The 1,153,433-nt window shown below is 40.5% G+C and overlaps 1 protein-coding gene and 1 pseudogene across 4 annotated transcripts; one reads left to right on the top strand and one right to left on the bottom strand.

Moving 5' to 3' along the window:
• Positions 1-249,812: 249,812 nt before the first annotated feature.
• On the top strand, positions 249,813-1,083,550 carry AGBL1 (AGBL carboxypeptidase 1; the record flags this gene model as incomplete). Of its 3 annotated transcripts, XM_079914834.1 has the most annotated exons (23): positions 249,813-249,863; positions 317,228-317,291; positions 318,926-319,072; positions 322,284-322,415; positions 326,284-326,377; positions 392,093-392,130; positions 413,376-413,584; positions 427,955-428,120; positions 429,113-429,180; positions 434,759-434,875; positions 435,924-436,504; positions 438,242-438,325; positions 438,561-438,647; positions 440,819-440,967; positions 442,232-442,319; positions 451,594-451,738; positions 463,834-463,987; positions 587,115-587,295; positions 702,793-702,922; positions 718,484-718,615; positions 723,014-723,190; positions 822,975-823,138; positions 1,024,126-1,024,956. In XM_079914834.1, the coding sequence occupies 23 exons, from the start codon at positions 249,813-249,815 to the stop codon at positions 1,024,328-1,024,330; spliced, it is 3,363 nt and encodes a 1,120-aa protein (XP_079770960.1). In that variant the 3' UTR covers positions 1,024,331-1,024,956. The 3 variants fall into 3 exon arrangements, with proteins under 3 accessions (XP_079770960.1, XP_079770959.1, XP_079770958.1); XM_079914833.1 differs by lacking the exons at positions 249,813-249,863; positions 317,228-317,291; positions 318,926-319,072; positions 322,284-322,415; positions 1,024,126-1,024,956 and adding an exon at positions 1,082,679-1,083,550 and having other exon boundaries at positions 326,035-326,377; XM_079914832.1 differs by lacking the exons at positions 249,813-249,863; positions 317,228-317,291; positions 318,926-319,072; positions 322,284-322,415 and having other exon boundaries at positions 326,035-326,377; positions 429,116-429,180.
• LOC307183000 (calpain small subunit 1-like) lies at positions 447,810-449,331 on the bottom strand (annotated as a pseudogene). The gene has a single exon. The product of its transcript is annotated as a calpain small subunit 1-like (transcript).
• Positions 1,083,551-1,153,433: the final 69,883 nt, after the last annotated feature.

Here is a 1,153,433-nt window from a genome sequence, read left to right as displayed (position 1 = left end):
CCCTGGTCCGGGAGGATCCCACATGCCGCGGAGCAGCTAAGCCCGTGTGCCACAACTACTGAGCCTGCGCTCTAGAGCCTGTGAGCCACAACTACTGAGCCCGTGCACCCTAGAGCCCATGCTCTGCAACAAGAGAAGCCACTGCAGTGAGAAGCCCTTGCACCACAACAAAGAGTATCCCCCTCTTGCCGCAACTAGAGAAAGCCCGTGCGCAGCAACGAAGACCCAACGCAGCCAAAAATAAATAAATAAATAATTTTTAAAAAAGGCAGTGAATGGGATTTTCTGCTGAGGGGTCTACATGGAGGGCATCTGAGAGGATCTGGCCAAGGAAAGCAGCTGTTGAGTCCTTCAGGAGGTTGGGGGGTGCATTGTCTGGGTCCTGGTTCATGGACTTACAGCAGGAAAGTGTGCCTCTTCTTTCATAGGTCTCCTAAAACCATCTTTCACAAAGCCGCTTCCAAAGTTATGCAACCATCAGGAAAGCTAACTGAGCTGTTTTCATCCTTTATGCTACTGACATCAGAAGCACAGATCCGAACACTGGTGGGATGCTACATTATGGTACTTCCTGCCAAACTTTGCCTATGACACACGGATGGATGTTTAGGTGTGATCTAAAAAATCTGGTGGAAAGAGCCCTGCGGCCATACGGTATTTGGGGACGATAAGCTTGCCAGGTGTAGCTGATACTGCTGGCTGCCCACTCGACATGCATTTCTCGCCCAGCCCCCTCCCCTTTGGATTCAGAACACGCATCTGTTCTCCTTCACTCAGCTTTGGGTTTCAAGGGGTGTTCATCTGAGCCCCAGCCCAAGGGCAAAATCCTGATAGGTCCAAGTCAGTCATGGGTTTCCAAACCCTTTGTTGGTGATGTGTGTAGATACGGGCATATGGCATATTTTGGGCCAAAAAGACGTGAGAGAACGTCTGCTGGGGATTCCTGGGACAGTTATAAAGATGTAAAGGAGAGATGACCCCTTCCTGCCTCACACTCCATCCTAGAGATTTCCTGCCACTCAGGAAAAGAGAAAGAGACTTTTCTATTGATCTCATGGAATCATCCTAACTGCCAATGATATGGCCGTACTGCCCTCAACCCCGCCCCACCAGTTTATATTTAAGGAGCCTGAGGTTCAGACAGGATGAGAGGTATACCCAGTTCACACGGCCACTGAATGAATTCAGAGTCCACGCGAGTCCTGAGGGAAGGGGACATGAGAGACAATCACGTGATGGAAGAGGAAGGTCAAGGGAGACCTGGATTGCTACTCGGGAGGGCAGGCTGAGTGGTCGCCGAAGGAGAGGATAGCCTGGGGGCACAAGAGTTAGCAGGAGGCATTGCACTGGGAGGACAGAGGGGCGAGGAGGTAAACGGCGCCCGCCTATGTTCGTTTCTGGGAAAACATGGCACCATCAAGGCTGAGTTCTCTCACCAGAGCAGCAGAGCTAGCTGGCTGGCTGGGATGGCAGACAGGCGGGGAACGGTTCTCGGGAAGCAGGAAAGCTCTAGGGGATGCTGGGAAGTGGGCGGAGTCTGGGTTGCAGTTACCTGCGGATGGGGGATGCAGTACTGGGTCGGGGAGGGGAGTCATGGCCGGGAGGAAGCCAGGCGTGGTCAGGAAGATAAAAGCATGCATCAGATTTAAGGAGTGAGGCAAGGACGGACTGGGAAAAGGAACAGTGAATTGGAGGCCCAGTTGAGGAAGAGTTGGGCCAGCCAAGAGGTGAAGGCTGGTCACGGGGGGCGTGGAGGCTGCTTGAAATCCCCTCAGTACCCTGAACAGCTGGGCCTGAGGTTGCTGCATGAATCAGTGAGGATCTGGGCAGCTCACAGAGGAGGGTCCCCTTTGCATGTTTAATTTGAAGAGGTTTCATGATCTAGGTTTCAAATTCTCCATTTTATAGCCAACTCGGGGGGGGGGGGTGAGGGGTGGGCAATGGGGCAGGATCCCAGGGGCTCCCCCACGTGGAGATTCCACATATGTACAGAGGTGAGCCTGTGCTGACCCCATCCCTTTACCCACGTGGGAACTCTAGGGAGAGCTGGTGGGGTCTTTGGGCCTAAGAAGGCTGGCTTCCCTTATGTCTGAAGTGAAACAAAGAACCTCTGGGCCAGATGGAAACTCAGTTCCTTTTCTGGCATGGCCAAGGGACACCTTTAATTGCAAATTTCAAGACCAGTCCTTGATGGAAATTGCAACGAGGCCAAGGCCGTATGGGAACATTTCTTGATGGAAATGAGCATCTGTTCTCTATAAGAAATGCAAATGATGCTTAATTGTGCCTTCAGAGGGACGTGTTCCGCCCCCAGCACGCTGCCCACAGGCACGGTAATCTGACTACCCTTCAAAGTCCTCAGCTCCTACCCACTAGACTGAGGCAGCACAAACCACATTAGACCAGGCAGCGCCCTCTGTTGATGGTCCATCCAAATACTCAGGGTACAGAAGGGGACCAATGCCTGCTGGGTTCCTACCACGTTCCAGGTTCTGGGCAAGGTATTATTGTTTCGTTTAATGTGGGCAACCCCCGCGCCCCCCCCCCCACCGTGGGATCTGCTGCTTTACAGACAAGGAATCCAAAGCTCATAAAATTTATGTAGTTTGCCTGATGTCATATACTATGTGGTGGGACAGAAGCACAGGCAGGACTGATAGCGTGAAAAGCCCCACAGCGTGCTCTAATATTTATTGAGTGCCTAGGTCATGTCTTTAGCAAACATTCTCTTATTCTGTCTGTCTCTCTCCCTTCTCACTTTCCTGTAAATGGCTGAATAAAGGGGGTCTGCAGAGGCAAGCGGTATTCCTTCATAATGAACACCTCATTTCCTTCCCAAAACATTAGAGATGTCTTACACAAAGAGCACGTACAGTAGGACAGGCAAAATGAAATAGAAAAGGGTTAAGAGAAAGCAGCCATTCCCTGCAGGAAGCTGAGGGATAAGAATTTCTGCATTATCATCACCATCATTAGATTTGACGGCGCTGGAGTCAAGAATACTAAACCTTGTACTTCACAGGCTCCAAGGAGCTCACGGGACAGCTCAGCACAAGTCCTGGCTCCGGAGTCAGCTCATCTGTAAAATGGGATGATAGTTCCTATCTCAGGGGGTTGCTGCCAGAGTTAATGTGCTCATGTTTTTAGAAGAGCATCTGGCCCATGGTAAGTGGTTAATAAACACTAGCTGTTATTACTTTTCAAGATCTTACAGTTAGCCCTGCTCAGGGTTTGAAAACTCCCTGGAGGTCCTGGGGTGCTGTGTGGTTACTGCTCTTGCTTCTGCAACCAGAGACACCAGAGCTTTTATCTTTTCTACACAGCAAGATAGGCTGCCTACAAGATATTTGAAAACTACCTTGGATTATGGGGTCATATAACCTCTTTGAGCTCCCAGAAACAGTAGGGAATTTTTCTTACTTAGGCAGTGTTATGGGCTGAATTGTATCCCCCGCAAATTCATATGTTGAAGCTTTAACCCCCAGCATCTCAGAATGTGACCGTATTTGAAGATGAGGTTTTTAAAGAGGTGATTAAGTTAAAATGAAGCTATTAGGGTGGACCCCAATCCAATAGGACTGGTGTCCTGGAAGAGACACCAGGGACGATTGTGCACGGGAGTGACTATGTGAAGAAGCAACAAGAAGGAGGCCGTCTGCAAGCCAAGGAGGGAGAACTCAGAGGAAACCAAACTGCCAATGCCTCGATCTTGGACTTGTAGCCTCCAGAACTGTGAGAAATGAATGTCAGTTGCTTCAGCCACCCAGTCTGTGGTATTTTTTCTGTGACAGCCTTAGCACATTAAGACATAGTACATCTTCAATGCCTAGAAGATGTCTGGCATGAAGTAGATGCTCAATTAATCCACGCCGAATTGGATGCAACCTCATTTTCCTTTTCTATGAAATGCAAAAGGACTCCTGGGTTCCAGGACTCGTGACCCCTATAAGAGAGACACCCTCCAGGAAAGTGTCTCATGCACATTCAGAGTCTCTGTGCAGATGCTCTGGAAAGTGGGCGCGAGACCCTCGATTGCTCCACTGTCCTGGGTTCTTCTCTAACCCCTACCCTCCCACCTTGGGCATGTTGCCTAGCTGAGGAGAGGAAACCAAGTCTTTCAGGAAAAGTAGACCCTGGTTGTGGCAAGGAAGCCAGAGGGAGTGGCAGGTGGGGCAGGAGGAGAGAGGAAGGGGCCAGTGTGCTCAGAGCTGGTAAATGGGAGCAGAACCTCCAGCTGGCTCTCAGGAGGACAGGCAGATGTCCCTGGCTGGTGCAAAACGCGATCATGCTAAAAGAAGAGACTTTGTAGCAGCGGCTCCCCACCTCCCCAGCTTCATCCCACTGGACACAGTTTGCGGGAGAAGAAATCATGGCATTGAGGTTACTGCTCGTGATGCTACTCAGGGGTTTTCCTGGAGCTTTGAAGACTCTGTACTCAGAATGTCATTCCCCAGGGACTTCCCTGGTGGCGCAGTGGTTGGGAATCCACCTGCCAATGCAGGGGACACAGGTTTGAGCCCTGGTCTTGGAAGATCCCACATGCCACGGAGCAACTAAGCCCGCGTGCCACAACTACTGAACCTGCGCTCTAGAGCCCGCGAGCCACAACTACTGAAGCCCGTGCCTACAGCCCGTGCTCCACAACAGGAGAAGCCACCACAATGAGAAGCCTGTGCACCGCAACGAAGAGTAACCCCAGCTCACCGCAGCTAGAGAAAGCCCATGCGCAGCAACGAAGACCCAATGCAGCCAAAAATAAAGAAATTAATTAATTAAAAAAAAAAAAGAATGTCATTCCCCAGAGGAAGGTTGTGGGGATGTTGGAGGTCAGGGTGGATTGGATACATAGACCTCTCCTCCCCTTGTTTGCCCTGAGGAAGAGAATACTTCTGTCTTACAGATGAAACAAACCAGGCTCAGAGACGTTAAGTGACTTATCTATGTCACACAGCTAGGAATTTCAACCAAGTCTGGATGAAACCAAAGTCTGGGCATTTTTTTTCTGGACACAACACAGCATTGCCCGCTCTCAGACCCACAGGTTTGTATTCTGTTTATCAGGCTCTCCCTTCCTGGATAAAAACCACTTATAGAGTGAAGGCAAACCCACTTCCTCCATCCTCATGGTCTGCTCTGGGGCTCCCTGGACTGCCTCATCATGCGGATTCCAGGCATTGAGCTCCCCGGCCCCAGACAGCAGAGATTTGGAGAAATACAGAACTCATGGGCCACGGGGACTCATCTGTCCACCTGTCCGTGATTGTGAAATGGGGCCACATTCACGCCGATGCCCAAATGACAGAGGCCTCAGGCCGCTTATCTCCCCAAACAAGAAAGTTATCTGCTCTCTTCGTCCCGCCCCATCCAAGTGCCTCCGGTCATTTTGGGGAGACTCAAAGGGAGCTTCACTGGTGCCCAGGCTGTCGGGGGCACCGCCAGTGTCCACCCCTTTTTCCTTTCCTATTCTGGTTTCCACTTGCCCACTCCTTGCAGCTTTTCTGCTGTGAATTATTAATCATGTTCTGGTTATAACCACGTTACTATTAATCATGAAAGCGGACCACCTGAAGAGTGATGTTTGTGCCAATGTCTGTGCCATTGGGGCTCATCCACTGCCTGGAAGGTCCTCGTTCATTGGCAGAATCTCACAATGACTCTCATGGGGATACTTGGAGCTCCCGCCTCAAAGGTCTTGTCCAGAGGGCTAGGTGGGCACAGGGGCTCTGCCATTCTCCCATTAACCTCCAACCTCCCGATGGCATCTGGCTATAATCACACTCCCTCCCATGGCTGATCAGTGGATACAAAGAACTCTTAGGGGACACATTGTTATGGTCTACACAGGTCTCCAGAGTTTTTTTTAATTGCACATTCCTATCAGTACATCTGAGAATCGTGTACCTCTCCAAGATGCAAATCTGTTTATTCATGTGTCACATACACATAGCACTGCATTTATATATAACGTGCATTAAAACCATGCACGAAGTAGAAATGTACAAGGATGATGTTTCTTCATAAATTAGAAACATTTATGTATTTCTGTGCTATGTCCATGAAAACCATATGTAAAAATAGAAATGTAAAGGGAAGAGGTAGAGTAAATAGAAAAAGAAGTTCTTATCTTTTCTTCCCCCTCACCCCCCATGCATCTGTTCCCCTCTGCACCCCAGGTGCATGCACCTCATTTTAGAGATTACACTCTGTCCACATCTGCACGCTTACTAGACGCCCATGTCACATGCACGAGTCACTCGAGCTGCTGCTGCTCTCTGTTTTATGCATCAGAAGTCAGGCTCCAAGACGCTGAGTCCTTTGGGACCCAGTGAGGAAGTCTGGAGCCTGAGGTTGACTTCTGCTCAGGCTGCTCTAACAAAATACCTTAGACTAGGTGGCTTAAAGAACAGACATTTAGGCTTCCCTGGTGGCGCAGTGGTTGCGAGTCCGCCTGCCGATGCAGGGGACATGAGTTCGTGCCCCGGTCCAGGAGGATCCCACATGCCGCCGAGCGGCTGGGCCCGTGAGCCATGGCCGCTGAGGCTGCGCCTCCGGAGCCTGTGCTCCCTTCCCTCTGTTCTCAACAGCCCCCTTCCACCCCACCTCCCCCATCTCCACCTACCAGTGTCCTATGTGTCCTTCCAGCAGACTCAAGGGCTTCTCCTCCATGAAGCCACCCATAGGGAAGCAGGCTGAGTCCTGCACCGGGATGCCCAGCTGAGAGGATGAGAAGGATGGTGTTAAAAGCCAGCTTGCTCCTTGTTTGCCAGACCCCGGGGCTGTTACGCAGTCCATCCTCCTGTGTGGCTTGCTGCACGGCAGGCCGATAAATTGAGAGATGAGTTTCTGGGGCAAGGAATGGCGACTTTATTTGGAAAGCCGACTGACTGAGAAGATGTCACACTAGTGTCCCAAAGAGCCATCTTCCCTAAGTTAGAATTCAGCCTTCTTTTATACTAAAAGGGGAGGAGGGGAAAAGTCCTGGTTCCAATGAGACTCCGGATGAGAAGGAGAGTTTGTGTTAATTTCTTCCCACCTACAGCCAATCACAGGTGGGCCTGGTCAGGAGGTTTCCTGGGAGTCAAACAAAGGTATTTTAGCTTAACACGCATTACCTGGGAGGCAGTGGTTCCCAGAGATGGGCTATTATGTATAATTCAAGCTTGTAGGCAACATCCCTGTAATAGAGTACAAAGGTTCTTCCCTATCACAGACCCAGGGTGCTGGGCCTGTCAAGGTGGACTTCTTCCGATGTGCACCAAGACTCCTATGGGCTGGGAGGGCCCTGACACCTTGCACCAAATGATTTTTCTCTCTCCTTTTTCATTCCCATAGAATTTTATGGCATCTCTAATACACAGCTGTATCACAGGTGTTTTGCACTTGAATCATCTTCCTGTCTAGGTGAGTTCGGAGCAGGCAGGGATTCTATTTGTCTTATCCGTGTCAGTACAGTAAGTCTTTTCCCTGTGTCTAGTCCAGGAAGTCCCCCTACCTATGAACCTTCAAGCTGCGAACTTTCAAAGCTGCGAACGTGCGTTCCATCAACGTCAGGCACGAGTGACATTGCAGCTCGCCCTCTGTCCCTTATTGTTGACGACCCTTCAGCTCTACCATCTCCCACCTCCTCTCCCTCCTCCAGTCAGTAACTCTGCTTGCCTGTTCACTCGATGCCAGCCCCTCGATGACAGCTGTTGTACCGTACTACTGTACTTTTCAAGGTTCTGCACTGTAAGATTAAAAGTGTTTATTTTTTGTGTGTTTATTTTTTATGTGTTATTTGTGTGAAAAGTATTATAAACCTATTACAGTACAGTACTATAGAGCCAATCTTGTTAGTTGGGTACCTAGGCTAACTGTGTTGGATTTACGAACAAATTGGACTTACAAACACGCTCTTGGAACGGAACTCGTTCGTATGTAGGGGACTTACTATACTTTGTCGTTCATTCGCTCGCCCATTCCATACATATTCTTGAAACTCAATTGTGTCAATTCAATTCAAGTTTGTTGAATGAACGGGTGACTGAAATGTTCCCTCTGGAGCATGTGCTCTTCCCATGTCCCGCCTCCCCAATCCTATCTGCTCTTCCAGCCAGTCTCCAGGATTAGACCCCTCCCATAGAGCTGGCCTCAGGTGTGGGCGGGCAGGCAGAGTCTGAGGTGAATGAACATGGCCATGCCCAGGGGCTCCTCTGGCCTCTTTGTGACCCTCAGGTGCACGCTTTCCCCAAGCTTACCCACCCTCCTCGAGGAGCACTCCGTACCAATGCTCCACCCACCCTTCCCACCTCCTAGGGTAGGCAGTTTACAGCAGGTGAGCTAGATAGAGCCTATACAGTCCCTTGTTCTTTCAGAGGGTGGGCAGAAACTTGTGGGAGTGGGAGCCACCCCTAAAAGAAAGGAAATAGGCAGAGACGTCTTGGGGTGGGATCCTGGCTAGGAAGAGATGCACCTCAGCTATGACTGGGAGTTACTAGGAACTACTCCCAGCTGCTAGCCTTGGGGCGGGGGGTGGGGGGTTGGGGGGGAGAAAGGGGTGGAGAGAGAGAGAGGGGAGGGGGGAGAGAGGGAGAGAGGAGAATTGCACTCTGAGTTAAGAGAAGTGTGTTAAAGGTCCCCCATCACTCCCACCCTCCTGCCCAAAACCAAACAAAAAACAAACCAATAAGGAAATTGATTTTGTTCAAGCCGTTGCAATAGGTAGAGTACCCCAGATCCAAAGAGAGTAGAAAAGTCCCTTAAACTTGTCTAGGAAGGAGCAGACAATTTATCCATGGGGTAATTGTACAGTCGGTGTTGTTTTGTGATCAGGGGGAGTGTCAGTCAACCAGACAGAAAATGTTCACCTCTGTGTCTAGCTAGTTTCAGGGGGACCAATAGTTTGGGCAATCACTTCTGAGACAAAGAACAGGAGGTTGGAGGGACTGTGTCTGGCCTCATCACAGGTAATTAGGGGGGTGTCTGTGAGTCTTATGAGGAGTCATGGGAGAGAGTGGACCGCAAGTCTTATCTGAGTCACATGGGGAAGGTGGTCCTTTGTGGTAAGCTGTTTCCCAGAATGCAAAAAGATAGGCGGACTTTGGAACACATGGGTTTGGGGGGTTTCTTCACCATCTTTGTTTGTTGGAAGAAAAGGGCTTGGGTAAATTTCAGATTGTCAAATTCTCCCAGTGACCTTGCCTGATGGGTGTTATCAGACTAATTTTATAACAGGCTTGGTAGGATTGAATAAGACCCCCTAGATCTCTTCTCAGAAGTGCTGGGAAATCACTCTAACTGGGAAGAAGTAGGGGTGGGAAAACTTAGGTCTCAAGACACCAGTGGTCTGAGGGACTCTTTTCTCTCTGCTTCTGAGGAGAGGGTGCTGTGGGGGGGGGGGAAGATCTGTGTGGTTTTGGAGATGGGGAGGGGAGGGTGTTATTAGGAGCAGACTATGAAAGAGGGAATTTGCAGAAATAATGGCTTAGGTTGACTTATCTGCACATTTGTTTGAATTCTCCATTGACTTCACACCCTGTAGTCTTTTCCTTCATTAGCAAATAATTTTACCAAGAAGTGGAATGAAATTTCTGTGCAAGAAATCATTTCTTGCCAAAGGAGCTGTTAAAAATTAATAAACAGAAACCTCAATTAAAATAGAGTCAGGAGAGCAGAGCGGGGAGCTCTCAGGCTCTGCGAAGAAGAAAGAACTCACTCTTCTTGCCTGCAGGAGCACAACCGATGAGAGACAGTCACAACTTAGTAAATGAAAAGCCACAGACTCTGTTTACAGCCCTCCCACTTCCTTTTCCCTCTATAAAAGGGTTCTCCTCTCTGTTTTTGCTAGAGACTTGCATGTGGCTCACCACGGTTGCAGACCCTGAACTGCAATTCTTTGATGATCCTAAATAAACCCATTTTTGCTGGAGAAATAACTGGCAGTCTATTTGTTTTACGTCAATAGCGCATAAAATCTCTGAATCTTAAATCAGACTTGAGAGAGTTTGGACTTGAGGGAGGATTCAAAGTGGGTTAGAAAGATGCTTATAAAGGCCATTTGTCAACAGGCATCAGACACCTTGGAAATCTGCACATCCTTCCACAGTTTCATTTCTAGGAATTTATCTGAAGGGATGAATCAGATAATGTTCAAAGATGTTTGTAGTGAGGGAACTACCCCAGCATTGATTATACTAATGAAGAATTAGAAGTCCAATAACAGTTTGCTAAATAAATTATAGAAACATCAACATAATAAAAATGTGACCATTAAAAAGAGAGCATGGACGTATATTTGTTTATGCAGTGTAGTGTTTATGTGTACCTCAGTTGAAAACTAGGCCTTGTGTGGAGCACAGCCACCTGGGTTAGGTGATTCTGATTCTATGGGGTTCTTCACCTTTCATGGCCTTTGGGCTATTTTGTATCTCCACAACTGATAGCAATGCAAATAATTCTTTATAGACATGCAACTAAATTCTGTCTGGTGGAGGTTCATGTGTCTAGCTCCTCTCCAGTGGAAGAAGCCACTTTTGTGTTCATTTGTAAATCCATTTCAGTATTCCTCATCTATAAATGTCTCTGCTATCTTGACTCCTCTGTTATAACCTCTTAATTGTCCCCTCGTTAATAATGAATTAAATAAAAATTTTAACATGTGTTCATTTTATATATGTAGGAGAGTCATAATTTCATCTTTAAATAATTATCCTTTAACCATTGAATGGTACTTGTGATCATTATTAAATAATAAAAACAAGTTACAAATAGTGTATCAAATAGTGTATCTTATATCATTCAAAGAAAAATGGCATGTTTTAATTGATGCACAGAAATAAAAAGTTCAGTGCAGTACACACCAAAATGTAGGAGTGGTTAGCTCAGGATGGGTTCATGGATGAATTTAATTGTCTTCATGCTTATCTTATTTCTTAGGCCTAACACGTATTATTGTGAATAAAAGTATTTAAACACCAAAGAAGCATTAATCAAAATCTGGGACATACCAGCCTTTCTAACCAAATTCCCGTGGGATTCAGATCTCCCCTTCTTCCAATCTGGCAAGTCTAAAGTCAGGAGGTAACTTTTCTGGAATAGTCCTGCTTCCCTTCTAGGGGAGGATAAGTTGGCTGACATTTAAGAAGCCCCAAGGAACATTTAGGGCTGGGGCTCCCTGCTGGGCTACACGCCCAGAGGCTCTGGGTTGGTCTGTTGGGTGGGGACATGGGGTAGAGGCTTCTGAAGATAATATTTGAGACGTTTAGGCTGTGACTATGCAAAAAAGAAAATCTGAGGAAACTACTGGTTTGTATAGAGTGGCTTTGAATGATTATGATTGAAAAATACCGAGGGATTGATAATTTATGCCTACATCTCCGGTAGCTAGGGTACCAGATAGTCTCAGAAAGTGCTTCCATTAGAGGGAGCTGTGGATGGTTTGAGCTAAGGGTTCAAGGTTAACACTCCCCACCCCCTTCCCCAGTCCCACAGGAAGAAGCTGGTGGGCAGATCTGCGTGGGGTGGCCAATCTCCTTGAAGATGCTGGGTGAGGTCGCCGGAAGCCACCATGAGGTGCTATGTCAGCCCAGGGGACACAGCTACTCTGAGTCCCTTTGCTGGAGAGGGGTGCGGTAGGGAGGAAAGTTGTCCCCCGAAAAGCTGCTCTCCCCTCGGAGAACCAGGAATTCCCTGGGCAGTCTCTACCAGGAGTGAAATGTAGATCCTTTGCACTTCAACTCCTGTTCTATTTTCAGACTGATTCATACATAACTAAAACATGAAATAAATGATGGAAGGCACGGAGCACTGTCTGACACTTGCTCAACGCACGTTACTTTCTTCCCTCCCTCCTTCTCTTCTTCATCAGAATCTGCGGGGCCAGACTGTAGGCGCTGACTCAGACTGTCCTGTCTGAAGGGCTGTTTTCTGCAGGTAATTACAGAGGCGGCGGGTCCCTGGGCTGATTCTGCTCGAGGGGAGGAACCCGGCTTCCTGCCGCGCTGTCCCACGCCGCCTTTCGAGCTCAGGACGCCACGAGACCGCCCTCTGGCGGCGACAGCCCCTCATGTTCTCAAGCGGCCAAGGCTCCGCCCCGCCGGGGCTTCACTGCAAAACTTCGTTCCTGACGCCCGTCACTGTCCCCGCACAATGGACACATGTCCCGCTTTGGACCGAATTACTAGGCAGGACTGCAAGGTAACTTGCTAACGCCATCAGACAAGAAAGGAGAGCATGTGAAGCTGGAGAGGGAGGGGAGAAACATTTGCAAATTCCTTAAATTTTACAGTGAACAGACATATATCTATCACCCAGATTCGTCCATTAACATTTTATTCTACTTGTTTCATTACATACCTACCCATCACCCACCCTCTCTCTCCACCCATCAAAACAGCTTACTTTTCTGATGCATTTCAAAGTAGGTTGCAGACACTTCCCTCTAAACATCTCAGCCCTCAGTTTTTAAAGAAACACATGGAAGAGGTTGCTAATATTTATTTTCCTGCGCAGTAGATTTCTATTTTCATGTTTTGTTCTTATAACCCTGTGAATGAGTTATTTATTCATTAAGCTGAGATATAATTGACATATAACATTATTTTAGTTTCAGGTGCACAACATAATGCTTGGGCATTTGTGTATTTGTATATATTGTGGAATAATCACCACCCTAAGTCTAGTTAACATCCATTACCACACGTAGTGACAACTTTTTTTTTTCTTGTGATGAGAACTTTTGAGATGTATTCTGGCAGCAACTTTCAAATATACAATGAGGTAGGAATTTTTAATCCCATTTTACAGGCGTGGAAACTGAGGGTCAAGATGGGTGAGTAATTTGATGGAGCTGTGATTCAATCTGTGTCTTTCACAGCAGATGTCCTCCCCTCCCTAACTTTGATGGCTTCACATTTTACTTGGAATAAAAGCAGAACTTCTCATGCACATGGCCATCCAGGACCCTGCACTGTCTGTCTCCTCCCTCCCTCACCAAAGCAGTCCAGTCTGCTTGGAGATGCATTCCCAGATCACCCTGTCTGAAGTTACCTCCCCCAGGGATGCTTTATTATCACCATATTTTATTTCTTTCTTAACACGTTTCACAATTAGGAATTACCTTGTTTTTACATTTGTTTGCTCATTATCTGATTCTCCGAGGAATGTAAGGATCTCCAGTACCTAGAAGTGGGCCCAGAATGAGTCAGCGCTGAAGGAATATATTCATTAAGTGGATGAGTGTAGAATTCTGCTCAGCTCACTAATTGCTAAGTCTCTAAGATACGAGATCTTGGGACATTAGGATGTCAGGCCTACAAGCACTGCTGCCATCTTGCTTCTGGTCTGAAGAAAGAGCTAGCCCAGGGAGGGGTAGACCCGAGCAGGAGGCCTGACTGGACCTCCTGGCCCCCACTGTCCTTCAGGACTTGCAGTTTTGTGAGAGTATTTTCAGTTATTTGCAGCTGAAGTCATCCTTTGCCGTTAGCTGACCACTTACCATGTACCCTCACTTTGCTTAGCATTTTAGAAATAATATTTCTAGGCTTTGTAACATTGGAGGCTGGCATTAGCTCCAAGGGTGCCCTTGTGACAATTAGTAGGAGAGACCCCCCTCTGAGCAGATGTAGCCGTGGCTCCCACTCACCTCCGCCCAGGATGTCCCTGGTGAAGACGCAGCCTGAACCCCATTACAAGGTAGCATAGGTGCCATTGCTCCCATTTTGCAGTGAGGAGACCCAGACCCAGAGCGGAATTGACTTGCCCAACATCACATGGTTTAGCCACAGGCAGAGCTGGGAATCAAACCATGTCTTTCAAAAGCTCATACCAACTTTTAAAAACAATGTTTAGTTTTGACTTTAAATGACACATTTGAATAGAATGAAATAAAACCGAAAAATAAACATTTAAAATTGAGCTGTGTTGGTGGATTCTTTCCTCAGGCAAAGCCTACCGAAACGTTTTCAATATTTTATTTTTTTTTTGGCTTCGACAATAGACAAAATATGGAATGTGTCATAGATGTGCGTGTCATCTTGCACAGGGGCCGTGATGATGTTCCTTGTATAGTTCCAATGTTAGTATATGTGTGGCTGAAGCGAACACAGTATGGGTTTTTTTAAAAGGCTTATTGAGATATAAGTCACACACCATACAGCTTACTCATTCCAAGGGTACAATTCAATGGCTTTTGGTATATACACAGAGTTGTGTAACCACCACCATAATGAATTTTAGAATTTCGTCACTCCAAAAATAAACTTTGTACCCCTTAGCCCAGTCCTCCCTCCCCCTGGTCCCTGGCAACCACTAACCTGCTTTCTGTCTCTACAGAGTTGCCTGCTCTGGACATTTCACGTAAATGGGGTCACACACCACGTGGTCCTTTGTGACTGGCATCCTTCACATAGCATAAGGATTTCAAGTTCATGTGTAGCTTGTATCCGTACTTCATTCCTTTTCATGGCTGAATAATATTCTACTGTATGGGTATATCCCATCTTATCTATTCATTCATTCGTTAGTGGGCATTTTGTGTGTTTCCACTTTTCTGGCTGTTATGAATAATGTTGCTATGAACATTCATGCCCAAGTTTTTGTATGGACATATGTTTTCATTTCTCTTGGGTACATACCTAGGAGTGAAATTGTTGGATCATACGATAAATCTATGTTTAATCATCTGAGGAACGTCCAGATGGTTTGCCAAAGTGGCTTCACCGTTGTATGTTCTCACCAGCAGTGTCTCAGGGTTCCAATTTCTCCACATCTTCACAAACATTTACTATCTGACTTTTTGGGGGGTTTATTTGTTTGTTTGTTTGTTTGGGTTTTTTTGACTGTGCCGTGCTGCTGGCAGGATCTCAGTTCCTCAACGAGGGACTGAATCCAGGCCACGGCAGTGAAAGTGCAGAATCCTAACCACTAGGCCACCAGGGAATTCCCTGTTATCTGACTCTTAATGACAGCCCTCCCAGTGGCTGTGAAGTGGTATCTTGTGTGGCTTTGATTTGCATTTCCCTGATGGCTAATGATGTTGAGCATCTTTTCATGTGCTTAATGACCATTTGCATATCTTCATTGGAGAAATGTCTTTTCCGATGCTTTGCCCAGTTTTTAACTGGGCTATTCATCTTTTTATTATTGTCTGGGTGTGGGTTTTAGTAAGGGAATACGGGGCTGGCTGAATTAGCTCACTGTCTGAACCACCTGGATATAGTGTATTGGAGAGCACTGTCTCTCATCTTAGAAAATCAGATTTTTCACATACAGTCTCAAGTAGATCCCAGGTCAAATAAAGAAAATCGGAGTAGGATACGCCAAGCCTTGGTAACACTGAGGAAGAACGCTTTCTGGCTGTGTGATCCTGGGTAAATTACTTAACTTTTTTGAGCCTCGGGTTTGGGTCCATTTCATAGGCTGAGACTCTTCCTCTCAATCTGTGCGTGTCAGATGCTTAGGGAAGCAGCACCTCTCACTCAGCACTAGCCCTGCGGCAGGCAATGCGGTCAGTGCCGCTCCAGGATGGATGAATGCCGTTGCCCTTCTCTTCCTGCTTCTCAAAGCTCAGCTCCACTTCTCAGGGCTCAGAGGCTGAGATCACTTGAAGGAAAGTCACAGTTATTTCATCAGATTAACCACAATAGCTAGAGCTCACAATGGTTGGAGGAGAGGATGACATATCCAGATCTGATTTGGCCATGAGAGGCACTGGAGCCCTAAGGATGTTTCAGCAGCATCTTCTGAGAGAGGAGACCTGGTGGGCAGAGCTTCCTGTACCAGGGTCTTTTCTTTCCACTAGGGATAGCCTGCAGGGGATGCTGGCCACCCTGGGGAAATGCTGGCCCCCACCCCCTCCACCTATAGCCTGTTGGAAGGAAGGGCAGAAGAGGAGGCCACAGGGATGTGCACAGCGTGTGGACACACGTCACCCTGTGCGCTAGCACACGCGACTCAGTCAACGCCTTGGAATCGGACTCAATAAGATTTTACCCCTTTGTGAGGAGCATTCAGGGAAGCAAGAGATGTGCAGGCATTTCCTCTGTTCCCTATAGACTGTTTCTCTCATCACCCCAGCCTGGATTTAACTCAGCATTCCTTCCTTCCTTCCTTCCTTCCTTCCTTCCTTCCTTCCTTCCATCCTTCCTTCCTTCCTTCCTTCCTCCCTCCCTCCTCCTCTTTCTCTCTCTCTCTCTTTCTCTTCCTTCCTTCCTTCGTTCCTTCCTTCGTTCCTTCTTTCCTTCCTTCCTTTCTTTCTTCCTTTCTTCTTTCTTTCTTTCTTTCTTTCTTCTTTCTTTCCTTCTTTCACGTTTGTGGAGCATTTCCTCTGCGCCAAGCATTGTTCTAGCCACTGGGGATTCAAATATCAATCCACCTCCAATGTGCTCATCACCAAGGAAGGGAGAAGTAGATGTTTGTGTATTGAGGTACCAGGTGAGCTTGGATTTAGAAGCTGTGCCAGCATCTTCAATGTCTAGGCAGATAGAAAAAGTCACCTCAAGATGGGTTCTTCTGATCAGGGAAGAGCCACGGGCATAATTCCTATAGATATGCAAGGGGATGGACAGTGGTACTCACATCCTGGGGGAAGAAAGGACAGGAGGCTCGTCTGACCCCCACCCCCGGGCTGCCTCCCCCTCCAAGCACAGGTCTGTGGGGGATGCAACTGGGGCAGGGACAGATGTTGGGAAATGCACCAACTTGCCTTAGAAGCCTGGAAGCCTTGCAGAAAAAGAAGGACTGACATTACAACCCTCTCTGGAGTTCAAGGACAGGGAAATTGAGGAGGAGGGTCTAACAGGGGGTCCCGACCAAGGCCTGTGAAAGGAAGGACACCAAGGGTGTCAGAGTGGGAGCTCACAATGAGGGGAGGAGACACAGTGCCTAGTCCTGCCCCAGGCCCTTGGAATTTGTGAGCAGGTTCAGGCTGTCCCTGAATTGATGGTGACTGTGATCCAACCTCCCCAGTGTGTCCTTGTGCTTTGGGGAAACAGTGCTAGAGCTTGTGAGTGTGAACTAGCACAGTATGACCTTGAAGTTCAAGTGTGGAACCCCACTCTTTTTTATTCTATTTTATTTATTTTTTATTCAGCATGTTCTTATAAGCTATACATTTTATACATATTAGTGTATATATGTCAACTCCAATCTCCCAATTCATCCCACCACCACCCCCCCTGCCACTTTCCCCCCTTGGTGTCCATATGTTTGTCTTCTACATCTGCGTCTCTATTTCTGCCCTGCAAACTGGGTCATCTGTACCATTTTCCTAGGTTCCACATATATGTGTTAATATACGATATTTGTTTTTCTCTTTCTGACTTACTTCACTCTGTATGACAGTCTCTAGATCCATCCTTGTCTCTACAAATGACCCAATTTTGTTCCTTTTTATGGCTGAGTAACATTCCATTGTATATATGTACCACATCTTCTTTATCCATTCGTCTGTCAATGGGCATTTAGGTTGCTTCCATGTCCTGGCTATTGTAAATAGTGTTGCAATGAACATTAAGGTGCATGTGTCTTTTTGAATTACGGTTTTCTCTGGGTATATGCCTAGTAGTGGGATTGCTGGGTCATATGGTAGTTCTATGTGGGATTGCTGGGTCATATGGTAGTTCTATTTTTAGTTTTTTAAGGAACCTCCATACTGTTGTCCATAGTGGCTGAATCAATTTATATTCCCACCATGGAACCCCACTCTTGCTTGGACAGATCTGGGCTAGCAAGACTCTTAGCTGGAAACAGGCAAGTGTGCCTTGCAAGCGTGCACTGGGTCAGTGTCCTACAGGGACAGCAAGTGTCAGTCCAGAAGCCATTGTGCCAGTGGGCCAGTCGGACTCCGCATTCTCTCCTCTCCTTTCCTCTTCTCCTTGTCCTCTTTTTTTTTTTTTTTTTTTGCGATACATGGGCCTCTCACCGCCATGGCCTCTCCCGTTGCGGAGCACAGGCTCCGGACGCGCAGGCCCAGCAGCCATGGCTCATGGGCCCAGCCGCTCCGCGGCATGCGGGATCCTCCCGGACCGGGGCACGAACCCGTGTCCCCTGCATCGGCAGGCGGACTCCCAACCACTGCAACACCAGGGAAGCCCCTCCTTGTCCTCTTATTCCTCCTCCACAATCACCTCTTTCTCCTCCCCTCTCTCTCTCTCCCTGGTATTAGAAGTAGAATATCCCTTTGGATCAAGTAAACCCTTAAGTCCTTGGGCAGTTTAAGCCGAGGGAAGGGGAGAATGGGGGTGAGCCTCAAAAACAGATGTTGGAATTCCAGTAGGATCAGGTGGATGCTTAAATGGGTCATTAGAAAGGCAAAAACTAAATATAACTGTTGTTCTTGTCATCTGTGAAATGATTTTGCCAGAAATCCAGGCCTATGATTGAGTAACTTGGCCACTCTATTAGTCAGGAAATGTTAATTTCTTTAACAAAAAATACTCCAGTCAGTGGGGTTTAAAATATATATATACCTGTAATATATGACAATAGTGGTACAAAGAACTGGAGGTGGCTAATGGAACCATAATGTTGCAGGTTTCCCACATTTTATGTGAAACCACTAAAAATGTGGTTTTTAAAAGCCAATAGGGGAATTAAAATGGAATACTAAAAAATAATTGATTAACCCAAAAGACAGTAGGAAAGGAGGAATAGAAGATCAAAAAAGAGATGGGACAAGTAGAAAACAAATAATAAACTGGTAGACCTAAACCCAACGTATCAATATTTGTATTAAATGTAAGTGGACAAAGCTGACCAATTAAAAGGCAGAGATTGTCAGATTGATGGAAAAGCAATATAGGTATTCCCACTTTTGGAAAGTTCACTTTACCCCACTTTGCTTTTATGAAAGCCCTGTATTAGTACATGTTTCTGCTAACTGAAAGAAAGCTGAAGAGGATTTTCGCTTTTATGAAAAAAGGCAAAAAGTGATAATAGTGTTCAGCATTTGTTCCGCAGTGAGAAGTTATAGAGGCAGCATGCACCCTGAGCAGTGAGAGGGGCACTGCCAAGCTCCTTCCCTGGAAGCTACACTCAGCACCTCAGCGTCAAGCTGCCACAGCTTTGAACTGTATCTGTGAGCACTCTGTGTTTTATCTCAATTTATCTTGTGCATCCGTTAGCAAGATGTGTCCTGAGGTAATTGCTTCTTTGCTTTATGCCATTTCAGCTTACAAAGGATTTCATAGAAATGCCCTACTTTTGGATAGCAGAGAAAACCTGAATTCCTCTTTATGCTGTTTATGAGAGACACTTTTTAAATGGTTTATTACAGGATATTAAATATAGTTCCCTATGCCATACAGTCGGGCCTTGTTGTTTATCCATTCTATATATAATAGTTTGCATCTGCTAATCCCAAACTCCCAGTCTATCCCTCCCTGACCCCTCTCCCCCTTGGCTACCACAAGCCTGTTCTCTATATCTGTGAGTCTGTTTCTGTTTCATAGATAAGTTCAATTGTGTCATATTTTAGATTCCACATATAAGCGATATCATATGATATTTGTCTTTCTCTTTTTGACTTACTTCACTTAGTATGATAGTCTCTAGGTCCATCCATGTTGCTGCAAATGGCGTTATTTCTTCTTCTTTATGGTTGAGTAGTATTCCATTGTATATATATACCACATTTTCATTATCTGGTCATCTGTTGATGAACATTTAGGTTGTTTCCATGTCTTGGGTATTGTAAAGAGTGCTGCTATGAACATAAGGGTGCATGTATCTTTTCTCACACTTTTAATTTAAAGAAACAGGCTGAAAGTAGAAGAATGGAAAACAATACCTTATGAAAACAGTAGTAAGTATAAGAAAGCTGGAGTGCCTATAATAATATTAGCCAAAATAGATGTCAAGGCAAGGAGTATTACAAGGGCTTCCCTGGTGGCACAGTGGTTGAGAGTCCGCCTGCCAATGCAGGGGACACGGGTTCGTGCCCCGGTCCGGGAGGATCCCACATGCCGCAGAGCGGCTGGGCCCATGAGCCATGGCCGCTGAGCCTGCGCGTCCGGAGCCTGTGCTCTGCAACGGCAGAGGCCACAGCAGTGAGATGCCCGCGTACCACAAAAAAAAAAAAAAAAAAAAGATAACAAGGATCATTTCATAATGATTAAAGGACCAATTCATCAGGAAAATGTACCCATTCTGTATGTGTATGTGCCTAACGACAGAGCATCCAAATGTATGGAACACAAACCAGTAAAATTGAAGGGAGAACTAGGCAAGTCCACAGTTGAAGATTTTTAACACTCTTTTCTCAGTAACTGATAGAACAACTAGACAAAAATATCAGTTATGATACAGAAGATTTGAACGCTATTAATTGCCTTGACCTAACTGATATGTAAAGACACCACATTCAACAAGAGCAGAATACACATTCTTTTCAAATGTATCTGGAAAATTTCAATAAAAGTCAAAAGACTAGAACAAAATAAAAACTCAGCAGTGCAGGTTGCTGGGCTGATATTCAAACAACTCACTGGGTCATGACCTCAAAGCAAATGTGGGAGAGATGTGTAATTGGAAAGGGACGTTTGCAAGTCATGAGTTGATTCAGGCAGCATTTTGCCTAAGAGATGAGTGGACATAGAAACTGGATTTGAAATAAATCCCTCATATTGTCCAGTCTGCCTGTTTCAGTCCCTGAGAATATTTGATAATTTACTTATCACTGATTCAGGAACAAAGGGAGCTTAAACTGGCCTGAACCTCAAATTTCCAGCTCTAGACTTTTCGGGTTTTTTTTTTTTTCCCCAGCGTCTGTGAAGAGTACTAATTATTCATAAGGAATCAGTCATGTTGACACACAATAGTAAATAATATATGTTCTACTGAAGGGGCACATTGGGTTATAAAATGTGACATTCCAGATCTCTCTATATGCAGACCTGATGTCTTATAACTTCTAGTCATGGTAAGCCTGCGAAAGTTAGGGATGGTTGATAACTGCCTCTTTCTTCCAGAGTGGGACTTTTCTGCCCCAAATCCCACCCATTTCCTTATCTTTCTGTGCTTTAATATCATCATCAGTGTGACTGTGAAAAGTGCTTTGGTTGTTTTAGTAATAAAACAGCTCAGTGTGATTGAGGCCATGGAAACTAATTGTTAAGGTTACTGGAAATTCATAGGACCAGCTCCTTGGAGTAACTGTAAAGAACAATTTTATTCTGACACTTGAGTATCACATTCTGTCTTCTTTTTCTCCAAGTTTCTCTTTCTCCATCTATGCCCTTCCTACCCCCCCCCAGATGCAGACTCCTCAGTCACTGTGATAATGTGGGAAAGTGATAGCAGGGAAAAGTAGAAGTTCAAAGATAATCTCCCACCTGGGGGTCAATCTGTCTAGTACTGGGGAGCTTAAAAAGGTAGGAAACAAAAGGAGAGTCTGAGTGTCTAATATTTTTTTTTTTTGCAAAAAGCTTTGGAATTTGCCTGTGGTGGGTGCAGGATAACCTCAGAATGTCAGCTCAGCTGTTCAGCCTTGGATCTCTTCTCTTAAAGATGCTTTCCCTGTAAAGTGACTCCACAGATGCCTTGTGCTTGATTCTTTATCATCCATGGCACTGGTGTCTGAGAGGTACTTGTCTCTTCCATGACCTGTCTGAGTCTTATTCAAAGTCATTTGCAGTAGCTATAATATGATCTATGGACTATTTCCAAATGTGCATAATTGATATCATGGTGGCCAAAGAATGACCAGGTTACCTCAATTATTCCTTTTCCACACACACTCTTCAGGATCGTGTAGACTCTACCATTATTGCCATGTTAACCCAGACTTCAAGTATAGCTCCCTTTTGGAGGCTCCAGTAGTAGGTAGGAAACTCACATGTTATCACAATAATCGCCCAAACCTATTGTCTACCTAGGCAAATTTCTTATTTATTAGAATATATCAAATGAACACAGGGCAAATTTTCATTATGTAAATGAAGTATGTGGCAAATGGTACAAATTAGACTATTAAATGAAATAAACTTCTCTCATTATGTTTAAAAAAATAGTTCTCTTTTTTTGAGTTCAGGGCCAGCTTCTTAAGCTCAGAGTGTTAAAGTGGCATTATCCTCATTTTACAGATGAGAAAATGGAAAGGCAGGGAGTTTAAGTGATTTGCCAAAATTCACCTAGTAAGTTATCAAGTTATCCAGACTCTTTGCTTTTTCCACCACACCATGCTGTCTCAAAGGGTTAAAGTGGGAGTTTGTAAGTTTTTTGTTTTTTTTGTTTTTTTGTTTTTTGCGGTACACGGGCCTCTCACTGTTGTGGCCTCTCCCGTTGCCGAGCACAGGCTCCAGACGCGCAGGCTCAGCGGTCATGGCTCACGGGCCCAGCCGCTCCGCGGCATGTGGGATCCTCCCGGACCGGGGCACGAACCCGTGTCCCCTGCATCGGCAGGCGGACTCTCAACCACTGCGCCACCAGGGAAGCCCTGTAAGTTTTTTGATTACACAAGTCAGTGGACATGGCCCTTGATGAATTACGAGTCATGAACTCTCATCTGGCAATTCAAGCCATGAAATGTTCCAAGATAAGATATGAGTTGGTAGGGTCCTTACTGTGCAGTATTTGTGCATTTGATCTTCACTGATGTGCCCAGCACTGTTAACCCCTTTGTGACAAATACAATGAACCCTATTCAGTCTATGAACTCATGCTGTCCTGAACATCATTTTGATTGTTATTTGTAGTTGGGGTTTCTTAAGCGGAACAGTGCACATCCCTGAAGATGCGTGTGATCTGACTCAGCTGCTCAGTCGACCAAGAGAATCATCCAAAGGTGCAGAGTTGTGCCTCTAAAAATGAACGGTGGTCCTTCCACTTCTTTTGCCACCTGCTTCAAAGCTTCACTGCCTTGATTCCATTTTAGCATTTAATCTTCCATCTTTCTGCATAAAGAAAACACAAGCCAACAGTGTGATTTCCCCCAACTTCCTGCCCACTTCATCTCTACCCAAGACACATCTGCATCTCCACTCATTCTTGCTTCTTTCTCTCTAGTCAAAGTGAAAGAGATATCCCTCCTCCTGGATGCATCAGTAGGGTCCAGACAGGAAGTGGAGTTCATTCAGATGGTTTAAACGAGGAGACTTTTAAGGAAGGGTCTAATTATAGAGGGCATTTGTGGACAGGGTTTAAAGGAATAAACAAAAGATGTTGAAACACCCAGAGCTAGCAAAAATGAAAGTAATCACATTCAGCCCTAGGGTTGAAGACACCATGGGAGGAAATTTTGTTACTAGAGTCTCTGAGACCTGGAGTTCTTTGAGGGGTCATGGTCATGGGGGGATGGGGTGCTGCCAGAGGGAAGGGGCAGAGGCAGGTCTTGGCTGACATTGGCAGAACCCAACTGAAAGGTAGCTGTATTAGTCAGAGGAACAGAACAGTTATTTATCTACTATAGGAATTGGTTCGCACGGCCATGGAGGCTGAGAAGTCCTGAGATCTGTAGGAGGCAACCTGGAGACCCAGGAAAGCTGATGGTGAAAGTTTTAGTCTGAATGTAGGAGAGGACGGCTGTCCCAGCTCAAGCAGTCAGGCTGGAGAAGTTCCCTCTTATTCAGCCTTCTGGTTCTATTCAGGCCTTCAACTTGGATGAGGCCCACCATATTGGGGAGGGCAATCTGCTTTACTCAGTTGATTCATTCAAATGTTAATTTCATCCAAAACTGCCTTCACATACACACCCAGAATAATGTTTGACCAAAGATCTGGGCACCTCCTGGTCCAATCAAGTTGGTAAAATTAAATCATCACAGTGGCCATCTTGGGAGACAATATGCTGCTCTCTGTAGGAATTAGTCTCTGGGAGCCCTGAGCAGAGCAGGGAAAGACACAGGCTGGATCCCAGTGGAGAAGACCCAGCATAACTGTTTTACTAAATGGATTGAACTCTGTAGACTGGTTTCCGTTCTCCTCCTCACTATTTTCAGTTATGCTCCAACTGATCTTGGGCAAAGCCTATTCTTTTTTAGTCACTTTGGGGTCCAATTAGCCTCATTTTCAGGTATTAAAAATCCAGTCCGATCTTAAACAAGACAGTGATTTCTCAGGCTATTCAAATACTCTTCCTTCCCCTCCTGACTCAGCTTCATTAGCCATCAGGGGGAAGTGGGCTCATGCCTGCCCTTTCTCTCTGCTGTTCCGTGTCACACCCTCTGCCTCATGGCTGGCTTTCCCAGGGTGGATCCCAGAGGGAAGACGCGTGGGACGCTGGTCAAAGTTCTTTTGACTTAGCTGAGCTTTTGTTCCTACTTCTCCCTTGTCTGTTGAATGCCCTCTGTGAGTCACATAGCTTGTATGAGGCATGTATTAGCTTCCTCTGAGACACCCCGTGGTGGCCCTGGATCTACCATTTCCTCTGAACTTCTTCCTCTGAACAAGTTCCTCTGAACTTCTTCTGACTCTCCCCAGCTCCTGCCCCGCAGTGGTACACTCCACAGCCTCCTCTGTTGGGGTTTCCTCTCTGCAGCCGGAAGTTGATCAGAGCAGGGTCCCTTCAGCACTTCTCTGACCCAGCTCCTCCCTCCAGCCTACACCTGGCCTGGGGGAACCCGTGTACCCCTGTTTCCCAAATGGTGGTGGAGAATGGGCCCCTCAGCTGCCCCCTTTCAACTGTTCCTTGGTGGGCTGCTGTAGCCAGGCCTGCAGGAGACTTCAGTCTCTTTACCCCCAAATACCGGGGCATACAAGTCAAACTCTCCCTTCTATTTTCTCAAATTAAAAAAAAAAAAAATTCTCTCTCACCATAAGGAAATCCTCTTTGAATCTCAGCCCAGTCTCACACAGGCTGTTGAGGGTGATATCAGCTGACTGGCATGTACTCTCTAGATCAGCAGTCCCCAGCCTTTTTGGCACCAAGTACCGGTTTCACGGAAGACAGTTTTTCCCTGGATCAGGGTAGGGGGGATTGGTTCAGGCGGTAATGCGGGCGATGGCGAGCGGCAGACGAAGCTTCACTCACTGGCCCGCCGTCACCTCCTGCTGTGCAGCATGGCTCCTAACAGGCCGTGGATGGTACCGGTCCATGGCCTGGGGGGTGGGGAACCCCTGCTTTAGAAGGTAGAGGCAGGGCTGGGGCTAGGGTGAGGTGAGTGAGGCACTGTGTGGGTGTAAAATTTAAGAGAGCACCAAAAACTCGGTGATCCAGGTAAGTGATATATATTTATTTATTTATATATTTAAATGGAAGTATAGTTGATTTACACCGTTGTGTTAATTCCTGCTGTATAGCAAAGTGATTCAGTTATACAAACATATATATATATACTTTTTTTTTTAATTTTCTTTTCCATTATGCTTTATCATAAGGTATTGAATGTAGTTCCCTATGCTATACAGGAGGACCTGTTGTTTATCCATTCTGTATATAATAGCTTCAGGTAGGTAATACTTTAATGCAGTTACAAAAAAATCAAAATTAATGGAAAAAATTCCATGATGAACAAAATAACAAAAATTTAAAAACAGGATCCGAATGGCTGATTTTCCCGTTTGCCTCAGGCTTCGAGGTGTCTCATCAGGGCACCATAACTGATCCTGCCTTTACTTAGAACTTTGATATTTTGGGTCTTACTTTTGAATTTTTAAACACTATCCTATTTTGATTACTTACTTACCTTGATTACTGAGTTTCTGGCACCCCCTTCAGTTTACTGAGTTTCGGGCACCCCCTTCAGTTTTGCCCAGAGCCAATGTCTTGCTTGCTTCATCCTAGCCTCTGTTCTCTGTCCAGGGCACCTAGCACGCTGCCCCGGGCTTTGAGGTTTGGTCAAATTCCTGAGAAAATGCTTACATTTCCCTTGCATGGCCTGGTCCATGTAGCCATCCCTGCTTTAGAGCTGGGCTGCCATTCGTCTTTCCAGACTCCTCTTCCAGCCTCCCCTGCCCCCGGGCCTGGTCATGCCACAGTCCTCCTAGTGCATGGGCACGCCCTGCGCTCCCCTGCCTCTGTGTCTGTGCTCGTCCTTACCTGCTGCCTGGAATGCTGTTTGGAACTCCCCTGGCTTCGAGACTTCTCCTTGGCCTTTGGGAACAGTTCAGTCACCTCCTCTGTGAGGCCTTCTGTGGCCTCCCCAGAAAGAGAGACCCTCGCCCTGTTCGTACTCCCTGAGTCACCCACATACCTCTGTTCCAGCAATGCTGACAATGGGCGAGGGAGTGTTGATAGTTTACCACAAACTGAGGGCCTTACAACAACCCGAATTTATTCTCTCTTACGGTCTGGAGGTCAGAAATCTAAGATCCAGGTGCCAGCAAGGCTACGTTCCTTCTGGAGGCTTCAGAGGAGAATCCATTTCATTGCCTTTTTCAGCTTCTAGAAGCCACCTGCATCACTAGGCTCACAGACCCCTCCCTGCATCCCTCTAACCTCTGCTGCTGTCATCCCATTTCCTGCTCCTGACTCAGACCCTCCTGCCTCCTCTTGTCACCTTTGGAATGACACTGGGCTCATCCTGATAATCCAGGGTGCTAGGCTTAGTCCCCTCTGCAAAGTTGCCTTTGTCATGTAAGATCACGTGGTCACAGGTTCAGGGGATTAGCAGGTGAGTGTCTTCGGGGGGCCCTGTTTTGCCTCCCTGAACTATCCATCCTGCCATGCTGGCCACGCCAGAATTGCAGTCATGGTTTCACCCTCCCTGCTTAGCACAAGGCTGAACGTGAAGTTGGTCCTTCACGTGGTCCTGCTGCATTGAAGGGAATTCACAAAGCTGGAGCCTTCCTTCCTGGAAGCTTTGCTATTAGCGCCCGGGGGCAGCCCTGGGAGTTCTCTGCAGGCCACAGCCCAGTCCCTCTGAACTTGAGCAGACACCATCATAGAATCCTTCCCAGTTGGGGTGGCGGGGAGGGAAGCATCCCAGATTGACCATCTTCCTCCATTTTACCTCGGTTTCTTTTCCTGGGTCTAATCACTTTCATTAAAATCCACCGCACGTTTCCAGCGTGTTAAATATATATTTGGTTTGATGCTGGGCGTGTCTTCAAAACCTGGGAAAAAAACCCACGTTGAACCAGTAATATGGTTTTACTTTCCCACGGTTTGTAGGAAATAGAGTTCCCAGCAGTTCAGGGTGATTTATCCAGCCTCAGAGAACAGACCTGTTCCAGAAATATCCCCATTCTGCTTAGTCCTCCCCCGGCTCTCCGCATTGCCTCAGCATCTATTTACAATGCAGGGGGTGGTTTTGTCTGCCAATTTCTGAGCAGGCTGGGAGGCAGGAGCCTGAGCAGAGCGTGGCCTGCCCCTTAGTCCAGGCAAGTCGTTTTGGGTCTTATATTATGGATTTTGGATCCAGTCTTTCTGGGTGAGTGTGGAAGAAATGCCGAAATGGAAGCCACATTTAGCGATGGAGGGGCGATGAATGTTCGTGGAAGTGTTTGCACGCAGTGCCAAATGAATGTGTTTTAGAAGATTTATGGATCAGCTAAATATTTTGACAGAGAAGCAAAAATAACTGTGGAGACCCTTCCATCTGGCTCCCCCTGTTTACTGCATGAATATTTACACTGCTGCTTTGGGAGTTTCAGCAATTCGAGAATGAACGTACAGAAACAGATTCTGTCTCCTGGCCAGAGTAGGAGACAACTTTTTATCCTGTGAGTTGAGGATAAGGAGAGAAAAATACAAGCACAGGCCACCCTGAGGGGTTTTGTCTCCTCTCCCTTTCTTTTCATGTGCAGGACTAATGTCACACCCTCAACCCTCCCCCCAAAATTCTTGATGCATGTGTTGCTGTTATTTTCACTAGTTGCAGATGTGGTTGTACTTGTAGGGGTGTGAGTGGCTGTAATTGAAAAGCCTTGAATAGGTGTTAGAAAATAGTACCAGGGAGAGAAGATGTTGCTTGTGCTTAAGGAACTTCAGGTCTATGGATCAGAGAGGAAACATATGGAACTTTTTTTGGAATGTCAATGCAACTCACGTAGGGGAGGGTGGGCGGTCAGGGAAGGCTTCCTTCCAAGGTGGAATTTTGAGGCAGGGCTGGGGTGTCCAAGATTTGAGGATCTGGCTTGGAGGTCCTGGCACACTGACTGCCCTGACATGCTGGGCTGCCCTCACCTGGGTGCCTGTACCTGGCCTCCCTCCACCTGCAAGGCTGCCACCTGGCTACCCGGCCAGCTCTCACTTCCTGATCTCACCTCAAAAGTTTTTCCTTTTTGATACTAAACCTCATTTGGTGGTAAATCCTTCCTGAGCTGCCATGAGGACTTTAAAGCTGTTGATCGCCTTTATTTCATTTTTACTCCTCCTGAGTTTTGCTGCAAAAATCGGTGTGGTTGACTGCAGGTGACATCCCAGACCCCTGATGGAGAGAGTAGGAAATATGCAACCTATAGACTGTTTATTTTCCTAACATCCAACAAATTCAGAATTGCAAACCTATCTGGCTCAAGCATGTTGATTAAGGGTTTGTGGACCTGGGTCTTCCTTACAGTAACTGCTCCGAGCATTCCTGTACTTTGTTGGAAAATCTGTCTCCCCAGGAGCCCATGGGCTTAAGAAAGGAGCCTAGTTTCTTCTTTATATACCAGGACCCCCAGATGGGTCATGCCCATAAGCATGATAAATATTGGTTGACAGATTATTAACTGGAGATATTCACTGAGGGTGTCCTTCTTTTACAGTACCACCAGGGAGGATGACAGGGCAGAGCTGTACGGGGTGACTTTGGCCATGAGATGTTGCACGGCTGGACCAGGCAGATGTAGCACGCTCTGCCTGGGGGGGGGGGTCACAGCCTCAGATGGGCAGGAAGATTGGGGTTTGGACCCTGCAGACCCACCCCTACCCTGACCTTAGACTCAGGATAAAGTGGGGGCAGGAGATCCTGAATTTACTGATACCAACTCTCTGCTCCACGATGGAATGAGTAAGTTCATTTATAGAAAAACAGAGAAAACCTCCTTCTTGCACATCTACGTTTGTGGAGTAGAAGCCACACTGGCTGAACAAATGAATAAAATGATAAAGGAGGACTTCATCATTTCTTTTAAATCCCCAATGAGTTTTGTTCTCCTACATGTCAGGCATTGGTTTACATTTGTCATTGTATGTGACATCCAAGGGACCTCCACAGCTGGTCCTGACTTATTTAGAGCTAGGTATGCGATAGTGGGGCAGAGCGTCCAGGAAATGAGATGGAACACTAGTGCCAGCTCTGACGTTGGAGTCTATTTCTGCATGTGGGAGGCAAACAGCTTCAAAAAACTTGGTTGAACAAACAAACTCACAGAAAAAGAGATCAGCTCTGTGGTTACCAGAGATGGGGGGTAGAGGGAGGGGGAATTAGATGAAGGTGATCAAAAGGTACAAACTTCCATTTATAGAATAAATAAGTACAAGGGATGTAATGTACAGCATGGTAAATATAATTAACACTCATGTATGTTACATAAAAGTTGTTAAGAGAGTAAATCCTAAGAGTTCTCATCACAAGGGAAAATACTTTTTTCTTTAATTTTGTTCCTATATGAGATGATGGATGATCACTACACTTATTGTAGTAATCATTTCATGATATATGTAAGTCAACACCTTGAATTTATACAGTGCTGTATATATGTCAATTATATCTCAAATGAAACTGGAAGGAAAAACCCTTGGTTTAAAAAGATATTGATTTACGATATCTCTAGAAATCTTGAAGGGGAACCCCAGATAGCTAAAAAAGAACAAATGCAAAAAGAAAAAGGAAAAAGGAAAAAAAAATCATCTCTCATCCGACATTGTGGTTGGGAGACTGCAGGATAACCAGTAACCCACTAGGCGGCACTGCTGATCCACACTTGAAGCACCCCAGCGCCTGTCTCTATGGTAACAAGTTTACAAATTTATGGGGAGAATTGGCCTTGCCCTCTGGGTGTGTGCGTGTGTGTAAGAACCAGTTTTGAGTGTTCAGAAAAGTCAGCTCTGTGCAGCAGCGACTGTTGATATGTAGCTGTCAAAGAGATACAGAATCACTCTGTGCAAGGCAATAAGGAACGTGCAGAAAAATCGCTCCTTCTAATACACTTACAGCCTACTTACTACCTTCCCTGACTCTGATGCTCTTTAATGCACGCAGCTAGGGAGCAGGGATCGAGGCATGCTGGGAGCCTGGGGGTGGGCTGCAGGCTGGATTTGCTTTTGTGCAAGACAGCACTGCAGGAGCTCAGCCTGGGGAGAGCTGGGGTTGCTTGAACTGTGGGTGTTCCAGGGTGTTCTATCACATAAAATATCACATAAGCCCAGACATCCAGTTCTACGTGTTATTTTATGTCTAGGCTTTTATGATTGCTCTCTGTCGAATGTGGGTATCCCACACTCTGTATAAAATGTGTTTCCAGAAAGCGGCTCTGCTAGCTCTGAGACCCCTCCTGCATGATCAAAAGCCCAGCTCCCTGATCTTTCTCTCCCTGGTACTGTACTTTATCACCGCAGAGTGCCAGGCACTCCCTATTCACTATGTGCTGTCAGGACTTCTTGGATTGTGGACCAAGATGGGGGGCGGCTCTTACACCTGCAGGGATGCAGAGATGCTTTACATGCTGACAATGAATAAACGCTGCTCTGGAGGAAAACCACCCACCCCAAATACAGTTTCTTAGCAGCGAGGAAGGTTTTTGGAGGTGCCTCCTGTGTGGGCCCTAACTGGTGCCTCACAGGTGACCTGCAGAGGGCTCGCTTGCCTCAGTGTAGAATTTGTGTTGGTTTTCGGCCATAACAGCCTATTCAGTGGAGCCAAATTATTCTTTAATTTTAGTTTTCATGGAGAGAAGGGAAAGAGAAAAGAATGACAATACAGGACCTGAGCAATATTTTTGCAGACCTTTGCAAGAATATGCTCATCATTGGAGTTTTGTCTGGACAGCTGTTCTAGATAGTTCCTAGAATATATTTAAAATTGCAAATATTTTGAAGTAATTTCAGAGTTAGAGAAAAGTTATAACAGTACAAAGAATTGCCATGTATCCTTCATCCATAGCTCCCCAAATTTGCCTACCATCATGAAAGTTATCTTATGCATTTTTTAATACTTTTAAGGGTACGTTACAAACATGATGTCTTTTTACCTCACAGTTTCCTTAAAAACAAGGACATCCTCTCACATCACCACAGTACAATTATCAAAAGCCAGAAATTAGCATCAATATAATACTGTTATTTAATCAATGGGCTTTATTCAAATTTCATCAATTGTTCCACTAGTGTTTCTCATGTCATATGGGAACATTTTTCACAGTTCAGGAGCCAATCCAGGATCGCACATACATTTAGTTGTCATGTATATATGTATCTTTAAAAATGATTAAGGTTAGGGCTTCCCTGGTGGCGCAGTGGTTAAGAGTCCACCTGCTGATGCATGGGACATGGGTTCGTGCCCCGGCCTGGGAGGATCCCACATGCTGCGGAGTGGCTGGGCCCGTGAGCCATGGCCGCTGAGCCTGAGCGTCTGGAGCCTGTGCTCCACAATGGGAGAGGCCACAACAGTGGCCGCGTACCGCAAAAAAAAAAAAAAAAAGATTAAAGTTAAAAAAATGATTAAAGTTGCTTTTTACTTGAGAGTGGCGTTTGTTTTCCTTCTCTTGTTATTGTGAGTCAGTGGCTTGCAGTTGAAAGTTGTCTACTTGGGGGAATCATGACCATTTCTTAAGTGGCTGGCAGATGGAAAATACATAAATCCACACAAACCTGGATTCAAATCTCAAACTAGCCAGTTCCTAGCTGGGCTACCTGGGGAAAATTTCTTCCCTTGTCTGAGCAGCAATTTCCTTTATAAAATGTAGATAATAATCTGAGTCTTGGAAAGTCAGGATAAGGATAAGTGAGACAGATAATGTCCAATAAAGACTTATCCACCACAGGTCCTGGTGGAGGAAACTCTATATGCAATTTCCCCTGTTTCCAGAGGAAATTCTTTTATATTAAAAATATTCAAGAATATTCAAAATACTTGAAGATGTGTTTTCATTTTCTTAGAGTTAAACCACAAAGTAGTTTAAGTAAACTTTTAAAGACTGTTCGTTACCTCAACTTTTTCAACCATTGTAAACATCCAAAAGGTCTCTAACTTTTTTTTTTTTTTTGGTATATGTTAATCCCTCCCTCCTTTCCCCTTTGGTAACCATAAGTTTGTTTTCTAAGTCTGTGAGTCTTTTCTGTTTTGTAAATAAGTTCATTTGTATCATTTTTTAGATTCCACATATCTATGTCATATGCTATTTGTCTTTGTCTGACTTACTTCACTTAGTATGATAATCTCTAGGTCTATCCATGTTGCTGCACATGGCATTATTTGATTCCTTTTTATGGCTGAGTAATATTCCACTGTGTGTGTGTGTGTGTGTGTGTGTGTGTGTGTGTGTGTGTGTGTGTGTGTGTATAAATACCATTTCTTTTTTATTCATTCATCTGTTGATGGACATTTAGGTTGCTTCCATGTCTTGGCTGTTGTAAACTGTGCTGCAATAAACAAACATTGGGGTGCATATATCTTCAAATTACAGTTTTCTCCAGATATATGCCCAGGAGTGGGATTGCTGGATTATATGGTAACTCTATTTTTAGTTTTTTAAGGAACCTCCATAGTGACACATTTTTTAAATTAAAGTTTTTATTTTGAGATAATTGTAGATTCATGTACAGTTATAAGACATAATACAGAGAGAGCTCATGTATGCTTTACCCATGTTCCCCCATTGGGAACATCATGCAAAACGCTAGTACAACATTGTAGCCAGGATACTGGCATGGATGCAGTTGAGATGCAGAACATACCCATCACCACAAGCATCCTTCCTGTCGTGCTTCTATAGCTACACCTGCTTCCTTCCCTCCTCCATCCCCTCCTTCACCCTGGTCAGCCATGAATCTATTCTCCATTTCTATAACATTATTTCAAAAATCTTATATACATGGAATCACACAGTATGTGATTTTTGGGATTGGCTTTTTGCACTCAGCAGAATTCTCTGGAGCTTCGTATTGCACAGAGAAACAGTTGTTGCTTGTTTATTGCTGGGTAGTATAGCATGGTGTACCACGCTCTATAGCTTCCTTTGTAGAGCTTAATTGACTTGAGTTTCATTAAGTTGGTCACACATTAAGGCACACAGACTTCTTCAGGCCAGAAAGTAGTCAGACTGTTGTGTATTTCCACCAAAAGTACAATACTTGAGAAAAAAAAATTTTGGAAAAACTTCTCAAAATTTGAAATCAGAAATTCTAAGATGTTTATTATTTCCCAATAGTGAGAGAATTAAAAATAAAAACAATTCTCCAGAAACAAGATTGTTGAAATATGAAAATTTCCCAACAATTGATGAGAGATCGTTCTGGAGTGTCACCTCTAACAATATGTAACATTGGGACATCATGATTTTTCTCAAAATTGCTGATTCTGTAAAATTAAGAAAAACAAACCCAGGGAGAATTGTTTGGCAAGTTCCATGAATCTATCTTAGGTTTTGCATTTTTGGTGCTTATACCTTGCACTTCCTTCAGCTACCGGACCTAAGAAAGACACCATCAACCCCAAGTATAAGTAGCTCTAAAGGAAGCTGTGATTGGCAGACGGATGAGTGGCCATGAAGGAGTTATGGTTCTGATTGCAGGCTTACATGATAATATATGATGTAAAAACTCCAGTTATGCCATTGCAGGACATTTAGCACCTAAGTGAATAAGTGAACTACTTGTAAATATGCACATTTGACTCTTCCTTCCACATCCCTAGGAAGTCTGCATATTCAAGTTGACCCAAAACTTTTTTTTAATTAACATATCCTCATTAGGAAAGTGGGAGATCACTTTGCATTTGGCTGTCAGGGAAAGGCTTCTGACCTTCTCTGCTCTGGGATAAGAATTTAACTACTTCTCCTACGGCCATTCAACTTCCAACACAGCCAAGGCAGCGCTAACAGAAATAAATGTGGAAGCAGGGCAGCGGGTTGGGAGCTGATTTACATTAGAACTTCCCCGAGCACCCTGAGTTTGCAATTTTTAGGATGCCCTGAGTTGATCTGCAGGAAGGTAATTTGACTCTAGCTTGCTACCCATTCAAACCTCAGGCATGTTTAAGCTATACTTTCTTTTTTCTCATCAGGATTCTAACAGTGTAATTTATTTTCTCCCTTAGTGTTCACTCCTGAATGCTGGTTCGGATGCTTCTTTTTCCACCCTGGGAAGATGGAGCCACTTGACAGTGTGGGTTTTGGCTTTGCCGCTCATTAAATTAGTGGCCCTGGGAACCAGACGGTCTTTCTGATCATCAAGTTTTCCCATTTGTAAGTAGGAAGGTGACTGTACCCTTCAATATCACTTCAGGTGAGTGAGTTGATGCATGTGTGGCAGGTGTGTCCTGGGATTGAGCAGAGTCCCCAAGGGCCCATCACCTGTCCTTTGCCCGCAGAGCTCTGGTCCCCACCCCGGGCTCTGTCTGGCCTTCCCTCCTGCTGAAGACTCACTGGCAGAAGGAGAAAGAGCTTATGTTTCTTAGGCCAGCCCTTTCCCAGAGTTCCCAGCAGGATGTGTGCATGCAAGGGATGTGTGTGTGTGTGTGTGTGTGTGTGTGTGTGTGTGTGTGTGTCTAGTGGCTGAGTCCTTTCCTCAGAACCCAGTCCTCTTCTCCCCAGACTTGCAGACACTTGCAGGTGCAGGTGAAGACAGTGACCATCTGGCCAGCCTCGCTGCACCTGGCCTGCCCACTCTTAGCATCCTGGCCCTGCTCTCAGCCAGACATCTGGTGCACCTGGGCTCACTTTTGCCTTGGGTCCCGAGGTCAGCCTCACCTAGGGGCATCCCCAGCCCCTACAGAAGAAGATCTGTAGGGGTGTGAACCCCAAATGTGAGACAGGCTCAAATCTTTTCCTGCAGAATGCCCAGAACTCCAAGCACATCAGGGTAGTGGCGGCCCCTGGGTTTCGTCTCCAGGATTCAGTGACAGTCCTCAGTTGACCTCTAGGGGGCAGTGTGGCCCGACTCCTCCTGCTGCCTTGTCCCCCTTGGCCCAGGCCCTCATGGCTGAACGCACTGGGTATTGCAGCTCAGAGCCACAGGACGACAGTCGTGATCACAGCGGCCACAACTGCTACAGTTACTATGTCCTTCTTCTCCCTGATCCATTGCAATCACAGGTCAGAAACGCTTTCCTGCCTCTGAGCCCGGGAACCTCTCCTTCATTGGGACTCCATAGCGCTGAGCATCTGGAAATCTTGCTTGACATTTGGCATATTCTGGTATTTATTGCGGTTTTTGTTTTTAGTATAACTTATCTCTACATTTAGTTTTATGTCTCCGGAGGGAAGGAATGCATTTTCAGTTTTCTTTGATTCATCCCCGTCTCTGCCAGCCAACAGTCCCCCACTGGCCGAGCAGCAGTTAGCTTGGCACTAGGTCCAAACAGGGTCTCGATGCATACGTGTAGTCATGGGGTGATGGTGGCAGCGGCGGGATACAGAAACCGTGAGGGCCAGGGCCTGCGCTCTGCCTGGTATTTCTGGGTACACCCAGGTATTCCTAAATCCATGACCCTTCTGTCCTGACTCACACCTCACCTTTATTCCTCCACCCTTCTGTTTCCTCATCTATTGAATGGAGACAGTGCTAAGTCATATTTGCCTCATTGCCCACAATTTGAAAAGGACAAAAGACTTTCACCATAACCTCTTCAGGGGCTGTAGGATTAAAAGAACAGTCAAACACAGCAGTTAGCAGTTGAGGGCCCAGGAGGCGACCAGGCATCCCTTTCGAAAGCTTCTTGCCTCCGGTATGACCACGTCGATGGGGTCATGAGCTGCGCACACAGCATGGCTCCTCGGCAAGTGTTGGGGGCTTCTCTGGATCCCTGATGGTGACTGATGCCCAAGGGGCCTGTGCAGCTGCTCGTGAGAGCAGGGCCCAGCAAGGATGCTGCGGGCAGCATGTTGCCCTAAACCTCCGAGCTGGGTCGTGGTTCTTTGGGCTTGCAGTGTGCCTCTGTTTTGTAATTTTTTGACACCCCCTCAGATCTCTTTTTCTGTTAGCTGGTATCCAGCCTGTCGTGGCAGCTGGGACGTTTGTCAGTAAGACCCACCCGGAGTCACTGAGCTGACAGTGGAGGAATCAGGAGGGGAATGGGAGCCTCTTGACACCTTCCATGCTCTTTCTTCTCCGTTTCACTCCCGCTCAGAAATGGACGCTGTCCTCAGGGCAGGAGGGCACAGTGAGGCAGTGCCTTGGGCACCGTAACAGTGCCGTGCCTGTGTCCCTGTCACCCACGTGACTGGCCGGTCGCTTCATCAATTGGTGGCTGCTGAACTGGCTTCAGTAACTCAAAGTGTGGTCCATGGACCAGCAGCAGAGATGTCAGCTGGAGTGTGTTAGAGCTGCAGGGTCCTGGCCGCATCCCAGGTCTGCGCCAGTTCCTAGCCCTCCTGTGCTCACTATGCCTGCTTTTCCCAGGGACTGCCCTGCCGGCACGAGACCTGTGTCGTCAGAGCTGCCTGGTGAGCGAATGGTCATCAGTCAAGGTATGTGTGTCAGTGGTCCAAGGGGCCCCCTTCCCAGGCACTCAGTGATTGAAGGGCGGACCCCCAGGTGGGCAGCCTTGTGCTCTGAGTGCAGGGGTCAGAGTCACTGCATGATAACCCCCCCCCACACACACCCAAGGGCCTCCTTAAGACCCACGGACTGACTTTAGGCCCGCATGGCAGGCACTGAAACCCAGTGGGGCCCACTGCCCTGAGGACACCGTGTCTGTGGCCTCTCCCCATTCACAAGACCACCTTTGACCCTTTGTTCTGTCCTCCAGGTGGGCAGTCTTCCACAGAGCTGATCCAAGCCAGACACTCAGCTGAAAGCCTAGTCATTTCCCCTAATGCAAAGAGAAAGGAACCTGCTTTATTAATAGCATAAATTCCAGAGGGCGTTCATCTTCAGGCTTAACGCCTAAACACGGAGGGCCCAAGTGTTCTTAAAAATGCTCTCAAGAGGTGCCAGGAGCCCCTCTACCATTGGGGACATTCTCCTGTAAACACACACACGCCTAGGAGTGGAAAGCATTGTCTTAGAGAAAATGGCGTCAGCTGGAACCTAAACTGAATTCAGCCTAATGCAAAATTCATGCCAAAGGATGGCAAATGAAAGATCGTTTATTAATCCAGCTTATTCAAGGCTCCTAAGAAACGCTCAGGCGGCAGGAGCAGCCCATGAATATTCTCCCTGCTAATTGGAACTGTGCTTCAGGCCTCTGCTGGGCAGAGGCAGGAGGGGGCAGAGGGTTCAAAATCCCCTTTGGAAGCAGAAGAGTGGCAGGCTTCTGTGCAGTCCACCTCCTGTTGTGTCCTCGCCCCGTCTGGAACAATTGGATCTCGGACCTCTGGGACACGCACTAGTCAGTCTGTCCCGTGCTCCCTCCTACAGCTGCTCACACGTGGGCAGGATCTGTATGGAGATGCTGTCTTGACGAGGATCAGGGACAGGCGTCCATGGCAGTGGGCTGGGCGCTGGCATCCCGGCTCTGTACCTACCAGCCATGTGGCTTCAAGGACACGTTTCCCTTGTTTGTTTTAGTTTCCTCATCCATCACAATGTTCTAAGGACTACATGAGTTAGGAGTGCAGAGTTCCTAGAAGGGGTCTGGTGAGTGCTCAGGATGTGGTAGCTGTGTCACGTCGACTCCCATGATGGTCCCCACTGATCCCCTTTCTTGATGGTGGCCTAGGCTAGCCACTTGCTTTAAAACGTTTTCTTAGACTTTTTTTAAGATTAGTTTTAAGGTCTCAGCAAAACTGAGAGGAAGGTGCAGAAATTTCCAGAGACACTCGCACCCCCCCACCGCATTCATAGCCTCCCTGACTGTCAATATCCTGCACTAGAGTGGTGTATTTGTTACAACTGATGATGCTACACTGACATGTCATTATCACCCAAAGTCCAGAGTTTACAACAGAGTTCACTCTTGGTGTCGTACATTCTGTGGGTTTGGACAAAGGTGTCATGACATGTATCCATCATTATAGTAGCGCACATGGTATTTTCCCTGCCCTAAAAATCCTCTGTGCTCAACCTATTCATCTCTCCCTCCCTCCTAACTCCTCACAACCACTGAAAGGATCTTTTTACTGTCTCCATAGTTTTGCCTTTTTCCAGAATGACATACAGTTGGAATAATACTGTATGTAGGCTTTTCAGATTGGCTTCTTTCACTTTGTACTATGAATTTAAGGTGCCTCCATGTCTTTTCATATCTTGCTGGCTTATTTCTTTTAGGCACTGAATAATATTTCATTGTCTAGATATATCACAGTTTTTTGTTTTTGTTTTTGCGGTACGTGGGCCTCTCACTGTTGTGGCCTCTCCCGTTGTGGAGCACAGGCTCCGGACGCGCAGGCTCAGCGGCCATGGCTCACGGGCCCAGCCGCTCCGCGGCATGTGGGATCTTCCCGGACCGGGGCACGAACCCGTGTCTCCTGCATCGGCAGGCGGACTCTCAACCACTGCGCCACCAGGGAAGCCCCAGTTTTTTGTTTTTATCCATTCATCTACTGAGGGACGTCTTAGTTGGTTCCAAGTTTTTTTTTTTTTGCGGTACGCGGGCCTCTCACTGCTGTGGCCTCTCCCATTGTGGAGCACAGGCTCCGGACGCGCAAGCTCAGCGGCCATGGCTCGTGGGCCCAGCCGCTCCGCAGCCTGTGGATCTTCCCGGACCGGGGCATGAACCTGTGTCCCCTGCATCAGCAGGTGGACTCTCAACCACTGCGCCGCCAGGGAAGCCCTGCTTCCAAGTTTTGACAATTATGAACAAAGCTGCTGTAAATCTGTGTGCAGGTTTTTGTGGGAACATGTTTTCACCTCCTTTGGATGAATGCCAACGAGTGTGATTGCTCGATCATATGGTAAGAGTACGTTTAGTTTTGTAAGAAATCACCAAACTGTCTTCCAAAGTGGCTGCACCATTTTCCACTCTTACCAGCAATAAGGGAGAGTTCCTGTTGCTCCACATCCTCCCCAGCATTTGGTGGTGTCAGTGTTCTGGATTCTGGGCTTTCTAATAGGTGTGTAGTGGTCCTTTGTGTTGTTTCAGTGGCTCGATTTAATACATAGAACACCACAAAGGTGACAGGGTGCCCCTTCTGTGATTAGGTTACGAGAGACCGTGACTCCCATCTTGTTAGCTCTCTCTCTCTCTGGCTCTCTGTTCACCAGCTGCCCTCCAGGGAGGTCCATGTGGCAAGGACCAGGGGAAGGTCTGCAGGCAACAGCCAGTGAGGGACTGAGGCCCTCAGTCCAACAGCTTGAGAGGAACAGAATCCTGACACCAATCACTTGAGTGAGCTTGGAATCAGGTCCACCCCTTGGCCCAGCTATAGATGAGTGCAGCCCCAGCCATACCTTCAAGGCCGCCTGGGAGGGACCCAGACCCAGAGGGTCCAGCTAAGCCACACTTGGATTCCTGACCCACAGAAACTGTGAGACAACAAATGTTGTTTTTGAGACAGTAAGTTTGGGATAATTTGCTATGCAGCAGTAGCTAACTGACACAGTAGCCATTACAGTATGTTTATTATTATAATTGTCCTAACTCCAGTTAACGATATCAAAGGGGTGCATAAATAAATCACAGGGAAGGGGAATTTCTAGAATACTGATTCTCAGCCCCCATACTTATTTAGTACACTTGGCTTGAGCCCCAGAGGAGGTTAACATGCATCCCCAGCAGAAAAAATGTTATTATAGGTCACTGGCTGACTACTGAAATGAAGCAAGGAACTTTGAAAAAATGCTGAGTTCTGGGCTTCATTGGAGAAGATTCTGATTCAGTAGACTAAGAGTCAGACCAGTGACCTGAAGTTGAAAAAAATGGCCTCAGGTGTTCTTTTTTTAAATTTTTATTTATTTATTTATATTTTTGGCTGCATTAGGTCTTCATTGTTGCGCGCAGGCTTTCTCTAGTTGTGGCTAGTGGGGGCTACTCTTCATTGTAGTGCATGGGCTTCTCATTGCTGTGGCTTCTCTTGTTGAGGAGCACGGGCTCTAGGCACAGGGTCTTTAGTAGTTGCAGCACATGGGCTCAGTAGTTGTGGCGCACGGGCTTAGTTGCTCCGCTGCATGTGTGATCTTCCCTGACCAGGGCTCGAACCCATGTCCCCTGCATTGGCCTGCACATTCTTAACCATTGAGCTACCAGGGAAGCCCCGGCCTCAGGTGTTTTTACGATCATTCTGGGTTGGGAACTCCTGGGTTAGGTGATATTTGCACTATTTAGCTAATGTGCACATTTCCTGAAGTGTCTGCCTCATATTAAAACAGTGGATTTTATTCCTGACTGCACATTACAATCACCGGGGGAGCTTTTAAAAAAATACTTTACCTGGGCCCCACCCCAGACCAATTAAATCAGAGTCCCTGGGGTAGGGGGGCTCCGGCACTAATATTTTTAAAAGCTCCCCTGCTGAATCTAATGTGCAGCTAGGGTTAAGAACTTCTGTGTTAAACCTTTAAAGAACACATAGAATTTACTTATCACCTGCGTTTGGAGTCTGCTTTTGATTACTGTCTGTTTTTAGTCTCTCATAGAGCTAATCTGTTATTCAGGATGTGAGTTTTTCAATCTAGCCTGATCCGTGTAAACCACTTTGGGTCTGTATCTCCCTTTGATCTGAAGGCTAGATTTCCATAAAGGTGGTTGAAGATGGCTCTTGCTTTAAAAAGTTGTTTTTGGGCAGCTTCACCCATCATTGGTTGATTCATTGGGCTTATGTTAGAACTGAGCCCTCAGGTCTTTTCTGCACACACTGCTCTTGAAATGATCTCCTCTACCAGGTGTTTTTGCTGGTGATCTCCTTGATGGCTGTGACCAGGGATGCAGTGGGCCTGGGTCCTGGAGAGCTGATGGGGTGGCCCTTTAGAGCAGGTCAATAAAACAACTGTGCCTGTTCCACTAGGCTTAAGCCACCCATGCTTGGTCAGCAGAGCCCAGCTGGATTTCAGCCCCACTCACTCCCTGGACCACACACCTCTGCGTGGGGCATGAACCGTTCAACCTCCCGTGGCAGGAGTGAGGCCCACATGAACCACAGGGACTGGGGTGGTGGGGAAAGAGGGGTTCCCTAAAGAGAAAGTGAGATGCTGCTCCCCAGAGATGGGGACGTGGGTGTTGGGTAGGCAAAACAGTGCTATCTTAGACCTGAGCAAGAGGGGCCCACAGCCTGGTCCCTGTGCGTTAGAGGGCCCTTCTTAGGTCCTGCTTCAGGGTGGGGTCCCACAGGTTGGGGGCCAAGGGACCTGTGCCATACCACACTGTGCCTGATGTCACCTGCCTGGTGGCCCAAGCCCACTTTCAGGGCCCATGTATGTCTCTTCCCTGGGGCCAGCTCCTGAGGGCAGACCGCACCTCTAGTGTGTATACCCTAGGCCTGTGGGGCTGATCTAGGGGTGACGGGGGGTAGAGGGTGCAGATGGAGCTTGGACCTGTGGGCTGGGGTGTCTGCTTGCATGCATGCATGTCAGGCCCTTTGAGGAGCAGGGTGGGGCTGGGCTGAGCAGGGGTGAGCTGGGTGCTGTTGTGCAGGAGCTAGGGGCTGGATTTTCCCAGGTTGCCATATTCCAGACACTAATCCTGATGAGTCCTGAGATTTGGAGGTCAAATCCGGCTTTCCGGTCAATACGAATGTGTGTTTGTTAAGGCAGGAGGCTAGAACATGTCATTTGGTGGTTTCTTGGCTTGATTTCTTTTTTTAAAAATATGGATCCTTTAGTATACTTTTTTTTTTAGTTTATTAATTAATTAATTTAATTCGGCTGAGTTGGGTCTTTGTTGCTGTGCGCGGGCTTTCTCTAGTTGTGGTGAGTAGGGGCGACTCTTCGTTGCGGTGTGCGGGCCTCTCACTGCGATGGCTTCTCTTGTTTCGGAGCATGGGCTCTAGGCACGCAGGCTTCAGTAGTTGTGGCTCATGGGATCTAGAGTGCAGGCTCAGTAGTTGCGGTGCACGGGCTTAGTTGCTCTGCGGCACGTGGGATCTTCCTGGACCAGGGCTCGAACCCATGTCCCCTGCACTGGCAGGCGGATTCTTAACCACTGCACCACCAGGGAAGTCCATTGGCTTTTAGATATTTGTTTACATGAGGGGTGGCCTCCATTTGGACTCTGGATCCAGGTACTATACATGTGAGGGAAGGGCTTTGGCACAACCAACACATGGATCCAAAAGATGTCCATCCAGGAGGAACCCAAGGAAAGGCTATCTTGAACAGGAGGTCAAGGTAGAAATGAGGAATCATGCAGATGGTGGGTAAGTTCTTGGCTAATTCCAGGCAGGCTGCCATCTTCCTATTTATAAGACTTCCTGGAAGGAGCCTTGGTAACTGATCCTGCCAGAAACCTACAGTTTCCCTGGATTCTTGCTGATTTATTGGACCCCAAAGGACCATAGAGTTGGCCAAAAGTTTCCTTCCTTTCTCAACCCTCCAGCCTCACTCCCTAGTGAAATCAGCATTTACAAGAATTTAAGCCCTTGATATTCATCCCTCTTGGCTGGCAGCTCTGGATTTCCTGTTGGGGGAAGATACAGCTGGATGCTGCGTCATAAGGATGGACAGAAGGGTCTCTCATCGTGAACCATGTTTTCCTACATTCGTTTTCAGCTAAGACTGAAGTCAGAACCACTTTTCTCCTTTGGGTCTCAGGTGTAGGAAACTGGAAAAAGTTCAAAACACAGGGATCCAGAAGGGCTGTCTTGCTTTGTCTTGAAGCTATACTTCCACCAAGGAGATGGACCTGCCAAAGTTACCTTCAGTAAGACAAGCATCGGAAGAAAACTGTAGGGGGAGGTTTGACATGAACCTGGCTTTGACAGGAAGCCTCTCCCACCTCAACCAATTAAAATGGATCTGACTATGGGCCCACGGATGGAACCTGGAGGCTGATGGTCAGTAAGGATTTCAGGGATAAATGACAGAGAGGAAAATGTACAGAACACTGAGGCAATGGGGCGGTTATCATTTACGGGTGGAACCCTCCTAGCATGTTGGAAGTGAGGGTGGATTTACGGAAGTTTTAAGAGTAGATCAGTTACCTGATGCAAGATAACTGATGTTATCACCATGGTTGTTACTTAGAGGGGCCAAATCATGTCCCCTCTGACATAGTTCTGCACATAAAACCTAACATGTTTTTTGATGCTCCACCCCATCCCACCCTGGCCACCACCATCATTATGGAGGAGGTCTGCACCCAAGTTGTCTCGGTAGCCGTCCTTTCTCCATACCCGATAAACTGACTCTGGTTTCTCCAGATTTGCCAGCTCCTGGAAGGTGGGAACCTGCCACCTGTCTCTTGCTGCGCAAGCACAGAGTGACCTGCCGAGAGGGGTGGTCCACTTGGGATGGAGGTGAAAATACTAGCGAAGGTTAAAGGGATGGAGACAAGTCATCTGGATGAGTCGGTCTGGGTTGCACTCCTGTTTCAGGCTCCTTGGGGAAGGTGCCAGAGCTGAAACAGTCCATACTAAGTCTTTCTTCTAAGAGGCTGTGTATGAGTTTCCTTCAGCTCCTGTAACAAATGACCACAAACATAGTGGCTTAAAACAGTAGAAATTGAATGTCTCACAGTCTTGGAGGCCATAAGTCAGAGATCAAGGTATTGGCAGGGACATGCTCCCTCTGAAGGCTCTGGAAGAGAGTTCTTCCTTGTCTCTTCCCACTTCTGGTGGTTCTTCAGGTTCCTTGTTTTGTGGAAGCATCACTCCAATCTTTGCCTTTGTCTCCACATGGCTGTCTTCCCTCTGTGTATCTCTTTGTGTGTCCTTTTCTCTCCTAAGGACACTCTCATTGGATTTAGGAGCTGCTCAACCCAGTATTATCTCATCTTGGTCCTTACCTGAATTACATCGGCAAAGACCCTACTTCCAAATAAGGTCACGTTCCGAGATTCCATGTGGACATGCATTTTGGGGGGGGCAGTAATCCACCCACTACATGCTGTGAAGTACCTTTAGGAAGAACTTTGCTGCACGCTCTTAGAGATGGCCTTGGTCTCAGAAATGCTTGTATCAACTCCAAGGTTGGAACAAGGGTGTGTAGGGTGGAGTGGGGTGAGATGTCAGGCAGACATTTTATTGCCTGTCAGTTTACCTGCTAGGTGCTCACCTGATATTTGTGGCGATTAATCCTTAAAACAATGGTTCCCAAAACATGGCACCAAGATCAGCAGCATCAGCCTCACCTGGGAACGAGATAGAAATGCACATTCTACTACTCAGCCATAGAAAAGAATGAAATAATGCCATCTGCAGCAACACGGATGGGCCTAGAGATTATCACACTAAGGGACATAAGACAGAGAAAGACAAATACCATATGATATCATTTATATGTGGAATCTAAAATATGACACAAATGAACTTATCTATGAAACAGACTACAGACATAAAGGACAGACCTGTGGTTGCCAAGGGGAGGGGGGTGGGAGAGGGATGGATTGGGAGTTTGGGGTTAGCAGATGCAAACTATTATATATAGGATGGATAAACAACAAGGTCCTACTGGATAGCACAGGGAACTATATTCAATATCTTGTGATAAACCAAAATGGAAAAGAATATGAAAAAGAATGTATAACTGAATCACTTTGCTGTACAGTAGCAATGAACATAACATTGTAAATCAACTACAGTTGAATAAAATACATTAAAAAGAAGAAGAAACCACTCCTTCTTACACCTTGATCTTGGACTTCTAGCCTCCAGGACTGTGAAAAAATAAATTTCTGTTGTTTAAGCCAAAAAAGAAAGAAATGCACATTCTTAGGCCACCTGGGATCTGGTGAATCAGAAACTATGGGGGTGGGCCCCAAAGTCCATGTTTTAACCCTCCAGGTCTTCAAGTTTGAGAAGCACTGCCTAAAACATCCTTGATCCTTTCAACAATCCAATGTGTTATCATCACCATGTGGATAACAAACCCTTAGGAAGGTAACATGTTCAAACCGACCCAAATAGGAAGTGGCCTTGCAAAGCTGAAATACACACCCAAGTCATCCCAGCCCCGAAGTCCTCAGAGCTTGCACCACATTCATCCTGCCTGTAAAGAAAATCCAGAATCTACTTTTTTTTTTTTTTTTTTTTTTGCGGTACGCGGGCCTCTCACTGCTGTGGCCTCTCCCGTTGCAGAGCACAGGCTCCGGATGCGCAGGCTCAGCGGCCATGGCTCACGGACCCAGCCGCTCCGCGGCATGTGGGATCTTCCCGGACCGGGGCACGAACCCGTGTCCCCTGCATCGGCAGGCAGACTCTCAACCACTGCGCCACAAGGGAAGCCCCAGAATCTACTTTTATTTCCAGCTCCACCTAACACTCTTTTTTTCCAAGGCAGTCCACCCCTTCTCCCTCTCGTGGTCATCTCTCGATCAAGGGGAAACTTCCCATTCCTGTTTTCTGAGTTTTGTCTGTGAACTAGTTAAAGTTTGAAGAGGCAGTATCAAAAGTGCCCAGTATCATTTTGAGTAGCCTTCGCAAGTAAGAAAACAATGCCAACAAGTCAATATAGTGTGCAAAGGGCAGTAAAATCCCACTAACTGCCTCCCTGGCTCAAGTTTTACACAATAGAATCAATGACTGAGGGGCTTCAAGATGGCGGAAGAGTAAGACGTGGAGATCACCTTCCTCTCCACAATTACATCAGAAATACATCTACACGTGGAATAGCTCCTATAGAACACCTGCTGAACGCTGGCAGAAGACCTCAGACCCCCCAAAAGGTAAGAAACTCCCCACATACCTGGGTAGGGCAAAAGAATAAACACAGACAAAAGAATAGGGCCGGGACCTGCACCAGTGGGAGGGAGCTGTGAAGGAGGAAACGTTTCCACACACTAGAAGCCCCTTCGCGGGCGGAGACTGCGGGTGGCGGTGGGGGGAAGCTTCGGGGCTGCGGAGGAGAGCACAGCAACAGGGGTGCGGAGGGCAAAGCGGAGAGATTCCCGCACAGAGGATCGGTGCCGACCAGCACTCACCAGCCTGAGAGGCTTGTCTGCTCACCCGCCGGGCCGGGCGGGGCTGGGAGTTGAGGCTCCGGCTTCAGTCAGAGCGCAGGGAGAGGCCTGGGGTTGGCGGCGTGAACACAGCCTGAAGGGGTTAGTGCGCCTTGGGTAGCCGGGAGGGAGTCCGGGAAAAGTCTGCAGCTGCCGAAGAGGCAAGACACTTTTTCTTCCCTCTTTGTTTCCTGGTGCGCGAAGAGAAGGGATTAAGAGGGCCGCTTAAAGGAGCTCCAGAGACGGGAGCGAGCCGCGGCTAAAAGCGCGGACCCCAGAGACAGGCAATGAGACGCTAAGGCTGCTGCTGCCGCCACCAAGAAGCCTGTGTGCGAGCACAGTTCACTATCCACACCTCCCCTCCCGGGAGCCTGTGCAGCCCGCCACTGCCAGGGTCCTGTGTTCCAGGGACAACTTCCCCAGGAGAACGCAAGGCACGCCTCAGGCTGGTGCAACGTCATGCCGGCCTCTGCCGCCGCAGGCCCGCCCCGCACTCCCTGCCCCTCCCTCCCCCCCGGGCCTGAGTGAGCCAGAGCCCCCGAATCAGCTGCTCCTTTAACCCCGTCCTGTCTGAGCGAAGAACAGACGCCCTTCAGCGACCTACATACAGAGGCGGGGCCAAATCCAAAGCTGAGCCCCGGGAGCTGTGCGAACAAAGAACAGAAAGGAAATTTCTCCCAGCAGCCTCAGGAGCAGCAGATTAACTCTCCACAATTAACTTGATTGTGGAATACCTGAAGAGACAACGAATCATCCCAAATTGAGGAAGTGGACTTTGGGAGCAAGATAGATTATTTTTTCCCTCTTTCTCTTTTTGTGAGTGTGTATGTGTATGCTTCTGTGTGTGATTTTGTCTGTATAGCTTTGCTTTTACCACTTTTCCTAGGGTTCTGTCTGTCCGGTTTTTTTTTTATTACTTAAAATTTTTTTTCTTAATAATTATTTTTTATTTTAATAAGTTTATTTTATCTTCTTTCTTTCTTTCTTTCTTTTCTCCGTTTTATTCTGAGCTGTGTGGAGAACAGGCTCTTGGTGCTGCAGCCAGGAGTCAGTGCTGTGTCACTGATGTGGGAGAGCCAACTTCAGGACACTGGTCCACAAGAGACCTCCCAGCTGCATGTAATATCAAATGGCAAAAATCTCCCAGAGATCTCCATCTCAATGCTAAGACCCAGCTCCACTCAACGACCAGCCAGCTACAGTGCTGGACACCCTATGCCAAACAACTAGCAAGACAGGAACACAACCCCATCCATTAGCAGAGAGGCTGCCTAAAATCATAATGAGGCCACAGACACCCCAAACACACCACCAGACGTGGACCTGCCCACCAGAAAAACAAGATCCAGCCTCATCCACCAGAACACAGGCACAAGTCCCCTACACCAGGAAGCCTACACAACCCACTGAAACAACCTTACACACTGGAGGCAGACACCAAAAACAACAGGAACTACGAACCTGCAGCCTGCGAAAAGGAGACCCCAAACACAGTAAGTTAAGCAAAATGAGAAGACAGAGAAACACACAGCTGATGAAGGAGAAAGGCAAAAACCCACCAGACCTAACAAATGAAGAGGAAATAGGCAATCTACCTGAAAAATAATTCAGAATAATCATAGTAAAGATGATCCAAAATCTAGGAAATAGAACGGAGAAAATATAAGAAACGTTTAACAAGGACCTAGAAGAACTAAAGAGCAAACAAACAGCGATGAACGACACAATAAATGAAATTAAAAACTCTCTAGAGGGATCAATAGCAGAGTAACTGAGGCAGAAGAACGGATTAGTAACCTGGAAGATAAAATAGTGGAAATAACTACTGCAGAGAAGAATAAAGAAAAAAGAATGAAAAGAATTGAGGACAGTCTCAGAGACCTCTGGGACAACATTAAATGCACCAACATTCAAATTATAGGGGTCCAGAAGAAGAAGAGAAAAAGGAAGGGACTGAGAAAATATTTGAAGAGATTATAGTTGAAAACTTCCCTAATATGGGAAAGGAAAGAGTTAATCAAGTCCAGGAAACACAGAGAGTCCCATACAGGATAAATCCAAGGAGAAACACTCCAAGACACATATTAATCAAACTATCAAAAATTAAATACAAAGAACAAATATTAAAAGCAGCAAGGGAAAAACAACAAATAACACATAAGGGAAAACCCATAAGGTTAACAACTGACCTTTCAGCAGAAACTCTGCAGGCCAGAAGGGAGTGGCAGGACATATTTAAAGTGATGAAGGAGAAAAACCTGCAAGCAAGATTACTCTACCCAGCAAGGATCTCATTCAGATTTGACGGAGAAATCAAAACCTTTACCGACAAACAAAAGCTAAGAGAATTCAGCACCACCAAACCAGCTCTACAACAAATGCTAAAGGAACTTCTCTAGGAGGAAACACAAGAGAAGGAAAAGACCTACAATAATAAACCCAAAACAATTAAGAAAATGGTAATAGGAACATACATATCAATAATTACCTTAAATGTAAATGGATTAAATACTCCAACCAAAAGACTTAGAATGGCTGAATGGATAAAAAAACAAGGCCCATATATATGCTATCTACAATAGACCTACGTCAGACCTACAAATACAGACTGAAAGTGAGGGGATGGAAAAAGATATTCCATGCAAATGGAAACCAAAAGAAAGCTAGAGTAGCAATTCTAATATCAGATAAAATAGACTTTAAAACAAAGACTATTACGAGAGACAAAGAAGGACACTACATAATGATCAAGGGCTCAATCCAAGAAGAAGACATAACAATTGTAAATATGTGTGCACTCAACACAGGAGCGCCTCAATATACAAGGCAAATACTAACAGCCGTAAAAGGGGAAATCGACAGTAACACAATCATAGTAGGGGACTTTAACACCCCACTTTCACCAATGGACAGATCATCCAAAATGAAAATAAATAAGGAAACACAAGCTTTAAATGATACATTAAATATGGACTTAATTGATATTTATAGGATATTCCATCAAAAAACAACAGAATACACATTCTTCTCAAGTGCTTGTGGAACATTCTCCAGGATTGCCAACAGACACATGAAAGAATGCTCAATATCATTAATCATTAGAGAAATGCAAATCAAAACTACAATGAGATATCATCTCACACCGGTCAGAATGGCCATCATCAAAAAATCTAGAAACAATAAATGCTGGAGAGGGTGTGGAGAAAAGGGAACAGTCTTGCACTGCTGGTGGGAATGTGAATTGGTACAGCCATTATGGAGAACAGTATGGAGGTTCCTTAAAAAACTACAAATAGAACTACCATATGACCCAGCAATCCTACTACTGGGCATATACCCTGAGAAAACCATAATTCAAAAAGAGTCATGTACCAAAATGTTCATTGCAGCTCTATTTACAATAGCCAGGAGATGGAAGCAACCTAAGTGTCCGTCATGGGATGAATGGATAAAGAAGATGTGACATATATATACAATGGAATATTACTCAGCCATAAAAAGAAACAAAATTGAGTTTTTTGTAGTGAGGTGGATGGACCTAGAGACTGTCATACAGAGTGATGTAAGTCAGAAAGAGAAAAACAAATACCGTATGCTAATACATATTTATGGAAATTAAAAAAAAGAAAAGAAAAAAAATGGTCAGAAGAACCTAGGGGCAAGATGGGAATAAAGATGCAGACCTACTAGAGAATGGACTTGAGGATATGGGGAGGGGGAAGGGCAAGCCGGGACAAAGTGAGAGAGTGGCATGGACATAAATACACTGCCAAACGTAAAACAGATAGCTAGTGGGAAGCAGCCGTGTAGTAGAGGGAGATCAGCTAGGTGCCTTGTGACCACCTAGTGGGGTGGGATAGGAAGGGTAGGAGTGAGGGAGATGCAAGAGGGAAGAGATATGGGGACATATGTATATGTATAACTGATTCACTTTGTTGTAAAGCAGAAACTAACACACCATTGTAAAGCAATTATACTCTAATAAAGATGTTAAAAAAAATAAAATAAAATGATGGCTTCTCTCACACACACACAAAAAAATCAATGACAGTTCTGTTAGGCCTGGTAATTTTAAAGGCAAAAGACGCTGGGCATACGGAGTTGAAGGATGGAGGTTGCATTTCACTGGTCCTCATTCTGGAAGGAAGTTAACAGACGTGCTTAAACCTTTAACCTCCAGCGAGTTGGCCACCAGGAGGAGGAGGGCATCTCATTAGCATAAGGTCACCCTGAAGGTTTGGCTTCCATCCTCTCCATGACTCTGAGATCCACAAGATGGCAGCAGCCACTAAAACATTACACACCTTGCCCCTGCTGCTCTGGGAATTTCCAAATTAAAAAAGTATCCGCAATCTGAAGACCAAGAAAGATCCTTCATTCTGGTCCTGCCCCCATCCTTCCAGAACTGTCCACATTAGAATCAATGTGAACACCCTGGTCATAGAGCTGTTAAGGAAAGAAACTCCTCAGATCTCTCTTGTTTAATCAACTGATTCATTTGTTTACTTATTTCCCATCCTCCCAATTTTTTATTCTAAAAAAATTCAAACCTATAGACAAGAAGGACGATTAACACCTGCTTGCTGTTCACTTGGATTGGTTGATTGTTAACATTTAACTACATTTATCTTATCTCTGTCTCTGTCTGTGCCTCTGTCTCTCTCTGCCCCTCATTCTCTGTCTCTCTCTCACTCCCTTTTTTCGGCTGAAACATTTTAAAGTCAGTTGCAGACATCCTGCTGTTTCACCTCCCAGCAATTCAACATGCGTCTCCTAAAAATGAAGACATTTTTCCACATGAGCACGACATCATTGTCACCCTCAACAAGTTTATCATGGATACATTAATATTATGTAATATACAGTCCATATTTAAATAGCCCCTGTAATCCCAGGTATGTTCTTCGCAGGGATCTTCAAACCACCTCCAGACTCCATTCAAGAACTATGCACTGCATTTAGTGGTCATGTCTCTTTAGTCACACTATTTTCTAGAGCTGTCCTCCAGGATTTTGAGGGTTTTTTTTTTTAAACAGTCCAGTTCGTCTGTTTTGTAGAATGCCCATCACCCTGGATCAGTTTTGTTGTTTCCGTATGATTAGATTCAAGTTCAACATTTTGGCAAGAATGCAACCTGGGTGATTTGGTGTCCTTCCTGTTGCGTCACGCAGCTGGCACGTGTTGTCATGTGGTCCTGTTCCTGGAGATGCTGAGCTGGAACTCCTGGCTGAGGTACCACGCCTTGGGCAGGGAACCCTTCCTGTGGCTCCTGCAGCTATGAGCTGTACGCTTCTTACAGTCTCTTCTCTCCCCACGGTGGTCAGGGGGATATTCTGACGGTGTCAATCACGTCAGGACCTTCCTTTGCTTACCCACTGTCCCATGGCTTCTCATCACTCCCAGGAAATTCCAGACTTCTCGCCCTGACCTTCATAGTCCAGCACGATCTGCCCCTGCCTACCTTCTGACCTTGTTTTGCATCACTCTCCTCCTTGCTTACTGTGCTCCAGCTGCCTGGTCACCTTTCTGCATTTTTTAAGACACCACCCCCTCTGCACCCTTGGTTCCTTCTGCCCGAGAAGCTCTAGCAGGGCTGGATCCTTCTTATCACTCAGGTTTCAGTTCAGATATCACATTTCTATCCCTCTCTTATTTTTTCTCCTTCTTTTTGCCTATGAAGCACTGATCACCACTTGAAATTATCTATTTACCTATTCATTCACTGACTAGTTTATTGTTTGCCCCATCCCACAGGCCCACAAGCCCCCACGAAGTCCAATACCTGGGTTGTTTTGTTCACCATAGCCTCACCAGCCCTGAATAAAGCTCAGCACGTAGTAAGTGCTCAGTTAACATTTGTGACTGGATGGATGGGTGAATGAATGAATGAATGAAGTCAACATGACACCATATGGGGGCATTGTTTTAGATTCGGAGATGGAAAAATAGAGAAGATATGGTTCCTGCCCACAGGTGGCTCCTGGTTTAGTGAAGACAACTTACACATAGAGACACAGCTGGAGTCCTATCTGCTAAGTGCCATGTGCCCTGGGTGTACAGAGGAGAGGGTGGCTGATTATCCTCTGAGCAAGGGAAGCTTTCCAAGTATGATGACTGCAGAGCTCATTGGCATGTTTGTGGCACAGATTTTCCTCAAGAGTGCTGTGGTGGCCCCACTGGAGCAGTGTGCTGGGAGGCACAAGACCCAAAGTACGGGTCCAGCTGTGTGACTGCAGACCAGACGCTTAACCTCCTGAACGTGAGTTCTCTCCTTTGTAACGTAAAGGGCTTGGACTTGAGAATGTGTAGATTCATTTGACTCCAATGTTATCTGAGACCAAGCTCTACTGTTTGTGAGCAGCTGACCCTAAACAGACCTCTTCCCTTTGTGTCTCACTCACTTTGGCTGTAAAACGGGTCTAATAACACATACCCCATACAATTGCTGTGAGGAGTGATGTGATGGTGAATCAAAAATAAGGGGTTGTCATGGAGAACAGTATGGAGGTTCCTCAAAAAACTAAAAATAGAGCTACCATATGATCCAGCAATCCCACTCTTGGGCATACATCCAGAGAAAACCATAATTCAAAAAGACACATGCACCCCACTGTTCACTGCAGCACTATTTACCATAGCTATGTCGTGGAAGCAACCTAAATGTCCATTGACGGAGGAGTGGATAAAGAAGATGTTGTGTACATACATACAATGGAATATTACTCAGCTATAAAAAAGAAAGAAAGAATGCCATTTGCAATGACACAGATGGACCTAGAGATTGTCATACTAAGTGAAGTCAGACAGAGAAAGACAAATGATATCGCTTATATGTGAAATCTAAAAAAGTGGTACAAAGGAACTTATTTACAAAACAGAAATAGAGTCACAGATGTAGAAAACAAACTTCTGGTTACCAAGGGGAAAAGGTGGGGAGGGATAAATTGGGAGATTGGGACTGACATATACAAACTGCTATATATGAAATAGATAACTAATAAGAACCTACTGTATAGCACAGGGAACCCTACTCAGTACTCTGTAATGACCTATATGGGAAAAGAATCTAAAAAAGAGTGGATATATGTATATGTATAACTGATTCACTTTGCTGTACAGCAGAAACTAACACAACATTGTAAATCAACTATACTCCAAAAAAAATTAATTTAAAAAATTAAAAAAAAAAGTAAATATGCAAAGCACACACACAAAAAGAAGGGGTTGTTCTTATTCAGGGGCAGTTCTACTGAAACGAAAGAATCTCAGATTGCCTTTGTCTACAGAACTTTCTTTCTGCAGCTGCCCCAGGAAGAAAAACTAGCATTTTAGTCCAGAATGCTTCTCTGGAAGCCTTGGCATTTTGAGCTGAAGGGTCATTAAAAGACCAGATGGCAGAGAAACCTTTTAGGCTGCTGTTTCCAGAAGCTCCATGGTTCAGTTAGAAACCCCAGTGCCCTGGCAGTGACCTGCAGAAATGAAGATCAATGATGCCATGTGCCATCAATGCATCTGTGCCTGTCCTGGACACAGCTGCCCACCTTCTTTGGAGACAAAGAGCAGAAATGAGGCTTGGACCTGTCACATGTCACCATGGCAACTGCTGTGTATGTGTTCTTTTGCTATCCACCAACCAGCTGTGGGGCAAGGGCAATGCCAGGGGCCTATGGAGGGGACCAATGGCAGGGAGCTCTAGGGCAGGTGTGGGAGGGTCTGGGTGGGGAGCAGAATGGCAACTTTTCCTTCTCTTTCTCTCTATTTTTTATTGAGACATAATTCACATAGTATAAAATCCATCCAATGAAATTCAATGGTTTTTAGTATATTCAAAAGTGATGAAACCATCACCACTACCTACTTCCAGAACATTTTTGTCACCCCAAATAGAAACCCTGTACCTATTAGCAGTCATTCTCCATTCCCACGTACCCCTCCATGGATTTCCCTACCCAGGGCATTTCATATATGTGGAATCATGTAATATTTGCCCTTTTGTGCCTGGCCTCTCTCACTTAGCAAAATGTTTCTAGATTTCATCCCTATTGCATCATGTATCAGTACCTCATTTCTTTTTTAATGGTTGAATAATATTCCATTGTATGAATATACCACACTTTGTTTATCCATTTGTCCATTGATGACCATTTGGGTTGTTTCTACTTTTTGGCTCTTGTGAATAATACTGCTTTGAACACCTGTGTTCAAGTTTGTGTGTGAACATGTTTTCATTTCTCTTAGCTATACATCCAGGAGTGGAGTTGTTGGGTTCTCTTCCTTTTTTTCCTGCCACCCCACAATATTCTCATGTTTTAGCCCAGGTACATAAAGGATAAGGAGGATAAGGGGGGGCATTTGGACCCTCTGACCACTGAGGGTCCTACTTAAAAAATTTTTTTTATTGGGGTATAACTGATTTACAGTGTTGTGTTAGTTTCAGGAAAGTGAATCTGTTATACAAATACATATATCCATTCTTTTCCCACATAGGCCATTACAGAATATTGAATAGAGTTCCCTGTGCTATACAGTAGGTCCTTATTAGTTATCTATTTTATATATAATAGTGTGTATGTGTCAATCCCAATACTCCAATTTATCCCTCCCCACCCTTACCCCCTGGTAACTATAAGTTTATTTTCTACATCTGTAACAATATTTCAGCTTTGTATATAAGTTCATTTGTAACCTTTTTTAAGATTCCACATATAAGTGATATCATATATTTGTCCTTCTCTGTCTGACTTACTTCACTCAGTATGAGAATCTCTAGGTTGCAGCAAATGGGATTATTTTGTTCCTTTTCATGGCTGAGTAATATTCCATTGTATATATGTACCATATCTTCTTTATCCATTCCTCTGTTGATGGACATTTAGGTTGCTTCCATGTCCTGGCTACTGTAAACAGTGCTGCAATGAACATTGGGGTGCACGCATGCTTTCAAACCATGTTTTTCTCTGGATATATGCCCAGGAGTGGGATTGCTGGATCATATGGTAGCTCTATTTTCATTTTTTAAAGGAACCTCAAGACTGTTCTCCATGAGGGTCCTACTTTTATGACTAATGAGTTCTGTAGGCAGAGGAGAGCTGCACAGCCAGCCAATGACCCATTTCCCATTCTGCTTTGGCTCACAGCTATATCAGCTGTATTTTCCTGCCTCCCCAAGGTTAGATTTTGCCATGTGACTTTGATCCAGCCGGGCTTCATCACGAAGCCCACTGCCAGGCCTGGCACAGTTCTCTTCTCCTCTCCCCTTCTGTGTCTGTGACTGAGCACAGAGGACCCGGGGGGATTCTGCCCTAAAAGGTGCCAAGCCTCTCCTCAGAGGGGGGCCCATATCCCTGAATGTGGACCAGGGCCCCCCCTGCCAGCCCCTGCTGCTTTGTGATGTGAATAAGGAATAAGCCTTTATCACCTTAAGCCACTGAGACTTGGGGACTGTTCGTTACCCCAGGGAGTCTATCCTGCCTAGTACAAGTTCTTCATGTAAGAAGTGACTGTTCAGTTTCTAGAACTGTCTTCAGAGTTTCTGGTCCTGCTTCCTACCTTAGCCCCTAGCTCACTCCATGGTGGTGGTTTTTGCACAGGCCTCGTTGGATGTGATGTCGTCTGCTAAGATGACCAACTGTCCTGGTGGTCACCTGGGACTGAGGGGTCTCCTGGGATTCAGGACTTTCAGCTTTGAAACTGACGCTCTCACCCTGTCGCTGATCTGGGACTCAGGCTGAACTCCACTAACTTTGGCCCAGCAGGAAAGAATGCCATGTCTGTCGCAGGTAAAGTTTGGGAGAGTTGAGGCATATCTAGGAGATATTTGCCAGCCCTGGACCAGGGTTTGGAATCCCACCTGCACCCTCCCAGTGGTGGAATTAGCCTTTCTCAGGCTGTCCTGGGGGTAAAGATGCGGGGCATGTGAGGTCAGCGTGTCCTCAGCTAAGGCTAACATGTAGTGGCCCCTTAGATGTGGCAAGTGAGACTTGCTGTAAGCGGGGAGGAGGCTGATCAACATTTGGGAAATGAATCAGGAACTCTAAGAAGGGGGTGAATAGGGTAGACAGCATGCCAGCGGGAGGCATGGAGGAGGAGAGCAGGCAGGCGTGAATGGAGGACCAGAAGCAGGTGTACGAAGAGGAAAGAGTCCAGACCTATGTCTGCAAATGTGTTCCACCTGCCACTGGGTGTGCCTGTGGGACTGGGGCTGTGCTCTCCTTCAGGCTGTGTATGCAGGGGTTTTTTGTTTGTTTGTTTGTTTGTTTGTTTTTGCGGTACGCGGGCCTCTCACTGTTGTGGCCTCTCCCGTTGCGGAGCACAGGCTCGGGACGCACAGGCTCAGCGGCCATGGCTCACGGGCCCAGCTGCTCCGCGGCACGTGGGATCTTCCCGGACCGGGGCACGAACCCATGTCCCCTGCATCGGCAGGTGGACTCTCAACCACTGCACCACCAGGGAAGCCCTGTGTATGCAGTTTTGAGACTTTAGCTTTGTCCCTGCTGTGACTTCTGGGTTCAGTTTTGTTTCTAGTTCCTGAGGTCTTCCAGTGACCCCTCCCCTGCAGAACGGCCCACTCTGGTTGCTTCAGCAAGCAGGACGCACACTTGTTGTCACGTGGTCAGAGCTCAGTGGGAACACACCGAGATGGCAGGCATGATCCCTGTGTGTGTGGTGTGGCCTCAGCTTCCATCTGTGGCCCAAGCCACCTCCTCATCAGTGCCTATCTCTGGTCAAGGGGAGCCCAGAGGGCGGGTGGACTGGCACTGGCCACCACCACCATCAGAAAACAGTCTCAAGCTTTTCTGTTCACATGCCAATGGTACCGTTGTTGGCAATGAAGGTGAGCTTCTTGTCTGGCTCTGCTGTAAGTCAGAAAATGAGAACTAAACACTCATTAAGGTCCTCCAGGGATGGAGACAAGCTCTCTCACTGGCCACTCATAAAAGTGAATAAGCTATCCATAGAGTCAGATACTAGCCTTGAGTCCCTTTCTCTGAGTGCCAAAGGGTTTTTTTTTTTCTGGATCATAAAAAATAAATACCCATTTTTCTTCAATCAAGTCAGCATGAGGGATCTATGGGGGAGAGACGTGCTGTTCTTGTGATGGAGGATTTGCTGAATTTTCTGCAGCTGAATATTTCCAGGTTTGTTTCCACATGGCTGGCTGGAGAAGACATTGCAGCTGGTGATGCAATGTGGGGTTCTGTAGGAGGGCCGCCTTCTTAGTAGAAAGGGCTGGTGGGGAAAGAGGGCAGGCCTGGATGGTGGTCTGGGGTAGAGGGGCCACCACAGTGCTGATTGCCACCAGGTATGTGCCTGCAATTGTGTCAGACACTTCAAATGCCTTCTTTCGTTTGAGTTCTCCTGGCAGCCCTGTGGGGCGTCTTACAAAGGAGGAAACAGAGACTCAGAAAATTACGTATCTTGCCCCAGAATACAGACCTGAGATGCAAACACAGTTTTACCTGGTTCCAAATCCCAGCTCTGAAATGAACTGCTATCGTAGTCTGCCTCCTGGCTGTGAGGTAGTGGGTTGCTCAAAGGGATATTTTTTAGAAGCTGTCCAGTGGGGAAGAATAAAGCTGGGCTTGATTTGCAAAGTGGGTAGAGGTAAGAGGAACAGCCCTGTGGGTGCGGCCAGCCATAGGGATAGACCCAGGCACAGGGAGCAGCGCTCTGTCCTGAGCACTCATTGCTTCAGAGCCCCAGCCAATGACAGGGTGGCAGAGATGGTGGAGAGGACTGGAGCAGGTGGGAAGGGTGTCTGAGCACCAGCTAAGAGAGTGCAGAGCTAGGATTCCTTACCAGTGGAGACTGAGAATGCTAACCAGAAAAGCATGACAGAAACTTGCTTGAGTAGACTTGTCAACAGCACAGGGCTTATTAAAGCTGGGAATCCTGGCTCCACGAGATGCCAGGGCTTCACCTTGGCTCCCCAGACAATGGGTCTATGACTGTCTGATTTGTTCCAGACAATATCCAATTATCCTCCCTGCTCTGATAAGGCCAGTCAGGGGCTAAGAGACTGAAGGCAAGGGTTAGTTTTCTTCCGAATGTACTGAGAGCCAGAATTCTTGACCTTTGGTGAGCTCTGCAGGACCTTGCCATAATGATGCTCTCCCTGTCTTCTGTGTGGGGCCCACTGTCAAATCATGAACTTGGATCCATAACAATGATTTGAGACTGAGCTGACTCTAATGTATATGAATGGTGTGACCTTGGGTAAGTCACTCTCTCATCAGGCTTATTCATAGAAATCGACAAGCTGATTCTAAAATGCATATGGAAAAGCAAAGGAACTGGAATACCAAAACAACTCTGAAAAAAAAAACACTCAGAAAACAAATTTGGAGGACTCCCACCACCTGATTTTGAGACATACTATAAAACCACAGTAATCAACACCATGTGGTATTGGAAAAAGGATAGACACATAGATCAATGGAATAGAATAGAGTCCAGAAATAGACCACACATATATGGTCTATTGGTTTTGACAAAGATATCAAGGAAGTGAGATGGAGAAAGGCTGACCTCTTCAACAAATGATGCTGGAAACACTGGATATCTATATGCCAAAAAATGAACTTTGAACCGTACATTGCACCCTATGCAAAAATTAACTAAGATGAATCATAGTAATTATAAAACCTAAAACTATAAAACTTCTAGATGAAAACATAGGAAAAAACCTTTGTGATCCAGGGTTAGGCAAAGATTTCTTATATTGGACACAAAAAGCATGAACCATAGAAGAAGAATGATAAATTGGACTTCATCAGAATTAAAAACTTATGCTTTTCGAAAGACACTCTTTTTTGTTTGTTTGTTTGTTTTTGTTTTTGGCCATGCCATGTGGCTTGTGGGGCTTCTGGGATCTTAGTTCCCCAATCAGGGATCGAACCTGGGCCCTCAGCAGTGAAAGTGTGGAGTTCTAGCCACTGGACCGCCAGGGAATTCCCAAAAGACACTGTTTCTAAGGAAATGAAAAGACAAGACAATCTTGGAGAAAATATTTGCAAACCTACTATCTGGTAAGGGACTAGTATTCTGGTATTAACTTTGTGAATAAAGACCTTGAATAAAGGACTGTAACAATTCAAAATAAGAAAGCAAATAACCCAGTTTTTTTTTAAAAAATGGGCAAAAGACCTGAGCAGATACTTCACCAAAGAAAACATATGGGTAGAAAATGAGCACATGAAAAGTTGTTCAGCATTAGTAGTTATTAGGGAAATGTAAATTAAAGTCACAGTCAGCTGCCACTCCAATACCCATTAGAACGGCTGACCGTCCCCAGTCCCTGCCAGCCTGACCAAGGTTGGCGACGATGTGGGACTGGCACCCTCAGAAGCTTCTGCTGGGAATGCAAAGTGGAACAATCACTTTGGAAAATAGTTCAGCAATTTCTCATAAAGTTACATACACTTATTTTACCACCCAGTGGCCCCTGCTAGGTATCTACCCAAGAGGAATGAAAATATTGAGCCACGCAAAAACCTGTTGGCAAATGTTTATAGTGACTTTATTAATAACCATCCCAAACTAGAAACAACCCAATTGTCTGTCCACTGGCGAAGGAATAAAAAATGTGGTGAATCCATACATTGGAATTCTGCTCATCAATAAATAGGAACAAACTGCTGATATCCACAATGACATGGATGCATCTCAAGTGTATGACGCTAAGTCAAAGAAGGCTACCTACAGTATGACTCCATCCCTATGGCATTCTAAAGAAGGCAAATCTATAGTAATGGCAAACTGATCAGTGATTGCAAGGGTCTGGGTGTGGGGGGAGGGGACTGATTACAAAGGGGCATCGGAATTTTTTTGGGTTCCGGCAATGTCTTATATCTTGATTGTGGGTGTAGGTATTGACTGTGCATTTGCCAAAACTTATAGAACTGTGTATAAAGAAGTTTGAATTTTACTGTGTATAAAAAACCAGACAAGGGCTTCCCTGGTGGCACAGTGGTTGAGAATCCGCCTGCCAACGCAGGGGACACAGGTTCGAGCCCTGGTCTGGGAAGATCCCACATGCCGCAGAGCAACTAAGCCCGTGAGCCACAACTACTGAGCCCATGTGCTGCAATTACTGAAGCCCGTGCACCTAGAGCCTGTGCTCCACCACAAGAGAATCCACCGCAATGAGAAGCCTGCGCACCACAACGAAGAGTAGCCCCCGCTTGCCACAACTAGAGAAAGCCTGCACGGAGCAACGAAAACCCAACACAACTCAAAAAAAAAAAACAAAACCTAACAAGAAATTAACACTTTCCTTGAAATTGAAGTTTTGGTTGATCAAACTAATCAAATAGCTGCAGTTTCATGTGGTCTAATATGTAACATGATAAATCACATGGGGGTGATATAAATAGCAAAGCTTCAGGTAACTGACATAGGGGAGAGTGTTATGTAGTCCATAGCATAAGGATGACACGGGCAGAGCCACATGGCTGGAAGGGAATTCTCTGTTCATCAGAGTGACAGGGAAATGCTGTCCACGGCTCTGACTTTTCCTGAACTGAGTCTGGTCATGCAAATACATCTTCGAGTCCTTTCTCCGAAGCCAAGTCCCTCTACTGGTGGTGGCCAGCCCTCACTGGAGCAGAGGCAGGAGTGTATTCTGGACAACACCGTTCCCTGTGGACTCTAAGCTTCACATCTCAGTGCCCTTTTGTCTGCCAGCTGCCTCGGCTGCCAGTTATCACATAGCCATTTCCTCGGAGCTGACAAGTAAAAAGCCAATAATTCTCTGTCAGGCCGAGGCTATTCTCACAGCAAACCACTGAATGGTCATTTCAAAGGGGTAAAGCATAGGAACGATCCTTAAAGCTTCCCTGACAGGAGAGATTTAAGGACACGGAAGGGTATTCTTGGGCTGTCCCATTACTGGATGAACGTTCGATGACAGGTATTACATGGTTAGAGATAAAATCCCTAGTATCTTCGTGCTTTACCTGCTAGTGGATTTGATTCTACCATGGCAGACAAAGTCCCTATCAAGAACTGTTTCCTTTCATGAGGGTAGGCAGCTGCAGAGAGTATGCTTTTGTCTTCAGAAAAATAGATCCAGTTTTGAACTACTTTCTTCAACATTGATAAAGAAAAAAGCCGTTTTATCTCCCTTGAAGGCCTTTTCTGCTTCGAGCTCGCGTTAGCTGGCTCTGCAACATTCTCTGACCCCACCAAAACCAGGCTGCTTCCCGAGGAGTCTCCATCAGAGACTTAATATAAGGCAAAGAACAGACACAACCCAAAAAGCTCTCCCCGTCTTGAAGGAGTCTTTCTTTCTAAAGTCATAAAAATATCTGATAGACGTGGTCTCAGGAAATAGAAATCTGTTTTGGGGGAACATCAATTTTATCACATTTCAGGGAAAAATTGAGGAAGAGAAGGCATTTGCTCATTGCTTTTCTTTTCCATGGCTCCTGTTAATGTTTTACAAGGGGCCTAGGACTTGAACTGATGTCTTATAGTTCTTTTTCCACCAACCTGGAAGTTCCTCTGAGGTTTATTTTTCTCCATATTCCCACTGTACAGCACAGTGTTTGAAACGTAGTAGGGTAAGGGAAGGAAATTACTATTTATTGAGCGTCCACTATACAGTTGGTTCTATGGGAGATGCTTTATGAGTGTGTGTTTATAGATACAAGCCTATCGGTTAGCTATTGCAATAGTAATGCTGTATAACAAACCATCCCAAAGCTCAATAGCTTACGAAAGCCTCAATCATTTATTCTTTTTTTTTTTTTCTGTTTCAGGGATGTTATTTATTTATTTACTTTAACTTTTATTTTATATTGGAGTATACTTGATTTACTGTGTTGTGTTAGTTTCAGGTGTACAGCAAAGTGATTCATTTATACATATACATATATCCATTCTTTTTCAGATTCTTTTCCCATGTAGTTTATTACAGAATATTGAGTAGAGTTCCCTGTGATATGCAGTAGTCCTTATTGATTATCTATTTTATATATAGCAGCATGTAATATTACTCCCAAACTCCTAATTTATCCCTCCCCCTCACCTTGTCCCTTTGGTAACCATAAGTTTGTTTTTGAAGTCTGTGAGTCTGTTTTTGCTTTGTAAACAAGTTTGTTTGTATCATTTTTAAGATTAGATTATAAGTGATATTATATGATATTTGTCTTTGACTTACTTCCCTTAGTATGATAATCTCTAAGTCCATACGTGTTGCTGCAAATGGCATTATTTCATTCTTTTTTATGGCTGAGTAATATTCCATTGTATATATGTACCACATCCTCTTTATCCATTCCTCTATCAATGGACATGTAGGTTGCTTCTGAGGAAGTTTACAGCAATACAATCTTACCTCAGGAAACAAGAAAAATCTCAAATAAACAACCTAACCTTACACCTAAAACAACTAGAGAAAGAAGAACAAACAAAACCTAAAGTCAATCATTTATTCTTGTTCATATTTTCTAGGTTTTTGCTGATCTCAGTTGACTGGGGCTGGGCTTGGTTGAGTGGTTTTTCTTGTTGAAGGTCTGTGAGTTAACCAGGATGGCTCTTTTCCAGGCTCTGGTCATGGGGGTGGCTCTGCTCCATGTGTCTCTCATCGTCCTGGGACCAGGAGTCCAGCCAAGGCATGCTCTTCTCTTGGCTATGACAGGGGGACAAGTGGCCAAGTGGAAACACGCAGGGCCTCCATGACCTATGCTAGGAATTGGTACTCTGTCATGTTCACCTCATTCAATCTGTCAAAGCAAGTGACATGGCCAAACCCAAAGTCAAGGGGTGGGGCGTCAAGGGGAGGGTGTGGTGGGTGGGTAGGGGGTGTTTCAAACTCACATGGCAAAGCATGAGGGAGAAATGAAGAATGAGGCCAGTAATGTAGTCCACAGTAATGTTTAATCCTGGCATCAAGCCTACATGCCAGATATGGTATTATCCCCATTTTACTGATAAGAAGACTGAAGGAGAGGGAGGCCAGACTGAGGTTTCAAAGCTTGTTCTCTTTCTGCTGTACCGTGTTCTCTCTGCCTGGTGTTTCCCGGCACTCCATAAACACACGTTGCATACGAGTTAATAAATCAAAAGCCACAAGTCCATCTGAAAGTTAAAATAGTTTAACCAAGAGCCTCTTTTCCTGAACTAAGTTCCAGTTTGTCTGCGGTTTCCCTCATGCACTTATTCTGGGTCTCTGTCATTCCCACGTGGTGGTACTGTTCAGCGTTTAACCGGCTGGGCTGTCCTAGATGTTTGGTCATCTGGAGCAGTATCTGGAGCAGTCAGACCAGAAGGCATACAGACCAGGGGCTCCCACTGCAGGAGGGGTCCTCTGTCCACTTTTTTTTTTTTTGCCAAAATGACCCTGTTTGCTAGAGGACAATTTCAAGCCTGCTCTTGATGGATGTCTTAATCAAAATGGATTATGCCAACAAAAAGGAATGTATCCCAATCATTTCACTGAACTAGGATAGTCAGAAGTACTCCTCTGCGTCTGTCAACACCAGCTCAGCATCTCCTGGTGGCCTCTGGTGGTGGTCTCACTGAAGGGCTTGTCAGGGTCTGAGGAGGAGATTTTGGAGAGAGGCAGAGCCAGCTGGCTGGGACAGCACTGGTGACTCAGGAGGTGACATTCTCCTCTCTGAGTCACAGAGGAACTCCTTGAAGTACCCGCTGGGAGTCTGTGTTTTGCCAGATGCAGACATTGTGTTTTTCCTGCCAGCGAAGTTGTTTCTCTGCCTACACGGGGTCATCAGCAGGCTGCTCTCAACCTAGATGCCCACAGAAAAGTGAACTGAAGCAAATGGTCCACAAGACAGCTCTTAAGGCTCACATCTCAGCTCAGCTCTGTGAGGGAGAAGCATATGGAAGTCAGGGGATGGAGGTACCTCACAGGGTGCCCTGTCTGTTTGGGGACATCTTGCATGTAACACTACAGCCATTGCCAAAGTTTGGAACGGTTACTTCTGACATCCTGGCTAGATCCCAGGCAAGTCATCGTGTCCTACCTCTTCTGACCCTCTCCAAATCCCTGTGAATGTCGTTCCCTGTGGTGTCTCTGAGGCAGCCCAGTGGATGCCATGTTTCTTACAAGCGGAATGGTGGAGATATCATTTCACAGATTAGCAAAATGCTTGTTTCTTGGGAGAGGGATGAAATGTGATTTTGGAAAAATTTCTGAGCTCCTTTGAAAATGTTGGTGGATGAATGGGGCTATTGTAATGCCAGTCATCTTTATATACTTATTCCTCACCACTGCTTATAATCCCTTGGAAGCCGAGGATGAAATTGGTTTCTCAGCGATTTCTCTTTTCACCCTGGATAGCTCCTATAGGATTATTTAGAAGTCCTCAAATCTTTGTCAGTTTGTTGGTGACATGCTTCTGGGGAGGACAAATGTGGTCTTATTTCATTGCCAGTGCACTGCTTTCTAGGAGCTGGTTTAATGGAATGGGGGCAGGGAAGGAGGAAAGAAGGAGGGAGGGAAGAAAGGAAACAGCACTTTTTGATGTGGACCAGATACTTGTTACTTTCATGCCTGTTATCCCATTTTAATCTTCCCACAAATCTTTGGCACAGGTGCTTGGATTCCCATTTCACAGATGAGGAAACTGAGATTACATAAATGGAGCTAGACAAAACTCGGGAAAATAACAAGAGTTGGGATTCAAATCTAAGTCTCTCTGAATCCAAACCTGGTCCATGCTTGCTCCCACCTGCAGAACACCTGTCCTCCTTACCAGTCTCCCCGGGCAATGTTTTCCTTCCTTCCATCATTGAAATAACCACAGCTTCGCCCCATCACCTCCCGGACAAATAGCTGCGACTTTCTCTCCATCTCATCCGTGCTTTTCGATATTCCACTCACCAGATTTTCCCTGGACTTAGATTTGGCCTTAAACACACGAAAAATAATGATTTCTCACTATAGGGGGCCAAAGGCTCTTCTTATCTAGCATCTTCCCAGCCCCTCAGATGGTTCCTTTGGCTGCTCCCAGCCCTTCATTAGTAAAATCTAAATGATGCCGTACAGTTCGTGGGCTGAAACAGGGCCACACACAGCAATTTAACCCATAAGGTGGAATACCTGACCTTGGAGAGCTTTCTGTCTGGGGCAGCATGGGTCCCGAAGCACAGGCCACAGGTAGACAACCAAAAGAAAGAGGCAGAAATATCGTTGCTAAATAAAACCTTTACACTATGTTCAGGTGAAGGAGTGAACCAAGTGGAGTTTATTCTGGAAATAAGGTCCCAAAGCTGGCCATTCATATAGCTCTTTGACTCAAAGGAGTATAACAAGACAAAATGGAGTCATTGCATTAGAGAGTGCAGGTTAAATTCCCTTGGCAAACTGGCCTTTGACCTGGCTCATTTTTCTACATACCCCATGTCCAACATCTATCTCCACTTGTTCTCTTATTCCGGATTTTTTATAATAAGAGTACCCAGAGGTCTGATTCCTGAGCTGACTCTCAGTGACTGCCAAGGTGGCCCCAGGTATCTCAAACCCTTCTCCTGCGGGTCACCGTTATGGCTGGCACCCTGAGTTCTACTGTCCTCTGTGGGTACCAGCTCTGCCTCTTCCTCCCTCCATGCTGAGACATCAGTGCTGTCTCTTCCTCTGTCCAGCTTTCTGTTTTTCCCATCTTCCTTCTGACACTCCATTCTTATTTCAGTAGGAGACTTGAGCTGGGGGAAGGTTAGTGTTGCTCTATAAGCCACTGGGAGCCACTGAAGATTTGTGAGCATGAGACTGACTGTCAATGGGGACCTGGAGGTAGTGGGTGGAGTAGGGACCAAATCGGGGACATCATTAACGATGCTGTTGTAATAGTCGAGGAAAGGATAGTGAGGGTCCTAAGCTAGGAGGCTGGTGTTGGGAATGAAAAGGAGAGCGGGAGTTGCGGACAGAGTTCCCTTCCACTTGGGATTCCTAAGCCCCCCGATGTTAGAAGGGAACCCCAGCCTTTACACTAAGAATATCCAGATTTTGGCTTTTGTGTAAAGCTGCCAGCTGCCATGGAAAGGATTCACAGATGAAAGTTGTATAATTCTGGACTGTGATGTGCGTAATGGAATAGAAGAGCTAAGAAAGAGGTCTCAGACAAAGGAAGGAGAGAAAATAACCAGAATTATTATCAATGAAAGAAGTGATCTCAGAGTTAGATTAAGAAAATGGGACAAAAAGAGATGATGAAGACTCTTCAAAGGAGAGAACGGGAAGGCGGAGGGACTGTGTGCTTTAGTGGAGCAAAAACTCGTGCTGTTCATCTGTCTGTCTGTCTGGTTTAGTTGACACTGGAATTACTCTTAGGAAAGAAAATATTTTATTTAGGAAAATATCCTGCTCGATATAGAAGATGAGGGCACACTTTAGTGAGAGTCAAGAGACAAATTTCTCTGCATTATAAATAAGTAGCAATTTGGTGATGGGGTGGGGGCAGTGAGGGGGAAGAGAGGAGCAGAGAGAAGATAGGATGGGGGTGAAAAGAGATAGGAGACAGTGTCAGGGCATCATGGTATGTTCTGAGGCTTTTAAGAATGGGGATGATGTTACTCAGTTAGAAATGATTTGCATTTCTGAGACATACACCCCCTTTCCCAGGACCTTTGGAAAGTCTGCTACTTCCAATGGGAGTTTTTTTTTCAAATCCACAGACACCACCAGTGCACTGGATCCCTTGTCCAGATTCATGCTGTGGGGTTCAGGGAGCTGCATGCAAGGGGGAGTGAGGTTATCCATCTGCTGACCTGATTCAGCTACAGGAACTTGAACCTGGAAGGGATGCTGTGATTATAAACTTTTCAGGAACACTCAGAAATCTTGGGAGAAGAACCTGGATTTCTACAGGTCAAGGACTGAAGTTCTAACTGGTCATATCTGGTTCTGAAGGACAGGGAGACCCCAGCTGGATTACCTATCTTGGCTTATCTGTTTTCTTTTGGGGTCCAGCTTGCCTGAATATGTTACACTAGTTTGGATTGACCAATTACTTGATTCAGTGACCTCTAACCGGCTCAGGTGTGAAATTTGGGAATCTCGGAGTCAGCTAGGGAAGCGCAAATTTTGGATCTGATCTTTGTGGGTAAGTGTGTGTCAGGAGGCTGGGAGAGCAGGAGATACAACTGTCTAGAGCCAGTGTCCTGGGACTTTCTTCCAGCGGCAATCAGGACAGCTTTCTGGAGATCCATCCAAACTGCCTTGTTCCAGAATGCATAAGCTATACCCTGAATCAGTGCTGCTCAAACTTTAATGTGCCTCTCAGAGCTACCTGGATGGCTCATTCAGATGGTTTGCTGAGTCCCATCCTCGGGGTCTGGGAATGGGGCCTGACAATGTGCCTCTCACAAACTCTCAGCTGCTGCCGCTGCTGGTTTGGGAAGCACACTTGGAGAACTGCTGTTCTCAACCAGCATTTCTCAGACTTTAATGTGCATGGGGATCCTCTGGAGATCTTGTTAAAAAGCAGGTCTGTGGTGGGTCCTGATAATTTGCATATTGACAGATATGGTAGGTCTGTGGTGGGTCCTGATAATTTGCATATTGACAGATATGGTAGGTCTGTGGTGGGTCCTGATAATTTGCATATTGACAGACTCCCAGGAGATGCTGATGCTCTTCAAGTAAGGACCACTCTTTGAGTACCATTGCCCCTCGTCATGCTGCCTTTAGCCTCTGACTGGCTGCAGGTCAAGTGTTCCTATCCATCTAGGAATAAATACCTCCACTCCCTGCCCAGTTGACTCCGCCCCATGTCCCTGTTAGGAACCTAGCTGCCCAATCAGCTGTCGGGACACCTGTTCATCCCATCCACAGCGCTAGGGGGACAGTTAAGCCTTGTCAGGCTCCAGTCTTGCTGGCTGCTGCACAGTTGCAGCCAGACGTCTGCGCCCTCTCGCTCCCCAGGGCCTGCTCTGCCCTCGCCAGTCTGGCAGTGGCCACCTCCAGTACCAGGAACCAGCCGTTCCTTTGTCCTTGAAACCAGCCCTGCTCGGCTTTTCTCTGGCTTTCCCACTGTCCTGGTCACTCCCGAATGACTCCAGGCTCCAAAACGGGCCTGCCACAGCTGCTCTGGTGAAAGGGCAGGAGGAACAGGGAGGTGATTCAAATGAGAAGCTGCAAAGATAGAAACATAGGGGAGAAGGAAAGAGGAACGGGGGTTCATGCATGCCTCATATGAGTTTTGTTATTTGTAGGATTGGAATAACAAGGACTAATAAGCTAATAAGCACCATGATGGATTTAGGGAGGGTTTCTTGTAGGGTGAGGTCGTGGGAAGGGAAATGGTTTGGGGTTCAGGACACCCAAATTCTAGTCCTTATTCTGATGCTAGTCAAGAGCCCCCTGGCCTCACTGTTCTCATTTATAAAAAGAGAGGGTTGTATGAAACCAAATTGGAGGTACCACAAATCACAAAAAGTCACTTATTATGAGGATTATCTAGGGAGGCTGGGAAAGCCCTAGGCTTTGGCATCAGAAAGACCTGAATTTGTTAATTATTTATTTATTTGATTTATTTTCGATTTTTAAATTGAAGTATAGTTGATTACAATGTTGTGTTAATTTCTGCGATCCAGCAAAGCGATTCGGTTATACATACGTATACATTCTTTTCTTTTTAGACTCTTTTCCATTATGGTTTATCATAGGATATTGACTATAGTTCTCTGTGCTATACAGTAGGACTATGTTGTTTACCCATTCTCTATATGAAAACTCACATCTGCTAACCCCCAGCCTCCCATCCCATCCCTCCCCTAACCCACTCCTCCTTGGCAACCACCAGTCTGTTCTCTTATGGAGAAAGACCTGAATTTAAATCCCTGCTTCCCTGCTTGTCCTGCTCAACGTCTCAGAGCCACTAGCGAGGATTAAATGAAATAACAAATAAAAAGAACCTAAAATAGCTTCAGGTATATAGTGAGTGAGCACTCAAGAAAAAGACGCTAATATTATGATGGTCACTAAAAGCGTGAAAAACCTGTACCTTTCCACCGTGCTCCACTTTGTTAGACTGAAATGCTCAAACGTGTATTACTTTTTTCCCCTCTAGAAACACTTCAATTCTGTGCTTCCCATACTAACCCCTTAGGTAGTCTGTGTTTGCTCAACTCAGCCTCCAAGAAAATACATTCCAAAATCTTGCAACAAGAGGGTTACAACAATCAAAGCAGCATGTTGCCCTACTTAGCATGTTTTAGGGAATTATTTAATACTAAATTGCAGGAAAACTGACTGAAACATAATCTGTGCCAACAGCTCCTGTGGGCCCTGTAACCCGAAGGAAATGTTCAAGAACAGGGCAGGTAGTACAGGACAAAATGGTTTTTTATTGTCTGTTTCTCTGAAAATGGTTGTCATGGGATGCTGAACATAGTGGGTGCTCATTCGATGGTTTTTGATTGAAAGAAGGGCGTTCTAGAGACTTAAATGTTCCACCTGTTCAAGATTACAGTATATGCTGAGGGTGACTGTTGCCTCCATTGGTAGCCTGATGGTTTGTTTCTTTAGTTCTAATTTGGGGCCCCCAGGAAGCAGGTGTTTGGTTGCAAGCAACAGAAACTGAGTCTGGCTAATGTATGTGGCTATCTGGAGTTTACAGGTGCACAGGGAAGGCTGGAGAGTCTGGATTAGTAAACAATAGGAATCCAGGACTTACCTGACAGGCACTTCCATAGGGATGAAGGAACCAAAGGTTTTGAATATTTCTTTTCTTTTTCTTTTAATTTATTTTTTGGCGGCATTGGATCTTCATTGCTGCGCGGGTTTTCTCTAGTTGCGGCGAGCAGGGGCTACTCTTCGTTGCTGTGTGTGGGCTTCTAGTAGTTGTGGCGCGTGGGCTTAGTTGCTCTGCGGCATGTGAGATCTTCCTGGATCAGGGGTCGAACCTGTGTCCCCTGCATTAGCAGGTGGATTCTTAACCACTGTGCCACCAGGGAAGTCTCTGAATATTTCTTATCACTTAAGGAAATAGGCCTGGCATTTCTGAAGGTGCCACTCCCTCAGGCCCAGCCTTCAAATATGATCCCCCTGCCAGGACTCTGATATGAGCAGCTGACAAGGGGACAGTGGCACATCAGAGGGCCAGCCCATATATTACCCCCATACCCAGCAGTTACTCTATCCTCCTATTCCTTATGAGATATAACAGACATGAGGACATTCATTCTTGTGAATCATAAGTTCAGTATGCAGCCCAGTGTGTGGTGTTGCCTTCAATATTAATCTCTGAGTACTGGTTAGTTAATTTCCTACTAACTACCCAATAGTTAATAAAACCTGGTGTGTTTGTTTTGTTGTTTTGTGCCTAATATGTTAGGGTTTTATGGATAAATGCTTACTTAGCACATTGTATCTACAAAGAACCCCTATGGGCTATAAGATAACCCCAATGGCCAAACAACTTCATCTACCGACAGAATTATTTCTGTGGTGTGCTACACTCATGTCAGAATTTGGCTAGGGAATTGTGGTCTTCCTGTGCCTTATTTCCCCAATTATATTCTGAAATGTGCATAATAGACCCTACATGGTGGGTTTGTTGTATTAAATTGTATAATACGTATATTCATCACGCCTGATGTGGTAGGAATGAATACAAAAGACAAGGATTATAACTTGTCTAGATATAGACAAGTCCTTCTATGACTTTCTCTATCCCCATGTAATCAGTGACTAAGACTTTGTTGGCTTATATCACAAAGTTTTAGACAGGAGGAAGGTGAAAGAAAGGGAGGGTGGCCATATTCCCGGCCCCTCGATCTCTCCACAGTACAGAGCTGAGTCACAGCACTTGCGTCACTGGCACCCTCATTCCCTGTCTGTGATTTTGGCAATCACAGTCCTCCTAACAATTCCCCTGCAGACTCAGGAGTGATGTGGCATCACTGTTCCTTTTTTTTCTTTTTAAATATTATGAATTATTTTGTGTGAGAAGTATAGTTGATATTCTTTTTAATAAAAGTCTAATAATTTATTTCTTTCCTTGTATCACTCTGCCTGACACCAAGTCCCCAAAGAGAGAGAGTTAGTTTGTCTGGCCTTGATGATGGCCCCAACCCTTCAGCCAGGGCAGAGGATGTCATTCTGGTTGATGGTTCCAACAAGCAAATTAGGGCAAATTGATGTTCATAAAAGGAAACTGGGTCAGAGTTGCCAGGAGTACAAACAGTCGATGATGCAGTGGGTGTGCAAAAATTCCAAACTCCACTACAGGGTTTGCAGCATTTACTCCCATAAAAATTATAAAGCCTAATAAAGAAACTACTCCAAAACAGCAATTAAGATTTGGACAAAAAAATAGACTAAGAAATAGCATAATTTAATCACTTTGTCATATATATATATATATATATATATATATATATATATACACACACACACACACACAAATATGTATGTATATATATGATGTATGTATGTAATCATATATATACATACACATGTAACTAGGATTACAGTAGAATATTTTGTATTGACATGATTCGTTAAAGTTACCCATTACTAACAGACACTAATTTGTTGGCATAATTTGTTCTCAGCTCTCACCTTCCTGCCCAGCTCCCTCTCTCTCGCCATCTGAGTCAGCCAGTCTGTCTGGCTTCTACCAGACGGGTGCTGTGTGAGGTCTAACACCAAGATGGAGACCAGGTACCAGTCTTGGAGGTCCCTGTTGCCAGGGAGTCTCAAATTGAGGAAGAGAGACTGACAGGTAAGTGGGTCAGTTTCACTTGGCTGGTGACCTCAAGGATGCCAGACTTTGGATTTGGGGTGCAACCTGTGCTAGGACACCAGACACTGAGGCACTTACTGCATTCCATTCTGCAGGATTCCCAGGGCTTTTCTCATCCCAGATACTTCATTCCCTTCCTTTGTAATCCTGCATCTCACTTGCACAAACCCAGTGCCAACTGGCTGGGTCCAATTCAGTGCCATGAGACCCCTGTCCGCTGGCCAGCTCCTTCACTGGATGGAGCCAGGACTGCCAGAAGCGAGGCGATGTCTTCCTCCACCCCACCGCCTCTCTCCACCTGCAAGTCTTTGTCAGAGGACTCCAGAAGGCCACCTCCTCATGCCGCCTTCTCCGAAAAGCTCTCCCTTTCCTCGGAGGGTGGACATTGTCTCTCTGGTCACTAGGTACTCCTTTATGTCCATCAGTTTATCCGAGACACACCTAGGAAGCTCCGTGGGGCAGCTTGATCACTGTGCAGTGTAAAAGGGCAAACATTATCCTTGCTCCCTCTTTCTATCTGCTCTTTTTGGAGACACGCCAACCCGAGGAATGTGGAAAGGATTTTATTTAATTTCATTTCTATTCATTTTGAAGCCTCCAAAGCAGTAGAATTGACTCCTCTGCTTTTGGATTAGGCTCAGAAAGATGATGTAAATCTCACTAACTCTGAAAAAATTGGGGAAGTATCTTCCAAAGCTCTGCTTTGATCTTGTCACCTTCCTGCTCGCCCCCCTGCCCAGGGGACAATCCAAACCCTTCCTATTGGCTTTTGAAACCCCACACGGGATGTGGGCGCCATAGCCAGGTATGCCTCCTGTGGTGCATCCCTCCCATCCTCTGTTTGGGCCACACTGGGCTCCACTTCATCCCCCAAACACTCTTCCTCTTGCTCATTCGGGCTGTTACCCAGAATGCCTTGCCCTCCCATTCTCACCTCTTCAAATCCCACTCCGTTTTCAGGACTCTGTTCAGAGGTCACTTTTTTTTTTTTTTTTTTTTTGGCGGTACGCGGGCCTCTCAGTGTTGCGGCCTCTCCCGTTGCGGAGCATAGGCTCCGGACGCGCAGGCTCAGCGGCCATGGCTCACGGGCCCAGCCGCTCCGCGGCATGTGGGATCCTCCCGGACCGGGACACGAACCCGTGTCCCCTGCATCGGCAGGCGGACTCCCAACCACTGCGCCACCAGGGAAGCCCCAGAGGTCACTTCTGTCATGAAGCCTTCCCAGTTGGAGCGAATCTCTCCTTCCTGTCCCCTTTCACGGTATTTGTGTGTGGCTCTCTCTTACTTTTCCCATTTTAACTTTCATTCTGGATAACCTGCCAATTTTCCTCACTACATCCCAATTCTTATTTAGGTGACCAGACACTCAAGACAAGGAAATTCCGGGTTGGGGGGTTGCATTCAAAAGCCCCCTTGGCATTACCTCCCTCATCCCGTCAATCAGCAAGTCTGCTATGTTACCTGCGAAATGTTTCTTGAGCTCCTCCCTTCCTCTCTGTTGTGATGATCAGGGCTTAGGCCCTCATCACTGCTCCCAGAGGTCACTGCAATGGCTTTCCATCTGCATTCCCTGCTGTGACCTGCTGGGCTCAAATCCACTGTCCTCACAGGGCCGGCAGTTGTGTGTTTCTCTCCCCTGTTAGTCCAGCAGCTTCCTCAGTAGCAACCACATCGTGGTTATGAAGGCCTGGTGCCTATTAGATGCTTAATAAACACTGAGTGAATGAAGGATGAATAAGTGATGTAGTTATTGGGATTGGGGAGGGGCAGGGGATGTTTTGTGATCACGGGTCCTTGACTCGCACAAACATCCTGCCTTTCCTCCATGACCCTGTTTTACTCATCTGTGAAACGACAGTGGTGATATTATTTCTAAGGTCCAGTCGTGGATCCAATTTCCCCCCGATTCATTTACATGTGTCTCACAGTTACACAAACACCTTAAGTGAGAGTGATCTGAGGGGTACTTTGCGAGAGATCACCCTTCCCTAGGAAAGAATGTTTTCCTTCTTATTTCAGCGTGTTCCTTAGGTCTCTTGTGAAGTGGGCATGGGCTATTGCTGATGGGACAGAATACAAGGGAAAAGCTTTCTAATCTGGTGTGTGACTCTCTCTCCCTTTCATCACCTGGCTGGGTCTCTCAGGCTCCATGATTCAGATTCAAGTTGAAGAGTGTCCGAAAAAATCTGCTTAGACATAAAAATCAATCAAAGAAAAGGAAGAAAGGCTGATTTCAAGCTACAAATTACATAACTCAGGTGGTGAGGACATATGGCTTCCTCCTTTAAAGACTGTGGAAGGTGGAAATCTGAAGTGTCAATTCAACAGTTGAAGGAAACGACAATAATGATTATGCCAGGAAATTTCTCCCTGTGTAATGGTTGGGAAAATGTGCTCAGATCACAGATATAAAAGTTATATACTTTAACTTTTTTATGCCTAAGACCCTTCCTGAATTCAAATATTCTGTCCTCTTCCTCCCAGAAGTATATTTAATGGTCAGTTCAGTTGGGATAATATGGTCATTGCGTGAACAGGTCTTGGAAAGTTTTGATAAATTCATACCAGGGTTCTCTTGCTTACAAGAATAAAATAAGTATAATATTAATAATAATGTCTGGGACTTCTTAAGTTCCTCCTATAAGCATATTTCCAGTTTCCTAATGGAAAAATCTCTGCTTGAAGGCCATCAATTATTCCAAGCTTCAAAGCCATAATTTTCCTGGAAAACAGAATCCTCTTATTTGGGATCCCATTTCTCTCTGTGTTGCATCTAAATGAGACTGGGCCATCTGAGCAGTGAGTAGCGCTGGGGGAGTATTGGCTGTTGGTTAGGGTGAAACCATATAAAAATTGTTAAAGTGTGTTTGGACAAAGGGAATTGAGCTATGCATTGTTCACCTAATTATTTCTGCCGGGGAAGTAAAGTGAGAGCACAGCTGTTTGGAGCAGAGTAACACGGCAGACCAGGGGCCACATGAGAAACTGTTATGGAAAGAGCATGAGTGTCATATGTGGGGATGACCCTTGAGAAGGTAGGTGGGAGTGGGAGCCTGCAGTCTATGTGTTTACTGTTTTGCAAGCTCTCTTATCTTCATTCCCTTTAGCCATTTTGTAGCTCTAGCTTCTCTGTTGCCTGTTACTGTATCTTTCTTTCATTAACCAATATCTCCCCTTACCATCTTACTAATGACTATGTCATGGAGAATATTGAATAATCCATATGACACCATACTATCCCTGCCCAAGGTGGAATGGGTGGAGAGGTTGAGGATCAGGGCAAATGAGTTGATGGAAGAAAGTCAATGATTCTGATCGGGAGGGTGGATCCATGGAGCCAGAATGTTGGGGGTCGGTGGGATGGACAGTGTCAGGCATCTATCAGGAGATGGGAAGTCAGAAAATGACTGAGGTCGGGGTAGTGTCCAGGTTAGGAAAATGCCTAAGCAACTGCCCCCTAGTGGTCAGGAGGTCAGGGGATAGCTAGGAGGTTAAGGATCCCCAGATGGGCCATCCAGAGACACAGTCTTGATGAGGTAGACTGGGGCTTACAAGTCATTCATTGTAACAATAGTGAAAGAATCAATGCTTATCAATTTTTCAATAAATTGAGCTAGATTCAAGATTATGTCTCTGAAAACTTACTGACTTATGTTCTGATGTACATTCTTGAACTGGAGAAAAATGGTCAGGGGTACAGATAAACACACCAGGAACCACAGGGTCTATCTTACAACAGCCACTTCCCACAATGAAATTTCTTCTAACAGCTGCAACAATAAAATATTGGGTAGCATTTTACTTCCACAAATTTTTTTTTATGATTTCATCAAAATCTGAGGGGCATGTATATGGAAATAACAAATGTCGGGCGTGTAGCTGAAGGGAAATGTTGAGAACTGCCAATTTAGTGTCCTGAACTGTGGCAGTGGAGGCAGACTGGGAGGCAGCAGGTGCTTCTGCTCTTGGCTTTCAGGATTTTGGAGTTCAACATTGGTTGATATCTGGGTCATAGACCAGTCAGGAAGGTCAACTACTGCACCACTTCCTTCTATTCCAGAACATACATCTCTCACCCTTGTCACTCTTTCATGCTGTAGACACACCCAGTTTCTGGGTTCTGTCATGCCTTCCTTCACTGTGTTCTGACATTTTCTCTTCGCTGCCCCTTGTCCTTAAGCCTCCCGCTTGAGGCAAAGTCTGGAACCTGACCATCCCTTTCTTACAGTAGTTTCTCTCCTGGCAGCCGCTCCCAATTCCGTTCTACCCTCCACTCTGCCACCCTGCTAATCTTTCTGAACTGTCCCTGGCTTCCTGATGCTCCCCTGTTGGAAAAATTCAGCAAAACACGGTGAGATGGAAAAAGCCCCCACCAGGTACATCGCTGGTTTCTCACCCCTTTGCCCTCATCTTACTGTGTCGCTGAGCAAGGCATCTCCTGTTTTGGGACCTCAGTGTTCTCCTCCATGATATGAAGTGATGCCATTAGCAGAATGTTACGAACCTTGATTCCTCTGCTTAAAAGCTCTCCGAATCTGCCCCACTGACAATTTTAATACAATATTGCCTGCAATTTTTTATGCGCCTTTATGTGTTCATCAGAGAAATTTTGGAAACGTAGATGAGCACAGGGAAAAAAATGAAGGTCATTGTAGTTAGAAAGGAAATGCTTGCTTTCAAACTAGGACAGGACACCATCTCTGTGCAAATCTCTTCCCCTCTTCTACCTTCAGCTCCATTTTAGCCCTTTCGCTCTCCCCTTTGGCCTCTTGGAGGATGGTAACAGTATGGGAGACTGGGTAATAATAATATGGTGGTTAGAGAAACAGGCTTTCGAATCAGAGAGGTCTGGGTGATGCCTAATTTCATCGTGGCCTAGCTGACCCTTGGTGACAATGTTTCTAAGTGTCTTTTACTCCTTTGTAAAATGGAGATAATAATAGTATCTTTCTCAAAGGCTGGTGAGGAATTTACCATATGGCATGGCACATAGTAATAGCTAAATAAGTGTTAGCTCTGAATGAGCTCAAGCTTTCTCTTTATGCATCTTTTTCTAGTCTGGTTCACAGACCTCCCAATGACCTTACAGGGATTACTATGCTGTTTGACCTTTGGTTTTTACCTAATCCTGGGTCTTTTTTCCTGGCCAGCCAAATGCAAACTTCTTCAGTGGTGAACCCTGCTTCTATTTCTTTTGTCTTCTTAAGGAAACCAGACAAAATGCTCGCCCAGTAATATATTGGGAGCAATGAAATGTTAACACCAATTAGACGATGCTATGGCATTCTCCCAGCCATAACTAAAATCGTGGTGAAATTGTTCTTCCCAGGCTTTACCTCTTTGCCCGCTACTCTGCAGATTCTTTGTCTTGATAGACATCCTCTGACACCCGAGGAGCCCTGAGATTTGGGATTTGGTGACTCTTGAAATGGCTGCCTGAAATGTCAGAGTTACCCCAGCCTCTCTCCCTTGGGGCCAGGAGATGTTTTCATCCTTCCAGCTCATGGTGAGTCTGGGAATGGCCATCCAGAGGCTCAGGAATGGAGAAGCTGCCCTCAGAGAAGCTGGGGAGAGGTGATTTTGCAGTGTTGTCTGTGAGTTTATTTGCTGTCCATCGTTTGTCATGGCCACATGAGGGTATGATGGGCATTTTCACTGCCCTCAGCACACTGTGGGGAGATCTGTCCCCAGGGGTTTTAATTTTGGAGAAAAACCCCAACATCACACGTAAGGTGGAAAAGTTTTATTTATCATACCTGCTATGATAAAAAAAATTCTAACTGATGTTTGTATAGAGTATCTATTTGGGGACTGATACTGGAAGAAAGCATCCTCTACCCCCTCCCAGTGTGTAGAACGGACAGAGAAGAGGCTGCAACAGGAGGGGCTCGGTCTGTAATTAACTCTGCCAGCTGAGGTTCTTACCCTAAAGGGAGGGGGTGGGCAAGGTGAGGGTTCAGGTGTCAGGAATGGAAGGGGAGGTTCTGGACCTGCATTCTGCAGCAGCAGCCTGTGCTCCACATTTTCTTTGCATCAGAGAAGCCTCCTCATTGGCTGTCTGCCTGAGGATCAAAATCTCCCCATGGAGATTTTCTCTTCCATGTGCCCTTCATTTGGGTGTCCAGGTGGAAGTTGACCCCACGCTCATCAGAACTGGAGCTGCCTCCGACTGCGATCTGGTTCTCTGACTGCACAGTTCCGCTCCACTCAGGAGGTTGGAGGGTGCCGTGCATTCATTCCAGCTCATCAGATGCACTCTAGTCTGGGGGCCCATCCATCGCCCCACCTTGCTATGTGGAACCCAGAGCTCTCCAAATGCCCGGATCGCAGCTGTGACTGGGTATTTTCAACACTGCTCTGTGCGTACCGAAAATCCAGGGAGGGAAGCTACACAGAAGGCTTTGGAGAGCAACCAGAATGCACATGGAATTATTCATGTTTGAGGAGGGGATGGCGAGACTTTTGCTCAGGGTCTGAGCAGAACAGAGTCAAGGGATACAAGGGATCTGGTCTCTTAGAGACCCCTCCAACTTTGTAAGGTTCTAAGTCTAATTCAGAGTGAGAATGGGAAGGGGCAGCCTGACCCGGCAGAGATCTGCTCCTATTTATTAGAAAGAACCGAAATCCAGTATCATGTATGTGGAAGGAATTGTTCTCAGATCACAGTGGTCTCACCCCATCAGGCAGGGGAAGGGGGCGCTGGGAGGCTGTGTAAGGCCTGGGGGTGCTGGGACAGGAGGGTGGCCTGGGGGTGGGCAAACCAGGGCTGACTCAAGACTGGTGTTGCGAACAGAGACACTGACACTTATTCTAGACTCATTCACTTGAAGGTCCGAGGCCACCTGCCTACCCATGTCCTTTAGGGCTCAGCTCATGAGGCTGAGTTTCCAGGGAAGTTATCTGAGGTGGCTCTTGGCCACTGGTTTAACTCAACGCTGCAGGGACGGCCACTATTCATCTTTGTACAATGTTCTATTCATCCTTAACACCCCTCCAGTCCTCCTGGGTGCCACTTTCAAGGTTTTCATGATCCTGTTAGATAAGACATTCACTCCCTTTCCTGACCCCCTCTTATTTGGATCATTGGATTTCCTTGCCCATAGAGAATGGTCTTGGGGTGAATGCTTGTGTCTGTTGCTTGAATGCACTACGGTCATAGACTTGGTGCGGGATGTGAAGGGCAGATTTGTTTCCTTTGATATTTTGCATCAGCGGTACTGGCGTTATACAACAAAGGAAGTCTTAGAGAAGTGCTTTCAAGGGGCGCTTATACAAAGACCCCCCCCCGGAATTCTGATATGTCCTCACTGAGTTGCAGTGCTGCAGTGAGGCACCATCACTGGTCGCCGAGGTGAAGAACATGGTGGGGGAATGTTGTCTAACCATCTCTGGGGTTAACTGGGTGTAAGACTAGCCATGCATCACCCCAGATGCCTCTAGGACATGCTGCCGCTGTATCTATCCCTCACAGTGTTCTCAAAGGCACAAGAACTCCAGTATCCAAATGAACTTGAAGGTGGCCCAGGGCATGGATATTTTTGCTGTGAGAGTAGGAAGGCTTGAACCGAGGTCTCAGGTGTCTTGAGGTGTCAGTTCCTGCCTCTCAAGTGATTAAACATTACTTTTCACGTCTTGTATATTTTTGCGTAATCCTCACAATATAGGGGTCAGTATAATGTTCTATAATCCTTATAAAATGTGTGACAGGTACAATTAGCCTTACTTCCTACATTCAGAGACCAAGACTCAGAGCAGAAAAGTGACTTTCTCAAGTCACAAACTTCATGCTGGCAGAGTCTTGGGCATGAGTTTCTATTTCCTGATTCTCAGGTACATGCTGTTTTTGCTAGACTCAAAGTATTAAGGAACTGAGACTCTTTATTTGGAAGTAATGAGGGATTCCAAAAATAGCCTTAGCGGTGCTTAACAGATTGGAAAGACCAAAGGAACTGAAGCCAAAGAAGATTGAGAGAGGTGAGCTGTTTCATTGTATAAATTTTCATTAACTTAGTTAATAACAATTGATGCTGCCTTTATATGTGTCTATATATTAATTAAAAATACTTGCGATTTGATACAAGGTCAAAAATGACACATTGAAGTGTTTCTCAAATCGTGCTAATCTCAAATAAGAATCTCATGGTGATCATGATTTTGCAAAATTGATTAGATAAAAAGAAATGCATCCAAGTGTCAAAGGCTACATTAGGAATGGTTGCTAATGAGCTTGATGTCTCAGAGCTGCCTGGCTGGGGGCACAATAGGTGCTAAATGAGTGATGATGGAAGGCTCGGTTGGCCTTCCATCCCAGGGAGCATGGTACTTTAATGTGTGAGCTAAGATGAAATTCTAAAAATGTATCAGCCTATAAATTTAAAGGCTCATTTGGAAAAATTTCAAACTTACAAAAGGTTAAGAGAAGAGTATAATAAATCCCTACATATCCTTCCTCAGCTTCGAGACTTATCAATATCCTGTTATTTTCATTTTCTATCCCTTTAACACAAACACACACACACATACACATTATTTTTTGGCTGGAGAGCTATACAGGAAATTCTAAGCATCGTAACACTCACCTGTGAATTTATCTGTATGTATCTTCAATAGAAAAAGACTTAATATATATGTGTGTATATATATATATATATATATATATATATATATAAATAACTACAATATCATCTTCACCAAAAATAACAATTATCATATCATTTACCTGTGAATATATATGTATGTATCTTCAATAGACAAAGATTTTAAAAAAATAACCACAATATCATCATCACAACAAAAATAACAATCATTCCTTAATATCATAGAATACCTCTTTCGTGTTTAATGCTCCATGATTGTATCAAAATGCTCTGATTCTTTTTTTTAAATAAATTTATTTATTTTATTTGTTTATTTTTGGCTACGTTGGGTCTTCATTGCTGTGCGTGGGCTCCTCTTTGCAGTGGCTTCTCTTGTTGCAGAGCGCAGGCTCTAAGCACGTGGGCTTCAGTAGTTGTGGCACGCGGGATCAGTAGTTGTGGCGCACAGGCTTAGTTGCTCCGCGGCATGTGGGATCTTCCTGGACTAGGGCTCGAACCCATGTCCCCTGCATTGGCAGGCAGACTCCCAACCACTGAGCCACCAGGGAAGTCCCAAAATGCTTTGATTCTTTTGGTTCGATTCTTCCAATTAGATTTCAAAGAATGTCTTCACACTGCATTTCGTTGGTCCAGCTCTTATATCTCTTTCAATTTATAATAGTTTCTCCTCCCTTCTAAGAAAAAGAGTTTGACTAGATTCAGGTACTTTAACAAAAAAATACTGTGGACTTCCCTGGTGGTACAGTGGTTAAGAATCCACCTGCCAATGCAGGGGACACGCGTCCAATCCCTGGTCTGGAAAGATACCACATGCTGCGGAGCAACTAAGCCTGTGTGCTCTAGAGCCCATGAGTCACAACTACTGAGCCCGCATGCCACAACTACTGAAGCCCATGCGCCTAGAGCCTGTGCTCCACAACAAGAGAAGCCACCACAATGAGAAGCCCATGCACCGCAACGAAGGGTAGCCCTTGCTCTCCACAACTATAGAAAGCCTGCACGTAGCAACGAAGACCCAGCAGCCAAAAATAAATAAATAAAATAAATAAATTTATATAAAAAATACTGCATAGGTAAAATTTTGGACTTCCTTTAACCTACAACATTTTGAAAAAATTCTATGTTTCATTAGTATGCATTGATTCCAGGTCCTAATTCTTGGGCAAGATTGATCATGTGAGGAATGTTTTGGGAAGATGACATGGAGACATGGTCTTTTATCATACCTGATGGGTCAGACTTGTGGAAATCACAGCCATCCAGGACACGGCTGCTGGGAAAGGGAAGTAGACTACTATCCAGTATCCACCAGACATAACTATCATAAAGTCTCTCAGGAAGGACTTTAGGACAGAGGAGAGGCCCTAATTCAGGGCCTATTTTCTCTTGCTTTACACACAGTTCTAAGAAGTTGCATTTTATTTTGGCAACCCACAGTAAATATGAAATGGAAAATTAAAAGGAGCAGGTAGTCCAGAAACATGAATAGAGCTGGATGACAGCTACATGATCAGGGAGAAAACAGAAGAACTAGAGATAATCTAGGATAAATTGATATAGAGGCCAAGAAAGTTCGTCTTCCTTTTAGTGGGTACATCATGCTTGTCTGTTTACTTGCATTGTCTATTTTAATGTCACACTAACGTTCTGAGGTAGGTACTATTATGTTCTGTATTTCACAGATAAAAACATATTCAAAAATATTCCTAAAGTTACCCAGCTGGGAAGAAAATCCCAAGGAACACTGTCTCATTGCTCTGTGATCAAGTACAAGGTGTGCATAGGTATGCCCGTGACCCTGAGAGAAGAAAAATTGAGGCCCTGCATCTCTTGGTTAAGCAGGCAAGAAACCACATGATGTGTTTTGAAATGTACTGACCTTCCCCCAAAATGGGAAAAATAAAATGTTTGTAAGCACTTTAAACAGCTTCAGGTTTCTGGAAAATTTATACACACTGAAGTCCAGATATAAATGTTTAGAACTTGGCACTCTAAAAAGTTTTGCAAATCAGAAACACAGAGATGTTATACCAGTAGTTAAATTCATGGATCAGTTTATCTTGAAGTGTTACCTGGTAACATTTCAGTGGTATTGATGTTGTCAGTTTTCTCTGTCAGCCTGGACTTTTCCTGTGGTTTTCTAGAATTTTCAGTGAGGCATTTGACTGCCAGAGCCAGTAAGCTCTACTTGAGAATCTAATTTTGTCTTTTCTCCTCTGTAACTCAAGATTAGATTAGTTAGGACTGGGATTCCCCATCACACCCTGTAGATGATGGTGACTATTAAAGAAGCGATCTCTGCAGGGGTTTCTTCTTGCAAAAAAGAACATGATGGGAGCCTTTAGTTTGCATACATTCTACATGATGTACATCTTAACCAGTTCTTACTGAAGGTCAGGAATTTGGGGAAGGTAAATACTTCCTCATCAGAAATGACACCTTGGACGTCACCCCAGCATCATGTCAACTGTCTGAGACTCAGTCTTCTAGAGCCCAAGCTGAGAGTCAGGACACAGAGAATTCAGGTTTGAGATCATCCTCGGGCACATCCAGCACCATTTGGGGCAACTTAATGAAGGGACAAAAACCTCCCAATTCATAGTCCCTAGGTCTTCAGTAAATAATTTTTGGTGTTCATAGTGATGACTCTAAATGAGCAAGCCATGTTAATAGGGAAATGGTTAAAATAAACAAAAAACTTTGGTTACTTAAAGAACTTACCTTCAGGGACTTCCCTGGTGGTCCAGTGGTTAAGACTCTGCCCTTCCAATGCAGAGGGTGCGGGTTCGATCCCTGGTGGGGGAACTAAGATCCCACATGCCGCGTGGTGTGGACAAAAAACAAAACAAAACAAAAATCCTTGCCTTTAGCTCTCTGGACAACTTAACAATCCAGCAATGATTCATTTCCTGACCATCCCAGCTAACCAAAGTTTTATGCTATGGTGCTTTTAAAAAAAAAGTATCTTTTGTTTCACCAGCAGAGAAATTCTGAACTAGTCTCACCTGCCAGGACATTTCTTCTGTGCTTTTGACAGTTTTCACAGCATATGGATTCTTCATTTCATTCTCAGACACATCAGTTAATTAGCTAATTTGGGCTTTGATTCACATGTATTAAACACCATCATTTTTGAGCACACAAAACCCCCTTTATGTGAAATAAATGGCATTATGTCCAAAAGAATGGAGTTAATTGTCTTTTGCTTTGGAGGAAAAGACAGTAATTAGTTTGATATATATTTTTTCATTTGTGGACTTTAATGCCATTTTCACCGCTGAAGGAGAGGTGAATGACTGTGGCCAGTCACTGCTCCTGGCTCTTTGTGACTCTGACATTATATGAAAGGAGTTTGGGGAAATGAAATGGAATAAAAGGGCCTCAGTTGAGTATATGGGTAAGTAGTGTTCTTAAGACTTCAACAAAATCTAAAAGAGTTTGCAATTCACATAGCTTTTCTGCCAAGAGGGATATTTTGAATAGTTGGCGGAATGAGGAATTCAATGTAGATTATTCTGGAAAAGACTGGTATTTAATATAACATTTGAACAGGTTAGATTTGTAACAATAAAATACCAGGGGGAGAATGAGACCATTTAATTTCCAGCGCACAGAAGACACATAACGTTTCTAGAAAGGATGAACGCACCATAGGCTGCTGTTTCAGGCTTCTGTGCTCATTTTCAAAAGGAGCCTGGGAAATTTCTGCCATTCTTTGGAATTCGAGGCAGTGGCAAAGCTACGGTCAGATGTGATGGATTACACAGCCAATTTGCTTGAAGTTTGTGGTTCATTAATCCAGCTCTTTGAATTTCAAAGAACCGAGGTGATGGCATTTGGAATGTACATCACAGAAAATTAATGGGGCTCCTTGGTCAGAAGTGAGAACTAAGACAATGTGACGGGGAAAACGGGGACTGGTGTTACTAATGGCTGAGGGGTGGGACTCCTGGTTTCCAATGGGAAAGCCTGCCTAGCCATTCAGGGCCTCTCCCCGCCCCCATCCCCCTTGTAGGCTCTGAGGGAGCCCTATTTGGGGGTCAGCCTTGCCAAGAATGAGAAAACACAAAGCACTACTTATTCAAGTGGTTCCCAAGAATTCAGCAGCATCAGAAGCAGTGAAAAGTTTTAGTCTAATTCACTACAGTGGAACTGACTGGTTCCTCCTGGCTCCAGTTCCACAGCCTACCACCCGGTCTGGGTCACGTTGGCAGTGCTGGTGGGAGCCCGGCCCATCAGGGTGCTGTTCTGGCACTGGATGCTTCCAACGGTGGACTGGACTTCAAAGCCTGAGGCAGAGTGGCAGAAAGGAGACTGACTAACTGCCAAAGAGGCAGGCTGGGAACGTGGGCCAGGAGGGGGTCTCGGGAAAGAATTCAATGAAATTAGTGAATGGGTAGTGAATGGCTTGCGCTCAGTCAAGCTGGGTGCTAGGTACTATCACAGTTCATAGGATCATTACAGCAACTGTCTGTGATAGCAATAGAAATATAGCCCCAGGCGCAAAGTGGTCGCTCAACAATTTTATTTTTTGAATAAAAGCAAAAAAAGAAAAAAAAAAAGCCCAACAAAAGCCTGAAAACTCCCCAAAACTGTTCAGCTGGGTGATAATATTGTCCTTCCTTTTCAGATGAGAAAACTGCAATTCAGAGACTCGCTCAGAGAGTAAGAGAGTTCTATTCTTTGTACTTTGTAAGCTGCAAAAATACGCTTCAAATGTTAGCTTTCATTACTGTGTCACGGAATATGCCCATTTCCTTAAAGCCTCTGCCTCTGGAAGTGCCTGAAACATCATAGCAATTCAATACCTATTTGCTGATTGAATGACTCATTGACCATTGGGCAAGAGGGGCTGATGGTATCGTAACTGGATTGTCATCTCACAGGAAGAGAGATGAGGATTTCCACGCACATATACCATCCACTGTGCAGGGTGAGTTTCCAACACTGTGTAAGAAAGTTGAAGCTAGACATCTATTAAGAAAGATGAGGTGAAATTTTTCAGGATGATTTTGGAAATCCTAACTCTGGCTTAGGACCCCTGGAAAACTCCATTAGGAATCAAAATGAACTGGTATTTTTACTGGGTAACAATATAATCTGAAAGAGTGAAAAATTTTCTGTTTGACAGTGCAGGTTGGGGTTCTATCTCATATTAATGGTCAAATCTAATATGGATAGTAGTTTTTGTTGCCTATATGTTTATTAACATTTGAGGGCAATTTGAACTTGATAGCATGTTTCAGTGCTTCCTCAAACAGTAATGACTCTTTCACTGTAAATACATTTATGATATTACACGTATATTTCAAGACATACTAAAAGGAAATTTGTTAAAAAAAATCTGAACTGCTTTGTGCATTCTTATTTCTAGCCTTTACTTCCACTTAGAGTCTGATAGTCTTGGATGTAGCCACTAAAAGTTGGTCAATAAATTGCAGCTTTTAGAACCCAGGGAGAGTAAGCTGAAAAGAGAACTCCAGGATTCTGTGTTCATTCACTCCTGGTGCCATTTTCCTGGGAGAAAACCCAGGTTTTCTCTGTCCATTTTGGATTCTTATTTCCTGCCTGGAGTTGGGGGTCCTCACGAGCACTGATAGGGTAGAAACTCAGCTGTAGGTAGAGAGTCTCTGTATATTTTCAACAACAACAACAACAAATTTAACATGGAAAATTTCGATCACTACAAAATATAGAGAGAATAGTTAAAAAATTTTTTTAAGTTGAAGTATAGTTGATTTACAATGTTGTGTTAATTTCTGCTATAGAGGGAATAGTTTTTTGAACCCCACACACCCTTACCCAGATCTAACAATTATCACCATTTTGCCCATCTTGTTTTAATCTCTTTCCCCCATTTATTTTTTTCTGCATTATTTTAAAACAAATCCCATATCATTTCACCTGTAAGTAGTTCAACATAAATCTCTAACTGTTAGCTGCAATTATCACACCCAAAACAATTAACAATCGTTCCCTTCATACCATCTAATACCCATATTAACATTTCCCTGATTGTTTTAAATATGTCCTTTGTGGTTGGTTGGTTTGAATCAGAATCAATCACTGAATGTTTTTCCTGAAGCACAGACACCTCCCTGGGGGGCCACCTCCGGTGTCTTTCTAGGTTGGGAGACTAAAACTAAGGTAACTAACGTAAACTTGGGATCTAAGGCATTATGGTTCCATCTGCTAGGTTGCGGCCGAGTGGAGGGAGAGTTAACTCGAGAGGACTAACCTGGCCTCTTGGGCTGCATTGGGAGAGGGCACCTGAATGAACCGGTCACAATCCCCAAAGGGCAGAGTGGTCTCATTCCTAATTCTAGAAGTGGACTGTGCCAGGTCACTCCATCCTGTGGCTGCAAAGACAGCAGTGGAATCCTCTAGAGCCTAGTGGGAAATAGCAGTCATTCCAGGAGAGTCACCGTAAGAAGACAACAAAATGTCAGGTCTTGTGGGTTGGGGAGGATGGCCCCAGGACCCCAGCCCAAATAGGAGTATTTGTTGGAAGTAGAATAGCAGGCAAAGAATGAAACAGAAGGGACTGGGTTGGAGATGGTGGGTTTATCCCGTGTTGGAGAGAAGAAAGAGTGTGTCTGGTTCCACAGCTCTCCCAGGACACTAGCTATCAAGTGTGTTTGGAAACAAGACTATTTGGTTCGTGGAGTAGGAGCCCAACAGTGGGATCTGGCCATTGGATGCCAGTTCGGGAAACAGGGCTTCATTTCACGTCCCACTGGGGGAAGGAGAAGTAGACAGGAGGCAGCCGTGCATACCCTGCCCATGCTGAGATTCGTCGGAACATGTGTGAGCCTTCAGCACAAGCAGAACAGAGCACACAGGTGGAGTTCACAGAAGGTGGCATTTGGTACAGAAATACGTTTTCTAAATGACATGTTACTAATCTGAAAGAATTAGAACTTGTCTCCTCAGATACATCAAGAGATTTTGTCCATATTACTGTCCATATTACATAATATAAGTAACATCACTAAGTGTAGAAATAATGAAAACCGGATACAGAGTGAAGTAAGTCAGAAAGAGAAAAACAAATACCATATGCTAACACATATATCTGGAATCTAAAAAGAAAAAAAAAAAGGTTCTGAAGAACCTAGGGGCAGGACAGGAATAAAGACACAGACGTGGAGAATGGACTTGAGGACACGGGGAGGGGGAAGGGCAAGATGGGATGAAGTGAGAGAGTGGCATGGACATATATACACTATCAAATGTAAAATAGATAACTAGTGGGAAGCAGCCGCATAGCACAGGGAGATCATCTTGGTGCTTTGTGACCACTTAGAGAGGTGAGATAGAGAGGGTGGGAGGGAGACACAAGAGGGAGGGGATATGGGGATATATGTATATGTATAGCTGATTCACTTCATTATAAAGCAGAAACTAACACACCATTGTAAAGCAATTACACTGCAATAAAGATGTTAAAAAAACAAAACTAGAAAATAGTTCTAAAGTAGCAAAGAAAAAAAAACTGGCATTTGAATAGTATTTCATAGTTCTCAAAACATTTTCACAAACATTAATTCTTTCATCTTCACAAAAGCCCTGTCCATTTAAAATTGGCTGAAATTTACTGAGTTTTGACTATATGCCATAATCTGTGCTGGCTGATTTTTATATCTTGCGTGAGCCTCTCCACCTATCCCATTTTTAAAAGGGATTTTGCCTCTAAAGTCCCTTACTTGTTGTGTTGGATGGGGTTCATCTCAAGAATCAGAATAAATAGATAATTCATGTTCTACAGGGACTTGGCTTATGTGATTAAAGACACTGGATAGGCCATCTCTGCAAGGCTGTCTCAGTCCACTGCTAGAACTTGAAGCCCCCAGGCAAGTGGTCAGGAAGGGGAGATCACAAGCAGGCTGGAACCCCATGTGCATAAGCTAGAGTCCCATAAGGATGAACTGAACTCCACATCTGTACTTATTGCCTCTGACCTTGGTGATAAGGATATCCTGCAGGAGCCAGAGCCCTTCCTCATGGAGCTGGACACACATATCCCCGGCCCAGGAGTCAGAGACAGGGAAGGAAAATTCAGGGGGAGAAGAGAGCAATGACAAGACCAGCTGCTGCTTCATATCAAAGAGGTGAGTCAGCTGATCAGCAACAACCTCTGTGCTACAAAATAGCTGCCACTTCCCTTCTGTCTTGCAACTCTCCTGAGAGACTCTTTCTTGGAGCCCATGCTAACAGGAAACACACAAGAAAAGGGAATTCTGGGAAATGTAGTTCTGAGTGGGCACAGAGCCGGCACACCTGTTCTAAGATGTGCACAAGGTGGGGTGGTTCAGTGTTCGGGGCAGGGAGTGGGGGTTGACCTGCAGTAGGAGGGATTGCTCTGTAGCACTCAGAGGGAAGTTAAGGTCAACTAAACCTTAGTGACCACGTTAAACCTTCCACTACTGCAACAGGAGCTTCGTGTCGTAGGACCCGCTTTCCTGATGTATTCTGCTAAATTTTGCGTGAAATGGAGCAGCGTGTCCGACACTTGAATAGTTAGCAGGGAAGCATGGAGTCCTGGCCTACTCACACTAAAGGGTCTTTCATTCATCCAGCAACTATTTGTTGGCTCTGGTGGTGTTGCCCTGTTCCTTCTGCTTCTCGGGGACCATCCAAGTTTACATGGAGGAACAGCAGAATCTTTTGGTGTCCCAGCTGTAAGCAGCTAATTGTCACCAACGCCTTACCCCAGCAGGCCCGTGCCTGGAAGGCTGTTTGCCTCTACCAGATGGGCACCTACCCTGTCATGGTAGACACTTGGCTGTGGGAAATGTCTTCCTGAGCAAATGTGGTCTCAGGTAAAGAACATACGAGGGCCAGCCCAGCTCTCATCCAACTTGGTGCTCAGGCGATGTGCTCTTTGGGAATCTGTCACCATGCACCCTGCAGGGTGAGGGGAAGGAACTCTGTCTCAGCTGGTGTGAAAGTATGTGAGTGGGCAGTTGCTGACATTCCCTGTCCATCTTTGCTGGGATAGGCGGCCTGGAGTCACCTTTGAAATCAAGAACAGAGACTAAACGGCCTGGTGGGCGTCCAGAGGGCCACTGAAGATGCGTGCACGGACGCTTGAATCGCGGAGCCTATTACACGGCCCAGGAAGCGCGTCGGTGAGCTGGGCCTTGGGGGCCCAGGTGGCTCTGAGCACCTTGAGCAGGATTACAGGCCCTGCCAACACGCCTGGAGCTCGAGTGCTGACATGGGTATGTTCCCTGGGAATTCCTTGCCATTTGTAATCTTTGTTCTTTGATCTTTGCTTAATGGAAAAGAAAGCTTTGCGTGCTCACTGGAGGGTCTGGCATTCCAGGCTGGGAAGTGGAGCTCAGGCAGGCAAACCTGAAAGCAGCACTGAACTGGTCCAGGGCTGCAAATTATATTTATATAATTTATAATTTATATATTTATATAATTTTATATAATTTATATAATTTATATAATTAAAATATATTTTATATATTCTACTTTGCTGGCAGGCTTTATTGATTGGCCCAGGGTGGGTGATGATTTTCCAGGCATTTTACATAAATAAATCTAGATAATGGTATCTAATGTCTCACTCTCTGTCCCTGTCACAGAGAAAGGTAGGGGGGCATTCTTAGAAGTTCAGACATATGCTTCAACTGCTGACAAATAGGCTGAATCTTGGTGCCCGGGAATAGGGAGCTCCAGACGCAGATGGGGCTCTTGGGAGGCAAAGGTGTCATCTTTTAAAAAAAAAGGCAATTTCCTCTTCTGAGAGGATTTAATTATTCTATGCCTTACCTCTGAATTAATCAGTTGCGGCCCTGAGCACCGAGAGTTTGCATTGATCACCAGTGGGGACATTGTAGAGAATGAGTTCTTTTTGGGGACCTTGGATAGAGATGCTCTTCTAGTTCATTCCAGACAGCTCTTGTGAAGTCAAAGATGACCTGGCTTAAGGGTTTTACAGATCCTGGCCTTGTAGACCCTTTGCTGCTTCTGAGCAAGCCCACCTCTCCACCAACCAAAGACATTCCAATCCATTCCAAAAAAAAAAAAGGTCTATTAATTAAAAAAACAAAAGCTGCTAAATAGTTCAGACATCACACAATCTAGAAAGGGAACATGATATATATATATATATATATATATATATATATTTTTTTTTTTTTTTTTTTTTTTTTTTTTTGCGGTATGTGGGCCTCTCACTGTTGTGGCCTCTCCTGTTGCGGAGCACAGGCTCAGCGGCCATGGCTCACAGGCCCAGCCGCTCCGCGGCATGTGGGATCTTCCCGGACCGGGGCATGAACCCATGTCCCCTGCATCGGCAGGCAGACTCTCAACCACTGCGCCACCAGGGAAGCCCGATATAGTTTTTAAATCAGTTATCTGCCCACTCTTTATCATACTTTTTTTCCCTACAAGTTTTGGGCTGTGGATTCTTTGATTTCCTTTTCACATGACAAAGATTTTGTAATATATTTATAGAGAGGCTTTAAAAATCAAATGTAAAGATGATGCAGTCTTCCTTCTAGCATGGTTGATCAAGTTGGCTTTTTATAACTGAAAGCTTAGAAACGTTCCTCTTGGCTTTGCAACTGTTTATTGGTAACATGGTAAATTTTTAGGAGGGTTGACAAATTTGAGATATCTTTGCCAAGTTTCTTCCAAATCTGTGCCTTTTTTTAGCCAGGAGGACAGTGTCGTGTGCCCACTGCAAGTGAGGGTTCCAAGCAGCCTGGGGTGTTAAGGGACGAGGGGTCAGCTGCACTTTGTCTGGTTCTCACAGTGATGGTGATGCCATGTGCCTCCCCACTGTAGGGTCAGCCCTGCTCTGGCCTCTAGAACGATCCTTAAGTAGGAGGATTTTTAGCAGCCCCATCTTCCTGAAGCACTGGCTCTCATTTGGGTTCTAGACCCACTCCTGTTCTGCCAGCTGGGCCTCTGTTTGAATTGGGTACATAACATTGCCTAACATTCCAGCCTTCTAAGAAGGCAGTCCAGTCTGGCTACTAAGCCCTCCCTCTCTATAGCCTCCACCTGGACACCCTCTTTGTGAAGGATGCTGTGAGCTGCCTGCCTGAATTTCTGAGTATGTTTCTCTCCCTCATATATGAACTCCTTGATGGCAGAGGTAGGTTTTTTGTGATTGCATGTTTGTGACCCCATCAACCAGAATAGTATCTGGCATAAAATTCGTACTTGGAAAATGTAAAGGAATGAATGAATGAATGAATTAGACATGGAGGGTCAGGCCAGCTTTATTGCCAAAGAGCATTTAGGAGCTCTTAAAGCAATAGGCATAGATGCTTCTGAGCTTGACGGGGAGGATTTGAGGGCTGAGCATGGGGTATGTGGGTATCCCTGTATTTTGCTAGGGCTGCTGTAACAAAGTACCACAAATTGGGTGGCTTATGGAAAAGAAATAGATTGTTTCAGAGTTCTGGAGGGTAGAGGTCTGAAATCAAGGTGTCTCAGGGTCATGGTCATTCTGACACCTGTGGGGGAATACCTCCTTGTCTCTTCCTAATTTCTGGTGGTTTTCTGGCAATTTTTGTCATCCTCTGGCTTGTAAATGCATCATTCCAATCCTCCGTATTCACAGGACATTCTCCTTGTGTCTCTTTAGCTCATCTTCCCTCTGTGTGTGTCTGTGTCCAAATTTCCCCCTTTAAAAATTTTTTTTTTATTTTTTTAAACTTTTTAATTGGAGTATAGTTGATTTACAATGTTGTGTTCATTTCTGCTGTACAGCAAAGTGACTGAGTTATACATATATATATATATATACATTCTTTTTTTTTTTTTTTTTGTGGTATGCGGGTCTCTCACTGTTGTGGCCTCTCCCATTGCGGAGCACAGGCTCCGGACGCGCAGGCCCAGCGGCCATGGCTCACGGGCCCAGCCGCTTCACGGCATGTGGGATCTTCCCGGACCAGGGCACGAACCCGTGTCCCCTGCATCGGCAGGCAGACTCTCAACCACTGCGCCACCAGGGAAGCCCTATATGTTCTTTTTTAAAAATATTCTTTTCCATTATGGCTTATCATAGGTCATGTTGGATTAGGATCCACCCTAATGACCTCATCTTAACTTGGTTAATTCTGCAAAGACCATATTTCCAAATAAGGTCATATTCTGAGTTACTGGGGGTTATAATTTTGACACATCCTTTTTTAAGGGGAAACAATTTAACCCATAACAAGCCCCACAAGCTTTCACCTGGGTGTTTTGGACATTTCCATGACTTTCAGGGGATGAAGTGGGGATGGGATGTTCTCAAGGACAGGAGAGCAAAGATCCTGGATGGAGTTTCTCAGTATTAGCTGGAACATGGGTTAGTGCCTATTCAATAATGGAAGAAAGAAAAAGAGAGTGAAAGAATGAATGAACACATTCTGCGGTGTACCATCCTATGGAGATATCCTTGTGATTTCATCCTGGACACTCAGTATCATGAACTTGCCGGGACAGATGGTTTCTGGCTGCTTTGGATATGCTGCTGCCAGGTTGAATTCTGGATGCCTACAACTGGGAACCAGATAGACCTGTGTTCAAATCCTGGCTCCGCTATTTTCCCGTTGTAGGTTGTAGGTCAAGTTACCTCATCTCCAAGAATCTCCGATTTCCCATGTTGAGATGAGAATGGCGATAGTAATCTTATAGAATTGTTTAGCATTAAATATGATCATATACATGATACACGTAACTTAGAGTGGGCAGAAAGGAAATGCCTGGTAATGATGAGAAGTCTACTGTTATTGTCATATCTGGCTCTGTCTTTTCCATGGCTGCCCTCCTCTAGCTTGTTAATCTGGTTCTGATTCCTTCCACACTGCCCCTTCCTTCTAACGGGAGTTGATCAGGCTACGCCTGGCTATTCCCAGAAATAAGGTGATCAGATGCCCAGTACCAAGTTAGGCAGGAAGCCTGACTTCTGAGCCAGATCTTCAATTAAGTGCCTCTATGGAGACTTCCCCGGTGGTTCAGTGGTTAAGACTTTGCCTTCCAATGCAGAGGGTGCAGTTTCGATCCCTGGTCGGGGAGTTAAGATCCCACATGCCTCGTGGCCAAAAAAACAAAACATAAAACAGAAGCACTATTGTAACAAATTCAATAAAGACTTTAAAAATGGTTCACATCAAAAAAAAAAAAATCTTAAAAAACAAGTGCCTCTGTGGACTAAACTGTGCATTCTCTCTGTCCCCTGAGTGTCTTCATTTGTGAAATGAAAATGTTGTTGGTCTAGTCCTTGCGGCGGGCCGTTTCCGACCAGCAGAATAACGAGCCGCCACACGCAAGATTCTTCTCGTATCACACTTTATTGGAGCACAGCTTGGTTGAAGAAAGATGGAAGGAAGACCCCGCAATCCTATAGCAGTCTGCTTATATAGGGATTAAGAACATGTGTCGCTCTGTGATTGGCTTTCGCCGATGGTGCGATTTGTGAGCCAGCATCGGATAGGTCACTACTTTAAAACCTCATTAGTATACTTAGCGCAAGCGCAGTGGCCACAGGAAGGATGACTCAGCTTATTTCAGCTTCCTGCCGCGTAGCAGTTAGCTGACCGCGCCCTACAAGTCCTCTCTATGACCCTGTCAGTACCTAATTCATGTCCTTACAAATGCCGATGAGAAGGGTTATTGGTGAGTATTATTCTGCTGTAGGACAATATTTTTACTTGTTGTTGTTACTGGCATAAGCATGGTGTTAAGACCTGTGGCATGAACAGCGATATAAGAACTCTTGGATTACAGCATACCCCAGAGGAAAGGGAACACGGTGTCTCAGACCCGACTGTGTTTCATGCACTCTGCTCTATGCTTTGTGTACAATATCATATCACATACACACCAGAGCCTCTAAGGAAGGAGCGGGGCAGGAAACTGAGGTCTATGGAAGTTACATAACTTGCTGGAGGTCTCAGTGCTGGCAGGTAGGAAGGCCAGAATTTGAACCTAGGATGCCTGACAGTCAGGGACCTTTCCAGGTCCCTCTGGGAAGGCAGCTGGACCCAGAAGAACTGAGAACAGAGAACAGCCACGTGTCCACGCCCCCCACCCTTCCCCCGTCCCCGTCCCCGCACAGGCGCACAGGGGTGGGAGCTGCCTTGGGCTTGAGCAGTGGTGTGTTCAAGTAAGTTCTTATGAAAGCAACAGGCTCTGACTAAAGAACCAGACTCTCTCGTTGGCCAAGCTCCTCTGCATGAGAAAACAGGCTTTTAAGAGGGTAATGAACTCAGCCTCTAAGAGAAGTGAGCAGGCAGCTGGTGGAAAACATTCCTGTGCAGATTTAGCCTTAGCTTCAATGCCCCTTGCAGGCTGCTTCTGCGGGCAAGGAAATGGCCTCACACTAAGGAGGAAATATCTGCCTTCCTTCGACCCTAAACCCTGCGAGTCATTCTGGCCACCCAGAGAGGTTCCCAGGCCATTTTCCTTTAAGTGTTTACACGAAGCAAGTACTTTTTGCTCATGAACACTCTTTCTCTCAAAAGGATCTTAAAATGGGACTCGACTCCTTTTCAGCTGAAGTTCAGTTAAGAAAATAAAGGCCAACTATTTCCATATTGCAAAGTGACATGGTAGTGGACTGACAAAGGATGTGATCGGAAACTGGTTTTGGAGCCTTAAACCCATACCCACTGGAGAGCATCAAAAGGGGCATAAAGTCAGGACGTGAGAAGTTGGAAAGGTGGAGAGGGGGGTGATTGGAAATTGGAGCATTTCTTCGGAAAGAGCTGCGCAGCGACTTTTACCCTTGATGGCAGAGGAGCAGCGGATACTTTCTGATCCCAAATCTATTGAGAGGGATGCTAGTGGGAATTCTCAAAGATTTCAGCATGCATCCCCTGGTTCTTGAAAACCACAGTGGACTGACATCTATCTCAAATTTGGGAATCTACAGAGCGAAAGGCTGTGGCTGGAGCTGTCAGCAGGTGGCTCAGTGAACAGAAGGCTGCCTTTGGGAAGTGATTCTACCCCCACTGACTGAGGGCAAATAGGAGTTATTTCCTGTGTGGATCGGGGAGAGAGAGAAAAAATTGATAAGGGGCAGTCACCCAGAGGAGTGAGAAGAAAAAGGCTGAAGTTGTACCACGGTATGCCCAGGAGTCAAGGGAGAAATTGTAAGTGATCAGCCAGAAGAGATACATTTGTCTACATCAAGGGCACTGTAGCAACTCTAAACAGGACCCTTATAATAATAATTCATACTTGTATAGATCTTACTAAGGGCCAAGTGTTCTTATCACTAGTTTAGTCCTCAATAACTCTATGAAGCCTATACTATTTTCCTCTTTATTTTACAGATGAAGAAACTGAAGCACAGAGAGGTCAAGTGACTTGCCCAAGGCCACGCAGGTAAAAGTGGCAGAGCTGGGATTCAAATCCAGGCAGTCTAGCTCAAGAGTTTACACTTTTAATCAATACGCTGATGCTGAATCTTCTAGTAGCAATGAAGCCATTACATAGTTCTGTTGGAGGAAAATGTTCAGTTTCTCTGCCAGAACTCCATGAAGGAAGCTGGGATCCTGGGTGAGCTCATCCTGGCTGCCCTATACTCCCCGAGTCCCCGATTCGCCCTTCACTTGGCAACACCTCCCACCTTCTCTCAGCATGTTTCCCTAAAGGGCTGCGCTGGGGACGCTGTCATCTCTCCTCTTGGCCCCCAGCCGACTCTAACCTCTGGGGCCTGCGGAACTCAGCACAATCTCCAGACGCTTCCTTGTGGCCCCTGCACCTACCCAAGTCCAGTCTCAGCAAGAGCCCCTGGGAATTCTAGCTCCCTAGAAGCTACAGGTTCAAGTGTAATGCTTTTTGGTGCTAAAGTCAGGGGAGACTCGTAGCACTTTTCTATCAACTTTATCTCCTCTTCCACTGGCTCTGAGCCCTCAGTAGCCTGAGGCAGGAGACAGCTCTGATGTAGGGGGAAGATGCTGTACCTGGAGTGGGATGATCTGGGAGGGTCCTAAGCTCTGTACCTGGTACTCAGGTGCAGGCACATATGTCTCCCTGCACCCGCCCCCACCCCGCATGCCATGTGATGTCTGCTGGAGGTCCTTGAATAAGAGAAGTCCTTAATGAAAGTGTTTTTGAGAAGACATAAAAATCTAAAAAATGCATATATATAGTATATACACAAAAATGTGTAAACATCTGCCTTCATATAAAGATTTATATTTATTTGTATACACGTCTATGTGTATATATATATTTATGTGTGTGTATACATTCATATAACTATCTCTATATCTATCTGTATAGCTACTTTTTTCTCTCTCCCTCCACTGCCCCTCCATTTGCAAGATGAAACAGAGAATTTAAAGTCACGGGTGGTCCTTGAAGTTGTAATCCAACCTCTTATGAATGAGTGAGAAAACTGAGACTCAGAGATGCTAAGTGATTTACCCAACATCACACAGCCAGGCACTAGCAGGGCTGGGACTGGTCCAGGCGTCCTGTCTCCTCCCAGTGCACTGCTCCTCCCCCCTCGCCAGCTGCTTCTGTTTCCCAAGCACTGAGTATGTTCTTGGCAAGGTACTAGGCACTTCTCCAGTGTTGCCTCAGCCAGCCTCTGTTATTTTTCATTATTCCTCTTTTTATTTTTATAAATTTTAAAAATTTTATGTTGGAGTATAGTTGATCTACAATGTTGTGTTTGTTTCAGGTGTACAACAAAGAGATTCAGTTATACATATATATGTATCTGTTCTTTTTCAAATTCTTTTCCCATTTCAGTTATTACAGAATACTGAGCAGAGTTCCCTGTGCTATACAGTAGGTCCTTGTTGTTTATCTATTTTAAATATAGCAGTGTGTGCATGTCAATCTTACACTCCCAATCTCTCCCTTCCCCCCACTCTTCCACCATGGTAACCATAAGTTGGTGCTCTAAGTCTGTGAGTCTGTTTCTGTTTTGTAAATAAGTTCATTTGTATCATTTTTTTTTAGATTCCGCATATAAACGATATCATATGCTATTTGTCTTTCTCTGTCTGACTTACTTCACTTAGTATGATAATCTCCAGGTCCATGCATGTTGCTACACATGGCATTATTTCATTCTTTTTAATGAGTCAGCCTCTGTGTTAAGAGGAGGATACTGAAGGGCAGAATGGTTAAGGAACCTAGAAATACAATGGTCTGTGATAGAGCTTCCAGGTCTTTCTAATTCCAAAGACTGAGTGCTTCACAGGACACACAGGCCTCCACCTCGTGTGCCAGCTCCAGTTGGCTGGTAGTGGCTGCATGGAGTGCTTGGGGGCTGGGATCTTTTGAATGTGGCCTTTAGTCTCTGGGACCCTGGTCTGTATCCTGTTCACCTCACTCCTTGCAGGGAGCCATTTGGAATTCTCAGCTGAAAGGCTGCTTTTCCGAGCCCTTGCTGCTTGGTAGGCTCTGAACTCCAACTTTACTCCTTTGAAGCCCTTAAGATGCCTACATTTTGTTCAGCCTTTCCCCTACCAGTCACTGCACTGGAATTGGCAAACGCTGCAGTGGGAGAAGGGCTCTCAAATGATGGCTCACCCTGCACTTCTCTCCACTGTGGGCTCTTGGTCCCTCAAGTCCCTGCTTCCTTGGCAGCTCTCTGATGCCTTCAAACAGGTATTTTAAATATCTTTTATTCCTCCAGTTGTTTTAGTAGGAAGGTCATTCTGCCACATGCTAATCCACCTTTACCAGAACTCCCCTACATTAAGATGTGGAGAAATCAAACCTGGAATTTCGATGCTAATTGAGTCATTTGAGAAATTGGCCTCCTCCCAGTGACTCTTCCCTGAACTAGGCTGTACCTCTGAAACCTCTCTTATCTTTCAGCTAGGTTACACTGGCACTTCCATGGTGGAGCTCGGGACAGCCAGCATTCTCTTTACATGAAAGACAATGGACACAATTTCTCTGGTGTTAGGGCCTCTAGCCAGCAAAGCTGGGTGAGTGTTACAATGCAGTCTCCAGGCAGAGCTGGCCATCTCAGAGAGTAATTGCTTCCCCTTGTATCACGAAGCTTTACATCCCTGGTTCATAGCCAGGTGCCCAATGGCCACAGCGATGCTCACATGAAGCCTGTTAAGTCCACTTGGGTACAAGTTGACCAGGCAGGAGTGTGAGCAGATCTCAGGATGGTAAATATCTGCCCCCATCATTCCACTGTCACCCTGTGAAATCTTCTGAGAAACATACCATGCAAGAGGGGCTGCTGCTAGCTGTGGGCTGTGCTTCTATTTCTCAAACAGTTGGCTCTAAAAGGTCAGAATAAGTAATGATATATAAAAGGAATGAAATGGTGACAAAAATGGACCCGTTTGCAAAGTGCTTGTCCGGTATTTATGGCCCAGATACACCATTTAATGCTGTATTTGGAGAATGATTGATGCTTTAGTGACACCCAATGCTTTGCTTTGCAGGAGCTGGTGACACATAGAGAGGGCACACCCTTGTATTTGGGAGGGGCAGGACAGCCTTCTTCTCTGGGTGGCCAAGGGCAAAAGCCTCCAGGACTGTAGCCCTCACTTGTTTTTCTTGTGAATTTGCATCTTTGTATTTTTGCAGCTTCCTTTCCTTTCCTTCCAGCCCATGAGACATCCTTAGTGCAGCCACTAAAGCAGAAAATCGGGGGAAGTCAGACGTTGTCCGTGTGTGGTGAGGCTTTACGGGTGTGGTGAGGCTTGACGGGGTGCAGATCACAGCTACGTCAATGACAAACAGGAGAAAAACCATGGTCATTGTAAAGTCAGACCTCTCTGGGTCGAAGCCCAGCTCTGTGACTTTCCTGTCCTTGGCCTGTCACTTAACCTTCTCAATTTATATTTGTTAATCTTGATATTAGAACATTTAAAGATTTCAAACTACATAAAAATATGACAAACAATATAAAATAGAAAGAAATTTGTTGACAACTTATTTCCAAAACATCACTATTTCTTATATTGCAGTTAAGCAAGAAGACAGCTTCCACAGCTCTCCAGAAAACATATAGTGTTCTTAGTGGAGTGTTATCAACAAAAATCAACACAGTCCCACACAATAATGTCTTCAATTTATTATCTTTTCCACAGTGCAAGTTTTTCACAAACCATAAATCCTTTGCAGTTATTGAGTCTATAAACAAGTGCCTGAATTCCCACATCCCCCCAGTTTAGTATATGCTTGTGAATGTTTTAAGTCTCTCCTTCATTATCTGTTAAAGAGGGCAATCGTGCCGACGCAGCAGCTTTGATCCGAGAAGGAAATAAGACACTGTCCGTGAAGAGTGACACATCCACATTCTGGCTTCTCAATTTCTCCAGCTTCCAATCATCACCAGCCTTTTATCACATGGCATCTTAGCCACCCCCGCCTTGCTTACGCCCTGCATCTTGTCACCACCAGAAAAAGCACCTCATCAGAAATCTTAGTTCTGAACGTCCCAGTTTCCAGCCCTTCCACTTGCTCAGGACCCTGTTCTTCCACTGAATCCGGACCTCCTGTCCACGTGGTCTCTGTCCTGGAAGAGGGCAACAAAGTGGACTTCCTGCTCCATGCCTGTCCCCCTACCCTCTTCTCCCCAAAGCAGATAGAGTGATGTCCTCCGAATTTTAAATCCCCTCTTATGTTCTTCCTCTGCTTAAAGCCTTTCAGTGACTTCCTAAGTGGTACCCAATCAATGAAACAACTAACCCGTGAATGCTGATGAGCACCTACTTTGTGCCAGCTGCCATGTTGCGTGACCTCAGTGCAAAGGATACGTGCAGAGCCTGCTGTCAACTCCTTGTACCATGATGGAAAATTGCCCACTATGTCTCTGGAACTATCTTGTTTAATCTTTACCATGAAGCAGATCGTTGTCTTCATTTCTCAGGGGATGGAACTGATCCTCAGAGAGGTTAAAGAACTTGCCCAAGATCACATAGCTGGTGTGTAATCACACCAGGAGCTCCCCAGCCTGCCTGTTTCTGCCATGCTGTCCTGCTTGGGTAGCTCTAGGGCCATGGCTTTAGCCCCATCACTTACTCATGAAGTCACCACCATTAACCATAATAAACCCTGTGGTGTAACACAGGACATTAAGACCTTGAAGTCACCCCACCCCCAACACAACCTCTTTGTAGAAAATCTTAGGCTATTTCCCAGTCAAAAAATCTATATTCTGTGTCCTCTCATTTTCTTGTCTCTTGCCAGTACCCTTACTCCCGACTTTTGGTCTTATGGTCTCTCGCTTCTCACTGTCACCAACAGTTCTGCATCCAACCATCCTGTGACATAGATGAGATCTGATTTTCATCACCATTTTGGATGAAGGAGACAATCAGGCTCAGAGAGTTTAATTTACTTGCTGGTGCCCAGCTAGTGAACAAGGCTTTGATCTCAGAACTTCTGCTCAAAGGATTCCAACCCATTATTCCTTGTGGCCATGTAACTGTCATTTCTGCCAGTGGAATTCTGCAGCAGGAAGGGCCAATAGGCTTCATCTAGTGTGTGCTGATGCTGGTTGATTTCAGCAGTTTCTTGCACCTCTGTGTTGGGAAAGACTCTGAGGCTGTATTTAGACTCACCCAGAATGAGTGGCCTGATTAATTAGGCATGTCTTCTAAGTGTGGGGTCATGTATTGGCTGTTCCCAAAATTCTATATCATCTCTCATGTAACATAATGTGGCGGCATCTAGCACAGCACCTGGGATGAAGTTGAAGCTCAGAAAATGTAGAATATTAGTTGATATACGGGGCTGTTTCTAGGGGAAAAAAATAGTGGAAAATACTAATTCCTTTAAAATACCAGCCTCTGCTCTTGTGTTAGATGGTGTTCAGGAAATAGAAACACTGGACTAGGGGGTCAAGCACAGTAGGTGAGGTGGTGTGATGCAAAGAATTGGGACTTTGGGGCTGGCATCCCTGGGTTTGAAATCCCTCTCTGTCATGTGGTAGCTGTGTGACCTTCAGCAAGTCACTCAAATGTTATAAACTTCAATTGTGGAGGTGGTAATGGTACTTATCAAATAAGGTTGCTGAGTGGATTAAATGAGATGAGGTATATAAAAGTGACACATACAAAGTGTCCCATAGACATATGGGTATACAGAAAGTGTTCCTGACATATAGGAAGTGTTCCACAGTTGTGAACTATTAATAGTATGGGGCATGAAATTCATAGCACAGTTCCTGGCACACAAAAGGCACTTGGAAAAGTTTTTCTTTCCTCCTGCTGCAAGGAACCAGGCAGAATGTTCTCCCTCTTCTGCCCCAGATCCTCCATCTGCAAAACAGAATCGCTTGCTTCAAGTTCAGGTCTTGGGGTGCCATGGAGATGTCTGTAAAGCTTACAGTCACCCAGATGACAAAAGCAAAGAAAAGATCTGGTCTCTTCTCAAATCATGACCTGCTTCTTCCATTGGAAATATGCTTACAGATGGCCCCTGTCGGGAGGGGCAGTGAGGGGCTGCATCCTGGGGTCTGGGATTATTTGCAACAGTTGCAGAAGGACCACCAGCATCCACTTTCAGGGTACTCTGCCGATGCTAAGTACCTCTTGGTCCTGCCCTGCATTCTCGCCTTTTGCTGATCAATTTGCAGTCAACTCAGGAATGTGCTCTGAGCAGAAGAGAAAGTCTAGGTGAGGTGGATGGGGCATTAAGAAAGACGGTTAATTTGCTGGATGCAGAGTCTTTCAGGAAGTGTCTGGAGAGTTTGGAAAATTTTAGACCGATGGACTAAAATAGATACCTAAAAGACTGCTTAGCACTGTCTTGTTAGCTTTCCCCATTTGAAGGTGCTCATAATTATTTCCCTGGATTGTTCTAGATTTTTGTGTTTTGGGCTCTTATTTGGAACTAAATTTGTTTTGAGAAGTGTGGGACTTAGTGATGAAAAGCACAGGTTTACCCACCCATTCAGACGTGGGTTCAAATCATGATGCTCTTACTGTCTTGCCTCAGAACAATTAATTTACTCTTCTCTCTTCTAACCTGTAAAGTGGGATCATGACACTTCCTTAGAGCTTATTTGTGAGAAGAAAATAAATGAATGAATGGGAAGCATGTATCACAGAGCACAACCCGGAGTAGGTGATGGAGCCTGTCATTGACATTACTGGCTGATCAGATTTTCGGGGTAGAGGGGGAAGAACTCTTGTTTAGGACTCAGAACATTCAGTTCTTCTGCAGGCTGAACAAGCTCAGAAGTCCCCAACCTCCCCAAACCCTGTGGAGATAATAATATCGCTTTACCTACCTTACCAAGATGTGAAAATCAACAAAGTAATGGAGGAGAAAGGTACGGTTAACTGTAAAGCATTATCCAAGTGGAAGGTGACTTTTTGGGGGGTTTATTGAGGTATAATTCACATTCAATAAAGTCCATGCTTTTAAACTGTACAGTTAGATAAGTTATGATAAATGCCTTCAGTGGGGTAGCCATGACGATTGTCAAGGCATAGAACCGTTCCATCACTCCAGAAAAAATTCCCTCCTGCTCCTTTGCAGTAAATCCCCTTCCCCAATACCCAACCCTTGGCAATTACTGGGCGGCTTTCTGTCCCTGCAGTTTTGTCTTTTGTAGAATGTTATATAAATGGAATCACATGGTGTATAGTCTTCTGTCTGGCTCCTTTTATTTAGCATAATGATTTTGAGATTCATCCACATGCTAGTGTGTACAGGTAGTCTGTTCTTTTTATTACTGAATGATATGGCATTGTATGGTGCTAGAAACTGAACTGTGTCCTCCCTAAATTCATATGTTGAAGGTCTAAGCCCCACAGTATGATAGTAGGTGGAGATGGAGTCACTGGCAGATAATTAGGTTTACATGAGGCCATGGGGGTTGAGCTCTCATGATGGATTAGTGCCCTTATAAGAAGAGACACCAGAGAGCTCTCTCTCTCCATGTCTCAGCTACATGTGGACATGGTGAGAAGGTGGCCATCTGCTAGGCAGGAAGAAAGCTCTCACCAGGACCCAGCCATGCTGACACCCTGCTCTCAAACTCCTAGCCTCCTGAACTGTGAGAAAATAAATTTCCATCTTTTAAGCCACGCAGTCTATGAATTTAGTTATGGGAGCCCGAGCTGACGAAGACATATGGATAGAATTTTTAAAAAAAGAAACTATGGAATATTTCAAATATTTACATTTCTCATATTAATTCCTTTAACACATACCAAAACATTTGATTATAAATATACTGTTCACAAGATCATCACAAGATTAAACATTATGAATTCAGAGCTCTGAATCTGTAAGACATAAAATTTCAAATGCTGCCATTGCCTTGACATCTCAGAGCCTCACAGGGCCCCAAATACCTCACGAGATGTGCCCTCACACAGCAGGAAAAGGTTCCTCACACAGCTAATTCCCCTACCAGTGGCATCAGCTTTGCCGCACAGGGTCCTTACTTCCCTACCAACCCCAGGAGTTATTCAGCAAACCAACACATCCTCCCACTGGAACAAACAGTCACATCACTATCTTGTCACTACAAAGCCTGCCTCTCACAGCTCCTGATTGTTCACTCTGTTCCTGAGTGCAGTTCTCGTGTGGCCCTGCAAGGTGCAGTGTCCTCCGCCCCCTGGGCTGTGAGTATATGTAATTGATAAACTTCTGCCAATCTCATTGGTCCAGTGTAGGGTGTTGTACTGGGTTGGCCAAAAAGTTCGTTCAGTAACAACTTATGGAAAACCCGAACAAACTTTTTGACCAAATCAATATATTTATTTGGGGCTGGGGATCCCTCCTTCACCAATGAGGTGAATGGGAGGTGATCAAAACAAGCACATAGTAGATTTTGTGGTTTGGCAACAGGATTTGAAGGTTAACATCCTCACTGGGCATCTTTCTTCAATCCTTTTTTGTGGTTCAGTGAGGCTGTGCTGGGCCCCACTTGCAGATAAGGTTAAAAGGCTTAATGTGTGGCCTTATGAATAGGGACTCATGCACATGATTCTGAGATGGGGTTGTCTTTATTTTGTATCCCTGCCCTTTCCAGAGGTCCAAGAAACCTCTAGACCAGGATTAGTCAGAAGCTGGGAAGATTTCTCCTGAGGAGAAATAAGAAAAGCCTTCATGGTGAAAGGAACATCATTCATGGAGAGAAAATGGTCCATTCTCTACTCATTAACAGGATATGATTCTAAACTGGCTTTACTTTTTCTAGTCCAGGGATCTCCTTACAGCAAGTCTGAATCTAGAGAGTATACCCCATGAACAAAGGGGTGTCTGCTCTAACCATCTGCTTGAAACTCCCCTCAACTCCCTTTCCTTCACTCCCAACTCTGGATTGGCCTCCACAAGCCTCCTGGTGCCTGAATTATTCAGTGTTCTCCAGAGAAATAGAATCCACAGGAGGCACTTACATATATAAATATAAGTAGGGAGAGACACAGATGGACAGACTGGTTTTAAGGAATTCGTTGACATGATTAGGGAAGCTGTCAAGTCCAAAGTTTGCAGAGCATCAGGCTGGAAACCCATGGAAGAGCTGATGTTGCAGTTCAAGTCCAAAGACTATCTGCAGCAGAGCAACTGTAGACTTGGGGTTGGCTGTCTGAGACTGACTTGTTTCTGATTTTTATGTTTATCTTAGTATACTTTTTAGCTCTTGTTATCATTGGTGGATTTGTTTATTAGTTTGGTTGCTCTCTTCTTTTTTTAAATTACTTTAAAAAATTTTTTTAAATAATTATTTTATTTTTTTCATTCTTTTTTTTCCTCCTTTTTCTTCTGAGCTGTGTGGTTGACAGGGTCTTGGTGCTCCGGCCTGGTGTCCAGCCTAAACCTCTGAGGTAGGAGAGCCGAGTTCAGGATATCGGACCACCAGAGACCACCTGGCCCCACGTAATATCAATTGACGTGAGCTCTCCGAGAGAACTCCGTCTCAATGCTAAGACCCAGCTCCACCCAATGGCCAGCAAGCTCCAGTGCTGGACACCCTATGCCAAACAACTAGCAAGACAGGACTACAACCCCACCCATTAGCAGAGAGGCTTCCTAAAATAATAATAAGTCCACAGACACCCCAAAACACACCATCAGATGCAGCCCTGCCCACCAGAAAGACAAGATACAGACCCACCCAAGAACACAGGCACCAGTCCCACTCACCAGGAAGCCTACACAAGCCACTGAGCCAAGCTTACACACTGGGGGCAGACACCAAAAACAATGGGAACTATGAACCTGCAGTCTGTGAAAAGGAGACCCCAAACACAGTAAGTTAAGTAAAATGGGAAGACAGAGAAATATGCTGCAGATGAAGGAGCAAGGTAAAAACCCACCAGACCAAACAAATGAAGAGGAAATAGGCAGTCTACCTGAAAAAGAATTCAGAATAATGATAGTAAAGATGATCCAAAATCTTGGAAATAGAATGGAGAAGATACAAGAAATATTTAACAAGGACCTAGAAGAATTAAAAAGCAAACAAACAATGATGAACAACACAATAACTGAAATTAAAAATTCTCTAGAAGGAATCAATAGCAGAATAACTGAGGCAGAAGAACAGGAAACTGACCTGGAGAATAAAATAGTGGAAACAACTATGGCAGAGCAGAATAGAGAAAAAACAATGAAAAGAATTGAGGACAGTCTCAGGGACAACATTATATGCAAAAACATTCGAATTATAGAGGTCCCAGAAGAAGAAGAGAAAAAGAAAGGGTCTGAGAAAATATTTGAAGAGATTATAGTTGAAAACTTCCCTAACATGGGAAAGGAAACAGTCAATCAAGTCCAGGAAGTGCAGAGTCCCATACAGGATAAATCCAAGGAGAAATACACCAAGACACATATTAATAAAACTATCAAAAATTAAATACAAAGAACAAATATTAAAAGCAGCAAGGAAAAAGCAACAAATAACATACAAGGGAACCACTATAACGTTAACAGCTGATCTTTCAGCAGAAACTCTGCAAGCTAGAAGGGAGTGACAGGACATATTTAAAGTGATGAAAGGGAAAAACCTACAAGCTAGATTACTCTACCCAGCAAGGATGTCACTCAGATTCAACAGATAAATTAAAACCTTTACAGACAAGCAAAAGCTAAGAGAATTCAGCACCACCAGACCAGCTTTACAGCAAATGCTAAAGGAACTTCTCTAGGTAGGAAACACAAGAGAAGGAAAGACCTACAATACAAACCCAAAACAATTAAGAAAATGGTAATAGGAACATACATATCGAAAATCACCTTAAATGTAAATGGAATAAATGCTCCCACCAAAAGACACAGATTGGCTGAATGGATACAAAAACAAGACCCATATATTTGCTGTCTACAAGAGACCCATTTCAGACCTAGAGACACATACAGACTGAAAGTAAGGGGATGGAAAAAGATATTTTATGCAAATGGAAACCAAAAGAAAGCTGGAGTAGCAATTCTCATATCAGACAAAATAGACTTTAAAATAAAGACTATTAGAAGAGACAAAGAAGGACACTACATAATGATCAAGGGATTAATCCAAGAAGAAGATATAACAATTGTAAATATTTATGCACCCAACATAGGAGCACCTCAAAGCATAAGACAAATGCTAACAGCCATAAAAGGGGAAATCGACAGTTACACCTTCATAGTAGGGGACTTTAACACCCCACTTTCACCAATGGACAGATCATCCAAAATGAAAATAAATATGGAAACACAAGCTTTATATAATACATTAAAGAAGATGGACTTAATTGATATTTATAGGACATTCCATCCAAAAAAAACAGATTACACTTTCTTCTCAAGTGCTCATGGAACATTGTCCAGGATAGATCATATCTTGGGTCACAAATCAAGCCTTGGTAAATTTAAGAAAATTGAATTTGTCTCAAGTATCTTTTCTGACCACAATGCTATGAGACTAGATATCAACTACAGGAAAAAAAACTGTAAAATATACAAACACATGGAGGCTAAACAATACACTACTAAATAAGCAAGAGATCACTGAAGAAATCAAAGAGGAAATCAAAAAATATCTAGAAGCAAACGACAATGAAAACACAACCCAAAAACCTATGGGATGCAGCAAAAGCAGTTCTAAGAGGAAAGTTTATAGTAATACAATCCTAACTCAAGAAACAAGAAATATCTCAAATAAACAACCTAACCTTACACATAAAGCAATTAGAGAAAGAAGAACAAAAAACCCCAAAGTTAGCAGAAGGAAAGAAATCATAAAGATCAGATCAAAAATAAATGAAAAAAATGAAGGAAACAATAGCAAAGATCACTAAAAGTAAAAGCTTGTTCTCTAAGAAGATAAACAAGATTGACAAATCACTACCCAGACTCATCAAGAAAAAAAGGGAGAAGACTCAAATCAACAGAATTAGAAATGAAAAAGGAGAAGTAACAACTGACTCTGCAGAAATACAAAGAATCATGAGGGATTACTACAAGCAACTATATGCCAATAAAATGGACAATCTGGAAGAAATACACATTCTTAGAAAAGCACAATCTTCTGAGACTGAACCAGGAAGAAATAGAAAATATGAACAGAAAAATGACAAGCACTGAAATTGAAACTGTGATTAAAGATCTTCCAACAAACAAAAGCCCATGACCAGATGGCTTCACACACAAATTCTATCAAACATTTAGAGAAAAGCTAACACCTATCCTTCTCAAACTCTTCCAGAATATAGCAGAGGAGGAACACTCCCAAACTCCTTCTATGTGGGCACCATCACAATGATACAAAAACCAGGCAAAGATCTCACAGAAAAAGAATACAGACCAATATCACTGATGAACATAGATGCAAAAATCCTCAACAAAATACTAGCAAATAGAATCCAACAGCACTTTAAAAGGATCATACACCATGATCAAGTGGGGTTTATCCCAGGAATGCAAGGATTCTTCAATATATGCAAATCAATCAATGTGATAAACCATATTAACAAACTGAAAGATAAAAACCACATGATAATCTCCATAGATGCAGAAAAAGCTTTTGACAAAATTCAACACACATTTATGATAAAAACTCTCCAGAAAGTAGGCATAGAGGGAACTTACCTCAACATAATAAAGGCCATGTATGACAAACTCACAGCCAACATCATTCTCAGTAGTGAAAAACTGAAACCATTTCCTCTAAAATCAGGAAAAAGACAAGGATGCCCACTCTCACCACTCTTATTCAACATAGTTTTGGAAGTTTTAGCCACAGCAGTCAGAGAAGAAAATGAAATAAAAGGAATCCAAATTGGAAAAGATGAAGTAAAACTGTCACTGTTTGCAGATGACAAGACACTATACATAGAGAATCCTAAAGATGCCACCAGAAAACTGCTGAAGCTAATCAATGAATTTGGTAAAGTACCAGGATACAAAATTAATGCACAGAAATCTCTTGCATTCCTATACACTGATGATGAAAAATCTGAAAGAGAAATTAAGGAAACACTCCCATTTACCATTGCAACAAAAAGAATAAAATACCTAGGAATAAACCTACCTAAGTGGAAAAAAGACCTCTATGCAGAAAACTATAAGACACTGATGAAAGAAATTAAATATGATACAAACAGATGGAGAGATATACCATGTTCTTGGATTGGAAGAATCAACATTGTGAAAATGACTATACTACACAAAGCAATCTACAGATTCAATGCAATCCCTCTCAAACTACCACTGACATTTTTCACAGAACTAGAACAAAAAATTTCACAATTTGTATCGAAACACAAAAACCCCGAATAGACCAAGCAATCATTAGAAAGAAAAATGGAGCCGGAGGCATCAGGCTCTCTTACTTCGGACTATACTACAAAGCTACAGTAAGCAAGACAGTATGGTATTGGCACAAAAACAGAAATATAGATAAATGGAACAGGATAGAAATCCCAGAGATAAGCCCAGGCACATATGGTCACCTTATCTTTGACAAGGGAGGCAAGACTGTACAATGGAGAAAAGCCAGCCCCTTCAATAAGTGGTGCTGGGAAAATTGGACAGCTACGTGTAAAAGAATGAAAATAGAACACATCCTAACACCATACACAAAAATAAACTCCAATGGATTAAAGACCTAAATGTAAGGCCAAACTGTAAAACTCTTAGAGGAAAACACAGGAAGAACACTCTTTGAGATAAATCACAAGATCCTTTTTGATCCAATTCCTAGAGAAGTGGAAATAAAAACAAAATTTAAAAAATGGGACCTAATGGGGCTTCCCTGGTGGCACAGGGGTTGAGAATCCACCTGCTGATGCAGGGGATATGGGTTCGTGCCCCGGTCTGGGAAGACCCCACATGCCGTGGAACGGCTAGGCCCATGAGCCATGGACGCTGAGCCTGGGCGTCCAGAGCCTGTTGCTCCACAACGGGAGATGCCACAACAGTGAGAGGCCCATGTACCGCAAAAAAAAAAAAGGGACATAATGAAATTTAAAAGCTTTTGCACAGCAAAGGAAACCATAAACAAGATGAGAAGACAACCCTCAGAATGGAGAAAATATTTGCAAATGAAGCAACCAACAAAGGGTTAATCTCCAAAATATATAAGCAGCTCATGCAGCTCAATATCAAATAAACAACCCAATCCAAAAATGGGCAGAAGATCTAAATAGACATTTCTCCAAAGAAGATATACAGATTGCCAACAAACACATGAAAGGATGCTCAACATCACTAATCATTAGAGAAATGCAAATCAAAACTACAATGAGGTATCACCTCACACCGGTCAGAATGGCCATCATCAAAAAATCTAGAAACAATAAATGCTGGAGAGGGTGTGGAGAAAATAGAACCCTCTTGCACTGTTGGTGGGAATGTAAATTGATATAGCCACTATGGAGAACAGTATGGAGGTTCGTTAAAAAGCTAAAAATAGAACTATCATATTACCCAGCAATCCCACTACTGAGCATATGCCCTGACAAAACCATAATTCCAAAAGAGTCATGTACCACAATGTTCATTTACAATAGCAGCAGTATTTACAATAGCCAGGACATGGAAGCAACCTAAGTGTCCATCGACAGACGAATGCATAAAGATGTGGCACATATATACAATGGAATATTACTCAGCCATAAAAAGAAATGAAATTGAGTTATTTGTAGTGAGGTGGATGGACCTAGAGTGTGTCATACAGAGTGAAGTAAGTCAGAAAGGAAAAAACAAATAGCATATGCTAACACATATATATGGAATATATATTTTAAAAAAAAGTTTCTGATGAACGTAGGGTCAGGGCAGGAATAAAGATGCAGAAGTAGAGAGTGGACATGAGGACACGGGGAGGGGGAAGGGTAAGCTGGGACGAAGTAAGACAGTAGCACTGACATATATACACTACCAAATGTAAAGTAGATAGCTAGTGGGAAGCAGCTACATAGGACGGGGAGATCAGCTTGGTGCTTTGTGACCACCCAGATGGTTGGGATAGGGAGGGTGGGAGGGAGATGCAAGAGGGAGGGGGTATGGGGATATATTTATACGTATAGCTGATTCACTTTGTTATACAGCAGAAACTAACACAACATTGTAAAGCAATTATACTCCAATTGATATGTTAAAAAATATGTTAATCTCATCCCCCAAAACACCCTCCCAGAAACATCCAGAATAATGTTTGACCAAATATCTGGATACCGGGCCCCTGCCAGCTTGATATATAAAAGTAACCTTTAGAGTCGCCATGCTGAGCTTCTGAGCACAGGCAGAGGAAGTCACACGACAGCATTGCCTGTATTTACTTAAATCAGAATCTTAAAATGACCTCTCTACAGCCTGTCCTACATCCCAAGAAGAATGTAAACTCTCTTCTTGGACTGTCCACTCCCTTCTTCACTGTCATTCACCCCCGATGTGCCTACCTTGTACGTCCCTGAGGACACAGGGACTCAGAGGTGAACTGGCCTCTCTGTCCACTGCCCACCTAAGTACCCACCTGTATTTGTACCAACGCTTTTGCTCTTGCAGGTGGTTACAATAAGGAAGCATCTCTCCTTTTACCAAAATATGGTCCCCCCACTAGGGCTCTGGGTCTCCTCCCCTCTCTTCTTCACAAGGACCTGACTTCTGTTGGCCCCTTCCTCTCCTCCATCATCATCAACCTCTCTCTGCACAATCTTTCTCACCAATGTGCACATGGGCTTGAGGATTCCCCAATGTAAAATAGCCTTGCTGGACACCATCTCCTCCAGTTGTGCTCCATTTCTCTGCTCCCAGCATAACCAGACTTCCTGAAAATCTCTACTCACCTGTCTTCGCTCCTCAACAGCTCCACTCTGGTTTCTGCCTTCACCCCTCACCCCGCCAAAAGAACTTCTGTCCGAGTCTCCAGTCATCCCCACGTCCCCATGGTGGGTGGCCTCCCTCAGCATACTGCACAGCTCACCACCCACTCTCTTGGAAACATTTTATTCTGGCTTTGGACAATTTTGGTTTCTTCCTACCTCACTGGCTGCTTCCCCTCCATCTCCCTTACTCTTTGCTACCTGACCTCTAGAGTTTGGGAATTTGAGATTAGGCCTGGGTATCCTGTTCTCTCTCCCTTCAATCTTTTCTTAGGAGGCATCATCTTTTCTTTTAGACTTAAATATCATCTTTCAGATGAAGATTCCCAAAAGTATATCTCCAGCCAGATCTTTCCTCTGAGGTCCAGACTCACATCCCAAACTATCCGAATTTTATTCATATGTCTCATATTTCAAACTTTATATGTCTGTATCTTTGTTTCTTTAAAGCCTGCCCCCATGCCCTAATTCTGAAAATGGCACTACCAACCACCCAGTAATTGGAGTCACAAACATGTGGGGGTGCTGTGATTCCTCTTTTCCCTTATTACAGTCCATCCTCCAAGTTTGTCACATGGCTCAATTCCACTCGCTTTGCCCCATTCCAACTCCCACTACCTTAGTCCAGGAAAAGCTTCTTTGGAGGAGCCTGCAAGGCCACCACTCAGCTTGTTTCCACTCCTACCCTCTTACAGTCCATATTTAACACAGCAATGACATAGTTTTAATTATGTATATATGGTCACGTCACTCTTCTGCTAAAAATTTCCAATGGCCTCCCACTGTAATGATGATAAAATTCAAATCCCTGAGCACAGCCTGAACGGGCTGATGCTAATCTGCCTCTCCCTGTTATCCGTGCCACTGCTTCTTATGCTCTGGCCACATTGGCTGTGTTCCCAGCTTGGGACCACAATACTTGAATCCTTTCCCAGCTCAGATTTTCTCATGCTCTCCCCCTTCTGGAAGGCTCTTTCATCAATACTTCAAATGGGTTTTTCCTTAGAGTGCAAGTCTCAGCTTAATTTTCACCTCTGTTCCTCTCTTTCCAAAGAAGACCCTACCCCTCATGGTCCTTCTTCTAAGCACCTAGATTATTTCCATCATAACACCATGCTTTGTAATTCTGTATACATTTTTGGGAGTCCAAATCCTCCATTATAAAGTCATCTCTGTGAGAGCAGGGCTCTCTGTCTGTGCCGCTCCTTCCCGTGTTCCTGGAATCCCCGAGTGTCTGGCCCAGGGCAGGTGCTCACACATCCTTAAGAAGTTTGCAATTCAGGGCAGTGTTGGGGGTGCAGGAGGATTTGGCAGAAGGTGTGTTTTCCTCCAGGCTGTGTGCTGGAGGGCTGTGTCACCTTGGACAAACTACTTCCTTTTTCTAGGCTCAAACGTCTAAGTGTATGGCAGACACAAAACAACACATATCCTAAAGAACTGAGCAAATTGCAAGGAATGGTTGAGTTGTCCATGTGGAGAGGGGGCCTGTACTTTTTAGCCTCCTTGACTTTCCTGAAATAATAGCATCTGAGAAGTTGACACATTTACTGCACTGATGCTACAGATATTCTCATATATGATATGGAAGAGATCTGTGTATCCTTGTAATACAGTCGTCTGTTCTCCCATTGTGTGTACTGGGTGTTCTCCCTTTCTTATTATTGTAGTAGATTATAAAGATGGTATTTGTGATGTTTTGGGACTGGCAGAAGCCACAAATATTTGTTCTTGTCTACATTATCCCTGATGGTAATCAGTAGAAAACCCTTCCCAGGATTCTGGGCCCCGAATCCAAATGCACCAGGCTGTTCATATTTGTTAAAACTCTCCTCTTTAAACTTCACTAACCACAAGCCACAGAAAACTGATGGAAAGTTTTAGGGACAAGAGATCGGAAAAGCCAGAAGGACACCAAATAATACCATTGCTTAGAGAAAAGGAAGGATAATCTTCAGAAGTCTCTGAGAGAGAGAATTAAGAATCAGGGAGAAAAAGACTTCGAGTGCTAAAGCAAATGATTTTAATTGAACCCTTTACTTCAGATATTCTTATTTCTGCTGGAGCTTATCAAGCTAAAGCAAGATGTTAAGCACATTCTTTAAAGTTTATATAAGAGCTAAGCTTCCTTTTGGATTTTTTTTGGGTGTCATTCAGGATGAATGGGGTCAAAGAGAGGAGGGGTTTTGTTAAGGAGATGGGAGAGAGAGGTGTACTTGCTGAAAAAAATGGGATCAAATATCATCCCAGATTTTTTTTTGTCAGCCCAACAAAGATTTTCCCAGAGAACCTCAGCCTAGAGTTAAAAATGGGGTCACACTTTTGTTATAAAACAGTATTTCCCGGGATCTGCCTTCCTCTGCTAAATGGGAAATCCAGCCCCTCTCAGATTCCTGCAAAAGGGTATGTGGGGTGCCCACATGTGCCCTGGGAGTCGTTTGCTTGATTCCCTGATGCCTCTAGCATTTTCCTCCTCTCCCACTGAGGCATTCTTATGGTTGCTGTACATAAAGAAGGCTTAGACCTAAAAGCTATCCATCCTGGGGAAGCCATTAGCTTTCCCAAGTCTTTTAAAGCATCCAGGGTGGTTTGAGGCTGTATGTGGCCAAGATGTGGTGTTGTAGGAAGAGCACAGCTTTTGGAGTCAGATAGACCTGAGTTCAGTCTTGCATCTGCCACTGACTAGTTGTATAAGGTCCTTGAGCAAGTGACTCAACCTCTCTGAGACTCCATCGAACCTTGAAGGGTCTTGTCACCTCTTCCACCAAAGAGGTTTCTCTGTAGCTGATTCACAGGGGTAGAAAGGAAACCCCCTCTACCTGCCTTACACACTCCTTTATGGCAGCCCTTGTGTTCTAGGCCTATGGCCCCCATGCGGGGGCTGGGTTACCACACCTTCTGGTGACCAAGTCCAAGGAATATTTCACGGGCCCAGCCGCTCCGCAGCATGTGGGATCCTCCCGGACCGGGGCACGAACCCGCGTCCCCTGCATCGGTAGGCGGACTCTCAACCACTGCGTCACCAGGGAAACCCCAAGGAATATTTCAAATCATTTCCCTTTCTTTGCCTCTTTCAAGCCTGTGTGCCTGCTCACTCTCTTGTCTGAGCGTGAGGTCTTCCTAGCAGGCTGCCGGATCCTTATAAACTCTGGAGATCCTTCCTCCATTGATCCTCAAAACTCTCAAGTTCTATCTGCAACCCAAGTAAACATCGCTTCAGTTCAAGCTGATGTCCTGCTCACACTAACACTTATTTTTCTATTTCATCTTTCTAAGTGTGCTCAAAAGCTTTATTGAGCAAAGAGCAACAATGCAGGTATTGAATTAGCAGAGAGCAGCTGTGGTTACCTGAGCTGGAGCTTATGTGCTCACAGGCCAATGTTGGAGATGATCTGAAGGGCAGACTAGGCCAGGTTCCCTCACAGTGCTGTTTGCTTCCTCTTCAGCGATGCTCCAATGCTGGGTTGGAAAGATCCCAAAGAGGAGGAAGGAAATTGGAGAAATGAAAGAAGAGTTTTTACATAAAATTTAAAAGATGTGCAGGTACTTCAAGGCCACACTTTGCTTTCTGGATGCTCAGTGTTGAGTAGCACAAAGTCTTAAATTCTGTCGGTCCTACAGGCCAGGCAGACATGAACCTGGGAAAGGGGAAAGAGGGCCTTTCTTGTCTCAGGGCTGTCACCGAGCTACTGAGCTGGGTGATTGCACCACAGGAAAAGAGCAAGATAGGCCCCCCTTTGTACAGACAACCCTCGAACCCTCCACACATTCCGTGTCCCTCCACTGCCTGTGTGGTACTGTAACCACTTCCCAACCTGGCCTCCTATTCTAGAGTATTTGGCTCACCTGCTTTCTGCACACTCTCTCACTGCACACACAGTATCTGCAAAGGTGTCCTGCACCCTCACCTCTGTTCCCTTTATAATTACCCTGTTGTTCTTCCCTCATGGAATGAATGCCTTCCTCCTACCCTGTCTGTCAAAATCCGGCTCATTCAGCAGGTGGCCCAGCTTAAGTGTGCCACAAAAGTGTGCCTCTGCCTAGCCAAAAGTGGCCTGTCCTGTGTCTGTGTCCCCCCATAGCACCTTGTCCTCTTGCCAGAGAACCTGCTTCCATATGTCAGAGTTATTAGTACCATGTTTTGTCTTATCCTCTAGTTGTAAAGTCCTTGAAAGTGGCTATTTATCTTATTCATTTTTTAAAAATTGAAGTTTGGTTGATTTACAATGTAGTGTTAATTTCAGGTATACAGCAAAGGGATTCAGTTCTTCCTATCTATCTATCTCTCTATCCATCTATCATCTATATCTATCTATCTATCTATTTTCTATCTATCTATCATCTATATCTATCTATCACCTATCTATATCTATCATCTATCTATCTATATCTATCTTTCTATATCTATCTTTCTATATCTATCTTTCATCTATCTATCATCATCTATATCTATTTATCTATCATCTATATCTATCTATCATCTATTATCTATCATCATCTATATGTATCTATCTATCTATCATCTCTCTCTCTCATCTATCTATCTATATCTATCTATCATCTATCTATCTACATCTATCTATCATCTATCTGTTCTTTTTCAGATTATTTTCCATTATAGGTTATTACAAGATACTGAGTATAGTTCCCTGTGCTATACAATGGGTCTTTGTTGTTTATTTTATATATAGTATTCGTATCTGTTAATCCCAAACTCCTAACCTCTCCCTCCCTCCCTCTCCCTTCCCCTTTGGTAATCATAAGTTTGTTTTCTATGTCTGTGAGTCTATTTCTGTTTTGTAAATAAGTTCATTTGAATAATTTTTTTAGATTCCACATATAAGTTATATCATACGATATTTGTCTTTCTCTGTCAGACTTACTTCACTTAGCATGATATTCTCTAGGTCCATCCATGTTGCTGCAAATGGCATTATTTCATTCTTTTTATGGCTGAGTAATATTCCCTTGTATATATGTACCACATCTTCTTTATCCATTTATCTGTTGTAGACATTTAGGTTGTTTCCATGTCTTGGCTATTGTTGATAGTGCTGCTATGAACATTGGGGTGCATGTATCTTTTAGAATCAGACTTTTCATCTTTTCCGGGTATATGCCGTATTCATTTTTTACAGGTTAACTTGTACATTGTTCCGCTCATAGTAGGTGCTTAAAACATACCTATTTAATTGAATAATTTGCCCCAGGCTATGAAAACACACTATTTAATGACTCCAGAAGGCTGGACCATGCAGTGCATCTGAATTTACATTGTCCTAAGGGGTGGCCAAATTAGGGTGGGGACTCAGATTCTAGGGGCAATTTAGACAGTAACACAAAATGAGTCTGGTTTGTCATAGTCACATAGAGTTAAGCTTGGATTCAATCCTTAGGAAAAAAAAAACAGAGAGAAGAAGTAGAAGAAATTTTAAGATGTGTTTCAATCATTGATAAGAGTATTTGGGTTATGAATAATGATGTCCCAAATCGAATTGAAGGCTCATCTTTCATTCAGTCAATCAATAAGCATGAACTGGACAAATATTTAGTGGGTGCCTCCTATGTGCTGTGCCTGCTGCACATGGGTTGCAGGGATGACGGATGTGGGCACAGCCCCTGACCTCACAGGGCACACATAGGAGAATCTATGATGTGCTGGGTACTTGTTGACTCTGGGCACATGACGATGATCAAAGCAAGTTCCAGCGACCTTGCTCCCTCACTTCCTGGGAGTGCCAGGGGAGAGACAGACAGATGACTTAACCTTTGATTTCACTGCAGTGTGACAAGGGCTGGGAAAACAGTGAGCAAAGTTTGAGAAAGGGTGCTAACTGAGCCTAGGCTCCTCAGCCTTGAGGGGTCACAGGGCATTCCTGGGGGTTGATGTCCAGTGAGCTTGCAGACTGGGTAATAGGAGAGAAAACACAGATGCAGATAAGCTTGGGTCCAAACCCCAGCTCTGTGAATGCTGGTAGCTATGACTAGTACAGTAAGTCCCCTACATACGAACCTTCAAGTTGTGAACTTCTACAAGTGCTTGTGCTTTTGTGTACTCTACTGTACAGTACTGTATAGAATACAGTAGTACAGTATCTTTATTTCAAGCCCAGAATGTCTGGAAGCAAGCATCAAAGCATCAGTGATGTAGCTGGTACTGCTAAGAAGACATTCATGATGCAGGTAATGGCAAGGGGATTTTCTTTATTTGAGGAGGCACTGTTAGTTTTTTGTTGTTGTTGTTGTTTTTGCAGTACGCGGGCCTCTCACTGCTGTGGCCTCTCCCGTTGCGGAGCACAGGCTCCGGACGCACAGGCTCAGCGGCCATGGCTCACGGGCCCAGCCGCTCCGCGGCATGTGGGATCTTCCCAGACCGGGGCAAGAACCCATGTCCCCTGCATCGGCAGGTGAACTCTCAACCACTGCGGCACTAGGGAAGCCCGGCACTGTTAGTTTTTGAGGCACAGGACCCGAACGTAAAATGGTACGCGAAGGTTGTGGCAGCCGTTCAGAATGCAATCCAGTGTTACTGTGTCATCTATGATGAGAAAAAGAGTTACTACCCAGACATCACTGGATCATTTTTTCAAGACGGTAGATAAAATTGAATCCAGCAAGGAACCAGAACCTGTGCCATCAACGTCAGGCGTGGGTGAAATTGCAGCTCGCCCTCCGTCTCCTATTGCTGATAATCCTTCAGCTCTACCATCTCCCACCTCCTCTCCCCGCTCCAGTAACTCTTCTTGCCTGTTCACTCGATGCCAGCCCCTGGATGCCAGCTGTTGCACTGTAATACTGTACTTCTCAAGGTACTGTACTGTAAGATTAAAAATATTTTCTGTATTTTTTGTGTTTGTTTTTTATGTATCTATTATTTGTGTGAAAAGTATTATAAACCTATTACAGTATAGTACTATATAGCCAATTGTGTTAGTTGGGTACCTAGGCTAACTTTGTTGGACTTACGAACAAATTGGACTTAGGAACGTGCTCTGGGAACAGAACTTGTTTGTATGTAAGGGACTTACTGTATTTTTATAACAACGTGTTCAGGCGTATGAGTGAGCAGGCTGCGTTTGGGGAGCTCAGTTCAGTGTGATGGGGCGAAGAGTCTGAGGGGTTGCGATTGGATATGTTGCTGGAGAAATGTAGAGCTGCTAGTGTAATATTCTGCTTTCCTAACGTTTTATGGCAGTGACATCACAGTTTTGGGCCACATTGTTTTCTGTAGCATTAGCAGCACGCTGGGGAAGGCAGGTGCATCCTTTAAGAGTCGAGAACCGAGATCCCCTTGAGCCCCTGAGCTCCCATGGCTGTCACCTTGAGGAACACTGGCTTCCCAGACTGGAGGAGGCCTCGCTGAAAACACACAGCACGTGCTTCTGCTTTGTCCCTGGTCACGTGGGGCAGAAGTGATCTGCGCTTGGTGCGCCACCATCGCCTTTCAGAGCCTGGCTGTGATGGCCACCCTCAGGTGATCTTGAAGATACTGTGTTTCTCTTTAGCTGTTTTGTCTTGGCTGTTTTCTGGCTTTTGTTCCAAACTAATCTTGAGAGGGCCGGGGCTAGTATCACTGCAGGTTTCCTCCCTTCGCATTACTGTCTACCATAGCTCATGGGCTCTCCTCTTTTCCGCACATCAGAAATCTCTTGGGGTCATTTGTTCTCTGGGGAGAGGCAGGGTGACATTGGGGTACCAATGCCAGCCCAGGAGTACTGAAACCACAAACGAATCTCGTAGACTGAGAAGAGACCCCTGAGAGTTCAGGGAGGGAGTGGGGGATGGAGAAGACAGATGCTATTTGGCCCTGGTCACTGTGACAAAGAATTTTACATTTAGACTTTTGATGTGCTCTCCAAAGGAGGTTGTACTCATGATGATTTCTTCGGGATTAAAGTATAATCAATGTGTTGCTTAGTTTTTATTATTTCATAGGTTTGCTCTGACCCCTCTTGGCTCCACATGGAAGTGGCCCGAGTCTCTCCCAACCTATGCGTGGTTCCTTCCGGCTCACAGGTGGCTCTGCTGAACCTAAATCCCTATCCAGGTGAGCGGTCACATGAGTACCCAGGTGAAACACCAGGAGGAACCTGATGTCAGGGTTGAAATGCTCGGTGAAGAAGAAAGGAAGAACAACCAGGATGAATGAGACATGAGGAAAAAATCTCCCATGCGATTTTTTTCCTGCGTGTTTTTGCCTGAAGGTGCCCAGGCCATCTATCTTGGATGTCTGCCTCTGGTGTTCTCGAAGGATAGTTCTTGGGGCATCTGGTCTTTGCAGAGACCTGCTCAAGCCTAACAGAGCATTTGGTTCTTCACTAGACACTGGGTTTGGAAATCAGTGCATCTCTTGACCCTGCATGTTGCCGAGGTCCAGCCTTGACTATGTATAGATTAAAGCTAAATATTTGAAATGGGTACAAAGCAACTATTCCACCAGCATCAGCAAGAAAATGTAGTCTTGTCCCACATGGATGAACCCCGAATGCAAGTCATTCATTTTAAAAGAGTCCATCTTGGTACCAAGAAAGCTAAGGGGAAGTTTGGCCTCCTCAGTCTTTTGTTTGCAGAGGCTGCAGCTGGGAAAGAGGATAGAGCAGCCCAGCCCTAGGATGAGAGGCCTCTCCTAGTTGGCCAGAACCTAGGCTGAGGAAGGAACCGGGCTGACCAACTGTCCTGGTTTGTCTGGGAGCGAGGGAGTTCTCAGTGGGCAGGACTTTCATGGTTAAATCCAGGGAAGTCCCAGGCAAACCAGGACAAGTTGGTCACCCTCAGGGACTCATAGAGCCTAGTCAACTCTAGGGTGATGGGACATGACACTTGGCCACACTGGGTCTCCATTTGTAGGTGTGGGAAGTGTTTGGTTGCAAAGCATGGTGGACTCAACCCAATTTTCCAGAGAAAGTTATTTATGTCTCATACTTGAAATAGTTCTGATTGGTTTATGGAATACATCAGGTTGCCTCCTTTGTGATTTCTTCCTCTGGTAGGATTGTTTCTGCTGACGAAATGCCTCTCTGGGCATTTCTAAACAAGAATCCTTTTTGTTTTTCCCTGTCTGGACAGACGGTTGCCTGTCATGCTCCTGCTTTCTGTAAGCCAGAATATTTCCGACTCTGTCTCCACTGACCTCCACCTTTACTGGGAAGAACATCTATTTAAGCCTTGGAAAAAAAAATTTCCTTGCCTTCCAGAGGAAAAGGGGGTGTTGAGAGAAAAATAGCTAGGAAGGGGAGTGAGAGAGAAAAGTGAGGTCAAGTTCTTCCAATGAGTGTGCACTGAGAGCCTGGCAGGACAAACACCCGTGGAAGGACGAGGCCTTTGGGAGACAGAGCCCAAATCCACCTCAGAGGGTTGTTCTGGCATCGTTTCTTTGCCCTAATTCCTTCCTTCTTTCTTTCATTTTCTTTCTTTCTTTCTTTCTTTTTCTTTCTTTCTTTCTTTCTTTCTTTCTTTCTTTCTTTCTTTCTTTCTTTCTCTCTCTCCCTCCCTCCCTTCTTCCTTCCTTGCTTTCTTTCTTTCTTTCTTTCTTTCTTTCTTTCTTTCTTTCTCTCTCTCTCCCTCCCTCCCTTCTTCCTTCCTTCCTTCCTTCCTTTCTTTCTTTCTTTCTTTCTTTCTTTCTCTCGCTCTCCCTTCCTCCCTTCCTTCCTTCCTCCCTCCCTCCCTTTCCTTGCTTCCTTCTTTCTTTCTTTCTCTCTCTCTTTCTTTCCTTCTTAGCCTTTAACTTTGACACACTTCCTCTCCCTTCCCTTTTCCTTCATTTGTCAGTTGTGAGTATTTTGGTTTGACTCAAGAGAAACAGACAGCTGGTGGAGCCCTCATTGATTCAATAACACCAGGCTGTTTATGTTCACACTTTCCATCCTGCAAGGGGAGCGGGTGTGCAGGAAAGCAACTCCATGTTCTGAGTCTTTGCGCTTTGGTGGCTGGGCTGTGGTGCGAATGGCCTTCTCCAAGTTCAAGGTCAAATTGGTGAGCCCTAGGGAGGTGTGTGCCAGGGGTGAACAGAGTGTGTTGCAGATAAATGTATTTATGTGCCTAGTGGGGGATCCAATATTATGAATATTAAAAATGGTGGCAATAAAAAGGGTATGTAAAATGTGTATGAAGAAAAGGTGTATAAAATATTGCCCTTATGCATGCAACTCTCTTTCTAAATGTCAAGCACAGAAAGCTACTAAATAAAATCTTTGCAGTTGTTTCCTGCGTGTTCGTTCATGGGGGAAAAGTAAGGAGCAGCTGATGTCTTTGCATTGTGCTTTACAATGAGCACAGCACTCTCATCTATATAAAAAAAAAAGTTGGGGGGGAGGACATGGGGGTGGCAGACAAGCGAAATCATTTGATATCTGGGATCATGCCAGATGGCTACCTTCAAAGGAGGCCAGGCCACCATGATTCCTTAGTGTGGGTGATTAGGGAGGGTAATGATTTGGGGGAAACTTCCAACAAGGATAACGTCATTACGAAATTCACCCATCTCAGCAGCAAATCGAAACCTGGCTTTCCCCTCCTCACTATTCTCAGGACCTCTCTTGACCCTCAGAGCATTGTTCTCAGCCTTGGCAACACGCTGGAATCATCTGAGAGCTTGAACAACTAGCATTGTCTGGACTCCACCCCTGGAGGTTCTGATTTATTTGGTGTGGGGTGAGAACAGGGTATCAGGACCCTTGAAAGCTCCCCAGTTGACTGTAATGTACAGCAGAATTTGAGAACTGTGGTCTTAGAGTCTCAAAGTGGGGCCAGTCAGCCAGCACCCAGCATCACCTGGGAACCTGTTAGAAATGCAGGCTCTCAGGCGCCACCCCAGACTGAATCAGAATCTGCATTTTAATACAATTGCCAGGTGGTTCATGTGCACAGTAAATGTTGAGAAAAGTGTCAGACCCTGTGTCTCTAGGCAGGTAGACTGGGCCAACAGCTTTGCTGAGCTGTTATATTAGTTAAAAGCTATAGAATGGTTAAAACCGTGGGTTTTGAGGTGAGCTATACCTGGATTCAAACCCTTGCTCTTCTTCTTTTTTTTTTTTTCTTTCATCTTTATTGGAATATAATTGCTTTACAATGGTGTGTTAGTTTCTGCTTTATAACAAAGTGAATCAGTTATACATACACGTATGTTATACATACACATATGTTCCCTCTTGCTTCTCCCTCCCTCCCACCCTCCCTATCCCACCCCTCCAGGCAGTCACAAAGAACCAAGCTGATCTCCCTGTGCTATGCAGCTGCTTCCCACTAGCTATCTACCTTACGTTTGGTAGTGTACATATGTCCATGTCTCTCTCTTGCTTTGTCACAGCTTACCCTTCCCCCTCTCCGTATCCTCAAGTCCCTTCTCTAGTAGGTCTGTGTCTTTATTCCTGTCTTACCCCTAGGTTCTTCATGACATTTTTTCCCCCTTAAATTCCATATATATGTGTTAGCATACGGTATTTGTCTTTCTCTTTCTGACTTACTTCACTCTGTATGACAGACTCTAGGTCTATCTACCTCATTACAAAGAGCTCAATTTTGTTTCTTTTTATGGCTGAGTAATATACCATTGTATATATGTGCCACATCTTCTTTATCCATTCATCCGATGATGGACACTTAGGTTGTTTCCATCTCTGGGCTATTGTAAATAGAGCTGCAATGAACAATTTGGTACATGACTCTTTTTGAATTATGGTTTTCTCAGGGTATATGCCCAGTAGTGGGATTGCTGGGTCATATGGTAGTTCTATTTGTAGTTTTTTAAGGAACCTCCATACAGTTCTCCATAGTGGCTATATCAATTTACATTCCCACCAACAGTGCAAGAGGGTTCCCCTTTCTCCACACCCTCTCCAGCATTTATTGTTTCCAGATTTTTGATGATGGCCATTCTGACCGGTGTGAGATGATATCTCATTGTACTTTTGATTTGCATTTCTCTAATGATTAATGATGTTGAGCATTCTCTCATGTGTTTGTTGGCAGTCTGTATATCTTTTTTGGAGAAATGTCTATTTAGGTGTTCTGCCCATTTTTGGATTGTTTGTTTTTTTGTTATTGAGCTGCATGAGCTGCTTGTAAATTTTGGAGATTAATCCTTTGTCAGTTGCTTCATTTGCAAATATTTTCTCCCATTCTGCAGGTTGTCTTTTGGTCTTGTTTATGGTTTCCTTAGCTGTGCAAAAGCTTTTAAGCTTCATTAGGTCCCATTTGTTTATTTTTGTTTTCATTTCCATTTCTCTAGGAGGTGGGTCAAAAAGGATCTTGCTGTGATTTATGTCATAGAGTGTTCTGCCTATGTTTTCCTCTAAGAGTTTGATAGTTTCTGGCCTTACATTTAGGTGTTTAATCCATTTTGAGCTTATTTTTGTGTATGGTGTTAGGGAGTGATCTAATCTCATACTTTTATATGTACCTGTCCAGTTTTCCCAGCACCACTTATTGAAGAGTCTGTCCTTTCTCCACTGCACATTCCTGCCTCCTTTATCAAAGATAAGGTGACCATATGTGCGTGGGTTTATCTCTGGGCTTTCTATCCTGTTCCATTGATCTATCTTTCTGTTTCTGTGCCAGTACCATACTGTCTTGATTACTGTAGCTTTGTAGTATAGTCTGAAGTCAGGGAGCCCGATTCCTCCAGCTTCATTTTTCGTTCTCAATATTGCTTTGGCTATTCGGGGTTTTTTGTGTTTCCATAAAAACTGTGAAATTTTTTGTTCTAGTTCTGTGAAAAATACCACTGGTAGTTTGACGGGGATTGCATTGAATCTGTAGATTGTAGTGGGGTGTTGAAGTCCCCTACTATGAAGGTGTAACTGTCGATTTCCCCTTTTGTGGCTGTTAGTATTTGCCTTATGCATTGAGGTGCTCCTACGTTGGGTGCATAAATATTTACAATTGTTAAATCTTCTTCTTGGATCAATCACTTGATCATTATGTAGTGTCCTTCTTTGTCTCTTCTAATAGTCTTTATTTTAAAGTCTATTTTGTCTGATATGAGAATTGCTACTCCAGCTTTCTTTTGGTTCCATTTGCATAAAATATCTTTTTCCATCCCCTTACTTTCAGTCTGTATGTGTCTCTAGGTCTGAAGTGGGTCTCTTGTAGACAGCAAATATATGGGTCTTGTTTTTGTATTCATTCAGCCAATCTGTGTCTTTTGGTGGGAACATTTAGTCCATTTACATTTAAGGTAATTATCGATACGTATGTTCCTATTCCCATTTTCTTAATTGTTTTGGGTTCGTTATTGTAGGTCTTTTCCTTCTCTTCTGTTTCTTGCCTAGAGAAGTTCCTTTAGCAGTTGTTGTAAAGCTGGTTTGGTGTTGCTGAACTCTCTCAGTTTTTGCCTGTCTGTAAAGGTTTTAATTTCTCCATCAAATCTGAATGAGATCCTTGCTGGGTAGAGTAATCTTGGATGCACGTTTTTCTCCTTCATCACTTTAAATATGTCCTGTCAGTCCCTTCTGGCTTGCAGAGTGTCTGCTGAAAGATCAGCTGTTAACCTTATGGGGATTCCCTTGTGTGTTATTTGTTGTTTTTCCCTTGCTGCTTTTAATATGTTTTCTTAGTATTTAATTTTTGACAGTTTGATTAATATGTGTCTTGGTGTATTTCTCCTTGGATTTATCCTGTATGGGACTCTCTGTGCTTCCTGGACTTGATTAACTATTTCCTTTCCCATATTAGGGAAGTGTTCAACTATAATCTCTTCAAATATTTTCTCAGTCCCTTTCTTTTTCTCTTCTTCTTCTGGAACCCCTATAATTCGAATGTTGGTGCATTTAATGTTGTCCCAGAGGTCTCTGAGACTGTCCTCAGTTCTTTTTATTCTTTTTTCTTTATTCTGCTCTGCAGTAGTTAATTCCAGTATTTTATCTTCCAGGTCACTTATCTGTTCTTCTGCCTCAGTTATTCTGCTGTTCATCCCATCTAGAGTACTTTTAATTTCATTTATTGTGTTGTTCATCATTGTTTGTTTCATCTTTAGTTCTTCTAGGTCCTTGTTAAATGTTTCTTGCATTTTGTGTATTCTATTTCCAAGCTTTTGGATCATCTTTACTATCATTATTCTGAGTTCTTTTTCAGGTATGCTGCCTATTTCCTCTTCATTTGTTAGGTTTAGTGGGTTTTTGCCTTGCTTCTTCATCTGCTGTGTGTTTTTCTGTCTTCTCATTTTGCTTATCTTACTGTGTTTGGGGTCTCCTTTTTGCAGGCTGCAGGTTCGTAGCTCCCGTTGTTTTTGGTGTCTGTCCCCAGTGGCTAAGGTTGGTACAGTGGGTTGTGTAGGCTTCCTGGTGGAGGGGACTTGTGCCTGTGTTCTGGTGGATGAGGCTGGCTCTTGTCTTTCTGGTGGGCAGGTCCACGTGTGGTGGTGTGTTTTGGGGTGTCTGTGGACTTATTATGATTTTGGGCAGCCTCTCTGCTAACGGGTGGGGTTGTGTTCCTGTCTGGCTAGTTGTTTGTTATAGGATGTTCAGCACTGTAGCTTGCTGGTCGTTGAGTGAAGCTGGGTGCTTGTGTTGAGATGGAGATCTCTGGGAGATTTTCGCCGTTTGATATTATGTGGAGCTGGGAGGTCTCTAGTGGACCAGTGTCCTGAAGTTTGCTGTCCCACCTCAGAGGCACAGCACTGACTCCTGACTGCAGCACCAAGAGCCTTTCATCCACACAGCTCAGAATAAAATGGAGAAAAAGTAGAAAGAAAGAATTAGTAGAAGTAGAAAAAAAGAAAGAAAGAAAGAAAGAAAGAAAGGAGGGAGGGAGGGAGAGAGGGAGGCAAGAAGGAAGGAAGGAGGGAAGGAAGTATAAAAAGAAAGAAAGAAAGAAGATAAAGTAAAATAAAATAAAGATAAAATATAATAAAGTTTTTAAAATAAAAAATAATTATTAAGAAAAAAATTTAAAAAAAACCAAAAAACAACAACAAAAAAACGGACGGATAGAACCCTAGGACACGTGGTGGAAGCAAAGCTATACAGACAAAATCTCACACAGAAGCATACACATACACACTCACAAAAAGAGGAAAAGGGGAAAAAATCATAAATCTTGCTCTCAAAGTCCACCTCCTCAATTTGGGATGATTCGTTTTCTATTCATGTATACCACAGATGCAGGGTACATCAAGTTGACTGTGGAGCTTTAATCCGCTGCTTCTGAGGCTGCTGGGAGGGATTTCCCTTTCTCTTCTTTGTTCTCACAGTTCCCAGGGCTCAGCTTTGGATTTGGCCCCACCTCTGCGTGTAGGTCGCTGAAGGGCGTCTGTTCTTCGCTCAGACAGGACGGGGTTAAAGGAGCAGCTGCTTCAGGGGCTCTGGCTCACTCAGGCCGGTGGGGCGAGGGGGACGGAGGGAGGGGCACGGAGTGCGGGGCGGGCCTGCGGCGGCAGAGGCCGGCGTAACGGCGTGACGTTGCAGCAGCCTGAGGTGCGCTGTGCGTTCTCCCGGGGAAGTTGTCCCTGGATCCCGGGACCCTGGCAGTGGCGGCCTGCACAGGCTCCCCGGAAGCGGGGTGTAGCTAGTGACCTGTGCTCGCACGCAGGCTTCTTGGTGGCGGCAACAGCAGCCTTAGCGTCTCATGCCCGTCTCTGGGGTCCGCGCTTTTAGCCGCGGCTCGCGCCCGTCTCTGGAGCTCCTTTAAGCAGCGCTCTTAATCCCCTCTCCTCGCGCACCAGGAAACAAAGAGGGAAGAAAACGTCTCTTGGCTCTTCGGCAGCTCCAGACTTTTCCCCAGACTCCCTCCCGGCCAGCCGTGGCGCAGTAACCCCCTGCAGGGTGTGTTCACGCCGCTAACCCCAGTCGTCTTCCGGCGCTCCGACCGAAGGCCGAGCCTCAACTCCCAGCCCTGCCGCCCCGGCGGGTGAACCGACTAGCCTCTCGGGCTGGTGAGTGCCGGTCGGCCCTGATCCTCTGTGCGGGAATCTCCCTGCTTTGCCCTCCACACGCCTGTTGCTGTGCTCTCCTCCGCGGCTTTCCCCCTCCGCCACCCGCAGTCTCCGCCCGCGAAGGGGCTTCCTAGTGCGTGGAAATCTTTCCTCCTTCACAGCTCCCTCCCACTGGTGCGGGTCCCGTCCCTATCCTTTTGTCTCTGTTTATTCTTTTTTCTTTTGCCCTACCCAGGTACGTGGGGAGTCTCTTGCCTTTTGGGAGGTCTGAGGTCTTCTGCCAGTGTTCAGTAGGTGTTCTGTAGGAGTTGTTCCACGTGTAGATGTATTCCTGGTGTATCTGTGGGGAGGAAGGTGATCTCCGCGTTTTACTCTTCCGCCATCTTCCCGGAAGCCTCCCTTGCTCTTCTGCTTAATAGGTCTGAGGTATTGGGCAAGTCAGTGACCACTTGGTACCTCAGTTTCCTCACCTGTAAAATGGGGGTAATTTGCATATCTGTCTCCCAGGATGGCTATGAAGAGAAGCTACCTGTGAAGTGCTTTCCATAGTGCCTGGCATGCAGCAAGGGCTGTGTGTTAGCTGTCATTGCTACTATGAAGATGTGCTGGTTTGTTATAACTGAGGATTTTTATCAAACTTAAGTTCCTTGGTAAATCATACAGTGAGTGGATCGGAGAGAGGGTCCACTTTAGTTAAGCTATAATAATATTTTGTTTTGATTTTCTGATCATTTCTGAATTTCAGGCAAGTATTATCTGGGACTGGCCGTTACTAAAAATGTAAACATTTTTTCCCTGATAGTTTCAGAGATGTATTCTGGGAACTGGGTATTGGGACTTCAGAGACAAATCACCTCCTTTGAGCTCTCCAGGTTATGGCCCCCTGGTGAGCCCATTCCCCCATCCCCAGGGCCAGCCAGCCTGCTTCTGGGAAGCTGCAGCCCTGCTTCTACTATATGGGAGCAGGCCCGGAACCAGCCTTGCGGTTCTTGGCCCAATAAAAAGAACGCAATCCTCAGCAGAGCCTGGCCTCAATGACTCCCTGCTCTAAAAAATATAATTCATATCTCTAGATGAGAGGCTCATATATTTGCTGGACACAGTTGCAATGAGTGGAGTGTTACTGACAGCCAATCAGAATCATTAGTCAAAAGTATGACCTCGATTCCAGCCAATCAGGCTGTTCCCAGAAGACCTGGACCTTCCACAGGTTTCCTGTTATTTGTAACTCACTTGGAGGACATGGGTCAGGGACACAGGGAGAACAACCTGCTGGGGACTCTAGTTTCTTTTGCTTTGTAAACCTAGGGACGTAACTGGAAAAGGGTTTTGCAAAGTGGAGCCAGGAGATACTACTTGGAAAAAGTGTTTTGTGTTTGCGGAGGTTGAGGACTGTTGCCTATTACATTCTTTTCATGGAGACCTAGCATGCCGTTAGCATATTAAAGACTTGGAGTGGTCATGCTATACACAAAACTCTGCAGGGTTGTTTTACTCAAGTGTTTATCAAGATATGTGCTATGGATTCATATTTTAAAATAATGTCGATTGAACTTCTGGCTAATGTTTCACAGAACAAATTTTGGGAGCTGCTTAGAGAATTCTAAATTCTGCAGCAAACAATGCCTGCTATTTATATCGCCTTCAGTCAATCAACCAGTCAGTCACTTAAGTTAACTCTGGGTTCTGGGGTTACTTTACAGGTCATCATTAAAGAAGGCATTTCTGAGGAGGCTACATTTAAGCTGAACCTTGAAGGATGAGAAGGAACAAGCCTTATAATGAGCTGGGAATGAGCACAGCAGCTGCAGGAACGGAGTGAGCAGGACAACGGCAGGTATGTAGACAGGAACTAGAAAATGCAGGGCCTTCTGGGCTCTAGTGAAATGCCTGGGTTTCCCCCGCCTAGTGTGTTGAGAAACCATTGAAGGATTTCCAGCAAGAATGTGACATGACTTGGTTAATTTTAGAAATATAATTTTGCCTACTCAACAGAAGATGGTTTATAGAGAAACAAAATTAAAAGGGGGTAGGACAGATTATGCTTTTCACGTATGGCTGCAAACGATAACTTCCATCTCACATGCTCTTCTGGAACCTTCACAGGTTCCATCAGGAGATGAAGTCTAACTGTCCCCCCTGGAACCTAGGCAGGGTTTGACTTGTTTGTAATCAATAGAATGCAGCAGAAGTCCAGCTCCCGTTACCTCCCAGGCAGCCATGCAGTGAGGAAGCCAAAACACATGAGAAGCTCCGTGTAGGTTCTCCAGTTGGCAGCCCCAGTCTTTGAGTTCTCCCAGCCCAAGTGCCAGACATATGCGTGAACAAGATTTAAGATGATTTTAGCTTCTGGTTGTCAAGGTATCATTGGCCTTTGCATCTTCCCAGCTGAGCCCCAGACCTCAGGGAGCAGAGACAAGTGTTCTTGCTGTGCCGTTTCCAAATTCCTGATCAATAGAATCGTGAGCAAATTAAAATGGTTGCTTTAAGCTGCTGAGTGTTGGGATAATTTGTTATGCAGCAATAGTAAGTAGAACAGGGGGCATAGGTAGGAGCCTGTTGCCATGGCTTGGGCAGGAGAAGATGCTGTCTTGAATTGAGGGTTGTCAATTCTCATCAACTATAGCTCACCCCAGGAACACAGCTGTATTTTTAAAAAGTTAGATTTATTACTTGCTGCAGCAAGGGAGTCTGCACACCATGGGGAAGCATGGAGTGTCCCAAAAGAAAGCAGGTAAGGAAGGGATACTTAGAAGGTTTTGGGGGGCTAGAGTTAGTCATAGATGGTTGCAGCAGGAATTGACCATAATTTTTTATCTTGGAAGCTGCTGCAATGGTGAGTGAATTCTATCTTTAGAATTCATGAATCTGTACACAGATAGTATTCGTTTGTCTCTAAGATCAGTATCTGGTCTTGGAACATATGGGTCTGAATGGACTGGTGTTAGAAGGGTTTGTGGTTTACACAGTCTGGGATGTACATCATGTCTTGGTCTAGCACAGATTCTCTGTTTGTTAAGTCAGGGTACATTTTGCAAGCTGTGGTTTCTATTTCAGTTCCAAATTCTCCTCAACATCTTTGCTGCCAGCTGTTCATTTTAAGAGTGAAATTGCAATTATGTTTAATAAAAGAAAGACTCCTGATCTTTAAGAGATACAAAGAGAAATATTGACAGTGCAAATTAGCAGTTCTCAAATGTTTTGGTCTCAGGATATCTATCTACTTAAAAGTTACTGAAGTGGTGGGATGAATTGGGAGATTGGGATTGATATATATACACTAATATGTATAAAATAAATAACTAATAAGAACCTGCTGTATAAAAAAAAAAGATAATAGTTACTGAAGAACCCAAAGGGCATTGTTTTAATGTGGGTTATAGCTATTGATATTCCCTGTATTGGAAATTAAAACTTTAAAAAATTAAATATTTAATTAATAACATTTAATTACAGTTATTAATATATTTATAACACAAGTGACATTTTATGAAATATAATTATATTTAAAAAATTAGTGAGAAGAGTGCCATTATTTTACATCTTTTGCAAATCTTTTGATGTTCTGGTTCACAGAAGGTGGCTGCATTCTCATATCTGCTTCTGAATTTAATCTGTTGCAATATGTTGTTTTGGTTGGAATTTATGAAAAAATTTGACGTCATACAAATACAAAGTTGGTAAAGGCAGGAATATTTTGATAACCTTTTTCAGATTATTGTGTATATTCTTCTTTGATACCACATCAAATGTGGTAGTTTCTATTTGTAATCGTCTCACTGAACTTTTTGTACTCTATTAACATTATAGTCCACAGGTCTATCTTATACTGGATCTTTTATCCATGTGAGATTTTGTATTATCATTCATTGGTCATTTGCAAATATTGCTTTACTGAATATTCAGATCTTCCAAATGTTGGTACATTTCATCATAAAATATTAAAAAAATCACATTTGTTAATATCTCCAGTGATCTGGAAGCCATCAAACACATTGCTGGCAGATACATTTTTTTTCTAAAATTCTGATTTTCACTTTAAGGTTTGAATTTTACTTTGGCAACAAATGCTGTCTGTTGTTTGCCTTGAAATGACAGGCTCACTTTAATTTTGAGAGAAGTGTGTTAAGTACCTGAATCTGAATAACCAGAGTTTGTCTGTTAGTCAAACTTTCAAGTAAAAATGGTGTTCCTTGAAAAAAGTGGCTAGTTTAGCTGGTTGCTCAAATATTTGCACAAGTGCTTTTCCTGAGACCACTATTATACTTTGGTGTGCAACATAAGTAGTTTATGGGTACATCCATTTTGCCACACACAGTATAAAAAGATGTGAACTCAAAAGTTGAAGCTTAATAAAGTAATAATTATTACTACTTCATCAAGGACATCTTAAGTGCAACTGGTGTTTGTTTTAATGTGGGTGAGTACAGTAAAGAATACAATGTTGCCATGATGATTTGATTCCTGCTAAGGCACCAGCAGTTTACTCACCATTGCTTTTGCACAATTAACATGAGTGTCAATACAGTGAAAATGACAAATAATGTTTCAATATTATAATAAAAATTTTGTCGTCTCAGATTTCCTGAAAGCATCTTAGGAACCCCCAAGAGTCCATGGACCAAACTCTGAGGTCTGGGCTATGCTTCAAAATGATATGGGAGGAAGAAAAGGGATGATGAGATAAGAGTGACCTTGAACTGATAAGTGTGGAAGTTGGGTCATGGGTATGTAGGGGTTCATAATACTAATCTGTCTGCTTTCGTATGCATGTGAACTTTTCCGTGATAAGAAGTTGAGATGAAAAAGATTGAATCCTAGGACTCTACTTTTAGTATCTGAGTGGACAATAGGGCTATTTATTAATGAGGAAGACTTGGAGAGCAGGCACAAGTTTGGATGGGGCAATTTAAGAATTCTGTTTAAGACACATTACATTTGAGATGCCGGTGAGGTATCCACTTTAGATGTGTGGTTCTGGAGCATGAAGTCGCCAGCGTATAGCTCGTGTTTTAAGGCATGGCACTGGCCAAGAGTGTGGGGAGAGGCGAAAGCCCATTTAAGCAGCCTCCCTCAATGCTCTGATTGAGCCTGGGCTAAATCCCTCCAACTCTGAGAGCCTGCGTAGGCTTTCCTCTGCTGTGGTTGCTTGGCACTGCCACCTTGGAATTCAACAACCTTCTCTGGTGCTCTGATTATCTCCTGTGATTAGGGGGCATTAGGAAGGCAGAGGAGAGGAAGGCAGCTTCTAGATTTCCTTGAAAAGCTCTGAGAAGTTCTCACTCCCTCTCCATCTGTTATGTGGGGGGTTATCAGGAGGGACAGGGATCACAAGAAAATATAAATTCACAGAGACTCTTTTTTTTTTTTTTTTTTTGTGGTACGCGGGCTTCTCACTGTTGCGGCCTCTCCCGTTGCGGAGCACAGGCTCCGGACGCGCAGGCTCAGCGGCCACGGCTCACGGGCCCAGCTGCTCCGCGGCATGTGAGATCTTCCCGGACCGGGGCGTGAACCTGCGTCCCCTGCATCGGCAGGCGGGCTCCCAACCACTGTGCCACCAGGGAAGCCCCACAGAGACTCTTTAAGCCTAATTTTGATTAATGTTTGTAAACTCCACCCACCAAAATATTTACTGGAATGGTCCAGAGTTTAGAAGTTGTCATGTTTGAGGCTAGGCTGGTGGTGAAGAACTTAAACTCTAGAAGTTCAGTCAACCTGGATTCAAATCCCTGCTTCTTCCCCTTCCTGGCCCTGTGACCCGGGGCAAACTGTTAACCTCCTCCAAGTCCTAATTTCCTCAAGTCTAAAATGGAGAATAATAAAGAATACCAGGGGTTTCCCTGGTGGCGCAGTGGTTGAGAGTCCGCCTGCCGATGCAGGGGACACGTCACCAGGGCAGCCCTAACCTTTTAATTTTTGATTGTACCAACTCCTAGCATACATCTTTCTGTATCTATATTTCTATTTGCTAAGAATATACTTTGTGACAGATTCTGACATAATCACTGAGAATACAAGAATGCATGTCACATTCCTGCTCTTCCAGTGTTCTCATTCTAGTGGTCTGGGCAGATAAAAGAGGGTTGTAGTAGGTGTTCCTGTTCAGATGTCTACAGGGGCCCATTAGTAACATAAGAGTGAGGTGGGGCCAGTGTGAGCAATACTGTTCTCTTAACTGAAAAGGAAACAACAGTATGAGTATGGTGATGAATGCCAACTGTTTGCCCTCCTCCGCGTTAGGAGAAAATGGGGATGCTGGCACACACCTTCTGAAACGGCAGGGAATTCACTCTGTTCTTCTTCACTCTAACAGCAGGACCCGGGGAAGGCTGGTCTATTAGAGGCACTCAATAACTTTGATAAATAAATGACCGAGTGTTTGATGGTGGTGAGCTGGAGAGCATATGCCCTGTTTAAAGGGACCTGCTGCAACTCAGCTTCAGTCCATTTTGCAGTGTAGAAATGTGGACCCAGTGTTAGCAGATCTTCTGATTTTTTTTCCCCGAGCAAAGCCAGAAGTTTTGATTTTTTTATTTTTTTAGGTGAAATTGTCAGGTTAAAAAATACTGACAAAATTAAAATGTGGAAGCCATCCAAGGGGTGGGCCAAATAAATTTGTCTGAAGGCCAAATGCAGCTTGCAGGCTGTTCTCAGGCTCTGCAGAGATACTGCTGTAACTAAAGTGCCAGCAAAAGAGGTGAGATTAAGAGCCAGACTGACAGAGGCAGGTTTGCCCCTGGCCCTGAGCTGGGGTGGGGAGCCCGGACCAGGGTTGAGAGAAGCCAAGATCAGATCTGGAGGACTAGGTTAGGTACAGAGACCACCCACAAGAAAATGGATCCTTTTGTATCATATGCCTTTTTTGTCTGTTTCTACATTAAGTCCCATTTTTCATGACAAAAAGACACCAGAGGTGCATTAAAAAAGTGTATTTTCTTATGATTTCAGCTTCGGGCTTATGTGTCTCAGGTGTCGCGGGAGCCGAGGCAGCCTCAGTGAGGCCCAAAGCATACACTGCTAGGCTCAGGTCAGATCCAGATGCATTTCTGTAGCATTTTGTAACACTCCTCACAAAGGAGGAGATCCTTAGAGATGGTGCCTGCAGGGCCGAGGTGGCAGGAAGAAAACCAGAAAAATGCAAGCTGGCCCTGCTTCCAGAGCCCTTGAGTAATGAGCCCAGAGTGTGGAGCAGCTCCAAGTGGTGAAACTAAGTAGCATGTGAAGAGCAAGCTGGTAACGGGATGCTGGCTGGCCAGGCTCCTCCTGGCTGCCCCAAGGGAACTATATTTACATCAGCCCTCACAAGGCAAGCTGTGCAGCACCATGGGATGAGCTGACTGAAGGGCTGTGGTGGGTGTCTGGGGTCGCTGGTCCTTAGCTGGGTTCCCAGGAAGGAGCATTTGTGCACTGCCCTCTGCTTAGCTGTCAACCATCTGCAGGAAAGGGGGACTTGGAGAGTGTGCTCAGCCTGCAGTTATGAGAACAGAAATCAGCGCAGTGCCAGTATTCTGGGTCTAGGAAGGCTGATGACACTGCTGGGATTTTCCTGAATGCCATGCTGTGTTAATTTCAGACAGGCTGTGGCTTAGAATGGCACAGCTCAGGGATGATGGAGATGTTCAAACTTGTCTCCTCTTGTGGCCTAGAAAAGGGCAGCAAAGAAGGGGCAGAAGCTCTCTGTGTTCTCAACAAGTCTGCAGGTGCTGCAGAGATCTCTGCATCCAGGGAGGCTGGAGGAAGGGCCCCCAGGGATGGCTCCTCTGACTGGGTTGGGTAAGGATGACAAGTTTGCAGCTGAAATGTTGGTCCAACACCAGCAGGGAGGCAAGACCCTGACATTGATTCCCATCTCCATCACACCTTCTTGGGGGCTAATATTAGGTGCTCAACTACTTCCAGACTTTTCTGCCTCAGTGCCTCAGAATCTGCCACATAGTTTTCACTCCTAAGGTGCTGAGCACAGGGTTTGCAAAAATCACAGAGTGATTCCTCAACGTTAAGAAAAATGAACACTATTGGGTGTTCACCATGCAGCAGGACCTGTGGTTGGCACATGGCATCCCTTGTCTCCATACTGCCCAACAGTCCTGGGAAGTAACTTATTATCCCCATTTTACAGAATAGGAAACAGAGGCTCACAGAGCTTAAACATGCTTTCATTGTGGTGAATTTTACTGATCTCTGAAAATAGCAAAGATTCAAAAGCCTCACTGCCTTGTCTCTGATTTACTGTCAGGTCAGGACACCTCCACCCATTCATCCTTGTTCATCCTACTTCCCCACACCTGGTTCTCCCCAGCCTTGTTCACTCCTCCTTATAAAAGCAAAGCTCCTGTCTCCTTAATCCTCGAGACATTTGAAGATCTCCTGGTTGGAATGTTCCCTCTATTGCAGTAATACTCCTCCTATGTCAAGAGTACTCCACCCTCCACCCCCAAGTCCAGAGTTGTTTTATTTTGACTGTAGGTAACATTTATCGAGCACTTATTTAGGGCCAGGCCCTGAACTAAACACTTAATAAGCCATATCTTATTTCATTCTTAAAACTATGTGCTAGTTCCCCTACTGTCATTACATTTTAGAGATGAAGACTAGAGCCCAAGGTGGCTCATCAGGGATTTTAGAACCAAAGTTTGTCTGGCTTTTCTATTTTACTCCATCATGCCTGATGATAACCCACAGTGCATTCTTGGGTCCCCAGAGGGGAGGCTGATAACGAAGAGGATGTGGCAAATAGGGGCAGGGGGGTGACGGGTATTGTCCAAAGGTAAATTATCACTGAAATACAGGAAGTCCCCTACATACGAACGAGTTCCATTCTGATGGCACGTTCTTAAGTCCAACAAAGTTAGCCTAGGTACCCAACTAACACAATCGGCTATATAGCACTGTACTGTAATAGATTTATAATACTTTTCACACAAATAATAGGTACATAGAAAACAAACACAAAAAATACAGAAAACATTTCTATTCTTACAGTACCTTGAAAAGTACAGTACCACAGGGCTTCCTTGGTGGCACAGTGGTTGAGAGTCCACCTGCCGATGCGGGGGACATGGGTTCGTGCCTTGGACTGGGAAGATCCCACATGCCGCGGAGCGGCTGGGCCCGTGAGCCATGGCTGCTGAGCCTGCGCGTCTGGAGCCTGTGCTCTGCAACGGGAGAGGCCGCAACAGTGAGAGGCCCGCGTACCGCAAAAAAAAAAAAAAAAAAAGAATCCTGAAATTGGAAGTGGTTTGGAGATTTGCTACTCAAATACCTTCATTTTACAGGTGAGGAAACTGAGACACGGAGAGGGGCAGTGATGGGGTCAAAGTCTTATAGTTAATTGACAGCCGTAGTTTTCATTTTACTGACACTCTATTTTTCACTTTCTCTTTTGAGCACCTGCATGTGAGGGAAAAAATATCTTTGACTGCTTACTTGTTTAGTTGTCTTCTGGCCTCACTCATTGTCTTCTCCCAAGCCCTGCCAGTTTCCAAACCTGACCTTATTTTGTAGAATCCCACAGTCTAGATCAGAGACGGTAAAGACCAGGCCCATGTGCAGTTGCTTCCTCATCAGGATCCATAGCAGACATCACTGATCGATCATGATACCTTATCCTGCTGAGCCCTAATACAACCTCAGAAGGCTTTGCAATATGGTGCTCCAGGCTGCTGCTATCGATTGATCAGAGTTGACTTTGAAGATGAGACCTATTTGTTATTCATTACCTGAATCTTTTCCTCTATACAACTTCAAACTTAATCCATTCCTCTCTGGTCTCATGTTTCCCCCTGAGTTTGTCTTTGGAGGCTAGGTAATTTGATCTAGGGTGTTAGAAAGTTCTAGCGAGATGTTACATTTTAGCAGTAACATCTGGAAACAATGCTGACCCAAAGATATAACAATTTAATGATAAAAATATAAGGGCCTGAGGTAGGCATTCTGTCTCTCTCCAGTAACACCGGGCAGATGTATGGCCTCTGAGTCCAAGTTCAACCTAACTTACTAGCAGTGTGACTTTGGAGCTGAGCTAATCTCTCTGAGCTCTACTTTCTTCATTTCCTAAATGTGAATAACAGGTTATAGAAACTATTATGGTTGCTGTACATAAAGAAGGCTTAGACCCAAAAGTGATCCATCTGGGGAAGCCATTAGCTTTTCTGAGTCTTTCTAAGCATCCAGGGTGGTTTGAGGTTGTATGTGGCCAAGACATGGTGTTGTAGGAAGAGCATAGCATTTAGAGTCAGATAGACCTGAGTTCAGTCTTGCATCTGCCACTGACTAGTTGTATAATGACCTTGGGCAAGTGGCTCAGCCTCTCTGAGACTCCATCAAAACTCACTGTCCTTAAAAGGTTTCAGTGCATAGTGGGTGGCATGTAGTAGATCCATACCAATAAATGAACAGATAAAGAATGAATGAATAAATACATCCAAATAATATTTATTGAGCATCTACAATGGGCCTGGAATGGTGTTGGTGATAAGGCAATAAATAAGGTAGATAGAAAAAGATCCTGTCCTCATGGAACTTACGAGGCAGCTTATGTTTATCTTGATGATTTAGTGACTGTCTCTCCCAGGCTGAAATAGAACTCTTGCTTTACTTAGGGCCTCAGTCTCTCCCAGCATGCTCTGCCCCTGGGTAGGTACCACATCTGGGAGAGAAAGAACATGATATCTACTGTTCCTCTGCAGCATGTTCTCATAGAAGGATTGAGGAATTCACCCAGATGTCCTAGTGCTGGCCTGGGGCTGGGCTGCAGAGGTGCTGCCCCAGCCTGGCGAGAGGCCCAGGTCCAGCAGGTCACGTTACATCTGTGCCCCCCTTTGGCTGTTTCTCGGCTTCCTTAGAGGCACATGGCCCTGGGAATTTCTGCCAACTCGAAAGCCATCAAAGCAGAGGGCAGAACTTCCCAGGAACAACTGTAATTTCTTGGTGGGGAGCTGAATTGTGTGGCGACAGTGCAAGGTTCTGCAGAATGAATATCATGTCAATGCTATTTAATAATATGGTAACCACTGACCATTTAATTACATGGTAATTGTCACTTAGTGGCTAGGTAATTGCATAGTAAGTACCATCTAATTTCAGGGTAAAGGGTAAATACATGATTATTTCAGGCTCCTTAGGCACAGTGTAGGTCACTCAGGAATTAGGTTTGGATTGACTAAGTATAAATTACCTAGAAATCTGTTCTTGTGTGATTGATTACTCCTGTCATCCTTGCCGACAAAGCCCCTAACGGTTACCATAAAATTAAAGAAAGATTTTGGGTCTCAGGAACTTAAAAAGACACTGTTTCGTTCAAAATCCATCATTACCTGTTGTACAAGAGATGTTGCTAGGTTAGGGAGGAGAGGGAGAGAGGGATGCTTAAAATTGGCAGCAGAATTTACTTCATTTGATGTGGGCGGTGCAACACTTGGTGCTGAAACTTGGGACAAATGACATTACAAAATGTGAATCCAGTGTGTGCCTCCATGGCCTTTTGTAGAGAACCTTGGGCTAGAAAGAGGGATGGTCTCAATTGTGGGCTAAATGGTAACTTCCCCCCAAAGCATACATCCTCATTTTCATCCCCGGAACCTGTGAATGTGAACTTTCTTGGAACAAGTGTCTTTGTAGATGTAATTAAGTTAAGGATTTTAATTAAAGATAAGATCATCCTGGATTATCCAGGTGGGCCCTAAATCCAATGACAAGTGTCCTTATAAAAGATAGAAGAGGAGGCATAGACCAGAGAGGAGAAGGCCCTGTGAACACGGAGGCAGAATTGGAGTGATGCATCCACAACCCAAGAAATGCCTGGAGCCCCCCGAGGCTGGAAGAGGCAAAGAATGGAAGATCCCCTGGAGCCTCAGGAGGGAGTGTGGGCCTGGTGACACCTGGATTTCAAACTTCTGGCTTCCAGAACTGTGAGAGAACAAATTTCGGCTTTTTAAAGCCGCCCAGTTTGTTAAATTGTTCCAGCAGCTACAGGAAACAAATCCAGTCTCTAAGGGGCTTTGGGGAAGCAGGAGCTCCTGGCCTCACAAGCATCAGGTCCTTCTTCCAGTGCTGGTTTGGTTGGTGATGGAGAACATCCAGAGAGGGAAGAGGAGAAGTCTGAACAACTCAAGTCCTGTCTCGAGAGCACCCACGAGAATGGGGCCACCAAAGACCCCAGGTGGGAATCAGGGCCCAACCTTAGATCTGCCTGAGGTCTCCTATGTTTGCTGAGGTGTCACGTAGGAAGGGAATTTACAAAAATAGGTTTAATGTTCATCATTATGAAAGAAATTTACGATCCTTCTGAACAAATGCAAAACATTTTTTAAAAATGCCCAGAATTCAGATATAATCACACTGATGTATTTCCTTCTTTTTAAAAAACATATACATGTATCTATTCTTTTTCAAATTCTTTTCCCATTTAGGTTATTACAGAATATTGAGCAAATTTCCCTGTGCTGTACAGTAGGTCCTTGTTGGTTATCTATTTTTAAATATAGCAGTGTGTTCATGCCAATCCCAAACGCCCAACCTATCCCTCACCCCAACCCATCCCTCACCCCAACCCTTCCCCCCTGGTAACCATAAATTTGTTCTCTAAGTCTGTGAGTATGATTCTGTTTTGTAAATTATTTCATTTGTATCATTAAAAAAAAAAATTCAGCATATAAGCGATATCATATGATGTTTGTATTTCTGATCTATTTCCTTCTAATCGTTTGTGTTGGCCATAGCTGGTTGTGCTACACAGTGGGGAGAATGAAAGTGCAAGCTTTGGGGTCAGATAGGCAGAGGTTTAAATCCTGGTGTTGCCACTCAATCACTGGGCACATGACTTAACTTTTCTCTCTCACTTTCCCTATCTTTCAGGTTGGGATAACACTGCTTGCACTGTAGGGTGTTGGTTTGCTGAGATGATATATATAAAATAAGGAGTGGGAGTTTGTACTCAGTTAAGTGGAGCTGTTGTTTCTATACGGAATATGCAGGGCAGTGTGGAATAAGCAATTCCCTTGTTACTATGATCGCTATAGACGTGTGTAAATGGCTGCATCATAGTCAAATAGATGTGGCAGAGATCAAACTGATGTTGTCAGCTGCATAGCCTCCCCAGAGTTGCTTAATGAGTTTGCTGCTAATTGCACAGTTCTCTGCCTCTGCTACCTTCTTTCCCCACCCCTGCCACGAGCTCATGATTTTGGAAGGCATAGAAATCAGCTACCTTGCCTCCACACCTTGGGTACCTTGGGCACTCAAGTTTACACAAACAAGTGCTTGGAGGCAGAGAATAAGGCCTCCAAATAGCCCATCCGAGATTGCACCTAGCTTTATGATCCTACAAGAAGGAGCGATCCAGCCAATAGGAGGATTAACCAATAAAGGATTTAAAAGGCCCTCACTAAATAAAAATAACACGAACCATTCTCCAGGAGGCCTCCTGAGTCCTCACTGCATTTAAGTGCTGCAAGTGAAGTCAGGTTTATTTTTATAGGTTTTGAGTCATTTGCTCCCATAACCCTTCTCATTCTTGGAACAACAGTCTCCGCTCGGTTACATGTGGTGTTCTCCATACTTGCCCTTCTGTCTTCTAACCGGACTATGGGAAGATGCCATTACCAAGGGCTAGTGGTCACCAGGGGACACCCACCTGTGGCACCTTGGTGGTCAATTCTAATTTGTGGTCTAGCATGTCAGTGGTTCATCTTGCTATCAGGGATGGTGATGCCCTGGGATATAGTCACAGAAAAAGAGTATTTCCTAAAATAAAAGTAAGCAATGAAAAGCTTCCTTTATTGGATTTTCCTACCACACAGGCATCTTGCTAAGAGTGTCACATAGACTTTCTTGTTTCATCATCACAACAAATTTGTGAGGCTGGCCTTGTCATTCCCATTTCTCTAGGCCACCTGAAACCTAGAGAGGTCCCCTGACTCAACTAAGAGCCACGTGGCTCATAAAGGGAAAAGTAGGGATTCAGACCAAATCCTGAGTTCCATACTATTCTAGTTCCCTGGGCACATGGAAGGGTGGGTAATGAGTCACTTTAGCTCCAGAACACAATCTTTTGGGGGTGATTGGTTAAGTGGTTCTCTACATTTGCACACGGAAGGAACCAATAATTGGCTGGGAGACTCACCTTGAGTTCTCTTTCATCCAAGAGTTATCAAAATCTGTACTGAGGGAAATAATGCTAATATATCAGGAGGCTTGCCTGAGGATATGCATGCTATCATCCTCTGGAAGAGTGGTTTTTAAACTTGGCTCAGCACCAGAATTGTCCAATGAATCAGATTCCCAGGGGTGGCATCGAGGCTTCTGTATCTTTTTAAAGGTGATCCCCGGATGATCCTGATGCATCTCGTCTGTGGACTAGCATTTGGGTACTACTGCCTAAAATATTGTAGATTTTATCTCCGGCTTAAGTTTCATCATTAGAGAGCTATAAACCAATTGACATCCGTTTAGCTTTGAAAATCACAGCTTTTACCATCCTGCGTAGTCATTGGTTAAAAATCAAAGATGTTATAAAATACAGCCCTATATAATTCAGAACTAGACAGTGTGTTTATGGGATGAAGGATATGGCTAAGGATATAAATTCAGTAGTCAGACAAGTCTTTTAATTAACTATCTCTTAGGCTTTCCTATCAGAAGTAACATTGTTTCTCCTGATAACTATTCTTCCCTCTGTCCACGTGGAACGTGTGCTATGTAACTGATTGGGTTTCTTTCTTTAAATCGGTCACTAGGAAACCCAGAACAAAACTTACAACACTTTAGCAAACCATAAAAAATCTTATGTGTTTTGTTTCTAACTTTACTTCTGGATTCTATTTCCGTCTGTGCTTTTCTTTTTTTCTTAACATCCCCCCAGTTGCCTCACCAAACATACATTTTTTTGATCTATATTCTGTGTTTGTTCACTCATGAAATGGAGCTACCTTTCACACTTTAGTTTTTCATACATTGGGATAGGACCTGCAATTAATGCATATATTTAATATGATAATGTGTTTGTTTCCTAGGGCTGCCGTAAGAAAGTATCCAAAACTAGGTGACTTAAAAGACGGGAATTTATTGTCTCACAGTTCTGGAGGTTAGAAGTCCAAAATCAAGGTGTTGGCAGGGCCATTCACTCTGATGGCTCTGGGAAGAATCTTTCCTTGTGGCTTCTAGCTTCTGGAACTTTCTGGAAATCCTTGGCATTTTTCTGGCTGGTAGATCTATCACTCCGGTCACATGGCTGTCTTCTCCCTATGTCTTCACATGGTCTCCCTCTGTGTGAGTCCAATTTTCCCCTTTTTATAAGCACACCAGTCATTTTGGATTAGGACCCACCATCATGACCTCATTTTGACTACTGCAGTAAAGACCCAATTTCCAAATTAGGTCAGGTTCTGAGGTACTGAGGATTAGAACTTATATGTATCATTTTTTGAGGGGGCACAATTTAACTCATAGCACAGTACTTCCTTTCCTTTCTATTTTTTCCTTGATCTCTTATTGACTGTTTTCCTAGTGGTCACTTGATAGGGAGAGAATGTTAAATGTCAATATCATTTTAAAACATTAAAAGGAGTTTAATTGCCCTGACTTTTCCTGGTCACCTATAACCTGAATCATTAATTAATAATTAACTGTACACATATCAGAGGTTGGAAAGAAATCGAGTGGGTCAAGTACTTGGATATCATCCAGAAAGGAAGTTGTGACAAAATCACCAATTATTCTTGTGGCTCTTCCAGTTTTTAATCTGTCTTAGACAGCTTGGGCTGATATAACAGAATACTATAGACTGGGTGGCTTAAACAAAAGAGATATATTTTCTCACAGTCCTCGAGGCTGGGAAGTCCAAGATGAGACCTGGCTTTCAGACAGCTGCCTTCACACTGTGTATTCACACAGCCTTTCCTTTGTGTGTGAATGTATAGAGAGATCTCTCTCTCTCTTCCTCTTCTTATATGGACACTAAGCCCATCATGAAGGGCTCACCCTCATGACCTCATCTAATCTTGATCACCTCCCAAAGGCACCACCTCCAAACACTACCACATTGGGGGTTAAGGCTTCAACATAGGAATTTGGGGGGTGGGGCACAAACATTCATCCCATAACATTACCTTTCCAATGTTGCTTGCTTTATGACTCCATTAGATTATCACTGTAAAGCACTAATTATCCCTTGTACCATTTTTACAACGAATATGTAGTTTGATTTTTTTTACAGGCTGAAGAGCTAGGCAAGAAATTGAGTTGCTTGAAAATGTTAAGCTCTCCACCCTGCATGCTTTATGATGCTAAATAAAAGTTGCCTTCATTGCTCGCTGCAGAATATAAACAAGTGTCAACCATCTTAGCAAAGAGGGATCATTTGATTTAATTGCAAATTAAAAAACATAAACCACCTTAAACGTGGAGCAAATGCTGAATCAAATCAATACAATAATTGCACCAGGGCAATTGAGAGGCGCACGGAGTTTCCGTACCTTGAATGCTAAAAGAAGCCAGTCGCTAGGAGGGTTGGTAAGGGTTGCTGAATGATGGGCGATCATGGTAAATTGCGCTAAACTGGCTGAGTTCTTCATTGTCTGTGGCACCACAAAGGAAGGGTCTTTGTCCTTGAAAAGCAGTTAATAGTTCTTTTTGTGTCTTGGGTTGCAGAAGTTCTTACAATTTCATAGTAGCGGGGTGAGGGGGGTGGGGGGGGGGAAGGAATGCTCTGGGACCCTTGCAACGCCTTGTGTTGAATGTTGATTCTCTTGGGACCCAGCAACTATTTCTTTACAGACCTGACATATTGTGGCAGCTAAATGATGCCAGTGGAATATGTCTGATTGACAGACCCCAAGTCAATGGTGCTTTGTTGAGCCATTCAGGTGACATTGGCCCTTTGTTTAGCCCTGGAGTACAGAGCAGGCACTGGCAGACTCCATTCCAAGTTACTTTTGTTTCCTGAAAGTGCTCTTAGTCTTATTACAGGGACGACCTGGGATGAAAGATGGCTGAAATGGGTAATCCCCTTTGTCATGGGATTTGAAGGGTACGGAGAAGGTCTTCTGTCCCAAATAGCTCTCCTCTCTCATCCTGTCACAGTCCTGAAATAACTTCCCATAGACACACATTCCTTTGAGTGTCTGAAGTGCCAGTTAAAAGGCAAACACCCCTGGGAAGGATGAACAAATTAAACAATTAACAGCTATTAATACTGCACTGTCAAGCTGATTCAAGAGGAAACATCCTATGTGCCCCCATGAGGTGTTCATGAAATAATGCCTGATTGTGTGTCTCAATTTAACAAATTAGCCAGTCACCTAGCAAGAACCTGAGGGAATGGGACATTCCACGTGCATGGACTGCAGGGTGCTTCGGTTGTCAGCTCCTTGGCCTTCTTTGCTTCCTGGCCTTTTGTGGGGGGATATGCTGTGTCTCTGGCCTTGCCCTCTCCAGCAGGCACAGAGGAGTATGTGCTTGTGGCGGCTGACTGTGCCTCCATGCCCAGGAACCGTAGCCACTTTCCCTAGGCTCCCCTAGCCCTCTGTGCCCCCAGTGTGAGCTGGGTCTGAGGTCCATTTCCCTACCTGTCCCCCATCCCTCTTTCTGCTCTCAGCTCACATGCTGCACCAACAACTACCTGAGTAGCTTTCACCATTCTCTCCTGCGAGGGCCAGCCCCTGCTCTTTGCATTCCCAGCTATGGTTAGTGTCTGAAGAGACCCCTACCTGACCCCGGCTGGACACGCTTCCCTCCCCCCACCAGATCGGAACCCTCCCTTCAATTCCTCAGGAGTCTAGGTGGAGTCAAATTGGTCACAAGCCTTTGAAACCTATTATTTCTAAAGATTTGATTTATTTATTGAATAGGTAATTTGTTTATATAGTACATACATCAAAAGGCACAGAGAATAGGCAGTGAAATGATGTCTTCTGGCGAGTTGCCCAATTTCTTTTTTTTGAGGCAACCACTATTATTACTTTTTAATTTATCTTCTGGACATATTATATGCATATGTGTGTGTATGTGTATGCGTACAAATATACATATGTGTGTAACTTTCTTTCTTCCCTGACATAAAAGAACACTACTCTGATCTTGCCCCTTTCTTTCTTCCTTTCTTTATTTTTTTCTTTCTTTCCTTCCTCCCTTCCTTCCTTTCTTTCCTTCCTCCCTTCCTTCCTTCCTTCCTTCCTTCCTTCCTTCCTTCCTTCTCTTCCTTCCTTCCTTCTTCGTTTCTTTCTTTGATTCTTTGTTTCTTTCTTTCTTTCTTCATTTATTTAAAAATAGACTTTACTCCTTAGAGTAGCTTTAGGTTCACAGCAAAATTGGGAGGAAGGTACAGGCATTTCCCATATGCCCCCTGTACCCACACATGCAAAGCCTCCCCATGATCAACAGCCCTCACCAGAGGGCACATTTGTTACGACTGATGAACCTACACTGACATGCCATTATCATCCAAAGTCCATAGTTCACATCAGGGGTCACTCGGGGTATTATGCATTCAGTGGGTCTGGACAAATGTATAACGACACGTATCCATCATTACAGTATCATACAGAGTATTTTCAGTGCCTTAAAAATCCTCTGTGTTCTGCTTATTCATCCCTCCTTCCCTAAGCTATGCTTTTTCACTTAAAATTTTATCTTGGGCCTCATTCCATATCAGCATGCAGTGAGTTGCCTCATTGTTTTTAATGACTACATAGTGTTTCCTTACATGGAAGTACCATAAAGTATAGGCTGTTTTCAATCTGTTGCTTTGATAAACAATGCTGCCATGAATACCCTTTTCACATAGACCAAATGTTTAGGGTGAATATCTAGAAATAGAATTACTGTCCAAAGAGCATAGGTAGTTTAACTTTTAATTGAAATATTGCCAGGTTGTCTCCTGAACCTTATGATTTTTCAACGCTGTGCACACCAAGCCCATCCATTCCCAGACCAGATTGACATGCAGATCATTTCCCTGCCTCTTTTCTTTTTTGGCTGTGATTGCCTCATGCCTATGGCTGAATCCATGGCTCAGCAGGCAGACAAGTGATATCTGAATAGGAGGCAAACATTTCCCCAGAGTGGGAAAGAGATGGGTCAGGAGAGGGAGGTGGGAAGGCATGAAGGGAGAGGAGAGAGGGAACTAATCTTCACTGAGCATCCACAAGAAGCTTCCCCGTGAATCCCATCAGAGCATTACAGCAGCCATGGGAAGTAGGTCACAGGACCGTTGCCTTCCGCTGAGGAAACTGAGGCTCAGAGAGGTTAATCAAGTTAACTAAAGTCGCTCAGCTAGTGTTATGGGTTGAACTGTATCCCCTCAAAAACATGTGCTGAAGCCCTAGGTCTGCTCCCTCTCATCCCCCGGTACCTCAGAATGTTATTCTGTTTGGAAATAGGATTGTTGCAGATATAATTAGTTAAGAAGAGTCTATCCTGAAGTAGAGGGGGCCCTAAATCCAATATGATTGTTGTCCTTATTAGAAGAGAGAGATTTGGACACAGACACAGAGGGAAGAAGGCCATGTGAAGACTGAGTCAGAGGCTCGGACTTATGCCACCACAGGTCAAAGAACCCCTGGGCTATCAGGGGCTTGAAGAGGCATAGAAGGATCCACCCCCTAGAGTTTTAAAGGGAGCCAACACCTTACTAGACCTCCAGCCTCCAGAACTGTGAGAGAATCCATTTCTATTGTTTGTGGGACTTTGTTGTGACAGCCCTAGGAAATTAACAGAACTAGTAAGTGGCCAAGCCAGAAATCCAACCTAAACCAATCCGCATTTAAAGCCCAAGCTCACTCAAGTCTGTCACTTGGTGATTCCTGCTCACAAAACTTCAGTGGACTTGGAGGTCCAGGCCTTCCTTACAGCTGTGCCCTTCCATCCTCCATGACTCAGAAGTGGGTGAAGTGACCGGAAGCCGAGGTTCCATGCTGGCCATTTGGTGGCCCCTTCAATTCATGGTGGGTGTATTTCACGCAGGCTCCAGAAGAGTGGGAAGCTACTCTGTTTCAAATTCCTTCTTGGTCAGGACAGGACTCTCAATAAACAAATCCACCTGCTATGCGATGACATCAGGATTTTCAAACCTAATCCAGGCATTGCTAACATGATATGAGAACAATGAATGGGCCCTGGTTCCCACCGCCTGTCCGTCAAGGGGAGGCTGTGTCCTTTACAGACGGGCCTCGGGACTGACAAGGCTGTTCTGTTACTCGGGACTGACAAGGCTGTTCTGTTACTCTTTACAAGATTGCCAGTGGAAGAAAACAACTGCTGATTTTCTCGTTTCTGCGGCAACGGGAGGACGTGGTCTGACTTCAGAGGATGTTGCTGCCTGCAATCATTCCTCCAGGGCTGCGGGAACAGTGAGGGGCCCTTGCTTGGGCTGCTTGTTGAGAGGCAGGACTCAGCCCAGGAGGGGTCCTTGGAGGAGGGAAGGACAGGACCAGGCAGAGGAGGCAAAAGAAACCAGCTTCCAAAGTCCTGGCACCTGATTTCAGCTGGCGTGGAGTTTATTGGCATATCAGAGATGACCCCAGCTTTTAAAGGGAGGGAAAATGGAGTCTTGGAGGAGAGGATCTGGGTTGGATGCACCTAGAACAGTGTTTGTAAAACAGTCCTTTAGAGTGAAAGAAGGAAATAATAGAACTTTGTTTTTTTAAAATTTATCTTGTTGACGTAAGTTGATTTACAATGTTGTGTTAATTTCTTCTGTATAGCAAAGTGATTCAGTTATACATATAACGTACATTCTTTTTCATATTGTTTTCCATTATGGTTTATCACAGGATATTGAATATAGTTCCCTGTGCTATACAGCAGGACCTTGTTGTTTATCCATTCTATATACGATAGTTTGCATCTGCTAATCCCAAACTCCCAATCCATCCTTCTCCCTCCCCCTTGGAAGTTTGAATTAGATATCTATCCTATCTCTTACTTTAAAATTTTTACTTTTTATATATTCTTTATAAAATTCATAATATATTAATAAACTCAGACATGTAGAAAATAAACAAGTGGTATATTGGAGAACATACTCAATTTTTGAAAGCTGATAAAGGTGTATGATAAAAGGAATTTGGAGACATTATTTTAGAAGATCAATCCATAGCCTGACATTCAGGGACCTTCCTCAACTTTCCCACACCCCTTCCTCTCCAGTTCAAGCTCTGAGTCCACTGAGCCTCAAACTTAGCCTATGGATTTTGATTCATGCTGTGGTCCATTTGACCTGAATGTTGTACATACATGTGCATAGTACAAAGCCTGGCTTTGGAGCAGAGATTTGAAGGAATGACTCTTGCCTCTACCATTTACTAACTGTGGGACTTATGGAAAGTTTCCTATTCATATCTCTGAGCCTCAGTTTTCTCATCTGAAAAGTGGGCATAATGACCTTTACCTTGTAATGTTGTTAGCAGAAGGAGGTGTGATTGCAGCCAACACAAGGCAGGGCTGAGTGCCAAAAGGAGATCTTCTGACATTCAGTGTTTTTCTCACTCCAGCATGAGTGCTATGTTTCCATTTGCACTGATCATTTTATTATGGTGCACATTCTGAATGACACAGAAATGCATGCTTCAAAATGTTTGATTCTCATCATGGTGACTATAGCCATGTGTATTTGCTTTCAAATAGTAGTGATGACAACAAAACTAAAACCACGACCAACTCACCCTTCTATACAACCTTTCTTTTTAAATGAGCAAGGCCCTGTACCAAGCATTTTTCTATGTTAGCTCTTTTATTGCTTGTGACAATTTTACAGGGTATGTCCAATTATTAGACCCATTTTATAGATGGGGAAACTGAAGAACAGAGAATTTCAGACTTCTCCAAGATCACAGATCACACAGTTTATAAATGATGGGTTCAGGAAAAATCCAGTCATTTGTCCAGGTGCTGAGGTGACAAGTATCTGGATATTTGAAACTGTTTGAAATTTCAGGTTCATGTACACATGTCTAGGAAATGAGAGTTATCCAGAATTGTGAAGGCCAGGACTAATTCCCCTGTAGCAAAGTCAGAGCCAACCAACATGTGGCAGATACAGCTTGATAATAATGCTTCCGGGAGGCTGCAGATTCCACAGTGCTGTTTCACTTAGCATTCTGCCTCATCCTGTATATTTTGGACTGAGAAAGCAATGCAAGTTTCAGGATCAAAAGTTATCTTGCTATCTATTTGAAATGGAAATACGTGAGATGTCAGATGTAGTGATCATACCTGATCCTGTTCCAACTTTTCTCCCTCATGTTAGTTTAAAATGCCCTTTCCCTTTGGAGTTGTGCCCATCTTTGCAGCAATGACTGAGTTCCATGGATGATAAACGTAGGAGTTCAACCCTCTCTAAACACACTGTCTCAGGTTGACCTTTTTGATGATGGTGAGATAAAAGGGAAGTTTTGAAGCTAAATAGGTGGGCCAGGGATACAGTCTGACCTTCAGACTTACTTTGTTTAGCCTGAATAGTGTTTTATGCTTTAGGAATTTTACGTTAAAATCTGGATTTCTGGCTTCTTTTGAAAAATCACATGAGCCAGAACTTGGGTCTGCATCCCTGAATGAATCTACCCCACTGTCTGAAGATGAATGGAAATAACCCTCTTAGGTGGGATCTGTGGCCTCTGGTTTCTCAGAGTCCCCACCATCCCCCCGCCCCGCCCCCCATTCTCTTCCTCTGTGACAACTGCCTAACCCCTAGGGGCATTTGTATTTCCAACCTGTTTTTTTTGTTTTTTTGTTTAACATCTTTATTGGAGTATAATTGCTTTACAATGGTGTGTTAGTTTCTGCTGTATAACAAAGTGAATCAGTTATACATATACATATGTTCCCATATCTCTTCCCGCTTGCATCTCCTTCCCTCCCACCCTCTCTATCCCACCCCTCCAGGTGGTCACAAAGCACCGAGCTGATCTCCCTGTGCTATGCGGCTGCTTCCCACTAGCTGTCTGCCTTACGTTTGGTAGTGTATGTATGTCCATGCCTCTCTCTCGCTTTGTCACACCTTACCCTTCCCCCTCCCTATATCCTCAAGTCCATTCTCTAGTAGGTCTGTGTCTTTATTGCTGTCTTACCCCTAGGTTTTTCATGACATTTTTTTTTCTTAAATTCCATATATAACCTGTTTTAAGGAATATCTTGCAGATAGGAACTTGTTAGAAAGTTAATGAGCCCCTCATTACCCAAATAAGGCTGGATAGGGACAATGGGGCTCTCTTAGCTCGGGCTGCTACAACAAAAATACCATAGACTGGGTGGCTTTATGAACAACAGGAATTTAGTTCTCACAGTTGCTGAGGCTGGAAGTCTGAAATCAGGAGGCGGCATGGTTGGGTTCTGGTGAGAGCCCTCTTCTGAGTGGCAAATGGCGAACTTCTTTTAACCTCACATGGTGGAGAGCAGAGCAGGGGACAAATTTCTCTCATGACTCTTAGGAGGATATTAATCCCTTTCATCTAAGCCTGATTACCTGGCAAAAGTCCCAACTCCTAATCTCATCACACTGGGGGTGGGGTAGGGTTTCAGTGTATGAATTTGGGGGAGACACAAACATTTAATCCATACCAGGGAGCATGGGAGTGTTGGTGAGAATGTGGGGTGGTGGAGGCAGGAAAGGGGGAGAAGTGAGGAAGAAGTGGAGAGTTCTTCTTAGTGAAGCTCCTTGAAATATATTCTGCTTCAGACCATAGAGGAGGATTTTGCACTGGGCTGTCTCCTGATGGGAACAGTAGATGAGAAGACTGATTCCAATGACAGATTTGAAATTGAGACATTCAGGGCTAGAGATGGTTAGGTTAGGTTAGGCTGGTGAGGAGAAGATGACATGATTTCCTTGTTTCAAGGGAAATGCAACTGTGTTCTTGAATGTTGTGAAGAAAAGGTGATAGAGCACCCACCACAAAAGTGGGGCCCCTCTCCCACGTCCCACCCCAGAGCTTTCTGCCGATGTCTCTTTAGCAAGTTGAAAAGAGGGCAACTGCCTCTTCCGATTGGTGTAGAGGCTGGGCGACCTCCTTGGAGTCTGTGAGCAGGGGATCTGGAAGTTTACTCTCCCCCTCCCTGGAATGAGCAAAATTCCCCGGTACTCATACAGGTTCTGTTCTAAGTTTTATTTTGCTCCCTCAGATCCCCAAAGGCGATTACATCCTGAGAGGCCAGAGACATAAGTCTTTGGAGATGCCACAGATGTAGATAAACATTGGATTTATTTCCGTGAAGGACTATCCCATGACCAGTCAGCCAAAGAGCAGCCCACACACAACGAGGACCCTTTTTATTATTACCGTCAGTGAGTCCTTCATGATACTTATAGGGCCCCATCTTAGGAGTTAGTGACCAAAGTAATTATACTATTAGAATAGGTAATGGGCATTTTTATCTTACAGATTAGACCAAGTTTTATCAGATAGCATTTTGCCAGCAGAAAACTACATCTTGGCTCAGATCATCGGTCCCTTTGGAACCTGCGTATATTAGGTTAAAATCCAACCTTGCATCCCATCCGTTTATTAGCACATTTTTCACGACTCTTTGCCACGGAACCTTTGCGTTTTGAAGGCACTCTGTAGTTTGAGGGCGAAGTCGTGGTTTCTGGCATCACATTACAGCTGCAAGTTCTTTTGCTTAAATCTGCGGGAGTGGGACATTCATTTCCCTGAAATGTGTAAGGGAAGACTTTTTCTATGTAGCTTCTGGGTCTCTAAGCACGTCCTTCACTCCCTCTACAATTCTCTCCCCCATTCTGCACCAGGCTGACTCCTATTTGTCCCTCCAAAGTCCGCCCAGGTGCCCCTGCTCTATAAACCTCCCTGACCCTCCAGTGTTGCCCCCTTTCCACCCCGTGTTCCTCTAGAACCAAGTGCTTATCTCTATTTTACCATTTATTTATCTCTGATTGTCTGAGCATCTCCCCAACCCACCTGTCAGCCCCTGAGGGCAAGGCTGTGTCTTGTTCTTTCAAGAAGGATTTTTCTGATCAGATCCTTCCCTTCCCCACCCACTCTCTGCCTGGGTCAGATGCCTCTTCTCTGGGTTTTCCCTCAACTCTACTCACCTTGGATCAGAATCATCTGTTCAGGTTTCTCCATCCAGACCGCACTTCCTTGTATCTCTTTGTATCTGACCACCTTGTGTCCTAATGGTCAACACGTTGGTAGGTGACCAACTCATCCTGGTTTGCCTGAGACTTTTCCTGGTTTAAAATGGAAAGTCCCATAATTCCACTCCTGGGTATACACCTGAAAACATTGAAACGGGTACTCAAACACATACATGTACACCCACGTTCACAGCAGCACTACTCACAAGAGTCAAAAGGTGGAAACAGCCCAAATGCCATCAATGGATGAATGGCTAAACCACATGTGGTCTATCTATATTGTGGAATATTACTCAGCCATAAAAAGGAGTGAAATACTAATACGTGCTACAGTGTGGATGAACCTCGAAAACATTACGCTGAGTCAAAGAAGCCAGATATAAAAGATCACATTCTGTATGATTCCATTTCTGTGACATGTCCAGAACAGGCAAATCCACAGAGATAGAACACAGTCTGGTGGTTACTCGGGGCTGGGGGGAGGAGGGAGAATGGGGAGCGACTGCTTACTGAGGACAGAATTGCCTTTTGGGGTGGTGAAAATATTCTGGAACTAGATGGAGGTGCTGGTTGCTCAACATTGTGAATATAGCGAAGGCCACTGAATCGTTCACTTGAAAATGGTGAATTTTACGTTATGTGAACATCATCTCCGAAAATAAAAGCCAACCAACCTATCAACCAACCAACTCTTGGAAACCCTAATTGTAGGGGTCTCTCTCTTAAAAAAGAGATGGGAAGGAAGGGAATTCTGCTTCCTTAGTGAAGTCAAACTCAAGACTTTTCAAAGCTTTTTTTAAAAAAAAGTATTTATTTTATTTATTTTTGGCCACAATTGGTCTTTGTTGCTGCACATGGCCTTTTCTCTAGTTGCGGAGATTGGGGTCTGCTCTTCATTGCGGTGCACGGGCTTCTCACTGTGGTAGATTCTCTTGTTGCGGAGCATGGGCTCTAGGCACATGGGCTTCAGTAGTTGCAGGACGTGGGCTCAGTAGTTGTGGCTCGCGGGCTCTAGAGCACAGGCTCGGTAGCTGTGGCGCACGGGCTTAGTTGTTCCGTGGCATGTGGGATTTTCCCGGGATCAAACCCATGTCCCCTGCATTGGCAGGCGGATTCTCAACCACTGCGCCACCAGGGAAGCCCTCAAAGCTTTTCAAGTAGCATCTGCTAGTGGCAGAGGAAGGCCATGGCACCCTGACCCTCCCCGTTGGGGGACCCTCCTGACAGGTGCTGTGGCCTCCATCCTGGGTCCAAGAGGCCTCAAGCCTCCTTTCACACTCAGGCCCACAGCCCAGCCAAGCAGCTTGGATCTTTAAAGACAGACGTTAGAGGATAATCAAAAGGAAACAAACCCCACGAGTACAAGAGAGATTTGTACAGCACAGGCTTCTGCTCTTATAGTTACCTCCTGGGGCAGAGTTGCAGGCTCATGCCTGCCCCATGTTATCCCAGGAAAGTAAGGACATGCCCCGGAAATGTCCAACACTGCATCCTGTAATCTTAGAATAAGCAAATTAGAAAAGCTTCCTTTCTCTGGCTGGATTCCCCCCACCTTCAGGAAGCAGGACCCCGAGGAAGACCTCCAAGGCAGTTAGCATGTGTGCGGGGAGGTGCGTTGGGGGCACTGATGGCTCTTCGGACGTTTTGGAGACCCCCAGGAAGTTCCGGGGGAGGACCCTCAGGCTCTCTTGAAAGAGATTTTACTTTACATATTCTTACTTTCCAGGTTGTTCATTGTCTGGGAATAAGAGATAAGGACCCTGGAGTAAGTACTAGCATGAGCCTGGTGAGTTGTAGAAGGAACCTAGTCTGTAGAGAACTGGGGAGCTCTTGGGATTGAGAGTTCTGCAGAGTTCTGCAGAGTCTTGGGATTGGGGTGGCTCCTGCCTGCGTGAAGGACTGGCTGGTCTTTCTGTTGCTGGTAAGGTCACAGGCATGGAGTCCTCTCTGTCCTTGATGTTGAACGAGTGCTGGTCTGGCCTGCCTTGTCAGACACCAGCTGGCAGGTGCAGCTCTCTCTCAGGGCCGCCTCTGTTCAGGGCTCCGCAGCAGCTCTGACTTATGCGAGAAGATGAGGGGAAATAAAAGCGTATGCAAAGGAACCCAAGAGCTGGAATGGAGGCATCTGCAAAACAAACAGAAGAGGCACCTGAAATAGAAGAGACTGGGAAGGATGATTTCAGCAAAAATTACCACCGAGTGTATTAGTTTTCGATGGATTACGTAACAAATCACCACAGATGTGGTGGCTTGAAATAATAGAAATTTATTCTCTCAGAGCTCTGGAGGCCAGAAGTTTAAAATCCAGGTGTCAGCAGGGCTGTGCTCCCTCTGAAGGATCTAGAGGAGAATCCGTCTTTGCTCCTTCAGCTTCTGGGGGCTCCTGGCAATCCTTGGTGACTTTTGGAGGCATAACTCTAATCTCTCCCTTCATTGTCACATGGCCTTCTTCTATGTGCCCTCTCTCTCTCTGTCTCTCTCTCTCTTTTTTTTTTAATGAGGACACTAGTTCTTGGATTAGGGCCCATCCTAATCCAGTATGACTCATCCAAACTAATTATATCTGCACAGACCCTATTTCCAAATCAGGTAACATTCCGAGGTTCTGGGTGGACAGAAATTTGGGGGACACTGTTCAACCCACTATACTATGAAGGAAGATTTTGGTATAGCAGAAAAAGACTTCTTGGCACTAAAAAAGTATAGTTTGCCAGCTAAGAAATTCAAGAGATGAACTGAATGAGAAGATGAGGCCTGAATTAGTGGCCTGCGAGACCGAGAGGAAGAAATAACCTGAACAGAGAAGAAATGCAAAGAGAAGGCATTCGCATAGGACAAGATAGGAGCCATGGAGGATGGATCCAGGAACCCGATGTTAGTTCCACAAAGCAAAAGAGAAACAGAGGAGAGTTAAAAAGAAAACAAATAATGCAAAAATAAAACATTGCTTAAGCGAAAGCAAATTCTTTGACTCTTCAAAAGAGGTTTTGCCGTGCTCCAGAAAAGATTGTGGAACTGAAACAGACTTATGCATAATCTGGGAAAATTCCTGGTAAACTTCAAGGATAAAGAAAAATATCCCACAAGCTAAGGGACACAGGCATTCAGCTCAAGGACCATTTCCTCAGATATTTACCATTCCTCTCTTTACTGGTTTGTTAAGCCATTGGTTGTTATATAACTTTCCATGTTTCTCTAACAAGTTTGCAAGTTCTTGATAGTAAAGATGGTGTTTTGTTCATATTTCTATCTGTCTTCATATCTGACCATGCAAAAAATTGATGCACAAGACGAGAACTAGGATACCCTAAAGTTCAATAGACAATAGTCTAAGAGGTACATAGGCAACATTCAGAACTACAGATGGGGCTAGCGGCCTTGTGCTTTTGCAGTGGCCTAAAGTGTGTCACAGTTTGAGACCGAGGAGTCCTAAGGTTTGGTTAGAATCTTAGTGTGGAGATGGTGATGGAAGGGAAGAAACCCCTGTCTTTATTTATTTATTTATTTTTTGGTGTGCCATGTGGCATGCTGGATCTTAGTTCCCCAACCAGGGATTGAACACGTGCCCCCTGCGTTGGGAGTGGGGAGTCTTAACCACTGGACCACCAGGGAAGTCCCGAGAAAGTCCTACATGGCAGAGCTGGGCCAGGGAAACCCACCTGCCATCCCCCAGTCTACTCAAGACTGGCTTGGAGGCGAACATTACCATGAGATACCATATTACTGTCAGGCTTCACTCTCAAAGTCCAAGTTCAAGAGACAGGGTCCAGCCTCCTAAGAAGAGGGATTTTCAAGAGCTAGGCAGGGATGTTCAGCTTTCTGGCCTCCAAGGTATGGTCCAAGGCACTGGTCTGATATGAGCTAATCAGGAAACAGGCACAAGCCCAGGCACATGGATGTGATAAAAAGTGTAAAACGCAGGGTTTGGAAAAGACTGCAGTTCAACTGGCAAAGTAGGTGTCCAAGCTCACCCCAGTTTGAGGTCAGGGCCTGGGGATCAGGCAGGTCCGTGTTTGACCCCCTAGCTGCTCTGCCCACCAGCTGTGCAATACTGGGCAAGTGCCTACACACTCCAAGAATTGTCACAAGGATAAAAACTCTTAAATAAATGAAATATAAAAATAAATCAAAGTTCTGGTGCAGTTATAGGTACATAACAAGGACTCAATGAATGATATTGGTTTGTTATTAGTATTTGTTTCTCCTCCTCCCCCTCCCCCTCCTCCTCCTCCTTCGTCTTCTTTCTTCTTCTTCCTATTCTCCTCTTTTTCTTCTTCTCAGTGACAAGGCTGTTTCTAGTTCTCAGCTGGTGGGCTGGGATGACTCCCGTACCCTCCATTCGGGTTGGGGCTGACTCAGGACTGCATCTGAGGTTCAGGTTATGTGGGAGGGATTTGGGGGAGGGTCAGCAAGGTCTGACAATGGCCCATTCCTCTGAAGGTGCCCTCATTTAGCTCCATCACAGAGCAGAGAGAGGAGTTGGAATTACCACTCTTCATTTTTGGCTCTTTATTTTGAAATCATGATACTGGTCATCATCTTCTCCAAAGTTTTTATTCCCTGAAGGCCTTGGCAAACAATTCTGTCATCATGTCTCCTTTTCAAGAAAATAAATTTCAAGCTCACAAGTGATGTGAAAGTGCATGTTTTTCCCCATGCAAAATGTTAAAGATGCCAGGTACCAATTTTAGTTTTCTTTCTTTCTTTTTTTTAAAAAAAATCCTTATATTCATTTAATAAATGGTGAATTTTTGCCCTGTGAAATACACTGAAGTTAGTGTAAAATGAGTAAGGCATGATCTTTACTCTCAGGGTATTCACTCACTGATTAATAGGGGGAGATAAGAAATAGAAAAAGTGCTGATAGATAGATCGATTGATTGATAGACAGACAGATAGTTAGATAGATAGGAGGCTATGAAATCTACAAATATGTTGCTAAGGGACTCCAGAGGCAAAAGCCATCCCTTCCAGCTAAATAGAATCAGAGAGCTGTGTCTGATAATAATACTTGCCATATGCTTTTTGGGCTAGAGATTGGGCTATTGCTGTTGTATTTATTATCCCTTTATTTATTATAGTAGCCCAAGGAGGTATGTCCTAAAACTAAGGTTTAACGAGCTTAAGTAGCTTGCCCAAGGACACATCACTTGTAAGGTACTGATGGATTCACAGCCATGGTCATGTTCCTTCTCTCCTAAAAATCCTCCAGTTGTGTCCCTTCACACTCAAAATAGAATTAAAATCCCTCCCGGCCCCCAGTCTACAAGGTCTTACATGGCCCGGCCCCTCTCAAGCCTCACCTGCTCTGTCTCCTTCTAGCTTGATATGCTTCAGCTACCCTCACATCCTTCTAGTTCTTCAGAATCTCCAAACTCATCCATTCCCTAAGCCTTTGCTGCCCAAGTTTTCTTTCCTTGAAAAGCTTTTTCTTCAGAAGAGGAGGAGGTTGTCTCCTCGTAGGTCTCAGATGAAATCCCCCTCTCCAAGAGGCCTTTCTGGCCTGAGCTGCCCAGTTATGCTCTGTTGTCTAAACCATGGTTTATTTTCTTCCTGGCACATAACGTCCATGGATATTTTCTTTCACTACCTCCTGTTAGGATGACTGCCCCGTGAGCGCAGCACCTGGTCTGTCTTGTACACCATATTTAGGACAGTCCCAGCTCATGGTCAGCTCTCAATAAACAGATGCCAATTGAGTGAAAAAAGAAGTATCAAGTCCTAGAATTGGATGCGGAGGGAATTTAAGAGCAGAAAGAAGGGGTGGGGGGGGAGGGTGAGTAGAGACAGAGACAGAGAGAGAGAGACAGAGACAGAGAGAATTTACTGGAAAGATCAAATCTGCCTGGAGTACAGCAGCAGAGCTTGAAAGGTACTTTTGGAACAGGGGGTCAACTCTGCTTCTCTCTGAGCTGTAGTTTCCAATGTCAGGTTCAAGAGTTTGAACTTGATTTGCTAAAGTGCCATTTGGGCAAGGGAATTAAGCCTGTGAGGATAAGGTTTACACCATTTTGGCATGGGGGTGACCACTACCAGTGTTTAAAAAATATGTTATGAATCTTGAGAGGAAGGACTGTTTTGCTTTTTTAGACATTTTCATGGATCCTGCACAATGGCTTTCTCTTGATGGAAGAAGCAGGGCAAAGGGAAGGCCAGGCCTCCTCTAGTCCCCATGAGACAGACAGTGTGTGATGGAACCTTCTGCTGCTTACCCATGGTGCCCAGGACAGAATTCAACTATGGAAAGCCATGCTCCAGAGAGGGCACCCAAATTTGACCTGGTTGTCCAAACCAGGGAAGGGGAATCTAGAGTTTAATTAATAGGAATTAAAGTAAAGACCTGCCATGAAGAGGAGACCAGGATTATTTCTGGGGGTCATGGGACATTAGGGAAACTATTGACTTTGGAACACATACTGGTTAAGGTAAAGAAAGGCAGGGCAATTCCGTGGGAGAGGAGAGGGCTTTCTTTCTTCCTTCCTTCCTCTCTTTCTTTCTTTCTAAATTAGAGTATAGTTGATTTACAATATTATGTTAGTTTTAGGTATACAGAATAGTGATTCAGTATTTTTGCAGCTTATACTCCATTATAAGTTATTACAAGATAATGCATATAATTTCTTATGTTATGCAGTAAATCCCTGTTGCTTATCTATTTTATTTTTTACATATTTATTTATTTATTATCATATTTATTGGAGTATAATTACTTTACAATGGTGTGTTAGTTTCTGCTTTATAACAAAGTGAATCAGTTATACATATGTTCCCATATCTCTTCCCTCTTGCGTCTCCTTCCCTCCCACCCTCCCTATCCCACCCCTCCAGGCGGTCACAAAGGACTGAGCTGATCTCCCTGTGCTATGCGGCTGCTTCCCACTAGCTATCTACCTTACGTTTGGTAGTGTATATATGTCCATGCCTCTCTCTCGCTTTGTCACAGCTTACCCTTCCCCCTCCCTATATCCTCAAGTCCATTCTCTAGTAGGTCTGTGCCTTTATTCCTGTCTTACCCCTAGGTTCTTCATGACATTTTTTTTTCTTAAATTCCATATATATGTGTTAGCATATGGTATTTGTCTTTCTCTTTCTGACACACTTCACTCTGTATGACAGACTATAGGTCTATCCACCTCATCACAAACAGCTCAATTTCGTTTCTTTTTATGGCTGAGTAATATTGCATTGTATATATGTGCCACAACTTCTTTATCCATTCATCTGATGATGGACACGTAGGTTGTTTCCATCTCTGGGCTATTGTAAATAGAGCTGCAATGAACATTTTGGTACATGATTCTTTTTGAATTATGGTTTTCTCAGGGTATATATGCCCAGTGGTGGGATTGCTGGGTCATATGGTAGTTCTATTTGTAGTTTTTTAAGGAACCTCCATACTGTTCTCCATAGTGGCTGTAACAATTCACATTCCCACCAGCAGTGCAAGAGTGTTCCCTTTTCTCCACACCCTCTCCAGCATTTATTGTTTCCAGATTTTTTGATGATGGCCATTCTGACCGGCGTGAGATGATATCTCATTGTACTTTTGATTTGCATTTCTCTAATGATTAATGATGTTGAGCATTCCTTCATGTGTTTGTTGGCAGTCTGTATATCTTCTTTGGAGAAATGTCTATTTAGGTGTTCTGCCCATTTTTGGATTGGGTTGTTTGTTTTTTTGTTATTGAGCTGCATGAGCTGCTTATAAATTTTGGAGATTAATCCTTTGTCAGTTGCTTCATTTGCAAATATTTTCTCCCATTCTGAGGGTTGTCTTTTGGTCTTGTTTATGGCTTCCTTTGCTGTGCAAAAGCTTTGAAGTTTCATTAGGTCCCATTTGTTTATTTTTGTTTTCATTTCCATTTCTCTAGGAGGTGGGTCAAAAAGAATCTTGCTGTGATTTATGTCATAGAGTGTTCTGCCTATGTTTTCCTCTAAGAGTTTGATAGTTTCTGGACTTACATTTAGGTCTTTAATCTATTTTGAGCTTATTTCTGTGTATGGTGTTAGGGAGTGATCTAATCTCATACTTTTACATGTACCTGTCCAGTTTTCCCAGCACCACTTATTGAAGAGTCTGTCCTTTCTCCAATGTACATTCCTGCCTCCTTTATCAAAGATAAGGTGACCATATGTGCGTGGGTTTATCTCTGGGCTTTCTATCCTGTTCCATTGATCTATATTTCTGTTTTTGTGCCAGTACCATACTGTTTGATTACTGTAGCTTTGTAGTATAGTCTGAAATCAGGGAGTCTGATTCCTTCAGCTCAGCTTTTCGTTCTCAAGATTGCTTTGGCTATTCGGGATCTTTTGTGTTTCCATACAAATTGTGAAATTTTTTGTTCTACTTCTGTGAAAAATGCCAGTGGTAGTTTGATAGGGATTGCATTGAATCTGTAGATTGCTTTGCGGAGTAGAGTCATTTTCACAATGTTGATTTCTCCAATCCAAGAACATGGTATATCTCTCCATCTATTTGTATCATCTTTAATTTCTTTCATCAGTGTCTTATAGCTTTCTGCATACAGGTCTTTTGTCTCCTTAGGTAGGTTTATTCCTTGATATTTTATTCTTTTTGTTGCAATGGTAAATGGGAGTGTTTTCTTAATTTCACTTTCAGATTTTTCATCATTAGTGTATAGGAATGCCAGAGATTTCTGTGCATTTTTTTGTATCCTGCTACTTTACCAAATTCATTGATTAGCTCTAGTAGTTTTCTGGTAGCATCTTTAGGATTCTCTGTGTATAGTATCATGTCATCTGCAAACAGTGACAGCTTTACTTCTTCTTTTCCAATTTGGATTCCTTTTATTTCCTTTTCTTCTCTGATTGCTGTGGCTAAAACATCCAAAACTATGTTGAATAAGAGTGTTGAGAGTGAGCATCTTGTCTTGTTCCTGATCTTAGTGCAAATGCTTTCAGGTTTTCACCATTGAGGACGATGTTGGCTGTGGGTTTGTCATATATATGGCCTTTATTATGTTGAGAACAGTTCCCTCTATGCCTGCTTTCTGCAGGGTTTTTATCATAAATGGGTGTTGAATTTTGTTGAAAGCTTCCTCTGCATCTATTGAGATGATCATATGGTTTTTCTCCTTCAATTTGTTAATATGGTGTATCACTTTGATTGATTTGCGTATATTGAAGAATCCTTGCATTCCTGGAATAAACCCCACTTGATCATGGTGTATGATCCGTTTAATGTGCTGTTGGATTCTGTTTGCTAGTATTTTCTTGAGGATTTCTGCATCTATGTTCATCAGTGATATTGGCCTGTAGTTTTTTCTTTGTGACATCCTTGTCTGATTTTGGTATCAAGGTGATGGTGGCCTCGTAGAATGAGTTTGGGAGTGTTTCTCCGTCTGCTATATTTTGGAAGAGTTTGAGAAGGATAGGTGTTAGCTCTTCTCTAAATGTTGGATGGAATTCACCTGTGAAGCCATCTGGTTCAGGGCTTTTGTTTGTTGGAAGATTTTTAATCACAGTTTCAATTTCAGTGCTTGTGATTGGTCTGTTCATATTTTCTCTTTCTTCCTGATTCAGTCTTGGAAGGTTGTGCATTTCTAAGAATTTGTCCATTTCTTCCAGGTTGTCCATTTTATTGGCATAGAGTTGCTTGTAGTAATCTCTCATGATCTTTTGTATTTCTGCAGTGTTAGTTGTTATTTCTCCGTTTTCATTTCTAATTCTATTGATTTGAGTCTTCTCCCTGTTTTTCTTCAGGAGTCTGGCTAATGGTTCATCAATTTTGTTTATCTTCTCAAAGAACCAGCTTTTAGTTTTATTGATCTTTGCTATCATTTCCTTCATTTCTTTTTCATTTATTTCTGATCTGATTTTTATGATTTCTTTCCCTCTGCTAACTTTGGGGTTTTTTGTTCTTCTTTCTCTAATTGCTTTAGGTGCAAGGTTAGGTTGTTTATTCGAGATGTTTCCTGTTTCTTAAGGTAGGATTGTATTGCTATAAACGTCCCTCTTAGAACTGCTTTTGCTGCATCCCATAGGTTTTGGGTCATCATGTCTCCATTGTCATTTGTTTCTAGGTATTTTTTGATTTCCTCTTTGATTTCTTCAGTGATCACTTCGTTATTAAGTAGTGTATTGTTTGGCCTCCATGTATTTGTAGTTTTTACAGATCTTTTCCTGTAATTGATACCTAGTCTCATAGCATTGTGGTCGGAAAAGATACTTGATACAATTTCAATTTTCTTAAATTTACCAAAACTTGATTTGTGACCCAAGATATGATCTATCCTGGACAGTGTTCCATGAACACTTGAGAAAAATGTGTATTCTGTTGTTTTTGGATGGAATGTCCTGTAAATATCAATGAAGTCCATCTTGTTTAATGTATCATTTAAAGCTTGTGTTTCCTTACTTATTTTCATTTTGGATGATCTGTCCATTGGTGCAAGTGGGGTTTTAAAGTCCCCTACTATGAATGTGTTACTGTCGATTTCCCCTTTTATGGCTGTTAGTATTTGCCTATGTATTGAGGTGCTCCAATGTTGGGTGTATAAATATTTATAATTGTTATGTCTTCTTCTTGGATCGATCCCTTGATCATTATGTAGTGTCCATCTTTGTCTCTTCTAATAGTCTTTATTTTAAAGTCTATTTTGTCTGATATGAGAATTGCTACTCCAGCTTTCTTTTGGTTTCCATTTGCATAAAATATCTTTTTCTATCCCCTTACTTTCAGTCTGTGTCTCTAGGTCTGAAATGGGTCTCTTGTAAACAGCAAATATATGGGTCTTGTTTTTGTATCCATTCAGCCAATCTGTGTCTTTTGGTGGGAGCATTTAGTCCATTTACCTTTAAGGTAATTATCGATATGTTATGTTCCTATTCCCATTTTCTTAATTGTTTTGGGTTCGTTATTGTAGGTCTTTTCCTTCTCTTGTGTTTCTTGCCTAGAGAAGTTCCTTTAGCAGTTGTTGTAAAGCTGGTTTGGTGGTGGTGAACTCTCTCAGCTTTTGCTTGTCTGTAAAGGTTTTAATTTCTCCATCAACTCTTAATGAGATCCTTGCTGGGTAGAGTAATCTTGGTTGCAGGTTTTTCTCCTTCATCACTTTAAATATGTCCTGCCAGTCCCTTCTGGCTTGCAGAGTGTCTGCTGAAAGATCAGCTGTTAACCTTATGGGGATTCCTTTGTGTGTCATTTGTTGTTTTTCCCTTGCTGCTTTTAATATGTTTTCTTTGTATTTAATTTTTGACAGTTTGATTAATATGTGTCTTGGCATATTTCTCCTTGGATTTATCCTGTATGGGACTCTCTGTGCTTGATTAACTATTTCCTTTCCCATATTAGGGAAATTTTCATCTATAATCTCTTCAACTATTTTCTCAGTCCCTTTCTTTTTCTTTTCTTCTTCTGGAACCCCTATAATTCGAATGTTGGTGCATTTAATGTTGTCCCAGAGGTCTCTGAGACTGTCTTCAGTTCTTTTCATTCTTTTTTCTTTATTTTGCTCTGCAGTAGTTATTTCCACTATTTTATCTTCCAGGTCACTTATCTGTTCTTCTGCCTCAGTTATTCTTCTATTGATCCCATCTAGAGTATTTTTAATTTCATTTATTGTGTTGTTCATCATTGTTTGTTTCATCTTTAGTTCTTCTAGGTCCTTGTCAAATGTTTCTTGCATTTTGTGTATTCTATTTCCAAGCTTTTGGATCATCTTTACTATCATTATTCTGAATTCTTTTTTGGGTAGACTGCCTATTTCCTCTTCATTTTTTAGGTTTAGTGGGTTCTTGTCTTGCTTCTTCATCTGCTGTGTGTTTTTCTGTCTTCTCATTTTGCTTATCTTACTGTGTTTGGGGTCTCCTTTTTGCAGGCTGCAGGTTCGTAGCTCCCGTTGTTTTTGGTGTCTGTCCCCAGTGGCTAAGGTTGGTACAGTGGGTTGTGTAGGCTTCCTGGTGGAGGGGACTTGTGCCTGTGTTCTGGTGGATGAGGCTGGCTCTTGTCTTTCTGGTGGGCAGGTCCACGTGTGGTGGTGTGTTTTGGGGTGTCTGTGGACTTATTATGATTTTAGGCAGCCTCTCTGCTAATGGGTGGGGTTGTGTTCCTGTCTGGTTAGTTGTTTGTCATAGGATGTTCAGCACTGTAGCTTGCTGGTCGTTGAGTGAAGCTGGGTGCTGGTGTTGAGATGGAGATCTCTGGGAGATTTTCACCATTTGATATTTATGTGGAGCTGGGAGGTCTCTAGTGGACCAGTGTCCTGAAGTTTGCTGTCCCACCTCAGAGGCACAGCACTGACTCCTGACTGCAGCACCAAGAGCCTTTCATCCACACGGCTCAGAATAAAATGGAGAAAAAGTAGAAAGAAAGAATTAGCAGAAGTAGAAAGAAAGAAAGAAAGAAAGAAAGGAGGGAAGGAGGGAGGGAGGGAGAGAGGGAGGGGGGAAGGAAGGAAAAAAGAAAGAAGATAAAGTAAAATAAAATAAAGTTATTAAAATAATAAAATAATTATTAAGAGAAAAAAGAAGAAAAAAAACGGATGGATAGAACCGTAGGACAAATGGTGGAAGCAAAGGTATACAGACAAAATCTCGCACAGAAGCATACACATACACACTCAAAAAAAAAGGAAAAGGGGAAAAACATCATAATTCTTGCTCTCAAAGTCCACCTCCTTAATTTGGGTTGATTCTTTGTCTATTCAGGTATTCCACAGATGCAGGGTACATCAAGGTGATTGTGGAGCTTTAATCCGCTGTTTCTGAGGCTGCTGGGAGAGATATCCCTTTCTCTTCTTTGTTGTCACAGCTCCCAGGGGCTCAGCTTTGGATTTGGCCCGCCTCTGCGTGTAGCTCGCTGGAGGGCGTCTGTTCTTTGCTCACATAGGGTGGGATTAAAGGAGCCGCTGATTCGGGGGCTCTGGCTCACTCAGGCCAGGGGGAGGGAGGGGCACGGAGGGCGGGGCAACCCTGCGGCGGCAGAGGACGGCGTGACGCCGTGACGTTGCAGCAGCCTGAGGCGCGCCGTGCGTTCTCCTGGGGGAGTTGTCCCTGGATCCCGGGACCCTGGCAGTGGCGGCCTGCACAGGCTCCCCGGAAGCGAGGTGTGGATAGTGACCTGTGCTCGCACACAGGCTTCTTGGTGGCGGCAACAGCAGCCTTAGTGTCTCATGCCCGTCTCTGGGGTCCGCGCTTTTAGCCTCGGCTCGCGCCCGTCTCTGGAGCTCCTTTAAGCAGCGCTCTTAATCCCCCCTCCTCGCGCACCAGGAAACAAAGAGGGAAGAAAAAGTCTCTTGCCTCTTCAGCAGGTCCACACTTTTCCCCGGACTCCCTCCCGGCTAGCCGTGGCGCACTAACCCCCTGCAGCCTGTGTTCATGCCGCCAACCTCAGTCCTCTCCCGGCGCTCCGACTGAAGCCCGAGCCTCAGCTCCCAGCCCCGCCCGCGCCGGCGGGTGAGCAGACAAGCCTCTCCAGCTGGTGAGTGCCGTTCGGCCCTGATCCTGTGTGCGGGAATCTCTCCGCTTTGCCCTCCGCACCCCTGTTTCTGTGCTGTCCTCCGCGGCTCCGAAGCTTTCCCCCTCTGCCACCCGCAGTCTCCGCCCGCGAAGGGGCTTCCTAGTGTGTGGAAATCTTTCCTCCTTCATGGCTCCCTCCCACTGGTGCAGGCCCCGTCCCTATCCTTTTGTCTTTGTTTATTCTGTTTTCTTTTGCCCTACCCAGTTACGTGGGGGGGGGGGGGGGGTTCTTGCCTTTTGGGAGGTCTGAGGTCTTCTGCCAGCATTCAGTAGGTGTTCTGTAGGAGTTGTTCCACGTGTAGATGTATTTCTGGTGTTATCTGTGGGGAGGAAGGTGATCTCCGCGTCTTACTCTTCCGCCATCTTGGAAATTGAATTCTCTTATCTATTTTATATACAGTAGTTTTTAATCCCATACCCCTAATTTGTCCCTCCCCACCTCCCTCTCCTCTTTGGTAACCACAAGTTTATTTTTTATATTTGTGAGTCTATTGAATTAAGATGATATGATATGTACAGACAATGGAATGTTAGCCATAAAAAAGAATGAAATACTGCCATTTGCAGCAACATGGATGAAACTAGAGATGGCTTTCTTATGAGTGCAGTGGGCATTTGCTCTAGAAATAGTCTTTCTTCCTACCTTGATTTGTATACAATTCTTCCAGGCTGTGGCAGAAAGATGGCAGCCCTGGCCTTGGCATAATTTCCCCTAAATCAGTATTTCTCAGACATCTGCATCAAAGCTACCATCCATCTACTGGGAAGAACACAATGTAGTTTGCTCGAAGCATAAAATTTCTTAGAATATTTTTGTTTTATTTCAATTTACATTTTACAGTCATGTCGCTTTTCATATCAAATAATGTTTTAAATTATCATCGGGTAAAGCATATGACTAGCTGTGTTTTTTTCCTCACCAAATCATTGAATAAATATGCTCTGTGTGCCCAGAGGCTTTGTGACTCCATATTTCATATGAAGAGTTGGCGTGGGGTAGCGAGAAGAATGACTCCCAGCAGCTGTTGGCTCCGGAGGTCCACAGAGCTGGGGGATTTAGGTTGCTAGGACTTGTCCATTGTGTTGATGAACAGACCCAAACTCTTCCCAGATGGAGAGGGCTCATTTCCTGGGAGTTGACAGCCGTGAAACGGCAATGGGAGAAACACTGGACTAAGTTGACTCTCATCGGTGTCTTTGTTTATGAGTCTAGATGGGGTTGGCAGATGCCTTGCATTAGCACTATTTAGACATTAAGAGATTCTAATTGGAGACTCACATGCGTCCTCATCACAGTTGACCTTATTTATGGAGTGGCTGACATATGAATGTCAAATTTGCATCAGTGAATTCTCTCCTCTAATAACCACTTTAATATGTAAATAACTGATTTGCAGCAGGGAAAAATTACGTAATATTCTGATGATTGCTTGGAATATGTGGCTTCCTTCCGTACACGGAGACTGAAGAGCTGGTAGGTTCCTCCCTTTAATTATGAGACATTGGTGAAAAGATTGAGCCAGAAAGAAGATACACTTTACCTTAAATCAGCAGATATATAGAGAGTTCCAACTTTGTTGATCTCCTTGGCTAAGTATTGAGGGAGACCAAGGTGAGGGAGATAGGGTCTGTCCCCAGAAAACTTGAAGCTAGTATGAAGTGGAATAAGAAAGGTGTACAAATCAGTACATTTCACAGTGTCATATGATAAGTTCATAAGGGAGAAGCATAAGCAACACTACTTTACCATTCTCTCATTTGCAGGGGGCCAGTAAGAGGACCTGGAAAGTTGTATTAAATAGGGATGATTAGCTCCAAAACCCAGCAAGCCCTATGACTGTGATTTAAGTGGATAGGCTGGAGTCATCTCATGCCACAAGAGGTCTTGCATAGGTAGTCCAGGGCAGGCAACGGCTCTTTCTACCTTTTCTACTTCATCACTCTTTGTGTGAAGGTCTTAGTGCTACGTTTGTTGCCTCATGGTTGCAAAATGGCTGCTGCATGTCCAGACCTCAGGTCCACATTCTAGGCAATTAGAAGAAAGTGGGAGGGGCAAAGGGGAGAAAAAGGCCATTTCTTCAAAAGCCTTTCTTTTTTTTTTTTTTAATTCCGGAAGAGAAGCCCTTCTTAGCAGACTTGTGACTATGTCTTACTGACCAGAACTGTCACAGGCCAGTCCCAGTTGGAAGGTACCCAAGGAGAAGAGGATTGGATGAGGGTTCGGATGAACAGTGGTGTCTGCACAAGTACGTTGGAGGAAACTATGATGCTATGGTACAGGTGGAGATTTTGACAGATGTGTATGTGTGTGTGGGGAGGGGTCAGGGGATGAGCAGGAGGGAAGATAGAAAAATGTGATGAATAATTAAGAAAGAAATTGGCAGACTTAGGGATGAAGTAGATGGCAGAGTAGGAGCTAGCTGACTTTGTGGTGCTCTCTTGGGGCGGAAAAGGAAGTGGGACTGCTCTCCGCTGTGTGTTGGGTGCGGGGAGAGGAGATGTGTGCAGATGGACTGTGGAGCTGGGTCAGAGGGCCCTGGCATGGTCTGAATTGACCTCACTACAGGCAGTGTGGGCTTCTAGAACCTGTCTGCTTGGAGAGATTGACTGAGATTGCCTAGCCTGTGTGCATGGTAGCTGGGTTCCCAGTGAATTGTCACACTGTGTAGAGAGACAAAGCTCTCACCAATTTCCATCTTAAGCATCTACATTAGTAAAGAAATGGGGCAGAGCTAAACAAATAGTATTAAGAGAATAACTCACATGGATCAAGGCAAGTTGACTGCTAAAATATTCAGTTATTTGTTGAGCAATATTTCTGGAGTGCCTACTGTATGGACAGCCCTGGGCTTGGTGCTAAATAAGTGACATGAGAGGCAGGTCTCTGCCTGCCAAGGGCTGTCATTCTGATAGGGAAGACAAGACGGAATTAGGAAGCATACCGGGCAGCATGGGATAACTTCCTCAAATGGGTGGTTCAGACAGAATGTGTACACATGGGAGTTTAGAAGATTGGGTCACCGTGTCAGTCAGCACAGGGAGAAAGGCCTCGTGGAGGAGGAAGTGACATTTAATTTGTGGATCTTGAAAAGCTGGTAGACTTTGGGTGAAAAGCGGGCAGAAGGGGAGCATTCCGGGGCAAGGAACAGGCTTAGGAAGGAGGTGATGGAGGACCAGGCCATCACCCACGTGGGGGAGTGTGAGGGACTGGTCCGGCTGAGCGTTGGGAAAGGATGGGGTTGAGATAACGTGGGTGTGGAGCTCTAAGCCAGGTCTTGAAGGAAAGAGGAACATGGTGACGGGGTGGTCCTGGGATTGAATCCTGGCTCCACTTGTTACCGACCAGGGTTCTTGCCGTCCTTAATCAACAGAAATTGATCAGAGGCCAAACAAGAAATTCAGGCAAGTCTTACTGGGGCCCCTGCTGCAGCAGAGGGGAGTGAGAACAAACAACAGGTTCCATTGTTTGCTCACTCCCTGAAGGGGGGCGAGCTTGTTTCTTATATGGGGTGAGGGTGGGGGTGTGTCCAGGGGTTGGGCCGGAGGGCTGGCTTAGGTGGATTGCCCACCCCTTATGTGGTGTTGTGTGCAGGGGGCATGCGCAGTACCCTGCTTTTGCTCCTGACCCATTGTTTTTTTAAAAAAATATTTATTATTTTATTTATTTTTGGCTGCATCAGGTCTTAGTTGCGGCATGCGGGATCTTCGTGGAGGCACGTGGGATCTTTCATTGCAGTGCCAGACTTCTCTCTAGTTGTAGTGTGTAGGCTCCAGGATGTGTGGGCTCTCTCGTTGAGGTGTGTGAGCTCAGTAGTTGTGGCGCGCTGGCCTATTTGCCCTGCGGCATGTGGGATCCCTGACACCCTGCTTTTGCTCCAGGCTCTTCAAAAGTGGCAGTTGGGTTTTTTGGTCTCATTGTAGCTTTGGTCCAGAATTTGCCCCAACTGCACATGCACGCAGTTATTTTTAGTCCCATACATTTCTTTGTATTTTGTTGCTCGAGGAGAGGTGTGTCCACGTGCAAGCATTGCAGCACTGCAGCAAAGGGTCCCAGGTCCCAGCCTGTCTCACACTAACCACCCACCACTTGTGTGCTCTTGGCAATATGGTTGACTTTCTCAGAAGCTCGGGAGTATCTGTAAATGGAAGCAATACTATTGACCTAGAGGGTAGTGGCATAGAAAACTGCAAGAGTGTTAAAGTAAGAGCTGGTATTCTGGGGTGAAAGGGACCTAGATGTAATCCTGACCATTATATGACCTTGGGCAAACAACCTAATTTCTCTGAGACTTTGTGTCCTTGTTAACAAAATGAGGATATTAACAGTATATTACATGGTATAATAATTTCATCTGCATAACTGTTAGGGTTCTTAAAGTTCTTAAGAATCACAGAAATGTATTCTGGAAGTTCAGCCTAAGAGGAGTTTGTAAAAAGATACTCAGCAGCACCTGGCTTTCTCAGGAGGGCTAGAGAGTCAGGTTTGGAAGACAGGTAGAACACTGAAATAAAGAGAGATTTGAAAAAAAAGAAAAAGAAAAAGAAAGGTCAACAAAGTAAACCACAACTTAAAATTTTAACTTTTTCATTTATAGCATTTTTTCTCCTTTGACTTGCATCATATGAAATTGATGCCATTCAACTGCTTTGACCTATAAAAAAGGAAATTTTATATATGATTCAACATAATACATTACACATTATATATAAAGTTTTATGGCCTATTCTGCATATACTGTTATATTTTAAACATTTCCCCATGTCATTAAATTTTCTTTGAAGGCATAGTTTTTACTGGCTGTCTTCTAGTAAATTGTATGTGTGGCCATAATTTCTTTTACCATTTATTTCGTTGTAGGATGTTTGAATTTTTTCTCTTCCCTTCCTTCCCTCCCTCCCTCCCTCCTCCCTTCTCTCTCTCTTTTGTTGCTATTATAAATAATACTGACATAACATATTAATCTTTGTACTTATCTCTGATTATTTCCTTAGGATGCAAACTTAGAAGAGGAATTATTAGAAGAGGGTGAAAGGGTTTGAGCAATTAAAAAGAATCTCAATACTTTAAAGCCAAAAGGCTTTCCCCAAACTGTGCTAATTTATCCTCTAAGTAGCAATATATGAAAGTGCAGGTTTCACTGCAAGATTGTCACCAATGAATGTTGCCTTTTATTTGTCTTTATTTTCTCCAGGTGCACTGGAGGAAAATGGTAGTGTCAGAGTGAGTTCATTTCACAACGTAAAGATTTGCATCAATGAATAGAGAGAAAAAAAATGAAATGAGATTTCTGTCTGAACCTCTATTCTGACCATCTCCCTTTGACTTCCATGCTTACTTCAAAAAGATGGGATAGAGCCCAAGTCACAGACCCATCGTCTAAAGCCATTTTGTGCCATCCCTCCACCCACGACTCACCCACCTTCCATGACCTTTCTGCCAACAATATATCAATGGGTGGCCCAAATAGGTGAGTAAGCCTGTGGCCAGATGGCTGCTTATTTTTTATTTTTGCCATGATTGAGCTGAATTACTATCATTTGATGTAGGTGACTCAGAGATGCAATCATAACTCATTGTCAGGAGCAGAAAGAACTGGTGTGGTGGCTTGCAGGCCTTGGGCACAGGGCCCTGTCATGGTTCTCCAGCTTTACTTGTTTGCATTTATTTCCAACTTCAATATATGACTTCTAGCATTGCCAAATCTGACTTTTTATTTCCACCTGTGCATTGGGCATGTGTGGGGAGGGGCAGGAGGAAAGGCAGGCAGAACAGGAAGAATGGGACAGCAATGTTAATCTGGGTTGGCAGAAGCAGAGTGAGAATATGGTAGGGGGTGGAGGGAGGAAAGAAAAATGAGATGCTAATTCCTCCCATTCGGTTCCGATCATCAAAGCTGAAAACTCAAACTAAACACGTGGGAGCCTGGTATTGCCTTGGTTCCACCACCAGTGAAGGGTATCGGCAGCTGATTGTGCAGCTAAGCCAAGACAGGGTAGGACTGTGAGCTTTCAGTGAAGAAAGGGGTCATCCAAACCAGACTTCCCAACCCCTGATGGCCCATGGATTCATGAAGGGAATTTCCCTTTTTTGGCAATGGCCACTGTAGCTTGTGTTTTCTGTTGTCTCCAGCAGAGAGTGGCAAGTGCTTGCTGTTCTATGACCTAATCTGGGTGGGGACAGTCTGGCTAGACCTTGCTGTGGTGACATGAGCACCTGCTGGCAGAGTCAGTCATACTGGGGGACACTAGAGACACTGGCTGGGTGAGTTAACTAATGTCTCCATAAACAAAGGGTGGTGTGATCACCTTATATGGCTTCTGTGAGGATTAAGATACCATGCTTCTTCACAGCCTTTTGGAAATAAGGTCTAAATACATATAGTTTTTAGTGTTTGTTTATTTTTTATTGTGGTAAAATATACATTATATGAAACTTACCGTCTTAATCATTCCTAAGTGTTCAGTTCTATGGCATTAAGTGCATTCACATTGTTGTGCAACCATGTTTTTTAATCATCCCAAACTGGACCTCTGTACTCATTAAACACTAATGCCTTATTCCCTCCCCTTTACTGCACACCCCCCCCCGCAACTCTGGTAAAACTATTTTACATTCTATAAATTTGACTACTCAGTGTACTTCACATAAATGGAATCATATAAAGTTTGTCCTTTTGTGCCTGGCTTATTTCATTTACTTCAATGTTTTCAAGGTTCATCCATGCTGTAGTGTGTATCAGAATTTCTTTCCTTTTTAAAGGCTGAATAATATTCCACTGTATGTATATACTCCCATTCTGTTATCCATTCATCCATCAGTGAATATATGGATGTTTCCACCTTTGAGCTATTGTGAATAATGCTGCTATGAACATGGGTGTACAAATATTTATTTTGAGTTCCTGCTCTCAGTTCTTTTGGGTATATATCTAGAAGTGGAATGGTTGAATCATATGGTTATTACATGTTTATAAATACATATGTTTAAAAAATGAGATGGTAGGGCAGTGTCTTAGTCTGTTTGGGCTGCTATAACAAAAATAGCATAGACTGGGTGTCTTATAAACAGAAGTTTATTTTTCAAGGTTTTGGAGGCTGGGAAGCCCAAGATCAAGATGCCAGCAGGTTCAGAGCCTGCTTCCTCTTCCATAGATGGCTATCTTTTCACTGTGTCCTCACATGGTGGAAAGGGGAAGGGGGTTTTCTGGGGTCTCTTTTAAAAGGACAGTAATCCCATTTATGAGGAATCCTGCCGTATGACCTAATCACCTCTCAAAGCCCTCATCTCCAAATACCATCACATTGGGGATTAGGTTTCAACATATGAATTTTGATAGGGGCCACAAACATTCAGTCTACTGCAGGCAGTGAAATTATTCTGTATGATACCATAATGATAGATATATGGAATTATATATATATATAAAATTGTTTATTTATTTAGTTTTTTGTGGTACACAGGCCCCCCACTGCTGTGGCCTCTCCCGCCGCGGCGCACAGGCTCCGGACGCTCAGGCCCAACGACCCTGGCTCACGGGCCCAGCCGCTCTGCGGCACGTGGGATCCTCCCGGACTGGGGCACGAACCCGCGCCCCCCGCATCGGCAGGCGGGCTTTCAACCACTGCGCCACCAGGGAAGCCCTGGAATTATATTTTTGTCCAAACCCAGAGAACTGTACAACACAAGGGTTGTAAAGAGTGAACCCTAATGTAAACTATGGACTTTAGTTAATACTGATGTCCCAATATTAACTCATTGATTGTAGCAAATGTAGCACATCAAAGTGAGATGTTAATAATGGAAGAAACTGTTGAGAGGGGTGGGTGAGAGAGGTGGTGTGTGGGAATTCTCTGTACTTTGGGGTCAACTTTTCTGTAAACTTAAAACTGCTCTAAAAATAAAGTCCAGGGCTTCCGTGGTGGCGCAGTGGTTGAGAGTCCGCCTGCCGATGCAGGGGACACGGGTTCGTGCCCCAGTCCGGGAAGATCCCACATGCCGCAGAGCGGCTGGGCCCGTGAGCCATGGCCGCTGAGCCTGCGCGTCCGGAGCCTGTGCCCTGCAACGGGAGAGGGCACAACAGTGAGAGGCCCGCGTACCGCAAAAAAAAAAAAAACCTGCTCTAAAAATAAAGTCCATCACTTCATGGAGTCCTTCCTTGAGTAGTTCCCATGTAAATGCTTGCTCCTTTTTTCTCACTCTTTCCTTTGCAGTCCCCCTGCCTTGTCAGACCATTAGGTGTCCTGAGCATGGCCCTCTTCCTAGAGGCTATGACAGGGGCTCTTATGACAGAAGGGTGCACCTTCTCACCCCCTCATCCTCTTGGGGTCCACTCTCTGGCACCCGATGTCCAGTCCCTGTACATCACTCCTACTGTGGGACCTTTCCCCGTATTTCCAGAGACTTCTCCCAAATCCTTCCCTGTTGCTCATGTCACAGAGGGGAGGGGTTGTACTCATTAGGGAGGAGGACATAGAGCTCTAGAGAATTCCAGAGAGCTCCTCAGGGTCCCAACGTGTGTTAGAGCAGACCCAGGTCTAGCCCCGTCTCCAGGGCGCCAAGTGGGTGCTGGTTTCAAAGCAGACATTTTCCACTGAGCATCATTGTGGGTGAAGACGGTCACCATGGAAGATTCTAGGCCCCCTGCTTTTCTTATGAAAAAAATCAAAATGGTTTATTATGGTTTCTAAGTCTCTGTTTAGAGTTTCCATCAACTTGGTGCCAGGTTGTTTGCTATAAGACACATATTCTGTACAAAATAAAACAATAAAAAGTAACTGAGCTTGAAAGAAAGGAAAGGGAAACCCCCAGGTGCCATAACACAAAAAGTAGCTGAAGGCAGAAAGGCAGAAAGATTTTACTGCTGGTGGCTGGCTGGGATGTTGGGCTGGACAGAGGCTCTGTGTCCTAGAGTCCCAGATGTTATTTCCTATTCAGTGATGAAAGATCTGGCTGGGGGCCTGTGAAAGCAGGAAGGGAATAGCCAGGAGCAACGTCACCCCACCCCACCCTTCATAAAGCCCAGAGCCTCAAAGAGCTCCCTAGTCCACAGGACTAGGAAAGCTCTGCCCACCAGCATAAAGGTTACTGAAGGAAAATGAAAACTTCAGATCTGCATCCAAACTGGGTGCAGGGTCCAAATTTGCTGAAAGGCAAGGGATTAATATAAAAGTGGTCCAGACCACTGAAGCTCCAGTAGCCTAAAGAAGCAAACCCAGAGCTACACTGTCATAATGTTTTATAGTCCAGAGTACATCCTAGAGGGCATACAGCACTTGTTGAAAATGAGCTAACAATAACAATAATAAAACAAGACAAGCCACACCAGAAAACTAACCACTAAGGGGAAGAGTGCTGAAACAACAAACAAAAATTAGTATCCCAAGAGATAAAAATGATAGAATAAGATGAAAGAAACCCCCAATCCTGTAAAATAATAAGTTTTAAATAATAAGCAAGGGAAAAAAAATAAGGGGTAACAGGAAGAAGAGAATCATAATAAATGAACACGACTTGCCATCCATTTTTTTCCTATCAGATGTGAGCACTTTGAGACAGGGTCTCATCTTATTTCATTTACTCTGGGCTCCCAGAGCCCAGGACCCAGTAAGACTCAGTGGACATTTGCAGAATGAATGGATGTCTCCTCCTCACTGTCTTTGGAAGAGGGTGGCTGAGCACACCTGTTATGTATCTAGATCCTGCCCCATTCTATTCTGTGTGAGTCAAGGTAGGACTGGCAAGTGGTGTGTAGGAAACAGTTCTAGGGTCTCCTATTGGCACACCCTTGTCTTTCTCTGCCTTCAGTGGTGTAAGGGTGTCAACCACAGAATCAAGCACATGCCCATTTTGTAAGTTGGCACAAGGGTGAAAGAAACAGAGTAAAAGTAACTTCTCTAACCAGAATTATCATTGGTACCAGGAAGCCCAATTTTCTTCTCAAAAGACAAAGAACCTTGTAGAACTCCGTGTCCACATACACACAGAGCTCCCAGCTGTCTACATCTCCTTCCAGCTCATCCTGTGGGCAGCCTGTTGGTGGAAGGCCTTGGACTTGTACCAAATGACTTGGGTTAGAGTTATACCCCAGGCCTCATTAACCTGGTCCTTATGTGAATTTCTCAACTTCTCTGAGCTTCAGTTTTTATCACTTGTTGAATGGGGTGGATGAGACATGACCCACCTGTCTCTCGGGGCTGCTAGGAAGTTGGAATAATTGAGTGGAGACACTTTATAAAAGTTAATAGTCATGGACTTCCCTGGCGGTCCAGAGGTAAAGAATCCGCCTTCCAATGCAGGGGACGCGGGTTTGATCCCTGGTCGGGGAACTAAGATCCCACATGCCATGGAGCAACTAAGCCCGTGTGCCACAACTACTGAGCTCACACGCCTCAGCGAGAGAGCCCGCGTGCCACAGACTACAGAACCCACATGCCTTGTAGCCCGTGTGCCACGACTAGAGAGAGAAAACCCGTGTGCTGCAACTACAGAGAAGCCCGCGTGCCGCAATGAAAGATCCCACGTGCCTCATTGAAGATCCCTCTTGCCGCAACTAAGACCTGATGCAGCCAAAAAGATAAAGAAAATAAATTAATTAATTTTAAAAAAGTTAAAAGTCAATATACTTCAAGGGAGGTTGATCCCTGACACAGAGTAAATGTTTCACTCTGTAGCATCTAGTATGTGACAGTGTAAGATTGCAGCAAGGGGGTGCAATGATGTGTAGGAATGGCTCCCTGGAGGAGGTCACATCTAAGGCAAGATTAGAAGGAAGACTAGAACTAGACAAGAAAATGGAGAAGGGGGAGAAAAACATTGCTGGTAGAGAGAAGAGCATGCAGAAAGGTCTAGAGGAGAAAGCACATGGAATTTTGGAAAGAAGACGAGTGTGGCTGGATCATGTTCTGTTCTCCCTGGCTGCCTCCCTAAAGTCTGTGCATGGAACTTTCTAGGTCCTGTCCATGTACACTGTTGATCAGCGAGTGCCCCTCCCAATCCCATTGTTTGCTTCAGGTATCCTGTACCCCTCCCAACTCAACCTTTGTGGCACTAAGCATTCTTTAACTTCACTTCAATCCTTTGTCACCTTCTTTCATTAAATTCAGATATACCCAGGCCCAGAGCTATGTCTCTCCCCTTCCAATACTGCCTGCTCTCCCCAGATGCCCCCAAACTTTCTCTTCCTGGCTCCTTTTATGATCCTCTTCCCCATTCATTGATCTTCTTTCCACCCAGCTGCCATTTTATTTTAAATGATTGGTGAACTAATATTAAACAATGTTATTTCACAGCCACTCACCACAACACATGTGGCAAATATCTGTGAAGCCAGCATCTTAGGAAAGTTAAATAATGCTCAGAAAAGGACTTCCTAGGGGACATACAGTTTTTCAGGGCAGGAGCCCACTGTGTCCCCCTTTGCCTGGCAGAGCAATAAAGCTATTCTCTTCTAACAAAAGAAAAAAAGAAAAGGACTTCCTAATATCAGGCTTGGAAGCATTGAATCTGGAAGGGGACAGAAATAACGAATCAAACCAGGACAAGAAAAACATCCTGAATTAGTCAGTCAACATGTTTTATTATGCATAAGGCATAGCGTTGGAGGTTGAGGAAGACACTAAAATGCCTCAGATATGGTCCCTGCCAGAAGGACGTTATAATTTATTTTGGAGCGATAAGAGGAAATTAGAAAGAAGGTAGAAAGCTCAAACTGCCAACCTTTTCGACAGTTTATTAAGGTCCCTTTCATGCACTTGACTCCAAGCTAAAGAGATTATTTTCCTCAACCCTGCTGCTGAGCTCTGTGCAGGAAATAGTTGACCAGTATGTCATGGGCTGTGTTGACAGTGTAGACTCACAGATGAAATTGTGTATGGTGCTCAGAATGCCAGGACAAGAGGGGGCTGGGTTTGCTGTGACTGGACGATCCTGTTTCTTTGGGGTTTGGTGGGTAGACCTTTTTACAATCATCTGTGGGGAGATATTTACAGTGATAGAAAGTTGGAGATTTAAGAGTCACTTGGTATAGCCTCCCACCTAAGGATGAAATCCCTTCCATGGTAACAACCCTCTCAAGGAAACTCTGGGTTTCCAAAGATAAAACTTTGGGTTTCAGAGTTACATGGATCTTGTCCAAGTCCCAGTTCTATCACTTATTAACTATGTGATCATGGGTGAGTTACTAAAATTTTCTGAGTCTGGAACTCTTGAACAATCAGGATTCTTGGTTGCAAGTAACAGAAAATCCCATTGGAATGGGTTTGCATGGTGTTTTCTTCTGACACCAAACATGAGGCTTTTTTCCAGATGGACAACCGATTCTCCAATTCTCTGACACCAACTAGGTGTCCAATAATTCAGTTCAATTCGATTCTGATACTAACTTCAGAATTAGTGTAGACCCCACAGACTAAGGGCTCAGTCTCAAAAGACTGACATCCCACTTCAGATGCCTGTCACAAGTCCCAGGGGCTACCTGTACTTCTGATCAACTGGCTATAAATTCAAGGGTTCCCACAACCCTCTCCAACTCAGGTTCAATAATTTGCTAGAATGATTCAGAGAACTTAGGAAAGCACTTTACTTACCACTACTGGTTTAATACAAAGGGATACAACTCAGGAACAGCCAAATGGAACAGATGCAGTGTGTGTGTGTATAGATTCCATACCCTCTCCAGGTGTGTCATCCTCCCAGCACCCTGATGTGTTCAGTAACCCAGAAGCTCCCCCAGACCTTGTTGTTCGAGACTTGTCTTTCTCTCTTTTGAAAGAGCATAATCTCCAGCCATTTCTCCCTGAAGGTCAGTGGTGGGGCTGCAAGTTCCAGCCCTCTAATCACTTGGTCTTCCTGGTCTTCAGTCCTATCCTGAGCCCATCTAAATGTCCTACTCCAGGTTATCCCACTAGCATAAACTCAGCTATGACTAAAAGGGGTTCAGCATGGGGCATATACCCTGAGAAAACCATAATTCAAAAAGAGTCATGTACCACAATGTTCATTGCAGCTCTATTTACAATAGCCAGGACATGGAAGCACCCTAAGTGTCCATCATCAGTGCTCATATGTATAATGGAATATTACTCAGCCATAAAAAGAAACAAAATTGAGTTATTTGTAGTGAGGTGGATGGACCTAGAGTCTGTCATACAGAGTGAAGTAAGTCAGAAAGAGAAAAACAAATACCGTATGCTAATACATAAATACGGAATCTAAAAAAAAAAAAGGTTCTGAAGAAGCTAGGTGCAGAACAAGAATAAAGACACAGATGTAGAGAATGGACTTGAGGACATGGGGAGGGGGAAGGGTAAGCTGGGACGAAGTGAGAGAGTGGCACGGACGTATATATACTACCAAATGTAAAATAGATAGCTAGTGGGAAGCAGCTGCGTAGCACAGGGAGATCAGCTTGGTGCTTTGTGACCACCTAGAGGGGTGGGATAGGGAGAGTGGGAGGGAGGGAGATGCAAGAGGGAAGGGATATGGGAACATATGTATAACTGATTCACTTTGTTATAAAGCAGAAACAAACCATTGCAAAGCAATTATACTCCAATAAAGATGTTAAAAAAAAAGGGGGGGGGGCTCAGTATGGATAACAAAAGTCACTCCTATCTCTCAAGAAATTCCAAGGATTTTAGGAGCTGTATGCTGGGAGCCAGGGACAAAGAATAAATCTATATTTTTATTATAGCACAGGGTTTAATGATGACAAAGGGTTTTGGGAATTTTTGGCTTACGTTGAATGGATATTGACATATACATTGCTGGTGCTAGCTAGAGACTTGCCTACTTTTGGAGTTCATTTCCTCCATTTCTCAGCTTCAGCCTACCTTGGCATCAGCTACTTTCTTAGGCAGGCTCTCTACAAGAGAAAGAAAATGGATTGGTGATAGCCTGAGACTTGTCTTCTTAGAGCTTAGCAACTTCTACAGACAGAAAACTTTTCTTCCCCAATTATTTAAAAGAAAAAAAAAATCTCAGAATTTCTCTCGTTGGTCTGGCATGAGCTACCTGTTTACCCCTGAGCTAATCATGTGGTCAGAGAGTAATGCACTCTGATTCAAGCGTGAATCCCTGGAATTAGGCGTGGGCTCCACTCAAACTATAAGAACCAAGAGTGGAGAATGAGTGGTTTCTTGAGGAAAAGTAGAGGAATATGGTGGCTGGGCAGGAATAGCTACTTAGTCTCTTTTCATCTGTAAAGCAAGGATACTCATCTCTTCCCTCGGCTCTGTAGTTTTCTGCAACTACCCTTCTGCAATAATCTACACCCCAGGACACTCTGCAACATGCACGGGGTGTGTTCTTTGAGCCTTTGTCCAGCTATATGTGATAGAGCCTCCAGCAATTCCTTCAGGGAGATGAAACCAGAATTTAATGAACTTTCTCATTGGACAAAGTTTGTCTACATTTTTCTAGACTTAAATGTATCCCTTCCCCTCCTGGCTATACCATGAGAATTCACAGAGTGCAGTATTCTTCCCAAGCCCAGATCATCTCCCTACTTGATGTGTTTTTCATTTGAGCCCATATTTCATTGGAAAATGTCAAAATACTGCCCACACATGGCCAGAGCCCAGCTGAGACGAGAGAGTCATTTTATAAGACCTGCCAAATGGGGTTCGGTGCTTATCTGATCATGAATCATGAAAGCTTTTAGGACAGATGGTGTAATCATATCCAAGAAGAATGCCCTTTCGAGAGTGATGCTAATTGGATCACGTGGCCTAAGGATTTCACATCTGTCACATGAGCGACCACACATGGCAGAGACGAAGCTTTCTTAAACTTTGGTTTGTTTCCATTCTGGGAGTGGTTAGAGCTTACTTCAGTGAGTTCAGGAAACACCTGCAGGGTGCTAACTGCATTGATTGATCGATTGATTGATTCACCCAGTGTATGTATTCTCAGTTCTTTCTACATGCCAGACAGTGTTTTACATGTTTTCACCCTGTGAAGCTTTCCTTCTAGCTGGGGAAGGTGAGTAATCAATAAGTAGACCAATAAATAAATAATGTGAATGCAGCTAATGGTAAACACTATGACGATAACCAACAGGGTGATCTTGAGTGTGTTTGCATGTGTGGGAGATGGATGTGGGGCAGCTAATGGGGACTAGATAGTGACATTTTTGCTATGTCTGAATGATGAGAGGGAGCCAGCCTGGAAGAGAGAACAGCAAAGGCAAAAGCCCTGAGCTCAAAGTGAACTTGGCTTATTTAAAGATAAAGAAGGTCATGGGACTTCCCTGGTTGTCCAGTGGTTATAACTCTGCACTTCCACTTCAGGGGGCGTGGGTTTGATCCCTGGTCGGGGAACTAAGATCATGAATGCCATGTGGGTGCAACCAAAACAAACAAACAAACAAACAAATTAATTAATTAGTTAAAATAAAGATCAAGAAAGTCAGTGTGGTAATTACCTCATGAGTGAGGGGCACACTGGATCAAAATGAGGACAGAGATATAGTCTGGGGCCACAGTAATGAGACTGGATTTTATTTTAATAAAACCTAATATCAGTGAATGTTTACCCTGTGCCACCTGACATATAGTAACTCATTTAATCCCCACTAAAATGGTATGAGATAGGTACAATTCCTGCTCATTTCACAGAGCAGGAAACAGAAGCACAGGAGAGTTAAGATTTGCACTCAGATCAGAACACAGGACGTGGCTGCAGAGCTGTGGTCTCAGCCACTATTAGTAAAAGGAAGCCTCTAGGTGGTTTAAAATAAGGATGACATATCTGCCTCCCATTTTTTCAAAAGTCTCTCTGGCTGGGATAGATTATAGAGAATCAAGAGTGGAAGCAAGAACAGTCTGGAGGCTGCTGCAGCAACCCAGGTGAGGGCTGGATTTGGGGATGGCAGTGGCCCTAGAGAAGACGTTTGGGGTGTGTTTTGGTGTCACCATTTCAGATGGACTGGATGTGTCTGGAGAGAAACAGAGAGAATCAAAAGTGACTTAGATTTAAGTGAAGTCGGTTTAGCCCCTGCTCTCACAAAGCTTACAGTCTCATGGTCCAGACAAATGCCTATTTATTTAGAGGGACTAATTCAGTGCTGTTCTTGGCTTATCCATTCATACACAATCCTGGCAATGACTTATCCCACAGGGAGAGGGATACACATCTTCACTAAGGAGGACTTGGGGGTAGAAACACACATGTTTATTTTACCTGATCCTTCCCTTCCAGGACGCTGGATCTCCAAATATACAGGGAAGCCATATTTATATATTCTTCCTCTAGCCCCAGTGACCCAGAGGTAAAGTCCGGGACTGCATTACAGTCTTCAGCCATGGCCCAAGTTCACAGAAGCCAGATGGAAGTCTGGCTCCCCTGTCTCCTGCATATGTCAGGCTCCTGGCCCCTCCAGCCCTCTTATCTGTGCTCTCCCCTTTCACCAAAGCCCTCTCTCCTCTGTTCTCTGCCCTCCTCCTCACTCCTTAGATCTCAACTCAGCACGTGACTCTTCTGGGGATCCCTCCTGACCTCCCTCAGAAAACTAGCCCTTAGCCCTGCTCCTCTCCTGTGTTACCACTTTACTTTGGAGATAATTCCAGGTTAGCAATCATTTTGAATTCTAACAGTCCTCTTAGATTGCAAACTTCTCAAGGGTTGGATGTGTGTGTATGTGTGATTGTGTGTACATGTGTGTTTGTGTAGGAATGCAAGCCCATGTGTGTGCGTGTTTGTGTGTGATCACATGTTTGTGGCTTTATGCATGTGTTTGTGTGCACTGGTGTATTTCATGTTGATATCCCTGCGTCTAGCAGAACACCTGTCATACCGGAGCAAGGACTTCAAAGGAGGTTTTAGCTTTTGAACAAGGACGTCAAGGGAGATCAGGAAAGGAATAGAGAGAGGAGAGCCGTAAAGATAAAAGTTATACTTCAGTACCTCTGAAAGGAGCTAAGACGCGTTCATTGTGCCCTTGGCTACCCAAGGAGCTAGATGTGAGGGAAACCAGGGGAAAGACATTAACCCTGATGAATCTGGCTCTTTCTCAGGGTAAAATCTCTGCATTCTGGCAGGTCAGGTCTTTGCTTCCCTAGTAGCTCACGGTGAACAGGCTTTTATAGTTGAAATGTTCAATCATTTTGCCTCCGTTATTTTTCTTTCCCCAGGCAATTTACCCTCACACCGTAATTACCTTTATTCAGATTCCTCCAAAATGTTATGGGGTTTGATAGCTGCAGAGTTGAATTTGCACTTCCTCATGTCAGCATCATTGAATTCCTTCACCTGGGCAGACAGCAGGACTGTGCCAGTATTTGCTTTCCATTATACGCAGTGGGCAGATTAGAGAAAAATGGGGAGAAAGTAGGTAGGCCTGGAGAAAAGAAAACTATGGTGGTTACTTGGCAAAAAGCAACACTTTTGAAGAAAAGAAAAAAGTAAGAGATTGCGTATGTTATTATTGAATAATTAGATGATTAAATCTTGTGTATTCAAATGCATTCTTCTTTTTAGCTATCTTTGTCCATTCATTCATTTATTCGTCCATCACATTTCTCACTAGAATTTCATGGTACTTAGCCCACATGTTGTAGGAAAAAAGACCACAGAACTTAGAATTCAGAAACAAGACTTTGTCATTTGTGAGAACTGCATTTTTAGAAAAGAGGGGGGAGTGTGCTCACCAGCCAGCTCCCTCAAGCATGAAAAGGTCAGGCTTTCTTTTATACCTGAGTAAAACTCAAGACTCCTTCCAAGTTTTGCCTTATAATCCCTGAGAAATTGGAATCCCGTGACCATCAGGCAGGGAAGAGGGAACATGAAGACACGACCCAGAGGAGAAAGAGGAAGACCTCGGGGGTCAGGGGTCAAACTTGAGAAAGAATATTTGGAAGGGGTACTGATAACCTGGATTTGGAAGGCCACCGTATTTGTCCCATCAAATACTTATTAATAGAGTCAGGACAGTTTATAGTATTTGTGTAAAGAAAGCTATAGAAGAGAGATGGTGTTCGTCCAGGGGAATAAAGCATGACATATGACGTTCAGGATCTAGTTGCTGGTGAGATTTTTTTAAACTTTCCAAATAGGCGACTCAAAGGTCTAAAGTTACAGAGGGGCTCATTTTCTGGCCACATGCTCCAGCACTGTGGGAGCGTCCGAGATGATTTCAGTGGTCTCTGTCTCCCAGATATTCCTAACCTGGTAGGGGAGACAGATGAACAAATGGACAGGGGGAGGGAAGTTATACGGTGGGAAGGAAGGAGAGAGAGGAATGATAGAAATCACCCTGTGATGGGAGGGTCTGGGGGAATAATTTGCTGTGGCTGAGGGTATTGGGGTGTTTGCATAGAAGAGACCATACCTGAGCTATGTTTTTACAGATGAGTAGGTATATTTCAGGCACATATGGATTGGTAATGGGATGGATTACCAAACAGGAAAGGATGTTCCAGGGCAAGTAATGCACATGGAGGGCAAAGCATCAGCTCTGGAGCTGCCATGTTGGGGACCTATGAGAAATTCAAGGGTGCTGGCGTGGGGACCCAAAACAGGGTCCCCCTGTTTTGGAGGACCATGCTGGAGGAGGTGAGGAGAACTTTGGAAGCCAAGCTAGGGCATCTGGGTTTGTTCCTACAGTCATACTAGTTAAACTGAAGATCTCCTTGGCTGTCTACCCCTCTTCCCTGTTTCCTACCTAAGTAACTGTGGGGTTTACTATCCCAAGCTGTAGCCTTCTATAGCAGTTTGCTAGGGCTGTCATAACAAAGTAGTGCAAACTCGGTGGCTTTCTTACTATCTCACAGTTCTGGAAATGAGAAGTCTGAGATCAACGTATTGGCTGGGTGGCTTCCTTCTGAGGAATCTCTTCTAGCTTTCTCTCGTAGCTTCTGGTGGATTTCTGGCAATCTTTGACATTCCTTGGCTTGTAGAATCATCACCTCCATCTCTGCTTTCCTCTTCAAGTAGTGTTCTTTCTGTGTGTGTCTGTTTTTAAATGTCCTCTTTTATAAGGACATCAGTGACATTGGATTGGGACCCATCATAATGAACTGGTATTTCACTGGACTTATCACTCAGGAGCAGTAGTGGATGCTGTCTGCATACCAGGCAGACCCGCACTTATATCTGGATACTCAGCTTCTAGTCTGTTTATCTTCCTGTAAGATAACCAACATCCCTTAATAATTCCTTTTCCTGTTTAAATTAGCCAAAGTGGACTCTGTTGTTTGCAGCTAAAAAGCATGACTGCCACCCTGTGAGTGTAAACTACTTGATGCTAAATAAAAAGAAAATGGAGGAAGGAAGGAAGGGAGGAAAAGAAAGGCTGACCAATGGTCTGGGAATCTGGAGGCTCTGGTTTTAGAATTGGGCAGTGACTTTGGGCACGTTGTTTCCCATTCCTGATCTCTAGAGAATTCATAGTATTATGAGTGAGTTTTAAAGGTCCCTTCTGGTTTAAATATCCTTTAAAACAATGTGATAGTTCAATGTTTATGTACTTACTTTTTTTTTTTTTTTTTTTTGGTATGCGGGCCTCTCACTGCTGTGGCCTCTTCCGTTGCGGAGCACAGGCTCCAGACGCGCAGGCTCAGCGGCCATGGCTCACGGGCCCAGCCGCTCCGCGGCACGTGGGATCCTCCCGGACCGGGGCACGAACCCGTGTCCCCTGCACTGGCAGGCGGACTCTCAACCACTGCGCCACCAGGGAAGCCCTATGTACTTACTTCTTCGAGTTTTTATTTTTTTGCCCTCAGATGGGTAGGATAAAACAAGATTTAGACGGAACCACAGTTACTGATTTAGATCAATCTAATTAAAAAAACCCACACGCTTTCTTCTTGCTCCGGGGAACTGGCAGCAGCGGCCTCCCACTTTCCCCTGTGGCAGAGCTGAGGTTCAGGGGGCAGGCCAGGAGAGAAAGCGGGGCTGCCGCAGGCAGCGTTGCCCAAGCTCCCCGTACATGCGGGAAGACTTCTCCTTGGTGGGCAAGTTTTGCACCATGAAGCAACACAGTCCTGTTTTTCACTGTGTGATGTGAAACTCCATGAAATGAAAATATAAAGGAGCCATTTATCAAAATCCTCAGCATGGTTAGATCTGTGAACTGTGCACCAGGCCACTTGTTCTTATTAATCATTGAAATGGCAGAAACCAGTGACTGCCATTGTAACAGCCCAGCCCCATTAAAGTGGAAAAACAACAAAGTTTCCTTAAAGAAGACCGCATGGGCTGGCCCACTCGGTGGTGCAGGGTGTATATCAAGATTTCGGGCCCTTGGTTTAGTTCCTTTTTCTCTGGATTAAGGTGCTGTCTCTCAGGCTGTGGATTCAACACCCTTGTTTCAGGGAGGGAGGTGGCCAGAGGAGCTGGCAGCCTTGATTGTCAGGAGAAGCATTTCCTCCTGTCCAGATCCTTCCCCCAACCAGGAAGGAGAGCAGTGGTAGGCTAGAGCTGGGATGGTTAATTTTATGTGTTGACTGGGCTAATGGTTCCCAGTTCTTTGGTCAAATACTAGATGTTGCTGTGAGGGTCCTTTAAAGATGTGATTGACATTTACATCAGTAGACTTTAGTAAAGCAGATTACCCTCTGTAATATGGATGGGTCTTATCCAGTCCCTTGAAGGCCTTAAGAGTAAAAACCAAAGTTTCCTGAAAAGGAAGGAATGCTCGAAACTGCAATATAGAAACCTAGCCAAAGTTTCCAGCCTGCTGCAACATCAACTCTTACCTGAATTTCCAGCCTGCTCTAGAGATTTCAGACTTGCCATCCCCTACAGTCTCATTAGCCAATTCCTAACATCTCTCTTTGTCTCTTTATAGATCTAATCTATAGCTATATATTTCCCATTGGTTCTGTTTCTCTGGAGAACCCTTCTGACTAATACACCAGCCCTGTTTTTTTTTCTTCCCCAGTGAGATCATTTTCTCCCCCACTGTATTGTCAGTTTCCTCATCTGTGAAGTGGATATACAATAACATCCCTATTATGTCCATTAAGAGTTTTTGAAAATATGCTCCATATCTCCTGTGTTAGAATCTCTTCCCAGGCTGCATTTCAGAATCATCTTTGTAGCCTCTCAATAATATGAATGCCTGAGCCCCTTCTCCTGAGATTCTGCGTCAGTAGAAGACTCACAGTGTTTAAAATGTGCCCCAGGTAAGGCTGATGCAGCTGAAGTTGAGCACCATTGGCTTGGTAATAACATCCACTTTCCTTAGCATCTTAACACTGTCACAATCTGATATCTTTCACCATTTCACACCGTGGTCTAGACACAAGGACCCTTCACACCTTTGTCTTCTGGTGTTTTGCATGCACTCTTACATCTGCCTGAAATCTATCCCACCGTAAACGTACATCCCCTATTAAGGTTTAACTCCTAACTCCTATAAAGGCTCAGCAGAAAGGCAACACTTTTCCAGGCCTCCGGATCCCCTGCCCACACGTCTAATATCTCTGTTGTGATGTTGATCACATTAAATTACCATCCAACCACACTTCTCTATTTGACTGCAAACTTCAAAGCTGGACATCACAACTTTGTGTCCTCCTTTACCCAGCACGATCCTGACTTATAGAGCTCAATAAGTTTTTGCTGAATTTAAATTACAAAGCAAGCTCCTCCTGTATGGATTCCATGCTCACCAAGCAACGTTTAGATACTTTGACTTCGCCAGTAGCTGCCACCGATGGAGCAAATGCATGTTCCGTCAGATGGATGTGAGCATCTGGGCCACATGACAGTGCATTCATTTTGAGCAGTAAGTTAATAAATTGGAGTCCTGGTTTACACATACAGAGTCTGTTGAATAAATGGCTTGCTTATGGTCATAGCTCAATTATCTAAATACAGATGATCCTCCTAGCCTATCATCTGCAGACTGGTTTTTATTTATTGTCTTGAATTTGCTCTTTTTCTGGCCCTAACTAGTCCCTTTCTCCTTCCTTGTGTGGATAGTTGAAAGCTGGCACTGAATGTGACCCCAATCAAAGAGACGATTTTATAAAGCACTGGTGGTGTTGTCATTATTAATGTCCCTGATGGCTTGGGCTACACATTTAGGACAGAATCAACCAGATGTTGGCCTGGTGGGTCCCCACCCCCTTCCTGATCTACTGAGGCCGCTGAAGCAAATCTAGCTCAGGACAGCAGCTGTGTGAGTCTGTCAGGAAGACAGGGGTTCTCATTAAGCTGAGAGGTGGGTAACGGAGAGTGAGTCAGGCTGGCTTGTAAGTAGACACCGATGTGTCTTACGTTTAGGTTAGACAGACACACCACCTCATGTTTTTCGCTCTCTAGGGTAGTTCTGGCCGCTGACCTTTGCATTTTAGCCCAGGAGTACAGAGCAGGCTCTTTCTGTCAGCTGGTGAAGGCCACAGGTCCCTGGGCAGAGGACTTTTCCACGGAAGAATCCTGGAGTCAGTGTGGTACAGTAGGAGCTCTCCAACCAGAGGTCAGTGCGTGCGGGTCCCAGCCCTGCCTCTGCCACCACATGCCCAGGGCAAAGCAACAGGCAATCTCTGCTTCTTGTTGATTTCACTGTGGGCTGGGATTGGCTTCCCGGCCTCTGTGTGCTGGTATTTAAGGATGGGGATTAAGGATGCGGCAGCTGTCCAAAGAAAACGAGACAGGATGGGCTCAAATGGGCCTGTGGTTGGGCCCTAAAGCTACTTTCCTCAAAACTACCTCCTCCTTCAATAATTTCTTTCCTCTTTCCTGGTTCCATTCTCCACTTATCCCACAACAATCCTGGGATTCTGTAGAAAATTGGCATTCCCTGCCCCTCCTGTTCCAAGTCCTCTTTGGACTGCTAGAGCGCTTTCTCCTGGGCCCAGGCGATGCCCCCCACCACCTGGCTGAGGGTTCTGTACCATCAGAGTGGGTCCCTGGCCCCTGCCCCCCTTCTGGCTTCTGTACTTTCTCGCATGCTGGTCCTATGGCCCCCTCCCCTTGCACACGCCACGGGCCTGCAGCCATGCTAAGCCCACCTCACAGCCTATAACTCTATACCACCTCTGGTTTTCATGTGGCTGCCACTCCGAGGAGTTATTGATCTTATGCTGGGGTCGGGGGCCAGAGCCACCAGCTTCAGGAGCTTGCTTAAGGCCACAGGATGAATTGATAGCACGGCTGCACTGGAAACCAAGAAACTCCCTTCTAATTCTCTGCTTTCTCTTTCTGAAAGTTTGATTTTGGAGGTGGGGCTGGGGTGCTGATGAGTGGAACGGGCTCGAGCAGGGTCCTTCAGAAGCTGACCTTGGAGGGCTCTGCCTCCTCTGGGATGCTGAGAAGGTGAACTCGAGAAGCCAGAAGGGCTGAGAGGACTCGGGGGGAGCAGATGCAAAGCGAAGCCCAAACTCTAGATCAGGGGCATGATTGTGGGCAAAGATCAGACTGCAGAGTGAACACGCCCTGAACTGGATGACAGCGGGACCAGTTCCAGGACCTGTGAGGGCGGGCTGGCCATGGGGGACCACGCTGGGAAGCCATCTGCACACAGTATTGGCAGTGAACGTGACAATCTACCATGAAGACTAGAGATGGCTCGTTTGGTCCCTCAACCCTCAGGCCTCAGCCAGGGGCCGCCCCATCCAAGAAGCTTTCTTTAACTCTTCCCATAGCTCAAAGTCACAATGGAAGAGAAATAACCAGGAGAAACATCGGCTCAGTGATTCTCAAACGAAGAGCTTTATAAAATACAGATACCTGTGGCCCTGTCCACATCTAATGAATTATAATCTCCAGCAGAGGGGCCCAGGCATAGGTATTTTTTAAAAAAAGCTTTCTAAGTAATGCTCATACATCTCTCCAAGGGGGGCTTAAAAATACCATACTTTATAGCACTTTACAGCTTACCAAGAAGTCCACAGACACAGACTCACTTTTTTCTGGCATCACTTTGGATATAGTACATCCCCAAGCACCACATACTTTAAATAACTACCTGAGTCTTCTGTTATTTCACTCTCACCTGGGCCAGAGAAGCAGGCTTTGCTTTTTATTTACTTTTTATTGCTTTTCACAAACAGTGCTGGTGAAAGACCAAGAACTCTGTAAATACTTAATGATTGCTGCAAGGCTGGGGGATTAAAAGTCACAGTAAATGCACACACGGATGCACACACGCTCACACATCCTTCGTTACACAAGAGAGAAGTGTACATTGCAGGAAAATGAGAAAGTGCAAAGAAGAGTAAAAACAAAATGAAAACCACCTCTATTCACTCCCTACCATCAAACACTGTCAATTCTGGGTGTGTGTATGTGTGCATGTATATCAAAACGGAATCATGCCCATGTGGCTCTTTTATAACTACGTTTTGAAATTTAACAGGAAATCATCAACAGATTTTATTCTTTGAAAAATATTAACATAGCATTAGGTCCTAAGCAGAGATTTCACTAGGAAATCATTATCAAAAGTATCTCAAAGATGAGATCTTGGAATCCAAACTTAGGAATTTGGGGTTTTCCCCTCCCAATATATATTTGACATTTATGCACATCAGTACACATCCTCAAAATGCATCATTAGGGCTTCCCTGGTGGCACAGTGGTTAAGAATCTGCCTGCCAATGCAGGGGACACGGGTTCGAGCCCTGGTCTGGGAAGATCCCACATGCCGCGGAGCAACTAAGCCTGCGAGCCAGAACTGCTGAGCCTGCTCTCTAGAGCCCACGAGCCACAACTACTGAGCATGCGTGCCACAGCTACTGAAGCCTGTGCGCCTAGAGCCCGTACTCCGCAACAAGAGAAGCCACCGTAATGAGAAGCCTGCGCACTGCAAGGAAGAGCAGCCCCCGCTCGACGCAACTAGAGAAAGCCCGTGCACAGAAACGAAAACCCAACACAGCCAAAAAAAAAAAAATCATTAAAAATTAAGTATTTAATTTGAACACAGAGATCATATGTACTTTACATATATACATATGTATACATACATGTACTTGGTGTCATTTCTCTGCTCAGGGTCATGACTCTTTCTTCTCTTTATGCCCTCTTTCTTCTCTGCCTATATGACTACCCCCTAATCCTATAGTAAATATTTTCCATGCCAGTACATAGGGCAGTGTTTCTGTTATGTCACTGTGCAACAAACCTCTGCAAAACTTGGTAGCTTAAAATAACAATGTATCATTTCTCATGTTTCTTTAGATCAGCAATTCAGGCTGGGTTCTTCTGCTAAACTCACCTGTAGGGCTGTCAGATTTAGCAAATAAAAATACAAGACACCCAAGTTAAATTTGAATTTCAGATCCACAATGAATAATTTTGTAGTATAAACACGTCTATGTGATATTTGAGACACAATTATGTTAAAATACTACTCATTGTTTATCTGGAAAGAATATTTAACTGGGTATTCTGTGTTTTAGCTTTGCAGCCTTACTCCCCTGGGGTCACTCGTTCTGCAGTTAGGGGCCTTGTTTCTCCTCCATGTGGCCTCTTGTCCCCCAGTAAGCTGGATGCAGCTTCTTCACATGGTGGGCTCAGAGCAGCATCTCAAAAGGGCAAAGGCGGAAGCTGCAAGGCCTTTGGGGACCTAGCGCTGGGCATCTTATGACATCACTTCCCCCTCATTCTATTGGTCTACAAGTCACAGGGTGAGCCCACATTCAACAGACAGGAAATAGACTCTGACTTCTGACGGCAGGACCAGCAACGTGGCATTGCAAAGGGGCGTGCATCCAGGGATGACTGGAATTGCTGCAGGCCTTTTGGCAAACAGAGTCAACATTCTTCTCTATCAGTTGAGAACGTTGCCTTTTATTCTGTTGTACCACAATTTTTACCCATTGTCCATATTCGATGTTTAGATTATTTTCTTTTATGCTGTTATGAACCTAGTTGCATAAAAACCAGGGATTTTTCTGCATTTGTCCAATTTTGCATACCTTTTTCATAGGAGTGTTAGAAAGTACTGCCTTGATTCAGAACCCAGCTTTATCACTTACCAGCTGTGTGGCTGGGGGAAAGTCACTTTGCATCTTTGTGCCTCGGTTTCCTCATCTGCAAAATGGAGACAAAAATATGACTCATCTCATCTCCTACTGGGAAGATTAAGTAGATTCTGAATATAAAATGATCCATAACTGTTGGTCATTGTTAAGATAAATTCCTACAAGTGAAATTATTAGGTCAAGAGGTGTAGAGATAACACATTTGCTATACATATTAATAAATTGAAGGAACCATGTTTTGAATTAAGAAAAACAAGTCCAAGTTCTACAGCCTAGTGATTAAGAACCAAGACTGTAGACCAGGATTCAGAAACCTTGTTTCTATAAGTAAGGTTTTATTGGAACATGACTGTGTCCTTTTGTTTATGTATCATCTATCACTGCTTTTGAACTGCGACAGCAGAGTTGAGGAGTGTGGCAGAGATCAAATGGCCCACAGAACTACAGAGATGTACTATCTGACTCTTTATAGAAAGTTTTCCAACCTCTAATTTGGAGTAAGCGGGGCTTGGGCAGGAATCTGCCCTCTGTCCTGCGCCCTCTGTGTTGGTGGCACAGGGTTTAGTGAAAGATGGCACTTTAATTTTGATCTTCTACTACCTTGGTGGCTACTGGGCAAGGAGGCAGTCAGCACTTTACCAGCACCGAACGAAAGGGCTCCGTAGATTTGCAGCTACTTAAGTACAAGGTTTTATGTGTGTATGTGCAAGAGTATGTGTGTGCCTGTGTGTGGATGTCTATCCGTATGTATGTGTATCCGTGTGTATATGTATACATGTATATGTGTGGGTATATGTATGTGTGTGTGTGTGTGTAGCCAGAGGACCAGGGGAGTGGTCACTGTCCGTGAGCAGTTTAGAAAGTTTTCTGCATCTTTAATAGTACTATTGACAGGACTGCTGCTGAGCAGTGTTGAAAGCTGCCAGGGGAAGCAGTGCAAAAGCCTGACATGGGAAAGATGTAAAGAAGGTCGTCATAGGCAGGGGTCTTTCCAATGTGCCTACTCACCCAACAACCAGCGGCACTAGCCCTCCCAGCTGGTCCTGACCCCTCCCAGCAGACAGCCCCACTATCTCCTCCCCACTCCTGATGCTGGAATGTACCTCCCTTCTGCACTCCTCACAATGCTCAAGTGAAATCACCATGTGCTCTCAAGTCCATGGACCGTAGCAGGGGTACTTGGTAGGTTCTGAGCACTACCCTCTAAGCTGAGCATGGGTAACCTTAAGAGACTCAAGGTGTGCTGGCTCCTTTCATCCCTACACCAATGCTATCAAGTAGGTCTTATTATCTTCACTTTTTAGATTCAGACACTGAGGCTCAGAAAGGTCAAACAATTTTCATAAAGCCACACAGCCATGAAAGGACAGGAGCTGGGATTTGATCATTGTGACTCCAAAAGCTTGTTCTTTCTACTGCACTAGGGAATCAACAGTCTAGCAGAAAAGATGTTATGGTACAAATATTATAATTAAAGTCAGGATGAGATACATTCCATGTAAGAGGGAGATAAATGCTAGAAGCGTTCAGAAGAAAAAAGGGAAACCTTCTTTAGATGGAAGCATTGGAACTTGATTGTAATTCCATATGACTAAGAAAAAAATGTTTTTCCTTCAAATTCGAGGTCTCAGGTAAAATTAGGGGAAAAAAAGGTGTTATACTGGGTCAAAATTTGGGAGGTAATTGATAATCTATACTTACCTGAAGAAAAGATGTTGACTTAGGGGTCCGTGAGGGGTTGGCCAAGTACAGCCTTTGCTGCAGGCCACCTCTCTGGAGGGACCCACATGTTACTGTCTTAAGTGGTGACTTTAGGAACAGATCCATCCTGGGCCCAAGAAAATGTTTCAGGCAGATCCAGCATTACTTCCATCGGGTTCTTTTTCCTTGGTTCCCTAGTCACCTGGTTTCTGCTGCATTTGCTGATGGTGGAACCAGTTGAAGTACCAGGGTTGGGTTTTGGGAGCTCCTCTGCCCGGTTCAGTCTTGTGAGGGAAGAATCGTTCCTCAGCACCACTCTTCTGAGAGGGCTTGAGAACCAGGGTCAACAGCACACCGATAGGTGTTTATAATTTGTCTGTGGACAGTGGTTCCCAACCTTTACACCTGTTAGCCGAGGTCTCCCGGATCTACTTCTGCGGTTTAAATGAGAGCTAATGGGACATTTCCCCTTGAGCATCGTGACAGGTGGTGAGACGCAGGTCCATGGGCCCAGCCAAGGCTCTTACTGTGGAGCAGAGCCGAGGAAGGGTCTGTTGGAGGAAGGAGAGAGTGAATATGTGAACACAGCTGAACATCTCTGTGGTTAATTGCTGAGGTCGCTGCTGTGCAGATTCGAAGCATGTTATTTTCGAATTAAGATTCCCTGCTTGCTTGGGTGTTCAAACTGAAACTAGGTGAGATTCAAGACCCTTCAGCTTGGCCTCAGATAGTCTGATTTCACTGGTCTGGAAAGGAGCCTGGCAATGGTGTTTTTAAAACATTCCTCAGTGATTCTGAAACGCTGTCAGGACTGAGAATCACTTGGATGTAATCCAGTCTGAATTCTCCCAATTTGCATATGAGGAAACTGAGGCCCACAGACAGGCTTGCTATAGAAAGCCTTCTGCCAAAACAGAAATTGGCAGAGGGCTTCCCTGGTGGCGCAGTGGTTGAGAGTCCGCCTGCCGATGCAGGGGACACGGGTTCGTGCCCCGGTCCGGGGGGATCTCACATGCCGCGGAGCGGCTGGGCCCGTGAGCCATGGCCGCTGAACCTGTGCGTCTGGAGCCTGTGCTCCGCAACGGGAGAGGCCACAACAGTGAGAGGCCCGTGTACTGCAAAAAAAGAAATTGGCAGAAAATCTCCTTGGCTAGCTGCATGCTTCTTTCATCCTGTGTTCCTCCTTCCTCTGAATGTATGAGACACAATTGAATGTGAACCTGTGGTCAGGACTAGATACCTGAGACCCCTACAGACCAGCTCCTTCCCTGGATCTTCTGTGACCCTGGGGCTACCTCCTGCCCACTTCCTGTTTCCCAAGTGACTTGGGTTCCATTTTGTTTTAATTGATACAATGTCCCTCCTGGAATGTCGTGTCTGTTTCTTCTGTTCTTTCTCCTGGAAGCAAATGGGAAAGATTTATGGCTCCTTGTAAAACCCCAGTGTTGTTTAGAAATTGCTTGTGATTGATTAAGTAATAAAAATGCTTTTAAGACAGGGAGGTAAATCTCCCTGCTAATTGCTCTGTGCTTTATATTAGAAACTTGTTACACTGCCTCAGGCTCTCCAGGGCTGGACCACTTGGTAATTTCCATCACCCTGAAAAGTCACATTGGCATCATCTTGTGCAGCTTTTTTTCCAGGACTGATACTGTTAAAAGACGTAGACAGATAATTAATGGGCCAATAAACACAACCAGCAAAGCATTTGAAGCAAGAGAGCAAATCCCTCCTTCCCCCAGAGGGTGAGTTCCAGCGCTCATCTGGGTGTGTGGATGGGATCCAAGCCCTGGTGGAAGGGTGGTCCAGATGGGAGATGGAAGGACTTTCTCAGCCTCCACCTGCCCCTTCCCTCTTTCTAGCAATATAGTTTTGTGTACCTTGAAAAATGGATAGATTATTCACTGGCTTTGAGCCAGAAGGGGATGGAACTCGATCCCAGCGGGGAGGGCACATTGCTGGATGGGGAGAGAGGGCACAGACAGTGTGCAGTGTTTGGTGTAGCGAGCCTGGATTAGATGGGTGACCATCTGGTCTCTGAAGGACTACAGTGATGAAGCCATTGCCAAGTTCATTCTCAGTCTCCATCAGGAGAGTTGTCATACTTTTACACAGTCCTCTGCAGCTCTCCAAACTTTTCAAACCCACAGGTAAGTGGGTATGAGATAGTTCAACAGTTCTTGCACCTCTTCTGACACGAGCAGGTTTCAATCAATCTAGGAGGCCCGGGGAATGTTCCACGTGGAAGGCAGGAAACAGGGGTGGTATTATATTAAGTACGATATTTGGTCTTTGTCCCCAGTTCCTGGTACAGAGCTTCTAAAATCCTTGGAGTTTCTTGAGTGAAGGGTGATAGGAATGCTTTTTGTTCTAACGGTGGTATCAGACCCTTAGAAAGCTTCAGGATGGGTAGTCAGGAATACCAAGCCTTGATTAGAAGCTTGGAACTTCTGGCCCCGCCTCCTAACTTTCTAGAAGGGGAGAGGGGTTGGAGGTTAAGTAAATCACCAACGGCGAGTAATGAAATCTGCATAAAAACCCTTGAACAGTAGGTTTGGAGAGCTTCAGAGTTGGAGAACACATCAACGGACTGGGAGGAGCACACCCCAACTCCAGGAAGACAGGGAATCTCCGGACCTTGTCCCGGGTACCTCTACATCTGGCTGTTCATGTGCATCCTTTACAGTGAACAGGTAATAGCAAGAAAAGTGTTTTCCAGAGTTTTCTGAACCATTCTAGGAAATTATCAAACCTGGAAAAAGGGGTTGTAAGAACACCCTGACTTTGTAGCCACAGAAGGGTGGGTCACCTGGGGACCCAAGACTTAAATGACTGACATCTGAAATGAGGGCCATCTTGGAGGATGGAGCCCCTAGACCTCTGGGGTCTCTGCTAACTCTGGGTCGTTAGGGTCAGAACTGAACTGAGCTGTAGGACACCCAGTCTGTGTCCAGACTGCTGGAGGATTGGTTGGTGTGAGACAAAAACTCCACACATTTGGTGTCAGAAGTGTTGTGAGTAAAACATAGCTCGGAAGGGTTTCTGAGTATGAGGGAACAACCATCCAAGGGGCATGTGGGCCAGGAGACACTTCTTGTCTCACCCAGAGCCAAAGTGGGCTCACTCTCTCCCCCGCCCACGCCCCGCCCCCGCTTCTGCAGCAGCTACATTTTCAAAGAAGATTTGCCGTGGGAGAGAGCTGATCACGCAGCATATTCTGCCTGACATAGATGTTACTGACAGCAAGTGATTGAAAGAAATAACCAAAGGAGGGATTCGTAATGGGTCCACAGATGAACTCAGGAGGTCCCCGAGTGCTCGAAAATTTGGCAAATTATGTGTGGTTGTGAGTATGTACTTTTCTGTGGAGGGTCCACTCCTTCATCAGAGTTTTAAGGATTCACCATGCAAAGATGATTTTTTTTAAAAAACCAAACAAACAACCCTAAGTTGCATTAAAACTATTAGAAAGGTGGATAGGAGAATTTATTCTGACTCAGAGGGTCCCCAGTTTTTTCTGGACCAGCTTCCATGGAAAGTCACTCTGTTCTAACAAGTTACTGAGGAATGATTGATGTCCCAGGGAAAATTTTCAGGTTTTGACTGTCACCCACTGGGAACTTTTAACTTGTCTCAAGGGCATTATGTGGGGCAAATGACAGGGACAGATCATGGGTATGAATATTTCACTATGCTTTTGTCACAGCGTTTTTTAGCCATTCCATTTGGTGATGCCTAAGAGATACCCAAAGTTTAAACTACAGAGAAGAGTGATTCGTTTCAGAGAGGTGACTTCATTCAACCGCAGGCTTCCTGAGCATCCCCGAGAAGTGGTGACCAAAGGGCCATAGCTCCTAGATCCCTCAGTGTGATAATAGGCTAATGATGAGAATACTCATTCAAGGAAAAGTCTTGGTTTTAGAAGTGCTGTGCCTTGGGTTATGCCTCAGGGTTTGTCATGAAGAAACTCTGCTCAGGATAAGTCTTGGGATGAGCGAGAGCCTTCAAGCTTAAGACATAATTTCAAGTAGACATGGAGCACACTTCTACCTCTGTCTACTCCTTCTGACTCATTCTGCTGGACTGGGTACCCTGAGATCTTAGGCAGTGCTTTGAGTTCTTTCCAGGTAGTGGGTGAAGTTGTCACCACTATATCTTCCCATGGAAGGCAGAAACTGGGAAGACTTAAAGAAACAGAAGGTCCCTGCCTTACATGGTCCAGCTGTCAATATTTCCATGTCCAACAGAGTGAGGAATTCTAGTCTAAAAAAAGAAGTAGTTGACAATTACTGACTACATACAAGGGGTCACTGTGCTGAGTGTCCAATTGTTAGCTGGGTTATCTCATTGAATCCTCCCTACCACCTTAGGGACAAGGAACTACAACTGTCCCCACCTTAGGGACAAGGCACTACAACTGTCCCCACTTTACCGAGAAGAGAATTGAAGATTGGAGAGGAGGAGGATTACCTTGCCCAAAGTTCTACAGTTAGTGGATGAATAGTGGACCCAAGCCACCAGCCATCAGAGGACACACTCTTAGCCACTATGCAGTTTACTGCTCCCATGGTCCATTGCTGGCTGGACCAGTCTTTACTGGTACAGTCTCCTGTACATGGGGCAGGGTGGAGCAAAAAGGCTTCAGGGTGGCTGTAATGTTAGATAAAAAGTGGATATAGGGCTTCCCTGGTGGCGCAGTGGTTGAGAGTCTGCCTGCTGATGCAGGGGATGCGGGTTTGTGCCCCGGTCCGGGAGGATCCCATGTGCCGCAGAGCGGCTGCGCCCGTGAGCCATGGCCGCTGAGCCTGCGCGTCTGGAGCCTGTGCTCTGCAGTGGGAGAGGCCACAGTGGTGAGAGGCCCACGTACCGCAAAAAAAAAAAGTGGATATAGAATAGGTACATCTGAGAGGTCAGAGTTGATGCAAGGGATAGTGGAAACATCACAACCAATGGAGAGATGGTCTGGGCAGCAACCGGTGAGGTGCCAGGCCCCTGTCCAGGTGGCTTACATCCATCCCTGCTGCAGCCAATGAAGCTAGTCCCACGAGCTCTGCATTTCTCAGTGGATGTGTTAAAGCATAATAACGTTCCACAGCTCAAGGCCACAGCTGTTCCTTCAACTGACTTACTGCTTCTTAGCTTAAAAAATAATTGTAGATGGAAATCAGTTGTTGTGTTTGGCAGAAGAATAAATACATTTATTCGATTCTGACAGTTAAAAAACAAACAGGCCAAAAACCCAAAAACCTTGGCCAGGGCCTGGCACTCCACCCCCTCGTCCTGCTTGTGCTCAGCAGTTTATTTTCAGATCTTGTTTCCTGGTAGAGAGAAAGCATCCAATTGGAGATCTAGGTCCTGTGGGCTGGGAAAGACAGGCAGTGGTTGACCACTTGGAGTGGACGATACTGTTAGATTGCTGAGTGGGGCTGGAGGTGACAGATCCCGCTTTGTTAAGGTCGTCTTCATCTGGAGGGCAGCTACTTCATCTCTTTGCCCACCTTTCTAGAATGTCAAGGAGATGCAAGGGCCCACATAGACATGTAACTGTAACAACCACCATCAGCATATCGAGTAACTCATGGAAGTTTCCTTTGTTGGCCTGTATGGGCTCAGGTGAGCTCCCCCTTCCTCTCTGCCCAGATGTAGCCTGGCAGCCGAGCTGTGGTACTGGGTGAGGTTGGCACGATGGGGTGCAAATGAGTAGTAGAGCCTTCACAGCCCAACACACCCTCTGGGGCTCAACTTATTCAAGCCACCTTTGGAAGCGGCCCAACCATTGGCCTTTCCTGGAGTCCCTGAGGCCTTTCTGGGAAGAACCTCATGCCTCTTCCTTCCAGGTTCTGTCTTTGGCATCCAGTTTTGTATCAGAAAGTAAACACATCTCTCAAAAGTGTCAAATTAAAATGCATTCCAATGCAGACAAATACTGTTGGATTCCGCTTATATGAGGTACCTAGAAGAGTCAAATTCATAGAGTCAGAGTAATTGGTAGATGCCAGGGGCTGGGGGTGGGGGTGGGGTGGGGGGGGAATGGGGAGTTAGTGTTTAAAGGGGACAGAGTTTCAGTTTAGGAAGGTGAAAAATTAGGGAGATGGATGATGGTGAGAATTGCACAACAATGTGAATATACTTAGTGCTGCTGAGCTGTACCATTAAATATGGTTAAAATAGTATATTTTATATTATGTGACTTTTACCACAATAAAAAAAATTTAAAAAAAAGTGTCAACTTAGAAAAGTTTAAAAGAAACAATATCACCCCTAGTGGAAAGGAAAATATGTCAGATATTTTTCTACTCTTCGCATGTGAGGGTGCAAAAGGTTGCACACCTGAAAGTGTGTATACGGATTGAATAATTTACAGCAAATATTTGTAACATTTGCTTTGGTAGATGGAGATCTACTGAAGGTGTGTAAGCAGGGAAGTGATATGATTTGATTTGTGAGTTTTTGTTCAACAACTGAGGGTTATAATTAGTGCTTTCTGCTTGATTGTGATGTCCTTGAGGATAAGGAATGAAGCCTTCTTTGCTTTTGCATCCCTAGCACTGAACATACAAGTGCCACATTCTTCCACATACTGCCACAGTAAATCTCGAATGAATGAATGAATGTGAAGGAAAGTGTCTGCAAGTGCAGGCAGGGGTGGGGTTGGCATAGGAGGTTATAATTTGGAATCTGGAAGGGCTAGAGTCAGGGGAAGAGGCCAGAGGACCTCAAACACAAGGCTGGGGGTGTGCGTTAAAGAAAAGGACTGTGGGAAGGGAGAAAAATGGGTGGATGCAGGATGTATTGTGCAAGCAAAATGGGCAATTATTTCTATGGTCTTGAGGGGACCTATGATGCAGAGCAGTGCTGTCCAGTAGAACTTTCTTTTTTAAAAAATTTATTTTATTGAAGTACAGTTGACTTACAATGTTGTGTTAGTTTCAGGTGCACAGCAAAGTGATTCAGTTATACATACATAGATACTTATTTTTTTCAGATTCTTTTCCCTTATAGGTTATTACAAAATATTTAGTAGAGTTCTTTGTGCTATACAGTAAGTCCTTGTTGGTTATATATTTTACATATAATAGTGCATATATGTTAATCCCGAAATAAGGATGGAAATGTCCCATATTTACATTGTCTAATATGGTAGCCATTAGCCATATGTGGCTACTGGGCACTTGAAATGTGTCTAAAGTGAATGAGGAACTGAATTTTTAGTTGAAAAAATTTATGATTACATTTAAATAGCCACATGTGGCTAGTAGCTATCATACTGGACAGTATACTCTATTATCTCCATATCACAAGGAAAGGTTTTCTGGGTCCAGGAAAAAGATGGGGGAGAAATTGGAGGGAAGAATTTTTGCTATGCCAACTGGTAGTTTTGAAGACAACTGTAATAGCAGAAACTTCTACTGTGAAATCCCAGGTTTGGGCTGTTTGTTGTAGGTGCAAACTTGGTGGAGAAGAAATAAAATGAGAGTATCCCAAAGATTCTCTCTCATATCCTGGACATATTAACTGACTCGTAGCTGGAGGCCTTTATTCATTAGTTTTATGGTCAAAACCTAAATAAAGTACCACAAATGCTCTCTGTTTGTTTGGCAGCCATCCTGGTCCAGGTGAGGAAGCTATCCATTTCCCCTTGCAATCCTTCACGCAGAGGTGTATGCATGAAGTATCACAGGGGAGGGATAAGCCAAACCAGCCAAGTTTAGCTGGGCTTTTCACAAGCACTTACAGCAAATTAACCCAAATTTGTTTTGGCAGGGGGAGGGTTTTATTTTGCTAGCATCATGTAGTTGTAATAAAAGTGCCCTTTTGAATAAAAATCAATGACAATTCTAAATGCCCAGTAAATGCTGTAACATTAATAAACCATACTATGCATTAAATCCAGCTTTAATGTGCAACGTGCACTAGTTACAGCTTGCAATTCAGGTCTGATCATGCTTCCAGCAGAGAATGAAATGGCCTAAAACAGCTGCCAGATGGTGTGAAATGAACATAGATACAAGGTAAAGAAACTCAACTGAACCCTGAATGTTCTTTCTCATCAGTGAGACCAGCCCTGGTTAATTAAGGTTGAGTGGATGTCATTCACCCTTCCTCCCTCCATCTCTCTTTCCCTCTTTTACTCCCTTGCTCTCTCTCTTCTCCTTTCTTACCACATGTGCAGAACTTGAGGAATAAAAGAAATTAAAGGTATCTCTTGCTTTCTAGGGCTTAACGTACCATTAGGAGATAATTAACTGTACACATGATACAGTTCTTCACTGGCTCCCTGATGGTTCTAATTCATCATGGATATGGATTTCTAATTCATTCTATGTGGTATTTCCTCTACGGGAATTGCCCTGCCTTTCCTTCTTCACAAAGAAAACTCCTACTCATCTTTCAAGACCCAGACCAAAGGGATTCTCCTCTGTCAAGACTTCCTTGAGCCCCCAGGCAGAGTCCATGGCTACATCTTCTGTGCTCCCACACTGTTTTTCCATTTTCCAATTATAGTGATTATCACGCACACTCTTCAGTGAAATTCCTTGTCTTTATTTCTGTGACTCCCATTGTGAGAACTTTAAGGGCAGGAACTTGGATATGAAGAGTTTTGCAGCTTCAGTGTCTCATGTTGCCTTGCACATGGAAAGTGCAAATATTTCTTTCATATGAATTTGGTAACAGATGTAAGGCAATGTCAATGTAGCTGAACTAGGTATGGGAGAATTTGGAGAAATGTGCTGATTATTCTGTCTGAAGTACTGTTCAGCCAGGAACCTTATAATGACCTCATTACTCAAAGTCATGGGCCTCTGTTGGCCAAGCTCCTTCTGTCTTGTGGCTCCATCTTAACACCTGGCTTCCAAGGTCACTGGACTTGACATTGCCTAGCTGACAGATGGGAACGAACCTGGAAGTTTGTTAGGGGATTGGGGGCGGGGAGAGTGGAACGAGGGACAAGTCCACACCACTTTGGCTCACATCCCACTGCCTATAATGCAGTCCCTGGCCACACTTGATTACAAGAGAGGCTGAGATCCACAGTTTAGCTGTGTGCCCAGAGGGAATGAGTTTGGTGCTCACGTAGCCAGTTTGGAGAGACACACAAGGCCTCAAATTCATGTCCAGACACTCTCCCCCTCATTCATGATGCCCAGACACACTGGCTTTCTGGATTTTCTTTGTGCCAAGCAAATTCCCTCTTTTGCTGTTCCCTCTGCCTGGAATCTTTTTTCCCTTTGTTGTCTTTGCGGCACCTAGTACTTACTGTAGTTATATATAGTCGTTTACTTCCTATAGGTTGTGAGCTCCAGGCAGGCACTGCCCTTCTTGCAATAGACCAGTGGCTGCTCCGGGTGCCTCTTGAGGTTCAACCCCTGAAGCCAGAAGCTCTGTTTCCTCTGGTGGGCAACCTGACAATCCATACTCCTTCACATTGTTGAATCTCAAAGAAGGGTCTTCCATCTTCCACTGGGTTTAGAGAACAATTGATGTGGGGCGAGGATAAGGCAGTGGAGATGTCAAAGGATCGGCTCCACCCTAGATGCAAACTAAATGTGCTACATGTTCTATAAAAATGAACTTTAATAAACTCTGTCCTGAATGGTCAAATTGAAAATTGAGGAGATTTTGGAGTCCTGCTACTTCTTAGCTTATGTGACCTCAGGAAGTTACTTAACTTCCTTGGATTCAGTTTTTGGTACAATGGGAATAAAGATGCCAGTGAGATCACCTTTATGAAGCAGCAGGGCAACATCTGACTTATACTAGGAACTCAGTATATATTCCTCTTCTGCGTCCCCTTCCTCTTCCTTTCTCCTTCTACCTTATCTTTTTCTTCCTCCTCCATGTTTTTTTCACAGCGAGGGGCTCGCATGAGTATCTAATCGGTTGCCTTCATTTGCTTCTCTCCATCTATCAGAACTCACAGACCCCTCACCACTCACAGGACTCTTGCCATGGCCTTGATGGGCTTCACTTCCAGTCCAGACAAATCTTCCTAGGAGGCCACGTGAAAGCAAATTTCCAACACACGTAGTTAATAGGTTAATAAGTTTCAGGGGACTCAACTTGGCCCATATTTAGAATGAAATAATGACTTGTGCTTTCATTGGTTTTCCCTCCTCCGGGGGCCATGGGAACATAATTTCCTCTAATTCTCAGTAGGACCTACAGTTAGAGTAACCATTGAATTCTGCTCCAGCCAGACTGAATGTGAAAGGTCCTTCTAGGACAAAACCCAGATCTCTGTTCTTGCCCACAAGCGGGGACACAGGCAAAACTCCCCACATGCTGGCTAAACATCGAATCTGATTCTGAGGCATACTCTTTCAACTGAGCCACTGACAATTATTAGTTAGGTGTCCATGACAGAGTGTCTCTTTGGAAAATGCAAATACTATACAGACATGAGGATCAGAAATTTTTAATCTGGTTACTGTAGCTTCACGTCAATGAATAGTAAAAAGATGCTCATATACAGCACTCCGGGGAGTGACATGAAGGCTTTTCTGCTTTCCAAATGGCTGAAAGGGACACAGACATAATTATTGGTTCTCATGTGAGCATCTTCAGGGCTGGGCTGATGTCTTTTTTACCTTTGCCCCACAGAGCCACCTAACATGTAATAGATGCCCAATAGATACTTGTTGAAATAAAATGAAAAAACTCCCAGGGCATTCTTTAGGACGAGAAAACACTGTTTGATATAAGAATACAGCATGGATAACATTAAATACATTTTCTTTACTCCATGTCTTGGTTTTTGTTGAAATCTCTCCTCTCCTTTTCTGTGCTGATCGTACCTAGATTGCATTATTTCCTTTTTTTTTTTGCTGTGGCCTCTCCCGTTGCGGAGCACAGGCTCCGGAGGCGCAGGCTCAGCGGCCATGGCTCACGGGCCCAACTGCTCCGCCGCATGTGGGGTCTTCCCGGACCGGGGCACGAACCCGTGTCCCCTGCATTGGCAGGCGGACAACCACTGCGCCACCAGGGAAGCCCTAGATTGCATTATTTGAGTGAGATGGAGAAGGGGAGCGGGGGAAGGAGATTCGTGTTTTCTTTTCTTTTCTTTTTGTTTTGTTTTGGAGTGCCTACAGGAAGCTAGTCCACTTTACCAGACGCTTTTTACAAATGTTGCTCTGGTTATTCTCATTTATAGATGTGGAAAACGAGGCCCAGAGAGGTTAAGAAATATGTCAATTCACACAGCTGAGCCAGCATTGAAACCATGGTTACCTCCTTCAAAAATTGATGCTCTTTTCACTAAATTCACAAAGGTTGAGGTGGGGATGGCAGGAGATGAGGGATAAATGGGGTACCAACTACTCAGATCCAGCATGTCACCTGGTCTGAGGTGTCTGGATATCCTTCCAGGCTGTCTTTAATGAATGCTTATCTCTCTCCTCCCTGCCCTCTTCTGGCAGCCTCTGTGATTCACATTCCAGGTGATGTCATGGAAGGTGCAGGCAGACTTTAGCTTTTTAAAGCCCCAAGAGAGCTGATAGCATAGGAAATGGATGGACCCGGTGGTTGCTCCCCTCCCACTTAGAGACCCAGGTCCTAGGAGGTCAGTGTAATTCTACTGGGATGAAGGAGGTGAGAGGTTTAGGTTCCTTTCCCCCTTAGGCAGTTGCTAAGGCACCAGAGGTGGTGATGGTGATATATGGAAGACCCATTCTAATTGTGTGTGCAACCTCTGGCTTTAGCTCCCCAGGCAGCTTGAGAATACAGTGCCACCTTCTGTTCTCCTGAGTTCTTCCAATCCTCTTGACCAGAGGTTCTGACAGTCCCTGAACAGGAACTCATGTAACCTGCAAACCTAACGCATAGCAACCTTTCCTGCTATTCCATCAACCTTCTCTGGGCCATTAAGGGAACATCAGACCTGGACCATACGTAGCTTTCTGGGTCTGAAATCTGGTCCCTTTAGATTTATCACTGTCTTTTAGAAGAGGCAGCGTGGTTCATGGAGAAGCATATGGACTTTGGGCTCAGGCAACCTGGGTTTGAATCCAGTCTAGATCATGTTTTACGGAGACCTGAGATGTCTGAGTGTCAGCTTCCTCATATGGGGAGCAGGGAGCTTGAATCCTACTCAGCAGAGTAGCAATGTCATATGTGTTAAACTTAGAGCAACACAGAAGGCCCTTGGTCAATATGATAATTTCTGGAAGACTAAAAGCCCAGGCTCTGAGGTTGGATGGACCTGTTTCGAATACTGAATCTGTTATTGACCAGTTGTGCAAGCTTGAATAAGGGTCTTAACCTCTCTGACTCTCAAATTTCTTACCTGTAGTTTAGTGATAACTACTAATCTTATCCAGGAATAACTATCTTCTAGAGTCTATGTGAAGATTAAATGAAATGACGTATGAGAGGGGTTAGCATAGAACTTGATATATGGAGGGCAGTCAATAATTGTTCATTCATCAGATTATTAAATATCATTGTTATTACTATTGCAAGTATTGTTAAGGTCTTATAACCTTTAGTAACGATGCTGTGCTATGCTGCCTGGACTCCTCATTCAGGAAAGAGGATCTAAGCCCTCAGCTGCCAGGGCTACGGGCTACTGACAGCTCACGGCCGAGTCCTGCTGTCCTCCTTGGAAGGGAGCTGAGTTGTCCAAAGTGACACCTCCTCCCAGAAGCAGTTTGCAATCAGTGACTGATCCACGTGGAGGTACAAATCCCAGCCACCTCATCTCAGTTTGAGACAACTCTGCAGGGCCCTCTTGATACCGAGCAGGGCCCTATGGGGCTCCCGGGCACAAAGCCTTTCTGTGTCTCCCATTTCTTTGATTACAGGAAATAGCCTTTATTCTGCCTCCACGACCTTCCCTGGGTTCCAATGAGCAGATTCAAGCAGTTGTTAATTCGGGAATGCCAGACAAGAGAGAAACAGTCAAGAGAAACAATAGTGCAGCCTTGGGGCAAGGTCCAGGTTCCCCATCAATACACACAACAATATCTTTGAGCTGTTTTGCAAACACTGAAACCTCCTCCAAGTGGGAGAAGTTAACGATTAACGGTGGTATGCTTCCCCCAAGCACTAGACCCCAGACCATTTGGAACCTGAAAGTTGATGATGCTGACTCCTACTTACCTCATCTTTCAGAAGTACGTCCTCGAGCTGATCACGCCCTCTTTGAACCATTACTATAAAACTCCTCACCAGCCCCTCCAAGTGGGGACATGCAGTTTTGAGGGCATAAGTCTGCTGTGGCCCCCTTTGCCTGGCAAAGCAATAAAGCTATTCTTTTCTACTTCACCTAAAACTCTGTCACCGAGATTTAATTTCGTGTCCGGGTACAGAGGCCAGATTCGGCTTCACTCTCGGCTCCAGAGCCCCTGTGGCTGAAGCCTATCCTGTAACTGCAGCACAGCTCCCCTCCCTACTCTGCCCATCCTGCTTTCCTCACCTTCACAAACACTGACAAAAATTCTTTCCTTGACTAAACTCTAGTCAGGCTCTTCTGAATCCTCTCCCCAAGTAGGCCAGGACGTTTGGACTTCTGTGCTCATCTCTGCATTGTCCAGTTTGGGCAAGAATCCTGCTAAGTCAGTTTAGCCAGAATCCCCCATCCCTGATAGCTGATCACCTTTGATATCTGATCGGGTTCCTCACCCTCTACCATCCCCCAAGTGATGTCTGAACACCCTGGCCTGCCTTCAGCAAGAATCCTATGAGGTTGGTTCAGCCAGAAAACCTCCTTACCCCTCAGGTTTCCTCTGAGTAATTTTCTACCCACCGGCCCCCACCCTGCTCCTTGACTGTTCCCACTTTTCCTGATTGCATTAGGAGTTGAGCCTCATCTCTCTCCCCTTTTACAAAACCCCATTGTAATAGCCCCCCTTACACAAAGTCTGTCTTACTGTTCTTTAGCAAGTGTCATGAATAATTTTTTCCTTAACAGTACTGTTCTCTAGGGCACTTCCAATAAGGCTTTTGCATGAAAATCTGAGAATCTTTTTTCCCCCAAGACTTCTCGCATTTAATATTTGAACCTTCTTTTCAATAGAGTAAACCAATACCCAAGCCCTCATGAGACAAGGAACTCTCTCTACCATCTATAAGACCCAAACTCCTTTGCAGACAGTTCTAATAATTAGAAAGCTTTAAAAAATAATATCCAACATTTATGTAGCTCTTTATTCTTCACAAAGTATTTCTATAGATCTTATTTCTCCTGAGCCCCACAAAATCTTGCTAAGGCAAATCTTATTAATATCCCCATTTTACAGAAGAACGACTCCGGGAAAATCAAAGGAATTAAGCAACTTGCCCAAGATTACTTAAGAGATTGAAATTAGACACATACATCACTGAACTGGCCCACTGATAATTTTTTTGGGCTGATGCGTGTTTAAGAAAACTGAGTTTGGGTAACTTTAATCTTCTTCATCATGCCGCTGCATCTTTTTACTGGATTACTTCACACATTCCTATCTAGCCTTAGGAGACAATTTGAATTCAGGACAACTCACTTATAAATGGTAGAAACAGGATTCAGCCTCTGGCATCCTCACTCTGGAGCCCATGGATATTTTAGTACACCGTGCCATCTGTTTTTTGATTCCTACATTTGTCCTATTTCTGGGTTAAACCATGCCCTATGTATGACCACCTTTTAGTTATTCCAGAGCACCTCCCCCCTGCACCTTCTTTCCCCAGGTTAAGCTTCCCAATCCTTCTTCTATTGTCCTTATGGGCTGTGTAATACTGTGATTTATAATAAGCAATATGTATTTGGTCTTCGTGCCCTTTCTGGCACAGAGTTCCTCAAACCCTTGGAATTTCCTAAGTTATGAGAACAATAAAGGTGTCTTTTGTTATGTTAATGAGGTGACTTTTGGACCTCACCTAAGGTGAGGGGCTGGTTGTCAACCCGGTGATTAGAGGATTGGAATTTCCCCAGGGGAAATGGTGGGCGGGAGGTTGAGTCAACTGCCAATGGCTAATGATGTCATGCCTATGTAATGAAGCTTCCAAAAAAACCCCCAAAGGACAGGGTTCAGAGAACTTCTCACTTGATGCACCCAAGGAGATTCGAGAAAAGCGGAACACTCAGAGAGCACGGAAGCACCCTACCTTTCCCCCACACCTTGCCCTCTGCATCTCTTTCACTTGTCTGCTTCTGAGTTATAGCCTTTTATAACAAACTGGTAATCTAGTGAGTACATTAAAACGTTTCTCTGAATTCCGTGAGCTGCTCTAGCAAACAAATTAAACCCGAGGAAGGGGGCGTCGGAACCTCTGTTTTATAACCAGGTGGTCAGAAGCACAGGTAGGTAACAACCTGGACTGGTGATTGGCATCTGGACTGGGGACAAGTGAGGAGAGGCTTGTGGGACAGAGCCCTGTAGGATCTGATACTATCTCCAGGTAGATAGTGTCAGAATTGAGTTGAATTGTCAAGACGCCCAGCTGGCGTTGGAGAACTGTTTGGTAGTGTGGGAAAAATCCCCTTGCTTTGGAATTGGAGTCAGCATCATACTGTGGTTATGTGTTTGCATATTACATTGGGTCCACTTACCTGGATGAACTCCAGTTTGGTAATAATGCTCTTGAAAATGGTTCTAGAACTTGTTAAGATAGTCTGGATGTGATCTGATCAGTGCAGAGTAGTTTAACTGAAGCTCACTGAATTCCAAATTACCACAATCCAGGTTTTATGTCTGGTCACATAGCTTCACAGATCTCTTAAGTGTTTAAGAATTCTACTCAACCAGGAGAAATGAGGCTCATGCAGGAGTACGTCTCTACTTTATTATCTCTCTTAAAGTTTATGTGTTCAAATATGGTCTGGTTATGAGTTAACACTACAAGAACAAGCAATACCAGACTCTGAAAAGGAGAACTCACAACATGTCTATAAAATGAAATTAGCATCATAAAACAATTATGGATTCAGTTTTATTTTATTTATTTTGCCTTGGCAAGGGGTGTGGTTAACTTGGTGCTCCTAAATTAAAATTGCAGTGCTTTCCAAACCCATGTTACTTTTGCGGTACGCGGGCCTCTGACTGTTGTGGCCTCTCCCGTTGCGGAGCACAGGCTCTGGACGCGCAAGCTCAGCGGCCATGGCTCACGGGCCCAGCCGCTCCGCGGCATGTGGGATCTTCCCGGACCGGGGCACGAACCTGTGTCCCCTGCATCGGCAGGCGAACTCCCAACCGCTGCGCCACCAGGGAAGCCCCAAACCCATGTTACTTTGAAGGGAGGTGGGGTGTGCAGAGTTCTACCATTATTTGGGACCAGCTGCACTGGCCCTGTCTGCCGGAAGATCATAACAAGAGCTAACAAGTGTTCGGGATTTCCTGTGTGCCAGCAACTGTGCAAATACGTGTTATGGATATTTTCTCATTTCATCCTCATGACAACCCAGAGGAGGGAGGTACAGTTACTGAGTAACTGGCCCAAGGTCGCACAGCTCTTAGGAGGGACTGCCAGCAAGTGAGCCCTGGCAGTGGCCTTTCTCAATAAGGTGAATGTTCGCTCCTCCTCTGTCTGGTGTCTGAGCTTATCACCCAGTTGGTTCTGAACTTGAGCAGGGAACAGAGAGAAACTTTTTAGTTCCCCAGAAACTCACACTCTCAGCAGAAGAGCCTGGAGGGGAGCACGGGTTTAGGGATCTAATTCTGATTCCCCCCACTCCATACCTTTCTGCTTCCTGTCTGAGATACATTCTAAATTCCAGATGATTACGAACCCGCCACCTGCTCTACTAAAGTCCCAGAATAAACATTATTAGCTGTTTTAAAAATTATAGGGAAAGGGGCTTCCCTGGTGGCGCAGTGGCTGAGAGTCCGCCTGCCGATGCAGGGGACACGGGTTCGTGCCCCGGTCCGGGAAGATCCCACATGCCGCCGCGGAGCGGCTGGGCCCGTGAGCCATGGCCAATGAGCCTGCATGTCCAGAGCCTGTGCTCCGCAACGGGAGAGGCCACAGCAGTGAGAGGCCTGCGTACTGCAAAAAAAATAATAATAATGGGGAAAGAAGAGGAAGAGGGGGGCAGACTACGGAAAATGTTAACAATCTAACTTTATAAGAATTAGTTTGTCACTTCATTAAAAATTTTTCTTTCGAGGCACTAGTTCCAGAAATCTAGGCAGAGGCTCAATCTTATAAAGGGAAATGGCAGGGCCTTTGATTTTTAGTATCCCGTATATTACCTAAATAAGGTAATGACCAGTTTGTCAGCTGCCTGAGAGGATGTGGCCAGGCAGACTGTTCGTGAAACTTGAAGTGATTCTTTCTGAAGTACATTTCCAAACACCTTTTATAAATACCTGTCGAGGCTTCAGTGGGCTTGTCAATTGTAAATGCTTCCAGTGCCATCCCTGTGGGAGGTGCCTTTTTTACTGTCTTGTGGCCCTAATGGAGAACCATTCTGAGGGATTCTTTCCCACACTTTGACAACTTGGCTTAAGGAGGAAAGGCCAGAAACCATTTAAAGCTGTTGACGTACCTCTTTTTATGGAAGCAATAATACTTTTTCTTGAAATGTCATTGCACGTGGTTTCCTACAGACAATAATTATACATTCAGTATGTGTACAGTTGATGTGAACTGGGGTGAAAGTCTTCACGGCGCCTCCTTCCCTTGGCCGTGGCACACTTCCTTTGGCCCTAGTTATGTTTCCAGAATGTTTGGTTAGCTGTCTTCCACCTCCTGGGTCACTCTTCCTTGTGAAGTGTGACTGGGTGGGTGAGCGTTGCCTTTTATGGAGCAGAAAAGCATGTTATTCCTTTGGGTTCTTGTGTCCCTGTTCCCTGTGATCATTGGTGACACGTTGTAGGAAAGCAGAATATGTCCTTCTTTCCCCAGGAGATTTGGGATGAAGGCAGAGGGCCCAGAATAAAGTTCAGGGGATGGAGAGAAATGAAATCTGATCGGGTCTTACTATGACTCTGCAGGAAAAAGCAGGACACAGTTCTTCTAGTGATAGCCTGATTTCTCTTGCTCCATCCACTCTTATTTCCATCGTGAAAACGATTGGGAACCCATGGCCTTCTTGTCCCCGTCCAGCAATGTGGATGGGATATAAGTACCTGATCTCCTGCTCTCACCTTAGCATGCTGGGTATGTGGGTGGACCCTGGACCCGGATGGTTCGGGTTCAAATCCCATCTTCTGCTTCCCTGTTGTGGCACTTCAGCCCCTTCACCTTACCCTCTCAGGTCCTTAATTTCCTTATTCGCAAAATAACAATTATAGTAGGTCAGGTGTTAGAAAGTTCTAAGCCAGCAGCAGTGTAGTGAAATCAAACAGACCAGAATTTGAATTTTATCTTTGCCAGTGACTAAATTTCTGACCTCAGACGTATTTGATCTGTAAAATGGGTGTATTCATAATAACGTCCACAGGACGTTGAGGATTAATGAAAGTGAGGATTAATGAAGAATATATGCTCTGTACTTAGGACAGTGCCCAGCATATGTGCACTCAACAAATAGTAATTTTATTTAATGATCAATATAATAGTCGTGTTTATGAATAGATAATGAGATTCATGTTGGAAGCAGAGTCGGCAGGACCTGCTAATAGATTTGGCTAATAGATTACAAATAGTAATTTTATTTAATGATCAATATAATTGTTGTGTTTATGAATAGATAATAGGATTCATGTTGGAAGCAGAGTTGGCAGGATCTGCTAATAGATAGTTATCCAATGTGAAGTCTAAAGCTTGCCTGAATTGGAATAAACTTCAAGTAAAACTGAGTAGACTGGTAAACGGAAGACTTCGGCTCTATATCCGGTTGGCCATCTGTGTGGCTTTGAGCTATTATTCTACATTCTGGTCGTCAGTTTTCTCATCCATAAAATGAAAGAGTTGGTCAGGATGAATTCTGTAGTCTAGCCCAGACCTGACACCTCCTGAATCTGTGTGAAGGTTATAACTGCAAGCACATTGAACAAGACCTTTTCAGTATCTCAACATGTGGAGAACAGGTTCACTTATTCTGATTCTTTCTTTTCAGAATATTTCTCTCACAGGCAGATCAGACTAAATTCGATAAAATGAAAAAATTCTGTACACCATCAAGAAAAAATATATCTATCATTGTTGTTCTAGTTTTAAGTTTTGCTTAAATCTAAGAGCATGGTGGTGGCATCCACTTTGACACCAGGGGGCTTAGTGGAGGAGGCACCACTAACCTCAGTCAAATAGAGGGGCTGCTGCCGGCCACTGTGGAAAACGGGGGTACGCAGGGAGAGGAAGGAGGCGGGGCAGTGGTCGCGGGGCTGAGCACTTTCTGGGCAAGGTGCCGCCAGACTGTCTGCAGATAAGCGCCTTGTGTGCGCCACCTCTAACCCAGTGGCTTCTTAAAACCATAGATGATCACAGGGCTCCAGGTTGAAATGTGAGCCCGTAGGTGCCAAGGGCATGTTCACAAGTCCCATTAGCCCCTGGCGCAGGCTTGAGGCCAGAGGCAGCACAGATTTTGAGACCAGCTCGAAGGCTGTAACAAAGGCAGCTTTTTTTTTTTTCCTTTTTCAAATGCAATACCTTTTAATACACAGTAATTAAGTACATGATACAAAGTGATTATTCTGACAGTAGTTTCAGATGAAGACAATTCCCCATTTTTTTTTTCACATCTTTATTGGAGTATAATTGCTTTACAATGGTGTGTTAGTTTCTGCTTCATAACAAAGTGAATCAGTTATACATACACATATGTCCCCATATCTCCTCCCTCTTGCATCTCCCTCCCACCCTCCCTATCCCACCCCTCTAGGTGGTCACAAAGCACTGAGCTGATCTCCCTGTGCTATGCGGCTGCTTCCCACTAGCTAGCTATTTTACGTTTGGTAGTGTATATATGTCCATGCCACTCTCACTTTGTCACAGCTTACCCTTCCAAGGCAGCTTTAACTCCCATGGCTGCCTTTGATGCTGCAGAGCCTTCCCAGGGTCTGGGGAAAGGCAGTGTGTGTGCGCATTCGGATATACACCGGCTCGTCTCACGTTGATAATGTGCCGTCTATCTTTCCAGGAGGAATGGATTAATAATATACATAAGGCATTTAATTAAAAACGTGTCATCACCTCATAAATATCTTCTCCGAGGACGTATCATGATTCTCTTCCGCTAATAGAAGTGATGCGCCCGCCCACGCAGCCGCACTCCCAGCCTGTGGCTGCAGGTGCAGAAGGAGGGGTCTCCGGGGAGGGGGGCTGGGCTGCCCTCGTCTGACCCTTGTAGGTTCCGATCCACCGTGCCAAGGAGGACAACCTTCTCCTCCACTCTCCCAGTTCGGTTTCTTTCCAGTGCTCAGCCCTGTAGGGGTCTGACCTTGCGCGGCGGTGGGGGAGCCAGGGTCCAGCCGCCTCTGAAGGCCGCTTGTCCTCCTGGGCAGCATCTTTCCGACTAGATCAAGAGAGGATGTGGAAGCCCCACAGCGGGACAGTCCCCAGCCTCACGTTTCCTTTCAAATATAAGTACAAGGAAGCAGAAAGGGGCACAGAGGGACCCCAGAAGAAGGGCCATGAATTATGCATCTCCTAGTCTGGGCTCACAGAGCCTCGTCTTTCGGTCCAGAAAGGCAGCCAATGAGAAAGGCACCTTATTCAGTGATTGAATTACTGCATATGAATGACTAGGGGATCCATTTCAAAGCCGCACTTAGAATGTGCCTGTTAAAAAAAAGCAGCCCCATTTGTTTCAGAAGCTACACTGGAAATGAATGAGGGCTCTTCCATCTCTGCTGGCTATTAAAAAAGCTTCACTTCTCACAGAGCAACTGTTTTAATTAAATTGATAATTATGTTTTATTGAATTCAATGCTCTTCAGCAAAAATCAGCACAGAGCCTCTCTGCCTTTAGAAAACTTAATTTAGGCCAATAGTGGGTTGCCCGAGGCAGGGTGGCTGGGAGGAGTGAGGCTGGGGAGAGAATAGGAGAGGGAAATGGCTATTTCATCCTACCTGTTAGAATGTACCCTTCCACCCCCTCAGTCCCTCACCCCCTACTACTCCCTCTCCCCCGGGGGACCCCCCAACCAGCGTTGAGAAAGGCACCACTGGATAACCACCAAGTACAGGGAACTCTGTTCAGTATTATGTAACAACCTAAATGCCAAAAGAATTTGAAAAAGAATAGGTACATGTATATGTATAACTGAATCACTATGCTGTACACCTGAAACTAAGAAAATGTTGTTAGTCAACTATACTCCAATATAAAATAAAAAGTTAAAAAAAAAAAAGAAAAAGAAAGGCACCCCTGGGAGTCCCCCTTTAGTTCCACGTGGAGCAGGTGGATTTCAATGCCTCAAGGCAACTAGGGAAGTGTTCCTCTCTTTGCTCTTGCTGGCTGCTTCTAGCTGAATGCTGCCTCTAGCTTGTTGCTCCACATTTAATCGTGGGTGCAGCCTCTGGTGTCTGTTTTTTGTTTTGGTTTTTTTTTTAAACTACATGCTTAGGCTAGCTTAGGGATTATTGCAGTAACTTCCTAACTAGTGTTCCTCGCTCTTTTCTGGGGTCTCCTTCAACTTCAGACTCTCAAGTTAAACTGTCTGAAAAGTAGATCTGATCCCATCACCTTCCTCCTTGTCAACTGAAAAAAAAATGCACAACCTAAAAGTTAAGAGTTATGTCTTATTCGGCAGACATTCTGCAGATTTCAAGCCTGGGAGACAGGACTGTCAGATCACTCTGAGAGCCTGCTCCGAAGAGGCAAGCGGGGAGCCAGGATATACAGGAGTTTTTGCAACAAAGACCAGGTAGTGGGGAACATCAAAAGACTACTGTTAATGAAAGAAAACTAGACATCTCAAGTTAATGATATTGGTGCTTTTCTATGTATGGGAAGATGCAAGAGTCTGGGCTCATTGAAATTATTCCTTTGTTATGCACCTCAGCTATTTGGGGTCACTATCCTGTGTTTTCGCATCCTGAGTTTCCTCAGGGTACACTGTCGGGGTGACTAGAGCAGCTGACTACTAGATGGGGAGGGGATCCTGCCTCCATCCCGAGTTTCATCAGGGCTCACCATTGGGGCGGCTGTAATGGGAGGGCTTGATGGCTGCAACATCCTTTGTTTACTGGAGTGGCAGGCAACATTTTTCATTCACATCCTTCATCTCTTCAGCAACTGCCTCAGTTACAGAAACTGCAGCTCAGTTTCTACCCTCTTTGAATCCACTTTCTTGCCCTTACTTCTCTCCACTCGTTGCTAGGTTTATGTCCCCTTGCACATACCTTCAGAACACACTGTTCAGATTTTTCTCTTCCATATCTCTTATGACCCAAGATTGTAATCACTGGGATTTTTCCCTTTTTTGGGTCTATCTTTCCTGACTAGAATTGTAAACTCCTTGATGGCAGGATCTGTGCTGCTGTTTACTCCTAACACTCAACAGATGTTAAGTGAACGTGTGAAAGTTTCCCAAGAAGCAGAAAATGGACTAGTGTGTCTATCAGGGCTCTCACCGTAATTGCATATATTCCTGAATATAATAGGTAGTACCAAATCCTCAAAAGAAATCTGAGATGTTCTTAGGCATTGCAAGAATAGAACTTTAGGTCAAACCAGATGCACTTTAGGAGAGTGGATAGGATTTTAATTCATACGGGGTACAGAGGTGTACTGAAAGTTTGAAATACATAGGTCAAGATAACATGGCTTTTATGCTCCTTCAGAAGTTCACACAAAGGACCATGATGAATAGATCTTATAGGTGGGAGAAATATCTTATGTCCATAAAGAATGCATTACTTTTCCAGATAAAAATAAGGGTTGCTAGCGACCAGTGAGGCAGAATGAAAAATAATTTATTAAGAAGCAGATACCCCATAGGAATGGGTTAAGCCCCTTCTCAAATTTGATGGCTCTCCTGGCTTCCATCCTGGATTCTTGATTATCGCTGTTAGGCCAGAAGATGGGACCATTCATAGTCTGTTAAAGGCTACCCCTTCCAATACCTTCAGTAATCAAAGCTGGTCCTGGAGAGGGATGGACAGATGTATGTAGGGAACCACAGTAGTCCTCTAGGGAGAAAAAGGAAAAAGATGTGTGAATCTTCTCCTGGGAGGTTCTACAATTCTAGAACATCTCTATTGGCTTGAGAAAGTTTCTACAGAGATTATTGGAAGGAAAACACTCGGGGTCCCTATAGTGCAACTTATCATGAAGGCAGGGGCCAATAACCAGGGCTTAGATGTTTATTCCAGAAGGATGGGTCTTTGAAGCCTGAAGCTCTTCTGGACTTAGCCACCCTGATGGAGTGATATTATTTGGAGCTCAATGGCTGAGCATGTTCTTTAAAAACCTGTAATCTTGGATATGTAAGTCTGGGACTATTACAGAGTCTCTGGAAGGACCCAAGGACATCATTGCAACAGTGGATAAGAACACATCTTCCTGGAGAGAACCAGTTTTCACTAGTGACATTGTTCAGCAGCCATAGAAAAAATGACCACCCAAGCAAGATTGACACCTTCTAGAGAATTGACCACTGATAACCTACTTCCCTCCCTCTGGCATTTGGAACAGGACTGATTAAACTCTCTGGACTGAATGTGCTCCTAGTTTCTGAGCTGTTTCACAGGCAGTGGCCTGGGTGAGTGTTAAGAGATTGATTTTCTTGTTAATATTTGCCAGACATGATTCCAGATACTTTACGTGTAATTCTTATCACAATTCTTTAAGGGAGGTACCATCATAATTCCTATTTAACAGATGAGGAATTGGAGGTACAGAGAGGTTAAGTAACTCGCCCAAGGTCACACAGCTGATAAGTTTTTTGCACAAGCCTTCAAATCTAGGCATTAACTGGGAAAATAGAAGTAGCAGTGTCTGTCCCTAAAGCTAATGAAAAGGGTCATGTAGGTTATATTAGATGTGAAATGCAATTCAATAATTCATCTCAATTCAATTCAATCCAATTCAGTGAACAAATTTGTACTGAGAAACAACTCTTTTTCAATTATTACAACGACTTAGGGATTCAAAGAACAAACTACACAATTTTGCTTTTGGCCAAAAGCAATTCTGGGCTTTGTCTCTGTTCAGACAGCAACCTGAAACTGCACTTTTTTTAAGGAAAACTGCACTGAGAAAAAGAGCAGCCCTTATGATGCCTCCTGCATAAGAAAACAAATAACAACCTCGCTGCTGACAGGTACCTGCATAAAAGGAAGCATCTGACAGCGTGGGGCCAGGCACCCCTGCAAGGAAGCACTCCACTGGGGCATGTTTAAAAGCTCCTTTCATTAAGGTGTTTTCAAACTGTGACCACTGCTGAGAGCTCTCCTGCAGCTCAGAAGCTTCCCTTGATGCTAAGTGGGTGCTCAGGAAGATCAGACTGATCCGCTATCTTTATGGAGTACCATGTATATGTGTGTCTTTAGTCTGCTTGGGCTGCTTTAACAGAATATCAGAGACTGGGTGGCTTATAAACTACAGACATTTACTTCTCACAGTTCTGGAGGCTGGGAAGCCCAAGATCAAGGCGTGAGTAGATTTGGTGTCTGGTGAGAGCCCACTCCCTGGGATGTAGAAAGCTGGCTTTTCACTTTGTTCTCTCATGGCTGAAAGGGTGAGGGAGCTCTCTGGGGTTTCTTTTATAAGGACACTAGTCCCCATTCATGAGAGCTCCAACCTCATGGCCTAATCGGCTCCCAAAAGCACCACCTCCTAAAACCATCATATTGGGCTTAGGTTTCAACATATGAATTTTGGTGAGGGGTGACACAAACATTCATTCTAAGCAATGTGTGTGTGTATACTAGAGATAGAGGTCTTCCTAGGGCAGCACTCTCTTACCCACAGCCAGAGGAAATCATTTAGCTTAGTTTTCCTAGAGTAGTACCTGGTTGGGGAGGGAGGGCCCAACTTATTAGGGCAGAGGCGCACAAATGTTTTCTTTAAAGGACCAGATATTTTAAGGACTAAATATTTTAGGCTTTGCAGGTCTTACAGTCTCTGTTGCAACTACTCAACTCTGCCATCGTACTGTGAAAGCAGCCATAGACAATATGTCAGTGAACTGAGCATGGCTGTGTTCCAATAAAATTTTATTTATAAACACAGGCTGTGGGCCAGATTTTGCCTGTAGGCCATAATTTACAGGTCCCTACTTTAGATCCTTCAGCTCCAGGCCCTTCAGGAGTAGGGGAAAAGAAGAAGCGTCCAAAACTTCATGCAGTGGTGACTCAAGAAGAGTGACAGTGGGAAGATGAGTGTGTTATAGAGGGTCACGTTTTATTTCTTGAATACCTGGAATTAGCCACATACCGGGAAGTGAAGGTATCACTTGTTTTGATATATGGGCTTTGGACAGAGTTAAGGGCAGATATGGATATATAAACAACTTTTTTATTTTGGGATAATTTTAGATTTACCGACACATTACAGAGATGGTACAGAGAGTTCCCATATACCTGCACCCACTTTCTTTTTTTTTTTTGCCGTACTCGGGCCTCTCACTGTTGTGGCCTCTCCGGTTGCGGAGCGCAGGCTCAGCGGCCATGGCTCATGGGCCAAGCCGCTCCGCGGCATGTGGGATCTTCCCGGACTGGGGCACGAACCCATGTCCCCTGCATCGGCAGGCGGGCTCTCAACCACTGCGCCACCAGGGAAGCCCCTGCACCCACTTTCTTTAATACCTTTTTTAAAAAACATTTTATCTTCATTTTTTTGTTCGATAAATTTGACGTGTCACATTTTGTAAATTTAAAGTATACAGCATGATACTTTGATACATTTATATATTGTAATATGATTGCCATGGAAGCAATATTTATCCCATTACGTCATTATAGTACAATACTGTTGTCTGTATTCATTAAAGAGTGCATTAGATCTCTGTAGCTTATTTACTGCTCATTATAAGTTTGTACCCTAAAACACCATCAGTCTTATTTGCCCATTCCCCACCCCCTGGTAGGCACTATTTTATTCTCTGTTTTTTTTTTACGGGTTGGACTTTTTTAGATTCCACATATAAGTGATATCATATACAGAACTGGTCTTTCTCTGTCTGACTCATCTCGCTTAGCATAATGTGCTCAGGGTCCATCCATGTTGTTGCAGATGGCAGGATAGCCTCCTTTCTGATGGCTGAATAGTATTCTATTGTGTATATATACCACATCTTTTTTATCCATCTGTTGATGGGCATTTGGGTGGTTTCCATATCTTGGCTATTGTGAATAATGCTACAATAAACATGGGTGTGCATCAATTCTGTTTTCATTTCCTTGGGGTACATACCCAGAGTGGAATTGCTGGATGACATGGTAGTTCTATTTTTAATTTTTTGAGGAACCTCCATGTTGTTTTCCATAGTGGTTGGACCAGTTTGCATTCTCACCCACAGTGTATAAAATTCCCTTTCACCACATCCTTGCCAGCACTTGCTGTCTCTTATCTTCTTGATGATGGTCGTTATAACAGGTGTGAGGTGATTGGCCATTGTGGTTTTGATTTGCATTTCTGTGATGGTTAGTGACGTTAAATATCTTTTCATGTGTCTGTTGGACATTTTGAGGTCCTCTTTGGAAAAATGTTTATTTAGTTCTCCTGCCCATTTTTAAAATGGGTTTTTTTTTTTGTCATTAGGTTGTATTCTTTATGCCTTTTGGATATTAACCCCTTATCTGATATATGGTTTGCAAAAATTTACTCCTCTTCTCTAGGTTGTCATTTCATTTTGTTAATTGTTTCTTTTGCTGTGCAGAAGCTTTTGGGTTTGATATAGTTCCATTTGCTGATTTTTGCTTTTGTTGCTTGTGCTTTTGGTGTCAGGTCCAAAAAATTATTGTCAAGACCAATATCGATGAGCTTCTTCCCTATGTTTTCCTCTAGATGTTTTATGGTATCAGGTCTTATGTTTAAATGTTTATCCATTTTGAGTTAATTTTTGTGAATGGTACAAGATAGGGGTCCAATTTCATTGTTTTGCATATGTTTCTCCAGTTTTCCACAATGTTCATATCTTACATTATCATGGCATATTTGTCAAATCTAAGAAAATTATATTGGTCCATTATTGTGATATAAAAAAAATGTATGGTTTTTGTCTTCAGTTCCTGGTACAGAGTCCCTGAAACCTTTAGAATTTCTTGAGTGATAGGAGTGTCTTTTGTAATTCATAATGAGTCCCTTTATGACCTTACCTTAAGTTTATGCAAATAAGGTAGTTAACTGGTGGTGGTGGCCAGTAGCTTTAAGATGAGGCCTGTTGCCAGAGGAACTAAGCACGTGATTAAGGGGTTGGGGCTTCACCCCCCAACTCCTCCCCAACCCAGGAGAGAGGGGGCTGGAGATCGAGTTCAGTCACCAATGGCCAGTGATTTAATCAATCATGCTTACATTATAAAACTTGGATAAAAACTCTTGAGCAACAAGATTAGGGGAGTTTCTGGATTGGTGAAAAACAATGATGTGCTGGGAGAGTGACTTGCCTGGAGAGGGCATGGAAGCTAAGTTCCGTGCTCCCCTTGTCCCCCAAGAGTTTGCCCTGTGCAGCTCTTCCATTTGGCTGTTCCTGAGTTCTGTCCTTTATCATAAAGTAGCTTTTGTAAGTAAAGTGCCTTCCTGAGTTCTGTGAGTTATTCTAGTGAATTATCAAACCTGAAGGGGGGTGTTGTGGAACCCTTGCATTTGTAGTTGGTTGGATGAGGGATATGAAGCCTGGTTACCCCATTTGCGGCTGGCATTTGAATTGGGGACTGTCTTGTAGGACTGAGTCTTAAACCCGCGGGGTCTGTGCTAACTCTGGGTGAATTGAAGTGAACTGAATTATAGGACACCTAGTTGGTGTCGGAGAATTGGTCACTGTTTGGAAAAAGCACACACGATTGTTATTAAGCAAATTTCAGATTTTATTTAGATTTCACCAACTTGTCCACTAATGTCCTCTTTCTGTTCCTGGATCAAATTGAAGGTACCGTATTGCATTAGTTATCATATCTACCTAATCGTCTCTGATTTGTGACAGTTTTTCAGTCTTTCGTTGTTTTTCGTGAGAGTTTTGAGGAATCAAATATTTTGTAATATGTCCCTCTACTTGGTTTTTTCTTATGTTTTCCTCATGATTAGACTGGGGTTATGAATTTTTAAAAAGAGTACTACAGAGGTGGAGTGCCCTTCTTGCACATTGTATCAGGGGGTATTTGATATCCATGTGACATCACTGGTGATGTCGTTAACTGTGACTACTTGATTAAGATAGTATTTGCCAGATTTCTCCACTGAAAAGTTATTATTTTTTCAGGTAGGCGTATTTTTAGAGGACTCCTTTAAATAAAGTAAGTTGTAAAATCAAAAAATAACCACCATACAGTAAGTGCTTACTGCAGTTAAAAATTTGTAGTGTGAGCGAGAAATAGACCTTTGTGATTTAACAAACCGCCTGTTGTCCATTACTGTCGTGCACCTGGGCTATCCTGCCTGAAAGAGGATAAGACTCAGAGAGGTTAAGCAACTTGTCTAAGACCCCGCAACTAGTAAGGGGTGAAGCAAGGCTTTGGGCCTGGTCTGGTCAAAACCTGGCTTATTAGTCAGGCTAGCCTAGGTTATGCTGTAGTGACAACTTATTCCAAAATCCGAGAGGCTTAGCACAATAAAGTTTTACTTCTTACTCATATTAAATCCTCTGTGATCTGGGTGACTCTTCAGGACAGTGTCATTCACGTGGTGTCTCAATGAAGCCAGGCCACTTTGATCCGTAGCTGTGCCATCTCATCGTGAGGCCTTCGTGTTCACTGTGGCAGGGAAACAGGGAATTACACAGAGGCTTTTCACTGCCCAAGCCTGGAGGATGACATGTCACTTCTACTCACATCTCCTTGTCCACTCTAGTCATATGGCCTCACCTAACCGCAAGGTGCAGGGAAGTGTCATTTTCTATACGTGCATTAAGGGAGAACAGATGCTGGGGATATTTTTCCGCCAGACTGTGTTGTCTCTGCTAAAAGACTCAGAACAGCCCTGAGCATGGGGGAAGGTTAAGAAGTGTGGAGTATCAGGCTTTAGAAAGGGAATTTTCATTAAGATCAAGGCATTCTCTCTCTTGGTCTTCCAAGACCCCATGTGTTTGTGGGAACCACTGTGTAGCAGAAACCTTCAATTCCAGATCCCATTTCAGGACACCCAGTGGCCCTCTCCTGTTTCTTTACCAGCCTCTACCTTTCTTATTAGGCAAGTTTATCAGCAGAAATGTTCCCCTTGACTTTTTCTAGCTTTAATGTTTACAAAGTAGGAATCCAGGTGTCTTGGGGCTTAAGTCATTTCACATTCAATGATGCAGAGCCAAAGAGTGATCCTAATTTTCACTTGTGCCCTATAGGCACGAAGGGCTTCTAAGTACATAATCCGCAGTAACTCATCTTGAAGTATCCCAACCATTCCTCTTCTCTGGGATGCGGGAGGTCCTGGGAGCGTCTCCCTGTTCTGCACTGTTCTCCCGTCTACATGACGTTTGAGTTCTTGAAAGCGCCCCTCCCCTCCCTGAGCACCACTGCACACACACGATCCCATGTCACGTTCTCCCACCGCGTCCAGCCCTCGGGGGTTCTGATGGCTTTACTTCCGAGAATTTGTCCAAAGTCGTTGATGAAATATTTTCCTCTTTAGTGGAAGGGAAGGGAATGCCACGTGCTCTTTGGGTACCAGGTTCCATGGGATGGTGTCTATCCCATACCAGGGACTGGAGTGATCTCCCTGCCATACCTACTACCTCCCCATCCTACTCCCCCAACCCAGGACACCCAGGGTCTCCCAGATGTGATTTAGAATGTAGACCCTGGCCTGGGCTTCCCACTCAAAAGATCACTGGCATGAGCCTAGGACTGCTTTTCTCAAACTGTGCTCTGTGGGAAAAGTAGCCCAGAGAAATGTGCCATGAAAAAAAGTATTACATGGTCAAATGGATTTGGTAACATTTGGGTTAAACAAGTTAGGTTTCCTTACTGTAGAACTTCCTAGAGCTGTTTAATAAGCAAACCTGATTGGGAAACTCCAAAAATTGGTGTGGAAAACACAGTCCCTCAACCTTGCCTGAACATATTTTTCTGAGGTGGCATATGAAGGAGTGAATGTTCCATGGATCCCACTTTGGGAAACGCTAACCCAGAAAATATTAAGCAACAAAGCAATATTTAAGGTAATTCTGCTCCTATTTTAGTAACTTAAAAAAAGGTTTTGGACTTCCCTGGTGGCACAGTGGTTAAGAATCCGCCTGCCGATGCAGGGGACACGGGTTCGAGCCCTGGTCCGGGAAGATCCCACATGCCGTGGAGCAGCTTAGCCCATGAGCCACAACTACTGAAGCCCGCACATCTAGAGTCCGTGCTCCGCAATAAGAGAAGCCACCGCAGTGAGAAGCCCACGCACCGCAAAGACGAGTAGCCCCCTCTCACTGCAACTAGAGAAAGCCCATGTGCAGCAATGAAGACCCAACACAACCAAAAATAATAAGTTAATTAATTAATTTAAAAAAAAAGGTTTTCTCTCTACAATAAATAACCTTTGCATGCTTTTGAGTCCACTATGACCTTCCACATTCGTTAGCTCATGAGAATGATTAATTCATTTTTAATTTAATTTTTTGAAAGGTAATACATTCTCTGGGTTTAAAAACAGAGAGAATAAAACCATATTCCATTAAAAAATTCTCCCATCTCATTCTTGTCCTCCACATAGTGGGGTTCAACTCTCTTCCTCCCACCCCAGGAGCCTGCTGTTAATAGGCTATATGGTTTCCATAAAGATTTTGTATATATACAAGAAAATACAGTTTTTCAGCCTCCAGTTTTTTAACAGAAAAGTTTACAATACTTTAAAAAGGAGGTTTATCAAGGTAGAACTTACACAGAGTAAAATTCACCTTTTTGTAGTATACAATTCAATGAGTTTTAACAATATGTACTGGCGTGTAACCCCTCCCACCATCATGACATAGAACGAACAGTTCCAGCCCTCCCAAATGTTCTCTCATACCCACCCCCTGTGCAGTCAAAATCCCCAGCACTTGGTACCCACCATTTTGTTCATTCTTCTAGTTTTGCCTTCTCTGTAATGTCTTGTAAATCCAGTCATATAACGTGTAGTCTTTTTTGCCTGTCTTCTGTTACTTACCATAATGCTTTTGAGAGGTGTGTATAAGATGTTCATCGTTTTTGTTGCCTAGTCATATTCCATCATATGAATGAATGTGCCACCATTTGCTTATCCAGTCACCAATGGATGGACGCCTGTGTACTCCCAGTTACTGGTGATTGTAAATAAAGTGGCTATGAACATTCAAGTACAGGTCTTTGTGTAGGTATATATTTTTCTATATTCTGTGAGTTGTATTTTGCCTTTTTCCATTGAAGCAATATGTCTAGGAGATGTTTCCATATTAGTAAATGAAAAGCTTACTCACAGTTTCTGGAGCTACATAGGATTCCTTGGTGTGAATTTGATCCTGACAAACAACCCCATAAGGAAGGTAACCTAATCACCTCCAGGTTAAACTAGACAATGAGACTCACACAGGTTAAGTCATTTTTCCAAACTAGTAAGCAGAAGAAAGAAACATTGGCCCTAGGTCTGTCCAACTCCAAGTCTTATGTTGTCTGGAAAATTAAGTCTATTGTCCTTCTCTAGGGAGGCTGATGCCTTTGTCACAATTTGTCCTCAACATTTTTAACCAACTCTTCCTTTTACCAGCCCCTCAAGAACAAATCCTCTGCTCTAGTCACATGACTTCACATCTCTGAAGTGATCTTTTCATAGGGATTTCCATAGCTTGCAAATCTTGCTGCCCTAAGGCTTTCCATCTTGGAAGCAACAAGTTTCAGTGCCTCAGAGGAGGGCAGATAACTCCGAGAGCAGAGAAACTTTTGCTCAGCTTCAACTGTCAAATTAGATTTCAGTTTTAATTAGAATCAAGAAAATAAGCACTGTCCCAGTCTCAGACTCCTGGCAGTTTTAACAAGCACGAGCCAGTCATGGCTGCAGTGAATAAGAAGTAAGAAGGCTCTTGATGAGTTGGGAGAAGAAGGGACATGCATCTTCCTAGCCTAAGGGATTTTGGAAAGAAAGAGAGAGCAGGAGGAAAAGCAGGGGTTGTGACCCTGGGTTTGGATCGCCCTAGTGGGCATGAGTTTGGATTGGAAGGGGAGCTCGGAGCGCAGCTTTGCTGTACTTCACGTTTGAGAGTCTGAAAGGACATTGCTTCCCAGGTTGCCCTGCCAGGCTCTGTGAAGGAAACTCGCTTACCTAGTGCACCTAGATTTTTCTTGAACTGTCATAGGTTCCCATGTGCCATAGATGGATCCCAGAATTGCCATAAGTGCTGTGGAGAGTGGAGGTTGCAGAAAGTAATTGTGTTGGCAGCAGCTGGGCCTCTATCCCATCATGGCAAGGAATGAGCAGGGACTTCCAGAGTTAGCCGAGGCCAGGGCAGGTGGGGGATGTGGCACAGACTCAGAGAGATGGGGGGAGGCCTCAAGAGCTGGGGAGAGGCGGAGAGAGGCAGGGGGCCCCGTGCATGCTAGTATATAGTCCCTGCCCGGTGCGTGGGGGCTGATGGGAATAAGTCCGATCAACTGTGTGTGAAATAAACTGCCTTTTCTTTCCTCATGTAGTTTTTGTGTGTACCATGCCAACATGTGGAAACAGACTCAATGCATGCAAAACTGTTTGCCACCATTCAAGGGGACAATGCCTCCTGCCTGGGCTGGGGAGCCAGTGCTTTTGTCTTCACCGATGTATGGTACGGTTTTTCCAGTGACACCCGCCTACATGTTCTTCAAGGGTTGTCCCATGGGACACCTGTCTGTGCTAAAACTTTGCCAGGTCCCATTTGGACTGTTCTGAGGGGGACACTCCCCATTTTCAATGGTCAAACATTCTTTTTTTTTTTCGGTACGTGGGCCTCTCACTTGTTGTGGCCTTTCCCGTTGCGGAGCACAGGCTCCGGATGCGCAGGCTCAGCCGCATGTGGGATCTTCCCGGACCGGGGCACGAACCCGTGTCCCCTGCATCGGCAGGCGGACTTCAACCACTGCGCCACCAGGGAAGCCCAGTGGTCAAACATTCTTGAAAGTAGCCCTCTAAGGCGGAGATAGCTAGCGGGAGTTGCTGGCAGGTGGCAGGCAGCAGCCCAGCCCGAGACTACATTTCCCAGAGCCACTTGCCTCCAGGTCTAGCCACGTTAGAACCAATGGTGAAGGGCTGGTGTGATGTGTTTGCAAGCTCTCTGCTCTCTTTTCTCATCTGCAGACTGGCTGCAGAGGACTGATGCCCTAGGGGTTGGTAGAACTTGGGTGGCTGAATCACCCATCAAGGAATGACACCTGTTCATTGGGGATTATTGTATTGGATTACTACATGGAACAAGAAATAAACTTCTAGTTGACTAAATACTTTGATGATGTGAATTTTAAAAAAATATTTCTGAGCATGATTACTTTATATTTTTGGCCCATAATTTCTAACTCAATTTTTTTTCGTATATTAGATTTTTAGAATATGTGTTTCCTATTGGTATCCTAAAATTCTGTGAAATATGAATCATGGTCTAGTCATTGGAAATGAAAGGAATTGCTGTACCATCTACTTATTTTTAATATTTAATTCAGTATCAGTAGCATTGAATGGCAGTAGGATTTCACTGTCAAGTTGCTTTATTTAGTATTTATATGTTGTGCTAGCCCATAAACTATTCTAATCATCAATAGTGTAGTCATAGAAAAAAGTAGAAATTTTAGATTAACTTCTGATCAGTGACTATTTTAAAAATATTTAATATGTAATATATTTTTTAAAGGTATAGTAAAAACAATTCGCTACTATCATCTGTCTTTGAATAAAGGAATGTGGTAACTTATTATGAGAAAAAAAGTAAACTTCTACTGTGCTATATGTCTCTCATCTGTAATCATTCTTTTTTCATTAAGGGATGTGCTAGCAATCCTTTGAGTAATTCTTCCCACAGAGGACTGGGGGAATCTTTACATCCAGAAGGGTGGATATAGTGTGGAAGGGTGAAACTGGTGAAAGTGGAAACTTGGTGGAAACCGGTGGTGCTGAAACACATCCTATTACAATTCATTGATCATCTACTATGTCCAGAGCATTGTACTAAATAGTAAAAAACAAAAGAAGATAACAAGCAGCCCCTTTTATACTGATATAGCCTTCTCTTGTTTACAAAATGCTTCCTTACTCATCATTCTCATCTGCCCTCGAGAAAAATCTTATGAGGCTGCCAGGGTCTTTAAAGATGCAGTGATTAGAAGACCATTGAATGAGTTGCTAGTAAAATAGCACATACCTTGGCCCTTTTATTTTAACTCAAAACATGTAAGTATACATTCTTTTACCAAGATTTTGATGTCCCTTTTATGTGAATGTGGACCCACTGATTGGAGATGTACATTGTTTTCCATAAACAAATCTCATGCATAATTCATCTGCTATAATTTCTAGGTTTAGTTTCTTTAAAGCGAAACCAAAACCTAAAACCAAGGCATTAGGAGCTTAGACTCCTTCTAGATATTGTAATTTCCCCCATTCAATTATGATTGTTTCACTCATACCTAATTGGACAGCAATTTAAAAAAAACCCACTTTATTGAAGTATGATTGACATGTAAAGTTTGGGGACAACTATACACCCTTGAAACCATGACCATCATCAGCTCCATAAACATATCCATCACCCCCGAAAGTTTTCTCCCACCCTCTTTTTTTTTTAAGAAGATTTTTTTTGATGTGGACCATTTTTAAAGTCTTTACTGAATTTGTTACAATACTGCTTCTGTTTTATGTTTTTGTTTTTTGGCCCTGAGGCATGTGGGATCTTAGCTCCCCAACCAGGGGTTGAACCTGCACCCCCTGCATTGGAAGGTGAAGTCTTAATCACTGGACCACCAAGGAAGTCCCCACCCCCTTTAATATTATTATTATTTTTTGTGTGTGGTTAGAACACTTAGGATATGGTCTGCCTTGTTTGCAAATTTTGAGTATACAATACAGTATCGTCAGCTGTGGGCACTATGCTTTAGAGTTGATCTACAGAACTTAATTATCTTGTATAATTGAAATTTTCCACCCTTTAACCATCACCTCCCCATTTTCCCCTCTCCCCAGTCCCTGGCAACCACCATTCAACTCTCTGCTTCCATGAGTTTGACTATTTTAGATTCCACATATGAGATCACACAGTAAGTTTCTTTCTGTGTCTGGCTTATTTCACTTAGCATAGTGCCCTTGGTTTTATCCATGTTGTCACAAATGGTAGGATTTCCTTCTTTTTTAAGACTGAGTAATGTTCCACCATATATTTTCACCTATCTACCTATCTGTCCATCATCTCGCACATTTCTTTATCCATTCATCTCTGGATGTACATTTAGGTTGTTTCCATATCTTAGCGGCTGTAAATAATGCTGCAGTGAACATAAGAGTGCAGGTATCTCTTTGAGACCCTGAGTTATAATTCCTTTGGATCAATACCTAGAAGTAGGATTGCTGGATAATATGATATTTCTACTTTTAATTTTTCTGAGAAACCTTCATACTGTTTTCTATAATGACTATACCAATTCACTTTCTGGACACCAACTTTTAAGGTTATTGCTTTTGTTGTGATTTTTAAGGTATTCAACTTAGTTTCCATAGAAATAAAACCCTTTTGCACTCATATTTCATTGGTTTAGATTTTATTTAATAAAATTACTCAGTTACTATCATTGGCAAACCAGGCTTGCGAACGAATGTGTCTGACATTTGGTGACAACAGCAGTGAGTAGGCATGCCATCTGTGCGATTCAGTGGGCCTGTGGGCTCAGGATGGGTGTTTAGCAGAGGAAACGGAGAACATCACTTAATCTGAAAAGTGATTTTCAGACCTTCCACCCTCAGTGGCAGCTAGCCCACAGACATCTTTTTTGGGCAGTGAGTGTGGCATCCTGCCACGTGCGGGGCTTGATAAATGGGTCTCCGGCAGAATTTCAGCCCCCTCTCCCTCTCTCAGTCAAAAATCCTTATGTAGAACATGACCTGAACATCCTTAGGTGGTGGCCCAGTCTATTTTATCTGTAAAATTTAGATACTGCACCGAGATGCAAACAAGTTAAGTGAGTATCTGAAATTACCAACTGGGACTTGGACCAAAGCCGCCAACACCTAATCCAGAGTGGACTGCACCACCTGGTCCAGATGTTTGGACACCTCATCTTATCTTGTCTTGGTCCTAAGATAAGAGCTCCTTCAGTCTTGTCCCAGCATTTAATATACTTGGTTAAGCCATGTGCGTGGCTGCTTCTGGGCCTCTGCCCACATGGTTTTCCCACCCAATAGGATCTCAACCCCTGTACTTGTCCTTTAAAGACCTGCTCAATCCATCCTGTCCACAAAAACCCTTTCCTTCTCAGGTCCCCTATTTCTACAGTAGTTCTCAATTCTGGATACATGTTTGGGTTGACATGTTTAAAATTCCCATGCCAGCATCCCATGCCCAACCAACTCAATCAGAATTTCCATGGATGGGACCCAGACATCACGCAGGTGATTGTAATGTGCAACCAAGTTTGAGGACCACAGAATTAGAAGGGTCTGAATTGCAAAATCCACTTACTGATTATGTGAATAAGTGATTAATAATTCCATCTGTGTATACCTTACCATGTCAACAAGACAACCTAGAGATTGGAGTCAGGAGCTTACTTTTCCTGCACATGAGGGATTCTTAATTTCTATTTGTTGCATGGTGTTTAATTGGATTTGGGGAGAAGCCCTGTTCCCAGGAGGAGCTCCATTGTATACTCTCAATGGATAGAGGCGTTGACACAGCCAAGAGATGGCACGGGTGAATCGGAGAAGTGAAGCACAGCTCTCGGGCTCCAAAGTATATGAATGTACAGTTTTGTAATATGGTTGTAGAAGTCTGTGAATAGACAGCTCATTTAGACATGAGTGACCAGACACTTTTCATCATCCACCCTTTTGACCACAATGGCAACTTGAGGTCTACGGAATGAGGTTCAGGTTTCTTAATCTGGCTATTATGATCTGGCCCCAACCTACCTACTTGTTGCAGCCTTCCTTCTGCAAAGTATCACCCTACACCCTAGGTTATTACGATTATACAATTACATAATGCTTCTCTTTCTCCAAATCCTTCTCTCTGCACTTCCTTGAACCCTCTCATTTGTTTCAGGATTCTCTATTAATCTCTTCTACTGAATTCTTTGCCAACTTCTTTATGCCTTCCTCCCTATGCCAGGGAGCCTTCCCATTTCCTCCCTGCCCATCCTGTACCCAAAGAATCTGCACCAGTATGAATTCATTCCCATCATTTGACTGAGATGGCTTCTCTTGGGAGGATCACAGGGAAGAGAGAGAGCGAGAGAGAGCTTGGGAGGGCCTTGTGCCTAGAAGGAGCTCTGTAAGCCAGGAGAGGGTTGCAGGAGAGAGTACACAGTAGGGGAAGGAGTGACCAAGACAAAGATGAAGAGGAAAAAAGGAAAATTCATTCAGGAGAAAGACATGAGACAAGCAACCCACTCTTGGTCAAGCCCAGTGGCTTGGAGGCTGGGATGGTGGACCCTCCTTGGCTGTTAAAGTACTGTCATTAACTCAGCAAGTATCTTACCTTCTCAGAGCGTCCATTTGCCCATCCTGAAGATGCTGACAGCCAAACAGCACACCTCACAGGACGATGGATTGATGCTTACGGGCAGTAAAGCCACTGAGGTGTGGAGACACGCACATCAGAGTCAGTGGATGGATAATTTCACAGGGAAGGCAATGAGAGTCCTGTTTACTCCCATCTGGAGGGCAGGTTTTTTTTTTTTTTTTTTTTTTTTTCCGGTATGCAGGCCTCTCACTGTTATGGCCTCTCCCGTTGCGGAGCACAGGCTCCGGACGCGCAGGCTCAGCAGCCATGGCTCACGGGCCCAGCCGCTCCGCGGCATGTGGAATCCTCCCGGACCGGGGCATGAACCCGTGTCCCCTGCATTGGCAGGCGGACTCTCAACCACTGTGCCACCAGGGAAGCCCTGGAAGGCAGGTTTTGACAGCCTTCATAGAAGCTCTCCCAGTTGTTCCTGCTCCTTCAGGAACAGGCCTCCTCCAAGGGACGTTAGGAGCAGCTGCGAGTCCATGGAGCTGGCTGCTTCCTTCGTGTGGTTTCTGAGTGTATCTATGCAGCCTCGGCTGCCCTGGGAAGACAAAGTGCGCTAACCTTGTTCCCCAAATATTTTGTTCTGTTTCTTAATGACTTGGTTTGATAGGATAATATCACACATAGTTATGGCTCTTCTGAGAGTCTGGGGGTGATGCCAAAAGCCCTGGAATGGGAGTTAGGAGAAACAGGTTCTTGGCTCTACAGCGGACCAGCGGGGTCACCTGTGGCAAATGACTTACCCTCTCTGGGCCTTAGACAGTTCAGACTAAGTTATCTCTAAGGTCCATTTTGATCCTAATATTTTAGGAGCCTAAGAAGACAATACCATAAGAGCAAAAGAGTGCACATTTCACAGTCAGATGGGCTGGATGCAGAATTACAGCTCTGAGCCTTATTAGCTGTATGCCCTTGGGAAAGTTACTTAACTCTTCTGAGCCTCAGTTTTTTTCATATATAAAATATAATGAGGGAGATAAAAGAAAGTGCTTAGAATAATGCCAGGTACACACGTGTGTTTAATAAATGTTGGTTGCTCTCTTTACTTCCTCCTTTATCTATCTCTAGCAACTGAAGGAAGCCAGCTAATCTTCATGTAAGTTTTCCTGCCTTGGTCTCCCCCACTCCATCCTTTCTTCCTTTCTTCTACATACATTTCCTGAGTATCTCTGTTGTTCCAGGTCCTGAGTTAGGCACTGGAGATACACAGATGAGTGTGGTCTGGTCTGGGATTCTCAGCAGGGTATGGTGTGGTGTTGGAGATTGTGGTAAATTATATAATGGAGACAAGGCACATTTCTGAAGCTGCAGAGGGGAAGCAAAGATCTCTTTCCCCAGAGGAGGCCTCTGGGAATGCCTTGCACGGACGTTGGATCTTTGGATGGTTTCTGATGGAACTTTGCAAAAGTAGAGGAGCTGGAGAGTGTGTCCCTGGGCATGTGTGTATGTGCAAGTCAAGGTGGGGGCATTTGTGATGGGGCTTTGGGCAAAAGATTGGGGGAATGAACACAGGCACGTCTGCTGAGGCCAGAGGCTTTGCAGGAAGAGCTGGCAAGGCCAGGCTGGGGTTAAGACATTACCTTCCTAAGGCCCAGTTCAATTGTTCATGTTTCCCAGGGAGGGCAATGGGGCTGCAATGGTCATAGATTAATTTCTCAGTGTAGCTAGCCAAGTGGGGTAAACGGGTCCCCCGAATCTCAAGCCAGACCATGGGGTCCGTGGCGCCATATCTAGTTTGGAAAATTGCCTGTCATTCCCAGCAGGACAATTTAGGGGCCTGCAGAACTAGTGTCTCAAAGTCTCTGCTTTGCCTCTGCCTGGCCCTGGCCACCCTGCATAGCCTTGAGCTCTTGGAGAGGTGAACTGATGGTGTGTGTCCCCACCAAAGGTCAATGGGCATCGCAGCAAACTTGTAACCCTACCCAGGCTGGAGTGACAGAACCTGAGCCCCCGGCTGAGCCAGCGCTTTCCCTTTTATATGACATCTGAGCCACTGGCTCACTGCTAAGTAGTAGTAGCCTAAGGAACCGGGAGGATTCACCTGGTCCGAGTGTTTACTTTCCTCTGCTGATAGCCTCCCCTGCCTTGGGGTTGGGCACTGAGAGCTGTTCTTTTTCCCCTGTTTAATTAACTGTTTTCCTCAATGATTTACACTGAGGCAGTCCCTGCTTTGGGGGGGAGCATTAAGGGGGAGGGTTAATGGACTTTGTTTTTTCTGCTATGAATATGCTTTGTTACCTACTTGAATATAAGAGTTGATGAAAGCAAGCTAGAGTCATTGCCTTGAAGCAAACCCCCATTCTGCTCATTAAGTGTTTGCCATTTAAAACCTGGAAAATAATTTTACTTCATATGTAGGAAGCATTTCTCCTTCTCTTTCTCCTCTTTCTTCTTCTTTGTGATAAGAGGAGGAGATTTTTCTCTAGGATGGAAAGTATTTGCTTCATCTGCACTTAGAGGTGGTGGCTTTTCTGTTCTGGAGCAGAAGGCCACTGGGACGGGAGGGGAGGGCAAGACCCAGGAACCCATCACCTGGAGCTGGAAGCAACCCAGACTCAAAGGACTCCATCTCTCAGTGGGGATTTGTGCTCTGATAGGGACAGCTGATCTCTCCCAGGACAGCGGTTCTTATTTTCCTCTGAAAATTCATGCTGCAGAAATTGATAGTTTCTCACAGCTTTCCTGACAGGTACAATTGTCACCAGAAATGGAATAAAGAGACAATGCAAAATAGCTCCTCTTAGCTGCATTTAATTGGCTCATAAAGTCATTTTCCTGAGATGGATTAATCACATCATGACACTGTGTGCTAGTGCAGCTCTTCAACCCTGTTTTTCCCGATCATTTTCCAGGGTTAGGGGGTATTCTGTGCCACTCTTGGTCCTTGTATAAAATCCTGTTATTAGATTTTATAGGGGCCAGTTGACGGAGCACACCCATCCAGGTTCTGGCACTCAAAGTCCAGTGGACAGGTGTGGCCTAATCCCAGAAGCAGGCTTTCTTTCCGTTTTGAAGAGCACATCAAATTCTTTCTGCTTGTGGAAAATGACAGACTCCAAAACCACCATTCTGCCAGTCCTGGCAGGGGGTTATAGGTATTACGCAAACTCTTGCCAGGGATCTGCAGAGCTTACCATTAAAATTCTATTTCTTGGGCTTCCCTGGTGGCGTGGTGGTTAAGAATCTGCCTGCCAATGCAGGGGACACGGGTTTGAGCCCTGGTCCGGGAAGATTCCCACATGCCGTGGAACAGCTAAGCCCGTGCGCCACAACTACTGAGCCTGTGCTCTAGAGCCCATGAGCCACAACTAATGAAGCCTGCGTGCCTAGAGCCCGTGCACCGCAACAAACAGTAGCCCCAGCTCTCCACAGCTAGAGAAAGCCTGCACGTAGCAACGAAGGCCCAACGCAGCCAAAAATAAATTAAATAAATAAAATTTAAAAATTCTATTTCTTATTCAAATAGGCATCTACGTGAGTATTGATGCTGCCATTTTCGTGTCAAGAGAGCATCCCAAGTGTAACTGGGCAGCCCCATTCCTCAAAGTTAGTGAATTTAAAGAAATCCATGGGATGTGGCAGGTCTTTGAATTTGTTTTAAAGCTCTGTTACTTGGGGGAGAAAACAGTGGAGGCTCAGCTTCCATGAAGAGTTTAAGGCTGAAATCAAATACAGACTTGCACAAGTTAATCTTAAACACTTAATGGTATGCAAATTTGAGCTCCTATTTATGTAAATTACTGTAATGAGAATTGGTTTCAACCAGCCAGATCAGATGTTGAGGTTTTTCTCTTCTTGCTTCCTTGTGTTTCTCAGTGTGAGTGAAGTGCGGGCGTGCGATTTCCCTGGGATTCCTGTGCGGAAGGAGTAGATTGCTGGAGGGGCGGGGCTGAAGGACAGATGGGAGCCCGGCTGGGCTGGATGGTCTGTTCGTGGCCATGGCTTCCTCTACAAGACTTCGGATTAATCCCCAGGCTGCCAGCATAACAGTGAAGAGTGCGGGGGCTGGAGTCAGGCTTGTGGCTATGTGTCAGGGCTTTGGCTTCTTGCTGGCTGTCTGCTGGAGGCCACCCACAATTCCTTGTCACACAGGCTTCTCCACCTTGGCCATTTATGTCATCAAGCCAGCAGCAGGGAGAGTCTCTACAGCTAGTCAGCCAGCAAGGTGGAGTCATAATGTAACATGATTGTGGGAGTGCCATCTTACTACTTTTGTCATGTTCTATTGATTAGAAGCAAGTTCTAGGTCCTGCCTACACTCAAGGAAAGGAGTTTGTTACACAAAGGTGTCACCATCAGCCGGTGGGGATCATGGATTGGGATGGGGCACCTTAGCGTCTGTCCATTCATTTCCTTATAAATTCTACTCCCAAGTATTCTAAAAGGGTTAAGCAATGTCAACTGTCATGTCAGCTTGGAAGGACGTCTGAAGTCATATCAGGAGTACTGAGGGTTGGTCCTCCTTACCTTTTGAACATTTCCACCTGTTTAAGATGCTTAATAATTCTCTAAAATGAGCTGATGTCTTCTGTTGCTATAAGCTGATAGAAATAGAAGACTTACATTTCAGATGCTCCTCTGAGGTTACTCATGACTGAATTTAGTTATCTCAGCTGGTCACCATGGTCCTCAGGGCTAACATCAGATCATTATTTATTAGTATGGAAAGGAAATGGGGTAGAGAAAAGTTTCCACTGGATGAGGGATGGGGTGAAAACTAAGAATGGGGACAAGGGACTTTGTCATTCCCATGGCTTTTGTTCCCTTCTTACAGATAGCTAAGCTGTGAGTAATGGTGTTTCAGTTCTGAACTTTTGCAATTACAGATGGCTCAGTGAAAGCCTTGGATAATGACACAAAAGGGAAATCCAGAGTCTCTGATATGTTCACAAAGTAATGGGTATCACAAGATAATTCTATCAGAAATTATTAATCAATTGTTTAACTGATAAAGAGAGCCTTTCATTGTAATGAACTTATTAGACACCAGTCTGTAAAGGTGAGAGAGGGGATTTGGAAAGGTCCCCTGAATCTCAAAAGACTTCCTTCATCTGTTAGATAGTGCCCTAGATTTTAATTGTCCCTTAGTAAACTGTAAGTTTTCTTGGTGAAGAATTGCATCACGCCTTACCAGTCATTCACAGCCTAGTGTGAATGAGAGAAGAGGAAATGAGTTTGCCATATCCTTCACTGCGTGTGGAGCAGGAGAAAGCTCACATTTCCACAGAGGGAGAAGAAATTTAAACATGAAAATGAACTTTACCCGTGTCCCTTCCCTGTTTACAAACTTTCATTGGGATCTCACCCCACATTATGGAAAACAGAGCTATCTTATCTGGCCTGGGTTACCTCTACAGCTTCATTGTGAGGGCTCTATCACTTGTACACCAACCCCTTATGATATTGAGTATCCTAAACTCTCTTATACAGGTATGTCTTTCACATACTCTTCTACCTAGAGTGCCCCTCTGCTCTCTTCATCCTGGAAGCCCTCTGAGGTCCAGTGCTAGGACCATACTCTTTGGGAAAATTTCCCCAACTTCTTCCAGAAGGAGAAGTTACTTTCTTTCTGGGGCTCCCATTCGGCAGCTGCATGGTCAGATCATGCTGGAAAAGGTTATATGCAGGTCAGTTTCTCCCACTATCCTAAGAGCTCTTTGAGGGCAGGGACTTAAGAATCTTTAAGATAGTTTGTCACCTTAATCTCTTTGATGCCATCCCAGGCCTGATGATAAGAACTACTAACATCTATTAAGCATTTATTATATGTCAGACACTGACCTGCAAATTTTAAATGAATGACTCATTTCATCTTCACAACCGTTAGTGTTACTATCACTGTTTTAATCATGGGAGGTACGGAAAATGTATGTAATTTGTTAGAAGTCACGTAGCTCGATTTGGCAGAACCTGCATGTGAATCTAAGTTGTCTGATTCCAGAGATTTTTGCTCTTAGCTATTATGTGATGGTATACTCCTTACTGTGGAACTCTGATGAGTACATGTTTGTGGAGTAAATGACTAAATGAATGTGTCACAAGCTGGAGCATCGCCTTGTCCTCATAGCCCCTTCCCAATGAAGCCATGCCCCTGTGCAGTTTGGCATTTGGTTCCTGTAGTCCTGGCTTCCAGTCTCCCCAGCCTTCAGTGAAGCAGAAAGAAACATCTGGACTTGTGGCTTTGATGGCTGATATCTCCATTTCTCCCCAGCCTCACTCTGGGCAGCCTGACCTTAGGAGCCCTTAGTTCCAGCTTGTTTTGTGACCTGATACTTCAGCTTTGGGGCCCAGAAGCCATGAGCCTCTGGGCTGGCCCAGATGCAAGTGCCTGATGAACATTCCACACCTGTCAGCACTCCAGGTCTGGCCACTGATAGAACAAGACTGGGCAGAAGGGTGGGGATTATCTTGGCCCTCCCTGAAGAATTTTGTTAGGTGTCCATGGCAACAAAGCCTCAAGTGGATGCTGAGTAGAGAATTGGCCTTCCACCTCATAGGACCAAGGATATGGTGACCTTTGAGCTGCCACTTGCTGACAAGGCTGGAATACTGGCATGCAACTAGTCCAAAGGTGGGCTTTCCCCTTCACTGGAGGCCACTGGAACCCAATATTTTCTGCCAACTACTATGTGCCTGGCACTGTGTTGGGTGTTATGAATATAGAGGGCTTCCCTGGCCACTGAAAGACTGCAAGCCTAACGGCACAGCTGTCCACATAAACTAATTAATCTAACATTTTCATCAGTACTATATTATATATGCATGTGCTTTGGAGACATAGAAACAGCAGTATTTAATTTTGCCAGCAGAAGGAGTGGTGTTAGGGTAAGCTGCCAAAAGAAGAGATGGTATAATGTGAAATAAAGTAAGTAAAACTCCTGCACATTAGCTGGCACATAGTAGTATAAGCACAGTACTTGACAAACAGTAGGTACTCAAGGATATCAGATATCATTATCAGCAGCAACAGCAGTAGCATCCCTAGATCTAGAATAGGTGAGTGATCTTCAGGCACAGAAGTCAGGAAAGGGCTAGCAAACCTTTAAGAGCAGAAAATGTTATTCCCAAGTATACATTTTTGAAAAGTATTGAAAAAGCAGTATGTTTTCAAGTTAAAAAACTGGGAAGACACTGAGCCTCAGCTCAGGGGATTTGGTTGTAGTTTCAGTTGGCCATGACTATCTGTGGGCATTGGGCAAATCCTTTTTTCCCATGGATTCCTTTTTATAATTTGTAAATGCAGAAAAATAGACTACTTGTTATCCAAGAGTCCTTCTAATAGCAGAATCTACAATCTCCACAATATCTCAATGACGATGTCTTGCAGTCAGTAAAACATTACTAGACATGTATAGAAACTGAAAAATGTATTCCACAGCCAAGAGAAAGAGCAATCAATAGAAACTAATTCTGAGATACTAGCATGAGTGGACTAGGACTTTAAAGCATGTATTTCAAATATGCTTAAGAAATGAAAGAAAAACATGGTCACAATGAGCAAACAGATGGATAATAACAGAGAAATGAAAAGTATAGAAAAAGAGCTGATGAATTCTTTACACCATAAAATTAGACTAGTTGAAATTTTAAAATGATGACAGGTAAGTGAACTTGGAAAATTAATAGAAGCCATTTAATCTGAAGGGCAGAGACAAAATGGCTTGACAAAAATGAGCAGAGCCTCAGGTGTACCATATCAGGTGATCTAACATGTTTAATTGGAGTCCAAGAAGGAGAATAGAAAGGAGGAAAGAAACGATATTTGAAAAAATAATGCTAAACATGTCCAAAATTTGGTGGAAAACACAAACTTACAAATTCAAGGAACTCAAGAAATCAAGCAGGATATACATAAAGGAAGCCACATTTAGGTATTACATATTAAATCTGCCAAAAGTCAAAGAGAAAGAAGAATTCTTGAAAGCAGTCAAAGAAAAGTGACACATCACATACACGGGACATTGATACACATGATGACAAACTTCTTTAACAAGAGTGGAGGCAAGAAGACAGCAGAATGATGTGTTCAACGTGCTGAAAGAAAAAAAGAAAAACTGTCAGTCCAGTATCCCAGAATTCTATATTCTTTAAAAATGATAGCAAATAAATGCATTTTCCAATAAACAAAAATGGAGAGTATTTGTTGCCAGTAGCTTACAACTTCAAAAATGCTGAAGAAATTTTTCCAAGCTGAAGGAAAATGATTCCTGAAAGAAAGTCATATCTACAAGAAGGAATAACAAGCACTGGAAATAGTAAGTGTGTGAATAAATATAAAAGACTATATATTTTTTCTTCTCGTAGTTTCTTTAATAGACACATGACTGTCTTAAGCAAAATAAATATTGTGTGGGATCTATAACAAACATAGAGTTACTATTTATGACAACGATATCAAAAGGATAGGCAGTGGAAGGCAAATGGAGCTATTCTGTTACATGGTTATCATATTTTACATGAAGAGGTACTATATAAACTCCAACCAGACTGTGAAAGGTCAAGGATGCATAAAGTAGTCCTTTGAACAAGCACTGAAATATAACGCATAGAGGTAGAGCTGAAAAGCCAATCACAGAACTAAATGGAATACTAAAAAATGTTTGATTAACCCAAAAGAAGGCAGAAAAGGAGGAGGAGTGGATGAAACAAAAAGAGATGAGACAAAGAGAAAAACAATGGCATAATGATAAAACCAACTATATCAAGAATTACATTAAATGTAAATACGGTAAGTTTCTACATACGAATGAGTTCCATTCTAAGAGTGCGTTTGTAAGTCCAATTTGTTCATAAGTCCAACAAAGTTAGCCTAGGTACCCAACTAACACAATTGGCTATATAGTACTGTACTGTAATAGGTTTATCATACTTTTCACACAAATAATACATAAAAAACAAACACAAAAAATTAGTACTGTACAGTGAAGTACACAAAAGCACAACCACTTACAGAAGATGCACGCATGTGGCAATGTACACCAGACAAGTGAACTAACTTATGTGATTAGACATGTGAACGCACGTTTCCATCTTTGAAAGTTCACAACTTGAAGTTTCGTATGTAGAGGACTTACTGTAAATGGACCACTCCAATTAAAAGGCAGAGATTGTCAGGCTGAATAAAAAAGCAAGACACCAATATATTTTTTGAATAAGACATGATGTTAAGTGTAAACAGATAGATTGAAAATAAAGGATGAAAAAACCTATACCAAGTAAACCAGAGCATAAAAAAGCTGGAGTAACTGTATTAATATCAGACAAAGTAGACTTTAAGACAGAGTATTTCCAAAGATAGAGACATTTCATTAAGATAAAAGGGTCCATTTATCAGAAGGACATAGCAATTATAAATGTGTAGTTGCCTATTAACAGAACTTAAAAATCCATGAAGCCAAAATTTACAGAACTAAAGGTAGAGATAGATAAATCTTTAATCATAGGATATAGAAGATCTGAACAATACTGTATCTTGACAATTGACATTTATAGTATGCTATATCCAACAACTGCAGAATATACATTCTTTTTATAAACACAAAATTTTCTTCAAGATAGACCAAATGCTGGGTCAAAAATTAAGTGTTAAAAATTTTGAAAAGACTGAAAATTTACAATCTTTTAGAATACATTTTCTGTCTATACTGGAATTAACCAGAAATTAAATTTATAATAATAGAAACTCTGGTGAAGTCCCAATATTTGTATATTAAACAACACATGTCTAAATAACACATATGCCAAATATTAGAAATATTTTGAATGGAATGATAATGAACAAACACATGGAAATTTGTGGGATGTAACTAAAGCAGTACATAGAGGGAGATTTATAGATTTATATGCTTATATAAGCAAAGAAGAAAAATTTAAAGTCATCGATCTAAGTTTCTACCTTAAGAAGCTAGAAAAATACAATCAATGTAAGTAAGTAGAATGTAGGACATTATAAAGAGCAGAAATTAATGAAGTAAAAAAAAACAATAGGGACTATTACAGAGCCAATTATCCCTCTAACATTTTCTAATAGAAATAACTCAATTGAACTAGCATGTATTTGCTACTGGGACCAGTGATCCTTTCCATGGCCATAACATCACTTTGGGGTTCTGGAATAACTTAAGAAAAGTCTGTCTGAGAAAACTTTGGAAGATTTTAAAAATGCTTATTATTCTTTTCTAAAAGAAAACACAATCAACATAAAACCAGGCAAAGTTATCCTTGAGCCTGTCTAAAAAGATCACATTGTAAAGCAAGGCTTTACCTGGTTCACAAGAAACTCCCTGTGGAAGCAGACCATTACATAGTCACCTTCCTGGGTTTGCTTACACTAATTGTAATTATAATCCTTATCACTCCACACCAAATGGCAAAGGGATGCGGACTTGGGTGGTGGGGATGCATGGCTGGGGTAGGGGCAGGAAAAGCAGTATTAAGAGAAGGAGGATGAATCAGCTCTCACTGAAACCCCCTTCACTCTTCTAGAAAGGCAGATCCTCTAGTAGGGCTTTGGTATCCCACCCCTCCCCATAGTTCCTGAAGGATCTGGATTTTGCTGCACATCAACCAGAAGGAAGGGAAGAACATTCTAAGACAATGCAGGAGAATTCAGTTATCACCTGGATGCCCTGTTTAGTAGATCAGGATTTACAGATAAGAAAACTTAGTGATGAGTGTCTTTCAGTCTTGGACAGACAGGACTAAGGATTCTGATGATTAAGTTGAGGGAGAGGTGGTCAGTGTTCTCCTAGTGCTAAGGGAAGCCATCTTATTGTTATTTCTGAGCTTCAAATTTATGCCAGAAATATTCAGCAAGGTTGGTCGTTCACCTGTTTTGTCCACTCTGGGCCTCAGAACCCAATAGCTAGATAAGAAATGGTCCAGACTGACAATAGTTGAATAGTTCTCTGATTGTTTATGGGTTGGTGAAAAATGGCCAAATTCACGGTCAATTGGGAACAATATACAATTTTTGACAGAGCTGTATAGAACACACTATACAGAGAATAGAGTAGATTCAGTTCTTCCCCATTTCAGAGGGTAGTATCTCCTTACTTGTACACCTGGGAGAACAGTCTTGATTTTGGTGCTGCCTGGAGATGTTCTCTCTGCCTCACTCTATCATGTCCTGTGCTGCTCTTGTCACCAGGTCTGGTGGTGGCTGAGATTCACCTTTAATGTCTGAATTAGTCCTTGCTCAAAGGGCAAAATACCCAGTGTTGTTGAAGCCATGTCTCCTGCAGGTTTGGCTTGCCTTGGGCCCCAGTCCATGGTAGGTGGTGCTGTGCCTCTCTATCCCTCCAGCCAGAAGGATGCTGACATCTTGTCTGCATCTCCTTTGCTTTGTCTGGTATCTGAGCTCGGGCAGCTGCAGGCTTTTTTGGTGCCTGCTGTTGTGCAGGTGTCTTGTAGTGATGGGAGTTCATTTCAGAGATGCTTAGGGTTGATGAGAACTCAAAACAGTTTTCTTCATTGGGTGGAAATATGGGTGTCAAGTCACTTCCTCTACTCAGTGCCCTCCTAAATTAGGAGTCCAGTGCATCAGTGCTTAATAATTTCCATCATTCATCACCTTACATTAGTCATTTCCACATATTTTTGCTCATTTAATCCTCCCACCAATTATTTGAGGTGGGTATTATTGAATCTGTAACAAAGATAATCATAATCATAATAATATCAATCATATCTGCATGTACAGAGGGCTTACTAGATGACAAACACTGTGCTAAGAACATTGTGCTATTCCAGTAGGTATTATCATTCCCCTATGAGGTAGGCATTCTCATTCCCCCATTTAGCAGATGAGAAACCCAAGGCACGGAGAGTTTAGGTCACTTTCCCATAGTCACATAGCTAATAGGCAAGGGAGCAAAAGTTTGATCCCAGGTGTTCCATGTGTAGCGTGGAGAGAGGCTTGTCAGAGGGCTGGTCCCAGTTTGAGTGATGGGAGGAAGTCTGTTTTCAGGCCTCCGCTTCTGCCAGAGGTACCTGTATTCATGTGCATCTAGGTCACTATGTCTTTCTAGATCAGCTAAGACTCCTGGGGGCTGCACTCACACGCTCACTGCAGGGTATGTCCTCCTCCTACCTACACTCTCCTCTATGCTCAGGAAAGAATCCACATTTGTCATTTATGAATGTAAATTCATTGAGAACTTCCCTTTTGGGACTTCTGCACCTCCAGCTTCTCTTCTCATTGGAGGGCAGGGCCATGGGGGCTGATGGACCCAGGATCAAATCCCTGTACAACACCATCATGTAATTTAACCTTAGTTTTCTCATCTGGAAACTAAATCTGGAATAATGTCTGACTCAAAGGGCTTGGACAAGGATTCCATTATGTACACAGAACACCAGCTCTTGGACCTAGATTTCTTCTCCTTTGCCCCCACCCATCCCCTTTAGGAATTTCATGCATTAGAAGGGGAAGGAAATCTTTTGAGAGGCAGTAGGGACAGACAGTCAACTCTCTGATGTATTGTCAAGGCAGCATTGTTCTGATTGGCAGAAGGTTGCAGACAATGTGTGTGTCTATGTGTGCAGGCACCAGTGTGTACACACACGTGTGTACTGGAGATAGGGCAGGAAAAATCAGGAAAGTGAAAATGAAGAAAACCAGAGCATGAAATGGAAAGCTTAAAGATAGTAACATTACATGTAAATCATCATGATAGGTAGACTGGTCACATGTGTGGGCTTGGGTAAATCTTTATACTAATCAGCTTAAAATGTGTCTGAGGAAGGAGGGTGTTAGCTATTATTTGAGGGAGATTTGGTCTCACTATAAGATTAAGGAAAAGATCATCTAAGCTGAATATTAGACAGGAAGCGTGGAGCAATGTGATCCTTCTATAATTTTAGCTATTAACTTTCCTCCCTCTAGATTTTTGCTGTGTCTGAGAGCCATGTGTACTATTCCCTAAATGTTTTCCTTAACATTGACTCAGTTTTTTAAAAAAAAATTATTTTATTGAAGTACAGTTGATTTACAATGTTGTGTTAATTTCTGCTGTACAGCAAAGTGACTCAGTTATACATATATACATTCTTTTTCTTATTCTTTTCCATTATGGTTTTATCAGAGGATATTGAATATGGTTCCCTGTGCTATACAGTAGGACCTTGTTGTTTATCCATTCTCTATATACTAGTTTGCATCTGCTAATCCCAAACTCCCAATCCTTCCCTCTCCCACCCTCTTCCCCCTTGGCAACCACAAGTCTATTCTCTATGAGTCTGTTTCTGTTTTGTAGATAAGTTCATTTGTGTCATGTTTTAGATTCCACATATAAGTGATATCATAGGATATTTGTCTTTGTCTGGCTTTCTTCACTTTGTATGAGAACCTCTAGGCCCATCCATGTTGCTGCACATGGTGTTATTTCATTCTTTTTTATGACTGAGTAGTGTTCCACTGTGTATATATATACACCGCATCTTCTTTATCTGTTTACCTGTTGATGGACATTTAGGTTGTTTCCATGTCTTGGCTATTGTAAATAGTGCTGCTATGAACATAAGGGTGCATGTATGTTTTTGAATTATAGTTTTGAACACTGACTCACTTTTAAACTTTAATCTTTATCATGAGAATGAATACCTGAGAAAACATGGTTTTATAGTGCTAATTAGATATTTCTTCCAATACAGGCTGAGATACAACCTATCTATTGAAATGTAAACTGTTTATCCGAGTTCCACCCAAATCATTGCATGTGCCACCTGGGACAGTGGGCCACATTCTAAAGGGCAGCTTCGAAGGGAGAATTAGTTCCAGCTTTGCCATCTCCTGGCTGTATGACCTGGAGCCAGGGAGCGCCTGTCTTTCTCCTCACCCTATCAAGTCATTGAACAGACGGCCTATTAAAGTCACCCAGTCCTGGAATTCCCTCTGGAACCTTCTGACCAAACGGTCTCTCAGTCCCTGTTGGGCACGGAAATAGCCCCTCGCGTTGGCCTGAACCAACTCAGCACAGTTCTGCACCTGCCCCAGATCAGGCTCCTCATAGCTCCACCCTTTGCTTCTGTTTCTTGCCTTCAGAACCCAGCCCTCCTCCACATCTTTTCTGGCCTTGGCGACAGCTGTCATGCATCTGGAGACCAAGCAGTGTTGAACAGGACTCGGGTCTCCTCTGTTGTGGTTATGACCCTTTTGTTGGTGATGTCCATAATAATAACACATAGCTCTCATTGATGGGCACTTCCTCTGTGCCAGGGACTGTGCTGAGGTCCTGCACAGGTGGGACCTCAATGCAGCCTCACTTCCGTCCTGGTTACAGATACAACGTTCATCCCCCTCTAAAGATGATGGCATTAGATTGAAAAGACACTTTGGGATATGGGGCCATGCTGACACTTATATGGTTCTCCCCTCTGGCTAAACTCCCAAGCCTTTCCATGTTCAACACTGCTTTGCCAAGTATCTTACCTTATTTTTGCACAGTTGGTGTTGAGGATCCAGGGGAAGGAGCGTCCACCTGGCTCTATTATATTTCATCCTGTAGGATCTGGTCCATCACTCAAGGCTGCTGAAATCTTTTTGGATCCCACTATGTAATCTGACATATTTGTATCTTTCTCAATTGGGTGTCATCAAAATCTGATAAGCTTGCAGTTTGTATTTTCATCCAAGTCATTGAGAAAAAATGTTGAATAGGAAGAGCCAGGGGAACTCTCTGAATGCTATTAGGAAACTCCCTCTGAATCAGCATCAATTTATTAATCACCACCCTTTGAGTACTGACATTCTACCAGCTATTTGGTCCTCCTAATTATACAGGCTGGTGCTTATTTCTCCAGCTTATTCATGAGATATTATGAGATTCTTGGGCCTGAGATTATGGGAGAAGAGGGCAGGTGTGCAGTAAAGGATTAACCTTGTGCAAATAAAGTTCTGGCTCTTGCCCATCTCCTGAGAGGTGATCTTTAAGTCTTTGGAATGTGATGCCTGAGAAGAGTGTCTGTTTGCCTGGGGGACTTGGGCCACGCTAGATAGACTGTGTAAACAATATAATTTAGGTGGGGACCTTGGGCCACATGGTGTCAGCTTGACCTCTGGAGGGGCTGGAGACTAAGGTCAGTCATGTCTACACGACCAACCTCCAATGAAATCCCTAGACAGCCAAACTCAGGTGAGCTTCCCTGGTTGGCAACACTCTGTGCGTGTTGGAACCCACTGTTGCTGGGAGAAGTAAGCATTGTCCACACAATGTCCTGGGTGAGCATAACTGGCCACTCATGCCTGGTCTCTCTGGGACCCTGCCCTGTGTGCCTCTTCCCTTTGCTGGTTTTGATCTGTATCCTTCTGCTATAATAAATCATAATTGTAGTAAAACAGCTTTGCTGAGTTCTGTGAGTCCTTCTAGTGAATTATTGGACCAGGAGGTGGTATTGGAGACCTCCTGAAACTGCAGCAGGAATCTCTGGACCACATTAAATGTATCTTTCTTTGAAGCCAGAGGGCTGAGTTCTATCTGAGTTTCCCTAAATGCCTTCTTCAAAAGGTATGAAGTGAAGAAAGTAAGAAGGTCTTTCTATTCCACACAAAGTAACATCCTCCCTAAGCTTCCCTAGGGTCAGACCTTCCCCTGTTGGCTACCCCATGTGGGTAATGAGCACTCATTTCAATCTACTCTGGATACCTGTATTGCCCAGGAGGATTCCAAGCTTGGGTATCAGCTCCTACCTTTTAGGAAAAAGTCCCTGCTGAAATTCAAATACTAATGGGGATGTGCACGCTAAGCTACTATCACCCATTTATACTCCAGCCAGAATAAATCAGCCCACTCATGGAACTAGAGTCTCATTAAGATAGAATCCAGGAGAGGGAGGTTTGCATGGGGGCACTGCTGGGGTTTTCTCAAAGCTTGAGAGTAAAGGAGGTTGTGCTGGAGAGGGGAGCAGGGTTGCTAAGGTCTCTATGGGGCAATGATGAGGTGTAAGTGTTGGGGGAGCAAGAGAGGAATGTGCTAAAGGTATGATGGAGAGCTGAAACAAGCTAGAGGCGAGACCTAATTTTGTTAGAAAATCAGAGGGCAAAACCAACACTTTATTCCTTGTTTGGAATCCATGTGTATCCACATGGGCAAGTGGGTGATGACTCCCCAGAAGATGGAGCTTTGTCAGGAGTGATGGGGAAGTGCATCGAAGCTGGGCATGTGAGACAGAGGGAGCCCACTCCTTATTTCTTACTGAAAATAGGGTTAATGGTGCTGCAGGGGAAAGGGGTCACTGAGTAGAAGAGAGTGATTGCTTTATGTATAAGATTTTCACCTTGCCTCTGCCCTATACAATTCCAGCTAGCTGAACCAAGAGACCCTGTTCAAATGGGGCCGATTTTATGTCAATGCTAATATAAGGGCCTGTGACCACAAAAGTGCCTTTAGTTATGTCCTCAAAGGTTGTTTTTGTGAATTCTCACTACAAAATGGCTTTTTTCTTTTCTTTCTTTTTTAAAATCTTTATTGGAGTATAGTTGATTTCCAATGTTGTATTAGTTTCAGGTGTACAGCAAAGTGAATCAGTTATACATGTACATATATCCACTCTTTTTTTTTTTAAAGATTCTTTTCCCATATAGACCATTACAGAGTATTGAGTAGAGTTGCCTGTGCTATACAGCAGGTTCTTATTAGTTATCTATTTTATATATAGTAGTGTGTATGTGTCAATCCCAATCATCCAGTGTATCCCTCCCCCCAAGTGGCTTTTTTCTTTAAACTATTTTTGAGATATATGTTGGAAGGGAGTTTTTATTTTTCCTTCCTCCCTCTCTTTTTTCTTTATCCTGCAGCCGAGGGGCATGGATATCTGCCCTTAAGGTAATGACATGGGACAGTTCAGTCCTCCCTGCATCCCTGGACCTTAAAGGATCACAGAATGTGTGCCTTGAAAAGCTCCACACCTCACAGAAGGAAGAACTCCTTAGGGGGCCTTTGTTTCTTCCCTCCTGTCATCAGAGGTGGTGGGAAGTGTAGGGATCAACTGCCCCCACCTCCCAAGCTCTATAAACATGACATATTATAGTCCATTCCCTGCATGAAAGGTCTTCATATTTAAAGTCATTAAGAGTGGAAGTTTCTGGATGGCAGGAACCACATGAATTTCAGGGCTTGCGAGGCTTAGCATTGAGAGGGAATAACTGAGATGCTATCTGTCTCCTGACTTGGGAACATTTCAGCCAAGTAGGATCAGGAAATGTAAACTCCCTTTCCTCGATCACCACCACGGGCTTGGGCAGCTGCCATCTGGATGCTTTGATGCTCACAAAAGCTCCCTGAACTCTGCACGGGGGTGTTGGCTGTGAGTCCAGGCCCTCTTGCCTAGCTTGCTCTCTGTCGGTCATGAACTTCAGTGAGCTCACTCTCCCATTTCACACGCGAAAACTGTGCTTGGAGCTTGCTGGGTGCTAGTGATAGGGGCAAAAATTGTCAGGCATCTAACACATGGACTGTTTGTGGCCATGTCATCCATGTGGTCAAAATCGGGGCTTCCTGAACTTTAATCCTCTAGTAATTTTGTTAACCAGCTATGGATCCCCTGGGGATCTTGTGAAAATGCAGATTCTGATTCAGGAGCTCTGGGGTGGAGCCTAACAAGCTGCCAGGTGATGCTCCAACCACACTCTGAGAAGCCAGTACCTAAAGGACTACGAGACACCTAGGTGTTGACATGGGGAAGGGGGCTAGGTGGCCAAATAGCCACTAAAACTCTTCTGACACATTCTGAGCAGAAGACAGAGAAAGAGATGATGGATCCTGCATTGGTCTGGAGGAAATCAGCCAGGGCATCCACTCTCCCTGAAGCAGGGGACGGAGCTCCCAGCCCTCATTACTTTGATCAGTGCGTCTGCAGCAGCAAGAGGCAGGATGGTGTAATGGTCAGTGTTTGTGCTTTGGTACCAGTTCACCTATGGGAGGCCGGGCATACATTCCTAAGCTCTGCTCTTGTGGCTTAACAGCTCTGTGCCTGAGTTTTCTCATTTGTAAAAAGGGGTCAGGGATGGTAAGAATAGTAAGTACCACCTTGATAGGGTTATTGTATTAGGGACCCAGTTAGTAGAAAACGTCCAGAGCACTTCCCTTCCTTCTCAGCCAGAGCTCCAGTCCCTAAGCCTGGGACCTCAGGGAGCCCTGGGCTTCTGTGCCCTGCAAGGCCACGGTTGTGCAAGTGCTCTCCAGGCTCTTGTTACCCGGGAGCCAGCAACACACCAAAATAAAGGAGCGGGGGACCAGTGGGGAGGGCCGAACGAGCCTCTGCAGGGAGTCTGACCAGGTCAGCTGGGAATGCCTGTCAGCCGTTCAGGGTGGCTCCTGCGTGGGCCTGGAGGTGGGTCAGTGACTCACACCGGGGCCCTCTCCACCCCCGCGCCCAAATGCTCGGCCCTCCCTGGGCCGGGGCTCACCTAATCCCCGCAGTGGGAGTCGGCGTTGGGGGGGGCACCCGCGCCCGGGCCGAGGGCTAGGGTTACAGTGCGGTCACTTCACACTCGGCAGCATGTGCAGCTGAGGCCTCTCCCCGTGCAGCAGTCTCCCGCCAGGCAGGCAGCGAGGTCAGCTTGGCAAGCCGCTGCCTCTCTAGCCCCGATCTGGCCGCGGGCAGCTGATTTCCCCGGACCCGAGGAGGTGATGGCAGAACAAGAAGCCAGTGGGCTGCAGGTCCTGCTGCGCACGCTCCAGGTAGGAAGAGGCGGAGAGCTGCAGAACCCGGCCGGCTGGGTCTTTGTGGGCCGGGCCTGCCTCGGAGCCGGGCTCTCCCCGCAGTCCCCTCTGGCACCAGTGGCCTGGTTTGCTAAACAGCAGTAACGCCAGAGTCGGCAGCAGCTCTCACCTTGAGGCTGACCTAAGTGATGCTATGGTGTTTAAATATTAAACCTGAAGGTGTTGATGAGTGCTCTGCTTAAATTATTGAACCTGGTGGGGTTAGATACTCAGGCTAAAAGATCCAGGTTTGCTCGAGATGAGAAAGATGGAGAAAAAGGCCGTTTGGCAAAAGCAAACCTGTTCAAGTTCTCCCTGAGCAGGGCAGGAGACTTCGGGGTGGGTACGTAGAACTGCCTAGGAGGAAAGAGGCAGCAGGGCAGAGGACTCCTCTGGGCTTCTGCTGAATGGCTGTTACCAAGTTCCCAAAGAGTGGTCTGAGTCGGAATTACCTAGGATGCCTGCTAACAGTGCATCTTCTCAGGCGGGATCTGCCGGAAGGAACTGCAGTCACCAGGGGCAGGAGCCCTGGAATCTGCCTTGCCCTCTCCATGATTCTATTCACTCCTAATTTTGAGAATTCCTATTCCAGAGCACTACTTTGTGAACCTGTCTGCAGATTAGAAACTCCCGGAGGGTGTTAAAAAATGCTGACCCCCACTTACCCAAATTCGGATTTAATTGATCTGGGGAGCAACCTGGGCACTGGAGTTTTGAAAACTCCCCAGGTGGTCTCAAAGTGCAACTAAAGTCAATGAATCACTGCTCTATAGACTTGGGTAGATGCTTGCACTGAACCGGATGCAGGGAATGCCAGGGCTCAAAGGGAGATCTTCTACTCTACGATTTTAAACCTGAAGTCCATGGACGGGTATCATAGAGGATGGGCTTCAAGGGTCTCCATCACCCTCACCCCCTGATTTAGAATGTAAATGTTTTGCACTTACGTGCATACTTCCCAGCTTTGAAAAGCTTAGTTTTGCTCAGATTCTTAAGGAAATGTATATCCATAAAAAGTTGAAGAACCAATAAATCCAACCTTCCAGTGCACAGATAAGGCAATTGAGTCTCAGAAGTGAAATAGCTTCCTAAGGTCACTTAACCACTTAATAGGGGAACTGGAACTAGCACCAAAGAACTTCAATATCCTTTGGACCTAGTGTCTTTGACTCATTCTATCCGATGCATTAGAGGCAAGAATGCCTCTGGGCTAGGAGTGTTGGGGGTGGGAGTGGACCTCAAAATAAATTTACATTTGTCCTGGAAGTCACTGCAGGATGAACTCAATCTCCTGTCTTCCTACCCGTGGGGATTTCTAATTGATATTTAGAATGATTGTTCCAGGGCATTGCAAGATTCTCAATCATCAAAGAAAGATTTAATTATGTTCAATATACCCTGCTTAGTTCCCAATTAACCAGAACAGTAAAATAACCAGAACATGCTTCCCCTGTGCGCTCTAGTTGATCTCAGAATCTGGTGATGGAATTGACTTGGGTTCCTGGCTGAGCCCTGAGCCAGCCCTCTCCAAGTGCCTGCCTGAACCTGTTTTCTGTCTTGAGAGTAGAAATCAGAACCCTGACATAATTTTAAAAAAGACAACCCGGAGCATATATGCCGTGGAATGATGTTTCATGATGGGTTTCATGCCTCACTCCCATCCCCAATCCCCATGGACTAAACCCGGCAGAGTTTCTGAGAAGGGCTTAGCTGAAGTGCTTTTGATCGGGGATCCCAAAGGTCTTAGGGATTCAAGCCAGTCCTCCTTTCCTTGTGCACAAAGGTGAGAGACCGAAGGCTTTGTACTGCTACTCAAACCTGTGGAAGACAGTGGTTATGTCTGAGCAGAATGTGAGCTCAGGATATGAGTTTCCCATATCTTTCAGGAGCACCCCAGAACATTGCCAAGGGAAGAGAGAAAGAGAGATCAGATGACCAGAAAGAGCAAGCACAGGGGTGACAATGTCCCTATGATATGATAGTAGAAATCCCCCTACTCCAGGGCATCACCACTTTTGCCTCTTTGGGCCACAATGACAAAATAAACTAGAGCATTAAGAAATAATCGTTTTCTGCCTATTTTCTTTTCCTGTACAGACGGGAAAGGAGTAATTGAATTTTTTTTTTCCTACCCTGACTTAAACACAGCCATATCTCTATCCTGAAAGTATGAGAATCAGATTTCTACCCAGACATTTTCCAAGTCCCTGACTTTTATCATTTTAGTTGAGGCAGAAAATCAGACTGACTCATGAGGGCCTGGGTGTAGAGGGGGAGACAGCCCAGAGCACAGATGAGAGACAGGAAGAACCGGATCCCGCCCCATTTCTGGCACTTACCGGCTGTAAATCCTCAGGCAAGTCCCTCAACCTCTCTGAGCCTTCATTTCTAGATTTGTAAAAGGGGGGCAATAAAAATACTTTGCTCAGCCCTTTGTGCCAGGATTAAGAGAACCCATTTGAAAAGTGCTTGTAAACTATAAATGGCAGTTCAAATGACTCTGGTTTTTATGATTTCCCCAGTTGAGTACACAGTGGAGAGGCTGGGAACACTTGCCTAGGCTTTTCATCAACCTGCCCTGCTTTTTTCCTGGGTGGACTCCAATACACTTGGAAAAAAAGGAAGGTGTCTCATTCGTCCTGCTCTCATTTCTCCATGTGGTTTGAGCTAATGGGGAAGATGGGAAGCTGCCAGGGTAGCAGGATGTGGGCTCCACGCCAGCCCTGATGCTGGGAGCCCTCACCCAGTGGCGTCCCACAAAATGCCAATTAAGTACCTTATCAAAACATGAAAAATGTATAATTATCTGGTCAGCTTTGGCACACTCTGAGCTGTGATATGGGCACATTTTTGCTGTTTGCATTTGCACTTTATTATTTTATGTTATAGTTGCTCAAATTGAATCCCAGGTCTGCCTCTTGGCCAAAATGTGCATAGCAAAGCTTCATTTCTCAACTTGGGCTCCAGGAACATTATCTATTATGGATTGCCAACGAGGCTGCAGGATGTGGGACTTCCTGTCTTGAGTTAGCATTGAGCTTAGATAATAGAAAACCTGGAGGGGGTGACAACTCCACTTTGCCCCTTGGACTTATTCCTCCAAGGATATTTCCAAGACAACAGATGATTTCAGCCCCTGGGCTGCAAGGAGGGGATGGGCGGAAGAATGATGACTGATATGTTTCATTCATAGCACTTGGGAGTTTTGTTTCCAAAACGTGTTTAAAATATCCATCTATTGTACGTACACGGGGCTAGGTGTAGCGGAAACTGAGCTTTCCCTTTGGACATCAACAGAAGGGTTTGGAAAAATCAAGAGAAGAATTTTCCTTTTAGATAGTAAACATTGTGCAGACCTTCTAAACATCACAGGATTCCTCTGCTGGTGAAATTTGAGGCTTTCTGAGGTTTTTATTTTTGGAGACTTCTGCCTCAATTGCAAGACAAACGTAGAAATAAACCAGGAGGGGGAGGACTTATTAAATTAAGACTGAAATCTGTCTTAATTTCAAGCACCAGTAGAAACAAAGAAAAAGAAAAACGCCCAAAGGACAAGTGCCCAATGGAAAAGGGACAAAATTGGCAAGAAATAGCCTCTGTCAGCGTCTAAAGAATGACTTGGTGCCAGTCAAACTGGAGGATGAAGGGGGCAATGGAGGCATGGAGCCCTGTGCTGAGCTGGGAGTGGGGAGATGACCGTATATAGTGTTTTGTTTTTTAAGACCTTGTTGCTTTCACAGTTTCTTAAACTCCTTGGACTTAGAGATTGGAAAAAATAAACATTGATTAAGGGTCCACTCTACGCCAAATTTTCACATTCATTACCTAACATCACTCTCTGTGCCACCTGTGAGGGGGGTGTGGCTGGTCTGTCTTATATATGAGAACACTGACCCTCATAAGCAGCTCAAGGCTCAATGGCAGAAACTTAATAAATCCCTAGAGGAGAGATGTGAAGAGGATCTTGTCGCTCCAAGGTCTTTTCACTGGTCTCCGGTGCTTACATGACCTAGGGAATACCCACTCACTTTTTTCTTTCTTTTTTTTGCGGTACACGGGCCTCTGACTGTTGTGGCCTCTCCCGTTGTGGAGCACAGGCTCCGGACATGCAGGCTCAGCGGCCATGGCTCACGGGCCCAGCCGCTCCGCGACATGTGGGATCTTCCCGGACCGGGGCTGCATTGGCAGGCGGACTCTCAACCACTGCGCCACCAGGGAAGACCCCCCACTTACTCTTTATTATGAGGGTATTACCTTACGTGACTGAACCTGAAGACTGAGGGGTTATGGATTATTCATAATAGAACTAAAATAATCTTCCACATCCTGTATTGATATTTGGGTAAATAACTCCTGATAAAGGAAGGTAACAGTTTTGATTTTTGATTTGGGTCAGTTGGATATTTTTAATATCTATCCATCCATCCATCCATCTGTCCATCCAACCCTCCATAGCTATCCTATGTGCTAGAAGAGATTCAGAGTATTGGGTAGGATGATACATCAAGAAGAGCAAGGTCTTTGGATCTTAGTTCAGCCATTCAAAACTTGTGTGACTCAGGACACACTACTGAACTTCTCTTTGCTGAACTTTTTTCATTTGTAAAATGAGAATTATACTATCTACTCATGAGCTTACTATATGTTTGGAGAAAATGCATGTAAAAAGGTGTTATGTGCCTGACAAATAGCAATTATTATAATTAAACACAGTCCCTGCCCTCATGAAAATACAGTGCTCAAGGGGTAAGGTAGGAGGATAAAAATATTTGTAGAGCAAGTTTGCATGTGATGAACGCCATGGTAAACGTAAACATCAAAAGAAAATTCAGTGGAATTTGGGACAAGAGTCTCCTCCTCACTGGATATTCAGGGAAGACCTTGGAAAATGGGTCAGATTTCAGCAGAGGAAGGTGCAGTTAAGAGTCCCCAGTGATCTTTCCTATGTCAGGAAAGTGTGGAGAGTACAGGGTATTTGCCATGGCACTGAGTTTGATTAAAACAGAAAATTCGTGAAGGGGAAGAAAGGAGATTGAAATGGGAGTTTACGTAAATGTTAGAGAGCCTTGAGTGGCAAGCTTCAGATCCGATCATGCCCTTGGTGATGTCTGCCTATCCCTAAAGGTAGGTGATGGGCACTACAGGACATTCAACCAAGGTGACCATTGCAAAGCTATTTGGATGGGGGACGTTAGACATGACTGCATCTCTGCTTTTTGTTGCCAAGGGATGTGATGTGTTCCCTGCAACCTCCCCATCCCTGACCTACCTTTTATCCTGGTTCTCTTCCTATCCATTCCCAACCTTTAGCCCTTTCCTGTCACTTAACTCTGCATCTCACTCCCCTCCCCACACCGCCTCAGCCACTGTCCATCCCTAGTGCGCCTCCAGGGGAAAAGGCTGAGATGGAATAAAGCTCAGGGATTGGAGAAGCAGAACTATTTAAACTTTTTTTTTTTTAATTTGGAAGAAACACAAATTATTTTAGAGGCAGCATTCAAATGTCCCTGTGTCAAAGCAGCTCTCATAACATGTCTGCATTAAGATGACCAGAGTTGAGTCCAAAAGTCCCATCCTCACTTTTGGGAATTGAGAGCACTCGGCGGTTCCATCCCCTGAGCCCAGATTCTGGATCTGACTGCCTCGCTGAGCACCCACCTCCTCAGGGCAGCAGGTGAGGGACAGAGGCCTGCATGGCTTTGAGGTGTAATAGGAAATTTGCCATTGCTGGGGACATGTTGAGGCAAATGGCCAACAGAGAGAATTTCTGTCTGTAGAAATTCATAACCTGGCAACATGTACTCCACAACTCAGTTGCTAAAACTGGAACTATTCTGATGAAAGCCAAACATAGTCTGAGTTTCAGCCCTGGGAGCTGGGAAAGTACGCAACCAGAAGCTGGTCTAGGTTACAATCGCTGTACCATATCTGTAAGCATGGGACAGGCAGCTATGAATCAAACAGACAAGGTACTTCTTCATATTTCAGAAATAGGCACACGGAAATGCATCCACTTGGATGTGACCTCCATATCCTTGTGCCAGACCTGAAATGTAGGAAGTCAAAGGTTTGGGATCTGTACTTTTTCACAGAGTGAATACTGCATGGCTCCTTCAAAGTGATGGATTCGCAAATCAAACTCTCATTAGAGAAAAGAATGTGGTGTAGGGGGAGGAAGAGATCAACAGCAGAGATGCCAAGAATAAAAGAATGAGTAGAACAAAGAGTGTGGAAGAAACAGAATGGCAGAGTATGCACTCAATACATATTTTTCCCTCCCTACCCCCTCCCTCCCTCCATCCCTCCATCCCTCCCTCCCTCCCTCCCTCCCTGCCTTCCCCTCCCCCTTTCCCTCCCTCCCTCCTTCCTTCCTTCCTTATAAAATTTTGCAAAATGAATACACCCATGTAACCAGCACCCAGACGAAGTGAACTCCCAGCATCTCAGAGGACCTCTCACACCCCCACTTCCAGCCCTGCTCCCCCATTGTAACCACTGCCCTGATCTCTAACCCCGCAGATCAGTCTTGCATGCATTGTAATTAGAAGACTTCATGTAATTAGAACCCCACAGTCAATCTTCTTTTGTGTCTGGCTCCTTTCACTCAGCATTGTGAGAGTCCCCCTTTCGATACAGTTGTAGATTGTTCTCACTGTCATTGCTGAAGAGCATTCCGTTGCGTGAACGTTCCACGATTTATTTATCCATTCTAGAGCTCATGATATTTGGGGTAGTTTTCTTTTTTTGGCTGTAACAAATATGGCTGCTATGAACATTCCAGGGCATGTTTTTGTGAAGGTAGGTACACGTGTCTGTTGGGTAAATACCTAGAGTGGAGTCGAGGGCTCATGGGGTACATGTATGGTCAGCTGTAGTAGATAATGGTATTTTTCAAAAATGAGTGCTCCAAAATAAACACCTATTAACCCTGTAAATACCATGAATTTATGAGCATTTTGGGTACTCCACACCTTTGCCCTAACTTTCTTAATTCATATTTGTTAGTTGAAAGTGGCTTGAGCTGCTTTGCATGGAGGACTTTGTCATGTTTTATGTGTCTAAGTCCCTGTACTTGGTCCCTTTCATAATAATGGTTATAATGATAACTAACATTTATTAAACAGTTTCTACACGTAAGGAGCTGTGCAAAGTCCTTCACATGCATCATCTCATTTAATCCTTACAACAACCCAAGGAGGTGGGTGGTATTATTATCCTCATTTTAAAACTCTCAAAAAGAAGGTTGGAGAGGTTAACACACTTCTCAAGGTCACAAAGCGAGTGAGTGGCAAAGCTGGAATTTCAGAGGAGGGAATCTGACACCAGTGGATGCTTTCTCGCCAGGTGTATAAACTCTCTGAGGAAAAGGAGGGGCATTGAGAAGATTCAGAACAGATTTTCCCAGGTGGTAGGTGTCTGCTGAGGAGAATGGAGACCCCCCCCCCAACTTGGCACATGCAGGGAAGACAGCAGCTGTTCCCACAAGGCTGGCAGGACTGGCCAAGAGGGCAGAGAACAGGTGCCTACAGCGGGGGTCAGCAAACTCTAAGGGCCCGATAGCAAACTTTTTAGGCTTTTTCCGGCCACAGGATCTTTGTCATACTCGTTCAACCCTGCCACTGTAGTTGTAGACAGTGTGCAAATTAATGGGTTTATGTTCCAGTAAAATTGTGTACAAAAAACAGGGAGTAGGGGCTTCCTTGGTGGCGCAGTGGTTGAGGGTCCGCCTGCCGATGCAGGGGACATGGGTTCGTGACCCGGTCCGGGAAGATCCACGTGCCGCGGAGCGGCTCGGCCCGTGAGCCATGGCCGCTGAGCCTGCGTGTCTGGAGCCTGTGCTCCACGGCGGGAGAGGCCACAACAGTGAGAGGTCTGCATACCACAAAAAAACCCAAAAAACAAAAAAAACAGGGAGTGGGCTGGACTTGGCTGTTGGTGGTAGATTGCAGACCCCTGGCTGGAGGTCCTTTGGGCATAGGCAGGGTGTAGGGGTGGGAGATGGGACAGAAAGAGAGTGATAGAGCAGCAGGGACATGTTGGGGCTGCCAACTGCCAAGTGGGAGCTTCCCTCATGTGCCATGGGTGTCCTCCTCAACTCCCAGGCTGCCTTTCTTGCAAAGGCAGCAAGCACATCAGATGATGCTCTGAGTTCCTCTGGGGGCAAGTCTTACAGAACCTGAAATGCACACTTCAGAATGTCATTTCCTGCCACTGCTACTGCCTCCAATTTTCTGAGTATCAGTGGAGGCAGTGATTGTGTCTGTCAGCCCTCCAAGGTGGGGTTTCAGGTCATTTTAGCAGCACTTACCAGTGTAACAGGTGATTGTCTTGCAGATATTGTCTGCATTCAACAGTGCTCCCAGCACATGTTCAGTCCAGCACTTCTCAAACTGGCTTCCACAGAACACCAGTGTTCCCTGGGATGCCAATGAGTATTCTACTCACAAAGGGTCTTGTTGACAAATGGATCTGAGATGTCAGGATAAATAAATTTACTAATTTCTTTACTGAAAAATAATCAATCTTTTAAAGGCTTTTCAAACATTTCTGTCCTACAGCTCTCAGTTTAAGTGTCTTTTACTCAGAGAGGAATACTCTGACAGCCCAATGAACTACCCAGTCACTCTAAGTCCCATCTCTCTAGTTTGACTCTCTGCATAGAACTTGCCATTTCCTGATGCTTGTTTGTATCTTCTCTGCCTTCTTCCACCAGGGTAGGGATCTCATCTGTCTTGTTCACCTTTACCCCTACTACCTAAAGCACTATCTAGGACATAGTATGTGCTCAATAAATATTTACTGATTGAATAATAAGATGAATGTGCATGTATATTATCAAGTTGGGGATATACTATATGGCATTTCTAAACCATCTTAGAGATGGGATAATTTTTTATAGCAAAACCCCACTAGTATCCCACAGGACTTTAGGAATCCATGGAGCACATTTGGGAAATCCATGGAGCACATTTGGGAAACAATGGTTGTAGACCAATGTTACGTTAAATCACTGCTGGTCTGTGAGGGTTGAATTTCTCCTGATCGGGAAACTAACCTCTGGCTTGTTGAAACATTTCTGATCTGAGTTGATACAAAGTTAGATCTATTGGAGACCTAGGGTCATTCCTCTGCTTGGTGAATTCCACAAACTGATGCTTCTGCGATCTATCTGTAGGCTTTGAGTTACATGAATTCTAATCCTTACTTGATTGGGAGAAAGAATATAAGTGACAGATGTGGAGATTTAGAAAAATGTTCTTCCTAGAGGCTCAAGAGAGCCGTTCTGCTTCTGATCAGGAGGCCAGATGGTGATAAGAACAGCATTAACCTCAGGTTTCAGATGAAAGGCAGGGTCAGATTTCAGAGTTGGAATATCTGATGAAACTTCCCCTAGGGAACTTGGAGAGAAGGCAGCTTCTTCAATAAATGGTCAGTAATGAATTCTCCCTCTACTCTTAAAAAAACCCAAACAAACCCAAGCTCAGTGTGTGTTAACATCTCAAATCTTCCGATCCCACTAGTGAGTACAGCCCAATGCCCTAAATTTCTGACCCATAGGCATCCTTATCCCATTCCTCTTAACACTCAAATTAATCTAGGAAACCCCCATGACAATGCAGATATTTTTTACTTTTCACAATAGGTAGATTAAGAAGTCACTATAAGAAAATTCCATTTTCTCCTTGACTTTCATTATTAAAACATAAAATATATATCATATACCCTAAAGGAAAAAAATTCCCCAAACCACAGCTAAAATTTGAGACTAAGGAAGAGGCTAGAATGGTAATATTTGAATAGGTATTACTTGAAAGTGGATATTAAAATTCAAGAAGTGTTTTTGCCATGAGCTGCCTCACATTTGCTGAGCGCTGACTATGTGCCAGGAAGAAGTCTAAGCATGTGACATGTGTTATCTAATGCAGTCCTCACAACAATCCTATGAGGTGGGTACGACTGTTATCTGCATTTTACAGATGAGGAACACAAGGCCCTTGTCAAGGTCACATAGCCTTTAAGTAGCAGGGTCAGGATGTGAACTCAGGCACAGAGTGACTCTAGCTTGCTTATTACTCATTGCTATTACTCATCAGGCTACAGAGTCTCTTTTCCTTTTACCTGTCCTTTTCACCACTACACATTTCTTTCCTGATTAAAGAAGTAATACAAGCTCGTGATTGCAAAAATTTAATTAAACTATAGATATAAATTTTAGGGAGTAAAAATCACCCCATCAAATCCTGATCCCTAAGACAACCACACAAGTGTCTGCTGTATATTCTTTTATATGTTTACATACATATAGCAATATGTGTATTTCTGTAACTATGTCTCTGTGTGTATATCATTTTAACACACTAGTATTCAATTTGCTTTTCCTGCATGTCAGTATAATTGCACATATTTCAAGCCAGCACATATAGACCCAGCTCAATCTTTCGTGATATAACTTAAATAAATAGAAGTATAGTTTCTTCTAGCGTTTCACTTAAATTTGACTTGGCTTGTGTTTTATTTTCATTTTTTGATATTTTATGTGTTGCATTTTAATAGTCAACTTTATCAAACTTTTCTTACATGAATTAATTTTGGCCATGAAACATTTTCCCCAGGATCTAACTCTTATACTTAATGATGTTTGAATTTAACTCCATTCTCTTTTTCTTGAGTGTTGTTGCTTTCATAGAACTTCTCTGCCATACCACACTTCACCAGTACATGGCAACAGTAAACAAATTTATATGCTTAAAATTTCTTTTACTGGAACATCCCAGTTCTGTAACATCTAATAGAGCTCTGCTTGATAGTGTTTGGAAATTTTACATTTGACATAAATGTTTATTTAAAATAAACATATATAGGTTTCTTGGCTGGACTTCAGGAGGCCAGAGTTGATTTTGGATGCTGCCACTGTCTTTCTGTTTGACTCGAATCCCCTGGGCCAGCATCCTCTGTTTTGATGGTTTTCAGACTTAAGTGCTAGGAATGTGCCCAGCAATATCATCTGTTTCCTTGGTATATTATGACTCTCTTGTTAATCGTTCATTCATTTATTGAATGCTTCCCTCGTGCCAGAGACTGTGCTAGGTAGTGGGTGGCAAGGTTCAAGAATCTTATTACTCAGATACTTTCCTACTGAAATTCTTCCAAATGTTAATGACTAATGTCAGGAAGAGAGAGATCCAGAATGCTGCAGTCACACCTGCCCTCCTTTGCTCCGTGGACCGTTTTATTCTGTGGTGACTGGCTGAGAACACAGTATTATCATTACTCAAGTCCCTGGGGAAGATCTGAAGACTCAGCTGCTGTAACATGTTCAGCTATGCCTATGTACTTACGTTAATTCATATGTGGTCTTTTTTTAAAAAACAATTCTTAATCTTTTCATTCTTTTTTCTTCCAGGGAGTGGGGTGTCACAGATTCCTTTTTTCTTGGCTGCACCCCATGGCATGTGGGATCTTAGTTCCCCGATCAGGGATTGAACCCTCACCCCCAGCAGTGGAAGCGAGGCGTCTTAACCACTGGACCGCCAGGGAAGTCCCATAGATTCCTTTCTGATGCCATTGAAAGCTAAAGACACTTTCCCCAGATAAATGCTCACACAAATTTTTGTGCACAATTTCAGGGTAATAAGCCACACCATAAGATTTCACTCTCTCAAGGTATTTACTTGGGTTTTGTTTCATGGAATGGAGCTCTTTAAGGTTGGAATAGTAGAGGTGAGTTCTAGTCACATAAAAGAAACCCTACAATTCTGTCCAATTGTGATATATCTTTCATGCCTCCAAACTGGTCACAATACTCTTTTTATATCCACATCCCAACTTTGCCTTGAACATCTTTCATATCTGATCTAAACTTTTGAAAATTTTAAGTACCTTTGATGGATCAACTGTAATGTTACTTTTCAAAAAAAGCCTCTTTTGATAATTTGTGTAGGTGATATTTTTCTCTGTCTTCTGAAGTAGCATCTAAACATTTGTACCTTTCTCTTAAACCATCTATGCTTTGCTTTATTATAGTTGTTCTTTATTTTTCAACAAACCTTTACTGGGCAGGGAGAATCCCAAAATAAATATGACATGGTCTTTGTCCTCCCAGAGCTCACTGTATGTATCTAGAGAAACCAGATATACATTTGAGAATCTCCTGAAAGTTACAGACACTTTCTCTAGATAATCATACATCTGCACTTTAACTAAGCACTTAAATCTTAGATTTGCCTACAGTTTGAATAAGAATCTATGCCATGGGATTGCTCGGGTTGACATATGAACAAATAATTATAAAGTATTATTATAAGTGAAGGTATAACAACATGCTCAGTGTATTCTTGGAAGAAGGGGCATCTCAAACAATCTCTAGTATTCCATGACCTTCTCTTCCTGAGTAATAGATTGATTAGATAATTCAGATCAACACTTGTGTTGGAGACAGTTTAAAATATAGATATAATATAAATAATTTTTTCTAAAAAGCATCCATATTCTAGTGAGATGATGAACATTTAATGACCTGAGGACAGAAGAGGTGGGAAACCCAGAGAGATGAGCAAAATTCTGGCACTTCTGCTTTGGAGGCATTTACTATTTTGGAAGGTGTGGCTGGAAAGATTAAATTGTATGTTCTGTAACTTTGCATGTCTAGAAGAAAAGGAGTTGGAATATAGGGCTTGCCAATAATGGGGACCCTGGTAAACTACTGTCTGCTTTTGGGCTGAGACCTGGAGGGATGCCCCCTAGAAATAAAGGTGAGCCATACATAAACTAATCTTTACACTGACCCATTCTTCAACTCATCTGGGTGGCCCAGAAAATCCTAAGACTTGAATGGGCAGTCTCAGGTTCCTAGAGCCTCCAGGTGCTTGGTAGTAGCAAATTAAAATCAGTGGAAGAAAATATCGTACTAGGCCTTACATTAATTCTACAAATAATTTGGAAACCAGGGACAAGGGGAGATAAATCAATACAAGTAAATACCAGCAGAAACAGGGAATCAATAACCTGTGATAAACTATAATGGAAAATAATATAAAAAAAGAATGTGTATAACTGAGTCATTTTGCTGTACTTCAGAGATTGGCACAACATTGTAAATCAACTATACTTCAATTTAAAAAAAAAAAGAAGAAAAAAAGAAATAACAGATTTCTGTTGTACTACAGAAACGAGAATTACCAGTCACAGAATGTAAGAAAGCTTTGGTTACTGTGTTCAAAGAGATTAAAATCAAGTTTGAAAAATTTGGCATTGAACTATAATATATACGATGTGATATAGTAGATTTGAAAAGGAACCAAGTAGAAATTCTTCAACTGAAAAATAAATAACCAAAATTAAGAACTCAATGGCTAGATTTAACTGCAGATTATACTTGGCTGAAGAAAAAAATTGAAAATTGGGTCATAAGAAACTATCTAGAATGAAGCACAGAAGGCCAAAAAGCTTAAATATGCAGAAGGGCAGGTAAGAAATACAGGAGATAGAGAAGGTCTAACATACATTTAATTGGAGTTCTGGAAGGACAGAAGAGAATGAAGCAGAAACAGTATTTCAAGAAATAATGATAGAGTCCTAACCCTTTAATATACTGCTCATTACTTGATAACACAGGCAGTATCTTTCTCAAGTCTGTATTCTCTGAAATACTTAGCAGGACTTTATTAAGAGTTTGTTGAATTTGTTAGTTGAGGAAACTGCTGTATTATGTTCTATTCCATTCTATATTTTTAGAATCATGTCAGAAGTTCTCTTAAAATAGTATACTTTTAAAAACAATATCATAAAATTACTGTCTGTTGTGGATATATATTCAAATATCTAAACCCCTGTATTTGCAGCTGTCACTTCAAAATTTAGAGCTAAATCTACAATTGACACTACAGTTGAAGATTAAGCTCTAATTTGCAATCTGATGATTCATTTTTGACCGCAAAATATCCCCTTAAACTCATATATGCTATCTATGATTATACTCCATTTCTTTTCTTGTTTTGTAAGTTTTATAGCAGCCTTTGGCAATGAGTTATAAAATTCTAATCTGGTCACAACTAATTAGAATATTACATTTACTTACTTTCCCCCCGTTCTCTTTAATGATACGTATTCTGATAAATAACTTCATTTTTTCCCTTTAAAGTAGAGAGAAAACATGATATTTTATAGGTTCCCTGGGAAACAGATTTTGAGACAAAGATGTGCATTCAGGAAGTGTACTGGGGCGTGTCTCAGGTCCACACACGGGGGAATGAAGGAAGCAGGACTTGGCGGTGGGAGGAGATGAAATGCAATGTAGTCACAGCAAAGGCTCAAGCTGATGGTCCTTTAGCAACTGTCTCATCCTGTGGTCAGAGGGTTGAAACTTTATACCTCCTCCCCCACACCACTGACCAGTCATTGGTTAAAGGCTGCTTCCAGAGAGAGGACATGCCCTTAGAGATCTCTTCATCTCGACAGCAGTTCCCAAAGAGGGACTCAGGTGAGAGCTGTCAGTCACTAATATTCCCTTTGGTTTGGGGGATGAGTGCCTCAGTCCTAAAGGGGAGACCCAAGAGGCACAGCTGTAGCATCCACTACAGGTGACAACTGATAAGACTGTGCATCAAGCCACCTAGGTTCAAATCCTAGTTTTGCTGCTAATTGACTCTGTGATCTTGGGCAAGCCACATAACCCCCTGAGTCACAGTTTCCTCATCTTTAAAAAGACAGGAGTAGGAATGAGATAATATTTTCCTCAAATTTAGTCATTTGTATGCTACTTTCATACTTTTTTTTTCATATTTTGGATCAACGATACTATTGTTTACTTGACATGATTTATTTCAGCAAATTTATTCATTTTAACTTAATGTGACTTAAGGTGGCACTTTATATACAACCATAAATATAGCAGTAGTACTTAGCAAAAATAGAAAGTAGTGACAGAAATAAATTTAATATAAACAATGCAATGCTGTTAAACTCCAGCTAGACACTTGCCTGTAGAGTCTCTGAGCCTGCTCTCTGCTTTCTAAAAAGATTAGCAACTATTGGAAAATAATTGGAAATATACTAATAACTAAGATGTTAACAGACATTCCCTAAAAGAAGAATAAACACTTTACTGGGAATAAACGTTTTTCTCTATGTGATTCAGTGAAATTCAATGCTATGTCTCCTGTGAAATCTAAATCCAGGTCATATACTCTCAGTAGGAGATTTCTGACCTTCCAAGAAAATCTGCATTAGGTAGCTTTTAGGGTGAAATTATGCTATTCCATGATTCTCTCCTTGTGGGAAAGGAATATTAGAGAGAAAGTATTTATGAGTTATAGTTTTTTTAAAGGTCATACATCTATTAGATTGAGTACCAACCAGAAGCTTGAGGAATTAAATTTATTGGATAGGGTCTCTAATATTATGAGCACACCATATCTGAAATGTAGCTATGATGACTAGCAATGAGAATGCAATGCTTCAGTTCTCCCAATACCCCTGGAAGAAAGAGCCTCTCATAGGTGGTAGACACTCCTTCCTTTGGTAGCCTAGCACAGCTCTACCCTACATCTAGCTTCCTCTCCTCTGGAATGACTAATCTGAAGTAGTACAATGTATGATCCTATCATCCTGAGACCACCAGTTTCTTGTTCAGATGCTGTTTCCATGCTGACCTGGAGTTAGCCAATTTATCCCAGGTCATTTAGGCGTTAATAGGAGGGGCCTTGAAAATTCTTCCCGTGATATCCTCCAGATATTGGACCCTGTACAGGGTTGCCCAAACCTGTTGGCCTGCTTTCAGAGTTCTATCACCTCTGCCTGTGTTGGTCACAATCAGGAATAGAACTCTGAGTCTTCTCTAGCATTTCAGCTGTATTCTAAGCTTAACTAGGGTTACTGTTTCAGATTCTTTAGTCAGCTATGGTAATAAACAGTTCATCCTAGTCTTGGCATCCTTTCATCCCCCGATGTTAGGATTTGGCATCTCCTATTGAATTGACCTGCAGTAGCCAACCAAAGGATGGCTGGAATTCTATGTCCATACCCATTTCCTCCATAAGCAAATCAGGAAAGTTATCTTTCTTGAGACTAGTAAAGGTGTTCACCTTAGTGGGGTCACCACCCTTCATTCAGTTAGTTCTACATTCTGAATATTCACCAGTAATTGAGACCATGAAGCCTCCTTGCTTCTATCATAAAACCAATTTATATCAATACATAAATAATGATGATGATGACGTTATTACGATGAGGAGGAAGAAGGTGAGGAGGAGGTGCAAGAAGAGAAGGGGGAAGAGGAGAGAAGCAGAGGGGAGAGACCCTTATTGAGCATGTACTACTTCCAGGCCTGATGCTCAGCCTTTCACAGAGGCAGGGCCTATAGTAATCTTTGAATATAAATGCTTCCATGTGATGAATTCATCCCTTAAGTTTCAGAGCTCAGGTGCTATTGAACAAACTAATATGTCTTATTCTCTTCTGGACCAACCCAGTCTTGGCTCCTTTTATGGATCTTTCTAACTCTTCTTGGTAGTGAGTCAGTTCTTGGACCCAATTCAGTGAGGTCTGTGAAAGTGAGTTCGTTTTATATGTACAGTTTTATTGGGTATAACTTACGAGTCACATGGAGTATCCAAAGTTATGCTAGTATTTATAGAGTGACCTGCCAACTCAGCTCTCCATCTCTTCAGTTCTCATCTGAGTATCCCTTTTCTCTTTACTTCCAAATGTCTTTCTTGCTCCCCATTCTGTTACTTAATTCTGAAACTGGCAGAGGCACAAAACTTATATAAATAATAATGTACAAATAAATGTGTGTTCAGCCTGATGTATGGATAACTTCTCTGCGGTATTGTAACCCAGTGTTTTTTTGTTTTTATTTATCTATTTACCTATTTATTTAACATATTTATTGGAGTGTAATTGCTTTACAATGGTGTGTTAGTTTCAGCTTTATAACAAAGTGAATCAGCTATACATATACATATATCCTCATATCTCCTCTCTCTTGCGTTTCCCTCCCACCCTCCCTATCTCACCCCTCTAGGTGGTCACAAAGCACCAAGCTGATCTCCCTGTGCTATGTGGCTGCTTCCCACTAGCTTTCTATTTTACATTTGGTAGTGTATATATTTCCATGCCACTCTCTCACTTCGTCCCAGCTTACCCTTCCCCCTCCTTGTGTCCTCAAGTCCATTTTCTACGTCTGCATCTTTATTCCTGTCCTGTGCCTAGGTTCTTCAGAACCTTTTTTTTTTTTTTTAGATTCCATATATAAGTATTAGCATACGGTATTTGTTTTTCTCTTTCTGACTTACTTCACTCTGTATGAGAGACTCTAGGTCCATCCACCTCACTACAAATAACTCAATTTTTTTTCTTTCTATGGCTGAGTAATATTTCATTGTATATATGTACCACATCTTCTTTATCCATTCATCTGTTGATGGACACTTAGGTTGCTTCCATATCCTGGCTATTGTAAATAGTGCTGCAGTGAACATTGGGGTGCATGACTCTTTTTGAATTATGGTTTTCTCAGGGTATATGCCCAGTAGTGGGATTGCTGGGTCATATGGTAGTTCTATTTGTAGTTTTTTAAGGAACCTCCATACTGTTCTCCATAGTGACTGTATCAACTTACATTCCCAACAAAAGTGCAAGAGGTTTCCCATTTCTCTACACCCTCTCCAGCATTTATTGTTTATAGGCTTTTTGATGATGGCCATTCTGACTGGTGTGAGGTGATACATCACTGTAGTTTTGATTTGCATTTCTCTAACGATTAGTGATGTTGAGCATCCTTTTGTGTGTTTGTTGGCAATCTGTATATCTTCTCTGGAGAAATGTCTGTTTAGGTCTTCTGCCCATTTTTGGATTGGGTTGTTTGTTTTTTGCTGTTGAGCTGCATGAACTGCTTGTAAATTTTGGAGGTTAATCCTTTGTCAGTTGCATCATTTGCAAATATATTTTCCCATTCTGAGGGTTATCTTTTCATTTTGTTTATGTTTTCCTTTGCTGTGCAAAAGCTTTTAAGTTTCATTAGGTCCCATTTGCTTATTTTTGTTTTTATTTCCATTTTCCTAGGAGGTGGGTCAAAAAGGATGTTGCTGTGATTTATGTCATAGAGTGTTCTGCCTATGTTTTCTTTTATAGTGTCTGGTCTTACATTTAGGTCTTTAATCCATTTTGAATTTATTTTTCTGTATGGTGTTAGGGAGTGTTCTAATTTCATTCTTTTACATGTAGCTGTCTAGTTTTCCCAGCACCACTTATTGAAGAGGCTGTCTTTCCTCCATTGTATATTCTTGCCTCCTTTATCAAAAATACGGTGACCATATGTGTGTGGGTTTATCTCTGGGCTTTCTATCCTGTTCCATTGATCTATATGTCTGTTTTTGTAGTTTCTGTAGTTTTCTGGTAGCATCTTTAGGATTCTCTATGTATAGTATCATATCGTCTGCAAACAGTGACATATATCGTCTGCATATATATATATATAGTATCATATCGTCTGCAAACAGTGACAGCTTTACTTCTTCTTTCCGATTTGGATTCATTTCTTTTTCTTCTCTGATTGCTGTGGCTAAAACTACCATAACAGTGTTGAATAATAGTGGTGAGAGTGGACAACCTTGTCTTGTTCCTGATCCAAGAGGAAATGGTTTCAGTTTTTCACTATTGAGAATGATGTTGGCTGTGGCTTTGTCATATATATGGCCTTTATTCTGTAAGGTAATTTCCCTCTATGCCTACTTTCTGGAGGGTTTTTATCATAAATGGGTGTTGAATTTTGTCAAAAGATTTTTCTGCATTTATTGAGATGATCATATGTTTTTTCTCCTTCAGTTTGTTAATATGGTTTATCACATTGATTGATTTGCGTATATTGAAGAATCCTTGCATTTCTCAGATAAACCCCACTAGATCATGGTGTATGATCCTTTTAATGTGCTGTTGGATTCTGTTTGCTAGTATTTTGTTGAGGACTTTTCCATCTCTCTTCATCAGTGATATTGGCCTTTAGTTTTCTTTCTTTGTGAAATCTTTGTCTGGTTTTGATATCAGGGTGATGGTGGCCTTGTAAAATGAGTTTGAGAGTGTTCCTCTCTCTGCTATATATTGGAAGAGTTTGAGAAGGATAGGTGTTAGCTCCTCTCTATATGTTTGATAGAATTCGCCTGTGAAGCCATCTGGTCCTGGGCTTTTGTTTGTTGGAAGATTTTTAATCACAGTTTCAATTTCAGTGCTTGTCATTGGTCTGTTTATATTTTCTATTTTCCTGGTTCAGTCTCAGAAGGTTGTGCTTTTCTAAGAATCTGTCCATTTCTACCATGTTATCCATTTTATTGGCATATAGTTGCTTGTAGTAATCTCTCATGATCCTTTGTATTTCTTCAGTGTCAGTTGTTACTTACCCTTTTTCATTTCTAATTCTATTGATTTGAGTCTTCTCCCTTTTTTTTTGATGAGTCTGGCTAATGGTTTATGAATTTTGTTTATCTTCTCAGAGAACCAGCTTTTAGTTTTATTGATATTTGCTATAGTTTCCTTCATTTCTTTTTCATTTATTTCTGATCTGATCTTTATGATTTCTTTCCTTCTGCTAACTTTGGTGCTTTTTGTTCTTCTTTCTCTAGTTGCTTTAGGTGTACGGTTAGGTTGTTTATTTGAGATGTTTCTTTTTTCTTGAGGTAGGATTGTATTGCTATAAACTTCCCTCTTAGAACTGCTTTTGCTGCATCCTCTAGGTTTTGGGTCATCGTGTTTTCATTGTCATTTGTTTCTAGGTATTTTTTGATTCCCTTTTTGATTTCTTCAGTGATCTCTTAGTTACTTAGTAGTGTATTTAGCCTCCATGTGTTTGGTTTTTTTTTTACAGATTTTTTTCCTGTAATTGAAATCTATTCTCATAACCTTGTGGTTGGAAAAGATACTTGGTATGATTTCAGTTTTCTTAAATTTACCAAGGCTTGACTTGTTACCCAAGATATGATCTATCCTGCAGAATGTTCCATGAACACTTGAGAAGAAAGTGTATTCTGTTGTTTTTGGATGGAATATCATATAAATATCAATTAAGTCCATCTTGTTTAATGTATCATTTAAAGCTTGTGTTTCCTTATTTGTTTTCATTTTGGATGATCTGTCCATTGGTGAAAGTGGGGTGTTAAAGTCCTCTAGTATGACTGTGTTACTGTCAATTTCCCCTTTTATGGCTGTTAGCATTTGCTGTATGTATTGAGGTGCTCCTATGTTGGGTGCATAAATATTTACAATTGTTGTATCTTCTTCTTGGATTGAACCCTTGATCATTATGTAGTGTCTTTCTTTGTCCTTTGTAATAGTCTTTGTTTTAAAGTCGATTTTGTCTGATAGGAGAAATGCTACTCCAGCTTTCTTTTGATTTCCATTTGCATGAAATATCTTTTTCCATCCCCTCACTTTCAGTCTGTATGTTTCCCTAGGTCTGAAGTAGGTCTCTTATAGACAGCATATATATGGGTCTTGTTTTTGTATGCATTCAGCCAGTCTATATCTTTTGGTTGGAGCATTTAATCCATTTACATTTAAGGTAGTTATCGATATGTATGTTCCAAATTACCATTTTCTTAATTTTGGGGGGTTTGCTATTGTAGGCTTTCCTTCTCTTGTGTTTCCTGCCTAGAGAATTTCCTTTAGGATTTGTGTAAAGCTGTTTCGGTGGTGCTGAATTTTCTTAGCTTTTGCTTGTCTGGAAAGGTTTTAATTTCTCTGTTGAATCTGAATGAGATCCTTGCTGGGTAATCTTGGTTGTAGGTTTTTCCCTTTCATCAGTTTAAATAGAAGGGAGTGGTGTCCTGCCACTCCCTTCTGGCTTGCAGAGTTTCTAATGAAAGGTTAGTTGTTAACCTTATGGGCATTGCATTGTACGTTATTTGTTGTTTTTCCCTTGCTGCTTTTAATATTTTTTCTTTGTATTTAATTTTTGATAGTTTGATTAACATGTGTCTTGGTGTGTTTCTCCTTGGATTTATCCTGTATGGGACTCTCTGCATTTCCTGGAGTTGATTGACTATTTCCTTTCCCATATTAGGAAAGTTTTCAACTATAATCTCTTCAAATATTTTCTCAGTCCCTTTCTTTTTCTCTTCTTCTTCTGAGACACCAATAATTAGAATGTTGGTATGTTTAATGTTGTCCCAGAAGTTTCTGAGACTGTCCTCAATTCTTTTCATTGTTTTTTCTTTACTCTTCTCTGTGGTAGTTATTTCCACTATTTTATCTTCCACGTCCCTTATCTGTTCTTCTGCCCCAGTTATTCTGCTTTTGATTCCTTGTAGAGAATTTTTAATTTCCTTTATTGTGTTGTTCATCATTGTTTGTTTGCTCTGTAGTTCTTCTAGGTTCTTGCTAAACGTTTCTTGTATTTTCTCTATTCTATTTTGAAGATTTTGGATCATCTTTACTCTCATTACTGTGAATTCTTTTTCAGGTAGACTGCCTATTTACTCTTCATTTGTTTGGTCTGGTGGGTTTTTGCCTTTCTCCTTCATCAGCTGTGTGTTTCTCTGTCTTTCCATTTCGCTTAACTTACTGTGTTTGGGATCTTCTTTTTGCAGGCTGCAGGTTTATAGTTCCCATTGTTTTTTTGGTGTCTGCCCCCAGGGGCTAAGGTTGGTTCATTGGGTTGTGTAGGCTTCCTGGTGGAGGGGCCTGATGCCTGTTTTCTGGAGAATGAGGCTGGATCTTGTCTTTCTGGTGCACGGGACTGCATCCGGTGTTGTGATTTGGGGTGTCTGTGACCTTATTATGATTTTAGGCAGCCTCTCTGCTAATGGGTGGGTTGTGTTCCTGTCTTGCTAGTTGTTTGGCATAGGGTGTCTGGCACTGTAGCTTGCTGGTTGTTGAGTGGAGCTGGGTTTTAGCTTTGAGGTGGAGATCTCTTGAAGAGTTTTCACTGTTTGATATTGCATTGAGCCAGGAGGTCTCTGGTGGACCAATGTCCTGAACTCGGCTCTCCCACCTCAGAGGCACAGGCTTGACACCAGACTGGAACACCAAGAACCTGTCAGGCACACAGCTCAGAAGAAAAGGGAGAAAAAAAAGAAATAAAATAAAATAAAGTTATTAAAATAAAAATTAAAAAATTAAAAAGTAATATAAAAGAAAGAAAGAAGAGAGCAACCAAACCAAAAAACAAATCCACCAATGATAACAAGTGCTAAAAACTATACTAAAAAACAAAACCAAACAAAAAGAAATGGACTGAAAGAACCCTAGGAAAAATGGTAAAAGTAAAGCTCTACAGACAAAATCACACAAAGAAGCATACACATACACACTCACAAAAAGAGAAAAAGGAAAAAAAGTATATCTATATATATAAAAAAATAGAAAAATTAGAGAAAAGGAAAAGGAAAAGAGCAACCAAATCAATAAAGAAATCTACCAATGATAATAAAGTCTAAATACTAAACTAAGGTAAACATAAAGCAGAAACAATTAGATGCAGAAAGCAAACCCCAAGTCTATAGTTGCTCCCAAAGTCCACCACCTCAATTTTGGGATAATTTTTTTTCTATTCAGGTATTCCAGAGATACAGGGTACATCGCGTTGATTGTGGGGATTTAATCCGTTGCTTCTGAGGCTGCTGGGGGAAATTTCCCTTTCTCTTCTTTGTTCACACAGCCACTGGGGTTCAGCTTTGGATTTGGCCCCGCCTCTGAGTGTAGGTCGTCTGAGGGCATCTCTTCCCTTTTGGGAAGTCTGAGGTCTTCTGCCAGCGTTCAGTAGGTGTTCTGTAAGAGTTGTTTCACATGTAGATGCATTTCTGATTATTTGTGGGGAGGAAGGTGATCTCCATGTCTTACTCCTCTGTCATCTTGAAGGTCTCTAACCCAGTGTTTTGTTGTGTTTGTCAAGTGCTTGGATATACAGAGAGAACGGGATGGTTCACTATTCAGTGAATTTGGTGCTTATGTTACATGTACTTGGTGTTTGTGAGATTTGGTTCATAGAATTGTTTTCAGGAAAGCTAATTCCCCATTACTCAGGACAGAAATGCATTTGGATGCACTCCAGGGTAACCATGGTTAAAGCAATTTTCATACATGATATGTTAGGCTTGCATGAAGATGGAACACTGATATGATGCAGAAGACTTCTGAGCCTATCTTGAGCCCTAATTAGAGTTAGGAAACCTGCATTTGATTTCGGGGTAATAGCTGTCTTTTCAGTTGACTCCAGTGATTGTCAGCTAGGGATAATTTTGCCCCTCAGGGGACATTTGGCAATGTCTGAAGACAATTTTGGTTGTCACAGTTGTGGGGGATGCTACTGGTTAAACTTCCTATAATGCTTAGCATCCTAAATGCTGCTAAATGCAAAATGTCCTACAGTGCACAGAATCTGGCCCCCTCCTAAAGAATTGCCCAGTCTAAAATGTCAACAGTGCCAAAATTAGAGCCCTGCTCTGTTCAATCAGCCCTTAATTCACTTTACTAATTGAGGGAGAAATTTAAGATGGCACAGTACCAGATAGCACAGTGTAATTTGGTCCAAATAATACTTTGCCTGAGAAGGATAGTGATGCTGTCTTCGTTAATTCTTGGATTTGCTCATAGAAGAATCAGGCTAGTGAATCTCAGGACAGATGTTTTCTCTCCAGAGCCACCTCCTCCTATTCCCGCTGGCAGTGTGCTTTTGCACCCTGAACCAGTTGGCAGTGATCAATGCAATTTGCTTTTTTTTTTTTTACTTTATTTATTTACATCTTTATTGAAGCATAATTGCTTTACAATGGTGTGTTAGTTTCTGCTTTATAACAAAGTGAATCAGTTATACATATACATATGTTCCCATATCTCTTCCCTCTTGCGTCTCCCTCCCTCCCACCCTCCCTATCCCACCCCTCCAGGCGGTCACAAAGCACTGAGCTGATCTCCCTGTGCTATGCGGCGGCTTCCCACTAGCTATCTACCTTACGTTTGGTAGTGTATATATGTCCATGCCTCTCTCTCGCTTTGTCACAGCTTACCCTTCCCCCTCCCCATATCCTCAAGTCCATTCTCTAGTAGGTCTGTGTCTTTATTCCTATTTTACCCCTAGGTTCTTGCAGTTTGCTTTGATGTATTCCTGAGGCTGGAGGAATTGTTGAACAATGAGAGTGACACATGCCTGGAGGCAAAGTGTATTATAATTCGTAAATGGGAGAAGGAGACCAATTAGAGTTGATTAAAACCAGAACACACTGTGGGAAACATTTGGGGTCCAAAATCATTCAGCAAGCAAACGTATGCACGCCAAGATCCAGGCCTGTCAAAAATGAAGATGGCCAGCGTGCCCTATGGTTTACACATGCATAGGGGACCACAGGAGAAGATAAAATAAAAGAGTTTTGCAAACAGCTTGGGTCCTCCATGACTTTTATCCTGTTCTTATTTCTTCTGCAGCATGGTTAGAGAGTGGAGAACTTAATTTTGATCTTTAGTGGCTAGACACTGGGTTTAGCTCCAGAGGGAGCTGAATTTCAATCCTGGTTCTAGTACATATAAACTGTGTGCTCCTAGGCAAGTTATCTAGCTTCCTTAAACCTCAGTTTTCTCTTCAGTATAATGGGGAAAATGATATCTACCTGTTGTGAAGTTGATAGGCTATTGATATCGTTTGTGAACATGCTAACACAATTTGGGCACACTTTACAAATGGTCCCTGATTTACAATGATTTGATTTATGATTTTTCGACTTTATGATGGTTTGAAAGCAATATGCATTTAGAAGAATCCCAACTTTGAATTTTGAATTTAGATCTTTTCCTGGCTAGCGATGTATGATATGATACTCTGTCTTGATGCTGGGCAGCAGCAATAAACCTCGGCTCCCAGTCAGCCATATGATCATGAAGGTAAACAACCGATACTTAAACCATTCTGTACCCAGACAGCCATGCTGTTTTCACTTTCAGTACAATATTCAATAAATTACATGAGATAGTCAACACTCTATTATAAAATCGGCTTTAGATGATTTTGCCCAACGGTAGGCTAATGTAAGTGTTCTGAGCATGTTGAAGGTAGGCTAGGCTAAGCTATGGTGTTCAGTATGTTTGGTGTGTTTAATGCATTTTGTACTTACGATATTTTCAACTTAGAATCCCAAGATGTAACGCCATTGTAAGTTGATGACTGTCTGTATATGCTTGATGGCCATGCTTGATGGGTGAATATTCACCCATCTTCCCCCCACCCACACCTGAAGCAATGCCATGTCTCCCTTCCCACTAAAATGTTGAGCTTCTCAGAAGTTCGTTCTTGGAAGAATTTTGGATGTGCTTCAGCGTGAAAGGCACACTCTAGAATTCCTCAGTGGATACAGGAGGATGGCTTACTACCATTGCTTTACTGTTCACATTTAACCAGCACTCTCTCTTCTTCTGTCATTGGTAGGGGGCAGGGATGGGAGAAAAGAGGATGACAAACACTTGGTTCAAGTCTACTCCATGGATTAGAAAATGAGAATCTCTAGGAACTGACTGGCTGTCGCTTTGCCCTCTCAGTGTTTCTCAGAGCCTCATGCAACCATATGGATTCCAATTCTGGTGGCTGTACAGTAACAGCTCACTTTTTGTAACTCAGTTCTCCAGGAAAATCAGATCTTTTGAAAAATAATTGAGAACCAAGACAATAACCAGTTAATGAATGGGAAGAGCCCAAACTGATGCCATGCTATAAAATCCATATACGGTGTTAGGAGAGCCCTATGCTACCATAACTAGAGTTGCCTTACTCTTAAATACTTTACATGCATTTAAACACACCACTTGATCTAATTTCAAGGCAATTGTCTCGCTGGGACCAGGTCAGAATGGCCATCATCAAATAATCTACGAACAATAAGTGCTGGAGAGGGTGTGGAGAAAAGGGAACCCTCTTGCACTGTTGGTGGGAATGTAAATTGCTACAGCCACTATGGAGAACAGTATGGAGGTTCCTTAAAGAACTAAAAATAGAACTACCATATGACCCAGCAATCCCACTACTGGGCATATACCCTGAGAAAGCCATAATTCAAGAAGAGTCATATACCACAATGTTCATTGCAGCACTATTTACAATAGCTGGGACATGGAAACAACCTACATGTCCAACAATAGATGAATGGATAAAGAAGATGTGGTACATGTATAGAATAGAATATTAGTCAGCCGTAAAAAGGAACAAAATTGGGTCATTGCAGAAATGTGGATGGACCTAGAGTCTGTCATACAGAGTGAAGTAAGCCACAAAGAGAAAAACAAATATTATATATTAACACATATATGTGGAATCTAGAAAAATGGTACAGAGGAACCTATTTGCAGGGCAGGAATAGAGACATAGATGTAGAGAACAGACATGTGGACACAGCGGGGGAAGGGGAGGGTCGGACAAATTGGGAGATCAGGATTGACATATATACACTACCATGCGTAAAATAGCTAGCTAGTGGGAACATGCTGTATAGCACAGGAAGCTCAGCTTGGTGCTCTGTGGTGATCTAGATGGGTGGGATGGGGGAAGGGGGGGAGGGAGATCCAAGAGGGAGGGGATATAGGTATACATATAGCTGATTCACTTCATTGTACAGCAGAAACTAACACAACATTGTAAAGCAATTATACTCCAATAATAAAAAAAAGATTAAATTGGAAGACACTAAATATAGCTCCTTTGACACAAACAAGAAGTTGTAACTCTATGCCCAAGCAGGCTTAAGTTTACACATTGACCACAGTAATTAATTTTCATGATAATGAGCATACATCCTCACCAAGATCTTCACCAAACAATTTTGTGTGTCTTCTTTTAAAGGAGATGGGGAATTTCAAACTTTGTATATATGATGAAATAAAATGAAATAAAATGTGGATTGAAATAAAGTGAAAAGGGATAATATACAAAATACAGCTCCTTGCTGTGCTTAGTTGGTACTTGTTAAATGTTGCTATTAATATAAAATATTGTAATATGGTAATCAGGAGAGGACCCAGGTTTTGTGGGGCCTGAAGCTTTTATAACTTTGGGATTCCTTGTTAAGAAAAAGAGTACAAAATTACAAATACAAAATTAAATATGAATGGGAATGTTTATTTAGAATAAGAAACCTTTACAAAGTAATGATTTTTAAAAAGCTGACAGATACCACAAGCATCACAAAATCCAGAAAAATAATGTATTTTTTAATTGACTTCCTGGCATTCCTTTATAATCGTTTTTATCATAACTTTTTTTGCTGACTATTCTTTGATTGCCCTATTCACATGGCATTTTACAGTACCCTCTTCCATAGAGAATGAGGACAATTCAACCTCTTCCTAGCATGGCTGATCAAAATTTATTTTTTACTATTGATAATTAAGGAAAAATTTCAGTGTCACAACTTGTTTTGGGGTCATATCAGGTAAACTTTTAGGATTATTGTCAAATTTGGAAAAACCTTTATTGAGTTTCTTTTAAAAGAGCTGTAAGTTTTGAAAGAACATGTCATAGACCAAATTCTGGCTCTGTCCACTGATCCCTTGTTCCTCCTCCATTACCTACATCCAGGGCTGGATGCTGTAGGTGATGTTCCCATAATGACGAGACCTTCGTGTCATGATGCTGGTGAGTCTGCATAGGTAGGAACATTACTGGAAGCCATTGCTTTGCTAGGATGGCTAACAGTAACTTAACTATACACAAGAGTTACTATAAATCATAGGAATAAATCCAACTAAATCCGGGTTAACTAGGTTCTCAACTCAACTCCAATGTCATTCAATATGTGGGCAAAGTACTCGTAGGAAGTTGAAGAGGGAAGAAATAGGGGTCTTAATTGTGGTTGAAATATCTTCCTGCTGCAAATTATACAGAAACATATCGCCATGTAAACATGTAGCTAGGACACCTCTCAGGTCTTGAAAGAATCCCATGCAAATGAGGGACTCTGAAGCTTAAGCTCCATAAGATTCATGGTCAATCTCCCTCTGATAATAAAAAGCTCTGAGAAGGTAATGAGTAGACCTGGGCCACCATTTTGCTTGGGAACTAGCTATGTGAGCTTGGGTAAATCATTTCATTTTTTATGGACCTTCTTTCCCTCTTTAAAGTGAACATGGTGATGTGTAAGGTCCCGGATACCCAGAGTAGCAGTGGACTACTCTGAGAACTGCTTCTGAGGAAGCCTCGTGGGGTCAGGGAAGATGGGAAAGAGCAAGAAGAAATAGTTATTTCATTAAGACCGTCCCTCCCTCCCTCTCTCCTCCAGCAAAATTTGTCTAGCAAACCAATCCTGAATTTTCCCAGCATAGCAGAGCTATGAAAACTGTACCACTGAGTATTGCTACAATTACTGGCTGTGACAGACCTATCTTTTATTTTCCCAGGAGTAAGACATAAGGAATGAATTGAGCTGTCTGAATGACTTACCCAGACATTCCTCTTTTGAAAGTCATCAGGGCAGGAGGAGAATTGTCTTGGAGGCAGCAGGCCTCAGGCCAATTCCCTGGGTGGTCCTGAGCAATTCTTGTTTTTGACATTGCCTTGGAGTCAGATCAGACTAAGTTTGGGAGGGTTCCAGCGCCTTCTGTCTTCACTTCTTGACCTTTAATCCCTCTCCTTTGATGGATGGACTGGGAGTGAGAGAAAAGTGGGTGGTGACCAGTCTTGCCTGGACAATATATACTTTGAATGTACTTTTGGTATTAAAACTCATTTTTAAAAAAACTTAAATTCATTGCAGTATTAGCCAGCTTGAACATACGTAAAACTCTTTTTCCAAGACTCCTTTTCCACACACCTACAACTTTTTTGACATCTGTTTAGTTTTTGTCCTATGTTTTTTCTCTTTCTGGAACAACCTGTTACATTACCTACATTTTGTACACACTTGTTTCTTTTCACCCTTATTTTTCTAAGTGGTTTTAATTACAGACACAGATTGAACTTCTTAACTCTTAGAATCCTTTATTCCTAGTGAAAACTAAGAAGTAAGCAATTGCGGGCTGTCTGTTACACTAGCATTCTGTGGACTGGCAAATGTATAAATACATTTCACAATTTCTAGAAATATATTCTTCCTCATAGTAAATTTTTCAATGTGGCACAAAACATGTTTACTAAAAGACCCAAATACCTTTTGTTCCTCTGTAAAAGGAAGCCAAAAGTGGATAAACCTGTGGTCAATAATGTTTCAGAATTTTATCTTTATTTGTAAATGAATTAGATATTCAATGAACATCCATTATTTAACTTATCTCCATATAACTTTAAAGTTATTTTTTAAGTAGACGTACCATAAAATATAATTATTGTTGAAAATTAACTTACAAACGTTATCAAACTACATGTTTAATTTACTTGTTCTTAACAATTATGTTTAGATTTTTTATAAAAATTTCATGAGACATGAAAGAGCTAACCATCACCTTAAGTTATCTTTCTTGCTGACGAATTCTGTAACACAGAAAACATGAGATTGTTTGACTTTTAGTAAACCTAGGTAGAATAAACGTTTTATATTTAATGCTGATAATTCTAAAGACATGCCTGTTTGAATTAAACCAAAAAACTTAAACTCCGTTTTATTTACCAAAGATTACCCTAGACCAAGTGAACTTGAAAAACATTTAGGTTTCTATATTTCTGAGAGTATACTTGATATAATGCTTGTTTGTTTTTAAGCCAATTAAATAGAGCTCTTTACAAATTAATTTTGGCAATACAGTCTAGAGGTAGAAACAAAATCACACATCTGTGACATGCATACGTAGACATCCAGGCAGATGCAAATGGAGATCTTATGGCTTTCCTTTAAAGATTTTAGTCATGGGACAGGTATGAGAATGCAAAACTGACTGGTTTATAAAAGAACAGTTGGATCCACACTATGTTTCTGGCAGATGGAATAAGTTAAGGTCACCTACTCAGATGGCTAAAGCTTTTTACTAGTATTTGTGAAAGAGACTTTAAATGTTTTTCACAGGCTTCGTTTTCAAAATAGGCTTTCCTTTTTTTTCTCCTTCTGATAACAATTACCTTAGTTCCTAGAGAAGACCAGGTAGATACTTGCATTTCAGAAGGCACAAAGAAAGGAGACAAGTTCTACCAAGAAGGATTTTTATTCCCTAAGTCCAGATCTTTTACAATATGTGCAAGCCTTTTGAAAGAAATAGGGGAGGTCTGGGGATTGGTAGAGGGATAGGTGGACTTTGAATTTTTCTAGAGCTGCATTTCTTTTCTCGTAAAAACTCGATCTGTAAGACAAGTACAGCTGTTTTGAATTCCTCCAGGAATTGGGCTGCCAATTCTTGAATGATATCAAGAAGCTGGTCCACCGTTCCAACTGTATTTTTTTCAGTTTGCTTTTTAATATCAGGGAGAAGATCTTCAACTAAGATGAAATTAAAAAGTTTTAAGTTCTAGATTTAGAATTGTTTGTCTTTGGAATGTTTCTTTGTGAATCCTTCCACAAAGCCTTCAGAATATTTTTCTTTCTCTTTGGGTACATAGTTTCATTTTGGCTTAGGGAAGAAGGCCTAAAAAAAGTTCCTATCTGGCTCTGATTATCAACTTCCAATCTGGCAAACACACCTCACCATAGAGCTACTTAAAAAAAAAAAAATTCAAATATCTTATCAGGTTTTGGCCAGGAGAAACAGTAAATATTTTTGGAAGTATTGAACAACCCTGTGGATGCAAGAGGCATCCCCAAAGGGGGTGCAAAAGATACTATCACCCCAAGATCCAGAGGCACTCTCAAGGATAACCAAAAGAAAGAAAAGACAACTCCCCTGAGAGTTGGCAACAGTTGGAAGGACCCTAGGTAACTGCAAATGGGATGCAACCCACATTTCTGTCTGGCCATATTTTGGGGGCCCCAACCTGATAGTTGCCAAGTCAAGTTCTCAAGACACAAAATGAGACAAACAAGAAGGCAGTTAGTTTTCCCTAGGAGAGAAAGAATCAACAACCACTGGGTACCCAAAAGCAAATTCACAAGCCACAACTGAAAGACCTAATGCTTTTTTTTTTTTAACATCTTTATTGGAGTATAATTGCTTTACAATGGTGTGTTAGTTTCTGCTTCACAACAAAATGAATCAGTTATATATATACATATGTTCCCATATCTCTTCCCGCTGTGTCTCCCTCCCTCCCACCCTCCCTATCCCACCCCTCCAGGCGGTCACAAAGCACCGAGCTGATCTCCCTGTGCTATGCGGCTGCTTCCCATTAGCTATCTACCTTATGTTTGTTAGTGTGTATATGTCCTGCCTCTCTCTCGTTTTGTCACATCTCACCCTTTCCCCTCCCCATATCCTCAAGTCCGTTCTCCAGTAGGTCTGTGTCTTTATTCCTGTCTTACCCCTATGAAAGACCTAATTCTTACACGTTTCTTAGCCTGCCAATCTGAATTTGGAAAGGAAGGGATAATGTAAAATTTTACCTTCCTCTTTTGACCAGGCACCACAGATAGAGATCTGACTTTGGGAAGGGTTCTCACCCTTTGCCAGCTTTTGCCAGTTTTCCCACGATGCCATCTATAGGGTTTGGAGCTAGTGGGGTCTCCCAGCAGGTCTCATCCTGGTCACCAGACACTGTAGAGGAAGAAAAACAATTTTCCCCCTATGCTTTATGGTGAATGCTTGGCTGAGAACCCTTCTCTCTAGGGCACCTCCTAAGTGGATAAGCTTGTCTAAGTTAATACATTAAAAAAAAACTCCAGGAGGTTAATTAGGCTGCCAGTTGTATGAAGTAAATGTTGGTCAAGGTATAGCCAAGGTAGTAATGCAGTAATAAGTTATAAATGTGCTCACTGTGGTCTAGAGTGTCATGATTGGAATACAAGAAATATGTGTAAGAAAAAAGACAAATATTCAATATTGATGGTTGGATGAGCTGAATAAATTAGATGACTCTACTTTTAATTAAAATAAATAAAATGTAAAGAATAATACCCCTCCCCCCCAAAAAAAGATCTCCACTGTAACTCAAGATTATTTTTGGAAGGTTAACCCGCTCAGCCTCAAAACAAAATTTTATACACCTGAGGCCTCACACTCAGCCCAGTGCAGCTTAAGTCAAATCAGGTTCAACCCAGACCCAGTCCGCCCGCCCCCACACCTATCCAGTCGGTTTCTGAGTCAGACCCCAGTCCAACACTGGCTGGTTTCCAGACCTAGTGTGGAAAAAGAAGTGTTCAAATAAAGTCTGAAGACTCGTAACGCAACAGCTGCGAAGCTAGGATCCGAGAGGGGACCCACCCATCACCCCCAGAGGCAGCAGTGAGACTAAGGGACTCAGCAGGTACGGTCACTTGCTTCCTTGTTGCTCCGGAAGGCTGTCAGGCGTCTCCTGTGATTCTCTCTTCTGACCCCGAAACTGTTAAAAGATAAACTGAGGTGGATTAAAAATGAGTTTATTTGAACAAAAATTGATTTGAATTGGGCAGCATCCAATTGAGCAGATAGAAAGGAGCTCCGAGGACCTGTACAAAATGAAAGACTTTTATCGGCTCAAGGGAGAAGGAACAAGGAAGGTAGTCTAGGCAAAAAGCAGTCTGGTTGTTGTAAAAAGTTACTTTCCTTTAGGGGGTGGCAGGGGTCTATCAGGCAGATGACCTCGCTGGTGCTGATCAGGTGATTCCTGACCGACTGGTTTAAGATGCCATTTCTGGGAGAGCTGAAACTATAATTAAGTCTTGGTTTGGTGACATGAGGCTTAGCATAAGCAACTCCATTTGGGGCCTGTTGTCTTGTTTTTCACAAGTTACGTTTTGAAGACTCAGTAGAAGTTTCCTAGGAGATCAAGGCACTATAGAAGGGCAAAAGGCATGCATTGAATTGTCACAGGCAAATAAAGACTGCCCATGGCTGGAAAGGCTGAGAATGATGTATAGCTGTTTGTCATACCAGATTTTGCTCTGTGCATTTATCCATATATATATGCGTGTTTAAACAAAACCCAGACATGCTACAACCGTATTTTGTACATTTATTAATATAACATGAATGTCTTTTTGCATTAATAAAAATGTCCTACAACAGCATCATTATCAATGATTGAATATTATTCCATTGTGTTACGGCAATTTATTTAATGTTAGACATTCAGAGTGTTTTCATTTTTTCACGATTAGCAACAGTGATGAAGTGATGAAGATCCTGCCAATAGATGTTTGTCTTCAATCCTTAGGAATAATTGCAGTAGAATTTTGGTGTCAAAGGGTCTGTACATTTTAAAGGCTTTTGATTAAGTATTTCTAAATTGCCCACCCAGAAAAATTGGAGCAATTTAAGTCTCTTCAGCACTGTAGAAGAATGCCCATTTCCTCTCACCCTCCCTAGGGCTAGATTTTATCATGCTTCTAAATCTTTGCCCATTTGAGAGGAGAAAGATGGTAATTTATTTTAATTTGCATTTCTTTGATTATGAATGTGATTGAGCAGGCTTTTTTATAATAAGCTTATTAGCCATTTGCATTTCTGCTTTTGTAAATTGCCCAGTTTATTTCTTTCAGGCAAGAGAATCTTTTCCTTCAGGAAACTCTCCCTAAGATACTAGGATCAATTTTATAAAACACTGTCTTTCGTTCTCACACTTCAAAAACATGCCTCCCATTGGAAAAAGGAAGAGACGGTCTAAAGGAGGAAATGATGTCCCTGTTAGCAAGTGGTGAGTCCAGCCATGGGGTCAGGGCAGAATTTAGCCTTCTTGCCTCAACTTTTAGCTCTTGCCTCTGACTTACTTCTTAGGTTAGTTGATTTCTTTCTTTTTTTTTTTAAATTTAATTTTATTTATTCTTTTATACAGCAGGTTCTTTTATACAGCAGGTTCTTTTTAGTTACCTATTTTATACATATTAGTGTATATATGTCAATCCCAATCTCCCAATTCATCCCACCACCATCACTAACCCCCCTTGGTGTCCATACGTTTGTTGTCTACATCTGTGTCTCTATTTCTGCCTTGTAAACAGGTTCATCTGTACATTTTTCTAGATTCCACATAAATGCGTTAATATACGATATTTGTTTTTCTCTTCTGACTTACTTCACTCTGTATGACAGTCTCTCGGTCCATCCACGTCTCTACAAATGACCCAATTTCGTTCCTTTTTATGGCCGAGTAATATTCCATTGTATATATGTACCACATCTTCTTTATCCACTCGTCTTGTCTGTGGGCATTCAGGTTGCTTCTATGACCTGACTATTGTAAATAGTGCTGCAGTGAACACTGGGGTGCATGTGTCTTTTTGAATTATGGTTTCTCTGGGTATATGTCCAGAGGTTAGTTGATTTCTATTCATGGCTGTATATTACATCTCTTTTAGGAGGTAACTAAAGGCTGCCTTATAGTCTAGATATTTGAGTATCTATACCAAATAGATAAACTGATATACTGTATTATATAGTATAGCTTATATTCGGTAGTTTGTCTTATGTTGTTATGTTATATTAATTACCAAACTGATAATAGTTGGGGCATTACCCTGCCCTATCCTAGGTTATAAGCTCCTAAAAGACAAGGACAGTTTCTTCTTCAGCTTTTAAGGTCCTGCCGCACCCAACACAGTGGCTTGTGCATAAAAGGTGCTCTCTAATGTGGGATGAATATGGATAATGCCACCTTCCAATAATGCCATTTTAATTCCAGCAGATTTTGAATTTTCTGGTCCTTCTGGAAACTTGCTAGGTTGTCTTAGAAAAATGACCCAACCTTATAGTGCTTCTCATTCTCCATGCCCCAAAGGAAAGACTGGTAATATTTGTTTATAAGGTTCTGTGGTTATATTGGCTCTTTGAAAATGCTGAGAATTATTAGAGTGGTAAAAAACAAGAGAATTCTACACATAAGTCATTAACTACACTTGAAATAAAATGTGGGAGTTACCACTGACATTTCAACGACTATATTTGCAAATAACTGAGCCTTGACAAATTGAAATTATTTACAAGCTTGGCTGAAATGGGAATCCAATACTGCTTCTAGTCTTGTTGAACAGTCCAATTAAGGAACTCTTTATATAGAACGTGAGTGCCATTTTTACATTTGAAATATTATGATAATGTTATATTTGAAATCTGAAACTTTTTTTTTTTTTGCCAGTGGTTTGATCTCTTTGGACTTGGACTTGGTGGGGTCAGGGGAGGTGAAGGATGGGGGAAGCAAGTTCACACTCTGTCTAGGCTATGTGCATTTCTTCCAGTTCAGAAGAAAGAGCTCAGAGGCACCATTTCCAATTGAACCTGGGCGGGGGAGTAGCCTCCATCCTCTACCTCAGTCAGCTTGTGTGTTCTTGGTCTGCAGAAACACTCCCTGTCAATGATCCAGTGGGATTCCTGGAGCCCTGCTTTTGTGAAAAGTCATAAGAACATAGCTCCTTATGGCTCAAAAGTTTTTTTTTTTTTTTTAATTGAAGTATAGTTGATTTACAATGTTGTGTTAGTTTCAAGTATACAGCAAAGTGATTCAGTTATACACACATATTTATATATTTTCATATTCTTTTCCCTTATAGGTTATTACAAAATATTGAGTACAGTTCCCTGTGTTAGACAGTAGGTCCTTGTTGTTCATCTATTTTATACATAGTAGTGTGTATATATTAATCCCAAACTCCTAATTTATCCCCCCCTTTTCCCATTTGGTAACCATAAGTTTTTTTCTATATCAGTCTGTTTCTGTTTTATACATAATTTCATTTGCATCATTTTTTAAGATTCCACGGCCCAAATGTTGACTTAACCCCAATGTGGCATAGATATCTTTCTTCCATGCTGAGATTTCCTTTACATGAGCTTGACTTCTGAAACAAAGAGTAAGTTGGAAGATTCCAGGAAGGGACTGTTCTTTTCACTGATGTCATGGTCAGCTTCACGCATCTTGTGGACTTTGCTGGCTTAAGGATTCCACATACTGAAATATGGCCAGTAAGATACTGTGAGCTGAGTTTGGTGCAAATGGCAACTTGTGGCTTGCTTGCCCACTTCAGGATCAAGTGTCTGCCAATGTATTCTGTCACCCATCCATACCAATGCTGGGGTCCTTCAAGAAGTCCTCTTCTCAGTGAATTCACTTGGAATCTAGGAAGAGTGGCCGGAGCTTTCCAAGAATTTGTCTCTTCTGTTGAGTTCCATGATGATCTCTAGTGTTGTTACTGAGCCCAAGCTCGCTCTGCTCGCAGCACGAGGCCAATGAATCAGGAGATGATTTGTTGGGGTAAAGGACTTTAATCAGAAAGCTAGCAGACCGAGAAGATGGCAGAGGAGAGTCTCAAAAAACCATCTTCCCTCAGTCCGAAGTTGGGCTCCTTTTATACAGAGGAAGGGAAGGGGAGGGGGCCACTGTGATGCTGACCAATGGCTGAGCAGGACCACTAACGATTGCCCGCTAACAGTCGCTGACTAATGGTCGCTTGCTTAGGGGAAGGGCCCACTGCAACGCCGACCAGTGGCTGAGAGGGGCCCCTACTAGTCACTCACTAACAGCTGCATACCTGCCCCATCCCTATTACAATGTGAAAAAGGGTAGGAAAAATTGCTGACACTTTTTGGCTCACTGTTCACCATTGGGTGATGGGTAAACACCTGCCAGACATATGAAATGAGGGGAATGAAGAAGATAGAGGTAATGTCTTGACTTCTAAAAAATAGCTACTCCTATCCAGAAATGACACAATGAAGCTACTTTTGCTTTCCTGAAACTACCTTTCTTATTTTTTTTTTTTTTTTTTTGCGGTATGCAGGCCTCTCACTGTTGTGGCCTCTCCCATTGCGGAACACAGGCTCCGGATGAGCAGGCTCAGCGGCCATGGCTCACGGGCCCAGCCACTCCGTGGCATGTGGGATCTTCCCGGACCGGGGCACGAACCCGTGTCCCCTGCATGGGCAGGCGGACTCTCAACCACTGTGCCACCAGGGAAGCCCATCATTACAGTCTTATTGGAGATTTTCCCTGGGTTACTGTATTGATTAAGATTAAATTTGACTATGCACAATAAAAACTAAAAATCACTGTTTTATTCTATCTCACATAAAGAAGCCTGGAGGTAAGTAGCCCTGAGCTGCTATGGGACTCCATTCTCATCATGGCCCTGGCTTTCTTTCTGCCCTAATATTGCAATGCATGGTTGCCTTCCTTAAGATCACCCTATGTTCCAGGATGGTGGCTGGGAAATCCTACTAAAATTTGCTCTGTTACTAAGGAAGAAGGGGACAAACCAGCAGTTTCTGCTGTGGTGACTGGCTTTGCTTTCCTTTATTTCTCATTATTTGGGTTTTTTTTTTCAGTAGGAGTCTGAGTGTATGAAAAATAAAGTGTGGAATAAGGTTGACCTGGCTATAATTTCCAGGTTTCCCTGGGACTAGCTTGCTAATTGGGCAAGTTGTGTAGCTTCTTTAAGTGAGGTACTTTACACAATCATCTCATTTAAATCTTGCTAAAGCCCCCACTATCTCTGTTTTACAAATAAGAAAACCAAGGCTCAGAATGTGTTAGTGCTTATCAAATAGCGATCAATGTGTGATGATTAGCACTTCACGTGGCACACAAATTATTCAAAACTCTTATTTACCATGTTTTAACCCAAAGTTTTTCTCTTGACTATCAAATAGGACTATTCATCCTTCATTTTTTCAATTTATCAAGGTTTTCACAGAAAAAAAACAAAAAAACAAACTTAATGTGATCAGAGATATAGGAGAATGTCATAAGGTTCTATAAAAATTGATATGTCCGAAATCCAACTCTAGGGACTTCTAATTTAGTAGATCTGGATGGGCTTGAGGTATCTGTCATTTAAAAAGTTGGTGTGTATCTCAATGGGTGAACTTCTGGCACAAGAATAGCTTTCTGGGAATGTTTTGCTGGTCTTAATTTGGTGTCTTCTTGGATAGAAAAGTCTTTGCCTATTCCAGTGTTTGTGCTGTCATATTAAACAGCCATCTCTAAATTTCTTGTCACACTGACATTGTTATCACCCACCTGGCAGTGTCTATATAATCTTTCTTCTCAGATTTACTCTCAGGAATTCTCTTTTAGAAGACAGCTCTCACTTTTTTCTGGGTGAGCTCAGTTCTGTATTTACAGTTGCTCCCTAGGCTGTGTAAGAGTTGCTCTCATTTGAGATGCTGGGGACCCCCAGTTCATCTTGCCCCCCCGCATCCTTTGCTTCTGTCTGGGGTTAAGGCTGGCAGGGGAGAATGAGAAAAAGTATAAACACTCCAAATTGGCAGGTTGGATTTCAAAGAACAAAAATAATATTCAAAGCATATCTCCCCTCTGTTTATGCTGACAAAAGGTTGTCTTTGCAAGAACTCTGTGGCATCATGTACACTGTTGGCCCTCTGCAAATCAACACCAATGATAACATTATAATTACGCTTCAAAAACAAAGGCAGCGAGAAATGCATTTTAAATATCCTTTATTTGATTGCTCTGGGGGTGCCTGTGTAAGTTCAGTGCTGGAGAGCAGGTGCAGAGATTAAAAATATACTCAGAAAAGTCTAGAACCTAGTGCCTTGCTTTCTGTCATATCCATTGTGAATGTGAATGCTTTCCTGGAGACCTGGACATTAAGGGGGGTGATGGGGCAGGACACGGGAATTCCTCTTCTCTTGGGTTCTGTTCACAATGCAGTAAAGATAAGGAAGACTAGAGCTTTTGGGGGAGCTGTGGAGCTAGAAACCAAATTTGTACTCGTAACTAAAAATCAGTTTCTCGGGTACTCAGAGAGTTAAGATTGTGTTGGAAAGGGTCTCCCGTGGTAGGCATAATCGTAGCAACTCCCATTTTAGCATCCACTATTTGCAGGCAGGCTACCAGGTACTTTACTGCCATGATTTCTTGTTCCCACAATAAGATTGTGGGAGAATATTGTGTAATACTCTGGGAGTATCTGAGAGGGCACACAAAGGGGTGCCCAGCCAGTAAGCAGAAGAACCAAGGTCCAAACCTGTAGGGTCTGAAGTCTTTGCTATTTGCTCTAGGTGGCACCTCACCTCTGGCTCGATTAGGGCTCATTTGATTGCAAGTCACTGAAGTCCAGGTCTGGATTCCATCAAACCCCAATTAAACTACACTTTGGGTTTAATAAAGTTAATTTAAACCCAACCCCAGTTTCCATATAAAAGGGAATTTATTGTAGAGATCCAGAGGTTTCTAACCAGATGCTAAAGTGGTTCTGAGTCTCTGGAATGAACCAGAGCCAGTACTTAAATCCAGAAAATACTCATGCTGTTCCCTGTTTTTGCTTTTCTGTACCCCTCAGTTCACAGTTCATTCTTCCTTCTTGCTGTCGATGGATTTCTTTTGGCTCTTTCTGCCGACTCTCCCCACATACCGCCAATAGTTCCGGAGTTTAACCTGGCACAGTCATGTTACCATACAGTAACAGACACAGTCATGGCACCAGAGAGAGATACCAGCTTCAATAGCCCAAAAAAATGGATTGACTGGTCCAGCTGGGCCAGTGGGAAGGTTGAGTTGTATAAATATGGCTGAACCCACAGTGGCCAGTGGTTAGGAATCCCATAGAAAATTGGATTAGGGTGGAGAAGATCTCAGGACTGTGGTGTGTGTGTGTATATATTTGTGTGGACAATGCATATATGTCTGTATGTAGAAACCGGGCAGATAGAAGTTGTCCAGTACGTCTGTACAGATTGCAGGTGTCTTCTGGTTGTGGAGGTCTTGGGGGGGGCGCGGTTTGCCATACTACCACTTTCAATTCTGTCCCCAAGGCTGGCTCCCCACAAGGGATAAGAGTGGAAGAGTTTGGGTGATGGTCGAAGGAAAGTCAGGGAAGAGAAGAATTTGTTCATAATCTGTTCTCAGCATCAATTCTGAACATCCATTAACTATGAATAAACCAAGGCCTACTTTTGCAGATCATCTTTTACTTTCCCCCATGTGTACTTGGAGCTCTAGTACATACAAGTTGCAATGCTCTTTTGCCTTGTTTATATGATAAATGAACATCGTTGGTTTCAAGGCAAAGTTCCAGCATTATCCCTCTAACTTCTTCTCTGTAACACCCTCTCTTACCCTTAAAGCAAAGCTAAGTGATGTTCCCATAATACTGAGCGGGCCTTTCTTCAGAACTTCCCCTAACTTGTGGGCCTGTGTGCCCACAAGTGTCCCTAGCTTGTGGCACCTGTGTGCCCGTGAGGAAAAACATGTCCCCTCCTGGAGACACTTTATTGCCAAATGTTAGAAAATTGCAAATATGAGCTGATTGTGATGCAGATGTGTCCTTCACACCTGAAGCCACTGAGCAGAACACAAACCGCAGGGCTGAATGCAGTGGCCACAAACCACCTTCCAGTATGGAAGGAACAGCCGGAATCCATCTGCTTGCATGTCTGTCTCCACTCTTGTGCCATGAGCACAAATTATATTGCACTAATTGTGTATCCTTAGTGTCTAGCAGAACTCTCAATAAATGTATGTTGAATCAATGCAAAAGAAGTAAAGTATAAGGCATGAATGACTGTAAGGCAAGAATAAGTGCTGTAGAGATATCGCTTCAGTATAGGTGTGATCCCTGCCCTAAGGATATTAGAAGCTTTGGGGCCCACATATTTCTCACTACCCACATCCCTCTCCTCTTATGTCCTCGTTTACTTTTGGCATTTTTTAATATGGAAGAAATCTATGGTCATTTTAAGAAAAGTTAGAAAATTGGATGAGCGTGAAAATAATTTCCAATCCCATTGCTCAGGAATAACAATTGTTAACATCAGCTTCCCCGATGTTTTTCTGTGCAAAAAAACCCCCCAAAACATTGGTGTGGGATATTTTTAAAACAAATTTAATCATTCCTTTTAAATAGAGGTTAGAGGGATATGTAAATGTGTCAGTTACAAAGAAATACCCGGAGCCTAAGGATGACCTTTAAAATTAGAGTTTCAAACAGTGGTGTAAGCTGCTTTGGGAGATGCTGAGTTTCTTATCTCTGGATGTATTTGAAAAAAAAAAGTTGAGAAAATTTCTCATTTGTGTGTTGTATGAGTGATTTCATGCATTTGACAATAGTCAGATTAGAGAACTTCTAAAGTCTGGGATTCTGATCCATTGGGAGAATTCTCATGGATTCCAAGGGGAACCCACGTTTCTAAAGGTGTGCTGTGTTGAGAGCCAGAATGCATAGTTTTCTGCAGCCATGTCTCAACCAGCTTAAACCTCAAAGGCAGCCTCTCAGAGGTTAATCTTTGAATGCATTCTTAGGCTCATTTACACTTTTCAGGTTGACAGATGAGTTTTTGTTCCACCATGTATCCTGTGATGCCTAATGTAGTCATTGCACAATTAGCATTAAATTAGTTATAGGATAAAATGAAACAAATTTCGCTTTTTGAAAAAGGGACTTTCATACAAGGTCCAACTTGAGAGAAAGAAAGCCAGAGAACATTTCAACTCAAAAAGCAATTTACTTTGCAAAAGGAAGTAGGAAAATTACAGCCCATCATACCTAATTACTGCACACATTTGCGTTTGAATGGGAGCTCTCCCTCCAAGGAACTGTCTCCAAGTTCCTTACACTTCACCTCTCAGCAGCCAGAATCCACTGCTGATGGCAAAACAGTCATTGGAGCAACATGATATTGTCCATTTCCTGACACGGTTGCAGGAGGTACTGACATTGAGTGTTGTACAAAGTCCTGTTCCAAGCATAGTAATGGGCATGTGATTATGAAAAAGGGATGGAAGAGAATGCAGACATTCCCATGAAAGCTGAATGCACTGAATTAATTTCTCCCTCAAGGTCAAGGATTCAAAGAATTTTTGTAGATACTCCCCCTTCCAAGAGATAGAGCTTAATTTCACTCCTTCTTCTCCAGTGTAGGCTAGACTTAGTGACTTGCTTCCCAAAAATGGAGTATAGAAAGGGAACCATAGTAACTTCCCATTGGAGAAACCTGACAAATGTCACTTTATCCAAGTGTTGAATCAAGTGGTATCATGTAGGTATCATGCACCCCTGATATATTATGGGAAGACTCTGATGCACCCCCTCTGTAGACTCATAAACCTGGTCAATAATGAGAAAAAACTAAATAAAACCAGATTGAGGGGCCATTCTACAGGATACGTTTTCAGTACTTCTCAAGACTGTCAAGGTCATGGGAAAAAAAGGAAAGGCTGAGAAACTGTCACAGACCAGAGGAGACTGGGGAGACGCGACAACTAACGCAAAGTGGTACCCTAGTTGGGAACTTAGAACAGAATGAAGACATTAGTGGAAAAACTGGCAAAATGTAAGAAAATCTAGAGTTTAGTTAATAATGTGCCAATGTCAGTGTCTTAGTTTTGACAAATATGCTATGCTATTATAAGGTGTAGCAATGGGGCAAGAGGGTGATGGGTATCTTTACAACTTTTCTGTCAATCTAAAATTATTCTAAATTAAAGAGGTTTATGAAAAATTTCCAGGGATTTTTGTCTCTATGCAAATTTCACTTCCATTTCACTAGTGGACTTGGTCCATGCCTTTGATACTGACCCATCAGATGGTTTTAAGAAAATCAATATATTCCTCACAAAGGGTGTCTGCATTTCCAATCCTATGGCACAAACACCAGACTTCTGAATTGAATTTCTTAAGACTAAAAGATTAGAGTGATCATTCAGCATCTAATGCTTGAGAATTGACCATGGAGACTCTGAAAAGCAAGCAGAAGTAAGTCATTAGTGCTTAATCTAATTATGTATAAACTTACAACAGTCTGTAGAATGAGATGACACAATTATAATTACCCTTGGTAAATGGGCATAAAACTGGTTGATGTTAAAATGGTTGACTTTATTTTGTGGAGAAATGAATAAAAGAGACTTTAGAACTAATTTGATCAAACATCCCTCCAAAGTGCAATAATGCCTTTATAGAAACTCTGATTGAAAGCTCCCTGATTTTGCTTATCCAGCTAATTCTCATCGTCCTGATGAGAGAGAAAAACTTTGATTTTCAGTCATGGCAAATCTGGTGCTTTACTTACACGATTGGTTGACTTCCCTCAAGATGATGATAAACCAAAACTTAAGACAGAGTCAGAAATAATTCATAAGGTTTTTAGAAGAGGTTTCCGCCCTGAAATTGGAATAGTCATGGCTAACCAAAATAACTGTTGCCTCTATTTAGGAAGAACTTCCTACTTCTTCATTGTACATCTGTATTCATTTTCTTTTGTTTTTTAAAACTTTTAATTTTATATTGGAATATAGGTGATGAACAATGTCGTGATAGTTTCAGGTGCACAGAAAAGTGACTCGGCCATACATGTATCCATTCTCCCTCAAACTCCCCTCCCATCCAGGCTGCCACATAACATTGAGCAGAGTCCCCTGTGCTGTACAGTAGGTCCTTGTTGGTTATGCATTTTAAATATAGCAGTGTGTACACGTGAAGCTTTTCACAATTAGATTTTCCTCTCTTCTCGCATACCTTTCCCTGAACTCCTGTTAATCATTCTCATATATTAAATTCAGTATGGACTTGGATAACATGTTGGTATTGTTGTGTCATTTTTGGCTTGTTTTGCAGTTGGGTTGAGAACTCCCTCACTGGTGGCATCCTTTGGATCCTCCTCATCCATGGCTTATTGTATTAATGTATATCAAATAATTTTAGTAAATAATTGAATGGATGGATGGAAGGACAGATAAGTGGACATTTTGTCTAGTTATTGTTTATGAAAGAAGTCATGACTCTCTGTGACTGTACTTCTTGGTGATTTTCAACCAGTAATTTTCATTTCATCCTTCTTCAACCTAGGCAGGGAGATGCCACTGCATCACTGAATATTGGGGTACCAGCCATGACTCTCAGATTCACTGAAAGGATGCAGTCAAAATCAACTTCCGCTATCATGATATTTATTTGATAATTCAACATAAAGCTGAATTCCAGAAAAGCAAATTGAAACCAGTGTGTTCTCCTTAAGTGGGAACATTTAACTACGAGCTTGTTGAGTATCTCCTTAGTTCTCAGAACAGCCCTGGCAATTAGAAGAGAATTGCCTGATGTCCTCTTTATGGGTTATGTGATCCTACACAGCTGCAGACACTTTTCTGGACTACTAAAATTGTGACTTAACTGGCTACTTGCCAAACATTCAGGGCTTGGTTGCTGAATCTCTTGATAGACCATTTGTCTCCCACTGTCCCATTACAATCTCTGACCCTTGAAGCCTTGATCCATAGTGGAACCATCACCTCTACCCTTCGTAGCTCTTTTTCTATTATCTTTCCCATTTATTTACCCTCTCAACTCTTATCAATTTTATAACCCAGCCTTCTAACATCATTTTTCTGGAATTTTCTGGAATCTTCTGATTTCTTGGACATGAGCTGCGAAAAAATAAAATATCAGTTTGTATTCAACATTATCTTCATCTAACCTTCTCTCTCATCTGCTCCCTCTACTTCATGAAATACAGTCCGAGTGCTTGAAGAATCTCTTGTGAAATTATCAATGACCAAGACGAAAGTACAATACTTCAAGTAGGCACCATGTCCCTGGTAGAGTTCTAGGGTGACATTGGTGGGTCTTTATGACTCCAGTGTGGGATTTCACATTTCCAAAGAGGCCTCCAGGATATTCCATAAATAGATGGTAGAGTCTATGTGAATTTAACAATGCGTTAAACAGAAGTTCCTATTGGTGAGGAATGAACCTTCTCTGGGAGAATGGTTTGCAAAATACTCTTACCCGTACATGTTACCTAATGATGATTCCATTTTGAACACCTTCATTCACCAGAGAAGAGATCAACAGGATCTGTAATAGGGATGCAGATGTAAAATAGGCTATTAACTAAGTGTTTGGTCTTTGGGGGTCCTGGAAATGAAGCTATAGAGTATTTGGAAAGATAAATAGGATGACTAATTTATTTCCAAACTACTTTTTGTTTAGCAGTTGCATTGTGGTTATAATTAATATAACAGATCTTGTAACAAATTCCCATTGCAGTTGCCCATATAGCACTGAGATTCCTGGATATATTTGGTTGGAAGCATTTTGCTTTGAAGATGAGAATTACTAGGATGGAAATCACAGTTGAGGTTCCTCAGAGGTGTTCAGTATGGGCCAGCTGGTCCAACAGGCTCATGACGTGGCTTGAAATACTTCTGAGAAGTGCCTCATGAGATCAAGAGGGTATGATATTCAGACAGGATGAGTAATTGCTTTTCATAGAAACTTAAAGCTGAGTATTGACAGGCATATTCTTAGGTGCTCACCAGCAATCCAGCCTTCAAATAAGGAAAGACCTATAGGAATTCTTAATGTTTAACCCTTGGTATTTTTGCCCTTAGCTATTGATGACTATTTTATATGAGGTAACTCACCCAGAAATATAAGGGCTTTGTGTTTTCAGCCTTGACCGTAGGTTGTGGGACATACTGACTCCTTCTTGTTCCTTTTTGTGTTTTTTCTTATATAATAATGTACTTATTATTGAGCTTGAAATTTTGGTTCTTCCTGAAAGATGCCAGAGTAAATCTTTCATGAATGGGGTGGGTCCTCATACAGGAAATAAGAATTGGAAAATTGCCTTAGATGGCAGAATGATAAATCCAGTGCCTCCTGGTCTTGCTTACTTTGGCCTATAGTTTAGCAAGTCTAGACATAGTGGAGGCAACATGGCATCCCCCAGCATGAGGCCAGCCAAGGGCATGGTGAGAGATCATACCTCTTGGGAAATCCTAAATGGAGGATGAGGAGACTACACTATGTCAGAGCCACACTAGCCATCTACCGAACCTTCTTCTTCTCCTTTTAACACAACAGCTGGAGTCATGTGCAAAGTTTATGTCCTGATTCTGGAATATGCTGTCCTAGCAGCTTGGGAGGAAGGTGCATACCCATGAGCAGAGAATTAATCTCTGAAATGCAGTTGCCTCTCTCCATGTAGTGGTTCCCCAAACCCTCCTTATAACCCAAACTTACAGGTTTGTGCCTTATCTTATTGACAGAGGCAGGAAGTTTCTATATAGTTTATGCTAACTCATCCATATGCCTTTTTCTTATCTTTCTTTTTAAGCCGAAAGAGCTCATTTACTAGAGCTGGGGAAGTAATTTATACTTATGCAGCAGAATGAAAGGAACTGGGGCATATAACCATTATGTCTACTAATCTTACTATTACCAAACTTTAGTTAAGCAAACACTTCGTAGTCTGAGAGATCTGTGAGAATTGAGACCTTATTGGCTTGTTTACAGCTGCATCCCTGACATGGAGTGGCCACCCAATACATATCTTCCAATTATGTTAACTCACTGCTTTCAATAACTGAGCCAACCATGGGCAAATCAGGGAGAATATTGGAAATAAAACAAAGAAGGAATCTTATTCATTACCTTCTAGAATGTGCTGGATGTTCTCTTTCAATATAACAGAACCAGTGACTCTAGAGGGATAGTAATTAATAATCATTCAAAAACAGATGTAATGTCCCATGCTAGACCAAAGCCACACCTTTATTTTAATTCTTGGTTGGTTGATTTATTTTCAAGCAGTTGAATAGTTGGTGGAAATCACTGTAGGATGAAGTCTGCTAAATTCAACTAGTTGGCTATTTAATCATGTGTGTCCGCACACGTATGTGTGAACCTGATTGATCATATGTCTGATCCAGAAATCTAGTGCTGGCTTTAAATGAAAGAAGAAAGTAAACAGTTGTCTGGGAGAAGTAATTTGTGGGATGACTGAAAGTATCCAGGCCCCCAAAACTCTCTCTGACTTGGCTTTTCACTGATCCCTGAAACAAGGAAATATTTATTCCTTTGGTTTATGTCATTATTCTCATTAGATACGCTGGGAGGGATACCGTGTTACATAGGAATTAGTCATTAATTCATTAGTATAGTGGTTCTTGACCAGTGCCAATTTTGAATTTGGCAGTGTTGTTCAGTTTTCACAACTGGGGAGCAGGGTGGGCTACACACTGGCATCCACTGGATAGAAACCAGGGATACTGTTAAATATCCTACAGTGCACAAGACAGCACTCCCACCCCACCTCAACAAATAATTATCTGGCCCCAAGTATCAATAGTACTGAGTCTGAGAAACCCTGCCTTAGTGTAAACTAATTCACTGAAAGATCCTTTTGAGAAGATAGTTGGCAGAGTGGAAGGTTTTGAGAGAGAGTGGGCAGGATGGACAGAAAGGCATTAAAAGAAAACTGTGAAATTAGAAGTTAAATGTTGGGATATCTTCATGTCCCAGAGGTCGACATCTGTGAACTGAAAGGTAAAGAATTACTCCTTCCTGGGAAAAATGCCAAACGTAGAGCTGTTCTTTTAAAATGGCATAGCACTGTCTTAAGTTCACAGAGGGGAGGAGAGGTCACGTGGTGAGGGCAAGAGCAGGGATCGTTGACCTGAAGTTAACACCGGCCTCTTTTACATGCCTCTCTGGATTATTCTGAATCCTGGGGGATGTCTTTGGAAGAGCATCATGCCCTATCTTAGGTCTTCAAGGGCACATCTGTCCTATGAGACTCTTGGGTGTGTTTCCAGCAAATGAACAGATACCATCTCTCTGTCTCTCATCCCTCATTTTCAGAGTCTGACCCACCTTTAAGCAGCCACTCTTGGCCCACAAGGCCAAAATTAGAAAGTTAACCTCTTAGCATGAGGATCTTCTATTCGCTCCAGTCTGACATCATTGAATGCCACAGGATCATAAAGTTGGAAGGGACCTGAGAAATCACCTCTTCTTGTTCTCTTAGTTGAAGCATGAGGAAAGCAAGTAAAGGCCAGAGAAGGTGAATAATTTATTTAAAGTCATAATGGAAAAATTAGGTTAGAAGTAGGTTTACTACTCCTCCAAGTCTGATGTTTTCTCTGCTATCATGTAGTGTCTTGCAAAAATCAGTGAAAGAAGCTTGTAAAATCTTTGTGATGTTTTGCAATTTAGAAGGTCTAGATCCTTTTTTAAAACTGTTATACATCTCAAATTCAGTTTTTAGAAATCAAATTTTCATTGCTTTTTATTGATCTACTTTTGAAATTGGTTTGCATTTCAGTTACTATTGCTGTGTAACAAATGATTCCAGTCCTAGTGGCTTAAAACAAACATTTAATTTTTCTCACAATTTGGAAAGGACTGTTAAGGGTAGCTCTTGCTTGGTGTCTGTTGTGTGTTGCATTGGAATTTGACTGGGGCTGCAATTATCTGAAGATTCAACCAGTCTGGACATCCAAGATTTCTTGCTGTTATGGTTCACAGCTGATGCTGAGTGATCCCAATGTAGCTGACTGCTGAATGGAAGCTGTCTGCCAGAGCATCATGTAGGTCCTTCCACACGGTCTGGGCTTCCTTACATCATGGCTGCCTTAGAGTAGTCAGTACTTTCACATGGTGGGTCAGGGGTCCAGAGCCAAGATCCCAGTGGCCTAGGTACTGCATCACTTTTTAAGGCCTGTCCTTGGAAGTTAAGCAGTGTCACTTCTGCTACAGTCCATTTGGTAATGAGAGTCACTTGGCCAAAATTCAAAGATATGGGCCATAGATTCCACCTCTTAGTATGTGTGATAAAGCATTTGCAGACATATTTTAAAATTGTCTGTCTGTTTTCTAGAATCAGAGAGTTTTCACTAAAGAAGCATTAATTTAGTGACTTCAGAATGTTCTAAACTTTTTTTTAAACTTACTAGCTTTCAAAACTCAATTCAGAAAATATGAAGAAAGGTTATTTTACTCTCAAGCAAATCATTCAACTTGTTTTGGCCTCAATCTCCTCACCAGGACAGTAGAAATAATGATATCAAAATTGCAAGATGGTTTCAAGGAATTCCCTGGCGGTCCAGTGGTTAGGACTGTGAGCTGCCACTGCAGGACTGCAGGGGGCACGGGTTCAATCCCTGGTCGGGGGAACTAAAATCTCACATGCCATGAGGCAAGGCCAGAAAAAAAAAACCCAAATAAATATAAATAAACGTCACAAGACAGATGATGGTATCAAAAAAAATTGCAAGGTAGTTATGAGGATTAAGCAAGTGATATCTGAAACAAAGTGGGTACTCAATGGTAATATTCATAGTATTATGACCTACGTGGGATGTCAATTCATAATCCGATGCCTAGTTCTTAATTTTCAAACTGCACAGAAGATCTCTGAAAAGCAGCTTTTCAGAGTGGGTCGGGGAAGGTCCTTACTTACTAGATTAGAGAGAACCCAAGTGGTGGAGCAAGGCCATGAGATGATGGGGTCCCTGAAATGGGAGACACGAGGACACCAGATTCAAACTTTTCTTGCTTCATGATTGTGCTTTAGACCAGCTGGCTAAGAATTAGCTGGGTGGTTGACCTCGAAAAGGGCATCTTCTTAGCGTTTTTGGAAACTGCTTGGTTCAGTGGCCTTGCAGAGGCAGGATGGAGCCTCCCTGACCCAGTGCTTTTAATCTTCCCCGTGTGTTTTGGAGGTTGATGCATTCAGAGAGGATCAAGACAGTGAGTGGCAGCTGCTGATTGAACAGGAAGGCAGCAACTCACGTCCTCAGCGTTGGTACTGAACCTTGGGTGGCAGACACCTGGAAGTGTTATTTACTAGCTGTGTTTAGAATTCATTCAGAAAAGTTGAAAACTGTTTGGCACTTCTTTTCAGTAATCCTTAATTCTAACCTGCAAGTTTTGTGCTGTCATTTGTCAACTGTGATTTGGAGAGACTCACAGCCTTCCCAGAAATAGAGACAGTCTTCTTTCCAATGAACGCCATTTAAAAGAAATCAGAGAACATCTCAAGTATGTGATGCTGTTGATTGCTGTCATTATTATTATGACTCAGAGTCTTTGCTATTTACCAAGTGGCAACAAGTGTGCTGGGCATTGAAAAAGGACTCCAAACTGTCTCTGCCCAGAAGACACAACCTCACCATTTTCATAAGTTTTGGTTATTTTTCCCTCTTCTTTTTTTTGTGGTACGCGGGCCTCTCACTGTTGTGGCCTCTCCTGTTGCGGAGCACAGGCTCCGGACGCGCAGGCTCAGCGGCCATGGCTGACGGGCCCAGCCGCTCCACGGCATGTGGGATCTTCCCGGACCGGGGCACGAACCCGTGTCCCCTGCATCGGCAGGCGGACTCTCAACCACTGCGCCACCAGGGAAGCCCTTCCCTCTTCTTTAAGAGCATCCTGCTAAATTAGGAACATCGTGATCTGGGTGGAAAATTTATCCAGGAAGATGCATTTCTAAAGACCTTCAGATCTATTCTTATTCACCATTCGTTAAGCATGGTCATGGCAATATTTATTTACCAACAGCCTATTGAACATTTATTGTGACCTGGGCAGAGAGCTAAGCGTTTTACATCCATTATGGTGTTTCCAACCCAATTGTACCCATGAGCTGGGTACAGTGATTAGTCCAATAATGTGGGGAAGAAATTAAGTTGTACAGAGGTTATGGTAACCAAGGTCTATCTGAATTAAAAGTACATCCTTTAAGAGTACATCCCCCTCCCTTTCTCTACCCCAGCTTCACTGGCCTTCTTTATCTCCCTCACCTTTGCCATGTTTCTACCAGCCATATGACTGTATACTACTCTCCTTTGCCCTGTTTTGTCCTGAGCATTCTTCCCTCCAATCTGCTTCTAGTTAATGCTTGCTTATTCTTCCGCTCTTGGCTTAAGTGTTACTTCTTAAGGGAATCCTTTTCTGATTCATGTCAAATAACCTTATTTTATGGTCATGTGGTGCAATAAACCTGGGCACTTATCCCCACTTGCAAGTTTACATTCCCTTGGGTGACTATTTCGATATCTGCATTTCTAACTAGCCTGAAAGTTTCATGAGGACAGGGACTGTGTATATTTATGCTACCCATGATATTCCTGGCACCTAACACAGTGCCTGGTACACAGAAACTACTCAACAGTATTTGCCAAATGAATAAAAAATGGACCACATTCTAACTTTACCTCATGCTGGACCATGAATACCCTTTTACCCTGAATCCTGGGTAAAAGGAAGAGTATTGGTATTCTTAACAATTAATTATGTAAGACCCAATCTATGACTGGGGCATTTGTCAAATTCTGGGGCCCAAGAACCATGAGGAAAGATCCTAGTGGGATTGCTTATTCTTAAGGTTCCATCTAAGATAGAAAACATTACAGTACATACCATTTTATTTTATTTTGTAATGTTCTGTAATGTTTATTTTATCTTGTAATATTATAAAACCACATCACCCAGCTTCTGTAATTATGGCAAACCTTATTTATATGCCCCATTATTTCCAGCCCAACCTCCATCATATTGAAACAAATCTTATTTCACTTCATTCATAGGTATTTCGGTCCATACTCTTTTAAAACACCTCTCTCTTTTGAACCCCTCTCAACACTGACAGGAAGTTTTTCCTTCTACCTAAACTAAATTTCTAATGATTCAGCCTCTGCCTATTTCCTCTTGTGTGAAGACAGAGAGCTGTTGGTCACCGTTTTTGGTAGAATAACCATTTTTAGTCATTGAAGTTTGTGATTAGAACCCTGTTTTGTCATTCATTACCAACTCCAAATTTAATAATGTCTTTTCTTTAGCCAATGGGCCATTTCTAGAGAGTGTTCAAACCGCACAACTGAAGAACAAATTTATTTTTGGCAATATGGTTTTCTTGGGCTATGAGCTGTGTCCTGGGCTCCTGGCTCATGCATTTGGAAGAGATTCTGTCTTTATTCTTTAGAGACCAAGAATTAAAATTTCATGCGCTTGTTCTTTCCTCTGTGGGAACAGATTAGCAGAGTGTAAGCACTCTATTTCTGTGATATCAGGGTGTTACACAAAATGGGGTAGGGATGGAATTTTTTTTTCTGCCTGTTCAGTAAAATTGGGCCTAGACTTGAGAAAACTGGACGAGGGACACAGGATGCTTTTTCTTCCTCCACTTTAAGTCTGGGATGCTATTGATGTTCCTTATTCATTAACACAGTGCTTGGCACATAATAGGCACACTATACATGCTTGCTCCGTTGCTGGATTGGTAGAAAATTCGAGCTGCATACCTTGTAAACTTCTGTAACAATGTTCTCACTGGAATATACTTGGAGGGTAAATCCTGTCATCGAAGAGAATTAGATAGCGAGACTCTGGCAGATTACATATTAAGTTTCCATTCCATTCCATCTCATCCCATTTTATACCATTCAGAATGTTTACTGAATGCCTCCTTTGTGCAAGATGCCATGCTAGGATCTGGGGATACCAAGGGGAACAAGACAAAATACTTGCTGTAGAGGAGCTCACAGTCTAAAGGGAGTACGGAAGATTAAAAATGGCTGCAAATTCTTTTCTACTCCTCCAATTGAGAGATAGAGATTAATTCCCTCCACTTGAATCTGGGCTATCATCGGTGACCTGATTAACCAATAGAATGCAGCAGAGGTGATGACTGGACTTCTGAGGTAAAGTCAAAAGAGGCCTTGCAACTTCCACCCAGTTCTCTTGGAATGCTTGGTCTGACATGTAAGAAGTCCAAGTACCTTATGACTGTCATACTGGAAAGGCCACATGAAGGCATTCTGATCAACAGTCCATGGTGAGCTCAGTCCTTCAGCCTGCCAGGGAGACACCATCTTTGCCAAGATATCAGACATGCAAGTGAAACCATCATAGATCCTCCGAACCAGTTGTTCCATTTGCCAGCTGGGCGCCACCCAGTGGCCTTAGTTGACACCATGGAAAGTAGAAGAATCTCCCAGCTAAGCCCTGCCCAAATTCCCTATCCACAAAATCAAGAGATATAATAAAAAGGCTGTTGTTTTAAGCCATTAGGTGTTGGGGTGGTTTGTTACCCTGCCATAGACAACCAAAACAGAGAGGCAAGAGAATAACCAGGATCTAGTAAGAATTCTAATAAAAGTATGTGCAAAGTGGATTGTGGGAAATCAAATGTTTAGAGCAAATAATTCTGTTCTTGGAGAAACTGGGCCACTGCATCGCATCACTTTAGAGGGCACTGATTGTGTGATAGTCCCTGAGAATGGCACCCCCTGGAGTTATGCAGTGCCCAGTGTATGCAGACATGTGGAAGTTTTGGGTAATGGGTGCTAGGAAGGCAGGTTATTTGGGAAAACTATAAAGAAAGAGAACTTGAGCTTGGAATTGAAATATAAGTAGGTTTCATGGGCTAAGGAAGAGGCAGGAGAAATAATACTCCAGCAGTGGAAGCAACGTGAGCAAAACTTTGAAGGCATAGGAACCCATGATGGACTTGGGGCATGGTGACTGGTCCTGTGTGGTCAGCATGCTTGGTACTGGGGTCGGGAGGGTGGATGGAGATGAGCCTCCAAAGGTTGAGTGATGTGAAGGGTCTTACACCTTCACGGGGAGTCAGGAGGAGGAAGGCAACAGGGAGACAAAGATTTCAAAGCAAGGGAGCAACAAATTCAAAACAGTATTTGAGAAAATTGCAGTTCAAAACCCCACAGACTGTGAAAGACACTGTTTGTTCTTCCAGCGACCTGCCTCTCCCTGAAAGCTTAGGCAGACACATTTTTTTACAGGAAAGTCTTAAACAACAGGGGATTACTCAGTGATTCATTTAAAAGAATCTTTAAAAGAAAATTGAGGCACGTCACATCCTGCCTTCTTTAATTGCTCATTTATTATTACTGCGGGTGAGATAATGGCTTTGTGTTATTCTTCTAAATAGTGTAAAATATTTGTTGGTAAATATAGCAGTGCATATATTAATGCCAGTTGAGATTTTGTGGAACATTTTTTTTTCCTCCACTGATAGCCATGATTTTTACTTAAAGAAATAAAATGTTGTGCTGATCCATTCTGGCTCAGAGCTGAGTGAGAACATTATGAACTCGACATCTGTATGACGGTACCGTCTCTTAGTGCTGACAGAATGGCAGGATTCTCTAGGTGGGCTGGCCCTAAAGTTTGTGAAATCAATTTCTTTCCTGTTTATTAAGATTCTAATGCTTGGGAAGAGGGCAAGTAGAGGTGTAAATTTTTCTTTTCTCCCTCTTTGTGACAAACTACCCAACTGAAAATAGCTTTTATAAGTAAGGATATTTACTATTTCATGTATCTGAAAGTCTACAGGGAGGTGGTTTTATAGAGTTGGTTCGATGGCTTAACAATGTCACCAGTGACCCAGGGTCACGTCCTCATTCAACAATGTCCCAAATGAGGAAATAGAGGTTTTGGTTTGTTGCTTTGTTTTTGTTTTTAATGTTTTCCTTTTTAAAATTCTGGAGGAAAATCTTCCCTGGAATCTCTCAGCCAACTTGTACTTGAGTTTCTGTATCCAGATCTGGGCTCATCCTCACCTCTAAACCAGTTGTAGGAAAAGGAGAAAGACATAGAGGAGGTTAACTGAGACCCATTTCCTGGGCTGGGGAGAGTAGAAGGTTCATCTTCCATCAGCACACTGCTGCCCTGTGCTTGAAACAAATGGGGTTTTCTGGGAAGCAATTACAGAGGAACAGCTCGTGTGTGTGCAGCCAACTGTGTTGGCCACAGGTCAAACCAATTTAGGGGCAGTGATTTAGTACATTCTGTATGCCCAGATCTATATCCCTGCTGGCAGGTACAACAGAAGCCTAGAAGACAGTGCTTGTTCTCAGGGAGCATTAGTGGGCATTGTACTAAAAGCAGGCAATTCCTTAGCTGGATAAATTAATCCAATAAAATATACTGATTATCTATTACACCTTAGGAGATGGGAATGCAGAGATGAGTAAGACCTAGTCCTTGCCCACAGACGTTCACAATTCCCTTCACCATCTGCTTCATGCTGGAAGTAATTTCATCCCCTAAGGCCGCCATGCTCCATCATGCTTCTCTCTGAGTATACAGGGCTGTAACACAGCTGGAACACTCCTCCCACCCCCCTTCTGCCTGGTTTCCCAGATTTATCACTCATGGACCTGGCTGGGTTAAATGCTCCTTCCCTTGATTCTTCTAGCATCGATGCTTACCTTTATCACAGTCCTTAACCATCCTGGGTCCTAACTGTCTGCCAGCTGTTCACCTCAGCCAGGCCTGGAGCCCCATGAAGACAGATTGTTTCCATCAGTTTGTTTCCCAGCCTGGTGACTGGAACATAGATGATTTCCAATGAACGTTTGCAGGATGAATGCATGAATAATTGAATGAAAGGAAATTAAATGTGTATCTTTCACCCCTCTGCAATCAGTTTCTACTTTATTGGTTTTTCTCTCTCCCTTTTTTCTTTCCTTCTTTCTCATCTCTCTGTTTCCTCTCTGATTTTCCCTTTCCTTGCTCATTATTCACAATTAACTAAGGAATCCTGCATTTAACAAGTTACACAATATTGCGCAGCCTTGCTTTTATCGCTTATCCCCCTCTCTCTTCTCAGAAAGAAGAGCAGTTATGGGGGATCCTGCAGATGGATCCAGAAACATCAGTGCTGACCAGGGACACCATTCCAGGGACTTTGTTTTCTTCTGTGAGCCATCCTTGGGTCCATTTTCAAAGGGCTGGAGTCCTGCTGTGATATTGTGATTTATAGTAAGAAATATATATTTGGTCTTCCTCCTGTTTCTGGCACAGAGCTCCTCAAACCCTTGGAATGTCCTAAGTGATGAGAGCAATAAAGTTGTCTTTTGTTAAGTTAATGAGTTGACTTTTGGACCACACCTAAGGGTGGGAGCTAGTTGCCAGGAGAACCAACCATGTGATTAGATGGTTGGGACTTTCAGTCTGATCCCCTGGCTCCCCAGCACACCCCAAGTCCCCCTCACCTCCAGGGTAGGTAGAAGACCCAGAAGTTGAATCTATAGACTATGTAAAGAAACCTCCATGAAAACTCCAAGGATGGGGTTTAGAGGGCTTCCAGGTTGGTGAACAAGTGGAGGTGCTGGGAGAGTGGTGCTCCTGGAGAGGGCATGGAAACTCTGTGCCCAGTTCCCATACCTTGCCCTGTGCACCTCTTACATCTGGCTGTTCCTGAGTTATATTATTTTATAATAAACTGGAAATCCAGAAAGTGAAATGTTTCTCTGAGTACAGTGAGTGGCTTTAACAAACTAATCAAACCTAAGGAGGAGGTCGGTTGTGGGAATCTTTAATTTATAGCCAGTCGATCGGAGTACAGGTAAGAACCTGAGTTAGAGGGGATCATTGGAACCTCTACTATATAATGAGTTAGTTGGTCAGAAGGACAGGTAACAATCCAGATTTGCCACTGGAGTCTGAAATGGGGGAGGGCAATCTTGCAGGACTGAACCCTTCACCAGTGGACTCTGATGTTATCTCTGGGTAGGTAGTGTCAGAATGGAGTTGAATTGTAGGACACCCAGATGGTGTCCAGAGCATTGTTTGTGGATGCTCTGGAAATTGGAATTGGTACCAGAACCTAAGGCTAGCAAACTCCCCAGGATGATAGATCCGTTGCTGCCCTGCTCCTTGGTTCCTGTTCCCAGATTTTGCGAGACGAAGGAGGGGCGGGGAGCACTGACATGGTGCACAGCTAGGGATGACATTTGCTGGAGGGTGGCTCAGACTTGGGGACTCAAAGAATGTGCCTTCTCTTAGTGTCCAGTGCAGCTGTGATGGGAGGCACCAGAAAAGTATATGCTGAGCCTGCCCTCGTTAGGCCACGGCTCCCAGTGGAGAAGCTCTCAGAGCAAACCCAAGTCTTTTCCTGGATAAGTGTAGACATCAAGTGCCTAGGGATCCCCAGATGTCTCATCACACCTGGAAGATGAGTTAAAGTGTTTAGATTTTGGTATTTTGTTCATCATGGATTTTTTTTGCCTTATTTGATGTGTAAAAATATAGCATTACACTATTATCTTAATTACTGCATTTGAAATTTAAAAATTTGTGCCCAAGCTAGTGTCTCACTTGCCTCACCCTAGCCCTGGCCTTTGCTAGGGTTTTAAAGTGTGACTTCTTGGAGGGTCTTAAGCCTGAAACTGAAGAAAGTATAAGCACCACTCTGCCTAGGGATGTGGTGTTGGACTTCATGGCTCCTTGGAGTCCTTTATGGTTCAGTTTGGTTCGATTCTGAAAAATATTTATTGCACACTTTTCTCTGGAACAGCCCCAGTTCCAGGTGCTGGGAATACAATATACACAATAATTGGGCCTTTCTTTAAGGATTAATATCTAATGAGGGTGGGGTGGGAAGCAAGATTGTACCCTGCTGCCAATGCCATGTGGTATGGATGCTGTCAGAATGGCACAGAATGATGTGGAGACAAAGCAGACTCCAAACCCAGCCTTGTGGGTGGGATTGGAATCTTACGGGAGTCATGGTGCACTTGAAGGATGAGTTGGCATCGACTAGGCTTCAGGAAAAGGGACTAGAATGATCAAAGGTACAGAGGCAAGAAATTACATGGTTTGAGCAGGAAATTATAAGTAATTCCATGTTGCTGAAGCATGTATTTGTGCACAGTTGTTGTAATGAATAATGAAGCTGGAGCGATAACCAAGAAAAGATCATGGGAAGCTTTGGAAACCCCATCCAAACTATCAACTCTATCATGATAGAGTCATGACTTTATCCTATATGTCATGGGGAGTTATTGAGGTCTTTGAAGGTGATGAGGAACGTGACACCTACTTATAGGAAGATTTAAAAGAAAGCTTTGCCTTAAATAACATATCTAAAAAAATAGCATATTAGCGTTCCTTTTTCTCCACATCTTTGCCAACATTTGTTACCTCTTGTCTTTTTGATAAAAGCCATGTAGCAGGTGTGAGGTTGTATCTCACTGTGGTTGTGATTTGCATTTCCCTGATGATTAGTGTTGTTGAGCACCTTTTCATATAACTATTGGCCATTTGTATGTCTTCTTTAGAAAATGTCTATTCAGGTCTGTTGCCCATTTTTAATTGAATTATTTGCCTTTTTTGTTATTGAGTTGTATGAATTATTAATATATTTTGGATATTAGTCCCTTATCAGCCATATGGTTTGTGAATATTTCCTCCCATTCTGTTGCCTTTTCAATCTGTTGATTCTTTCTCTTGCTGTGCAAAACCTCTTCAGTTTAATGTAGTCTCACTTGTTTATTTTAGTTTTTGTTGACAGTGCGTTTGATGTCTTACCAAAGAAATCGTTGCCAAGACTAATGTCGGGGATATTTTCCCTATAATTTCTTATAGGAATTATTATTTTTTTAACATCTTTATTGGAGTATAATTGCTTTACAATGGTGTGTTACTTTCTGTTGTATAACAAAGTGAATCAGCTATACATACACATACATCCCCATATCTCCTCTCTCTTGTGTCTCAATCTCACCCTCCCTATCCCACCCATCTAGGTGGTCACAAAGCACTGAACTGATCTCCCTGTGCTATGTGCCTGTTTCCCACTAGCTTTCTGTTTTACATTTGGTCGTGTATATATATGTCCATGCCACTCTCTCACTTCATCCCAGCTTACCCTTCTCCCTCCCCATGTCCTCACGTCCATTTTCTATGTCTGCATCTTTATTCCTGTCCTGCCCCTAGGTTTTTGAGAACGTTTTTTTTTCTTTTTTAGATTCCATATATATGTGTCAGCATACGGTATTTGTTTTTCTCTTTCTCACTTACTTCACTCTGTATGACAGACTCTAGGTCCATCCACCTCACTACAAATAACTCAATTTCAGTTGTTTTTTATAGCTGAGTAATATTCCATTGTATATATATACCACATCTTCTTTATCCATTCATCTGTCAGTGGACACTTAGGTTGCTTTCATGTCCTGGCTATTGTAAATAGAGCTTCAATGAACATAGTGGTAGCTGACTCTTTTTCAATTATGGTTTTCTCAGGGTATATGCCCAGTAGTGGGATTGCTGGGTCGTATGGTAGTTCTGTTTTTAGTTTTTTAAGAAACCTCCATACTGTTCTCCATAGTGGCTGTATCAATTTACATTTCCACCAACAGGGCAAGAGATTTCCCTTTTCTCCACACACTCTACAAGATTTATTGTTTGTAGATTTTCTGATGATGGCCATTCTGACTGGTGTGAGGTGATACCTCATTGCAGTTTTGATTTACATTTCTCTAACGATTAGTGATGTTGAGCATCTTTTCAAGTGTTTGTTGGCAATCTGTATATCATTTTAGAGAAATGTCTATTTAGGTCTTCTGCCTATTTTTGGATTGGGCTGTTTGTTTTTCTGATATTGAGCTGCATGAGCTGCCTGTAAATTTTGGAGATTAATCCTTTGTCAGTTGCTTCATTTGCAAATATTTTCTCCCATTCTGAGGGCTGTCTTTTCGTCTTGTTTATGGTTTCCTTTGCTGTGCAAAAGCTTTTAGGTTTCATTAGGTCCCATTTGTTTATTTTTGTTTTTATTTCCCTTTCGCTAACAGGTGGGTCAAAAGGATCTTGCTGTGATTTATGTCATAGAGTGTTCTGCCTATCTTTCCCTCTAAGAGTTTTATAGTGCCTGGCCTTACATTTAGGTCTTTAATCCATTTTGAGCTTATTTTTGTGTATGGTGTTAGGGAGTGATCTAATTTCATTCTTTTACATATAGCTGTCCAGTTTTCCCAGCACCATTTATTGAAGAGGCTGTCCTTTCTCCACTGTACATTCCTGCCTCCTTTATCAGGGTAAGGTGACCATATGTGCGTGGGTTTATCTCTGGGCTTTCTATCCTGTTCCATTGATCTATATGTCTGTTTTTGTGCCAGTACCATACTGTTTTGATTACTGTAGCTTTGTAGTATAGTGTGAAGTCAAGGAGCCTGATTCCTCTAGCTCCGTTTTTCTTTCTCAAGATTGCTTTGGCTATTCGGCATCTTTTGTTTTTCCATACAAATTGTGAAATTCTTTGTTCTAGTTCTGTGAAAAATGTCATTGGTAGGTTGATAGGGATTGCATTGAATCTGTAGATTGCTTTGAGTACTATAGTCATTTTCCCAATGTTGATTCTTCCAATCCAAGAACATGGTATATCTCTCCATCTGTTTGTATCATCTTTAATTTCTTTCATCAGTGTCTTACAGTTTTCTGCATACAGGTCTTCTGTCTCCTTAGTTAGGTTTATTCCTAAGTATTTTATTCTTTTTGTTGCAATGGTTATGGGAGTGTTTCCTTAATTTCTCTTTCAGAATTTTCATCATTAGTGTATAGGAATGCAAGAGATTTCTGTGCATTAGTTTTGTATCCTGCTACTTTACCAAATTCATTGATTAGCTCTAGTAGTTTTCTGGTAGCATCTTTAGGATTCTCTATGTATAGTACCATGTCATCTGCAAACAGTGACAACTCTACTTCTTTTCTGATTTCGATTCCTTTTATTTCTTTTTCTTCTATGATTGCTGTGGTTAAAACTTCCAAACCTATGTTGAGTAATAGTGGTGAGAGTGGGGAACCTTGTCTTGTTCCTGATCTTAGAGGAAATGGTTTCAGTTTTTCACCATTAAGAGTGATGTTGGCTGTGGGTTTGTCATATATGGCCTTTATTATGATGAGGTAAGTTCCCTTTATGCTTACTTTCTGGAGGGTCTTTACCATAAATGGGTATCGAATTTTGTCGATATATTTTTCTGCATCTATTGAGATTATCATATGGTTTTTCTCCTTCAGTTTGTTAATATGGTTTATCACATTGATTGATTTTCATATATTGAAGAATTCTTGCACTCCTGGGATAAACCCTGCTTGATCATGGTGTATGATTATGATCCTTTTAATGTGCTGTTGGATTCTGTTTGCTAGTATTTTGTTGATGATTTTTGCATCTATGTTCATCAGTGATATTGGCCTATAGTTTTCTTTCTTTGTGACAACTTTGTCTGGTTTTGGTATCGGGGATGGTGGCCTCGTAGAATGAGTTTGAGAGAGTTCCTCCCTCTGCTATATTTTGTAAGAGTTTGAGAAGGATAGGTGTGAGCTCTTCTCTAATTGTTTGATAGAATTTGCCTGTGAAGCAGTCTAGTCCTGCACTTTTGTTTGTTGGAAGATTTTTAATCACAGTCTCAATTTCAGTACTTGTGATTGCTCTGTTCACATTTTCTGTTTCTTCCTGGTTCAGTTTCAGAAGTTTGTGCTTTTCTAAGAATTTGTCCATTTCTTCCAGGTTGTCCATTTTACTGGCATATAGTTATTTGTAGTAATCTCTCATGATCCTTTGTATTTCTGCAGTGTCAATTGTTATTTCTTTTTCATTTCTTACTGTATTGATTTGAGTCTTCTCCCTTTTTTTCTTGATGAGTCTGGCTAATGGTTTATCAATTTTGTTTATGTTCTTAAAGAACCAGCTTTTAGTTTTTTTGATCTTTGCTGTTGTTTCCTTCATTTCTTTTTCATTTATTTCTGATCTGAACTTTATGATTTCTTTCCTTTTGCTAAATTTGAGGTTGTTTTGTTCTTTCTCTAATTGCTTTAGGTGTAAGGTTAGGTTGTTTATTTGAGATGTTTCTTGTTTCTTAAGGTAGGATTGTATTGCTATAAACTTCCAGCTTAGAACTGCACTTGCTGCATCCCATAGGTTTAGCGTCATCGGGTTTTCATTGTCATTTTTTTCTAGAGATTTTTTGATTTCCTCTTTGATTTCTTCAGTGATCTCTTAGTTATTTAGTAGTGTATTGTTTAGCCTCCATGGGTTTGTATTTTTTAGGTTTTTTCATGTAACTGATATCTAGTCTCATAGCATTGTGGTCAGAAAAGATGCTTGATATAATTTCAATTTTCTTAAATTTACTGAGACTTGACTTGTGACCCAAGATATGATCTATCATGGAGAATGTTCTGTGCACACTTGAGAAGAAAGTGTAATCTTCTGTTTTTGGATTGAATGTGCTATAAATATCAATTAAGTCCATCTTGTTTAACGTATTATCTTGTGTTTCCTTATTTATTTTCATTTTGGATGATCTGTCCATTGGTGAAAGTGGGGTGTTAAAATCCCCTAGTATGATTGTGTTACTGTTGATTTCCCCTTTAGTGGCTGTTAGCATTTGCCTTATGTTTTGAGGTGCTCCTATACTGGGTTCATAAATATTTACAATTGTTATATCTTCTTCTTGGATTGACCCCTTGATCATTATGTAGTGTCCTTCTTTGTCTCATGTAATAGTCTTTATTTTAAAGTCTATTTAGTCTGATATGAGTGTTGCTACTCCAGCTTTCTTTTGATTTCTATTTGTATGGTATATCTTTTTCCATCCCCTCACTTTTAGTCTGTATGTGTCCCTAGATCTGATGTGGGTCTCTTGTAGACAGCATGTATATGGGTCTTGTTTTTGTATCCATTCAGCCAGTCTGTGTCTTTTGTTTGGAGCATTTAATCCATTTACATTTAAGGTAGTTATCGATATGTATGTTCCTATTACCATGTTCTTAATTGTTTTGGGTTGTTATTGTAGGTCTTTTCCTTCTCTTGTGTTTCCTGCTTAGAGAAGTTCCTTTATCATTTGTTGTAAAGCTGGTTTGGTGGTGATTAATTCTCTTAGCTCTTGCTTGTCTGTAAAGGTTTTAACTTCTCCATTGAATCTGAATGAGATCCTCGCTGGTAGAGTAATCTAGGTTGTAGATTTTTCCCTTTCATCACTTTAAATATGTCCTGCGACTCCCTTCTGGCTTTCAGAGTTTCTGCTGAAAGATCAGCTGTTAACCTTATGTGGATTCCCTTGTATATTACTTGTTCTTTTTCCCTTGCTCCTTTTAATATTTTTTCTTTGATTTGATTTTTGATAGTTTGATTAATACGTGTCTTGGTGTGTTTCTCTTTGGATTTATCCTGTATGGGACTCTCTGTTGCTTCCTGGAGTTGATAGACTATTTCCTTTCCCATATTAGGGAAGTTTTCAACTATAATCTCTTCAAATATTTTCTCAGTTCCTTTCTTTTTCTCTTCTTCCTCTGGGACCCCTATAATTTGAATTTTGGTGATTTTAATGTTGTCCCAGATGTCTCTGAGACATTTTATCTTTCAGGTCACTTATCCATTCTTCTGCTTCACTTATTCTGCTATTGATTCCTTGTAGAGAATGTTTAATATAATTTATTATGTTGTTCATCATTGTTTGTTTGCTCTTTAGTTCTTCCAGGTCCTTGTTAAATGTTTCTTGTATTTTCTCCATTCTATTTCCGAGATTTTGGATCATCTTTACTGTCATTACTCTGAATTCTTTTTCAGGTAGACTGCCTATTTCCTCTTCATTTGTTAGGTCTGCTGAGTTTTTACCTTGCTCCTCCATCCGCTGTGTATTTCTCTTTCCTCTCATTTTGCTAACTTACTGTGTTTGGGGTCTCCTTTTCGCAGGCTGCAGGTTCATAGTTCCCATTGTTTTTTGATGTCTGCCCCCAGTGGCTAAGGTTAGTTCAGTGGGTTGGGCAGGCTTACTGGTAGAGGGGACTGGTGCCTGTTTTCTGTTGAATGACACTGGATCTTGTCTTTCTGGTGGTAGGACCATATCCAGTGGTGTGTTTTGGGGTGTCTGTGACCTTATTATGATTTTAGGCAGCCTCTCTGCTAATGGGTGGGGTTGTGTTCCTGTCTTGCTAGTTGTTTGGCATAGGGTGTCCAGCACTGTAGGTTGCTGGTCATTGGGTGGAGCTGGGTTTTAGCATTGAGATGGAGATCTCTGGGGGAGCTTTTGCCGTTTGAGGTTACGTGTAGCCAGGAGGTCTCTGGTGGACCAATGTCCTGAACTTGGCTCTCCCACTCAGAGGCACAGGCCTGACACCTGTCCAGAGCACCAAGACCCTGTCAGCCACACTGCTGAGAAAAGAAGGGATTAAAAAAAAGAAGATAAGAAAGAAAAAAATAAGATATAATAAAATAAAGTTATTGGAATTAAAAATTATTAAAAATTAAAAACTTAAAAATTAATGAAAAAGTAAAGAAAGAAAAGAGCAACCGAAGCAAAAAACAAATCCACCAATGAGAATAAGTGCTAAAAACTGTACTAAAAAAAAAAATGGACAGACAAAACCCTAGGACAAATGGTAAAAGCAAAGCTATACAGGCAATATCACAGAAAGAAGGATACACATACACACTCACAAAAATAGAAAAAGGAAAAACCAATATATATCTATATAAAAAATAAGAGAGCAAAGAAATCAATAAACAAATCTACCAATGATAATAAACTCTAAATACTAAACTAAGATAAACATAAAACCAAAATCAAATTAGATGCAGAAAGCAAACCCCAAGCCTACAGTTGCTCCCAAAGTCCACCACCTCAATTTTGGGATGATACATTGTCTCTTCAGGTATTCCAGAGATGAAGGGTACATCAAGTTGATTGTGGGGATTTAACCCTCGGCTCCTAAGGCTGCTGGGAGAGATTTCCCTTTCTCTTTGTTCGCACAGCTCCTGGGGTTAAGCTTTGGATTTGGCCTGGCCCCTACTTGTAGGTCGCGTGAGGGCATCTGTTCTTCACTCAGACAGGATGGGGTTAAAGTAGCAGCCAATTAGGGGGCTCTGGCTCACTCAGGCCGGGGGGAGGAAGGGGTACGAATGTGGGGTGAGCCTGTGATGGAAGAGGCCGGCATAACATTGCAATAGCCTGAGGCGTGCTGTGTATTCTCCCGGGGAAGTTGTCCTTGGCTTATGGGACCCTGGCAGTGGTGGGCTGCACAGGCTCCCGGGAGGAGAGGTGTGGATAGTGACCTGTGCTCACACACAGGCTTCTTGGTGGCTGCAGTAGCAGCCTTAGCATTTCATGCCCGTCTCTGGGGTCCGTGCTGAAAGCCTCAGCTCACGTCCATCTCTGGAGTTTGTTTAGGCAGTGCTCTGAATCCCCTCTCCTTTCACACCATGAAACAATGGTCTCTTGCCTCTTAGGCAGTTCCAGACTTTTTCCCGGACTCCCTCCCAGTTTTCTGTGGTGCACTAGTCCCCTTCAGGCTGTGTTCATGCAGCCAACCCCAGTCCTCTCCCTGGGGTCTGACCTCTGAAGCCCGAGCCTCAGCTCCCAGACCCCGTCCGCCCCGGCGGGTGAGCAGACAAGCCTCTCGGGCTGGTGAGTGCCGGCCCTGATCCTCTGTGTGGGAATCTCTCCGCTTTGCCCTCTGCACCCCTATTGCTGCGCTCTCCTCCGCGGCTCCGAAGCTTTCCCCCTCCGCCACCCGCAGTCTCCGCCCGTGAAGGGGCTTCCTAGTGTGCGGAAACCTTTCCTCCTTCACAGCTCCCTCCCACTGGTGCAGGTCCCGTCCCTATCCTTTTGTCTCTGTTTATTCTTTTTTCTTTTTCCCTACCCAGGTACGTGGGGAGTCTCTTGCCTTTTGTGAAGTGAGGTCTTCTGCCAGCATTCAGTAGGTGTTCTGTAGGAGTTGTTCCACATGTAGACGTATCTCTGATGTATTTGTGGGGAGGAAGGTGATCTCCACGTCTTACTCCTCCACCATCTTGAAGGTCTCCTCCCTTCTAGGAGTTTTATGGTTTCAAGTCTTAGATTTAAATCTTTGATCTGGGACTTCCCTTGAGGTCCAGTGGTTAAGATTTTACACTTCCAATGCAGGGGCTGTGGGTTCGATCCCTGGTTGGGGAACTAGGATCCCACATGCAGTGGGACCCAAAACTAAAAAAAAAAATCCTTTGATCTATTTCAAGTTAATTTTTGTGAGTGGTGTAAGATAGGACTCCTGGCTATATATACAAAGGAATTGAAAGCAGTGTCTGGAAGAGAATTCTGCACACCCATGTTCACCACAGCATTTTTCATAATAGCCAAGATATGGAAGCAACCTAAGTGCACTCAACAGATGAAGGGGTAAAGAAGATGCATATACATACAATGGAATATTATTCAGCCATGATAAAAAGCATATCCTGCCATTTGCAACAACACAGATGGGTCCTGAAGGCATTAGGTGCAGTGAGATAAGTCAGATAAAGATGAATACTATATGATATTACTGATACATGAAATCTAAAAAAGCTGAACTTGCAAAAACAGAGAGTAGGGGCTGGAGTAGGGGATTTGGAGAGGTGTTATTTATGGGTACAAACTTGCAACTAGTAGATAAATAAGTTCTTGTGATCTAGAAAATTAGCATATTACAGCACAACAAACACTGGCCTGATTTTTGGGAACCTGGCCTGGGCTGTAACTTTGGGGTTTTCTCTGTGGGTCACCACAGAAGATTTGAATAATCCTCCCTCCCTCTGAATCTCAGCGTCCTCTTGTGTATAACAAAGGGTAGAGGGTATCAAGCGTTGCAAGCATCCCATAGAGCATCTATATCATGTGATTTGGTGCTACCCTATGTGTCTCTTGAGAAAATAAAAATTCATCCTTGTCAGTCAGGGAATTCTTTCCGTCGGAACATTTTAGTGGGTTTTGGTTTCTGCTGTTTGCGCTGCATCTAATAGTCCAAGCCTCCTGAAATAAGTGAGAACTATGCTAACTTGGCCCACAAAGCCCCTTTCATTTGCTGTTTCTGCATAAATTATCAATGTTTATTCTCTTGCTCATCTTGCTGATGTTACTAAAAAAATGCGTCCCCAAAGAAGGATCCTGAAGTCTAAATATGGTGGCAGAACCCCTGAGACCTTAACTCAGTGAGTCCCCTCATAGTCATTATTTAAGGAACAACCCTTCAACCATCTCCTATGGCAGGAAGTCTTTCTCAGTAAAAGGAAACACAGCCCTGCCATTCCCATGTGTACCCTGACCATGCCACCTCCTTTCTTTTGCCTTCCTTCTTTTTTTTAATTTTTATTTTATATTGGAGTATAGTTGATTTACAATGTTGTGTTAGTTTCAGGTGTACAGCAAAGTGATTCAGTTATACATATACATGTATCTATTCTTTTTCAAATTCTTTTCCCATTTAGGTTATTACAGAATATTAAGTACAGTTCCCTGTGTTATACAGTTGGTCCTTGTTGATTACCTAGTTTATATATAGTAGTGTGTGCATGTCAATCCCAAACTCCCAATTTATCCCCCCCCCCCCACCTTTCCCCTTTGGTAACCATAAGTTTGTTTTCTATGTCTGTGAGTCTATTTCTGTTTTGTAAATAAGTTCACTTGAATAATTTTTTTTAGATTTTATGATATAACTTAGATATGTTATATCATATGATATATTTCTTTCTCTGTCAGACTCACTTCACTTAGCATGATAATCTCTAGGCCCATCCATGTTGCTGCAAATGGCATTATTTCCTTCTTTTTTATGGCTGAGTAATATTCCATTGTATATATGTACCACATCTTCCTTATCCATTCATCTGGACATTTAGGTTGCTTCCATGTCCTGGCTATTGTAAATAGTGCTGTAATGAACATTCAGGTGCATGTATCTTTTCAAATTAGAGTTTTCATCTTTTCTGGATATGTGCCCAGGAGTGGGATCGCTGGATCATATGGTAACCTTAAGGAACCTCCATACTGTTCTCCATAGTGGCTGCACCCTCACCTTCCTTCTTAAAAATGGCTGCCTGTGCTTTCATTGCAGAGCTCCTCTGACAGGGAGTCCACCCTGACCATCCTCCAGGTTCTCGGAGATCTGCTTTCCGTTGGTGAGTAAGCCATGCCCTCATCCCTTGTATGGTGGACATGGAGGCCTGCAGCTGTGGTGTCTCCCAGGGACCTGTGTAGCATGGGGGTTTGCTCCAGCTCAAGTTTTCTGTGAGAGACAGAATCACCATGGGATGGTTGTACTTTGGGCTCTTCAGTCTTGTCACTCACCCTAAGGTGATCCAAACTTAGGAGGGAATTAGACTCTTGGTGGTGATTCTGTGATACTTCATTTCTGGGGACAAGAACCTCCAGCCCTCAGCAATTCGACCTGTTGCCTCCCCTGCTTCCCTCATCGTGGCCCATTTGGAGAGCCAGGTATTGGCAGCTCCCTTCATGTGTCCAGTGGAGACAGGAAGATGAGGCAGGAGCTGGACTTAGCAGAGTGGTCAGCCACTACATGTTCAGAGATAAGATGACAGAGGTGACTATATTGGCATCAACTGAGTTAACTGGGGCACGCCTCTATTAGCTCATTTCCATGTGAGGGTCTTGGAAAACACAGCTTCTTGGACATTCCAACATTTACTCAGTTTTCACTTCTATGTAGCCAGTCACATTGCATTAGAAAGACGTATTATCACCAAACAGACAATACCGAAGTGAATGTCGCTCCAAAGCCACAAACCCTCAGATTACAGATTCAGGAGGAAGGGTCCATTCATACTGAGGTTTTTCTATAGGCTGTGCTGCCCTCCAGTGGCAGGGTGGCTTCCCTTCTTCTGCGCGAGGTACCCTCTGTAGGTGAAGACCACTTGTCCTCTGTGGTAGTTCTGCCTTCAATTTGTCCAGTGGTGTCTGGAACTCTTAGAATGAAACCTTGGAGTTCTCCTTCTGAAATAGGTACTGATTATTGCCCCTTTAGTAGAGGATGAAAAATCAGAGGGTCTTCTTTGCTAATAATCTCCCACCCTGTTGGCCACCTTTGTCCAAGTGCATAGAGAGTCACGTGGGTCCCCTTCCAAGTTGAAATGTAATCACTGCTTCTGAGCTTGTCCTGGGGCAAGATGTTTAAAACTATTCTTAGGTAGAAAGACCAATATACCTTACCCTAGCCCCAGACACTCTTCAAACTCCCTAGACGTATGATTAGATGTTTGTTTCTCAAGGGATTATTCTGGTTGTTTCCATATTTACCGCACATCTGTTACTAAAGGTCAGCACCAAATAATCATTAACACCATCCATGAAATTATTCCAGATAAGCTATCAAACCAAACCCTCTTGTAGATGATTGAAACGTATAGCTGAGGGGATACTGATCCCTCTTTAATTAAGTATATGATTATACATAAGCCTATATACATATTTCTATACATGCAACACAAGTGCACAGATACACTGAGACTTAATAGATTCTCAGGAAAGTAGATTTTAGGCTCCGCTTATTACAGCTGCTGCAAGTTCTGAAATATTCCATTATTTCTCCATTTCACACCCCACCCCCACCCCACAACCCTGGCCCCTTACCTAATAGCACAACTTTACACAAGTTGCTTCAAGAACTCCACAGTTTTCGTTTCTGGGGTGAAATGAACCAATCCTTGTTCTGTCTCTAGCTGTGGGGTCTGCTTTCTGTTCCAAGGAAATGAGGGTAGTTATTTGAGGCTCAGCGCTCCTCTGCTTTCCCTCTCAGGCACAGACCGGAGGATTTGCTACGTGATCAGCAAGGGTGGTAGCGAAGCCCTTCTGCAGACCCTGGTGGACACAGCCAGGACGACTTCTCCAGACTATGATATCCTCTTGCCCCTCTTCCGGCTGCTGGCCAAAGTTGGCCTACGAGGTACCCATACCCCTGGGACCCAAAGATGACTGAAAGGGCATCTGGGGATGTTATCATGAGAGCAATTTGGGAAGCTTTTGTGGGGGAGTACAGGGAGGAGCAACAGGGAGGTATAGACACCTTGGTGGTGATGGCAGGACCAGCCCCAGCCTCACCTGGAAGGTGAGAGTCCAGGAGAGGTTCGTAGATGTCAGCAAATCCAAGGTACTTAGGTGCTTAGGACAGGACCCAGAGCAGGCATGGACTACATGGGGCATGAGGCATATGGGGGACAGAGGGGAGATACTCCAAGGAGGTTTTCAATCACTTTAAAAATAAATGGAACATTTCTTCAAATAACATCTTATATGGAGGTTCGTTATGTAAATGCATTAATTTCCTAGGGCTGCCGTAACGAATTACCACAAACTGGGTGCCTTAAAACAACAGAAATTTATTTTCTCACAGTTCTGGAGGCCAAAAGTCTGAAATTAAGAGGTTAGCAAGATTGGTTCCTTCTGGAGGCTCTGAGGGAGAATCTCTTACATGCCTCTCTCCTAGATTCTGGTAATTTCCAGCAATCCTTGGTGTTTCTTGGCTTATAGACACATCACTCCAATTTCTGCATCCATCTTCACATGGCCTTTTACTCTTGTGTCTTTCTTTGCGTCCTCTCCTCTTATAAGGATATTGGCCATTGGATTGAGGGCCCATCCAAATCTGTATGATCTTATCTTAAGTAATTACGTCTGCAAAGACTGTATTTCCAAATATGATAACATTCTGAGGTTCCAGGCAGATATGAATTTTGGGGCACGGTTTTCAACTCACTACAATATGTCACATAGAAGTGGAGCTTCCTTGGTTGAAGAGAAGATGGGGGTCTAGAATTCTTTCCACTTATGCCGTACATCCATTTCTCTTTCCTCGTAGAAGACTGAAACACCTCCCTACAACCGTAGAAATTTTTGGAGCACATTTGAAAAAGCCTGGGCACTCAGGATGCATGTAAACGTTGCAAATTAGTCCTAACAGTTAAGCTCCGATTGTGTGCAGTCTTACATAAATCACAGTCGAGAAGCTCAGGTCCTCCAAAAGTTGGATCTTTGATGCTCAGTGCAGGCAGCAGCAGCTGAGGGCACAGGGCTCTGGGATACTCTTTCCTTTCAATGTTTGGAGCTGTGATTTGAGTCCATTCTACATTTCACAGATAATGATTGAGACCCAGGTATCAGCCAGCACCTGCATGAGCATGTTCCAGACAAAACCAATAGAACCAATATTCACTGAATATCTTTTGAATATTCAACAGATTTTTACTCCATGTCTCCCAGGGCTGTGCACTGTTCTAGACACTGGGAACATCACTGTCACACAGACAGATAAGGGGCCTCTTCGCATGGGACTTACATTCAAGTGGGGAAGGGCAGAATAATTAACTAGATTAACTAGATAATAGCAGACAATGATAATTAACTAGATAATAACTGGAAGGAAAAGAAAAGGTGATGTTCCTCTAAGATGATGTGGACAGAGAGAGGTGACATTGGAGCCCAAACTTGAAAGATAAGAAGAAGTCAGCAAAACAAAGAGTGGGCCAAGTGAACTCCAAAAACAGACAGAAAAGACATGATATACACCCTGGTAGTAAATGGCAGAGGCTGGGAAGTCAGATCTGGGTTTTAGGCCTGGCTTTGACATTTATTAGCAGTGTGACCTTGGGCAAGTTACCATTGGGCTCTCATCTACAAAATGGGTCTCAGTACATAATTCTTGGGTTGCTGTAAGGATTAAGCAAGGTTGTATGTTGCCTGCTTAGCATGTGGCGCCAGAAGCTTGATGGACAAGAGTCATGTAGGTTTCATAGGAGAAAGAGAGATGAGTGATGCACCGGGGCAGTGATTTTCAAGTTACGGACCTTGATATTATTATTGTCATAATGACACCTTCTGCCATTAAAGATGGTAGTCCTTGATATTGACATTCAAGCTGTCAGGGGCTGACCTGAACAGAACAGAAATGAGATTGGCTGCTCATGAATGGAGCCAGATAGGTATCTTTCTTTTCTGATAAAGGAAACGGGTCATATGAGTTCAGTCACAATCTCTTTGCCTTTTGGTGTCTTTTGGTCCAGAGATAAATATTGGTAAACGAGGTTTAGGATGTTGTCTCTGTTTTACTTATTTCCACCTGCTATGAATCTGGTAGGGACTGTATTCTTGCAAAAACAAACATGGTGATTTGGGCATTGCACTTTGGAAAGGACACAAACAAATGTGACCGGTGGCACAGTCACATATTATCCCTAGTGGGAGCCAGGAGCATAGAATTAAAAAATATTTTTCCCTTTATTTTTTATGCTTATTACTAATTATTAAATAATATTAATAATTATTAGTAATTATTAAAATAATAATGACTAACCCACAACACTGAATATCAGGTTATTTGGATCAATAATTTAGAGAAATTTGGGGAGAAAATTTTATTTTCTCAAATTATGTTTTCATGTTTTATTATAAAGTTCTCTACCATATAGAAAGATGACCTCTTCTATACCTATCACTTAGCTCTAACCATTGTTAACATTTTGCCATATTTCCTTAACCTATTTATTTTTATTTGAAATATTGTAAGGAAAATTAGAGATAACATTACTCCTAAATACTTTTGTGTGCATTTCTTTGAAAAGAGACGTTTTCCTATATAATCATAATACCATGGTCATAAATCTAACAAAATTAACAATGCATACATATTTATATTCATTCCAGTTTCTTCAAATGTTCCTAGCATGCCTTTTACAGACATGTTCAGAGAAGGATCCAATCAAGGTTCACACAATGCATTTGAATGTTATGTAACTTAAGTATCCTTACTTCTGGAACTGTCTTAAAGGAAGAAATTTATACCGAGCTAAACTGTAGCTCATGTTTGAGGACAACCAGAAACATTTTTACATATAGGGGGTGCAAGTCATACAACCCACAAGACTTCATGTAAATATTACTTGAAGAATAATGGACCATATGTACACCCTCCGTTAGCTATTTTGAGTCATCTGGCTCCAATGGGGACATACTTAGTAGCATTTTCTACTAGACCCGAAAAGTCTCATTGGCCATGATAATCTTCTTCACTCCACCATCTTTGCCTTCCTCTCCCCCACACATTATACAACCTTCAGAATTAATGTGAAACACAACTAAGATGGATTGATCTGTGTTCATAGATAAAAAGTTTGGACAGAAGGCACTGCAATTTGAAGCACTTGATGTGACATTGATTCTGGCGAGGAAAAACCTGTCTCACAGCCAGAACCTTCTCCACTGTCTCTGGGCTCTGCGTGTCTTTGCTTTTAGTGGTAAGCAACTCAATTGTGGCTCTCTGGGGGTGGCTTCCAGATCTGGGCTGGGACACCTGGAAACCATTTGGGGGTGTGGTTGGAAGGAGGGCATGGGTGGAGGACAAATGTAGTCCCAACAAGATAAATGAACCAGGAGGAGCCTTATGTTCTAGAGACCGTAGAGGTGAGAAGTTATTTCTTCATCTCCTTCTCAGCCATGGAGAACTCTTGAGCCGGTGCTTGAAGTGAGAGATCCATATCGCTTTCCCTTGGGAGCTAAAACATTTTAGCACTCTACGTCTCTCTGTCAGTACTACGAGGTGAAAAAGACCTGTGGCAGGGGAAGGCAGACTTTATTCAGTCCTTATTTCCAAGGCACAGAGCAATGTGTTACAGCTGTCAAGAGCGACCCTCACACCACAAGTCCCTGAAGTCACTCATTGCTCATGACATCCTTTACCAAAGTTTATCTCCCACTGCTTCTCAACATAGTCTTTCAGGTAACTTGATATATCATGGCACATGGGTTGATGTTATTTGCCATCTCCTGATTTGAAATATTTCTGATAATCATAACCATCCTGTATGTAGTCTCAGCATTTCATAGCTAACAAAAAAGAAAATGAAGCTTAGAAGAATGAAGAAATTGCTTGAGTTCATACAGATAACTCATAAGGGCTAAGTTTCTAACTGCAAAATTCATGTTTATTCTACTCTTCATACAGATACAGTTATTAATAGATGATATTCTGTACCACCTATTTCAGTGTAAAGAACACGGACTTTTATTTCTCCTTTCGAAGCCCCTTTCCTGCAGAAAAAAAGTGACAACAATTTAGCTGTAATACTCTCTAGAGGAAAGAACATGAGCTTAGAGCCAAGAAGACCTGGGCTTGACTCTGACTTCATTTCTTAAGAGTCATATGATGTGTGCACTTAACCTGTTTAACCTCAGCTTCTTCCTTTGTAAAATTACAGTTGTAATAAGAGCTCATAGACTTAGTGGTTAGGATAAGTAAGATCATGTTCACGGGTAAGTTCGTCACATAATAGTTGCTAAGTAAGTGTTAGTTTTTCTTCTCTGCTCTGATCTTTTCCCTCAGTCCTTTGAAATAATAGGAATCACACACATAAGGGGAGTAAACAGGTGGTGACCTTTTTCCGTAACTGTCCTCAGAACTAACAAAATATTAGGGACATATTTCATTGGTTAACTCCATGAGTAAGCATGGAAGACCCATCAAAAGAAAGTATTTCTAGGGAATAACGAGACAGATGCTTGACTCCGTGTTCACAGACAGAATCTCCACTCACACTCATGTATGTTGAGCAGAAAATCAGAGAATATTTGAGAGAGACTGAAAGAATCTGTCCAAACCCATCTCTAATAAAGGAAAATCTAAGTGAGAAGTTGTGGCTTTGTATAAAGGACAACTCTTATTAATGAGGAGGCAGAAGGTGTGTCACCCCCATTTGGAACTCGGCAGCAGCACGAGATTTGAAGTATCTTATTTTGGTTTCGTAAAGAATAGTTAAGATGAATAACTTACTCTCATTATATATATTGATTATAGAGATCTTGAAGAATTCCTTCAGCAGGGAGCTCTGAAAAATGCTGAGATTTGCCTGTGGGTATGAGGAGGTGGCCATGTGTCTCCTATTCTAAGACAACATTTATTGTATGAACTGTTTCATAAAATATTAAAAAAAGGGCTTCCCTGGTGGCGCAGTGGTTGAGAGTCCGCCTGCCCATGCAGGGGACATGGGTTCGTGCCCTGGTCCGGGAGGATCCCACATGCCGCGGAGCGGCTGGGCCTGTGAGCCGTGGCCGCTGAGCCTGCGCGTCCGGAGCCTGTGCTCCGCAACGGGAGAGGCCACAACAGTGAGAGGCCCGTGTACCACAAAAAAAAAAAAAAAAAAAAAAAAAATTAAAAAAAATACGATCACTCTCTACACATTGACTTTACTGATGAGAGGCAAGAGGAGTTCATGAAGCCCATGGGTTGCTGTCGCTTTGGTGAATTGGTAGCCACTGTTGAATGTTCCAGCAAGTTTTCTAAACAGCTCCTATCTGCAGAAGGAATTGGCTGGAACCATAATGGGTCTGTGACAGCCAGCGAACCATTCGGCAGCTCTCAGATGGCCGGTGAGGTTGCTTATAGAGCTGCCAGAGGTCTAACCTTGGGCAGGCATCCAGCATGGAAGAACTTAGTGAGGACTTTTTATTGTTATCCTCTTTCAGTTCCAAGTCTAAAGTCTCCCATGCTAGAATTCATGCTCTTAAAACTATTTCCTCTCTAACTCTACTTAATACTAGAATTTTGCTGAATCATTTGCCAGGAGTTTACTCCAGCATGTTTTGCCAATTTAGAAGTAAGGACTGAGTTAGTAGCCATGGGAAGAGAAGATTGATGGGCAGAACTAGGATGCCAAATTCTTGAATTTTGATCCATTCAATGACTGCCTGTACTAGCCTCAGGAGGGACGAACGCATAGAGGATATTCCAGGAACACGCACTCCTGGTGATAACTAAGACATCAGCCTCAGTCTCTCTCTGGTGGACTTTACTGAGCTGAACTATATTAGAGACTCCAGTTTTCCATTTTTCCTCCTTTCCTGAGGCTTGGAGCAAGCCAGTATAAGCCTCCCTTGTTTTTATCTCTTTGCTTCTCCCTGACCCCCTTGTTTCCACTCATATTTCCTGGAACAAAGCTGGTACAAAGCACAAGGCATTCATAGGTCTCTGTTTTACTACAACAGTACAGTGAAGGAAAGGAAAAAGAGTCACACCTTGGAAGATAAACTTCTTTCCTTCTCCCACTGAAAGTTTTGCCTCGGGCCAAGATTCCATTTTGTATCCTGTGGGTTCCTCTTATTTTTGACGTGATCAGAGCTCTTCCTAAAGTGAGCTGAGTGGAGTGAGGTGCTGGGAATATTGCAGAGTGGCTGGGGCATCATCAGAGATGAGAGGTTTTGTATCCAAAGTACTTATCTGAAGCCACCAGGATGACCACCTACCCCTTTCGGTCTCTTTCTATTATTCAGATCTATCACTCTGTTTTTATAGCCATCCAATTGGGCAAAAAGGCAACAATTTCTGGTAGTTACCTCTGAGCAGGACCAACTGATTCTTCCTTTGCCATTCTAATGGATAGAGGTATAGTCAAGCCTTAGCCTTTTAGTGATGGGCGATCTGAGTGCAAAAGTTGTAGGGGAACTTGGGACCGGGGTGCAACAAAAAGGGCACTATCTTCTTTATTAGGTTGCTTCTTGAAGTTTTAAAGAAGTCAATCCAAGTTGGATTGAAACTTATCCCATCCACTTACGACTTTTCTTCATTGTGAAGTCTCCAAACAGCAAAATACGTCTAAGAAAGTGTTTTTTAAGATACTGGCTGTGTGTGTGTGTGTGTGTGTGTGTGTGTGCGCGCGCGCGTGCGTGTGCGTGTGTGCGTGCGTGTGTGCGCGTGCGCACGCACACGTATGTATCATATAGGAAGTCGGTGGTGGGTGAAACAGCTTGAACTTAAGTAGTTGCCAGAAACCCAAAGATCTGCTTACAGAAAAAATCTGCTCGGCAATTGCCTTGGCTATTCTGATTGACTATACAAAGGAGTAGGGCAATGGGCCACCAGAAAATGAAAAACATAATTTCATGGCTTGGGACCCTTTTGAGAAAGAGATAGTGTGGGAAGATAATGTGTGCTTTTCAGATAATCTTTAACTTCCAAGCCAGGGATAAAAGACCATAGAATTTCTCTGCTTTTAAGTTGCCTTTGGTAAGAAAGGTGATGGACCTCCCCTATCTTTTAGGCTCATTCTGTAATGCTGAAAATAATGCTTGGTTCAGATGGGTCAATAACTAGTGTGCTTTTGTCTTTCTCAGTCACCACAGGAGCCATGCTGGGAATTAATGGAGCGATGGAACTGCTTCTCAAGGTCATCACCCCTTATACCCAGAAGCGCACCCGAGTAATCAGGTACAGAGCAATTTTTAGTACTTTTGTCTTCTTTGTAGTAGATAGAGATATGGGAAGGGTCTCATAGATATTCTCTTGGTGCTTCCAGTTCACTGAGCGATGACTTCCCCCTTGTAGATATGGTACTATGATTTTATCCTGTCTCAACTCGCATCCCTCCCCACCCATGCATCATTGCCTCGGATTGTCACAACAACCTGAATGGATATAATATCATCTTCATTTTCAGATGAGGGAACTCAGATGTGGAGAGAGTCTTATCCAAGGTCACAATGCTAGAAAAAGGCAGAGTTGAGATTTGAATCCAGCCAGATCTGTCTGACTCAAAAGCCCTTGTTTTTTGCCTGAAGCCTTCAGGTATCTCTTTTAATCACAGACTCTACCATAGTGAGTACAGCCCTTAAAAGACAGTTCAGACATGATAGGGAAAGGTGATGCTCTCAGGGTTCCTAAATTTCTGATATGAAATTCTGATTGTGTGCTAGTTTTGAGATGTGTTTTTATGATTGGAAAGTGAAACTCAGCTATTCTCCCTGGCCCTGCCTCCTGGAGTGGAGAGAATTGAATCACAAACTTAAAAAAAGGGAGACGGTCAGAGACGCAGGCTTTAGAGATATTTGGAACCAATAAGATCCATCATTTATGGGAGTGACTCAGCGAGGACCTTGAAAGAATATTAGAAAAAATTCAGACAATTTCCAAGATATATGGGGTCATTTGGCAAAGTAGCATTTCCATGACCAGCCATGAGATTTTCTGCATCCCAGCATCGGTCGTCAGCTCATCTTCCACCTGATTATTTTTCTCTTGGGTCACCACAATAATGCCATTATCATCCATTCTCACCTGCAGCTCTCTACACCAGCATTTCCTAGAGTGAAAAACATTATATCTTGGTTAAAAAAAAAAAAAAAATTCTCATCAAATATATTGAGCAGTACTGGGTTAAACAAAGTTAGGTATGTTTCTTTACTGTAAGACTTCTCAAAGCCTTCATAAAGCCAACACACATTCAGAATGTTCAAGATGGGTATGTAGTATATACCCTTTTCCAAAACTAATTTGGTTAGGGAACTATTTTTGTTTGCAGACCACCTTTTTTGGGGGGAGTTGGTGTTGCATGTGCCTCATTTGAGAAATCTCTTCTCTGAAGTGCAAATGTATTGCAAAATGGGATTCAGCTACATTCTGTCAAGGGATCCTCATTTAGTTAAGTATAAAACTTCAGAGTCACAAGCTCAGTGACCAAAGAAATGAACTTTCTTGGTTTTTCTGAAATTATATTTTATTTCCCTCTTAAACTTCCATTATTCATTTTGAATATGTTTGATTTGGATATTTCAGTTTTGATCGTGGTGTGTAGGCCTTTGCTGCTGACATATGCAGTCTTAACGTGTCCTTTGGTCAGCAATCCATGAGCCATATCTTTTTGCCTTACTCACCAGGACTCTTCTAATCTGCTGTTGTCTCCATGTATCTCTTTGGCAGCTCAGGAATGTTTGGTTGCCTACCCTACATCATGTGAAAATCCAGTGATGTCTCCTGGGCCCATCCACATACCAGTATCACACAGTACTCACGCGGGTACCATGTTGTTTGGAGAGCTCCTCTAGGCAAGCCCTTCCCAGCTTACCTTGGCACTAGGCCCTTCCCTTCTGGGATCCTGATAGCTTTTATTGTCTTCCCTATTCAGATTGAGCTAGGGGGAGTAAGCAACAAAGCACAGAAGCCCCCTTCTCAGAGACTCTTGCTAGTTGCCAGCTCTATTGCTTTTTTTCTCCTGGAAAGTAACCCCAGGGATAAACAGGGGTAGATGTTTCTGATGACGAAATGACTCTTCAGGGACCTCGGGCATATTTCTGCATTTCTGGTCTATTCTGTAAAAGTTAGACAAGATGATTCACCTTCTTGATCCAAATGCCAAATTAAAACCAAACCTCCATCGGGGAGAGGCTTTTCCACCAACCATTTCGATAGAGCTGTCATTGCCATGGCATTTATTATGTGCTCTGCCCCATGCTGAGCTCTTAGCATGCATTATCTCATTTGATCCTCTCCTCTCTTCTGCGAGGCAGGTGCTATTACTCTCCCCAATTTTACAGGGAAAAAAAAAATTGAAGCTGAAAGAAGTTAAGTAACATGCCGGGATTTAAGTGCAAGAGCTGGAATTTAAACCCTGTCTGATACATGAGCCTTAGCTCTTAAACCACCACCGGAGTACCTTACACAGTCTATGTCCAGCAGTTGATTTCTAAACCACCATATATAAGACAATCACAAGCGGTTAAACTTTGTTTAAATTTCTGTTACCTAAATGTATGTTTCATCTAAACGCACATACTCATGGACCAATTTGCTTAATGATAGGGGGAGTCTTTCTCCTCCATCGTATGGCTCTTTCCTCCCAAAGGCGAAATAAATGTCTGTTCCCTCTGCTTTTGAATTCTTTCTGAAAGCTGCCTTGTTTTCTGCCTTACCCCCAGCCTCCAGCAGCAAGACAAGAGCAAAGGTGCTAAAATCAGAAGACCCGCCTTGTCCCCCTCTTTCTAGCTGATTCCTTGGCGAGTCATTTATCCTTTCTTAACTAAACTGTTACATTTCTCAAAGTGTGAATATCAAGTCCTACCTCTTAGGTTTGTTGGGGGCATTAAGAAATACTGTGCCAAAAATCTTGGAAGCTTTAAGGTGCTTTAATATTGTTCCTCGTTATGAATATAAATGCTGTTGGGTACTTGGCTGCCTGCTTCAGATCTGGCAGCAAAGCTAGAGGCGAACACGCAGATGGGAAGTTTCTGCCACTACTCACCTTCTCACATGAACTCCGTTTCCCAAATAGTAACTAAGTTGTACCCCAATGAGTTCTACTCAACTCGACTTGGATGCCAGAACTTGTGGGTTTGAAGGGGTCTTTCAGGGATGAAGTAACATGTCAGGGGACGTGAATAGCTTTACTGAGTGTCAGCCTCCAAATGCTAGCAAGCCCCGGGAGAGTTATTCTTGGATGCCTCTGTAGGAACAGATGCCCAGCGTTGTGTCACTATGACTCCTCCCTGCCCTGGAGATTAAACCTGCCCTATTTCTCTAGCACAAACCTAAAATTAGTGATGCAGCTGTCCTCCAATAAAACCCTGTCTCCAGATAGTATTCAGGGCAAGATTTATGACAGAGAAACAAACCGCACACCTTCTAGAGACAAGGGGCATGCAGAGCAATGTCACTCACCCTCTGTGGCCTTGTGCCAGCCCTCACTCTCAGGGGAGGTGGCTATTCCAAGCCTTCCTCACTTCCCAAATACCCATGGTGCTGGCAGAGTCTTACTGTCATAGATTTGTGTCGGCTTGCACCTGTTCCTTCATGACCATTGCTTTAGTCTGAGCAGTTTTCTTCAGACCTAGACAGCTCCTGTAGCCCTCCCACTGGTATTTCCTGACTTCAAAGCAATCAAGATTGTGTCCCTATCTCCATCTCCATGCTTCCCTTTTAGTCCTCCTCTCATCTTTCTTTCTATCCAGCTACCCCTGCACCTGGGATGCCCTGTCCTGTTCCAGATCTTTCCTCATGTGCTTCCCTCCCTCTGGAAGGGCAGCCCTGCCTTATTGAATGGCAGAAGCTGCCCCCATTCTTCAGACCCCACCTTATGGTACCTGCTTCACCTCACCAGACAAAAGGAATTTCCCCTCCTCCAGCACTTTGTTCATATTTTCCTTTACTATATATCAGATTTGACTCTGTACCATGTTGGCGTGTGTGTCTTCTCTCCCATATAAATTCTAAACCTCCTAAAGGTAAAAGTCAAATTATATTTATCTTGCTGTTATCCATTGGTCCTACCCAAGTGCCAGGACCATGGTAGGCTCTTTCAATTCAAAAGAAATTCTTCAATTAAAAAAATTTTATATTTTTTGAATAACCTATCTAATGATGAATAAAAGCCAACATTTACTGAGTGGGTGCTATAGTAGGCACTTCATATTTATTATCTTATTATTTCTTGGTACCAAGCCAACTTCACATTTGAGGTTCTATCATGTCTACACATGTCTGGGAAATGAAGTAGCTGAACTTTCTTGCATGAGGGACTGAGGTGCCTTTCGGGAGGGGACTCATTCTAGAGAATGAGAAGCAGCAACCGTCAGCTTGAAAGAGAACAAAGTCTCACTGGAGGGGGGTCTTTTGTCTCTTACTTAGAGTTGTCTGGGGAAACTGACTGAGATTGGCAGAAGAGAAAGATCTGCGTTTGAGGGGATGTGATGGGCAGCATTGACATTCAAATTTTGCTTCCTATTTGAGACAGAGCTAGGCTTCCAGTATTTGGTGTGATAATCCATTCGGCTGGAATTTATGGAGCTTTAGAATTTATGGGGGAACTTTTTATAGAATCAGGGAGGGAAAAATGACACAGGGCCAGGGTGAGCTAGCTCTTGCTAGCTTGCTCTACTGTGAACAAGTTTGTTTATCTGCACCAAAGCTGTCTTTGAGCTTTCCAAATTCACTAAGTAGAAAAATTTTTTGGGGCAAAGATGAATTGCTTGTCTGTGACTGACTCATCTTGTGACCTTAGAAGAGTCTGTGTTTGTTCCATGTCTCAACACCTTCTGTACCTTTGTGCCCTCATTTCCAGGGTGGACCTAAGGGTCTTGGTAAAAATAATGACAATTTCCACTGTCTGTCCACGTAACTATTTCCAAAGCGTGGCCAACATTTTCACATGGTAATAGTTAACCCAACATTTGAAGCTGAATTATCAGCTGTTATCATTGGTTTATTTCCCAGGACTTTAAACTCTGTTGGCCTCTCTTGCCTCAAAAACATCAGAGTCAATCAGAAACGGGTTGAGTCTTCCTAGCAGAGGTTGGACCTTGAGCTCCATTGTATTCCCTGACCATTGCACCATCCTTTGAGAAAGGGAACTCAGGACATCCATGAGCTGAGATGGTTCCTTCATCCTTCATTTACAGTTTCTCTGGAGCTTTCCCAAGAAGGCAGGAGGTCAGGAAATGTGCTGTTCAGGACCTTGCTGGTCTAACCCTCACAGAAGACAGCATTTCCAGTATTCACACCCCCTCAATGTCCTCTCAGGCTTTCAGCAGGGCTCTCATGCTGTGAGTTATACTCATCAGGCTCAGGAGTTCCTGGGTGCCTGGGTTTCTATGAGGTCATGGTGTTCAGAGGCTGTGTGCTTTACCTGGGCTCAAACACTTCGACAAGAGGAGAAGAGGGATGTGTTGGGTCTTTAGCAAGCCTCATAAGCAAATTCTTCAGCTTAGTCTCTTGTTGTCTGTGCGTAGAATAGTTTTAAGTGATCTTCTCCCTTCAAAGTCCTGATCTCAGGGCATCTCTGGCATTTGAGCTTTGGCTGAGTTCAGGATTACTAGGCATTGCTTCGTTGACAGCTCTTTATGGTGATTTCATCTTCAGTTTGTAAGCTCTAAAATATGTCCTGCACCTCTTTTCCCTTCCCCCAAAATCCCTACTTTTTTTTTCAGAGCCAGACCTTCTGGGCTTTCTCCGACCATCATACCATTCCACTTTTTGGATGAGTGCAGACTCAACCAAAGCTAATGCGTTCCCTGAGATCATGAGCGATTGGGTGACTCAGCTACTTTGTCACTGAGACAAAGAAGCAAAATCTCCTGTTTTTCAAAATAGCTACTGAATTTCTCCCTGGGTGTTCATTTTCCCCTTACCCTCCCATTAATGGCTTTGTGACTTTTGCTGTTCTCTGTTCAATATAATTAGACTCTGTGGTCTCCAGAGCAAGGGCTCACATTGGGGTTTCAGAAACCGTGTGCTCCCGATCACTTGGACTCAGATACCTTGGAACAGGAACAAAAAAATTCCACCCCAGCCCTACAAGTACTTCTATTGGGAATGAGCAACACAGGCTCAACTTACTGACAGAGTGATTAGTGCGTTTACCACCTGACTCCAAGCCTGTAGTTGATGGTGGAATGAATAGTTTCCTACATATATTAAACCTTGGTGACTAGGTTTGTTGGTTTAAATCCCTCTCATCTTTTTTGGGAAGCCAGTAATCCCTCCCTGATTAGGGCCGGTCATAGATATTCAAGTCATAGGATCTAAAGTTAGAAGGTCCTTAAGGATCTGCTGGTCTAGCTCCTTCATTTTAAGACGAGGTGACTGAAACTCAGAGACTGAACTAAGCCCTCTAACCTAATTTCAAGACACTATTCATTTCTCTAAGATGCTCTACTGTATAATGAAAATCAAACTTGCCTTGAAGTAGGATTTTTAACATTTATTTGACAACATTGTAAGTGTCTGTCTTGGTGCTAGGCACGGGGGTTTGAAAACAGCAGAAGGTGGACCCTGTCTTTCAAGTTGGTGACAGTCTATGGCAACAGTAACAGTGCAGTGTGGGAGGAACTTTCTGACTCAGTGTTGGGCTTATTAAATGGACTGACTTCCTGTTCTGTGGAAAGGTCCTCATCATGCCTTTATCTGGAAATGCCCTTAGAGCTGAGCTAGAAGGACTTCTGTTGTGGGCCCTGTTCCTTAGGAGGCCCAGGACTTTGGAGAGCCTGCCTGGAAATGTGTAAAGTACTCCTTTGGGCCTGAGATGGGCTTGGGTGGGCAGTGTATCAACAGGGCTCCAGTCTGTTCCTCCCCCTTCAGGGTGCTCTCTGATGCCCTAAAACCTCAGTGAGGTGGACTGGATACCTTGAGGAGGAGAAGCTCTGGAACACATGCATATGGGGCTGTCCTGAGACTCCATGGCCAGTCCTTGATTCAAGGGGGATGATCTGGCAAGGAGATCACTCTTGCGGTCTGGTGTGGTATTTTGTCCTCAGCATGACATGAGATGGGGCAGACGGAATGTTGCTGACATGCTGATTTTGAGTGCATCCAGTTGTTTGTATAGACAGAATCCCAAAACAAAACAAAACTAAACTAAACTTCCTGGGCCTGCATACCCTAGGACGGTCATACGTGCCCTGCTTTGCCCTGGTGAGGGTTCTCTACAGAAACTCCATTCTCATCTTTATCTGCTGAAGCCAGCTGTGCCCATATCTCTTCATGGATTTGCCTCCATTTCCCCTCTGTAGACTGGAGGCAGGCTCTTAAGAATTTTCACTTTCCATAGAAATTAATCTTATAGCCCAACCTGACTCAGCAAGGAGCATTTGCAAAGAAGTTTGTATCTTCCTGTAAATCAGGTGGGAGAGCCCAGTTCAGGACACTGGTCCACAAGAGACCTCCCAGCTCCACGTAATATCAGACGGTGAAAATCTCCCAGAGATCTCCATCTCAACGCCAAGACCCAGCTCTACTCAATGACCAGCAAGCTACAGCTCTGGACACCCTATGCCAAACAACAAGCAAGACAGGAACACAACCCTATCTATTAGCAGAGAAGCTGCCTAAAATCATAATAAGGCCACAGACACCCCAAAGCACACCACCAGATGTGGACCTGCCCAGTAGAAAGACAAGATCCAGCCTTATCCACCAAAATACAGGCATTAGTCCCCTTCACCAGGAAGCCTACACAACCCACTGAACCAACCTTAGACACTGGGGACAGACACCAAAAACAACAGAAACTATGAACCTGCAGCCTGCAAAAAGGAGACCCCCAAAACAGTAATTTAAGCAAATGAGAAGACAGAGAAACACACAGAAGATGAAGGAGCAAGGCAAAAACCCACCAGACCTAACAAATGAAGAGGAAATAGGCAGTCTACCTGAAAAAGAATTCAGAATAATGATAGTAAAGATGATCCAAAATCTTGGAAACAGAATGGAGAAAATACAAGAAACGTATAACAAGGACCTAGAACAGCTAAAGAGCAAACAAACAGTGATGAACAACACAATAAAAGAAATTAAAAACTCTCGGGCTTCCCTGGTAGTTCAGTGGTTAAGAATCCGTCTGCCAGTGCAGGGGACACAGGTTCAAGCCCTTGTCTGGGAAAATCCCACGTGCCGCAGAGCAACTAAGCTGGTACACTACAACTACTGAGCCTGCATTCTGGAGCCTGTGAGCCACAACTACTGAAGCTCACATGCCACAACTACTGAAGCCCGCGTGCCTAGAGCCCGTGGCACGCAACGAGAGATGCCACTGCAATGAGAAGGCCACGCACCGCAACAAAGAGTCACCCCCGCTCGCCACAACTAGAGAAAGCCCACACACAGCAAAGAAGACTGAGCACAGTGAAAAATAAATAAATTTTAAAAAATTCTCTAAAAGGGATCAATAGCAGAATAACTGAGGCAGAAGAACGGATAAGGGAACTGGAAGGTAAAATAGTGGAAATAACAACTGCAGAGCGGAATAAAGAAAAAAGAATGAAAAGGATTGAGGACAGTCTCAGAGACCTCTGGGACAACATTAAACGCACCAACATTCGAATTATAGGGGTCCCAGAAGAAGAAGAGAAAAACAAAGTGACTGAGAAATAATTTGAAGAGGTTATAGTTGAAAATTTCCCTAACATGGGAAAGGAAATAGTTAATCACATCCAGGAAGCACAGAGTCCCATACAGGATAAATCCAAGGAGAAACACACAAAGACACAATTAATCAAACTATCAAAAATTAAATACAAAAAAAAAATTAAAAGCAGCGAAGGAAAAACAACAAATAACACACAAGGGAATCCCCATAAGGTTAACAGCTGATCTTTCAGCAGAAACTCTGAAAGCCAGAAGGGAGTGGCAGGACATATGTAAAGTGATGAAGGAGAAAAACCTTCAACCAAGATTACTCTACCCAGCAAGGATCTCATTCAGATTTAACGGAGAAACTAAAACCTTTACAGATAAGCAAAAGCTAAGAGAATTCAGCACCACGAAACCAGCTTTACAACAAATGACAGAGGAACTTCTCTAGGCAAGAAACACAAGGGAAGGAAAAGACCTACAATAACGGACCCAAAACAATTAAGAAAATGGTAATAGGAACATACATATCGATAATTACCTTAAATGTAACTGGATAAAATGCCCAAACCAAAAGACGTAGACTGGCTGAATGCATACAAAAACAAGACTGGTATATATGCTGTCTACAAGACACTCACCTCAGACCTAGGGACACATACAGACTGAAAGTGAGGGGATGGAAAAAGACATCCCATGCAAATGGAAACCAGAAGAAAGCTGGAGTAGCAATTCTCATATCAGGCAAAGTAGACTTTAAAACAAAGACTATTAAAAGAGTCAAAGAATGACACAACATAATGGTCAGGGGATCAATCCAAGAAGATATAACAGTTGTAAATATTTATGGACCCAGCATAGGAGCATCCCAATACATAAGGCAAATACAGCCATAAAAGTGGAAATCAATAGTAACACAATCATACTAGAGGACTTTAACACCCCATTTTCACCAATGGACAGATAATCCAAAATGAAAATAAATAAGGAAACACAAGCTTTAAATGGTACATTAAACAAGATGGACTTAATTAATATTTATAGGACATTCCATACAAAAACAACAGAATACACATTCTTCTCAAGTGCTCATAGAACATTCTACAGGATAGATCATATCGTGGGTCGGAAATCAGACCTTGGTAAATTTAAGAAAAGTGAAATCGTATCAAGTATCTTTTCTGACCACAACACTATGAGACTAGATATCAATTACAGGAAAAAATGTGTAAAAAATACAAACACATTGGAGGCTAAAGAATACTACTTAATAACCAAGAGATCACTGAAGAAATCAAAGAGGAAATCAAAAAATACCTAGAAACAAATGACAATGGAGACACGACGACCCAAAACCTATGGGATGCAGCAAAAGCAGTTCTAAGAGGGAAGTTTATAGCAATAAAATCCTACTTTAAGAAACAAGAAACATCTCAAATAAACAACCTAACCTTACACCTAAAGCAATTAGAGAAAGAAGAACGAAAACCCCGAAGTTAGCAGAAGGAAGGAAATCATAAAGATCAGATCAGAAATAAATGTAAAAGAAATGAAGAAAACAACAGCAAAGATCAATAAAACTGAAAGGTGGTTCTTTGAGAAGATGTACAAAGTTGATAAACCATTAACCAGACTCATCAAGAAAAAAAGGGAGAAGACTCAAATCAATAGAATTAGAAATGAAAAAGGAGAAGTAACAACAGACACTGCAGAAATACAAAGGATCATGAGAGATTACTACAAGCAACTCTATGCCAATAAAATGGACAACCTGGAAGAAATGGACAAATTCTTAGAAATGCACAACCTTCCAAGACTGAACCAGGAAGAAACAGAAAATATTAACAGACCGATCACAAGCACTGAAATTGAGACTGTAATTAAAAATCTTCCAACAAACAAAAGCCCAGGGCCAGATGGCTTCACAGGTGAATTCTATCAAACATTTAGAGAAGTGTTAACACCTATCCTTCTCAAACTCTTGCAAAATATAGCCGAGGGAGGAACACTCCCAAACTCATTCTACAAGGCTACCATCACCCTGATACCAAAACCAGACAAAGATGTCACAAAGAAAGAAAACTACAGGCCAATATCACTGATGAACATAGATGCAAAAATCCTCAACAAATTACTAGCAAACAGAATCCAACAGCACATTAAAAGGATCATACACCATGATCAAGTGGGGTTTATCCCAGCAATGCAAGGATTCTTCAATATATGCAAATCAATCAATGTGGTACACCATGTTAACAAATTGAAGGAGGAAATCTATATGATCATCTTAATAAATGCAGAGAAAGCTTTTGACAAAATTCAACACCCATTTATGATAAAAACCCTCCATAAACTAGGCATAGAGGGAACTTTCCTTAACATAATAAAGGCCATGTATGACAAATCTACAGCCAACATTGTCCTCAGTGGTGAAAAGCTGAAACCATTTTCATAAAATCAGGAACAGTACACTCTCACCACTCTTATTCAACATAGTTTTGGAAGTTTTAGCCAGAGCAATCAGAAAAGAAAAGAAATAAAAGGAATCCATATCAGAAAAGAAGAAGTAAAGCTGTCACTGTGTGTAGATGACATGATACTATACATAGAGAATCCTAAAGATGCTACCAGAAAACTACTAGAGCTAATTAATGAATATGGTAAAGTAGCAGGACAAAAAATTAGTGCACAGAAATCTCTTGCATTCCTATACACTAATGATGAAAAATTTGAAAGTGAATTTAAGAAAACACTCTCATGTACCATTGCAACAAAAAGAATAAAATATCTAGGAATAAACCTATGTAATGAGACAAAAGACCTGTATGCAAAAAATTATAATAAACTGATAAAAGAAATTAAAAATGATACAAATAGATGGAGAGATATACCATGTTCTTGGATTGGAAGAATCAACATTAGGAAAATGACTCTACTACCCACAGCAATCTACAGATTCAATCCAATCCCTATCAAACTACCACTGGCATTTTTCACAGAACTAGAACAAAATATTTCACAATTTGTATGGAAACACAAAAGACCCTGTGTAGCCAAAGCAGTCTTGAGAAAGAAAAGCGGAGCTGGAGGAATCAGGCTCCCTGACTTCAGACTATACTACAAAGCTACAGTAATCGAGACAGTATGGTACTGGCACAAAAACAGAAAGATAAATCAGTGGAACAGGATAGAAAGCCCAGAGATAAACCCACGCATATATGGTCACCTTATTTTTGTTAAAGGAGGCAAGAATATACAATGGAGAAAAGACAGCCTCTTCAATAAGTGGTGCTGGGAAAACTGGACAGCTACATGTAAAAGAATGAAATTAGATCACTCCCTAACACCATACACAAAAATAAACTCAAAATGGATTAAAGACCTTAATGTAAGGCCAGACAGCATAAAACTCTTAGAGGAAAACATAGACAGAACTCTCTATGACATAAATCACAGCAGGATCCTTTTTAACCCACCTCCTAGAGAAATGGAAATAAAAACAAAAATAAACAAATGGGACCTAATGAAACTTAAGAGCTTTGCAGAGCAAAGGAAACCATAAACAAGATGAAAATACAATCCTCAGAATGGGAGAAAATATTTGCAAATGAAGCAACTGACAAAGGATTAATCTCCAAAATTTACAAGCAGCTCATGCTGCTCAATATCAAAAAAACAAACAAGCCAATCCAAAAATGGTCAGAAGACCTAAATAGACATTTCTCCAAAGAATATATGCAGATTGCCAACAAACACATGAAAGAATGCTCAACATCATTAATCATTAGAGAAAAGGCAGTCAAAACTACAATGAGGTATCACCTCACACTGGTCAGAATGGCCATCATCAGAAAATCTACAAACAATAAATGCTGGAGAGGGTGTGAAGAAAAGGGAACCCTCTTGCACTGTTTGTGGGAATGTAAATTGATACAGCCACTATGGAGAACAGTATGGAGGTTCCTTAAAAAAGTAAAAATAGAACTACCATATGACCACACAGTCCCACTACTGGGCATATATCCTGAGAAAAGCATAAATCAGAAAGTGTCATTTGGGCTTCCCTGGTGGCGCAGTGGTTGAGAGTCCACCAGCCGATGCCGCGGACATGTGTTCGTGCCCTGGTCCGGGAAGATCCTATATGCCGCAGAGCGGCTGGGCCCGTGAGCCATGGCCGCTGAACCTGCACGTCCAGAGCCTGTGCTCCGCAACGGGAGAGGCCACAACAGTGAGAGGCCCGCATACCGCAAAAGAAAAAGTGTCATGTACCAAAATGTTCATTGCAGCTCTATTTTACAATAGCCAGGACATGGAAGCAACCTAAGTGTCCATCATCAGATGAATGGATAAAGAAGATGAACCACATATATACAATGGAATATTACTCAGCCATAAAAAGAAACAAAATTGAGTTATTTGTAGTGAGGTGGATGGACCTAGAGTCTGTCATACAGAGTGAAATAAGTCAGAAAGAGAAAAAACAAATACTGTATGCTAACACATATATATGGAATCTAAAAAAAAAAAAAGGCCACGAAGAACCTAGGGGCAAGATAGGAATAAAGACACAGACCTACTAGAGAATGGACTTGAGGATATGGGGAGGGGGAAGGGTAAGCTGTGACAAAGTGAGAGGGTGGCATGGACATATATACAGAACCAAAAGTAAAATAGATAGCTAGTGGGAGACAGCTGCATAGCACAGGGAGATCAGCTTGGTGGCTGGTGACCACCTAGAGGGGTGGGATAGGGAGGGTGGGAAGCAGGGAGATGCAGGAGAGAAGAGATATGGGAACATATGTATATGTATAACTGATTCACTTTGTTATAAAGCAGAAACTAACACACCATTGTAAAGCAATTATAATCCAATAAAGATGTTTAAAAAGTAAATAAAAGAAAATAAAGAAAATGAAAGAGTCAATGGCTAGAAAACATTAGTCTGCCATTTAAAAAATTGAATTATTATATATCAGGTTTGAATTTTTTCAAGTGTTACATAGTGGGTGTTCAATAAATGCCAGCGGAATAAATGAGCACTGTTGTTTTAATTTGTCTGAAATGCACTCTTTTAACCATTTATTCATTCAATAAATGTCTTAGGTATTTATTATCAGCAGAGATGTGTGGGCTTTAAGACGAAAATACATAGTCCTTGCCCCTTAAGGCACTTACAGATACATGCACAATAAAATAAATAATATAATGGCAAGATGTTCAAAGAAGGAGGATCTTAGTCTAGCCAGGAACTGTCAAGGAGGAACTCACTAAAAAGGCAGCTTTTGGTTTGAAATAGGAAAGGATTTTCGAAGATGTAAGATTATAAAAGAAGAACCCTCCAGGCAGAGGCAGAAGCAAGTGCAAAGACAAAAAAAGCAAGAAAAGATGGTGGGTTCATATGTGGCTGGAATATACTGCAAGAGTGTAGGGCAGGGAGCTCACCCAAATTGATTTGGAACACTCCAATATCTTTTTGGTTTTTTAAAATAATCCTCTATTTAAAATTTTTTTTACAAATTTTATTTATTTATCTATCTATCTATCTATCTATCTATCTATCTATCTATCTATCTATCTACCTTTGGCTGCGTTGGGTCCTCGTTGCTGTGTGCAGGTTTCTGTAGTTGCGGTGAGTGGGGATTGCTCCTCGTTGTGACGTGCAGGCCTCTCATTGCGGCAGCCTCTCTTGCTGTGGAGCACGGGCTCTAGGCACATGGGCCTTAGTAGTTGCGGCTTGCAGGCTCAGTAGTTGTGGTGCACGGGCTTATTTGCTCTGCGGCATGTGGGATATTCCGAGACAAGGGCTCGAACCTATGTCCCCTGCATTGACAGGCAGACTCCCAACAACTGTGCCACCAGGGAAGCCCCCGATATCTTGATAGCAGTAAAAGAATGGAAATACATAATTCACGAAGAGGAAATAGAAAAACCAATAATCTCATGAAAATATTCAATTTGCCCAATAATCAGAGACAATTTAGATCAAGATACCAGTTTCACAAATCAGAGTAGCAAAGATTTTTAAAAATAATATTGTTGGTGAGGATTCAATAAGATGAGCACTCATATATGCTGCTAAGAATGTAGATTGATAAAACCTTCCTGAAAACAATGGGATGATGTATATCGTTTTTTTTTATTAAGTTTCCATTTCTTAAGCATTTCTTGAAATCTGTCCAGAATATCATTGAGAAAGGTGGATGAAGATTTGTGCACAAAAATGTCAATCGCGGTATTATTTATAATTGAAAATACTATAACCAGAAAGTCTGATAACATGGGATGCACAGTAAAAGTGATATATTTATACATCATAATGTTATGTAGCAACATACAAAAAATAGATTACAGATGATGTTTACCAGTGGTACTAGCTTATGACAAGAAAAAAAATAAGGTTCAAAATACAGAATGGTCTCAACTATGTAAAAAAACATGCATACAACTTCTGTTTCAGGCCAAGATGGAAGAACTAGGATCACATTTATCTTCCCATCTGAAAAAAATTGCAGATAAAATATATTTTAAAAAATGTTTCAAAAGATACTAGACATCAGGTAATGAATAACAGTGATCCCTGGGAGATGCACCTTAAATTATACCAGTTAATGTCTTAAGAGAGTTTCTGGTTTGCAGTGCAGGAAGGGGAACCTCAGTAAGCCTGGTGGATGGCCTGAGTTGAGGAGACAGAGTTGAGGAGCTAGGGCTAGAAGTATGCAGACGCCAAGGTGTTTAGAATCATAGGCCAGAGTACTGGAAGAAAGAGAGCTGTGCAAAAAGAAAGAACCCTGGAGAGCTTCAGAGGTTCTCATTCAAGTATTCAGCTAGATGTTGGTCAGTATATATTATACTTGTTGGGAAACTGCTCAAAGCCAGGGAAAGACCACCTGAAAGGAATGGAGAAAACAATGCCTGGTGCTCAAACAGGGCTGAAAATAATGCTTGGTTTTACAAAGCAGACTGGAGAACCTCGTGATTTGTGGGGCATTGGGTAGAGTGCACAGAAGAGTATTACCTCAGTAGTAGGGAGGAGTGAGCTCTAAACTCAACACTGCTGTGGCCCTACTTATCAAATATTAAAAGAAGACCTGGAAGGATAAAACTCTCCAAGAAACTTAACTGCATCTCAGGACCAAGATTCAGAATATTTATAGGAATACAAAAATATTCAGCATTCAACAAGGTAAAGGTTATAATGTCCAGAATCCAGTAAAAAATTATCACAGGAAAATACTACTCGTGATGAAGAGATAAATCATTAAATCAAGAAACAACCCAGAACTGAGATAGATGTTAGAATTCTCAGGCAAGAACATTAAAAAGTTATTCTAACATATGTTCAAATGTTAAGTAAAGATGCAGAAGATATTTAAAAAGACTCAAATTGAACTTCTAGCGATGAAAGGTACATTTTGCAAGAGGTTAATATGCTGGACTGAATTAAGGCAAATTGGACATGGCAGATGAAAAGATAAGTGAACTTGAAGATATAGCAAAAAAAGTTTCCAAAATGAAGTGCAGAAAAAAAAAAAATAAGAAGAGAGCACCAGTGAATCAGGGGACAATTTCAAGCAGCCTAATATACATATGATTGGAGTCCTTGGAGAGAGGAGAGACAGGTAAGAACAGAAAAAATATTTGAAGAAATGATGGTTTAAATCTTTTAAGTATCATGAAACTATAAAGTCAGAGATTCAAGAAACTCAATAAATCACAGGCACGAGGAACATGAAGAAAACCACTCTAACACAAATTATTATCAAATTGCTCAAAACCAGTGATAAAGAAAAATATCTTAAAAGAAGCCAGAAAAAAAGAGACACATTATGCACATAAGAACAAAGCTAATAATGCAACTGATTTCTCTTTGGAAGCAATGCAAGTGGGGGAAAAAAATAAAGAACAGTGGAGCAGCATCTTTAAAATATAAAATTCTGTATGCCATTAAAGTATATTTCAAAAATGCAGATGAAATAGACTTTTCAAACATACAAAAACTGAAGAATTAGTCTCATGAAAAGAAATGTTAAAAAAACCCTCATGCAGAAAGAAAATAGTACCAAGTAGAAAGATGTATTTACTCAAAAAACAGAATAGCATTGGAAATAGTAACTACTATTTCCAGTAGTAAGTATAAATAATAAATATAAGTATAAATATAAAATAATAAGTATAAAAAATAGTAAGTATAAAAAATATAAGTATTTTTAAAATAGTTAAAATTTAAGTAATTTAAAAATAAGTATTTTTAAAATACTTTAAGTATTTTTAAAATACTTAAATTTTAAGTAATTTAAAAATAAGTATAAAAATAATAAGTATAAATAATAAATGAATAAGTATATTTGATTTTTGACTTGTTACTTTAATTTCTTTAACAGATAGTTAAGTGCTTCAGTAAAAATAGTAACAGTGTAGTCTGGAGTTGATATACCACGTAAAGTTAAAATGTGTAACTACAGAGGCACAAAGGTCAGGATGGGAGAAATGGAAATATCCTGTGGTAATGGTCTTATACATGAAATAGGGTAGCAACACTTGAAAGTACACTGTGATATATTAAAAATATATACTAAAGCAACCACTAAAATAATAAAGCAAAGAGTTATAGCTACTAAGAGAACCAAAATGAAAAAATGGAATAAAAATATTCAGTTTAATCCAAAAAAAGGTAGAAGAAGAGGAAAGGATGATTAAGCAACAAATGTTAAATATAAAAAGAAAATAGGAAGATGATATATTTATACTTAACCACATCAATAAGATATAAATGGTCTTAATACTCCAATTATCATACTGATAAGAAAGCAAGACTCAACAATATGCTGCATACAAGAAACACACTTTAAATAAAAAGGCACAAGTAGGTTAAAAGCAAAAGGATGAAAAAGATACACCAAGCTAATACTAATCAAAATAAAGCTAGTAGAGTGCCTATACTAATATGAGATAAAGTGGATTTCAAAGGAAAGAAACAGCCAATATCTCTTATAAAATAGAGATGCAAATATCCTTAACTCAGTTTTAGAAAACTGATATCAACAGTGTATAAAAGTATCAAGACCAATTGGGATTTATCCCAGGAAGGCAAGGTTGGTTTAACATGCATAAACCATTCTCTATAATTTATCATATAAAAAAACATAAAAAACTAATAACATGATTATTTTACTAGACACAGAGAAAAACATTTGATAAAATTCAGCATTACTTTCTGATAAAAATTCAACAAATTATGAATAGAAAGGAACTTAATAAATAACACTTATGAAAACCTTTAGGTAGCATCATACTAAATGGTGAAAGAGTGCTGATCTGATGGTGATCTGAGTGTTTTCCCACTAAGATCAGAAGCAAGACTAGAATGTCCACTCTCACCACTTCTACTCAACATTGATTTGGAGATGCTAGCCAAGGCAATGAGGCAAGAAAACAAATAAAATCGAGACATCCAGATGGGTAAGACAGATGTAAAACTCTTTATTTGCAGATGATATGATCGTCTATGTAGAAATTCTGATGGAATCTACACACACACAAAAGGTACAAGGAGTACTAATTGAGTGTACCAAAGTTCCAGGATGCAAAATCAGTATACAAAATAATTCTATTTCTATAGAATGCAACAAACCATTGGAAACAAAAATTTTTCAAAATACAATTTATGATAGTGTCAAAAATATGAAATACTCAGGGATAAACCCAACAGAAGATGCAAAAGATCTGTACACTGCAAGCTACAAAACATTGCTGAAACAAATTTATGAAGACCTAAATAAATGGATAGAGTTCATGGCTCAGTAGACTCAATATTGTTAAGATGTCAGTTTTCCTTAAATTGATTTATAGATTGAATGCATTCCCAGTCAAAACTGTGAGGATTTTTGGGGGGTAGAAATTGACAAATTGTTTCTAAAATTCATATGGGAATGCAAAGAACTTGGAGCAGCCAACACAGTTTTGTAAAAGAAGAAAAAAATTGGAGGACTAACAGTACTACATTTCAAGACTTATTATAAAGCCACAGTAATCAAGACAGTGTGATATTGATGTCAAGGTTGACAAAGACATTAGTGAAACAGAATAGACTATTTAGAAATAAAGCCACGCATATAGAGACAGTTGATTTGGGGCATAGGCAGATTCCATGGCCAGTTAATCAGCTATTCAATACATGGTCCTTGAAAAACTTGATATCCATATGCAAAAGATGAGTTTCAGCTTATACTTCACACAATAAACAAAAATTAACATAAATGGATAATATATCTAAACATGCAAACTTCAGCTGTAAAATTTGTGGGAGACAGTTGGGAAAACCTTTGTGACATTTGGATAGGCAAAAATTCTTTTAGATGCAATATTAAAAGCACAATCCATAAAGTAACAAAAGGATAAATTGGATTTCATCAATATTAACAGCTTTGGTGCTCTAAAGGCACAATTAAGAGAATGAAGATACAGACTGGGAGACAATATTTGTCCATCACATATCTCAAAAAGGAGTTTTATCATGTATATAAAGAGCACTTAAAGTTCAATAAAAAGAAATGAACAATCCAACTAAAAAATAGACAAAAGATTTGAACAGACATGTCACCAAAAAAGATATACAAGAAAATACACATATAAGACATGATCAATGTTAAAATTCATCAGGGAATTGCATATTAAAACCATAATGTGATAGCACTGAATACCTGTTACAATTGTTAAAATTAAAAAGACTTAACCATCACAGGGGCTGGCAAAGATCTGGGAGAACTGGAACTCACACACTTTACTGGTGAACAACTGAAAATGGTATAATCATTTTGGAAAACAGTCTGGCAGTTTCTTAAAAACTGTACATACACCTAAAATACAACTATTCCTTTTCTAGGTATTTACTCAATAGAACTGATGGTATACATCTTTATAAAGACTTGTACAAATGTTCATAGCAGCCTTATTTGTAATAGCCCCAAACTGGAAACAATCCTAATGTCTATCAACTAATAAATAGATAACAAACTGTAATATTTCCATACAATGGGATATTACTCAGCAATAAAAAATGAACTATTGATACCTGCTACAGATGAATAAATTTCAAAATGATTATACTGAGTGAAAGAAGCCACACAAAAAAAGTGCACGATGTATGATATCAATTATATAAAATGCTAGAAAATGTAAAATAAACTATAGTGACAGAAAGCAGATGAGTGGCTATCTGGAGATAAGAGTTGGGGTTAAAGAGGGATAAGAGAGAGATTCAAAAAACATGAGGAAACTTTGCAGGGCTACAGATTTGTTCATTATCTTGATTGTGGTGATGTTTCAAAGGGTATACAGATGTCAAATCTTATCAATTTGTGCACTTCAAAAGTGTATAATTTATTGTATGCCAATATATCTCAATATATCAGTTAAAAACAGAAAAATGTTCTCTTTGCACAAAAATTTGCACAATAGAATCTTTAAAGAAGAATACCAATAACTGTAGCTATTTCTGAGTGGTGGGACTATACATTAACTTTAAAGTGTTTTCTGTAATTATTAGGCATTGCTAATGTAATTATGAAAACTAAAGCTAAATAAAAATAGTTGCAGTAATGTCTAGTCTGCAAAATATTTTATTGGATTCTCTGACTACAGATATGTGCATTGAAACTAACAACACCATTATTGATCATTAGATTGTTCATTTATTCATTCGTTCAAAAAGGAATTGAAGGGTTTCCCTGGTGGCTCAGTGGTTGAGAGTCCACCTGCCGAAGCAGGGGACACCGGCTCGTGCCCCAGTCCGGGAAGATCCCACATGCCGCGGAGCGGCTGGGCCCGTAAGCCATGGCCGCTGAGCCTGCGCGTCCGGAGCCTGTGCTCCGCAACGGGAGAGGCCCCAACAGTGAGAGGCACGCGTACCGCAAAAAAAAAAAAAAAAAAAAGAATTGAAGAGGAGTTTTGACTGATGAGGAGGATTTAGTCCATTAGTATTAGGGATGGGGAATGGAGGGAACAAAGCAGAGTGTGTTTTTCTAGGTAGAGAGAAAAGCGCTAGAAAATGCATAGAAGCAAGAAACAGACTAGTTTTGGTGGGGTGAACAATTAGTTGGATATTAATATAGGTAAAGTCTGAGATGGTTGATCATGGGAAAGAAGGATATAAACCAAGGCAGGATCTTTTTTGTATATCTTGTCTTCTCTCTCACCCTCCTCTCCTCTCCCCTACCCTCCCCTTTCTCACTTTAGTTTTTTCGTTTTGCCCTTAAGGGAAATTCTTTGTGTTTGTATTCAACTTGAATAATTACGTTTTCTGCTATATCCTGCCTGCTGTTCACTGCCTCCGACAAAGTTTCACATTTATAACCATCTATTTAATATACATATCCAATTCTTTGTATTCTTAGATTTATGGCCTTGTTCAGTTTTCTCTAGGGTTATAGACAAAAATGCCCTCTGGAATATTCTGAAGAACAGAAATCAGGTATTTTAGAATTCATTTTCCTTTTCTATCTTACATTTACTCTGCATCATAGGGAGGTAACCTATTTTTTTATCACTCTATTTTTTTAAAATTTTATTGAAGTATAGTTGATACACAATGTTATGTTAATTTCTTCTGTATAGCAAAGTGACTCAGTTATACACGTATATACATTCTTTTTTATATTCTTTACCATTATGGTTTATTCCAGGATATTGAACATAGTTCCCTGTGCTATACAGTAAGACCTTGTTGTTTATCCATTCTGTATGTAATAGTTTGCATCTACTAACTCCAAACTCCTAATCCTTTCCTCCCCCACCCCCCTCCCCACTGGCAAACACGAATCTGTTCTCTATGTCTGTGAGTCTGTTTCATAGATATGCTATCATTTCATAGATAAGCTCATTTGTATCATAGTTTAGAGTCCACATTTAAGTGATATCATATGGTATTTTTCTTTCTCTTTCTGACTTACATTGCTTAGTATGATAATCTCTAGGTCCATCTATGTTGTTGCAAATGTTATTAATTCGTTCTTTTTTAAGGCTGAGTAATATTCCATAGTATATGTGTACCATATCTTCTTTATCCATTCATCTGTCGATGGACATTTAGGTTGTTTCCATGTCTTGGCTATTGTAAATAGTGCTGTTATGAACATAGGGGTACATGTATCTTTTCTTTTTTTAATACATCTTTATTGGAGTATAAATGCTTTGCATTGTTGTGTTAGTTTCTGCTGTACAACAAAGTGAATCAGCTATATGCATACATATAGCCCATATACCCTCCTTCTTTTTTTTTTTTTGATCTTTATTGGAGTATAATTGCTTCACAATACTGTGTTAGTTTCTGTTGTATAACAAAGTGAATCAGCCATATGCATACGTATATCCCCATATCCCCTCCCTCTTGAGCCTCCCTCCCACCCTCCCTATCCCATGTCTCTAGGTCACTACAAAGCACTGAGTTATCTCTCTGTGCTATGCTGCTGCTTCCCACTAGCTCTTTTACATTTGGTAGTGTATATATGTCGATACTCCTCTCACCCTCCTTCTTGAGCCTCCCTTCAAAGGTAACCTATTAAGCAAAAGTCACCTTCTTCTTTTGAATTGAAGGATAGGTTTTTCTTTTCTTTCTTCCTTTCTTTTTTTTTTCTTTTCAATTTCAGCCTTACAGAGACACTTATATTCTCTCTCAGTATTAGTTTGCAATCAATACCCCTGAGTGAGGACTATGCTGGAACTTGGTATAGGTCTCTACTCAAATATTTCATAGCAGGATCTTCAGGGTCAGATTAAAGAAAAAGAAAGGAAGAAAGGAGGAAGGAAGGAAAGAAGGAAGAAAGGGAAGAAGGGAGGGAGGGAGGGAGGGAGGAAGGGAGGAAGGAAGAAAGAGAGAAAGAAAGAAAGAAAGAAAGAAATCTGGGTAGTTACTATTTTGCCTTAAAGATCTGGCAACCTAGAGAAGGAATGTAGTGGAACAGTGCCATAGCAGTAGCCACAGGTATTGCTATTTTATTTCAGTGTCACTGAGATGATGCTCCACACCATGGCTAACTCTCCAGTGTGTCTGATCAAAAGCAGACCCTGGGGGCTTCTCACATGTGGGTGTGCTAGGAGGAAGGTGACCATACTTGTGCTTATCCCAAAGATTGCCATGCTGCTTTCACCTTAAGCTCTTGCTTCTCTGGGATGGGAGCTTTCTCCAAGAGTTTACTAGGGTCTCTGTCCATTTTCTTCTGGTGCAGCTATGAGATATTTTTTTTTTTTTGCGGTATGCGGGCCTCTCACTGTTGTGGCCTCTCCCTTTGCGGAGCACAGGCTCCGGACGCGCAGGCTCAGCGGCCATGGCTCACGGGCCCAGCTGCTCCGCGGCATGTGGGATCTTCCCGGACCGGGGCATGAACCCGCGTCCCCTGCATCGGCAGGTGGACTCGCAACCACTGCGCCACCAGGGAAGCCCAGCTATGAGATTTTTAAAAAGTATTTTACTTTGGGAGATTCTCATTCCTGTTTCTCAGAACTGCTACAATTTTTGCAATCTACATATTTCTACAAGACTTTTTTAAAAGGGTAAAACAATTTTAGACTCTGTGACAGCAATGTTTTTAATTTCCATAGACGCTTTAAATGTTTTATGCGGAAGGGAAAGTAGAGGGTACTCATTCCAATACCCTCGCCTGATAAACAGAGACTGTGTTCAAAATAGGTGATTTCCTGTAATTTACACAGGTAGTGGGTAGACGAGGTAAGATAAAAATTCCAGTTTTCTTGATATGAATATCCAAGTCTATTTTCACCCTATCATGCTGTAGAGTGATGGTTTTTTCCTCAATATTTAAAAGCAGAAATGTTTAAAAGACTAGAAAAAATAAATAAAATGTGCAGTGGACCATTTCACTAGAGCCTGAGGGCTCTAAAAAGGAAAGAGGCAACATCAAGTCTCTGTTTCCTTGTGGCTCAAATAATTTGTCTCTGAAAATGGCCTGCCCTAACCATAGTAATCATCATCCACATAATAGGGTCAAATGAATCGCCCCAAAATGCTTTTCAGAATTAATATCAAGGTCCCCCAGTTATATGATGCTCTTATGGAATTAAAGAATTCACTGGCAGAGTTATGGTAATAAGGGGTAACAGGGAAAGTGGGAAATGATCAGGCAATAGCAATGGAAGAAAGCAGTGTTTCTGAAACAAGATCAAGATTCAATGAGGCAGAGAAACAGGAAAGGCAGTTCCAGACATGAGCAACCCACTAATCCTGAGCACATGTATAGCCCACCGCCATCTCTTGGTAGCCATGGGTATTACAGTTCCAAATTACCTCACCTACAAACTGCCATGTATTTCTTAAGATATTAGGAGTATAAAGTGTTGTAATGAAATGACTTCATATTTATATTTATAGAGATGTTATTTCCAAGCCACTCAAAGAAAATAGCTTTTTGAGAAATTCAATTAATTATCTTATTTTTTCTGCTGTTTGGAAAACCTGAATGTTGCCTTCCTGAATTTTGTTTGTGCTGACAATTAATGCTCAACCCAAGTAGTATCCTGTTAGTATTTTCTTCTGATCAGAGTTGCTAGTGAAGGCTGAAATGAGTTCATCAAACAGTTAGTCACTGGATCAATATGAGACTGTTTTTCGAAGCAGAAGTGTGAGTGTATTTTGGAAGCCAGTTGTTGAATGGCTTTTGATTTTCATGGAATTTTGTACATATTCTATTTTTGTACTTTTTGCTTCAGAAGGGCAAACAGCTTAAAAAGGAGTCCTAAAATAATTTTTGGTGTCTTAAAAGGAGTTTCTAAAATATTCTAAATATATTTTAGAATATTTAAAATATTCTAAAAATATTTTCTCTTGCTCAGGGTCAGCTTCTGTCCCTGAAAATTACCCTTTAAGGAGTCCTGTAGGGTGGGACTTCATGGCTAGAACTGGTTTATGGCTGTCCATGCCTTGGACAATCCAATTTACTCAGATCTCAGACAATTTATTTACTGAGAGGTTGGTACATTTGACACATCTCAAGATGGGTCTGAAAATATGCATAAAAACACAAATCTCAACTTTGCATCATGGACACTAAAAGGGAAAAATGGAGAAATTAATTACAGTGTAAAGATTGCTCTTTTTGTTATGGGCGTTCCAAGCCTTTCCAATTCACCTCTTCAAGTGTAGGGCTAAATATGAAGGCAAACCTGCTGTGTGGATGTGTCAAAATGTTTGCTGTGGAGTAGAATTTTAATCTCAGGAGCAAATCTGATATGGAACACTGTGGCCTCCACAAAGACCTCTCCAAAGTAAATCTCACAGAGTATCATTCCTCTAGGCTTTCAAGCATTTGAATCATTAGTATTAATAAAATGGAGAATTTATTGGGAATAATTGGGAACCTAAGACGTGTCAGAAGTTTTCATGTACATTATCTTATTTAACTTTCACAAAATCACTGTGAAGTTGGCATTTTTGCCTCCATTTTACAAATGAGGAACCAGAGTCTGAGACATGTTTAGCAACATGTCCAAGGTCGTACCAGAATGAAGATTCAGGTCAGAGTAACTGACTTTAAATCCAAAACTGTTTTCATTATACAATGCATACTGGCTTTTCAACTCTTTGAGCCCTAGTCTATGCTTATTTCCATCTATAATATGAGGATCCCTAGGCTATTATTGATACTAATGCTGTATCTTTTTTTTTTTTTTTTTTGCGGTACGCGGGCCTCTCACTGCTGTGGCGTCTCCCGTTGCGGAGCACAGGCTCCGGACGCGCAGGCCCAGCGACCATGGCCCACGGGCCCAGCCGCTCCGCGGCACGCAGGATCCTCCCGGACAGGGGCATGAACCCGCGTCCCCTGCATCGGCAGGTGGACCCCCAACCACTGCGTCACCAGGGAAGCCCAATGCTGTATCTTATTGATATTAACGCTGTATCAAATAAAGCTAAAACACTTACACCTTCATCTACCTTTTTGCTTCTAAGCAAAAATATCTAACCTGTGCTGCAAACTAATATGTCCATATGAAAACCAATACATACCCACATCCACAAATTAGTTATCAAGGACTTACTTAAGATCAATTGTAAGAAAGGATATGGGGAAAGGAAAGACAATGTTTTACATATTTTAAAGTCTGATTTCTTATGAGATTTTTCTTTTCATAAGTGAAAGATTTCTGCCCCCTTTTCCAAATGGGTTCTTACATGGAACTTCAAAATATAATACAGCTAAGAGCTACCCTCTTGGCAGTGGTTGAAAATCTGGAGTTCTGCCTTCTCTTTTCATCTTAAACTTCTCTTCCTCATCACATTTCTGGGATTCCAGGACTTGAAAGAACATATATTAAAAACCCTCTAATCTATTGAAAATAACAATAGGTCAGCAGTCATGGATTAGGATTCAAGAGTTGACTCCTCTTTTTTGAGTGACCTTAAGCAAGTTTCTCAACTTGGTTGAGTCTCAATTTGCAGACTTTAAGAATGGGTATGATAGGGCTTTATCTCATGAAGCTGCTGAGAGATTTAAATGGGATAATAAACGTAAGGGCCCAGAACAATGGCTAGAACATAACAAACTTCAGTAAAGAATAGTACCCTTCATTGCTCATTGCCAGTCCCTCAGAAGTCCTTCTCTATAACCATCAATATTATATGCAGGACATGTGTGACTAAAACTTTCACCGCTCAACAAATGCACTACCCCAAGGTGTATCCAATCCTGTCTTTGGTTTACAATGCAGCTATCTGTATTGTCATTTGGATTTACCGTCTCCCCTAAGCATTTACTCAAAAGTGACTTCATTTTAGACTGCTCCATTTCCCTGTGAGCATTCTTTTAGTGAGCAATTATTAGTGGTGTTGGGATTGGGGGCAAGATGACAGTTTGAACCAGGGTGTTTACTGTGCTGCTCCAGGATCATTACTGACATGACAAAGAAATAGATAATTAAGGGAAAATGTTGCATCAGAGTTGGAAATTAGATAAAGATGTCATCCACATACTTCAAGGCATTTTTAATAAATATAGTAGAGAAGGTTCAAGATTGAGGAAAGGATACAAAAGTCACCTCACCACTCCCATCCTCAACAAAACTACTCTTATCCACTAATGTGGGAGGGTAGCTGCTAAAATGAAGGAGGATATGGGACAAGTGGAAATTAAACATGAAAAAAATTATTCATGGTGAAATTTTAAAATCACACACTAAAGAAATAGAGAACTAGGAGTATATAAATTGATGTTAATTTACTCATTTTATATGTGGGAGGCATCAGTAATTACTTTTTAAAAGCCTGTTACAAGTTTTCTATTTTCTTTTAAAGAAAGTAATATATATATATATATATATATATAAAATGAATATATATAATGAATATCTCCTGTAATTCTCCAGAGATAGCTTCTTTGAACATGTAAGTGCTTTCAAATTATTTTATGCATACATTAGCATGCATGTGTTTGTAACACATATTATTACTAGTATTATTTTACAAAAACAGGATTGTCCTAAAGCAATCGTGCTGCTATTGCATTTTTTCTTTAATGAAACATAGTGAATGCTTTCTGAGTTACAACATAAACATCTCTTGGCATCCTTTTTTATTTTCTAATTGAGGTAAAGTTCACATTACATAAAGTTAACCATTTTAAAGTTTAAAATTCATTGGAATTTAGTACATTCACAGTGTATAATTATCACTTCTATTTAGTTCTAAAACATTTTCATCACTCCAAAAGGAAACCCCATGCCCATTAAGCAGTTACGGTCCATTTTGTCCTACCTCCCAGCCCTTGGCCTCCACTAATCTGCTATCTCTATGGATTTACCTATTCAGGATATTTCAGATAACTGGTATCATATAGTAAGTGGCCTTTTGTGTTTGTTTGTTTTTTTTCACTTACCATAATGTTACCAAGGTTCATCTATATTGTAGCATATATCAATACTTCCTTTTCTATGGCCAAATAATATTCCATTGTATTGATAGGCCACTTTAGTGTATTCATTCATCAGATGATGGACATTTGGATTGTTTTTCCCTTTTGGCTCTTGTGAATAATGTGGCTATGAACACAGGTGTTTATGTATTTGTTTGAGTATCTGTCTTTAGTTCTTTTGGGTATGCACCTAGGAGTAGAATTGCTGGATTATAAAGTAATTCCATGTTTGACTTTTTAAGGAACCACTAAACTCTTTTCCATAGCAGCTGCACCCTTTTATATTCCCACCAGCCATGTATAAAAGTTCCAATAATTTCTCTTTATCCTCATCAATGCTTGTTATTTTCCACTTTAAAAAATTATTATTATAGCCATCTTAATCTGTGTGAAGTGGTATGTTTTTGTGATTTTAATTTGCATTTCTCTAACGGTTAATGATGTTGAGCATCTTTTTGTGTGCTTATTGGCCACTTACATATCTTCTTTGGAGAAAGGTCTATTCAAGTTTTTTTTTAATCTATTCTGTAATTGGGTTATCTTTATGTTGTTGATCTTGCCAAAGTTTTAAAATGTGTGCACAGTATCCAATGATGGAATACACCCTATCTTTATTCCAATGTAAAATCAAAAGGAGGAGTAGATACTGTGTTGAAAAAACAACAAATGTCCACCATATTAGGAAAATACATAAGGCAAGATTCTCTGAGGAGCCCTAGAAGACATTTCCCATAACCTTGCAGAATAATAACTCTATAACCCAAACTCATCAGTTTTACTTAATATTTTTCATTCTCTGGATGTGAAGTCATTATAAATGGCAGCTGGGGAGAAGTAAGTGAAGTGGAAAAAATGAACTCCTGGAGTTGATAATTTCTATTGGTTTCCATTTTCTATCAGAGGGATAATTAAAAGCTCAAATATTCTTCCTATGTGATTAATGTATGCTCTTAGTCAAGTGTAATTAACTCTGTCACCAGATTTTTAATAAATTTCATAAGAAAGTTGACCAACCATCCTAGTTTGTGACAGTCTCAATTTTTGCATTGAAAATCTTGTGTCCTGGGGAACCCCTCAGTGAAATATGAGAGGTCTTGGTTTCAGGTGATGTGTGTGGAAAGTTGAGGGAAAAGTACAAAATTCATATGGTAACCCCCAAAATAGGGCCTGAAAGTACTATTGTTTTTAATGGCAATTAGCTATGGTGTAGTTGGATAAATGGGTACCCTTTGTAGTCACCATTGTTTCCTCTCACCACTGATGTTGGCAATCATGATTTGTGGTTCACAATAAAGGACTATTGGACTATTCATTATTGCACCATTCTGGATGGTGAGACTTAAGTGTGAATGTAAGGGCATTGTGACTGTGAACATTAACAGTCTGTATTTTTTAGTTTAATTTTTTTTGTGTTTTTTTTTTTTTTTTTGCTGTACGCGGGCCTCTCACTGTTGTGGCCTCTCCCACTGCGGAGCACAGGCTCCAGACACACAGGCTCAGCGGCCATGGCTCACGAGCCTAGCCGCTCCGCGGCATGTGGGATCTTTCTGGACCGGGGCATGACCCCGTGTCCCCTGCATCGGCAGGCGGACTCTCAAACCACTGCACCACCAGGGAAACCCTGTTAGTTTAATTTTAAGCATTGTGAACAGATTTTCTGAGAGTTCGGATAACAAAATGAGAATGATCACAATACCATTGTCAGCATGACCCAGATACCACTGAGGAAGAAAGTCAAATGACCATGTAATTTTTTTTGAAGTATAGCTGATTTACAATGTTGTGTTAATTTCTGCTGTATAGCAAAGTGATTCAGCTATACATATATACATTCTTTTTTTAATATTTTTTTCCATTATGGTTTATCATAGGATATTGAATATAGTTCCCTGTTCTATACAGCAGCACCTTGTTGTTTATCCATTCTGTATATAAAAGCTTACATCTGCTAACCTCCAACCTCCCACTCCATCCCTCCCCCAGTGGCAACCACAAGTCTGTTCTCTCTGTCTGTGAGTCTGTTTCTGTTTTGTAGATAGCTTCATTTGTGTTATATTTTAGATTCCACATATAAGTAATATCATATGGTATTTTTCTTTCTCTTTCTGACCTACTTCACTTAGTATAATAAACTCTAGTTGCATCCATGTTTTTGCAAATGGCATTATTTCATTCTATTTTATGGCAGTGTTATTCCATTGTGTGTGTGTGTGTGTGTGTGTGTGCGTGTGTGTATACACACAGTCACTTGGCAGACAGTGCTAATGTAAATTTTGACAAATCCTATTTACTCTATTAACTTTTTACCAAAGAAAATGAAAAGATCTTACCTGTTAAATGCCCTGCACACCTTGTACACAGCATTGCTAAAAAGGGGGTGATTTTCTTACCAGTGTTATTCACAATAAGAGTTTTCTTTTGTCACTTTCAAGTTTCCTCAAAACATACAGAAGCAATTAATAAAATTTTGACTTTATAGAAATGAAAGGAGATAGCATCCTACAGCATGGTACGTCTTGATACATTTTTGTTGACTGTAAAAAAGTTTTTAAAATGTTGGCCTGCTATAAAATATTTTCAAGTGTGAGATAAGAAGAATCTCCTTCTCTAATTTGGAAATACCTTGAGGATAAAAATGGGGAAAAGGATTACTTTAAAAGAGAGATTTATATAATGTTTCTTCAAAGCTTTTTGGTGATCTTTGAAGAGATATTAAGGAGCCCTAGAAAAGGATGAACTGACAGCACTTGAATTGTGTTAGGCTGTAGCAAACACTTATAGGGGAAAAAAAAAGAAGGAAGACTCATTTTTAGGGGAGAAATAAGACTGCTTCAGAATTCATAAAAATGTGCAGCCAAATTAAACAGGACTTTCTCAATTTATTTCCTAAAACTGTAATGTATTTGGAATCCAGCTTTGATTTCAAAAATTCAAACTACTTTTTTGCTTTAAAACCATTTTCCATGAAAGAGGTTTGACTTTGGATTTTTTCAAAATTATACACATTGTAGACATGGAAAATCTATTTGATAAATTTAAGGATGCGAACGACCTGATGGGCAGACAACTGGTCTGCTGTAACAAGCTAGTAGATATGATATGGATGGACCTTTCTAAAGAATCGGAAACTAATTCCTACAAGTCTAAAAACCTAGTGTTGCTAGTAAATAAATCTTAAGTATTCTATGTGCAAATGCTTTTGTGGAGAGGTTATTTAGCTTGACATCATCAAAACTAGAAACCAGTGTGATATGGTTCTCTTTTTGCAATGCATTATATTTGGGTATCTTTAGAATAGATATTAATATAGCATAATGTATGTATAGCATAACTGTTACATACAATAGTTTTAAAAGGTTTAAATAATTTCTCTATCAGAGGGCAGAAAGAAATTTTATAAAAATATTACACATTTCTCACACATAATATTTGTTTAGACCTACTAGTAAGTACTACTAAGTGCTACTTTGTCTTATTTTTTTTGTTTAAATATTAACACTTGTATAGAATAATTATTATTTCAAACATCCACTTGTCATATTTTATATTAAAATGATAACAGATATATGAATGATTATTGTATTTTATTATGATTTTTTGTTTGTTCGTTTGTTTTGATGTGGCTGTGTCCTGGTTTGGCTTTCTAAACAGTTGATAATTCTGCCCAGATAAATGCAGTACAACTAGCTCTAGTCCCACCTGGGCTCCCTTTTCTTCTTCCTGTAGGATGCATGAAAGCAGATGTTACTGAGGCTGTGTAAAAACATATCTAACTTACAACATTCAGACCTCCAAGTGAAACTCTGAAGGGAAGCTAATCAGGTATCACATAATGTGGGATGGACTGATGGATAATTCAACCTCATCTTTATAGAGCAAATAAAATATATAAAAAAGGACTCTCCTAGTTAATATGAAAAGTAACAGTGTGGAGAAAAAAACCATCTAAACGATGCAAGAAGGCAGGCATTAAAAAAAAAAAAGAAGAAGAATCTAAGCTTAAGAAAACATGACCCAAGAAACAAATAAAAATTTCCTACAAGTGCTTTGCAGTGTAGAATTTAAAGTGAACATGAATCCAATGACTTAAGAGCTCAAAGATAAGTTGCTAAAACAACAGAGTGAGTGGAAAAGGAAGATTACTGAGGAAGAAAGAAAAAATTAAGGGTACAAGTTCTCTTTTAAGTGAAAGAAACAATAGGAATAGAAAAGACATAGCAGAAAAGTGAATTCATGACAGAGCAAAGCCTTGTGATGATAACCCTGAATGAGGAAAAAAAATCAAAGGGATTAATGGAGTTAGAATGACAGTAATAGATAAAAAGGTAAGAGATGGTGTTTTTAACCAAGAATAATTGTTCTTCTTTTCTTTAGTTTTAAAAAAATTTATTCATTTTATTTATTTATTTTTGGCTGCATTGGGTCTTCTTTGCTGTGCGCGGGCTTCCTCTAGTTGTGGCGAGCGGGGGCTATTCTTTGTTGCAGTGCGTGACGTCTCATTGAGGAGGCTTCTCTCGTTGCAGAGCACAGGCTCTAGGCATGCGGGCTTCAGTAGTTGTGGCTCATGGGCTCAGTAGTTGTGGCTCGCGAGCTCTAGAGCACAGGCTCAGTAGTTGCGGCACATGGGCTTAGTTGCTCCAAGGCATGTGGGATCTTCCCGGACCAGGGCTCCATGTCCCCTAAATTGGAAGGCAGATTCTTAACCACTGCACCACCAGGGAAGCCCAGAAACTAAAACAAATAGAATTGTTGTGAATGACAGAAAACCCTACAAGAGTGGCCTCAGAAGTCCTGGTAGAATGACAACCCATGTTATCAAGAATCAGGCTCTTTCTATCTTTCTCCTCTACCATCTTTAGTGTGTGGCTACTATGCCTTCATGTACTGACTCCACATTCCAGGCAGGAACATGGATGAAGGACATGGGGCCAATTGTTTCTACTAGTGAGAGTTAGTGCTTTTATTTAAGAAGGAATAAGCTCTCCCAGGGACATCTGACTATATCTCATTGGTGAAACTGTACACCCAGCTTCAAGGGAGTCTGGGAAGGTATTCTAGTTTTCCATAGTTGAGAAATGCAAGACAGAGGTTAACTATGGCTTCTGGGAAACCAATCCAGAGCCATCTACCAAAACAGCAAGTCCACAGGCATTGTCTAAATTCGATAACTCAGTAAGCAACAGTGTCAGCATATTCTTTACAAGCTTGGTGGTAAATACTAGAATAAATGGCAAAAATATTTGAAGAGTTTGCTTCAGGCAGCAAGTTGTAAATATACGGAGAAGTATGGTGCTGTATAGCTATTTTCATATAAGTCCTTTAATTTTATCTGAATTTATACCCATGTACTTTTAAGTTTTAAAAATGCAGGTATCTTTGGGGAAGATATAGGGAAAAAAAGGAAAATAGAGAAAAATCATTAGGTGATTTCCCGTTCAACTCCCCATCCCTCCCCCCAAGAAAGTCAAAAGTACACATACAAAAAAAATTAAAAAGAAAATGTGTCTCTGTAAGTAAAATTCTTACTAAATACATTGTTAGGATATAATTATGCTCACTTAAAGTTCAAGAAAACTACTAGAAAAGTAGGAAAAAATGGCAAACTTTTAAACCATAGAGGGAAAAAAATGAAGCAAAGAAATTTTAATTAAATACAAGGCAGGAAAGAAAATTAAAAGGAATCAAGGAGAAAGAATGCAAGTGGGAAGCACAAAATAAGACGGCAGAAGTCCAACCATATCACAACAGGTGCAACAGAGATTAAAATCCAGCTATGTGATATTTACAGGAGATGTTCTGAACACAAAATGATATCTGAAACCTGAAAATAAACACATGAAAACAAGTAGATCAAGGAAATTCTAATGATGATGACTACAGGCACAGTAATAGCATCAACAGCAACCACAGAAAACAAACAAAATAATCCTCCCCCACCAAAAAAAACCCCAAACCCTAGATGATGACCTGTTGGCCATTTGTATGTCTTCTTTGAGAAACATCTAGTCAGGTCATTTGTCCACTTTTTAACCAGTTTTTTTAATTTTAATTTTTTTTTTGCTCTTGAGTTATAGGAGTTCCTTATATATTCTGGATATTAATCCCTTATCAGACAAATGATTTGCCAATATTTTCTCCCATTCTGTAAATTGCCTTTTCACGCTGTTGATTGTTTCCTTTGCTGTGCAGAAGCTTTTTCGTTTGATGCACTCCCATTTGTCAGTTTTTAAAAAATATTTATTTATTTATTTAGGCTGCGTCAGGTCTTAGTTGCAGCATGCATGCACAACCTAGTTCCCAGACCAGGGATTGAACCCTGGCCCTTTGAATCGGGAGCGCTGAGTCTTACCCACTGGACCACCAGGGGATTCCCACATTTGTCTATTTTTGCTTTTGTTGCTTGTGCCTTTGGCCTCATGACCAAAAAATCATTGTCAAGATCAATGTCAAGAAGTTATTTTCTTTGTTTTCTTCTAGTCTTTTAATGGCTTTAGGTCTCACATTTAAGTCTTTAATCCATTGTGAGTTGATTTTTTTCATTTCCCTGGAGTTCAGAATGATGCAACAGAGCCATTGAACCATGTTTCCACATTTGAAGGTGGCAAACTGAGGCGTCACTCTGGTCTCTCATGGCTTTTTCTGATTTTGACCCACAGCTCACTTGAGGTGGGTCTACCACTCCATCCTGAGCAGCTTTTGTTTTATGGCAAAGTTGAGGTGCTCAAGACCCGTGTGCAGGCACAGAGAGGGTGCCTGTCTCCATGAGCCTCTCCTGAGGGTGCTGGAAATGCTTGACAACACAGAGAAGTAGTTAAACATCAGAATAAATCAGGGACTGTGTTTCTGAACACAGTGGGAAGACATTTGTGTAAAGAATGGTGCCTGAACTACTCTGTTAGGGTAAGCCAGCCTTTTAGCAACCTTTTGAAGGTTGATCAAGACCTATTAATATTGGAATATTTTCTCTGTTTATTCTAAGGACACCCCTATCATAAACATAAAAGCTGTTTGCATTAAACAATCACACTGATTGGAACGGACAGGGCCCTTCTGGCCAGCCTGTCAGGCCCAGGGTGGGGCATAGTAGGGAGGAGCTGGGGTCTGCTTCCAATTCCTCTATCTGGAGATGAGACTTCTGGGCGTGGCAAGAGATCTTTACAGAGTAACATATTTTCCTGTGAGGGATTTTTGTCCTGACACTGGGTCTTGATTTCCCCATTTTTTATTTCTTCTTTCACTCCTATGCACATCCTGCTGGAAAAATTCATTTTCTTCCTAACCCGCTCTGCTTCTAAGTGCAAACCAGAAGTACATCTGCACTTTCTCAGCAAACTAATCGTTTGGCTGGGTTGCTTCATAGTTAGATTTTTCAAAAGCTTCTCTCCTCATATATCAGTGATTCCACTCCCTTAATCATCCTCCTCAGTGTTCTCCATGATCCTACTTATTTGTCAAACTGTCTGGGTCTACACTTTGGCATTTGCCGAAAAAGGAATGATAACATGCGAACAGGGTGCAACGTCTACTTGACTGCAGTCTTGGGATCTTTCTCCCACGTTTTTCCCCTTCTCCTCCCCATTTGCCTTGCCAGATGATAACATTGTTTTCCGTATCTGAAAAAGATCGCTCAATTAATGGGCTTTTGGATTTCTGTGAAGATGCTTTTAGAAGTGAGCATTCTGGAAATCGATGCTCCCTCTTTATGTTCCTTTGTATGGGAAGACCTAACTTCCCGAAGCACTAACCAGTTTTACAACTAATTAACCTATGGTAGCCTTGGTGATAACCCAAGAGACAAGATGAATTATAGAACGAATTCCTGATGCCATATTGGGTAGTTGGTATGAGGGGAAGATGTGCCAGTGTGCGGGTAAAGAACAAGCCGTCCTCTGTTCCATCGGGCATAAAAGAGCCCAAAAATTCACTCCATGGCAATTTAATACTGGTCCCAATTCTGTCAAAATAGACATGAAAGGAACAAGTAGCAAGGTCTTAGGCAAGAGGCATAAATCAGGAAAGATATATATTTCTATTATTTGTCATTAAGGTTTTTCTGCAGAACCTGATACGAATATACTGTCTATGATAGACATTATTTTACAATGGGAATGAATTTATTCTTTATGATAGTCATTAAGCATGAGGGATTCGCTTCTTCAGATTATCTACTAGGGTTTTTAAGTATCTCATTCACTGATGGATTCATCGGTTTATCACACATTTATTGAGAGCTTACTACAGGCTGAGTACTGTTTAGGTACCTGGGATGGGATGGTGAGTTGAAATAGGTATGGTCTCTGTCCTGATGGGTTTTATAAAGAAATAGAAAAAGACAGATGTTAATCATAACATCCCACAAATACTTGTAAAACAACATTAATGATAACTGGTAGTCGGAGGGTACCTCTGTGAAGGGCATGGGGGCGTTGGATGTTCTGGAGTTCTGATTGGTTCAATTTGCTTGTGGGTCATCCTGAACCAATGAGACACACATCTTCAGATACAGCCTTCCCTGTGAGTGCTCTGAAGGTGAGGTCATGTTGCATTGTCCGTTTTTTTTCAGAGGATTTGATAGTTTTTAATTGCACTTCATACATATTGAGCATTGCTTAGTTCATCAGATTCATCAGATAAAAAGTAACTCCCTCACCAAAAGGATGCATAGAAAAAATTTTAAATATTGACCTACATGGGCAGCTTCTTGAAGGTCTGAAAATCATCTGGCTTGCCAGGATCACGTGTTCTTCAGATAAAAGTGAAATTGCACTCCAAATTTGGTGGGACTTCCAGCAACCCTTTACCCCCAGCGTTCACCCATAAATGTTCACCTGGCAAGATTTACTGGAGACTTGGGGCATAAGGTGGTTGTGACGGTAATTAAACCACCAGGCAGCGCAGCAGGAAAAAAACTGAATGTTGGACATTCTAGATTTTAAAAGTCCTTCAAGCCTTTCCTCCCCTAGAGAGTTTCTGCCCCTTTATTCTTGAGCTCAGCTCTGTCATTTTTTCATATTGCTGCATCTATCCCAGCTATGCCCTGGGGGTGTCTTTCAACAACTGTCTTCTTTCGGTGAGGACAATAGGACTTAATGAAGAGAAAAATAAAAGGATCCCATTATCAAATAAATTTGGGGAGCTCCAGTTGAAATGCAATAGGAATTTTTTTAACCCTAGGATTTTTCTGAGTCTTTAAGGCACTAATATATGTTATAAATTGCTAAGAGAGTGATTTTTGAAAGTCTTTAACAAGATCTATTTTCATTATTTCTCAGAAATCGCATCGTTTATGATGACTTTGGCTCCAAATAGCACAAACTCTGACTTACAATGACTTGAGCAACAAGAAATATGATTGTGCCGCGTGGCTGGAAGTTGAGATGTAGGATGGTTGATTTCGTGGATCAGTGATGGCACCAAGGGCTTAGATGTTTTCCCTCTTGGCCTCTGCCATCCTCAGTGTTGACTCACAGTAGTAGCACGATGGCTGCAGCAGGTACAGGCTTTAAATCTGTAGTGGCAGTATCCTTAAGAAGGGGAGTGGCCATTTCTTCCTAGGGCTTTTTCTTAGAGAGAAAAGACTTGTTCCAAAATCCCCACATAGACTCCCTCACATGTCTTTGGCTGGAACTAGGTCTTAGCCTTATCGCTAAACTAACTCACAGCAGGAGGATGGCTGAGCCTCCCTTAAGCACCTGGGTACACATGGGATGGGTAGATACCTGCACACAATTGAGGTGCTTTTTGGAAGGCGTTAGGTGGAAATAAGCGCTGGTCAGGCCACTAATAATGTCCATTAAAGAAGCACATTGCTATGGACTGAATTTTGTCCCTCCTAAAATCCATACGCTGAAGGTCTAACCCTCCATGTGACTGATTAGATTTGGGGATTGGGCCTTCAGGAGTAATTAAGGTTAAATGAGGTCATAAGGGTAGAGCTCTAATCTGGTAAGACTGGTGGCCTTATAAGAAAAGGAAGAGAGAGAGAGAGAGAGTACATGCACCAAGGAAAAGCCACGGGAGGACAGTGCAAGAAGGTGCTGTCTGCAAGCCAGGAGGCGAGCTCTCACCAGAAGCCAACCCTGTCAGACCTGCATCTGGGACTCCCAGTCTCCAGAACAGGGAGAAAATAAATTTCTGTTGTTTAAGCCACCCAGTCTATGGTATTTTGTTACAGCAGCCTGCACTGACTAATGTACACTCCAGTGTGATAAGGAATTAAAATAATACAGAAGTTTCTGGAAAAATGATGAAATACTCCTCCTCTATGCCTACTCCATTCCCTCCCTGGGGATTGCTGCTAAAAACAATTTGTGGTATACTTTTTTTAACGCTTACCAAATGTATGTATATGTTCATGTGCCATAAACATACATAAATCATTGTACCCACACATGTCTTTGTTGTTGACTTTTTATTTTTTAACACTGACATTTCACTCACCATTATGCAAGCTTATTTTCATTCAACAAAATATATAGCTTTAAATCATTCCTTATAAAGGTTGCATAGATATACCATCCAGATGTATCATAATTTCTTCAACCACCTCAGTATGGAAGGATGTTGTGTGAAGTGGGTCCCACATGTATCTGAACATGGAGTATCTCCTGGGATTTGTATTCAGCCCATTTGTGGATCTGCTGCTCTAGAATTACAGGTGCTCTCTGTTTCTCATCCTAAAAGAAGACAATGTCTTGAAGCTTTTCCGATGTTTCACCATGGCAGAATGTAGCTGGCTGATGGTACCCAAAGGACATGACGACACAGGACGCTAATGAATGATTATGTGCTGGATAGTCCTCTTCTGGCCCCTGTGCATCAGAAATGCTAACTTCTCATTCTTTAGGTGACCAGACACTTTGTTCTTTCATGCATGACACCGTACTGTTATGGAAATTGTGACATGACTCATCCACTGACTTATTCCATCTTGGATGAACTCTCCTTCAAGCTATGTAGCTCGAATAGAGTAAATCTGACTAATAAATTTACAGGCAGGATTTTGGCAACATAAAAGATTCTGGCCTCCCTGGAAAAATATGTCTAATGTTTATGAGGAAATTATTTTTCGTTATGTATGCTATTTGAATCTAATTTTAATAATCCACGAACACTCTGTAAATGTAGGAAACCTGCCCTAGTAAAGTCATTTAGTCTTTGCACCCATTTAATCCTACCAGTGGGGTTGTTGAAATAAACATGGGTGATTTCTAACATGACTGAGAGTTTACACAACTGCCCTGTTTGCAAGAGCCAAGATAGTATTGTGTTTATCGTAGACAAAAGATGACCTTCACTTGGGGATTGGATTGAGTTCCAACAGAAGTGCCATAAAACGGTTGATGGCTTGCCTAGACTGCAAGGTGAAAAAATTCTTCTTCTGTTTGCACAGTTTTGTTTCTTTTCCCTTTGGAATTTCTGAATCATTTGTATCTTTAGTATCCTAAGCAAGTCTTTGCAGATAGGATGGATGGATACTTATCATATATAAGTATTCATACATGCTATATATAATTGAAATATACTTTAACATACTTTTGATTATTTGTTGTAGTCTAATCATACTTCTTATACCATCATTGGATGCTATGTACTTTTAAGATATAAAAGTGTTTACATGGGCGTTTGAATAAGAATATGATTTTTTTTCCAATTTAATGTATCCATGATTCTTTGAAGAAACACTGTGATAGAAACTAATGAAAAAATTGGTGGCTACTACTCTAAAAAAATAATGGAATGGAACTAACGAGTGCTATCAAATAAATGCCTTTAAATAATGAAGCATGGGAACTATCTCAGCTTCCACAGTCTGAAATCTGGGTGATTTGAAAGTCACCCTTGTCTAGAAAGACACCACAGATGACAAAAATTAGGTGCTAAAGATTAAGCAGATTTGGGAAAGATATTTTTTCTTATAATTTTTTTGAAATCAAGAGAGAAAATTCATTAAAAAATTTGTCTCTGATCCATCAATTTAATGACTCTAGTTCTTTTTCTTTTCCTCTACCTAAAATAAATTCAAGCCAAAACGAGGCTTTAAAACTGAAGAAATGAAAAATTAATTTGTTAGACAAACGTTCCAAACTACTGCATGTGGACCTTCCAACAACTGAGTCAACAAACTGAGATATGTGTATCACAATTACCCACAATCGTATGGGAATTAGGTTTACAGAATAATCTTTCTGTTGGAACTCAATCCAATCCCCAAGTGAAGGTCATCTTTTGTCTACGATAAACACAATACTATCTTGGCTCTTGCAAACAGGGCAGTTGTGTAAACTCTCAGTCATGTTAGAAATCACCCATGTTTATTTCAACAACCCCACTGGTAGGATTAAATGGGTGCAAAGACTAAATGACTTTACTAGGGCAGGTTTCCTACATTTACAGAGTGTTCGTGGATTATTAAAATTAGATTCAAATAGCATACATAACGAAAAATAATTTCCTCATAAACATTAGACATATTTTTCCAGGGAGGCCAGAATCTTTTATGTTGCCAAAATCCTGCCTGTAAATTTATTAGTCAGATTTACTCTATTCGAGCTACATAGCTTGAAGGAGAGTTCATCCAAGATGGAATAAGTCAGTGGATGAGTCATGTCACAATTTCCATAACAGTACGGTGTCATGCATGAAAGAACAAAGTGTCTGGTCACCTAAAGAATGAGAAGTTAGCATTTCTGATGCACAGGGGCCAGAAGAGGACTATCCAGCACATAATCATTCATTAGCGTCCTGTGTCATCATGTCCTTTGGGTACCATCAGCCAGCTACATTCTGCCATGGTCAGACATCGGAAAAGCTTCAAGACATTGTCTTCTTTTAGGATGAGAAACAGAGAGCAGCAGATCCACAAATGGGCTGAATACAAATCCCAGGAGATACTCCATGTTCAGATACATGTGGGACCCACTTCACACAACATCCTTCCATACTGAGGTGGTTGAAGAAATTATGATACATCTGGATGGTATATCTATGCAACCTTTATAAGGAATGATTTAAAGCTATATATTTTGTTGAATGAAAATAAGCTTGCATAATGGTGAGTGAAATGTCAGTGTTAAAAAAGTCAACAACAAAGACATGTGTGGGTACAATGATTTATGTATGTTTATGGCACATGAACATATACATACATTTGGTAAGCGTTAAAAAAAGTATACCACAAATTGTTTTTAGCAGCAATCCCCAGGGAGGGAATGGAGTTGGCATAGAGGAGGAGTATTTCATCATTTTTCCAGAAACTTCTGTATTATTTTAATTCCTTATCACACTGGAGTGTACATTAGTCAGTGCAGGCTGCTGTAACAAAATACCATAGACTGGGTGGCTTAAACAACAGAAATTTATTTTCTCCCTGTTCTGGAGACTGGGAGTCCCAGATGCAGGTCTGACAGGGTTGGCTTCTGGTGAGAGCTCGCCTCCTGGCTTGCAGACAGCACCTTCTTGCACTGTCCTCCCGTGGCTTTTCCTTGGTGCATGTACTCTCTCTCTCTCTCTCTTCCTTTTCTTATAAGGCCACCAGTCTTACCAGATTAGAGCTCTACCCTTATGACCTCATTTAACCTTAATTACTCCTGAAGGCCCAATCCCCAAATCTAATCAGTCACATGGAGGGTTAGACCTTCAGCGTATGGATTTTAGGAGGGACAAAATTCAGTCCATAGCAATGTGCTTCTTTAATGGACATTATTAGCGGCCTGACCAGCGCTTATTCCCACCTAACGCCTTCCAAAAAGCACCTCAATTGTGTGCAGGTATCTACCCATCCCATGTGTACCCAGGTGCTTAAGGGAGGCTCAGCCATCCTCCTGCTGTGAGTTAGTTTAGCGATAAGGCTAAGACCTAGTTCCAGCCAAAGACATGTGAGGGAGTCTATGGGGGGATTTTGGAACAAGTCTTTTCTCTCTAAGAAAAAGCCCTAGGAAGAAATGGCCACTCCCCTTCTTAAGGATACTGCCACTACAGATTTAAAGCCTGTACCTGCTGCAGCCATCGTGCTACTACTGTGAGTCAACACTGAGGATGGCAGAGGCGAAGAGGGAAAACATCTAAGCCCTTGGTGCCATCACTGATCCACGAAATCAACCATCCTACATCTCAACTTCCAGCCACGCGGCACAATCATATTTCTTGTTGCTCAAGTCATTGTAAGTCAGAGTTTGTGCTATTTGGAGCCAAAGTCATCATAAACGATGCGATTTCTGAGAAATAATGAAAATAGATCTTGTTAAAGACTTTCAAAAATCACTCTCTTAGCAATTTATAACATATATTAGTGCCTTAAAGACTCAGAAAAATCCTAGGGTTAAAAAAATTCCTATTGCATTTCAACTGGAGCTCCCCAAATTTATTTGATAATGGGATCCTTTTATTTTTCTCTTCATTAAGTCCTATTGTCCTCACCGAAAGAAGACAGTTGTTGAAAGACACCCCCAGGGCATAGCTGGGATAGATGCAGCAATATGAAAAAATGACAGAGCTGAGCTCAAGAATAAAGGGGCAGAAACTCTCTAGGGGAGGAAAGGCTTGAAGGACTTTTAAAATCTAGAATGTCCAACATTCAGTTTTTTCCCTGCTGTGCTGCCTGGTGGTTTAATTACCGTCACAACCACCTTATGCCCCAAGTCTCCAGTAAATCTTGCCAGGTGAACATTTATGGGTGAACGCTGAGGGTAAAGAGTTGCTGGAAGTCCCACCAAATTTGGAGTGCAATTTCACTTTTATCTGAAGAACACGTGATCCTGGCAAGCCAGATGATTTTCAGACCTTCAAGAAGCTGCCCATGTAGGTCAATATTTAAAATTTTTTTCTATGCATCCTTTTGGTGAGGGAATTACTTTTCATCTGATGAATCTGATGAACTAAGCAATGCTCAATATGTATGAAGTGCAATTAAAAACTATCAAATCCTCTGAAAGAAACAGACAATGAAACATGACCTCACCTTCAGAGCACTCACAGGGAAGGCTGTATCTGAACATGTGCGTCTCATTTGGTTTAGGATGACCCACACAGAGGAATCCTTGTACTAGGCCCCATTCTCGGTGAAGCTGAACAGTGTGTCCAGCATTATATTCCTTTCCCTCTCAGGGGCATCCTTGCTCCTTTGCCCTTCCTCCCACCATTCCAACTCACTCCTCGTAATCTATTTTGGATGACACTTACTTTGTGGTTTCTAGAGCTAGCGTGGGGTTCAGGTGGAGGTATATTTCAGTTTAGCAGAAGACTGTTGCGGCCTATTCACTTATTATTTCCCCACGAAACACGTATTTAAAAATTACTATGGAGCAGGTCCTGTGATAAGTGCTCAGACTTCCAAGATCACAATATTGTTTCTGTCCTCAAAGAGCTTCTAGCCTATTGTGGAGTTAGATAGATAAATAGATAATGTCTGTGTTACTGTGAAAATGGTATAAAAAGGGAACATAGAAAGTGTGTTGAGAACTTAGAGAACTCAGGTTGCTGGAGAGTTGGAATTTGCGCTGGTTGCTGTAAGGTGGGTAGGAGTTTGATAGAGGGTAAAAGACAAAGGGAGAGAAGGATTTCTAGAGCATGCGAAAACTGCTTGTTTAGACCTGTAAGGAAACTCAAGACCATGATGTGTGGAGGGGAATTTCTAGTAGCATCATGGGCCTGGAGTTCTCTGGCAGATTATGGCCTGTGTTGGATTTTATTGGTAATAAATCCAATCTTTTAAAGAAGTGGGATTGGCATTTTTTTCTCATCTTCCCTCTCACCCGAGCTTTCGTGAAGATCCTGATTTCTTTTTTTTTTTTTTTTTTTTTTGCGGTACGCGGGCCTCTCACTGTTGTGACCTCTCCCGTCGCGGAGCACAGGCTCCGGACGCGCAGGCTCAGCGGCCATGGCTCACGGGCCCAGCTGCTCCGCGGCACGTGGGGTCCTCCTGGACCGGGGCAAGAACCCGCATCCCCTGCATCGGCAGGCGGACTCCCAACCACTGCGCCACCAGGGAAGCCCCTGATTTCTAAAAGAGATAAACACTCCACGGATGCTGGGGATCATAGGCATACGTTCTGGCAATCAAGGAATGAGTACCGAGTCACAGTGAGGCTTTGAGACAGACAAAAAGAATAACTCCTCTGCTGTCTGGAACCTCAGACTCTGATTTGGAAAGAGTCCTCAGAATCTCATGGGTCTTTTTAAAGTTAATGTTAGTTAAGGCACAGGGAAGTTTAGGAAATCTTTGCTTGGAGGTCCATCAGTGATGATACTATGAGGAGGCATCACTGAGGGTCTGGAGAATTTGACCTGAAAGAAAAATGGCTTAGGAGTACTCCCCACACCTCTTACTGAAAAAGCCCCTCATCCAAATCTCCTGAGCACCTCCTACCTAGCACTGTGTTTTGCAAGTGTGATTCGTAGACCAGGAGCATCAGCAGCACCTGAGAAGTGGTTAAAAGTGAAATTTCCAGGGTCCCAAACTCAGGAGTTCTGTGTGTGGGCCCAGCACTCTGTGCTTTAATGAGACCCTCAGGGAGATTCTGATGCACCCGCCAGTTAAAATCACTGGTCTGGGTGGTGAGTGATGAACTTTTCTCTTGCTATTCCCATGTCCTTCCAAGTGGGCAGTCTAAAGACTTTTTCACACTCTTTACCCCTCTTTCCTAAAAGACCTAAGCATTTTTTTTGGAAAAGAGATCACTCATCTTCAGATCTAATGACAATTTATTTCTTGGTAGTAAAATACAAATAACATAAAATTTTTCATTTTAGGATAAAGATATGGTATATATACAATGGAATATTACTCAGCCTTAAAAAAAGAATGAAATGATACCATTTGCAGCAACATGGATGAACCTAGAGATTATCATACTAAGTGAAGTAAGTCAGACAGAGAAAGACAAATACCATATGATATCACTTATATGTGGAATCTAAAAATATGATACAAATGAATTTACTTACAAAACAGAAATAGACTCACAGACATAGAAAACAAACTAATGATTACCAAAGGGGAAAATGGGGGAGGGATAAATTAGGAGTTTGGGATTAACAGATACACACTACTATATATAAAACAGACAAACAACAAGGACCCACTGTATAGTGTAAGGAACTATATTCAATATCTTGTAATAACCTATAATGGAAAAGAATCTGAAAAATAATATATGTGTATATATATATATACATACATAAAAAACAGAAGCACTTTGCTGTATGCCTGAAACATTGTAAATCAACTATATTTCAATTGAAAAAATTTACCATTTCAACCATTTTAAGTGTGCAATTCAGTGGCACTGATTACATTCCCATTGTTATGCAACCGTCACCTCTATTTATTTCCCAAACTTTTTCATTACTTGAAACAAAATCCTGTAACAATTAAGCAATAACTCCCCATTCCCCTTCCTCTCAGACCCTGGTTACTTCTAATCTACTTATGTCTCTATGCATTTGCCTATTCTAGGTACCTCATATAAGTGGGAAGAATCCTACAATATTTGTCTTTTTGTGAATGACAACCTTTGGAAGTGCTGGTTGCATTAATGCTGGGGACTCTAAGTCTCGGTACCAAGCGTGATGCTCTGTTACATCTCAACCAAACAGGTCCAGTAATGGTCAGGCCTGTCTTTGCTCTGCCCTTCAGCAAGAGCAAAATCAGATACATTTCTGTTCATTCACTGAGTCAGCAAATATCCTCCGGGTGCCTGTTCTCTGCTATGCAATGAGATAGGATATCACAGCTTTCCTTTTGTGCTTCCAGATATTCAAGAGTGGATGGTATAATACATGCATTAAACTTAGAAGATTTCAAGTAAATACAGCAATTATTCTACTATAGTAATACAGGAGAAACTCTGTAACATTTTATTTTTCATGGATAATTATATACTGTGCTCATTATAGGGTACATTTATATGTACATATTACAGTATAGGATTACAGTCACTCATCCATATATATTGTACTTTATAAATAACTTAAGGAAACTCAATGGTTACTGTCACATAGAGTTCTAACCCAAGAGTCACAGCCTTATACAGAAAGAGACCCCCTTTTGTGAAAGCTTATTAGAATCCTCACTCTGCTCTTCCCTCCCCTGCATTAACCTTTCCCATCCTGGTCTTGGGGATTCTCAGAAGCTTTTTTTTAAAAATCTTTATTGCAGTATAATTGCTTCACAATGTTGTGTTAGTTTCTGCTGTACAACAAAGTGTATCAGCTATATGTATACATACATCACCATATCCCCTCCCTCTTGTGTCTCCCTCCCACCCTCCCTATCTCACCCCCTAGGTGGTCACAAAGCACCGAGCTGATCTCCCTGTGCTATGCAGCTCCTTCCCACTAGCTATCTATTTTACATTTGGTACTGTATATATGTCAATGCTACTCTCTCATTTCATCCCAGCTTACCCTTCCCACTCCCCGTGTCCTCAAGTCCATTCTATACATTTGCATCTTTATTCCTGCCCTGCCACTAGGTTCATCAGTACCATTATTTTGAGATTCCAAATATGGGTGTTAGCATATGGTATTTGTTTTTCTCTTTCTGACTTACTTTACTCTGTATGACATACTCTAGGTTCTCCTATCTCATTACAAATACTCAATTTCGTTCCTTTTTATGGCTGAGTAATATTCTATTGTATATATGTACCACATCTTCTATATCAATTCACCTGTTGATGGATATTTATGTTGCTTCCAAGTCCCAGCTATTGTAAATAGTGCTGCAGTGAACATTGAGGTGCATGTGTTTTTTTTTAAATTATGGTTTTCTCAGGGTATATGCCCAGTATTGGGACTGCTGAGTCAGATGGTAGTTCTATTTTTAGTTTTTTAAGGAACCTCCGTACTGTTCTCCATAGTAGCTGTATCAATTTCTGTTCCTACAAACAGTGCAAGAGGGTTCCCTTTTCTCCACACCTTCTCCAGCATTTATTGTTTGTAGATTTTTTGGTGATGGCCATTCTGACAGGTGTGAGGTGATACCTCATTGTACTTTTGATTTGCATTTCTCTAATGATTAATGAAGTTGAGCATCCTTTCATGTATTTGTTGGGAATCTGTATATCTTCTTTAGAGAAATGTCTATTTAGGTCTTCTGCCCATTTTTGGATTGGGTTGTTTGTTTTTTTGATATTAAGCTGCATGAGCTTCTTGTGCATTTTGGAGATTAACCCTTTGTCAGTTGCTTCATTTGCAAATATTTTCTCCCATTCTGAGGTTTGTCTTTTCGTCTTGTTTATGGTTTCCTTTGCTGTGCAAAAGCTTTTAACTTTCATTAGGTCCCATTTGTTTATTTTTGTTTTTATTTCCATTTCTCTAGGAGCTGGGTCAAAAAGGATCTTGCTGTGATTTATGTCATAGAGTGTTCTGCCTATGTTTTCCTCTAAGAGTTTTATACTGTCTGGCCTTACATTTAGGTCATTAATCCACTTTGAGTTTATTTTTTTTTATGGTGTTAGGGAGTGTTCTAATATCATTCTTTTACATGTAGCTGTCCAGTTTTCCCAGCATCACTTAATGAAGAGGCTGCCTTTTCTCCATTGTATATTCTTACCTCCTTTATCAAAAGTAAGGTGATCATATGTGTGTGGGTTTATCTCTGGGCTTTCTATCCTGTTCCATTGATCTATATTTCTGTTTTTGTGCCAGTACCATACTGTCTTGCTTACTGTAGCTTTGTAGTATAGTCTGAAGTCAGGGAGCCTGATTCCTCCAGCTCCGTTTTTCTTTCTCAAGATTGCTTTGGCTATTCGGGGTCTTTTGTGTTTCCATACAAATTGTGAGATTTTTTGTTCTAGTTCTGTGAAAAATATCATTGGTAGTTTGATAGGGATTGCATTGATCTGTATATTGCTTTGGGTAGTATAGTCATTTTCACAATGTTGATTCTTCCAATCCAAGAATATGGTATATCTCTCCATCTGTTTGTATCAACTTTAATTTCTTTCATCAGTGTCTTATAGCTTTCTGCATACAGGTGTTTGGTCTCCTTAGGTAGGTTTATTCCTAGGTATTTTATTCTTTTTGTTGCAGTGGTAAATGGGAGTGTTTTCTTAATTTCTCTTCCAGATTTTTCAACATTAGTGTATTGGAATGCAAAAGATTTCTGTGCATTAATTTTGTATCCTGCTACTTTACCAGATTTATTGATTAGCCTTAGTAGTTTTCTGGTAGCATCTTTAGGATTCTCTATGTATACTATCATGTCATCTGCAAACAGTGACAGCTTTACTTTTTCTTTTTTGATTTGGATTCCTTTTATCTCTTTTTCTTCTCTGATTGCTCTGGCTAAAACTTCCAAAAGTATGTTGAATAACAGTGGTGAGAATGGACAACCTTGTCTTGTTCCTGATCTTAGAGGAAATGGTTTCAGTTTTTCACCATTGAGAATGACATTGGCTGTGAGTTTGTCATATATGGCTTTTATTATGCCTACTTTGCCTACTTTCTGGAGGGTTTTTATCATAAATTGGTGTTGAATTTTGTTGAAAGCTTTTTCTGGATCTACTGAGATGATCATATGTTTTTTCTCCTTCAGTTTGTTAAATGGTTTATCACATTGATTGATTTGTGTATACTAAAGAAACCTTGCATTGCTGGGATAAACCCCACTTGATCATGGTGTATGATCCTTTTAATGGGCTGCTGGATTCTGTTTGCTAGTATTTTGTTGAGGATTTTTGCATCTATGTTCATCAGTGATATTGGCCTGTAGTTGTCTTTCTTTGTGACATCTTTGTCTGGTTTTGGTATCAGGGTGATGGTGACGTTATAGAATGAGTTTCTGAGTGTTCCTCCCTTGGTTATGTTTTGGAAGAGTTTTAGAAGGATAGGCATTAGCTCTTCTCTAAATGTTTGATAGAATTCGCCTGTGAAGCCATCTGGTCCTGGGCGTCAGTTTGTTGGAAGATTTTTAATCACAGTCTCAATTTCAGTGCTTGTGATTGGTCTGTTAATATTTTCTATTTCCTCCTGGTTCAGTATTGGAAGGTTGTGCTTTTCTAAGAATTTGTCCATTTCTTCCAGGGTGTCTATTATATTGGCATCTAGATGCTTGTAGTAATCTCTCATAATCCTTTGTATTACTGCAGTGTCTGTTGTTCCTTCTCCTTTTTCATTTCTAATTCTGTTGATTTGAGTTTTCTCCCTTTTTTTCTTGAGGAATCTGGCTAATGGTTTATCAATTTTGTTTATCTTCTTAAAGAACCGGCTTTTAGTTTTACTGATCTTTGCTATTGTTTCCTTCATGTCTTTTTCATTCATTTCTGGTCTGTTGTTTATGATTTCTTTCCTCTGCTAACTTTGCCGGGGGGGGCGGGCGGTTTGTTCTTCTTTCTCTAATTGCTTTAAGTGTGAGGTTAGGTTGTTTATTTGAGATGTTTCTTATTTCTTGAGGTAGGATTGTATTGCTATAAACTTCTCTCTTAGAACTGCTTTTGCTGCATCCCATAGGTTTTGGGTCATCGTGTTTTCATTGTTATTTGTTTCTAGGTATTTTTTGATTCCCTTTTTGATTTCTTCAGTGATCTCTTGGTTATTTAGTAGTGTATGTGTAGCCTCCATATGTTTGTAGTTTTTACAGTTATTTTCCTGTAATTGATATCTAGTCTCATGGCGTTGTGGTCAGAAAAGATAGTTGATACGATTTCAGTTTTCTTAAATTTACCAAGGCTTGATTTGTGACACAAGGTATGATCTATCCTGCAGAATGTTCCATGAGCACTTGAAAAGATAGTGTATTCTGTTGTTTTTGGATGCAATGTCCTATAAATATCAATCAAGTCCATCTTGTTTGATGTATTATTTAAAGCTTGTGTTCCCTTATTTATTTTCATTTTGGATGATCTGTCCATTGGTGAAAGTGGGGTGTTAAAGTCCCCTACTGTGATTGTGTCACTGTCCATTTCCCCTCTATGGCTGTTAGCATTTGCCTTATGTATTGAGGTGCTCCTATGTGGGGTACATAAATATTTCCAATTGTTATATCTTCTTCTTAGACTGATCCCTTGATCATTATGTAGTGTCCTTCTTTGTCTCTTTTAATAGTCTTTATTTTAAAGTGTATTTTGTTTGATATGAGAATTGTTACTTCAGCTTTCTTTTGATTTCCATTTGCATGGAATATCTTTTTCCATCCCCTCACTTTCAGTCTGTATGTGTCCCTAGGTCTGAAGTGGGTCTCTTTTAGACAGCATATACATGGTTCTTGTTTTTGTATCCATTCAGCCAGTCTATGTCTTTTGGTTGGAGCATTTAATCCATTTACATTTAAGGTAGTTATTGATATGTATGTTCCTGTTACCATTTTCTTAATTGTCTTGGGTTTGTTATTGTAGGTCTTTCCCTTCAGTTGTGTTTCCTGCCTAGAGAAGTTCCTTTAGCATTTGTTCTAAAGCTGGTTTGGTGGCGCTGAATTCTCTTAGCTTTTGCTTGTCTGTAAAAGTTTTAATTTCTCCATTGAATCTGAATGAGATCCTTGCTGGGTCGAGTAATCTTAGTTATAGATTTTTCTCTTTCTTCACTTTAAATATGTCCTAGCACTCCTTTCTGGCTTGCAGAGTTTTCTGCTGAAAGATCAGCTGTTAACCCTATGGGGATTCCCTTGTATGTTATTTGTTGTTTTTCCCTTGCTGCTTTTAATATTTTTTCTTTGTATTTAATTTTTGCTAGTTTGATTAATATTTGTCTGGGCGTGTTTCTCTTTGGATTTATCCTGTATAGGACTCTCTGTGGTTACTGGACTTTACTGAGTATTTCCTTTCCCATGTTAGGGAAGGTTTCAACTATAATCTCTTCCAATATTTTCTCAGTCCAGTCCCTTTCTTTTTCTCTTCTTCTTCTGGGACCCCTATAATTCCATTGTTGGTGCATCTATTGTTGTCCCAGAGGTCTCTGAGACTGTCCTCAATTCTTTTCATTCTTTTTTCTTTATTCTGCTCTACAATTGTTATTTCCACTATTTTATCTTCCAGGTCACTTATCCATTCTTCTACCATAGTTATTCTGCTATTGATTCCTTCTGGATACTTTTTTATTTCATTTCCTGTGTTGTTCATGATTGTTTGTTTGCTCTTTAGTTCTTCTAGGTCCTTGTTAAACATTTCTTGTATTTTCTTCATTTCTCCATTATTTCCAAAATTTTGGAACATCTTTACTATCATTACTCTGATTTTTTTTCAGGTAGACATCCTATTTCCTCTTCATTTGTTAGGTCTGGTGGGTTTTTGCCTTGCTTCTTCATCTTCTGTGTTTTTCTCTGTCTCCTCATTTGCTTAAATTACTGTTTTGCGGGTCTCCTTTTTGCAGGCTGCAGGTTCGTAGTTCCCGTTGTTTCTGGTGTCTGCCTCCAGGGGCTAAGGTTGGTTCAGTGGGTTTGGTAGGCTCCTGGTGGAGGGGGCTGGTGCCTGTGTCTGAGGCTGGATCTTGTCTTTCTGGTGGGCAGGACTGCATCCGGTGGTGTGTTTTGGGGTGTCTGTGACCTTATTATGATTTTAGGCCGCCTCTCTGCTAATGTGTGGGGTTGTGTTCCCGTCTTGCTATTGTTTGGCATAGGGTGTCCCACACTGTACCTTGCTGGTCATTGAGTGGAGCTGGGTCTTAGCGTTGAGATGGAGATCTCTGGGAGAGCTTTTGCCATTTGATATTATGTGGAGCCTGGAGGTCTCTGGTGGACCAATGTCCGCAACTGAGCTCTCCCACCTCAGAGGCACAGGCCTGACACCTGGCTGGAGCACCAAGACCCTGTCAACCACATGGCTCAGAAGTAAAGGGAGAAAAAAAGAAAGAAAGAAAGAAAAAATAAATAAAATAATTATTAAAAATAAAAAAAATTTAAAAGTAATTTAAAAAGAAAGAAAGAAGAGAGCAACCGAAGCAAAAAACAAATCCACCAATGATAACAAGCGCTAAAAACTATACTAAAAAAAAAAAGGGACAGACAGAACCCTAGGACAAATGGTAAAAGCAAAGCTGTACAGCAAAATCACACAAAGTCCACCGCCTCAATTTTGGGATGATTCATTTTCTATTCAGGTATTCCAGAGATGCATGGTACATCAAGTTGATTGTGGAGATTTAATCCGCTGCTCCTTAAGATGCTGGGTGAAATTTCCCTTTCTCTTCTTTGTACGCACAGCTCCTGGGGTTCAGCTTTGAATTTGGCCCAGCCTCTGCGTATAGGTCACCTGAGGGCCTCTTTTTTTGCTCAGACAGGACGGGGTTAAAGTAGCAGCTGATTAGGGCGTCTGCCTCCCTCAGGTCGGTGGGAGGGAGGGGTACAGAATGCAGGGCAAGCCTGCGGCTGCAGAGGCCAGCATGACTTTGCACCAGCCTGAGGCGCCGTGTGTTCTCCCAGGGAAGTTGTCCCTGGATCACGGGACCCTGGCAGTGGCGGGCTGCACCGGTTCCCGGCAGGGGAGGTATGGATAGTGACCTGTGCTTGCACAGAGGCTTTACGGTGGCTGCAGCAGCAGCCTTAGCACCTCATGCCCATCTCTGGTGTCTGAGCTGATAGCCACGGCTTGTGCCCATCTCTGGAGCTGGTTTAGGCGGTGCTCTGAATCCCCTCTCCTCGCACACCCTGAAACAATGGTCTCTTGCCAATTAGGCAGTTCCAGACTTTTTCCTTGACTCCCTCCAGGCTAGCTGTGGTGCTTAGCCCCCTGTGTTAGGCTGTGTTCATGCAGCCAACCCCAGTCCTCTCCCTGGGGTCTGACCTCCGAACCCTGAGCCTCAGCTCCCAGGCCCCACCCACCCCAACAGTTGAGGAGAGAAGCCTCTCATGCTGGGGAGTGCTGGTCGGCAGGTCTCCTCTGTGCAGGAATCTCTCTGCTTTGCCCTCTGCACTCCTATTGCTGTGGTCTCCTCTGTGGCTCCGAAACTCCGCCCCCACCATCTCCGCCAGTGAAGGGGCTTCTAGTGTGGGGAAACTTTTCCTCCTTCACAGCTCCCTCACAGAATTGCTGGTCCCATCCCTATTCTTTTGTCTCTGGTTTTTCTTTTTTCTTTTGCCCTACCCAGGTACGTGGGGAGTTTCTTGCCTTTTGGGAAGTCTGAGGCCTTCTGCCAGCATTCAGTAGGTGCTCTGGAGGAGTTGTTCCACATATAGATATATTTCTGATGCATTTGTGGGGAGGAAGGTGATCTCCACGTCTTACTCCTCCGCCATCTTACCAACATCTCTCTCGCCGTTGGTAATTTGATAGGGATTGCATTGAATCTGTAGATTGCTTTGGGTAGTATAGTCATTTTCACAATGTTGATTCTTCCAATTCAAGACAGGAATTCCATATGGTTTTATCATCTTTGATTTCTTTCATCAGTGTCTCATACTTTTCTGCATATAGGTTTTTTTCCTCCTTAGGTAGGTTTATTCCTAGGTATTTTATCCTTTTTGTTTCAATGGTAAATGGGAGTGTTTCCTTAATTTCTCTTTCTGAGTTTTCATTGTTATTATAGGAATGCAAGAGATTTATGTGCATTAATTTTGTATCCTGCTACTTTACCAAATTCATTGGTTAGCTCTAGTAGTTTTCTGGTGGCATCTTTAGGATTTTCTATGTATAGTATCATGTCATCTGCAAACAGTGACAGTGTTACTTCTTCTTTTCCAGTTTGGATTCCTTTTATTTCTTTTTCTTCTCTGATTGCCATGGCTTAAACTTCCAAAACTATGTTGAATAATAGTAGTGAATTGGGCACCCTTGTCTTGTTCCTGGTCTTAGAGGAAATGCTTTCAGTTTTTCACCAATGAGAAATCATTCTCAGTTGGCTGTGGGTTTGTCATATATAGCTTTTTTTATGTTGAGGTAGATTCACTCTATGCCCACTTTCTGGAGAGTTTTTATCAGAAATCAGTGTTGAATTTTGTCAAAAGCTTTCTCTGCATCTATTGATATTATCACATGGTTTTTATCCTTCAATTTGTTAATATAGTGTATCACATTGATTGATTTGTGTATACTGAAGAATCCTTGCATTCCTGGGATAAACCCTCTTTCTCATGGTGTATGATCCTTTTAATGTGCTGTTGGATTCTGTTTGCTAGTATTTTGTTGAGGATTTTTGCATGTGTATTCATCAGTGATATTGGCCCGTAGTTTTCTTTTTTTGTGACATCTTTGTCTGGTGTTGTATCAGGGTGATGGTAGCCTTGTAGAATGATTTCGGGAGTGTTCCTCCCTCTGCTATATTTTGGAAGAGTTTGCGAAGGACAGACACTAGCTTTTCTCTAAATGTTTGATACAATTCTCCTGTGAAACCATCTGGCCCTGGGCTTTTGTTTGTTGGAAGATTTTTAATCACAGTTTCAATTTCAGTGTTTCTGATTGGTCTGTTCATATTTTCTGTTTCTTCCTCGTTTAGTCTTGGAAGGTTGTACTTTTCTAAGAATTTGTCCATTTGTTCCAGGTTGTCCATTTTATTGGCACATAGTTGCTTGTAGTAGTCTCAAATGATCCTTTGTATTTCTGCAGTGTCTTCTCCTTTTTCACTTCTAATTCTGTTGATATGAGTCTTCTCCCTTTTTTTCTTGATGAGTCTGGCTAATGGTTTATCAATTTTACTTATCTTCTCAAAGAACCAGCTTTTAGTTTTATTGATTTTTGCTACTGTTTCCTTCATTTCTTTTTCATTTATTTCTGATCTGATTTTTATGATTTCTTTCTTTCTGTGAACATTGGGGTTTTTTTCTTATTCTTTCTCTAATTGCTTTAGGTGTAAGGTTAGGTTGTTTATTTGAGATATTTCTTGTTTCTTAAGGCAGGATGGTATTGCTATAAACTTCCCTCTTAGAACTGCTTTTGCTGCATCCCATAGGTTTTGGGTCATCATGTTTTCATTGTCATTTGTTTCTAGGTATTTTTTGCTTTCCTCTTTGATTTCTTCAGTGATCTATTGGTTGTTTAGTAGCATATTTGTTTAGACTCCATGTGTTTGTATTTTTTGCCTTTTTGTTTTTCCCTGTAATTGATATCTAGTCTCATAGCATTGTGGTCAGAAAAGATGCTTGATATCATTTCAATTTTCTTAAATTTACTGAGGCTTGATTTGACTCAAGATGTGATCTATCCTGGAGAATGTTCCATGTGCACTTGAGAAGAAATTGTATTTTATTGTTTTTCAATGGAATGTCCTATAAATATCAATTAAGTTCATCTGGTCTATTGTGTCATTTAAAGTTTGTGTTTCCTTATTTATTTTCTGTTTGGATGATCTGTCCATTGGTATAAGTGAGGTGTTAAATTCCTCTACTATTATTGAAAAGCTTTTGTCTGAGTCCTTGGTCCTCATGATATTGCCCATGGATTTGGAAGTACTTGAAAACCAGCTCCACTCTGCTTACAAAAATTCAGGTGGGTCGGGTCCTCCCAGGCTTGACTGCAGTGCTGTGCTCCTGGTTCGCTGACTCAGGCAGTAGCCACCCCTCTGTCACACTCTCTACTGAGTTTTACTAACCAAAGCAGTCTGAGGTCTGGGTTTCCATTTCTTTAGTAAAAACTTCCCATGATTGATGATGATTCCCACAAGATATCTTTGACAGCATCTGGATAGTGTTGGGGGGAGGGGTACTTTTTCTTTTCTTTTTTTCCCAGGATAAAATGGACAGGTTCCATGCTGGGCACAGAATCTGGTTCAAACTTTGCACCATATGTCCATGGTTTTTCTTTTCTTTCACTGTGTAGGAGCCATCTCAGTTTCCATTTCTGTTTTCTCCTCTGTCTCTGAAAAATAGTGATTAGTTAGATCCATTTGTCATCTATTTTCCTTGGTAATTGGCTGTGTGTGTGTGTGTGTGTGTCTGCTTTTACCCATCCTCCTATTCCCTCTCCAGCCAGGCAGGAGGCTGGGATGGTACCAGATGGCTTTCTGGGCGCCTCTGATCTGCAGGCAATGTGTTCTATCCCTTTTAAAGGTCCTCCTGCTTTATCCGCCTGTTATTTAAATAACTCCTTTTCCCTCCACTTTCTGTTTCTGCTGCTACAACTCCACATCCCATGGCCAATTCTAGAGAGTATCTAGGGTTAAATTCTAGGGCTACCTACTTCTTTTTTTCTGGAAACTGTCTTATTTATAGATGGTTTCATCTTGTATATAGAAAGTCTCAATGAATCCACTAAAAAACTATCAGAACTAATAAACATGTTCTGCAGTGTGACCATGGTAAAAGATCAATATTCAAAAATCAATGCTCAGTGCTCCAGGTTCTGCTGGGTGGCTGGTGTAATTGCCAGATGTTGGGGTCAGACAGAGTTGAGGGGAAGTTCCAGCTCTGCTGCTTTCTAATGTTACTTCAGGTGGGTTAATTTACCTTGAATAGTCCCTTCATCTATAAAATGGGAATTGTTATGGGAAATAAGTTAGCTAATGTTACTTCTCATAGCAAGTCGTCAAGAAATCCTGTTATCTCCTAATTCAAAACATATCCATGTTCTTCTTGAGAAGATCCCTCTAGTTGTACCCTGAAGAACAGTTTGAAGGGACCTAGAGTGAATATGGATACATCAGTTTTGGGGCTATAGCAGTAGTTAGGTGACTGCTGACATTTAGGTGATTTCTATTCATTTAGATTTTCTTTAATTTTTTTAAAACAGAGTTTTCTAGCTGTCAGTGTAAAAGGCTTGAGTTTCTTTTATTAAATTTATTACCAGGAATTTTATTCTTTTGCTGCCGTTATAAGTGAGATTGCCATTTTAAATCTCATTTTTGAACTATTCATTGCTAGTTTACAGGAATACAATTGATTTTTGAATATTGATTGCAGAACTTATTAGTTCTGATAGTTCTTTAGTGGATTCATTTACTTTCTATATATAAGACCCAACCGTCTATAAATAAGATAGTTTTACTCCCTCTTTTCCAATCTGCATGCCTTTCCTTCCTCCCTTCCTTCCTTCCTTCCTTCCTTCCTTCCTTCCTTCCTTCCTTCCTTCCTTCCTTCCTTCTTTCCTTCATTCCTTCCTTTGTTCCCTCCTTCCTAAATGCCCTGGTTAGAACCTCCAGTACAATGTTGAACAGAGGTGATGAAAATGGATATCCATATTTTGTTTCTGTTCATAGAAGGAAAGCATTCAATCATCTTTCTCCATTAAGTATCATGTTAACTATTGGTTTTAAGTAGATCCCTTTATCAGGTGGAGGAAGTTATCTTCTATCCCTAGTGTGTTGAGTATTTTTATCATGAAAGCGTAATGGATTTTATCAAACGCTTTTTCTGTGTCTATTAAAATGATAATATGGTTTTTATTCTTTATTTCATTATTACGGTGGGTTATTACATTGGTTGATTTTCAGATGTTCAACCAACCCTGCATTCCTGGGAGAAATCCCACTTGACCAGTGTCTATAACATTTTTTACTCATTGCTGTATTTGGTTTGCTCCACAAAGCTCTCTACTGCTTTCTACTCTGGTCTCTCTCTGGTTTCTACTCTTGCTTCCTTAGAGTCCTTTTCTCTTTTGAAAAATAGAGCAGTCAGAGAAATCTTCTTAAAACATGTTAGATCATTGCTCAAAACCCTGTAGTGAATCCCTCACTTGGAGTGAAGGGAAAGCGGTTAGAGTGCTTACCAGGCCCTACGTGAATAGTTTCCTGTTACTCCTCACCCCAGCTCCTGCTCCTCTCCTCTCATCTGTTTTGGCTCCAGCAGCCCTGGCCAACTTGCTCTTCTTTGAACAGGTCAGGCCTATTGTCATTTTAGAGGGTCTGAACATGCTTCCTTCTGATATTCATATAGCAACTTTCTTCCCTCCTTCATGCCTTTGCTCAGAGTTTCCCTCCTCCGTGAAGCCTACTGTAGCCAAACTTGCAACCCAGCCCTGTGCATCTTATCTCTTTACCTTGTTCTTACTTTTTTTTTTCCCTCATAGCACTGACCACATTTTAGAATGCTAATTTAATGTATTCCTCAAAAAATACTGATTACCTATTAACTATTTCTTTCACCCTAACCCTTTTGAGTGCAAGAATCTTTGGTTTATTAGTTTATCCCAGCACATAGTAAGTGCTCAGTAAATATTTGTTGAAAGAATGGACAGTGTATATAAAGCTCCTAGACCAGGGCCTGATATTTGGAAAAGGTTCAACAAATATTCGATGGTGTTCTGTATTCAAATACTATTAAATGGTGGGGGTAGAATAAGGCAAAGCAAAATGTTTTTTGTTTTCTGGAGTTTGCAGACTGGAAGAGGAGACAGACATTAATAAAATAATCATGAAATGAGTGAAGAATTACAAACTGAATTGAGCAATTAAAAAGGGTGGGTTGTGAAGGATGAACACACCAATTAGAGGGCCTGGACCTAGGCTAGGGATCACAGAAGTCTTTCCTAAGGAAGTGACACCTGAGTTAGGATGTGAAGGAGGAGGGGAAGGTCTAGAGCATTTTAGGCTGTGTCATTAGCAAGGACAAAGGACAAGTTATGGGAACATGTTCCAAAGCTTGGAAAAAGGCCAGAGGGGCAGAACCACGGAGAGTAAGAGGGTGGTATGAAGCTAGGCTGGAGCAGGTGACAGGAGCCAAACTTTTTAGGTCTCCTAGACCATGTTTTTGGATTTGGATTTTTATCCAAGAGTGAAAGTGGGCATGGGAGTGGCAATTTGAGGGTACCTTAATCAGATGTTCTTGGGAAGATCACTCTAGTTGCAGCTGAAAGAACAGTTTGAAGGGGTCCCAGAGTTGATATGAATAGATTCATTCTGGAGTTTCACAGTAGTTAGGTGAGAGATATTTGGGTGATTTTAATTTATTCCATTAACTTATGCTCAACTATATTTTCTTTTTCCTTTTAACGTTTGAATTTTATTTAATTTATTTTTTTATACAGCAGGTTCTTATTAGTCATCAATTTTATACACATCAGTGTATACATGTCAATCCCAATCTCCCAGTTCATCCCACCACCACCCCTACCACCCTGCCGCTTTCCCCGCTTAGTGTCCATACATTTGTTCTCTACATCTGTGTCTCAATTTCTGCCCTGCAAACCGGTTCATCTGTACCATTTTTCTAGGTTCCACACATACGCGTTAATATACGATATTTGTTTTTCTCTTTCTGATTTACTTCACTGTGTATGACAGCCTCTAGATCCATCTATGTCTCAATAATGACCGAATTTCGTTCATTTTTATGGCTGAGCATTATTCCATTTTATATATGTACCACATCTTCTTTATCCATTCGTCTGTTGATGAGCATTTAGGTTGCTTCCATGACCTGGCTATTGTAAATAGTGCTGCAATGAACATTGGCGTGCATGTGTATTTTGGAATTATGGTTTTCTCTGGGTATATGTCCAGTAATGGGATTGCTGGGTCATATGGTAGTTCTATTTTTAGTTTTTTAAGGAACCTCCATACTGTTCTCCATAGTGGCTGTATCAATTTACATTCCCACCAACAGTGCAAGAGAGTTCCCTTTTCTCCACACTCTCTCCAGCATTTGTTGTTTGTAGATTTTCTGATGATGCCCATTCTAACTGGTGTGAGGTGATATCTCATTGTAGTTTTGATTTGCATTTCTCTAATAATTAGTGATGCTGAACAGCTTTTCATGTGCTTCTTGACCATCTGTATGTCTTCTTTGGAGAAATGTCTATTTAGGTCTTCTGTCCATTTTTGGATTGGGTTGTTTGTTTTTTTAATATTGAGCTGCATGAGCTGTTTACATATTTTGGAGATTAATCCTTTGTCCATTGATTCATTTGCAAATATTTTCTCCCATTCTGAGGGTTGTCTTTTCATCTTGTTTATGGTTTCCTTTGCTGTGCAAAACCTTTGAAGTTTCATTAGGTCCCATTTGTTTATTTTTGTTTTTATTTCTATTTCTCTAGGAGGTGGATCAAAAAAGATCTTGCTGTGATTTATGTCAAAGAGGGTTCTTCCTGTGTTTTCCTCTAAGAGTTTTATAGTGTCTGGTCTTACATTTAGGTCCCTAATCCATTTTGAATTTATTTTTGTGTATGGTGTTAGGGAGTGTTCTAATTTCATTCTTTTACATGTAGCTGTCCAGTTTTCCCAGCACCACTTATTGAAGAGGCTGTCTTTTCTCCATTGTATATCCTTTCCTCCTTTGTCGTAGATTAGTTGAAGTTATCTTGTTCCATTGATCTATATTTCTGTTTTTGTGCCAGTACCATATTGTCTTGATTACTGTAGCTTTGTAGTATAGTCTGAAGTCAGGGAGTCTGATTCCTCTGGCTGCGTTTTTTTCCCTCAAGACTGCTTTGGCTATTTGGCGTCTTTTGTGTCTCCATACAAATTAAAAATTTTTTTGTTCTAGTTCTCTAAAAAATGCCATTGGTAATTTGATAGGGATTGCATTTAATCTGTAGATTGCTTTCGGTAGTATAGTCATTTTCACAATATTGATTATTCCAATCCAAGAACATTGTATATCTTTTCATCTGTTGGTATCATCTTTAATTTCTTTCATCAGTGTCTAATAGTTTTCTGCATACAGGTCTTTTGTCTCCTAGTAGGTTTATTCCTAGGTCTTTTATTCTTTTTGTTGAAATGGTAAATGGGAGTGTTCCCTTAATTTCTCTTTCAGATTTTTCATCATTAGTGTATAGGAATGCAAGAGATTTCTGTGCATTAACTTTGTATCATGCAACTTTACCAAATTCATTGATTAGCAATAGTAGTTTTCTGGCGGCATCTTTAGGATTCTCTATGTATAGTATCATGTCATCTGCAAACAGTGACGATTTTATTTCTTATTTTCCAATTTGTATTCTTTTTATTTGTTTTTCTTCTATGATTGCCGTGGCTAGGACTTCCAAAAGTGTGTTGAAAATAGTGTTGAGAGTGGACATCCTTGTCTTGTTCCTGATCTTACAAGAAATGCTTTCAGTTTTTCACCATTGAGAATGATGTTTGCTGTGGGTTTGTCGTATATGGCCTTTATTATGTTCAGGTAGGTTCCCTCCATGCCTACTTTCTGGAGAGTTTTTATCAGAAATGGGTGGCGAATTTTGTCAAAAGCTTTTTCTGCATCTATTGAGATGATCATATGGTTTTTATTCTTCAATTTGTTAATAAGGTGTATCACATTGATTGATTTGCATATATTGAAGAATCCTTGCATTTCTGGGATAAATCCCACTTGATGATGGTGTGTGACACTTTTAATGTGTTGTTGGATTCTGTTTGATAGTATTGGGTTGAGGATTTTTGCATGTATATTCATCAGTGATATTGGTCTGTAATTTTCTTTTTTTGTAGTATCTTTGTCTGGTTTTGATATCAGGGTGATGGTGGCCTCATAGAATGAGTTTGGGAGGGCTCCTTCCTCTGCAGTTTTGTGGCAGAGTTTGGGAAGGATGGGTGTTAGCTCTTCTCTAAATGTTTGATAGAATTCACCTGTGAAGCCATCTGGTCCTGGACTTTTATTTGTTGGAAGATTTTTAATCACAGTTTCAATTTCATTACTTGTGATTGGTCTGTTCATATTTTCTGTTTCTTCCTGGTTCAGTCTTGAAAGGTTTTACCTCTCTAAGAATTTGTCCATTTCTTCCAGGTTGTCCATTTTATTGGCATAGAGTTGCTTGTAGTAGTCTCTTAGGATGCTTTGTATTTCTGCAGTGTCTGTTGACTTCTCCTTTTTCATTTCTAATTTTATTGATTTGAGTCCTCTCCCTCTTTTTCTTGATGAGTCTGGCTAATTGTTTATCAATTTTTTTTATCTTCTCAATGAGCCAGCTTTTAGTTTTATTGATCTTTGCTATTGTTTTCTTTGTTTCTATTTCATTTATTTCTGCTCTAATCTTTATGATGTCTTTCCTTCTGCTATCTTTGGGTTTTCTTTGTTCTTCTTTCTCTAGTTCCTTTTGGTGTAAGGTTAGATTGCTTATTTGAGATTTTTCTTGTTTCTTGAGGTAGGCTTGTATAGCTATAAACTTCCCTCTTAGAACTGCTTTTGCTGCATCCCATAGGTTTTGGATCATCATGTTTTCATTGTCATTTGTCTCTACGTATTGTTTGATTTCCTCTGATTTCTTCAGTGGTCTCTTGGTTATTTAGTAACGTATTGCTTAGCCTCCATGTGTTTGTGTTTTTTACGTTTTTTCCCCTGTAATTCGTTTCTAATCTCATAGTGTTTCAGTCAGAAAAGATGCTTGATATGATTTCAGTTTTCTTAAATTTACTGAGCCTTGATTCGTGACCCAAGATGTGGTCTATCCTGGAGAATGTTCCATGTACACTTGAGAAGAAAGTGTAGTCTGCTGTTTTTGGATGGAATGTCCTATAAATATCAATTAAATCTATCTGTCTATTGTGTCATTTAAAGCTTGTGCTTCCTTATTAATTTTCTGTTTGGATGATCTGTCCATTGGTGTAAGTGAGGTCTTAAAGTCCCCCACTATTATTGTGTTACTGTAAATTTCCTGTTTTATAGCTGTTAGCAGTTGCCTTTTGTATTGAGGTGTTCCTATGTTGGGTGCATATATATTTATAATTGTTATATCTTCTTCTTGGATTGGTCCCTTGATCATTATGTAGTGTCCTTCCTTGTCTCTTGTAACATTCTTTATTTTAAAGTCTCTTTTACCTGATATGAGTATTGCTACTCCAGCTTTCTTTTGATTTCCATTTTCATGGAATATCTTTTCCATCCCCTCACTTTCTTTCTGTATGTGTCCCTAGGTCTGAAGTGGGTCTCTTCTAGACACCACATATATGGGTCTTGTTTTTGTATTCATTCAGCAAGCCTGTGTCTTTTTATTTATTTATTTATTTTGCGGTATGCAGGCCTCTCACTGCTGTGGCCTCTCCCGTTGTGGAGCACAGGCTCCAGTCGTGCAGGCTCAGCGGCCATGGCTCACGGGCCTAGCCGCTCTGCGGCATGTGGGATCTTCCCGGACCGGGGCACAAACCCGTGTCCCCTGCATTGGCAGGCGGACTCTCAACCACTGCGCCACCAGGGAAGCCCAAGCCTGTGTCTTTTAGTGGAGCATTTAATCCATTCATGTTTCAGGTAATTATCGATATGTATTTTCCTATGACCATTTTCTTAATTGTTTTGGGTTTGTTTTTGTAGATCCATTTCTTCTCTTGTGTTTCCCACTTAGAAAAGTTCCTTTAGCATTTGTTGTAGAGCTGGTTTGGTGGTGCTGAATTCTCTTAGCTTTTGCTTGTCTGTAAAGCTTTTGATTTCTCCATCGAATCTGAAGGAGATCCTTGCCGGGTAGAGTAATCTTGGTTGTAGGTTCTTCCCTTTCATCACTTTAAGTATATCATGCCACTCCCTTCTGGCTTGTAGAGTTTCTGCTGAGAAATCAGCTGTTAATCTTATGGGAGTTCTCTTGTATGTTATTTGCTGTTTTTCCCTTGCTGCTTTCAATAATTTGTCTTTGTCTTTAATTTTGCTAATTTGATTACTATGTGTCTCAGCATGTTTCTCATTGGGTTTATCCTGTATGGGACTCTCTGTGCTTCCTGGACTTGGGTGGCTATTTCCTTTCCAATGTTAGGGAAGTTTTCAACTCTAATCTCTTCAAATATTTTCTTGGGTCCTTTCTCTCTCTCTTCTCCTTCTGGGACCCGTATAATGTGAATGTTGTTGCGTTAACAGCCAGAGGTCTCTTAGGCTGTCTTCATTTCTTTTCATTCTTTTTTCTTTATTCTGTTCCATGGCAGTGAATTCCACCATTCTGTCTTCCAGGTCACTTATCCGTTCTTTTGCTTCAGTTATTCTGCTTTTGAGTCCTTCTATTGTAGCTTTCATTTCAGTTATTGTATTGTTCATCTCTGTTTGTTTGTTCTTTAATTCTTCCAGATCTTTGTTAAACATTTCTTGCATCTTCTCAGTCTTTGCCTCCATTCTTTTTCCAAGGTCCTGGATCATCTTCACTATCATGATTCTGAATTGTTTTTCTGGAAGGTTGCCTATCTCCACTTCATTTAGTTGTTTTTCTGGGGTTTTATCTTGTTCCTTCATCTGATACATAGCCCTCTGCCTTTTCATCTTGTCTGTCTTTCAGTGAATGTGGGTTTTGTTCCACAGACTGTAGGATTGTAGTTCTTCTTGCTTCTCTCCCATCTTTGGCTAATGTGACACTTACCATGTATTTTCTGCTATATCATGTCACTGTTTGGATTCATGTTTATTTATTGTGTTATCATACTATTAGCTACCTTCTAGAGGGTTGAGATCTGGGAGTCACCTTGAATCTTCCTCGCAACATCAAAGAGTAACTGAGCCAGATTGACACTGTCCTCTAAACCAGTTATTCTCAAAGGTTAATATGCGTATGAATTATCTGCTAGAATAAATGTACTGATTCAGCAGGCCAGAGATGGGGCTTAAGAGTCTGAATTTCTATTTGGCTCTCAGGAAATATGAAGCTGCAGGTGGGAGACCCATGCTTTGAGTAGCAAGACTCTAAACTTCCCTTTAACCCCTCTCTCTTCCTTCTTCCTCTACATCACTCTTTTGGCTGGGGACCCTGTTACCTCAGATCCTCCTAACTGACCTGCCTGCAGCCTGTCCTTCCCCACCACCAGTGTATCCCTTATAAAACTATATTCTAACAGAGCCCTACCTCCATGGTGAACTCGCCCAAACAAATGTGCCACGCAAATCGGAAATGCAGAGTTGCCCTAAGACCTGACCTGTGATCTAAGGACCTGGCTAGGTATTTTTCTTGGGACATCCCCATTCTTTATTTTCCTGCTTCTGTGGTTTCCTTCTTCTCTGCTAACCTCCTCTGATGAACTCAATATGGCTACTCTGCTTTTCCCCAAAGTACTGATTTTCATTTTCTCCCAACCCAAGCCAGGCCCTCTGCACTGTGGCTCACAGATTTTCCACACTGGCTTGGGCTGCCTGCAGCACCTTCAAAGTGCCCTTTCTTAAATCCACTGTTGCCCCACTGTTAGGGAACTGTTGGCCAAAACTGCCCGCCTTAGCCAGGCATGATGGTAACCACTTGCATGAGTTGTCTCGCAGCAAGAGACAACTTTGTCTCCTTGGACATTCATTTCCAAGTGTTAGACAAGAACGGGTCCCCTTCTCGGGGCCTTGGAAGAGGTCCTCCTTCCTGCAACAGCACTATATCGTGTTACAAAAGAGCGTAGCTGAGGAAGCTGAAAGTTGATTAGAGGAAATCATGGTTGGGAAGGAGAAATGATGTAGTCTATCGGTGAAAACTAGCCTTGCCTTCTTTACGACTGCAGGTTGTTTGGATCTCACAGAGCTAGGGGTCATCCCAGACACGGGTTTGCATCAGTGAGTTTCAGCCCGCTGCTTTGCAGGATTCCCTCATGGGTTATGGGAAGCAGTAAGGTTTCAAGTGCCTACTTTCTGTTTTAGTTTATTTTTATTCATTCCTTTGTTATTATTGTTATTTTTTTACTGTCAGCTCTGTTGCTCAATAGTAAATAATATATTGCAAAGAGAATTGTCCCTTATCAACTGGGCAGAGACCAGGGCAAAGAAAGTACCGAGAGAGATTCTGGAGAACAATGGATGTGGAGGAAGCAAAGATGGGAAGTGAGATTCCTGGGTTTGGGGCCCCAGTTCTGCTCACATGTCTGTATAATCTTGGAAGGGTGATCTAGCCTCTTTGGCCTGTTCCCCCAGTTCTCAGAAGGGTGCTGGGGACATATCACTGTTTAACAGGCCTTAAGGATAAGTTAGTAGGGCTGTGCAGAATACTTCTATTCTTTAATTTAAAAAGTACACATTCTCCCTCCCACAGTGTCCTCAGTGCCATGAAGTTTTCCTCTGCCCTGTAAGGGGGTCTTTGTGTGACCTTCCCAGGCTCAGGGAGTAGACTGAAGGGTCACTAAGACCTGAGCCAAATGCATTTTCATTCTATATGCCTCCCCTCACTGCAAAGGCTGTCAAATTCCTTCATGGAAGAAAACAATGAATTTGGAAGGAAAATGCAATGTAACCATTTTTTACCCTAAGGAACCAGCTTCGCTTTCCAATGTGTGAATGTTTTCTAGTGTGTTCCCAGGGCCGTGAGTGTTTCAAGAAGTTTGCAGTGCACTGCTGTACTCACTCAACCTCCAAGTCTCACCCCCTCCCAACCCATTCTCCAGAGTCCCCAGGGTTTCCAGGTATAAATCAAGGGACTGCCAGAGCTCTGGCTGGAAGGAGCACAGCGTGAGGAAGTTGGTGGAAGGTGGGAGGCAAGAGGAAGGGACTCCCTTTCAGCAGAGGAAGGGACTCTTGAGACCCATTTGTAAGACAGACAATTCACTCAGCGTGATTTCTACATTTGTGCCCCTTTAATGGTCAGCAGTAGAATCAATGGAATGCCTGCTACCTGGTTAATAATGGGGCAGTTAGGTGGCAGCAATGAGACGGCCAGCTATGGGATCCATGGGCTGACAAAAAGACCATTGAACATTGACTTTTCCACTTTTCTTTCTCTTTCCCCAGGGCAGCCACTGAAGTTCTGGCAGCATTGCTGAAATCCAGTAAGTGCCTCTTTTGAAACGTGGTTATTTCTTTCCCCTCTGAGTTCAGTGAAAGATGCTCTTCTGTCTCCATGGCTCATTTTCAACCTGGAAGGCAATAGAGCCATTCCTGGATCTTTGGGGTGAGATGGAGGATATTACGGCTGCTCTAACTCGGGGCTGCGAAGAGAGAGTTAACCTCTCTCTCTGTGGAGGTGCCATTCATAATGCTGCCAAGACAATTGACTCTAACTGGAGTATGTTGTCTACTGCAGACCCGAGGAACTCTCCAGCTCCTTCTAATTGGACCAGCAGCTTTTAAGGACCGTTGGAATAAACTGCAGTTTCCAGTGGGATTGTCCTATGGAAGAAAAGTTTATGACAGTGGGTGGGAAGCATGATTCTTGCCTTTGATTCACAACTCAGCTAGTGACTATATTCTTGGGCAGATGGGGTGTTGGAATCGCTTGGACAGTGTAGATGCTGATAACAAATTTATATTAAAAATTTGCCTCTTTTCTCAGTTACTTGAGTGATTGCAAAAGAATAGCTCTGGGAGTCTGAATAATTTGAGAATTTTTTTGTGTGTTTGCCTTGTAGCTCTGGTCTAATTACATTGGGAGTCAATTTCATGTGTGCAATATAGTAGAAGGCACCATGCACTTGGGAGTGAAGAAGTTTCAGCTTAATGTTTTTATTTTTTTCCCCTCCTTACTGCTTCATCTATTTTAATTTGGCATCTTGGAAACCAGCTGCTTCAATTGTGATATTTGTTTCTCTATAGGGAGCCCGAGGCATGTGGGTAATAGGTGAACTTTAATAAAACTTACAAATAAATAAATAAAAATCAAAACACCTTCTCCCCCAACCATGTATCTCTGTCAACTCTAAGTGCAGAGAGTCACATCACATAGTGCTTCCCTTTGTAGACTGAAAAAATAATTGAAGCTTGAATTCATTTGGTTTGTTGGAACTTGATACAGTACACAAGTCTATCCACAGCTGCCTGACCTGCAGGGAGAGTGAAGGTAGTTAGAGCAGGTTGGGGGAGTGAAGAGTGAGGGGTTAGGAAGCCCTCGAGATAGGAGGGGGGGAGAAAGTGTTACCTGCGGGTTATGGAGAGAGAACGGTTCATTCTCCATACTGAACTTGACTCAGGTTTGGCATCTGGGTTTTCATTATTTACCTGCTCACTCTGTCTGCTCACCTGATTATATAACACCAGGTGTTTGAGGAAACAAGGTGAGGAAGTTCTTGGATTGCAGGAAGTAAAGATGCTGAGAACGGCTGGGTAAGCCAGCCAGCGAGTGCTGTGCCTTGGGAAAGTAGCTTTCTCCTGTATCCTCCCTGCCCAGCTTTGGCAGTAGAGGCCTGACGTTTCATGGGGACAGAGCCCTGCTAGTGTTATCAAATGCAGGGGGTGGGGGTCCCGCTGCTTGCTGCTTACAAAATCAATTACACACTCGCAAATGTTGGTAGAAAGGAAAGATGCCTTTAATCAGGATGCTGGCAATCTGGGGAGATGGTAGACTCAGCCTCCCCCCAAAACCACCTCTGAAGATTCGTCCATGATACTTTTAAAGGGAAGGAGGGAAGTAATCTCAGTTAGTCACTGAGATAGGGGGTCAGAATCATCACCATCCCTCACTGTGTGCAGGCTTGTAGACTTCTGGTGATCTTTCTCTAAGATGTTACCTTGTTCATGCAGTTTGGTCACACAGTCTGTTTGGGAGATTACTGACGGGGAAGCTAGGGAAGAGATCTGGTCATCTGTTAATTACTTATTCTTCATTTCTACTTCTTTGATCTATGGAAAGAACTGATGAGTTAGGCAAGGTATTGTGTGATTAAAAAATTTGAAAGGTGTACTTGGGCCGGAGATGGTAGAGAATTGGGGTGCCTGATTTAAAAATTAGTTAAATGGTGCAAACGAACTTATTTACAAAAGTGATATAGAGTCACAGATGTAGAAGACAAACTTATGGTTACCAGCAGCGAGAGGGTTGGGGAGGGATAAATTGTGAGATTGGGATTGACATATACACACTACTATACATAAAATAGATAACTAATAAGGACCTGCTGTATAGCACAGGGAACTCAATAATCTGTAATGACCTATATGGGAAAAGAATCTAAAAACTAGATTGGATATATGTATGTGTATAACTGATTCACTTTGCTGTACACCTGAAACTAACACAACATTGTAAATCAACTCTATTCCAATAAAAATACAAAAAAAAATTAGTTACAATCTAGCTTTGCTAAAGTGATGAGAAAGTGGCTTCCTGCTGAGAGCAGTTTCCTGCAAAGAGCTGTTTACACTAGCTGAGAAAGGCTGACTTATTTTTCTACCCATACACACACACCCCTGAAGCTCAGAGTTGAGTGTCCTGATACACCAGGTGTAAAAATCTGAATGTACTCACATGACAGTTATTAACTATTTCTGTGTAAAACATGATGTATGGGCCCAGGAGAAACCAATAGCCAGTGCAAATACTGTCTGATTTAGGCTTAGAGCACTAACTGGGTTTCCAACATGCTAGTTGTGCTTAGCAAATGGAGTACACTGCACTGGGGGCTCAGTTTTAGAGTTTCTAACTTCTACTCTCCCTCCAGAGCTCAGCTCAGACCTCATTCCCTCTGAAAACACTTTCCCTGGCTACCAAGACCAGGCTGGATGCCCCTCCTCTATGCTCCCATAGGCTCTCCCAACACAACATTGATTACGCTGCATTGAATTTGCTGTTGCCCATCTCTCCCAGCAGATTGCAAACTTTTGAGGGCAAGGGTCATCTTTGCTGATTGTTGTATTACTTGCATCAGCACAATAAAAAGCCTAAAATAAATATTTGTGTACTAAATGTTTAAGTGAATGAATGATTTATAATATCTACATGTATAAAAAAGGCAATACCGCCCTCTACTACCCTCTACTACTGAATCCAACGACCCATGCATAGAACCAATGATACTAGTTCTAATCTCTGTTTAACTATACAAATAGACTGTCAGGGAAGTGATAGCCTGCCATCCTCCACATATAAAACAAGTTTTATTGTCGCATTAGAAGGATGTATACGGTTATTTGCTAATTCTGCTGAGCTGTCCACATAGACTTTTGTCTGAGTCTCAGGTTCATCCTAACACAAGAGAGCTGGATGAGAACTTCTCTTCTTTCTACCAATAAATACTCAGCCTTCATGTCTATCAGGGTTTCTCAACCTTAACACCCTTGCATTGTGAACTGGTTAATTCTTAGTTGTTGAGGCCTGTCCTGTGCATTTTGGAATGTTTAGCAGCATCCCTGGCCTTTTCTCACCAGGTGACATTGCCAGTTATAATGACTAAGGTTTGTCTCTAGACACTGCTGATTGTCCCCTGGGATGTCAAAATGGCCTTCTTCTGAGAATCACTGTTGCATATTTGACCACACATTAGCTGACGCTCATTCAGGGTTTCAGATGATCCCTCCCAAATACCTTTATTGGTATTTCATAGAAATGCTCTTCTTGCATAATTGATCTTAAATTCCCCAGCACTGGTGTCATTCCTGTGGGTTCACATGAAGTAAGAATACGATGGCAGAAAGTCTTTATGAACATGCAGAAGTTACTTGGGAGGGAGCAGGTTCTCGAGATCTAGAGGATCTTAGAACAAGTTAGAAAGTTCCATTGCAAGTGCCAACTCCCATGTGTGGGTAGAAGGATTCTGAGATCATATTTGAGCTCAGCAGGCAAGAGGGCTGTTTTTTCTTTTTTAAATTTATTTTTTATTGAAGTATAGTTGATGTACAGTATTATGCAAGTCACAGGTATACAATATAGTGAGTCACAATTTTTAAAGGTTATACTCCATTTATAGTTATTATGAAATATTGGCTATATTCCCTGTGTTGTACAATATATCTTTGTAGATTATTTTATACCTAAAAGTTTGTACCTCTTAATCTCATACCCCTATACTGCCCCTCCCCATTTCCCTCTCCCTACTGGTAACCACTAATATGTTCTCTATATCTGTGAGTCTGCTTCTTTGTTTTTGTATTCACTAGTTTGTTGTATTTTTTTTTAGATTCCACATATAAGTGATAGCATACAGTATTTGTCTTTCTCTGTCTGACTTATTCATTTAGCATAATGCCCTCCAAGTCCATACAAGTTGCTGCAAATGGCAAATTTTCATTCTTTTTTATGGCTGCATAGTATTCCATTGTATATGTATATACCACATCTTCTTTATCCATTCATCTGTTGATGGACACTTAGGTTGCTTCCATATCTTGGCAATCATAAATAATGCTGCTATGAACATTAGGATGCATGTATCTTTTTGAATTAGTGTTTTGTTTTCTTTTTGGATATACACCAGGAGTGGAATAGCTGGGTCATATGGTAGTTCTATTTTTAGCTTTTTGAGAAACCTCCATACTGTTTTCCACAGTGGCTGCACCAGTTCCCACAAACAATGTAGGAAAGTTCAAGAGTGCTGTGTTTAAATAGCAAAGTCTTTCATGGATTTGGGGAGGAGCAGTTGCCATCTTTGTTCTACCAGCCTAACCAAAGTACTGTGTGGCATGTAAGGTCTGGGTATGGATGGTACCACTGCACTTAGGCTGGGGTTGCTGTGGGGGAGATGAGTGTCATGGAATTCTCTAGTTGCCTTCAAATGCCTTCATGTATAAGTAAGACTTGACATCGAATGTCTGTCAATTTACATCCCAGATGAGTTTGTGTCCACTGAACCTAAATGCAGGAAGTCAGTTTCTGTCTAAAATTCAAGGCCTCACCATCTGGCAGTGATATCTGGGAATATTTATGTGAACCTTTATCTCCTGAAAGCAAACTCTTTTTAGCTGGTGATTATTCTGGCCTTGATATCAGTATAAAAGTTGGCCATTTTAGTATCTCTCTATAATTGCATTACAAAAGGACAACATTCCCCAGTTAAAATAGAGCCAGAAGGACATATCTACTACCTTGGGGGCAGTAAACATGGGTGGGCTTGTGAATCTTAGGTCAACAAGGCCCTATGACGATGTAGTGGGTGGTGGGAAGAAATCCTCACCAGTAACGGAGAGCAGGGCTGAGGGATCTGAGAGCCTTGGAGCTGCCCACCATAACAACAGAAAGAAAGGGAAAGAGCACCAGGTTGCATTAGAACAATTTTGTTATTTTGTCTCAGCCCTTTCTTCCATCAAGTAGCTATTGCATGAGAAGCCAATGTAGGAAAGGTAGATGGCGGACAGAGAGAAACGAACCAAAAGACAGCTCTCATCTCTTTCCTTTTCCGAGGAACAGCATGCAAAATAAAGCCTTGGAAGTCCTAGGCCTCTTTTCCAATTATTTCCGAAATTTAGAATCCTAAAAATTAAAGTCATTGCTCATTCAAGGGTCCTTTTTGTATGGATGTGGGCTAGAATGGTCTAATCCACATTCCATACTTTTACTGTATCAGTTCCCCTCTCTCTACCTACGCATGTGCAAACACTAAATTTTCCTGTATTGAAATCTTTGCCCTTTTATGCTCTATCCTGCACAAAAACACTTAGCTTTTTATTACCAAAACTTAATAAGGCTTTCATTAATAAATAATGCTTCTATTGCAGGCAATTTTTTCTCTAATTAATAAAAATAAGACATGGTCCTTTGCCCCTGTCCCTTTTTTTAAAAAAAAATTTATTTCTTTATTGAAGTATAGTTGATTTACAATGTGTTAATTTCTGGTGTACAGCAAAGTGACTCAGTTATACACATATATACATTCTTTTATTTATTCCTTTGCATTATCGTTTATCCCAGGATATTGAATAGAGTTCCCTGTGTAATACAGTAGGACCTTATTGTTTATCCATCCTATATGTAATAATCTGCATCTACTAACCCCAAACTCCCAGTCCATCCCTCCCCCAATGCCCCTCCTCCTTGGTAACCACAAGTCTGTTCTCTATATCCGTGAGTCTGTTTTTATTTCATATTTTATTTTATTTTATTCTTAAGCCAAGTTATGTCTAGTTTATTTATTTTTAAAATTTTTATTGGACTATCATTGATTTACAGTATTGTGTTAGTTTCTGCTGTACAGCAAAGTGAATCAGTTATACATATATCCACTTTTTTTTAGATTCTTTTCCCATATAGGTCATTACAGAGTATCGAGTCGAGTTCCCTGTGCTATACAGCATTTGTGTCATATTTTAGATTCCACATATAAGTGATCTCATATGGTATCTGTCTTTCTCTTTCTGACTCATTTCACTTAGTATGATAATCTCTAGGTCCATCCATGTGCCCTTGTCCCTTTTTCTGTCTGCATCCACTTGCCTTTCTCTCTTTTATCTGTGTCTCTACCTGGACTTCTGTGTCTCTTCTCCCTTTTTTTTTTTTCCCTCATCTTCTTCTCCTTTCTCATTGGTCTCTCCACCTCTCCCTCTTTCTTTCTGCTCCCTAACACCCTTTTGTGAGCATTAGGTATAAATGCAGTTTGGAGAAGTGGTGGCCTGGCAGTGGTGCTTGGAATGAGTGTGCACCATGGGATTCTGCCTGATCTGTACTGGCTCCAGGGATGAATCTTCATGTAACGCCTTGGTAGTAACCTTGCTGCCCAGCTTTAAAGGTCACACTCTCGGGCTTCCCTGGTGGCGCAGTGGTTGAGAGTCCGCCTGCCGAGGCAGGGGACACGGGTTCGTGCCCTGGTCCGGGAAGATCCCACATGCCGCGGAGTGACTGGGCCCGTGAGCCATGGCTGCTGGGCCTGCGCGTTGGAGCCTGTGCTCCGCAACGGGAGAGGCCACAAGAGTGAGAGGCCCGCATACTGCAAAAAAAAAAAAAAAAAGGTCACATTCTCGCAACAAGGAAAGACCTGAAGCACTTTCTGGTTCAGGCCCCACATCTTAATAAGGGTATGATGGGTCTACTTCAGACCACTCTCCAACTTCAGCATTAGCATTCAGAGAAGTCTGGGAGCTTGCATAAGTTGGGGCAATGGGGAGGGTGCTGGGAATGGGAAAGTAAGTTAGCAAAGGGACGGAGACAGAGAAGAAAGAAGGGAGGGAGAGGGAAGTTTGGCAGGAAGAGGAGGTTCTCTGGTCTCTTCCTCGGTAAGCTCTGCCTGGCTGGCTCATGGGGACAGCGCAGCCTGTTGCTAGCGGGGGTATAGGAAGGAGGGGACTTCTGGCGCCTGGAGTTCTGATTATGGACAGACACCTCAAGCTCTCAACGGTCCTCTACTATGGCCTGGCAATCAGCAGTGTAGGGACTGGAGGACTTGGTGGCCAGATAGTTGCTCTACAGCAAAATGTCAGAGAAGGGGCCATGTTTGAAAAACCCCAACTGAGGCTTTTGTAGGAATTCTAGGAGCTCTGAGGAGTTCTCAGAATGGTATCAATGTTTTCGGATGGTTGGCAGTGTGATTCCTTTGAACTTCTGACATACACCAGTAGCCGCAGGGTGGCACAGACTTCACAGGGCTCACATGTACGATCTGTGTTCCCATGGGGCCTGAAATCTGTCCTCCTGGCTTCCCAGGCTGCCTGGACACGCCTGGTGCCCCAGGATTCTGCCCACGGAGTGTTTCCCCTTCAGTTTCCAGATGAGGGCCATGGAGTCAGACCATTAGAGCTGGAAAAGACCTTCGAGGTTGCTTAGTGCAGTGGTGTTCAAACATTTTTTTTTTTTGAGTAGAGAACTCAGAGCCCTGTCTGTCCATTTCCCAATGATTCTCCCCTAAGGTGGCCCTGAGACACGTTCACAAAAATATAGCGCTCCCTGAGAACTCAGAAAACTACTAACCTTTCTAAAAATTGAAATATATTTGACACTTAACATTGTGTAAATGTAACACATTTATGTTATAGATTTACATTATAGATTACATTATAGATTTGCTACATCTATATTGCTGTATTGCTATTATAGCAATAATTTGCACCTCTGTCACGTCACATAATTATCATTTCTTTTTAGTGGTTGAAATAATTAAGATCTAGTCTCTTAGTGAGTTTGATGACTAAAATACAAATTGTTGTCTAGATCCCAGAAAACTGATGGTCTTATCCACCCCTCTTCGCATTTTCATACAGGGAAACTGAGGACCAGAGAGAGGGAGTGACCCACCTAGATCTCTGAGACTTGGAAGGAAGGTTTCCTGTCCAGCTAACACTGGTTCTTTCTTTTGTCTCAGCACAAATGTCTCTGTCAAGGGTATTGACAACCCCCCATCTCTGCCCAGGGTTAGGTTTCCAATTAAACCTTTTCACTATATTTATACTAACTATAAATATACTAACTATAACTAAGAACTAACTATACTGTAATCAGTGAGTCCTATATTTTTGCATATGTGTTTGTGTGTATGCATTTTTGTGTACGTATGCACGTATTTTCCCTGCAGGGTCTACCTCTATGGGCACTGGGGTCCCTATCATAGACCGCACACCTCACATTGAGCTGTACCCAGAGAACCTCTAACACACTAATGTTAACTAAAGAAGGATTCCAGTTTCGTGACTTAAGCCTCATACATTTGCTTTCGATATGCCTTAATGAAGAGGCCAGCCCAATTCCTGTCCCCAGAAAGAATCAAACTGTGGTGTGATTATAGACCCGACGTCCTTTCTGCCATCATAACTTCTGGAGAAGCAAGCCCTATATTTCTGTGATGATCCAGAAATCTGCTTCAAGTAATATTGCTAGATTTTTGCATTTGTCACACTGGGATGGACTACTGTGATCGACCTTGTATGAATGCAGACTAGCAAACTACATTCGTCACACGGTGGGATTGAAATGACAACACAGACGTGTACCATTTATCGACTGCTTAGCGTGTCAGCCACTGTATATACCACTGCATGTACGTGCCTAGTAAGGGGGGATCATCATCACCATTTCACAGGTGTAGGAACTGAGGCCTGGAGACGTTGGGCTACAGAGCTTACCTGCTGTAGACCCTGGGACCTGAGCTCTGTGCATACCAAGGAGAGATGAACAAGGGTAGGTGTATTTAGCCCAAAGAAGATAAGATCAAAATCTGAAAGGAAGCTAAATAAATACTTTCTAAGTATTAGAAGGATTTGTGTGTGTGTGTGTGTGTGTGTGTGTGTGTGTGTGTGTGGTGGGAGCATCTGTCATTTAGTTTAGAAAAGAGCGTCACACTGTCCATTCCATACAAGCATCTGAAGGGGACCCAGTGAGAGGTGCCCAACACACCAACGTGGCTGTGCGAAGGGCCAGAGTCTCTGCTGTGAGGCCGAGCATCAGGCGAGGCTGATGAATGACGGGGTGAGTGACAGGAGAAGGGAACAGGGCCGGGAAGGATTACAGCTGCTCGTTCCCTTTCCCAGCTGGCTTTGTCAGGCCCCCGAGTTGGGGGGACTGATCGTCCCTGGCCACAGACCGCAGCTCATGTACTTCCTCTTCCTGCCATGTGGTGGTGCTGTTCTTCTAGTTATCTTGGCCGCGCTAGTCCAGTATTTATTTTCGGTGAGTAATTTGTTTATCAGGAGGTTATTTTAATCTAATTTTGGCCATATTTGCCATTCCACACTATCTGTGCTTCCCAGCGTTAGCAGCTTGCATGTCTTGAAGGAAATTAGCTGAAGATGGTCCCGGAGGCATTCGCTCAGCCATTATTTAAGGGAGCTGGGAGGAGGCAGGGTGAGCGGAGCCCAAGCCCGGTGTTGGAAAAGTTGCTGGAATTTGTTGCACTCCCAGTGAGGTTAGCGGGATTGAGAGGGACTTACCGAGGGTGGGGAGTATCTCGCATCTCGCGCAGCTTTTTTGAGGGCTGCCTCTGGTAGAGAGCAGAGAATCCTGCAGTTACTTTTCCCCATCTCCCCTGAACCCTTGTGATAACCTGTATCTTCCTCACCTTTGCTTCCAAGGCCAAAGGCACGACTTAAGGAAGATGCCCATCTGCCTTCCCATGGTTCACAGGCATCCCACATCCCATTTGATAATATGTTTCATGAACTGTTCTCTGCGATCCCTCAAGGAAGAGGGCAGGAAGGTGGGGAGTGATAAGAGAATTATTGTTTATTAGAGTACCTTCAGGGAATAATGATCATAACTATTAATTACAGAGCACTGGCACTTGCCAGGCACGTTATATTCCCATTTTACATACAAGGAAGTTGTAGTTAGGAGAGGTTAATGTTTTTTTCCCAAGATCCCATGAATGGTAAGTGGAGAGCTGAAATTCAAACTCAGTTGTGACTGTCTTCAGAGCAGAAAATCTTCCTATTTCAAGGATGAGTCTCACCTTCCACATGGAGTCAGGAAACCTGGACTTGGCTGATGGGCATGGGACCTGAAATTAGTTCTTTGTCATTGTACTTGACTTCAGTGTGGTTTTCCAAGACTGGGAGGGCTGTGCAAGTTGAGTGGTTTGAGGGTGCTTTAGTAGAAGAAACTTTTTTTTTTTTTAAAAAAATCTTCTGAGGAGATGACACATCTAAAGCAGATGAAACGGGAGCAGAAGTGGGAGACCCCAGTGAATCACAGCCTGGCCTTTCCCTTTTCACCTCTTCTTTCCCTGGCTCGTGATTGATGCTGAGAAACTTCCATGGAAGTTCCTCAGGGCTCGAAAGAATCAAGTTTGAAAACCTCTGTAATAAATATTCTCATGGGACACTTTCAGAACTCAGTAAATTTTCAGAGATTATAACTTAAAGACGGGCTGATGCATCCTTTAGGAGGTTTGGAACACGTGCTCGTTTTTACTGTGTGGTGGTCCTAAGGAAGAGCTAGTCAAGTTTGACTCAGAGAGAGATGCAAAATTGTCATCTTCATCCTTGAGCCTTAGTCAAGTAACTTTTGAGTCTCTTGGGATTAAGAGGCCTGATTAAACAATTAAATTGGACCTAATTAAATGAGAAGGGTCAGCTTCCGGTGGAAATTACAATGGTTGTTAGTATAGGCAAGATGGTGCACTACCTTCCCGAGATGGCCAGGATGTTCCCAGGCACCCACACGGGGTCTAAAAGAACTGTGGATGGTGGTGGTGTGTTTTCCTTGCTTGACATAAACTGTTGTCTGCAAAAAAACATTGTTGTAATAAGGTTGCAGCCAATCCTGCTTCTCACAACTAAGCAGGCTGCTGTGTTTTAACCAGGCTATCCTGTTTTCTGGCCCTAAAGACCTGGTTCTATCTCTAGGGCTTTCCCTCTGGCCTGATTATCTATCTGCCTATAGGTCTGGGCCATGATGTTGCTTTGACAACAGTGTGAATGTGTTCAAGGAAGCTCAGGCTCATGTGTGCAGTTCGTGTGTGTTTGCTAAAAGCTCAAACCTCTTACTCTCTAGAAGGTTGATCCACACACACTTACATATTTTGTTTTCATTCTGGGGAATCAGGGGTTAACATCCAGGATTGCTGAGCTCTAAATGTTCTGGATTTTAGAATTTGTGTCACCCTGGCATAATGAATGACTGGCTATGGATTGACAAAGATAAGGTATCACAAAGATTTAAAGAGATAGACAAAAAGATAAACATCTCAGAGCTCTGAAAGTGCACAGTAGCTTCCTCATCCCATTCAGGATTGACTGTACAATTATTTGTTTATGTCAGGATGTAAGTCAGATGCTTCCTACAGACTTCTAATAATAGCAGTCTGCAGAGCACTTTTTCATATATTATCTCATTTAATGCTTACCGCAGTCCTGCAAGACAGGTAAATATTTAACTCTTCTAGAGCAGCAGTTCTCAACATGAGTGATTTTGTCCCAAGGGAACATTTAACAAGGTCTGGAGACATTTTTGGTTGCTACATCTGCAGGGGGTGTGGGTGCTCCTGGCATCATGTGGGTAGAGGGCAGGATGCTGCTAAATATCCTACAATGCACAGGTCAGCTGCCCCCGACCCTACGACATAATATTCGGCCTCAGATGTCCATAGTTCCAGGCTGGGAAACTGTTCTACAAAACATTGAAGTTCAGAGAGGTTGGCTGACTTGCCCAAGATTGCATGATGTGTCCTTGGCACAATGGGACTGAAATCCATACCTTCATTTCACTACCAGAGAGTTTCAAATCTTGTATTTTTACTTTAAAGAAATAAATTTTAGGTATTAAATTTTAAATGAAAACCTTGGCAGAGCCATTGCATGTAAACAGCTGATGGTGGAGCTGCTCTGGTGGCAGCAGGGGTCAGAGACCCCGCTCAGCCTCTTCCTTAGCCCCTCCCCGTAATCCCAGGGACACACAGACTGCCTGGCAACTGCTACGCCCATACAAGGAGACCCAGAGAACATTAGGCCCCTGTTGGCATCCACAGATATTCTGGATTTCCCTGAGCTGTTACATTTTTGAGTAGAGGATGACAGCATCTGAGTGTGCATTTTAATAAGATGTGTTGGGCAGTGGAGGGGAGGCATGGGGGCCAAGTAGGAGGCTGCTGCCGGCACATTCCAGGCGGTAGGGAAGGGGCACTGGAAGGACCACGGGGGATAGGAGTGGAGTTAAACGAGGACGCGCAAGGCTCACGCTTGCTTCGGGACTTTTCAGTGCTGTGCTACTGGATGACATCAGGCCAAAGGGCAGCAGGCCAGGAGCACAGGGGCTGAGCCCTTTACCTTGCTCTGCGCATGCTCAAGGCCTGGAAGCATAATACAGTGTGAACCGATTTGCACGTGATGTTTGCACGTGCAGATTTGTTTTCCTGTAGTCCACGCTGCTTGTCTGTACTCTGGCCAGAAGCAGGCAACGCCACTGACAGACAGGTGTCTCCCTCATCCATTGACGGAGAAAGGCAGGTGGGGAAGTGCTCTGTCTTTCTTCTTCCAGGTATAAATCCTGGCTTTCTTCTTTAAGTGTTGCCTTCTGATGAGTAGACAGCGGAAATGGCAAAATGAAACTAGGACGAAGGTTACCTACAATGACCCAGAAGGGACTGGGGCTCCTCTTAGGGCTTAGCAGGTGCTTCTTTTTCGACCAAGAATCTAGACTCAAAAGAAAACTCTGGATGGATAGGAAAACTCCTGGGAAATTTTAGGTCCAGGCAAAGATGATCATTCCTAAGGGCTTTCTTGCAGAGATGTCAAAAACAAATAACAAAAAGGAGAGTGAGAAAATCTGACCAACATATCCGCCCGCCCCCTGCCCACCTGATTTTGCACAAACCACTGTGATGAATGTCAAAGCGGTGGGGGTCCCGCATTCTGATCTCTGCCCCTACTGCTCTCCCCTCACTTTCTTCACCTGGCTTTAGCTTCCAGGCTTTTTATTATTTGTACTCACCAAATTTGGGCTTTTCTACTTGCTCTGCTCTCCAGATTTCTAGAATTTTCTGTCCCCGGATCTCTGCAGCCTGATTCTTTCCTACATTCCGGTTTCAGTGCTGATGTCCCCTCCTCAAAAAGTTGCCCCAGCCACCCAATCTAAAGTAGCAGCCCCACCAGTCCCTCTAGAATCATTATTTGATTTTCACTGTAGCACTCGTCGTTGTCTGAAGTTACCTAATTTGTGTGTGTGTGTGTGTGTGTGTGTGTGTGTGTGTGTGTGTGTGCGTGTACCTATTTGGATCTGAGGGTCTCCCCAGCTCCCCTATGGGAATGCAAGCCCCTAAGAGTAGAGACTTTATGCATCTCATTTCCTGCTCTAATATCCCCAGTGCTTACAATACTGCCTGGCACATACTAGCACGTAGTAGTTGTTAAGTGTGTTTGTTGAATGAGTGAATGGTGGTTCCTGGAGTTTAGAGGGTATGAGTATGGTTTTAGCTGATAATTCACTGCATACCTAGCCACAGCAAGATCTGGCTTTCAGGACAAACTGTCTCTGCTTATTCCCATACGCGGAGCAAACCTCTCAAGTGATCATTTCTTGCTGGGAACAAACTCCTTTTAGAGAATTCTCAAACTAAATATTGAAAAATTAATCCTACTTCCTCAAATCTAGGATGTCATTGACTATAAGATGCTCCAATTTTTATGTGCCACGAAGAGCGAAAAAATGCTGCCAGTTGTCATTGAAACATCATCATCGGTAAGAAGCATCTTAATTCTGGAAATGCTAAAATGTGAAAAAATATATGCCTTAGAATTGATAAAGTACAAGGTGAGATTGATTCATCATATGGGATGCAGGGAAGTGGCAGGGGGTTCTGGTCTGGAGTATGTCCCCATTTGTTAGTGGTCCCTTCCCCTGTAGCATTGCAGCTTAACACCTTGGACATGGTACTCTCCAAGGACCAGAGGAAGAGCTGGGTGTGTGGAGGGAGAGGCAGATATGGCTTCTGAGGCTTTCTCAAGAGTGGAGAAACTTCTATGGCTTGGGAATGTATCTGTGGAAAGGTATTAGAAGCAGTTGGTGATTAAAAAAAACCCAACCAACAGTAGGTGAGTCTAGATTTAAAACAATGCTGTGAAGGATGGTTTCGCACCCTTCTTAGCCACTCTTTCTGAAGCTTAGGAAAAGCTTCTTTCATTTTCAAAAGGCAGTCAATGGGAAAACAAGATTGGCTTGAAACCAAATTTACTTTAGAGCCAAGTTTACTGAAAAGTATCTGTTTTACAAAGAGAAAAAAATACCTGCAAGCTAATTCCATATCATTATTCTTATTTGAGCTAATGATAATGGAGTGTAATTTCCATTACTGATGACATTAAGATTAGTTATGTTTAGGTACATACAGCGGGGCTTCTCCTTTGTGAGGAGCATCGAAGCAGCTGCCGGGGAGAGGCTGAGAGCGGACTCCGCCTTGGCAGCCCTGTGCCCACGTACTGGGCCTGACTTCCGGGCTGGCCTCAGGGGTCCCTGCCGGGCGTCAGGAGGGGTCCTGAACATCTCCTCTAGGGAGCCGAAGCACCATCGGCTGTTAATTTGGCTCTTTATTTATTTTTTTAAGTTAATTAATTAATTAATTTTTGGCTGCGTTGGGTCTTCGTTTCTGTGCGAGGGCTTTCTCTAGTTGCAGCGAGCGGGGGCCACTCTTCATCGCAGTACGCGGGCCTCTCACTATCGCGGCCTCCCTTGTTGGGGAGCACAGGCTCCAGACGCGCAGGCTCAGTAGTTGTGGCTCACAGGCTCTGGACGCGCAGGCTCAGTAGCTGTGGCTCACGGGCCCAGTTGCTCCGCGGCATGTGGGATCTTCCCAGACCAGGGCTCGAACCCGTGTCCCCTGCATTGGCAGGCGGATTCTCAACCACTTGCGCCACCAGGGAAGCCCTTGGCTCTTTAAACCTTGAGTCTCCTGTTAAAAATCAACTTTCGCCACAATTTAGGGGCCTGGGAGGGAGCAGAAAAGACAGAGGAGGGCGACTGGCCGGAGGGACCGTGCCAGGTTCGATTTGGCTGAAAGCCGCGCCCCTCAAGCACCTCAGCTGTTCCGCGGACTCCATCTCCTTCAGCCTTTTGGAAACCCTCCTCAAGAAGCTGGTTCTCCTGGTAACTGTTAAAGGTCTTTATCTGAATGCAAAACAGTGTAATCTCTACAGACCAGCCCTGGGGATAATGATGTGGGATGTCAGCTTTGGAGGCAGATGGGGGATTCCATTTGAATTCTCCACGTGCCATTTATAAGCTCTCAGGACTTGAATAAGTTATTTAACTTCTCTCAGCCTCTGTGTCTTCATTTGTAAGAGGAGGCAAATAATGCTTATCTTCAAGCATTTCCATGAGATAAATGAGATGATCATGTAAAATGATTAGCCCAATGCTGAGCACATAGGAAACATTCAGTAAATAAATACTCAGTAATTGTAACTGGTGTTACAGTGGCAAAACAGGCAGCTTATTGTTCATGTAATATGATTTAGAAGTCTTGGTAAAAGCCTGCTTTGTCTAGAAACGTCTTCTAAATTGACTCCCTGAAAAGAGCACTGTTGCAGAGGCCAGTGGATTGTTTGCTGTAGTTAAGGTCACCGTTATCTTGGTTGTAGTAATGTCTCCAAAGGGGGATTTCTAGGGTGGGATATTATAGGTGCGAGTGCTGTGGCTCCAGGTGGGTATTTGCATGTGGAGTCCTGATGAAGATCAGGCAGTGTTTGTGATATAATTACTCAGTTGGGGGATCCAGTGAGGAGAGGGTTTGGAGGCAAACCTCGGGGAGGGATGTTTGATAAGCCCAGCTGAGAGGTCTTCTCTTATGAGAAGGGGGCCACAGTCCTGAGAAGGGTTAGCTGAATTGTCAATAGTTCATATGAATGAATTTTCACGAAGTTCCTGATACAGAAGGAAATAAATCTGTTTAATAAAACTATTTAATCTTCCTGGGCAAGAATTTCTTTGGATAGTAATGTCCTACTATGCTATGTGGCTGAAGATGATTTCTGTTCTTAAGAATGATGAGAGCCTCGAATCCTTGTATTTATTCTTACTCGTGTATGTGCTTATCAAAAGCAAGGGTGAGTTATTAAACACTTAACCATTGTCAATCAAGAGGATCTTACAGCACTACCCAGTCTTCTAAAAAAGCTTTAGTGTAATGGGACCCAACTCGGGTAAAGTTGGTCAGAGAGGGGAACTAAAAAGTTCTACATTATGGACATTGTCTGTAAGGGCTCCTGGGATAACGTGGGGGAATGGTCCTCGGTATGTATGTTTGGGGTGTCTAAGGACAGATAGGCAGCTATGTAAGATGTGTGGGCATTTGGGATGAGAAATCGATTACATTACATGGGGATTGAAGGACTGTGGTTATAAATTTTACTTATTTTGAAACTTTTCCTTGTGCTGTTCTCAATAGTGAAGTGAATTTGAAGTTTGAATGTCATCCTTATGGGGAAGGGATTATCATTTATTGAGCACATACTTGATGCCAGCTGCTACGCTATGCATTCATTCCTTATAATGGACTTGTAAGGGTGATGCTTTAGTTATCTCTCTTTTATCTTGCTTTAATATTTGCAGATGATGGACATGTAGTCCAGAAAGACTTAGTAACTTAAACAAGGTTACACAGCTGATAAATGATAGAGCCAAAATGCAGATCAACAACTATGTGATCCAAGCGCTCCTATTCTTGCGTGAGGCTGTCCAAAGGAATCTGTTCATGTCCTGAACATTTGGCGGTTTGTTGTCCAAAATTACAGAGGCGGAGTTGGAATAGTAAATAGATGATGCTTATCATGTTGATGATGGCAATTATAATAGGGAACAGGTATTGAGTGCTTATTACGTTCCAGGCATGAGCTATCTACTTTATATATATTATCTCATTTAATTTTCTCAACAGTTCCACAAGGAAGGGACTGTTATCTGTTTTGTTTGTTTGTTTTTTAGATAAAGACTTAGTGACAAGAGCTGTGAAGTAACATGCTCAAGGTCACACAGATAGAAAGCAGTGGAGGTCACAGCCTTGTGCAAGGACTCCAGAAAGAAAGCTGACAGCTGAAGGGTCTGCCCAGCAAGGCAGTGAAGGGTACACAAGGATAGTAAAGATGAGTTTGGAGGTCTGCACAAATTTGTATGTCTCATTCCTAGAGCTGTGGTTGTGAAAGCATCCAGCTCATTCCTCTGCTGCAGGTTCCCACTTTTCCTCCACTTTAAGCTATCTCTTTACTCTAAAAGGGGTGATGAAATTCTCAGATATGGGAAACAAAGAGCAGTAATGGAAATTTCCTCTGGTTTTGCCCAATAAAAGTGGCAAAGCGTTGGGTTGCTTGCAGGTATTATAATCTGGGTCACCAAGCACTTCTCCACCAACCTGTCATGGGGCTGGAAATTCCCCATGAGAAATCCAGTCTTTGAGTCTTGAAGGTGTCTGGGCTTTCCTGTTAAAAGACAAACATCTTTATAGAGATGATCATGCTCTCAAATACCTTCAGGGGCAAGGTAGGTAATTCACTTTCAAAAGGGATGGGGTAAAGTGAATTGGTTCCTATGGCAACCTGGGGACTGCTTGTCCTGCCCACAAGCATTTACAACATGGCATGGCCTATAGACTACGGACTTCCTGTCAAAGGATAACCTGTCTTTTTTCTTCTTGATTGTCAAAGTTCATTGCAGAGGATGTGGAGATTAAAAACTACCAAAAAGTCTAAGTCTAGTCTAAAAAAATCCAAAGCAAATAGAATCATCAATATTTTCCTCCCTCATAAGTACTATTGATATCTTGGCATATTCCCTTCATTTTTTTATTCTTTCTTCATGAATGTAAAAATCTGCTGCATCAGTGGGGTCTGCACTAAAGAAAACATTCGAACCTCTGTGAAGAAATACCTGGGGTAAAAATAAGGAGAGCGCAAGATCACATTTTAGATTGAGAATTAGCTACAAATATGACTTCAGGAGGATAAAATCTGGAAAGGCAGGTAGAAAGAGTAGAACTTAAGAGGATAAATTGGAGAGGACAAGGATGCAGATTTGCCACAGGAAAACTGGCCAGATAAGAACTTCAGCAGGAGGCTGCCAGGGAGGGGCTGATGGAGACAAGGGGGCATGGAGAGCGCCTTTGGATGGAGAAGCGGGTGGAGGTGAGCTGTTAAATTAAAGGTCCTCAGAAGTCCTCTCTGGCCATTCCACCCCATCCTCCAACCAGTTTAACATAAACCAATCTGTTTCGGAAATTTTTTTTAAGAATTAAGGAACAGGAACTCTTTTTCCAAGGAAATCTTAGGAAGAAGCCATTGACACGAACAGACTAAAGTAGTACGGCTGGTCTGGGGATCTTCTCTGGCCTCCAAACCCTGAGCTCACCCAAAGGAATGTATGAAACCCCACATCTTCTCCTTCCTATGTGGCCTCCCAGAGAGAAGCACTGTCCTCCCCTCAGATCTTCTCAAACTCCTGCAAGTTGCAGATCCCGGTGACCCTCATTTCATTCTTCGGCTCCCCTCTACATTTGTTCAGCTTGATGGATCTCTTGTCGGGTTTCAGGCGCATATTGACTTCTGCAAAACTCCCAAGCCGTTCACGGAGAAAGATTGACTGATTTAGGGTAGGGGTTGGGGGAGGAGGTGTAGCTATTTTCGATGTTAGTAAACATGACAGCTTGTTGAAGATTAACAGAAAATGGTGAATAAAATCATTGGGATCTGATAAGGGATTTTTCTCTCAGACAATTAAAGACTTTTTTCTCGTTATCTCCCTCCCCCTCCCCCAGAAGTGGGAGATGAAAGTCATGAGGATAACACATTATTAGTCTCATACCCTTAACATAGATAAAAGACAGAAGTTAACCTCCCACTGCCCATGCGACCTCCATGCACTGTTTTTGCCATTCTGTCTTCTTTTCAGCAGGCAATAGTTTCCTTTAATACCTCCTACCTAATCCTCAACTTTCTTTTAAACATCAGATATTGGATAGGCTGGAACCTCATGTAGGTAGTAAAGAAGTCCAGTGCTTTGTGGCCGGGACCAGCCGAGGAGAGAAATATTTTTGATACGAAAGAATAATTCATTAAAGGAGGTAATGAAGGTGATTTCAACCTTCCACAATCACATCATGGAGTAAATAAAGCTCATGGCTCTCAATTTAGGGTCATCGCTGAATGAGATGTTGTAAAAAGTGAAAAAAAAAAATAAAACCAACTGCATAAATGGGTCAAAAATTTCAGTGGGGCTCAGTCAAGCCTGACAATTTAGAATTTGACAAACAAGTGGAAGAAAAGGAGAATTCCATTAATATTATGATAAAACCCTTCTGGAATAAAGCACTGAATTTCCATGTTATCGTTTCACTCACGTGTACTTTTATGGTCTTAGGAAAAAGTCTGACTTGGAGCTGAAATTTTGCTTATCCAGTTACAGCTCAGGGGATCTCTCTCTCACATGCTTGGCCAGAAACATAGATTGTCTCATAAACCAGCGTGAACAGTATGGATAATGGAGAAATGCAGTCGTGAGAGGGCAGAGCTGCAAGATGTGGGCGTTTGTTCCGGAGAGTCAGCCTGTTAGAGTTCTTCGGGGTACCTAGTCCACAGGGGTAGAGAGGACCAGGATCCAGAGAGTATCTATCTCCCCATCTACTGGGTAGACCTGAACTGGTCTGTCCGCCAACCCTGTAGGCAGAGGAGTTTAACATGAAAAGTGGTATATGTGGACTCTTGAGAGAGGTATCTTGGACCATTCTTCCCCCTTTCTTTCTTCATAATGGAAAAATGAAGAAATCATTCACCCAACAGAGGGGTCTCATGGGAGGTCTCATGCAGGGTCATTCAACTAACAAGGGGTAGTCATGGTGTGAAAGAGGGGAAGGGAACTGTAAGAGCATGCTACTACAGCTCCCTGTCAGATGTAAGGAAGCCCTGTCCTCACATCCCTGCTGGATGGACTTCCAACCTCTTTCTGGATATTTTTGGTGCCACGTTGCTCATTACCACATAGAGACCAGCTCCTTCTTGGGTAGCCTTGAGCCTGAGGAGTTCCCTTCCTGGACGGAGCCAACCCCTTGATGATCTGGCTTCCGTTCTCTTTAGGTAAAACACCCAACGCATCTGTTACACATGGCAGCCTTCCTGACATTATGTCTGTTACTCAGGGTCCTCTCCTTTCCAACCTAAGCCTTATAGTTTGCTCAACCCAAATGATAATATCCCAAGTCTACTGAAGCTTAGGAAAGAGGAATGGAAATCCCGTGGATTCCCCCCACCTCCTTTCTTCTCTCTCCCCACACACTATTATCCTTTTTCTGAACTATTTGAGAATGTTATAGACATTCACAATGGCGAATTTCGTAAAAACAAGAATATTCACTTACATAAACGTATAATAGTTTATCAAAATCTGACAATAAACATTTATACAATACTATGGGTTAATCTAAACACTTTATTCATATTTTACCAATTGCGTCACTAACGCCTTATGTAGCAAAAGAAAAAAAAATTGTTTTCTGGTCCAGGATCTAAATTATAATTATATATCATACTGACATGCCATGTCTTTTTAGTCTCTGTTAGCTCAATTCCTGTTTTTTTTTTTTTTGCTTTTCATGACCTTGACATTTTTGAAAAGTATAGATTGGATATTTTGCAGCATGTCCCTCATATTGGGTTTGCTGATTTTCCTCGTAGTTAACATTTAGGCTATGCATTTTGGGGCAGGAAAATCATAGAAACGATGCTGAAGCGATGCTAAAGGGATGCTAAAGTGGTGCTTAAGTGATGCTAAAGTGATGGTGGGTCTTTCTCGGGGCATCTTATCTGCTGATGTTGACTTTGGTCACTTGATTAAGGTGATATCTGCCAGTTTTCTCCACTGGAAAGTTATTATCATTCCCTTTATGATGGATTAGTATCTTGTGGGAGGTACACTGGGACATCCTCAGGCCGGTATGGCCAGCCTGTGATTGACATTGTCTTTTCCCATTGGTTTCAGAGTCTAACAGCCGCAGGGCAGTGAACAGAGGCTATGTCGCCATCTTGCTCCGGCTGCATCAGGACTGGCACAGCCATGACACGACCAATTCCTACGTGCTGATCCGCAGGGCGCTTCTGCTTTGCCTCAGGCATATTGCCAACCTCCGGTCTGGCAGGGAGGCCTTCCGGGCAGCTCAGGGCATGGAGATCCTTTTCAGCACCACACAGGTAATCAGCATGGGGATTATCTCTGCAGCTGGATGACACCTGGGTGATTCCTGAAGGCCGTCATTTAGGACTCGCCTTCACTAAAGTTGGGAAACCTCAGTATGTTTCTTGCTTCCTGCTCTGGGCAGATGTTCTGGACTCAAATCCTCATTCCTTCACTCACTCATGTACTGATTGACTCATGTATTCAATACATATTAGTTGGGTACACACTGGCTAGTTCAGTGATTAAGAGTGTTGATTTTAAAGCTAGAGAACCTGGCTTCAGATCCCAGCCCTAGCACCTATAGCTGTGCAACTTTAGAAAAGTCACCCACCTTCTCTGGGACTCAAGTTTCTTCTTCTTAAAAAAAATAGAAATGATAAAATCTAGGTTTTTGCGTGGCCTGAATAAGTTAACATAGACATGTCTATGTTAGCAGCGTTCTTGCCATGACTTAACTGCTTTATGAGTGTGAGTGGTTATTGGAATAATAATTAGTTTTGGGGACCTAGTGGTGAATATGATAGACGAGACCCCTGATCTTTTGGGGCAAGCATTCCACCAGAGAGTTGGACACTAAGGAAGCAAAGAATTCAATCTGGAAGATAATTTCATATTGCTCTGTGAAATCAACAGAGGAAGGGCACAGGTCTACAGTGACTTTTACATATGCAGGGAGAAGGTCTTCTCTTAGAGGGGTCAAGTCTTCTCTGAGCAGGTGACACCTAAGCTGAGACCTGAATTATTGAAGGAGTCTGTCATGCCAAGTTTAAGAGGAAGAGCATCCCAGGCAAAGGGAGTGGCACCTATAAGGGCTGTCACTTACCTGCACCCCAGTGGAATAAGTGTCTAGGGTTTCCTGGATTTCAACCAAATAATAAATTCCTTAATTTCACTTGATTAGGGCTAATTTAAACACCATCATGCGAGGCTACCTATACGTTCTCCATGGATGATGTGAGTATCTCCCAAATACCCATCATCTGCTCACCAAACCTCTCCTGGGGCCAAGGCAGCCGTGTTTCACACACATCATGTTCCTTGCTGTCTTCATATTAGTCAGTCTCTGCACTGCTTTCATTGGTCTTGTTGCTTCTCTCTGGACACCCTCCAATTTCTCTGTACCTGAGTACATCTGAGGTAATGAAGCGGTCAACGAGAGTGCCGTTTTCCAACCACGGCATCTGTAGACTCTAACCATTTTTTTAGAAAAGCTTTTTTCCCCTCCTCTAAACAATAACATAATACTGCACTGCAAACCAGTATCTAATTTTCTGTCTGCTATCGCCTCTGGGTTTCTCTCCATCATTACAGCTTTCAGAGCTTCTCGGTCATGAAATAGCTACATTTTCCATTCTATTCCTCTGGATGAGGAAGTGCTTTGAATTTTTCCAAGCTTCACCATACTTTGTGAGCCTGTGTCCCCCAGATCTTGAATCTCTCCCAGCCTTCGTGAAACTCCCCGCGTATTGCTGATGCCTAGAATCCCCCAGCTCTGGCTCGTGTGCTTTAGCCAGCTCCTCTGCCCCCGCCCTCGGCAGTATTGACTGTTTTTCCGATCTGTGTTAAAAAAACAAACAAACAAACCAAAAAAAAAAACAATTAAAAGAGCAATACAGGGAAAAGATGGTGATCCCAGAGGTACAGGTCAATGAAAAGAAGAGAGTGGAGAAAATACCAAGTGAAGCACAGGCATGAAAGGGGCTGTGAGCCCAGAAGCAGGCTTTTATAAGCAGTTCCTCAGCAGGACAATAAAGACCTCAACTGCTCAATTAAGCAAATTTACAATGAGCTCCTGGCCTCCAATTACTGTTGGGAATGGAAGCAGGATGTGAGCAGAGGCAGAATCTGCACTTGGTGGCCAGGTTTCTCCTGCCTGAAAAGCTTCCCAGCACGCGGGCTGAGTGCTCTGAGCACAGATGCCCTTGCAGCTGTGCTGGAGTTAGAGCTGCCCATCCATTCTCTCCCCTCTCCTGCCAGAGAAGATGCGTGAGTCACAGGATGGCCAACTGGGGAACCTTGGATCTAGGGATGTCATTTCAGTAGCTATTGCAAATTATGCTGCTTCTACTGCTGCTGCTGCAGCTGATGGAGATGACAACGAAAATGAAGGAGAAGAGGAGGAAGAAGAAGGAGGAAGGAGGAAGAGGACGAGAGAATGAGATTTGTCCTGAATGCTTACTATAGCTTAGGGCTGGCATAGCAGTTTATGCAGACTTTCTGATTTCAGCATTTCAAAGGATTTGAAACTGATGGTCTTACTCAACAGTCCGTATTTCTGTCCACTGGACCAGAGGTTCTCTAAGTTAAGTGTGATCAAAGCCACCTACATGGCTGCAAGGGCCCCATCCTCAGAGTTTCTGATTCAGTAGGTCTGGGATGGTCCTGAGAAGTTGTGTTTCTAACAAATTCCTAAGTGATGTTGATACTGCTGGTCTGGGTCACACTTTGAAAACCACAGTCCTTTACTATTTTTATTGGTGCTTGTGGTGTAATTGCAAGCCTACCGGGCATGAGAGTGACTGAGAAAGAACTCTCTTTGAGTCCTTCCCACAGACTTTGCCCATCATATTGTTCTTTGCCTTCCTGCTGAGGCCACTGCTTGCCATGATTCTCTCTCAATAACCCCACCTCTTTGTTTCCTGGGTCCCACAGCCTTTCCTCTGAGCATCCTTTAAACGTTCAGAGGATCAGATTGTCCATAATGCAGTGAGGCTGCTGTGTAACGTAACGGGATCTTGTTGGAGCTTTGTATGAGGAAGGACAAAGAAGGCTGACAGTTTGGATGTAACGTTAAAAACAAACCCCTGCAAGGATGCCCTGAAACAGTTTGAGATCGTTATCAATTCGGAGAAAGGGGTAATTGCAGGTGGAACAAACTTGTATGAAATAATCAGGTAAAGGGGCCACTCTCTGGAGCTAGAACAGCTTCAGAGACCAAAAACATTGCCAAGATTGGTGGTTTTCAAACTTGACGGTGTGTCACAATCTCTTAGAGGGCTTGTTAATACACAGGTAGCTGGACCCCGCTCCTAGGGTTTCTAATCATTAGATCTGAGTAGATCTGATTCTACATTTCTACCAAGTACTCAGCTGATGTTAATGCTGCTGGTCTGGGACCCTCACTTTGAGAACCACTAGAATGAACTCTGATAGTCTTTGAAAAAGTTGCAGCTACTGTCATATGCTCAGAAAGCATGGCAGGCCAGGTCTTGATTCATCAGGACCCTTTTTGTCCACAGGACTGATTACCCCAGCATTGTGGATCTACAGAAGGAAGGGCTGAGTCCTAAAGGGAATGTCACCCACTTGGGAATCAGGAGCTCGATACTCTGGAGGTCAGGGTAATTGGAGATCATTTACTGTTTATTCAGTCAATGTTTCCTGAGCTTCCGCTTTGTGAAAGGTATTGGGGTTAGGTAGGGAGTTCAAAGAGGAAGGTGATTAGAGTTCCCATCCTCCTCAGCACACCTGCTGTCCTACAGGGGAAATCAGGATCACTGCAGTATAGGCAGCAAGTGGGATGCCAGAGTGGAACTGGCAAAGCCATGCAGAGGAAGGAGAGCTCTGGGTGGTCTTGGCTGACCAGAGAAGGCTTCGAGAAGGACGTCATTGACATTTGAGTCAAAGCAGAGCGCTTGAAAAACTTGGTTTGTGCACAGAAGTGCGAGGAGTTAGTCAGGAGGTACAGACTGGAGAGGAAAGCAGTGTGCAACTAGTGGAACCACTAAGACATTCTGGAGAGTCAGGCAAGAGGGAAATACCTGGACAAGAGTGAACCAGAAGGTCCCAAACCAAAGGTGTTTCCATCTAAGACAGTCCTAAATTGAAGCTACACCACATCTGTTCTGGACCTTAGAATATGCCCGTCTATGTTCAGAGAGTTTCTGGAGAGAGAGGAAGGAGAGGGGCCACTCTAAGGCTGGCATGGAAGAGTGATCTTCAGAGCTGAAACCTGAATGACAAGAAAGAACCAGTGTTGTGAAGGTCTGATATGAGGGCTGCAGGGAGAGGGTGAAAAAGGCAAATGTGAAGGCCCTCAGGTGGTGGGGTCGGGGGTGGGGCAGAAGCATGGGCAGGAAAAGTGGGGAGAAATGATGTGAAGCTGGAGGCATAGGTGGGACCAGAGTGTCTAGAGCATACTGAACCATGATAAGGAATTTGAGTTTTATTCCATCAGATTTTAAGCAGGTACAAAGAAGGGGGAAGACAGATTTGGAGAGTTTGGGAAGGCCAGATCATGTAGAGTTTTCTAGAGCATGAAAAGGAATTCAGATTTTATTTTTTTTTTAGGTTTGAAACAGGGTAGACAATATGATTTATGCTTTTTATTTTTCATTAAAAATTTAATAGTGGCAAAATCCATATAACATAAAATTGACCATCTTAGCCATTTTTCAGTGTACATTTCAGTAGTAAATAGCTTCAAGCTCTTGTATAACTAATCTCCAAAACTCTTCATCCTGAAAAACTGAAACTCTATACCCATTCAAACTGATTTATGCTTTTCAAGGATCGTTCTGGCTGCCCTTTGGAGAGGAGAGTCTCCAAGGGCACAAGAGAAGGAGGGAGAGGCAGGAGGGCAAGGGGAGGAGTCAGACTGTGGGAGCCGAGGCAGGAGATACTGATGGCTTTGGCTCGTGAGAAGCAGAGCTTAAACCCAGGACTCCTGTTTCTTCCTCAGGCTCCTCTTCCACTAGAATGTGTCATTTTTTTACTGTGGGGATTAGTGCTAGGACTCTGCCCAGAATTAGCAGTGGTCTGCTAAAGTCCTCTTTTCAGATTCTTATACGGTTTTATGACCCTGATGATGCCTCCTGGCATCCTACTAGCTAAAGCTTACAGAATGCTTACTATTAGGCACTCACCTTACCTGTAACTCATTTAATTCAGACACAACCTTATGAGAGAGGTTCTGGTATGATTTCCTCTTTACAGATAAGGAAGCGGCAGCACAGAGAGGTGTAGTAACTTGCCAGGGTTGTACAGTAATTAGCAATCGTCAGCCCAGGATTTGAATTCAGGTAGTCTTGCTCTGGGATCTGAGCTGCGTGCTCTACTCTGTCGTGCGTATGTATCATGAAAGTAGGGTATTTGTCATCCCAAACCTAATGCAAAGATGTTAAATGTGAATTGAATATTTTAAGCACTCTTGTATTTTATCATCTTTTCCAAGTAGCAGGTGGGTTATTGGGAATCATGGGAAGAGTGAGCCTACAAGTCTCACCTTTGCCCCCAATTCTGAGACATTGGTCCACAGGAATCCTATTTCTTGGAGTCTTGTCATTTTATGATACTCAGCACAGGTGCTGACCCTGCACTCGTAGGAGCCTGAGAGTGAGTGCCTCCTTAAATTTTGTGTCCGGGACACCTCCTTGCCTCACATTAGCCCTGGTCCTGATCCATTAACACCAGGAAAATGTTGGCAAAGGATCTAGGCATTCCTATTAACTTGGACCCAACGATCATCTTTAAATTCATAAATGTTTTCCCCTGAGTAGAGCAGACACCAGATATAACATTATCCCTAATGCCTAGGTTTCTGTAGATACTAATACTCCCTCCATCCCCCAAATTCAGTTCATGGTGCGGCCCAATCGAAACAGGACGCTTGGACTTGACTCCATCCTTTCACCTGCTTTCCACCTGCACCATCCCACACCAAGTAAAACATTACACTGTTACCATCATCAGCAATAGTACCAATGGCAATCATAGACAGACCTGGCTTCCAAAGTGCTGGCAGTTTTGACTGAGTTCCCTGGCTTGGACTTGGCTCACTATCTCCTAAGGCTGAGGCTTAGAGCATTATCGCTGATCAGTCATCTACCTTACCATTCTTCATCCTCCATGCTCAGTTCTCTCTTTTTCCGATACTCATAATTTTCAGTAAGCACTTAAAACTATTTGACCAGTCCCAGCGATAAAATAGCCTCAACGAATTTATTTTCCTTGGAGAGTGTTTCCTGCTGTTGGTACAGGATACCTGATTGGTATTATTTGAGTACATGGAAGGGGAAATAGCATTCTTTTTTTGGGGGGGGGGCTGCTAAGTAACATTTATTTTCCTCTTTTAATAATAGCATTTATTTATTTATTTTTAACATCTTTATTGGAGTATAATTGCTTTACGATGGTGTGTTAGTTTCTGCTTTATAACAAAGTGAATACATATACATATGTTCCCATATCTCTTCCCTCTTGTGTCTCCCTCCCTCCCACCCTCCCTATCCCACCCCTCTAGGAGGTCACAAAGCACCGAGCTGATCTCCCTGTGCTATTTGGCTGCTTCCTACTAGCTATCGGTTTTGCATTTGGTAGTGTATATATGTCCATGCCACTCTCTCACTTTGTCCCAGCTTACCCTTCCCCCTCCCCATGTCCTCAAGTCTATTCTCTAGTAGGTCTGCGTCTTTATTCCCATCCTGCCCCTAGGTTCTTTGTGACCATTTTTTTTTTTAGATTCCATATATATGTGTTATCATACGGTATTTGTTTTTCTCTTTCTAACTTACTTCTCTCTGTATGACAGACTCTAGGTGCATCCACCTCACTACAAATAATTTCGTTTCCTTTTATGCCTGAGTAATATTCCATTGTATATATGAGCCACATCTTCTTTATCCATTCATCGGTTGATGGACACTTAGCTTGCTTCCATGTCCTGGCTATTGTAAGTAGAGCTGCAATGAACATTGTGGTACATGATTCTCTTTGAATTACGGTTTTCTCAGGGTATATGCCCAGGAGTGGGATTGCTGGGTCATATGGTAGTTCTATTTTTAGTTTTTTAAGGAACCTCCATACTGTTCTCAATAGTGGCTGTATTAATTTACATTCCCACCAACAGTGCAAGAGGGTTGCCTTTTCTCCACACACTCTCCAGCATTTATTGTTTCTAGATTTTTTGATGATGGCCGTGCTGACAGGAGTGAGGTGATATCTCATTGTAGTTTTGATTTGCATTTCTCTAATGATTAATGATTTTGAGCATTCTTTCATGTGTTTGTTGGCAATCTGTATATCTTCTTTGGAGAAATGTCTACTTAGGTCTCCTGCCCATTTTTGGTTGGGTTGTTTGTTTTTTTGATATTGAGCTGCAAGAGCTGCTTGTAAATTTTGGAGATTGATCCTTTGTCAGTTGCTTCATTTGCAAATATTTTCTCCCATTCTGAGGGCTGTCTTTTAGTCTTGTTTATGGTTTCCTTTGGTGTGCAAAAGCTTTTAAGTTTCGTTAGGTACCATTTGTTTATTTTTGCTTTTATTTCCATTTCTGTAGGAGGTGGATCAAAAAGGATCTTGCTGTGATTTATGCCATAGAGTGTTCTGCCTATGTTTTCCTCTAAGAGTTTTACAGTGTCTGGCCTTACATTTAGGTCTTTAATCCATTTTGAGTTTATTTTTGTGTATGGTGTTAGGGAGTGTTCTAATTTCATTCTTTCACACATAGATGTCCTGTTTTCCTAGCATTACTTATTGCAGAGGCTGTCTTTTCTCCATTGTATATTCTGGCCTCCTTTATCAAAAATAAGGTGACCGTATGTGCATGGGTTTATCTCTGGGCTTTCATCCTGTTCCATTGATTTATATTTCTGTTTTTATGCCAGTACCATACTATCTTGATACCTGTAGCTTTGTAGTATAGTGTGAAGTCAGGGAGCCTGATTCTTCCAGATCCATATTTCTTTCTCAAGATTGCTGTGGCTATTCGGGGTCTTTTGTGTTTCCATACAAATTGTGAAATTCTTTGTTCTACTTCTATGAAAAATGTCAGTGGTAGTTTGATAGGGATTGCACTAAATCTGTAGATTGCTTTGGGTAGTAGAGTCATTTTCACAATGTTGATTCTTCCAGTCCAAGAACATGGTATATCTCTCCATCTGTTTGTGTCATCTTTAATTTCTTTCATCAGTGTCTTATAGTTTTCTGCATACAGGTCTTTTGTCTCAGGTAGGTTTATTCCTAGGTGTTTTATTCTTTTTCTTGCAATGGTAAATGGGAGTGTTTCCTTAATTTCTCTTTCAGATTTTTCATTATTGTATAGGAATGCAAGAGATTTCTGTGCATTAATTTTGTATCCTACTTTACCAAATTCATTGATTAGCTCTAGTAGTTTTCTGGTAGCATCTTTAGGATTCTCTATGTATAGTATCATGTCATCTGCAAACAGTGACAGTTTTACTTCTGCTTTTCCAACTTGGATTCCTTTTATTTCTTTTTCTTCTCTGAGTGCTGTGGCTAAAACTTCCAAAACTATGCTGAATAATAGTGGTGAGAGTGGGCAACCTTGTCTTGTTCCTGATCTTAGTGGAAATGGTTTCAGTTTTTCACCATTGAGGACAATGTTGGCTGTGGGTTTGTCATATATGGCCTTTATTATGTTCAGGTAAGTTCCCTCTATGCCTACTTTCTGCAGGGTTTTTATCATAAATGGGTGTTGAATTTTGTCAAAAGCTTTTTCTGCATGTATAGAGATGATCATGTGGTTTTTATTCTTCAATTTATTAATATGGTGTATCACACTGATTTATTTGTGTATATTGAAGAATCCTTGCATTAGTGGGATAAACCCCACTTGATCATGGTGTATGATCCTTTTAATGTGCTGTTGGATTCTGTTTGCTAGTATTTTGTTGAGGATTTTTGCATCTATGTTCATCAGTGATATGGGCCTGTAGTTTTCTTTCTTTGTGACATCTTTGTCTGATTTTGGTATCAGGGTGATGGTAGCCTCGTAGAATGAGTTTGGGAGTGTTCCTACCTCGGCTATATTTTGGAAGAGCTTGAGAAGCATAGGTGTTAACTCTTCTCTAAATGTTTGATGGAATTCGCCTGTGAAGCCATCTGGTTCTGGGCTTTTGTTTGTTGGAAGATTTTTAATCACAGTTTCAATTTCAGTGCTTGTGATTGGTCTGTTCATATTTTCTGCTTCTTCCTGATTCAGTCTTGGAAGGTTGTGCATTTCTAAGAATTTGTCCATTTCTTCCCGGTTGTCCATTTTATTGGCATAGAGTTGCTTGTAGTAATCTCTCATGATCATTTGTATTTCTACAGTGTCAGTTGTTACTTCTCCTTTTTCATTTCTAATTCTATTGATTTGAGTCTTCTCCCTTTTTTTCTTGATTAGTCTGGCTAATGGTTTATCAATTTTGTTTATCTTCTCAAAGAACCAGCTTTTAGTTTTATTGACTTTTGCTATTGTTTCCTTCATTTCTTTTTCTGATCTGATCTTTTTGATTTCTTTCCTTCTGCTAACTCTGGGGTTGTTTTGTTCTTCTTTCTCTAATTGCTTTAGGTGTTAGGTTAGGTGGTTTATTTGAGATGTTTCTTGTTTCTTAAGGTAGGATTGTATTGCTCTAAACTTCCGTCTTAGAACTGCTTTTGCTGCATCCCATAGGTTTTGGGTTGTCGTGTTTTCATTGTCATTTGTTTTTAGGTTCTTTTCTATTTCCTGTTTGATTTTTTCAGTGATCCCATGTTTATTAAATAGTGTATTGTTTAGCCTCCATGTGTTTGTACTTTGTACAGATTTTTTCCTGTAATTGATATCTACTCTTATACCGTTGTAGTCGGAAAAGATACTTGGTACGATTTAAATTTCCTTAAATTTACCAAGGCTTGATTTGTGACCCAAGATGTGATCTATCCTGGAGAATGTTCCATGAGCATTTGAGAAGAAAGTGTATTCTGTTGTTTTTGGATGGAATGTCCTACAAATATCAATTAAGTCCATCTTGTTTTATGTATCATTTAAAGCTTGTGTTTCCTTATTTATTTTCATTTTGGATGATCTGTCCATTGGTGATAGTGGGGTGTTAAAATCCCCTACTATGATTGTGTTACTGTCCGTTTCCCCTTTTATGGCTGTTAAGAATTGCCTTATGTATTGAGGTGCTCCTATGTTGGGTGCATAAATATTTACAATTTTTATATCTTCTTGTTGGATTAATCCCTTGATCATTACGTAGTGTCCTTCTTTGTCTCTTGTAATAGTCTTTGTTTTAAAGTCTATTTTGTCTGATATGAGAATTGCTACTCCAGCTTTCCTTTGATTTTCTTTTACATGGAATATCTTTTTCCATCCCTTCACTTTCCATCTGTATGTGACCCTAGGTCTGAAGTGGGTCTCTTGTAGACAGCATATATATGGGTCTTGTTTTTGTATCCATTCAGCCATTCTGTCTTTTGGTTGAGCATTTAATCCATTTATATTTTAGGTAGTTATCTATATGTATGTTCCTATTACCATTTTCTTGGGATTGTTTTTGTAGGTCTTTTCCTTCTCTTGTGTTTCCTGCCTCGAGAAGTTCCTTTAGCATTTGCTGTAATGCTGGTTTGGTGCTGCTGAATTCTCTTAGCTATTGCTTGTCTGTAAATGTTTTAATTTCTCCTTTGAATCTGAATGACATCCTTGCCAGGTAACGTAATCATGGTTGTAGGTTTTTCCCTTTCATCACTTAATAATTATGTCCTGCCACTCCCTTCTGGCTTGCAGAGTTTCTGCTGAAAGATCAGCTGTTAACCTTATGGGGATTCCCTTGTATGTTATTTTTCCCTTGCTGCTTTTAATATTTTTTCCTTGTATTTAATTTTTGATAGTTTGATTAATATGTGTCTTGGCATGTTTCTCCTTGGATTTAACCTGTATGGAACTCTCTGTGCTTCCTGGACTTGATTAATTATTTCCTTTCCCATATTATGGAAGTTTTCAACTATAATCTCTTCAAATATTTTCTCAGTCTAGTCACTTTATTTTCTCTTCTTTTTCTGGGACCCGTATAATTCGAATGTCGGTGCCGTTAATGTTGTCCCAGAGGTCTGTGAGACTGTCCTCAGTTCTTTTTATTCTTTTTTGTTTATTCTGCTCTGCAGTAGTTATTTCCACTATTTTATCTTCCAAGTCACTTATCCGTTCTTCTGCCTCAGTTATTCTGCTATTGATCCCTTCTAGAGAATTTTTAGTTTCATTTATTGTATTGTTCATGATTGTTTGTTTGCTCTTTAGTTCTTCTAGGTCCCTTCTAAACGTTTTTTGTATTTTCTCCATTCTATTGCCGCGATTTTGGATCATCTTTACTATCCTTATTCTGAATTCTTTTTCAGGTAGGCTGCCTATTTCTTCTTCATTTTTAGGTTTGGTGGGTTTTTATCTTGCTCATTCATCTGCTGTGTGTTTCTTTGTTTTCTTGTTTTGCTTAATGTACTGTGTTTGGGGTTTCCTTTTCATAGGCTGCAGGTTCATAGTTCCCATTGTTTTTGGTGTCTGCCCCCAGTGGCTAAGGTTGGTTCAGTTGGTTGTGTAGGCTTCCTGCTGGAGGGGAGTAGTGCCTGTGTTCTGGTGGATGAGGCTGTATCTTGGTTTTCTGGTCGGCAGGTCTGCGTCCAGTGGTGTGTTTTGGTGTGTCTGTGACCTTATTATGATTTTAGGCCGCCTCTCTGCTAATGTGTGGGGTTGTGTTCCTGTCTTGCTTGTTGTTTGGCATAGGGTGTACAGCACTGTTGCTTGCTGGTCATTGAGTGGAGCTGGGTCTTGGCGTTGAGATGGAGATCTCTGGGAGATTTTTGCTGTTTGATATTATGTGGAGCTTGGAGGTCTTTGGTGGACCAGTGCCCTGAACTCCGCTCTCCCACCTCAGAGGCCACAGGCCTGATGCCTGGCCGGAGCACCAAGACCCTGTCATCCACATGGTTCAGAATAAAAGGGAGAAAAAGAGAAAGAAAGAAAGAAAAAATAAAATAAAAGAAAGTAAAAGAAAGTTATTAAAATAAAAAATAACAAATAAATATTAAAAATAAGAAAAATTTTTTTGAAGTAATAAAAAAATAAAGAAAGAAGAGAGCAATCAAACAAAAAAACAAATCCACCAATGATAACAAGTGCTAAAAAGTATACCAAAAAACAAAAACACACACACACACGAAAAAACGGACAGACAGAACCCTAGGACAAATGGTAAAAGCAAAGCTATACAAAGTCACACACAGAAGCATACACATACACCCTCAGAAAAATAGAAAAAGTAAAAAAAAAAAATATATATATATATATATACATATATATATGTATATATATAATATATATATATATGTGTATATATATATATATATATATATATATCATTGCTCCCAAAGTCCACCACCTCAATTTAGATGATTTGTTGTCTATTCAGGTCTTCCACAGATGCAGGATACATCAAGTTGATTGTGGAGCTTTAATCCGCTGATGCTAAGGCTGCTGGGAGAGATTTCCCTTTCTCTTCTTTGTTTGCACAGCTCCCAGGGTTCAGCTTTGGATTTGTCCCCGCCTCTGTGTGTAGGTCGCCTGAGGGTGTCTTTTCTTCACTCCGACAGGACAGGGTTAAAGGAGCAGCTGATTAGGGGGTTCTGTCTCACTCAGGCCGTTGAGAGGGAGGAGTACGGAATGTGGGGCAAGTCTGCGGCGGCAGAGGCTGACGTGACATTGCACCAGCCTGAGGTGCTCCGTGCGTTCTCCCGGGGAAGTTGTCCCTGGATCCCGGGACCCTGGCAGTGGCGGGTTGCACAGGCTCCCCGGAAGGGCGGTGTGGCTAGTGACCTGTGCTCGCACACAGGCTTCTTGGTGGCGGCAGCAGCAGCCTTAGCGTCTCAAGTCCGTCTCTGGTGTCTGTGCTGTTAGCTGCGGCTTGCGCCGTCTCTGGAGCTCCTTTAAGCAGCGCTCTTAATCCCCTCTCCTTGTGCACCAGGAAACAGAGGCAAGAAAAAGTCTCTTGCCTCTTCGGCAGCTCCAGACCTTTTCTTGGATTCCCTCCCTGCTAGCCATGGTGTACTAACTCCCTGCAGGCTGTGTTCACGCCGCCAACCCCAGTCCTCTCCTTGGGATCTGACCTTCAAAGACGAAGCTTCCACTCCCAGCCCCTGCCCGCCCCGGTGGGTGAGTGCCAATCGGCACTGATCCTCTGTGCGGGAATCTCTCCGCTTTGCCCTCCGCACCCCTGTTGCTGTGCTCTCCTCCATGGCTCCGAAGCTTCCCCCCTCCGCCACCCGCAGTCTCTGCCCGCGAAGGGGCTTCCTAGTGTGTGGAAACCTTTCCTCCTTCACGGCTCCCTTCCACTGGTGCAGGTCCCGTACCTACTCTTTTGTTTTCTTTTTTCTTTTGCCCTACCCAGGTACGTGGGGACTTTCTTGCCTTTTGGGAGGTCTGAGTTCTTCTGCCAGCGTTCAGTAGGTGTTCTGTAGGAGTTGTTCCATGTGTAGATGTGTTTCGATGTATTTGTGGGGAGGAAGGTGATCTCCACTTCTTACTCTTCCACCATCTTGAAGCTCCTCCTCGGAAATAGCATTGTTGATTTTATTAAGAAATTTCTGTTTTGAAAGTTGGCTTACTTTTTTTTTACTTTGGAGTCATTTGAGTAGCTTGAATCCATGGCTTAAATTTTATTAAATGTTTTTCCTCCATATTCTTTCCTGTGGAGCAGCCCATAATGTGGGCCTGGAGGTGCCGTGCCTGGCATAATTGTCACTGCCCTGTGGCATATTGTAAGCATCCTCCATATCTCCTACTGTGACTTATTGGCCTTAGAGCTTAGTGGAAACCCCTTAGTAATACCAAAGTGGAGGCTTACATTAGTCAACTTTCTGTATCAAGTCAGTAGACAAAACATTTACTAAGAGACTGCAGAAAATGGCCATATTTTTGCCAAAGACATACTGACTACTCCCAACTCTCTGTCTCTCAATTTAGTAAACTTGTTCTTACATTTTTCACAGTGGCTGAAAAGAAGGGTCTTGTCATGTTCCATCAGTATCAGAATGTTACATCTGCAAACCCAATTTTTCTTTGCTTTGTGTAGGTACCAAGAGAGATCACCACTGTGGGCTTTGAGAAGAAGCATGTTACTTAAGTTAGGTACTTGGGATTCTCTTAGTCTTTCTTCTGATTTCATATTTTATCTTTTTCCTTGATATTTTTCTCTTCAGATCATAGCTGAAAGAGAAAAGTAAGACTTCTATCAATTCAGCTACTCACTCTCTAATTTAGGCAATAATTCACAACGACACATGGATGGTTGAAGGAAGATGCCATTACCTCCTCTTCCCTCAGCTATTCTGGACAATGTTTTACGTTAGGTGCAGCATCCCTTGAAAGTCTCTGAAGTCTATTTTCAGACTAAATTCATTCCAATAATATATTAGCTGTAAAAGAGAAATAAAAATGCAGATTACACACTGGACCAAAGCAGATCCTGTGTTAGACAAAATTCTCCATTAGAATGTTCAGATTAGATGTTCTACATTAAGGATATTTACTGTCCATTTAGGCTGCGTGTAATCCATTACTTGAAATAACATTATAGCAGAGGGACTCCACACAAGATGTCAGTGTCTGATACGATCTTCTCTTTGTTCAGAACTGCCTGGATGACAAAACTCTGGAGCCTGTCATCTCCCTTGTGCTTCAGATCCTGAGGCAATGCTACCCTAAGAGTCCACTTCCCTTGGTCACAGCCAGCAGTGCTTATTCCTTCCCAGCGCCTGGGAGCACCGCCTCTGAACCTCCACATGTTCTAACTGAAGGTAGAGTATGTGGGTAGCTCTTCTGTACTTAGTTTGCTCATAGTTATGAGCTTTATGATGAACTTTTGCATTTGGATAATATTTCAGAGGAATGTGGATGAAAGTAGAATCAATTTTTTAAAGAGATCAACTGTGATTATCTAATAAGTAATTAGAGACATGTATGAGAAAGCTAGTTTTTCATAATACCAAGCTTGTTAATTTTGTCCTGAATTTATTAACTGCTGGCACTTTGCCTGGTAGCTATGGAATGCCTGTAGAGGCATCTCAGCTGATTTAAAAAAATCTATTTGCAATCCCATGATGGAGTCCCTCCACCATACAGACTGGTTCTGGAATTAATTTGCCCTAAGGATGAAATTGAAATCAAACTTTTGCTGTTTTGCCACCCCATGCAAGTCATTTTAGAATACTTAAAAGTATGGTTATCCAATCTCCGAGAAGATTTTGTTGTTCAGACGATACTAGTGCTTTTCAACCTTGTCCTCCTTCCAGGGAACAGATTTTCCATAGGCATCATCTTGTCACAATGACACTGGGTGCTTTCTGTGGACTTTTGTTTAAAATCAGTTCCTTCGTATTAAAATTAGGGAATCAGTCAAGGTGCTGTCTACATTACAACAGCTTTGGCATATATGTGATCACTGAACTCTGGCAATGTTAGTTGCATAAATACTTCTACATAGAAATTGCATAAATACTTCTACATTGGGTGAAGGAAGCCAGAATGGTATTCATGTGTCATTTTATCCTGCACTCATTTTGCATTCAGTGTGGGACAGCAGTTTAGACGTTATGATATAGTGCTGTCACGCGCCTATGTGTGCATGATTTACACATCCAATAAGTGTAAGCGTGTGTTGGGATCCTGTACACTTAATAATGGCCCCTTACTTGTGGGAAGTACTAACCGTTGGGTGGCGAGAATCTCAATCCAAGGCAAAGGGGAAGCCTCATCCATTTCACCTCTGTTTTTTTTTTTTCCCACTCAGAAGATTTTGAAGATGATGGCGAGGAAGAAGAGGACAAAGACTCAGATTCTGAAGATGTGAAAAAGGAAGTAGGTACACTAGCCCTTGCTTCTAATGATCTCTACATTCATAATTCTACAAAGGAAAATGTCCCTTTCTATGTTCAGCTAAGCCCAGGGTAAAATTTTTCTTTTAGAAATTTTATTTATTTATTTTTGGTTGCTTTGGGTTTTTGTTGCTGCCCGCAGGCTTTCTCTAGTTGCAGTGAGTGGGGGCTACTCTTCATTGTGGTGCACGGACTTCTCATTGTGGTGGCTTCTCTTGTTGCAGAGCACGGGCTCTAGGCACACGAGCTTCAGTAATTGTGGCATGCGGGCTCAGTAGTTGTGGCTCGCGGGTTCTAGAGTGCAGGCTCAGTAGTTGTGATGCACGGGCTTAGTTGCTCCGCGGCATGTGAGATCTTCCCAGACCATGTCCCCTGGATTGGCAGGCAGGTTCTTAACCACTATGCCACCAGGGAAGTCCCGCCCAGGGTAAATTTTAAGGACGGACTTTTGCGTTTCCACTTTAAGGCGGGGCAGATACTGATGCTCACTAAATGATGGCTACTGTTACTGATTTCCAAGTTGTCATTTTTGTCTTGGTAGGCCCGGTACAATCCCATCGTCAAGTCAGAGGCTATCTATTATCAAGACACTAATATTCCATCAGGATAAGCCTGAGGTAGACACTTAGGGTTGGTGTATTTAATGAATGTGAAGGATATTCAGGCAAAGGGACCATGGAAAGATTTCCTAGGAAACTTTTTCTAGTAGATCTCCACTATCTTTGTAATAAGTCACTCTTCTTATCTACCCAGTCTATGCACAGGACCACTGAGTTGTACAATTCCACTTACCTTGGAGTTTTTGTGAACTGTGCTCCTTTGGGTTGTATGGTGCATATATCCTGGCCAGCGAGGAAGTGGTGTCTTTTGGTCTCTATCAATAATAACCTATGCTATAGAATGGAGGTCAGCCAACTCTCTAGGAAAGGTCAGATAATCATTATTCTACGCTTTGTGGACCATACAGTTTCTGTCACAACAACTTAACTTTGCTGGTGTAGCACAAAAGCAACCATAGACAATGTGTAAACAATAGGGCATGACCGTGTTCCACAAAAGCAGACAGTGGAGCATAGTTTACTGACAGCATTTCTAGAAAAAGGTTTCTAAACCTTGGCATTTTGGCTGGATAATTCTTTGTCATGGGGGGTTGTCCTGTGCATTACATGATGTTTAGCAGCACTCCTGACCTCAATCCACAAGATGCTGGTGACATCTACCCCTTTGTACCCCAGTCATGAATCAAAACTGTCTCTAGGACTTGCCAATATCCCTGTGGGGCAAAAATCACCCTGTGGTTAAGAACCACTGCTCTAGAATAATGATAATTTATCTATGAGTTATAATTCTGTCTCCATCTCTGTTGGTGGACATCGACTTGGACAAGTCCCTTCAAGTTATAGTTCCTTAGTTTTGACATCTGCAAAATAAGACTGAGAAGTAAATGCTACCTTTTATGACATTCCTGGAGATGAAATCTGGATTAAAAAAATCTATCTATCTATCTATCTACCTACCTATCTGCTTGTCTATTTATCTATCTACTATCCAGCCATCCATCCTCCTCTCCCCCTCCCTCTCTTTCTTTCTTTTTACATACCATTCCATCTACACATCTGCGTAGGGAGAAAGAGAGTTTTTGCGTTCTCTGTCATAATAATCACTCACCTTGCTAATGGTAGTAGCAGACATAGAGGGACTGCCTCTTAGCCAAGTCTCTAGGTTCAGGCTGCTGTTGCTATTCTGGTGTGCTCAGGGTTTTGTTGATAAATAGAATCATTTCTGAAGTCATCAGTAGCAAATTGGCTCTTTGCTGTGACTTGCCAATGCAGGCCTATGGAGAACGTGCTGAATTATTTGAATAATACTGTGCTGCTACAGTCATTCATCAGTGCCACTTTCCCACCCCTCTTGCTGGCTCTTCGATAACTGAATGTTTGATGTGCAGCATCAGTCACCTCTTGTATCTGATGTCGAGGGACAAGCTGCAGGCTGGTGCTCGACTTCACACAGCACAGGGTTGGGGCAGAGCTTTCAGACCGTCTCCTTACCCCCACTCTGCAATGATGGTGGGTTGGGGTGGAGTGGAATCTAAACAAATAAATCAATCCAGCTGGGAAGGGAGCATAAGACAGATAAGTGAGGGCCTGGAAATAATTCATCAAGAGCCTTCGACCTGAGGAGAAGGTGAGAAGTAAGTGTGTGAGCATGCATTATAGAGAAACAGGGACGTCAGAGTAAGGGCTTGATCCTGGGGTATAGCAGGATTCAGGGAACCGGGGCCCTAGAAAACTGGTTTTCCCCTGGAGAACCCAGCAGCATTTGCTGCAAGTTATGTGGGCAAGAAGCCAAGAGTATTTATTTCTGGTCAGAGAATGGACGCAGGCCTTTAACTTGTGGCCTTTTCCTTTGAAAATCTTAGTTAACAATTGGGAGAAGCCTCTTAGAAAGAATGGAACTTATATCTGTAAAGAGTCTTGAGAGTGTATAGTTGGGTGCTGTTCTTTGATTGAAAACTGTGAATGTCATCATAAGGAAAGAGAAACTTATAACGAATATAGACTAGAAGTTGGCCATGTTTGTTTTTTTTTCTTAATGAACACAAACATTAGATTTGGACAGACTCTGAAGAAGAGGAGGACAGAAAGGGTGAATTCAAGCTCTTCCTTCCTTTCTTCCCTCCTTTCCTCCTCTTAAGCTTTTTATTTCCTTCAGGTATTTTCTTGGATATGATCCATATGTGAGGCAGCATGCTAAGTTCTTAGCGATGTTAATATGATACAAAAGCAAATAAGACATCGTTTTTATCTGCAAAGAATTCAGTCTAGTAAACTTGGGGATTGTCTCTGCCAGAGTTTGAATCGGCACCTTCAAAAGGGTGTTCAATTCAAATCTAAGGCTGGGGAAAGTCAATATTGGAAGGGTCGAACCTGAGGAGGGAGGGAGTTATCTGGGTTAGATGGGTACCAAAATCCTAAATGATGAAGCTTCTCTGGGTTGCCGTGAGGACAGAGAAGCTGGACCACTCCTAAATAAATGTAAAGGGTATTTATAAAATACAGAAGTAGTTGACAACCTGCTTGAGTGCCTGGAGATTCAGAGGCCAAGATTCAAGCTTTGAGGACCAGAGATGGTCTCTGTTACAAGTACTCCACTTTGCTGTTATACTGAGAAAGCCATCACAGGCAGTATATAAATGAATGGGCATGACTGTGATCCGATAAAACTTTATTTACAAAAACAAGCAGTGGGCCATAGTTTGCTAACACCCGCTCTAAGGCTGAGTAGGTCACCTAGATAGGCTGAAGCTCATGGGTTACCTGATGCTCCTCAGTCCAGACGTACCAACCTTACTTGCTGGTGGCGAGATGCTTCTCAATGCCTGCCAGGTTGCATTTCTATTGGTGCCACCTTGGGGCATGGCTGAGGCTGTAGCAGAGATGATGAAAGGAAGGAAGATCTGACAGATGAAGCTGGAAAGGATAAGTGTTGGGATCTCCAATATTAGACTAAGGAGTTTGGGCCTGGTATGTGCTGTATCTGAAAATATCATTATATCAGCCTCATGGGATCTATATTTCTTTTAATTTAAAGCTTGGAGGAAAATTGCAGAAGATGGATGGAATATTGCACTTTATCCTCTGAATCAGGAATATAACATTTTTTTAAAATGATTTTTAAAAAAATTTATGTTAACCCTCTTATTTATTTTTTGGCTGCGTTGGGTCTTCGTTGCTGTGTGCGGGCTTTCTCTAGTTGCGGTGAGCGGGGGCTACTCTTCGTTGCGGTGCACGGGCTTCTCATTGTGGTGGCTTCTCTTGTTGAGGAGCACAGGTTCTAGGTGCGCAGGCTTCAGTAGTTGTGGCTCACAGGCTCTAGAGCACAGGCTCAGTAGTTGTGGCACACAGACTTAGTTGCTCCACAGCATGTGGGATATTCCCAGACCAGGGCTCGAACCCATGTCCCCTGCACTGGCAGGTGGATTCTTAACCACTGCGACACCAGGGAAGCCCAGGAATATAACATTTATTTTCCACATTTATTTGATTTCAGGAAGAATAAGCCAGGCTTTCAGGACTATCAGGTTTTTCCTTAACTAACAAAATAGATTCCTAAAATATAGGGTGGATTCCCCCCCTATTTTATTAGGGAAACTTGATCTAGGAGAGGCACAGAAAGATGAAGAGATTGAACTATGTCCTTTCTCTGTAACATTCTATAACCTTTGAAAAATACAGAGGTGTTTGGAGGAGAGTCACCATCACTGTTAAACTATTATGAAATGATGATCTAGAAGAAGAAATAAAAGGTCTGGTATTATTTAGCCCAATGAAGAAAAGGCTGGTGGTGACTCGGTAAACTTTTCAATGTACAAAGGTATAAAGGTATAGTAGGAGGTTACGACCTCCTCCCCAGAGCCTGGAAGGCTCAGCATCATACCTGCTTCTGGAATCTTGACTCCTACAGTCTTCCTCTTATTCTTTATGCTTCAGCCACTTTCTATTTAAAAAAAAATTTTTTAAATTTATTTTGTTGAAGTATAATTGATTTATAATGTGTTAATTTCTGCTATACAACAGTGATTCAGTTATATATATAAATTCTTGTATATGTGTGTATACATTCACCCACCTTCTTTCTGTAAGCAAATTTAAGTTGCTTTTTTTTTTTCTTTTTCTGTTAGTAATTTCTTCCCCCAAGTCTTTGCCTTGTTGGCCGTTATTGTTAAAATGTGTCCTCCAGGCTTCCCTGGTGGTGCAGTGGTTGAGAGTCCGCCTGCCGATGCAGGGGACACGGGTTCGTGCCCCGGTCTGGGAACATCCCACATGCCGCGGAGCGGCTGTGCCCGTGAGCCATGGCTGCTGAGCCTGCGCGTCCGGAGCCTGTGCTCCGCAACGGGAGAGGCCACGACAGTGAGAGGCCTGCGTACTGCAAAAAAAAAAAAATGACCTCCTTAACTTCTTTGTACCCCAGCCTCACTCACAATCACTTCACCACCTCTCATTCTTCCCATGACATTTATCACTGTTTGAAGTTACCTTGCTCATTTGTTTGCTTTCTGTCTTCCTTTTCTCACTAGAAGGCAAGTTCTATGGAATCATGGACCTTGGTCTGTTCAATTATCAATGAGTCTTTAGTACCTAGGAGAGTGCCCACTCATAGTAGGTGCTCATTAAACGTTTGTGAAAAGAGTGACCTAAATAGGTAGATAGATGAATAGGTACGACAATTACAGTTATGTCAAAGACAGTGGTGATGAGATAAAAACAATTCTTTGGTATTGTGCTTCATCGTTTACATAGTTCATCTCATTTTACATATATTATTTATGATGAAGGCTGATAAATACTAACATGAACACTCAGAAAAATTATAATCTTTCTTAGTATTTAAAAAATACAGCCTTACCTATTAAATTATCCTTGACTAGGCTAGCACTATAACTTGGAGGCCAGGAAACCGTGTCCCAGGATTCTGAAAAGTCACATCTGTAGCTTGTCTTGATATTTCTCAGGATGGCTCTCCTGATTGTAACATATTTTTTGAATGTGCCATTGTAGGATGATGACTTGGAAACAGATGTGAACAAGCTGAGCTCCAAACCTGGTCTTGATCGACCTGAAGAGGAACTGATGCAATATGAGGCGATGTGTCTTGAGCTCTCCTGCAGTTTTGAGGTAGAACGTATGCCGTGGTTCTACTCCTCGGTGATGCTAATGGGTTCTTTGCAGACCCTGGGAATCCAAACTGGTCTCCAGATGGAAAGCATTGCTCATCTTTAGCAATCTGCTTCTGGGATCTTTCTGAGAGGGAAGTAAAAGGCTAAACAAAAATGTGACAAGGTGGCAGAGATAGGATGCATGCAAGGGTCCTATCAGTACAATCTGACACCCATCACCTCAGAAGGAAGTAGGATGAAGGTTCACATTGCTGCCTGTTGTCTGGTGGGCAAGGTGCCTTACTCTCACGTCCTGGGAACGCAAGTGAAAATTCATGGTGATTTAATCATTCTCTTGTGAGAGTGGGATGGTTGTATGAGATGGCTTTCTGAAGGTGACCAGCCTGACTCTAGGGTTTCTTTGTTAGCAGAAACAAATCAAGCACCTTATACCTGGTCATGTTAATCCAGTGGTTGGTTGCTGCTGCTTCTTCTGCTGCTGCTCCCACCAAAATTTAGACCTGCTTTTGGACCTCCATTATTTTCTTATGATTCTTAATAAACCATGAATTTGGCCATATCTAAGGGTACACGCTAAGTCACTTGTAGAAGGGAGCTGACATATTGTATTTCACTCTAGAAAGCAAAAGGGCATTGGTGGGTAAAAGTTTCAGGGAAGGAAATTTTAATTCAGAATAAAAAATAATTTTTCTTAAACAATCAGAATGATCCTCAAATAAAAGGAACCACCTTGGGATACAGGGAAGTTTCTGTAAATGAGTCGTTCAACCAGACCGTAAATGATTGGGGGTGTTGTAGGAGGCGTTCATGTACTGCATAGACTCATACTAGACCCACCAAATGCCCCTTCCAAGTGTGCGTTTCTAGGATTCTGCCATTTCTTTGACTCTTGAAGCTTAGTCTTTCCTTGACTGACCTTGGAAAAAGTTTTCCAGTGCTCAGGATTTATGCTTAGCTCTGTGCCCAAAGAGTGAGGACAGGGTTCAGATTGTATTCTCTACTTGGAAAGAAACACTGACGTATTCTTTTCCACTTTTAACCTGAAGGAACTGGAGTCCAAACCTGGAGATGGTTTGAACTTTGACAAGACTCAGTATGCCAGTCACCACCACATTCTGACTGCTGCCTCCCCAAAAGGGCTTTGCTTGAATAAGGACCAAATCTCCTGGGGACAAGAAAGAGAAGTCCCTGTCCAGACCTCCCTTCTGAGCAGAGTGAAGATGGGGAGGTCCAACATACATCTAACCTCCAAAAAAGGACCTGGAATGAACCCATACCGAAATGCACAATCCAATGGTCTTGGGATAGGTTCTTCTGGAAGTGAAATCTCAGGCATTCAGGCGTCCTTCAAAGAGGATGCTTGGGACATCGATGCGATTTCCTGCCCAAGGATAAGTGCCTCCTTTTCCAATTCCACTAGACCCAGAGAAACTGCTGAATTAATAGATAAGCTCCTGCAGACACATCCGACGCATATCGCCTTCCATGACCCCTATCTTTATATGGCCAAAGCTAGAAGAACCAGATCTGTGTCTGACTTTACAATGACAGCATTTCCTGATTTCTGGGGGCATTGTCCACCTCCCTCTGCCCAGTCCATGTTGGAACGTAAATGTGGAGTCCAAAGGTGATGGTGCTACTACCTTGGGAGCTATATATATTTTTTCTTCTCTAGTATTTTTGTAGGTGGAATGGTTTGTACAGATAATTCTGTTATCTTCAGGAAAGTGAGCATTAGTCAGGAGCATGTTAAAAGCCTTAAGGAGGGCTTCCCTGGTGGCGCAGTGGTTGAGAGTCCGCCTGCCGATGCAGGGGACACGGGTTCGTGCCCCAGTCCGGGAAGATCCCACATGCCGCGGAGCGGCTGGGCCTGTGAGCCATGGCCGCTGGGCCTGCACGTCCAGAGCCTGTGCTCCACAATGGGAGAGGTCACAACAGTGAGAGGCCCGCGTACCACAAAACAAAAAGCCTTAAGGAAATTTTCGCCAAATTTACAAGCTTGCCTCCCTACTAGGACATTTCAGAGCCCAGGGTAGGGTGGTGGTAGACATGTGTTTCCACAAAAAGAATTTCTTAGATGATTCTAACGCAACCCCTTACCCCATATCCATTGCAAATCCTACAAAATGGAAAGATTGTCCAGTTTCTCCAAATACTGGGATCATTCCTTAAGGGAAGGTTCTCAGGAAAAAACAAGTATGGATTATTTGGGATCACTTTTCTCATTTACTGCAAATTGGAATCTGATCTCTTGTTAATGAGAGGAGGTGGTGGACCTCCATCCCACAGTCCCAACCTTATAGAACCTGACTTGGCTCGGGGAATAGTTTTGCTGCATCACTGAGGATTGTAAGGAAAAGAAATGCATCCTGCAGGGAAGAAACGTTGTGTGATGGATTATTCCCAGGATGCGTGAAATGGAGCTTTGCCTTTGGATAGGCATAGCGAGATTAAAAAGAAAATTACTAAACTCAAGGAGAAAACTATTTTCCCAGAAAATATACTAAGTATGCCTACACTAAGTCTATGGAGCAAAGTGTGCACAGCAGTAAGTTTTCTTAACTTATTAGCAAGTTCATCAGCAAATTCATGGTGGATCCCAAGAACTGCTCCCACTTGGTCTCCTGGCTGACATCTCTGACCTCACCCCTCTGACCTTATCTCCATGCTCAAGTTCCTGAGAGACACACCACAGGGGCTGGCCCAGCAATAGCTCCCCACTGGACAGGACACCTTTCCCCTGAGTCTAGGCCTCATTTTGACCTTCCCTCCCCCTTCTCCTATCCCTCCCGGCCCCAGAGACCTGGATCAGAAATTCAAGGAGGGAATCTGAAATATCCCTTAGGTATCCTTCCTCCCTCTTACTTAAATCTCCCAGATATTGGTGTTTCTCAGAGAGAAGACTGACCATAGTCTTCTGGAGCAAACAGAACGAAGGACTATAAATGACACAAGAATTCAAAGGCTTATTGGAGCCTCCCAGACCATCAGCAATCCTAGTGTCTCCTTCAAAACTGTCTTAGTGCAGAGGGCCCTCTTATTCACACAACCAGAGGCTTCAAAGCCCCTCAGCCCAAATGCTCTTGACAAAACTCTGCTTTGAGTAGAGAATCCTCCTAAAACTAAACTCTGGCATCACTGCTTCCTACATTCCTACTGCTCAGTGTAGTTTTATTTTTTGATAAAGAAGAAAAGGAAGGAGGGGTGGTGCTTTTTGTACTCATTCAGCTCCAGGTTGGAGCATTATTACATTTTTCTTTCATAATTCTCTGATGAGTCCCAAGGCCCTTCCCACATGACCATAGGATGAATGGGGTAAGGAGTGAGGGCCAACCCTTAAAATGTTTCTGATTTTCTTTTCCAGGATCAAAATATTTGAGGATGTCCGGAGGCTCATCCAGCCAAGCGATATTATAAATAAAGTTGTCTTCAGTCTAGATGAGCCTTGGTAGGTGGTCTTGAACATCAGTGGAATGAGGGGGGTGGGAGTATAGAATATCCTTTTAATGGCATGAGCATAAGGATGTTTTAAGTTAGTAATCCATTCCTTCTCCTAAAATCAACACAGTGAAAATTTGGGTTAAAGATCTGTAAGAGAAAGCTTATCTCTAAGAAATGTTAAATAAACTGTGCCCAAGAATAGCAATAAGTCCTATGTTCAGAGGTTCTCTATTTCATTACAGGCCTTTGCAAGACACCACTTCTGACTGCTTACGGTTCTTCTCCAAGTTTGAGTCTGGAAATCTTCGCAAAGCCATCCAAGTGCGTGAGTAAGTAAGGAAAGCTGCAGGGGCCATACTCAGTATGGCCCTGTTTTGTATCCCCCTCCAAGGAGACATTTTCGAAGTTTTCCCTTTTGGGGACGTGGTGAGTGGTAAGTAATTTTTTCTGATACATGAAATATTTCAAGGAAGCCCAACGTATAACAAATACAAGTGGAGCTGTTTGGGATGGAGAAGGGAAAGGCAGGCATGTTAAGATTCCTCCTCAGCCTCCTTCTCTTTCTTTCTTTTTTTTTTTTTTCTTTTTTTGCGGTACGCAGGCCTCTCACTGTTGCCGCCCCTCCCGTGGCACGTGGGATCTTCCCAGAGCGGGGCACGAACCCGTGTCCCCTGCATCGGCAGGCGGACTCTCAACAACTGCGCCACCAGGGAAGCCCCTCCTTCTCTTTCTTGTTTGCTATCTCAGCCTCTTCTTCCTACAGCTCCTGCTTTTATTATTTATTCTCTTCATTTATCATGTTCCAAGGATCCAGGAGGGAAGACCTGATTAGGAATCTCCTAGTGAGAAAATGAGCAGTCCAGGATGTGCCTAAGCTCCTGGCCTTACTCAGGTCTTTCTCTTTATATCTGCCTTTGGCCAGAGTGTAGAATCCTAAACTCATCAGTTGTGGTCTGGGTGACAGGGTCAAATGACAGAAAACAAACCTACTTACAGGCAAGGATTTTTTATGATCACTTTTTGGAGAGAGCGTTGTGGGCATAGCAGACAATTTGAGGGTCATAGACTTCCTGGAATTGTTCTCATGAGTGTCTCTATAGTGCCAACTATAGCTTCATTCATTGTATGGTGAGTTCAGTGGTTAGAGTGTGTTGCTTATAGTGATGATGGGAGGGGTGGGGGGCACCATCTGCTCTGCTACGGCTTCAACAAAGCTCTCCCCTTCCACAAGTCTCACTACACACTGCCATTTAATCAGAGGGCCAGAGTAGGTGAGTATGAATGAATCAGGGCAAAACCATTGCCCTTTCTAGAAGAGCAACTCAAAGAGCGTGCCAAGGGGATGGGATAAGAATATTTCTGAAAATGAAATATCGTGATGATAATGTTTAAGTCAAAGCTTTATTGCTAATTCTGTTGCTCAAGCTTGAAAAAGTAATTTTTTGGAGACATAGTGATTGGGTGGGGACACATAAGGACTTTCTGGGGTGCTGGAACTGTTCTACATATTGATCCAGGGAGTTGTCACACAGGTGTATCCAGATGAATTTGCTTAAACTCGTTGAGCTGTACATTTAAGATCTGTGTACTTTACTTCATGTAAACTAAATCAGTTAAAAAGGGAGAAAACAAACAGACAGATCTTTCATTGCCAGTCTAATTCATGTTTGTTGCCTTGCTGAAGATTTACATATATTATACTACTTAATCTTTACAAACAGTACTGCAAGTTTAGGCACTACTTCTTTTTTTAAAATTTACTTATTTATTTATTTACGGCTGTGTTGGGTCTTTGTTGCCGCGTGCGGGCTTTCTCTAGTTGCGGACAGTGGGGGCTACACTTCATTTCAGTGTGCGGGCTTCTCATTGCGGTGGCTTCTCTTTGTTGTGGAGCATGGGCTCTAGGCGCACGGGCTTGAGTAGTTGTGGCACGCAGGCTCAGTAGTTGTGGCTCGCAGGCTCTAGAGCACAGGCTCAGTAGTTGTGGCGCATGGTCTTAGTTGTTCTGTGGCATGTGGGATCTTCCCCGACCAGGGCTCGAACCCATGTCCCCTGCATTGGCAGGCAGATTCTTAACCACTGTACCACCAGGGAAGTCCCTAGACACTATTTCTAGTTTTCATTTGAGGAGACTGATGCTCAAAAGTCATGTCTAACATCAGCTAGTAATGGCATATCCAACCAGATGTGACCACATTTTCTCCAGGATAGAGCACACTTGCATTTTTCCAGCTGGACAGAAACTTCATTACCATTTAATAAAAAGATAGGCTATAATTGTATAACTGACTCTTCTAATACCAGGACACTGCTCCCCCCTCCTTAAATTTCCAAAGCCTCTGTCCAATATTGTGAGATAAGGATGATAACTATAACTTACCAGCCAACCAAGATCCTGGATTTTACATCTATCATCCAGAACCTGAGATGTGTAGATTTCTCAGTGTTGGAAGTTCTCTTAAAGGCTTTTAACCCTCTGATCTTGCTTCTGACTTTGCAGGTTGGAGTACGACTTACTGATCAATGCTGATGTGAATAGCACACAGCACCAGCAGTGGTTCTACTTCAAGGTGAGCGGTATGAGGGAGGCGGTCCCTTATCGCTTCAACATTATCAACTGTGAGAAGGCCAACAGCCAGTTCAATTACGGTATGAGCTCTTGGGAAATAGAGACTTTCTCAATAACACCAAAAATGATGTCACTTTTGAGTGCTAGAATTATTAGCAGAAGCCCTGCTTGGGTTGCAAAGGGTTTGAAGTTGGACTGACACGTTTTGGTTGCCAGGTATCGCAAGATGGCCGCCAACCTATGGTAAATTGCTGCTATGGGAGGGGAAGCTTGAAACTCTCCCTCTGCTATGAACTGTTAATACGTCACATAACTTTCCACCGCTTCCTGCCTCCCTTGACCCACCTTCAACTTTTTGAGGCCAGTGAGCCCTCTCATTTATTCCTTCTCTCCACCTCCTAAATCCCATAGGAGCAAATGTACTGATCTGTTGATATTTGTCACAGACAGGCAAATGGCACAATTCCATTGGACAACACCGATTTACACTCTCAGAAAACTCTGGAGAAAGTTTAAATTCTCCTGAATACCTGTGGCAATTTTAGAGGGGGCGTTCAAGGGACAATGACTGACTAGTAGCCCATATTTATTTTGAATGTTTCTAGAAATGGGAAATTCTGCGTGTTATTGCTGGCTCACGTACTAATGTATTAGTGGCTCTGAGTAAGGAAAAAATATTCCCCGTAGCTCCAGGTCCGAGCATAGGACATTACATCTATTTTGTACTGATTAAATAGACTCTTGCTGGTATAGAAAGAGAAAAGGTGAGCCTTGACTCTTGTATTCACTTGACGCAGCAGCTGTAACAAATTGTCACACATTTTGTGGCTTCAAAGAAGATGAATATATTCTCTTACAGTTCTGGAGTCCACAAGTCCCAAATCAGTTTCACTGGTCTTAAGTCAAGGTGTTGGAAAGGCCATGCTTCCTCTGGACATTCTAGGGGATTATTTGTTTCCTTTCCTTTTCCAGCTTTTAGAGGTATGTTCCTCACATTCCGTGGCTCATGGCCCTTTCCTCCATCTTCAAAGTCAGCTGCATAACATCTTCAAATCTCTCTGCTTTGGCCACATTGCTTTTCCTCTGTAGTCAAACCTCTCTCTACCTCCCTCTTGGAAAGACATGTGTGATTGAATTTAGGGCCCACCAGGATAATCTCCCCATCTCAAGGTACTTAATTTAATCATATCTACAAAGTCCCTTTTGTCATATAAGGTTAATATACAGCTTCCATGGATTAAGACCTGGGTATCTTTGAGGGCCATTATTCAACCTACCACAGCTCTCCTTTTCTATTCCCCGCCCCCTGACCTAATGGATTAATCCTGCCTTTATTTTGTGTAGGGATGCAGCCAACTCTGTATTCTGTGAAGGAGGCTCTTCTTGGCAGACCTGCCTGGGTACGGACAGGCTATGAAATCTGTTATTACAAGTAAGTTAGAGTGTTGTTAGCTTCCTTTGCTCTTCTGTTCTCTCTCAATTTCCTGCTTCTCCATGTTAATCTTATAAACCTGAGCAATCTGTGCTTGTCTGCTGTACTTGTCACTCTTCCAGTGGCAAACGCTCTGTCCTTCAGAAGCCTAAGCGTGTTAAATGGCACCCACAGTAGACCTCAAGAAATATCTTTTGATTTTCTGAAAAGTCACCTATTCTTATTTAAACACCTTAAAACCTTTAGACCTTACTGTTGGATATTATTATATAGACTCAACCTATGATTAGTGCATCAAGCTTCAGTTCTTTTCCTGTTTCCATTGGTCTCAGTGAACAAAAAGTGTGAGATATTCTAACTTATTCTTATCCATCCCATGCTTCAGTTTTCCAAAGCAGATAAACATGAATATGTGAGAAATATACTTAAGTAACTGTTCTTCCACAGAAAGATAAATTTTGGAAAAAAATAGAAGAGAAACGTATTTTCAGAATTCATCTTCAACTCTTGATCAGTAGCCACTTTCATCAATGTATCCTGTAAAGTTGTAATGAAATTTGAATTATCCATATATTTTGATAAAATACATGCATGCACTGCAGACCCATGATTTGCTTATTTGTGCATTTTCCTTTGCTAGAAAATAAAATACAAATTCATAAGACAAAAAAAGGATAGGGAGTGTGGACAGGTAGAAACTATGTAGCTAATTATTAGCTTGTTGCTGGTTGCTTATAAAAAACTGATAGGCTAGTACTTATTTTCTTGGATAAAGTAATTTATATCTCTTGCTGAGATTACAGGAGGCCCCTAAAAATATTATCAGGCATTCTTGAGTTCAGGATAGTTGCAAATATCAAAAAGAAAGCGTAAAAATGCTTATGCCTCTTGGCTTTTGAGACTGTAAGGACAGGAGCATTGACAGATAAGAAGGTCAAGAATCTTGTTGCTCTATCAGACACAAGGGCAATCATCACCATAGAAGTAAGGATAGTCTATAAAGCACAGAGATGAGCTAACAGTTTGTAATGAAAGAGTCAGCAGTCTTTAGTCTTGGATGTATTAGAATATGGACCTGGGTAGTATTTTCATTATATTCTTCAGAACAATAGCAAAGCCATACAATATTGTTGGTTTTCCATAGCAATGACTTTCTGACCCACCTATCTACAGACTCTCAGGATCCTCTTATGGTCCAAAGAGATTGAGACTAAAATCATCTCAAGGTGACAGGGGCCACAGCTGTAGGGGAAAATAAAGGAAGCATAAATTTGGACTTTGGTGTGTCAAGAATAACTTTTAGTGTCCTTGAGAAATAGTAATTCTAAATAAACATGAAAGACCCAGCTTGCAGTGGGCTTGGATCTGGAGGTTAGTAAGAGATTGGATAAACATAACATTCAGCATCCTCTGGGGGAAGAGGGGGGGAATAGCTCTCCCTGGAGGCTGCTTCCTTGGAGATGGGGGATCAGGCATGGGCTTAAGGGGATTTAGAATCTGCCAAGAGGAAAAGGAAGAAATCAAACATCCCAAAGCGGAGGCTTGGCCTGAAGAATGACAATGTTAGTGTTAATAGCTTTTAGATTCATTAACAAGACAATTGTTATGTGATTAAAGAGTAACAGAGGGGTAACATGAAAACCATGAATGTGTAATGTAATTCATTTTTCATCTTCCAGCCGTGAATACAACAGAGATGAATGGATAAGACTGCTACATTATAACATAGTTTGTTTTACACCAATTCACCTCATTGTGTTAACATATTTCCAATAATGTGATCTAACAACAAGATAGATACGTTATGTGTGTCTCTATTCAACTGCAAATCAGAGTGCCTTTCCCTACCATAGAATGCCTTAGATTATACAATGTATTTATTTCTCTCTTTTGCCCATCACATTCTTTGAGTTGATCTGCTTTTGAAGGTTTTGTGGCTTCATCCCTGACTTTATGCTCTCTAATGTATTAATTTGGGAGAACTTTAATGGGATATCCATTTCCTTCAAAAAGTGATAGCAACAGTGATCAGTTAAGGAGGTGGGCTGACTGCTTTGTGGGTCCGAGCATCATCACTTAGAAAGTGAGCTCCAGACTATTTTGATAAGATATACTAATGCATGTAATTTAAATATAGAATTGTTCATAATTTTAAAAAATCAATTATGCACGCCCTACTATACTAATATATTATGCATACCAGAAAACATGCAGAAAGTTTAGAATTTTAAGACATGGGGAAAAGATGAGAAAAATAATTTTAAGTTTAAATCTTTAAATTTTAAATGTAAAATTGTTATATATATTTTTTACTATTGGTAACTCGGGGCATCCTATACCCTTAAGGTTTACCATGAAAAATATAGTTGTAAATTGCCTTTTGGCTAATTTTGAAAAATTGTGGTTAACTTCTCCAATCTAATTAGATAATTTTTACACAAATAAGAATTCTTGAGAAAGAGCTAATATTAAGGTAGGAGGTAGGTCACGTCAGTTCTTTCATTTTCTCGGTCATTTGTGTTTAAAATGTAATATTATTATCCATCTCTGAATTCCAAGCAGAATTTAGAAAAAACTAATTATCTATATTGCAGGGTTTAGTTTAATTTAGATAATATAATCTGTAGATCCACTAGAGAAGGCTTCTGCAAGTTTAAATACCTTGCCAGAAGCTAAAATCTAAAGAATGAGAGAGATGGTGAGCTATTCTCATCCCTCCCTCAGGAAGCCTACTGTACAGCAGTCGATACTAAACTACCTGACATATGAAAACCATAGATATAAAATGTAATGCATTTTTCATATTCCAGCCCTGGAAAACAACAGAGAAGAATGGATAAGACTGCTGTAGTGTAATCTAGCTTGTTTTATAATTATTCATCATAGTAGCTTGACTTGGACAGCATAAGGGCAGCGTTGTCCATCCCCATATTAAACCTTAGACAACTTTCTTTCTTCCTTATTAGATCATAATAAATTTAAAGAGAAATCCTAATATCTTCTCCCTGTGTTCAGCAGATCTGATCTTCTTGCCCCTCCCCTGGGGTACCTCCTCCCCCACCATCCCACCCCCTTGCCCACCCACCTGGCAGATCCCTAAGCCAGAAAATCAAAAGGGATCCTCCAGAGGGAAGAACAGAATTGGGCAGCCTTATTTTTCCATGCCTCTTGTAAAAGCAAGCAGGGACTGTTTTAGTTCCTGCTTTATTTACTTCCCTGCGGTCTGCTTCTCCCTCTAATGTACACAGCCTCACACCTTTTTGAATTTTCTCCCAGCTCTGGTCTAAAGTAATTTTGGTGCTGAAGGGCAGAGGGAGGGAAGCTGCATGCTCAGAGTGGCCATGTAATACACAACAGCTGATCTCTTCTGACATTTATCTCTGCTCGTGAGAGGAGATGGAACAGCTCACTCATGAAGATGAATGTCATACAAGAGCTCTGCCATCATGCATCCTTCCCAGGGATCTCAGGAGAGAGATTTGGTGCTATACAGAATATTAGAAACTCTGCAGACACAGGGCAGCCTGGTGACTTGACTGCCCTGCCTTATTAGATCCTGTTAAGTGAAATGATGCTCCCATGTTAAACAGAGCCATCGTCATTATAAGGTTATCTAATTCACTCTCTATCTTGGCATTTGCTTCTTTCATGCACACACAGAAAAAAAAAATACTTCCCAAAGATAAAATAAAAAAAAATGACTTCCCAGCATATTTTAACGTACAAATGGAAGGAGACTGAGTTCATAACCATGCATTTGTGTACTTTGCTCCTTGCTTCATTGAAAGCTTTATGATTTTAAAAGTGCAGACCCTTCCGAGGATAAAGTGTTCAGGGAATGGAAAAGCAAAGGGGAGCCTTTTAACTGTGGAATGGCTGAACTATCCATATCATCTTTGACCCAGCATGCATCTAGGATCTGGCATATTTGAGAGCACACTTGGTTTTCACCAGGCTTCTTCTCCACCAAGAAGAGCAGACCAAGGAGAGAAAGTTTCTGGAGTGAAACTTCTACCACTCATTAATGATGTGACCTTGGGACAAATTATTCCAGCCTCTCTCAACTTCAGATTCCTCATCAGTAAAAGGGGATAATAATGGTATCTACTTGATAAATCTGTGCTGAGGATGAAGTGAAATGAGATAAAGCACATGGAAATCTTACAACAGTGTCTGGTGCATAGTGGATGTTCAGTGAGTGTTAGCAATTATTAGTAATTAGTAGAAGCTTCTTAGTGGCATCAAATACCAGTGACATAAAGAATCATAGTGGTATGAATAATTTTCTCACTAGCTATCATCTGGATTATTTTACATTCCTTCTGTTATTTTAGACTTCAGATTTATAGGTATCTCTGATTTATGAAAACTGAAACTTCAAATTCTTACTTGCTGAATTGAACCAAAAGACCTCTTGTCCTTTTATCCATTCTTATGAGACAGGTGATAAAATGAAAAATAATCTTGCTTTTGGGGTAAGCCCACACCTAGGGTTGAATCCTGTTTATTGTGCTTGTTGTGTGGAGTTCCTCAAGACACTTAACATCTCAATTTTCCCAGTCTGTAGAGTGTGCATAATAATACCTTGAAAGGATATAATTAGGATTAGAGATAAGATACGCCAAGTATTCTAATTATTACTTCTAGAGTCTTAGGTCCATTTATTCTACAGGCCTTAGCTGAACAGCTGCTAAGTCCAGGTACTGTGCCCAAGCGTGAAGATATACAGACAAATAAGCATAATCCCTGACATAAAGCATGGGCAGTGAGGGAGAGGCACCATGTGATAAGAATTATGTAAAAGGGTGGATATTGGGGAAGACTTCCTGAAAGAGGAAACACTTGCGTTGAGTCTTGAAGGAGGAAAAAGAGTTGGCTAAATGAGGAAGAAGGAAAGCATTTCTATACAAAGGAAGAACATGGGAACCATTTGAAATATAAACGATGAATGTTACTGCCTTGCAAACATCCCTCAGTATGTTCATAATTGGGAAAACAAAAAGAACTTGATAGGATCTCACTTTATCATGGACAGATCTAATTGTAGCAAGCCAAGTGTTTCACTTTGGAGATTTATGGAACACTTTACTTTGGAGAAGGTGAACTTGGGAAAGTTTAAAGGTTTCTGAAGAGGAAACCTTTGCTAGAGGTGGAGTCATCTCCGGGACTCTCCCACTACAATGCAGCCACCAGGAGACTCCAGTGGGGAAGCCTGACGTTTGCTTTAGTTTCACCTACAGTTTAGACCCTGGATTAGGGTTGCAAGTGAATCTCCTTTAGCTGAAACTCATCCTAAATGAGGTGATTTTCATTTTCTTAAATTCCAGCCATCAGCAACCATCCTGAAGAGGGCTGGATTATTAGTGGGGAGCTTTTAGTCTTGCCCACGACAATCTTGCCCATGAAGCTACAGCAAGGGTGTGTGTACAACAGGGGTGTGTGTGTGTGTGTGTGTGTGTGTGTGTGTGTGTGTGTGTGTGTGTGTGTGTGTGTGTGTGTGTGTGTGTGTGTTTTGGGAGGGTGAGGAGGTAGATTTTATAGCCCAAAGTACCATTCTAAACTTTCCTTAAATCACTAGAACCTTGGTCCACAGAAGCTCAAAAGTTAAAAATTATTCTATTTTATTTCTCTCTCCATTTCACTGTAGCTGTTCCCTGCCTGGCATCCAGTTTTGGTTTGAATGGTGGAAAGAGCCTAGGGATGGGAATTTCATAGTCTTTTTTTTTTTTTCAGAGAGAGCAGCAACTAGGGTGAATTTATTTCCTCCTGGGCCTGGCAGGCTGGGAGCAGAATACAGACAAAGACACTGGGGCATGTGGCCTGTTATGGCCTGGAGTTCAGCTGCCTGGGTGGTAACTGAATGGGTGTGCCAGGGTGTGTAGCGACTGGAGTCATCCAGAACTGAGAGAAGGGCCCTTGGGGTGTGCAAGTAACACAAACGTTGGGCTTGGCACAGATGCAAGAGAGGGGTTATGGAGTAGATGTGAGATGGGTGTGCTGGGGCAGGGTGTGTTGAAGCATGTTGGGCCCTGGCTGTTGACTGAGAATCCGGGTGCCAAGGGCTAGGAGAACAGAAAGGCCTGTGGGTCAGCAGGAGCCATGAAGATGTGACTGCAAACAGGATCAACCCTGGGGGAGACCGAAGAGTCCAAGGTGACTCCTACAGCGAGGTGATGAGGGGGCAGGTCTGGGACTCCCGTTCAGGAATACATGGTCAGCTGTAGCCACTCCTGGGTGTTCACCTGGGTTTGTCCAGTGCCATCTTTGTCAAGAGATTTGAAGACACGGAACATGGCATCCAGTCTTACCAGGCAGCTGATGAAGTTGTCAAAGTCCATGTTCCCTCCCTCATCTGAGTAGCGTCGGATGATCATGTTGTAGAGATGCTCATCATTCAGGCGGAATTCTGCTGCCTCAAAGGCCCCTGGGAGTTCACTGCTGCCAATGGTCCCTGAACGGTCAATGTCAAACTGTTTGTATATGGCCTGCCACTTTTTGATGTTGTTCCACAAGTACGTGAATTCCTCGAAGCCCAGCTTGCCGGTCGTGTCACTATGCATAACAGCCACCATGCTGCGACATGTGTCAGTGCCAAAACCATCGGTCTTCAGATCAGGATGTCGGGTCACGACTTTGTTGAGAATGTTCACGAGTTCTGTGGCACTGACCTCCATGTCCTCTCCAGCCAGCTGGGCAAAGAGCCTCCGGAACTGCCGGGCCTTCTCACTCTCATTGGCCTCCATGTTGGAGTAATGGGTGCGAGGGGGCGGAGGCTCTGGGTTGTACTGCGCCGCCGCATCACTAATGGCGCTAATGACCCCGCCCACGATGCGTAGGGAAGTTCCGCCGCGGCTGCCGCCGCCGCCGCCGCCGCCATTGCTTCCTTCTCTTCTGCCGCCGCCGCCGCCGCCGCCGCCTCTGGCCGGCTGAGCAGGCCTCCGAGCACATTCCGTAGGCCCCCGCCTCCCCCGCAGCCTCTTACACCGTTCAAGAACGAGTTAACCAGGAACATGGCTGTGACTCAAGATTCCGCCTCGCTCGCGCGTCGGCCGGTCAGCTAGTTTCCATATTCTTATTTTTACTCTCTCTCGTTCTCTCTGGTGGCTGGTGGTGTAGCATAGAATTTGCTTAGGATGAATGTGCCTGTGATGTGACTTCAGTGTACTTAGTACAGTGGGAAGCCTAAAAACAAGCAAGGCTCATATCAGATGAGACCACCCCCACAGGCCTCGGGGGCATCTTATTAATCTTGAGGAAAGATGCAGGCTCTGTCTCCACTGCATGTAGGTGAAAAACTTGGGGATGGCAAGGCACTAGATGTATGTTTCCACCTGCTTTTACCTTCATGAATATATATGTGTGGTGTGTGTGTTTTCACACTTGTGCATGTGAAGCTCTAGTCCACATTCTGATTGGTTGTCAAAATGTTGACCATTTGACCAAAATGTTGACTGGCTCATTTCACTTAGAAGAGAGATGTAATTGACTAGGTTCAGCTAGGTGTAAACTAAATGTGTGATTGCAGTGGAGCCTTGAAATCAGAATGAATAAAGGTAGAGCATATGTGGTTTGCATGCTTTCTGAGTTACCATCTGCTTCTTTACATACTTGCTAATAATCAGAGCCTTAGCTCCGGAGAAACTATAGAACTTTGGGGAAATCTGGAGAAAATAGACTCAATTAGGTAGCAAGATCCGGATGGCACCATGGGTAAAGATGCCGTTTTGGGGACTTGCCTGGTGATCCAGTGGTTAAGACTCTGCTTCCACTGAAGCGGGTGCAGGTTCAGTCCCTGGTGAGGGAACTAATATCCTGCATGCAGAGCAGTGCGGTCAAGGAAAAACAAAAAAAAAAGTTGCCTTTTTGAAGTTTCTAGTCCTGTAGTCACAAAGGATATGGGTCCTATTAATAGGTTGCTGAAAAGCTGGTACATCGTTGGGGATTTCCTTCTTTCCCTAGGATGACTAAGGATCCAGGGTGCCATATTGGCAGAAGCTGATACAAGAGAAATGTATAGCCTGATAGGTCATAGCCCATGGAACTACCAATTTCTCTTACTCCCATTCTTAGTTTTATGACTATTGAAAAAAACCACAAAACCAGACAGTAGGTTTTCTGTTTCTTCCTTTCTTGCTCACTTGATCTTTTTGCTTTGGTGGGAGGTGTCATGAAGGTAGCAAAAAAGGCAGAAAAGAATAGTCCACGTTTTTTAGATTTGCAAGAACGCACAGAATAATTATCTGCTATTTCTTCCCTCTCCCCACCCTTTCCCCCAATGAAACCCCAAAGCACAATGGACAAGAAAGCCAACATTGTAAATGTTCAAAGGTGAAATTACATCTTTTGGTGTCCTGGTGTATTTTGCATTATAATGCAGCCTTGATGATAACCTTTCTCAGGAAAGCCTTCACAGCTGTATCTGCATCAGGAGGCAAGGCGGGAGTGTAACTGGCAGTGAATGGGGAAAATATTGCTTGGAGTGTACTTCTGGGTGCAGATTACTTTGATACTGTCCTCTGAAGTATCAACATTGGTTCTTCATCTTTGACAAAGGAAAATGTGCATTCTCAAGCTGTAAGAAGCTGAACCACATTTGGGGTGACAAATGTATTCCTTTGGGAAGAAAGTATTGTGTAGTGGAAAGAACAAAGGCCTTGCGGGCAGATCTGGGTTTGAGTCCTATATTGGCCACTTATTAGCCTTTTGACCTTTGACAAATGGATTTTTCTAAGCTTTTGTTCTTTCATCCACACAATGGGTTGTTACAGTGATAACAAGATGACATACATTGTGTTGAGTTGGAACTCTGTATAGAGTAGTGATTGCTAATAAACCAGCTGGCAGGCAGAAAGGAAAGGAGGAGCTGGACTCTGTTATCTAGAGAGAGGGAGGGGTTGAGGAACCCAGATTTGGGTAATAAAATATATGTCTATAATAAAATCCCAGGAAGAACAGAATTATTCACATTTTCCTCTGTTTTCTAGTTCAGTGACTCTGTAGCCTTCATTTTCAGACACAGCAAGGAAAGGCCTGTGGCATAGATGCCACAATTAGGAGACAGGTGGATTAGCCCAGGTGTTGGGTGATTTGGGCTCATGACCTGGCAGTAAGCTCACTTCTCTATTTCTCCGTTTTCTAAATTTTGCTCACCAGGTGTTTCAAGTGAAGGACGTTTTGCTAGTATATAACACCAAAGGTTTATGGCATCTCGAACCCTAAATGACTGTTTTCCCCAGCTTTCCCTCATTCTCGTCTCGTCTCCTTTCTCTTGTAGAAATCATTATCGCCAGAGCGCAGCCATCACAGGGGCAGAGTCTGGGAAGTGCTATTACACCCTCACCTTTGCCGTCACCTTCCCGCATGCCGAGGATGTCTGCTACCTGGCCTACCACTATCCCTACACATACACCGCTCTCATGGTAACTTCCTCTCTACAGCCTTATGGCGGCCCAACTGAAGGGGCTCTGTGAGGTTTTCCTGGAAACATTCAGGAGACCCTGTCATCCTGGTGGGGACTTCAGCCTTCCAAGGGAGCCAGGGTTTGTTGTCACTAACTTGGTGGCTTTCTGTTTGTCCCTTTTCCTTCCTTGGACAAGAGTTCGAGGCTGAGGTCATGACCAGTGACATTCTGGAGGCCCCAGTGGCGTATAGTGCTCTTCGTCTGCAGGTTGAGTGTGGGAGGTGGAGGGCAGGGGGACATTTCTTAGGGGCTCTATCTTTAAAAAGCCTTCAAATTAAGCAAGGAGAAATGAGATTGGAGTGAGATCATTCCGTTGAAATGGGGTAAAACCATGCAGGTCAGCTGAGATGCAGATTTAAAGGACATAGACGCATTGAGAGGAGTGAAGCAGAGGCTGAGGAGGTGAAGCTTGGAAAAACTCCCTGAGTTCACCTGACAGCTGCTTCCCCATTTCCAGTGGTTCCCACGGCCATGGGCTGGAGGCTGTTAGAAGGATCCAGGGCAGACAAGAAGGGTGGAACAATAAAGCATTGACTCACTGCAAATGAGGGTCACAATCTTTTTATGAGAGGAGGGTAGTGTCAACCTGTCCAAACTCGAAGTCTGCATTCCGATGTCCTATCAGGCCCTGCACAGGGCTCATTTGACCAATCTGAGCGAACTGCTTAAACCATGCAGTTTCCTGTCATTTGAAAAAGTTGGCAAACCATCCCTTTCCCCTAGCTATTTCACGGATATCCTGAGGATTAATGAGCTAAAGTATCTCTTTTTATTTATTTATTTATTTATTTATTTATTTATTTATTTATTTGTTTGTTTATTGCTATACGCGGGCCTCTCACCGTTGTGGCCTCTCCCGTCGCCGAGCACAGGCTCCAGACGCGCAGGCCCAGCGGCCATGGCTCACGGGCCCAGCCGCTCCACGGCATGTGGGATCTTCCCGGACCGGGGCACGAACCCGTGTCCCCTGCATCGGCAGGTGGACTCTGAAACCACTGCGCCACCAGGGAAAACCCTAAAGTATCTCTTATAAAATACTTTCACCCTCTGCATTAATGCAAAATGTTATTAGCATATTTATAATAATATGTTTGTAAGCAAATGGATATATCACTTAGCCTGAAGGATGAGCATTTTCATTGCGAGTCTGTGATAAGGGGTTGGAAAAGATGATAACCAAGAACATCTTTCCCCTGAGAAGGAATGTTCAAGTATAAATACAATTTTTTCTCCATTGAGAAGGCATACCTTAAACCACTTGGCTAACTGCCTCATAAAAGTACATCTGCCCTTCTCTCCATATGTTGGTTTGCCTAAAGAGAGATTCTTTTTTTTTTTTTTACTATTTCCCAGATTGCAAAAGATATACAACTAGTATTATTTGCGTACTGCACTTAGAGATCTCAAGAACTTAATCCAAGAAATGTGCATCACAAGCTTTGCTGTAACAAGGCATGTTTGTTTTAAAACGTGCTCATTGCCTTTAGGGACTTACAACAGGCAAGATTCATGATCCCCTTCAACAGCTGTTCTTATTGTCTGGCCTGTGAAACCCTGCACATGAAAAGTCTACTGGGGAAGGGGATTCCTTTTTGAATGAGGGTTTGCCTTTTCCGTCGGGGGCGGGGGGATGATCCATGGTTCCAGGACAGTATTCTTTACCCTTGTTAGAATATCTTTGACCTCCTGGAGACTCTCAGTGGCAATTAGTATAAAAGTTTAGAATACAAAGGGGCTTGGGGAATTGTCCAATTCACCTTTATCATTTATAGATGCAAAAACTGAAGCCTAGAAATCTCACATTTAGCTAGTGGCCAAGCAGGGAACAGAGTACTGGCCTTTGACATCTATTCCTGTCTGAATAGAAAGTCTGAAACTCCTTCAGCTGGCCTTGACTACATCTGGCTTCTTACTTTGAATTTCAGACTTTGAATCAGCTTGTAGGCACTTAGCAAGGACCCATCAAAGCATCTTGGAATAACAATGGGATCATGTTTGGGGAACAACACTCTTCTCACCTGAACCACATCCATAGCACCCAGAGTTATAGACAAAAATCTTGGGTTGATGACTTGAACTCAACCATTCGAGGTTATATAATCACACAATCTGATGATTATATGCACATATAAAAGTGGGCTGCCATTGCAGTAACTGCTGTATGTCATAGCTTTTGTCTTTGGGACCACTCAGTACTCTTGTCAGACTAAAGCACAAGGTCTAAAGTTTACAATCAACAAATAGTTTAGGAGCCACTGAGGTCAAGTTGGGGATAATTTCATATTGAGGGGGGACAAAAATTCAAGAAAAGAAGACCCCACCATCACTTGATCTCAATGAGAGGAAGAGAGAGGTCTTGTTCATTGATGCTTATTGGCTTGTTACTTTGCCTATTGACTGAACCTCTTCCCACTAGGAAGAGGAGAGTTAATGAGAAAGAGAGACAGGAAAAGGGTAGCTTTTCATTTCTTTTAAATGAGTAGAACAGAATAAGAAAGACGATTTGTTACTTGAAGTAAAAAATATATATACTCAATTTTAGGTTTTACATTTCCAGTAATGGGCTTTGTCTTCTCCAGGTTTAAGACAATAATTGACTCTGTGACTTCTCTTAAAAAACTCTTCCTCCCATCATGAACAAAATAAGTACATTCTGTAATGCACACTAGTCATTTTTATTTTTGGACATGTCCTAAGGAGAAACAGTTTTCTTCCAACAGATCAGTGACAAATGTGAATGATACCCCAAGGGCAGAATTAACTGGATGTTACTTGGGGGTTGTGCTGAGGGGTGGAAAATATATTTCTATGTGGAATTCACAGTTTTGTAAATCACTTATAATATGGATTACACTCACTAATTATAGACATTTTTATAGCAGAGGACATGTATTTTGGAGGTTTTTCAACATGAATATAATTTTGCAACCTTAAAAGTTTTATTCTTCTCTTGTAATAAGGGAATTAGTATTTGGATCTTTCAAATTGATGTCTTCCAGATGCTTGCCAGGAACTCTGTTGGATAATTGTCCAAATTATAGTATTAAAATAAAGCTGAAAGAAAGAAATACAATATTATTGTAATTATTGCAAAAGGAGTTCTATTTAATCATCCATCTCAAGGTGTCAATAACTGCAATGATTGTTAAAGTGTTGTTAGCAATACTTGTTAAAGTACTTGGATTATGTTCTGGATTGCCCCTAGGTAGCCAGGAGTATTGGTTGAAAATGGCGCCCCAAGAGAGTTTCTGATGGACATTTTAGAGAGTGAGAAAATGGGACCTCACTGAGAACTTACAACTGCATGAGTTGGCAAGAGATAAGAAAAGTGATCAGAAGTAGGGTACATGTGTTGGGAGAGCTTAAGGCTTTTTGAAGGGTAGAGTAGGGTTTTCACCAGACGCATATACCCACTGTGGTAGATGCTACCACCATCATCTTTAGAGATAAAATGGAGTGTACTGTGGGGAGAGTAAGGGAGGGGAGGGGGAGAGAGGGAGAGAAAAAGAAAGAATTGACAATTAGAATGCCATATTCACAACCTCTTATAAAGGGCTCACGTTTAAAATGTGTCAAGTAGGAAATATCGACTTACATGTGGTGGATCAAAGATGCAATGAGCAAGTCATAAATCAGTGTTGTCACTTAATCAATAGACAGACACCTATCTTTGTATGGGCCAAAAGAAAGAACAGGCACCAGTAAAGGGTCCTGATGTTGAGGAGTTGAACACAAAGAGCCATTCTGGAGGAGCTGAGGTGTGTGTGGATGGTGAAGTCACTGACCACAGGAACCCCTGAATTCCAGGGTTTTGAGCACAAGGTAAGAACAAGTTTTGGAGCAGACAGGCCTGGATTTGGGTCTAAGCTCTGTGTTGTCTTGCAGTGTAGTCATGGGCAAGCTATTTAACTTCTTTTAGCCTCAGTTTTCACATCTGTAAAATTGGAACCATTGAAGTGGTTATTCTACGGGTTATCAAGATTACACGACTTGATACATAACAAGTGTTAGCCAAGTGCCTACAACTAGTAAACAATATTAGGTGGTGACCATTAGAACGCTTATTTTCTCTTTTTTTAAATTAATTTATTTTTATTAATTTATATTTTTGGCTGCATTGGGTCTTTGTTGCTGTGCACAGGCTTTCTCTAGTTGCAGCGAGCGGGGGTTACTCTTCATTGTGGTGCACGGGCTTCTCACTGCGGTAGCTTCTCTTGTTGCAGAGCACAGGCTCTAGGCGTGCAGGCTTCAGTAGTTGTGGCTCGTGGGCTCTAGAGAGCATGCTCAGTAGTTGTAGTGCACATGCTTAGTTGCTCTGCGACATGTGGGATCTTCCCGGACCAGGGATCAAACCCATGTCCCCTGCACTGGCAGGCGGATTATTAACCGCTGCACAACCAGCGAAGTCCCTATTCTCTTTTTTATGATGATGTGTGATTATTTTCTCTGTTGGACGGATTGGAAGATACCCATTCCACAATACATAATAAAATTAAAATTATGTAAAAAAAAATCCCAATAAAGGACCAAAAAGAAATAAATACAAAATCTACTGATGGTTTTCTTAGGGTGGTTGATTATAATTATTTTTTCTTTGCTCTCTTTTCCAAATCATCAGCAATATAACTTGGTTTATTTTTAGTGGAAAAAGGGTATTAAAGTCATTAATCAGCAAATCTGTGAATACACATCTAGAGACTAATCACTTCTCTCAGTCTCAAAGTCAATCTATATAACTTAGGGAGAATGGTATTGGCAGACTGGGGCAGTTTGAGAAAGCTCATTAGAACCTGCTTACAGCATGTTCTCTTTTTATTTAGCTTAAAGGTGTCATTTCTTCTTCTCTTGTGATGAGAAGCCTTCGATTCTCTGATGAGTGTATTTAAGTGACAACTGAGAACTAGGCAGTACGCAAATAAAATAGGCCATCTCCTTAGGGGTGAGCTTTCTTCTGAATTAGGGGGGACAGGGAGTGTAGCAGTTTAGGGGATAACAATGAGAAATGAACGATTTTTGAGTGTATAGTGCTTCTTACTTTTTCAGTAGCCACCAGCAGGGTAACCTGCTGAGGTCAAGTGAAGCCTTTTATGGAAGTTTTAAGGGAGTAGCTGATAAACCAGAAGGGGCAGAAGACTCCTGCCGAGAGACACCAATGAGGCTGCAGGCTAAGTTATCAGCTGGATGTCTTTCATGGGCAGGTAGGATTTTCTTTTAAGACAGCCTCTCTGGGGGTTTCCATAATTGCCTTGAACCCATTCCCATTTTTATAAAGAAACCCACCCCTGTGGCTTCCGCAGGGCTGTTATTACAGTTCGTTGTTGGCACACACATTCAGAACCCCTGCTTCTCTCATCAGTGATCCCAACAATATCCAATTAGACATGGCCTTGCTGGACCTGAGATGGGGGTGTTCACCTAAAAATCATCTTCAGGAGAACAATACAAAGGCATTTTCGCAAAAGGCAAACCAACAGAAGTTTATAATTGGTTTACTTCCGGAAGTTGTCTGTGTGACTGGAGCTAGAATAATGCACTAAGCACAGAGGTGTTATGTATTCGTTGGCAGGTGGAATAGTCAAAGGGACAGAGATTTCATTGAGGGGCACAGGGAGATGGCTGCATGAACAATTACAGAAAATGGGCTTAAGCTAAAAGATATTAGGCATTTGTTGAATTGTAATATTAGTAATCATGAAAAATGTCATAATAAAAAGTTAACAAAGAGCTCATAGGAGAAGAAAACTTTCAAACTTTGCTTCCTCCAGCATTGCCCGTTAACGTGACAGTGTTTTAAAGCAGTGGTCCCCAACCTTTTTGGCGCCAGGGACCAGTTTCGTGGAAAACAATTTTTCAATGGGCTGGGGGCGTGGGGATGGTTTTGGGATGATTCAAGCACGTTACATTTATTGTGCACTTTATTTCTATTATTATTAGATTGTAATATATAATGAAATAATTATACAGCTCACCACAATGCTGACAGGAGGTGGAGCTCAGGCTGTAATGCAAGCGATGGGGAGCTGTTTTAATACAGATGAAGCTTCCCTGGCTCGCCCTGCCACTCACCTCCTGCTGTGTGGCCCGGTTCCTAACAGGCCACAGACCGGTAGCGGTCCATGGCCCTGGGGTTGGGGACTCCTGTTTTAAAGGACAATGTACGTGGGCAAAAGATGGTTTTTCTTTCTTTTTTTTACATTTTTCTTTTGTATCTAATTGTGTTTGATGGCTTCTACAGACAAAACTGCTTCCAAGCCTCCTTCCCTTATCTGATTTATAGAATCTAGATTTTATTTTTTTTCAAGATTTGGCAAGAAGAGCTACGGCCTGTTTGTAACTTTTGTGATATCACAGAATGATGGCCAGTACTTTTCTGGAGAAGGGTCTCTATCTCTCCCCCATCTCCCCCACATCTTGTAGCCATAATAAAATGTGAAACAAATAGCTTTGATGGCAAGAACAAAACAAACAAACAAAACAAAACCCCTCAATTCAGCAGAGAGTGTTTCCCAAAGCATATTCTACAACACTCATGATCCTGAGATCTTTAGAGAAAAAGGGTTGAAGAGTCACATAAATTCTTGAAACACTGTTTGCTACTTTTTCTTCTAAGAGTTCAAAATGTGTATTGGCATGTTAAAGAATCTGAACAGTTCTGCAGCCATGAAAATGTTTTCATTTTCTTTAATTCACCATATTCCAGGTGCCTTGTCTATGAATCTCCACCCCTCTATACCCCAGCACTTAATAACATCCTGAAGATTACATTTTGGGAAATGCTTCAGGAAAGGGTATTGATTTCGTAGTTTGGGGGCCTGGTATCTTGATAGTAATTGTGAGGCAGAGTCTACTCAGTTCAGATTTCAATAATTAATATTGGGAGCAACTTTCACCCAGAAATGTGTGAAAGTGATTAAAATAATTTGATTACGATCACAGAGTATCATCTAAATCCAGGGTGATCTTGCCTCTTTATAAGGGTGCTGGAATTTCCTTTTACCAGCGTGGCTGAGACAGGCCGATATTCTGATGGGATCATTTTCATTCTTGTCCTGTGCCTTCTCTCCTGGGTTGCCAGATGGACACTTCTTCCATCAGCGCTTTAATTACACTGATTTAATATTTATTTTCTTTCTAATATATGAATTTCTTTCATGAGCTTCTTTTAGGAGGATGTTTTTCTATTCCTTAATGGTTTTATTTTTCCTGTTTTTAAAACCATTTTTACTTAAGTCTAATTTCATTCAATTATTGTCAGAAAATGTGGCTTGTATAATATCTGCTTTTTAAAAAACTTTCAGTGAATATTCTTTATAGTCCTGCATATGATTAATTTTTGTTACAGTTCCCTGAATGTTTGAGAAAAAAATAAAGGATGCTCTCTGTAAAGACAGCTTGACATATATCTATAAAAAACAATATTGTTCAGATACCCTATATCATTTTTTTTGCAATTGATTTATTCAAGACTGAGGTACTGTTTTAAAGCCTCCCACTCTTAGTACAATTATTTCCCTTTGCCATTTTTGGGCTGTACATTTCAATTCTGTGTTATTTGATTCTTAAGAGTTATGAGTTTTTTATGTTCATTGTGCCCTTTATCGAAATAAGATTTTTAAATCCCATTTAATGCACGTGGTCTTGAATATGACTTTGTCATATATCACTATTGCCAGGCCTGCTTTAATTTATGTTTACTTAACCATTTAGTTTCAATATTTCTCTTTTAAAATATTTTAGTGGAGGCAAACAGAACAAGAAGATAATTTAGGAGTGTTTTTCATACACATCATGGGTCTTTTTTTAATTCTCTTTGAAAGTTCCTTTTATATACAATAGGCAGTGGGATTTTGAAAAAACTAATCTGAAAGTTTTTGTCATTTAATAAGGCTGTTTAACCTATTTATACTCAAGACAATTTTTGGTGTTACTTCTGTCATTTTGGTTTTGTGCTATTTTCCATGCTTCACTGCTTTTCTTTCTTTTTTTCTCTCCCCCTTCCCCCATCCCTCCCTTCTTTCCTTCTTACCTTCCTTCCTTCCTTCTTTCCTTCCTTCCCTTTCTCTCTTTCTTTCTTTCTTTCTCTTTTATGCAACATGGAGTGACCATATTTTCTTTGATTTTTTTTCTACAATGTTTATAATTCTACTAGTGTTTGCCTTTTAGTTCTTAAAAAAAATTTGAACCTACATTTCCTCATCAAAAATAACAGCTAAAATTGAGTGTTTCCTGTATGACAGGCACTTCTCATACACAATAAACTGCTAAATTATAGCAATCATAGAATGACATAGGTAATGCCATTTTATATACATTTTAAAGATGAGAAAACTGAGTTACAAAGAGGTTAAGTACAGAATTCACACGACTCTTCTAGAATCCGCAACCAAACTTGGAACCCAGGCAGCCTGACTCAAGAGCCTGCCGTCCTAGTCATCTTGTTATTCTGCCTTTCCATTTTCCAGAATTAAATAATATTATGTTCATGTAAGTTGAAAAGTTAGTATTTTGTTTTACTTTATTCCTTACTTACACATTTCTTTTTACTTTCGTTTTAGAACCAGATGATGAGATTAACATTTGATAATATGTGTTTTCTCCCTAAAAAATTATTTTTTATGTTTGTATTATGTAGTGACTGTGTTTTCCAATGGTCATTTGGACAAAACTTGTTTAACTGAACTGTCCTTTGATATCATTCTTTAGTTTGATTTGGGGCAGCTGAAATTTGTCTTCAAGTTATTATTGTCAATTAAGACAAGGATGATATGTTTTCTGAGCTCTTGCCTAACTGAGCATGTATGAGCAGAAACTCATGAGCAAAACCTTGGCTGGTTATAGGTTTACTCGATTATAGTCCTCTGTACTTTCAAACTCTAAGCAGGGCCTTTGTGTTTGTGTGTATACCATTAGTTAGCCTCCTTGTCTCCTCAGGGGTGTGAGACTACCACCTAATCTCTAGTGCTGGTGCATCACAACAATGCAAGGCATTCATTAGCACTTGACAATCAGAAGACTGAAGTACAAAGGTTTGGTCAGATAAATGGGCCTTAGCTGAATCTCATCTTGAACCTGGGGTAGCCATGATCCTTCTAATTCCTTTTCTTAGTATTGTGTCAAATGCGGGCTCCAAGAAATACCACCAGAACAACCTGTTTCTAACACAGACCTAAGTGTATTGCGTACCTTGGTGTGTTACATAGAATAATGCCCACCGCCCACCCCAAGATGTTCATATTCTAATCCCTGGAACCTGTGAGGATGTTACTTTATGTGACACAAAGGACTTTGCAGATGTGATTAAGTTAAGCCTCTTGAGATGGGGAGATTATGTTGAACTATTAGACTGGGTCCAATGTAATCACAAGGGTCCTTAGCCATGAACGAGTGAGACAAAAGAGTCAGAGTCAGAGAAGGAGATTTGACCACGGAAGCCAGGGTAGGAGTGATGCGATTGCTGGCTTTGAATGTGGAGGAAGACACCATGGGATAAGGAAAGCAGCTGACCTCCAGAAGCTGGAAAAGGCAAGGAAATGAATTACCTTAGAGAGCCTCCAGAAGGAGCGCAGTCCTGCCAAGACCTTGAGTTTTGCACAGTAAAACCCATTTTGGACTTTTGACCTCTGGAACTGTAATACAATAAACTCGTGTTGTCTTCCTCCACCAAATTTGTGGTAATTTGTTAGAGAAGTGATAGGAAACTAATATATTTGATAAAGGAGAATGTGACAGAATCTTGATAGTGTCTCAAAGGGGGAAGGGCAAAGCTGGAGTATTTATTAAGACTTTAAAGTTTTGTTAAGTTCAGGTATTTTAATGAAGGGGCTTGATTAGCACTGGGTAAAGATCATGATATAATGGTTAAAGATTGGTGGACAGTAAGGCAAGAAACTTGAGGAGAGGGGTTCAAAGGGTCTTGGATCAAGTCATTGATACCTTCTATTGAAGAGTTGATGAGATGTTCCTGAAGAATAATAACTTTATGAAAAATAAATTTATTTGTAATTTCTATTTTCCTGGGCAAGAGTTTACTAGGACATGAAACTTGTGTTGATGCAGACAGGGAATAATAAATTCATATTAATCTAGGAAACAGGCTGTGTGGAGGCAGATGAATTGGGGTCTCAGTTGCAAGGAGGATATGATTCAGGGTCAAATTTTCAGGTATCCCTGAAGCTATAGGAAAGGCCACAGAATCATCTGGTAATCTTTTCTTTCCTTGGAACTTTTTCGTTTTCCTTGTAAGTCAAATGTTTCCATAGAGTACAAGTAGATTTTAGTCTATTCCTACCCAGATGCTAAGATTTTTACTTAACTTAGGAAATTCTTTCTCTTATTTCCCAGTGTATTGGTTTTCTATTGCTGCGGTAACAAATTATCACAAATTTGTTAGCTTAACCAATTAAAAAAATTAACTTACAGCTCTTTTGGTGAGAAGTTCAACATGGATAAAAATTGCTGGGCAAAAATCAAGGTATTGGGGCTGTGTTCCTTCTGGAGGATGGTGGAGGAGAATCTATTTCCTTGCCTTTTCCAGCTTTTAGAGGACACCGCATTCCTCAACTTTTTACCCCTTTACCCCCCAGCATGGCAGGCTGAGTCCTTTGCATGTGGTTCTGGTCCTTTGTGGCTGGGGAATGTTCTTTGCTTTTAAGTACTTTTGATTAGATTGGCCCCAACTGGTTAATGCAGGATAATCCCGCCACCTCAAATAGACCTCAGTCTTAAACATATCTGTGAAGTCCCTTTTGCCATGTAAGGTAACATATTGACAGGGTCTGAAGATTAGGGCATGGACATCTTTGGGGGAGCCATTATTCTGCCTAGCACCTCTGTAGTAAATCTTTTTCACACATAAACACTTCCTCTACCTTTTGAAGGCATTACTCCATGTTTCATAAGATATATTATGAATCTTATAAATATTTTCATAGGAGTCATGTTTGTTTCATTTGTCTAGCAGACATGTTATTTGTTAAATAACAAGGTGGGCAGTTTCTCCTCGGCCCTCTTAATACCTATTTGAATGTGTTAACACCTATTTGATCTTGAGCTGGAAGGACGATTGTGTGCACTGACGTTCTTGTGTTGGAGAAGGACAGCTTCCCTTTCACTGGTTACTGAAGTCACCGTGTCCCTGTTGTTAGGGTATGCAGTGTGGTTGGGAGGCAGTCTCTTAACATCTTTATGACTAATTCCACTGTTTGGGTTATTGAAAGTGTCTTCAGAGGTCTTAAAGATTGTTGACCAAGAACCCTATTTTCAATGGTTACCCCATTTAGGTATCTTTCTGCGTTTTAAATGAGTGTTTAAATGGGAAGGTAGGGTAGGGCCAATCAATTGCTACCAGTTAGTGGTTCTCTTCGCTTAGCATTCTCCCTGGATCAGTTGCTTTCTATTTTCCTTCAGTATGCTCCTAACTCTCCTTATATTGCTTGATTCTAAAGTAATCTGCACTGCTGAAGCTCTGTCTCATGTTCCCGAGTGTCCTGCATGTACTCTGTCTTCATGGTAACAGCATTCTTTACATGCAACTGTCATGGGAAGGATGTTGTCTGCCCCTGCTCTTTTGCTTTCAGTGCAACTTGAAAACAGATATTCTAGTGTGCAGACACAGGCAGGCATGATGCTTCCTGTTCAGCCTCGCTGAACTTCTTCCGGGGAGTAGGAAGAGCACCCCTTTTAAATCACTTAATGCCCACGGTCAGGCAGATTAGGTTAACAAAAATACTTCTAGGGGCTTCCCTGGTGGCGCAGTGGTTGAGAGTCCACCTGCCGATGCAGGGGACATGGGTTTGTGCCCCGGTCCGGGAAGATCCCACATGCCGCGGAGTGGCTAGGCCCGTGAGCCATGGCCGCTGAGCCTGCGCGTCCGGAGCCTGTGCTCCGCAACAGGAGGGGCTGCAACATTGAGAGGCCCACGTGCCGCAAAAAAAAAAACCCAAAAACTACTTCTAAACTATAAGGAGTTAGATGAATATAAGCTTTGTTGCTGCTTTCACCTATTGTTATTATCAAAAAATTTTAATATACACTTCTGTTTCATCTCTGCTCCAGACTCACCTTGACATTCTGGAAAAAAGCGTGAACCCCAAGCAGGTCTACTTCCGTCAGGAGGTTCTCTGCCAGACGCTAGGAGGGAATTCATGTCCATTGGTGACCATCACTGCCATGCCCGAGTCTAACAGCGCTGGCCACCTGGAGCAGCTCCGTGAGTAAACAGCAGACCCTCTTCTTTGAAGATTTGGTGGTGAGGGTGGGGGTCTTCAGAGTCTTGGAAGCACTCTGTCCTTGGAGATCAGAAGCTCCATAAAGTGTTGGGGACTGGTCTACCTTTATAGAAACCCAACTCTTCTTGATATGACAAAAGGGTAAATATTCATGTTGCACTGTTATCAAAGGGAGAAAACAATAAATTGCAAATTGTCAGAAAGATGAAATGACTTGTTGGAATTGAGAGCAGTTTACAAGTGACGGTCACTTGTGCTAAAACAGAACCAGGACTGGAAAATTAATCACATTTTGCGACTTCTAATCCAGGGACTTTTCTCACCATGCTCACTCCCGTTATACTACACTCACGGTCAATCAAGGTTAGGAAAGGAAGGCAGTTGAGGGTTGGAGCACTGGCTGAAGAATTCCCTTGATGACTTGGGTTACAGTTTGGATCAGAAGAGCTGACAGTGTGGAGGAGGCTCTAGCCAAGAACTGTAAAACCAAACCAAAACACACAGGCATACACACACACACACAGACACACTCTCACAGACACATGAATGCCCATTTAATATTAGAGTCCTGAGCACAAATGTGATTTGCTTGTAACCAACCAGTCTTTTTCTTTTTTTTAAATATCTTTATTGGGGTAAAATTGCTTTACAATGTTGTGTTAGTTTCTGCTGTATAACAAAGTGAATCAGCTATATGTATACATATATCATCATATACCTTCCCACTTGCATCTCACCCCACCCTCCCTATCCCACCCCTCTAGGTGGTCCCAAAGCACAGAGCTGATCATCCTGTGCTATGCAGCTGGTTCCCACTAGCTATCTATTTTACATTTCGTAGTGTATATATGACAATGCTACTCTCTCACTTTGTTCCAGCTTACCCTTCCCCCTCCTCGTGTCCTCAAGTCCATTCTCTACGTCTGTGTCTTTATTCCTGTCCTGCCCCTAGGTTCATCAGAACCATGGTTTTTTTTTTTGTTTTGTTTTTTTTTTTGATTCCAGATATATGTATTAGCATACGATACTTGTTTTTCTCTTTCTGGCTTACTTCACTCTGTATGACAGACTCTCAGTCCATCCACCTCACTACAAATAGTTCAATTTTGTTTCCTTTTATGGATGAGTAATATTCCATTGTATATATGTACCACATCTTCTTTATCCGTTCGTATGTTGATGGACACTTAGGTTGCTTCCATGTCCTGGCTGTTGTAAATAGTGCTGCAATGAACATTGTGGTACATGTCTCTTTTTGAATTATGGTATTCTCAGGGTATATACCCAGTAGTGGGATTGCAGGATCATATGGTAGTTCTATTTTTAGTTTTTTACGGAACCTCCATACTGTTCTCCACAGTGGCTGTATCAATTTATATTCCTACCAACAGTGCAAGAGGGTTCCCTTTTCTCCACACCCTATCCAGCATTTATTGTTTGTAGATCTTTTGATGATGACCATTCTGACCTGTGTGAGGTGATACCTCATTGTAGTTTTGATTGGCATTTCTCTAATGGTTAGTGATGTTGAGCATCCTTTCATGTGTTTGTTGACAATCTATATATCTTCTTTGGAGAAATGTCTATTTAGGTCTTCTGCCCACTTTTGGATTGGCTTGTTTGTTTTTTGATATTGAGCTGCATGAGCTCCTTATATATTTTGGAGATTAATCCTTTGTCAGTTGCTTCATTTGCAAATATTTTCTCCCATTCTGAGGGTTGTCTTTTGGTCTTGTTTATGGTTTCCTTTGCTGTGCAAAAACTTTTAAGTTTCATTAGGTCCCATTTGTTTATTTTTGTCTTTATTTAAATTTCTCTAGAAGGCAGGTCAAAAAGAATCTTGCTGTGATTTATGTCACACAGTGTTCTACCTATGGAATCATCTAAGAGTTTTACAGTGTCTGGACTTACATTTAGGTCTTTAATCCATTTTGACTTTATTTTTGTATCCGTGTTAGGGAGTGTTCTAATTTCATTCTTTTACAGTTTTCCCAACACCAGTTATTGAAGAGGCTGTCTTTTGTCCATTATATATTCTTGCCTCCTTTATCAAAGATAAGGTGACCATACATGTGTAGGTTTATCTCTGGGATTTCTATCCTGTTCCATTGATCTATCTTTCTGTTTTTGTGCCAGTACCATACTGTCTTGATACCTGTAGCTTTGTAGTATAGTCTGAAGTCAGGAAGCCTGATTCCACCAGCTCCGTTTTTCTTTCTCAAGATTGCTTTGGCTATTTGGAGTCTTTTATGTTTCCATACAAATTGTGAAATTTTTTGTTCTTGTTCTCTGAAAAATGCCATTGCTAATTTGATAGGGATTGCATTGAATCTGTAGATTGCTTTGTGTAGTATAGTCTTTTTCACAATGTTGATTCTTCCAATCCAAGAACATGGTATATCTCTCCATCTGTTGGTATCATCTTTAATTTCTTTCATCAGTGTCCTATAGTTTTCTGCATACAGGTCTTTTGTCTCCTTAGGTAGGTTTATTCCTAGGTATTTTATTCTTTTTGTTGCAGTGGTAAATGGGAGTGTTTCCTTAATTTCTCTGTCAGATTTTTCATCATTAGTGTATAGGGATGAGAGAGATTTCTGTGCAGTTATTTTGTATCCTGCTACTTTACCAAATTCATTGATTAGCTCTAGTAGTTTTCTGGTAACATCTTTAGGATTCTCTATGTATAGTATCATGTCATCTGCAAACAGTGACAATTTTACTTCTTCTTTTATGATTTGGATTCCTTTTTTTTTTTCTTCTCTGATTGCCATGGCGAAAACTTCCAAAACTAGTTGAATAATAGAGGTGAGAATGGGCAACCTTGTCTTCTTCCTGATTTTAGAGGAAATGGTTTCAGTTTTTCACAATTGAGGACAATGTTGGCTGTGGGATTGTCATATATGGCCTGTATTATGTTGAGGTAGGTTCCCTCTATGCCTACTTTCTGGAGAGCTTTTATCATAAATAGGTGTTGATTTTTGTCAAAAGCTTTTTCTGCATCTATTGAGATGATCACATGGTTGTTATCCTTTAGTGTATTAATATGGTGTATCACATTGATTGATTTGCATATTGAAGAATCCTTGCATTCCTGGGATAAACCCCACTTGATCATGGTGTATGATCCTTTCAATGTGATGTTGGATTCTATTTGCTAGTATTTTGTTGAGGATATTTACATCTATATTCATCAGTGATATTGGCCTATAGTTTTCTTTTTAGTGACATCTTTGTCCCGTTTTGGTGTCAGGGTGATGGTGGCCTCATAGATGAGTTTGGGGTGTTCCTCCCTCTGCTATATTTTGGAAGAGTTTGAGAAGGATAGGTGTTAATTCTTTTCTCAATGTTTGATAGAATTTGCCTGTGAAGCCTCTGGACCTGTTCTTTTTTTTGTTGGAAAATTTTTAATCCCAGTTTCCATTTCACTGCTTGTGATTGATCTATTTATATTTTCTGTTTCTTCCTGGTTCAGTTGGAAGGTTGTACTTTTCTAAGAATTTGTCCATTTCTTCCAGGTTGTCCATTTTATTGGCATATAGTTGCTTGTAGTAATCTCTCATGATCCTTTGTATTTCTGCAGTGTCAGTTGTTCTCCTTTTTCATTTCTAATTCTATTGATTTGAGTCTTCTCCCTTTTTTTCTTGATGAGTCTGGCTAATGGTTTATCAATTTTGTTTATATTCTCAAAGAACCAGCTTTGGGATTTATGGAACTTTGCTGTTGTTTCCTTCATTTCTTTCTCATTTATTTCTGATCTGATCTTTATGATTTCTTTCCTTTTGCTAACTTTGGGGTTGTTTTGTTCTTTCTCTAATTGCTTTAGGTGTAAGGTTAGATTATTCAGATTTTTCTTGTTTCCTGAGGTAGGATTGTATTGCTATAAACTTCCATCTTAGAACTGCTTTTGCTGCATCCCATAGGTTTTGGGTTGTCATGTTTTCATTGTCGTTTGTTTCTTGGTATTTTTTGATTTCCTCTTTGATTTCTTCAGTAATCTCTTGGTTAATAAGTAGCATACTGTTTAGCCTCCATGTGTCTGTATTTTTTACAGATGTTTTCCTGGAATTGATATCCAGTCTCATAGTGTTGTGTTTGGAAAAGATATTTGCTATGATTTCAGTTTTCTTAAATTTAGCAGCACTTGATTTGTGACCCAAGATATGATCTGTCGTGGAGAATGTTCCATGAGCACTTGAGAAGAATGTGTATTCTGTTGTTTTTGGATGGAATGTCCTGTAAATGTCAATTAAGTCCATCGTTTTTAATGTATCATTTAAAGCTTGTTTTTTCTTATTTATTTTCATTTTGGATGATCTGTCCATTGGTGAAAGTGGGGTGTTAAAGTCCCTTACTATGATTGTGTTACTGTCAGTGTCCCCTTTTATGGCTGTTAGCGTTTGCCTTATGTGTTGAGGTGCTCCTATGTTGGGTGCATAAATTTTTACAATTGTTAAATCTTCGTCTTGGATTGATCCCTTGATCATTTTGTAGTGTCCTTCTTTGTCTCTTTTAATAGTTTTTATTTTAAACTCTCTTTTGTCTGATATGAGAATTGCTACTCCAGGTTTCTTTTGATTTCCATTTTCATGGAGTATCTTTTTCCATCCCCTCACCTTCAGTCTGTATGTGTCCCTAGCTCTGAAGTGTGTCTCTTGTAGGCAGCATATATATGGGTCTTGTTTTTGTATCAGCCAGTCTGTGTCTTTTAATTGGAGCATTTAATCCTTTTACATTTAAGGTAATTATCGATATGTATGTTAGTATTATGATTTTATTAATTGTTTTGGGTTTGTTTTTGTAGGTCTCTTCCTTCTCTTGTGTTTCCTGCCTAGAGAAGTTCCTTTAGTATTTGTTGTAAACCTGGTTTGGTGGTGCTGAATTCTCCTAACTTTTGCTTGTCTGTAAAGGTTTTAATTTGTCTGTTGAATCTGAATGACATCCTTGCTGGGTAGGATAATCTTGGTTGTAGGTTTTTCCCTTTCATCACTTTAAATATGTCCTGTCACTCCCTTCTGGCTTGCAGAGTTTCTGCTGAAGGATCAGCTGTTAACCTTATAGGGATTCTCTTGTATGTTATTTGTTGCTGTTCCCTTGCTGCTTTTAATATTTTTTCTTTGTATTTAATTTTTGATAGCTTGATTAGTATGTGTCTTGGCGTGTTTCTCCTTGGATTTATCTTGTATAGGACTCTCTGCGCTTCTTGGACTTGGTTGACTATTTCCTTTCCCGTGTTAGGGAAGTTTTCAACTATAATCTCTTCAAATATTTTCTCAGACTCTTTCTTTTTTTGTTGTTTTTCTGGGACCCCTATAATTTGAATGTTGGTGTGTTTAATGTTGTCCCAGAGGTCTCTGAGACTGTCGTCAATTCTTTTCATTCTTTTTTCTTTATTCTGCTCTGCAGTGGCTATTTCCACTATTTTATCTTCCACGTCACTTATCCCTTCTTCTTCTTCCTCAGTTATTCTGCTATTAATTCCTTCTAGAGAATTTTTTATTTCATTTATTGTGTTGTTCAGCATTTTTTATTTGCTCTTTAGTTCTTCTAGGTCCTTGTTAAACATTTCTTGTATTTTCCGCATTCTGTTTCCAAGATTTTGTATGCTTTTTACTATCATTACTCTGAATTCTTTTTCAGGTAGGCAGCCTATTTCCTCTTCATTTGTTTGTTCTGGTGGGTTTTTCCCTTGGTCCTTCATCTGCTGCATATTTCCTTGTCTTGTCATTTTGTTTAATTTACTGTGTTTGGGGTCTCCTTTTTGCAGGCTGCAGGGTTTTAGTTTCCGTTGTTTTCTGTGTCTGACCCCAGTGGGTGAGGTTGGTTCAGTGGCTTGTGTAGGCTTCCTGGTGGAGGGGACTGATGCCTGTGTTCTGGTTGGTGGGGCTGGATCTTGTTTTTCTGGTGGGCAGGGCCACATCTTGTGATGTGTTTTGGGGTGTCTGTGAGCTTAGTATGCTTTGCTAATGGCTGGGCTTGTGTTCCTGTCTTGCTAGTTGAGTGTCATGGGGTGTCCAGCACTGTAATTTGCTGGTGTTTGGGTGGAGCTGGGTCTTAGCATTGAGATGGAGATCTCTGGGAGAGCTTTCGTGGATTGATATTTCATGGGGCTGGGATGTGTCTGGTAGTCCAATGTACTGTACTCTGCTCTCCCACCTTAGAGGCTCAGGCCTGACATGAAACCGGAGCACCAAGACCCTGTCAGCCACACGGCTCGGAAGGAAAGGGAGAAAAAAAGAAAAAAAAATTATTAAAATAAAAAAATAATAAAAATTTAAAAAAGGAGAGAGCAGCCAAACCAATAAACAGATCCACCAATGATAACAAGCGCTGAAAACTATAGTATGATAAACATAAAAACCAGGAACAAATCAGTCATAGACAGCAGACCCCAAGTCTGCCGTTGTTCCCAAAGTCTGCTGCCTCAATTTTGGGATGATTTGTTGTCCATTCAGGTCTTCCACTGATTCAGGGTATATCAAGTTGATGGTGGGGATTTAATCCGCTGCTTCTAAGGCTGCACAGAGAAATTTCCCTTTCTCTTCTTTGTTCACACAGCTCCTGGAGTTCAGCTTTGGTTTTGGCCCAACCTCTGCATGTAGGTCACCCTCAGGCATCTATTTGCACCCGTACAGGATGGGATTAAAACAGCGGCTGACTAGGGGGCTCTGGCTCACTCATGCCTGGGTGAAGGAGGGGTATGATATTTATAATGGTTATGTGGGGCGAGTCTGCGGCAATAGAGGCCAACGTGATGTGGCAACAGAGGCCAGCATGGCGTTGGAGCAGCCTGAGGCACAGTGTGTGTGCTCCTGGGGAAGTTGTCCCTTGATCATGGGACCTTGGCAGTGGCGGGCTGCACAGGCTCCTGGCATGGAGGTGGGGGTGTGTGGATAGTGACCTGTGCTTGCACACAGGATTCTTGGTGGCTGCAGCAGCAGTGTTAGAATTTCATGCCCGTCTCTGGGGTCTGAGCTGATAGCCACGGCTTGTGCCCACCTCTGGATCTCATTTAGGTGGTGCTCTGCCTTCTGTGGGCAGACAGGGTAGGAATCCCCTGTCCTTGTGCACCCCGAAACAATGGTCTCTTGCCTCTTAGGCAGTTCCAGGCTTTTTCCTGGACTCCCTCCTGGCTAGCTGTGGCGCACTAGCCCCCTTCAGGCTGTGTTCACCCAGCCAACCCCAGTCCTCTCCCTGGGATCTGACCTCCGAAGACTGAGCCTCAGCTCCCAGCCCCCACCCACCCCAGCGGGTGAGCAGACAAGCCTCTCAGACTGGTGAGTGCTGGTCGGCACCAATCTGTGTGGGAATCTCTCCACTTTACTCTCTGAACCCCTGTTGCTGTGCTCTCTTCCATGGCTCCGAAGCTTCCTCCCACTGCCACCCTCTGTCTCCGCCTGTGAAGGGGCTTCCTAGTGTGTGGAAACTTTTCCTCCTTCTAGCTCTCTCCCAGAGGTGCAGGTCCCGTCCCTATTCTTTTGTTTCTGTTTTTTCTTTTTTTCTTTTGCCCTACCGAGGTACATGAGGATTTTCTTGCCTTTTGTGAAGTCTGAGGTCTTCTGCCAGCGTTCAGTAGGTATTCTGTAGGAGCTGTTCCACATGTAGATGTATTTCTGATGTATTTGTGGGGAGGATGGTGATCTCCGCATCTTACTCCTCCATGTTGAAGGTCCCCCTGCTAGCCACCTTTTAAAGTTGGCTCCTGATATAGTGTTCGACCAAGCAGAATAAGGAATAGATTTCATTAAGGAAAAGTTTGGGAGATGAAAGAAAAGACTGGGGAATAAAGATCTAGCCAATTTATCCAGATGCAGCCTTACCTGATGAAGTGCTAACTGCATTAGGTGAATCTTTGGTGGATAGGAAATGTACTTTCTCACAGTTCATCAGCATATGACAATGAATGCTTAACTATCTGGCTAATCAACAACCGATTATCCCATCTGAATTCATAAGACCTTAAAATGCTTTAATGAATGATATTGGATTTTCTAAAAATTCTCTTATGTGTTTTATGCTTTTGAGAGCAACTTCTGTAACAGTCGCCAAGTCCTTCCCTTGCAAATGAGAAGTTCTTGGAAGTTAGAGACAGTAATCCTTCCAGGATAACCTTCATAGAACAATAATTTATTTAAGAAAGTAGATCTATGTATGTCTTCATTGTTCAGGCTCAGTTTCTGAATAGGAGCTGAGTGGTACCCAATGTGTAATTATGACATGGAGCTGCCTCTCTTTTTGCATTTTTATTTATGCTGACAATGGTGCTTTTGTTGATACTATAACCACAGAGATCATTCTTACTCTAAGGAGAGGACTTGAAACATAGTAAAAGCCCCTGAATAATTTGGCACTCCAAAATAGTTCAGTTAAAAAAAAGAAAAGATATCTCTTAGCACACCTTCATATGAATCAGAGGAGGCTGGTTTCTGTTTATGCTCTAAGATTGGTAATAATAAATGTATACTCTTGATTCTGGTGTGGTGATTCTGGGTGGTGGTGGTGAGATGGCTGGAAGCAGGACCTCGGTTCTTGTCATGTTTAAAGAAATAATTCAGTAAAGAGACCAAGATTGTGAAACAGATAAAGCATTTATTAGAAGCAAACCACTCGCGGAGTGAGTTGCTCCCAATAAAGGTGACTTAGATTGCTTATATGGGAGCAGTCTTCTGGGTTTGTCTCTGGCCAACCATCTTGCTTGTGCCCATATTTGCCCTGACTCAGGGTCCTTCCTGGTGGCATACACATCTCTCAGCCAAGATGGATTCCAGCATGAAGGTTTCTGGGGGGTTTGACAGGAGATGTTGTGGACTGGTGTTTCTTTCTCCCTTTGACCCCTTCGCTAGACTGAGGACCTTCTCTGTGCATGTGCAGGCTGGGATATCCCCTTGACCACAAGAATGAAAAAAATGTGGTCGATTTGTCTTTCACCCAATCAAGACCTGATGCTCCTGCTAGTATCTTATCTCGAAGTTTCAACCGACTGGTTGCAGCTGCTCAGCCTGGGGCCCACCTATCTTCTACCTCCCTCTAATGCATCATTACAGTGTTCTGTCTTAAATGTGTACCAACATGTCAGCAGTTGTTCATCTCAAGATGGGCAGGCATGGAGAGGACCCAGATAGTGGTGAAATGAATGCTGTTCATTTTCTTTTTGGCATAATTGACTTGCAAGTGACAATCGTTGAGCTGAATCCTGAGGAGAAAAGACTAATGAGGGATGTCATTATAGGTGTGTCAGCTGTACAGTTGCACAGGTCCCATGCTTAGAAGGGCCTTGAACTTCGTTTAATGTTCTTCTGTCACCAACTTGAAAATCTTAAAAGTTTTGAAGGAGGGGCTTTGCATTTTCATTTTGCAATGGGCCCTCACATTGAGTAGCCGGTCCTGGGACTAATCTAAGGTCTTGTAGCTAAAAAGTGAAAAGGCTAGTGCCCTTCCCATGCTGCTATCCTTTACTTCTAAGTATATACGAAGAGTTCCAACCTATTTCGCACGTACTCTGAAAGTCTTATGTGTTATCGGTTATGTAGCTGATTGGTATCTTTCATAATGGGGCTGAATTCAGGACTCTCCATTTTTACAAATGAGGTAAGTGGGGCTCAGGGAGGTTAAATACCACAGTCAGTGGTGGTGCCTGATTTCTGATTTTCTTTTTCTGATTCCTGGGTCCATACACACAAGAAATGTGCTCATGCAGTCATCAGAACAGGTATTCAGCATCACTATTCAGGCTCCTCTGTGATCCAGAACTTCCTCTCCTCCCTGTTCTATGTCCTCACACTATTGCAAGCTAGCTTAGGTGTTAAAGCAACTCACACTAAATTGACCACAAATGAATGTATTACCCACTTCTTGCTCACAGTGAATTTTATTTTCCTCTCCTAACCCAAAGGAGGCATTTTCATGGTGGATGTTTCAGACACTGTGGCAGGAAGGAAAGTGGGAGGGAAGATTCAGAACCTCCAGACCCCTCAGATCCCAGCACAGAGCTGCGATTGCATGTCTTGGCCCTCAGTGCTGGGAACATAGTCCCAGACGGGCTGCAGAATCAAAAATTTGTTTAGCAGGTTTCAGTACATACCTGAACCCAGGCCATTGCTGTGTTTCTTAAAAATAAATAAATAAATGAATAAAAATTTAAAAAACCACACAATATGAACATCACCTACCCTCCAAAATGCAATTAAACATGCCTATAAATCAGAAATAAACCACTTAACTTTCTTCGAACCGCAAAATATGACGCATTGTTTTAGGACAAGAAAATAGCAAATGAGCCAGCAGCTCAAGACTCTCCTGCCTCCAAGCTTCCCTGCAGGTGAACTTCAATTGTCTTACCCACTTCCTCCCTCCCAGGGACCAGGCCAGCTTCAGTTTGCAGTTGTATTTAGCTGTGATTTGGCTAGTTTCCGACTCAGTGGCTGCCACTCACCTCTCATAAGGAGGTTTTGTTCACTGAAAGACTTTCTTTCCACTGTGCAGGATTATCGCTTCAGTTTTATTTTAGAACCCCAGGAGATAAGAGCATGGCTACGGGGCCCTGGGAGAAAGCCCCTGCTGGAGACTGATTTCCCAGTGGTCTGGCCTAAAGTCTGACCAGGGGATTGTTCAGAACAGTTTATTGATTACTTTTAGTCCTTCCTAGGGTCTGGGCTCCAGAGAGTCTCCTGGAAGGATTCATTTGGTTTGATTTATTCTTCAAAAGCATTTGTAAAAAAAGATATTTTCCTGTAAACATTTAGCCTTACCTTCTTGATAAATATATTTCCGGTTCAGTAGTACCCAGATTTGCCTGGCGTAGGCTTTATTGGTCTCCCGGGAATTGAGGGCAGGTGCCTTCTCACAATGGTCCTAAGAGAGAAGGCGCACTTTACACTTGGAGATCTGAGCCCTCAGAGCCAAAATGCTGGCAGGTCACCAAGAGCAGAGTCACTTTCTGCCCTTTTCAGTGGGACAGTGAAAAGGGAATTTCTCTGAGAGATTGTCATTGATGCCATAATGGAAGAAACATGATAAAAGGGAGCTGTTACCAAAGGATAAATGGCTCATCCTAGCATCAGAGACTCTCAGTGGATGAGGCATTGAGGAATTAGAAAGTCCAGGCCCTTCTTAACCGGTAGGATTCCAGAGGTCAAAGGAACCCTGTTGAAGTTTGCAGAGCAGAGAGTAAGTGAGGAGTGAATAGAATCAAGGAAGATGGGATACAGGCTCCAACAGGTTGGAATAGAAGGCAACGGATGAGCAGGTCTGGGGGTAGGTTTGGTAGGCAAGATCCATCCAGGATGTGGATTCTAGTGCTTTGTGAGACTGCTCTCCATTGGTTAATGGTGTTCTGGCATCATTGCACTTAGCCTAGCTAAATCCTTTCACACATCGTATGTTAAGAGGTACTTTGATTAGCAGAGCCTTTGAATATGCAACTTCCAAGTAAAGAATTGAGAAGTCATATTTTCTTTAGTTTGTGTACTCTTCAGGAACGGTGTATGTTTGTGTGTGTGTGTGTGTGTGTGTGTGTGTGTGTGTGTGTGTGTGTGTGTGTATGCACGTGTGTGCTTTTTGGATTTGAACTGAGAAAAGATACTGAATTTACACAGAACTAGAGAACAATTCAGAAGGAAAAAAAAGCCTTGGGGTGGGGAGCATTGTTTCCTTAAACCCTAGTGGAGGTGGATGAAAAACCTAGAAGGGAGAGTAGTTCTACCTTTACCAAGGCTCAGCCATTCTCCAACTCAGGCCTGCTTCCTGCTTTTGGCACAAGTGCTGCCTTTGCTGTCATGGGTCTCCATGTACTTGTCATTATCTCCATTTTGCAGATGGCCAAGGTAAGCTTCACTAAGGGTAAATAACCAGCCTGAGGCCCCATGGTAAGTGGTTACCCAAGGAGGAGATCCCAGGTCTTCACCCCACAGTTCCAGAATGCCCCCCCTCCTTAGGGTCTGCTATCACTGGGAAATTCCCCAGAAATGCACACAATCAAACACACAGCTTATTAAAGACCGTCATCATTTTGTTACATTTTCTATTTCCTCCACATTTCCCCCATCACCTCACATTTTTTTTTTTTAATCTTTTTTAAATTTTTGTTTGTTTTTTTGGCCATGCTCTGCGGCATGCAGGATCCTAGTTCCCCGAACAGGGATCGAACCTGTGCCCCCTGCAGTGGAAGCATGGAGTCTTAAACCCTGGACCACCAGGGAGGTCCTTCACATTTTCAGTAACCATTTCAGTCCAGGGAAGGTTGAGTTCCTTTTTAGTTTGGGGAACTACAGCTCTGTGATGGATGCTTCATTTTTTTCTCAGGAGCATTTTTTGCTCATTCTTTTCCCCTTTGGATATCTATCCATCCAGACCCTATAGCAGTATTGTCTTGACCATCCTCAAGAACGACCTGAGAGGGGAACTAATTTGTGGGAATTTTCCGACGGCAAATGTCATTCTCTTATTAGAAACTCTCATTCTCCAGGTGAAGAGTGGCTGACTGACTCACGGGCTGGTGAGAAGCCAAGAAACAACAAAGGTGGATGGAAGGGGGCTGGGTCTGCTATTTTTGCCCTCAGAGACACCTCCACCCTGCATTTATTGTAACCTGAAAGAGCAGAGTGTAACCTTCCTGTGTCTCAGGAGGTGAGGTAATCTCATGGCACTGCCTCAGCCTCCTATGGCTCACATACTGTTCTTTCTAGGGGGCCTGAGGTGGAGGAAGCAGGAGGCTGCGTTTGCAGTTGTGAAAGAATACCTTTCTCTTGTTCTTTTTCTTAAAAATATTCTTACGAAAGCAGTGTTCTATTCAGCTTGACATTATGCTAAAAGCTTTTCCTTGGAAGACAATAGCTGTTCTCAGAAAAAAAGATTTACACGGAGTCCCAAGGGTGTAATGAGCTACCCCACGGCATCTGCCTCGGGTTGGGAGTTGTCACTTGTAAGTGGTTTTAAATTAAAATGGAATGGAAAAATACACAGTTACAGAATTCCCCTTTTGGCTTCTTTGCAAGTCATTTTCCATTCTCTCTGGCCTTTGTCTCTTTCTGAGACACCTGATCAGGTATGAAGAACAGAGCTTTCCCGTGGCAAGAGGGTGAAGGGACAGTAGTGATCCAAGGAAGACAGAAACCCAAAGTGGAAACCTCTCACTCCTGGGAATTCCTGTTTCTTTTATGCCTCCTACCCCCAGAGGCACGTGGAGCCAAGTATTATTAAGGGGTCATTGAATTCTAGAGCTTAAACATCCGTAAAGACTATGGAGTCCAGATACCTCAATTGCTAGTAAGGGATTGAAGGTCAGGAGCATGAACTGACCTGTCTCGGTCACCTTGCTGATTGATGGCAGATGGGGTTCTAGACCTCAGACCTCTTGTCTCCTGGTTAAATCATGTGCTTTTCTTTTTTTGTAAAGCACTGCTTCTGAGAAATGTTAGAACTTAAAAAAAAAAAAAAAAAACCTACAAGAGTATGAAAAGACCTCTCTATGGAAATTTTTAATAAAATGATTTAGAATTAGAAAAACTGAATTGTACCCTTTTCTTGTTTTGAGATTTCCATCTCTTCAGGGAACCAGGGCTAGGAACCATGGTAGATATTAGGAATACAGAGATGACTAGTATGTGATCCTAATCATTGAGACACCCATGATTGGCATTGTGTGTGTGTGTGTATTTGTGCATGACAGTCATGTTAACACGTCATTATGGTACAGCAAGTTATACCAGAACAAAGTTCAGTGGAAGCACAGAAAAGAGAGCATTTGTCTTCATGGTAGAATCAAAGGGGTAACCACGAGGGGAAGCTGTGTAAATCCCATGTGCACAATGATCCTATATTGACACATCTTTGCTTTCAAAGAAACCTCAGTGGAGAATCCCAAAACCATTTTAAGAACTATTTGAATCTTTCTTCAGAAAACATGAAAGGGGGAGTATGTAAAACCCATTCAAACCATGGTAAATTCATCTTTCCTCCTCCATCTTACTATTATCAATCTGCACACACAAATAGTGGTTCACAGTAATCCCACCTTTTTTCAGTACAAACCCTCAAAGCTATGACATTTAGACCAGTTGAGTACCTCCTTTTTACTTCCCATTTTGGCCCAGTCACTCCAAGAAAAGGAAGGTTAAGAATTCTTTCTCCTTCCAAGGCTGGTTGGAGGCGGGGGATGGGAAAAACTGTAAAACCTTACAGTTGAATAGTTTTGCTTATACCCAATCACGTAGTCTACTCTTACAAAGTTTTTACGTAATACATCATTTTGTCCTTATAGTTCCCTTGTGAGCTGAGGAAGAGTGTAATTACGACGCCCATTTTATAATGATGCAACTGAGGTTCAGTGCCAATGCCATATGATCTTCTTCTTGAAGTCAGACTGCTACTTGCAGAGAAGTGGAGGAGTGTCTTTTCAAGTAGGAAAATAGCTTTTGCAGAGACAGGGAGACCTGGAAATGATGCTGTGGACATCTCAGGGTGCCAGGACTACAGGATGGTAGATTGATTATAGGGTCAGACCGTAAGGTGGGAAAGGTAATTTGGGCTGAGTGGTAAAGAACCTTATTTTTCATGTTACTTTCTCCCGAAGGCAGTGATGAGCGAACAGGATGTTATTAAAAGCAGAGAAACAACAAGATCAGATTTGTTTTGGAGGAAGATTTTATGGCAGCAATGTGGGGGAAGTCTGGAGTGAGAACATGGTGACATGTTGCCCAGCACAGAGGAGTTCTTAAGTGCTTAGACCCTAGATTCAGACTCACAGGGGTTCTAATCTTGACTCTGCCGTTTAGCAGCTTCATGACCTTGGAAAAGATGCTTCAATACTCCACGCCTAGGTTTCCCCATTTATAAATTGCAGATAACAATAGTACCTTCTTCATGTGGCAATCGGAAGCTTGTAGAGGACTTAGAACAGTGCCTGGCACATAGCTGATTCACTTTGTTATACAGCAGAAACTAACACAACACTGTAAAGCAATTATACTCCAATAAAGCTGTTAAAAAAAAAAAGAAATAACAACTGTTAGTCCTCTATCTGGACGATGAGGTTCCCAAGGAAGGTAAGTCTGTGGAAATGGGAGGGAAGGGTCTAAATATAGGTGACATGTCTAAGTTACAAGTGAGAGGTCTTGGCGATTGATTGGGAGTACGGATAAAGGGGAAGGAGTTGAAGTATTTCTCCTTTGGGTGATGGGTGCACCGTTTAATGCCAACAGAAGAATATATGAGAGAGTAAGACTGTGGTGGACGGATACTGAGTTCAGTTTCGGGAATGTTCATTTCCAGAGGCCTGCAAATTATATAAGAACTCAGGCTAAACATAATTATAAAGCCAATATTCTATAAAATATAATCTATTTCAGAGGGAAATAAAACAAAGTTTGCATTACCTGAATAATTCTCTCAATTAACAAGGATACTAAAAATTGACTATATGTGGTTACTGTAGCAGAAACATATATTTCATCAGAATCAGTGCCAAACATTCTGTCCTATAAATATGTTCATGAGATATAACAATTTATATCTTTTTAAGGGAATTAACTGTTTACAGAGTGTTTACATGTGATTAACTGTTCCACACAACAACTCTGAGGTAAAGAAAAAAAAAAGAATTACAATTTATGGTGTCCAATTTTCGATGATAAAATTGAGGCCCTAAAAATTCCTATGGTTAGTAAGAGTAAAGCTCAGATTTATCCCCAAACTCTCTGAATCTTAAGCCTCTTAATCCTAAGCCCCAAATTCTATGACCTCTTTCCGCTGTGTAGTAATGAGAGAAAATCCTCTATCTTCGAGATGCAATTCCCTATATGTAAAAATATTTTTTTATGCTACAAGTAATATGTTCTAGGCTTCTCCAATGTGTGAGTACACATGTGGTCATGTTAATATTAATAACCCTTGTAATTTTAGTAAAATCTAAATCTTATGCCTCTGCAAGACCCTGCATGCCCCTCTTGTTTTGTATCTTACCCCTTTACCACTTTGTACCCTCAGCCACACTAATCTTTCTATTCCTTGAACATAGCAACTTAATTATATCCCTTGGGCCTCTGCATCTGCTGTTCCCTCGAGTGGAATACTTTTCTTCCATAACTTGGCATGGTTGATTTCTTCTTGTCGTATGTTATCCTGGCTCAGCTTGAGGAAGCCTTCCCGGGTCACCATATGTAATGTTCCCTCACTCAGAACCTCATTATCACATACCTTGTTCTATTTTCTTCATAGCCCCTATTACTGGGCTCCATGAGGGCACAGATTATATGCTGTATTTTTCCACTCTTGTATCTCTGGGAACTAACAGTTCCTGCACAAAACTGGTGCACACTCAATATTTATTGAGCAAATAAATGAAAATTTTGCATCTCTTCTTCTACTCACAATTCAGGGCCTTTAAACCTCTCCTGAAAAGTTACTTCTTTCCTAGGTATTTCTTGGGGTACCCACGGGTAGCCTCAGTTGTACTCATAAAGTAGCCATTGGTTACAGTCACCCTTATGGGCGCGTCCATTCTTCCCTGATGCTTAGGCTTCTTTTGGTGGTTGTCTGCTGTCCTTGCAGCTACTAAAAGGACTCTTGCTACTGCCATTGCTGGGTTTTCAGAGAGTTGCTGGATTTCATGTAAAGATGGGGGGGGTGGGGGCTTCCCTGGTGGCACAGTGGTTGAGAGTCCGCCTGCCGATGCAGGGGACACGGGTTCGTGTCCCGGTCTGGGAGGATCCCACATGCCGCGGAGCGGCTGGGCCCGTGAGCCATGGCCGCTGAGCTTGCACGTCCAGAGCCTGTGCTCCACAACAGGAGAGGCCACAACAGTGAGAGGCCCGTGTACCACAAAAAAAAAAAAAAAAAAAAAAGATGGGGTGGTGGGTGGATTAGCATTCTCCAAAACTCTGTACCACACCTCAGTGTTGCTTGGCACCAAAGCTCCCTAAGTTTCCTATGAAAGAAACTCCTTCTTCACAGCCTGGGCAGGGACCAGATGACAACCCATGTCTCCATTATTCAGATGTTTTTCTCTCTCAGAGTCCCTGCAACTAAGACATGAAAACCTAACCCAAACTCCTCGCTTGTCTTCTAGCCTCAGATGCAAAGGCTTCTCTACCTACCAACACATGTTCTCAAGTGTGGGTCACCACCACTGCCAGTTCCAAAAATAGTCAAACTCAGATTACCAGGCTGCGCTAACCAGATTGTACTCTGATTCATATATTTCATGGAAGCCTCACAATATGACCATGAATTTTTTATTAAAATTACCTATCGTTTTAATATAACAGGACAATACATTTTCTTGTTTATGGATACTTAACGTGTATAGAAAAAGTATAAAACCGTGCTGAAAAAAGATAACACCAGATGCAAAATAGTGATTCCATCTGAAGATGGAGGAGCAGAAAGGGAAATGGGTTTTAAATCTTTTGGGGAGTTTGTATTTCTTAAAGAAAAAGAGTTCTAGGGAAAATATAACCAAAAGTTAACAGCTTTTAAATCTGGATGGGTAGGTACCTGAGTCTGTCCTATTATTTTTTGAGTGTCTCCAACTATATTCGTAATTCATGTTTAAAATTTAAACTAAAATTTAATTAAAAATTAAAATTAATTAAAAAATTTAAATGTTAACATATCATCCTTATTTAAAAATTGATATGTTAGAGTAAAACATGAAATTAACCATATATTTCTCATATTACTATTCCTTAAGCAATTGCTGTTAACAGTTTCATGTTTTTCTCCAGTGCACAAACACACACACATACACACATGCACATACACACTCACATAAACACATGAACTCATGCATGCTGAGTCTTGAAATTTAGACGAAATGAACTTAAATTAGCCTTCCTGACAATTCTGTCCCATGGAAGTCCAAATCTCTTCCCCATGAATTCTGAGAATTGACAACCTTGCATTACCAAGTTACACTCCCACAAAAAGTATAGGAGATTATTTTCCTCCAGGGACCAACCAACAATAGGTTTACTAGTCTTCTACATCTTCCTACCTGTTAGTTAAAAAAATTAATCTCCCTCTCTCAAAACACCATTTCAGTGTTATTTCAATTTGAGTTTCTTTGAGCATAACTCAAATGGTCCATATTTTTAAATGTCATTTATGTATCTTCCTTTTAAATTGCTTAATTTTAAAAATCATTTGTCTATTATTTTATTAGATGCTTTGTCTTCTTCTAAATGATTTATTAAGGGCTCTTTATATATTAGAAATATTCTTTGTTAATCATTAATTGATTTATTTAGCGTTTATTAAGTATTGATCATTGTTCTAAGCCTAGGACATTGAGTGGCTGATGTTTTTTCCTAGCCTGTCGCTTCTTTTTAAATTTGTTAGCTTTTTTTGCTTAACTTTCATAGAGTCTAGTATAATAATCTTTTCCTTTATACTTGTGAAATTAATGTGTTAGGGAAAAATTCCCATTTTAAAGATGATGGAAGTAAGGCCCAGTGAGTTAAAGTGACTTGTGCCTGGTTGCATAGCTATTAAATATGGAGCCAGAAATTGGAATCCAGGTCTTTTATAATAAGACAAAGTGCTTTATTTTAAATGCAATACTTATAAAAGAATTCATATAACATAAAGAAAAGAAAGATTAAAGAAAATAAAATGGACACCAGGTATATAATACCCAATTTAAGAAATACAGCATTATCCATATTTTAGACCCTGTAACCCTTATTCCTGTGACTCCCCACTATTTCTGCCTTAAAGTAACTACCATCCTGGATTGTGTGCTAAATTGTCTCTTGCTTTTCTTTATATTTAAAAATCACATTTATATATCCCTAAACAACCTACTGCTGAGTTTGCCTATTTGGAGCTTTAGGTAAATGGAAGCATACTGTATATGTATGTATACAGCATATATATGTGTGTGTGTGTGTGTGTGTGTGTGTATATATATATATATATAGTATTGTGATTGGTTTATTTTGTTAAAAACTTTGAGACTGAACCACATGACATGTAGGAGTTGAGATCTAAGTCATTCATTTTCGTGACTGTATAATACTCCCATGTATCAACTTAGGTCAATCTATCCATTTTACTGTTGATGGCTAATTAGAATATTTCTATTCTGTTATTCTGTTTGTCGCTATTACAAACGAAATAGGGTATACTTACGTTAAGTTGGTAATGCCAGTGTTTTCTAGGATGGTCGTTCCAATTTACACTCCCACCAGCAGTCTTTGAAGGTGCCTATAATATCACTTGGTATTGTCCGACTTTAATTTTTGCCAGTCTATCATGTGAAATAGTATCACACTATGATTTAATAAGCATTTCCCTCATGGCTAGTGATGTTAAGTGTCTTTTTATATAGCTAGGGGTCATTTGGATTTTCTTATCTATTTTATCTGAATTTTTTTTGAAATGACACTTTTCCTACTGGGTAGTTTCATTTATAAAATCAGTATAGAATATATGTGTATATGTCTAATCTACTGCTTGATCTTTCCCTGTGGTCTTTTGTAGAGATTATTGATACTTGTATGGTCATTTTTTTAGGATTAGGTTTATTGAGGTATACTTCAAGACAGAAAACAGACTCTTTTTTAGTGTAGAGTTTGATGAATTTTGAAAAAATGTGTATAGTCATGTAACCACCGTTACCATAAAGATACACAATATTTTCTTCACCTCAAAATTTTCTTTTTTACTCATTTGTAATCAGTCATTCTACTCTCCTATCCCAAGCCCCTGACAACTACTGATCTGATGCCTGTCCCTATAATTTTGCCTTTTCCTGAAAGTCATATAAATGGAATCATACAGTATGTGGTCTTTCATTCTTATCCTCTTTCACTTAGTGTAATGCTTATGAGACTCATTCACATTATTGGCATGAATCAGTAGTTCATTCCTTTTTAGTACTGAGGATTATTTTGTTGAATGGATGTACCAAAGTTTGTTTATCCATTCACCATTGGCAGGCATGGAGATTGTTTCCAGTTTGGTAATTGTGAATAAAGCTAACTATTAATGCTCACATAGTTGTCTTTTGTGGACATATATTTTCTTTTATATTGGGTAAATAAAGTAAGTGTATGTCTAATTTTCTAAGAAACTGACCGATTATTTTACAAGGTGGTGGTTCTATTTTGCATTCTTACCAGCAGTGTCTCACAGTCCCAGTGGCTCAACATCCTTTCTGGTACTTCGTATTTTAATTATTTAAGTTTGCCATTCTAGTAGGTATGAAGTAGTATTTCATTTTAGTTTACTTTGTATTTCCCTATTGATTAATGATATCGAAGTGTTTTTTTCAAATTTTTGCCCATTTTCTCATATGATTTTTTTATATTATTACTGAGTTATGAGACTTTATTTGTTGTGGATACAGATTCTTCGTCAGATATGTGTTTTGCAAATATTTTCTCTTAGTCTCTTGACTTGCTTTTCATTTTCTTAATGGTGTCTTCTAAAGAGTGGAAATTTAAAAATTTGATGGCATTCAAAAATTTTTTTTAAATTAATGTAGCGTTACTGCTCTGTGTATCCTAGATAAACATTTACTCAACCCAGTGGTTCTTGGCTGGGGACATTTCTGCCTCTCAGGAGACAATTGGCCATCTCTGGAGATATTTTGGGTTGTCACAACTCAGGGGATGCTTACTGTCATCTAGAGGGTAGAAGCCAGGGATGCTGCTAAACATCACACAATGCACAAAACAGCCCTTCTCAACCCACCCCAAAATGTTAATAGTGCTGAGCTTAAAAAAACTTTGCCTAAACTGAGGTCAAAACTTGTTTCTTTGAAGATTTATAGTTTTAGGTTTTACATTTAGGTGTATATCAAGTTGATTTTAGTGTATACTATGAGGCATGGATCAAGAACAAAGGTTCATTCTTTGTTTCCTCAACAAAAAAGCTGTTGAGATTCTGACATTTGCAAAGAATTGCAATCTTAACATTATTGAGTCTTCCTACCCATGAACATGATATACCTCTCCATTTATTTAGGCCTTATTTAATTTTTCCCTTTAGTGTTATGCAGTGTTTAGTGTAAACTTCTTATATGTAATCTTTAGATGTATCCCATATATTTCACTTTTTATTTATTTATTTGGTTGCATGGGTTCATAGTTGCAACACGTGGCCTCCTTAGTTGCAGCAGGCAGGCTCCTTAGTTGCAGCTCATGGGCTCCTTAATTGTAGCTCACTGGCTCCTTAGTTATGGCACACAAACTCTTAGTTGCAGCATGCATGTGGGATCTAGTTCCCGGACCAGGGATTGAACCTGGGCCCCCTGCATTGGGAGCAAGGGGTCTTCTTTTTTTTTGAATTTTATTTTATTTATTTTTTATACAGCAGGTTCTTATTAGTTATCCATTTTATACATATTAGTGTATACATGTCAGTCCCAATCTCCCAATTCATCACACCACCACCACCCCTGCCACTTTCCCCCCTGGTGTCCATACGTTTGTTCTCTACATGTGTATCTCTATCTCTGCCCTGCAAACTGGTTCATCTGTACCATTTTTCTAGGTTCCACATATATGCATTAATATACGATGTTTGTTTTTCTCTTTCTGACTTACTTCACTCTGTATGACAGTCTCTAGATTCATCTGCCTCTCTACAAATGACCCAGTTTTGTTCCTTTTTATGGCTGAGTAATATTCCATTGTATATATGTACCATATCTTCTTTATCCATTCATCTGTTGATGGGCATTTAGATTGCATCCATGACCTGGCTATTGTAAATAGTGCTGCAGTGAGCATTGAGGGGAGCACGGGGTCTTAACCATTGTGCCACCAGGGAAGTTCCCCATGTATTTCACTTTTTGATGCTGTGGTAAATGATAGTTTTTAAATTTCATTTTTTTATTGCTAGTATATGAAAATACAATTGATTTTTGTGTTATCAACTTTGAGTCCCATGACTTTGCTGTAATTTTTACTTCTAGTAGCTTTTCTCATGTTTCTTTCTTTTTCTTTCTTAATTTTAGCAAATAACTTATGCAAATTGTCTGTGAATAAAGACAGGGATTTTTGCTTGCTTGTTTGTTTTACATTTTATATCTTTTTCTTTTTTTGCCTTATAATACTACCCGGGAACTCTAATATAATATTGAATAGAAGTGGTAAGAGGAGATATTATTTACCCTGTTCTTGATTGTCTGGGAAATTATTCAGTTTTTACTATTAACTATGGTGTTATTTGTAGGTTTTTATAGATGTCCTTGAGAAAGTTGTGTTTGATTTTTAGTTTGCTGAGAATTTTTTATCATAAATGAATGATCCCATGATTTTTCTTTTTCAACCTGTTTGTATGATGAATTGTATTTGATTTTCAGTTGTTGACCCCATCTTAGCATTTCTAGCTCCAGAGGCCAAGCTCTTAACCACTACCCCCCATTGCCTTGCCTCCAATCTTGGCATTTCTGAGAGAAACTCCCTTTGGTCAGGATACATTTTGCCCTATGTTTATGAGGGATATTGGTCAGTGGTTTTCTTTTCTTGCAATATCTTTGTATGATTTCAATTCAGGATAAAGCTGGCCTCAAAAAATGAGTTGAGAAGTGGTTTTATGCTGTGGTAGACTGAATAATCGCTGCGCAAGATGTTCATACCCTAATCCCTGAAATCTCTGAATGGATACCTTATATGGCAAAGACTTTGCAGATGTGATTAAGTTAAGGGTCTCTAGATGAGGAGATTATCCTAGATTACCTGGGTGGGGCCTAAATGCCATCACAACATCTTTATAAGGGAGAGGCAGACAGAGATTGCAAGTAGAAGACATCATGGGGCAGAAGCAAAGGCACAAAGAGAGGAAGTTCCGCTATCGTCTTTGGAGAAGGAGGAAAGGTTCATGATCCAAGGAATGCAAGGAATGCATCTCTAGATGCTAGAAAAGGCAAGGAAGAGGACTCTTTCCTAGAGCCTCCTCTAGGGCATCATCTTGGCAACACCTTGGTTTTGCCCCAGTGAAACTGATTTCATACTTCTGGACTCCAGTGCTGTGTAAGAGAGTAAATTTGTATTGCTTTAAACCACCGAGTTTGTGGTAATATGTTACAGTAGCCATAAGAAACTAATGCATATTATCACTTATTTTTACCTTTTCTGGTCTATTTTATTTATTTATTTTAGATCCAATTTTTCACTTGGAATTTTTTTGGGGGAGGTTTGAAGAACTTTAATATTTCTTGTATCAATAGCATATATGCAGGTAATAAACTCTCTAAGCTTTTATTTTTATGAAAAAGTCTTTATAGTTTCATTTATTTGGAAGACATTTTTTCCTGAGTATAGAATTCTAGGTTGACAGATTTTTTTCCTTTCAGTGTATTAAAAGATGTTTCTACAATGTCTTCTGGCTTGCACAGTTGCCAAGAAGAAGAATGCTATAATTCTTATGTTTGCTTTTACCTGCATAGTGTTTCATTTGTTTCTGGTTGCTCTCAAGATTTTCTCATTATCTTCGGTTTTCAGCAGTTTGACTATAATCTACATAGGTGTGATGCATGTATGCATGTAAGTATGTATGTATGTGTCATTTATTCTGCTTAGAATTTTGTGAGCTACTTGCATCTGTGATTTGTTCTTTTTCATTGATTTTTGAAAAGTTCCAGCCTTTATCTCTTTAAACATTTCTTCTGCCTTGTTCTCTCTTCTCATTCAGGGACCCCAGTTACATGCATGGGGTCCTTTTTGTTTTGTCCCACAGCTCTTGAATGCTTTGTTCTGTTTTTCTTTCATTCTGTTTTTCCTGCTTGTTTAATTTTGTATAATTTTATTGATCTTTCTTCAAATTCACTGTTTGTTCTGTTACCTGTCCAGTCTTCCAGTATACCCACCAAGAGAATTCATATCTAATATTATTTTTAAACATTTATAGCATTACCATTTGGCTCTTTTGTGTAGTTTCCTCCTTCCTGCTGAAATCCCCCAGCTGTTCATTTATGTTTCCTTTCTTTTGCATGAGATCCTTTAACATATCATATTTATTTAAAAGTCCCTACTTGATCATTTCCAACATTTGAATCTTCTCTGAGCCTGGTTCAGCCTAGTGGGTTTTTTTTTTTTTTGATTGAATGGTGGATATTCCATATGTATAGAAGAATATCAGAGAATGAGATCAAGACCATTTATACTTCTTCTGTCAGTGTAGGGTGTAGTGAGTCTGCTCAAGAGTGGGTTTTGTTCTTCTCATACTCTTATTGAGCCACAGGCTTCAATTCCTTCCAGTGCTGCCTGCTGTTAATCACGTAATTAGTGTAGGGTCTAGGGTGCAGGGGGCAGGGGTTCTCAGTGTTCCTCCTCCACCGTAAGCTTTCAACAGCATGTTTGCATTACAGAGGGCCTATGTCTCCATGTTCGTTTCTGCCCGCAGGGGCAGACAACTTTTGCATCTACTCCTACCCGAGAAACAGGAGATATTAGTCTGGGTCCTGAGGGTGAGAGGGTTTGGTGTTCCTCTCACGGCAGTTTAAGGTTTTTTTTTGTGTGAGGGGAGCTAAAGAAAGAAGTGCTGTTTTTGCCTGTCCATCAGCAGCAGCTGAGCACCTTCTGCTAGCCTCTGCCTCTGTGTGTGTGGGCTTTCCTATGGCCAAGTTCTGCAACTGATCCAAGGAGAAGAGTTTCCAGAGTGAGAAGTCTCCTTTTATATGATGGATTCTAGTTGATACACTGTTGTTACCGAACACAAGTTCGTGTGTCTGACGCACAGTGAGGCCAAGCACAGTGAGTCCAAACAAACTGAAACGTCAGAGTTTGGAGCAGAGAAAGGTTTATTACAGTGCCAGGCAAAGAGAACAGGTGGCTCATGCTTTAAACAACTCCGGACTCCCCTGTGGTTTTGGGAGAGAAGGTTTTACAGGCAAAGTTTGGAGTGAGGGCTGGAGGGTATGTAACTTTCTTCTGATTGGTTGGTGGTAAGGTAACGGGGTGGTGCTCCAGGAATCTTGTGTTCAGCCTGAAGTTACCATCCTCCACCTGGGTGGAGGCCTTAGTTCCTGCAGAAGAACTCAGATATTGTTATGTATATCCCTTGAGGAGGAACCATGATCCTGCATTAACTGCTGCACTATAGTTTCCTGATCGTTCCTCCTTTGTTTCTGCATTCCCTGATTAGCAACTGTTTGAATCTGCTCTTTGGAACTCTGGGAAGGTCTAGGAGGCTGAAGCCTTATCCTCCAAATAGGAAACGGAAAAGGCTTTTGTGTCCAGGAGGGACCCAGAGGGTCCTGCTCAGTTTCACTATCCCACACAGGGCTTTCAGGGATTTCTTAAAATTTTAACTGCTTCTACAGCATCCCTTTCTCTCATACTCCACCAAAGTAGAAAAGTTTGTGTGTCTCTCCTTTTGGGACATATCACTCTTTGGAATTCGGTTCACTCAGCTGCTTTGTGATACTAACCTCTGATAGGTTCAAGGAAAGTTATGATGGATATGAAACTGCGCAACTCAGATTGGGACTTGAACCCACGTTCTTTTAATTGAAAGCACACACCTGGTCTCAGGACTAATAAAGCTCAGTTTCTTTTTTTTATTATTTATTTATTTATTTATTTTGGCTGTGTTGGGTCTTCGTTTCTGTGCGTGGGTTATCTCTAGTTGCAGCGAGCGGGGGCCACTCTTCATCGTGGTGCGCGGGCCTGTGGCCTCTCTTATTGCGGAGCACAGGCTCCAGATGCGCAGGCTCAGTAGTTGTGGCTCACGGGCCTAGTTGCTCCACGGCATGTGGGATCTTTCCAAACCAGGGCTCGAACCCGTGTCCCCTGCATTGGCAGGCAGATTCTCAACCACTGCGCCACCAGGGAAGCGCAAGCTCAGTTTCTTGATGTCTCATCACAGAAAGAATTCAGTGAGAGACAAAAAGAGACAGGTAAGAAGTGGATTTATTTAGAGAGAAACACACTCCGCAGACAGAGTGTGGGCCATCTCAGAAGGGGAGAGGCCTCAAAATATGGGGTGGTTAGCGTTTATGGGCTGGGTAATTTCATAGGCTAATGAGTGGGAGGAGTATTCCAACTATTTTGGGGAAGGGGTGGGGATTTCCAGGAATTGGGCCCCACCCACTTTTTGATCTTTGATGGTCGGCCTCAGAACTGTCATCATGCTGGTGCCTGTGTCATTTAGCTTATGCTAATGTATTACAATGAGCGTATAATGAGGCTCAAGATCCACTCGAAGTCAAATCTTCCGCCATCTTGGACCTAGTTGGTTCTAACCAGTTTTTGTCATGTCCTATGGCTATGCCATTCTTTTAAAGGCTGTGCCCTGCCTCCTTCTATCTCAGGTAGATTATTATTCAGCTTTTTTTTTCTTCTCAGTTAAGATAAGAGCAACATTCTCCAGTGGGTTTCTACATGTTTTCTTCAAGAAAGCTGTTAAAAGTATTTAGTCTCTTATTCTTCTATTAATGGAAATTCTCACCCCTTGAGCTCTCCATTAACATCCCTTTCTCTATTGACTTTTTAGTTTCAATTGTTAGATTTTTCACTTCCAGAAATTTATTCCATCCTCTCCACATCAGCGTTTTGCTTTTAGAGGCTCATTCCTTGCTCATATCTCAAATTTCTCTTTTATTTCTTTAAACATTATTGGTTTTTTTCATATTGTTATTTTATATTGTTTCCCATAAATCTAATATCTCATGTCTCTGCTACTCTGGTGCTCCTTCCTGTCTCTGCTGCCTTTCACTCATGGGACCTTGTTTCCTGGTTTGTTCTATAACTGTTGACACTAAGTCGCTCATTTTACTTGGAATTTTATCTCTGGAAAATCTTTGAGGTCAGAATTGAGGCTGCTTTACTTAAGAAAGCATTTGAATTTGCTTTTGCTAGTTATCTGAGGATGCTGGCAAATTGATATGACTGTATTACCTCCCTTAAACTCTGGGGACTACAGATGGATCATGAATTCAAATGTATGTGAAAATTTGCTTATAGTTATATACTTATAGGGAAATTTTGAAATAAAAAGTTATTCTCGCTTTTCCTTTCTGTGAATCAAGAGTGAAGACTTTTGGGGGGGTGGTCTCAGCTTTACGTAAGAATCTCCTATTTGATGTCCCACCGTGGGTGAGCCCCATGCTTCACTTCCCTGCATCTCCTGCAGCCTTCAAAGCAGAAGCTCAGGGACTCCAAGGCTTAGTAGAAACCCTTGGGCGAAAAGTGTGCTTTGATGCTTGCTTACCTTCCAAGGTTTCTTTGGTCTCACTTTGGTTTTGGCATCTACAGATTTATTCTTTTTAGACCAGCTCAGCAATGCATTGAAAATGATTTTTGAAAAAGTTTATTTTAGCATTCTGGTTGTTTCATTTGGGGGATTTTTCAGAATATTTAGTCTATTATTCTGTTGAAAATGGAAGTTTTTCACTCCTTGATCTTTCTACTTTACATGCTACTTCTTTCCATTAGAAAGAAAAATGAAAGTCTATTTTTTGTTTACTGGAATGGATAATATGAATTTGAAAGCCTGTTTGTGAATGTGAAATAGTATATCCGCTATTCTATATTTAGAATTTGACATTAGTCCTTCTGAAAGACTACTCTTTCTTTTCTCATTCTTGGAATACTTTTTTCTCCCCCTAGCAGAAAGTAGGGATTTTAGTGAAGAAGTATTTTGAAATTTTTAAATTAAGAATCCAACCAAAGACTAGGTTTGTTCCAGTGCCTCCTGCTTATTTTGTTTGACATCCTAAATATCAGCAGAAGAGTGGTTTTTGTTTGGTTTTGTTTTGCTCTTTGCCTTTAAGATGACTGGTGCACCTAGAGGAACCTTCTCTTTCTCATTTCACTCCCCCGTTACTAACATCAACACCAGAAACCTCCAAAAGACAGGTTATTTAATCCCTCCCAGCTGTTCTGCTCTATGAAACTAACTTGAGGTACCTCCAGCTGTGGGAGGGATTCCTCATTCCCTTGCAGCTGGTGGACAGTCTCTTGGTCCCCATAATGGAGTTTCTAAATTGCAATTTGCAGGGCAGGTATATTTAATGTAATTGGGGGAGGGAATGATTCTCAGCACAGCTGATCAGTGTTCCGCATGCTCTCAAGAAGCCAGGGTAGAGTGATGCAGTAGAAGCTGGGGATGGATCCTAGCTGTTCTTTCAGTAACTAATGTTCATAGACCTACCGGGATCCTTCATTCCACTCCATTAGAGGTGAGTGATGAGTGATTGTGACAGCAGGGACTCCCTTCCACCCCAAAACAAAACATACACAGTCATATTGCAAGTCTGACTTACAGAATGCTAAGATTGTGTTATAATACGCTTTCTTCTTCTTGAAAGTAGGGATTGAATTTAGTGGAGGAACACTGATGCGAATGATATGGCATTATCCAATTTGTTTGTGGTGGTTTGCTACTCCCATTCTCCAAAGTTAGAAAAAAAAGTAGTTTGGCCAGACAGGCTTTTGTAAACATGAGCCTCTTGAGGCCATAGCTGGGATATCACTTCACTGATTCCAGTTGCAGGAGAGATTCAGGAGCACAGACTTAACGGGCTGAGTCACTGGGCATATTAACTGCCTGAAATGTGATAATTGAAATGTATGTCCATAGCCACCCCGATAATGATCTCTTGATGGAGTTCTGCCCTCAAGCTGGTATGTGCGGTGCTGCTTTTACCAGGCAACAGATGAATGCGTTAAGAGCTTGCATGCCATAACTCAGAGGCAACTGGTGGTGCCCCAGTGTTGTCTGTGCACCTTCCCTGTAGCTGATTTTCTGTGGCTCATTGAGTATTGAGTCCAGGTGGCAGCTGTGGGTTTTGACATTCCAGAATTTTATAGGGCAAGGGCATCCTCAAAATGTAATGGTGCACATTGGGTTGGAAGTGGCTATTCATGAAACTGACAGGGTAAAACCCTAATTAGAAAAACCAGCAGGCTCCCTGTATCCCGGGAGGATTCGACAGAGCTGTCACTGTCTCCCCTCAGGCAGGATCATCGGGCTGGAACACTGAGCAAAAAACATTTTGTTCAATGTTCAACATAAATAACTCCCATCATTAGCAACGTGACAAGTGAAAGGAGGACCTGCATGTCAAGAGACGAGGATTTATGCATTGTGGTTGTGATGGGTGATTATGAAAACTTTTAGCTGCTGGGGAAGTAGCTTTCACCTTCTGAAAGATGCTACTGGAAACTCATAGAGTCAAATGGGTATGCCCCTCTGGTCTTCAGCAGACTGAAGCTTAATTCGAGGTTTTGGAAACACTTTAGCCTGGGAAAGGGATGGGGTGGGACTTGAATTTGAATCATGATTCATCCCAGTATTTTGTAGGGATTTTTCATTTCTTTAAAGCTCTGTTTCTTGGTCTTTAAAATGGAGGGTTGTAAGCAAGTCTCCCCTTTGTTTAGGCATATAATGTAGCCCTGTTTATTAAGATTCTGAATTCTTTGGGGAAAAAAAATCCTACACACCATATTGCACTTTGAATACACTTGTGCAAACAGCCTTTACTCTTACAATTGAAAAGATATATTGCCAGATCGTATGGTAGTTTCTTAAGCTGTTATGAAAAGCAAGAATCCTTATCTTAAGTTCTTTTCAGTCAATAACAATTTGTAATTCAGCAGGAAGGAGGAGTAGAAACTGTACTCCTTTGAAGGAAGCTGTGATGTGATTTGGTGGGCAACTTACATAGTTTAATTAAGCACCCTGATTAAATCAATATGTATCCAACAGTTCAGCCTGGCAATCAGCTTAATCTCATTAAATGTTGTTCAGGCCCCAATAATTGGTTAATAATACATTATCGTTTATGAATTATTGGCTTCAAATTATTATGATTGTGCCTGCTTTTTTCACTGCACCTGCTGCCACATGTTAATTATGAAATGCTCAAGCACTTTTCTTGGAATAACTTTAGAGATAAAGCTGATGGGGTTTTTAATGAAGTAAAATTATCTTTAGTTCAGAGCTAGCCTTTCTCAACCCTGTATTGTTTAATAAAAGGGAGCAGACATTTGCCTTTTAAGAGCCAGTGCTTTAAGAATTGAAAGACAGAGTTGGAAGGCATCATGTCCGAGTTGGATGGTGAGCCCTACTAAATGAGGCGGGTGATGTCAACCTCATAAGCCAGTGGATTCTACTTATTGAGCAAGACCTTTCCTCACCCAGTAGGGGGTGGATTTCACCTGGAAGAGATGGGTGCCCCCATTGTCAGTCATCTGGGGGAAAAAATAGGACCTCAGAGAGGAAAACAGAATTGTCGGTGTGAAAGATGATCCTTAGAGCCTGGGTGAGGAACAACTCTTTGGAACTTTTAACACCACGGAAATGTGTTAGTCAATCATCAATTGACATTGGGGACAACCTTCTTTTTCAGCTGAGATCATACCGAAAAAGTTATTCCCCAAAAAGACACCTGTTATATGCCACTGGCTGGAACAGGCACTGGATATATAGACATCATTCCTGTTCTCCTGGAGTTTACTGATTCTGTCTTTGAAGTATGGATATGCCCAAGGGTGTTGGAGGATTCTAGAGGAAGGAGCAGACATTTCCTGGCTAGAGATAGGAAGCATGAGAGCTCTTCAGGAAAATGACCTTTAGAGGGACCTTGGACTGAAAAAGAGGAGTTATCCCACTTAAACCAGGTTAGTTCCTTGCATACTATTTCTCTCTCCTTCTAGCTCCATTTTTTTTCTTTCTTTTTTTGGCTGGTTAGCAAAATATTGCTTCAGAGCCCCAGCCTGCTCTCAGCTATGCCAGAGGAATCAAGACAGGAGTTGAGAATGAGTTCACACTTGAAATCAAGCATAAAAGGAGAGGACATGGTCAACTTGGTCATGTTTGATGCTCAAGGGGAAAGTAAAATTTTGGTGGGCGAGACCCAATTTGGCAAAGTCCCATGGCCCCTTCCTACATTGGGAGTCTCTTTCCATAGCCTTCCTTGGAGGACTCGGGCTTGATTTTATTGAAGACATCCTGGAAGGCATCACTATTGCCACCTCTGGTTCTTAGCTCTGTAGGACCCTTTCACTCCAGGATGAACACATCTGGCCCTCCTGAGATGTTCCTTCCCCAGTGAGATGCCTCTTTGATCTCCAAAACCTGGCTCAGAGTCCAGCAGAGTAAGAAATAAGATCTGATTTCAGGCTCCATTTTTTCCTTTTTATGAATGCCATTAAAAGCTTCACATTTTCAAGTGCTGCATGTTTGCAAGTGCACATTTTCCAGGAAAGAAGATTTTGATAGAGTGGGAAAGCATAGATTCATCGTCAGACCTGGGCTAGCATCCTGGATTTTCTGCATGAATTTTGGAAAGTGGCTTAAATTCTCTGAGCTTTAGTTTCCTTATCTGTAGAATAGGGATGATATTATCGCCCTCATAAGGGTGGTGAGGATTAGGGCAGTAAGGTATATTTTCCTAACAATGTCTAAGAGAGGGTGCTTGTTAAGTGGTCACATACATATTCTCTCACTCTGCCAGCCTTGATATTCTAAACTGAAGTGCCATCACCCATCTTACTTGGTGCCATTTTAACACTCAGGTTAACACACAGACTTTTTTTTTTTTTGTGGTACGCGGGCCTCTCGCTGTTGTGGCCTATCCCGTTGCGGAGCACAGCAGGCTCCGGACGCGCAGGCTCAGCGGCCATGGCTCACGGGCCCAGCCGCTCCGCGGCATGTGGGATCCTCCGGGACCGGGGCACGAACCTGCATCCCCTGCATCGGCAGGCGGACTCTCAACCACTGTGCCACCAGGGAAGCCCAACACACAGCCTTTTGAATTGAGGGGAAGGGGGTGAGACTCAGGTGATCAGACAAGCCACCCAAATGTAATATCAAGAGCTGCAGCCCAAGCACAGGTTTTGGAGCCATTCTGATCTGCACTCAACTTTGAACTTTCCCTCACGGTAGTTAGGTAGACTGTTGTATAACCAGTGACTGTTGGGCAACCTCTGAATTGAACCAGCCTCAGTTTCTTCATCTGTACAATGACACCAGTAATATTTTTTCATATAACTGTGATAAAGTTGAAAAGAGTTAGTGCGCACAATGCCCAGCATTACGTAGGTGCTCAGTAAAAAGCAGTGCTCCATCCCCCCTTACTCATTTTGTATGGGCATTACTATAGCTAGTGTTTACTTCAAAGTGGCATTGGTCAAAGAGGAGAATATAACCTTTCCCATCTGCAATCTCAGCGAATACCACTAGGCAGGATGTAGCAAGCATTACAAAACATCCTGTCTCAAACAGCCTAAAGCTCTTGGGGTGGAGGTTGGGGAAACTTGTCTATTTTTGATACACCAAATTAAGGAAAACTTTTGGCAGGGACTGAAGCACTATCTATGTTACTCATGTTTTCTGAATGAACCCAAATGTGTCCAATTTTAATCACAGACCATGGATGTCCTTCTATCCCTTACTCCTTTCTTTATACCCAGCTGTCTACCATGGGTAGACCCATGGAGAGTGCCTGAAATCGTACTGTTATGTTAGCATAAGAGTTTAGACAAAATTACGGGGAAAAAGTGTCCTGAGAATACTGAATTGTGTGGAAGAAATCTCTTACTAGATTCAGCTGCTGTTCCTGCATTGAAATAAATCCCAGTTCATGTTGAAGTGAAGTGCTCCTCCAGAGACCCCAGATAATTCCCTAGAACTTTATTTTTTGAGTCTTGCTTGATTCATTTTGGTTAGATTCTCCTTTCTCTCTCACTCAGTTTTTACTAAATAACTACACCTCTCTGTTCTGCAGGTGCATAGGCACAAGGATTAAAACGACTGCCCTGGTTCTCACACAGGTCTGACACTTTGGAATTTGAGCATCTGTCAGAGGTGACCCCAATTCAGAGGATTTGAAAATTGGGAATCAGTGGGTCCCTTACTTTCTGCGGGCCAATATGCTCTTCCTATCTGACTAGATAGGGATTTTATTTGTGAAGTTGGGAGCCTGATCCTGGAAAATAGGTAGCAGATCAGAGGATGTAGAGATGACAATGTTACATTGTCCGTCTTGTTCTGCTTCTTGTCTTCCTTTACCTACTGATAGCGCAGCTCTACCTTGTGAAGCTTGATTTGTCTCAGTCACTGTGCCCTCACTGATCTCAGTTGGGTACTAGGTCCTGATCTCTGGCTTTATCTTCTTCCCTTGGAGGGAGTGACTGATCCTTGCTAGGATGATGCAGTCCCAAGAGAAGCAGTTCTCTCTTGTAGGATGATGGCAGAAGCTTATACTGGGACTTTCAGGGCTATGAGCTGTCCTATGGACAAACAGAAAATGTCAGCCTCCATGCCTGCCAGTCTGGCATCCTTCGCTGTTGCCACGTTCATTCACGATATTCATAAACATGCAATTTGGTACTTCCTGCATTTTATCTGTTTTCTGCTTCTCCTTCCCCTTAATTATTTCTTTCCAAGGAGATATGCATCAATTCAGGCTCTCAGTAGTTAAAGAAGTGTCCCTAAAACATGTTAAATCAACCTAGTTTCTAGTTCATTTGTTTCCATAGCAACCAATCATGATGTCACAAACAAGGTGATGACCTGAGGGAGGAATTAGGTGGCAAGATTGCAGATAGGCTTTTTTTTTTATCTTCTGGTTTTTATTGTTTGTAAGAGACCCATTTTTTTTTAACATCTTTATTGGAGTATAATTGCTTTACAATGTTGTGTTAGTTTCTGCTGTATAACAAAGTGAATCAGCTATACGTATACATATATCCCCATATCTCCTCCCTCTTGCGTCTCCCTCCCACCCTCCCTATCCCACCCCTCTAGGTGTTCACAAAGCACGGAGCTGATCTCCCTGTGCTATGCTGCTGCTTCCCACTAGCTATCTATATTACAGTTGGTAATGTATATGTATCAGTGCCACTCTCTCACTTTGTCCCAGCTTACCCTTCCCCCTCCTCGTATCCTCAAGTCCGTTCTCTACGTCTGTGTCTTTATTCCTGTCCGTCCCCTAGGTTCTTCAGAACCTTTTTTTTTTTAGATTCCATATATATGTGTTAGCATATGGTATTTGTTTTTCTCTTTCTGACTTACTTCACTCTGTATGACAGACTCTAGGTCCATCCACCTCACTACAAATAACTCAACTTCATTTCTTTTTATGGCTGAGTAATATTCCATTGTATATATGTGCCACATCTTTATCCATTCATGCAGATAGGCTTTTGGAAAAAAAGAAAAGGAAAACAAGATCCTCTTCACAGTTTTCCTTGGTAATAAAGAACAAGGGAGAGATAAATCAAAAAGCAGTAAGAGAGAAGAACCATTTCCAAACAGTGTCAGAGAAAGGGGTGGAAATTAGCAACACTTGCGAGCAGTGTTTGTTTCCTTTCAGGCATTATGAATGATGAATCTGCACAACTCCCTTGGGATGATGAACTACATGCAAAATAAGGAAATTAAAACTTTGAGAGATTAGGGAACTTGCCAGAGGTTGTGAAACACAGGGACAGGCTTTGAGAGGAGGGTTGAGTTTGTATTCATAATGAAATAGAGCAGGGATAGGCACACTTTTTCTGTGAAGAGTCAAACGGTAAATATTTTAGGCTTTGTGAGCCATGTGGTCTTTGTTTTAACTTCTCAATTCTGACTTTGTGATGCAGAAGTAGGCTTAGCCAATACATAAACAAATGGGCGTGGTTGTGTTCCAATAAAGCTTTATTTATAAAAATAGGTTGTGGGCTGGATTTGGCCCAAGAAATTCTTGAAATAGAGGATTATAGAATATAAGTGCCACATTTAAATGGAAAGGGCCTTGATGGTAGTACTGACACCAGACTTCCTCCTGAGACTTATTAGTTCATGCATTATGGTATCATGAGTGGAAAGAATAGATGGGTATTGAATAGATAGGTCCCAGCTCCTCCATTTATTCCACAAACTTTTGTTGTGGATCTACCTAATGAAATACACTGTGCTGGTATTGGGAATACAGCAGCGCACAAATCTCTGTCATTGAAAGATTTTATGTTCTAATTAGTTGTGCTAGCTTGGGCAAGCCACTTCAACAGCATCAGCCCTGGTTTTTCTCGTTTGGAAATCTAATATTTTAAAATCATGAGCCATATTTACAATATAATCTATAATATGTATATGTAGAATATAAAAATTAAAACAAACATCTATTTGCCCACCACCCATGTTAAAAAAAAATAGAATGCTATCAGTACCTAAGAAGTTTTCTGTGTGTCTTTCCCAAGTCTCATGCTTCTCTTTCGCAAAGAATTTTGTGCTGATTATTTCCTTGATTTTCTTTATAGTTTTGCTGCATATGTATGTTTCATTTAAAATTATATAGCCTAACTTTTTGCCTCTTTGATTTTTAAAAATTATTAGAACCATACTGTTGTACTCTCCTTTGACATGCATTTTTAAATAAGGAGTGTTTTTTTTTTGGGGGGGGGAGTGAGTGGATTTGTCCACACAGATGTGTGTAACTATTGATAAAATCTGGAGCCCACAGAGCAGTAGAGCCAGACTTGTAGTCAAATAATGTTAGATTTATGAATTGCTATATAGCCCGGGAGAATGGAGAATCATTGGGCATTTCAAAAGGGGATTTGCGGGAGGCTATTTATAGGTTTTGGTGGCTAGAGTTGGTCATAGATTATCTTGGTAGGGATTGGTCAGAATTTGTAAACCTTGTTGCTAGAAGAGTCAGTGATTGTATCTTTAGAACAGAACACTTGAGTTCATGTAGTGACACTGTTAGATCAGTTTGTGGTTTTATCTTTTAATGTATGGATCTGGATAAATGGGTATTAAAAGAGTTTGAGCTTATGTGAGCTGGGTGCATGCTGCCAGTCATGGTTTCCAAATTATCAGTTTTCCCCTTATAACCGTGATGCCAGAAAAGGCATTAAAAGATCTTTATCACTGTAGTTTATTTTTATTGCAATATAACATTCCATTGTATGAATACAGCCACATTTACTTATCTATTCTACTCTTGATACACTTGGATTGTTCCTGGGCATTTTCTGTTACAAGCAATGCTGCTATGAACATTCTTGATGTGTATAAAAGTTTCCCCAGGCTGGGTATATACCTGGAAGAGAAGTCATTGTATGCATCCCTACATAGATACTTAACTTTAGTAGGAAATGGAAAACTGGTTTCTGAAATGGTTACATAGTTCTCTTCCTTACCAATTACCAGTTACCAGTTGTCGGTAAGAGTTACTGTTGCTACACATCCTGGCTAATACTTGGAGTTGTCAAACTTTCTGATTTTTGCCAATCTGATGAGTATGTGATGATATCTCATTGTAGTTTTAATTGGTATTTCTTTGATTATAAACAAGATGAAACATGTTTTCAAATGTTCCTTACGCCCTTTGGATTTCCTCTTTTGTGAAGTGTCTTCATTTTTTTCCTCCATTTTGCTATTGGTTTGTCTTTCTCCCACATTCTATATGGAATAGTACTTTAAATAAATCTTGATATCTAATAGGGAAGTCCTGCACTTAGCTTTTCTTCTTCAAGAATATTTTAACTATCCTGGGCCTTTTTCATGTCTAAATAAATTTTAGTATCAGATTGTCTAATTGCAAAACAAAAATATAAAAGCACTTACTGGGATTTTTGTTGGAATTTTATCAAATTACATACATATCAGGGAAAAATGATATAAAAAATGATAGGAAATGCTCCTATCCAAGAAGACTCCAAGAGCATGTGTATTTCTCCATTTAGGTAAGGTTCTTCAGTAATTTTCATAAAATTTTATGTTTTTTGTATAAAGAGCTTGTTTATACATCATAATTTTATTATTGATTATTTATATACTTGTGGGCTATTGTAAATGGTATATTCTTTAAAAATTCCTTTTAAAAATGATGGCTACTGGTAAAGAGAGATGAGATTGACTTTTATATATCATTTTTGTATTTAGAAAATGGAATACTTTTAAAATTTTAATAATTTTTCTGCAAATTATCTAGGGTTTTCTTTATGGATAATCATATCATTTGTAAATGATAGGATTTTTTCCCTTCAGTTATAAGTGTTGTACCTTTTATTTATTTTCTCTTGCTTTTAATACATTGGCTTGAACTTTCAGAACAATGATAGTATAAATGGTGATAGTGAATATCTTTGTATTGTTCTTGATCTTAAAAGAAATGCTTTCAGCATTTTACCATTAAGTATGACATTAACTGAAGGGTGTGTGTATGTGTGTGCGCGTGTGCTCATGTTTGAATGTATTTCATTTATGAGGTTAAGGAAGTGCCTTTTTATTCCCCATTTGCTAAAAGATTTTTAATATGAATGGATGTTGTATTAGATGATTCTTTCCACCTCTATTATGATTATCAGATAATTTTTCCCTTTTAATCTGGTATTGAGATAAATTACATTAATTGATTTTCTAATATTAAACTAAACTTGCAGTCCTAAGGTAAACCTATTTGTCATAATATATTACCTTTTTATACACTACTTGTTTAACTTTGCTCTTATTTTATTTAGGATTTGCATGTATGTCCATGGTGCTACAGACTTGTAATTTTCCTCTCTTTTGCTGTCTTTGTTTTTGGTATGAAGGCTGTGCTTATTCCTTAAAATGAGATGAGGACATATTCCGTTTTGTTTGTTTCATTTTTTATTTGTTGTTCTTTCCCCTAGTCTCTGGAAGAGTTTGTATAACATTAGAATGAACTCTTTCTTAAATGTTTGGGAGAATTTTCCTCTACATTTCTCTGGATCTGGTGCTTTCTTGCAAGAAGTTTTTAACCTATTGATTCAATTCCTTTCTTGATTCAGTAGTGTTTTTGGTTTTCCCATTACTTTTTGAGATGACTTTGGTAACCTTTTTTTTAAATTCTTGTAATGTGTCTATTTAATCTAAGTTTTAAAAATTGCTGGCATAACTGTGATTTTATATCCAATTATTAATCTGTAAAATTTTCAGCTTGTGTAGTTGTCTTTATTCTCATTGTTAAAATTTTTTATTCCTCATTCTTTTCTGATACAAGCATTTAAAGCAACCCATTTCTCTTTAAATACCACTTTAGCTCTATACCACTGGCATTTCCATGTCATATTTTCATTTTCCCTTAGTACTAAAATTTTTCTAAAGTCTATTATGATTCATTTTTGACTCATCAATTGCTTAGTAGTTTAAAATTTTTTTCAAACATATGGAGTTTTTCTAGTTATCTATTTGATATTGATATTAAATTAACATTATTATGAACAGATAATGCCGTCTGCTTGTTATTCATCATTTGTTAATTGTTGGGGCTATATTTTATGGCCTGGTGTGTAGTTAAGTTTTGTAAATATCTATACAAAAGGAATGTGTTTTCTTCAACTAGTAGGTGTGTAATTCTTTATATAGGCTTTAGATTGAACATGGTTTTTTTGTTTTGTTCGAATCGCCTATATCTTTAATAACTCCTGTTTTTACTGCTTGACCTGTCAATATTTGAGAGAATTGTGTTAAGATTTCCAGTTATAGTGATACAGTTGTTAATTTTTCCTTGTTTAGTTAAAAAAAATTTTGCTTTACCTATTTTGAGGCTATGTTGTTAGTTGCATATAAATTTAGAATTATATTGCATTTTCCTAATTAATTGAAACATTGCACATTATGTAGTGATCTTTTTTTATCTCAAGTTCCTTAAAGAGAACTTTGTTTGATATTAATATATATACTTTAAGTTTTCACGTTCATATTTGTCTGATATCTATTTTGATTAGTGTATGTATTGGGAATCTATTTTTTTTTAAGTCAGTTGCTTCTGTTGGTTTTCATCTATAGTATCTCATTTCTAGTATGCTTTATAAATATTGACTGTAAGATGGCCTTTTACTTAGAACTGCATCTGGGGGAGCACTTTGTAATTTGAGTTGAATTTCCTCCTGAGAGAATTTCTTCTGCTAGTCACCCAGCAGCACTCTCAACATGGATCCACTTTAAGTTAAATCCTGGGCTTAATGGCTTTCAAACTAGATAGGTAGTATAAATTTGAACACCAGCTGTACATGGACACTTTCCCAGAGTAGCATCAGAATCAAATCAGATATTTTTCTTGCTGTCTCCTTTGCAAAAGGACTTTGTTTCTGGTTCAGTTTTTTTAAAATTAATTAATTAATTAAGCTGCATCAGGTCTTTAGTTGTGGCATGCAGGATTTTTCGTTGCAGCGTGCAGGCTTCTCTCTAGTTGTGGTGTGCAGGCTTAGTTGCCCCGTGGCATGTGGAATCTTAGTTCCCCGACCAGGGCTAGAACTCACATCCCCTGCATTAGAAGGCGGAGTCTCAACCACTGGACCATGAGAGAAGTCCTGTTTCTGGTTCAATTTTATACTATGTGTATAGCCCTTTAGAGTACCACATTTTTACAGTGGTCTCCTGTTAAATTCCTTGTGTTGGCCAGACCTTAGGCTTCTTCTGTCTCCTGGGTTCTATGCAGTTTTCAAAGCAGAAACTCAAATTCTTTAGGGATTGGCAGGAAACGCTGAAAGATGGCTTTACTTATTCTCAGGGTTTTCTGATTTTACTTTGCTTTGGAGCATAGCACATATCTTTTCTTCGGCCAGCATGGTGATGCTTTGTATTTTTAGCCACCATTTTTTTTTTCTTTCGAATCCACCATTTCAGTTGCTTCTGTGGGGAAGTTGAATGAAAATATGTATCCCGTTTATCATGTTGCCAGAAATAGAGGTATATTTAACAAATATTTGTTGTGTATTATTCTCAGGTGGCTGTGGGGCTCAAGAAAGTAATATGTACCAAATAGCTTTAGAAACAACAAAGTATTTGGGTTTTCCATAGTTAGGTAACACTGAATAACATTAGTAACTGATGTAAAACATACAAAGTAGACTTCATGCTTGGAAAAAGAAATCAGATCAACTCACTTCATTGTAAGGCAGTTGTATGAACCTTGGTATTGACTACAGTTACGTTAAAGAACCATATGATAAAGCTCCACCCACTGTCAAGAAAGAGAATCATTTGATTGGCAGATGATGCTAAAGGTAATCTGACTAGAGGCAAGGGCATCAGAAGTTAAAGAACTGTGAGTGCGAAATCCTGCTTGGATCTTTGTGCTAAATCTGTTTGATCTCTGGGTTTAATAGTGATATTCCTTATCCAGGCATGGACTTAATCTCTAAAAGGCTAATGCCTCTGACTCCACCTTGCTGAGCAGTCTCTATGTTCAGCACTGTCAGTGTGACCTCTGAAATTATTTCTTTTACTTGACTAGGGTCATGGACCATAGGTGCTCAGTTTTGCACAGTATTTTGCAAACTTAATGAACTTACTACTGACCTCTCTTCATGGTGTTTCTCCTTTTCTCTGCCCAATCTGACATGTCTTGCTTTTTGGAAAGGATGTAATTTACTAGGCGTTGGCCTGTATGTTGCACTATTGTACATCTTAGCGCTCCAGGTAATGGATGGTGATATGCACAGAGAAGAGCCTCTGATAATTTCTATGGTGGGATGTTTCATATGTTTAAAAAAACAGAATCATAGCATGTCTCATTCTGTTTAGTGTCAGGCACTCTGCTAGGTATCAAGTTTACAATGATGATTAAAACATAGTCCCTATCCTTAAGAAATTAATGAGTTTTCTTAAGAGGAACACACAAATAGTACATTTAAGTGTTACAGGTACTATGATAGAAGCTGATACAGATTTGAGGTGAGGTATAAAGGAGGGAGTTGAAAATTATATCTGGGAGGGAAGGGAGGAAGTCAGATGATATTTGAAGGAGCTAATGATGCTAGTGCTAAGGCATGGATGCAGTGTGGGTGTTCCTCAGGATGCTAAAGTGGACAAAGGGCTGTCTCTAAGATGAGAGATCATTGTAGTAAAGGTCCACTTGTGTGAGGCTGCTGTGAACATCTCATAGCTTGCGTTTATTCATTAATTCATTCATCATTTATTCAACCAATTTGTATTGGGCACCTGCTAGGTGCCAGGGACTATATCAGGTGTTAAGTATATAGATGTGGTCTCTGACCTTTTGGAGCTTTCAGACTAAGGGGAGACAGTCAATAAACCAGGAAACAAATAAGAGAACAGTCACATAATGTGATAATAGCCATAAGGAAAATAAGTAGGTTGCAGGGATAAAAAATAAGGTGGGGTGGTTGTGGTAGTATATAATTTAGATAAGGATGGCCTCTTTGAAGAGACAACATTTAAGCCAATGCCCTAACAAGAATTTTCCATTTGAGAACACGGGATGAGGTGGGATGGAGTTTGGGGAAAGGGTTAGAGAGTTACAGGCAGAGAAAACAGCCTGTGAGAAGCCATGTAGCAGGAATGAGCTTAGTGTGTTCCAGGAATGGACAGGAAGCCAGGGTGACTGCAATAAAGGGGGGAAGAGGGAGAGTAGCAGTAAATGACATTGGACAAGTAGGCAGGTGACAGATCTTGGGGACACAGTGGACCAGGATAAGAAGTATTAGTGTGGAGCCTTTGAAGGGTTTTGAATAAAAAAAGTTATTGACAGCTAGGATTTTAGAAATGCCATATTGCCACTTGTGGACAGGATAGGTTGGAGGGTTAGTTCACCAGAGAGAGAGGTAGGGAGATCACTCGGTGATTTTTATGAGAGTGTGAATAGAAGCTAATGAGTATAAATGGGAACAGAGAAGAAGAAATGTTTGGGTAGGGAAAGAGGAGAGATTGCAAATGACATTCATGGGTAGATTATGGGGGTGCTATTTTTTAAACCTCTAAATTCAGCAAGAGTAGCATGTATTTGGGGGAAGGCAAATGAATTACTATTAGGTATTAAACCTATTAGGTATAACCTTTGAAGTCCTGAGAGTGTGTGGGAAGAGGATAGTATTTAGTGGACTTGCAGATCTGTTTGGAGCTTGTGGCAGCAGCCAGGGCTTCTATGAGAGATGGACACAGGTTGTTGCCAGCCTGGCATTGCTTTGTTGCTGAGTTGGCCAGTCCCACAGTCCAATCTTTGCCGAACAGCCATCTCCCAACCTCCTAGCAAGATGAGCACAGATGAGTTAACGTCCTTTTTCTTAGTACCTCCTGGTTCATTTCACCAGGCAAAACACTGGATTATAGTGGAAATGTAGGATGATATTTTTCTAATAGATTATATAGATCTCACAGAGTTACAAGGTGTGTGTTGGGGGAAGGGAGGAGATGTTACTGTTTCATCTGGTTTAGTTACTCTCCTGCATCCAATCCAGATGGGAAGCACCCAATGTAGATGTATGTCTTTGAAAAGATGGTGCCTCACATGAATACTTTCTTTCTTCAATTATCACTTATTAATTTCTTCCATTTTTCTCCTGAATGTTTTACACTCAAGCCCCTGAAGGTAGTATCCCACTTTCTCCTTGAGAAAAGGCCTTCCTACCTGAGCAAGAAGTTTTGCTCCCTGAACTCCTGTATCTTCCAGGCTTAATCACATACGGTTCGGGTAGGTGCTAGAGAGTTTTTCTGAAATCCAAATGAGAAAAGTGTGGTCTCACGGTTGAAAGCAGCTTGATGCTCCAATTTTCATTCATTCTCTCCACCAGCAAGTGCTATAGTTGATTTCCTCACTATTACATAGGAAGCTAGCACACTTTGTCAAGGTGAGCAGTTTTTCTTTTTTTTTTTTCTGATACGCGGGCCTCTCACTGCTGTGGCCTCTCCCGTTGCGGAGCACAGGCTCTGGACGCGCAGGCTCAGCGGCCATGGCTCACGGGCCCAGCTGCTCCATGGCATGTGGGATCCTCCCGGACTGGGACACGAACCCGTGTCCCCTGCATCGGCAGGCGGACTCTCAACCACTGCGCCACCAGGGAAGCCCAGCAGTTTTTCTTTTTTTTTTTTTTTTCTGGTCAGGGCAACACAGTTCAGTCTTATATGAACAATGGAAACCCCTTCTATTGAGAAGATAGTTTCCTGTCTCCTTGTGAAGCAAGAAACACAGAATTATTGGGTTATACCATCTATGAGTGTCTCTAGCTTAGACATCTAGGGCTAGTGAAAAAAAGTTCTGTGAAATTTATTTTTAGTTATGTATTTTCTTCCAAATAGAAGGGAGAGGGATATAGAGAATGGTTTTTGGTTTACTCTGCAACATAAATAAAGTTATCAAATATTGCAGTGAAGCCAAGTTAAAGTTGAAGATGCAAGAGAAGTAAAGATTTGTTTCCTTGGCTAGGGAAGTTTGGCCAGTGGGAAAGAAAAAAATGGGTGTCGTCTTTTAAGAAACTTGATTGTTAAAGGAAAGAGACCATTAAGGCAATAATGGTATACACGAGTGGTATACACTGACTTTTTGTGTTTGATTTTTCTTCTTTTTTGCTTGTTTCATTTAAAGGAGGAAGTGTTTGAGAAACTTCTAAAACACTTTTGGGTGGAGAAGAACCCAGTTTTGAGATAAACAAGATTTAAAGCACAGCCTAAACTCGGAATGAAATATTCCAGAGAAGCTAGAAATGGATTAGGATAGATTAATCATGAACTATTGGAAAGGAACCTCTGCCTTTAGACTGAAGGGAAGAAGGTGGGTTTTAGGAGCAAATGAAGATAAGTTTATGGATATGGGAAGTAAGAAGTTGAAGGAGGTCACTCCTCATAGCCCTGATAGTCTGTGTGGAGTAATATGAGGTCATCCACTGATGGCTTGTAAGATGGGAGAATAATTTGAGGAGATTGGTCAAAGTAGAAATGGTCATTCAAGGGAATGGGAGAAAAAACTGACTAATGATAGACAGATGGATGACAGAGAGGGGCTTAAAGACCAGTGATAAGGGAGATCGTGGGTTTCTGGGGCTTCAGTCTATGTGGATGGGTACTTCTCCCCAGCAGTACTCAGCAGGTCTCCTGGAGTTGAGAAAGTCAGTGGATGGACTGACCTAACATTGAGGGTGGTAGGACCAGGAAGTGGAAAGACTGGGGGATAAATGGAGACTTAGGTCATAAACTTTTTGTTTCATGGAGCTAGAACCCACTGAGTTCTTATCTAACAAATTTGTGACATTCCAAACACTAAATTTGTCCTTAATATGTGATAGCTAGATGTGTTGTACTTTACTCAGGAAGCTGAAGTTTACAACACCTCTGACTCATTCTCTGATGATAAATTTTACTCTTCGGATGCAGAAATTCTGGTCTGAATGCAAATGTCACTGGAAATTAGTTTGGCTTTGCTTATTTATTCTGAGAAGTGATGGACTCCCCATAAGAGAAGATAATCTTAGGCATATGCACTCAGTAGAAATGTTTGTATACTTAGTGTTTGCTTATGTTTTCCTAGACTCGTCAACTGCTTTTGCTATACCAGTACCTTTATTGAACATATGGCATTTTGAGGTTAGTCATAGAAAATTCAGCTGAGCCTGTTAATTGCCAAAGAGACAGGTATAAAATTCAGAAAGGAGCCAGAATAATGTATCTACAAACGAACCTCAGGCAGGTGTGACTTGCCTAATTACTTGCTGATGGAAAAAGCCCACCTATTCTCATTTATGTACACTCTGGTCATATGATAGGAGTCTTGGCAACTGTCAGATGCGGTGTGCTTCAGATGGGGTGTGTTGTGATTTGGCTCCCTGAGAATTCAGGCAATCCCAAAGAAAGAGGGATCTGGTTAGCATCCTGGCTTCATCCTTACATGTACTTTATAGCTATGTGAACTTGAACAAGTGTTTACTTTTAACCTCATGATTTTCTCTTTCTTAAAATTGAGGCTCATAATACACGATGTTTTATTATTCTGTAGACCAAGTATTTGAAGCACTGAGCTGAGCTCCTGGCTTGTGGATATTTGTACTCCTCATTTCCTCCCTCCAACCCTTACCCGTAGAACTTCTAGCCCTAAATATGGGAGACCAAGTTAATGCTTATTGTGGTTCTTCTCCAGAACAAGAACTAAAACAATGGTATCAGAATATCACAATTTAATAATCATATGTGTATAGAGAGTAATAAAACAAATGTGGTAAGATATTAAGAATTAGGGGAATCTAAGTGAAGAGTACCCAGGAATCTTTTGAACTATTTTTGCAACTTTTCTATAAGTCTGAAACTGTTTCGAAATATAACTTTTAAAAAATCATAATTTAAAAGGAAAACACATCCAAGCACGTGACAGAAATAAAGAAGAAATAGTTGGCCTGTTTGACTATCTGGGAATCAGCTTGTGAGAGATGTATGGATGTTGTAAGAACAGAACTGGATTTACAAGTGGAGATCTATAGAGATGGGCGATGCACCCTGTGTTTGTGTGCAGTAAAGGCAAGTGTAGAGGCTGGTATATAAATAGGATGTGAGGCTGGTAGGGGTGTTTCCCTCTCTGACAGCACAAGTAAAAGGACCTGCATTCTAGCTTAGAGAAGCAAAAAGGAAGATTCTCTCTCTTAGAGCTTAGTGAGGAAGAAAACAGTCTCCTGAGACACACTGAAGCCCCAGACTTCTGCTGCAAGTGTACAATACCAGCTAGATATGAAGGAAGTACATAAATTAATTTAAAGACAGGTCCTGGTGAAACTCATTTTCTACCCAGAAGAAAGCAATGCAGAAGCACTCTTTTTTTTTTTTTGAATTCTTTTTTTTGGCTGTGTTGGGTCTTCATTGCCGTGGGAGGGCTTTCTCTAGTTGTGAAAAGTGGGGGTACTCTTTGTTGTGGTGTGCGGGTTTCTCATTGCGGTGGCTTCTCTTGTTGCAGAGCACGGGCTCTAGGGCATGCGTGCTTCAGTAATTGTGGTGCGCAGGCTCAGTAGTTGTGGCGCATGGGCTTTGTTGCTCCATGGCATGTGGGATCCTCCTGGACCAAGGATCAAACCCATGTCCCCTCTATTGGCAGGCGGATTCTTAACCATTGCAGCACCAGGGAAGTCCCAGAAGCACTCTTTAGCAATACTTTCACAACTCAGGAACACTGGACTTCTGCTGCTGCTGCTGCTAACATGTATACCCTACACAAGGAAATGATGCACCATGAAGGAAACCAAAATTCCAATAATCAGAACTGTTAGCCCATAAAAAATTTGAGATGTTAGAACAATCTGAAAGATGCTTCAAATTATGGAGCTTTAAAATGACCAAAAATGAAAGAAAGAATCAAAACCATGAAAATAGAATGGGAAACTATGAAAATCAACAGGTATATTTAAGAAAAAAAAGCAAATACATCTTTTAGAAATTCAAAAGAAAACATATCTATTGAAATGAAAACCACAATAGGCAAGCTAAGCAGCAGTTTTAGACACAGTTGATGAATTTAAGAAAATTGGAAACATACTTGAGGACATAACCTAGGATACATGACTTAGAGAAAAGTGGACACCACAAAAGAAAGGCTGAGAGACATGGAAGATAAAAATGAGAAGGTCTAAGAAATTTCAGAAAGCAAACAGAGTTGGACAAGCCAATGTTCTAAACATACTGGCTGGTAATCTTCCAGAATTATGGAAGAAAGGAATCTTTAAATTGCGGATAATAATAACTTTGTGTCCACTAAACTTTGGATCCACTAAAGTGAAATTGCAGAACACTAAATAGCAAGGGAAATACTTAAAAGCAACTGAAGAAAAAAATACATAAAATAATATAGTGCTTGATAATTGTTTTTTAAAATTCAAAAGCAAAATAAAATAATATTATGAGAAAGTTAGAGAAAACTATAGAGGAAAGGGGTGAAAGAGAGAGAGAGAGAGGGAGAGAGGGAGAGAGAGGGAGAGAAAAGAAAAATGTAAAATAAAAGAGAGGGACAGCTACAAGGGTATTAAAAAGAGGATCTCCACAGGACTTAGATTCAGGAGACCCTATTCCAGGTCTGTTGCTGTGAAAATTTAGCTAAGTTACCTATCTTCTCTGATTAAGAACATACATGGGATATTTTCTGGTTTTGTTTTAACAAGCCTCAACCGTCAGCCATCAACTCATTTCGCACAGTATTGTTATTTTTCAGCACAGAGCCCAGTGTGCCTGTGTTGTGAAAGTGTTGACATAGAGAAGTGGAAAAGTATGAGGTCAGCTCGCTATACAGGGAGGAGAAAGGGTGGAGAAACCGAGGAGCCAAGGAAGAGGTAAAAAACCAGTCTCTGCGTGCTGCTTCCAAGGGCCCCACATGTTAGGGCCAACTGAAGCTTTGGGGTCAGTGGAGTTAGTTTGTACAGAGTAGCAGTGCCTTGGTGATCTCTCACTCCTTTTGCTCTGCCTCTTTCTCCATCTGCTCCAGGCTCTTTCCTCAGAGCTGCATTTTGCCTTGTGGAGTTGGGTTCTGTTTCTGGATGTCTCAAACATGCTTCTATTTTTGAGTTGCTCATCGTCACTCTCTGTAACTTGTAAGAGACACCCCTGAGGTTTCGTGGACTCAAGTAGAACAGAATCTAAACTTATTGTGGAGAATAAAATGTGAGAGGATCAAACTGAAACAAGTTCAGAAAATAAATTGCATTTAGAGCTAAATGAATAATGTTTCCCACTTCTTGGGCTGACTGGAACAAGGTACTTGCCTGGAATAACAACTCTTGCGTGTGAGTTGGCATTTGACTGTGCTTTTATTACCCAGCAGTCTGGCTTCAGCATGAAGAGAAGTTAAGGGTGTTTAGTTAGTACAGGACTGCTGGATTGGCTGGACATACTCCAGCTCTGATCCATGATTTATACCAAGATGGGAGCAGCAGGCAAGACTGTCCTTGCAGATGGGTGAAAACCTATCCCCTTACACCCCATGGGGCAGAGACTTAATGGGAACTTTTCATAGTTCTGAAAGCAGGGGTTTGAAAGCAAACATCAGACTGGCCTCTGCCTTCAGAGAGAGTCAGATGAAAGAGGGGCCCGAGAAAGGCTCCTATTGTGACACATGATTTGTGAAAACTCATGACCTAAGTAAGAATTACTCTGCCACCTACCTCTCCATAGTCTTCTTGCTCAGAGAAATTGTCTGAGGGTGGAGAGTCATGTATCCTCTATTTCTAGGATGTTAGGAGGCATTCCTGAGGACTCTAGCTGTCAGGGAAAGGAGACAAGAATTATCATCACTCTCAAGAATAAAGCATTACGTGGACATGCAAAATAATCAATTTAGAAATCTTGGGAGCTTTTGTGTTCCTGATGCCTCTCTGTTCCTTTCCTCTGCTCATTTTTATAGAAACTTGCACAGATTTACACTAGAGAAACTTTTGTAAACTGAGTTGCCATCTGCTTCTCATGTGATATTTTGTTTACATGCCTGGATATTTGCAGAAAACTGACCTATTCACCCATATTTTGCCAGAATCCAGTGTTCTGCCTTGCATGACCAGTAGGCATTTGCACATTTATTTAAGAAGGGAAAGAAAAAAAGTACAGAAGAAAAGAAGGAAGGAAGGAAGAAAGGGAGAAAGGAAGGAAGGAAAGAACGAAGGTCAGAAGGAAGGAAGGAAGGAAGGAGAAAGACATATAAGATATTATTTTAACTTATTTGTTTATTTAGCTAATGTTTACAAGTGTTTGGTATGTGCCAGACACTCTTCTAGGCAGTAGAGACAGAGCTGGGATTAGGAAACAAAATAGATAAGGTCCTGCCCTCTGAGAACTTACATTTTAAAAAGGGGACACAGATGATCAATATGTAGCCTGGGATAGATGATGTGTCAGATGGTTCTAAGGGACATGGAGGAAAGGAAAGCAGAGTGGGGCATGGGATGTGCCAGGCGGACATGGGCTGTATATTGTAAGAGGCGGTCCATGAAGTCTCCTTAAGAAGGTGCCAGCTGGAGGCTTGCAGACCCATTCCCAGCAGAGGAAATAGCAAATGAAAAGAGACTTAGAAAAAAACATGTTTTAAAGCCCCGAGACAGGAGTGTGCTTGGTGGGTACTAATCAGGATGGCCAGTGTGGCTGAGTGAAGTGAACAAGGTGATGAGTCAGGCAAGGTCTAAGAGGTGATGGGGGCCAGTTCCTGCAGGTCCCTGTAGTAGTTGTAAGAATTCTGGCTTTTCCTTTCAGTGATGTGGCACCATAGGAGAGTTGAATGATGTGGTCTGATTTATACATTAAAAGAATCACTTTGGCTTCTCAGGGATAAAAGTGAAGGAGGGCCCCACTGGGGAATCTGTTGCCTTGGTCTGGAAGGAAATAGTGGTGACTTTGAACAGAACAGTGGAGGTAGGGAGGTGGTTGTGTTTTGGATCCGTTTTGAAGGCAGAGCAACAGACTTTGCTATTGGATTGGATAAAGATGTACAAAAAAGAAAATCATCAAGGATGCTTCTCCAGGTAAACAATTTGGATAGGCTGCCAAGACTGGAGCTAAGGAGAGCAGGATAGAGGCTACTCTCAGTCACTGAGGTAAAGCTGGAGTTTCCAGCACTATGTTGAATAAGAGTGGTGAGAGTTGATATCCTTGCTTTGTTCCCAGTCTTAGGAGGAAAGCATTTGGTCTTTCACCATCATAGATAGTGTTAGCTGTGACTGTATTGTAGATTATTGTTAACTTGAGGATGTAACCTTCTGTTATTATTTTTCTGAGAGTTTTTATCCTGCTTAGATGTTGAATTTTATCAAATGTTTTCTTTCTACCTTACTTTATAGAATCATGTGATTTTTCTTCTTTACCCTATTAATATGGTGAATTATATCATTTGATCAATCTTTCTGAAAGATATCTTCACTAGGTGTAGGATTCTACTTGACAGTGTTTGCTTTTAGCACTTGGAAAATATTGTGCTTCTCCCTTTTGGCCTCTGTAGTTTTTAAATAAGAGATCCACTATCATTCAAAATGCTTTTCCCCTATAGGTAAGTTATTGTTTCTCTCTCATTGCTGTCAAGATTTTCTTTTTCCTTCAGTTTTCAGAAGTTTGACTATGAAATGTGTTGCTATGGATTTCTTTGGGTTTATACTGTTTGGAGTTTGCTCAGTCTCTTAAATCTGTAGGTTGCTGTCCATTGCCAAATTTAGGGCATTTTCAGCTATTATTTCTTCTAATATTTTTTCAGCCCTGCATTTTTTTCTCTTCTAATTCTGGGACTCCAATTATATGATCATTGGGTTATTGGAAATCTTGTATTATTGTCTTACAGATCTTTAAGGATCTGTTCATCTTTTTATTTTTCAGTCTATTTTCTTTCTGTTGTTCAAATTGAGTAATTTGTATTGTTCTATTATCAAGTTCATTGATTCTTTCCCCGTACCCTCCATTCTGCTATTTAGCTCATCCACTAGTTTTTTTTGTTTTGATAATTGTATTTTTCAGTTCTAAAGTTTCTATTTGGTTCTTCTTTATATCTTGTTTGTTGAGGTTTTAAATTTTTCATTGCTTTGAGTATGTTCATAATTGCTTACTGAAGGATTTTTATAATGATTTAAAAAAATCTTTGTCATAAAATTCTAATACCTCTGTTTTCTTGGTGGTATCTATTGATTGCCCTTTTTCAGGACAATCTTCCTGGTTTTCTGTATGATGATTAATTTTTGACTGAAGCCTGGACATTTTGAGGTATTATGTTATAAGACAGTGAATCTTATTTAAACTTTCTGTTTTAGTTGATATAATAGGTCGAATAATGTCCCCCCAAAATTCATGTCTGTCTGGAACCTCAGAATATGACCTTATTTGGAAATGGAGTTTTTGCAGATGTAATTAATTAAGAATATTGAGATTAAATCATTCTGGACTTAGGGTGGGTCCTGAATCCAATGATGCTGTCCTTATCAATAGAGGAGAGGATACAAAGAGACACACAGAAGAAAGCTGTGTGAAGACAGACCCAGAGATTGGAGTTACATTGTCATAAGTCAAAGAACATATGGAGCCACCAGAAGCCACAAAAGGCAAGGAAGTATTACCCTCTAGAGCCTTCATAGTGAGTGTAGCTCTGCTGGCAACTTGGTTTCAGATTTCTGGCCTCCAGAAGTGTGAAAGAATAAGTTCCTGTCATTTTAAGCCACTAAATTTGTGGTCGTTTTTTATGGTAGTCCTAGGAAACAAATGAAATGGTTTCCTTTGGTATTGCTCTGGCAGGGGAAGGGGTGTGGGTCACTTTGTAACTACTACATTAGTGAAGAAGTCCTAGTTCCCCACTTGGCTTTTGTTGACCACTGAGGGCAGAAACCCTCCGCATTCCTGCTGATTGCGATGGGAGTTCTGACTACACTAGGCGTCCACTGATACTGTTTTGGCTGGGAGGGGTCAAAGTGCCTCATCACTGCTCCTGACATGGCTTCTTCTGCTACCTTGGGCAAGGGTGACCGCATTACTCCTGGGCAGCGGTGGAAGTCCTGACTCTTATTAGGCCTCCACTAGTGCCACCCGCATGGGGCAGGATTAGGACATCTCATTACTGCTGGGGTAGGAGTGCAAGTCCAGTCTCCCTGCGTGGTCTCCCCAACTCTGCAGGTTCCCTATCTGGCCCTCTCTGACACATCACTGTGGGGGTGAAAGACAGGGGATTGGGGTGCCTTGTTAGGACCTGTCCAAGGTGGAAATCTAGGCTCCCCACTCAGCATTTGCTGGTGTGGGTGGGGCCTCAGTTTTTTCTGTGGTGTTTGACTGAAGCAGAGTGGTGATTATCTAAAAGTTTTCTGATCTGCTGAGCTCCACTTTTTCTGATCCTTTGACTAGACAAAGCAGGTTTTTGTTGGGGCTTTTTTTTTGTCTGTGCTTCTTGGCTTTCTGTGTTGCTGAGTTTTTTGGCTCTAGGATTGGGAAGCATGAGGCAAACCCCCCACAAAAACCCCAAAACCCAAGACCAAAAACCAAACCAAAACAAAAAAACAGAGAACTTACTCCTATGTCACTCCTTGGGTCCTGAGGTTGCTAGCTGGTCCACCTTCCCCTCTTCCTTTCTCAGAGTCATCTTATGTTTGTTTTAAACATCATGACCAGATGGGAGGAAAAAAGAAAGATACATCTGCTATATACTGTACTTCCAGAAGTGGAAATCCTTATGTGCCTTTTAAAGATTTTTCATACCTTTACTCTTGTCAGATTGTAGAATTTATATTCTATGTCCTTTCTGGGTAAGTATCATCCTCAGACCTTATGGAGATCTAGGGAATCCTGTTAGAACTTTAATTATGAGCCCATAGACCAATCAAGTCCCCCAGACTTAGGAGGGCCATGGACCTTAATATGATTTTGGTCAGAAATTTCCTTTGTCCTTTGCCTTTACTTGTGAGTTAGCCACTTGAGTCATTGCTTTAAGGAGGAAGGGAAATTGATAGTAACTCTTTTTTGTGTGTGTGGTACGCGGGCCTCTCACTGTTGCGGCCTCTCCCATTGCGGAGCGTAGGCTCCGGACACGCAGGCTCAGCGGCCATGGCTCACGGGCCCAGCCGCTCCGCGGCATGTGGGATCCTCCCGGACTGGGGCACGAACCCGCATCCCCTGCATCGGCAGGCGGACTCTCAACCACTGCGCCACCAGGGAAGCCCCATAACTCATTTTTTTTAAAGAGAGTGTCTTCATTTTAGAATTTTCTTAACCATAGAATTTCTCAGGAAAGCTATTCTTTCAAGAGTAAATGAAGTATTATTTAGTTTACATGAATGTTTTCATGAACACAAATGTTAAAATCAGTAATTGCTTATTGAAATCTTGGTTTGTGAAAGGCAGTGAGCCAGTGCCCTCCTCCTGTGTGCATTTCTCATAGTAATAAAGGCTACCACCTTAAAACAGTCCCTTTCCCAATTTTATTCTCACCTTGTTATCTAATATCCTTTCTTAATGCCAGTTCTCTGACTGCCCAGCACTTACTATGATTTTGAGCATTGCTTAAGTTTTTCTCAGCATGAGCATTTGGGAAATAGCTGAATTTTGCTCATTCTCTATATGTTATACATAGTTGTTTGATTATGAACTCAGTTCATAACAACTCTTAGCCTGTATGTGTTGCTTTTCTCAGAAATATAATATACTGTGTGAGATCCAGGGCTACATTTCTTGTTTCTTTTTTACCTTTTGGGGGTGATTAAGAAAGCACAGGCCCAATAATTGATTGTGAAAAGAATTAATGAAGGAGATCAAGAGAATCTGGCTTAGGGGATAGTGATGGAGACTGAGAATTATGCTTTAATTCCATCAGACTATGTTCATCCATTCATCCAACAAACATACAGAGGCCTGCTGTGTATGAGGCACCTTACTAAGGATTGTAGGGATTTCAAAAATGAAAGAGACAGTCTGACAAGGTAGCTAAAAACTTGAACTTCAGAGTCAGAAAGAATTGAGTTTAGATCTCTGATCTGCCCCATATTAGCTGTGTCACGTTGTGAAACTTAGCTTCTCTGAGCTTTGATTTCCTCATCTATGTGTTTGTTATGATGATTAAATGAAATAACAAATATATAGGATACCCACCCACTGTAAGTATACTCGAAGAAATATATATACTCGAAGAAATCAGAACATTTTTAGAATTTGCCACAAGAGCAGCATTTTATGAATTCAAAGGAGAAAGCTCACTTTAAATTGGCAATGTGTGAAGAACTTAAATTTAATGTACTCTGCACACCACCCAGACTGATGCACCAGATAAATGGTCTTCAGTAAATTAGGGGGAGAACTGGGGGTCAAGGACACAGGAGGGTTTTCAGAATTTTCCTGGTGTACTAGACATTTTAAAGTTATCCTTCCCAGCACCCCATATCTACTCTCTAACCTTAGAGAGTGACTTGAGAATTGGGAGGCTGATCTTTACGGTCTATACTAATGGGGTCCTTTGATGGAATGGCTTTGGTTAGGGTTGACCAATGGGGCACAGTACAAAAGATTGGAAAATGGAGAAGAGCAAGATCTAACTGTTTATTCTCCCAGCTTCCTCCTTGGTTGTGGGTTGGCTGCATCCCTCCTCTGAGGGTCACAACTCCTGAGAGGCTCCCCTCTCCATACCACTGCCCTTTCTGGGTACCAATAATGGCTCCCTTCCCTTTTGCCTTCAGGCCTAGGAGTGGTCACAGCTGGCCCCAGGATCCTGCACCTTGCCTTGCTAATTCCCCCAGATTCTTGTGCTGTTTCAATGCCCTGATACCCTGGTCTTCTCAGAAATTATTCTTGCCTCTGCATCTTCTCAAAGTAATATCTGAGCACAGAAAAGCATGGAGTAAATGGGCTTTCATGGATTATCATGGAAGAACAGAAGATTAGAAAAAGAAGGGAGAGATTAGGAAATAAGATGGCAGAGTAGAAGGATGTGCTGTCACTCCCTCTTGCAAGAACACCAGAATCACAACTAGCTGCTGGAAAATCATCGACAGGAAGGAACTGGAACTCACCAAAAAAAGATACCCCACATCCAAAGACAAAGGAGAAGCCACAATGAGACTGTAGGAGGGGCACAATCACAGTAAAATCAAATCCCATAACTGCTGGATGGGTGACTCACAGACTGGAGAACACATACCACAGAAGTCCACCCACTGGTGTGAAGGTTCTGAGCCCCACGTCAGGCTTCCCAACCTGGGGGTCTGGCAATGGGGGGAGGAATTCCTAGAGAATCAGACTTTGAAGGCTAGTGAGATTTGATTGCAGGACTTGGACAGACTGGGAGAAACACAGACTCCACTCTTAGACGGCACACACAAAGTAGTGTGCTCATAGGGACGCAGGGGAAAGAGCAGTGACCTCAACGGAGACTGAACCAGAACTACCTGCTAGTGTTGGAGGGTCTCCTGCAGAGGAGGGAGGTGGCTGTGGCTCACCGTGGGGACAAGAACACTGGCAGCAGAAGTTCTGGGAAGTACTCCTTGGCATGAGCCCTCCCAGAGTCTGCCATTAGCTCCACCAAAGAGCCCAGGTAGGCTCCAGTGTTGGGTTACCTCAGGCCAAACAAGCAAGAGGAAGGGACCCCAACCCCACACATCAGCAGTCAGGCGGATTAAAGTTTTACTGAGCTCTGCCCACCAGAGCAACAGTCAGCTCTACCCACCACCAGTCCCTCCCATCAGGGAACTTGCACAAGCCTCATAGATAGCCTCATCCACCACAGGGAAGACAGCAGAAACAAGAAGAACTACAGTCCTGCAGCCTTTGGAACAAAAACCACATTCGCAGAAAGATAGACAAGATGAAAAGGCAGAGGCCTATGTACCAGATGAAGGAACAAGATAAAACCCCAGAAAAACAACTAAATGAACTGGACATAGGCAACCTTCTAGAAAAAGAATTCACAATAATGATAGTGAAGATGATCCAGGACCTCGGAAAAAGAATGGAGGCAAAGACTGAGAAGATGCAAGAAATGTTTAACAAAGGCTTAGAAGAATTAAAGAACAAACAGAGATGAACAATCCAATAACTGAAATGAAAATTACACTAGAAGGAATCAATAGCAGAATAACTGAGGCAGAAGAACGGATAAGTGACCTGGAAGACAGAATGGTGGAATTCACAGCTGCAGAACAGAATAAAGAAAAAAGAATGAAAAGAAACGAAGACAGCCTGAGACCTCTGGGACAGCATTAAATGCCACAATATTCACATTATAGGCGTCCCAAAAGGAGAAGAGAGAGAGAAAGGACCCGAGAAAATATTTGAAGAGATTATAGTGGAAAACTTCGCTAAGATGGGAAAGGAAATAGCCACCCAAGTCCAGGAAGCACAGAGAGTCCCATACAGGATAAACCCAAGGAGAAACATGCTGAGACACATAGTAATCAAATTGGCAAAAAATTAAAGACAAAGAAAAATTATTGAAAGCAGCAAGGGAAAAATGACAAAAAACATACAAGAGAACTCCCATAAGGTTAACAGCTGATTTCTCAGCAGAAACTCTACAAGCCAGAAGAGAGTGGCATGATATATTTAAAGTGATGAAAGGGAAAAACCTGCAACAAAGATTACTCTTCCCGGCAAGGATCTCATTAAGATTCGATGGGGAAATCAAAAGCTTTACAGACAAGCAAAAGCAAAGAGAATTCAGCACCACCAAACCAGCTCTACAACAAATGCTGAAGGATCTTCTCTAAGTGAGAAACACAAGACAAGAAAAGAACATACAAAAACAAACTCAAAACAATTAAGAAAATGGTCATAGGAACATACATATCGATAATTACCTGAAACGTGAATGGATTCAATGCTGCAACCAAAAGACACAGGCTTGCAGAATGGATACAAAAACAAGACCCATCTATATGCTGTCTACAAGAGACCCACTTCAGACCTAGGGACACATACAGACTGAAAGTGAGGGGATGGAAAAAGATATTCCGTGCAAATGGAAATCAAAAGAAAGCTGGAGTAGCAATTCTCATATCAGATAAAATAGACTTTAAAATAAAGAATGTTACAAGAGACAAGGAAGGACACTACATAATGATCAAGGGATCAATTCAAGAAGAAGATATAACAATTATAAAAATACCTGCACCCAACATAGGAGCACCTCAATACATAAGGCAACTGCTAACATATAAAAGAGGAAATCGACAGTAACACAATAATAGTGGGGGACTTTAAGACCTCACTTACACCAATGGACAGATCATCCAAAATGAAAATAAATAAGGAAACAGAAGCTTTAAATGACACAATAGACCAGAGAGATTTCATTGGTATTTATAGGACATTCCATCCAGAAGCAGCAGATTACACTTTCTTCTCAAGTGCGCATGGAACATTCTCCAGGATAGATCACATCTTGGGTCAGATATCAAGCCACGGTAAACATAAGAAAATTGAAATCATATCAAGCATCTTTTCTGACCACAGTGCTGTGAGACTAGATATGAATTACAGGGGAAAAAATGTAAAAAACACAAACACATGGAGGCTAAACAATACATTACTAAATAACCAAGAGATCACTGAAGAAATCAAAGAGGAAATCAAAAAATACCTAGAGACAAATGACAATGAAAACACGATGCTCCAAAACCTATGGAATGCAGCAAAAACAGATCTAAGAGGGAAGTTTATAGCTATACAAGCCTACCTCAAGAAATAAGAAAAATCTCAAATAAACAATCTAACCTTACACCTAAAGGGACCAGAGAAAGAAGAACAAACAAAACCCAAAGAGAAGAAGGAAAGAAATCATAAAGGTCAGAGCAGAAATAAATGAAATAGAAACAAAGAAAACAATAGCAAAGATCAATAAGACTAAAAGCTGGTTCTTTGAGAAGATAAACCAAATTGATAAACCATTAGCCAGACTCATCAAGAAAAAAAGGGAGAGGACTCAAATCAGTAAAATTAGAAATGAAGAAGGATAAGTTACAACAGACACTGCAGAAATACAAAGCATCCTAAGAAGCTAGGACAAACAACTGTATGCCAATAAAATGGACACAGGGGAAGAAATGGACAAATTCTTAGAAAGGTATAACGTTCCACGACTGAACCAGGAAGAAATAGAAAATAGAAACAAACCAATCACAAGTAATGAAATTGAAACTGTGATTAAAAATCTTCCAACATACAAAAGTCCAGGACCAGATGCCTTCACAGGTGAATTCTACCAAGCAGTTAGAGAAGAGCTAACACCCATCCCTCTCAAATTCTTCCAAAAAATTGCAGAGGAAGGAACAGTCCCAAACTCATTCTATGAGGCCACCATCACCCTGATACCAAAACCAGATAAAGATACCACAAAAAAACAAAATTACAGACTGATATCACTGACGAATATAGATGCAAAAATCCTCAACAAAATACTAGCAAATAGAATCCAACAGCACATTAAAAGGATCATACACCATGATCAAGTGGGATTTATCCAAGGGATGCAAGGATTCTTCAATATACGTAAATCAACCAGTGTGAGACACCATATTAACAAATTGAAGAATATAAACCATATGGTCATCTCAATAGATGCAGAAAAAGCTTTTGACACAATTCAGCACCGATTTATGATAAAAACTCTCCTGAAAGTGGGCATAGAGGGAACCTACTTCAACATAATAAAGGCCATAGAGGACAAACCCACAGCAAACATCATTCTCAGTGGTGAAAAACTGGAGGCATCTCCTCTAAGATCAGGAACAAGACAAGGATGTCTACTCCCGCCACTATTAGTCAACATAGTTTTGGAAGTCCTGACCACGGCAATCAGAGAAGAAAAAGAAATAAAAGGAATACAAATCGAAAAGGAAGTAAAACTGTCACTGTTTGCCGATGATATGATACTATATGGAGAGAATCTTAAAGATGCCACCAGAAAACTACTAGAGCTAATCAATGAATTTGGTAAAGTTGCAGGATACAAAATTAATGCACAGAAATCTCTGGCATTCTTATACACTAATGATGAAAAATCTGAAAGTGAAATCAAGAAAACACTCCCATTTACCATTGCAACAAAAAGAATAAAATACCTGGGAATAAACGTTCTTAGGGAGACAAAAGACCTGTATGCAGAAAACTATAAGACACTGATGAAAGAAATTAAAGATGATACCAACAGATGGAGAGATATACCATGTTCTTGGGATGGAAGAATCAATATTTTGAAAATGACTATACTGCCAAAAGCAATCTACAGTTCAATGCAATCTCTATCAAATTACCAATGGCATTTTTTATGGAACTAGAGCAAAAAATCTTAAAATTTTTATGGAGACACAAAAGACCCTGAATAGCCAAAGCAGTCTTGAGGGAAAAAAACGCAGCTGGAGGAATCAGATTCCCTGACTTCAGGCTATATTAGAAAGCTACAGTAATCAAGACAATATGGTACTGGCACAAAAACAGAAATATAGATCAGTGGAACAAGATAACTTCAACTAATCTATGACAAAGGAGGCAAGGATATACAATGGAGAAAAGACAGTATCTTCAGTAAGTGGTGTTGGGAAGACTGGACAGCTACATATAAAAGAATGAAATTAGAACACCCCCTAACACCATACACAAAAATAAACTCAAAATGGATTAGAGACCTACATGTAAGACCGGACACTATAAAACTCTTCGAGGAAAATATAGGAAGAACACTCTGACATAAATCACAGCAAGATCATTTTTGATCCACCTCATAGAGTAATGGAAATAAAAATGAAAATAAAGAAATGGGACCTAATGAAACTTCAAAGCTTTTGCACAGCAAAGGAAACCATAAACAAGACGAAAAGACAACCCTCAGAATGGGAGAAAATATTTGCAAATGAATCAACAGACAAAGGATTAATCTCCAAAATATATAAACAGCTCATGCAGCTTAATATGAAAAAAACAAACAACCCAATCCAAAAATGGGCAGAACACCTAAATAGACATTTCTCCAAAGAAGACATACAGATGGCCAAGAAGCACATGAAAAGCTGCTCAATATTTCTAATTATTAGAGAAATGCAAATCAAAACTACAATGAGGTATCACCTCACACCAGTTAGAATGGGGATCATCAGACAATCTACAAACAACAAATGCTGGAGAGGGTGTGGAGAAAAGGGAACCCTCTTGCACTGTTGGTGGGAATGTAAATTGATACAGCCACTATGGAGAACAGTATGGAGGTTCCTTAGAAAACTAAAAATAGAATTACAATACGACGCATCAATCCCACTACTGGGCATATACCCAGAGAAAACCATAATTCAAAAAGACCCATGCACCCCAATGTTCATTGCAGCACTATTTACAATTGCCAGGTCATGGAAGCAACCTAAATGCCCATCGACAGATGAATGGATAAAGAAGATGTGGCACATATATACAATGCAATATTACTCAGTCATAAAAAGGAACGAAACTGGGTCATTTGTAGAGATGTGGATGGATGTAGAGACTGTCATACAGAGTGAAGTAAGCCAGAAAGAGAAAAACGCATATATGTGGAACCTAGAAAAATGGTACAGATGAATCGGTTTGCAGAGCAGAAATTGAGACACAGATGTAGAGAACAAACGTGTGGACACCAAGGGGGAAAGCGGTGGTGGTGGTGGTGGTGGTGTTGGGATGAATCGGGAGATTGGGGTTGACATGTATACACTAATATGTATAAAATGGATGACTAATAAGAACCTGCTGTATAAAAAATAAATAAGATAAAATTCAAAAATTAAGAAAAAGAAGGGAAAGTTGGGGAAATTTTTCTTCTCAACTGCCTTCACTAGCTAAATTTGTACCAACTTTTCCAGTGCCTGTGGGTTCGTAAGTTTCTTCCTTTTCAAAGAAATCCATCTCTTTCTCTAGAAATGTGACCAGAAGGCCCTGCAGTGGCTGCTGCTTGCAGGGCTTTTAATCACCTGTGTGAATGTTTGATAGGGCTATGAAATATGGCCCCTGAAGGCCCCTGCACTGCCTTTTCCCTTCCTCAGATGGTGAATAATCATTGAACTGCTTCATAGTTTCCGATATAACATTCAAATCAAGCCATGAAAAAAACCCATATTTCACAAGGTAGCATATTTTTGGTTCCTGGCAGTAAATTTTCCTCACTCTCACTGTACCGTGAGACATATTTGGAAAGGTCATTTTGGCACTGTAAATTAACCAGAGGACCATTGGAGTTGAATGAAATCTGTTGTAAATGTGTATTGATGGGCATAGCATGGGGTGGGGGACATGGCTCCGGTGCCAGGGTGATTTGGTCAGAAAAGCAAAATTGTAACATGGGCCTTAGAAACATTGTTACTGTCATGCTGAGTAACCACTGGAATGGCGTGATGACACAATCTCAGGGACACTCTTTCTAGAGCTTCCTTTGGGAAGCGAGGGTTGAGCTTCTGCCAAGGAGTGAGCTGATCACTTGGTGTCCTGCGGGTGTATCACTTCAAGTGTGAGCCCTGCTGCCATATTGCACTAATCCAGTGGGTACTGGTCACGTTGTCATCCGTTTGAATGGAGCACCCTGGTGTTGTGCAGTGTACAGCCTGTGCATCCAGGCAGGGCGGCACCGGGTTTATAACACCCTGGGTCTAGGAGGCAGCATAGTCCGGTGGCTTAGACCTGGATGGAAGCACAGATCTTTTACTTGCTAGCTGTATGTTCTGGAGTGTGTCTTTTACATTTTCTGAGCCTCAGGATCTTCGCTTTAAATACAGTGATAATAACAACACCTTCCTGTGTGGTTTTGATTGTGCAATCAGATAATGTTAGTAAGGCACTTTGCTCAGCATGATAAGCAATTCCTAAGTGGTAGCTATTATTGCTCTTATTATTTAAAATATAGGCCCTGACTGGGAGCCTAGATCCCAATATGGCAAGAAATGATAATGGTTAACGGGAGAACATGGAAGGGAACCTGATCTGCCATGCCCTTTTCAGAGTCCTTAATTCCTGCTTGACTCCTTTTCTTCCCTCAGTCACATAACGTCATCGGTGAACAGAGAGGAGCATGACTTCCACAGTCAGTTAATTATTTAATCATTCTATTCATTCATTTATTCAAAATTAATTGAGTGCCTGCTCTTTCTCAGCACTGTTTTAGGCTCTGGGGAGCAGCAGTGAACACAGAAACAGAGAAGACAATACATATGTCATGTCCAAAGCTCTTGACACAGCTTCTACTTGTCTGCCTGAGCGTCTTATTAACTGTCTCCAATGGCTCTGCTCACATTTTTACCTATGGGGAGACAGCTGATCAGGAGAGAGAGGGAGAGAGAGAGAGGAAAATAAGAAAGAGGATGTGGAGGAGGGGGAAGACGACATTTAGAGAAGACATTTTATGGATAGTAAAGCCAGAACTATTAGTCAAAGGCCTTGCCTCCTCCCTTTCAAAAGACTGCTGCTGACAAGCCATCCCGTTAGTGGTTGCCTCCTACAACCAACAGTGGCACCAACAGTCAATCAATCAGCCACAATTAATTGCATACCTACTATGTACCAGGCACTGTGCTAGGAATGGGGAATACCGTGGTGAACACATCAGAAATGCACAGTTTAGTAATGAATACAGATACTAAAGAGGTTTGAAAGTAAGTACTTAAAAGATAGCAAATGTGCAAAGAAATAGAGAAGGCTATGGCACAGCTTGGAGGAAACAGTCAAGGGAGGCTTTTCTGAGGAAGTGATATTTAATCTGAGACTTGAAGGATGACTTTGAGTAGCCAACAAAAAGCTGGTACAGGGAGAGAAGTTTCTGAAATCTTTAACCATTCCTAAAAGAATCCTAAAAGAATAAAGATGTAGGGCTCTTTTTCAAAGTTTTCTTTCCCCAGCCCCTTCTTTTAAAAAGCACTCAGTTGATGCAGGATGTGATCTCATTTTTTACGATTCAGTGAATAGCAACATCTCTGACCTAACAACCTTGCATGCTGAGAAGGAGTAAGCAGGAACTTCTGAAAAATGGACCTTGTTCAGTTAGTCGTGGTTCACCAGCCAGCAAGAACCTTGTGTAAATGACACTACTAGTGGAAGCTTTGAGAATCAATGCTAATGATGGACCATACAGCGAAACTCTGCCTTTGGGTCTGAGCACGCGCTGTTTTGCCTTGCTCTGTTGTAGGCCAAGTTAGAAGGCAATGAAAAATTACCCTATTTGGTACCTCGTTTACACAATATGGATCCTGGTGGACCTTTGAGAGCTTTATTAAGAATAGCATCTGATGGTTTATTGGACATGTAGTGCCCAATTATGGGATTTGACAGTACAAGGTATGTATTAATGACTTATTAGGGTGGACCTGACTGGTAATTGATCACTAATGAGGCAGACTTGCTTGCATCTAGGCAAAATAAGATTTTGAAACTCTTTTAGCAAACCCTGCATGAATGCCTTAGGAGAAGTGATCTACTAAATGGGTGATAAATATTTCATGGCAAGTATTTTACATCACCCATTTTACTAATTTTTTTAAGGATAACTAGACGGTTACCAGAAAGTCCCAGTTGGTGGTTGCCTTTGGTGTTCAAGATTCTCGATGTGCAGGATTGGCACAGAGTAATTGCAGTCATTACTGACTTTATCTTGCTACCTATGATGACAGGGCCATGTCCAAGTGACTGAGAGTGTTTTTCTGGATTAAGTTCCTGGCAAGCTTTGTTTTGGGTTCACAAAGACAAAGCATAGTTTATGCATGTTTCTCAAATGTCATAAGAAATGAACCATTTCAAGCTACAACTATGACTGCTCACTGATATGAAAGTGAAATATTTTCTTTCCTTTCAGACCCTGAATTAAATAAATACTTGCTTTCCTAAAGATGGTGCATGTATGTTTTCCGTAAAAATGCTCTGGAACTGTTTTACAAATTCCCATTTTCCATCTGACCCTTTTCCTCTTTATATTAATGAATTTCACCTAATTGAATCAGATGCCACAACTGACAAGTGCTCATTCTGAATTTGAGCTTCATCTCCCCAAGCAGGCATTTCCTCAGTAACACTTAGCAAAATTATATCTATCAAATCACTGGTGCAGTTAGAATTTAATTTGCTCTATCAGCTGCCGTTGTCATGCTACTTAACCTTAAAAAAAGTAATTTTCCTCAAGACTTCATAATTCCTTTTACATTTCTCCTTTTTCTCACTGAATGAATTTAATAAACTCTTGAAAGAGAAAAGACTGGATAAGAGCCCTTCTTCACAAGGTGACAGGGGAAGTGAGCCTGTTGTGTCCCCTTTATTTCCAAGTCACCCCTACCAGCTGGCATTGGATACTTTTAATGGCATCTTTCATCCTGATGCTAGCCTACAGAGTCCTCTTAGGGAAGGGGAGAAGAAGGTCCTGGCAGGGAATGGGAGAAGGTGGGGGGGATGGAGAAAAGGAGAGGCAATGAAGGTAAGAAAATAAAAGGAGGAAAGAAAGAGGAGGGAAGGAAGTAGCAATGTTGTTGGAAGAGAAATCAAGAGGGAGGAACAGTGCTGCAAAGCCAGAGATAGCAGGATCCCTTGACCCCTCCCTGTTCCCTTGAAACCTTTACTGAGTACTCAGCTCACATTAATGTTTTCCTTTTCTGATCTCTGTGGAGCAGTGGTTCTCAACTATAGGTGATAATTTCCCCCCCAAGAGGACATTTGGCAATACCTGGAGATATTTTCAGTTGTCCTAACTTGTGTGGGGGAGAGGGCAGTGTAGTGGATAGAGCACAGCTGTGCTGGCCTGAATCCCGTTCCTCAAAATTCATGTCTACCTGGAAACAATAAATGTGACCTTTCTGGAAACAAGACCTTTGCGGATGTAATTGAGTTAACGTGAGGTCACACTGGATTAAACTGGGTCCTGTTCCAATGACTGGTGCCCTTAAAAGAAGAGGGAAATTGGAACGCAGAGATATGGACACAGAGGAAAGACAGCCATGGGATGATGGAGGCAGAGATTGGAGTTACGCTGCCACAAGCCAAGCAAAGCCAAGATTGCTGGGAACCACCAGAAGCTGGAAGAGGCAAGGAAGAATTCTTCCCTAGAAACTTTGGAGGAAGCATGGCCTACCAACACCTTGGTTTCAGACTTCTAGCCTCCAGAAATGTGAGATAATAAGTTTCTGTTGCTTTAAGCTACCCAGTTTGCAGCACTTTGTGACAGAAGCCCTAGGGTTGCCACTAAACTTCCTACAGCACATAGGACAGCCCACCACAACAATGAGGAGTCCAATTATTGGTAGCATCAAGATTGAGAAAATCTGCTGAAGAGCTTAAGTCTGTAACTCTCATTAAACACTTTATTATATATGCTTTGAGGCAGCTTCTATGCTTGCAATTTTTTTTTTTTTTACCTGATCCTTATTCTTTATTTAACTTTTTGTGCATTTGTGTGTCAATACATCCACTAAGTACACTCTTGGATGGCAGGGGACATGTGTTTGCTTCTTTGATGTCCTTCTTTGCTTAATTGATATGCATATAATAGGAGCTCAACAAATGCTTTTTGAATAAATGAACAAAGGTTATCAGCCCATGATCTAGTTGCAGTGGCACCTGTCCCCAGTCATGTCAGTAGAACATATTCTAAGGTCTTGAGGTTGTGCTTTCCCAAGTTTTGACTAATGTCCCTTAAGTCAGAGGAGTCTGGGTGGAACCAGTCAACCCAGTAAGGAAGGCCTGATGTGGATGAAATGTAGAGGAAGTATGGTCTTTCGGAAAGAGCTCCAGAATGGTGGGTAGGAGAAGGGTTCAATTTCTAACTCCTGGGGCATCCCACATGTTTTCTCTGAACTATGTTTTCCCCACCTATAAAATGAGAATAGCAATACCTAGCATATAGAGTTGTTGTGAGAATCAAGCAGGTTACAATAGAAAGAACCTGACAAAGGTATTAAATAAATAATTGATTTTCTATCCATGTAAAAACCAGGACAAGCACCTTTTCCGTTTCAGGAAAATGGTGCAACCAGGAGATATCAATACATGCACGATGGGCCTGTGAGTTTTGCCTGAGAAGCAGAAAACAGGGAAGAGAGTAATGCTTAACGTTGGTGACCTTCTATGTGCCAGGCATTTTCATGCTTTCTCATTTAATCCTTAGGACAACCCTCTGAGGTAGCAATTGCTATTCTCAGTTTTAAGTGAGGGAAGTAAGACTCACAAAGAGCTGAAGGCAGTAGGGATAGACTCAGATTTGATCTTAAAGCCCACAATATTTCAGCTGTACTTGCTGCCTGCCAGACTTATATGAAAGGTCCTATTTGGTTGTTTGGTAAATCAAAGAAAGGTGAGGACCCAGCATAGCACTGGAACAGAAGACATCCTATAGAAGTCGTATGAAGTGAGCATGTGTTTATAGGGTATCATCTCTGTGCAGAGACCGTGTTCCTGGATCACTCTTGCCTGGCTGTGTATCTGGGCTGTTTTTCTCTAGTTAGTTAGTTAGTGCTGACTACAGCTTGGTCTCCAGCATGTTCCTGCAATATGTCAGGTGAAGGTTAATAGTATTGTCCATGGCCACAGAATAAAGAGAAGGTGATGGGCCATGGCTTCAGGAGCTCCACAGGACACTCTGCTGATTTGGTTGGTCTCAGAAGTATCACTGTCAGAGCTAGAGCATGACAAGGTGAAAGGTCTGGGAAGAGATACTGAATAAGAATTGGCAATCCAAAAGAAGATTCCAAACTTTTGAGTTTAGGCTTATATTAGGAATTTATACCTGGCAACTCCTCTGAGAAAACGTCCATGTCCTAGTGGGCTATGCCCTGACGGAAAAATATGTAGCTCCTTGGGCAAGTTTTCAGTGGAACATTTCAAAGAAAAGACAAATTTAACAAGTGCATTTAAGTGATATCTAAGTGAATGATTTTTTTATATGAGATCAGAATCATGGCAAGGGAAAGCTAGTTTCGTATTTTACTTATATGAGCTAAGCATATTCTGTGTAGTTACGCCAGATCTGCTATCCAGGAAATTCATGTTGGAAGCCATGTGGATGGGAAGCACGGTCTTCCTGTACCATAGATAGAATGCCAGTAGTACCTATGGTTGAAGGTCACTGTGGACTCAGATGATGCTGTAAATCTCGCCTTTGGAAGACCCAGCTTTCATCCCTCAGTTCATGTGGGGTCTGTAAACCTGATCATGTGTGGATATTGAGGATGACACTTGCACACTGATGAAGAATGGGCTCATTTTATGGTGATCATCATTGAGAGTTTTTATTAGTGTTTTTCTTTTGCCATGGTGCTACAGGAGCAGATATTTGATCATTAGAGGGAAAAAGGTTAACTTCCTACTGCGCTATTATCAAATTAATGTAACCCTTGATGTCTTACTCCAAAATTTTCACATTTCTGGATTTTTATAAGTTTATATTCAAAAGGGTCAAATATAAAACATATTTCTAAATGTTCTTCCATTAGGGATAAGTGGCTTTTGTATTCTTCTCCGTTTCTCTGTTATACCTTCTGCCTTCTATCCAAGCTGAGGCCATTGATTTCTATATGAGAGGTGACATCAGAAATATTTTCATTCTTTCTGGTTCATCTGGTTTTGACAAAGCACACACCAAAGGTGTTCTTTGAGTCTTTTAACTCATATTAGAAGTAAATTCCATTGTATTAGACACAGGACTTTTCTTAGACATTCTACTTTCTTCCTATAAGAGGTGCTGCCCACCTCCTGCACAATATTGCAGCCAGCAGGGGCTGACCAGTCACTTTCTCTGGGAAGGCCAATCCCTTCTTACTGCTCCTGAGAAGGTAGTCTGACCAGTAGCAAGCCTGGAGTTTCTGGTTCTTCCAGCAATTTCTGGACTTGGATGAAAACTCACAGTGAAGGTGTGGGTTGTGGCATTTCAAACCACTAAAGTAACCCAGCTATGAAGGAAGGTTTAATACCCCGTGAAGTGAACTCTCACCAGCTAGAAACAGGAGACAGGAAGGAGGTAGTCAAACAAATTATCTCCCATTCTTCCCTTTCGTTGACTCCTTGGACATAGAGTTTCTCTTTACAGCTTTAGTTGTCTTTAGTTAACTCACATGCTGAGTAACTTGGTCTATCTGTTCATTGAAGGCTATGAGTCAACATGGCTGATATGAACTGAATTGTGTTCCCCACCCACAATCACCCCAATTCATATGTTGAAGCCCTAATTGTCCGATGTGACTATATTTGGAAATAGGTCTTTTAGGGAAGTAGTTAAGATTAAATGAGATCATAAGGGTGGGGCTCTAATCCAGTAGGATTGATGTCCTTACAATCAGTGTTTGCATGAGTGCAGAGGAAAGGCCTTGTGTGGACACAGTGGAGGGTGGCCATCTACAGGCGAGGAAGAGAGCCCTCATCAGAAAGTGAATTTGTAGACACCTTAATCAGGGACTTTTAGCCTCCAGAGTAATAAAAAAGTAAATGTCTATTGTTCAATCCATCCAGTCTTTGGTATTTTATTATGGCAGTCCAAAGCAGACTAATACAATGGTAATGCTATATTCTTATTGCTTCACACCTTTCCTGATGAAAAAATCTTTCTCATCTGAGGCTCTGTTTTCCAAACCTCAGGCTAAGACAAACATCTTACATTGGAAAGAAAGTGCCTTAATAGTCCTAAGAAGATGATGCATTGAACTCTGTTCTATAAATATGTCAGAAAAAATGTAAAGTTTTTATTTTATTTATAAAAAAGAGATGTTAAAAATCTTGGGGAGTGTGTCATTCTTTTAATGAAGCATCTGTTGCAGTATATGTCAGTTGAAAGAAACTCAGGGAGATGGAGAGATGGTTTCGCCAAACAGTTTCAGATATGATTTTTCAGTTATTGCTCCTTGGTCCGACAATATGTTATCCACTGTAGCTTTTCTACCATGCTTTGCAGAAGAGCTGAGTGCGGGAAGTCAGTTGGCTTGGCAATGGGCTATTTGAAAATATGCAGGCTGTTGCCAGGACAAGAGTAAGACAGAGTTTCACGAAACTCTATTTGTGAAATTAAATTGGCCGGGATCAGGACAGTCTTGCAGCTTCAGTCTGGTTGCACGCCTCTAAACAAAGTCCACCAATACAAAGCCATGTTCTTTACTGTGAGGACGTATCTAATGGGCTGCCACCGAGGTCAGCTCTAGGTCAAGCTTCATTTACTTATGAAAAAAAAAGAAGTGTGGAGAACGTTAATGAAACCCATCCTGGTTCTAAAGTGGAAGGCCCTGCCGTGCCAGGAGAATGAAATAAATGTCGCTCTTATTTCTTCACATTTAGCAAGCTTTGCCAGTTATTTTGCAGTGTATGAGATCTTATGATAAAATCATTTGAAGGATAAGTGAAATATGAAACTGGCAGAGAAGTGCAGGTAGAAGAGAGGTTTATCTTGGAAATGACAAGACAAATCATTTGGATGAAAGCCATTGGAGTTCAGTTTTGAGTGGGAGGGAGAAATATATAAACAGTCACAGAGGAAAGATTTGATAGAGTATCTAACAACCGAGACCAGAGTTTTAGGGCAGGTTGGAAGTAAAATTAGAAGCCAGAGACCAGATGTCCCAACACATACCTGAAAGATGAGAGTCATATGAGAACCAGACCATGAAGTTGTATTGGCGAGGAGATACTACAGTAGTGGTAGTTGTTTTAATAAACGTTGCACTCTTGACAAAGCAGCTGCTTTTTTGTTTTCATTCATGCATGGCTCAAGACAAGAGTGTACTGATTATATCACAGAGTGATACTTTTATTCCAGAGAGTGTAGCTCTGTGAAGGACTCTAATGAGGCAGGTGATCTGCACTTAACTTCTCCATAGAGGCAGATGCTAAAGCAGATGGTTGTCACAACTTCCATATGCTTGAGTAGGGGGTATGCCCAGACCTGGCCTGTGGAACAACAAAATCTGCCCCTTATCCCAGAAGCTGGTCCCTGAGCAGCATCCAAGTATACTGAGAGTTAAGGTAAAATTGGTCTAAGGTGTGGTTCAGGGAAGCATAAGTAAGAAGGAAGTTCATTTGGTGATTTGGAAAAATATAGGGAGTGCCCAGGGGAGGCCTGATACAGCCATCTGATTGACAGTATGATGATTCTGAGGCATTAGATAAGTCATGGTTGGATCTTTCCTAGTAGATGAGGTGTAAGATATGTTGTCAATGTCCTGGATGAGAGGTAGACCAGTGGCCACAGCCCACTCATGTTGGTTAAATTGTAACACAGGTCTGTGGTCTTTGCCATTGTCAGAAATGGTTTAGGAATTGAATGGGGCTGAGGGGAAGTCATCAGTAGGTGGGATGACCAAGGTTAAGTGGATTTAGAAACGTGAAAGATGCTAACAAAGAGAAGACTCATTTTAAAGATCTTTTTTTAAATTAAATTATTTATTTATTTTTGGCTGTGTTGGGTCTTCATTGCTGCACGTGGGCTTTCTCTAGTTGCAGCGAGCTGGGGCTACTCTTCGTGGTGGTGCGCAGGCTTCTCATTGTGGTGGCTTCTCGTTGTGGAGCACGGGCTCTAGGCGTGCGGGCTTCAGTAGTTGCAGAATGCAGGCTCAGTAGTTGTGGTTCATGGGCTCTAGAGCGCAGGCTCAGTAGTTGTGGCGCACGGGCTTAGTTGCTCCGTGGCATGTGGGATCTTCCCGGACCAGGGATCAAACCCGTGTCCCTTGCATTGGCAGGCAGATTCTTAACCACTGCACTACCAGGGAAGCCCCAGGAGATGCATTTTCGAGTGAAGTATTGATGTATAGCTCTGGAAAATCAGCTAATATTCCTGAAATGTCAGTTGAAGTTTAGTATAAATAGGAATTTAGAGGATAGATTTGCTGTGGTAGGCCAGATAATGGCTCCTCCAAGATGTCTTTGCCCTAATCCCTTGATCCTGTGAATAGGTTACTTTACATGGCAAAGGAACCCTGCAGATATAATTAAGGTTATAGACCTTGAAATAGGGAGATTATCCTGGATTATTAAAATGGGCCAAATCTGTTCACATGAACAGTTGAACACAGAGAACCTTCAGTGGCTGGAATTAGATGTGGTGGAAAAGGAGGCAGAAGAGATGTGTCACGAGGGAAAATCAGAAAGACTAGAAACATGAACAGAACTCGATGGACTGTTGTTGACTTTGAAGATGGAGGAAGGAAGCGGACAGCAGCTCCTAGATGATTGCCAGCAAGGAAATGGGGACCTTTGCCCTAAAACAACAAGGAACATACTTCTGCTGACAACCTGAGTAAACTTGGAAGTGGATTCTTTCCCCGAGCCTCCAGACAAGAGCCCTGGACAGGTGACACCTTGATATTTGCCTGGTGAAACTTGCGTTGAGTTTCTAACCTATGGAACTGTGAGATAAATTGTTTTTGCTTTAAGTCTCTAAGTTTGTGGCAATTTGCTATGGTAGCAAAGGAAAAATAATACATTCTCATATCTGTGTTTCCATAGATATATGTATCATTATTTAAATTTTTTTTTTTATTTTTGGCTGTGTTGGGTCTTCGTTGCTGCACGTGGACTTTCTCTAGTTGCAGAGAGCAGGGGCTACTCTTCATTACGGTGCACAGACTTCTCATTGAGGTGGCTTCTCTTATTATGGAGCACGGGCTCTAGGCGTGCGGGCTTCAGTAGTTGTGGCTCACGGGCTCTAGAGCGTGGGCTCTAGAGCGTAGGCTCAGTAGTTGTGGTGCACGGGCTTAGTTGCTCCGCGGCATGTGGGATCTTCCAGGACCAGGGATTGAATCGGTGTCCCCTGCATTGGCAGGCAGATTCTTAACCACTGCGCCACCAGGGAAGTCCTTTATCATTATTTTAATGTGTGTACACACACATATCTGAGCAAAAGTACCATACACTATATAGCATACTGGAATAAATAAAGTTCATGGGAATATGCAGCGTTATGGTCGATGCTTCTGGCACTCACCACTGAGAGCTGGTCTGGGAGCATGTGGCCTACAACTATTTTTAACTTCTTCCATGATTTATTAAAGAGAGAGACTCCATGTGGGAAATTATTGTAACCTCTGCTTTTGAGAGCTGCTGCTTCGCAAAGATTATCAGAAATTCAAACTCAGCTCCAGCCTTCCCCCACACCTTTGTCAGATTTGATAATTTTTCCAGCCAATATACGTGTATGTGTGTATGCGTGTGTGTCTAGGGTATGTGTCTGCTACATATAGGCAGATGTATAACTCTCATTTCCAAAGCAGTTTTCTAATGTGTTAAGAATAGAACTGGAAACCAGCCTTGCTGAAACATGTAGCTGGTGAAGGAGGATGGGGAGATTTGCTTTTTGTCAACACTGAATCTGTCTTTTTCTCGCAGTGACATCTCTCGCAGGATTCCCTTATTTGTGATTCCCTGCGTTTTGAAAACTCACCCATAAGTTTATGTAGAAACAAACATCTTCTGTTTCTTTCTTCTCAAACACCCTGATCATAAGAATTTAATGGGGGCTTCCCTGGTGGCGCAGTAGTTGAGAGTCCACCTGCCGATGCAGGGGACGTGGGTTCGTGCCCCGGTCCGGGAAGATCCCACATGCCGCGGAGCGGCTGGGCCCGTGAGCCATGGCCGCTGAGCCTGCGCGTCCGGAGCCTGTGCTCCGCAACGGGAGAGGCCACAACAGTAAGAGGCCTGCGTACCGCAAAAAAAAAAAAAAAAAAAAAAAAAAGAATTTAATGGAACTCTCACTGGAGCCACCGCGCTGCTTGCCTGTCTCCTCTTCAGCACCAGCCTGGGATGGACAGCTTCCCTAGGAGGCTAGGTGGTTTGTGTGCATTTCTTATACAGTCAACAGAGCTATCCTCTGTGTTTTAAATCTAAGTATGGATACTGAAAAATGCTAGTTTATGATAAGCAAGAGCTGGGTTGACAGGAAGCACAATAGCAGAGGGAGAGGCTGTTTGGTGAGACTGGGAAGGGGGAAAGGGAAGGGAGTGAAAAAATACAGAGACTGATTGGGAATAAAACCAAAGATGTTAAAACAGAATTTTTTTGGCATTAACCCAGAGAGGGACTGCAATAGAATAACTTGGAAAAAAAGACCATGTCAATTTATGTCTAGGAAAATAGACTAAGCATATTTTTCTTAGATAATAGTGATAAGGAAAAAAATATATTAGTTCAGGGAGTCACACGCCTTCCTGGAAGATCAATTACTGTCCAACCTTGGGTTTATGTCTTCTCGCCTTTGTTTTTCTGAAGGTGAGTGGTAACAAGAGGCCAGCTTGCTGGCTGTAAGCTAGAATCTAGGTGGAACTAAAAAGCTGAACCCAAGTTATCTTGTAGGGTGAATCAGATGGACTCAGCACCGATGCTATACTGTGTCCCATGATTTTGATGATCTGCAGAGACTTTTTACCCTGGGAGTTTCACTAGAAGGATGTGAAAAGCAGGGCTACAGTTCTCATGAGCAAGACTTTCAGTCTGAGCAAGAGTTAGGGCTGACTTTACCCCAGGTCACATGAGGAGGTGTTCCTTTTGTCGCTTTCTCTGGCATTTTGTTTTGCATCCTCTCTTGTGGAGCATGATGGAGAAGTAAGGTGAAATAGAGTCTCACTTTACATTTGAGGCAGCTGAGTCCCAGATGGGTACCACAGTTGCCCAGCATCACACAGCAGCATCCACACCAACTCATCCAAATACTCTTATTTTTTCTTGATTCCTAAAACCCTATTTCTACTCTGGTATTCCCTGAGGATAATCTTTCCTGTTTCTCTGCAAACAGACACTGAGACTATCAGTGTAGAGCTTATTCATGGCTGAGAGAACCTTTGAGAACTCAGGAAATATTTTAGCTAGAACCAAGTAACTCAGTTGGGGCATGATTGTTATGTTCGGATATTTGTCAGGGAGTCACGTAAAAGCGGGATTTACCTAAACCCCTGCGGTCCCAGAGGGCAGATGCAAGAGTGAGGTGTAGTAGTTCCAAGAAAGCAGATTTCAATCTGGGATAATGAAGAACTTCCTTCCAATCTGAACTGTTCAAAAATGGAATTAACTAATTCATGCGGTAATGAGTTCTCTGCCTCCTGAGGTAATTAAATAAAGGCTGAATGTTTGTCAAGGATGCTGTAGGGAAATTACAGAACTGGCATGAGAGTGGAGTGGGCTTGTGCTTGATAGCTCAAATCTTGAAATTCAAAGTTTCCATCAAAATTAAAATTACTCTACCTGAACTTCTTTACCTTCCTTTCCCTATTTTTCAAATTTAGTTTTTTATTTTTAAAAAAGGTTATTATTTTTTATTTTCATTGAGGTACAATTGATGTACAATATTATATACATTTCAGGTGTACACCATAGTGATTCACACATTTTAAAGATTATATTTAAATTTATATATTTTAATTTAATAAAGTTAATTTATTTTAAATTAAAATTTAAATATATTTAAATTTTAAATATAATTCAAATATATTTAAATTATATTTAAATTTACTCTTGATTTCCACTCTTCATCTAAACTTTTGTCCCCACGTAGGTTTAGCAGAGACCACCTCATCTTTCTGGACTCACTCCTCTTTTCTCCCATTTCCTTCTCAGTGTACTCATCAATTTATCCCTTTGTCTGCTTTAGTTATCTACCTTCTTTGCCAGTGGCACTTTCTTTCCTTAACATACCACACTCTCCTTTACCCTAAAACGATATTCCCTTACCTGTACTACCCCTCATATTTCCATTCTGAACCTTTTCGTGAAATAATATTTTGTTTATACGTGGTGCCAATTCACTTACCAATTCATGCTCACTCCATAAACTCTTGATGACTCCTGTCTCATCATTCTACTTAGTAGTGGGTATGGAGGTGTTTGTTCCAATATTCTTTTTTAAAAGGCAGAATGGCAGAAATAGAGACAGATGTAGAGAACAAATATATGGACAACAAGGGGGGAAAGTGGTGGGGGGCGGGGGGGAGAGTGGTGGTGGTGGGATGAATTGGGGGATTGGGGTTGACATATATACACTAATATGTATAAAATAGGAAACTAGTAAGAACCTGTTGTATAAAAAAATTAATTAAAATTAAAAAAAATAGTTAACATATGAGTGTTTACTCTGGGCTAGGCATTGTGTTAAGTGATTTTAATAACCCTATGAAGCAGGTACTCATATTGTAATTTAATTACTTTGCCAGTGGTCACAGTTAGTAAGCGTTTGCGCCTGGGAGGAGTGATTCTAGAACCTTTAACCATTCTGGTGTCCTGTTGGCTTATCCTCTCTTTATACCTCTCTTTTGTAGCTTTCATCTGAAATTTGAATGCATCTGCCCTACCTCCCTCTCATTGGAATGTTTTTCTACATATTTTGTTTTAGAAACTATCTTTTCTCCTAAGGACTCTTTACTGATTCCTGCCCCCTACTTGAAATCCCACATTATTTATTTTGTACTTTAATGTACAACTTCTTTAAAAAATTTTTATAGTAGTGTATATCCATAGCTTCTTAGCTCTGATATTTATCATCTCCTTAAAGGCAGGGACCATTTGTCAGTCACGTTTTTTATTGTTACTTAGCAGAGCACACCTTCCCTACAACATAGTAGGAACTTTGTCTAAATTGAATTAACTCACAGCACATTAACTATATATAAGAGCTTGTCTTAATTCAGTACAGTGGCCCCTTTCATGCTTTTATGATTATTACTCCTAGCTTTAGTATTTAGACAACTGGAAGTAGCATCATTGATTTATATGTCACTGATATACATAGCACTGATTTATTTACACTTCAAGAATTGCCCTTCTAAGTGAAGGAAAGAAAAGTCTCATTTCTACAAGAGACAAGTGATAACATCTGAAACAAGGGCCACATCAATGTCCAAATGGATGGAAAAAAATTCATTAATTAGAATTAATAGCCTAATTTTGACCTCTTACAACAGACAAAAGATTCATCTAAGCTATTCTAGTTGACATATAATGGTCTGAACTTTTTGACAGAGGAGTTCATTTTGAGGAACTAACTGTGAGTTCTCTGAATCCTTCTGATCCCCTTGAGTGGGAAAAGCTGGGAAAGAGGATGTGATGAGCACTTAGTACTTGTGAAAGATCTGTGTCTCTGTTACCCAGGATGGAGGGATGTGGTTGTCTCAGCAGCCGTCTGCATGAGTGAATTGAAATTGACCATTTGGGTAGCCCTGTTTCAGAGAGTGGGTGATGGAATTTTTGCCTCGCATATGTGAAACTCATCCTTACAGTCTCTCTATACCCATTTTTCTCTTTGCAGCACTGCCTGAGATTATTCATATTTCTGATTTTTTTCTTTATCCCCTTTTCTCATTCAATCCTTTGATTTTCTCTCAGTCACACCTGTTATTTGTCAGTTCTGCTTTCCAAGAGCCTTTAAGTTTGTTTGGTGTGTGATGAATAATTTTTTTTTAATGTTTTGTGACAGAACATTTCTGGGGTAAAGGAGTGATAAATATCAAATCAAGTGGAGGCCAGAAATTTAATTTTCCCTATCAGGGCCAATCTGTGCTTCATTTTATCCTGACAAAAATTGATATTTTATCCCTGTGATAATGGAAGACTCTGATTGCAATCCCTTTTCATAATTTTAAAAAAGAAAAACCTTTTTCTTCCCCCAGAGAAGCTTGAATCAAAGCAGAGCAGATTCCATGTACATTGTGAAGAAAGTCACCTTATATGCCTGCCCTTTGTGTCCCCCAGCCTGGCAGCAAGTATTTCCATAAAGTTGCTCAAGTTCTTGATGTAATGTGGCTTTCAGGTTTTCTCTCTGGTTCTTCTCAAGAAATTTATTTAGCCATGGCAGGGACAGAAGCCTCCCCCACTTTCTTTATCCAGCCCCACTTCATAAATTCAGGAGGATTTAAGAACTCTGAGATTATGTCTGAGAACTGTCCTTTCCACTTAACTCATTAGAAGATGCTTAAGACTAGAGTGGGACAGAGAAGTACTTATTTAACAAACACTCATATGTCTGGATCAGACAGCATTCCAAGGGCTCTTTAAATATTAATTCATTTAATGGTCATAACAACCCTATGATGTCGATCCAGTTTTTTACACATTTTACAGATGGATAAACTGAGGCACAGACAAGTGAGTTAACAGGACCACAGTTACTAGCATGTAGTGGAGCCAGGACTCAGCTGTGGCTGGCTACCAGGATCCATGCCCTTAATCATTTTACTGTGCTGCCACCACATTAAATTGTTCAGTTTGCTTTGTGTCTTCCCTAGCATCATCCTTCTCTCACGACACTTTTCCAGTTCTTCTTTGGTAAGTTCCTGGATTACTCCTCTAAAAAATGTTGCACACTACATTCCTTCACATTTTCCAAACTATGCCAGAAGCATTCAGGAAATGTCCAGATTCCCAAATCTTAGAATACCTTCTTCCTGAGAGATGCAGTCTCAGTTCTGTCAGAAACTAACTATATGGTACTGGGGAAAACAGCTACTCGCTTACCCATCTGTAAAATAAGGTGAGGCTGGGCTACGCAATTGCTTCTGTTCTAACAGTAAAGTGTTAGGATCCTAAACTTGCTGCATATTCTTTGGGGGCACCCAGGCTGTGTGGACTATGCTTAGAAATTGATCTCAGATTTGAAATCTTATCTTCTAAGGGGCTGGAGTCAGATTAAAAACTTTGCCCCAAGGCTGCTCTGTAGAACTTGTTAGTATTAGTACACTGCCCTGGTTTTGCAGCATTTTAGGCTATTCCTTATGTCCTTTTGACAGCCTCTGTTATGATGTATAGGTACAAATGATAACATATTCCATGAGGACAAAGAGATAAATGCTTCATGCAGTCAACAGAGACTAAATTAGCATGAGACATGGAAGTCTTTTGGAGGAAGCTACTAATAAGTTTTTTTTTATTCTCTAATTTGGACAAAATACATGGTATGCAGGATGGTCTTAAAACATAAGCACCTTTTAAAATAATTAATTAATTAATTTTTATTTTTGGCCGCGTTGGGTCTTCATTGCTGTGCATGGGCTTTCTCTAGTTGTGGCGAGCGGCGGCTACTCTTCATCGTGGTGCATGGGCTTCCCATTGCGGTGGCTTCTCTTGCTGTGGAGCATGGGCTCTGGCGAGCAGGCTTCAGTAGTTGTGGCTCATGGGCTCTAGAGCACAGGCTCAGTAGCTGTGGCATATGGGCTTAGTTGCTCCGCGGCATATGGGATCTTCCTGGACCAGGGCTCAAACCCGTATCCCCTGCATTGGCAGGCGGATTCTTTACCACGGTGCCACTAGGGAAGTCCCCAGACATAAGCACCTTTAATGGATACTTTAAGTGCTTTTTGTGTGAGAACTATGTAGGTCTGAGGTTCATAGCATACAGCTTACGCTTTGCCCCCTGGTGGCATTTTCTGAGGAATCCCCACCCACATAACTTCGTATTTATAGGCTTTATAATCTGGAGTAGGACTTATGAAGAGAAAATACGTTCTTAAGACTCATAACTCCTCATTTCTGATTCCCATGCCACATTCTCACAGATCTAAGGGTCCTTATGCTAGAGATTTTAGATCAATGGGGACCATGGTTGGGCTTCATTCATCTGTGAGTGCCTGGAAATTATATATATATAAAGTGTATATATGTGTGACTATGTGCTTTTTAAATATCATTTCATTCTATGAAAATCTGAGCATTAGTTAAGAACTCTTTTGGAACTGGGTGACAAAACTCAACACAAACTGGCTTTAGCAAAGTAGAAAATGTATAGGCTTATTTTCTTCAAGCATGGTTTTATCTAAGGACTGAAAAATGTCATCAGGATTTGGTCTTTTGCTTTATTCTCCCAGTTGTGGTCCTCTCTGAATGGGATTCATTTTAGGTAGTCTATTTCTACTTGGTGATCTTCCTTCACTCGTAGAGCTCCTAGTTTACATTCCGATAATTAGCAATTCCAGTGCCAAGAGAGAGCATCTTTCATGGTAGGTTGAGTACAACTCCTAGAGCTACTTCTTGGTGAACTGATTTAGGTGCCATTTTTTATCCAGTTTCTCTGGAGAGGAGGGGTGATGAAAGAATATGCAAGTTTCCAATGCCTGCAACCCAGGGGTGAAGTCATACTAACCTGAACCACGTGGATAGAAAGTGGGGAAGCAGTGGTTCCCAAAGAAAATCAAGTTTCTGTTAGAGGAAAGAGAAAAGCCAAGATATGTCATCCATAGGGTGTGAAGTCAAGCCCCTTCCTCCCATATTTACAAGCATTATCTAAGAAAACGAATTTTAGGATACTTTTCTCATGCTCCAAATATGTGATATTGATTGATTAAAAAAAAGCAAAACAGAAAAAACAGGGCTTCCCTGGTGGCACAGTGGTTGAGAGTCTGCCTGCCAGTGCAGGGGACATGGGTTCATGCCCCGGTCCGGGAGGATCCCACATCCCTATAAGCCAATGAAATGCAGAGCCTGGCAGAAATGGTCAAATTCTTGGAAAAGTACAGCCTTCTGAGCCTGAACCAGGAAGAAAGAAAAAAAAATAAACAGACCAATCACAAGCACTGAAATTGAGACAGTGATTAAATATCTTCCAACAACTAAAAGCCCAGGACCAGGTGGCTTCACAGGCAAATTCTATCAAACATTTAGAGAAGGGACAACAGCTATCCTTCTCAAACTCTTCCAAAATATAGCAGAGGGAGGAACACTCCCAAACTCATTCTACGAGGCCACCATCACCCTGATACCAACACCAGACAATGATGTCACAAAAAAAGAAAACTGCAGGCCATTATCGCTGATACACATAGATGCAAAAATCCTCACCAAATACTAGCAAGAGAACCCAACAGCACATTAAAAGGATCATTCACCATGATCAAGGGAGATTTATCCCAGGAATGCAAGGATTCTTCATTGTATACAAATCAATCAATATGATAAACCATATTAACAAATTGAAGGCAAAAAACCATAGATCATCTCAATAGATGCAGAGAAAGCTTTCAACAAAATCCAACACCCATTTATGATAAAAACCCTCCAGAAAGTAGGCATAGAGGAAACTTACTTCAACATAATAAAGGCCATATATGACATAATAAACCCACAGGCAACACCGTTCTCAAGGGTGAAACCTGAAACCATTTCCACTAAGATCAGGAACAAGACAAGGTTGCCCACTCTCACCACTATTATTCAACATAGTTTTGGAAGTTTTAGCCATGGCAGTCCAAGAAGAAAAAGAAATTAAAGGAATACAAATTGGAAAAGCAGAAGTAAAACCGTCCCTGTTTGCAGATGACGTGATACTCTACGTAGAGAATCCTAAAGATGCTACCAGAAAACTATTAGAGCTAATCAATGAATTTGGTTGAATAGCAGGATACAAAGTTAATGCACAGAAATCTCTTGCATTCCTATACACTAATGATGGAAAATATGAAAGAGAAATTAAGGAAACACTCCCATTTACCATTGCAACAAAAAGAATAAAATACCTAGGAATAAACCTACCTAAGGAGACAAAAGACCCATATCCAGAAAACTATAAGACACTGATGAAAGAAATTAAAGATGATACCAACAGATGGAGAGATATACCATGTTCTTGGATTGGAAGAATCAACATTGTGAAAATGACTGTACTACCCAAAGCAATCTATAGATTCAATGCAATCCATATTAAACTACCACTGGCATTTTTCACAGAAATAGAACAAAAAATTTCACAGTTTGTAAGGAAACACAAAAAACCCCGAATAGCCAAAGCAATCTTGAGAAAGAACAATGGAGCTGGAGGAATCAGCATCACTGACTTCAGACTATACTACAAAGCTACAGTACTTAAGACAGTATGTTTCTGGCACAAAAACAGAAATATAGATCAATGGACAGGATAGAAACCCTAGAGATAAACCCACGCACATATGGTCACCTTATCTTTGGTAAAGGAGGCAAGAATATACAGTGGAGAAAAGACAGCGTCTTCGATAAGTGGTGCTGGGAAAACTGGACAGCTACATGTAAAGGGTGAAATTAGAACACTCCCTAACACCATATACAAAAATAAGCTCAAAATGTATTAAAGACCTAAATGTAAGGCCAGACAACTCTTAGAGCAAAACATTGGCAGAACACTCTATGACATAAATCACAGCAAGATCCTTTTTGACCCACCTCCTAGAGAAATGGAAATAAAAACAAAAATAAACAAATGAGACCTAATGAAACTTAATAGCTTTTGCACAGCAAAGGAACCCATAAAGAAGATGAAAAGATAACCCCCAGAATGGGAGAAAATATTTGCAAACGAAGAAACTGACAAAGGCTTAATCTCCAAAATACACCATCAGCTCATGCAGCTCAATATAAAAAAAACCAAATCAATCCAAAATTGGGCAGAAGACCTAAATAGACATTTCTCCTAAGAAGATATATTGCCAACAAACACATGAAAGGATGCTCAACATCACTAGTCATTAGAGAAATGCAAATCAAAACTACAATGAAGTATCACCTCACACTGGTCAGAATGGCCATCATCAAAAAATCTAGAAACAATAAATGCTGGAGAGGGTGTGGAGAAAAGGGAACCCTCTTGCACTGTTGGTAGGAATATAAATTGATACAGCCACTGTGAAGAACAGTATGGAGGTTCCTCAAAAAACTAAAAATAGAACTACTATATGACCCAGAAATCCGGCTACTGGACATATACCCTGAGAAAACCATAATTCAAAAAGTGTCATGTACCACAGTGTTTATTGCAGCTCTATTTACAATAGCCAGAACATGGAATCAACCTAAGTGTCCATCGACAGATGAATGGATAAATAAGATGTGGCACATATGTACAATGGAATATTACTCAGCCATAAAAAGAAATGAAATTGAGTTATTTATAGGGAGGTGGATGGATCTAGAGAGTGTCATACAGAGTGCTGCTAATAGCAGCACTAACAACAGTTAGCACTCCGTATGCTAACACATACATATGGAAGCTAAAAAAAAAAGAACAAATCGTTCTGAAGAACTTAGGGGCAGGACAGGAATAAAGACGCAGATGTAGAGAATGGACTTGAGGACTCGGGGAGGGGGAAGGGTAAGCTGGGATGAAGTGAGATAGTAGCATGGACATATATACACTACCAAATGTAAAATAGATAGCTAGTGGGAAGCAGCTGCATAGCACAGGGAGATCAGGTCCGTGTTTTGTGTCCACCCAGAGGGGTGGGATAGGGAGTGTGCGAGGGAGACGCAAGAGGGAGGAGATATGGGGATATATGTATATGTATAGGTGATTCACTTTGTTATATAGCAGAAACTAACATACCATTGTAAAGCAATTATACTCCAATAAAGATGTTAAAAAAAAAAAGTATAGGTAAAGTCACAGAAGACATATTGAGTGGCCCCAACATACATCTAAAGAACTTCAAGAAAAGAATGGGAGGAATGGTGGCGAAATAATATTTGAAGAAGTAATAGCTTAGAATTGTGCAGAACAGAAGACTTGAATCCTTCAAATATGCCTTCTGAATACTAAGAAACAAAACAAAGATAAACCCACACCTAGAAACGCCATGTTTAAACAGCAGAACAACAGGAAAAAGGGAAATTTAAAAAAGTATCCAAAGAAAAATGCAGATGTCTTTCCAACAAGACTAAGATTAGACTGAAAGAAACTGATCAGCAGCAAGATACAATGTTTTAAAAGAGAATGAAGTAAATGCAAATATTTTAAATGATAAAAGATGAAAAGAATGTGCCAACAGACCTTCAATAAGAGGACAATTAAATCTACTTCAGTAAGAATGGGAAAGAAGAGATTGGAGGCATGGACTATGAGAAATGATGGTGATCATAGAAATTGATACATTTGACAAGAAAACTACGACAAGGATTGGCCACCAAAAATGTTCATTGTTTAATATGATAAAATAAACTTTAGATAGCAATAGCAAGAAGGGAGACAGTATTTAATGGGTACTTAAAATATGCTAAAGTTCCTGTCATGTTTGAGGGGAGGGAATACATTGTGGATAATTAAATTCTGTTCGGAAGATTTATAGTATACAGATAACTAAAACACATGCATAAAAATCTATAATCCTGAAAGTAATAGAGAAAGAAAAGAGAGCAGAATATATTATACCTCATCAATCTAAGCAGAGTCCAGAAAGTAGATGAAAAAAAGCAGTGAAGAAAAAAAAAAGATGTGAAGACAAAATAAGCTGGTTGAAATGAGTGTCTATCCATATCAATAATGCCAATAAACATAACTGGATGAAGGTTAGGTATTTTTGACTGTAATTATCAGATTGATAAAAGGGAAATTGATTTCCATCGTGCTAACAAGACACATACTTAAGAGGACCCTCTGAGAAAGTCTGAAATTATAAACCAATAGCAAGCTTGAATTGTAATATCAATATCAGATGAGAAAGAATTTAGGGAAACCTTATTAATTGGGATAAAGAGGGCTACCTCTTTATATTCAGTACATAGATATAACCATTATTTACTGCTCTGTCTACCAACATAGCAAAACTAGACAGAATTACAAGGAGACATGTGCCAATCTGTTTTGTGGGTGATTTCAACACACATGTTTCATTGGTATATATAGAATTCTACCCCCAGCAGATAGGTTTACAAAATCTAACCATACTCTAGGTCACAAAAGGAGAATTCTCAGGCAATTTCAAAGAATCAAGTACAAACATACCAGGTTTTATGACTGGAGGGCAATTTAATTCCATATCAGTCATAAAAATATTTAGAAACTTAATTCTTCATTAAGAAAATCTCCCTGGAATTTCAAAATATCTTGAAAGGAAAAATAATGAAAATATGACATATCAAAGCCTATGGGGTGTAGCTAATGTGTTAATTAGAAAAATTTTTCTGCCCATTAAGCTGGTATTGAACACCGTGGGTGACATTCCCCTGCGGCCTGGGGGTGGAGATTCACTTTGCAGCTACCCAGTAGGTCTCATGAATCTTGTACATTCCATTTTTCAGACTGCTCTTCATCTTTCTACCATTTTCATTTTTTAAGGCCAAGATAAGTGACAGCTGCCCAGAATACACCCTCTGGTTCCCAACCCGAGCTGATTTGTACTCCTCTGTCTCTATCTCTCTGCTCTCACGGCACATCTCAGTAAGCCTTAGTGTTGAGTAATCATTGACTTTCTTAACCTAACTCTCCTCTCTCCACTAGCTGGAAGGTCTTTGGGGGAAGAGACGTTTATACCCCCCCCACCATGCCCACATTGGGGACTTGCACATGGTGGTGTACATATAGTAGGGTACAGGCTGTGTACCAAGTTGATCGTGAAGGCATGTACACATTATCCCTCTTGTAAAGAATTTTGGGTCTGTTGGTCTGGAATTCAGAGCAGAGGTCAAGGCTGGAGACATGATCTTGAGCATCATTAGCGTTTAAATGGTATTGAAAACATGGGGATGGTATAAGATCATTTTGGCAGTGACTAGTGTGGGCAGAGGAGAAAGCCTGAGAAATGACATATGGTGCGGAGGATTAGGAGGGCTGAAGTGGAGCAGCCAGAGAGGCAGGAGGAAAATGAGCGTGGTGTCTGCAAACTGGAAAAGATCGTGCCTTAAGGAGAGGTGAATTGTGCCAGATGATGCTGGCAGGTAAAGAGCAATGAGGCCTGAAAAGATTCCACTGGAGTAAAAGCAGTGGGTGTCATTGGGGACCTTAAGAAAGGTCAGTTTTTAGGAAGTGGTATAGCAGGATGCTAGATTGGAGTGAACTGTCTGCATGACTTCCCCCTGGAGTCGCTCGACCTGGAGTGCCTTTTCCTCCACTCTCTAGACTGGCTCACAGTAGCCCATCCTCTGTATGTACTTCATATGTTAAATATTTGCATATATTTCATATATATGTAACATATGTATGTGTATATAATCTTCATTGCACATCTGATATGCATAAGATATACACACATATATGTGTGCATATATGTGTTGAATACATATATATGTGTGTGTATAGCTATCTATATATATACTCCAACACTTATCACATTGCATCATAATTATTTATATATTAAACTCCCACACATCATCCTTGCCAGGAATCTGAGAATTTGGGTCAAGGACTACTTTTTTTTTCCTTTGTGTCCCAGGTTCCAACACCGCGTGGAGTCATCTGGCTCTGCAGTGTGTAATCTTTCACCCAGTAATAGAAAAGCTTTTTGTGCAGGTGATGCCATTCCAGGCAGGGGATGCAGAAGGGAGGTGGTGTGGAAGGGAGGAGAGGTTAAGGCAGTGGATGCTGCCTCTTTCCACCCTTCCCCGGTTTCAGCCTATAAATCTGATATAGCGTGACCTTGGTTGGGTGTGTGGGAGAAGCAGACAGGGTCTGAGTGTATGCAGAGTGGTAAGAGGATAGGGGTGCAGAGCCTCTTTGTCGGAGTACCGCCTACCTACATGCCTGGCAGTGACCCCTTCCACTAAGGGAAAAGAGTCCCAGGCATCCTTCAGACAGTACTTATGCTGTTCAGCCCCCCTCCTCACAACACTTCTCGGAAGGGTACATTGTGGCTCCACAGCTGCTGGGATTCAGAGCTGAGCAGGGCTCTCCATTCTGATCTACTATGGCCTGGGGTCAGGGGCAGGGCTGGCTGCAGGACAGATCCTTATCTTTAGCCCCTGCCTGGGCACTATGTGAACGTGGGTTCTATGCACACTCCATGTTGTGCTTTTTCAGGGTTTGAATGACAAGGTCTCAATCCGTTCAGTTAAGAGTGGCGCCCACTCGATTTGCCTGCTTCTTGGCCTCAAGTGAGGCAAAGCCAAGGACAAATGTAAATTTTCTTTGTTCTTTTTTCCCTCCTTCCCTCCCGCCCTCCTTCATTCTCTCCTTCCATTTCTCCCTCTGTATCTTCTCTTTCTTTGAGTGTCTATCTTGTTTCTATATCTCTTTCTCTCTCTCATTCATCTTCTATCCATTTCTCCCCATTTACATGTACGCACACGCTTTATAAATGCAGCTATATGCATAAGGAGTTCACTTAGCTTTGAAAGTATAGACCTTTGGCTCTTTCTCTGATGATGGTAATTTTCCTGGCTACCCCTGCACTGTCAGCTGGGACCAGATCTGAGAACCTGTCTCCACAGGGGAGGCTGCTCTCTGCTCACCACTCTCAGACTGGCAGGCTGGATTCTCGATGCTGCAGAGGCTTCTTTGGAGAAATTAAAAAGCCGAGGACTAGGGCCCACAGGGTTCTGAGCAGAGGGTAGCAAGGTAGTAATGGTGGGAGAGGGCCCTCCTGTCCCTAGTGCCCCCGCAGACCCAGGAATCCGGTTGCCATTGGGTGGTGAGAGTGAGGCTGAGAGCCCAGAAGAGCAGATTTTGGTCAAAGTACTGGCATGACTGACCTAAACCTTCTAACCCCTCCTTCTCTTCTTACTCTTCTTTCTTTTCTTCTTTTCTTTCCTTTTCTTGTCATGTCTTTTCTTCTTCTTATTTATTTATTCTGGTTAAAAGTCTCTGGCATGTCATTTAATAGTCCAAGTTTTGAAACAGGTCCCACATCCATTTCAAATAGCATGCAGCCTAAAGGATCATTACCTTTATAAATATACCCCATCAACCCTCATCTAATTAACTCAATGTGGTTTAGTCCACACATCCCGAGGAAAAGTTTGGTGATATTCTGCTTAAGATTCTCTGGGCTGAATTTCCATGTGCAATTTGCTTTGAGAGTGTGTGTCCCTTATAACGTGATTACTTACTTCCTCCAGAGAGGCCTTGGCACCCTTCCAACATTTGGAAGCCCTGCTCCTGCGGACAGAGAAAATAACCTTGACATGCTGGGGCATGAAGAGTGACAGAACAGAAATGGCCCAGAGGGGGGATGGAGGTGGGGATGGTAATAGGCTTGCCCCCAAAGGCCAGGGCCAGTGGTTTGGCTGTATGGATTGGGGTGTCAGGAAGTCCTGTGTGTCAGAGATGAAATATAAGACACTTCACAGTGCTGAGAAGGGGCTTCAGGCAGACAGGCGGACAGTGACCCAAGGATTGCTGTAAGCAGAACAGGATTTTAGGCCAGAAGACCAGGCACAAAAAGTGAAGACACACGTGGGGATTCTGGGCATTACAAATTCAGGAGCCTTCAGTCAAAAATGTCGGTAACAGGAAAATCCCTAGAAGAGACACAGCATGGCATGGAAAGACCAGAGGCTGCTAGGTCTCACAATCAGGTCTGGGTTTAAATTCTTGTTGTGCTATTTATGAGAAGTCTGTCCAGGAGCATAATTAACATCGGTCAACCATTTATTTTACTTAAAGTGGCGCCAGTAAAACTCTTTTGCTTTGTTGTGGTGAGAATTAAGTGAAATTATGTGTGCAAAGTGCTTAGTACAGGGCTTGCTGCAGAGAAGCTCTGAATAAATGAACGTTACCTCCCTCCTGACCTAGGCAAGGCCCTCTGGCATGAGCTGTTAGAATGGAATTTGACTCCCCATCAAAGGTTTGCGCGGGAATAGGAGTAGGGTCTCCTACTCAAGCTTGACTTGATTTCAGATTAGGACAGAGACTATAGTCCACGGTGGTTACTTGACTTGGTGAAGGTCCCAACAGTTCTTAGAAGCAAAGCCAGAAATATAACTCAGCATTTCTAAATTCTAACCCACAGGGATCTCCAATTAAGCATGTGAACACTTAACTGATATCAACAGAAATTTGGGGTGAAGTAAGATTTGCATCTTAGCGAGCAAACTTTTGTTGATATATTACAAAGCCTATGAAGATAAGTGTAATTTTATGCATCACGGATCCATTTTTATGAATGCCCTGGGGGTCTGCATATTTGACTTTAATGCTTGCATTTATCTAAATATCATAAAAGTAATAGTAAGAACATATAAAGGAGACAGTGTGATCCAGGCAGCACCTTCTTCAAGGAGTGTGACTTGTTTATGCACTGCTGGTGATGGATTGTTCTGATTTATCCACTTTTCCATCCTAGGCCCTCTGGCAGTGACAATAATGATTGGAGTTAGAGAACAGTCTGACTGTGGACTGGAGTGAGCTGGGCAGTCTTAAACCTATAAGCTGGGGTCACCAATCATAATCAGTTGCCTCTTGCATCTGTCTGGTCAAAAAAGAGACCCTCAGAATCCTTGACTCTCTTCAATTCCTGCCTTGCTCCTATGTCAGTGTACCCTCAGTCATGGGTATACCTCTCATGAGACTATTCCTTTGGAACTGGACTTGCACCTAATATGTAGCAGAGCTTAATTAAGAACATGGGCTCAGGAGCCAGTCTGCCTGAGTTGAAATCCAGCCTCTATTACTTGCTTTCTGAATGACCTTTGGCCAGTCATTTAATTATCCTGATCTGTAGGATGGTGATTACAATAGCACCTTTATTCTGAGATACTTTTTGAGGAAAATGTGTGTTAAAATAAGCAAAGTGCATAGTCAATCATGGACAAATATTTAATACTCCTTAATCTACTATTATTATCTGGTTCCAAAGCTACTTATTCTTGGTTTCCCTTCATGGAATCAGCCATACCCTCCTGCTACTCAGCCACTTGGGATTCAACCCTTGCTCTTGTCTTTTGGCCAAATCTGAGGCAACCTGTCCTACTCCTGGTGAGATCAAAGTTGGGCAGGGGTTTGTCTTGAAAGGTATGGAACTTGTAATGATGATTTATAGAATCATGTTGAGTTCCCTGAACTCTACCATTCCCAGCTCACGTCATCCTTTTCACTAGTCTATCTTTAGAGCCCTGCATGGTGCCTGATGTAGGGAGAGTAGTAAGTGTGTGCTGACCACAGGAAGGAGAACATATGTGTCACTATTCAGTGAAGAGATGCAGTCTCTTGTGCAGCCCTGAGCTGGTCCTAAGACAGTGTACTGAGCATTCTGGCTTATTCTCTGTGTTACCCCCTACTTTATAGCTTACAGTGTGACAGGAAAGGGCAGAAGACTTAGGTATAGGGGTTATAAGTGAAGGGGAAGGGGAAGAACACCATAATCAACAAGGAAGTATGCTAGTTTGAGCCCTGGCCAATGGTAAGGTCAAGTGCATGCTGAGAACAGAAGGGTGGAGTCTTCTCTGTTCAGAGAAGGACTCATCACATTCTGAGTCTGATTACATCAGGTGGCCACACTGCCTGGGACAAGGTGGTGGGTCCTGCATCAGGTTGGATCTGGGCAGGTTTTCATCTAGGTGACCAACGGCTACGTGAGCAGATGGAGAATAGAATTATGCTAGAGAGGTGCCATGGTTTTACCTGAGGATATGGTATGTGTTTTAAACTTAGATGCTGAACTAGGAACTCAGTGGGGCAAAAGAGAAGGAGAATGGATGTCAGAATCAGGGAGTGTTATAAACAGGATGAGAAGTGGGTCAGTGCTTGGTGAATGTCATCACTCAGAGTTAGTGCAACCTCCAAGTCTTGAGGAATAGTCCCCACAAAGCTGTTCTCACTTCTGACACCAACTGCAAGTTTGGGGTTTCTCCAAAACCACCTTCAGTTTTGATAATTTGCTGGAGGACTGAAAGAACTCACTGAAAGCTACTTCCTGTGATAGTTTATTACAGGGAAAGGATATAAGTTGGAACCAGCTAAAGGAAGAGACACATCAGACAGAGTCCAGAATGGGTTCAAATGCAGAGACTCTGCTGGTCTTGGCCCCATGGAGTCATGGACAGCAGTACCTTCCCCCCATCCAAGATGTATGAAATACACAGGAAGGACTGCCCACCCGGGAAATTCACCCAAGACTTAAGTGTCCTGAGTTTTTACTGGGGTTTGATAACGTACTGTACATGAGGCTGACCAGTAATCTCAATTCCTCTGAAAGTAGGAAGTGATTCAATGTGGCCCAAAGCCCCCATCATAAATCATATTGTTAGACTGTCCAAAAGGCAAAATCCTTGGGCAAACAAAGACACTCTTATCAGGAAGTACATTCCAGGAGCCTAGGGATGACCTCCATGTAGCCAAGGTAAAAGACCAGACTGTCTTCAGGTAAAGTTAATTTTTCATTTCATAGTTATTAAGTCTTGAGTTGCCCTATTCTGAACTTATCTTGTGGATGGTGACAAAAGGACAGGAGTAGGTTATAGATGATAGAAGAACTAGGCCACAGGTAACTTGTAATCATCTCAGTATGGGAAAGCCAGACAGGGTGGGCCTGGTTCTTAGAGTAAGAATTATAATTATTATGTTATAAGAATTATACTGGCTGGGTATTTTTGGTTGAGCCTGATGGGGCCAGACCCACCAGGGGTCCAGCCTTAGCCTTTGCTTTGCAGTCTGAGAAACTCGACTCTATCCATTCATCTAGTTGGATGGGATTTTATGGTCCAAAGTCCCAAGAAATGGAGTTTTAAAAACCACTATCTAATTTATAATTAAATATACACACTCATGTATTTGTGCATACTTCTAAGCACCAGAAGAGGTCATCGCCCTGAAGGGGTCCCAGTGCTGGTGAATCATCCACTCAGGACACCAAAAGATACCCTAGTAGGCAGCTTGGTCAGCACAGAATTGGAGCAAACAGAGCTGGGCTTTAAAGATATGACAGTTCTCACAGCCTGATGGACTGGCCTTTTCTCTCCAGCAGCATTTTCAGTATAAATCACTGTACCAGACTACTAAAATGTGAGCAAAATTTCTCGTGGTCAGTTCTGACAAGTCCTGAATTTCCAAGTCTTCATTTTCATTATTTCTTATTGGATCCCAAAGGCTTCTCTCATTACATTATTTTATATTACAATTTACAAGCTTATTTTATACAAGTGACATTTCAGAGTAACTGGTTCCTGGCATGTTAATCTCACTGATGAGCCAGCTTTAAATCACCACGTGCAGTGTACTAGCGCTGCATTTCCTCTAGCGAGAGGCTGCCATGCTTGCTAGTTCCAAGGAGCTACTTTCCCACCCTCTCCAGATTTCAGGACTTGGTGATTCGGGGTCCAACTTTGAGCCCTCCATCCTCATCCTTCTTAGATATCCAGGCAGGTGAGTGCTTTGTGTAATTGCCTGGGGGAGGAATTTACGCTCGAAACCCCTTTCTTCCTTCCTATGGTAGAAAAGAGGCCATGAAAAAAATAATAATGGTAGGGAAAAAAAAAAGATGGTTATTTGTGGTTGAGAATTTCAAATTCTCATGTAATATCTAGGCTTTATATACCTAAGCTTCACGCTTCACTTTTCCTACGGACAGACTTTTCATTTAAATGGGGTTCACACCACAGTGTGTACATATGTATGGATAATATAAATACTTAATGCTCTACATAATACACAGTAGGGAAAATTCCAGAGTTTAAAATACAGCATTGTCATATTTTTAGAGCTGGAGTCACCTTAATGTGCTGTCTGCCTCAGTCAGGCAAACTTTAAAATAATATCATATTTCACAAAACCCTATTAAACTGTCACATAAATTCCCCTTATTTCCTTTTCCCGTCAATGCTGATTACCACAGAAGATATTTCTGTGTCAGTGGAAATTCTCCCTTTTCCCATCAGCCTCCTCCTCTTGCCTTGTTCTTTTGGGGGTCTGTCTCCAGGGAGCAGTCTCCTAGGGACCACTTTCCTTCTCCAGAACAGAGGGAAATGCAACCTGGTGACCCAGTGCCAGGTTTCTCATAAGCTGTAAGCAGTTTGAACTTCCAGCTGGGCTGTGTTGAGAGAAATGCTGAATTCACAGGGGCTTACAATAGTTGTCATTTATCGAGGACTTACTAGGGGTCTGGCTCAGGCTAAGCTGTTTATGTCACCTGCTCTAATTCTCACAAGAACATAATGAGGTGGGATTATTATTATTCTCCCCTTTTGACCACTGAAGAAATTGAGGCTGGCTGTAAATAACTTATACAAGTTCAAGTTAGAGGTGAAGTGGCAGGGTTAGAATTTAGGGTGACCAGTTGTCCTTGTTTGCCCGATTCTGAGGGATTCATTGGACTTCCAGTGCTAAAACTGGAACAGTCCTGGGCAAATCACTATGGTTGATCACCCTAGTTCAGATCCGAGTTCATCTGACTGGCTGAAAGCCCTTCATCTTAACCATTATGGTCACTACCCCACCTGCATGTGAAGAATATAATATAATAATATCACATGAATTAATACAATGTTACTCACACTTCTCTATTCCCATCTTTCTATATTGTGTTTTAGACAAAAGTTTTTAAAGTCAAATCTGGATGGTTCTCATTCAAACTAGATGCGGCCACTCCAATACTTCATTCATTCATTTGATTTACTATAGCCTGAATAATACTATAATCCTCCTTAATTAATAATTATACAATTTAATTAATTACATTTATTGAGCAATTAATATGTGCCTTTTACTTTGCAAAAATGCTTTACTTGCATTATCATATTTAATTTGGACAACAATCCTTTGAGATAGGTACTATTTTTTTTCAGTTTTATTGAGGTATAGTTGACATAGAACATTGTGTGGGTTTAAGGTGTGCAACATTATGATCTGATACATGTTCCAAAATGATAACCACAATAGATTAGTTAACACATCCATTGTACAGTATAATTTTTTTCCCCAGTTTTGCAAATAAGGCCTCAGAGAACTTAAATGATTGACCACAAAGAGCATGCAGAGCTGGCGTGCTAACCCATTTCTGAGGCCAGAGAGCTGGCTGACTCAGGACATAGGGGAGCACGGTTTATCCGCCCTTGTTCCACACAGCCTTAGGGCTGTCTTCAAGTGCTTTGCAGCAGTCCAATCTTAACCCACATAGCTGTGTCTCACTTCAAAAAATAACTGCAGGGGGCTTCCCTGGTGACGCAGTGGTTGAGAGTCCGCCTGCCGATGCAGGGGACACAGGTTCGTGCCCCGGTCCGGGAAGATCCCACATGCCGCGGAGCGGCTGGGCGCATGAGCCATGGCTGCTGAGCCTGTGCGTCCGGAGCCTGTGCTCCGCAACGGGAGAGGCCACAACAGTGAGAGGCCCATGTACCACAAAAAAAAAAAAGAAAAAATAACTGCAGGAATTCTAAGTTTTCAAAAAGATTCATAGCAGCGGGCTTCAAAATTGAGAGCTCTCCAAGTAAATTTAAATGATGACTTGATTTTTAAAATATCCATTTACATGCAATCTGTAGGGCCCACCTCTGACACAATTCCTTGGCATGGCCTAAGGGGTTGTTTGAAAGCAGAGCACTAGTAGGATATCATTTGGCTTATATTAAATGGCTTTCTGGGGGAACTTTAACTCTATACACTGCTCAGGAATAACTGATGACCAAAGATTCTCACATGATAGAAGCTTTATACTATGGGCACATGGTCGCCTCCCTCCCTCCTATCCATCTGTCTATGTCTTTCTCTCTGTTTCTTTGAGTGTCTGTCTTTCTTTCTGTCTCTAAACCCCAAAAGAGGAAAAGAAGTATTTCATTAACTTCCTTTTAATTTACAAGGCCATCCATGTAAATGCATGGTTTAGAAATCTATTTTATAAGCCTCGCCTTTCAAACTGTGTCCTTTTAAGGCTATACATCCTCACGTAATTCTGCTTCGAAGGCATGTCTCAAAGGATACCCAGTAGAACTTCAAAAATTCTTGCTTTTAGTCCTTATGTGACTTTCAGACAGGATGATATTCCTCTCACTAGGCTTTGTTCTTCTAATCCATGTTTTTTTAAAGTATGTGTGTGTGTGTGTGTGTGCACGTGCGTGTGCACGCATACACACACACCCCAGTCACTATGCTGATTCGTAGTTTCTGGGGAAACAAAATTGAATGAAATATACATACTCAGGGCCAGTTTAAGATCTTTTAGGCCGAGGCACTTAAAGAGTTTGAGGCCCACCATCATATATCATATTAAACATAATAAAATACCCTCATATCCCACATTATCTTTTTTTTAACTGAATTTGAAATAATTTCATGTTTGTTTTTGCAATTATTTGGCTACGGGTTGTCTGTTACTCCTTAGCCATCATTGTCAGCAATCAAGAATTCCTGCCAAGTGAGGAAATCTTACCTACCAATTACTTTCAGAGATAATAAAGTTTTTATGAATACTTAATTTACCCATTAATGAAGTTGACATAATATTCTATTTGGGGGGCAATTAAACATTTATTTCCATAAATTACTTCTTTTCATATTTTGGAGCCAATATATATCCTTCTTTTCAGGTCTCAAATACTTTTACAAAGTTTTACACAGCCTGTTGGCTCCAGGCACCATGGCTAGGGGCTCGTGGGGTAAAGGATTCTGCATGTCCTCCCTGCCTTGAAGTGTGTTCCAGCTCGAGACAGAGAAGAAAAGCAAGAAGTGCAAGGCAGGGTGTACTCAAAGCTTTGACGTCGTGGTAGAAATATGAGACAGATGGCAGAGGAGCACAGGCTCCGGAGTATTTTATTCAAACTCAGAAGGAGGTAAGAAGGGAGGTTACCCTGAAATGAGTGAAACTTGAGCTGAACTTGAAGTTCGGTGGAGCTGGTCAAGCAGAGAGGGCGTGAGAGGGCATTCCATCAGAAGAAAGAGCCAAAGTCCTGGAGCAGAACAGAGCCTGTTGAACCAGGAGGCTACTCTGTGTGGGTACCTGTGGAGTGCTAGTGCAGGTGTGGCATGGGGGGAATGTCCCTCCCTTGGGAAGGCCCATTATGAAGGGCCTTGTGCCCCAAAAAGAAGTCTTATTTATTTGTTTTTTTTAGTTTGGCAGTTTGTTTGTTTATGTATTTATTCGTTTGTTTATTTTTATTGCAGTATAGTTGATTTACAATGCTCTGTTAGTTTCAGGTGTACAGCAAAGTGATTTGGTTATGCATATAGATACATATATGTATATATCCTTTTTTTCTGATCCTTTTCCATTATAACTTATGACAAGATATTGAATGTTGTTCCCTGTGCTATACCGTAAATCCTTGTTGTTTAAGAAGTCTTAATTTTATCCTAAGGGCAGTGGGGAGGGGGCACTGAATATTTTGTATGAACAGCAATAGGGAGGTTGTAAAATACCCAAAAAGGTATTTTGGAGGCAGAAAAGACAGGACTTGGTAACTCTCTGCAGGTGGGGTAACTTGCTGTGATGTGGGCGTCCGGTGAGACCTCCCTGTTTCCGGTTGAGTTGACTGGAGGGACCGGGATGCCCTGCACCTTCACCATCTCAGGCCACACAGGGCAGGGTGGGGCCGGGGCAGCTGAGCTCAAAGGCCCGAGTGCTTGGGGATTTGTCCATGGGCGGTTGTCTCAGGCACCTGCTGCCCATGCCACAAAAACTGGCAGGAGGGTGTCAGGAAGGCAGAAGGAAACATGAGAAAGATGGGCCAGAAATAAGTCTTTGATCCTGATAGCAGCCTGGTTTGGAAGCAGCGAAAGATTTTGTATGCTGATCTCAATTTCTCATGTTCAGGCCTAAATGTGTCACTAATAGTCTCTGCGAGGCTCACCGACCAGACCCACTCCACCCCACGCTGTTGATTCCACACATCCTAGGAGCTCTTGGCCTGCCAGGGACTCTTTCTTATTGCTCAGTCATCTGTGAATGTACCTAATTCAGAAGGTGAATACATTTAAATGGCTTAAACATAAAAGCCAGGTTGCCAGGCAACTGGGAATACGAAATACCCTTGTCAGGTTATGTAAGTGAGGAACTGGCAGGTCACCACTGCAGTTGTTTTGATCGGAACAGCAGCAATAATAATCCTCTTTCTTTCTTTTTCTCTTGTTTCTTCTCGCGCTCCCTCCTTTCATCTCTTACCATAAATCAGCAGCTGAGCCTTAGTTTTAAGGTATAATAGCTCTATTCCGACCAAAGTGTGCCCGGGAACAGCTCTGGGTTCTGTTTGTGGAGTAACTAAGCAGCAGGGTTACTTTCCTATTGCCGACTTTCGCTGGTTCCTTAAACACCCCCAGGTTCTTGAAACAGCCTGTACCACGCCAACCATTGCGAGAGTAAAAATTTCCACATCTCAAAGCAAGTAACACAGCTATTGAAATTTCCTGGCACGATTTCAGTTTTAAACTGCTCTGCTCCAGTGTCAGGTGGTGACATATGTTTTGGGCTTAAGACTCTTAAATTTTCTCCTCCTACCTTAATGGTCCTTATGACTCAGGCCTGTAATTTATTCATCGTGTGGTTTTCACTTGGTGGTTTCACTTGGTGTCTTAAATAGCTGGAACTAGCAAGGGTTTGGGGGCAGTCTAAGATTCCTGAAAGGTACTGCGGTAAAGAGAGCGGGCTTTCAGTTTGTACTTTATAATTGAAAAAGAGAATCATCCTATTTGCCTATTTTAAGATGTCCATTGCACAGAAGATCACATTTCCCCCCTCCTTCACTCTTATCATTTCCCTTCCCTTCGTCATGGATGCCTAATAATATCCTGCAATAAGATTGCCCAGCAGCCCATGGTAACACAGGGGTACTTTGCTTATGGAGGAAACTTTGGCTTTGGAACTGAGAGCCTGCGCCCTCAGGGACTTTGGATTCTTTTCTTGTTCAGATATGGTTAGGCAAATAATGTGGGTAAGAGCAAAGCGAGAGACCCATTGTATGTGATCTGGGAGCAGAATTATTCCCTAGGATATTTCAGCATTTTCTGAGCAAAGCCAAAAGCTCTTTAATCTCTTTCTTCAAGATTTGTATCTCTATCTTTCACTGCCTTATAATATGCCTCAACCTGGTGAAATGTAATCTAGCGTAACAAGGTGAGCTGTGTTGGATGCGTCTTCATGGAGCCTGAAAAGGTCTCCTCCCAGCTCACTTCGGTTATTTATGTTTCTCGAGGTTACTGTGATGCACAGCTATGCTGCGATAGTACTCAGGCCAGGAGCTCTGGCAGGAGGTGGTTGGAGCCTTGGTTTTGTAGTGAAACACACAGAAACAGCTGGTAGTGATTTAACCCCACCCTCGTGGTCTGTAGGTGACAGAGCCCTCCTGGGGCCTTCTGGAGCTTGAGGGAATTATAGTGCTTTCCTCGGGCAGAATTAATTCTAATAGGGAGGCCAGGGGTAAAGGAGCCAGTGCCCTTGGGTACCAGTGAGCCAGCAGATCCCAGGCAGAATTGCGAGCATCCCTAACTGAGATCAGCTGATGGGTTCGTGGGGGGGGGGGGGTGGTGGGCTGCAGCAGCATCTGTCTGTAATTTTTCTGATGCGATTACACGCTTCTCCCAAGTGACTGTCATTTCTGTGTGTAGTAAATTTCTCAAACCCAATCCAAATACTCTATTATGATACTGTATATATTATGTATCATTATAGCACAGATGTATTATTTTTATTTTCAGCATATTAAACAAAATCTCCAGAAAAGTCTGTACAGTTTGATGCAGATGAGGCGATGCAGATGCATTTGCTCTTATTTATGCAGAGTCTAAAATTGTTATCTCAGCCTCGATTACACCACTTCCTCTTGGTTATCTGAAAATCAGGAATAGATTTCCTGATTTTCTTTTCATTTATACCTATTATCCAAACCCACTTTCTTATAGTCAGAGATAGATAGGAACAAAATAAGAAGGTGAGATTGCCCTTTGCAAAGAAATATGAGTTTGTAATATTTCAAAATTGGATTGTTTCATGAGAAAGAAGGCAATGAAACAGAATGTTTTGTTTGGGGGGAGCTATTATTTTATTCATTTTCTTAATGCCTTGACTATATTACATTGGAGTATAGTAAACTTTTATCATTGAGTATGGTGAAGGGTTTCAGTTAGAGACTTGAAAGAGGGTCTAGGGCTGTATTGTTCAAGTTAGTAGTCACGAGTCACATGAGGCTATTGAGCAGTTAGAAGAAAGCAGTCCGAATTGAGGTGTACTGAAAGTGTAAAGTACACACCAGACTTCTGATGACTAAGTACAAAAAAATGTAAAATATCCTATTAATCGTTTTTTGTATTGATTACATATCGGAATGGTAATGTTTTGAATCTTTGGGGTTAAATACAATTTATTATTAAAGTTAATTTTTTTAATTTAAAAAATGTAGCTACTAGAAAAATTTTAAATTTTGCATAATATTTCTGTGGCTTGCATTATATTTCCATGGGACAGGGAGAGCTTTGCTGCTCAGAGTGTGATCTTTGGACTAGCAATCTTGGCATCACTTGGGGGCTTGGTAGAGATGCAGGACCTCAGGCCCAGACCCCAGAGTCACTGAAACAGAATCTGCATTTTAACAAGTTCTCTGGAGGATTCACATGTAAAACACAGTTTGAGAAACACTGCTTTAGTTGAGGGAATTTCCTAAAAGGCCAAAATTCTTTCACTCCCAATAAATATCTATTTCCCATGAGAAAACTTGGAGTTCTTTTAGGACAGGGACTCTGCCTAAAACTGCTTGTTTACCCTCAGTGTTTGATATGTCCTTGGCACATAGAAGATACTCAATAAATGTTGAATAAATGAATGGGCACATAATCTTGTCTACCACTTTATGGATGTAAACTTTCATAATGGTCACGTAAAGTGGAAAAGCCTGGTGAGTGACCACTGTTGAGGGCAAATAGTTTAAAGTGGTCAGTCTTCTATGGCATCGTTTTGGTATCAGAAACACAGAACGATGTGCTGTTGTCACACGTGATGAACTTAACTGGTCTCCCTTCTGGACTTTGAAAATGTTATCCTGATTGTGGTACAGAAAATTATCTTAAATGGAGCAAAAGTACAAATTAGATTGTGGTACTGCCCTGCTCAAACCTCCGTGATTTTTCATTACAACCCAGTCTTTCTCTGTAAGACTCATAGAATCTGGCTCTTGTCCATTCTGTCCACTTCACACACTCTATTCCAGCTCTATTTAACTTTATTTCTTGAACTGGCTAAATTTCCTCAATGCAAGGAGGTCTCTGCTTAGATGCCAACTCCTCAGAGAGACTTTTCTTCATCATCTTTTCTAAAATGATGACCTCCACCCCTCCTCTGAATTCTCTGCTGCCTCTCTGCTTTATTTTTCTTCACAGTACTTACATGATGATACTGTTTGCCTTCCCCACTAGAAGGTAAGCTCCTGATGGCAGGGACTTTGACTCTTTCCTTGTTACAGCTCCAATTTGTAATACAGTGCCTGGTGCATCTTAAGCACTCAGTAAATACTTGTTGAATGAATGAACAAATGAATGAATGGATTCTGAAAAAATTAGTGAATTTGTATGTTGTGACACAGCTGGGCATGGAGAGGTTAATTAGAGGTTAATTATAATTAATTACACACATCTACTCAGCAAATATTTTCTGAAAACCCCCAACGTACACCACTTTAGGAACAGAGAATTAAGGTATAGGAAGCAGGCTGGAGAGTGGAAGAAAGAGACGAAACGATAAAATGGATAATAAGTTTACTTGGGGAGTTGTGTACAGATGTATGGCTAATGTGCATCTGGATAATACTAGAAATCCACATATGTCGTAAGACCTAGGAGACGGAGACTACTCCCTCTTCCTAGGTTGGTGGCGGGGGTGTGGGGATCAAGAAAAGCTTCAGGGTGAAGGGCAATAAGAATTTTCCAGGCATGGAAGTGGGGAAAGACTTCTAAACAGAGGGAAGAGTGTGGGCAGCAACACAGCCATGGGAGGGAAAGGACATGTATTTTGGGAACAGTAAAAAGCAGAGCGAATACTATTTGGTTCAGGAGGAACAGGGATTGAGACCAGACAGTCTGGCTGAGGCCAGCTGGTGAGGACTTTCAACTCTATAAGAAGTATAGATTCTACTATATTTATTATATGGAAGGTGATGCAGTCAGATCTGGGTTTTTTTCCTGTTTGTTTTGGATCTCTTGGGATGCTGTGTGGCTGGAACAGATGGTGAGGAAGAGGTTGTATGCATGTGGTGAAGAAGCAGGAGGGATGTATGATGGAGAGAGGAGGAATTAGAGAGGGTGGGGCCTTTCTGGTCCTGGGCATTTCCCTCCCAGTTGTGTGTATTGCTTACAATTCATGAAGAAGTTTTAAAGAGTTAAGAAAATGATCATGGGCTCCAGTCAATTTCTATAGCTCATCAGCTGTGTAGGGTCTAAGGTCAGCCTTTGCTCCACAGCTGCCTCCCTGCTGCCCCCGCGAATCCTCAGAGAGGCAAGTGGGGGCCATGAGCGTCCTCTCTCTTCCCTCTGTCAGTGCAGGAGCCCCTATATATCTGGTGAAAATTAAGTAATCTCTTTACAGAAAGAAGTCAGAACTTCTCAGGCTGTATGCCATTCTGGGGTATGGAGGTCATTTCTCAAGCTTTGAGAGGAAGGTAGATTACAAAGTTCTGGGAGGGACAAGATCTGAGACCACTTCTTGCCTCTTCCAGTGGGAGTGAAGATGATCAATTTGGGGTGAACTGAGGTTTTTAACCTCACCATTTGGAGCAACCCCAAATGAACGGAAACTTCATTGCAGTTCGGAAACTGCAATCTGGTCAATTTCTTATTCTCATGGCATATAGGCCAGAAAGCTCATAGCTTAAGAGTGTGTAAAAGAGGGCATGTGAACAGAAGACCCTGCTCATCTGGAAAGGAATTGTGCCCCAGCTGTCAGGAGAAGCAAGAGAGATCCAGGCTACACTTGATTGTTCAGAAGCTGATTACTAGCAGTGATTACCTGTACTACTTTCTTCTGCCGCCACCTGACTTTTGACTTCTCTACTTATTAGCACTTGCACCTGAATATTGGAAAAAGAGAAAAAAAGAGATGAAGCGCCATGTAATTTTGCTTCTTCTTAGGTGCTCTATTAAAAGAATACAGAAGAATATAATAGAATCAAAGGGGATTGAAACCACTGGCTAAAAAGTTTTATTTTTATCTACTGTATTTCACATTGCCATTGATAATCATTGAATTTAGTCCTGCAAAGACCTGAGAGAGCCTGATTTTCTAGGTCAGGAACTGAGACTTCAAAAGAGTTTAATTTCCCCAAATACATTCAGTTAGTATGAAGCAGAACCGGGCCTCAAACCCTGCTTCCCTGATTCAGAATTTACATGGTGCTTGTTTTACCCTCAATATATCATCATGGTTCATCTCAAGAGGATTAATTTTAGCCTACCTCTTAAGTATACATACAAAATAGTACATGGTCAAATGAAAAGAACATTGCATTTTGTTTCAGAACACCTAAATTTTCCTCTTGCTTTCTCTCCTTTCTAGCTTTGTGAGTGAGAAGAGAATAATACTTGTCTTGCCTACTTTACCATTTATTTTGAGAACTAAAAGGATAATGTAGGTGAAAGTGCCTTCTCAGCTGCAAGTTTCTATAGAAATATCATGAATGTGTTTACATATAATCCCACACATTTTAACAGAGCTGGCACAAATTATTAGTTAATCTGTCAGAGAGCCACCAGCTGTGATAACATTGAATTGTATTAAAGGACTCTTATTTCACATTAGTGAGGAAATTCTAAGAAATTAGAAAGGTATGTGGAATAAGTGATATAGACTTTGGAGAGAAAGAAATGTTTCATTCTTTGCAGATGTTAGGATTGTCTACCTGGAAATTTCAATATAATCAACAGAAATTTTAAAAAGATGAGTATAAGAAAGTTCAAGAACTTGGAAATTCCATTGAAGACATTCTCCCTTCTTTTGGAAACCGTGTAAAAAACACACGTATGATAGAAAACAAAAACACATATTCCTATTTCTGCAAAATGAGGAGACACACTTCTAAGTACTTGAAAGGGGTGTTGAAAGCAGCCAAGTTCTAACAGGATCTTGGTGGAAGAAACATGGAAAGAAATGGGAAACAGAGTTCAGCACCAGGGGTGAGATATGATCCAATACTCAGCAAAAGTAACTTTTAAACCTGAAGTTGGGATGAATTCATTTTTAGACAAATGAAGAAAATACAAAAAGGGAGAGTATTCACTGCTAGCAGACCCAGGGCAGAAGAAATAATGATGGGTGATTTTTTAGGCAGAAGGAAAATTAAACCTGATGGACGCTTGTAGATGGAGTAAGGAATGAAGAAAAATTAAAAGGGTAAATATATAATTTAATTTAAATTAATGTCAACTTTATAACACAATAAATGTGTTTTGTGAGTTTTAAGATTTATGGTATGATAGATCAAAATGTGGTAGATTATATTTACTATGATAAGTTATATGTACATACTGTAATCTTGAAAGTAACTAATTAAAGAAGAATAAAACGATGTGTAACTACTATACTAATAGAGCAGAAAAAAGGAACAATGGTAAAAAAAATACCCAGTCATTCTAAATGAAGACAAGACAGGAAATAAAACAGATTATACAACAGTTAAAATGAATGGAGAAGAAAAAATAAAAAGATAGCGTTAAAAACACGTATGTCATTAGTTGCATCAAATGTAAGTTGATAAATACTCCATTTAAAAGAGATAGAGAATCAGAACCAAGATGGCACAGTAGAAGGACGTGCTCTCCCTCTTGCAAGAACACCAGAATCACAACTAGCTGCTGGACAGTCATCGACAGGAAGACACTGGAACTCACCAAAAAAGATACCCAACATCCAAAGACAAAGGAGAAGCCAAAATGAGAAGGTAGGAGGGGCGTGACCACAGTACAGTCAAATCCCATAACTGCTGGGTGGGTGACTAACAGACTGGAGAACACTTATATCAAAGAAGTCCACCCACTGGAATAAAGGTTCTGAGCCCCACGTCAGGGTTCCCAACCTGGGGGTCTGGCAATGGGAGGAGAAATTCCTAGAGAATCAGACTTTGAAGGCTAGTGGGATTTGACTGCAGGACTTTGACAGCACTGGGAGAAACACAGACTTGACTTTTGGAGGGCACACACAAAGAAGTGTGCACATCAGGACCCAGGGGAAGGAGCAGTGACCCACGGGAGACTGAACCACACCTATGTGCTAGTGTTGGAGGGTCTCCTGCAGAGGCTGGGGGTGGCTGTGGCTCACCGTGGGGACAAGACACTGGCAGCAGAAGTTCTGGGAAGTACTCCTTGGCGTGAGCCCTCCCAGAGACTGCCACTAGCCCCACCAAAGAGCCCAGGTAGGCTCTAGTGTTGGGTTGCTGCAGGCCAAACAACCAACAGGGAGGGTACCCAGCCCCACCCATCAGCAGTCAGGCGGATTAAAGTTTTACTGAGCTCTGCCCACCAGAGCAACAGTCAGCTCTACCCACCACCAGTCCCTCCCATCAGGACACTTGCACAAGCCTCTTAGATAGCCTCATCCACCAGAGGGCAGACAGCAGAAGCAAGAAGAACTACAGTCATACAGCCTGTGGAGCAAAAACCACATTCACAGAAATATAGACAAGATGAAAAAGCAGAGGCCTATGTACCAGATGAAAGAACAAGAAAAAAACCGAGAAAAACAACTAAATGAAGTGGACATAGGCAGTCTTCCAGAAAAAGTATTCAGAATAATCATAGTGAAGATGATCCAGGACCTCAGAAAAAGAATGGAGGCAAAGATCTAGAAGATGCAAAAAATGTTTAACAAAGACTTAGAAGAATTAAGGAACAAACAAACAGATGAACAGTACAATAACTGAAATGAAAACTACACTAAAAGGAATCAATAGCAGAATAACTGAGGCAGAAGAACGGATAAGTGACCTGGAAGACAGAATGGTGGAATTCACTGCTGTGGAACAGAATAAAGAAAAAAAGAATAAAAAGAAACGAAGACAGCCTAAGACCTCTGGGACAACATTAAATGCAACAACATTCGCATTATAGGGGTCCCAAAAGGAGAAGAGAGAGAGAAAGGACCCGAGAAAATATTTGAAGAGATTTTAATCGAAAACTTCCCTAACATGGGAAAGGAAATAGCCATCCAAGTCCAGGAAGCGCAGAGAGTCCCAGGCAGGATAAACCCAAGGAGAAAGAGGCCAAGATACATAGTAATCAAACTGGCAGAAATTAAAGACAAAGAAAAATTATTGAAAGCAGCAAGGGAAAAACGACAAGTAACATACAAGGGAACTCCCATAAGGTTAACAGCTGATTTCTCAGCAGAAACTCTGCAAGCCAGAAGGGAGTGGCATGATATACTTAAAGTGATGAAAGGGAAGAACCTACAACCAAGATTACTCTACCTGGCAAGGATCTCATTCAGATTCGATGGGGAAATCAAAAGCTTTACAGACAAGCAAAGCTAAGAGAATTCAGCACCACCAAACCAGCTCTACAACAAACGTTAAAGGAACTTCTGTAAGTGGGAAACACAAGAGAAGAAACAGACCTACAAAAATAAACCCAAAACAATTAAGAAAATGGTCATGGGAACATACATTATCAATAATTACCTTAAACGTGAATGGAATAAATGCTGCAACCAAAAGACACAGGCTTGCTGAATGGATACAAAAACAAGACCCATCTATATGCTGTCTACAAGAGACTCACTTCAGATCTAGGGACACATACAGACTGAAAATGAGGGTAGGGAAAAAGATATTCCATGCAAATGGAACTCGAAAGAAGCTGGAGTAGCAATACTCATATCAGATAAAATAGACTTTAAAATAAAGAATGTTACAAGAGACACGGAACGGCACTACTAATGATCAAGGGATCCATCCAAGAAGAAGATATAACAATTATATATGCACCCAACACAGGAGCACCTCAATACATAAGGCAACTGCTAACAGCTATAAAACAGGAAGTCAACAGTAACACAGTAATAATGGGGGACTTTAACACCTCACTTACACCAATGGACAGATCATCCAAAATGAAAATAAATAAGGAAACAGAAGCTTTAAATGACACAATAGAAAAGATAGATTTAATTGATATTTATAGGACATTCCATCCCAAAACAGCAGATTACACTCTGAAGTGTGCACGGAACATCTCCAGGATAGATCACATCTTGGGGCACAAATCAAGCCTCAGTAAATCTAAGAAAATTGAAATCATATCAAGCATCTTTTCTGACCACAACACTATGAGATTAGAAATGAATTACTGGGGAAAAAACGTAAAAAACACAAATACATGGAGGCTAAACAATACATTACTGAATAACCAAGAGATCACTGAAGAAATCAAGGAGGAAATCAAAAAATACCTAGAGACAAATGACAATGAAAACACGATGCTCCAAAACCTATGGAATGCAGCAAAAGCAGTTCTAAGAGGGAAGTTTATAGCTATACAAGCCTACCTCAAGAAATAAGAAAAATCTCAAATAAGCAATCTAACCTTACACCTAAAGGAAATAGAGAAAGAAGAACAAACAAAACCCAAAGTTAGAAGAAGGAAAGAAATCATCAAGATCAGAGCAGAAATAAATGAAATAGAAACAAAGAAAACAATAGCAAAGATCAATAAGACTAAAAGCTGGTTCTTTGAGAAGATAAACCAAATTGATAAACCATTAGCCAGACTCATCAAGAAAAAAAGGGAGAGGACTCAAATCAGTAAAATTAGAAGGATAAGTTACAACAGACACTGCAGAAATACAAAGTATCCTAAGAAACTAGGACAAACAACTGTATGCCAATAAAATGGACAACCTGGAAGAAATGGACAAATTCTTAGAAAGGTATAACGTTCCACGACTGAACCAGGAAGAAATAGAAAATAGAAACAAACCAATCACAAGTAATGAAATTGAAACTGTGATTAAAAGTCTTTCAACAAACACAAGCCCAGGACCAGATGCCTTCACAGGTTAATTCTATCAAACATTTAGAGAAGAGCTAACACCAATCCTTCTCAAACTGTGCCAAAAAATTGCAGAGGAACGAACACTCTCAAACTCATTCTGTGAGGCCACCATCACCCTAATACCAAAACCAGACAAGGATACTACAAAAAAAAGGAAAATTAGAGACCAATATCACTGATGAATATAGATGCAAAAATCATCAATAAGATACTAGCAAACAGAATCTAACAACACATTAAAAGGATCATAAACTATGGTCAAGTGGGATTTATCCCAGAGATGCAAGGATTCTTCAATATATGCAAATCATTCAATGTGATACACCTTATTAACAAATTGAAGAATAAAAACCATATGATCATCTCAATGGATGCAGAAAAAGCTTTTGACAAAATTCAACACCCATTTATGATAGAAACTCTCCAGAAAGTGGGAATAGAGGGAACCTACCTCAACATAATAAAGGCCATATATGACACACCCACAGCAAACCTCATTCTCAATGGTGAAAAACTGAAAGCATTTCCTCTAACATCAGGAACACGACAAGGATGTCCACTCTCACCACTATTAGTCAACATAGGTTTGGAAGTCCTAGCCACAGCAGTCAGAGAAGAAAATGAAGTAAAAGAAGTACAAATTGCAAAACAAGAAGTAAAACTGTCACTGTTTGCAGATGACATGATACTATACATAGAGAATCCTAAAGATGGCACCAGACAACTGCTAGAGCTAATCAATGAATTTGGTAAAGTTGCAGGATAGAAAACTAATGCACAGAAATGTCTTGCATTCCTATCCACTAATGATGAAAAATCTGAAAGAGAAATTAAGGGAACACTCCTCCCATTTACCATTGCAACAAAAAGAATAAAATACCCAGGAATAAACCTATCTAGGGAGATAAAAGACCTATATGCAGAAAACTATAAGACACTGATGAAAGAAATTAAAGATGATACCAAAAGATGGAGAGATATACCATGTTCTTGGATTGGAAGAATCAATATTGTAAAATTGACTATATTACCCAAAGCAACTTACAGATTCAATGCAATCCCTATCAAATTACCACTGACATTTTTTACGGAATCAGAGCAAAAAATCTTAAAATTTGTATGGAGATACAAAAGACCCTGAATAGCCAAAGCAGTCTTGAGGGAAAAAAATGCAGCTGGAGGAATCAGAATCCCTTACTTCAGACTATACTACAAAGCTACAGTAATCAAGGCAGTATGGTACTGGCACAAAAACAAAGTTAGATCAATGGAACAAGATAGAAAGCCCAGAGATAAACCCATGCTCCTATGGTCAACTAATCTATGACAAATGAGGCAAGGATATACAATGGAGAAAAGACAGTGTCTTCAATAAGTGCTGCTGAGAAAACTGGACAGCTACATGTAAAAGAATGAAATTAGAACACTCCCTAACACCATACACAAAAATAAACTCAAAATGGATTAAAGACCTAAATGTGTGGCCAGAGACTATAAAACTCTTAGAGGAAAACATAGGAAGAACATTCTTTGACATAAATCACAGCAAGATCTTTTTTGACCCGCATCCTAGAGTAATGGAAATAAAAACAAAAATAAACAACTGGGACCTAATGAAACTTCAAAGGTTTTGCACCACAAAGGAAACCATAAACAAGACGAAAAGACAACCCCGAGAATTGGAGAAAATATTTGTAAATGGATCAACAGACAAAGAATTGATCTCCAAAATATATAAACAGCTTATGCAGCTCAACATGAAGTAAACAAAGAACCCAATCCAAAAATGGGCAGGAGACCTAAATAGACATTTCTCCAAAGAAGACACACAGATGGCCAAGAAGCACATGAAAAGCTGCTCAACATGACTAATTATTAGAGAAATGCAAATCAAAACTACAATTAAGTATCACCTCACACCAGTTAGAATAGGCATCATCAAAAAATCTACAAACAACAAATGGTGGAGAGGGTGTGGAGAAAAGGGAACCCTCTTGCACTGTTTGTGGGAATGTAAACTGATACAGCCACTATGGAGAACAATATGGAGGTTCCTTAAAAAACTAAAAATAGAATTATCATATGATCCAGCCATCCCACTACTGGGCGTATACCCAGAGAAGACCATAATTCAAAAAGACCCATGCACCCCAGTGTTCATTGCAGCACTGTTTACAATTGCCAGGTCATGGAAGCAACCTAAATGCCCATCGACAGACAAATGGATAAAGAAGATGTGGTACATATATACAATGGAATATTACTCGGCCATAAAAAGGAACTATATTGGGTCATTTGTTGAGACGTGGTTAGATCTAGAGACTGTCATACAGAGTGAAGTAAGTCAGAAAGAGCAAAAGAAATACCGTATATTAATGCATATATGTGGAACCTAGAAAAATGGTACAGATTAACTGGTTTGGAGGGCAGAAATTGAGACACAGATGTAGAGAACAAACGTATGGACACCAAGGTGGGGAAAGCGGTGCTGGGGTGGGGTTGATGGTGTGATGAACTGGGCAATTGGGATTGAAATATATACACTGATGTGTATAAAATTGATGACTAATAAGAATCTGCTGTATATAAAAAAAAAACTAAAAAATTAAAAAAAATTAAAATAAAACAAAAAATAAAAGAGAATAAATATTGCCAGACTGAATAAAATATAATAGTCAATTATATGATACATCCAATAAATGAATATCTACTGGAAAATCATAGAAAGTTTGAAAGTAAAGGGATGGGAAATGATACACATTGTAAATACTAACCTAAAGAAATCCAGCAAATACAGCCAAGGGAGAAGCTAGGGAGAAATGTTTTAGTAGAAATAGAGAAATACCTTATAACAATAAAATGTCCAGTTAGGACAACATAACGATGCTAAATCTGTTTTCATTTAAAACGTAGCTTAAAATAAAGAAATAATTGACAACATTATAAGAAGAAATAGACAAATCTAAAATAGTCTTTGGAGACTTTTAATATACCTCTCTCAGTAACTTATAGAATAAGGAGACATAATATCAAGCAAAAATATAGAGAATATGAAGAATATAACAAATCTGAGCTAATTGGTGTATATGGAACGTTGCACTCAGTGGCATTCTTTTAAACACATGGATAACATTTATAAAATTCCATCATACACTGGGCCAATGATGTAAATACCATTTTAAGTTCTTTGTAAAAGAACAATGATATTGACACCAAAGAAAGTAGAAGGAAGGAAGAATGAAATTTAGGAGGAGAAATAAATGAAAGAGAAAACAACTAAAATAAAGAGTTCATTTTTGGAAAAGACTAAAAATGATATGCTGTCTTTGAGAATGATTAAGAATAAAGAACTCTATATCAGAAATAAAAATAAGGACCATCACTAGAGACTCCTAAATATAAGGGAGATTTTAAAATAACTTTACACCAACAAATTTGAAAATATAGCTTTAAATGTAAAATTATTGAAAAGTAGAATTACCAAACTGACAAAGGAAGAAATAGAAAATCTAAGTGTTTGGATTTCTTTATTACATGATTTGAATGCTTTTTAATATTTTGGTTCTGTTATTATGTAATTTGGGTTGTTATTAAAATCTTCAGAGAAAAAAATTCTATGCTCAGATGGCTTCACTAGGAAATTTTACCATAAATTTAAGGAGGAAGTATTTCTAATCTTCAAAAATCTTCCACAGAAAAGAAGAAGTGGTAATGACTTCCAGCTCATCACAACCTTGATATAAAAGTCTGAAAAGGACATTACAAGAAAGAAAAATTATAGACCAACTTCTCTCATGGGACATAGGTGCAAAATTCCCGAGAAAACAATCAAATCCAGAATTACATAAAATGATATATGATATATCATAATCAAATTGATTGTATTTCAGGAATGTAATGTTGATACAACTTGCAAAAAAAATCAGTGTTAAAGTGATGCCTAAGACTTGTTTCAAAATAATCTTGCGAGAGGTAGAGAGTGGGAGTATAAATAAAACAAAAATGGCTGGGAATTGATAATTATTGTAGCTGGGCAGTAAATATATTTCTGTATATTCAAAGTTTTCTATAAAGGAAATAAAAATAAATCCATGTAATTCATCACATTTACAGAATAAAGGAGAAAATTATGTATTCATTTCAATAGAAGCAAAATACCACTTGAAATAATTTGACGTAATTGAAGATCAAAAGCTCTTATCAGGTAGGAATAGAAGAAAACTTTCTTAATTTAATAAAGGGTAGTTTCAAAAGCCTCAATGGGGAAATGTTGAAAGCTTGCCTTCTGAGACTGGAAACAAAAAAAAAGATTGCCACTATCACCAGTTCTATTTAATATTGTATTGTAGAGTATAAGCTAGAGTTTTTCATTCTTCTCTCTGTTGACATTTTGAACCAGATAATTTTTTGTTATGGGAGTCTGTTCTGTGCATTACAGAATGTTTAGTAGCATCCTGGGCCCCTATCCAATAGAGACCAGTAGATGGGAGTAACATACCACCCTCCAGTTGAAATGATGCTTTCAGGTTTAGAGAGGAAAAAATAAAACTGTTGTTATTTGAAGAAGATAAGACTGAATGTGTATAAAATCCTAAATGATATCCTAGGAAGAAAAACATGAATCCCAACCCTTATATCATATTATAATCCAAAGTTAATTCACTAGACCTAATATTGATTGACTTAAATGTAAAACTTAGACTATAAATCTTGCAGAAGAAAATCATGGTCACATTGATTTAGGCAAAGGTTTCTTAGATGGAACACCAAATACTCAAAACTATGAAAGAAAAAGAATGGAGAAATTTGACTTTATCAAATAAAAAATGTTTTGGTTTCAAAATACATTTTCAAGAAAATGAAAAGGTAAGCCAAAGAGTGGGACAATTTACTAAACCTATATCTGTTAAACGGTTGTATTTAGAAAATATAAAGAACATTTCAAACTCAATAATAAGACAAACAGCCTGATTTTAAAATAAGCAAAAGATCTGAAAAGATACTTCCATTAAGAAAGTATGAAAATGGCTAAAAAGCACATACGAAGATTCTCAACATCATCTGTCATCAGGGAAATGCAAATGAAAACAACAATTAGACACCACTAGCTCCCCATTAGAATGACTAAAATTAAAAAGGCTTGACAATACTAAGGGTCGGTTGTTCTGTGGATTAACTGGAACCCTCAGACACTGCTGGTGGACATGCAGAATAGGACAGACTCTTTGGGAAACAGCTTGGCAGCATCTCATAAAAACCTACCATAATATTAACCCTACCAAAGTATGCAGAAATTCTATTCCCCCAAGTATTCACTTTGAAGAAAAATGTATACACAAATGACTATAGCAGCTTGCTTCATAGTAGCCCTAAACTGGAAATAATGCAAATGCTTATCAACAGGTGAGGGAATAAACAAATAGTGGCATGTCCATTGCTCTGTGGTACACTGGAATGTAAGTCAGTGGCTAAAAGGAGCACGTTATTGATATATGTAACAACATGGATGACTCTCAAAAGCATTACACTAAGGGAAAGAGGCCAGACAAAAAGGTTATATGCTGTATGAATCAATTATTATGAAGTCCCAGAGAAGACAGCCCTACAGAGCCAAAAAGCAGATCAGTGGTTGCCAGAGGGTAGGGATGGGGTGAGGCAACGGCCTGCAAAGGGGAATGAGGGGAATTTCTGTGATGATAATCATGATCTTAGTGGTTTTACAGCACTGCATACATTTGTCAAAATTCATTGAATTGTAAAATTAAAATTGGTAAAATTTATTGTATGTAAATTGTACCCTAAATACAACTAATTTAAAAAGAGAGATGGAAGAATCTTTATATATTGATGTGGAGAGACCACCAAGATATATTAGTAAATGAAAAACAGTACATAAAATTTTCATAGCATGCTACCTTTGGTGGTAAACATTAGTATCATGTATATTATATAATGTATAAATTTTTTTCCCACCACACCTCTTATCAAATTTTCTCTTTCTCAGAATCTTCTTTCATTGACATTTTCTTTTCCATTTCTGTTTCCTGGTCTCCTTCCTCACTCCTTGCCCTTCAGTCAGGCCATTTTTATCCACTCTCTTCCAGAGTTAAGGTCAAGTTAGCTGACTGGACCTTAAAATCACAATATGCTCTTTTGGCCATTTCTCCTATCATCTTCAGCTCCAACAAGAAGCCGCATCTGATTACACTCTTGCAAAATGATTTTCCATGGTGCTTCCACAGCCTATAAGATTGTTTCCAAACTCCTTAGCATGGGCTAAAAGGCCTGTTTAAAAGAAACAGGTATAGACTTAGCTTATAGCATCACTCCCCTTCTTACCTTCCATATAGCTAGTGTTTTAGTCACATAAAATCACATCACTCTTCTTCAGACACTCTGTGCTTTATGACCTCATTATCTTGCAAATACATCGACTTACCCCCTTCCATCATCTCCCTCCTTTCTTTTCTTCATCTGGCAAACTCAAACTCCAGTGGGACAAACCAGATCATATGTCACGTCTTCTGTGAAAAAAAACTTTTTTTTAATCTTTCTCTTCTGTGGTTTACTACTCCTGGAAAATATTTTGCCTTTATGAAAACTGACATATGATTGTTATTTTCTGGAGAGACAGACATGCTAGATTGGGATAAAGAAGACATAGAAATGACCCAGGTGGCCTCCACTAGCAGATGTGTCTCTGTGTACAGATACCTTTAAGTATCTACAGTGACACAAATGGGATCCATTATGATTCAGTGCTCTCGCCTGCATTGTTTTCACTCATCACTGTGTGACATATCTTCCAGTGTGAGATCTATGTGCCACCTTTAATGGTTGCATAGTATTCTGTTTTACGTAGCATTTCTTTAACTAATGTCCTGTGGATGCATGTTTAAGTCACTTCCAGTTGCTTTGCATTACCATAAATACCGTAATGAGCATTCCACTGTGCTTTGAAAAATGTCTTGACAAATGTCCCTGATCATTGGATCATAATTATCTGTGTGCCTGTTTTTCTCACCAGACTATTATTAGTTCCCTGAGGGCAAAAATCATTATTTCTTTTGGAATCTCCAGAACCTTACAGAGTGCCAGTAGGAGCTTAATATATATTGTTGAAAGAAAGAAGGAATAAATGAATGGATGTTTATATAGTTGGGCGTACATGTGTGTTATCACACGTCTTCTGTTCTTACTCAGCTTTTCATTGGCCCTGAGCCTGATATCTCTCAGGCATTACACCACCCCCTACTTGTTTCTAATACAGATGTCATTACCACTGACATAAATTCAATATGTTGCTTTCAGAATTACAATTTTGCCAAACCATGACTCCCCCATAGATTTTGGTGGCCTCTGGAATAGATTTTGTAAATTACAGAGAAAAAAAAAGACATATACTTGATACTCTTTGCCCTACCCCAAGCAAAGATGAGTTATTAAAACTGAAATTGTCAATTACAAGAAAAAACACATAGTATGTATGTTGCGTACTATTTACAGCTGTTGTCTGTTGTGGGTTCTTTGGAGCACCATTTGCTGCTACAACTGAATGGTCCCATAAGTTTAACTCACCAATGCGACTGCAAAACTGCCTTAAATCACGGAGAGGAAGGAGGAAAATCAACTAGAAATGGCTAAAATTCTGCTTATACTAATTTCTTCATGAGAGTCCACAGTTTTCCCTGTTTGCTTCTTCAGGATGCTCAGAACAGCCTGGCAGCTTTTGTGGTGTATTATAGTCTAGCAGATTATCAACCTGACTCTCCAAAGGGAAGAAACATCATTGACATTTCTTTGCAAGAGCTGCATTCGGCTTATTGACTAACACACTGCATTGCACTGGTTACCAGGCAATGGGACTCAAATGGCCCAGACAATGAGAGTGTTCAGTTGGTGCTGAAATTTTACACGAGCTTAAGCTACTTTTTTTTTTTAAATTTCTTCTTGCTGGGCTGGGAGCACTTACTATTGTTGTTCAATATGCTGTAAATGAACATAGTTCAAAAACCACAAAGAGAGTGATATGGAATTATAGAACTGAAAATAGGCCACTGATTGGGTACAAATTCGTCAAGCCTCTTTATTACTCAACAAGCTTTTTATTGGCGTGCCAATACAGCTTGCTTTGGAAGGAGTGAAAAGTAATTGTGAGCAAATGATATAGCGGGAAAGTTGACCTTCAACTAACTTCAACTGTGCTCAGCTAGCTAACTGTATACCACCCCCGCCAATACTTAGTAAGTTCCAGTTAGCAAATCACTAGGCTTACATGCAGAATATCCAACCCAGTACTCACTTGAGAAACTTAACATAATTCATCTCAGGTAGAACATGGTGGGGCTGGAATTTGAACTCTGGAAATATGGCTCTAAAAGTTGTGCTCTGCTTTATAACTCCACCACTGTCTGTGGTTAAACAAATGTGCTATCTTCATAAATGTCAGAATTTTTCTGAAGCACAGTCTTTGGCATGTCTTTCTCCTGTTGAAAAGCCATCATTTACTTTCTATTTCTTAAAGTAGACATTCTCAACTGTTGTTTTCTGGGACACACATAACAAATATTCTTACTACAACTCTCTGCCATTCTTTTCTCCCCAGTCCAGAAAGCACACTTGGATGCATATTATTCAAAGTAACCTTATTTTTATTTTTTTACACCTTTATTAGAGTATAATTGCTTTACAATGGTGTGTTAGTTTCTGCTTTATAACAAAGTGAATCAGTTATACATATACATATGTTCCCATATCTCTTCCCTCTTGCGTCGCCTTCCCTCTCACCCTCCCTATCCCACCCCTCCAGGCGGTCACAAAGCACCAAGCTGATCTCCCTGTGCTATGTGGCTGCTTCCCACTAGCTATCTATTTTACATTTGGTAGTGTATATATGTCCATGCCATTCTCACTTTGTCACAGCTTACCCTTCCCCCTCCCCATATCCTCAAGTCCATTCTCTAGTAGGTCTGTGTCTTTCTAACTGTCTTACCCCTAGGTTCTTCATGACATTTTTTTCCTTAAATTCCATATGTATGTGTTAGCATAAGGTATTTGTCTTTCTCTTTCTGACTTACTTCACTCTGTATGACAGACTCTAGGTCTATCCACCTCATTACAAATAGCTCAATGGCTGTGTAATATTCCATTGTATATATGTGCCACATCTTTATCCATTCATCCGATGATGGACACTTAGGTTGTTTCCATCTCTGGGCTATTGTAAGTAGAGCTGCAGTGAACATTTTGGTACATGACTCTTTTTGAATTATGGTTTTCTCACGGTATGTGCCCAGTAGTGGGATTGCTGGGTCATATGGTAGTTCTATTTGTAGTTTTTTAAGGAACCTCCATACTGTTCTCCACAGTGGCTGTATCAATTTACATTCCCACCAACAGTGCAAGAGGCTTCCCTTCTCTCCACACCCTCTCCGGCATTTACTGTTTCTAGATTTTTTGATGATGGCCATTCTTACTGGTGTCAGATGATATCTCATTGTAGTTTTGATTTGCATTTCTCTAATGATTAATGAAGTTGAGCATTCTTTCATGTGTTTGTTGGCAGTCTGTATATCTTCTTTGGAGAAATGTCTATTTAGATCTTCTGCCCATTTTTGGATTGGGTTGTTTGTTTTTTTGTTATTGAGCTGCATGAGCTGCTTATAAATTTTGGAGATTAATCCTTTGTCAGTTGCTTCACTTGCAAATATTTTCTCCCATTCTGAGGGTTGTCTTTTGGTCTTGTTTATGGTTTCCTTTGCTGTGCAAAAGCTTTGCAGTTTCATTAGGTCCCATTTGTTTATTTTTGTTTTTATTTCCATTTCTCTAGGAGGTGGGTCAAAAAGGATCTTGCTGTGATTTATGTCATAGAGTGTTCTGCCTATGTTTTCCTCTAAGAGTTTGATAGTTTCTGGCCTTACATTTAGGTCATTAATCCATTTTGAGCTTATTTTTGTGTATGGTGTTAGGGAGTGATCTAATCTCATACTTGTACATGTACCTGTCCAGTTTTCCCAGCACCACTTATTGAAGAGGCTGTCCTTTCTCCACTGTACATTCCTGCCTCCTTTATCAAAGATAAGGTGACCATATGTGCGTGGGTTTATCTCCAGGCTTTCTATCCTGTTCCATTGATCTAACTTTCTGTTTCTGTGCCAGTACCATACTGTCTTGATTACTGTAGTTTTGTAGTATAGTCTGAAGTCAAGGAGCCTGATTCCTCCAGCTCAGCTTTTCGTTCTCAAGATTGCTTGGGCTATTCAGGGTCTTTTGTGTTGCCATACAAATTGTGAAATATTTTGTTCTAGTTCTGTGAAAAATGCCAGTGGTAGTTTGATAGGGATTGCATTGAATCTGTAGATTGCTTTGGGTAGTAGAGTCATTTTCACAATGTTGATTCTTCCAATCCAAGAACATAGTATATCTCTCCATCTGTTTGTATCATCTTTAATTTCTTTAATGAGTGACTTATAGATTTCTGCATACAGGTCTTTTGCCTCCTTAGGTAGGTTTATTCCTAGGTATTTTATTCTTTTTGTTACCGTGGTAAATGAGAGTGTTTCCTTAATTTCTCTTTCATATTTTTCATCATTAGTGTATAGGAATGCAAGAGATTTCTGTGCATTAATTTTGTATCCTGCTGCTTTACCAAATTCATTGATTAACTCTAGTAGTTTTCTGGTAGCATCTTTAGGATTCTCTATGTATAGTATCATGTTATCTGCAAACAGTGACAGCTTTACTTCTTTTTTTCTGATTTGGATTCCTAAAACTTCCAAAACTATGTTGAATAAGAGTGGTGATAGTGGGCAACCTTGTCTTGTTCCTGATCTTAGTGGAAATGCCTTCAGTTTTTCACCATTGAGGACGATGTTGGCTGTGGTTTGTCATATATGGCCTTTATTATTTTGAGGAAAGTTCTGTTCCCTCTATGCCTACTTTCTGCAGGGTTTTTATCATAAATGGGTGTTGAATTTTGTCAAAAGCTTTCTCTGCATCTAATGAGATGATCATATGGTTTTTCTTCTTCAGTTTGTTAATATGGTTTATCACGTTGATTGATTTGCGTATATTGAAGAATCCTTGCATTCCTGGAATAAACCCCACTTGATCATGGTGTATGATCTGTTTAATGTGCTGTTGGATTCTGTTTGCTAGTATTTTGTTGAGGATTTTTGCATCTATGTTCATCAGTGATATTGGCATGTAGTTTTCTTTCTTTGTGACATCCTTGTCTGGTTTTGGTATCAAGGTGATGGTGGCCTCGTAGAATGAGTTTGGGAGTGTTCCTCCCTCTGCTATATTTTGGAAGAGTTTGAGAAGGATAGGTGTCATCTCTTCTCTAAATGTTTGATAGAATTCGCCTGTGAAGCCATTTGGTCCTGGGCTTTTGTTTGTTGGAAGATGTTTAATCACAGTTTCAATTTCAGTGCTTGTGATTGGTCAGTTCATATTTTCTACTTCTTCCTGATTCAGTCTTGGCAGGTTGTGCATTTCTAAGAATTTGTCCGTTTCTTCCAGGTTGTCCATTTTATTGGCATAGAGTTCCTTGTAGTAGTCTCTCATGATCTTTTGTATTTCTGCAGTGTCAGTTGTTACTTCTCCTTTTTCATTTCTAATTCTATTGATTTGAGTCTTCTCCCTTTTTTTTTTTGATCTGGCTAATGGTTTATAAATTTTGTTTATCTTCTCAAAGAACCAGCTTTTAATTTTATTGATCTTTGCTATCGTTTCCTTCATTTCTTTTTCATTTATTTCTGATCTGATTTTTATGATTTCTTTCCTTCTGCTAACTTTGGCGTTTTTTTTCTTCTTTCTCTAATTGCTTTAGATGCAAGGTTAGGTTGTTTATTCGAGATGTTTCCTGTTTCTTAATGTAGGATGGTATTGCTATAAACTTCCCTCTTAGAACTGCTTTTGCTGCATCCCATAGATTTTGGGTCATCGTGTCTCCATTGTCATTTATTTCGAGGTATTTTTTTATTTCCTCTTTGATTTCTTCAGTGATCACTTCGTTATTAAGTAGTGTATTGTTTAGCCTCCATGTGTTTGTATTTTTTATAGATCTTTTCCTGTAATTGATATCTAGTCTCATAGTGTTGTGGTCAGAAAAGATACTTGAAACAATTTCAATTTTCTTAAATTTACCAAGGCTTGACTTGTGACCCAAGATATGATCTATCCTGGAGAATGTTCCATGAGCACTTGAGAAAAATGTGTAGTCTGTTGTTTTTGGGTGAAATGTCCTATAGATATCAATTAAGTCTGTCTTGTTTAATGTATCATTTAAAGCTTGTGTTTTCTTATTTATTTTCATTTTGGATGATCTGTCCATTGGTGAAAGTGGGGTGTTAAAGTCCCCTACTATGAATGTGTTACTGTCGATTTCCCCTTTTATGGCTGTTAGTATTTGCCTTATGTATTGAGGTGCTCCTATGTTGGGTGCATAAATATTTGCAGTTGTTATATCTTCTTCTTGGATCGATCCCTTGATCATTATATAGTGTCCTTCTTTGTCTCTTCTAATAGTCTTTATTTTAAAGTCTATTTTGTCTGATATTAGAATTGGTACTCCAGCTTTCTTTTGGTTTCCATTTGCATGAAATATCTTTTTCCGTACCCTTACTTTCAGTCTGTGTGTGTCTCTACGTCTGAAGTGGGTCTCTTGTAGACAGCAAATATATGGGTCTTGTTTTTGTATCCATTCAGCCAATCTGTGTCTTTTGGTGGGAGCATTTAGTCCATTTACATTTAAGGTAATTATCGATATGTATGTTCCTATTCCCATTTTCTAAATTGTTTTGGGTTCGTTATTGTAGGTCTTTTCCTTGTCTTGTGCTTCTTGCCTAGAGAAGTTCCTTTAGCATTTGTTTTAAAGCTGGTTTGGCGGTGCTGAACTCTCTCAGCTTTTGCTTGTCTATAAAGGTTTTAATTTCTCCATCAACTCTGAATGAGATCCTTGCTGGGTAGAGTAATCTTGGTTGCAGGTTTTTCTCCTTCATCACTTTAAATATGTCCTGCCACTCCCTTCTGGCTTGCAGAGTTTCTGCTGAAAGATCAGCTGTTAACCTTATGGGGATTCCCTTGTGTGTCATTTGTTGTTTTTCCCTTGTTGCTTTTAATATGTTTCCTTTGTATTTAATTTTTGACAGTTTGATTAATATGTGTCTTGGTGTCTTTCTCCTTGGATTTATCCTGTATGGGACTCTGTGCTTCCTGGACTTGATTAACTCTTTCCTTTCCCATATTAGGGAAGTTTTCAACTATAATCTCTTCAAATATGTTCTCAGTCCCTTTCTTTTTCTTTTCTTCTTCTGGAACCCCTATAATTCGAATGTTGGTGCATTTAATGTTGTCCCGGAGGTCTCTGAGACTGTCCTCAGTTCTTTTCATTCTTTTTTCTTTATTCTGCTCTGCAGTAGTTATTTCCACTACTTTATCTTCTAGGTCACTTATCTGTTCTTCTGCTTCAGTTATTCTTCTGTTGATCCCATCTAGAGTATTTTTAGTTTCATTTATTGTGTTGTTCATCGTTGTTTGTTTCATCTTTAGTTCTTCTAGGTCCTTGTTAAATGTTTCTTGCATTTTTCCATTCTATTTCCAAGATTTTGGATCATCTTTACTATCATTATTCTGAATTCTTTTTCAGGTAGACTGCCTATTTCCTCTTCATTTGTTAGGTCTGGTGGGTTTTTATCTTGCTTCTTCATCTGCTGTGTGTTTTTCTGTCTTCTCGTTTTGCTTATCTTACTGTGTTTGGGGTCTCCTTTTTGCAGGCTGCAGGTTTGTAGTTCCCGTTGTTTTTGGTGTCTGTCCCCAGTGGCTAAAGTTGTTTCAGTGGGTTGTGTAGGCTTCCTGGTGGAGGGGACTAGTGCCTGTGTTCTGGTGGATGAGGCTGGATCTTGTCTTTCTGGTGGGCAGGTCCACGTCTGGTGGTGTGTTTTGGGGTGTCTGTGGACTTACGATTTTAGGCCGCCTTTCTGCTAATGGGTGGGTTGTGTTCCTGTCTTGCTAGTTGTTTGGCATAGGATGTCCAGCACTGTAGCTTGCTGGTCGTTGAGTGAAGCTGGGTGCTGGTGTTGAGATGGAGGTCTCTGGGAGATTTTCGCCATTTGATATTATGTGGAGCTGGGAGGTCTCTTGTGGACCAGTGTCCTGAAGTTGGCTCTCCCACCTCAGAGGCACAGCACTGACTCCTGGCTGCAGCACCAAGAGCCTTTCATCCACACGGCTCAGAATAAAAGGGAGAAAAAGTAGAAAGAAAGAAGTAGTAGAAGTAGAAAGAAAAAGAAAGGAAGGAACGAAGGAGGGAGGGAGGAAGGAAGGAAGGAGGGAAGGAAGGAAAAAAAGAAAGAAGATAAAGTAAAATAAAAGAAGATAAAATATAATAAAGTTATTAAAATAAAAAAATAATTATTAAGAAAAAAAATTAAAAACAAAACGAAACAAAAAACGGACAGATAGAACCCTAGGACAAATGGTGGAAGCAAAGCTATACAGCATAAATCTTGCTCTCAAAGTCCACCTCCTCAATTTGGGATGATTCGTTCTCTATTCAGGTATTCCATAGACATCAAATTGATTGTGGAGCTTTATTCCGGTGCTTCTGAGGCTGCTGGGAGAGATTTCCCTTTCTCTTCTTTGTTCTCACAGGTCCCAGGGGCTCAGCTTTGGATTGGGCCCCGCCTCTGCGTGTAGGTTGTCGGAGGGCGTCTGTTCTTCCCTCAAGCATGACGGGGTTAAAGGAGCCGCTGATTCGGGGGCTCTGGCTCACTCATGGCGGCAGGAGGAAGGGGCTCGGAGGGCGGGTTAATCCTACGGCGGCAGAGGCTGGCCTGACGTTGCACCAGCCTGAGGCATGCTGTGCGTTCTCCCAGGGGAGTTGTTCCTGGATCCCGGGACCCTGGCAGTGGCGGGCGGCACAGGCTCCCCGGAAGCGAGGTGTAGATAGTGACCTGTGTTCGCACACAGGCTTCTTGGTGGCGGCAGCAGCAGCCTTAGCGTCTCATGCCCGTTTCTGGGGTCCGCGCTTTTAGCCGCGGCTCACGCCCGTCTCTGGAGCTCCTTTAAGCAGCGCTCTTAATCCCCTCTCCTCGCGCATCAGAAAACAAAGAGGGGAGAAAAAGTCTCTTGCCTTTTCGGCAGCTCCAGACTTTTACCCGGACTCCCTCCCGGCTAGCCGTGGCGCACTAACCCCCTGCAGGCTGTGTTGATGCTGCCAACTCCAGTCCTTTCCCAGCGCTCCAACCAATGCCGGAGCCTCAGCTCCCAGCCCCTCCCGCCCCGGCGGTTGAGCCCACAAGCCTCTCGGGCTGGTGAGTGCCGGTCGGCCCTTGTCCTCTGTGCGGGAATCTCTCCACTTTGCCCTCCACACCCCTGTTGCTGTGCTCTCCTCCACGGCTTCGAAGCTTACCCCCTCCACCACCCGCAGTTTCCGCCCGCGAAGGGGCTTCCTAGTGTGTGGAAACCTTTCCTCCTTCACAGCTCCCTCCCACTGGTGCGGGTCCCGTCCCTATTCTTTTGTGTCTATTATTTTTTCTTTTGCCCTACCCAGGTACGTCGGGGATTTCTTGCCTTTTGGGAGGTCTGAGGTCTTCTGCCAGTGTTCAGTAGGTGTTCTGTAGGAGTTGTTCCATGTGTAGATGTATTTCTGGTGTATCTGTGGGGAGGAGGGAGATCTCCATGCTTTATTCTTCTGCCATCTTCCCAGAAGCCTCCAAAGTAACCTTATTTTAAGGATGACTTTAAATCTGCTCTTATATAAGTTAAACTAGAGTCTAACAAGATATAACAGAAACATGATTACATTTGCCCAGTGAAATAGTGGTTTATTGGTCTCAAACATCCAGAAGCATTGAAGAAGCTAGTGAAGGTGCAGGGTAGCTGCTTAAGGGATTTTTCAAGAACTAGGCTCTTTCTACCTTTATGGTAACATCTTATTATGTGACTTTGATTCTCAAGTTGGCTTCTTCACCTGAAAGTATCAGATCTATGTTCATGCAAGGAACGAGAGACAAAGTTAAGGGATAAGGTACAAAAACCAAAAAGGCATTTGCCAGGTGAAACAGTGCCCTTTAGTCAGTTTTCCAGAAAGACCGACCCCAGGTTGCCATTTACATCTCATTGGTCTCAACCCTGTCACATGGTCACTCCTACCTACAAGAGGATCCATGAAGCTGGGTGTTTTGATCTGGGCATTTTTTAAACCCCCCAAAATCAGGGGTCTGGTAGTAGGAAATAAGGGGAGAAAAGCTATTGGGCGGTAGCCAGCATTTTGTATCATATGTGTATGTGTGTGTATATACAGGTATATATGTATGTATATTTATAAAGTATATGTATACATATATAGTGTAGTGTATATGTGTGTGTATGTATATATATATGTGTGTGTGTGTATATATATATATATATATATATAACAAGCATTTACCCTTTTATTACTAACCAGTGATTCTTCAGTAGATCTCATCACATATCATAGCATATCAGGGAGACACTGACTCCATGGTTGAGAACCTCTTATCTACAGAATAAAGTCCAAATCCCTAAACAAAATATATGAGGAAGGATCTTAACAGTTTGACACCAAACTCCTGTTCTAAATTCACAAGCTACTATCTCTAGTCCTTTGCTTCAGCCATTCACAACTTTTCTTTATTCTTGAATGCACCAGTTTTTCTCCTCTGTGTTCTTTGCCATGTATCTTTTTCTTTGCTTAGAAGACCCCTTCTCACCTTCTTTCTCTAGTTAGCTGATACTTATCCTTCAGGACCCAGTCTAAATAACATCACATCGCTGGAAATGTCCTTCCCTCTCTGACTCAGATCTATTTTTGGTGCTTTATGTACACCTCCACTAGCTCACTTGTCATTATTTGCTTGCATGTTTGTCACTACCGACAAATGCTTTGGCCTCTTACAGAACAAGAACTATAATATATTCAACTTTTTCTACCCAATGCCTCCTGCAGTTTCTGGAATATGTTCAAAATACCTGCTTAAGCAAAAACATAACTTAAGCAAAAACATAACATAACCACAATATATAAAGGATCTACAAAGAGAAATAACATGCTCTTACCATAGTCAGTAAAAATGCACCAATATATGCCCCTTAAACCTGCATCTCACTGGCTGTTGACAGAGGGTTTTTTGTTTGTTTTAATTGGTGATAATAGTAATATAATTAGGGAATTAATAGTTTATTTCTCTGTATCTTCCATTACTTGTTATTTAGCTGTAATTGAGAGTTACTCAGTTTTGTCTGTCTTTGTACAGAATTTGAGACACAGTTTATTCCCTCAAAAAGATTACTGCTTAAGGGAAAAAAGCCATATTTAACTCATGATTTGAATGATCAGGAAGAAAATGACTGATTTAACTTTTAGTCTGTTTAGTGGCTAAGGTATTTATACTTGGCAAATATTTAGTTCTCATCATTAGAATGGGTTTAGGAGCAATAAAGAATTGGGTGAGGATACAGAAGGAAGAGTCAAAAAACCCACACAAAATTAAACAACGGGTTAGAGCAGACACGGTGAATTGCTTGTATGATACCACATGTTCCCCACTTGTTCCTCAAGTGTATGGGGACAGACATCACCAATCAATCAAAAGACATTTACCACCTGAACCCAGATGTGGCCTAAGAATACGTTTCAACACTACGATACTCCATGTGTCTTCTGTCAGCAAAGAAATGATAAGTCTCTCTTTCATCAATGCATTCTTCATAAGATCTATTCATGTCAATACACTCCCTGTGATTGGCAGAGAGTGTGTTCCTGATTTCTTCTGCAAAGTGAAGGAAGTATTGCAACTCCAAGATTAAGCTTCCAGGTGCTTCCCTCTTTTGTGAAATCTCTCCAGGATTGGCTTCAGTGTCATAAAGTCAGTCATAAATTTCCCAATTCAGTTTCTGTACTTGACTCCTATTTCTACTGGGGAATGTGAGGCACCATCCTAACCACAGACTTTATAATTGAGAAGGGAGAGAGCTAACAGGTACACACTGAACAGCAAGCAATATGCCAAGTTCTTTATAATCACATCCTTTAGTTTTTAGAACAGCTGCAGGAGGTCAGTATTATTGGCCTCATTTTACAGATGAGAAAGCAGCCTTGGAGAAATTAAGTCATTTGGCTGAGGTCTTACAATTGGTAAATGATGAAGATAAGATTCAATCTCAGATCTGGGACACCCAGCATCATGCTGTTGGACTCTGAAGAGTAAGTTATTTCTTTGGTGGTCTTGCCAAAATCTGATTCTTGGTTGGTTTTGATGCCACTAAGTACTTATGCTTTGGATAACAGCCTTGAGCTTTAACTTTATACTCTCTTGAGTCTTGCAGACCATAGAGGCAGATGGAAAATGGATACATGTACATTAGGTGTGTATTAGAAACAGTCAACCTGTTTCAGGCTTCATGCCAGTCACGTGTAATACTGGCTTCCTGAAGATTATCTGGGTGGAAATGAAAAGTGTACTTACGTTAATTTTCTTGTGTCTCTTTTTCTGCAGGGCAGCGCCCATACCAGGTGATTACTGCTCGAGTTCACCCAGGAGAGAGCAATGCCAGCTGGGTGATGAAGGGGACCTTGGAGTTCCTGGTCAGCAGTGACCCTGTGGCTAGGCTCTTGAGGGAAAACTTCATTTTCAAGATCATCCCCATGCTCAACCCAGATGGTGTCATCAATGGCAAGTATGTCAGGCACCTGGCTCAACCTAGTCCGCATTTATGTTACCATGGTAACATGTTGTTGTTTTGCTCAATGGGCTTGACTGGAGAGGTCTTGGTACTCTGGCAGGAATAACTTCTCTTGGGTTCTGTTACCTGGTACAAATAACAGGGTAATCTCCATATACATTAATGTCAATCTCATAGTTCCTTTGAATAGAAAGGTATAGACTCATTGGCAATTAATAACAGAGGAATCCATAGAAATAATCTCATCTAACACTCCTTTTAAAAAGGAGGGAATTGGTGTCCACAATAATCAAATGACTCCCCCAGTTACTTGGTTAGGACAAAGTCAGGGCTCAAATTGTGATTTTCTTGAAGTTAAGACCAGTGCTTCACAAAAATAAACTCAAAATGGATTAAAGACCTAAATGTAAGACCAGACACTATAAAACTCTTAGGGGAAAACATAGGAACAACACTCTTTGACATAAATCACAGCAAGATCTTTTTTGACCCACCTCCTAGAGTAATGGAAATAAAAACCAAAATAAACAAATGGGACCTAATGAAGCTTAAAAGCTTTTGCACAACAAAAGAAAACATAAACAAGATGAAAAGACAACCCTCAAAATGGGAGAAAATATTTGCAAATGAAGCAACTGACAAAGGATTAATCTCCAAAATTTACAAGCAGCTCATGCAGCTCAGTATAAAAAAAACAAACAACCCAATACAAAAATGGGCAGAAGAACTAAATAGACATTTCTCCAAAGAAGACATACAGATGGCCAAGAAGCACTTGAAAAGCTGCTCAACATTACTAATTATTAGAGAAATGCAAATCAAAACTACAATGAGGTATCACTTCACACCGGTTAGAATGGGCCTCATCAGAAAATCTACAAACAACAAATGCTGGAGAGGGTGTGGAGAAAAGGAAACCCTCTTGCACTGTTGGTGGGAATGTAAATTGATACAGCCACTACGGAGAACAGTATGGATGTTCCTTAAAAAACTAAAAATAGAATTACCATATGACCCAACAATCCCACTACTGGGCATATACCCAGAGAAAACCATAATTCAAAATGACACATGAACCTCAATGTTCAATGCAGCACTATTTACAATAGCCAGGTCATGGAAGCAACCTAAATGCCCATTGACAGACGAATGGGTAAAGAAGATGTGGTACATATATACAATGGAATATTACTCAGCCATAAAATGGAACGAAATTGGGTCATTTGTAGAGACGTGGGTGGACCTAGAGACTGTCATACAGAGTGAAGTAAGTCAAAGAGAAAAACAAATATCGTTTATTAATGCGTATATGTGGAATCTAGAGAAATGGTACAGATGAACTGGTTTGCAAAGCAGAAATAGAGACACAGATGTAGAGAACAAATGTATGGACACCAAGGGGGGAAAGCAGTGAGGGAGGGTGGTGGGATGGATTGGGAGATTGGGATTGACAAATATACACTAATATGTATAAAATAGATAACTGATAAGAACCTGCTGTGTAAAAAAAAAGATTAAAAGAAATAATAAAACAAAACAAAACGAACAAACAAACAAAAAAAGACCAATGCTTTGATTTGCTTCTATTTCCTGCAGATAAATCTTTATTCTCAGTTGTATTTTACTGGATTCTGGATACAGCTGTAATAAAAGTGTCACTTTATCTAAATGGAATGGCTGAAATGGTTGAAAAATGGCTGTGGAATGGCTAAAAGTGAAACGACTGAAAAATGGTTGGCTGCAAGAGGGAAGATTGGGGTGGTGTTTCTCCTGGCTTAGCTCCTCCATGCCTTTGAGAATGTATAATAGGAAAGGTGAATTCCAGTGTCGTAAGGTGTCAGCATTTGCAGAGTTGTGAGCTGAGGCCCAGATAGAAGAGCAGGTTCCCAAGATCACTGAGTCAGTGGGTTGGGGTGACAGGATTAACATTCATACATACCTGCCTCAAACTGTGGAAAAAGACTTAAAGCCCCTTCCTATGGTAACAAATGATTCTTTTTTACTATAGGATTAGACATTGGTATCCTATGGAAATAAACAGAATGCAAGGTAAACAGAAAAATTGAAAGGAAAAATAATTTCAAAAGCTAAAAATAAAAATGCAGAAGAAGTTATAATTTCAAATATCAGTTTTAAAGAGGCAAAAGCATATGTTTAAAAACTGGGAAAATAGAGCAATATTGAAAAGGTGAAACAGAAGAGGTAAAATGAGAGTTATAAAGAAATTAAAAAAGAAAACAAAAATTTCAGAGATAAAATTACAGTGACTTAAAATTAATAAGAAAATGTTTAAGAAATATAAAATAATAATTTCTTTCAGGAAATAAAAACCCAAAATAAATGTTAAAAGGCTGAGAATAGACTAGCTTCAAAGGAAAAGCACAAAAAGAATATTGTTAAGTTAAAAAGGTTAAAAATTTAAAGATGATAAACTAGAAAAAGAGGATGAGAATAAATTCCAAATGATAAAGTATGTTAAATTATGCCAAAATGCAAGCAAGTTAAAGCTAAAGGCTGTAAAACTAAAATTTCAATAGATACCACCAAAAAAAAAAAAAAAAAAAAAAAGGAAAGGTAAGTAGGTAAGGAAAGCATCCATGTGTTCTAACAAGATTCCTAGATTTGTAGCTTCCAGATTTTTTTTTTTTTTTTGATGGTAGTTTTTGGTGGGCAGAGAGGAGGGTCCTTCCTCTTTGCATATGGTGACTGGTTGGTCTTCAAGCATGTGTGAGGCTTGGGAGTCCAAAGGCCAAGTCCTTCAGCAGGTGGCATCAATCAGGCCTCTGGCAGCAATCAGGCTTCCTAGATCTCAAGCTGGACAAAGCCCTAAAGCAGTATCCTTTCCTGGTCCAACAGAACTCAGCTGGCTCCTACCACATGTTCCTTTAACTCTGGAGATCAGCTCCAGGGCCTCAGTGCATGGCTCCTCCCTGCTTGAGGGGCTAAGAGTTTTACTAGCAGGCTTACTGAGCCTAAATGGATGGAAAACAGCTCTGCAAGCCATCTTGAGAGACATGACCTCTTTTCAACATTTTCTCATCCAAGTTGGCTCTTTTCTGAAGTTACATGTTCCATTGAATTGTCTGGGGTCTGGTAGAGGATGGAAAGAGCATGGGGTTCAGAGTCATAACTCTAGTCTGGAATTCTGGCTCTTCCTCTGACCTACTCAATTTTCTCTTCTGTTGGAAGAGGAAGCTCCCTGTTGACCTGTGTTGGTAGAGGTCTTATAAGTCCAAAGTAACATTCAAGCTCTGGAATAAATACTGTAGTTTTTTCCATTTCAAACGCTCACACCTCTGAATCAGAGGCTTGATCCAGGTCTTTGGTTGAAAGGTTAACATGGTCTCAGTCACTGAATATCCTCCTGGCCTGGGCACACATTATTTCCAGCTTACAGCTGGTTGCTTTGGGCTCCTTAATGGCAGGCCAGCTTCTCTGTGACACCACCATCCATCGTCATTACCGTTATTTATTATGACTAAATTACCCTTTTTATTTATATAGCATCTTTCATCATGGAGCTCAAGGCACTTCGTAGGTTACTTGGATCACCCAAACAATTTTGGCTGAAAGGGATTTGGAAATCATAGCATTATTCTACTGAAAAAAAAAATCCCCAGGTTGTTGCACATCATTACCAAAAGACTTGAGACTGCCATGGAATCATAACATACAATAAATGGGCTTAAAAGTTTCAGCTCAGGGCTTCCCTGGTGATGCAGTGGTTAAGAGTCTGCCTGCCGATGCAGGGGACACGGGTTCGTGCCCGGGTCCGGGAAGATCCCACATGCCGCAGGACGGCTGGGTCCGTGAGCCATGGCCTCTGAGCCTGCGCATCCGGAGCCTGTGCTCCACAACGGGAGAGGTCACAGCAGTGAGAGGCCCGTGTACCGCAAAAAAAAAAAAAAAAAAAAAAAGTTTCAGCTCACGAACCCTTAGAACACACCTAACATATGGTTTATCTAACTTCTACTTAAATGCTTCATTGACATTCCATTTCAGGACATACCCATTCCATAGTGTATAATTAGGTGGATTTGTTTTTCTTTGTTTTGATCTTTGCCTTGTGAATTTTACACATTAACTAAAACTTAAAATTTTACAATTTTACACATTCTACACATTTCTAAAATGTGTAGAAACAAGGATAAGATCTAATCCCCATTTTACATGCCTTAACTTCCTCAGGTGAAGCCCTCTCCCAAGTTTGATGTGGTTCAGCTAAACATTGCTTATGTGGTATTGTTTCTGATGTTCTGATTGTCATTGATTTTCTTTGGACACATTCCTATTCATAGGCTTCTAAACATTAACAGAACTGCCCTGTGTGTGGTCTGACCAGCAAAGAGGCAAGCTTTTTGCCTAAAGATTAGAGAGCCTGAACCTGAACTTGCCACTTAACCTACCACAAGATGCTTTTCTTTCTCTCCCTGCTAGTATCATGCAAAAGTACTTATGAAAAAATGCATAATATTTTTGTGTACCGATCATTATGTACTATATTTTAAAATCATAGCTGCCTTCATTTAAATGCTATGACTGAAAGTTAAAGGTATCACAGAAGACCTTACAAAGGAATTCAGGTTTCATACTTTGCAAGTTATTTGAAACTTCAGGAAATCACTGTATTAGAAGACTCAGCTTTTAAATAAAAAAGATTCTGTGAGCCTCAAAAAAAAAAAAAAAATCACGGACCCCTGTGGAGTTTGCAAAACTGTGTAAAGGTGGAGTAGTTTCCTTGTGTGGTGATGTTAATGAGCCTCTGAGGATGGCTGGGAGGTTTTGATAGCAGTGGTCAGGGAGACAAAGCCAGGATGTTCTAGCAAAGATATAGTGGGTCTTGTCAAGCCAAAGATCTCTTAGCAACATATGTCTGTAACAGGAAAACAAAATACAAAGATGGTTTCCAAAAGAAACAATTTACCATCTTGTTGGCCTGGTAGTTTGTATTGAACTGGGCTGAGTTCAGAGTAATCCAGGAGGACTGATGCAGTGATCCCTTGTTTCTTATAATTCTTTCCAACATGGGTTAAAAGAACAAGGAGACAACCAGTAGGGTTAGAGCAGAAGTGATAATGGCAGCTTGATTAGAGTGGGGAGTGGGGAGAAGACAGGTGATGACTTAAAAGGTCAACATGAGAAGTAAGTGAAGGAGAGGAAGAAATCTAGCATGATTCCCAATTTTTGGACTTTGCTTGCTGGGTGGAGGGTAGTGACAAATAATTTTTATAAAATCAACACCCAGGCCAACATTTTATTCCCAGGAGAGTCAGAGTATATTTATTCTTAGTATATATACAACGCTGCAAACTTGATTACTTTCTTCCAAGGCCATTGTGGAAGAGATGTAAACAACCATAAAGAGCAAAAGACGTGCTATAAGTAAACACACCAAGGTATTAAGAAGTAATAGGCTGAATGCTCTAGTGGAAACACATGAAACTATAAAAATCAGATAAAAATCTTGACAGTTTTAACTATCTGGGACCATTTAAATTTACTATCAATAGTCTTTTACTCTGTGGATTGTGAAGCCTTTATTTTACTACAATAAGAGCACTCACAGACTTTATAAAAAAATATTTAGTACTTTTTATAAGCCAAGAAAGAACCTTGCTCTTTTACATATATTTTCTTATCTAATAGTAACTATGGCCCAACCAAGGTAGATCTTCCGTATAATTTTCAGGTGCAGAAACTTGAGTATACAGGGGTGAAGTCTTCAGTGCAGTTTAAATAGCTCGTATTACAGAGCCAGAACTAAAACTTCTGTCTATTCTACATTCCTTTTCTATAGAGAGTTAAGGGAATTAGAATAAAAGAATCTTAAAATGTTCTAGCTGAGCAGGTTATTGTATATTATTTAGTCCCAGTCCTTCAAATGATAAGGAAATTGAGACTAAAGAGATAAAATGAGTTATCACATAGCCTAGTTCAAGGCAGAAATGGCATGAAAAATTGTCTAGATAATTAAAACACTCAAGCAAATAGACACACACACACACACACACACACACACACACACACACTCTCTCTCTCTCTCTCTCTCTCTCTCTCTCTCTCTCTCTCTCTCTCTCTCTCTCTCTCTCTCTCTCTCTCTGGCACACACATACCCATGTCTACCTCCAGAGCCCATGTTGATTTTAATCTATCAGCTCTCCCAAACTTGGATGGAGATGCAAGTAAAGCCTCAGCCCCATCAGCAGATGGTCTCTGAAATTAGTCTTGTTGACCTTGATCTTCACATCCAGTGTGACTGGGATGAAAGAAGGCATAGCCTCCCCTGCTTTCCGCAATCTTGGCCCAGGATGAATGAATTAGTTCATCCTCAGTTTTCCTTCATGGAATTTGAATTCCCAGCGTGGCTTGGACCTCAACACTCTACTGTGTCCTGCCAGCTTTCTCCTCTGGAGAAGACATACTTCCTGTTGATGCCAACTTTTGGCTGTAAACAGCACCCAGCTGACTTTGAACAGTTTGGCCACAGGGCTGCCATTCCACTGCCCATTCTATTGTACGTTTTCACTCAAGTAACTGTTCAGGATCACAAAATGCTTATGATTATCCCCATTGGGTTCACTTCACCTTTGGGCTGGGCTATGCCTCTTTCCTCCTTTTTTGATATGTTCAGGGCTTCCCTCTTATGTGACCTCAGCTCTAACTTTTAATGTATTTCAAATCTCTTCAATATAAAAACATGTAGCAGTGATTCTCAGACTTTCGGATTTCTCAGATCAGTTACATTTGAAAAAAAAACGGACTGTAGTAAGTATATAATTTTTAAAAATTATGCTCAAGAAAGAATGGAAGATACTCTCTGAGCTCCTAAACAACAGACTGGTGAGAAATTCAACATTAGTTGTTTCTTGGGCTGCCTCCTCACCTACCTACAATCATACAAGCAACTCAGGGGTTTTTGATGTTAGATCTTTAGATCATGGCAGTAAGCATTCTTGCCCTTCATACTATGATACATTTGCTACTGGCCTTGAAGACTTCCCTGTGGGTAGAGAGCAGTGTAGTCATTGAATGAATTTGTTATTCCCATTGTCAATCTTCCTGGAAAGGAGTAGATCCTGGAACAAGAAAAGATGCCTGACAGATGGACCTTTAGGGGGGAAGAGATAATTCTCTGGAGCTCAAAAGTGAAGAAACTCTGGTCTAACCAGAGGGTCCCCCTAGGTCACTGAGGAAACATGGCATCTGCTATGTGGAAGAGGCTGGAAGAAGCAATCCCTCACATGGCTGCTTGAGAATGAGAACAGCTATACCAATAATCAGTTTTAAATTTTCTGTGAGTAGTTATCATCTGTTATATCATTTATTCTAAGTAAAGTGTTAATAAGCCTTTTCGTCTTGTTTCAGCTGTGTTATTGAGGTTGAAATAAAATGTCTGCCTCAGATTGGTGCAGAAGATCAGTAGCAGTCATAGTTGGAGAGATTCCTACGGGAACAGGGAATAATAAGTACAATGGCTAATATGTTTTAAGAGTCGTGCTCCGTATAATTGGGACATTTAAAAAATAAAATAACTTCATTGTCTTCTAATTATAAAAATGATACATGATACAGTCAAGATAATAGGTGTTAAAGAAGAAGAGATTTGATTCACACTGGTGGTAGAAGTCTGAAAGTTCAAAAAGGGGATGCAGGGGCTTCCCTGGTGGCACAGTGGTTGAGAGTCCACTTGCTGATGCAGGGGACACGGGTTCGAGCCCTGGTCTGGGAAGATCCCACATGCCGCAGAGCAGCTAGGCCTGTGAGCCACAACCACTGAGCCTGCGCGTCTGGAGCCTGTGCTCTGCAACAAGAGAGGCCGCAATAGTGAGAGGCCTGCGCACCGTGATGAAGAGTGGCCCCCGCTTGCCGTAACTAGAGAAAGCCCTCCCACAGAAACGAAGACCCAACACAGCCATAAATAAATAAATAAATAAATTTTAAAAAATTAAAAAAAAACGGGGGGATGCAGAAGAAACCAGGAGATTTAACATTTGCAGAGGCGGGCACTGCCTACAAGCATGGGGAAGCAAAGGGAAGAGGTGGAGTTACCAGAACCCAGGGTTGGAAAGGCTCCTGATGCTGGTGTGTGGAACTCTGAGAAGGGAGTCTGACTTGGCAAGGGCTTCAGGGGACCAAAGGGCGCAGTTGAAAGGGTGAAGGAATGAAAGTATCCAGATGGCAAGGGGATGCATCCCGCCTGCTGCTGGTACCTGTGAGAAGATGCAGTGATGCTAGTGCTGTGCGTCTTAAGATGCAGTTCAGCCAGTCCCCTGCTGCTGCCCTAGTCTCATTAACTGGAACTGGGAAACATAAAGGGTATCCTTTTCTTCCTCTTCCTGCCTTCCTGTCTCCCTCTAGTGCCTCTTCATTGGCAGAACTTAGCAGGAAACCGACTGGCAAGGGAGTCTGAGCGTTGCGATCTGTAGAGTTTTAGCTGCGGTGTGACAGAGCGGAGGATAGAATTGTGGGCTGAGAGCTCAGAGACAGTTGGTGAGAAACAAGCACAAAGCGTTGGTTTACTGAGTGTCCAACATGCACTTGCATCAGGCTTATTATTGTTTATATGTGACTTCTTTGTTTTCAAAAAATAAAATGGTTTTATTGTTTCCAATGGGGGGAAAAAATGAGACATCATTTTTGTAGAAAATCCTAGTGTAGAGAAAACGCTTAAAGAAGAAATTAAAAAGCACCCAAATTTGGGGCTAATACATTACGTTAATCCAAGGGGCATTGTTCACATTATCATCCGTGATAATTACATTTTGCCTGCAGAATTTTGTAACCTGGAGGCCCTCCCTGGATCAGGCTGCCCAGAGAGAAACACTGTTAGCAAGCTGAAGAAGGTCCATCAGCCATTTGTTTGTAAATTGACCGCTTCAGGTATATCAGCTGTTTCCTTAAACATATTTCTATATTCATATCCATGTTAACTTTCATAAGGTAATGTATTTTGTAGTATAGTTTATAAACAGACAGCTTCTTCCTACAGCAAAGAATACAAATGGCATTTATAGTTTTGAAAAGAGCAATCTCATGGTCTTGATGGGCCATAATTGATTTAAACAATTCTCCATTATAAACAACAGACAGGTGAAGAGTCTTGTTAGTCTCTGGGCAAATTTCTCCAGTCATTTCCTTAAGGTAAATTCTTGAAAGTAGTCTGTTGAGTCAGATGTTATGCATATTTTTTATTTGATGTATGTTATTGCCAGACTACTCTCTATAGAAGATGCACAGATGTATATTCCTACCACTGATGGATGAAAGGGCCTGGTCCCCATACCTTGTTAACACTGCACATTATCACTCTTTTTATTCCTTGTGAATGTAATAGGATAAAAATATGATTTTAAATTTAAGTTTTTTATACTTATGCAAAAAGTAAATATTTTACTCCCATTTTGCAAATGAAAAAAAAAATCTGAGGCAAAAGACTGGGTGGCATATGCAAGGTCAGCCACACAGCTGAGTCAGGAATTAAACTCAGGTTGCAAAGCTCGTGTTCTTTCCACTTGGCTGTGCAGCCCTACTTATGTCAAAGCTTCTGGGTAGTCATCTGGTGACTCTCCTTTTGAATGTTGTTAGCGTAGAACTTGGGAAGTGGTAGGTGCCTAACACATATTTGTTGAGTCTAACTCAGGGTGCCTGACCTTTTCTAAATTCTTTTTAACGTGTGACCCTCCAGGTATATCATCCCAGACCAGAACAAGGGCTCTAAGGGGCCTTGAGTTACCTCCATCAGAAATGAGCTTTTGGATACATCTTCAGTTAAATATTAGCACTTAAGTATTGGTGTACCATCGACACAATGTTTTACTACAGGTTTGCTTGGAAGGGAAAATTTGTATCCTATCCATTTGAGGTATGGTTTTTGTTGAACCTATGGGCATGATACTTAACCTTCTCCATGTCCTTCTCCTGCTTTTAGCCACTGTCTTGAAAGAATGACAGAGGACACATCAGGAAGTGTGATTTTATGTCTGGGTAGTCTCCAACAGGCTAAGGTTTAATAAGTATCTTCCAAGCTGGGAAGATTTGTGCCCTTAGGTCTCCTGCTGGATCACATAGGGAAGTGATTGGCTTTTCTATGGACTCACCATCCATGTTTGGCTTCTGAAGCATAGAATTTCTGTATGCCTGTGGATGAGTTCTGCAGTACGTCCTGAAAAGCAAGAACAGCAGAGCACACTCCTTCCTAGTGGGGAGAAGGAGAAGCAGGAAGAATCAGGGGAGACCAGCAAAGGCAGAGGAATATTGGCTGTCAGATGGTCAGTCTCCCCATGGGTCTCTTTCTCTTTCTCTCTCTCACTCAGCAAGGCACTGTGTCCTCCTGTACAAAGGCCAAAATGTCACAGGCTGAAGAGCCTATAAGGAGAAAGTCCTACATTCTCTGTGGCCTTTGGGAAGATGAATGATTGAGTCCACGATGTCTGTAGAAATGGTGCTGATGGTCATGATGACATGACATGATGTGATACAACATGAGGATGATAACTCCCCTTTGAACTCTCATTCCAAAGTTTCAGCTCCAAATTTTCCTTTCAGTGAGGCCAGGCAATCCAATGGTCCTGCTGTGGAATCTCTCTATGGAATGTTTGCTGGTCAAAGGTCATATTTCTTAGCAGTTAAAGCTTAGCCTACAACAGTCATCTGTCCTTCAATATAGAACCCAACTGCTCTGCCTGGGAGCTGACAAAGGAACTTAAACTTGCAATCATGGACTTCTGAAATTTAGATTGTTTTGCTATTTCGTACTCTTTGGAACAGAGTTATCAGTGGATGGATATTTGTGCTTTATTTGTTTTTAGGAAAATTTTAATTTTTTGGACATGGAGCAAAGGTTGGCTATTTGGATGGAAATGTCATTCTGGGTCTGGTTCTACCCTGTTTGCGGGTCTTTGTGTTAAGGGGCTCTGGGAAGAGGTAGGCAAGGGGTATTTTAATCTCTTTCTCTTTGCTTTCCTTTCCTTATATTTGAAAATGGGGGAGAATGTTATTCTGATCGAGAAGGGGTTATTCGATCGGAAGAACTGTAATTTTCTCCATTTACCTCCTGCCCTCACTGAAAAAAAGGAATAATGGAAGTATTAGTCCATTTTGAATGCTAAGATACTCTCTTAGGCACAAAAAGGTAACATTTACAGGAATATTTTAACCTCACAGGTTTTGAAGATAACTACAAAATGAAAGACAAACATGCATTTGAAATTGTTTTAAAAGATGCAAACGTAAATGTTTTCTGCCTTAAATACTTTCCTTGTAAATATCTGCCAGTAATTCTCAAATCATGGTCTATAGAGATTTTGCAGGACATCAGTGATGTTCCTTCTAAGAGGTGGAAGGAGGTAAAGAGATCCATGAAGAGTGTAGCATTTGGTACAACTGTCCAAACCTCTGTGCATACCCCATAGGAAGAGTGTGAGCTAAGGGAACATTTGAGGGTCTTGGTTCTAGAGGGAAATGTGACACAGTCTTGCTGATGAGCTTGTTCTTAGAGGTCAAAATGAAAATTATTTGCTCTGGGAACTGTTAAGGTCCTGCTGCTAAGTCATTTGCATAGTGTTAAATGATGCATAGTGCTGGGTGGAGAGTTCTGGGAGCATGTTTCCAAGGGCTTCCTTGCTCACACCCGTTCCTACCACAGCCTGCACACCGAGAGGGAGTCAGGAGCTTGACTACTACATTTGCCTTCTTCAGACATTGCAGTGCTGAATAAATACCACCATTTATTATTCCTAAATTTAGGGTCATTAATTATATCAGCATAAACCTAATTTATGCCATCATAAACAGCGATAATAAATGCTACCAAATGCTAATACCCAGCTCTTGCCAACTGTGCCTGTAGTTGATGGGTTCCCCCCTTTCTTCCCAGAAGCATTACATTAAAAATGATTCAGTGTTGCAGAATCATTGATCAAGTTGGAGCTGAAGCTCTTGGGGAAATGCATTTGTTTTGTTAAATGCTTTTCTCCCTCATTGGCTGGGCAACTTTTGATATCTGTCTGCACTCCAGTTTTTCTCTGTTCCTTCCCCTATAGGAGGAGGAAATGGGGGCAGGGATGCAGGCAAGGAGGGAGACAGATGGGCATCTATTCTTCTTTCTTGATTTCCCCTTTAGACATCTCTCTTTTTCGTGTCCCCACTCTTAACACCTTCTTTCAACATGCACTTAGAAGCCTTTATAAAGCAAACCCTTGAGTATAATATAGATATGTTATTTCACAATTCCCATCACATCTACCATGTATTTAATGATGTATGTCACATGGCTCCCTAAAATTCATGAAAGTTTATAACTGGAAAATAGGAAGCACAGACCTGACAGCTCCTGCCAATACTGAGGGTGCTTTTTCTTTCGCCATTTACTCTTGGGGAGACTCTGCTTTTATGAAGGAAGAGGAGAGCCTGTCCCCTTGTTATCAGAGCTATAAGAAGATCTCATTGCTTTGCTCAAAGGAAACTATTTGTACTTTTTCTGCCTTCCCCCTGGCTCGCTCTTCTTTTCCCATCTGGGATGACTGTGATTGTGGTGTAGTACAAGGAATTCCCATCAGGCAATCAGAAGACTCTGGTTTAGGTCAGAGTTGTGTTCTTTCCATCCATGTGGCTTTGGACAAGTTGCTTAACCTCTCCACTCCTGTTTCTTCAAAGTATTAAGGGGCTAGTAAACCCTAACCACTGCACCTCACCTAATTATTATCATGGTCAAATACCATAGTACTTTGAAACTGTTAAACACTGTATGGAATTATAAAAGTAAGGGTTCCTCTGATGGTGTTCTTTCTTTTTTTTTTAACTGGAGGAAGGAATATTTCTTATTTTTAACTTTTTAATTGAGGTATAGTTGACATACAGTACTACACTAGTTGCAGGTGTGCAATATAGCGATTTGACATTTGTATACTAATTGATCCCCATGATAGGTGTAGTAACCATCTGTCATCTTACAAAGTTATTACAATGTTATTGATTATATTCCCTTTGCTGTACAGTGCATCCCTGTGACTTATTTATTTTATAATTGAAAGTTTGTACCTCTTAATCCCTTTCGCCTATTTTGCTCAACCGTTCAACCCCCTCTTCTCTGGCAATGACCAGTTTACTGTCTGTATCTATGAGTCTGTTTTGTTTTATTTTGTTTGTTTGCTTTGTTTTTTAGATTGCACATATAAGTATGTAGATTTTTGGTTTGTGGTTACCATGAGGCAATACAGTTTTTACTGGCCCCCCACAATATTTTATGTTTTTGATGTCATATTTTACATCTTTTTATTTTGAGTATTACTTGACTATTTTATATATAGATGATATTACTACTTTTGTCTTTTACAATAACTTTCATACTAGCTTTATAGGTGGCTGATTAGCTACCTTTACTGTATGTTTTCCTTTATCAGTGAGATTTTTTTCTTTCATAATTTTCTTTTTTCTAGTTATGGCCTTTTCTTTTCATTTAAAGAAGTCCCATTAACATTTCTTATAAGACCAGTTTCATGGCCATGAACTCTTAGCTTTTGCTTGTCTGGGAAACTCTTTATCTCTCCTCCAATTCTGAATGATAATTTTGCTGGGGTAGAGTATTCTTGGTTGTAAGTTTTTTCCTTTCAGCGCTTTGAATATATTGTGCCAGTCCCTTCTGACCTGTAAGGTTTTTGCTGAAACGTCAGCTGATAGTCTTTTGTTTTTCTTTTGCCGCTTTTAAGATTCTTTCTTTATCTTAAACATTTGGCAGTTTAATTATAATGTGTCTTGGTGTGTGTCTCTTTGGGTTTATCTTGTTAGGGGCTCCATGTGCTTCCTGGACTTGAATGTCTGTTTCCTTCTCCAGGTTAGGAAAGTTTTCAGCCATTATTTCTTTCTTTTCTTTTTTTCAAAATTAAATAAAATAAATAAATTAATTATTTAAATTGGGGTATAGTTTCTTTGCAGTGTTGTGTTAGTTTCTGCTGTACAGTGAAGTGAATCAGCTGTCTTAAAATATGCTTTCTGTCTCTTTCTCTCTAGTTTCTTTTTCTGAGAACCCTATAATGTGAATGTTATTACACTTGATGTTGTCTCAGAGGTCCCTTAAACTATTCTCATTTTTCAAAATTCTTTTTGCTATTCCAGTTGGGTGATTCACACTAGCCTGTCTTTCAGATCACTGACCCATTCTGCATCCTCTAATCTGCTGTTGATTCCATCTAGTGTATTATTCGTTTCAGTTATTGTATTCTTCAGTTCTGATTTGTTCTTTTTTATATTTTCTATTTCTTACTCTTTGTTGAAGTTCTTGCCGAGTTCATCTGTTCTTCTCCCAAGTTCATGAGCATCTTTATGATTATGTTTTTAAACTCTTCATCTGGTAAATTGCTTACCTCTTTTTTGTTTAGTTCTTTTCCTGAGGTTTTGTCTTGTTCTTTCATTTGGAAGGTATTCCTTTGTCTCTTCACTTTGCCTAACTCTCTGTGTTTGTTTCTGTTTATTAAGTTTATCAGCTACATTTCCTGGTCTTGAAAGAGTGATCTTATGTAGAAGTGATCACCACACAGGTGCTCCTGTGTAGGTGGCATGTGCCGTCCTCTCATGGTTGGGCTGCAAGCACACTGGTGGGTGGGGTAGGCCCCCAGCCTAGCTATCTGCAAGGCCCGGCTGTGACTGTTGCAGGTGCCCTGGTGGGCAGGGCTGCTCCTTGGCAGGTCTGTTTCTGAGGCCTGGCTGAGACTACTGCAGGTGTGCTGGTGGACAGGTCTGGTCTCCCAGAGAAAGAACCACTTTGGAGGGGCTGGCTTGGGTGGGTGGGTTGGGTGTGGAGCGTCCTCAGGGGAATGCTGGGGCAGTGTGCATGGTATTAACTAGATTGACGGAGAGGGGCGGAGATAGTGCCCACCAGCACCAGGCCAGCTAGGTGGAAGGAGAATTAAAAAAAAAAAATGGCGTCCACCAGCACATCTTTCCCTAGAGAAAGTTCCACTCGGTCCCAGCTCACACACTATAAAATGAGTTGATGAATCTCCTTGTAAGACCCAGGCACTTTTCAAGCTGCTGACTCTGCACTGGGACTTGGAGTGGCTGAGTTTTTGCAAGGTCTTCAGGAGTGGAGTCTTGGGTTGCCACAGCCCTCTGTCTTTCCTGAATGGAAGCCGACCTGATCTTCAGAGGCAGACATTATGGTCATTCGTCTTCCTGGTGCACGTCTCACAGGCTGGAAAGCCCAACACTGGGCTTGGACCCTCACTTTCTCAGGGGGGATCTCCATAATTGTGATACCTGTCCCATTTGTGAGTCATCCCATGGGGGCGCGGTAGGCTCTGACTGGGTGACATCTCTGCTGCTCCTGCCTGTCTTGATGTGATATTTTCTTTATGTCCTTAGTTGTAGAAAATCTGTTCTGCTGGTCTGCAGGTCATTCCCAGATAGATTTGCTCATATGTAGTTATAGTTTTGATGTGTCTGTGGGAGGACGTAAGCTCAGGATCTTCCTACTCTACCATTTTGATCTGAACCTTCTTGTTTTCTGTTGCCTGAATTTCAATGGTGGGACATGCAAAGTTCTTCTCAATGGCCAAGCCAAGCAGGCTCTTTGCTGCTTCCATTTCTGTTTCTCAAAGAGATCCAGGATAAGATTTGGCAGGGATAGATGAGATAGGTATTCTGCAGAGGATGGGATAAGGTCAAAGGTGAGAAAACCTCCTTTAATATATATATATTTAAATATATATATGATATATATATCATATATATATACAATTACATGTATATGTATACAATTTATTCAATCCTACATGCACTCCATAATTTTAAAATCACAGTCGCAAGGACAACAACCTCTTTAGTTAGAGCTTTGGTTGTCCTTGTGATTATGACTTAAAAATTATGGACTGGGTATAGGGTTGAATAAACTGTATAAAATATACAGCAGTAGAGAAGTTTAGAGCTGGAGGAATTCAGCTAATGCCTTTTTTTCTCCTCATGCTTACTTTTTTTTTTTTTTTTTTGCGGTGCGCGGGCCTCTCACTGTTGTGGCCTCTCCCTGTTGCAGAGCACAGGCTCCAGACACGCAGGCTCAGCGGCCATGGCTCACGGGCCCAGCCACTCCGCGGCATGTGGGATCCTTCCCGGTCCGGGGCACAAACCCGTGTCCCCTGCATCGGCAGGCGGACACTCAACCACTGCGCCACCAGGGAAGCCCCATACTTACTCTTTAAATAAATTTAGTTGTCCCATTGGAATGGACAAAAATCTGGCTTCTTGTCTTTTAGAAGCCAGCCTATAATCAGCCTCAGCCTCCATCAGTGCATCTCCAAGAGCGTTTCAGGATGTCTGTAATGAGCAGTGTCCGTGGTCGGTGGAGTCTGTCTCCCCCAGCCTAGGGACTGTCTCTTTGGTGTACCGAGTCTCAGCATCACAGCCTCATTGCCCACCACCCACAGAAGCCTGGATTCCTAGGAAAGTGCACCCCATCAAGAACCAGAAAGAATTGCACCTCTAAGTATGGCATTGGGGAATTGCCGGGAGGCTTATGCTTTCAAATTCTGGGTCCTTCTTCCTGGCTAGCCAGAATTTATAAACAGGAAAGTCAAAGGCAGCACATAAACCTTGGTGATGCGGATCCACCCTCCTTGCCCTGATTTCCAGGTTGTCTTTTCCTTGCAAAAGGTTATTTATCTCTCTGAGCCACCTAGCCCTTTTGAATTATTAGTCTTATTCCTTTATTGCCCTGCTTCCTTCTTACAAATATGCTCCTATACATCTTCACTGCGCAGGGGGGATCTTTTGTATTTACAGCTTCTCTCTGTTCCTCACCCCACCCCCTGGCCCAATAACAGCCAAGGAGATAAATAAGAAACATAACTCTTTTTGGCTATTATTTTTTTTCTTACTCTGCACAGTAATATATATATATATATATATATAATAACAAGAAAACAAATCTTATTACTAAAGTAATTACAATAAATAAAAAATAACTGAGAGTAGAGCTTAAGAAAGGGGGCATGTCATGGGAGTGATTGCAACAGGATTTTTAATTTACTAGCACCAGTCTCACTGTTCTGTTGATGCCTCACATAGGAGATTGTGTCTAATTAGAGAATGTTGTTATTGCTCTTTGAATACACCTGCCCCTATCTGACTTGTACCTTGGGTCTTTAACGGGGAAATTTGGCTCAAGGAGTTCCTCGAGAAATTTCCTTGTTGGCAGCCCTATGTTGAGAACAGCAGTATTTTGCATGCTAAGTTGTATAATCTTCTAAACTTAGGAACTGCAAAGAATGCATGGCATCTTTCCCTCTGACTGTAGATAATCTCCCCCTTAATCACGCAAATAGATGGGTATTTACCCTGTCATTTGTGAATTTCTGAGTAGAGGTCACAGTGCCTCCCTTAGTAAAATGTGCTGGTGCTGACCAGTTCTTAGAGTTTAAATGTTTTCTTGTTGTAGCCAATCTAATTTTGTCTGAAAGCAATTTATGTCCCTTTGTTCTTGTATGGTCCAGAGTGGAAATGGGGAACAGTTATTTTTCTTCATTAATTATGGCTATTATCTCATTTATGATAGCCATCTTTCTAAGTATTTTGGCATTTGAATCACTTCTCTTCTTTAACCTAAGTCCTTATATGGGCTGCACTTAGTATCTTTTAACTATAATGTAATTGTCACTGTTTGGTTTCCTTAGCCTTCTTCAAGTTACTCTTGGGTGTGGAAGGCAGATTAGGCATGGCATAATAGCTTTATCATGCCTCTTAGCATCATTCTTCAACATCAACGTCATAACAACAACAATCACATTTATTAATCCATTATGTGTGCATGTGATCTTCTGACTTATTCTGGCTGATTGGTCTTAGTCATCCACACAGTTGAAATCCAGGAAAAATGAACAGTTTAAACACATAATATACCACCTCCTCTCTCAGCCATCACTGCTACCACCATCATCCCTATAAACACAGCCAACATCAATGATAAGAAGATGACAAATATATTGAGCATTTAACATGTGCTTGACAATGCTAAACATTTTACATGCATTATCTCTTTTAATCTTCACAACAATCCTCTGTGATAAGTACTGCCAGTATGACTTAATCATGACGAAACTAATATTTTAGGAGCAAAAGGGCATACAGAACACAGATAATAATTGAGCGAAGAGGGTGTAGAATCTAGGTTTCTGTACGAGTTTGTGTGTGTGTGTGTGTGTGTGTGTGTGTGTGTGTGATTCTAGAACCTGCCTACTTACCACTACGTTATACATTAAATCGAAAGTTAAGAAATCCTATAATGTTAGCATTGGAAAGGCTGTTGCATTTCAACAAAGCTAGCCCTGCTCTCACTTTATAGAAGAGAAAAAAGATGTCTAGTCAGGTTCAGTAGGTTTTTAAATCCATACAATTTTAGACCTGAGTTTACAGGCTAGGTTTAAAATTTCTCCCACTGAATGGCCATTTCATGCTAGGATAATGCATTTGCAACCTATACGGACATTCATTAATAACCTTATGTGTAATCTTATGACATTTAGGCATGTAAAGCAAAGGTAAGTACTTTCTTAAGGCAGAGAACGCAAAGAGTTTTGCACAGAAAAGGACAAAATGCTAGAACTCCCTTGGCCTGCCTAAGATGGCATCCCAGAAATGGTGAGACAGCAAAGGGAGTTTAAAAAGGGGAAGCAGAAGTTTCTTAGAAGAAAAATGAAAGTTTTTTTCAGGCCAACATTTCCCAGACTGGGTCTGAAGGACACTAGCAGATAGGTGCTAATAGATGTTTCATAAAATAGGGTGTTATGGTTGGAAAACATATTGCAAATTTCATGTAAAAAGATTTCTTTGTTGCGGAACCTACCAGTTCTATTGGAATATTAACATGCATGGAGACTATCCAATAGGGGGTAAATTACATGGCATTTACTGAATTTATTCAAACATGGTCAGTTTTGTTGATATATACCTAGAAGACCTAGAAGAGTATTAGTTATCCCTCACCTTGGGAAGTGTGGCTCCAGACTTTTAACTGAGATGCAGACATAAAATTAAGCTTATTACTTATAAAGAAGTGTATTAGTGTAGTGGCTGAGAACATGCATTCTGGAGCTGGATTGCTTGGGTTTGCCACTTACTGGCTGTGTGATCTTGGACAAGGAACTTCCATAGGTTGGATTATGTGGGAAACATTCTGAGATGGAGATTTGCTACAGGAGGTTTATTGTAGTGTGTTCTTGTGAATAACACCTGTGAGGGAACAGGGGTAGCTGGATCAGGACTCGGGTAGAGTTGAATTGTGATGCAGATATTACAGAAGCCTCAGATGGTGAATGGGAAACTCTACAGCTGGGGTAGCCTTTGAATATCCTGAGTTAAAGCAAGTGGACTGAGCCTTTCCTTTGTGTACCTGACTAATGACCAGTCACTGAATGTGGGCTGCCTCTGAGGAGTGGGTGCAGCCTTGGGCAAAGAAGATCCCTTTGCCTGAGGACAATTCCTAGAGAAAGTGCTCAACCATGAACCAGTAGCCAACAGCAGCTGAGAAATGAGTTTTTCAGTCCTAGGCAGGTACTCTGAGGGACACACCACAGTATCCACTGTGCTTCACTTTTCTCATCTGTAAAATGGGCAAAATAGTTGTACCTTCTTAATAAGATCATTTTGAGTTAAATGAGTTGTACAATGTGCCTAATATTTACTAGGGCTAAACAAGTGTTAAAATAATATAACAAATAATACTTAAGATACATACCAGTTTATCACGGAATTCATAGTTAGAATTAAGCCCATGAAAACCAAAAGAAAAAAAAAGAATATATTTTTTATTCCTAGTGAATTAAAAACAATTTTAGTCCCTCTATGTTATCATATATTCACACCATTGGGCCTCTGTATAGCTTTCTTAGGTTGGGACAAAAAGGCATCTTCTGGTGTGTTCTTTCCCTAATAATGTAGGTCTCTGTGATGAGAGCAGTCTACTCCTTCAGAAGGCATTCCCTTGGATATTTCATGTATTAGGCAGACAACAAACAAAAACAAAAAAATTTAAACCAGACCAAGAAGTGAGTTGAATAGAGATTACTAGATATTGACTAGTACCTAGGAAGCTGATTGTGGTGTTGACTTGATCTAAAAGGAACTATATCCGTGGAAGAGATGGCCTATCCTAAAATGATGTCCAGAGATTTGATACTAGAGAAGCTGAGGTCTTTCTCTAAGTGCAGTGTTAAGTGAAAATGTCCAGAGCTTGGGCTGAACTTTCCAATGTCAGGGCAAAGAATTACAGTGTTTGAAGTCCTGATTAGGCTGGACCTCTCTCCAGAAGGAGGCTGCAGCACATTAAAGCCCATCATTTGTGGTAGTAATTCTGGAAATTCAGACAGCAAGACTCCCTTCAAGAGTAATCGAGGCCATTGAAGTCCATCTGATCTAATGTAGGGCAGACTTTTAAAAAAATGGAATATGACATCTAGCTATTAATCTAGCCATCTTGACAGTGAATTATTGGGTGTTCTAACTCAGTGGTTTTAGGCCAGTGAGAGACTTAGCATATGATGCATGCAATATAATGGATATTTTCCTTGGGTAGGGCATTTAAAGGTGATTAATAGCATTATATATGTATGTGTGTGTATATATATATATATATATATATATCTGGAAGAGTTCAGAATTACTGGTTCAACCACTTAAAGTCATTGAATAGTATAAAATATCATATATATATCCACACTATATATATATATGTGTGTGTGTGTGTGTGTGTGTGTGTGTATCTGGAAAAGTATTCAGAATTACTTGGTTTAACCCAGGATTCCATTCTACTGATAAAAAAAAATAAGCTTGGAGATTTTATGTTGCTTATAAAAGTTTACCCAGTTCTCCAGCATAGATAAGATCAAGTCAAAAGACAATTGACTTCCATTCTACTGATATTTCCATGAATGTAATTTCTCTCCGACAAACATCTTATTCCTAATGGATTAATTCACAGAGGAGGATAGTGTGAATTATAGATGAATATATTTCTGTGACTTAATCATTCAACCATGGAATATTAAGGAACTTAGCACTTAGTCCAGCTTCCCATCTCGTGTTTGATATTCCTTTACGGCCTTCCTGCCATGTAGCCAAATATTCTGTGCTTTAGCAGGTCTGTAGTGAATGAACTTATTTTATCTCATGGGAATTTATTTAACTGCTATATTCCTTTAGCAAGTCATCTCTTGAACCATGCTAAAATATCTCTCCTTGAAACTTCTGTCCTCGATGTCATGTAGAATAAGCTGAATCAATCCTCTTCAGACCATTACCTAATTGAAAACTGCCCTCACATCACTCCCATGAGGCTTCGTTTCTCCAGGGTAAGCATCTTTAGTTCCTTCTAGTTCTCCTGTGATGTGTGTTTTTATTCTTCCACTATCCTGATTACTCTCTGAATTACCTCACTCATTAATTCACTAAAAGGTTATTGAACATCTGGTAAACCTGTGATGTAACAATGAGCAGAGTAAGCTGTTCATGGTGTAGAGGTGGAAAAAGACAATTAAACACAGTATAATTCAGTGTTAGAAGTGATCTGATAGCTGTTAGCTGTAGGGATGCTCAGAGGAAGGGTGCGTAACTTAATATCGGGGTCAGGGACAACTTCCTTTGGCATCTGCATTGGGAGCTGAAGGAAGAGTTAGCCAGGAGCAAAGCATGTGTGGGACAGTAGAGGTAGGAGGGTGTAAGAGCTTTCTATAGGAGAAAGCCAACATGCTTAGAGTCTAGGAATATTTAGGTCTCTATTACAGTGGGATTCCTGGATAACCACCATTATCATTCTAAAAACCCAACTGCTATTAAAGAAGTCTGAAGCATGAAGTCTTAAGGTCTTTTGATGGCCTAATCATACTGCTAACTCATTTTCAACTTAGTGTCAAGTAGAGTCTCCAACTCCTTTTTTATACTAATTGCCATTAGCATGAATGTTTCCAACTACAACACTGTGTAGTGGATCTGGATGGACCAAGTGCTTGAACTCACACTTATTCCAGTTTCATCTGGTTAGATTCCATTCTTACGAAACCACTTTGGATCTTGAACCTGCCATCCATTTCATTTGCCTCTGTTCTAATTTACATGGAGTCTTCAGCACGGACAAGAATTTCTTTTATCTTTTTACCAGCTATTGATACATTTGTTGAACTTGAGTGAATACATATCATCCAAAACATAGATCCATTTAGTTACGATCATTCAACCACATTCTAATCTATTTGAGTGCTGCCATTGAACCTATCTTTCTTTATATAACATGCAAGGGTATCTTGAGAGACGCTTGCAAATTACTCACTGAAGGCCTCTTAAACTGTCTCCTTACCTAATAACCTGTCAAAGTGTGAAATGAAGTTGGGCTGGCACAGCTGGAATAATTTCCTAAGTTGTTCTTGGTGATAGGCTCTGGTTTCTATGATTTCTGCTTCCTTTTCTGGGCAGCCCCAAACTTCCCTGTTAAGTGTGTCCCAGAAGTTTGCTGAAGGTCAGTGTCAGACTCGCTGACTTCATCTGCCATTTTCTCCTTTTCACAAATGGAAGGGCACTTGTCCATCTTTGGTTTTGTTCAGAATTCTCCATAGATGACTGCCATTGTCTCAGGCTAAAGGTGGGCTCAGCCAGAGCCTTTGAAAAGTGAAGAGGAGACCTCAGCTCCTCTTGACTTAGGCTAACTCAAACTTAGAGGCATCTCTAGGTACTGCAGTTATTTGTTTTCCCTGTCCCCAGAACAGACCATGCACTATGCTTATCAGGATGATTATTTAGTCTAAGGGCATGAGAACTGCAATTCTTTTGACCTTAGGTCACTGAACTGAATGATACACATGGGTCAAAAGCATTGTGGCTTCAGGTATTTTAATCTAGAAAATTCTTTATTTTACTTCTATTGACTTAATGCTCTTTAGTACCAATAGAGCTCCTTCTTGGATACGATTAGATCATAGACTGTAAAGATTGTCTGAACATTTTTTGATGTGTGACACGTTATAAAATATATGTCCTGCATATCTTTGGCACTTTTTAATATGAAAATGTTGACCACATGTGGTAAGCTTGAGGGAGGTAAACAGCAAAATTCCAAAATTAATATATTAATATATATATTAATATAACTTGGGGAGCAACTTAAAATCAATGATTAAAGTCATCGTGTGAGAGACTTTTTCTACTAAAAGTGTTTTCTACTCCAATTAAAATTCTGGAAATTTATATCAGTGATTTTAAAATGTGGTTGATCATCAGAATGCCTTGAGGAGCTTTCTAAAAGCACAGAGTCCAGGGTCACCTCTTTAGAGTTTCTGATTTCTGATTCAGGAAGCATAGGTGGGGCCTAGGAGTTTGTGTTTTTAATAAATTAGATAATTCTGAAAATAGGTCAGTAGTATGCTACTTGTCTATATAACCTTTGTGACAGTCATACTATCAGAGGATTATGGAGAGAGGTTATGAGTATGGGCATATATACGTGTGTGTGTGTGTGTGTGTGTGAGAGAGAGAGAGAGAGAGAGAGAGAGAGAGAGAGAGAGAGAGAGAGAATGGAAACATAAAAATAATACATATGATGAGAACTCACCAAAAGAGATAGGAAGAAGCCATCTCCATGTGAGAGGCAGCAAACATTTTTTTCAAAGCATCCACTAGAGGTGAATTTGACCATATCTCTAGTATCCAGTAGAACATATGTAGCAGAACACATGTAGTAGAAAACAGGAGCCAATATAGAAATAAAGCTAAGACTTTGTACTTAGAGCTTGAACATTGAAGATTTGTAAACAGAAAGACTGAGAAATCTCTGAAGTTAATGTCAAAGACCTTATATAAGGGAATATCAGTTTTGCCACAGGTGGGTGGGGGACAAATCAGCATGGGGTCCAAAAAAGTTCAGTGGACAATCTAGGGCCAACTTCAGCTTCACCAAGGAAGGGGATTCTGAGAGATCCAGGACAAAGAAAATATCCTTAACCAGATCTGTCAAAGGATTTTACTTATTCTTTTGGAAAACTGTCTGTAAGTCATCTTAATCAGAGAACTATATCATTGTGTGTGTGTGTGTGTGTGTGTGTGTGTGTGTGTGTGTGTGTGTGTGTGTGTGTATTAGATCATAGATTGTAAAGGATGCCTGAGCAGTTTTTTTTTAAATTTATATCATTTCTTTTAAGGAATAGTAAATTATCCAAAAATGGAAATGAAATAATGCTTACTAATTATTTGTATCCCATATATAAAGATACAATGCAATATAGAACACAAAATCAAAATTTATATCATGCCAAACATAAAGATTCTAAAAGAATTTTGTTGAAATATAGAAGTAATTCATTTGTTAACAGAAGTCATAATTTTTTGTTATGCAAACAGAAAGTCACAAAAATTATAATTTTTCATTAATAATAATAACTGATTATAATTATAATCAGTTCACTCAGTCCCATGTAATAAATTTTTTTTCATTTTGATCTTTTGTTAGCACTTTTATGAATTCATCAGTTTTCCATTAGAGTTCTGAAAATGCTTATTCATTCAGTTCAGCAGTATAGTCAGTTACCAGAAACCTGTCCTTGTCAGAGTCTTTTCCGTGAATTCCTTGAAGATGAAACCCTTTTGTAGGAACATTTTTGCAAAAGCATCAGAGTACACCCAGAATTGTCTGTAAATGACAAAAGACTTAAAAATGACCATGGTTAAAGATGCCTGAGCATTTTTGATAGTGAGATGTTATGAAAAATGTATCCTTTTATCTTAGGCAGTTTTTGGCTGTTCTATATATATATATAATCAGCCATTTGTTTAAGTAAACCCAAAAGTTAATTGCATGTGGTTCCATAGTATGGGTTCATCCACACATGAACAACATTGTATACCTTCCTTTAGTCCTAATTAAAAGGATTCCTTTGGGTAACTTCAACCTCAGCCAGCTGGGCCAGCTGACAACTGAAGCCTCAGGTATGGTGGCCAGAGCAAGCAGTGGGAATGAGTTATACCCCTGCCAAACACGGCCTGAAGAAGGCCTGTTCTGCTCAGAGAATGCAGTACAATATAAATGCACACGTCGGTTGAAATCCTCATGGATCCCGTACTAAAGCTGCCCAAGTGGGGCTACTCAGTTATTTATTTTGTCTGTTTTGCTATGTTCTTCGTATTTATTTTATTTACTTTGGGTCACATGGTGATCATTTAAGGAAAGAAGTGTACTTCATGTTTTCCTTGTCACTGTATTACTCTGTTTTTGACTGAATTGATAAATCCTTCCTGGGGTAGACACTCCATAGAAATATTTTTCATGGGAAGGAGGAAAAAGAGGAACAGTTCATGGGATGAAATTATAAAAGCTTCATTTTATAAGGGTGATGACAAATGTGCTAGACCTTTTTGTAATATCCATAACAAAGAAACAGAAATTGTACAGGGATGAATATTAGTGTCTTTCATAAGATATTTTCGTACATACTGGAGGTCATTAATTGGGCAATATTTCTATGAGTTTCAAACCAGGACATCTCCAGAGTCCAAAATGACATTTCCAGCTTTATACTGCCATTCAGTGTCTTTTAGTTTGTTTTATTTTTTTTCAATACATGTTAAACATTTAGACCCATAATTTATTATAAAATATGCTCTGCAATTTTTGTGCATGGTTTTAAGAAAACCCCCATTAGCATTTAGCAAGGGTGACCATTCATATGGTTTTGACAATTTATACCAGTTTTCAAGGGCGATCCCTGTTTATACCTGATTTCCCAGTGTGATTACTCAACAGTATACCGTTTTACTCTCAAAAGTACGGATGACGTATTTTGTGGCCACATGAAAGGGGCTAATAGAGTCACAACTTATTAGACTCTAGCACTGGCGGTTTCTGCCTTTGATTGGACCAATTCTTACTAGCTGAGTCTTCTCCGAGAATTGAAACTCACATTCCTAAACTTTCCTTGGGATCCAAACACGGTGAACATAATAATAGAAGTTGGCAAAGCATAAGGACAAAGACCTTCTCCCTTTTCCCTTCTTATTCCTGACCTTATAGACAGAAGTAAAATACAAAATAGAAGGGGTCTGAAATACTCCAGAGATCTCTGTCCTCCATTTTATGGGTGATGATACTGGGATCCAGTGTTGCCAGTAGCCATTGGATGTCTTGTCCCCTAGACCAGCATACTTTTCAATTCTATCAGCATAAAAGGGGTCCTAGATAAACTCATTAAAAGGGAGGGATCTGAAAATCTGAGCTAACATGAAGGTAGAATTGTCCACAAATCCAAATGAAATTCTGGGCATTTGGAACTCTCATCAAGGGCAGCTTTGGGTAGAAAACTGTACAACAGAGTCGGACAAAGAGGAAGCTTTTGGTGCCCCTCGGTGCCGACAGCAATACCTTGGCTTGAGGGACCGTATCCATTACGATTAAGTACCTCAAAGTAGGGCGGAAAATGTTAAAGAGAAATACTCTAGGGAAGGTCAGATCTAAATCTTCCTTTTAACATTCTCCATTTTCCTTCTCATCTTTTTTCTATATACACTGAGTGCTTTAACTGCTATACTTGGAAATAATCTACTGCTTAGTGTCCTGTTCAGGGACAGTGTTGAGTAGAAGATACACTTTGTGTTTTTAATATGTGCTTAATTGTTGTTCAATGCATTGATTTGAATTCTACCTTTTCTCTGAGAAAATGAAGCAAGAGAAAATCTGAAATGGGGAAGATTATGACTAGAACTAAGGGCTCATATATTCACCATAGGCATTGCCACTCATGAGGATGGGTTAACAGCAGAGTTCACAGAATAACAGCTGAAGGTCTTCAAGAGTACTTTAGGGCTTCCCTGGTGGCACAGTGGTTGAGAGTCCGCCTGCCGATGCAGGGGACGCGGGTTCGTGCCTTGGTCCAGGAAGATCCCACATGCCGCAGAGCGGCTGGGCCTGTGAGCCATGGCCGCTGAGCCTGTGTGTCCGGAGCCTGTGCTCCACAACGGGGGAGGCCACAACAGTGAGAGGCCTGCATACCACCAAAAAAAAAAAAAAAAAAAAAAAAGAGTACTTTGGATTCCTACCTGCCTGGGATGTTAGGGATGAACTAAGTCTTTCTAAAAGCAGCAAGGTACATGAAGCGCTTTCTTGTTTTTACATTTTTAATTTTTTATTGAAGTATAATTGTTTACAGTGTTTCAGACATGCAACAAAGTGATTCAGTTATACATACACACACATATATGTGTGTATATATATATTCTTTTTTCAGATTATTTTCCCTTATAGGTTATTACAAAGTATTGAATATAGTTCCCTGGACTATACAGTAGGTCCTTGTTTTTTATCTATATAGTAGTGTGTATCTGTTAATCCCAAATTTGTAATTTATTCCTCTTCCCTTTTGGTAACCACTAGTTTTTTTCTATGTCTGTGAGTCTGTTTCTGTTTTGTAAATAAGTTCATTTGTATCATTTTTTAAAATTCCACATATAAGTGATATCATATGATATTTGTCTTTCTCTGACTTACTTCACTTAGTATGATAATCTCTAGGTCCATCCATATTGCTGCAAATGGCATTATTTCATTCTTTTTTATGGCTGAATAATATTCCATTGTGTGTGTGTGTATGTGTGTGTATATACACACATATAAAACAACTTTATCCATTCATCTGTCAATGGACATGCAGCTTGAATGAAACCCTTTCTTGCCTTGTGATTAAATGCCTTTGCATATTTGGAGGCTCATGTTCTCAGTGATCACTGAAAGAAAAAGCATAATTGAAAGGTTTCTCTTCCTGATTTTCTTAGTGTATTCCAGAGCAGGTAGTCTCAGAGAATGAAGCCATGGACAAGTGAAGACTGAGAAACAGAACAGACCTAGGAGGGGAGCTATGGCTGCTAACTTCACAGAGGGTTAAGTGTCCTTCTGCTTCACTGTGCCCCCTCACAAAGGCATTGCCAAGGGTACTCATTCCCTGGGTCACTAGGTCGTGAGAACCTTAGGTCTGGAATAGAAGGCAGGATAGTCTCTTTTGGGAGGTTCCTGTCGTACTCCAGAGCCATGGGAAAATAGACATGTACTTGTATCTCTAGTGCTGGCTTAAAACATGTCAAACTTGGGAGTTTTGCCTCTGCCTTCCTCCAGGGCCAGCCTTGTGGCAGAGCTGTATGGAGTGGGTCTATTCTACCCCACTGAAATTGAAAAAAAATTCTAAAACTTTACCTTGGCAATATATGCATGATAAATAGAAAAGAGTAAGAAAGCTGTGATTTTTCTTTGAAAGTAAAAGTTTAAAAAAATGCATTGAGCATAATAGACTGTCAACCACACTATCAAACTGAAAATTATAGCTGGACTCAGCAGACTTACAACGTAAATTTGACAGATAGGGCAGCAGCCAAGTGTTGAACAAATGCTGCCTGGGATCATAACTTCAATTCATCTCTGAGGAATCAACGTGAAAGGTTTACTCTCCCAGATACTCATAGCCTTATAATTTCAGGGTCTGTTCTCACTATGTGGGTGAATACAACCTTGAACTACGTCTGCATTTTTCATTTTATTTCAGGCAAATGAATTCCTCACAGGACATGTTGTTTGTGCAATCAGGCATCCTTCTTATCATTGCCTTTGCGCTTTGCTGTGAATAATGCCAAGGTAGCCAGAGACATAAATAAAATGGAACCTAAGAAAAATCCATGTTGCAACAAATAACAATACTGACTTTGATGAATATTCTTTACTCTTGCCCACACTTGCCTGGAGTTCAGACAGCTCTTTAGCCTTCAGTGACTGAGTTTGGGGTTGCTTTTCTGGGAGATCAGTGCAATGAAATCTAGCCTATTTTGATTCCAGCATTTCTTTCTCGGAAATAGAGTGTCTGCTTTGACTTACCAAATCTTGCAATTTGTAAGACTCTGAAAACTAAAGCATAATATTTACGTTGTTGTGTATTGGGAGAATGCCCACAAAATGCAAGTCATTATTTCAGTGCATAGGGTTTAGTTGTGATATATTGGATTCTCTTGACTCAGGATTTACTCAGCACCCCAAGGTGGAATTTAGAGATTGAAGAAACATATATATATATATATATATATACACACATATATATATATATTTTTTTTCAAGTGCTAGACACTGGTCTAGATCTTAGGGAAGCACAGACATAATCTAGTCCTAGAAAGCACATAATCAAGCTTGAGAGACAGACCCAGAAGAGCTAATCATTAATAGCCACACAGCATAATACACATTTTAATGTCTGCATCAGTAAGTTGTTGTGCAAGCAGAAAAGAGGCACATTGAATTAATTTTGTTTAAGAGGAACAACAGAAGTATCACAGGCAGTAAGTAGGGTTTCAGGCTGGACTTTGAAAGAATAAGGATTTTATAGGATTTATGAGGAAGTAAGGTTGGATTATAGTTTAACTTTGAGTTAACATATTTTTAAAAAAGGATTCTTGTATTTTTTAATTTTTTTATTGAAGTATAGTTGACTTACAATGTTGTGTTAGTTTCAGGTATACAGCAAAGTGATTCAGTTTTATATATATATGTTATATATATATATTTATATATATTACATATATTCTTTTTCAGATTATTTTCCATTGTAGTTTATCATAAGATATTGAATATAGTTCCCTGTGCTATACGGTAAGTCCTTGTTATTTATCTATTTTATATATAGTAGTGTGTATCTGTTAATTCCAAACTCCTAATTTATTCCCCCCACCCTTTCCCCTTTGGTAACTATAAGTTTGTTTTCGATGTCTGTGAATCTGTTTCTGTTAAAAAAGGACTCTTAATGTCAGTGTTTATTATGTGACAGGAATAGTGCTAGACATTTAATATTATAAAAGCCTATTTAATTATGATGACAACCCTATGGGAGAGGCAATATTAAAATCCTCTATATATACATATACATATAAAATATCTTTATTCATTCATCCATCGACACACTTAGGTTGTTTCCACATCTTGGCTGTTGTAAATAATGCTACAAAGAATATGGGGCTGCATATATCTCTTAGAATAAGCTTTAATTTTCTTTGAATAAACACCAAGAAGTGGGATTACTGGATCATATGGCAGTTCTATTTTTAATTTTTTAATGAACCTCCATACTGTTTTCCCTATATAGTGGCTGCACCAATTTATATTCTCACCAACAGTGCACAAGGGCTCCCTTTTCTCCACAATCCTCACCAATATTTCTTATTTGTTGTCTTTTTGATAATAGCCATTCTAACAGGTGTGAGTTGTTATCTCACTGTGATTTTGATTTGCATTTCCCTGATGATTAATATGTTGAGCATCTTTTCACGTACCTGTTGGCCATCTGTGTGTCTTTTGGACAAATGTCTATCCGCATCTTCTGCCCATTTTTTATACTCTTTTTGTTTGTTTGTTTTCCTACTAAGTTGTTCAAGTTCTTTATATATTTTTGTTATTAGCCCATTATCAGATATATTATTTACAATTATTTTATCTTATTCAGTAGGTTACCTTTTTATTTTGTTGATGGTTTTCTTTCCTGTGCAGAGGCACTTCAGTTTTAGTTTATTTTTGTTTTTGTAGCCTTTGCTTTTGGTGTCCGATTAAAAAAAAAATCCTTGCCAACACCTATGTCAAGGAGCTTAATGCCTTTGTTTTCTTCTTCTTCTAGGAGTTTTTTTGTTTAAAGTCTTACATTCAAATCTATAATCTATTTTGAGTTAATTTTTGTGTATGATGTAAGATAGTGGTCCAGTTTCACTCTTGCTTGTGCCCAGTTTTCACATTCACCATTTTTTGAAGAGACTGTTCTTTCTCCACCATATGTTCTTGGCTCCTTTGTCATAAATTAATTGACCATATATGCATGGGTTTATTTCTGGACTCTCTGTTCTATTCCATTGATCTATGTGTCTGTTTTTATGTCAATGCCATACCTGTTTTAATTACCAAGCTTTGTAATGTAGTTTGAAATCAGCGAGCCTGATGCCTCTAGCTTTGTTTATCTTTCTCAAGATTGCTTTTGTGGTTCCATACAAATTTTAGGATTGTTTGTTCTATTATTATGAAAAATGCCATTGGAATTTTGATAGGGATTGCATTGAATTTGTATATTGCTTTGGGTAGTATGGACATTTTAACAATATTAATTCTTATAATCAATGGGCATGGACTATCCTTCCATTTATTTGTGTCCTTCAGTTTCTTTCGTTAATGTCTGTAGTTTCAATACACAAAACTTTCACCTCCTTGGTGATGTTTATTCCTAGGTATTTTATTCTTTATGATGCAGTTGCAAATGGATTTGTTTTCTTAATTTCTCTTTCTGATAGTTTGTTATTAGTGTAAAGAAACACAACAGATTGTCTACTGACTTTTATCCTACAACTTTACTGCATTTGTTTATTAGTTTTAGCAGTTTTTTGATGGAGTCTTTAAGGTTTTCTATATACAATGTCATGTCATCTGCAAATAGTGGCAGTTTTATTTCTTCCTTTCTAATACAGTTTCCATGTGCATTTAAAAATGTTACTGCTTACTTAATAGACTGTATCAGCTTGGGGACTGAATTGTAATAATTACATTAGAACCCTACTGTGGTGCTGGTTGATGTGATCTCCCTCTTTGACTTCCTGGAGCCTACCTTTTATCATATCTTCCGTTGAGACTTCTGGTTGCCCTGACATGGGGCAGGCAGTTTAAAATAACCTCAAATGCTTCCCTTCTTTCAGCAGAGCTGAATATCCTGGGGCTCTAGGACTGTGCACTGAAATCCACAACAGTTCTGAATCTCCTTTCCCATCATACAGCCCTGGAGCCCGGGGACTCACCCCTTATCCTCCCCACCTTCCCCCAAGTTGGGGTCTTCAGTGTTGCTCAGCTCCCAGAACTGAGCTTCAGCTTGTGGCTCAAGATTCTGTTTGTCTAGGACCCAGCTGAGGGGCTTGTGAGTAGCTTGCCCTAGCATCCAATCTCATGACAAACAACTATGCATGCGTCAAATTGCAATTAATATAACCCAATATTAATATATTATTAATAACCAAAACCTACTTTATTCAGATGTCTTTAGCTTTTACTTAATGTACTTTTTTTTGTTGTTTCTTGGTCCCAGGACCCCATCCATGACATCACATTACATTTATTTGTCATATCTCCTATGAGTTTCTTGGACTTTGTTTTTGATGACCTTTATAGTTGTAAGGAGTACTGGTCAGGTATGTTGCAGAATGTCCCTTAATTGGGATTTGTCTGGTATTTTTCTCATGATTAGATTGGGGTTATCGGTAAAACCCATAAAAAGTCATTTTCATGGGTAAAAAGTCATTTTCATCACATCATACTAAAGGTAATTCTATTAACTGACATCCTGCTACTGATGTTGACCCAGCTGAGTTGGTGTTTTTCAGGTTCCTCCACTGTAGAGTTACCATCTTTTTTCCCCCATTTCTATACTGTACTCTTTCTGACCAATGTTATTCACTTAAATAATATCAGGTCACCACCAAAGATTGCAGAGATAAAGAAGAGCTTAGTTAGATAAAAACCTGAAGGAGGTCAGGAGATCTAAGGCCTGAGGCTATTCTGTTTTGGGTTTAATTTGTTCCTGGGTCTGGTGGCAGGAAAAATTGAAAGAATTTTTTTGAGAATAATGAGGAGAGGGCTTCTGGCAGATGTAAGCCAGTATGTCAGCCTAGGGACAGGCCCCACTGATGGGAATGACCCCTGTCCCCATACTCCCTCAGGGTGCTGGCGAGGGGCCAGGCTGCAGGGCCACCAGGGGCCACGCTGCAGATCCATTCTGGTGCTCTCATCAAGGCTGACTTTGACAGTGTGCAGAACAAAATGGCCAAGGGTGGCTCAGCTGTGGCTCACGCAAAGGGAAGTCTGACAGGCACCAGCTAAAGCTGATGGTCAGCAGCCTGGTAGCACCGAGGTGGAAGTGACCCAGCTGGACTTGGAGAGATGAGGATTCTGAGTGAATTCCTTGAAAGCAGATGCAGTTCCTTTCACTTTCTTTTTGGCCATTGGCCACATATTTAATGGATGGTTAGAGGACTTTTATACAGAGTCAGGATGGATAGCATCTTTCTAAATAGGCCTGTTTAGCTCCTTCTAGAAGGGGATGGTGGCAGATCCTGCTCAGGAATGTTCCATGGAAATTAAATCAGCGTTAGATTGGGAGCAAGTCTCAGGGAAACATTAAATGGAATATATTTATCTGAGGAAACCAGTTACTCCAAAATCCTCCCCTTGACACATAGATGTGTGAAGCACTTTTCTTGGAGAGAGAAGTTTCACCCTGTGTAGGGGTCTGACCTGTGAGAACTCTGGCATATGCTCTATGGTCACTGGCACCTCCAGGAGGGCATCCCTCAGCCTATGCTGCCAGGAACAATACACACTCAGTCTCTGAGCTTCAGCCTTTCTTTGTTAAATTTGATGAATTCACTAACATATATACTAGGACATCCAGAAACCAATACTGAGGGAGTGAGGAGGGAGGGGGTGGGGATATACAGAGCATCTTTTCTGGATAACTCTCTTCTTTCCCTTTCTGGTACCTTGAATTTATCTCTGCAGCCCTTTCCCCTAGGGACAATGCTTGATGAAGCCTAAGCTATGAGACCCAGTTTGTAAGACTTTCCTGGCTATTCCATCATCCCAAGCTGGGGCAAATGCAAAGAATTCTAGTTAACCCAGACAGTGGAGGAATCTACAGGCATCTTAAGACTTGTCTACACATCCAGCCAGTCTTTTTACTGTAGCTGAAACATTTGATCCTTCACTTACCTAGTCATTCCAGCTTTCAAACAAAACGGAGTCTAGGTAGTTACCTGACCAAATTGACCTTTTTGATGACAGTACTAACCATCTGGGTTAATCACCCCGTGAAACCAGTTGTCCACCCAAGTAGAGTTTTATGACTCTTATTTTCTTTGACCTTTATTCTAACTGTCCAGTTATCTGACAACATGTATCTAAAAAGTGAAAAAGGTCCACTTGCTTTACACTGAATTCAATAGCTGACCTTGCTCCTCAGCTGTCGAGTATACTGTTTAGATCATGAAATTGATGAGGCGAGGAGAATCGATGCTGAGAAGAGAATAAGCGAAGTACAGTAGGAGCACAGGAAAGACCTCACAGTGCAGTTTGCTTACATTTAAATTAACTGATGCTAATTTATTTACTTATTATATTTATGGGATACACCCACTGCTTATTAGCCCCTGGATACCTTTTAAGAGGATCATAAAAAGACACTTCTTGTCATTATGGCTAATTAACATTCAAACTGACTAACATTTAAGCGCTAAGAATAAAATCAGTCATGGGCCAGTCAACATTTTCATCAAATGTTCTTAAATAGAATTCATTAGTTGGTTCTCTCTGCTCTACTTTTCTACCTGCTGCCAAAATATCTGGCATCAGAAAATGTTGGAATTGATCGGGGAACTATATCGTTACCTCTGTGACAATATCTGATGTGTTTCTGGGCTCATACAAGGTAGTATGCAAAGCTTGATTAAATGGACAAGGCTTCCTCCCAGTAGTGGTTTATAATCCAGCTATAATAGATACAGAAGAAATGAACACGTAACACTCAGTCCTATTGTTCTGGATTTATTTTTCTCACACAGCCACAACAATTACTGAAGCTTATAAATTAGGGTGTGTGTCCAATAGTAAGCATTCTTGATTGAATATGTGTGCTGAAAGACCTTTGAGCTAACATAAATCCATTCGGTTGAAACATATGAAGCACAGGGAAAAATACTGATTGGACAACTCAGATGGTTATTCTTTTAATTTCTAGGGGAAGAGAAAGGGAAGAAAATTCATTTTTTGGGTCATTATTCTACCCAAGTAAATCTCCACATAATCACATATGAGTCCCACATTAAAAACATGTTGACATTAAAATTTTCATTCCTGTTTTCTTTTTTTTCTTTTTAAAAACTGTCCTACATGTTTTATAAACAGGTGACATTTTTGCCACTGGAGGGGAAGGGGGAATGGAGAGTTAGTTTTTAATGAGTACACAGTTTCAGTCTGGGAAGATGAAAACATTCTAGACATGGTCGGTGGTGATGGTCGCACAACAATATGAATGTATATATGCCACTGAATTGTCCACTTAAAAATGGTAAATTTTATGGGAGTTCCCTGGTGGTCTAGTGGTTAGGACTCGGTTCTTTCACTGCTGTGGCCTGATATCTTCTTTGGAGAAAAGTCTGTTTAGGTCTTCTGCCCATTTTTGGATTGGGTTTTTTTAATTTTTTTGATATTGAGCTGCATGAGCTGCTTGTATATTTTAGAGGTTAATCCTTTGTCAGTTGCTTCATTTGCAAATATTTTCTCCCATTATGAGGGTTGCCTTTTCGTCGTCTTTATGTTTTCCTTTGCTGTGCAAAAGCTTTTAAGTTTCATTAGGTCCCATTTGTTTATTTTTGTTTTTATTTCCATTTCTCTAGGAGGTGGGTCAAAAAGGATCTTGCTGTGATTTATGTCATAGAGTGTTCTGCCTACATTTTCCACTAACAGTTTTATAGTGTCTGGCCTTACATTTAGGTCTTAAATCCATTTTGAGTTTATGTTTGGGTATGGTGTTAGGAAGTGTTCTAGTTTCATTCTTTTACATGTAGCTATCCAGTTTTCCAGCACCAATTATTGAAGAGGCTGTCTTTTCTCCATTGTATATTCTTGCCTCCTTTATCAAAGATAAGGTGACCATATGTGTGTGGGTTTATCTCTGGGCTTTCTCTCCTGTTCCATTGAGCTATCTTTCTGTTTTTGTGCCAGTACCGTACTGTCTTGCTTACTGTAGCTTTGTAGTATAGTCTGAAGTCAGGGAGCCTGATTCCTCCAGCTCTGTTTTTCTTTCTCAAGATTGCTTTGGCTATTTGGGTTTTTTTGTGTTTCCATACAAACTGTGAAATTTTTTGTTCTAGATCTGTGAAAAATGCCAGTGGTAATTTGATAGGGGTTGTACTGAATCTGTAGATTGCTGTGGGTAGTATAGTCATTTTCACAATGTTGATTCTTCCAATCCAAGAACATGGTGTATCTCTCCATCTGTTTGTATCATCTTTAATTTCTTTCATGAGTGACTTATAAATTTCTGCATACAGGTCTTTTGTCTCCTTACGTAGGTTTATTCCTAGGTTTTTAATTCTTTTTGTTACCGTGGTAAATGAGAGTGTTCCTTAATTTCTCTTTCATATTTTTCGTCATTAGTGTATAGGAATGCAAGAGATTTCTGTGCATTAATTTTTTATCCTGCAACCTTACCAAATTCACTGATATGTTCTAGTAGTTTTCTGGTGGCATCTTTAGTATTCCTTGTGTATAGTGTCATGTCATCTGCAAAGAGTGACAGTTTTGCTTCTTTTCCGGTTTCGATTCCTTTTATTTCTTTTTGTTTTCCGATTTCCATGGCTAAAACTTCCAAAACTATGTTGAATAATAGTGGTGAGAGTGGGCAACCTTGTATTTTTCCTGATCTTAGAGGAAATAGTTTCAGTTTTTCACCATTGAGAACGATGTTGGCTGTGGGTTTGTCATATATGGCCTTTATTATGTTGGGGTAAGTTCCCTCTATGCCTACTTTCTGGAGGGTTTTTTTAATCATAAATAGGTGTTGAATTTTGTCAAAAGCTTTTTCTGCATCTATTGAGATGATCATGTGGTTTTTCTCCTTCAGTTTGTTAATATGGTTTATCACATTGATTGACTTGCATATATTGAAGAATCCTTGCATTCCTGGGATAAAACCCACTTGATCATGGTGTATGATCCTTTTCATGTGCTGTTGGATTCTGTTTGCTAGTATTTTACTGAGGATTTTTGCATCTGTGTTCATCAGTGATTTTGACCTGTAGTTTTCTTGTTTTGTGACATCTTTGTCTGGTTTTGGTATCAGGGTGATGGTGGCCTCATAGAATGAGTTTGGGAGTGTTCCTCCCTCTGCTGTATTTTGGAAGAGCTTGAGAAGGATAGGTGTTAACTCTTCTCTAAATGTTTGAGAGAATTCATCTATGAAACCATCTGGTACTGGGCTTTTATTTGTTGGAAGATTTTTAATCACAGTTTCAATTTCAGTGCTTGTGATTGGTCTGTTTACATTTTCTGTCTCTTCCTGGTTCAATCTTGGAAGGTTGTACTTTTCTAAGAATTTATCCATTTCTTCCAGGTTGTCCATTTTATTGGCATAGAGTTGCTTTGTAGTAGTCTCTCATGATCCTTTGTATTTCTGCAGTGTCAGTTGTTACTTCTCCTTTTCCATTTCTAATTCTGTTGATTTTAGTCTTCTCCCTTTTTTTCTTATGAGTCTGGCTAATGGTTTATCAATTATGATTATCTTCTCAAAGAACCAGCTTTTAGTTTTCTTGATTTTGCTCTTGTTTCCTTCATTGCTTTTTCATTTATTTCTGACCTGATCTTTTTGATTTCTTTCCTTCTGCTAACTTTGGGGTTTTTGTTCTTTCTCTAATTGCTTTAGGTATAAGATTGGGTTGCTTATTTGAGATTTTTCTTGTTTTTTGAGGTAGGATTGTATTGCTGTAAAATTCCCTCTTAAATCTGCTTTTGCTGCATCCCATAGGCTTTGGGTCATCATGTTTTCATTGTCATTTGTTTCTAGGTATTTTTTGATTTCCTCTTGGTTGTTTAGTAGTGTATTGTTGAGCCTCCATGTGTTTGTATTTTTTACAGTTTTTTTCCTGTAATTAATATCTAGTCTGATAACATTGTGGTCAGAAAAGATACTTGATATGATTTCAGTTTTCTTAAATTTACCAAGGCTTGATTTGTGACCCAAGGTATGATCTATCCTGGAGAATGTTCCACGTGCACTTGAGAAGAAAATGTATTCTGTTGTTTTGGGATGGAAAGTCATATAAATATCAGTTAATTGCATCTGGTCTAATGTGTCATTTAATGCTTGTGTTTCCTTATTTATGTTCATTTTGGATGATCTGTCTATTTGTGAAAGTGGGGTGTTTAAGTCCCCTAGTATTATTGTGCTGCCATCAATTTCCTCTTTTATGACTGTTAGCATTTGCCTTATATATTGAGGTGCTCCTACGTTGGGTGCATAAATATTTACAACTGTATATCTTCTTCCTGAGTTGATCCCTTGATCATTATGTAGTGTTCTGATTTGTCTCTTGTAATAGTCTTTATTTTAAACTCTCTTTTGTCTGATATGAGAATTGTTACTCCAGCTTTCTTTTGATTTCCATTCACATGGAATATCTTTTTACCTACCCTCGCTTTCAGTCTGTATGTGTCCCTAGGTCTGAAGTAGGTCTCTTGTAGGCATCATACATATGGGTCTTGTTTTTGTATCCATTCAGCCAGTCTGTGTCTTTTGGTTGGAACATTTAATCCATTTACACTTAAGGTAATTATCTATATGTATGTTCATATTACCATTTTCTTAATTGTTTTGGGTTTGTTATTGTAGGTCTTTTCCTTCTCTTGTGTTTCCTGTCTAGAGAAGTTCCTTTAGCATTTGTTGTAGAGCTGGTTTGGTGGTGCTGAATTCTCTTAGCTTTTGCTTGTCTCTAAAGTTTTTAATTTCTACATCGAATCTGAATGAGATCCTTGCTGGGTAGAGTAATCTTGGTTGTGGGTTTTTCCCTTTCATCTCTTTAAATATGTCCTACCACTCCCTTCTGGCTTGCAGAGTTTATGCTGAAAGATCAGCTGTTAGACTCATGGGGGTTCCCTTGTATGTTATTTGTTGCTTTTCCCTTGTTTCTTTAAATATTTCTTGTTTGTATTTAGTTTTTGATAATTTGATTAATATGTGTCTTGGCATGTTTCTTCTTTGAATTTATCCTGTATGGGACTCTCTGCACTTCCTGAACTTGATTGACTATTTCCTTTCCTATTTTAGGGAAGTTTTCAACTGTAATTTCTTCAAATATTTTCTCAGACCCTTTCTTTTTTCTTCTTCTTCTGGGACACCTATAATTTGAATGTTGATGCATTTAATATTGTCCCAGAGCTCTCTGAAACTGTCCTCAATTCTTTTCATTCTTTTTTCTTTATTCTGCTCTGTGACAGTTATTTCAACTATTTTATCTTCCAGGTCACTTATTCATTCTTCTGCCTCAATTATACTGCTATTTATTCCTTCCAGAGAATTTTTAATTTCATTTATCTTGTTGCTCTTCATTGTTTACTCTTTAATTCTTCTAGGTCTTTGTTAACCGTTTCTTGTATTTTTCTCCATTCTATTTATGAGATTTTGGATCATCTTTACTATCATTACTCTGAATTCTTTTTCAGGTAGACTGCCTATTTATTCTTCATTTGTTTGGTCTGGTGCATTTTTACCTTGCTCCTTCATCTGCTGTGTGTTTCTCTGTCTTCTCATTTTGCTTACCTTTCTGTGTTTGGGGTATCTTTTTCACAGGGTGCAATTTTGTAGTTCCTGTTGTTTTTGGTGTATGTCCCCAGTGGGTGAGGTTGGTTTAGTGGCTTGTGTAGGCTTCCTGGTACAGGGGACTGGTGCCTATGTTCTGGTAGGTGAGGCTGGACCTTGTCCTTTTGGTTGGCAGAGCTGCGTCCGGTGGTATGTTTTGGGGTGTTTGTGAACTTAGTATGACTTTAGGCAGCCTTTCTGCTAATGTGTGGGTTTGTGTTCCTGTCTTGCTAGTTGTTTGGCATGGGGTATCCAGCACTGGAACTTGCTGGCTGTTGGCTGGAGCTGGGTCTTTGTGTAGAGACAGAGAGCTCTGGGAGAGCTCTTGCCGATTGTTATTACGTTGGGCCAGGAGGTCTCTGGTGGTCTAATATCCTGGACTAAGCTCTCCCACCATGGAGGCTCAGGCCCAACACCTGGCCAGAGCACCAAGACCCTGCCAGCTGCATGGCTCAGAAGAAGAAAAAAAAAAAGAACAGATAGAACCCCCCAAAAAATGGTATAAGAAAACTAAACAGACAAAATCACACAAAGAAACATACACACACACACTCACAAAAGAGGAAAAAGGAAGAGAGCAAACAAACCAATAAACAATCCACCAGTGATAATAAGTGCTAAAAACTAAACTAAGATAATCATGAAACCAAAAACAAATCAGATGCAGAAAGCAAACCCCAAGTCTACAGTTGCTCCCAAAGTCCACCGCCTCAATTTTGGGAACATTCGTTGTCTATTCAGGTATTCCACAGATGCAGGGTTTATCAAGTTGATTTCGGGGGTTTAGTCTGCTGCTCCTAAGGCTACACGGAAAAATTTCCCTTTCTCTTCTTTGTTCACACAGCTCCTGGGGTTCAGCTTTGGTTTTGGCCCTGCCTCTTTGTAGGCCACCCTCAGGCATCTTTTCCCCTCCCAGACAGGAAGGGGTTAAAGCAGCAGTTGATTAACGCTCTTTTTCTCACTCAGGTCGGGGAGAGGGAGGGGTACAGTAGTCATAATTGGAATGCACTACGAGCCTGTGGTGGCAGAGGCTGGCGTGACATTGCAGCTGCCTGAGGCATGCCATGTGTTCCCCCGGGGAAGTTGTCCCTGGATCATGGGACCCTGGCAGTGGAGTGCTGCACAGGCTCCCAGGGGGGCATGGGTAGTGATCTGCGCTTGCACACAGGATTCTTGGTGGCAGCGGCAGCAGCGTTAACAGTCCATGCCTGTTTCTGGAGTCCAAGATGATAGCTTCAGCTCATGCCCATCTCTGGAGCTTGCTTAGGTGGTCCTCTGCCTTCTGTGGGCACATGGAGTAGGAAGCCCCTCTCCTCACGCACCCCAAAACCTGCCTCTCAGGCAGGTCCAGACCTTTTCCCGGACTCCATCCTGGCTAGCTGTGGTGCACTAGCCCCCTTCAGGCTCTCTTCACGCAGCCAACCCAGGTCCTCTCCCTGGGGTCTGACCTCCGAAGCCCAAGCCTCAGTTCCCAGCCCCCATCCGCCCTGGCAGATGAGCAGACAAGCGTCTCAGGCTGGTGAGTGCTGGTCGGCACCGATCCTCTGTGCGGGAATCTCTCCACTTTGCCCACTGCACCCGTCCTGCTGCGTTCTCCTCTGTGGCTCCGAAGCTTCCCTCCCACCCCCACCCCCACCCCCGTCTCTGCCAGTGAAGGGGCTTCCTAGTGTGTGGAAACTTTTCCCCCTTCACCTCCCTCCCAGAGTTGCAGGTCCCATCCAGATTCTTTTGTCTTTGTTTTTCCTTTTTGCTTTTGCCCTACCCAGGTATGTGGGGATTTTCTTGCCTTTTGGGAAGTCTGAGGTCTTCTGCCAGCATTCAGTAGGTGTTCTTAGGAGTTATTCCACATGTAGATGTATTTTTGATGTATTTGTGGGGAGGAAGGTGATCTCCATGTCTTATTACTCTGCCATATGGAAGGTGACCTCAGTTTCTTTCTCTAAGATGGTATTCAGAGTTTCCCTGGGGTAACTGCTATGGAAACTTCTTATTTTTTCTTCCAACCCTTTCCTCTCTCCCCTTTGCTGGCCCATTTCTTATTGAACTCCTTAATTCTGAACCCTATATGCATATAGATGACTCTTGACTTACCCCTCTCTATAGTGGTAGGAAGAGTGGGTGTAGGAGGGGTCTAGTGTCATCCTATTGTGACTAAGGTTAGTGGAAGTTCCATCTCTGGCCCAAACTATGCATCACTAGAGTCAGATGGAGTGGAAGAGAAAGAGGAAGCCTGCCACATAGGACAAGCCAAAGATGACATTCAAAATAAGTAATAAAATAGGCAAATATGGAGTATCATAAATTTAAGGAAAAAAGTAGACATAAAATGGAATAAATGTGTCTATTAGGTTTGTGGGAGCAAGTTCCTTGTTGAGAAAGATGGTCTTGTCCAGGGTTGGCTTTTTGTGCAAGAAGAGTTTGGAAGCAAAGAAAGTCTAGCTATTTTCCATCCATTCAGTAGATAATTGACGTGCTCCCACTAAGTGACAAGTGCTGGGCTAAGCCTTGTATAGAGTGACAAACACCAGAGACATGGCCTTTGCTCCAGTGGCAGTTACACTAAGTTAATAGGAAGAATTATAAATTAATATTAGTTGACAACCATGATCTCAAAATTATTATTTTACAAATAAAGCACATCAGCAGTGTTAACACGGAGTAGGTACCCAAAGTTAATTATTTGGATCAGCTAAAGAAAGACTGAGGAAAGAAGGTATGAATAAAATTCAGAGACACTGAGGATCTGCTTATGTTTCTGGAAGATAACTATGGGGGAATAAAGTATAGGTAATCGCCAAAGGTAGGACTTCTAATCTTTTTCAAGACTCTGCAACTCCACAAAATAAAACAAACTGGCTTTGACAAATCTTGAAAAAACATCAATCTGCAGAGAGATCTGAACAAGTTGGTTTTTAAAGAAAATTTTGTTTCTATCAAATGACTCTGGACTTCTTAGGAATTTTCCTCAAAACCAGTTTTTCCCCTAGTTACCATTGCCAGAAAGAGGAGTTCTGAATGGACTATGGTTTTCATAATTTTATAAATTATCTCCATTTGATGATACTGAGTATGTGTATTAAAGCATGTTCTAGAGAAGTTAAGTGAGAAACATTGATAGTAGATGTTGATGTCCAATATAGAATTCTAAGTATTTGGTGCTTTGACCTAATCTCTCCTCTTCAAGGCCTGGTATTTATTAAAATAGTATTAGCTTTTTGTGGAGCACTAGCCCAGTGATCTGCTACTTCCTTCTCCAACAGAGACGGGAGAGGGGGCTGTAAATCAGATGGCGGCACCATTGCTTCTGCTCCAGGGCTGCACTGGGTTGTCATTTTGAGACATTTACTGAGCACCATAGTTTCAAGAAACAGATTGAGATGCAGTCCCTCCTCCACAGTCCTGTGTCTTCATGGAACTGCCTTATTCTGTCCTTTCTATTCCTTTTTCTCCCAGTATTCATGTAATTCCCCCAACTTAGCTGGGTCCTGCTACCTATTCTGGCACAGCTTAGATGATCTCAATCCTGGTAAGTGACTTATGTGGCTGCTCATTTTACGAGAACATCAGTAATAATTTCAGTTATTACTAACTGAGCACTGTGGGGTAGAGCTTAGGGGTCAGGTGATGAAAAGTTGAAAAAAGTACAAATCCTACTCTTAAGAATTCCCAGTCTCTCTGACTGTCTCCTTCTACCCTTCCATTCTTATCATGGGTGGCTGTAGATGAGCTTGAGACATCTGTGGTCAAATCTGGCCTCTCCCAATCACCAGGTGTCATTGAACAAAGTATATAATTCAGCCAAGTCTCACATGTAGATGGGTTGTGGGAAAAACATAAGCTGATCTAGGTAAACTGTTTTGCATGGGATCTAGCCCCAAATGCCCAATATAATGCCCAGTATAACAAAGGTCTTATTTTTTTTATCTCATTATCTCCCAGTACTCCGTAGTCACACGTTCTGAGCAGATTGGAACACTCCTTCACTCAGGGACTTGCTTTGTCCCTTTCTCTACTTTTTTATACCATTCACTTTATCAAGAATGACCTCCCCAGCCCCCCTCACTCCACTCAAGTCATCCAGGGTTACCAGATTTAGCAAGGAAAAATACAGGACACCCAGTTAATTGAATTTCAGAAAAGCAACAGATAATGTTTTAGGATAAGTATTTCCCATGCAATACTTAATGGGATATATTTCTTCTAAAATTTTATCTGTTTGTCTAAAAGTTAAATTTAACTGACTGTATGTTTTATCCAACAACTCTGTCCCTCCCTCACTGCCTTTTGCCTACCAAATCTTATGTGTTATTTAAGTCTTGCTTAGGAGTGGCACCCTGAAATGTCTGTAGTGGCCAGGCTGGGAATGCTGCTAGGTGAAAGGGGCCTAGTGAGGATGCTGTAACTGGAAAGCACATGTAGGGCAGTGGCATCTCACCTCCAGCTGGTTGTTTCTATGTGTGATGTGGAACTCATGTTGCTAGATGTTACTAATTTCCAAGAGTAGTTGGAAATTTGAAAAATGAAGCATGTGTGATCTGCTAATATTTAGATGTTGGAACTGGTTAAATATCTTAATAATTATCCATGGGTCACAAATTTGAAAACTCTGGCCAGGATAATGACCTTTTGTTTCCTCCATGCAGACTTTCTCTGAAAACCCACACTAGATACGGTATCCCTTTCAGGTGAACTCTATGGGTGGCTCCGTTCTGATGGCTCAGTATTTATGGCCCTGTATGGCTGATCTTGATTTTTTTCCAAGACTGTCAACTCCAAGAAAGTAGGGAAATGTTCATCTTTTCTTCTCTAGAGTTTAGTATTTACTGCATTATCAGTTGAAAGAATGAATGAATGAGTGAATACATGAATGAGTAAATTTCAGTGTAGCCAGATTCAACTAAGATTATCAAGACCAAGAATAGGAGTTAAAAAACAGCAACACTGAGGAAAGCACAGAAATCCATAGATTTTCAAACTACAACCAGACTTTACTACATACACATTCTTTTCAGGCATCATGAAATGAGTTGCATTCCTCATTCCTTATTCATTAAAGCAGCCATGGCAGAGAGGTTGTATAAACAGAAGCAAGTCCAGTTTACATAGGGAGGATTTTTACATCGGTGCACACAGCCCAGGTACGAACAGTCAATGGGACACTGAAGGGGCCTCTAGTAGGTGCCCTAGCCAGCTTTATCTCTGGAGTTTCAGCAGTAAATTTTGCTTTAGAAATAATTTAATTTTAAGTTCTTCAATATTAATAAAAGCATTAAGGACTGGTATAATAAAAGTTTATTGACTCATTTTCCACCATAATTTGCCTATGATTCCTGTGTAGACATATTATATTTTAATGAAATGGAAACACTGTGTTCCTAGGCTGCATAATAATGACAGTAAAAGAGTAAAAGATACTTTGAAAATCATTCATCAGGATCTGAGGCATTTTGGATGAGGAAATTTAATACTCTTTTCATGGGGAATGCATAGAGTAATTTAAAAAAATAATAAGGGAATTTGCCCAACTGCGGAAATGCTAAGAAGAACATAATACACTCATGATTGGCTCATATATTATTTGGTTATGCACAAAAGTAGATCTCTTTGTAAAAGTCTTCTTGATCAAGAAAGGAGAAATTTAGATTATGGTCAATAACCTGTCATCAAGGGCTAAACTGACATGTGTGATTGTCCTACCCCTGCTGTGGGATGGAGAATTATAAAAATAATGATAACAGGACTCATAATAGTGAATGAGAGTTAAATGTTTACATTATTTCAGTCAGTGTGTGAAGCATTTTATAGACCATGATCTCATTTATTCCTCATGACCACCCTGTAAGATTGGTTTTCTTATTAGTGAGGAAATGGGTCCAGTATATTGCCCCAAGACACAAAACCAGTGAACAGCATTATTAATACTCTAAACCAAGATGGAGAACCTACTCACCATGTATTTAACATGGCCTTTTGCTATAACACCGTAGCATGGATGCCTTAGGAATGGACCCAGAGAGCAGCAACCAACCTCCAAAACACTTTCATATGTGAGAGTGAAACCAAGGGGTTTTGGAATAAAGTACCTTTCATCAGGACATGAGATGCCAAGAGTTAAGTGGAATAATCAGGTATGGGAAACAAGCTCAAGAAACATCATGATCAACACAGTGACGGGAATGGACAACAGAGTCAGGGTTGTATATTAGAGTGTGGGTCAGGAACAGATGGAGTAAAGCCCTAACCTTTACAATTAGAGATATAATTGATGACCAGGGCCAGCAACCATCTGACTACATGAACTCAAGAAAGATGATGTGCTCCAGTCTAGCAGATGGAGGCTTGCTGGCATGGATTTGTTTTGTAAAGGGCTATCATTGTGGTCACTGTGTCATGTGACTGTCTGTATTAAGTAGCTTTGAGACTGATGGTTGTTTATATACGTTATTGGGATATTTGAATTTGGATGTCACTGATCATTGATCCTTTAAACTACTGAAGTCAAAATCTGACTTTTTTTTTTTCATATTGACCTAGTATTTTGTCTTTGGAGCTAAAATTTTTGACAGCTCATGCTACAGAAAGGAAAAAGAAAATCCAACAACTCTCTCCAGTTTCTGCCCAAATAAGGTTTATGGCCTTTGGAGCAGAGACAGGCACATAGAGTAGACTCCTTCCAATGGCTAATTCTGTTTAATTAATGACTTTGAGAACCATAGAAGATGATAGGAGGTTAGGTGTGCCAATAATATAGCTATGCTTGTAGGAGACTATCCAGGTACCTGTGCCAACAGGCTCCATCATAAACCCTGAAAGGACCAAATGACTAAATGGCAGGGTTCACACTTGTTAGAGGGGCATTGTATCTCTGCCATTGGAAGAGATGGGCAGCTTCCGTTCCCCAGAACATAAACATGGCAGTTGTCCAACCAAAAGGTCAGCTCACTGGATTGAACACATCATGGTGGAATTGGCAGGGGGAGTTAAGGCAGCCTCTTCTGCCTGTGGAGAGACACGCCCAGCAGGACAGCAACCCAGCAGCCAAGTGTCCAGCAGATGGTGGTGAGATCAGTCCTTGGAGAGGGCAGGATCAGAAGAGGTTAAGGAAAAGCTCAGGTCATGCTCTGAAGAGCTCTGAGCATCAAAAGGAAAACAGTCAAATCCACAGGATCAGGGACAGATGGTAACATGACAGATGAAGCTTGGAACATTCCAGTAGCCTCAGGAACTGAGAAGGGAACAAAGAGCAAAGGTAACGGGGAGCAAAACCTAGTTTAAGACAATTGGTGGCATGAAGCCAGGAGGCTATGCCTGGTTTTAATTGGGTACCAGCCATGTAGTGTGTAATACTCAGCTGAATTGAAAAACACATGGTTAGGTCAAGGGGAAAAAAAAAAAAAACCTATCTTTGAATAGGCAGGAGCAGACTGGGCCAGCACCAGAGCCATCATGCTTTAGTTGATACAAGCAGCTCACACTTACGGATCCAGCCAGCCCTCTGCAGCCCAAGGACTGAAACAAGATCAGAGGCCCTTTGCTCCCTATGCCTTCATGGTCCCCCGATAACCAGATTCCATCTTGGGGAAAGGAGAGGGGAGGGAAAGAGCTCTAGTAGAGAGTTAAATTCTGAATTGATTGAGTTTTTTCCCCAACAGAGTTGTTTTTAACCCCTCCCCCAAAAGATAATTTAAACCAGAAAAATTTGAGATACCCCAACTTGAAAATTTAAGATTTTCTTTATCCAGTGTGATGGCGGGGAGTTGTGGGGGGCAGGTGTCTTTTTAGGAGCAATGTCTGAGCTGAAGGGTGAACGAATTTGTGACTCTACTCTGTGAGTGTTACTGTTACTGTGGGGATCATCCTGTCTGCTTCCCATGGGAGTGGGTGGGAATCAAAGGCCTGGGAGATCAGGAACAGTCACACTGGTGCTCCTCATGACTTGAAGCCCATCACTCTGGTGAGACGTGACCCCTGGCAAGCCGACAGAGTAGCAAGTCCACCATGGGTATCTGGAGAGAAAGAAATCTATAAAGTGTGTGAACTTGTGATAGCCTTTGGTGCTTGCAAAGATGTGACTTGTTGCTATGGCGATACTTCTGGGATGAATGCATTATAACAGGAAATACCTCAAAACCCTTTGCTTCAGCCAAAGCAGGAGCATCCATAAGTGGAGGCTTGGTCAGGGGAACTTCCCTTCTGGCTGACGCAGTAAACTCTCTTCCCTTTGGGGACACAGCAGGGTACTCCCATGTCAATTTGGAGTTATAGTTCTTTACCACTGAAAGCTACTCATTGTCAAGCATGGCAGACAACCTATTCCATAGAAAGTAAGCAAGAGCCTGCCAGGGAGTGTGGTAATATACTACAGGGTGCATTTTCTGCCTCCCACTCTAGACCGACTTCCCTTTTTCTTCCAACCTGGTGCACAATTTTGTGGTCAGTTTTCTCCTCTACCTGGCCTCAGATGAGTCCCCTCACCCATTTATCAGGATCAGAATCCAGTTGAAACAAATAAATAAGGTGGAAAGGAAAAGGACCTCAGCATCCCAAACCCTTCCACTGAGTTGTGACTCAGGAATTATAGCACACTGTATTAAACCATTTCTCGTTGATGCATTGGGACCACTCAAAAGCCGACAGTGACATATGGGAAAGGCCCTGTTAGTGGGATTGGGACTGTTGTGTGATGAATGACACAATATGTCAAAGAACATCTGTTATCCATCATGCCGGCTTCCTCAGAACACTTGGATAGAGAGAGAGAGGGGGGCTGGTGGGGAGGGGGCTGAGAGGTGGGTGAATTAGGAGGAAGCAGGACTCTACACAGCTGGAAGAAGATAGGAAACGAGCCCCCTAACCTTGGGAGAGCAAAAGTGATTCAGGAAGATGAGCGAGCCAGTGAGTCCCTCCAGCAACCCACCACTCTCCCTGTCCCTTTCATCTCCTTTCCCTTGATTTTATTTTTAAAAAATGTAATCGGTTGAGGGCTGAGTGTATTAAACCATCACGCAGGCAGGTGAGGGATTGGAGCTGGCTGTACCATTGTTCTGTTCCTTTCATTCTCCAGATGCACCGCTCTGGAGGTGGGTTGGATTTCTCAGGGGCCAGACAGACCCAATCGAGCATTCTGCAACTTCATTGGCATGACAAGCTGTACTAGAATTGTCCAAGTGAATGCTCTGAAGCCCGTGTGTGAGAGCAGGTTTTGTGCCAGGAGGGATCTTTCATTTTGGATTTCTTCACATTTCATCCATCTAACGATCCTATCATAGTAATGCAAATGCCTGTCTTCCCTATCTGGATGCAAAGTTTCTGATTATTTTGTGTCAGGAGAGAAAACTTCCATTTGTTTTGGATTTCTGTTTGTGATATTATTAGTGCAACTTTTCCAGGATGAGACCAGGGGCACCCAGGAGGATAAATGGATTTCTCACTCCCTTCAAAGATGCAACTGCTCATCATGTTATCTAAAAGAATAAATCTGTATTAGTGAGTCCAATAGATGAGGACCAGACATCCCTGGAGCTCATCTGCTTTTATTTTAGATGAGATTGGAGGCAGAAATGCTTATTGAGAATAATTACACTTTCATATTTACAGAGTCACTTTCCTGGTGCCCATATTTCTTTCTAAGTATTATTTTATAGCTTTTTAATATATATCTAGATTACTTTCCTGTGTGATAGAGGTAAGGAAAGGCGCAGACGGCAGTAAGATACTTGATCCCCTTACCTGGGATCACTGGAGGAGGTTTCATAAAATGCATTTCCCAGGCTCCATTTGGAAGTTTTTAGATAAGGTTCGTAAATCTGAAATTTTAAAAAATGTATCCAGTTGATTCTGATGATCAATATAGTGAACAAACCAGTTGCAATCTAAATATCAGTTTTCCCCTTTTCCTGTTACTAGTACCCAAATTTCCCTCTGTGTATTTATCTCAGCCACTTCTCCACCACGCAGTTATTTTGTGACATAGACCTACCCTTATACCATTCAGGCCAGTGGGAGAGAGTGGATCTTAAGACCTAGAACTATTACAAAAGACCCTTTTCCTCTGCAGCAGTGGGTGAAGATGTGGGCCCTGGAATTGCAGTAGGATTGCAGTTGCGTTTGCTCTAGGCAGGGAAATCCTAGAGCTGCTGGGGCTTCTATGTACATCCTGAGAATGAAGCTGATACCATGGAAAGCAGGCAGAGAGATGGAGAGAAAGTTGTTGGATCAATTGAGTTTCTTGATCAGGCCTGTCTGACTTGCAATCTATGTCTAGTTGTTCCGTAACATCAGCCAAAGTGTTTAAGCCAATATGAGTTGGGTTTTAAATCACTCAACACCAAAAGAGTTCTACCTGATTCAAATGGCCAAATTTAGGAAAACCTGCTCTAAATCTCCTTCCAGATAGGTAGAGAATCCAAAATTAACGTCAGCCACACACTTGATCCTAATAATACTTACTGAGTACCTGCCAGGGCCAAGCATGATACATGTAAAATTCAGGATGGAATACCCAGAGTGGTGAAGCTGAGTTATTAATCTACAAGAGGACGACTGAAGGGAAGAGAGGAAGGTATGCCTTAAGAAAGATCTAATGATATGAGACAATATAAAATTGTCAAAAGAGAAGTACAATCAGTCAGCATAAGGATGTCCAAAGTGGAAGAGCTCTCTTTGAACCAGCAAGTTGAAAGCTACACACAGGAGGTACAATTTGAACTTGTTATTCCTGGCTCCCAAGGACCATTCAGCCAGTGTTATTTACTTAAAAGGGTTTCTGTCTTCTTTCTCGATCACACTTGGGTAACTTGTATGACCAAAGAGAGGATAAGGCAAAGCTCATCTCCATTTAAGCAGGCGCCACCACTCTTGAGTTAAGCGAGCTGACACAATTGAGGGCATGACCATGGTTTGGTAACTGGTACAAGGATGAGGGTAATTCATTACTCTTCTGAATTACTGAATTTAAACACCCAACTTCCCACACTTCGGCCATTCAGGAGCAACACTGAGGATATTTCCCCTTGGAGTGATGTCCTGGTGTATCTGCGAATAAGAATGTGGCAGTTGTGTCTATGATGTATTAGAGAAAGTGAATCTTTCAGAAGAAAGGAAGTTCCACCAAGTATCTAGGCTAAAATCTCTACAGTCTCTGATTAAATGTAGGAGCAATCACATGCAACTCAATAACAAAAAAGAGCAGAAGATCAAAATAGAAATTTCTCCAAAGACATACAGAAGGCCAATAGGCACATGAAAAGATACTCAACATCAGTAATTATTAGAGGAATGCAAATCAAAACTACAATGAGGTATACAATGAGGATACAATGAGGTATCATTAGAATGGGCATCAGAAAAACTACAAAGAATAAATGCTGGAGAGGGTGTGGAGGAAAGAGAACCCTCTTACACTGTTTGTGGGAATGTAAATTGGTGCAGCCACTATGGAAAACAGTGTGGAGATTCCTTAAAAAACTAAAAATAGAATACCATATGATCCAGCAATCCCACTCTGGGCATCTGTCCTGAGAAAACTCTAATTCAAAAAGATACATGCACCCCAATATTCATAGCAGTACTATTTACAATAGCCAAGACATGGAAACAACCTAAATATCCATCGACAGATGAATGGATGAAGAAGATGTGGTACATATATATATATATACACAATGGAACACTACTTAGTCATGAAAAAAGGAATGAAATAATGCCATGTGCAGCAACATGAATGGACCTCGAGATTATCATACTAAGTGAAGTAAGTTAAAAAGCGAAAGACAAATACCAAATATGGGAGCAATCAGGTTGGTAGGGAGGGGCTTGAGGTCAAATAGACACAAGAGTAGTTAGCGATTGATTGGTTGTGGAGTGTAAGAGGGAGAAGGAAGCCAGTTGTGATTCTGAAGTTTTTAACCTGAGTAAACAGGGAACTTACCGTTTAAAATTTAACTCAAAAGCAAACACAAAAAAAGTTAGGAGAAGCTGATTTTTGGAGGAATAGAATACTTTCAATTTCAAATATTTTGAATTTAATTGGCTGACAAGTCATTTGTGTGGAGCTGTTTCTGGCAGGTACATGGGAAATGAGGGGGTGGTAAAGCAAAGTGAAATTGAGGCTACAGATCTAGCTTTTGGAGAAACACAGAAAATTAAAACTGTGGGGATAGATTTAAAGTCCAATAAAGAAAATATACAGAGAGAAGATATGAAGGTCAGTGACAAAATATGAGCAAATTTCTGGGGTAAAAGGACTCAAAAATATAGATGAGTTAGTCAGTGATATACTAGTCATAACAGAAATAACAACCATAGTGGTGAAAACTAGTTGCCAGATGCAAGGCTGCAAGCTCTACATAAATATATTTTTAAAAACTCAACAGCATCTTTTCATTCAAGCAAAGAAGAAAGGGTCAGAGGACAGATCTAATTATAGAAAAATCTAAGGCAACTGTATTGACTGTCTTTGAAGGAGGTGTGAGATCTTTTACTGGTAGAATAAAGGTTCTAATCTTCAGAAGCCTGTGCTAAGGAGCCAGAAAGACCTGGGATTGAATCCCTGCTCTACTTACTAGCCACATGTTCTTGGACAAGTGGTCTAGTTTCTTCTGTAAAAGTGTGGATAATATTTATTGTTATGGACTGAATGTTTGTCTGCCCCATCCCTCAGATTCATATGTTGAAGCTTCAACCCCCAATGTGATGATACTAGGTTAGGATATGGGGCCTTTGGGAGATAATTAGGTTTAGATGAGGTCATGAGGGTGGATCCCCCAAGGTAGGATAAGTGCCCTTGTATAAAGAGGAAGAGAGACCAGAGATACCTCTCTGGCATGTGAGGACACAGTGAGAAGGCAGCTGTCTGCAAGCCAGGAAGGAAGGCCTCACCAGACACCAAATCTGCTGACACCTTGATCTTGGACTTTCTAGCCTGCAGAACTGCGATAAATAAATGTCTGTTGTTTAAGCCATCCAATCTATGGTATTTGTTAAAGCAGTCCAAGCAGACTAAGACATTTACCTACCCCACAGGCTCATTGCAAGGATTAAATAATGAATACTTGGTACAATGTTCAATATAAGATGTCTATTCAGAGTGTGGAAAAGATGAGAGACCCCAGCTGAAACTAGGCAGAGTCGCCATGTTGTGTATCCAGTTAAGACAGCCTCCTGGTCCCCAGAGAGGCAGATTCCAGGATGCTGTACACATGCCTGTGAGGGGAGCTACTGAGAAAGGGAATACCTGTCCTCACACACGAGAGAGCCATACTTTGGTTTGCTGCGATGGTCAGGGACATACATCCATGGCTTCATCTGCAGAATGCTAAGCTGCAAATAACTCCCTTTCTCTTTCATTGGCCTGTTACAAAACAACAACAACAAAACAATCCAGAGGAAACCTGGCGTACAGTGTGCCTTTTTGTGCACCATCTCGTCACCTATCTGTGATCCTCAATGTCATCTTACCCCAGCAGCTCACAAATACTGTGGCCGTGGGTCCCTAGTGCACCTCTGACTCCATGAACTTTGGCCTGATTAAAGTCAGCTCTTCTCCATGGCTAGACAAATGGATTGTGGTGTGACAGCCACTCGGTTCAGCAACCTCCTGATACCTGGGGCCCATTTTCATGATGGATTTGACTGTTGTATGTCTAAGTTATCAGTGCTCATCTTTGTCCAGGAGAGTCTCCCTGATTTTTTTTTGAATTTTATTTATTTTTTTATACATCAGGTTCTTATTAGTTATCCATTTTGTACATATTAGTGTGTGTATGTCAATCCCAATCTCCCAATTCATCCCACCACCACCACACCCCCCACCACTTTCTCCCCTTGGTGTCCATACATTTGTTCTCTACATCTGTTTCTCTATTTCTGCCCTGCAAACCTGTTCATCTATACCATTTTTCTAGGTTCCACATATATGCGTTAATATACGATATTTGTTTTTCTCTTTCTGACTTACTTCACTCTGAATGACAGTCTCTAGGTCCATCCACATCTCTACAAATGACCCAATTTCGTTCCTTTTTATGGCTGAGTAATACTCCATTGTATATATGTACCACATCTTCTTTACCCATTCGTCTGTCGATGGGCATTTAGGTTGCCTCCACGACCTGGCTATTGTAAATAGTGCTGCAGTGAACAGTGGGGTGCATGTGTCTTTTTGAATTATGGTTTTCTCTGGGTATATGCCCAGTAGTGGGATTGCTGGGTAATATGGTAGTTCTATTTTTCGTTTTTTAAGGAACCTCCAAACTGTTCTCCATAGTGGCTGTATCGATTTACATTCCCACCAACAGTGCAAGAGGGTTCCCTTTTCTCCACACCCTCTCCAGCATTTGTTGTTTGTAGATTTTCTGATGATGCCCATTCTAACTGGTGTGCTGATTTTTTTTTTTTTAACTACACAATTTTTCCTTTTTGTTAAATCTCTATCCTAGACCCAGTGCATGTGAATGTCTAGGGATGAGGTTGAGTCGTGTGTACTTTTACAAAGCTCCTTGGATGATTCTGTGGTGAAGTCACATATTTAAGGAGAGAAACCTTTAAAAAATGGAACTGGATTTGATTTTTTTTTTGGTTGTTTGTTCTGGAATGAAATGTTTGGGGCCACATGTTTCTTATCTCCTAGATTAAACAAACATTAATTTTAAACATTATTTGTCCTTTTATTAAGACTGGAGGGTGACTCCTTGCTTATCCAAAACTTAATTTTTTGATTACAATTATTTTAGAATAGAATTAAAATGATAGATTTTGGGTTGGGGCACCTGGGTTCAAATTTCAGTTCAGCTATGTACTAACTGTGACTTTGGGACATTATGTCACCTCTTTGAGCCTCATCTATAAAATGAAGGTGATGTCCACCTCACAAGTTAGGTTTAAAGAAGATACTGCACACAAATTCCCCAGCTCAGTACCTGGACATGGAAATGTACTTTAAACCATAGCTATTATTATTAATAATTTAATTATCTTAAGTAGTTACTGATTAATCAATAGATATTCTTATTGCACTATCTTCATAATATCCCATATATTTGTAAATTCAAATTGGTATTTTTCACCTGGGACTTGTCAGAAAATAATAAGATCTCTAGGACATGTTTTAATGAATATCCATCATTTCTTTGAAAATATTCATTTATACACGTGTACCTGTATGCACAGACTAGTCATAGCTATTAGTAATTGACTATCTAGAGGCTCATCACTGACTATTTTTTACCTGTTTTGAGATTGTGTTTCTATACTATAACTCAACTGGTTGGATGCTTTCTTTCCTACCCACTAAACTTTTGGGATGTTTGACTTTCTTAGCACTTATTTGGTGTCTTGCTTTTAAAAAATACTTGTTGAATTGAAATTACATTAGACTTTCCCTTTACCAAAATCCCTTGAAAAACAGCCTTCCTAGGTTTCTGAATCTTTAATTAGTTAATCCTTGGTCACACATGTGGTTATCTCTCAACCTTTGGCCAGGGAGGGCTTGGAATTTTAAGAATTGTGTTAAGATTGCATACCAGGCAGTAGAAGTAATTCCTCCAAAGGAGGATCCAGATGCAGTGGTAGAGGCAAAATAATTCATGTCTCCTCTTCATCTTCCATTACTTACCAAAAATTGCCTTCTTAATGTCTTTCATGTTTCCCATTATCTCTAGGCTTTGGTCTCTGTTCTAATATAGCTTCCTAACTACTGCTCTCTCCCAATTTTAATATGTTTTGCACACGTCTATAAGATTAAACACTTTTACCATATATTGAAACCTTCAGCGACTTCTAATCCTCACTTTACAAAGTTTGAACTCCTCTGCCTGACATCCAACGCCCTACAAAATCTGTGTCTTACTAATATTTATGATTTTATCACTTAGAAATCTCTATCTGGACTAACCTTTCAATGAATTTGCTCTTTTATCCTGAAGATGGCCTCTGTCTATTGGCGGAGAAGCACTGTCCCAGCCAGGGTAGCTTTCCTGAACACATCATATAGATTCATTAGATTTCTTAGGAATGATCTGAGCATAATCTCCAGACTCATCTCCTGCCATTCCTGGAATTCTCCCTTACTCTCCATCCCCACCCTATACACCCATCATGCTAAAAATCTTACAGGTCTCTGGGCTGGCCAAGGTGTACTGACTGTTCCCTCTGCCTGGAATGCTCTTCCCCCTAATATCTACATAGCTTCTTCTGCTCAAATGTTTTCACTCAAATGTCATCTTATTAGAGAGGGCTTCCCTGACCAATTGCTGTCGTGATGCATGCCCCGCACGGCCCTCTCTCTCTCTGCCTTATCCTTCTCAATTGTTTCTACAGCCCTTAGCATCATCTGACATGATACATGTTCAGTGGTGGTTTTATTACGTGTCTTCCCCTCCATATGGTAGTTCCATGAGGATAGGGACCTTGTCTTGGCCACTCTCTATCACCAACTTCTGGAAGGGCACCTAGGCACTCAATTACTATTTGTTAAATAAATGAATATGTGCTAAAGACATGGAAAGACATAAGGGAGCACAAAGTATGTAAAATGACTGTGCTCAGTGTGATCGAATGTAGACAAATGTTCCCACCAGCCATTCATATTGTCCTTTCCACATCAACAGACAGACACCTAAATTAAATACAGATGCATGTTCCTGAATCTTCAAATCCAATACGGGCACACTGGTATTCATAATACAAAATCCATCATGTCTGGCATCGCTTTAAGGAGATTGGGAGAGGAGAAGGCCTGAGCGTTTCTCCCTGCAGCAATTCCATACCCCTCTTAATGATATTTTGGTAGCTTGATAGAGGCATTTTATCCCAGAAAGCAGTCTGACATTTATCCCGGATTGCCTGAATTTACTGCTGCAGTTACCAGCAAGAAGCCGTCAGGTTTTAGAGCTTTCTCATCCGTGGGAAGCTGGTCAATTTATTTTATTAGAATCTTTTCCAGTGCCTGACCCTAAAATAACCGATTTCAGTGTTTACATTCTTAGAGGCAAGCTAATGAAGAGCCCTTGGCAGCTACAGCCAAGCCCTAGATGTCTGAGCAAAACCTAGTAATAACAGCAGCAAAAACCTCCCAGTGGAACCCACTGGAAAAAGATATCTTATCTAGTATGTTTTTTATATCTTATTGTTTTGTGAATAGACTGTTGATGAAAATAATTCTGCACATGTGGAGCTTTGCTTTCCACCCTCTGCTCCACATTGCTACTTGATAGCTACAACTTGCCTTTTTTTTAGGATCGTCTATTTCTCACTCTTTCTTCTTTTCCTTACTTTCTTCCTCCAATCTGTGTGTCATTTGCTTGCTTTCTTCACTTGGTAGTAAAGGCTCTTTGAGATTTTTGAGTCTATGGGGAAAACCTTAGAAAAGTTCTCTTATAGGCGCACACAGAGAAGGGATCCCAAGGGCATCTGAGAGTCCTATGTATGTGCCCATGGAGATCCCTTCAGCCTTGTCACCAACAATTCTGCCCATTAAAAGTGAACCCAAGTTTGGGCAAGAATGTAGAGCAGTTTGGACTCTCCTAGGCGTCTGGTGGGAGTGCCACTTTGGAAGACATTTTTGAACTTTCTTTAAATTAAAAAACACACTTCTATGATTCAGTAATCCATTCATAGATATTTACCCGAGAGAAATGAGAACACATGTGCACATGATTGCTTATAGCAGCTCTAGTCATAATTGCCCCAAACGAAAATCATACAAATGTTTATGAGCAGATGAATAGGAAAGCAAACTGAGATATCCATACAGTGGAATACTATTCAACAATACAAAGGGAAAAATATGACATGTGCTGTAATATGGATGAATCTCAAAAATGTGCTTAGTGAAGGAATCCAGACACAAGAAGACTACATGCAGTGTGATTCTACTTCATGAAATTATGAACAGGCAAAACTAATCTAAAGTGAAATAAAGCAAATTGATAGCTGCCTGGGGACAGTGGTGGGACTACTGACTGCAAACAGGTATGAGGGAACATTTTTAGGTGATGAAAGTGTTCTATATTTTGATTGAAGTGGTGTTAATGTGGGTGTATACACTTGTGAAAATGCATCAAACAGTTCCCTTCAAATAGGTGCATTTTGTTGATTTAGAATAAAAACAGAACAAAATGAAAACAAAGTGAACTCATGTTTAAAGTCTGTTCTCATCCACATCCTTGACCCGCCAAACCCTCTCTCCAAAAAGAACTCTTGCCTCCCTGAAACTCTACTGACCATTTACCCATTAGGAGAGCTTTAGAACACTTCATTAAGTTATTATAAAAAAACAAGCTCTGAATACAAGATCTGGTTCTGCTAGCCTCTTCCTGTGATATCTCAGGGACAGCAACTGATGATAAAGACAATGAACATGATTAAAATGTGTTGACTGCTTGCAGTGCCTGGTGTTTGTAGTGCTTTACCTCCTTGTATCAGGTTCTTAGCACAGTGCCTGGTGCATAAGAGGCACACCGTAAATATTTATTGAATAACAGGACAAACCTTATAACAATGTTATAAATATGTCATCATTTTATCATCATTTTATAGATAAGGAAACTGAAGTTAGGTTAAGTGACTTTTCCAAAATCTCTGAGTTAATTAATTGGCAAAGCCAGGTTTTGAGTCCAGGTCTCTGGCATTTGTTTTTCCATTAAGTTAGTTTGATTTAATACAGAGTATATTACCTCCCAATTGGTTGCTCTTATGTACAATTGTTATTATATCTACATCTTATATTTGAGTCATGTGCCTGTACTAATGATCAAACAATTTAAAATATGTGAACAATCTTTGTAAACTCTAAAGCTTTGTAGAAATACAAGAAATAAGCAATATGATTTAATGTTGAATTTGGCTTTCTTTTTATCTATCACAAGAAAAGCTAACATGTTTTGAGTGCTTACAAGGTACCACATGTTATTTTAAGTGCTGTATAGCATGTTTAATCACTCAGTTCTCACCAAAACTCTATGGGGTAGATATACCATCACCATCATCATCATTATCATCATCTCCATTTTATAGATGAGAAAACTGAGGTTCACGCAGGGCTTCCCGGTCACAGACGCAGTAAGTGGCAGAGCTAAGATATGAATCCAAATAGTCTGTATACAGATATCTCATAATCATTACCTTGTACTCTCTCATCCATCCATCTGTGCATCCATCTCCAAAACAATGGTTCTCAGCATTTTTCCTCAAAACATATCTGACAATTAATGTTCATTCAGTGATACTCTCACATCATTGTCATTCATGTCAGTTCACCACATAGATTAACAGACTGCAAGTTATGCAGTTTTCTGTGAATCAGTTGAAAATTTCACTTTTTTCTTATTCAGGATGAAAACTGATGCTCTAGATTAAAACAACAACAACAGCAAACAAATAAACAGTGGCAGGGCATAAATTCAGCATTAGTAACTCATGACATATTTATCTGGATAATGTTCTTAAATTTAAAAAACACAAAGGGCTAACTCCTCCAAAAAAGCTATCCTGCTTATTCCATGTATAATGTCTTTTTTTCCTGCTATTGTAAATCTGTTGGCCAAGCCTGGCATGCGATGGCTGAATTTTGACTCTTCAGCTGAACGGTGAAAGGGCTTATGCCCAGCCATTTGTTAGCATTCTTTCCAAGGACTGTACAGTGCTGGGGCACAGTAGGTGATGGTGATGGTGTCTTCCAGAGCAACTTACCAGCGTGGTGTTCAGAGGAGAAGCCCTCACAGGAGCTGAGTGGTTTATTCTTCAGTTTGCCATCCAAGTCTGTAGGCTGGATCTCACATTTGGGACAAGAGTCCTGGATAAAAATAAGTTCAGAGGAGGTCTGGTCAAAGCCACAGTTTGATTAAGATGTTTCAGGGTGCTGGATTTCCCTGGCCGTCCAGTGGTTAAGACTCCACACTTTCAATGCAGGGGGCGTGGGTTTGATCCCTGGTTGGGGAACTAAGATCCCACGTGCTGCGTGGTATGGCCAAAAAAAAAAAAAAGATGTTTCAGGGAGAGAACTGTGATAAACCATGCCTCTAGAGCAAATAAAATTTAATCTGTTTCATGACTGTTTTGATGCTTCAGTTTAAGAAAGGAGTTGTCACATTATTAAATGGATGTCAGTTTTACCTGATTGGTTTTATAAAACTGAGCCTATCTAAAATGCTTTAATATTCGATCTTTATAACCTTTGCTATTGTGTTGACTGAGGTGGTACGGGCAACATTTGAACGTCTCAAAAAAGGACTGCCTGCACTCTGCAGACTGATACATTTATTAGCTATTCATTACTGATTTATTAAATATATATACAAAGAGAGAGAGAGCACACACTATATTTTGTCTAGTTAATAAACTAAGTGGACAAAATCCCTTTCGTCAGGGAGCCAAGCCAAAATTACTTTTTTTTTTTTCTGGGTAGCTGTGCAACGGGACAGAATGAAATATCTCTCTATAGCTCCATCTCTATTATTTATTGTTACTTAAATAAATACATTTTTGTTAAGTTTTTCCATTATAAAATTAACTTCTTCCTTATAGGCGAAAAACCAGAATAATCATTTTATCTATTAGATATGCAAGAAACTTTGATCTTTTGTGGGTGTGCACAGAGAGCTTATTATTTGTAATGGGGCTATAGTTGACACACTAGGTTTTTGATTCTATCAGGTGAAGAGGAGGGTTACTCAACAGGTTTGTGGCAGTCTCCTTACTTAAGATCCTTCTGGGAACAGTTCCAACAGCTGAAATCTTTACTTTCTGAAGAGGACGGGACACCCAGGGCATACTCAACATAAAAGGGATCATTATAAAGATTTGTCTTAACTCATTCAGGAGAATTCTAGAATCAGGAATGCATGATTAGGGTATCATGTCTAGGGGACATTATCTCTACTATGCTTCAAACGTCAAATCTTATAGAAAGACTTAAAACCAGTTTTGAAACCAAGTAAGATTAGAAGCCTTCTGGAGACCACCTGCAGGATATGTCTGCCTGGTAGTCATATTGTGCAGGATTATGCAGGTTTGTTGGCTTAAAGGGTGTCAAAGGATTATATAAATCATCCTCTTTCATCAAGTTCAAAATAAAAGTTTAGTTTCTGCCAGTAGAGTAGAAAAAAGGATAATGTTAGAAACACGTACTATGATCATCAGTTTTCCTAATTCCTCTGAGATTTTCTGGGTCTGGGATGAGTTGGGGATACCAGATTTGTCCACGTAGGGTTCTTGGTCTCTTTCAACTTTCAGTGCCTTCAATCACATGAGTAGTCTGGTGTAAAGGGAACACCGATGGAATAGAAGTTGAAAGAATGAGAGATAAATAGTAGAAAAAATAGTCGTGCTTTTCTTGTTGGAAAGCAAATCGACTGCCCCTTTATATTACCACTTTAAAAAATGAGTTAAATCAACCCAATAACAAGGCTCAGCAGCCTGGCTGAAATGAAGTCAACTGGTACGACTAGAGACCAGTCTGAAGAAACATTGGTCTGAAGATCAAGCCAGTTTTCCCCAACACTTAGAGGATGGGTTTCTTTAAAAAAATTAAAACTTTAAGAAATAGATGTACAAAATAAAAATAATTATAATTACCTTTAGTACGTGAAATACAATGTCATAATTAGTATACTATGTCCTATATAATATTCCATATTATGTTGTATGGTAGTAAGTTCCATTTATGTGCCAGGCATTGAACTATTCATTTTGCATCAGTTTTCTGTTTCTCCCAGTAATTGTATGTGAGCCATAGTCTCATTGTCCCTTTTAAGAAATGAGAACGTTGAAGCAGAGAGAGGTTAAGAGCTCATCCTAGGGCACACCAGCACTAAGTTCCTGTTGCAGGTTGATTATCCTAGCTTTCAGACCATGGGGAGAATTTTTAGGTTTATAGTAGGCTATCATATGTAGTTCGGCATTACAAGGAAAATGAGGTTGGTAAGAAAATAGATGGGAAATTACAGTTGATTTGTGGTAGAGGCAAATAGACATCTCAAAGTCCCATTGAGGGCTTCCCTGGTGGCGCAGTGGTTGAGAGTCCGCCTGTCGATGCAGGGGACGCGGGTTCGTGCCCCGGTTCAGGAAGATCCCACACGCCGCGGAGTGGCTGGGCCCGTGAGCCATGGCCGCTGAGCCTGTGCATCTGGAGGCCTGCGTACCGCAAAAAAAAAAAAAAAAAAATCCCATTGAGCACTGCTCAGTTAAAACCTTTAGGAATTAATTATGTTACAGAATTAGTTAATCATGAACTTAAAGCTGTTTTTTGTTTTGCCTTAAAAGCTTAGTAAATTCTCATACATATCCCTAAGTGAACTATTACTCCTCAGTATGCTTGCTCATAAATGATAGTTTGACTCCAAAAAAGTGGAACTTTCTACTTCTTTCTGAGTTGTATTCATTTATTTTGGTACATAGCTTTGCCTTTTTAGCCTACATATATACAATAATCACATGAGTATAATAGGCACCCTGTAAAAGTGCCCGCCTCGAGGAGCTGTTCTCAAGAAGATCAGACCTATTATTACTATTTTCACTGAAGGTTCACATTTTTTGGAGCTTGCTGCCAATTCGGTAAGATGAATAGTAATTGCCTTTCTTCTCTTCTTCAGATTTTCCTCTGGTCTCATTTCATTTTGACCAGGGAGCATGCACTCAAATACATGAAGGAAACAGAAGCTACAGTTGGTGCAAGTGTTCATTTATCCCCAAGATCTACTCTCCGTAGTCTTAGTTTGCCTGAAAGTATGTAGCAATGGAATCTTCATTCACTATGCTTATATCAAACCTTGAAAGTAAATTTCTCAATTCTTGTTCTTATACTTAATTGGGGTGAGAAGAAAGACAGACGTGGGGATATAAATTTGAGATCCTATGAAATTTTGCCCCAATTTAAGCTTTGATGTTATTATATAATTTTGATCTTCTTCCTTAGGAAGCAATCCTTATATTGGAATCAGCTTACATAGCTACATTGCCTAGTGACTTGCTACATGTTTGAAACCTCAGAGGATTTCAAAATGAGGAAAGAATTTAGAATCAAGGCTTGAGCATAAATTGATGACAAAAGATTCTTGCTTCTGCAGAAGGTAGAGGAAAGAACTCAAAAGGTAGACTATTTTGTGTCAAGGTCAGGCCCGAGTGACTCAGAGATACAGGAGTATTCTGGACTCTCAGTTCAACTTGATCTTCTTGTCTTGGGTATCAGTTGCAGCTGCTTAGACATAAGTGGAAAAATTGTGCATTAAAAAGCATAAATGGGTGCTTTTGAACATAGAGCTTCCCAGGTATCTCCCTTGGAGACTGGGATTCAGAGGGTCTGAGATGTTGTTTGGGAATTAACAAATATCCTAACAGATCCTTACTATTAGAGAAGTTTGAGATAATCTGCTGAGGGAAGGAAGATGTAGGCCAGCAGAATTAATTGTACTACCCTACAACTTTTCCTTAACACTTCGCCCTGGATTTCCTGGGTCCTTACTGCTGGTTCTGCATCACTGACTTTAGCTCAGCTCTGCCTTCATGGGGCTCCCAGCATCTTCTCGGGCTCTCGTCTGCCCACCATCCTGCCTCTTCTGTCACAGCCATTTGCTATTTCTACTACTAACCCTAAGTTTTATCTCTGTCATTGTGACCCTGTGAGAGATTTGGTGGTTTAGTGCCCCCAAAAAACATTTCCAGCCCAAGAGGTTAAAGGATGATATGATCTTATTTTCTTGTTTGTTTGTTTTTAGATTAGTGTGATAGGTAAATGTATTCTAGGTCAGAGGACCTCAGCCTGAAATGGGGTTCCCCAGGAGAGCCTTACAGATCATACCTCTGCCCTTTTTAAGGCCCCAGGTACCTTTAATGTGTCTCCAGAGTAGAAACCCACTGCTCTAGGAAGACTTGCGACCCTTGCACTGGCCCACAGAGGACTGGAAATGGGTTTTTAACGAACTTCGCTTTAATGGTAGAAGCTTCTAAAGGAATCAACCAAAGTAGCATCTTGCTCACCCAAACTCTCTTCTAGGAGAGAAGAATTTTCAATGCACCCTGTTTATGCCTAGCCACACTCATCCCCAAGCCCCATCTGAGAAGAACTTGTTACAATATCCCGTATTTATATAGTACTTGTCTCCCTGGAGCACACACGTCAGGCAGATTTGTTTTAAGATTTCATTAATCCTCACAGATTTTTTATTTAGGATTTCACAGGAGTATTGCATCAATATATAAATGTTGAAAACACTATTTAATATATATATAAGTGCCATATGATTTTTTAATTTAATATTTGCGTCCCATAACCATTCATGCATACATGTGTGTCTATATGTGTATATAAACATAAAATATATGGGGCATATATTAAACACAATCCCTCCCCCACAGTGTACTTAATATTTATTAACATTGTTTTCAAAGCCTTCTTTTAATCTTTAGTGCCCCAGTTTTTCTTTCCCTTCCCTTTGCAGGAGTTTTCATCTCTCTTTATTACTGAAATTCCCATGGCTGCACTTCCGGGTAGCTCACTCACTGTGAATGATTATTTCTCATGCGCTCCTAGGGGCAAAGTTGTTTCATAGTAATCAAACGATTGCAGCATCCACTGCTTGAAATCTCCCATCCAGTCCCTCCCTGCCTCACTCAGTCCGTACACAGTCTTTCCCGTCTGGGATTCCTTTTTTTTAGTCAATTGCCTGCAAAGTCTGAGTTGCTCCATCAGTTGAGAAATAGATATAGGTAGCCCTTATTGCCAGCATCTATTTCAAAAGGCAGTGCCACATAGGAGTTGAGAATATACAATGAAGGGTCAGACAGATCTGGGTTCAACTTCTACCATTTTCTAACTATATGACCACTCTGAGACTCTTTTGTTGGGTGGTTGTGTGGGTGAATTGAGATAATCATGCATTGTGTGGAGTGCAGTGTGTCCAGTGCATGATAGGTGATCAATAAATGGTGACATTCTTAATATCATCATTGATTCTGCCAAGGCTTCAAGTTTCAGCTCAAGCTTTTCCTCTTTTTTAAGATCTTTTCTGACTCCTGTAGAGAGACTTCATGACTTGTTTCCCTATCGTATCATTTCCACTTGTTGATACCACCTTTATGAACATTCCTTGATTTTTTTTTTTTTTTTTTGCTAGGTTTTCTCTACCCCCACCACCACCCCTAGACTGTAAGCTCTTGAGGGTAAAGATGTGACTTAAATCACTGTATCCCTACTGCCAGACACAAGTATATCATGAGAGTATGGGGACAGGCAGGGAAGTTGCTACCTACAAATACTTTGATAAAAACTGCTTGTGAATTTCTTCACTGGCTGTGTGGGAAGAAAGCATTAGACACAGCATTCAGGGCCTTAGCCACCTTTTTCCAGCTGGTCTTAAATTGGACCTTTGCACAAGCCGTGCTAGGTCTGGCTTTTAAAATGGAAATCTAGAAACTCTGTTCATTGCAAAGATTTTGGCATTCTGAAGCTCAAATTGCTGAGTTCCTCTAGAGAATAAGGAACACAGTTAAGCAGATGGTGTAGTTTCTCAGATTCACTGCCAGAATCTGCACTCCAGGCAGATGGCCTCCCTGCTTTGGTTCAGGTTAATTTCAGGGGCAGGTCACTTTCCACAGAGGGGCTTGAAAACATCTATATGGACATCACTGTGAGTTTGCTTGTTTTTTCTCCACTAAGGAGAGAATCATTTCATGTGTCCAGTAAAAAGTTTTAAACCATCTCATTAGCAGCCTTTGCAGGCCCTTTAGTAGCACAGCTTCCATTCTGATGGAAGCTTCCATTCTGAATTGGGCTGAAACTCTTACTAGTAAGACTCCTGTACTTACTTCTTCTAAATTGCATGTTCATGTTTATGGCTGTTCCCTTCATCACCAAGGAATAATGAGCAGGGTTTGCAAATTCCTTAGCTAATAATTCAGTGATCATGGTTATTAAAAGAATGTTGTGTTCAATAGATGTGAGAAGGGCATGGGGGAATTAGGAAAGATGAATTATCAATCTTGAGACTGAATGAGAACAGAATTTTTGGTCTCCCCTCCTTGAATCTAATTTGCCTAAATGAAGCGGGGAAGGCAGAGTGGATTGTGATTGATATTTTTAAATCATGTTTCCAATCCTTGATGAGGACAGAAGGGTTACAGTGCTGGTGGCTTCTCTGTGTAAACTTTGCCGTCTTCAGGGAATCCCACTGCTTCTATTTTAAAGAGTGGAACACAGAGGAAAACTGGGGAGCATTTTAAGGGTGATATATAGTGTTGAATGGAGACCCGCCAAAAGAGATATGTGTATGTCTTAACCTTAAGAGCCCACGATTGTTTGGAAAGAGGGTCTTTGTAGATATAATTAAGGATCTGGAGATGAGATCATATTGGATTATGATCTCAAGGAATACCAGGAGTCACCAGAAACTGGAAGAGGCAAGGACGGATTCTCCCCCAGAACCCCGAGAAGGAACACAGCTCTGCCCAACTTGATTTTGACATTGTGGCCTCCAGAACCGCGAGAGAATAAATCTCTGTTGTTTTAAGTAACCAAGTTTGTGGTAATTTTTTGTGGCAGCCACAGAAGATGAATACAGGTGACTAGGATTTATATCAGGGAGGCAGATTTAAAAGACTGGTCAAGGTGTAATTCTCTTACTACTTATTAGGTTGTATGGCATTGGGCAAAGATATTCTCTGATATCTGATTGGTTGGTTCACTGATACATTCATTTATTCATTCATCATGTACTCAGTAATCTATTCAATAAATACATACTGACTTCCTCCTGTTCTCTAGCCACTGTGGTAGACATTGTGGTGAGTGGAGGTGTTTCCTAACATTAAAAAATGTTACATCTAATGAAAAGAAATCAGCTATTACAGTATGTGTTTGTGAAATTTTCTTTATCTGATTATACATATTCTAATGGGAGAAAATGCTAATTGGAGAACATTTAGAAAATATAGTTGAGCAAAAATAAAAGTAACCCATTATCCCAACACCAAGGGATTAATCACAGTTAACATTTTCATAGATTTACCTCCACCCATTTTATAAATAGTTGTACTTTTATGAAGATTTGAATAGTGTTCCTACTTTAACACTACATCTAGTATTTCACCATGATATGAAATATTACTTTAAAATATCATTGTAATGACTTTACAAAGTCCTTTGTATTGTCCCCTGATAGGGTAGCATTTAGGTTTCACCTGAATTTTTTATATGCACAAAGATAGATTTGTGCCCTGGGAATTAGCTCTAGGACCCCAGAAAAGGGACCCTTGACCCAGCTTGAAAGACCTCAAGGAAGGACTGAATGTGATGGGCGTAATGAAGCCACCTCACAGGGCCATTCTAAGGATCCAGGCAAAGCCTTCTTGTTTGGTGCTTGGTGCTTAGGTGAATTTCTGTCTCTCTTTCCCTTAGCTTTGATTTTCAATAAATAAAAATTAAGTAAAAAAGAAAACCTGAGTGCCTATAGTTTCACTTCTGTGGGACAACCACTGTTAATATTTTGGTGAATCAACTTTCATCATTTTGTATGTGTATGTAATACACATATGCATATATATTTACATATATGTTTCCACATATATAAAAAGTATGGAAGTGAATATATACATATAATATTGTATATTGTAATATTGCAATATAATATATATATTAGCTTCCCTGCATTTTTTTTTTTAGAAAAAAGATTATGTAGTACACACTTTGTGTTACTCTGTTTCTTTTCCTCATGCCAAAACTGTTCTTCTGAGACATCATTTTTAATAACCCGATTGTAAATATTTTGTTCCAAAGATGGAAAATAATTTATTTGACCACTATGCTGTCACTGGAATTTCAGTTAGTTCTACGAATGCTGTTGTTGTCAGTCTTTACCATACCATTAATTATTACCTAAGGATTAATTCCCATACGGGAACTACCGGGTCAAGCATCTTACCATTTTTCTTGCTTGTACTAAGTTGTGGCAAATTGCTCTTGGAGAAGTGTCCCAACTTGTACTTTTACTTGAAGTGTGTGAGGGTGCCCATGTCCTGAGTCTGTTCTGAATGTCATGAGGAAGGTCGTGTGTTGCCAACATTCAAAGTTGTTTTCCTCTTTGAGTGCTTATGTCAGAGTTCAGGTTGGTGGTCATCTTTATCAGGCTAATGGACATTTGTAAAGAAAAATCTCATTAAAAGAACTCGTGGCAGAAATGATTCCATGAAATTCTGTTAAACAAACATCCATTAAGCATCCATTATGAGCATGAGACTTTTGTTGTGTCTGGTACTATGCAAAGATGAATGAGATATGATTCATTTAAAAAGCACATAGAGGCCTTCCCTGGTGGCGCAGTGGTTGAGAGTCCGCCTGCCGATGCAGGGGACACGGGTTCGTGCCCCGGTCCGGGAAGATCCCACATGCCGTGGAGCGGCTGGGCCCGATGCAGGGGACACGGGTTTGTGCCCCGGTCCGGGAAGATCCCACATGCCGTGGAGCGGCTGGGCCCGTGAGCCATGACCACTGAGCCTGCGTGTCCGGAGCCTGTGCTCCGCAACGGGAGAGGCCACAGCAGTGAGAGGCCTGCGTACCGCCAAAAAAAAGCACATAGAGGGGTAGAACTTACACATACTTATAAATGAATAATACGTATGACAAGGAAGAAGGTGATACATACACTCATATGGATGCAGGCAAAAGGGGAGATGGAAGTCAAGTTTTCTTGGACTATATGACATGGAGGTGAGCCACCAAGGCAAGGCAGGATTTTAAAAGATGGAGATTAGAAGGCCATAAGAATAGCAGGAACAAAGGTCATAAAAGGCTAGGAATATTTAAGTAATGGTCAGCAATCTAGTTGGAGCCTAGAAAGAATGTGAAGGACTTTGACCAACATTGAAACCAACTTTGAAACTTATTGTAATGGCAAAAGTACTCTGGGTATTCCTGCTTTTTTTTTTTTTTTTCCTGTCATTAAGTGCTGGAGACTGTTTTCAATGGGTAGGATTTATCAGTCCAAAGTCCATATTATGAAAGATGAAGAGGAAGAAAAAAGAGTATAATATTTTTTGGTGAAATGGAACTTGAACATTACAGCGGAAGGACAGAGGAAGAAAGAAAAAGCCATTCTCCTATCTTGGTCCTTTGACACATTTAGAGAACTTCTTAACAATAACAATAACCATCATTTATCAAGGACTTATTATGCGCTAGACTTATTATGTGCTAGATGCATTTTGAGCCATTGAGTGACTCTCCATAACAATTCAGGTACGTATTTTAAGCCACATTTATGGATAAGGAAGCCAAAGTCTAGTAAGGTCATGTGCCTTGCCCAGGATCACACAGTCTGTAAATTATAGCACTGGGAATAAAACTTACATTGGTTTTTTCCAGATCCCATGCTCTTACTACTGCCCTCTTCTGAATATGTAGATATCCATGTGCAGGACTTTCTTGGTTCTCTTATTAAGTCATATCTCTGCACCCTAGGGCATAGAGAACTTGTGTTATCATATGCAATGAATGTCCAGCAGATTACCTGTTTTCATAGTATAATATTTTCTACAGATTCTGCCAAACCATCATCTTAGAACTACAAATCTTATGATACATCCTGATAAACCCACCTTAGTTGAAAATAAAGTTTAGTAGAAAGTGCACTTAATACCCCTAAGCTACTTAACATCATAGCTTAGCCTAACCTACCTTGAAAGTGCTCAGAACACTTACATTAGCCCATAGTTGGGCAAAATCCTCTAGCACAAAGACTATTTTGTAATAAAATGTTGAATATCTCATGTAATTTATTGAATACTATACTGAAAAACAGCATAGTTGTATGGGTACAGCATGGTTGTAAGTGTATCAGTTTTTACCCTCGTGATTGCCTGGCTGACCAGGAGCTGTGGCTCATTGCTGCTGCCCAGCCTCAAGAGAGAGTACTGTACTGAATATCTCTAGCTCAGGAAAATATCACAATCTGAAATGTGAAATACCCTTTCTATTGAATGTGTAGTGCTTTCACACCACCATAAAGTCAAAGAATCATAAGATGAACCATTGTTAAGTTGGGGACCGTCTGCAGATTGAAATTCAGTGGTCATCTGGTTCACCGTCCACTCCACTGAAATCCCCATTTGGCATCTCAGATAGATATTTTCTGCTTCAAAACTTTACTACATTACACTGGAATGACTCATTTAATGTAAGTGGAATGAAGGAAAGTCACGTTTACTTCTAGAAAGGTTAAACAGTGAATAGAAAAAGTAACGGTTAGATGCTGCTAGAGATACGTCCAAGAGTCTGCAGTGTTAATTTCAGCCTTACCCACCTTTCACAGTGTGGGAACTCCTGTGCCAACAAGAAAGAAGAGATGTATTCCTGACCCATAACTGTGATGAGTTAACCTACTTTGGTAATATATTTATAATCCTTTTGAGCTCCTTGGAGGAAAGATGCAATATGAATATAAAATAATAACAGAGCTAACCTTCAAGCACTTCCTGAATGCCCAGGTGTGGTTTGAAGCTTAATGAATTTGTGTTAGTAAAAATATTCTGCGATTCCAGTTGAAGGGAGCTAGAGAACACAGGTGGTTATTAATTATTATTATTATCAACTCCTGCCCAGAGTTATGGAGATTGATGGTCTCTGCCATGTTTTATCCCCAGGAGTGTAGCTGCAGGTATCAGTCCAGGGCACAATAAATGTCTAATCCCTTAGAAGGATTAACTCTACATTGGATTAAAAAAATTAATGATTTCCCATAATCTGTTCTGAATGAACTGCTTCTTCCCCCTCCTATTTCATCTGGTGACTCTTGGTATTTATAATGGAAACAGACTACACTAAAATCCAGGCTGGACCTTTTGTGTTTTATATTGGGTAACAGTGCAAAGAAACTTCACGGATTTTTATTACCTCTCTAATATGAGAAGAAGAAAAAGGGGAAAAGAGTTTTGTTTTATCTATGGCATATTTTTCGACCCTTGTGTCATGTGGGCCAGTTCTTGTGACCCAGGACATCTGCACTAGGTCTAATAACAGTCCACCTTGACCAGAGTTTTTTAATCAGTCATCTAATTTGAAATAGTCTTAACCGTTCCACAAAGCTTCAGCAGCTAAGCCAAAATTTGTTTCCTGTTTCACGCTTGCCCCAAGGAGGTACGGGGAAAAGTTGGTGGCTGAGTAATTCTGCCTTAATCACTGTCATTGTCACTGACTGAGAAACACAATGGAAAGATTTGGGCAGATGGAATGGTTCAAGTGCCTCTCAAAAGTGATTACAGAAAAGTTTCACTGGTTTTCCAGATACAAACATGTAGCTGTGAAAATAAACAAACTTCTGCATCCCTACAATTATTGCTTACCAATGCAGATGCAGCTTCAGTGAATCCCAGCTCATCTTGAATCCTGTGATGATGTCTCCAAATGAAGCTTCTTGCTATCTTAGCCAGAGAGGGAGCAGTCGGGATTCAGCTAAACAATCTCGTGAAAATGTCCTCCTTGTTTTCCAGTGGAAATTTGAAGGACATTTCCAATCAGGTTAATGAGGACCTGCTGATTCAGTGCTGAAATGGGTTTATTTACATCTTTCCACTTATCTATCCATGAAGGGCCACTCTCCTTTATTTGCCAGCCAATCGCAGCCTGCCAGTAGAACATCTGGCTTGAACAGCTGCCAAGAGAGGAAACACACGTTCTGTCCCTTCCAGCAAGTAGCAAGTGTAACTGAGAACCTGTAATTGCAAGAGTGCACAGGATCTGGGCAGAAATCGTGAGGTGAGATGAGAGAGGAGATGGAGGGTGTAGAACCAGCCCCTGTGTAACTTCCAGGGGAGTCCCAGGTGGAAAGAACCACAGAGGAGAGTAATGATTCATTTTCATCTGTACAGAAGTTCTTGTTAACATGTATCTGATGATGCCCATGCCACTTTTTGATTAGGCAAAAGTAAGGAAACAATATTTTCCCAAATTGAAAATGGAAGGGATCATTTTCATGGGCCCAGCTGCTCCGCGTGCGGCATTTGGGATCCTCCCGGACCGGGGCACGAACCCGTGTCCCCTGCATTGGCAGGCAGACTCTCAACCACTGCGCCACCAGGAAAGCCCCCCGAATTTATTCTTAAGGAGGCATGGGCAAGTTAAGATAGAAACTGGTTTGCTTCTGCATCTTCCAGCAAGATCACTCCCCATGGCACACTGATATGCTATTGCCTGAGTAGGAGATGCATTGAAAGGACAGCCTGTTATCAATTTATTCCATATCTTGTCAAGAACTTCCAAAACATTTCTCCCCTCTTTTAGGGTCTATTTCCTCCAGACTCTGTGACTGTGGTACTCAATCAAAATGTATGCTATAAAGTTGCTCGGAGAACATTTTCAAAGCTTTCCATGAGACCAGATAAGAATCACTGGAGGTAACTGAAAAAGTTTGAAAAGTTTCCTAGATTGTTCTAATCTGCCTTCCTTTCTCCACACCCTCACACCTTCCTTAGAACCACTGTGTTCATGAGTTTCCACCTGCTTATGGCTTGTACAGCTCTTGGGCAACTAACTTGGAACCTCAGGGATGTTCTGAGAGCTCCTAGAAAAGAGCAGAGCAGAGCACAGGTGAGGCCACGTGCAGAGTAACAGGCAAAGTGAACTGTGCCAAGTACTGCAGTCAAAGCATACTGAGTGAGGTGTTGGCTAATATATTGATGATCCTGCCAAACTCTTGGCTGGGCCTGATGACAACATGTACAGGACAAGGACAAGAAAATAATACTATTCAAGAAAATTGAGATTTCAGTTCAGCATTTCATGATACATTGTTTTTAATGTGTTTAGGTCCAGGTATCCAACAAATGTTTACTAAATGCCAGGGATTTTGCTATGAATTGAGGATATAATGGTGAAAAAAGCAGACATAGTCTTCATGCAAAATAAAATGTGTTCTGAGGTTAATAGCAATGATTTCTGATGGAGAATAACTTCTCTCCCAGGAGGGGATATGTGAACTGATGTGGAGCATGAGGAGGCAGGGCGGGCATGTGCGGTCCCATTTCATAGAACAGCATGTTCAGAGGCCCTGAGGTGGGAAGAGAATGCAGCATGTTTGAAGAACTAAAGAAGACAAGAGTGGTCTTCAAGCAGCAGGTGTCTTAGGTTGGGTTCCCTGAGAAGCGGACTGTGGGACAGAGCTTTGTGGGCAGGAAGTTTACTGGTGATTGTGCTCAGAATCAACACGCTGTGGGGGAGTAAAGACAGTAGGAATGGACAAAGGGAGGAGTGGAATGAACTCTGAGGCAGTAGCAACAGAGACCTCAGCTAGTCCCTTAGATTGTTCTGCAGCTGAGATACTCTTCAGAGCCCTGAGGCTAGCGGAGCAAACCTTTATACTCCTGCATGGACAGATCTTGTAAGTTGCTCCCAAAAAAGAGAAACGTCCTTGGATAGGGTCGATGTTTTGGGTGGAAAATAATTCCCAGAGAAGAACTCAACTAAGAGCTGTCAGCCACCAAGACTCCCATCATCTGGGGGCATGACGGCCTCAGTGCTGAAAGGGGGATCTGGGTGAAGTACCACAGTACACACTACAGCAGGCGAAAGGGAAAAGGGCATGATCGGAGGTTGGAGTGGGAGGCAAGGGCTGCCAGGCAGTAGCTTATGGGTCATGGGAAGGAGTTTGGGTTTTATTTTAAGGGCAGTGGAAAGACATTAGACACGGTTTAAGCAGGGTTTTAATGACTAAATGTGGCTTTTCAGTGTGTTCTCCTTTGATATTTACACACGACAGATAACATAAGAAAAAGAGGGGATAGCACTATGTCACCATTTATAGAATAGAATATTAGAATTGATAAGCTTGCTTATTTGCCAAGGTAACATAGTTAATAAGTGAGAAAGAAGGGCTCAGGTCCACGTCTGTTTGGGTCTAAGATTTAAAATCTTTCCACCACACCATGCTGAAGATTTAAACTTTGTTATAACAGAAACTATGGAGCATCTGTAGTTTTCGTCCACTGGGTGCATGTGTGTCTGTTTAATGACGAATATACTCTAGGAAATTGCACCTTTAATCTGGAAGCACTAGAAAAGGCTATCTTTTCTGGTGACAAATTAACAAGAACACAGGAGGACAGAATTCGAGGGAAGAAAGTGATGCCGTGCTTAAACCTTGGAAACCATTCCCTCATCCAAATTCTACGATCTGTCTGTATTGTTTGATTTCCTTTAGTAGTTTTGAAGTTTGGATAGGCGTTTGGTTGGGGTTGGTGAAGGGTTTTAGGAGAAAGGATACTTTAGCCACTAAGGAAGAAGGCTAGGCAGTAGCAAGGTAGAGATTACCCTCTCTTCTCCATCACAGAGCAAAAATAACAAGTGACTCACCTAGAAAAAAGTAGATGAGGTACAGGATCCCTTGGGAAGATCTACTTACCTGTATTTTCTGGATAAAGGAATCTCTCTGCAATTCTTGGTTTATGTCATTTGTGCTCTAGAAAGCTACCTGAAGGGGTTATTGAATTCTCTAAAGAATTCAGAGACAGAGTCAATGTAAAGACAGAGTTAGAATCAATTTTGTATGAATGAAATCTGCATATAGAATGAAAGCTAAATACAGTTTATCATGTAACATACAGTTTTATTGTGTAGGGCTGATGAACTCTGGTTCAAGGGCCAAATCTGACCCATAATTTGGTTTTGTGTAGCCCACAAGCTGAGAATAGTTTTTACATTTTTTACAGGATTGAAAACAATTGGAATAAGAAGAATATTTTGTGATATGTGAAAATTATATGAAGCTTAAATTTTAGTGTTCATAAATCCAGTTTTATTGGAGCATAGCCGTACCCGTTTGTTTAGATACTGTCTGTGTTTGCTTTTGCCCTGCAATAGCAGAGCTGAAGAGTTGTAACAGAGACTGTATTGCCCTCAAAGCTTCAAATATTTACTAACTGGCTCTTGACGGAAAGAGTTTGTTAATGCCTCTTCTTATTCAGATATGGCTTTGAGTAGTGCTCCTCAAGCTTTACCCAAAGATGGCTGGGGATTTTGTTAAAATGCAGATTTGAATTCAGTGGGTCTGGGGTGAGACCTAACAAACTTCAGGTGATGCTGATGTTACAGGCCCACAGACTACGCTTTGAGTCATGACAGCTTCGAGGATGCTCTATGCCCTTAGATTCTGGTATCATCTAGATGAGGGGTGCCCAACCCCAGGGCCTCGGACCAGTACTGGTCTGTGGCCTGTTAGGAACCGGGCCGCACAGCAGGAGGTGAGTGGTGGATGAGTGAGCAAAGCTTCATCTGCCTCTCCCCATCGCTCACATTACCGCCTGAACTATCCGCCTGCACCCCCCACCCCGGTCCGTGGAAAAATTGTCTTCCATGAAACCGGTCCCTAATGCCAAAAGGTTGGGGACTGCTGATCTAGATCATTCATGGATTGATGCTGCTTCGCTCTATGCCATTTTTGTTCTAGGGCTTGCAGTACAGGGATGTGGTAGAGCAAATGTAGGCTCTAGAGTCATCATTCTGGGTACAAATCCTAGTTGTTTCACCTCCTAGCTGGGTAACTTTGGGCATGCTCTTTAAACCATCTGTGCCTCAGTGTACTCTCGGAGAATATTGAAACAAACTAAGTTCTTATTTTCAAGTGTAGTTGTGAGGATTTAAAGAGAAAAATCCATGGGAATTCCCTGGCGGTCCAGTGGTTAGGACTCTGTGCCCAGGTTCAACCTCTGGTCTGGGAACTAAGATCCCACAAGCCATGTGGCACGGCCAAAAAAAAAAAAAAAAAGAGAGAGAAATCCATGTAAACTGCTAACAATAGTGCCTGACACATAAGACATACTCAATTATTGTTTACTCCATTTGAACAATTCATACTCAAAAAATATAATTCTTATTCCCTTAATTTGCAATTGCTAAAAAATCTTATTTTAAAGTTTTAATTTTATATCCAGGGACAATTTTTTCTGTCCTTCATTCTGCTCTGTAAAATTTCCATTCCTTTCTTTATGGAATTGTCTATTTTCCCATCATTTCTATGTAGCTCTATTTCGGTTCTCTGTTTCATTTGCCTCTTCTCTACTGCTTTGCCAAAGAGGATTTATAATTCACTGTTTTAAACTTCCAGGTTGAACAAAACTGTAAGAGTATGTCTTTGAGAAGCCATCAAGATGATAACGGTGCCCCTTCAGTAAACTTGCTGAAGTCACAGATTTTGCTCTTTAATATTTGACATTCATTTTCATGCAAGATGGCACAAACAACTCACAAGTATATGTGCAATTTTTTGTAATCTATTACAATGCATGAACAAGAAACATATTATTATTTTTCACACTGTCACATCTTAAATCTGTGGTCCTTAATTTCTTTTGGATCTTGGATCTCTTTGAGGATCTGATGAAATCATCTCACCCAAGATAAATGCATATACAGAAACATTTTTATACACAAAACTTCTGGAGTCTATTACCCAACATGGGCACTCCATGAACCTCAAGTTAAGAACTCCCGACTAGTCACTTTTCACTGGCAGAGATTAGATCTTATCTTTATACTTATATCACATCTTTACAGAGCCTGGCACAAAGATACCCAATTAATACCTGTCTATTTGAACTTGACTTCTATGAAGGTGACTTCAAAACGTCTCCCTTCAGCCAGGAGCTTTATTTTAAGTACCAGATACATACACCCAACTGTCTTTCCATCTCAACCAAGTTCTCTCTTACCTATCTCTACCTGAAAATATCTAAAATGCAAATCTGCTTTCTCTATGAGAGAGTATGGCTTTGGAGACAGAAATCAGTCCATCTAACTCAGTTGACATTGAGTATCATGAATGTATCTCTGTTTCCTTATCTGTCAAGCAATGGTAATAATGTCTTCCCTAAGGGAGTGTTAGGAACCGGAATCTCCTGCTCAGGATCTATCAGTCTGATACTTCTAACCCTAAACTCATCAGAGAAGATTTCCTTACCTTTATGAGACTCAGAATAATATTAAAGATTCTTCCCCTGGAAACACCCCCTTGAACCTCCAGCCTGGCTCAGTCTCCTCTTCTGAGCTCCCATTGTGCTGTGGACACATCAATCTCACCTGTTTATCTGTCTGTCTGCCCTCTCCTCAAGCGAGGAAGAGTAGGAACTCTTCACCTTCGTTCTCTCAAGGTCTTGCATAATTTCTGGTTCATAATAACATCTATTAAATACAAGGTAGTATTTACAAAATGCCTTATGCTGCCTGACCTCTACTGAATGCGTTCCCATCTCCTGACGGCATTAGCCTATATCCATGAATCCAACTTGGAAACCTTAGTGTCATTTTCAACTCCTTCTTTCCATTACCCCTATTTTAATTAATTATCAAGCCTTAGTGATTCTACCTCTTTCATATCCTTTCTTTCATTTTAATTCTTGCCTGGTTTAAATTTTCCCCGTCTATTGCTTAAATTTTAATACCACTCTTCTAATCAGCTGGGGTTTTTTGCCCCTGGTTTTCCATTCTGTCTTTCCACCAGAAGTTATTTTCCTTTGATCCTAAAACACAGATATTAATGCATTACTCCCTTGTTTAATGGTCATCAACCCATAGGCTTAATATGAATATTCATGAGCCTAACCCAGACCTATTGAAAGAATCTGAATCCCAGGACTCTGTGTATTTACCAAGGTTCCTGTGTAGTTTGGTACATCCTCAGATTGGGGAAGTCCTGACCTAACCTACTGTTTCTCAAACTTTCCCTCAGATCCCTCAGTAGTGTTTCTTCAACACTACTGGCTTCCTGGGCTTCCTCCCAAAGGTAGGATTCAGGAGATTTGAGGGAGGCCTGAGGATCTGCACAGTAACCCCTTCCCCAAGTGGTTCTGATGCAGGTAGTCTATAGAATTACCCTTGAGCAGCCCTGGCTGATAGGTCTAAAACTTGGCTTCACACACAAAGATCTTCACAAACCTTGGCTTCATTTCCTCCTTCCCCTTCCCCCCGCCCCCATATATTAGACCCTCAGGAAGGCAGAATTGCATAGCAGCTAAGAGCTGAGCACCAGCGTCACACTTCCCTGGGTTCAAATCTAGGCTTTTCTATTTACTAGGTATGTGAGCTAGTAAAGTGCTTAACCTCTATACACCTTAGCCTCCTCATCTTTAATTTGGAGGTAATTATATAATTGCTGCCTGCCATTTTTGTGCCAAATGTTAAATGAAGATAAAATATACAGAGTTCTTCATATAATGTAATGCACATTATACATCCTCCATAAGGGCATGTTATTATTCACCACTACTGATCTACTCTGTGGATTTGGAGGTCTGTCTTTCTTTGCTTATACTGTTTCTTCTAACCAGTTTGCCTTCTCCCCATTTTTTCCCTTATATTTCCATACCCTTCTAGGCCCAGGATTTACATGACTCTTTAACATCTTTCTTAACGCATTCCACTTCTTCAATCCCCTACTTAGGTAATAGTCCTTATTCACTACCTGTGCTTTGTTACTCACATCATCATAATTGCTCTCACATTTCATTATGGTCATGTGTATGTTTCCCTCACTGGCAGGATGGTGAGACCCTTAGACATGAACTCTGTCTCATTCAACTTTGTAACCCAGGCACCTAGCACAGTCAGTTTCCCAGAGTGGGCATGCAGCAACTGTTTGCTGCACGAATGAAAGTGATAAATATATGGCGAATATAGTTGTTATGAGTAAAGAACTTGAGGATAGCTATGAGAAAACATTTTTAATATTATTTGGAATCTTTATGACAATTTGTTTTCAACTTCATTCCTATAAGTGAGATGTTGGTCAATACAATACATCTCCATGTGTCATTTGGAATTCAAACATTCTTTTTCTCTCCTTATGTCTCCCTGCCTGTGGGTACTTGGGTCTCAGCTCTGCCTGTCTCTATTGACCCTACTCCTTCCTGTGTACTTTTATTCAACTTGGCTACTGCACATTGAATGCTGGTGACCTTTGACATCTTTACTGGGTGGTCGAGTTCCCAGCTCAAGTCTAGAAAGCCTACCTTTATAGCTTTCCATATTTTCTCTTCACATAACCTTCTAGATGTTTATCTTCATTTCATTTCAGCCCATAGGACTCAAATAATAGTGCACACTCCTTCCATGGAACTGGCCAGGATCTGTAGATGCCCTGTGCTCTGTGGTTTTAACCACTCTTCTAGCCCTTGGGGCTGCCTGCTCTTTCTTGCTCTGATTTGTAGTCCTTCCTGACCTTTCAGAACTGTCACCAGAGGGTATTCTATAATCAGAAATGAAAGAGTGGAAAGGTCAGGTCACAAGGGGATGGCAACAAGGTGCAACATTTATCCAGAAACACATTTATTCCACCTAAAATCGTCTCCCTTCCTGTTATAGCTCTTTACTTGAAAAAGGAGCTTCCTTCCTCCAAAGGCAGCTGGTCCTCAGCCCCAGGACAGCTGAAGTGAAGTCCCAGTCCTGTGGTTCTGCCAGTGCATTGACACCATTGCCTGGGAACAGAATGATGATGGAAATAATAATAAATGATGTGACATTATGGACTTATCAGGGACATTTTGTACTAAGCTGGATGGATGAAGAATATGGGTCCCATAAATACTTTTTTTTTTTTTTTTTTTTTTTTTTGCGGTACGTGGGCCTCTCAGTGTTGTGGCCTCTCCCGTTGCGGAGCACAGGCTCCGGACGCGCAGGCTCAGCGGCCATGGCTCACGGGCCCAGCCGCTCCATGGCATGTGGGATCTTCCCGGACTGGGGCACGAACCCGCGTCCCCTGCATCGGCAGGCGGACTCTCAACCACTGCACCACCAGGGAAGCCCCTCATAAAGACTTTTTAGAAACCCAGAAGCCCTTGTTAATGACATAAGCTAAAAATTTGAATAGGAAAGGCCTCTTATCTTTTTTTTTTAAAGGAAAGTTCAGTCTAAAGGGAGATGAAGGCTCAGTTAGCAAGGAATCCCAGACCCATGCCAGAGTGCAAGGCTAATGCATTTAGGTAGCCCCTCCATCTCATCTGTAAAGGACCTAACCGCCGGATTAATACGATTTTTCCTGCAGTTCTCCAAAGACTCATCCAACAACACTACCCTAAATATTGTATATTGAATGCATTCTTTCTCTAAGCAGCTGAACTTATTTGTTTGGAATTAAGTCTCTGAACTGGTAACCCCAGGAAAGTGAGAAAAACCAGAAACCTGCCTAATGGGATGGCACATGTTAGACTTGAATAATCACTGAGAGGACACTGGTTTGCAGAGCCAGTTTGTTTCATATAAAGGATTTTCAAAAGTTTCTGGATGAGTTTCAAGTTCCCCTCCTCTACTTTCTTCTAAATGAGTGAGTTTCACCTGGTCGAAGCAAAGAATGAGAGCACTAAACATCGTTCACTAATCCTGAACATTTTTATTCAGCTCCCAATTTGGTTTCCGGTCATATTTGCCCACAATTTTAGCTGTGGCGTTTCAGCTAAACAACAGCTGGGAGTTGACAGCAAGCCAGATGCAGCCTGCTAGAGCAAACATTTGAGCTCCTAAATGTATAAAAATGATAAAATGACTAGACGTATAGGTTTCTAATTGCAGCCAGGAGTCTGCAGCTGGGAAGTCACCAGAAGATATATATTCTGTGCTGTAATCCAGCAATCATGCACTCCACCCCAACTGAAAAGCACTTCCCTTTCTCCCACCCCCAAGATTGCAGCCAAAATGTGAAATCTAGTTCCAGCTTGCAAACGATGTTCACTTCTTATTAAGGACCTGACCTAGCTCTAGGCTTGTAAATCCAGCCAAAGATTGAGCCAGGATGATAGATCAGTTGAAGTTTGAGACGGACATGATGATAAGGTGATGCTGAAAAATAAGACTAAGATGCAGGCCTAAGGTGAGATCTATGGGATCACAAAGGTAGCCCCCCAATTCAATACTACCTGCAACAAACAGCATATAAAAGATTCAGAGCACAGCCTGTTGTTTCCTCTCTTCAACTTTCCATCGTATCTCCTTGCCTCCCCTTTCCTCTTCTCCCTCCCCACCTTTATCCCTGGTCTCCACAGACATGCCCTCCTTTCTTCAAACAACTGCTGTAACTCACCACCTTTCTCTGTCAGCCCTATTCCAATGATGGGGGAACATTCATCTTACTTGAACTTCTTTCCAAGCATCGAGAGGGCAAACACTTCCCTTATGTCAAATATTCATCCTTCCATCTCTAGAGTTAACCTTCCAAGCATTTGTTCTTGATTTCAGGAAAAAATAACCAAACTTTTATAGTTAGTTTTCTTCTGCTTGAAATTTAGCTTTCAAGACAGTCATTTCACTGTGGATTTAAAAAACTGAGCAATTTCTTTGTTTTCTCCTTCCCTGGAGTACTGATCTTCAGCCTGTTGGACTAACTAGTCTTAATAGAAGAAAGGCTGCAGGGCAGGGGGAAGAGGATGTGTGTGTGACAGAGAGGCCAAGAAAAGAAAGTGCATCTGGGATATTCTAGAACATTTTCTGGCTATGTTGTTGGGCCCGTGGCACTACACTGTCCTGGCTTTTTGTACCAGAGCAAAGCACTTTAAAAGAAGGGGTCTTCTATTTTCCTTTGTATCTTTGGGGTTTTACACAGTACCTGGTCTCTGACATATACTTAGAAAGAACGCTTATGGATTGAACAGTGAATGAATGAACTCCAGTCAAATCTGGTTGGATCTGTTTGTGCTAATAGTAACGCCCTACATTTGTAAGATTTTCCGAAGTGTTTCCACATATATCATTATTCTTGCTGTGACTGTTAGCAAGTTGTCATTTTCTCGGCACTTCCGTGAATGAGCCAGAAAGCATACAAATAAGCAACCGATTTGAAGCTGAGAATTTAACCAGAAGAAGCCATGGCACGGAGGATTGGATAGAAACACCTCCTATCTAGCCCTGGGGTCTAGATCAGAACCACAGCCTGTGAGGCAAATCTGGCCTGTGGACCACTGTTGTAAATAAAGATTTATCAGAACCACAGCCATGCTCACTCATGGCCTCATGTCTTTGACAACTTTCTCACTGCCAGACAGAGGTGGGAAGTGTGAGAGATGATCAGGCCCTCAAGGCCTAGGATATTTACTCTCTGGGACTTGGCAGAAAAAGTGTGTTGACCTCTGGTCTAGATTTCAATAATAGCAGGGTGCACAAGTCACTGTGAAAGATGTCAGAGAAGGTAGGGAAAATTCTGTCCACCTTTGGAACCCCTCTTGATTGTTGGGTGGTATTTTCTGATCTATGATCTAAGTAATATACTTAAAAAGAAAGATCAGGGGTTAAGCATGGGAAAGTAAAGAAATAACAGCGTGGAATCATCCTTTTCAGCCAACACATGGGTAAAGACACTCTGGAATACCCAGTGTTTTTTACTCAAGTTTGTTGTGAAATCTCCAAAAGCTCTGTGGAAGGCACTTCTGAGGGCCCAGCGCTCCACAAGGCCGCTGTGACATCCCGTTAAGCCATCCCAGTTCCCTCCTTATCGCACACTTTCTGTTATCTTTACACTTGAGAAGTCACTCCAGATGCAGCTCTGCTGAAAGTAACATAATTAGGTACGGGTGTCTCCTCTCTCCCCTTGCATCATCTGTGGAGTGGGTGCAAGCTGCCTTCACTCTGAGAACTTAATTTTTTTCCCAATGGATTGCTGAATAGACTGAACATATGGAACCTCTCACACCTGTAGGCGTTTTAGCAATTTCCTCTGATGAATCCATTTGTAACCCTCTGCTCAGTTACACCAAAGGGTTCCTCTTCGTGTTTTTGCAGCCTCTGAAAGATTTTGCCACTTGCAGGGCCGGGAAGTCATGAGCTGTCTGGCTAGCTGTGGGGAAACTTCTGCGTTTGGATGATGTTTTTTACTTTGATAAATCGCGACGGATTTTTCCACAGGCAGATGCTTTACAGTTATCTGCGTGACAACACCAATATTCTAGAGCAAATCCAACGTGAGAGTTTGCAATTTACCTCTTTATCTTGGCAGCTATCATTTAGCCTTACTGGCTCTTTAAAAATTTTAATCACTGAATTATAGATAAAGAAACTGATTGCAAACTGATTAAGTGACTTCCAGATCAGAGTGAAATCCTGCAAATAGAGAGAATACTGAAATATCCTGTTTCTCAGAGGCATCTGCTATATTAAAATAGCACAGACTTTGGAATAAGAGGACCTGGGTTTTAAGCACAGCTCCATCACTTACAAGCTCCAAGACTGTGGTTGATTTACTCTGTAACTTCTCTGAGCCTCGGTTTCCTCTTGTATGAAATCTGGGTGATCACAGTATCATGCTCCTTATGGAATTTAACTCCGTTCCATTCAGTTTAACAACACTTTATTGAGCATTTACTCTTTCTGGGCTCTTTGCCTAGCACTGTGGTTATACATCAATATAATCCTCTCTCCTTACCAGTTTAATGTGTATTGGGCATCCATACATACGAGGATGGCTTCAATATAATTTGGTATGAATCATATGGGATATGGTCTGGGTTCTATAGGGATATTTTGCTCAGTCTGAGTGTCCAGGAAAACTTCCTCTGAGACATGGTACCTGAGCTGTGATTGAATTAGTGTCGTCATGCTAAGGTAGAAAAGAAGGATTATTTAGATGGAGATCCTAGCATGAGAGAAAGCAGGGGGAACCTGAAACCACCACCTTGTTTATGTGGAAAACTTTAAGAGATTTGGTAGGATTTGATCACAGAAAGAACATTCGTGGCAGGGTATGTGGCTGGAGGTACATTTAGGAACCAGGCCACTAAGGGCCTTGTAAGCCTTGCCAAGAAGTCCCAATTTTACCCAGAGAGCTCTGGGGAGCCAGTGAAGCTTTCAGGCAGGGATGTGACACAATAGCGCATATTTGATTAAACACTTCGGTTAATATGTGTGGGTACTACTGCAAGGGGAGCAAGTTTTAAAGCTAAGTGATAACATTTTCAGCTTCCAATGAAAGGGATATAGCAGATTTGTGGCAGAAGAGACAGAGAGAAGGGCGGTGGTTTCCAGAGGTCATAAATATAATTGTTAGGGGGAGAGACGTTGATTAGATGTGGTCGGTGAAGAAAAGAGATATGCTTATACTGGTGATAAACTCAACTAATGTGAGTAAAAGCATTCTGCAAACTATAAAGCACTAGATAACGTTAACTTTGGGGGCATCATTCAGAAAACATTTAATGAGGAGTTTCTAGGCTGTAGGCTAGTTTCTGGGTATATGTGGGAGATAGGAGTACAGAAAAGAGAAGAGAAATAATATTTGCAAAAAATATTATATTCTAGGCCCTGACCAAATACCATATATTCATGAATTTTCTTTGTTTTCACAATAGCCCTTTGAGGTGGATTTTATTTCCTTTTATGCCTGAGGGATGGAGACTTAGACATGATTCCCTGCTCTCAAAATGCTCATGGAAATTTGTGTAAGTGGAATTATAACTCACAGTGAAAGAAGTCAAGACAAAGACATACATGGAGTGATGCAAGTGTACAGAAGAAAAGTGCTGAGCTGTATTTGGAGAAACTTCACAGAGGAGGTCATGCCTGTGAAGAGGAGTAGAAACTGTCCAGGAGGCAGGAGGGGGCAGCAAAAGGAACCACAAGTAGAAAATGTGAAAGACTGTGTTCTGGGAACTGCAAATGGTTCAGTCTGGCTGGTGAAGTATAGAGGGGAGTGGCATGGGATGAGACTCTATGACATGCTGAGTGTGGGCTTTATGATAAAAGCAATGGGAAAGCATCCATGAGTTTTAAGCAAGTGTGGGTCAAGATAAAATATGTATTTTAGGGGCTTCCCTGGTGGCGCAGTGGTTGGGAATCCGCCTGCCAATGCAGGGGACACAGGTTCGAGCCCTGGTTTGGGAAGATCCCACATGCCGCAGAGCGGCTGGGCCCGTGAGCCACAACTACTGAGCCTGTCCTCTGGAGCCTGTCCTCCGCGACAAGAGAGGCCGCGATAGTGAGAGGCCCACGCACCGCGATGAAGAGTGGCCCCAGCTCGCCGCAACTGGAGAGAGCCCTCGCGCAGAGACGAAGACCCAACACAGCCATAAATAAATAAATAAATAAATTTACTAAAAAAAAAAAAAAATATATATATGTATTTTAGAAAAATCATTTTGGTGGCCCTGTAGTAAGGATGAAGAAGATTGGAAGAAGGCAATTTCTAGTTAAGAGTTGGTGGAAGCTTGGACTAGCATGGTAGAAGTGGAGATGAAGCAGGACTAACATTCAGGAGACTAGAGACAGCGTGCTGACCAGGGGTTGTAAGGAAAGAAGGATATAAAGAGTCATTGAGTTTTCTGTTTGGGGGCTGGGTAGAGAGTAGAACTAAACAAAGATGGAGACTACAAGAAGAAGAGTTTGTGGGGAGGAAAGAGCTTTGAGGGAGGGATGGCGAGAGACATTTAGAAGGCACATGGAAGAAGATAGATGGGTAGAATATGAGTGGTGAGCAAGAGAGCGAAACTGAGGACGCCTTGAGCATGCCAAAGGATGATGGCATCATTTAAAGAGCAGGGTAGCCTTTTGTCAGGTGGAGTCTCCTAGCTCCTTGAGAACCAGAAAAGTGCCTTGAGCCCACTTTCCTAACTTGTGGAAGTTTTAAAGTCCCCCAGTATTTCCAAGATTTCATGACGCTCTAAGTTCTCATGATTTCTTGAGTCTACACACTTTCTTCTATAGTGCTGTGGATTTTTAACACAATATTTATCCATATGTGAAACTGTTCCTTTCACTGGTTCTTGCAAAACACATACTCCCCCATGGCCTCTCCCACACACAGGCAGAGCGCTTGTTCCTTATTCTCTGAACCCTTGGTGCTTACTGACACCCAGCCCCTTGTGACCCTGGGACAGCGGGTGAAAGGGTGGGGAAGCATCGCCTTTTACTCAGTGTTTATCAAGTATTTTCTTCCAAAGATAGATTAGGTACTGGCTGTAAAGGGATTGTAGTTTACCCACTTCATTGTGTGGTAAGTACAGGACGAGTTTGGGGGAGGGGTCATGTTTGTAACAGAGAATGACAGATTTTATTTTAAGCAAATTTCATTTGACATGCCTTTGGGACATCAAGGTTACTCTCATGGTTTCAGGTAATCTCACTCCTCCTAGAAGATGCTTCCTATAAAGAGTAGAATTTTGTAGGTCATTCTGTCCTTTCTCTTATATTCACACATAAAGAAAGTTGACTGTTGAGTATGGTCATTTCCCTTCCTCCACTGGCTTTTTCCATGCTGGTTTTATAGGTTCTGCAGGACAGTAGTGTGCCAGAGGGTTTGTGTCTCAGTTCTGGGCTGAGGATCTAAGCTTGTCCTAGTGAGAATGAGACTGTGGATCTAATATGCAGGGTAGGTAGTTCACGCAATTGAATATCCCAGTTCCACTGCCACAGGTTGCACTTTCATCCTGCTAGCTGTCTTAGAGTTCTATGCCGCTGATCACAAAGTTAAACAGGTATGACCCTGAAAAATCTATCACCGCCATGGGAATGTCAGCCTGCTTCTGCATCAGTGCATTCATTAGCCATGAAAATTCTTGAGTTTTGGTCTGATTCTTGTGGCTGGAATAATAGGGTCAGGAACCTTTTACTCGTAACAAAAACTCATGAAAACTAGTTTAAGTTAAAATGAGACTCAGTGCTCATTTATCAGAAAAGTACAAGGGGACATTGGACTTCTTCTCCTCTCTCATCCCTCTGTTTAATCCTCTCCCCTCTCTCTTTCCTAGTGATGCTTCCTAGATGGTAGAAGATGATCACCACAAGCTTCAACTATACATAAACTTTTGGTACTCATGATTTCCAGATAGGTTTCCTCTTCCTTGACAGTTTCAACAGCAGTCCTGGGGAAAGCTTTGATTGACATAGCCTGAGTCATTTGCATATCCATAAACCAGTCGGTGTGTATGAGGGAACATGACACTCTGATTGGTTATACCCAGGTCAGGTGTTCAGCCTTGGGAGCTGAATGTGGTGTGAGCCTCTCCTGAAGCATCAAGATTGACCATGAAGAAATAATGGTTCACCCAACACATACTGGATTTATGCTTGGTATTCTGATAAGCAGGATACAGTCCTGGTAGAGGTGGGACCAAATACTTACACCCTGCTCAGCTTCTGTAACATTTTGTCTTAGGCAGTGAACCCTGATACCATATTCCCAAGTAGCTGAATGGGATCCAGAAATGAGACTGTGTACAGATACTGTAGTGTCATAACTTCCTGAGTATAGACATCCACACTGCATGACTGCTGCTGTAGGATCTCATCATCCTACTCAGTTAATTATTGTATTTGGAACTATCCTTGCTTTTAAAAAATACATACTTTGTTCTTTACTCTGGAGCACTTTTAAAAAATAAGTCTCAGTAATTCTCATTTCATGTAAATATAGCAGAAGCCACAATTACTCATGTGTTTGTTTTATTTGTTTTAGAAAATTCAAACATAAGTAGTGCATAGAAAATGATGTAAGGAACGCACTTAAAATTAATGTTGCTATTTAATGAATTTTAGCACTTCTACATATTTGCTTTAGGGTTTTATTTTTAAACAAAGGCAATATCGTGGATAAGGGTTAAAGCCCTCCTGTATCCAGTCAAAATCTAATTTCCATCCTTCTCCAAAATTACAGCTAGTGTTGCTCTATCTATCTATCTATCTGTCTATATCTGTCTATCTATCTGCTTCTGCTTTAGGGTTTTCTCTTTGCTTTCTTTGGTTAATTTTTCTATGTCTGTGTATGGCTAATTTGCAATGTTTTTATAGAAACTGTTAATTAAAGTTCCCTATTAATTAAAAGCAACCACACACACACACACACACACACACACACACACACACACACACACACACACACACACACACACACACACACACCCTGCCCAGAAAAACACCCTAAAATTAAAAATTAAAAACAAAACACCTGTATTATAATTTTTGAGCTACAGCTTTTGTGAGATGTTTGTTTAAAAAATACCTCCACTGTGATTGAGATCTATCAATTTCTGCTTTTAAGTATTTTTGCTTTTGTATTTGAAGTGATGTTGTCAGAGGTACACACATTCATGGTTGTGAGAATTTCTCAGTGCAGTGTTCCTTTAAGGATTATATTGTGTTTCTCTTCATCTCGATTAATAATTTTGCTATGAATAATTTTTCATGTAGTAGTAGTTAGAGATTTATCTAATTTATTAGTCATTTTTTCCTATGTAATTTTGGGTTTGCTGATCATTTTTCTTTACCCATTTCATTATTTTTTTTCTTCTTTTTCTGTGTATATTCCATTCATCTTCTTTCTTTGGACTTATTCCATCCCCCCACTACCCTCTTGACCCTTGATTTCAACAAAAGTCTTTTTATTTTAATTCACCTTGTTTTTTAAAATATAACTTTACAAAAGATATTTGATAAGCATTATTATATTGGTATATAGTTTAAAATTTACATCATTATTTCTTTAACCCATGAACTGATTAGATTCTGTTTTTGTGTGCCAGGCAGTGGTAGAGGGTGGTTATTACTGTTAGAATAATTGTTTTTGTAAATTTTAAGCTGACCCTTTTTTCTATTTCATTCTCACTCAATTCCATGGTGGTCAGGGAACCTGGACTCTGTGGGGGTAATTCTTTTTTTTTTTAACATCTTTATTGGAGTATAATCCCTTTACACTGGTGTGTTAGTTTCTGCTTTATAACAAAGTGAATCAGTTTGTGGGGGTTATTCTTTAATATTTATTGAGTCTTCTTTATGACATAGTCCCTGACAAATTTTTATAGATATTCAATATATGGTATAAAGATGGGCATATTTTCTGTTGGGAACATAATTATTTAATAAGAAGCTATTTGATCATGCTATTTAAATTTTATCCAACTTTCTCTTTACTATTTGATCTAACAGTTTTTTAAAAAGTTTGTTTAAAAAAATATTAATTTTTCTTGGAACTCTTTTGTCCTGTCCAATGTTTTTGCCTTAAATTCTTCCCCCCCCAATATTAGTATTGCTAAATCAGATAAAAAGAGGTTTAGTGATTTTTTTCACTAAATTTTTGTTTTTAATTTTTCTCTGTTAATTTGTTTTAAGTGTTCATTTTCTAAAGATTATATAGCGGGGTATTTTGGTTGCTTGTTTTTAGAAAATTCAATATATAGTACTGCCTTTTAGTAGATTACTTAATTTTATATTTATTGTGAGCATTGATCTCTTTGGATTAATTCCTTCCATCTTATTTTGTGCTATTTATTAAACATTTTTCGTTTGCTTCTGTTTTTTTAATCCCACATTTCCTACCTCTGTTGGCTTAGCAATTTTAAAATATTCCTTTGTTTTTCCCCTTCACCAGTCTGGAAACTACTAATTATATTTTTATTCTGTTTATAAATTTCTCCTAATTAAAAAATATTGAAGTTCAGTATACATACAGAAAATTGCACACAACAAAAATGAAATTATCACAAAATTAACATTCATGTAACTGCCATACAAGAAATAAAACATTTCCAATATTTCAGAATTACAAAGCATTAATGCCTTTTAAAAAAGAAATCTTTAAAGTTAAGTTTCTTAAATCAGCTAAAGTTATGCAGTATCTCTGTACTTTCTCAAATGAGGTGAGGACATTAGCAAACTTAACTAGTCATTAAACACTCTTTGCCACCTTCATTTATGTTGTTTTAACTTTAGTTTTACTCACTTGAGACAGAGAAAGTCAGCTATTTTATATCTGCAGTTACATAAATTTTCCAACTGCATCTTACTTCCTTATCTGTGTGATTGTTTTGTTGTTGTTTTGCATTAAAATACAGCCTTAGTGGTTCTTTCAGTACTGATTTATGAGAACTAAACTCTCAACTTCATTTTAGGTCTGAAAATGTCTTCATTTCATCTTCACTTGAATGATACTTTATCCAGATATAAAATTCTAATTTGACAATTGTTTTCCCTTAGCATTCCGAAATTTTTTCTCTGTTGCCTTCAGGTTTTCATTATTAATAATGTTAAATTTATTCACAATATAATTACCATTCCTTTGAAGGAAATTTGGCTTTTTTATTTGATAGTTTCAAGAATATTTCTTTTTATTTTTACTGCATTGAAATATCAGTGTCCTCTGGTTTTTAGTATGGCATTGCACCCTACCTCTAGCTGTGCCTGATGTCCCTGTGTTTGGGGCCTGTATAGTTTAATCATTTGAGAATAAATCTCTAGTCTTCAGACATAAAGGAGGAAGGAAGATTGCTTAGTCATATAACCTGGGGCATGGATCTGAGGGCCTGATTACTTTTCATAAAGACTTTCAACCAATACTGTGTTTAGACATTTTCTGTATGTCTCACAGGAAGAGATACTTTTTGCACACAGTTTCTGATTTTTTTCTCTTGTAAATTGGCTTGCTTCCTTTTGGTATAAAAGTTTGAGGGATCTCTGATCTGTTAAATCACATACCACTAGACCATCTGCTTTCCATCTCTCAATATTTAGATATTTCTTGTCTGTCATCTCTCCTATTTTCTGTGTGTTTGAAGATTTATAAATATTTTCAAATCCTTTACAGTAATTTTTTTTGTTGGGGGGGAGGTTCTTGGAGATATAATGGATGACTGCGTATATTCAGTCTTCTGTGTCTAAACAAAAATCCTTTCCATTAAGATTTTGCAGACACTGGAAATTCTATTAACAGAAGATAGAGTCCTTCATTTCATAATTAGAAATATCCCAGGGAGACATAGCACATTAACTTATAATTATAAATGGCTGTTATGCTTTCGTCTTTATAATTGACCCCTGATTCAGAATTAATTGCTTCCATATCCCTGTTATATCTCCTTCACGTATTTATGGTTTTTGGTAGGCAGGCCTCAATAACTAGACTGTGAACTAGTTAGGATTATGTTTAAGGCACTTTTGCATTTGAGTATCATTAGTACCTATCACAGTACTTGGTACAAAGAGATTGCTTCATAAATGCCTCTTCAATAACGATGAATAATTTAGAATCAGAATTAACACAAAAAACTTTCAGCTATGACAAGAGTATTTCTCACCCATTGATGAGAAATTTGAACCACATGATCCCAGACTTTTCTTCCAGATTTCTCCCACGATTTGATTAATTATTCGGTTTAGAAACTGGTATTGTGAGGAGATTAAACCTTCAAGTAATGATAAAATAACAGTATTATTTTATGTTTATATAATTTGTTTATTGTTTAAGGTGCTTCCATACCCATATATATTTTTCTAACCCTCACACATCCCTGAAATACTGGAGAATTGCAAGGTGTATTTTACTTTTATTTATTCTTTCAAAGCATACAAGATACTGGTGGGGGTAATTATCATCAATTTGGGATAATCCAAGAATATCCCCTTATTTAACATCATTTTCTGTAAAACTATCAGAAACAAAGGAACTGAGGAAGAGCTTCTTAAAGGGATAATAAAGCATGGAGCAAATGTCGATTGCCAAAGTAGAACCTGTAGTTTTTCTTTCCATATTACTCTGCCCCTAGGGAGTGCTTTTGACAAATAATCACTGTAAAGGCCGCAAAGAAAAAAGAGCTTTATTTGGGGTCTTGAGAATTGCAACTCAGGAGACACAGACTCAGGTAAAGCTGAAAGTGTATTCCAGGGAAGAGAGAGAATCAGGGGTTTATAAAGGCAAAAACCACAAGGCTGTAGTCTGACATAAGAAAGGAGATATTTGTCCTTAAGGGATAAGCTGTCACGAGTAATTTTAGACTAAGGATCCAACAAGTATCTGGAATTTCTGGAGCATTGTGTAGATGTTCTGGATTCCTGTATTAGGACAATAAGCCGGTCAAAAGGTCAGATTCCATGTGGGCTGAGATGTGCATAAATCACACTTCCTCAATGGCCTCCTGGCTCCATTTTAGAGAACTCCCTTAGCAATATTGACTCTATTTTGATTTTCCTTTCACAACACCACCATGAGGCAGCTCATACCCTCTGTTTTTTGAATGGAAATAGGAAAAGACTTGGGCCAACATGTCTTCATCCTCAGAAATGCTCTCCTGGAGCCCCCGCCCACACAGACACAGACACACCTCTTCGCCCAAGCCCCTCATTCCCACCAGAAAATGACTCCAACTTTGAGCTTCTCTTCTCTAATATTTTAAAGGGAGAAGGTAAAGGGACCACTATTTATTTTTATACATAGCAAACAAAGTTCTTATTTACTACAAACATTTAAACACAATTATAGGAATCCTAGAAATTCTTGCCCACAGAATAGTTGACAGTGAAAAGGAGTAATGATCATTTTTGCCTAGAGTAGAAAGACTTACCCTTGTTAGTTCTGAGAACTGTCTAACCTACTCTAAAAGAAGCAGGAGATCTGGGGATATGGTGTGGGCTGGGATTCCAGGAGAGAGGAATGGTATAGGTTTTAGAAGGGTTGAGGTCTATGGCTATACAATTTAGAACAAAGTGAAATGGAAGTAGCGAAGCCGAGATTAGACAAGGGAATGTTTTAAAAATTGAGGAAAAGGTTCCAGAGCAAGATTTCTGGGTAGAAGCTTTAAACAGTGCTGATTCAGAGTAAAGAGGAGGGCACATTGAATGGAAGCACATTTATTGTGAAATGTTAGATATAAAATGCAACCTCCACTAACTGGTATTGTAGTTCGTTTCTTGACTAGTCCCATAGAATGAGGTTTTGAGCTTGGATTTAGCTAGTAAAAAGTGTGCATCTTAAATGCATTGAAGGAAGCTACAATTGTAAATAAATCATTCTGCCATCTTAAACTGACAACAAGGTGTTCAGTGAAAGTAGTGATCTGGTTAGCAGCGGAAACATTCAGTTGTTATGTAAATCATGGGGAGCAGGGGAATGAATGTTCCTTGTTCTTCTGAGAGATCAAATTAATTCACATCATATCACAGCACCAGGGATATCATCTGCTAATACCTAGCAGCTTTTCAGGTGTAACTCCCTTGGTGATCTCAAGAGTTTGTCAGTCGCCACTCTGAGCAGTTTTTCTGTTAGTCGTGAGAAAGCTGGATAATTAAGAAGTTTGGGGCCATGCAGACTGGCCAGGCAAAATGGACTACTGAAGAAAGTGCCATTGCTTTCTTCTCCTGAAGAATAAACAGATAAACGTCTGTCACACAGGTGGAACTTAAGAGCTTTATGGAGCTGGCTGATGGAAAATCCCTTTATGATACATAGGTTTGTGGAGGGAAGCTTGGTCTTTGTCTCATAGCTTCCTGATGGACATTAGGTTTCAAAAAACTTACCAACACATTGTGATTGACCTCTGAAAATGAAAGTTGGAGATTCACATAACAGGCAGTAAATTTGAGGGCAAGTCAAAACACCTGACATAATTAAAGCAAGACCCTCAGTAATAAACAAGTAGAAATAAAATATACAAAATTGATGTCATTCTTAAAATACTATATTCAGTATGTTAGATGTATTGAAAAGCATCGTCACTATGACTTTGGTATATATGAGAAAATTTGGAAAGCAAGCTGTAGTTAAGAGTTTGTAACATTATTCATAAGCCTCCTCTATATTTAGTTTTCAAATAGATTATTAATAAATTTTAAAAGGACAGGTTATTCCAAGTTTCAGTATGTAAATACATAGACATAGGCTGATAGAGTAAAACCTCAGTGATTAAGGAACTAATTAATGGAGTATCTACAATACGTAATACATTTTTTCACAATTTTTATAATTGCATTTTAAAAATTGGGATATAATTCACATATACAATTCAGCCATTGCAAGTGTACAATTAAATGATTTTTAATATATTCGCAAAGTGGTACAACCATCACCACTATCTTATTCCAGTACATTTTCGTTACCCCATCAGCGGTCACTCCCCATTCTCCCCTCCCTGTGGTCCCTGGAAATCACTAATATACTTTCTGTATCTATGAATTTGCCTATTCTAGGCGTTTCATGAAAATAGTGTCATATGATATGTGGTCTTTTATATGTGGATCTTTCACTTAACCTAGTGTTCTCAAGGTTCATTCATTCGTTCCTTTTTAGCACTTCATTCCATTTTATGACTCAATATTTTTCCATTGTATGGATGAACCACATTTGTTTATCCATTCATTCACTGATAGGCATTTGCCTTGTTTCCAGTGTTTGACTGTTATTTATAATGCTGCTATGAATATCCACGTACAAGATTTTATGTGGAGATATTTTTTCAGTTCTCTTGGGTGTATACTTAGGAGTGAAACTGCTGGTCATATGGGGAATCTATGTTTGACATTTTAAGTAACTGCAAGACTACTGCAAAATAGGTAAAAAAAATTATTGCCCTAGAATGTGTAAGAGTTTCAATTTGTACACATTCTCTAACATTTTTAAACTTTTTAATTTTAGCCATCCTTTTTAATTTAGTATGTGAAACGGTATCTTATTGTGGTTTGGGATTGCGTTTACCTAATGACTTATGATGACTTATGATGGTGAATATATTTTCATGTACTCATCGGTCATTTGTATATCTGTTTTGGAGAAATGTCTATTCAAATACTTTGCCCAGTTTTTAATGGGTTTGTCTTATCAGATATATATGATTTGTGAAATTTTCTCCTATTCTGTTGGTTGTTTTTTACTTTGTTGATGATGTCCTTTGATACTCAAGAATTTTAAATTTTGATGAAATACAATTTATTTTTCTTTTGTCACTTTTGCTTTTGATACTATATCTATGAAACCATTCCCTAACCCAAGGTCACAAAGATGTAATCCAGTGTTTCTTTCTAGTTTTGTAATTCAGCTCTAGTATTTGGGCCTATGACCCATTGTGAGTTAATTTTTGTGTCATATGAGATAGGGGTCCAAAATCATTCTTTTGCATTTAGGTATTCAGTTTTCCTAGCACTATTTCTTGAAACGACTTTTTTTTTTTTCTCATTTGTAGTTATTTTGAAATTGGGAAGTGTGAGTCCTTCAACTTGGTTCTTCTCTTTCAAGAGTGTCTAGTCTGTTCTGTGTCCTGAGTATTTGCATGTGAATTCTAAGTTATTCTGTGTCCTGAGGATTTGCATGTGAATTCTAAGTTTAGGTGATCAAATTCTGAAAAAAAAAAAAAAAAAAGTAAGGTAGAATTTTGCTAGATATTGTATTGAATCTTTGGATCTATCTGATGAGTGACAATATTAAGTCTTCAAATCCATGAACAGAGGATGTTGTTCCATGTATTTAGGTGTTCTTTAATTTCTTTCAATAATGTTTTGTAGTTTGCAGTGTATAAGTCTTACACTTCTTTGGATAAATTTGTTCCTAAGTGTTTTATTCTTTTTGATGCTATTCCATTATAAATGGAATTGTTTTAATATTTTATTTTCAGATCATTCATTGCTAGTGTATAGAAATACGGTCAATGTTTGCACATTGATCTTGCATCCTTTGTCTTTGCTGAACTGATTTATTAGCTCTATTTCTTTTTTTTTTTTGGTAGATTCTTGAGGATTTTCTATATACAGGATTATTTCATCTGCCAGTAAGGATAATTTTACTTCTTTTCCAATCTGGATGCTTTTTATTTCTTCTTACCTAATTTCTCTGGCTAGCATTCCTGGTACAATGTTGAGAACATGTGGTGAGAGCAAACATCCTTGGTTCGTTATAGATCTTTGGGGAAATATTTCAGTCTTTCACTGTTAAGTATGATAACAGCTGCGGGATTTTAATAGATATTCTTTATTATGTTGAAGAATTTCCCTTCTGTCCTTAGTTTTTTGAGTGTTTTCTATCATGAAAGGGTGATGGATTTTGTAAAATGGTTTTGTGCATCTACAAAGACGATAATGTATGTTTTTTTGTCCTTTATTTTATTAATATGGTGTATTACATTGATTGATTTTTAACATTGATTTTCATGATGAACAAACCTTCAAATCCTGGAATAAATCCCACCTGTTTGTGAACAATATGTATAGTCATTTTTGTATGTTGTTTCATTTGGTTTGATAGTATTTTGAGGAGAATTTTTAGATATACATATATTTATAAGGGATACTGATATATAGTTTTCTTTTCTGTAATATCTTTGGTTTTGGTATCAGGGTAATACAGATTCATAGAAAGAGCTGAGAAGTATTTCCTCCTCTTTTAAGTTTTAAAAAAGTTTGTGAATAATTTAATTCTTTAAAAGTATAGTAGAATTTACCAGTGAAACCATATGGTCCAGGGCTTTCTTTTGTGGGGAATTGTCAACTATTAATTCAATGTCTTTATTTATTATAGGTATATTCAGATTTTCTATTTCTCCTTGATTTAGATTTGGCAGTTTTTATCTTTCCCAACATTTGTCCATTTCCTCTAGATTTTCTAATTTGTTGGTATATAATTGTTCGTAGTATGTCCTTATAAACCTTTTAATTACTGTAAGGTTAATAATAATGTTCCGTCTTTCATTTCTTATTTTAGTAGTTTACATCTTCTCTCCCTCTCTCCCTCTCTCTTTTTTGTCTGTTTAACTAGAGGTCTATACATTTTCCAAGAACCAACTTTTAGTTCACTGAGTTGTCTATTGTTTTTCCATTCTTTATTTCATTGATTTCTGTTTTAATCTTTATTATTTCATTCTTTCTTTTTGCTTTGGGTTTAATTTTATTTTCTTTTCTAGTTTCTTAAGATGGAAGTTTGGATTATGGACTTGAGATCTTTATTTATTTTAATATAGGCACTTGCAACTATATTTCCTCTGAGCAATGCTTTTAGTTTATCCCATAATTTTGGTACATTTTGTTTTCACTTCTTTTAATGATTTTTCTGATTTCCCATGTGATTTCTGCTTTGACTGAAATAATGAGTATATTATTTAATTTTCACATGTTTGTGAATTTCCTCAAATTTCCCTTTGCTATTGATTTCAAATTTCATCTGCTTTTGATCATAGAACATACTTTGCATGATTTGAATTTTTTAAATTTATTGAGACTTATTTTGTGGCCTATCATGTGATCTATTTTGGAGTATACTCCATGTGCACTTCAGTAGAATGTGTACAGTTTGCTGTGTTGGACCAAGTGTTCTATAGTTGTCTGTGAGTCTAATTGGTTTATAGTTTTATGCATGTCTTATGTTTCCTTGTTGATATTCTGTGTAGTTGTCCTATCCATTACTGAAAGTGAGGAATTGAAATCTCTAAGTATTATTATAGAATTGTCTGTTTCTCACTTTGGTTCTTTTAGTTTGTTTGTTTTTTTTTTCATATACTGTGCTACTCCTTTATTATGTGCATGTGTGTTTACAAGTTATATCTTATTGATGAATTGACTCTTTATCATTATATAATATTCCTTTTTGTCTCTTGTAACTGTTTTTGAGTTTAGTTGTATTTTGTTTGATACTAGTATAGCCACTCAGTCTCTCTTTTGATTACTATTTCCATGGCATATCTTCTTCCATCCTTTTACTTTTAACCCATTGTGTCTTTGAATCTAAAGTATGTCTCTTGTAGACAAGTTATAACTGTAACATTTATTTAAAAAATAATCCACTTTACTCATCTCTACCTTCGGATTAATGGTTTAATTCATTTATATTTAATGCAATTACTGATAGAGAAAATTTATATCTGCCTTGTTGCTATTTGTTTTCTATATTTCTATGTCCTTTTTAAAAATTCTTCCATTCTTCCATTACTGCCACCTTTTGTGTTAAATAAATGCTATCTACTGTAACATTTAAATTAATCTGTCATTGCTTTCATAATTTTTTTTTAGTTCTTTTCTAAGTTTTTGCCCTGGGGATTATAATTAATATCTTGATTTTTAACAATGTAGTTCAGATTAATACAGACTGAATTACAACAGTACATAAAATTTTGCTCTTAAAGAGCTTCATTTCCTCCCCCTTTCTTCATGCTGTTATTATACAAATCATATCTTTATACATTGTTTGCACATCAACACAGTTTGTAGTTATTACTTATGCAGTTGTCTTTTAAATTAGATATGAGAAAAAAAGTTAAACTAAAAATAAGTTTATACTATCTTTTATATTTATCTAGGTAGTTACCTTTAACAGTGTATTTTTCTCTTTTTTTGTGTGTGTATTCTTGTTGTTATCTAATCTGCTTTCATTTCAGCCTGAAGATCTTCCTTTAGAATATTAGAATTTCTTGCAGGGTGCATCAGTTAGCAGTTAATTCTCTCAGTTTTTGTTTATCTGGTACTGTCTTAATCTCTCCTAAATTTTTTAAAGGATAGTTTTGTTAGATATAGGATTCTGGTTGGCAGTCTCTTTCTTTCAGCATGAGCATGAGTATGTTATCTCATGGCCTTCTGACCTTCGTTGTTTCTGATAAGAGTAATCAGTTTTTAATCTCACTGTGGATCTCTTGTATAAGATTAGTCACTTCTCTATTGCTGCTTTCAAAACTTTTTTTGTCTTTTGACATTTTGACTATAACTGCCTAGGTATGGCCTTCAGGTTACCTGTCCTGGAGTTGGATGAGTTTCTTTTTTTTTTTTTTTTTTTTTAACGTCTTTATTGGAGTATAATTGCTTTACAATGGTGTGTTAGTTTCTGCTTTATAACAAAGTGAATCAGCTATGCATATACATATATCCCCATATCTCATCCCTCTTGCTCTCTTTCCCACCCTCCCTATCCCACCCCTCTAGGTGATCACAAAGCACCAAGCTAATCTCCCTGTGCTATGTGGCTGCTTCCCACTAGCTATCTATTTTACATTTGATAGTATATATAAGTCCATACCACTCTCTCACTTCATCCCAGCTTCCCCTTCCCCCTCCGCGGGTCCTCAAGTCCATTCTCTATGTCTGCATCTTTATTCCTGTCCTGCCCCTAGGTTCTTCTGAACCATTTTTTCTCTTTTTTTTAGATTCCATATATATGTGTTAGCATACAGTATTTGTTTTTCTCTTTCTGACTTACTTCACTCTGTATGACAGACTCTAGGTCCATCCACCTCACTACAAATAACTCAATTTCATTTCTTTTTATGGCTGAGTCATATTCCATTGTATATATGTGCCACATCTTATTTATCCATTCATCTGTCGATGGACACTTAGGTTGCTTCCATGTCCTGGCTATTGTAAATAGAGCTGCAGTGAACATTGTGGTACATTACTCTTTTTGAATTATGGTTTTCTCAGAGTATATGCCCAGTAGTGGGATTGCTGGGTAATATGGTAGTCCTATTTTTCATTTTTTAAGGAACCTCCATACTGTTCTCCATAGTGGCTGTAGCAATTTACATTCCCACCAACAGTGCAAGACGGTTCCCTTTTCTCCACACCCTCTTCAGCATTTATTGTTTGTAGATTTTTTGATTGATGAGTTTCTTGAATCTGTAAATTAATGTTTTTCATCAAATTTAGGAAGGTTTTGGTCATTATTTCTTTAATCATTCTTTCTACTTCTTTGTCTTTCTCTTTCCTCTCTTTCTGGGACTCCTGTTATATGTATATTGGTGTGCTTGTGGTGTCCTAATCATTTTTGAGACTGTTCATTTTTAAAATTCTTTTTTATTTTTGTTCCTGAGATTGTATAATTTCAATTTAACTATCTTCAATTTCACTGAATATTTCTTCTGTTTGTTCAAATTTTCTACTGAGCACCTTTAGTGAATTTTTCATTTCAGTTATTACACTTTTCAACTCCAGACATTTTATTTGCTTCTTTTATGTAAGTTTTATGTCTTTATTGATAATTTCTCTGTGTTGAGACACAGATCTCATACTTTCCTTTACTTCTTCAGATCCAGTGGACTAAGTTTTCCTTAGTCCTTTAAACATGTATACATACATATAATAACTGATTTGAATCTTTCTCAGAAAGTCTGATATCTGGTCTTCCACAGGGACAGTTTCTTTTAACTGCTTAATTTCCTATGTAGTAGCCATACTTTTTTCTTTCTTTTCTTTTCTTTTTTCTTTTTTTTTTTTTCCATGACTCATAAAAAGTAGAAATTTTAAATAGCATTAGTTATGCTTCAGTTCTGGAAATCAGGTTCATCCTCTATGCCAGGGTTTGTTATCATTTGTTTAGCAACTTTTTTGAACTAATTTTGTAAAGCCTATATTATTTGTAATATGTGGTCACTGAAATCTCTGCTTGGCTAGCTTAGTGGCCATTTAATTATTAGATAGAGATGTTCTTATTTGCCTGGAACTAATAAGTCCCATAGCCTCTGCTGGGGGGCTTGTGGGCATGTTGGGGCGTGCCATCAGTACTCAAGCTAACAACTCTACTTTACTCTTTACTTCCTGCTTGTGTAGAACCTCAATGTTAGTCACAGGTGAGAACCCAGTGCCTTTTTAGGTCTTTTCTGAGTGTGAACACTGGCATTCACAGAGGCCTGGGTATTCACACAATCCTTTGCATTTATATACCCAGAATAGGTTGGAGATTTTTTTCAAATTCCCTTATGGACATTTTTTTCCCCAGCTTTTAGTTTTAGATTTTGTGGTTAGTTCACTGTTTACCCAACTGCTGTCCACTGCCTCAGACAGCCATGATGTTCAGCAATTGCCTCTGATTGTTTTTTAGAAATACCCCTGGGAAAAAGGCTGTTTCCACAGGACAAGCTCTGAATTAGGTAAAATAAAGACCAGTGCTACTTATTCCTTTTGCCTATCATCGGGAAACAGAGCTAACACTCCTCCAATGGCTTTTCAACAAAACAACCTTATTGAAGAATCTTGACACAACTTTCAAGACATCACTAATTAGATTTCACTTGCCATCTGCTACACTATCCTTGTCAGAGACCAGTAAAATGTAAATTAAGAACAGATGACAGAATGAAAGGAGAAAATGACACCTTCCTGTTGATTGTGGCTACCCAATCTGGATCCTGGGGAAGCGATGCAATATTATCCAAAGGATTGCTTCTTGTCTTAGGCTAACAGAATTGGCACGGAATGAATAAATGTGTCCATTTTATTTCCTTAAGTTTTACTTGAGGTTTTCTTACCTTGGAAGAGGGGTGAGGAAGAAGGAGAGCAGATATTATCTTATATAGGAGAATTTTTCTTATAAAATATAATTTTGATAATTATTCTCTTTGATAAAGAGATGTAAAAGTTATATTAACTATGTTTAGCTTGAAGTGTATGTTTTAGTTTAAAATATACACTAGATCAAAGATAACATTTTTTTTTCCTGGTCCATAAGACCTAGCTATAAAGATATTTTAAATTTTCATATTGCTAAAATAACTCCCTGAATACAAGGATGAAGTCAAGCTACTAATGAGAAACCTGTCTGCTTTTATTCTGCATCTTAATGGAAATAAGCCAAAGTAAAGTAACTTCAAACTTTTTTTTATTTATTCTAAATTTTATTTATTTATTTATTTATGGCTGTGTTGGGTCTTCGTTTCTGTGTGAGGGCTTTCTCTGGTTGTGGCAAGCGGGGGCCACTCTTCATCGCGGTGCGCGGGCCTCTCACTATTGTGGCCTCTCTTGTTGCGGAGCACAGGCTCCAGACGCGCAGGCTCAGTAGTTGTGGCTCACGGGCCCAGTTGCTCTGCAGCATGTGGGATCCTCCCAGACCAGGGCTCGAACCCATGTCCCCTGCATTGGCAGGCAGGTTGTCAACCACTGTACCACCAGGGAAGCCCAACTTCAAACTTTTTATGAAATATCTTTGAGGGAACTAGTGGTGAGTTGTAGTCAAATTCTGTATATATATTTTAAGGCAGAGTCTGTACAGTTTGCTGATAAGTGGGATTGGGGTATGAAATAAGGAGGCATCAAAGATGACTATAAGATATTTGGATTGAGAAGCCAAAAAATGGGGGAGCCATTTACTGAGGATAGTGAGAAAGTACTTGATATTTCCTCCTTCTTTGTTTATAAAGTCTAATAAACAGTTCCTTTGCCTTTCTAACTTCCTGGCATGGTATGTGTGTGTAATTTAGCTGAACAATATACAGTAGTCCCCTCATCTGTTTTTTGTTTTCCCCCCACGGTTTCAGTTACCTGAGGTTAACCACAGTCCAAAATTATTAAATGGAAAATTTCAGAAATAAACAATTCATAAAATTTAAATTGCTTGCCATTCTGAGCAGTGTGAAGAAATCTCAAGCAGTCCCACGCCTACCCTCTTGGGACGTGAATGATCCCTTTGTCCAGCTGCTCCACAGTGAACACACTACCTGCCCATTAGTCATTTAAGTAGCCATATCTGTTATCAGATCAACCATTGCAGTATCACAGTGCTACGTTCAAATAACACTTATTTTACTTAAAAATTGCCCCAAAGCACAAGAGCAGTGATGCTAGAAAAAACATAGTATATATTGGGTTTGGTACTATCCATGGTTTCAGGCATCCACTGGGGGTCTTGGACAGTGTCCCCTGTGGATAAGGCAGAAGCTACTGTAAATGGCCTGCAGAGGAGCAGGATAAGAGTCACGCCAGCACCAAAGCTTTCTGCATGAAAATAGAGCATGTGAAGAGAAAATGAGGGCAAATTACAATGAGGTATCACCTCACACCCGTTAGAATGGGCATCATCAGAAAATCTACAAACAACAAATGCTGGAGAGGGTGTGGAGAAAAGGGAACCCTCTTGCACTGTTGGTGGGAATGTAAATTGATACAGCCACGACGGAGAACAGTATGGAGGTTCCTTAAAAAACTAAAAATAGAACTACCATACGACCCAGCAATCCCACTACTGGGCATATACCCAGAGAAAACCATAATTCAAATAGACACATGCGGGCTTCCCTGGTGGCGCAGTGGTTGAGAGTCTGCCTGCCGATGCGGGGAACACGGGTTCGTGCCCCAGTCCGAGAAGATCCCACATGCCGCGGAGCAGCTGGGCCCGTGAGCCATGGCCGCTGAGCCTGCGTGTCCGGAGCCTGTGCTCCGCAACGGGAGAGGCCACAACAGTGAGGTCCGCATACCGCAAAAAAAAAAAGACACATGCATCCCAATGTTCACTGCAGCACTATTTACAATAGCCAGGTCATGGAAGCAACCTAAATGCCCATCGACAGACAAATGGATCAAGAAGATGTGATACATATATACAATGGAATACTACTCAGCCATAAAAGGGAACGAAATTGGGCCATTTTTAGAGATGTGGATGGGCCTAGAGACTTATACAGAGTGAAGTAAGTCAGAAAGAGAAAAACAAATATTGTATATTAACGCATATATGTGGCATCTAGAGAGATGGTACAGATGAACTGGTTTGCAAGGCAGAAATAGAGACACAGATGTAGAGAACAAACATATGGACACCACGGGGGGAAAGTGGGCGGGGGGGTGGTGGAGGTGGGATGAATTGGGAGATTGGGGTTGACATATACATACTAATACGTATAAAATAGATAACTAATAAGAACCTGCTGTATAAAAAAAATAAAATAAAAATTAAGCAAAAAAGAAAATGAGGGCAAACAATAAAGAAGAAGATATCAGTAGATTGTGCTTTAGGTAGATGAATTTCCAGACTTCCTCTGTGCCACCTATTATTCAATTTGGTGAAAAACCTTCATTCAAATTCCAGCTTTAAATATGTGACTATGGATAGTTATGTAAGCCTTCTGAACTACAGTTTCTTCAGATATGAAATGGAGACTGTTTTGAGGATTAAGTGAAAAATATAGTTCTTTTCCCCTGTTATTTTTATTTTCTTCTCATGCTTTACTGAAAATCTAAAAGAAAAAGTAAGGAGAACAGTCCTATATTTATAGTCTAATTTGTCTCTAAGCTATAACAAGTCGTTACTGAGACCCATTGAATGTAGGGCACAATGGTAAGGATTGAAGCAGATTTAATAAACACACAAAGTATAGTTCATCCTCCAGTGATTTATAATCTAAGTATAAGCACATATAGCTTAGTTAAATGAAAGTTCAGGACAGTATTTGAGGGTGATGCAAAAATGAATGCTGTAAGTAATTGTTTTAAAAAATTTAAACAGGGCTTCCCTGGTGTCACAGTGGTTGAAAGTCCACCTGCTGATGCAGGCGACACGGGTTCATGCCCCGGTCCGGGAAGATCCCACATGCTGTGGAGTGGCTAGTCCCGTGAGCCGTGGCCACTGAGCCTGCGTGTCCGGAGCCTGTGCTCCGCAACGGGAGAGGCCCCAACAGTGAGAGGCCCGCGTACCGCAAAAAAAAAAAAAAAAAAAAAATTAAACATTTATTGTTTGTCAGTGAGCATTTACTGAGTATTTTGCTAAGGGCTTTCAGTATGTTCTGTTGCTTAATTCTAAGAGACAAACAATAATCTGTGAGTAGGATACTACTACTTCCTTTAGGTAGAGATTGAGAGGCAGGAATACTTCTTATCTGATATTATGGAGTCTTAAATTTAGCAAGGTTAAATAATTTAGCCAAATTTACCTAGCAAGTTGCAGAACCAGACCTGACTCTATTGACTATACACATAAACTTTTCACTATTGTGTTTTCCTAAGGGAGTTCAGAGGTTGGAGAAATTGTTGCTATACATTGGAGCAGTCAAAAAAAGTCTCATGAAAGGGGCAGAGTTTGAAAAGTTTCCTGAAAGGTGGGTAGATTAAGAAAAAAAGAAAAGGGTGCGATTTCAGACACGATTCCATCAGCAGTTGAGAGGATTTGATAGTTGGGAGAGCACAAGCTATTTTGGAAACAACAAGGACATCTGCCTTGCTTATAGTACTGGCTTTGTGTTGGTCAGTAATAAAATTACTGAGAATAAGGATGGAAGCAAATTTTTAAAAAAAGTTTATCCTCGAATGATTTATAATCTAAGTATGTAGTTCAGTTAAATAGAAGTTCAGGACAGTATTTGCTGGTGATGCAAACAGGAATGTTCACCAAGAGTTGGATTGTTGAACCGAGACCAGTTTGTAGAAGATCTTGAATGCCAAAGTAGTTTATACATCCTCTTGTAGGTAATGGTAAGCCACTGGAAGAATTTGAATATCAGTTTGGAATTATGTCAAGTTGGGAGAGAAATGTTATGAGAAATAGAAGATAAGAAAGCCATTGTGGAGGCAATTGCTCCTATCCATGTATTAGGTGATAAATCTTGGACAGTTTTTCTCCTTAGGAATCTGTGTTTCAAAGAGTAAAACCGTATAGTTCTCCTCTCTACCCTCCTCTCTCCTTGTGTATCTCTTTTTCTCTTTTTCCCTTTTCTTAGAAGTCTTTACTTAGAGTAATGGATTTTTAAAGGAGCGTTTCCTTGGCTAAATATCACGTGTCCTAATTTGTTTTAAACAAATGACAGCTCTGATTCAACAAAATCAAGGAACTTGTCTAAGATCATATGAAAGCAAGTGTCAAAGCCAAGACTAAAACTCAGTCTTTTGACTTTCTCTTCAGCACTATAAGTGGTATCATTCCTATCTTTCTACTTTCTCCTGCGAGGACTTCAAGAAGAAGAAATACCAGACTTCCTGGATGATACTCTTCATTCTTTTATCTAGGATGGTATTGGCAGTCAGTATTGCTTTCAGGGGATGAGGTGAATGTTTCCTAGCTACTGAAACTCCCAATCAGCAGAAATTATTTTTCTACATCTCTGTTTCTTTCCCCAGGAGACTCATCTGGATTTTATTATACACCAGAATTAAACACATTGACATCCTCTGAAGAAAGCAGAGAATCGCTTTTCTTGCTACCTCTACTAGTTAGCTGGAGAGGGAAGAGTTTTACTCTCTAGAGATACCTTTTGGCTTACAGAACATCAGGGAGTTGTAAATATCCAGTATACCTTCTGGTCCATAAAGAAAAATTACCTTAATATGAAAGAAGCTTCAGAGGCATAGAAAAAGGGAACAAGTAAAGAGCTATGATTTTATTCCATTCAGGAAGAGAAACATGGGGTGTTATTTGGTGTTAATGGTCCAGTAAAGGACCCTAATTTCTGGGCTTCTTTGAGAGATCGCAGCTGTAAACTTATCAACTCTCGCATTAAGGATAAGAGAATGAAACTCACATTTCAATTTTAGAAAAAGAATTTTTTAACTTTTTCTCAATGTTAATGGTTTTGAGCTTTACATGGAATTTTTTCATGAAGCATTTCTCTCTAAGAAGGGAAGTACAGGGATTTTTAGACTGTAGCAGTATGGAGACCCCTACCAAGACAGAGATGATCAGGAAAAATCAATATCCCATAATTAAATCTGTTGAATTAACAGTTTAAAAAAAATAGCTGCAGTTTTAATTTAGATATTGACTGCCCAGAGAAGAAATTTTTCAGCAGTAGAATGGGGAGTTCCTTGGATCATGATGAATTATTTGCCTACCATGTGCTGGTCACTGTGCTGAGTTGGTGCTGAAAAATTAACAAACAAGATGGACATATGTCTGTCTTTAATTACCATGCGATGATAATCCCCAGAATGCAGATTCCTAGTAGTAGGGCTTGTTCACTGCTGTATTCCTCAGGATAAGAATAGTATCTGACACATAGGAGATGTTGTAACAATAAATATATGGTGAATTAATGACTAATATGTGTTTTTATACAATGCTTTTGTCTTCTGAATATAATTTTATACCTTACACCAACTGGTCAAGTATGCAGGAGAGTATTAATTTTACATATGAGACAACTGGAGACTAAATTGTCAAAAGACTTCTAAGGCTAGGTCGAATAATGGCACTGGACTCACAAGCCATCAATTATGAGCATATTAAACGTTGTAATCCTTTCTTCAAAGTTTGACTCTAAAGTTCAATGTGCAAATCAGATGGAAGCTGAGACACACTGGTTCATGTAGGTATGGGAGGCAAAGGTCGTCCATTTCTGTAGGTTTCTCCCCCATCTTTCATCCCTTGAGGACATTGGGTTGATATGTCTATATGGTGGTTAAGACTTTTAGGCACCTTGTAAGTAACCTGCTTCTGTATTATGCAGTCTGCTCTGGATTCAGAAGCTAATCTACTCATGCTAATTTAGACAAATTACTTAACCTCTGTAAACTTCTACTTCCTCATCTGCAAAGTGGCAATTATAATAACAAATACCTGTAGGGTTGTTGTGAAGATTAGTGGAGATAATGGCATAGAAGCAGTTAACAAAAGACTGGCACTCCATGCATGTTAGTTATGATGGTGATGAGGAGAAAAAACAGCTTTTATAATCATCTGGCCTGATGTAAATAGATGAGGTGGACCTTATTTGTTTTTCATGTAGTGATGGGATCTTTCAATATTAAATGAAATATAAGTATTCATTTTATTTTATATCACAGACATGACAACTAAGATAAAAATAAACACTGGGAACAATGTGTTTTTGCTTTTGTGGTGTCAGAAAGCATTTGAAGTTCTTAAAACTGTTTTACTTTGCAACTGATTTTGCTTTAATAAACATTTATTTAAGCATACTTCATTTAGGACATTAGAAATTCAATTTAAATTCCATTTTATTCACATTAGTATACATTCATTAAATAATTTCTGTAGGCCAGGTGCTCTTCAGGGTTCTAGAGACTCAGAGATGTGACAAGACCCAATCTTATCTTCAAAGGGCTGAACTTCTGGTGGAGTGAACTATTATAATCATGTAAAACAAATTCTGTGGCATCGGTATCCACAGGTTACTTTACAAAAATTGAAAATGTCCATATCTCTCTGGTCGTTTTGGTTATCGGAGTTTGTTGTCTAATGTATTTCTCAGGACAGGATCATGGGAATAATATTCCCTGGGTTCTTGAATATTAATAACAATGTGTCTGTCCCTCTTTGTATTTGAAGATCAGTTTTGTTAGATACAAACATCTTTGTCTCTTATTTTCTTTCCTTAAATGTCTTATTTAATTCTTTGAATATTACTATTCAATTTTCTTCTGATGCATTGCTGTCAAAAAGGGATAACCTAATTTTCTCTTTTTAAGTCCCCTGCTTTTATTGCCTAGCTCCCCAATGAGTTTTCTTTTTCTTTAATATCCAGTAATATTACTAGATTATGTCTTGATGTTGGTTCTGGATCAAGATTATGTATCTCAGACACGTAATAAATTATTTCAATATGTAGTTTTAATTTTTTGATTATTTTATGTGAGTTTTCTCAGTATAGGTTTTTTAGTATTTTTAGTATAGTATTTGTTCTGATCCTTAGCTTTGTTTTCTTTCTTACCTGCTCGTATTACATTGGTCACTGTTTACCTATCTTCAGTGTGTCATTATGTGTCATTTTCTCTTAAATCCTTTTCATCTCTTTGTTTCCTTAGGATTAAAACTTTTTCTTTTCACATTTTTCTCATAAGGCATGATTTGTATTGATTCACTCATATTCTTTCTAGTCTAGGTTTCATTTACAAAGTTATATTTTCTTTTTCTAACTGTTTATTGAGTTACCTCATTTCTGAGTTTTTAAAATTGTTACATGTATTTTTTTTCATGAAGTGTAGAACTTCTTCCCTTTAAAATTTTGACTTTTAAAAATCTTTTAAGTGTTTATTTTGAAATAATGGGCATCTGTCCGAAAAGTTCTAATAATTGTACAAAAAAACCCTGTATAGTTTTTATCCATCTTCCCCAGATGCTAACATCTCTCATATCCACCGTATGATGATGAAAATAACATCAAGACACTAGTCTTAACTACTCTACAGACATTATTCATATTTCGCCAATTGTGCCAATAAAGTCCCTTTCCCCAATCATAACAATGCATTTAGTATTCATGTCTTCTTAACCTCCTCCAATCTAGAAGAGCTTCTCATCCTTTTTTTGTTTTTCTTGATCTGGACATGTTTTATGAGTTCTGGTCTGTTATTTGGAGAATACACCTTAATTTGGGTTTGTCTGATGAGTAAATTCACATCCTGTATTTCTGGCAAAAGCATCACATAGGTGATGCTCTGCCCTTCTCAGTGCACCGTATCATTGGATATATGACATTGCTATGTATTTATAATGGTGATGTTATCTTTGATCAGTTGATTACGGCATTATCTGCTGTGTTTCTTCACCATAAATTTAGTATTTTTTTCCCTTTGATATTAATAAGTATCTTATGGGGAGATATTCCAAGTCTGTGTAAATAATCTGTTACTCATAATACTTTCACCCACTAATTTTAGCATCCATTGATGATTCTTGCTTGCAACAATTACTATTATGATACTTATCAAGTAATAACTTTATTTTCCTTCACTCCTTCTATATTTACTAATTGGAATTCTACTCAAATGAAGAGCTATTCCTTTATTTATTTATATCAGTACAAACTTATAAATATTTACTTTATTTATGGATAATAATATATTATTATTACTTTTATTATTATTGATTTTATTGTTCAGATCTTACCACATTTGGTTATTGGGATTCCCTTAAAATTGATTCCTCTGTCATTTCAACATGTTCCCATTATTTTTGAGTACTTTTAAAATTTCAGGCATCATAATACATTCTAGACTTATATTCTTCTTTCCTCACCCAGGCATTACTTCAAGAAGCCCTGATTTCTTTGATTAAATAATGATACTTAGAAAATGTGATCTGAGCATTTTATATGTTCATTGCTACAAGGGGGTTATTGTTTCTAGGTTCTTCTAGTAGACAGAGCTAGGAAATAAATGCATGAACACACACACACACACACACACAATACACATACTTTTATATCTATTTCTTTATCTATCTCTCTGTAGGAAACCATGAGTTCATGCTGATACTTCTGATTCCAGTACAACACTACAGAGTTAATTCTTTATTTATAACTCCTTTTTGTGACTATGAGAAAACTGGTTGTTATTACTCATAGTTAAGTTACTTGTTTACTCAGTTCTAGAATACATCCAAAGCAGTCTTAGAATTGGTAGCTCAGAATTGAATACTGCTGTGAAAAACACACTTGTGTACTATTGTTTTTGTCTTTAGCTTTAGAGTATATAGCAACAATATTTTTTTCTAAAGTTACTTGAGTCAGTTATTTCCTTCCTACTTCCATAAGTGTTATTTATTTGCCATAGTTTGTTTATTTGTAACTAATCCATTTGGAGTTCTATTCATGGTTTTCTCATTATATTTATTTATTCACATAAGTATATGAAACATTAACATGATTCTAAAAGTTAGAACAATACAGAAAGGTATGATCAGAGAGGTGTCACTAGCCCTTTATTCCTCCTACCCCATTCCCATTCATCCATACTTTATATCCTATTTCCATCTGCCTTCTGTAAGTAATCAATCTTATTGGTTTCTGATTTATCTTGTATTTTTTGCACAAACGAATAGATGTATGTGTATTGTCTAATGTCTCCTTCAGTCTTAAATATGCTTTTTATATTTTACATAACGTTTTATCATTTAACTTTATACCATGAAAATCACCACTCCATATTAGTTCATAGATACCTTCTTCTTCATTTAATAGCTGCACAATACTCCAGTTTTTAAATGCATCAAATTATTCAACCACTCTCTTATATGAGCATTTTCTTCTGTATTGTAATATTATATCCCATTACCTTACTGAATTATTTATTGAGTTAGTCATTGGTTTTCTAGGTCATAATATAAAAAATATGTCATTATATTCATATATATATGTAGAAGCAGAATTGATGCATACTTTTTTTTTTTTTTTTGCGGTACGCAGGCCTGTCACTGTTGTGGCCTCTCCTGTTGCGGAGCACAGGCTCCAGACGCGCAGGCTCAGCGGCCATGGCTCACGGGCCCAGCCGCTCCGCGGCATGTGGGATCTTCCCAGACTGGGGCACGAACCCGCGTCCCCTACATCGGCAGGCGGACTGTCAACCACTGTGCCACCAGGGAAGCCCGATGCATACTTTTTAAACACATACATATGACACAGAAAGTATCCACCAATTCTTATTTTCTGATTGTCTTTCTCAGGAATGAGTGTTGGATTTTTTCAAAAGGTTATTTTTTAATTTTTTAACATTATGGAGATAATCATTAGTTCTTGGTTTTTGGACATGCTTTTTATAATTTCCCATTCTGACAACTTTTTGTGAAGATTATTAATGTATTTAAAATTTCATAAATGAAATGAATTATTCTTACTCATATCTGGTAAATAATATTATGTGGTCCAAAATGTCAGCCAGTTGTAATAGGTGACCTCAAGTGATTACTGACACCCTGGCTGGTCTCAGAATTGTTGGCACAGACAAAGGTCTCAAGACATAGCTTTAGAAACTTTAACCTTAGAGTATTAACTGTTTCAATGGGAGTGATACCTATTTTTATTGAGTCAGTTGTATATGGGATCAAGTGCTATGTAGAAATGTGAATTAACTCGTTACATATTCCTGATTTATACAAGTGATAGTGTAGGGCTCACCTATATTTGCCCACCCCTTAATCTGGTCTGACCTGATTTCAGCTTGTCCTCACGTTGTTATCTTTTGAATTGTTCCATTGGATGTTTGAATGATATTATGAAACCAGGCTTGTCAAAATAACTTGGAGAAAACACATTTTCATCTTAACTCTATATTGGTTTTCAAATTAAAACATGGAAAAGACTAATACAATAGTGGGGAAAATGAGGTGGGAAGGTAGGGGGGATGTCTCTTCAGACATTTGCTAAGTCTCAAGCACGCTACCTCTCTTTAGACTTCAGAGCTTGGTGTGCCGCAGGCACTTGTATCAGCAAGCCTGGCATCACTCATTCAGTCTGATGGGCCCCATCTCTCCTTTTATCAGGCACGGATGGATGGGAGATTTTTGAGTCATTTTATTGTCTGACTGCAGCTTTATAGATGGTCTTTCAGGAAGCAACTCACTTTTTCCTCTTTCTTCCTCTGGCTTGTGGTTCTTTCTTTGCTTCAGGGGTCCTGGTAGGTCAGGGTGTGCTTGTCAAGGCCTTTGGTTATATGGTTTATTTCCCATTCTCTGGTCAGGATAAGCCCTGTTCTTAGCAGATACATAAAATCCACAATTAGTCTTAAGAAACTGGTTTACAGTGACATCATTTCCCTTTAGACTGTCTGACCTTTAAGGCTATCCTTAGGTTGCCATGAAGTTGGTGGCTTTTATTCAGTGACCTCTTAGGACTGGCCCTTCTGATTCATTTTTTATAATTTTGACTGAGGTTTTGTTTTTTTTTTTGGTCATAAAATGACCGTATTTTCAGGAAACGACAAGCCTTTTTTTTTTTTTTTTTTTAAGGGAAGGAATTTATCCTACCAAAACCTGCAGGTTTAATGGTTAGAGAGACATCCTAGACACGGGCTGCAAATACCTAAAAAAAGCAGGCTCATAATATATACATAAAACACTCAGAGGTAAAAATAGGGAGCAAAGGTGCCTGAGGTTGGGGGAGAGTGTACCTCAACTAAAACATTCAAAGTCAGTTAAAACAATCAAACCCAACTCTGGTCAGGGATCCTATCTTTGAAACCCCTCTGTTCACGAGGAATTGAGGGGTTTCTTGGGAAATATAGGAATTTCAAGGCTATAACTGCAACATTCCAGGACAAACTGGATGGTTGGTCACCCTAGACCTAGCATACTTTGTGCATCTAAGCTTTACCTTAAACTAGACTGTAGTTAAACCAAAGCTTTTCTTTTAAGAAATGAGGACTATTTGGATCAAATGACTTCCCCCTGTGAAAACCAAAAGGAAGTGCTTTTTTCCCCTGCTCTGTAAGTTTGCAATTTTCAGTGGGGAAAAAAATAGCAATGCTCACCATTTTATTCTCCTTATAAGCAAAGCAGGACTTCAAACTCTATTTGAGGGATGACCCCTTTTCAGAAATTAGAGGCACTGAATTTATTGCCAACCAGTCATAGCTGTCCATCTGCTAATTCTCTCCACATAGAGGGAGCAGCTGTCATTTCAGAAATGCTACAGTAGATAATAAGATGGGGTGCATTTCCTCTTCAAATGCTTAAAACAAATCCCCAGGAAGAGTGGCAGCAGTTCTCCTGACTGCATGAATCTCTGATATTATTAACACAAAATGCCAAATTGATTTGGAGATTGGAAGAAAATGTATTTGCTTTAAAAGGAAAAGCACTCAAGTTAGGTGTAGTACATATTGTAATAATCTACAATTGCCGAGATCTAGGAACTGCAGAAGCCATAGGCACACACAGAGTTACTCTCAAAATCATAGCCACGCACAGAGCGCTGAATACAAATACACACATATGGGTTTCCCAAGTTCATACAATCTACGTATACCAAAGGAATGCATCATTGTCTCCACCATTGTGAAACAAAATTTATACCCAACTAACAGCTTGCCTAAGTCTCATTGGCTCAGTTTCTCTCCAAATCCATGTACCTAGTCAATCTTAGATGCCATCCTCCTCTTGGTACTATTTAATGGCCCGCTTGGTATATTAAATAGTCCATTCAGCAGTCTATATTGTTATATCCTTGCATTTTTTCCTTAGATAACTTCTTTTCTCTTCAGTCTCATTGCTTCCACCATTAAAAGTGCTCAAGTCAACTTGAACTTAAAACTAACCACAGCCTCTGGTTTGGGGTTCCTAGCCAAGATTCTACTCCCTTCCAATCAACCTGCATATAGCTCTCTGATTATTATTCAAAAGGAAAAATATTAGGATGAGATAAGGAACTAATGAACATAGTCCAAGTGGTGCTATGTGTCCCTGAGTATTGTAGATGTGGATGAGGATGTAGATACAGCTATAGATGGAGACGTGCATGTGTATATAGGTGTGGACATGACATGGACATAGACAAGGGTGATGATAGAGTTATGTAGGTATTTCTCCATGGAGATATCTAAAATAGAGATCATTTAATTTAACCCTCAGAATAGTCCTAGGAGATAGGTTATACTTATATTCTTTTGCATATGACAATATTGACTCTCAAAGGGGCCCCCAACCCTATATCTGGTGACAGAGCTGGGAGTTGAGACTTGATCTCCTTAACTAACACTCAGGCTCATTCTGATTTCAACACAAAACTTTTTCTTTCCTATTTTTTGAAGAACTGTAATCTAGAACAGTATATCTGCTGTTTGGTAAAGTCATTTCCATGTGGACATTGCTCTTGAACTTGGTCTTTGTGGAACGTATGGAAAGAAGAGGTAGAGAGAGTTGCATGGAATTGCTGGCTGTTGGACACATACAATGCTTGCATTTTCATTTCTACAAACAGAAATGCTTTTAAGGGGCCTTCACTGATTTCATTACTTTTGATGTTACAAAGAAAAAAGAAATCCCCAGTGTTGATGAGAATCCAGGTCAAGGCAAGGAGAATCACAGAGCAGTTAAAGAAAATCCTGAGGCTCTGGGATTTTGTGCCTGCAAGTACCTCGATTTGAGAAAAGAAATTCATTTAAACTCAGCAAATAAGCTCAGGAGAAAGTCTGGGACACTGGCTTCTTTCCTTGTTATTTGCTTCTTTCCAAAAATCTGCTTTGTATTTTACCTTCATCCTTGGTCATCAGGCAGAAACCCTATTTCTAGATGTCATTGCTATTAAAAAGAGGAAGTGGGGGGTGGAAAGCAAGAAAAGAACAAAAAAGTCAGAGAGGTAGATGCAAAAAACCTCCCATTTCGCAAGTCAAAATATGTTAATGGTGAAATCGGGATAAATGATTAATCTAATGATTTTCAGTTTCCAGTGAGCTGTAAGAGGGGCTAGCAAGCAGCAGGAAACTAATATTTAAAGATAATTTCAGAAACATGAGATGGAAAAGTGGTGAAAGGAGGAGGCTGAACCTTTTTCCTTCCGCCTCCAAGGTTTATTGAAAAATAGTGTTTTTTCTTTAAACAGAAAACGTATGTGATTCTACATTTAAATCTAGTACATTTTTTTCACTCCAAATTATTTACTGAATACCAACTCTGACACAGTTACTATATTAAGGTTTTGATGGTAACAAAGAAACTGTTTCTGCCTCTGGGAAGCTTACAGTCTAACTGCAAATGTAAGAGAAATAAAAAGAAATTAAAAAAAAAATCTAAAAAGGTTTTTATAAGAACTCTGATGAAGGTTGTCCCAGGATGCTATTGCAACAAATAGGAGCAGAATGTAATGGCCTGGTGATCAGGGAGAGTTTCCCTGCAGGGCTGATCCCTGAATGTTGAATAGGTGGGAAGGGATAGAGCTTTGAAGAGTCCTGGCAATGAGACCAGTAGGCACAATTGCTCAGAGAACTGTGTGCAGTTTGATCAAGCTGAAGTATGGAAAGACAAGAGCAGCAGGAGGTGGCGATAGGGATTAGGGTAGGGGGTTGGGAGGACTAGGCCATGGAAGTACTGCACTGCTTCCTCCTAATCTGTGGTACCTTGATCCTTAGCCCTATCGAATAAACAATGTCTCAGCAGGACTTCTGGTTGCCTCCCTGGAGAATGGGCTGTGCTTGGTAATTTATGGTCGTCCTTGGCTTTTAGGATGACCTTACCTGTCACTCAGCAACTCAGCTTCCTTCCCTCTGAATTGCAGTCACTGTTCTCACTCACCAGCTGTGTCACCTTTGTAAAGCAACTTGATTCTTTCAAACATGAACATCCCCTTTTCCCAGATGAGGAGATGTATGATTTTAAGCTCATTTCTAGAGCTAATATTCCATGATGATGTCTCTGAAAATGATAGTCTGGCTCTCTGAGTAAATGTCAAGCTTTCTGTGTCATCTGTATGGACAGGGTGGGCAGAAGCAATGTGATAGGAGGAAGAGCCTTATGCTTTTTTTCAGAGGGAAACAGACCTGGATGAACAGCCTAGCTCTAAGTTATGTGACCTCGGGCCATTTATTTAACCATTTCTAAGTGTCAGTCTCTTCATTGGGGTGCAGTAATATCGAGAGTTACTGGGCCACCTAGAAATATTATATGTAATATGCCCAGCATGATAGATTGAGCTCAACTTAATTATTTGTAGAACTGAAGGTCCCAGAGCCTAGAGAAATTTATTGAATTTGTTCTCCATGGATGTGTTGTATAGCAGGGAACATTTCTCAAACTTTGCCTTCAAACTCTGGTGACCCCAAATCAAGTTAAATATGGTTTCTAAGTTCCTTTAGGGGCTGTGAATAATCACGGCACATTGGGAGATTAGAGGCCAGATATGCATCTTTCTGGACAACTTCAATTGATGTCAATTGAGAAGAAGACAGAAGGAAGTTAGATTCGTTAGTTTAATTGTTTGTCTTGTCGAGCTTTATTTTCTTCTAAACGTGTATTTATTTACTTGTTGTTTGTTCCTGCAGCCACAGATGCTCACTGAGAGGAGGGGATTTGAACAGACAGTGGCTCTCTCCCAGTGCCCATCTGCAGCCCACAATTTACCACGCCAAAGGGCTCCTGCACTACCTGGGCAGCATCGGCCGGCGTCCCATGGTGAGTTACTGCCTTCACTTCGTTCTGCTTCTACACTCTTGCTTGGTTCCTTCCACCTCCCAGGAGGCAGAATACATTCTGTCCAGGCAGGAAGACCAGACACAAGCCAAAGTCCTGTGTGTGACAAGCTGTAAAGTGTGTGTGTGTGTGTGTGTGTGTGTGTGTGTGTGTGTGTGTGTGTGTGTGTGTGTGTGTGTGTGTGTGTATTCAATTCCTAAGGCTGCCATAACGAAGTACCACAAACTGGGTGGCTTAAAACAACAAAAACATATTCTCTCACATTTCTGGAGGCTAGAGGTCTGGAGATTAAAGTGTCAGCAGGCTCTGATCTCTCTGAAGGCTATGGGAAATAACCCTTCATTGCCTCTTCCTGGCTTCTGGTGATTGCCAGCAATCCTTAGCATCCCTTGGCTTGGGCGGGCGGGGCACAATTCCACTCTCTGCCTCTGTCTTCACATGGCCATCCTTGCCCTCTGTGTGTCTGTGTAGAAATTGCCCTTTTCTTATCAGGATAGCAGACACTGGACTAGGGTCCACCCTAATTCAATACGGTCTCCTCTTAACTTGATTACATCTGTAAAGAATCTTTTTCCAAATAAGGTCACATTCATAAGGACTGAGAATTAGAGCTTCAACATATCTTTTTGGGAAACAATTTAACCAACAATAGGAGTAAAGCAGTAGTTCAATACTCATTGGTGAAAACTGGGCAAAAAATTACATTTCATCCCATTTCCTGGGTCTATTTATGTTTTTTTTCAGTTATTGTTCAAGAAAGGAAATGGTATTTTTTCCAAATATTATTTGGAAAAAAATCCTCTAGATGTTCAGATTGACATTCAACTAGTACTTATTAAATTCCAACGATGATTCTGGCACTGTGCTAGGCACTTTCATGTGTAGGCTTTTCTCCCAAGCCTATAGTAACTTAGCAATTGATGAAAAACAGACTATATGGATCCAGAGGCTTAGGCTCAAGATAAGATAGGAGGCAATACTAGCTAAGTAACTGTATGAAACTGTTCATTTATTTTATTTGTATTTTTTTAACATCTTTATTGGAGTATAATTGCTTTACTGATCATTTATTGACTACAAACTGTGAACATATCTGTCTGCAAAAGTGCAGAGGAGCATATGTCCAAATTTAGAGTGCTTACCTAACCTAAGGAACTTAAACTAATGTGGAAAAGCTCACGGATGAACCAACTCAGACAATTACCTCTACCATTAGCCAAATTTTGACCATGTACTATGTCATCAAAACAGTGTCACATTCAATGAATATCTAGTGAAATAATGGGTGAATATCTAATATAGAAGCTTATTTAACTCTCAAAAAGATTAAGAGGTCAAGTGATTTCCTTGGCATCACCAGGAAGCGTACGGCAGAGTTGAGATTCAGTTCTGATCTGGTTTTCCACCCAGAACTCCATCTTTCTTCAACACTTACTCTTTGAGAGGATGTGTTGGCGTGTCCTCAAGACTACCTTCAGGTTCGGTGATTCCCTGGAAAGACTCACAGAACCCAGAATAGTTTTTCTGCTCATAATTACAGTTTATTACAGTGAAAGGATACAGATTATAATCAGCAAAGGTAAAAAGCACTGAGAGCAGAGTCAAGGAGAGTCAGGTATTCCAGGTGTCTGCTCCCAGGGGAGTTGTATGGACAGTGCTTAATTCTCCAGCAATGATGTGTAATAACAGGTAGAGTGTTGCTAACCGGGGAAGCTCCCCTGAGCCTCGGTGTCCAGGACTTTTTATCAGGGGTTATTTTGTAGCCATGGTTTCCCACGTGGCTGAGCTTAGTTACTCAGTTTCCAGACCCTTCAGAGGTCAAACTGACACTTTGTGGCACAAGAACCCCACCATATATCACATTGTCAGCGTCAGCCTTCTCACATTGCCTGAGGCCCAGGTAAAGAAAGACACTTTTATCTAGCAGAATATTCCAAAGATGTCAAGGTGTTCTCCCAGGAGTCAGTCAAGGGCCAGACCTTTCTTTGGAGTGTACAGGGTTTAAACACTTCAGACTTGCTGAGTCAGCACTTTATTGCAAAGAGGACAAAGCACATCCTTTTCCCTTAAGAATGCTTTTTCTACACTGGTCAAAATGTGCAATGTTTTCATGCTAGCTCCCACTCCCCCCACGCTTCCAAGGAGATGCTGTAATCTATGCTGTCTACCCTGTAGAAGCAAGTTCATGGCCTACATAGCAGAGCACCAATATCACAGTCAAGATCTTGAAAAGTATGTCTCTCTGAATAGAAGGCCTTAGCCTCTGGGAGGAGAGAGAAAGACTTACAGAAAAGAAGGTTCCAACCTTATACACAGTTAAGCATACACACATTCAACCCGTAACAAACAGGATTCCTCTCTGTTCTGACAATCTCTAATTGAAGAGCAGAACATTTATTTTAAAGCGTGACAGGTGAAAGCCTTGTTTAAAAATATAAATAAACATTAATTAACTGTAAACATGACAGCCGCAGACTTGTTTCCTGCTGGGACCATCTGAGAGGTGGGTGAGAAACAGCTGAGCCCTAGATGCAATTCACAGTGTCACAAAGCTCTCCTACAGGCTCAACATCACCTTTCAGCTACCTATGCGACTGTATTTAACTGGCCTCCTGCTGACCACAGAAGCACCGTCAGTCACTCATTCAGTACTCAGGCCTGTCCTGTGCTGGGAAGATTTCCACTGAGTCAAGATTACCTCTTGGGCTAGTTGTAGGTTAACTGTGACTCCACCCAAACTCTGACTCTTACGAAAATATTTCTTAAAGCATCAGGAAGCCAGTTTCTGGTGGCTAGAAGATTCCACCTGTTCTAGATGATACTGAGACATTTGCCTATTGGCAGGTAGAATATTATAAACTCCCAGAACCAATGAGAATGCAAGACAGTGAGAGAAAGCAATGCCATGATACTTCTGGGGGTTGCTAAAACCAGATAATTCATTCAGTTTATAAGCAATATGGCATTATTCACAAATTGTTTCATCCATCCACCCATTCATTCATCCATCCTTCCATCCATCCATTCATCCATCCATCCATCCGTCCGTCCATCCATCCATCTGTCCATCTATCCACCCATCCATCTGGGCAGTCATCCACTTGTCTACTCATTTACACCATGTGTGTAATCACTGTGCTAGATGCCAGAAGGTACCTTTTCTTTGAGGAGTCCATAGTTTCCTTGGTAGAAAGTATAGTCAGGTCTGCAAAGAAACCAATGTAGTAAAAGATGGTAAAAACTGAAACCAAGGCTCATGGGAGTTGTAAGAACACAAATGAGAGGTTGAGCCACTTTCCCTCAAGGTTATGGAAAAGCTAGAGACTGGAGATGCCATTTGAGCTAGACTTGAAAGATGAGTAAAAGTTTTTCTTGTACTAGTAGTAAAGTAGAGAGGTAGTCTTTTTTTATTGTAGTAAAGTAGAGAAATATTCTTTCTTCAGAGGTCTACAGGCCTGATTATGGACTTTTAGACCTTCTGCCTTGTGAAATTGAAGAGTTGGTGAATTTAGGGTCACCTCACAGAGCAAAAGAAAGAAAGCTTTTTATTAACTGATGGCATAGTTCTCACATCACACTGATCTTATGGTCTCTTTCCCATCTTCTTGAACTTCCATTTTCTGTCTCTCTTGTTTGTTAGAAGATCAGGAAACCTGCTCCAGATGTTGGAGCCAAAAACCCAGAAACCTACAAAATATTGGCATATTCATACACTGGAATACTATTCAGCAATAAAAACTTAAAGACAGGGCTTCCCTGGTGGGGCAGTGATTGAGAGTCTGCCTGCCGATGCAGGGGACGCCGGTTCGTGCCCCGGTCTGGGAAGATCCCACATGCCGCGGAGCGGCTGGGCCTGTGAGCCATGGCTGCTCAGCCTGCGCATCCGGAGCCTGTGCTCCGCAACGGGAGAGGCCACAACAGTGAGAGGCCTGTGTACCGCAAAAAAAAAAAAAAAAAGATAAAAAATTAAAGACAGTAACAATAAACTACAGATATACTCAACAACATGGACCAATTTCAGGAACATGTTTAGTGAAATAAGCTAGACACTAAGAAGCACATATTCTGTGTTTCTATTTATGCAAAATTTAAGTAAACCAGAACAGTGGTTGCCTCTAGAAGGGGATTAAATAAAAGGGGCCAAGAGGGAACTTTCTAGGTTAGTGGAAATGTTCTATATTTTGAATGAAGAGTCAGTTACACCAAAACTCATTGACTCAAAACTCATTCAAGTTCTGTTCATATACTCATTTACATTTATATTTACTTAGAATTAAAGACAAATCAAAGCAAACTCACAGAGCTTTGAAATGCAGGTAGGAGGTAAAGGGGGCTGTCCCAAACTAAATTGACCAGCATGGAGGCCTGCAAGTCAAACCAAGGAAGATTATCTTTGCCAGAACAGAGAGAAAGGCTGAGAAGATTTATTAGAAATCAGTAAGCTCTGGCCAGAGAAAATGTATGTAAGCAGAGAAGCCCAGAGGAGCAGACAGGCTTGACAATCAATGAGTAGGAAGCGTTGAAGTGTTCCTCTTTGCAGAGTGAGCACCCCATAAGGGCCAGGAGGCACAAGGCTCAGGGGCAGTAGGGCATGGCTTGGGGGAGTGGGCGAAAGCTCTCAGGCTCTAGCAAGCTCCCAGGAAGCCAGATCAGCAGTTTCTTCTGAGCTGCTGGGTTGTAGCTACCTGGCCCCTGTGCTGCTGCAAAGGGTCTGGGCTTCAGAATTAGGAGAGGTATGGATTCCCATCCCCTTGGCTCTTGCTCTTTGAGTGCCTGTTGGTAAAGGGATTGCAGTGCTCTCTGAGCAGCTCATTGATTTCCGTTTACCACTCACAAAAACTAGGGCGCCTTCTGCCAGGGGCCAGGGAGGGCATAGTTTGGTTTTATCTTTCTCTGGGGCCCAATGGAACAGAACTTTTAGCTGCTTAAATGATTTTCCTGGTCTTCTCTGTCCCTCTGGCATATGTTTTTAGTTAATCAGCTTCTTTTTTAAAAAAAGGCATGAAAGGAGAGGGGAAAAAGGAATGGCACGTCCCTTCCTGAAATCTTGTCTCCAAGGACCTCAAGATACTCTGTACACATAATTTATTTTATCTCCACTTTACTCCTCAGAAGTGTTAGAAGAACAAGTGTTATTGTTACTTATTTTCATTGACTCAGGCTAAGGTACTGAATCTAGAATTCTCCCCTTTTTGTATTTGAGGATATAGTAGGGAAAAAAAGAAAAAATCCCCAAGCCAAAAAAAAAACCCATGGAGGCCCTGGGTAAAAATAATAATAATCTGATTCCATATTTTTTTATTTAAAATTGTTCCCATGCTATCAGAATAAAGATTGAACAGTGCTTCTTTAACATACCAGAAACCATGTTTTGTAGGTGTTTTTTTTAAATGATAAAAAGAGAATGCATACAATGTGTAATTTTTATTTTTTTAATTAATTTTTATTGGAGTCTAGTTGATTTACAGTGTTGTGTTAGTTTCTGCTGTACAGCAAAGTGAATCAGTTATACATATATCCACTCTTTTTTTTAATTTTATTTTTAAATTTTTTAAAATAAATAAATTTATTTATTTATTTATTTATTTTTGTCTGCGTTGGGTGTTCGTTGCTGCACGCGGGCTTTCTCTAGTTGCAGCGAGCGGGGACTACTCTTAATTGCGGTGCATGGGCTTCTCATTGCGCTGACTTCTCTTGTTGCGGAGCACGGACTCTAGGCGCACGGGCTTCAGTAGTTGTGGCATGTGGGCTCAGTAGTTGTGGCACACGGGCCCTAGAGCACAGACTCAGTAGTTGTGGCGCACGGACTCTAGAACATAGGCTCAGTAGTTGCGGCACACGAGCTTAGTTGCTCCGCGGCATGTGGGATCTTCCTGGACCAGGGCTCAAACGTGTCCCCTGCATTGGCAGGTGGATTCTTAATCACTGCACCGCCAGGGAAGTCCTCCACTCTTTTTTAGATTCTCTTCCCATATAGGTCATTACAGAGTATTGAGTAGAGTTCCCTGTGTTATATAGTAGGTTCTTATTAGTTATATATTTTATATATAGTAGTGTGTTATGTCAATCCTGTAGGTGTTTTTACAGATGTAAATACTCTACATTTAAGTGAATTGCTGAGGTTTCTTGGATAAACTTATGTTGGAAAAGAAAGGGAATATTCCCTTCTCTCTGACTAGTATCTCCAATGAAATTTCTATGTATCACAGGGACTGGAAACCTGGGGTTCCCCATATGCTACAGGGAAGGCCAGTTAGATTTTTCAAAGAAGTCTGAGAAAATTCCCTCTTTCATTTTTTGCAGAATGGACTGAGGTTAGGAGGTGAGGTAGAGGGGAAAATAGGAGGGTGTTTGCCTGGATCAGTGTTTCCCTCAGCCTAGTTGAAGGTGCCTCTGCTCAGCACTGGTGGAAATGGGAGGAAGGCAAGAGACAGGGCCAGATGGACTAGTTTTGCTATAAAGGTATTCTCTGTGAGGGTGGGCTGCAAGTCAGAACAGGGTTCAGATGAAGACATGGGGAGACCTGTGCTTCATCTGCTAAATATCTATGTCCAAGGAGGACTCTAGTGAGAGAGCAAGGCAGGGATGATGATGGCCAATGGCACTGGGCATAGAGCTCAAAGTTCTAGTCCCAGAAAGTAGGGTTTGCCAAGACCAAAGCACAGTCCAGCCTAGGGTCCAAGACAATCAACAGTCCTCCAAGATAGGATTGCAAATCAGGAAACGGAGGCAAGCTTCCTTTTATTGAGTGGCTAGGCATGGTGGTGGGTCAGTGTTCATACCCCATTCCCTAGATTTATCCAGACAATTTGGAAATCTGCCATGGGTCAAAAAGACTAGTCTAGATCCCACCTTCTGGTGAAGACAGGGTTCCCAATAAGCCCTCTACCCTAACTGACGTTGTCACACAAAGTGGGTAGGTTAATGCTTCTACCTTGAGAACTTTAGTACCTGCAACTGAGTGAGACAGGTGGCAGAGGCCTCACCCCGGCTGATAGGTTGCAGGCACTGTGTCCAAAGGTGGTGGCCAGACTGCTGCTTCTCTCCCTTCAATGTCTAAAGCTAGAGAAAAAGAGCAGTTTTAACTGCTGGGGAGCCTACCAAGGCCTCACTGCACAAGTACCCTCTTGGGGTGTTAAGCTCCCTCCTCACTGAGGGACAGCTGGCCAGCGAAAGCGAGTAGAAATCAGCTTAGGCAAGACCTCAGGTTAAACCTGGTCATTCACTCTTAATTTTGCTAATTGACAGACTTGTTACACTGCGCTTTATCATTGATAAATCCAATGTTTTATAATATTTTGTTCTGGAAAATCTTTGGAGCCAGACCAGTTAGAGTTTGAGGTAAAACACATGGGTTTTCAATGGGAGGCCATGTGCAAATCACTTAACTTCCTTTAACCTTAGTAAAAGTTGAGCCTCATATGTAAATGTGAATGATAGCCTCCTTTGAGGAATTTTATACTGATTAAACATGTATGTAAAACCTTAGCAGTGTGACTGGTACGTATCAAGCATTTAAATAAACAGCAGAGATTAAAATTATTACTTCCCAGGAGGGTGCTACATACAAAACAAAGCCTCATACTAGACTGCATGATTTTGCGTTAATGTACATGTGCTCTTTCAATGTAATTGAAATATTTTGGAAGGCAGGCCATTATATTATAATACATAACACTGGAATGGCAGAAAACCTCCTCCAGCATTTTATAACAGGTAATAAAGGGTCCCACTGTGAGAAATCTCATAACCGGTTAGTTACTAATACCTTCTGCTTAGTGAAATGTGAAAAATTTCACCCCAAATTAGACGTTGGAGGGGGACAAAACTGATTTGTAAGTAAAGGCTGCTTTTCTAAGGCCACGTTGGAACTTTGGCCCACAACGATGCAATTTAAGTGAAAGTCTTTCACTTTAGGAAAGGGAAAGCCACATCACGTCTTCTTTCAGGTAGTTATAGGAATAAGTGCTGCACATGCCCACTGTGGTTAGCCTCAGCCATGACTGATGTTGCTGGTAACTCAGATGAAACACTTGCTAAGAAGAGAGCATGACTGTCAATAAAAGGACTGGGAAATGTGGTCTTGCAAACAGGGTTCTTGGATAATTGAACATGCCACCAATACCATTTCCCTCATAGAAGGGTTTACTCTACTCAAGAGCTTGGACTGAATGTTGTCTGCAAAATATTGTGCACAGGCTGGCATCTCCAGGGCTTTAGTGAGACTTGGTTGGTTTAATTGGAAGCATTGCTGTTTTGGGTTTCCATCACATTCCCCAGAATTAGCCTTCTTTGAGCTCCAGCCTCGCCTTCATTTTCTTGTGGCAATGAAATAAATAATGCAGAGGTCTTGCTGCCGGGAAGCAGGAACGAGACCCAGATGTCAGGAATGGAAAACACAGCAGCTTAAAGCTGGCGAAGCAGAGCAGTAAACAATCAGGAATAGGTGAGCTGCGGGAACGGGCGAATGGCTAGGGGAGGTGTGTTTGAGATGGGGGTGGGCAACCTCTTGAACAAGGTGCCCAAGTAGCTTACAGAGGAACCAGGGTGGGACCAAAGAATGGAGGGGAAAGACGGTGAAGGCATGTGAGTAGCGTGGTCATGTGGCCCTGAACGGTCTCCTTGCTGAGCAAGAAATGATGGAGCTCATGTTTGCGTGAATTAAATTAACCTTGCAATTTAACTCAGACAGTAATTCACTGGGAAAGGCACTAGGGGAGATGTGTGAGAGCCTGATTTCAAAATCGTAATCCAATCCACACTGTACACCTCGCTGATGAAGAAAGTGAGACACAGGGGAATCAGTTTAGCTCAGGGTGAACAAGTTCAAAACTAACCACTCCAGCTCAGACAACAAAACTTAACTGAACGAAACCTTCAAATCTGCATCTCTTCCCATGTTCCTTGCCTTGGGGAAAAGCACATCATATTGTCTGTTCACTTAATCCGGAAATTTAGGTATTATTCCTAACCTCTTCCGCACTGAGCCCCTAAATCCATTTAGTCTCCAATTCCTATAGATTTTACTTCCTTACTCTCTCACCAAAAGTCCTTTCTCTCCATACTTACATTTGCTGACTTAAACTAGGCCCTTGTCATTTCTCTTGCCTGGTCTCAGTCCTTGTAATCCATTCTTAACACTCCTGTTCTGGTGATCTGATCATGCTGGTCCTCTTTGCTCCAATACTTTGATGGCTGCTTCACCACCTTCGGGAAAATGTCCAAACATCCTGGAATGGTTGTGCACGTGCATTAATGATGTGACCACTGTCCACTTCTGCCTACACCTAAGGTCCACTCTCCTTCACTCTGTAGTCTTTTTCTGAATTATTGAAATTCTTCATACCCATAGTCCTTTCTTCCTCATTTTCTGTTTGCTTGGACAGCCCTCACTCAGCAGGACTCATCTTAGGCATCGCCCCCTAGAGAACCCCAGAACCACCACATCATACACCTTCAGGGGTGCCATTCCTTAAAGTGCAGTGTGAATGATGCCCCATGAGTTGTGCAGCGTGTCCTTACCTGGGTTCCCAGAGAACCCTGTGTGTCTCTCTCCTCTCACTGCAATATGATCACCTATTCACTTGTGGGATCATCCCAACAAAACAGCTCCTGGAAGAGGCAACATAGATCTGCAAAGTGTTTTAAAACATGGAGTCTGGATGAGAGCAAACTCAGGTTCAATTACTTGCTCACATACTTAATAGCAGTGCAAACTTAAGCAAGCCTAGGCAAGTTACTTATTTATTTATTTTTGCTGTTAAGTTTTCTCAGCTGCAAAACGGGGGATAATTATAGCACCTACTTCATCATGAGATAATCTACATTAAGTGTTTAGCACAGTATCTGAAGCATCGTTAAGTCTTCAATAAATTAACTACTGTTGTTCTTGTCATTGTTATTGAGGGCAGTACTGCCTTATATTAAAATTTTAATTTCTCCTGCCACACCACAGGCACCCAGCGAATATTTGTTGACTCAATTGATGAATAAGCAAGATAGGGCCATTGATTAACCCATGGGTGTTAGACTGCCATGACTGGGCACACTTCCTATTACAGAGTTTTACCGAAAGGAAGTAGACAAGTGTAAAGTCATCCATAGGAAAGAAAAAGCTTCCTCAACTGAAATAACTTGATAATTTGTCTGTAATTGCCCCCTGCAATTTAGAGGAACACATGTTTCTTATAACTAACAGGCATTTATTTTTATGGATGTCATTTGAGCAACAAGTAGAACAATGCCTCCTTTACTTTGAATTTTCAGAGGCCGCTAGAACTCCTAGGGCTCATTCCCACAGGTGGGGATGTCTATAATTTGTTGTTTACCTCAGCTTTCAGAATCTGTTAAGAGTCAGAAAACAATCAAATCTTTGTTTCCAGTTGAATTTGGCAGCTAAGGAGCACCTGTCACCGCATAGGCCTAGCTTCTGGCTTTATTGAGGAATCTGTTGCTAAGACACAGTCTTAATTTGTTTGCACACTTTTCATAAGAATGTGGGTTTTTATTCACAGAGAGAAACTGAGGCATGAGAGATACAGGTTGGTGGAAAATTCATGATGGTAGAGGATTAAACCTCGATGATTTGATTGGTCCCTTTAGAGGCTTTCAATGCATGGTCCCGGGCCCAGGGGCATCAGCATCACCTGGGATTGTTAGAAATGCACATTCCTGGACCCCACCCAGACTTGCTTGCATCACAGAATTGCTGGGGAGTGGCCCACAGTCTGTGATTTAACAAGTCCTCCAGGTTATTCTGATGCTTGATAACATGTCAGATCCACTGCTCTAGACTCCAGACCCATACAAGTGGGTTTCAACCCTGGCTGCACATTTAGAATCACCTGGAAAACTTTAAAAAATCCCATCAGGGCTTCCCTGGTGGCACAGTGGTTGAGAGTCCGCCTGCCGATGCAGGGGACGCAGGCTCGTGCCCTGGCCCGGGGAGGTCCCACATGGCGCGGGGCGGCTGGGCCCATGAGCCATGGCCGCTGAGCCTGCGCGTCCGGAGCCTGTGCTCCGCAACGGGAGAGGCCACAACAGTGAGAGGCCCGCGTACCGCAAAAAAAACCCCCAAAAACCAAAAGAACAATACTCCTGTGTATAACGGGAGGCAAAGATAAAAAATCCCATCAGCCTGGTGTCACTGCAGACCAATTAAATCAAAATCTCTGGAGATGGGCTCTAGGGATTGATATTTTAAAAATCTCCTCAGGAGATTCTAATGCACAGACAGGTTAGAGAAGCACTGGCCTAGGTATATTTTTGTTGCACATAACAGAAATCTGCTAAAGTAACCAAAGTGGAAATTTTGAAGGAAAAAATTCAAATAAGTTCTAACCAGAACTGGAAAGCACCAAAACCCCAGACACTTCTTCTGTCCATCTCGCATTTTTCTCCTTCTGTGGCCACATTTTCTGTTTTCTGCTTTTCTCTGCACATTTAATTATCTCACCCTTTACAAAACAACTTCTTTTTCTCATTCACTGATTCTGCTCTGCTTTTTCGTTATTTGTCTTGTCATTGGACCAACTCCCTCCTCCCAACTCTGTATGACCTTTTGGCTTGAACACCCACAGCTCTAGATTCTAGATTTATTTTCTCATAAGATTTTTAACTTGCAACTATGAACTAAGGATTCCCCCCACCAAAAAAAATCTTTTTTTTTTTTTGAAGAGAAAAAAAAATACTTTTCTGCTAACAGGAATTTTGCAATGTAATTAATAAATCTCCCCACCCATCCAATAAAATAGTAGCTTTCTATTATTGACAAGAGAGAGGGGGAGGAAAGGAAAGGTAAATTTATGGAGAACAGTTTCAATTCCTTTAGTTCTTAAAACTTTCATCTCACAGATGTTTGTCTGACAACCACCTTGATTCCAGAAATTAGTCTTGACATCGCTGAATTCTTCCCTGCTTACATAGCCCAAGCAACACACCTATCAGTTCTAACCTGCTATTCAAGAGTTTTCATCTTCTCCCATTATGACCGGGCAGACCATCTACCTATTTACCCTTTTTAATTTTCTTACACATATGTGTTTATTTATGGCTCCATGCATGCACCTTGCATATCCCGGGACATTCCTGCTGTCAACGGCTTCCTGTTCAATCAGTGAACTATAGGACTTCATCAGATACCAGAAAGTAGCCTCAGCCATCACCTCATCTAACTTCTCAACCAACAACATCGTTGATAGCAATTTATTTGGCTTTTGCTGAAGTATTTCCAGAGAACGGAAACTTTTAAAAGTGTGACACAGCATTGCAAGACAGCTATAATCATCAAAAGTTATTTCGATAACTTTCAAAATAAATATTTTGAATATTCAATATTCGAAATAAATATTCAACAACTGAATTTAATATGGAGCTGGAATCTATGTCCATGATACATATCCTCCTTCCTTTTGCCTTCCTCTGCTCTTTGAAATGATAGCAAATATATTTATTCATGTTTCAAACGGGAAAATTTATAAATTTGGAGGGCTGCTATCAAGACCCCACTGAGTGACCTTTTTTTCTAGGATAAGCATCTCCAGTATCTTTAGGCAATCTGTGTTTATAAACATTCCCATTTCCTTGGCCTTCTGATTCCTCTCTACTGAGGTACACTAGCTTGTTTTAAAAGGCCACACTCAGAATTAAAAAACACTACATGAGATATAAATTGACCAGTATGAGGTACATTGGACTGATTGTTCTCCTTATGTATGACCACTTTACTTCTCCAGAAGCAATTTATGATTAATCTTGACATCCATGGCTACTGAGTCATTCTGAGCAAACTGTCATCTAAAACCTCCAAATCTCGCATTCAAAACCTACTTCTTAGCTAAATGTCACTTTTACTTTTGCCACTGTTAGAATCTAATTGTAGGAGCTGCATATTCCAATTTAAGTTTTTCTATTTCCAGAATTCTGCTCTTCTTGGCCCTTATAATTTCTGCTCTTACTTGTTTACTCTGCTATCAGTTGTAGTCAATTCTGTATCGTTAGCAAATTTGACAAACACCTTCAGTTACCCACTCTGTGTGCTTAACTAACTACACAAAGACTACATTTCTACAGACTAAGGAACAAATGTGAGGAAATACCAGGACTTCTATCTCTTTGAAATACACAAATGTGTATGTATCATATATTAATTTTAAGTATACAGATCACACACCTCTACAACTTGATAAATTCTCACGAAAAGAACACACCATGTAACCATCAACCAAATCGAGAGACAGAACACCACGGGCAACCCAGACATCAGACCATAATGTAATGTCCCCCTTCCCCCAAACATAGACATTATCCTAATTTCTATCACTGCATTAGTTTTGCCTGTTTTTGAATGTCATATCAAGGAAATCATATGGATGTACTCTTTTGTATCTAGCTTGTTCTTTCATTCTTAATGCTGGACAGTGTTCTGTTGAATGATTATACTACAATTTATTAATCAATTCTACTGTTTACAGATTTAGGCTACTAAAAATAGTGTTGCTGTGTGTATTCTTGATATCTTCTGGTGCCCAGTGTATGCGTTTCTATTGGGCAGGTTCTAGAATATGTGTATATTCAGCTTTAGAAGACACTCCAGAATTGTTTTCCACAGTAGTGGTATAGATATAGTCCCACAAGCTGGCTTCAAGAGTTTCACTTGCTCCATATCCCAGCCAACGTTTGGTATTGTCTTTTCATGATGTTAAATGCAGGGGCATCTCACTGTGGTGTTTAAATTATATTTCCTTGATATTGATGAGGTTGAGTACATTTTCATTTGCTTAATAGCCATTTGGAACTTCTCTTTTGTGAAATATCGATTCAAGTTTTTTGCCCATTTAAAAATCGAGTTGCTTTTTTTCTTATTGATGTATGTATACATTCTCTCTATGAATCATCTGTTGGATATATGTACTGCACATATGTTATTTCACTCTGGTTTGCCTTTTCACATTCTTCCTGGTGTCTTTGGATCAAAAGAAATTCTTAAATGAAATATATCTAGTTTTTAAATATTTTCATTTATTTTTAGTTCTTTTTTTAAAGAGGTTTTTTAAAAATTAATTAATTAATTAATTATTTTTTGGCTGCGTTGGGCCTTCGTTGCTGCGCACAGGCTTTCTCTAGTTGTGGCAAGTGGAAGCTACTCTTTGTTGCAGTGCACGGGCTTCTTACTACGGTGGCTTCTCTTGTTGTGGAGCATGGGCTCTAGGCACGCAGACTTCAGTAGTTGCGGCACGTGGGCTCAGTAGTTGTGGCACGTGGGCTCAGTAGTTGTGGCACATGGGCTTAGTTGCTTCGCGACATGAGGGATCTTCCCAGACCAGGGATCAAACCCATTTCGCATGCATTGGCAGGCGGATTCTTAACCACTGTGCCACCAGGGAAGTCCCAAGATTGTGTATTATTTTTTAATCCTTTATGGCTGTTGAATTTTATCAAACGTTTTTATGCATCTATTATGATTATCATATTAGTTCTTTCTTTAGTATGTAAATGGAGTGAATCACATTGAATTATTTTTGATGTTGAAACAACCCAACTTTGCATTCTGGATTTTAACTAAATATTATGATGCATACTTGTTTCATTTTTATGAAACAATTTTAGAAAAGTTCCAAAAATAGCACAGAGTACCCATGTATACTTCATCCAGTTTCCCCTAATGCTAATGTTTTGCACAATTATGGTACAATTATCAAAGCTGAAAAATAATATTAGAGCAATAGTATAAATGATACTATAGACTTCATATGGATTTTACTAGCTTTTCCACCAGTGTTTTTTTATTTGTTTCAGAATCTAATCCATGATCCCCATTGTATATAGATTTCATGTTTTCTTAGTTTCTCCTCTGTGAGAGTCCCTCAGACATTCTTTGTCTTTCATGACCATGATGATTTTAAAAATATTGGTCATATTTTTACTTTTCTTCAATATGAATTTTGTCAGTGTGTCTGTTACTGGTGATGTTTACCTTGATCACTTGGTTAAGGGTGATGTCTGCTGGGTTTCTCCATTGTAAAGTTACTATTTTTCCTTTTGCAATTAACATCTTGGTTAACATCTTGGAGATATTCTGACACTATGCAAATAATCCTTTTTCTCCACAAATCTTTCGCACTAATTTTGGCATTCATCAGTGGATCTTGCCAGCAACAATTATTACAGAGGCGTTCTAATGGTGATTTTCTATTTACTTCATTTCTCCTGTTTTTATTCATTGGAGTCTGTCTGTAAGGAAGAACTATTAAAGCCTATTTCTTATTTCCTCTTCCAGTTTTGGCCCTGTGTCCTCCCCTGTCACAAGTAAACTTGTCAGAAGAGCTACATGTGACTCATATTTCCTTTTATTCTGTTCAACCCTAAGCACCTTCCAATCTACCTTCCTTCCTGATAATTCTACCAACAGAACTCTTGCTAAAGTCGCCAGTGGTCCTTGTGTGCCTGGTTCTGCTAAGTAAACAGTATCTACCTAAGAAAGTTGACATTTTAAACATGTAAGAAACCAATAGATTTAGTTTCTCCTTTGTTTGGCCATTGTAGGTCTTCTGTGATTTCCATGGTCACTCCCAAAAGAGGAATGTGTTCCTTTACGGTTGTAGCATCAAAGAGACTTTGTGGCAGGCAGAGTCTGCTGTGGGCACATCCAATCTCTTGGAAGATGTCAGCTACAGGGTAAGTCATTACGGTGGATGACACCAGATATTTTGTGTCCATATGCTTGCCTTTGAGACATGCCTCAACCATTATTTTCCTAAATAGGCATTTTGATTATTTTAACTATAGGATTATAGTACAAGCAGGTTGAAGGCATATGTAACCTCTCCACATTTTTGATGAATAATGGCTTCTTGCCTGGTTACTCTGAATTTGTTTTTTCTATATGATATGATACAGTGCATAGGATGTGAGAATTGGAGACAGGAAACCTCATCTTAATACCTAACTTTATAATTATTAACTGTGTGGCTATGAGCCATTAACACTCCCTCTCTGAACCCCCATTCTTCACTTGTAAAACGAGGATAGTGAAAATACCATCCCTGTTAGGTATTATATTTATGGAAGGAACAAAATGATGCTGAATTGGAAAGGATCTTAAATAAATATGAAGTGATGAAAAAAATTTAAGGCATTAGACGATCCACATTCCTCTGCTTGAGCATACTATAAAAAGTAGAACAGTGACCCGCTGAACCTAATTCTAATTTTTCTGGGTTCCAGTAGTTGGAGCTCAACTATCCCCACACTGAACCCAAGAAGAGACTAAGGAGAGGTAAGGAAGGAAGGACTTCTTCCTGTCAGGATAAAGTAAAAAGGCTGTTGCTTGCTGAATATTAGGAAGAGGTAGAAGAGGTCAAGTTATCCAACCACAAAATAAAAACTGGCCCTTGTTTCAAATTTATATAGGAAAAAGAGAAAAATTATTGTCTTGGGAAAACCTAGTTCTCCTCCTGTGTCTTTCTCTTTTACTTTTACACAGAATACTTCATTTATGACACTTCTGGGGACCAAATATTTGGATTTTTCCCTCCACCAAGCAATTCTGTGACACCAGCTGGATATCTTACAATTTAACTCAGTTCTGACACTATCTACCTGGAGATAACACCAGATCCCTCAGGTTAAGGGCTCAGTCCCAGGAGACATGCCCCCATTTCAGATGCCAACTGCAAGTAGTAGGTCCTCAGGTTACCCACAACTTCTGTCTGACTTGGCTACAAATCAGAGGTTCCCATGATCTCCTCCCCGTTGGGTTCGATTATTTGCTAGAACAGCTCACTGTACTCAAGGGAACACTTACTTACATTTACCAATTTATTAAACGATGTGATAAAGGATACAGATGGGAACAGCCAGATAAAGAGATATGTAGATATGGAAGGGTCCAGAGCTTCTGTACCTGTGGAGTTGGGAGTAGGGTGCATTACTTCTCAGTGTATGGATGTGTTCACCAACCTGCAAGCTCCATGAGCCCATACTATTTGGATCTTATGGAAGCTTCCTCACATGGGCATGATCATTTATCAACCATTTCCATCCCCTCTCTCTTTCCTAGAGAAGTGATGATCTGCCCTGATCCAGGAACCATTCAGGAGCCCACACAGAGTCACCTTATTAGAACAAAAGATGCTCCTACCACTCTTATCACATAGGAATTTGCAAATGTTTTAGGAATCTCATGTCAGAACTGGGGGTGAAGAACCGATATATATTTCTTACTACAAATCACGATATCACAGTTATGATGGTACCAGCCTCTTCTAAATCCCTTATTATTCTGGATATATGAATTTACTGTGTGTGAAATACCTTCATTTACAGGGTTAGTGAGTATTAAAAGAGGTAAAAACCCACCAAGCTACTATTTCACCTGGAATTACTTCCCCTGTGTCCTGAATTTTTTTTCACCCTCTTCATTCATGTCTATTAGAAGCATGACTGCTACTGATCAGTAGAGTTCCCCCAAGGCTATAAAGCTGAACCAACAGCTTATCCTCAACATCCTATTTACACTAAGGCTCAGCTAGAGCACTGGCGATAAAGCTCAAGAAGCTTAACTGCTTTATCTTAGGAAACTAGTTTAGTAAATTAAAACTTTCATCTGGGCAGGTCATGCTGACCTGTATAAAATGATCTCTTATGAGTGGTACATTTCAAACTAAAAGAATCTATACTATCCAATCTTAAATATAGAGTCACCATGAGTTTTAGCTCTCTTTTTCCAAAAGAAAGTTAACAATATTCATAGATAATAATAAAGCTTACCCCAAAGACTTGTGATGATTGAATGAATTAATGCACGCAAAATACATAGTAAGCATTCAGTGAAAAGATATCTATTATAATCTTAATATTTGGGAAACTGAAATTAAGTTTAAGTTACAGAGCAAGTGTCAGGGGAAGAGTTGAATGTCCCAAGCCTTCTTGCCCCACCCAAACCAGGGCGACCCCAGGAAACACTGAAGCAGGTCTCCAGTGGATCAGTTCATATGTAGAGTTCATCAATTTCCTATTCATTTACAAAACAAAACGTAACAAACAAACAGCCTCCAGCTATCATCATCTTCATCGCTCACTCTGACATAGATCTATTTGTGTGAAATCAAAAGGGAAATGCAATGAGGACTTTACTGTAAATGAGATAGTTTGGAGCCCATTATTTAATGAGTGGATAAATTGCCGCTATGGAGGTGTAAGAGGGTACTGCCACTGCACTTTGTAAATCTCACAGCCTCCAGGCTCCAGTGAAGGGATCATAGCTCATAGAGCTCTCCAAGATGCACGCCGTTAATTTGAGTGTGTGGTTATTTGGAGAGGGGCCGTACTAGCTAAGAAAACAAGGTTCACCTAAGTAAGAAAGCAAAGATCATTTAAATGATGTCAGATTAAGTTTTCACACCAAGGTAAAACATTGATAAATTATAATTACCTTCATGTATTCTTGATCGTATTTTATATATATATATATAGCAACTAAAAAATATATCTATACTTATATATATATGTTCTATTTATGTCTGTTTAAGCAGTCCTCTAAAGGCCTGGACTAGCAGATTCCATTTATTTCAGTGAATAGTTATGAAGTACCCTCTACAAGCAGCATAGATTCATGTGCAGAAATTTTCCTGTGAACAAGACACAAACTTCTAGGCTGCAGAGGAGATAGAAAATAAACAACAAATTACATACACAATAATTTAACTGTAATTGTGATGAGTACTCTGAAGGAGAAAAATGGGGAGAGGGATTGCAGGGAGAGAGGGACAAGAGTGGATAGATAAAATCAATTAGGAGACAATTGGAGAAACTCTGAGGATAACATTAGCATTTCATTTCCCTTAAAATTATGATGCTTTAGGTCTGGAGACTATGTAAGAACTTAGAGATCATAGTAGGTTATGTTAATAATTACATTAATATATATTTATATCATATATCATATAATAATTATATTAATCCTTATATTAATATAGTTAATGGTTATGTTAAACATGACAATAAGAACCAGAGATACAATATATTAAAAGCTTTGCTCTATGTTCTAGAAATGAACAAAACTGCATTCCTTAATTTATGTTCTCATCAATTTGTTCTGCTTCTCCATCTTGTCCCTATAATTTGTCCAAAGACCCGATGCTATACTGTTTCTTATCTAATGTATATAGTTTTATATTATGTTCTAGTTTTTGGAGATTCTGTCAACACTGAAGTGAGAAAACCCTTCTTGTTCATGTCACAAAAGTTCTGAGCTAAGTGTAGTATTTCAGCTGTCCCAAAGACTTGGTATACTTTCAACTCTGAGGCATCATCTTTGGGGGATGGAAGGGTCCAGTGACTAGAAGTCCCCTCTCTGTCAGTCGGAGAGTGGCAAGGGTCTACTGATGCTTTCTAAATGGAAATTAAGTGATCTCACATAAAGCTTTTCTACCCTAGGAAAAGATGGTACATATGAATCCAGAGAGTATGAATTTTTAGAAGTTTTATAATTGGTCCAGCTTCAGATTTATGGATCAGAGAATGAGACTGAAATGTTCATTTTGGCAGTTCCAGTCTCTCAGGAAACAAGTGAACATTATATGTGCTCCTGCTTAAGAATCATCAATGGCCCGTATGTCTGAGATAAGGAAAGTTCAGCTAGAAAACAGTGAGGCTGGATGGAGCTACTCTGTAAATTTCAGTTCCCTATGAAGTCTGTGGCTTTCCATGAGACTCAACTCAGCAATGTATGAGGCTGAATGTATGTTGCAACCTTGGTCCACCGTGATGCAGGAAGATGGGGTTGAAAGATCATACTCTTTGGAGTTGGCCATATTGTCATTTGGATCCCATTCCAGTCACTTTGTAGTTGGACTTGAACTATTTCTTTCTAACTTTTCTAAGCCTCAGTTTCCTCATCTTTAAAAGTATTAAAAAAATTGGTGTCCATTACTCAGGATAGATAGAAGATTTATAGTTGCACATATTAAGTGTTTAATGTATTGAGATGCTTAATACATACTGAGAAGTTTTTTATGATGCATAGCCCCAGTCACCGGCAACTCATCATAATTTGTTTTTTTTTAATTGTAGACTCTTCCCAAAATCCTTGATAAACTAGCACCAGCATTCACCTTAAGCAGCTGCAGCTTCCTCGTGGAGAAATCCCGAGCCTCCACAGCACGGGTAGTGGTGTGGAGAGAGATGGGGGTGTCCAGAAGCTACACCATGGAGAGCAGCTACTGTGGCTGCAACCAGGGCCCCTATCAGGTATGTAAGGCTGCGAAACAGCCATGCTTTCTGTCTGGCAGCAGTACACTGTAATGCAGAGCTGTCACACACCTCTTGCTCCTGCTCTCTAGCCTGAAAGAGGAAGAAGTCTCCAGGTAGAGTCTGGCCCAGCTCCCTGATCTTGCTGAAGAGCTAGTTCAATGGCTGTCTTCCCTGGCAGCACAGTCTGCGTTGATCCTGGAAGCAGGTTGTGCATGCCTGCTGATGTGGTTTCTCAATCATCTGCCCTTGCCAGCAAGTGGCAGGGGAGCCTCCCTCAGACAGGCACACCCGGCTTTTATGGAACCTCTGCCTGGCCCTGTTTTATGCATGAGAACATTTTCTTTCCTTTTGCAACAACTGGGACCAGTCCCCTATGCATCATAAAAAAGACATAGGTCAGCATGTAGATATTGTCAAGACATACGTGGATTGTGTTTCTCTGTCTTCTGTGCTTATCTAAATTAGCAGCTCTCTGTTATCCTACTATCACCAGAGCAAACAGAAGCATGTGCGTGATGTGGGTCTCCCCAAGATGAGTGGGGCTAGGACTCAGGTTCTAGCATCGAGGGAAATGGCTCATATAAGTCATTTTCTACAGCTATATTAGCTCTTACAGTGGGCTGTTCTAGCTGCTTGTCCCACTCCCTCACTAGAGGAGCATAAATAAGGGACATTGTGACAGTGCCAGGGTAATAGACTCTTTTAAATTCATTAGGCAAGCTGACAGACTACTCCTTGGTGAGTTCTATTCAACCTCAAGAACACCTGGACCTCACCAGCCTTAAAGCTCGTTGTGTTGGCTTTGATACTTTCCTGGAACTGCTAGGAAGTGCTTGGCATCTCCATAATCTGGTGCTTGCGGAAATCTGTTAACTATCAAAGACAGTCCAGGGAGTGACAGGTGATGAACATTATCTAACTTCCCACCTGGTCAAAGAGATTTTTCAACACAGGGTTACTGAACCACCCATTTTGACCTATTAATTCTATTAAATAGCCAGTTAGTTTTGTCTACACAGTGGCTTGAAAGAATTGTTATTATTATTGAATTAATAAACTGTTAGACTGAATTAATCCATATTTATCCACATTAATCCAATGCAGAATAAGAAGAGTGAGCTTGTTGGAGAGACATGGGATTGGGCATCCAAAGACCTCACTCTTCCACTTACCAGCCATGCTGCAAAGTGCTTACCTCTGTTGAACCTATACATTTCATATATCAAACAGATATTAATAAAGATTCGTCTCCTTCCTACTAGACAAAATTTTTGTAAAGGCCAAAAGAAAATACATATACAAATATAATTGGAGGTTATATCATCAGGAATCTGTTCATTCTCTTGACATTCAAAACCCATAGGACTGGAAAAAAAATAAGCCTAGAATATTGTGACTCTAAGACCTTATGGGTATAGACTTGTGCCTCTCTAGCTGTGTGCTTCTTGAAGACAACTCCATGCATCCCTCACAGATTTATTGGATTTGTGACTTTCATTGACTTTGTTTCTCCAAGCACCAATTCAGGCTAACAGCTTCTAGTCACATAAGTATCAGTGCCATTCACAGTAAATCAACCAGACACTCAAAGGCCCTTGAAGCTGTCGTTTGAAAACTAAATGACTCATAGGTTCAGGCCCTCACCAACTCTTCGTCTTCCATGCAACATACATACTGGCTGTCGGAAATGACAGTGAAAGAGGCTTGTCCAGTGGGACAGCTTTCAGATATGGGCTCAGCGTTTGCCCTGGGAAATTTTCCACATGGCCTTTGCATGGGGTCTCTATAAGGAAGAATGGAGAAGGAGCTGACTAGAGAAAAGCCCTAACAGTGCCAGATCTGGCTTTGCTTTAAAAATCCTATTCTCTATATGAAACACCTCTCTGAACTGGATAGGTTTTCCCCTTCCCTTTGTTTTTCTGTCGTTACAAACATTGTCAAGTAACTGAGCAGAATTGCAGACAGTGACCAAGAGGATGGTGAGTAATTTTATATTGGGGGGGTGGAGGGGCACCCTGGGGAAATGAAACCAGCCCACAGTTGGGTGTTTTGGTGATTTTTGTTTGAGGTATATAATGAAGACTACAAGCTATAAAGCAGTATAGAAATTTCCATCCTGAACATACTGCAAATGATTTTTGTACATTGAGAAGCTGAGTCCCAGTTGGGTCCTGAGGTTATTATTCTAAGGCCATCTTTCCATTTTTTGTTTAGCATTACCATTTACACAAAAGATGGAAAATACTTAAATATACCCACGAGGGGCATTCCTTCCTGCCTTCATAAGAATATAAACATTTTTGCAGTTTCTCTGGTTAATGCGGCTTTAACGTAGTTCCGATCATTTCTCCCAGCACACTAAGTACCTGATCTGTTAGTACTGAAATGAAATATTTCTTACAGTGACATTTATGTTGGAACTGCATTAAAGAATATCAGCTATCACCTTCAAATCATAATTATTAATATGATATTTTCCCTTCTGTTTTCCAGTCTATAGTTGGCTAATTAAAAAAAAAAAAAAACTTCTCTGGCTTTTGTTGTTTGGAGGATATAGTCTCTACTGCTAGGTTATATGCTTTGATCCATAATTTGTATTTAATGTGGATGTCCCATCCGCTGAGAGATTTACTTTCCGTATTAGGGACTGGCCCAAAGCTGTGGAGGCTGTTAAAGGGAAAAGCCAAAATGGAATGATGTATCCTTTGGGGGCTCATTTTTTAGAGTCATTTTTCAGACTCTATGTGGACAGCTGTGTGCTTCACACAGAGTTGAGTGTTTGCGAACTGGAGTTGCATGCATGGTGTGTTTGCACATGCGAAGGCATGTGACTGGGTCCTGTGGGCTGCTTGTGGCTTAGGAGGATAATGTAAAAGCTCCCACCCAAGCAGGCTGTTAACATGCTCCTTGACAGGGCTGCTGACTCATGGGACGGCAAAGAGGGTCTTAGAGGAAGGACAGAAGATGGGTGACTCAACTGGGTGTTAATATTCCCTACCTGCAACTGATTGCTTTGTATTGTGGACCCTCAAGCAATCCATCCTCTTTACAACCAACAGAAGGATCTTTCAGTAACCCAAACCTATTCAAGTCAAGTACTACCCATAACCCTCATTATGTCTAGAGAAAATCAACTCCTCATCTTGACGTGTAAGGCCTTTGACAACCTCCTCATTCATTTTTCTATACTCAATGCCTTCTTTAGTATAGAATAGTTGTTACGTATCTGTGTTGACTAACCAATGACTGAATGGATAAGTGAGCAAATGAATGGTGATTTCCGGATAGGGTCAGATGATTTTCCTCTGTCCATGGATAACTAGAAAAAGGAGAAGAAATCACCATGGTCCAAATATGACTAGATGCCATTCTAAAATGGAGATTTTTAAGAGTTGCTGTCATTGGTGGAAATGGAAAATACATGGGTGAGAGAGGGAAATGAGTAAGAATGCAACTCTGAGACCTCTTAGGCCAGTCACTATATACATGATTTGAGAGCATCTGATGGATTCTTTCCCTGAGTAAGGTGATTCCAGTCCACGTGTGGAATTTCACATGGCCACATTCTAATAACAGGTGATGATTAGAAAGGAAGACATCCACTGTGCATGTGAGAGATGCTGGGATGTACCTCCTAGATCCCCCTGAAGAGGTGCTCATTTCCCCAGTGGCTCACAGCTGTGTCCATCACCAGAAATTACTTGTAGCTGGCAGAAACCCTCTTGACCAAAGCCATGGCTCCTCTGTGTGAGCCTGCATCCAATGGCTGGTCTATGTGGGGTTACAATGGCCTGGCCTCCTAGCCTTAGTTGGGAAAACTCCAAAGGGGGTGCCGTTCCAGCTCCAGAACTCCCTGTAGGATTGGTGGGGACCTCTGTTGCAATTGCACTGAGGTTCAACCTCCTCCTCTGCCCAATTCTGCTTTTCTCACCACTCATAGGTGTTGTTATGGTGAGAGCTCCCCAAAAACCCTTCCGCAAAACAAATTATAACAGTATTTCACAAAGGCTTAACTTAGAAAACATAAATGTTGGAACTAAGCACTTGAGCTATTGAAGATGGTTTGATAGGGACAAATTCATAGAAGAAATTAAATCATCTCAACTTGGCTTTCAAGCCTCCCGATGCCCTCTCATTCACATTCTGCTCCCCTTAGCTGTTTTGGGAACACGGCCCACACAGAATGAGAGACTGCAGCTAGGTACAGGGCCTCTTGCACTGGTGCTCTGCTGCTGTTGTGGTCCAGAAGAGAGATTGAGTGTATTAGTTTCCCACAGCTACCATACAAATTACCACAAATTAGGTGGCTTAAAATTACTCTGTAACAGTTCTGGAGGCTAGAAGTCCAACATTAAAGTGTTGGTAGCACCACATACTCTCTAAAGGCTCTAGGGGAGAATCTGGTCCAGGGCTTTCTCTTAGCTTCTGATGTGTCCTGGCTTGTAGATGCATCACTCCAGTCTCTTCCCTTTGTCATCACATGGCCATTTCCACTTGTCTGCCTCTGTCTCTGTGTCTTCTCTCCTCTTCTTATAAGGACACCAGTCATATTGCATTTGGGACCCACCCTATTCCAGTATGACCTCATCTTAACTAATTACATCTTCAACAACCCTACTTCGGAATAAGGTCAAATTATGAAGTTCTTGGAAGGACACTAATTTTGGCGAGACCTGTTCAACCTAGTACACTGGTCCAGGCAAGAAAGTACAGAATATTTAGATCCAAGAACCAAAAAGAGGTTTTTATTTCTGTCTCCATATTTCTGTGCTGTGAATCCCCAAACAAATGATAACTACTCTTGTTTTCTCTCTACCTCATGATCAAGAAATTAAGGAGTTTAGATTTTCTTGGAGCATTTTGGAAGACAAATTGGAGAGTCATGCTGTAATTAATGAATGCTGATTAGTGCTGCTTGAGTATTATAACATGCAGTGCCCTTAAATAAGCAATAATAACAAATACGTCTATGGTATTTACTGCGTGTTAAGCCTTTTGCAGCTATAAACTTACTCCATTTTTTGCTACCACAGGACAAAAATCTGCAAAGTTGCTTTTATCATCATCATCGTCGTCATCGTCATCCTTATTTTACAAATTGGGATACTTAGGCAGAGAGGTTAAATAACTTACTCAGTGCCACACGGCTAGTAAATTTCAGAACCAGGGTTTGAATACACCCTGGAGGCACATCTGACCCCTCCCACCCCTGCTTTCTGCCTAGTTGAATGTCATTGGGGAAAGGAGCCCTGGGCTTTGGAAACAGGAGACCCAGCTTCTGCTTTTGGCTACCACTAAGTAAATCTGCAACAAGGGGTTTCTTGACTATAATAAGAAGGCATAATTAGAACTGAGAAATGGGCATAGTCTCTGGTAAATTATGTTTGAAATAGGCTGCCTTTGCTGGGTATCCATGGGGCTTATGGGTTACCTAGATCAGGGTGACCTGGCATGATTCTGAAACCCCTAAAAATCTTCTGCAACCACTGCTGGGCATGTGGTTTTTCCAAGGAGAATGTGCTCTGCTCTTAGCACCAATTAGCTAGTTGTCAGGAGGCTTTGTTCATCCATCCCGTCTTGTCACACCCCTTCATCCAACTTGACCTGTTTCTTTTTTGACCTTTCCAGAGTAAACAAAGAGGGTTTGGAGGAATGTAATACTATGAAGTAGAGGCTTTCTACCAGCAGGGAAAATGGGGGGAGCAAGCAGAGCTGGTCTTCAGTGAAACAACCTATTGAAGTTTGAATTAGGCAAGTTCTACATTGTTTCCTACACTCATTTCACTTCCTAGTGACATCTCTCCTTTTCCCCTTAGAGAGCTATTGCTCTCACACAGCTCTTTGGACTTCACCAGTCTTTATTTGAGGACGCTTCTCTTCCTCAAATGTCCCAAGTTGCAAAATTGCCCTTCTGCCAGGGTCTACACACACATTCTTTGACCACACACACATTTTGTATGTGTGTATCACACATGTATGCACAAACATATGTACCTACCAGCAGTTCTCCATAGATTTATACAGGAAGTACGGTTTATTGTTTAGTGTGGGTTTCTGTGTCAGACATAGAGTTCTAAGGAGAGCTCTGCACTTAGCAGTCATCACTTTGAAACCTGACCTGTATGAGTTTTAGTTGTAGTAGTGGTTTCCTCACAATTCCTGCCTTTGGAGATGCTGTTAAGACTGAATGAGCAACTGACTGTAAAACATTTATCATTATGTTCATAGTAAAGACTCATACTTACTTACTGTTTGTACCATTATTGATGGTATATAGGAATTTTTCAATGGTGGTTTTCTTTTTTCATTTTAAATAAAGACACTTGAGACTCCAACTTTTATCTATAATTGTCTTATTCAGATCTTCTTAATTAGAACCCTTGGGGTTAGAGTTTAGGTATCTGTGATTTTATTAACTTTACTATGAAGCCAGCGTTGAGAATGGTAGACTTTGACTTTTACTGAGGCTGATATCCATATATCTATATTTATGGATTTAGCTATATCAAAACAGCTTCTGTCTGTATTATCTAGACCTTTCCTCTCTTATCTACCCTTTATTCTATCAAACTTCGTATGCAGTCTAAGCTATATAATAGTCAATTTATAGCTGAGGTTCTAGAGAAAGGGAAGGGGAATTTGTGAGCCTTCTTCTAGGGGAAGAGTGAGGTGTGGAAGACAGGACAGGAAACAGATTTAAATTCCTCCAAAATTGCTGAATTTAAAAGCCTATTCTGATCACAAGCACAACTCAAGAATATGTTTCCGATCATTATTCTCTTGGAAGTCATTTTCCTGTTCTGTGGGCAGCCTCATATTGGAGTGTAACTCTTTCTGAGCTCTGAATGGGAGTTGGGGGCATCTTAATTTCATTAATGTAAACTGAGGAATAGTATTTCTCAAACGTTAATGTAAGAACTACCTAGGGATCTTATATAATGCAGATTTCTGAACCATGTCTCCATTTGACCTGGGGGATGGCCCAGGAATCTGCATTTCATCAAGCACCCCTGGAAACTCATATTCTCAGTCACTGAGAGATGAGGCAGGATACCCAGAGGTAAAAGGTGAGATGGTTTTGAAACTAGTTTTTGTGGTTTCTGTTTTTGTTCTCTTTCTCCTGATTTGCTCTGGCCTATGGAGAATTTTCCATGGCTTTTATTGTAAAGTCTCAAATTCTCTGCCTCCCCCCAACCTTTAAAATTTTTTTTTGATGTGTGTGCGTGTGTGTGTGTGTGTGTGCGCGCGTGTGTGTGTGTGTGTGTGTTTCATCTGTACTTTTAGGTAACTGACTTAGTTCTCCCACAGAAGTTGTATTTAATAAATGTCTAATATCCCAGTGAGAGTTGAAAGACATTTTTGTTTGTTCGTTCGTTTTTCTAGCTTCTGAGACAGCACCAGGTTAAAGTTTATTAAATTGCCTGTAGAACAAAAGTGTCTAGGAACTGATATAATAATATACAAAATTGTTTGCCTATATGTACACTTTTCTGGGAAGAGTGGCTACAGTTTTTAAGATATTTTTAAAAGGTGGAGCAAAAACAGTAATTATACAGTTTCAGTGCAGTAAACCAAACTGTTGAGTCAGTTGGAATGTAATTTATTAAACCTCATGTATTTAAAGAGATATTTTCTTTAAAAGCCAAGTTACTTTCTCATATACGGCATTTTAGGAAGCATGACTTTGTTTTTCCTATCATCTCTTCCTCCAAGCATGTTTAATTGAAGAAAGAATTAATATCTCTTTAGATAAGCTTTTACTGACTTAATTTGGTTAATGACATTTCAAAGCTAATTCATGTTCGAGGTGAGCATGAAGATTAAGGGCTCATGCTTTAGTTTATTGAATCCAAGATCTCCAGATGGCCCATCACAGCTTCCCAGTGTCTGCTCTTAAATCAGCTCTAGAAGTGCTTGGCTTGACTTGGTGAAAATCAAGTGGAGTCTGAATCGCTATTTCTTCTACTTATCAATTAGCACAAGAACAGTGATGCATCTCATTAAGTGTGTACTGGAGTAACTTCAGTCTAAATCTTCTGTGATTGCACATAGGACACTAATCTTTTCAGGATGTTGCTTCTCACAGGTGGTCATTTAGACTGAGGAGCAGCTGCCTCGGCTTCACCTGGGATCTGTGCAGTCTCAGGCCCTACGTATTGCTTCAGGATATGCATTGTAATAGGATCCCCAGGTGATCCGTGTTCCCAGGAAAGCACTGATTTAGAGCATCCTTGGTTGGCAGGGAGGTGAGAAAGGATTAGGGGTGAAGAAAGGGAAAAGTTAGGGAGTTCTAACTTTTCTGGTAGGCAAAGACATAGTTCCCAGAATTTTTGTGCGCTAGAATGAGATGCTGTATGTGGATGTGATTTAAAAGGTGAAAGTAATCCCCAATATGAGACCTTTTGTTGATCGGTGGCAATATTTTAATGCTAGATGAGTTTGTTGTTTTTTCCCCCTGCACCTCTATTCTCTAACAACTGTCCCCATTCTAGGGCTTAGAAAAGAAGACCATTTCCCAAACGCCTGCTTTACCATTGAAATGCAACTTCAGTCCTTTGTTGAGACAAATATGAAATCCAGATGCTAAGGTATCATTTTAGTATGAACCTCTATTTGAATCATTCATGTCAGTCCCCTTTTTCTTATTAATATGATTCAACAAGTGTTGCCTTAGTGTTCTGTTTTTGTTTTTTAACCTCTTTATATATCTCAAAGCACATGATGAGCCATTTATTAACTCACTGCAGGCTTAATGATGTAGTGAAATATTGTCCTCATTCTGTAGCCCTCCATTCCAAAAAGTCTGTCAGCACTATGATAGAATATTAAAAGGAATTAAATAAAAATCAAGAGGCAGAGATGCTAATAAGGTTGCCAGCAGGGGCCTTTCCTGGGATTTCTAAAACCCTGGGAGCAGTGAATTTTATATGCCCGTTGTAGGAAATGGTTCATTGTATCAAATATAAGGACAAAATCTGGCACATAGGATAATCCAATGAGACTCTGATGACCTCTGTCCGTTAAAAATAATTTGGCTTCAAAGGACAAGGGAGAAGAAAAGACGGTTTATCTCTAAATCTTACTCTCTTCATGTGATTAATATAAATGCAATAAGCCAGATGCCCTAAGGGAGCAGATATAAAACCAAAGAAAGGAATCATTTAATCTAGGGTTTTTTTGGTTTTGTTTTCATTTTGGGGTTTTTTGTTTGTCTGTTTGTTTTTCGCTTGCAACATAGAGAAAAAGGATTGGCCAAGCCCGAGATGCATTTCTTTGGTTCTTGGTACATGACTGAGTTCCTTGGACTAGCATCTCCTTACAAATGTGCTGAGAAGGGAGGGTTCAGGCTATGAAAGTATTATCCACATGGTATTCTCCTCTACAAAATGGAGTGGACCCCAGACCACAATACCCTCCTTGACTAGGAGGGGCAGGTAATAGTTCTATTCCTCCAGCAGTTTTTTGATATTCTCTACCATGACTTCACTTCAATGGAGCAACCTCAGAAATTTCTATTTATAAAACTAAGCAGTGATTCTCTTTATACACCTGCGTTCCCTGAATGTAAATGAAAGGAGAACATTTTAGAATACTTTGAACCGTGTTGTCAGAAGGTAAGAATTAGATATTTTTATATAAATTTATCATTGTTTCATCAATTAGTTAACACATATTTATTAGGTATCTACTTTGTTCTAAGCTGAAGTTTGGGACTTGGGGATATATATAGAAAACTAAAAACACTTAGCCAAAGTCAGATACATGGTCAATTCACCTTCATTCTTCATTCTTTCTTTCTTTCATTCATCATTCAATAAGCATTTTAAAAAATCCAGACAGTATGTTAGGTGCAAAGAATATGACAGAGAGTGGAATTGACAGCTTCCTACTTTCCCAGAGTTTATAGTCCAGCCAGAAAGGAAGTTAATTAAGTAAGCAATAACAACAGAGAGTAAATATAAAACAACTGGGTGCTATAAGAGAACACAGAAGGAGATAATTTAGGCCTTCCTTCAATTTTGGTTGACTTGAATATAAATTATCCACAAGTTAATTTTTTTGTGAAATTGGGGAGGATAACTTATGTGACAAAGTAGAAGATAATACTTTGAAAGTAGGGTAGGGTCGGGGAATGGTTGACTTTTCTTTCATCCTAGTTTCCTTTCATGCTACTTTTTTCTCATTTCATATTTCTAAATCTCCATGGAATTCCATGTTGGGGGTGTGCATTAGGCTAAACCCGGGTACACTGGAGCACTCAAGTATAATATCCTACTCCTTTCTCTAGCATGCCTTCCTTCAGGAAGCACCTGAAATGTTCTGCAGGTGTTTCTATGGAGCTTATAGTTTACTACACCTCCGTAAAGGCACACGTCAAATCAGAAAGATCAAAAATATCTCAAAATCCTTTTTAGACTGATAATGAATGATGGAATGTAAATAAGAGTAATCTTGATTATTTTATGAAATGAATTTCTGTATACCCCCAAGTATTCCTGAAAGCAACAAAAATCACAGCAATAAAAATACCCTCCCTTTGCATAGTCATTTATAATTTGTAAAACACTTTCATAAACTTTATTATCTCAGAGAGCCAGAAAACTGCCGTAGACCAAGTGTGAGAGAAAATGAAAGTGTGAGATAAGAAATGTGAGCCAGGAACGAGGGAAAGTAATGCAAAGTGTTGCATTTTTGGTCAAAGCAGGCAGGTAGGTTTGCTCAGCTATGTGGGGTGCATCTGGACAGGCTGTGTGCAGAACAATTTCCCAAAGGGGTTGTGGAGAAGGAAGAAGGAGAGATTTATCTGCCTGCTGCACACAGCTCCCCTTCCTGTTTCCCATTAGTCAAAGTGTGAGCCCAGAGAGTTGAACCATCTGGCCCTCTTTGCAGCCACTCATACAAGTCCAGAGATGGTGAGAGAAGCCAGAAATTCAGGATGTGAGGCTGGTGGGCCTGGCTGTATAGTAGCAGCAGTGAAGGAAGTTCTCGTAGGAATGTAACTAGCCCACCCCAGGGTGTGGAGCTGTGAGGGCCCAAACAGACCTGGGGGCCCTTAAGGCAAAGTTTGCTCACTACTGAGGTTCCAGCAGCTCATGTCACCAATGGAATCTGAGGAGGCACCTAAGATATGTCCTATACAATTCCCAAGAAAATCTTTTTATATGTTTAATCATAAACATTATAAAACACAAATTGACAATATTCAACAAAAATATTCATAACCTTTGATCCTAAAGTTTCACTTCCAGAAATTTAATTCCAGAAGTGCACAAAGATACCACATATGAGGATATCACTACTTGTTAATAGTGAGAAAATGGAAACAACCTTAATTCCCATCTGTAGAGGACTGATGAAATAAAGAATTATCTGTTTAACAGTGGATGACACAGACAAAAGGAAGAAGATAATTACATTCACATGGCCTTTAGCATGTCTATACACTAGCTCCATTATGTATTGATTGTTTTTTGGGTACATTATTTATTCCTTTTAACCTTTAGTGTACTCATCAGAAAAATGGGGATAATGATTATACCTTCTTCAGCATATTTGTATGTAAAGCACTTAGTAGACATAAAATACTAACCAATCTTTGTCTTCACTGTCATCCTCCTAACTATCCTCTCCCATAAATATATATAATATATATAATATATAAATGTAATAAATATATGTATACATACACACACACACACACACACACACACACACACACACACACACACACACATATTTTTTGGGTTGGCCAAAAAGTTTGTTCAGGTTTTTTGGAACATCTTATGGAAAAACCCTGAATGAACATTTTGGCCAACCCTATACAGATAGAGAGAGAGCAGAGAAAGGTTTATTGCAGGAGCCAAGTAAGGAGAACAGGTGGCTCATGCTCAAAAGACTTGAACAGCCCGATGGGTTTCAGGGAAGAGTTTTCAAGGGGAAGGTGAGGGCATCTCCCTTATCTATTGCTAGACTCAACCTACTGACATGAAAACAAAGATGAAGAAAATTTAAGTGGCATTCCAAGTGCTTGATAACTTGTCAGTGGTGGAATTAGAATTTAGGCTGTGTTCTAATTAAAATTAGAATACACTAAATCCTGTGTTCTTTAATTATACCATGTTGCCTCACTTTGAAGAAATGTTCAGGTGTCACAAAGCTGGGATAAGCAGTTATTGAGTTACACGGCAAAATTTGTGTCTGAAAAGATCTTAGCAAAATGGAATCCTGGGCATAATATCAAAAGAGGAACTTAACATGGATAATGGGGAAGTCCAGCATTTGGATAAAACCAAAAGAAATCACTCCAGTACAAGAAAGTTTATAAAAAAATATTTAGGGATTTTACTTACTGGTAATGTAATATGATTAAAATATGAACTATGACTGTTAAAAATGTGAATATGATATTCAATTGCATTAAAATTATAATGCTTAGAATGAGAAAGCTGATATTTCTGCTTTCTCTAACTCGGTATAATTGCGCTGAGAAAAATGTGTTCCATTCAGTGATATGACTTGATTTTCAGACACTTAAGGGAGAATTGTAGTAGAAGTATGCAGTGGTCAGGTAAAAAAGAGCCTTTTGAGCCATCCTAAGGAAGACGGAGTTTACTTTCAAAGATAAAAGGTGTCCATCAGTATGATTTAAGAAGAGAAGTAATGGGATCATATTTGTTCTTTAACAGCTGTGTGCTGACTGGGACTGGGGACAGGGAGCCTAGTCAGGCTATTGTAACCGTCCATGGCTGGAAGGAGGGCAGAGGTCTTGGAAACAAACAGGAGAGACAAATTCAAGAAATATTCAGGAGGTGGACTTGACCAGAGCTGATAATCGGCTGAATGAGGTAGTGAGGGGTGAAGAAGTGGGAAGACTCTAGGATGACTCCCGGGTTTCTGGACTGGATTCAAGATAGGAAATGTAGGAAGGGGAATCATCTTGTGGGCATGTGTGAGAGAGAAAAGATGATCGTATACATAGGCGAGGGAACTCACTGCTACTTTGGATATTACAAAAGAATCTAAAGAAACAGAGTTTGGCTTGATGGATAAACTCTATAGCCAATTCCCTTTGTGACGTTCTTGATTTTGTGTTCAGACCATTAATGGAAAAGAATGTGAAATTGCTGTATTCACTTTATGAGAAACTTTCTAACATACACTCATTACTGCTTCAACACCACTGACCTTATCCTTATTGTGCCTTAATTTAGATTCTAATGCTTATTCCTCTATATACTCCAAAATTCTTATTATAGTTTTCCTTAATGCTACTAATTTCCTAATGCAAATCTATATGTTTGGTGTTATTTTAACTGAAGAAAAGAGACCTGGGTCAAATTTAACTATATATACTTTTTTTTTTTTCTAACCATATTATAGAAAAGTTTAGGGGAACAAAATAAGAAAAGTAGTATGGCTCATAAATATATGAACCTGTGTCTATGTCTTCCATTTCTTTTGTCACTTTGATATTTCTTTCTAGACTTTGATCATATGCACATATTTACGAACTTGTTATCAGTCAGTACATATATTTGTGAATTATTTATTTTTAATTAACATTGTATCATAAGAATTTCCCACATTTCTCTGAAAACATCATGCTTCTAACACCTGCATTTTTTCCGACATTACATGTATCACACTACAATTTAGTTAGAATTGTTAGACATTTAGTTTGCTTCCAAAATTTTGGCTGTTTTATGCAACTCTAAGAAGAAGATATTAATCTATAAACTTTTCCCCACTCACCACCAGTATTTTCAACTAATAGTTCAGAGTTCCAAACCAGAATTTCTAGGTCTAAGTGCTTTAAAAAATTTTGTTTAATTGGATATTACAAAATATCTTTACCCAGTTAAAACCTGGCTTGGCCTTGACTCCTTGCTTATGGTCAGTGTGAGAAGTTGTATTTCCACTTGGGCTTTTTAATTTAAGCATGTATACAGCACATTTAAGCTGAATGCAAAGTCAACTCAGCATAAGAAGGAAGGCAGAATAGAAATATAATGACCACTTTTATTTTTTTTTTAATTCTCAAATTCTTGCATCTCACAATTTTGATAGGCTCCTTCTTACTCTTTTTTCCCCCAGACCAGCTAATGGGAAGATCAAGTGGCAACATTTCTTATGTTTTCTTGTTCAGATATATTGTCATAGAAAGGAATTCATAGGTTGGTTTGTCAATTTGTTTTTTAGCTTTTGTGAAATGATGTCCTAAAAGAGGCCATTGAAACCATAGGGTTGACTTCCAAATTGGATCATCATTTTATCATTCAACTGAAATCTCATTTACCACTGAAAAGCATTGCCAGTTACCATAACAAATCAATTTTTGTGTCCTAACACTCCTCAGACTCTCCTCCGTCACTCATGAATGGGTTGAGTATAGCTGTTCATGATCAACCCCAAAATATAATCCAGAAATAAAATCTTCCTCCGCACAAATCTCCTTGATATAGATACTTCCTCACTGGCTCAACATTGGCACAGAAATAAGACCATTTGTAGTCTCAGTTAGGAAACATTATAGAGATTGCCAAAGAAAGTGGTGAAATGGAAACCAGAAGGCTTCATCAAGGACACAGGATATGAGTTTAATTTGGATTATGAGTTTCTTAGGAAATGATTCTGGGTATATGTTAGCATGAGACATTAAACAGATTACTGAGGCAGTAATCTCTCTAGCTCAGAGTTTCTCAGCCTCAGTACTACTGACACTTTGGGCTGGGTTATTCTTTGTCGAGGGGCTGTCCCGTGCATTGTAGGATGTTTAGCAGCATCCCTGGCCTTTCCCACTGGATGCCTGTAACAGATTCTAGTTGTGACAACCAAAAATGTATCCAAACATTGCCAGTTGTCCCCTTGTGGGTCAAAACCACCCATAATTGAGAGCTATTGCTTACCTGCAGTTGTTTAGTTTCCCGTGTCCCCTGTTTGAGTCTCAGATTCCTTACCTACAAAATCAGAAAATTGAACTAGATGATATCCAGTTATCCTCTAACTCTAAAGGTGTTTGAACATGCCAGAGCCAGAGAAACAGATTTACTGTCTATATGATCTTTCAAACCCTAGACTTTTGTGATTCCTGAAGTTTAAAAATTGCCACAATGTTCTGAAAGTGTTTTAAAAGAAACACTATGGTGTTATCAGTTGGGGAATGTAAACAAGATGGGCTACTATTTTCTCTAAGAAAAAAAAAATTGTTAGAGACCAGAACTAGAAATTTTATTTGTGCTAATATCCTAAAGTTTCGAGATTAGAAGCAAGCTGGAGTATGGTGGAACTGGAAGATAGGAGAAAAGTGACCAAATCTAACAATAAAATAGAAGTGAAGACAAAACCAATAAATTTCAAGTCTGAAAATACCCACATCACTTCCTATAAACATAAAATAATCAGATGATAAGAGGAAAAATCTTCAAGGAATCCAGGAACTGATTTCTTAAGAGCATATGTTTCCACTGGAAGGCTGCTTCTTTCATCACTCGGTTACTTAAGTTTCATGGGAGACTAGGTGTGAAATCCACTAATTGCTTTTCTTTTGAGTAGATTGAAAGGAATCACTAGTATTGATACATTCAGAACACTGGTAAGAAACAGAAGTTCAGAAGTTCTAGAATGGCTGTGAGGGTGGAGCAGGAAGGAGGCGATGAAGAATAGCAAGCCATGCTCCACATTTCACTGCCGTCACTGTGGAAAGAGCTTTTGTGATGCTCGGTGTCTATTTGGACACACAAGCATGCTGCCTGTCAGCATGCCCCACGTGCCGAATAGAAGCAATGGATTTGGGTCCAGCTTCACAGGCAAGAACATTCTCGTCTGAGAGATAACACTCTACAAAATTCACTCAGGAAGGAGAAGAGGAAGGAATATTAAATCTCTCTCTTTTGCTTGGTCTCTCACTCTCTCTCACTTTCTCTCCTACCCTGCACTTCCAAACTGTCTAGCAGGGCAACTTTCACAGTCATACAGTAAGCATTCATGACTGTGAAGGATAACTAGTAATGTTATTTAAGTGCTTGCCATGAACTTAAACCTGACTTGGGCTTGACTTCATAATACTTCATGATACTTACTAGAGCTTACTATGTACTCTTATGTTTGCATGTGTTAGATTAACTGTCAATATAAACCTTTAAGGTAGTTGTTTTTTCACCTACCTCTTTAGATAAGGAAATTTGAGCAGAGAGTAGTAGTTGGGTAACGTGTCCAAAGTCACAGCGAGAGAGTAAGTTGAAAGAGCTGGGATCTGAACCCAGTCAGACTCACTCCTTGAGCCTCTGCTCCTTGCTGCTATGTCCTACCACTTCCCTGAGTGTGTTATAGCATCGTCTTCATTCTAACTGCCACCTTATGAGTAGTTATTATTTTTATCTTTTTTCCACAGATGAGGAAACTGAGGTACAGGGAGGTTGAGTCATTTGTCAAAAGTCACATAGTAATGAAGTAAGGAATCAGGGATTCGAATCCAGTTGGCCAGCTCTCAGTCTTTGCCCTTGCCTCTGTGCCTTTTACCCCCTGTGGAGGAGCTACAAGGACTTGTGCTAAGCTACTGCCCAGTGAGGTAGATGTCATCGGAGTCACACATAGGGTGGCATACTTTCCTTGTTCAGAGAAGGAGGATGTTACATTTTGCTGCTTGAAAAGGGGTGTCCAAGAAGGCTTCATGGAAGGGGTGATATTCGCTAGGGCTTGGGGAAATGGGCTAATTTTACAGGCAAAAGTTGAAGGGAGGGATTTCTAGGAAGGTAAAACAGCATAAGCAAAGGCACAGAGGTTGAGTTTTGCAGGGTGTTCCTGAAAATGTCCTTCAGTTGGTCATGGAGAAGTTTAGGGCAGTGAAACGGGTGTAGCCTTTCCTGAAACAGATAAGCTGTAACTTTCTTGAAGATTTGCTTGAAAGTACAGCAATTCAGGGAAACTCAGAACTCAGAAAAAAAAAAATGGGGGTTAGAAAGAGATATGGGCACACTGACGAAAGCCAGTACCAATGGACAGCTTTAAAAAATGACCAAGAACAAGGCAGATGCTGCCATGGGGACATCTGTGCTAATCACCCAGCAGTGCCTGGGCTGGATTACCTTTAGAATTGGGGATCATTCCAAAAAATCACAAGACGAGAATCACAGCCCAGTAGGAAACTTGTTACTCTTCCACAGACCCTGAGGACTCACGAGAAATCCAGTTATCTTTCAACACCATCCTTTTTCTGAGACAAATTACTAGTGTGTAAATGTATCAATATGGAAAGTGTTATGAACAACTAACATACCGTATGCTGGGTACAATTGCCAGTGATTCTAAATATTAAACCTTCTTTAAAGGTATAAAGTTTAAGATTAACTGCACAATTAGCAAATCACACTTACAGTAAGAATATAGTTTATGAAGAGAATTTTAAAAGTCTGCATTATACCTTCATTAATTGAATACTGTGATATTTGAAATCACAGTGAGTCTGAGTTGACTACTCTACCGACAGGGAATACAGTTTCTTCAATGAAAGTGAATAAAGAATCTAAGCTTAGGGGGCCTCAGTCTCTTAACCATGTTACCAAAGACTCTGATGCAGTTGGTCTCCTCCAGTTATCACCAAGAAGAGGATACAGCCAACAGGAACCCTGCCGGCCCAAACAATGGGGCGTGTCTGGGTAGAAGAACATAGATAGCAGTAGCTATTGAGGACAATTCTGTCTTCTGTGCTCTGCATGGGGGAAGTTACTGCAGGGAGGGCTGAGATCTGTCAGGTTCAGCTTTACAACATTTTTAATAAGGCTGAAGCTCACATAGACCTAGATCTCATTTGCCTGGGGTCAGGCACCACGGCAAGCAAATCTGATCAAATTCAGCCCCTGGAGTGTCAGGCCCACTGAGATGGAGCACAGCAGGCTCATCTCCAAAGCAGAGAAATACTCCTGTAGTATTCTGTTTGCAGTCCAAATAAGCTTTGTCTTCTGTTCTCCTTCTCAGGCAAAATTTTCATCCAACCCTAGGCAGCAATAACCAAACAAAGACCCATATTTGTTGAGAGTGGCTCCTCCCTAGAGAAAACTAGAGCGAGTGTCTTTTACTTTTTGCTAAACCTTTATTAATTTTTGATTGTGAATTCTATGTGTTATCAATGTTCACTGAGATAACTGAGAAAATACTGATTGGGGAGCAATATAAAAAATATTAAACATCTCTCATGCACTTTTACCATTTTCATGTATATCTTTCCAGAAGCTTTATGCATATATTTGTATGCTAAGTATATAAGCACATATAAACAAGTATTTTTAAAAATATGAACAACCTGTAATTGTTGTTTTGAAATCTATCATTTGGGGGTATCTGTTTTATTCTGAAATTATTTCACTTACAGAAATGTTGCAAGAACAGTATAAAGTACTAATCACCCAGATTTACCAACAGTGTGTATTTTACCCAATCTGCTTTATAATTCTCCCTTTCTTCCCTCCTTCCCTCCTCTTTCCTTCCTTCCTATCATCTATCAATCTACCTTTTTATTTCTCTAATCTATCCTCTATCTATCTGTCCATGTATTATTCTGAATCATTTGAGAGTAATTTGGAGACATCATGCCCTTTTAGTTTGTGTTTCCTGAAAACAAGTACAATCTCTTATATAGCCACAGTAAAATATTCTCTTACATACTATTATAAATTATGAAATCAAACAATAAACCTTGATGCAGTACTATATCTAACCAGAGTCCATCTTCAAATTTCATCAATTATCCCAATAATGTATTTTATAGCTCTTTTCCCCTTGTTTTGGATCCAGCCCAGGATCACATATTACATTTAGCTGTCATGTCTCTTTCATTTACTTTAATCTAGAGCAGTTTCTCATCCTTTATCTCTCTTAACCTTGACATTTTTGAAGGAAATGTCCCTCATGTGGATCTGTCTGATTTTTCTCCCATTGTTAGATTCAGTGTATGCATCTTTGACAGGTATATCACAAAAATGATGCTGCATCCTTTTTGGTGCATATCAGGAGGTACATAGAGTATGTTTATCCCAGTATCAATGATGCTAAATTTTATCACTTGATTAAGGTGTTGTCTTCCAGGTTTATCCATTGTAAACTTACAATTTACTGCCATTGTATTAAATAGTTTTCCCATGGGGATATATTTTGGGACCAGGGAAATGCCCCCAAATAGGATATTTCTCATCAAACCACTAGCTTAACATCTACTTAGATTTCTCTCACTCCATCATTATTTTTTGTCTACTAGTTAGCTTTCTATGACAAGAAAAACTTTCCCTTCCTATCTATCTGTGTATCTATCTATCAGTTTGGTAGGGATTCATGGATTTGTCAATGAATTATAGGCCATCAGTATCATTTATTTTGTAGCTCGAATTTCTCCACATGTGGTAACAGGGAGCCCCTTCATGCCGTCTTCTTTCTTTTTGAATATATTCTCATTGTTCTCTGAGCATTTCTCCACATGTGGAAACAGGGAGCCCCTTCATGCCGTCTTCTTTCTTTTTGAATATATTCTCATCGTCCTCTGAGCACTTCATTAGCTTCTGGCACCACAAATTATTCCTTGCTAATTTTGTACTTTCTCCATCCTGGCTGTGGAATCCAGCTTTTCCTTCATGAAACAATGGCTATTTTCATTGAAGAAAAGCATTTAGAAACCACTGTCTGTGGACTAGGTGTGCTCATTGCTACTGAAGTTTCTCATCAGACAGACCTAGGAGCTAGGAGATATATATATAGCATATATATAGACAGGAGGACATACAGATTTCTCCAGTGCAACACCAAAGAATATACTCTAATCTTTCTTTTTTTCATATTTTTAGTTGTCTTTTCCAACAGTGAGAAACCTGGTAAGATAATTGAAGAAATTTCTGCATTATTCAGCTAACATATGAATTGCACTAATTTTAAAATCAACGTTATTGATATTTAGTTTATATACAATAAAATGCACCCATTTTACCTGTCCTGTTTGAAGAGTTTTTGCCAATGTATATACCACTGAAACCACCAACCACAATCAGGATATAGAATATTTCTTTTTTTTTTTTTAAACATCTTTATTGGAGTATAATTGCTTTACAATGTTGTGTTAGTTTCTGCTGTATAACAAAGTGAATCAGCTATATGTATACATATATACCCATATCCCCTCCCTCTTTTTTTTTTTTTTTTGTTTTTTTTTATGGTACGCGGGCCCCTCACTGTTGTGGCCTCTCCCGTTGCGGAGCACAGGCTCCGGACATGCAGGCTCAGTGGCCATGGCTCACGGGCCCAGCCGCTCCGCGGCATGTGGGATCTTCCCAGACCGGGGCACGAACCCGTGTCCCCTGCATCAGCAGGCAGACTCCCAACCACTGCACCACCAGGGAAGCCCCTCCCCTCCCTCTTGACCCTCCCTCCCACCTTCCCTATCCCACCACTCTAGGTGATCACAGAGCACCAAGCTTATATCCCTGTGCTATGCAGCTGCTTCCCACTAGCTATCTAATTTACATTTGGTAGTGTGTATATCTCAATGCTACTCTCTCACTTCGTCCTAGCTTCCCCTTCCTCCCACCCCGTGTCATCAAGTCCATTCTCTATGGCTGCGTCTTTATTCCTGTCCTGCCCCTGGGTTCATCAGAACCATTTTTTTTTAGATTCCATATATATATATATGTTAGCATATGGTATTTGTTTTTCTCTTTCTGACTTACTTCACTCTGTATGACAGACTCAAGGTCCATCCACCTCACTACAAATAACTCAATTTCGTTTCTTTTTATGGCTGAGTCACTATAAAACTCTTAGAGGAAAACGTAGGCAGAACACTCCGATGACATAAATCACAGCAAGATCCTTTTTGACTCACCTTCTAGAGTAATGGAAATAAAAACAAAAATAAACAAATGGGACCTAATGAAACTTAAAAGGTTTTGCACAGCAAAGGAAACCGTAAACAAGACAAAAAGATAACCTTCAGAATGGGAGAAAATATTTGCAAAGGAAGCAACTGACAAAGGATTAATCTCCAAAATATACAATCAGCTCATGCAGCTCAGTATCAAAAAAAACAAACAACCCAATCCAAAAACAGGTAGAAGACCTAAATAGACATTTCTCCAAAGAGTATAGAATATTTCTAACACCCCCCCCCAAAATTTCCTCATACTGCTTTGTAATTAATCCTGCACTACAGAGATCAGCTCTAGGCAAACACTGAGCTCCTTTTTGTCACTGATGATCATACTTCCCATTTCTAGAATTACATATAAATTGAATCATAAAATAAGTGCTCCTGTTTCTGGTTCTTTTACTCAATATGATGTTTTTGAGATTCTTCATCTGTGTGACACTGATTTTTGAATGATAAAGCAACCTTGCATTCCTAGGATAAACCATATTTGTTCATAATTTGTTAACTTTTTATATGCTTCTAGAGTCATTTTGTAAATATTTTGTTAAAGATATGTGCATCTGTGCTTTTGAGGTATATTTGTTTTGAATCTTATTCCTTATACTGTTTTTGTTCAGTTTTGCACACAAGGTAATTAATGTTGTTCTCCTAAAATGTAGAAAATGTTCTTTCTTCCTATACTTTATTAAATAGCCTGGAGAATATTGGTACTATGCATTCATCAAATATTTGATACAATTCACCAATGAAATCATCTGGTCCTGGGATTTTCTTTGTGGGAATGTTTTCTTGTAATGATATAAGGCTTTGATCACACTCTAGTAGCTTCAAATATGTATATATTTAATTTAGTCCAACACTGAAATTTATAATCTGGGGGCAGGTTAAGTATGACACATAATGCTTGTTCATTACCAGAAGTACAACAAAGTAAAATATAATTTTTTAAACTCAATGATATATTGGGGCATATTTCTACATCAACAGATATACACAAGTACTGTAGAGTATTTCATTTCATGCATGTATTGCAATTTATTTACCTGATTTTTCCACTTGTGTATTCACACTCATGTTCTTTAAACCCACTCTTTTGAGGCCTTTTTTACTCCAATGGCATTGCTAATGCCAAGCTAATGAATTACCTCCATGTTGCTAAATCCAATAAGTTTTTAGTCCCTATGTCACTTGACCCATCAGCAGTGTTTGACTAAGTTGATCACTCTCTCCTCAGTATACTTTCTTCACTTAGCTTTAAGGACATCACCCTTTCTTGGCTTTCCCTACCTCACTGGTTGCTACATTTTGATGTGTTTTGATGGTTGCATTTCCTGTGGAAATTCCTGCCCACTTCCTGAACTCTTAATGTTAAAATGATCCAAAGCTCTGTTCTTAGTCATCTTCTCATCTCCTCATACCTTAAATCCCTTGATAATCTCAACCAGACTTATAGCCTGAAATACCATTGCTGCTGATTATTCCAAATTTATGTCTTCAGCTCAGATCTGTCTTATAACCTCAGACTCAGAAGTCAGACAGACATTTCAATCTCATGTTCTACACTAAATTCTCAAAAACCTGCTCTGCGCCCAGCCTTTCTTATTTCACTTAATGTCAATTCTATCTTTCTGGTTATTCAGTTCAAAATACTTGGATTCAGTTGTGACTCATATTTCTCTTATATTTGAACAAAATCCAAATCATACTGGCTTTACTTTTCTAATACATCCAGAATCTTATTACTTTTCACCATGTCATTGCATTATCTATTATTACTGCCCCTCATTCTTCCTATCTCTCCCACCACTTTCAGAGTCTGAGCCACCATCATCTCTTCCCTGGATTACTCTATAAATCTTCCAACTTTAAAGCTATTCCCAACACACTCATAATAGGATCACATTAATAACTGGACTTTTAAAATTTAAGTTTAATTATGTCATTCCTCTACTCAGAACACTTCAGTGTTTCCCCAATTTACTCATTATACAATCTAAAGCCCTTACAACAGTTTACAATTTCCTATGTGCCCTGCTCCCTGGTGTGTCTCCTCCTTATTCCCTGCTCCAGACACTGTGGTTTCCTTACAATTCCTTGAAATCTCCTGGTGCATTCCTGCCCAAGGGCTTTGTCCTAACCACTCCCTCTTTTTCTGGAGATCTACACAGCTAACCACCACCTTCAAGTCAGCACTCAGCTCTCATCTTCCCAAGGCTGCCTACCTTGACTGTCCTTACCCTCAGAGCTCCCAGTTCCATTTACCCAGTTTTCCTTTTTCTTTTTCCCGTATCACACATCACCTTCTAATATAAAATGTACTTACTTGTTATATTTACTCTTTATTGTCCGTACTCTGTTAAAATTTAATCTTCTTAAGAGCAGAGATCTTTGTTTTGTTACTAATATACTGCGCACCAGAAAGAAGAAGCAATACATCGTAGATATTTAATTAATTTATCTTGAATGAGTGATTTAGGCAGGTTGTTCCCGTTTTCCAAAACAAGGTGGATCTAGCTATCACATATCTATCCGTCTGCTGTCCATTCAATCAGTAATCCATCTATCATTTATCTATATCTATATCTACATCTATATCCATAGCTATATCTACCATTTTTCTATCCATTTTTTAAAAATATTTACCTGTTTTGGACAGTGTTAGAGACTATGGGAAAAAATAGATAAATATACACTGATGATGGGGCTTCCCTGGTGGCTCAGTGGTTAAGAATCTGCCTGGCAGTACAGGGGACACGGGTTCGAGCCCTGGTCAGGGAAGATCCCACATGCCGCGAAACAACTAAGCCCATACACCACAACTACTGAGCCTGCGAGCTAGAGCCCATGAGCCACAAGTACTGAGCCCGCATGCCACAACTACTGAAGCCCACGCAGCTAGAGCCCATGCTCCGTAACAAGAGAAGCCCCTGCTCGCCTCAACTAGAGAAAGCCCGCACGCAGCAACAAAGACCCAATGCAGCCAAAAAATAAATAAATTAAATAAATAAATAAATAAACACTGATGCACTGGAGCCACTCACATTAGCTTGCTAGAACTGATTGTTAAATATTCAGGAATTTTACAATCCGGTTGTTAAAACAGTGGTAGCTTGAAATTGGCCATGGTGAGAGCTTTTACATTATATAAATTGGAAAATGCTACAAACCAGGGCTTTTCTCATCACCCCTCAGCCTCAGAGCCCATTTATCAGTGTCATTGGAAGTACAAGGCTAATTCTTTACCATCAAGCAGTTAAATTCCTAAGCATACAATTCTTAAATATAGTATGTAATATAACGTAACAGGATACTTAAAATTGACTCTTGCCATACTTGTGTTTTGTGGAAATAAATGAGAACAGAGAAGTGATTTATTCAGAGCTTGCTATAGCAAAGGAATCAGGCACCATCACTTGTGTTTGGCAGAGACTCAGAGGCAATCAGGTAGTTGAAAAAGCTTTATAGTGAGAAAAGGGGAAAGCTTCAGGTTGGAGGTTGTTGGCTTGGGGAAAGTGGATAAATAGCAGAGGGGCACCTTATGTGATTGGTTTGGGAAGAATATTCGGCTTTCTCTAGTTTGTCCTGAATTGGATGAGAGAGGGGTGACATCTGGGGGAGCTGGTCATCATTGACCCAGTCCTGGCCATTCTGGCTGATTGCTGCAGAGGTTGCAGTTGGGTATTCTAGGCTTCCTATGTGGATCAGAGTCCTATTGTCATATATGGTCTGGCCATTGTCTGTTTGTGTATTCAGTCTCCCAAGCCTCTGTTTTGGTCATTCTCTTGCTTGCAAGAGATTGACCAATTCAGAGAAGGCTCAAATTCCAGATCTTCATATTGTCAACTGTACTGTGAGATCTTCTTGACCTTGTTGTTGTATCATGGTGGTTATCATTGGGTGAGAGAATATCTTTGCAGAAGCATTTAAAAATCTGGACAGAATGCACTGGACCAATGTTATTACTACTGTGATAAAGACAACAATTACTGGTTCCTGTAATATGCTTCGGACTCAAGAACCCCAATTGCCAAGAGTACAAATCCCAGAGGTTATGGGAATCAACCTTGTAGATCTAAGTAGTCTTTTCCATAATGCAAGGTATAGCCTGTTCTACCTCGCCTGTTTGATCCAAGTACAGAAAAGTATTATTAGCAATGACACAGATGCCACCATGACGAGCCCACAAGAAATGTAGAGCAAGGCAATTGTACATCACTGTTCATGTCAATGAGTGAGACTGATCTATATTTCACTTAAGGCAGAGTAGTTTGCATAACGACTTCTGTCAGAGTCAGTGATAAGTTTTTTACTTCCACTGTTTGGAATACTGCTCTGACTGTTCTCATATACGATGAGTCAGTTTAAAACATGGCAGCATCTATTCTAAGGATATTATATTGAGATAACTTATTTAAACATGTTAATGTATTTAAATGTAAATTTCAACTTAGACTTTGTTGCTCTTTGGGCAGTAAAACTACCGGGTCCATTGTCGAAAGTCAGTAAAAGGATGAATTTGGTATTAATAAGAACTGTGAAAATGGAGCAGACTGTCTTGAGAATGTAGTGGACTTCTTGCTATTTAATGCTTTCAGGCAGTGGTTCTAGCTTTGAATGGGAGCTTGAAATAGATTAACTTTAATGTCTCTTTCAACGCTAAGAGTCTGTGACTCAGAATGATTCTTGAGAGACGCAGATTAATGACTAACTGCTATAAGAAAAGGAGAATGACTTATTTTAGGGTAATCACATAGAGGAAACAGAGATTGGTTTCACACTGAACTGAGTTTTGCTTAGTTTCTGAGTCACAGTTATAAAGGGAAATTTACTAGTTTTATGTTGTTTCATCTGCCATACAGAGTATTCTATAGTCAGATGTTCTTCCCCTAATAATTTGGTGTATTTTCTCCTTAAAGACTATGTGGATCACGTAACTGAAGATGTTCCCATTTTTATTTTAGTGGCATGAAATCCAGGGGCAAATTTTCAGTTAAACATTTTAACTGCCTACGTTCAGATTGCCTCTATATTTATGGTTTTTCTTCCTGGTCTCAATCTCCTATTCTAAATGATACTGTGTTGGCTCTTTATTTTTATGTTTGGTATTTACATACGTCATGCATTCTTCTAAGTACCTTAAATTCTTTGTGAAATGAGATGGAAAATGGATGAATGGATGGATAAGTGGATGTAAGGATAATGACTTGGCAAATCGGTGTTCTTTCTGGTAAGTTCCAGTAAGTAGTGATGTCCTCACGTTCCATAGTGATGGAGTAAACTGTCAATCACTATCATTACCAGCAGTTTCCTCCATTACCCAACATCCAAGTATCTTTTTTCCCCAATACGTTCGCATTTTGATAACCACCAGCCCTAACCTAATACTCATTTGGAATAGTGCTGATATACAATGGGATCAAGTTGGCTAATAATAAATCGATTGATGATGTTTTAGGATTTATTTTGCATAGCATTATTAGGGTTCACTACCTGCTAGATGTATATGAGAAGGTTTCTCATAAGTCCCATATTGAAAGTAAAACATAAAATAACAGCTGAGTTTTATATAAGCTATTTTTGGGTCCCCAAATGGTGGTACATTTGATCTGTCATCTTTGTTAGATTGAACTTTGAATTACTTCTATTGTACAGTAGTAAAAAGTGATTGTTTCTCTATAATTATTACTGATCTGAGCAGGTCTAGAATGCTGTATTCAGGTCTGGGCCACATCCTTGGGAAGGACACCAAAAACCTGAAATGGGTTCCGAGGAAGTTAACAAATTGATGAGGGGTTTTGGAAGCACCTCACGTGTCACTGCTGGAACTGTGAATGCTTAACCTGGAAAAGTGATTACTCTAAATTCATATGGTTACTTCTTTCTGATATCAGACTTGAATTTGTCCACTGTTTAATAAACTTTGTACATAAATGGAAGTCTTCCAGAAATACAAATATATCTATGCATTATGGCATATGTTCATTGTACTACAATGTACTTCATGAAGTACCCAAAAGATGCTAAAAGATCTTGCAAAAGGTCTGTATGATGTGGTTTTCTGCTTACTGCCACGTGGAAACCTATCTGTCAAGAGCCCTTTGTACACGCCTCCTGGACCATGTTCTGGGGAAAGTCACCCACTGGCAGTACTGGAGAGGATTTCGTCTGTCACTCAGTCTGCTTTTTGTTTCTTGCCGAAGGCAGCTGAGATGGATAGATTGGGAGAGATGCCTGCAGCCTGGGAACTGGTTTCTAGGACAGGAAGCTGAATCCAAAAGATCCTTGGTAGGGTGCACTGCTTTTCCTACCCTTGCCTTTACCCCTAAAGTAACTCCTGAATCTACTTTTATCACTAAGCAGTATCATAATGAGCAAATGTAAGAGAGAGACAAATTGGGCTGACTTGCTCTTTCAGTGGCATAGTCTCAAGGAATTTTATATCTTAGACATTCTGGACACTCCTGTAGTAGAGCAGGGCAGGCTGATGCTGATTTAATCAGGGTAGAAGAGGAAATCTCTAACCAGTATACCCTGTAAGCTCTGACACTCTCCAGGGGTCCAGAGCCTGCTTGACTTCATTTGTAATTTTTGCAGACCTCCTTTATAGTGAAACTCTGTTGGATGTTAAAATGTCTTAGGATTAGTGGTAACTGAAACCAATTTTTCCCATTTGCTTATTTGTGTTAAGCTTCAGACAGAACCCAGCCTAGCAAACAGCCTAGCAGGAAAGCCTGTTGTCAAAGGAGGTGGTGGGGATAATATGGGGACCAGGTCTGATCACTGACAGTCATTTGGTTAAAAGAGAGGTTGCATAGATTTGATTATTAATGAACAGATTCTTCTATAGACAGCCAGCTGAGGATTTGAGGGCTATCAAATCCTTAAACCACGTATTGTGAAAATAGTTGGACGATACATTATTTGATTTTGTTTTTAGTATATTTACCTTTCGAATTATGCATCGCTTATGTCAGTAATACAATTAATTTGCATTTCTTGACATTTGCATTACTTGCAGTAGAGTTGAGGGATTGAAAACCTGAAGTACATTGAACAAAAATTTTGCTGTGACGTTAAGCATCAATCATGCTTTTTAGTTGGGTGTAAGTGGGTTAAGTAATACAATGAGAGAATAAATGAATGATCAAATACAGATTTTTTTTTGAAAAAAAAAATGATTAAGGTGCTTTCTGTCTCTGAAAAGATAGACAAATTTTTTGCCCGGCCAATTAGGAACAAATCATGAATGGTGTGCTGTGGGAACAAAAGGAAAGAAAGAGAGGCATTTTAACTGGTATTTTAAGCAGAATCATCAGTAATAACATATTCCACTTAATAACAGTTTTAATTTCCCAGAGCCCTCTACATTCACCATATCATTTTATTTTGAGGTAATTTAGGCAAATTATCATTATTATCCCATTCAATAGATAAAGAAATGGAGATAGGCAGGGTAAATAATCTGCTTAAAATAACACAGCTGGTTAATAAATGGATTGAAGCCAGGACCCAGGCCTCTTAGCTTAGCCACTTAACTCTTTCCACTTGATCACTTTGCCTCTCAAAATTTACAAATGATCTCCATCCAATTTAAGCCTCCAGTGGCTAACTATACCTTGATTCTTTCCTCCCTCCCCTCCCTTATTCCTTCTTTCCTTCCTTCCTTTCTTCTTGTTTTCCCCTCTTCCCACTTCCTTCCTTCCCTCACTTGCTTTCTGTTTTTCTTCATTTGTAATACCATGGCATTAGTAGACATTAGCAATCTCTTTGTTGAGGACCTATAAAACCTTTTCATCCCTCCTTTCTCATTCTGAATGGCAGCATGGCTACCTAGCACGGGCCTTAAGTTATTTATGTATATAAACGCACACACATATACTTGGCTTTGAATACCAAACTCCTAAACCCACTTACTCATAGTAACCCTGAGCTTTACATTCTTAATTCATCTCATGAGGTATGGTGGGAGTTGTTATAAAATAACTCCTTTATAGAATTTTTCTGAGGATTAAGCTTGATCATCATGTGAAGCGCTTAGCTCAACTTCTGTTACATTGTGAGATGTATGTACTCAATAAATGGTAGCTGTTGCTGTTGGGTTGTTTTGCTCACGAAGCAACAGTGAAATTGAAATTTTAAGAAAAGACAAAAAGCCATCCTCATTTCAAAGAATGGGGATGGAGTCACAGAATACACAGCACTGATTTGAGATCAAACCCAGGTATTGTATCAGTTGGTTTAGGGCCTTTTCTGGTCAAATTCCAGTCAATTTTCATATTTTCTTTGCATATGAAAGATATATAATGGGTTGAAAAAATGCACAGCCAGTGGGGAATGCATGAATGATGGAGTTAACAATATGTCTGTGGAGTCATAATCACAATTTACCAGAATGGGTAGCTTCTGTATTATCAACAGGTGGGAAATTATTCAAAGATCAGGACTTGACCGGAGAAACGTCTTAGAATTTGCAAGTAAGAATGCTAAGTCAAATGCATTAGTAGGAAAAAGAAACAAGGTCCTGAGGGGGAGGGAGACTTTAGTCATGGTTTGGTCTCTTGGAGTCAACATCAAAAGTGTTCCTTCTAAGAGAAATTCTAGGATCTGTGCTTCTCCAGCCATGGACCAGTGCAGGCCCTATTCACAGCAGTGACACATCTTAAATCAGGCCTCTCACCCTGGCTGTTGACACATTGCTGGGTGTGGACCGGCCGAGTAATTGGATATGAAGCCCCATGCCAAATGGTTCCATTACAGTTCAGTAGAAAGCAATGACAGGGTGAATGCAGGAGAGGTCAACAGCCATTTCCTTCCAAACACAGGTTTCCTAAGTTACAGCATAGATCCTCCCCTCTGAAAGATCCAACATCTGATGTGCATTTTAACATCTCACTTCTATATGTTAATTATCTTACTCAGGAAATAGTTGGAAGCTGACTTAGGCATAGGGATATAAAATCCATTTAAGATTTCTCCTAATGTTGTCATTTCCCCCAGCCTCCAGAATCTGGGCACTTGGCTAAGGGCTTAGTGTAATATTGCAGCGATGCGTGCTGCCTCTGTCTGTTAGCCACTGCCCCCCACCCTGCCCCCAGTTTCCCATGCCCAACCATTTTGCTTCCAAGATGGGCATCCTGCCTAAGAATGGGATCAGGCTGGCACAGTACCTACCAGAGGAGGAATCGCTGCTTTCAGAGGGAAGCACTGAATCATATCTCTCAGAAGGCGAGCCTGACCCCTTCCCTCTCTTCCCACCTCCTCCATCTGGAAGAGAAGAGATTTGGAAGTTGCCAAAGTTTAATTACTTCTACTGAAAGTGACAAAAAAAATGTGAAAGCTTATCCTTTAGTGGAAGTAAACCAGAGGGCCTACGGACATTTGCAGCAGTCTGTTTGCCATTTGTTTTTTCTCTTTTCTTCTTTAGCACCCCCCCCCCCCCAGGAGCAAATTTCCAGTTTTCCTTTCCAAGAAGAAAGAGGACAGATTGTCCCTTAGAGACTTCAAAGGGGTGTTTTGGATTCTGCCACCAGCGACAGAGCTGTTGAGACGTCCTCAAATACTTTTGCATTAAGATTCACACAACATGAAACTCAGGAGAGCATTTACTTAAACCATTAGCTCATTGTGTCAACTATCCACCCAGGCAAATTGTATTAAAATGACATCCATCTCTAACTAACCCGTAGGGGGCCACATCAGCAGATATTGAAAGAGGTGATTTTGAATTTTTGTGTGGGAAGGGGGGCAACAAAAACTTAAACAACACAGGAACAACAATTAGAAAATTGTAATATGAAAGTGTAAGCAATTAGATAACAATTAACATTCTCATTAAACACCAGTTATCAAGTGTTTACCATATGTCAAATCTATACACTTTCATGGGTATTATAATTATTTCTTACAACATCCCTGTGAAAAAAAGCTAATATTTTCACTTAATAGATTCAAAGAAAGCTAAATTGTCAGTGAAGATAAGGAATTTGGCAACAGTCACCCAACTAATAAGGGGCAGGGCTGCAGTTTCAATTCTTGTCTTCTGATCCCAAGACCAGGTGATTAGGCCTCAGTGAAGTCTTAATTAGGCAAAGGCTGATCAAGCTTGCAGATTGCCTGCACTTGATTTATCTGCCTTTTCTCTCCCTGTGGCATATTTTCTGTACGTTTTACCTTTTAGCAATTCTTGGACACTTGGATTGACATTTACCAACCCAAAGGCAAAATTTTCTCTGCTACTTGTGAGGAGGTTGAGGGGTAAGTGATCTGATCGTATCAAGTAATTAAAATTATGTAAAAATAATCAGTGAATCACGATTGTTATTTTCTAGCTTTTATATCAAGAAGTTGAAACTGGTGACATGCAGAGAATAAGTTTATTTCAAAGAACAAATTTGGAGATTGAAGATAGTAAACAACATTGCTTGAAAGAAATAAAGCTAATGCTCTTTCAGCTTTTAACAGTCTTTTCTTACGAAGGAAAGTCCTTTTCATTACAAATGGGACATTGTAATATTTCCATCTTGTTGGTGACCCTTTAAAGAGCCAAAGAAAATCTCACATCTTTCTCTGTGTTTTCTGTGAAATCAGCATGATTTGCTTTTTGATTTCTTCTGTCTCTTATAAATCTTTTCCCTGTGGACTTATTGCACAAATCTGTGTAGCATCTAAAAATCATCTTTTGATACAAATGCAGGCACTAAGCACTAAATTCTGCATTTGGGGAAATTTGTATGGAGGATCATGGCACAACTGGGGACTTTCTATTTCAACTCCTTTTTTGTTTTCAAATCTTTGATATACCCGATCCCTTCCTAACATCACATGGAATATAGAAATTGCCCTTAGAAGGTAAGACGTGGGTTTTGCTAGTCCAGTATTAGTCTCTAGTTGAAGCTCAGGTCGTAATTTTTCAACATGTGTCAGATAATTCATATTGTACTGAACTGGCCTCAGAGGTTACATGTATGATGGCTGGGATTGGGAAGACAACATGAATGGTAAGAATAAGAGAAAAGAAATCAACTAATGCTTTATAGGGATTCCCTTGTAACTAACTCTATGTTTTTCTCTTGCTGCCTTTAGAATCTTCTCTTTATCTTTAAATTTTGCCATTTTAATTATAACATGTCGTGGGTTTGGACAAATGTATGCAACATTACAGTATCATACAGGATAGTTTCATTGCCCTAAAAATCCTCTGTGCTCTGTCTATTCATCTCTCCCTTGGCAACCACTGATCTTTTTACCGTTTCCATAGTTTTGCCTTTTTCAGAATGTTACATAGTTGGAATCATACAGTATGTATTCTCTTCAGGGCAGCTTTTTTCACTTAGAAATATGCATTTAAGGTACCTCCCTCCATGTCTTTTCATGGCTTGATAGCCCATGTCTTTTTAGTGTTGAATAATAGTCCATTGTCTGGATTTACCACAGTTTCTTATTCATTCACCTACCGAAGGATATCTTGATTGCTTCCAACTTTTGGCAGTTGTGACTATAGCTGCTATAAACATCCATGTTCAGGTTCCCGTGTGGATAAAATATTCAACTCCTTTGGGTAAATACCAAGAGCATGACTGCGGGATAGTATGGTAAGGCTATGTTTAGTTTTGTAAGGATTCGTCAAAGTGGCTGTACCAGTTTGCATTCCCACCAGCAATGAACGAAAGTTCATGTTGCTCCACATCCTTGTCAGCATTTAGTGTTGTCAATGCTTTGAATTTTGGCTATTTTTGTACGTGAGGAGTAGTATCTCATTGTTTTAATTGTAACTCCCTAAGGACATAGGATATGGAGCATCTTTTCATATGCTTATTTGCCATCTGTATATCTTCTTTGGTGAGGTGTCTGTTTAAATTTTTGCCCCCACCCCCTTTTTTAAATTGGGTTGTTTTCTTATTAATGAGTTTTAAGATGTGCTTTGTTTTTGATATCTGATGTCTCAAAGGGAAAATTTTATAGAGAAATAGTTGCTATTATGCAAATTTCATGTTTCTCCAATGGAGATAAGAAAAATCGAGGCAGTACATGGATATACTTTCAGAGGCTTACAAATTATTATGATATTTGAGATTATGTCTGTAAAGAGAAGCATGCACTGGATAAGGTGGAGGACCAGCTTATAACCAAGTACTATCATTTACGTTTGGTACCTGCATTTCCATTGGTATTTACAATTGCTCTAACACCAATGACACAGCAATGACATAATTCATTTTTTTTTAAAGAATTGTGTTGCATTCTGTTTTTTAAAATTTATTTATTTATTTTTGGCTGTGTTGGGTCTTCGTTTCTTTGCGAGGGCTTTCTCTAGTTGGGGAAAGCGGGGGCCACTCTTCATCGCGGTGCGCGGGCCTCTCGCTATCGCGGCCTCTCTCGTTGCAGAGCACAGGCTCCAGACGCGCAGGCTCAGTAGTTGTGGCTCACGGGCCTAGCTGCTCCGCGGCATGTGGGATCTTCTGAGACCAGGGCTCGAACCCGTGTCCCCTGCATTGGCAGGCAGACTCTCAACCACTGCGTCACCAGGGAAGCCCCCCATAATTCATTTTTAATGCAGTACTTTTGAAACCAAGGTCAGTAGATACCTGCTAATCTGTGGATATATTATTTGGAATCCAGAAGAGTTTTATCCCTTTATTCAGTAATGAGGAACACCAGAAATATCACTACATGTCTTTGATCCCAAACTACAATAATTTCCACGATGTTATCAGAAGACGTTTTTTGCTTTGGCTAGAGACAGGCTTGGGCAGGTGAGGGGGCCAGCTCCTTGTCCTTTCCCTCTAATTCACTTCTCAATCTCAGATTTTTACATCAGGGATGCAAGAACAGGGAAAAGTGTGTGTCCAAACACAACCTTGTCTTTTTCCCTATTGACAAGACGACCTAGAAATGTGGCTCAAAGTCTGTGGTCTTGTAACTTCTCACTGGGAAGTAAAGTGCTTGCGTACTGAGAAATATAAAGGAGATGGAGGAAAAGCAAAGAAGACCTTCAGCTGCCTTCCAAATATATGATCTGAGGCTGAACTGCAGGATTCATAGAAGGGACCTGGTAGATATTGCCACCAGGTGATGGTAGCAAACTGGATAGTATCGCCCACTGGAAAGGGCAGCTTGGTCATTGCATGCTGGAATGGAGACCTGAGTCAAATCTGATTTTTCAAGGGAAGCTGTGAATCTGATTTTAATGTGAAATCTCCTAATTCTCAAATATTGGCAGTGAATTCTTATCTGTTTTAAAGCCCTGTGACCTTAATGAAATATATCTGTGGATGAGATCTGGCCCACTACAGGGCTTCCAGCTGGTGACGTGTGCTCTGTGTGGGTTCACTTTGCCGGTGATTTGCTGATGAGAGATTGCACTTTGACAAACACAAGGTGGCTATATAGAAAAATACACAGGAAGGACCCTTAGTTTAATCTTGTAAGCACATTACTTTGTTTTCAAACATATTCACGCTAAAACATCTTGGTTTCCTCTCCTGAATGTGTAAGGTTACACTCCCTTTCTGCATGCTGCCTGATCCAACACTCACCCACACGGAGAGATACATTCTTGAAGTGGTTGCAGTCTTTACCGAGGTAAAGATTTATAAAACTGGCCTTCCTCATGTGGATGACTAGATCTCAGGCTTTGCGCAGCAGGCGCAGATGAAAGGAGTAGAATTATAAAGAGAGCGCGGAGGAGGAGGGACTCAGAACAGAAATCCCAGGAAGCAGAGTTGCTAGGTTGCAGAGGCCTGAAGGTTAGCCATCAAATGATGTTACAGATCTTCGAAGCTCTGTAGAAGATAAATGTGGTCACCTGAGAAACACTCCCTGGTCAGAAAAGTCTGGTGCCTGGGCTTACACATACTTCGTTTATATGTAAGTAGCTGTAGTAGGGAATATAGATGCCTGTGGGGGCAGGGGTGCATGGAATTGACTTGTATTTACCCACTCTTGGGCTTAATGCTGCCTCAGTGGTCCCAGGTTACAGAATTCATGGAGCATGCTGTATGGTCTCCTCCAAACACCTCATCCTCATGCAACGCTTCTTGTTTAAAAAAAAAATCCATGTATTCTAATAAATGACTGAATAGTAAACAGGACTCACGTGAGAATCTTCATCACGATAGTAGCCATGTGAACAAATCTTACTCTCTTAAGATAGCGGGGAAGAGGATTTTTAAGTGACCTACTTTTGTAGAAAAAAAACAAAGCAAAGCAAAACAACAACCTACCTCTAGTGGAGACCGTAATGACGTATCTAGATTTACCCCAACTACTTATTAAATGCCAGCAATATGCTGGTGTTTGTGTTCTGTTTAACAAACCCTATCTCAAATTTTTACTTTAACTTTGATTATACCCATTTTATAGATGAGCTCAAGCATCAGTGAACACGTAACTTGCACAAGTTCACAGAGCAAATAAGTGACAGAGCTATGAATCAGAAAAGACCGTGTGCTCCCTCTTCCCTCCAATGGTGCACCAAACCTTTCATGTCCCTTTGGGGCACACAGATTTTTTTCCTATTAGAAACTTAGAGTACTGGTTTAATAACCAGGTGATCCCTCCTTTCTTTAGTGTAGTCAATTAACCGAAGACAGTCATTGCATCTCTTTTGCCACAATAAAACTGTGGTTATGAAAAGTGTGGGTAACCGGATTTCACCAGGGCCATGCTGTCAGGTTAACACTGTGTGAAAAATGGTCCAGCACAACTGTTGGGAAAGAAGAAAACTTAGTCAAACAACTGGTTCTTTGGTCCACGTGATACTATACAAAATTTTAAGATCAAGCAATCTTGAGTGCTTAAAAAAAACCCAGAATATTCAATATGTAGCAGATGGGTTTGAAATGTTTACCTTTGGGTCCTCAGTCATGAAGACACACTTTCTTGGATGGGAATGAAAAATGTAGCCTGGTAATAGCTAAGAAAACTAGCTTGTTCTGCCCCAGAGGGCAATAGATAAACTAACAATGTTTCCTAGACTAAGTCATGCAGTTCTTGAAAATTTCTGCCTCTCAGAGTGAATCCTGGTCTTTCAATCCCCCTCCCCCCCCCACTTGCTGTCAGTCAGTTTAAAATGGGAAACACTCGAATCTGGTTCCTTAACCATTTCCAGCAAATCTGTGAGGGAAAGAAAAGGATCTCTGATTTATACTTGACTCTAAAGCTCCATTTCACACTCTTCTGAGACATCCCAAGAGGCCTCCAAAATCAGCTCTTATCCCATTTCCATAAACACATTTTTTCATTTTTCTTCTTCCTTCTCTTCCCTCCATTCTCTTGCTTTTTGCCTTTCATTATGTATTTGTAGAGACCGTGATATAAAAGAGACACCGTACTAGGCTCTAGACCAGTGGTTCTCAAAGTGTAGCCCCTGCAGCAGCAGCAACAGCATCACCTGGGACCTTGTTAGACATTTAGATTCTCAGGCACACACCAGAGAATGAGTAGGCCTCATTCTGATTCATTTGCTGAATTGGAAACTCAGGGGTGTGGCCCAGCAATCCGTGTTCTAACATGACCTCAGGTGATGCTGATACATCGTAACGCTCAAATTTCAGGACTACTAATCCAGACCACAAAATTGAATGGGACTGGTATCTGCCCTTGGCAACTTCCAATTTGGTGATGGGAACAGCATGAAAAGTAATGGTTATGATGAATTTTATGATATAGGTATGCACAAAGTATGGGGGAGAAAAGGAAGGACAAAGTTAAAATTAATATTTTGAGAGAAAACTCCAATGCACTCTTTTTTTATTGTCCAAAGATTGTTGTCTATACATTCACATATCTTCAATATGTGGTCCTTCCTAAATTAGTAGGCTCCCAGCCATTACTTATCTGTAACACCAAACCAGGAGAAAATCCTAATTCCCTTTTTAGGATTTTTCAATATAGAGGATACAAAACACACCTTTGATATTTGTATCCATTTGGAAGCCATTCAGTTTTTCTTGGGCAGAGAATCTGAACCCAATTAAAAATCAAAAGAGGGCTAGAAAGAGGAATATTCAACAACGTGGTGGCAAAGGGCTAATCTCAGATGCTGCAAGGTACAGCGCAATGCACAAGGGAATGTGGAAATCTCTGCAGATTTGTTGCAGCCCCTTCTGCCGAGGGGTTCCGCCCCTCCCCATCCTGTAATCTAATCAGAAAGCGGAAAGCCAATTTACATTTCTGTGGGGGTTTTCCTATCATTATGTTATTTTTAAACTATGGTATTCAGCAGGCTACAGCAGCCAAAGAAGTGGTTCTTATTAAGAGGGGCAGCCCATTTGCAAGATACTGTGAAAGCAGCGGCTACATGAAAAAAAGGCTCAGAGGCAGAAGTTTACTGTAAATTCAGGGTGAGTCAACAGAATGACAAGATTGCCAAGAAATTTAATTTGATCTTGTGCTGCCTTAGTTTGTAAGCAGCTTGTATTTAGAATGAGGGGCAGACTGGGGGTGCTGTCCTCTACAGGGGTCAGAACACACCTGCACTATTGTGAGCCTTGTCCTCTAAAAGAATATACCAAAGGTAAACCCCAAATCCCAAACCCAAATTAGACTCTTGCTGCTCTGCCTTCGAAGTGTGAGGGATAGATAACATCTTCACCCTGCTCTTTACCTCTTAGAAAGTTGTGTGGGGAGGGGAGAAGGCAGAGCTTGGAGATGGCATATCTCGACCAGAAGGAGACCAGCTCACCTGCAAGGGTCTTTGAGTATGCAAATAGAAGCCCCCAGAACTGAGTCTGAGAGAAGGAGCTGAAACAGTCTTTGCTCAAGTCTCTGCCCAAACATCCCTCCACAGGAGATCTTCCCAGATCTTCTGATTTTAAAGAACATCCACCTCCCCCCACATTCTACCTCCCCCACTTTTCTTCAGTTTATTTTTTCTGCGGTACGCGGGCCTCTCACTGTTGTGGCCTCTCCCGTCGTGGAGCACAGGCTCCGGACCCGCAGGCTCAGCGGCCATGGCTCATGGGCCCAGCTGCTCCGCGGCATGTGGGATCCTCCCGGACCAGGGCACGAACCCGTGTCCCCTGCATCGGCAGGCGGACTCTCAACCACTGCGCCACCAGGGAAGCCCCAATTTATTTTTTTATTGAGATAATAACCTTGAGGTTTATAACATTCTATAAGTTTCACATGTACAACATTATATTTCTACTTCTATCTACCCTACTGCGTGCTCATCACCAAAAATTTAGTTTCTACCTGTCACCACACAGCTTATCCCCTTTACCTGTTTTGCTTTCTCTCCTGCCTCTTCCCCCTCGGTAACCACTACTCCTTTCTTGGTATCTACATGTTTGTTTTTGTTTGGTTTGGTGTGTTTATTTATTTTATTTTTGTTTGTTTGTTTAGATTATTCCACATGAGTGAAACCACACAGTATTTGTCTTTCTCCATCTGACCTAACTCTACCCTTTCACTAGCTTTAGTTTTCTTCTTAACATGTAACAGTACTTGACAACACGTATTTATTTGTTTCCTGTTTGTCTCCTCACCTGGGCAGGAGCTTGCCTACGGCCTTCATTGCCTTATTTCCTCCTAGAACTGTGTTTGACACAACCCAGGGATGTGGAAGGTAAACCAGAGAAGAATTTCAGGAGGTGGGAACAGGGAGATTGTGATCTTGGGTGGCCTCGGCCTGCAGCAGCTTGAAGCAGGATTTCGGTTCCCAGCCAGAGATTGAAGTCAGGCCACGGCAGTGAGAGTGCTGAATCTTAGCCACTAGACCAGTGGCCACTGACAAGGCCCTGGCCTGTCAGCTTTGTAGAAATGAATTTCCACAGAGAGACAGAAAGTAGTGAAGCAAGTAAAGTGTTTATTAGGAGGGAAAAGAGTACATATGGATAGACACACGGGTGGGCTCAGAGAGAGAGTCGCACCGTTGTGGTAGTTTGGATCACTTTTATGGGGCATTTCTTCCAGGTTTCCTTCGGCCGGTCATCTTGCTTTGCCTGGTCCTGAGTCCATATTTGGTTTATCTCAGGATCCTCCCATGTATGTGAATGCATCTCTTAGCCAAGATGGATTGTAGCGAAGAGGCCTATTGGTAGGTTGACATCACTTACTATGTGGTGGCGCCCCCTCCCTTTTTGACCTCCAAGGAGCCTTTCTGCACATGTGTAGTCGGGAAGGTCTCCTTGACTTTGAGAATGAGGAATACATGGTCTTTCATCTCTTATCTGGGCAAGGCGCAGCTTCTCCTCCCTCCTGCTATTTTGGAGTATCTGTGCACAGAGGACAAACTCCAGCTGTTCAGCCTGGGGCTCATCTATCTCCTGCCTCAATTGCATTGATTAGAGTATCAATTACCACAATATAATAAGAGAAAAAAGAAAACTAGTCACTGGATTGAATTGGTGGTCACCGTGAGATGTTTCTGTGAAGGTTGGGAATGTGCAGATTGCAGAGGGTTAAGTGATAAATGGGAGATGAGACAGGAGTGGGCAAGTAGAGGACACTGTCTCAAAAATGTCTGACTGACGGGTGAATTCGGAACTCGTACCTCTTGTCTCATTTTGTTATTGACTTGACTTGCTGTTGACCCTGGGAAAGCTATATCATATGTTTCCATAATGCCAAGTCATTTATTATTTCTCCGAATTCATAGATTTAGGAACGTTACCGTGCTTGACTTTATATAGACAAAAATAATCAGTTGATTAATGAATTTTTACCCTTCACTCATAAATGTGTCAGATTTTAGACATTTACATTGGCTGTCTACCTCCACCCCAATTTTCCCACCTTTTTGTAAATTATACTTAAAGTTGATTTAATAAGGAGAGAAAGAAAGAAATCTAAAGGGCTAGTCATATATCTTTAGATGTTAATTGTAAAAAAGGACTATCTCTTCTGTCTCCTCCATCACCAGGAACAATTGCTAGCTGGTAGGAATTTGTGTTGTAATACTTTACTATTAATAAATATTATAATCACTTTCTAAGTTAAGCGTTGCTTCCTTTAATCTCTCTCTGCTCAAATGTGAGATTAGCTCAGTCCCTTCTTAGCCTTGGCAAGCTACCTTTGGCCTGCCCTGCCCTTTGATCTGTAATTTCTAATTGCATTTCATAAGGGGTCCTGCTTTTACACAATTTATTGACCCTTTGACAGGAATTTGGGTAGTGTAATTTGACAGAATTGATGTTTCTTGCAATCTGACAGCTGTTTGGATTTCAGTCGATAGCTGAGAACAATATTCCTGTGACCTTTCAGAGCCACTTTTTTCTTTTGCTTTAAGAACCAGGCACAAGAGGTTTGAAAGAACTGCCCAAACTGACTTTGACAGTTGGAAAATGTTGCCTCTGACTAAAGTACGAAGGACATACTGAACATAAGTTCAAAATCTAAAACTCTCTAGAAGACAGTTAAGGATGAGAAACTGCATGGAATTCTCATCTACTAATTGTATAAGTGCTGATACCCCATAATTTATGGTAAAGTCTGACAATTAGAGGTCCAGTTAGTAATGTAAAATTTCATTTGGGTTGATGAGAATATGGTGTCATCGAAATCATAACTGTAGATATTTTATATATTAAGTGAAATTGTGTGAAATTTTTGTTTTCAAAGATTGAAAATGGTTGATCACATCAGTTGCATATGGTTCAACTTTATATCACACACATGTGAGCCTGGGGTGGGGTGGGGAGAAAGAGAGAGAGAGAGAGACAGAGAGAGAGAGAAAGACTGTGGAAGAAGTTAATTTACTGTTTCGAAAGTCAAGTACTTGGCAACAGAACTTTGATAGTAAAGTGTTGTTTTGCCACTTAAAACATGTTATTGCTATTGAATCCATGATTATACAATATTAGTGGAACTAATATTTACTGAGGACTTCCTATGGGTCAAATATTTTAAACATTTCATTTAATCACAATATTTCTGGGAGGTAGGTCTTTATAGCCTCATTCTGAAGATGCAGCTCAAAGAGAGGGAACAAGTGTCACAAAGCTACAAATTGATGAAGCAGGGCTCACCTTACAGGATGCTTCCACCTAAGACTGACTCTCCCTCATGCACATATTGGAAACTGAAGTCTTGATGGAAATTCAATCGAGGGAGCAGATTATGAACCACCGAATCACTCTTCAGTTCCAAACTGTGCAGGAGGCTAAGTTTGATGCCAGAGAGGAGAATTTAAGTAAAAAAGCAAGAGATTAAAAAAAAAAAAGTTTGCATTGCCTTGCCTTTAAATAACTGCAATTTTCGTTAAGCAAAACAGGATTAGGCTAAGGTGATTTAAAAGACCCTTCCCCACTCTGGATATGATTTATTGACTCTAAGATGACACAGGCAGATCTATGAAGGTCATGAAACAAATGGAACTAAAACATCTTCCTCCAGGTTTGGTTCCAGGACCACCCTCATTAGAATCATGTGGGTCTTTTATTAAAAATATAAATTTCTGGGCTCCAGCTCCAGACCTACAGAATGAGAATCCTTAGGGATAGAGCTAGGGAATCTATATTTTGACTATCTTTTCCAAAAGCCTGGCATTGAGTAACTGCTGTATAAATGAGTATTAATACTGTAATATGAATACTACTAATGATTCTTAGACACCTTACATTTGAGAGCCACTAAACCAAAGAGTGTAGTGTAAAGAATACATTCAGGTATATTTGATACAGAACACCTGTCCTTAATCAGAAAACGGGAAGTGGATCACATCTTGATCTGATGTAATCTCTGGCAAAGAGTTCAGAGTTTATTCTAAGAGCTCTTATTTTGTTCTCCGTGGATCCTGCTGCATCTTGCACTTCTCTATTTTGCTGAGCCTCTGACATTAACGCTTTCCCTTGGGCCATAAGTACTGCCCTTATTTTATAATTGCTCCTCCCCTTGGACCTGAGAACAAATGCAGGCAGTAATGGTTCATTAGAAACCATTTAGAGGAGTGGTCCCCAACCTCTTTGGCACCAGGGACTGGTTTCTTGGAAGAAGATTTTTCCATGGACCGGGGCAGGGGCGTGGGGATGGTTTTGGGATGATTCAAGCACATTACATTTATTGTGCACTTTATTTCTATTATTATTACATTGTAATATATAATGAAATAATTATACAACTCACCATAATGCTGACAGGAGGCAGAGCTCAGGAGGTTATGCGAGCGATGGGGAGCTGCTGTAAATACAGATGAAGCTTCCCTCACTCTCCCGCTGCACACCTCCTGGTTATGCGGCCCGGTTCCTAACAGGCCATGGACGGGTACCGGTCCGTGGCCCAGGGGTTGGGGACCCCTGATTTAGAGCTTAAAAGATTAAAAAATATGACTTCAAGAGTCAAAAATTTTGTGGACCCTTTTGTAATTAGGGCCCCAGGTACCTGTGGCCAGGGGAAGCCCTGATCTAGTTCAAACCTCTTCATTCATTCATTTATTCATTGCAAGGCCAATATATATTGAGTGCTACCATGAGCAAGGACCAAGAGATATTTATTATCAGCTATAGTGTCAAGCACGTACTAAGTACTCAGTATATCTTTTTAAAGAGATGTGATATCTATCTTCAGCAAACCTACACTATCTTCCGTGTATAAAGACTTGACTATACTTTATGTCTGGCCTAATAACAAAGATCACCTGTGAATGGAATGGAAGCGCCTCTTACGATCTAACTCCTGACTTCCAGTTTTTCCCTTTCTCCATGCTTCTCTCTCTTTTAATATCCTAAAACAGAATGAAAAGTTCAGTGGAAAATGATAAAGTTCAGATTTCATTAGCTTTTGATATCACTGTTTCTTGGGGAGAAAGGTCACATTTTTGGGTGACCTTTTTAGTTAATTCACAGCTGGGAGAAAATCATCCTTAGTGTCTTTTCTGTTTATAGGTAATTAGGCTCTGCTGGTAAGCATGGTCCTATGCGGTGGGCTGTGCTATGGGGGTGAACAGAGGTGGAACATGGCTCTCATCCTTTTGACCTCTGATTCCGAGACCCTGGGCCACAGCAGCTAGTAGAAGAATGACAGCAGACTGTGACAAGCACCAAAATAGCATCCAGAGGAGAGAGGGCTTACTGCTGACCTAAGAATCAGGGAAGGCTTCTCAGGGTAGGAAACATCTGGATTAAGCCTTATATTTTATATGATCAGGACTTTGATAAATGGAGCAAAGGAGGACATTTCAGGTGGCAGACGCCACATATGCAAAGCAACTGAGATGTAGACACAGATGCACATGCAGAGAAAATGGGCAAACTCTTGATTTCTACAAGGGTCTACTCCTGGGTAGTTCTGTACAGAGTTAAGTCACTTTTATTTGATCAGAACCCAGTCTTTCCTGGTCGAGGGTTTTCCAGACTCACCAGTCTTGGCCACATAACTATTCTTCCAGACAAGCAGGGTCACAACTGACCTTAGAGTGTTTTTATTAAAACAGTGTGGTCTCCAGTAATATCACTTATTTGTGAATTTCCCAGATGGAAAGGGGACACCAAATTGGTGGTGTCAGGTACAATTCCCATCAATAGAAGATGAAAAGAAAGGTCCATGAGGTCACATGCAGTCTGTCTCTTGAGGATCAGGACAGGAGGATTTCGGAATGTATTCAATTTCTTGCACTCTGTGCAGCACAGACTTACGTGTTTACATTTGTATAGCACCTTTCCTCAAAGGAAATGACTTCACTTGTGGAATGGCAAAAGGTCACTTGGAACCTGAGTTATGTGGAGACACGATAAACTTCATGCTGTCAGGAAGTTTGCCCTGGGGCTCCTCTATGGTTTCCTCCCACTTATCCACTTGCCTGCGTGGGATATTGTAAGCAATTTCACCCTTGCCTCCACGCTGGCCTCCCCCCCCCCCCCCCCCCCCCCCCCGTTTCCTCCCAGGGCTTCCCCAGTGACCTTAATTATCACCTCCTCAAATGCACATATTTATCGCTTTTCATCTGTCCTCAGAAATCAATCCATTCGCTGCCTGTAGCCCCTTGGTTTAACCCTTTCATCAGTTTCCTACCTGGTGCTGGTGCATTTCTATGTCCTAGTTTGAAAGGACTGGAGAAAATCCTCACATTAGATCCTCATAATAAGGGACTTTGCAACCTACCAGCTGTGTGATTTTTCCACTTCTGAAGCTGAACTTCGAAATATTAGCTCTTTTTTTCCCTCCCTGCTACAGCATTGCATGACCAGTCTAAATCCCACTAGCTGCCCGTGCCCATGTGTCTCTTCTCACGATTCTTGATTCTTTTTCAAGTTTGCTCTGTGCTTTGAATATTTCTCTTCAAAGGCAGCCGCTGCTCTTTCCCTCCAGTTAAGTCTCCTTTTATTATACTCTGCTCTCTGGTTGCTATTGCTGCTAAGTTCCCCTGCCTGTCTCTTCTTTCTTTCCTGGCATTTGCAACCCTTTCAGTTGGAATCACCGGAGAATTTCCTTCGTGTGAGGTCATCTTTTGCACGTAGGGTATGAATATAGATGATAATACGACTAATCTGCAACCATACTTGCAGATTTTATTTCGTTATGGGTCTCTGCTTTTAAATCTTTCTCTATTGTTATACTGTGCTGAGCAAGGATGGCGCTCTGTTGTAGGATTCAGGGAAGTCAACTGGCCTGGTGGGGCAAGTGCAGGATTTGGATTCAACAGATCCAGGTTCAAATCCTTGCTCTGCCACTTAGCACCCAGGGTTTTGTGTTAGTTAAATAGGTTACAAACGATCAAAAACTGGACAGCTTAAAATTGTTCGCCTAAGTTCGTGTGCCCAACCCACAGGCCAAACAAACCGAAACACCAGTTTGGAGCAGAGAGAGGTTTATTGAAGGGCCAAGCCAGGAAACGGGTGGCTCCTGCCCAAAAAACTCCCGAGGTCCCTGAAGGGTTTCTGCAAAGCATTTTTTAAAAGCCAGATGAGGGAGGAGGGTTACAGGGTATGTGATCAGCTCATGCACAGTTCTCTGATTGGCTGAGGGTGAGGTAACAGGGCCGGGTCAGAGGGGTTAACATTATCAGTCCTTAGGCTCCAGGAGGCCTGGGGCTATGTGCTCATGGTCATCAAGTAGTTAACATCTTCCATGGGGGGGGGGGTGTTCACATCTGTAAAACAACTCAGGAAATATGTATGGAATACTGTTTTCTGGATACTTCAGGTAGGAGCTAAAGCAGAGGATATGGGGGAAGGGCCTGTCCGTCCCCCCCCAGCCCCGAAAAAGCCCCATAGAGTCCTGCTTGGTTACAAAATGAAAGAAATGTATTCTTTCATAGTTCTGGAGGATAGAAGTCCCAACATCAAGGATTGGTTCCTTCTGGAGTCTGGGAGGGGAAATCTCTGCCACGCCTCCCTCTTTCCCAGCTTCTGGCGGCCACCAGCAATCCTTAGCCTTCCTTGGTTTGTAGACACATCACTCCAGTCTCTACCTTCATCTTTTCATGGCTGTGTCTCTGTGTTCTCCCTTCTTATTATAAGAATGTCAGTCGTTGGATTTAGAGCCCACGCTAAATCCAGTATGATATCATCTTAAGACTTAATTACATCTGACAGGACCCTATTTCTGAATAAGATTACACTTACAGGTACCTGTGGTTAGAACTTGGGCATGTCTTTTTAGGGAACACTATTCAACCCGCTATAACCTTAGTCAAGTTTTTAAATCTCAAACAGTTTTGAGCCTGTTTCCTCATCTATAAAATATGGATAATATTGCCAACCAGAATAGTTGTTGAGCGAAATAAATCACAAAATGTCTGGAAATCCCCTAGCGTTATAGTGGGCATATAGTAAGTCATCAGTAAATATTAATTTCCTTTTCTAAAATTCCAATGATTCTTTTGGTATGGCATGTTAGAAAACATGTGATCTTATTTCACAGATTGAAAAATTAGTTGTCTCAGATCTAGTGCTATATGACTATAAGAAATTGAGAAATAAGTTTCCCTCTAATAATTCATCTGCAAGACAAAGTTGGAAATTTGGGGGAAGAAGAGGTTCAGACAAAAGCCAGGCAGGCCTAATTCTTTCAGTCAATAAATATTTATTGAGCACCTACTAAGTACTAAACACTGACTAAAAGAGACAAGAGCCCAGGCATCATGGAAAAAATGGTAGTAAAGAATAACACAATAAATATGCAATGCAAGGTAACTCCAGGTTACTGTAAATAAATAGAGAAAATAAAGCAAGACAAAGGAATGGAGCATGGTGGAGGGCAGAGGGGAAGGTGAGTTTTGAAAAGGTAACAATGAAGGCAAGTTATGAATGGAACGAGGAGTCATTCTATGCAAGGGGTTGGGGGGACACACATTCTCTGCAGAGGGAATAGCAAGTGCAAAGGATCTGCGGCAGAAGGAGGAAACAGACAGCCCGGACATCTAACGCTGCAGGAGGTGGGGTAGAATTTGGAGGAGGAAGATTACATAGAGCCTAGTAGGACAGGGTTGAGATTGGACCTGTCACAGGTGCTGAGTAAGATCCAGTATGGCTGGCAGCACAGTGTCCAAGGGCAACAGCTACCATTGGCTGCAATTTGGAAAGACAGCCAGCAGTGTGGACGGAAACCACCAGAGCTGGTTCTCCTGACATTGGGCCATTGTCTAGGTTACATAGAACTTTGCTCTCCTTCTCCAGCTCTAGTCTCTCTCTCCTGTCCAAACTGTTATCCAACTATGGGAATATCACCATCTCTGGATAATTGTTCATGTTCTTTTTATTTTATTTTATTTTAATCTGATAGAAGTAGACGGTAATACTCCAAGACACTTCGAGAAACCAGCATAGAACAAAAGATGCTTTTCAGACTGTCAGTTCCTCCAGTACAAGCGACATGATAGTGCCTTTCTAAATAATTTCACAAAATTACAAATCCTGTTAAGTGAGTTTACTTACACTGGTAGCTGTTGTGTCTCTTTTCCTGAAGCTACACTCTGTTGTGTTTTGTTGTGTACTTCACCGGGAAGAGGCCAGAGTTAGAGTTAATCCCATTCCAGCCTCATGTCCTGCGGTACTCAATTATTTAATAAAAAATACTTTCTCAAAAGATAAAAGCAAGCATGAAAAGATAAAACTGGAAGTAGAGGTCTTTCCAAAAGGGAAAGAAAAGACACTGTGAGAACTGGGAGGAAGAAGAGAGAGTGAAGGAAAGCTGAACAAAGGCAGGACGAGTCTAGGAAAGGGCACAGGTATGTGAGTAGTGAATAGCATTGTCTCCTTGTGGTCTAATGAAATTTCCTGCATCAGTGCACACAGGTGAAATCCTGTCTTCTAAACTTCTCTAGAAAGGCACTGAGACGTAGGGTTCCTTGTTCTTGCTGTTGGAGACTGACTATGTAGCAAGAGCAAGTCAAACTGTAATTATATTTTAAAAGTATGAGATTAACTTGTATTGATAGATCAGATCTAATACAATAGCACAGTTATTAGCCCTTGATCAAGCTGTTGGGCATGGCCATATTCAACATTCGGTAACATTTATAGAGCACCTACAGTATACAGTGAGCTTGATGGAGTGGGTAGGGAGCTATGGAGAGAAGGACATGGCCTCTGCCGTCTGGAGGCATTAAGTACTGATTCTGAGTCATTTCCTGTGGTTTTCACCTCTTCGGTTCTTTTCATCTCCTTTTTCTTGGGAGTGTTCTGGATTAACACCAAAAGGCCAAAAAATCTAATTGGGGTGGAAGTGGGGCTGGGCATTGGAGGAATTCTGAGCATGAGCTGAAGTCAGAAGGCTGAATGTTCCACAAACTCAGGCCAGCAGCTCTCACTCCGCCTGTACCCGTTCCCACACGCTCTTGGTTTTACTAAGGGACACTCTGCTGTGATGAGCCAACCTGGCCACAGGGTGTCACAACTGCCCCAGAGACTCCCAGACTCAGGAGAGAAGGTCTGAAAGGTCAGACCGCAGCTGCCTGTAGCCCCAACTCCTGCTACGTGAGTCAGCCCTGAGTCAGCCAGCTGCTGCAGAAACCATGCAAAACGTTTCTTATTGCTGCCAGGGCCCTGCCAAAATGGCTCCAAAATTGCTCCCTAGGCCTTGAGAGGCTCCCTGTATAACAAGAGGAGGGGATCTAAATGCTGGCTTCCCCCATGGGTGGGGTGAGGGTATGGGAACAGCCCAAGGCCTGCTTAGGACTGTTTCCCTCATTGGCCTTCAGTTAACCAGACCCAGTTTACCCCTGGAGGGATTTGCATCATTTACCTGGAGAAGACCTGGCAGGGAGCCAGGAGACAACAATTTCAGTGTTGGCTCTGCTTCCTTCAAGCTGGTGATCACAGAGCAGGGCCTTGGTTTCTTTATTTGTAAAATGAAAGCAAATCTTTTTAATTCCAAAGCATTAGAGAATGATCTGTCATGTGTTACGTTGTTAGATGTTTCAATTTCATTTTCTTATTTGGCCTTGTTAGCTTCAAAGGTGAGAAGAATTAGAGTAGCCCCTTTCTACAGACACAGAAACTGAATTTCTGAGAGACTAGAAATAGGTAATGGAAAGGTCATATAGGGGAGACATTTCATTCAGATCTGCCTGGGTTTATTCCACTATAATTAAGATGTGAGTTGACAAACCATATCCAAACCTCTTATGAATTCTGGGAACCAAATGTAAGACATGATGAAATAAAGGGCACAGAGGATAAGTTTGAATTAGGCTCTGTAAAAGGTAAATTCTGGATCTTTGGGATAGAAGCTAAATTTGATTTGTGAATCAAATGTTAAGAACAAAACAGGATTATGTGTGTAAAGGAGAAATGAGAGAAAGAAAACTAATTTCAATTACATTCCACCAATATTTAATGAGTTTCTCTCCTGAGAAACTTACTGGTTAGGGCAGCAAAAGACATGCATCTCTTGAGGGCAGGTGATAATCCAGCCACACCAATATCCAGGTTCAAAGGAGAGTAACAAAGGGCTGGCGGAGAACAAGCAAGGCATTTTGGGAATTTGACGGAGAAGGAAACCATACCCATTGGTGGAACTAGGTCAGCACCATGGAGAAGGTGTTATTTCAGTTGGACCCTAAAGAAGAGCAGGATAGGGCAGGTATAAAGGATGAACTAACTGAAAGAAAGAAATACATAAAAAGAAGTTAAAAAAAAAAAAGCTTGCATTTGGAAAAGTTTTATTGGTGATCTCTTTTATCGAAGTTATTGGGCACATAGGGTAGGTAGATAGACCTGGAAGAGTTAATTTGGAATCATATTGTAGCAAGTCTTCTTAAAAGACAATTTTGAGCTTGGTAGACAAGATGGAAACAGAGTTTCGAAGCAAGCTAGCAATGTAGTTTTTACAAAAACTTCTTTGTCTATTGTACCATAGTGGATGGATTCTGGAGACTGGAGATGAGGAGGCCAGATAAATGTTTAGTGAAATAACCTTTGTTAGAGATAAGGAGAGGTTTAACTAATTTGGTGGCAGTGGGAGTGAAAATGAGATGTTAGATTCACCAAGGTATGAACTTGAGGACTTGGCTTCTGATTAAATACAGGTTGGGATACTGGAGAAAGGGTAAAAAGAGGCTGAGGTTTTGAGCTTCCGTGGGAAGTGAAGGTGCTGTTAAGAGAGGCAGAAAAGTCAGGAGGAGTGAGAATCTTCGAGAAAACTAACAGGAGGAAGTATATAAAGAGAAGAGAAGATGGATACAAATGAAACACTAGGGAGAACTTATATGATGGAATGAATGTGAGACAGTAACGCTAATGGAAAAGACAGAAACCACCAGCTGAGGCACAGAGTTACAAAAGAAGAGAATTTCTAAGCAACGAAGAAGCAAGGTCAGTAGTGTCAGGTGCCTCGGGGATTCAGGAGGACTGAGGCGAAGCCCCTAGATGTGCTCATGAGAAAATCACGATGGCTTTCGATGAGGATTGTTCTAGCACCACTGCATTCTCTCTGAACACAGAGAAGCTCTGTTTGAGCATTACATTGATAACTTCCAACACAGCATCCCACCCATCGGATGCGTTCAATGAATGTTTGCTGAATGGAGAAAGGAAAACACACAAACACAGTGCTGTGTAAGAAAGCTGTAGGCATGGATATGAAGTTGTTAAGGAGGGAGTGGCTTCTGAGTAAGAGAGGGCAATGGGCCTCCTCTGTCTTTCCAAATAGTTCTGAAGAGGGAGACAGAGGCAGCTTGGGCTAGCACAGCCCTTGAACTTGACAACAAATTGCCTGTGGGGTTGTCACGTGGACTGCTGGCTCCCACCTCCAGAGCTTCTGACTCAGTAGGTCTGGGATGAGTTGCCCAAATTTTCATTCTGACAAATTCCTGGATGTTACTGATGCTGCTGGACCAGCTCCCACACTTTGAGAAGCACTGAGCTACTGAGAAGATCCCTGGATACTTAGTTAAAAGACCTAGAGTGAATCCCAGTTCTTTCTCTTATTTGCTGTTTGATGTTAGACACGTCTCTGCTGATTTCCTCCTATGCAAGATGAAGATCTTGCCTGCAACGTAAGGCTAATAGGAGTGTTAAGTGAGATCTGTCTCAGAGTATGTACTTAAAACAGATTTGCTGAACTCAAATTATGAGCAATTTTTAATAAGAGACTCGCTAGAGGTTAAGGAGGTAGCATAGAGGAGAAAAATATTTTTATTTTGCTTATTTAAAAAGAAATGGAGAGATCTGTGCATGTTTGTGGGCAAAATATTTGGTCTGAATCAACTTATCTCTGTGAAATAGCAGGTGAGCTGGCATGAAACTTGTATCAGTCTGTCTGTGTGAGCAGGACGTATAAGCCTGAAGGCAGCTGTATAATTTCGCTGGTACAAAGTTAACTGAAGCACCTGAACTACACACATTCAGAAGGGAAAGGATAAAAGGAAGCACCCTTTGAGTCATACATAGATGTGTAATTTGTTTCCAATAAAAATGGAGATGAGGCTGGAGCTGGATAACCATTAGCTTGGTCCAAGGTACAAAGGTTTAATTTTTTTATGTTTGTGTTTAGTCATTTTTATGATACTGACTTCCCAGCTCACTTCTGGATAAATCCGTGCAGCACTGAAACAAATGCCAAAGAAACAAAAAAACCCTCTTAGAATTTCCCGTCCATTTTTATAGTGAGTTGACAGATACTACATTTGCTTTGTTTCAGGCCCTAATCAGTCCGTTGTTAAAAGGAAAAAAAAGAGAGCGAGATAAAGAAAAGAAAACAGATGAAGAATAATTTGTATGGGGCTTCTGGTCATTACCCTCCTGTTATAACTCTCATTAGTAGAATGAATTAGCATTGCATTAATACATAAAGCGATAGAGGATATGCTGCCACACACTGTACACACACACAAAGATGCTTATTCTGCTTGCAGATACATTGCTACCACTTGCTTGCTAAATTCAGCTTCTTTACTTTTTTTTTTTATTTAGTGCTTTTAAGAGACTAAAAGGCTCTCCTTTGATGGGTTCTCTTTCTGTGTGGTCAGGATGCAGGCCCCAGGGTAAGAGAGTGGCTATAGGTCTGTCCAGCTGTGTTGTGTGTAAGGGATATTCTGTGCTTGCTTGTGTACATTGGGTATTAAAAATCCAAATCCTTCACACCCTCTCCTTGTTCTTCTCTTGGCTGTTGACAAGGTAGTCGCCCAAGCGCAGACAGAGAGAACCAGCCTGTTCCTTGAGAGTTTTGGTGTAATTCAGCTCTGATGGATTGTGTCACTGAACTACCAGGGACTCCTGAATGGCTCTGCCATGGGTAATGGATTGAAATGGAGACTGAGGGCAAAACAAAAGCTCCCCACACTCCATCCCCTACTGAGATGAGGGAAGTTACAGGCAATAGTTGCAAGGTGGAAGAGAGGGTGTGCTGTGTTCCTCAAACATTCATCTGGGTACACCTGAGATATTGTTACAAAGCAGATCTGCTTCCACAGGCTCCCATGGATACGGATGCTGTTGGTCCGCGAAACACTTGGAGTCACCCTGACCAGTGATGGATTTCAGCTCCTTCAATTAACTCTCTGTCTTCTGTGACAAAAACAACTAGAATTTTGCTCAGATAGCTCCAAGAGGGCCATGTAGTTTTTCTATCAAAGAAAAAGAAAATGAATCAACGGGATTGAAATCATATAGGGAAATCCCCTTGATAGTTTTCCCCCAAGGTGTAGAGGTGAATGAGAGCATGACGTAGTGAGAACTGTGTAGAGATTAACAGTGGAGTTTGCCTCATTTTTCAATCTAACCCTAGTTATTAATTTTTAGGAAGGGTGTCCTTATGTCACAAGTTCCTGAAAGGAAGCGGGAGCAGACCTGGGTTTGGGAGAAGAAAAAAAGTCACATTTATCAGCACTCTTTGTGCTAATCTTAACAAACATTTCAGGTTTTAATCTTAGCAACAGCCTTAATGGGTAGGTAATGTCATACATCAAAGATAAAGGAACTCAGAGGGGCTTAGAGAGATTCAGAGAGATTGAGTGACTTGCCCAGAGCCAAGTTACTAGGAAGACCTATAGCCCATGTTCCTTTATTTATAAAAAATACTGCTTCTGACTTATTCTTTGAGACCTGTAGTTTGGTTTGAGGCCTACTAGTATCTTTTATTTATGGCTTGCATCATTTCCCATGAGATATGTGTGGCAGCCTGAGTGCCAAAACTTCCTGGAAGGCTAAGCACACATCCCTCATAGGATGCTGGGAGGTTTCCTAGTCTCACAAGAGTCCCCAGGAAGATGTACAAAAAGGCTCGTAGTTAGGGGGTCAAGTGGCTCCTCCCACTGCCCCCAGCTCCTGGACCTCTTCCTCTCTGAACTGCTGTCCTTCCACAGAGCTGATGGCCTCCTTCTACTGCTTCTGCCTCCACCCGCACCTGTTCCTTCTTTTGCTGAGGATTTCCAGAAACTAGCAGTCTTCCCTGTTTCCATTGGGTTCCCTGCTTTTCTAGTAGTTTTGAAAGTTAATGGGGTCCATTTGAATTACATAGTTGCCACTCAGGACAAAGGAAGGAATTTACCTGGATCACACAAATCATTCAGATTGCTCAGATCTTGCTCTTGGATGTCAAGATTCCCCCACATCCATCCTCAGAACCGTGGCAATAACTACATCTCATCATAGTTGCTTGCACAAGGGCTGCCTTCATTGTGAGTTCAACTAGCCTGTGATATTTAGGTGAGGTTGCCTACAAGTTACAGGATCTGAACAAGTGTATTAGTTACCGCTACTCTTAAGATGCATGCATAATATTGGGGTTGTTCTCCACCAGCATCATTTTGTTTTTACAGTTACTTTAAAATTATTTTATTTTATTTGCTAATGTTATTGCTGATTTCTTTCTTATCCTTCTTGTCATTATGGAGATGATTTTGCTTCAAACTGACCATTCTCTGCTCACTTGCATTGTTCAATTGTTAACCAAAAAGCCTACAGAAAACCCAAAAGCAATATTTGAAGACAATACGGATGAGAACTTTCTATATTTGATGAACATAGTGAAACATAACAGTAGGTAGACACAGTCAATCCTTCACATAATAAGTAAAAATAAATCTTAACACATTGTACTTAAACACATTGTACTTAAACACATTGTAGTAAAAATTCAGAACAATTAAGAGGAAAAAAATATCTTGAAGACAACTAGAGAGAAAAGATAGCAAACACCAGTTAATACTTATAGAGAAGAGGTACATATGTACAGAAGGAGAGCTGGGTTGTGTAACACTAAGTTGATGAAATTTAGGTGAATCATTACCTTTCATAGCTTCTTACATACCCATTAATTATTGTCTGTATTATTAAGATATGCCAGATTGGTTTCACTGTGTTTGATTGCACCATGAATTATTGTTTATGTAATCTGGTCACATGCTCCAGATTTAAAAGAAAGAAATACATATCAAGAGAAACTTGGTTATGAAATAAATTAGACTGTGACATCTGACATCATGGACATTCTTCTATGTTGTTTATATCCTGGAAAGTACTTAGCAGAATGCTTCACATGTAGTGAGTTTTCAATAAATAAACACTGCTGAAAGAATGTTAGAATCCTTGATCTTCAGCAAAATTCTTATTTTAAATTTCCCTCATCTTTAGATAGATAGTTTCCAAGTGGGTTGTATTAACCCCAGGAAAGTAAAAAGAACCATTCTGTGACATCTTGGAAGAAAGTCTTAGAACTTCTTTCTCGTATTTAAAACATATTTTTAGTGGATGTTTTATACAATATATCCTACATTTGTACTGTACTGTATGTAAACAACTTCATAAATAATCCATTACACTTAAAATAGGTGAAAGTGCAAATGCTAATATGTATGCAAAAGCAAAAGTATTTGGAATGCAAATCAGTACCACGAGGAGATAGCACTTCACGCTCATTAAGATAACTAAAATAAAAAAGACAGACAATAACAAATGTTGACAAGGATGTGGAGAAATTGGACCCCTGGTATACTGTTGTTGAGAATGTAAAATGATACAGCCACTTTGGAAAACATTCTGACAATTCTTTATTTTTTTTAATTTTTATTTATTTATTTTTTTTGCGGTACGCGGGCCTCTCACTGCTGTGGCCTCTCCCGTTGCGGAGCACAGGCTCCGGATGCGCAGGCTCAGCAGCCATGGCTCACGGGCCCAGCCGCTCTGTGGCATGTGGGATCCTCCCGGACCGGGGCACGAACCCGTGTCCCCTACATCGACAGGTGGACTCTCAACCACTGCGCCACCAGGGAAGCCCATGACAATTCTTTAAATTGTTTAAAATAAGAGTTACTGTATGACCCAATGGTTCCACCTCTGGGGATATATGCAAAAGAAATGAAAACATATGTCCACACAAAAACTTGTACATGATATTCATAGCAGCATTATTCATAAGAGCCAAAAGGTAGAAACAATCTAAAAGCCCAGCAACTGATGAAAGAATAAATAGAATGAGGTATATCCATCCATACAGTGGATATCATGACGAGGAATGAAGTACTGACACATGCTACAACACAGATAAACCTTGAAAATTTTATGCTACATGAAAGAAGCCAGACACAAAAGGCCACATATTTTATTATTCCATTTATTTGTTATATCCAGAATGGTCAAATCCACAGAGACAGAAAGTAGATTAGGTGTTGCCTGGAGCTGGGGGGAATGGAAAAATGGGTAGCAGCTGCTAATGTGTGTGGAGTTTCTTTTTGGGGTGATGAAAGTGTTCTAACATTAGATAATGATGAGGGTTGTACAATTCTGTGAAAAACAAAACACTAAAAAACAGTGGTTAAAAAAAACAAAAAAGAAAGAAAAATGTGTTTGAAAACCACTGCTGTAGATAAACTCACACAAACTGGTTGAAGCCAGTATAACTTAGAAGATCATGAGAGTAAAAATATTCAATTCTATTTACATTAGGTTGCCACATTTTTTTCTCTTTTTAAATAGTACAATCTCTAAAAGATGTTTTTCTTTAAATTATCCCTATAAGCTTTGATTTAACAAGAGATGTCATGTTTCATTTTGTGTATGCTCACAGTGGTCTAAAAGGAACCCCACTGGATGTACATTGAGGAATTAGGACGTGCTGCATAAAATTGTTCTGTGAATTAGAAGAAAAACAATTTTATTAGATTTGTAATCTGTTCTCATTTAAGGGACTGTGGAGAATAGAGAAGAATGAGTTCTTCATATTTTCTTCTATTTAAGGCTGGAAGGCTCCAAGTTTACCCGTTATTCCACTTCTTGACCTGTTTTTGGATGGCAGGGAATTCCCCCCCACCCCTTTTTTCTCATTTCTGAGTAATTATCAAGGGCAAAGTACTGTTGGCTTGAATTGTCATTCAGATTGCTGTAGATGGCACTGTTTTAGCTCCCTGGTTGGAGGCTAATCTAATAAATAAATCCAGTCTAATATCTGGTATTCTTTGCAGAGAGATTACTTAAGGATCCTAATGTGTTTGACAGTTACCTTGAGTTCTTACTCTGGGAAAGGTAGTTCTGTAGGTATGCTGGTGCTGGAAGTAAATCCAGCTTTTGTGGGGACTTCAGTTGAATTTGGGAGATCCTCTATAAGAAAAAGATTACAAATTTTAAATGTAAAAATACTTACAAAAGTGAATTTCTGTTTAGAGAGACAAAAGACATAACAAATCACACAGGTAAAATGCTGCCAAACCCCACCAACATGAAATCTAAAAAAACCCAGCACATTTCAAACTTTATGTCTCTCCCCTCCTTCCCAGCTCTCACTGCCAGGTGCTGTAGGACGTATTTGGAACACAGTAGAATTCCTGGCCCAACTTTCATGTCACATCATTGGGTGAGTCAGCAAGTTGGAAGTAGGAGAGTTATTGGAAGCTCTTTCTACACCAGGATGGTAGCTATGACTTAACTATACAAGGGATTCACTATGAACCTTATAAATGGGTACCACTAACCAGAAAGTAAATACATCCCAACTCAACCCCTCCTGAGTGTGATGCCCAAAATGCCATGGGCGCCACCTTACCACACCACAGAAGGGGAAGTGTGATGGAGGGAAGTGGGAAAGTGACATTATCAGAAAGGAGACAGAAGGCAGTGTTAACTCATGGCTATTAAAATTCCCACTTCTGTAAATTTTATGACAGTAGGGCTGTGGAAGGAGTCTGTTAATGAAAGGTTTGAAGCTTAAGCTTCTTTAGCTTCATGGTAAATATGTCTCCGCTGACCTCTCCTTTTCAGAGACATTTTGCAGATATCCATTTTTTTTTTTAATTTTAATTTTAAAAATATTTATTTATTTATCTTGTTGCACCAGGTCTTAGTTGTGGCAGGTGGTCTCCTTAGTTGTGGCTTGCAGGCTCCTTAGTTGTGGCTTGCTGGCTCCTCAGTTGTGGCACATGAGCTCCTTAGTTGTGGCATGCAAACTCTTAGTTATGGCATGCGTGTGGGATCTAGTTCCCTGATCAGGGATCGAACCTGGGCCCCCTGCATTGGGAGTGTGAAGTCTCAACCACTGTGTCACCAGGGAGGTCCCCAGATATCCATTTAAATGATCTGTTTTCCCCATTTTATCTGGGCAATTTCATAGGAATAACAAGTTCATAGGACATTTTGAAACATTACAGTTTAATATTGAGGGACTACAGAAAAAGAGGCAGCATGAGAAAAGTATTCTTTAATATATCAAGATATATTTTCCTAGAATATCTCCCATTTGTAGTACAGAGATGAAAACTTTTTTTCCCCTCATAAAATACATTTAAGAAAATCCCAAATCCATTGTAATGCCCTCACTATGGGAGTATTATTAGATTACTGAGTCATTATGAGTCAGCAAATCTAAATCTTATCATACTGGCTTACAGCATCCCATGGAACCATCACTATTATGTATTTAAAAAGACAGGAAAAGATCCCATTCTTTAATATGTTTAACCAGAACACTGTAAAACCATCTCTAACGACTCACAGGCACAATTCAGTTGTTTCATCTGTTTAAGACATATATATTAGTGCCAACTACATGTAGGTCTTTGCTAGGCCTAAGGTGAATTTAGAGATTTATAAGACACAGACTCTGTCCTCGAGGAGCTCCTAATTCTTTTTAAGCAGAACAAGGCATATATTCAGGTAACTATAATAAAATGCTGGGTAGCAGGCAGATATGAAAAAACAAATAAACAAACAAAAAACAAAACCCTGTGGAAATTCCTAAGAGGGAGAATATCATCCATTTATTTGAAGATAGAGGGGTGGACAGAATACATCTGGTCCCTGACCTCACAGAGTTTATAATCTAGTGGGGAAGAGGTGCACTAAATAAGTCCACATGCTCATGACTATCTCATTGTAAACTGCAATGTGTTATGAAAAAATAGATGTGGGAGACAATGAAAGAGGTTAAGATTGGAGCGTCATAAAATCTGAGAAGGTGACACATCAGAGAGAGCTGAGTGCTGAGTGTGAGTGACTGAGGTAGAGGGGGTAGAATATTCTGGGCAGAGGGATGCACAAGTGAGAACGGTTCTAAGCCGGGGAAAGCTTGGTTAGTTTAAGGAACTGAAAGAAGGTGAGTGTGGCTGGATTACAGTGCCTGGGTGAGAGCAGCACGAGCTGGTTCAGAGAGCAGGAGTAGAAGCTAAATTCTGAAGGGCCTTACAGGCATGTTAACAATTCTGTGCTATGGGAATCCTTTGGCGATATTAAACAAAACCAAACCAAACCACAACTCATGAATGATACAGAGAGTGGATTGGAAGCAGAAAAAAAGTAGTGGCAAGAGGTTGCTGGAGTCATTCGGGGAGAGACTATGGTGACTTGGACTAGTGCAGAAGGAACGAGGGTGGAGGGTAAGAAGTCATCGATTTTGCCGGTGAAGTTGAAAAGACTTGGGTATGGATTGGGTGGGGAGTGAAAGAGAAGGATCATACTAGACTGCTTGTTTTAATATTATAATCTTTTTTTAAATTAAAAAGATTTCATTGAAGTTTAGTTAATTTACAATATTACATTAGTTTCAGGTGTACAGCAAAGTAATTCAGATATATATATATACGTATCTATATATACACATGTACATATATATATACATATATATATACATCTGAAAATATTTTTCAAATTCGTTTCCATTATAGGTTTCTACAAGACATTGAGTGTTATTCAGTGTGCTACTCAGTAGGTCCTTGTTATTTATCTATTTTATATACAGTAGTGTGTATATGTTAATCGCAAACTCCAAATTTATGTCCTCCTCCCCCACCCCCTCACCTGCCTTCCATCCCCTTTGATAACCATAAGTTTGTTTTCTATGTCTGTGAGTCTGTTTCTGCTTTGTAAAGAAGTTCATTTGTATAATTTCTTAAGATTCTACATGTAAGTGATATATATATATTTCTCTGTCTGACTTACTTCACTTAGTATGATGATCTCTAGGTCCATCCATGTTGCTGCAAATGGCATTATTTCCTTCTTTTTTATGGCTGACTAGTGTTCCATTGTATAAATGTACCACATCTTCTTTATCCATTCATCTGTCGATAGACATTTAGGTGGCTTCCATGTCTTGGCTATTGTAATTAGTGCTGCTATCAACATTGGGGTGCATGTATCTTTTCAAATTAGTTTTCTCTGGATATATGCCCAGGAGTGAGATTGCAGGATCATATGGCATATATTATAATCTTAACTTTGTGACAAGACTGTGAGTTCATTTAGTCAGTAGACATGTTTTCTGCTGATTTGTAATCTCTACAGCATCAAGATTGTAGAAGGTGATTAAGAAATATGATTTTCGATTTGTTGTACTGGATAGAGAATCTAGTTCCCCTCGCCTTCTGCTCCTTAGGGTTTTCTTGTCTTCTTTCCATTACTGTGTATTTGCTTCTTGCTCCTGACCTTGGAGGAAGAACAGGAAAACCTATCCCTCACACCTTGCATTTCAGGGCTACTTACCATCCTCTTTCAACGTAGCACAGGCTAGAGACACATAGCTGTTCTTGTTCTTTGGGATAAATACTGCTGGGGCGGCCACTCTAGAAGGGCTATCCAGCATAACAGCTGGTAGCCCAGCTGAGATAAAGAAATGTGATGCAGCAGTCAATATTTACTCTGTTTTTCTGCATGGTTACCAGAGGAGCATGGTTTTAAAATGTCCTTACACGCATCTTAATCATTTCCATGAATACTTCAATGAAAATGGTGTGGGATCTGGCACTTTTAAATGATTTTCAAAGGAAGTGATGCCCTGGATTTTCACTGCCATCTGCATCTCCTGGCCTTTCTTGGAATTAGGAGGGTTGAAATAGGGCTGTAGTCATTTTGTTTCTTCATCTTGTGGGGAAGCGGGTATAGGTAATGAGCTCTGGGGGCAGAGCAGTTGCTCTGGAGGGTTTGTTGGACTTGGTGGGTGGCCATCGCTGAAATGGCCTTTTCCTCCACCTTGGAGACCTATTTCAGCCTGACACATTGTTCCTCACATTCAGCTTTAGTGTCTAAGCAATCTGAATGGGAAACTTGCATTAGAAAGAGGGTCAGGATTTGGAGGAGATTTGATTTGGAGTAGAGATGAAAAATGTCTGAGAGAAAGAACAAAATGAAGGAAGAGGTAGGTAGGTGACTGGCTTCATCATCTATTGCTGAGTTACAAATGACCACCAAATTTAGAGGCTTAAAACTACACACATATATTACCTTAGTTTCTGTGGGTCAGAATCGGGGCATGGATGACTGGATCCAGTGCTTCAGGGGTCTCTCACAGGCTACAATCAAAGGGTCAGTTGGTCTATAGCCATCTTGAGGCTCAACTTGGTAAGGCAACACCTCCAAGCTCACTCAGTGGCTGTTGGCAGGATTTAGTTTCTCACTGCTGTTGGCTGCCCTGTGTTCCTTGCCATGTGGGTCTCTTGCTTTACTGATGTTGCAGCTCTACTATATGTATGTGACTGTGTGAGAAGGCAGTAGAGAGCATGCAAGCAAGGTAGGAGTCGCTGTCTTTTGTAACCTAGTTATAGAGTTATTGTCTCGTCACCTTCGCTGTATTCTGTCGATGAGAAGCAAGTCACTAGTCTCAGCTTACACTCAAGAAGAGGGTATTATACAAGGGCACAAATACAGGAGATGGAGCTCATGGTGGGGAGTCATCTTAGAAGTCCACCTACCTCTCTGACCTCGAATTAGAATCTGTTGCAAATATTGAAACTGTCACGGCAGAGGGAGGGAAGAGGAGTTTCTTTGGTAAGTACCGTCCCCTCTACATAGAAAGTGTTACTCTAATATTGAGCTCAGATCTAGGCTCAGATTAATGTGGTGGTTAAAGAAACAGTCTGGTAGCCCAAAACGATTTCTCCTTGACTCAAGTTAATGTTTATTACAGTTTTTCAAACATCACGGAGGACAGACATCTTCTACACTACACCATCTCCTCTGAAAATCCCAGTTTTTTCTGCCACCCACTTAACTCATACACAACACCATGGTTGTGCTAAACTTGCTCTCTTCCTATCTCCCCAAACAATCTCCCAGATGGTTTATCTTTTCTTCCAGTTCTAGATTTACAAAAGTCCAGAAAAAAGATTCAGCTACAGCATAGAAATGTCTGGCAATCATTGAACCCTCTTTGGAGAGTGGAGAAGGGGAATAAACAAAGCAGGCAAAGCATGTTCTCTTTAGCAGGCAGAGGAGGAGAGAAGCTGGAAAACCCACATATATTAATATTTTCAGTCTCATCACATAGCATTTATTGGGTGCAGGTTTTATTTCTTTAATCAGACTGCAAACTCCTTGAAAGCATGTTCTTATCTTCTACTTTCTTGTTTTCCCCCATAGCAAATGTTGGGCTGGGGTGGGACAAATGGCTGGTATGTGTGCTGGGCTGTGACAATTTTTCCATTAGACTGAGAGATTAAAAGAGATAATGTGCCTGAAAGTGCTGTGTAAATGGTAACGCTCTGTCTACATGTCTTGGCTATTTTTGTTACTGTCATCACCATCATCATCATCCTCTAGCACATCTTTTAGGCACCATCTGCAAAAATAGACACTTTCCTGGATAGATGCTCCATCTTGACCATTAGAATTTGAGCTCAGCAGAATAAACAAATCCCTTCCAAAGATACATTTGTGTATCAATTCTCTGCTTTAAAATTTAGGATGATAAACATGATAGAGTGGGACTGTCACATATAATGTCAATTGGGTTTCTAAATATTATATTTTTCTGATTATAAAAGCAATCAGGTTTATTGTATAGAATTTAGAAATAAAATGACAACATAAAATAGAAGACACCACTGTCAGCATTTTACCATACTTCTTTTCAGCCTTTTGTATACATGTGTGTATATATACACACCTAGATACGTGTATGCATAGCTACCTGTACACATACAGATTTTATATCTTGCCGAATTTATAGTCTATTTTGAGAAATTTCTTTATTATTAATTATACTTCTAAATATCAATTTATTGGTGACATTATTCCATTAAAATTTTAGTTGTAACATGTGTAACCATTTCTCTACATTTTGGAGATTTAAGTTTCTTTCCTAATATGAATAATGTTCCAGGTATTATTTGGTAATATGCCATCATCTACAACTCTAGTTATTTCCTCTGGAGTCTTAAAAGTTGAATTACTGGGTCAATGGCATGACCTTTTAAAATATTTTTTCTAAATTTGGCAAAGCATTCTTCTGGAAAGAATTTGCCAGTTTATATTCCTCCAGGAGTCTAGAACATTCTTACCTTCAACTGCATCAAATAATATCATTTGAAAATTTCTGCTGATTTTATAGAAATATACTTGCATTTTACTTTAATTGTATTTTTTAATTACTGAGGTTGATTTTTTTCCATTTTTTTTTTTGTGTTTATTCTTCTGTGAATGGTTTATTCATGACTTTTGCCCACTTGACTTTGATGGGTCTTAACGTTTTCCTTCTTGATTGATAAAGTCTCTTTGATAGCTTACTTTAACATTTTGACTATTGTATTGCAATCATTTTTAAGATGTTCTTTGCTGTTAAGATTTGATGGTTTTGGCATCTAAATAAATGTATTCCTTCTGTATACCTAGTGCACCATAGTCAACTGTTTTTCCAAAATTATTAATCATGTCACTTATTTACTTTTGTTTTAAGATATTTTCTATGCACATAAGAATATATAAAACATATTCACAAAGAATGTGTAAAATGTATGTGAACTGTTTAAAGAACAACGATAAACACTCTAGTTTCCACCACTCGGTTTAGGAAAAGGAACCAATGCAACTACTTGGCCACCCCATTGTGACTTCCCTAATCACACAACTCTCCCCCACTCCCCAAGGTAACCAGCCTTTTGACTCTGGTGATCATCACTTTCTTCCTCTTCTTTGCAAGTTTGCAAATATGTGTGTATTCCTAATTAACACATTGTTTAGATTTTCTCGTACTTGACCTTTATATAAGTGTCAAACCACACTGTGCTTGTCGTTAATTTCTTTCATTCAACAATATTGTAGTTTTAAATCATAATGACATGTGGATGCATGTCATAATTCTTTTGCTCTGCAGTATAGTGAGTATTCCATACTGTATCTGTTCATTATATTCTTAATGACTATTTGGGTTGTTTTCAGGGTTTTTGTGGTCGTTTTGCAATTACAGGCAATATTGCTTTGAACATTGTTGTAGATGACAAGTCTCCTAGAACAAATGTGTAAAAATGTCTCTAGGGAATATATTGAGGAGTCAGGTTGTTGAGTAGTGGGATATGGATGTATTCAGTTTTACTGGATAAACACCAAAATGTCTCCCAAAGTATTTATTCTAGCCTTCTTCCCCTCCAGCAGTGAACAAAGTTTTCTATTTCTTTCCTTGCACAGCACTTAGGGTTTCTGACTTTTTAAGTTTTACTTACAGCGTGAATACAAAATATTATTTCAATGTGATTTTAATTATAACTTTGCTCATTACTAAGTGAGGTAAAGCACTTTTCACACGTTTAGAGGTTATTCATGTTTTCTGAGAAACATTCAAATTCTTTGCTCATTTTTCTGTTTTTTAGAAAACCTTTTTCTAATTGAATCACAGGTGCTCTGTTTTTATTCTACTTGTTGTCATTATAAGTGTCGCAAATATATTCTTATTTATGGTATGACTTTTTACTCTCTTTGTGATGTATTTTCATTGATGAACTCAAGTTGTTAATTTCACATAGACAGGTTTATCAATCTTTGCCTTTACGGTCCATACTTTTTGTGTTTTATTTTTTTAAATCTTTATTTTCTGAAAGGAGAAACTCTGTTTCTTCTACACACTGACACCACTCCACTTCTGATACCAGATGCGTGGTTTTTTTCTCACACCAACAAATTCTCTGACACCAGCTGGGTGTCCTACAATTCAATTCAATTTTGACACCATCTACCTGGAGTTAGCGTCAGATCCCACAGGTTAAGGGCTGAGTCCCACAGGACTGCCCCCAGCTTCAGATGCCAATCCTATGTCTGGGCCTCCAGTATTTGTAATTGACCAGGTGTAAATCAGGAGTTCCCACAACCCCCTCCTCAGGTTGGATTATTTGCTGTGCTGCGATGGCACACAGATCTCAAGAAAATACTTACATTTACTAGTTCACATAATGAAGCATATAATGAAAGATACGAGTGAATGAACAGACACACGAAGAGATACATACTGTGATGTCTGGAAGGGTCCCGTCCCTGGGGAGTTAGGGTGTGCCATCCTTCCGGCAAGGAGATGTATTCACCAACTCACTAAGGGATTTAACCAGCATTCAATTTTTGTCTTTAAAATTACTGTGGTGATTAGCTTCTAAAATTTTACTTATAGTCATGAAATATTATATTAATACATTACTAAAAGTAAACCATCTTTATAATCTTAGCCTAGATCCCATTTAGCCTTAGTGAATTACCCTTTACATCATATTGAAATCTATTTGGTAATATTTTATTTAGGGTTTTGCATTCTACATTAGCAATTTCAATGTGTTTTCTTTATTCAGTTTTATAATTAGGGTTGTACTACCTTCATCAGAAATGCTGAGTAGCTACCATCTTTCTCTGTACTCTAGGAGAATGATTTTTATTTTACTTTTTTTATATTACACACAACAGGAAAACTAACAATGTTTTGTTCTGTTTTATTAGTGGATGTGTTTATGTGCTTATGCACAAGAATGGTAAGGAGGATGGGTGGCTTTGGGGCTTGGTTTGATTCACAATGACTTGGTTTCTTTTCACTTCTCCACTCTGCATTCTGGGGTGACAAACTTTTCAAGCTGGCTCCCTGCATGGCATCACATCTTTACAGTTTGGAAGAGAGAGGGCTGGCTTCTATAAGTTCTCATAAGATGGAGGTATCTTCTTTGAGAATTTCATAGAAAAACTGTCTGCTTTATGTTTCATTGTCTTGAATTGAGTCAGTTGTACTTTCTGGCCATGCAAATGCCATGAATCGATGGGCTTTTAGATGGGTCACCTGATCCAATCATGATGATAAAGGAACTTTGCCTTGATTAGTTAAAATAGAGTCCCACCCTGGATATACTGGATAAGCCACTCCTCAGGGCTGTTGATAGTGAGAGGGAAAGATAAGATGTTGATGAGACAATCTCAATATTCACTGAAAAGACATCCTTTAATAACTTAAATTATCTAACTTTAAAACCATTTAGGGTTCTCCTGTGTTTCAAACATATTTTTCCTATTTTTCTATTGGTCTATTTTGGTTTCCTGTGTCTTATTGAGTCCATTTTGTAATTTGTTCCAAGTGTATCATTCATTTTGTCCTATCTTAAAAATATGTTAGCCAACATTTTGTATAGTGTTGCCATATTTTTAATCTCCTATGTGCCCCTATATCTATTACCATAGCCTTGATTTTCTTTTTGAATAATAATAATAATAATAGTGATGGCAATGTAGGTACTGCGCAAAAAGTTTTACATATATTATCATTTTTCTAATTGCTCTCATAAGACTTGTTACAATTTTGTTGTTTTTATCAATTTCTTTTTAAAGAACTAGCTCTTAGATTTGCTTATGTCTGCTGTTTCTCAGTTTCCAATAATTAATTTTTGCTGCATTTTATCATTTCCTCCTATTTTCCTTAAGACTGCTTCTATATTCTTTTTCTAAATTCTTGATAATTAAAAATCGTTTTTCATCATTTAACAGCAATGTATTAAGGATCCAGATTTATGTATGCTTATATTTATTATGTAGATTTATAATACTTTTATTTAAGATAGTTTCTAAGTAGTTTAGTATTTTATTATGTATTTAAACTTTGACTCAATGGGCTCTTAGAATAGCAGCTTTCAATTTCTATGGTTAGGGCTTTGTAAAGTTATTTTTGAAATTTCTACTCTCTCTGAATCTGTTTTTGTTTAATATATAGATTTATTTATTTTTGGCTGCATTGGGTCTTCATTGCTGTGTGTGGGCTTCCTCTAGTTTCGGTGAGCAGGGGCTGCTCTTCATTGTGGTGCCCGTGGGCTTCTCATTGCGATGGCTTCTCTTGTTGCGGAGCACAGGCTCTAGGCACGCGGGCTTCAGTAGTTGTGGCTCGCGGGCTCTAGAGCACAGGCTCAGTGGTTGTGGCTCACGGGCTTAGTTGCTCCGCGGCATGTGGGATCTTCCCATACCAGGGCTTGAACCCCTGTCCCCTGCATTGGCAGGCAGATTCTTAACCCCTGCACCACCAGGGAAGCCCCTCTCACTGAATCTTGAACAAATAACGTTGGTCTGTACAGTGACTAATTTGCAGAACTTAATGCAGGTTTGTGTCCCAATAGACACAATTTTTAAGCCATTCCTTTCAGGCTTAAAAAGAAAGAATCATTTTTCAATTTGTGGTATATGAAATTAAATATATGTCTATTCACACACTGTTGTTAATTATGTTAATCTAATCATCACTGTTCATATATATTTTTGACTACTTCATTCATTATACAGTGAAGGTAGGGAATTAAAGCAACTCCATTATATTTCTTTCTATTTCTTAATTTTATAAATTATAATTTATAAATTAATTTTAGTTTATTTTAAAATTTAAAATAAATTTTTATTTATTAATGACAAATAATTGCTTAGTTAAATAATTGATTTCCTAAGTAACATGTGAACACACACTTATATAATTAGCACCCAGGTCAAGAAATTGAACATTGATAACTCAGTCTCATGTTTCCTTTTAGTCACTAACCCCTACAGGTAACTGCTGTCCTTAATGCTAACAGCAGAGATAGGTTTTGTCTGTTTTTGTACTGTCTCGTGTCTGGCATCTTTCACTCAACACTGTTTGTGAGATTTGTTCATATTTTTTGTGTGGAATGTTTTATAATACCATTGACTTGAATGCTAAAAAAAAAAAAGTCAATATCGTGAGGCACTAGAGAAGCAAACATACAAAACTGAAGGATTATTTTAGAGTAAAGGAGAGTCAGTAGCTATGGCAACCAAGTGTATGATTAAACTGGAGAGTTTTGAATATGCACTGTATATTAGTTAATATTATTTTATCAATGTTAAATTTTTTGAGTGTGCAGTGGTCTTATGGTTATATAGAAGAATGTCTCCTTGCTCTTAGGAGATGATGTGATGATATATTTGAGTTAAATATTATAGGGTCTGCAAGTTACTTTACAATGGTTCACTAAAAGTAATATACATACATATATATTTGTGTGTGTGTGTGTGTGTGTCTGTATGAAAATAGCAAGGACGTGGTAGGATGTTAAACATTGGTGAAGGATGTAACAGTGTCATATTATTCTTTCAACTTTTCTATGGAGTTGAATTTTTCAAAACTAAAAAAAAAATGTGAAAGATAAGCATGCATTGTGATTTAATCCTAAGTTTTAAAATCTGAGAAGTACCTTTTCCACTGTGATTCCATTTCACATATGGGGAAACTGAGGCTCAGGGGAGTTTGGTAAATTGCCTAAAGTATGCTCTTTCCACGAAAGCCACAAGGATACTGTTGACTGATAGTTCAAAAAAATGAAAGCTACAAAACATCCTGGGATTTTATAGAAGATATGAACCTATCTACTCAGATACAGATCTTAGAAATGATGTTGAGAGAGTTTAAGTATTTGGTTCAGGGGTGTCAGAGCCTGTGTTAAAATCTTGGTTTTCTGGTCAATGTTATTTTCACTGCACCACCAAAAACTGAAAGTATTTGCAGGAAGAATTCTGGGCCATGACAACAAAGTTTTAAAAAAGAAAAAGAAAAAGAAAAAAACCCCTCAAATTCCTCCAATTGCATTTCAGGTTTATGTTTGACGTGTGACCACATGTCAGTCAGGTGTTTTTATTGCTTGAGTCAGGAGCATTTTGTCTAACTCCTCTGAATGTGTAAGATCCTCGCTTTCTTTCCCTGGCCAGATTGGGAATGTATCTTGGCATGTAGCAGAATTCCTGGATGTTTATTTCCCTGTCTTATGTAACAACAGTTTTGCTGAATCATTTACTTTTTCCCTTTGACAGAGTTTCAATGCTGTCAGTAGAGTATGCATCAGGGCAGAAGGGAATTATCATGGTGTCAAGCATTATGGGTAATTCCAAAGTAAATAGTTCTGCAGAGAGCCTTGCTGACTTGCCTGAAGGCAGTGAAAACTCCAAAGGGAGGGCTTCCTTCTGTCTGGCTTTGTTAATTTCAGTTTAGTGTCTATTAGCAGGCTTCTTGGAAATAGGTATGTTAGACCCTTGACAGTCCTCTTGAACTTGAGAGCCCTATCCAGTCTCCTTCATCCATTTCTCATTATCCACATCTTTCTGTTTACTTTTCCTTGGCCCCAGCCTTCCCTGAGAGGAAAGAGATGTTTCTGTTGTTCCCTTCCCACACTGAGAGCCCAGAGTTTGGGTTAGTCGTCTTTTTTTTTTTTTTTTTTTTTTAATGAAAGACCATCCACAAAAATATAGCTAATCTCACCAATGAGCGATTTCCCCCATAAAGTCCTGTGTGATGTTATAGGGATCCGGGGATCACCATCTCAGTTTTGAGATTAGTCAGTGCTATGACCTGATCATACCATTTTTCATCACTAAATAAGTAACAGTGAAAAACATGAAAAGATGCTGCCTTAATGTGTGCTTGATAGGTGTCAAGAAATTAGATTTTACTTGTTCATTCTTAAAATATAAAAGTATATTCTAAAAGATACATTTAAAAAAACCAAACCTTTAATTATCCAGTAGTTGGATAGGGATACAATTTATATAGTTGAACATTGCTTTGTTGCCTTCTCTTACATGATCTTCTTCAGCTCAGATAACCAAAACTAGTATTCTTAAAAAATAAAAACTAGGGCTTCCCTGGTGGTGCAGTGGTTGAGAGTCCGCCTGCTGATGCAGGGGACGCGGGTTCGTGCCCCGGTCCAGGAGGATCCCACATGCCGCGGAGCGGCTGGGCCCGTGAGCCATGGCCGCTGGGCCTGTGCGTCCAGAGCCTGTGCTCCGCAACGGTAGAGACCACAACAGTGAGAGGCCCACGTACCGCAAATAAATAAATAAATAAATAAAATTAAAAAATAAAAACTAAGTGAGATAAGTTAATTGATTTATCTAATATTAAAAGTCTATTTGATTGAGCTAGAAGTAAAACTAAGAATTTAAATATCTCAATGTCAATATGCCATTTTTTTCACTATATAGATAACATAATGACGCATTAAAGATAATTTGTAAAGTAGAAAATATTTAAAATACGAAAACATTACAAAAATATCACCCATGTCTCATATTTGTTAATTCCCTAACTATATGCCAGCCATTGTTTTAAGGGTCAAAACTGCATCAATGAACAAAATAGAAAAAAATCCTTATTCTCATGCAGCTGACATTATAACTTGTTCAATTTTCAATATACATTGTATATTATATACATGAATATGTGTAATATATGAATCATTGATTATATAAAGGTGATAAATGTTATTAAAATAAGTGAAGGGAAAGAGGGTTTGGGATTATCTGGGGAGAAGTAGGTGGGGGGTATTGTTGAGAAGGTGATATTTGGTTGATGATTTGAAGATATGGGATAGTGAGACATGCAGATATGTGATGGAAGAACATTCCAGAAAGAAGAAGAGTCAGTGCAGTGGTGAGAGCATGTCCGGAATTCCTGAGGAACGCTAAGGTGGCCAGAGTGACTGGAGGGGGTTTGGTAGAGTGATGGGGTTGCTAGAATAAAATAGGAATTGGAGTTTTGTTGCAAAGAGGAATAGAAAAATGGGAGCATAGTCTGGGGCCTTTTTTGTTTTTTAAGGTGACACCAAGAAATCTTTTATTTTTATTTATTTATTTATTTATTTATAAAAATTATTTATTTTATTTATTTATTTTTGGCTGCATTGGGTCTTCGTTGCTGTGCGCGGGCTTTCTCTAGTTGCGGTGAGCGGGGGCTACTCTTCGTTGCAGTGTGCGAGCTTCTTATTGTGGTGGCTTCTCTTGTTGCAGACCACGGGCTCTAAGCACGCTGGCTTCAGTAGTTGTGGCTCATGGGCTTAGTTGCTCCACGGCATGTGGGATCTTCCCGGACCAGGGCTCAAACCCGTGTCCCCTGCATTGGCAGGTGGATTCTTAACCACTGCGCCACCAGGGAAGTCCGAAATTTTTATTTTTTAAGACAGAGTAATAATATAATTTTTATGCTGATAGGAATGATCTAGTAAAGAGAAACTGAGAATGTAGAAGAGGGGGCAAGAATCGTTGGATGGATGTCTTTGCATGGGGGTGAAGACAGGGAATCTAATGCATCCATGGAGGGATTAGCATGAGGCAGGGTCATGGAGAGTTTATTCATAGTAACACAAGGAAAGCAACGTGCATGAAAATAGATTCTTGAAGATGGGTAGAAGGGATCCTGAGGATTTTTGGAAGATCGCCTTTGATTGCTTCCATTTTGTCAGTGAAATTGGTAGAAAGATTATCAGCTGTGAATGAGGATGTTCTGGGAAGACTTGTTGGAAGTTTCAGGTAAAAGGAAAAGGTGAGAAATGGTTCAACAGGAGTCTGAAGGAATAAATGGGCAAGAGAAACATACTCTAAATTTGGCAGCATTTCAGCACTCATGAACGTTTTGGTCGTGAGTTGAAAGTGATACCGGACAGAAGGGTGATGTGTTTTCCCTTCCTATATTCAGTGACTTGGAAGGAAGCAGGTGGGGAAGAGATGGTAAGGAAAGCAGAGCTGAAAACATCTACAAGTGAGTGATTATAATGGTTGGTCATAGGATTTAGACTCGATAAGGAAAAATAGGTATATTCAGAAAATTGACACTTTGTTACATTTCCTTCTATCTTTTTAATGTACAGTATATGTCAGATTTTTAAAAATTACAAAAATTATTCTGGATTGTGTTTTTTCAACATTTTTTTCATGGGCATTTTAACGTACTCTGGTTTCCCAATAGACTAGAGCAGGGGTCCCCAACCCCCGGGCCACAGATTGGTACCGGTCCACAGCCTGTTAGGAACCAAGCCGCACAGCAGGAGATGAGCGGCAGGTGAGCCAGCGAAGCTTCATCTGCCTCTCCCCATCGCTCACATTACCGCCTGAACCAACCCCCACCCCCACCCCATGGAAAAAATTGTCTTCCACGAAACTGGTCCGTGGTGCCACAAAGGTTGGGGACCGCTGAGCTAGAGTATATGTACAATTTCTCTTTTGAGGGCATTGAGTTTTGTGAAAAAGACTGCTAGTTTTCCTCAAATATTCTCCCATTCTTTAATAGTAATAGAATCCCTTCTCCCACTTTGAGCTTGGTACACAGCCACAGAAATAAAAACTGTTTGCCAGCTTCCTTCTAATTAAGGATGGCCATGTGAGCATCTCTGGACAATCAAATGAATGTGCAGGGCATGTGCCAGTCGTCTGGGACCATAACCTTGACAATGGACGCTACATGCATTTATGTTATTGAGAACCTGGGTCTCTGACACCATGGAGGTAATACCTTTAGCTAGAATAATTATGAAAGGGAATTAACTTTCTGTAAACCAATGTCATTATGAGATGTTTGGAAACAGATGAATTGCAGCCTCCCCAGAGTATGAAAAGGCAACATACCTTTTTTCCAGCTTGAGCATCCTGTTTCTTGTTTCTCTTTATTCCACATGAGATTATCTGAAAACAAAAGCAAAACAAAAAGCCACTACTTTAAAAAGGGCAAAGAAAAAAACCACCTGAATTTAAAAACTCTAAGGCAAGATGCCTGTAAAGTTCAGATTTGTGGCCCACCAATAATTAACATTGAGTCACAGATTGGCAGGCGTGTAGATCAGCACACTATCTGGATTCTTCTTTCCCAAGTCCCCTCATCTTGGATTCTGAATACAGGTGTCATCTAATTTTCTGTAGGCTTCCGTTAGTCTTACCCATACTGCTATCTGACAAGGATAAATCCCAAGTAAGTCAGATTTGCGGATTTCATTGACTTCACAGTTCATTGGCAGAGCAGTGATTCTTGAAAAACCTTGTAGTTAGTGAATCCCCTAGCACTTCTTCGTTCAAATCCTCAAATCGGCTTGCTTCTGAGAAGGAAATTCTGGTATTATTCACTCAAGTATCTTCAAGACTCCCTTTCCTATCTTTCCTATGTTCCTCCAACCTACAACCCAATTAAGTAGCTTTCACATTTTAATGAGCATAAAATTATCTTGATAAAAATGCATCTCACCAGACCACAGCGTTGGGGTTCCTGATTTGGTGGATCTGGTGGTGGGGCCCGGGATTATTTATTTTTAACCAGTGTCATCCCATGGCTCTGGTGTGGGCTCTACATGGATCACATTTGGAGAATTTCGTAGACACCTTCATGGAAATTGACATTCTCTGACTCAGTTGTACTCTAATTGCTTAGAACAGTTTCATTGTGTGAGATAGTCTAACAAATGGCTGATCTTCACTATCTTTCCCCATTTTTTCCCCGATATGATAAAAGAGAAACCTCTGCCATAAGAGTAACTTGGACACCTGTGCTTAAACCAAAGTGCACTTCCAGTTTAAATGTTATTTTGAGTCAAAAGATAGACAGAAAATATTTAGAGGAAACCAGTTTCCCCACGTGTCTTGTTCAACTCAAGCAACCCGGGAGATTTTAGTAGCTGTGACATACTCCACTTAGTGAAAAAGGGGACAAAATCAATGCCCACTTCTGTGGTTCTTACAGAGAAACATAAGGGACTCTGCCTCTTAATTTTGTTGTTGTTGAAGATCTGAAGATATGAACCAAGCTTTAATGTTGTAAGGCAAAATGAAAACAAAAACAAAAACGTTTTCTGGCTACTGGAGGTTTTTATCCTTCTTGGCTTAGAACTTCTAGAAAGATGTTGTCTCGGGATCAATGTAAACACCCTGGGATGCAGTGTAAGTGCTTCGTATTTCACAGCTCAGGTTGTAGATGGAAGCCTTTTTGGGGGTAAGATTTACCTACAGCTAGCGCTCTATTGACTGCTTATTTGCTTTCCTTTCTCAAAAATCTCCCAACTTTAATTTCTGGGACCCCATTCTGAGACTCATTTTGAGGGAATTAATTATAATTCTTGTGTTTGGAGTTTTCTCTCTGAATTTTATGAGTAACTGCATTAAATCTCCCCAGCATGTGCGCACGCACACACACACACACACTTTAGTTTGTGTAAAGCAGAAGTCTAAACAGGATAAAATTTTGCCCCTCACCCGACTCTTCAACGCCAAGGACATTTGGCCCTATCTAGAGACATTTGGGGCTGTCCTCACTAGGTAGGCATATTACTGGCATCTAGCAGGTGGAGGCCAGAGATGTTGCTAAACACCTTGCAATGTACAGGACAGTCCTCACAACAAAGAATTTTCCAGCCCACATGTCAAAAGTGCTGAGGTAGAGAATCCTTGGTGTAGAGCCTACAAAAGTTTATCCATGAGAATGTATTTTCATTTTATTTTTATTAAAGGCTCGTTACCCCATCAACCAATTGGAATATTGCCAAGTGGCCTTTTCACATGCTCCTTCCATAATCCCCCTCAATTGCAAACCAAATGACTTAAATCATCACAAATATCCCAGGGGTCCATGATTCACAAATAAGGAATAGTTAGCGCTGGCTTGGTGGGCTCCCTCCACGTCTGTTCAGTGACCTCATCTTAAATTATGGTCCATACACAGTGCACTTTAGCGACTGCTCATTTCTCCTTTCCCTGCCACCCAGAGCGTTGCCACCTACCACTTGTTCCCACATTCTGTAATATCACAAAGCCCCTTCTCTCTATATTATTCTCAAGGCCTAGCAGGACTTTTGGTGTTGAGGCAAATAAACACCCTACCAATAATCCAATAAAACTTTTACAGACATCGGATATAAAACATAGCGAGGAGCAGTACACAATCTCTAACTGCTTGCTTCTTTTTTATAAACCCTGCACTTGAGCCCTGGAAGCAACACAAATCAAAGCTAATAAAAGTGCCAAGGTTTTAACCTTATTGTCCCTAATGGGTTGATTCACCCTTCCTCTGCTGCTCCCCTAGTGACCACGGGGTGTCTGGGTTCCCAGATGGAAGAGACGCATGCTGGCATATCGAGTATGAGGGAGGAGGAACTAATTTAAAACACTTCTTTCATCAGGTTGATTTTCCCTTTTTTTTTTTTTTTTTTGCGGTGCGCGGGCCTCTCACTGCTGTGGCCTCTCCCGTTGCGGAGCACAGGCTCCGGACGCGCAGGCTCAGCGGCCATGGCTCACGGGCCCAGCCGCTCCACGGCATGTGGGATCTTCCCGGACCGGGGCACAAACCCGTGTCCCCTGCATCGGCAGGCGGACTCTCAACCACTGCGCCACCAGGGAAGCCCGATTTTCCCTTTTGATGGTCATCAGCTGCAGATGAATAAGTGCCATCACCTTGGGCCAGAACCAGACAGTGTCTGAGGTTCCCAGAGACAGAACGCAAAACAAAACTAAATCCTGGAGCTTAGTTTTTTTTCAGCTGCATTTCCCAACTCTTACTTTATGAGGGAGCTGCAATTAGTCTATGCTATAAATGAAAACAGATTAGAACCGATAAATGTGAGCTGTTTGATAAAAAGCTTGTCCCAAAGCGGAGGTAAGAGGAAACCACAGTTAGAATATTAGTCCTTTCATAGGGAAAATTTTATCATTGGCAGAATGACTGCTGGGTTTTGCTGATAATCCAAACGCCAACATTTTCTTCGGAGCCACAGCTCAGATGTCTCTAGGGGCCAAGTAGATGACATGAATGAGTGAAAAGGAGGGGAGAGGGGAAATGTTGTGTAGGGGTCTTTGGTCATCTAGATATATGCCTTTCTTGCAGTCTCCAGCCCTCTGCCAACAGCTCAACCAAATTGTTGGCAAGCAGACATGCATTTTCAGATCTTCCTGTTTTTCAAATATATAAGATAAATATCTATTTTAATGTAAAGTCTTCAAATTTTTATTACATGGGTGAGTAATTTCATTTAGGAAAGAAATGTGTGGGCCAAAAAACAAACGAAAACATATCGGTGGGCTGGCTTCCCATGATCTTGTATTTAGCGTTTCTTACTTGAAAAGAAATAGCTTATGATGTTTGGTGTTCATTAGTCCCAGGACCCTGATCAAGGCTTTATAGAGCACATCATAGGGTTTTAGTTTTGGTTTTGTATTGGCTTTTTTTTTTTTTTGCTTTCACTGTAGGACCCACTTACATTTTTAGAGGGTAGGAGATGGTATGGGTCAGGGTAACTTTTTGGTGACCCCTTCCATTTCAAGCCTTCTCCTCTAGGTGTCACTGCAGCTCTCCTTTGGGTGGGGGGTGGGGGTGGGCAGTGGTCTTTGACCTCCTGGTCCCCTTCATGGTAGGGCTTTCCTGATGACCTGGCCCTGCCAAGTCAGGCAGCCATGGAGAAATAAACTTTACACACAGCCTTCCCTTGACTAATGATGCCAGTAACCATCAAAATCAGACAGGAGCTTCATATAGCCACAGGCACCAAGAGATTGCCACTCTCGACTCTCTTTCCTCTGGTTTTGCTCTGTTGGAATGTAACATCTTTTCAACAGCTTTTCCTTTTCAGAGCAGCATTATAGTAAAGCAGTTGACGGTGGCTTGTGTTAACCAAAACTCCCACTAACAGTCTACCAGGAGAGGTGATGCATTCATCCATAAGGGAAGGTGCAGGCAGGGTGCAGAGGCAAGGGCTTATTGGATCAATTGACAGTCATTCCGAATGTATCCGGTGGGACGAATCTGGGGCTGATCCCAAACTCTGAAATGCATTCTTCCCTGGGAAAATCATGAGCCAGCAGGTACAGGTGTTCAGAGAATGCAAACAAACCTTCCTTTCATATTTCTTTGAACTGTGAGCACCTATCAGCAGCTTGCCCTCCCACTGTTTCCCAGCAGTTGGAGCATAACTAAGTACACATTTGGAAGACAGAAACCAGAGTAGCCAACTGACGCTGGATTCTAAGTACCAATATGGGCAATTACATCTTCACTAGTAAGTATTCAGTGGAAAATATACAAACATTAAAATAAAGAATGTTTAAGTTTCTTCAAACTAACATTGAGAGGTACATAATCAGTATTTTCCCTTCTTTTTTTTTTTTTTTTTCCTTTTTCCTCCTCTTCTTCCCCGCCCGTATTTGTGAAGCATCTTATACTGTGTACAATTCTGGACACATCTAACTTTTAGGAGGTGCTCTCTTACCATCAAGTCCATATATATATTGAGAAAAAGAACATACACCATTTGGAAAGTTAGAAAGGGCACTTGTGTTCTTAGATATTCAAGAAATGCAGTTGCTGCTGCTGTGATGGTCATTCTTGTTCCTGGCGAGAGGGAAAGTCACTGTTACCTTGTAGTGGTCAGGAAATACTGCAAGAAGGTGTACAATTTGGACAGTTAGGAGGAGAGGTCATTGAGTAGGGAGCTGGGGCTCGGGTTGGGATAAACATCATGAGGAACCTATGGCTTAGGTGTCGTGTGACTGGAGCAAGAGATTCCTATAGGCCCGAAGTATGATATGGCAGAAAGATGAGGGGACAATTCAAATAATGGGCAAGTTGGTTCACCTTCCTGAGCATCCATAAAATGGGGACAAAATGCTTACCCCCATTGGGCTGCTATAAATATAAATATATGTTATGTAATGTGTTATACATCATATATAATGTATAATAGATCATGCATATCGTGTTATATATTATAGATACAACTAAGAGAAGTAGTGGAATATCGTACAGAGCACGAAGCTTGGTGCCTGGCCCGTTTTTGCACTTTCAGTGTAATAGCTCAAGTCACGGAGGTCTTTGTTTGATGAGTTTGGGTATTTTTCTGCTAGTTTTTGTTGGTTCCCTGAACCTTAACTTATTTCTTTTGAAGATCACTTGGTTCCTCTCATACCGACTGTTGCTGCTTCTGAGACCCTCACCTTCCTCATTTATCAGTTTGATTTCTTTTGCTGATATGCTCAACTATCCATCCTAGCCCTTCCGCTAAGGCCTAGGCAGCCTTTTCTCTGGTCCCCAGAAGTATTTCGAGAAAGGGAAACTGAGCTAGGACACAGCCAACTGCACAAGCCCCAAAGGCCAACTGCACAAGCCCCAAAGGCCAACTGTACAAGCCCCAAAGGCCAACTGAGTTCCTCTGGCCAATTGGTTTTCCAGCCTCAGTAAATGCTGGTTTCTTCCTGCTTCTTGACACAAGCTTCTCTCATTTCATGAGACTTTGTGATTAGTATTCAACAAGAACCTTCTCTGACAGCATTTGTAGGAAACCAGACTGTCAATTTATTTATAGCCAGCCTCAGGGCAGAACCACAATGCCTGTGTAAAGCTACTGAGATGCATAAAATATGGTGTGTGTGTGTGTGTGTGTGTGTGTGTATATATATATATATATATATATATATATATATATATATATATATATACGTATTGACTAGAGGTGACATTTAGAGTGGAAATCCATTGCCCCATGGGTTGGAAAAGTGACTAACAGTAGGATATAAAAATGCCAAGGAAAGACTTGGTGTTATTGCTAAATGGAGGTCACTTTTTCAGATTCATGGTTAATAGTTTCCTCCAGAAATACTCCATTATATATGGGTAAGCACAGTGTCATCTGTGTGTGGTCTTGTTCTGCCCAAACTGAAGTTGGTGACCTGGACTTCATATCATAGAAAAAAACACATCTTTGTTAAATCTCCTACTTCTGGGTTTATAAAATGGGCCAGTGACCTGGGGCATATAACACAAAGGGAAATAGGGAGCAAAGGCCTCCAGTGAGCTAGCAGCTATGATGTCCTGGTGGGAAGCATCCTGGGCGTAGGGTCAGGGGACCTGGTTATTGGGGGTTCAGAGATAATCTTACCTTAACCTTCTTTAGAATTGTTTAAGATTAAACTTTATCACTATTACTATTTCTATGTAATTTCTATCATTCTACCTATCTATCTATCTATCTATCTATGTATCTATCTAGTTTATAAATGTAAATAGCATATATATGTCTATAGTATATTTATATTTATATATATGTCATATAGTATATTTATATATATAAGAGAACATGATCAGTATAATTATCCAGGTTGGATTAGAGTCCCTTTAATGTATTCTCATAGCATTCTGCGCTTTTTGGTCACAGCACTTTCAAAACTATAATAGAACAATTATTAACATAACTTCTCTATACCAGGTTCCCTGAGGGGGGAGGGGCTGTGTCCTCAGCCTGAGAACAATGTAATAATGTCTGGCACTGGGAAGGAATTTACTATACATTTTTGAATGAATTACTGTTAAATCTTAGCATTTCTTAAGTCTGAATGAGCCCTAGTAGTGTTTTTTTGTTTTGTTTTTGTTTTTACTGACTAACGTATACTGACATCTCTATTGGTCTGTTCTGATCCTGGACTAAATAATATGATTCAATAATATCCCAGATGCTTCTATCACTAATTATTCTTATCTCATTTGAGTTTTTACAGCTTCTCACAAAATGAGATTATGAGTCCCATTTTATAACTATAACTCTTGAGGCCTCCTGGAATTTGGTTCTAGTCAGTGTTTCTCATTTGTAGACTTACTCTTACCTTGAATCATAAGTCTTGACCTTATCCAGGGTTGTTTAATTCAAAGCTTATGTGGGTGTGTGGTTACAGAATTTAGGTATTAGGTTCTTATGTGGGTGTGTGGTTACAGAAACTCCATAGATAGAGGTCATAGGCTGAAGTATATTTCTGACTTTTGCCTTATCACCCCCACTAATAATCTAATCATTTTGCCATGGGTTTGGGGTTTGATTTTTTAAATGTGGTCATAGAAACACTAAGGAGAGCAATTTTCCATGTGGGCAGGGCGAGGTGACTCATGGAATGCTAGAACGGGGAGGAGTATTAGAATTGGCCATTAGAACTCAACTTCCAGCTGTATCTTACAAATGTGGTAACTGAAGTCTAAAGAGAAAGTAGAAATGCCTCAAATCACACAGGAAGGTTTTGATGGGACCAGAATTATAATCCAGGTCTTCTTATTGCTAGTGTAACAGAATTTTGATTGGGACTTTCTTCTGAGAATTGGAGCTAGCAGATTGCAGTACAAGTCATTCCATACTCCATATTCAAAAAAAAAAAAAAAGCCCCCCTTGAGCAGATAAGTTCCCAGGGCTTACTAAGAAAAGTCAGATTTGAGCCTACTATGCCTTGCACTGCACCCCACTTCAACATATAGGAAGAGAGACTGGAGCAGGAGGTGGGGAAATAGTCACCAATAGCTTCATGCAAGGCCGTGCTCATGGTGAGAGGGCTTCCTGTTTTCTCTGTCCTCAGTAGCTAGGGTAGCTGAAAGCTCCAAAGTAGTTGGTGGTAGACACTGAAGATGGCTCTAAGTAAGGAAAAACAGCCTTTTATTTTTCCAACTGGATGGATGCTTGCTGAGATGTAGAGCGTGTAGCTGCAACCTGCAGTGAGGCATCTGGGAGCCAGATTGTACAGTTGTTGGAGACTGGGCTGACCAAAAGAGTATGCCATCCCCCACCCTCTCCCTTAAACCTCCCTCCAAAGAGAGAATACACATCTTGCCTCCGTCTTGACATCTAATTCTTACTCTATTAGGCAGAAATTTCATATTTCACCTCAAAACTGCATGTCTTGCAGACATCATTTCACAGGAAGACTGCTCTTTTTTTCACTGACTATTTTATAGCATTTTTCTTATTATTTTCGCAGTGTCTAAGTAGGAAGGGATACATTAGGGTTACAGACCTTCTGGTAAAAGAGATCTCAAGCCTATGCCTAAGCTGACAATAAGTAACTTTATTGTGTGGGATTGGGCCCTGAATAATCTACCACAGTGCTCACTAACAGTATGATGAAGGTCTAAAAGAGTAAACAGTGAATGAACAAACGAATCAATGAATGAACCCAACAGGAACACACCTTGTTACCAAACTCAGGTTCGGCTGCTCACTGCTGGAAAGTCCATACTTGAGAGACAAGTGTTGGTAGGAAGGGAAAGGTTACTTTATTCAGGAGGCCAGCAACCTGGGGAGAAGGTGGACTTGTGTCCAAGAACCAACTCCTAACTGCCAATCAGCGGGCAAGAGCTTTTAAAGGGGAGTGTCAGGGGTGCACAGGCAGAGGGAGGGGGCCACGTGCAGAACAGCACAGTTGGCTCTAACAGTCATCTTGAAGTTGGGTCACATGTTAGTCTGATCAGTGTCATCTTGATTGTTTTAAGTACAGTTAGTCTTCAGTTCCAAGGTCAGTTTGTTCCCATTTCCTTGAGGCCAGTTGTTATATCATGGCTACAGGTTGGTCATCATGTAGTTAACTTCTTCCACTGGGGGTTGGGGACAGGGTTTCAGTATCTACAAAACAGCTCACAGGATATGGCTCCGAATGTTATCTGTAGCCCTTGAGGAGGAACTAAGGGTTATTTACTTTGTTTAATGACTAAACTGTTATTATTTTGTCTTGTTTGACTATTTTCCTTTGTTTTTGCATTTTCTTACTTCTCTGATTGAATTTTCTCTTTGGCTAAAGTTTCTCTATAGACAAGAGGCAGGCAGAGGACATGGGGGTGGTCTGTCCCAGGAAGACCCCACAGGGTCCTGCTCGGTTGCAATCCTACAGTGTTTCTATCAATGAAGAACCTAATACCTAAATTGACCATGAAAGGTATTGTTGTTGTTACACTTGGCTTCAGAGTCAGACAATTTTATGGGTTGAAATCCCAGGTCTGCTACTACCAGCTATGTGATTTTTGGCTGGATATGTGATTGCTCTATGCTCTAGTCTTGGTAGTAAAATGGAAATGTTAACACCATCGTTTATGCGGTTGTGGTGAGAATTGGAGATAATACCTAGAAGGTTCTCAGCAAAATGCCTGATAGAAGATATTCAGTAGAAGCCTCACTTTTTACTCAGCAAATATTGATCAGTGTCTAATCAGTCCCGGAGTCTGAGTGAGGAGCCAGGCACAGACACATTCATAGGGTATAACCCCTTTCCCGAGAAGGTCACAGTTTATCTGAGTAGGGAAAGAACGAGCTGGTCCTACCTAAGGAACTTAGTTTGGAAACCAAGGGAATGATTAATAAGGCTTCTCCTTTGAGGTGATCAAAGTGCTCTACATTGTCATTGCATGTAGGCTTTAAAATGTAATATTTACACATATATTTGTCCACACAATTATCATTGTTTTTTTAAAAACTCAACCTTTTATTATATGAGATAAAGAGAGTAAAAGGAGAATTAAAATGAGCTACATCTACAAGTGCTTTGTGGACTGGGATTTGTCTGCACAATCATTTAGTCAATGGCTAGAGGAATAGAGATAAGCAATTGTTTGTCTAGTCATCCTGAAAAATCATAATCTTGCTTCCATTTGATCAGAGCCTGCGGTCTTCAACATCATTAAATACTCCATTTTTTATAAATAAGTTTGTGCAAGAGACTGGGAAAATCAGTGCAAAGCCCTTTCTATAGTCTTGTATAGAAAATACAAAGTATTAGAGTGGATCCATTGTGTAATTGGGTGTGAAAATTACCTCTGAAGTTTCCGGGTATATATACTACCCAGTACTAAAAAGAGTGGCTGAAAAAAATAGGAATTTTCAAAGGAAATATTTACCATCCAATCCATGACTTTTGACCCCGTTAGCCAGATCAAGAATGTAGAAAGAGGCCAGAGTAGAAAGAGAGTTGATCTGGATAAAATCACATGGACTCCACCCCATTTCCCCTTACCTGCCTCAAGCCTGGAGGAGTAGCTTCATTGAGATCACTGGGATAGCCTGATATGTGACCCCTGGAGCTTGGGAGTCATAGTGCATTGGGGTTGTATTCCCATAATCTAGAGGAAAAGCAATATGCTGAATAACTGTATTTGATGGTGAGTCAGAGACCCAGTTAGGTTGGGATCATTTCTCTGGGCAAAGGATGCATGTGTGTTTCCTCAGAGATGAGTGGCTTGTGCAAGAGGGAGACACTCAGAGATGAGTGGCTTGTGCAAGAGGTAGACAGCAAAGGGCCGCCTCAGGCCACATCCAGCTGAGCCATCCGGAATGGTAAAGAAACACCAGCCACCATGTGGGAAAGGAAATGCTCTCTAGGGACTGTGTAGCAGGCTCTCAAGCAGCCACCTGGAATGGAGAGCTATCTGTCAAGAAAGTGAGAAGACCCCCTGATAGGAAAATCCAAAGAAGAGCAATTGTACATCTGCCCCCAGATGGCCTCCACATCAGAGGGTAACTGCACCCACCATATGAGGCTGGATCTTTCTCCTGTATGACCTTTCCTTGCGTCTAACACTGGAGGTACCCAAAATAGCAGTAAATGAGTTGGAAGGAAGCAATGCTCTGTACCTCCCTCTCCAAGTCCCAGCCTCATTCGAGTTTCCAATGCACTACCAACGTCGACTAGAAAAAGACTTGCCTTTGAATAAAGATTAAAATATCAATTTACATATTTCACAGAATATTTCTGATTTGAACTTCTATGGCATAAGAGCTAGAAGTCATGAGATCTACCTAGTTCATTGCATTCAATGAATAAATCTGGAGGAGGGTGTTTGGGGTGTAATCGCAACTATCGTGTGGATTCAATGAATGGGTTATGGTAACGTTCCTTTTGTACAAGCAGGCCAGGTTGGCAGTTTGTATTACACAGAAAGCAAAGGAGAATGTGTATAAAGACAGAAGGAAGTCAGGATTTTTCTTTTTGAATGAAGAAAATTCCTTGCCTCGTTTATTGCCAATCCCTCCTACCAACTCCTGCCCTCAAGAGGCTCAGAGAAAACCTGAAGATTTCCAGACTTCTGATTCTTTTTCCAGAATTGACCTGCTCTGTATCTCATTCCTGTCAGCCCCAGACCTCCACTGAATGGCCAAATAGCAGTGAGGCATTCATAAGCAATGTTAAGACTTGGTGTTATTTTATGTATGAATGGATATTATTTTAAAGTTATTTATAAGAGGCATCTGAGTAATTGTCAGATTAATGGAGATGATTTGAAGCAGGGAGACTTTTAGTTTTCTTAAAATAAGACCCTGCTGAAGTCCAGGACTCTGTGATCTAGTCCTGAAGGTGGTGGATGTGGTATATATCCTCAGCTACATGCCTAGTATGTGTTCTCTCTCCTGAGTATGGCATCCACCGCCTTCTCTTTGGAATTTCAGCAGCACGCGCCTATCTCCTGCTACTTGCTGCTGCATCTTGAACTTGTAAGTCTCTCTGCCTGAGGACACATCCCAGTTCTTTTGCCATCAACGGGCTGTAACCTGAACACTCCCCCTCATGCAAGAACGAGATGGCTGTAGGAGTTTGGAGGCAGGAAGGAAGAAGACAAGACTGACAGGAAGAGTTCCATTAAAAATAAAACATTTCTCCCCGTTTGAAGTGAACAAAGTCTGCTAACATGTAGCCTGCTTGCTGGGATTTCCAGCTGTTCCCTCCTGAGCAGTTGGGTATCAAAGCCGCATGGGCCGACGGGAGGACTGTTTGCTCTGATGCCAGAGCAATTACAGCCTGATGGTGTTCAGCTCTGTTACTGTTTTTATTGCTCTTATTATTACTTCTCTGCTCATGGATTCTGAAGGCCTTTCTACACAGACGCGAACCCTGGGGAATCACAAAGCCACAGGCACACCGTTTGCAGTCACCGCTCGGCAGCTCTTGGATTGATGTGGTTTTAGCATCTTCCCTTTATCTGGTGAGCAGAACCAGAGTTGTTTAGACTTACACCCACAGGAAAGAGAGGATTCCCTGCAGAAAATGTCAGTCTCTACTCTAGGCAGTGAGCAGGATAGAAGGAGAGTGGCTTCTTAATTTTCATCTAAAAAGATCTCCAAGTATCAGTGGACTAGGCGCTTCCTGCCTGCCTCTGGGTCAAGAGGCATATTCAAGGCCAAACTGTCTGGGGCCTAGACTTGAAGCTTTGGACAACGGATTCTGTCAATGCTTTGCACACAGCAAAAAGAATTTTCTTGAAAAAATTCACCAAAGAAACAAATCTCTCCATGCATTCTCATTACGTACATGTTTTAAAAAAACAACATTTGCACATATCAGCTTTTCAAATATATTTGCAATTGGGTGGGTGTCATTTGCTGAAAAACAGAGTGAAGTTCTAGAAGGATGAAGACATAATCTTTTTTTTATTCCCTTAAGGTTAATTGTATTAATAATCCAATGCTGTCAATAAAATTTTCTTACTGATTTTTCAGTTAAAACATTCTAAAATTAACCATTATTTCTTAATTTACTGATTGACTCAATATGAGAGTTTTACACAGCAATCTCATTTCTTTTAAGCCCTGAATGATGATTTTTCTCTGCATTTGATCAGGCTTCATTTGCTGAATTGAAAATAAAGTTGTTATATTACTTTTGGTTATATGATATCTTTTGGATCATAACATCAACTTCTAGCCACATATAAATCTTCAGGCCCTAATAGATATTAATCCCTCTTCCTGCTTATATTGGTTTTCTCCATCAGTGTATCCATGTCAATCCCAATCACCCAGTTCATCCCACCCCCCACCCCCACCCCGCTTTCCCCCCTTGGTGTCCATATGGCTGTTCTCTACTCTGTGTCTCTATTTCTGCCCTGCAAACCAGTTCATCTGTACCATTTTTTGAGATTCCACATATATGCGTTAATATATGATATTTATTTTTCTCTTTCTGACTTACTTCACTCTGTATGACAGTCTCTAGGTCCATCCACGTCTCTACAAGTGTCCCAATTTCGTTCTTTTTTATGGCTGAGTAATATTCCATTGTATATGGGTACCACATCTTCTTTATCCATTCGTCTGTCAGTGGGCATTTAGGTTGCTTCCATGACCTGGCTATTGTAAATAGAGCTGCAGTGAACACTGGGGTTCATGTGTCTTTTTGAATTATGGTTTTCTCTGGGTATATATGCCCAGTAGTGGGATTGCTGGGTCATGTGGTAATTCTATTTTTAGTTTTTTAAGGAACCTCCATACTGTTCTCCATAGTGGCTATATCAATTTACATTCCCACCAACAGTGCAAGAGGGTTCCCTTTTCTCCACACCCTCTCCAGCATTTGTTGTTTGTAGATTTTCTGATGATGCCCATTCTAACCGGTGTGAAGTGGTACCTCACTGTAGTTTTATTTGCATTTCTCTAGCATAAATTATTTTTAAATTAAGGTATGCACATTTGTGTTTTAAAGACATAATGCCATTGCACTCTGTTGGGGCCCAGGGAAGGCCACCCCAAAATATGACTCAATGGTTTATTGATTATTTTGAATTAGAGTAACTTGGGAAACACCCTGTGGAGGTAAAAAGATACTAAAAAACACTCTGATCCCCGTCTTTCTCCCTAAAAGCAGGAAATAAATCTCCCATGTGAAGGTATTTTCCCTATACCAGGAGTATAGAAAGCATCCTTATCACCAGAATTAGGGAATTCAAGGCTAAGAAAACTGTGTAAACAAACTTTGTTACGTCTTGATTAGTCTGATGCTCCAAGTAGAAGCACCTTTGTTTTCTTAAATCTTCACAAATAATTGTTTCTTTGTCTAAAAATGACACATAAACAGCCCGTTTTGGTCACTTTCAGGGGTCCCATTTTCATGAGCCCTCTGTGAATACAAACTTTTTTTTTCCCTCCTGTTAGTCTGTCTGTGTCAATTTAATCATTAGACCAACCAAAAGAACTCCAGAAGGGTAAGGAAGAAATTTCACCTCCCCCAAAACACATGATAGACAACACTATAGTGTAAACATAACTTTTTTTTTTTTTTTTTTTTTAAAGGAGATGTTAGGGGTAGGAGTTTACTAATTTATTTATTTATTTTTGCTGTGTTGGGTCTTCGTTTCTGTGCAAGGGCTTTCTCTAGTTGGGGCAAGCAGGGGGCCACTCTTCACCGCGGTGCGCGGGCCTCTCACTATCGCGGCCTCTCCTGTTGCGGAGCACAGGCTCCAGACACGCAGGCTCAGTAGTTATGGCTCACGGGCCTAGTTGCTCCGTGGCATGTGGGATCCTCCCAGACCAGGGCCCGAACCCGTGTCCCCTGCGTTAGCAGGCAGATTCTCAACCACTGCGCCACCAGGGAAGCCCTAAACATAACTTTTATATGCACTGGGAAACAAAATAATTTGTATGATTCACTTTATCTTGATATTCACTTTTTTGCAGTGGTCTGAACTGGACCTGCAATATCTCTGAGGTGTTTCTGTACACCAGGAATATGATTCTTCTCTCTCAGTTCATTCGAAACTTTACTTATGTAGATGGATAAAAGCTCTAGCTTCTCTTGAATGCCAGTGCTCAATACTTTGCCTCTTTGTTTTTTATCCACATCAGATTGACCAGGTTAAATTGGAAGAAAATAAAGAAGAAAGAAAATGAAAATTGATCAAAGATGAGTGACATTTATATATGTATACGTACATACATTTTTAAAAATTAAAGTATAGTTGATTTACAAAGTTGTGTTATTTTCAGGTGTACAGCAAAGTGATTCAGTTATATATAACTAAATCACTTTATATATATATAATATTTTTTCAGATTCTTTTCCCTTATAGATTATTACAAGATAATGACTATAGTTCAGTGTACTATACCTACCTATACAGTAGGCCCTTGTTGGTTATCTATTTTATATGTAGTAGTATGTATCTGTTAATCCCAAACTCCTAATTTATCCTTTCTCCACCTTTCCCCTTTGGTAACTACAAGTTTGTTTTCTATTTCTGTGAGTCTATTTCTGTTTTGTAAGTAAGTTCAATTGTATCATTTAAAAAAATTCTATATATAAGTGATATCACATGGTATTTGTCTTTCTCTTTCTGACTTCCTTCACTTAGTATGACAGTCTCTAGGTCCATTCATGTTGCTGCAAATGGCAATATTTCATTCTTTTTTGGGACTGAGTAATATTCCTATATATATATATATATATATATATATATATATATATATATATACATGTATGTATATATTTCACGTTTTCTTTATTCAGTCACCTGTCAATGGACATTTAGGTAGCTTCCAATGTCTTGGCTATTGTAAATAGTTCTTCCAAGAACACTGGGGTGCATGTATCTTTTCAAAATAGAGTTTCCTCCAGATATATGCCCAGGATTGGGATCACTGGATCATATGGTAACTCTATTTTTAGGTTTTAAGGACATAACATACATTTATATGTTATGTATAAATGTGATTTATACAGATTTCTAGGCCCGTGTGTGTAATAGTGCATGTAGAAAAAAATGCCTGAAATTCACATTTATGGAGCATCTACTCTGTGCATCTGTATAGCACATGTGCACATTATATCTCATTTAATATTCATAGAAACACTTAAGTGATATATAATATTTTCTCATTTTAAGGAAGAACTTGAATTCAAAGATGTTACATAACTTGAACATGGTCATTGGGATAAGAAGTGGCAGAATTGAGATTCAGATCCCAGAGAGTTGACTCCCAAAATATTCCTTTTGCATTGTTCAAAGCCGAGGCCTTGTTGGGGAGCTTATTCTGGAGCAGTACTACACAAACTGTCTGGTCCCTGAACTGTTGATTCATCGGTTGCTGCAAAGATACAGGAAACTTGTACCAGAATAGAAATAAGCACAATCACAGTGCTCCCTTCCTTGGAAAAAAACAATCAGATGAAATAAACATGTGTACTTAGTCACATGATTGATTTATATTCAGTCTCAGGTCTCTTATTTCATCACAGATAAGTGTTGACAAACGTTTCACAGGCAAACACTAATCTGGGGACCACACTTTGAGAAGTGCTGGACTTGAATATTGCTATGGTGCTCTTACCCTCCCAAAGCCACTGGCCATCCAACGTGACTAGTGAAGGCATGCCTGGTGGGCCACTCTCCTGGGAGAAGCTATATTTATGGAAAATTGGGAGCTGCAGTTTCATCTTAATGTTATTTCACCTTTTGAAAATAGTTTTGGTTTGTGTCCCATGCCCCTCACCAGACAGGGAGACTGGGTGTACTTGGACGGACTGGTGTGGAGCCTGGATACCTGGATAAGGGTTAGGATTGGTATTCCACTGTGTAGGGAATTGAAATACTTTCACATCTGTGCATTAATAGCCACTGCTTATGCCCTCCAGGTGAAACTCCCACCCACCCCTTCACTATTGTGTTCTCCCTCACTCCTCTTCCATATTCCTCCAGGACCATATCAAGATTCAGAAACCACAGGATACAAACCTGGCAAAGCAGAACTCTGCTCTGTTGCTGTGACCAGCATCTGTTCTGATTGGTCATTGTCTTTTTCAGACAAGTTTCTCAAAATATTGTATATAACTCTTAGACAGAGGCAGGGGACCTTCTCCCACCCTCCCCGCCAATCTGTGACACTAGAAGGAAAATTCAAAACTAGATCTCAGAGCACCTCTAGGGACCCAGGGCTAGAGAGATTGTTGCAGCTAGTCATCATAAGGTGGGCTAGGGCAGGTTTCAGGAACGAAGGGCAGAGCTAAGGGATCAAAGGGCCAGGGAAGATGAGTGCCAGGGACAGTGGGTGGAAATAGAGAAGGAAGGTGACAACCTAATTGCTTATGATTGGGCTTGTGCTTATTCCTGCTGAAAGGTAAGACTTATAGAGGCACATAACCTCTAAGAAAAGATGAACTCCAAATCTTTTATTAAACAGGAATGTGAAGTTTGAAGCCTTGTGTATTGACATGGACATTTGATTAGTGTCAGGGGAACATTTATTTTAAGCCCATTTCTACTGGCACTTAGCTACATAACCTTGTATAAGGCATTGTCAGTTTATGCATCTATAAAACAGAGAGTTAAGCTTGCTAAGATTCCTCTCTGCTCAAATTCTAGGCTGTCTAAGATACAGTCTCTGATTCATATTTACTCTCATATGCGTGGTCCAGAAAGACATGGAAAGGCAATCACAGAGGACTTAGCTGTCTGCTGTGTCATTCGTGGCTTAAGCACACATTTACCAATAAAAGACCCAGGGAAGGTCCAGCATAGAAATAAAGGACACATTTGAAATCCAGCCCACACCTTCAGCCCTGCTGTTTCCATGAATATAGGGCCTTTTTGCAGTTACTAAGGAAACAATTGTCAGTAATGGATTAGGAAGCCGGGGCTGAAAGGATGGATACAGAGGGGCTTTGTACACAGGAGCCCATCAGTTGGAGTCTGGCAGAGACATCAACATGCTTCGCGATTGATTTGGTCTTCAGTGTGAAAGCATTAGATAAGCAAGGAAGCCGAGGAGCCCCGCCCACCGGCTTTCTCGCTTTCTTCTCTACCACCTATTAGAGTTCACAGATCTGCATGGCTGGATTGGCTCAGTTTTAACTTCTCTGCTGGGTGCATGTCAGGACAAAGGATGTACAAACTTAATTCATCTCACAACCTCTCCAAACTCATTTAAAACTCTAAAAGTCACTGTCTCTCAACTCACGCCGGCAGTTTGTAAAGATTCTGAAAATGTTTCTGGGGACAATACCAAGGGAGTAGATTTCTTGTTGCTATATTCTTACTAGACCTTAAGGTGTTTAACCCCAAAATGAAATTAGGCACAGGCTCAGTGACCTAAAGGAATTAAGGAGAATCTAGAGGATACCAGGTAATGTTTGTGAAGGAAGAAACAGGTACTCAAGAAAGTTGATGTGACTAACCAGCTTTATTCTTTGCCTTTTGTCCTAATTAAATATTTAAATTCAAATATGTGATTTAATTTTAACTTAACTAAGGAATTATTAAAATGAATTTTAATTTTACTTATAAATTTAAAATCACATATAAAATAATATTCATTCAGATATACTACTCTTTCCAGGCTTAGGTGCATTGCTTAAGGAAATATGAGTGAAAAAGCAATTACTAAGAATAAAGTAAGGAAAACGAACAAGGAAAAAAATTAAAGTGGGTACCCTCATCATCATGCATTTCTAACTACTTTTAACATTTTTGTACATGTAAATTGTTTAACAATTTTTTAATAAAATTAGGATCACAATGGGTATACTACACTGTAGTGGATCTATAGCTTGTAATACTATATTGAATTAAATAATGCCATTTGCAGCAACATGGATGGACCTAGAGTTTATCATACTAAGTGAAGTAAGTCAGACAGTGAAATACGAATGTCCTATGATATCACTTATATGTGGAATCTTAAAAAATGATCGAATGAACTTATTTACAAAACAGAAACAGACTCACAGGCTTAGAGAACAAATTTATGCTTAACAAAGGGGAAAGGTTGTGAGAGGAGGGATAAATTAGGAGGTTGGGATTAACATACACACACTACTATATATAACATAGTTAATCAACAAGGACCTACCTTATAGCACAGGGAACTCTACTCAATACTCTGTAATACAGTAACCTATATGGGAAAAGAATCTGGAGAAAAATAGATGTATGTATATGTATAACTGATTCACTTTGCTGTACACCTGAAACTAACACAACATTGTAAATCAACTATACTCTAATATAAAATAAAAAATTAAAAAAAAAATTAAAGCATTCCACAGATACTTAAAAAAATACTCTATTGTGAAATTATCACCATGGTGTTGTCTCTTCAAAGCACATCATAATATTAATATTCCATGATGTGAATATACTCAAGCTTATTTGACTAGTAATATACTGGTGCACATTTAGGACTTTCTTGTTCATCTTACAATTATTTTCTTAATAATGATTTCTGGAATTTGAATGAACTCCAAGAACTTAAACATTCTTAAGGCTTTTGAAATATATTTTCAAATTGTCCTTTGGAAATACTGCAACTATATGTACTTCATTGGTAACAGACTATGATAGTGCCTTTTTATAGCTTTGGACCAGCAGATCAGTACAATTTAGTGATCAAGGCTAAACCTGAATTGAGAAGCAAATCATGATATTTTATTGTTATAGTAATTTGCACTTTATATCAAGTGAGGTTATTTGTCCCTTTATTAAAATTATGTTTAGTTTGTTGTTTCACTTGTAATATTTTAGGCAATTTAGATATATTTATATTTTATTTATCCACTCACTAATATTTTCCTTTATGGTTTCTTCTTTGGGGATATGCATTGAAAGACCTCCTGGTCTGGAGATGGTAGAACATATAAATCTGTATTTTATTCTTTATTATTGCTTGATTTTTAAATATTTATATTTAACTCTTTAATCAAAATTAAATAATTTTATATTTGTGTTAAGAGTTTTACTTCAAATATTAACCAGTTGTTTTTGTTTTAGCTCTATCGTAATCCATTTCCTGGTGAATTGAAAGGCACTTTTATCATATGCAAACTTTCACATATTCCAAGGTTTTGGTGCTTTCTGCATTCTTCCCTTGATCTGCTGCCATATTTTGCATCAGTACCATAACAGCAAATTATTGTAAATGTGTAAGATCTTTTGCCTATTTGTAAAGGAAAACCCTCATTATTTTTACTCTTTATTCCAAAATTATTCTGGGATATTTTTGCCATGTATTCTTCTAAAGTGGATTTAGTTTGCCAAGTCTGAAAATCCCCATTGCTGTTTTGATTTCTACGCTTTTATAGACCGATATGAGGAGAATTGATATTGCATGCTATTGGTCACTGCTTTCCCAGAATTCAGCATATTTCTTCATTTATTTAAATTTTACCTGTTATCTCTTGGTAAAGTCCTGGGATTTATCATATAACCCTTAGAGTACTTACTATTAATTCCATTCCTAAATATTTTAGTGTTGTGTTGCTATTGTGAATGGAATTTTTATTATACTTAATTTATTTTGCTGGTTCATAGAAAGAAAATTGATTTTTGTATATTTAATTTGTTACCTGTCTACTTACTCAACTCTTGCCTTATATCTAATAGATTTTCTGTTTCAGTTGATTCCTTTGGTTTGTTTTAGTACATAATCAGTTTTCAAATAATAATGTGATTCCTTCTTTCCATATGTATGACTCATTTTTTCTTATCTTATTGAATTGTTTGGAACCTGCCAAATAATAGTAAATAACAGTAGTGAGAGTATACCATAGTTTTAGTAAGGATTGGGTATGCCAAGTATAATTTTGACTTTTGGTTTTATATAGGCATTTGATATTATTATTGATAATAATAAATACTTGTATAATGTGAAATGAGCCACATACTAAATTAAATTTTTATATATGTTAACTCACTGAATTATCTCAGCAGCTCCATGAGATAGATAGTGGTATTATTATTATTATTCCCACTCTACAGATAAGACAATTAGGCACTGATAGGTCAAATGATTTCCCTGATGGCCATACAGTTAGCACAGCACTGAGATTGAGGCCCTAGCAATCTGGGCTCCAGGCCTGTGTTTACACCTACCATGCCATGCTGCCCTCTCAGGTTTAGTAAGTGCCTTGTGGGCTCATATACTAAGACTTGTATTAGAAATGGATGCATACAGAAGGTCCTGGTTTTTTTGTTGTTGTTGTTCTCTTTTCTCTTCTGCCTTTTGATCTCTATGTGTTAACATTTCTGTTAGTAGATTTCCTAATAAAACCAACCCCATGTCATTCTTAGAAAAATACTCTCTAGACCATGCTGTATAATTAATTATTTGTCTTGCTGCTTTATTTATGTGCTATAATGATCAGTTTTTTGGTTTTAGGGTTATGCTAATATTTTCCCACTTTTTATTGAGTTATAATTGGCATATAACATTACATTAGTTTCAGCTGTACAACATAGTGATCTGATAAATGTATATATTGAGAAATGATCATCATGTTTTGTTAATATTCATCACCACACATAGTTACAACTTTTTTTGTGATGAGAACCTTTAAGATTTGCTACCTTAGCAACTTTCAAATATATGATACCGTATTATTAACTATAGTCACTATGCTGCACATTACATCCCCAGGACTTATTTTACAGTTGTAAGTTTGTAACTTTTGACCACCTTCACCCATTTTGCCCAACTTCCACCCGCCCACCTGTAGCAACCACCAATATGTTCTCTGTATCAATGTTTGTTTTTTTCAGATTCCACATATAAGTAAGATCATACAGTATTTGTCTTTCTCTGATTTATTTCAGTTAGCGTAATGCACTCAAGGTCTATCCATGTTGTTGCAAATGGCAGGATTTCCTTCTGTTTTGTGGTTGACTACTATCCTAATATATCTATATCTATACCTTTATCTATATCATATTTTCTTTATCAATTCGTTCATTGATAGATACTTAGGTTGTTTTCATGTATTGGTTATTATAAATAATAGGGTTACAACAATATTTTAAAAGAAATTCTGAAATTTTCCTTCTCAATGTGTGGTCTGTGTTTAATTCTTTCTCTTCCTTGGGTTTATCTTCCTAAGGCCCTCACACATAAACAACATTTTTCAGGCACAGTATTTTCTCCTCAATTCTGTATGTTGTTGCTTCATTGTCTTTGGTATTTAGTGGTGTGAGCAAATTTTACTATTTAATTTTGATTATTTATAGGGATCTTTATACTTTCTTTGTTCCTTTTCATTAATTATAACACATGTATTTGATGAGCTTGTTTGATATGCAGACTCAGATTTTTTTTTTTAATGTAAGGAATTTCTTTCTTCTTTTCTTCATGCTTTTTTCTCTTTTTCTTTTTCTTGACTTCTGTTATGACTCCCATACTACCTAGTCTGAAAGTCCAAGAAAGTCCAAGATCAAGTGCCTGAATCTGTTCTACAGTTCTTATTTATATATTTAACTTGTCTTGTTTATCTAGTTTTGCCTTGAGATATTGGAAAATTTCTCAAAGCTGTCCTATACAAAATGAATTTTATTTTCTACATCAAACAGTTTGTTAATTCTTTCCAATGTCTTTTAACTTAGACATTGTACTTTCCATCTCAATAGTACAATTTCTTCTGTGCTCTTATTCTCTCATCATGCCTTTTGCTGCACTTTCACCAATGCAATATACTCTTATTCTTTGCAAGAATATAAACAAGAAATGACCCAGATTTTTCTCATTTCTGGTAGTAAATGTACTTGTTTGGTGTCCTTTGAGTGCCACCCTTTTTAACTGCAGTATTTCTACATAGGTGTAATGTCTTCCCTCTGTGTATGTTTATAAAGGGTGTTCAATGAAGCCTAGTTTTGTTAAAAAGATAGGCTTTGCCAGACATTGTTGCAGGTCTTTGGGGCAGATATTAATCCCTATCCACTTGTAACTTGGGTTTTTGGACACAAAGAGAGGCCCATGCAAGATGTGAGGACTAATTGAAGACTTAATCACACAAAGCCAGAACCTCCAAAAATGACATTTGCAGTCAGTAAAGTAGTGAAACCACAATCTGTGAAGCAAGTAAGTGGGTTTGCCTGACTGTCTTGGCCATTGCTTCGGGTAGAGCAGGAAAAAAATGGAAAAGTCTTTATTCATAATTTCTCAACACAAACCCTCCTTCAAGCAGAGTTGGAGTCATATTTCAATGGTACAGTGTAGCCCAAAAGGCCTCAAGCCAAAACCTCAGCCTATAATGGTCCTTGATTTGTTGTCCCCAAGTGCCCAGGGGAGGAAAACACAAGTTCTTTCTGGAGGCAAGAGCATTAAAATCAATCCACAAAGGCTTTCTTTGAATGAAAAGAAATATAAATTTAGAAATTTTGAAAAATCATAAAATATTTGAGCAAACAAGGCTACATTATTGACATTAAACAGAAAAATCAAACCAACAAATGATGCACGCAAAGACTATATTCAAGAATAATCAGGTAGAGAATATAAATAACTGTGTTTTTAGTGTTTTAGAGACAGTTTTTGAGATGGATGAGTTAAAGAGACGGTTCAATGAAGCTGGAGAGAGAATTATTAAAGTGGAATATTTATATAAAATATTCAGAATCACAGTGATAGAAAGAAATAAAAATATGAAAGTAGAGCTAAGAGTTATTGAGGAGATAGGGAATGGGGGTGATAAATTATTACAAGAGATAATGGGTGACACTTTTCTAGAACTAATGAAAGACACCAATCTTTAGTGTCACTGAATTACACATAAAAGAAATAAATCTAAATATACTTCAGAGTATAAAAGATAAAGAGACGATCTTACAACTGCTAAATGGAATTACAATAGTTTATTGGCATACTGCATATAGCTTTTTAAACATTTTTCTAGGGAGCAGTAACTTTAAAAAGTATTTCTTACATGGATGTTTTATTGATATTATAGAGCCCCCTCCCCCAAATGTTTGTGTAAGATTGGCAAATCTTAGCAATGGTGTCTGAAAGTGTATGTGAGGGTTTTTTTTTTTAATGGCTTTTCTTAAACTTTTTCTTTTATATTGGAGTGTAGCTGATTAACAATGTTGTGTTAGTTTCAGGTGTACAGCAAAGTGATCCAGTTACACATATTCATGTATCTGTTCTTTTTCAAATTCTTTTCCCATTTAAGCTGTAACATAATATTGAGCAAAGTTCCCTGTGCTATACAGTAGGTCCTTGTTGATTATCTATTTTAAATATAGCAGTGTGTGCATGTCAATCCCAAACTCCCAATCTATCCCTTCCCCTGGTAAAATAAAATACGAAATGCTTCACATATTTGCGTGTCATCCTTGTGCAGGGACCATGCTAATCTTCTCTGTATTGTTCCAATTTTAGTATATGTGCTGCCAAAGCGAGCATGAGGAATTCTCATTTCTAAGTCTTCACCAGAAATCACATCATTATGTGCTTTGGATTTTGCTTTTCACACCTATCATTAAATCATAAACATATTCCATATTGATAAATTGTTGTATAATTATCATTTTAGTGACTTCATTATATGTCATAAAATTTATTCCATTATAATTTCCGTAGTCATTTTTTCCTTATTAGATATTTAGACTTTTATTTCTCTCAAATTTTAATTACTATATATAACCTTGATATAATGTACAGTTTGCACATATGGCTTCACTTTTATTTAGAATCAGTTCCTTAGGAAAAGTTCCCAGAAGTGATATTATCATGTCACATAGTCAATGTATTTTGATATGTGCCAGCTTTTATCATGAGTCAGCACTAAATATTACAAATCTGAATATATATATCTACCAATATGCTGGGTGTGTAAGAGGCATTTTTATTTAGGTAATAACATTTTTCCATGTTTGTTTTTAAATTATTTTTCCTCTTTTGCTCACCAGTTATCAGTATTCATGCTTTATAAACTTATCTTTTATGGATTCTGTGTATGTCTTACCAATATGTAATTTTCTGCAATAACATAAATATTAAAATAAGTAATTTTCTATAATAACACAAATATTCTTCCCATATTAATATTTAAAAATTAAGTTCAGATGTACTTATGAATTTGACTTATTTTGGGGTAGATTATCAAGAAAAGTTAATGTGTGTGTATATATATATATATAAAGAATTGTGCTAGTGAGTTTTGCTTACCAATGTGATGAAAAGATAGGCACCTATACTTTCTGGCAGCATTGGTAACTGAATATTGATATGACAGACATTGTTGGCTCACCCAACGCTTGTTTCTAACACTCTTCTGTCTTACATGTCTTTATTAAAGAGGATGAACAAAGTAAAATGTTCATTTACCAGACCATTGTAAAGCTGGAGTTTGCTTTATTATAATACACAGTTCTGGCCAATAAAGTGTAAGCAAGAGTATGCTGTCACCTCCTCCCCCCCACTTTCTCTTTCTCCCTCCTTGAATGATGATGTGCTGGCTGGAGCTACAGCAGCCATCTTGTATGTTGAGAAAACCAGGAGAATGGCAGGTAAAGTGACCCTGATTTTGTTAAGACACTGAAATAATTCCACGAACTTCATACCCACCAAAACTTATAATATGCAGAAAATAAAGCTCTATTTATGTTTAAGCCACTATAGTCAGGCTTTCTGTCATCGGCTGTGAAAAGCAAAGCCGAATTAACACAACTAAGCTGGGGGAGAGGAAAATTGGGTCTCTGTTTTATTAAGATGCACTTTTAAACTAACCCAAAGCCTTGCTGCTGTGAGTACATGGTAAGTGACCAAAGTATATAACAGAATTTCTAAATTTTATCCACCTGTTTCCCCAAACATATCCAGGGAGTGAATGCACCTCCTGGAGCAAAAATAAAATAAGAATTTAAAAAATGCTCATGACCTTTAACAATGGGAGAACATAATTTAAAGGCATTCCTCTATTCGTTACTCAGAGAAATGAAGTTTCACTTAACAAATATAATAAATATCCAAGAGACACTCCGTCCATGCCTTTCTATACCCACCCATTTATAACCATTACTTATCCATTTTTAATATATGGACGACATGCCATATGACAGGCTATGTATTCCATGCCAGGGATGTAAAAAGACAGATACTGCTCAGTCCTTGCCTTTGAGGATTTCACTCAAGGCTGGGTGTGGGAGGTAAGAGGAGGCCGTTTGGATAAACAAATGTTTTTTTTTGTTTTTTTTGGTTTTTTGTTTTTGCGGTACGCGGGCCTCTCACTGTTGTGGCCTCTCCCGTTGCGAAGCACAGGCTCCGGACGTGCAGGCTCAGCGGCCATAGCTCACGGGCCCAGCCGCTCCGCGGCATGTGGGATCCTCCCGGACCGGGGCATGAGCCCGTGTCCCCTGCATCGGCAGGTGGACTCTCAACCACTTAGCCACCAGGGAAGCTCCTGGATAAACAAATGTTTTTGATACTGTGTGAGGGTAAAAAGTATAGAGTACTCAAGTGAGATTGATAGTAGAGGGTGAAATAGAGTAAGTGTTACCCAAGACCCCACAGCCAATAAATGGTATAAGTTCCATGATTCAAGGTCTTCTAGAATAGTCATTTTATAATACCAACCATTGGCTGAAATAAACAGACCAATATCAGAGATATGGGACTATTTTTGCATTATGAAAACACTATCATTTTGTCTGCTGTTGTACAGAAGTTGATTTGTATGAAGAAATTGCCCCTGACCTGGCAATATGGTGCATGCTGTGAGATTTATTTCCTCCAGGACTCTTCCTTCTTTTGGACTGTTGTCTGTTCAGCTGGATGCTGGGGTAACACATGTAAGAGGAGGCCTCCTGCTTCTGACTGAGGAGGAGGGTGTGACCAAGACAGCCCTTCCAGAATGAAGAAAAGCAGCCAGGAAAACGGGCAGAGGAAAAGTATCAGCCCTCAGAGCTGTGGCACATGGAAAGAGACTGAGATTTTTCTCTCTCTGTAAAAAGTGCTCTTTTCCATTGACCTAAGGAAAATAACTTGTTAAACACGTCTTTCCCTTCCCACTGCCGTTGTTTATGGAACAACAGACTTCACTTAACTCTGAAGTAATGTCTCCTTTCTTCAGGAAAACAGGTGTCCAGACATGCAGCAAATCACATTTTTAAACAGCTAAAACAAGCTGGGACAAAGTGAGAGAGTGGCATGGACATATATACACTACCAAACGTACAATAGATAGCTAGTGGGAAGCAGCCGCATAGCACAGGGAGATCAGCTCGGTGCTTTGTGACCACCTAGAGGGTTGGGATAGGGAGGGTGGGAGGGAGGGAGACGGAAGAGGGAAGAGATATGGGAACATATGTATATGTATAACTGATTCACTTTGTTATAAAGCAGAAACTAACACACCATTGTAAAGCAATAATACTCCAATAAAGATGTTAAAAAAACAAATTAAAAAAATAAAATAAACTTGAGGACCTCACACATTTCTTTATCCTTTTACCTAGAAATTCTTTCGTGACGCTTACAGTTTCCTGGCTTGGAACTTTTTTTGCCTTGGGATACTTTTGGCCAATCTTTTCAAATTTTTACTATCACATCCCTGTCTTCTTGATCACTGTTCTTTGGATGGAAAATCTGTTTCTTAAAATATAATATTCAACAATTGATTCTTTTTCATTTAAGTCAAATGTACTTTATAAACATGAAGACCTCAGGACCACATTGAATTCTGTCATATTAAATATCTTTATAGGATGAATAAAAGAAAAATTGAGCTATTACTGATCAATATTGGGGGACTTTGAAATATTCCTATCATGACTTATCTAAGTATATGGAGGGAAGAATTATAATCCCTTTTATGAATGAGAAAATCAAGGCAAATGTTCATATATCTAAGATCACACAGTCAGAAAATAGTAAAATCAGGATTCAAATCCAATTTTTATCTCACTTCAAAAACCATGCACTTTCTACCTCACCATGTAATAGAGTTCCTCCTAGACTACATAAAGCTGTTTGTTGAGTAGTTAAGTCAGAAGTGATTTATGAGGCTCTATTATGTACTAGCTGGCAGGGCATGGATAAAGTATCAGTTCTATGGGTCTAAATCTCCTTCTCTGTGGAATCGATACAGTAACAGTATCTACCTCATAGGACTTTGTTAAGGATTCACTGAGTTAATGCATGTAAAAGGGCTCAGAACAGTACTGGACATAGTAAATGCTCAATAAAGTTGTTTGTTCATTGTTATTATTATCTGTTAACTTCGTGAATAATAGCATAGCATGAATGTCATGGCTTTGCTTTCATGTGTTATCTTAGTACAACTGAATAGGTGGTTCTAAATAAATGGTAAATGAGTTTGTTTTTTTAAGTTCTTAGTGTTTGTATGTGAGAGATCTCCCTCATTCTTCTCCGTTGGTTGGCAAATTTATGGGAGAAAAAGGGTATCTCTTAGTACTATTGTTTACAGACTTTGGTTTCAGCTGTGAAACGCTTTTGTAAAATACAGACAGAAGGACTGCTGCTTTATCTAAAGTGGGGGGAAGTGACTCCTGGATCTCCACGTACACCTCCTGCCCTCTAGTACCCCTACCTGGTCATTGCTGTCTTGGGAGTAATTCTGGGAAATCCTGAAGGTTGATGTAATGCAGACTGAGAACCACTAAGCCACAAATCCCACAACAAAACACATTGGGCAGTGACTGATAAATACTATTAATTCTTAATTTCTGTGATAGGCCTATGTCCAGGTGTCCTTCCTCTTAATCTCAGATTGTCTTCACTCGGTTTCCATCCTATACTCACTGTTGAGTGCTTTGTTTAACTGACAGGGTCTACAGTTTGGTACCAGTGAACTGGAGGAGATGGGATCTATGTTCTGCTTGGGCCTCCTCATCTTGGAACTCAAATCTGTAAGCTGCAGCCATCAGCTGCTGACCTGTGCAGCAGCTCTACTGAATGCTGAGGAGTCATCCCTGGACCACCACCTCCAGCGGTAAGTTGCTCACTATTTGAACCTTTGTGTTTCCATTGGAGAATATCTGGGAAGTGAAAGTCACACGGACCTATGGGTCTTTGACAGAGAGAAAATATGGAGAAGCTGCCAGATCAAGGTAGGGTAGTAGTGCTCCATTGGAAACAGACTAGGGGCATCCTTACTTCCTGCTGAAGACAAGGAGGATGTTGCTTACTTGTACATAAATGCACATATAAAGCTACATACATTTATAAATATGTATTTTTATTAAGTTTTGCTCATGGTAAAGAAGATGCAGCTTAGCGACACACGTGCACATTTACCTATGCTTATGTTTGCCAGTTATGTGTTTATAACTGATTTGTGTTATGTGTTTATAACTGTTTATACTGATGTCACTTTGGAGTCATTAGCTAAAATCTGGCAATCTCGCTGCTAATATCCAGGCACTTGGGGACAAGAAATGTTTTAATCTTCCCATTCTTAAAAAGCAGTGTTCTGTCTCAGAATACATGATGGTGATGAATACGCTGGCCCAGAGAAACTGACTCACAGCCATGGCAGGGAAAGGATGGATCTCTGAGAACAGTGAGGATCTTTAAAGAGTCAGGAGAGGGAGAACTGTTATCCGCAGAAGCCCTTTTGATGCCCTGTACTGTAGACAAGTTGTATTCGGGGGCAAGAAGGGAAGATAGAAAGGCCATGGGAGAGAAGAGAGATCAGGAAACGTCAGAGGAGTCAAAGAATGCTAAGTCATTGCCCACGTTTTGAGCAAAGCATTGGAGCGGGGGATTGAGCTGTTGGGTGAGGGAGTGCCTGCCGGTAGATGAGGAAACATCTTGTCATGCACTTCATGTCCCAAGGCAGAGAGAAAACCGCTAATACTGGGGCCTCCTATTTCTAGCTCATTTTCGTTAATTTTCCTCCTGCCACTGTTAGGCTGCCATTCCAGTGTGACTTCTCACCAAATGGCCAATCAAGCCTAGAAAGATCTAGCAGTGTAGATTAATACTGCTTTGGAAGGCACTGGTTTCTCTGAGACTTAATTACCTAAGTGCAATATTTAACTTGCTCATCACACGATGCTATAGATCACAGACTATGGAGACTTAAGTAAATCCAGACTTCTTCCCTCCCTAAAGTCACTGTGCCAATTTCGTTTTGACATCACAACCACTTCCGTCTGCCCCAGCTCCTTCAACACCCCTCCGAGCCCGAAGGCTTGGTGTGCTTGGCATCGTGCTTGGTGTTTCAGCTTCTCCCTCTGACAGCAAGCGCTTCCATCTGCCAGGATATATATTTCAACTTGTCTTTTCATCTTTGCCTTTGCTAAGCTATCCTGGGTGCAGGCATGCCTGCGTTTTCTTTCTTTCCTTCCGTCTCCCCCCCTCCCCCTCTGCTGCTCATTGAGGGAAGACTGAGCAGACCTGGCATTGCTTGCTTTCCCTGAATTGATTGTGCCCGTCTGTTTGATCCAATGCAGTGAGGATTAGTTGCCTGTAAACTGGAACAAGAAGAAATCTATCAAAGAAGTGCCTTTTCTAATTCAAGCCTAAAGAATTTGGTGTCAGGCTCCAAATGCGGTGGCCGCTGTGTGGGTTATCATAAGAACATAGTATTACCTGCCCTCCATGCCATCCCACACAACTGACTGGTAATTTTTCAGTTACAACCAGTCCGAGAATACTGAAGGTTGACGTCTTCCTGTGACCTCTGACCCTTCTTAGGCTGGGACGGCTTCTTAAGGGCAGGATACCTACAAAGGGTGTGATTAATCTGTGTGTTTTGAAAAGATTTCAGTTAAATTTGAGAGGCGTGGAGCTTGGTGGAGAGCAGCAGGGTGAAAACTGCCTATTTCACCCAAACGTTTGTATCATAATATATTTTTCTACTCATGGAGGCAGGTGATCCAAACAAATCATGGTTCCTGCCCAAAGGACCTGAGAACTAATGGTTGAGGGGGAAATTACGCTGAAAATATCCTGACCCAGAAAATATTCCTGCCAGTAAGTGTATAATCATTAAAGGCTGGCAGAGGGAAACTTAATAAAATGATATTGGTTTGAAACCAGCAGCAAGCTGTTTGAGTACCTTTGATTCGTTTCTGATGAATGGAACTAAATCATGAGATATAATAATCAGCAGAGTGAATCCTAAGAATTGTGTTAGCAACAGGGGTTCTTACTATAATACAAAGGGTGTAACTAATGTTTGTCAGTACAACTCTCCATAAGCTTTAGAGAGGAGACCTACGCTACCCTCCCGCCGACTCCTGCCTCTTTTCCTTGGGCGTGTGGCCTTTATTTGACGTAAGAGGGTTATATACTTGAGGAAAGTTCTCTTTTCTTGCAGAGAAGGAGATACTAGAGAAAAAAGGGGGGCTCTGACCTGAAAGTTTGCCTTAAAGAAATGCGAGCACATGTTATTTTGAGGGTCCCTCTGACAACATTAACCCCTGGGAGTGATCTACTGGGAAGATAAAGGCTGGCTGTACGCCGTGGACATCATGTTTTTTGACAATAGGTTTTATGCCTCACTTACCACAAAAACAATTAGAGTGTAGTCAGCATCCACAGAGCAACTTACCGTTTTTCATGAGCAGAGAAAGGGCAGAATGGTGGTTGTTTGCCCAGTGGCTGAAGCTGAAAATGAAGTACATGCACTCTTTGTTTTGGTTTTTCTTCTATAGCTCTCTTCTTCCCAGTTGCTCATTTAAGAAATGTCTGCAGACTCATTAAGGCGTCTTTAGATCTTCTTGCCGTTGCTCTTTCTTTCTCCTTCCTGTCAGTCTCATCCCTGGAAATAATTGTGTGTGCACTGCAGGAATGCTAAGCTGCTTCTTCAGGAGGGGCCGTTTATCCATTGTGACAGGTCTTTTGCAAAGTCATTTAACAGTTTTGCCGAGTCAGCCACCTTTCATCTTGATTTGTATCCCTCCAGTGCCTTTCCACTCTTCAGCTCAGCTCCCCTCTCTCCATTTGTCCTTCCATTAATAACAACAGAAAGCTCAGAGTTTCTGACCTGAGCCTTAGCAATAGCTTAATATCTCGCCTATTCTCCCAAATTACAGTCCTATTGCCTTAACCGGGGCTTCCCTTGGAATCAAGATAAATTAGTTTAATCCTCTCTTCAGTTTGATGAAACAACACAGAAAAAATAAAAATCTTTCATAGACTTTAGAAAACCTAATGAGGCTTTTTAATAATTAAAGATACTTGGTTTTCATTTAAAACATATATACTTTTATCTTTCTGAATAAGAAAATATAATTTGGAAATCAAACAACAAAAACACATCCCTACTCCTGTCTTCAGTCACACACCATCCATCTACCTGTGGATAACGATTGTCAGCATTTTGGTGAAATTAGATTACTTTTTCACCTATGAATAAATAGATTAAAAAACCCTCAACAACCATGTATAGGAGTTCCTTTCCTTGAAACTTTATAAACACATTTTTCAAAATAGACTTTACTTCTAGAGAAGTTTTAGCTCTCAACAAGATTGAGAGGAAGGTAGAGATTTTCCATATACACCCTGCTCCCACACATGCATAGCCTTCCGCATTATCAATATCCTCTGCTAGACTGGTAGATTTGTGACAATTGATGGACTGACATTGACACATCATTCTTACCTAAAGTCCAGAGTTTACATTAGGTTTCACTTATGGTGTTAGACATTTAATGGGTTTGGACAAATGTAAAATGACGTGTATCCATCATTATAGTCTCATACGGAGTAGTTCCACTGCCCTAAAAATCCTCTGCACTCCCTTTGTTCATCACTTCCTCTCTGCTAACCTCTGTTAACCACTGACCCTTTTACTAGCTCCATAGTTTTGCCTTTTCCAAAATGTCCTATAGTTGGAATTATACAGCATGTAGCCTTTACAGATTGGCTGTTTCTCTCTTAAAAATATATGTTTTAAGTTTCTTCCATGTCTTTTCATAGCTTGATAGCTCATTTCTTTTTATCACTGAATAATACTCCATTGTCTGGATGTATCACAGTTTACTTATCCATCCACCTACTGAAGAACATCTTGGTTGCTTCCAAGTTTGGGCAATTATGAATAAAGCTGCTCTAAGCATATGTGTGCAGGTTTTTGTGTGGACATAAGTGTTTAACTCCTTTGGGTAAATACCAAGAGCATGATCACTGGATTGTATGGTAAGAGTATGTTTAGTTTTTGTAAGAAACTGTCAGACCGTCTTCTATAGTGGCTGTACCATTTTTCATTCCCACCATCAATGAACAAGAGTTCGTGTTGCTCTGCATCCTTGTCAGCATTTGGTGTTGTCAGTGTTCTGGATTTTGGCCATTCTAATAGATGTGTAATTGTATCTCGTTTTAATTTGCATTTCCCTGATGACAGAGAGTGTGGAGCATCTTTTCATATGCTTATTTGCCATCTGTATATCATTTTTTAGTGAGGTGTCTTTTAAGTTGTTGATCCATTTTTTAATCAGGTTGTTTCCCTATTTTGATTTTGAAGAGTTCTTTGCATATTTTGGATAACAGTCTTTTATCAGATGTGCTTTTTCAAATATTTTCTCCCAGTCTGTGGCTTGTCTTTTCATGCTCTTCATAGTACCTTTCACAGAGCAAAAATCTTTAATTTTTATGAAGTCTACCTTAACAATTCTTTCTTTCATGGATTATGCCTTTGGTGTTGTATCTAAGAAAATAATTGCCAGAGGAACCTAGGGGCAGAACAGGAATAAAGATGCAGACATAGAGAATGGACTTGAGGACACGGGGAGGGGGAAGGGTAAGCTGGGACGAAGTGGCATGGACATATATACACTACCAAATGTAAAATAGATAACTAGTAGTAGGAAGCAGCCACATAGCACAGGGAGATCAGCTTGGTGCTTTGTGACCACCTAGAGGGGTGGGATAGGGAGGGTGGGAGGGAGACGCAAGAGGGAGGAGATATGGGGATGTATGTATATGTATAGCTAATTCACTTTGTTATACAGCAGAAACTAACACAGCTTTGTAAAGCAATTATACTCCAATAAAGATGTTAAAAAAAAAAAAGAAAAGAATTGCCAAAACCAAGGTTGTCTATATTTTCTCCTACCTCATCTACTAGATACAATGATTGTTTTTGCGTTAAAATCTTTGCAATTTATAGGTGAAAGTGGGGTGCTGTTTTAATTCATACTTTGACCTTTTCTGAAATGGATTACATGCTTCTATTTCATTAGTATTCTTTTTTAAAATAAATATCCAAATAATATCTTTTGTTCTTTATTCTTTTAATAATCATTTTAAAATTTACATTTAAATTCAATTTCTATATTAAAGATATTCTACTTCTGTTTGTCTTGGATATTTCGAATATGTCCCGATTAACCTTTCATGTTTTTTACATAGTTTATTGACTTTGGATGTATTTGTTTTTACATAGATATGTTTCTCAGTCTTCTTCTTTGTTTCTTTTACCTTTGATAAAATTATCTGCCTCAGTCTAATAACAAATAATTCACATGCACTGTAAGAATGTGTTAATTCAACTGAAGTAGGTAAGTTTATAATGAGTATATTTACATATTGTAATTCCTCTACATTTTTTCACTATTGAATAAGTCTGTATTTCTAAATTGTTAACCATTTTTAACAGTTGTTAACCATTTGCTATATTGTTAAACATTTGCTACAGCAATTACTTAATAATCCATCCTTTAACACTGATTAATATGTCAGCTTATTATATAGTATTTACATACGCATGTACCTGGTATATATGTATATATATATATGTTTTTGGTTTTATTTTCTGTTCCATTAATCTGTCTGCCAGGAACACATAGTTTTAATGTTGCAACTGTGTAATTTAAACCTGTGATGTTGCAAGCACCACCTCATTAGTATTGTTTAACACACATATACATTTACATATACTTATATTTGCCACTTAATATATTTATGTGTGTATTTGTTTAAAAATGTGCTTTGCTATTTTCCTTTTTAAATTTTCGCCAATAAACTCTATGATGAGTTGTTACCTGCCCAAAGTGAAAGCACTGGGATTTTAACTCAAGTTGCATTAAAATTATAGGGTTTTTTCATCTATTGACTATTTGCCTATATGACTTTTTCAAAACCTGATATTTTGTTCCACTTTTTCAGATCTTCTTTGATGTTCACAAAGTATTGTAGGGGTTCTTTTGTAACCTTTTTTTTTTTTCATGTACTTCCTTGATTTATTATCATGAGCTTTTAATCTTAACATCTAAAATTTTCTTGTCACTCAAAAAGCATCTTTTTCATCATATTTTTGTAAGTGGTTGTCTTAGTTATATAGGAACATTCTTGATTATTGATATGCTTATTAGTAACTTCACTGCTCTCTGTAGTTATACCTAAAAGTGTTCCCCTAGATTTTTCTGTTTTTCTAGGTAAATCATAGTATCATTTATAAATTTTGACAATTAGCTTTGCTTACTTTTTATTCTTATCTATAACCTGCTCAGTTTTGAGAACATAGTTTAAAGATGATGATGATGATTTTATGGGCAACTTGATTGTGAATCTCGCTTCAAAATGAGAATGATTCTAAGTATTTAAGAATTAAGTAAAATGTCTGTTGGTTTGGTATTAATGTTCAATGTCCTCTTTATTAATTATTCTTTTTTCTTAGTTTAGTAACTAAAAAATCAGGATTGGATGATGAGTTTTTTTGGTATCTAGAAAAATGATTATTACTTTAAACTAATAGTCTTAAATTATGTTAATAGGTTTTATAATATTCACCCATCCTTGAAAATCAAAGGAAAATGTATTTGGCTATGATCTAAAATATTATTTTATTATAGATATTGATGGTATTTACTGTGAATATAGGAGCTTTTTTCCTATGTTTGTGAGTGAGTGAAGTGTGTACTTGGTCTGTATTGTTCAATCATCCACAACACTTTACATTTCCTAGGATTTTTCCTGGAACATATACATTTTGAAATACACATATTGCCGGTCCAACCATCTGTGTCTCATTTATTTTAAACAAAAATATTGTTTTCCACTTCTTATTTTCTCACATAAGACATATCTGTGGCATTTGGATTGTCTAATAGTCATAGTCAGATCATTTTAAAATTCAGTTTTATGTTTAATTACTTGCATTGCTCATCTCTATCCACTCTGTGCAATCATGTCCTCATTCTTATTTTTATGTTGACTCATCTCACATTTTTGTTAGAGAACACCTTAATTTTTTTTTTTTTTTTGGTAAAGTAAATCAATGGTGTACTTTTGGTATATTAGTATACATGTGGATATCTTCCTCTTTCCTTTACATCGGAGTTCCACTTTGCCTACCTAGAGATTTCATTAAAACAATACAGGCTTGGTTCAGTTTTCTCTGATATTTAAGCCATTAGTAATCAGCCTAACTTTTCTTTCTTTGTATGTACCTTGTTTATTTCTGCCTTAATAGTTTTTCCTTTTTCATTAACACAAATATTCTTTTTCTACTGCATCAAAATTATTTCTTTTCTTTTTTCTTTTTAGGTTTAGGTCCTTTTGAGTCATTTGGAATTTGAATACCCTATCCTTTTCTGACATGTCTTTCAATTATACAACAGCAGTGTTTCCATTCTAGCGCTTCATTCTCTTTCTCTGGAGTGTTTGATATCTGCTTTCCAGACTCCCTATCTGTCATGTCTTCTCCTCTCATCACTTCTACTTTGTAACTCTTCTTTTCATACTTAAAAAAATTTTATTTTTTAGTGGAGCATAGTTGATTAACAATGTTGTGTTAGTTTCCAAAAAAGTAATACAAATGAACTTACTTACAAAACAGAAACAGACTCATAGACTTAGAGAACTAATTTATGGTTACCGAGCAGGAATGATTGGAGGGAGGGATAGATTGGAAGTTTGGGATTGACATGTACACACTGCTATATTTAAAATAGATAACCAGCAAGGACCTACTGTATACCAGAGGGAAAGCTGCTCAATATTCTATAGTACCTTGGAACTCTTAACACTAGATTCTGGAAGTGCGTCTAATGTTTGTCCTCATAGATTCAGTTTTCTGCAGCGTGGACTCTCCTCTTTGCTGATGTGTTTTATTTTCAGCCATTTTACATTTAGGTTTTATTGCAGCTATTTCTTTATCTCTCATCAGTTTTTCTTTTATTCATGCTTGCTTGCAATATGGTCAGCTCTCTTTCCATTTGGATCTGCTATCTTTTCATGTACTGTTTCACGGATGTCATTTTCCTTGAATTTTCCTGATACCTGAACAGGGGCTACCTAATGCTGGCTTCTGTTTCCTGTGCCTAATCATTTCCCAAAGAGCACCATTGATCTGTGGGTTGAGTAAGGCATTCATCTCCTTATACACTGCAGAATGTTTCACGCTCTGGGTTGTTAAGATTCTTTCATCCTCCTCTTTCAACTTCTATTTCATCATTTTTTTGTTTATTCATCTTTGAATCATGAGAGCTCTATTAAGGCTTGAAATTGCTCAATAACCCAGGATTTAGATGCTCTTTAAACCCGTTTTGTAGTCTAGCTGGATGCAGATAACTCCTCCTGTTTTAGTATGAAGTAACTTGATTTAGATGGTGCTTTTTCTTCAAGAATTCATGATATTTTGGCTTTGACCTGAAAGTATAGATCTGATTGTACTGCAGAAGTTAAGGAGAAAGGAAGAGTTATATCTCTATTTCTGGAGACTCTCTGACTCCCTCAAGATGGTTGGTTAATATTTACTAAATGAATATGTGAATTACTTGAGATACAATATTATCAATGAACTTGTGTTCAAAATAAGTTTATATTTTGGAATCCTGTAGGGGGAAATTAATGACAGTTATGATGATGATGGTGATGGTGATGACAGCAAATATTTATATAAGTGACATGTAATCTCCTAAGTATTAATTTACTTGTATAATCTCATTTAAGCCTCTCAATAACTTTATGTACTAGATATTATTATATTCATATTGCAGATGAGTACATTGTGATTCAAAATAAAATATGTGGCTTGCCTAAGATGACAGCATTGATAAGTTGTAGAGCTGAGATTTGAACCTATACAGTTTTGCTAAAGAATCAGTACTGTTAATCACTATGATACACTACCTCTTAATAGATAATAATAATAGCTAACACATGATAAGAATTTACTCTTGTCATGTCCAGTGCTCTGTGTTTTGTATGCATACCTCATTTCTTGCTTTATCTTTTAAACCAGGGGTTGACAGACTTTTTCTGTAAAGGGACAGATAGAAAATATTTTAGTCTTTATGGGCCATATGGTCTGTTTTACAACTACTTAGCTCTGCTGTTACAGCGTGCAAGTAGCCATAGCCAATATGCAAATATATGGGCATGGGTACATTTCAGTAAAATTTTATTTACAAAAATAAAGAGTGGACTGGATTTGTCCCAGAGAGCCAAAGTTTGCCAACTCCTGCTTTAAACAATTCTTTGAGGTATGTACTATTATCTCCCTTATACAGATAAGGAAACTGGAGGTCAGAGAAGCTATATAACTTGTCTTTCACCAGCTAATAAGAATCACATAGGAGTTGAACCAAGCAGTATGACTCTGTATCCTTGATGTTTAGTGACTACAGATACTAAGCTGGGTGGGGTTTTATATGACCAATGAATGACACTTTTTTCTTCTCTTGTGAATTCTAAACCAAATAAGAAATAGAACACAGGAGTTGGATAGGTTGAATGGAACATACCTGATTTTTTTTTACTGGTTATAAAGAATTAGAGTGCATGGACCCACCATAATTGGACTTTCTTACCTAGAATTGTAGGAGCAGAGCTGGCCTTGCTAAGCTTATCATGCAGAGGAGCAATGAGGGGCATCTTGAGTTCAGGGAGAGGACGAGCACAGGGGGTCACCAGCAACTCATGCTCACTCAGCATCTCCCCCTGAATCATCAACTTCATGACACTCTTCCTCCCTTAGGGAGAAGCAGGCAGGTGAGGGCAGGAAGTGGAGTACCAATGTCTGTGGGCCAAAATGAGACATATGGGAATGGGGAGAATTGTTCCCCAAAAGGTGCATTGTATCAAAACAAAAGATGGAAACTCAATATTTCAGATTGCAAATTACACTCTGTTTCCAACAATTCCAGTTGTTGCTACATAGCAATTATGACAGTATTTCTTTTTGCTTGTCTTTGGTCACCCTAATTTTATTTAAATTAAAAAAAAATAGCCCACAATACCTAATATTTGAGAATAGTCTTAGCTTCACTCCGTAGTTGTAGGCAAAGAAATGTCCAGTGGCTACGAGGAGGGAAATGTTGGAACGGAACTCAGCCTGGGGATCTTTTGAGACTATAAGTTATCACGTGTAGCTTTAAAACATTAAATGGCTCTCTAACGGATCAGGGAAAATGAATTGATTAGCCAGGAAGAAGTGCTAATCTTAGCAGGAAACAATAACAAAAACCCTGGTCCATTAGTAAAGAAAGGCTAATTCAAATATTTTTGGTATGATTCTATGCTGATTCTTCTACAATAAGTGAATAAAAATAATGAAAACTCAGTGTTAGTGCATCTATGAAGAAAGAAGTTTAATAATACTATACTCTGTAAATTGGTTTACTTTTCCTCTGGAGAAGAATTTGGCAACTTTTAAGAAGGTCCGTAAAAACCTCCCATTTAATTTTGTTTCCAGCTAGAATATCCCTCAAGAAAATAAACTTATCAGAAAACAGTATTTACTACATAGATATTTATAGCAATGAGACTTATATCCCCAAATAAATTTAACCCAAATTCCTAGTAGTAAATAGAGAAAAAAGAAAGAACATGGTTGATTAATTTTCTAGAATACCATGAAACCATGAAAATAATGTGTGTCAATGCATATATGAGATGATAATAAAAGCAGACATTCATTAGAACCTTACCATGAACTCGATGCTATGCTAAGCATTTTGTTAGTATTATTTTACTTTATCATGTAAATAATCTTGTGTGATAGATGCTATTATTAAAGTCCCCTTTTACAAAGAAATTGTTCTATAGAGGTTAAGAAGTCTGCCAAATGCCATGAATCTTACAGAAGAACTGCTAGCTTTTGAATTCACTTCTGTTTCATTACAAGGCTCAAGTTCTTCTCCTTTATGATGTTCAGACTTTCAAATAATAAATGGGAAAAAATCAGGATAATTAATACTCTACACATGCTGATTGTGACTTCAGCAACATGCAGGGCCACTGACAGAGGTGAGGGCCATTAAATGGATAATCTAAAACTTATTTAATCATCTTAGTTTCTTTTTCTCTTCAGTCCCTAAAAGTATGTGTTGGGTGAAGTGAATGTATGTCTGTGTGTGTTTATGTGTAAGTTTCAAAATCTTAATGTCTTGTACGTATTTTGGCCCAGAAATATCCCTTGATTATTTTAGTACTATTCAGGGAAGATTAATATATATCATCATAGGTGGAATGTATGTCACCATGGGTTGAATGCATTGCAACTCATGGGGATAAGAATTCGAAAGAGAGAGGTGATACAGATTGCAGACAGAAAGGAGTTAAAGTGAATTTTCTTCATGTTGCATATTTGTTATTTGTAAAATATCCCCACCTAATAACAACCATGAATGTTAACCTAAAAGAATACCTATTTTACAAATGACTCCATGGGAGCCCAGGGAGTCTAAGTGACCCCTAGGTGTGGTTAAGTGATTTACCCATTTCCAGTCAACACTGGGGATCTCATTCACTTCTGCCTCAGGCTCAACCAAATGAAAGGCTGGTCTCTTGCCTATGAATCTATAAATACCTGGAAGCAGAATAGGCTATCAGGCCCTGGAAAAAAATTTCAATCAAGAAAACTCACTCTTTCCACTCTCTATTATCAACAGCAGCCTTTTGCAGCCTTGTCTTTTGTTGTTGTTAATTATAAAAATGGAAGACAAAAACCTTTAAAGTTTTCCCAAACAGGAGAGGCTATCTTTATATAGGAAAGCTTCAAATAGCCTGGTATGGGTGATCTAAGTTAATTCAATAGACTTTCATTAATCTTTTGAGTAATACCTTTTTCTCTTTATTTCTTAATACTGGTTTTCTCTTTATTAAGAAACTCCATGAGCCCCTGTGGCTCTTACAAAGAGCTAGCCCTCTAGTATTATGGTTCAAACCATTTTACCTATAAGAGTTAGTCTACCAGATGGTATAGAGGAAAGCAAAACTATGGATGTGACAACAAAGGCAAAAAAAAAAAAAAAAAAGAAAAGGAAAAAGGAAAGCTGTTTTACAAGAGAAGAAATCAAGGTCATAATATTCAAACTAGAGTAGCCTTATGAGGATAAAAAGAAACAGAAAGTTTACATTTTTGGTTTGTAAGCTTCTGAATTTAGATGACTCTGTTGTAGAAGAGAAATGCGAGGTGAGTTTCTGTGAACATTTCCACGTTTTGCCCTTTTTCTTTATTCTGGCCATTTGTCCAATTCCCCCCTCTTAGAAGTGAATCAAGTAAAGAAATCTAGACACATCCACTGCATCCAAGATGAAATAATCTGTCATGGTTTTTGCTGTTCCACAAATTTCCATGAAGCCCTCACTTTGTTATCCAGCACAGTTTTTACCAAGGACGTGTGACTTAGTTTCACAGAAGCTCAGTTCTGGTTCAGAATGTTACTGCTGACAACTGGCTCTGTGACTATGGGGAGGTGGCTTAACTTGTTTACTCTCAGATTTTTTTTTTTTTTTTTTTTTTTTTTGCGGTACGCGGGCCTCTCACTGTTGTGGCCTCTCCCGTTGCGGAGCACAGGCTCCCGATGTGCAGGCTCAGCGGCCATGGCTCACGGGCCCAACCGCTCCGCGGCATGTGGGATCCTCCCGGACCGGGGCACGAACCCGCATTCCCTGCATCGGCAGGCAGACTCCCAACCACTGCGCCACCAGGGAAGCCCTACTCTCAGATTTTTTAGCTTTAAAATTAAAGATCTTTAAGTTCCTTTCATCTCGAATAGCCTATGTTTATTCTCAATGCTACAGCCATTGATATCCTCTCACTTCAGCATGAGCAGTAAGGTTGCAACACTTCATTCAAGATATAAAAGGCAAGGCAGTTGAATTATGCTAAGTGGCACAAAGCTCGTATTTGGTTGAATGAAAATTAAATTTTATCTCCATGCCTACTGAGTAGATAATAAAGGGACAGAAGCTTAACAGTACTTAGGTAACAGAAAGGAGTTATAAATAAGTGAGAAGAAAAGGAGAGGGTAAAATAAAGAGGTTTGTTCAGAAGTAGATTTAGGGGCAATAACATGGTGAGGAATGATGCGCTTATGATGACTTGTTATTCATCATTTCATTATGTGGTTTTGAATCAGGGAAGCTGACTAGTTCCTTGTGTTTTGCCAGCGTGTGACAAAATAAATACAATGAGGAGTAGAATGGTGACAGGTCATAGGGCTTGGAAGTGTGATAAAGGTTTGATATGTGTTATCTTAAATCAAGCAAACCCTAGGAAATCTTTATTATTATTAGGAAATCTTTATTACTATTATTAATTGTTACCTTATAGATGAATAAATGGAGGCTTAGGATGCTAAATATTTGGTAAAACCCAAGCTACTACTGCATGGCTGATCTGTGATTCAAATACAGATCACTGATTCCAAATTTCTTTTTTTTTTCCTGAAATGTACTGCAAATAATTCTTTAAAATTTTATTTATAAAGCAGTTTCCAACACAAAGGGGAAAGCTTAGACCATGAAAAATAATCTGTATAAGTTGATGTTCTTAACCAAAGAGCTGGTTCCTCTACATTCAGTACAAAGATCACAACATCCTCCATGATAAGGAAACATACATGCAAATAAGTCTCAACATTGTAAACCTTTCACTCACTGAATGTTCAAGACCATGAAGGAAAACCAGTCAATCTAACTTTGTTGTTTTTCTTGTTATTCATATATTTAATTACTTGGGAATAACCTAGGAAAAGTCAAAGGAACTTCTTCTTTGTATTCTAAGGAAAAGATGTAAAATTATCTTTTAGGTCTACTTAGTTATTGAAGGTTTGCCTTAGAAAGGAGGGATCTAACTTTCGGAAAGAGGGCCTGAAGAAGTTGAATTGACTCTGTCTCTTATCAGTGAAGCACTGAGGGCATAGAGATGATTTGCATTCCAGTCTGAGCTATAGTTTAACCACTCAGCCATTAATATTGTGGGAAAATAGACACTGGGGAATTGAGTATACTCATCAGAAAAGCAGGAGTTAAGGACACCACTGATGATAATAACCAATATTTATTTACTGCTTAACAAATGCCAAACACTAATTCTAAGTTTTTATTCATATAAGCCTTTTTTTTTTAACTTATTTTATTTTATTTATTTATTTTTTGGCTATGTTGGGTCTTCGTTGCTGGGCGCAGGCTTTCTCTAGTTGTGGCAAGGGGGGCTACTCTTCATTGCGGTACGTGGGCTTCTCATTGCAGTGGCTTCTCTTGTTGCTGAGCACAGGCTCTAGGCACACAGGCTTCAGTAGTTGTGGCACTCGGGCTCAGTAGCTGTGGCTCGCAGGCTCTAGAGCACAGGCTCAGTAGTTGTGGCTCACGGGCTTAGTTGCGCCGCAGCATGTGGGATCTTCCCGGACCAGGGCTCGAACCCGTGTCCCCTGCACTGGTAGGCGGATTCTTAACCACTGCACCACCAGGGAAGCCCCATATAAGGTTTTTAAATTCCCTCAAATAGTCCTAAGAGGTAAAAAAATATTTTGCCCCCATTTTAAAGAGATGAAACCGAGGTACAGGGAATTTAAATAACTTGCCTAAAGTTACTCGTAAGTGATGGAGCAGGAATTTGAACCCTGGAAGCCCTCTCCAGGACCAGCATGTTTAACCACGATACCAGTTTGAACAGCAGAGGTGGTTTTGTAAAATCACAAATCTCTTGTTTCTAACTGGATCATATGTGTGTCTATACTTGTTTACCTTGTCAGGAAAACAAGTTGCTCTTTATGAATTCCAGGTCAGAATGTTGTGTAAAGGGAAGGAGAGGCTTATTAAACCATTGGAAAGACTGTGGGGGGCCAAAGGCAAGGACTCTGTGGCCGATTAACATTTAGTGCCAAAGTTAGTGGTTTTCAAGAGCCCAGTCAGAAGCTGCTTTGAATCTCAAGATTTTCCAGGACACCCCCTCCATGCATCTCCATCTGCTGGAGTCCTCCTGAAGGAACTGCCCTCAACTACGTCTGTGGTCTATAGGCACAAAGAAGGTGGCTGGCTAAGGCTTGCCTGAAAGCTGATGATGTCTGATGTCTCCCCATCCATCTACCACAAATGCTTGCCCAGGGATAATGGTCTCTCCCCTTCTGCCTCCAAATCTGATAAACAGATTGGCAGAATCTAACCCAGAACCTTAAGAAGAACTAGAGAGAAATGATGGAATTATTATACCACTAAATACTAAGTCATGTTTTTAATATAATCATGAGTGAGTTTGAAAGATCATGGCCTGCAAGTAAACAAATCTATGGCTCCAAAGCAGAGGTATGAGTGCCATCAGAATTAAGCAGAAGCTAAGCTGGTTTCACTAGTTCCCATGGAGTAGAATGATGGTAATTCTTAAATCTGCACATTTTTGTTGAGTTCCCAATGTATACGTGAAGATTACAATGATTTTAATTTGTAAAATTCATATTTTAGGTGTTTATGTTTATAACAACTCTGTGAAGGCCCCCAGGTAGAAACTGGAATGGTGAGAGGGTGAGAGATGCGTGCACCCAGGCAGCCAGGTCTGCACAGTCACCTCTTGGGATTTGTACAGATGTTCCAGGCAGAGTTCGCGTATATCCAACGGCATAACTGTTAACTAACTCCATCAGCAACACAGAGTTTGTGTCTTCCCTAAGAGCCCAGTTTTTGTTAGCAGCGGTAATAAGCATAGGGTCAGGGACATTAAATTTCCTAAAGAGGTTGGAATTTATAAAACCAAAGGAGAAACAAAAACATACCTAGTTATATTTCAGGCAGGAATGCAGCTAAAGGGAAGGCACAGCGGGGAAACCTTTGATCCATGGCATGTTTTGGCTTCACTACGTAAAGAACGATATTCAGACTGAGAAGGAAGAAGAAGAGGAGGCAGAGGAGGAGGAAAATAGAATAAAACCTGCCAAGAAGGAACAGATGTCGAATGTGGGAGAAGGAATTTTAAAAAAATATATGTATTAGTCTAAATGAATTCAGGTTTCTGGATTGGCTGTATTAAAAGGCAATTCTGAAATAATACCCATATGATATTATCTAATTCCTGTCCAAGATCTTTGAGGAGGCATGTTTGCAAACTGAAGTTGGAAAAATATCCTTTTACTCTCCAAAACCTAGAAAGAGAGAGAGTCTCTCAAACTTAAGCAAATGAGTATGATGTAGATATCAGGAAAGCACAGGTTGAATTATTAAGGAAGGTTTATTAAGTGTTCAGAAAATGAACTGGGCATGACTGGAAACTACTAAATATTCCCTGTAAAAGAAAATGCTCAAACAAACCTGATTTTATTATAGCTTAATTGAGGCATTTTTGATGTACAATAAACTGCACATATTTAAAATATGCAATTTGATTGGTTTTGGCATTTATACATACAGTCATGATACCATTACCACAATAAAAATTACAACTATTCCCATCATCCGCCCCCCCCAAACATCTTTGAGTCCCTTTGTAATACATTTCTCACTGAGACAACCATTGATTTGCTTTCAGTCCCTAAATTTTTGTCTGTAGTTTTAGAATTTTATGTAAATGAAATCATATAGTATGTACTCTTTTCCCCCCCTTTGGCATTTTCGCTCAGCATAATTATCTTGCGATTTATCCATGTCCTAATCTGATTATATTTTATTTTTATAAGGTTAGTAGCTAGTAGATCAAATAAATGTAGAAGAAATTGTTTACCTGGACTTCAACCACACATTTCTGTTTCTCTAACAGTCTGAGATAGATCAATCCTAACTCAAATTTTTTTCACTGGTTGTTCCCTCAGACTGATACGCATTTCCTACAGATCATTGCATAGCTGGCTCCTTCTTGACATTCAAGTCTCAGCTTAAATGTCATAATCTCAGCAACATTTGTCATGACCACCTTGCCTAGAGTAGCATTCCTAGTCACTACTACTATGACACCTTTAATTTAATATCATCTCTCTTTCCCAGCTAGCATGTACAACCCATGAGAGAAGGAACTTTATCTGTCTTGTTCAAAGCTGTATTCCTAGCACCCAGAACAGTGCCTGATGCATAGGAGGTAATCAATAAATAAGTGAACAAATAAATCTTTGCCAAGGCTTTCATCTACGTTTATGGGAAATTATGGAGACCTATGGGCTGAATAATGGCATAATTCAATGTAATTGTTATTAGTTGAAGTAATATATTCTAAGTATGCTGATTAATGGATATTTTTCAGTCTGAATTGGGATTTATATTCACAGCTTTGCCTTAAGTCCTGTCCTATTCCACAATTTTTACACATTAAAAAAATAAAGCACTTAGCTGTAACTATAGAAACAATGGTATTTCTTTCTGTATAATGTGAAGTTATAACACATAATAATGATGTAATTGATATTCTAAAATATATTTACAGATGGAAATGATAGATGGTGCTGAAAAGATGAAAGTAGATAAGGATAAATTCTGCTCCCAGACAAGGACACACCCCCTTGGAAGAGTACACAGCTGTCTATGTGGGGTTGTAATTGACAGTGAGCTTAGTAAGACTCAGTGTGCTAAACCTGCCAAAGTTCTAATGACAACTTAGTGGCTTTAATAGAGTTAGAGAATACAGAATTGGAGAGGCATGAGTTTCCTTCTGCTTTGCTCTTGACAACACAAAACCTAGAGAATTATAATTTGTTCCTGAACCACAAAAATGGAAATGGTTTCAATGGATTGCATACATAATAGAAAGATGAGTAATGTAAAAATAGTACATATAATGAATAGTAGAAGAAATGGGCAGTGTTTATTTCGTCGGCTGTCTCTGTATATTTCCCTAATGAAAAGAAATTAAGGCTAGTCTTGGTCTGACATCAACAGTGAACTAATATCTATTAATATCTGATACTACCTGGTTTGCTCAGTCAGAGATGCCCACAGATGGAGTGACTTCAGGCTCTTACAGCACTTGAAAAAGGCTTTGTAGGTCAGACTTAAGATTGTGAATTGTTACTTGGATGATAGCATATTTAGAATCTGTACTAACTCTGACTTATAAATTAAACTGTATCACAATATTAGAAAAGAAAGCTGTTCATTTTCATTTAGTTTATTTGGTATGAGATGTAGTCCATTCACTTTTTAAAAATAGATGAAACCACGAATTCTTCCCTTAATTCCTTATTGATACGAATAATCCACTGCAGAGGTAGGTTTGAGGAGTGGCTGCTTGGCACTCTTGTTTGAAATTTTATCTTGCGCTATTAGGGGACAAAAAACTGTTTGTTTTGTTTTCGCATTTTACTTAAACCAGAGAATAGCAGTTTTTCATAGGGTGTAGGGGGTGTATATTGAAAGCTTTGGTTTCTAGGTCTTAGTCACCACACAAAATCATTTTATATTCCTCAATTTCCATTCAGTTGGATGGTTTTGTGTAGATGCTTGCTGAGATGGTACTGTCCAACGGTGTGGGTGCTGAATTGTAGGGCTCTCGAGGGGAAATTTTCTCAGCAGTCTCATTAGTAAGATGAAACTGCAGGCAAAAAGATAAGCTTGCCCAATTTATTTACTTAGGCATTCTATTTTTCAAAATTGTATTATTACCCAGGGAAAAGCATTAGCTATTGCTGCATCTTTCTTTTATGTAGACATTTATTTCAAATTGTAAGAAGTACAAAACATAGTAATCCATATTAAGTTGTGGGTTGCATTTTTCCTGGACAATTTTCTCTATTAACAAGAAGTGGCGACAAAGGAAGAACAGAGACATATTTATTACGTGATGTGGAAACAACACTGTTTCTAAATGATACTGTTGTGTGGTGTATTCCTAGAGGTACTGACAGCTCCTTATAAGGCAGATGAACATTTCAGCTGAAGTTTGCAAGCAACACACAAGGCTAATTACAAAATATTTTTCTGTCTCTCAGCAAACTGCAGGGGGCAAGAGTGAGCTTGTGTAAGCACTAAGAACCTAGATTTCCCTGGGTGCTGTCTTCTCACATGTGTTTTTAAATCTTCCAACTTGTGATTATTATTTTTCAGAACTGAATTAGTGAATCATTTTACATAGTACCATTATGTAAAATAAAATGATACTTTGTTTCTCTGCATTCACCAATTACTGGGTGGAGAAAATTGGACTCCTAAAAGACACATGTGTATATAGTTTGCCAGATTACAGGAAAGCCTTGTAAAATGCTCCCAGATGTTTGATGTAAGAGAGAGAAAATGCCAGGAACAAGGAACAAATTGAGGTGGGTTTCAGATATTATACAATCTATTGAAGTAAAAGCTAAGAAAATAAATAAGATCATAGACATGAAATCCCTCTGGAAGGTCAATAATCATAGAGTTTAACTATATTAAACCCATTTTCTCCTTTGCTTTCTCCCCTTTTGCCTGATACTATTGTAGAAAATATTAAGGAATATTATTGCTAATCCTTAATAAATAGTACATTAAGCATGAATTACCTTATCTTTTCAGCACAAGGACTACAGGACTGCAAATGAACAAAATCTGGACTGTTTTACTTTTCAGGGACCAGACCCCCATATCCAATCATCAAGATTGCCTTTCATTTTAAGGGTTGGTTAGGTGGTTCCTGATAAGAATTTTGCTGTGAAAGAGTTGAAGCATTGTAACTAGAGTCTCCTTTCAACCTCAAAGAGCAAATGGAGAGCCTGTCCATCCCTTGGTATGAAGTTTCTTAAACTTGACTATAGCAGAGCCAGATGAAGTAAGGATTGTAAAACTGGCCTTCTTCGAATGTCAGGATTGTTCTTGAATCAGTCTATGTTCTAGCAGCAAAAAGCTGGAAAATGGCAAAGAGGTAATTGAGAAGAGATCAATGAAGGGACTGTTTTTGAAGGCAAGATTAAGGGAACCATTAAAGGATGGTGAAGCACTCTGGAAAGGGCAATAGTGGGAAGGTATTATCACCTTAGTGAGGTAGAGCGGTAGAACCAAGGAAGAGTTGCCCTAGCCTGTGAGAGATGTATCTGCATGGTAAGGAGTGTCCGACAGGGAAGAATATTGCAGCCACTGCCAAACAATGTTTTCATAGGGAGGGACATGAAGGAATAAATGCCATACCTTTTTCTCTTACTAACTCCTGATCTCCTGAATATGCCAGTTTGTCCAAACCCAACCAAGGCAAGAAAGCTTGGTTAAACCAGTCTTTGAGGTCAGTCTCCTAGGACACAGAGCAGGATGGAGCAAGATGAAGAAGACCTGGAGGAGAAAATGGAGAATATGTAGCACATTCCACATTTTAGCTTACTTGTTTTTGGAAATATACCCCAAAATTATTAGTTTCCATGTTTTCATAGATAAGTATACTAAGATTAAAGTCCTTAAATAATTTTCCCCAATTTAAAAAAGGATCTATCTGACTTCAAACTCTTCAACCTCTTTCCGCTATACCATGCTGCTACTTTTCCTTTGTTTCCAAAGATCGTCTTTGGGGGAAGATAATCCACAAAAGGAGAAAAATATATCGTTATATCACCTCTCCTCCTTATTGTAATTCTACTGTGTATAAAGTGCTGATCTTTGTTTTCCAAAGAGACCAGCAGGATTAACAAAAGTAACTCATCAGAATTCCTCTAGCAGGGAATCTCAATCTTACTGTTCTCCATCCTGCCCTTTATCCATGGCTGTAGTTTCTCTGGGATGCTTAACGGGAAAATTTGAGCCAAGTGTTCTGGGCAAGCCCTGAAATGCCATTAGTAGTAAAATGGATCTCGAAGGCACATTGTAAAGTTTGAAGACAGACCACTGCCGACAAATTACAGATTTATTTAATATGTTTGTTTTGTTGTATATGTAATTTAGAGTTCTTGTGGATTCCTTTTAGTAAGATGAGACAGAATCTCAGTTTTTAGACTTCACCAAAAGACTGTAAAATTTTCTTTTAAAATAATAAAGTTGGGGAGGTCAAATAATCGAATCTTTAAAAGCAGGAAAATACAGTATCGTCAATCTCATGTGACATACCTTTCATATATCTTTTTTTACTTTTTTATTTTTAAGCTTTTATCTTTAAATAATTTCAACTTTATTAAAAAGTTGCAAAAACTATCCAAATAACTTCACTGAGAGTCCTCAAATGTCAATATTTTACACATCTGTTCCCTCTTTTCCTTCCTCCGTCTCTCACACACACACACATGCACACAGACACACGCTATTTCGTTTTCTGAGCTATTGGAGAATAAGTTGCTGACATAATGCAAACTTACCTTTAAATATCTCAGTGTACATTTCCTAAAAACAATGGTATTCCTGTATATAACTACACTACAATTATAAAAATCAATAATAATTGATACAGTAAAACAGTCTACAGGTCTTATTAAAAAATGTTTGATTCAGTAATGCCCTTTATAACAAAAAGATCTGAATTGACTATAAGATCCAATTCAGAACAATATGTTTCATTTAGTTGTCAAATCTCGAGTCTTCTTTAATCTAGAACAATTCCTTGATCATGCTTTACGTTTCATGACCTTTACATTTTTTAATGTAAATTATTTTATTAAAATTAATTTGACCTGTTTCTTTTTACTTTTTTTTAACATCTTTATTGGAGTATAATTGCTTTACAATGGTGTGTTAGTTTCTGCTTTACAACAAAGTGAATCAGTTATACATATGTTCCCATATCTCTTCCCTCTTGCATCTCCCTCCCTCCCACCCTTCCTATCCCACCCCTCCAGGCAGTCACAAAGCACCCAGCTGATCTCCCTGTGCTATGCGACTGCTTCACACTAGCTATCTATTTTACATTTGGTAGTGTATATATGTCCATTCCACTCTCTCACTTCGTCCCAGCTTACCCTTCCCCCTCCCCATGTCCTCAAGTCCATTCTCTACATCTGTGTCTTTATTCTTGTTCTGCACCTAGCTTCTTCAGAACCTTTTTTTTTTTTAGATTCCATGTTTATGTATTAGCATACGGTATTTGTTTTTCTCTTTCTGACTTACTTCACTCTGTATGACAGACTCTAGGTCCATCCACCTCACTACAAACAACTCAGTTTTGTTCCTTTCTATGGCTGAGTAATATTCCATTATATATATGTGCCACATCTTCTTTATCCATTTATCTGTCAATGGACACTTAGGTTGCTTCCATATCCTGGCTATTGTAAATAGAGCTGCAATGAACATTCTGGTACATGACTCTTTTTGAATTATGGTTTTCTCAGGGTATATGCCCAGTAGTGGGATTGCTGGGCATGACCTTTACATTTAAAAAAAAATTTCAGTCCAGTTATTTTGGAGAATGTCTCTCTCAGTCTAAGTCTGCCTGATGTCTTCTCATGATTAAATTTAGGTTGTGTACTTTTGGCAAGAATACCACAGAAATGATGTTTTTTTTTCTTTCTCAGTGCTTCATTTTAAGAACCATATAATATGTATTTGTCCCATTACTGATGATGTTACACTTTGATCACTTGTTTAAGGTGGTGCCTGCCAAGTTTCTCTACTATAAAGTTACTTTTTTCCTTTTTAATTAACAAGTATCTAGTGGAAAGATGTCCTGAGAATATAAGTGTTCTGTTTTTCATCAAACATTCACCTATCAGTGCTAGCATCCATTGATGATATTTTGCCTGGAACAGTTATTATTATGGTACTATTATGGTGGAAGCCAAATGGTTATTTCCCAATTCTATTATTTCTTCTACATTTATTAGTTGGCATTCCATTGTAAGGAAGAACTATTCTTTCTGATTGATTTACATCTCTATGGATTCATTGATTAGCTTTTTCATTGAGTTATAATTAATTACCAGTATTATTTATTTTGATGCTAAAATTGTCCTTAATTAGGATAGTGGAAATTCCTTCATACTGGATCATCTATCCCTCAGCCACATCCCCGTCATTCTTTGAGCATGTCATTATTTAGGGTACCGCTATGTGTTCTAAGTTTGTTTTGTACTGTACCTGATTCATCTCTAAAATCATCCTTTCTTCCCAAAGAGATTTGATCTTATTTGAAGGTGGTATTTAGAAACTAAGATCTAAGTGTCAGGTGTGCATATTACTTTTTTAGCAGACTGAACTAATACACACACACACACACACAAACACACACACACACACACACACACACCTTTCTTGAAGTGGTCTTACCGTTGAAAAATAATAGTTTAAACAATAACATAGAGCTTTTCTTTAGGAAAAACATAGACTTTTGGCATTAAGAGTCTTTGAGTTATAATTAGAACTGGCAATTTTCAGCTGGGGGAATTTAGGACCAAGAAAAAAAGACTGACACACCATGGGTATAGGCAAAGTTTTTGCTGCCTTGATATTTCATAGTCTCTCAAGTACTCCTAACTTTCCTTCTCTCCTGATTCATTGTTTTCAGATAAATTTCTCCATGAGGTCTAGTTCATCACCAAGAAACTTGATGTTATTTGACGTCAACAAACTTCCTATTAGGTTTAGGTTAAATGGATTTTTCCAAGTGAACACATTAGTGTTTGAGATAGTGTTTATCAGCCTCCACATAAAACCCCAAGAGACATTCAGAGTCAGCAGGCTTAGGAATCATGTGGGATACTGTGATTCTGAGTGCCCACCCCCATCCTCACGAAGGGAATAAGGTGCTAGAAGAGCTGCTTCATAACTGGTCCATTGCTCATTCCCCAGATGATTCCAGGTGCATATTAACAGTTTAACTTTGTTAAGAAGGTGTCAGCCTTGCATCATTTGCATTCCGTTACCCACAATGCTTTTTAATTTATTGCCTGCTCTGAAAAGCAAATGATGACATTCTGCTGGGAAAATTTCAGCCCGTGTGTGCTCTTTATAAAGCAAGGAAGTGGAATAATTATCACTGATAAGGAGGAAAGAGAATATTTTTCACATTTGGTGTTTTAGAGAATGTGGCGTGTGTGTGTGTGTGTGTGTGTGTGTGTGTGTGTGTGTGTGGTCTGTGTGTACTTGGAGGTTGCATTGGGGAGAAGAGATGGAAGATGGGGAAATAGTGATTCTGGTTCCCTGTACTAGTAATAGTGAACCAAGAGTTGTCAGTAATTCTGAAAATCCTTCTAAGTAGGAGGAAATCCAATTTATTGTTAAAAATGATCAAGTAGACTTGTGCTGAGTGTGTGCTAGGGTACATGTCATCAGAATCCTCGGTAAACCAAGATTAGATCATGAAACAAGAGGCTTAGACTCAAGGGTTGAAATTTACTTGGTCTCATGAATGGTCCAAAGATGAGGTGGGGGAGGAAAGCAGGTGAAGGAAACCAGATAGAATGATAAAACACAAGTCTCTTCTCCCCTCCCCTCTTTCCCTTTTCTTCTCATTCCTTTTTTTTTTTTTTCTGTTTCATCTACCACAACAAATGATAAACAGAATCCTATTATTTCTTCCTTCACACATATTTTATATTAAATAAAGTCAAATATAAGAGTGTATTGGAAAGAGATATAGAAATGAATAAAATAAATAAAGTGAGGGTTTTTTTTTAATTTTGGGAACTTAAATTGTAGTAAATAAGCCAGTACATATATAAAACTATTATAATAGAAGTAGGAGTTAACAAGCTGTATGTATTTTACATACAATATCCTTCATAGATAAATAGCAATATTTACTTTTATCTGTCCATCAGAATGGAACTCTAGGAAGATAGGGCTTGTCTTTTGTTTTGTTCACTGTTGTGTACCTAGTTCCTTGAATAGTTCCAGGCATATAGTAGATGCTCATTAAATACTGAATGGATAGATGAATGGTAGTGTTCACATCTTTTATCATCATTTATTCCCTCCTCCTCTCTTTTGCAAAATTACAGTGGACCCCACCTCCTCCTTTACCATAAACTCCTTAACTCACTTTACCATACTCTATGGGAACTTCTTGCAGCAGGGATGACACACTGCTGTCAAATCCACTTTTTCCCTTTACGTCCTCACTGCATTTTCTGCTCTGCATCAAGTGCAGTGGCTCATTGCTTCCTCTACTTTTAAACTCTCCTCTTCCTTTACTTTTCTCCCACGCTTTACTTTTTTTGCATCTCCTCTGGCTTTCCTCCTATGAGTCTGAGTTGTCAGTAATATCCATTCATTTGGTCCTCTTCTCTTTTTTTAGTTTTTAAATAAGAATTTAGATATTTAAGGTACACATGATGATTTAATATACATAACACACTGACATGATTACTACAGTCAACTAACTAACATAACACCTCACACAGATTTCAGGTACTCTTATCTATACACACACACACGTCATTTGGTCTTTTTTTTTTTTTTTTTTTTTTTTTGGCTGAGCTGGGTGGCTTGTGGGATCTTAGTTCTCTGACCAGGGATTGAACCCAGGCCCTTGGCTGTGAGAGCACAGAGTCTTAACCACTTGGCCTCCAGGGATTTCCCTGGTCTTCTTCATCTGCTAGTTTTTCCAGTTCTTTAGCTGCCTTTTCTTTTCTTTTTCTGCTTATTCCTCTGAGGTGATCACATCAAGCTCCATGACTTGGATTATGATCTCCATGCTTAAAAAAAAAAGAAAACCTTTAAGGAAGTGAGTGTAGAAAGAAAAGTCACCCCAGACTGAGTCCTGTGGTGCTCCATCTTTTAAAAGGCAGGGAGATGAGGAAAAATTACCAAAGAACAGTGAGAATTTGTGGCCAGAGGTGTTGGAGGAAAATCAGGTGGTTTTAGTATCCTAGAAGCCAAGAGAAGTAAGCATTTTAAGGAGGAACATTGAAAGGCACTTACCAACTGAGTGACAACGGATTGATGTTTCCAACCTTGGGTGCAGTGTTCTGGTAAGTTCACACTAGTGTAAGTGGTAATAGCATTTTTGTTTCATTTGGTATTTTTTTAAATGAATAGATAAATGGATAGATAGGTATCCATTAAACAAAGGTTTGGATAAACCTGATGTGAATACTGGTTCTGCCTTCTATGAATATAGCATGGCTGTAAGAACTTGGACTCTGAAGTTAGATGGCCTGACTTTGGCTTTTTTGATTTTAGATGAGTACACTGCTTAAGTCTCAGTTCCCTTATTCATAAAATGGGAATAATAATAGTACCTATTTCATTAGGTTGCTCTAAGGATTAAATAAGAAAACATATCTAAACAACTGAGAATCTGAGTACCACAGAGTAAGCACTCAGTGACTATTGTTGCATGAGCTTGTGTTTCCTTTTCTGTTGAGTGGGCATCATGCATAGTTCCAAACTCATAGAATTATTGTGAAAATCAAACTAGACTATCCATGTAAAGTATTTTGTGCATAGTAAGCTCTCCATACATGTTGATGGAATCACTGTTGAATATGTTCATCATTTGGTATAAATTAAATGACCCAGCCACCCAGTTTATCCCTCACTTGAGCACTGCTAGTGGTTACGGGGATGGAAGCATTACACAGCTTTAAATTGTTTTATTCTAAGTCATATATTGTTTAATTCATGCCCATAAAGTGCTGTTGGTTGAAGACAGGAAGCATAAGGGTCGGTGATGCGCATGCAGTTTCACAGGATTTTAAAGATGCATCCATCTGATCAAAATTCCCATAGAGCACATCAAGGTGTTTCTAGTGCTTTGAAAACCAATGTTAAAAAGAGAAAATTTAGTGATGATTAAATCCAATTTGACTTTCATATCGGGGGAATAAACAGAATCCTCACGAACAACATGTTATATGTGAAGTGCTTTCAACTGGAATACTGAAACCACCTCTTTTAGCTCATCTTCTGGAAACAAATTTAAAAATAAATAAATTAGTTTTTAAGTGGGAAATGCAATAATTAGGTCTGAAAATCAATTAGGTCTGAAAATCAGTGTTTAATTTCATGGCTTCATTTCAATCTAAAATCAAATATTAAGTAACCCATGTCAGTCATTAAATGGAACAGTAAAATTTGTCTATATTTCTTGGAGGCTATGATAAATTAACTTTATATTATAGTATATCATACATCATTGGTCAACTATAAAATGCTGTTTTTACCTCAGTCCACTTTTTATTGCCACAACAAAAAAGTACAAAATATTTTGAAAATTTTCGAGTTTTTACAAAATTGTATATGATTATGAAATGAGTGCCTGAGGGGAAAAAGCTCTATTTAATCAATAATTGTAGAGGAAGGACTCAGATTCTTAGAACCGAGACGTTAACTTGGGGGAAAATTTAGAGTATAAATATTATGAGTTTGATTTTAGCACTTAATTATGAAAATCACCACTAAGACTCTCCCTCCACCGCATGCTCATCTCCTAGATAATATCCTCTTCAGGGAAACCGGAAGTTTGTTATGTGCAACTTACTATTACATGCTATTAATCACAATTCCTTAAGGCTCATTTATTCTTTAGTAAAGGGTCTTAAAACTTTAACATGTGGTTCACATATTCAGTTAACACACTTACCACCTTCCCTATTGGGCATCCCAAAACCTTGGTTTTCTCCTCTGGACAAACACACCTCAATGTGTGTTCCAAAAGTTTCTGGTATATTTTGTTACAATCTGTTTTGAGGATTTCACAAAATAAGCACATTCGGTGGAATATGCATTTCAACTAGTCCCAATTCAAATCCAGCACTTGCACTAATTTGTTGTGAGACATGAGAAAAACCTACTTAATTGACTTGACTTATCTTAGCCTCAGTCACTTGATCTATAAATTTATATATTTTCCTGCAGAGAGAAAAAAGGTTAAGAGTGGAAAATGTAGTGAGGGGGATAAATGAGTAGACACAAAAGAGAGGGACCTTGCATGCAACAATGAGAACAATGCACCATGAAGCAAGGAATGTGGTTAACTTAATTATCTGTCCTTGAGCTTTAAATCTCTCCATCTGTCCATCTCTCTAGCTTTGCTAACTATCTTCTAGAGCCTAGAAGGGTAATTCTAACAGGTAGGTACATAACATATGGGAGTTGCTTTTTCTCCTTTTCCAGCTCCATCTTTCTACTCGCAACACCAAATCACCTTTACATCTGTGCACACCACTGTAATAGGGAACAGTGAATCACTCCCACCAATGAATTAAAAAATGAGAATAAAAATTAATACACATGTACAGCAAGTTATCGTTTTCTAAACTGTGCATGGAAATGATTCCTTCTTTATAAGTTGGCAGTATCCCTAAAATTATTACTTCCCACTTAAGCAAAGAGGAAAGACTAGGTTTTCATGAAATCACATAACTCTGCTCTTTTTTTCTACCTGCTCTGTATGGAGGAATCATTAAACAAAATGTGGGCATGTGCGCACGCGCACACACACACACACACACACACACACACCACACCCCTCGTAAGCTTTAAACATAATACGTTGTAAAAATGTAATAGGATATTACATGCCGTCCTCCAATAACTTTTTCAAAATTTGGAAAAGATGCAAAGTCAAATGGATAGAATTTATAGGAACCTCACTAAAGAAAAGATAGTCCCAAGAGGTCAATGAAAATCTCTTTTCTGGACTTTTTGTATAAAATGTTGAAGAAATATTGAATAAGAAAATAAGAAGCATGTCAAATTTCTTTCACAACAAAAAAATATTACCTGAAAGAATATCATGAGTTCCTCTGAGAATTTTCCTGGAAGTAGAAGTCAAAACTGAGTTTTCTTTTTTAATGGAAATGAAGAGCTAGAAATGTGTGATCAATTTTAAAGGGGCATACGTGATGAGACCATGAATGATTGTTCCTTTAGAAACTGAAGTTGGGGGCTTCCCTGGTGGCGCAGTGGTTGAGAGTCCGCCTGCGGATGCAGGGGACGCGGGTTCGTGCCCCGGTCCGGGAAGATCCCACATGCCACGCGCGGAGCGGCTGGGCCCGTGAGCCATGGCGGCTGAGCCTGCGCGTCCGGAGCCTGTGCTCTGCAACGGGAGAGGCCACAAAAGTGAGAGGCCCGCGTACCGCCAAAAAAAAAAAGAAACTGAAGTTGGATGAGGAGTGTTAATAGACAGAGATAGGAAGCATTGTTCTGACATAGACCACAATCCCTCTAGCCACTCGTGTTGAAAACTTCGACATTCCATTTATTTTGTCCCCTTTCTTCATTTTCCTTCTCTGGTTAGTGGCTACATCTGGCTAATTTCCATTCTTAATATTTTCCATGTCAATTCTTCCAATGTCGTGGGCACAAACACACATAGGCTACTATGGACTGAATTGTGTCCCTCCAAAATTCATGTGTTGAAGCCCTATTCCCCAATGTGATTTTATTTGGAGATAGGAACTTTATGAAAGTAATTAAGGTATAGGATTTGTGTCCTTATAAGAAGAGACACCAGAGAGCTCTCACACACACGCACTTAGGAAAGGCAACGTGAGGACACAGTAAGAAGGAAGATGTGTGCAAACCAGAAAGAGAGCCCTCAACAGAAGCTGAATGCTGTCGCACCTTGATCTTGGACTTTCCTGCCTCCAGAACTGTGAGAAAATCAATCTCTGTTGCTTAAGCCATTTAGTCTATGGTATTTGTTATGGCATCCCAAAGTAAGATATAGACTGATTACAGTATTCCAGAATCAGTGCTAATATACCTTGTCACAGGTTTAAATAAATCCTCACAAAAACCTTATGAATGAGGTCTTATACAGATGAGCACTTCAGTTTTCTAAGAGGTTAAATTATTTTCCCCAGTACACAGAGCTAAAGATGACAGCAAACGTTTAGAGCCCTGTTTTATTTTTAAAGTGTGTTTCTTCCATGCTAGTACCAATATCATTACTGTAAGCCCGGCCTTCCTTGTTTAGGTTTCCAGCATCTCCCAGAGCTATCCAGCACCTGTGCTAATTTTGTATACTTATCAAGTCAAAGGCATCTATTTTGTTATTTCATCTTCACCTCATGCTCATTTAATGCACCTCTAAGAGTTGCCAAGACAGGCCCCAAATCCTTAACCTGTCTTCTCAGGTGTGTTCAAAATCTGAGCCTGCTAAATTAAAATGTATCACTGCTTTCAAGCTCATGTGTCCAATCTCTGATTCACCATACTATACTGGAATACACCACATTCACCTTGTCTTTATGATCTTATTATCTGTGGTATTCCCTCTCCTGGAAAAGTTTCCTCTCCCATATACATACAAAAATTCTACTCATCATTTGAGGCTAAACTCAATCCAACTACTTGTATACATTTTTCTTATGTCAGTCTATATTATCCCCCTGCTTGGAACTCTTCCAGTTTGTGTGTGTGTGTGTGCGCTTTGCCATGTATTTTTTTTTCTACTATTTGGTTATGTATTCTTCCATTGTTGTCTTATGTTTATGAGAATTTTTTTCAAAAAAAAACAAGGAGTAGTTACTGATCAGTTACTATATGATCTAGGCTTTGCAAAAACTAAAATGGCATTGCATAAGAATATACTCTATTCTTCCTCTGTAGTGTATTTCATAACTAAGCCCAGTGCTCCAAAGATACTCAACAAATAGTAGATCGATTGATTGAATGAGTGATGGTATTACTGCTATGTGCTCCAAAACTCAAAGAATATCCAACACAATCTCATCTTTGCTCACCGGTAATACTGAAAAGGGATCACGAATGGAGTGGCTGTTTAATACACAGAAAGACAGCATGGTGTGATGGAAGCTGTATGGACGTTGTACAGAACTGAGTTTGAATCTGAGTTTGAATCCTATCTCCATCCACTTCCTTATTTTATTACTAAGGAAATTACTTAACTTTTCTCAGCCATACTTTCCTTATTTAAAGCCCCCATCACAGAACCCGGCTCATAATAAAAACGGCGGAATCTCCTAATTGCTATTTGTGGCTGTTGGAAATCACTGTGTAGAGAATTTTGTTATTCCTTCGTCCACACTCTTTCTATGCCTATTGCTGCTTCAACTTTACCCTGCTTCAAAGATGAGCAATATGTATAAGTAGGTCTAAACATAGCCAGATTCCTGGACTGGCTTTGAATGGGGGCAAAGGGAAACATTTAGAGGAGCGTACTATAGCAAAGTTATTAGTAAAGAGAAATAGTTATGTACAGTCACATTTCGTCATAGTCATCTTCCCTTGCAGGAAGCAATATGTTTGCTTAACTTAAAAAGAAAACATGGAACAGTCAATCCTACAGATGCATTACAATGCTCTAGAAAGGATATAATTAGACAAAACACCTTGTATTGATGGATTGCCTCTTGGGGGGATGCACCTGATTAGAGAATCCATCATTTCACTTAGTAACACCTGTTACACCTGTTTTAGAAGTGAATTATAAGATATAATGAATAATTATAAAATTGAAAATAACATCCCATTATTTTCGATAAAGAATGAATGACTGTGGACCAACGTAATTCTGTTATTTCTAATGGGAGGATAGTTTGAGCTGATACTTAAGGCTCTGCTCAGCATTACGTTTGGAAAAGTGCAATTTAATTGGTATGAGGCAGTATGGGTTTGGGAAAATAAATCATGTCAAACACAGTTGATTACTTTTTAAAATTAAATTGCTATTGGACTAGATAGAAGAGAAAACAAGTAAATTCAATACGACTGGATTTTTTTAAAAGCCGCCTGACAACATTCTTTTATAGTGTTAAACACATAGATTAGTTTCAGGTAGGTTTATGAGTAAATAGTGAAGTGGTGATGGACAACGGCTGCTGGGGTTGAAGATCTAGAAAGAAACATAGCTGTTCTTTGGAACGGTTGGAAAAGTACAAAATACCAGAAGTGGAGGGCTTTAGAGGCAGACAGATTTGAGGTCAAATATTGGCACTACTAATCACTGGCTTTATGATAAGTCACAACCTTTCTGAACTTCAATTTTCTCATCTATAAAAATAAATCATAATAGTTACCTTCTAGGGTCTGTTGAGAAGAGCAAATTTGAGGTTTTTAAAGTGTGCAGCTCAGGGCCTGGCATGTAGCAGGCGTTCATGTGATATTTCCTACCTACTTCTAGACTCCTTATGCCACAATGGCTTCCTCTAATCACACAGAACTCTAAGAAATTTAGGGAGAAGACTGCTTCAATATTCAGTCAAGACTCTGGGTAATATTAAGGTCCAAGCTCTATTGCATCCTTGATCTCTTGATATCTTTTATATGTTTTAACTATTTCCCTCTCTGTAAACACCTATTTAAGAGATCAGTACTGTAAAGCCCAGCTTAGTTCTTTGGAAATAAGAAGCTTGAGAAACTTAAAAATCTTTTTAAAAATTCTAAGATAAAAGCTTCAACAAAATCAGTGAAAGCCTTTTAAGAAAGGCCTTCTTAGTACTTTATGCTCCATGGTGGGATGTGACAAGAAGCCCCATGTATCCACCAAGCCACTCTCTTCTGTTAAGAATTCTCTGCATAGTCTACATACTATCGGAGGCTTTTCTCATTTACTTCCTCTGTGTTCCTGCTTATTCATTGCCTCCTCTCCCAGGAATGTAGGTAGGCCATATGAAAATAACATTTTTTTCCTATCCTGTTTATTGCTCTATTCTGTGAGTCGTAAACCCTTTGAGTTGCTAGTCCTGTTAGAGTTGCTAATCTACCATAGGCACCCAAATAAATACTTTTTTAATGAATTAATAGTTGGTCTAAAAATAATGGTTCTGAAGAACCTAGGGGCAGGACAGGAATAAAGATGCAGATGTAGAGAATGGACTTGAGGACACGGGGAGGGGGGAAGGGTAAGCTGGGACGAAGTGAGAGAGTGGCATGGACATATATACACTACCAAACGTAAGGTAGATAGCTAGTGGGAAGCAGCCGCATAGCACAGGGAGATCAGCTCGGTGCTTTGTGACCACCTAGAGGGGTGGGATAGGGAGGGTGGGAGGGAGGGAGACGCAAGAGGGAGGAGATATGGGGGTGTATGTACACATATAGCTGATTCACTTTGTTATACAGCAGAATCTAGCACAATAACGTAAAGCAATTATACTCCAATAAAGATGTTAAAAAAATAAAATTAAAAATAAAAAAAAAATTAATAGTTTATGGCAAGAACAGGAGTCGGCAAACTATGGCCCACCAGTCAAGTTCAGCCTGCCACCTGCTTTGAACAGCCTACAAAAAACACAGCTATGCTTATGATTTATATGTTTCCTGTGTCTGCTTTTATGCTGTAGTGGCAGAATGTGTGTCCAGGTGACAAAGTCTAAATAGTTACTGTCTGGAATTTTAGAGAAAAAGATTGCCCACACCTGGTTTAGAAGATAGGAATCAACAATGCGATATCATCACCATCATCATCATCAACATCATCCTCATCGTAGCTCTCAAAAATGTTTTAATTGGACTAGACATTTTAGGTGCCATTATTTGGTCTCTTAACAGCATTTGCAAGGTGGGTCTTATTTCCTCTATCTTGCACATGAGGAAACTGGCACTCAGAGAAGTCACAGCTAAGGATATGGAGCTCAACAGTGTCTGAGCTCAGACTCACCCCTCCCCAACCTCAACCTGTCTGACTCCAAAGCCTTTGATCTTCATACTATACTAAGCTACTCATATTTTTACCACAGGCATTTTAAGTGACCATGAGAAGTCATTTAAATTCTCAGTGTCTCCATTTCCTTTTCTTTCATGGGTTTTGGGTCTAAATGATTTTTTAAAAACCACCAAACAAAACAAAAAAAATAAAAGTTTCTGAGCCTTGTTTTATAAGTTTGGTTGCCATGAATTGTCACTTTCTCTTCATTATATTTCTTTCTTGTTTTGCTTGTTTTTAAGGGAAGGGATTACAGAGGTGATGTGCATTATTTTTTACACTCACTGCTGACATTGAAATAGAGGAAATGTTAAGAAACCAAGATAGAACCATTTCACAGGATAAACTCTGAGGGATTAGGCAAATGGGCTTCAAAGTGGAATATGAAATTTAATGTGACTAAGTGATGCACTTGGGTAGAAATAATGCCCAGGCTAAGTACAGTTTAAATGGCGCTTAATTCGTTAATATGGCAGAGAAAAAAGATCCATGTGTACTCAGAGAATGAGCATTTGCATTCTGGGTTCAGCGTGCAGCAGAGATGGAGGGAGCTAATGTGCTGTCAGCTGGTGTGCAGAGGGCCACTCTATTAGTCCTGGGATGCCAGGCCTTTTGTAAAGTGCTGATTAGAACACACCAAAGCATCTGGTCTAATTCTAGACTCATTAGGTAACAAAAGAGATGGGAAGTCTATTTCCAGGAACTAGAAATGACTGCCAAGATTTTGAAGACTCTTTGGTAGTGAAAAGGGCCAGAGCTGAAGCTGAGCCTCCTGGATGAAAGCCCCAAAGATCCAGTGGGATGGGGCCTCCTGCCCCCTTCAGCCTCCTTCCATGCTGCAGCCCTGCGCTCATCACATGAGTTCAGTCACATTTGCAGGATTCTAACAGATACTACCCTCCAGTGTAATAATGCTGTGTATTATAGCCCATCATACAGACAGGACAATTATGCTTGCGTTTCTGTCTGTCCATTAGAAAGTAGCTCGTTGAGGTCGCGGGGTCTCTATCTCATTTACTTGTGCATTACTGGACCCTACACTTCCCCTCCTGCTACACAGTCTTATTTTTGCCCTCTGCTTTCTCCTTTTCTTTCTCTTTGGGAGGGAGGGAGGCTAAGTATAGCTACATCATTAATTATGAAAGAGATTGCAGAAGGGCAAAGATAGAAAATTCAGGCAGCATGTTGATAGAGAGTTTTTATTGGGGAAAACGTTGGGGGAGGAGCAGAAGAGAACACTGGAATGAGAGAAAAGTGTATGTGATGAAGCACTGTGGTGGATTATGAATGGGGCTTTCCTAATTTCTAAAGTATATAAACGCAGAGGTTAAGTTGCTCTTTACTTAATTATGACTATTGAAATGCACTTCTTTAAGCGTCATCCCACTCCGGGTCTGGACTGGATGGATGATTAGAATTATAAGCATTACCTTGGTATCCTTGGTGCCCTGTAATGTGCTAGACAAGTTGTGGAGATTAAAGAATGTCTTGAATAAACAAATGAATGAGGGAGAGGGGAGTGATGACAGCTGCAGAGTGATCTGATAGGAGACAGAACTGTGCTCCAGTACTCTTCAGTGTGTTTCAGGTCAACATAATAAATTAGTTATGGACACTTAAAGCACCTTCAGAGTATATATAGCTCACCAGGACATGATCCAGAAGCTCATTCAGCCCTAGAATAAGACAAACACTAAGGTGAACAGGGTGGAGACTGAATTTTTCTTTTTGCTTTTTTCTCTTTCTCTTTTTTTTTAATGCTTGTTGCTTTTCTATTTTTTTAAAAAATTACGTTAGGTCTTCATTGCTGTGCCCGGGCTTTCTCTAGTTGCGGACGGGTGGGGGCTACTCTTTGTTGTGGTGCACGGGCTTCTCACTGCAGTGGCTTCTGTTGTTGTGGAGCATGGGGTCTAGAGCACAGGCTCAGTAGTTGTGGCACGCGGGCTCAGTAGTTGTGGCTCATGGGCTCTAGAGTGCAGGCTCAGTAATGGTGGCGCAAGGGCTTAGTTGTTCCGCAGCATGTGGGATCTTCCCCAACCAGGGCTCGAACCTGTGTCCCCTGCATTGGCAGGTAGATTCTTAATCACTGTGCCACCAGAGAAGTCCCCTTTCTTTCTTTCTTTCTTTCTTTCTTTCCTTTCTTCCATGAAACTACTAAAAGAAATCCACTAGAATTAAATTAATCATGAAAGAGCTACAAAGTACACACAGATTACTGGAGAGTTTACAATTAATTAGCCCGCATTCATCATGCCCTTGTTAGAGCAAATTATGCAATGTATATACACTGTGTCTCTCCTCTAGCACACACGCAAAAGCTGGAGGCATGGGCAACAGGAGAGAAGAATAACCTATGCCAGTAGCTGGGTTTTTACTTTTTCTAGTCACAGAATTTATACTGAACACCGGTTAGAAGGCATAGGAGTTATAAATATTGCTGTGACTCCCTCAGAGGCACATAGAGTGTTGGGGGAGGGGTGTATGCAAACATCGTATTAATTATGAGACAACAATAGGGGGCCCAATAAATACAACACATGTGCCATTGAGTTTCAGAGGAGAGTAAAGACACGTTTCACTGGTGACAGGGATAAAGGAGTTCAAGACTTAGGTGATATTTGAATCAGACCCTGAAGTGCAGTTGAATGTCAGTTGGCTGAAATGAGGGGGGAAAGAAGCAGTGTGAGCAGAAGACAGGATGGGAAGCACAGCATAGATTCCGACCCATGATACAAGTAAGTTATATGTGGGGAATTAGACTAGAAGAGAAAAGTTGAAGTAGTTTAAGCTCTGGGGAATTTGGGGCAAAGGCTGCCTTATGAAAGTCATCAGTGGGTATAGATAACCAGGGGCCTGAGAGTTAATACCAATAGTGGATCTAGATTGGTGTGAGACAGTAGGGATTGGCAGGGTCTGTAAAGAAACTGAAACTACTAAGATTCAAGTGTTAAAAAAAACGTAGTGTACAGACCCTGAATACAAACAATGTACTGAGTTATATGGCATGCTTATCAACTTCTGCTGTACATAGCAAAGCACAGTGTCTCCATTAATACGTGAGAGAGTCATGACCACAAGATGATACTTGGAGGAGCCGGGGCTAGATATCTGGTTTTCTTATCCACTGGTCAGCGCTAGATGCAAGTTCTGGAAAATGCATTGTACTTTAGCGACAAGAAAGCCAGGGCTAATTTTGGCTGCATTATGGAGTTGGGTTCCCAGCATGGAACAGTTAGAGGAGAGTAGGTATTGAGTCTAAATCTCAGTGCTGGTTACTTAATTTGTTTGACCTTGAGCAAGTTAGCACACTTCTGTGAGGATCAGCTCCTCCATCTATATCAAGAAGACAATTACAACCAAAGCATGATGAAGCTTTAACTTAGGATCATGCGTAAACATGTATAGTGCTAGGCTCAATAGTAGGTACGCAGAATTGGTGCGTACTACACACTATTATGATCACTAGATGCACCTTGTTTAGTGGCAGTTAATTGGTGACAGGGTGCAACAATGAATGGTGGGAATGTGGTTTTTCTCATTGGTCAGTTGCACATGGGGCACTTTTACTTTCTATGCTTCGGCACAAATTAAAAATGTACTTGGAGAAAAGGGATATGAAAGTGTAGACCATGTTTTCCCTCCCTTCTAGATTGTGTTGAGTCAAAGAGAAGGAAGAGAAAGAGTCAAGCAGGGCTCGGAATGATGGGGACGCTAATGATAATGACACTAAATCAAAAGGTGCAGCTGGGTGCTCTGTGACCACCTGGAGGGGTGGGATAGGGAGGGTGGGAGGGAGGGAGACAAGAGGGAGGGGATATGGGGACATATGTATATGTATAGCTGATTCACTTTGTTGTAAGGCAGAAACTAACACACCACTGTAAAGCAATTATACTCCAATAAAGATGTTTAAAAAAAAAAAGGTGCAACCTTGATGAAACAATGGCCTGAGAGGGAGTGTGATTGCACTATTCAAATATTTACCAAACGAAAACATAGGGAAGTGTGAGACATCCTGCCATAATCAGGGACCTTCCACACCACAGTGGGGACGCTGAGATTAAGACTTAAGAAGACTCTCATGGCATTGAGACTGGCTGAACTTGTGAATTCAGAAGTGTCAGCTAAGGTGTCAAGCAATAACACGTGGACTGGCAAAGACTTTGTCACTCTGCAGGAGGTACCTTGGGAAGGAGATGTCATTTAAAAAATGTTTTGAATTTCAGTTTAGTTCCCATGTGTTAAGGCCCCCAAAATAGACTCTCCAATAAGCAGAAGGGTCTTTATTGGATAAGAGAAAAGCATGGGGATAGTACTTCCCAAGACCCTATTTTCATTTCTCATCACAAACTAGCTGTCTTTAGATTCATTGGCTCTCCATACTAAACTATAAAGAAAGATAGAGCTGAGTGCAACTGAAACTGGAAAATATATAAGAAAAGAATTTAATAATAAAATGGGATATTTTCCATGGGACAGGAGCTTGATTCTGATTTCCCAGTTTGAGACACTAAGGAGCCATGGGTTGATATGCTTGGAGAATCATTGAACAGTAAGCTGCAAAGACCCCACAGATGATCAGGTCTAAGCACTTATTGTATAAATGAAAGAACCAAGGTCCAGAGAGGTTCAGTGACCTGGCCAAGGTTATCTAGTGAGTTTCCTGTGTAACATCAGAACAGGTGCACTTAGGATGAGAATACCTGGATTTAGACTTAGCTCCTACACAGGCTTACTCGGTACGCATAAGCAAAACTTTTGTAATAGGCAAATTCCTCACTTTCCCTGTATGAAAATGGAATACAGGGAGATTTTCTTTAGACTTGACTTCAAAAACATGCACTGAACCTCGACAAAATGTACTGTGTTCTTGGTTCTAAACTCATTGTATAAAGGCAAGGAGATGTCCTTTTCCTTTCTGGGAGACCTCAGTTGGGCAAGTTTGTCAGGGTCCGACAGAGTCATTGAACTGGGAAGGATGTGCCTCTTTTACAGATGTGATAAGTGTCCTGGAAAAATAAGTAGATGCTGCACAGTTACATAGGAAATAAATGGTGCTGAAGGACCGGAGTCCTTAGCTTCTTGCTGTAGGGCTTTTCTCATTTTCTCATGTGACATCATCTAAGTATATACAAACCAGAGTTGACACAATTGGCTCTTCTCCTTTCGTATGAGGAGCTGCACTTCTAAAGCAATTCCAACTTGCAGCAAGGTTCTTGCTGGTGGCTTATCTACAACTGCTGAGAGTTATAGGAGGTACATTCAGGGCCTCAGCCAGACACATGGCCCTATAAGCACTGGCACAGCTATCTTCTCACCTCTAGCCTCTTTTCAGCCACTTTTCCTGTTGAGCCTTAAGGAAGTTAAAGACAAAAACCTTGCCTTTATTTAAAATTTTGACACTATGATCATTATGAATTTTTTGCATTAATTTCGATATTTAAAAATACTGCATTAAAATATTATTTACCTTGATTACTGAGGTTTTCTTACACCTCCTTAAGTTTTGCACCTGGGATTTTAGATTGGATGGAATTCCATGCTTCCTTTGACTTTCTGTAGCCTTTGGGTTCACTGTGTCAAAATTAAGATAAAAATGGATAGATTCCACCCATTTTCCAGAGGACTCTAACCTACACATTCAGATTCTGGTTGCATTAAGAAATAGACATATGCAGTCATAGAATGTAGTTCCATGCAGGAGAAGTTTTGTGTGTTTTGTTCTCTGATATATCCACAGAGCTTAGCATAACACTTAGCAAAACGTAGGAGCTCAATTAATATTTGTTGATCAGGTAAGTAAATGCAGTAACACTCTATTGTTCTTAGTGTTTATAATCTGCTAACAGTTTGTGTAAGTTCCCTCCAACAGAGTCTTACAGGACCATAACCAAGTTCTAGTAGTTCTTTGAGACTTGGCCTCTCTGTATTGGCTGGCCACTTAGAGGATTCTAAGCAGATAATAAGGATGATGGTGATTGCAAAACAGTTCGCCAGTAATGCTAGATTTTAACTACAGTGTAGGTCAGAAGCTACCATTTGCTCATTTGGTAGCCTTAGCCAGGTTTCCCTATGTTTCTGGACGTAAAATTCGTCATTTGGCAATAATAAAAAGTTATCACAAACTGTTTGGTAAGGATTAAGAAAGAATACATGGAAGTGAGTTTTATAAGTGGTAAAGATAATGTAAATTTAAGAATGTATGATTACTAATTCCTTGCAGAAGCAAAAATCTTTGGATTTGTACTTGTATATAAACAAAATTGTACTTATATACCAACAAACAGAGAAAAGGCATGATTATATATGCCCCAAATTGTTGAATTATGCTTCTGGCCTTCTGGACGGATACTGGGCTCAGCTGGGTTTTTCTTTTCTACAACTAACTGACCTAGAAAGAAGATTCATGTGCCCAAGGAATCATTTCATGGGTGGGGATATTGGGGCACTGTCCGGTTCTCTCACTCTGATATTCACATTCAGCTTTCTCAGATCCTAAGACTGGAGATTTCCCCTCCATTACTGAAAGCATCGAGTGCCGCCAGGGATCCCCAAATCATGCTTTGATCTTTCTGCCTCTTACATTATCACCAGCAATAAATATTCTGCAACGAGATTTGAGCTGACAGTTCAGGTGATTGATTTACCAAGTAGCAAAGTCTCCAGCTTCGTTCCTCTGGGTTTCTATCAGATCCTGCAGGGCAAACAGGAAGGAAATCATGTCGGTTTTCTTTCCGCCTTCTGCCATGCTGGCAGATGAAACTTGAAAGTAAGCAAGAAGCAAAGAGATAGAGGAGGAAGTAATCAATGTCACATAACGCCCCGCACCCCCAAACTGATTTTGGGGTTGCAGGGTCAATCACTGGCCTGAGGCAACCTAGAGGAGCTGGAGGTTTTCTGGATGCTTTTGAAATAAGGGTTGCTTGTGGGTAAGGCAGCAGGTTTAGAAGTCTGGAACCTGGGAATCTTGGGGAGCAGGAGGCTTAGAAATGTGTTCAGGGCACTGGCTTAGTCACTGGAACTGAATAAGGAAAAATCCCAGCCTATGACCATCTTATTTCCAGATCATTCTTCCGTCCCACATTTATAGAAGTGGCATGTCTCCAAGGCATTGGTTGGCAGCCACTCTGCTTGCCTGGTTATCATATGAAGATTGAGAGGTTTTGCATAATAGTCTTATGAGGTGGGTCTTATAATAATCCCCATTTTACAGATGCAACTACTGAGCCACAGCAAGGTTAATTGGCTTGTTCAAGACTACGCAGCCAGTAAATGGTAGAGTCAAGTTTTGGTTGCAGGCAATGGGGCTCCAGAGTCTATGCATTTAATCTAATTTCTTGAAATATATGTTTTGTGTGTGTGTGTGTGTGTGTGTGTGTGTGTGTGTGTGTGTGTGAGATAGAGAGAGAGAGAGAGAGAGAGTTTATCCAGCTTTATAGTTGTTCTCAGTAAGAGGTTGGTCTGATACAATCTACTCCATCAGAGCTGGAGACAGAAATTTCATATGATGTGATTTTCAAACATCTTTAACTGTGTAGGTGCTATTGTCAGTACCTCTTTTTTGATCTTTGTTCTCCAGTATTCCTGTTCATGCTGTGAATTCCTCAATATTTCTTCTATGTATCCCTAAATCAGACTGATTTGGTTTCAGTTCCTTGCGCTTAAAAATCATGATTGATGTAAATTATTATAGAGATTATGAAAAGTAGTACTTTTTTGAAAACTACATTCTCAAATACAGGGTACGTGGCCAGGAGTTCATTTTTCTGCATTTTTGAGACAGTCGAATGGAGTCCTTAGTAGAACAGACAGACTCTGAGGCTAGACTGCTTGGAATGGAGAACTGGGTTCCAGGATTTGCCGTGTATTAACTGTTTGCTTTAGGCAAGTCAGGGAATGTATCTGTGTCAGTCTCCTCATCTTAACATAGAAAAATGACCTTTGAACAGTGTGGGAGTTAGGGGCACAGACTTTCCATGCAGCTTAAAATCCACATATAACTTACAGTTGCCTCTCCAAATACAGGGTTCCTCCATGTACGGAGTTCCTCCCTGTACACAGTTCCTTCTTATCCACAGGTTCAACCAACCTCGGATCGTGTAGTACTGTAGTATTTACTATTGAAGAAAAACTGCAAATAAATGGACCTGCACAGTTCCAACCATGTTGTTCAAAGGTCAACTGTATATCTCATATTTTTTTTGTGAGCATTAGATGAGAAATTCAGTCACTGTTTAGAATACTTCCCTGATACATAGTAACTACAGTAAAAAATTTACTACTATTATTAAAATGCCAGGAATATTTTTTTGGAAATATGACTAACGCATATTGCCTGCTTGCTGTGTAGAAGGCATGGTACTAATCATTCTATATGAGCTCACAACAGTCTTGAAGAGGGCTGTGTTAGCAAAATTTTATAGGTGAAGAAACTGATGCTCAGAAAGGTCAAAGATCTCTTCTAGAATCTCACAGTCAGAAATTGGCAAGTTTAGTACTTGGGTTTATCTGTATCTAATTGCAAGGCTCTTTATCCTCCATGTCTGTGAGACCTCATTTGGGAAGAAGAGAGGTCATTTGCATGGGACACATGTCTCTAGAGAATTCCCCATTCATACACTTACTGGTAATAAGAATAGGCACTCTTCACCATCTGTAGCTGAACTCCTTCCACTTACCCTAGGTCTGTGACATCTCCAGTGACCCCTTACATGGGTTGAGTTTGACCCCCTCTGATGTCATGGTAAGAAGGGGAGGTGATCTTCACTGAAGTCAAGCTTTATGCAAGACACTGCTCTAAGCAATTTGCATATTATTATTATTTTTTCATTTTTCAAATGCTTAGACTATAAGCAACCCCGGGACCTACATACAGTATATTCATTTTTGACCCAAGAAACTTAGCTTCTCACAGGTTAAGAAACTTGCTCAAGGTCACACAGTTATCTAGAAGTATAGTTAGGATTGAAAACCACGACTGTTTGACTCAAAATATGTATTTCTTATGTAACATGACCATGACCAAGTTTCCCCAGGAAAGAAGATGACTGGAGTGGTAATAAAATCATAATTCAAGTTGCAGTGAGAAGTATGGCATAATGGGTTTCATGCAGTTTATGGCAGGGAGTGACAAGGAGATCTGTAGTCGGAAAAGATGCAGAGACTCAGAACCATTGTGGGAAAAGGAGTGATGAGTAGATGATTTAGGCAAAGAGAGATGTGGACCATGTCTGAGGTCCACAAGGGGTGGGGGCTGAGGTATGGAAGGAAAGCTGTGTAAAAATAGATGCCTTGGGCTTCCCTGGTGACGCAGTGGTTGAGAGTCCGCCTGCTGATGCAGGGGACACGGGTTTGTGCCCCGGTCCGGGGGGATCCCACATGCCGCGGAGCAGCTGGGCCCGTGAGCCATGGCCGCTGAGCCTGCGCGTCCGGAGCCTGTGCTCCGCAATGGGAGAGACCACAACAGTGAGAGGCCTGCGTACTGCAAAAAAAAAAAAAAAAAAAAAAAAAAAAATAGATGCCTTTGGTTCGCAGAAGTCACACCTTGATGCTGGCTCTCCCTCCTGCTCACAGACACGGCCAGCCCCTTCCCTGGCGAGGAGTCAGTGTCACTGTTGGTCTCTTTGCTTCCCCATCGCAACGAAGCAATGAAGTCACTTCAGGAAAAAAGGAGCAGAGAAAGCACTGGCTCTCTCCATGATGGGGCTGACACTCCTTCCCACTGGCTGCTTCCTCTTACATGATCCTCTGTAGACAAACAAAAATGAGGACCAAAGAGCAAGACTTTCCTCCCACTCCTGCCATTGTCCCGTGGTGAGTGAGCTAATGAGGGCTGCACTCCTGGTGGGTGAGGTAAACACTCAGGGAAGGTAAAGAGAGCCCATAGCACCCCCGTCACAGGCTCAGGATGTGTCTCTATCCAGGTTTCCTTTTTCTTTTGTGCTCCTGCTTTCCTGTGTCTATAGTCATCACATTCAGTGTGAAGTCGCGACATTGTTCCTTGGCTTATAAAGCTGTTTCACACACATGGCTTAAAAATATATATATTAATGCTGAGTGGGCAAACTTAAAAGAAAAAAATATGTATATAATGAAATATATATTGAAAATACTTAGGACAATATATATTTTTATATAATATATATCTCTCTGCCCCTTTTTATATTCCTCCATAAGGGAAAGTCTAATTTTATTTCTAACTTCATGGGGGCTTCTGGCTCTCCTCACCAAGGCAGTATTTGGCATGCGTCACTATCCGAGATGTGTCCCTGGCAATAGAATGCTATGGAATGGGGTTCTGAAATCAAATGAATTTGGGACTATGAGTTATGTAAGAAAAGCAAACATCACTACTGCAGACTTTCTCAGTGCCTTTAATGTACTAGAGTGCATTGTGAAGCTCCAAAAGGCAGAAGTTATAGGCAGATAATTTGACCATGAAGTCCCCCTTCCCTACCTTTCATAATAATTTCCTGCAGGATCAATCAAGATTAGTGTTCCTTGGGGAGGAGATATTAGGAGTCATAGTAACAGGTTAAAATCATGGTGCAGGTATCAGAAGATCTAGGTTCAAATCCCACTAACTTGCTGTGTCATTTCTCATGAGTAACTTATCCACCCTTAGGATAATAGACTCACCATTGCACTTGGAAAGTGGTAGGAAATGGTAATTACCGTTATTATTTTTATCATTACCACTTTCAAAACCCTAATGCACTTGGGATAAGGAAGGACAGAGACATAATGTTCAGTCCTTAAACTATTCATCTGTACAGCAGGATGCCCAGAGGGCTGGACACCTCAGAGGTTCTAGACACTAAGTTTATAAAGACCCTCCCCCTGCAGCTGGGTGGTCTTATGAATAATTGAGCCCTGCTAGGAAGGGACAGGTTTATGGTTTTCTGATACTGTATGTGTTTGCAGCTGGCTGGTTCTGATAACACTCTTAAATAACCCCCTTCACCTTTAAGCCTGATATATTCACCTCCTGTTTACAGTTCCAGGAGTTCTATTGCTATAAAAATAACCCAGCTTTAAAAAGGCAATGCTATTTTTTTAAAGAGAATAAAAGTGCCCTGGCTAGAGCCTTAGTAATTTAGAGATGAGAAGCCCTGTCAGTGTGTTTCACTGTGGCCTAGATGGTCTTCTATCAGTGGAAAGCTGGGTAGTTTTGTCCCTTTTGTTATAAAGTATAAAGAATAAAACTTCTGTCTGGATCATCCATATTTGGATCACCCCAGACCTTCCAGATGGGAGAGTTCATGCTGAATCTTATTAGCTGACTGACCATTAACTGGTCTGAGCTTCTACTTATGCAAATTAAAGAGGTTATTGTATCATCAATGCAGCCTGCCACCCAGGAAGTTCTATGATTCTGTGCAAAAGTATTGCTAGGTATAATCCACACTATTGTTTTCTTTTACTTTGAGGATATGATGGAAGGAATAAGATTGGGGGTTCTGCTAACGTTCAAGCTGCGCCAAAATTATCCCTAATTTTTTAGGGGGTTGCTGTCTACCTAGGGATATAAGACTAAAATAGAAAACAGAGTGTGAAGTTGAGTGGTTATTATGGAACACATATTACAAGTGATGGAAGGAATACGATTGGGGGTTCTGCTAACATTCAAGCTGAGCCAAAATTGTCCCTAATTTTTTAGGGGGTTGCTGTCTAACTGGGGACATAAGACTAAAATGGAAAATAATTAGTCAGTGTAAAGTTGAGTGGTAATTATAGAACACATATTACAAGTGCTTGTAGATTAGTAGAGAGATTGCATTAGTTCAGGAATCGCTTTATGGGGAGGTGGGTAGGCAGATGGGTGAGTGTTGGATGTGTCAAGAAAAGGAAAGTATTCTGACAGGGTTCTTTAATTTGCAAGGAAAAAGGATTTGACTTAAGGTAGTGAAAAATATAGTTTTAATACAAGGATAAGGTAATTTTGCAAATTCCAGTTAGGAGAGGAAATTCAACCAAATTTTAGGTGAGTAGAAATTGAGAAATAAAATGCTTTAGGATCCAGAGGTGACACTCTCTCCAGACCTTAAAGGACTCTCAGAGGCCTGTTAAGAATGCCTGCTCAATCTCTTTCCTCTTGCAGGACAGAATGCTTGTTCTTTATCTTGCCTACAGCTCCACCCAAATGCAGCTTCTGCTTTCCATTGGCAAAGCTCCTTTCTGTGTGGGTAGAACCCTACATGTCCTTTGCCACTAGCCAGCCTATTGATTGTTTTCTCCAGAGTTAGGGGCCTATAATCGTCTAAGTCAGCCATGCACAGGGATAGGGTCACATAATATATAGGACATTCTGTCCCAGGGGCTGGAGTCAGGACTGTTTATATTAGCAGGGAAGCATTCCCTAACAAGGAAGATAAGGGACACTGCTAATGCAAAATGCCATGCCAGGTTAAAGAAAAGGAGAGGCAGAAACATTGAGATTGGGAAGAGAATTACCTAGTTAGAGTGAACAGTGGTCTCAGGCAAAACTAAAAAGGAAGAATTCAGCCAGAGGACACATGGCTTTGAAATTCAAGAAAATGATTCGGAAAAAAACAAGCACGGAAGGTATAAAAGAATAGGATAATGAATTGTTGACTGTGATGATGGGGACAATGTTTAAGTCTTAAAGTGTGATAAAACATCACAGTTCTGGGGCTTCCCTGGTGGCGCAGTGGTTGAGAGTCCGCCTGCCGATGCAGGGGACACGGGTTCGTGCCCCAGTCCGGGAAGATCCCACATGCCACGGAGCGGCTGGGCCCGTGAGCCTGTGAGCCCATGAGCCCGTGAGCCCGTGAGCCCGTGAGCCCGTGAGCCCTTGAGCCATGGCCGCTGAGCCTGCGCGTCCGGAGCCTGTGCTCCGCAACAGGAGAGGCCACAACAGTGAGAGGCCCGCGTACCGAAAAAAAAAAAAGAAAAGAAAAAAAGACACATATGCACAAAAGAAAAGGCAAGCTAATATGGATACATAAGGAAAAGTCATTTAGAAGTTAAATATATATAGTTTTCTTGTGAAAATAATTTTTTAGAACGATGCCATATCTTGTTTAAATATATCTTGAAGCTGTTAGCTGAGCCTAAGTCCCTGCTGGGAAATGAATGGAATGGGAAATTCAAGCCTAGTCTAAAAAAAAAAAAAATTCCAGAGACTAATGGTTCCAGCCACCTTAGTTAAGGCAGGACTTCTTATTGACAGGGATACTTAGCTTTGGAAATAACAGTTGAAATAGAAATTGAGGACACTAGCTGATGAGCCTGCTTTGCGTATTTATATATCCTGCTAGGTCTTTGCATTGAGCTTTCTGCCTAGGAATAAACGTGCTTTCATTGTTTGTCCCAGCCTCCCCTTTTCTAACAGAGCTCCTGCCGTGCCAAGAGAGATATGAAAAAAGGCCAAGTGATCTGCTATTGAAGCTGGAAGAAATATCTCCCTTCCAGTGACCTTCCGAGATAATGAGCAGATATGGTTTTCTAATATAAAGGGAATAAATCAAGGGACCTTTCAGGGAACCCGAGCAATAACAGTGGAGTCCAAGACCATCAATTCCAACAGCAAAGGACAGAGGCACCTTTCCCTATAGATCAATGTTAGACTACAACAAAGTGGGAGACATGTCCCCACCAGAGTGGGGAAGGGTTAAAATAGATCCTCTTCCTCCCTCCTTCCCCCACTCCCAACTTGCTCTGAGTCCTGGAACTAATCTGGGAGAAAATCACACCTTCACAGGATGTTTCTCTAGCCATTATTTTCTGTCGATTCGGCTGATACATAGTTTTGAGAGATGGATTGTTTGTCTTTAGCTTATTTCAATTTTTTGCTGTGAATTCATTGCTAGACACAGTTGCATATCAGAGTTACTTCAAAGGCTTCTGTTGATCTTCAGAGCAGCTCTGGTCTTCATCTGCAACCATTCGTCCCTCTGCAGAGGCACATTTAGGGACAGGGCTAGAAGTGGAGCCACCAAGTGTCAAGGTCCTACTAGACCTTTGGATGAAGATAGTTCATGGGGCATCTCTGCCCTAGACCTATTGCTGTACACATGACAACAAATGATTGTTATTTACGTAGTATCATAATACACCAATGAGAACAAAGAGGAGATGTATGTTCAATTTAGGAACAATGTCTGGTATGTTAAGAATCATCACATAGATGATTTTGATAATTGATGTTTACTGACATCTAGGTGTTAGGCATTGTGCCACATCTTCCTAAATACTGTATATGAACCCTTAAAGAGGGCCTATTATTAGGCCCATTTTACAAATGATGTTATAGAGGCTCTGTACATTTAAGTGACTTGCTCTGTGTCACACAAATGGAAGATATTAAGTGAAGCATGTTTAAGTGAAGCATATTTTACTTAGGGCTGTGTGACCCAAAGTCCATTCTTTGAAGCATGCTTTTCTGCCACAGGAAAAGACATCCAGAATGGTCTATAAAAGGAGCTTGGGAGAATCGGGGACTATCCCTCTGAGGAAGCCCAGTTTTTCCTGGACCTTGTGTAGGCTAACATTTGGACAAGTATCTTGTTCCAAGTGAGATGGCATAGAAAACTTAGAATTGTAACGTACTATGTGGTCCATGTAAGATTTCAGACATCACATTAGATTCTCCCTCCCTTCCCCCCATTTTATCTGTGAGAAAACTGAGATCTAAAGAGACAAGCGACATGTTCAAGGCTGAGCCAAAGCTGTAACCCAGGTCTCGGATCTTTCTAAGCCTTTTCCTTTCATTGGTGGGCAGCCATATTTTATTTGGGATGGTTAAAACATCTTGTTGAAGACATGGCAATCCACTTAGGTCATCTTTCCTGTAAGACCTGCAGAACTCCAGGCTCCTTGGTCTTATCCTGCCAGCAGTCAGCAATAGATTTGGGACAGGAGCCCATGTCTCCTCTCACCCAGTACTCTATCTCAGTTAAGGCCTCCCCTCTGCCACTTTTCTCTCTTTGGTAAGTTTATCTTCTATGTTGTGGACAGAGACAACTTTTGAAAATACACCTGGCTATGTCCACCTGTATTGAAAAGATGAGGTTGAATCCTCTTTCATGTCCTTCTTAAAGTGACTTATGCAGGACACTGCAAGATATGGTCCCTCCTTGTTCTATAAACCTCATCAATATTGAAATGGTTTTATTTTCACAAATATGCTATCACTTCTCTTGCCTCTGAGGCTTTAAACTTGCTGTTCCCACTGCCTGTCTTCTTTGTAAGCCTGGCTAAGTCCTACTCACTCAAGAGGTCTCAGTGTAAGCATCACTTCTCTCCATGAGCTCACGCTTGATCCCTTACTAGGTGCTCAAAACATACCTTGCATGCACCCCAGTCCTAGCACTTATTACCTGTATTGTAATTCCCTGAATGTGTACATCTGTCTCTACCTACAGACTGGGAGCCCCATGGCTCTGGGACCCATGTTTATCTGATTCATCACTGTGTCCTCACTGTCTAGCACCAGGCCCAGCGCAAAGCAGGTACCAAACAAATATTTGTTACATGAAGGTATAGCTAATGGATGTTTTTTTGTTTGTTTTTGCGGTACACGGGCCTCTCATTGTTGTGGCCTCTCCCGTTGTGGAGTACAGGCTCCGGACGCGCAGGCTCAGAGGCCATGGCTCACGGGCCCAGCCGCTCCGCTGCATGCGGTTATCTTCCCGGACCAGGGCACAAACCCGCGTCCCCTGCATCGGCAGGCAGACTCTCAACCACTGCGCCACCAGGGAAGCCCCTAATGGATGTTTTGTGAGCAAATCTTCCCTTCTCTTCCCAGCCACTGTGCCTAGTGCTAGTGACAGAATAGAGAGGAAAACTAGTATGAGGCTGATCTCATGAACCTCTGGTCTTCTGGCAGAAATACATAACTACACAACTACATAAACATGCACACAATACAATTACAAATTCTGATAAATTCTACATGAAAACATTACAACAGACCCTATTACATGATGACCTAAACTTTTCCAGTGACAAATTGACATTGTTTAGCTCTCATGGAGTAGATGAGGTCGAATGAAATTTGAATGTTCAGTATCTCAACAATTAAGTGGCATGGTCGTTAGACTAATGAAAACTGGGAATGGAGAGATATGGTACTGCCCAGTGACCTGGCCTCCCCATGCACCCCCAGAACTCTAGGGAGAGCACTTTTATCTTTCTTCTTCCAGGACAGTGTGAGCTCCAAATATAGGCCCTGATTTCCTGCTGCTTTTACTTGGAATCCACAGTCATACAAGAGGAACATGGAAGTTTTTTCCTACTTAAAATATTTATTAGATACTTTATAAAAAGCATGGAGAAGAAAGCAATAACGACCATGTCCTAGTTTTCCAGAGAGTTGCTGATAATATTGTGTAAAGTATTACATACACATAGTCAGAAAATGGAAATGGCAGATTAAAAAAATATATAACATTTATAAAATATATAAAGATTACAAAATATATAAAAGGTGTAAAAGCATCAAAAATATGAAGCAAAACCTCTTGCTAAAGGCCTTAATTCTTAATATTCTCTTAAGATTCCTCACAGACAAATTTTCTAGTCAAATAACATTGTGTGTATTTACTTTTAATGCAAAAAAGGAATCACACCATCCACATATGTTTGTATGTACTTTTTCTTTGAGCAATGTATCTCCTGATAATTTTTCTATAACAACACACACAGAACAATCTTGTTCATTTTTTCAGCTGTGTAGTATTTCCCTTTATGGCTATAATGTCATTTACGTAACCCCCACTGATGGACCTTTGGATGGTTTCCCAGTTGTGTTTGTTGTTGTTGCCATTGTTTTTGTTTTCAAAATCAGTGTTGTCAGGGACATTCATTGGCATTCTCCTCCTAGTGCAACTCCAAAATAAATATTAGATAGTGAGATTGCTGGTAAGGCTTACAAGCATTTTACATTTGGAAAGATTTTGCTAAATTATCCTCCAAGTCACATTGATCAGTGTAGGAGCAGAGTCATTTCCTGTAGCCACCCTAGCAATGCAGTTTCCTAGCAGTTTCTTACTCTGATAGGTAAAAAAGTATATATCAGATTTGTATTTAAATATCATTTTTATAAGTGAGATTGCACATCTTTTCTTGTTAATGTGGTAGGTATGTATCTTGGGATGCTGCCTTAAAATCAGTTAGAAACAATAGCTTTTTTTAAAAAAGCAAATCATAAACACAGGATTACACAGACCTTTTCAAAGAAAAACGTGTTTTAATCACAGGTCCTAAAATTTTGGACATGCTTATTTGACATGAAAGGACTGATATTCTATTTACAAACCACCCTCACATATTTATCTATAATGATCTTTCCTAGGCAACACTTTATTGCCTTGGTTCAATGTGTGATATGTATGGAATAAATTAACTTTCACCTTATGCTATTCTGTGAATCACACTCCCATCCCAGTGACCCATCTTAGTGAGGAGTTAATGTACCATAGGCAGACATTCTGGAAACTTCACTAATCTCTGTGTATAGCGTTGCCATGATGGAGACCAAAAAGCTAAATGAAGCCTTCAGGTTTTGTAGCAGTTATTCCGTTAGCTCAGAGCTCAGTCCCAATGCCTTCTCTATTCCAGATTTCCTGGGTTTCTGCTTATCCATCTTTCCAGTCTCATTGGAACCAGCATGGTTTAGCCTGTGGGTGTGTGGTGTGCTAGGTACTGAAGCAAAAGAGATGTGTTTCTGAAATGTGTCTTAATCCGTCTAGGATTTTAGGACAAGGTCATTCACCTTGCGTCTGGTATAAGAGGGATCTCCAAGTACTTCCCCAGGTAATACGTTTGATTCAAATGATGTTATGATGGGAGAGGTAGACAGATTCTTCCCTTGTCACCACCTTGCAGGATCCCACGCTCTAGAGAGAATGTAAGAACTCAGCACCTCAGCCCTGTTCCTCCTTCTATCTCCGGGCTCAGAGATCAGGCAGAAAGGGTCCCTATGCCCTCTTTACTGTTATATATATATATGTATATGTATATTTTAAGATTGACATTAAAGGTGACAGCCTTTCCCCACCCTCCCAGGAATAGATACATTGGGAACTATATTTGGAAAGAAAGGAGATGAGATGAAAGCAAACCCTGTAGCTTAACCCTTACATGTTTTATGAGGAGTGATTATATTGGGGCTATTTTTTTCAGTGAGTGCATTTCTCAACCAAACATCAAGGACAAATGATTTAGATAAGGGACGGTGAATTAGCAGAATTAATGGACCAGAATATTGCAATATTCTCATACAAAATTTTGCAGTATTCACATATAAAATCCCCTAAGTACAGAACAACCCATCTATCTTTCCTTCTTCCCCCTGTCCTCTCCCCCTCTTCTTCCTTCCCTTCTTTCCTTCAGTCCTTCCAACATCAAGGCACTGTTTATAAGAGACTATCCTATCTGCTTCTCCCTGACAACTCCTTCCTTTTATTTTTTTATTTTATTTTTTTTAAATTTTTATTGGAGGATGGTTGCTTTACAATGTTGTGTTAGCCTCCACTGCACGACAAAATGAATCAGCCATACACATACAGATATCCCCTCCCTTTTGGATCCTTCCTTTTAAAATCACATTGTTCCATGAACTTTTTGCCTTTCTGTATATATATCTGTGAAGAGCAGAGACTAAATACATTTAGAGAATGCATAGCTATGTTATATAGATGATATGTATATTATTATATTATATGGTCTCCATGTGGCCCTGGGTCGCCCCAGAACAGGACTCCTTCTCAGTCTCCATTCTAGCTGTGCTTGCCAAGGAGTCTGACCAACGATGAGGCACCAGATGAATGTTTAGGTCAGTTCCAGGGAGTTTCATTTTCCACAAACTTGCTTAGGGACACAAGAGAATAATCCAAGGCAAGAATAAAGGCTGTCATTTCTTCAAAATTTTATTGAAGTACAGTTGATTTATAATGTTGTGTTCATTTCTACTGTACAGCAAAGTGATTCAGTTATACATAAATATTCTTTTCCATTATGCTTTATGCCGGGATATTGAATATAGTTCCCTGTGCTATACAGTAGGACCTTGTTTATCCATCCTATATATAATAGTTTGCATCTGCTAATCCCAAACTCCCAATCCTTCCCTCCCCCACCCCCTTCCCCCTTGGCAACCAGAAGTCTGTTCTCTATGTCTGTGAGTTTGTTTCTATCTCATAGATATGTTCATTTGTGTTGTATTTTAGATTCCACATATAAGTGATATTATACAGTATTTGTCTTTCTCTTTCTGACTTAACTTCACTTAGTATGATAATCTCTAGGTCCATCCATGTTGCTTCAAATGGCATTATTTCATTCTTTTTTATGGCTGAGTAGTATTCCATTGTATATCTAGCACATCTTATTTATCCATTCATCTGTCAATGGACACTTAGGTTGTTTCCATGTCTTGGCTATTGCAAATAGTGCTGCTATGAACATAAGAGTGCATGTGTCTTTCCCAGTTATAGTTTTGTCTGGGTATATGCTCAGGAGTGGGATAGCTGGGTCATATGGCAACTCTAGTTTTAGTTTTTTGAGGAACCTCCATACTGTTCTCTATAGTGGCTGCACCAATTTATATTCCCACCAACAGTGTAAGAGGGTTCCTAAAGGCTTTCTTTCTAATTGTAGATCATGTCTGGTGAGACTATACTAAGGAAAGAGGGGAAAGATGCCCCTTTGTCTCCCTGACAACACTTGTGCATATTAAACTTGGTGTCAGAACACTCAACGCTGCGTGCCTGAAGCAGAGGTCTGTCCCTCGCTTAGATCTTGTCTGTATCTTGTCATGTCAGGGGGTCCCTGTATCTTGTCAGGAGGTCCACTTACTCTCTATGGCCAGGCAGGCATAAACAACTTGAGAGCAAGGACTTCTGTCTTTCCACCTCTCCTGTGCTCTAAACTACAAGTTCTTACTAAAATCTTGTTGAGAATCTTACTAAACATGCTGTTGTTCACTTCAGTGCAAGGGAAACTTCATCACAAAAACTGTATCACAAATTTAGTTTTAGTAAAACAACATCTATCACACGAAATTATAAAGATGCATTCAAATTTTACTAGTTTTATAGTGTAAGAGCTCTAAATATAATATCTTTCGTGTTTGTGCAGATTTAAACACTATTAGTTTTTAAATGAAGTCAACAGCTTGAAGAGGACATTTGTCTTTGAAGGGGATTTGTGCTTACTTCAGGTTTGAGAAACAGCCTTAATTAATATCGTCATCCATTTTTTTTCATGTGTGTATGGCTTGCTTGCCTAGCTAGATTACAAGATTCTTGAGGGCACAGTCCCAGGGTACCAAGGAACTTATGTGATGCTCAAAATCCCAGGGTACCAAGGAACTTATGTGATGCTCAAACAATATTGATTGGTTAATGGTACTGCCTCCACGTGTGTGCTGAGGTCTGGGTTTTCTCTTTATTTTGTAGTGGTTCAAGGATTGAGGGATCTGTGTGGGGAGTGGTATGAAGAGGGCACACATTTCAACTCTGTTGTGTCTGTTCTTGGGTCCAAAGGGCTCCTCCTCAAGCTTCCTGCAAGGCTTTGATGTCCACACCCCTCTCAACTGGATGAGTGCCCCATGCATCCTGAAAGCATTAGCCGGGCCTCTCCCCAGTGTCATCTTACATTCTGATGTTCGATTGTGGCTATGCAGTTTTATTGCTGCTGATAGCACTAATATCTCTGCATAAAGTGGTTTCTTTGTTCCCATCCTTTTAGCCTTCCAGCAGCGCTGACCTTTCAGTTTGCCTGCTTTGCCAAGCTCCAGAGAAAAACCCAAACTCTCCCTCCTTTCACCTGGCAATGGTGGCTCTCCCGCATTCCTCTCCTCCTCTCCCTTCTCTCTTAGATCTTTCTTTTTTCTCTCACTTAACCTTTTGATTGTATTTTCTTCTCTGTGGGTCATTTGGAGCCTTCCTGGCCAAAGAGAAGAAGAAGACATATGACACTAAGTTTGAGATTTATCAGAAAACTTTTACTGCCAAATGATGGCATGAGAAATTTCATAGTCCATATATTTGTCTCAGGAAGAGACAACAGATGGAGAAAATATTTATGTATTGATGGACTTTTATACTGGTGTCTGCTATAAGGAAAAGACAAAAGTGAAAAAGGAAAAGAAGGAAAATGATAAAGGAAGGCAGATAAAAGTGAGGGTGGATGACCTAGGGCTTTAGGTTTGGCTAAAGGCAGCTTTGGCTGTCTCTCTAGGAAATATAGAAGAAGCCGGTTCTTCCTGCTCCTTCAAAACAGAATGAAAACGTTCATTACACCGTAAAGTAAGAAGTACAGAAAATTCTATCCTATGTTTCATTTCAAGTCTGGGTTATCATTATAGCTGAGGAGCAGAGAAACTGGTAGCATTGAGAGTCCCTGAGAAAACAGGCCTCTACTTTTGGGTTTAGAGTGAGCAAAAAATACAGGAAAATGACCCAGAAAAGATCACAATCCTGGAACAAATACGGTTGACGGCCTTCTTCAAGGGGCGATGGGCACCAATGTCATTTCTTAAAGATCTTTTCTTTTTTTCAGTGGTAAAGTATCATTCGTTTCAGACTGGCCCCCCAATTCCCTTCTTCTGGGTGCTCTTCCCTGATTGACTGTTCTCCCCTCTGTACACAGGTATGCTTACTTGCCCCTTACTTTTGTGTTCATGTCAACTTCTCTTATGCCTCTATTTCTTTACGTGCTTTCCCACCTGGCTGTTGAAGGTGGATACTGTGTGCTTGATTTTAGCTTTTTATCTCTCATCTGCTCCCAGCTACTGCTTGACTCCATGCTGTACATGCTGGCTTTTCACTGTTAATTGACTTCTCTCCAGCATGGAACTTCTTGCTTTGCCCCGACTAAGGAGGAGAGAGGCAGCAAGGGGGAAAAGGACCTACCAGGACAGTCAGCCAGTCCTGACACACACGGACTTGTTTCCTGAGAGATGGCCCCTACACCAAGATACCATTGAAATGACAATGAAAGATGGTGGCTGGGATTTTCCCGGACCATTTAGCCTTGAGTCCAGATGCCTTGGATGCTTGCTCTTGTTCCTCATTGGGAGCAGCACATCCCCCAAGAGCATCTGGACGCATCGTGATGGTGGTAGGGTCAGTTGTAAGTTTTCATGAACACTAGAGGGTGGAATGGATAATATTAGCTTTTAATGCCAGGGTCTAGGAATGAGAAATGCCCTGAAATATGCAGAAAAAAGGCCCCACAAAGGGATGTGTCCCTCACAAAATTCCATTAGTTCCCCATTAAAAAAACGCACACACACATACAAAACAAGACTACATAGCCATTTTCTCACAAAATTCCCAGGCTTCAGGTAAGGTTTGCTCTGAAATCTTCCAGTCCCTTTTCTAGAGTCCATTTATGCACCCACGGATTTTCTAGGGAAACCCCTGTGTGTGAGCCCAGGGGATGTGGTAAGATGGATAAAGATAGATAAAGCCCCCTGCCCTTCTAGGCTCTTGTCCAGTGACAGATGTAAAGTAGGCAGAGACCCTGCAGTTCCATGTTATGAGAGTTTTAAGAAAGCAAGTGTGGGATTCTATGGGAAGGTATGGAAAGGATTTGACCTGGATTAGGGTGGTCAGGGAAGGCTTCCCTGAAGTACTTCCCAAATGACGACGTGAGGATGAGAAGTTCAGAAGTGGGGGGGGGGGGGCGAAGGGTGGTACATCATGTGGAAGAGCCCGGTAAGAGGCAGAGGGAGCATCACATGTGAACACCTGGAGCTGACTGGTCCAAGGGCCTTCAGGAAGAGCTGTTCCATATGGCTGGAACTTGGAGAGCAGACAGAATAAGGTAAGGGAGTTGTTGACGCTGGGCAAGTAGGCTGAGCCAGTCTTCTAAATGATGAGTTTAGGCTTTATCAGGAGCATACTTGGAAGTCACTTGAGGGTTTTAAAAACAAGGACATCAGCAATTCAGATACTCCCTCTGTCTGTAGTTTGGTCCAAGGTGAGTTGACCAAAGTTGAATCCAGTTAGCATGTCTTTTTGCTTCCTGTCCTCCGCTCATTCCGCTTGGAAGTAATTATGCAACAGCAGCTTCCAGAGTGATGTGCCTTAGCTTGGGTTTGGAATTTTGTTCATTAGGCAGAGAATTTATTGATAACTATTAACTGCATAAGATTTGCCCTGCATTTATAAATTCATATCCTCTCTGGATGTCCAGGCAAATGTATTCACGGTTAACCTTAGATGCTTCCTCCTGAAGCTGCATAGAGAAAGCAAGGTCCTCTTTGCAGATTTCTTGTAAAGCTTGTTGCTGCTGTTCCTGCTGAATCTAAGCAACCAGATGTCCTCCACATTCTCTCATTTTAATCTCATAGCAGGACTACAGGTGAGATGAGTGGGTAGTATTTGTATTCTCCTGCTCACAGATAAGGGAATGGATTACTTCCTTAGCTATCAGCTTGAATGCCCTGCTATGAACTAGAAGAGTGACCTAACTTTTACTGAGCAACTGCTAAAGTGAAAAGTGCTTTCCATGGCCATTTCTTTTGATCCCCTCAATGACACTGTTGGGAAGGATTTATCCACTCTGATTTTACAGAGGAGAAACCAAGGCTCAGTGGGGTTAAGTGTTCACATAGCTCTGGAATACCCTTGGAAAACAGAAAAGAAAATGGATGTGTTTGGTTTCAGTGACAAATGGTCTTGTCTCTCCACACCTTTTTGGGTCATTTTCTCCATTCTCAAAAGTTGTCTTGGCTATGTCCTTCTAGTCTCTCAGGCTTTCCATTTTTCTTTTCTCCCTCCAGTCTTCTTATCTGTTCCATTATGCCTCTCTAAGCTCATTTGTAGTTTCTAGTCTTGAACCATGAGTGCGTCTGCCGCCGATGGCTCTTTGCTCTTTTACTATAGTGTAGCAGGTAATAAATGCAGATCTGAATTTCGGAAGCCCAGATTCTCCTCCTGATTCTGATATTGAAATGTAAGATGAGTGATTCTGGGCATTTCATTCTACTTTGTGGAGGCTTTCAGAGCCCCATCTCTGATGCAGGGATTAGCAGTCTTCCTCTTTACTTAAAACAAAGGGAGATCTTAAGACAAGCAACCAACAGGGCTTCTGAAGTGCTATCCCTGTATTTATTTGGACTCGGAGTTAGTATCCACATGGCTTCCAGAGGTTCTTATGATTAAAACCAAAAACTATGGGCTTCCCTGGTGGCACAGTGGTTAAGAATCCGCCTGCCAGTGCAGGGGACACGGGTTCGATCCCTGGTCTGGGAAGATCCCACGTGCCGCAAAGCAGCTAAGCCTGTGTGCCGCAACTACTGAGCCTGTGCTGTAGAACCTGCGAGCCACAACTACTGAAGCCCACGCGCCTAGAGCCCATGCTCCGCAACAAGAGAAGCCACTGCGATGAGAAGCCCGCGTGCCGCAGCATAGAGTAGCCCCCGCTCGCTGCAACTAGAGAAAGCCCGCGTGCAGCAACGAAGACCCAACACAGCCATAAATAAATAAATAAATAAACAAAAAACCCTCCAATAATTGTGCTGTGGCCTCCAAGGTTCATCATGGTCCACGCCCCTGCACCCGCCCCCCCCACGCTCACCTCATTTGGTATCCTAAGACCCTTTGTTTCTTGTGCTCCATTCCTACTGGTTTCCTTGGTTTCCTTTTGTTTCTCAAACACTCCAAGCTCCCTCCTGTTTAAAGGTTTTTGTATAGTCTCTCTTTGCCCAGACACCTCTTACCACCCTCTGATTAACATCTACTCATTCTTTTTATCTCAATCAATGACCACTTCCTCAAGGAAGCACTTCCTAGCCCCTAGAATAGCTGCAGCTACTATGTGCTCCCAGAGTACCATGTGTCATTCCTCTGTAACAGTGGTCATGGTTATTTGCATTTAGCATTGTGATTGATTCTTGTCTGTCTCATTCAATGGATTATAAACTTCATGATGGAGATCAAACCTGCTTTTGCACACCATTGTAATCTCAGTCACTGGCACTTGGGTGCTCCATGGTACCTGTTGAAAGTTGGAATGAGTGCTCTGGTTATATTATGGGTGATTTAATTGCCTTTTAAATTACTCTGATTCTGGTGTCAAGGATCCACTTTTGTTAGAATTTAAACTAACACTGCATGAGGCTAGAGAGTATGATCAGGTTTGATATAGATTCATGTGAATTGAAGGAGTTTTAAATTGTATCTTCATGTGGAACTCTGTTCTTATTCAGATTAGTCCAGAACCCTGTACTTAATCCAAAATATTGCAGGATTTATGTTTAGTTCAGAATTCCCGAATACTATGGGATTAATCTGTGTTTATTAAAGTTAGTTGGCCAGTGGAAAGTGAATGTTACAGGAGAAAGCATGTGAAGAATTAGTTTGCTCTAGTGGCTATAAGCCCAGGTTCTAGCATCAGACCTCTTCAGATCAAATACTGCATAGTAATATGTGACCTTGTGTAAATTTTGTAGTTTCCCTCTGTTTCCTTACTTGAGGAATAGAAAAAAATAATAGCAATTTCCACCTAAGATTGATAAGAATAAAACAAAATAATCTTTGCAAACTGCATAGCATAGTACCGGGCATCAAGTAAGGGTCCAGTGAATGTTAGCTTTTATATAAATAAGGGGTTAGTACATATTATTAAATTATTAAGGAATTAATAAATATTAATTGACATGCTTTGGCTTTCTTCCGAAAATCACAGACCCCATCTCCTTTTGCAGCACTCCCATTAGAAAGTCTTGATTTTTAGATGATATCTAGACATTCATTGAAAATATCAATATAGAATCTTGAAAGATGTTAAAATCTTTGACAGAAAACAAGCAAGTATATTCTTTTAGGGAAGGAGAGATCTTGATCACTCCACATTCTTTTTGATGATCTTCACATGATTCTAATTTCTCTTTGCCCACCGTGGTAACATTTTTTTCATCACTTTTTAAAGTCACAAGTATTCCCACGTTATGTCTGTGTTCTTATGGTAACCTTATAACTTTTCCTAAAGGAGTAAAGGCAGGTACTCTGACATTTGGAAAAATGAGGTGTGCAGTTATTTTTAGACTGTCTCAAATAGCAGCAGCAGGTTTCCATTTATAGGAACTGTGGGAACCTTCCCCTGTGTCTGGGACAAGGTAATGACTTCTATGGAGTAATGACTTTGCCATCGTAAACTTTGTCCCGCTGATGATTACTTACCTCTTTAGTGGTCTTTGTATTATGCTATTTTGTCTTTTTAGTATTAAGAGAATGAGGCCCTGGTTGTTCTTTGCATTTTATCATTTCTTTCTTGGGCTGGAAGAAAATGAGAAACAGGGGCAGACTACCTCTCATGGCTATATCGTTCCTGCTAATAAAACTGCAGGAACTGTACGTTAGGGTGTCTTTCATAAATCAGCCTTGGGGAGAATTAGGTGCTGAGAGACGGAGGAACGATGTTTAATCATCACTTGTAGGAAATCATTAGCTGCACACCCTCATTCTGCTACTTGCCCATTCGTCATTCCCCAATCGCTAGTTTTCCCCCAGACCATTAACATTTCTCAATGACTTTCTAAATGCGGAGAAAAACCACAGAAGGGGTGAAGGATGGGGGGCCCTTATGGAAACACGCAACTGAGAGATGTTTCTGCTGCTTGCCTCCTGCTCCTGTGAATGTAAATGGGCCGACGTAAGAGCAGAATGATTGATACCTCGGCCAGCCAGATGCTGCCGCGAGAGCTAAAGAAGACTTTGCCTCCTGTTCTCCTCTTCCCTCTATACAAATAAATAACCTAGGTGCCTTTCCTTTGGCGATGTGTAAGACAGCTCTGTCTTTTCTCCATTACTGTAACCTCATGATGGACAAAGAAAATGAAGAGTTTGAATGGGTAGTGGAGGAGTGACAGCTTGGGAAATTAATTGGATCTCCCCAAATTTGCTTCCCCTGTCCTAGAGAGAGGAAGCCACAGACTTCCAACAGAAGATGCTGTAGAGTCTTCAAATGAGTGATGTGGGAAGTATAGTAAAACTGAACTGCCTCATCGACTGAAGGACTGGTGAATGCCCTCAAAGGAATGACCCAGTAGTGACGCGTAGACAGACAGTGCCGTTCAGGAATTTTCAAGAGGAAACAGTATTCTAGCCTTGAATACTGCATGTTCCTGGAATGCACTTTTTGATGCTACGACATGTACACAAAGTGATTTTAGGAGCTTTTTTCTGAGACAAGTACCCCAGGTCTGTACTTCTGATTGTTTGCCTAATTAATTTTGATCATGGATCTCAGAAGCTCTCAGCTACAATTTACTGTCTTCCAGGTGAGACTAAAAGTTCAGTAGTAATCAGAACATGTTCATTGAGGACTTACTACATGTCAAACCCTGGAATAAGTAACCCAACATACACCAAAAGAGTTGAATTGCACAACTGCCCTACAAAGTAAAGATTATCGTCCTAATTTTGTTGGTGAAAAACCTGATGTTAGTAATAATGATTTTCCTAAGTTCATGAAGCTTAGGGAAGATCCAAGTTCTTTGGGGCCTGAAAATTATACTATTTGCAGAACCCTTTTGGAAAAAAATTACTACAAATTTAGGTATAGGGTTGCAGAAAGGGCCTGTGCAAGAGAGGAGTGCTATGGCTGCAGGTTCATCAACTCTGGGGGAGCTCTGCTTCCATTCAGTTGGTGGTGGAAGAGGCTGATCTGATGCAGGTCCATCTGAGATCACAAATGCCGTGATTGTCTGCATATGGAAAGTTGAGTTCCCTAAGAAAATAAATCCAGGTGTGAGACAGCAAAGAGTGATTTGATTATCCCAGCAGTCTCTGGCGGCAGGGGAGATTTTAGAAAGCTTAGGAGAGGGTAAAAAGTTAATCCTGGAGATATCCATCTGGTTCAGGAATCATTACTGGTTATCATAAATCTCTGTGAGAGGAAACCATGACTGGAGGGCCCTGAACAACTCTATAAGAAAACAAAGTCCATTGAGAAGGCATAGAAATGGGAGTCAGGAGGCCTGTGTTCTAGTCTCAGTACTATGTTTCCAGAGCCCTGTGACATTAGAGAAGCTAAGTTTGGTTCTTCAGCTGTGAAACCAGAGTTTTACTGTAGCTTTGGAATTCTGTGATTCTGACTCAAAAGAAATGTATTAACTTCCCCATTTCTTTGGTGTTCCTTCTTGTTGAATATTTATGGCAGAGTTGAGCATGTTTTAAAGAGACTGCATCCAGGTCAGATGCAGACGTGGAGAGGGTAAAGGTTATTTGGGTTAGGATGGGTAGAGACAGAAACAGCGCAATAAAAAATACCACAGTGCTAAAAATTAGGTCCAATATCTAATCGCATAGACTCGAACGTTGCATAATGGTGTGTAAATGAGAAGCTAGGTTACTGAGTAGCAGAAGATGGGAGTAACAACTGATCACACCATGTTCAAATCTGCATTAGTGTGGATGCATTTTTGTCCTGCCTTATACCCCCTTGCCTGCATGCCATTGATAATAACAACAGCAACAACAACTGTAATAATAACTCTACAGATACTTATTTATTTATTTTTTTACCATCTTTATTGGAGTAAAATTGCTTTATAATGGTGTGTTAGTTCCTGCTTTATAACAAAGTGAATCAACTATACATATATATATCTCCTCCGTATCTCCTCCGTCTTGCATCTCCCTCCCGCCCTCCCTATCCCACCCCTCTAGGTGGTCACAAAGCACCGAGCTGATTTCCCTGTGACTGTGAGATTTGTGTTTTATGTGTTTGGACAATTAGTTGGTGGTTTACTCAGGCAATCTCCCAAATATTTTCCCATAAGAAAAATGTTCTAGATTACTTGCAGATTCTCAGAATATGTCACTAAAGAACTATTTGACTTCCAAAGTGGCTGAGAATTTTTTTCTCCTCAATAAATAAAAGCAGGAAGTGTTGCTAATAATTTGTACTCAATGAATCAGAGACAAAAAAAAATGCTCATTTTATTGAAAAAATGTATATTTAAAGAGGATGGGGAAATAGATGAAATGGAATTCTAAGATCAGTTCCTAGGAGGTCTATAGGACTTTAGAGATTATGGTCCCTGCTTCTTTGCATTATGTTACTTCTAAGGCTATAATGTTCCTTTTTTGTTGATGGAGGTAAACACCTAATACGACTCTCGCCTATATTGACCAGGATTATTGTCATTTGTCAGGAGATGGATCAAAAATGAAATGAAGTGAAGGATAGATATCTTCCATGGGTAGGAAATGAGCAGACAGAAAGGTTGGGGGGATGGATGTGAGTGCATGTGAAAGAGCTTGTTTGATGGGGAAAGGCAGAGGGGAAAAAGAGAAGTTGACAAGCTTGTATGGTCTCTCTGAGGAGCAATAAAGTGGGTTGAATTAGAAATTAGTCCAACTGCCACTGCTTGGGATTACTGAGCTTTGCAGTAGACTTACTTCCAGAAACAAACCAAGGATTGCAATGGAGGGAGATAAAGGCAGAAAGAAGCAAGATAGTATAGGCAACTGTACAGGTAAGTAGAGGATGATAAAATCTGAGCTGTATGTGGATGCAATCATATGTAGTAAAAGTTTAAAAACATTGACAAGATAAGAGACATGCTGTTGTCATATGGGGTTACCAGAGGGGTAACATAGGGATAGAATGTGAGCACTGGATGAAGTATTTAACTCCAACCATTAGAGTGTATCTAATGCTCATTGTGTGTGTGTGTGTGTGTGTGTGTGTGTGTTTAAGAAGGATCTGAGACAAATACATAAAATGTTAACATGGGTTAAATCTATAAAATGAGTACATGGATGCCTGTTATAAATCCTCCATACTCTTGTATATTTAAGTTACCTTTTAGGATAAAAAAATTAAAAAATAAAAATAAACACATTGTTTATAATCAGCAAGGATGCTGATAATAGTGTTATAGATTTGGTAGTCTACTCTACAAATACTTCATTTTCTAACATAATTTTATTAAGGTCACCTTGCCTCAGTTGCTGAGGTCATTAAGAGATGAAATGTCTAACCCATTTTGACCGTGAAGTTTTTTTAAGATCTTGACCGTGAAGTTTTTTTTAAGATATTAAAGTTTCTTTTTGATGTTAATTTGGGCCACCTTTGAGCTGTGTAGATGTAGATTATACAGAAAAAGCCTGATTAATCAATCTCCACTCTGATGAACCTATTTCTAGACAATAATAAAGAGCACAGAACCTCTGTAATCCGTTCCTCTATGATGCCTTTGATTCCCCAAGAGATGTGTTACCATTACAGGTGGGAAGATGGGAAGATGGTGGGATTGTGTTCTTAGGAGAAACTGTAAGGATAAAAAACTTGGCAAGACCCACAGGCTGTATCTTATGAGGGGAATGGATTTGAATCTGTTCTACCCCATACCATGATGCAGGCCCACATTAGGATGGCATGTGTGGTTTCTTCATATTTGAAAATGATATAGGTCCAGAAGCAGGAAAGCACCTGACTTGTGTTGTTTCATAATAGTTGGGATTATCTGTTTCCGGTTCCCTTGCCTTATTGTCCTTACAATAAATCACTGGGTTTTTTTGGGTTTTTTTTTGCGGTACGCGGGCCTCTCACTGTTGTGGCCTCTTCCGTTGCGGAGCACAGGCTCCGGACGCGCAGGCTCAGTGGCCATGGCTCACGGGCCCAGCCGCTCCGCGGCATGTGGGATCCTTCCGGACCGGGGCACGAACCCGTGTCCCCTGCATCGGCAGGCAGACTCTCAACCACTGCGCCACCAGGGAAGCCCAAATCACTGTTTTTTGAACAAATAATTTTTGTGTTCCTAGTAAGTACCATGCACTGTGACGAGGCACAGCCAACCCAGATACTTTCATCTGGGCCCTCACAGTCTAGTGAGAAAGAGAAGCAGGTGACAGACAGCTGTGATCCCAACTCAGTAAGCTCTGTTGTTGAAGACACTCGGTGTCCTAGAGTGGGGCAGGAAGGGCACCCAGGTTACACCTGGTGGGTCAGAGGAAGCTTTCTGGAGAATGTAGCATCTTCTATTTTATTGGCTAAATAGGAAAGATGAGGGAGTGTGTCAGTTAGGGTTCTCCCGAAATCTGAATCAATAGTATATATAGAGATACACATGAAAAGAGATTTACCATAGGAATTGGCTCATGCTGTTATGGAGGCCAAGAAATCCCTCCATCTGCAAGCTGGAGACCCAGGAAAGCTGATGGTATAATTCAGTCTGAGTCCAAGGGCCTCCAATTAGGAGTGCTGATGCCTGAGGGCAGGAAAAGATGATGTCCCAGCTCAAGCAAAAAGAGCAAATTCTCCCTTCCTCCATACTTTTTTTTGTTCCTCCAACCCTCAAAGGATTGGGTGATGCCCACTTGCACTGGTGAGGTTAATATTTACTTGGTCTGCCCATTCAAATGCTAAGCTCTTATGGAAAGACCCTCGTAGACATAACCAGATATAATGTTTTACCAGCTACCTGGGGATCACTTAGCTGAGTCAAGTTAACATACAAAATTAATCCACATGGAGCATATTCCACATAGTAACAGCAGTACTTTCAAATCCCTGGAGCTGTCAGGGGCTGAGGTATGGTAGAAAACAGAAATTCTAAGTACAGACTATAGTCATGACATGATGTTGAAGTGTTTTGAGGTGGTAATGACTAGACTTCTGTTTTAAAAATAAAATCCCTCTCATAGCAGTGTAGATGCTGCCCTATGGGAAGATGAGTCTGAAGACAAAAATATATCTGTGGCTGGGAGATACTTTATAGCCAAGGGAGCGATAAAAAGTAAATAAAATGAACCAGAATTATAGGGATCTCATGTGACCCTCTGGCTTCTTGGTGTTTTCAGTAGAGTCTTTAGGCTGTTTGTAAGAAAGGAAGAGTAGAACCTAGTTTAGTGAGAAATTGCTTGCTTTAAAGTACTTTAGCTCTTTAACACCCAGGTTTGTTGAAATGTCTCATAATGGTAATAATGATAATAACAACAACAACCAACACTTACTGAATTCTTTCTATGTGCCAGTCATTGTTCTAAAGTTCACGTGTATTCGCTCACTGAACTCTCACTACAACCCAATGAAATAGGTTGCAGTTCTTCTCTCATTTAACAGATAAAGCCCAGAGAGATTAAATCATTTTCCTCAGATCACGTGGCTAGCCAGTGAGTGTAGCCGGGTGTCAAACCCAGGCGGTCTGGCTCCAGAAACCATGCCCTTACTCCCATGCTATACCACCTCCTATAGTAAAACCATTTTATGTTTTCATTTACAAAGCCCTTTGACTGTTCTTGCTTGTTTGATTGTTTACATGTTATTTAGAATATGTTTTCTTTAGACCAGACATGGTCTTTTGACAAAGGTGATATAACCTAACCTGGTGATGTTGTACTTCTGACTCTGTGTCCTAGACAAGTTAATAATTGGTGTCATTAAATTCATTGGTAATGAAATTATTTCATTTAACCTTTTTATTTTAATCTAGACCCGTCAATTATAAGAGATACAAAATTTATATGAAAAGATAGATGGTCATATAAAAATGTTTCTAGTATAGAAGAACAAACCATAGTGATTTATATTTCAGTTTGGAGATTCCCTTATTCATCCTTCCATCCATTTGTCAGATATCTATTGAGTGCTAACTCTACACTGGATGCTGCTCATGTACTAGGGATATAAAGTCAAATAGACACAATCCTTACCCTCCAAGATCTCTCAGTCAGCTGGGCCTAATCAAATTCTTATTTCTGCTGCTGTCTATAATGGGAGAGACAGGGCAATGAGAATCAGGAAGCCTTCTATTTAGTGAAGCCAAGAAATCAAATGATCAGAGATGATAAGAATTTTTTTTAAAAAATAATCTTTTTTTAAGAAAAATCTTGGCAAAAGAATCTCAACACACACACACACCCACACACACACACACACACACACACACACACAACTCTGCTCTGAGAAGCTACTGGCAAACTACAGAGCCCCCTTTTAAAATCTGGATGGAGAAGAGGAAGAAACGATAGCCCTGACATAATGATTTGGGGTAAATTAGTAAATAGTGCTATATTAAAACTTAAGTAGGAAATTTACGTTGTATTAAATAGTAATTTTGTTTAAGAATTAATGGTGAAGTATCCAGTTTCATCTAGTGTTTACTTCCCTTGAACTATTTTTTAAAGAAGTATCAATCTTTTTAAAACATAATTAGCAATAGGTGAAGTTCCGATCGTTAAATATATTTTAAAGAGTGATTGACTGTGAAGAGGTGAGTCTTGAAAATCTAGGGAAATAGATACCCCCAGATTAACCTTTGGTCATCAAGTGTAGCAGCAAGGCAGGCGTTCTGGTGATGCATCTGTGAAAGCAGAAAGCAGAGACATAGACTACTCAGCCTGTGTCTTGTGAGATTATAAATTATTCTAAAATAGGTAAAACTAAGCTAGGGAAAGATAGCTTCCACCCACCCCCATCCCTTACTTGTTTGTATTCCTCTTACTATAAGAACTTTAACATGCTTTTTGTTATTATTAGATTCCCTAATAATAAATGCAGTGGAGACTTGTTTCCAAAAGCATGGTCTGAGGTTCAGAGGGTAGCAAATATTCCAGAGGCAAACAGACACAGAATCCCTATCTTGAACTGAAGAAAACAATATAGCATTTGTTGAGCTTCAAACAGTTTTTTGTTAACTCATTTGACTTAATAGCTCTCAACTTGTCTTGAATTTATTAACATTTCCATTTTAGAGTTGAGAAAACTGAGGTTTTTCCTGAGATCACACAGTCCATCAGAGTAAGAACAGTGGTTTTAAAGTCAGATTTTCTGATGTCACGACCAGTGCTATTTCCTCTTCTTGATGTCCTTACTAGTAGTAGTCTGAAAAACATGCCACTGTCTCTCTGATGGCATAAGATGCTAAAGTTGAGAAATCAGGCAAACTTGCATTCTATTCAAATGTGAGATTTTGCAGAACTCAAACCAAGGGGTGTAAAGGTACAGACCTCTCCTTCCCCTCACCAGAGAATATTTGTTTATATTCTAGAGTGAAAATAGAATTTATTTCCCCTGCCCTCAACTCCAACCTCCATCTCTCTCTCTGGAGGGGAGGGCGGACAACCCACCAGCAGCTCTGCATTCAGGGCCCTCGCCTGTAATATACCCACTGCATGTGCAGGAGCCATCAAGCCCTCACTGGATCTGGGGATTGGACGCTGGGAACTGATGTAACATATTGCTCTGGAAGCTGCTTTTGCTGTGAGTAATAAGCTGTCTTTATCTCTGACCTGGAGGTCTCATGTTATCCAGCAAGTAGGTTACGGTCCCATACTCTTCACAATGTCTGACATAGCACCATGTTTCCAGTGTTTAATCTCTCCAGCTATTCACTCATCCAACAGCTTTTTAAAAGAGCACTTATTATACATGAGAGATTCCTTTAAGACCTTGGGATATAGCATAGAAGAGGCCCCTGACCTATGGGGCTTACATTCCAGGGCCTGAGTAAACACTAAACAAATTAAACAGCTAATTTTTATCTGGTGATAACTTCTGTGAAGGAAATCTAATAGTACAATATGGTAAAGAGACTTGATTTGGGACACAGGCCAGTCTGGACAGGTGGTCAGACGTGGTCTGTCTAGATTGGTGAGATAATTATAATAAGGCAGTGATTCTTACACAGGGTTGATTTTGCCTCCTCAGGAGACATTTGGCAATGTCTGGACACACCTGTGATTGTCAAGACTGAGGGAAGGTGGAATTACTACCAGCATCTACTGGACAGAGACCAGAGATGCTGCTAAACATTCTGAAGTTCATAAGCCTATCTTCCACAACAAAGAATTACCCCATCCAAAATGTCAGTAGGGCTGAGATTTAGAAACCTTATAATAGGGTAACAGCGCTGCATCAGAAGTAAGAAAGACACTATGACTGCACATTTAGGGGGTTAATAACTCCCTGAAGGATGGCCAGAGAAGTCTTGACTGAAGAACTGTGTTTTGAGGTGAATTGTAAAGATAACTAGGGGTTTTTCAAGTAGATGTGGTGGGCATTATAGGAGTAGGTTCTCTCAAAGGCTGGGGTATGTGGCACAGTTTTCCCACCACAGAACTTCCCGATCCCCAAGGATACTGGGGACCCTCTTATGGTAGGACATTAGAAGTAGTCAGAGTAAGGGGAGAGATCTGTTCTCTCTTGAAATTTTTGAAAGGACGTGGTCTCAGATTCACTGTCAGTGTATGTTTGCACAGAGCCATAACATACCTACCATGTTCAGACATCCTGTCTGTGTTAGGGACAAGGGGGCAGACTGGCCAGCTCCTCTCATATCTGTTTCTGTTCATCTTGGGCACACAACTAGATTACCTATCTCACCTCCACTCTCAGGAAGATGTAGCCATCTGACTGGGTGCAGGCGTGAGGAGGGAGGTGTCCACCTCCAGGCTCTACTCATAAAGCCTCCCATGTGTGGCCCTCACTCTCTTTTCCCATCCACTGGTTGAAAGCAAAGGACCTTAAGGCTCTGAGGATGGAGGCCTCACAAGATAGAAGGGGGCTGGACCCTGAATCACTGCATGAAACACATTGTGCTGGAATTTACTTTGGCAAAAACTAAGTTTTTATGGTATTAAGCTTCTGGGATTTCAGCATTGATCTATTATAGCAAGAAGTGCTACCATGATTAGTATAGATAGAGCTAAGTACGTTAAGTCCATTACCCCTAATCCTTTCAATGGCCTTGCAATACAGGTGTTATTACTTGTATTTTAAACATAGGAGAAAGGGTTCCAAGTGGTTAAGCAACATAAAGTAGTAAGTGGAGAGAATTAGGAATCAAATGCGTGATCTTTCCAATATGCTAAACAGCTATGCACTGTCCTTCTGCAAGAAGTAGCTTTGAATGACTGGATAACTTTTTCAAGGGAGAGCTTCTCTACAGAGATTTACATCTTTCCTTATCTTTCCCTATTTCTTCTGGTGCAGAGGGGGAACAAATAGCTTTCTTCCAAGTTCCCATGCCTGGCATAGTATACCGATGCAGCATTCTCAACATCTAAAATATTTGACCCAGTACAAGAGGTAACATGATTGGTGAAGAGAAACTGCTCTTGCATAAGTGGTACTGTGCTTGTCAGACAGTCACGGATGAAAAAAAAAAACCTTCACAAATAGTGTTGTTTGTAATCTTCCTTATTTTTTTTCTTCAACGAATTGAGAATGTACACGAAGCAAAGGATCTTCTCCCTCTCTCAGCTGCTGGAAGTTGCATTTCATTTCCTAGTAAGAGAGTTTATGGCTCCCCAAGGCTGCTGGAAGGAGGAGTTACCAGTAATGAGGCAGAGTCATAAAGGAAACGGGTGTTTACATGAACGAGCTCTGGGAAGTCCTAAGGACCTTTCTGTGGACAGGGATGAGGTCAGGGCCTGAGAGGGGTAGCCTTTATATCTTTGATGTGACACATCTGAAAAAAAAAAAAAAAGACCAACATCGCTGGGTCTCAGAGTGTAAGAAATGAGGCTGGGGAAACACATGAGGCCTTGGTTTTTCAGTCTGCCCAGCATCTTTGGGAAACTATCACTCCTCCATTCTTAGTCCTTGAAATTTAGTTGGGGCTGAACACTACCTTCTACTTCCAGGATTGGGCAACTGACCCAACCTTGACCTGTTACTTATTTCTCTCTCCATCTCCCGCCTCTGTCTGCAGCCACAACGATTGTTATGGGAACAGCTATATCACCTAAGCAGCGCCAGTAAGACCCATCCTTAGGATGGTTCAGGTGCTGTCATGGGAAAGTTCTTTCTGATTATAGATATATCTAATTAGCTGGGCCTGGTAACCCTTGGGGTATCAGGGATATTCCTTAAGGAGAGCCTAAGAATGCAACCCCACAGAAGAAAGCATTATTAGAAGATTTGAAAAAAAAAAAAAAAAAAAAGTAAAACACACCCAGATGATATTATTAGGGATTGTGTCTAGGGATATAGTCATAAATGAAATCAACCAAATGCATAAGTTTTCCATTTTAGGAGCCTTGCATTTTCTTGTTTTGTCTAAGTTAGTTTGAGTTGGACTGTTCTCATTTGCAACCTAAAGGAATACAAATAGGGCATGTTCCTCTAGGCCAGGGTAAGGATATGAACCTTTTTCACAACAGCAATGAGAAATTATTGAAGGGTTTATGCAAAAGACATGCTCCGGTTTGTGTTTCAAAGAGATCATGCTGGCTGCACAGTGGAGAGCATATGTCAGAGGGCCAGCAATGGTGAGAGTAACAGGTGATTAAGTAATCTAGATGTCAGAGGTGATTAGTGTGGATTTGAGTAGTGGAGCTCACATTGGAGAAAATAACACACATTAGAGAGATATTTAGGGTATACAGTTAATGTATTAATGAGCTAAGGATGGAAATTAAGAAGGAGAGAGTTGTTAAGAATCACTCCTAAGTTTCTGGCTTGGGAAAGTGGTTGAATTAGAGAGTTGCTCAAGGAAAAATAGAGCAGCCTTTAAGAATAACAAGTGTGGAAGTGATGGAAAGATCATGAGTTCACTTTTTAATACACTATATTTGTGGTGCCTTTATCACATTCACATGGAAATTTCAGTTAGGTAGCTGGAAAGTTGGACCCAAATTTCAGTGATGAGCTCTGGACGGGAGATGTACATTTGCAAGTCATCTGTGAATTGATGTGAATTTAATTCATGGGCACTTAGAAGATCAGAGAGTAAAAGGTTAAGAGTGAGTGGAGAAGAGGCCTGGGGCTAGGCCTTGGGGATATATTGGGCCCAATATTTAATGGTTAAGTAGAAAAGAATGAGTCTGCAAATGAAGATAGAGAAAGGGCAACCAGAGAGGTAGGAGGAAATCAAGGAGGCCTTTGTACCAACTAAGGCAGGAGAAAAGTGTTTCAGGATACTGTGGTCAGCATTGCTGATGGCTGCTGACAGGTCTAATAAGCTGAGAACTGAGAAATACTAATCAGATTTAGCAACATGCATGCCACTGGTGACCTTAGGACTAGTTTCAGTAGTGTGATCGGAGCAAGAGTCAGATGGGGTGGGTTGAGGAGTGAATGGGGAGTAAGGAAATGGAGACAGCTTATCATAAATAATGCTTTCAAGCCAGTAAACCCTTCACATGCAGTAGTGAACTACCAGAAGCTAAATACGTGCTTGGCAAATGAGATTTGGGGTTAGATTTGCCTAAATCTCTCAGAATCAAGAGCACAGGTATGCCTGGCTCTCTGTCCATGGTACACTTATGTTCAGTCAACATTTATTAAGCATATACCCCATGTTAGGGTCTGGGTTATAAAGGTGCACAAGACTGGGTCTTGGCTTTGAAGAACTGTCATATAGATGGGGAGATAGACTTGCAAAGACAGTGGTCTAATTCAACATGGTAATGCAGTGAAGGTATACAGAGGAGATAGTCCTGAGGGGGAGCAGCAAAGGCCTCCTGAAGGAGGTGACAGCTGAACCAAGTCTTGAAGTATATGTGGGATTTCACTTTATCCTTGTGGAAATACAACTCTTCCATACATGGAGCCAATCCATGAAATACGGACATCAATACAATTAGCCTTCATGCACCCAAGGAATAAGTGTATAGAAAACCAGAAGTCAGTTTGCTTGCACTCATCACATGGCCTAACCACCACTAGTTGGCTCTGTATGCACTGAAAAAAGGGAAAAGCAGAGCTGTTAGGTGTATATTGAAAAGAATCTCTCCTAGATTTCTTATCTCCATGGGGTTTCAGAATGAAATATATCAGCTCCACAGGGAAGCCCCTGACAGATGGGAACCTATTTAACAAGCCATGGAAAATGAATAGTTTGGCTCTGAAAAGGACCACATAGTCAGAGAAAAATCTATTCTCAGCGATGTGGGTGTTGGCAGGACCCAATGACCCACATTCAGAAAAATTTGTCTATTAATTAGGGCAGGTGGTTCCATCCCAGAAGGCTCTGCCTAGCAACTGTAACCAAGAGCATCTGCAACTTCAGTCCTATGAAAGAACTTCAGTGTGAGGAATCATAGTGGAGTGGATAGTAGCAAGAGAAATCTCTGAACTTGAGCCTGATTGCTCTATCTGTGCCCCTATTTTTGCTTCACCCAGATGAGTAGTTTCTGATAGCTCAACAGATTCCCCAAGACGGAATCTCTCTCCCCCAACAAACTTAAACTCTGTGTAGCCTTTTGATCTGGCCCTTGAATACCAGTGATGGATGGTTTCAAATAAGGATATTAAAACAATGTTTGAGGGTCATTACAGGATGGTTGAGACATGGAACAGGTACAATGGAGATTTTCGTACACTCTTGGTTTACCATTTGTTTGATTTAATTCATTCATTCATTAAACAAATATTTATTTCACATATTTCATAGATGAGGGGGCACAATATTGAACAAAACAGAGTACCTATGCTCAAAAACTTAAAATCTATGTGAGGAAATCAATAAAGTCATTTCAGTGCAGTGAGATAATTGCTACCATAAGGAGCCTTAAATGTAGGGGGCTGTAAGTACAGGGAGCCCTGGGAAGAGGTAGGCAACCCAATCTTTGAAGAATCCTGGAAGGCTGATGGGGGAGTTAACCTGTAAGGAAAATTAAGATTCATGCTGAGGAAAAAGGCGATGGTGGTGTTCTATGAAGTGCTAACAACATGTATCAAGGCAGCAGACATGAGCAGGGCATCTTTGTTGAATGACTAATGGCTCGAGATTGAGAGAGCTAAAATAGGAGTACAAGAATTGAGATGGAGAGGTTAGCAGGGGCTAGATCATGTAGGGTCTCAAATGCCATGCTAAGGAGCTACAGTGTTACCCTCTAGGTAGTCAAAGAACAGTTGTTTTTGTTTTTTCTTTAATTTTTTTTATTGTAGTAGAGTTGATTTACAATGTCATGTTTCAGGTTTATAGCACACTGATTCAGCTATACATACATACATATATTCATATCTATGCATATATGAATATATATATGTATATTTTTTCAGATTATTTTCCCTTATAGGTTATTACAAAATATTGAGTACAGTTCTCTGTGCTATACGGTAGGTCCTTGTTGGTTATTTTATCTATTTCATTTATAGTAGTGGGTATGTTAATCCCAAACTTCTAATTTATACCCCCCTTCCGCTTTAGCAACCATAAGTTTGTTTTCTATGTCTGTGGGTCTATTTCTGTTTTGTAAATAAGTTCATTTGTATCCTTTTTTTTTTTCCCAGATTCCACATGTAAGCGATATCATGTAATATTTGTATTTCTCCGTCTGGCTTACTTCACTTAGTATGATAATCTCTAGGTCCATAGAACAGTTTTAACTGGAAAGGAAATATGCTCATGTTTGTACTTTGGAAAATATTCCCTAATCACTAATTCATTCATATTAAGAAAAGACATATGAAGCCTCTGTTTAGACCAGGCACTGGGCTGAGCTCTGGGACTTACAGTGGTGTGCAAAGCAGGCATAATCCCTGCCCTTGTAGAATTTATAAGTAAGATAGACATTACACAAATGATTTAAAGGGTTGATAACATATCAGTGTGAGACATGAAGAGATGGAGGATTGAGGCAGGGAGGCAATTTGTAGTCCACTTGTCGTAAATCAGACAGAAGATGGTGGTGGCTTACACCAAGGCAGAGAGTGGAGTTAGGAGGGATGTATTGATTCCAGAGATTGTTGTAGAGGTAGAGGTCATAAGACAGCTGAGATCTCCTGGTGACCATAACTTCCCCTGATGGAATGACATGACAGGGCTCTGTCTGCTCCGTGGAGAAAAAGGAACCTATTCAAATTTTGCAAATCAATTTGGAGAGATCTGTCAATATATCATACCCCCGGGCAGAAGATCACTCGTCATAGCCAGTTTCTGGGCAGCTAATATGAAGAAGGATTAGTACAGGTTGAGATGCAAAAGTCTATTTACAGTTTCATATTTGTGTTCTTTCATGGGCCAGAGCTCCTGCAGCTGTAGATTTTTCTTCTATTTTTAACTCATGGCAGGAGATTTTTTTTTCCCCCAAGATAGTGCTATATTTTAAATTAAATATTCTATTATGAATATCTCAAACACATAAAAACAGGCAGAAAATAATGTAACAGACCTATGGAGCCATCACTAATATTTCAGAAAGTTAACTTTGTGTCATATTTGCTTTAGGTATCTTTCTTAAACAGTTAAGATGTAATTAAATCATGATTGCTCTCTTCAACATCCTGAATATCTCAGAGGAAACAATCACTGCAAGTTGTTGAATGTCATTCCATATACTTCAGCATTTACTTGACACGGATGTATCCACAAACAACACATAGTCTATTTTCAAATCTTACAGAAATTGTATCATACTTGATCATTTTTCTACCTTGTCTTCTTCAATCAAAATGTTGCTCTTGAGATTTCTCTTTGTTGATAAAAGTGGATTCTGTTCATTTATTCTAATAACAGTATATATCCCACTGCACTGATAATCAGAGTTTATAGATCTGTTTCCTTTACTGAGACACAGTAAATTTCTCCCTGTTCTTTCACTTGCATGAAAGTTTCTCTGTGATAGCTATCAAGAATCAGAATTGCTGGTCTGCATCCTCATCAATACTTGGTGATCCGCGTAGTTACTTTTTTTTTTTTTTTAACATCTTTACTGGAGTATAATTGCTTTACAATGGTGTGTTGGTTTCTGCTGTATAACAAAGTGGATCAGCTATATGTGTACATACATCCCCATATCTCCTCCCTCTTGCGTCTCCCTCCAACCCTCCCTATCCCACCCCTCTAGGTGGTCACACAGCACCGAACTGATCTCCCTGTGCTATGTGGCTGCTTCCCACTAGCTATCTATTTTACATTTGGTAGTGTTTATATGTCCATGCCATTCTCTCACTTTGTCCCAGCTTACCCTTCCCCCTCCCTGTGTCCTCAAGTCCATTTTCTACATCTGAGTCTTTATTCCTGTCCTGCCCCTAGGTTCTTCATAACAATTTTTTTTTTTTTAGATTCCATATTTATGTATTAGCATACGGTATTTGTTTTTCTCCTTCTGACTTACTTCACTCTGTATGACAGACTCTAAGTCCATCCACCTCACTACAAATAACTCAATTTCATTTCTTTTTATGGCTGAGTAATATTCCATTGTATATATGTGCCACATCTTCTCTATCCATTCATCTGTTGATGGACACTTAGGTTGCTTCCATATCCTGGCTATTGTAAATAGAGCTGCAATGAACATTTTGGTACATGACTCTTCTTGAATTATGGTTACCTCAGGCTATATGGCCAGTAGTGGGATTGCTGGGTCACATGGTAGCTCTATTTTTAGTTTTTTAACGAACCTCCATACTGTTCTCCATAGTGGCTGTATCAATTTACATTCCCACCAGCAGTGCAAGAGGGTTCCCTTTTCTCTACACCCTCTCTGGCATTTATTGTTTGTAGATTTTTTGATGATGGCCATTCTGACTGGTGTGAGGTGATACCTGATTGTAGTTCTGATTTGCATTTCTCTAATGATTAGTGATGTTGAGCAGCTTTTCAAGTGCTTTTTGGCCATCTGTATATCTTCTTTGGACAAATGCCTATTTAGGTCTTCTGCCCATTTTTGGATTGGGTTGTTGTTTTTTTAGATATTGAGCCGCATGAGCTCCTTGTATATTTTGGGGATTAATCCTGTGTCAGTTGCTTCATTTGCAAATATTTTCTCCCATACTAAGGGTTGTCTTTTTGTCTTGTTTATGGTTTCCTTTGCTGTGCAAAAGTTTTGAAGTTTCATTAGGTCCCATTTGTTTATTTTTGTTTTTATTTCCATTTCTCTAGGAGGTTGGTCAAAAAGGATCTTGCTGTGATTAATGTCATAGAGTGTTCTGCCTATGTTTTTCTCTAAGAGTTTTACAGTGTCTGGCCTTACATTTAGGTCTTTAATCCATTATGAATTTATTTTTGTGTACAGTGTTAGAGAGTGTTCTAATTTCATTCTTTTACATGTAGCTCTCCAGTTTTCCCAGAACCACTTATTGAAGACGCTGTCTTTTCTCCATTGTATATTCCTGCCTCCTTTATCAAAATTAAGGTGACCATATGTGCGTGGGTTTATCTCTGGGCTTTCATCATGTTCCATTGATCTATATTTCTATTTTTGTGCCAGTACCATACTGTCTTGATTACTGTTGCTTTGTAGTATAGTCTGAAGTCCAGGACACTCATTCCTCCAGCTCCATTTTTCTTTCTCAAGATTGCTTTGGCTATTCAGGGTCTTTTGTGTTTCCATACAAATTGTGAAATTTGTTTTTCTAGTTCTGTGAAAAATGCCATTGGTAGTTTGATAGGGATTGCATTGAATCTGTAGATTGCTTTGGGTAGTAGAGTCATTTTCACAATGTTGATTCTTCCAATCCAGGAACATGGTATATCTCTCCATCTGTTTGTATCATTTTTACTTTCTTTCATCAGTATCTTATATATTTCTGTATACAGGTCTTTTGTCTCCTTAGGTAGGTTCATTCCTAGGTATTTTATTCTTTTTGTTGTAGTGGTAAATGGGAGTGTTTCCTTAAATTCCCTTTCTGATTTTTCATCACTAGTGTTTAGGAATGCAACAGATTTCTGTACATTAAATTTTGTATCCCGCTACTTTACTAAATTCATTGATTAGCTCTAGTAGTTTTCTGGTAGCATCTTTAAGATTCTCTATGTATGTATCATGTCATCTGCAAACAGTGACAGCTTTACTTCTTCTGTTCCAATTTGGATTCCTTTTATTTCTTTTCTTCTCTGACTGCTGTGGCTAAAACTTCCAAACCTATGTTGAATAACAGTGGTGAGAGCGGAAAACCTTGTCTAGTTCCTGATCTTAGTGGAAGTGGTTTCAGTTTTTCACCATTGAGAATGATGTTGGCTGTGGATTTGTCATATATGGCCTTTATTATGTTGAGGTTAGTTCCCTCCATGCCTACTTTCTGGAAAGTGTTTATCATAAATGGGTGTTGAATTTTGTTGAAAGCTTTTTCTGCCCCTATTGAGGTGATCATATGGTTTTTATTATTCAGTTTGTTAATATGCTGTATCACAGTGATTGATTTGTATATATTGAAGAATCCTTGCATTCCTGGGATAAACCACACTTGATCATGGTGTATGATCATTTTACTGTTTTGTTGGATTCTGTTTCCTAGTATTTTGTTGAGAATTTTTGCATCTATGTTCATCAGTGAGGTTGACCTGTAGTTTTCTTTCTGTGTGACATCTTTGTCTGGTTTTGGTATAAGGGTGATGGTGGCCTTGTAGAATGAGTTTGGGAGTGTTCCTCCCTCTGCTATATTTTGGAAGAGTTTGAGAAGGATAGGTGTTAGCTCTTCTCTAAATGTTTGATAGAATTTGCCTGTGAAGCCATCTGGTCCTGGGCTTTTGTTTGTTGGCAGATTTTTAATCACAGTCTCAATTTCAGTGCTTGTGATTGGTCCGTTTATATTTTCTGTTTCTTCCTGGTTCAGTATCAGAAGGTTGTGCTTTTCTAAGAATTCATCCATTTCTTCCAGGTTATCCATTTTATTGGCATATAGTTGCTTGTAGTAATCTCTCATGATCCTTTGTATTTCTGCAGTGTCAGTTGTTACTGCTCCTTTTTCATTTCTAATTCTATTGATTTGAGTCTTCTCCCTTTTCTTCTTGAGGAGTCTGGCTAATGGTTTATCAATTTTGTTTATCTTCTCAAAAAACCAGCTTTTAGTTTTATTGATCTTTGCTGTTGTTTCCTGCATTTCTTTTTCATGTATTTCTGCTCTGATCTTTATGATTTCTTTCCTTCTGCTAACTTTGGGGGTTTTTTCTTCTTTCTTTAATTGCTTTAGGTGTAAGGTTAGGTTGTTTATTTTGAGATGTTTCTTGTTTCTTGAAGTAGGATTGTATTCCTATAAACTTCCCTCTTAGAACTGCTTTTGCTGCATCCCATAAGTTTTGGGTCGTCGTGTTATCATTGTCATTTGTTTTCAGGTATTTTTTGATTTCCATTTTGATTCCTTCAGTGATCTCTTGGTTATTAAGTAGTGTATTGTTTAGCCTCCATGTATTTGTATTTTTTACAGATTTTTTCCTCTAATTGTTATCTCGTTTCATAGCGTTGTGGTAAGAAAAGATACTTGATACAATTTCAGTTTTCTTAAATTTACCAAGGCTTGATTTGTGACCCAAGATATGATCTATCCTGGAGAATGTTCCATGAGCACTTGAGAAGAAAGTGTATTCTGTTGTTTTTGGATGCAATGTCCTATAAATATCAATTAAGTCCATCTTGTTTAATGTATCATTTAAAGCTTGTGTTTCCTTATTTATTTTCATTTTGGATGATCTGTCCATTGGTGAAAGTGGGGTGCTAAAATCCCCTACTATGATTGTGTTACTGTTGATTTCTCCATTATGGCTGTTAGTATTTGCCTTATGTATTGAGGTGCTCCTATGTTGGGTGCATAAATATTTACAATTGTTATATCTTCTTCTTGGATTGATCTGTTGATCATTATCTAGTGTTATTCTTTGTCTCTTGTCATAGTCTTTATTTTAAAGTCTATTTTGTCTGATATGAGAATTGCTACTCCAGCTTTCTTTTGATTTTCATGTGCATGGAATATGTTTTTCCATCCTCTCACTTTCAGTCTGTATGTGTCCCTAGATCTGAAGTGGGTCTCTTATAGACAGCATATGTATGGTTCTTGTTTTTTTTTTTTAATCAATTCAGCCAGTCTCTGTCTTTTGGTTGGAGCAATTAGTCCATTTACATTTAAGGTATTTATCGATATGTATGTTCCTATTACCATTTTCTTAATTGTTTTGGGTTTGTTATTGTAAGTCTTTTTCTTCTCTGGTGTTCCCTTCCTAGAGAACTTCCTTTAGCATTTGCTGTAAAGCTGGTTTGGTGGTGCTGAACTCTCTTAGCTTTTGCTTGTCTGTAAAAGTTTTAATTTCTCAGTTGAATCTGAATGAGATCCCTGCTGGGTAGAGTAATCGTGGTTGTGGGTTCTTCCCTTTCATCACTTTAAATATGTCCTGCCACTCTCTTCTGGCTTGCAGAGTTTCTGCTGAAAGATCAGCTGTTAAACCTATGGGGATTCCCTTGTATGTTATTTATTGTTTTTCCCTTGCTGCTTTTAATATTTTTCTTTGTATTTAATTTTTTGATAGTTTGATTAATATGTGTCTTGGCATGTTTCTCCTTGGATTTATACTGTATGGGACTCTTTGTGCTTCCTAGACTTGATTAACTATTTCCTTTCCCATATTTGGGACGTTTTCAACTATAATCTCTTCAAATATTTTCTCAGTCCCTTTCTTTTTCTCTTCTTCTTCTGGGTCACCGATAATTTTAATGTTGGTGCATTTAATGTTGTCCCAGAGCTCCCTGAGACTGTCCTCAATTCTTTTCATTCTTTTTTCTTTATTCTGCTCTGCGGTAGTTATTTTCACTATCTTATCTTCCAGGGCACTTATCTGTTCTTCTGTCTTAGTTATTCTGCTATTGATTCCTTCTAGAGAATTTTTAATTTCACTTATTGTGTTCATCATTGTTTGTTTGCTCTTTAGTTCTTCTAGGTCCTTGTTAGACATTTCTTGTATTTTCTCCATTCTGTTTCCCAGATGTGGCATCATCTTTACTCTCATTATCTGAATTCTTTTTCAGGTAGACTGCCTATTTCCTCTTCATTTTTTTGGTCTGGTGGGTTTTTACCTTGCTCCTTCATCTGCTGTATGTTTCTCTGTCTTCTCATTTTCCTGAACTTACTGTGTTTGGGATCTCCTTTTCACAGGCTGCATGTTCATAGTTCCCATTGTTTTCGGTGTCTTCCCCCAGTTGGTAAGGTTGTTTCAGTGGGTTGTGTAGGCTTCCTGGTGGAGGGGACTAGTGCCTGTGTTCTGGAGAATGAGGCTGAATCTTTTCTTTATGGTGGCAGGACCGTGTCTGGTGGTGTGTTTTGGGGTATCTGTGGACTTATTATGATTTTAAGCAGCCTCTCTGCTAATGTGTGGGGTTGTGTTCCTGTCTTGCTAGTTGTTTGGCATAGAGTGTCCAGCACTGTAGCTTGCTGGTCATTGAGTAGAGCTGGGTCTTAGTGTTGAGATGGAGATTTTTGCCATTTGATATTACTTGGAGCCGGGAGGTCTCTGGTTGACCAGTGTCCTAAACTTGGCTCTCCCACCTCAGAGGCACAGGCCTGACACTTGGCTGGAGCAACAAGACCCTGTCAGCCACATGGCTCGGAAGAAAAGGGCGAAAAAAAGAAACAAAGAATAAAATAAAGTTATTAAAATAAAAAATAATTATTAAAAATAAAAAAGTTAAAAAGTGATAAAAAAAGAAAGAAGGAAAGAAAGACGAGAGCAACCAAATCAAAAAACAAATCCACCAATGATAACAAGTGCTAAAAATTATACTAAAAAAATAAAATAAAATAAAAAAACCAAAAAAAAAGCACAGATAGAACCCTAGGACAAATGGTAAAAGCAAAGCTATACAGACAAAATCATGCAAAGACGCATATACATACACACTCACAAAAAGAGAAAAAGGAAAAAAATATATATATATATATATCTTTGCTCCCAAGTCCACCGTCTGAATTTGGGATGATTCATTGTCTATTCAGGTCTTCCAATGCTGGGTACATCAAGTTGATTGTGGAGATTTAATCCGTTGCTCCTGAGGCTGCTGGGAGAGTTTTCCCTTTCTCTTCTTTGTTTGCACAGCTCTTGGGGTTCAGCTTTGGATTTGGCCCCACCTCTGCATGTAGGTCACCTGAGGGCGTCTGCTCTTCTCTCAGACAGGACGGGTGTAAAGGAGCAGCTGATTCCAGGGGGCTTTGGCTTACTCAGGCGGGGGGGCGGGAGGGGTATGGAATGTGGGGTGAGCCTGCAGCGGCAGAGGCCAGCATGACGTTGCAACAGCCTGAGGCACCCCGTGTGTTCTCCTGGGGAAGTTGTCCCTGGATCACGGGACCCTGGCAGTGGTGGGCTGCACAGGCTCCCTGGAGGGGAGGTGGGGATAGTGACCTGTGCTCGCACACAGGCTTCTTGGTGGCTGCAGCAGCAGCAGCCTTAGCGTGTCATGCCCGTCTGGGGTCCGTGCTGATAGTCGTGGCACACACCCATCTCTGGAGCTCGTTTAGGCCGTGCTCTGAATCCCCTCTCCTCGTGCACCCCGAAACAATGGTCTCTTGCCTCTTCGGCAGCTCCAGACTTTTTCCCAGACTCCCTCCCGGCTAGCTGTGGCTCACTAGCCCGTTGAGGCTGTGTTCACGCAGCCAACCCCAGTCCTCTCCCTGGGATCTGACCTCCGAAGCCGGAGCCTCAGCTTCCAGCCCCCACCCGCCCCGGCAGGGGAGCAGACAAGCCTCTCAGGCTGGTGAGTGAGTGCTGGTCGGCACTGATCCTCTGTGCGGGAATCTCTCCGCTTTGCCCTCTGCACCCCTGTTGCTTCGCTCTCCTCCGTGGCTCCGAAACTTCCCCACCCCCCACCCCCCATCTCCGCCAGTGGAGGGGCTTCCTAGTGTGTGGAAACTTTTCCTCCTTCACGGCTCCCTCCTGGAGGTGCAGGTCCTGTCCCTATTCTTTTGTCTCTGTGTTTTCTTTTGCCCTACCCAGGTATGTGGGGAGTTTCTTGCCTTTGGGGATGTCTGAGTTCTTCTGCCAGCATTCAGTAGGTGTTCTGTAGGAGTTGTTCCACATGTAGCTGTATTTCTTATGTATTTGTGGAGAGGAAGGCAATCTCCACATCTCACTCCTCCACCATCTTGAAGGTCTCCTCTGTGTAATTACTTATGAACAGTATGAAAGTGAAATGATATATCATTATTGTTTTAACATACATTTTTCTAGTTATTAGTGAGGTTGAGCTTTTTCCCTCACAATTTATTAGCCATTTGATTTTCTTCTGCTGTGAGTCACCAATTAATATGCTTTATCCATTTTTCTATTTGCTGTTTCTCTTTCTGTTATATTCTTTTTCTTATAGATTTGGAGAAATTCATTCTGTATCCTGAATACTTGGTCCTTTGTTTGGTCCAAGGGTTAAAATTATTTTCAACCAGTCTGTGACTTTGTCTTTTCATTTTTCTGCTACTTTAATTTCCTTTATGGAAAATTTTCTCTTTTGTTTTTTGTTTGTGTGTGTTATTTAATATGTTTTGAAATAATTGTATGATATTTTCCTTTACGACTGCTGTGTCTTTTGTACTGTTTGGGAAATTGTTGCCTAATCTCACAATAAAATTATTCATTTTCCTGTATTTTCTTCTAAAAGTTTTATAGGATTGCTTCTCACATGTCTTTTATCCATCTGAAATTTATTTTCACATATAGATAGAGGTAGAGTAATTTTGTCTTTTTCCATAGGGGCAGCCAATTAACGGTCTTGGCACCATCACCAAAGTCTTTATAATGTCACCTTTGTCATGTGCCAAGCTCTCATATACGCAAGGGTCTCTTTCTTTGTTCTATAACCTGTTCCCTTGGACTGTTTTCTATTCCTGTATCCTGTATCACCCAGATTAATATACAAACTACTATATAAAATATATATAAAATAAATAAGCTGCAAGGATATGTTTTACAGTGCAAGGAATATAGACAATATTTTGTGATAACTTTAAATGGAATATTATCTATAAAATGTTGAATTGCTATGTTGTACACCTGAAACTAATATAATTTGGTAAATCAACTATACCTCAATAAAATATATTATTTTAATTAATATTACTACTGTGAATATTTATAATTATTTATATATGATATATTAAATAAAATATCCCTATATCAATCCATACTCCTTCTTCTGTGCCCTTCTTTTTTCCTCCTCCTTGTCAGTTGCCTCCTTCAGCTATTTTTTCTTTTTCAACATCACCTTAGCTATTATTCAATTTTCAGTTTTCATAAGAATTTTAGAATCTGCTTATCAAGGTTCATGAAAAATTCTGTTGAAATTTTGACTGGAATTACACTGACTTTGTAGATTAATTTTGGGAGATTCAGGGTCTTTATGATATTGATGATTACCATCCCTGTAGATGTATCTATATTCATTTACAGGATTTCTTTTTAGTATTTCCATAAAATTTTACATTCTGGCCATTAAGGTTTTATACATCAAATATATATATATATTTATATATATGTTTGTAATATGTTTTGTCATTAAAACAAGTGCCCATTTGCACTTGTCAACACTTCTGTTACCTCTTCTCTGCTGTTTTCCTTCCACTTTTTTGACTTATCACATAGATACAGAAAAATGAACAAATTATAACTGGAAGGCTTGATGACAAAGTGATCACGATCAAGAAACTGTCACCCAGATCAACAAAGAGAATATCATGTGCATCCCAGGAGTCCTTTTGTGTCTTCTTTGAGTCATTACCCTTCCTAGAGATCTTTCACTATCCTTATTATCAAGTACCATTAAATAGTTTGCCTATTAAAAAAAAGTTATATAAACAGAAACATACACTATGCATTCTTTTAGGTTTGACTTGCTTTTACTCAACATGGAGTTTGTAAAATTCATCCATATTGCTGCATAAAATTGTAGACTATTCTTTTTCATTGCTGTATAATATTGTATTGTGTGAATACTATTTAACCATTGCATTTATTTCTCCACTAAAACCTTGATGGGCATTTAGGTAGTTTCTAGTGAGGAGCCATTGTAAATACTGTTGCTATGAACATTATTGTATCCGTCTTTCAATGAATGTATGCCTGCAATTATTTGGGTATAAATTAAAGTGTGGACTTATCGAGTCATAGGTACACATATATTCAGCTTGTAGTAAATACTGACAAAGAGTTTTTCAGCATTTATGAAGAATTCTCATGCTCCATATTACCATTTATGGGAATTGTCTTTCCTTATCATTGATTCATTCTAATGGAGAATAGTGATATCTAGTTGCGGTTTAATTTGCTTTTTTTCAGATGACTAATGAAATGTAGCCTTTAATTTTTATACTTTATGAACCATTTGAATATGCTCATTTGTGAGGAGGCTGTTCCAATTTTTGCTCATTGTCATATTGAGTTGGTTATGTTTTCCTGATTGATTTGGACACAAACACACACAATAAACTTTTCACTCCCTTACCACAGTATTTTGGAGAATAGGTATTCTTAATTTAGTGTGATACAACTTTTCCCTTTATAGCTATTGTTGTTTGTGTCCTGTTCAAGAAATCTTTGCCTCCTTCAAGGTCATAAAGTGATAATTTTCCGTGTTCTTCTTAAAGCTTTATTATCTTACCTTTCACATGTAGGTCTATGATCCGCATTTAGTTAATTTTTGTATATAACATGATGTAGTGATCAAGATACATTTACTTCCTATGTGGATATCCAATTGACACAGTCCTGTTTATTGAAAAGACCATCCTTGCCCTCACTACACTGCAGTGTCACCATGTCATAAATCAGGTGACTGTGTATGTAATAAACTATTTCTGGACTCTAGTCTGTTCCACTGATCTATTTGTCTATCATTAGACCAAGATCACAGTGTCTTAATTATTATAGCTTTATAATAGGCCTTTCTTTCTTGTTGGGTATGTCCTTCAATTTTGTTTTTCTTCTTCTTCTTCTTGCCTGTTCTTGGACATCTGAATTTTCATATAAAGATTTAGAATCAACTTATAAACCGCCACAAAAAATATGTTTGCAGGCTGAAAACATGAAATTTTCCATTCTATGACCAGAGAATATCCTTCCAATTAATTGGTTCTTTTTAAGCACCTCTCAATACTTTAAAAAATGTCTTATTTTGGAAGTCTTGCACAACTTTCATTAATTTATTTTATTCATAGGTATTTGACATTTTATGACAAATAGTATCTTTAAAATATATTTGTTTGTTAATGCTGTGTTATGTGTCATATCTCTTTTAAATAACATAAAGCTGATTTTCTTCAAACTGACCATTTCTGTATTTACTGACAAGTTTAGTCCATCCACATTATGATACATGTTCATTTATTTCCTCTTATCTATTTTGAATTTTCTAATCATCCTTGTCTTTGCTTTTATCTCCATATTTTCTGCTTTCTATAGGAGTGATCAATTTTATTTATTCCCAGCCTCCTCTTTACTGTTTTGGAAGATGCACATTATGCTTTTATTCTTTTATTGGTTTCCCTTAATATTTCAATATAATACCTCTTCTGTGGGAGTTGATTTCAGAATTTAGTAGCAGTAATGAGACAACATATTCAGAGTGCATGACCATGATATACATGTGCTCAAAAAATGGTAATTATCATTATGAGTATTCCTCTGACTCAGAAATATTATCAAGGTACAAAAATCATCATCTTCCCTCATTCCCTCTCCTTTTATATCTCTTTGCATCACTCTCTCTATATCTTTCTAGGACTGGACATTAAACCCATGCTAACTAAAGGACTTTGATGTCTGAGTTTTTAATCATAAGAACAAAATCAAGTCACTAAAAACACCAGGGATGTCTCTACACAGAAAGGCTTCCAAAGACAGTACCCGTCTGGGTAGTGGAGTCTTAACTTAAGGCTTATGAGACAAGAAGCTGACATGTGCTTTTTCCATCCAGTCTAAATGTGGCTTGTTAAACATAGATACAGTGACACTCTGATCATCCACTGAGAAGAACAAGCACAAAGGGTTTCTGCCATAAAAAAAAAAAGTTTTTAATTGTGGTGCTTGAGTTAATTAACAGAATCGTGCCTTTTCATTTCCACTAACGAGTTTCTCCTGGCTCTTCTGGATCTGTCTCAATCACAACTCATGGGTCTTCTGGCTCTGAGACCCAGTTCTGGGCCTTGGGCTTCAGGATCTTCCTAATCTGCAAAATTTCAATCTCTAAAATCACCACCTAACCTCATTCATTCAAATACCAGTCCTGACGTAATCCGGGACTACATCTATCAAAGGGCCTTGACCCATTTCAAAATCTTCATTATCATTTTTTTTAAATTTGAGGATTATCTGACAATAACACTTACATACGTTTTGGATGTAATGTCTGACTCATTATTAGACCCAGTGCTAAGTGGTAGATATGATCTCTTACTCCAAAATATATATTTTTTTCCTGCAAAGGCAGACAGGACAATTCAGGTATAAACTCTGTAAGAGAGACAGTAGGATTTTATTGCTTCCCATTTAAAAAAATATGTTTGAAATACTACCCAGTCCATTCTGCTCTTGTTTGAGGAGTTGGACGCAAGATCCAGAAACAAGCATTTCCTACTTTGTGTGGGCTTTTGAAAGATGGGATGAGACTGGTGGTTAGAAAGTAATTTGTGAGTGAAGCTGATCTTGGATCATGCTTTAACACTTGCATGAATTTCTGCTTCAAGTTGACCTTATAGTTTGAGTATATCAAGCAAATTCAGGGTTGACCAAGAGAGGGAGACAGCCAGTGGGGAAAGAAGAGGAGGCAAGCTTGAGCCCTAGAAAGCATTTTTATCAATGTTGAAATCACCCAAAATTCTGTCTCACAGCAGTAAAGCAGGTATTTAATTCTCACGGAGGTCAGCAGTGAAATGTTTTAAGAATTATAGACAGTGGATATCTTGGCTAAATTTGCTAAAAGCCCCAAAGCTAAAACTACTTTCCATGCCTGCTTTTTTTTTTTTTTTTTTTTTTTTTTTTGGCGGGACGTGGGCCTCTCACTGTTGTGGCCTCTCCGGTTGCGGAGCACAGGCTCCGGACGTGCAGGCCCAGCGGCCATGGCTCACGGGCCTAGCCGCTCCGTGGCATGTGGGGTCTTCCCAGACCGGGACACAAACCCGCATTCCCTGCATCGGCAGGCGGACTCTCAATCACTGTGCCACCAGGGAAGCCCTCCATGCCTGCTTTTGATTGAAGTGAAATTAGTTTCAACTTGCAGTAACCAAACTCTTTTGCCACTTTTTCTTGTTTGTTTCTTTTAAGTGATGCTGTCTCTCTCCAGTGGCATGCATAATTAGTTAAAAGGCTGAGAAGAACAGCTGGATCTCGGGGGAATCCATGTCCGTGAAATTGCTTCATTCCTTCGAAATTGCTTATGCTTTCCAGTTGTTTTGAGGAAGTTCTTCCAGTGAATGAAATTATTTCGTTATACCCCCTGCCCCCTCACCATGTTCTCACCGTTCCCTTCCCTTCTTGTTAATCCATTTGGATGCATGTACATTATCCTATCATGCTTGAGTCCATAGACTAAGTTCTGGTCCGCTCCTCTGTTTTCTTTCTCATCTCTTCGAAGGCATCCACCTGCTTTATATTCATGTTGATCAGCTACTATGGAATTTTCTAACACCTGGAGCTCTCTGGAAATATATTCTATCATTCGAAGCAAAGGTTTCTATTTATTTTTACCTTCTCTTTCCCTTTTGGAGTAGGAATAGTCTTGCTTTCCTTTGCAACATGTGAGCTGGCAGAGCATGTCATCCTTGTGGGGGAGAGAGTCTTTTTCCATGGCAGCCTGGTCCTGTCTCTGAGTTACGAAGCTCCCTGCCAACAGCTCTCTTAGCATCTCTGATTTTAAATTACATACAGAGGCTATGGGGAGATGCTGATCAAATGATAGACAGTTTCAGTTATGCAGGATGAATAAGTTCTGAAGATCTTACATATAGCATGGTGACTATAGTTAATAATATTGTGTTGTATACTTGAAATGTGCTCAGAGAGAAGTCTTAAGAATTCTCACTACACACCAAAAGTCCCAACCCTGTGAGTTGGATATGTTAATTAGCTTGATGTGGTAATCACTTCATAATGCCTATGTATGTCAAAACATCACGTTGCATATACAATTTTTATTTGTTAATTTTACCTCATTAAAGCTTTTTTTTTTTTTTTTTTTTTTTTTTTGTGGTACGCGGGCCTCTCACTGTTGTGGCCTCTCCCATTGCAGAGCACAGGCTCCGGATGCGCAGTAAAGCTTTTTTTTTAAGCTGAAAAAATTATATTAGAAGAACCACTGTGAGGTTCTGTGGGTCTCTGACCCATTCACTAAGAAAATTAGACTTCTGGTTTGGGGCAAGGACGGTGTTGGACCAGAGATGAGACTGGTTTGGGGCAAGGACAGTGTTGGACCAGAGATGAGAATACAGATTTTGAAGTCTGAGTGACATGAGTTTAAACACCTGACCCAATCTTTACTTGCTGTGCACCTTTGCACTACCTCTTAACCTCAGTTCACCATCCTGTAACTTGTGAGTAGTAGTACTACTGTCCATAAATGGGTGTTGTTAAGTTTAAATGAGATAACCTATATAAAGTGTTTGGGACAGAGTTGGCACATTATAAGCTCCTATATGCCATGTTAAATATTAATAATGATATTAATAATGTTGGAGCATAGAGAGCACCATTCCCCACAGAGGCGACCTACTGATGGAACTCAGGAAAAATAGAGCCAGAAAGTTAATTAATTCGCTGTGTGAATGGGTTGACTGCAAACTGGACATGCGGTTATGCAAATTCCAGAAATAATAGCTAACGTTTATTTCAGCTTGCCAGAGTATATTCACTGCCCTAGTGGTTTTCAAATCTTACTGTGAATAACAATCCCTGGGAAGCTTGTTGCAAATGCAGAAGCCCAGGTTCCATCCTTAGAGGTTTTTGTTAAGTTGCCCTGAAGTATTCTACAGGATTCTACTTTTAAGAAGTAACCTAGATGTTTCTGTTGACTATACATTAAAGATGGCCATACTGGACTTGGAGTCAGGCTAATTATAGTGCTTAATAAAGTCTACTTTCTTATATATTTTCCCACTATTACCTGAGCTGAGTTTCAAAGGTAACTGTGACTTCTGATACTTGATAGAATTATCCTTGGAGTCACATTAGTCAGCCTGCCTTGGCCTACAGAATATTCTGGAATATATAGTCTTAAGTAGATGTAGCCTGAGTTCCTTCAAGGCATTAGAATCCTTCTAGTTTAAAATTCATTGTCCAAATGAAGTCTGCCATTATTGGAATAGGACCTATTTTCAATTTTTCTGGAATCTAAAGTTATGCCAAAAGAAAAAGTTTATTTAAAAAATTAGCTTATGAATTTCTTAGTTTCCCAAGTACCTTTTTAACTCCCAGTCTTACAAGTAAGAATAATTTTCTTACATTAAGAGGTTTGGTGTGCTTTTTTCAGGAAAGGTCCCACAATACAGAGGAACTGGTGTTATTCTGGAAGGAGCCTCCTTTCCTAAAGGGTACTAGCAGCCCTTTTGCATTCCTGAGACCCACAGAAGAGAAAGAGAGCCAGGGACTGGCTGTAGAGAAGTGCACGCAGGCTGCTCTTAGTAAGGGGATTAGGTGATTGGGTGGGAGATGGAAAGAATTAGGAGGAAGTATCATCCAGGTCAGTGTTTTGCAGGCTGACCAGCAGAATCCCCTAGGATGCTTGCTGATTCAAAAGCTCTAGGACAAGGTACAGGAATCTGCAGATTTTAAAGGGTCATTAGTGATTATGATGACTGGCCAAGTTTGGAAACCATAGATAGCAGTAAGGAATCAGAAGCTAGAACAAAATCACCAGCTGTGTATTGAGATAATTGGACTCCAGGGGACCTAAGTTATGTGCAGCTGAGTGTTCTGAGAGCTCTCCCCAGGAGAGCTAGTATCTCACTGCCGACATTCGGACAGGAGAGCCAGGACTACAACAGACGCAAGATCATCACTATGATTGGAGGTAGGGAATGATTTGAGCGTTCTAGGCTAGGGCTGGCACCACGCTAAGATATAGGAGAGTAGAGGTGATTGGTGCACAAACACCACTGGAAAAATAGTTGTGGATGGGTTTGGTTTCTCTTCATATACTGTGCACTTTTCTGGATTTTCTCTGGGGGTTAATCACTGGTTCTTCTGGGACTTACTTCTGTGTCAGAGCCTTGGTTCTGGAAGTTCATGACTGCCAGGCATCTGAGTTGTAGGAAACAAGTATGGCATGATATGGCTTGTGCCAAGCAATCCCACATACTTGTCCTCTTCTGGGTATATTGTCACGAGGGAGGCAGTATCTCCACATTGGTACTGGGAAAAGCCTAGAGCCAGGCAGATGTCAGAGTCCCTTAGTCTCCTGGACAGAACCACTGTGCCAGTGGCCAAAAGGTGCAAAAGACAGCAGGTACAATGATTTTCAATGAAATATTTAGGTCACATAAACATATATAGAAAAATATAACACACACAAACACACAAACTCACTTTCAAGCTTAAAAATAAGACAACACAAATAAAAGGGATCCCCTGTTTACACCTGTGCTATAATGTGTCTTCCTCTTTACAATCTAAGGTAACTACTCTTCTGAGTTTAGCTTTTACCGTTCCAAGGCCTGTCTTGTACCATTACTACTTCAATATGTATCTGTAAACTATATATTATTTTTAATCACATTTTAACTTCTTTATAATTGTTGTCATGCTTTATTTATCTCTCTCCTACTTCCTTTTTTTAAGTTTGCCATATATTTTTGAGACTTATGCATGTTAAGTATGTAGATCTAGCCCTTCAATTTAAGTTTTTTGTAGTGAACAAGGGAGACAAGACCTCCTGTAGCATATATTTTTAAAGGTGTGAGATAATCAATAAGGAATCTGCACGTAAATCGACAAATCACTGCCATAAATGTCATCCTTAACTAAGTAAGTTCATAAGCAAGAAAATTCAGGCAGTGCTACATGTCACGCCAACCATATTTTTGAAAGGATAACATGATAAAAATTGTTGAAGTGCGGTTCTACCGCAGCTGGTGTGGCCAGAGAAGGCCTTTCTGAGGAGCAAATGTTTGAGCTGAGAGGTATGTGATGAGCAGGAGTTAGCCCTATGAAATCTACGAGGAGCAAGAATAGAGCAAGTACAGGTATGCAAGGCAAGAATGAAGTTGGGATTCACAAATAAACAGAAATCACAGAAAAGGGAGTAATGGAATCTGCTGGCAGACAGGGGACTTTGGGGAGGAAGGCAAGTTTTGCAGAGGAGTTCACATTAGGCAAAGTCAGGAAGGATGGAGAATAACCTAAGAAATATTCAGGCCACAGGAAATCATATGAACAGGTATTAGGAGAGTAAATACTCTGTGCAAGGCCAAAGCTTCAGCATCTAAATCCATTAACCTATGCAATCACAGAGTCAGACACAAGGCCACTCACTGCATGCAGCTCTTCCTAGAGCCTGGGCTCAACCCAATTGCTGGCACACTTGTGTCTCCTAATCCTGGAACTTCCATGGGCTCCATCTTTAGGCAAAAGCCATCAGATGATCCAGCAAAGGGAGATTTTTCTCTTAGAGATGTGAATGTAACAGAACTCAGGTTGTGATTTTTAACTAGGGGTGAGAGGGTTAGGTAGAGATCATCAAAGGCAAGTTTCAAATTCCCATCTCTGAAGCTTCTACTTTGAACTTGGTCATTGCTGCTGGGTTGTTTAAATTTTCTTTGCCAAATATTTCATGTGGGTATATAGATGATCCCATTGTTTGGGATGAACACCTGAATACAAATGGACTTAACTCCATCCTCTCAGAAAGCTAGCGGGGAGCAAGCAATGAGCCTTTAAATTATACCTCCTGGCCAATGATCCAGGTCTATACAAAACTAATCCAGGCCGTATCACCTGAATTTCCACAGTGCCCATCTCAGTAGCTCTCACCATCACTCACTGCAGGGGATAGTTTTAAAACACATGCAAGTTTTAGCAGTCTTCCTAAGACTTAGAGAACTCCCCTTTGTTTTTGAAAGAATAGAAATATTCACTTAACCAAGTAAATGCTGTTTGATGACAGGGCACATAGGATAGGTCATCCTTCTCTGGAGATAGCTGTGGGCAGTCCTCTCAAATCTATCTCTATGTCTCTTAGTTCTGCTTAAATGATTGCAATCACTTAAATAGTCTCTAGTGATAAAAGCAGTCGCTGGAGGACTCGGAGACACCACTCATTTTCACTGGAACCATTCCAGATTTTCACTATCTTCACTTCCTCTTTTATCTGCTTTCTTAAATTTAGACATTAGTTAAAAATAACGGTGTTTTTGTTGTTGTTATTTTCAGTACACACTGATGCATTCTTATTACTTAAGAATAAGCATTCCCAGGGAATGCAGAGCATTCTGGAGAAGGCACAGAGAGCTGCATTTTTGTACTTGGCAATTATTTTTTAATCGCAAAGCTCAAAGAAACTTCATTGGGGGGCAGGGGACACTGTATTTCTCCAGAAGAAAGATGCTATAGATGTTATTCCATCAAGGCATTTGGGAACACTGTCAACCTAGGAAAGGAACTCAAACAGTGTATTAATTTCACCAGCTGAATAGAAAAGGAGCCCCTCCCAGAGAGAGAGAGAAAGAGATTGAGAGAATGCTGTATTTTGTACAAGTGTTTGCTGATCTCTACATTTCTTCAGCCTCTGCTCTCTGAATTTTTCGCAAAGCTTGGTAGACAGCTGAAGGGTCTGCAAGCTAGTGCCCTGGGGCAAACTTGCCTCTTTTCTAGACTATTAAGTCATAAAAGATCACTACTTGGACTCATTTTTTTGGATCCTGTTATTTTTATTGTGTGGCTTTGGGAAATGATTTCCATTGGAATGCCAGTGAAGAGAGGGCAGCAAGAAATATATGACAGAACCTAGGAATTTATCAATTCACTTTCATGATTTCTCTTTCTTAATCTTAAACAGCTAAAAGTCTCTCCTGCTGTAAAGATCAACATGCTTTTAATTTAATTCCACAAGTATTTAGGAAATGTATATCTATTCCATATGGTCACAGCTCCTGCAACATACTATGACATCTGTAACCCACAGGAAGCAGTTTCATGAAAGGAGTTGTAATAAGTCCCAAATGCTAAAAAAAATACAGAAAAATGGGTAAAATGCAAAATCCATAGACAAAATAATTAAATAAACCATGTTACAAGGTAACAAGAAGGAGAAAGATCAGTCTCCATCAGAATTTTCAGATGATCAGTAATCGTGTAGAGAGAGGTAGTCCTGGAATATAAGGAAAATTTGGAAGTATGTAAAGACCCAGCCCTTAAACTCAGATCATCATCCTAGTTTGGAAAACACATGAACCCAGCATGAACTTCTGCTGAAGACGAACCCCTCCAATCAACTGCCATTTGACTGGATGGCCTGTTCACTCTAGTGAACTACTGAGGGCGGAAGATTGAGAGTCCTGATAAGGCTGACCCTAGAATTTCTGAGTAGGTTAGTGCCAGATATGGATCATCTATGAATCTCAATCCTTCCATTGATTATTTGTATGATTTTGGTAAGTAAACTCCCTAACTTTCCACATTTGCTAGTTAGGGATGCTTTTAATTAATAAGATTATTTCAAGGGACTTCCCTGGTGATGCAGTGGTTAAGAATCAGCCTGCCAATGCAGGGGACATGGGTTCGAGCCCTGGTCCGTGAAGATCCGACATACCGCGGAGCAACAAAGCCCATGCACACCACAACTACTGAGCCTGAGCTCTAGGCTGCAAGCTGCAACTACTGAGCCTGCGTGCCACAACTACTGAAGCCCGCGCACCTAGAGGCCGTGCTCTGCAACAAGAGAAGCCACCGCAATGAGAAGCCCACATACCACAAAGTAGCCCCTTCACCACAATGTAGCCCCCTCTCACCGCAGCTAGAGAAAGCCTGCACACAGCAACAAAGACCCAACACAGCCAAAAAATAAATAAAATTAATTAATTTTTAAAAAAAGGATTGGGCTTCCCTGGTGGCGCAGTGGTTGAGAGTCCGCCTGCCAATGCAGGGGACACGGGTTCATGCCCCAGTCCGGGAGGATCCCACATGCTGCAGAGCGGCTAGGCCCGTGAGCCATGGCCACTGAGCCTGCGCGTCTGGAGCCTGTGCTCCGCAATGGGAGAGGCCACTACAGTGAGAGGCCCGCGTACCGCAAAAAACAAAAAAACAAAGGATTACTTCAAAAATTAAAACAAGTAATTCATGCTAAGCACCTCACCCATAGCTGGTGTTCAGTAAATGCTAGCTTGTGTCCTTTTCTTGTTTTTTTTTAATTGAAGTATATTTGATTTACAATGTTGTGTTAGTTTCTGGTGTACAGCAAAGTGATTCAGTTTTTTATATATATATATATATATATATATATCTCTCCATATGCAAAAGAATGAAGTTTGATCCCTACCTCACATCATATACAAAAATTAATACAAAATGGATCGTAGATTTAAACTTAAGAGCTAAAATTATAAAAGTTTTAGAAGTCTAAAATTATAAAAGTCTTTTGTAAATCTTCAAAATCTTAGATTTGACAATGCTTTCTTAAATATGACCCAAAAGCACAATTGACAAAAGAAAAAACAGATAAATTAGACTTCATAAAAATTAAAAGCTTTTGTGCTTTAAAAGATACTATCAAGAAAGAAAAAAGATAACCCACAGAATGGGAGAAAATATTTGCCTATCATATATCTCATAATGGTCTAGTATCCAGAATACATAACAGCTCAACAACAAAAAGACACACAACCCCAATTTTTTTTAACATCTTTATTGGAGTATAATTGCCTTACAATGATGTGTTAGTTTCTGCTTTATAACAAAGTGAATCAGCTATACATATACATATATCCCTATATCTCCTCCCTCTTGCATTAAAAATGATAAAAAACAAGAATAGACTCCTCTCTTTTACTAATCTATACACTCATCTATGCTTAAATACATACTACATATATAATATGTGTGTATATATGTATATGTGTATATATGTATATTAGAAGATATATTAATAGCCAAAAAGTACAGGGAAAGGTGCTAAAAGTCATTAGTCATTAGATAAATGTAAATAAAAACTACGATGAGATTTCACACCCACTAAGATATAGTCAAAAACACTGAAAGTAACAATTATTGGTGAAATAATGGAGCAACTGGAACCTTCGCATATTGTTGAGTGGGAATGTAAAATGGCATATTCACTGTAGAAAGAAGTTTTTGCTGGTTCCTCAAACAGTTAAATATAATATCACCATATGGCACAGCAATTCTAGTAGACATATACCTAAAGAATTAAAAACAGGTGTCCAAACAGAAACACGTACATGAATATTCATGGCAATACGATTTACAGTAGCAAAAGAATAAAATCATCCTAAGTGTCCACTAACTAATAACAGATAATCAACATGTAGTATATCCATACAATGGGATATTATTCAGCCATAAGGAGGAATAAAGGACTGATATATGCTACAACACGGGCAAACCTTTGAAACGTTATGCTAAGTGAAAGAAGTCAGTCGCAAAAGGCCACATATCGTATGATTCCATTTTCAGGAGATGTTCAGAATAGGCAGATCCATAGAGACAGAAATTAGATCGGTTATCGCCAGGGGAAGAGGGAATGGGGAATGACTGCTTAATGGGCATGGGATTTCTTTTTGGGGTGATGTTCTGAAATTAGATGGTGGTAATGCTTGGACAGCATTGTGATGTACTAAAAAGCCCTTGAATGTATACTATAATTTTATTTTTTTAAAGTATAGTTGATTTACAGTGTCGTGTTAGTTTCTGGTGTTGTATACTTTATAACTGTTAAAATGGTGAATTCTATGTTATATGAATTTTACCCCCATGGGAAAAAAAAAACAGGTCGGGGGGAGCGTCTCATGTTTACTACTTCCACATCAATGCACTTTCCCCCAACCATGTATTCACTGATTTTCTGGAATCGGACAGCCCTTAGATATACACCTGGTGGCTTTGCATATAGCAGAAATATTTTGCTTATACCCTGAGCAGCTGGATAGGGGTAGCACTAGTCTTCAATCCTGAACATAGGGCTGTATGCAGGTATTTGAGCAGGTAGTTTTGTAGTTTTGCTAGTTCTGTAGGGAGAGAGTCCCAAAGTGGACACGATAAGCTGTGTCATCACATCACAGAAGATTCCTAATCAGAGGGCCACCTGTGGATCAGCATCTGCCAAAAAAGCAAGACAGTTGCCACAGGAGGAAAAAATGGTAGACTTCTAACCCTGGGGGCAATCAATTAATCAGTTTTGGATCCTAGTGCTGAGAGCCATCTGCTAAAGGGCAGCTGAAGAAGATGGCTATCAACATTTGAAATTTAGTCTCCATAGCACTGATGGCTGCAGGGTCCAGTTCTAGCACTTCAGCTCAATTGGAATCGTCAGCTCTAATTGCCAGATCATCAGTTCCCATTGACTACCTGCTCTTGCGTGAATCCCTTGGTGGTGAAAAGGAGAAATGGGGGGAGACAAATTGTTGCTTAGAAGAAGGCTGATTGGCGGAGCCCTGTTGTGATATCTGTCAGCCAATCTTTCATAAAGCCTTCTGGGCTTCAGAAGACGGACTGGAATTTTCTGGAGCACTCAGAGATGCTCATCCTTGAAATAAAGGCTTCCTAAACATTCGCTGGGGCTCCCGTTATCTGGGCTGGGGAACACGACTCTGCAATTGCTTGTTGGAGATGCAGCTCCAGTGCCACGTGCGGGAGCTCATCTTTCTCATCTGAAGGGCACTGTCTCCCTTCACCTAGCACAGGCATCAGACGGGTCAGCAGCCTGCTTCCTTCTTGGTGTTACAGCCCCAAAAGGAAGCTCAGTGGTACCCAGGAGGGAAGCAGTAGACTCCGTTTCTGAAGAGGTGACCCCTCCGTTTCCCTGGGGTAAGAAAATGTCCTGTGTCCACCGCGCGCCCAGGAGGGTGCCGCAGTCTTCACAAATGTGTCAGCCGGCTAAATTTTCACATCAACTTCATGAGGCACCCACTGTCATTATTTCCAAGTAAAGATACCTATGCTCAGGCTCAGAGGAATAAAATTATTTGCCCTAAGCCATACCAAAAAAGTAACTGCTAGAACTAGCGTTCTCTTCTCGTTCGTTCTGATCCAAAAGGCCACATTTGTTCTACCTCACATTGGGAAGAGTGAAGAGACAAGTTGGCTGACTGGACATTTGGTCTATCAGAAAAGTAAATGTCACTGGATTGTGAACATAATACACTGTGTCCTTTCATTTCTGTCAAAAGGGATCGTTTCTAAGCCCCCAAAGCACAAAAGTGAACTCTCTAAAACCTGAAGTAGTTGGTCTCAATCTATCCTTTGGCATCAAATAAATGTAAGGGTCAAAGGTAAAAATCATATTGCTTGCTGCTTGTGTAGCACCGTCCAGAATGCCGCTGACCACATGTAACTCATACCCAGGACATGATAAGCATCTTTAAGAATGGCCAAGGATTTAGCTATGGCTTCAGAGGTATAAAGTCACCTGCTTCATACCACTTAGCAGCTCCTGCAACACTGAAAGGCTTTGGTTTTAGAGCAAAGGTCAGCAAACTATGGCTCAAGGGCAAAATTCAGTCCTCTGACTGCTATTTTGTAAATAAACTTTTATTGGAATACAACCACGCCCATTCATTTACCAGTTTTCTATGGCTGCTTGTGCTACAAGACTGAGTTGAGTAGTTACATCAGAGATTGTGTGGTCCCCAAAGCCTAAAATGTTTACTATTTGGCCCTTTACAGAGAAAGAAAGGTTTTCAAATCCTGTTAATGGTTCAGGAGGGAAGGGTTTTCCAGTACTTTCTCACTACAAAGTATAATTCCTGGTGTTAGTAAAAGTGAATTGTGCAAGGCTGAGGTGCCTGTGATGCCTCTGAAAGGCAGTGCAGTGGTCCAAAACATGGACTCCGGAAATCAGAAAACATTGACTTCAAACTGAAACAACTTTTTGGCTGTGCACTCTTTAGGGTAGTCGCTCAACTACTGACTTTCCTCATCTGTGAAATACACATAATCATTCTGACCTTGTGGGTTGTTTGAAGATTGAATTAGATTGGGATATTTGTAGAACCTAGCCTAGTGCCAGGCACAAGTGCCTCATTAAATGGTATTTCCTATGTGGCTCTCAAAAGACTGTACCTCCACGTCATGAAGGCCTCAGTTAAACTGGCATTTTGGAGGTACACGCATTAGCTCATACTATCTCTGGGCTGTTCCATGATGGCCGGTTGCTTTGTACATCCCAATGATGCATGGTGTAATGGAGGCTGAGTGCCTTGAAGCTCTAAGAATGGAATGCAAAAGCAGAGTCATTTCCAAAAAGTAGCAGAACTATCTCTTCTCTCCTTTCCTTCCTTTGTCTTTCTCATGCCAGAGACCTGCTATCCTGCAGGCATCTCAACTTGCCTACTCTGTTGAATAAAAAAATGCACCAGGCAATTGCTAATTGCTGATAGCTACCTCCCTACTGATCTCTTTCTTTGGCTGGACCATCTCAGGTTACTGAGTGACCCTTCTAGCTAATTATTGTTGAGATGGGTCAGGACAAAGAAGCCCCATTTAAATATTTCTATGTCAGAATGGCAGTGTCTGTCTGCAGGACACACACACACACACACACACACACACACACACACGCGCGCACACACACACACGTACACACACACACAGAACCAGTGCAGATGCATTTTTAGAGGCATGGAACTTTAAGTTAAAGTTTCACATATTTAAGCAGAGGAAGGGGAAAAAATCCATCGGCAAAATGGATTGAGACCAAACCTGAACTAACCTGTTATGGGAAGAAGGCAGCCAGTGGAGGTGGAGGGCTCAGGATAATATCGGAAGTTGGATGTGAGACAAAGCTTCTTTTTCTGATATGACCTTTTTGTCAAAAGATATTCTGCTAATGTATCAGGGTTTTAATTTAAGCAGAAAGGGATTTATTAGGGACAGTTATTATACAGAATTTCTTGGAGGTTCATGTAGCTAAGCTTGGGTGCTACCCAGCTGTGCGCAATGCAGTCAGGAGAAATGCCTAACCACCCAGTGAGACTGTCCCAGTTGAAATCCCATGGTTGTCACTGAAGTCCTTTGGAAGCCGTTAGACTGCCAATCAAAATCAAACTGTCACTATTTCTACAGAAAATCAAACCAAACCAAACCAAACCAAACCAAAACAATTGCCTCAACCACGTGCTTCAGAAGAGCCAGGCAGCCACTGCCTCACCATGCTCCCTTCTTTCTTCAAAGTCCTGAGTGAGACTCTTTGCTTTCAGAAGCCAGATTACTCCTGAAATCCTGACTGTGAGGGAGTCAGGGAAATTTAGACTTTAGCTTCCCGGCATTAGGTAAACTTACGGTGCATGCTACAAAGCAGTTGGAATAGAGTCCAGTGAGTCAATCTATAATGTCTGTAAAAGCTGAATTATACTTTAATGATTGCATAAAAAATACATGGGATGCTCAAAGAGTCTTTTTCTTCATCCCAGGAGAATTATTAATCCATGGACATTCTTAGAAGTTTGAATCAAGAGGACCCTGCTTTCCTTTGTTACTAAGATTAGTTTCCACCCACTGAATGGACAACTACTCTGTAATAGCAGTAAGCTAGATACTTTACATGCCATACTTTAGTGCTATAACAACCATAGGTGATAAATATTATTTTTCACATTTAGCCCTTGGAAAATTGAAGGATAGCCAATTTAAGTAACTTGTCCTGTTTATACCACATATATGCTAGGTAATATGACTAGATAGCTAAGGAATGCACTTAGATTCCTAGGTTGTGAAGCCCAGAGTCTCATATTTATTGAAGAGCTGAAAGAAAAAAACAGGAGACCAGATATTGCATTGTTGGTGGTGGTGCTCTTTTGTTTGTTGTTTTGCTCTTTTTAAATTGTTGTTGTTTTAAGCAGACCTCCTGAATGGGAGACTCTGACAAGTTTATGAGGAGTTTGGCAAGAAGCTCGTTTGCTTGGCAATCTTCATTTGGGCATCTGGGGAAATGTAAAAAAATAAATGTATTTATCTGAGGTGAGTCTTCCTTTTGGGAAATCTTTCTTCTACACTAGGGTTCTTTCCTAGCACTCAGTGTCTGGATAGTAGCCAAACTGTGGATTCAGAGTCCTGTCTAGCTTGAATATCACCTCTACTTCCTTGCATCTGAATGCAATTATAACTTTCTGGGTCCTCTTGTTATGGGCAGAAGTCCTTAGACAATTTTCTTCTTCTGTATTAAATAAATCTAACTCTGCTTTCCTCAAAAATGCATAAAGCACATGGAAATTGGCCAGTCCAAAGGGCGAGTGTTACGAGAGTAACCCAGACTAAGCAACTGCACAAAAGGTAACATTCTCTTCTCTTTACATGAGGATAGTTCATGTACTCAGTCAATCCACAAACACCAATTTCTTAACACTTTCACTCGCTTTCAGAGTAGCTCATCCAATTAAAGAAAAAAAATCTTCAGATGTGATTGAATTAACTAGGTTCTAGAATTCTTGCTCTAGGGGAAGTCTGTAAGCTCAAGGCAGTTGGGGACATGGAATAAGCACTTTGACATTCACTTCTATTTTTTGTTGACTTTGGACAAAAAAAAATGAAGCCCCAATATCTTCATCTTGAATCTGTAAGCCGTTTTGAAATTCTTAGCTGAAAAGTGCAAGGGAATTGCATATAAAACTAATCAGTACCTTAGAATGAAATGGTTCTGCAAATTACTGCTTAATAATACTTGAAGTCATCAAAAAGCTCAAAGATTAATTACCATATAACTGGCAGTGTTTAGATTGGAAAATTAAGATTCCAGTGAGGAACAGAAAAATACCCACATAATTACCCAGGTATAAAATGCAGCTTAATACATTCAGGTATATTGGGCTTCTCAAAAGAGCAGATTCCTTTTGAGAACACAAGTAATTTTTCGTTATTCTTATCTCTTGCTATATAGTAACCAATATCATGCTTGTTTACTAATCTGTATCTGATGGACAACAGTTTCTCTTTAGCAAATACCTGTACCGCCATGAAATAATCTGAGTGATATCATTTGATAGAATATTCTTTTTGTCATGGATCCTGGCAATTAATAGGCACATGTTATTTACACATACTATTTTGGGACATTTTTTATGGGCCTTAGGTAGCAAAAAAGTATGCCACAGAACTATAAAATGTTTGAAACCATATAGAGATACTTTTGAGTTTATTGGTGTACCATTTGAATCAAGGATTTTTAAACTTATTTTTATTTTATCTTTCTATCTTTTCCATATCTTTGCAAATAGTATACCCTTGAAGAGGAGTGGTTTGATAGGGCCAGTATTTCCTTTAAGAGCTTCTAGAGAAAGACCTGAAATCTGGAACCCGGGAACAAGCCTTCCATATGTATGTTTGGTATTCAGAGCTTTCCCTCATGAATCAGACTATGCTATTCCTACTCCACTTAACCTGACTTAAACATTTGGCTTAGAAAACTGGCCACTTATGTTTTTAGGGGGTTTTTAAGAAGTGAGACATAATTTAAAGATGGAATTTCGCAAGCTCTGCCAGGTTCAAGCAGGAGCCATATGCTAGCAGCCGCCTCCTGGCAAACTAGTTTCTGCACACGTTTGGCATGCTGTCTACCCCATTTGAAAATATTTGCTCTACACTTACCTGGCTGATGGTAAAAAAGAAGGTCACTTACAAAGAGGGAAGTGGAATATAAGGGAATGGAAGCAGGAAGACTGGCCAGAGAGTGAGAAGTGAAGGATCTGATAGGAGACAATAACTTTCATCAGAAGCAGCAGTTGCTGAATTAAGTTATAGCAGGTGACATTTTATAGGGCAAGATAAGTGAAATATCAGCTAAAGATGTGTTGGGGAGCTTTTTTTTTAAAGCAGATTTCTCCAGCAAAGGGCCATTGAGTGTGAAATAGATGTCTCTTCTTGGTACCTGCTTGTCTTCAGACAAAAAAAAAAAAAAAAAAAAAATTGAACTTTCATGTGTGATGCTTCTTTCGGGCCCATCCTCAAAGTGACCCTCACATTCACCATCTCACAGCTTCAAAGACTGCTTCTTCCTGTAGTAACAACCATCACAGATCTCTTAGTTCTTCTCAGTCCCTTTACTAAATTCTATCTGGGAGCAAAACTCTTTCTTGGAAAAATGTTGGGGAGAAGCAGAAAAGAAATGTGTGGTTTTTTCTTACCTTAAAACCATTCATTATTTCCCCTTAGTTACATAAACATATACAAAAACCTATTATAACCCTCACAAATGAACTCATATCCTGCTATTCCGAATCTGCTGCCATGTTGTTTCATGATAAGCCATTTCTAGTTTGTTTGATCTGCCTGCAGACACCAGGACCCGTGCACTTTATGCCATGCCTTATTTTCCATTGAAAGATATGTTCCTTTTCTAACAACTCTCATAATGGAAGGTCTACATTCCCAAGAACATTTCCTGCATATATCTATATCTCTTTTTACCTCTATCTGTTATCTATCTATCTATCTATAGGAGAAAGGGAGATTTTTTTAGTCTTTAATCATCGTGTAGGTCTCTCATCACAGCAGAGATTTAAAGTCTCTACCAGTACGTGCCAGATGAAGATCTGATGGATTTATGATTAAAGTCGCTGAGGTGCTCTGGGAAAAAAATACAAGAACCAAGAAATAGGTCATTGCTGTTGTTATTCCACATGCCCTCTGGAGAGAGCCACAGAGGAACTTAGAGATCCTACAGACTTAAAGGGAATGAGACTTGTAATTTGGTCCGTTTATGCTAAAGATGAGAAATACTTAAGCCCTGTCAACAACGCATGGATGCTGTTAAGCTCTGGAAGAATTAAGCTTGATTTCCTTTGGAGATTCAACAGCTCCTTAGATGATAGGAATAAATCCTGAAAATATTTTTGATGATAGAGAGGGATTTAAATTTGTCAAGTTCTTTTTTGTTGTTGTTGAGGGATGCTAAGTTTATAATTCTCTTTGAATGGTTCCATATACAGAACCAGTGAGCAGAACTTTTTCTTTTCTCAGGTTCCAACTCACCAGCTCTCAAGCTCAAATCATATATATATATATATATATATATATATTTTTATTTATTTATTTATTTATTTTTGCTTGGGACAACTATTCCCATTCTCAAATTAATCAGATACTTTTTGAATGAGTTTTTCAAATCTTTCAGTGTTCAACAGACAGAAATTCATGATGGCAAAGGCTACTTCTACTAAGTCACCACTGGATCCCAGTTTCTAGCACAGAGCCGGGCACTGGGCAGGGCCTCATTAATATCTCTTGCCTGATGTACCTTCAGTGAGTAAATGCCCAGGCTTAGCCACACATCTGTAGCATCTATTCCTTAAGTCACAAAGTAAAGCCACATTTCAGTGTTAGAGAACGCAAGATAGTGATATCATTCTACCTGATTTACCTTAAGCCTAACATATACTTAGCGCTTAATATGTCAACTTAGCACATGAAAACTAATCAAGAGATTGTTTCTCTGTCTTAGGTAGGAACTGGGACTATACATATGATTGTTCCTGGCCTCAAGTTGCTCACAGTCTAATGGGAGGGACAGATAAATAAGCAGATTATCTCAATATCGTGCTCTAAATGTAATTCATGGAGAGATCTGACATACAGGCCAGGTGAGGATTAAGGATTAAGCATTCGTAGCAAGACAGGCCTGTGTTTCAATTGCACCTCAATTAGTTGCTATTGTCCTTAACCTTTCTGAGCTTTGATTTCTTCATCTGTAAAAAGGATATAGTAAAGCACTTAGCACAGAGCTATTGTAAGGTTTTGATGATATAAGATATATAAAGTAATTATTACTGTATTTGACAAATTATTTGCATTATTATTAACTGTTACTCCAAAATCAGGGAAAGTGTCCCTAGAGAAGTGAATTTTCTTTCGTAATTTTTTTTGTAGGAACTCCAACTATGTGAAGGGGCAATACAATGACAAGGAATTTAGATTTGTTGAACATAATAAGCATCATATGTAGCACTGACCTGTACATCAATGGATGTTTATCCTGTGTCATTTCAGAAAAGTTTAGAGGAAACTCTGGCACCTCATGGGTGGTCCATTTGAACCGTGTAAGGCCACTGGCATCTCTCTTTTCCCTCAGCTTTTAGCTATTTGGAATTTTCTAAACAATGTGGCAATCTTGCTTCTGCTTCTTGGTAAGGAGCGCATTTATTTTGGGATTCTTGGAGGACAGAGAATGGGAAGGGTGTGGTGCAGTGGGTCTCAATCCGGGGTGATTATGCCCTCGAGGAAACATTTGGCAGTGCACAGGAACATTTGGGGTTGTCACAGCTGGGGAGGGAAGGTGATGCTACTGGCATCTAGTGGGTAGAGTCAGGGATGCTGCTAAACATCTTACAATGCACAGGACAGCCCCACAACAAAGAATTATCTGACCTCGCATGTCAACAGTGCTACAGTTGAGGACCACAGGCATAGGGAAAGACAGTTTGGTCTAGTATTGGTCAGTCATCCAGTGGTTTGTTGAGGATATCTCAGGGAAAGAGACAGGAAAGAAGCTGCTCGTAAGAAAGTAAAGTCAACTGTGGGCCAGAAGACAAAGAGGTTTAGACAAAGGGAAGGGGCAGAAAATTCAGCACTGTAAATTTGTAATTAACTTTGTGTATCTAAAATTAATAAAAAGTGTTAAGTGAGTTAAAAGAATCACAACAATTTCCAAAATGAGTTATTTACATGTTAGATAATCTGAGAAAGGGGCAAGGAGACTGCTATCTGTTAAGTGTATGTGCTATAACAATATATCTCATGTTAGTCATCATAAAAAACAACTCCCAGTAAGTAGCATTACTTGCCATTTTGAAATGGGGTTCAACAGACACACAACTGGTCAGTGACAGAATCAGGATTTAATAGAGAACATTCTGACCCATTTCCAAGTCACCATGTTTCCCCTTTTGCTAGTTTCCTGCATCAAGCCAATGGTGGAGGCAAGAACACAACAAAAAACCCAAATGAAAAATAATAACAATCGCCACCACCACCACAAATCTGGCAGCGGGAACGATGCGAAACTAAAGGAAGCAAAGCCAAATGTGAAGGCTGTGCATGTGTCCTGATTGCAATTTAATGGGATCTTAAACTGGAACACAAGCAATGCCTGTTCTCTAGGCTCTGGCCCAAGACACACCTCAAACAACCTGGGTCGCACTGTTCTCTCTTGCACAGAAATAGCTCCTGACTGTTCCTGGGAAAGGCATCACAGGGGGCATGCAGGGAACATGGAGGAGTGGGGTGGAGGGCACGATCCTGAGTTTTTATGTCCACGTGGAAGGAAAGTCCTAGAGGATCTTAGTATCTAAGGACCAAAGCCACATTGGAAGGATTATTTTCCAAGCTCACTATTCACAGAGAAAAGAAGCATTGGCAGCCAGAAACCATGGAATACGAAAAGGGCTCGAAGCTACAGCAGCAAAAGTTTGGATTAGCCAACAAGGGAAATGTTGTTGAGACAGAGCCATCAGGGAGGGAGGAGGGTCCCACGGCAAGGGGCTGAGGGACTCCCAGTGCCAAGCTTCTAGAGCACATTAGATAAAATGGTTGCAAAGACTCGAGTGGTCTTTTCTGGCCTCGGAAATAATAGGTGAATTGAGCAGAGCTGTCTCACTCATGGGCCAACGTCAAATTATAACAATCCATTATTTTAACAAGAAAAAAGGAAAACGAATGTTCCACCACAACCACCACCACCACCTTTTTCTCAAAATGAATTTTATGTCTATAAGGAGCACCAGAAAAATAGACCCCAGAAGTTTTCTATTAACTCACAGGATAGTGACTTAACAGAGCAAAAGCAGGTACATGATCCTCCTCTGTGAATTCTCCCAGCATTTCCCAGACCTACTTCAGGACCCCAGTTCCTCTGCTCACCTTACCCACTACACAGCACCTCTTGGCATGAGAAGAGAGTTCCTCAGTCTGAGGGCCATCTGACCTCCTCTGCTGAACCTGCCAATGAGCTAGTTAAAATGGGTAGGACTCGGATGTGGACATGTGCTCATTAGAAGCAGGCTGGACATGTATCTCATAGAAGACAAAATCAGGAATTGCTTGGAATGACTTTTAGCTGTTTTGAAGATATCAAGAACCTAATATGGCCCCTTGGGTTTGGTGTGACAAGCTCATTGGTTTTCTCACTGTTCTCTGAAATGCCTACCCCTTTCTATCCTCTCCCCCCCAAAACACACAATATTTCAAAGGAAAAAAGTATGTTCTTCTAAATGAAATGCTAATTCTGCTCTAAATGCAGGGGAAAGGAATTGAAAGACTTTCCATAACCAACTATAGCACTGAGCCCTTTATAACCCATTTATAATTCCCCAAAGTCCATTCACACTATACTCATCCTAATTAATTCTTGACAGGCACGTCAGCTGGGAAAATCAAAACAGCCCATAATGCTGGAGTTAGGGCTCGGCAGCATCTCAAACTCTGGAAAACACCACTAGAGTCTACACTGAGCTCAGGGCCTCCTTCCCCAGAGAATTCTTCCTGCCAGAACTCGTCAGAGCTCAAGGCCCAGTATATTTATACCTTAGCTCTACTGATTGGGGGCCTGTTGGGGATTAGGGATTGGAAGGAATGGTGTGTGGCCTCTGGAAACATGAAGATAAATTCCAGAGACTTAGAGCTAGCTTTTCCTCCAGAGACAATATATTGTAATACCATTTGGTCCATGACTCAGACAATGAGAACGTAATTATGTCCTAAGTGGGGGTCAAGCTGTAACCTGAAGCCATCTTGACCACTGCAGATGGACCCTACCAGGTCAATCTTAAGGAGGCCGGAGGGGGTGGGGCATGACACTCTAAACAAGAAGGGGAAACGTGACCTGGGAGAGAAAAATTAGGGAGAGATTTCACTTAAGAAGTGACTCAACAAGACTGAAGCTCCCCGAAGAAGAATCAAGTTGTTAATACTGTATAAAATATGTGTCCTGGGCCTGGAAATTCCAAGAAATGCACCTCAGATTACTTTCACAGGCCACGATGGTGTAACAATTAAAAATAAGGACTCTGGGGCTTCCCTGATGGCGCAGTGGTTGAGAGTCCGCCTGCCGATGCAGGGGACACGGGTTCGTGCCCCGGTCCGGGAAGATCCCACATGCCGCGGGGCGGCTGGGCCCGTGAGCCATGGCCGCTGAGCCTGCGCGTCCGGAGCCTGTGCTCTGCAACGGGAGAGGCCACAACAGTGAGAGGCCCGCATACCACAAAATAAATAAATAAATAAATAAATAAATAAGGACTCTGGAGCTGGCTGTGTCCAATCTCTAGCTCTAATACTTGCTAGCTATGTGGACTTAAGCAAGGCACATAACCTCTCTGTGCCTCCCTTTCCCTACTTGTAAAATGGGAATAACAGCATCTATTTTGTAGGATTGCTGTGAGGGTGAATTGAGTTAAATTACATTTGAAAGGACTTACAACAGTGCTGATGCATAGAAAATAATATATAAGTGCTTGTTATTGTTGTATTGTTAGTATTCTATATTAATTATATTATACATAGCTTATATAACATATTTAATTATATGAATTGTAATTTATAATTTATAGCATATGGTTAATGATTATTATATATAGCTATAGATTACATTATATTATGTTACATTACATACTATATGTTCTATAGTATATATCATGTATATTATTCTTTATTAGTGTCTATATCTGCATTGAATCTCTGAGCATACACTGATGTCCATTTTTTCCTCAAAATTTGTAATTGCTTTCTATGTTTTCTGAGACAAATTCCATGTAATCTGCCTCAAAGCCAGCTCCAACACGTATTAGCTGTGGAACCTTGATAATCCTTCCTAAGTCCCAGTTTCTTGAACTTGAAAATAGGTCTTGGTGAGAATTTAAATAAGTCAGAACAGAGTGGTCCAGCCAGAGTCCTCTGCACAGTTAACTGGGTTAAATAGTGAGCACTTTAGCCTTGTAGATGGGCAGCAAATTCTGGGAAAATTGGAACACTTGACTGGTTGTCTCTGACAACTTGTCCTTTTATTTCAGTGTGCCCTACAACTATTACCATTTTCTCTGAATTCATAATAGAAAACCTATTGGGGTGCACTGAGAAAGATGTTGGATTTGAAGTGTTGAGTATGAGGTCTGGTACATAGTAGATGCACCAGCAATATTAACTCTTGTGCTAGTGCTGATGGCAATGGTGACAGTAAAGGAGAAAAGGAAGAGCAACTTCGCTGTAGTTTTGTGTTTTTTTGAAGAGTGGATTTGGAGCTTCCCATAATTTTACTACTTCAGGCCAAGAGCTCACAATCTACCAGTGTTATCTCTGTACCTTGGAAGTCCTGAGTATTGTGAAATATATGTTGACCTTGAAGCCATGGATGTTAGGGTGACCAACTATCCCAGTTTGGGTGGAATGAGAGGGTTTCCAAGATGTGGAACTTCCAGTGCTTTTAAGTGAATCCTCACTTTGAATATGTGAATTGGACTTTTTCTTATTGTCATATGGCGAAAACAAAACCTGACTGATAGGGCCTTTGTTATCAAATAAGAAACTGTATATGAAGTATGTGCCATAGAGTAGAAGTAAGACAAATGTTACTCCTGTTCTGCTCCACAGACATCAGAGTGTGGGTGTAGGCTCCACAACTTGGTAGCTGTGTAAAGCTGGACAAACTGTGGAAATTTTCATAGCTTCAATTTTATCATCTATATAATAATAATAATAATAATAATAATAATAATAATAATAATATTGACCTTTATAGATTAGAGGGGGATTAAATGAAGAAAAGACAGTTACTCCAAGGGAACAATATTAAGTGATATTTCCCTTCTTACTCCCTTCTTTTCTTTCAGTGGATTTTCAGTCCATAAATCTTAAACAGAATGACCATCTTGAGAAATAAGGCTTCCAAACACTGGTTGACCCATGGTATTATCTGCATTTCTCAGCTGAGAGAATTCCAGAAGCAGTTCTGCTCTGTGCCACCCATGCCCTTCCCATGGAGAAGATGGTGTTCTCTGTGAAGTGTCTGCATGAGGTGTTTCAGAGCACAAAACAGCTTTCAGAAACACTGAGGAGCTGGCCAGGATTTTATCAGCAAGGCACCGACTTGGTGTAGCAGACGAGTTTTTGTTTCTAAATCCCATTGGTTTTCTTTCATCCTTAATAATGCCCCATAGGAACCAAAAGAGGAATAAAAAATGGTATAAACCTATTCAGCACCTGCTAATGTGAAAAACTGATTGTTTATACTCAATTTCATGATTTCCCCTTCCTTTCTTTCTTCTTTCCTTCCTTTCTTCTTTTCTCCTTCCTTCCATCTTTCCAACTTTTCCATTGTTTCTTTAGTTGTTTCCATTCTCATGTGAATCATAGTTTCTTTACCTCCCTTAATTCTTCTTGACTTCCATTTTAGTTGTCACTATCATTTCTTTATCACCAGTAATCATGGATGAATCTTCTCTTTTTCTTTGGACAATTCATTCAGTAATATACTCAGTGAATATTTATTGATCGCCTCCAGTTGGGCCAGACACCATGTGAGACACTGATGAGGTGAACAGAGGTGTAATCTTATGGTTTCTTTAATGAATCACTCTTTTCTGTTCAAAAAATTATACATGAATGCATAGAGAAGGCGAAGCTTATTACATACATTGTCTCATTTTATTCTCATCCATGTAAGGATTAAGGAAAATAATTAACTTGCCTAAGGTCACTAACTAGAAAGTAATAGATTCATGATTCAATCCAAGATCTGTTTCACTAAAGAACAATGGTTCATTCTAATTTGGCTGTGTGTGAAATAATTCATGTTGGTCTTCTCATTTTTCTCCTTTTAGAACTGGTGACCTGAAAGTTTTTACTACTAAGGTCTTCCCTAGACAAAATACGAGATTAAGAGAGTTTTAGTTTGGTGATTCCTTCTACCCCAAGCAGTCCCTGTGTCCTCATCATGTCAAAGGATAACACCTTTAAAATCCACTCCCACCATAACCAGGATTTTTTTTTGTTCCTATCAAACTGTGTTTGGTGTTTATCCCATTCGTTCGTATTCTTACTTGGGAACTAGCTAATTTGATGCACTAACCCTGTGTGCAACTTGTAAGTAGCCATTACAGTCAGTGCTACTTCATTTGGCTGGACCATTCCGGGGACATTGCTCTAACCCACAAGATTAGTGGCTGAGAGAGTCAGGCAGTGCCTGGGAATTAAGAAAGGAACATTCGGACTTGGGGAACTTCCAGTCACTTCTAGCCGCCTCATTTTCTAAAGACATTTAGGTCTACTTGACTTAAATTAACAGTACTTAACAGGCCCAGTAATCTACAACAGTTTGGTAGACCACACATTCTCAAAGTAATATTGAAATTCAGGCTACCCAGACTGGAAAATTTCTAACAGGACAAATAATGACAAATCTAGCTTTGTGTTTCCTTGGTATGAGTTTTGCATATTGTTTGATTTGTCAAGTCTCTATTAGATCAGTAAATTTTTAACAAGATAAATAAATGATTACCTCGAACAAAAAATACTTGGCATGGAAACATTGGGTTCCAGGGTTTTTTTTGTTTTGTTTTTTGTTTTTAAAGCCCATGAAAACACCACATTGATTCAGCTCTGGGTTTGCTCTATCTTGAAGCGAGAGATTTGGCAGTCCGGCTGTTTATGTCTCAAATGAGTTCAAATGCGGGAAGGTTTTGTAAAAATACACCAGTTCTCCTTTCTTTAAGACTAAGTAGATTTTCACTTCTGCTGCAATGAGAGAGAAAGAGAGAGAAAAACACACACTACATGTAATACAATCTTCTTGGGCATTTGACTAACAGCTAGTCCTTTTGAGTGAGTAGGGGTTTTCTCATCTGGCGTTTAGCTACGATACAACCAAAGGTTTTCTTGCCTGTCTCCAGCACACACAGCCTATAGGGAATGACCGTTTCACCTTCTAGACTCAAAGACATCACATTGCCCATCTCTCTCTCCTTGTCGAGCAGCTTTCCTTTTGCAGTCTTTCTTTAAACCCTATTAATCAGCACCTCTGAAAGGCCCCATTACTGAGAATATTTAAAGTGTGACAGAATAATACACTAGGAAATATACTGTGGGGAATATTATAGTCCTGGCAGGACTAAATGACCTAAAGTCATCTTACTCTCTAGTGTTGCTTTGATTAATTAGCCCCATTTCTCAGAATGCTTGAGTCCAAATTTCTCTGTACTGAAGCCTGTCAGGAGCCAGCTCAGAGGAGGGTTTTTTCCCTCTCTTTTTTTTTTCTCTCTCTGGTGTTCTTTCTTTGCTGGAGGTCTGTATTTACTCCTAAACTCCAGCTTGTCTCTAAAATGTTCATTTGATCAGCAAATATGATTATACTTCCAATATGTGCTAGACATGGCATGTGGGGCTGGTGAGGACCAAGTTGAGTGATACCTGGACCTCACTGCAAGAAGCTCTCAGTCTCAAAAGGGAAATTGATCAGAATGAGGCCTTTTGGACACACAGAAGAGAAAGTGCTTAACTTTTGTCTGTAGTACCAGAGAAGGCAACACATGAACCAGATCTTAAGGGGTTGGTTATTTTTGGCCAAGCAGATGGACCAAGGAAGGTTATTATAAGCAAAGGAGAAGATAATGTGCAAATATATGGGTAGTTCTTGAAGGATTAATTGAAGTTGAACTTATCCAGTCTGTCTAGATTATGAGGGTCAGGTGAGGTGATAGAAAAAGGTAAGCATCAAAAGTAGCTAGAAAAAGAAATGTCATGTGCACTCTGCCCAAGAGCTTGGTCCTTGTCCTACAGGTAGTGGGGACAATTGAAGATTTTTTAGCGGAGGTGAGTTTTTAAAAATCACTGCAGTAGAATAAAAGCATGGAAGCCAGACGGGGCTAAAAGATGGGCAGAACAGGCAGGAGGCTACTGGAAAGTTTAGATATGAGATAACTGGAGTAGTGGGATCTGGGGCTATAAATGTGACTCTGATTCTTTCTCCAGATACATTTCTCTTGCACGGCCCTGTAACATTTTTTTTTTCATTTGAAGGTAAAATCAGCTCTCTATGATGGACAAATATATTCTCTGTGTTCTGATAGGCTTTCTGTGCCCTTTTAGGTCCTTTATAAAAAAACTCTCCAGATTCTTTTTTTGTTTTATATAAATACAGTTGAATATTTAAATGCGTGGCATTTCTGTCAGTCAGTGATCATGGGATAGTCTTAGACTCCTGTAACCTTAATGGGGTTAGTTCCAAATTCCATGATGTTGGAAATACCTATTGGAAGCACAATAGCAAAAAGAAAGTATAGGCCAATATAAGTTGTGAGAGCTATTTTTTAAATAAATTTTATTTTCGGCTGTGTTGGGTCTTCGTTGCTGCGAGTGGGCTTTCTCTAGTTGAGGTGAGCGGGGGCTACTCTTCGTTGCGGAGCGCGGGCTTCCCATTGCAGGCTTCCCATTGCAGTGGCTTCTCTTGTTGTGGAGCGCGGGCTCTAGGTGTACAGGCTTCAGTAGCAGCGCCACCAGGGAAGCCCCGTGACAAGTATTTTAAGTGAGTCTTTTTAAACTAACACGGTAATACTTGTCATTGTGTTTGGTAGGAATTATAGAAAACATATAGTTTAGGTTTCTGAGTTAGAGTCAATTCCATCTCTATCATGTATACTAATTCATATTAATTGGCCATACCCATGTTCAAGCTACTTATCCACTCCAAGGCTTATTATTTTTCAACTCTGAAAGCATGGGAAAATACCTCTCTTGCTTGCTTCTCAGATCAATCAACATATGGAAAAACACTTTGTAAACTTTAATGTACTTTCAGAATAAATGGCTTTGATTATAATTCTAAGGGCAAATAGCTAATTAGTGACAGAGCCAGGATGAAAACTCGGGTCTCCTGACTTTTAGCCTAAGCATATGACAACTTGTTCACTTTTGTGTTGAATTTTTTTCTCTATACACCTCACTCAGTTTCAAAAAGAATGTAGTCCAGATGGTTTATTTTCCCATAGCAAATTAACTTTGTCATATATAATATATATGTACACACATGTGCGTGCGCACACACGCACACACACCCACACCATCTCTCTTCCTAATTCTAACCACTCTATTTGGTACTTAGAAAAATCCACTCAAGCAGTGGGCTGAAATTTATCTTAAAAGAACCTACAAAGAGAAAAAGGGGTTCGTCTTTGAAATGATTAATAGAATTCTCAACTTTGCCTTAGCATTAGAATCACCCATGGAGTTCTTTAAAAAGTTTTGGTGTCCAAGCCCCATCAAATCAGGATATCCTGAATTTCCCTAAGTGATTGAACCCAAACCCATGGATTTAGCTAAACAGCCAGAGGTGATTCTGATATGTGCATGAGTCAGTTGGTTCCCCCAGTCTCAGACTTATAAATTCATTCATCACAATTGATCTTTGCATGTAAATATATCCCCTTGACTTACCTTCTCCCTCACAGCTACTCCTCACTATATGGTTGGAAACGCACACCATGCAAACCCTTTTGGATCCACAGTTACTGCATGTGTCCAGGCACTATGCTGGATACACAGATGAAAGAACACAGTTGCTGCCCGTGAGGCATTCTAGGGGTATGCATGCCCGGCCATAAAGAAATGACCCTAATAAGAGTGTGATATTTACAGTGATATACATATGTAAAAGTCCAGAAGTATTAAAGAGCAGGGAGTGCTTGGTTGGAGAGGGGAAGCAGAAAGAAAAGTCTTCACAGGTGAGGCAAACTTTGGGCAGGATTTAAAGGTTAAGTGAGAACTTTCCAATGAGTCAAACCAGTGAAAACAGAGAACAGGGAGCCTATAGGAGAGGAGAGAAGGAAGGAAGATATTCTTGAAAGAGGGGGGACATGTTTAGGGAGCCACAAATAACCTTGAGACATGTGGGATCTTCAGAAAGATAGGACTGATAGTGAGTAGAGTCTGAGGATGGGGGCGGCCTCAGTGGATGAGAATGGAGATGTCTGTAGGGAGCAGTCAAAAGGGCCTTAGATGCTTTGCCATGAAGTTCTACTCTGATGTTCTCAAAACACAGAATGGCTCTCCACTGTACTTTTTCTAATGGTGTAAACTCAACTAACTAGATATCCCTAATAATATTTCTGAACTGGAAGAGATGTTTTGATGAAAGTGGTTCTATCTTCCATCGCATTTCTGTAAAGGAATCACAGATGTTTTCTGGAACCTCTGTCCATTTCTCTGTTGTCTTCCAAGGCAGGTTAACACTGAAGAGTTATCCTAAAGGCCCCTCTTCCCTCCATCCCTTCCATGCCAACACACAAGGTCTCTGGAATCCTCGCCCAGCTCTCATTTCTGGTGGGTGACAGCATCTTTGTTCTGAGGAGATCTGTTGAGATTGAAACAGGCTCTCCACCAGTTATTAGACAAGGAGCAGCATTCCAGAGAAAGAGAGGGGGCTTGGAATAAATAGGAAGAGGTTTTAAGGTTAGTCAAACTCCAGAAGACTCAGGACTGAGCTCCAGTTCCAGAGAAAACTAATGATCTGTGTTGAGATCATCAACCCAACTCAACCCTATGAGCAATGCACCTGCTGTAAGAGATGGGCAGAAACAGCCTCTCTTTCCACATGTGATTGGCCCTGGGACCTGACTGCAAGTGAGTGGATACCAGACGTAGGATTGTGGAATTGAGTCTAGATCCCTGTCTGACCTGCCCACTACTACAGCCTGCTTTGGCTGTAGACTTGGCAGAAGGCAGCTGTAGACTGATGGGAGGGGGTGGGGTGGCCAGACAGAGGCTGAACCCACATAGGAAGATCAAAATGAACCTGGACTGTTAATGTGCTACAGATAAACACAGGTGCTCACCCAAGAAGTGTCCAGGTCACAGAAATAAGTTCTCTGGAGCTTGGAGGAGACCCTTCTTCATATTCCAGGAAGTGAAAGAAGAACGGAAAAGGAGACAGTGTTACTTAGAGTAGGGGTTAGGACTCTGGTGTCTGGATGATTTGATTCAAATCTGAATTATTTTATCACTGTTAATACCTGTATCCCTCCAGGGCAAAGGCTGTGTCTATCTTAATCATCCTGATATCCCAACAACCACCACAGAAAACAATCAATTTCTGTTGACTTACTTTATTTTGTTTTATTTTATTTTTTATTGAAATATAGTTGATTTACAATGTTGTGTTAGTTTCAGGTGTACAGCAAAGTGATTCAGTCATACATACCTACATATATAGAGATATATATATATATGCACACATATATGTGTATCTATATATATCTCCCTTTTTAGATTCTTTTCCATTATAGGTTATTACAAGTTATTGAGTATAGTTGCCTGTGCTATACCATAGGTCCTTGTTGGTTATCTATTTAACATATAGTTTTGTGTATATTTTAATCCCAAACTTCTGTTTTATCCCTCCCCCCTCTTTCCCCTTTGATAACAATAAGTTTCTTTTCTATATCTGTGAATCTATTTCTGTTAGGTAAATAAGTTCATTTGTATCATTTTTTTTAGATCCCACATATAAGCAATATCATATGATATTTGTCTTTCTCTGTCTGACTTACTTCACTTGGTAAGTAAGTGAAGGTCCATCCATGTTGCCACATTGTTGACTTGTTTTAAAAGTTAATTCTTGGAGATTTTTATTGTCTTCAAACATTGCTTTCCTCCTCTGTAAAATGGAAGTGGAAAATGCTTACCACACTCATGTGAAGATTACCTGATTAAATGCATTAAAGTCCCTAACAGAGTGCCTACCTCTTAGTAGTAGTAATGTGCAAACAAATGTTGTTTGACTTCTCCCTTTCACCTTCTTGCATTCCCGCGTAATTTATGTAGAATAGTCAGGGAATCAGGATGTTTGTTATACGACAATTGACCACCAGTGTATCTCCTGGGAAAGATTATGGGACAGTATAATATACTGTGTTCTGGTAAATAACTGACATTCATTTGTGAGGTAGTTGACTGAGAAACTGCCTTATACTTTAATCTCCGCTCAGTAATGATCTAAGTACCTTGCATTTAGCAGAGACTCAATTTTTTATGGATTGAATGGTTTAGGAGATCTTTGAAATTTTTACTCTTTTGTTTTTAGAATTGAGCATATTTGAGTAAATGAGTTTGCAAGTATTGGGTGAACTGGGTTAGGTCAGTGGACAGGAATTAATAAGGCCCATTCCCAGTTTCTAGTATGGTGTTGTTATTCTTTTTTTCCAAAACATTCTATGATATTCCTTCTGACTGCAAGGATTTGAGGAAAAAAATTCTGTTTTAAGCGAGATTAAAGAGACTAACAACTTCTGGCAAGGTGTTCATGTTTACAAAGTCATGAAAAAAACTTAAGAAATTAGTCAAGATCACACATTGATGAAAACTGCTAGTTATCAGGAGTTACTGAAGCAGAGAGGCACCTAATTGCACTTTTAGCTAGAATAGTCAGAGCAAAGAGGGAAAACAGTCCCCCAGGAGATGTGTTATCATTCAGATTTTGGTGGGTACAGTTTGTGGACCGAGGAGGGGAAAACAAATCTCAAGGCTCCAGGAAGGGTTTGGAGAGAGAAGCAAATAGTATGGAGTAGTCAAAGATGATTCCAGAGACGTGACACTAAAAGAACATCTATAGCAATGAGGAGTTTAGTGAAGATTGCTTCGGTGAAGGGAAGGGTGAGGAAGCGAAAAGGAAGTTTGTCATTTATGTTTTAGACCCATGGAGTCTGAGGGAGTTGCAGAGGCAGCCTGCAAGTATGTCAAGTGCTGTTGAGGAGTTTCCATTTTCAGCCAGAAATATGGGATGGGTACACAGCAAGAAGGAAGTGCGGGAAGATGAATAGTAGGTGTTAGTCGAAGCCATAAAAAATCTTCCAGAGAAATTAAATAAAGGACACATTATGAAAGTCTGAGGACTGGGGAACACCCATCTACAGGACAGAGAGGAAAAGCTCTCTGTGTAGAAGCAATAGGATTGATAGGTCTTATTCACAGAGGCAAGAGGACTGAGTCTTCTATCATATCACAGAAGTCAAAATAAAGGGAACACCCAGAAGGAGGGGCAGCCAGTTGGGATACCAATGGAATTGTCAAGAGGCCTAGAGACCAAGAGACCAAGAAAAGACACGTTGGCACACAGCCAGTTGCTTTCAATACCAAGATTCTTAAATGTCATTGTGACTTTCATAAAGGCAGCTCAGTTGACAGGTGACATGGATGCCAAAGAAATATCAGGAGAATCAGTTAAAAGGAAATAGGAACACAGTTAAAAACATCTCTCTAGCAGTTTGGCTATGAAGGGAAGGAGACAAGCAAAAGCAGTGAGTAGGGCCACTTAAAAATCATTTCAGGATTAGAAAAAGCAACATATTTGAAGGCAATTCAGTTGAGGGGAAAACGTGGAGATACTAGAATTGAGAAGTATCATAAAGAAGAAAAATCCTTCAAGAGGCAGACAACAGACTCAGGGAAGAAGAAAGCTGGCCCCTTCCTGAGATCAATGACCAGAAGAGGTAAAAGTTATATTATTTAACCTTTGAAAATACCATACATCCTTCAGGGTCTGTATAAACAGTTTTTCATTTAAATATTTTTCCTTAGGTTGTTAGACCTTCATAGGGACTCTGTAAAAAAAAGAAAAGTTATTATTTCCATCCTACATTGTGTAAACAAAGTCTTAGATCAGGTAGGTAAATTAATCAAAATCCTATACCTGGAAAGTGGTAGGGTTAGGCCGGAATCTCAGATCTCCTATTCTAAGACAGTAGGTAAGAGCCAAGTCTCCTCCCTGTGCCTCACATATGTCTGCACTTACGCTGAAATGTACATCAAAGATGAGAGTGATATGGTTGGATGGCCTTGAGCTGTTAAATAAGATGGTGTGTGTGTGTGTGTGTGTGTGTGTGTGTGTGTGTGTGTGTGTGTGTATGCACACTCATTGGAGGATGATATAGATTGAATTGTGTCCCCACCCACCCAAAGACATGTTGAAGCCCTAACCCCTTGCTACCTGGAATGTGAACTTATTGGAAATAGGATCTTTGCACATGTAACAAAGATGTAAATTAAATGATGTCTTAGTGGAGTAGAGTGGGCCCTTAATCTAATCTAAATGGAGTCCTTAGAAGAGAAGAGACACAGAGACAGACACACAGGAAGAAGACAGCCGTATGTGATGATGGAGGTAGAGGTCAGAGTGATACATCTACAAGCAAGGAATGCCAAGGACTTAGAGCAAACACCAGAAGCTAAAAGAAGCAAGGAATCATAATTCCCTATAGGTTTCTGAGAGACCATAGCCCTGCTGGCACCTTGATGTCAGACTTCTGGTCTCCAGAAGAATGAGACAAGAAATTTCTGTTGTTTTCAGCTACCCAGTTTATGAGACTTTGTTATTATATCCCTAGGAAACTAATATGGAGAGATTTAACTTAGATGGGTTTGGTGAAAACCTGAGCAGAAAAGAGAAGGTGTGAGTGAGTGAAGTGGAGGTTAAGTGTGGGATTTCGCAGAGGAGTATAGGTAGTCCTGAGGTGAGTATTTACTGTGGGCCAAGACAGGCAGTCTAACACTGTGGCTGAGCAGAGTGATTTTGTAACCAGACACAGATGGGTTCTGCCTCTCTTTAGCTGGGAGACACTGAAATGTTATTTAAGGTTGCTAAGGCTCTGTTTACTTTTTTGCAAAATAGACATAATAATCCCTACAGCATGGAATTATTATGAAAAATAAATGGCATGAGACATGGAAGGTGTTCACCACAGTGACTTTTAGTGCTCAATAAATTTAGGTGAGTTGGTTGTAATAGTGTGAGTTATTGTTTATGTTGTTACCAGCATAACAACATATGTTGTTTATATGCCTTTTTTCTAGCAGCATTTTTATGTGGAACTACAGAGAGTAGAGGCAGAAAAGGTTGAGAACAAATTCAAGCATTGAAGTATATTTGTCCATCAAAGGTATCATGGTGCTAAGGGCAGTTGTGGTGTTAGTAATAGCAGCAATAGCAGAAGCAGCAGCAGTAGTAGTAGTAGCAGTAGTAATACAAGGAAGAAGATGAGGAAGAAGAGGAACAGTGGTTTTAGATTACTATGTTCCAGACATTTTTCCATGTGCTTTGCATATATTAGCAAGAACGTGAAATGTTGTAGAGTGGAGAACGTTGACATTTGGAATCCAAGACTGAGAACAAATTCAGTTGTAACAAAGGGCAGTGTTTTGGTCTCAAGTAGAAAAACTGAAAGTAATTCCAGGTAACAGGGATGAGAATGAGGACGAGATCAAATGTAAAAAATGGTAATGAAGGGCTTCCCTGGTGGCGCAGTGGTTGAGAGTCCGCCTGCCGATGCAGGGGACACGGGTTCGTGCCCCGGTCTGGGAAGATCCCACATGCCGTGGAGCGGCTGGGCCCGTGAGCCATGGCCGCTAAGCCTGTGCGTCTGGAGCCTGTGCTCCACAACGGGAGAGGCCGCAACAGAGAGATGTCCGTGTACCGCAAAAAAAAAAAAAAAAAAGGTAATCGTTGAAGATAAGACACACAAAGTGAATCATTTGTGTAACACAGCAATGTATTATGTTGATGATTTTTTCCTATTATGTGATGGCTATGGATGCCCGTGGATGGTGTAAAAATGTCAAGTATATCATTATTACTAATGATAATAGTGATAGGTGCTACTTATTGAGCACTGACTATTTTCTTGTTGTACAATTCTTAAACCAACCCTCTGAGCTAGTGTTTTGTGCCCCAAAGATGCTGCCTCAGATCTGCTCAGCCTCACTCACCTCCAGAGCCCTTGGTTACTGATTCTACCCTGGTTGCCTCTGCAGTGACTATTCATTGGCTCTAACCCACATCACAGTGGTACAACCCAACAGCACCTGAGCACAGTGGCACAACCCAACAGCTGCTCACCCTTCTCCTCCTACCCTAGCACTTCCTAATAATCCCTGAGATGCGTAGTGTCGTAGGACCGGATCCGTGTCCATGTGTGACAGTCCTGAAGTCTAGGGGATTTAATGCCATGTAGAATGAACCTATAACCGTTTGGGAATGGGAGTCAGCGAATGTATTTGTCTCCCTTCCTATCTGTTGAATGATTTTCCTGTGAACCAATTGCTTCATAAAGACTGTGCAGTAGTCTTCTTGGGAAATAAGAATCTCCCAATTTAGAGCAATTGATTGCTCTTGATCGCAAGTAGTGGCCAGTGACACACCCTCATATTGTTTCTCTATCCTTCTCTGTCCCACAACCTTTTCTCTCACTTCTCTTCTGCTCCCCTGATACTTATCTTCCCAATAAATTAGTAGTGCATAGGCAGTTACCTTTCTAGAGAACCCAGACTAAGATAATGGTACCAGGATGGGATGGTTATAATGTCTGTTGTGTAGGGGTATCCCTGTCTTATGGCCTTCACCTGTGCATAATTGGGAAGAGCTGCTGGTGGAAGGTGACACATGGATTATGCAGTGGTTGTGGTGATGGGCCAGAATGGACACAATGACACTTATAAGGATTGTAGAGTATTATGGCTTCTGTTAACAACACTGGTAACCTTGACAACAGAAAATGATAGGCTAAGGGCAATCTACTGCTTGCTTAAGTTGTGCTATAAAACCTGGAATGCCTTTATAACATCTTTTAATGAGACTCTCATCTTCTGTAACTACAAGGCATATTTACTGAAAATCAGGCAGAGAGTCTACTATAAGGATAACAGAACTGTACATGAACCTGAATATTCCCCTTCAATAAATCACCTTTGAGAATTAGGCCTTGATAGAAGAAGAGTCGACAATGAAACCTAGGATATGGGCATTTGGATAGACATGCCTGAGAGTCTTTAATCTTCAAATTCCCCTGGATTCTTCACGCTAGCAGAAGTAACCCTCCTTCCACCTGCTGCAGGAGAACAGACTCTTCTTGCCTAGAAACTTGCAATCTCTGCATCTGAAGAAGAAGCCTTGCAAGATAATGCTTATGCTCCTCAAGATCTCGCCCTTTCCCTCTATTACCTCCAGATCAATAATTAGAGTTTGGTTTTAGCACAGCTGGATTAGGGAAGTACAGGCTTGCTCCAGGACAGTAGGGTATATATGTGAAAGGATTTGCAGGACCTTCCTGTTGTGTTTGAATGTAAGAACTGAGGGAATCTGTATGGGAGTCCATTTTGAGTAGGTGAGTTTGGGGTAGGGACAGACATTTAAAACTGGATAGGGGAGAATGTATTGACATGGAAACACTCTCATGAGACTCTGAGTTTAATGTTCTGTTAAAAACACATAGAGGGCTTCCGTGGTGGCGCAGTGGTTGAGTGGTGGCGCAGTGGCCTGCCGAAGTAGGGGACACGGGTTCGTGCCCCGGGCTGGGAAGATCCCACATGCCACGGAGCGGCTGGGCCCGTGAGCTATGGCCGCTGAGCCTGCGCATCCGGAGCCTGTGCTCCACACCAGGAGAGGCCACGACAGTGAGAGGCCCGCGTACCGCAAAAAAAAAAAAAAAAAACACATAGAGCAGATTCTAAAAGTTTGCTGTATGCACCCTGTCAACAGGCCAAAGATGAAAAGTCATATGAACAGATATAATTGATGCAGAAAAAGCACTTGGCACCATCCAACAGCCACCCATGATAAAAACTCTCAGAAAGTTAGCAATGGAGAATTAGTTCAACTTGATCGAGAGCATCTACCAAAAATGTATAGCTAATATCATAAATAATGACGAAAGACTGAAAGCTTTCCCCTAAGACTGGGAATAAGGCTAGGATGTCTGCTTTCACTGTTATTATTTAGCATAAAACTGGAAGCTCTAGCAAGCACAGTAAGGCAAGAATGGCAATAACAGACTTATAGATTGCAAAGAAAGGAAGTTTTTCCTATTTGCATGTGCCTGATTATCTACATAGAAAAATTCCATATAATCTGCTCCCCCCCAATAAATCCTCCAAGAACTAACAAATGAGGTCAGCAAGATTGCAGGACACAAGGTTAACACATGAAAAGAAATCACATTTCTATATACTAAAAATGAGCCTGCTGAAACTGAAATTAAAAATATAGTGCCAATTATAATTACTCCAAAGAAAATAAAACACTTAGGTAGACACTTTACAAAACCTGAATGAACATGCTGCTGATGGTAGAAATCAAAGAAGATCTAAAATGGAGAGACATACTGTGTTCATGGATTGGAAAACAATTCCAATTGTAAAGATGACAGTATTCCCTAAATTGATCTACAGGTTTAATGAAACACCCATCAAAATCTTAGCGAAGGTTTTTTGTAGTTATTGAAAAAGGCTATTGTAAAATTTGTATAGAAAGGCATAGGTCCTAGAGTAGCTAAAACAATCTCTTTTTTTTTTAATTTATTTTTTATTTTTGGCTACTTTGGGTCTTCGTTGCTGCGCGTGGGCTTTCTGTAGTTCCAGCAAGCAGGGAATACTCTTCATTGCGGTGCGCAGGCTTCTCATTGCAGTGGCTTCTCTTGTTGTGGAGCACAGGCTTTAGGCACGCGGGCTTCAGTAGTAGTGGCACATGGGCTCAGTAGTTGTGGCTCGTGGGTTCTAGAGCGAAGGCTCTGTAGTTGTGGAGCACGGGCTTAGTTGATCCGCGGCACGTGGGATCTTCCCAGACCAGGGCTTGAACCCGTGTCCCCTGCGTTGGCAGGCGGATTCTTAACCACTGCGCCACCATTGAAGTCCAGCTAAAACAATCTTGATGAAAAGAATAAAATGGGAGGAATCACTCTAGCCACTTTAAGACTTATAGTTACAGTAATCAAGATAGTGTGATGTTGGCGTAGGGATAGATGCATAGATCAATGGAACAGGATAGAGAACCCAGAAACAGACCCACATAATATGCTTAACTGATTTTGACAAGGTGCAAAAGCAATTCAATGTAGGAAACCTTTTTAACAAGTGGTGCCAGAGCGATTGGACATCCATAGGCAAGAAAATGAACTTTAACCTATACCCCACACCTTATTCAAAAATGAACAGAGTTTTTAGGCTTGACATCAAAAGCATGAGCCATAAAAGGAAAAAACGAAGAACTAGACTGCATTAAAACTAATGCTCTGTAAAAGATTATATGAAGGGGATAACAAGACAAGGTGCGAACTGGGAGAAAATATTTGCAAACTACATATCTGACAAAGGACTTGTATCTAGAAGAACACTCACAACTCAACAGTAAAAACAAACAGAGCTTCCCTGGTGGCACAGTGGTTGAGAGTCCGCCTGCCAATGCAGGGGACACAGGTTCGTGCCCCGGTCCGGGAAGTTCCGCGGCTGGGCCCGTGAGCCATGGCCGCGGAGCCTGTGCATCCGGAGCCTGTGCTCCGCAACGGGAGAGGCCACAACAGTGAGAGGCCCGTGTACCACAAAAAACAAACAAACAAACAAACAAACAAAATCAAACTATCCAATTAGAAAATGGTCAAAAGACATAAAAGACACTTAACTGAAAGGGATATACATATGGTAAGTAAGGACATGAAAATATTGTCAGCATCATTAGCCTTCAGAGAAATGCAAAACAAACAAACAAAAACCCACAATGGGATATCTCAACATACTGAATGGCTAAAATAAAAAATAGTGACAACACCAAATGCTGATGAAGATGAGGAGAAATTGGATCACTTAGTCAATGCTGATAGTAATGCAAAATATAGATAGATGATAGATAGATAGATAGAAGGTAGGTAATTGTAGTAGACATCTGCAGTTTTAAGAAATAATGCAGAGAAATCCCATGTACGCTTTACCCAGTTCTTCCTTGTGGTAACTTCTTGCAAAACAGTAGTCGAATATCACAATCAGAATATTCACACTTACATAATCCACTGATCTCAGATTTCTTCAGTTTTGCTTGTACTCATTTGTGTGTGTGCAAACAAAAAGTAAAAATCTGCAGAGTAGCTCCTAAAAGCTTCTGCACGTCAAAGGCCTACACTAATGAGATAGAAATGCCTTTGCTGAATATTGAGGATGGACTCAGAAGACTCAGGACAGTGCAAATATTAGAACGAGTGGTGTCCCAGAGGACACTCCTTTCATTGTCAGTGGTTTTCAAACTTAACCCTGCACAGAATCTTTAGGTAAGTTTGTTAAACATCAATTTCTGGGCCCCATCTCCAAAGTGTGATTAAGTATGCCATCAAATTGGGGGTCCTAAAATTTATATTTCTAAAAAGCTCCCACGTGATGTCAATGTGATGGTTCTGAGGTTCACACTTTGAGAGAACGCTACACTAAGGTGATAAGAAATGCATTGGGGACGGGGCGGCTCCAGGATCTTTGAGAAGTTCAGTGGTGGTTGTCCTCTGTAGGGTGGGTTTGACAGTGGGAGATGTTAACACAGAAGTAAGTAAGCTCCCTAGTACCAATGCTGCTGATGAGATTCCAGAATGACTGAGGCTAGGTGGCAGCACTTAACCATAGAGGCAAGGAAGATGTACCTGATATAATTACTATAATGTGTAGGAAGGCTGGAGTGGCAATCATGGTGCCTTGACCTGCAGTGGTTTGTAGCAATGGCTAAGAGATCATGGGGCATTTTGATTAAAGGAGAAGGTCTGCCCCATGAGTAGGACCCTTCAATGTCACTACAAGTAGATGGGGTAAAGACCCATCTGATCTTTCCCAAAGAGACTTAAAATAGGGCTGCTATGCATACAAAGACAAGGAAATGCCAGAACATTTAAGGATTATTAGACAGGGGTCCAAACACTATTATCAGGAGACCTGAAATACCTTCACACTCCTCCAGTTAGAGGTGGGTTGTAAGAATACCAGATATTAAATAGAATTTGACCCAAGTCCATCTCATAGTGGGTTCAATGGGTATATGAACTTGGCCTGTGATTATTTCTTTGAATCCTGAATGTATAATTGGCATAGACTTATTAAGTAGCTTCCCAAATTGGTTACCTTTTCTGGAGAGCAAGGGCTCTTATGGTAAGAAGGGCTAAGTGGAAGACGCTGAAACTCCTCCTCCCAGCCAAGATAGTATCTCAGAAGCAACATTGCCATCTATGAAAAACCTCAGAGATCTCTACTGTCCTTAAATTTTTTAATTATGCAGAGGTGGTATAATCCCTTTCCCTTATGAATACTTCTAGACCCTGCAAAAGCCAGATGAATTCTAGTAGATTATGGTGGCTACCAGAAATGTAACAGGTGGTAGCCATATCTGCATCTGTCTTACTGGGTGTGTTATTTTTACTGACCATCAGTAGAGCCTCTGGTACTTGATGTGTGGCTTTTTTATATGACATTTTATTCGATACTCTGGTACGTTGAATAATGGCCCCCAAATATGTCCATGTCTTAATCCCAGAAATCTATGAATGTTAATACATATGGAATAAGGGACTTTGCAGATGTAATTAAGTGAAGGACCTTGAGATGGGAAGATTATCCTGGATTATCCAGGCCCAATCATGACAGCCCTTACAAAAGGAATGCAGGAGGAGTTGTAGTCAGAAAAGAAGGCCATGTGATGACTGAAGCAGAGATTGGAGTAAGACACTTTGAAGATGGTGGAGGGGGCCACATACTAAGAAACACAGGGGTTCTCTAGAGTCTAGAAGCTAAAAATTCTAGAAAAGGCAAAGAAAAACAGATTCTCTTCTAAATCCGCCAGAAGGAATTAGCCCTTCTGACAACTTATCTTTAGCTCAGTGAAACTAATTACAGACTTCTGGTCTCCAGAACTTTGAGAGAATAAATTTGCATTGTTTTAAGCCACCAGATTTGTGGTAATTTGTTACAGCAGCCACAAGAAACTAATACAACCCCATTAGCAGGAAGGATTAAAGCAGCATAAATTATCCATTGTCTTGTCCCAGGGTTGTGATAAATCTCCTGCCCTTGGTAATAATATAAAGTCCAAAATTAGATATATTGATAGATGAGAGACAGATAGCTAGGGACTGAGATATAAATAATTGAATATAGTATTACATTGAATTGTCCTTAATTTGAAGACATAATTTTGGTTAGACATAGTGAGTAGGAAATGGCAAATATTCGTGATGTTCTAGAGAGTTAAATATGTGACAGAATAGGAGGTGGTCTCAATAAAGATTTGGAGGCTGACGTATCAGTGAAGTTTTGGGGGATCTAGTGCTCTGCCACATGCTGGGACATCCTTCTAATTAGGATCAAGGGTAAGATGTCAGACCACTCACCTTCTACCACTAAAAGGCATGACACTTAGTCGGCTCTATAGGATTTTGGAAGCAGCGTAGTTCCATGTGTGAGAACACTGCTCTGTTTGGGAAACTGCAGGGTTCAAGTGGAGCCCTGATAAATAAAAATTCTGCAAGAGGTTTACTGTGCAGTTCAAGTCTCCCTTCCACTCATGCCACTTAACCCCACAAGTCTGATGGTGTCAGTTGTTTCTGTGCTAAGGAATGATGCTGCATTGTTTCTGTGGCAAGCCCTATTAAGAGAGTCACTGTTCACACCCCAGGATTTTGAATGGCAGAGAAATACTTGCCATTTGGAAAACAATTCCTTCCATGTAACTGAGATCTAGTGGAGACTGAGCATCTGATTACAGGACACCAGTGAGGTGTGACTGCAGCTGCCCATTACGAGCTAGGAATTATCAGATACGTCAATTCACATAGTTGGTAGGAATCATTTACATGGTGCAAATGGCACACTTGGGATTGGGGATTGTCTGGTCCAGAAGCCATGAGTAAAACATAAATGTCTGGATCAGAGTCTCACATCACCTGCTTCTGTCGTATTAACACCTCTCCCTGACGCATACCCATGCCCTCCTGGACAGCTTCCTACCCTCAGCCAACAGAAGAGAATAGGACTTGGGCTTTGTTCACAGATGGGTTAGCACAGCGTGTTGGTGCTGGCTGAAAATGAACTGATGCCCCACAATAGCTTCACTATAAATGATCAGGGGGATAAGATGATGGTTAGTCAATGGAATTAAAAAGCCAGTGCCTTCTCATGTAGAGTAGACCAGCATAGAAAACATATTCTGCCCTATGAGAGTAATGTAGAAAAAGCATTCTGTAAGAGAAATGCAAGGTGACTTTGGTAGACAGGTTGAAGAAAAGTGAGAAGAAAGAAGATAAGGAAGAAGAAGAAGGAAAAATTAAGAAATGGTTACTTAGAACCATTAGGAATTTCCCTAACATACTGGTGGGTGAAATATACAGTGAGGGTAGAAGTTATGGTAGGGTATGAACTGAAAGTTTGTGAGAATTGGGATGTAAATGACTACGATGAGAGACCTGGGCAGGGAGTAAACATGTGGAGCACTAGCTTGCAAAGAGGTAGGTGTAGAGCTGTTATCAGAAGCTGGACCCGAGTTCATTCACAGACATATATCTTATCCACTTGGTATCTGGATCATATCAAGAAAAGTCCACCTTCTCACACAGAGGCATATGGGCCAGATCCCACCCACAAAGTGAAGGAAAAACAATTTCTTACCTTTGAGTCTGCTATTGAGCAGAAACATGCTGCTTCTAGCTTATTTCTTGGCTAAACTATTTTCATTTTATTCTGCTGTCTTCCAAAGGACACCACTCATACCCTCAAATACATGAGAAACAGGAGTTCAGTTTTATGCTGCTAAACAGATTGCCTGTTTGAAATCTATAGTGTCGTACCAGAATAAAAGTGTATTCACTGACTAAAATATTGAAGATCATGTTCTGAAATCCCATAGCTAATTTGTACAATAAGTCACATAGATGACTGTTAAAATAGAAACTGATGAAATCAAGGGTGTTTATATAGAATATAACAAAAGACCAGTACTCAGTAGACCCAGACCTTGGTTCTTTTGGTAGAAGTAAATTCTTTAAAGGTAATAGAGCTTAAAATATCAATTTCCACCAAGGTCTCAAATATAACGAAATTTAACAAAATGGAAATAAGAGGAAAAAAGAAAACTCTCCAAACCAAGCCATCATCATGCAAGAGTTTCCTAATTTATTTCCCTGTTACCACTGTCCCTTAACCCCTCCAAGAGTCCACTCTCACACCCCAGTAAGAGCTACCCTTTAAAGAATCTGGTTAGGCTATGTATCTCCTCCTTCAAACCATGCAATTCCTTCCCCTCACATTAGAAATAACATTGAAACTCTTAAACCTGGTCCCAAGTTATGACCTGGCTCCAGCCTACCTCTCTCACCTCATATTTGGTACCCTTCCCCTCACCATACGTTCCAACTATACCAATGTTTCTTTTCTTATTTCTTTCTTTAAATCCTTTTTTAGGAAACTTATCACCCTTAGGTCTCAGCTTAAACGATCATCTCAGAAAAGCCTTGTCCAACTTCCCAAACTATAGTAGTAACTATTCCACTGATAGCTGGTCCATACAATATCATGTTTTTATTTCCTTATTGGAATTTTCATTATCTGAAATTATCTTGCCTGTGCATTTATCTCTTTATTGTCTGCCTCCTGGTACTAGAATATGATCTCCAGAAGCGCAAAAGCCATTTTGTTCTTGTTCTCCATTATATCCCTAGAACCTAGAAAAGCTTTCAGAACAGATAGCCCCACAAATATTGTTGAGCGAGTAAAAGAATGAACAAATGAATGAAACTAAGTATGCTTTGTGCATTTCCCAGACTCTCTACTCCCAGGATTCCTACATTCATTACTGCTTTTTATTATTGGCTGGTCCAAAAGTCTTCAAAAGTGCCATTTAGTACAAAATGACCACCATATCTTTCCAGAAATGAAGGAAGTTATTGTATGCTGGTCATTTATTTTAATTATTACTTTGCTTTACATGTTTGTTTGGTTTTTTTTTTGCTGTACGCAGGCCTCTCACTGCTGTGGCCTCTCCCGTTGCGGAGCACAGGCTCCGGACGTGCAGGCTCAGCGTCCATGGCTCACAGGCCCAGCCGCTCCGCGGCATGTGGGATCCTCCCGGACCGGGGCATGAACCCGTGTCCCCTGCATTAGCAGGCGGACTCTCAACCACTGTGCCACCAGGGAAGCCCTACATGTTATTTTAATTATTATTATATATGTGGAACAAGGGTCAGCAAACTATAGCCCCTGGGCCAAATTTGACCCACCACCTATTTTTTGTAAATAAAGTTTTATTGGAACACAGCCAAACTCATTTGTTTATACATTTTCCGTGGCTGCTTTTGGGACACAATAGCAGACTTGAAGAGATGCAAAAGACAGTGTGACCCCTAAAGCTCAAAATTTGGCCCTTGATACAAAGCAATATGGGTTCAAAGATAGAAACGGCATGAGAAAAAGACCTGTAAAACATCAGGGGAAAACTGAGAGCACTGACTAATGTTTGCTTTGGGTAAAATCCAGGAAATTTGATAGTGATCACATTAGAAGTGTATCCTCAACATGGTCTTGGATTAGCGCGTGAGAGAGAAGACGGCATTTCAGTTGTTGAGTCAGAAACCAGAACTATACTGGATAAAGACCAAGCTCCCCATTCAGGCTAGTTCTGCATTCTCTTATTAAGAGATGTACACTCTCCTCTGGTTTGCATGAGGCCCCTGATTCCTACCTTTGTTCGTGTCTTCTCTGCACAATCTGTAATGTAGGGAACATTGCCATCTTTGTGATGAATGGTCTCCCCTATTGAATTGCAATTACAGGTTTTAATAGGTTCATTATTCCACCTAGTTTTTGGGTCCTGACAGTTATGCTGCGGAAACTCGTTGAATTGGCTTTACCTCAAGGCAGTCCCATAAGATCTTACCTTGCCATTTGGAAATCTTTTTGGCTGATTGACCAACTTAGCCCTAATTTCCATATTCTAACCTAAAAAAAAATAGTTTCATATATCCCCTTTGAAACATTTCACATATTTTTCTACTTTGAACAAGATACTCTTCATATGAAAAGACAAAGACATGAGCCTATAAGTAAGTGTAGTGTACACTGAGCTTCTTATATAAGAGGCTATAGAGTCATTGCAAAGTTAACCTTTATTATTTCCCTTAGCCTCTCTTTAGATCAATTAGGGAAAAAAAGTGTGGAAGATCTTGGATATTACATTAGCTCCTTTCAACCCTTTGTTCTTCTTGGTGCTGCAATTTTTAGGCTATGAAAGCAGTAGTGCCCAGGGATAACATTTGGCTGCCTGTCTATGATGGCATTATCTTAGTAAGGTCACCATGGTCTATGGCTAGGGACTTAGGTTTCTGGATGTCTCCCACAGGACTGACTCACACCAAATTCCCAAAGTTTTATCTGATAAAGAAATCAAAATGCCAATTCATCAAATCAGTATGAGAGATATGACAGCCAAGGAGACCGGAATAATCTTATCTCTTTGGTCAGCTTATTATCTTCCTGTAGGAGGAACTAAATGAGAAGACAAACAATAATCAGAAGATTGTTTGGTGAGTGTAGGATGCAAGCAGAGGGAGGAGAGATGCTGTTTAGAAGATTACATATTTGGCATCGGATACCCAGCTTCATCTATCTGTCACTGGGAGCTGCACCATCAGAGGACAAGAAAACCACATTGTGGGTCAAAGCAGCTTATCCTCTGAAAAGTCCTAGCTGGATACCTCCAGTAGTGCCCTCTAGAAAGCTGATTTTCTACACACATTTTATTGAAATATTCTTGCTTTGGATATTGTCACTTAATTACTACATTAAATCCTACTCTTTCTGACATAGGGATGCTCATCCTCTGAAGGTGATATCTCTATATTTTTTATTTGATTCATTGCATATTAAATTTATGATCTTGATCTACAAAGTTCATGGATATCTCACTGCAGTCTTTTTATAATAACAATATATAGCATATAGCAGGGTCCTCCAACTTTAGCACTACTGACATTTTAGGCTGGGTAATATTTTGTTGTGAGGGGCTGTTCTGCACATTATAGGATGTTTAGCAGCATCCCTGTCCTCTGCTCACTAGTTGTTAGTAGCAAGCCCCCTCCCTCAGTTGTGACCACCAAAAATGTTCCCCAAGATTTTAAAATGTCTCTTGGGGCTCAAATCACTCCTGGTTGAGAACCGCTGGTATATAGGATAGAGGGATGAAAGGAAAAGAAGTTAGCTTCTAATTCTTTTCAATAATCTAGAGCAAAAAGCATTCAACCCAGTCAAGACAGATTCCAACTTCATACAACTGACCATTCAACTTTATTCCTCTGAGGTTGCCCTTACCATAATCAAGGTGTTTATAAAAAGCAAATCTTAACTCAGAATTTTTTTCCATAAAATTGCTGTGTTTAACTATCTTTCCAAGCAAGTCACAATGTTCTCATATCTTCTTGGGAAGAAAACTTATAGCACCTTAGTAGACTTTTGCTCAGTTATACAGATCATCCTGTTTTTATTGGGAGAGAACAATATTTCAAAACATGAGATCTGTACAGTATCTATCAAAAAGCCCACAACTGATTCAACTCTGAAACCTAACTAATGTGCATTTTAATTTCCTTTTATTGGAAAGCTGGGTCATAGAGCTTGGGATAGAACAGATCTTCTAGTCCAACAATTTAATTTTCAAATAAGGAAAATAAATCTCAGAAGTAAATTGATGTGCCTCTAAACAATAATAAAAGGATGATTTGAGCTCAGGTTTTCTGACAACAGAATATGGTTTTATACTATATAATTCCACATATGTGCATCGGAGGTATTTTGGGGTTTCTACTTCAAGCAAAATAGAAATGATGGTTCATAGATTACGTATGTCTCCTACTCCTCTGCCCCGTAACCATACCTTGTTGTGCTTTTATAACATATTTCAATACATTTCTCCTGCCCATGATCAGTCCCCTGGCTGTATCTACTATGAGCATGAAGTGCATTGGGTTTGGATCAGGACCTTAAAGTTTTCTGGTCCAGCTGACAAGTACTGTCCTCTTAGGACATGAAGACTACCTCATCCATCAACTTATTGGAATTCTATCCCCAACATTAAAGAACTATTTCTTTGGCTTATGTCCTTGCAACTTGTTAAAATGGGAACAATTTCTTACGAATGGCCCCGGTCTACAAAGCCTCAGTTCCTAAAAGATACATCCCTAGATGTCCTACCCAAATGCATAACCTAGTCTTAGACAGAAGTATTATCTCATTCTCATCCTCTATTTTAAAATATATCTCCCCATCCTTCCTTTCATCATATTTGAATCATCTATATCCCTGCCCTTTTTCTCTCTAAGCTATGCCCCAACCCTGTTAGTTCTCCAGAATTACAAAAAGAGTAGTCTTTCCAACAGAAGGTGTACATTATTTTCACTGCAAATTACCAACAGCAGCCAAAAGCCCTTTGCCAAAAGAGCTATCCTCTGAAAGTAGGACTACAAGATCTTTTTATTATTCCAGAAATGATTAGATTTTTCCCTACCAATCAAAAAGTCCTAAAGCAAGCCCAGTGACACTTATACTTGGGGAGAATTGAGCAACCTGGATGGGGGGTTGTATTTACCTGCATTCAAGCCCTAGGAGCAGTTCTGCATTTCTATGGCAGTTCCCCTTTTACAGGAAGGAAGAGGGCAATTGGCCAGATAAAACATAATTATTGCTGAGGTATATATCATTCATCTTGAGCTAACGAGATCATTTCCAGAAAGATTTTGTTAGCAAAAGTGAGAAAAGGGAAGGACTGTAAGGAGAAAGGTCAGAAAAGGAAAATAATGCAGTGCATGGAAAATTCTATGTGTAAAAAAACAAGCTGTGTAAGCACATACTGAATTCAGGTGAGAATTTCAGAGAATGTTTTGCTGTGATGTTGGCATTTTGAAGGGCCAAGGAATGTTCTTTTTAAGTGTATTTGTTAATTTATTATTTTAAAATTTATTTTTAATCAATCTGACTTTGAAACTTGGCATTTCCACCATCCATATTAGGAATTGGTCTCTAGAGTCAGAAAAATCAGGTTTTAAAATACCAGCTCCACTCCTTATTAGATATGGGACAGGTACAAGTTCTTTAATTATTCTAAAATTGCATTTCCTCATCTATAAAATGGAGCCAATCCATTAACAAGAGTCTGACTTAGATACTCAATAAAGGCAAAAAAGATGGATAAATGGATATGTGGGTGGGTGGGTGGAAGAATCTGAAACTCTGGATCCATCAGAAGAAAAGAAATATCATCTGAATTCTTACATAAAGAAAGCAGCTTTGTTTTGTTCGCTCTCATCGACAGTGAGAAAGAATTAAGAGTTCATTCTTCAGGAAGGGCATGAGACCTCAGCTATCAATATTGAAGAAAGTACAACTTCACCTGTCTTGAGTGTTTTTGCTCTAAGGAAGTGTTTTGTTGAAGTGATGGCACAGGAATTGCCTAAGAACTTTGTTCTGGATTCTGAGCACCTCAAATAGATTGATTTTTCTCTCTAAAGAATCAAGCCCTTGAAACTTGCTATGTGATACTACAGACACCTCTTCCTGAGCTCAGTGGCCAGGCAAAGCCCAGTCTAGCCATGGAGCTGGCCTTCCATTTCCATTTCAGCAAAATTAGAAGGCTTTCTTTTTCTGAATCAGTAACTGGCTGGAAGAAGACATGGCACAGGGACATCTCACAGGGTCCGTTGGAGGAGCAGGCAATCTAACTGTTGATGAAGGGGCCACAGCAGCTCATTATGTAGAGAAATTTTCCTCTCTGCAGCAGGAAGGTAAGGAGTTGTGCTTCATGCTGGTGAGCTGATTGTTCAGCTCATTCCAGTTAGTACTGTATCCAAATGGAATAATGTATTTTTCCTTAATTCTTCCAATTATCCAAATACTCAATGGGAGAATGCATACTTTCCTTCCAAATGGAAGCGCAGAATTCCTCTCTGCTGTGAGGCCTGGTGGTTAGTGCTACCAGAGTAACGCTGCCTGCAATTCTGCTGGAGGTGTAGCATTCGTTGCCAGCATGCAATTGCCCATCCGTATCACTAATTAAAGAGGGGCTGCACTCCCTCTCCCTTGCTTCCTTAACGACCTCATTACCCAGTGAATCTGGAAGATGCTTACAAGTCCCCTAGCACATATAATTGTACCCAAGATAGGGTTTAGGGCTCCTGCCAATAGGTCAGATGTCACACCTTGGGGTGGAGAGGGTGCCCTGATTGGAAGGGAGGTAGAGAGAGTGGATTTAGAGGCAGTTTTCCAAGCAAAGAACAAGTATTGACTGTGTGCCTCTGATTCAGTGCTACAGATGAGTAAACAATAAGTGTCCTTAAGGGGCAACAACAAAAAAAGCAAGTCAGCCAAAGAGCATACATCTCTATCCACCACAGCCCGATGGTTCTGACAGGGATCTCTGAAGGAAGTAGTACGTTGAAACAGCAAAACTTCACTTAACCCTGACAGTTTGATGGCCCTGCTGTGGAGAGTGACAGATGTTGCAACAGTAAGAGCAGGATACTTTAAATGCAGGCAACATGGGGCTGTTTTTTGTTTGTTTGTTTGTTTAACATTGAGTTGCAAATCTCAAGGCAAAAGAGGCACGGGTGTGAGAAAAAGAGGTAGGGGTTAGATTTGAAGAGTTTCCACGGTAAAAATATTTGATGAGAATTTAACACTCGAAAATTAACCAAACCAAAAAAACTAACTAACCAACCAACTAGGGTTTTTGTTTGTTTGTTCCCTTTTATGAAATGATCTACAGAGGAGCTTAGCTGGGAAGGAGGGACCTCAAACAGTGTCCCCAAGGCAGGGGAATAAGGCAACCTAGAACGATTGAATGTTTAGCTTTTGCATTTAACCCTAATTGCATGAATGAATTAAAGTCTTCTAACTGAACTCTGTGGATGGACCCCGACCTCAAGAATCTTACACTAAAGATTTTTTTTAACAGCTTTATTTAGATATAATTTACATCCCATGAATTTCATTCATGGTGAGTATAAGATTCAAGGATTCTTAGTACATGTGTACAGTGCATAATCACCACCACAATCCAGTTTTGGAATATTACCATCATCCCAATTTCCTCATGTCCACCTAGAATCAACCTTCCCACACCTCCTCCCAGCCCCAGTCCAGGCAACCACTAATCTTCTTTCTTTTTTTATAGATTTTTCTTTCTGGACAATTCATATAAGTAGTACCATGTAATATGTAGTCTTCTACATCCAACTTATTTCACTTAGCATAGTGTTTTTGAGAGTCATTCATCTTACAGCATGTCAATTCTTTTTTCTTTTCTTATGGTGGAATAGTGTTCTGTTGCATGGATATACCACACTTTGTTTATCCATTCATTAGTCGATAAACATTGAGATTGTTTCCAGTTTGGTGATATTATTCATAAAGCAGCCACCTTCAGATCTGAAGTTCTAGGGACCATCCACAGCTTCTTGTACGTGGGCCATTATTATATTTTTCAACTCCAGAATTTACATTTGGCTCTTTTCATAATTCCCATTGCTTTGTTGAGATTTTCTATTTGTTGATTCTCTGTCGTCATATTTAATCTTTTAAACATAGTTTTCTTTAGTCCTTTGAACGTATTTTTAATAGCTACTCTGAAGTCTTTGTCTACCAACTCCAACAGATGGGTCCACTCAAAAACAGTTTCTAGGGACTTCTTAAAATTTTTCTGTGTTACATTTTCCAATTTTTTTTGCATGTCTCATAATTTTTATTGAAAGTGTAGACAAGGGATGACAATAATTGAATTGAATTCTGATATGTCCTACCTATGCAGAAATTTTTGTTTCTCTAGTCTGTTTTTCTTTAATTTCATTTTGTTTTTTAGTAACTTGCTATGAATAAATCTACCAAATCTATTTCCCTTGTGTGACTTCTGTTTCTACTCAATTTTTTTTTAATTTAAATTTTATTTTATTCATGGCTTCCTAGGGGTCACACTATTCTGCATACCTTACTGATCAAACAGTGACATTTGACAAGCTGTGCTAAACACCTAAGTTCAGTAAGTCTCTACGCTCTGACAATGGATCTGTGTATATGTGGGGGAGGACATTTACATTCATACAGTTTCTAAGCCAGCTCCAGCTTTTACTTTCTGCAGGTCCTGTTGCACATGTGTGAGGACAGAGTCCGACACCAGCATGTAGACAATTTAGATTCTCTTTGGTCTGTTTTGCATGTGTGCACAGCTTTCTTGTCAACTAGGGACCGGTGGGAAAGTTATCAAGACCCCTTTTTGCTGTGTCATTTCTCAGATTTCTCTTCCAAGTTTCTGTCTACTCTGCCACTTCCTTACTTGCCCAACTAGGTCTACACCTCTGATTAACTGAACAAGTAGTCTTTCATTCTTTTGTGACAGAAATAGCTAACATTACTGACAAAGCTGTTAGTATGGGGTATTTTTTTTTTTTCCTGCTTGCTGCAAATAAAGTCAACCCTCTCCGTCAGTGAAGCTTCTGGTTGTTATGAACTGGCCCATTCTGGTGAAAAAAATGGCACAGGCTTGCAATTTTTACCCAAAATTCAGTATTTTTTCCATGAATAATTGCTTCCCGACTTGGTGTATGCATTGGTTAATTTCCAAAGCCCTGAAATTGTGTGTGTGTGTGTGTGTGTGTGTGTGTGTGTGTGTGTGTGTGTGTGTTCAGTGTCATAGCTGATTTTCGGGGAGAAGATTTGCTGAGAGGATTTGCCATATTAGAAGTCTTGTCTCAAAAAGTTATTTTTGAGAGAAGGAATGAATGAATCATCAGTAAAAATGTAGCTATCATAGATCCCCCATTAAAAAAAATTGACATGCTCATCCTTTTTATTGTGTGATATCAAGTCCCCTCGTGACTTTAATTCACATCTCAGAGTACTAACACTCCTTTTAATATTTAGTCCCCAAAACTGGATGCAATATAGCGGGCATGGTCTCACTCATTCAGGTAGTTGTAACTTACCCATTCAGGTAGTTGTAACTTACCCATATAGAATGGATTTACTGAGAATCTATCGTTCAGTAGTAGTAAATAAGAAACAATAAAAGTTAATCTTTTCAATAGATTTCAATAGATTTGTTTGGGCTCAGGCAGAGGATCCATGATGGGAAAGTAGTTAAACACTAGATTAAGTTTCCATAGGAGAAATTTGGGATTGATATTTTAACTATCTTTATCCTTCAATCTTTAATGATGGCAATAGAAACCTCCACAGGGGAAAAAGGAGAGTGTAATAATATTGATAAAAGCCAGCATTTCCTGAGAACTTCTCATGTTCTAGGCATGATTTTAGGTGTTTTACAGGTAATTTCTTTTTGACCTTTGCAACCCTACTGATGAAAAAACTGAAATCAGCTGGAGTAATCAACCTGGCTGAAATCACAGAGCTAGTTAAGTTTGACTGGATATTCTGGGATCCAGATCTGGGCACTTATTGAGTATGCGGTGAGGCTCACTACCTAGTAAAGGGAGCTTTCTCATTGGAAACTAATCTGGGAATGCCTTGCTTTATATCCTTGCCAGTTCTGAAGGAGATTGAAAGATCACTGGTGTAAAATTTTAGAATCCAGCTTACAACACATTTTAGTGGTGCAAGGTTCCAGTTTATGTAAATTTCTCTGCTTTGCCTCCAGAAATTACCAGTCCCTAGGAAAGGTGGCTAAGCAGCCGGCCCCCGGGCTGCTGAAGCATCCAGACTGCTATGCACATCAGGAGTACATTCTGCATAATAAGTAGCCATCCCTCCCACTAGAACAATTGCACACAAATCAGGACGGAACAGGGGAATTCAAATCAGCATTGCTGGCAGCCACTGAATCTGAGGCCATTTGATAAATGGAACGAGGGGTTCTGAAAATAAGGTGGTACTTTCTAATGATTTTTTTTTTTTTTTGGCCAATCTTATGCAAACCACAAGGAAAGAATCAGAATAACAAGTCACATGAAAATAATATTGCTGAAATCCTGATAGACCTTATAACGGATGAAAATGGAATCATGTCTGGAACGGAGAAAGTGGCAGCTTTGGCCAATTTTATCCCCAAGTCCCGGAAGTGACAGAAACAGCTCAGGCTATGTCAGCCTTATAGCCTCTAGGACTCGTTGGGACCATTTCCAATAACTCTGAGGCCAAATCCTCATCCTAGGAAAGCAAAACTTCTCCTGTCTTAGCAGCACTATGCTTGCCTTACAAGTGGAGTAGGGCCTCTGTCAACGATATGCTTGAATTTTAATGGGAGGTTATAGAAGGAGCTGCCCTTTTTGACCTTTTTACACTTCTGAAAATAAAGAAGGATTTGTAACTCTTCCCCCTGCTTCTCCAGCCAATCATTTTGGCCTAGGAGACTTCAATGCTATTGCCTTGTGGTTTCCATAGCATAAACTGATCCACTTATGTGGTGGTGTGATGCTCTATCTCTTTCGACCCAGTTGAACACAATGGGAAGGATAAGAAGACTTTGTTAGTCTATATCCCAACACTGTTTAGCACAGGCTGAAATGCACTGATAACTGGGTTCAAAAGGAGAGTCGTTTTCAAGGCTTGGGAAGTAGCAAGATGTCACCTGCCTTAGGCTATGGACATTACTTATTCATTCCTTCATCCATAATTTTATTAAATAGTGTCTGTACGTGGCATGGATTAAATATCGGAGGAATTACCACTATGCAGAGGACATGTTCATTGCCGACCTATCTCTGTCAATTCCACCACCTCCCCCATCCTATTTTTCACTCAGGTCCTACAACACCTATGACATGTCATTTTTGTTGATAGGACTTAACTGAACTTCACCAAAGAACCAAGTACCCAACTGCCCTCATAACACAGGTGCCCCACCTGCCATGTTTTGCCTCTCTCTGTTTTAGATTATTCTTTCTCCATCAAGATCCATCTTTTTTTCCTCTCTCTCATTTTCTCTGGAATCTTCCAAACATTTTTATTAACACAGAGAATATTTATTGGTATTGGCACTTAAATTCTCTGTGGTAATTTCCCTCAACTATAAACTGGGAAGGATAAGAGTACCTATTTGATATATTGCTGTAAGGCTTAAATGAGCTAAGTAGCATGCTTACAATAATACATACCACATGGCAAATGCTCATTAATTACTCTTCATATCATGGGATCATTCCAAAAACGTTTAAAAATTTCCTTCTGGTCACCAACAATATAAATAATAGGTAACATTTGTAAATTAGATACCATGTGAAGCACTTTCTCACATTAATTATTGCCACGTCCATTTTATTGATAAGGGTACCAGACTGTAGAAAATCAGTAATAGTTCTCTGACATCACCTTTAAAATGTGTTTGGAGGGGCTTTTTGATCAACTGTTGGATGGACTAGATATATAAGGTACTTTAGACCATCTGATTAAGGATGAGTGATACCACAAATCACAGCAGCGGAAGGATCACCCACTCTTATCCCTTCTAAGTGCTTTCCTGATAGCATCACCATCATTTACTATTTTGGGAAAGAGGGCAGGAAGTGGAAGAAAGAAGTGCAGATATAAAGCCTGGAGAGAAAATTGGGAGCTGGACCTGTGGGCTCTCTTGTTCCTGAGAATACGAGTCAGGATTTGGGGCAGGTGCTGATCTATCTTGCAGCTAAGTCTGCCAGGACTGGCTCACCCTGCCCACCTGACCCTGTAGGATGGGGCCACAAATGACTCTGATGGGGGCAAACAGTGAAGACAGGTCCATCACATGGTCAAGGACAGGACATCACTGCTCAGCCGTAATCCTTGAGAACTGGAAATGTGGAAGAAGTGACAAAATACGTATTGAACCTGTACAGTGAGTGAACCTTTCTGTCTTCCCAGGATTTTCTGAAAACTCTTTTATAAGAACAAGCATTTCTGACCAAATCTGCCAGTCTTAGTTCTCTACCTGACTCACAGAACCCCCCAATTCTCCCATCCTCAAGGTCTCTAGGGTGGTAACTGGCTTGATAAAGAAAGAATCTGGGTCTGGACAGGGGTAGTAGCCAGAAAGAAAGGCAAGGCATCAATCTGAGCCCGAATCAGGGAGGAATGAGAATAGTGATCAGTGGGGTAGGCAACGAGGGATGCAGGAGCCGTTCTGGACGAGTGACAGGGTGACCAACAGAGATTTGGGCTTAATACAAGATGACGGAGATGGTGGTAAGTTCAGACTCATTTTAGTGAATGGTTTGACTGCAGCAGAGGGAGGTTTGTATTTTTATTAAGTTCTGAATAGGCTGTGATGCCTACCTTGCTCACCATTGTCACAGCACCTACCATAGTGGAGCAACTCCATTCATGTTTGTTGAATGGATGAATAGATGGCTGATCATTTCCTGAGAGTCTCCTAAGCACCTCATGACCTCCTCCACTTCCTGGAAAGTCTGTTCTCACCAACCTCCAATCTCCTTGCACTGTGTGGACCATGAGACTTGAAGGACACTCATCTACTCTGCCAATGCCCCTTTTGAATTAGCATTGGTTATCCTCCTTAATAATATTCTTCCTACATTCCTGGGATTACTAAAAACCCCAGGGCTTGCTTCATTGCAGCGGGCCTAAGATCTGAGGTCATAGTCTAACAGGTGATAATAGGAAGTGCCCACCATACCATCCCGTGAACCCTTTTCCTGGAAGCAAGGGAGAGGAATGAGGGGAGGGGCTGTGGAGTAGATCCCCTACCCATAAGGCATCCTGCTTATCAAGGTTTGAAGAAGTGATTCTCAGTACGAGCTGCACATTAGAATCACCAGGGGAAGTTTTAACATGCCCATACCCGACCCTGGATTGATTATATTAGAATCTTGGGGTGTGAGGCTCAGGCTTGGGTTTTTTTTTTTTTAAGCTCCCCAGGAGGATTGTATCGTAGCCAGAATCAAAACCCAATGAGTTATAATTCTCTAACTTTGCTGCAATTAGAATCACATGGAGAGATTTCAAAAATCCCAATGCCCAGGCCATGCTCCATACCAGATTTAAATCAGATTCTCACATATATATGGAATCTAAAAAAAAAAACAAAAATGGTTCTGAAGAACCTAGGGGCAGGACAGGAATAAAGACGCAGACGTAGAGAATGGACTTGAGGACATGGGGTAGGGGAAGGGTAAGCTGGGACGAAGTGAGAGAGTGGCATGGACATATATACACTTCCAAATGTAAAATAGATAGCTAGTGGGAAGCAGCCACATAGCACAGGGAGATCAGCTCGGTGCTTTGTGACTATCTAGAGGGGTGGAATAGGGAGAGTGGGAGGGAGACGCAAGAGGGAGGGGATATGGGGATATATGTATATGTATAGCTGATTCACTTTGTTATAAAGCAGAAACTAACACACCATTGTAAAGCAATAATACTCCAATAAAGTTGTTAAAAAAAAACATCAGATTATCTGGGGCAGGGTCTGGGCATCCACATTCTTAAAACTCCCCAGTTTATCCCAGTAAGCAGCCAAGTTTGAGAGTGAACAGTTTAGGAGAAGGTGGGGTGTATATACCCTTGGTATGCTGAGCCATTGTTACTTGCTAGTTGAGTGACAGTGAAAAGTACTGATTTGGGGCTTTGATCAGAACAATATCATATGCCTGATACTCATACAAGATTCAGCCTTGATATGAAAAAGGATTATGGTTAAGCAGTCAGTGAAGAGCTAATTATTTTTTATATCATGATTCCTAGGCATCAGAAATAACAGAAATAAAATTAGATATTATTGCTTTAGTGCCAGATCCTCACAGCAATCCTGAGAAGTGGATAATATTCCTCTAATTGTAGCAATGAAGAAATGGATGTGTAAAGAAATTAAGGAACTTGTGCAAGGTTGCCCAAGGCTTAAGAGTTGGAATTAGGATCTGAACCATGCTATAATGACACCAAAGCTCAGGCCCTGCTTACTACACTTGTTTGCTTTTATTTTTTAAGAGCTGATTATAATATAATTTGCATACCATAAATTTCATCTATTTTAAGTGCACAATGATTTCTAGAAAATTTACAGAGTTGTGCGACCATCACCACTTCTAGTTTTAAAGCATTTCCAACATCCTTAAAAGATCCCTTATGCCCATTTCCTTGACTGACTTTTAAAGAACATTGGACTAGAAGGCTGAATACCTGGGCTTTACTCCCAACCCTATCATTTACATAGTCCTCTGACCTTGAAGAGTTCCTTCACTTCTCTGAGTCTCCTTTTTTAAATTAGTCACTTAGAGGTAATAATCCCTGCTATAGGATAAAGGTCAATTAAATATCACATAGAGAAGTGCTTGGTAACTAAGAAGAGCTAAAGAAGTGGAAAGTACTGCACTTTTTTTTTTAACATGCTGAAAAACATTTTGCACCTTCCAAATGCCTTAGTTCTGAAACTGACCTCAGAGAATTGCAATTAACTGCAAGACCAGCTGTTCTTCCCTCTTGCCCATTGTTCTCCTGTACCAACACCCTCACTCCACTGAGGTTTGCATAACTACACTCCTTTGGGAGTTAAAACCTGCACCAGCCATCATAGCTGGTGAGAGTGTACACCCCTCCTGAGCGCTAGTATGGCTCAGAGCTCTGTTTGGGGTCTTCAGGGGTCTTTGCTGTCCCTGGCAGAAGCCTGGGGTGCCCATACACTCCTGTAATGACTAGCTGTCAGGGAGATGCATGGTGTCCTTTTAGCAGGAGAACAAGAACAGATGAGGTGGATGGTGGTATTTCTCCAGCCTCTTAATTAGCACTCTGATGGGTGAAGAGAAGCCCAACTGAGATGCATTCCATCACGGCTGCTGGGGAGTGAGGCTAAAGGTTTATGATATTCGTCTAAGTCCCAAATAAGCAGTCAGCGTGGAGCTCAGCATTAATGCCCCCAACCTTCTTTTATTTACATTGCTTTAATTCTTTGCCTGAGCTGTTTTCCTACTTTCATATAGCTTAGATTATGAACATCCTGAGGGCATATCTTCTTTAGCCGTGTGATTTATTCTAGCTACCAGCATTGATAAGTGTTCACTGAAATATAAATAGAGCTTGAATCTTCATGCAATTTCTTATCTGTCCTTCTTTCCTCCAGCTTGCAATATTTGGAAGTCTTATCTTCCATATAGCTAAAACACCTAGAAATTCGCAGACTTTTCACCTAGCATCTCAGAGATTTTCATCACTGCCTTCTGATGACTCCTGTGATATTTTACCTAGTTGTGATTTTTCACCCATCTCCCAAACTGTGTCCGTGTTTAATGGCCCATCCAGCACATAGAGAAGATGAGAACCTTCTAGGGCCAGACGGAGTGATAGTTGGGACACTTAGCCCCCTAACTCTTTTGAAAAGGCCAATTGAGAAGACCTGCATATATTGTTCAGGTCCTGGAATGTTGTCACATTTCTAAGAGTGCCCCAGAGCTCCTGTTCTACCTCCTAGATGAGGCACCCATGTGAGAGCAGTGGGGCTTCCTCCTGAGCATCAGGCAGATTTCAGTGTCCCCAGCCACAATGTGAAGCAGGAACAGACAGCTGCACAGGGAAAGGCAATGGTGATATAAATACATGTTTAATTGCACATCAATTACAATTACTAGGCTGCATTTATTTAACTGCAGTATAATTAGAGCAAAAGCCTTGATTCAATCATAACCTTATCAAACACAGATCCTGTCATCTTCCTGTGCTTGCGTGGTCTGTGTTTCCCTTTGTGCCAGCTGCCAAGGGGAAGGGTGATGGCAGTACCCAGTTGGGGCAGGAGGCCCCCGCCAAGGATCCTGTCCGCATTGGGGACCCCTGATCAGAAGCTGTAGAGCGGTTCATCTTATCTCTTCTTTAGCAGCTCACCGTGAGAGGGCCTGATTAGCTAGAATGACTTATTGAAAATATAACTCATCCTTGATGGCAGGCTTCATAACCCGGGAGCCCAAGATTAGTAAGGACATTACATAGGTTCAGCCTCCAGAGATGAATCACTGCTTGGAATGTACCCTCTCATAGTTCCTATATCTGATTTCTCATCAACGTGGTTGGGCCCTGACTTGACATTGCCGCAGAGGGGTGGCAGCAGGCAGGCAGACTATCTTTCACTGTTAGCTCCAGGCTGAGTTTTCGTTCACCTCCCTCTCTCTTTCATTATCTCTTGGCTTTTCTGTTCCTGGCTCCCTGGAGGCTGAAATGCTGTTTTTTTAAGTTTTCTGAAGGAGAATGCCCTCTTCCTGGGAGCATGGTTAAAATCAGTCATCTGTTGTACCCTGCCCAGCAGAAGCATACCAGGTGGACAAAGGGGTCCTTTCTTCAATGACCTTCTGCATGGTGACCGGGAGGGGAAGTGGAAACAAACTTCATCTCCATTTTACGGATTGGAATGTGAAGGTCTAGTTCCAAAAGCCAACCCTAGCAGAGACAGACACGAACAAAAACAGGCAAATGTCTTAATGTTTGCTCTTGGCTAATTTTCTCCTTCATGCACTTATTTCCTACTCTTCCAGCCAAACAGAAAGCAGGTACATTTCTGGAACTTTAATATTAATAAGTAATGTGTATTGAGTACCCACTCTGTGACAGGCAGTGTTGATGCGTTATCCTTCACAGCAAAGTGCAGTGTAGCCACTATTATTATTTCTGTTCCACAGATGAGAAAAGAGGTTAATTGTCTGGCTTGAGATCACAGAGTTAGTAATGCAGTGACCACTGTTGTGGAATGCAAGATTAGGGCCAACACTGCATTGCACACTTTTTGTATTTTGTCTCATCTTATTCTTACAACGTTATGGACGAGGCATTATTCTCACATTGCAAATAAGGAACATGAGCTCTGAGAGGTGAAGCTAATGCAGGAATTTTCATGACTAGAGATTGATGAAGCCATGTTTTGGACCCAAACAACTACGTGCTCTTCTCCATGCCCACTTGGTTCTCACCCAGGGGCCCTGTATTCCAGCAGGTGGCACCCCCAGCCATCTAGCTGTACAATCCAGAAACCCAGAAACCAAACTAGAAACTTCCCTCCCCTACCACATTGGATCCATTATCAATTCCTGTCAATTTTATATTCTCAGTACATCTCGAATATACATACCCCCATTCCTCCTCAACCCATGGTTGGCATGCTGGTCCAAGCCATCATCTTTTATTTGGATTCTGACTGTTACTATCCAGCTGGGCATCCTGTTTCTACTGTTTCTTCCATCCAGGCCATTTCCTTCGTATTAACCAGAGTCAGCTTGAAAAGTGCAAATGTGTCCTACCACTCTTTGGCTTAAATCCCTCTAATGGCTTCCTGTCCTTCTAATGGTGAAGGCCATAATCCCTTCTGTGGCCTTCGTTCCTCTTCAGTGTGGGATTTCTACCCTTCTCTCTGATCTCTTCTCAGGAGGACCTCCTTGCCTCTGTGCTCCGGCCACTTGGTCTCTTTTCATTTCCTCTTACACATTCTCTCCCGAAACAGAAGCCCTGCACATATTATCCCCTCTATTTCGAATCCCCTTCAACTCTTCTCATGCTCCTTTGTCTAGTTAACTGTTCCCCAGCTTTGAATCTCAACTCAAGAATGACCTCTTTGGGGAAAGCTTTCCTGACCATTCCAGGTAGAACAGAACCTCCTGTCACACACACAGGACTCATCAGCTATTCATTATATACTTATGTGACTATCTCATCCATACATAGCTCCCTACTAGGGTCTAAGATGGAACAGGGCAGGGACTGTGTCCCTGGCACCCAGTATGGCAGCAGATACCTAGAAGATAATCAATAAGTATAGATTGAAATAAAGACTGAATATACTCAATTCAGTCTAGACTCTCTTTCTTTCTTTATTTCTATCTGGCTTCCTCTTATTTCACAACCTCTTTACCACATCCCACAGCTGAGTTTCTTCTTTCACAACTTTTTTTTTTTTTTTGCACTATAGTCTTGGGCTCTTGCCTTTACTATGAGCCCCTAGCCAGAATTTTTCTTTCATTCCAGAATAATCTTTCCAAGTCCCCTTCTTCATTTTGCCCAAGTAACACCTTAGAGTCACTATACAAAGGTTGGGCTCCCTTAATACCACTTTGGCAAGTATTATAGAAGCCCATGCTGGTGATACACTATCTGTAGCACAGAGGTCAACATAAATCCCCAGGAGGGAGACATGTTGTTTAGTGGTAGATGAGGATATAACAAGGAAAAAGGCAAAAACTCAGAATGAAAATGGAGAAATAATTGCTCAGAAGGAAGTACTAGCATGAAGAAAAGCATTGAAAAATCAGATTTAATAGAGCCTCTTAAAACTCAGTGAGATGGGGCCCTGGAGAACATCCTTGGGAGACGGTTTACCAGCCCAAACCAGTGTTCCTTTAGGCTGTGCCAGGCACTGTCATAAATCCTGGAGCCAGTGAGAAGCACAAAACAGATTCTGACCTCAAGGCAGTCTCAGGTCAAAGCCTGCTGGTGTGCAAGTTCATGGATATGCATGTATGTTATGTGGGCATGTATGTGTGTACATGCAGGTATGTGTGTGTAAAGGAGGTGGAGACTAAATTACAATGTGGTAAGAATCATTCATTCATTTACTCATTCATCAAATATTCATTGAGAACCTACTACGTGCAGGACACTGTTCTAGGCCTTGGGGTACAACAGTAAACAAAGGGTCAAAGCCTCCTGTGCTCTGAGAGCTTATAGAGCTGATACATGGGTTTAACTTTGAAAAATCCATGAATAGATGTTTCTAGCATTGCCAGTCACCCTGGATACCTGGAGCAGCTCTGATCACACCCAGGCAGGGTCCTCTTTTACAGGCAGTGGTGGCTCAGACATCCCCAACCCATACAAAGAACTCTCGTGGGCACTAATTGAGCATTACTGTGCCAGATACTAGGGTAGAAAAATGAACAGGACACAGAGACTCTGCAATAAAGGCAAATCTTTCTCTTTATGAAACAGAGTTGTCCTCACCCAGAGGTGGTATACGGATGAGAGGGACTTTTAGCCCCTTCCTCCCACCCCAAATCATCTCCTATGAACAGCTACTATGTCATAAATTCATACTACTTGAGAAGCAGTCCTATGAATTCAAACTTTGCTGCTAACAAAGCTGTTTGGTTTTGGTCAAATATTCTGAAATCTAGACAAGTTCTATCCTGTGAGGGTGCTAAGGGCATAGGATTTGTCCTGAGAGGGTCAACTAACCATACCAGGTCTGGAGAAAGTCAGCTTAGAAGCAGAAAGGACACTTGGCAGAAAATGTACAAGAAGGGGTACATAGGTGATGGTGAGCATTTGAAGGCAGGGATGCAAGTGTGGAAGAAAACTCACACCTCCATCCTCTTGATATTCTAGGGCTGATAAGCCTTTGGAGTCAGACACACTTGATTCGAAATTCCACTCGAGCACTTACCAGATGTGACCTTGGATGAGTTACAGACATACTCTGAGCTCAGTTTTGCTGTCTGTAAAATGAGATGATGAGACCTCCCATCCAGGATTGTCAGAGAGAGAATTGAATCTGGAGTGGAAACGTGTGATACATGGTGTGTGTGTCTGCCTCTGAGTTTTACCTAGGTCTGGTCTTTTTGCTGTACCTTAATGATTGATTTGGGGGCTGGATACCCCAAAGCCCTACAGATCAACTGTGAACTCTGGGCAAATTGCTAAGCCTCTCTGAACCTCTGTTTGGCATCCTTAAAAGGAAATATGGCACAGCGCACCCCTGTGCCATATTTTAGGACTATAGAGGATGCATATGCAGCTCTGAGCTCACTACCCAGAACATGGTGAGTTCTCAATGCAGTAGAGGCATTATTATTATTAATTATCACAACTACGGCAAGACAGCTGCTTTCCCTTCATTTCCTTTTTGCAAGTGAAATTGTTAGGAATAGGGTTTTCCTCTTTCTTCTTAGTATATTTTTATGTATTCCTGTTTCCTACCAGCGGAGAAATGAGAAAGAGTTAAACGCAGTTATAAAGCACAGAGGCTGTCCATTAGGGTCTGATTTATAAATGTTTTACACAGTCATCCAGGCATATTGGCGCTACATGACTACAAATTATGCTTTGGTACCTGGTTCTGCAGCAGGAGTTGCTGTTCAACAACCAGCCCCAGGGAGCTTGAATTTTGCTAGCCTCCACCATCACTGATTATTCTTTTCTTCTATAAATGTGTGTCCATTTATGTATGTAGATATACACGTGTTCTGATGAACACATCCTCCTGTGCTTCTGAACGTGTAATAGGCCTGCCATCTGCCATAGGTAAATCTAGGCTCTGCTTGTGTCTCTTGTGGGCAGAAGGCAATATTGAGGTAAAAGCAGTTGATTGAGAGGCTCTTTGATTACCTGTTCCTTGGCATTGGCTGCTCTTTTGCCCCTGCAGCCAGCCCATTCAGGGGGGCAGCTGAGGATAGGAAGCTGTGTCAGTCTTCCTCCTGCTCTTAGGGAAGTCAGTGGAATTCTAAGAGATGGGGCTTCTTGAGAAGGTTGTGGAGTTCACTTATTTTATTGCATGGATGGAGAGGGACTTACAAAGTAAGCCTACCTTTCCCCAAGCCCCCAGAAACTCCTGAAGGCCACTGCTCTTGGATGCCTCCTGGGAGATTCTGATTCCCATTGACTGTGCCCCATTCTCTGTTCAGTTTCATTCAAAGGCATTTGTTATGCACCAACCATAGACAACAATACAGTGTCCGGGTGCTGTGGGGGAAATGAAAATGAACTAGACATGATATTTGTACACAGGGAGCTTAAAATCTAGCAGCTACTAACGATAATGCTTGATATATATTGAGCTCACTCTTCAAAGTGCCAAGGACTGTCTCAAGAGTACAGTTATCTCGCTTAATTCTCATAACCCTGTGAGTTAGCTGATATTATTACCCCTATTATATTGGTACTTGAAATGAAGCTTCAAGAGGTTTAGTGACTAGCTCAATTATGAGGAGGCTTTGGAGACAGAATACCAGGGTTCAAACCCTAGCTTAAACAGTTACTATAATTGTAATTTTGGGCAAATTACTTAAATTTCTCTGTTACCTATTTTCTTCATTTATACAATTGGGGTAATGCTGATATCTACCTCATAGGCTTGTTGTAAAAAACAAATAAAATAATATATATTAAGTATTTAGTATTTTCTGTTGGTATATAGCAAGCACACCAAAAATGTTAGCTATTTTTTATTATAGCTTCATCAATGTCCTCGATATGCCATCAGTATTTCTGAGAAGAGACGGATGTGTTTGAAACTCTAAAGCATTCATTTGCATTTATGAGTTACTGTCAGGTTTATCTACAGGGTCAAACCAACTATATGGTCATTAAATATCACAAGAATGGAAATATAACTTAACACCAAAGATAGCAGTAACTCGTAGATGCCAAGTCAAAGCTACAGAGCCAGGCACTGTCCTAGGTGCTGAGAATACAGCAATTAAAAGTGTATCTGTTCTTCTTTCTCTAATTGCTTTAGGTGCAAGGTTAGGTTGTTTATTTGAGATGTTTCCTGTTTCTTAAGGTAGGATTGTGTTGCTGTAAACTTCCCTCTTAGAACTGCTTTTGCTGCATCCCATAGGTTTAGGGTCGTCGTGTTTCCATTGTCATTTGTTTCTAGGTATTTTTTGATTTCCTCTTTGATTCCTTCAGTGATCACTTTGTTATTAAGTAGTGTGTTGTTTAGCCTTCAATGTGTTTGTATTTTTTTACAGATTTTTTCCTGTAATTGATACGTAGTCTCATTGTGGTTGGAAAAGATACTTGATACGATTTCAGTTTTCTTAAATTTACCAAGGCTTGATTTGTGACCCAAGATATGATCTATCCTGGAGAATGTTCCATGAGCACCTGAGAAAAATGTGTACTCTGTTGTTTTTGGATGGAATGTCCTATAAATATCAATTAAGTCCATCTTATTTAATGTATCATTTAAAGCTTTTGTTTCCTTATTTATTTTCATTTTGGAAAGAAGATCAAAAAAACCCCAAAGTTAGCAGAAGGAAAGAAATCATCAAGATCAGACCAGAAATAAATGAAAAAGAAATGAAGGAAACGATAGCAAAGATCAATAAAACTAAAAGCCGGTTCTTTGACAAGATAAGGAAAATTGATAAACCATTAGCCAGACTCATCAAGAAAAAAAGGAAGACTCAAATCAATAGAATTAGAAATGAAAAAGAAGTAACAACTGACACTGCAGAAATACAAAGGATCATGAGACATTACTACAGGCAACTCTATGCCAATAAAATGGACAACCTGGAAGAAATGGACAAATTCTTAGAAATGCACAACCTGCCAAGACTAAACCAGGAAGAACTAGAAAATATGAATGGACCAATCACAAGCAATGAAATTGAAACTGTGATTAAAAATCTTCCAACACGGGACTTCGCTGGTGGCGCAGTGGTTGAGAGTCCGCCTGCCAATGCAGGGGACACAGGTTCGTGCCCCGGTCTGGGAAGATCCCACATGCCACGGAGCGACTGGGCCCGTGAGCCATGGCCGCTGAGCCTGCGCATCTGGAGCCTGTGCTCTGCAATGGGAGAGGCCACAACAGTGAGAGGCCCGCGTACCGCAAAAAAAAAAAAAAAAAATCTTCCAACAAACGAAAGCCCAGGACCAGATGGCTTCACAGGCGAATTCAATCAAACATTTAGAGAAGAGCTAACACCTATCCTTCTCAAACTCTTCCAAAATATAGCAGAGGGAGGAACACTCCCAAACTCATTTTACAAGGCCACCATCACCCTTATACCAAAACCAGACAAAGATGTCACAAAAAAGAAAACTACAGGCCAATATCACTGATGAACATAGATGCAAAAATCCTCAACAAAATACTAGCAAACAGAATCGAACAGCACAGTAAAAGGATCATACACCATGATCAAATGGGGTTTATTCAGGGAATGCAAGGATTCTTCAATATATGCAAATCAATCAACCTGATACACCATATTAACAAATTGAAGGAGAAAAACCATATGATCATCTCAATAGATGCAAAGAAAGCTTTCGACAAAATTCAACACCCATTTATGATAAAAACCCTGCAGAAAGTAGGCATAGAGAGAACTTTCCTCAACATAATAAAGTCCATATAAGACAAACCCACAGCCAACATCATTCTCAATGGTGAAAAACTGAAATCATTTCCACTAAGATCAGGAACAAGACAAGTTTGCCCACTCTCACCACTCTTATTCAACATAGTTTTGGAAGTTTTAGCCACAGCAATCAGAGAAGAAAAAAAAATAAAAGGAATCCAAATCGGAAAAGAAGAAGTAAAGCTGTCACTGTTTGCAGATGACATGATACTATACATAGAGACTCCTAAAGTTGCTACCAGAAAACTACTAGAGCTAATCAATGAATTTGGTAAAGTAGCAGGATACAAAATTAATGCACAGAAATCTCTGGCATTCCTATACACTAATGATGAAAAATCCAAAAGTGAAATCAAGAAAACACTCCCATTTACCATTGCAACAAAAAGAATAAAATATCTAGGAATAAACCTACCTAAGGAGACAAAAGACCTGTATGCAGAAAATTATAAGACACTGATGAAAGAAATTAAAGATGATACAAATAGATGGAGAGATATACCATGTTCTTGGATTGGAAGAATCAACATTGTGAAAATGACTCTACTACCCAAAGCAATCTACAGATTCAATGCAATCCCTCTTAAACTACCAATGGCATTTTTCACAGAACTAGGACAAAAAATTTCGCAATTTGTATGGAAACACAAAAGACCCCGAATAGCCAAAGCAATCTTGAGAACGAAAAACAGAGCTGTAGGAATCAGGCTCCCAGACTTCAGACTATACTACAAGGCTACAGTAAACAAGATAGTATGGTACTGGCACAAAAATAGAAATATAGATCAATGGAACAGGATAGAAAGCCCAGAGATTAACCCATGCACATATGGTCACCTTATCTTTGATAAAGGAGGCAAGAATATACAGTGGAGAAAAGACAGCCTCTTCAATAAGTGGTGCTGGGAAAACTGGACAGGTACATGTAAAAGTATGAGATTAGAACACTCCCTAACACCATACCCAAAAGTAAACTCAAAATGGATTACAGACCTAAATGTAAGGCCAGACACTATCAAACTCTTAGAGGAAAACATAGGCAGAACGCTCTATGACATAAATTACAGCAATATCCTTTTTGACCCACCTCCTAGAGAAATGGAAATAAAAACAAAAATAAACACATGGGACCTAATGAAACTTCAAAGCTTTTGCACAGCAAAGGAAACCATAAACGAGACGAAAAGACAACCCTCAGAATGGGAGAAAATATTTGCAAATGAAGCAAGTGACAAAGGATTAATCTCCAAAATGTACAAGCAGCTCATGCAGCTCAATAACAAAAAAAACAAACAACCCAATCCAAAAATGGGCAGAAGACCTAAATAGACATTTCTCCAAAGAAGACATACGGATGGCCAAAAAGCTGCTCAACATTGCTAATTATTAGAGAAATGCAAATCAAAACGACAATGAGGTATCACCTCACACCAGTTATAATGGGCATCATCAGAAAATCTACAAGCAACAAATGCTGGAGAGGGTGTGAAGAAAAGGGAACCCTCTTGCACTGTTGGTGGGAATGTAAATTGATACAGCCACTATGGAGAACAGTATGGAGGTTCCTTAAAAAAATACAAATAGAACTACCATACAACCCAGCAATCCCACTACTGGGCATATACCCTGAGAAAACCATAATTCAAAAAGAGTCATGTACCAAAATGTTCATTGCAGCTCTATTTACAATAGCCAGGACATGGGAGCAACCTAAGTGTCCATCAACAGATGAATGGATAAAGAAGATGTGGCACATATATATAATGGAATATTACTCAGCCATAAAAAGAAATGAAATTGAGTTATTTGTAGTGAGGTGGATGGACCTAGAGTCTGTCATACAAAGTGAAGTAAGTGAGAAAGAGAAAAACAAATACTGTATGCTAACACATATATATGGAATCTAAGAAAAAAAAAAAAAGGTTATGAAGTACCAAGGCGTAAGACGGGTATAAAGACACAGACCTACTAGAGCATGGACTTGAGGATATGGGGGGGGGGGAAGGGTAAGCTGTGACAAAGTGAGAGAGTGGCATGGACATATATACACTACCAAACGTAAGGTAGATAGCTAGTGGGAAGCAGCCGCATAGCACAGGGAGATCAGCTCGGTGCTTTGTGGCCACGTAGAGGGGTGGGATAGGGAGGGTGGGAGGGAGGGAGATGCAAGAGGGAAGAGATATGGGAACATATGTATATGTATAACTGATTCACTTTGTTATACAGCAGAAACTAACACACCATTGTAAAGCAATTTTACTCCAATAAAGATGATAAAAAAAGAGAAGAAAAAAAGTGTGTCTGGCACTTTGGGTTCAGAAAAACAAAGACTAGAACCTTGCTCCTTGTTCTCTTAGTTGTGTGTTGTTGTGCAAGTTACCAACCTCGATGGCATTCAGTTTTCTCCTGTTATGAAATTGGAATAACAACAGTATCTACCTCTTAGAATTATTTGAAGATAGTGAGTTGAAAGATACAAACCATAGTCGCTGCACAGAGCAAGTGTAAGCAAATGTTATTTATGCAAATCCATTCTTAGGAAGCTCTATTGCACATTTACAGGCAAATGTTGTAACTTATAACTTAGCCTCCAAAAAAAACACAACACTGTAAGATTAGTATTACTAATCAGGTCCTACAGATGAAGAGACTTAAACAGTTTACAGAATTAGCCTGAAGTGGAACAGTCATAAAATTGGATACTTGCTTTGAGTTCACATCACCATAATCCAGAGCAGATGTTCTTTTCACCATTTTGGCCACAAGCATTGGGTAACAATAATCGGTTATTATTATTATTGGGGACAATAATCGGTTTTGCTGAGGATGTACATACATGCAGACACTCATCAAAGGGTCAGAAGAAGAAGCCAGTGAAAAGCTGGATGGGGAAAATGCATTGCATAAGGAAAAGAACACCACATTGATTAGGCCAGACATTGTAGATAGAAACAAATGTAGTTGCTGGTTGATGTGGTGAGAAACTATGAATGAACAGACAAATGATTTGCCGATAGGTTTACTGTGGGTAGAATTAGAAGTCACGGAGAAGCACGTACTGCCATCTGGCAGGAGGTGAATTACTGTACCCACTCTTTAGGGACTTAAGAACAATTAGAGAGATAGATTCCATGCATATAAATAGAAAGAGCATGTGGAATATGAGTGCTATGTGGTGATAGATAACAGATAAATATTGGAGCTGGAAAGGCACATAGAGACTCTGGATAAATGATTCCTATAAATAAGTATTGCTCATAGATATTTCAGATGCCTTTCTATTTATGAACATTTCACATCCACCCCTAAGGAATTGTATATTTCCTCACCAAAAGGAAAAGCAACTGTGTAGCCAGTGACTGGATGTCTGATTAGAGCTTTAAACATTTACACCATCCTAGCTGCTGCAACCACTGCTCAGACTCAAGCTCTGAGCTCTTGGGGTATAATAGATATCTCATTTATGACAAGACCAGGAAGCCATAGTAATTACTACTGGTGGAAGCTCACCACCAATGCCTGTTACTGAAAAAATGTCCTTATTTTCCCTAACTGTGATAAGTAAGGGAAGTTACCATCCCTTACTCAAGGCAAAGGGTTTGGTCTGTGTGGGTGTTGGGAGGTCTTCATGTTATTTATGAGACATGATACCCCTTATGAGTGACAAGACTTTGGTATTTTTAATTTAATTGAATTAATTAATTAATTTATTTATTTGGCGGTACGCGGGCCTCTCACTGTTGTGGCCTCACCGGTTGCGGAGCACAGGCTCCGGATGCGCAGGCCCAGCGGCCATGGCTCACGGGCCCAGCCGTTCCGCGGCACATGGGATCTTCCCGAACCAGGGCACGAACCCGTGTCCCCTGCATCGACAGGCGGACTCTCAACCACTGCACCACCAGGGAAGCCTGGTATTTTAAGTTTTAGAAAGCTCTGTATGGATCATGGGAATGGCATAATAATAATCTTAAAAAGGTGATGATTTCTATGCAATGTCTTCTAGAGAAAAACACATGGGCTTTAAGATCAGATGGACCCCAAACTCACTGTGTGATACTAAACAAGTTACATAACTGCTTCTCCTCAAAGTGTGATGATAAGTATTTCATATATTTGTTGTGAGAATTAAATGTTATATATAAACTACTTAGCCTAGGGACTGGTATATGGTAGGGCTTCAACAAAAGGTAATTGTTACAATTATTCTCAATAATCACAACAGCAAAGTACTACCTGTTTGTCCCCAGTGGGGGCATCTTGGTGTATAGAGCATTTCTCACTAGTTAGATTACATAGCTTTGCATGAAGACAGAAACCAAAGTATCCATGAAATAGACAGCTGCCGGGGGTTCAGAGGTTCTTTTTTTTTAGCAACTTTATTGGAGTATAATTGTTTTACATTGTTGTGTTACTTTCTGCTGTATAACAAAGTGAATCAGCTATACGTATACATATATCCCCATATCCCCTCCCTCTTGCGTCTCCCTCTCACCCTCCCTATGTTCAGAGGCTCTTTCATCTTGAGTTGTGTAGGAGAGAAGATCTACTTGCTCTAGCCTGATCCATTTGAAAAAAATAATCCAAGCCCAGAGGGGCACCTGAGCCTATGGCTGTGAGTTGTAGTAGAAGGAAATACCAAGCAGCACATTGATTTCTAGTTGTTTTTCCACTAACTTGCTTTGACTTATGGCAAAGTAACTTGAAGACTTTAGTTTTCCCATTGACGAAAGAAAGGAAGGAAGGGAGGGAGGAAGGACGGAAGGACGGAAGGAAGAAAAACTATAGTAGCCAACATGCATCGAAGGCTCAATATACTCAGGAGCCATTCTAAGTACTTTTTGCATTAGTTTATATCACACTTTCCACAACCCTATAACTTAAGGTACTTCTACTACCCCCATTTTATAGTTGAGAAAATGGGTATGCAAAGAGTTTCAGTAACTTGGCCATGATAATTGGTATGAGCTGAGAGTCAGTCCTGGGCCATCTTACTCAGGAATTTGCCCTCATGCTACTGCACTAACCTATCTCCACTAACATCAAGGTATTGCACTCACTGAAGCTGTAAGTCACCTTTTAAATCCAAATGCCATAACTCCTTTGTAAATATTTCATGACAAGAGGACCTCAGGAAATTATTAGTCGCTGTCACCCCCTTAGTGGGGCATTCAACAAGCATGTGTTCAATGTGCCTCCCACATGCCAGGTGTCAGGGGTTACAATGGGCTCTCAACAGTGCAGCAAATCACCCTGGATTCCATACCATTGTGGTAGGGATGTTTAGAAGGGACAGTTTATTAAACTAATTATTCTGTAATCAATCAATGCTAGTGGTTGGAATATGGTATAGCAAGACAACTGAAAATATCTCTATATTTTGATTTTTATAGCACTTATCAGACTCTCAAATGATTAAATTTGTTTACTTATTTATTGCCATTCTTCCCTACGAATATTTATTCTCCCTGGAGCAGCGGACTTGCCGACTTGTTCACCATACAATCTCCAGCACACGTAACAGATTTGGTGCACTGTAGGAGTTACATAAACAGCTGTTGAGTGAATAGTGAATGAACACAACAATGATAGATCCTGGTATAACACTTTACATCATCTCCCTGAAGTTCAGGAAACGCTCGCTGGTATAATATTCCATTTGATATTCATCAACAGCCCCAGGAGAGAGCTAAAATTGCACTCCTCATTTTACAGAAGAGAAATCAGAGAATCAAAAGGGTTCTTTGAATTACCCAAAGTTCTACAAAATGTAAGCAACTCCTTTGATTCAGAGCTCCAGACTTTTTATTATGCCACATTGCAAAGGAACCTATGATAACATTTTGGAGGTACCACTTAACTGAGCATTTCACCAATAGGCACGTGATATAATTGGACCAGAGATGTGAATATAGGCAAATGCAATCAATTTCTACCTTCTCAGTTCCATGATGGTCCTAAGGAAAAATGTAGAGTGCAAAGGGTTGAGGTGGATGACTAAGGTTAGATAAACTGTATTTAGTTTTCTTTACTCAATATAGCTAAGAGAAAAATCCCATGTACCCAGAGCTAATTACTGCATTTCTTTCCCAAAGCAAAACTTTAGCTTCATCCATTAAAACCTTATGTCACAGCATGTCATACTCATCAGAGTCCTATGCTCTGTGTACATCTGTACCTCCCTTTTCCCTAGTCCGTCATGTGTAGTTTTTGCAGTCTATAGTTATCTTGTCCAGGCTCAAACTCTAGCTCTGCCTCTTTCTTTCTGTGCAGCTTTGGGGCTAGTTTGCTGGGTTACTTTGGGTTACCTGGGTTACTGGGGTTACTTTGGGGTGAGTAGCCTCTCTGTGCTTCAAATCTTCCCATGGTTACAAGAAGATTGAATTAGTTAATACATATGAAGTACTTAGTTCTAGGCCTAGCATGTAACCAAGTGTTTGGGAACTCAGCCATAATCATTGTAATCATTTTTATTTTCATTGCTGTTGTTTGACATCCAGAGGACCTTGCCTCAGCCATCGTTCCCTCCCCCAGGTTTGCACTGTAAGAAACATATCTCTTCCTACTCTGTCATTCTCTTTGCCTCCCTTCTAAACTTTCAAACCACAATTTCCTTTTATTATAACTCTAAATATACGAACAAGACCGTTTACCTTCTCATAGCTGGAATATGGCTCAAAATAAACATTCCATTAAATGAATTAGAAGAGTCATCTTGTCAAATGAAGGACAATAGATTTTTCTTATAGTGACAGTGATCAATGTCTATCTATCACTTCCTCATGTACTATTTCTGAATTGTTTGTTGGACCTCAGTCCCAAGTGCCATTCCCTTGATAGCCAAAGAAATGCTAATTCCATGTCAATATGGCATTGATCACATACTTAAAGGAGGTGTGTAAATTGGGCTCTTATTTCTGCAAGCAAAACCAGGTAGGGGGGATGGTGGTTAATCCAACCACCGTCCACTTCTTTCATGAGTCTTTTAGCAAACAATTATTAAGCACTTACTGTTTGGCAAAGAAGGCATTGTGCTAAACACTGGTGAATCAGCAATAAATTGGATGTATATCTGACATCAAGGAACTCACTGAGAAAGGATTTATTGCAGAGAAAAGACATACAGAGCATTACACAAGGCAAAAATTGTATAATAGAGTTACGCTTGATCCAGTGTGTTCCCATGAAGCTTGGGCTGCAGAATCAGGAAAGCTTCTCAGAGAAGGGCTATAAGAAGAGCATTTGGAAGGATGAATAAAAGTAAGGCAAGATGGAGAACAGAGCTATCATTTGATGAAATAGCATCTAACCATATGAATATATATTCATAATGTGTAAATACGTGAATGCCTAAATATGCAAAGACATGAAGTAAGAGGGCAGAGCACTCTCGGGAGCTATCTACTATATCAGTGTGGCTGTGATGTGGGGGTTGGGAGTGCAGGGAGTGATACGGAGAGAGAAGGGTCATATAAAAACACTTCCACATCATGCTGTAAGGATTTCGGTTTTGTCCATTTCTTAGGAGTGGGCAAGTTCTATTTCATAGTCACAAATGGTCATTACAATTATAGAATTAATTGAAGTTTTGCTCAGCCCTCAATTTTTCTTTGGCCGCGTTGGTACTAGTCTGAATAATCCTAGCCTAGCACTTCTTTCAAGGCTGTGCTGAAAGTGCTGGCACTTCAATTTCTCCCTCACCCAGAGCTGGCAGCCTGCTAGCTCTACATTTTACAGATCAACTCTTCTACCATGTAGGTGGGAATAACTTTCTGAATTCTGTGGTATGCATTTCAGTTTATGGGCCACCCCAGGAATGAAGCATTCTGTATGTGTCAGTAACAAAAACAATAGTTAAAAAAATGTAAGCGCTCAATTACATTTGACATTTTAAATTTTATTTTCAGTAATGGTCTTTGATATTTTAGTGAAGGGGCATAGTGCTTTGCTTGAGAGAGGACCATTTCACGTGAGGAAGCGTATGAGGCGGAGGCCAGACTCTGTAAAAAACAGAACAATAAAATGGCAAAATGTATGTGGACTAAGTGGGGCTTTTGTGCCAGGTGTTTTTGGTTCAATTTTATTATTTATGGCATTGAACAAATAAATAGGCATTCAAAAAATAGGATATACATTGAATAAAAGCAGGGGAAAACAAATTAGCAGATATAATTTAAAGCAGAGGATATGGATGGGATGGGATTTAAGGCACTGATCTCTCCCTTACATGAAAATTTCTAAGCTTTGTTGCAAATGCCAAATATATAGATCTCAATGAATCTAGAGCTATTTATAATGAGGAAAAGGGGAAATCACAGCCATCACAGAAAGGTAAGCACATATCTTAGTGTCTCACAGTGTCTGGATCTAGATCATGCTCTTAGGGCACTATCCATGGGATGTAAGATAGTGTATGTTTTACAGTTTGTCAGAATGATGAATTGTCAATGTGGCTAATCCAGTATATGATCAAAAAGGGAAGTCAAGACGTAACACAGGCATCAGGTGAGGTTGAAAAAATAAACATACACACACACAGAGTTAAAAACAAAGGAACAGGTATAGAAGTGGACTGTAGATGATTTTGTTCAGTAGGTCATAAGAGGAGCTTAAAGCACTCTGAGGTCCCCAGAGGGCATTCATATGTGGCACCAGCTTCGTGGTGCAAGACTCTCTTACAGCTACCTAAGGCACACGAGACTGCAACTTCTTGCGTCTTTCCAGATGTGAAGTCTTGTTAGTAAAGCAATTAGCAGACCTTTTATGACATTCTTCATAGCACCGAGCCAAGGGAATTCTTTCAGGTTTAGTAGCTAGAAGCCATGGAAGAAGAGGCCAGTTTCCCAGAAGTGTGTTACACATGGTACACACTCAACTATGACAGAATTCTAAATACTTTAAGATCTAGTTAGCATTAAGTGAAATAAGTCAGACAGAAAAAGGCAAATACTGTATGATGTCTGTATGTGGAATATAAAAAATATAACAAACCAGTGAATATAACAGAAAAGAAGCAAAATCACCGATACAGAGAGCAAACTAGTGGTTACCAGTGGAGGGGGAGGGGGAGTGGGAGGCACAGACTATTGGGTGTAAGATAGACTCAAGGATGTGTTGTATAGCACGGGGAAAATAGCCAATATTTTATAATAACTGTAAATGGAAAATAAGCTTTAAAAATTGTATAAAAAATTTTTAAAAATTTTAAATAAATACAAATTTTAAAAAGAAAAAATAAAGTATAATAACTTTAAACATAACTTAAAAAACAGATCTAGTTAGCATTAATGCTTAAGAAATACAGATGTGTAAGGAATCGTGAAGGGGATGTTGTAACGAAATATAACTGTCTAGAACCATATTAAATTGATTTCTACTCACCCTGGGAATTCATTAAAAAGAGAAGAGTTTCGTTCTGTGACATCACACTGTCTGGTTTGTATCTGAGCTTATATACAACAAAACTACTAAAAAGTAGGGCCTGTGAATCATTAGTAGATGTGAGTGGGTGACACAAATTAATGGAATGGTGACAGGAAACAGATGTTGAGAAATAAGAAGCAATCTGGAAAAGGAAGAAGAAGAATAGAATAAATACTTACTAATGAAATGGCCTGTGCTTTTAATAGAGGAGAATGAAAGAAAGTGGCACACCTGCCTTGGCGCAGTTTACAATGTTCCAAATGCAAGGCCTTTAAAATCACACAGTCTCAAGGACTAAGCAAAGGCACCATTTTGAAAGAATTTTTAGTTATTTGTATCCTAGCTGTCAGCTGCCTTGGTGGCAGGGTGATAAATGCTTCTGAATTTGAGTTAAATAGACTAAACTCTGTGAAACTGTACTTGAACGACTGATGGACTTTCTAATAGTTCCCCAAACTCCCTACTGGGGGAGTCAGAGTAGTGCGCCATGGGAAAAACAGAGCAGAAGTGGGGGAACAGGGCATAGCTATCAAAAGGGCACCTGTGGCAACTTCCCAGTGGTCATTGTGATGGTCACCCCTGAAGCCACCGTGATGTTGCTGCATCTGCTCATCACGAAGATTCTAGCAACAGGCCTCTTCTCCTCCTGCTTCAGAGCCTCTGAACACCATTAATAATCATGACCATTTTCTCTGCTTTAGCTTCCTTCTTTAGAAATGAATTGGTAGACATTTCCATCTAAGATATGACAAAGTTGAATGGGATAGTCTGTAGCATAGTGTTCAACTATTTTGGAGAACAAATTGGGGTATAGACCAGAAATCACAAGAGACACACTTCATAGAATATCTGTTTAAGTTTTATAGATCTTATATATAGGTAGAGCCTGGAGACAGAAAAAAAGTGCTACCAAACCTTGCCTCGATTGGATTCCAGACAAATATTTTTCTAACAATAACAACCTCCTCTTCTATCTCAACTATTACAGATGCTGACCAGAAATGCCATGTACCAAGCAGTTTGCACGTTTTATCTCAGTTGCCCAAAGTCTAAACTCAGTCATCTCTTGAGATCCTTCCCAGCTATAGACCCATATTAAATTGATTTCCCACTTCCTCAGGGAATTCATAAAGAGACCAGCGTCATTTCTTGATGTGGCAGTCTCTGGCTGCTATCTGGGCTTCTATCCAGAAGAGCTGGAAAACAGGCCATTTCACTGCCCACAAGTTCCTGCTTTGAAACAAAGGCAGCAAAGTAACATTTCCCCCTTTTCTTCTACTGTGCTCACCCACTCCTGTTCAGACTGCAGTGCTTTGGAGAACCCCTATTCTAACACACAGATATCTTTCATTATTAAGAGATTCATGTTTATAATTGAACAACATGAGCTTAAATTGTCTTAAAAGAGAATAATCAGAAAAGGAAGGGAAAGGAAATCAATTTATAGCCACTATATCCAGTGCTTTTTATGGACTAAATGCAATACTCTTGCTCTATCTTATTTTTCATCTTCAGTTTACAAGGAAGAAATCGGAGGCTTATAGAATTTAAGTCACAGGTTGAAGGTCAAATGGGCAGAGCCAGGATTTAAGCTTTTCCATTACCTTCTTTTGCCTCAGAAAGGACATTGAAAAGAGGATGCATAGCCTGCATCTAACTCTGGTAAGAAAGAAGTAAAGCATATCTACCAAAAACAGAGAAGAAAACAAAACACAGTGGAAGTCCTCTTTCCCTTTGGAATTTAAACCCTGATTGTGTGAGAGCATGAGGATGGAAGTTATACACATGCTTACGTGAGCAGAAATATTCCTAAGAGTCTTGGGATTTATTTCAGACATATTTTGAATGGATATATTAAAAGAAAGAAAAGAGAGGGGGTGAAAAAAAAAAAGCATCCGATGAATAAGTGAGTGGGAGAAATCATGAGGAATAAAGATGCAGTGTAATCCTAGCCCAATTCCTTCTGGGGTAAACTAGCATGCTGGTGCTGTCTGTATCATAGGGAATAATATATCAGATGTACTGAGATTACTATTTCATCAAAAATAATATTGGTTCTGATCTTTCAATTTGGCCAGTTGGCTGCAGAAACAACATTGAAAGTTTCCAAAGTTTTTAGCTCAACTGAATATTAAATATGGATTCCCTTAGTTGCCTTGATAGAGAGACTGGATAAGTTGCCTTTGGAACCCAGCAGCTAGTTGGCTAAGTGTAGTGTTTTATGTCTTACACCTAGCAACCCATGTGGTGGTTTGCTATTGGAATCATTTCATTAAATCGGACAGACTTCTTTGACTGACTTAACAAGGAAGCCAGCTCAAGAAATGAAACCAAGGAAAGCCATTGTCTTTTTTTTTTTTTTTTTTGGCATGACCTGTGAATAGGAATTGGGAACAGACAATAAAGTGTTCGCAGTGTCCATTGTCTCTAAGGACTCCCATCTATCAGATATGTGGTCAGTATCTCCAAAGAGCATCTGTGTGCTGAGACACTCAAAAGCATCCAGCTTAACCTCAACCTGTCAACCAGACAAGTCCAGCTATTGGAACATTGAACGTTCGTAAAACAGGTCTTCATGAACTCCTTGGCTGGCCATAGCTAGTGGAATTATTAAATTTCTGTAGGCGGAACAAACTGACTCGCCACACTGCTTTCTTCCTTCCCATAGGCTCCTTGGAAGGAGGCTGCCATGCTTGTGATCTGGGTCCTCAGGGACTCCTATCCTTCTGTCCACTCTCTACTTCCTCTCTTGGTTGCTAAAGTGTGGGGTCTCTTATTGCCTCAGTGATCACACTTAGGGCATCTTGGCCTCTTCCAGGGGTTGGTTCTTTGGTCCATCTTGAGGTTTTCACTCTATTACACAGGGCTGTTGGATACTGTATCTTCATGCTCTTCAAAATAATCACCAGCCCTGACTTTCTTCCATGCCTAAGATCCTAGCTCCCAGAACTCATTCCCCAAACTGAGCTCCAGAACTTTCCCCACCCCCTTGTGTCAAAAGAGATTTTGATCACCTGTACTTTGTCTTTCTGTGGAAAGACTTTCTATTTTCTATGGAAAAATGATTGGTCAGATTGTTTATCTGAATGATTGCCACATGACACATGTACCTTTAAAATGCAACTACAGTTATTAAGCACTTCGGTACATATTTTTCACATCTGATACAGCAAACAACCTTGTGATACTCATATCCCGATGTCCTCATTCAGATGAGAAAATGGTTTCAGTGATATTGAAATGGATTTCGCAAATGAATATTGATCAACAGAGGCATATCTAGGAATCAAAGAGCAGATTCCAAAGCTGTCATGAAATCCAAAACTCACTCAGACAGTCTATCAGGACAACTGCAATAATTAGATTCCTGGGACAGAAGAGCTGCTTGTTTGAGTCACAAACAGTGCCTATGAATTCCTACAAAGTCCCCTTGCATGCCTCTTTTTAATATATTTTCTGAAGTCAAAGAGGAAAGTATTTCCATTTCCCACCTTTTCAGATGGAGAAAACTGAGACACAAACTGATGGACTAAAAGGACTCAATTGGAGAACTGAATATCAAAGCCTCAAGTCCTGGACCCTGGTCAGCAGAAACCACTAGGCCAAATTTACCTCATTCATGAATTAATGTATTGGATTTTGCTACTAGTTGTATTGTGAGCTCATCTACTATTATGGCAGACAAAATAGAAAGATACATAGAAGTGCTTCCTATGCCAGCAGTACTGTTTATTTAATTTTCAATATTCACTATGATCAGCAGTATTGTTTATTTAATTTTAAATACTCACTTAGCAGTTCAATGGGCAGACCTAGTTATATAAATGCAGACCTTGTGAAGATAATCATTCTGAAACATGCAAATATTATACACCTCATCTCATTTCCCCTCTATCTACAGTCATCCTTTAACCACAGTGTCTAACAGACTATCCACTTCCTAATTAGGAAGGGATCTGGTATTTGTCTTTGTGACTATTCTGTGTAAGTTCCAATTTGCTGCCAAACCCTCGGTCTCCACAGGTGGGAACAGAAGAATAAAGCATTTTGCACTGGTTTCTTTTCCAGTGTAAAGTTTTCATCTCTGCAGGAGCAATTAATTTTCCCTGTTTAAAAGGACAGAGAAAAGCTTTATCTTTTGCTTTTCATTCTAAGAGCTTGGCAGATGCAGTATGGGGGCAAAGGCATGTTGGTCCTTCCTGTTTCCCTGCTGAGTCAGATGAGTTGATTTCTGAACAAAATTCTCAGTATTCTATAAAGGAGTTGGTAATATGGTTAGTTTTCGCTGAGTGCTGGGAGAGAATAAAATATATTGAGAATAACAATGTTAAAAATCTACTTGTGTTCAGTGCATTTAAAGATGTTTTAAAAATCTCCAGTCCATAGCTTTAGTAATGTGGGTTTTCTTCCTCCTTTTGTAACGTTATTATTTTTTTTTTGTCTCCAGCATAATAAAAACTATAGAATGCAACTCAAGACTCAAGGGTCTTTATGAAGTCATAATAATAGTGATTATGGTTCAAAGAACAGTGGACTTGAAAGCAAGATTTGACTCCATCTCCTCCTATTAAGTTTGTGAATCATTTGCCATCTGTTTTCATTTCCCAATCTCTACAATGGGAAGAATACTCCCCTACCCATGTGATGGATATGTGCTGAGGGACATAGACTATGTCAAACACGAAGACTGTGATGTGCTTTGTTCATTGTAAAGCCTCGTGTACCTACATACATTATTTCCTATAAAATAACATAAAGTGCCTTTATGGAGAGCCACAATGTTGCCAATATTTCCCAATCCTTTTCACAGGGCATGCTAACAGTCCCAGGGATTATTTAAATAAAAGGAAAAATAATTTATCTTTTTATTTTTTATACAATTTTTAAAGGTTACTTTTCATTTACAGTTATTACAAAATATTGGCTATATTCCCCATGTTGTACAATACATCCTCATAGCCTATCTTACACCCAATAGTTTGTACCTCCCTCTCTTCCACCCCTATGTTTCCCCTCCCCCGACACTGGTAACCACTCGTTTGTTCTCTATATCTGTGAGTCTGCTTCTTTTTTGTTATATTGACTACTTTGTTGTATTTTTTAGATTCCACACATAAGTGATATCACACAGTATTTGTCTTTCTCTCTCTCTCTCTCTGACTTAGTTCACTTAACACAATGCACTCAATTAAAAAATGATTTAGATAGTAAAGTCTTTTGGAAAAATCATGGTGCTGTGTCTCTCAACTTCTATTTCCTTATGTGCAAAAGTAAGTAAAATACCTGGCCTAGGATTGTTGTGAAGTTTATATTTTGTAATGTTTTGGTGCCAGTAACCAACATATAATAAGTACTAAATTACGGTTAGTTCTCTCTCCCTACGCTGGTCATTCAATCCATCTTGCTCCTGATTTGAGAAAAGCTCCTGGTCCTTACTGAAGGGGAATCAGAGCGGATGAATGGGCCCCCGTTAGAGGGGCTGGGAAATACCAGCTGCCACTTAAGAGCCAAATGACCCAGGGTCAGGAAAATCCCTCTCTGTGGGATGAACCACAGGGAGAAGGAATGGGATATTTTCCCCCCTTCACTGACCTAAGGTCAACCTTTAGAACAGAGTTTTTCAATTTTTTCTTTTAATGCAACCCACATAGTATAGTACATCTTGTGCAATGAACCGAGTATGCACAAACGTACATACGTACAGTCATAGACAAAATTTAATGAAACAATCCCTGCTTTTACTTTTATTGGCAATATATGCTGCTTTCTGGTCTATTCATTCTGTGATGTTTAAAAATAAGATTTTATGACACCCTAATTGGTAGCAATCCAACAGTTTAAAAGTGTTTTTCAGCGTATCTCCAAGTATGACCTCCAATATCACAACTTCATTTGTCACTCCCTACTGTGTCCCTGTCTGATAAGTAACAGAGCCAACTGTTATTGTTTGGCAAATCAGAAAACTAAGAGGTCATAACCAGGACTTTAAATCTAGAAGAGATCAAAAATACAAAACAGAAAAAATATATATATATACCTTTTTCTTTCTTGGATTTTTTGTTCATAATTCCCAGAGAAAAACGTCCTACAGCTCCCCTCAACCTAAATGCTAAGGATCTTTTAATAACAATAAAAGCATGGCATCAGTCTTGGGCCTCCCCAGTCTCCTCTCAGGGCACCCACTCCATCAGGCTCTGCCACTGCCATCATCAATAAGATCTAGGTCTTGCAAGCGTGCCTGCTTCATGGGACAAGCCCAGAGCCAAATCACATCTCTGTATCCAGACTGTGGTTGAGAAATGTGCCATTTCCCTTAGACACACAGCATGACCTTTGGCATCATTTAATTGGAGTTTATTATGTTACTTATTTTTTAATAGAAGATTCCATAGAAGAGTAGGGGATGAATTAGTGGTTGGGATTAGCAGTGAGCCTCATAGCTTTCTCTATGGTGTCTGACTTGCATCTGTGCAAGTCAGTTTGTTTTATTAATGCCTAGTGGCCTAAAGCTACTGCCATGATGTTAAAGGTGCAATGTTAGCAGAGAACTGACATAAAGATTTGTTTTCTATGGGAAAGAAAGTAACAATCACATAGGATATTGAACCCCTGGCTTTCCTCCAACTTTCTGGCCTCTATGGTCAAAGGCTGGACTAAAGGTAGAGATTAGAAAGGGGATCCTGAGGAGGTTACCGTTAAGAATTGGGTAGAGATCGGGGAAATCTAGGCTGGAGGATCAAGGTTGAGATATCACCTTGCTTCAGCATGAGACCTGACTTCCTCCGCATTACTCATCCTCCACCAACAGGCAATTCACATGGACCATCAGTCAGTTGGTAAAGAAGGAAGCAGAGTGGTCCCTGGGCTACTGAATCATCATAGAAGCTTTGTCAGACAGAATACAGAGTTTTATTTGTCATAAATATTGGGACCTCTTCTGTCACCAAGTATAAGAGAGTGCAGTGAACTCCCGTTTGATCCAGGCCAGCATTTATACTCAAGACATTGAAGAGTGGAACATGAAGTTTCAGTTTCTAGGGAGCTACCATTTTGGACTCAAGTCATAACCTGGGAGGCCCATCCAAGCAGATGAGAGCAATGAGAGAGGCAGGGCTCAACCACAGGGGAAGGCACCGTGGGGGACAGGTGGAAAGATTGCATCTAGTAACCTGGTCCATGATTCAGGGCAGGACTTCAGGCGTAACAGGGAATCAGAGTGGAGATGCTGCTACCTTGGAGTCCCAGAACAATGTTCAGATCAGGTGCTCCCAATGTAAGAAAATTGACTCCTGGATCCTCCTTCCTTGTAGGAGAAAGTCCCTCTTGGGAATGGTTGCTGTTGGTTCTGGGCCAAAGAGAGAGTCCGTGGCTGACCAGGTTTCATCTGATACTTCCTATAAGCATGCTTTGGGCTCCCTGAGCTTCAGATTCCTCCTTTCTAGAATGTAGTAATAACCCCTGCCTCTAAGGCTAGGGTTTTGAGAGGTTTGAATGAGTAGATGCATGCTGATCACGTGGTGTAGGGTCAGGCACAATGATAACAATAGCAATAGTGATGTATCTCATTATTAATATTACTTTTCAGTTTCTGGGATAGGAAGAGGCATTTAAGGTCTAATTCTATCCACTTATCTCACTTACTGGGCTTAAGAAAATCTTCCCGGTCCATACGAGTAGTGTACGTGGGTCAATTATCAGATATCAAATTTTATGTGTTCAAATGTATGAAAGCCCATAACCAGTCTCCACCCCCACGTCCCCATGCTCACTGAGGGCTCACCTAGCTTACCGCACTTCAGTCATCCTGAGTGCCACCCAGCAGTGGACTAGCTAAGAAAACCTGAGTCACAACTCCTGGAGGAAAGTAGGTGGCTGGTGCGCAGCTCTGTGCCATTTTCTAAGTGGATAGTACAAAAGGTGCTTATAATCAATGGAAGAGATTGCTAAAATGTATGTCACCAGACCTGTCTGGCATGCTCTTCCATGAAGAAGAGACTAGGCAGATAACCATCTCTTCTGTAGGAAATTAGGTAATGTTCTTGGAGATGGGAAATAAAACCAGTGACCTCTGATGATGGACCTTCTTGTTAAAAGATACTTGGAAACTCTCCTTCTTGTCAGTATTGGGAAAGGGACAAGTAGAAAGTGCTAAGGCATGAGCCCCACCCATGGGAGAACAACATGAGTCTGCATCTCCAAGTCCAGTTAGACATGTGCCGTGCTTATGGGGAGGCCATATGCTCTGAACCTGGAAGACTGTGAACATTTATCTAACTTCTATAACTTTCAGCTATTAGAAACATACCCAGGCAAAGAGACCTGAGGGCCACTTTGTGCTCCATAGTTCAGCAACTTTTCTCTGGTCACTTCTTTGGATTACTTATTAAGTATTATTTATTCCATGATACCTACGCCCCCTTCCCCTCCCCCGCCCCATTGCAGGCAGTGTGGTTACCAACCCATGTCTCTCTTCTCACATTCATTCTCCCCAAGGTCAAAGCTAAAAATGGTGTTTCTAATGACATGTGTCTGTATTTTAAATGGACCCATCCCCATCGTGGTGAGCCCTTCTTCCACCTCTCCTCCATGTTGATGGGAAAAAACAAAGAACACTGGAAAGGGTAAACTGTCTCTCTCCTGGAGCAGAAAATAGCCCCCAGATTTCAACATGGAGCTCAGTAGCTTAGCCCACAGATCGTCGTTTTCGTGAAACCCTGGAGAAAGAATGAACACACGCTCTTGTGCATAGAGAGTACTTTTGTGATTAGGGTTTTGTTCTAGAGCAGGGCTTGGCCAACTTGTTCTGTCAGTAAATATCTCAGGATTTGCATACACTCTCTTGGAACTATTCAGCTCTGCTCTTGTAACACAAAAGCAGCTGCAGACAATGCCTAATACAGAGAATGTGCTCCGTAAATGTTAACTAATAAGCCCATTAAATTGGGACATCTTACTCATTCTTCTTCTGAATCCCCATACCTGGTCTTCCATCCACAACCTCCACAGCACTATTTATCAGGGGCACCTTATTACCTCTGTGGTTGGACCTCTTAGCTTGGGGAGCAGCCCCTGAGAGGGGATGTCTGAGTGCCAGGACCTTCAGCAGCCATCTCTCCCAACCCAGCACCCGAAGAGCAAGGGGGCAAGAGTCTTTTGTCCAGGATCATGAAGAACAGAAGGCCATCCGCAAGGCTCAAGAGGGAGGTGTTAAGCCAGAGAGTATGTCTGGCAGGAGGCGGCTTCCTTCCTGCATCCTCGCCCCATTCATCCTATCTGTACCCCTCATCTCTTCCTGGAGAAGGGCCCCTTCCTCCTGTTTTGCAAAATGAGTGATTTTTAATCATGCCAATCTTCTTGGCCTGACCAGTATCAAGGTGGGGTTGAGGTAGGTGTCTGACTTCACAGGACCCCAGGGGCACACTCCTCTAATTGCTAACGAGCCTCTCAGGTGCCCCCATATGGTCTTTTTGGGGGAAAGAACTCACCAGCTGAGTGTACAGTCTTAGATGCCTGCTGCAATTTTGACTCCAGGGAAGGTGTTGTCTGGGACTTGGTGTGAGGCCGACCTACTCGTCATCTCTTAGGTGAGACACTTCCTCCTCCCACTTCTCCTTGGCCACTTATTAATTCCACTGATGCACCAAAGCTTCCCATTTTTCATCTGGCCAAATCAATTACCAGTGTTACAGGTTGTAATTACCCAAGGAATTCCTGAAAACTAATTAATATGCAATCCCCACAATGAATTACCCCTTTCCTTTGGCCTTATGTTACAGAAAACTCTTTCTCTGCTCTGCCAGGGACAATCTGAAGATGATCTTTATTTGGCTCTGACGAGTGTTTTGGGGTGTTTGTCAGAGGTGGCCCGGAGTGGCTCTGCTTGGCAGCCACATCACCTTTTATACTTTGGGGGAAGTTACCAGGTTATCCATGGGCCCTGGACTGTCCTTCCACCACAGGGAGGAACTTCAGTTTACTTGGGAAAAATATGGGGACCGGCAACAGAAAGCAGACAGCAGATGCAGGGGGAAATCTAAAAGGGAAAGAAGAGCAGCATGATAAACTTGGCCCCGGCAGCGGTCAGAGCCTCCTTCAGCAAGGGAGCCTGTCAGAAGAAACTCAAAGCACAAAGCTTTTGGTTTTTTTCCTGGTAACAACAGGCAAGGGAATCTCAGAGTTTGCCGAATCTCAGCTTGAGGTACCAATAAAGGCTTTCCTTACTGAAGTAACGTTGGAAAGCAGACTCTAGAAGTATATCAGTAATAAAACAGGAAATCAGCCCAGGTACAGGACTCACATCCTCCCAGTTGAAGCTCCTTCACCTGGAACTGCTGTTTATGGGAACTGTTATTCAGAACTGTTAATATAATTATCAGGACAAAAGGAGAAACAGGGAAGCAAAGTTGTAACCATTCCAAGCATGGAGTCAGAGGATGGAGAAATTTAGGAATGATATATATGTGTCAGGAGCAGCAAGGATGGCTGACAGGAGGAAAAAAGTTCTTTGAATCTGAACAGTAGTGAGAAGGTTCCTCTTCAGAGTACCCTGGAAGTGGTAGTTGGTCGTGTGTGTTTCTGTGTCCACAAGCGTGGCATCTGTGTGTGTGTGTAGATTGGAGTTGTGTGCATGTGTGTGTCCATGTGTGTATATATGGGTGTGCATGTAGGTATAAGAGTATGTGAACATGATTGTGTGGTAACGTGCATTTGTGTGTGTTTGTGTATGGGTGTGCATGTGTAGGTACGAGTGTGTGTGCACGTGTGCATTTGTATGTGTGTAGTGGGTATGGGTGTGTGCATGCATGTGAGTGTACATGTGTGCGTGTGCCTGTGTGTCTGTGTGTGTGATACCAACGCACACTAGATCAGATAAGACCCCTCTTACTGTTCTCCTCCAGCCCGTACCCCCCCATTGCCCATCACAGTCTGCATCCTTCTCACTGCATTTGCACAGTGAACTGACAGCCTCCCGGACAAGGCAGGACAGGGGAGGAGAGAGATGGAGTGTGCTTCACCCCACACCTGGCACCTGGCCCTGAGCCTGGCTCCGGGTAGGAGCTGATTAACATCTGCTGAGCTGAGCGGATGAACTGCACACCGCGCTGATGAGCCTGGGGGATGGTGCTTGTGTGTGGCAGGCAGTCTTCTCGGGTCCTTTCCTCACCAGCAGTGCTGCATTCAATTTCACAACTTTGGGAATCTGTCACTTTTTCTTTGCATGTTTACTTCTAAAAGAGAAAGGTATATCTTGAATTAGCACGGACGCAAACATGAAATATAGAATAAACTCTATAGAAAGAGGAGGAAAATCTCTTGTAAAATAATTCTTTGTGGTGGGAGGAGCCTTAGTGCATATGATGGTCCCAGCTTCTTTTACTGAAAATCTCAGCATCCTGATGATTCCAACTCTCTCACTCCTTGTCTCCACTTTGTTATCTGTTAGTTTAGTTTGCAGAGGATTCTAACCTCTCCCTTAGACGCGGCTTTTATGAAAACAGTCATTCTTTCTCACCTGGATCCTGCAAGAACATTCAAACTTGTCTTCCTGTTCCATTTCCCCCACTCCATGCTATACACCTTGCCGAGGAGACCTTTCAGTGGAAAGATCTAATAGCATTAAGTTCAAACATACGAAATTGCTGGTATTGGACCTCTCTTGACCTGCAAAAAATAGCAGTTTAATATAATTCAACCAGTACCATCATCTAGCTCACAAATCTTTGTTGGCATCCCATAAACAGTAGTTTTCTGAGAGGAACGTGCTGTACTCCATTTCCTAATCACTCTCCCAGAATTAAATAAGCCAGAGTGGTACCCTGGAGCCCCATTTCCCATAGATGCTATTTGCGAGATAGCAGATAGCAAAGAACAGCCATATATCATTCAAATGCAATGTTGAAATCAAATAATAATAATATATGTTCACATTTAGTGACTTCCTGTATTTGCAACTGAACTGTAGCCTTTCTGATGACAGTACACAATGTCTCCCAGTATAGAATTGTCAGCAGAACCTCAGGGCACATCCTGCCACTACTAATTATTAGCTGAATGACCTTGGGCAAATCACCTAACTTTTTACTCTTCTCATATAAAAATTAAGCCTATTAATAGTACTTAACCCATTGGGCTTTCCTGAAAATTAAAGGAATAGTGAATATAATGTGCTGAACGTGGTGACTGGCCCCTATTAAGTGGCCCATAATGTTGGTCCTTCTTTACTCCTCTCGATCAATGCAAGGCCAGCTCTTTTAGGATCAGGCCTCTCTTGGGCCCTTGTGATAATCTACAGCTAAATGGCAACTTTCTGGGGGCATTTTCTCTAAGTCCTCCTAAGTCTGAAAGGAGGAAGAGGCCTTTTTTAATTTACATGTACCCAGTGGGAATTTCCCCTGCCCCCTGTTTTTTTATTTACCTGTTGCTTATGAAAATGTGCATCCATTTTTCTCATACTTACTTGAGTTTGTATGGAGAAATTTTAAATAGTTTTTCTAAATTTGAGTGATCATTGCCAGGAACGTGAATTCCAAAATGAATTTAATCAAGGAGCTAAGGTGCTTTGTAGTTAATTTTTGCTTCATTTGATGAGAAAATATCAGTATCGCACTGTTTTTAAATAGCACATATAATTATACTCTCATTAATGATCTCAAATATTATTACTTAATACATTGCTCCAATTAATTATGTTTTTTAAACTAAACAACTCATCTCTAACAAGTTATGTTTAAATAATTATATCTAATGGAGTAGGGAGTTCATTCCAGCATCTTCTCTATAAATACAAAATGAAATGACCTGTACAATTAAGTCTGGTTTCTTCTCCTTGGCTAAGCAGCCCTGCAGCTTCATGTCCCACCACTAACCACACACAGTTTATGCTTCCAACTCTGTAAAAGGCTCACAGTTGCTGTGTGTGATATGTTTTCCCAGGATTTTGTACCTACTACTTTTCCTCCTGGGGTATCCTTTCCTCTAGTCATTGCCCAGATCAAAGCTCATATGTTCCCTGTTTGAGGACACCTTCCCAACCCCTCTGACTGAATTACTTGTTTCATCCACTGAGCTCCCAGCCTGCACTGCTAGCTCCTCTGCTAGAATGTTCAGTGAAAAACACTGCAAATGATCTCTCAGTATGTCTGTCCCCCACTCCACTCCCCAGTTCTTCTGTATTCTCTTCTATAGCAATAGCCCTCAGCACATGGAAGGTAGATAAAAGCTGGCTTTTCTTTGCTTCTTTTCCCAAATTAATGAATAAAAAAATGAAGAAAAGAAAATACATAGACAATCAATAAATGGTTATTGAATGAATAAATGGATTAAATGAGTTAGTAACTCCAAGAATTTTAGTGAGTTTGGGATTTGTGTGGCTAAGGCACAAGAAAAAAAAATCCAAAACAGAATACTTATATTTTGAAATCATAAGTGACAAAGTATAAAGCAATACCATGCAGTTAAATGAGGTAATTTATTTAAAGTATCTAGCAAAATGCTTCTCAGTAAGCTTTCAGATACAGTAGATGCATTTTGTTGTGCTTCTTATGGTTGTTATTGCTATGTTACTCAGTAATTAGTAAATGGAAAAAGCTACCTAATATAGCAGATGCTACCAGATGATGCTAAAGCATATATTTAACAATGCTATTTTCATTTTTATTAAAGACACTTGAAATAAATTATAGTAATAAAACATAGTTTAATATATATTATTATATATAAACTATATATATAGTTTTATATACTATGTAAAACATATATTTATATATAAACATATTTATATATATATATAACTATATATATAGTTTCATATAATATGTAAAATTACTATATATATATACATACTACCCTTTGTCATAATTCTTATAATACAGTATCACGACTTTGTTAAGTGGTACTTATTTACTTCTGCCTATGCCAAATTGCTGTGGCATGTTTTACATCGTATCAAAAGTTACTATAATATATTGCATAATATGTTTTATCATGATGCTTATAACAAATTATCCCAGCCCCTCCTAGAAGGATATTTATTTTTTGACTCCTTGTAACAAACTGTCTCTGATCTGCTAGGATATTTGCAGTCTTTTATGTCCTGTCACAGTTATGATCCTCAGAGTCTGTCTATTGCGTTCAGATTTTGATATTTTTTTAAAAAGCCCATAATTGTCACTTACAATTATAACTATTTTTTCATTAACCCAACTCAAGCTGTGCCCAGTTAACTGCTCAAATCAAAATACTTCCTTGAAGGTCAACAGTCATGTTTATAGTAAGATTGATTCTACTGTTAATACCCTATTAATTAAGCTCCCTTAGAACTGAGTGTGGGATAAATTAAAATTGGCTTGTTGGGATTAGGATAACCTCCCTCTGAAGGTACTGACAGTTTGCTCTCCCACACTTTGTGAAAAGACTTGATTTCTCCGTAGTCTGTACAACATAGGAGTCTATTCTCAACACTTCACATCTCTTCACATGTCACGTGTTGATTATTTATCTACTTCATGGCAAAAAGGATCACCACTCTCTACAACATATAGTTTCTGACAAACATACCTACTTCATTCTCATTCCACTTATCCAGTGGTTTTTCCCAAAGACGCTTATGGTACTCAAATCATGGCCAGTGTGCCTGGCTATCGTGTAACTTCAATGTCAGGAAGAATATGTGTGATAAAAGTGATAATCCATAGATTAAATGTGTTACTCGTAACCAGAAATAGAATAAGACATCCACAAAATGGCGAGTTTTGCCCCAAACTCAGTGGGAGGTGGTGTGGACATAGATCTATGTTCTGAAACCAAGAGCCATCTGTTTTTTTCCTACAACTGAGATCAGAATTCATTGCTCTGTAAACTCCTTGCAATCCCTGGGTATTTCAGAAGGCAAGGAGATTTGATTTTGTTCTTACAACAAGAAGCCCTGTGTAAAGAATTCTTTTAGTCTGTGTAACAATAGCAACACAAAATCCTTTTATCTGAAACCTGAGAGCCTGATAGAAACATAGAATTTGGGAGACAGTTTCCAAGATAACAAGATACATCCTGGTCTTGTTTTTTCATATAGGCTCCCCAAATTCTTACCCCCCCATCCTGCAAATTTTGGACGTCTATCCATTTCTGCCTTTTTCATCTTAGCTGTAAACATCTTATTCTAGTACTTCTTAATTTCCTAGGACAGAGAACACAAATATCAGCCTATGGCAACCAAACTAGAATCTCACAGAAGAACACTGATTAACTTGAAGTTTTAGCAAATGTTCTTGTAAAGAAATGGCCCATTCTAGCACTGTCTCTTCTATAGTTTCAAAATTTAAAGTATGAATCCTCTTGAACACCTCACCTCTTCAATTTCTGTGTGTGGCCAGCAGAAATCAGGAGAGACATAGGAATATCCTTAATCTGGAGGCAGAGTCCATTTTTCTTGTGTTACAAAAGTGAGGTTTTATGCTGTTTCTGAATTTAGTGTATGCTTTGAGCATTGTCTATGTATACAGCAAGTGCTAAAAACTATTAAAATTGATACAGCCACTATGGAGAACAGTATGGAGGTTCCTTAAAAAACTAAAAATAGAACCACCATACGACCCAGCAATCCCACTACTGGGCATAAACCCTGAGAAAACCATAATTCAAAAAGAGTCATGTACCACAATGTTCACTGCAGCTCTATTTACAATAGCCAGGACATGGAAGCAACCTAAGTGTCCATCGACAGACGAATGGATAAAGAAGATGTGTACATATATACAATGAAATATTACTCAGCCATAAAAAGAAACGAAATTGAGTTACTTGTAGTGAGGTGGTTAGACCTAGCATCTCTCATACAGAGTGAAGTAAGTCAGAGAAAAACAAATACCATATGCTAACACATATATATGGAATCTAAAAAAAAAAAAAAAAAAGTTCTGAAGAACCTAGGGGCAGGACAGGAATAAAGATGCAGATGTAGAGAATGGACTTGAGGACACGGGGAGGAGGAACGGTAAGCTGGGACAAACTGAGAGAGTGGCATGGACTTACATATACTACCAAATGTAAAATAGATAGCTAGTGGGAAGCAGCTACATAGCACAGGGAGATCAGCTCGGTGCTTTGTGACCACCTAGGGGGGTGGGATAGGGAGGGTGAGAGGGAGACGCAAGAGGGAGGAGATATGGGGATATATGTATACGTATAGCTAATTCACTTTCTTATAAAGCAGAAACTAACACACACTGTTGTAAAGCAATTAAACTCCAATAAAGATGTTAAAAATAAATAAATTAATTAATTTAAAAAAAAACTATTAGAGTTACAGGTTAATCTGAAACATGTTTCTGATCTGTAAGGGAAAATACAGTGAAAAATGTATTAAAGTCGCCAGGTAGTTACTTGTAGCCTGCATAATCATAGACATTTTTTATGAAAGAAATAACATTTGAGTTTGATCTTAAGAGGTGGAGGTTTCAGTTACCAGCAGTGAGAAAGAGAGCATTGCAAGTAGAGTCGGCATGAGTCAAGTCAGAGAAACAGCAAAGCCCCAAGTGCATGTGACAACACGTGAAAGACCAAGTGACCTTTAATGGAGGGCTCATGTACGAGAATATAGTTGGAAAACTCGGATGAAGAAATAAGTAGAGATCAGATAGTGGAAGCTCTGTTTTCTGCCCAGATATGTAATATCAAGTCTCTGTCATAGAAGATGGTATGGACCAAAACTATGAAGTTAAGGGTTGGGGAATGCAACCCAGGTTTGCTGAGAATGCACAAAGTTTCCATTGGGAAACGGCTTTGCTTAAAATGTGTGTTTAAGATACTGGTACTAGGGAGATTGGTTCAAGATGGCGGAGTAGAAGGACATGCTCTCACTCCCTCTTGCGGGAGCACCGGAATCACAACTGCTGAACAGTCATCAACAGGAAGACACTGGAAATCACCAGAAAAGATACTGCACATCCAAAGAAAAAGGAGAAGCCACAATGAAACGGTAGGAGGGGTGCAATCTCAATAAAATCAATTCCCGTAACTGCTGGGTGGGTGACTCACAAACTGGAGAACACTTATACCACAGAAGTCCGCCCTCTGGAGTGAAGGTTCTGAGCCCCAAGTCAGGCTTCCGAACCAGGGAGTCCAGCAACGGGAAGAGGAATTCCTAGAGAATCAGACTTTGAAGGCTAGCAGGATTTGATTTCAGGACTTCGACAGGACTGGGAGAAACAGAGACTCCGCTCTTGGAGGGCACACACAAAGTAGTGTGTGCATGTGGACCCAGGGGAAGGAGCAGTGACCCCATAGGAGACTGAACCAGACTTACCTGTTAGTGCTGGAGGGTCTCCTGCAGAGCTGGGGGATGGCTATGGCTCACCGTGAGGACAATGACATGCAGCAGAAGTTCTGAGAAGTACTCCTTAGCTTGAGCCCTCCCAGAGTCCGTCATTAGCCCCACCAAAGAGCCGGGTAAGCTGCAGCGTTGGGTCGCCTCAGGCCAAACAACCAACAGGGAGGGAACCCAGCCCCACCCATCAGCAGACAAGCGGTTTAAAGGTTTACTGAGCTCTGCCAACCAGAGCAATACCCAGCTCTAACACCCACAAGTCCCTCCCATCAGGAAACTTGCACAAGCCTCTTAGATAGCCTCATCCACCAGAGGGCAGACAGCAGAAGCAAGAAGAACTATAATCCTGCAGCCTGTGGAACAAAAACCACATTCACAGAAAGATAGACAAGATGAAAAGGCAGAGGGCTATGTACCAGATGAAGGAACAATATAAAACCCCAGAAAAACAACTAAATGAAGTGGAGATAGGCAACCTTCCAGAAAAAGAATTCAGAATAATGATAGGGAAGATGATCTAGGACCTCGGAAAAAGAATGGAGGCAAAGATTGAGAAGAGGCAAGAAATGTTTAACAAAGACATAGAAGAATAAAAGAACAAACATCTAGGTCTTCCCTGGTGGCACAGTGGTTGAGAGTCCACCTACCAGTGCAGGGAACACGGGTTCGTGCCCCGGTCCGGGAAGATCCCGCATGCCATGGAGCACCTGGGCCCGTGAGCCATGGCCGCTGAGCCTGCGTGTCCGGAGCCTGTGCTCCACAACAGGAGAGGCCACAACAGTGAGAGGCCCATGTACCGCAAAAAAAAAAAAAGAACAAACATCTAGAAGAAATAGAGAAACAAAAAACAGAGATGAACAATACAACAGCTGAAATGAAAAATACACTAGAAGGAATCAATAGCAGAATAACTGAAGAAGAAGAACGGATAAGTGACCTGGAAAACAGAATGGTGGAATTCATTACTGCAGAACAGAATAAAGAGAAAAGAATGAAAAGAAATGAAGACAGCCTAAGAGACCTCTGGGACAACATTAAACACAACAACATTCACATTATAGGGGTCCGAGAAGGAGAAGAGAGAGAGAAAGGACCCAAGAAAATATTTGAAGAGATTATAGTGGGAAACTTCCCTAACATGGGGAAGGAAAAAGCCACCAAATTCCAGGAAGCGCAGAGAGTCCCAGGTGGGATAAACCCAAGGAGGAACACACCGAGACACATAGTAATCAAATTGACAAAAAATAAAACAAAGAAAAATTACTGAAAGCAACAAGGGAAAAATGACAAATAACATACAAGGGAACTCCCATAAGATTAACAGCTGATTTCTCAGCAGAAACTCTAAAAGCCAGAAGGGAGTGGCACGATATATATAAAGTGATGAAAGGGAAGAACATACAAACAAGATTACTCTATCCAGCAAGGATCTCATTCAGATTCAACGGAGAAATCAAAAGCTAAGAGAGTTCAGCACCACCAAACCAGCTCTACAACAAATGCTAAAGTAAATTCTCTAAGAATTTAGAGACTACTCTACTGAGAGACTACTACAAGGAACTCTATGCCAATAAAATGGACAACCTGGAAGCAATGGACAAATTCTTAGAAAGGTATAACCTTCTAAGACTGAACCAAACCAGCTCTACAACAAATGCTAAAGGAAATTCTCTAAGAATTTAGAGACTACTCTACTAAGAGACTACTACAAGGAACTCTATGCCAATAAAATGGACAACCTGGAAGGAATGGACAAATTCTTAGAAAGGTATAATAACCTTCTAAGACTGAACCAGGAAGAAATAGAAAATATGAACAGACCAATCACAAGTAATGAAATTGACACTGTGATTAAAAGTCTTCCAACAAACAAAAGTCCAGGACCAGATGGCTTCACAGGTGAATTCTATCAAACATTTAGAGAAGAGCTAACACCCATCCTTCTCAAACTCTTCCAAAAAATTGCAGAGGAAAGAACACTCCCAAACTCATTCTATGAGGCCACCATCACCCTGATACCAAAACCAGAAAAAGATACTACAAAAAAAGAAAATTACAGACCAATATCACTGATTAATATACATGCAAAAATCCTCAACAAAATACTATCAAATAGAATCCAACAACACATTTAAAGGATCATACACCATGATCAAGTGGGATTTATCCCAGGGATGCAAGGATCCTTCAATATATACAAATCAGTCAATGTGATACACCATATTAACAAATTGAAGAATAAAATCCCTATGATCATCTCAATAGATGCAGAAAAAGCTTTTGAAAAAATTCAACACCCATTTATGATAAAAACTCTCCAGAAAGTGAGCACAGAGGGAAACTACCTCAGCATAATAAAGGCCGTATATGACAAACCCACAACAAACATCATTCCTAATGGTGAAAAACTGAAACCATTTCCTCTAAGATCACGAACAAGACAAGGTTGTCCACTCTCACCACTATTATTCAGCATAGTTTTGGAAGTGCTAGCCACAGCAGTCAGAGAAGAAAAAGAAATAAAGTGAATCCAAATTGGAAAAGAAGAAGTAAAACTGTCACTGTCAGCAGATGACATGATCCTATACATAGAGAATCCTAAAGATGCCACCAGAAAACTACTAGAGCTAATCAATGAATCAGGTAAAGTTGCAAGATACAAAATAAATGCTCAGAAATCTCTTGCATTCCTATACACTAATGCTGAAAAATCTGAAATAGAAATTAAGGAAACCCTCTCATTTACCATTGCAACAAAAAGAATAAGATACCTAGGAATAAACCTACCTTGGGAGACAAAAGACCTGTATGCAGAAAAGTATAAGACACTGATGAAAGAAATTAAAGATGATACAAAAAGCTGGAGAGATATACCATGTTCTTGGATTGGAAGAATCAATATTGTGAAAATGACTATACTACCCAAAGCAATCTACAGTTTCAATGCATTCCCTATCAAATTACCCAATGCAATTTTTACAGAACTAGAACAAAAAATCTTAAAATTTGTATTTTACCCATCTTGAGGGAAAAAAAAAACAGAGCTAGAGGATCAGACTCCCTGACTTCAAACTATACTTTAAAGCTGCAGTAATCAAGACAATGTGGTACTGGCACAAAAACAGAAATATAGATCAATGGAAGAGGATAGAAAGCCCAGAAATAAACCCATGCACCTATGGTCAACTAATCTATGACAATGGAGGCAAGGCTAGACAATGGAGAAAAGACAGTCTCTTCAATAAATGATGCTGGGAAAACTGGACTGCTAAATGTAAAAGAATGAAATTAGAACACTCTCTAACACCATACACAAAAATAAACTCAAAATGGATTAGAGACCTAAATGTAAGACCAGACACTGTAAAACTCTTAGAGGAAAACATAGGAAGTACACTCTTTGACATAAATAACAGCAAGATCTTTTTTGATCCACCTCCTAGAGTAATGGAAATAAAAACAAAAATAAACAAATGGGACCTAATGAAACTTAAAAGCTTTTTCAAAGCAAAGGAAACTACAAACAAGATGAAAAGACAACCCTCAAAATGGGAGAAAATATTTGCAAATGAATCAACAGACAAAGAATTAATCTCCAATATATATATATATATATATATAAACAGCTCATGTAGCTCAATATTGAAAAAACAAACCACCCAATCCAAAAATGGGCAGAAGACCTAAATAGACATTTCTCCAAAGAAGACAAACAGATGGCCAAGAAACACATGAAAAGCTGCTCAACATCACTAAGTATCAGAGAAGTACAAATCAAAACTACAATGAGGTAACACCTCACACCAGTTAGAATGAGCATCATCAGAAAATGTACAAGCATCAAATGCTGGAGAGGGTGTGGAGAAAAGGGAAACCCTCTTGCACTGTTGGTGGGAATGTAAATTGATACAGCCACTATGGAGAACAGTATGGAGGTTCCTTAAAAAACTAAAAATAGAATTATCATATGGCCCAGCAATCCCACTACTGGGCATATACCCTGAGAAAACCGTAAGTCAAAAAGATACATGCACCCCAATGTTTGTTTCAGCACTATTTACAATAGCCAGGTCATGGAAGCAACCTAAATGCCCATCGACAGACTAATGGATAAGGAAGATGTGGTCCATATATACAATGGAATATTACTCAGCCATAAAAAGGAACGAAATTGGGTCATTTGTAGAGATTTGTATGGATCTAGAGACTGTCATACAGAGTGAAGTAAGTCAGAAAGAGAAAAACAAATATCATATATTAGCTCATATATGTGGAACCTAGAACAATTGTACGGATGATCCGGTTTGCAGGGCAGAAATAGAGACAAAGATATAGAGAACAAATGTATCGACACCAAGCAGGGGAAAGTGGCAGGGGGTGGTGGTGGTGGGATGAATTGGGAAATTGGGATTGACATGTATACACTGATGTGTATAAAATGGATAACTAATAGGAGCTTGCTTCATAAAAAAATAAAATTCAAAAAAAATTAAAAATAATTTTTTTAATGAAAAAAGTTTAAAAAAATACAAAATTAATTAAATTAAAAATGATACTGGTACTAAGTCAATTTAAATTAAACTTTATGTGAAGATCCTGCTGCATAAAATAATTTATTGAAATAAATAGAAATTAAAAGTTACATCTGTGGAAAGTATATATGTGTAGCTATATGTCTGTCTATCTATCTATCTTGGTTCTTACTTTTCAATATTTCCATCATTTGAACCATAAATCTCAGCCTTTTTTTGAACTATCTTTGACATATGATGTTGTGCAAATTTAAGGCATACATGTTAATTTGACACATTTATATATTGTAATGTGATTGAAAAACCTCCTTTAACACTTTCCTACCTAACCACTTAAAGTCACCTACCTGACCTCAAACTTCACCTTCACTGTACCTTTGGTTCAGTTATGATCTGCTCCTCCAATAGTCGTTTAAGCATCTCCCTCGAGCTGTATTCTGCTGTGTTCTACTATTAGGTTTTTAATTCCTAATATGTCCAGGCATTCTGTGTCTGGAGATGGGCAAGTGTTTGTGGAAATGAGACTACAACGTGAATCACAGCTATACAAGTCATTCGAACACAGTCCCTATGGAAATGAGTTCCTGACATTGTACTTTACAACTGCTGTTTCATTTCCTTTTAATTCCCTGTCATTGTTCCAGGCAACCACCGCAGATTCTTCTAGCTACAGATCACATAATTTAGAGTAGGTACCTCACAAGATACAGTGAGTTTTACGAAGCTCTTTATAATATCAGAGGACTTTCATAAATCTCTAATTGAGTTAGCATGAATGGGGGGAAAAAAAAAGAAAGAAAACATTCCTCCCTTCAGGATAAAGGGATCTCAACAGAGAGACATAGATTCACAAGGATGTGTATAAACCCCAGCAAGCTTCCATTTTCCTTCCATTTACTCTAAACCCCCTGGGGAAAAATGGGAAGGAAATGTAATAAAGAAGAAGAGTTTAGGGCTGCAAACTTTCACCACTCCCATTGCCTCTACATGCCAAAGATAGGACACATCTTTGTGAGAACCTCCAGATTTGGGAAAGCTGAATGATTTTTCTTTGGGCCCAAGAAGGTACAGAACTTCAGTCCCTGGGGCCAGCAGGGGGAAGGCAGCATCATGGACCATGACCCATTTTACTGCCAGTGGCCGGTCACTTTGGGGCTACCTCATCAAAAGGGACTGGGCTGTTCAGCGGAAACTAAACATTCAGGAGAGTGAAACTCTCTGTCAAAACAAAAACAAGCAAACAAAACCAAAATACGCACTCACCCATCCATCTAAAATATAGAGCTAAAATTAAACATATATTTACATTTTAAAGATAATATTAATGCTGAAATTCAAACTGTTGGTTCTTTGTAAGTTCCATTAGCTTATAGATGTCAACAATTTGGGGAGAGAGGATGCTAACCAAAGAAGTTCTAGATACAAAATGAATTTCCTGGGGATGGGAGAGAGTGCGGTGGTTCTAAATCCTCGTAAAAGGAGATTTGCTCAGTGACCTCCATGGCGACACCAATTGGCTTTGGTCATTGACCAGCTGTTTCCTTACCCTTCAATTCCTTAAATGTGCTCATGGCCTCAAACTAGCATTCACTGTCTGCACCTCCAGCACTATTATTTGCATGTCTTTTGTGAGCCATTATGAGTCAAAACCGTTCACCAGAACATAAAATCATGTCAGAAAGAGAAAACTGTGGAGGAGTTAAAAAATGAATACTTTTTGAAATAAGGAAAGCACAGGTTGTCATGTTACATTCATTGGCTGAGCAATAGATGGTTTTCATTCCTGGAGTGAGACTAATATATAAACATTTATAACACTAAGAGTTCTATAATAAATACGTGCAGAGCAGTACTTAAGGAGCTATGTCTGTAAATTGTGAGTCAGAAAATAAATGCATAGATTGATTATCTTTTAACTTTTTGAAGGATCAAAACTTTATGTCCATGTTTTATGTATTTATTTTTTAACATCTTTATTGGAGTGTAATTGCTTTACAATGGTGTGTTAGTTTCTGCTTTATAACAAAGTGAATCAGTTATACATATACATATGTTCCCATATCTCTTCCCTCTTGCGTCTCCCTCCCTCCCACCCTCCCTATCTCACCCCTCTAGGTGGTCACAAACCACCTAGCTGATCTCCCTGTGCTATGCGGCTGCTTCCCACTAGCTATCTATTTTACATCTGGTAGTGTATATATGTCCATGCCACTCTCTCACTTTGTCCCAGCTTACCCTTCCCCCTCCCCATATCCTCAAGTCCATTCTCTAGTAGGTCTGTGTCTTTGTTCCCATCTTCCCCCTAGGTTCTTCATGACCTTTATTTTTTATTTTTCTTAGATTCCATATATATGTGTTAGCATACGGTATTTGTTTTTCTCTTTCTGACTTACTTCACTCTGTATGACAGACTCCAGGTCTATCCACCTCATTACAAATAACTCAATTTCATTTCTTTTTATGGCTGAGTACTATTTCATCGTATATATGTGCCACATCGTATATATGTGCCACATCTTCTTTATCCATTCATCTGTTGATGGACACTTAGGTTGTTTCCATCTCCGGGCTATTGTAAATAGAGCTGCAATGAACATTTTGGTACATGACTCTTTTTTTTTTTTTTTTAAGGGCAGTTATTTCCTTCTGCCTCATTTATTTATTTATTTATTTATTTATTTATTTATTTAGCTATGTTGGGTCTTAGTTTCTGTGCGAGGGCTTTCTCTAGTCGTGGCAAGCGGGGGCCACTCTTCATCGCTGTGCGCAGGCCTCTCACTATCGTGGCCTCTCTTGTTGCGGAGCACAGGCTCCAGACGCGCAGGCTCAGTAGTTGTGGCTCATGGGCCTAGTTGCTCTGCGGCATGTGGGATCCTCCCAGGCCAGGGCTCGAACCCGTGTCCCCTGCATTAGCAGGCAGATTCTCAACCACTGCACCACCAGGGAAGCCCCATGACTCTTTTTGAATTATGGTTTTCTCAGAGTATATGCCCTGTAGTGAGATTGCTGGGTCGTATGGTAGTTCTATTTTTAGTTTTTTAAGGAACCTCCATATTGTTCTCCATAGTGGCTGTATCATTTTACATTCCCAAGCAACTGACAAAGGATTAATCTCCAAAATTTACAAACAGCTCATGCAGCTCAATATCAAAAAAACAAACAACGCAATCTAAAAATGGGCAAAAGATCTAAATAGACATTTCTGCAAAGAATATATACAGATTGCCAACAAACACATGAAAGAATGCTCAACATCATTAATCATTAGAGAAATGCAAATCAAAACTACAATGAGATATCATCTCACACCGGTCAGAATGGCCATCATCAAAAAACCTATGTCCATATTTTAAATTGCCTTAATTTGTTTTGCTGTCGCTGAGAAATCACTCCTGACCTTTCTCATAACACAGTTCTCTTTTTGTTGCTTACTTTATACGTAGTAACGAAGTTTATTTCTTCATGGTTTTAAAGCATATAAGAAAGGAAAGTCCTTTTAATATAAAACTGGAATGGTGATACCACTTAGCATGGAAAGGTGGAACAAAAGTTAACCAAAAATCTAAGTGTTTTCAACAAGCATGTATTGATACTTCTCTCAGGTGCTCTGATTTCTTTGCAGACAATGAGGAATTGTTCTTTTATATGTTTTTGAAAGATGATGAGTTTTACAGCAGTGAAGTTGAGTGAGACACAACCAGTTTTTTTGGTGTCACTGTAAAGTGTTTTTGTTTTCATTGAAGTATAGTTGATTTACAATATAGTGTTAGTTTCAGATACATAACACATATATATTCAGTCATATATATAGTTTTATGTATATATATATAGTTATATACATATATATAGTTATATATATATGTATATACTTCAGATTCTCTCCTCTTATAGGTTATTACAAAATATTGTGTACAGTTCCCTGTGCTATGCTATGTGTTGGTTATCTATTTTATATATGGTAGTGTGTATCTCTTAATTCTAAAATGCTTTTTGTTTTTGATCCATTGAAACTTACCTTGTACTATGTGTTCCACTGTTGGAGGGACTGTATCAAACGGTAAAGTATTTTACCTATACCCAATTATGCTGTAGCCAAAGAGTAATGACCCATAGATATTTAATAGAATAGAATTTCAGTGAGAAAACATGGTGAGAATGGTGGGAAGCAGACATTGTATCTTTCTGGCTTTGGAAAGGGTATCTTTTGGACACTATAATAGTGGTAGCCTGGGCAAGACCATCATCATTCATTTCTAAAGTGACAAACTGACTTGCCCTAAAACACCCTGTCTGGTCATTTGGCATCGAGTAGGTCATCATGATCCTTATTTAGATCCTTATTTGGATTAGTTATGAAGTAGTTATTAGTTAACTTCTTTAGGTCCCTTAGCCACAGAATATAGCTAACCTTGTAACCCAGACCCCAATTCTATAACCACCCAGTGCATTTCTAGAGGGAAAGACTCAGCAAGTGACTATGATTTGGCTCAGTGGTATTTCATCAGCTATACTAGATAAATAATTCACAGCACATATCTGAAACATTAATGGAACACTCAAAGATCTTCTCTCATACAATTGCCATTGTTTTAGTCATTGACTATTCTCCACAATAAACCAGCATCTTACACTTACATACGTTTGCCTTCAAGCCACTTATGTCAACTCATTTATCATATACGTTATCAGAACTTAAAGCTCTTGATGACATGTTGGTTGGACAAGTTTCACTAAACTCTCCTCTCTCTCTCTCTCCTTCTTTCATTCTCTTTCCCCTCCCCATCTCTTTTGTTCTCATTCTTTTCTCACTAACTCCCCCCTCCCACTCTCACCCTCTTTTATTCTATATTTCTATTTTCATGAAGAATTTGGACCACATCCTTACACCATCATGGATTAACTTGTTCAATCACAAGTGGGATAATGGCCAAGAGGTCACGTGAAAAGATGCTCAACATCACTAATTATTAGAGAAATGCAAATCAAAACCACAATGAGGTATCACCTCACACCAGTTAGAAGGACCATCATCAAAAAAATCTACAGACAGTAAATGCTGGAGAGGGTGTGGAGAAAAGGGAACCCTCCTACACTGTTGGTGGGAATGTAAATTGGTACAGCCACTATGGAGAACAGTATGGAGAATCCTTGAAAAACTAAATATAGAGCTACCATATGATATAGCAGTGCCACTCCTGGGCATATATCCAGAGAAAACCATAATTCAAAAGGAAACATGTACCCCAATGTTCATTGACGCACTATTTACAATAGCCAGGACATGGAAGCAACCTAAATGTCCATCAACAGAGGAATGGATAAAGAAGATGTGGTACATATATACCATGGAATATTACTCAGCCATGAAAAAGAATGAAATAATGCCATTTGCAGCAACATGGATGGACCTAGAGATTGTCATACTGAGTGAAGTAAGTCAGATGGAGAAAGACAAATATCATGATATAGCTTATATGTAGAATCTAAAAAGTGGTACAAATGAACCTATTTACAAAACAGAAATTGAGTCACAGATGTAGAAAACAAACTTATGGTTACCAAGGGGGAAAAGGGAGGATACACTGGGAGATTGGAATTGACATATACACACTACTATATATAAAAGATAACTAATAAGAACCTACTGTATAGCACAGGAAACTCTATTTGGTGCTCTATAATGACCTATATGGGAATGGAGTCTAGAAGAGAGTAGATATATGTATATGTATGGCTGATTCACTTTGCTGTACAGTGGAAACTAACACAACATTGTCAATCAACTATACTTCAATTAAAAATTAATTTAAAAATCATTAAATAAAAAGAAGTAGGACGTTTATTTCCATAGTTTTTTTTTTTTTTTTTTTTTGCGGTACGCGGGCCTCTCACTGTTGTGGCCTCTCCCATTGCGGAGCACAGGCTCCAGACGCGCAGGCTCAGTGGCCATGGCTCACGGGCCCAGCCACTCCGCGGTACGTGGGATCCTCCCGGACCGGGGCACGAACCCGTGTCCCCTGCATTGGCAGGCGGACTCTCTACTACTGCACCACCAGGGAAGCCCTCCATAGTTTTTTGAGTGAACATGGCTTTGGACTTTTTTTAGACCTCTAAACCACATGATAGAGTTTATGACTTTGCTGAATTACAATTTCATTCCAGTTCTTCCTCAGATAAAGTAGGTTTTATACATCAATATTTGTTGAATGAATTGAGTCATTCAACTCACTTGGGATACAGAAGCCCTTGGTCTTGTCTAATTATCATACATCTTCTATGCCATGCATAACTTTAAAATACTGAGAAAATTAACTACCCAAGGTCTCTCTTTTCCCAACTGTAAAACAGGAATGGTAATATCACCCTATAGATTTACTTGTTTTTTTATGTTTTAAATGAAATGAGAGCAAATGCAAAACACTTGACACATAGTAGGTGATTAACAATGTTATTGATTTTTTTTTTCCTTTACCAATAGTGCCTAGTGCTGTTTTATGTACACTTGAAATGCTCCATTACTGGATTTAACTCAAAACAAGACAAAAAAAAAAAAAAAAAACCCAGGGAAATAATAAATTATGCCCTTCCTCTTATAAGTGTTGAATCAGTGACAGACTTTGTGATGATGTGAAGAACTTGGCAAATAGGAAACACTAGGGAACCACGCTAATTGTTTTGGGTGATGATGGTGAGATATTCATAGTGGAAATAATTTGTATGTCTTTAGATATTTATGAGTTGTCTAATAGGCTGCTGGTACCTCCTCAGTGGGACACAGCATTCACACAGCTTTGCTCCCAAAGGTCAAAGAGGAACAGCATGGTGTGAACAACACGTCCAAATACTCCCCTGGGAATTCAGACTTACTCCTTCTCTTCTATAAAAGCCAAGATGCAGCAGGGCTGCATTGCATTGCGAAGAGGCATTTGGTAGGGCTCAGCTTTTTCAGGAGTGAGATAGGTGATAAGTAGGCTGCGGAGAACATGTTGGATGAGTCTGAGTGTCTAGAATTTAAAGAGCGTTCTATTGCTTCTCAGTGGGCGGCTGCCTCTTGAGGTCTGGCATTCACCCAAGTCCTGAGCATTACCTCAGCACTTAAAGAGAAAACAAGTGAAAAGAAAATCCACAGAGTTGCGTTCTAAGCAGCATCAACCTCAAGGAATGCCATGGGCTAAGTTTTATTCACCCTGTTAGCGTGCAGAATTATTTTGCACTACAGAAAGCTGCCTTTACCAACGAGGAAAACAAACACACACACAAAAAACGGAACTAATTAAGATCGTCATATCTCAATAAATATACAAATAAAAAATCAAAACAAAGAAATTCTGTTTATCACATCATAAAGTTGCAAATTGCTGTACAGGCTGGCTTGGAAGAATTGCAAAGGATAGAATCTTCTTATTGGCTTTGCCCAGAAACTGTGTTCAAAGCTGCATTTATGGGGTTGTATTTGAGGATGAAAGATGATGAACTTGCCAAAATAAAAATATTTTCGTGCCTTATCTCCAACACCATGGAAAGGAAAGGGGAATACAAATTCAGTTGAGTAACTATGTGTCAGGTCTTGTGCTAGGAAATTTGCTTCCTTTATATCGTTTCAAGAAGAAAGCTAGTAAGATAACTCATTTTATAGATGAACACAATGAAGCTCAGAGAAGGTAAATTCCTGTTTCTCACTTGGTCTTTGAAACCAGTATTCTTACCTCCACTCATATGTATGACTATATGTTTTCTTTTGACTCTTTAATGTGTTTTTACAGGATATCAAAGCATTCAGGGGGAAATGAAATCAACTTTCAGATATTTTCTCCATACATTTTCCACATCTGGGTATTAAGGACCACCCTGTCAATGGATGCAGAGTTTGATTTCTGCATAATGTTATTTCCTTTTATTTATATTTGATTTAATTTGCATATGGTGATGTCTTCTTCTTGAATTTAGAAAGACCAAAAGGGAGAATCATGGATACCATAATATTGCTGACAATACTGTTACTCTGCCTTACCATATATATATTTTGTCCTGTGAGAGCTGAATCCATAAGCTGCAGAGAGAGCACCTCCTAATGACATTGGCAGCTTTGTTTTAGAAACTTGAACCTGCCCTCTGCCACGTAGAATGCTGCCCTTAGAAGAAGGCTCTCCCTGGACACCAGGGCTATATTTGCTATTCTGGTCTCCTGGGCTAACATTAGGGTGACATTTTTTATGAATATGTGGAGTTGCCTGGAATGAGCAAGCAGCTAATGAGATGGGGCCAGCTGGGTACCTATTAGGTATTCCTCACTGCCCTGGTCACGAGGGCAGTGCAACCAGCAGTCTTGCAATTAGCAGAAGGTCAACACACATGGAATTGCTTATTAACACTGACAGTAATATTAGACAACAATATAAATAAAATGTAAAAGAGAATGGTCAAGCTAAGTGCTTGAACAAGTAAAAGAAGGAGGGCAGTTTGCTACTCTTCTCAGCAGAAGATTTCAAAGAAGAGGTGAGATGCAAGCTTTGCCTTCAAGATGGGATAGATTGGCAAGAGTGTCAAGGACAATCTTATTGTATTTTTTTAGACTTGAGCAATTTTGTTCAAAGGACATAAGATGATGGTCTGAGTGGTAGCAGGATATATATAGCAACCCTGTCCCCTGACCAGGGACACCCGCCACCAGCAGTTTATCTTCTGTATCCATTCCCTTTTCTTCCTTCCTTCCTTCCTCCCTCTTCTTTCTTTTCTTTTTCTTTTTTTTTTAACTTTTACCCTTTATTAGTAACTTTATGTTATAAAATTGTAGGGTATAGTTTTTTTATTTTTTAATTTTTTTATTGGAGTACAGTTGCTTTACAATCTTGTGTTGGTTTCTGCTGTACAGTGAAGTGAATCAGCTATACGTATACATATATCCCCTCGTTTTTGGATTTCCTTCCCATTTAGGTCATCACAGAGCACTGAGTAGAGTTCCCTGTGCTATATAGTAGGTTCTCATTAGTTATCTATGTTATACATAGTAGCGTATGTTTGTCGATCCCAATCTCTTCCTCTTTCTTTTTTTCTCTGTTTTGTTTCTTTCTCTACCTCTTTTCCTTTCTTTGTCCTCCCAGCCTTTCTCTTATCATCTTAGATTTAAAACATTTTAATATTATTTTTCCCACTAAAATCATTATTTTATGGCATATACATTTATTTATATATTATATATGATATATAATATGATGTAAGTGATACGTGTGTGTGTGTGTGTGTGTGTGTGTGTGTGTGTGTGTGTGTATTTTTTTTTTGGCTGCACCTCACCGCATGTGGGATCTTAGTTCCCCAACCAGGGAATGAACCCGTGCCCCTGCAGTGGAAGCTTGGAGTGCTAACCACTGGACTGCCAGAGAATTCCCGTATGTGTATATATTTTTAAAGAACCCATGGAGGATTGCTTAGGGCATTTCTGGAGGAAAGTGGCAAAATCACTTCTGCCTACATTCTCTTGGTCAGAGAATATTTTAAATCACTCTATTCTCACTGTCTATATATGACTTCTCTCAGTCTATAGGAATATATTTTCCAAATTGTCTAACATACTTAGTATTTTTTAACAAAATCATTTATTGTGATTTTGTTACTTTTTATGAGTTCAGTTTCTTTCTTACTGAAGTATATATTTTAGTAGTCCTTTCAGTGATGGTCCATGTGGGGGAAAACATATTTATTTCACCCTCATTCAAGAAAAATAAAGTTTTTTGTTTTTATTTTAGTATGTAATTCTAGTTCGGGATTTATTTTCCCTTAACATCTTTAAGACATTCATTCTTTTTTTTTTTTTCTGACTAGCTTTAATATTATTATTACTTTTTAAGCATTCTAAAATTAACTTTCAATTTGGAATAACTTTATATTCACAGAAATGTTGCAGAGTTAGCACAGAAAGTTCCCTTCACCTAGTTTCCCCTATTTTTTTGTTCAATGGGAAATCTGTTGATCTAAATGTCATTCATTTAAGGGTAATCTGTCTTTTCTCTCTCAGTTTCTCTAAGATTTCTCTTTCTTTATTGGTGTCCACCCTGATGTATCTAATTATGGACTTTTTTTTTTTAAATTTTCCTGCTTTCCAGAGTATTTCTTCGGTTTGAAGACTGTCACCTTTCAACTGTTACCTTCTTGAATATTGCCTCTCTACTTCTAGACATATTTCTTATTGTTTATTAATTCTCTATTTAGCTGTGTCTTTTGTGCCATTTAACTGTTCCATTGAGCTGTTTATTGTATCTTTTTTTTTTTACTTTTAGAGAGAAACTGTTTAATTTTCAAATTCATCTTTTCTTTATCAAAGGTACCTTATCTTTTATTATGCACCCAGAACTTATTCTAATTTCTTAATCATTGTAAACATACTTATTCTACAGTCTTTTCCAGATTGTCATAGGGTTTCAAGTTTGTGGGTGTCTGTTTCTGCTGCTTTATTTCATATGTATAAGAGGAAGTCTCCTTCTATTACTATCTTATCTGAGAGGTTTTATCTTTAATGGGTGTTAATTTTGTCAAATATATTTTTTGCGTAAATTTATATGGTCATATGATTTCTCTTCATTAACTTGTAAATATAGTGCATTACACTGATTATTTTTTAAATATTGAACCAATCTTACTTTCCTGGAGTTAACTCCACTTGGTCAGGGTGTATAGTTCTTTTTATAGAATAGTGAATTCAATTTGCTAATAGTTTGTTATGAATGTTACATTTATATGCATGAGAGATATTAGTCTGTAGTTATTCTCCTTTTTACTATCTTTGTCTGGCCTTAATATTAGAATAATACTTGACTCATAATGTGAATGGAAAGTCTTCCCTCCTCTTTTATTTTCTGAAGGAGAGTGAATAGAATTGGTGTTAATTCTTCTTTAATCACGTAGAATTCTGCAGTGAAAATATCTGGGTCTGGAAAACTCTTTTTCAAGATGTGTTAAACTATGAATTCAATTTCTTTACTAGCTATAGGGCTATTCAAATTATCTATAATTGTGGTAGTTTTTGCTTTTGGAGGAATTGATCCATATCATATAAATTGTCAAATTTATGTGTGTAGAGTTTTTCTGTGTGTGTGGCATCACCTTATCATTTTGATACTTGCAGAGTCTATAATCTATAGTTCCTCTTTTATTCCTGATATTGGTAATCAGTGCCTTTCTTCTTTGTTTCTTTTTCAGTATAGTTAGGGGTTGGTCTTGGTATAGATCTTTTCAAACAATCAGCTCTTCGTTTCATTGATGTTCTCTGTTGTTTTTCTGTTTCAGTTACATTGGTTTCTGCCCTTTATTGTTTCCTTTCTTTTACTTGCTCTGGGATTATTTTGCTCTTATTTTTCTACTTTCTTGAGATGTAGTTTAGATTTATGATTTCAGATTTTTCTAAGGTAAGCATTTTATTGCTATAACTTTTCCTCTCACCATGGCTTTATCTGTGTGCCACAAATTTTGATATGTTATATTTCATTTTCATTAAGTTCAATGTATGTTTTTCTTTCCCTTAAAACATCTTCTTTGAGCTCCTAAATTACTTAGAAGTGTTTTTATCTGTTTTCCAAATGTTTGGAAATGTTCTTTTCATCTTTATGTTTTGGATCTCCAGCTTGATTCCTTTGGTCAGAGAACACAGTCTGCATTGTTTCAATTATTTTAAATTTGTTGAAGCTTGCTTATGGCTCAAGATGTGCTCTGTCTTGATATATATTTTATCAGCATTGGAAAATAATACGTATTCTGCTGTTAATGGATGGGGAGTATTCTATAAATGTCAATTCTGTGTTGTTGGTTGATGGTGTTGTTGAACTCTTCAGTGTCTTGGATGCTTTTCTGTCTAGTTGTTTAATCAACTGTTGAGAAAGGAGCGTTGAAACCTTGAATTATAATTATAGTTTTGTCTAATTCTCCTTTCAGATCTATCAGTTCTTCATATAATTTGCAGTTCTGTTCTTTGATACATACGTGTACAAGAGTGCTATGATTTTTTGATGTATTAACATTTTTATCATCGTATCCCTCTATGTCCCTGGTTATTACCTTTCCTCCAATTACTACTTTATCTGATATTGTTAATATAGACACTCCTGCTTTCTTTCAATTAATATTTGCGTGGTATATCTTTTCCATCTTTTGAGTTTATATCTACCATATTCATTATATTTTAAGTGAGTTATTATGAACAGCATACAGTTGGGTTACATTTTTTAATCCACTCTGACCATCTTTCTTTTAATTAGTATATGTGACAATTATATAGCATTTAATGTTATTGATAAGTTAGGGCTAACTCTTCCATTTTATTGTTTGTTCTCGCTCCCTTTTTTAATCTCTGTTTTGTTTTTCCTGTCTCCTTGTTAGTGGATTTGTTTTAGAATTCTATTTTTATTTCTTTATAAGATCTTGAGTGTATCTCTATGTATATATTTTTCCATGTTGGAGGTATTACATTTTATATACATAACTTATTATAATCTACTGGTGTCACATTTTTACCAGTTCAAGTGAAGTATAGAAAACTTACCTCCCTGTACATCCATTTACTTTCTCATTTATTATAAAATTAGCTTAAATATTTACATGAAGCATAACACACAATTGTAGAATTTTTGATTCAACTCTCAAACATAATTTTAATAATTCAAGAGGAAAAGAAAAATCTATTGTCTGTATCTATATTTTTACTCTTTTGTTGTTCTTTCTCCCTTTCTTATATTTCAGCATTGCTTATTTTATTAGCTAATTTGTTTTTAGAGGATTTCCTTTAGCCATCCTTTTAAGGTAGGTCTGGTGGCAACAAATTCTGAAAATTTTACTTCCTATAAGAATGTCTTTATTTTCCCTTCATTCTTGAAGGCTATTTTTTCTGGATTTAGAGTATTAAGTTGGTAGTTCTTTTTTTTTTCAAACTTGAAGAATGGTGTTCTATTTTATTATGGCCCCTATTGTTTTTGATGAGATCTCTGCTGCCAGTAGAATTATTTTCCACTATAGTGCTGTTACCCTAAAGTTTCTCTCACACCAGTTTCAAGATTTTTAATTTGTCTTTAGTTTTCAGAAAGCTTGTTATTATCTGTCTGGTTAGGTTTCCTTGGGTTTAGCTATTTGGGATTTGCTCAGCTTATTGTATTTGTAGATTAATGTCTTTTGCAACGTTTAAGGCATTTTCAGCCATTACTTCTTTGAATACTTTTTCAGGTTCTCTTCTTTTCGGACTCTGCTGAAATGAATATTAGATCTTTTGTTATAATCCCACAGGGTCTTGATGTTCTGTTCATTGTTTTAATCTATTTTCACTCTGTTATTCAGACTGAATAATTTCTGTTGTTCTGTTTTCAAGTTCACTGATTCTTTCCCATGTTCCTTCCATTCTGCTGTTGAGCCCACCCATTGAATTTTTTATTTAGATTTTTTTTTTGTATTTATTAGTTCTAAACTTTCCATTTGGCTCCTCTTTATATGTTCTGTTTCCTTGTTGAGACTTTCTGTGTCTTTGTCAAGTTTTATATTTCCGTTATTGTATTTCTCACTTCTACAGTTTCCTTTGATTCTTCTTTATACTCCTTATTTTTTTGCTGAGATTTTCCATTTCTTTATTGAGACATTCAATTATTTTTGTCATGTGTGTCCATAATTACTCAGTGGAACACTTATATGGTGTCTGCTTTCAAATCCTTCTCAGATAATTCTAACATCTGTGTTAATTTGCCATTGGCATCTATCAATTGCCTTGGTTCTTGGTAAAATGAGTGATTATCTATTGAAATCTGAACATTTTGGATAATATACTATGAGATATGGGTCTTATTAAAATCTTCTGTTTGAACTGGGCTCCTGTGACACCACTCAGACAGGAGAAGAAGGAATCTTGTTACTGCCACATGTGGGTGAAAGTCTAGCCTCCCTATTGAGCTCTGTTGACACCCATGGTGCTGAGGGCTCCTTGTTACTGCTGGGCATTGGTAAGTGTTTTAGCTTCCTGCTAGGCCTTCACTAGTACTGCTCTGGGTGGAAGCAGCATGGGTACCTTGTTATTGGTCTCCACAAAAACTGGTAAGGAGTCGTCTTGTTACCAAGAGTTGTGTTTGGAAGTCCAGGCTCCCTACATGGTCCCCACTGGTATCAATGGGTAGGAGACCTCATTATTGTACATTGGAGATGAAAGTTCAGGCTCTATTCTGCCTTCCCTGATGCTTCCTTAGCATGAGGGAAAGAAGGGGATTTCGGACATCACAATTAGGTCTTATGAGAGTAAAAATCTAGGTTCACCACGCTTCTGTTGGCAAAATGAGGGTAGGACTACTGTTTTGTCTGTGGGGTTTGGTTGGAATAGAGCTATTATAATTTAAAACTTGTATTTTTTTGTGAGGTTGCTCCTTGTCTCATCATTTGGATAAAGAGAACAAACTCTTATTAGGGACTTTTTGTCTGCACTTATTAGCAATTCCAGGCTGTCAGCTTCAGAAAACCCAGGGAACATACCACCATATTGGCCATTAGGTCCCAATCTGGTCTGGCTTCTTCTCTCCATATTTCATCCACATTTCCTTATGTTTCTTTAATATATAATATCCAGGGAGAACTATGAAGAGGAAAAGGGAGAAATAGTTCTGTATCTCTCCAGAAGTGGGAGTCCCTGAATATGCATTTTGATTCTCTAACTCATCAGAATTCCTACACATTTGGGCAAATAAGTGAGAGATATAATTAAACTATTGTAAGCCTTCTTAATTTATAAAAAATATATGTAAATGTACATAACATATAAATATGTAGCATATTAATATGTATAATATATAACTTAATAATATATTATACATTGTATATTATGTATTAATTTTATATTATATTTATATTATACTTTACATTTATTTATAAATATGAATGACAAAGGAAATGATATTTGTTTAAAATTATTAAAATGCACTGACATGATAATTATGGTTTAATTCATATATAAAACTTTTGAATGGGAGACCAACATGGCGGGATAGGAAGATTCTGAACCCACCTCCTCTCATGGACACACCAAATCTATAGCTATAAATGGATCATTTCTCTCTGAAAAAGATTTGAAAACTAGATGACCTGCTTCACCACAACAAAAGATTAAAGGACCACATCAAGAAGGGCAGGGAAGTTTGAGACAGAGTGTTGGCAAGAGCTCTCCCTGACCACCAGCATGGCAACACACAGTAAGGAGGGGATCTCATCAGTCCAGTGTTTCTACAGGAGGAGTGAGGGGTTGGTGCTCCACATGTACCCATCACCTGGGATCTACACCAGAGACACAAGCCCTTAAGATGTCTGGCTTAGAAAACCAACAGGGCTTATGTCTAAGGGACCCATAGTGCTGTAGGAATCTGAACCTTCCCTTTTAAAGGGCTCACATATGGTCTTACCCACCCTGAGACCCAGAGAAAAAATAGCAGCTTGAAATGTGCCTAGAGTATATGAGAAAGAGACCCATTTGCTAATCTAAAAGCATGTGCTGGAGGAACAGCGGCCAGTTGAAACTCACCCCAGAGATGGAGGTGCTGGCAGATGCCACTACTGCCCTCTCCACATACCCTGCTAGCACAGGCGGTTAAGCTTAGAAGCATCACCCTCCTGCTGCCTCGCTAAGATGGACAGGGGCAGGTGGTCATGGCGCTATCCCCCACCCTGCTGAAGCCAGAGAACACAGGCAGTTGCAACACTCCTGCTCCCTGGCTGGGGCTGGCACGTGAGAGTGGTCCAGGCATTCTCCCACTCCCAGCCTAACTTCAGCACATGCACACGAGCAACACACTCTACTGCTGCATTGCTGAAACCCACGGGCGTGCACAGTCAAGACATTTTTCTGCCGCCTTTTGGAAGCCAGAGAGGGTGCCCTGCTTTCTACACTCTACAGCTGCCTTGCTAAAGCCAGTGGGTGTATGTGATTTACACAGGGAACAGTTTATTGATTGGCTGATTGATTGATTGGTTGATTTCTACTATATTCTCCACACATTCTAGATGTTCTATACAATAATATAAATATGAATCAGACAGATGCATGGGCCTTATTTACAATATAAGACTATAAACACTATTAAGGATCAAAGCAAATTAAATGAATATGTGAAGATTTATATTTAGGGAAGAAATTTCAATAAGAGGTAGAGTTATCAAAACAGTCATTTGGTGGAAATTAAGATGAGCTTTTAAAATTGATCTATCTTATTTGGTTGGATGTTGAAGAGTTGGAAGATGATTTTAGATATAGGAAATTGCTTGTATGAATAAAGACTTGGAAACACATTTAGCCTGGTACGTTTGAATGGTCACAACAAGAACAGCCTGACAACTTGACTGTAAGTAGGAAAGTTCCAAATCTGTGAGTGACTGGAGCAGGCTCTACAGTGAAGGGAAGGCAGGGCCTTATTAGGGGAAGACTGACCCTGTTGTTTACTCCTGGACTCCTGCCAACTGGACCCTTTAAGAATGTCCCATTCACCGATACTCACATTGCATTAATAAGCAAGGGCACGTTCTTGCAAGCTACTGAATTTGAAATGGAATAGTAAAAATTATGTTTTAGAGAAACTGTTAGCATTGCCAATTTGGATGGTTTTGCAATAGAGATTGCAGCAACCCAGGTGTGAAGCAACCTATCTCAGTTCGTGCTCACTTTTCCCACCATGTTTCACCATCTTTTTCAGTATCCACAATAAGGTGGAGTTAAAATTTGTTGATCGCTTTTATTTTGCAGTCCATTCTGCTAGATTGTATCCATGTGTTTTCTCATTCGATATTCACAACCTCACAAGATATAATAATATCTTGAGATATTATTATTGTCATTATGTGAGGTGAAGGGGATATTCCAAGGTCCCCTGGTCAGGATTAAAACTCAGGCTCTTGGGCTTCCCTGGTGGTGCAGTGGTTGGGAGTCTGCCTGCTGATGCAGGGGGCACGGGTTCGTGCCCCGGTCCAGGAGGATCCCACGTGCCGCGCAGCGGCTGGGCCCGTGGGCCATGGCCGCTGGGTCTGTGGGTCCGGAGCCTGTGCTCCACGGCGGGAGAGGCCACAGCAGTGAGAGGCCGGCATATGGCAAAAACAAAAAAAACAAAAAAAACTCAGGCTCTTGACATTGTACAGCATGGTCACCTCAGTACCTACCATGGTGACAGCGGAGTCAAAGGCACTTGGTGTTCTTGCTGACTTGAGCTTGTGTTATGACTGGGCAGCTCTTACCTTCCTTTGTTCAACTGTTTTATCACCCACCATTCAGCCTGTAAAATATAACAATTTAATGCTGTGGTGCTGTGGAATCACGATTCATATTTCTCCTCTTTCCTTTCCATTCATGCTATGTCCCACCAGACCTGCAGCTTAGGGTACTGAGAGCCTGAAGAGCATGGAGCAGCTCGTAACAGTTAGTGGACGATTAAGAAACTGGCCTCTGATTCCTGTCCCAAGCTAAAACGTAACCACGCTGCTGATTACCCATTTTTATTGTTTATGGCGAGGCAGGTGGATGAACAGCTCTGCCTGATTTATGAAGCGCTTGCCTTCTATAAATCACAGAGTAGAAACCCAGCACGCTGCTAATCCTAATTGGTTAAGTCCTAAGTAGGGAGTGATTAGGAAGTCTTCGGGAAAGAAGGCACCTCATGCAAATGAGAAAGATATACAGTTCCTTGGGAGGAAGTTTCCCCTGCTCACAATATATGGTCCAGGTTTGATGTTCATTCCTGTTGCCCCCTTTTGTCTCTCATTGGTCAACCCCTGTGATCTTCCACTTGTGAATAAACTGGAGGGAGGTAGGGGAGATGATGAGGGAGTACAAACATGGTAGAAAGAGTACTGTTTTCCCACTTACTCTCTCCGTTCATGTCCACGTGGATTAATTTTTTAAATTAATAAAGCATTCACTATGGTGAAGGGGAGCTATGTAATATGACTTATTGTGCTGTTAGAGTGGGAAACATTAGGGATTTGGACTCTTACCTACCTGAATTCTATCCCCACTCTTTCCTGGGCATAACTGACATGACATTCTCAGTCAATGACAGCCGTCTCTGATTTTTCACTTTGAGCTTAAAGGACCCTGACAGTGTTAAATATATGAGGCTGTCCCTATCCTGTGATTGGAAATCTTCCAGTGGACTTAGAAATGCAGACTCTTCTGGCCAAGGAAGAAGGGAGCCCACAGATTTTACAGATTTTCTTCCCCCATCTCGAGATAGTGGTTGAGAACACAGGTTGCTATGTATGCAACACGTTGAAAGGAACAGGGACTCTTGAGATTAAAACTCAGTGAAGATAACTTCCACCCTCCTTTTCCAACCAATTGTAAATGTTCCTTTCTTTGGGTAACTTCTTTTCTATTCTCCCCCTCCTTTCTCTTCACCTCCTTGTTCTACTTCCCTTCTCCCCCTTTCCCCCCTTTTTTCCTTCCCCCCTTCCCTCTCTTTCCTTTCTCCTCCATGTCTTCTGGGAACTCGTGGCAGATGTAGCAGCAACAGCAGCAGCACTTCAGAACCGGATGATGAGCCTCCCTGCCTGGAGGAGATTGACTATGGTACCGACAGCAGCTCGGACCAGGAAGGGAGCTTCTCCGAGCTGGACCGGCAGATCCAGGAATGTGCTTTCCACAGGGATGAAGGAGAGGAAGAAGAGGAGGGACCAGGGCAGGGAAGAAAAGCCATCCCATAACCCTGAGGTTCATAGCAAGTTCTGTGCCTCTAACCATCGGATTAGCTGCCATGTTGTTGCTTTACCATCACACACACACAATGTTGGCACAGAAAGCCAGCCCATGCGAGGTCAGCATCCCTACATCCAGATTTTCTTCTAGTTTCATTATGCATAGAGAGTGGCTACTTCTTTTTTTAAAAATTAATTAATTAGTTTTATTTTTGGCTGTGTTGGGTCTTCACCGCTGCGTGCGGGCTCTCTCAAGTTGCAGTGAGCGGGGGCTACTCTTTGTTGCAGTGCGTGGGCTTCTCACTGCGGTGGCTTCTCTGGTTGCGGAGCACAGGCTTTAGGCACGCGGGCTCAGTAGTGGTGGCTCGCAGGCTCAAGAGTGCAGGCTCAGTCAGTAGCTGTGGCGTGTGGGCTTAGTTGTTCCGTGGCATGTGGGATCTTCCCAGACCAGGGCTTGAACCCGTGTCTCCTGCATTGGCAGGAGGATTCTTAACCACTGCACCACTAGGGAAGTCCCCAGAGTGGCTACTTCTTCATTACCGCATTTTACATATATAGATAGGTGGCTATATGCATGCTGTCATTATGATAGAATGGGAGATACTCAAGATGACTGTGGATCCTCTGAAGACCGTTCCGAGCTCTTCTCCATTCCTGTGCTTGAAACTGGAGTGGACTGGAAGTAGTAGGAGTTGGACTTGCTTTGTGTCTTCTCAGCCAGAATTCTAAGTGGTTGTTTAAGTCGTTCTCTATATGAGGGTTATCACTTCCTGTTGTCTCCCTCTTATAGCATCTGAGCCTCTCAGCCCAAACCATGAGCCCCACTGAGACTCTGAGGGTGTTGGCAGGGTCTTCCCTTGCTGGGTGATTGAACATAAAAGGCTGTACAACCAAGTAATCATCCTTGGTCTGTTGGAACAGCATACATTTTGCAGATATAGAATCTGCAGAAGATCCCCTTGTAAGGGAAGGGGGACAGTAGTGAATAAGACATGGCCACTGGTCTTTACAAATTTGAAAATCTATGAAATTCATAATCTTGGGAGGCAGCAATTCATTCATTTCAGACTCAGATAGATGTGGCTCATATCCCAGATCTGGCTTTCACTTATTATGAGAACGGAGGAAAGTAATTAAATCTCTCTAAACCACAGTTCAGTGGAGATGAGCATATCTATATCATAGAGTTATTATGAAGATGAAACGAGATAACATGTAAAAGTATACAGTTTGGCACACTGAAGACAATAATAATGGCTTATTTTTTTCCATAACGCAGGCAGAACGTTCTATGGAGTTATTCTCACAGTTAACATTCTATGGAGTCACATGGTTGAGTCACTCTCTCTTCCTAGAGGGGATCAGGGCAGGAGGTTCTAGGGGGCTGGCATAGCTTAAACCAAGTGAAAATGGAGCAAGGTCCTTCAACAGACAGATGGAAACAGTTTGAAAGTGTGAAGGATGATATGTACAGGGCCCAGGCAGAAAGGATGAGAAGAAGCATGGAAGGCAGATTAGAATGGAAGATAAAATGGAGATAATATGTTAAAGCAAATGTATGTTGGTCCAGATGCCACATGTATTTAGTTAGCATTAGGTTTGGCTATGAGAGATGGAAAATCCAAAACAGCAGTAGCCTTTGTAAGATAGAAGTCTGTTTATCTTTCATGTGGAATTCCAGATATAGGCAGACCAGAGCAGGTATCACGAGTGCCTGATGTCAGGTACTCAGCTTCAGCGGCTTTCTAGCCACCCCCCACCCCCGTGTGTTACTTCTACTCTTGCTCTAAGAGAGCTGCTGAAGCATCAGGCTTTGCATCTGCATCCCAGTCAGCAGTAAGAAGGACAGAAATAGAAGATCATGTTCTCCATATTTCCAAAACAATGCGTACTGCTTCTGCTTAATCCCACCATCCAGAAAGTGGTCCTATGAACACAGGTAGCTGCAAGGGAGGATGGAAAATGTAGTCTTTATTTCAGGTAGGCAAGGCTAAAGATTTGACATTTTAATCTTAAGGGAAAAGAAAATAATGCATATTGAGGTTCAAAAACATGCCAGAGAGACTTTTCCTGATGTACCTACCACCACCAAGAGATCTTGGAAACAGAATAATTTCAGAGAAAACTCAGCAGAAAGAGTTTAGTCTCAGAAAAAAATGTTTTGCCATAATTTAGCCCCAAGGCATACAAGAAAGTTATATGTGCTGTGATTTGGGAAGTTGACATTATTACTATTGTTGTTGTTATTATTGTTATTATTATTGATAGTCCCTTATTTTTCAACTCCTTTTCAAATTGCTTTGCTATCACTCAGAAATCACAATTCATTCTTTGTATTAAGGCATTCAGATTTCTGTAACATAATAAGAGTTTTGAGGGAAATAACAAAGACACTGAATTCAAATCCAGGCTGAAAGCATCTCTTAACTTCTCCCATATTCAATATTTCCATTCTTAAATAGAGGATGGCATAATGCTTCTGTGGGTTTTTTTTTTTTTCATTGTCTTGAGGCTCAAGAAGATAATATTGTTGAAAACGTAAATGATGAGAAGAATGGAAATAATACTAACTCATCATCAATTTTCATTTGAGCTCAAAATTGCTTATTTACCATGTTTCTGAGAATGTGACCAGGGCAGGTAAATATCTGTGCGATGTGCTCAGGAAAAGCCAGAAACGTGGACTATTTATTGATTTGTCTATGTAACAAATATATATTAAGTACCTGCTATGTGTCATGCTCTTTACTAAGCTCTAAAGCTGCAGAGAAAAAAGACTCACTGTGTCCTGAAGTTGCTCAAAGTTCAGTGGGAGAGATGAACAATAAACATTTTATTTTAACACAGTGGCACACGGCTTTATGGAGCTGTGCAGAGGATGATACAGAATCACCTCATCTAATGGAGGCAGTGATGGTGGGAAAAGTCTACCAAAAGAAAATGATAACTTAGGTGATTTTGGAAGGATATGTAAGTTTCCTGGTTAAAAAGAAGAGGACAGACCTGCTAAGAAGTGGGAAGAGTTTATGCAAAGACCCCGGGGTAGGGTGATAGCTTGAAATAAAATGTTCAGTGTGAACTGATTTAAAACATGTGCTTTTATGTGGGGAAAGGAGGAGCGTGACAGAAGATGAAATTGACAAGATAGACATCCATCAGATCAACAACACTTGTCATGTGTTGATGAAAGGTTGAACTTTATTCTGAATGTGCTGGGAGGAGACAAAGATATTCAGCAGAGGCATAGCCAGGACTGAGGTCGGCACGTATGCATCAGTCCTGCTGCACCACATGTTTATGACTGATTGATTGGCACCCTTGCTATGCTGGTTGTTCAGTGGTCTGAGAAGTACACTGGGTATAAAATTATCATATTTGAAGAGCAGCAGGTTTGGGGTGAGGTGAGAGATAAGGAGTGTAGTTGAATACTGGGGTCTATGAGATGTCCAGTTGGAAAGGACTCCTAGAATCCAGAGGTATATCAGGAAAGGAAGTAGAAGATGAGCTCCACCCAGCAAGCTTGGGGACCTGGGTGGAAGTCTTGAGCCACTGAGCCCAGGCACCAGCCAACTGTGAAGGAGTTTGCTTGGAGGGAAAAGAAGAGTGGGGGGGAGCAGGCTTTCCTCTCTTCCTGCTAGGACAGAAGGCCATTCTGTGTCACACCTCACCGATCTTCAGTCTCGGGGTGGGGGAGGCTCATCACAAGTCACCTAAAGATAGTCACAGGAGCAGTTCTTCCAGCCCGGACAGACATGTCTCTTGCTGGCCAAACCACTATGGTCAATTTTCCTGCAAAACGTTCTACCCAACTCCGAGCCAAATGTTAATACTCAGGAATTCCAGGGAGTTGTAAGCTCTAATGGGAAGCAGTTGTGCTTCAAAATGTGCAAAGGAAGTGCATCTAGAGAGGTGATGTGGGGACCAGGCCACGTGCACGGCTGTCCTGTGCCAGCTGTTGTCCAATGCTCTGCATAGCAGGGCTAGAGCAGGGGGCCGTTTTCACACCCAGGATAATCATCATGGGTAGAGAAGCACAAGGCTTCTCGTGATCCCCTAAGGACCATGCTTCCATGATCCTTTAAGGATGGAATCTGCTGTCTCTCCATGACACTTCCCTGTGCTAGAGACTCTTTGGATCCTTTATAGATTCAAATCCTGCCCATCTGCAGTCTCTGCAGTTTGCCATGGGACATAACCTCACTTTATCTCATCATACTGGTGAGTGTGGATGAACACGCACAAAAATACGTGCACACACACACCACTTCTTGAGCCACACATCTACCTAAGTGCCCTTTTTGATTCTTCGAACCTGTTGACACTTTCCCTCTGTCTCTGATAAGCTTCTCCCATTATCTCATCTGGGGGTGTCAAGACCCAATTCAGATATCACTTTTCTTATGTAAAACCTTTCCTAGTCACCCCATTAAATTAAAGTTATATAATTTCTGTGCCCCAATGCACCTTTTATACATTCCTTTTATAGCATGCTTATGCTTGCCATTTACAACTTTATTTATGTGTTTTTTTACAGCTCCAACCCCACTAGCCAATGAATAGAGAATTCTAAGATGCATGGAGCTTCCTATTATCTTTCTACGTCTCTCCTCACCTGACACATTAAAGTTTCTCAAAAATGTATCTTCCACCTAGCCTCAAAACTGGACATCCAACGTCTCAATGAAATTCCATATATTTCCCTTAAATTCCTCCATTTTCCATCTCATATCAGAGCTTGTGTTATAGGAAGGGAAATTGGTTTCATTAAAATGGCATCTAGCACAAGTATAGCCTAGCCTCGGAAGACTTTCCCATGTGAGGCAAGCTTCTTAAGGAGCAGGGTGGCCTTGTCCTTGTTTAGACTGTGCAAGTATTTCGATAGAGAAGTGAGAATAGAGGAACAGAATCTCTGAGAGTCTATGCCTTCAGTGTTCACCAAGGTGCTGTGGACACAAGGCTCACTTTGTTGAGAACTGACACATGACTCCATGTGCATTGTGCCAACCTGGCTGCCTGGGTGCTTCTTTCAGTACCACCCATTGGCTCCACTTCCCTCTGGGTTTCCAGGAAAAGGATTCAGAGCCACAAAGAGCAATTGAACATACCTGATCCTTGAGTTACAAGCTCGCATTGAGCCTTGCCAACCTAAGTAAGGTCACGTTACACCCCGAGGGGAGGAGTTCTCACCCACGGTTTCCATTGTCCGGCTTCCATTGTCCGGCCTGAGCAACTGTAGAGTCAATTTCACATTCCAAGGGGAGCCTCTGCCCTCTGCCAAGAAAAGGAGCTTCCATGAAGTGTCTGACACGAGTCATCCTTGTTAGGGACTCAGGACAGAGACCTGCGTGGTGCACCTGAACATTTGCATCCTCATCAGAGTGATGGACTCATTTGGCCCTGTTGGTACAACCCGCCCCTGCCCCCTAAAGGCTCTAGTCTTGGAAAGACACACGACGGTGTAGCCTGGGTACTAACCGTGCGAGCTTTTTTAGACAAAGATAATTCATGAGGTCTGGAGTCTGCTGCTGTCTTCCCAACAGATGTCCTCTTCTGTTTGTGTTGTAATTTGGTTCCATGTGTGCTGCATACCCAACTGATTCTTGATAAAAAGTGCTGTTTAGAAAAAAAGGAACTGCTAAAAGGAAATGTTTAGGTAAAAATGGATTATATTACAGCCTTTCTGTGCCTAATAAGAAAAAAGATTCAACTGTATACAACTTAAGATTATCTGTTACATGCATTTCAACACAATAGAAGTGAAATTGAGCTTGATTCACACACACACACACACACACACACACACACACACGCACACGCACGCACACAGTATAGGTCCAGGGCTTTCAGAAAGAAAACAGAGTGAGGAAAGATTTGTCATCAGGCACATGTTTCTAAAGGCAAGGGGTAGCTAGGTGATGATTTAACGCTGTGCTGTCACACAGAAATGGAAGTGAAGGCCTTTGGGGTAGATTGTGAGAACCTCTCTCATCGGCATATGGCATAGACTGGCCTTCTCGCATGTGTGTATCTTGAGCCTGTTCAGATCATGAAGAAAAATGGATCCAGTTCTCTTTGGAAGAGAATGCATATTTGGGAGAAAATTACCAATTTAATCACACTCACCTCTTACGACAAGTAGCTAAACAGAGCAGAGCAATGAACTATTAAAATGCATGGAGTATACAAGTTATTCTGACTAGGAGCTTTTATTGATCTTTTATATAGTCTTTTGTAGGGCCTTATAGGGTGAAAATGATTTCTTAAGAGCAGGCATGTATCATGACCATTCCCTTGACAAAATAATAATTTTTAAGCACAATTCTTTGGCGCAGTTCAGTTGAGGTGTCTGAGTGTGGCCTTGGTCTTTGGAGGTCAGGGCAAGAAGTAACACTGAGATCCATTCTGGAATGGCTGTGGGGCAGGGTGAGGAAGCAGAGAGGCCCACAGCCCTGTCCTCGAGGGTGTGGGTGTTAAATGAATGGATGATCGTGGATAGAATAATATCGACCAGGCCCCACCCCCATTTCATTCTGAAGAGGAAGTTATTTCAGGAGGCATCAGGGGAGGAAAAGCCTGCCCGTGTTCCTACTCTGTTCATAGTCACTCATTGAACTTCTCACGACCACTCTGGGTGATAAATGGGCATTACTAATGCCATTTCCGAGAAGAAGTTTGGCCCTATAAAAAGGGACACTTTTAGTGAGTGATGGAACTGGGGTCTACTCCCCGAGAAGTCTGACTTCCCAACCCATGCTCCTTTTTACTTCCTTAGAAGGGATGGACAGTAATAGTACACAACAACCAACAGTTGCCACTAACATGGGCTGAATATGAATTCTTGCCACATACAGTAGTCTGAGTCCATTGCATTTGTTATCATGTCTAAGCCTCACAACCCACACCTACAAGGTAGGCCCTCTTCTTATGTTCATTCCATAGCTGAGGATGCTGAGGCCAAAAGAAGATCAGAATTTGCCTAAGATTACACAGCTAGTAAGTAGCAAGATGGTGAATTTGACGCAGGCAGTCTGACAGTTGAGCCTGCACCACAAGGACAAGTGCCTCTTCAAAGACTCTTCAGGGCCTTTCAGAGGCCAAGGAGCAATTCTCTCTCTCTAGGAAGATGTATTATTGTTATTTTTGTTGGTTTCAATATTTGAGTCAAATATAAACAACTCACGCTGGACATCCCTGTATAATATCCCCTTTAACCTCAAACTGCACAAGTTCCATGTCAGAGCCTCATTATCTCCTCCCAGAGAAGTCTTTACCTCCCAGTTTCCTAAACTGGATCATCTCGATGAGAATCTGTTTCTGTGTGTGCCTGATGCACGGCTCAGTGTCTGACTGAGGCAGTCACTTAATGCTTCGCTCCGTGGGTGAATTCACCAGTCTTGTCAAGCCTACTCTTAACTTTGCTTAGAATCTGCTGCTCTTTCTTCTTGGTCCATTTCTCACCTGGATTTCAGCAATGGTCTCCTCACTACTGTCCTCATCGTTGGAGGCTCTGCCTCCTCTTCAGCCCTTTATTCTCACGTAGACATAACATTTGGAATGAAAATCTATTTCTGCTGCGTACAACCTTTCACTGGCCTCCTATTGTCCGAAGGATAAAATGCTAATGGAACTTGGCACTTGAGCCCTTCCCGATCCGGCCACTGACTCACTGTCCAGTCTCCTCTCTTAACACAAGCCCATGCTCAGGTCCTAAAAAATCACTTCCGGTTTCCAGAAAGCACTTTATTCTCTCTGCTTCCACCTATGTGTGTTCATTCACTGTGTGCTTAAATGTATTCTTCTCCGAGTAGTCTCACATGATCTGATTCTGAGTTCCCATAGTGCCTTGTAGGAACCCTATCATAGCTTTTGTTGCAAGGTTTTGCCTGTGGAGTTTTCTGTTCCCCCCACCAGACTAGAGATTCCTGGAGGACAGGGATTATTTTGTTCACTGCTGTATCCTGAGGGCCTAGCACCCTGCCCAAGATACGGTGGACCTTCATTAAATACGCGTTGAATGATCAAGTTCTTCATTTCCATTCCAAATATCTCCCAAGAATGACCTCCTACCCGTTGTCTCAGTAACCTATTAAAAATGGATAGCAGAGCTGCAGGAAAGTAGGGCACACATGTGTCCAGCAAACTCAGAGCAGCATCGAGGAAGCATCCGGGAAAAATCTCCCTCAGCCCCTGGTCCGCGGGGCCTCTTGCTCTGTAATTTTCCAGAAGCAGCTTCCTTTTTTCCTCCAATGGCCTGTAGAGGTCAGAAAAGGGCCTTGGTTTCCAATCGTGGACTGTCCTCTGCCTCAATTAGCATTCACCCCGGGTATCTATAATTAAGCAAACCTAGGCGCTGCACATAGGAGCGGAAATGCATTGAGTTTAATAAAACAGAGTGTAAGGCAACTTTAGATTGACTCCAGCCTTGTTTATTCTTGCACACTTGTAATTCTGTTTCGGTATATTCCCAGTCAAAGAGACCATTGTCCTGGGAACTGAAGCGTGTCCCTTCTTTCCTACCGCAGCCCGTCCGAGGAGGCAAGCAGTACCAGCTTACTGCTCCCGGCTCATGGCAAAAAAATACATATATATTTTTGTATTTCTTAAAGCGAAACAATAACAAACTGGAGAGTGTGTGAGTACCTGAGAGGATCTCCCACTGATGTTCTAGCTTTTTGGTATTTTTTATGACTGTAAGTGCGTTCCGAGTCCAGAAAAAAATATATATATAAATATAAAATAAAAATGGAGAAGGCACTCTGATCACTACTAGCATTTAGGAACCACTGATTTTGTCCCATAAATTGTTCCCTAGTGCATAAGAAAGAGCGTGAGACTGAAAAGAGTCCATGGTTTGGGGTCCAACTCTGTCACTTTCATGGAGGACTTCGGGGCTGATCCTTTAGTTCTCTGGGTCTCTGTTTCTCCACTGGAGAGTGAGGGGCTGGGCCAGGTGAAATCTAAGGTCATGTCTATCTCTAATATTCATTGCCACTGTGCCAGCTGACCCGTGGGGAATGCAGCAGCCCCTGCGCTGGCCAGGAGGGTGAAGACGCAGCGTGACGTGGCTCACACTAGGACTGTGTCCCCAGAGGGCCCGAGGCCAGGCTTGCACAATGATCTTTTCAGAGCCCAGAATGATGCAGTTGATACCCTGCCAATGCCCGGCAGAGTAAAAGCTTCCGAAATCGGGCTAAAAATAAATAATGAAACAAAGTGACAACATAAAGAGGAAGACCTAGAAGTGGTGGGGGATGAATTGAGTCAGCAAACTTGGGGGCGGCATGGGGAGGAATCTAATTTGTTCTCTTCTGCAAGGATGGGCCTGCTAGAGGCTCCAGAGGTGAAAGTGCTCTTGAGAATGGGGGTGTGATGCCACCTGGGAGAGGATACAGGCCATGGAGCAGAGGTGTGACTCCTTCCTCAGGCTCATTTCCTCTCGGCTGCACAATTGATCCGCCCACTCGTCCCTGACTCTTTGTTGGCTGTTGAAAGAGCGAGCTCTTTAACAGTGCCCCTCCTGTCCCTGGACCTCTGCTTGGGCCAGGGCCAGCTGCCCTCATCGACCTTGTCTCTCAGCCTTTGGGGGCCTGCTTCCTCTCTGCACACACTCGGTATTTCAATCAAAGTGGCTTTCCTATCTGGTGATTCAGGGCAAGATGTGTGCAGGAGGGTTAGGTAGGGAAAGGGTACTACTAGTTAAGTACATTTCACGTTCCAGCCATGGGAATAGGTGCATTCATGCAACATACAAGGAGACAGGGAGGGGTCTCAGAATAACTACAGGGTAAGTCAGCATGTGAAAATCACCTCTGCACACTTTACTTCTAGTTCTCACAGATGCTAAGGGTAAAGATCCAGATCAGAGGGAATTTTTATCGAAAAAAGGTGCCTTAATGAATTGAGGGGATATGCAAATGTGAACATTGTCGGGGTGAAGGACGAAGAGCTGTCCTTCTGTACATAGATACTAATGGAAGTTTAGGGCTTGTGCACTGGCAGAAAAGAAGAGGGAGGGAGAGAACTCCCCAACATGGCCAGAAGCTCGAATCCATGGAGAAAAGAAGGCTCGTGAGAAATCTTGACTCATAAAAAAAGTGATGTCTAGTGTTCGATTTTAATCCATTTCCTGTTCTGTGAGGTCTAATTTTACTCCATCCCTATGCCCTCAAATCTTTAGTAAAAGATGACCATCCCTAACAGCAATATTTTGAGTAAATGGAAGATGAGATTGTTCATTTTGGATAAAAAGGCTATGGGTAGAGGTTGTCCAGGAGAATTCAGTGGAAGCAGGAAATCTGCAAAATTTGCTTCTAGGGCAAATTACAGTTCCCACAGTCCAGCTTGGAAGCTTCAGCCGTTTTATTTGTCTATGAAAATGGTGATGGTAATAGTGATCATAAGAAAAACCAAGTTATCATGGTCCCTTACCATGCACCATTTCTTAGGCTGAGTGTAACACGACATCCCTGTTAGGTAAGTAACTATCGTTATCCCTATTTTGTAGATGAAGACACCAAGTCCCAGCGAGTGTGTACAAAGTAAGTACCTAGGACAGAGGTCAAGTTAGGGTGTGAGTTGAGTGTTCCCTTCCCTCCCATGTTCCCCGTGGTATAAAATCACCATAAAGGAAGTGATGCTCCTTGGCAGTGTGGTGTCCTTCTTCTTTTATCATCTTGAGGCAAGCTTGTCTTCGTGCTTTCTTCCTCAAATTCAATTAGGAGTGTATCTGTCATTTTCAGCAATCTTATTTTCAAACTACATGAAGACATTCTTTCCCCATGTACCTATTAACCTTAATTTTGCTCCGCCTCCCTTCCATATTTCTAGATGAAAATGCGGTGTGACCTTCTGAAGGAATCTCCCAATGGGTTGATGGTGGTGGGTGGTGACGTGTATGTGGAATACATGAAGCACATTCTAATGTTGAGAGCAGTGTTTTTAAAGGCAAAGAACATGAATTTCAAACAGAGGTTAAGTGAACATCAAAGATGAATATGGTCCCATCCAAACAAAATTAGGTTGGGTTTGGGTTTAGCAGGGTTTTCCTTAAGGTGTCTGCTGTGGTCAGGAAATGATTATTCAGGTCTCTATCATACTTATGAGGGTTCTGAACAATGTAAGGTATTCCCAGTGGCTATATTTTTGTAAGAGCTCTATTTTTCAAGCCTTCTGGAATAAGGGTGTTGGGGTTCATTGTGAGCTTACATTCCAAGATCTCTGAGCACCATATAACCATTACCTCATTTCAAGTGATACTCAATTTACTTTATTAGGCCAGAATCTCTGATCTCCAAACCTTAAACTATCTCTGCACCAACCCAGCCCTTCACTTAACTTCTACTTACCAATGCCCTGAGGGAGTCAGCCACCTCAGCAAAGAGACTCAGCAAAGAGCAACAGGAGAAACTGTCCTTGCCCTCTTACCTTGCCCACCTCTGTTGGAAGTGGATTTCCATGTCTTTTGGTGTAAGCCAATGATATTCCACAAAGAAAGTTTACTTGAGACTTCTGCTCTTCTTCTGAATGTTTTTGTTTTTGTTGGTTGGCTGGTTGGTTTTTTTCTCATCTGAAGTGACTATATGATGCTAGGACCAGAGATACTTAGGCAAGGAAAATCATGACCCTGAAAGTTAAAAGAAAGTCAACACTCAAATCCCAGGATGGTCAGTTACTGGCTGCCCAACCCCTGTTGCCACACACACACACACACACACACACACACACAAGCACACTATACTTCCTAAGGAAAAACTATTATATGGATCATGAACAAGATGGAGACTTCAAGGACACTAATTTGGTGACCCTTGCAGAGAGTAGAGTTTTTGTGGTAAGAGAAAGAAGTTTATAAATAGAAGTAATCGAGGTGACTTCTCTCACAGTGTTTTATAATTGATGTCACAATATCTTTTGCCAGAATGGTGTAACAGGGATGTCTCCAGCTCACTGGAGACCTCACTGCCAGAAGTCCCAGTGGGATCAGAGTGGGACAAAGGTAAAGCAGATAGGGGCTGCCTCACCCACTCTGCTATGGGCTTCAGGAGTAAAGGGCAACCTCATGGGTGATGTCAATAACTGCTCCTTAGTTTTATGTTGCTGCAAAATAAATGACCACAAATTTAGAAGTGTAAATCAACATCCGTTTATTACCTCACAGTTCTCTAGGTCAGAAGTACAGGAGAACTGTACTGGGTTCTCTACTCAAGGTGCCTCAAAGCTGAAAACCCAAGGGTCAGCCAGGCTGGGGTCTTCTCTGGAGGCTCAGGAAAATAATCTGCTTCCAAACGTGGTCGAGTGGTTGGTCGAACTCATTTCCTGTGGTTGTACGACTGAGATCCCTATTTGCTTGCTGACTGTCAGCTGGGGTTATTCTAGGCTCAGCTGCCTTCATGCCTTGGTGTGTGGCACCTCAAAACCAGTAACAGTGTGTTGAACCCCATTCATGCGTTGACTCTCTGATGTTTTCTTCTGCAACCAGCTGGAGGAAGCTCTATGCTTTTAAAAAAACTTCTGTGATTAAAATAGACCCACCCTGATCATCTCCCTTTTGTCTTATGACATAGAATAATCACAGAAGTGAAATCTCGTCATATTCACAGGTTGCACCCATGATTAAAGTGGGAGAGAATTATATAAGGGCGGATTCATTGGGCTTCATTTTTATAAGGCTGTTTACTACAAAAAGTACTAATAACAAATATTTTATGACACTTTCCCTGTGCCAGGAGCAGTCTAAGCATCTACCCACATTAACTCACTGGATTTTCACAATAACCTTATGAAGTAGCTTCATTGTGCTCATTTTACATTTGAGGAAACTAAGGCATGGAGTGTTGATGTAGTATACATGGCTAGTACACTATATACAGCATCGCAATGGTTGAGCTGAGATTTGAACCTAAGCAGTATGGCTCCAGGTTTGTGACAGCTTTCTTAACCACAACTCCATAGACCTATCTAAAAATGTGTTCTCTTAGACATAGTTTTTTCCTTCTTCCATCCAAGTTGTGGTACGAACATGGGATCTGGAGTTGTTTAGTGGGACGAGATAGGATACAGGTGGAAGGTAGCACAGCATGGTTTAGACTGCCCATGACCTAGTCTTCAGTGAAGGTTTACATGTAATGTGCTCTTCCGTGCTCTCCATCTTGTAGTCAACAACTTAGCCAGTTACAAAGAGCAACTATCTTCTGAGACTGCTCCCTTCCCATGCATCCTTCAAGAGCAGTGGATCTAGCAATGTCTGCTAAGGGGTTTGAGGTACAGTGAAATCTTTATGAAATAGACTTACACTCTCATGTCCCTGGGGCTCTTTTTTCCACCTGAATTGAAGGTTTTGCTGTGCAAATGCTCAGGTCTATATGGAAAAGTAACTTAACAAACCCATGCTTACTCAATATGGGCTTCTTGGAAAGCATCTATGCTCAGTCGCAAGGGGGAACTGAGGTAATTTTATACGTTTTCAATCTTCCACTGATTGAGTTACATTATTTTGGCTTAGATAGGAGATGAGATAAATCCTTAAAGACACAATAATTAGTTTATAATTAGAAATTAGTAAAGACAGAGGTTAATAATTATGAAATAAAGTTGATTTTAAGAATAGTATTTTATTTTTGAATGCCTTAATATCATACATAGTAGTATTAACATTGGAAATGCACCAATAAAATCACAGTGAAAGAGTATAGTTCATATAACAAAAGACATTACAAGAAAACAAAACCAAGAAATTAAAAAAAGAAAAACAGAAAGCAGAAGACTGACAACATTTAATAATTGTAGTTATAAATGTAAATGATATAAATTATACCACAAAGTGACACAGAATATCAGCTATGATCAAAAAGGGAATCTAAAACTATTTTTTATTCATTATACAAAACTAAATAAAAAGATTCATAATGAAACAATCTAGAGTGGAAAAGAGGTAATGAGTAAAGATTTCTAGGGAGCCATTACCAACGAGAAGAATTATAAATGCAAAAGCTGAAGTTTGGAATAAACAGTTGAGATGGGGGACTGGATTAAGGAATTACGAGAAATATTAATGAGTTTATTATCAGAGCCGTGATAGAAGGCCTGGATGAAAAGGAGGAGACTTTCCAATCTCTGACTGGGGAAATTTAACCAAAGTATGTGAAAAGTAAAAAGACAGAAAACACTAAAGGATTCCTACCCAGAGCACTGCAGCAGGAAGGAGCCACAGGCTTCAGGCCTGAGGGGTGATGAACAAAGTAATATGCCCATATCTTATCTCTTGCCCCTTGTTTCCCTCTTTTACACGGTAACTTTGAAAACATGATAAATAGGTAGAAGGGCTAACTTAGATCTGTTGAATTATGTGGGTTTAGGACAGATTAAAATAAATTGGAATGCCAATCTCCTTCAGTTGTCCGTATGATGCATTAGCTTGACATTCAAAGCCCTCTTAGCCCACCCCGGCCTGCCTTTCTAGGCTTATCTTCAAATACACATGGCCCCAGAGCCAGCTTTTCAGCCAAAGTGGGCTAGCCACCATCTCCTAAATTTATCCTGCATGTTATCACCTGCTCATCTTGTCTTGCTCTTCCTCCCTCCCTTCAAGGCCTAGTTCAAATTGCCCCTGATCTGAATATCTTCTCCTATAACTCCTGCTCTCTCTGTTCCTCCATCTGTGACCCTTAAAGCATTTATTATGCAATTAGCCATATCCTTTCACGCTCTGCTGATTGGCCATTTATCTCTTTTATCATGGTGTGATGCTTCACATGTGTCTGTCATTTCTCCTCAAGTACATTATTTGATTCTTGAGAGCCAGGCCACATCTTTTTATCATATCATTCATCATTTAGCACCCTCTGATTTCAATTTATTTATCGATATTATCTCGTGAAATGCTCACTATAAAACTTAAGGTTAAATATCACTTCCCTCATTGTACAGACTAGATCACTGGGGCTTAGAGAAGTTCAAAAACCTACCCTGTGTCATGCAGCTAATAAGTGGCAGAACCAAAATTTGAAATCATGTGAGTTGGGGAAAAACCCTCTGCTTTCCCCAATAAGACCATGATATCATTATACCTAGCTGGAGCTATCACTCCAGACGATGCCTCACAATAAGATACTCATAACATTTACACATACAAAAGAGATTTTCCATAAGTATATTTTAGTTATTGTAGGTGATTTGCATGCAATTTGTATGTTTGTAGCAGGGGTATAGAATTCCCAGATTAAATCTAATGCCTAGACAGAATGTCTATTCACAGGTACATGCACACAAACCTATGCACACACATACAAAGATGTTTGCACCACGATAGATTAGCTGGTAAGTGCTGCACACAGGTCTGCCTGGAAGGACATTGCTTTCCCAATGGCACAATGAATGGCCTTCATTGGCAAGGACATGGAAAACTTTTAATCCCATTTAAGTTAGAAAGGGGTATAATCTTAGCAGGATGCTTCAAGCCTCAATTTTATTGCAAGGGTGCCCAGAGCTTATTGATTAGGTTTATGGCCAGCATATTACTTTAAAGTAGAGACCTGTTCATTGTGATATTAGCTTTGAAGAGCTCCTCTGTTAAAAAGCCCTGTGTCAACACTCATCTGTTTTCATGTCCCCAGAAAATCTAATGAATGGAAAGGATGCTCAGCAGGCTGGTCATATTTTCAGGTTCCTGGTTTGTTCCCTGTTCAGGAGAGAGAGACATAATATCTCTGAAACCTATTAGTGTTCAGAAGTGGGAAGAAGCATGGCAAGTAGAGAGAGCTGTGGAAGGGAAGAGACCAGAGCCTGATTGTTCAGAGGTTCTCTGGATACTTGACTTCACCTCTTGACATCAGATATTCGCCATGTGCATAATGAGAAAATCATAACATTTCCCTCTTTGTAGATCTCACACTCCAGCCACATAAAAGTCACCTGGATGGCTGGTTGAAATACAGAGTGCTGAGCTCTAATTCTGGAGATTCTGATTCAGTTGGTATACCATGGGGTAAAATAATTTGCATTTCTAACAAGTTCCCGGGTGATACTTATACTGCTGGTCCCGGGAACACATTTTGAGAACCACTGTCCTAACAGACATGGTGTGTGATCATAGAACACACCAGGTAGTCAAAGGAACATCAGGTCCCTTCAAGAAAATGTATTATAATGCTAATAGTTACGAAACTTTTCCTAACACCAAACCTAAATATTTTCTCTACGCCAGTGCCAATATTCTCTCACTTATCCCAGAGCATGTAGAGAACTTTGCTATATTATACGTACATTGATGCTATCTCATGCCTTGTTCTTAAGAAAGCTAAGTTGCTGTCCACCAAATAGGTGCTGATGGCTTGCAGTCATTTATGGGATCTTTTCTTCTTTTCTTGAGAGAAGAGTCGGAAGACAGGGAAGAATAGAAGAACTCTAACCATACAAGGGAAGGCAAACACTAATATCTGCTTCTTCTCTCCTCTTTTCCTTCTATTTCTCTTTTCCTCTACTTTCCCTCTACCTTCACTTTCCCCTCATGCTTCTCTTCTGTTAGTTTGTCCCCTTTCACTTTCTCTAGGTATGTGAGTCTTCCTCTATCCTCCTCTTTCTCCTACAGAAGTTAGTGTGAATGAGTTCATCACGGTCTGGCCTGCCAGCTTCCATCTCCACGACTTTATTTCCTCTTGCTTTATCCTCAGTATATAAATCATTTTCTGAACAAAATGAATACCACTAGTTCTGAACCTAGAAACTTGTCCAAACTTTGAAACTTTCAGGCCAAGCAAGATGTTTGATGGTTATAATGACCTTTTCTGAGTAGCTTAGTATACCTGCCATGTACACGACCTCTTTCCAGGAGTCTCCATATGTATAGATTGCTATATTTGTGCCCAGTGACATCATGACCTTGAATACAATGGATTTGACTCCTGACCCAAAAGGAGCCTGTTCATAGGCCTTCCTTAGACTCATGAAGTGTGACCTGGTGTGAAAGCTCTATCCAACACCAACAAGAGTACCCTCTGCTGGATGGTCATTTTCCAAGTCAATCAGATTGTTCTTTGTTGAAGAGTTTGAGACACATGCAGGATCATCATACAAAAGCAGTGCTAACAATAGAAGTTGAGGTAAAGAATTGCCAAGACACCAAAGCAATAGTCTGAAGGATAGTATGCCACGGGGCAACTACTAAAATTTCTTTGCATCATCACTTTTTGAACTATTGCCAAGGCCTGAACAAAACTTCTATCTCTAGGAAGCCTGGTTGTGTATCTTTATAGCAAACTGTTTGAGATAAGCTAAGAATCTGTGTTCCTTGTGCCTCAAAGAAGCTTAATTTACAAACAATAGGAAAAGTTATTTTAGACTAAGATCTAGGCAGAAGGCTATAATAAATAGATGAGCAGTCAATAATAGAATCCAGGATTGATAATCATGATCGGTAGCAGTCATTGAAAAAAATATTTCAAAGTCTCAGTGTACTAGAAAATTAAATCATTGTTATTTGTCTGCCAATGATAGGACTCTAGGACAATTGCTCCTCTTAAAGCCACTGATGGAAAGCCAAACCTAATTATGTATTACACGACCTTGACATCATTAGACCAAAGGTGAGCACCTACTTCAAAAGAAGCAGATTCCTGTACATATACCTCATTCTATGTAATTATAGCTCATGAAAGAAAAAAAATAAAAAATAAATCTTAAAAAAAATGACCTAGGCCAGTCAGATCCCTGTACAGGCCATTTAAACTAAGAGTATTGAGGTAATGACTTAATTACCTCAAGGAACTGCTGTTTTGAAAAGTCACAGGCAAAATTGAGGTCAGGAAGGATGGTATGCAAACTGAAGGTGTAAGGATGTTGAACCCCGTGTTGGCAGAATCTGCGATGCACAAGAAAGAGAGATATAGAGCAGAGACATAGAGAGAACCAAAGGCAGAGAAAGCACACAGCACATGCAGGAGGATGAGAGAGGACCTGGTCCAAGAGCTGTCTCTCTTGTAGAAAGATCTTCCTGGCCCAGTTGTAGTCCGTGTCAATCCTGACAGTAAATCTGGTTTTTCTTGAGACTCAGAGATATGAAGTCGCTTGCCTGAGATTATTCAGTGAACACAGAGGGGAGCAGGTATTTGAATTCAGGCTGGCTTGACCCATTGCTTTTGCTTTTTCCAGGACATGTTAGTGTGTTCTGGAGTCTTTACAAATGTGGAAGAAGGTATGAGTCTTAACGACCAGTGTGCTCCATTCTCTCAATCTTTTTCTTTTGTTTTCATGTACCATGATGTTGTGTGCTTGTGTGTGTGAATTACAGGCTGCTTTTGACAATTTATCTCTTTATGTCTTCTATCCCAACCTCTTCTAATCACAAAATTTCTGACAATAAAATATTTCATTAGAATAAATGAACTTAGTGTAAGTTTTCACTTATATTTTACACATTTATTTTTATATTAGAAGTTAGTTGATGTTAATTTAAGCTTGGTTAATTTATGAGTTATTTACAGTTTTTTCCCAATGTCTACCATTTCCTCCTCCACATTTCACCATTCACTTATATTCTTTATTATTTCATTTTCATTTACCACTACTCAGTCTTCGTACATCAGGTCTTGAACCATTTTTCTAATAAGAAAATATCTGATATAAACAGTAACAGTAGGGAAACATGGTCTAGCATTTTTTGAGTGGGAAAGACAAAATGTTGAGACACTCTTTCAAGATCAGCCCTTGGTGGCTCTGGACAAAAAAAATATCAACATCTTGGTCAAGGAAGTTTTATACTACCTTTTCATAGGCTTCTGGACAATACAGAGAATGGGATGGTTGAGTGTCATAATCCTGGCAACTGATCACATCCTCAAATACCAACTCAGACGTCTGACTCCATCCATGAATTTCCACCACCTTTGCATGCATGTCCCCCATCTCAGGGAGAAGCATCTGCGAAACATCAATGATCAGGAGTGAAGAGATTCCCAGTCTAAAAAGTCACAAAATTATATGAGAGCAGAGTCCAGAGGTTCCTTTCAGATAACTAGCTCAATACTCGAGAGCTTCTAAACTCCAAGAACTACTTGGTATTACCAATCAGCCTGGTGATCTTTGAAGGAATCCAGGTTTCCAGAGAGCCAGTATTCCAGCTTTAAATAAAACTGGCAAACTCCCAATAATAGCCATCTTTATGGTCATCAACATTCATCTCTGGTGTTCAACTGAAGCCCTATATATCATATTCATAGATACACAGAGCATTATCTCTGGACTCTGTAAACCAGGAGATGCCTCTGCCTTGAGATGACCTACATGCCTTTCCCCAATTTTATAAACAACCTTTAGCTAGATAATACTTTGGTAAACAGTTAGGCAAAGGTGTGTGTGATTTGGCTGTCTTGAATCTGAATAATATATTATGCTGTACCCTTTCCACTTCTCTATCATGCTTGCAAGGAACTATACCATCAACCTTGTATTTGTCTTGCCTCAAAATCTAATAAAAAAATCACAAATAAATGACAATAATATAATCAATGTTTCACTCCTTTCCATGCCACAGAATACACTGCAAACACTCTGGGATATGAATTAGGAGATGTCGTTTCTTGTTCCAGTTTAATTGCTGAGAGTGTGACTTTAGACAAGTAATTTAATCTCTGGAAAACCCTCTAGAGTGAAAATAAAAACCCTGTCTTGCCTTTCACTTAGGCCGACGCTGAACAGATGAAATGATGCACATGGCAACATACTTAACACTATTATATAAGTAGAAGAGGTCAGCCTAGGAATGTAGGAGGAGAGTCAGGTTAGCTATTTAGCAGTGAAGAGGAGGAGACCCACTGTACTGGGGAACTGTTGTAAGAGATTTGTTTATTTTATAATTGCCAAAAAGCAAGGAAGTGTTTCAAAATGTTTACTTAGAGGTAATCAGTTCAGTCTGACCCCTTTGTTTAATATATAGTTTCTCTTGTAGATAAATCTCTTCAAAAAATAAGCAATTATTACAGTATAACTTTTGGCATCTTAGTGAAAAGAAGCACATTCACCTGCTATGACATCAAACTGGTGTTAGCTTTGCACTTCAGGATTTTGGAATCTAGGAAATAAAATGCTAACAACGGAATTACCCATGATAACTCAACAATTATTTTCATAGGCATCCGCATATAAAAGTGTAAAATTCTTTAATGGAAAAAAATACACCAACAAAATGACTAGCAGTGTTTTTTGATGTTTTTGTTTTGTTGTATTCTCTCCATGCTAACATGACTTTTTTTTTTTTAACGTTTTACACATTTTAAAACTTTACGTTATGTGTGTGTGTGGTTTAGGGGGAGGACTTTGGGGGGGAAAACACTTTGAATTCTATTGGGACACATTTTCCTGGAGTTATTTGCTTCTTAAAACAAGTCAATACCATCATTTATAACCATAACCCTGAAGGCATCATAGTTGCCTAAATATATAAACGAAATGAAATGTGCAATTTGCAGAATCTTTAGCTGAGAACTTTAAAATATGGAATGGTTTGGGGAAAGACATACAAGTAAAAAGAATCATATCTGATGCTATCTAGGAATGTTTATTAAATGCCTATTTGTGGTTGTGTTTGGCATTCTAAAGGGTAAGATAAATGTAATTGTGGAATCATAGAATTATAAAGCTGGAAGGAATTTAAAATGAGTCTTATCTAGCTTGTATACTTTACTGATGGAGAAAGTGAGGTTAAAGAAGATGAGTCCTGAGGCCACTGAGCTAGCAAGAAATAGGACTCACACCCATGTTTCCCAAAACCTAGTTCAAAGCTCCTTCCAACACACTCCCCTTAAGAGCCCTTTTGTATCCACTACTGCTAATGTATCATGTGAATTTCCCTAACATGCCTATAAACAACCAAGCAATTTTCTAAACATGGTGTTACAGCAAGAACAGAACCAACAGTTAACTTTAGGCTCTGTTGACACAGTGGGTAGGAGATATTTGGCCATTACCACATCATTTGATTAATGTCAACAGCAGTCCAGATCTTCCAGGTTCTGAAATGGATGGCTGTGTGAACAGGGAGCTGATTGGACAGTGTATAGGGCCCATGTGAAAAGGGTTTATGGAAAAGCGCCCCTTTCCTTCTTGCTGTGTAGATTTGCTTGAGAGTAGAGGCCAGAGAATTGTTAGGAAAGAGAATTCCTGAGAATAAATCAAATCACAAGTCTTTAGAGAAAAACAATCAATTAGGTCGCATATAGTCCACCCATGTGGCAAGGGTAGGACTGCTTTTCAGGGGCTGGGCCTGAGTGTTGTGTTTTCTCCCCAAATTGCTTTGCAATGACATCATCCCTGCACACTCCCCATTCTTCTGTTCCACTGTTCACCATATAATGGCCCTTCATGAAGGTTTTGCTGAAGACAGAAATTAACCTTTTGGAGTCTAGTTACATGAATCCAGACTGATCTTCTTTCTGACAGGAAGATTTTTTTTAGCCAGTATTTAGGTGCTCTGGGCTTGACTAAGAGAGAATTCCTGGTGGAAATGAAATTGTTAGTCAGCTATGGTCTCCATGGTGATTTTTTTTAAGACCAAGTTTGAATCAGTCTTCTAAATATTGAGGCATAATTTGTGAATGCAATTGAATGAATAATAATAGAATTATCAACAATACAGCATTACCTTTATTTCTGGTATTTGAGACTTTCCACAGACTAGCTCATAACTGGTCTTCAAATTGGTCTCTGAGCATGACCTTAAGGGTCGCCTTTCCTCAATCATGATGTTCTTGCCAGGCAGCTGTTTTTTTTTTTTTTTTTTTTTTTTTCACTGCATCTGTATATCTGGTTCCTTTAAAGAGCAGCTCTATTCCTCCCATTCCTGAGTTCTTTCCTTAATACTGTTTCATTGTAATCCCACTTACTTTATGCAATTCATATAGCACAGGCTCCCTTACCCTAGGAACTGATACATTGGAAAGAACTCTGGTTTGAATATCAGGAGACCTCAGTTTTAACTGTCAAAGCAAATTCTATGGCCTGACTTAAATTTCTTGATCTAAAAATCCAGCAAGTTGGGCAAGATCATTTCCAATGTCCTTCGTCTGTAGATTCTATGATGAATCTCAGTCACAGAAACAATAATACAGTCATCAGACAGCACTGTCTTCCTGCTCTATCTTTTTAATAGAGTGTTTTTCATCATTATCTTTTCAAATTTGTACTTAAGGTTCAGAAATATGAAGTGCAACCAAAAGCTGCTGTGAGCTAATGAGAGGGAGAAGTGAATTCACCTCTCCGAGGAGACTCACATTCTGATAAACCTGAAGAATGTGTCTGCAGGCTGGGAGTGCTATTAACCAAATGCTTCCAGTGGCAAAGTGGAGACATCACATGATTTATTGTTGATTACCTTTCTCTAAGTGTCCAGAAAGCTGTTAAAATAGGAAAAACAAGAAAAAAAAAACTCGGATACCTCGTCGTTGGCCAAGAATAAGCAAGTTTTGGGTGTCATCCGTTTAGGACAATAGACCAGAGTGTGTGACTCCTCTAATTGACCAAAGTGGTGGGGGGGTGGGCGAAGAATGAAGCAGCTAGTGTGTTCTGTGCTTTTAATGGGTTTTCTCTCCTTCTATTACATGTTCCTCCGGGTTAAGCTATACATACGAAAAAGAAGGTAAACAGAAGCAAACTACCCCCAAAAGCTCTTGGAATTTGCTCCCTTAAGTCGTGCATAGCTAAAATAAATATTTCTTGAGTGCCTACTATGTTATATCTATAAGGTATGGGGTCAATATAGTGTAGTGGGTAAGATTACAGCCCCTGGAACCAGTTAATACAGTACTTAAAGCACTGCACGTCTCATAGGTAACCCACAATAAGTGTTTGATAGTGTTAGTGGTTGTTATTGCTGTTTGCTGGGTACTAGATACAAAATGAAGGAAATAATAACGTTTCTGCTTTCACAGACAACCAAAGTAAACCCTACCAAATTAATAAATACTTTTAAAACACTGCGTTTGAGAAAATTGTGGCTGGAAGAATAAAATGTACTCCAGTATTCTGGACAGTTCTTCCCTTGCATACAACTGACCACATTTCCCAAGCTTGTGTTATAATAAACTGGACAAACATAGGGTTTAAGTTAAAATATAAAAGGCATAGAATACATTTGCACTGCAACCTGGGTCATGTTGGTCTTGCCCTATTTTGTAATCCTCCAGGCTGAAAAAGATTTCTTTATTATGGGTGTGAAAATGAACTCAGCTGGCTTTCTCCCGGACTCCTCTCCCCACTTTCCAGTCCCCTCCATCCTATCCTTTTGTCCACTGAGCCCCCTACTCACGTCTTTTGTGACACCAGAGAGGAATTAGAGGGTCTTGCAGTGTTTTAGAAGTTACTTGGCTTAGACAATAACGCGGGTGCTGTGAGTTACCTCAGGGGAGAATGTGGTTGGACATGCGACATTAAATTTACGTGTACGCTTGAATCCATCGGCTGTGCTGTAAGACAGCGGATCTGCTCAGAGAAAGGCATGGCTCAGGAGAAGGCAGAGAGAGCAAGGCACATTCTCGGCCTGGAGGCAAGCTAGCTGATGTCAGAAGCTTCTCGACTGCTACCATAAGCCTGGTAGCAGAGACAGTGAACTCTTCCAGGGGCCAGCTGGGGTGGACCGCCTCCTTCTGTTACTCTCTCTTCTCTAAAATCGCTGTGACCACACCACCCCATCGCGGCAGCACAGTGATCTCCAACCGGACCACGTTTCTGAGTTGCCAGTGCTCCATGGACAGCTCGGCAAAAAGAGAAACATGAAGAAACATGAAGAGCGCCTGTTTGTGTTTAGCCTGGCGTCAGGTCTGACTGAAAATGAAATCTTGTTCCTGTCGTGCTGTGGGATTGCAGAGGAGCCACACGGAGACCAGAAAGCAGAGGAACTTACGGCGATGATTTTATGTGGGTTTTAAAAGGGAGGTATGATGAGAAATGTGACTTGTTAAAAGGCATTTCAGTGTTCCAGATTTATTCCCCCTTGGTGACTCCCGTGTCACATCCACTTAGGTTACAAATATAAACAAGAGAGTCCCAACTGCAGCGATGGGAAGCTCAGAAAGAGACTTGACTAAAGCAGCATCAGGTCCTGTCCTTTTAGACATTTGAAGAGCCCTGGCCACCGGCTGGTGGAAGGTGATGGGAAGCCTGCTGAGCAGGCGGAAGCGGTGATGGATGGTGATGGATGCGTCTGAATGTCCACCGCTCCGCTGAGCAGGTGCTCCCGCCTCGGGCTCCTGCCACGCTGATTAATCCAGAGCATCTCAGCCACCCTCGCTGTAGCTCCGCTCTGTCAAAAAGTGCTTCTGAAAGGACAACACAGGACTTTCCAAACTGTAAACAGAACAACTTGTTTTAAAAAATGACAAAATAGAAAAAAAGAAGCAGCAAAGTCCTCACTGTGTGCCAAGCCTTGTATTAGGGGGCGGAAATTCTGGACACCTTTATTCTCATGGCAAACTGGCCATTATCTGGTGCATTCTGGCAAGTTCTCTGATCTGAACATCCAAGGAATCCAGACTCAGCATCATACCGAATGCTAGGCTTTGTGCCAGCACTTTCATGTAAGTATAGGAGGAGTGTTAGCAGACTATTAACATTTTTCTTTCAACCTGTGAAGTATCGCATGCCATCTACTACCTGTCACACAGCTCCATGGGGGATGGGGGGTCATTCCTTCTACAGCCTGGTCCCTGGACACAAAACCAAAGCATCCAGGGACCTCAAGGACAGATTGCAAGATAGGAGGCTGCAGAGCAAAAAGAGGCAGAGTAGGGTCTGATGAATTAATCAGGAGGTGTGGCCAATTCAGTCCATTGCCCAGGAAGTATTTAGTCTCCCAGCATTCCTTGTTCTGAGAAACTCAACTTTTGGGGGGTGCCAACTAAGGGCAAGTTTATTCAAAGACAATCCCTATAAACCTGATTCCCAATTTCCCAGCATCTATGGGAAGACTTGCAACCCAGATCTGGTCAATAAAATTGAAGTGGAAGCCTGCTGGGAAGGGGGTGGAAAGAGGTGGTCTATAAAATGCTTGCTTTCCTGGGCTTCCGTGGTGGTGCAGTGGTTGAGAATCCGCCTGCCAATGCAGGGGACGTGGATTCGTGCCCCAGTCCGGGAAGATCCCACATGTCGCGGAGCAGCTGGGCCCATGAGCCATGGCTGCTGGGCCCATGAGCCATGGCTGCTGAGCCTGCGCATCCAGAGCCTGTGCTCTGCAACGGGAGAAGCCACAACAGTGAGAGGCCCGCGTACCGCAAAAAAAAAAAAAAAAAAAAAAAAATGTTTGCTTTCCTGATTAACAAAAATGGATGTGGCTGCCAATACCTCTTCCTCCTTCCATAGACTTCCTGTCTTGTACTCAGATATGATGGCTGGAGCTGCAGCAGCCTTCCTGTGATCAGAAGAGGAAGGCTATAAGAACGGCAGAGACGCTAGACCTACAATGGCTGAGTCACTGAAATGATTGTAATTACAGCCTACTTCTGCTATTGTTGTGGAAGAAAAGTGAGGCCTTGTTTTTGAAAGCCTGTGTAATCAGATTTTATATTACAGACAGCCAAACCTTTCCTAGCTATTAATATGGTGGAAAGGGAAGGGACCGTTCCATATCTCTGGAGGGAGACTCAGCAATTGCAAATACCTAGTCTAAGGTGCATAACAAAATTGAGATTGACCCAAGTGATTATCACCATGTGGGGATTTGGGCAAGGAGATGTGAAGTCTTGAAGCAGCTGCGGGAGTTCTCCGGATGGGTGGAGATCAAAGTTGAAGCACCACAAAGCCTTTTAGGGATACTGTGACTGCTCAGGTCAGGCCATATAAAAGCAGACTCTGTCCCTGGGAGAGATGAACAGACCCAAGGAGGAAGACTGAGCTTCTACACTGATTTGGATTCATTTTTCTAGGGAACTGCACTAAAACAAAACAAAACAAAACAAAACAGAAAATCTGTCTTCCCTCAGGACCTTATGGCATGAGTCATTTTCATGCAAAAGAGGAACTCCAGCATTGTTCTGCTGTAAAGAGCCGGGTTGTAAACCCCACTCCTTGTGCCATCCCTTATACCTCTCTCTTTCCATCTTGCTCTTGCTTCTTGACACTTCTGACACACAATTCTCCTGTTTGCATTTCTACATAGCCTTTCTATGAACTTATTTCTCCCCTCAAGCCTTATTTAGTGTCTCCCTGCAGATGTGTGGCCTCAGTGCTTTTAGTAAGCACCTATCTCTACCTAAGTGGGGAACAAACCGAAGCCCAGAACAAGGAATAAAGCCAAGCAAATGCACTGGTCATTCAGGCTGAATCCTGATGGCCATGGGGAGAGAGTAGGTGCGGCATTTTAATGGAGGGCTTTGGATTTGGTCTTTCTTGTTCTGAAATGCATTTTTCTTTAGAGAAACTTACTTAACCTTTCAGAGTTTCTTAACTTGTTGATATGTGAAGTGGGGATAATAGTAATGTAGACCTCATAGGGTTGTTGTTTTAGCTGAGATGATTTATCAAAGCATTTAGAATAGTGCCTGATACACAGTAAGTATCCGAGAAACCTAACCTATTTGAGCGAGGAGTAGGTCATTTTATCAACAGATATTTATTAAGTGTGGTTTCTATGCCGGGTGCCTGGAGTACAATAATGACCAGTAAGCTTTAGTCCCTACCTTCAGGGATTGTACATATAAGAGAAAGTCAGTTGATAATCCCCATTCTTTGGTGTCACAAGTGCTATGATATGGAGTGAAAAACAAGGTGCTAAATAACCTACCTGCAAAGAAGATTGGGAAACATAGGGTTCCAAGATATATTTGAGGAGTACAAACTCTTCACCACAGTAAGTCCATCTGGTCACTAAGTAACTGGATGTTCCTTTCTCCCCGGTGTGGAATATATTTACCCCTCCCAAGGGAGACAACAACCCAGAGTTCAATGCATTGTATTGTCTGGTCCAATCAAGGGAAAGAAACCACATGGTAATCATAACAGGGAAACTTTAATATAAAGAACTATTCACTGTAAGAGGGGATTAGATTAACAAGAAATTCGCTAGTTAGAAGTCAAGAGAACTCTAAAGAATATGGGAACAGAAGATATAAGGAGAAGTCAGGACTTGGGGCTGAGATATCACAGCCAAGGAGGAGCCTTATCTGGTGTCCACTCCCCACCCCCAGTGGCCAGGGCTGAGATCCAGCACGGTTGGAGATTCATTGCATTGCTCTCTGATGGCAGAGAAGTCACTGTGGTGCCATGCTGGGAGACCTTACTGGAAATCTGCCCTCTGGAATTTGCTGGAAAACTGTCCTCTAGAAAAGCTATTCTCAAAGAGATGTCTCACTGGAGGCACTCCACTGCAATATGCTCACAGAGGGGATGCCAAGCAACCTGCTGGCCTCGAGGAGCTGCGGGCCACCATGCACTGCAGGAAGCTCACGATGGTGAAGCCTCAGGCACTGTGGGAGCATGCCTCAAGAGCACAGCAGAAGCAGGGAGCAGACACCTTCTTCTCCTGGAATCTCTCTCCATTGCCCTGTGCTGCATCGGTGCAGGCTGGTGAAGGCAAAATAGTTAAGAGCACAGCTCCATTTTCACAGGACAGTCAAAAAGGGTGAATTGGAGCTGTGAGGCAATAGACTGATAAACAGCACAAATGTCGAACTCAAACTAGGCAATGTAGCATATTCTCTTTATTAAGACAACAGTGTCATCTCTGGGTCCAGAGAATTGGGAAATAAATTCTACATTCCTCCTTAAGCCCCTCCCCACTAAACACACACACACACAGACACACACACACACACTCACTCACTAAGAACACAATGGTGTAGCCAGAATAGGATGACTATAGTGAACACTCCCACTTGGAAAAGGGAAGGTGAGGGTGGCAGCAGATACTGATCATACTGATTCTGCTTGTAAAACTGTGAAACTTTTTAACCCCAGATGGAGTAGAGTTCTAGATCAGACCATGCACATGCTCTCTGGAAGGGCTCATTTGTCCCCTTCCTCTCTATTCCCTGGCTCTGCTCTCTGAGGGTATCATCAGACATCTTAGAATTGATTAAAATGTCAGACAAGGACGTTTTGCAGTCTTGTGGCTTCTTAGGTTCATTCCCTTGAAGACTTAGCTGGATTCTGATTCATTGACTTTCACTCAGCTCCACGTGCTAATAATTGTGCCCTGATAGCTTCAGAGATATTATACATTAGAGCCATTATATTACTCCTTGTTTTTGCCCTCACAATTCTCTCTCAGCTTAATTAAAACTACCTTAAAGCTCTCAGACTCAATCTGATCTTTGCCCCGAATCACTTTATCCTTCTGCGAGGTTATTCTGGACATTTGTCATTCAAAGCCTTGTCCGATTTCTTGTCTTACAGTTTAGGCTTCAGAAACAGTTTTCCAGCCCTGCAAGGCCCCAAATTTCCAGACTCTTTTTGTTGCATTCCAGTTCACTTCTGCTTGTACACAGGCTAATTTATTCAGCTCATCTCTTTCTTGTAAGACCTTCCTAAATCCAGAGTAGTAGCTAATATATCACTAATAATAGTTATTTAAAAATTTTTCCCTATCATATTACAAGCATACTACATCTGTTCTCACTGTTTGCATTGCTAAACATGGATCATCTTTTCAGCCTCCAGTACCACGTTCTTCATAGCTTACTGTTCATATCCTTATCCAATGCCGCATACGTCGAGCTTTTGTAATATGATACTACATTTTTGGAACTGATATTCATTTTAATCCGGATAATTAAGTCTTGCTGTTGAAGCATACCAACCTTAAAATCTCTGTGACTTAACAGAATAAAGGATTACTTCTCATTTAATCTAAGTCTGATACAGATGAAACAGCCTTCTTCTGTCCCCAAGCTGCAATTCTGGAATGCGCAACCTTCAAGATCAGCATGGCAGAGGAGGAGAAAAATTTTGTCAATAGTGGCTTCTTGAAAAAGGCACCATCCTACACTGTTGGTGCGAATGTACATTGGTACAGCCAATGTAGAGAACAGTATGGAGATTCCTTAAAAACTAAAAATAGTTACCATATGATCCAGCAATCCCACTCCTGGGCATATATCTGGAGAAAACTCATTCGAAACGATACATGCACACCGATGTTCATAGCAGCACTATGATAGCCAAGGCATGGAAGCCACCTAAATGTCCACTGACAGATGAATGGATAAAGAAGATGTGATATATTTTTATAATAGAATATTACTCAGCCACAAGAAAAATGAAATAATGCCATTTGCAGCAACATGGATGGACCTAGAGATTATCATACTAAGTGAAGTAATTCAGAGAGAGAAAGACAAATATCATATAATATCACTTATGTGTGGAATCTAAAGAATGATACAGATGAACTTATTTACAAAACAGAAGCAGACTCACAGTCATAGGAAAGAAACTTATGGCTACCAAAGGGGAAGGTGGGGGGATAAACTAGGATTTGGGGATTAACAGATACAAACTACTATATATAAAATAGGTAAACAACCAGATCCTACTATATAGCACAGGGAACTATATTCAATATCTTGTAGTAAACTATAATGAAAATCTGAAAAAGAATACATATATATATATATATATATATATAATATAGTGTATATATAACTGAATTACTTTGCTGTACACCAGAAACTAACACAACATTGTAAATCAACTATACTTCAATAATAAAAACAAACAGAAACCCCACAAAAAATGGCTTCTCAAAATAGAGTGAGGGCAAGTATGTTTCAGATTGAAGGATCAGCATGTGCAGAGAAAACATGGTGCCACATTGGAAATATACTAGGCTAAGACTCAAGGGACTAACTCAAAATCTTTCTTGATGATGGAGAGATACATCCCAAGATATCATTAGACTAGACTTCTTTCTGCTGAGGCTTTTAGCGATGTTGAGAACATACGGAATTCATGGTAGGAATAGAATAGGGAGGGACAGAAATGCAGTATTTGAAATCTTCCAAAAATATGCAGTACCTACATATAGAGCCAGAATATTTTTGATGCCTTCACTTTCAGAGATGAATATATGTTTCACATTACTTAGAAAACAAGTTTAATTAATCATTATCTTTCGCATAGCAATTCTTCCTTCAGGAGTTGTTCTAAGGGCAATCATTATGGATCACCAAGATAGAGTGACAGTATAATTTATTGACCAAACTTGGATACTTTTGTGAGTGAAAGGATAAATTATAAGTACAGTAGGACAAGTGTTAACTGATCCTATCCTGGGCAAACAGGATATTTATATTCATATTTCATATGATGTCATGAAATTTCTATATGTATCATGAAATGTGTCACATCACTATTTATAATGTAAAAGTAAAAAAAATGATATTAATAAACACATAGAAAGGTATTATAGTTCTCATAAAATGATCTAATAAGCAGTTGATAAAATGATGTTATAAATAAAACACTGGGTACTATGGAAAGAGTTCACAATATGTCAAGATGTGAGAAAAACAGGTTAAAATTTTGTTTCTATTCACAGTGTAGGGGAAAACATAGTGAAAACTTCTATAGCTTATTAAAATTGTTTAACTTGAATGGCTGAATGGGAGAACGATGTGTGTGTGTATGTCTGTGTATCTTTACTTAATTGTATTTTCTAGCTTGGTTTACTCTTCCTATTTGGTAGTCTAGGGAGTCTATAAAAAGTCTTTAACAAGTTACTTTTGGACTTAACCAAGGTTTTTAACTAGTGAATTCAGCTGAAGGGCAGCTCGGAGACAAAGAATAATAATTCTTCCCCAGCATATAGCACGTTCACATTAAAGTGCTTTCATGTGCATTATCGGATTTGATCCACTCAACAGTAGATAGGTATTATAACTCTCATTTTACAGCGTCAGAATTAGAATTTCTGAAAGATTAACTTAATTGCCCAGAGTCAAACAGATATTTGGAGGTAAAGTGGGAATATACCTCACGTCTCCCAACTCTGAGTTCAAATTTCTTTCAACGATAGCTTCTTGGGGTCCTCCTGGGTCGCTAGTTGTGACCCAAATTTTTATTATTAACATTGCTAAGGGGCCGCTATTTGGTTAGAAGGGGGTCTCTGGAAAATCTGTCTTGAAACTTCAGATGCACAAGTGATGTACTTAGCACTGGGTCTTGCCTGATCACCAGAAAATTAAAATACTGAATTTAATAAAAATTCAAACTCTAGTCACATGATCTGAAGACTTGACTGTGTTTTAAGGATGTAACATTTCTTCATGGTAGAATTTATTCCAATTCTATTTTATATAGTTTAATGTATTTACTTAGTTTTTTTCCCCATAAACAAAGGCACAAGACCATAAGCCTTATATACATTTATTAATAAATTTGCTATCATTATTAATGTATCTTAGGATACGTTAATAAAGATTATGGGGGTGTTTGAAGGGAGTTAAGCATTAATTCAGTCTTTGCATGCCCTCTGCTTATGACTCAGAAATGTGCATCTTCTCATTTGGGCTTTAAATTCTTTCAAGGACTTCTTGAAGAGGTGAGCAATACTTCTTGTCAGGGCTCAAATTTAGCCAGGGAATACTAAATTAATCAGCTGGAAACACAAAGATCTGCCATTGTTATTTCTTTGGAAATTAAATGCTAAATTTGGGAAGGGTGATGGGAAAGAGTTACGAGGTAAGTCCCTAACACATGTTTCCCGTTGCTTATTCTGATGAATAGAAGGCTGCCTGGCTCCTGTTGACTATGTGTATTCTTGGGTTAGAGCAGCCACTTAATTTCATATTTAAATACTTGCTTTGAATGATCACAGAATTGAAGGACAGTCACTCACATCTGCATAATTTCTAGTCCTGAAATCTAACAACCTTGCCTTGCAGACCTGGCCTCAATTTATATTGTTGATATTTAATATTTAGTATAGCTTTAAAATTTACATCAGTTATTTCATAAATTATTTTCAGTAGATTTTATGTCAGATACTTCAGAGTTTATGTTGTTCTGAGACCCAATAATTTGCAGATAATTTGCAGACATTTAAAATGGTTGTCTGACCATGTGCTCAGGTGGGAAGGGAGAGGACTTGGTGAGCTAATTCCACGGAAGTTTTTCTATTAATTTATTTAATTATTTTTGATATTTTTTTGTATTTTTATTTGCCAATAGTAAACAAATAAAATTAGATTTCGTTTTACAACATGAAGCAAGGAAATGCGGATGCAGTGGTCAAAAGCGTATAAATCTTGAGTGAGCTCCATAGTTCAAATCCCAGCTTCACCGATTAGCAGCTGAATGAGTTAGGGCAAGTTAGTCTTACATTTCTCATTTAATTTCCTGATTTTAAAATTACCTAATTTGTGACGTTGTGAGGATTATATGAAATACTTACACAGAATGTCTGTTAAAGAAGAGGTGTGTGTTTTCTTTCTTTGGGTTTTATGTTAAAAATATAGTATTGGACCTATTATACCTGATGATTATGGACTTCAGGGGAAACATAATTATTTGGTTGAGCTTCAATTTTTTTTCTTTATGAGCTACCTATATGAGTTTTCTCATTCATATGATGCTAATTTTGGCATTTACCTCAAAAGATGAAATAAGGACTTCTAAGTCTGCCACATGGTGGAATATACTAGTGAGGAAATACCCAGAGTGACAGAAACAAGAAGAGCATTAATAGCTGAGGAAGAAACATGTGTGTTGATGCTGTGGTACCTTGAGGTGGGGAAACAGGACATTGATTTAGATCAAATAACACAAAGTAGACACCCAACGATTAAAGAGATTAAACAAATAAATGAAGCTTTAGAAAACACCAAGTAAGGTAGAGAACAACACTTTTAAATGGTGGATTTAAAAAAAGAACCATATAGAACTTTTAGAAATCAAAAGCAGTCATTAAATTAACATTTAAATGGACATTTAAAATTTTAAATGTCAACATATCTGAGTCAAGAATAGGTAAATAAGAAAATAGACTTAAGGAAATTACTATCAGAATGAAAAATAAATGAAAGCTATGAAAGATAGGTTAAAACCCACAAAAGTAGGCATTAATGTCACTGAGCGTAGGCACATAATGTCTGTTGTTTGACTGCTATGTTGGTGCACATAGGGTTGCATTTCCTGGCTGCTTTATGCATAGGTTGGATCATAAGTTCTGGCCAGTGAGTAATGAATGGATGTAATGAATAGCTCTTCTAAAGCAAACATTTAATTACCAGAGTATTGTTTTCTCTTTAAATGGTAACAGGTTCACTTAGCTTGGGTCCCTTAGTAACTACAATGAGCAGACTCCCTCTGATGAATCTAAAATTAACATGTAACATGAAAAAAAATGAATGAAATAAATCTTTGATGTTTTGGACCACTGAGTTTTTGGGAATGTTTGCTACACTAGTAAACCTAGCCCAGGGATTATTCAACTAAGAACTACAGGCCCTAGACACCTCTTTTTGCAAATAAAATGTTACATATATATACAATAGACTATTGTTCAGCTATCAAAAAGAATGAAATAATGCCCTTTACAGCAACATGGATAGACCTGGATATTATCATATTAAGTGAAGTAAGTCATACAGAGAAAGATAAATGTCATATGATATTGCTTATATATGGAATCTAAAAAAAAAAAAAAGATACAAATGAACTTATTTACAAAACAGAAACAGACTCACAGACTTAGAGAACAAACTTATGGTTACCAGGGAAGGGGGGGGAGGGCGGAGGGATAGATTGGGAGTTTGAGATAGACATGTATACACTACTATATTTAAAATAGATAACCAACAAGGACCTACTGTATAGCACAAGAAACTCTACTCAATATTCTGTAATAACTTAACTGGGAAAAGAATTTAAAAAAGAATAGGTGCATGTATTAATATATGTATAATTGAATCACACTGCTGTACATCTGAAACTAACACAACATAGTTAGTCAACTGTGCCCCAATATAAAATAAAAATTAAAAAATAAAATACTTCACACACACACACAAAATAAAATGCCATTGGAACACAGCCAAACTCATTCATTTATATAATATCTGTGTCTTCTATTATGCTACAACAGCAGAACTTAATAGCTGTAACAGGTACTATATGGCCCACAAAGCCTAAAATACCTGTTCCTTTATGAAAATATATGTAAATGTCAAATCATTGTGTTTCACGCCTGAAACTAATATAACGTTGTATGTCAATTATACTTCAATAGAAAGGAAGAAAGAAAGAAAGAGAGAAAGGAAGGAAGGCTAAACTCTAACAAAGAAATGGAGAGAACAAAAACTATCAAAAATCTTGTAAATGTTTCAATAGGTGATAATTTAGGAAAAAAAAAAGACATATTATAGAAATAATGGAAGATAATTTTATTAAATTAAAACATAAAAAAGGTAATAACTCATCAAGGATTGTGTTTCCTTTTATGATAGAGTACATTGTAGCTGACCAATGTTACCGGACAAAAATAGAAAATCAGGATGAAATTTTGCTATGTATGTATAATTGAAGGCATTAGAGAACTGCCAACAAAAGAATACTCAGAGGGCTAAAATCACAGATGGAAGGGAATTGTAGAGAAGTAAGCCCATATTCTGTAACAGCTCCATTTTTCAAGGAACATGCAAATTTTGGGTGGCAATTTAGGCAGAAGGCCACTGTTACGCAAAGAAGCTAGCAAACGTTTTGGAACTCATGGGAGTAGAGAGGACAATATAGGTGTTTCAAGCAGTCAAATAACAAAGGACCTGGGGGGCCATAATCCTGTTGAGGAAGTAGGTTCAGTGTAGTAACTCCAACATTTTGCTGGTTTTTCTCTAGAGGTTTTTGCAGTGCAAATGTAGCATGATAAGCAACTAGGTAGAAAACAAAAACAAACATGCAAACAAATAAAAGGTAGAGGGAAAAGATTATAAACACCCTAAGACCTGGAGGGCTAAACACCAGGGGTGGGTGAAACATACAGTAGACAGACTCTTATGATACTTGCAACCCAGAATTAAATAAGCTCCCTCTCTGATTGAAATAATTTTATCTTCTGCTGCTCTGCTTAGTAGGGGAGAAGCCTACACTGGAGAAAGATAGACCAGGCAGAAGCTCTAAAATTTATCATAATGATGTCTAGCATTTAACATAAAATTACAAAACAAGGAGAAGAAAAAGGAATATAAAGCAGGAGAAACAAAACTAAAAATAATATAGTAGCTGTACACCAAATGGTAATGATAATTATAGTGCATTAAACAGTTCAAATACTCCAATTAAAGTACAAAAATAATAAAATTGGATTAAAGGAGAAAGAAACACATGCTGCTTACAAGACATGCTTCTTAAATATGAGAGCACAAAAAATTTCAATTTAATGGATGAAAAACAATATGCCAGGAACTAACCAAAATAAAGTTGGCTTAAATATATTAATAAATTAGACTCTAAGAAAAAGTATTGCTAGAGAAAAAGAAGAAGCTTACACAATAATAAAAGGGTTAACTTACCAAGATCATATTAAACTTCTCTATTTTTTATGTATATAATAATATTGCTTTGAAATACATAAAACAAATTTGTAAGAACTAAAATGAGAAATAGAAAAATACACAATTGTAGTAGGAGATTATTAATACACTTTATCGAATAACTGATAAAACAAGTAAACGAAAAAACAGCAAGGATATGGCCAACGTTAAGATGTACAAATTTGAGTTAATTGACACATACAGAACACTACACCCAGTGATAACAAAATGCATATTTATCAGAAGTAATCATTTACTGGGCCTTAAAGCAAGCTTAGCAAATTTCAGAGGATTGATTTTATTCAGAGTATGTTCTCTGATAACGGAATCAAGCTAGAAATCAATAACAAAATGCACATTTACAGCTCTTTGGGAAATAAGATACACTTCCAAATAAGCCAGGGGTCAAAGAAATCATCCTAATATTAGAGAATATTCTGAACTAAGTAATAATAAAAATATGCCCTATCAAAACATGTGTGATAATGTTAAATCTCTATTTAGAGGAGAAATAATATTAAATGAATACACTTACAAAAGAAATCCTTAAAACTAATAACCTAGTAATGACAACAACAGAAAATTCCTTTCAGTAATCCACGGTTACACGGTAAATTCCATCATCCGATAAATAGTTTCTGAAAAAGAACTGTAGCAAATATACTTAATGGTGAAATCTTAAAGTCTTCTCCCAGAGACTGGAGAGTCAGTAAAGGAGACCTTCTGTCACCATTACTGAAGCTACTTGCCAGTGTAATGAGGCAAGGAAAAGGAATTCAAAGTACAGGGAACGGAGGTAGAAACTCCAATTTTATTTACAGTTGACAATTATTTATGTAATTTTCAAAAATCTACAAAATATTAAAACTAATGCGTAAATGCATCAGAGTTGTTTGATACAAGGCTATTATGTAACATTGATTGTATTTCTATGTACCAGTAACAAACAAAAAGGAAATAAATATTTAATAATGATACCTTTCATGCTAGCAGCAAAACATCAAATACTTAGTAATGATTCTAATAAAAGATTTCAAGACTCCGTCTCTGAAATCTACAAAACCACTGAAAAAATTAAAGAATAATTAAATAAATGGAGTCATATATTATGTTTATAAATTGTAATAATGAATATTGTATAGATAGCAATTCTCCCCAAATTGCTCTGTGTAGATTAAATACATCTCCAATCAGAAAGGTTTTGTGTTTTTTGGTGAATTTTGGGGGGGGCTGGGGGAAAGTAAAGAAAGTTTACACACTGATTTTAAAATTTATATGGAAATGAAAAGGGACAAGAACATTCAAAACAATCTTGAGGAAAAACAGAGTTAAAGAAATTGTAAAACCAGAAAGCAAGACATTATAATGTCATAGAAATTAATATAGCGCTTTTAGAAACAGACCACTGAAACAGGTTAGAGAGATCATAGTCATAAGTTCATCTCATATGAGACAAGATGACACTATAGTAGAATAGGGAGAGGATGATAATTTTAATAAATGATGCTGAGTTAACAGATACACATATATAAAAAAATTTAATGTTGACCTTATCTCACAGTAAAGGCTAACATCAGTTCCAAGTAAACTGTAGATCTAAATTTGAAAGGCAAAACAATAAAGCTTTTAAAAGGAAACAGGATGAATTAGTGACCTTGCAGTAGGACAGAAAAGCAATAACCAAGAAGGAAAACATATTAGTAAATTAATCTCAATTAAAATTAAGAAACTATATTTATTAGAAGAAACTATTCAAGAGTAAAAACAAAAGTCAGAGTAAGAGAAGATATTTGCAATAGAAAAACAAAAAACAAAAGATCCAGGCAGAATATATAAAAATAACTTCAAATAATTAATAACAGGAGACATAGCTAATTCAATTAAAATTGGACAAAAGACTTGAACAGACAGTTCATAAAAGAGTACCTCAAAATGGTCTATAAACATATGAAAATGTACTCAACATCATTAATCATCAGGGAAATGTAAATAAAACCACAGTGCAATAGCACTACACATCTACTAAACAAATGAAAAAGAATGACTATATCAAGCAGGGTTGAGAGCAGAGTGAGGTAAGTGAGGCATCCAAGGTACAAATTTTAAGTAAGCACTTACTCTTAAATTTGATCAGTGCACAGTTCTGCACAAATCTGGAAGTGAGTGCCTCCTTACATTTTGCGCTCTAGACATCTAAATCTTAAGGAGGAAACCCTCTCAGGTTCATGCAATAGACCAGAGTATAGAACTCAATGAGAGTTCTTAAGTTTTCATCCCTAGTTGCCTCCACCCACTTGTGACCCTGATGCTGAGTATTGGTGAGGATAAGAGCTAGTGGCAGTATTAATTTGCACAACGACCTTGATAGACTTTTTGGCATATTTACTAAAGAAGTATATCCACATACCCTATGACACAGCTATTCTACTCTTTGTTATTATACCCAAGACAAATTAATACGTGTGTTTCTCAAACGTCAAGTATGATAATGCTCATGACAGCACAATTCCTAATTGCCCCACAAAGAAAACAATTCTAATGTCCATCAAAAGAAGAATATGTAAATACACAGTCATGTGACAGTTCAATGGGATAGTATATAGTAATGAAAGTGAACAAAGTGCAACTATACACGACATTGTATGTAGAGTTAATCTCACAAATATAATGTTGAGTGAAAGCAGGCCAACACAGTGGATCATACTTATTGATTTAGAATAATTTTAAAAGAAGGTGAAACGTATCTATGGGATTAGAACTCAGAAAAGTGGTTCCTTTGGGAAAAGAATTTACTGAGAAGAGGCACAAAGGGAACTTCTGGGATGCCAGTGATATCATTCTCCTTGACCTGAAGATTCTGAAAATTGTAAACATTTAGTCAGCTGTGCACTTATTATTGGGACAGGTTTTGTTTATTGTTCCTTGAAGGTCTATCGATTCTGGCTTCCTTATACTTGAAACTCTGTTGTTAGGTGCGTAAGAGTTTAGGATTGTTATGTCCTCTTTATGGCCTTGTAATCATTACGAAATGATGCTCTTTATCTATGGTAACATTCTTTACTTTGAAATTTACTTTGATATTAAAAATAGTCTTGATTTCTTTTGGTTGTTATTGGCATGGTCTTTTTCCATCATTTTACATATAACCTATTTGCTTCTTTATATTTAAAGTGTGTTTCTTGCAAGCAGTACATAGTAAGGTCTTGATATGTTGTTATTCAATCTAACAATTTCTGCTTTTTAATTGAATTTTTAGTTGATTTACACTTAATGTGATCATTGATACAGTTGTGTTTACCATCTTGCTATTTTTTCTATTTCTCTCTTTTATTCTTTTTTCTACTTTCCCTGTTTTTCTCACTTTTTTAGATTAATTGAATATTATTTTATGTTTTATTATATCTCTTTTTTTGCTCATTAGTTAACTAATATCCACATATTACTTACTGTTGTTAGCATTTTAGTGGCTTTTTAGGGTTTATACATCTTTATTTATATATCTCTAACTTATCAGAGTCTAAACCCTACTAATATAACTTCTCATATAATTTAAGAATCTTACAAAAATATACTATAAGTTTTCCTCTCCTGGTCTTTATGCTACTGCTGTCATACATTTTACTGCTACATATTTTATAAACCCGACAGTCCTGTTACTATTTTTGCCTTAAGACTCGTGCAAATTTTAAAATATATTTATTCCAGTAAAATGTTTACTAAAAATGAGAAAGTTTTAATATTACATATTTCTAAAGCTAAAATCAATTTTATTAAATATTCATTGTGGTTAAAATATTTTAAAATTCTAAGAAAAATTAGCAAATCCTTAAAATTGAATCACAGAATCAAATGAAAACCTTACAGATTAAAACAAATGGGTTGCTAACAAAACAGTATTTAAAGTGAAATCTACAACTCTTAACTACACTTCCAGAAAACAAATTACTAGTCAGAAACAAAGGAACCAAGAATTCAACTCAAGGAGTGAGAAATAGAAATGAGTAAACCCAAATAAAGAAGCAGAAATTAGTGCTAAAAATAATGAGAAAAAAATGAAAACATTTTGAAAAAAAGATTTAAACACAAAACTAAAGGCTAGTTTCTAAAAGGACACTATAGACAAAACTCTAAGAAGTATGATTAAGAAAAAGAAAGATGAAAATAAATACTGAATGTAAAATAGATATAATGACAAAATTAGCAGAGGCTTTAGAAGTGTTGAAAGGGTACGATGAAATATACATGATTAAATGCATCAAATTATATCAAATGAATTAATTTCTCAAAATATGTTAACCACTAGATTTTGAAGAGGAAAATTTAAAAATCTTTTAGATTATATTTTTAATATATTGAAATGGAATTCCAAGCCTTCCCCCCATCCCCCTAACAAATAAAGTAAAAAAAATAATTAACTTCAATAATACAGATATTACTGTGGCTGTGGAGAAACAGGTACCTTCATGTTGGAAATGAGACCCAGAAATGAGACCTGGAAGCCATGGTTTTAGAAAACAATCTATTATTATGGAATAAAATTAAGTACATGTGTACCTAAATGGCATTATATACATATAAATATGGAGGGGAGTGGGATTTTAAGGAATTGGCTAATGGGATTGCACAGGTGGCAAGTCCAAAATCCATACAGCAAGCCAGCAAGCTGGAGATTCAGGTAAGGGTTGATGTTGATGACTTGAGTTTAAAGACTGAGAACCCAGGCAGATTTTCTGTGTTGCTATCTGGAAGCAGAATTCTTTCTTCTTCAGGAAACCTCAGTCTTTGCTCTTCAACTGATTGTACGAGACTATCCACACCCACATTTTGGAGCGTAATCTACTTTACTTAGAGCCAACTGATTTTCAATGTTAATCACATCTGATACCTTACAGCAATATCTGGACTGGTGCCTGATCAAACAGGTGATCATGGTTGTTTAGCCAAGTTGACACATAAAATTAACCATTGCATATTCAAAGATGATTTACTATTTAGCAGTCTGAAGTAATGACCTGCATTTTCAAAGAGCAATGTAATGCTATCTCAAAAATATCATTAGTGAAATAAGAAACTGAATGGAATAGCTATTTATGTAAGTTAAGCATATGCAACATACGACAACAAGGACCCATGTATATGTGTACACAAAATGGATCGGAGTGGCATAGGCTGTTCAAAATAAAGCGGGTGTCTAGGAGAGTGGGTGCAAAGGTGATGGAGCATAAAAAGAAAAAACAATGACATGAGATATTAGGGGTGCCTTGCATGGTCAGGTGATAAGGGAACCCGTTAATTAGGAAATGAGGAGTATGATTAGCTCGATTCTGTCCATGTGAGACCTGAAAACAAATGTAATATCTTAATTCAACACAGTAACAGGTTAAACTAGTTTTAAAGTTCATGTTAAATATTCTATGACACCTTGAAATTAAAGGGCATGTACTGAACCTGGTAAATATATCTACTAAAATCCTACAGAAAATGCCACTCTTTAGGTTTGAGATCAGCCATCACCTCTGACATCATATGGTAGCAAGGGGCATAGCACTACCATAGAACAAGAAAATTAAACACAATATGTAATGATTGAAAGAAAGTTAAAAACTCCTTGTTATTCCCAGATGGTAGATGAATATCTGCAAATAAAACTCTCAGAGAATCTGTAGAAAATTATTTAGAGGTATGAAAGAGTTTAGCAAGGATAATGGGTTAATATATAACATAACAAAATATCAATATATAAAAATTAATCAGGATTCTATATAGCAGGAACAAACAATGATATAAGCAATTAGAGGGATTACATACGACACAGCGAAAAGAAATCAGGTAATGATCTTGTAATATATCTAACAAAAAAATGATCTTTCATAGTAAAAATATAAAATTTAACTAAACGTCTAAAATAAAAACCTAAATAAGCATAGATCTATACCATAGAAAATTGGAAGACTCAGTATAATAAAACTGTCAATTCTTGCCATATTATTGCCGATGCTAAATGCAAATTTAATTAATGTTAAATGTCAAAAGGGTTTTTCTTAGAATTTAAGAATCTAATCCTAAAATTCATACAAAGGAATAAAAGAGTAAGCACATCCAATATACTTCTGGAGCAACAAAACAGTTAAAAGGCAGTGGAGTGAGGGATACTTAAGATTTCAAATATGTGTGATGCTCAGTCTCTCAACTTATCAGGTAACATCAGGGTTTTTCAGCATTGGTACTTCTGACATTTTTGGACCAGATAATTCTTTGTCGTGGGCAATGTCCTATGCACTATAGGATGTTTATCAGCATCCTTGGCTTCTACTTCTGCAGTTATGACAACCAAAGATGTCTCCAGACATTGCCAAATGTCCCCTGTGGGGAAAATCACCCCTGGTTGAGGACCACTGAGTTAGAATAATTAAAACCATTTTTGATACTAGCATAGGTGTGGACAAGTAGACTAATTACAAAGAGGAAAGAAATAAGAATCAGACCAACATGAATGGGAATTTGGCATATATAAAATTTCTATTACAAGCTAATGGGGAAAATTTAGTAGAGAATCCTGCAACAATTAGCTGTTTATAGAAAATGATAAATCACATAGATTTCTACCTTATATACAAAATAAATCCCCAATTGATTAAAAAACTAAATGCAAAGATCGGAATGCAAAATTAAAGCAGTACACAAATTTAACCAGCATTTTCATTTCTATAAAGCAATCTTAGAAAAACTTCAGACATATATTCAAGAAGATATTTTAAAAGATAGTTATTTTGGCACAGTCTGTAATTGCAAAATTATGCAAACAATTTTACTCTGCATCATTAAGATAAATAAACTTTATGTTTAATTCAATACCATGTATCTGTTAAAATGAGCTAACTGGATCTAAAATTATCACCATGAATAAACCTCAAAAATATATAATACCAGGCTTCCCTGGTGGCGCAGTGGTTGAGGGTCTGCCTGGCGATGCAGGGGACACGGGTTCGTGCCCCGGTCTGGGAGGATCCCACATGCCGCGGAGCGGCTGGGCCCGTGAGCCATGGCTACTGGGCCTGTGCGTCCAGAGCCTGTGCTCCGCAGTGGGAGAGGCCACAACAGTGAGAGGCCCACATACCGCAAAAAAAAAAAAAAAAAAAAAAAAAATATATATATATATATACACACATATATAAAATACCAAGAACAGAAAGCAAGTTGCAAAGTGATACTTACAGTAAGACATTATATATTTAAAATGTTAAAACACTCAAAACAATAATATATATTGTTTATCATTGCCAACAAATGTATTAAATATATAGAACCCCTTAAGAGAAATTTCTTACCTTTCTAAAAAGGGAGGGAGGGCAATGAGATGATATGGGATTTTAATTACAGGTTTATGTAAATTTGAAATTTAAAAAAAAAGGAATTCTGAGGAAAATGTGGCAACATTTTAATATTTGTTAGTACTTGAGATCAAACATAAAAATATATTTATGTGTTTCTATATATGAAAATGTGCTATTAGTAAAAATAAAAGTCATTCTTGGTTATGTCTGTCCCATTGATTAAAGATACTTTTAATGTGTAGGGATAAAGTTAAACCTACCTATAAATATAAAAATTTCATTAAAATGAGTGGTTCAAAGGCCATTCGTGACCTCCAATGCAGGCTTTCCATATGCATTCTTCCCCTATAAAAATGTCCTTGCACGGAGGAAGGATGTTCTCTGGTTTTCCCTGTAGACTTTCCACGTTCCTCAGTGTGGACTGACTTGACATATGGATTTTCTCCTTCTTGCTTTGAAGAAATTTGCTTATGAGATCATTATTACAACATCTGCACTCGAAGTCTTTTTCTGTTTTGCTTTGTGACTCTTTGGCAGGGATGAATTAAAATTTAAGTTCTACATTACAGAAAACTGATAAGTCAATGCTATTTTTCTTCCCGGTTTATCAATTAGCTTTCCCTCTCTTCTCTTTCTCCTCACTCTTTCCTTCTTTTTCTCACCTCAGTACATTCATCTCTGTTCTCATGTGCTTTAATGTCCTTTCATCAGCCTTATCGTTTTCTTCCAAAGCCAAAATAAGGATGCACATTATTCTTATCTGGGTCTCTCCCCACTTCTCTATTTCCAGAATAGATTTAGCTTAACCAGTGGATCATTGATTAGATGGTAACACAGCCACACTGGATCTTTATTTCTCTGTTCATTTGTCTTATTCAGGAGAAATGGGATTAGTTCTACTATAATTGTGTCATCTGTAAAGATACACAAGAACTCTTTTAAAGTTTTGGGGAAATACATAGTGGATAATATTTCAAAATATATTTTTTTAAACATTTCAGCAGGAGACCTCCTATTTCTTTAACTTTTCTGTGTTGAACTGAAAACAAAATAAAACAAAATAAGAAAATACAGAGTACTATTTATCTTGCTTTCCACAGAGTCTGAGTTAACACCTCCTTATTCATTAAGTAGATGCAGACACAGGACTCTAGTTGATGTCTCCTGTTTGTGGTGTTGTTGTTTTTTCCTATTCAGGCACCTCTTTAAATCTCATATCTACTCAAATTGTTGTCACTCTGTTTCTGAGTTTCTCTTTCCTTATATTATTTACCCACTCAGATCTATAAACAATAGGCAATGCCGTATCACTTACAAGTATGAATGATCTGATTGAAATGAACCAAATTCACCACTCTCTTAGGAAATGAGAGGTGCTTTGTTTCCATATGGTACAGATCAGGTTCTAGTTGGGTTTGACAGTGAGAGAGTCATTGCCATGGCCTCTGTGAGAGTACTTGTAAAACCACCCAGAGTTTGAATGGCCTTTTTCTCTCTCAGAAGCAAAAATGAGCCAATGAGTGTCCGCACTGCAGCTCTACTGTAGGATGCCTGACAAATAGAGCTCTATCATTATGGAGACCAAGGTCTCAACTCAGTGTTCCCAAAGACAGCAGCAGAGACAGTCAAAGAGCCATGGCCATTGAGAAGGATCTGATGCCAACCTTACAGTGGAATGTCCAGAAAGCCTAGATGTGAGGATAAACAAATTGTGTGCTTCATTTCTCCCCATAAAACACTGAACAAACTTCTTGTGATGTGTTGTTGAGTCCTTATTTGCAGTCAGAGGATGTTACCATTTTCTATCACAAATTGCAAATTCAATTTTTAAATTCAATTATCCCAGAGACAGCCAACCACTAAGCTTAGCAGTGTTTGAAAAGAAAGACAAGTAGCACCCAGGTTTATAAACACATATATAGATACAAAACCTTTTAACATAAGCCTTGGCAAAATTGACAATTTCCAGCTCTGGGCTGGGGTAGGAGTTGGGGGAGAGGATTTTGGGTGATCAGACATATGACAGACTCCTAGGTTTGCGTGATCTCTGGAACAGTAACCAAAATGATCCTCCATGACAGACACTTTTTAAAAATGGCCAGTTAGGCTTGGGAAACACTGCATAATGCGTCTCATTCCTACAGATTCATCAGGCATATTGACAGATCCAAGATTCCTAAAATAATTAAATCTTTTACTTTGTTTACTTAGCACTCCCCATATTTGACCACAAAACACTTTTCTTGAGAATCCTTATTAGCAGTTCTCAAAACTTTTGTTTCCTGCAGCTCACTTTGGGAAACAAAGATGCAGAATAAACATACTTCAAATTGTGGAGAACATACCATTGAAGATAAGACTCATCTCAAGATAAGCTCTTCCCATGAAAATCCACAGACATTTACAAAACATATTTTGAGGCAGGCCTATTTAGGACCTTGCTATTCCAAGTATGTTTCTTAGAACAGTTAACATGGAACCACCATTAAGCTTGTTAGAAATGCAGAGCTCTGGCTGTACCCCAGAGCTATTGAATCAGAATCTCACATCATCTGCAGGAGCCCCAGGAGATTCCTGTTCACAAAACAAGTTTGAGGAAGACTATTTTAGGAGATATTCTTCCTAAAACACATGAATTTTATGCCTTTCTGCATAAAGATTGGAAAACACAAGCTAGAATTTTGTAATTAAGTTCATGACATTTATATTTTAAAAGTTGAGCATTGAACAATTTTAGAGAGAAAAATATGTTAAAATATTATGTCAAATTTAAGTAGGGGACCAGTTCAAATTAACACATACCAGCTTTGGATCTGGATCAAAATAACTGGATCAGTATGTATTACGAAAGCAGGAGGTTGGCAGAAGACATGGCAAAAGCAGAGCAAAGCCTCAACTCTCACCTGTTTAGGACTTAAAACAAGTTACTTGTCAGAAAGCAAAAGTATTTAACAGCATACGTGCAGTATGGTCATATTGACATATTATTTGCAGAATCCACATTTTTAAAAAAATTTTATTGAAATATAGATAATTTAAAATGTATTAGTTTCAGGTATACAGCAAAGTGATTCATATATATATCTTCATATATATCTTCATATATATTTTCATATATATCTTCATATATATCTTCATATATATATTCATATATATATTCATATATATATATTCATATATTCATATATATATATATTCTTTTTTAGATTCTTTTCCATTATAGGTTATTACAAGATATTGAATAGAGTTCCCTGTGCCACACAGTTGGTCTTGGTTATCTATTTTATACGTAATAGTGTGTATATTTTAATACCAAACTCCTAATTTATCCTTCCCCCCTTTTTCCTTTGGAAACCAAAAGTTTGTTTTCTATTTCTGTGAGGATATTTCTGTTTTGTAATGAAGTTCACTTGTATGATTTTTTTACATTCACATATAAGTGATATCATATGATATTTGTCTTTCTCTATCTGACTTACTTCACTTAGTATGATAATCTCCAGGTTGCAGAATCCTCATTTCATTCACATTTTTGTAAGAGGAAAGAATTCCTGGTTTAGAAATATTTTAATTATTTGAAAATAACTGTCTTAACATTTATTCAGTTACTCATTCACTGGTTCATTAATTCATTTTACAAGTGCATTCTTTGGATCTATCACTATCCTCAGACCAAGAAGACATTAACTTTCCTTAAAAACAAAAATAAACAAATGGGACCTAATGAAACTTAAAAGCTTTTGCACAGCAAAGGAAACCATGAACAAGACAAAAAGGCGTCAGAATCGGAGAAAATATTTGCAAATGAAGCAACTGACAAAGGATTAATCTCCAAAATTTATAAGCAGCTCATGCAGCTCAATAACAAAAAAACAAACAACCCAAAAATGGACAGAAGACCCAAATAGACATTTCTCCAAAGAAGATATACAGATTGCCAACAAACACATGAAAGAATGCTCAACATCATTAATCATTGGAGAAATGCAAATCAAAACTACAATGAGATATCATCTCACACCAGTCAGAATGGCCATCATCAAAAAATCTAGAAACAATAAATGCTGGAGAGGGTGTGGAGAAAAGGGAACACTGTTGCACTGCTGGTGGGAATGTGAATTGGTACAGCCACTATGGAAAACAGTATGGAGGTTCCTTAAAAAACTACAAATCGAACTACCATATGACCCAGCAATCCCACTACTGGGCATATACCTTGAGAAAACCATACCTCAAAAAGAGTCATGTACCACAATGTTCATTGCAGCTCTATTTACAATAGCCAGGACATGGAAGCAACCTAAGTGTCCATCGACAGATGAATGGATAAAGAAGATGTGGCACATATATACAATGGAATATTACTCAGCCATAAAAAGAAACGAAATTGAGTTCTTTTTAGTGAGGTGGATGGACCTAGAGTCTGTCATACAGAGTGAAGTAAGTCAGAAAGAGAAAAACAAATAACGTATGCTAACACATATATATGGAATCTAAAAAAAAAAAAAAGATCATGAAGAACCTAGGGGCAAGACGGGAATAAAGAAGCAGACCTACTAGAGCATGGACTTGAGGACATGGGGAGCGGGAAGGGTAAGCTAGAACGAAGTGAGAGAGTGGCATATATACACTTCCAAATGTAAAATAGATAGCTAGTGGGAAGCATCCGCATAGCACAGGGAGATCAGCTAGGTGCTTTGTGACCACCTAGAGGGATAAGATAGGGAGGGTGGGAGGGAGGGAGACACAAGAGGGAAGAGATATGGGGATATATGTTTATGTATAACTGATTCACTTTGTTATAAAGCAGAAACTAACACACAGTTGTAAAGCAATTATACTCCAATAAAGATGTTAAAAAAAAAAAAAGAAGTCATTAACTTTCCTGTAGCAGGACACAGAATCCAGCATATTAGATGGATTATAAACAATCTACCATTTTGAAAACACGTATACTGCAAGGTTATAGCAACAAGTTCCATAAATCAGAAATATGCATGATAAATGTTAGGTACCAGAGTAGGATTAAGGATCTGAAAAAATCTTCATGTCGTTTTTTGTCTGTGCATCTTCATATCACTGGGAGTTAGTAGAGAATTAGTGTAGTATGTAGGTTACAGGGCAAGTAAGATTCTCTTTCTCCCAAGTATCTGTTACTGGTCGTTTTTGACTTACTCTTTTCTTCGTTAAACTACTGTTCAATGATTTTCTGAACAATGGTTCTCTGAAGATGGTAGCTTCCCAGTGGAAGCTGGGAAGCACAACCTAGTACAGGGCTGGGCTCAGAGTTCTTACCTGTAAAGTCAGGGATAAGAGATCTTGGAGAAATAGTTATGAGTGATTCAAGGGTAAAGCATTGTCATAATTTAAGAAAAGAAAGTCATCTTTGCAAGCAATCACGTTAATGCAATGTCTGAGCCAGGAAACTTTCTGCCTGTGCACGCATGTGTGTGTATGTATGTTACTTCAAACAATTTAGAAGACTCAATGTTATTATGCTAATTTTACAGTTGAGTGAAGATATACCCAGAGAGGTTAAGTTCAAAGCTAGTCAGCAGCAGAATAAGGAATCAAACATGTAAAACTAGACCCTTAATCTTCACTCTATTCCAGGGTTTCTTAACTTCAGCACTTCTGACATTTGGGGCAGGCTAATTCCTCACTGTGGGAGATTATTCTATGCACTGTAAGATGTTTAGAAACATTTCTGACCTCTACCCACTGAATACCAGTACATATCTGCCCCCTCCCATCTATCTCCAGATAACCAAAAATATCTCCAGACATTGCCAAAAACCCTCTAGGGGAAAATCATCCCTGGTTGAAAACTACTGTTTTAGTCATGGTAGGTCCTTAGGATCCTGAATATGAGCATTTTATAGTAAATCATCTGCGGAACATGGACCACTGATACAACTTCATTAATGTAGATGGCTTAGCAGGCTTGCCTATGGTGGCTTCCATTTTTTTTTTTTTTTATAGGAAACTGGTTTGCCCTCATTTTTAGCCATGTAATTCTGGTGAAGATAAATAAATATTTTTTTTTGTCCCCTGACATCTCCAAGTCTGAGGACAGAAATACGATCAAAGACAGGAGAATCAGGGTCTTTTCTGATTCCTTTCCCTCTCAGGTGAAGACGGTTGGGGTGTGAGCTAAGGATCAATCTGGGAAATAGTTGACTAAAGAATGATGTCAATGGGCAGAAACAAGAGCTTACGGCTTCCATATCTCAGGTCTCCAGAACCATCCCTCTTCCTAACACCCTGAAGCTTTGTGGTTTATCTCCACCTTGACTCTGTAGGTTACTCAGATGTTTTTCCAATAAAACTTAATTTATACTTAAAGTAGTTCCAGTTTGCTTTTGTCACATGTAACCAAAGAATCCTAGCAAACAGAATTTGAGACAAGGAATCTAAAAGCTTAAGGAAGAAATACTTTCCCCTTTTCAAATTCCACCCCAACCCCTCCCCCACCCAATATAAACACTTAGACCTGAGAATCAACTAAGAGATGTTTCCTGCTTGAAAAACAATCCCATGTCACCCAAGGAAGTCTTACAAAAATCCCTCAGTTTTGGTTTAAGAGCTGCTCCCTAGATTGGAGATAAGCCAAATATAAGTAAAGGGTCATTTTAAATAAATTTGATGATATGTGTTAGTTAAAGAAAACATCTTTTTATTTTCAAAAAGGAGACTAGTACAATCCTATTTGTTAGGATTTAGGAAAAGATAACAGGTAATTCTATCAAGAATGACCCCAAATATGCAGAATATGGTGTCTTACACGTAGAGAATAGACAGTGTCAATAACCCAGTGGGAGATGATTAGGATATAAATCAAGGTACTTTGCATGGAGATAAAGTAGCAGGGTGATGGGAAGGACAATATTTAAGTACATGGGGAATAAATGGCATCATGGGATGGAGTGAATAACCCCTGCTGGAGCAGAAGTGCAGGGAAGTGGTTATATATACAAGGTGGCAATAATGGTACATAGGAGAAGTTTCTTAAGTTTTGGGGGGATAGAAAAACTATTTTGTCACATTCATTTTAAGGGCTTGACATGACTTCTGTGTTGGAAAAACCCTTAATTCTGGAAAATCAAGAGGGTACTCCAACATAATCCCCCAAAAAAGGAGCCAGGAGACCAATTGTTTTGTCTTCTTGAACTAGGCTGGAGTTCATGATACGGAAGTGCAAGGGTTCTCAATTTTCCTTTCACATGTTGCAGCTTTGTTTTCAGGAACAGGCAGGAAATCAAGTCAGGCTGGGCAGGAATAAAGATTAAATATTTCGTGTGAGAAATGTCAGTACTATATCCCTTTAGAACCAACACATGATTGGTAGGGTAAACAAGTAGAAAGGAGGGGGGAAAAGAAGGAAGATAAAGAGGAATAGGAAGAATAAGGAGAAAGACAAAGAAGAGGAAAAGGGGGGGAGACAGACGAATAAGAAATGGGAAGCTCCCATCATTTGTGAAGCCAGCCCAAGGAGCCATAATGGAGCTTTTTGTTCTTGAAACGTGAACATACTTTTCCTTACCTCTCAGCTCCATCTCTTTGCTGTCTATGCTCTAGGACACCCTCCCATTCTTCATCGCTTTGCATAATAACCCTTCCCCCCTTCCTGCTCCCTTCCTAAAAGACACCAAAGATCAAATTAAAATTGCCATTTCCTTGGAGCCCAGCAACTAAGCCCTAAGTTGGAAATATAGGGCCTTCTGAGTTTGGCTGGAGATGTTTTGAAAGAAAAGAGGATATGCTCTTCATCTAAGCAAACCCATCCTGATTGCCTTGCTATTTTGGACCTCATCTGGTATGGATCTGATCCTTCTAATGAGAGCCACCATTGGGATCCTATGAATACCAACATGAGAACTGCTTTTCCATACAAGGCGGTGATAATAACAATGAAAAGATTTTCTTAGGCAAATTGTTTCCAACGTCACCTGCAATCAAGTGAAAGCCTTGTAATGGGAGAAAGCATGTTCATAAAGTCACCAGTTGACATAAATGCTGAATCCTGCGTCACTTAATGCTATTCCTACTAACCCAGGTGTGTGGAAGTGGGGGAGATGGCTGTGCTTTTTAACTGAATAGGTTCAAGCCAAAAAAAACTGACTAACTCCTGGGTTAGGAAACAAAAAAAAAAAAAAAAAAAAGAGAAATTACTGGCTTCCCAGCATTTAGTGTTACTGAGAAAGTCAAATGTACGGCCTAAATTAAATTACTTAGGTTATTAAACTTGCAACTTAATTCAGAGATAACAAATATCTAGACACTTGCCAGCCCCCTCCCTTTGCACTCTTTGGCCAATTGCACTAACTGATCATAATAGTTTTCTCTTCACCTTGGATAAGACCTCAGAATCCTTCTTAGCACAGTATGTCATAAAGCTGCTATTGATAGATGATTATCACTGTATGAACCCTACTTGTCAACTCTGTCATGCTGAGGAGAGAAGAAGAAAGTAGTTTCACAGGTACAATAGTTGGCATCCTTGAAGTTGGCTGACTTGGCTTACCATATGGTGAAGAGGTGAAATTCTGGCAGCTCCCACAAAGTGGTGACATCTTTTGGTGTAGTTCTAGAATAAGACTTAGCTTGTTCCACCAGACTTAGCTGATTAATGCTCTATCAGAAATAAAGATACTTATTTCAATTAAAGCATTTTACTTACATTATTAAATGCATAATCTCTGGTTTGAAATAGGGAGTTTTGTCCACTGTACTTTTACCATATCATGTTATTGTCCTGGCTATCCTCATTTTATACATGGACACCCAGAGCTTTTGGCCACATGCCATTAAATATTTGAATTATGACTCATTTGCATTTCTCTGATTCCATGATCGCCAAACATTTGCATATTTCTTTGCTTCTCCTTTCCCTATTGGGAAAAAAAATGCCCTGATCTTGCTAATGTAGGTATTCTGATTTATAAAAGCTAGGCTTCTCACTTGTATTCTACACTGACATATTGAAATTCTAATTCTTTTCATTCCGTTAACACTGAATGTTGCATAGCCTTATAAGTAATTTCCCTGATGCCCTTTCTTTTTCCTGATAATTGTAGATCCAGTGTCTCAATAACCAGAATCAGCTTTCCAGAGTAGTCATCTGTTCCTTTCATTATAATAGGCATAAACAGAATAGCCGAGTGATTAAGCAAAGAATTTGGATCAGACAGATTAGAATTTGCAACTTCTTTTTTTTTAACATTTGTATTGGAGTATAATTGCTTTACAATGGTGTGTAAGTTTCTGATTGTGTGACCTTTGGTGAACTTCAAAACCTTTCTAAGACAGTTCATGCTTGTGAAATAGTAATAATAGTGTTTATTAGTGCTGTAAGCTTCTTGTAAAGATTAACTAAAATGATGAAGAGATGTACTTAGGAGTCTCATTAGTTAGTACTCAATGTATAATAGCTATTGTCATAATTCCTTCTTTCTCATTCCAGTGGCATTAAATTACCACATGGAGAATATGGTGACGTGTGCATAGCATCAGGGTCCCTAATAATGTTGTACCCATGAGACCTAAACTTACTTTTTTGACTTAATCAACTATTGTTCATTGCTATCCCATCAACAGTTGAAGCTTCTTGATGGTGAGAAATCTATTTTCCATATAATTACTTAAAAGGGCATTTTAACTATGGTAGCAATTTCAACTGACTTCATGTCATTTCTTAGTCACTCAGTGTCAGAAAGCCTAGCTGATCTTCAGGGAACTAGTGCCTCCCAAGCTTTCTCATGTCAGGTTGGCCTACCACAATCACAGGAAAAAAAAAAAAATCGCAGGTTGGCTATCAATCATCCAAAGACCTTTCTTAGGCACCTAAAAGAGCATAATTCTCTGCTAACTATTGTGCAAAGTGAATTATACAGACATAGCCCCAGCAATCTAGGAACTCATATTGAACAAACATGTCTCCAAAGAGAATGAGAGAGGGTCCTGGCACATTATGAGAAGGGGTGTGTTGTACTGGAAGGGGTGTTCACTCAAGTGTCAAGAGACCTACCTTTCCCAGGTTTGTCCTTCAGCAATTCACTTTACATCTCTGAATCTGCTTCCTCATTGAAAGGTGGAATTATAAAATCTGCCTACCTCCCAGGGTTAATACTTTGAAAACATCTGCAATGTGCCATGAATTTTTATATAACACTTTCTGCAAAAATAAAATAATAATAACAAACTGATCAGAACAGAGAGGAGATGAGCATAGTAGATAATTATAGGTATCATTTTTTGAATTTCCACTCTGGGCCAGATGGAAAACAGAATCTCAGGCAAGTTAGTTGGCAATTGGGGTGGAAATTACTCCACGTTGGTTAGCAGTAACAATCTAATGAGTTGAAAACTGGGAAATCATACTTCTGGATAGTTGTTTTGTATTAACTGAGCAGGGATCTGAAATAAAAGAATTTTTATGGGAAAATAGGCCTTTTCAAGGTGTTAGGGAGATTTGGCAAAGGGAATAAGAAGGCTCTAGAAGAAGTGATTCTTGGAAGACTCCAGATATTCATCTGTCATCAGCTCTGAAGCTCTAGAGGCAGGACCAAGAATATGCTGACCTTCCCTCCCAAGGAGCCTTTGACAGGGGCATTAAGATAAAAATCCCCAATGGTTTCTGACTGCTCTTAAGGTACAGCCGCAGTCTATCTTGTTTTATAACTTGAGACTATCTGCAAATATCCCCGTTGCTCTCTTCACTCCAGCTTCAACAGCAACATTTTTGTAATTTTTCTAATGGAGCAGGCTCCCTCCTGCCATAAGGCTGTTGCAAATGATGGCCCCTCTGTCTAAGACCCTCTTTCTCTACCTCTTTGCTTAGTTAACCCGCTCTCACTCAGCCTTTAGCCTTCAGGCCTCAGGAAGACATCCTCTGAGTCTCTAGACTAACTCAGATCCCTGTACGAGTTCTCAAGGGCACCCAGTCAGTTCTTTCCCTGTATAGTCAGAGTGTTTGAAGTCTTAGAAATTTCTGTATGGTTACTTGGCTTGCCTCCCCTTTCCTTGCATTACTTTCATTACTGTGCAAGCCCCACAGAAGAGGGAATTTTACTCGATGCCTTTGGTACCTAATAAAAGGCGTGCAGCTGTTCAATAATAATTGCTAAATGTGTTCATGAATAAATGAACCTGCATACTTTAAAATTATAAAATATATTTTATTATTATATTGTTTACACATATGTGATATAGAAAATTTCAAAAATACAAAATTATAAATGGGACAACATTTTATTTCTATTACATAGGACTGACAATTTATTAAAATTTTACTCATTTATTATTTTACCTATCTTTTATTAATATATCAAAAAATTATGTTATTTAAGTTATTATAATTCCTTCCAGTTAAATATGAATGCATACATATAATATATATGTGTGGATAGAGATATCATTTTGGATTATTGGGCATACATTGCTTATAATTTAGCAATACCATGAAAATTTTTCAAAATCATTAAACCATTGTATACACATGGTTATTTGCAAATGCACAGGTAAGTGAGCCAATAATTAAAAAGAACATAATGCAGTAAGTCCCCTACATATGAACGGGTTCCGTTCCGAGAGCATGTTCTTAAGTCCAATTTGTTCATAAGTCCAACAAAGTTAGCCTAGGTACCCAACTCACACAATCGGCTATAAAGTACTGTAGTGTAATAGGTTTATATTAATACTTTTCACACAAATATAAAAACAAACACAAAAAATAAAGAAAACATTTTTAATCTTACAGTACAGTACCTTGAGAAGTACAGCAGTACAGTACAACAGCTGGCATCCAGGGGCTGGCATCGAGTGAACAGGCAAGAAGAGTTTCTGACTGGAGGAGGGAGAGGAGGTGGGAGACGGTAGAGCTGAAGGGTCGTCAGCAATAGGAGACAGAGGGCGAGCTGCAGTTTCATTCATGCCTGACGCTGATGGCACAGGTTCTGGTTGCTTGCTGGAGCCAGATGCATGCTCTTATCTTTTAAAGTTTGCAACCTGAAGGTTCCTATGTAGGAGACTTACTGTAGTATTTCGCTGAGGAACTTGAATCTTAGAGAGAAGGACCCCCCCGCCCCGACTCCCACTGCCTCCATCCAATGCACGCCCTTCTTTTCCCCTCTCGCATCCCATGCAACAGAGATCACCACTAAGGGATTTTTGCTGGGATCCATTTGTTGGGATTGAAGTCCAAGAAGAGGTTTCTTAAAAGAAAGAAACCTTTAATATGTTAACTGTATTTACCCTACGTCTTGAATTTCTTACCCTCTTAGAGCAGCTCAACTCAATAATAAGATCCTAGTCTTAAACCACAAGTGGGATTTTAGCCAATATCCTCTGATAAATTGGTTGCTACAAGAATTTAACCACCTGTTTATATGGGGTGGCCAGGAGTTGGAGCTGCATGCCAATTGCTTTTTTTGTGTCATTGTGATTTAAAACTATATTTAATGGGCTATTTGAACGGGAGATTTTGCCACCCAGGAGAACATTCCAGAAAACTGCATAGGTCACTCGGTATATGAAGTCAAAGTCAGTTTCACACTTCCATGGAGCTGCAAAAATTGTGAAGGGGAAATGACCCAGAAAATCCAGCTAAGGCAACTTCCCCTTAAGTCTAATCCTCTGACACTGATATTTAAAAAGCAACTTCCATGTCTTCTCTGAGGTTACAAACTTCTCTCCTACATTAGCTATGAAATAGCTGTTAGATTGATTTGTTGAGAAGACATGCCTCCTGTATTTGTTTCATATATGGACAGATGTGCATATTCTGCCACTCACATAATATTGATAGAATACTAGTGCATAATACTAGTGTATTATGATTTTTTTCATTAAATATTTTGTATCCTTACTTATTCCCCTTGCCATTAATATTATTTTAAAAATGCAAAATTATGTAATATACTATTTAAAAATCATGACTGTGTAAACATAATTTATTTTTCTTATGAACATTTAAGCTTTCTCTAATTATTAAATATAAATCATGCTTCAAAAATGTCTTTGTAAATATTGTTCTCCATTTCTTTTTGAATATTTGCCTGCAAAGTGGGAGCCCTTTTTGAATATCTTTGTTTATCCCCAACTAGCCCTCTTCTGCATTTTCCTAAACATTTCCTTCAAATATATCCATGATTTTTTAAAGCATAGAACACGTAAGTTAGGCTCAAAAGCAAATAAACCTTTATTCACACCTCTTACTATCTCCTTAGGAAATATTCCACAAAATTAATGGCTTGACCAGAACTCATGAAAATTTTTAAATTATTAATATATTTTAACAAAGTGCTTTCCAGAAAAATTTTATAATTTTTTATTCTCCTTAGCTGCATTGGAGTGTCATCCTAACTGTACTCTGTCTGCCTTTTTGATTGGACAGAAAAGCTGCCTTTTTTTTAATTTGCAATGCATTAACTACTTATAATAAATGATTTAAATGTTTCTCAGCTCTTTGAGTCTATTTTATGAGTATTTTGTTCATGATTTTTTTGTCTATGTATCTTCTTGGAATTAGTTTTGTTTCTATGACTTGTAAGGTTCTTTACATAATTATAGTATAAACCTTTGTGTCATGGTTTATACATTGAAATTCTGTGTTACTAGGCACATAAATGTAGGATACTTTCAAAAGTACAGTAGAGCTGTACTTCTGTGAATTTGATATGATTGTCCTTACGTGATTTAACAGCTTTTAGTTTGAATCCCCATATAATACACCTGCTTCCTATGAAGACCAGCTTCTGTGCCCAGGAGAACTGAAGTTGTCTTGGGACAAAACAGGATCCATCACCATTCCAAACCACTTGTCCTGTAGAGCTAGCTGAGCTGAGTTATGTTAAGGGGAGGCAGACTTTAAGCATCTTGTCCATGAGAATTCTGCTTCCTGGGACCAGACAATTCCCCACACCTTCCATTACCTTCATAATAAACACTCATGTAATGAATACATATAGAAGGCTTAAAATATAATAAAACAAAACCCCTTGTATTGAACACACATCCCATCATCTGGTAATAAAAATATTACCAGTGCCTTTGAAGTCCCCTGGATGCCCTATGTTAACCCCACTTCTGAATTTTTTAAACTCACCTTTATTGAGATATATTTACATACAATAAAATGTACACATTTTAAGTGTACAGTTTAATCCTCCAAGAATATATGTCTATAGGGCTTCCCTGGTGGCGCAGTGGTTGAGATGCAGGGGACATGGGTTCGTGCCCCGGTCTGGGAAGGTCCCACATGCCGCAGAGCAGCTGGGCCCGTGAGCCATGGCCGCTGAGCCTGCGCGTCCGGAGCCTGTGCTCCGCAATGGGAGAGGCCACAACAGTGAGAGGCCCGCGTACCGGAAAAAAAAAAAAAAAAAAAAAAAAAAGAATATATGTCTATAATCCAGATATACATCATGTTCATTACCTCCAAGGTCCCCCTTTGCTCTTTTGCAATCATTAGCAATTCTCCTAACCCCATGCCCCAAATATAACCAATATAAGCTGTCACTAAAGATTAGTTTTGAATGTTCTAGAATTTTATATAATGTACATTATATACGTATTTGATGTTTCTGGCTTTTTTTGCATGGCAGTATTTTTGAGATTTATCTATGTTGTAGCGTGTGTGGATATAGGAAGTTACTTTTTAGTTCTGGGTAGTATCCCATTGTATACCACAGTTTGCGTCCCCACTCTCCTGTTGAGGGACAGTTGAGTTGCTTCTGTTATATTTAGTTATTAATATAGCTACTATAATATTTACGTACAAGTATGGTCATATACTTTGGGTGGACATATGCTGTTATCTGTCTTGGATATATATGTAGAGGAGAAATTGTTGGGTTGTATGTAAAAATTGTATGTAAGTCTGAGTTTTTCTTAACATTTCCAAAGTGTTTGCACTATGATACATTCATATCAGAAATGCGTGAATGTTTCAGTTAATCCATAACCACTGGGTAATTTTAGTTTGGTTTAGTGGTTTTGTTTTTGTTTGTTTGTCTTAATTTTAATTTTAGCTACTGTGATTTTAATATGTATTCCTTGAGCACTAATGCTGTTGAGCATCTTCTCTTCCGCTTATTGGTCATCCCTATATCTTCTTTGTAATGTGTCTGTTGACATTTTTTGTCATTTTTATTTTCAATTTAGGTTGTCTTTTAATTGTTGAGTTAAAAGTGTCCATAAATTTTGGATACACGAATTTTGTGTAGATATGTGATATGTCATTCCTATAATATATATGTATTAAATACTTATATTAAAATATATCTATCAATATAGTATATTATAATTATATTTATATTTTAGAAATATCTTTTGCCAGTCAAGTGTCATGCCTTCACATTTTCTTAATGATGTCATTTTTTGTCAAATTTATTACAGTATAATTTGTATACAATAAACGGCATCCATTTAAAGTGCACATGTGATGAGTTTTAAAGATGCATACAATAAATATACAGAAAGAACACTTCATCACGCCAAAACGTTTTCTCTTCCCCTTTGCAGTCCATCCCTACCTCCACCCCTGGCTGATGACAGACAACTGCTGATCTACCTTCTGCCAAAACAGGTTAGTTTACATTTTCTAGATTTTATATAAATGGAAACATACAGCATTTATATCTGGCTGCTTTCACTCAGCATCATATTCATCCATGACATGTTTTAGTAGCTTATTACTTTTTATTGTGAAATAGTACTCCACTGCATAGATACGCTGCATTGTGTTTATCCATCCTCTTGTTGATGGGCATTTGGATTGCACCTGGTTTTGTTTATTGTGAATATAGCTGTTATGAATATATGTGTATGAGTTTTTGTGTGGGCATCTATTTTCATTTTACTTAGGTAAATATCTAGGAATGGAATGGCTGGTCCATACGGTTGTTTATGTTTAACTCAGAAACTGCCTAATGATTTTCTAACAGCTGTGTCATTTTACACTCCTTCCAGCAATAAATGTGAGAACTTAGGTTGTCCCTTATCTCACCAGCATTTGGCATTATCAGCCCTTTTAATTCTAGCATGCTAATGTGTATACTGTGACATCTTATTATGGTTTTAATCTGCTTTTCCCCAATGACTGAAGCTGCTAAGCATCTTTCCATATGCTTATATGACATCTCTAAAACTTTTTGGTGATGTGTCTTTTCAAGAGTTTGCCCAATTTATAGAGTCAATTGTGTTCTCATTTTGGGTTTGTATATCCCTTTTTGGTTTTATTTGCTGGTAAACAAACACTAACATTTCCTGGGTACATTTTTTGCTTACTCTTGATTCTTGTTTCTGTTTGAAATACCTGCTCATGTTTGTTTAATGTAGACTCCAGTGGCATTAAGTTTTAAGGATTAATTCGGAGAAAATTATATTTTTAAAATATTGAGTATACTTATTAAAAATCCTTTACTTTTGCCTTCCTTAATGCCATGAAATAAAGATTTATCATTTTCTCCATATATCTTTGTTGTTAGATGTATCCCAAGGTTGTTAAGTTTTTAATATTTTGACAATGCAGCTAGTATGTTAAAATTATACTTTATAACTCTGTATTGCTTGTGTATAAGAATTTACTTTATTTTTTATTTTGGTCTTATATCCAGAAGCCTAGCTATACTTTTAAAATTATTAATTTTAATAAATTGACTGTGGATCCCCATGCTTCTTTTATGTAGATATTAATATTCTCCTTTATGACCAGTATTTAGTTGTTTGTTTTTTCTTACTTTATGGGTTAAGACTTCCAATTAAATTTTGAATGGAAATGGTGATTGTCACCATTTTTATTTGTTTCTGATTTTTAAAAAAGTGCTTCTAAGCATTTACTGTAGAGTTTGATGGGCTTTTGGTAGATACTTTCGTTAGTATAAGAGAGTTTCCTTCTACTGTAAGTCTGAAGAGAGTTTTACTATTATTGTTTTAAATAGAAGCTAAATTTTATCAATTCTTCCCCTTCTATTGAAGAGATTGTAAAGATTTTCCCCTTTAATCTGAACATATGGGAAACCATTAAAATATTTTCTAAAATTAACCAATATTGAATTTGCTTCTCTGCTCAACAAATATTCATTAAATCCTACTTTGTGCCAGGTATTTTGTTTGGATTTGGAGATAAGTATATAACAATGAAGAAACAAAGAATAATAATTAAAGCCTTTATTATATTTTTAAAAAGCAAATAAATATATAATATGGCATGTGGCAATAAGTGCTTTAAATACAAATAAAACAAGATAGAGATTGGTAGGTGCTTATCTTAGTTTGTTCAGGCTGGTATAACAAAATACCAGCCTGGTAGCTTATAAACAACAGAATTTTATTTCTCACAGTTCTGGAGGCTGAGAAGTTCAAGCTTAAAGTGCCAGCATGGTGAGAGCCTTCTTATTGGTTCATAGCTGGGGCCTTCTTGCTATGTCCTCAAAGGGTAGAAGGGGCTAACGAGCTCTATCTCTTTTCTAAGGCACTAATCCATTCATGAGGGCTCCACCCTCATAACTTAAGCACCTCCCAAAGGTCCCACCTCCTAATATCATCATCTTTGCAAGTTGGGATTTCAACATAGGAGTTTTGAGGGGACAAAAGTATTCAGACTGTAGCATTTCACCCTGATTCCCCATGTTAAAGAAGATGTTTAAGAATGTCCTATCTGATTTAAAAAAAAAAAAATGGCATTTAAGCAGAGACTAGAAGGGAGTAAGAAAAGGAACTATGTGGATACATGCAGGAAGAGCTTTCCCGAAAAAGGAAATGGCAAGTGCAAAGGCCCTGCAGCACAACCACAGAGAACTAATTGGTTGGTATGACTGGGAAGCAGCAAGTAGCAGTGTGAGAGGTGGTAAATAGCCAAAAAGGCAGAAGCATGTCAGATTATGTAGGTTCCAAATAATCAGATGCTTCATTATGGGGTCTTGATGAACATGGTCAGAACACGGTTTTTCTTCTGAAGCAAATAATACCCTGGAGACTTTGAGCATGACTGCCTTGTAAATAGAATACTCTAGCTCCTTTGTAGAAGATAGAGAGAAAGCAAGAGGGCAAAGGTAAAAGCAAGCAGGCAGTTAGAAGGCTGATGCAAAACTCCAAATGAGAAAGAATGGTGGCTTGAGTGAATAAGAAAGGTTATGATTCTGTACATATACTGAATATCCATCATGGTAGCAAATACAGTTATTCACAACACTTAGGATTTGCCAAGCACTCTAAGGGTTGTATAAATATGTACTTGTTTCATTCACTCATAAGAGCTTCAGAAGATAACTACTATTATTACTTCCATTTCACATGAAGAAACTGAGGTACAGAAAGGTGAAATACCTGGGTATGTTTAAAAAGGGTCAAGGGATAGATTGGTAGCCCTGACACAATGAAATCTACCTCTAAAGATGGCACCAGGAAGGTATCCAAGGCACCCAAGAACAAGGGCAGGGAGGTTCCTTGACATATAGTAACTCAATAGAGGGAGGTTTACTGGCTGCCTGAGACCCCACTGGAGAGTTTCAGAGACACTTTAATTGTCTATGATTCTAGGATGTGTTGCTTAGGATAGAAATCTTCGTTCTTGGGAAGGATACAAGAGGATTCCCTTATTGAAGCAGGTGCAGGAGGAGAAGACTTATATAACTTATTTTTTTTGTTGTTACTGTTACTACTACATTTAAAAGGGATATGTATTTTCCCTGAGTCTGAGAGCCACAGTGAACTTTTGTGTTAAAAGACAAAAGGACAAAAAGTAGAGGGTCTTAGATTCTTGCTGTAGTCGCCTAACCTGCTTACACTGAATGGCCATTCCTTAATATTCAAGTGCTGAATCAGAATTTTCTTGGCTTAAAGGTAGAAAAGTCCTTTTCTTCTTGTTCTTTCTTTTTTTTTCTTTTTTTAAATAAAGCTCTGTGCATTGTTAGTGTGATGGCACAGAAGACCAAGTTATTACTCCTTGCAGAAAACTGTCAATCATATACCTCTGAGAGTCCCTCAGCATCCTAGCTGCTTACACATGCGTGGTCATTTCCATCATTTCCCAAGGGTGAAATCCACCAAGCCCCTTAGGTACTCTTTGTTCATCTTAGATTTATCTTTTGTTAGTTTTTAAACAATTGGTTTTCAAAATGCTTAGGAAACCAAAGTTTAGGAGAGAATAAAAGAGAACAAAAAGTAAGGAAGAAAATATTCCATGTATATGAAATTACATGTGCATAAAATTAATGTACATGTGAATGAAAATATTGTATATGTGTACAAAACATATATATATTTGCATATATGTATACATATAAATATGTACAAGTGACATATATAAGTATACTATGTAACTATAAGTATACTATGTATGCATACATTTATATAATGTAATATATTTGTATTATATGATGATGTATATCTATAATACATATAATTACATACAATATTATGCATTTTAAGTGATTATATATAATGTAGCATATGATGCAATATATTATATATATGAAGGTTGAGCATTTTTCAAAGACCTGAAGAACATATATTAGATAGCCACGTCTCTGAATCTTGGTCTGTAATTATGATTTGTGGGACTTAGATCTGGTTGGGAGCCTGGAAAATCACATCTAAATGGTCTGAAAGGACTAGGTCAGAATGTGGAGCAGACAAACCCAGGCATTAGAGCATCAGATTTACAAATTTATAAATATTTATAGAATACCCTTTATGGGTAGAGAACTATGTTATATGTTGTGAGGGGTAAATAGTGTTATAATAAATGGTCCCTGATTTGTGGGAGTTTACAGTAAGATTAGCAAGACATGGTACCCATATACAGTGGCAGACCAAGGCAACCTAGCACACATTCCATAAGAATGATCTAGGCAATAAGATATTATTTTAGAGGAAGGAAAAATGACCTTTGACCAAAAGACCAGGGAGGACTTTAAAGAACAACTAAGGTTTGACCTTGAATATGAACACTGTATTTTTTTTTTTGCATGAAAAATCCTTCATTTTTAAAAATTTTTTATTGAAGTATAGTTAATTTACCATGTTGTGTTAGTTTCTGGTGTACAGCAAAATGATTCAGTTATTCTAAAATACTCAGAATATTTCATATTCTTTTCCATTATAGTTTATTACATGATATTGAATATAGTTCTCTGTGCTATACAGTAGGACCTTGTTGTTTATCTATGTTATATATAGTTGTGTGTATCTGTTAGTCCCAAACTCCTAATTTATCCCTGCCCCCACCTTTCCCCTTGAAAACTATAAGTTTGTTTTCTATGTCTGTGAGTCTGTTTCTGTTTTGTAGGTAAGTTCATTTGTATCATATTTCAGATTCCACATATAAGTGATATCATACAATATTTGTCTTTCTCTGTCTGACTTACATGGTATATGTTTTATACAATATTTATAAACAGGGATGAGGATGCATGCCTGTTTAGACCTGCATCAGTTCTCTACACTTAGCTCACAAATTTATCTACTTATGGTTCCCCTATACATTCTGGTGCATAGCAATTCCTCCAGAATTATCAGGGAGATCCAGAATCCCATTTTCAGTTTTACTTGCTCCAGGGACTTGGAATCAACTTTTAACTGAAAAAATCTTATGATCTGAGTATATATAGGCCAAGACTATCAACTCTGTTTATCTCTGCATCTTTGCTATACCAGGTACATATTAGATACTCAGCAAATGTTTGGTTAATGCAAGAATAGTTTTCTGTTTAACTTTAAATCTTTTGAACTCTACTCCCCATCTCCCAGCAAACCACAATTTTGTCCTATTATGCTAAACATAGAACTGGATATATTAGATTTATTTCCCATTGACCAAAAACCTGCTAGAAATACCGTCCTTTACTAAATTCCTGCCTATTGGACAGGTATGGGTACTGCACTTAGCTTAAGTGTCACCTCCCTCATCCAGGGTCGCCATGAATGGCCAGATTACCATGAGGACAGGGCTACAGCCTGTCTCAGTTTGAATATTCCTTGCCAAGCAGGCTTGCCTTCTTTTGTGCTCTGTGTAGTGATTTTTTCACTACCATCCCTAATTCTAAGCCTGTCTGATATCAACGACAACTTGAGCCATGCCTAAACTGCTAAATATTGTACAATGCTGTATGACACACATTTTAGGACAGCTTCTGTCCCAGCTTGGTTTTTCAAATAAGTTTTTACAGAGTCATAGTTTTCCTTCCTGACTGTTCCAAAAGGAAGTAATGGCTTGAGCAACGCGAAGAGGCATGAACATTCCAAAAGTGTTCCAAGCAAGGTGAGTGGGAGGAGCAATTTAAATAGAGCAACAGTCCTTAACCCAGTGAGAATGAACATCCATTTTTTAATGATAAATATCTGTAATATCTTCTTTATTATCCCAAAATGAAAAGCAAAGGTGATATAACATCCTACACAGTTTCAAAATATCAACATTATGCCCTAACTGTAATATCAAGCAGAAGCATATTAAACTGGTATTAATTAGCAGTGTAAATGTTCAGACACATTTCACTGAATACAAACTGTCTTAAGTACCTGGTCTCTATTTTCTCACCTCCAAATCACTGTTTATTCCCAAGATGTTTTGTCTATTAACTCTTTTTTTTTTTTGCATGTTCACAATGGCATTATTATTTTTTTATTTATTTATTTTTTCTCGGTTTCGATATTCAATGATTTTTTTTAACATCTTTATTGGAGTATAATTGCTTTACAATGGTGTGTTTGTTTCTGCTTTATAACAAAGTGAATCAGTTATACATACATATACATGTTCCCATATCTCTTCCCTCCTGCGTCTCCCTCCCTCCCACCCTCCCTATCCCACCCCTCTAGGCGGTCACAAAGCACCGAGCTGATCTCCCTGTGCTACGCGGCTGCTTTCCACTAGCTATCCACTTTACGCTTGGTAGTGTATATATGTCCATGCCTCTCTCTCACCTCGTCACAGCCTACCCCTCCCCCTCCCCATATCCTCAAGTCCATTCTCTAGTAGGTCTGTGTCTTTATTCCTGTCTTACCCCTAGGTTCTTCATGACCTTTTTTTCCTTAGATTCCATATATATGTGTTAGCATATGGTATTTGTCTTTCTCTTTCTGATTTACTTCACTCTGTATGACAGACTCTAGGTCCATCTACCTCACCACAAATAACTCAATTTTGTTTCCTTTTATGGCTGAGTAATATATTCCATTGTATATGTGTGCCACATCTTCTTTATCCATTCATCTGTTGATGGACACTTAACTCTTGTTTTCCTTTTAAATCTTTATTCCAAATCGTTGTTGAGCACCAACTAGGTACCTGGCACTATGTTCGGCAATAACAGAGGTATTAATCCCCCTGCCCCCTACCCATGGCAGATGAGGAAATCAACAAGTTAATCAAATATCCCTAAACCTAATTGTTGGGACACAGTGGAACAAAGTTGCAAAAGTAAATCTGCCTGTTACTTCTGCTACAGCAAGCAGGAGGGCTGTTGTATGTTGGGTTGGTGTAGTCATTTGAAGGGAGCCTGGTGGGGGAGATCAAGGGACAGAGTTAGTGTTCTGTTTTTGCTCTGGGTGATGATTACATGGTTATGCTCAGTTTGTGAACTTCTGTGAAGCTTTACAATTATGATCTGTGCTATGCACACTTTTCTCTATGTACATTATTATTCAGTGAAACCTTGGGTGGGGGAGGGGGGGAAGAAAAGCAGAGCTATCTGAATCCAAACAGAAAAAAAGCAGAACTATCTGAATCTAAAACAGTTTCCTTCGTCTGAAGTCAGACTCTCAATGAATCCCACTCCAAATATCAGATCTTCTTCTTAGTATGCTTTTTATTATTTTATTAGCGCTGGTCTGCCTTTCAAAGTTACCTCTACCTTCTTTATTGAGAAACCATAATTCCTTTGGAGAGGTGATTTTGGAGATATTGATCCAAGCATGAGCTGTACATGAGTTCCGTTCAAACATACCAAAACTCAATCTCCCTTTTACATCAAACTTTCTATAATATGCGTTCTGAAAAAGAACTAAAGTTTGGGCCAGTGGTAAACACCAAATGAGGAAGCTCACTGTATCAAGCAAGTAGCCAGAAGTGAGTTTTGTGTGGGAAACTGAAACTTGTCCTCCACGTACAAAATAGTGCATTAGATTGTTTATTGGTGACCCAGTTTCAGGACTAAGATGACCCTCAGGAATTAGGGCACTGAATTTCACTTGAACGATGCTGAAAGTTCTAAACAATAAAGAAGTTACAATCAATTGGCATGTAATTAAATTCAATTATAAATTGTCAGAAAAGAGAGAAAAAAAAAGATAAAAGAACTAAAATGCTGTCTGGCATACTGTTGGACCTCAAGCATGGAAACAGCCAAATCTGAAGTGCTCAGTGGTCACTCAGAACAGGCTAATGACTGTAAAGTTTTTCTAGCTACTGGAAAAGTGAAACATTTATTACTAGACAACTATTTGTTTGCTTCTTCATCATAGAAGAGCTTTAAAAATTTAAATGAGAATCAAAAAGAAAATGACTAAAGAAAAGTTGCTTACAAAGTAGTATTCAAATATCAGGTATCCCTTCTATATTTTATAAGCCATTAAAAGGTTTTCTAAGTATAAATTTAAATATTCTAATTGGTCACCTTGCAAGCTGACTTTACAACACAGTGTCCATGTATGATTTAACTTTATTTCTTAGCCTTATAATCAAAAGCAACTGATATTTCCAGATGAAGTAAAAATCTATGACCTATACAAAAAGGAGAGAAGACTATAATGAACTATTTTTTTTTTTTAAACCTGGTGTTTACCAAGCACAAAGCTAAATATTTTGGTGGCAAGGTGGTTTTATAATTTTTGGTTTTTGTTTTTTTGGCCAGGCACTATGATGAAGACTTTATTGCATTATTTCCTTTAATCCATACTACAATCCTGTGAGGTAGATATTATACTTTGCTTTAAAAATAAAGATATTGAGACATATAGAAGGCAACTAAAGTTACCTTTAGTTAGGTCTGCTAAAGTTGATGATTCTACAGCTCACACTCAAAGGGATCCAATTTTGTTCCAGTGAGACTCCTGAGATGAGAGCATTTAGGAGACAGAGATGTGTGTAAAACTTCAAAAAGTTCTAAATATCATTTTCACAAGGAGAGAACAGAGGAGAGAGGAGAAAATATTTGAAGATATAATAGAAAATTCCCCTGACCTGAAAGATGGCATGTTGCCAATAATGTCTCGAGTATATAAATAGTACTTTGCTATGGTAATTTTTCCTCTTTAAATTTTAAGTACTTTTCCTCCTGAGTTTGAATGTTGTGTGTTTGTTTCAGTGCTTCTTCTCACAGGAGTAGATTGCTTTACATGTTTGGGGATTCTTAATCATCTTTACATATTTATAAATAAGAATCTGTATGATCAGTCTTGGTAGCAGGAGTACATTTTCTGTAGCCCCAGGCTCTGATCTTACGACATCACTGTTTATTACCTTGAAATTATTCTGAACTCTAATGAAAAAAGCAAATTTAGAAATCCTCTTCTTCACCTGCACGTGTTTGCAATTTTCTCAGCTTCATTGCGTTTTGTTGCTTTTTAAGCTCTTTCCATCTGCTTTACACCTTTTACAAACTCTACAATGATCTTGTGGGCTGAGGGCACCCCTACCAGCTTTCCAGCCATGCTATTGATTATTTATTTATTCATTTGTTCACATACCCAATTATTTTATTAAAGCATATACATACAGAAAAAAATCACATAAGGATATAACTTGATTATTTTTTTAGAAAGAGTGCACTTGTATAATCAACACCCAGATCAAGAAGTAGATGCCTATTACATATCTCAGCAACCCACCCTCTGTGCCTTTCCTGTCACTAAGCTCCCTCCCAGAAGCGATCTACTATTCTGACCTGTAAATCATACTAGTTTTGCCTGTTTCTGTGCTTTATATAAGCAGGTTTCTAGTTTTGTGTCTGACTTCTTTTACTCAATCTGGTGTTTGGAAATTCACCCATGTTTTTGCAAGCATTTGTACTTTATTTGTTCTCATTTGTGTATATAATATCCAGATGCAACTATTACCCAATTAATTTATACTTTGTATTGCTGCTGGACATTTGGATAGCATCCAGGTTTGAAATATTATAAATAGGGCTGGTATGAACTTACTGTGAATATATGTATGCATTTTTGTTAGGCGTATACCTCAGAGTAGAATTGTTGGTTTTGATTTATTTTGCTATTCAATATATGTTGTCATTTCAATAGATTTTAGAACAGATGAAAATAAATGCATTGGATCAGTCTGCCATCTTTTACTTGAAAGACAAATGCATGATTTTGACTGACAGAATTATTTACAATCCAAAATTAATGATATTGTTCACACATTTTTGAATTAAATAACCCAGAATGAGGAAACTTAGAGTTCAACACTATTTAAAAAAAAAACACAAAAACTTGCGAACACTGAATATTCCTGTTTATTCCCTCCTAATACTTCAATGTACATTTAGCTTTTAACATTACTTAAGAAAGTCATGTATAGAAAATAACCATTATTAAACCTGCTTTTTCTAAAATCCTGATCTTATCATCTCTATAAGGCTGCAATTGAAAGCAAAAATAAAAAGAAAGAAAAAAGAATTCCATAGACAATTTTTTTTTTGCTTGCTATTTTGATTTGTATTTGTTCAATTATGCATCTCTGAATGAAACTAGTCCCTCAACCACTAACCTTCTTCTGAACTTAAATGATTTGTATGTGGTCTAATCATATTTCCTGGTCCCATGGTACTCCAGAGTCTAACTGTGCATACCTCTCTCTCATTTCCGTACATTGTATCTCAGAGATAAACAAATGCATGGCCAACTTTCCCTAATTAGGTTTGCCGGGTCCTGGAGACCTCCCAGCAGTGCCCTCTTTTCCCTTCATTCTTTAAGTTATTTTTTTTTCTCTCCCTCTCTCTCTCCCTGAAGTATCCTCTCCTTCAATTTCTCCATCCCTAAGGAGCCTGCTTCAACATTTGTTTATATATCAAAATAATTGAAGGCTAAATTAATTCTCAGCTTTAATTTATCAAGCCTCTTTTCAACTGTTGTAGCTTTTCCCTCCGTCAGAATCTGGACTTTGGCGACTAGAAAAGGCTTTGAAAACAGAAAGCACACAATAGATATTGATTGGTCAGCTAATAGACTGTCTCCTTCAATCCTGGAGTCTGTGATTTTATGACTAATTGATTTACTTTATTTTTTTTCTCATGGGCTCTCAAAACTTGATTGTTAAATTACACAGAGAGAGCCACCAACCATGTTTGTAAATCCCACATTCTTAATATCTGTTCCTTTTGTAAAAGAGGCTTAATAAAAATTTTAAAAGAAGCTAATTTAAACCCTGGACTGTGAGTTCTTTAATGACAGGGAAATATATTTCCTATCTCTTTACGTACTAAATTCTCAGTATATTGGGCAAGGCATAGTAGAATCTCAATATAGATCTCTCTTACTATCATTTAAGGGAAAATGTGATTGGGAAGTGTGTCAGGCCACTTCTTTGTTGATCCCCAGTGATCTCTACCTCCTGATATTCATACTTGGTGTAATCCCCTCCCCATAAGGATGGGCTAGTCTAGTGACTTGCTTTTAAGTAATATAATATAGCAAAGGTGATGGGATGTTGCCTTACTGATTGGTTATAAGAGATTGCAACCTCCATATTTCTAGCAGATTCTCTTGATTGACTGTGTCCCATGCTGGCTTTGATTAAAAAAATTGTCATCTTGAGGAGGCAAGGAATTGAGGGCAGCCTCTAACAGCCATCTAGGAACTGAGGCCAGCAAGCCAACAGTCCTCGAAGAACTGAATTCTGTCAATAACTACATCAGCTTGGAAATGGATCCTTCCCCAGTTATGCCTTCACATGAGATTCCAGCCCTGACTGGCACCTTAATCATGGCCTCCTAGAGACCCTGCAGAAGGACCCAGTTAAGCCACACCCTGACCCCAATTCACAGAAACTATAAGATAATAAATCTGTATTAATTTAAGCCCCTGTTCATTATAGTTTGTCATGTAGCAATAGATAATTTATACATTTGTGGAGTTGGAGTGCCAACTCTGTACTGGACATTGGAAGAGAGGGACCTGATGCAAAGAACCTTATTTGGTCTTAGCAACCATTTTGCAAGGTATGTTTTTGGTTGGTACATAGGGATGACTCTAAATTGCAAACTTAGAGGGGAAAAAATGTCAGAGAATTTAACCCAACCTGCCCAAGATCACACACAGCCAAGATTCCAAGACCCAGACTAGATCTTGTGAAGAATGGGAATGGGAAGAAAAAAAGAAAGGGCCAGATACGAATTTTGCTTTCATGGGTCAGGAATGAGATAGGGGACTGAGCTTTAGGTAGACTGGATGTTGGTGGCTCCCAAATACAAGAGGAAATGACTCAAAGTAAGGAAGAACTAAGTCATGATCTATAGAAATAAAACTCTAGGGAAGGTAGAAAATTAGTTTAAAATCTCTTGAATTGTGTAAGAATCAGTTGACAAATGAGAGCCACGGAGATTATGCCCAGTTTTTATTAAAAAAAGCTAATGTGGGAAATGTTTTTAGTAGGCATCTAAAACGTGTAGCAAATTTTTCCAGGAAAGCCATGCTTTGCATTTCTACTAGGTTCGAAGGCTAGCTAGAAATATATATATATATATATATATATATATATATATATATATATATATATATATATATAAAACAATAAGGCAGCTGAAGCACTACACGTTTGTAATGAAAATACAGAATACCAGGCTCTAGAAATGACAACACATTTGACAACAGCCAAATGAACCCCAATATGGTAGAAAAATAAATTGCTTAACTAAATTATTTCTTCAAGAAAATCAGTTTTAATGGAAAATTTGTGGGGATTCTGGGCTTTTGTAAGAGCTTTAAAAATTGATACCACTAGCTTTATATTATTTCTGATTTCTTTACAAAACAACATACTTTTTCTTGATATAAATATATTGCCATCACTAGTTTTGTTCATAATAGGCATGAAAAGGGGCACAGAGAGGGTGGGGTGATTTTGTTCAGAAATAACTAGATAAGAAGTTGGAAAGGTGAGTACAAACAACAAAAGAATTAAGAAAATTACTGGATACAAAAAAAAAAAAAAAGTAAAATGCTTGCTGGTGAAAGAATCAGCTCAGTTAGATATACAAGTAAATGCATCCCATGATCAAATAGAAATGCTGAGTTGACAAATCACTTCTTATGTATGCTTAGTCAATTCCTGGGCCTCAGATTTCTCATCTTAAAACAAATTATAATGATTCTTTCTATTTCAAATGGTCTAACACAGACGGTAATGCCTTGCATCAAGCCTGCCATGTAGTAGACTCTGAATGATGTTTGTTGAATCTGAAACTGAATGTGTGACATTCATAGAGAGAAAGAGTAGAAGTCATAAAGAAGAAAATTTAGATTATCATCTCCCCATGATAGATTAATTTGGCAAAAGAAGGAGAGCCAGGAAGGGAGGAAGAAAAGGTCAAACAGAGGCAAAGCGTAGAAAAAGTTGCAAAGGCTGGTTAGATACCTACTAAACCCATTTCCTCTTCCTGTAAGTGCAGAGAAACTGTTTTCTGACCCCCTTACACATAAGGGAGACCATGTGAGCAGTTCTCACCAATGGATAGTGAGTGGAAGTAATTTGTCGTTTACAGTTAAGTGACAGAAGTTATACATAAATGCACTTTCCCCATGCCTTCCCTCCCTCCTGTCTGCCAGTTGGATTATGTCAGTGGTACTTCCCTGGTGGTCCAGTGGTTAAGACCCTGTACAGGGGGCAAGGGTTTGATCCCTGGCTGGGGAACTAATATCCTACATGCTGAGTGGTGCAGCCAAAAAAACCCTGAACTGTGTACTGAAAAAAAACATCAGATGTTTTGATCTTACCCCTTGAGCCTGAGTCCCTGAACGATTGCCTGACACAGAGGCCCACATCCACACTGCCTCTATTGGTCTGGAAATGAATGAAAAAGAAACCTTTACTGTGTTAATCCATTGAGAATACTAAACTGTGACTGTAGTTGGCATTATTTACAAATAGAGCCTAAATGGAAGCAAAAGGGGGCATCGTGTAGCTGACTTTATGTGCGTTTAGGAAGCGAAAGTCTAGATTTAGAGAACGGACAAATGACTTGGTAATTCTCTGCATCACAGAAATATTCCCCGTAGATTCCTATCAGTGGCCAAATTCTCCTGTCCATTTATAGTGATTGTGTTTACAGCAAAATTTTGTGTGTATAGCCATTATATATGAAAGGGGTAACGGCATGCTGTCTGAATTGTAATGGACACCCAAAGGAGGTGAGACATCTCTCCACCGGAGAGGCCTTTATTTTGGAGCCATTGCAGTGCAAGAGTGCAAATATCTGAAATATTTGCTTAGGAGCTCAGAATTTAAACTTGCAACATTGGCTTAGCCATTCATTTAAGGTAATAAAAGTTGCTTTCATTGGAGATATAATATTCAGAATACCCATTGTGTATATTTTTCCAATTAATTGGACTTTAATTACTTTGCAGAAAATCTATAAAAGAGTTATCAAACTTTTCAAGATGAGAACAAGCTGGTACATATTCCAATTACTTCCCATAGAACTATCTCACCATGAAACTTAAAAAAAAAAAATAGCCAATTTTATTTTCTTCTGTGGAGGTTTATAAAAGACCCGATAGAGGCTACTATCTCTAATTTTTACAGAGATAGCTCTATTTAGAGATATAAATGCTGAGAAAGAGAACAGGCTCAGGAATGCTGTTTTAAATCAACATAACCCTTTATATTAGTTTCTTACAGTGCCTCTGTGTGTGTGTGTGTGTGTGTGTGTGTGTGTATACACATTTATATATCTAAATACTTTTATGACTGCATCAGTATTCAGCACAAGCAAGGTAAAAAAAAAAAAAAAATCCAGCAAGAATGTGGTAACATAAAGCTAATTTCTTGATTTTTCTCATTTCCATATCAACTATATTTTCGGGGTATTTTCTTCCCATTGGAGGGGGAAGAAAAATGATTATACATGTCAAAAATGTTTAATAAAATATGTTTAACCTCAATTACTGAATATATGTTTAGTGGGGTAGAGGGTAGAGATACACATTTGAATAAGAAATAATGGCTTAACTTGAAGAAAATTGTTTTACTGTCAACCGGTAAGAAGGATTTAGGTACTAATGATGCACAAGGGAAGGATGAAGGATTAAGAAGCAAGGAAAGCCATGCTGCATGTGATCTGGGGCTGTATCCTGCATCCTCTGTTACAATATCAGTGTTAAAACGGGGAGGAGACACTTTTAAATCCTATCCCAAACATGTCCAGTGTGGTCAATTAAAAACAAATTATTTTGGGCATTTGGAGCAGGAGAGCAGACTAGATGGGAAGCTAGAATCTAAATAAAAAGTGAAACCTGAAATTAAAAACACGTCAAAATCCATCAGTTCAGTATGGCTGAAAAATATTCTTACCTAGAGGGAGCTGATTACCCCTTGAGGGTGTCTCAGATCTCTTCCCATCCCTGCACTTTGATGCTATAAGATGCTGAGCTGGGAGTTAATTGGCTGAATATTTTGCCTTTGATTTTGGAATTTCTAATCTTCAACCCCAGTCCTGTATGCTGCTGCTACACTGTTTATTTTCCGACCAGGGCCACTTAGACTTTCTTCATGTTACTGTCGGGTACTTTCCTATAGCCTGAATTAGTTTAATGTTTCTGACAATGAATTTCCAGGTAATTTCAATGGCTTCACTCCATGATCTGTCTCTCAGGGCACTCTTGAAAATTAAATGTTAGCTCTCACCAGTTATTTGCTGATGTCATCCTCATTTTATTAAATAATCATTTAAAAAAATCCTTTCAAAATTTAAATATGCATGCTTTATTATCTGAAAGGCTTGGCAAGATGGAGAGTCTGGGGGAAACTAAGCCAACCTCATGCTCTCTTCATTCTTCCTCAATGGATTTTCCATTGGTGTTCAGTGTATCTTAAGTTGTGGGCTTTATGGAGCAACCTGTTCTGTGCCTACTGGGGTCCTGCTTTAATTGCAACAACTATAGCAGAAATTTCTGCTGTTTAGAGGTGGCTTGAACCTTTTAAAAACATTGAAAATACTGCAATCCAGTTATAGCAAAGGAGTAAGGTGATTCTCCATTTGTGTTGGAGGAATTTTCTACTCGATTTCTGAGGATTTATTTTGATTGAACAAATAGATAAGCAGGGTCCCAAGACACATGCATTGTCGTGTGATGATGATTGCACACTTTATCTGGGTCCAGTGGATAACAGTGATTTTCCATTTGTGTTGGAGGAATTTTCTACTAGATTTCTGAGGATTTATTTTGATTGAAGAAATAGATAAGCAGGGTCCCAAGACACATGCATTGTCGTGTGATGATGATTGCACACTTTATCTGGGTCCAGTGGATAACAAGGGCTTGTCCCTCATTCTAGGAGTGTTTCCCTTCTAGAGGAGTTGCATGAAGTTACCCTCCTGTAGAATTTGGAGGGGAGGATGTTATATTTAGTTAAAAAATTTCACTCAATGAGATAAGTGACTTGTTCAAATTCAACAAAATAGGGTTCTGCTGAATTCCCAGTTCAAGTATTCTAGAACAGCATAGAGTAGCAAAGAGGTCTTGAGCTTTGCACATAGAGACACATGAGTTGAATTCTAGAAGCCACCCTTTACTAGCTGTATGAACTTCCATATAAAAATAGCATCTGAGCTTCCAGTCCCTAAAGAGAAAATTAAAGTCTGCTTTACAGGGGTTATTGTCAGTCTTAAAAAATGCCTTTAATCTACCCCAAATATAAGACATAATAGTAAATAGTAAATAGTCTTATCATTATTTTTCTCATTACTATTTCCAACAGGCTGCTTGGTTTAAGGCTGACACTTGTGATATGAGTCATGATATAGTCACAGTCCAGAAATTATGTTCAGAAAAGCTTAAGTTTTATTCCCCTTACTGGAAATTTACTCGACCATGTGACATGGTAGATTCTTGTTCAACAAAAGCACAATATACAGATCTGATATTTTCATAAAGTAAGGCTACATGTATTAGCTAATGAAAAAGAGAGGATTTGCATTCTCATTCCAGTATTCCCTGTCTAATTCTACTGTGTGATCTTAAACAAGCAAGGACATTTTTCCATCTCTTTGGGGAGGAAGAGCAGTGGGCTTTATCTGTAGTATCAAGGCTATATCTGTGTAAATTAGTTCCAAGAGACAAGTGAGAGAGACTGCAGTATTGTCCCTCAAGTACTTGGCATTCCTTGGAAGAAAATATGATGTAATTGGAACTTAATAACTTGGATGAAAATGTATCCTAGGGCCATAAAATGTTTCTCTACAATGTTAGATCTAGGCGAGTTGTTATGATTACCTCTTAAGAAGAGTTCAGATTAACAGATATGTGATTATAATGTCCATTACAAAGGCAGAATCAGGAAAAAGAAGAGCTACAGAAAAGCACCCTGATATTTCAGTGCTTCTCACTTGTGAACATTTCAGGCAGAGAAGTTTTTTTTATCACTTGCATTGCCAGGCTCAGTGGGGAAATAGCTGAACAAGGAGGCCTGCCCTCAATATCATTTCCACTTTCCTACTTCCCTTGTATCACATGTTATAAACCTGCTTAAAGGAGCTTCCCTCTTTGCAATGTATAGGTGAGCACTGTGATATGGGAATCAAAACACTTGGGTCTACCAGCTCAGCCCCCACCTAGCTATGTGATTCATACAACATCCATTATGCAGACACCAAGCACCTTCTGTACAAGGAGTTATAAATACAAAAATAAATACAACATGATCCTTGACCGCAGTTAAAAATGGTCTAGTGGAGGAAACCAGTTGTTGTATACAAATGCATCCGTTAATAGATTTCTAAAGCATTTTACAGCTGATTTCCTCACGGTTGATTATTCTTAACCAGTTTTGGTAATCTCATCCCTGCCACCCCTTTGTTATTGATGGGTTCAGCGATGGAGTTGTGGATCCAAGCCAGTTTGGGGTATTGAAACACTAGGAGTGACTTTACAGAGCTTTCTAGGAAAATAAAAGAAAACAAGAATCCAAATAACCTCTTGGTTTTACAAGACCATTTAATACCCATAAGGGAAACCAGCCTAAAGATGAAGTTAAGGTTGTTTACAGCAGGGCAGAGAGAGGGAGGAAAACTGTCCTGGATGACACGATAACAACTGGTTGAATCAAACCGAGGTCTTCTCGCTCTTCGTTTCATGATACATGAGCTAATAAATGACTTTTTTGCTGAAGCCAGCCTAAATTAAATTAAATTAAATGTTCACTTACTTGAAGCCAAAAGCATTCCAACTGACATTGGTTTAATGCAACACTTTCCATATTTCTTATCATGACAGTCCCCTCGGATTCTTGTTTAAAACACAGACTGGATATCACCTCACACCAGTTAGAATGGGCATCATCAGAAAATCTACAAACAACAAATGCTGGAGAGGGTGTGGAGAAAAAGGAACCCTCTTGCACTGTTGGTGGGAATGTAAATTGATACAGCCACTATGGAGAACAGTATGGAGGTTCCTTAAAAAACTAAAAATATAATTACCATATGATCCAGCCATCCCACTACTGGGCATATACCCAGAGAAAACCATAATTCAAAAAGACACATGCATCCCAATGTTCATTGCAGCACTATTTACAACAGCCAGGTCATAGAAGCAACCTAAATGCCCATCGCCAGACAAATGGATAAAGGAGATGTGGCTCATATATACAATGGAATATTACTCAGCCATAAAAAGGAACAAAATTGGGTCATTTGTTGAGATGTGGATGGGTCTAGAGACTGTCATACAGAGTGAAGTAAGTCAGAAAGAGAAAAACAAATATTGAATATTAACGCATATATGTGGAACCTAGAAAAATGGTACAGATGAACCGGTTTACAGAGCAGAAATTGAGACGTAGATGTAGAGAACAAACGTATGGACACCAAGGGGGGAAAGCAGTGGCGGGTGGCGGTGGTGGTGTGATGAACTGGGAGATTGGGATTGACATGTATACACTGATGTGTATAAAATTGATGACTAATAAGAACCTGCTTTATAAAAAAAAATAAAATTCAAATAAATAAATAAATAATACAGACTGTCTTGTAAATAAGCTCACTTGTATTATTTTTTTAGATTCCACATATAAGTGATATCATATGATATTTGTCTTTCTCTGACTTATTTCACTTAGTATGATAATCTCTAGGTCCATCCATGTTGCTGCAAATGGCATTATTTCATTCTTTTTTTATGGCTGACTGGGAACTCTACTGAATATTGTGCAATAACCTAAATGAGAAAAGAATCGGAAAAAGAATAGATATATGTATATGTATAACAGAATCACTTTGCTGTACACCTGAAACTAACACAACATTGTAAATCAACTATACTCCAATATAAAATAAAAATTAAAAAAGAAAACCAGACTGTCAGGTAATACATATGAAGAATCAGGATCTCTGATGTACTTGTAGGGAGATGGGTCCCATGGGTCTGGGGTTTTAATAGGTGCAACAGGTGATTCTTATGTTCAGGCAAATTTCAGATGACTGTTCTAATTGCTATAATAGAGGAAAGAATAAAATGCAGGCTTGGCAACAAACTCAGCCTGAAGGAGTTAGGAATGGTTTCTTGCAGGAACATTTGATCTGTGCCTTAGAGAATGAATGCGGCTTGCCAGGCTGAGAAAAGGTAGAAAAATGGTCCCCACAAAGGGAATCGTAACAAAATTCGTATCTTTAAGGTCTTGCTTCATCTATAAAATGAGGACATTAAAAAGCATGCCTTCTCATCTGACACCTTCTGTTTCACTGATAACTTTGGAAACTGGGCAATTCCTTTTGCTTCTCAATCCACCTCAAAATGTTCAATGTAGTAACTTGTGAGATTTTCTTTATGAGAACTTCTCTCTACCGGAAAAATGGAAATATTTGGTAAGCTGTATTATGATATAACTGCCTTGCAGGTACAGATTATCTTTCTTATTCACTTTTGTATCCATATTGCCTTTCAGAGTATCTGGCCCATTTGCACTCAAATGTGGTTATTGTCTAACTGAATTGAATTAATTGTATTCAAGTGTTCAAATTCAGGTAGGCCTGTTAAAGGTGAATTTCATATGTAAACTAATATTTTAATTATAGTGATGATAATATCAAAAATGTAAATATTTGGAATTTGCCTAACCACTTTATATTTTTAAATCACCCACTCATTCAACAAGTACTTATTGAACATTTTTTAGGTGTCAAGTATTTAAGTTCTTGCAACGTGTCCAGTTTCCCTTGGATCTATGAGAATATATTTAAAACCTGTAAGATATGGTGTATGTCTTAAGAAAACTGTTGCTTCCTCATTCCTGCCCTCCTGATCTAGAATAGCTCCATGAAGAAGAAAACATAAGCACCAACAAGCTTCATAAAAATAGACTCCACTTATCTGGTCCCTAGTACCCAGAAGACAGAACCGTGGGAGGGCACACTAACATTCAATAAGTATGTGTTCACTAAATAAATGAAAGAATAGTAGAGGCACTTCACATAACCTATTTTCTACTGATGGATTAAAAAAATATCTCTTTCTAAGCCTTCATCATGTTTGAGATAGTACCTCTCTTCTTGCTTCAAGGAGCCATGAGTGGTTTTCCTAACATCAGGACTGAATGTCCTTTACACAGTACAGAAACAACTCAAGTATCCGGAGATCACTTTCTAGAAGCATCCACTAATTGAAACATAGACCAAAAGGAAGAACCCAGAACAAGGTCAATCTGAGTAGCCAAAAGAGAAGCCCCGAGTTCTTGCATGCTCTGATGTGCTAATACTTTACTCTTAGCATTGTTCTTAGCTCCTCCTTCAAAGGAGCTATACAATAGCAACAACAACAATAATAATAATTGCAACAATAAGAATAGTGAGGACAGCTACCCCTTTGGGAGCATACACTCACATATGACTCCTTATTTCATCTTCCCACAAACTCTAACAAGGTAAGTATGATTATTATGTCTACTTTATAATAAACTCAGGTTTACAGAGTTTTTATTTTTCAATGTCAAAAATGTAATCTGTTGTTAAACAAGAATTTTAATGTCTGTATATGTATATCTGTCTGTAAAATACAATCTTACCCTAAGTTATCTGATTTTCTAACCCACAATAGTTAATAAATGGAGAGAGGCAGAGATAAAACAAGGAGAGCGAGAGAGAGGGAGAGAGAGGGGCAATTCATAAAACAAAAATGTACAGCAGTGCTGGATGTTTTAGTCTAGTGGCAAAGAACTCTGCATCCTCAAGGCTTCTAGGACAGTACGTTAATTAAGGTATATAGAGATAATTCTGAAAACTAAACTAAAAGTGAAATTCCATTGAATCCTTTTGCCTTAGGGTAAGTGGAAGAGATAGCTGCATTTTCAAGATATGTCTAAACAAATTATTGAAATTAAAAGTTTGCGTACTTAAAATGAACTAGACTTCAAGATTCTGGAAAATTTATTTACCTTGAGGAGCTCATTTATAGCTGTAGTTGTTGTTACTATTACCAGCATTACCTTTCTGCATGTACTGCGTAGCCGTACCATTTTTAATACAGTATACAAGGATTCAGAAATCTTACAGTGGATAAATCAATACAAGGTTAACCAGCTGAATAGATAAAAATGATAAAAACAGCTGATTCTATCATTAAGACTATGCCAAATTCAGCTATGAATATCAATGTCCAAATACTTACTGGTTTTAAGAACCAAACGCCTGGATACTATTTTTATTTCCATTGAAGAATCTTGAACAGAGAAGTATTTCTTATCGAAAGTTAGTAATAAAGGTAGATGTTCTTCTTTGTCCTTCACCGTATTTAAAATTCTGTGCATGGATATATAGTATATCACTAACAAAGTCACTGATGTTTAGCATATTAGAATAATCAAAACCAGTTTTGCCATCAAGGCAAACACCTGTGAAAAGAGCAAAAAAAAGCAATGCTGTTGCAAGTAAGCCCAGCAAAAATTTCTCCTGGTGGTTTCCAGATATAAACCAAGCTACTTTGAACATCTTCATTTTTCCTGATTCTAAATAAATTTATCCTGATTCTAGATAAATTCTAAATAAATTTAAAGGATGTAATGGCATCATTAACTATACTGGGTAAATTCACCAATTTACTCTCTTCTCATGAGTAAAATTTACTTTTTTTTTCCCCTTGGGAAAATCTCCCAGTCCCTTCACTGGTGTACATTTCTCAATTATCAGTGTACTTGACCTCTTTCATTCTACTTGGCCCCAGTCACAACCTCTCACCCATTTACAAACATCTCCAATAGTTAAAAGCATTGCTCCCATATGATGCGTTACTATAGAGAGGAGAAATGGCATAGGGTGGCATCATAGGGTCTCATTTTTCGGTACAACCAGCACTGCTTCCCAGAAGAGCGACACTGATTTGCTCTCAACTGAAGGCAAATATTTGCTATTATTGAAAAAAGAGGATTTTTCATTTTCAGGCAAACATATTTGCCTGCTTCTTTGGTTCCCACTACAACACCTTGGGTTTTCTGTAAGCCAGAACAAATTCAACCTTCCCTTATCTTTTTATGTGTCAGCTTTGTGTATTAAAGGAAGTGACTTTCCAAACAATCCTGATATTGCTGAGATTTTGCCTCATTTACTTCTCAGTATATTTTTTAACCAACATCTGTGGTGCCCTGATATAACCATAGCTGCGAAGTGAGGGATTAGTCACTGAGAAAATTGGAGAAAGGAGATGTATTAATAGGATAGAGAGACATTTCTTGTAGAAAATATACATTTGCACTGAACAGGAATACATTGCTCACCTCTTATACTAAGACAACAGAACAGCCTTAAGAGGAAGTAAAAATTAGATCTTTATTTCAAATCACATCATTTTTTAATGTGGGAAAATAAATGGATTTTTCTTTCTTCCCAGTGTTTTTACTAAAGTTCTACTCTTTTTCAATACCTTCCATTTTACTGTACCTACTTTAGCATGGTTTATTACACTGTTTTGACTTTATTTGTTACTGTTGCTGTTGTTGTTTTGTTGCTTTCTTTCGTTTTTTTTGCCAGAGTTGAACTTGTGAATGGATCTATATTTAATCTGACTAATAGTCGTGGCAAGCCCTGGGACACTTATCTAATCAGTCAGAGATGTCCTATTGCGTGCCATGCGTGTCCTGTACACATGACATTTGAAGAAGAATAGTCCAAATATACTTTTCTCTAACACAGGATTATTTTTCAGATCAATCTGGGCTTGTTTACAATAAAATTACCTTTCTCAGTAGCCAAAGAAAAGGCGTTTCACAATTAGACATCATCCTTCAGTGTTGTGTGCACTTACTACTTGTCTATTATTTGAGGACAGAGATATGGATTAAGACCCTGCAGTTGTAGATTTCTTTAGACTTCATGTCTCTAAGCAAAAGACTCTCCAAAGCATAGGCAACAATGTGGTTCATCAGGAATCATACCCTTATTACTAAATTCTGTCCAAATGCCAATTAAAGAAAATCACCGTGTGTCTTTAGTTAAACTCTCCAGCTGCAGAGCCGGAGATGAGGATTCACTTGTAAGTGATTTATGAACTTAGTGCTCCCAAGATAGCCTGATAAAAGATTGGGGGAAACAAGACAGGGAAGGGAAAGAAGTTGGTCAGGGGTGATTTCAGGCAAAGTCTAATCTCAGTCTGATCCTGTGGGGAATTTGGAGTGTATATAGTTTGCATCTCAGTTTGTCAAAACTCAAAGCAGTGGAGCTAGGCTTTCTTAATCCTCGATAACAGTCAGCCATTGGTTATAAGCTGCCCTGGAGGGATGGAAGCTCCCAGGCATACAGTGGGAGGTGGCTAGAGTAGCCAAAAGACCTTTATCTGAAGGTACAGGCCACTTATAGCAAAGTGCACAGAGCTGGAGATAAATTCAGAGATCCAAGGGGACCTTGGAGGAGCACTGGCAGTGTTTGCTAAGGCCATGTGTTCTCCTCCTAATATTTGCACATACGTGGTATGCTATTCATTCCGTGTCGAAATATACAATGAATCTAGTCCAGTGTTGTCCAATAAAAATATATGAGCTAAATATGTAATTTAAGGTTTTCTAATATTCACATTGAAGTAAAAAGAAATAGATAAAATTAAATTCAATCATATATTTTATTTTATGCAGTATTTCCAGACATGTAATTAATAAAAAAATCAGTGAGGTATTTTATACTCTTTTTTGTACTTTGTCTTCAAAATCCAGTGTGTGTTTTGTACTTATTATACATCTCATTTTGGACTAGTCTCATTTCAAGTGTTTAGTAGCCACATGTGGCTAAGGGCTACTATTTTGGACAGCACAGATCTAGCTGGTTTCTTGAGCTGGTCTTTTGGGCTTTTACTGAGTGGTACAGTCAGAGAAAATAATATGTTAAACTTGAAATAAGTTGTCTCTGTACTATACTATCCATAATACACTCTCTACTATAAGAAGAATAGTACAATTCTTCAGTCATCTTCCCTTTCATGAAAATACCCCACCTCCTTCCACAAGGGGGCCCCCGTGGCACCTTTGTACAATGTGACTGTCCATTTGGACATAATTGTTTAGATCCTGATAATTTGACCCGATGGCCTAATCCCATTCACTTTTTTGAGGATTCCCTGAGTACCCATTGGCTTTCCAGATCCTGATTCCAGTATCTCTGACACTTGGCTTCCTTTTAGCCTTTGGGTGTGTTGAAATATGACTATAAACATAAAGAAATCCTTTATAAAGTTGCTTACAACCTAAGGAATCTCAACTAGTCATGAGAAGTGGAATCATAAATGCAGAGACACTGTGAATCCGACTGAGTCAAGGCAAAAGGCAGTGAATCTTGCCCATGCTTGGCTGGGGAGCCAACAGACCACAAAATTATATTGACTTCACTGTCTTGAGACCAAGACCAATAGACCTCATTGATCAGGCAGTCTTTAACTTGGTTATCAAATGTAAGGATGTGATATCATTGTGTATAATTATTCCTTAGGAACCCCAGAAAAGTGCAGCAGGACAAAGAAGCAGGTTATCTAGCTAGAAGAAGATAAAGAAAATCTGCATTAATACCCTTGTTGTCCAAGAGAATTTTTTTTCCCAACAAAGAAGCCAGAATGATTCTTTTAAAACCTAAGTCAGATAATGTCACTCCCCTCCTAAAAGTATTCAGATGGCTTCCTACATCACCCAGAGTAAAAACCAGTCCTTAAAATGGCCCACAAAGCCCTATGGAATCTGGCCTCTCAGTGAAAGGATGCTCAACATCACTAATCATTAGAGAAATGCAAATCAAAACTACAATGAGGTATCACCTCACACCAGTCAGAATGGCCATCATCAAAAAATCTACAAACGATAAATGCTGGAGAGGGTGTGGAGAAAAGGGAACCCTCTTGCACTGTTGGTGGGAATGTAAACTGATACAGCCACTATGGAGAACAGTATGGAGGTTCCTTAAAAAAACTAAAAATAGAACTACCATATGACCCAGCAATCCCACTACTGGGCATATACCCTGAAAAAACCATACTTCAAAAAGAGTCATGTACCAAAATGTTCATTGCAGCTCTATTTAAAATAGCCAGGACATGCAAGCAACCTAAGTGTCCATCAACAGATGAATGGATAAAGAAGATGTGGCACATATGTACAATGGAATATTACTCAGCCATAAAAAGAAACAAAAATTTGTAGTGAGGTGGATGGACCTAGAGTCTGTCATACAAAGTGAAGTAAGTCAGAAAGAGAAAAACAAATACCGTATGCTAACACGTATATATGGAATCTAAAAAAAAGAAAAAAAAAATGGTTCTGAAGAACCTAGGGGCAGGACAGGAATAAAGATGCAGATGTAGAGAATGGACTTGAGGACACGGGGAGAGGGAAGGGTAAGTTGGGACGAAGTGAGAGAGAGGCATGGACATATATACACTACCAAACGTAAAATAGATAGCTAGTGGGAAGCAGCCACATAGCACAGGGAGATCAGCTCGGTGCTTTGTGACCACCTAGAGGGGTAGGATAGGGAGGGTGGGAGGGAGGGAGACGCAAGAGGGAGGAGATACGGGGATATACGTATATGTATAGCTGATTCACTTTGTTATAAAACAGAAAATAACACACAATTGTAAAGCAATTATACTCCAATAAAGATGTTTAAAAAATAAATAAAATAAATAGGTATAGTCTCATAAAAAAAAAATGGTAGGAAAGCTATGTCTCATTTTTTTTGCCCCTGCTCTTTACCCTCCTCAAGGTGGCAGAAGTTTTGAAGACAGTGGTTTATTTTCTCAGTGTGGGACCCTAGTCACTGATTCTGGAGGGAGCAGAATAGACCTTATTTGCAAAGAATTATATTTGCCTGTTCTAATCTGCCTGTAGGCTGCCTGAAGGCCTGACACAAGTCCCTTGCCTTTGTTTCACCTAACCCAGAAGTAAAGTAGGGTGAAAAGCAGCAGGCATTCCTCAAAACCATTGTAAAGCAATTAAACAAACCACAGTCACCTGGGGCAAAAGATTACGGTTGAAGCATACAATAGAGCACCCAAAGCTTGGGGACACATCTGGGAAGAGAGATTCTTTGGGAAATTAGGTTACTCAAAAGCACCTGTGTATACTGGGAAATTTAGAGTCATAGAAAGGTCCAAGGCAAGATGAATCTTCAAAAAGACCTGAGAACATCCTAAACTTTCACTCTGGCTAATCTCAAGGCTGAGAGCAAGCAGGAAGTGAAAAGTAATGCAGAGTTGTAAATGGCCTAAGTGTTGGAGAAGAGCTCCAGCATATGGCCAACCTGCAAAGACCAAGTGAGCTTTCTTCTTCTCGTTCTTCTTCTTCTTATCATCATCATCATCATCATCTGTTTCTTCATTTTTATATTATTTTCTCTGCTTTGTCGGGGCAAGACTTTGGCATTCAAGGAAATACCTGTCAAAACACTAGCTGAACACAAGCAAAAGGAACAGAGGCTTCAGGGACCACACGTGAAAAGGAAAATATACTTTAAGAATTAGTTCAGCCAAGTCACTAAGCAAACAGCTACAGACTACAGCAAGCAATCAAAACAACTCAGAGGAGGGGGAAGAATCTGATTTCCAGAGTTACCACGTTATAATATTCAATATGTCCCATTTTCAACAAAATACTATAAAACATGCAAAGAAACAAGAAAATGTGTCTCTTCGTGGAAGAAATTTACAAAAACTATCCCTTAGAAGTCACAGACATTTGGTTTACTAGAGGAAACTTTAACTGTGTGGTATTGGTAAAAAGCAGAACAGTAGAACATAAGAGAAAGTACAGACACATGTACGTATAAATATCCACTCGATTTATGACAGAGGTGCCAAGGCAATTTAATGGAGAATAGAAAATCTTTTCAAAGAATTGTTCTGGAGAAATCGTCTATCCAAACAGGAAAAAAAAAAAGAGTCCTTCAAACCATACAGACACAGGCATATGTGAGTACACACACAAATGGAATCATAGACCTACAAGTAAAAAGCTGAACTATAAAATTTACAGAAAGAACCATAAAAGAAAATCTTTGTAAACTTGGGACAGGCAAAAATTTCTTAACTGTAAATCAATGAAGGCAAACTTTAAACACACAATATTGATAAATTGGATCTCCTCAGAACTAAAACCTTTTCTTTAAAAGATACCAATTAGAAACAAATAAGCCATAGAACGGGAAAGAAATATTTGTACCTGTGTCTGATAAAGGACTTGTATCCAAACTACAGAAGAAATCTCTTAAAACTCAGTAATATAAAGACAAAAAAAAAGTGGGCAAATAATTTGAACAGATACTCCACTAAATAAGATATAGAAATGGCTCATATGTACATGATTAAAGATGCTTAGCACCATCAAGATTATTTTCTAATCAAGGTAGTAGCTAGAACATGTTGGAATGTGCTGGATGATACAGTGGACCCAGCAGACTGATCAGAGAAAAAATAGGCCAGCTTCCCCTATTATTGAGAAAAAGAAAAAATCTGGGGGGAAACTATGATAATCTGTATGAAATTTATTACATTTATTGCTCTTGGATCACCCTCTCTATTGAAACTGGGCTGGACCTGGGACTTTCTTTAGTCAAGTACTTAACTTCCAAGATTGAGCCTAAAGAGTTATGCAGCTTCTACCCTCCCTTCAGGAATGTTTTCTCTTGGAAAACAGCTATTATGAAAAATGTGTTACTATTCTGAAACCACCATGCTGTGAGGAAGCCCAACCTATCCACAAAGAGAGAGAGGGGTCATAAGAAGGAGCATGAGGGCTAAGCATGTGAATGAAGCCTTCTTGTATCTTTAAGGCAGCCCACACATTAGCTGAATGCAGCCATGTGAATGGCCCAAGCTGAAGCCGTATGGAACAGTGGAACTGCCAAATTGAACCCTATGCAAATTATAGACCCACACAATTATGAGAAAATAAAATCGTATTGTTTGGATTCACTATGTTTTGGGGTTCTTTGTTACACAGTAATAAATACCTAAAACTGACATTGGTGCCTTGAAATGGGGTGCTGCCGTAACAAATACAGTAAGTCCACTACATTAGAACCTTCGATTTGTGCACTTCCAAACATGCGAACGTGTGTTTGGTCAGCGTCAGGCGTGAGTGACATTGCAGCTTCCCCTCCACCTCCTGTTGCTGACGATCCTTCAGCTCTACCATCTCCCACCTCCTCTCCCTCCTCCAGTCAGTAACTCTTCTTGCCTGTTCACTCGAGGCCAGCCCCTGTACGCCAGTTGTTGCACTGTACTACTGTACTTTTCAGGGTACTGTAGTGTAAGATTACAAGTGTTTTCTTTATTTTTTGTATTTTTTTCTTTTTTATGTATTATTTGTATGAAAAGTATTATAAACCTATTACAGTACTATATAGCCGATTGTGTTAGTTGGGTACCTAGGCTAACTTTGTTATACTTAACGAACAAAATGGACTTACGAACATGCTCTCAGAATGGAACTCGTTCATATGTAGGGGACTTACTGTATGTAATGTATGTGCCAGAGGCTAGAAAGGCAATGAAAAAATTTGTAAATAGAAGTTGGAAGGAAAGAGAGTCATGCTATGCAGTGGCAAAACACTTGGCAACACTATCACCTATGCAACTTGGAATACAGAAAATGTATTCAATGAATTTGTGCTTCTAGCTGAGGAAATATCTAAGGTGAATGCTAAAAGTGCCAGCTGACTTTCTTCTAGCTGTATCGGAGGCTGATGAACTAAGGAATAAACTGTTCAATTTTTGAGCAGAATCTAGATTAAAAAAATAAATTCAAATCTGAAATTGCTAATTTGGAAAACAAAACTGTTTCTCACTCCCAGATCCCCTGTCAGAAAAAGATTCTCAAAGTAATAAATGTCCTCAGGAGAAGGATCAAATCCAGGGATTCTTCAGTAAAAGGTGTCCTTAGGGTCAAGATCAAATCAAGAATGCAGGTGTTAAGTCCTTTGTTAAGCCTTCAGAAAGTTGTAATGTGGTGCCTTATAGACTCAACTAGATGAAAAAAAGTGTTAAGAATCTTAAAGGCACCTTTTCACAGCAACCCAAAGTAGTGTATGACTTGTCTTGAATATATCTGGGGGTGAAGTAAACACTGACATGATTCATAGAAAACCTACAAAGTTTTTAAACATAATTACATGAAAGGAAGCGTTACCAGCTTGGACTAAAAGGGATAGGGATAGTTAAAAATGTCCGGAGGCTTTTGGGCATCTGAACTTCTATAGACAGGGAGTAGTAGGATGAGAAGATCTTTAGCTACAAACAGGTTATTTCATTTTTGAAAGGAAGGATGATGGATGGTGCAGAGGACAGGACTAACAGCTCAGAGAGCAGAGCCAAGACATGCACGCGCACATGCGTGCGCGCGCGCACACACACACACACACACACACACACACACACACACACAGTCTTTCCAAGGAATAAAATTGAATCCATCCGGCCCTGATACAAGAATATTTCCTGCTCCTGGGGTAGGAGCATTGGTGATGCCTGCCAAGGTAGATTTCAGAATTTCCATGAACCAGTTCCTGATAAGCAACTTCTTTTACTTCTTGTTTGTGTGGGAGTGTTCACTACAGTTATTCAGCTGCTGTATGTAATTCTGTGTCACACCTTTGGGTGTATGGGGTGAGTTTACAGATCTTCAGACTAAGAGGACTTGCACTTACTGGGCTGACCCTGAGGAAAACACAAACAGAGCCCCCTCTACACCTGGGTCTGATTTAGAAGACAATACTCTGGACCTTCAGTCCAAGCATGATGTTAAAATGGGTCCAAATCTGGGCTCCTGTGGAGTAGAAGGTGAGTATATTGCGTGTGGAAAGAATGTAAATCATTATCAATGTCTGGAAGCTACTGCTTTTGTGCTCTTGGGAGACTTAAGCCCCTGTGCAAGAAGCCCAGTCACACCACTGTCAAGGGCACATGGAGAGACAAAGTGGAGGGTTCCCATGGAACGGGAGAGGCTCCAAGACCACACAGGCAAAGATATCCATGTGCCAGCATCCCAGCTGAATGGAATCGCAGGAGTGAGCACCGGAGAGACCAGCTGAGCCCAGCCCAAAAAACAGAATCATGGGCAAATAAAATGGTGGTTGTTTTAAGCCACTAAGTTTTAGTGTGTTTGTGAGACAGCCATAGATAACCAGAACAGAAATGCTCTGGTTGGATGCTCTGATGACTGAAGCAGCTGATATACATCATCACAGGAAGTGGCAGGGGAAAGCAAAAAACAGGGGATAGCCACTGATAGGCAAGAAGCATCTATGAAATGTCCTTGTGGCTTCCCAGGGTATGATGGGCTGAAGGCCTGGATACTCAGAGTAGATGGGGTCACAGAAAGACTAGGAATATTATCTTGTTACTAAGTTACTTTTTATCACCAATCTGGTTTAGTCTTGAACAAAGAGACTCTTCACCTGGTAGTGCTATATAAATATAAGTTAGTGTCATTCACCTATCACAAAAGAAACAAACAAAACAAAACAAAAATCTGACAGGTCAGGGGCCTGATAGATTTATCCAGCAGAGAGGCACTATGATGCTTGGCCTCTGAAGACAGGACCCATCAGAGATTTAACACAACAAGCAAGAACCCAGATTGCTTCATATCAAATGTCTCAGCACATATATATGGATATGGTGCTGAAGGCACTAGAACCTCTGAGCTAACATAAGCACAACCTAGGCATCTTGCAAAATCTAGGCTTTGGGAACTCACTTTGCCCTAGCTATGATTGTAAACCCGGGTCTAGAAGCATTGTGCAAATTACAGACCAGCGGAGTCTAAACAGTGAGTGAATGTAAATGAATGTGGCCTCCCAGGAAATAAAAACATGGGCTCATTATTTTGTTTTTCAAACCAGAAAGGAGCACACTTTGAAATGGCAGCTTCTGGCAAGAATAAAAGAATAGTAGTAATAATGATAGCTCTGCCTGAGTCATTTTTCTCCAAGTGGCAAAATCTTTTAGGAGCTCACAAAGTAAAAGGACCTCATCTTATCCAAAGCACAGCGTCCACCAGCGAACTTGTCATGAATCTATCATCTCGGGGCATTTTACCAACAGTATTTATTCAGCACTTTCATCCCATGAGGTGTGTGTGTGGGGGGCCATAACAGTACCCCTTGTGCAGGCTTCACAAAATGTACTGTGAAGGGATGGGTAATATAGGAGGTGATGTAAAAATGTTCCGTTTTAAACATTTTCAAATTGGCCAATTTCCTTGATCTTTAAAAACATTTGCAAAGCAGTGATGTGGAAACATTTTTCTATCTTTAAAATGCATAGACCAGATTTATCTTGGAGATGGCTATGCTATTAGAATATTTTACGGATGCCATTTCTGCAGGCTACCGGTACTTGGATAATGTAGCAAACGGTGCCAGGAATGTTTACTGGGTTTGCTCCTCTGGGCTCCTTGCTATAGGAGGTTCTAATCCATAGAAGACACTGCTGAGCTGAAATTTCTAATGAGGTCTCTATTCCTTTATATCTCCATTCAAAGGTCACCTTTCTTGATTAGGCCCATTGCTCTATTAATACTAAAATCTGCTCCCTAACCCCTTGCATTTACTGACCCCTCTTATCCTGCTCTATTTAAAAAGAAGTCAATGAATTATTTCTGTTAACTACAGATGAAATGTAAGTTCAATAAGAGCAGAAGGCTTGGTCTTTTTTTTCTTCCACTGATATATTCAAGTGTCTAGCACAGTGCCTGCCGCTCAGTAAGCATGCATGGAATAAATAAATAAATGAATTCATCTCTGGTAAGGCATCTATTCATCTCATCCATAAATCTCATCTCCTGAATGAGAGTGATTATTCTAGTTTCCAGGACCTATAACCTATATAATCAAACATGGTTCCACGCAAGTCTAGTTCATGTTGGGTGAGACCCAAGGTGGTTTGCTTTTTTATATAATCCCAGTGAGTAGTGATATCACGACATTTCAGTTTTGATTCTCAACATAGAAATTTTCTCCACAGATGTCCAAACTGTTAGTTTCCACAGCATGGACCAGCATAATAGGATCGAACTAGCATGACTCATTCACACGTTTGTTAGACAGACATTTATTAAGAGCCTACTGTGTATCAGATGGGTTCAGCCCGTGGATGCAGAAATGAATCAGTGGTCAGCACGTGTCCTCAAGGAGCTCACCATCTGCTACAAGACGAAGATGTGCACATTTCTACAGCAATGGTAGGATGCAACTTGTACTACAAAGGAGGCAGAAGCAGAATGTTGAAGGAGCACAGAGAAGAGAGCCACTTACTCTGCCTGCCACGGGAGAGGTGATCAATGAACTGGATCTGGGAGGAAGAATGGGAATTTTCCAGGTAGATGGGATGATGAAGGAGGGAAGGTCAGAGGAAAAGCATTCTGGGCAGAACAAACCAATGTGAAAAGGAAAGGGCTGGTCCTGGAACATGGAGAGTTTGGAGTAGGACACAGTGTTTTGTGGAGTTCTGGATATCTTGATCAAACTCAGTTCTTGGGAAAGACCTCCCTGACTCTTTGGACAAAGAAATGACACAGCTTCTCAGACTCCAAAAAAAACCTCACCCTACTATGGAGGCAGCATCTTTGTTTTTTATTTATTTTTTAAATTGAAGTATAATTTATTTACAATGTTGTGTTAGTTTTTGGTGTACAGCAAAGTGATTCAGTTATATATTATATTATATATATAATATGTATTATTTTTCATATTCTTTTCCATTGTGGTTTATCACAGGATATTGAATATATAGTTCCCTGTGTTATACAGTAAGACCCTGTTGTTTACCCATTCTATATATAATAGTTTGCATCTGCTAACCCCAAACTCCCAATCCATCCCTCCCCTGCAGCCCCTGCTTTGGCAACTACAAGTCTGTTCTCTATGTCTCTGAGTCTGTTTCTGTTTCATAGATAGGTTCATTTGTGTCATATTTTAGATTCCCCATATAAGTGATACCATATGATATTTGTCTTTCTCTGTCAGATGTACTTCACTTAGTATCATAATCTCTAGGTCCATGCATGTTGCTGCAAATGGCATGATTTCATTCTTTTTTATGGCTGAGTAATATTCCATTGTATATATGTACAACATCTTCTTTATCCATTCATCTGTCAATGGACATTTAGTTTGTTTCCAAGTCTTGGCTATTGTAAATAGTGCTGCTATGAACATAGGGGTGCATGTATCTTTTCAAGTTATAGTTTTGTCTGGATATATGTGGAGGCAGCATCTTTAGAGGCAACGTGTCTAGATGTGATTATATCTCATATGCACGTAATGATTTTGTCCAAGTTGCTCTGTTCTCAGTGTGATGGGTGCCCAAGCATGTAACTAAGTGTCTAAAAACAATAAGTGATATCATCTAGAACAAACCTATTGGCAAGCTTCTTGTTAATAGATGTATACAGAAACACACACATTTAAGGAAATTAAGGTTGGATAAGTCTTTGTACGATGACAGGGTTGGGCGTGCTTGGTATATCAGTAAAGAGGATACAAAAGGTGATTTAGCTACAACATCTGTTGCCACAGTATCATCAGGACTCTCTTATCTGACCTGGATGGCTAGAAGATTAAACCTTCCTCTCTCATATTTCCAAATGCACCTTCTTACTGTGTTTCAGACAAGCTCAGGGGTTTGCAATGGTTGTTCCCTCTACCAGCAATGTTCTTCCACCAGGTGGCCACATGGATCGCTCCCTCACTTGCTTGCAATCATTGCTCAAGTGTCACCTTCTCAATGACGTTTGCCTTGAGCACCCTATTTAAAATTGCAATTTCTTCCCCACATCCCTATCCCATCCCCTAGCTCCTCAGCCTCTGGCATTCCTGATTGTCCTTTCTGTTGTTTAATTTCTTCTACAGCAGTGGTTTTCAAATTATATGTTTGCCGGCTTGCTTCAGGGTCTGTAGAAGGAGAAGAAACGGGGAGGTTGAACAGACAGGGTCTAGTTTTCCAGCATTTATTTTAATTTAGCTCTCTTTAATGAGTTTTCTATTCTTTGACTCAACAGAATACATCATTTAAAGTGTTCTGAGGCTTTGCAAAGTTGGAAAATGACTGATAGAGAAGAAAGCACACAGGACTGAATTCAGGAAAGTTAGATTCAAGCCCTACATCTCCTATAGACCAGCTGTGTGTAAACTTAAGAATGTCATGCTCCTACTTTGTAGCTGTAAGATGGTGAACAAAGCAATGGTGTCTTGGTCCTATTCAAATGGAGTGTTTCTGTGATTCTGAATAGCTAAACATAATCCCTGCTGTTGCAAAACAATGAAGGGGCTGCTCATGAAAACTGTTATTATTATGAGACAGAGACAAGAGCAAGAACTGACATTAACTAGGTGTGAGGAGTTGCATTTATAAATCAATGTGATGTTCACATAGGGACCAGGTGCTGAAATACAAGTAGTGGGAAAGAGGAAACAGGCTAGATGTCAAAAGGTGAGAAGGGTCAGCTTTGGCTGTTTGGGAACAAATATAAGACAATATAGGGATTCTTGGGACGCATAGGGAAGGACTTGGGGTCTGGCTTTTCAGTGATTCATCTGGTGAAGACTGAAGTATTGTTCTGTCGTTAAAGTCATATTTTGAAACTCATCCCACAAATATGCCTTCCACAGTAGTGATGCTTCAGGAAATATGGACCTTTTTGCACTTGTGTTTTTTAATATCAAAAGCAACAGCAGCTTCTCTTTAGAATGCACTGTTTCAAAAGAAATTGGATATCTTCCAACTCACCCACAGGGTTCCTGATAGCAGCTGTCATGGACATCGTGGTGAACATGAGCCCGATCTTACTGAAAGGTCAAAGGAGAAATCAATAGAGTAGCTTAAAACAGTATAGACTTCCCCCTTATGTGTGATGTGTTGAAACAATTCCTGTCCATCAGCTGCTAAGCTTCATTTCCCCCCTTTGATTATTTAGTCAAGGACACAACTCTTGTCAGAACTAATTTAGCGTTATACCACATTATTAATTCTGGCCCCAATGCTCTGATCTTTAGAAGTTGTTTGAGTTATGGTTTACTTTTGCACTGAGGGACGTAAAAGTTTGTTTAAAAATAATGATACCATATGAGATATTACTTAGACTTAGCTCCCAGATTTAGAAGCTGATGAAAAACCCTAAACCTCCTCCTAAGTTTCTTGATTTAGATACTAATACAGTAAGCCGAAATCTGACTTGCCAGATTATATTACATTAGAAAAAATTTTTACTAAACATCATAATAGTAACTGCGTAAGGGCTGTTATTATTTTAAAATGAGACTCAAGTACTTCAATACTAAAAAATATGAGCATTATAGAATGTTTACAAAATACATACCTACTTGAAATAGAAAAATAAAGAGGATGAAAACAGTCCACCAAATAGCTCTAGGATCAAAGACAATGTATTGTGTCCAGTTATAATCTTAGACACTAATGCCAATTAGAATAATAAACATCCATGAAAACTTAAAGGAGGCAGAAAAATATGCCTTCAGAGGCACACATTAACTATTGAACTAGGAAAATGAGGATTAACTCTTCAGGTGATGACTCACTTCCCCTACCCCAGCCCCCTCAAATAAAAAAAATGAAAAAAGAAATAAAAAACACCTTGCTGATAAATTACAAGGACAAAATCTGAATTAATATATTAGAAAATTTTAAAAATTAAAAAGACAAATGTAAGAACTAATGTTTTGAGTAAATTTAATAGTCAAACTTCTTGTAAATCAAGAAAATTTCAGGAAATAAGAAATTTATATAACAGCAAGGGGCCATAAATATGGGAGAGATTAAACACTTAAAAGAATAATATACAATTATATGAATAACATTGGAAAATTTGTATGAAATAAGCTATTGTCTATGATTTGTTTCAAAACAGAAGATGTGACATAATAGACTTATTAGAAGGGAAGCTATTGAATATGTTATTAAAGACCTTCAAAATAATGGGTCCAGAGAGTTTTAAGTTCTTAAAAACAAAGAACAGATAATGCTTATGCTGTCTAAATTTCTCTGTGTTTGGAAAGCAATATATTTCTTCTCAATTAAACTTATAAATCAAGTATAATTATCATAATAAACCATGAAGATAACTCAAGAAAACCTACAGACTATTTTTTAAGAATAGAAATGTATTAATAAAATATTAATAATATAAATCAGCATGTTCAAATTATAAAATACATTTAAATAAAGTTTATACAGGAATGTGAGGCTAGTCCAAATTAAGATATATATTAATATATTAAGATATACTTTAATAAGCAAAGAAGAGAAAATATTAGTAGATGTTAAAAAATTTGAAGAAATTTTATATTATTTCTTTACATTCAAGAAAATTAAAAAAAACTTTGAGCAAACTATCAATAGAAAAATACTAACTTTACATGATGAAGACTTCAAAACTAATAAATAATATCAATATTATTAAATAATATAACATTTTACTGTGTGCACACTATAATATATATAATATGTAATATTTTACTGTATATATTCTCTGTATAGTATGTATCCTTTTTAAAATATTAGAGTATAATTGATTTACAATGCGTTAGTTTCTGCTATACAGCACAGTGTATCAGTTATACATATACATATATGCACTCTTTTTTAGATTCTTTTCCCATATAGGTCATTACAGAGTATTGAGTAGAGTTCCCTGTGCTGTACAATAGGTCCTTATTAGTTATCTATTATATATATAGTAGTGTGTATTTGTCAATCCCAGTCTCCCAGTTTATCCCTCCACTCCCCCACCCACCTGCTTTCCCCCCGGTAACCATAAATTTGTTTTCTACATCTGTGACTCTATTTCTGTTTTGTAAATAAGTTCATTTGTACCAATTTTTTAGATTCCACATATAAGCGATGTTATATGATATTTGTCTTTCTCTGTCTAACTTATTTCACTCAGTGTGACAATCTCTAGGTCCACCCATGTTGTTGCAGATGGCATTATTTCATTCTTTTTATGGCTGAGTAATATTCCATTGTATATACGTACCACATCTTCTTTACCCATTCCTCTGTCAACGGACATTTAGGTTGCTTCCATGTCCTGGCTATTGTAAATAATGCTGCAATGAACATTGTGGTGCATGTATCATTTTGAATTATGGCTTTGTCTGGATATATGCCCAGGAGTGGGATTGCAGGGTCATATGGTAGGTCTATTTTTAGTTTTTTAAGGAACCTCCATACTGCTCTCCATAGTGGCTGTACCAACATACAGTGTATTCCCACCAACAGTGTAGGAGCGTTCCTTTTTCTCCACACCCTCTCCAGCATGTATTGTCTGTAGACATTTTTTTGTATAAATGTGTTTATTTATTTATTTATTTTTGGCTGCATTGGGTCTTCATTGCTGCATGCGGGCTTTCTCCAGTTGCGGCAAGTGGGGCCACTCTTCGCTGTGGTGCGTGGGCTTCTCATTGAGGTGGCTCCTCTTGTTGCAGAGCATGGGCTCTAGGCGCGCAGGCTTCAGTAGTTGTGGCACATGGGCGCAGTAGTTGTGGCCCATGGGATCTAGAGTGCAGGCTCAGTAGTTGTGGTGCACGGGCTTAGTTGCTCCGCAGCATGTGGGATCTTCCCAGACCAGGGCTTGAACCCGTGTCCCCTGCATTGGAAGGTGGATTCTTAACCACTGTGCCATCAGAGAGGTCCTGTTTGTAGACTTTTTGATGACGGCCATTCTGACTGCGGTGAGGTGATACCTCATTGTAGTTTTGATTTGCATTTCTCTAATAATTAGTGATGTTGAGCATCTTTTTATGTGCTTTTTGGCCATCCGTATATAGTATGTATCCTTAAACTTGCTATCATACTATATTTAAAGTTTTCCTGGAAGTTCCAACCAATACAATAAAAAAAAAAAGAAGAGATAAGAATATTATTTAGAAAAGGGGAGATTAAAAATAATTATGACAATTTAGTAATTGAGTTACTTACGTAGTAAATTTATAAAAATAAGTTGTTTTCCTATATAACAGCAGTAACAAGTCAGATCAGCAGACACAAAGAAAACTAAGAGCACGCGCACACACACACACACACACACACACACACACACACAAATACACACTCATTAGAAACTATTTGAACCTGAAAGTAAAATAAATTGTACAGTTAAGAGAAAATATCTTTAAAGGATTTTTTCATTAGATTAAAGAAGAAATTATGTTAAAACATAAAAATATGTTTTAACATTGTCACAAAATATAGTAATTAAGAGAAAAATAAAAATATATCATTTAGGCTACAAGTTATTTGGGAAAATGAGTAAAAATTTTTTTTTTAAGTCCAGATAGTTTGGCAAGAGAAAAAAGATGGAATATTTGAGAAAAAAGCTAAGAGTGAGAAATAACCAGGTACACAGCAGAAGGAAATGAAACATGAATGGAGAATATATTAAATAAACTACAGGAATAAATATTACCAGGGTTTAAGAAAGGCATTTTCAGTTTGCAAAAATCCAACAAGTGCCAGGTCATGTGAATGAAAGAAGCCACATCTATACCAGCAATGAAGAAAAGGGTACTTCCAAAGTGTCAGAGAGTGATAAAACAAACAAACAGAAAGCAAAAGAATACAAATATTTATCCCCACAAAGGGAAAAAAAAAAAGTCAAAGACCTTAGCCTTCTCTTCAGCAACACTCTACACAAGAAAACAATGAATTAATGTTTTCAAAGCTTTGAGGGAAAATAATTTTATACTTAGAATTCTAAGTGTATCAAAAGAACAAGTCAAATGTGAATACAAATTTAACATATGTTCAAATGTGAAGAACTCAGAAAGATTATTTCCCATGTACTTTTTCTCAGGGAAAAATAGCTTTAGCAAATGAAAACAGAAACTAGAAAGAATGAGAAAGAACCAAACGTGGAATCAAATCACCATGCTATTACTTCACAAGTGCATCGGATAACTTCAATACAAAGCAGGCCTAAAAAGTTTAAAAAAAAATTATCCCAATCTAAAGGAAGAAATGAAATGGACCCCAAAATAACGGCCCCATTAAGAAAAGGTAGGGGCTTCCCTGGTGGCGCAGTGGTTGAGAGTCCGCCTGCCGATGCAGGGGACGCAGGTTCGTGCCCCGGTCCGGGAAGATCCCACATGCCACGGAGCGGCTGGGCCCGTGAGCCATGGCCGCTGAGCCTGCGCGTCCGGAGCCTGTGCTCCGCAACGGGAGAGGCCACAACAGTGAGAGGCCCGCGTACCGCAAAAAAAAAAAAAAAAAAAAAAAAAAAAAAGAAAAGGTAGATTTTATATTAATAAAGGTGGATTTTATATTAATCTTTATTTTCTCTTTCTACAGTTTCTTATTTTTCTGTATTTAGATATACAGTCTTTATAATTAAGAGAAAGGAGCCAATGTGTTAAAACGAACAGTCTTTGAGTGAAAATGCTATCAGACAGTGTCACATGAGAGCCTGGACTTGAACTGCTTTGTCCCCAGCTATTTCCCTAAAGGAGGGCACTCATCCCCACCATGCATTAGGTTGTTGGGGAAAAAAATGAACACACTGACAAAATAAATTCCCATCGAAGCACTGAAGAAGTCCTTAGGGCACACAGTCTAACCAGCATATACTTTAAAACTTGACTTTGGATAAAAAAAGATGCAATTTGTGCCCTCAGGAAACTTACAGTCTAGTGGGGGACTCAGATATGCAAAAATGTAATTCTGTTGAGCAGGAGTGTTGGTAGGATCCAAAAGTGTACCTGTTTTCACCACAGACCACCCTCAAATTATGCTCTTACCACCAAAAGTAATGGATTTTAATGGCGATCCATGATTACATACTCTATATTATTTCAGACTTGGGAATTCTGCTCTTGCACAAGAGGACACATGGGACAAGGCTTTCTTTCCATGTGGCCCCAACTATACAATGCATCTACAATGTTAAGATCTCAAATGTTAAGGTCTCAGAGAACAACAGACATCTGTAGTTTTTGACACTATAACAAGTCATTCTTTTTGTTTTTCATCATTAAATTCATCTTTAATTTAAAAAAATTTCAATTCAAGTATAGTTGATTTACAATATTGCATAAGTTTCTGGTATGCCACACAGATATTCTGTATATATTTCTTTTTTTTTTTTTTTTTTTGCGGTACGCGGGCCTCTCACTGTTGTGGCCTCTCCCATTGCGGAGCACAGGCTCCGGATGCGCGGGCTCAGCGGCCATGGCTCACAGGCCCAGCCGCTCCGCGGCATGTGGGATCTTCCCTGACCGGGGCACGAACCCTTGTCCCCTGCATCGGCAGGCAGACTCTCAACCAGTGCACCACCAGGGAAGCCCTATATTTCTTTTTCAGATTATTTTCCCTTATAGCTTATTGCATAGTATTGAGTATAGTTCCTTGTGCTATACAGTAGGTCCTTGTTGGTTATCCATTTTATACATAGTTGTATATATATGTTAATCCCAGCCTCCTAATTTATCCATCCTCCCATCCCCCTTTCCTCTTTGGTAACCATACGTTTGTTTTCTGTGTCTGTGAGTCTCTTTCTGTTTTGGAAATAAGTTCATTTGTGTCCTTTTTTTTTTTTCTTTTTTTGATGCTGCATAGAAGTGATATCATATGGTACTTGTCTTTTCTGTCTGGCTTACTTCACTTAATATGATAATCTCTAGGTCCATCCATGTTGCTGCAAGTGGCATTATTTCATTTTTTATGGCTGAGTAATATTCAATTATCTATCTATCTATCCATCTATATATACCCCACATATTCTTTATCCAGTCATCTGTCAATGGACATTTATGTTGCCTCCATGTCTTGGCTATTGTAAATAGTAGCAAATCATGCTTATGTTTACATTTTGTTATTGCAAAGTGAATCTGGGTGACATTTGGAGGGAGTTAGTAGTTGTCTTGCTTAGAAACTCAGTCCTGAGTTCTGTTTATGGTTATGATGGACTAGCACATAGCAGACCAGCCCTCCCCATGAGAACAACTAGAAAAGCTGGATAACATGTATTCTTTTTTTTAATTATGTGGGGACCTTAAATACCTAGCAAGGCAGCCAGGACATGAGATGCCAGAGTCCCAAAGGAAAAGTGTTGAGGTGAGTCTGATATTCTTCTCTACCTTTTCACCTCAGCAACTTATTGATTCCTTCACAAGTTATGTGGAGAGTCTGAGAACCAAGTTAAAAACAGCTGCTCCAAGACAGAGAGGATGAGCAGAGCTTTTAGCTGTCTCATGGGGATAAGAGGAAGAGTTCATGGATCTTATTTCTTGAGTGTCCAAGATCCCAAATAGAAGGGAAGAGGAGAGAAGTGAAAATGACTTTTTCCCTAGATATATTCTCTTTTATATATATATATAAAAGAGATCTCTATATATATCCAAATATATATATATATATTTTTTTTTCCCTAGATATATTCTCTTTTGTGTAACTTGTGCTGCCTGAAAGGTGGAGAAGCCAAGTAGAAAGTATATGCCAGGGGACTGAGGGTCTGAGCAGAGCTACAAATAGCTTTATGGAACAAGAGAGATGAATATTATAGTTCAGAGCACTCCATGGTCAAGAGGCCCTGGTAAATACCCCGTGACTTCAAACAGACATCCGTTGAAGGCTAAGAGAGTCAACTAGACTCATGTCTTACAACACCTAGAAATCAGCCTCAAAGTTGCTCAATCCCAGATTGGTGGCCTGCTACTAATCTCACTACAAGCCATAACCTAAAGAAAATAATCTCTGAAATCAGAGAACATCACCCAGATACTCTATATACAAAGTACAGAGCATATTTAACATCCACCATTCTTCATTCTTTTAAAAATTATTAGGGATTCCAAGACAAAGGACCAAGAGAAGGCATAGACTATATAAATATATCCATAGTTGATGCAGATATTGAAGGTGTCAGACGTGGACTTTAAAATAACTTTTAATATGTTTAAAAATAAAGCAGAAACTAACACACCATTGTAAAGCAATTATACTCCAATAAAGATGTTAAAAAATAAATAAAATAATTTGGAAAAAAAAAGTAGATGACAAGAAGGAAATTTTCACTGGAAATTATATATATATATATATATATATATATATATATATATAAAATAAGATACCAGAACTGAAAATCTCAGTACCTCAAATAAAAACACTATAGATGAGCTCTTCTTGTCTTCCTTTCTCATCCATCTTCTCTTTCTCCCTTCTTTTTCTTTTGTCTTAAAAACAATGATTCTATACCCATCCCTTTCCTTGTCTTCCATTTCTTTTGTTTTTTTTCCTCTTCCCTGAGCTGACCAGGAGCAGTGGGTCCTGCCTGGGGAGCCCCTTAAGGCTGAGGAGTTGGCCTGGACTGCAGGTCTTGGGAGCAAGAACTGACTAGGCAGACAGGGCTGAGGAGGCAGCTGGAGTGAGAAGGTCTGAGGGGCTGGGGCTGAGGAGGTGACCAAGACTGCAGGGTCTGTGGAGTCAGACACAAAAGTACACATACAATATCCTTCCATACATATAAATGGTATAAACTTGCAAATCTGCATATAAATGGTACAAACTTGCCAAAAAACCCCAAAACAAAACAACTAGTGGTGACGGACGAGTCAGGAGAGTGGTTACCTTTAGGGAGGGAGATAGAGATTAAGAGTTCAGAAAGGGGAAGTCTGGTATGCAGATACATTTCTATCTCATCTAGATAGTGAATTACTTGATTATGTGGGGGGTTTTTAATCTATGAGTGAAAATTACTAAGCTGTACACTCAGTATTTGTAGTTTTCTACATGTAAGTTATACTTTAATAAAAATGTGATTGGAATATAAATTCTGATCTGAGTTTTTATGAATAAATAAGGTTTAGCAGAAAATAAAGCAAGGAGAGTTAAGTATTCGGCAATGTGAGTACAGGTGCAGAAGCATAAAATAGTATGATAGATGTATAAACTATAGCAGTTCCACAAGTGAAACAGAAACTTTGAGGCAGAAAATGGTGGAGATGAAGCTGAAAAAGCAGGAAGGGACAAAGACATGGAAAGACTGAATATAATACTAAGAATTGTGGCTTATAGGATGTAGAAATGGGAAACACTGAGGGTTATGAGGGGAAGAGAGTGTGTATGGGAGGGGGGAAAGGGATTGTCTTTTACTGGTGACATTCCAGGAAGTGAATGGTTAAAGAAAATGAAAAGGCTGGGGTTGGAAAAGCTGGGAGGTAACAAACTGGGTGGAAGTGTGAATTCCATTTATATTAAGAACTGTGCCTAAACAAATGTGGTAAGTTTCACCACAAAATGTAAAGCTTTTTAAACTTGACAACTCAAAAATCATAGTGTAACTTACAAAGATTTGGTGTTATATATGGAGAGAAGTTGTGAGAAAATGTCAAGAGTATTTCCTCATTTTTTATTTGATGCTACTTGAAATTGATAGATTGATAAGGTTATTTATCTATCTCTACACATATATATTATGGTATTTAAAGTTATGAAGACAATGATATGAAAAATAGAGTCTAAAAACATTAAACTAGGAAAACCAAAACCGAAATCATACACACCAGGTAAAAGAGAACATAGATCATCGAGCAAATAACAGATACCATAGGAAATATTAATACAAATGGAATAACATAAATGACAGAATTCAGAACAAAAATATCTGTTATAGCAACAGATGTCAGTGGGATAAACTAACCCATTAAAAGAAAAAGACAAATTATATAAAGAAAATAAAACCCAACTACATGCTATATATATGAGACATCTGAAATGCACTCATAAGGGTTGAAAATGAAAAGACAGACTAAAATCACACCAGAAAAACACAAAAACATACATCACAATATTATCCCCCATACTGTACACTGGAAGGCAATGTCTTTTCAAGTATCTATGTTTACAAACACTGACCACATATTAGGCAGTCCCTTTCTTTAGTACTACCATATTTCTTATATTTTTACCTCCATTATTTTGTTCTAAATCACAATCTCACACCAAGACTCATCCAGTATTCTCCTAAAAGTACTCTCCCTGTCCTGTTCTCCAGACTTAATCTCTAGTCAATAGACAAAAATATTTCCCCATAAATAAAGAAACAATCTCCGGGAATACTGAACCAAAAAATCATAAATAAATTACTGAATGGAACACTGTAACACTTTAAGATATTAATGCATGCTTACAGAAGGAATGATGTTTCAGTATTAGGAACTGTGTCTAACTTATTAATGATCATCTCCATATAGACCAGAAATACTGTGCATAAAATGAAGCATTTATTCCTGATCTGAGTTATATCTCTATTATATTGTCAATACCTTGTGAAAAGGTAGCCTATCTTAATATATTTAATATATAAGTACATATATATATCATATTTTAATTATATATCTTTTATTTATGCATATATATATACATACACACACACAGAGACACACATAAATATATTTTATATCACTGCAGAGATGTGATCCTAAGCTTACATTTTTTTCATGTTTTTAAATTAATTTTTATTGGAGTATAGTTGATTTACGTTGTGTTGGTTTTTTCTGTACAGCAAAGTGAATCAGTTATACACATACATATATCCACTCTTTTTTAGGTTTTTTTTCCCATGTAGGTCATTACAGAGTACTGAGTAGAGTTCCCTGTGCTATACAGTAGGTTCTTATTAGTTATCTATTTTATATATAGTAGTGTGTATATCTCAATCCCAATCTCCCAGTTTATCCCTCCCCTCCTTTCCCCTTGGTAACCATAAGTTTGTTTTCTACATCTGTGACTCTATTTCTGTTTTGTAAAAGCAGACAAAGACAAATATCATATGATATTTCTTATATGTGGAATATAAAAAAAATGGTACAAATGAACTAAGCTTATTTTTAATGTATATTTTTTGCTTGCTTCTCTCTTCTTCCCTCCCCTTCCACCTTTATCCTTCCTACAAAGTAACCCAGGTCATCAACTTAGCATACGTTCTTTCTAATTTTTGCTCATGCTTACATAATCACATATAAACATATGTGTATGCACATATACACATATAGACTCAGGACATATACATAAATCCATATACACAAAGGTGTTGTTTATGAGTTTTGACATTATTTAATAAAAATATTTTTATAATATACACAATTGTCTATATATTGCTTTTCTCCCTCAACAAAATATCTAATGCAAATCCCTCCACATCTTCTGCCGCTCTGAGGCATTTTATTTCTGGTATAATATTCTACGATATGGATATAAGATAAAATATTCAGCCTATAATTGGAATTCACATTGTTTCCTCATTTTGTCACTACAGACGATGCATCATAAAATATCTTCATTTCATTGTAGTGGGTTGGGTTTCCTGGGAAACAAATTCTGAGTTCCTGAGTGTTGCAGCAGGAGACTCAGAATTTCTATTGGATTCTATGTATTTTTATGTTAAATTTGTAAATGTTCTTTGGGCATTAAAGACATGGGTCCTTTATCTGCTATCCCTGGTATCTGCATTGAAAAAAATTTTAGTAAAAATCTATTTTTCTCATATATTGAATTTATTAATGGCATATTTTACCATCAATAAGGTATTAGTTTTACATTGGAATGTTTATTTCACTTGGAATTTCTTTGGGGAATGGTACAAAATAGAGGTCCAAATATATTTTCTGGTGATGGATAATATTCCAGTAGCATCACTTATTAATTAATCCATCATTTTCTATTGATTTGATGAATACATGTATCTATATTAATTCACATATATACAAAGATCTATTTCTGGAATATTTATTTATTTTACCAGTAAAAATTCAATAAATTAAAAATATATTTATAAATCTTTAATCTGATATTTATATACATGAAATCAAAGGTAAACATCACAACTGATAAGTGAAATACAAGAAGTCTTACCATTAAAATAAGGAAACAAACCACCTTTTATTTAAATTATTTTGAAAGTATGAATCAAAACAATAAGAAAAGAAGCAAAGTTAAAGTATTGACTATTAAAAAATGGAGGCAAATTTATTAATATTTCACACGATATGATTGTATATTTGGGAAGTGAATTAACTGATCAACCATTTTAACAGTAAGAGAGTTTTTATAAATTGTCTGGTTAAAAATTAATATACAAAAATCAATTGCTTCCTAGACACAAAGAGTAAAGTTAAAAAATCAAATTCAGGAAAGATCCCATTTACAAGAGCAACAAAAAAGATCAATAATTTGGAAAGAAACTGGAGAAATGTTCAGTGTCTGTTGGAAGAAAATAATAAAGCTCCACGGAGAGGCATAAAAGAAGAATTGAGACAAAGGAGAGGCACATTTCTTGTAGCTATAAAGATTCAATATTGTGAAGAGTTCAGTTATTTCTAAATTTATCTATAAATTCGTTTTAAAGTTTGGATATCTCAAGGACAGTGAAGAGGTCCTGGGCTCCCAGGACATGGGGAAAAAGGATGACCCCACCTGGAGTTAAGATAAAGATCTGCTACCACTATTGTCCTACTTATATGTAGTAAGAAATAACAAATTACTTTCTTATATATTCTTTTTAACTTATGCTTTCTGATTGGTTAGGTAGGCCCATTCCTCAGGAAGTCTTGAAACGTTTGGTTTCTCAGTCAGCCCTGTAGAAGGACAGGGGTTCCAGAAGCCCATGACCTTAACTTAGAGCATGCTTGTGGGCAAGGCCAGCAAAGAATAAATGTGAAAATATTTCCTTAGCTTATAAATTGTACCCTCAAGCAACGTACAAGTACTCAGACCACTTTGAAAGTACTCTCTTAATGTCTCCACTATATTGCATTGTCATTTTCTTATTAGCTGTCTGTCTAGATAAGGGGTCAACAAACTGTGGCCCATGGGTCAAAGCTGGCTTGTTGTCTGCTTTTATAAATAAAGTTTTATTGGAACACAGCCACACCCACTCATTTACATATTGTCTATGGCCCCTTGCACTCTGCAATGGCAGAGTTGAGTAGTTGGAACAGAGATAGTACGGCTCGCAAAGTCATTTACTATCTGACCCTTTAGAGGCAAAGGTTGCTGAACTTGTTCTTGACCATAAAAATATTGAGGACAAGCTCATTTCTTTCTTATCTCCGCATACTCCACATTTTGGTCATACATGGTGCTTAAAAACTATTTTTTGCATTAATGAATTAAAAGAAGAAATATTCTTTCAATTCTTTGTTAAATTTAGACTATTAGGGCTTCCCTGGTGGCGCAGTGGTTGAGAGTCCGCCTGCCGATGCAGGGGACACGGGTTCGTGCCCCGGACCAGGAAGATCCCACATGCCGCGGAGCGGCTGGGCTCGTGAGCCATGGCCGCTGAGCCTGCGCATCCGGAGCCTGTGCTCCGCAATGGGAGAGGCCACAACAGTTGAGAGGCCAGCGTACCGCAAAAAAAAAAAAGAATTTAGACTATTAATGTTTTATTTATTTATATGTATTTCCTTGACTATTTTCAATGGAATATGGGGTGGGGAGTAAATCTGAGAAGAGCAGCAAAAAAATGTGTGCCCGAAATGGATAAAAGGTGAGGTTGAGATACGATGAAAGGATTAGAGGCAAATTAAGAGAGAGGATTATAGTAGAGATGGAAAGTGTGGCATGGGAGTAAGATACATGATGGTGGCTGGGAGAGGCAACACTAGTAAAGTCTCGCCAGATCGAAAGATCTGGTGTTTGTTTCTGTTTCTGATTCTTATAATAGTCGACCATTTTTCCCACTCAAAATTAAGCCCCATAACTTCTTATTTCTAAATATGTAGAAACTCTTCACTTGTCTTTATTCCCAATTCCACTACCCACTTGCCATAAGCCACCAATGTACATTCCATGGGTTCTACAACAGTCTCTTAATTGGACTCTGTTATCACTATTAGTCAGGGTGCTTTGGGGTCAAATAAGAGAAAATCCAACTCTAACTGGCTAAGGGATAAAGAGAATTTACTGTATTATTTAATTAGAAATTCTAGCAGCAGTTCAGATTTCAGGCATGATTGTATCAGTAACCTAGGTCCATTTCTGAACTATTATTTTATTGTGTACTCCTTTGTGGTGGCTCTTTTCCCACTGGCTTCCTTCCTGGTGTAAGATGGTGACCAGCAGCAATCTAGACCTCAGCTTTCGTCATTCACATTCAAGGGGAGAGAAAAGATATCTTGTTCACCAAATATGAATCAACAGTCCCAAGCTTGAAAACAGTTGACCCAACCTCAGCCAATCACATAGGCAAAAAGAATGAGATCATACTACATGGCCTCTCGGTTTTGTATCGGTAGAGATGCTTACAAATAGGGTGAATGAAAAGTTGAGTGGTTCTCAAAGTTGAGTGTACATCAGATTCTCCTGGAGGGCTTGTTAAACCACAGATCACTGGGTGCCTCTCGCAGAATTTCTGACCTAGTAGGTTTGGGGCGAGACCTGAGATTCTACGTTTCTAACCAGTTCCCACGTGATGCTGACGTTGCTGGTTTATACTGTGGGAATAGCTGGTGTAGAGAAAGTAGAGAAAGCTGTATTTAAAAACCCTTTCCCAAGTTATGGGGAGGCTGGGAAATATGTAGAGTCCCATTTATGTTCAGGGAGAGCCTAAATATACTGTTAGGTACGAGAGTGTTTAATGTTTTCATTTTACAGACCCAGAGCCTTGAGTTCTGGGAAGACTGAGTGAGTGCTGAGTTACATGTCTACCTTAAGCTTGGACATGGATCTTTAATTCTTTTTGCTGGGGAAATTTTAGCTCTTGAAGTTTTGTCCAACTCCCAAGTCTAAGGAAAGAAGAAAATTCTCTAATCATCTCTGGAAAATAAAAGCACCAAAGTATAGACTGAGGGGCTTATAGCTCCAGTTGGACTCATACATTTGGAGAGCTGAGTCGAAGGATGGACCCAAGAATTAACTGCAAGCCTCTAAGGAAGTAGTTCATTTGCCCTCATGCCTCAGTCTCAGATTCCAGGGTGATCTGAATGACACGGAGACCCATATTAATAATAATAAAAGTTACCACCCACAGGAGGTTAAAAATGGCAAAAATCAGTGCTAGACTGTGCTGGCCCCTGCTGAAGTCTATAGTCATTAAGAAGGCTTTGAATCAAGAGGAGACTGACACCAAGGCAGAGTCCCACTGAGAGAAGTGCTAACTAAAAAAAAAGGAAAAAACAAAAAAACCCTGCCCCTCTGGCCCTACCCTAGCCCTCCGTAGCTGATAAATAAGAGGACATTTTACCAGGTTCACCAAGTAGCCACAGTTTCCTCTGAAGTCACAAAAGTGACATCATTTTATATCTCTTTCATTGGATAGAGAAAGAGATACTCTATACTGTCCTAGGCAGCTTGAGCCGCCATAACAAAATACCATAGACTGGGTGGCTTTAATAGCAGAAACTGATTTCTCACAGTTCTAAAGGCTGGAAATCCAAGATCAAGGTGTCAGCAAGGTGGGTTTCATTCTGAGGCTCTTCTCTTAGCTTATAAGCAGCCACCATCTCACTGTGTCTTCACCTGGCTTTTCTTCTGTGTGTGCCTTTTGAAGAGAAAGAGCTCTCTGTCTCTCATTCTGCTGTCTTTCCTTATAAGGGTAGTAATGTCATCATGAGACCCCCGTATTCATGACCACATCTAACTCTAATTAATTCTCAAAGGCTCCAACTCCAAATATTATTACCTTGGAAGTTAAGGCTGCAACATATGAATTTGGGGGGTCCCAAACATGCAGTCCATAACACTGACTCTTGATTTAATTAGGCAAAGGTGCATTTTTTCCCCTTTAAAAGTAAGAGAGAATAAGCCAGACCTGGCAGAGAAAATCTTAACTTGGGCAAAGAAATTAGAATTGGGCCTCTGGCTCTGCTCAGTTAAGAAGATTCCATGACCGATAAATGTAATTGTGGGCAGCTATCAGCACTGGGTGGAAAAGCTTTCCAAAACCCCTCTGCATCTCAGAACAGATATTCTCCCTTCTTTTACAGGGAGAGGGCAGAAGTAAATGGAGACACGTGAAGCCCAGGGAACAAGCCTGAAAAAGGCTCCCTCCCTAGGCTGTCAGTCAGGCAGCTGCTTTTGTCACAGGAACTAGGAACTGTGAATCACAGACACCCTGCCTCTGAGCCAAAGCTGCCCCCATGGACCTCTCTCTTGTTGCTTTCTGATTATTTCAGATTCCTGTAAAACAACCCTGAGTTCAGAAGCTCTTGTTGTGAAGGGAGAGAAAACACGCAGGTGACGAAGCCACTGCACACAGGTTTCGTGCAGAAGCGATGCCTTTTACCAAACAGCCTGCATCCTAAGGCATGTGTAAGGCATATTCAGAGTTGACTCTCTTGGTAGAATAGTAAAAACACACAGATAGTGTTTTTTAATATGTAAAAGCAAATCCACGTGTACCATCTGACTAGATGTACAGAACAACACAGTGAGCTAGAATTACAATAACCTTCCCCCACCCAACTTTATAAATAAAGATATGTGAATTGTGTTTTCCTACCTTCTTATTGTGGGTTGTGTGATTGTTTGACATCAGATTCCAATAACATGAGAAAGTATTTTTAAGGGTGTGGTTTGAGATAGGGAAGAGGGCTGTACCCAACACACACACACACACACACACTGCAGTCAGAGTAATCTTGTCAAAATGGAAATCTGAGTATGTCACTTAGATAAGCAATGAGGAAAAGAGAGTTCTGATATGGGAAAAATGCAATGCAGTGTCTTCCATAAGCTGTGTGATGCTGGGAAAATCACAGTCTCCTCTAGATTTTCCTTCTAAGATGAAGCACTCACACTAGATGATGCCAGGACACTAAGCATTTACTGTCCTCCAGGCACTCTGCTTGAAGCACTTTAACTATATTATCTCTTATAATCCTTATAGAAAACTGCGTTTTTAGGAATTTTATTATCCTTATTTTTTCTGTCTTTCATTTCTTTCTTTCTTTTCTTTTTACAGATAAATTCTAGGCTGGGAGAGTAAATTACTTACTTAAAATTGCATTGCTGGTAAGTCATACAGACCTTTGTATGACTCCAGCTATGCATGCAGTATTCATCAATTTAACAAAGTATTATTGCATCTGTATTTTGTCCCAGGCGCTGCTCTAGGCATGAGATATAAAAACCTGCTTGCACTCTGCCCTGATGGAATTTACCATTTAAATGAGGGGGAGAGTTTTTAATCAAATGAGTAAAACTATACTTTCAAAAGAGCAACTCTTCTAAGTGTTGTGAAAGATAAGCTCCTGGTGATATGAGAAAATAGAACATCATATGGAAGAATGTGCTAAACCCCTCCTGGGAACTTTAGCCTAGGGAGAATCTTGTTCTGAAGTCTTCTAGCCTTTCTTACTCAAGGCTGACCCACCTGATGCAGACCAAACATTGGGAACATAGGAAAAAAACACTGAGGGTTAAAGTAAAGAATGGCTGTCAGTTGTCATGGCTTATGGAGTGGTCAGACATAATCAACCTGAAGTGCTATTGAGACGCACACAATTGTATAGGATATAACTGATCTGACAGAAAGAAATGGAAGGAACCAGGCTATACGTCTCCAGTTGAGGAACTAGAGAAGAGACTCTTTAGTTGGTGCTAAAGAGTCTCATTGGACCTGATTCTGAGGTAGCAGTCAGTTAGGATGGAGTTAATTGAGGCGGGCTGGAACGGTGTAGTCTAACCTTAAGAGGCTACCTATATTATAGATAATAATGTTTAATAATGTTTTTAAAATAGATTTCTCCATTTATTTATTCCCTAATTTCTCTCAACAATGTTTTATCAGTTTTCTGTGTACAGATCTTGCACATCTTTTTTTTTTTTTTTTGGCCATGCCATGTGGTATGTGGGATCTTACTTCCCCGACCAGGGAGTGAACCCGTCTACCCTGCAATGGAAGTGTGGAGTCTTAACTACTGGTCCGCCAGGGAATTTCCAATAATAATAATGTTAAGTAAAGCTGTCTCCATTTGGGGGGTACCAAAGTACAGTGAAACCACATAGACATAAGGGCAAAAAGAGGCTCTAGTCTGCTAGGACACAGCAGCTGAGATTAATGGTTCAGGTTTTTGCCTATCAGACTACATCCAAATGAAAGGATTAAAAATCCTATTACACCCACTTCAGAATGGATTGCTCTTCTGACTACTTCTCCTAAAGAATCTGATGAGAAACACCCTGTATTTCTATCTTGAAAAGCAACTTCTGCTGGCCACATTCTCAACGGGGCCTCTTATCTTTAGAGCCAAGAGGGCTTCTTTGTTTGTTTGTTTTTAATTATTTCATTTGGCTTCTCTAGCCACATCCCCTTTTATTATTGTACTTGCTATTTATTGTTTTTCTCTGGTTAATAGAGTTATGAAGAAAAAAAATAACATCTTTTAAAAAGCTTGGCTCTTCTTTTGACACTGATCTCCTTAGTAATCTTGGGATAGAACTTGCTGTTACAAGGGCAATTTTAAAATCATCTTAATTAGGGTCTCTGAAGGTCAACGCAATAATCCCATTATTTGTCATTTTTAGGAAATCACAGGATAAAACAAAATTAGAAGATCCTTAGCACTAAACTCATGCTGTTAAGGACATTTACATTTTGATCTTTCTGTTTTTATTTGTATAATAAATTTACTGGATCAGGGTTTCTAAGAATGCCGTGTATACAACAGATAACCAAACTGAATTCTCCAGGGTTTCCATTTGAATCCCCTGAGAAGCTAAGTTACCCACAACTTCAAGGAATGAAGGCTAGAAATACAGGCTAGTTCATTTCTGAAGTGAAAGATGGACCAGGGCTAAAAATAAAATGGCTAGCAGAATTTTAAAATCCCCTATTAGTAAGAGGAAAAACAGACATTTGAATAATTAAAACTTACATAAGATCTTGGCAAAGAGCTGTTGTTTAAAAAGTAGGTAAAGAAGAATTAAGTAGAAATTAACTAGAAAAAGAGTGTCTGAATAATATTCATGGAATTTTCTAATTTATCAAACCACTTCCACTTAATTTTAAGCAGAATGAAAGGTGAGAAGGATCTATGGATGTGAACAAGAAACAATGTTATGTTTCCTAGTAATTATCTCAAGTACTTATACCATTTCTCTTTAGGAATTAAACTTAAATGTAGAGCAGAACCAGAAACATATAGACAGTGTGGAATTTTTGAGGTATGTTCCCAAGAATGTACTACTTTTTTTTTTTTTTTTTTTTTTTTTGTGCTGTACGCGGGCCTCTCACTGTTGTGGCCTCCCCCGTTGCGGAGCACAGGCTCCGGACGCGCAGGCTCAGCGGCCATGGCTCACGGGCCCAGCCGCTCCACGGCATGTGGGATCCTCCCAGACCGGGGCAGGAACCCGCGTCCCCTGCATCGGCAGGCGGACTCTCAGCCACTGCGCCACCAGGGAAGCCCTCCAAGAATGTACTACTTTAAGGAATATGAGAGATTAAAATCCTGTCAAAAAATCACTGCTGGACAGGAAGTATTTAATGGATCTCATTTTTGGGGTCAGAGTTATTAATTCCTTGTCTTCACTGCTTCTCTCACAATGCTGACATAGGAGCTGAAGAGAGCTCCAAAATATATACTAAACACCATGACAATACACACAGCCTGGACCACGAAGCATTTAAGTCATCATCCTTGAACTGCAAAAGAAAGAGAAGGAAGGCTGGCAAGGCCAGGTGTAGGGCTAGCACTTTGTGGGGCTCCGTAGACCAGAGGTTAAGGAGTAAACTGTCAGCTGCTGGCCCAGGTTTGAATCCAGGTTCTCCTTACTCCCTGTGTATCGTTGGGAAATTCTCTCAAGCCTCTGTCCTCTACTTCTTCTGTATGCAACATGCATAAGAGTAGAATGTAGCTTGTGAGATTAAGTTGCACGTAGAACATGTTATTCTCTGAATCTTAGAAATCATTATTGGGATTATTGGGGCCCTGAGGGAGACGACCTTTGGCTCATTCTGAATTGCACTAATATACAAGATTTGGTTTTGTTCCTTTTTCCCTTTTAGTCTATAGGGAGTGGTAATACTCAATGTTAATGATGTTTTGGTTCTAGCCACTGTTTCTTATGTGAATTAAGGCCCCAGATAGCAGCTGGTTGGACAAAGTCCAGGCTCCAGAGAGAAGGGAATGGGGTTGGCAAGGGTTTGAAATACTTTCAAGGCCCCAATAGAATGGTTTGAGGTTCAAAGAAGAGCTCTCATCCCATCAGGAGAAGCAGGCAGCAAATCAGGAAATTAAGTTCTACAGGCTGGATTAATATGCGGACAGGAACAGTAATGCCAGTGGGAACAGCAACTTACTAGACATTAGGTGCACTAACCCTCAGGTGGTCTAGATATTAGTGTGTACCTCCCAGGACATTCAGGTGACTGTCTTGCTGTTTCTGTAGAATTCCTCCCCAGTAGGTCATTATGATTTATGTTATGCCATCCAAACCTGCCCCAGTTGCCAAGACCAGGGATGGCCATCTGACCTAAAGGCAGACCTCTACAGTCTGGCCAGTGGCCCAGGTAGTTCCAGAAAAGTTTTCCAGAAATAATTATACTGTCAGTTCTAAGATGTGACAGCTGACCTATTACCACAAAGATATAGGTGGGGACTTGAATTCACTCAACAAGAAAAAAATATACATGTAGCAAGCAGGGACCTGTAGTGTACTGGCAAATGGGGGTATAATAACTATATGACAATGAAATACAATAACTAGTTTTTATAACAACTGAGTGATCAGTAAACATTTACTTTATGTTCAGTATATTGTGCCTCAGAAGCAGGAAAAAAATATAATAGATTGTAAAAAGAACTTACTTCTAAATTAGAAGGATTTTTTTAAAAATTGAAGATTACAAAAATGCATTTTTGTAAACATAACTATCTAGATTATCCATTCTTTGGTGTTTTCTAGATGGGTAAGATTCAGCTGTTATTGAAAATAGTGAGTGATTAAATAAATAGATATTTTTGAGTGCCTCCCTTTCCTAGGGATTTTTAGACAGGTAAACTTGGGAGGGAATCAAATACAGACCTACAACAAATTAATCACAAATTTGTAACCTGTTAGAACTGGAAGGGAAGGGGAGGTGACAGTTATTAAGAATCTCCTCTTGCCAGGTAATGTGCTAAGGGATTTACCAGTTTATACTTAAATCTTCTCAGTATTCACAGGAGTTAGGCCTAAGTATTTCTGTTTTATAGATAAGGAAACGGAGCTCTTTTCTCATATATTCTAGCTACCTCTTGGTGCCAAACAGACCATCTGAAACTTAGTGGCTTATAAAAATACTGATTTCTCATGGCTTTGTGGGATGACTGTGCTCAGCTGGATGGCTCTCACTTGGGCCTTCTAATGCTTAGCTGGGCCTAAAGTCATCTGAAAACTCCGCTGAGCCGAACATCCAAGATGGTGCACCTTTAGTCACATGTCTGTTGTCTGAGCTGAGATGGCTTGGTCATCAGGGGCCTGGCTGAGTATCTCTCTCTTTCCCTCCATGTGACCTTCCACATGGGGGGCATTAGCTTCCTCAACACATGGTAGTGTGAGGACTGTCAGACTCTTTATATGGTGGCTGGCTTCCTGCAGACAGGACAGGGAGCAGGCCAAGAGGCCTGGGCTGAAATATGTCTTATGTCTTGCCCTCAGAAGTCTCAAAATGTCATTCTTTTGGTAAAGTAGGTCACTAAGCCCAGCTCAAATGAAAGGATGGGGAATTAGACCCCCACCTGTCATTGGAAGGAGTGTCAAAGGATCTTTGGCCATCTTTAAAAAATTATACCGTGGTAACTCAGTTAGGATGAGAATTGAATCTTGATCTACCATACAGCAGTATCCGTTTTATCACATTTCTGGTAATTGAACCTAAGAGGATGTTTTATTTTGCTGATGAAGTAGCCGAGCTACAGGTAGGTAAAGTCCTGTGATCAAATTCACAACATTATCTAGGAACTTTCCCACATATAAGGCTGCCCAGTATTGATTTGCTTAAAAATAAAAAACTGCCTCTAGGAAGGAGGTGCGAGTTCAACTCACTGAAAACAACTCAACACAAAGCACTATGAAAACCCTATAGGTAGCTCTCCAGAGCAGGTTGGATATACAGGAATCTGTAAAGCCCTAAAACCTGGTGGCCGTGCCAGGAAAAAGGCTGCATGCTGCTCTTTCTGTATAATCACCAGGTGGCTGAGACTTAGAACAGATGGGCCAACTCCCAGAGAGTGACTCATGTCATACATCTGGGATGTGAACATGTTGGGGTTGAAGGTCCTGGTGCTTATAGTAGCAGAAAGCTCTGAGTAAATCACTTGTGTTTCTCTCCACATTTAGAGCCATGAAAAAAAAAAATCTGCAGTAATCTGAATATTCAGGAGGAAATCCAACAGTGATGGTAGTGTGGTGATCCAAAAGAGAAGACGGAAGAGGGAGGCATCCCCGGGATTTAGTGCTTAACATATAACAGATCATACATGGGTAGATTTGGAAGGTGTCAAGAGTGGTGAGTGGGAGAGATATCCCAGAGAATGGGGAGAAAAAACCTTTTTTTTCCAATGGTGATAATAAGAAATTAGACCAGAAATCACTGTAAAAAGCCATTCTCACAAAACTGCTTTATATAAAAAATGAGAACAGAACTAATTTAGTTAGCTAATTATCACATGCATTTCACATCAGCCCACAAGCAGCCGAAAACCATTAGCAGTACACCCTGCCGTTCTCATCAAGCAGGGGATTAATGGGAACAGACCTGGCATTGGCTTTTGCAGAAATGAATCCACCATCTTCAAAAGGTAATAATCGCCCTGGGCCTCCCCTTGTGATCGGCACTGCGCAGTGAGGTTCCCCCTGAAGAACTGAGTGGCAGAAATATCTGTCCTTACCTCTCTCTGGTTGCTCCCCTCATCCCCACACGCTGCTCTGAGCGCTAGAAGTACAAAGTGCATCATTTTACGTGGATAATCCTAGTGCTTAATTCATCTCATTAGTGACAAAACCCAATTTCATGATGACCTCTGACCTCTTGAAGTGGGCACTGTTACCTTCCTTAGACCACACACTGTATTAGGTGGTGAGAAAGGAGACAAATGATTTCTGTAAAGAGCTCATAATATGATGTAAAAGAAAACAAGAAGAAAACAAACGAAAATTAGGGTGCACTGTGATGCATCACAACGAGGTAGTTGTATCAAAACTCACTGACAGGAGACAGAGAACTCAAAGTATCAGGGGGATGGACCTGAGGATTGAAAACTGCAAAGATCTAAACAAACAGCGAATCTGGGTAGTTCATCCAGAGAGAGGACAAACAGCATGGACAAAACATAAAGATAAAAATTACAGGTGTTTTGCATCCTGGGACTGTACGGTGCATTTGGAGAAGTTGCTGAAGAAATACAGCTACCACCTTGTACTCAAAGTATGGGCACAGCACCCAGAGCTCTCTAGAAATACTGAATCTCAGGCTTTACCACAGATCTGCCGAACCAGAATCTGCATTTTGAAAAGCTCTCCAGGTGACTTGCATGCACGTTAGAGTTTGAGAAGCACCGGGCTAAGGTGTGCAATAGCTAACAGGTTAATTTGAAAAATAATAAAAATAAAAATAGAGCTTCCAGCCTTCGACAGACACAAACCTGCCAGGAAGTGAGACGGTGAGCAATTGAATTACATCTGTAGATCCTCAAGGTTCTTTTTATTTCTCTGCTCTCCGCAGTAAACAGCATGCTTAAGAACTCATAGTTAAGCAGGGTTATTGGGTTTTAGATGAGTTTGACCACATTATTTTTCTCACTGGTTAAGATGGCTAGTAGGCATTATTTTGATGGTATGTTTTCCTTCCTATCTTTTTACTTATTTATTTATTTTAATGTCATGGCTCTTCTCCATTCAAAATAGACTCGGAAGGATCCACTGCCTTGGGTTGGAGTTGTTACAGCAGAGCCCAGAAAATAAGTCGATTTTAGGCTTTTGATATTCAAAATGGATTCTGAAGGGGAACGTTTGGGGAACTGAAAAACATAAGATTTTATCTTCAAAATCCTAAACCACAAAGAATTGGGGGCATAAACCTCAGGCTATTGTGAAGAGATAAAGAACCTAGCAAACTTGCTCTCAGATTAGGTAGAAAGTTTATGGACTGTGTGGAGACGAGACAGTCGGGAAACCAAAGGGAAGCCTCAGCTGCTCGTGAGCCCTAGATGTGATGCCACGTGTCCTGGAGTTTAGACTGGGTCTTGAGACTCCATAGGTTTGAGAGAGAAGACCTGGGTTCTGCCCCCTGGGCTGCCTCAGATTTCCCGGAGCCCCTGATGGGAAGGGAGAGTTCTTGGTGGCTCTGAGCACACAGGGTCTGTAGGATGTTCTCTGGGATTCCACGAAGAGATGATGACAACACAGATGAGAAAGGTAGTGAACATGAAAAGACCTTGCTGCTAGTTTCAAGAATGAGAAGCAACAATCTGTGGAGACTGATGACAAGAGATCTCTTTCACCTCCATCCCCAGCAAAGCTTGGCATTTGCTGACTGCTCTCCCAGGTAGGAGAGACACGACCCAGCTGACAAAGATGCCCCTTAAGCTATTGAGAGTAAATATTTGTGTCTGTCAAAATGGGAATTTAAAACACATATTAAATTCTACTTTAGGAAAAAAAAAAACCCAGTACTCTCTCTACCACTCTGTGTACGTGATATGAATGTTCATACCTGCCGCAGACACTTGTAACTCAAGAACAGAGTCAGGGCCAGCCCTGCCACACAGATCTCCTGTGATCTGCCCACTGGCTGAACAGACCCACATGATGATGAACATTCTCCTGGGTAGTTCGTTCCCTTGGTTTATTCAGCAATTTGGGGTAAGCTAATTGTAACTCCATTTATTTATTTTTCTCGTTTAAGAAAGAACATAGAGGGGCTTCCCTGGTGGCGCAGTGGTTGAGAGTCCACCTGCCGATGCAGGGGACATGGGTTCGTGCCCCGGTCCGGGAAGATCCCACATGCCGCGGAGCGGCTGGGCCCGTGAGCCATGGCCGCTGAGCCTGCACGTCCGGAGCCTGTGCTCCGCAACGGGAGAGGCCACAACAGTGAGAGGACCGCGTACCGCAAAAAAAAAAAAAAAAAAAAAAGAAAGAACATAGAAAAACAAAGATATCTGAGTGAGCTACTATGAAGATAATGTTGGATCTTCTCAACTGTAAAATTCCTTCAGTTATATAAAGCAGTACCCTAACTCTTATTAATAACAAACACTAGAGAACACACCCCCAAATTAATCAACATATGTATGTATTGTAATATTGAAATGGGGATTCACTCACTGGGCTAGAGGAGACATTGATTTGATATTCAGATGGCAGTAAAGTTGGGTCCAGGCAATGTCTCATCCAGCACCTTTAGAAAGCTAGTTTTTCCCAACACAAAAAGCTGCCTCTCCTCTAGGTAGATAAGGAAGACAGTGTGTTAGGTCCTGGTATGTCACCAAATTAAGGGCTGTGTAACAATGTAGTGACAGCATTTGAATGTGGGATCCAGATTGATCTGGATTTGATAACTAATTAGATTCCTTACTTGCTATGTGACCTTGAGCCAGCAACCTAATTTTTTTCTGAACTTGAGTTTTTAGATCTGTAAAATAGAGTTTCTGTGTGATGTAAACTACGGAATTGACTGGGGCCAAACAGATTTTTGGTGAATGTAAGATCCTTCCTCCATTATTATATCATGAGAGTTGAAATTTTTGTGCTTTTACGAACCAGTACACAGAGACCTAGTCAACATCCTTCTCTCTCTCTCTCTCTCTCTCTCACTCTCTCTCTCTCTCTGATTCTTGCTTCTTGGGAAACTAAATTTGCCTGGAGCAAACTAAACTTGCCTCCAATTTTGGCCTCATAGATATCCATTCATTCAACAGATATTTCTTGAGTGCCTACTTTGTTCTTGGAATGTGGTATGCATAAAAGCATATTGTTTCGTGTTTATTTTAGAGGAGGGTGACAGACAATACCCCCAAACCTAATAAGTAAATAGATTTTATAATATATTTGAATGCAATAACTGCTGTAGAAAAAACAAAAAAAGCATGGGTGATCAGAGGTGTAGGATTGGGGGAGTATAATGGCTTACAACTTAAAATAGAGTGATGAGAGTAGGCTTCAGTGAGAGATTGAAGGAGTTTGAGGAGTTTGCCACTTAGATATCTGAAGAAAGAATGCCATGAACAGAAGGAGTGGCCACTGTGCCTTTGTCTGCTGGGGCTGCTGTAACAGAAGACCAGACTGGGTAAATTATAAAAAACAGAGATTTATTTTTCATGATTCTGTCTGCTGGAAGTCTGAGATCAGTATTCCAGCATGGTCAGATGAGGGCCCTCTTCCAGGTCACACACTTTTCACACATGGCAGGTGGGGCTAGAGATCCTTCTGGAGCCTCTTTCATAAGGACACTAATCCCGTTCATGAAGGTGGAGCCCTCATGACTTAGTTACTTCCCAAATGCCCCACCTCCTAATACTTCTGGGGGTTAGGATTTCAACATACGAATTTTGAGGGGGCACAAATATTCAGACCGTAGCACACTGCAAAAGTCCTCAGACAGAATAAGGATGCCTGACATGTTCAAGGGATAACAAGGAGGATAGTGTGGCTGGAGCTGAGTGAGCTGGGGGAGAGGGAAGGAGATGAGATACAGAGAGACCACTTCCCAGGATCAGGGGGCATCTGGGCCCAGGTGTTTTCTTGCTTCCTGAAGTAGAGTTCTGTGCTGAGAACCACACTTCCCACTATACTGCACCAGGATCCTGTAGACAAAAGACCTCAGTTGGGGCACAGTGGAGCCTTTACCTTGTCCTGCAGTGGAATCTGACAGATTCACCCCTCAGGATGGGGGCAGTGGGACTCAGTTGGCCTCTGACTCTTCCTCAGAATCCTTCTGTACTGAGGCTTATACATTTGTGGACTCCTGTCTGGAATACAATTAACTGGGACTGCTTCAAGGAAAGGAGGGAAAGTCTAGGGGTGAGAAGGAGGGAAGAAAGAAGTGATGACTTACATGGTGTCTCAGACTATGAGACTCAAAAGGCTGGCTGTGAGTTTGCCTTCTGTAGTCCTGGGAAGTCTACCTAACCCATCTAAACCTCACCTTGTTCTATAAAATGAGGAATCTCCAAGGTGCTAACAAACCAACAGTGTCTCTCTGCCCAAGTATATATTGTGTTATACCCCTTGCCACCTGACTTGCTTTATGCTTTGAGCTAAAGCATGACAACTGTTATGGGCTGACTTGTGTCCCTGCAAAATTCATATGTTGAAGTCCCAATCCTAGTACCCCAGAATATGAATGTGGAGATAAGGTCTGTGAAGAAGTGATGAAGTTAAAATGAGGTCATTGGGGTGGGCCCTAATTCAGTATGATCGGTGCCCTTCTAAGAAGAGGACATTTGGACACAGGCACAGAGAAAAGACCATGTGAAGATGCAGTGTGAAGGCAGCCATCTACAAGCCAAGAAGAGAGACCTTAGAAGAAACCAACTCTGCCAACTCGTGGCTGTGGACTTCTCGCCTCCGTAACTGGGAGAAATGTTCCTGTTGTTTAAGCCACCCAGTCTGATATACTTTGTTATGGTGGCCCTAGAAAATTCATACAGCAACTACTTAATGGAGCCAAAATGACGCCCATGGAATCAGGCATAGCTTTGGAGCATATTAGGAATAGGAAGGAGAGAATGAGCAGGAAAAGAGAATCAGTCCCTTCTCTGGAGCAACCCAGCTAATGCCTGGGTCAGACTCTTTTTAAAATATATATGAAAATGTACTTCTGTGACTCCACTCTGGACCCTTGAGCCAAATTCATCTCTTCATTCCACATGAACTAACAAACCTGTAAAAGAGCGTTCATAACTCTGAGCCCCTCCAGCTACAGCTGTCTTATAAACCAACACCCTCTTCCCAGCCTGCATTTCGACATTCATTCTGGACTTAGCTCATTTTCTTGCATCCAATTTGGAATGTCCCTTGTCACATTGCCTTTTGTGGCTTCCTTTCACTGGATCCTGATCTCCTGCCTGGGGTCTGGTGACTAACCAGGGTGACCCTGTAATATAAATTACATTTTTCTTTAATGGTCAGAGAGCATCAGAGTGGTTTTATATTAGGACCCTCTGTGGATGGAACAATGCCTATGAGCTGTCTTTTTCTTTTAAATAATAGAAAGGACAGGCAATATATTAAAGTAGTCATGGAACATACAGCAGTACTGTAATGGTAATAGCAGTATTAAATAAAAAGAAAAAAATCCCAAGTTCTTCATCCCATAGCAACTTAATTATTAATTTTCCATGTCCTCTATACATAAATATTTTACACTTGTAATCATAAAAGAAATACAATTTTACTTTGCTTTTCTCATTTACATCACAGTGCAATGGTTTTCTTTATTGCTCAGTGATCTCAGTGATTACTTTTAGTGCCTTTGTAGTATTACAAATAAATGGATATACCTTGTCTTTAATATTATTGGGCATTCAGGCTGTTTAAAAATCTCTGCTGTTTTGAAAAATGCTGAAATGAACATATTTATGAAAATAATGTTTTCTGTCCTTAGGGTTACTTTCCATACAAAATGAACAAGTCAAAAAATCTGATATTTTTTATAATTTTAAAAGCATAACAAATCTTCAAAAGAACTTGCCAATTTACATTTCTTGTAGCAAGGTATGAATGTACAACTTTCATTTAAACCTCATGTGAAATTGGTGTTATCATTATTTTTTATTTTTCATTTTTTAGTAAAAAATGAAATATGACCTCATGTTAGTTTTGATCATAATTCTTTGATCAAAATGTTCTATTTTATACCTCCTCTAATTTGTGAATTTACATTCATATTAAGAGGTAGATAAAGTCATGGTAGGGTGTAATGAATATTCAATACTCACTATCTGCCAGTTTACTAGGGATTTTATACTTGCTACTATTTTTTTTTTTAATTTTTAAAATTTATTTATTTTTTATGCAACTTCTTATTAGTTATCTATTTTATACATATTAGTGTATATATGTCAATCCCAATCTCCCAATTCATCACACCACCCACCCCCCAGCCACTTTCCCCCCTTGGTGTCCAAACGTTTGTTCTCTACATCTGTGTCTCTACTTGTGCCATGCACACCGGTTCATCTATACCATTTTTCTAGGTTCCACATATATGCGATAATATATTTGTTTTTCTCTTTTTGAGTTACTTCACTCTGTATGACAGTTTCTAGATCCATACACATCTCAAAAATGGCACAATTTTGTTCCTTTTTATGGCTGAGTAATATTCCACTGTATATATATACCACACCTTCTTTATCCATTCATCTGTTGATGGGCATTTAGGTTGCTTCCATGACCTGTCTATTGTAAATAGTGCTGTAATGAACACTGGGGTTCATGTGTCTTTTTGAATTATGGTTTTCTCTGGGTATATGCCCAGTAGTGGGATTGCTGGGTCATATGGTAATTCTATTTTTAGTTTTTCTCGGGGTTTTTTTGTTTTGTTTTTTTTTGCAGTATGCGGGCCTCTCACTGTTGTGGCCTCTCCCGTTGTGGAGCACAGGCTCAGCGGCCATGGCTTACGGGCCCAGCTACTCCACGGCATGTGGGATCTTCCTGGACCAGGGCACGAACCTTGTCAAAAGTCATTTGACGGGCTTCCCTGGTGGCGCAGTGGTTGAGGGTCCGCCTGCTAATGCAGGAGACACGGGTTCGTGCCCTGGTCCAGGAATATCCCACATGCTGCGGAGCGGCTGGGCCCGTGAGCCATGGCCGCTGAGCCTGCGCATTCGGAGCCTGTGCTCCGCAACGGGAGAGGCCACAACAGTGAGAGGCCCGCGTACCGCAAAAAAAAAAAAAAAAAGTGTCTGTTCTCATGACAAGGCATGTTTCTAAAATCACCCTCTTTCTCTCCCCTCAGTAGTTGTTATATTCACACTTTGGATGAAGAACCTAAGATAAAGTTCTAATTTGGGTTAATAGGATAATTACCACATGACAAAGCAATGCCAAATAATGTGAGGAACTGCTTTGTGAGAGATTTCTTAGTCTGACAAAGGTTTGTTTTCAGGTATGCAACCTGAATTTCCAACTTCAGAATTATTTCCCAGGCTTCTGATGAAATTTATATTTAAACATATGATACAACCTTGCCATTTTAAGAGTCAAGTTTGAACTCTCTAGTGGAATCTTTCTATCATTCCTCAGGCTTTGCTGAGGCAGCTGAATTACCACCTCAACCTTGTTGATACCCCCAAGTGCAGCTTCCCGAAAATGAGGAGGGAGAATCTCGAATCTGCGAGTGGGAGAAATGCATCCCGCCTCTAGGGCTCACGCCTCTGTTCACCAGGACATCCTGCATGCTCTCTGGTGATTGTCAGTTTATGTGTTTCTCACCCCTATTAAGCTGTGAGCTCCATCAACATCAAGGGCTGTGCAGTCATTCTTTGAAAATAATGACAGAACATCTTCAACAACTAACAGCTTTGGAGCCATTAGGGCACCACAGGTGCTGTGCTGGCATCTATTAGTCACGTTTCAGGGAAAAGAGAATGTGACAGAAGAAGGTAAAGAAATTTGCCAGAGTCAATGCATAGTAAGTGGCAGACCCTGGGATTCTAATTCTAAACTGACTGCAAAGCCTGAGGGATCACCTTTTCTTTTGTATCACCACTACCTGACCCAGAGTAGGTACACAGTAGGTATTAAACACACTGAATTATCGAGGAGCTGCCCTCTGCTGGATACTGTGCTCAGCTAGTCACAGACACTATTAACACCCAGAATCTAACCACCCCACTTCTGTGTGGGGCTTGCCTGTGAAGACGGTGGCCACTCTGAGATAGCTGTAGGGTAAACTGGCTCTGACCCATTTGGGACTGGCTCACATTTCAGTAAAACTCAAGGCTTCTGTTACCTGAATGAATCCTTTCTTTTTCTCTTCTCTCCCAATTTCCCTACTCTCCACCTTATTATGGGCTCTTTTCCATCTACTTAAACACTTTTCCCTCCCTACTGGAGTCTCCTCGGGATGCATGAAACATATAATGGGCACCTACCACCTGCTTTGTACCTAGCACTGTTCTCGCTTCAGCCCTATGTGGTCCCATGTCCACCACCCACCTCTCTGGGTTCTTTCCCAGCCACTATGAAGAGGGGTGCTTGTGCTGCCCAGGGTCACGGCCTCCTTTTACCTCTTACTATTTTATGACCTGGGGCAAGATGCTTAACCCAACTGTGCCTCAGTTTTCTCATCTTTACTAATGGGATGATAATAACACTGCTTACTTCATCAGCCTGGGGGAAAGTTAAATGAATTAGTATCTGTAATGAACTTATAAAAGTCCCTGGTTTGTAATAAGAGCACCAACAGCATTGGCACATTGACCTACTCTAATGCCCTTCTCTTAATGGACCTCAATTTGGGATGCCTGGTATTCTGTGTCCTCTGTAGACTGTCATTCCTTTCTGCTCCCCTTTCTGACTCATTCCTCAGGGTTGTATTCCATTTACTTTTTAATTTTCTTCTCTGCCTCTCTTTCACATTTCCTCTGAGTTCTACCTGAGACCACACAAGGATGTATTTATATGTATTTGTGCTTCTGTATACACAGTCATCAGACCAGTGGAAAAGTAAAAGGTTCAGACAATTTCATGGCTTGCTCTTTTTAACAAAACAGATTTTGAGACTGAATTAAGAGAATCAATGACCTGTAGGCACAGTCTCATAAAAAAAATTATAGTTTCACCCAAGTGAATTTGTTTAGGGGTGTGTGTGTGTGTGTGTGTGTGTGTGTGTGTGTGTGTGTGTGTTGCAAGGCCGATGTATGCCCATATTGCAAACAAAGAGCAAGTCTGCTGGTCCTTAATAAATCTTGGTAGGAAAGATATTCAACATCTCGAAGCCTCAGCTGTCATATCTGAACAGCAGGGATAGGTGGGTCTCCTACATGATGGTGTTTGGGGGATGCCTTGTTACTGTTAAAGGTTTAATGCAATTGGAGGGAAGTGCTAAGAAGAGCTTTTACAATCTATTTCCTTCCTTTTTAAGTGGGTTTTAACCATGAATCTATAGAAACTACCATCTTTACCCTAGAGACCATGTCTTTGTAGCCATGTGGTAATGTCTGTGTGTGTGTGTATGTGTGTGTGTTCTTCTATATTCCTTGTCTACACAGTTTTATGTCTCTCTCCTGGGAAACAATCTGTAATTTGAAATGCTGAATGAATACCATGAGTCATGGGGAGGACATTTGAACACATAAAACCCATGACATTGTCACCAAGTATTCTGCAGGAGTTGGGACTCAGGCTCAAACTGATGATGATATACATGATGAAATGTTAAAGAAGATGAGACACAGAAAAGAAAAGAAGTAAATTTCTTTTCTGATATCCTTTATCAGTTATGAAATGATTGAATCTTTTAGACAATAAGTAAGAATCAAGTTGGGAAAAGACTGGAGAAGACATTGTATGTAATATCACACACTATTTCTTGTATAAATCTTTGTGAAATTTTTCCTTTTTAAAAAAAAAGAAAGCTCAAAGATTGGTGTCCTGAGGCTACAAATGCTCCTAAAAATCTTGCCATCCAGACCATTCCATGCCTTCTCTATGTCACCTAAAAAGCTGTGGCTGCAGGAATGGGAAGGTTTGGAGCCTGGTAATAGAATGAAGTTATGTGTAAGTTAAATGTGTTCATTTAAGCATCTCAGCATCTATTCAATCAACTTGTAACAATAGTTCTTAAAGTTCTACCTCTCCTATTGTGGTTCAGGTGGATTCCTGTCACCATACAGGTGAGTTTCCCTAACCAAATACCTGCTCTGAGTCCATAATTCCAAGTATATGAGATGGAAGAAATAAGGAGAGAATAGGGAGTCCAGAGTAGAGGCAGAAAAAGATAAGATTAAAAGAGGAATAAAAAGCATGGAGTATGCTAATATTAATTTAGTGTTTACTATGTCACAGACATCCATGCCAGGCACTTTATGTGACGCACCTTGTTCATTTTCACAGTGGCTGGTTATTGTTATTCCATTTTTAGAGAAGACTACATCAATTGCCTGACTTGCCAGGAGTGATGAGTGAATTCCCTCACCTAAGGAGTATAACTAGGTTCTTCCAGCTTCTTCTCATTCAGCATTTCTGCAGCACTGCACACAGGTAACCTCAGAAAGTTTAGCAAGCTTTCCCACATCACACAGTAAGGAAGAGTTGATATGGTTTGGAAATGAAATCTATACAGAAAACTTTAAATGCTCTATTGGCTACAGATCCCTGCTGCCATGAAGTCGTTTCCTTTGTCAGCATTAGGTAACATGTTCATTACTAGAGGAAGTTCATAAGATTGTGATTGTTTTGAAGTCCTGAGTCCAACTGATCTTGCATCTCAAACTCAGGTCACTCCTAGTAAGAATGTGAGCAAATCTGTGGGAGATAGGAAGACTTTCTTCTTAGTTCTCAGGTTATTTGGTTTATTTTAGATGACATATAATATTGATCCAATTCCAAATATTTTCCCAAACCTTTTCATGCTCAGGCATCCATTTAAAGGAGGCACTGTTCTGAAGGCACTTGTTGTTTGGTGGCACAAAGATTTAGAGGATCTTGCCAATGTATTATTCAAGCCATTTACCCACATTAATGTATTACTGACACACAAGCTTAACAAGTTTCTAAAAGAAACTGTTGCTTATGAATGGGAACAATACCATGGTGACACTCACATGATACATTATATAGAGCTATTCCTTATCCTCTGGAACATGGATCCAATTCCACTTTATCTGAGCCAGCCTCCCACCTGGTTCCCTGGTTCCCTTGCAGACAAGTGGGATTGGACAAAAGCCATTGTTTTGCTTGATAATCTCTGACCCATCTGACATTCATTCCATCAGTGACTCAGCCTTTCAACCACATACTCACACAATCACCAGATAGACACAAAGTGTCTATTTGTCTAACAATTCTGTTTTATGGAAAGTTCCACCCTGAATCAAGAAAGAAGAGTTGTGTATATATGTCCATGCTACTCTACACTACCAAACGTAAAATAGATAGCTAGTGGGAAGCAGCCGCATAGCACAGGGAGATCAGCTAGGTGGTTTGTGACCACCTAGAGGGGTGGGATAGGGAGGGTGGGAGCGAGGGAGACGCAAGAGGGAGGAGATATGGGAACATATGTATATGTATAACTGATTCACTTTGTTATAAAACAGAAACTAACACACCATTGTAAAGCAATTACACTCCAATAAAGATGTTAAAAAAAAAGAAGAGTTGATAACAAATTGCAAATGACACACTATGCTGATGAAAACACTTATTGACACCAACAAACTATTCATTCATGTTCAAAGGTTTATCCTTTCAGATTTTACAAATACTGAGATGTGCAGACACTCTCTCAGATGTTTCCAATCAGTATTAGCATGCAGAGGGACCAACTCAATATCTGAAATACTGAAGAGAAATCTACAGCTGTCTGCATGGAATATTTCGTTTTTTAGAAAATCTCCCTCTTTCCCTTATTTATAATTCTAAAATTTGGAACACATAACCACCTTTTTAAGGTAGGAAAAAAATCTATTACTTCAGCATTCTGAAATAATCCCTTTCAATATTTTGGTCTTTAACTTTTCAATCTTCCCTGTGAAAAAATTTTAAATTATATATAAATGTATAGATGCATACAGGTAGAAATCTACACATATATTTTCTACCAAAAAAAAATAGTAAGCACAGTATGTAATAGTCACATATTCACTTAGCAAGTCTATTATGAGCATTTTGTATGCCAGTGAATATTTTTCTATAATATTATTTTTAGCAGCAGCACATCCATTGCATGAATATACCATAGTTTACTTAGACAATCCTATTCTTGAACATTTAATTTGATTCTAAATTTTTGTAAATTGTAAATTATACTATTATATCAGTCAGCTATTGTTAAAATAATGCTGGATAACAAACCACTGCAGAGCTCAGGGGCTTAAAATAATCTTTATATTCACAGATCTACTGGTTGGCCATGGTGGCAGCTCTGGTTCCCTTTGCAAATCTGCAGTTCAGCATCTTCTCCATGAGTCTCATCTTCCTTGAATCATCAGGCTAACTGGGGCATGTGATTTCCACAGCAATAGTAGAGATAAGCCCCACTTGGCAAACATATTCCAAACCCTTGTTGACATTACATCTGCCTATAAACAATTGTTCAAAGCAAATCACATAGTCAAGTTCAAAGCTTAAAGTATATTTCACCTTTGTTAATAGAAACCTTAAGAGAACATGGAAAAAGGCGTGGAAGCTGAAAGGGGTGAAGAATTTGAGAAATAGTGCACATTACCACGATTATTATTAACATTCTAATATATGCAAATTGATAGATAATCTTGAAATGTTTGTTTAAGATTATTTTATGAAAGTGAGGTTGGACAATATAATTCATTTTCTGTGTGCCCACATCACGTGCTTCAGGTATAAAAACCTGCTGTACACTTAAGATCCTCTCTAAGGATTTGATTCAGGCTGTCTCAGAATTGATGATATTGGTTTCTCTATTCTTGATCTGCTGGTTGGCGCTGCATCTCAGGTAACATTTTGCTTCTGTCTCTTCTGATTAATGACCTTGGATGATCTTGTTTTTTTCTTTGAGTAACAGCATCACTATTATCTGGGACACATGTTTGATATTTGCCTTTCTGAACCAACCCAGGTGGCCTTGAGGGAAAGGCCATTGCCAGCATACCTGCTCCAGCCTTGCCAGCTCCCATTCTAACCTGAACTGGGAGAAGGAGATCAATCCTAGACCAGCGGTTCCATTCTTGAGAAGTGTATCTCCCTTCTTTATCAAGATTTGGCTTCCCTATTTTGCCAGCTATGGTGACTACCGTGGATGTCTCCATTTCTGTAGAGTATGGGGTGGGCGTTCCCTGAAAGCCTTTAAATGGGAAACTTGTTAAATCTTTACAATCTCTGTGGAGGAGGTAACGGATGTGTCACTTACAATTTTTTCTTCCTATGTCTTTAAAATACTAGATCCGTGGTTCTCAAATTTGAACATACATGATAATATCCTGGAGGGTTCTTAAAACATGGGTTCTTAAATTTGGCTTTTTATCTCTACTCCCCAAATCATGCTTTAGTAGTCTAAAATGATATCCAGAATTGTCAGTGTAAAGAGTTCTTTTGAAGCAGTAAAATTCAGATAGCATCTTAAGCAACATGTCCAAGACAGAGTTATTGTTGTTATTGCTTTTAATCTGATTGCATTTTTTAATGTGAAAAGATTTTTTTAATTCCTCAGTCAAAAAAAAATTTAATTCCTGAATTCCACCCCCCAATTTTTTATTTACTTGGTTCTAGATGGGGCTGGAACGATAGTATCCTTCAGAATGTCCCCCATAGGATTTTGATATGTAGACAGTAAGAGTTATGCTCCAGGCCCTGAAAAGTTGACTGAGAACTGATGGGTATTGCTATTTGGCCATCCATAGGCACATTCACATGTGCACACGTGTATCCTCTGGACATTCTTTTTTGTTTGTCTTCTTTTTTCTCCAAGAAGAGAAAGTCCTGTCGTTAACTACAACACTAGCTTTGTGTAAGAACTTT

The sequence above is a fragment of the Stenella coeruleoalba genome, assembly GCF_951394435.1.
Source record: "Stenella coeruleoalba genome assembly, chromosome: 2".
NCBI lineage: Eukaryota > Metazoa > Chordata > Mammalia > Artiodactyla > Delphinidae > Stenella > Stenella coeruleoalba.
The sequence above is the reverse complement of the archived record's forward strand: the minus strand, read 5'-3'. Positions and strand labels throughout refer to the sequence as shown.